The 908,666-nt window shown below is 41.1% G+C and overlaps 1 protein-coding gene and 1 long non-coding RNA gene across 2 annotated transcripts; both read right to left on the bottom strand.

Moving 5' to 3' along the window:
* Positions 1 to 89,182: 89,182 nt before the first annotated feature.
* negr1 (neuronal growth regulator 1) lies at positions 89,183 to 871,909 on the bottom strand. Its single transcript, XM_028812146.2, has 7 exons — positions 871,515 to 871,909; positions 448,706 to 448,944; positions 327,805 to 327,930; positions 292,101 to 292,232; positions 260,879 to 260,999; positions 196,551 to 196,702; positions 89,183 to 90,314 (listed from the first exon to the last, which is right to left on the bottom strand). Exons 1-7 carry the CDS (start codon positions 871,685 to 871,687, stop codon positions 90,211 to 90,213), a joined length of 1,047 nt encoding a protein of 348 aa, XP_028667979.1. The 5' UTR covers positions 871,688 to 871,909; the 3' UTR covers positions 89,183 to 90,210.
* On the bottom strand, positions 711,257 to 713,323 carry LOC127529363 (uncharacterized). Its single transcript, XR_007936029.1, has 2 exons — positions 713,255 to 713,323; positions 711,257 to 711,820 (listed from the first exon to the last, which is right to left on the bottom strand). It is a non-coding gene; the product is annotated as an uncharacterized LOC127529363 (long non-coding RNA).
* Positions 871,910 to 908,666: the final 36,757 nt, after the last annotated feature.

The raw sequence follows: 908,666 nt of genomic DNA on the forward strand, positions 1-908,666 counted from the left end.
CTAACTGAAATTAAGAGTGTCTGAAAGATGGCTTTTTAGTAAAGTCTTGTGTGCCAAAGCATAGCAAAATGGTTAATATCAGTCAGTTCTGCATGACAGCAGCAGCAAGGCCAAGCAGGTCAACTCAAACTTCCCTGTTATCCAGAAAGTTTAGTCTGCTATGGTGTGCAACAACTTTCACAATGTGATCGTGACTTGAGTGGACCAGTAAATTTACGCCTTTGTCACTTAACTGCTAATACTCGGCTGACAGCAGCATCAGCTAGACTCACTCATGCACATTCTGATGTTGTCACAGTGAAAGTCAGAGCTCCTCTGATCTTTCAAGTTGTGCACTTAGGACATGTTTTGACAGCCCACCAGGATGTGGTTAATCGCCTGCAGCTAATTTTATTGGATGCAGATTAAAGACCATCACTGAGGTTGCTACTGTATTAAAAAATAAAAAGGTGTCACTGAAACCCAACTGTTGTTGTTATATTATTTTCCCATAAAAATGTGGCAATACTTGAATAGGCTGCATGAACACATTTAGTTTGGCCAAGGTGACATATCCTGTCCAGAGTGGCCATTAACCTCCTACTCTTCATAGGCGTAATTATTATAGTTGTGTTATAAATTTGAGAGATCTTTTCAGAATAAATGAGGTGAACACAGCAACTGAAAGTGGACTCTCCTCTCTTCATTTTCTGGTCATCAAGACACATCAGGTGCTGTCTTCTTCGCAGTATACTTTCACGCAGCGAGAGTGCCAGTCTAGAAATGCCAATTACACTAACGTTCGTGTCTAGGATGTGGAATGACACCAAATTAATTATGCAGGATCTGGTCAGATACTAGTGATTTTGGATTGAAACCAAAACATCTACAGAAAACACTCACTGATAGGGGCTATCAATACAAATGTATTAAATCTATACTATTGAAAGGCAAAGCCCTCACTCACTCATCACTAATTCTCCAACTTCCCGTGTAGGTGGAAGGCTGAAATTTGGCAGGCTCATTCCTTACAGCTTACTTACAAAAGTTAGGCAGGTTTCATTTCAAAATTCAAAGCGTAACGGTCATAACTGGAACCTCTTTTTTGTCCATATACAGTAATGGACGACAGCTCGCTGGCTGTGGGAGGCGGGGTTGCGGTGGTTGCGTATCGTGTCATCACGCCTCCCACGTAATCACGTGAACTGACTGCGAAGAAGAAAGGACGGCCTTATATGGCATTCGTTTATAAAACAGCGGACAGGGTGTGTAAAGGCAGCTTCACAAAAAAACAGATCCTTAACAAGTTGTTATTGGTATATTTTCCCTCAGTTTAAAAAGGTTTTCTTTTCTTCTTAATAAAAATTTAAAAGCAGAACTTCGCCGCTGCAAAGCGCGCCTGACTTTATTGAAAAGAAACTAAACTTGCAGCGCCGCTGCTATTCAATGACACTTGCCTAACGTCTGACTTTATTGAAAAGAACTAAACTTGCAGAGCCGCTATTCAGTTACACTTGCCTTACACCTGATGAGCCAAGAATTAGGGCGAAACATGTGTCGCGTACTCTTTGCATTATTTGACAGTAAACTATTTTCAACCATTCTATGATCTGCTTCTCACAACTGAAGGCACCGTGGCTGATGTTAGCTGACTTGCTGGCCAACCATAAGCGTTACCTGGTAGGTAACCACCCATACAATCAGATTGTGATTCAGACTGCGAATGCCGTGAATGTAATTACCCCGATCTACATACTAGAGAAAACCTCAATGAAGAAGAAACAGTGTGTAAGCATACATATTAACACATATGCAATTAAACGTGTGCATTTACGGGGTGATTTCTCAGGCTTAAAAGCTCGCCTTTTATTAAAAAGGTAAGTGCAAACTGTTTTCATTCTGAAGGGCACAAACAACGTTGGATTTCAGCCGTTAAACGCGCAAAAATGTCGGTACACCAGATAAATAAGCGCAACATATTATCAGTTGTATGCTTACAATACATATAGAAATGTGTTAATCGTTAACTAATAGTATGGGATGGTGTTTTTCGACTCGCGCCTTGATTTAAACGATTCCATGTCTTGGTGGGTTTGCGTAGCTTATTGTCAATATCTTTACACCTCTTTTTAAGACTTATTGACTGAAACGGGCTTTCACAAAAAAACTTAGGGCTTTGCTACAGGATACACCCTCCACAAGTTAAGGAAGTAAAACTAAAGTTATATATTTCTGTTTTATTTAAACCTTTTAAGTTCGTATGCATAGCCCCATTTGGATGTTTTAGTTTTTTTTTTTTTTTCTTTCTTCAGTAATATTTAATCTCCTTAAAGAAAAACAACATATGCATTTTACTTTTTTTGTATCTCTTTAGTAATATTTTAGTGTAAAAGGATAACCAGTATTTAAACCTTTTATGTTACTTTATAAAGTTATTTTACACAATGTTGAAAAATTAATAAGAAAGCTACATATTTTGGCAGCTGCTGCTTTAATTTTCAATGAAATGAAAAAAGCTCTCCAAGAGAAAACCTCAATGAAGAAGAAACAGTTTGCATCTAAAAAGGAGAAACCCTCATTTATAAAGGTTTGCTGCAGATGACTTAACTGAAAAATAAATGAATAGTTCCTATGTGTATAATACATATTTATCTATTTGACTTGTGCCTTTATTCCAGCAACTTGCAACATCTGAGGTACAATTTGTTACATTACTTTTGTTTTTTGCAGCACAGGCAGGTGAAGTGACTTCCTCAGGGTCACACAGTGGTGTCAGTACCAGGATTTGAACTGACAAGCTCCGGGTTTGCTGAAATATTACTGAAGTAAGAAAAAAAATGAAAACGGGCAAATGGGGCTATGCATACAATGTCCATCCATCCATTATCCAACCCGCTATATCCTAAATACAGGAGCCAATCCCTGCCAACACAGGGCACAAGGCAGGAAACAAACCCCGGGCAAGGTGCCAGCCCACCGCAGGGCGCATACACCCACACACACCCACACACCAGGGACAATTTAGAATCGCCAATGCACCTAACCTGCATGTCTTTGGACTGTGGGAGGAAACTGGAGTACCCGGAGGAAACCCATACAGACACGGGGATAACATTCAAACTCCACGCAGGGAAGCGAATCCGGGTCTCCTAACTGGCACCTTTCACTGCGCCACCATACCGCTCGCATACAAACTTAAAAGGTTTAAATAAAACAGAAATATATACCTTTATTTTTACTTCCTTAACTTGTGGAGGGTGTATCCTGTAGCAAAAGCCCTAACTTTTTTCATGAAAGCCCCTTTCAGTCAATAAGCCTTAAAAACAGGTGTAAAGCTAAACTTGCAGCACCACTATTCAATTACACTTGCCTAACGCCTCTCCTAAGGGGAAATACTGTGGGATCTGGGCATCCGTCAAAGCACCAATCACAGGCCCGATTAGAAAGCGGGAAGCTGTGATTTGTCGTCTCCCTCCCATGTAACAATCACAGCCCGTGTTACAACGCACTATGTATGTATGCATATAAATATATATGTAGATATGAATATATATGTATATATATGTTTACATAACCTCTTTAACACACTACTGCTGCGAAGCGCGGGTATTTTGCTAGTCAGCTTATAAAAGAGACCTACATACACAAGTATTGCTTATTCTGGAAAGATCTGCTAAAATGGCCTTGAACACATTTCTTGGTACTCCTAGAAAAGGTCCTAAATAAGTGCATTTGAGTGATTTTTCACTGTTTTCTTGAATTTGTATCACATACGTCTTCAATCGTGCAATCATTCAGCTGATTTAAGTGGAGAAAGTCGTCACTCTGCCGTACGGTATCATCGTGTGTCCCACACTGAACATGACCAGAGAAAGCAAAGGAGAGAGTCACCTGAAGAGAAGAAAAGGAAAATTCTAGACAAGCATGTTAAAGGCAAAGGCTAGAAGACCAGCTTGATGTTCCTGTGACAAAAATTTCAAATGTTAAGAATAAGAAGTTTAAGGTCCATGAGACTGTAGCCAACCTCCCTGGACAAAACCACAAAAGGAAAATCAACTCCAGAAAGGGCAGAAGGATAGTAAGAATGGTAGACAAAAAGCCAAGGACAACTTCCAAAGAGATACAAGCTGAACTCCAAGGTCAGATACGTCGTTTTTGAGTGACAGTAGAAGACCCAGAAGGACTCCACATAAAAAAGCCAGACTGGAATTTCCTAGAATGCATATTGATGGGCCACAATGCTTCTGGGAGGATGTCCTCTGGACAGATGAGAGAGAAAACTGGAGCTTTTTGGCAAATCACATCAGCTCTGTGTCCACAGAGAAACAAATGAAGCTTTCAAAGAAAAGATCACCAGACCTGCTGTGAAACATGGAGGAGGCTCATGGATGTTTTGAGCTGCTTTGCTGTGTCTGGTACAAGGTGCCTTGAATCTGTGCAGGGATCAATGAAATCTTAACACATTCTAGAGTGAAACGTACTGCCCAGAGTCACAGTTGCAGGTCATGGACCCTCAAACAGGATTAGGAGCCAAAACACACAGAGAAAAGCACCCAAGAATGGCTAAGAACAAAACATTGGAATCTTCTGAAGTGGCCTTCTATGAGCCCTGATTTGAATCCTATTGAATGTCTATGGAAAGACCTGCAACATGCAGTCTGGAGAAGACCCCTTCAAACGTGATACAACTGGAGCAGTTTGCTCAGGCCAAGTGGGCCAAACGACCTGTGGATGGGTGCAGATGTCTCATGGGGAGCTTCAGGAATCACTTGTTGGCACTGATTACCTTTTAAGGTTGTGCAGCCAAATACTAGGTGAAGGGTCCCATCATTTTCGTCCATGCCATTGTCATTTGTGCTATTATTTGAAATTTTAGGCTGAATCAAAACTCTAAAGCAAAGGCTGATTTTTATTCAGTATTGAATAAAGAGTGATGGGTGCCAGTTAATTTTGTCAGAATCTAGTTATTTCGGAGACAGTTGTGGGTTCTTTTTTATTCATTGAGGGGTACCGTAAAAATTTGTCCATGTCTATTGAGACCGGTAGGTAGAGTTGCAGCACCCCAAACATAACCACAATTATGCAAGGCCCATATTCAAATGATTTATTATGCACAAATACCTCTCACAGGCTTCTCCAAAAGTTGCAGAAGCACATTTATGAAAACGTCTTCTCCCTTCTCTCTGTTTCTTCCCTCTCCTCCACTCCTCCTCCGTGAGCTTTGTCCTCTGCCACCCAACTGACTTTCTTTATCCAGGACCTGGGAGTACTGCCTTTGCCATGACACTGTCCCTTGGAAGCACGTCCAGGTTAGGCAGAAGTCCCATGAAGTAGGAACAGTGCTGTCCCATGGGACTACAGTTCCCAACATACCTTGTGAATATTCGTTGAGGTACCATAACCCAGGTACCTGCCATGTTGCATTTCTAGGGAGTACATAACCCCTGTCCTTCCATTGTACTTGCATCCCAGACAGTTAAGGGTCTTTCATCAAGTCCTGTTCCTGCCCATCTCCTGGTTGCAGTAAGGACCACCCATTCTCATTGGTGGACTAACCTCCCATCCAGTTAAGGAATCTTGAACTAGTCTGCCTGGGATGCCAGCCTATACCTGCCATCCATTACACTATATTAATGAATAGTATATTTTATATAACTGTGGTGGGCTCGTGCCCTGCCCAGGGTTTGTTTCCTGCCTTGCGCCCTGTGTTGGCTCGGATTGGCTCCAGCAGACTCCACGTGACCCTGTAGTTAGGATATAATGGGTTGGGTAATGGATGGATGGATGGATATTTTATATAATGTAGTGGTGAAGATTTTTCCCTTTGTTTATTATCTGTTTCTTATATATACACTGATTAATGACAATTAAATCAAACTGCTTTCATCAATAATGTTAACCTCAATCTACACAGACATAGGGAGAACCTGAATACTGTACACAGTTATTTGACTTGGAAGTGAACCTGAGTTCCCATAGCTGTATGGACATCACACCCTGAAAGGTGACAACAATGTGGAAGACAAATAACATGTGAGCCTTTATGATGAGCCCCAGAGAAGAAATGAAAGAAGATAAGGAATATATTGTTTCCTAGAAGGAAAATCATCATGTTCATTGATCATGCACTTTCTTCAGGGTAAGTTAGATGACAGAAGTTACAGTTCCATAACAGCAATGGATGTTTGTACAAAGAAGGAGGAAGAAAATAATAATAAAAAAAAAAAAAAGTGGAACAGGGTTTTAATTCCCACTGCTTCCGCTAAGAACGATCTTCCAGATATAGTTGTGGCATGGACAAAAGTTTGCATTGTGCATAATAACCACAACAACATTTATTTCTATAGCACATTTTCATACAAATGATGAAGCTCAAAGTGCTTTACAGGATGAAGAAAAGGAAAAAAGACAAAATAAATAAGAAATAAAATTAGGCAATACTAATTAAAATAGAATGAAAGTAAGGTCCGATGGCCAGGGAGGACAGAAAAAAAAAAAAAAAAACTCCAGACGAAACATCTGCAGGGGTTCCAAGGCCACGAGACCACCCAGCCCTCTCTAGGCATTCTACCTAACATAGATGACCTCAATCAGTCTTCGTGGTTTTCAGGCTTCACGTGGAAGAACTTGATGATGATGATGGTCATGTGGACTTCTGGCCTTTAATCCGTCAATGTAGTGAGGACGAAAAAGGCACACTGACAGCAGGCAGATAATATTTCTTTAGTTCTCTTTATTATTCATTCGGAGTCGCAGTAAGTAGAGATTCAAAGAGCATAACTTATTGCCGCAAAGCTCAGTTTGAACCCCGAATAAAAGTTAGGAGGGGTTTTTTATAATTCAGCATCTCGTGATTAATAAGACAGAAAAACATCCTTATCATCTAAGTAGAGTTAAACAATATGTCTGTTGAGCTAAGCATTATCTGTGTTCTCAAAGCTAAGCACAGGAGAGACGCCTTGCATAAACTACATGTACTTTCTGCAGCCTTGTGACCGTGTCCCTGAGACATTCACTCTGAGAAAGGAAAAAACAAGAAACAGCTTAGATTATGTTCATGTGGACACTATTTCTCCTGAACCCTGGAATAACATATTTTTGTTAGTTCATAAGCCAAGCGTCTCTCACTGGCAAGTTACAAAATAGTTGTTATAAAAATTCTAATTTACTAAACACACAAAATACATGGTGCTGAGGAGAACATTCTTCTTCTACAGTAGGAACTGCACAGTGCTTTGATCAGGTGGTCCACAGAAAACTGGAAAAAGAACAGCAGAGAACGTAGGGGTTAATACGGATTTCGGAGCCGCCATGAATGATAATGATAATTAAATGCAAATACCGAACATCAGGATTAAACTAAAATGAAGCTATGAGAAAGCCATGTAAAAGTAATGTGTTTTTAGCAGTTTTTCTAAAGTGCTGCACCGTATCAGCCTGGCGACTTTCTATCGGTCAGCTATTCCAGATTTTAGGTGCATAACAGCAGAAGGCCGCCTCACAAGTTCTTTTAAGTTTAATTCTTGGAATTCTAAGCAGACACTCATTTGAAGATCTAAGGTTATGATTTGGAGTGTAAGGTGAGAGACATTGTGAAATATAAGATGCAACAGATTATTGAAGGCTTTGTGAACCATAAGCAGTATTTTAAAGTCAATTCCTAAATGGGACAGATAACCAGTGTAGTGACTTCAAAACTGGAGAGATGTGCTCGGATTTTGTTTGGATTTTCGGATATATTGTACATATTGTATATGGCACCTGACCATTCTTTCACATTTAATTGGACTTTCACAATATGGCCTTTCATAAACATCTGAACTCACAACGCCCTTAACTTGCACAAATGACATTTGCACATAACATTGTTCTTCAGTTGTGGAAAATAACATTTTCAGGCGTAAATACCAAGAGACATACTTGCAGAAAACCCCCCATAAGCAGAATAATGCCAGTGAGGCCAAAGAATTCAAATGAAATGTTTTTATTGTAAGAAACACATTTAGGGAACAATAAAAAAAGAAGAAACAAAAGTAAAATGCAAGATTAGTAAAACAAGAATCCCCTGTAGTGCCCCTTAAAGGCCCATCCTTTCCTATTATTTTTTAAGTTAACTTGTCCACTTACCGGTTTCAAAGTTCTGCACTCCATCTTTTGATTTAGCTCTCTCTTCTCAGTTCCTGGTCCTTTCTTGCCTCCTCCAGATCAGTGCTCTGGAGTCACTTCTGGGATGAGGAGTCGGCTTCAGTGTAACCTGGCTAGAAGTTCTGTCTAGCAGCCCTTGGTGGGCTTTTACTGCTGAACCCTTAAAAACTTATGAACAACGTGGACCCCAAAGCAGCACTTTGGCTTCTTGTATTTTGTGAAGGACAGCAAGAGTTCCAATCCTTGCCAGCACACTAAATTTAAAAAATTTGGCCAAAAGGCTTCTGGTGTTGCCTAGAAACAATTTTGGCCGTGACCCAAGCTCGAGAAACAGGCTTCACAGCCATCACAAGTCAAAATAGATCAGACTGAAAAATAATACAACAGAAGGAGAGGGAAATGAAAGAAAAGCCGTGGCCCACACTATCAAAATAATAATTTTATATACAATATGTAAGCTGCTTCTTCTTCGTTTGGCTGCTCCCATTTAGGGGTTGCCACAGCGGATCATCCGTCTCCATCTATCCCTGTCTTTTACATCATTTTTTGATACACTGACTGCCTTCATGTCCTCCCTCACTGTATCCATAAACCTCCTCTTTAGCCTTCTTCTTTTCCTCTTGCCTGACAGTTCCATCTTCAAGATTCTTTTCTCGATGTACCCCTCATCTCTCCTCTAAAGGTGCCCACACCATCTCAATCCAGCCTGCCATACCCGTGTTGTCCCTCTAATATGAGGGTGTGAAAAGGCGCTTTAAAGGCACCCAACCTGGCACAAAGAGACAGGGAGGCATGTGTAAAAATAAAACAAAGATTTATTTTTCTTCACCTGTGGGGCCCGTCTTTACCGTGTCCCACAGGCACAGCACAGTCCCAAAAGCACCCCAAATATACCAAAATAAAGCACTACAGTAATCCCTCCTCCATCGCGGGGGTGCGTTCCAGAGCCACCCGCGAAATAAGAAAATCCGCGAAGTAGAAACCATATGTTTATATGGTTATTTTTATATTGTCATGCTTGGGTCACAGATTTGCGCAGAAACACAGGAGGTTGTAGAGAGACAGGAACGTTATTCAAACACTGCAAACAAACATCTGTCTCTTTTTCAAAAGTTTAAACTGTGCTCCATGACAAGACAGAGATGACAGTTCCGTCTCACAATTAAAAGAATGCAAACATATCTTCCTCTTCAAAGGAGTGCGTGTCAGGAGCACAGACTGTCAGAAAGTGAGAGAAAACCAAACAAATCAATAGGGCTGTTTGGCTTTTAAGTATGCGAAGCACCGCGGCACAAAGCTGTTGAAGGCGGCAGCACACACCCCCTCCGTCAGGAGCAGACAAAGAGGGAGAGAGAGAGAGACAGAGAAAAATAAACAAGCAAAAATCAATACGTGCCCTTCGTGCTTTTAAGTATGTGAAGCACTGTGCAGCATGTCGCTTCAGGAAGCAGCTGCACAGAAGGTAGCAACGTGAAGATAATCTTTCAGCATTTTTAGATGAGCGTCCGTATCGTCTAGGTGTGCGAACAGCCCCCCTGCTCACACCCCCTACGTCAGGATCAGAGAAAGTCAGCGCAAGAGAGAGAGAAAAGTAAGCCGGGTAGCTTCTCAGCCATCTGCCAATAGCGTCCCTTGTATGAAATCAACTGGGCAAACCAACTGAGGAAGCATGTACCAGAAATTAAAAGACCCATTGTCCGCAGAAATCCGCGAACCAGCAAAAAATCCGCGATATATATTTAAATATGCTTACATATAAAATCCGCGATGGAGTGAAGCCGCGAAAGGCGAAGCATGATATAGCGAGGGATTACTGTATACACTCTTCTTCTTCCTCCTCCCAGGCAACCTCGTCCTCCTCCTCCCGACTGTGGCCCTTGAGTGGTGGCTGCTGGCCCCTTTTATAGACCACCCGGAAGTGCTCCAGGTGGTTGACTGCCATGTTCCAGCTGCACTTCCGGGTGTGGCGAATACGCTGCCCATACGGGCTCAGGAGTCCCAGCTGCAGCACCCCCTGGCTGTGCCTGCAGGACCCAACAGGGCTGCACCCATCTCCAATTTCCATGGAGCCCTGTGGGAAACCGAGGCACCGCTCCAACCCAGGGGGTTGGCCATCTTCCGTCCAAGGGGAGGTATTGCACCCTCCAGGGCTGCTCCCCCTGAATATATAGTGATGGGGCATCCCGGCCAGGCATAAACCCCGACCATCCGCCACAGAGGGGCAGTCAATAAGGTCCCAGAATTGTGATATAGTGGGAGAGTATGGGATCAGATTACACACACAGTGTTGTGGAGGGGAGCACAACACGTCTATAGACCAGTTACAACAGGTCTGGCGTGCAGTAATTTTAATTACCGTTTGAGTTAGATGTGTGCATAGTCATTCGGTGCAGTGTTGCAGTTTGAACAACGTGCTAACTTCAAGTTCGTGTGCAAATTGGGGAAATCAGCTTCAGATACGCGAGCGGCACTGCAGCAAGTTCATGGTGCTGATGCACTAAAGAAAACCGCAGTTTACAAACTTTTCTGAAACAGATCTCCAGCAGCAAGCATGCGACATTCCATCTGATCTGTGATCAGCAGCCTCGGAACAAAGTTCACACGGACAACGTCTCATTTTCAAATCTTCAGTAAGAATCAGAGGAATTGATCCGTGGAAGATACCGAGTTCTTGTTCCAACTCTGTGATAGTTATTTTTGATCCGCTCGAACCATTCGTCACACTTTTTCAATCATTTCTTCATTTCTGGACGTTGAAGGCCTCCCGCTACACAGTTCATCCTCCAACATCTCTTGTCCATTCTTGAACTGGGAAAACCAGTCGTAAAGTGCGGTTTTCTTTAGTGGTTCAGCACCATAAGCTTGCTGCATTGCCGCTAGCGTATCTGAAGCTGATTTCCCCCAATTTGCACATGAACTTGATGTTAGCACGTTGTTCAAACTGCGACATTGCGCCAAATGACTATGCACACGTCTAACTCAAACGGTAATTAAAGCCATACTACATGACGAAACCAATCCAGACCTGTTGTAACTGGTCTACAGACGTGTTGCACTCCCCTCCACAACATTGTATGTGTAATCTGATCTCTCACTCTGCTGCTGTATCACAATTCTAGGAACGTTTTGACTGCACCCTCGTATACTCATTCCTAATCCTGTCTACCCTTTTTACTTCGATGGAAAAGCATAGCATCTTCAACTCAGCCACTTCCAGCTCTGCCTCCTGTCTTGTTGTCAGTGCCACCGTCTCCAAACCACAACGACACAGCTGGTCTCACTACCATTTTATAGACCTTCCCTTTCACTCTTGCAGATACTCTTCTATCACAGATCACTCCTGCCACTCAGTCCACCCTGCCTGCACTCTCTTCTTCATCTCTCCGCTGCACACTCCTTTGCTTTGGACCGTTGACCCCCAAGTATTTAAATTCATCTACCTTCACCACCTCTGCTCCTTGCAGTTGCACCCTTCTACCACCTTCCCCCTCATTCACACTCATGTTACTCCTACTGACTGTCATTCCACTTCTCTCCAGGTTCGCCTCAACCTGCTGTCTACTCTCACTCCAGATCACCATGTCATCTGAGAACATCACAGTCCATAGAGACTCATCTCATTTATTAAAAAAATAATCCAAAAGCAGGCATAGGTTTGATCATGTGATACGTTGTTTACCTTAAGTTTCCTGCTTTTAACAGTTTATAAGATATTCTGTATCCGCAGGTGTAATGTTCCTGAAAAATGTTGCTGATAGAAGAAAAAAACACATGTTGTATTGAGCTGTGCTGGTGTTATTACTTTGAAATTTCTCTGATGGTTTTCATCAAGCATTACTTCATAACCGACACTCTCCAGCTTCTCCCTTTGGTGCATTTATTACTAAACCTACGGGGTCTTTAATACTCTTTAATAGTCTTTGAAAAATCCCATTTCTTTACTAGAATGTGCAACTCAACCTTGTAACAGCCAAATGGTCTGCTAGGTCTCTGTACTTTACAGTCATTTGGGATTTGAATTTCCTGCATATCTGGCATAATACATTTTCATCAACCAAATGTACTTTTTTTTCCTCTTTTATCGAAAATGTGTAACAGTAATTTTTGGTCTCTCATTTTTGCATAAATTGACCAGAAAACATTACTTGTGCTAAGCCTTCTGGAAATTAATTGCCATTTCAGTTCATTTTCGGTCTGCTCACAGTGCCCCACCTTTCTGCATAGTTTTTTTTGCACATAATTCATTTTTTTTAAAATTGTTTTATCATAGCAAAGTTGTAACTCTAACCCAGCACTATGACACCGAGAGAGCCGAGATTCATAACCTCCTTAAATGTGGATGACGATGATTTAATTAATTGAAATATGAACTGGAAAGGCCAATGTCAAGTCCGTCATTCAAATATCCAAATTCTTACCCACCCTACAGAAAACACCCTTAGCTTTGTCAGTTCATATATAAATTAATAAGGTGGATTAAAGAAAGAGGAAGAAAAAAAAAAAGCATCTTACGTCTTTGTTTCTTTTGATGGTACGCTTGTCAAACCTGCTCCTGTTGTCAGAAACCTTGGTGTTTTGTTTAATTCGTCACTTAATTTTGAGCTACACATTAGGTCTCTGTCCAAAATTTCATTCTATCATCTCCGTAAAATTGGCTAGACTCTGTTCATTTCTGTCCTTTAATGATGCTCAAACTCTGGTTCATTGTTTCATAATATCTCATATTGACTACTGAGGAAGAAAGAAACATTAACTGTAATGATTATAAGTATTTAACTCACAAATACCAAGGACTGTATTTTGTATTAATGATGCTGCAGAGAGCTATATGATTTATTACTTCTATACAGTGCATCCGGAAAGTATTCACAGCGCATCACTTTTTCCACCTTTTGTTATGTTACAGCCTTATTCCAAAATGGATTAAATTCATTTTTTTCCTCAGAATTCTGCACACAACACCCCATAATGACAACATGAAAAAAGTTTACTTGAGGTTGTTGCAAATTTATTAAAAATAAAAAATCTGAGAAATCCCATGTCCATAAGTATTCACAACCTTTGCTCAATACTTTGTCGATGCACCTTTGGCAGCAATTACAGCCTCAAGTCTTGTTAAATATGATGCCACAAGCTTGGCACACCTATCCTTGGCCAGTTTCGCCCATTCCTCTTTGCAGCACCTCTCAAGCTCCATCAGGTTGGATGGGAAGCGCCTGTGCACAGCCATTTTAAGATCTCTCCAGAGATGTTCAATCGGATTTAAGTCTGGGCTCTGGCTGGGCCACTCAAGGACATTCACAGAGTTGTCCTGAAGCCACTCCTTTGATATCTTGGCTGTGTGCTTAGGGTCGTTGTCCTGCTGAAAGATGAACCGTCACCCCAGTCTGAGGTCAAGAGCGCTCTGGAGCAGGTTTTCATCCAGGATGTCTCTGTATGTCTCTGTACATTGCAGCAGTCATCTTTCCCTTTATCCTGACTAGTCTCCCAGTCCCTGCTGCTGAAAAACATCCCCACAGCATGATGCTGCCACCACCATGCTTCACTGTAGGGATGGTATTGGCCTGGTGATGAGCGGTGCCTGGTTTCCTCCAAATGTGACGCCTGGCATTCACACCAAAGAGTTCAATCTTTGTCTCATCAGACCAGAGAATTTTCTTTCTCATGGTCTGAGAGTCCTTCAGGTGCCTTTTGGCAAACTCCAGGTGGGCTGCCATGTGCCTTTTACTAAGGAGTGGCTTCCGTCTGGCAACCCTACCATACAGGCTTGATTGGTGTATTGCTGCAGAGATGGTTGTCCTTCTGGAAGGTTCTCCTCTCTCCACAGAGGACCTCTGGAGCTCTGACAGAGTGACCATCGGGTTCTTGGTCACCTCCCTGACTAAGGCCCTTCTCCCCTGATCGCTCAGTTTAGATGGCCGGCCAGCTCTAGGAAGAGTCCTGGTGGTTTTGAACTTCTTCCACTTACGGATTATGGAGGCCACTGTGCTCATTGGGACCTTCAAAGGAGCAGAAATTTTTCTGTAACCTTCCCCAGATTTGTGCCTCGAGACAATCCTGTCTCAGAGGTCTACAGACAATTCCTTTGACTTCATGCTTGGTTTGTGCTCTGACATGAACTGTCAAATGTGGGACCTTATATAGACAGGTGTGTGCCTTTCCAAATCATGTCCAGTCAACTGAATTTACCACAGGTGGACTTCAATGAAGCTGCAGAAACATCTCAAGGATGATCAGGGGAAACGGGATGGACCTGAGCTCAATTTCGAGCTTCACGGCAAAGGCTGTGAATACTTATGTACATGTGCTTTCTCAATTTTTTTATTTTTAATAAATTTGCAAAAATATCAAGTAAACTTTTTTCACGTTGTCATTATGGGGTGTTGTGTGTAGAATTCTGAGGGAAAAAAATGAATTTAATCCATTTTGGAATAAGGCTGTAACATAAGAAAATGTGGAAAAAGTGATGTGCTGTGAATACTTTCCGGATGCTCTGTATGAATTTGTTTTTCATATATGTAGAAATATATGTACATATATGTAGAAAAAGAATTAAGCTTGTGCACAGTTTAAGGGACTAACTTGCATTCTTTTATGAGAAAATGCTGACCTATTGATACTAACAGAACACCCTGTGATATTATAAATCAATGTGATAGTTTCTGAATCTTTGCTTAAAACTATAAGAAACATGTCCCTTATGGAATAATAAATAAGGATTTATTAATCTAACCAGACAAAATCTAATGAAAATATTAAAGCTATAAGAATGTAATTTCTTTTTAACTAATGTACTGAACTATAAGAAGCTGCTTTAAACTGGTCTTGTGTGTGAATACTGAGAAGGGCGTATTCCTTAGGAATGTGAGTGCCTGGTGGCTCTTTGTTTTGGTATACTCCTGCATGTAATAAATCAGGAAGTAATCGTAATTTATAGCAATCTATGTATGACCTCAAAATGAACTGTCATGTTTTTTCTCTTTGGCTAATGAATAAGCTAGGTAATATGGGGGGGCTGCTCCAGTTTCTTCGGAGGCATGGAGGGTGGCTGCAGTCTCTTTAACTCACCAAGAATAAATAAATTGCTTTTTATTTTAAATTGGTGTTTGTTTTCCCGTTGCTTTCGACTTCAGCGTCCACACTACTGTAATTCCGTCTTCATCGGCCTCCTTCCAAAATCTTTACAGAAACTACAGTGTGGACTCCGCAGCCGCACAAAGCGTTCTGCTCACATCTCTCCTGTTCTCTCTGAACTTCACTGGTTACCGGTTCCCTCAAGGATTAAATTCAAGATTCTGCTTCTCACCTTCAAAGCCCTACATAACCTCTGCCGCCCCCCGTCTACCTCACTGTGCTCCTAGCTCCGTACACTTGTCGCTGTCTCAGGCCCTTGAGCAGTAACCTCCTTACTGTCCCCCGCACCAGACTTTCCACCCTGGGAGGGCAGGTCCTTCATGTGTTATGGCCTCTCAACTCTGGAACTCTCTTCCTCAGTCTATCTGAGATTTCTCCTCTTTCTCCACTTTTAAGTCTCATCTCAGAATTTGTGAATTTCCCATTGGGATTAATAAAGTATCTATCTATCTATCTATCCTCTTCGACAAACTTTTGTCATCTGTTTGATCTTTTTTTTTCCCATCTATATGTAAAGCGAGTTTGGATTTGTGAAAGGCGCTCTATAAATGCAACTTATTATTATTTTCTTACTAGGGGTCTCTGCCCCCTGCTTGCTTTGTTCGCCAACCCCTGGGAGGGCACTAACACGCTCGCGTATGGGGAATCGGATGTACAATTACACAGATTATTTTCATGGGAATTGTTACATATGCATAATAGAACTAACTGTTTTACATTACAGCGATTAATTAACCATAATGAAAAAATAGTAAAACGTAATAAATTGAAAGTAAATTATGTTTCATGTTGCGTTGAGTTATTCGTTACGTAATACATTTTTGTTCTTTTTGGCTTCGAAATTAACATGCAAATACTTTTTAAACTTACACTTTTACTGTAAAACTTAAGTAAAAACAATTTTTTTGATTAACTTTTTGTCAATACAGTAATCCCTCGCTATATCGCGCTTCGCCTTTCGCGGCTTCACTCCATCGCGGATTTTATATGTAAGCATATTTAAATATATATCGCGGATTTTTCGCTGCTTCGCGGGTTTCTGCTAACAATGGGTCTTTTAATTTCTGGTACATGCTTCCTCAGTTGGTTTGCCCAGTTGATTTCATACAAGGGACGCTATTGGCAGATGGCTGAGACGCTACCCAGCTTACTTTTCTCTGTCTCTTGCGCTGACTTTCTCTGATCCTGACGTAGGGGGATTGAGCAGGGGGGCTGTTCGCACACCTAAACAATACGGACGCTCGTCTAAAAATGCTGAAAGATTATCTTCACGTTGCTATCTTTTGTGCAGCTGCTTCCTGAAACGACATGCTGAACGGTGCTTCGCATACTTAAAAGCACGAAGGGCACGTATTGATTTTTTTATCTGTCTCTCTCTCTCTCTCTCTCTCTGCTCCTGACGGAGGGGGTGTGAGCTGCCGCCTTCAACAGCTTTGTGCCGCGATGCTTCGCATACTTAAAAGCCAAACAGCCCTATTGATTTGTTTGCTCCTTTGAAGAGGAAGATATGTTTGCATTCTTTTAATTGTGAGACGGAACTGTCATCTCTGTCTTGTCATGGAGCACAGTTTAAACTTTTGAAAAAGAGACAAATGTTTGTTTGTAGTGTTTGAATAACGTTCCTGTCTCTCTACAACCTCCTGTGTTTCTGCGCAAATCTGTGACCCAAGCATGACAATATAAAAATAACCATATAAACATATGGTTTCTACTTCGCGGATTTTCTTATTTCGCGGGTGGCTCTGGAACGCAACCCCCGCGATGGAGGAGGGATTACTGTATCGCATTGAATTTTGATTTTGTGTTTGGACTTACATCGTGACAACACAACATATAATTGCCCGTGAGTGAATATCGTTTCTTTCTCTCTAATAAATAAACCGACTTTTTCGAATGTTTCTCCCTGTGATTTGTGAATTGTCATTGCAAAAGCTATTCTAACGGGAAACTGTAAACGTTTTAATACGAATGGTATATCAAGATCTCCTTTGGCGTCTAATGTTATCCGCGGAAGATGTACTACATTAGCTTTCTTGTCACCTGTTAAAATTTTACATGTCATTGCCGTGTAACTGATCATCAGTTTTCGCATAAAATCGTTTGACTTCATCGTTTCTCAGTGCTAGGATTGCCCGTGTACTCATTTCCTCTGTTGATAACACCTCGGGATGAAAGTCATCAATAAGATTTGGACATAAGTCTTCTCTTATTGGGAACTTAAAGTGAGGGAAATGTAAAAATTTATAAGAGCTGAGAGCACAGGAACTGTGTCTGACGAAAGCATTCACATGAATGAGAGATGAGTGGACCGTGGGTGTGGTTGTAAATGGTTGAGAGGAGAGCGGGACTTGACAAAATCTCTTGGCAAAAGTCTCGTCTCGCGGGACTTGAAAAAATCTCTTGGAAAAAGTCTTATCTCAAGATTTTCTTTTATAATAGAGAGATTATTAATATATCCTTATATTCACGTTTCCACAGAAAACAAATTTTTTCCTTTGCGATTACCTCACACCCCAATATATATTGTCACACATATGGGTCAAATGGTCACCACCTGGGTAATACCAACACAGGCCTAGAGGGGGAGCTGCTGTTAACTGTAACCTCTTTCTTTTGCCTCCAAAGTGCCGAGAAACTGCCCAGTGAGGGCCACTGACTCTGCCCCTTGCAGTCCCAGCTGCCCAGAAGGAGGCGTCACTCATTGAGCACAGGAAATGGAGCTCCTGCAGTCCCAGCAAAAGAACCTGAAAGACTCCTTGATAGGCAGTGTCTTTATTTGTTAGATTTTACATAATTGTTGTGAGCTGTTTCAGTCCAAACTGTGCTTTGGACATTTATATACGTCCGTTCTCACCATTTGATTGACTTAGTTTGTGTTTGAGCAACAAGGCACACATGCATGCTGAGCAGCCCACTCTGTGCAAGCAGTTCTGCACGTTCTGTCATTTGAAACCAATCCATAAACTTTAACAAAACTAAAAATGTTAAAATTCAAGAAATATGGTAAATGTTCAGAAATACAGAATCAAAAATATGCAAATGTTTCCTCAGAATTCTGAACTTAATGTCAAATTTACAACAGCTCATAATCTGCATGGCTAATTTCCAGCGTGTTTTTGCATATTTTGCGGAGCACTGGGAGTCCTTGTTAGTTATTTAATGTTTTACGCTTATGCAGCAAGTTAATGCTTAAAGGTTGGAAGTGCACTTTCAAATGCCCTGCAAGCGTTCTCCTGTTTGTTATTAGGATGTCACTCTTGCTCGCTCCTAAAGGACAGAAAACGCAAAGGGGATGACTTGTGACTTCTGTCATTCTCTGTTGGTTTTCAAGTCCTTTGGACTCATTTCAATTTGTTCAAAAGACTCTAAAGTAAAAAGGAATGGGGACTTAGAATAAACTTTATTAAACCAACTGAGTATACGAGCTTGTAGTTTGCATAGATGCGCGCTTATTTCCCATTAAAGTAATCACTAAGAAGTAAGTGACCTGTGTAAGAGAGGGCTACATGTACAAAGATTTATCACTCCATGACTAATCCACAGGGAGAAACAATGCACAGTCCCCAAATGTGCAATTTGCATATTTAATTTGGGAATGAAAACACCCATAAAAGCTAAATATGTACACAATGTCTTCTTCTTCCTCTTCTTTTGGCTGATCCAGTTATGGGTCACCACAGTGGATCATCTTTTTCCATATCTTCCTGTCTTTATCATCTTGCTGTCTCACACCCATCACCTGCATGTCCTCTCTCACCACATCCATAAACCTTCGCTTAGGCCTTCCTCTTCTCTTCTTGCCTGGCAGATCAATCTCTAACATCCTTCTCCCAATATACCCATCATCTCTCCTCTGTACAGGTCCAAACCAACGCAATCTCACCTTTTTGTCTCTCAACAATCCAACCTGAGCTGACCCTCTAATGTACTCATTTCTAATCCTGTCCATCCTCGTCACACCCAATGCAAATCTTACCATCTTTAACTCTACTTTAACTCCTACTTTCTGGTCAGTGCCACCATCTCCAACCCATATAATATAGCTGGTCTCACTACCGTCCTGTAGACCTTCCCTTTCACTCTTGCTGGTACCCTTCTATTACAAATCACTCCTGACACTCTTCTCCACCCATTCCACCCTGCCTGCACTCTCTTTTTCACCTCTCTTCCACAATCCCCATTACTTTGTACTGTTGATCCCAAGTATTTAAACTCATCCACCTTCACCAAGTCTACTCCCCGCATCCTCACCATTCCACTGACCTCCCTCTCATTTACACACATGTATTACACATTCCACATCCTGACACTCTTCTCCACCCAGCCTGCACTCTCTGTTACTCTGTTAAGCAATGTAACGGACACAATGTACTTTTCTTAAATCGCTACCCGAAATGCAACACTGATGCCTTTTTATTAAGTAAGAACAATGCAAAGTTTTTGAATGCAGTCAAGTTAAGTGTAGATTCACATTACTGTATAAAAGCAAATGCGAGAACTTAAAAAAACATAAAAAGCATACACAGGCTGACCGACACTCAGGGAAGCACAACACTGTCGCAGCTCATCTAGGAACAAAGAGAGGAGGAAAACCCATAAGGGGACAGTTTGGTTTTAGACGCAACATTTTACAAACATTTATTTTCAAAGGAATAAAAGAAAGATTAACATACTGCTCTCCATACTACCAATTGACCTGTACGCAGATAAAGCAGCCCGGCTGTAGGCCAAGCCGTCAGTGGTTATAATGGTTAAAGCAGCAGGAGCTCACTGACCTTGACAACTGCTATAGAAACGTAAGAATATGAGACATCTGGCAAACGTGAGGAGACCATTCAGTCCATCAAGCTCGCTTGTTTAGCTAATAGCTAAGCCGTCCCAATATTTCATCCTGATACTTCTTAAAGGTTGTCAAGGTTTCTGCATCTGCTACACATCTTGGTAGTTTGTTCCGGATTCTCACAAACTCTTTGTGTAAAGAAGTGCTTCCAGGCTTCCATCCTAAATGCACTGCCCCTTAATTCCCACCGGTGTCCTGGAGTATGTGATTTCACCATATATTTGGAAAAATTCTGCTGGATCTACTTGGAGAATTTTGAAGACCGGAATTAGGTCCTGTGCTTAAGGCTGAATACGTTTAATTCTCTTACTTATCTCCATAAGTCCTATGATGCACTTGGCTATTCTCGTCTGCATGGCTTCAAGTGCTGCTATGTCTTTCTTGTAGTGTGGTGACCACAGCTGCACTGCACTGCCAAGGTGTTTGCCTGCCAATAGAAAAGTCATCTCAGGTAAAGGAACACTGGATTCATGGGGTAGAACTATCACATATGAATATACACATTTGTTCAAATTTATCAAAAACCAATCAGAAACTAATTAACATAAATGAAAAACAACAATATGTGTCCATCAGTTCATTATAGACAGACTGTAGAAAAGGAGTCAGACAAGCCAGACACACTCAGAGTCCTGGAAATCTCGGCCAAATAGCCGCCACCTCCATTGGCCATTCTACAGCTGAGTCAGTGCCGGGCCGGCCAATCAGATGAAAGGACCGGCCCGGCACTGACTGGAGATTTCCAGTTAAAGCCCATTGACGGGATTCCTTGTGTGATTTTGGGCTATAAAAGAAATAAATTGTTGTTGCTTGGCATTGATTTAAACTCAAAATCTGTTCTCAGACATACCTGGCTTGCTGAAACAAGTGAGAATTTTACCTATTGAAATCTTAATTTGATATTTATTTGCTAGGTATTTGACTTAAACTTAGAGTCTTCATTAATCTGAATCTTTATCTTTTGGTTAATTTCTTTGGAATGTGAAAAACTAAATTTATTTATCAGCCCGACATAATTAACATCAGCATGGACAATCAGCCTGAGAAGGAAAAACACTCCTCGGTTATTCATGTAATCAGTGTTAGATGTAAGTGATGAGAGTCCTTTAAAGTGCTGTGATCATCTCTCTTAACAGCAGTCCCTTTGACACACCGTTTACACACCGTGCATCTTTTGAGGTTAATATTTTCTTAAATATAGCTGCCAGTTCTTTCAAGCTTACATCAACCTCTACACTATCATCATAAATGAACAGCAGAGAGCACACACAGCACCTGCGACAACATCTCGTTCATGTTTACCATTCGTCCATTGATGTCTTTGAACGCCAAACTATATTCTGATTTTACAGAAAGGTTTTCCCCTTGCGATAGTTTATGCTTATTTTAACACGTGCAATGTGCTCTGCACCAAGACAACACACATTTACATGTTTAATAGGGTCTTCTTAGGAGACTTTTTGGCTGTAGACAGTTCATTGCCAGTTCTGTTGAACCAGCTCAACAAGAGCACTTACTGCTCTTTAAATGCCACCTTCATGAGGCGTTAGATTGGTTTAGAAACGTAACACTCGGTGAGCCATCTGCTTTGAAGCAACATTCGCCTCATGGTGGCCTCCAGACATATTTATTACACATCTGACTCTGTGAGATAAACTTTAACCTGGACCATCAGCGGTTGCTTCGTTATTTGAAATACTTGACTTGATTCGGGTGTGCAAGTTTAATTTATAGCATCGAGATGCAATTTGACAGGGAAGCTATTTTGTAATTGTTTCTTCTGTGAAGCACATTGTCATGGAGGGAGTGTTAGAGACTGGGGTGTACAATGGTTTTCATTTTCAAATTGACAAACTGTTTCAACGGTTTTTATTCACATCCCTAACTAAAATACAACAAAGTTCTCACCTAATCAATACATAGCTTACAAAGTCTAAAAATATATTAGCTAGGAAAAGCTTTTGACCTAATTAAACATCTGGAGGACCTACTTAATATGAACTTATTGTCTGTAATCCTTTTAATATCTTAAAGCTCAAAAGAAACATAAAGCTAATAATGCTGCTGCAGGAATGAAACATACCCTGATAAACATGTTTGCTCACTCTGACACCCTGTGCTGTTTGCGCACTGAGCAAATATCAGGTACTGTATATAGACAGAGATAATGCAAATGTGAATTGTTAATATAATGAATTTAAAATTACCGATCTGCTACAAAATACACTATTTATTGAATATCCTTGATCGTATAACATACAGTAGAAAGATAGATAGATAGATAGATGTGAAAGGCACTATGTGATAGATAGATGTGAAAGGCACTATAGGATGGATAGATAGAAAGATAGATAGATAGATGTGAAAGGCACTATAGGATAGGTAAATAGATGTGAAAGGCACTGTAGGATAGATAGATAAATAGATGTGAAAGGCACTATAGGATAGATAGATAAATAGATGTGAAAGGCACTATAGGATGGATAGATGTGAAAGACACTATAAGATAGATAGATGTATGTGAATGGCACTATAGGATAGAAAGATAGATGTGAAAGGCACTATAGCCTTTCCCAAGGTTTCTTCCATTTTTCCCTACTAGGTTTTTTTTGGGAGTTTTTCCTTGTCTTCATAGAGAGTCAAGGCTGGGGGGCTGTCAAGAGGCAGGGCCTGTTAAAGCCCATTGCGGCACTTCCTGTGTGATTTTGGGCTATACAAAAATAAACTGTAAACTGTATAGGATAGATAGATGTGAAAGACACTATAGGATAGATAGATGTGAAAGGCACTATAGAATAGATAGGTAGATAGATAGATAGATAATGTGAAAGGCACTATAAGATAGATAGATAGATAATGTGAAAGGCACTATAAGATAGATAGATAGATGTGAAAGGCACTTGACAGTCACAGTCAAATTGAGTCATTATTCAGCTGTGCTGCTGTTGGTATAATGGAGCCCCCCACTCACGTTTCTTGACGCACTTCTGCTGAATAATTCTTTGGCTGAAAGTCCTTGGTGTTTGTGTGTCACAGAGACCATGTGCAGCATTGTTCTTAATGACACTCAGTTTTGCTTTAATTCTCTCCTCTTCTTCTACCTCCAGGAGGTCCAGAGTGTGTTCCATAACTGAACTGATGGTCTTGGGTTCTGATTGTAGGGTTCTTTCCATGTCAGGACTGGTCTTCATCTTTTCTTTTTTTCCTTGGGGGTTCCATTCCAAGGCATGGTGTGGAATGTTTGTCTGCTCCCTGCATTGTGTGGTCTCGATCCATTTCCATTTCCTTGTCTGGATGATATTGACATTGGGCTTCTGCAGGGTTCTCTGTCAGAACTCCTGGGTTCTGGTCACCGAATGCGCAGTATCTCTTGTAGGCAGTTGTTCATGAAGACTTGTAGCTTGTGGTCAAAGTGCTTGTTTGAATAATTTGTTGGTTAAAATCGTCAATGCTAGTGCGTTAGAGAGAGGGCCTGCAGGATTGCTTATAATGGCACTCAGTTTTGTCTTCATTCTCTCCTTTATTACTACCTTCAGTGGCTTGAGAGTGTGCCCCATAAGTGAGCCCACCACTTTATTTAGCTTGTTGATTTGGTGGGCCTCACTTGAAGTGATGTTACCAGCCCAGCACCCCACAGTGTTGAAAATTACACAGGCCATCACAGAGTTAGTATAGAACATGTAAAGGATGTCACTTCTTTCAGGGCTGATGTCGACTTTTGTCAAAAGAAGGGGTTGACGTTGGTAATCAACTGAAAACGTTACAGTTTAGTTGGACTCTCTTTGCTCAGAGGAAAGTTAGCTTCATTGGTTTGACCGAGATTCCTTGCACTTGCGTGAGTAGCAAGGAGGAAACAATGGCAAAAATGGCATTGATATCTGGCAAGAGATTGAAGCAAATGTGTAAACCAAATTTCCATGGACAACGTTTCACATATTATCGCTGAATTCGACGCTAACTTGTCAGACTCCAATTTTGATAAATAATCGAACATGAATATGATGTACCAGCATCAGCTGATCAGACCCCAGCTGATGGTGGTTCATGTAGTTGACATGCCTATGGCAACATTGGCATAGGAGGACCACCACTTGCAATGACAAGATGTGCAAACCAGATTGTGCTGCACTGCGACAAACTGGCGATCACAGCACACAGCAACAGGCATTTTATGTTGATTTCTGCTTTTCTTTGTCTGCTTTTCATAAAACTGTGTTTTTTGGAAAAAAAATATATTCAGCCCCCAAGGAGTTAAAGGAGCCTTAAAAACAAACAAATAAGAGTCCGCTCTGCCCTTTCTTCTATAGTTATTCTGTATTACTGGGCCAGTCCAGTGTGTCATTAATGTGGACCCCCCAAGCACTTTAAGCATTATACCGCCTTCAAATCTGCTCTATGCGTAGTGACCGACTGTAGGGGCTCGTTGGTTTTGCTGCCGTTGAGTTGCAGGTAATTCTCAAAGTTCTCCCCCTGACTCCCCTCCTCTGTCTTATCCCTCTTATCAACACACCCCGTACGTGCAGAGTCAGAATGTCCCCATTCTGGCCATTTTTAACATAAATAGAGCTAGACGCTGTTACGTTGTGGGTGGTAAGGCAGCCCGCTTTAGTGTCAAAGCTCTACGTTCACATCGCTGCCTTGTTCCCAGTGCTGTCAGAATAACTTTAGACAGACCCGTGTGATTTTAAAGTGGGCCAGATGGACGGATGGCTGGACAGATTTGTTCAGTTTCACAACCAAACACTTTTACTTATGCTACAGTCTGCCAGGAAAAGTTTTCATCTGTGAATTTCTACCAGTGCTGTTATATTTATAGTCTGAGGTGTACAGAATGAAGAGAAAAGGGGACAGAGGGCCGTTCCTCGTGGTGCTCCAGCGTTGCTCAAACTCTCTTCATAGCTTCATTCCGACGCAGCATAGCGGGTTGATAATCTCCTGGTCCATTAGTCCCCCTCCGTTCTTGTAGTCTGACATTTGCACATGAATAGTGTTCTTCAATCACATGCCACGATATTTGCATGTCAGATATCAGATTTGCATTTTGCAAATTGCAACGCTTTAAAAGAGGCAGCTTTTTGGGGTTGCTTGTTCAGGGGATGTGGGAAATTTTATATATTATGCGAAAAACAGATTATTTTTGATTACATGAATAGTGCTGGTGAAAAATAAATTCACCGTTATTGGAAAATGATAGAGCGAGTGTTGCATGGATCAAATCTGAAGCAGCATTAACCCCTTCAGTGCGTTTAACACCTCCTGACAAAGGAACAGATGGCAGCCTGGTATTGCTGTGTAGAAAACTGAAATTGTGGCTGATTACAGCTTTTCAGATTACTCCACCTACGTGCATATCAGACAGGCAGGCCTTCTTGCTTTGACTTATGATTAGCAGCACAGATGTTACATGTCATTGCCTACATGTAGACACTGAGGGATCCTTAAAGATGATATTTTTTCGTCATTTACAATAAATGTCATTGAAATAAATATGTGCTTTTTAGGATAATTAAGAATTTATTTTTCTGTCTTGAAAAAAAAAAAATGTCATTGTTTTCAATGAATGTTATGGTGTGTTTACCAGAAGCACCTGGCATGCTAGTATTTTACCCCTCCTGTCCCCATTCTGGCCATTTTTAACATAAATAGAGCTAGACGCTGTTACATTGTGGGTGGTAAGGCAGCCCGCTTTACAGTGTCAAAGCTCTACGTTCACATCGCTGCCTTGTTCCCAGTGCTGTCAGAATAACTTTAGACAGACCCGTGTGATTTTAAAGTGGGCCAGATGGACGGATGGCTGGACAGATTTGTTCAGTTTCACAACCAAACACTTTTACTTATGCTATAGTCTGCCAGGAAAAGTTTTCACTCCCTTGGACATTTTCACATTTTAATGTTAGAAAACATTGAATAACAGTGGATTTAAATTTGGCTTTTCTGATATTGATTAACTCTTTAATGTCAAAGCAATGGATCTCTGCAAAATCCTGCTCTAAATGTACACTCACCAGCCACTTTATTAGATACACCTTGTTAGTACCAGGTTTGACCCCCTTTTGCCTTCAGAACTGCCGTAATTCTTTGTGGCGTAGATTCAATAAGGTGCTGGAAACATTCTTCAGGGATTTTGGTCCATATTGACATGATAGCATCGTGCACTTGCTGCAGATTTGTTGGCTGCACATCCATGATGCAACTCTCCCGTTCCAGCACATCCCAAAGATGCTCTATTGGATTGAGATCTGGTGACAGTGTTCATGGTTACAACTCAGCAAAGAATTACCACAATTATGGAATCCAATCAGACCCAAGAAGAACAAATTCTCAACCCAGAAGTGCAGAGACATTGATAGACGGGCAGTGTGGATGATGGATGGGATAGCTAGCATTAACAACAGGGTTTCCAGTTAAAAAAAAAAACACAAAACTTTCCTTTCTTACTGTACCCTTTTCTAAAAATATACCAGGTACTTTAGCTAGCGTGGCAGACGTCCGGGGATGTTGCCCCACCGGGACGCCAGAAGAAGTAGAGGACCGGAAATGGGGCAGTACTTCCCCCAGAACGCAAGACGGCAGCCTCCCTGGACAGCATGGGGGTCACGGAGCTCGGAAGCTCAACCATGTGGGAGGACATGGCCACCGCCAGGGGGTGCCCAGACATTTATGGAACCCTGGATGGCCAGAAGAAATCCCAGGGGCACACCAGTCAGTGTCGTTGGACTGAACACCTGGAGCCCTTCCAGGTTATTATAAAAGGGGCCGCCTCCCTCCAGTAGACGAGCTGGAGTTGAGAGGAAGGAGACGGAGCTTGTGAGGAGTAGAGTAGAGTAGAGAGAGAGAAGAAAAAAAAGCGTGTGGAGTTTATACATTGTGTGAAGAGCAAGGAGAATAAACGTGTGTGTTTTGGACATTCTGGTGTCTGTCTGTCTGTGTCTGGGGCTGACATTCCACACTAGCTACAATATAAAATCTTAAATCAATGGATTGCATGTGTATTGGTTTGTCTTGGTAGAATATTATATTACTCTACTTTTCCCCATTTGTATTATTAATATGTAGCCTTTGTCAGAATGCCTCAAATCTCCCAGACTTACCACCGTTTATAAAGTACTGTACCATATAACTTCTCCCCACCTTCCCTTCTACATCAATAACCTCAGGCAATTAGGTGTAGTAGCAGACAAGCAGGTGTTAAGTTTCAATTTAATCAATGTATTATTGATAATATTCATAAACAATAACAATATGCAAAGTACATTTGAATATTGGCAACCATACAACCTGATTAAATGTTGATGTGTAGTTTCAGGCAGCACACAGACTTGTTAGTTACTTAAAATGTCTCTAGTTAAGGCATCATTGGTGGTCAGCTCTCTTCAGAACAGGCCGCATGCCTGTCTCAATATGGCTGCCGAGTTGTGCTCTTCATTGTGTTGTCCTTTCCAGTTCATGGTGTGTGATGGTCTTTCATCAGTTTGGTAAGAGAGAGAGGGAGGTAAAGCAAGCAAATTTATAGGTTTTCTGTCCAACCCCTACAGCCAATAGGGTGTTGTGGTACTTAAAAGCTTTTGATACAAGCCAGTTCCAAACAGCCATACTTCAGACCAATGGGGGGGACAGAATACCTTCACACCTGCCATCCAAACCAGGCGTTAAGGTAAAGCTTGGCAGTTAGGCAGCCTGACTTTCCTGTGGGGGTTGACTGAGAGACTTTAGCAGAGAAATATTGGCCAAACTTGTTTGAGGCACTTCCCCTAACCCTGTCGTAAAATTACAAAGAGACTCAGTCCTAAAAGGGGTTCATAAACCATCAAACCATTGCTGTTATTAACAATAATATAACACTAATATTACATTGCTTTGTCTAAGTAACAAATAAAGCCATACAAAATATTTATCAACGTTTATTCAAAATTTCACATCACAACATTATTTACCCCATTCAAGTGGAAACCACCATGAAAATTATCTGCGATTTTTGCCACAGTATGCCTTTTGTTGCTTTGTACTAGACAGGATAGCCACCTTTGACCTCTCGCTTAGGTGAGTCTTATTCACTAGAAGCGCCCCACAAGCCTTGCCATTTTGGAAATGCTCTGACCCAGTTGTCTGGTCCATGCAGACTCAAGGTTGTCATGGCTGCCAAAGGTGAACCCACAAAATGCTGGCCTCAATAGGGTGAATGTGAAGGGGGTGAATTATGGGCATAATGTGTCACGACACACAGTGCATTGAAAACCCTACTGCGTATGAGACTGTGTTTCCGCATTCTAATCCCTGTTCACCATCTAAAGTGCCTACAAGGTGCATGCAAACATCAGAACTGGTCAATGGAAGATGGCTGCCTGGTCTGAAGAATCCTATTTTATGTTGTATCATGTGGATAGCTGAGTATGTGTGCATTAATTATCTGAGGACAAGATGACACCAGGAAGCTCCGTGGAGGGAGTGTGATACATTGAGGAATGTTCTATTGGGAAACCCTAGGTGCACACGTTCATATGGACGTTAGTTTCATATGTACCTTCAACACATTACAATGCATTATCCTAATAAAAAACACAGCATCACACTTACTTTTAGTCAGTCAGCTAATTACCCGGACATTCATGTAGACATTAATTTGTACCACTCGCCCAAACATACCAGGTACATCCCACCTTGGTAATGGCATTACCTGAAGGTATAGGCCCTGACACACTGCACAAATTGTTCAGAACTGGTTTGAACAACATGGTATTTGCTCTCATTTTCAAATTCCATAGATGTCAATCCAATCAAGCATCTGCGGGATGTGTTGGAACAACCAGTGTGATCTGTGGTGACTCCATCTTGCAACTTATAGGGGTTAGAGGATCAGTGCTCATATCCTGATGCCAGATACCACAAGATACCTCCAGAGAGCTGTGACGGTCCGGGTTAGCTCCATTCTCCTGTTCGATAACCTACCCGAGGATGAGCCAGGTAAATGAGGACACACGCAGTCAGCAAGGGGGTGGTGAAAATGTGCAAAGTGCTCTTATTAAAACCAAACAGGAAAACAGTGTTCAAAAGGTGCAGTGCTTTAAGAAAGTACAGTCATCCAATTAATCAGCCCACTCACGTCTATCTCCGTAAGTTCTTTAGCGTCAAAAGGGAGACACTATACAACGGGGCCGTTCCTGCTCCTCTCTGCGTTTGCTCAGTTGGAGGGCCCCTTCGCCAGACCCACACTCAAGCACAGGCCTGATGCTCACTTCCTGGGGCATATTCTCAACCACCTGCCTCCTTTCCTTGTGACATGGGCTCCTCACCATCCTGCTTCATTCTCCTTCGTTGACCTCTCTCTTTTTTCTATCCTTTTCATTTTTGATTTGATCTGAAGTCTTCCTCTCTGCCATGCAGGGTCCTTGTATAGTCCTAATTGGGTGCAGGTGCTGTCCTCCATCTGTCTTTCTGAGGTGTGAGTGAAGCACTTGACTGACCCACTCGAATTCACGCATGAGTGCCCCATCAGACAAGCACCCCAATCAACCTCCGAGTATACCTGCTCGGAGTCTACACACTCCGGGACTTATACTGAATGCCACAAACCTCTCTCATAATAGAGTTCAGGGACAAGCAACAGCATATTAGGTGGATGGTCATGATGATGTCGCTCATTATACTGTATAATGTAGATAAACATTTTTTAGAACCACAAATTTTTAATTAAGTTCAGTGTTAAGCAGACATCCATCTTAACACTTCTACACTTATAGCTGACTGCAGATGTGCCTGCCACAAGGCAAAACATCATGTAAACTTGTAGCAAATCTTAAGTGTGTGCATCAGAGGCACTTAAGAGAATGAAATAAAAATGATTAGTGTGCAGTACATTGGCCTACCATGTTGTCCAACTAGCACACTTTGCTGCAGTCAATTTAAAGTCCCTGTGGTACATCATCAGCTTGGTAAAGTATATTCCTCGAAGAGCTCTCGGGTGACACATTACGATGCATTATCCTAATAAAAAACACAGCATCGCTCTTACTTTTTGTCAGTCAGTTAATTATCTATTACACTAATGCTGCACATTGGGTTGAAGGCAGAAACTGCAAATGGTTGATGTTAACGGCAACAGCAGGATTTAATAAAATTAATAAAGAGATATCCATGACATATTCATCATCTCATGCTATATTTGTAATGATCACATCAAAACGAGAAAGGTGAACACTTGGAGGAATTCTTTCTGGAGTTCTTTACCTGTCTTGCACTTGTCCTGTGTTTATGATTATGTTGCACCTCGGTCCTGGGGAACGTCATTTTCGTGCCTCTGTATGCTGCAATATGCTGTATGGATGGTATGACAATAAAGTCACTTGACTCAGTTTGACTTGGCACAAAGTTTAAAGGAAGTGGCAAAGTCATCAGAGAGCAGGTAGAGATTGTCAGATTGCCATCGGAGCTGGGGGGTCCTCTACAGCGCATCTTCAACCTGAGCCTGGAACAGGGGACAGTCCCGAGGCTTTGGAAAACATCTTGCATCACCCCAGTCCCAAAGGTATCACGTCCTAGTGAGCTAAATGACTTCCGGCCTGTTGCTCTGACATCACATGTGATGAAGACCATGGAGAGGCTGCTGCTTCACCACCTGAGGCCACAGGTTCAACATGCTCTCGACCCTCTGCAGTTTGCATATCAGGAGAAGGTGGGAGTGGAGGATGCCATCATCTATATGCTACACCGATCCCTCTCCCACTTGAACAGAGGGTGTGGTGCTGTAAGAATTATGTTTCTGGACTTCTCTAGCGCCTTCAACACCATCCAACCTCTGCTCCTTAGGGACAAGCTGACAGAGATGGGAGTAGATTCATACCTGGTGGCATGGATTGTGGACTATCTTACAGACAGACCTCAGTATGTGAGTCTCGGGAACTGCACATCTGACATTGTGGTCAGCAACACAGGAGCGCCGCAGGGGACTGTACTTTCTCCGGTCCTGTTCAGCCTATATTCATCAGACTTCCAATACAACTCGGAGTCCTGCCACATGCAAAAGTTTGCTGACGACACTGCTATCGTGGGCTGCATCAGGAGTGGGCAGGAGGAGGAGTATAGGAACTTAATCAAGGACTTTGTTAAATGGTGCAACTCAAACCATCTACACCTGAACACCAGCAAAACCAAGGAGCTGGTGGTGGATTTTAGGAGGCCCAGACCCCTCATGGACCCCGTGATCATCAAAGGTGACTGTGTGCAGATGGTGCAGACCTATAAATACCTGGAAGTGCAGCTGGGTGATAAATTAGACTGGACTGCCAATACTGATGCTCTGTGTAAGAAAGGACAGAGCCGGTTATACTTCCTTAGAAGGCTGGCGTCCTTCAACATCTGCAATAAGATGCTGCAGATGTTCTATCAGACGGTTGTGGCGAGCGCCCTCTTCTACATGGTGGTGTGCTGGGGAGGCAGCATTAAGAAGAAGGACACCTCACGCCTGGACAAACTGGTGAGGAAGGCAGGCTCTATTGTTGGCATGGAGCTGGACAGTTTGACATCTGTGGCAGAGCAACGGGCACTGAGCAGACTCCTGTCAATCATGGAGAATCCACTGCATCCACTAAACAGGATCATCTCCAGACAGAGGAGCAGCTTCAGCGACAGACTGCTGTCACCGTCCTGCTCCACTGACGGACTGAGGAGATCGTTCCTCCCCCACACAATGCGACTCTTCAGTTCCACTCGGGGGGTAAAGGTTAACATTATACAAAGTTATTGTCTGTTTTTACCTGCATTTTTATTACTCTTTAATTTAATATTGCTTTTTTGTATCAGTATGCTGCTGCTGGAGTATGTGAATTTCCCCTTGGGATTAATAAAGTATCTATCTATCTATCTATCTATCTATCTATCTATCTATCTATCTATCTATCTATCTATCTATCTATCTATCTATCTATCTATCTATCTACTATTGATTTCTGAAATACAAAAGCGTATTGCATTTTCATTTATGCCCATAGGTCGCGTGTCATAACTAAGAACAACACAAACATATTTGCATTCCACTTAGCAGCTACTCTCTCCAAGCGTATTACATTTCATTAAGTGTGCCAGAAGTGTAAAATATAATCAATGGACCAATTAGCATCAATAGATTTGGCAAGGGGTGTCAACGGTTGGGGTAAGATGAGTTCAATGTGTTCAACCAGCGCTAAAGAAGTCGAACGGGGAGTGGATAAGGCGTTTGATAAGGAGTGGATCTGCTTTCTCATTGCACGGGTGGAAGCTGTTGATGTAAATGAGAATTTCATTCCCTTTCACGACAAAACAAGGAAAAAAATATATATAATGTTATTTTCACAGAAAGTATGAAAAAAAAGCTACAAAGGAACCAAGCACAGCATTACCAACTATCCATCCATCTATTTTCCATCAATCCATCCATTTTCCAACCCGCTGAATCCGAACACAGGGTCACGGGGGTCTGCTGGAGCCAATCCCGGCCAACACAGGGCACAAGGCAGGAACCAATCCCGGGCAAGGTGCCAACCCACCGCAGGACACACACAAACACACCCACACACCAAGCACATACTAGGGACAATTTAGAATCGCCAATCCACCTAACCTGTATGTCTTTGGACTGTGAGAGGAAACCAGAGTACCTGGAGGAAACCCACGCAGACACGGGTAGAACATGCAAACTCCACACAGGGAAGACCCGGGAATCGAACCCAGGTCTCCTAACTGCGAGGCAGTAGCACTACCACTGCGCCACCGTGCCACCCATTGCCAACTAAAGCTTCACTATTTTCAGTATTCCATTAAAACTGCTAACAATACAGTGTTATTATAAATGCTAATAACATGATAGGGAGACCAGGTGTGTTGTATGGTTTGAAGAAAGACAGGAGGCAGAGCAGGAAGTGGCGGAGTTGAACTTGTTATGATTTTCGCTTATGATGTGTTATGATTTTCAGAGTAACGAGGTAGACAGGATTAGGAACGAGTGTATTGGTGGGACAACACAGGTACGACAGTTTGGAGGCTAAGTTGAGATGGTTTGAACACATACAGAGGATGAAATGAGGAGTACATCAGGAAAAGAATGTTGAGGATGGAACTGCCAGGCAAGTGAAAGAGAGGAGGTATATGGGTAAGGGAGGACGTGAAGGCCATCCACGTGGCAGAAAATTATGTAAAAGACAGGGATAGATGGAGACGGGTGATCCACTGTGGTGACTCCTAAATGGAAGCAGCCGAAAGAAGAAGTTAAAACTGCTGACAACTCACACCTCGAAAATGTAACGACACAGCTTATGTTAACAGGTATAAAAAGAAAACAACTTTAGACAACTAAACATAAGAGTAAACTTTATCCGCAAAATCTAAAACAAACTGTCACCGTTTCGGTTAATCATGCCACAGTCCACACTGACAAAATTTATGCCCACCACCAGAACACAGAAATGTTTACAAGTGGAACACCTCTTAGCCCAACTATTGACACCCCTTGCCACACCTTTTTAAAGCAGATTGGGCATCTGATTGCATTTAGTTTGGGCTCGATTACAGCGTGGTGTCGAATCGCAATGCAATACACTCGGAGCAGCCACCAAGTGAAATGCAATATGTTTGCAGCACTTTCAGTTATGACACATGATCTACGCACGTGAATGTAAATGTAATATGCTTTTGTATTGCGTTTTTAACTGACCTGACAATTGTGAGGCTTAGTGAAAAGCAATCGATCATTCGGTTGATATGTTTTTAATTATAACACAACTGACTTTGTAAGCCCGTTCTGTAAAAAGCCCAGGGTCCTAGACTTTTGAAGTCATCAGGAAAAAAAATTGAAATGTAGAAATGTCAGGCAATTGAAAGGACCTACTCTGGGCATCTCTCTCCTAGGAGGTTTCGTTTTGCAGACGTGCTTGCATCGCTTGTGTATTAGCAGCTAAGTGACTTTGTCTTTCTTCAGAGGTTTCGTTATATCGATGTGCTCGCCTCGCTTCTGTTTTAGCAGCTAAGTGAGTGACTCTTTCTTCGGAGGTTGCGTTTTACCGATGTGCTCGCCTCGTTTCTGTATTAGTGGCAAAGCGAGTGACTCTTTCTTCGGAGGTTTCTTTTTACTGATGTGCTCGGCTCACTTCTGTATTAGTGGCTAAGCGAGTGACTCTTTCTTCGGAGGTTTTGTTTTAACGATGTGCTCGCCTCACTTCTGTATTAGCGACTAAGCGAGTGACTCTTTCTTCAGAGGTTGCGTTTTATCGATGTGCTCGCCTCGCTTCTCTATTAGTGGCTAACCAAGTAACTCTTTCTTCGGAAGTTTTGTTTTAACGATGTGCTCGCCTCACTTCTGTATTAGCGACTAAGTGAGTGACTCTTTCTTCAGAGGTTGTGTTTTACCGATGTGCTCGCCTCGCTTCTCTATTAGCGGCTAAGCAAGTGACTCTTTCTTCAGAGGTTGTGTTTTACCGATGTGCTCGCCTCGCTTCTCTATTAGCGGCTAAGCAAGTGACTCTTTCTTTGGAGGTTGCGTTTTACCGATGTGCTCGCCTCGATTCTCTATTAGTGGCTAAGCGAGTGACTCTTTTTTCAGAGGTTGTGTTTTACCGATGTGCTCGCCTCGCTTCTCTATTAGCGGCTAAGCAAGTGACTCTTTCTTTGGAGGTTGCGTTTTACCGATGTGCTCGCCTCGATTCTCTATTAGCGGCTAAGCGAGTGACTCTTTCTTCGGAGGTTTTGTTTTACCGATGTGCTCGCCTCGCTTCTCTATTAGTGGTTAAGCGAGTGACTCTTTCTTCGGAGGTTGCGTTTTACCGATGTGCTCGCCTCGCTTCTGTATTAGTGGCTAAGCGAGTGACTCTTTCTTCGGAGGTTGCGTTTTACCGATGTGCTCGCCTCACTTCTGTATTAGCGACTAAGCGAGTGACTCTTTCTTCAGAGGTTGCGTTTTACCGATGTGCTCGCCTCGCTTCTGTATTAGTGGCTAACCGAGTGACTCTTTCTTCGGAGGTTGTGTTTTACTGATGTGCCTGCCTCGCTTCTGTATTAGCGGCTCAGCGAGTGACTCTTTCTTCGGAGGTTTCTTTTTACCGATGTTCTCGCCTCGCTTCTGTATTAGCGACAAAGCGAGTGACTCTTTCTTCGGAGGTTGTGTTTTACTGATGTGCCCGCCTCGCTTCTGTATTAGCGGCTCAGCGAGTGACTCTTTCTTCAGAGGTTTCTTTTTACCGATGTGCTTGCCTCGCTTCTGTATTAGTGGCAAAGCGAGTGACTCTTTCTTCGGAGGTTTTGTTTTACCGATGTGCTCGCCTCGCTTCTGTATTAGTGGCAAAGCGAGTGACTCTTTCTTCGGAGGTTTTGTTTTACCGATGTGCTCGCCTCGCTTCTGTATTAGCGGCCAAGTGAGTGATTCTTTCTTCGGAGGTTTTGTTTTACCGATGTGCTCGCCTCGCTTCTCTATTAGCGGCTAAGCGAGTGACTCTTTCTTCGGAGGTTGCATTTTACCGATGTGCTCGCCTCGTTTTCTCTATTAGCGGCTAAGCGAGTGACTCTTTCTTCGGAGGTTGCGTTTTACTGATGTCCCCGCCTCGCTTCTTTATTAGCGACTAAACGAGTGACTCTTTCTTCGGAGGTTGCGTTTTACCGATGTGCTCGCCTCGCTTCTGTATTAGCACATGCTGATACAGCACATTTCAGCACCCACCACATGACAAACCACCTCAGGATCCCAGATTAGGACCTGAGTGCAGCCATGCAACGGGTGACACCTCAGCACCACTCAAGTTCAGATGGAGTGGAACAGTGTGAGGTTTTTTATGGTGGCTGGAAGTGCCAATTCTGCCACCAACCCCCAGGTTTTCCCTGCAGGTTGGAGGGCCTACATACAGATTAACGTCATACCAAAGGACAAAGCAATTGCAGGTTAAGGGCCTTGATCAAGGGCCCAGCAAAGTAGAGTCACTTTTGGCGTTTATGGGATTCAAACTGGCAGGCATCAAAACAAATTGTATTTTATGGATTTGTTAATTTATTAAACCTGCTTCATGATCAGTGGGGGATTGGAGTGGTAGTGAAAGCCTCTAGTGGCAGCAGTGCACACAGGGGAAGATGTCAACCAATGCATGGAGTTCTGACTCACTTTAAAGAGTTTATTTTTCGGTCCCAATGCTTTGATTGGCACAGCAAACCCCATTAGCAACTCAAGCTTCATTTATGCTGCACAAAGCACAGCACTCTGGCCAAGTTTTAAGTCCAATGTCTTTACTTAGGCTTGCTTATGAAAGGTAAAAAACAATAATAAGGAACAGTAATTACTTCATTAGTTATATACTCAGAAACTCCACAGCTTCAAATTACAAATCACACAGTTCAGACAGACATCGTGATTAAAGTGCACATTGCAGACTTTCATTAAGGGGATTTGCAGACATTTTGGTCACACACCACTTTTTCTACATGGTCCCCCCATTTCAGGGCACCATAATATTTAGACAAATAGTATCACAGGTGTTTGTGATTCCTCAGGTGGGTTTCATGGCTTCGTAAGATACCTCAGCTTACTTCTACCCATTATTCAACATGAGGGTAAGAGTTGTGCCAATGAAAGTCAAAGAGGCTATTATGAGGCTGAAAGACCAGAATTAAACAATTGGAGACATCGAGAAAACCTTAGGATGACCAACATCAACTGTCTGGAATATCATGAAGAAGAAAGAACACACTGGTGGGCTCAGTAATCACAAAGGGAATGGTTGGCCAAGGAAGACCCCCACTGCTGAGAACAGAAGAATCCTCACTGTGGTAAAGACAAAGCCCCCAAATGCCTGTCTGACAGATCAGAGACAGTCTTCAGGGGGCCGATGTGTGTGTGTCAGAGACAACTATCAGCAGAAGACTTCATGAACAGAAATACAGAGGACACACTGCAAGATCCAAACCACAAAAACAGGATGGCCAGATTACAGTTTGTGAAAAAGGACCTTGAAGAGCCTGCAGAATTCTGGGAAAAGGTCTTGTGGACAAATGAAAGAAAGATGAACCTCATCAGTGTGGAGATGAAGTGTGGAGATAAAAAGGAACTGTCTGAGATCCAAAGCAGACCACCTCATCTGATAAACATGGTGGTGCTGGTGGTTTTATGGCTGCCACAAGACCTGGCACACTTCTCTTCATTGATGACGGAACTGCTGACGGCAGTGGCACAGCAGTGGCACAAAGTGTATAGAAACATCTGATCTGCTCAAGTTCCAGTAAAGTCCTCCAAACTCACTGGATGGCATTTCATCCTCCAACAAGATAATGAGCCAAACACACTGCTGAGGCAACACAGGAGTCTGTCAAAGCTAAAAAGTGGAAAATTCTTGAAGGGCCAAGCCAGTCACCCAATTTAAATTCATCTAATCAGGCCTTCCATATGCTGAAGAGAAAACTTAAGGGCACAAGCCCCTAAAACAAGCAGGAGCTGAAGATGACTGCATTAGAGCCTTCATCATCAGCACCTGCTGATGTCCTTGAATCACAGATTTCAAGCCGTCATTGCATGTGAGAGGTAAGCAAACAAGGTCCTAAATCTGACAACGGCTTTAATAGACCTGCCATTGCTGTGTGCCAAACATTTTAGTGCCCTGAAATTGGGGGCATGTATGAAAAGCATTGTCATTTCTCCATGGTATGACCAAAATATCTGCTAATCCCCTTAAAGGAAAGTCTGCAATGTGCACTTGTAATAAGTTTATATGATTAATATGTCACTGTGCTCTGTACAAAAAATATTTTATAAATCTGCATCTTCTCACATGTACAGCTAACACAAGGCCAGATTTAGTACAGAGGGGCTCATCATTTAGTACTGCTAGGCAAGCATTAGAAGACAAGAAAGGGACAACTACGAAAATGGGCATTGTACTATTTCTATGTGACAGAGTCAGCATGACATTGGATCTTCTCTTTGCCTTGTTTGGAATGGCATGATTTACCTAAGTGAGGGCCTGCACATGGAGGAAGAGTATAAAGCCTTGGAACATTGCCCGGCACACCTTTGAAGCCGACAGACAGATGGAAGATTACGTCATCCAATCCTGAAAATCGTTCCAGCGCAGCGACGAAAATGGTAGACTCTACACATGGGCTTGTCGAGGCTTCCTCGTCTATTATGCCGCGTAAACTGTCATTAAAGAAAGCTAAGTTATTTTCTCTTATGTGATTTCTTACTGCCATATCAATAAGGGAGGGATAGCGCCTCTTTATAATATATCTATTTAGGTTTTGCTTACTTAAGACACCGCAATTAAAAAAGAACTTATTCTAACCAGGGAGCTAGCGCCCCCTGCTGGATAGAGCACTTTAATCACGATGTCTGAATTGTGTGATTTGTAATTTTAAAATGTGACGCAGAGGGAGAAATCAAGAAAAGTGTGTCTTTGTCCCAAACATTATGGAGGACACTGTATACAGTATGTGTAATTTTACTTAGTAACTTACATCTTTTAATATAAATACTAATGTAGTTTTATGCGGGTGGCGCAGTGGTAGCGCTGCTGCCTCACAGTAAGGAGACCCGGGTTTGCTTCCTCCCTGCGTGGAGTTTGCATGTTCTCCCCGTTTCCTCCCACAGTCCAAAGACATGCAGGTTAGGGCGATTGGCGATTCTAAATTGGCCCTAGTGTGTGCTTGGTGTGTGTGTGTGTGTGTGTCCTGCGGTGGGTTGGCACCCTGCCCAGGGTTTGTTTCCTGCCTTGAGCCTTGTGTTGGCTGGGATTGGCTCCAGCAGACCCCCGCGACCCTGTGTTCGGATTCAGAGGGTTGGAAAATGGATGGATGGATGTAACTTTATGTAATGAAAACAAATGTAGTGAATTCAGGGAAAAAAATAAAAACGTTTTTCTCTTCATTAGATATTTGATACAAAGGTCAGCCCTTTCATCTTTGTAGAGGCAGACACTTTTTGAAGCACCGTTGAGCAGAAGCTCATTTACGGTTTAAACGTGTGCCATATTTACGTGTGGGGTGCAGAAGAGCTCAGTGGTGCATGCAATCAACAATGCCACTGATATTCAAAGCAAACCGGAATAAAAGAAGTCAATATTTGTCTTCTATATACTGTACATTTCCAACCAGTTTATAATCTGTAATTTGATCTGAGAACATGGAGAATGCAGAGGGGATCAGCGGGTTATTATCATCGGCAGCAGTACTGCTTGTCAAAGCGTGGTTGGCAAAATCCAATAAGAATGTAATCTAAACAAATGCGACTTTTTTGAAATACTTTTTTTTGTGTATTCACATGACACGTGATGCAAATTTTCTCTATAAAATGAAGGATTGCCTTAACAAAAGTTTTTGATTGATTAAGGTTTAAGGTTTTTATTTAGCGATTCATACACAAAAAAAAAAAAACATGGAAACTGTCTTCTCAGTCGCATCCAGGAACAGACAGAAATAAAATAAAACAGAGACGAGACGGATCAAAATGTACACAGAAATTCTAAAACCTTTCCATCATTTGAAAACAAGTTCTTTGCTAACCACTTCTAGCAGTCTAGTATATTTTTTTCCTGTAATGGTTACATGATACATGTGAAAAACTGCATTTTACAAACTTGATTATTTCCCATAATCCTTATTAAAAAGATGCATGGCACAGGGAAGAAAGCCAGTTCTGGAGCGATGCACGTGGGTTTTTAAAGCAACTATCCTCCCTGATTTACTAAAGTTAAGTTCTGCGTGGAACGGCTGTCAGTTGTGATGATCTCCACATTTTTTTCACCATTGCCTTCTGGCCCATCGAGGCAGAGACTCCACGAGACCTCTGAAGGTGCCCTGTGATATCTGGCGCCAAGACACTAGCAGCACATCCTTTCAGTCCTGTCAGTTGGGACCTCGTTGGATCAAACTTATTTTTCCCACACATCCTCCAAATGCTCGATCGGATTAAAATCTGGGGAATTTGGAGGCCAAGTCAATACCTTGAACCCTTGGTCCTAAACATTTTTTTTGCAGTGTGGGAGGGCACATTTGTCCTGCTGAAAGGGGCCATCGCCATCAGGGAATACCGTTGCCATGAAGGGGTGTATATGGTCTGCAAGAATCTTTAGATAGGTGGTAGGTGTCAAAGTAACATCAACATGAATGCCATGTTCCTTGCAGAACATTACCCAGAGCCTCACACTGCCTGCCTCTCATAGTGCATCCTGCTGCCGTCTCTTCCCCAGGTAAATGATGCATGTGCACCCAGGCATGCACATGATGTAAGAGAAAATGGGATTCCTCAGCCTAGGCCACCTTCTTCTATTGCTCCATGGTCCAGTTCTGACTCTCACATGACCATTATAGACACGTTGCTCTGCTCTACACTTGTAAAATTTCTTTTGCACTATTATACTTTATTGAGGATTACTTGTGTTCTGTTCTGCGTATTGTATTGTATTTACCCCCCCTTTTTTTTGACACCCACTGCAACCTACCTGGAAAGGGGTCTCTCTTTGAAGTGCCTTTCCCAAGGGTTCTTCCATTTTTTTCCCTACAAGCGTTTTTATTTTTGGGAGTTTTTCGGTGTCTTCTTAGAGTAAAGGCTTGGCGGCTGTCAAAAGGCAGGGCCTGTTAAAGCCTATAGCGGCACTTCTTGTGTGATTTTGGGCTATACAGAAATAAATTGTATTGTATTGAATTGTACTTTAGGCAGTTGACAAGGGACAGCATGGACACTTGGGCTAGTTTGCGGCTACGCAGCCCTATACACAGAAAGCTGAGATGCACTGTGTGTTCTGACAGTTTTCTCTCATGGCCAACATTACGTTTTTCAGCAATTTGTGCTACAGTAGCTCTTATGTGGGATCGGACCAGATAGGCTAGCCTTCGCTCCCCTTGTGTGCCCATGACCCTGCCTCTGGTTCACTGGTTGTCCTTTCTTGGAAAACTGAGGTCGGTACTAACCACTACATACTGCGAACACCCCACAACACCTGCCATTTTGGAGATGCTCTGACCCAGTCGTCTGGCCATCACAATGTGACCCTTGTCAAAAGTCACTCAGATCTTTACGCTTGTCCATTTTTTCTGCTTCCAACACATCACCTTCAAAAACTGACTGTTCACTTGCTGATTAATGTATCCCACCCTTTGACAGGTGCCACTGTAACAAGATAATCCATGTTGTTCACTTCACCTGTCAGTGGTAAGAATGTTTTAGCTGATCGATGTATATATTTTTTGGTAGTGTGTCCGATTTATTTATTTATTGTATGTTATTCATTCATTATTATTCTATTCTAAGTTTCATTTGTTTCACTTTGCTTGTAACTATTTCTTTGACATTTTGTAAAGCAATACAATACAATTTATTTTTGTATAGCCCAAAATCACACAAGAAGTGCCGCAATGGGCTTTATCAGGCCCTGCTTCTTGACAGCCCCCCCAGCCTTGACTCTCTAAGAGGACAAGTAAAAAACTCCCAATAAAATAAAACCCTTGTAGAGAAAAAAATGGAAGAAAGCTTGGGAAAGGCAGATCAAAGAGAGACCCCTTTCCAGCTAGGTTGGGCATACAGTGGGTGTCAATAAAACGGGGTAAATACAATACACAGGACAGAACACAAGTAAACCTCAATACAGTATAGCAGTGCAATAGAAGAGCAGAATTCAACAGTAGATGATATCACAGAATACGATTTGGATTTGTCCAGAGTCCTGGAGGCCTCGACCATCAAGCTGCCTCCCCCTATTGGCCATTCCACTGCTGAGTCAGTGCTGTGCCAGCCAATCCGATGAAAAGGACCCCTCTACCTGGTGATTCCTGCAATTCCCCATCACAGGATCTTTGCTAAAATACTTTGTTAAAGAAATAAAGGTTGTTATCTACTGAGTTGCTGGAACTTGCATCACAGTCTCCATTGAGACTACTAATTCTGTTGTTCTGTGGAGTGTGAGCGTAGCCTTTATTAACGCACAATTTTCTGTGGCTTCATTCCTCAAGCCGCATATATATCTGTCATGAGATACGTCCTCCATATTTGTGGGTCTTTTCAGCACAGCCATGTATTGACTGAGCCACCGACTCCCCTTCTTCCTGTTTCCTTCGGCTCTGCAACGATTATGGGGTTTTGGGGAAAGGTGATGTTGTAACACTCCTGTAATGTCGGAATAACTTCTTGCCCAGGTTCTCTCGCTTAGTTTGGTCATGGAGCCATCTGTGTGATGCTCCTATGAAAAGTATTTAACCCCCTTGGAGGTTTTCACATTTTCTTGTCTCTCTATTACTAGGGGGGCTCCGCCCCCTGCTCGCTTCGCTCGCCAACCCCTGGTGTTGGGTAACGCGAAATACATTGATGTATGTATGAGATATATTGGAGTGTAAAGGTGTAGATGACGAACAAAGGAAGTAAAGAACCCATAGCATGGCACATTAGAAAGATATATTGTAATATTTCTTTATACACAACATTTGTAGTAAAGATGGTGTGTTGTCCTTGAATGAGTTCTCCTTGGTATGGAGTATCTTTATCTAGGCGGGCTCGTTTTTGTATCTCCGTCAGTTGTGGTCTTTCGTTTTGAACCCGTGCCTGCTTTGCTTCTGCAGTTTCAGATGCGCGTTGTAGCCGTCCATGTTCATTGTATTTGTTCATGCTGGCTCGCTTTTGTAGCTCCGTTAGTCGAGCTGTTTGGTTTTGGAGCCGAGACAGTTTTGCTTCCGCATTTTCAGACGTGCGTTGTAGGCGCCTACATATCCATGCGGGCTCATTTTTGTAGCTCCGTCAGAGGATGTGGTTCAGGGTGCACTGTTCCAATCCGATGTAATATTTGTCCACATATGCGAAAGCAGTATGAGACATTGCCAGCTGGTGGCCAGATATTTACCCCGGTAGATGCAAAAGCAAATGAACTATTGTAGGATCTAATGCAGTCCATAATGCCTGCTTTGCAGACGCGCGTTGTAGGCGCCTGCATTCATTGATTTTACCTAGGCGGGCTCGTTTTTGTATCTCTGTCAGTTGTGGTGTTTCTTTTTGAACCCATGCCTGCTTTGCTTCCGCAGTTTCAGATGCGCGTTGTAGGCGTCTATGTTCATTGTATTTGTCCATGCAGGCTCGCTTTTGTAGCTCCGTTAGTCGAGCTGTTTGGTTTTGGAGCCGAGACAGTTTTGCTTCCGCAGTTTCAGACGTGCGTTTTAGGTGCCTACGTATCCATGCGTGCTCATTTTTGTAGCTCCGTTAGTTGAGCTGGATCGTTTTGGAGCCGTGACCGTGACTCCATTAGTTATCCGCTGTCTACCGTTAGTAATATGGATAATTGCACTTACTGTTAATACGGAGCGTTTTCTGTGGTTGTACTGTTAATAATGCATCACTGTAATGTGATCCACATATGCTATATGGTTTGGACGTGTGAAGATGCCGTACGTCTAATACGGAGAGTTCGTTTATTCGTATTACTCGGACCATGCTGTGTAGTGCGGACGTTTAGTTCAGAAGCGCGTTGTAGGCGCCTGCGCCTTTCGTACTTTCTCACGCCTTCCGTACTATCTTTGTGGACCTTTGCGGTCTCCGTAGTGTCTTCCGTTTGACTCTGGGGTGCAGTGCAGAATCCTCTTTTCTGTGTGGCTGTGTCGTTAGTCGTTAGCTATGGGCGCGTTGTTGCTTCATGTCTTATTTACGTTAGTTGAGCTCTTTCGTTTTTGAGCCGTGACTCCTTCATTTGCGGTGGATCAGACTTCGCTTGCGGTTTATGAGACGCACGCTGTAGGTGCCTGCGCACTATGTCTCCTGGTCCCATCGGCGTTAACCTGCGTCCGTGCCTTCCATTCTCGGTTAGTAATATGGATAATAAAGAAAATCTTGGGAGACAAGATTTTTTATCCTGTGGCGAGACGTGATCTTTTGAAGAGAGACACTTTCACGTCCCGTGAGACGAGACTTTGTGCCAAGAGATTTAACCATGCCCATGGCTGGAAATAAAAGACAAAGAGTAGATGACAAAGTAGAATGTCGTAAAGAATTCAAAAACGTTGGCGCGATGATGGAAGTACGAAAATTTGAAAGTCTCAAAAAAATTATAGTAAAGATCGCATTAGCACTAACAAACGGAAATTATTACTCGGTGAAATAACGGAACAGCAAAAATAGATCAAATATATTGTTTGGATTTAAAGTTTAAGTCGGAGATTTGTAGATCGTCTAATTCGTTTTGCCATCTGGGAAAAGTAGTGTTTCTTCCCAATGAAGAGGCGTATCTGCGAGAATTAAAAGATTGTCTGTTTGGTGAAAGTGAAATCCCGCTAGAGAAAATTTCAAGCTCCTCATGATAATAATTTATGCAAAGAGATATGGGAAAGTCCTGCCCACATCTAAAACATTTACAACCATGCACACAGTTCAATCATTTCTTAATTGTTTGAATGCTATTGTCAGACACAGTTCGTGTAGAGAGAAAGAAACGATATTCACTCATGGGCAGTTATATGTTGTGTTGTCACGATATAATTCCAAACACGGAATCAAAATTCAACGCGATATTGACGTAAAAGCAGAAAGAGATCGAATATACGGAAATAGATGATATGACAGAAACTTGTGAATATTGTTTGGCTTTAAACTTTAAGGCGGAGACTTGTAGATCGTCTAATTTGTGTTGCCATCAGGGAAAAGTAGTGTTTCTTCCCAATGAAGCGGCTTATTTGCAGAATTAAACGTTTTGCTGTTTACGAGTGGCAAATACGCGAAGTTGCTGGTACATAGCGTAGGCAGGGGGTTGGCGAGCGAAGCGAGCAGGGGGCAAAGCCCCCTAGTTATACAAAATTGAATCACAACGGGTTTAATTTGTCTGTCTTGACATTAATGAACAGAAAGCAACTGTTCAATGTCAAAGTGAAAAGAGATCTCTTCAAAGTGGCCAGAATTAATTCCATATAGAAAAAACAAAATAATTGAACTCATAAGTATTGACCCGATTGACCAAATTGACTTTAATGCAATAGACCTCAGCCGCCACTGGTGGAGCCAGTTGGTTTTAAAAGACCCAGAATTAGTTCAATGGAGTTCACTGGTCTGGGGTTTTCCATTGACTGCTGTATGAATTCAGCTGACTGTATCTGTGTAACAACTGGGATGGTGTCTAACGGTGTTTAACCCTGTAGCAGTGCTACAGTGGGAAGAACTTCAATTCCCAGCAGCCCAAGGGGGATTACCTGCATAGGATGACTGAAATGGAAGTAGGGGCTGCTGGGGACGAAAGAGGCCAGCGGGAAAGTTGAAAAGGGGCAACAGGAGATCGGTGTTTTTGGATATCCTGTCCAACGTGTTGTCTGAAAAATTAATTGTGCCCTGGATCGTTTCCTATTTGGATGAATGGACTGTCTCGTGTCTGCCTGCCTGTCGTGTGTACAGTGGTGGATTAACTGTCGTGCGTCTTCAAAAGGAGCACTCCTGGAAATCTCACCACTTGTTGCTCAGGACTACCGGTTAGGACTGTTTTGCTGATTTTCTACGGAAGCTGTTCTCGGGATTCTCATCTTCACACCATACCATTTCACCTGTTTTTGCTGTATTGGACTGTATAAGGACGTTGTCGTGAGTGTTTATTGTTGTGGTTCATTGTTATGTTTCAACTGTATCGCCGTAGGGGAAAGGGGAGGTTTGTCTGATTGCTGTTGTTGTGTATTGGCTTTTCATTTAATGTATTATTTATTAATTCATTGATTTTTGTGTCCCTGCTTGTGAGTGTGTGTGGGTCGGGTCAAGGCTGGGGGCATCCCTGGAATCTCCGCCAAAAAAAAAAACAAATCACCGTCTCTTCGACGGTGTGAATCTTTGTGGCACTGGACCACTACAACTCTGCGATGTCAGGTCATACTCATATCCTCGATTTTTTTTTTCCCTTTCTAAGGATATCATCCATATGATTTGAAGCCTAAAATGGATGAGTAATTCTCAGTCCTTCACTTTCCTTCCAAATATTGAATTAAACCAAGTTTTGCATGATAAGTCCACACAAGTGTAAAAAGGAAACACGTTACATGGAGAACTGCTGGTGTCTTTTCCAAGAATACAGCTGTTTAAGACTAAAATAAGCGATAAGGTTCCAAAGCTTAACAAGCGAGACCACTGCAATGAAGCAGAAAAGTGTCACTCGAGCTATAAGTGCTTCTTATTAAGCGATTGGGTTGGAACAAAAACATGCAGCTACTGCGGCCCTCCAGGACCGAGTCTTCCCACCTCTGACCTAGCATATGTTGGTATATGAGGTTTGATATATGTAGAGCAAAACATTAAGCATTTGAATTGTTTATGTTTGATATGCACTCCATTGGTACTTTATCTACTTCTATTTCGAGTCCACACTCATACGGCCATTTATCTATTAAGGGTTTCCTGCAGAGGGAGTTGAGATGGCTGTCTGGTGTGGCTGATTTACTTTCTAGCAGAAGAATTAGGCCAGCTGGTGAACAATCAGCCCAGTAATGTATGACTGTCCCTAACACAAATGTTAATCATTGTCTGAATTATCTGGGGTTGGGGGGGGTTTGCGGGCAGCTTCAGTTCACTCCCCTATTGCTATTTAACAAAAAAAAAAAATACAAAACATTTAAGGAGGAAAATGTGAAAATGTCATTGATTTCAACTGGTTGTTCACTTTGTGGTGGGAAAAACTAAAATTTTGCCCTCAAAGTAATAAAAGAAAACTAAACCATTGAATGAAGGCATGTTTCTGTATGCCTAACTATAAAAATATTTTAATTTTACTGGAGGAGAGGGCATTAAAAGACAAAGCATGAAAATGTCACAAAATTCACAAGTAGTGAAACATAAGGAATGAAACCAAGCAAATAAAACAAGCTGTAAAAGTGTAGATCTATGACCTATTGCTTCCTTTAGCACAGCACATAATATATCTAACATTTATGATCCCATTAGCTTTTGACTGAATTATAAAAGATTAATGAATGTAATAAAAAATGCAAAATGATGAGTTGCTTGGAAAGACACTCTTTTATACTACCAGCGGCTTTTGATGAATCGCGCTGATCCCAGCAGTTATGAAGCAGCAATGCAATGCTCTATCCTCCCTGTGTATCTTCCAGAATCAAAACACTTTTTTTTTAAATGCATCATAATCATCAATGTGATTTCATGAAAAGAGGAAAAGGATAAAAAGTTCTAATCTATAATCAATTAGTTTACTAACTTCCATAATGCAATTCAAGGTTAAGAAGTGTCTTATCTGACCGGCATCTCATCCTCAAGTAAAAACTCAAAAAAGACCTAAACAATTTGATCTTCTCCTTCTAATCTCATTAATTACATATATGTACTGTACTTGCAGTACTGGTTAAAGTTTGTGCCACATTTCTACCATATTTTATATATATATATATATAATCTGCGGTGGGTTGGCACCCTGCCCGGGATTGGTCCCTGCCTTGTGCCCTGTGTTGGCTGGGATTGGCTCCAGCAGACCCCCGTGACCCTGTGTTCGGATTCAGCGGGTTGGAAAATGGATGGATGGATATATATACAGTAATCTCTCCTCCATCGCGGGGTTTGCGTTCCAGAGCCACCCGCGAAATAAGAAAATCCACGAAGTAGAAACCATATGTTTATATGGTTATTTTTATATTGTCATGCTTGGGTCACAGATTTGCGCAGAAACACAGGAGGTTGTAGAGAGACAGGAACGTTATTCAAACACTGCAAACAAACATTTGTCTCTTTTTCAAAAGTTTAAACTGTGCTCCATGACAAGACAGAGATGACAGTTCAGTCTCACAATTAAAAGAATGCAAACATATCTTCCTCTTCAAAGGAGCAAACAAATCAATAGGACTGTTTGTCTTTTAAGTATGCGAAGCACCACGGCACAAAGCTGTTGAAGGCGGCAGCTCACACCCCCTCAGTCAGGAGCAGGGAGAGAGAGAGAGAGAGAGAGAGACAGATAAAAAAATCAATACGTGCCCTTCGTGCTTTTAAGTATGCGAAGCACCGTGCAGCATGTCGTTTCACGAAGCAGCTGCACAGAAGGTAGCCAACATGAAGATAATCTTTCAGTATTTTTAGACGAGCGTCCGTATCGTCTAGGTGTGCGAACAGCCCCCCCTGCTCAATCCCCCTACGTCAGGATCAGAAAAAGTCAGCGCAAGAGAGAGAGAGAAAAGTAAGTTGGGTAGCTTCTCAGCCATCTGCCAATAGCGTCCCTTGTATGAAATCAACTGGGCAAACCAACTGAGGAAGCATGTACCAGAAATTAAAAGACCCATTGTCCGCAGAAATCCGCGAACCAGCAAAAAATCCGCGATATATATTTAAATATGCTTACATATAAAATCCGCGATGGAGTGAAGCCGCGAAAGGCGAAGCGCGATATAGCGAGGGATCACTGGATATATATATATGCACGAGGGGTACCGAAAAATAACTGGAATCTGTACCTGGTGTATATTCTCGACTTAGTTGCGAATTTCGCCACTAGGTGTATCATACTTACAGAATTCTGTGGCTGTCTGCCACGTGGCATTGCTCTGTATTATTCGTATGCCATTCATTCCGTGTCAGTTTTTCTTGATGCTTATTAAACGTGTTCTGCGATTTTTGCGATGGGTGATCATAAAGAACAGCGAGTCTGTGTTAAATTTTGTTTTCTCTTAAGGAAAACAGCTACTGAAACTCTAGTGACGCTTGAAACTGCTTTTAAAGAGGAATCTTTAATTAAAACACAGGTCTACGAGTGGTTTTCACATTTCAAATGAGGGAAAATGTCACTTGAAGACCAAGCAAGATCTGGCCGACCTTCCACAATTAGGAATGATGAAAATCTTGAAAAAGTTCACAATGCAATTTATGGAGATCGTCGTCGGACTGTTGAAGAGATTTCTGAACTGGAGGTCTTGCCACCTTCCCTACTTGCCTGATCTTTGCTCTGTGTGACTTTTTCTTGTTCTCGCATATGAAAAAGTAACTAAAAGGAAAGCATTTTTGTACCGTGGAGGGAGTCAAAGAAAAATCGCAGCAGGCCTTGGACAATGCGTTTCTTCAGCGATTCCAAAAGTGTTTCAAGAAGAACATGTTCATAATAAATAAAATCTTTACAACCAATAACCCCCCCCCCCCCCTTTCACACTGACTAAGCCCCCCCCCCCCCCCACCTCCTCGCCGCCTCCCCCACACCTAATTTTTGCTATATATTGCCTTTGATTCTTTTAAGTCTAAGCATTATCCTCTGATGAAGGCCCCTGGTAGGGGCTGAAAGCTCAGGAATAAAAACTACTTTATGAAACGTGATTCATTTTCTCCCTTTGTGGATCTCCAGCTGCAAATATGCAAACCGTATCACAGACCTTCTCTTCCATATATACATATATATACAGGTTAAATTCCATTACAATGAACTGCCAGGGACCTAAAAAGTATTTTGTTGTAATGAAAATTTCATTGTAATTAGATTCTGTTTTTGTAGCTATAGTGCATTCTTTAACTTGCATCCAGGCGTTTGCAATCAACAGCTTCTTTTGCGTTAATTTTAATCTTCTCCTGTCTACAAGTTATGCTGATGAGAATTTTTCTCAGCATTTCCTTGAGATAATACACTTTCAGGTTGCGAATGATGCCCAAATCCAATGGTTGAAGCACTGTTGTGCAATTGGGTGGGAGGAATTCAATGTGAACATTATCTAAATGTGGAAGCATGTTGTGGGCAGCACAGTTATCAATCAGAAGCTGAATCATCCTTTTCTTCTTCATATTGTGAGGTTTATGAACTCTTTTGGGATTCCACCCTCCACCCAACAGGAACGGCACGCCGAAGTGTATCCCAAAGCGCAATTGTCGCGTCTGTGTATGATTGTTTGTCTGTTGCCGAGACAGGGCAACCGCAGGCTCAAAGCGGTGTAGTGAAGTGCTACAGAAGCAAATCCTAAAAGATTGGGGTTACATTATAAGTCCCTGTCTTGCACCCTAAAACACGAAGCTGAGTCTCAGTGCTTTAGCAAAACCAGCTTTATTCAGCTTGAAACAGGAACAGCATGGTGATTTAATTGTAGCAGGATCTGCCACTCTCCTATAAACAGACAGAGCAGTCAGGCAGAGTCGAGGCCAAGTAATCCTGTGCCGTGCATTTACAATGTTCCTTGCATCACCCATCGAGATCTTTTCTATTTGCTTCGGTGAAGAGCTGTGAGCCTGCTGTTGCCCCGACAACAGATAAACAGTCTTCCACAGACGCGGTGATTGCACTTCAGGACACTCTTCTGCATGTTGTCCAGTTGGAGGAAATCCCAAGAGAGTTTAGAAATCTCACATTTTCTTGAATGAGTGCCTTATTAATAGAAATGTTTCTTGAATGAGCATCACTGAACCACATAAAAATGGCTTTTTTGGCATCTTCAAATGCAGCAGTTCGCATATGTTTGCAATCCGAGATTTTTTTCTTTTTTTTGCTCTGTCTTTTCACTGTCGTTGACAGTGTCGAAGGCGAAATTCCAAATTCACTGGCAGCGTCTTTTTTTCTTTTTGCCTCAATCTAATTCCATTAGATGTTTTGCAAATGTTGATAAGCAATAAGCAAAAGGTAGAAGAAAGAAAAAAATTTTTTACAGTGTTTCTATTTGGGGATTATTGTACACAACTGAGCTGTGACCACGGAACTAACTGTTCTGTGGATGATTCATTCAGGCATTTCAAGGGCACTTTGTTGTAATGAAAGTATCTGCTGAATGTATTTCCCCTCGGTGTGAATTGAATTTTAATTCAATAAAAAATTAAGAATAATGTTAACTTATTATGTTTCTTAAAATGTAAACATTTTTTATAACTTATTCTAAGTAAAAAAAACTAATCTGTGAATTGAACACATTTAAGTTAAATGTAATAACACGGCACTTCCTCTCACATCGATTTTTTACTCTTTACAACAACACATTCAGCTGTAACGTTTATCCATAATAAGAGCTATTTTACTACGAATGTGTAAGTATAAAGCATATTAATTCCATAATGAATAACTAGTATTTCATTTCGTATAGTTACAGACGTAAGCATTTGTTGTTTTCACAAAACCTTTCCCTTCATGTTTAAAACATGGCGAGCAAGGTAGCGTCTTTCTAACAACCTGCCTCTTTGGCTTGCTTTAAAAAGCAAGCACATTTCTCAGATAGTTACGTATGTTGATTTTTTTTTTTTATCATTTAAAACTTTTATTTTACACAGAAAAAGAAAAAGACACTCTGAGATAAGTTTTAGAACACTATGGCATTTGTCCTAAACTACGACCTGTAAACAACATAAAAAGATGTTTGCCTAACCGTCACGCTATTATTTGACCACTTATTTAATTAGTGTTCTACATAGGTAATGTATTTTCTGGTTAATTTTTAACACTGTGATTTATTTAGCGATGTTTGATTTCCTGCGTCCTATTTTATTTCAGGATTTTCACTATTGCATACTGAAAAGTAGTGGAAAAGGCGGCCATTTATTTAAGCAGATATGTTGGCGTAAATGCAGGAAGTGTTTGAAGAGCGCCATCTGCCGCAGGATTTCACTCTTTCACTCTCTACGTTTCCTTCCCGTTTACCACTCGTTCCTGGGACATTATTTGATAGTGATATACTTTTTGTGTAAGTTTAAAAAAAGAAAAGAAAATTTGCATTGACATTTGAATGTCAGTAATTCAGTAAAAATTATCCTCAGACATTTGATTTCATTTTCCTTTGAAAATATAACTCTGCCTGCTGTGGGCTGGCCATCCTGCCCGGGGTTTGTTTCCTGCCTTGTGCCCTGTGTTGGCAGGGATTGGCTCCAGCAGACCCCCGTGACCCTGTGTTAGGATATAGCGAGTTGGATAATGAATGGATGGATGGATGGATGGAAATATAACTCCGTTGTTGTGACTGTGTATGTTCAAATAGATGTATGGAATTTTAGCATGTATTTGTTCGACAGTCATTACTGTCCAGTGTTGCATTATTACACATCTTTTTTGAGTACTGTAATTCAAATGAAAATCGGAGTAAAATAAAACCATTTTTGCCACTACTTATATTTAATCAAACTCATTTATTTTGGGTAAATTTGAGTAAATTAATAAATTAAATTTACTCAATAGTGCAGTATATTAAATCTACTCAAAAATGTTGCTTGTAATTTGTTGCCTTATTTTTTTAAGTACTTTTAACGCATTATTTTTTACAGTGTAGATCTATCTATCTATCTATCTATCTATCTATCTATCTATCTATCTATCTATCTATCTATCTATCTATCTATCTATCTATCTATCTATCTATCTATCTATCTATCTATCTATCTAGTTGTAATGAGATTTCTATAGACTCGTGTCATATGAGGAAACTGTCGGGACCATAAAAATACTTCATTGTAATGAAAATTTCGTTAAAGATAAAGATAGTTGTTGTAACAGAATTTTACCTATATATATATCCTTCCTCTTGTGTTAGGGTCAGCGCCGACCCGTTTTACTTTTTAAATGTATAAAACTACTACCTAATTTTGCTTATTGCATCAAGGCTTTTTGACTTTGTCAGGAATCTGTATTTAATTAAAATAAAACAAAAAAAACCAATTGTACTAAATTATAAAATGCTCTGGTGAAAATTATTACCTTTGTGTTGGTAGGGTCAGTTTTGACCCAGTTATAATTTAAGGTTATAAAACAATAGTTAGGGTCAAAATAATAATCATAAACACACTTTGAGGGGCTTCTCTCTTTGCCTGTGTGTCTCCTTACCTGAACAAACAAACCAAACAAACAAAGACAGACCTGTGCAGACATGGAAGGCTTGCATAAGACAAATTTAGTTTAGCGTTGGTGACTTGCAGAGTATACATCTCCTGTTTGCAGCAGTCAAAAATGAGAAGAAGATGTACAGTAAGCCAAGCTCTGGATCATATCTTTTCTGAAAATGAGGCAGAGGACACAGAACAGCATAGTGATACAGATGAGCAGGTTTCCGAGGAGGAAGACATTGTAGAGTATCTACCAGAAGGCACAGACACATCTGATGAGTCTGATTAGGAGGTCACTGATGCTGAAGCTGCACTCACTCCTGCTGAAACGTTCAAATCCAAAAGTGGTAACATCTATTGGAGCTCAGTACCTCCTGACTTACATGGCAGGGCAGCTGTTGCAAATGTCATCAAAATGACCCCTGGAATCACAAGGTTTGCTGTGACGAGAGTAAGTGACATCAAGACATGTTTTGATCTGTTTATGTCATTGTCACTAAAGAAAGTCATGATTGCTATGACAAACCTTGAAGGAAAAAAGGTTCATGGCGACATGTGGAATGACATTGATGAGGAATACCTGGATGCTTATATTGGTGTTCTTCTTCTTGCTGGTGTTTACAAATCCAGCAATGAGGCCACTGATAGTCTCTGGGATGCGTCGACAAGCAGAAATATTTCCGGACAACAATGTCACTTCAGTCATTTCGAATGATATCAAGAGTCCTTAGATTTGACAACAGAGAAACTAGAGAAAAATCTGACAAGCTTGCTCCCATCAGGGATGTCTGGGAAAGGTGGGTGCAGCTCCTTCCACTGATGTTCAACCCAGGGCCAGAGGTAACAGTAGATGAACATTTTGTCCCTTTCTGTGGAAAATGCCCTTTCCGGCAGTACAAGCCTGGTAAGCCAGGGAAATACGGCATAAAAATTTGGGCAGCCTGTGATGCAAAAACCAGCTATGCATGTAATCTGCAGATTTACACAGGCAAACATGCAAGTGGCATTCCTGAGAAAAATCAAGGAAAACGTGTAGTCCTCGATATAACTACTGGACTGCGGGGTCACAATATCACATGTGACAATTTCTTTACCAGCTATGACCTTGGACAAGAACTTCTCAGGTGGAAACTTACCATGGTGGCCACAGTAAAAAAAAATAAACCTGAGCTGCCTGCCGAAATTTTGCAGGTGAAGGACAGGGCTCCACTTTCTTCAAAATTTGCTTTTACAGACACCACCACAGTTGTTTCATATTGTCCAAAAAAACACCGGAGTGTGATACTTATGTCCAGTTTTCACAAAGACGCAGCTGTGTCATCAGCAAGTGACAAAAAGCCCATAATTATCTTGGACTATAATAAAAACAAAGGTGGAGTGGACAACCTGGACAAGCTGACTGCCACCTACACTTGCCAGAGAACGACCAGGAGATGGCCAGTGGTTGTGTTTTATAACATTCTAGATGTGTCTGCATACAATGCGTTTGTGCCATGGACCCACATTCACCTAGGGTGGAACTCAACCAGAAAAAACAAGCGGAGAATGTTTCTTGAGGAGTTAAGAAGTTCCCTTGTCAAGGCATACATTGAGCGAAGGGACCCAGCCGCTGCAGCCTTGGTCAGACAGCTGCAGAGCTCACGTAGCACTCCTTCCACACCATCAGCAACACAAAGAGCATCAGTGCCAGCATCCTCTTCGGCCAGCACTGCCTCAACATCAACCTACACGGCCACAGCCACAACCCCACTGAGGCCACCTGATTCTAAAAGAAAGAGGTGTCAGGTCTGCCCTAGCAATAAAGACAGAAAGACAAACGTACTCTGCTTCTACTGCAAACAATAGATTTGCAATGAACACACTAAAAGTGTCACTTTTTGCCACACATGCATCTAAATGCACATGCATGTTCTTGCACACAAAGACGTTTTTTTGGAACTAGTGCCTCATTTCTATTGGTTTGATTTGCTTGATTGTTCGTTGTTTGTTTGACCTTGCAAATCCACATTGTGAGATTTACTTGTTTAGCTTTCCATTTATATTAAAGTTATTTTTGAAAATACTTTTTTGCCTTTTTCTTTGAAATAAATATATATGGGTCAAATTTGACCCGTAACACCATAGATGTTACTATAGTAATTAATATTATAATAAAGAATATATATAACAAATTTATTTAAGAGATGTGTTCTAATACCCCTCAGTAATAGTCAGGTAACATAACAACCTTTTATTTATTTAAATAATTCTCTTGAGGTTCATTTAATCATTTTTTAAAATTGAAAACGAGAGGTATGCTGTTAAAGTAAAAGCTCATGAGGTCACAGCAAAAATATTAAAAACATTCTTTTAATGGACAAGGAAGCGTAACAAAGTAACCAAGAGGTAAGGAGAAAAATTGGATGATAAATAATTGTTTTGAGGGTAATATGGCTGATTAAAGACACGGGTCAAAACCGACCCGTTAACATAAGAGATAGTAACAGAAAGCTAACATAAGAGGAAGGATATATATATATATATATGTATATATATATATATATATATATATATATAATATAGACTCTACATATATAGTCACACACGTGCACTTGGGAGACAGTTTACAGGTTTGAATACTGATATGTTCCCACTGGACCAGGGAATGGTGCTGCCCTCTAATTCTTTCCCTGCAGACCAGCTGAAGAAACATCCTCCTAAAATCTCTTCCAGTTCTCAGAAGCCAACTTATATCACTTGCTCCTCCGGTTCTCAGGATTCCACCTCCACCTGATGTCATTTCCGGTTCCCAGAATTCCATCTTCCCATTACATCACTTCTGGTCTACCAGCTATATACAGTATATGTCAGCCATTTTTCATGCCGATCAGTTTTGTTTTGAGCTGAGGTCAGTAAAGATCCCCTACACATTCTGTACACTTTATTGTGTTGGTAGATTTAATTATTACATTACAATCTACATTCAATAACCCATAATGACAAACTGAGAACACATTTTCAGAAAGGTTAGCAAATTTATTAAAAATCAAAAACTTTCTCATTTATATAGGCTTTCACAACCTTAATTCAATATTTTCTTGAATCCCCTTGGGCACCAATTTTTGCTTTGTGTCTTGTCTTTTCTTTGCTAAGTCTCTCAAAGCTTTGCACACTTGGATTTTTGCAGTTTGTCCCAATCATCCCGGTAGATCCTCTCAAACTCCATTAGGCAGGATGGGTAGCATTTCCGAACCACAATCTTCAGGTCTCTCCGCGCGTGTTCTGTGAGGTTTATGTTTGGGTGCTGTCTGGACCACTTAAAGGCATACAAAGACATCCTGAAGTCACTTCAGCATTGTCTTGGCTCAATGCTTCTGGTAATTGTCAGGTTGAAAGGTGACTCTGAGGGCCTGAGGAAAAAGACTCTCTTGTCTGATCAGACACAAATGGAACTCTGTGGGTAGATCTCCAAACAGTACATCTGGGGAACAGCAACTGCCTGCTACCATCCCTACTTAAATCTGATAACACGCTTTTGAAATTTGATTTCAACCTCCTCAAACCTGATATCAAATTTTAGAAGCCTAATATAAAATTTCTTAAACGTAATATCAAAATGACAAAATGGGATGTGAGAGTTTTAAATGCATATATTTTACCATTTATGCTGTCATATTAAATTTCAAAAGCGTGATATCAAACTTTAAAATCTTGATATCAAATTTCAAAAGCGTAATATCAAGTTTCCAAAGCTCGATTTCAAATTTAAATGCCTGATATCAAACATTACAATATCGACATCCATTTTTTATCAAATTTCCAAAGCACGATATCAAATTCTAAAAGCGTGATTATCAAATTTTATAAGCCTGACATCAAATTTCTTAAACGTGATATCGAAATGACAAAATAGGATGTGAGACTTTAAAAATGCATGTATACTAGCGTTTAAGCTATCATATCACATTTTAAAAGTGCGATATCAAAATTTAAAAACTTGATATCAAATTTCAAAAGTGCAATATGAAATTTTAAAAACTTAATATCAAATCTCAAAAGCTCGATTTCAAATTTGTAAAGCTTGATATTAAATTGCATAGGCCCGATATCAAATTTCTAAGTGCAAATTTAAAACTCAATGATATCAACGTTTTGAAAGTTAAAGGAAATTAAATGTTAAAATGGCTTGCTATACTCCTCAGCTGAGACGATCACACTAAATTCACTTATTGAAACTTTGTTCATGACAATATGCAAAAAAGCATTTCTTAGGGCAGGATGGATTTAATTATAGTATTTTTTCATTATCATTATATTTACTTGAAGCGTCGCCTTACCAATTTGAGGAAAACATACCTTTAATTTGAGATTTAATTTGGTAACATAGTGCATTTCTAAGGGTGGGCCATCCTGCCCCAGGGCTCCCCCATTAACTTCTTAGCTCTTCATACCAAGTTAATTTTCATCTGTAGCACACTTTATAACAGAGCACTAAAAGCGAGTGATTACAGCACAAATCTGTTTTCTTTTTAAATCAAGTTTAATAATGTACAGTTACATATGCATACAATTATTTTCATTTTAGCTATTAAAAAAATACCACTCTACAAAAACACAACAAATACATTAAACTGTGATATATAAAAGTGTCCAAAGTATCTAAAGAACTACAACTCTCATACAGTGTTAAAAAAGCACTCACTGGAACTGTAAATAAACAATAATTTACATGAAAATGTCATTCAGGGTAAAAACAAAAAGAGAACCAATATAGTGATTAAAAAAACAAAACAAAACACTGAATCAGAATAATTCACGCAAATTTGAAAACAAACCAATCAAATGAACATGCAAAACACTTGTTTTTCATGGATATATTAAGGCAAAAACGTTTGTTTGCTCATACGGAATACTGCATTTCCATACATTAATGTCCCAGGTGTGAGTGTACACTTTCTCTGTGGTTACACAACATGTCGTGAAGATACAGTAGCACTACATGGCGGCTTCCCCGTTGCATTTCATCCTTTACTGCTTTGTAGTTTATATTGTGCCACACACACACACACACACACAGTCAGATGATGTCATTTACATGTATGCACCTAGATGCGTTCTTTGTCTGTCTGATATGACGCATTGTTTGTCCGTCTTATATGACGCGTTGTTTGTCCGTCTTAACACTTTGCCTTCTCTGGTACTAAATCAGACATTTCAAGTCAAAATAAATATGTAAGGGTAGCTTAGGTAAATCCATATGCAATGGGACTTTGATAAAACGCCGTTCTCGTAACAACACTGCAAACAAATGTACTGTAAAACAGGAGAAACACGTAGTCATTGGAACTGTTATTACAAAAAAAAAAAGATCTAACACATTATCATGGAAATACAATTACCAGCAAAATTAAATATTTGTCTTCTTCTAACTGCTGTATATCTACTGTAAATATATATATATATATATATAATAATATATATATAATATATATGCACTTGTAAGGTATGGTATGATCATGTTTCTTGTTTTTTTTTTAATGAAAGGCACTATATATTACGCAAACTTGACCAAATCAACTGTAGCAGTCAGGAAATTAAAGATTTTCCATTTTTGAATTCCATCCACGAATGAGCGATACAATAATGAAGAACCCTAATTAACAAGGAATTTTGTAACAGAAATATGTTACTCCATGGATTTAGGTAATGCATTGAAATCCAGTAAATCAGTGAAGCTTATTAAGACTGAATTGCTTGGAACAAAAATGCTTGATCATTGCACATCATTTAACACCCATCTATATGAAAGGAATTTGGTACCGACGAATATAATTATGTATGACGGAGAAGTAAGCGGTGCATGCCTCATTAGCTTCATAACTGTAATCTAATCAGGGGAATTCCTGGGACCAAATGGTTGGTATCTTGCAGAACTAGCTGAGGACAGCAAGCTGCTTTCTAATTTTAATACTGTCAAGAAGGACAAAGACAAAATGTAATCCTGCCCACCGGATGCTGTCCAAAGAAGTGAGCTGATCTTCACTCCGTTACGTTTGATTTAGGCTGCTGTACCATCGCGCACCTCCATAGCCCCCTCTATGTGCGCACGTCATACATACTCTAACAAATTATTGATTTACAAAGCACACATGCTTACTCTGGGTGGTGAATAATGAATTACGAGAATGACATAAAGCATAACTATATTTTAAATAGCAATGCAATAACTGTTATATTAGGTAGCATCAATGAACAGTTGTAGCAGATTATTGTCTGCTGCAAGTGGCGTTTCACTGGTGTAACTAATGGCGTTTCATTATTCTGAATGCAAACAAATTACACATGCCTCAGCCAACAGTCGTTTAAAGAAGTTAATCATCTCTGATATGTAATCATTTTTTAAAATTTGATATGCCTCTCCCTTTTGCTTACTATTATAACAGCAGGCTACTGAACCATAATAACCATAAATTCCTTCAGATATAAAAACCAGAACAGAGTTTTCTTTACGGAGTTTAAGGCATTACAAACCATTTCCTTGTCTATGGCACATCCAACATTTTGTAATTTGACACAAAGGGCCGTGGCCACCAGCCATTCATTTTAGCGCTGTGTCTGTTCTCTCACAATCAGAGAAACACAAAAGAGTGAGGGTCCAGCCATGGCATCTCACAAAGAAAGGGCCTCCGACATTTTATAGTTAACTAAGCGAGAAAGAGAGAGAAAAGGGAGCAGACCAAGAAGATAAGCCAAGGGACAAAATTGCGTAGCAGAGTCTCCATGGAAAGTTCAGGTTGCTCAGTAAAATGTCTTAATTAAGTGTACTCTTAATTTTTTCCCTGTTTTTCCAAACTCTTTGGTGATCTCCAAGTGTGTTTTTAATAATAATATTTATGTGCGTACATAGGTCCACTAGGAAGTGGAGAATGAATTCAATGGAATTGTCATAATTGTGAACTGGACTATAGATTAGCAACTTTTCTTAAAAATCAAATCCTTAAGTATGGTATCCCAACTGCATCATTGAATCAAAGGTAATGGCAATTAAATGATTGTGCTCTTGGCAAAAAACTTTTTGGGCTTTTTGTGAAGAACGAAGAATGTTAAACAAAACTGTTAACAGGTGCTTAGACAAAAAATCCATTTCTGTTTCAAAATTTAGGGAACTTTCTCCTAAGATCGAATTTTATTATTTAGATTACAGAATAGGGATAGCACTTTGTTTGCTTTTCAATTATTCTTGGTTAATTCCGCCCATGTTACGAGTGGCCCTTTCTAAACCTGTTGGGTCTCAATTTGACAAGATTTTTTAATTTATTCCGAGAACAGCAGATACAGTTTTTAGCAAAAGATCAGAATTGAACCTGAACTTTGTTATATGGATTGAATAAACTAAATCACTAACCAAAGTTGCAAGGGAACATTTTTTCCCTAATACATGAACTGTAGATTGCATGGGAGCTAGTCTCTCAGGGTTGTCAAGGACAAATTCAGACTTGACGTTCTGTTAATATTTATTCTTCCTTAGTGCTCCCTTTCTAAAGTCAAAAATCTCAAATAAGCTGCATAGCATTGCAGGGAAGAAGCAACGTGTACAGCAGGTGACACTTCATGACTAAATCGCTCCTTACTGGCAGGTGAAGAGAGACGTACAAGGAAGGGCGCAAAACCCCCCAAATTCAATCAATAGCAAGGGAGTAGGGAGTGGATTTGAATATTTCACTAGGTATCAGTTGCCTACAGTCTGGTTGATGCCTACAGAGTTGATCGAGTGTGTGTTTCTGCTGGTCATAGTTGAGTATAATGTATGAAGGACTGCTAAGCAGCAAATGCATTCTTTTAATTTACTACTAGAGGCAAAGCTCTCTTCGCTCGCCAACCCAACCCTCGGCTAGCGCTATGCGCCGTTGTGAAGAGGGGGGCTGAACACAACCCAAGGAGATGTGGTTGCTCCTCCGAAACCCCTCTTAAACATTGATACAATGGGAAACAAATAACAGTTGTTTTTTTTACCTCCTCTTTGCTCGATTAGCTGCCGGCTTGCTGCTGCTGCCATGCCATGTGATCTACATTTTGTGCGGCGCTTCAAACGTTTAAAAGCCTATACAGCACCTGTCCTTTTGCCTTGTTTCTCTTCTCCCCTAGACATCCTCATACACTATTTGATCTCTTTTCGCTGTTCCGTTATTTCACCAAGTAATATTTTCCGTTTGTTTGCGCTAATGCAATCTTTACTCTCATTTTTTTGAGATTTTCGAATTTTCCTACTTCCATTATCTCTAACCTGCTCTGCATGTGCATCACAGGACTTGCTTCCACAGGACTTGACCGTCTCGCGGGACGTGAAAGTGACTCTCTTCAGAAGATCACGTCTTGTCGCCAGAAAAAAGTCTTGTCTCGTCCCAAGATTTTTTATTTTTTATAATAGACCAGACAATCATTAAACAGAAAACTAAAGGGATGATGGAGTAAAGCCCTCTATTGATGGCAGTAGCTTTACACCAGGAGGTAAAGTGATTATTACAGGAGGACCTCTCTGTCCAAATCACTCATGTCAGTCAGTAACTTTTTATGAACTGTGGATTCACATCTCAGTCTACAAATCATTTTTGTTAAAGATGACCCCGGGTTAAACTGGTCCCATGTGAATCAACTTGTTAGTAAAATTCCATCATTTGAGCAATTCAGATGGGATTAAAGTAGCAGATGTACTCTGGTAATAATTACATATCCAATGCCTGATGTAGTTAAAAAAACTGCCGGTACTCTGTGTGCTTACTGAATAGATGGGGGATAGTCTACCCCCTCGAAGGTCCGAATGTGTACTGATATGCACAATTTATATTAAAATGTTCAGAAAAGGAAAGAAGGGCTGGGTTTTGGTTTTGTCCCTGAAGGTGCAAATAAACCTATTATTGTTATAAATAAGGGCTGCTAATGTGGTCCGAACTGACAGTGAGCACCACTACATATACATTAACTACCGGTACTCATAATGCACCAACGGGGAGCTGCCAGTAATAGAGTACTGGTGTGTACTGGCCTACTTGAACAACTGACTTTACTCACCTCCTACCATAAAACGAATCCTGTCGGAATAGGACTTAAGACATTGAAGGTTTCTGTGTTCAATTGGAGCAATGATTTGTGTGTAGCCAATGTAAATATGTAAAGCCACTATACATGTTTGAAGATAAGGCCGCAGTAAGCTAAACATCACAGTAGAGGGTTCAGAAAGTGAAACCGTTTTGTTACCAAGATTTTCTAATTGTATATAACAGAAGAGATCTAAAATGGTAAAAGGAAGAGGATCTAGAAAGGAAAAGGATACTTTCAGTAGAAAAGTTTCTAAATAAATGTAATCAGGGAACTCAAGAAGACCTTTAAGCAAGTAAGGTGGAACAAGGTTTTTGCATGGTTCCGAAAAGATGGAATGCATGGATACACAAAGAACGAAGAAGAAAGTTGATAGTGTGCACTCAATACACCACCAACTATGCAGAAGAAAGACAAAAATCTAGTTTACCCACTACTGTGAGTCTAAACCAGGAAACATGCCACTTGTATCACTTGTCATACATGTGTACCTGGACACCACCTTCCTAAATCTGGTGCGGTAAGCAGTTTCAACCCAGGACAAGAGAGGGTGTTGACGCCAATGTCATCTTCTTTTTCCCCCCTCTATGGTATCAAAAGGCCACCTAAGGAAGACTCCTAGTTCCGCCCACAAGGCTCAGAAGAGACTCCACCCCTTCTGGGAATAATGATATAGGAAGGCGCTGCCCAAGGAATGTGGTGACAGTCTTTGACCCACTTGTGAGGAGGACAGAGCTTCAACTCCATTGCCAGCATTAATTTAAAAGTAGTCATATTTACAGCACTTTCATTTTGCAGATACACAGCTATTTATTTTTTTTGCTATAATTAAATGGGTGTCCATACTTTTTGCCTGCCTACACTGGTCTGCTTTGCCAGCCAAGTTACACACCATATACAGTGGAACCTCAGTTCACAAACGTCTCGGTGCACGTACAGATCGGTTTACGACCAAAAAGTTCGCCAAACTTTTGCCTCGGTTCACGACCACACACTCGATATACGACCAAGCCAGTTTCCCTTTCGGTTTGTACATGTTCAGTCTCTTCCTGTGCATTTCTTGTGCAGCGAGCAAGAGAGAGAGAGAGAGAGAGAGCGCGCAACACACACATGAGAGAGAGACACACACACACAGGCACGAGAGAGAGAGAGAGACACACACACACACACACACACACAGGCAGTGTGAGAGAGAGAGAGACACACACAAACAGGCAGCGCGAGAGAGAGACAGACACACACACACAGCCAGCAAGAGAGAAAGAGAGAGAGACACACACACGAGAGAGAGACACACACACACAGGCAGCGCGAGAGAGAGAGACACACACACGAGAGAGAGACACACACACAGGCAGCGCGAGAGAGAGAGACACACACACAAACAGGCAGCACGAGAGAGACACACACACAGCCAGCGAGAGAGAGAGAGAGAGAGAGAGACACACACACACACACACACACAGGCACGTGAGAAAGAGAGACGCACACACACAGGCAGCGTGAGCCGCGCACACACACAGGCAGCGTGAGAGAGAGAGCTGGACTCATAAGGTAGAAAGGCAGTTAAAGAATGCGCTGGGCTTGATTTTGTTTTCACTTCTGTTTACAGTGATCGGTTCGTAGTGTGCATTGTTGCAATGTTACTTTTCTTGGTGGTTTATTAAATTACAGATTTTTTCAAATGTTCATTTTTTTCCCTGTGCTTAAAACTCATTTAAAAAAAAAAGTGTTTTTAGCCAGCGGTTGGTAGCGCTATAGCGCAAACTATTGCACTGTTAGTTTTCTCCGTTGTTCAAGGTTTTCTCAGTGTTATTCAATGTTTTTACATTTAGTTTACTATTACGCAGTGCATTCTATGGTATGATTAACTATATTTGGGCTTAAAAACTTAAAAAAATATATATATTTACATACAGTTTGTATGGTCTGGAACAGATTAATTGTATTTTCATACAATTCTATGGGGAAAATTGCTTCGGTTCACGACCAAATCGGTTCACGACCAGAGTTTTGGAACGAATTATGGTCGTGAACCGAGGTTCCACTGTAATCTGTATGCCATATGTCAGACACATGAACTTCCAGAACATTTTATGGGTTTGTGCTGGATAAATACAGGGAAATAGTTAAGTGTGATAGCACCTGTAACATTTGTTCCATCCGTTTCCTTAAATAGAGGGAGAGAAAAGACCTTATTTTACCACTGAGGTCACCAAAAAACAACCAGAAGTCAGAGTCCAGATTCAGATCATCTTTGGAGGAGACTGAAGCTCCGCACCTGTGAGGGGCTTCTACTTTAAAATGGCTACCATGAATTGTTTTGCTTTGGTATTATTGTGCCTCAACTTCGTCCTTTGTACAATTTGATTAAAAGGGTCATCCTACAGGACCCCAACCCTCATTTCTTTGGGCTCTATAGTTATTTACAGCGTGTATACAAACAGTGGTCTTTGGAGGTCTACAGTATCTCTGTTTTGGTGTGAGATTTTATGTCACAATTAAAACGATTCATTGGCTTTCAATATGCTTCAATTGCTTTTCTTTTCTCAACAGCACGGCAAAACTAAATGAAATCAAATGACCAATTAGCATCAAGAGGTGGGCCAAGGGGCATCAAGAGTAAGGGTAAGAGGCTTTTGAATCACAGCTGTCTATCCTCAATCGGCATCAAGAGACGGCTGATCTAAAATAGGTAACTATTATAACGAGTACTGAGACAGAAGAGACAAAAAGAAACCAAGCAAACTTTATACAAACTGATGTGTTTATTGTTTAACTCAAAAAACTCCCTCCATCTTCTTAAGGGACTCCACCTCAAGTATGCTTTCCATCTCACCTGTCGCTACTGGAAGCACCAGGCTACCTGGTCATCATGGCACTGCTGTTTAAACCACCTTCTGTTTCAGATGTCCAGCTCCAGGCTTGTTTTCCAGAAAGATGTGGAACATTAGGGATGCTTCTAAAGATTTTTCCATCATTAAGGTAATTGGTTCCACCCAGTCATTAAGAGCTACCAGCAGCTGGCCTCTGCACTACAATCTCGTACCCTGTACTGTTTTATTTACTAAAAGACAAGCTCTTGATATGATGAAATTACAGACTCAACTAGTAGACAGGCCAGTGGTGGAACTGCTGTTGGCTTCATTTATTGCTGGAGTTGCCGTCATCATCCCGCTGCTGCTTTGGAGTCTAAGTAAGTCAACAACGTAATTTATGGCCATTTCATTCTTTCAGCATTTACCGCACATCTTTTAAATATTTGGCAAAGTGCAGATGAAGAAGAAAAATACTACATAACTATACACTCACCAGCCACTTTATTAAGTACAACCGTTGACACAAATGCCTAATCAGCCAATCACATGGCAGCAACTCAATCCATTTAGCCATGTAGAAATTGTCAAGATGGCCTGCTGAAATTCAAGAATGGGGAAGAAAGGTTGTTTAAGTGAACTTGAACATGCCATGGTTGTTGGTGCCAGACGGGCTGGTCTGAGTATTTCAGAAACTGTTGATCTACTGGGATTTTCATAAATAATCATCTCTAGGGTTTACACAGAATAGTCAGAAAAAAGGAAAATATCCAGTGAGAGGCAGATCTCTGAGCGAAAATGCCTTGTTGATGCCAGAGGTCAGAGAATGGCCAGACTGGTTCAAGCTGATAGAAAGGCAACAAGAACTCAAATAATCACTTGTTACAACCGAGGTGTGCAGAAGAGCATCTTTGAGTGCACACAAGGTCAAACCTTGAAGCAGGTGATCTATAGCAGCAGGAGACCACACAGGGTACCACTCCTGTCAGCAAAGAACAGGCAACTGAGGCTACAATTCACACAGGCTCAACAAAATTGGACAATATAAGATTAGAAAGATGTTGCATTAATTTCTGCTGGGACTTTCGGATAGTAGGGTCAGAATTTGATGTCAAGAACATGAAGGCATGGATCCTTCCAACCTTGGTATAATGGCGTGGGGGATATTTTCTTGGCACACTTTGGGCGCGTTAGTACCAATTGACCTTCGTTTAAATGCCACAGCCTACCTGAGTATTGTTGCTGACCGTGTCCATTCCTTTTTGACCGCAGTTTACCCATCTTCTAATGGCTACTTCCAGCAGGATAATGCACCAGTTCACTTCAGACTGGTTTTTTGAACATGACAATGAGTTCTCAAATGGCTTCACAGTCACCAGATCTCAATCCAATACAGCACCTTTGGGATGGGCTGGAATGGAAGATTCGCATCATGGATGTGCAGCAAACAAATCTACAGCAACTGCCTGATGCTGACATGTCAATATGGAATAAAATCTTCAATGTTTCCAGAACCTTGTTGAAGAGTTATGGCAGTTCTGAAGGCAAAAGGGGGTCCAACACGGTACTAGCAAGGTGTACCTAATAAAGTGGCCGGTGAGCGTATAATATGTGGATATCAAAAGAAATCAAAAGGAAGAACCCAAGCTTGGTAATCACATTAACTCTGTTAAATGTTGGTCTACATTCAGTATTTAGATATTTAAAACATACAACGATGCACTACATGAAAAGTTAATTGCACTAATAGTAAACATTTTTGTTGACACGAAAATTACACCTCTGAGTGTTTTATTGACACACGACTTCTGTTGAAGATCACATTTGTAGCAGTGAGTGTACTAGAACAGAGTCCTGATTGATATACTTTTTTAGAAGACTGGCGTCCTTCAACATCTGCAATAAGATGCGCAGATGTTCTATCAGACAGTTGTGGCGAGCGCCCTCTTCTACGTGGTGGTGTGCTGGGGAGGCAGCATAAAGAAGAAGGACACCTCACGCCTGGACAAACTGGTGAGGAAGGCAGGCTCTATTGTAGGCACGGAGCTGGACAGTATGACATCCGTGGCAGAGTGACGGGCGCTGAGCAGACTCCTGTCAATCATGGAGAATCCACTGCATCCACTGAACAGGATCATCTCCAGACAGAGGAGCAGCTTCAGCGACAGACTGCTGTTACTGTCCTGCTCCACTTACAGACTGAGGAGATCGTTCCTCCCTCACACTATGCGACTGTTCAATTCCTCCTGGGGTGGTAAACGTTAACATTATACAAAGTTACTGTCTGTATACCTGCATTGCTATCACTCTTTAATTTAATATTGTTTTTTATCAATATGCTGCTGCTGGAGTATGTGAATTTCCCCTTAGGATTAATAAAGTATCTATCTATCTATCTATCTATCTATCTATCTATCTATCTATCTATCTATCTATCTATCTATCTATCTATCTATCTATCTATCTATCTATCTATCTATCTATCTATCTATCTATCTATCTATCTATCCGATTGGAATGCCTTTGCCTCTACTGTTCGCGCCCCTTGTCCCACTTCTTGATGCTGATTGGCCATTTCATTTCATTGAGTTTTCATGGCCATGGAAAGAAAAGCAATACCCTCCAACCAAAAACTGAGTGTAACGTAATGAGTTTGCTTTACTTGCTTTTGCATGTTGCAAAAAGAAGTCAAACATTTGTCAAACCAGGTAACATTTTTTTTTAATTTTCATTCAACTAGTTTTGATGATCATGTGCCCACTACAGCTTCTTTTTTGTGCTCTTAGGTGACTGGAGTGAAATCTGGCCTGCTGTAGGCCATCCAATTCAAAACCCAACACACTGTATATTCAAAGATTCCCTTCTGTATTCAACTGTTTGAAAGTATTTGAGCTGTTGAGGTTTGGAAATCTCCAGAGTGCAGCTTTTTCTGAGATGGTGGAACCAACATGGGTTTTACCAACAATCATTATCATATTTAAAATTTGGCTTAACAACAACTGAATTCCTTGACCATGCCTGTGCATGGTATATATTGAGTTGCACTCCATGATTGTCTCTATTTTTTTGTTAACAAGCAGAGAGGCGTATTCATCATCCTCATCATTCCCTTAACTGTTAGTCAGGATTTCCATAATGCTCCAGTGACTCATCCTCCACCATTCTTGCCTGTCCTGTGCTGCTCTCCGTAAGAAGCTGAGAGACAACCAAGTCTACTCTTAGATGTTGTCTTCCCACCTCTTTCTCTGTCTCTTTTTCTTCCTCGTGGCCCAGTGCTCTGTAAAATGGGTTTTGTGAGGCTGGATGATCTCGATTTGCCCACACCACCTGAGCTTTCTCTTCTTTACCACTGTCAGGCACTCATGGCCGAATGACTCCTTCTACACAGTTGGCGATATGGTTGTTGTAGGAGATGTGCAGGATCTTACAATAATATCTCATTTTAAAGGCCAAGATTCTTCTTCGGAGGTCTGAAAAGTCAGGGTCCATGTTTCACAAGCAAACCGAAAGATGGATATTTTATAAGTGATTGCAGAAGTTTCACTTTAGAAATGAGAGCTGATATTGTTGTCGTTCTTGAAATTTGCAGAAACTGCTATTGCTTGTGCAATTCTGGACAGAACTTCTACTTTGGAAGGAATTTATTAAATTGTTGTATATATATATATATATATATATATATATGCAGTTATATGAAAAAGTTTGGGAACCCCTCTCAGCCTGCATAATAATTGACTCTCCTTTCAACAAAAAAGATAACAGTGGTATGTCTTTCATTTCCTAGGAGTACTGCGGTGTTTTCCGAACAAAGATTTTTAGTGAAGCAGTATTTAGTTGTATGAAATTAAATCAAATGTGAAAAACTGGCTGTGCACAAATGTTGGTCCCCTTGTAATTTTGCTGATTTGAATGCCTGTCACTGCTCAATGCTGATTACTTGTAACACCAAATTGGTTGGATGAGCTCGTTAGGCCTTGAACTTCATAGACAGATGTGTCCGATCATGAGCTATAAAGGTATTTAAGGTGGTCAATTACAAGTTGTGTTTCCTTCCCTTTGACTCTCCTCTGAAGAGTGACAGACAGCATGGGATCCTCAAAGCAACTCTCAAAACATCTGAAAACAAAGATTGTTCAGTCTCATGGTTTAGGAGAAGGCTACAAAAAGCTCTCTCAGAGGTTTAAACTGTCAGTTTCAACTGTAAGGAATAGAATCAGGAAATGGAAGGCCACAGGCACAGTTGCTGTTAAACCCAGCAGGTCCGGCAGGCAAAGAAAAATACAGGAGCGGCATATGCGCAGGATTGTGAGAATGGTGACAGACAACCCACAGATCACCTCCAAAGACCTGCAAGAACATCTCGCTGCAGATGGTATATCTATACATCGTTCTACAATTCAACGCGATTTGCACAAAGAACATCTGTATGGCAGGGTGATGAGAAAGAAGCCCTTTCTGTACTCATGCCGCAAACAGAGTCGCTTGTTGTATGCCAATGCTCATTTAGACAAGCCAGATTCATTTTGGAACAAAGTGCTTTGGACTGATGAGACAAAAATTGAGTTATTTGGTCATAACAAAAAGCGCTTTGCATGGCAAAAGAAGAACACCACACTCCAAGAAAAACACCTGCTACCTACTGTCAAATTTGGTGGAGGTTCCATCATGCTGTGGGGCTTTGTGGCTAGTTCAGGGACTGGGGCCCTTGTTAAAGTCGAGGGTCGGATGAATTCAACCCAATATCAACAAATTCTTCAGGATAATGTTCAAGCATCAGTTACAAAGTTGAAATTACGCAGGGGTTGGATATTCCAACAAGACAATGACCCAAAACACAGTTCAAAATCTACAAAGGCATTCATGCAGAGGGAGAAGTACAATGTTCTGGAATGGCCGTCACAGTCCCCTGACCCTGATCTTATCTATGGGATGATATGAAGCAGGCTGTCCATGCTCAAATTTAACTGAACTGGATAGATTTTGTATGAAGAATGGTCAGAAATTCCTCCATCCAGAATCCAGACACTTATCAAAGGCTATAGGAGGACAGCGTCTAGAGGGTGTTATATTTGTAAAAGGAGGCTCAACTAAGTATAAATGTCATATCTCTGTTGAGGTGCCCACATTTATGCACCTGTCTAATTTTGTTATGATGCATTTTGCACATTTTCTTTTAATCCAATAAACTAAATGTCACTGCTGAAATACTTCTGTTTCCATAAGGCATGTCATATATTAAAAGGAAGTTGCTACTTTGAAAGCTCAGCCAATGAGAAACAAAAATCCAAAGAATTAAGAGGGGTTCCTAAACGTTTTCATATGACTGTAGTACCTCAAATAGTGATGAGTAATATGATTTCTGCAAAGTTAAATTTGCAGCAAAACTCATTGTTTCGCATCGTGCTAAAATGTACAAAAAAAAATGTGTTTCGCTTTTAGCAAAATCCGTACCATTCATACAAGAAGAAGTATTAATGAGGATTATGGGAGCAATATTGCTTGTTTCCCACCAAATAAAAAAACCCTTTACAGTCCCAATAAAATCTCCTTAGTGAGTTTTGCATTTCACAATCGAGAAATCAACTGCAAAACTGATTTCACCGTCAGTTGTGTGAAACTATTTTGAGAATTGAAATTTGTCAGTTTCGCTTATCGCAAATAACAAAGTATTTGCTGCCTTCCTGATATTGAAGATTTTTGACACTGAATGTTTTCTGGTCTTAATTCAAAATCTAATATTACGAGTAGATAAATGGCACCTGCGTGAATAAAAAATTTTTCCTTTGGCTTTTTTCATCTAACGAAGAAAGATCTCCAACATCTACTGGCATTGTGGGGAAAAAGTATTTGTCCCCTACTTAAATTGGCCTAATAAAAGAGACAATAATGACATCTGATGGAACACAGCTAGGCCTGATCATGGCAGCCTTATTCAACATGTTATTAGAATTTGAAGTGGACTTATTTTGACCCTTAACATCAGAGTCAAGGTTCAGCAAGGATATAATGCCATAATTGTAGGAAAATTACGAAGAGATCAGAAAATAGGTTATTGATATTGATCAGTCCAGAACGGGTTACATAGCCATTTCTAAGAGACTGGAACTCCACCCAGCAACACCGAGAGTTACAGTCAAAAAATGAAAAACACGCTGAGCAGTACTGAATCTTCCTAGAGGACTGCATCCACTCCTTTCATCCCGTCCTACTACAGTTATTTATGTAACATTCATTAATTAGACTCAAACTAGAAGCTAGACGTTCTTATTGTTTGGCTTTGCTATACAAATGAAGAATTTAAATGTTTTGAGGGAAACACTGGCAAAAGCAAATATTAGGGATCAGTTTGATTTATCTGCATTCTATTAATGTTGTCAACTTGGAAATCCAAATGCAAAAAAGCAACTAAGCAAAATTACTTGGAGACATAACATCATTTTGAAAGGCACCCTTTTGTGTTTGACAGCTAGAAGTAAGGTTGTACTGACTGCAGCAGAACATTTAGAAAGCCACCGCCAGTGCTAGTTCTTCTGGTCTACCACCACCAGAAAGTCGCATCTTTGGTAATGTGACACTTATTTGGTTTGCGCTGAGTGTAACTCACTGCCTACGACATCAGCGTTTGCTGCAAATAGCTGAAGGGTGATGAGATGATTCAACCAAACGCATACTCTGCAAGAAACACTGGAGTACCAGGTACATCCATTTTTAAAAACCCATTCCTAGAAAATATCAGTATCCCTTTAGGTTAAACTCTGTCTCATTGAAGATAGCAAATCCCAGAATTCCCAGCATTAATAAGGTGAATTATGGTGTGAAATAAGGTAGAAAATGATTACTATATGGATAAACATCAAGTGATAGGTTCAACGTCATAGAAGATTGTTCAAATGGAGAGTTGAAATAACATTGGCGCAGAGATGCAGCTAACTTAAGTAAAGCAAATTATAACGTTTAAATTAAGACACATCTATTATTTTAATAGTGGGGCAGAGTGGTGGCTCCGAGGCTAGGGATCTGCTCCAGTAATCAGAAGGTTGCCGGTTCAAATCCCATAAATGCCAGAAGTGACTCTACTCCATTAGGCCCTTGAGCAAGGCCCTTAGATTGCAATTGCTTCATCCAGAGTATGACGTTAATCTCCATCCAGCCCTGCAAGCATGTCCTCCAACTTCAGAGGATTGGTGGCAGAACTGGCACTCCAGCTTCTGTGAAAAAAACCTCACATTGTTCCAGTGTGGTGCTGAGGTGTCACCCACTGCACACTTGCGTCCCAATCCAGGTGGTTCATTGTGTGGTGGGTGTAGCAATGCGCTTCCAGCGCATGCCCCCAACCTCTGTTATTGTAATGCAGTTGTTCACTGATGTGTAGGGAGATCTCGGGAAGTAAAGGTAAGAGAGTTAAAGTCATAGGGCAACTCTAAGCGTTTATTCAAGTAGATGAATGTCTTCATGTCCCAGCTAGGGTTCCTCCCCTGGCTGGAGTTCAGACTCATGTTACATGTCACCTTTGTTCATTTTTGTTTGTTTCATTTTGTTTCTATATGTAAGCTGCCTGTGTTGTGTTCCATGTATTTTGTGGGTGGTTCCCCAAGAGGCGTGGCCACCTATCAGTCATTGCCATTAGCTTCCCTCTGACCTGTAAATCCAGAGGGCCTCCCATAGCTTCTGGCAGCTCATTATAAATGCGCTCTGGAGTTGGCGAATTCTTGTGTTTTTATAAATTCTTCTTGCCTCGTGATTTTTCTGAAATTTTCTGCTCTGTGTTTTGACCTTGCTATTGGAATTTGTGTTGGGATGTGTTTAACTTGGATTGCCTTCTTGCAGTGGCAGGCCCTGACCTTTTCTGCTGGCCTAAAAAAATATCTGAATCACAAACTGATGTTAATTATATTTTGTCCATGAATACTTATTAAATAATTCCAAATAGTCTGTCCGCTTCCTTTCATAGCTTTTCTGATGGTTGTGTTGCTTCCAGATATGTATTTTCGTATTAAAGCATTTAACCAATCACATTTCAGCCATCATTTGTTGCCAGGCAGGGTCAAAGTCAAAGAAGTCTGCCCGGAGGCCTTCACAATCTGTTCTGCAGGCCCTCTAACACAAAATAAATATCGATTAAACTGTTGCTTCAACCAATCAGACTTTGAGTTGGTGTCGCTAGGGCCCTCTAGCAGGCGTACGGCAACGTCACCGTATTCAGACCCGTTGATTGGATAGGATGGTGTAATAGAAAAATCTGAATGAGAGCATCATGGGGCAGCTGTACACATTGGTATGTTTGGCGGTGACCATTCCCGTGTCCACTGCTTCTGTCGAGCGGACATTTTCAGCCCTAAAGGAAATTAAAACTTATGCCAGAAATATGATAGGACAGGTTCAACTTTCAGCATTAGATTCGATGGTGATAGAAAGGGACTTTGTGATGGAACTGAAGTGCACGGATAATCTGTACGACAGAGTAATTGAACTGTTTTTGAGGAAATATAGGAGGATGGATTTTGAAAATGGATGGATGGATGGATTTTGTTTACAAATAATCCACATTTGTGGTGAGTAAAATGTTGCGATTTTCCTAAATAATATTGCAAGTTTATGAGTTATTATTGATGTTTTTTATGTGTGTTGCGGGCTGTGGCTGCAGTAGAAAGGAACTTGTTCACCCCTGGTTTGTCTATTCAATAAAGGCATTTATTGTGGCTACAGGAGTTATCTATCTGTGATGCAACGGCTCTTTATACTGTATTTCTGCATATTAAGATGGTTTGTATAACCATAAATTAGTTTTTGAGGGGTGGGTTGATTCAGACGGAGCACTACTGAAGGCCTAGGTGTGAAATGCACGGTCCACCACTGCCTTCTTGTTACAGGCAATTTCTTTTTGCCTCTGTGCTAAACTGAGGTTCATTGTGATCGGAATGCCTTTTTTGTGAAGAATAAATCTTTTATTTAATAATGATTCGGTGCTTGATGTTATTGCTGGCTGGAGTTTGACAGTGATATCCCCCTCTAGTGGTCATTATTGCAAGTGTTTGGGACAATGTGCTTTGGAACTCTTTGGTGCTTGGGACTCCTAGTCCACGGCAGATGCTTCCTTAACAAAAAGCAGCTTATATGCCCGAGAGTAATAAAAAAAATGACTGGGTGCTCGTTTGCAGTGAATGTTAATATGTGCCAGTTGTCACACACATGTGAACAGGAGGCGTTCTAAGGGCTTGATTGTAATTTCATTCCAAGCTGAGAGGGGGCACTGTTGTTCATATCTTCTACTCTTTCCTTCGCAGACCAGAAGCCCAGAAGGTTGATGATCATTTTCGTTACACTTGTCTCTTCAGGTATAAAAGCCATAAAACTCCAGACCTAACAACATGACTTCGGTCAGGACATGGACTCGCATCTAAGAAGACATTTCTACCATTTCACATATTGCGTAATTTTATTTTGTTGCCAACAATTTACAGGGATCACTGGCTGGTGTCCCAAACTTTCTTTCTTTTTTCCTACATTTATTTTATATAGTACTAGCTGTGTTACCTGTCAAAGACAGGTAAGAGAATACATTTAAGAATATCTGATATGTCTGCAATCAGGTCCACCGACTCACAGGGAAAACTTTGGGGAGTTTGCAGGACTGGCACTCCAGCCACAATAAAAAACCTCACACTGTTCCAGTGTGGTGCTGAGGTGTCACCTGTTGCACGGCTGCACTCGGGTCCCAATCCGGGCAACACACTGCAATCAGCGCATGCTCTCAACCTCTTCCTCCTTGCCCTATGGGTACCTTCAGGTCCTTCCCTTTCTCAGATTTTGTCATTTTCAAGGCGTCTGTCTGCTTTTATACCTCTCGTGTTTGAAGGCGACTCTCAGCGAGCCTCCTACGCCTTTACTCCTCTTTGTGTGTCTCACATTCACACGTTCCATTGTATTTACAAAAGCAAAACTGACCAATCAGATTGCTCTGAGTGTCTCATACACACCTTAGCGTTTTATTATACATTAAGTAAGCATTTATGGCACTGTGTGGGAATGGCATTTTGACACTGTGGATTTAAACATCTACTTTAAAAGCTACTTTATTTGCATTAAATGTGTTGACTGAGAACTTCTTTCTTCCATTCAGCAGTTCAGAGTGTTCTGCTACTAACAATACCGAGAGTGAATATGGCATGATAGATAGATAGATAGATAGATAGATAGATAGATAGATAGATAGATAGATAGATAGATAGATAGATAGATAGATAGATAGATAGATACTTTATTAATCCCTGCTTCAGGTTCAGACTGGACAGAAAACTTGACCAGTGCTTGAGGCTATTAGACCCACTATGTAATGTGAGGCTGCTCAAAATGTTAATGGCTGTGGCGAGGACTTTGTCCAATTTACATTGCTGAGACTTCCAGTGTAGCTAATTCATAGCCAGTGCCTTTGTTCTTATAAAGATCTCAGAAGGTGGATATTTGCATATATATTTTTTTTGCCTTTAAATATGCATGGCAATATATTCTGTTTGTGCTGGCCAAGTGTTCCCGGTAAGAGAACCCAATGAGCGGTAATAAATGTCAATTCCGACACTGTAGCTAAGATAAAAGCATGATGACTACTGAGAAGGTTCTGGAGGGCATTTATAGCGGACAGCTTTAAAGCTGACTGCATGAGGTGACCTTCCTCTCGAGCCGCTCTACTTTAATGAGCCAATTAATTGCTCTAATGTGCAGCATGTCACATTAAGTGGTTATGAAGCTATGGAATGTTCATCGTTATTCAGATGTTTCTTTTTTTTTGATTCGGATATCTCAACTTTAATCTCAATCAATACTATATAATCAAAGTTTATTTTAAAAGTTTTCTGATATTTTTAAATTATTTTTCAAACTTTTGAATAACTTTTTTAACAAAATAGATCAGTAGGAAAAAAAAATGCAAATAAGTGAATGGAACCTTGTGGTTAATAACTGCTAACTGAGCAATAAGTGGATAAATAAATTCAAAATAATTCACACTATAAGAGACTTTGAATCAATCAAATGAGTTCTTCCAAATCTGCCTTCAATATATATTTTTTTGACATGGTAATACACTGCCGAGTACACAGGGAATCATTTGGTAAAATGGTTAACCGAGTTCAAAGCAGCCAGCTTCAATCTGTAAATTGCTCACTGGGGTCTTCTCCACAACTGCGAGGATTTCCTCCTGACCTTAAAGACATGCATGCCAGCTTATGCCAGGTCTAATTTGGCCATCTGGGGACAGTGAGGTTTCTACTCATGACGTTTTGAGAATATATACTGTAGAATTCTGTCCGTGGCTGATTCCAGCTCATGTGATCTCAGTTTGCACTCCTGTAAAGGCCAAGTCACATTACGTAACATTTGCAGTAATTTTTAGTCGTAAATTTTATTTACAGAGAGTCAGAGTAAGTCGTTGGCACACTGCTGTCAAGCCGCTTGTGTAATGTGACGTGCCCAGCAATTCACCCCAACTAGTCCAGGACTCACCCCTGGAACAGACACAATTTTGTCTTTAGTCGTAGGGTGTTTGAGAGCTGACAGCCAATGAATGCTCGAGGAATAAGGAGTTTTGGAGCTCACAAACAGAGAAGAAGTTCATCTATCTGATGTCTTATGTACCACAGCAGAATGGAGAAAGGGCCACACTTCAGTTTAGGTGCTGCAAAAATGTATTTGTAACACATTTACACTTACTGTATGTGACAAGATCTTAACAAATGGTATTTTTTGTCTTAATTACAATTATAACACATCAGTAAAGTGGTTATTTATCTGTGCAATATGGCCTACTAAAACAGTCTGAAGTGGCCTAAATGAGACATATATCTCTTGGTATGGCATACTTTAATATAAGACTTGTAATTCCTTCATTTCCATAATTAATTTTACCAGCATATCAAATGCCACACTGAACAGCGAGGAATAACCAATTTATTGAAGCTTTATAACCATAATTTAGACTAAAAATAAGCCTTTGTTAAGGTCTTGTTACATAAGAGTGATTAATTTTTGCAGGACCTAAACTGAAGTGTTAACCAAAAAAGTAAATCGAGATGGCAGCAGAACTCATCGTACCTGTTAACCCTTCATACAGCACAGGCAGCACTTTATTAGCTCTCACATAAAGGAGTGGTTATGATTGAGCTTTAAGGTAGGCTCTCCGTCGCTAAATATGACATGGCACGTTGCTTAAAATAACACGGTCTGGTGACGAGATCAGCAACTGCAGTCGGCAGTTGGGCAAACGGAAGAAAGATGGTGTTATCTCTGACTCTCTGAATAAGTGATGGGTGGTACAAACGACAGTGCGAGTGAACACGCGTGCAGTGAGTGAGCCTGATGAGGGCATGTGGAGCCGCCTGGAAGGTGTGGTAATGTGCCTTACTGGCATTACCTAGAATTAAATAAAATTTGTTGAATGTTCTCTGCAGTGGAGAGGCATTTGTTTGTAATAAAGGAAACTTGCCTTATTCCTTTTTTATGCTATTGCAGATAGACATCTTCACAGACCTTATTAACGCCTTTTGGAGAGTGTTGCGGTAGGTCTCGGATAGACTGGAGAGACAGCCTTACCATTTACCGGCTGGGATGGCATTGTTGGTCCTCCACTACTGCGTGTGCCTCCCATGACCCCATAACTCTAAAGGAGTAAAAGTAAGTGTGAAGCGTCATAGTATTAGGTTACTGCTGTTTAGAAAAGGGATCCCATGTGTGTAGTTGTCTGGGCAGTAGCTCAAGGGAAGGGTGTGAAACTTTAAAAAGTGCTTACGGTAACTTAAGGCAGAAGCGCAGTTGCGTCTCAAATGGCGGCACAGCTATGCGCACAAGCGCCGGCTGCTTGAGTGATTATAGTATTTTTGCAGGGCAGGAGACGCCACATCTCACAGACGCGTTCTCGTCATCGCGTGATTGGAGAGAGATGACAGAGGACAGCCTAATTGGTCGGCACAAGGGCACCGAATATAAAAGGGACTCATGGCCCTTAGAGGTTGGTCCCTTTCTGATTAGATCTTCCTGGAGAAAGGTACTCGGTAGAGCAGTTTCGAATTTACCAAGCATTATGGCTTGTGCCTTGTTTTTGTAAATATTTGTTCGTGAAAATATCTCTGGAATACTTTTTGGTGGAGGTATTTAATTGGGTTATGGGTATAGGTGCACTGTTTATTTTTGTATATAGCCACTATTTTTGGACTTCATTTATTGAGTGTTTTTGTGGTATTGAACTGTGTTTTAATATATAAAATTCCGCAGGACATTATCTTTTGTTGAGTGCACCTGTAAATAAAACTTCACTTTATTTTTCAAAAACCCAACCCTTTTTGGTGTCCGTGTCTCCCTGTCTTGCACTATCATCCTGGTCACATTCGGTCCCACAAACTAGACACCTAGAGTGTAAGCTGGTGTTACTAATTCCCACTAAATGGGGTGTCACAGAAGGACCATGGAACATCGATGTAGGTTGAGGAATAATCCTAAGAGACCAATAACTCTTGCTTTCCACCCCAAACACCTCATTTTAGTGATATTTGCATTTTGCAATTGAAAAATTGACTGCAAAACAAATTTTTAATGGCAATTTTGTCAAATCGAATGAGAACAAATATACTTTTTCTCTTGTCAATCCTTGTACCCAATGATGCTGGGATAGAACCTGACATCCTGTGAACCATTGAAAAGCTTAGGGACTTCCAGAAATGTTCATGTTTTTGACAGAAATTGATACCTTTTATCATCAAGATACCATTAAACTGATTTATAAATATTGCCAAGGCATGATTAGTGTTGGTAATGGCTAATTATTACTTGAAATGACTGAACCCAGAGCTGAACTTTAGGAATGCCAGGACCTTGTAACCCAGGTGAGCAGAATATCAGGTTTCAGTGGTGCTAATGCAGTTACTAAGGTTTCTCTAATAACCAATTAACATGTAAATGGGACTAATTAAGGATAAACTAAGGGAGTTTACCATTAGGACACTGAAGGAACTGCTGCTGAAAATGGCAGCCCTATGTGAATAACCAATTAAAAATCAATTATTTCAAGCAGTAGTAGCCATTACAGCCATTGCCTGTACTTTGAAATCCTTTTAGATAGATAGATAGATAGTATCTATCTATCTATCTATCTATCTATCTATCTATCTATCTATCTATCTATCTATCTATCTATCTATCTATCTATCTATCTATCTATCTAAAAGGATTAATGGTATCTTGATAACAAAAAGTATCAATTTGTATCAAAAGCATGAAAATTGTGGGACCCCAAACTTTTAAACATTAGTGTATATTAAAATACACATGAAAATAATAACCCTATAAATCTATATAAGTGATTTGAGAATGTTAAACAATGATAAGAATACATGAAATTGCGAAATTCAAACCTTGAAATGTTGTTTTCAGTAAAATTAATGTAGATGGCATAACTAAAAGTAAAACCAGAAGAAATAGGAAATCAGTGGAGGGAATTCATAGTGGCTTGGGCTGTCTGCTTTTACACTTCTGACAATGTTTAGCAATGATTTCATTTAATAAAAAATCACAATGCATTGTAATGGGCAACAAGGGTTGGCTGGCATCTCAGCCAGGATATATGATCTCTTTCCTGGCTGGGAGGCCATTTTAATGGAAGGATGTGGGTGGACGGGAATCCCAAACGGGTTGGTTAGTTGTACCTTGCTTGCTTGGGAGGCCATTATAATGGATGGACAGGGAAAGATTGCTTCCCCAGTACACTGAGTGGTGACATCCCTCTGGCATGCATCCCGATTGGACACCCGCAGGGCTGCATGGGTGTTGTAGTTTGGGAGGGCAGCCTTGTTGGGGTTTTCGGGTGCCACTAGGGGGAGCTGCTGGAGGCAGACTATCTTTTCACAGAGGAGTACTCCAGGGTCTGGTATAAAATAAGCTGGGGGTCACTGTCGGAAGAGTAGTTGGACGAAGCTCACCTGGGAAGAGTTTTATTGCTACAACAGTGGGATACTTTAAGGTATTTGTGGCAATAAATCTTGTTATAGGAGTCTGAACCTGTGTCTGTGCAGGTTGTGTCTGGTTGTTCGGGATTCTGCAACGCCACCTAGTGGTTCACAGCATTGAAAGTCCAAGTGTAAACGATTAGTTACATTTTTCTTACACTGCCTAAGTTACTATTTGATTTACACTTTGAGTTTATTTATTCTGCTACTGTAGAAAACGATTTGATGGCACCCTCCCTGCTGCTTACACTCAAGCTGTGGCTTCTTTTTGTAGACACAGCGGAATTTGTCATCAAGCAGATATGGATAAAGAAGGGCAGACCTTAATAAAGCGATGACATTAAGCAACAAAGCAATTGATATTCTAAAGGTACAGGATTCCGGCATTAAGCAGACGGCCACATGTGAGATGCAGGAAGAGACGTTCCCTTTAACTGTCAATAGCAATGTGAAGTTGAGGCAGCAGCAGCAGCAAGATGCGTTGGCTGACAGCACCATGCAGCCCTAAAAATGGTTGATGCAGCTTTTTTTACACTTAGCTTCTAATATTGACCCTTACAGGCACGCAAAGTGATGCATCTGACATGTAGTCTCCTACGCAGCCCTGCTAACCACACACTAAACCATCCTTAATTACTGAGCATATCCATCAGAGGCCTTAGAAGAAGTTCATGAACGCAAGACGCCAGATGGCCAATGCATGGCTGGTTTTTAATGATGCCAGTTACATTTCTTTCTTAAATTAAAACAAAAATAAATAAATAATCTGTAATGCCTTCTAATTTTTTATTAATGCCTACAAACTGAAGTATGAGCCAGTGCAGAAAGAAAAAAAATAATTTGGTCTTTTTATATTTACTCTGTAATGCTGCACAGTCTCACATGCACAAGAAGCTTTTTATAATGATACAAATTAATGTGATAAAATGATACAGCATATGGAGGTATAATCGGACATGAAGAAAGAAAGTGCTCTGATTTATAATCTGCCGACAACTTTTAGTTTGCTATTTTTTTTTTAATCAGGCCCTAACTTCTATTATAATATTACAACCCAGCTCATACTTCCATTGGATAAGGTGGGTTTAACTCTTTGGAGAAAATTTAGGAAACCTCTTAGATAAAACACTACAAAAAAAAAGGAAAAAAAAAACATTTACAGATACTGTATATTAGACGCTCCCACCGAGTTTGACTTGTAAAATAACTGAGATTATTTTAAAGCCATTAGAATCTTCTTTATTGTTCATAATACAGTGAGTAATTTTCCAGGCAAAACTGATCCAAAGTTAAAATCTGTTAATTAGCTTTAATTCTGGAAACATGTCCAACAGATATGGCTTCAGCTTCAAATGAACAAGTTTTATATATCTTCAACGAGATACTCAGACTATACAAAATCGACTATTGTACAATACTCCGTACAGCCAGCACATATTCAACACTGTTTGTTTCGGACACATCTCCACTATAGTACAACTTAACAACATTAGCACATCTCTTTTACCATTTTCGATCAACTGTGTGCAACTATATTTTTATACTTTATATGTCTGAGGCTTGATCCGCTCTTCGAATTTGATCCTAGTGTAATATCATTTAGCTGTTGCGTTGAAGAACCTTGATACTCTGGCAAGACTGGATATACAGTGAACCCAAAGAACGTTCCTTTCTCCAGCTCTAAAGCATGTGTCAGAACGCATCAAAAACGGGATCATCTTCAATTCAATCCTCTTACTCAATACAATTACAAAAGCAGAGCAAAATACTAAAAATGTGCGTGTAAAAAGAGAATGAATGTCTTCCCATTCCCAGACGTACATCTTGACTGGTTGATGGTTTCTCAAATAAATAAATAAATAAATAAAGGTTGGCCAACAGGCTCCTGCAAACCCAGAAAGCGTGTTATCTCTGTGATCGGGATTTCTAAATTAAACCCTGGAAGACCACTTGGACTGCATTTTGGTTCCAACTAATTTATCTTTAATCAATTTCTTATTTTGGTTAAAAAGATGTCTTCTTTTTTTGGCCAACTGGCTCCTGCACCCCTGAAAGATTGCTCTGTCTCTGAGGCTGAGATTTCCATACTAAGCCCTGGAAGGCCACTGGGACAGCATTTTGGCTCTGACTAACTTATCTTTAGTTAATTTCACATTTAAATTGAAAAGGTGTCCTTTTTTTGCTTTGCACCTTTCCCTACCATAACCTTTTGTCTATGAAGGAGGAGCAAAAGCTTTAGATTCGTCAAAAATTTTGATCTCCGATTTTCTACGGAACATTTTAGGGTCTCCTGATACCGAAAAAATTGGTATCTTGATGATGGGTGTGTGTCTGTTTGTGCGTGTGTCTGTATCTGTGTCACCGTTTCTTGAGGACAGTCTAGAGCTAAAATGGCTGGAATGAAAAATACCAAACTCGAAATTTAAGTCTGTCATGAGATGATGATGTGCTGATTAGTTTTTGAGCCATATTGTGCAAGAGAATAATAATTCATTACATTTATATAGCGCTTTTCTCAGTAGAAAGAGGCACTTTAGATGAATCTTCAGAAATCGTAATTCTGCAATAAATTATTAATTCACCTTTTTTATGATCAGAAAGATCAGCATCAGAGCAGTGAATCATTACAGAAATATTATAGAGTAGTTCAGGTAACTTGGTTCCTAGGACACAAAACCTACTGACACGTCCAAATTTTTTGATTTCATCATAAGGTTATCATTGTAATTGATGCACCAGACACGGTATGAAGTGAAAGAAATTCCAAAAAATGGAAACTTTGTAAAGGAAAGAGAGAAAGAATTACTGTTGGACCAGCAGGGGTCGAAAAGCAGAAATGTCTAGGAAAGATTGCTAAAATCAATCAAAGCTCAAAGTCATAAATATTCAGTCAGTTGTCTAATGTCCTTTCTCTGACTCCCTGTGCAAAAAATATTTGAAAGAAGAAACAGTGAATGAATCTTTGATCCAGTACGCAGAAGCAATATATTGCCTTGCCGCCATCTTAAGTAGGGATAATGCAATGAAGTCAAACATCGCAACAACAATTGAACATATAGCTTGCAACTGACATCGTTGCTACAAATAACATGGTAGTGGCCAACCGCAAAACCTCATAAAGCGATGAGAACAATGGAAGATGATGCCATTCTAATGTTGCTGTAATAATTATACATTTTTTCAATAATTCCCCAGACTGAAATAGCTAACTTATTGGAGATATCAAAATATTAAACAAAAAGGAGCTAAAATAATTACTGCTATATAAATCAGTCATGGTGTGTGATCAATGTTTGTAAAAAAATTGGAAGAGTCATTATTTTACTTGGGTCGAGCTAATGTCTCACATTACAGTTCTACAAGTTCAGTCCCAATTTTTCAAGGTATACCAGTTTATAGTCATATCCCAGAAGTATGTATATCAAGGTAGCTGGCAACAATTAATTGTTCCATTATATATGAGTATGGGTGTTCTTGATTTAATGCGCTGATACATCTATTGTCACACCGCCATCTTAAGTAGGAGTAATATGATGAAGTCAAACATCGCAACAACAATCAAAAATAGGACTAACAACAGACGTTGTTGCTATAAACAAAATAGTCGTGGCCATTGTCACATGTGCGTGTTTTGGGGACAGCTGAAGGGTAATTCTCCTCTGGACCAGGGGTTAGCACTGTTGCTTAATGCTTTTTCTTCTCCTCTCTCTGCAGGACACTCGTACCACCTCTGATATCACTTCCATCAGACATCCTCCTGGACCCATCTCTTCCTGCCTGGATCCAGTATAACCATCTCTCACTCTATCTCACCTCAGTCTCATCTTGGATTCCAGTCTGAAAAGACCTAAACCTATCACTTGTTTGTTTTGTTTTATCATTCTACTATATATATATATATATATATATATATATATATATATATATGCTGCGGTGGGTTGGCACCCTGCCTGGGATTGGTTCCTGCCTTGTGCCCTGTGTTGGCTGGGATTGGCTCCAGCAGACCCCCGTGACTCTGTGTTCGGATTCAGCGGGTTGGAAAATGGATAGATGGTTCATGTCAGGTGTGTACATTAAGTTAGCTTGGATCAATAAATTCTTCTGTTGTGTGAGTATGGGTGTGTGTGCAGGTGTGAATTATGATGAACTAGTAGCCCACCTTGGACCAGGTACTGCCTTACACTCGATGCTGCCGAAAATCTACGACTCCTTAGAAAAGTGAATTCAGAAAATTACGGCATTGTTTTTGTGTTACACACTTTTTGTCTTTTCTTTAGGAGTTGGTGTTTTTTTTTTTTGTTAGTTAATGTTAAATAATTTTCTTTGAGAAGATATTAAATGATTATTTACCAGTGGAAAGAAATCACCTGTGTGCTTAACATCAAAATGTTGCTTTAAAAATATAACATTGATGGAAATCAGCCAGGAAATCTTGATAATATCATGAACAAAGTAAATGGGTTCTGTTGAATAAAAACCCACAAATTGGTTGGAACAAATGTTGGCAGTCGCAGTGTTACACCAGTGCTTAGTTTATTAATCCCGTTTGACCTAAATTTCCAATCCACTCCACCCAGGATGATGTTAATTGACAACATTAAGCTCCCTAAGATGGCCAAAGACTAGCTGGACAAATCTCCTAAACATGCCATTACCTTCAGCTAAAGACTTATTGCCGGTTAAGATGGAGGTATAGATGGATGTGGCCTTCAATTACCAATTCTGGAGCCTGCCAGCCAACATAACTGAGAAACAAATTTCCAAAACTCACATAGTACACCAAGTTAACAAAAAAAAAATCTTTTTTTGGAGTTGTTTTTCAGAATTCTTCTAAATTGTCATTATGGTGTTAACATGTAAGTATTGGGGCCTTTGGTCTTTTTTTTATATTGATTAATTATAAATGAATAACCAAGTATTATATCAAAAATGATCAAACCTTACTGAGTTGTGAAAGTTTGCGCTTCACTTAATAGCCACGATTCAATATTTTAAAAAGCTGAATTTGCTAGAAGTCTCTTTCAATAATATACATTACATGCTTTATTTTTATGCTGTTTTTAGATTTGCGCTAAATTTATGGCACATAAAAACCAACAGTTTAAGCCACTGTACATTGTAAACTTCCATTTTTTTTCTTATAAACCATTATATTAATATTTCTTTACCAAAATAAACAATAAAACAAGTTAAACTTCTAAATGGTCCGAGTTAATAGGACATGCTACATTACCACAGCTCACTTGTCCCCAAATAATGGGGCACAAAGATCCCAGCTTGGCTGAAAATATAGCAAACCACAATTCTATAGTAATCTTCCAGATTCCTTTTTAATAATTTCTATAACAATATTCCACCGATAAATACCTGATATGTAAATTGAAAATGCATCTAGAACAAGGACACCATCCCTACTGCTGCAAGAATAGTGAACACTGAATGTCATATACTGAGATAAGTGTGCTGGTTGTATTCTAGACTGCAAAGACCACACAAGCTGGAGCACAGAACTTGCAGAAGGTTTATACAGTGGAACCATTTGTCAATCAGCTTTAATAAATTTTAAAATATTAAACAAAAATAGATGTGCATACATATATGTAACAAACCCTGTCTTTATTTTGTAAGCATTCTCTGCAGTTTTTTTTTTTTTTTTTAGGAAGACAGAGCAGCAGGCTGAGCATTTTTGGTCGTTCGCAAAGCTGATTGAATTTTAGTGCACTTTTGAGATCAGACAGTGTCACGGATGGGAAATCGATGAGAGAGTTTTTCTTAAATAACCACGTTCTTGTGTTTGTTTTCCCCAGAATTACGTTGATGACTGTTGCCAACAGTTGAAAACCAGCACTAACTGACATTTTTGTAAGGTCTATACTATAAAATTAATAAGAAAGTAATAATATGTAGTAAGTAATAATGTATAACTCACTGACTACGTCTGTGTTTTAAATTTGAAGACATGAAAGGGTCTAACAAATTCATAAAGGTTTAAACATAGGGAAATGAGTGCATTTCTTTTACAGTTTTTAAAAGTATTTAATTTCATTAGAAGATGAGAGAAATAGCTAGAAACTAGCTTTGAAAAAAGTTTCTCTCTCATCAAGGAATTTTTTCAAAACATCGTATTGTAACCTAACATGAAAAACAAAACAATTCAAAAAGTAATCATTTTTGATTTCTTTATCTAGTTTGTTATGATCACAACTGTGCAGATTGGGTTCAGACACAGGAAGCTGAAGGTGATGGTGCGAGGAACTGTGTCAGAATTGGCTGGTGTTAACAGTGGTGTCCAGCAGGAGTCAGTGTCAAGGATGGTACTATTTTTTTTATAAATTTACTTATATGTTACGGCCAAAACCCCGAAATCAGCCAAAGCGGGAAGTGTCCGGCCAAATCGGGAAATGGCCAATGTCGCTGTAAATTGACCAGCCAATGTCCAATCTTTTCCTTGATTTCAGGATTTGGCCAGCCAGTTTGCGAAATAGCATGGGGCGATCGGTCAAAGTCGGAAGAAAAAAGGCATGAGCAGCGATTTGTTGCGCACTTAGTAGTGCAATTGCATCGAATGTAGCCTCGGTGGCTCTTGTTCAGAAAGCAGACGCCACTTGGTTGTTTCACAATAATTAAGGTTAGGTATCACATTTCTGTTATCAGTTTTAGCCCTAAAATAGTGACTTAACATCAGGGACCTATTTTATTGACATTAAGGTTAGTGTTTGGGCGAGGGGAAGGCCGTCTCAAGTGGCTTCCATTTCTGAACAAGACCCGCCTTGAGCAGTTTCTCGTGCGGAATAGAAAACTCACTTCTGAATCTGCATCTGAAATTTTTAAGTATTTTCGCTCCTTGAGCGGACAGTCTTACATCAGCATATCAAATTTTGGCCAGTGAGTTCTCGCCACTTCGCGAAATGGCTGGCCAAAGTAGCATATACACTGTTCATTTCTAGTAATTCAGACTTTGGCCACACCTCGCAGCCAAAATACGAAATTGCCGGCCAATTCGGGAACTGGCTGAACTTTGGTTTTGGCCGTAACATATTTATATAGTATATATATATCTAATCCCCATGAAATGTGTGTCCGGGCTTTAAATGGTACTGATGCTTGTTGGTTTTTGTATGTTGAACATGATGGTGACCAGGCTGAGACATTCCTGTAAATCATCTTGCACATATTAAGTATGTTTTGTGAATAAATTGTTTCCGCCATTCAAATGTTAACATAATTTTGACTCACCCTGTATATGTGTGTGTGATACGGTATCTGCCAAATAATACAAAGATCTGGCAGATACTGTATCACATATCTATGAGCTGCCTCTCGCTACTGAGTGGTTGTGGTGGATGTTTGCCAACTGGCTAACCAACGATAAGCATTACCTAAAAAATCAGACTGAGACTCAGAACTAAGAATATATATATAATATAAATTTAGATAGATAGATACATAGATAGATAGATAGATTTGTAAACAGAGAACCAAAAAGGGAGAAACTGAGTCACGTATCTTAACGTAGTTTTTATTCCAAAGCTTTCAAGAGCCTACCAGGTGTTATCATTAGAGGAAAATGATTAGACATACAGGAATCAAAGGCAATATAATAAGGTGTGGGTCATTAAGTCTTTTTTATTGTTTAGATGTTCTTCTTTTTAAGCCTGCATATGCTGAGTTCAAGTCCAAGTGTCTGTTAATGGCATTTTCATTAAAGAGCCACGATTCAGCCAGCTCTCTGGTACCCTTGGTACTGGCCCAGAATTTTAATTTCACAGTGTCCCAGTTAAACAAGTGTCCGGTGGAACTTGTATGTGTGTAAATCAGAGACCGTGGGTCTTTCCTTCTAACGGTCACAGAGACTTGACTGACAAAACTAAACAACGACCCCACCATAACGGCACGAACGAAGCTGACCACTAAGGACATAATGCATCTAATATCACGTTGCCAATAACCCCACTTCCATTTTAATGGAAAATGTATGAAAGAAGGCAAGCCAATGGGATCTCCGTTATCAGGACTCTTAGTTGAACTGGTTATGCAGCAATTTGAAAGTGTTCAGAAGCCATCTATTTCTTTTGTCCTTCCTATAGATTCTGTAACCAGCTATGGATAAGTTTATTTAACCTAAAATAAAACAAAAATTATTACACAAAGGGTAGTGAAAATCAGCAATGACAGTTTTCTATTCTGTGTATTTGCTAGATGAAAGCATTGGGTCACATAGCTACTGACAACTAAAAAACGCTACTGTAGGTTTAATGAAGTGGATTTATCACAGAAACTAGGATGTACCTCTTGAAGCAATCGCCATCATGTCCGTGAGCAAGGAAGACACCTTAAGATCTCCGGTAAAGGTAATGCCTTCCAAAACACGGGTTGGCACTGTGGTCTAATGCCTTCTCTCTTCCTCCTTTTACAGAACAGAAGACTGACAGCTACTCCACCACTGCCATCACTCCCTTTGTCTGGTCTCCTGGAGAGTGACTGTATAACTTGGGATTTGGCCATCTACTTCTCGGTTTCTGTTCTGAACTTGGGTCTGGAAAGATGTCTCTGCCAATTATTGAGTGCATTTTTGTGCATTCTTTTAAAGTATAGGGGGACACCAAGATGGAGCCCCAACTCACTATGATGTGCCTCTTTTTTTACAGTAGTAACAGAAGAACTTAGACCTAGTCCACACTACCGTGGAAAAATCTGAAACAAAATTTTTGACTACTGAGAAAGAATCCTACTAAAATGCCCTCCAAAGTGTGTATGTTTAAAAATGGCGTGTCTTGTCTCGTGTAAAAGGAAACGGAGAATTTCGAATCTGTGACATGGTACTGAATTGACTTTTGTCTCCTGTGATCCTGTCTTTACTCTTGGGATATTCCTTTCGTTTCCTCTCTTCCTTGCAACATCTGACCTATATGTTTTCTGAAGTTTTGGTAACATTTTACTCATTTGTTGTACTTCATTATCTGTCTTCAAAAAATGGTGATTAGTTTTTTCTTTTTTTAATCATTTTTTCTGCATTTCGATTTACTTTGTATTTGCTCTGTACTGAAACAGCAAGAGCCCAATAAGAAAGATTTATGAGTTTTTGATGTTTCAATATGGCTGGAAAAGGTTTAGAAAATATCTAAAAACCCTAGAGTGGATGGAAAAAAAAATTAAAATGAAAACACTGTGTTAGTGTGGAAAAAGCATCACTTAATAAGCCCGATGGACTGAATAGTCTCCTCGCTTTTGTAAAATGCGAGTTACTGTCTAATTTCTCATCTATCCCTGGGCTGCATAGAAAACGTGTAAATGAGTAACAGAAGTCATAGACATAGATATTTATTGACGACTAATGAAACGATTTTCATTCGTGACCATTTTAATGCCATCAGCACACAATAATGAGACGATTAAACACTTGGCTGTGTTTTTAACAACCACATAATAAGGTTGAAATTGTACAGAAGATCGATTCGCCTTATTAAGACAGGGTTAGGCGTTAGGTGTAGGGTTAGGGTTAAGTTAGGGGCAGCTTCAGCAACAGTCACCGACGCTACTGCCTGGGGGAAACAATGCAGAACGGTGGCGCTTGAGATTTTGCACGATGCAATACCTTTTCACGTTGATATAAATTTCAAAATGGGTGCCAAAGTTTCAAAACCTTTTAACTCATTAATTGAAGTTTGTAAAGCTAATTTACAACCACATGTAGAAATAACATTAACACCAGTCAAAATTATTAAATACCAATAACAAATAAAATATATTTTTCAATAATTTGAAACACAAAGTCCTCGATGAGTCTGAAAGGTCTTCTTTGAAGCAGAAATTGTGTTTTGATTCCATCCCTGCATCTTAAAATATTTTTCAAAAAGGAGAATTTAGAAGACAGTAGTAAACGTTTGTGGAAAAATAAAAATAAAATTCAGTTTTGTAAGTGATGCATTTCCAAGGATTCTGTTTCAAAAACACACACTCGTGCGTACACACCCTGTGTCCCATTCTTGCTACTACTTTATAATTTTCGTATACTTTTGGAGAAGCTTATAAAGAATACTTAAACACTTTAGAATACTTTATAGAATTTTCTGTAGGGTTATGTTAATAGACCTCTATGATTTTCTGAATGTGATACATTTTTTTATGCCAAATAGGAAAAAGAGCGGAATTCTGTTTTAAAAACTTCCAAATTTGAGACCTTGTAAAACCAGCAATTTTTCATTCATTGAAATTAACAAAACATAGTGCAACAAGTAATATCACCAAAAGAATTCCTATACTTTGGTGATCATATGCAACAATGAGAAATGATTCACAAGCTAATGTATGTAATAATAAAAAAACAAAACAAAAGAACAAACAAAAAACAAAATACTGAAATAAGGTATTTACATAATGGTCGATTCAAAAAGGAGTGAGCATCCCCATGTTAGTAATGCTGTTGATATCCCGCACTGTTTTTAACCAACTGTACCAGATTGGATCCTGTCAAGGTACGAGTTTGCAGTTCTTTTAGGGTTCTTTACATTCATTGTGAATGGACATCTTCAGCTAGTATAGGCTGATCAAGAAGAAGTAGACTGCAGACACCAGGTACAAGCAGGAAAAAAGAACTTCTCCACTTCCTCTGACTCCATACTGTGCAGTGCTTGGTGCTGGAATGATAAAACACAAAGGAACGTAGTTAATAAAAATACATTGCACTGAACATCTCATTTACATGAAACTGGTAAGTCATGGTGCTGGTACCGTCATGAAAATGAGCGCACGAAAAAATTGGTTGCTTGCATAAATAGACAGAACAATGATATTTATAATGTTAATTAGATTTTATAACATAACATTCTCAAACCAAATAAAGTATAAGAGGCAAGGCAGTCCATACCAGGGCAAACTCACGCAGACATTCAAACAGGGCCAAGAAAAACATGCAAACTCCACAAAACAGGCTGCTGGGCCCATAAGGTAGCAGTGCTAACCACTGTGTCACTGTTCTGTTCCTGTAATTAGATTAATACAATTATACACATTTAACCCTTTTGGCCCTGACATCCTATTACTACCGTCTTTCCCCGAAAATAAGCCCTAGCATGATTTTTCAGGATGCTCGTAATATAAGCCCTACTCCGAAAATAAGCCCTAGTTACGATCCCACACAGGCGACTTTGGATGAGCGATAAACACCTACTACTATTGTATGTACACAGATGAACAGGAAATAATACCGGTATTTTGACCCCCCGACAAGATGAGTGCAAAAAGAAAGAGCTATTCTGTCGAGTACAAGAAAGGAATTGTGGAGAAGTCCCAGGGCAAAAATCTTACTGCTTTCTGCAAAGAGAAGAAGTTGGATATCCGAATGCACTACAAGCAGGCTACATGAGCAAGAGGTGCTCATTTAATGAAAGCTCTATTGCTAGTCATGAGAGATTGGGGCCAATTGTTCTAAAGGAAATGGAGTTGCAAGAAATTCATGATGGAATTCGGGGTTATGGAGAGTTATGATGATGTTCCAGAAGATGATGACATGACTGTATTTGAAAAAAACTAGATTTTTGTTCTAGAATACTAGGGTGTCATGCCCCCAGCTCACTTCACTCGCCCACCCCCCGGGGCGCACTGCACACCAGCCACTTCGCGTCTCTGCCGCTCGCGTTGTGAAGGGGGGGCTGAACGCACGCTAAGGAGACGCGGTCGAATCAGCCGCTGTCTTACTGCTGTCGTGCTGCGTGTCGATCGTTTAAAAGCCTGTGCAGCAGCTGTCCTTTTGTCTCACTGCCTTGTTTTGCGGGTTGTTAAAGTGTCTCTGAGAAAATCACGTATCGTCTCCTTCTAAGCCTTCCAAGATTTTTTTTTACTAATAGAGAGAAATGTATATTTTTGTTCATGGAAAAACAAGACATCCCCTGAAAATAAGCCCTAGCGCGTCTTTTGGAGGAAAAATTAGATAGATAGATAGATAGATAGATACTTTATTAATCCCAAGGGGAAATTCACAAATTAATATAAGAACCTGTCTTATTTTCGGGGAAACACGGTAGTACATATATCTGCAGCCGTTTTTGTAAAGCACAGGTATGTTTGCTGCCATTGGAACCGGGTGTGCTAGTATTAGCTCAGACTGGAGAGACTGGCAAACAATCTGCAGAACACGGAAGTGAAACAAGTAGTATTGGCAGCTATTGTATAATAATAGTGATAATTTCTTTTTCTTTTCATTTTTGAGCTTCCTATACACCCCAGAGGTAGAATATCTCACAAAATAATGTTTCCCATAAAAACAGAAAATCCAGGGCCAAAAGGGTTAAAACAAATAAGGGTACATCAAGATTATGGAGTTTTCTGGCTGCTGTTGCTGCTGCATGGTGTCTGGTCTCTGTATTCACTGGCATTCCATGGAGTCCATTCAATGTGGTGGTTGGAATGAAGTGTCAGTGCCGGCTCATCTCTCGGTCATAACTTTCATCTGCTAACTATAAAGACTCAGCTGCAGCTTGTACGGCGTCCATTTTGCAGAATTAAACGTTTCATCTCTGTTACTTGTAAATGATGTTCTCCTTTTGGCCTCATCAATCTGATATTATTATTAACAGCAAGTTGAATTACAGGTCAGTGTAATGTGGTTTGGAATGAGAAAGAGCCAAACCTGAGTGCACGGTCCACTCTCAGAAATGATTGTAGGCGAATGCACTTTAAAGTGCTTAAAAGCACTATAGACGATATTTTATGACGTTAAACTGTATGTTAAATTTTTAGTTTCTTTTCTTCTTATTTGAACTTTTGACCTCTGTGACAGCAGCAAATTGAACCACAGGAAGAGGAAGTGTTAGTCGGGACAGAAGGCACTATCACAAAGGAACAGGTAGACACCTTTTACAGACAAGTAGGATTTAGGGAAAGGTCATATAGTAGCACATTTAGATTTAATTGTCACTTTCTGGACTTAAAGCTTTGGAACTCTTTGTGAACGTGTGCTGATATGATCTGCTGAAATGACATTAGACAGCTTGAAGATGAAGGAAGAACATGCTGTAGCCACCTAGAAGACCCATGATGTGAGACTCAGCAGTTTAACCTTAGGAGACTGAATGCCACAATGTCAGGACAGGTCATGAAATATCCAGGTTTTATTGGTGACCAGTAACAGCGCACTGCACAATCACATGCAGTGAACCCACTTGACTTGAGAATTCCTAGTTTTCATCCTCATTTTCTGTACGTTTATCATTCGTTTGCTCAGAGGTTGATGTGCTTGCTGCATTCTGAGCAGCTCTTCTTTTCTCCACCCTAGCGGCCCGCTTCTTCACTTCTTTTGTCTGCACCTTCTCGCGTTAAAACTGATTAAGTCAGTGTTTGTGTTGCAATTACTTAGTATGTTTTCTTTAATTTTTCACTTAAGCGAGCACTTAACTCTTCAATCTGCCTCAAGAATGATTTAAAATATGAAAGGGTAAGGGAAGTGACTGCGAATGTGGTAGGGAATGAGAATGGCGCCTGTACGCATGCGCCCTGCTGGCCGCTGCCAAGAGTTGATTCTACAATAAAATAAAATAAAAATTAAAAGAGGAATAATCTTGGAGGTCAATCATCACTGCACAAACAGATAGTAGACATCATGTAGTATATGTGTACCAAATTTCAGGTCAATAGTTCAAACGGTTTGTGAGCTACAGGTGATTTAAAATCCTGGAGAGACAAACGAACATCCAGGATAGCGTTTTATATATAAAGATTTGCCACATCCGTTTGCTTTTTCTTCCACTTTGTCATATTAAGAATGCTAAATCTGTAAAGAGTGAATGCAAGTTTTTTTTTTTTGCCTGCTCCCTTTGCTGGCATTTATTATTTGTTCTAAGATGTACTGTAAATTAATAAACAAAGACGTCCTGTATTAGAGAAGTGAAGCACAGCGCATCACTTTTTCCACCTTTTGTTATGTTACAGCCTTATTCCAAAATGGATTAAATTCATTTTTTTCCTCAGAATTCCACACACAACACCCCATAATGACAACGTGAAAAAAGTTTACTTGAGGTTTTTGCAAATTTATTAAAAATAAAAAAACTGAGAAATCCCATGTACATAAGTATTCACAGCCTTTGCTCAATACTTTGTCGATGCACCTTTGGCAGCAATTACAGCCTCAAGTCTTGTTGAATATGATGCCACAAGCTTGGCACACCTATCCTTGGCCAGTTTCGCCCATTCCTCTTTGCAGCACCTCTCAAGCTCCATCAGGTTGGATGGGAAGCGTCGGTGCACAGCCATTTTAAGATCTCTCCAGAGATGTTCAATCGGATTCAAGTCTGGGCTCTGGCTGGGCCACTCAAGGACATTCACAGAGTTGTCCTGAAGCCACTCCTTTGATATCTTGGCAGTGTGCTTAGGGTCGTTGTCCTGCTGAAAGATGAACCGTCGCCCCAGTCTGAGGTCAAGAGCGCTGTGGAGCAGGTTTTCATCCAGGATGTCTCTGTACATTGCTGCAGTCATCTTTCCCTTTATCCTGACTAGTCTCCCAGTTCCTGCCACTGAAAAACATCCCCACAACATGATGCTGCCACCACCATGCTTCACTGTAGGGATGCTGCCAGGTTTCCTCCAAACGTGACGCCTGGCATTCACACCAAAGAGTTCAATCTTTGTCTCATCAGACCAGAGAATTTTCTTTTTCATGGTCTGAGAGTCCTTCAGGTGCCTTTTGGCAAACTCCAGGCAGGCTGCCATGTGCCTTTTACTAAGGAGTGGCTTCCGTCTGGCCACTCTACAATACAGGCCTGATTGGTGGATTGCTGCAGAGATGGTTGTCCTTCTGGACGGTTCTCCTCTCTCCACAGAGGACCTCTGGAGCTCTGACAGAGTGACCATCGGGTTCTTGGTCACCTCCCTGACTAAGGCCCTTCTCCCCCGATCGCTCAGTTTAGATGGCCGGCCAGCTCTAGGAAGAGTCCTGGTGGTTTCGAACTTCTTCCACTTGATGATGGAGGCCACTGTGCTCATTGGGACCTTCAAAGCAGCAGACATTTTTCTGTAACCTTCCCCAGATTTGTGCCTCGAGACAATCCTGTCTCGGAGGTCTACAGACAATTCCTTTTGACTTCATGCTTGGTTTGTGCTCTGACATGAACTGTCAACTGTGGGACCTTATATAGACAGGTGTGTGCCTTTCCAAATCATGTCCAGTCAACTGAATTTACCACAGGTGGACTCCAATTAAGCTGCAGAAACATCTCAAGGATGATCAGGGGAAACAGGATGCACCTGAGCTCAAATTTGCAAAAACTTCAAGCAAACTTTTTTCACGTTGTCATTATGGGGTGTTGTGTGTGGAATTCTGAGGAAAAAAATGAATGTAATCCATTTTGGAATAAGGCTGTAACATAACAAAATGTGGAAAAAGTGCTGTGAATACTTTCCGGATGCACTGTAACACACAATCTGGTTGAGCAAATAAAAGAATCTGTTTTAGAACAGGGTCTCCCCAAAACCCTTCCATGACAAAATGCATAGAGGCATGAAGTGCCAAAAGTCACAAGGAGTAGCCATTCTGGGTTAAAAAGAAAGGTAAGAGTAGATGTGTTCAGTGGCATTTGGAGACTAACAAGAGAGCAGCCACCATGCCACCCCTGGTTTTGTTATTTTAATTCCACTTTTTTTCTGTTTTGTTTTCTCCCTTTGTCTAATCCTTGATTGAATACATTATCTTTGTTTTGTATATCCTTCTGCCTTCGTCTTTGGGTAGGAGGAGCACTACAAGAACAGGCTTTCTTGGCTACTACTGTATAAAGTCACATCATAGTATGAGTTAATAACCCATTGTTGCGTGCTCAGTCGAGGTATGTAATAACCTACAGAGACGAGAAGAGGTGCTGCCGCTAACGCTGTCCTCTCCTTCTTTCTTGAGAAGCTGCCCGGTGAAGGCATTTAACCCTGCCTCTTCCGGTTCAACCACCATAAAACCCTGGGCATCCCAGAAAGAGGCATCATTTTTGTTCAAAGCAACCCACAAGACAGAGCTCCACTAAGACAGACGAAAATTCATTCTACCTTTGTTCAATTTCCTGTTGTGGGGACGTACGCCAACAAGCATGGCCAGATTAACATGGGTGCTATTCATGCTGCAGCATTAGGCCCATTCCTAAAATAGGCCCAGATGAAAACAGACGAGAATTTTCCGCTGATACAGTTTGCTGCATTTATGCACACTTGGAACAAATCAGCAGAGCTTACCATGTACAGGCTTTTGTCATCGTTGAATCTTTCTCAGACATTTCCAAACGTCGAGATTGGGTTGCGCAGTTGGGTTTCTAGGCGCAGCCAAGGTGTTGAGGGGGTCCGGCTTGGTGGACTCAGGATTGGGTCACTGCTTTTTGCAGATGATGTTGTCCTGTTTGCTTCATCAGGCCGTGATCTTCAGCTCTTTCTGGATCGGTTCACAGCTGATTCGATCTGTCATGGTGAAAAAGGATCTGAGCCGAAAGGCAAAGCTCTCGATTTACCGGTCGATCTATGTTCCTACCCTCACCTATGGTCATGTGCTATGGGTACTGACCGAAAGAACGAGATCGCGAATACAAGCGGCTGAAATGAGTTTCCTCCGCAGGGTGTCTGGGCTTTCCCTTAAAGATAGGGTGAGAAGCTCAGTCATCCGGGAGGGGCTCAGAGTAGAGCCGCTGCTCCTCCGCATTGAAAGGAGTCAGATGAGGTGGCTCGGGCATCTGATCAGGATGCCTCCTGGACACCTCCCTGGTAAAGTGTTCTGGGCACGTCCAACCGGGAGGAGGCCCCGTGGAAGACCCAGGACATGCTGGAGGGACTATGTCTCCCAGCTGGCCTGGGAACGCCTCGGGATTCTCCCAGAAGAGCTAGAAGAAGTGGCCGGGGAGAGGGAAGTCTGGGCATCTCTGCTCAAGCTGCTGCCCCCGCGACCCAACCTCGGATAAGCGGAAGAGGATGGATGGATGGAGATTGGGTTGCGCATCTATCTGTGCATGATGGTGTCCAATGCCTCCGACAAGCGGAGCTTCTCAAAGTTGGGAATAGTCAAAGAAGAGCTGCGGTCCTCAATGGGGCAGGAAAGGCTAAGCATGCTGGCGCTTATGAGCATTGAGCGTGAACTGCTGCGCAGCCTTGACTACACTGACACGATCGAAGAATTTGTGCTTGCTAAGGCTTGAAAAACAGCAATATAAGTAAGCAGCACTAGTGCAGTAGTTAGGGTGACAATATGCCTAGGTTAAGTTGATCTGGTTTAGCCTTTTCTGCATTAAGTGCACTGTTAATGTTACATAGTTTGATGTTAATCTCAAGTTGTTAAGATACTACATCATTATCATTGTTCATGTTCAATTAAAGCTGGCAGGTTGCGTCACAAGCAATTAAGGCTCCTTGGTCGGTCTGAGTGCGCATGTACGGTGAGTGACGAATGCAATTGCACCAATGCTGAGAAAAAATAGGCCTTTTTTGTGCTGCAGCATCAGGCCCAATTTCGTCTTAATCCGGCCCTGCCAACAAGCGCTATTTCATTTCTTTTTTTTTTTGTTTTCTTGTCTTCGGATGAACAAAAGTGACAACCTAGTTGGAGCCCTAAAAGTTCTTGCCGCAGTCCTGAGCTGTCATTTCCACACCATTTTAAAAATAAAAAGTGGTGCGCAGGGTATTCAGAAACAGATATCCATGTATGAATAACACTTTGAAATGGCGTAAGCGAACTAGAAAATGAGGGTAAATGAACCCTCTCCCAGGTGACTTATGCTCAGATATTCTAAGACACATTTTTCATTTCTTGGGTATTTAGTTTCCAGCAATGGTTTACGCCAAGTTGTGTGTCCAAGTTGTACAAGAAGTCACACTCCTTCCCATTTCTCTTGCAAGTCATCTAAAGCAGTCAATCACTACGGCGGACAGTGCAGTTGGTCAGCAGTATTTCATCGTCAAATCACACTTTCACTTGATTCACTGAATCCAGGATAGAGTTACCCATCATACCACTTTCTACAAACCAAAAACCTCTCCCAATACATGGCAACTTGTTAAATGAAAAGTGTTGCTCCTTTGCCCTCATTACATATGGCACTGATTATTATCCAGCATTATCATCACATCTAATATAGTATGGGCACCATACTTAATGACTGTCATCGCCCCTTAAAGATGTTCCCACTAATAGTGTTTTTATTTGCTTTTATTTCTTTATGACATTTTTTTAAGTTCTCACCAGATGCAATGACAGAAAGTTTAAAACACGGAAAAATGGTAAATATATCACAATTATATACAGAAAAGTAGAATATATGTTTGTGTACTTTTACATTGTTGCTGCTTTGTATTTATTGTTAAGAATCGTTATAATGTGTTTAACATAAACATACTGTTCAGTTGTTTTTACGTCAGTGCAAACTTATGGCAGGTGTGAGATAAAAAACTCCAAAAAAATCTTTAGCAAGAGTTTGGGAATTGCCCCATATAATGTTGTTGTTCTTTTGTGGTCAACATGATAAATTCTTTTCAGACATTCAACAAACAGTATGGAAAATGGCAGGCGGAAATGAGTAAACGGAAGTGACGTCATCCTCTGGAGGTGGAAGTGACGTCATCAGAAAGGGACCGGAAGTGACGTCATTAGCTGGAGCCGGAAGTGACGTCATCGGGAGGGGACCAGAAGTGGCATCATTGGCTGGAGCCGGAAGTGACGTCATCGTGAAGGGGACTGGAAGTGACGTCATCGGGAGCGGACTGAAGGTGATGTCATCTCGAGGAGCCAGAAGTGTTTTTAGTGATGAGGAAGTGGATAGTGAATCGTCATCTGAATTATTGTCTGTGGATGTTGTTATTGATTCATTTGTCTTCTTTAGTTCTGAGGGGTCAGAAAGAGAGGCATTATTACCATATAACAATCTCTCGTCTATTACATTTTCGCTCACCTTCGGGCTTGTTGATTGTCTCCAAAGCGCACGCGTGTGTGACACAGGATATCCCATAATGTTAGGATTGTAAAGCAATTTTTGGCTTTACATGCTGTGCTAATCCTCCTGTAGCTCCCCGCCGGTGTATATTGATAACTCCAAATTGCTTCTGTGACAGTGAAAGTGTTTGCCTTTCCCTGGCTTGAAACTATTCTTCTGCATTGCCTGTTTTGTCTATTTAATGCATTGACTGCCACAGTCAAAACAGACAAATTCCGTAAGTTGCTGACATTCATATTCATTTGATAAACTAATTAATCGCATTTTGTTATGGAGCAAAAGTATTTTCTCTTAAAAAATCCATTTCAGTCACCTCATATTTGGCCCATACAACAGAAAATTCTTTGTGCTCTCCAGCCGTGTGATAACTTGGTTAGGTGTAAACTTCTTGAGCTTGCACAATTTGTTGCAGCAGTTTCCATTTGGACTTGATAATGATGAGATGCTAAACTCTGTCAGATATTCACATGATCGCGATTCTACATAAGTAAATTATTTTTGCGAAATATGCTTGTATTTGGTACACAGCCCCGTAGACAGTTTACAAGATAACTTATAGGTGGCATCTGTCAATAAATCGCCTACTACAGATTAACTCATATTTAGCAGTCACCGAGTTATTCAACTCTTGGTGAAATACTACTTCCATTGTGCTCATTACATTCTGTCAGACTCCATGGGATGCTCAACTAAGATACAATATGATAATTGCCTGGTAACAAAACAGTTTTACATGCAGTTTTTGAGAACACAGCCATAGCTTCTTTCAGGTATACAACACATCCCTTCAGTCCTAATCTGCTGCTATTGATACTCTTTATATATGTATAAAATCCACTGTCTGTATGTCTGTCCACTTTTCACGAGAACTACTTAATGAATTTAGATCGTTTTTTTTTTTCTATAATTTGCTTGAACATTCCGGTTGATTTTGCGACTTCTCTCATCGCACTAAGTATCATAGTTTTTTTGTGGCACTGAAAAATCTAAGAAACAGGATGTGGGCAGAGGGGTGAGGAAAGCGGGACCCCAGGAGTAGGGAGCCGGGTGGGGCCCTCCTCACTCACTCACTCACGCGCCAGCCTCCGTTTGAGTTGCTCTACCTCTCACCACGTGTTGTAGCGCACCTTGCCTCCATGTAGCTAGCGATACCTGTTTGTTCAACAGATATTATCATCTACTGATTATTAAAGAGTAACGTTTGATGTTTTTGAAAGAGAGATCAGAACTACATGTGTTTTAGAAGGTAGCTGCTGATTGGCAGAGATATCACGGCCATGTGTTTTTCTCCCCACACAGTGGACGCTCTCCTGTCAGAGCTGGACATGATCAGATACAGTGCCAACGTTTGACGTTGGAGCGTACCTACCTTCCGCTTGGCCAGAGATACCTTGCCAACTTTTTACAATTTTGGCAAAAAGATCATAGCTACATTCTCGCCCCTGATAGCAAAACCAAAAATATTGTATATCAAGAAGCCAGCGGACACAAAAGCTATCAATATACATTCATCTTAATGCAAATTATTACATTGTTTTTTAATATTTTTTTATTGATTTTTAAAGTTTGTCTTGTTTCATTACTACGCGGGTGGAGTCATGGGAGACAGCTGGTTGTCTTATAAATGCATCAATTTCCGACACTAATGCTGCCATCTGACGAATGTCAGGAGACAGAGTATTCAAGGTTTTTTGTTATTAGCACAAAATGTAATGAGCCGTTACTTTCAGATTAATTATATCATAAGGAAGTGACAGATAATTACATCATAACTTTGGACCTCTAGTTTGCTAAAACATCATGAGGGAGTTACTGCATATTTCTTATATTTTTATAGACTAGTCAGGGATACACCCAATCTAGCCACCAGGGGGAAAAACCAGCCCAAATTGGTACCAGTTCTAAGCCCAGACAAATAAGAGAGGGTTAGTGTCAGTTTCAGAAAATGACGTGATCAAAAGAGGAAGTTGTGAGACGCATGAAGAGGAGTAAAGGTGTAGGAAGCACAGCTTCACAGACGTGAAGTATTAAAGTGAACAGGAGGCAAGCAGGATACCTTGAAATGAGTGTCTGAGAAGCAGGATTTATGGCAACGTGAACGTGAAAGTGAGCACCGGTAAAGAGAGGCTCAAACACACGAAAATACAGAGGAAAGGCACTGAAGATACACGTAGGATAAGAGGTAACACAAGTTTTTAAATGTCTTATATAACATGGAGTGGCTCTATACTATACTATATACAAGGGCTGATTGAAAAGTAATGAGACTGTCCCTGTTTGTCTTTCATGGAGGTAGACCTGGGAATGCTGTGCAGGTGTTTGTGAACAGCATACATCGACATGTGTGAGCCTGCAATTGGACCACCGTATTCTTCAGTGTTCTGTTACAGCAAGTGGAAGCACCTCGTATGTGTCGGCATGGCGGATGAAGAAAACGTTCCTTTGAGAATATGGCAGAGGTGTGTGATTGGATATTGCATTAAGTTTGGGAAGAGCGGTAACAAAACAACAACTAAAAAAATAACTACACGGAAAGAAGTTCTCCTCAGATGATGAGGTGAAAAATGCTAAAAGTGATGTCACACACGGTATGATACTTGGCTTTGAATTTTTTTTTTTAACCTTTATACAAAATGTATTCAATGTGAAGAATACTACTTCAAAAATGAAAAAATTGTTCCAAGCCTGTGGAGTCATACTGAATAAATACTGAATAAATACGATCCTCTTTAATAAAACCTGTGTGCATCCAGGTGTCCGTGTGTGTGTGTGTGTGTGTCTTCTGGTGAAGTGCGCATGCGCGGGGCACGGTGCGATGCACGATATTACTGTCAGAGGAAATTAAAGGCATATTACCGACGCGCACGCCTGTATTGCCGCCAGAGAAAATTAAAGGTATATTACGGACGTACAAGCCAGCATACGTACAAGACAGTATTACTGTCACAGAAAATTAAAGACATACAATACACGGCAGCAGCCCACGAAGAACGGTCAGCACAGCAACTAAAAATCAACAAAAGAAAGGCTGAACGACAAAGAGAAATACGACCAACAAACAGAATGAGGTCAAAGTCCCTTGTCATTTAATATAGACTGTTCCTACTAATGTTTATGCACTACTGTTCTAGCGCCTGTTATTGTAACGGGCTAAATGACTAGTATTGAATAAAAATAAAATCAGTGTCATTACCTTTCAATCAGCCCTCATCTTCTTATATAATATGCTACCGTGGCTGTTCGTTTGTCTGTCCAGGATTTTAAATCACCTGTAGCTCACAAACCGTTTCACCTATTGACTTGAAATTTGGTACACATATACTACGTGACGTCTACTATCCGCGTTCGGGGTGATGATTTGTTTTACTCTTTTTATTTTTATTTTATTTTATTGTTGAATCAACTCTCGCCACCGCGCAGCAGGGCGGCGCATGCGTATGGGCGACGTTCTCATTCCCCACCACCTTCACTAATCATTCTTGAGGCAGATTGGCACTTAAGTGAAAAATTAAAGAAAACGTACTAAGTAATTGCAACACAAAAACTAACTTAATCAGTTTTAACGCGAAAAGATGTCAACGAAAGAAGAGAAGCAGCGGGCCGCTAGGGTGGAGAAAAGAAGAGCAAGTGCATCAACCTCTGCGCAAACGAATGCCAAACAGAGACGGAGAAAGAGGATGAAAACTAGGAATGCTCAAGTCAAGTGTATTCAATGCACGTTATCGTGCAGTACGCTGTTAATGGTATATTATACTAGTTGTAGACTACATATTATTTGCTTTGTAAGTCACCTTGAATGAAGGCATCTTCTAAATAATAACAGAGCAAACCTTTGCTTCATTAGAAAGTTGATGGCGGTGCCTGGACTCGTCAGATACTGCTGTACAGTTCCAAAAAGATTTGCCACATTGTGATGGCTTGTTCACTACTGTACAACATAAGGCACAAACTTGGTCTGCTTCTGCCACCTGAGATGGGCCATGAGTGCTTTGATGACCCAAACCCTATAAAGACGTTCTTAATATCACACAGTTCTTGTGGTACGTTGCAATTGCTTTCTCCACTTGGCTGCTTGCACTCGTTTGTTTAAAAGAATGTTTTTGCGATCCTCCACGTCACTTAGTAACACCTGAAGTTCACATTCACTTAAGTCTTGTAATTTCTGCCTTTTCTTCTCTCTGTTCTTCTGTGGCTTTTGTGAGGAGGCATCAGTCAGGATCATATGCAAATTTATATGGTGATTAGATCATGAATAATCGAAAAAGGTGTTTTTAAGCCATAAATGATTACTGGTGGGAGGTGACAGAGAATGGCAAAAAGTTCTTACACAAGTTTACGAGATGTGATCAAAAAATATGGTGAATGTTTAAATAATAAAAAAAACATGATTACAGTAAAAGACACAGTGCCATTAATCCCACCCCAAAATACTCCCCCTCGCTTTGAACACACTTATCCCATTGTTCTTGCCACTTTCTGAAGCAGTTCTAGATGTCCTCTTTTGTGAATGCACCAGAAGCAATTTTTGAAACGGAGCATTGTCACGATGGAGGATGAAACCATTTACCCCTTTCTCACATCATCTCTTAAACACTCTAATAAGCCTTTATAATATTTAGAATTCACCTTAGTGTTCCTGGGTACAAACTCGGCTTGCACAATTCCATCAAGATCAAAAAACACCATCACCATCACCTTGATGTTGGTTCTTGACTGACGTGCAGGACATCAAGCCAGCTATGTCAGAGGAACTCTCACGAAAGAGGACTTCTAGAACTGCTCCAGAAAGTGGCAAAACAATGGGATAAGCGTGTTCAAAGCGAGGGGGAGTATTTTGAGGAGGATTGATGGCAATGTGTCTTTTACTGTCATTTTTTTTTTTATTTAAACATTCACCATATTTTTTGATCACACCTCGTATGCTTTTAAGTTGATCTGAAATTTACAAAGTAACTTGGCATGTCACGTGGTGTACATAAGGTTTTATAAATCAGATTTATTTTCGCGCATAAGCCATTTTTGCCTTTTGAGCATGAGCAAAATTTCAGTATGGAATCTAAGCAAGGTTTTATATATGTGGCCCCAGTAGAGGAAACGTAAGCCAAGCAGAGAATCAAAACTAAAAATCAGGCCCAACTTTTGTGACCACCAATTAAAGAATCAAAGTAAGGAAATAGAATGCAATAATCAAAAATTGGGAAGTCTGAATAGCAACACTAATACACACACAAATATTGTTTTGTCTGAGAAAGACAAACTCGGCCTGCTGATGAGGTCAATCACATAACTTCCACAGCAACCACTTACATATCGTGACAAGGGTGACAGAAATTGCGCCTTCTCAAGAGAAACTAAATGCCGACAACAACTTCTAATAACTAAACACAATTTCCATTATGAAAATAAATACAAAATTCACATTCAGGACCTTAGAAAACACAACATGGGAATAAACCAGTAAGGAAAATGGCCTAACAAGTGAGTTAAAAAATTACCAACATACATAATCACGACAGTGGGACAAAAAATGTTGACACAATAAGAAAACAAAACAGCATTGTAAAATGTCTAAAATATTATGTTAAAATAAATCAAAAATGTATAAAATGAAAGTAACGATGACTTATCCAAATTTGTAAAATCCACATAAATAAATTAGCACAGAACAAATAAAAAAATTATCAAGCCCAAAATAAATTAAGGAAAAATAAGCTAACAAAACAGCAGCGATAATGAAATAGCAACCTGCCTAACTCTCGTCCATAATTGTGGTAGAAAAGCTGCAAAGTAAAAGTAGATAACCTGTTGCATGTTTAACAGGAAATGAGGAAAACACTTGAATTATCACCAAATCAGGTCTGAGAGAGCTGGTTTCTAACATGGAGAACATTCTTTGTTAGTTCTGGTGATTGTACTTCGGAGATCCGTGATATTGTATACGATGTATCACAAGGATCTCTTCTGGGCCCAATGCTTTATTCAATTTACAGTCTCCTATTAGGCCAGATTATCTCAAAATACAAAGTGAACTGCCACAGCCTTGCAGATGACACACAGATGTATTTATTTGTAGCGCCTGATGACCTTGATGATTCTGGTTCTCTGGTGCAGTGTCTGTCTTGCATTTCTGGATGGATGAGTAGTATCTTTCTCAAACTAAATACGGAAAAATCAAAAGAAATCTTAGTGGTTGGCAAAAAAAAGGAAAAAAAAAATGTGAGGGTATTTGAAATGAACTTGATCTATCCATCCATCCATTTTCCAACCCGCTTTATCCTAACTACAGGGTCATGGGGGTCTGCTGGAGCCAATCCCAGCCAACACAGAGCACAAGGCAGGAACCAATCCCGGGCAGGGTGCCAACCCACCGCAGTGAACTTGATCCCTTAACATTAAATGTTGTGGCACGCGGCTGGGGGTGGTACCCAGACCACGAGGGGGCAACCACCCTGGTTGCTTTGGGGACCACGGGTACAGAGCTATGAAGCTCAACCCTGTAGAGGCCCGTGGTCACCGTCAAGGGGCGTCCCAATGCCTTTGGAGCCCTGGAACCTCAGCACTTCCGCCACACCTGGAAGTGCTGGGGGGAAGAGAATCAAGGACACCCGGAGTACTTCCGTGTACGCAGCCGGCACTTCCGCCACACTGGCGAGTGCCGGTGAAAGATTGCCGGGAAGCACCTGGAGCACATCCGGGTGATTATAAAAGGGGCCGCCTCGCTTCATTCAAGGCTAGAATCGGGTGAGGAGAAGGACAAAGCTTGGTGGAGAGGAGTGGAGGCGGCCTGAAGTGTGAGGCCTGGACTTTGGGGAGTCTTGGGGATTGAGTGGCAGTTAAATTGTAAATAATAGCTGTAAATAAACGTGTGGTGGTGCTTAAACATGTCTACCTGTCTGTGTCCGGGACTCGTTCCACAATGTCAAGACAGAGTTAAAGAATCAAGGGGTAATCATGGACTCTGTCCTAAACTTTAAATCCCTCATTAACCAGCTTACTAGGACTTAAGGATCATAGACCTCTGTGAACATGGTAAAATGTTGAAAAATTAATTGACACTTTTATTTTTAGTCGACCAAATTACTGTAATGCTCCCCTAACAGGACTACCTAAGAAAGACATCAACTGGTTGTAATTAGTGCAGAATGCAGCAGCCAGAATCTTAACCAGAAAGAGAAACTCTGAGCACATCACACCAGTCTTAGCGTCATTACATTGGTTACCTGTGTCATTTAGAATTTACTTTGAAATACTACTAATGGTGTATAATGCTTTAAATAACATTGCCCCTTCTAATATGTTGGAGTACCTGTCCCCATACACTCCAAATCATAACCACAGATGTCCTGATTGTGGTCTGCTTATAATTCCAAGAGCCAAAATTTAAAGAACTGGTGAGGCAGCCTTTTGCTGTTATGTACCAAAAATCAGGAATTCAATACCAATAGAGATATGCCAGGCTAACACCGGGGAACGTTTAAGAAACAAAACTGCTAAAAAACACTTTTTTAATTTGGGTTTTTCGTAGCTACGTTTTTGTCGTAATTTTTAATAGACTATATAGGCACAGAACTGTCAGACTGTTCAGGGATTGTCATCTTTATTAATCTTTTGCAGTTCTTCTGAGGTGGCATTTTGCGCTACCACCACCTGGTCAAAGTCATGTGCAGCCACTTGTGATGCTGAAATGAAGGCAGGTACCCCTGTTGTCCAAGAGACCCACTGCCTTGAAGCCTCCGGGACCAGCCCTGGAAATAATGAGGGATGAGGTAAGCACATTAATGTTAGGTTTGATGCCCACCTCCATCTGAACTGAACGAAACTGACTCCCTCAATGTGTTTAAGAAGCAATTGAAGACCCGTCTGTTCTGTGAATATCAGAAAAGAGGAAAAAACACTTTGTGCTACAATACTTTATATTCTTGCTTAATTTGTTTACGTTTAATTGTTTTACTGATTGTAATCTATGATTGAGTTATTACATCTTTTCATTTCTGACAATCAAGTTACCTGTCCTATTACACCTGATGAACAAACAGGCCCTCGCCTAAAGTTACTCGATTGTTGACCTCTTTTGTAAGTCACTTTGGATAAAAGCATCTGCTAAGCAAATAAAAGTAAATCAATGCACATTGCGGGCTGGGTGGTCTTTTGGCCTTGAACCCCTGCAGATTTAGTTTTTTTCCAGCCTAACTGGAGTTATTTATTTATTAACCAGTAATGGCGCACTGCACGATAACGTGCAGTGAATACACTTGACTTATAGCTTTCATCCTCTTTCTCTGTACGTTTACCGTTCGTTTGCTCAGAGGTTGACGCGCTTGCTGCTTCCAGAGCTGCTCTTCTGTTCTCCACCCTTGCGGCCCGCTTCTTCTCTTCTTCCGTCGGCATCTTTTCGCGTTAAAATGTTAAAAGTCTGTGTTTGTGTTGCAATTACTTAGTACGTTTCCTTAATTTTTCACTTAAGCTGGCACTCAAGTCTTCAATCTGCCTCAGGAATGATTTAAGATATGAAGAGGAAGGGAAGTGAAGGCGAAGGTGGTAGGGATGCACCGCCCTGCTGACAGCTGCCGAGAGTTGATTCTACAATAAAATTAAATAAAAAGAGGAATAACCTTGGAGGTCAACCATCACCCCGAAAGCGGACACTAGGGGTCACATAGTATATGTGTACCAAATTTCAGGTCAATAGGTCAAACGACTTGCGAGCTACAGGTGGTGGCTCTGAGGCTATGGATCTGCACTGGCAATTGGAAGGTTGCCAGTTCGAATCCCGTAAATGCCAAAAAGGGACTCTGCTCTGTTGGGCCCATAAGCAAGGCTCTTAAACTGCAAGTGCTGAGCACTTTCAGTAGTGAGAAAGCGCTATATAAATGCAAAAAATTTTACAGGTGATTTAAAATCCTGGAAAGACAAACAGACAGCCACGGTAGCGTATTATATATAAAGGTAAATTTTTTCTGTCCTCCCAGCCATCTTACCTTATCACTGGACTCATCTTTAGATACTTACAGTATGATATTATGTATAAGGATGCTACTCTTCTAGTAATTATATATCTGTTTCATAAGATCATATGAATTTATTTATTTTTTCTATTCATGTAACGTTCTCTTTGACATCTTGTAAAGCACTTTGACCATTCACATCCTTCTTAAGAAAATGAGCTATCGAAATAAATGTTTTTGTCATTGTCCCATCTGAGTAGACATTATGAGTTTGTTGTGTAAATGGAAATTTATTTTACAGTCATGTAACATTACTGTATATAAAAATCAGGCTGCAGCACTATTATTATCTGTGGATTGAGTAAATTAAATAGCTTTTTTGTGTAGCTATGAATCCATTACATTTAATGCGCTCAACATTGTTTTTCTAGTTCCTAAGTTGAAAAGCTAGGGAAGCTGCTGGATTTATTCATCCATCCATCCATCCATTGTCTCCCACTTATCCGAGGTCGGGTCGCGGGGGCCGCAGCTTGAGCAGAGATGCCCAGACTTCCCTCTCCCCGGCCACTTCTTCTAGCTCTTCCAGGAGAATCCCAAGGCGTTCCCAGGCCAGTCGAGAGACATAGTCCCTCCAGCGTGTCCTGGGTCTTCCCCGGGGCCTCCTCCCGGTTAGACGTGCCCGGAACACCTCACCAGGGAGGCGTCCAGGAGGCATCCTGATCAGATGCCCGAGCCACCTCATCTGACTCCTCTCGATGCGGAGGAGCAGCGGCTCTACTCTGAGTCCCTCCCGGATGACTGAGCTTCTCACCCTATCTTTAAGGGAGAGCCCAGACACCCTGTGGAGGAAACTCATTTTAGTCGCTTGTATTTGCGATCTCGTTCTTTCGGTCACTACCCATAGCTCATGACCATAGGTGCGGGTAGGAACATAGATCGACTGGTAAATTGAGAGCTTTGCCTTGCGGCTCAGCTCCTTTTTCACCACGACAGACCGATGCAGCGCTCGCATTACTGCGGATGCCGCACCAATCCGCCTGTCGATCTCACGCTCCATTCTTCCCTCACTCGTGAACAAGACCCCGAGATACTTGAACTCCTCCACTTGGGGCAGGATCTCGCTACCAACCCTGAGAGGGCACTCCACCCTTTTCCGGCTGAGGACCATGGTCTCGGATTTGGAGGTGCTGATTCTCATCCCAGCCACTTCACACTCAGCTGCGAACCGATCCAGAGAGAGCTGAAGATCACGGCCTGATGAAGCAAACAGGACAACATCATCTGCAAAAAGCAGTGACCCAATCCTGAGCCCACCAAACGGACCCCCTCAACGCCCTGGCTGCGCCTAGAAATTCTGTCCATAAAAGTTATGAACAGAATCGGTGACAAAGGGCAGCCCTGGCGGAGTCCAACTCTCACTGGAAACGGGTTCGACTTACTGGATTTATTCTACCATTAAAAATAGGAAAATCCCAAGTTCAAATCCTCCACCCGTGTGTTGCCCATGCAGAAGTCTTTACCTTCTCCTTGCATCTTTGTAGGTTTTCCTCCTACATTCCCAGAGATGTGCCATGGACTGGCTGGCACCCTATCCAGTGCTGCCATGGCAGGTTCTACTCCCCAAGACCCTGACCGTCATTAAGCTGGTTTGAGAGTCTGCGTTTTTAATTTCTCACAAGAGAACTATATTTATGGGAAGCAGTATGAGTAAATCCAAACGACACTTGAATCTCTTGAAATGGATATCACTGATGTTCTGTATTTCACTGTACCTCTATATGTTAATTTGGCGTGCCTCTGGTGTTTACAATATGACAAATAATGAAACGTACAATTTGTGTCAGGTCAAAAGAAACTATCAAGTACAACCCTTCAGCCTCTCAATCAGTCTTTATGTTGCATCACACCAGTTTCAGTGCGTACCACTGAAGCCCAAAGTGCTACAGAAGCCAATCAACGGCATTGCAGGGTAAGGAGAAGCACTTCACACAGTAACTGAGAAATAAGTGGAGTAGTCAAGCAGTCAGGGCTAATGATAGCTATTGTCCTACATAGTAAGTACTGTCATAAGTTGCTGTTGAAAGCTTATGGGACAGGATATACTACAAAAAAAATAAAACCTCAGTTTAAGCAGTTGATGTCTATAGATGGAAACGCAAACCTCAGTAGCTGATGACCCAATACGTGTTTACCCTATACTAGCTGTCTCCTGCGGCTCCGCCCACGTAGTAGTGAAACAGGGCAAACTTTAAAAATTAATAAAAAAAAGTGTATTAATTTGTATAGAGAAGAATTTATATTGATAGGTTTTGTATCTGAGGGCCTCTTGATATACATTATTTTTAGTTTTGCCACCAGGGGCGAGAATGTAGCTGTGATCACTTTGCCAAAAAATTTAAAAAGTTGCCAAGGTATCTCTGGCTAAGCGGAAGGTAGGTATGCTCCGATGTCAAACGTTGCCATTGTATCTGATCGTGTTCAGGTCTCACGTGAGAGCAACACCCCGAATGGTGAGAACAGCACCTGGCGGTGATATATCTGCCAATCAGCAGGTACCCTCTAAAACACACATATCTGTGATCTCTCTCTCAAAAACGTCAAATGTTACTCTTTAACAACCTCTAGATTACCGTTTCTCAACCTTTAAGTATTTGCGACCCAAATTTTCATAACAGTTTTAATTGTGCCCCCCCTAACATTTTTTTGAAAGGATCCCACTAATACCAATTTGTTCTTTTTTAATTAATGATATATCATAGATGCATATTTTATTATACCTACTTAACTTTTATCGATATTTATCTAACTCTATAGATAGATAGATAGATAGATAGATACTTTATTAATCCCAAGGGGAAATTCACATACTCCAGCAGCAGCATACTGATACAAAAAAACAATATTAAATTAAAGAGTGATAACAATGCAGGTAAAAACAGACAATAACTTTGTATAATGTTAACGTTTACCCCCCCGGGTGGAAGTGAAGAGTCGCATAGTGTGGGGGAGGAACGATCTCCTCAGTCTGTCAGTGGAGCAGGAAAGTGACAGCAGTCTGTCGCTGAAGCTGCTCTTCTGTCTGGAGATGATCCTGTTCAGTGGATGCAGTGGATTCTCCATGATTGACAGGAGTCTGCTGAGCGCCCATCGCTCTGGCACAGATGTCAAACTGTCCAGCTCCGTGCCTACAATAGAGCCTGCCTTCCTCACCAGTTTGTCCAGGCGTGAGGCGTCCTTCTTCTTAATACTGCCTCCCCAGCACACCACTGCGTAGAAGAGGGCGCTTGCCACAACCGTCTGATAGAACATCTGCAGCCTCGTATTGCAGATGTTGAAGGACGCCAGCCTTCTAAGGAAGTATAGTCGGCTCTGTCACTCTCTTACACAGAGCATCAGTATTGGCAGTCCAGTCCAATATATCATCCAGCTGCACTCCCAGGTATTTATAGGTCTGCATCCTCTGTACACAGTCACCTCTGATGATCACAGGGTCCATGAGGGGTCTAGGCCTCCTAAAATCCACCACCAGCTCCTTGGTTTTGCTGGTGTTCAGGTGTAGGTGGTTTGAGTCACACCATTTAACAAAGTTCTTGATTAGGTTCCTATACTCCTCCTCCTGCCCACTCCTGATGCAGCCCACGATAGCAGTGTCGTCAGCGAACTTTTGTACGTGGCAGGACTCCGAATTGTATTGGAAGTCTGATGTATATAGGCTGAACAGGACCGGAGAAAGTACAGGTCTCTGCGGTGCTCCTGTGTTGCTGACCACAATGTCAGACCTGCAGTTCCCGAGACGCACATACTGAGGTCTGTCTTTAAGATAGTCCACGATCCATGCCACCAGGTATGAATCTACTCCCATCTCTGTCAGCTTGTCCCTAAGAAGCAGAGGTTGGATTGTGTTGACGGCGCTAGAGAAGTCCAGAAACATAATTCTTACAGCACCACTGCCTCTGTCCAAGTGGGAGAGGGATCGGTGTAGTATGTAGATGATGGCATCCTCCGCTCCCACCTTCTACTGGTATGCGAACTGCAGAGGGTCGAGGGCGGGCGTACCTGTGGCCTCAGGTGGTGAAGCAGCAGCCGCTCCATGGTCTTCATCACATGTGACGTCAGAGTGACAGACCGGAAGTCGTTCAGCTCACTAGGACGTGATACCTTTGGGACTGGGGTGATGCAAGATGTTTTCCAAAGCCTCGGGACTCTCCCCTGTTCCAGGCTCAGGTTGAAGATGTGCTGTAGAGGACTCCCCAGCTCCAACGCACAGGCCTTCAGCAGTTGTGGCGATAGTCCATCTGGACCCGCTGCTTTGCTGGCACCAAGTCTGCTCAGCTCTCTGCTCACCTGCGCTGCTGTAATTGTGGGTGGGGATGTCTCTCCTATGCTGGTATCAGCAGAAGCAAAGCAGCAAGAGTATGGCATGGAGCTGGACAGTTTAACATCTGTGGCAGAGCGAAGGGCGCTCAGCAGGCTCCTATCAATTATGGAGAATCCAGTGCATCCACTAAACAGTATCATCTCCAGACAGAAGAGCGGCTTCAGCGACAGACTGCTGTCACTGTCCTGCTCCACTGACAGATTGAGGAGATCGTTCCTCCCCCAAACTATGCGACTCTTCAATTCCACCCGGGGGGTTAAACGTTAACATTTAACATTATACAAGTTATTGTCTGTTTTTCACCTGCATTATTATCAATCTTTAATTTAATATTATTTATTGTATCAGTATGCTGCTGCTAGAGAATGTGAATTTCCCATTGGGATTAATAAAGTATCTATCTATCTATCTATCTAGAAGGATGGGTGGAGGGTGCAGTACTCCGAGGTGAGAGTGGGTTAGGGTGGTCAAACCTGTTAAAGAAGTTGTTCATTTGGTTTGCTCTCTTCACGTCTCTCTCGATGGTGGCACCCCGCTTCGAGCTGCAGCCAGTGATGATCTTCATCCCATATATTTATTTTTCTAGTATCAGAATGTAGTTTAAGTTAATTTGTTTTGGTTTCAATAGATGTATTTTTCATATTTTTGATTCTTGTTTTCTTTTTTTCACATCTTTGCGCCCCCCTTTTTGTTACTTCGTACCCCCCTAGGGGGGCTCGCCCCACAGATTGAGAACCACTGCTCTAGATGATAATGTCTGCTGAACAAACAGGCATCGCTAGCTAAGTGAAGACAAGGTACACTCAAACACGTGGCGAGAGGTAGAGCAACTCGAACAGAGGCTGGCATGGGAGTGAGGAGGGCTCTGCTTGGCTCCCTACCCCTGAGGTCCCACCTTCTCCAACCTTCTGCCTGCAGCTTTTCTCTTGGATTTGCACAAATAAATTGGTGCTGCAACCAAACTATAATACTTTGCGCGATGAGAGAAGTCGCAAAATCAACTGGAATGTTCAAGTAAATTATAGAAAAAAAACTGATCTAAATCTGTTAAGTTGTTTTCTTGTAAAAAGCAGACAGAAAGACGTTGGATTTTATGTATAGAGAGATAATGCAAAGCACAGTGAATTTCACAAATAACATTCATGTTTTTGACAACTGCAAAGGGATGGCAAAATTTCAAAAAGGACTTAACCGTGCAACATTGGTTACCAATCCATCTTCCAAACTGGTTTATCCCAGAGCTGGAGCCCATCAGGCATGAGGAAAGAACAACCGCTGGATAAGGAGGCTCCAGCAGCTATTTTATCAATTTTAGTAATCCATTTATTAGCTCTCATGGATAAAAACTTCCACAGTTTCTTTAATCTACTTTCTCTCTATATATAAAATCCTAAGCCTAAAAGTGCAACGATTTTAGGTGACTTTTTATGTGACATGTTTTGTCACACTTTAAATCTGGCTTATTTTAAAACCCACATACGGTATATATGTTTGGTATCATTCTTTTCAGAATTTATCAAACTTTAATGTGATGTTGTTAGATTTTCAGATTCTTATTCCATTTTTAAATTATAAAGTAAAAAATATCAAGAACTCACGTCCTGCAAGACGAGACTTTGTGCCAAAAGATTTAACCATAACCCGGGGCCGGAAATAAAAGACAAACAGTAGGACAGCTGCTGTACAGGCTTTTAAATGTTCAAAGCGCCGCGCGAGATGCAGATCACACGGAATGGCAGCAACAGCAGCAAGCCAGCAGCTGATCGAGCAAAGTGGAGGTAAAAAAAACTGTATTTGTTTGCCATTGTATCACCATTTAAGACGGGGTTTCGGAGGAGCGACCGCATCTCCACTTCACAACACTGGTGGCAGAGATGCAAAGTGGCTGGTGCATAGAGCAGGCAGGGGGTGTTAGCGAGCAGGGGGCAAACCCCCTAGTGGACTTTAATAACTTTTCTGCCGACACCATGTTACCCTCAAAGACAGCGTGTTGCTTTCCAAACAACAATCCCTGGGATTACTAAGGAGCTAAAGGGCCTCCTGAAAGTGAAAAAGAGAGCATTCAAATCTGGTGACAAATTTAGTAAATCTTCTTCCTTTCAGTCTCAAATGTAATTTTAGGGCTAAAAGTTCATTATAGGGATTGAGATCTGACAACTATTGGGAGCGCAAAGCAAAAGCCACATTGTTTTTTGGTCAAAAAATCTTTAACTGACAACATAGTGGGGTATAAAAGCCAGTTTGAGATTGCTCCACCTCTCCGGACATTTTTTCCTGATGCTTTCTCACAGACGGCTCAGCAATTTAATGTAAAGTTGCTGATTAACAGCCTGTTCATGGGGAACAAACTCTTTATGAACAAGTCCAACGATGTCTGTTCAATGGCTCCGGTTTTACATACCATAACACCTTGCGGAAAAAGAAATAAAGGGAAGATGGTTGCTGAATCCGCCGCAGCTGTTAGCACTTCAAGCTCCGTCAGAGAGCATGCTATTGGTTATCAGGAAAAGGGGCACAAATGACTGTGCCAGAAGATCAGCACTCAGTCAATACAACTGACATGGGCTGCGATTGCCAGTCGTGCAATTTAACAAAGTGTACCGATGAGATCAGCGACTGAGGTCGGAAAATCTGACCTACCCCAGGAGAAAAAGTCACGTATTGTAACTGTGGCTTTAGGAGATCAGCTTCACGAGAGCAGGCCGACGACTGCCTAAGGTTATGTAAATCAAGGCTGTGACAAAAAAGCTCTGGAAAAGTCGTCTAAATGTGACATGGGTTTTATGTGATTCTGCCATATCTGTTCTATCTTGGAACGCACGTTGCCGAGACGCAGTTTAAGGTTCTATTCAATAAGGGCGCGCACAAAAAGGCGAGCTTCAAAAGGGCGACCTCAATTGAGCGCAGCGAATAAAGGCAAACGCAACAAAATTATTACAGAAAATTTATTAGATAAAGGCAATGATTGAACGTATAAAAAGATGAAAGCAAGAGTATTAAAACATTCGCTCAATTGAGACCTTCGCAACAATTGAGGCCTTTATTCGCCGCGCCCAATTGAGGTTGCCCTTTTAAAGCTCGCCTTTTTGTGCGCGCCCTTATTGAAGGATACCCAGTTGAAGCCAAACGAAAGAATGCTCTGCAGAACAGATAAACATGTGGACAGTTTGACAGTTGTTTTTGCACAATTTACATAAGAAAATCGTCTTTTTCTTGAATTATGTGGCACTTTTACAGATTTCCATGTGTTTTGTACTGAGGAAAAACTATCCGGCCGCTCTACCATAAAGCCCAGATCAAGGGGGTGTTACAGTCACGGTGGTCATTATGGAAGATTCTCTCTTCACCACAAAAGTTCTTTGGAGCTCAGCCAGAGTGACCATCAGGTTCTCGATCTCCACTCTTCCTCCAGGATTGCACACAGCCGAGTCATGTTTGTTCCATACTTCATCCATTTAAAACTTGAGGTGGCCGCTGTACCCTTCCATGCTGCAGAAAGTGTTCTGTCGCCTTCCCCAGATCTGTGCCTCGTCACAATCCTGTCTCTAAGCTCTGCAGGCAATTCCTTCAACTGTGTGGCTTGGTTTGGCTCAGCTGTGAGACCTTCTACAGATGGGTGTGTGCCTTTCTTAATCATCCATCCATCCATCCATTTTCCAACCCGCTGAATCCGAACACAGGGTCACGGGGGTCTGCTGGAGCCAATCCCAGCCAACACAGGGCACAAGGCAGGAACCAATCCCGGGCAGGGCGCCAACCCACCACAGCTTTCTTAATCACGTCCAGTCAAATGAATTGGTCAAAGATGGACTTCAAACCAGGTGAAGAGCAATAGAATGGGTTGCACCTGAGCCACAATTCAAGCGTCATAGCAAAGGGTCTAAATACTTTCAGAATCCACTATATGTATAAATTTATAAAATTATTATATACATTTACCATAATATTATGAAAGAAGGTATCAGGAGTATCGTGTGATCAAAGAATTAAGGTGATGGTTAAAGGGCAGGTTTTTAAGACACCAGCTGAGACATGGGCATTGAAGGGAGCACAGCAGGAGAAGAAGTTGGATATGGCAGAAATGGGAATGTTGAGATGGATGTGTGGAGTTAATAAGAACTGAGACAATTAGAGATACAACAAAAGTGGAAGAGACATCTTTAAGAAAGTACTAGGGGGTTTCATCCCCTGTTCGCTTCGCTTGCCAATCCATGCAAGTGCTACGTGCTAGCCACTTTGCGTTGTAAACAGGGGAGCTGAACGCACCCCAAGGAGACACAGTCGCTCCTCCAAAACCCCCTCTTAAACGTTGATACAATGGGAAACAAATACAGTTTATTTTTCTTACCTCCTCTTTGCTCGATCAGCTGCTGCTGTGCCTTGTGATCTGCATCTCACGTGGCGCTTCAAACATTTAAAAGCCTGTACAGCAGCCTCACTGACTTGTCTCTCTTCTCCCCCAGACATCCTCTGCTCCTGTTGGGGGTCCCGCTCCCAAGGAGCGCCCCGATGAAGAGGAAGATTTTCTATTCTATTAATTGAGAGATGGAACTGTCCCCTCCGACTACACACGGAGCTCGATTCACTCCTGAAAGAGACTTATGTTGTTTGTTTGAAGTGTCTGAATAACGTTTCTGTCTCTAAAATCTCCTGTGTATCTGTGCAACTCTGTGACCCAAGTGTATGTGGATTGTGGGGAACAGCCCAGACACAGACAGGCAGACAAGATGTTATCACCCAACACACGTTTATTTACATTATTTACATCCATCGTAGTGCACAATACCCAGTGCCGCAGCACCAATCACCCCTTAAGTCCTGGCCACAACACAATGCCTTCTCCAAGTCTCTGGTCTGCCTCCACTCCTCTCCTCTGAGCTTCGTCCTCTTCCACCCAACTCTTGCCCCAGACTGGAGGGAGGCGGCCCCTTTTATCCACCCCGGATGGACTCCAGGTGCATCCTAAGGGCATCTGTAGCCACACCCCTGTGTGGCGGAAGCTCTGTCGGTGTATCCGGAAGTCCTCCGGGTGTCCCCAATACTCTTCCCCCCCAGCACTTCCGGGTGTGGCAGAAGTACTGAGGTCCAGGGCTCCCAAGGCATCGGGGCGCCCCCTGGCGGTGACCACGGGCCCCTACAGGGTTGAGCTTCCAAGCTCTGTACCCGTGGCCCCCACAGCAACCAGGGAGGACGCCCCCTCATGTTCTGGAGGAGGCACAAGCCCTCCTCCGGTCCTCCTGGGCATCCCAGCTGGGCATAAACCCCCACCGGTTACCACAGGATTAAATTCTCATGGATACGCCTCTTCATTGGGAAGAAGCATTACTTTTCCCTGATGGCAACACGAATTAGACGATCTACAAGTCTCCGACTTAAAGTTTAAATCTGAACAATATATTCGATCTCTTTTCGCTGTTCCATTATTTCACAGAGTAATAATTTCTATTGGGCGGCACGGTGGCGCAGTGGGTAGCGCTGCTGCCTCACAGTTGGGAGACCTGGGGACCCGGGTTCGCTTCCCGGGTCCTCCCTGCGTGGAGTTTGCATGTTCTCCCCATGTCCACGTGGGTTTCCTCCGGGCTCTCCGGTTTCCTCCCACAGTCCAAAGACATGCAGGTTAGGTGGATTGGCGATTCTAAATTGGCCCTAGTATGTGCTTGGTGTGTGTTTGTGTGTGTCCTGTGGTGGGTTGGCACCCTGCCCAGGATTGGTTCCCTGCCTTGTGCCCTGTGTTGGCTGGGATTGGCTCCAGCAGACCTCCGTGACCCTGTGTTCGGATTCAGCGGGTTGGAAAATGGATGGATGGATGGATAATTTCTATTTGTTTGCGATGTTTAATATAATTTTTTTGAAACTTTCGAATATTCGTTCTTCCATTATCTCTAACCTGCTCTGCATGTGTATCGCGCCAATGTTTTTGAATTCTTTACAACGTTCTACTTTGTCATCTACTCTTTGTCTTTTATTTCCGGCCCCGGGCGTGGTTAAATCTCTTGGCACAAAGTCTTGTCTCACAAGACGTGAAAGTGTCTCTCTGAGAAAGTCACGTCTCGTCTCTCTGAAAAGGTCTCGTCTCGTCCCAAGATTTTTTTTATATAATAGAGAGACAGGAATGTAGGCTGGGCATATGATGAGGAGAGACGATGAATATGTGGGGAAAAGAGTGATGGGAATGGAAGTCCAGGTAGAAGAGAAAGTGAGGGAGGCCAAAGCAGAGGTGGACAGATAAAGTAAAAGAATTTCTGAAGACGAAGGGCCTGACTGGAGAGGAGGTGCAGACCTAGCTACGTATACAGAGAAGTGGGAAAAGATGAAGAGGAAAGAGAAGACATTTACCAGAATATTATATATATTAAAAATGACAGAAATGCAGGCATCAAGTTAGAAATGCTAATTTTCCTTCACTCTTCTCTTTTGGGAAGCAGCTTAGAGAAGCTTAGAAGTGTTCCCAGATGGAGCACATGTTGAGGCTTCACTCAGCTTTCTGATGTATATTTCACACGCTCACTCTAACTAGCTGCCGTGCGCCATGACTAACATCGGGGTCCGTGCCCAGTGGCGGTCGGGTGAATTTTGCATGGGCTCCCTAGTGTCTCTGTGCATTGTGGTCCGGGTACATCCAAGAGATGAGCGCACGAGGTTAACAGTCAATTCTAAACCCCCCTTTCATGTGCGTGTGGAGGGGCTTTCAGATGGACAGGCTGTTCACTTCAGGCTCTCACATTTTGTTTTAGCTCTCCTTCTGATGTTAATTTCATACACTGTTATTTTTTTCAGTTAATTTCACACACTTAAGTCTGGATTGATTTATTGCACGTATGCTTCGTTTTTTGGGTTAAGTTAATATACGCAGGTTGGGTTAATTTAATGCACTTACTTTATTTTTAATGTCACACACTTTTTGATACTAATTTAATATATTCAGCCTTCATTTGTTAATTGTAGGCACTCACTTCATTGATTCATAGTACACTCTTCAATTTTTTTTTTAGGTTAATTTAATGCCCTTACTTTTTATCGAATAATTTCATGCACTCACTTTTGGATATAAATGTCCTGCTCTTACTTTTGTTTTAAATATCGTTCAATCATCCACCCTCTGAAACCACTTTTTCTGATAAAGGGCTGTGGGCGGCCATTGGTGCCGGCAATTGTGGTGCATTCTTTGATTCAGGCTTTCACATTTTGATAAATGTTATGAACTGCGGTTTTGTTGTTATAATTTTACCTTTGGCTAAAGTATATAAAACGCATGCATGTGCCTCTCCGTTCACATGGCTGACTGCATTTTTCTCAGGAAATAACACTCTTATATTTTAATTCAGAGAATCATTTTTTCCATAACGTTCAGCGTGTTTGAGGTAATAAGCTTAACCTTTCAAGGAAATGGATTGCACCCAACATAATAATTGGTACTTCTCAGTTTTACTCCGTAAGTCTCAAGATAAAAATAGCAGGTGTCTCGGAGAGACAAACTGTGGAAAAAAACAATTATTTCATTCCCTGTAGAAATTAAGTGATAAAAGTGAAGAACTCTTCAATACGACACTTAACGGTTTTCAGGTTTTTGAATTTGTATTTAACCAGTGTACATGTTCTGTTTAATTATATGTACTTATGATACTTCATTATGTTGAAAAATAAAGACACAGCTCTGTAATGTGAAAAAACATTGTCACTCCGTCATAGCATCTGTTTGATTCATTTGGAGACTCATCTAAGACGGTTTGACATCTAAGTAATCGACGTAGACCCAGTGTTAAGGTTTGCAGTACACCATCTGTTGGAATGTGTTTTGTAATGCCTGTAATAACATTATCATTTATCATGCCAATGGACGTAACATCACAAATGTTTGTGGCAATAAAATGCATTACTACAAATGTTTGTGATGCGCCATCTGTTGAAAGAACAGAGACACAGCAACCAGATAAACACAGATACACGAACGCTTATCCTTTTATTGCAGAACTAGCTGTGCTAACCAATCTAGCACAGGTTGAAATCGAAGTAATCAACGTAGTAGACCTTGGAGTTAATGTTTTCAGTCTGCCAGCTACAAAAATGTGTTTTGTAATACCTGTAGTAATAAAATGCTCTGCATTTTTCATTCCAACAGATGACACATCACAAATATTTGTAGCAATGCATTTTATTACAACAAATGTTTGTGATACGCCATCCACTGGAATGACTAATACTGGGTGGTGCAGGGAAAATTTTCAATTGACATTCAGTGTACGAATAAACACATTACAAAATACATTTAATGATGAAATCTATTGTACAGGGGATGCAATTAATGATGGTAATCAATATTCATCCAATATTCATTTTCTGTTTTGAAGAAAACATCATGAAGGTGCTGTCCATTTCTCCGTACACATTCTTGACAGCCTCTTGTGGAAATTCTGCATTCCCGACGTCACATATCAAGAAGAATGCCAGCGGTTTCCTCTTCAGTCCTCCTTTTTAGTTCAGCAGTGGTTGCAGGACGTGTGCGGTACATTGCCTTTTAAGATGTCCCCACAGAACGAAATCACAAACAGTGAGATCTGGGGATCTTGGAGGCCATGGAATGTCACCGTTACGTGAAAAGATGTGCTTTCCAAACAGTCGTTGACTAGCTGCCATCGATTGTTGGGCAGTATGCAAAATGGCTCCACCTGGGGACTTCATTTTTAAGGCTGAACCCATCCATCCATTTTCCAACCCGCTGAATCCGAACACTAGGTCACAGGAGTCTGCTGGAGCCAATCCCAGCCAACACAGGGCACAAGGCAGGAACCAATCCCGGGCAGGGTGCCAAACCACCACAGGACACACACAAACACACCAAGCACACACTTGGGACAATTTAGGATCACCAATCCGCCTAACCTGCATGTCTTTGGACTGTGGGAGGAAACCGGAGCGCCCGCAGGAAACCCACGCAGACACGGGGAGAACCCGGGAAGCGAACCCAGGTCTCCCAACTGCGAGGCAGCAGCGCTACCCACTGCACCACCGTGCCACCCAGGCTGAACCCTTTTCTTCAAAATTACGCACCCATGTTGTAATCGCATCCTGACATCCTAACTGGTAATGACGCCAAAATTCCCTTTGTGCAGCAGTCAAACTATCACCATTCTTATAAAAGGCTTTCACGTCGAACATTCATTGCGCACCACTCCACTGCTCCATTATAACTATTGGTAAGGGGTTCTAAACGAGGTCACATTGGTCCCAAACAACTCCTGATGCCCCAAGGTTGCCAACACCTAGTTCCACAAAATTTCCAGTTTCTGTGCACCACCCTGTACAATGCGTATGTCTCTGTCATATGCCATTTAGTATGGGATTCACTAAAAGCAGCGCTAATGTTTGTGATGTGCCATCTGTTGGAATGACAAACGCAATGCATATGTCCATGTTATGTGCATTTGTCATTCCAACAGTTGGTGCATTATAAACATTAGCACTGCTTTTACAAATCCCATACCAAATGGCATATAACAGGGGCATAGCAACTGGACAGATACACATACATACACACATTACAATATAACATTATAATAAAACATTACAGTATATAATAACAATGTCCTGTTATTAAGGTGGATTCTTGGAAATAATTTTCTTGATGTAAGAATACATTTCCTATTAATTTCTTTGCTCACGGAGTTATGACATCCCAAAAGCTCCCAGCACTAAGCTGTATTCTGCTTTTAATCTTACTTTTGTTTCTGCAATTCTGATTCCGCGGTGGTTATGTTCTGCCATGGCTTGTAACTACAGACAGATCTGTGCTCAAATCATATGATTATTTTTTTCCCTAAATGTCAACTTTTCGCCCATTACCTTCCATGTTTTTCTTTTACACAGCTTACTACAGAGTGAGATACATGCTAAGTGGCAGGGTCGTAGTGAACAGCACACATAAGAGTTTCTTTGTCCTTTTTACACATAACAATAAATCTGATTTGAACTGATTACACAGCATTGTGCTTTTAATAAAAGCCTTGGATTTTTGAATCCCATGCACGTCACAGTTTCCATTGTGTGTTGAGCGCATGCACAATACAAAAAATATCAGAAAATTGAAAAGGCGGAGAGTGCAATAGAGCAGATTAAAGCACCACAAACCAATTATCAACTTTTTTTTTGATGCACAATGAGTCACTCGTGCTGTCAATATTATTGCTATTATTAGTATTTACATTTATGTAGCACTTTTGCCCCAACTCAAAGTTCTTTACTTAGACTGAGGGGAAACCAGTACAACTACCATTAATGTGGAGCCCCACCTAGATAATGCAATGACAGCCATTATTGTGTCAGTACACTCATCAGACATTAGCTGTTAGATGATGAAGGGGTGAGACAGATAGTTAGCTGATTAGAGACAGGGAATAATTAGGGGCTCAAAATGACCAAGCTGTGGTGGGCAATTTAACCAGGACTTCGGGGCAACTCTATGATTTTGAAAGATGCCTGGGTTTCTTTTATGACCACAGAGAGTCAGGACCTCGGTTTTACATCTCATCTGAATGTCTGGCAGTGTTCCTGTTCTCATGATCAAACTAGGACACTGCCACACAGTCATCATTTAGTTACTTCTGAGAGACTCGAAATGCTCTTTGAATAAGTTTGGCTTTACCTTACAAATAAATGATTACCCATCATCTCATCTCATTTGATTTTCCACCACTTTCGCAGGAACAGCACTCTTAGCAGTGAGGCCCATACAACCCTTTTCCCATCCACACTTGCCAACTCATACTGCGGGTTTTGAGGTATAATCCTCCCAGTGAATCCTGTCTCTTCCCTGGGGTCTCCTCCCAGCTGGTCTTGACCGTAAAACCACTACTGAAAGGCATCCTGATCAGAAGGCCTGAACGACCTCAATCGGGTCCCCTCAATGCGGAGGATCAGAGGCTCTACTCTTAGCCTCTCTCCTGCATATCTGTGCTTCTCACCTTATGAGAAAGCTCATTTTGGCTGTTTGTTGCCCCTCTGTTATTACCCAAACCTCATACCCTAGATGAGGGTAGGGACGTAGATTGACTGATAAATCAAGAGCTTAACCTTCTGGCTTAGCTCCTTCATCACTGCTATGGATTGGTATAGCGACTGCATAACTGTGCTTGCCACAATGATCTCTATGTCGATCTCAACATCCCATTTCCCCTCACATATGAACAACTCCTCCAAAGGAGGCAGTAACTCACCTCCCATTCTGAGAGGATAGTCCACCTTTTTCCCACTGAGGACCATGGCCTCAGATTTGGAGGTGCTAATCCCCATCCTTACCACTTCACACTCATTTGCAAACTGCCCCAACACGTACTGGAGTTCACAGCCTATGAAGCCAATAGGACCGTGTCAGCATTGCAGTGATGCGATTCTGTTGCCACCGAACTGGACACCCTCCCCTTCCCAGCTGTGCCTTGATATCTAGTCCATGAAAATCACAAACAGGACAGGAGAGAAAGCACAGTTCTGGCAGAGACCCACACCCATTGAGAATGGTGCCGATGTTTTTCCGAATATGTGGACACAGCTCTCACTGTGATTATACAGGGACCGAATAGCTCACATTAAGGACCCTGGAACCCTGTACTCTCCCAGCACCCTCCACAGAATCCCTTGATGAACACGGTCATATGCCTTCTCTAAGTTTACAAAGCACAGGTAGACCAATTGTGCGGACTTCCATGCCACCTCCAAGATCCTCATGAGGGTAAACAGTCAGTCCATTGTTCAATGGCTTGCACGGAATCCACATTGTTTGTCCTGGATCTAAGGTTCCATGACTGGGTGGAGTCTCCTTCCCAGTACCCTGGCATATGCTTTTCCAGGGAGGCCGAGGAGTATAATCCCCCAATTGTTGTAGCATACCCTCTGGTGCCATTTTATAAAAGTAGGGACCACTACCCCAGTGTGCCATTCCAGGGGCACTAGTCCCTATGGCCATGTAACATTGAAAAGGCATGTCAGCCACACCAGCTCAACAATGTCCTGAGCCTTCAGTGTTTCTGGGTGGATCTCATCCATCCTGGGACTTTGCCACCACAGAGTTGCTTTCCATCCCTCGGGGAAATGGACATTGAACTCCCATCAGCTTCTGGCTCTGCTATGTGCACAAAGGGCAGGTCTGCAGGGTTCAGGCGCTCCTCAAAGTGAAGCTTCCACTTCCAGACTACATCCTCAATCCAGGTAAACATTTCTCCCATCTTGCTGGGAACAGCCTGGGTCACCTGATGGTTTACCAGAACCTCTTTGAGCCCAAACGGTAGTCGTTGTCCGTGGTCTCTCCAAACTCCTCCCACTCCTGGGTTTTTGCTTCCCTGACTGCCACAGTTTAGGATTACCCAGCATAAATTATTTAAAATACTAAATGCCTACATTGAGTAAGACTGTTGCTTTGCTGTTTTCCTTTATAGTTACTTGTCTCAATAAAAAATGTCACTTACTACCATCATGTAGTGCCGAGAGTCGATAAACCACCAGACAGAAGCTTACACCAAAAACATAAAGTAAACCGTATGACACAACAGTGCCACAGTCTTATGCTTAATATGAAAACTGTTGATCTTAACTATACAGGTAAGCAAAATCTACCCTATAAAACAGATTTCTATCTGCAAGTCTTCAAACAAATCTTTATGCTTGGGAAATGGATACAGCTCTGTCCAACAGAAATGTTACTTTGCCAGATATGCCATACAGCACTTCTTCCGCATAGCGAACACGGACTCCTCTTTGGCACAATGATCTGAGCAGTTCACCAACTTCATAAGTGATGTTCACAGAAAATATTCTGTATATCTGACAACACTCAAATCTCAACGAGGTTGTGTCCATGAACAGTCCTGTTGTCATAACGTTCTGCTTTTTAGAAGTGTCTAATGTTCTGCTAATGCTCACACAAATGAGCATTACTTAATTTTTAACTTCAATTTAATTATAGTGTTGGATAGACATGAGTACTTAGTTTTGGTTACAAGTGTGATAGATAGATAGATAGATAGATAGATAGATAGATAGATAGATAGATAGATAGATAGATAGATAGATAGATAGATAGATAGATAGATAGATAGATAGATAGATAGATAGATCTACACTGTAAAAAATAATCCGTTAAAAGTACTTAAAAAAATAAGGCAACAATTTACAAGCAATATTTTTGAGTAGATTTAATATACTGCACTATTGAGTAAACTTAATTTATTAATTTACTCAAATTTACCTAAAATAAATGAGTTTGATTAAATATAAGTAGTGGCAAAAATGGTTTTATTTTACTCCAATTTTCATTTGAATTACAGTGACTAATAATGCAACGCTGGACAGTAATGACTGTCTAACAAATACATGCTAAAATTCCATATATCTATTTGAACATACACAGTCACAACAATGGAGTTATATTTCCATCCATCCATCCATCCATTCATTATCCAACCCGCTATATCCTAACTACAGGGTCACGTGGGTCTGCTGGAGCCAATCCCAGCCAACACATGGCGCAAGGCAGGAAACAAACCCCGGGCAGGATGCCAGCCCACTAGTGATGGGAAGTTCGGATCATTTTACCGACTCGGACCTTTGAGTCTCGTTCAGCAAAATGAACGAATCTTTTTTCGAGTCATTTCGTTCATTTCGTTCATTTTAGCAAAATATAATTAAAATGTTACCTGTTACCTCCCTAACACATCTACTGCTTACACAAATGTTGATCACACTACAAACAAGACAAAACTATAATGCTATAAGAAACAGAAAATATTAATTCATTGTTTACCTGGGTCTTTAGTCTATGATTCGCTACTACTGAGCCGGTAAGTGGTCACGTGACAAAAGAACGAACGACTCGAAAGACTCGAGGAATGAACTAATCAATTCTCTTTCCGGCTCAGACTGCATAGGTTAAGCTTATGGGGCTGTCACGTGATGAACGAACGACTCAAACCCGAAGACTCGAGAGATGAACTAATCAATTCTCTTTCCGGCTCAGACTGAGTTGGTTAAGCTTATGGGGCTGTCACGTGATGAACGAACGACTCGAAAAACCCAAAGACTCGAAAAAACTATAGAAAGTTGCGCAAATGCGCATGTGTGACTGAACGAATCACTCCCACGAGACAACTCGTTCTTCCAGAGTCACATTAAAGATTCGTTCAAAATGAATGAATTGTTCAAGAACGACCCATCACTACAGCCCACCGCAGACGGAGTTATATTTTCAAAGAAAAATGAAATTAAATGTCTGAGGATAATTTTTACTGAATTACTGACATTCAAATGTCAATGCAAATTTTCTTTTCTTTTTTTAAACTTACACAAAAAGTATATCTAAATCAAATAATGTCCCAGGAACGAGTGGTAAACGGGAAGGAAACGTAGAGAGTGAAAGAGTGAAATCCTGCGGCAGATGGCGCTCTTCAAACACTTCCTGCATTTACGCCAACATATCTGCTTAAATAAATGGCCGCCTTTTCCACTACTTTTCAGTATGCGATAGTGAAAATCCTGAAATAAAATAGGATGCAGGAAATCAAACATCGCTAAATAAATCACAGTGTTAAAAATTAACCAGAAAACACATTACCTATGTAGAACACTAATTAAATAAGAGGTCAAATAATAGCGTGACGGTTAGGCAAACATCTTTTTATGTTGTTTACAAGTCGTAGTTTAGGACAAATGCCATAGCGTTCTAAAACTTATCTCAAAGTGTCTTTTTCTGTGTAAAATAAAAGTTTTAAATGATAAAAAAAAAACATATGTAACTATCTGAGAAATGTGCTTGCTTTTTAAAGCAAGCCAACGAGGCAGGTTGTTAGAAAGACGCTACCTTGCTCGCCATGTTTCTCACATGAAGGGAAAGGTTTCGTGAAAACAACAAATGTTTACATCCGTAACTATACGAAATGAAATACTAGTTATTCATTACGGAATTAATATGCTTTATACTTACACATTCGTAGTAAAATAGCTCTTATTATGGATAAACGTTACAGCTGAATGCGTTGTTGTAAAGACTAAGAAATCGATGTGAGAGGAAGTGCTATGTCATTAAATTTTACTTAACTTAAATGTGTTCAATTCACAGTAAAGTTTTTTTTTTTACTTAGAATAAGTTATAAAAAATGTTTACATTTTAAGAAACATAATAAGTTAATATTATTCTTAATTTTTTTATTGAATTAGAATTAAATAATTAATTAAAAGGGTAAAACCCATGTTTATTAATTAAAGTAATGATTAGTTTGCATATAGTTAGCTATTTTTGTTATTATTTTTCACACATGCAAGATTTATTTTTTACAGTGTACAGTATATACAAAGCACAAACCATGACATTTATGTTTTCTTTTCTAACATATCTGGACATACTCTATCAAAATTTCATCTTCATTTAAACAGTATGTATAGAGAAAGGTGATGTATATTGGTAAAAAATCAATGAAAATATGACTTTTCAATAATTTATTCAAACAAAATTAACAGATATGTCATTTCCATCTATGGAAAAAGTGAAGCCCTCCTTTGGCTCTAATAGCTGGTATTCCCTCCTCCTGTAACTGTCTAGCAGTCTCTGATACTGACTGGGAGAAAGTTCTTCCCACTCCTGCACACAGAACTCTTTCAGCTTTGCAATGTTTGAGGGGTGTCTTGTGTGCACAGCCCAATTCAGATCCCTCCACAGCAACTTCCAGTATTTGACTTGGCCATCCCAGAATCCTCAGTTTCTTTCTTCTCAGCCATGTCAGTATGTTTAGGGTTATCATTATGTTGCAAGGCCCCACTTTCTGACAGATGGTCTCACATTCTCATCAAGCACCCTCTGGTACATTGAAGGATTCATTGTGGATTCTATGAAGGTGAGCTGCCCAGGTTCTGTTGCAACAAAGAAGTCTCAGACTAGAACATTTCTGCCACTATGCTTTACAGTTAGTCTCAGGTTGTTCAGGTCAAATGCTGTTTTTGGTTTCTGCCAAGCATGTCTTCTGGTGCTTTGGCCTTCTTTGTCTAGATTGCATTATTCTAGAGGACCGGGCCTTTGCCTAGGTGTTCGTGGGAAAACTTTAGTCATGCCCCAATGTTCTTTCTGGATAGCAAATGTTTCCTCTTGACTCACCTCCCATTTAGATCTAATTTGTGCAGCCCCTTTTAAATGGTAGACTCAGGCACTTTCACATCAGCAGTGGCAAAGGGGACTTGTGGGTCATATGATGAAATTCTGGGGTATTTAGAGACTTATTTAAGCATCTTGTTCTCTTTTTGCAGACTGAACTTCCTGGGGCAAGTCGAGAGTTGTTTGAAATCTTCTCTGCTTCTAGATGATCTTCCAGTTGTTCAGAGATCTTTTTTTACATCCCAGAGCCGTAGGCATCCCTAAACCTTCTTTCTGAAGGCCTCAGAGAGTTCTTTTGATCTCAGTGTGATAATAAAACACACTTCAACAACAAAGAGTAAAGCTAACTCAAGGCCTGAGGTTTTAAAAAAGAGCTTCAGACAAGATCTACTCTAATGATTTTCTGATCATTTGCTCCTGATCTGGTACGTCCAGTTTGAGGTATTTGATGATAAATAGTAATAAATGTAGGGATGGACATTTTTTTTTCCATGTGCGAAATTTCCATTTGTGTTTATTTAAATTATACAATAGACTAGAAAATGTAAATGTGGCTTGGTGTTTACTATGTTATATCACCTTTATCTATTGATACTGTTAAAATGAAGATCACATCTTGATATGTCCATATGTGTTTCAAAAAGAAATATTTCATTGGGTGTACTTACATTTTCAAATTACTACAAGAACCAGAAATTATTAGGGTTATATTACAGTTTTTCTCAATTGGTTTGACACATTTCCAGAAATATTCTTAACATTCCCACTGCTGTGAGTGCATTTTAAACAGTTTAAACAATGCAGCCCACCACTATGCTTAAGCTGCAAAAGGCCATAACTCACCCAGAATCTTTAACTCATGTCTCAAAAGCAAATAATCCTGTCAATGAATAAGTCAGTGCCGCCAAAATGGAAATCATCGTTTAAGCCATGACAGTCAAAATGCTTAGACATGTTGTCAAAGTGTCACTGTGCACTGTAAGTACGCTCCTTATCTCCACAATCCCGAATTACAGGCTTTCCCTGCTTTCTTTCTGACACTGACTGATCATTTTACTTTAGCAAACTGAACGCTGTTCATGTCACAAACACCAGTTTCAGCACTTCAAGTACGCAAACATCACTGGTAGCTCAAAGCACTCATGTATACATTGTCAAATAGGACACAAACTATGATAAAGATTTGGGGCACCACCTTGGTGACCCCGTATAACTCAAAGGCTTAAAGCAAAGAAAACCACACAACAAGTGCAACAACATCTTTACAGACGCGAGTTCATAATAGAAGTGACTCAAGATGGCTGGTTTCTGGGTTTCTGAGTTCACAAGGCATGAAGGAGAGGGTCCAGGCATATGGACAACAGAGATGGAGTGGCTGTCAGTCTTCCATTTTGGAGAAGGAGGATAAAAGGCATTAGTATACAGCGCCAACCCCTGGTCTGGCGGGTAATTACCATCACCAAAGCCCTTAAGCTGTCTCCCATGACAATATGTTGCTTGTTCAGAAACAATTTTTTACGGAAATGGTCACTTTTATATGTAGATACATTACTGGGCAAAAGTTTAAGAACACCTCAGTTTTTCCTGTTTTTCTTGTTCAAACTTAATCAATTGAAATGCAATGAATGGTGTTAAGGTAAGCAGGAAACTGCCCAGAGGTTTAAATTTAAAGTTTAGGTTAGTAAAAACTAGAAAAAGAGGAAATATCAGAATATTACAATTGGGCCTTCTTCAAGGAGCAACTAAGAGGTTACAACCTACAGATGTTCTGCAGCAATTCAAGTACATTAAGCCTTACAATTGGAAGCAAACAATTTGCACAGGTGTCCCAACTTCTGTCGATTACTTCAAAACCTTCTGTCCGTCTTAAAGCAGAGTCGGAACAGACTGTGTTACTACACCCTACAGTGCATCCAGAAAGTATTCACAGCGCATCACTTTTTCCACATTTTGTTATGTTACAGCCTTATTCCAAAATGGATTAAATTCATTTTTTTCCTCAGAATTCTATACACAACGTCCCATAATGACAACGTGAAAAAAGTTTCAAAATTGAGCTCAGGTGCATCCTGTTTCCCCTGATCATCCTTGAGATGTTTCTTCAGCTTCATTGGAGTCCACCTGTGGTAAATTCAGTTGACTGGACATGATTTGGAAAGGCTCACACCTGTCTATATAAGGTCCCACAGTTGACAGTTCATGTCAGAGCACAAACCAAGCATGAAGTCAAAGGAATTGTCTGTAGACCTTTGAGACAGGATTGTCTCGAGGCACAAATCTGGGGAAGGTTACAGAAACATTTCTGCTGCTTTGAAGGTCCCAATGAGCACAGTGGCCTCCATCATCAGTAAGTGGAAGAAGTTCGAAACCACCAGGACTCTTCCTAGAGCTGGCCGGCCATCTAAACTGAGCGATCGGGGGAGAAGGGCCTTAGTCAGGGAGGTGACCAAGAACTCGATGGTCACTCTGTCAGAGCTCCAGAGGTCCTCTGTGGAGAGAGGAGAACCTTCCAGAAGGACAACCATCTCTGCAGCAATCCACCAATCAGGCCTGTATGGTAGAGTGGCCAGACGGAAGCCACTCCTTAGTAAATGGCACATGGCAGCCCGCCTGGAGTTTGCCGAAAGGCACCTGAAGGACTCTCAGACCATGAGAACGAAAATTCTCTGGTCTGATGAAACAAAGATTGAACTCTTTGGTGTGAATGCCAGGCGTCATGTTTGGAGGAAACCAGGCACCGCTCATCACCAGGCCAATACCATCCCTACAGTGAAGCATAGTGGTGGCAGCATCATGCTGTGGGGATGTTTTTCAGCGGCAGGGACTGGGAGACTAGTCAGGATAAAGGGAAAGATGACTGCAGCAATGTACAGAGACATCCTGGATGAAAACCTGCTCCAGAGCGCTCTTGACCTCAGACTGGGGTGACGGTTCATCTTTCAGTAGGACAACGACCCTAAGCACACAGCCAAGATATCAAAGGAGTGGCTTCAGGACAACTCTGTGAATGTCCTTGAGTAGCCCAGCCAGAGCCCAGACTTGAATCCGATTGAACATCTCTGGAGAGATCTTAAAATGGCTGTGCACCGACGCTTCCCATCCAACCTGATGGAGCTTGAGAGGTGCTGCAAAGAGGAATGGGCAAAACTGGCCAAGGATAGGTGTGCCAAGCTTGTGGCATCATATTGAACAAGACTTGAGGCTGTAATTGCTGCCAAAGGTGCATCAACAAAGTATTGAGCAAAGGCTGTGAATACTTATGTACATGGGATTTCTCAGTTTTGTTATTTTTAATAAATTTGCAAAAACCTCAAGTAAACTTTTTCACATTGTCATTATGGGGTGTTGTGTGTAGAATTCTGAGGAAAAAAATGAATTTAATCCATTTTGGAATAAGGCTGTAACATAACAAAATGTGGAAAAAGTGATGCGCTGTGAATACTTTCCGGATGCACTGTATGAAGTACTACTTGGATGATTTACACTGGCATAGAACAAACAATAGTAAATAACTTCAGGCCAATATTTATTTATCTTTGCTACGTCAGCCGTTATTCTCAAACGAGAACTTACGTCTGATGACTGCTCGCTAAAATGTTTGTAGTGAATGGCGACAAAATCCATCCACAGGGTCTCTTCCTAAAGTATTCACCAGCTTCAAGTCAGTAAATTACTAAGTAGTGCAGTAGGAAGTGGGACTTAGGCTTTCAAATCTCGACTCAATGTTGTTTTTGAGAACCAAGATGATAAGGCTGTGTTGGGCTGGCGCCCTGTGTTGGCTGGGATTGGCTCCAGCAGACCCCCGTGACCCTGTAGTTAGGATATAGTGGGTTGGATAATGGATGGATGGAAGATGATAAGGATTGGCAAGCTTTTTGGGCTGAATGGCTTGTTTTTATCAAAATTGTAATTTTCAAATTTAGAAATACATGAAAATACTGTGATGCCATATTTGATTTAGATGTTTGACTGCCTGTTTTTCTCAAAATTGTAATGTTCTACAGTTTGGGTTGACAAATAATTTTAAAACTTAGATGGGTAGATGTGAGTGGCACCATAAAATGTTAGATAGGTATTGTGGTAGGTAGAGTAGGTAGCACTTTGTTGTTCTCAGAGGGGAAAGTCCTTTTCCAAGACTCATTATATGTGGGACTTAAGTATAAGGAGATAGCGAAAGGTGAAGTACAGAACAATGTCTTGAAATGAGGAGTATTTTTGTGCAGCAGTAGGCCACCGACTGAAACGAGACGCGATGCAGTTGAGATGAGCACAAAAAGGAAAGAAACAAGCAAATCAAATGATTTATTAAAAAAAATTTTTGCATAAACTCTATCAATCGTCTACAGGAACAGTACAGCCTGTGACATCACTGAGTCAAAGGTCAGCATCATGCAATTCCTGGTTGTCCAAGTTTGTGGATATGTCCAAAAAACCTAGTGTTATATCGAAGTGTTTTTAATCTGTCTCTGCTTTCAACTTTATTTCTCTTCTTTGATTATGACTTTCATGCAATACTTCAGTTGTAATTACACGACTTACTTTAGTTATTGACTTCCTCCCAACATTCTCGAGCCATGAATTTGTTTCACATTCTGACCTTTGTTCATTATATCTTTATGCGGTATTGACTCTTGCGTGTTATACTAACCTCAATTGATCTCTTAATTCCTTTTCTAATCAAAAACCTGCTACCATCCTGCCCAGGCCGTACAGCTCTTATTGTCCTTCATTAAGCAACAGCAGCCTTTACCTTTTGAAATGCTGGCTGCTTTGGTGTGACTGAGCTTCACTACATCTGTAAGCTCCAGGACCTAGCTTCATTTTTTTCCTTTTCGCTTGTTTTTCTGCTCTCTTTGTGTTATGTATGTATGTATGAACTTATTTATTTAAGCTTATTAAAACAAAAGCTTAATGAGCCCTGACATCTAATTGATAAATGCCTTTCAGATGCAATCAATAATTATTCTGCAGTCACCTGAAGGTCTTCAACTAAATGAAAAGCTGAGCACCGTCTGTGGTCGAAGCTCTGGTTCTGAGTTTCTCTCTTACTGAGGAATCTGACATAAGGTGTGCACTCCGGACACAGCCATCAGGTTTAAAAGGAAAACTGGTGATGGGACTTAGCAAGCAACTTTGAGGCGTGAATAGTGTGGACAAGGTCCCACGTTAATTACCTTGCGGTTACTCTTGATCCTTCAATATGTGAGGAGTCTTTGCATTCACTGTGATTGATGATAGGACCAGGAGATAATAATGTCAACCAGATTCGTAGTCAGCTCCAGGCAAGGTCAAAACTGGAAGATCGATAATATGTCGAGCAACTGAAGGATTCAGGCAGAAAAAAAAATCAAGGTCAAAGGTAAACAGTAGCATTTGGCCGACTTAGAAATGAAACTAACTAACCCTAAAGATCGTTGATTATTTTTTATCCAACTGAAGAAAAATCTTGACTTGTGCCTGTATTTATACCGGAACTTCGAGTTACATCAAATGCACTACAATCAGTCACGTGACCCGTAATTTGTGTTGTGTAAATAAGAAATCAGGAAAATAAGAATAAATTCAAATTTTTCCCAAATAAGTTCCAAACAATAAGAACTTCAAAAAAACAATGTGTGTTATGACAATCTTGTTCATGATTACGTTATGGGCTTGTTGTTATTATTAAGAATTTTATCATAATTGTTAAAATTCCTCTGCTAGGAAAATAAGTTAAGAATTATCCATCCAACCAGCCATATTCTAACCACAGGGTCACGGGGGTCTGCTGAAGCCAATCCCAGCTAGCACAGGGTGCAAGGCAGGAAACAAACCCCAGGCAGGGCACCAGCCCACCGCAGGGCGCACACACTAGGGACAATTTAGAATCGCCAATCCACCTAACCTGCATGTCTTTGGACTGTGGGAGGAAACCCATGTAGACACGGGGAGAACATGCAAACTCCACGCAGGGAGGACCCGGGAAGTGAACCCAGGTCTCCTAACTGTGAGGCAGCAGCACTACCCACTGCGCCCCTGTGCCGCCCAAGTTAAGAATTAAACAATTGTTATTTTTTTTAATTGTTTCAGATATAAGGTTTATGATACTAGTTTGTTATTTAAATTTCTGGTGATGGATTTATATTAAGAAAAAGCTGTACTGCACATCTCAGACAGGCTGAAATCAAAGTACTTAATGTAGACCTCATAGTTAATCTAGTGGAATGTATATTTACAACAGCACTTAGACATGAGAGTCATCTCCTGTTAATTGAAAATTGAAAATTGATTTTATGAGTTTTGTGGTGTATTGCAGAAACAGCACTACTTAAATGGACTGTAAATCCCAGCATCCCTGGGCAAACTGAATAATTGGGCAACTTTAGCTGTTGCCGCAGAGGCAGCAGGATGAAAGATGAAGGAGCTAATTTTAAAAGAGAGCCATAAGAAGCTGGCAGGATCGTAATCAGTAGTGTCATTTTGTTTTAGTGCTTCACTGACAATTGGATTACACTTACACCAATTCGATTACAGTTTTCTCTGGATTTATATTCTTGGCCTGTGCCCATTTGCTTATGTTGGTAGCACTCTCCAGATGAAACCACTTCTACAGACCTTCACGTACATTGTTAATCACGGTAGGGTAAAACGTCACATAACTTTCACAAGGCTGCTTACAGAGGATTTAATTTCATGACTACACCACCATCATCTGCGAAGCTGGACTGTCGTGAGTGTTTATCGTTTTGTGCTTAGTGTTTTGTTGGATTTCTTTTGTGCCTGTAATATTAATCATTTTTTTCATTTACTACAATAAATATGGATGCAAATTTATTGCAATAAGTTAAATATTGTAAAAAGTTGCAGCTCAATAAAGAACTGCCGAGTTATGCGCTTTGTCTGGGGGTTGCCACGCATTTTTGTCTCACGTGATTTGCTTATGCAGTGATCATTCTATCTTGTGCTTCTCATAACATTTTACATCTTATTTAGTGCAATAAACTTAAAATATACAATGATCATGATCCTAATTACCTGCACCATTTGGCCTGCCCACTTTTATAACACAAGTACTCCAACCTCAAGAGTGAAATTTCGGCTCTCCTGCCAGAAAAGATGTGTTCCTACCGCTATCCCCACTAGGCATTCTTGGACCATTCCGTTTGGTCTTCCGTACACATAGTACAGTACTTCTACCCCTTGACCCTGTTTTTCTGTCATACTCCAGATCTCCCAAGTTGTAGTCCTCACACTCTCTAATTCACAGTTCTGACTTACTGTTTCTCCTTCATCTCCCTTCCCACAAAACCAACCTTCCTATTGTACGACAGGTTTAGAAACATCATAATTCGGGATTCCCCTGCCTGTGATTTGGTCAGGTCCTATACACTGCTGAAAAAATGAAATGATATTGTGGATGAAATAAACGAATAAGTAAAAGACATTCACATCAATAAGTGTGCTAGGAAAATGCCTTACAAAATGTATCATTTTTTAATCATATTGTGACATTTGGCTTTGCCACACAAAACACTTTTGTCACATAAGACACAATCTGCAAAGATGTGCAATCCTACTGTAAAGTGGAAAGAATGTGAAGCTGCCTTGCAAAAAAAAAATAATGAGGCCATTGTGGCAGGAAGAGTTTCTAATTAATTTGGTTCGTAAAGGTCAACCATATGAAAAATGTCATTTGCTACTTAGAGTATGTCAGATATTTTAGTGGCTCCTGTGACAAAAAAAGAGAAAAGAATATGTGAATCAAGAAGAGAAGATAAAAAAATACCAATGTAATCTTTTTATTTTATCATAAAGCAAACATATCTACTGTTCGTACATGTACTCAGAGGAGCATTTCACTTCTCTTTGCATCTTTCATTCTTACGGTTTTGTTTAGTATAATATTATGACAAAAAGAAATGAAAGATCAGACTAGTTATGATTTATATTATTGAAATGGATTTGCTGAATAAATTGTTGGCAGACACAATTCTTTCGGCATAGATCCAACAATTCAAATGTTCATTAAGATGTGCAATAGCATCAGGAACAGCCATGTGAAAAACTAAGTACATCTCCCGATAAAATGCCTATTTTTTTCTTTTAAACAGTATCGTATACAAGGGTAAATTTAAAGGGTAAAGGCAATCTGAAAATTACATGGTAACCGCAATGGATAGAAGCTGACACAATAGGCCACTTACGCAATGGCTTATGGGTAGTTCAAACACACACAGCACAGCGCTTGGCTGTTAATCTAGCTGAAGCCATAGACAAATGAACGTGGATGCTGTATCCTTCAGAGAGCGTTAGCTCCCTGGGAATGAGTTCTTTTCTAATTTGGGAATGTTATATAAACCAAATCTATATAGATATAATATAAAAAGGCGATACCCCTCCGTTAGTGATAAAGCGGTAAGACATCACAAAGGAGAAATAACTTAGCTTTGTTTAATGACGGCTTACAGTATGCTGCATAACAGACGAAGAAAGCCAATGACAAGAACCCAGTTCAGGACTGGGGGCTCGATGTGTAGAGTCTGCCATTTTCGCCACTGCATTGAAAGGATTTTCAGGATCAGATGATGTTATCTCTCATCTGTCCGTCGGCTTCAAAGGTGGGCCGGGCAATGTTCCAAGGCTTTATACTCTTTCTTCATGTGCAGGCCATTCCAAACAAGGCAAAAGAGGATACAGTTTCATGCTGACTTTGACATGCAAAAATAGTATATAATGGTCCTCAGTGTGACTCCCTATTTCCCTGTTGTCTCTAACACTCTTGTCTTATAATGCTTGCCTGGCAGGTCTTATATGGTGAACCCCCATGCTAAATATGGCTCTGTGTCAACTGTGCATGTGAGTAGAAAAAGACAGATTTATAAAATATATTTGCACAGAGCACAGTGACATATTAAACTTATACAATTATTACAGACGTTCCACTGCGGGATTGCACCATTGATGAATAATGCTCTGTCATGAGATTTCTATGGGCAGAGAGAGTGAAACCTCCTGAAATTCACTTATTTTTCCACAGTAAAAATGGCAGATCTGTTAATTTTCTGTTAAATAAATGATTTTAAATTCAAACCTTTTATTTATTTATTTTTATCATTTTCATCACCTTTATCTATAGATACTTGTTTAAATGCAGCTCAAATCCTGATATGTCCACATGTTTAAAAAGGGAAAAAACATTTCATGGGGTGTACTTATTTTATTCATTAATAAAAATATGTGCTATCTCTTGCCCTACATTTTCCCATAGTGCCTTTCCTGTGTATTTGCGTGTGTGATTGTCTCTTGACTGATGGTTCTCTTCTCGAAGGTGTACTTGTAAATCTTCCTTCTCAGACTCTGTCATTATTTTCAAGGTTCTTTTCTCGTCTCTTCTCCGCTTTTATACTTATCGTCTTTAAAGGCGACTCTCTCAGTGTGCCTCATGCGCTTTACTCCTCCTTGTGCATCTCACGCTCACACTTCCTCTTTCATCACGTCACTAAAGCCAAACTGTCCAATCACACCAAAACCAAAGTGACCAATCAGAATGATCAGAGGGGACTGGACACACACAGACGTTTTATTATATAAGTAAGAGTTTTACATATAAATTGTTTAAAGTGCAGTGCAGTCCCTGTTCAATTAAAAAAAATAATCCAATAAAAGCCAGTGTGTCACCATCAACTGCCAAACAGTGTTCAGAAGCCATTAAGGAGGATTGTTAAATAATATAGCGCCCTGATGTGTGGAGTACAAGTCCCAGGAGCTTCTGCTCAAGCTTTATAACACACTGGTGAGGTCTCAGCTGCAGTTTTGGTCTCCAGGCTACAAAAAGGACATAACAGCACGAGAAAATGTCCAGAGAAGAGCGACGAGGCTGATTCTGGGACAATGAGGTAAGATAAATGAGGAGAAATTGAAAAAGTGGAGTCTTTTCAGTTTAAACAAAAGGAGATTAAGAAGAGACATGACTAAAGTGTTTAAAATTATGAAGGGAATTAGTCCAGTGGATCAGGACTGTTACTTTAAAACGGTTTCATCAGGAACACGGGGACACAGTAGGAAACTTATTAAGGGTAAATTCCACTAAAACAGTAGGAAATTTTTTACACAGTAAACCAGGAATAAGTGACCAAGTAGTGTGGTAGACAGTAGGACTTAAGGGTCTTTCAAAACTAAACTTGATGTTATTTTTGAAGAATTAAGTGGATAGGACTGGCGAGCTTTGTTAGGCCGAATGGCCTGTTCTCATCTAGGTTGTTCTAATGTTCAATTCACTATAACAAATCAATAAATCCAATGGGTTAAACATCAAGGATAAAATGAAAACATTAAAACTGGGTTCCCCAAGCCTCGGTGACATTCTTTACCTTCAGTTTTTGCTCCTCTCACATTTCAGGTCTCGGCAGCACGGAGGAGACACTGGCAACCTTCAAATTGGCTTGCATCCCAGTTGCCTCAATTGTTACATCCAAACCTGGCTTCATCCTCCTACCACCATCTGTTGTTGTCCACAGCATGATCTCACAAAGCCCTGGGGTTGCTCTTGCTCCCTAATCACACAACAGGAGTGACCCGTCTCTGGGAGCCAATCCTTTCACTAATTGCGGGGCCACCTCCTAACCGCCAAGCCTCCCATCCTCTTCACCGCTTGCTCGCCCAAATTCTCCTGTTTAGCCAGCAAACTCTTTTGTGAATAGTCCCTATTATCACTCACAGACCATATTCATCACCAGTGTCCCAAACGAACCTCGGAGCCCTGATGAGGGACACCTGTGTTAAATGCTTTTGCGCACATTAAACGCGATTAGCCGATTCCCTGATCAAAAATCTCCCCGGCCACACAGGTTTTCTCTCCTCCACCTACACTCATGGGATCTGCGCTGCTTTTATGTTTTCACTTTAAGAACTTGTACCACCATGGGCCTGCGTCTCACTTCACCACACTTGATCATCATACTTTCAACTCGGTCATGTCACACATTACAGATTCCCAGATGACTTTACTAAGCAATGACATAACAACCATCAAAACACAACTATACGGAAAACAAACAAATGGTATCGCTAGAGAACATTATTTATTTTCAACATCAGGAAAAATGTATCACATTCAAAAACAAATGTGTCTACAAGACCTCTAAAACCCGTAAAATGAGGCCAAGAACAAATAATAAAAAAATCAAAAGCAAAAAAGTCTTGGTCATAATAATTTGAACCCGCAGAGTCGTGAAGTAGCAGTGATTTACCAAAACTTATGAATACACTCAAGCCGGAAAGTCAAGTAAGACTTACAGTGCATCCGGAAAGTATTCACAGCGCATCACTTTTTCCACATTTTGTTATGTTACAGCCTTATTCCAAAATGGATTAAATTCATTTTTTTCCTCAGAATTCTACACACAACATCCCATAATGACAACGTGAAAAAAGTTTACTTGAGGTTTCTGCAAATTTATTAAAAATAAAAAAACTGAGAAATCCCATGTACATAAGTATTCACAGCCTTTGCTCAATACTTTGTCGATGCACCTTTGGCAGCAATTACAGCATCAAGTCTTGTTGAATATGATGCCACAAGCTTGGCACACCTATCCTTGGCCAGTTTCACCCATTCCTCTTTGCAGCACCTCTCAAGCTCCATCAGGTTGGATGGGAAGCGTCGGTGCACAGCCATTTTAAGATCTCTCCAGAGATGTTCAAGTCTGGGCTCTGGCTGGGCCACTCAAGGACATTCACAGAGTTGTCCCGAAGCCACTCCTTTGATATCTTGGCTGTGTGCTTAGGGTCGTTGTCCTGCTGAAAGATGAACTGTCGCCCCAGTCTGAGGTCAAGAGCGCTCTGGAGCAGGTTTTCATCCAGGATGTCTCTGTACATTGCTGCAGTCATCTTTCCCTTTATCCTGACTAGTCTCCCAGTCCCTGACACTGAAAAACATCCCCACAGCATGATGCTGCCACCACCATGCTTCACTGTAGGGATGGTGCCAGGTTTCCCCCATATGTGACGCCTGGCATTCACACCAAAGAGTTCAATCTTTGTCTCATCATACCAGAGAATTTTGTTTCTCATGGTCTGAGAGTCCTTCAGGTGCCTTTTGGCAAACTCCAGGCGGGCTGCCATGTGCCTTTTACTAAGGAGTTGCTTCTGTCTGGCCACTCTACCATACAGGCCTGATTGGTGGATTGCTGCAGAGATGGTTGTCCTTCTGGAAGGTTCTCCTCTCTCCACAGAGGACCTCTGGAGCTCTGACAGAGCGACCTTCAGGTTCTTGGTCACCTCCCTGACTAAGACCCTTCTCCCCCGATCACACAGATTAGATGGCCGGCCAGCTCTAGGAAGAGTCCTGGTGGTTTCAAACTTCTTCCACTTATGGATGATGGAGGACACTGTGGTCATTGGGACCTTCAAAACAGCAGAAATTTTTCTGTAACCTTCCCCAGATTTGTGCCTCGAGACAATCCTGTCTCGGAGGTCTACAGACAATTCCTTTGACTTCATGCTTGGTTTGTGATCTGACATGAACAGTCAACTGTGGGACCTTATATAGACAGGTGTGTGCCTTTCCAAATCATGTCCAATCAACTGAATTTACCACAGGTGAACTCCAATGAAGCTGTAGAAACATCTCAAGGATGATCAGGGGAAACAGGATGCACCTGAGCTCAATTTTGAGCTTCATGGCAAAGGCTGTGAATACTTATGTACATGTGCTTTCTCAATTTTTTTATTTTTAATAAATTTGCAAAAACCTCAAGTAAACTTTATTCACGTTGTCATTATGGGGTGTTGTGTGTAGAATTCTGAGGAAAAAAATTAATTTAATCCATTTTAGAATAAGGCTGTAACATAACAAAATGTGGAAAAAGGGATGTGCTGTGAATACTTTCTGGATGCACTGTAAACTACAGTATCTGTGACAAATAATAATTTAGCAAATATGAAGATGTCATCAGTGTTAGGAGTAAGCGTTTCTTCTGTCACACAGCAGAGAGATCAGCAGCCCTGTTTTTGGAAGACAAACTGAATCAATATCTATAACAGAAAATTAAAAAAAAACACAAATAAATGCATTTAAATAAAAATAACAGACAGATTTTCTTCATGCAGAATGAAATAGCAAGAAAAAACAATACTACAGCATTGGTCTCAGAGCCACAAATGAGAGCTGCACGTGGCCGTAACTCCCCGTGTATGCTGAATGGACGTGTATATGGCATGAAATGACAACATTTGCTCTCACGTGTCAACACAGCAAGCTAGCTGCAAACGTGTTGTACTAACCAGCAGACATTTGAAGTAGCAGTCGAGATCAAGTCATGTTATTGAATTAGCGACAGATAGGCGCTGAGTACCCAAGTATACTGAATCAGTGCAGTATGTGGATACTGACCTGGGCTTGAGACAGGGCTAGTAGTAGGTTCAATTATTGCTATAGAAAAAAGGAGGAAAAAAAAAGGACATTCATGTATTAACAACAACATGGAGACAGAAAAGAAGAACAAGCATGCATAGACGAGACAGGCACCAAAACTACTGATTCACTGACAAAATATACATAATTAAAGCAAATCTTGACTTTCATAGCTATATATACATATTGACGTTTGTATATATAGTCACAGGACACCTGCTGATTCTCGCATGCACTTGGTGAAAGGCGATGTCTTTCCCTTTTGGCATATTTTAGCTCTGCTGTACAATGGGATTGTATTGGTAATGGGGATGGACAAACAGTATTCTGAAAATGGCCCACAAATGTCTCAAGAATATGCTATTGGATATTATTGGAAAGGTAGATGTAAATCAGAAGAGTCATCCATTTTTTAACCCATTAGTGAGACCAGCTATGTTATATGGGTTGGAGACGATGGCAATGACCAGAAAGTAGGAGACAGAGCTGGAGGTGGCAGAGTTAAAGATGCTAAGATTTGCACTGGGTGTGACGAGGATGGACAGGATTAGAAATGAGGACATTAGAGGGTCGGCTCAAGTTGAATGGTTGGGAGACAAAGTCAGAGAGGCGAGATTGCGTTGGTTTGGACATGTGCAGAGGAGAGATGCTGAGTATATTGGGAGAAGGATGCTAAAGATAGAGCTGCCAGGGAAGAAGAAAAGAGGAAGGTCTAAGAGAAGGTTTATGGATGTGGTGAGAGAGGACATGAAGGTGATGGGGGTGACAGAACAAGATGCAGAGGACAGAAAGATATGAAAGAAGATGATCCGCTGTGGGAAACTCTTAACGGGAGCAGCCGAAAGAAGAAGATGATTCAGTTTAGGGTCTCAACCTCATAATACACCCACCCAGTATGGGTCACCAGATCATTGCAGAACACAGTCAAGCAGGCCAATTTAGAGTCATCAGGTAGTCTAACAGACACAACTTTGGTATGTGTGGGGAAATACCAAGAAAAAACCAGTGTAGATCCAATGAGAATGGGCAATCTTCTCACACGGGCTTTGAACCCACCACTTTGTAGTTGTGAGGCAGTAACACTAATCATCCATCCATTAACAGTTTGGATAAATTTTGCTGGACTGTATTAGCCTTAAGGTTACTTTTTATATTATAGGAGTGAATGTGATACGTCACAGGTATAGAAGACATCCTGTAAGACAAGGACGTGATCAGCTCAGGAGATGAAATCACTCGTGGCTAATGGAGTTCTGGGGTGCATTTCCTGAAAACAACGAATCTTAGCAGTTAATGAGCAATTTCACGATGCACATACGTAGAGGATGAGCTACTCTTTCATGCGTTTCCCGAAACTCCCCTTAAAGGATAAGTTTGGTATTTTTCAAATGGAAGTTATTTCTTCACAAACATGCAATATATACATTTGCCATGCAAAATCGTGTTCTAAAGTTAATCGCTTTCTATAATTTAAAAAAAAAAAATCTTGTCTGCGCTGATGCTTTGCATCGAAGTCTATGTAGCATGGAGGAAAAGTTTAAAAACTTTCCAAATATGTCCATTCTTCAAGCCAAGAAATTGACATGTATTAATCTTGCAGTACCACACACATTGTAAAAAAGTTTATACATGTAATTTTTGAACAAAAAACACCAATATTATGAGATTCAGACATTTTAAAAGAAGACCATCCGTGTGATTGCTCAATACTTAGTTTTCCTACACAACACCCTTCTCACAGTAGATGTTTCATGCTTTTGTTTTGATTTATTTTTGTATTTAAGTGAGCACAACAACTAATTGTCCAAAGCTCCCTAAGTGAACCAACAGAAAATGGCACATCTCCATGCCTACAGAAAAGATGCAAAACATGTGCCCACATTTATGATACAGACCGTATAGTTATACCACACTGCCGACTTGAACATCACATAAAGGGATCATTTTCCTGCAGATCATCTAATGTAGTTTACCTAATTCTCTGCATGAAATGTCCTGACACTGCACTCTATGTGGGAGAAACTGGACAAACACTCCGCACATTAAACGTGGCAACACAGATGTCCCTGTAGCGGCCCACTTCAACAGCCATGGACACTGTGAGAGGGACTTTAAAGTCACAGTGCTTATGGGCAACTTCAAAACACAGCAAGAGAGAAAAGAATGGGAAGTTAAACTCATGCTAAAATTTAATACATTACAACATGGATTGAATAGAGACATGGGTCTTATGGCCAGATATGAGGATTGTTTACATCTCTCAGAATGACAGACAACCTGTCTACAGATCCACATTGTTTTGAAAAAACTCATTACAAACTTCAAAAGACTTTGTTGGACAGATATCTTATCCAGAGATCTTGAGCATACATTGTTCTTTTCTCTCTTGTTAAATTAACCCTAGCCTGAATGAATCTATTAATTTTTTACATTTAAAATTCCTCATTTAAAGATTTACCAATGTTGTTTCTTGTCCTGGTGTGTATATAAACACAGGGAACTCCAGTCTCTGTATTACATCTCGCCTGAAAAAGGAGCCTGAGTTGCCTCGAAAGCTTGCATATTGTAATCTTTTTAGTTAGCCAATAAAAGGTGTCATTTTGCTTGGCTTTTCTCTACATTCATAATGGCTAACACGGTACAACACCCTAGTACTGTATTTAAGTGAGAATTTGCACAAGAGAATAGAAAAAGTATCCTTACTATGAGAAAAAAGAGTACCAGGAATATGCGATAAAATGATTTATTTTCAGATCCCTTTTGTTGTCACAAAAATGCTGTAGAAACATGAAAGGCAACTCGACAACTGTCTTGGCTTAAAAAATAGACGTATTTGGTAAGTTTTGAAGTTTTTCCTGTGTGACCCATACCCTCAATTGTAAACCGCCATAATCAGCGAGATAATTTTTTTTAATTTACAGAAAGTGCTTAACTTTACAACACGATTTTGTGTGGCAAATGCATATACCTGTCAAATTCCATTAGAATGAATTGCTTGGGACTGAAAAAAGAGTTCATCATAGCAGGAATTTCTTTGTAATGCAATTTGCACGTAGTACGCCTTTTCAGCATGTACAGTTGATAAAGTTGACTGCAGAATGCAGATCTCAATGGCAACATCTTTTTTTCCAATTGCCAGCATCAATGGCAACAAGACATTCCAGCTTTTTCTGTAAACTACTGACATTAGTGCCGGTCAAAGCCCCTATGAAGCTTCTTGAGTTACCAAAATGCCGTCCCTCAGTGTCCATATTGCAGACAGACAGTGTTAGGTGTTCCCGAAGCGCACGCTGCTTGAGTTAAAAAAAAAATGGCGCCCCTTGGTGTCCATAGCACGCAGTCAATACTATTACTTTTTAGGTCCAGAGAGTGGTGTTGGCAGACCCCTTGGCTGTCCAGAACACGCGCCCCTTTTTTTACCATAAGGTGTCCCTCTGTGTCGATAAGGCAGACTTTCCAGAGCAAACATCACTTGAGCTACATAACTAGCGTCCCTCAGTATCTGGAGCACGAGCCCCCTAACTTTCATGAATGGTGCCAACATACAAAGATCATGTTTGATTAAATGAAGGTCACATTCGAAAATAAGAATTATTGGATGAATACATTTGTAATCACAAAATTCAAATGCCACAAATTTGTCTGGTGTGCAGGTATAAATCAAGTTGGAAACTGGTTGAGCAGCAAAAACATGGGCAATTTTGCCGAAAAATTAATCCTCAGTCTAGTCGAGATGCGGCAGACTTCCAAAGATTTGTAAGTAGAACTCAAGCTGAATTTGATTGATGGTTATCCTGTCCGTAGATACACCCGCAATGTCTCTGCTTTTCAGTAATCCTTCTCGAGCTTCGCTCCTCCACAACAGTGTAACAAATGTCGAGTAAACCAAGTGGCACAAACGTTAAATCCAACGCGCTCTTCAGCGGAACTCCTGATATCATGATTTTTGGGCCAAGGCCAGAAGAAATACACGTTTTGCTGCTTTTTACATGAAAAATTACATTGTTGGAACAAAGTTTGCAGTTAAAACAGACTTATAAGCAATGAGTTTTTTTTTTAAATTAGTTCTATAGGGAAATGGCCAGGACCAAAAAACTAAATTTGTTACAATACGTATTTTCTTAAAACGCAGTTCTTTCTAACAAAATTTGACTACCGTGATTGTGAAGAAATAACTTTGATATATAAATACACCAAACTTTAAGCGGGCAGTAAGTACTGCTTAGTTAATCCCACTGCTAAAGTCGCCAACAAAAAAGCATCTCAAGTCGACTGAATAAGAGTCGATGGGCAATACTTTCATTATAAGGTGGCACTTTAATTTGTGTGTTGTTATGAAACAAGTTGTAAACTGTTTGAGCAGCATAAACAAAAGCGAAGTTCAGTAGTTCACAATTTTGCCGAAGGGCGAGACAAAAATGAATCCTCAATCTAGTCGAGCTACGGCGGACCTCCAGAGGTCTGCAAGTAGAACTGAAGCCAAATTGATTAATAGTTATCCTGCCTTTAGATCTATCCTCATCATCTTTGGTCTGCAATAACCTTTCTTGAGTTTCGCTCCGCCACAAGGGTGAAACTAATGTTGAGTAAAACATGAGATGCAATTGGCTGTTCAGCAGAGCTCCTGAACCACGATTTTTGGGCCAAGGCCTGAAGAAATATATGTGTTTTACTGCATTTTTCATAAAAAATTACTTTGTTGGAGCAAATTTGGCAGACACACCAGACTTCTCTGCAATTAGGTGTTTTCAACATTAGTTCTGTAGGAAACTGGCCAGGATCAAAAAATTAAATTCGTTAAAATGCGTATTTTCTTAAAACGGAATTTGTTCTAACGGAATTTGACCTGTATATCCTGTTTGTGAAGAAATAACTTTGATATATAAACGCACTAAACTTTATGCAGGCAGTAAGTACTGCTTAGTTAAACCCCCACTGCTAAAGTTTCCAACTGAAAAGCATCACAAGTCAATTGAATAACAGTCATTTGGCAATACTTTCATTATAGGGTGGTGCTTTAGTCCTCCTGTGGAATGAAAAAAAGTAATATGAAGTAAACATAACATCATAATATAATAACATAATACGGCCAAGCATATAAATAAGCACAAAATCAAACACACATTGTTTCTGAAACAAATACAAATAAAAATGCTGAACACACACAATAAAAAAATCACACTTTTTCTAAAACTTAAAACAAAAAAATAAAAGACAAAGACATGCAGTAACTATGCCTACACCTTGTGTTCCACCACCCTGCGAGTTTACCAATGTGCTGGGTTGTCTTGTAACTAGCCACCCGACGTTTCATTACGAATGTCTACAGACAAACACAAAGGGGATACCCACAAACACCCAGTAGCCACACACCAACAAATTCTCAGCTCCTTATCCTTGCTCAGATGGAGTCATCATGGGTACTCCCACAATATGCATAAAAAGGCCTTAGTGACTGCAAAATCAATTGTACGTTCAATGCAGAGAACCTTTAAGGCAGATGTGACAAGTCTCCAAGATGATGGTTGTATGAATGGGTATCAACTCCAGACCACTGAATTTAATTTGAATTATGTGTAAGCTCTGGGTTTGTGAGGTGGTGGTCAAAGACACAAGCATAGGACTCAATGGATGTTAGTCTGGGTGGGATTTCTTTATTGTAGCCATACTCTCTCTCTATTCAAACAGCTCCTGTCCTTCCCTTTTCTATTTTTCCTCACTTCTCCACATACTCAATTGCAATGTTTCTATGAAAGTAAAGTGAGCTGCATCCTTAAGAGTAGTGATCCTTCAAAACTTTTAAAAGACATATAAATATCATCAGCTTATAAAGTTATGATTATTAGCAGTGTAATTTATGTAAATGAACTTAACACTTTATCGTTAAAATGTAACACAATAAATGCAGTAAAGACAATAAGTGGATGGGCTGGTATCCTAACTGTGGATTCCAATCCAACGTTACAGAAGGCCTGTATGCTCAAGTGAGGATCCCGGCTGGAATGACACCTGCTTCCTATCCCAGTTGGGGTGAGGCAACAATGGATGGATTTGGGAACATTATTGGTACACTGTATTAATCCCTGAGGAGAAATTGTCTTTTCGCATGACCCTTGGGGGTTAGAGCGGACATGACCTATAAAGAAGAGTCAGTCCCCCAGTACATTAGATGGAAATGCTCTCCTGGGCTGCCTTATTTCAAGAAGGCGTTGTGAGAAGTGTTGGGTTCTGCAGCCAGTTGAGATCATTTGTGTAATGCTCGAATTTAGAAGTATCTATAAAAAGTGTTCACCGTCTTGGAAGTTTCCACATTTTGTTGTTATACTACACTGAGTCATGGTGATTTAATTTGGATTTGATGACACCAATCAACAGAAAAAGAGACTCTTCAATGTCAAAGTGATTCAGTGTTGTATAGCATTCTACAGTAGGTGCGTGAATAATTTTTATAAGCTTTGTAGTTCTCAACTGTTGATACTGTTTAGTTTAACCTGCTTGTCTAGATAGATAGATAGATAGATAGATAGATAGATAGATAGATAGATAGATAGATAGATAGATAGATAGATAGATAGATAGATAGATAGATAGATAGATAGATACTTTATTAATCCCAAGGGAAAATTCACAAGACTGAAGACAACCACAGCGTTGTCATATCACAATGTGAGCATTGCCTCATTCTACTTTGACAAGGTCATCATATGGCATCATGCTGGTATACAGTAATCCCTCCTCCATCGCGGGGGTTGCGTTCCAGAGCCACCCGCGAAATAAGAAAATCCGCGAAGTAGAAACCATATGTTTATATGGTTATTTTTATATTGTCATGCTTGGGTCACAGATTTGCGCAGAAACACAGGAGGTTGTAGAGAGACAGGAATGTTATTCAAACACTGCAAACAAACATTTGTCTCTTTTTCAAAAGTTTAAACTGTGCTCCATCACAAGACAGAGATGACAATTCCGTCTCACAATTAAAAGAATGCAAACATATCTTCCTCTTCAAAGGAGTGCGCGTCAGGAGCACAGAATGTCAGAAACAGAGAGGAAAGCAAACAAATCAATAGGGCTGTTTGGCTTTTAAGTATGCGAAGCACCGCGGCACAAAGCTGTTGAAGGCGGCAGCTCACACCCCCTCCGTCAGGAGCAGAGAGAGAGACAGAGAAAAACAAACAATCAAAAATCAATACGTGCCCTTCGAGCTTTTAAGTATGCGAAGCACCTTGCAGCATGTCGCTTCACGAAGCAGCTGCACAGAAGGTAGCAACGTGAAGATAATCTTTCAGCATTTTTAGACTAGCGTCGGTATCGTCTAGGTGTGCGAACAGCCCCCCTGCTCAATCCCCCTACGTCAGGATCAGAGAAAGTCAGCGCAAGAGAGAGAGAGAGAAAAGTAAGTTGGGTAGCTTCTCAGCCATCTGCCAATAGCGTCCCTTGTATGAAATCAACTTGGCAAACCAACTGAGGAAGCATGTACTAGAAATTAAAAGACCCATTGTCCGCAGAAATCCGCGAACCAGCAAAAAATCTGCGATATATATTTAAATATGCTTACATATAAAATCCACGATAGAGTGAAGCCGCGAAAGGCGAAGCGCGATATAGCGAGGGATTACTGTATTCCCTTTCAAACAGAGCAGTAGACAGAGCTAATCCATCATCTTTTCTCGTATATTTGGAAAGTAGGACACCATCAGTTTTCTTGTAGTTTTTGTCATTTGTTGCATTGTGTTTTGACACATTTTAGATTTTGTTTTTCCCCTCTAGCACTGTGGTGGTATTGTGCTCATTAGTAGCTAATCTGTATAGGCAGGCACTCAGTCTAACCATGCAAGGGAAGCTGAATAAAGCAAACCTTTTCAGACTTAAACATCAGGGGTTTAGTAATATCTTTATAATTTCTGGCTAGTATTAGGCCTTGAAAGACATTTTTAGCACAAATGGTGTTTTCATTTTGTGTCTTCCAATCATTACCCTCCTTAGTGTTAGTCCCACACGTCACTTGGGCAACTGCATTGACTCGTCTCGTGTAAGCTTTAGACCCAAAGATTACTCGGGCTGTAAACTGAGTGTTACCCAGGCAACGGTGCAGACATGTCTTCTCATAGCCTCATAAGGGGGTCTCGTAAGAAACGTTTCTCAGCAGCCCTTGTGTTGCACACTTTTGACAGTGATACGAGCAGTGATGACGAAGTGAATCTGTCTTCAGGCAGTGCAATTGACACAGACGGTGAAATCAAAAGTGATTCAAATTAATCAAAAAGCAACGCTTGTGTCAATCGCACTTGTACAGTGTGCTGTTCAAAAGCTGATCAGTCTAGAAAGAAAATCTGTAAGGAATCACACTATTGTTGTCTCGCCTGTGAAATTGGATTGTGCATTTCACCGTGCTTCAAGATATACCACACAAAAAAACACATTTTAACAGTATATACAGTGTAGGCATTATTTCTATTAATATTATTATAATTATAACACCAGTAACGGTGCACTGAATGATAACGTACAGTGAATACACTTGACTTGAGCATTCCTGGTTTTCCTCCTCTTTCTCTGTACGTTTATCATTCGTTTGCTCAGAGGTTGATGCGCTTGCTGCTTCCTGAGCAGCTCTTCTTTTCTCCACCCTAGCGGCCTGCTTCTTCTCTTCTTTCACTGGCATCTTTTCACATTAAAACTGATTAAGTTAGTGTTTGTGTTGCAATTACTTAATATGTTTTCTATAATTTTTCACTTAAGTCTTCAATCTGCCTCAAGAATGGTTTAAGATATGAAGAGGTAGGGGAAGTGACGGCGAAGGCAGTAGGGATGAGAACGGCGTCCGTACGCATGTGCCCTGCTGGCTGCTGCCGAGAGGTGATTCTACAATAAAATAAAATAAAAGTTAAAAGAGGAATAACCTTTTAGGTCCATCATCACCCCGAAAGCGGATAGTAGACGTCACATAGTATATGTGTACCAAATTTCAGGTCAATAGGTCAAATGGTTTGCGAGCTACAGGTGATTTAAAATCCTGGACAGACAAACGGACAGCCACACTAGCGTATTATATAAGAAGATTTACACATCTGACTTTGTACTTTTAGTGTTTTGCATGTTTTACAGTAGAAAGAGGAGATTTAATAAATATTTCATTTTTCCAAGCCAAAACATGCAATGCGTTTTACAAGTTTCTTTGTGAAAAAATGTAATGCTTAGGAGGTTAAAGGATAAGGGAGTCTGTGAGCCATGGTTTATGCATACTGATTTTTTAATTATTATTTATGTTTTTTTTGTTCCTTGTGTTAGTCGCATTATTCAATAAAAACACCTTTTCATTTACTTATGCCTTCTTGACATTATTCTGGATTCTGGGGTTCTACAAGAGTGAAACCTGATGTTCATAATACAGATTAATACTTCATTCATTTGCCCTTTTCTGCTTATTCATGCGTAAGATTGTGGAATGCCAGTACCTTCTCTGTCAGCAACCCAGCACAAAGCAGGATGCAAGCCCTGGGTGGAATATTAATCTGTTGGCAGTAAACATTGAAAAAGGGTTTCTAATAAAGTTAATGCAACATAAGCAAATAAATCTTTGTATAAATAACAATTTTACAGTGACCCTGTAATTTTCTGACATTTAAAATAATCATATGTTAAAACTCCTCTTGCAGAATCGGGCATAAGGCAAGAATTAACTGTGAATGGGATGCCAATGGGATGCCACACCACTTGTGTTGCAAATAGAGTGGCAGGGAAGCAAGCCACTTTGTGTGCACTAGTGCTAGTAAGGAATAGAATGGCGTTATGTAAAATAAAAGGTTAAATTATACAATGAAATGAAAAGGAGACAACAGGCAGTGAACTCACCCCCATAACTCCATTAAGAGTTTCTGTCGTACACTGGCAGTTTCATCCGAGTGCGATATTGTCCTGTAATTTAAACGCTGTGTCGTTTTCAAAGGCAAGCACAGACAGATGAGATCCAAAGAAGTCAGGCACAGGGGGAGTTTGTTATTTTTGTGTTAATAATTTTGGCTTTCATTTTAATGTCTTTAGTTTGGTTTCCGATGTATATTTGATGATTAATTGTAGAGCCGTAAAAATCAGAATGAAACCTCTATTGGAGAAGTCTAGCCAAAACAAAAATTGATTAAATTGGGTTAGGGTAGATAAACTTTATTAGTGCCATGGGGAAATTCAAATGCATACAGGAAAAGAGACATAAAAAATAATAATAATAAGGGATACAGACTCACAAGACAGCCAATCAATCAATCGATAAGTAAATAATTAATTAAATAAAAATAAACTTTATGAGTATATCAGGTGAAAGCATTGAATTGCCTAATAGCAGTAGTCAGAAAACGGCGAGCCCATATACAAATGGGAATAGCTACAGAAAAATAAGAAGAACTGTTATTTTTTGCCAACCCAGGTTGTGTATTGTTTTGTTGAGCCAGTCCAATCACCCTGCATATAGGAAATCGAAGCTCCATATGTGAGGGTAGGATACGAGGGGAACAGAAGTCTTTTTATAAGGTTGTAAAAGTAGAGGGTTTGTCACAGATTGATTTGAAAGAACGTGAGTGAGAGGAAGGGACAGAGTGTGCAAAGGGCTGGGTGGCTTATCAATTGATGGGCATCATAGGAGTACATGGCTGCTCTTGTTAGCCAGTAAAGGTTTTTGAGTTCATACTGAGGAGGAGAATTACTGTTGTTGATTCTGGGTTGTTTCAGAGGCAGCTTTATTACCTGTGGACTTTGTTGATAGTAGGGTAAGAAGCTGTGACTTTTCATTTTGATTGATCTTTTTGATTTTTCTGATTTCACCAGAGGAATATATTTGTTTTTGTGTACTTTTTTCACCATAAAATCTTATTGCACCCTGAACTGTTGGTTCTTTTAAGTGACTGTGTGGAACAAAATCTTCTTTTTTATATACATCCACCTTCTGTATTGACTGTCAATGTTACCTTTGGTCCTAGTCATTGCCAAACTACTTGCAGGGCATCTGCTCCCACAGGTGGTCTGTGACAGACATTCTCACACACACAGGGCAAGTTTATGTTTCGCAGATTTATATGAAAACTTACAGCTTTGGGACATGGGAGAAATATGAAATGTCCTGAGTAAATCACCCTAGATGGGGAGACTGTGCAGACTCCAAGACTCTAGCCAAGCTGGAGACTACATGCAGATCTATGGATCTGTAAGGAAGCTGTGCTAATCGTTGTGTCATCTGAAGAAGAAAAATTAAACTTAGGGGTCACATAATCATTTAGGGGTAATATAGTTATCGCACATTAAGTGTTTTGGTATGCTTTCCATATTAAAAATCTAGCATATATCTTCGAAGTAGTATAAAGAGTTAATAAGTATAGTCTAAGCACATCAGGAAACCAGATAAGGGTCAAGTAAACAACAAAGAACAAGAAGGTCTTGGGTGATGGATCAAGAAATTGGCTGACTATCATGTACCCATCAAGACTTGACAGATGTCACATACACAAGAACTGAAGAAGTTTTCGAAAGTATTATAAGGACCAAGAATATAGTAACATTTAGACTTTTACTTTAAGGTATATAAGCTGGTTATGCACTCTGCTGGAAACATCCCATGTTTATTTGAGCCAATCAGAGTGGATGTATGCCAGTGACCCAATCAGAGTAAGCGTTAATTCAGCACTGTTATGCAAATTCAGTTATCTATAAGAATGACTCTCTGTCTCTGTTCTGTGACCATTTGCTGACAACCTCTGCCCAGGGGCCTCAAGCATAACCCCATGTGTAGAATTTACACTAAAACATGGCGTACGGACAAAAGTGGAAATGTGCATACGCATATAAAAATTCAGATGCACCTAACCATACGTAAGCCAACTTCCACACACTTCTGCTCCATATATCCTGGTCAGCGTGAAAAGTAATGCTCGTGCATGCGCCTGCCACCCCACCCCGACTCGCCCCATAATTTTGCATATTTTAATATGCAAGTCAATATAAATAGCCCTTTCCATTCAGTGTTCGGTTAAAAGGCAATGGAAAAAGCATGTGGAAAAAATAAGAATTTCAGCGAATACCAAGTGGGGGCTTAGAAAAACATACTGTTGGTTTATGCAATGGTATAAACAACAAAAGGAAGTTGATTGAGTGACACAGAGTGCGGAGAAACTCAAAAGTTCAAGATCAGAAAGTCGCACAGTGCCTGAAATAAAAAGAAGTGCTCAGATTTCAAAGTCGCCGTGAAAAGGCGAGTCGTAGCCCACCATCTGAGTGTCATATGGATATTACAGCTCTCTGAACAATTTAAATACTAAGATGTATACTTGATATCATTTTCATGATGATAGGAATTAAAGCATGTATTAAACATGGTAGCAACAAGTTAGAGCCCCGTCCAGAGATTGTTCCTGCCTCCCACAAGATGCTTGCTGTGCCGTGCATGACCCTCAATGAAATAATTTATTGCAGCAGTACTGTCTCTTTCAAACATACTAACCCCCAATTCCTGTCCTTCCATTTCTTTATCCAAGTAACCAATCGACACACAATCAGTTTTTGATATAACTGTCAAGCCATCTGTAAGCTTAGAACGCCAATTCTTCAAAACTTTTAAGGAAAATTGAAATATCTTTGTAGTACATATTTAATTATTCCATCCATCTATCCATCCAGGGTCCCAGCAAGCATACAGCGCGAGACAGGAACAATCCCTGAACGGGCCACCAGCTCCGTTCTAGGTTTTATATATTGCAGTGTGAGTGTGGAAATGGGCGTACGTAACATTTTTGTGTGTTTATACATGAGGCCCCAGATCACTGTCCCTTAGTAGAGTGCTGTAACAGGATGCTCCCTGTTTGACATTTGCTGAAGAGATAATGAAAGGCGTAATGGACAAGCTTCCTCCTGCCTGGTTCTTTGGGTTGATTATTAATAGATATATATTTAAGGTAACAATTTCTTCCACGCATGACATATCTAATATTACAGAATAATGTTTACTTAATTATTACAGAAGGAGGGCCAACCATGTGAATAACTCACACCTGTGAAACATTCAAGGAAACAAGCAGAGCAAGAAACTTGAAGCTTTCACTCGCAATGTTTTTGTCAAGTGACTACAACACATGGCACACTGGCAAGCAGCATCTCACTTTCATTTTACTTTTTACAGATGAGAAGCGAGATTCTTTATGAACACCATACACATGTGATGGCAAGCATCTGCTTTACATTCCAAAGTGAAACAAACTAACTGTGGTAACCTGAGCGAATCCGTTCATATCTTGCTTTTTATCTGAGATGTATGGCTATCACTGACAGGCCTGTGATATTTATGGTGTAGCTGTGTTTCTTTTTATTTAGCTGTGTAGCTGTGTTTCTTTTTATTTTAACGTATTTGTACTGTTGCTTAACTGTAATTGAATAGTTGATGTAAAACACGGAAAAAATCCAGAGAGACATGTAGGCAGCGGAATATGCATGCTTTTGTGAGATAAGTAATTTCCACATCTGACAACAAGGACAGTGTGCTGTATATTTCATCTGCTTTTTATCTCTGCCTGGCTAACTGCCAGTAAATCCGCTGGCTTTTTTTTTTCTTTTAGAACTTAGCAGCTTATGCTAGGGGCTGGGAGAAACAAAGCTGTATTAACCATTCTCTTCTTCTTTTTTTACTACATAGGAGTCAGAGTACAAGAAGCTGGATAACATCACTGCTAGAGAACACTCCAATCTGGCAGAAGGTGGGTGCCGCAGTATCACAGCTGAGAGGAGCATGTTCTCGTAAACCTGAAGTGTGTGTCATGCAGAGCTACTTGTCTGCATTTCATTATTTCAAACCTTGTAATTTGTACCTTCTGTTGCACATGTTCACACATTGCTTTACTCTGCTCAACACTGGTATTTTGCACAATTACATGCTCCCTTTTTAATTGCATTGCTTTTGTTTGTCTAAGGTATTACTACACTTTACTCCACCTTCTTGGAGCACAGGTGACCCACTTGGAAGGGATTTACCTCAGAGCTTGTTCTGCTTCCTTTGCAGGAAAAATGGAATAATTGTGTTGAACCTGACACACCCCTGAAGCTCAGCAGATGCCGGAAACACTCATGGAGGTCCAGAATCAAGTCAAGTGACGTGCCTTATCCAGTCATTTTACTCTCAGACTTACCACAAAATTCCCATAAAAATACCATAAATTAAAAGACCCAGTGTCCGCAGAAATCCGCGAACCAGCAAAAAATCCGTGATATATATTTATATGTGCTTACATTTAAAATCCGCGATGGAGTGAAGCCGCGAAAGTCGAAGCGCGATATAACGAGGGATCACTGTATGTGAATTTCCCCTTGGGATTAATAAAATATCTATCTATCTATCTATCTATCTATCTATCTATCTATCTATCTATCTATCTATCTATCTATCTATCTATCTATCTATCTATCTATCTATCTATCTATCTATCTATCTACTGGTTTGGGAGGCTTGGGTTACCACTGGAAGAGATGTTGGTTAGGCCTGAGTCTAATGCTGCAAAAACTGGAACTGTCCATCTGGTGACACATAAAACCGAGCACCAACCCGATGTCCTGCCTAAATTTCCCACCACAGCCCACAAACCACCCTCTGTCTCTGATTGGCTAACTCTCACCTTCACCTAGTCACCGCCTAATAGCTCATGTGTGTTGAGTGTACTGGCACAAGAATGACTGCCATCGAGTCATTCAGGCGGATGCTGCACATTGATGGTGGTTGAAATGGCCCCTCATTGTCTATATAAAGCACTTTGAGTAGCTAGAAGGACACTATATAAATGTAATTATTTTTAACTAGCTATGTAAGCCCATACTATAAAAAGTCATGCTGTAAAAAGCCCGGGGTCCAAGAAACTAGAAAAGAAATGGAAATTTAGAGATGTGAGGTAATTGAAAGGAGAGGCGTTTCTGTCTTAGGAGGATTCATTTTGCTGACATGCTTGCATCACTTGTGCATTAGCGCCAGGAGGAAAAGTAAAAGGGATACCGTTTTGCCGATGTTAGCGGCTAAGCGACTTTGCCTTTCTTCTGAGATTTCGTTTTGCCTCGCTTGTGTTATTAGCAGCTAAGCGAGTTTTCTGTTTCATCGGAGGTGGAACCCTTACCCCGTACTCCACCTCTCACTTCCGGGCCGGACAGACACACACACACTTCTACGCATAGACGTTTATATATAAGATTATTAGGTAGCTTTAGTTTATGTAATGCAAAAATGTATTTATTATTCATTTATTATTGTGTAACAAGGACTTAACAAAGACTTCTTTTCTTCTTCATAACACTTATATATAAAACATCAGTAGATTTGTTATAAATGATTGTGCAGTGCGGCATATTGACATGATGGTAATGACTTTGTTAATATAAAGGATTCACAGGTCTTATGCTAAATATGGAATATCAAGAGAAATGTATCTCAGTTAAGCTACCTCAGACCACTCCAAATTTACATTTTGTTAGTACGCCATTTCATTGCGTAAAGCATCAGTGCAAAGTGTTCATCTCTGCAATGTGACAAGGAATTCTGAGGTGTTCTATCTATCTATCTATCTATCTATCTATCTATCTATCTATCTATCTATCTATCTATCTATCTATCTATCTATCTGTCTGTCTGTCTGTCTGTCTGTCTGTCTGTCTGTCTGTCTGTCTGTCTGTCTGTCTGTCTGTCTGTCTATCTTTTATTCTCATCCATCAAAATTTCGTGTTTCCAAATTTTAAGTGAAACCAAACAGGAAAATTGAAATGTTTATAAATAGAAGTCTAATATTTTTTCAGTCTCTGGAATTATGTAGTTTCAAGCTACCCTTATGTTAAAGCAAATTTAAAATGATTGCAACTGGAAAAGAACATGTTTAACTCTAAAATTGCAATAATTATCAGAAACACACTACTCTAGTGACAGCATGTGAAGCCTCAGAATAGCCCTGTTCAGCATCTATGAAATTATGTCATCAAAGTGTGAGAGATCTTTATATTCACAAATGTGTTGGCAGCTGTTTTAAGTGTGTAATTCCCTCAACACACTTATTTTTCTACACACAAGTCAGGAACATTGTCATAAAAATCTGCCTAACTTCCTTTATTCTCCATCAATGACCAAGTACAAGTCTATTTTAGCTAGTAATGAGGTAGCATTTTTATGCGATGTTACTTATCAGTAGACGATTTTAGGCAGTGCTGAGAAAGAGACCTCTCTATTAACATTTCTGGCAAGGAGAGGAGTCTGATTATTTACAAAATGAATTCTTTATCAGTCATGCAGTACTTTCCTAAACTTGTCACACCTCTCCAGTTTTATATATAAATAAATTAGGGATTAGACTTTAATTTTTAATAATGTATGTAGCTTTGGCCTTGTTAGGTCATATATTTCGGGAATGTCCTAAATTCAAACCTCCTTTTTGATGAGAATATTTATTTATCATGGATTTACAATCACTCTAAATCCTCATGCAGCTATGTTTGGAGTAATACTCTTAATAGCTCTTAAAACAACGACATGCGACAAGCAGAACATGCAGCTAGCCAGTAGCAGCAAGCCAGCAGATGATCTGACCGCTACTCCTTAGCGTGCGTTAAACCTCCCCGCCCTCCCACTTCACAACACGAGCAGCAGATACGCAAATTGGCAAAAGGACAGCTGCTGTACAGGCTTTTAAATGATCGACGCACAGAGTGACAAGCAGAACATGCAGCTCGCCAGCAGCAGCAGCAACAAGCCAGCAGAGCTCCCTAGTTGTTCTAAAATAAGTCACCAACATTTCTGTTTAACTCCTGTTGTTGTAATTAATGTGACAAAGTAAGACAGGCTTTCCATTACTAGTCAGCTCTCTGCATTAGTAAGGGTTTTAATTGTAGTGTTGTTTATGATTAACATAACTCTTTTACCGAATCACTGGATTGACAGTGTTTTTGATCCGACCAATTTTTCTTCTTTTGTTTATAACTATGTATTTGACTGTTGTATTGCAACTCTTCTATTAAGGTGCATATAGCAAGAAATATAATTTATCCTTTAAACTTCCAAATACTTGGCGGGTTAATGCACCCCTGGACGCCAAATACTTTTTTGTTGCACTTTTTAAGGAAATGTTACAATTCACCAAGAAAAAGTGAAACTTTAATGGAACACATTTTTTTTTTCATGCAAAGAGCATCACAATTACTGCAACTCTGATCATTTTACACACTGCCAATGAACTGTAAAAAATATTAAAAAAAAACTACTGGAACAATCTATTATTATATGTACAAGGTGCAACTGATGCCATTGATGAAATTCAGTAAATCTCCGAGCCAACTGCGCTTGAACTGACTGCACGCAAGCACACAGAGGCCAACGCTGAAGCCTGCAGGCGAGTCCAGTGCAGCGGCTCAATCCCAGGAACAGTGATGCTGATTCGCTAGAGTGGTGCCAGTGGTTCTGAGCTGGCTGCTCAATGAATGTATGGCACAGACTGATCAGCTCCAGCATGCTGGCAAATTGCACCGACTATAGCCGGTGGCGGCGTTCAACGAATGTACGTCGCCAAATATACTCAGCTCTGGCGTGCTTGCAAATTGCATTGGAAACCAAATATAGCTGGTTACGGTGGTTTAAGGGTTAATTTTAAAAGGGTGTGAGAGTATTATAAAAATTTGTATAAACTGCAAAAATAAATTACCCAAAAATATTACAATTTTTTACAAGTTGAAGGTGTGAATCACGGCAAGGAGGCAGTCAAGAGCAGGGAAAAAGTAGGAGTCCCACCCTGGTAACCCTGTTGAATCAAAATAAACAATTGCAAAATAACGAAGATAAGGTTGAACTCAAAAGATGCTGAAAGCATGTCAGCCTGATGTGGATTCTGTAATTTTGCTTGCTTTATCGGAAGCCACCACCTATCTGGTTTGCTACTTTTTATGATGGAACAACTGGGAAGGGGGAGGACTTGTTAGTGACGTCACAGTTGGTTGTGCATCTTTTCTGGGCTGCGGAGAAAGAAGGGGATATCGCTAGTGATGGCAACCCCTTCTCCCCAGAGTGGTAGTGCTTATGTAGGTCATGCTTGTCAGGGGGCATCCAGGTGTGCATGTGTGACAAAGGAAACTACCACCGGGTGCCATCACCACTATCAGCAATGATCAGACATCATTTGTATAAGCTACTCAGGATGTTTTGCTAATAACTTTTTGGCTGGAATTTTCATTTTTCTTGCCTCCATTGTATGAGAACAGGTCATTCAGTCTAATTTGCTTACCTTGGTCTTATTGTTTATATATTCATATATTTTAGGATTTAATACTTTACTAATATTGTAATAAAGCTGTAAATAAGTCTAAGTGCCTATACTGTACAAGAATAAATTGAATCAAATTAGAATGTTTTTGATTTTCACTTCTTCTAATCTGCAAAGGTATTAGACGTCAATAAGAAAAATGATTACCATTACTCTTCCTAGAAATAAAACCCTTATGAAACAGAAATAGTCAGACAGTTACAATACACTTAGTGCATTCAAAGCTACAAGGCTACTGACGATCCCATTTGAGTCATTTAATACCTCAATACTCCATTTGTAGGAAGACATAAATGATTGCACTTTTGTCACTTAGAAGTCACATTGCGTAAAAGTGTTAGCTAAATACAGTATGCATCGTTAAGACCCTGCTAGTAATACCAGTCTTGTGTCTAAATTGTAAATATTTTGTAACAGGTAGGTCACTATTGATCTTGATAAAGGTGTGCTTCTCCTTGCTGATCAAACTATAAAAAATGAAATATGAATTATTCAGGTGACTTTAAATACTCAACCCCGTAAAAAGTGTATAATTTATCAAAGGATACACTTGCACCAAGTGTTTAAATTCAATATATTCTTTACTTGCAATTTTCAGAACTCAAATAATTTACATAATTTAAGCATTTGGTGAATTACAGATAGGGCTGAGTATGTGGCCTTGGGGGATGCTAAATCTCATACCCGCACTGTCACCTGTGGGGTCCTGCAAGGATCAGTCCTTGGGCCAACCGTCTTTAATATCTATATGCTACCCCTGGGTCACATCATCCACAAGCATGGAGTTTCATTCCATTGCTATGCCGATGATACGCAGCTCTATGTGAGACTGGATTCGACTTCTGTTACACCTCCATCAGCTCTTTCCTCTTGCTTGGATGAGATTGAGACCTGGATGTCCAAGAACTTCCTCAAACTGAACAGCACCAAAACTGAAGTTCTTTTAATTGGTACTGCCCATCAACTTCATTCCTCTGTAAATTGTATTTCCTTTTCTGACCGTACTATTGCCCTCTCGCCTTCTGTTACAAATCTGGGTGTCAAGTTAGACTCCCATCTATCATTTGATATACATGTCCATCACCTTTGTAAAACTGCATTCCTTCATCTCCAAAATATAGCCAAACTTCATCCCTACCACTCCCTCTGTGATGATGAAAAGCTGGTTCATGCTTTTGTCTCATCCAGACTGGACTATTGTAATGCACTCCTCATCGGGATACCCAACAAGAGCCTTCAAAGCTACAACAAATTCAAAATAGTGCTGCAAGAATCCTGATGAGGGTGCGGAAATATGAACACATTTCACCAATCCTTCGGTCACTTCATTGGCTCCCTATCCATCTCCGTATCAAATACCAACTCTGTTTGTTTACTCACCAGTGGATCCATGGAAATGCTCCACAATATCTTAAGGAACTCCTTATATTACAATCCACTACAAGAAACCTCCGTTTTACAAATACCTACCGCCTTTGCCCCCCGTGACCAAATTTCATATAATGGGTGACCGAGCTTTTGTAGTCGCTGCTCCACGGCTCTTGAATGCCCTACCAGAGAGCCTGAGAACACAGCAGATTGTGGGCTGTTTTAAAAAACAGCTAAAGACTTTTCTATTTAGGAATGCTTATTAACAAGAATGCTATAATTATTGTTGTTTTATCTCTGTTTTAATCTTGCTTTGCCTTTGTTTAAACTTTTTAAGTAGCACTTTGAGATTTACTGCTAATGTAAAGTGCCCTATAAATAAAGTGAATTATTATTATTATTATTGGGCGGCATGGTGGCGCAGTGGGTAGCGCTGCTGCCTCGCAGTTGGGAGACCTGGGGACCTGGGTTCGCTTCCCGGGTCCTCCCTGCGTGGAGTTTGCATGTTCTCCCCGTGTCTGCGTGGGTTTCCTCTGGGCGCTCCGGTTTCCTCCCTCAGTCCAAAGACATGCAGGTTAGGTGGATTGGCGTTTCTAAAATTGGCCCTAGTGTGTGCTTGGTGTGTGGGTGTGTTTGTGTATGTCCTGCCGTGGGTTGGCACCCTGCCCGGGATTGTTTCCTGCCTTGTGCCCTGTGTTGGCTGGGATTGGCTCCAGCGGACCCCCGTGACCCTGTGTTCGGATTCAGCGGGTTGGAAAATGGATGGATGGATGGATTATTATTATTAAAATTGAGATAAAAGTCTAGAGAAGTGTGAGTCATAGGATCATGTGGTAGCGTAGATGAGCGGCCCTGGGTTGATGATGAGAGAATCGATGAATCCCGTGTTTTGGACAGTTTCCTCATTAGCTCGCTGGGGTTCATAATTAAGGCACCTGCACCCACTGAAGTATACAAGTGGCCTGAGTAGGAAGACAGGGGAAGAGAATAAAAGAACAAGAGATCAGATGAGAACAAACACGAGAAAGATAGAGCCACTGGTTAAAATGAGAAGGAAGGAATTGAGGGAGGATTGTGGTAGCGCTGGTGTGGCAGTGCCGGAGGCAAGCGGTTGGGAAGTGGCCACGGGTGAAGGGAGCTGCTGAGCACCCAAGGAGCAGATGTGACTAACTGCTCTGAGCGACCACCACTGGATTTCAAGGGAGAAAGGAGCAGGTTTTGTAGTGTCCCGCACTTAATACCATGGCATGGTGGAAGGAGCACAATCCTAAATGAATGATGACTGTCGCCCTAGCTGAGAAGACATCAGTTTTAGAGGGTTGCTTCAAGGCTTGTGATGTTTTTTAATGGATAGATCCTAACTGTGGTTTTAAACTTTGTGTTTAACCTATTTATATTGATGACTAATTTTAACCTCCATCATCAATGCTGTTTTTATTATGAATTATTTATTGAAAGACCACTCTGCACTTTAATATTTCAACACAGTTTGTTAATAAAAGCATGGCACACTTTGCAGCTACCCTTGCTGTTTTATGTGTCCTCATTGCCAAGTCCATCCTTGGGTTTAATGTCTATTGATGTCCCTGGTTCGAGAGGAGTGTGCCAAGAGTGGGCAACCTGAATATTACAAAGCAGCGTTGGTTGCAGACACTGCTCTCGCCATTTTACCATTTTTCAGACTTCGTGAACTCCTGCCTGCAAACTTTGCGAGCTGTTGTTTCTTCTCACAATAATGTAGGTGTTCCAAAATAGAGATTTTACCTTTAGCCTTTATAATTAAAATCTTGTTTAATTTACCCCACCGTGACTCTTTAAAGTGTAACATAAAGAGATTATCTTTATAGGACGGTATTTTATATGACAGATTTTATTTCCCACGCACATTTTTTTAATTTGGTTAAGTCTGATTAGCTAAGCTTAATTTCTTTTCTTGTTACAGTATATGTTGATTACTATTACTGTCATTTTCTTTACATTTCTCTGCATTTTCATTACAGTGTGCATTCTTTATATCTTATTAGTTTTCTTGCCACTTCTTTAAAATATAATTTTCCCCCGTGACCCTGAATTGGATTAAGTGGGATTGTGAATATTATATTATCAGGCGATTTACGCTGTCACTGAAATATGCTTTTCAGAGTGGATTTGCTTTTTCTTCTCATGTTCCCATCCATAGCCCACCCTTAGAGTAATGGCCTTAAGGCAGAAACCAAAACTGAGGTGGGATGCCTTCCCATGCAGACATCCTTATTCAATGAAACTGTAATTGTAATATCCTGGCAGGACGGAGCCATTAATGCCGCCTGAGGCAAAATACAGTTTGCCATCCATAACAGTCCTCCAAACCCCATATATGCATAATAGGAATGAGATGAAACAATACACATTGCTATACATGCTGTGCGACAAGGCATACTCTAAACATAAGACAATAAATAAATAAATAAATAAATAAATAAATAATATATTATTTGAGGCAAAAATGTGAAACAATGAAAAAGATTAGTTTTAAAACAATAAAACACAAAATAGACATTACAAACATTACATATGTATAATGTTAAACTGATTGCGAAATGAACCTCGGTTGTGTTGCTCCACTCCACCTGCATTCTTTTCTAAACTCCTCTGCAGTTTCAAACCATCCTTCAAGTTAAAAGACACAGACTCTTATTAACTAAGTGCACGCAGCGCAAACTTAAGAGACATTTAACAGACATTGTGACTGAATCCTTAAAAAGATTGTAGAAATTAACAAAATTTTAGAAATCGGCATAATGTATACAGTAATCCCTCCTCCATCGCGGGGGTTGCGTTCCAGAGCCACCCGCGAAATAAGAAAATCCGTGAAGTAGAAACCATATGTTTATATGGTTATTTTTATATTGTCATGCTTGGGTCACAGATTTGCGCAGAAACACAGAGGGTTGTAGAAAGACAGGAACGTTATTCAAACACTGCCAACAAACATTTGTCTCTTTTTCAAAAGTTTAAACTGTGCTCCATGACAAGACAGAGATGACAGTTCTGTCTCACAATTAAAAGAATGCAAACATATCTTCCTCTTCAAAGGAGTGCGCGTCAGGAGCACAGAATGTCAGAAAGAGAGAGGAAAGCAAACAAATCAATAGGGCTGTTTGGCTTTTAAGTATGCGAAGCACCGCGGCACAAAGCTATTGAAGGCGGCAGCTCACACCCCCTCCGTCAGGAGCAGAGAGAGAGAGAGAGACAGAGAAAAACAAACAAGAAAAAATCAATACGTGCCCTTCGAGCTTTTAAGTATGCGAAGCACCGTGCAGCATGTCGCTTCACGAAGCAGCTGCACAGAAGGTAGCAACGTGAAGAGAATCTTTCAGCATTTTTAGACTAGCGTCGGTATCGTCTAGGTGTGCAAACAGCCCCCCTGCTCAATCCCCCTACGTCAGGATCAGAGAAAGTCAGCGCAAGAGAGAGAGAGAGAGAAAAGTAAGTTGGGTAGCTTCTCAGCCATCTGCCAATAGCGTCCCTTGTATGAAATCAACTTGGCAAACCAACTGAGGAAGCATGTACCAGAAATTAAAAGACCCATTGTCCGCAGAAATCCGCGAACCAGCAAAAAATCTGCGATATATATTTAAATATGTTTACATATAAAATCCACGATAGATAGCCTCGAAAGGAGAAGCGCGATATAGTGAGGGATTACTGTAGTGTATATACAATGCGATATGCATGGACGCCGACCTGTCACTGCTGGAGTGGTCAAATAATGATAGGCTTCAACCTAGATAATAAGATAGATAGACAGATAGATAGATAGATAGATAGATAGATAGATAGATAGATAGATAGATAGATAGATAGATAGATAGATAGATAGATAGATAGATAGATAGATAGATAGATAGATAGATAGATAGATAGATAGATAGATAGATAGATAGATAGATGATTCTTTATTGTGATTGTCACTTTTACAAAGGAACAACGAAATTGAAGGTGCAGTCGACTCACTATGAGGCATAAGAGTTAAAAAGACAAGAAGAGAGAAAATAATAACAAACCGAATAATAATAAAAGTACTTCACAAAATATACAAATTGCAGTTGTTGACTTAAGGTCTATATATTGCACATTGGGAGACTGGGAGAGTAATAATCCTCAAACTAGCATAATATAGTAGAAAAAGACCTGGCAAAATAAAATTAAACGATAAACGTGGTAACAGGACTGCACTGTAGACTGTATTGCTAAAGATGGATTTAATTCAAAGTACAGTCGACCCTTGATATATGACCGGCCTGACATGCGAACAACTTGATTTACGACCAAAATTTTTGTTTTGAATTACGACCAACATCTTGCGTTACGACCAGAATGTGGTTACGTGTATCCGCTTGCGCGATTGTAAACAAACAGCCGAGAATGTTTGTAAGCGTCAGTCGGAGCCCAGATACATGTGTTTGTGGACGTAATTTCGGTCAGTGCAGTGATTTATGTAATTTTTTTCGATAATTGCTAAGGAAGGAAGAGAAGGTAACGAAGGTAAAGAAAGCAATCACAATAGAAACGAAAAAGGAAATTGTGTGGAAATATGAGAGTGGTGTTCGTGTGACCGATCTCGCTAATATGTACAGCATGTCGAAATCCACCATCTCGACAATTTTACAAAGAAAAGATTTGTATAAGGAGGCTCCTTCCAAACAATAACCACCTTCCATTTCATTCTCCTCCTCCTCCCTTCCTGCAGCCCAAAGATGTCAAATTAAATGGTGAGTACAGTATGAAATTGTTGTTTCTGGTAGGCTAGGCACTTTTTATAACTTTTTGGTTAGTACATTAGAAAACTATTGGTGTTTTGGTAAATTATGCACATTATACAACCCTTTTTTATTATGAAAAGGTTAAGTAAGTGTTGCTGTGGGAGGTTCGGAACGCATTATGGGTATTTCCATTATTTCTTATGGGAAAAATAGTCTTGACTTACAACCAACTTGAGTTACAACCAGCCCTCGCGAACGAATCGAGTTCTTAAGTCAAGGGTCCACTGTATTAGTATCTCTCAAATGGGTTTACATTAAAACTTTACATTTAAACTCCACAAATCTCATCCTCTCTCGTTCACCAACGCCAATAACTTTCTGATTAAATTATTTTCACTTACATTGGGAACATGTATGCCATGCATTGAATGGATGATGATATTGCATTATTTGCATATATTAACGAGGAGGCAGTAAACAGGAATCCTAGGTAAATGTTTAAAGCTAATCATTACACATGCTAGTCAGTTTAATTCAGGGACTTAAATGCAATCTGTATGGCTATTGTTTTTTGGGCTGTATAATAGAAAATTATAATTATGCTGTCACCATCACTGTAAGCAACATGGTAGTCTGGCAGGTTAAATAGACAGCCATCCTGCATATAATGTTTTTTATACTGTTCTCCAAAAGTAATGTATTTTTTCACTCATGTGATATAATAAGAAGTTAAGCAAAATGACAGCTTTTATTGGCTAACTAGAAAGATTACAATATGCAAGCTTTCGAGGCAACTCAGGCCCATCTCACCTGAAGAAGGGGCCTGAGTTGCCTCGAAAGCTTGCATATTGTAATCTTTCTAGTTAGCCAATAAAAGCTGTCAATTTGCTAAAGTTCTTGCTGCATCCATAATGGCTAACACAGTACAACACCCTAGTACTGCTGTACTCATGTGACATAAATTGGATCTTTTTAAAGAAATCTAAAATTCAAATAAAAAAGAAAAAGTATGCCAGTACAGCCTAATTGCTGCATATTTTCTGCAGACAGTTTCAATAGTGACAATTCCTCCCAAAGTACCTCTGAGCAATGGCCATTGTCAGCTGACTGATTCACAGACATACTGTACTATAAAGAATTTGAAGCCAGCATCTAACTGGTGTTCATGTTAGTTTATTAGGTTGCATCTGTCTAATGAATTAATTTTGATTAATTTCACACATTCAGGAATGATATCGGTACACAGTCATATTAGATTTGAATCACTTGCAAAACTAATTTGAACAGTCAAAAAAATTGGATATGAGCCAAAAAATGGAACTGAGATACGTAATTGCAGTCTGAATGTAGTAGCTTCAGTAGGCTGTAGCAACATTTTGAGTAAAACACGAGTGGTATGGGCTTCTCAACTCATTTTTACCATTGCAGGTTCTCTCTAACATTACTCCCGGATTGCCTCAAAGGTGCTGCCTGGGGTGACATTTACAAAATACGAAAATAAACATCAATTCATATGGCTTCAAAATGCACATGGAACTGTTTGGATTCTTGGGCACTTGCTGTGTTGTTGAGGCATTGAGACCTTCATTATAGGAAATTTGAATCTTTAAAATGAAAATATTTCTCACAGTTTTTAAAAGGTGATATATAAAAAAGGCACTGTGTATGTAATAATTAGGGTTTACATTTAATTTTTTTTTGTCATTATTATTTAGTAATGTTAACTAATTTATATTTTGTCTGGGTAGCAAAACTATATGTGGTCAGAATGGTTACATTAACTATAACCTTGGGTCACAAAAGACCTTATTTTAAATAGGAGAAATCCCGTTAGCCGTTAGTGAGCGATACATTAAGGCACAGCAACAAAAGTTCTTGGGACAAAAAGAAGGTGACAAATGCACACGGCAAAAACAGCACGTAGAGATAAAAGCACACGGCTAAGTGGCTGCTCTTTATATCTTGGGCAGATGCAGGAATTTAATTTAGTGGACACTTACTTAAACAATGAATCCCTTGTACGATATGTGACAATACTCTAGCTGTGTTTGAAGAGCTTCCAAATACATTTAAATGTAAAGCATATTGTATTACAAAAGGAAATGGCAATTGTGGTTTTACAGCATGTATATGTAAATATATATATATATATATATATATATATATATATATATATATATAGTGAAGGACGGTCGGCAGGTCAACCCAGCCGATACACCCAGGCCACTCAATGGCACTGTCCCTGCAGTTTAGTGGTGCCTCAGATTCCCGCCAGGCACTATGGGAGATGGAATTCAGCTTCACAGCCCTGCTGGGTACCGTGGGTGCCGCCAGGTGTTGCTGCAGGGAAACACGGGGATTTCTGTTTCCCAAATAGCCCGGAAGTACTCCCAAGTCATGTGGACGGAAGGACAGAAGTACTTACGGGCTGAAGAAAAGTACAATTCTCCATCTGACCCGGAAATGCTGGCAAGTTACTTGGACAGAGGAACAGTAGCACTTTATAAAAAGGACTGGTGGAGACCCAACAAGAGAGCCGGAGTTGGGAGGGAGTGTAACAGAGCTGGCTGGAAGGAGAGGAAGAAATTTATTGTATTGATTTGTGGTGTGTTTGGTGGATGTGGTGCTTTGGAGGCACTATATTGAAAAAAAGATTAAAAATCTGCTTAGTGCTTTTAAACTTGTGTCTGGAGCATCTGTCTGTTGGGTTTCACTGTATATATATGTATATATATATATATATATATATATATATATATATATATATATATATATATATATATATATATATATATATACTAGCAAAATACCCGTGCTTCGCAGCGGAGAAGTAGTGTGTTAAAGAGGTTATGTAAACATATATTTACATATACATATATACATATATATATACATATCTACATATACACATATCTACATATACATATATATATACATATATACATATTCGGTGACTAAGTGCGTTGTAACACGGGCTGTGATTGTTACATGGGAGGGAGACGACAAATCACAGCTTCCCGCTTTCTAATCGGACCTGTGATTGGTGCTTTGACTGATGCCTAGATCCCAGAGTATCTCCCCTTAGGAGAGGCATTAGGCAAGTGTAATTGAAGAGCGGTGCTGCAAGTTTAGTTTCTTTTCAATAAAGTCAGGCGTTAGGCAAGTGTCATTGAATAGCGGCACTGCAAGTTTAGTTTCTTTTCAATAAAGTCAGGCGATAGGCAAGTGTCATTGAATAGCGGCGCGTCATTGAAGAGCGGTGCTGCAAGTTTAGTTTCTTTTCAATAAAGTCAGGCGTTAGGCAAGTGTCATTGAATAGCGGCGGCGCTGCAAGTTTAGTTTCTTTTCAATAAAGTCAGGCGCGCTTTGCAGCGGCGAAGTTCTGCTTTTAAATTTTTATTAAGAAGAAAAGAAAACCTTTTTAAACTGAGTGAAAACATACCAATAACAATTTGTTAAGGATCTGTTTTTTTGTGAAGCTGCCTTTACACAGCCTGTCCGCTGTTTTATAAACGAACGCCATATAAGGCCGTCCTTTCTCCTTCACAGTAAGTTCACGTGATTATGTGTGAGGCGTGATGACGCGATACGCAACCCCCGCCTCCCACGGCCAGCGAGCTGCCGTCCATTACTGTATATGGACAAAAAAGAGGTTCCAGTTATGACCGTTACGCTTTGAATTTTGAAATGAAACCTGCCTAACTTTTGTAAGTAAGCTGTAAGGAATGAGCCTGCCAAATTTCAGCCATCTACCTACACGGGAAGTTGGAGAATTAGTGATGAGTGAGTCAGTCAGTCAGTCAGTGAGTGAGTGAGTGAGTGAGGGAGTGAGGGCTTTGCCTTTTATTAGTATAGATATATATATATATATATATATATATATATATATATATATATATATATATATTTATATATATGTATATATATTTATATATATATATATAGTATATTTAAATGTTGGGTTAGAATTTACATTACTATGCCTTTTTATTTCTACACCATTGTTTTTTTTTTTTTTTTTAATATTTTTATTTTATTAATTTTCATTGTAATCATTCCATACAAACAGATCAATTTATAACCCAACAAATTTGAAAACAAATCAAACCCCACCCCTGAGAAGGAGAGCTTAGCTAAAGGAAAATTTCTTTAAGCTTTTTAATAAGGCAACATTAGACAAAAGAAGGGGAGAAGTAAATATCTATATAAATAAGAGATGGAGAAGGGAGTTAAATGCAATAATAGTTATTTCTCTTATTCTAAAATAATATTGATTAAATCCTGCCATGTTTTGAAAAAATTTTGTACAGATCCTCTAACTGAAAATTTGATTTTTTCCAATTTCAAATAATATAAAACATCGGTTTCCCACTGACTTATAAGAGGAGAATTAGGATTCTTCCAATTTAACAAAATAAGTCTGCGTGCCAAGAGTGTAGTGAATGCAATCACCGTTTGCTTGTCCTTCTCCAATTCCAGTCCATCTGGAAGGACACCAAACACAGCTGTTAGTGGGTTAGGAGGGATTGTGATACTAAGGCTGTCTGAGAGGCACTTAAAAATTTTTGTCCAAAATGATGTTAGTTTGGTGCAGGCCCAGAACATGTGACCCAGTGAGGCAGGAGCTTGGTTGCAGCGCTCGCAGGTTGGATCCTGGCCTGGAAACATTTTGGACAGTTTTAAGCGAGACAGATGAGCTCGATATATAATTTTTAGTTGAATAATTCTATGCTTTGCGCATATAGAACTCGAGTGAATTCTCTGCTTTGCTACCTTCCACTCCTTTTCTGATATATTGATTAAGAGATCTTCTTCCCAATGTCCTCTTGGGTCTTTGAAAGGTAGGGACTCTAATAAGATTTTATATATTGCGGAAATAGTGTTTGTTTCCTCGGAATTGAGCAGTATTTTTTCCAGCATTGTGGAGGGTGCAAGGTGGGGGAAATCGGGCAATTTCTGTTAAACAAAATTTCTAATTTGAAGATAGTAAAAGAAATGTGTAGCTGGGAGGTTAAATTTTGAACGTAATTGTTCAAAAGATGTAAATATGCTGTCTATATAAAGATCTCTGAGCATTTTAATCCCAAAACTTTTCCAGGTATTAAAAACTGGATATACTTGCGAAGGTTGAAAGAGGTGGTTCCCTTGCAGAGGTGCCACTGATAAAAGATTTTCCATCTTAAAATGCTTCCTAATTTGGTTCCATATTCTGAGTGAGTAAGGCACAATTGGGTTATTAGTATATTTGCGATAACTTTCATTTATTGGAGAGCAGAGCAGGGAATATAAAGAAGTACTACAGGATTTTACTTCTATTGCAGACCAAGCCTGGGTATGTGAATGTATTTGTGTCCAGGTTTTTATGGCTTGTATGTTTGCTGCCCAGTAATAAAACTGAAAATTAGGTAAAGCCATGCCACCTTCTGCCTGAGGTCTTTGTAGGGTCGCTCTTCGGATACGTGGGTGTTTTGAGTTCCAAATGAATGAGGTTATTATTGAATCTAACTGTTTAAAAAACGATTTATTGATATATATTGAAATGTTTTGAAATAAAAAGAGAAGTTTAGGAAGGATATTCATCTTAACAATGTTAATTCTTCCGGCTAGAGTGAGATGAAGGGTTGACCATCTATGCAAGTCTTGCTTAATTTTTTCCATACAGACGCCAAAATTTTGTTGATAAAGAGCTTTATGTTTACTTGTGATATTTACCCCTAGGTATTTAAACTGATCTGCTATGGTAAAAGGTAGGGTGTCTAATCTAATATTATATGCTTGTGAGTTCACTGGAAAGAGTATACTTTTATTCAGATTAATTCTAAGACCAGATATCTTTTGAAATTCTGTTAGTGCTGTTAAAACAGCAGGGACAGTGTTTTCTGGGTCCGATATATATAAGACCATATCATCTGCATATAGAGAAATTTTCTGTTCCAGTCCTTCTCTGACAATCCCCTTTATCTGATAAGAATTTCGGCAGTGAACCGCCAGTGGTTCAATAGCGATTGCAAACAACAGTGGCGACAAGGGACATCCTTGTCTGGTACCACGTTCTAGTTTAAAGTAGTCTGAGCAAATTTTATTAATACAAACTGAAGCTTCTGGACTGGTATACAGTAGTTTGATCCAAGCACAAATATTCGGGCCAAACCCAAATTTCTCCAGTGCAGTGAAAAGGTAATTCCATTCGATCATGTCAAATGCCTTTTCTGCGTCTAATGATAGTAATATCTCTGGGGTGTTTGATTTTGCTGGTGAATATATAACATTAAACAAGCGTCGGAGATTTGAAGATAGATGTCGGCCTTTAATAAATCCAGTTTGATCTTGTGATATTACTGAGGGCAGCACTTTCTCCATCCTTCTAGCTAGGATTTTTGAGAGTATCTTAACATCATTATTCAGGAGTGAAATTGGTCTATATGATGCACATTGTAACAAGTCCTTATTTTGTTTAGGAAAGACGGTGATTAATGCTTGTCGAAATGTTTGAGGTAGTATTTGGTGGTCTTTAGCTTCTGTAAATGTTACCAATAAGAGTGGAGCTAGCTGAGTGGAGAATTTCTTATAAAACTCTATGGGTTAACCATCAGGGCCTGATGATTTCCCGCTTTGTAGTGACTTTATAGCGTCTAGTAATTCTGTTAGCGTTAGAGGTTTATCCAGTTCCTCAGCACTTAAAGCATCTATTTGTGGTATTTGTAAATTATCCAGAAATGCATTAGATTGCGTGTTGTCTTCTTAGGGCTCAGTGGAATATAAAGACTTATAGTAATCTCTAAATGTGTGCATTATTTTATTATGGTCGATGATTTCTTCTCCATTCTTGTTGGTGATTACTGGTATTGCATTGTGAACTTCTTGTTTATGAATTTGTTGAGCTAAAAGCTTATTAGCTTTTTCTCCGTGTTCATAGTAATGCTGTCTAGACTTATAAATAAGTTGTTCAGTTTCTTTAGTTGTTAAGATGTTAAGTTCTGTATGCAGGGCCTGCCTTTTCCTGTGAAGAGCTTCACTTGGACGCCTGGCTTGTTCTTCATCTATTCTAGTAATTTCATTTCTTAGCTCTGACACTTTCTTGGTTTCTAATTTATTTCTATGGGAAAGATATGAAATAATCTGGCCTCTTAAGAAGGCCTTTAGAGTTTCCCAGAGTGTTCCTGCAGAAACCTCTGTGGACGTGTTTGTCTCTAGGAAGAAACTGATTTGTTTGGATATAAATTCTGTGCAGTTCTCGTCTGCCAATAAAAGAGGGTTAAGACGCCATCTGCGAGGTGAGTATGAGGGGCTTATTGATTTTAGCTCCAAGACTAGAGGGGCATGGTCAGAGATAACAATTGTGTCATATTTGCATGATTTAATTGTAGGCAGGAAATTATTATCTATAAAAAAATAATCAATTCTTGAGTAGCTATAATGCACTGGTGAGTAGAACGAATATGTTCTTGAGTTTGGGTTAAGAAACCTCCAGGGGTCTGAAAAGTTGTGATCATTTAAAAACTGTGTAATTATCTTTGCAGTATTAGATGTCGTCCCCCCTGTCACAGGAGTCCTATCTAAGAGTGGATTTAAAACACAATTAAAGTCCCCAGCCATTATAATTTTATGAGTGTTCACATTGGGAATGGATGCAAATAGATTTTGCATGAATTCCTTATCATCAACATTGGGTGCATAAACATTTATCAAAATCATTTTACTGTTATATAAGTTGCCCATGACCATCACATATCTCCCTTCCGGGTCCGACACTACCTCTGATGCTACAAATGGAACTGTTCTGTGTATGAGAATTCCCACCCCTCTAGTTTTCTTTATAAAGCTAGAATGGAACATTTGGCCAGTCCAGTCTTTTTGTAATCTGAACTGATCCTTGGTTAGTAAGTGGGTCTCCTGTAGAAATACTATTTTAGCGTTTAAGCCTGTTAGGTGAGAGCATACTTTCTTTCTCTTTAATTCGTGATTCAGGCCTTTAACATTCCAGCTCACAAAGTTAACTGTCCCATCATGGAGACATTGATTCTGAGTTTTTAATGTCATTTATAGTTTTAATTGGTAATATGGCAGTTTTAATCTTAGTTTCAAGATTCCCCATGAGTTGTTGCATTTTAGCCTGTTGTTGCATTGATATTTATAATTATAAGGATTACAAGAATAGATTAGATATAACCTGCTCTCCTTCTCTCCCCCCTTTATCCCCCCACCCCCCCATTTTGCCTCCCCACATGAGGCTAGATCCCACTTCGCGATGTTCCAGTCCTCTGACATACAAAGAGACAGAGCACGTCCAAAACAAAACAAACCCCACCCTGCAGCAGCGTTACAGAATTAAAACAGAGATATCTTTTACAGTTAAATCCTTAATACTATCTGCCGAAAATGTTCTCATTAACAATATTTAAGCTTGAAATAATCTTCAGCGCTTTTAAGTTAAGATATTAAGATTTAAAAAAAAAAACAAAAAAAAAACAATCCTGGGAATGATTGTAAAAACTAGTCCAGGATAAACCTGGTAATTCCTACTGTAATAGTATAATGGTAATTATATAAATAGTAGAACAAGCAATAAACCAAGGGTATGAAGTTAAACAGTCTACTTTAAGGTATAGTAAAAAAAAATAAAATAATAATAATAATAAAAAATAAATAAATAAATAATAATAAAAAAAATAAAATAATAATAAATAAAACGAATCCTACTTTAATCACTTCCACATTTTCACACTCACGTCTATAACTCTATAACTCTAATTAAAACATAAACATATAACATATAAAGTCCAGATAAAAAGAAAAAAAAAAAGAAAATAAGGGATGTATAATTATAATACCAGTCTCTTTAAACATGGATCCAGCGATCAGATCATAGGTCCTTCCCGTGCCTTGATAGAATACGGCTCTTTAATTTTAATTAACTTTCAAAAAAGTGTCGGAAACAGCTTCTTTAATTCTTTTTCAGCTTCTTCTTTGCTGAAGAAAATATAATGTCGATCTTGAACTTCCACTTTCAGTTTGGCAGGATACAAGAGGCTGTATTTGATATCGGCTTCCCGTAGAATCCTTTTAATGTCGATGTAGGATCTGCGTTTTGCAGCTGTTGATGGTGAGAAGTCGGGAAAAATACGAATAAGATTATTTTCGAATATAATCTCTTGCTTGTGTCTGAGAAGTGCCATCACATCAAGCTTACATCTTAGTCGCTCGAAGCGGACAATAAAAGACCTAGGTTTAAAGGCGCTTAGTATCTTTGTGCGATAAGCCGTGGCTATCTCATTGTCGAGTTTAAAGTCATCTCCAATTATTTTAGACAGTAATTCTACTGCAAATTTCACTGGGCTTGAGCTTTCTCGTTTCTCAGGTATACCCTCAATTCTTATATTATTTCTTCTGCACCCATCCTCCAGGGCTGCAAGTCTGTCTCCAAGTTTTTTGCATTCCGAGTTCGCAGCTGTGGCTTTTTCATCGGCGTTAGATGCCAGTTGGTCCGCTGTTTCCACTCGAGCCGTGAGTCCCTGCTTAACGTCTTCCAGCTGATCTGAAACGTCATTAATATGATCATCAAGCCTTTTCAGTTTGGAGTTAGTTTCTTCAATGTGTTCCACTAATTTCTCCAACATGCCTTTAAAGTTCACGTCGAAACGTTTAAATAGACGCGTTTCCTTATCTTTGTTATCCTTCTTGAGCTCAATGGCCATCTTCTTAAGATCATTTGTGTTATCTTTCTTAAGCTCATTCTTAAGCTCCTTCATGGCCGTAACCATGGCAGTTGACTGTGTAGCGATCATCTCTTTCTGTGTAGCAATCATCTCTTTCAGTTCGGACAGTTCGCTTCGGCTTTCGTGCTCCGCAAGTGAAAATGCAGCTCCTGTTACAGGCTCGCGATGAGTAGATGAGAGCACGTCCTGCAGAGCCCTTTCTAGTCTCGAATGATCCTCAGAAATCGGCAATCCCTCGCGACCTGTATCACTTGCGCCTTCGCTCCCATTTTCACTCTCGACTGGAGACGATACAATGGAGCGGGGTCCCAGGAATTCTGCGCACTCTTCTGCCTGTTCCAGGTCAGTCTCCGTGAGGCCATACCTTACACTTGCACTCAGGCCAGAAGTCTGTCCGGACTTTGATGCAGCTTTAAGTTTCTTTTCCGGTTCCTTCTGACTTTTCTTCTTGTTACTCATGCTTGTATATTGTAGTGGAAGTTCCTTGGTCGGGTTAAATACAGGATACCTCTAAATAATATGAAATACGTGGGAAAATAAAGCCGCTGCTAGCGGAGCTCTGCTTCAGACGTCCATCTCCTATAAACGGACGAAACCAACTCTCTACACCATTGTTTGTTCCTTTATATATAAGATCTAAACCTGGCCTGTCCAAAACCCCCATAACCCCCCCCCCCATTCCCGAGTTTAAACAACCCTCAACTAGACTACTTGTACACCTCCCCAATACATTGATGTCCCTTTGGTTCAGATGTAACCTGTCACGGTGGAACAGGTCCCATCTGTTCCAAAAGAAGTCCCAATGCCCTGTAAACCATATACCCTTCTATACTGCAAAAAGATTTGAGCCATGCGTTAAGCCTTCTAATCGCCTCAGTCTTAACTGGACTGGTGCGTGGCATAGGCAGATCTTCGGAGAAGACTAACTTGTCAGTTCTGCACCTCAGCCTGTCACCTAACTCTTTGAATTTGGATCGTGAAACTGACAGACTACTCTTATGCATGTCATTTGTTCCAACATGGACAATGAGAACTGGATCCACCCCTGCTCTGGCCAAGAGCCTATCCAACCTTCCAGGGAGGTCCCCCACCTGTGCAACCAGAAGGTAACACACCGTATGAGACTCTCTGTCTCCTGAGCACACCTGAACTTCAAACCCCCCTAATGATTGAGTCCCCAGCTATCACTACCTCACTCTTTCTGGGAACTGGTTTTGATTTGGCCCTTTGGGGCTCCTCCTCCCTGACTACCATCTCAGAATCATCAGAGACACCATCCACCAGGCCATAATAGCAGTTTGACACTTCTAATTCTGGGGTTGATGCCCCTGGACAGTGTTCACCCTTCACCTTACGCCTTGTGACCGTGACCCACCTATTTCCACATGTCAAATATATATATATATATATATATATATATATATAATATTTGCGTATTAATGTTTCAAAGTTCAAGTTCAACTTCAAAGTTTATTGTCATGTGCACAGTAAGGAAACACATTTCCCTGTACAATGAAATTCTTTCTTTGCTGTCCACACCAAATGACAAAACCAACGTATAAAGATAAACATAAATAATAAGTAGCAAATAGATAATAAGTAACAGAGGCAGCATAAAGTATAAGAACAGAATAGAAATATAAAGTGTAATGTGCAGATAGGTGTGTGATGGACAAGTCAAATACAGTTACAGTTGTGTGCGGTGTCCCTGCGGATCGAGGCAGTTCTCCTGCAGACTCTGCAGTTGTAGATGCTATGCAGAGAGGGCAGTGGGGTCCTGGTGATCTTCTCAGCAGTCTTTACCACTCTCTGCAGTCGTTTCCAGTCCATACCAGTACTGTTGCTGTACCACACGGTGATGCAGCTGGTCAAGATGCTCTCAACAATGCAGCTGTAAAAGTTGCCGAGGATCTAAGTTGACATACCAAAGTTCCTCAGCTTCCTCAGAAAGTACAGACACTGTTGGGCCCTCTTGACCAGCTGTGTGGTGTTAAGTGTGCACACTTACAGTATGTGAGCTGTGTGTAATAAATGAGACTACTCCTTTAAGGATATTGCCCAAAGTACCGTGCAATTTAAAGCAGGAAGACAGTTAGAAAAAATGCGTGCTATTGAATCCAGTTAAGTAACAGAGAGTTAACAAATGTTTCGATGGATATAAATCTGCACTTTTTTGCACAATTATTCATTAATACATGTTAAAAAAAAGAATATGATTCAGTTTGAAAAGTATATACAAATAGAGTACATTATTCCAGGACCTGCCAAAACTACCAACATTTTTAATTATAACCTGACATGAATTTCTGGCCATACTTCCCACTCAGACGGGGTACTCATTCGATATGATGATAATGTGTAATTATCTTTCACGGTAAGCGTTAGCATTTTTTTTTTTTTCTTTCTTGTGTTACTGCATCCTTTGATTTACTTTTAATCAGAATGACTTGATTTTTATGTTCTGTTCATAAGTTTTATTTTATCCTCCTAATGTGTTTTTTTAGTGAAAGTTGTGTTGGTAACCGATCCACTAATATTCTGACTTAAACCCCTCTCAGATCAGGCATAGCCAAAGACTATTGACTTAAAAGAAACGGTTTAGGAGTCTGATTGACTAACCTTAATCTTCCACGAAAATCGAGAAGGATGTTCCTTGTAGTGTTTCTGCTACCTGGTGCAGGCTTCCCGTCAGCTAGTCATGTCTGTGTAATATATATGATGAGAGAGAAATCTTCTTTGTTATACTTTAGCATCTTAGACTCTTACTCTCACAAGGTCTTTTAACTGTCTTAACCTCCATAGCGTTATGTTTACCCCCGGAAAAAAAGGTAAAAACGTTAATTTTATAAAACATGAAAAAATATTGCTATGTGTAAGAGAATCATCTAAATGCGAAAACGAACCAAAACCAAACCAAAATACCAACATAAATACAGTAGCAAAAGGTATGTTGACTGTCCACTGCTGCATTGATGCAGATTTAGTACACATTATTCTTGTGATATATTTTGAAACGGTAACCAACACACAGTCCGATGTAATTGCATGTTTATTTACACATATTTCCTATAATATTTTTTTGGTTGCTTGTACATGACAAGGTCAGTGCCTGTTCCGCACGATCAACACACCCATTGTGTTATTGCACGTTACCACAGTACAAGGTTTAGTGACTTCCACACTTCCGCTGACACGAATATAGACAGATGCGGCATTGTGAACGGTGCTTATGTTCCTAACATATTTCATGTTCTTCCACTTGAGAACAGTCATTTTGAATTTTTCGCCACACATCTACTTGTACTTTGGTGAATTTCCAGGCATATCAATGGTGATTTGGTCATACAGTGGTGTATTAGATAGATAGATAGATAGATAGATAGATAGATAGATAGATAGATAGATAGATAGATAGATAGATAGATAGATAGATAGATAGATAGATAGATAGATAGATAGATAGATAGATAGATAGATAGATAGATAGATACTTTATTAATCCCAATACAGTAATCCCTCGCTATATCGCGCTTCGACTTTCGTGGCTTCACTCCATCGCGGATTTTAAATGTAAGCATATTTAAATATATATCGCAGATTTTTTGCTGGTTCGCGGATTTCTGCGGACAGTGGGTCTTTTAATTTATGGTACATGCTTCCTCAGTTGGTTTGCCCAGTTGATTTCATACAAGGGACGCTATTGGCAGATGGCTGAGAAGCTACCCAACCAGAGCACATATTACGTATTAAATAAAACTCCTCAATGATATACGATATGCTTCCCACGCGGTGCTTCGCATACTTGAAAGCCCGAACAGCACATATTGATTTTTGATTGTTTGCTTTTCTCTGTCTCTCTCTCTCTGACATTCTCTGCTCCTGACAGAGGGGGTGTGAGAAGAGAGGCTGTTCGCACACTGGCCTACAGGATGCTGAAAAAAATGCTGAAAGACTACCTTCGCATTGCTCCCTTCCTTGCAGCTGCTTTGTCCGGCGGTGCTTCGCATACTTAAAAGCCCGAACAGCCCTATTGATTTTTGATTGTTTTCTTTTCTCTCTCTCTCTGACATTCTGTGCTCCTGACACTCCTTTGAAGAGGAAGATATGTTTGCATTCTTTTAATTGTGAGACGGAACTGTCATCTCTTTCTTGTCATGGAGCACAGTTTAAACTTTTGACTAAAGGGTGGTATTTCATGTCTATAGGGCTCTAATAATGTTAAAAAAAGTATTTATAAGGCCGTAAACCGGTTTTCTATGCTCTAACTGCGAAAATATTCGATTTATAAATAAAGAATCCTACTTCACGGAAACTCATTTATCGCGGTAGAGTCTGGAATGGATTAACCGTGATAAACAAGGGTTTAATGTACTCCAGCAGCAGCATTTATTTTATTTATTTATTTATTAGTTTCACTCTGTGTACCAATGTCTGATAAGCACTTCACAGTGACATCACTGTGGCTTTATTCAACTAATTAGTTGTTCAGTTTGTTCTAAAACTACCTTTACAGCATTCATTTACACACCGTTGTGTGTTTTGGTTGAAGGCTCCATGTGGCAGAACACTTTTCTTTTTGCAGCATGATGTTATTCAATCCACTAGATGGCAGCAGAGTACTGTCTCAAGTGTCATTCAGGATTAACCTGGTATATCAGATCATAACAGCTTAAACCAAGAAACACTTGGGGTTAACTGTTTTTACATTGACTTCTGAGCCTGAGAAAGGCTCTGGATTAATACCAAGAAGGTTAAGACAATGTATGTGGAATAAGACATTTATTTGTAAACGCCACTATCTAGATGACCCTGCACTCTGATCTCCAACGGTCAATCAAAAGAACAATTTTCCCTTGGAGATTAATAAAGTATATCAAATAAAAGAAAAAAAACTACATCTCAGCTTCATCAGCAGCAGTTCTCACTTCCGTAATATTAAATGTTTAACGTATCCATTGCTTGATGAAGAGGCCTTAGCTGCCTCAAAAGCTTGCATTTGTAATCTGTTTAGTTAGCCAATAAAAGGTGTCATTTCACCCTACTTTCTCAATCTATGGCTAACACGGTACAACACTCTATTGCTAAGGTATCCCTTGAAAAACAAGAAACGTAATCTTCATTGTTTCCACTGCCTGTCCCAAGGTTCCTATCATTTAGCCATGTCAATATATCATGTAAGAGCCAGTCTTAGAAAGTTAAAGCTTTGAGTTAGTGTTTGCTTAATTTGAATAGAATATACATTTCTTTCATAGTCCTAGACAATGGTATAGTCTTTTCCCCCTGTAAGTCGGTATCAGATAGAACTTTCTTTCTTGCTATCACTAAGATACAGTGTGATAATTAAGTCAGTTGTTGTTTAGAACAGGTCCCAGTTCACAGGGACATAACAGACCCATTTTCATGTTAGAAATGGGACAGGCATACAGTTTTCTAACCGTTTGGTTCGGAAACATTTAGAAGTGATTCGTAACAATTAGAAATGAAACAAGAATTTTAAAGTTTTAAACAGAACCTTTCTTTCTTTTGCTATATCAATTTTCCCTTTTTTGTGTGAACTGTTTTACTTTGAATTTTTACTAAAGCTTTTAAAAACGAAGATATTTTGTCAGTGTAATCATTTTGACGCGTCTGGCTTTTGCTGAATCCCATTTTGTATGTTAGAGCTGCTGAACTTTGGTGATTTTGGGAAAACGCAGCTACATAATGCATTGTAAGATGACGCTATATAGCGACCGACCTGACACAGATTGGACACAGGAGGCACGTGTAAAATAAATAAACTATTTATTTTCTTCCCCTGTGGGCACATGTCTTCCCTGTGTCCCACAGGCAATACACAGTCCCAGCACTCAACACACCAGTAAAGCAAAGCACTTTCTTCTCCTTGGCACCACCATTCCTCCCAAGCAACCTTGTCCTCCTCCACCTGACTCTGGGCGCTGAGTGGTGGTCGCTGGCTCCTTTTATAGTTCACCCGAAAGTGCTCCAGGTGCTCGATCACCGAGTTAAGGCTGCACTTCCGGGTGTGATGGATAGGCTGCCCACACGGGCTCAGGAGTCCCAAACACAGCACCCCCTGGTGGTGCCTGCAGGACCCAACAGGGCTGCACCCAACTCCAATTCCCATGGAGCCCTGTGGGAAACTGAGGCACTGCTCCAACCCAGGGGGGCAGCCATCTAGCATCCAGGGGGAGGTATTGCACTGTCCAGGGCTGCTCTCCCTTAATATAGTGTGCAGGGGCGTCCAGGCTGGGCATGGACCCCGGCCGCCTGCCACAGCATGATATAAGACAAATATTTTTTTCTATTACTTTAACATTTTGGGCTCACAAGGTCTTTTAACTAACGTAAATAAGCTATTCATGCTGCCCTTGTTTTTGAATAAGTGTCAAAAAGTTATGACATAACAAAGCTACAATTGACCATCTTAATATTTGCTGTGTTCTAATGCGGTATATGGCAAAGGTCTATGTGATTTCCATATGCTTAGCAGGTATGTGTTAATGAAGTAGTGTGTAATCATGTCAAATTATGAAAGGTTTGGTCAAACAAAGAAATTTTGGCAGAACAGTGTATTACAGCTAGAGAATAGTCACCTATCTCTGTGTCATGCTGTTAACATATCTTAGATAAATAAAACCTTTTATTTGTGCCTCATATTTTTTATATACACTGCCTGGCCAAAAAAAAGTCGCCACCAAAAAAAAAGGTCACACACTCTAATATTTCGTTGGACCGCCTTTAGCTTTGATTACGACACGCATTCGCTGCGGAATTGTTTCAATAAGCTTCTGCAATGTCACAAGATTTAGTTCCATCCAGTGTTGAATTAATTTTTCACCAAGATCTTGCATTGATGATGGTAGAGTCTGAACGCTGCGCAAAGCCTTCTCCAGCACATCCCAAAGATTCTCAACTCTGGAACAAGGTAAATCTGGACTCATCAGACCACATGACCTTCTTCCATTGCTCCAGAGGCCAGCTCCCTAGCAAATTGAAGCCTTTTTTCCCGGTTTGCCTCACTGATTTGTGGTTTTCTTACGGCTACACAGCTGTTCAGTCCCAATCCCTTGAGTTCCCTTCGCATTGTGCGTGTGGAAATGCTCTTACTTTCACTATTAAACATAGACCGGAGTTCTACTGTTGTTTTTCTTCGATTTGATTTCACCAAACGTTTAAGTGATCGCCGATCACGATCATTCAGGATTTTTTTCCGGCCACATTTCTTCCTCGAAGACGATGGGTCCCCACTATCCTTCCAGTTTTTAATAATGTGTTGGATAGTTCTTAACCCAATTTTAGTAGTTTCTGCAATCTCCTTAGATGTTTTCTCTGCTTGATGCATGCCAATGATTTGACCCTTCTCAAACAGACTAACATCTTTTCCACGACCACGAGATGTGTCTTTCGACATGGTTGTTTAAGAAATGAGAAGCAACTCATTGCACCAGTTGGGGTTAAATAACTTGTTGCCAGCTGAAAGATAATCGCCCATGCAGTAATTATCCAATAGGAGGCTCGTACCTATTTGCTTAGTTAAATCTAGGTGGCGACTTTTTTTTTTGGCCAGGCAGTGTATATATATATATATATATATATATATAGTACGTTTTAAAAAAACAGTCTTTCCAGTTTCTCTTCAAATTTAATCATTTCAAATTTAATGGATGAACTAAAGTGGTGAAAAGGTAAGCAATACACTACCAGATGTTTTAATTTAAAGTTTATGTTAGCAAAAACTGCAAAAAAGGAAATTTCACAGTATAACAAATGGGCCTTCTTCAGGGAACGACTAATAGGTTACAACGTACAGATGTTCTGCAGCAATTAAAGTAAATGAAGTCTTGCAATTGAAAGCAAACAATTTGCACAGGTGTCCCAACTTCTGTTGATTACCTAAAACCCCTCTCTTTGTTTTAAAGTAGAACAGACTATGTTACTGTGCGGTGGGTTGGCACCCTGCCCGGGATTGGTTCCCTGCCTTGTGCCCTGTGTTGGCTGGGATTGGCTCCAGCAGACCCCTGTGACCCTGTGTTCGGATTCAGCGGGTTGGACAATGGATGGATGGATGGACTATGTTACTGCACCCCGTGCAGATGATTAAATGGGGTAGGCCGGCTGGTACCCCAACTACTTTGCTGGCTCTTTCACAGTCTGTCCACCAGTCAATCCCGTTAGGGGCTGCCACAGTGAATCATCTTCTTCCATATCTTTCTGTCCTCTGCATCTTGTTCTGTTACACCCATCATCTGCATGTCCTCTCTCACCACATCCATAAACCTTCTCTTAGGCCTTCCTCTTTTCCTCTTCCCTGGCAGCTCTATCCTTAACATCCTTCTCCCAATATACTCAGCATCTCTCCTTTGCACATGTCCAAACCAACGCAATCTCGCCTCTCTGACTTTGTCTCCCAACCAGGCCCGGTCTTAGGTATTATGGGGCCCTAGGCGAAAGGGGGGTCCAGGGACCCCCTGAGGGGGGCGGAGCCCCCCTGGAAGCTCTGTCAAATGCGTGAAAATTAGACCAAGGAGTCGATCCGGGGCTCCCCGGACGCCAGGGCCCTAGGCGGTCGCCTACTTCGCCTATGCCTAAGGCCGGGCCTGATTGGGACAAATAATGCTGTAGTATATTTAAGTATATATGACAATTGCTCACTCTGACAATTTGTTTTGGGGGCCCCCAAGAAGGCGGGGGCCCTAAGCTATAGCTTGTGTAGCTTATACGTAATCCTGCACTGCTCCCAACCGTCCAACTTGAGCTGACCCTTTAATGTCCTCATTTCTAATCCTGTCCATCCTCGTCACACCCAATGCAAATCTTAGCATCTTTAACTCTGCCACCTCCAGCTCTGTCTCCTGCTTTCTGGTCAGTGCCACCGTCTCCAACCCATATAACATAGCTGGTCCACCAGTCACTATATTATATATAATTCTAACAAAAAGAAAACTTCAAATGAAACACTCATTCAATGATGACAGGCTATTTCCATTTAAGTTGATCTCCTTCCAGGAGTGTTTCCCGTTTATACCAGATGGACCAGAAGCGTTGGGGCTTCTTTAGCTCTGTTGTGGTTTCACAAGGGTGTGTGGGTAAAGAGTCTGAAGGGCCTTTGTGAATGAGAGAAGTGCTTAAGCAGCGATCAATGATTTTCCTGGCCAATGACATTATCATCTTTTTATTCTGTTTGTCATTAGCCTAGAAAATATTTAGGAGACATCAAGAGCTTATATACTTCCCCAGTGCACCCATGGAATAGGACTCACAATTTGTGCCTAAGATTGTGTTCGCCTCTGGTCAAAAAGAGCGACCCTCGCAGGGGTAAGTCTGCGTTTTTGTGACTATGAGAGCACTTTGAGTGAGGTGTCTTCCCTTAACCCTTCTCTCTTGACAGCCATTGGCTTCAGGGCAAATCCCGTCCATGCAGCTTTTATTCTATGGAAGTGACGTAGTGGAGGGACAGGGAACATAAGAAGGGGACACATAGATGTTAGTGTTGCTCAGACATCTTAACTCTTGACTAGGTCTTTATGCTGAGCTCCCTTTGATTTTGTGATTTCTTCGATTGTTTTTGCAGGTTTTACCCGTCCCGTTTCCCTACATTTTTTTTGTGTGTTTAAGTAGTGATCCTCTTTTGGATTGGATTCATATTTATGACCCTTTTGCCTCTGTAGTTTTTCTGGATTTGGTCCTTTTGGATTTGCTCATTGTGATCGTTTTTTTTTTTTTTAGGATCAGCCGTTTTTGGAACACAGACTTGTTTAAATAAACCTTCATTGTTATTGTCATCCTTATGTCTGTTTCTTTGGTGTCTCGCCCACATTTGCAATATATATTTGGTGCGCCAGGTCTCCTGTATTTTACAATGCAGTGCATTACCCAGCATTCCTCCAGCCCACTCCTATCTGCTGGCATCAGGGGACCACACTGCGTGCGTTGCCCACTCTGTCAGTGCAGCAAGCCTTTGCGAGTCTGACACACGAGCCAAAGCATCCTGTAGAGATGGATGTGAGGTTAATTGTGTGTGAGCAGGAGAACAAACAGCACCTTATGTTTGTAAGTCTCTTTTCTTTTTTTCAGCCTATTACTGCAAGTGCTGTCTGCACATAGAGATTTGTGCTGGTAGTCTGTTTTGTAATTATTTCACAATTATTCATGAATTTTGGCAAGAGGCAGATACTGAATCAAAGGTAATTACGCCAAACTTCCTGCTTGATTTGCCACTTTTGAAAATTTCAGAAAGTATTTAGACCCCAACACTTTCTGCACACTTTCTTGTGTCTAATTTGAAATAGATGCATTTGCCCTTTTTTCCCCATCAATCCCAGAATCAGAATATCTTTATTGTCATTGTAACAAATACAATGAAATTAGGTGCAGTGCCTGCGGTGTCAAAATATAAATAAATATAATTACAAAAGGATAGGAAAGAATAAGAAGAAATGAGGTAGAACACAAACATTCAACATAAGACCTTAATTGCACAAGATGTCATCTATTGCACTGCTGCATTGGAGGTGATGAGGTGGCATTCAGTGCCCTAATAACAGCAGGACAGAAACTGTCATTCAGTCTATTAGTCTTTGTTTTGATGCTTCTATATCTTCTGCCTGATGGCAACAGTTGGAACATGTCATGAGAGGGGTGTGAGGAGTCTTGTAAGATGTTTTCTGCTTTCCTGAGGCAGCGAGAGCTGGGCAGTTCATCCAGAGAGGGTAAAGAGCAGCCGATGATCTGCTGGGCAGTCTTTACGATCTGCTGTTGTGCAGTTGGAAAACCTCACGCAGAGGCAGTAGCACAGGATACTCTTGAAGGACACCAGCAGTTTTTAGGGGGTTATGTTTCCTGAGGACTCTCAGGAATGAGCCTTCTTCGCCAGCTCTGCTGTGTTCACACCCCAGGACAGGTCTTCCATGATGTGGACTCCCAGGAAGCAGACGTCTGACACCCTCTCCACACAGGCCCCTCTGATGTAGAATGATTTGATCTACACGCAATACAGTGCATCCAGAAAGTATTCACAGCACATCACATTTCCACCTTTCCTTATGTTACAGCCTTATTCCAAAATGGATTAAATTCATTTTTTTCCTCAGAATTCTACACACAACACCCCATAATGATAACGTGAAAAAAGTTTACTTGACATTTTTGCAAATTTATTAAAAATAAAAAACTGAGAAATCACATGTACATAAGTATTCACAGCCTTTGCTCAATACTTTGTTGATGCACCTTTGGCAGCAATTACAGCCTCAAGTCTTGTTGAATATGATGCCACAAGCTTGGCACACCTATCCTTGGCCAGTTTCTCCCATTCCTCTTTGCAGCACCTCTCAAGCTCCATCAGGTTGGATGGGAAGCGTCGGTGCACAGCCATTTTAAGATCTCTCCAGAGATGTTCAATCAGATTCAAGTCTGGGCTCTGGCTGGGCCACTCAAGGACATTCACAGAGTTGTCCTGAAGCCACTCCTTTGATATCTTGGCTGTGTGCTTAGGGTCGTTGTCCTGCTGAAAGATGAACCGTTGCCCCAGTCTGAGGTCAAGAGCACTCTGGAGCAGGTTTTCATCCAGGATGTCTCTGTACATTGCTGCAGTCATCTTTCCCTTTATCCTGGCTAGTCTCCCAGTTCCTGCCGCTGAAAAACATCCCCACAGCATGATGCTGCCACCACCATGCTTCACTGTAGGGATGGTATTGGCCTGGTGATGAGCGGTGCCAGGTTTCCTCCAAACGTGATGCCTGGCATTCACACCAAAGAGTTCAATCTTTGTCTCATCAGACCAGAGAATTTTCTTTCTCATGGTCTGAGAGTCCTTCAGGTGCCTTTTGGCAAACTCCAGGTGGGCTGCCATGTGCCTTTTACTAAGGAGTGGCTTCCGTCTGGCCACTCTACCATACAGGCCTGATTGGTGGATTGCTGCAGAGATGGTTGTCCTTCTGGAAGGTTCTCCTCTCTCCACATAGGACCTCTGGAGCTCTGACAGAGTGACCATCAGGTTCTTGGTCACCTCCCTGACTAAGGCCCTTCTCCCCCGATCGCTCAGTTTAGATGGCCGGCCAGCTCTAGGAAGAGTCCTGGTGGTTTCGAACTTCTTCCACTTACGGATGATGGAGGCCACTGTGCTCATTGGGACCTTCAAAACAGCAGAAATTTTTCTGTAACCTTCCCTAGATTTGTGCCTCAAGACAATCCTGTCTCGGAGGTCTACAGACAATTCCTTTGACTTCATGCTTGGTTTGTGCTCTGACATGAACTGTCAACTGTGGGACCTTATATAGACAGGTGTGTGCCTTTCCAAATCATGTCCAGACAACTGAATTTACCACAGGTGGACTCCAATCAAGCTGCAGAAACATCTCAAGGATGATCAGGGGAAACAGGATGCACCTGAGCTCAATTTCGAGCTTCATGGCAAAGGCTGTGAATACTTATGTACATGTGCTTTCTCAATTTTTTTATTTTTAATAAATTTGCAAAAATCTCAAGTAAACTTTTTTCACGTTGTCATTATGGGGTGTTGTGTGCAGAATTCTGAGGAAAAAAATGAATTTAATCCATTTTGGAATAAGGCTGTGACATAACAAAATGTGGAAACAGTGATGCAATATATTGCGTGCACTGTATCTCATAATGACAAAGGGAAAACATGTTTTCAAAAAGGTTTGTAAATTTATTAAAATTTTAAGACTGAAATCTCTCATTTTTATAAATCCATTTGCTGTGGCCTTCCACACTGTGGTCAGGTGCATCTTGCTTGCTTTAATTCTGCTTGAGATGTGTCTAGAACTTGGTTAGGGACCACCTGTGGCATTGGACATTGCTTAGAAAGGCACACGTGTAGCTGTGTATATTAAACTCCCACAATTCATACTGCATGTTAGAAAAAAAAAACAACAAGGAATTCTCTGTAGACCACCATGATCAAAGTGTGTGAAGCACAGATTAGGGCAAGGGGATAAAACTCTAAAATTCTAAAGCCTTGAATCATCCCAGGAGTATAATGACTAAGTAATTATGAAATGGAAGAAGCCTGGAACCAACAGGATTCTTTCTTGAGTTGGCCTTTCAGCCAAACTGTACAGTCGTGGCCAAGCGTTTTGAGAATGACACAAATATTAATATTCACAAAGTTTGCTGCCTCAATTATTATGACGACAATTTGCATCTACTCCAGAAGGTTAGGAAGAGCGATCAGAAGAACTACAATTAATTGCAAAGTCCCCCTTTACCACGAGAATGAACTTAATCCCAAAAAAAAACATTTCCACTGCATGTCAGCCCTGCCACAAAAGGACTTGCTGACATCACTTCAGTGATCCTCTCGTTCACATGGGTGAGAGTGTCGATGAGGACAAGGCTGGAGGTCACTCTGTCATGCTGATAGAGAGGTTCAGTTGTTGTGAAGATGGCTTCAGGGCGCCCAAATAAGTCCAAATAGGACCGTCTCCTAAAGTCGATTCATGGCTCGGGATATTGGGGGCACCACCAGTGCAGAGCTTGCTCAAGAATGGCATCAGGCAGGTGTGAGTGCATCTGCACGCACAATGAGGGAGGCGAAGATTTTTGGAGGATGGCCTGGTGGGTGTCAAGAAGGGCAGCAAAGAAGCTAAAAAAATCATCAGGAACAGACTGATTTTCTGCAAAAGATACAAAGATTGGACTTCTGGTGGGGGGAGTTGTTTTCTCTGATGAATCCCCTTTCTGATTGTTTGGAGAAGAAAAGGTGAGCAGTGCTGCCATCAGCCCTGTCACATGCCAACATTAAAGCATCCTGAGACCAATGTTCCCTCTAAGCTGAGCGCGTGAGCGATCGCTCACACGAATTCAGAGCGTCGCTCATACTTCCCGCACGATCGCTCACTCCGACGGCGTCGCTCGTACTTATCGCACGATCGCTCACTCCGACCGTCGGAGTTGGTGCTCATAAATTTTTGGTTTAAACAAAATGTCGCTCATAAACAATGTTTTTTGCTCGCTATATGCTACTCCTTAGAGGGAACATTGCCTGAGACCATTCATGTGTGGGGTTGCTTCTCCGCCAAGGGAGTGCAGGGCTCACTCACAATTTTGCCTAAGAACACAGCCATGAATAAAGAATGGAACCAAAACATCCTCTGAGAGCAGCTTCTCCCAACCATCCAAGAACAGTCTGGTGACCATCAATGCCTTTTCCAGTGTGATGGACACATGTCCACATGTGCTCAGTGAAAGATGTACAGCCAAGCCAAACAAAAAAAAAAAAAATCATAAAAGTGTGGATAATTATTGACTTAACAGAACAAGATGCAGAGAACAGAAAGATATGGAAGATGATGATCTGCTGTGTCAACCCCTAACGGGAGGAGCCGAAAGAACAAGAAGAAGAAGTGGATAATTATTGACTCACCACCATATATTGTGTATTATGCAGACAACACTCCCTTGACTTGTACTACGCACATCATGCAATGCGACATAAAATCTCCTGAGCCTCTTTAATCACTGATGTCCATTTTCTGGTTGTAGTGCAGATAATGATGAGTCCATTATGACTCTAAAAGAGATGATCTGATATGCTTACAGCCAATGATTTATTATCCAAGCAGCGAAAAACACAAGCTAAAGACATGGGAGATCAATAGAAATTTGTCAATGTACAATGCAACAAACACATACAAAATAAAAATAAACAAAAAATTTGACTAAAATAAAACAAATGAATCAAGCGAACAGCACACAAAAATGTTCCTGGTAATTACGAGATAACCTACATGCGCACAGTTGTCTCCATTGGAAAGACGGAGGGTGAGGTACCAGGGGTCGCAGTGGGTGTTTCTGTGCAATTAATACAAATTTCCTGGCCTATTTATAACAGAATCTCACAAATGGAAGAAAAGCTGCAACATCTGGTGTCTCAAAGTGCTACAAAGCGTAATCAAATCAATAAACATTCCTACTGTGCAGCCCTGTTAGTCTGCCTAGTGACTAATTTGTAGGGTATCAATCTGCTGTATATTGATGTTTTATTTTCGTCAAGTGGACACTATGTTCATTTTCTTCACAGATCCAATGTAGTTGTGGAGGAAATTGAGTACTGCATGAGTACTTTCATGAATAATTGCAAAAATGCAGTGATGGCCCCAAAGGTACGTTAGCCATTTTGAGATGATGTATCTGTATTGCTGCATCTGCAATGGAGAGATAAGGACTGACTTTGAGTAACTTATGTGAATGAAATGAAATTTTAATGGCAGATGACATGTACAGTTTTCGAGACAGGTCCACTAAAATCGCAAGAATGACTTCAGGACAGAAATAGAAGATATAAATATCTGGCAGCATTGACATTTCTGGAAAATATAATACAGTAGTTTATCCTGATGGAAGTAGGCAGCTTTGGAAAGTTTATTTTAAATTAAAAATCTTTCCATGTTTTTTCTTAACCTAAGGCAAGAATCCTCACCAACTCAGCTCTTTCTCAACCCTTTCAGGTTCAAAACGTTGTCAGACCGGGCTGTCCATGGTCACCTGTACTTTTTAATCTCTCACTTGAGCCCCTTGCTACATGTATTGTTCTTTGCAGTCTTGATTTGATCACCCCTATTGTAGCTCATGGCTCACACCATATACATTTCTTTATATACTAACAATATTTTGCTCTTTCCTGGTAATGTCCCTTCTGATCTCCCCTCAAATCCTTGTGTGTTTAGTTCATTTGAAATCCTTTCAGACTATAAAACTAATTGGGAAAGTCTGCTCTATTTTCATTCCCCATGCCGCCAGTCCTTTGGCTAACTCATTAAATTATTTGAGCAGCAACATTTCTCCTTTTTTGCAGGATAATACATTGTGTAATTATTGTATTTTTAAGAGTTTCAAGGAATCCCTTTTCTCATGGTCCCTTCTTCTTGTCTTCTCGTTCTGTTTTGACAGGTATCAAATGAACATTGTCCCACACAGGGCTGAGGAGTCAGAATTTAAGTTGAAGGTTTGGTGTACCAACTCCACAATTTCTTTTACCACAGACTCCATCTCTGACATCGACCCCTCAATTTCTGGTACCTCCGACTCCAACTATGGGTCAGAAGATAAGTCTGCCTTTCTAAGTAATATTAAGAGTCACCTTCCATTAAGCAATCCACTTTGACTCCTGATAAGTGTAAAAGGGACAGTATCTCCGCTAGACATAGAGTTATATCATTGGGCATTTACCCTTTGACCAATATATAACAGGTGAAATCCTCCTAGAAATCTACCATCCCAGTTCCCTATTGAATCCAGTATGGTGTCCTATAGAACCCTGTCTGCTCTTCCCTTTTCTGCCGTGAAATGAAAGTGTCATCCCCGTCTTTAAGCCCCTTAGTCATATATGCTTTCTAGATTTGTCTGAAATGAGATTCATCTTTGCCCAATTGCAGTTTGACACAGCTATAAACCCATCTTTCAGAATCCAATTTTGGTGGAAAGCCCATCACTTTTCAGCCATGGGCTGACCACTGCATCAAGGTGCTTAATGACATTTATGATGACTCTGGACTTGGAACATTCCAAATACTGAGGTCCAGGTTTTCTGTTCCTTCTTCTTCTTATTTCATATCTGGTCAGTCCCTAAGGCTAAAAAGGTTCTGATATCCACCGTTCTTATAGTTTTCTCCTGATTGTTTTCTCTAAACTTTAAGCCAGTGGCATCCCTACATGCAAGTCTGATTTAAAGTATCTGCTGGGTCCGGCCAGACTGCAGAGCATGCACTGGTACAGCATGTTGGCGCCCCCACCACATAATGAAACAGCTCAGGATCCTGGTTGGTAACCCCCAGGCAGACATGCGGTCCAGTCCCACCCTCCATAAATGACCCTCTATCTGATCCAGCGAGCCAGATCACCCTCGGGGAATCACACCACATGGCCATAGTGCCGTAACTGATGCTCCCTAATAATGTAGGTAATGTGCCTCATTCGGGACTCCATTAGCAACTGCTCATCCGAGACAAAGTCAAACCAGTGGTACCCAAGGATTCTCAGAAAAGACACAGTACCAATGGAGTCCAGTCTTCATCTCTGGTCACTGGATAGCATCCATGTCTCATAACCATAAAGTAAAACAGGAACAACCAGGATTCTAAAGACTTGGACCTTCGTCCTTTTGTATAGATATCAGGAGCACCACACACCCCTTTCCAGTGACCTCATGACACCCCCCATGCTCACCCAATCCGTCTACTGACTTCATAGGAAGAGTCACCAGAGACATGAATGCCGCTGCTGATGTAAGTAAACCTCTCGTCAAGGTAGACACTCTCTCTGCAGACAGACACACTGCTAATGGCTGTGCCGAAGAGGTCACTAAAGGCTTTTAATGATCTGCTGGACTTCTACCCTTATTTTCAATCAGGCTATGTGACTGTCTTCTTCTCCCCTCATCTCGTGGAAAACCAACTACTATATAATACAACACTAAGGTCTGTCTTCAGTCTTCCTGAGCAATCTGATTGGCCAGTTTGGCTTTGGTGATGTGACAAAAGAGGAAGTGCAATTGTGAGACTCATGTAGAGGAGTAAAGACATTTGAGCCACACTGAGAGAGCAGATGCCTTCAAAGATGGCAAGCATAAACGTGAGAGTCTGAAAAGAAGGCTTTATGGGAACACGCCAGTGAAGAGACATTCACCCATGCAAATACAGAGGAAAGATGCTGAAGGAACACATAGGGCAAGAGTATAGCAAATATTTTTTATTTCTTCTACTACCTGTCTTCAACAGGTGCTATGGCTAGTACTTAATAATATCTCTGCATCCTCTAAAAGCTTCAATTATCAGCACACTTACCTTAAATGCACATCTCCTGTACTTCACCCCTCATACACATTATGCCATGTATTTGGCAACTGATCCCATCTGTCACTTGTCCTTGGCACTTTTCTACATATGACTTGGGACTATCCTCTGGTCTCTTCTTTCTGGACTAACGGTCCTCTATGCTATCTGTTAATATTAGCCTCATATATTTCTTCTCCTAGATCTCTCTTTTCTGGTCCTAACTTCTGTCCAGCAGAGGCTGTTCTATCTGGTACCATCTTTGCAAAACTAACCAAATTCTCTCACTGGACTCTTTCTCTTTCTTCATTCTACTCTTATTTGAACACTTGATGGTTCAGCATTGTCTAATGTAGAGAAAAGGCAAACCTCTGTGCATTTGATTGGGAGCTGGCTGTGTTTAATTCTTACCTTTTCTGGTTCTTCTCTCTCCTCTTGGGCTATACAGCCATCAACAGCTTTCAGTCCTCTAGGGAACCGTTTAACAAGATGAATTCTGGAGGGTTTTGTGGGTAAGGGGGAGGAGGAGAAGGGTTTTGTTGGTTACCGTCACCACAATTTGTTTTTACTTTCTCGTATACAAAGTACAGTGGAACCTCAGTTTGCGAGCATAATTCGTTCCGGAAACGTGCTCGTAGTCCAAAGCACTCGTATATCAAAGTGAATTTCCCCATAAGAAATAATGGAAACTCAGATGATTTGTTCCACAACCCAAAACTATTCATATAAAAATGATTAATACAAAATATAAAGTAAAAATACATAAAACAAATTAACCTGCACTTTACCTTTGAAAAGAATCATGGCTGGTGTGAGTGAGTTTCTAAACTCTTGTGGGATTGCACCCAACGGGACGACACGCGGAAGAGCGTCCCAAAGCAATCGCAGGCTCTCAGCGCTGTAGCAGTTAACCGTAAAAGCGAATCTGAAAAGATCGTGAACATGCTATGAGTGCCTGCCGTCGATGGGTGATACAAGGAACAAGGAACATTATAAATGCGCAGGGCCCGGCCTGACTGCTGTGTCTGTGTATAGGAGAGCCGCAGATCCCGCTACAATAAATAACCGCGCTGTTGCTGTTTCAAGCTGAATAAAGCTGGTGTTGCTAAAGTACTGAGACTCAGCTTCGTGTTTTAGGGTGCAAGACGGGGACTCGTACGTCACAACACACACGTGTGCGCGAGCACACACACATACGTGCGTGCGCATGAGCACACACACATACACATGCGCGCACGAGCACACACACACATACACACACGAGCGCACGCATGCACACACACATACACACACACACGCGAGCGAACATACACAAACACATACACACACATGCGCGAGCGAATACACACACGCACGTGCGCATGCACACACAGTCACAATGCTAATGCTGCAGTAAACAGTATACACTCGTACGGATGTTGACTATATGAATGAGGCACGTCGACTCAGACAGAGAATAGGAGACGATTGCCCACAATCCCTCAACGAGAGAGAGAGAAGAACCATCAGCTCAGTTGTGATCACATAACGCTCAGCAGACAAAGCGTATACATACTACTCGTACTACAAGGCCTCGCTCGTTTATCAAGTTTAAGTTTATTAAAAATTTTTGCTCGTGTTTGCAAAACACTCGTAAACCAAGTTACTCGCAAACCGAGGTTCCACTGTATAGGGAAAATGTTGTAATCGTCCAAAAATTTGACCTTGAGATTTGGATGAATCTCGACGTTTTAGATCTTCCTGAGTCCGATTTACTTTCTCATAGGGAAAGTATTGTAATCGTCCAAAAAATTGCTTTCGAGAATTTAATGAATCTCGACATTTTAGACTTCCCTGAGTCCGAAAATACCATTTTTGGAATAATGTCTGTCTGTCTGTTTGTCTGTCTGTCTGTCTGTCTGTGTGTGTGTGTATGTAAACACAATAAGTTGAGTACACTTTCACTTAGGTCAACCAAATTTTGCATACAAGTATTAGGTACAAAACGTAGATTTTTATCAGCTTTTGAACTATTTCCGCTAACCAGAAGTGGTACTTTTTTATTCATGCAGCTGCAGAGTCCAGTTTATTCAACTTTACTTGTATAATAATTGTTCAATGTATTTTTAATTTGAATTGATTTGTTGTTGATGGTTCTTTAATGTACATAATATAAAATATAATCATAGTCTTGCGGTTTACTCCTCAAATATCCATCCCCATATCTGAGTATACAAGGAAGTCTAGGGCAGACCACTCCCGATTTTTTCTGTGATTATCGGTTGTTGTTTTTGTTTACTGAACTCAAATTAAAGATTTGATCACAAGAAAAAAGCAAAGGCAGGGACTAATCATGGATGGAATGACAGTCTACTGCAGAGCACTCATCCTCACACAAATTAACTGGACTCATTTCGTGTTTTTGGGATGTAAGAAGAAATAAGTACCCAGAACTATCTCAAAAAGCATAAGATGATCAGGCAAAATCCATACAGTAGTATTAATAATATTATTGGGTGTACAGTAGTTTCCTGGGCCAAGAATTGGCCCCAGGACCTTGGAGCTGTGAATCAGCAGTGTTAATTGCTACATCACCTTGTGCCCTGTTGGCAAAATGTGACCATGGAAATTCACAGTACTTCATAATCTGCAAATAAAGGTTTTATTATCAATGAAACATATTTGTTAATGTTATAAAAAAAGCCCTTAAACTGTAACTAAAACTTGTATAAAAATATGAATTCCATGTCACACAACTGGGTAGATCACCTGGTACAACTCACAAACAGACAACTTGATTGCTGTGGCTTTAACTCAAAATAATCCACACAACTGGAAACATTTATTACAGTCAAAGCACTTAACACAAAAATTCAACACAGACTTAGTGAAGCCAAAATATAGCGCCTCCAAAGACAGCTGTCTGCTGGGACAGACACAATGGAATTACTTTAGTTGTTACATGCAGAACACTGAGAAGATATCATCTGTAAGCAATCCCAATGATTAAGACATATAAACACAGTTAACAATACTGTTTATCATCAGAGATAATTCAAATTAATGGTAAGTATTGCTTGTCTTATGATGAGTAATCATTAGTTTACAGTTTAGCTGAACTAAACACACACAAGAATAATCAAAAGGAGATAGTTCAGGTAATGTTGACTTACAGATTAGAGGCACACTGGCATTGGCAGCTCCCAGCTTGTTGATTGCGACGCACGTGTAGTTTCCATAATGATCCTCTGTCATGTTGGACACGGTGAGAACAGATCTTGTGCTGTAGCTCTGAATGGTAATCCCTTGGCGTCCATTGAAAAGCCTGCAGAGTGACATCAGCAAGGTGAAAACTAGAGACACTCACATCAGATATACACTGGATTCAGACTTCTTCAGACCCCTTCACTTTTTTCACAGTTTATTACAGTGCAATCTTGTGCTATAATCATTTTAAGATCATTTTTTCCTAACATAAAGTAGTTGGATTATATCTCCCAGATGGCCTGGGAACACCTTGGGATCCCATAGTATGAGTTGGCAAGTGTGGGTGGAGAAAAGGACATATTGGTCTCACTGTTGTCCCCACAACCTGGTTTCGGATAAGTAGTGGAAAATGAATGAATGAATGAATTAGTTCTCAGTAACCCATGGTGGCAAAGTGAAAACAGGATTTCAGATAGATAGATAGATATTTTAGTATAGTAGGCAGGATAGATAGATAGATAGATAGATAGATAGATAGATAGATAGATAGATAGATAGATAGATAGATAGATAGATAGATAGATAGATAGATAGATAGATAGATAGATAGATAGATAGATAGATAGATAGATAGATAGATAGATTTTTATTGTCATTGTCACTTTTACAAAGGATATGTTCTGCAAAATTATGTAAAATAAAGGTACTTTATAAAAGTATGATTATGTTCGGGGAAGTATACCTGACAATACCTTACATTAAAATAGTACAGCAGGTTTCATGAAGAACGTTGTTGTATCAAGAATTCCCTTTAAAAACAGATGGATCTGATCCAGGGTGTGCTTATTTACTGTATTTGTTGCTGGAAAACATAGATAAGATTGGCAAGGAATCGTCAGATTTTGGTGCCAAGTGGTTTTGGGGCACCTAGGGTGCCTATAACAATCCTACACATAGTGCGACCACATGGCGCTTCTGAGAGTTTCATAATATGAAGTTGTCATTATTACTCCAAAAATCTGAAACGTCTGAGCCATTAAATGAACTAAAAGGAGACCTGTAAGAATTTTCAGGCTTCTGATGTGAATAATTAAAGTTAGCGCCTGCTGCTACATTCAAATTAGTTCTTCAAAAAAAGTACAGGGTCTCAACTGGAAAGCTTGTTAAGAGAAAATTTTACAAATCTCCTGGAAAAAAAAAAAAATTTCCCTTGAATCAAAGTGCTAATTCTTGGACCTAATTATCTAGTAACATGGTGTAAAGTGGTGAAATAGGGGGCTTTCAAACTTGCCAACAGATTTTGTCTTAGAATTGCAGGCAGAAGAGGAAAATCATAAGCAGGTGAATTCTAAGCACACTCCACTGTTTTTGATCATATTTATTTTTTTAGGACTTTGAATTCTTAGCCTTCATTCATATTTATATATATATATATATATCAAACAATAGCACTCATTCCTTCAAAAATAATTGTAGCATATGGGCTTTATCCTTACAACAAAAACAGAAGAGTACAATCAGGCCACACTCTATCTGAATAAATGAAAGAGTTGCTTTTTGTGGATAAATTTTGTTTAAAACAGCTGAACGTGTGTAATTTAATCCTCATATACCAGACGATGTGCACAACCACAGAGTACGTTTGTCCAAAACCTTTCACGCATGCAGGATATGCTAGAAATTTGCAAGTAAATGGCTGGCTTGAAGGTCAGAAGGTGAGTATCCTGGAAAACCCGACTTTTCGATGTTTCAGGATAAGACCCAGTATGATTCGTGGGAACTTACCACTTCTGCCCAGTCATGAATAAAAATGAAATATTGTATAATCACAATGGCCTCAATTAAAACATGTTGACATTGACGTGAGTGAACCAACCATAATAGACTCTGACATTTTGTCAGTGAGTACTAGCTCGACAAAAACGTGTTCACAGATGATAGTGGAAGCTTATTTATTTTGCAAAGAAGTATATTTTGCAGGAAAGTTTATTCGTTTTGCAATATGAATGCAAGGCTCGGGAAAAATGAGTTCTTATTGCTTATGGTACAGAAAAGGAAGCTGCTTCTGACAACTTTTGTAATGCAGACTTTGAGGGTTCGTAGATGACAACAGTACAAAATGTGAAACCTGGGATGGATTATGGTGCAGTTAAACACAAAAAAAACAAATTTAGCGTAGTCGGCAGGATATGCACAATGAATGGGTGGAGTGTGGAGATGGATGGCCTGTACAGTAAGGTGGCACTGACTGAGTGAGTGAGAGAGAGAGTTCAGTTGACGTCACTAGGAAGTGATCTGCTTGCAGAGTTTATAGGCTGTCCCTTCACGACTGAGGAAAAAGAGTTCTCTTTTTGTTAACGGTGCAGAAAAGGGAGCTGCTTCGGAGGGTTTTTGCAATCCAGACATTGTGGGTTCACAGATGATGACAAACAGTTCCCATGATTCATAATGTGTGACCTGAGATGGACGGTGGTGTGATTCCACGAGAAATGCTTGGTGTAGTCGGCAAGATTTGCACAGTGGATGGGTGGAGTGTAGTGGCATTGTTACACAGAAGGTGTGGGCTAAGGGAGACATCACCAGGAAGCGCTCTGCTTATGGTGCTTATCGGCAGTCTATGCAAACCCGAGCAAAAGAGTTCTCTTATTGTTCACATCATAGAAAAGAGAGCTGCTTCGGAGGGTTTTTGTAATCCTTTCCAGGGTCAGAATGATTCATCATTAAAGTGTTAGTAACTGACTGAATAATTTCTGTTTATGAACAATTAAACATTAACCAGGATGATGTCATTTATCTCCTTAGGCAGTAAAGTGGACAAATTCAGTCTGTATTTCAATGGTTTGATTACACATTTAGTACTACTTATAATGTGATTATTTTTTTTTATCATTGCTCATTCACATAGATGTTTAGTCTCCCTTCTGGTTTTCCACTCTATCAGATCATGTCAGATGAAGTCCATCCAACATTAAAATCCATCCATCCATCCATTTTCCAACCTGCTGAATCCGAACACAGGGTCACGGGGGTCTGCTGGAGCCAATCCCAGCCAACACAGGGCACAAGGCAGGAACCAATCCCGGGCAGGGTGCCAACCCACCGCAGTCCAACATTAAAATAGCATCTGAAATTAGAGATTTAAGCCAGTTTCTAAGCAGTACCCTAAATATCGCCGTGACTCGCTGTGAGATTTGACAGTTCATCCAACTTATAAAAGCAATCAAACATTCCTCATTATATGGAGAAAGGCCAGATCTACTGTACCCTCCATAATGTTTGGGACAAAGACACATTTTTCCTTGATTTACTCCTTTGCTACACAGTATAAATTTACAAATCAAATAATTCAGATATCTGCAGTGGGTTGGTGCCCTGCCTGGGGTTTGTTTCCTGCCTTGCGCCCTGTGTTGGCTGGGATTGGCTCCAGCAAACCCCCGTGACCCTGTAGTTAGGATATAGTGGGATGGATGGTGTGATAGATAGGGGGGCTCTCACTCCCTTGAACCCTCAGACACCACGTCAGACACCAGATAAAAGTCCAAAATGACTTTATTATTAATAATAAATGTGCACAAAGCACCCTCCACTCCACTATACTCCAATAAACAATACACAATAATCAATAATCCTCCACTCTCCCAGACACGTTGCTACCCTTCCACCCAGCTCAGCTCGTCTACTGGGATTTCCCACAGTCCTTTTATACTTCTTGACCCGGAAGTGTTTCTGTCCCTCAGTCCATGTGACTTTATAACACTCCCGGGTCATGTGAAAACTTCTTTTCTTCATCCCGGAAGCACGTCATTTCCTCTGTCCCTGTGACCAGGACGCACTTCCGGGTTATAGGGCAAATACAAGTCTCTGAGCCTCCCTGCAGCATCCCCTTGCGGCCCCCATGGTATCCAGCAGGGCTGTGAAGGAAAACTCCAATATCCATGATGCCCTGCTGGAATTTGGGGCACCTCCATGCTGTCGGAAGGGCTCCATCTAGCGGCGTGGGGGTATTGGCCTGGATAAACGGCCGGCCATAGTCCACAATGGATAATTCAGATATTGTGATTAAAGTGAAACATTGCACATTTTCATTTAAGGGGATTTGTATACATTTCACTCACAACATGTAGAAATGACAACACTTTTAGTACATGGTCCCCCAATTTTAGGGCACTGTATTAAAGCACGCAATGACAGCCTGAAGTCTGTGATTCATAAATGTCACCAGGTGCTGAGGGTCTTACTCTGCCAAGCCTCAAATGCAGCCATCTTCAGCTCCTATTTGTTTCAGAGGGGCTTGTCCCCTTAAGTTTTCTCTTCAGCATATGGAAGGCATGCTTAGTTGGATTTAAATCAGGTGACTGGCTTGGTCATTCAAGAATTTTCCATTTGTGTTGCCTCAGCGTTATGTCTGACTCATTATCAAGTCTCATCTCTCGGGACTTGAAAGTATCGCTCTGAAAAAGTCTTGTCTCGTCCCAGACTAAAAACTCTCGTCTCGTCCCAGTATTTTTTTTATTATAATAGAGAGATTATAGCAGTGGAACATTTTGAACCCTGCACTGTGGACACTAGTTTTGATTTTTGTTTGAGTTTTTTTTTTTTAATTAAAAGCACTGTTTGCACTTTGCACCTTCCCCTTGCTTCAAGTCAAGTCAAGAGTATTTATTGTCATTTCATCCATATACAGTAGTACAGCATACAGTGAAACAAAACAACGTTCCTCCAGGACCATGGTGCTACATAAAACACAGGACAACGAAGAATCCATGACACATAACATAAAGACACATAATATATAACAAGGTGCATGTGAGTCAAATGTGCAAACATGTGCAGCATTGCAGAACAGAACACATATATCAGATATCAGTCCAGTCCATGAGTTCTCAGGAGTCTGAATGCTTGGGGGAAGAAACTGTTACACATTCTGGAGGTGAGGGCCCGAATTCTTCGGTACCTTTTTCTCAATGGCAGGAATGTAAACAGTGAATGTTAGGGGTGTATTAGATCATTCAAAATGCTGGTGGCTTTGCGGATGCAGTGTGTGGTGTAAATGTCCATGACGGAGGGAAGAGAGACACTGATGATCTTCTCAGCTGTCTTCACTATCTGTTATAGGGCTTTGCGATCCCTGACCATGCAATTTCCAAACCAGACAGTGATGCAGTTGCTCAGGATGCTCTCTATGGTTCCTCTGTAGAATGTTGTTAGAGTAGCTGGTGGAAGATGGGCTTTCCTCAGCCTACGCTGGAAGTAGAGCCGCTGCTGGGCTTTCTCGGCTAAAGAGCTGGTGTTGTGGGACCAGGTGAGGTTCTCTGCCAGGTGGACACCCAGGAATTTGGTGCTATTGACGACCTTCACAGTTTGAGCCATCAATGTTCAGTGGCAGATGGTCGCTCTTAGTCTTCCTAAAGTCAACAATCATCTCCTTTGTTTTGTCTACATTCAGAGACAGGTTTTTGGCATTACACCAGTCTGTTAACCACTGCACCTCCTCTCTGTATGCTGACTCATTGTTGTTGCTGATGAGACCCACCACAGTCTTGTCACTGGCAAATTTTATGATGTGATTAGAGCTGTGCGTTGCTGCACAGTCATGAGTCAGTAGTGTGAACAGTAATAGATTGAGCACACAGCCTTGAGGTGTCATTTGGTGTCCTCATTGTCCAGCTCATCCGGTTACATTAGTCAAAGTCAAAGTGAACTTTATTGTCATCTCAACCATATACAAGTATACAGATAGACGAAATTGTGAAGCTCAGGGTCCACAGTGTAACAACATGACGTGCAAATAATAATTTAAAAATAGAATTAAAATTTAAATTAAAATTAAAACACAAACAAGACAAGACATTGTGCAAAGACAAGACAAAGAAGTAGCAGCAATATTGATGTGTAAGATATGTAATATAATAAGTAAATAATAAATAATAGATATAGATAATACAGAAATGATCAGTGTATGGTAATAGTTGTTTAAGACGTGTAAACAATGACAGGTCAGAATGTTTCACAGCAGAAGGATAACAAGAGTGTCAAAATCCTTAAAGGTCAGTAGGAGATTTTCAGTTCTTCTCCACATGCACACTCGTCTTTACAGGACAGTGGCTCACATGTATAAAAGTTCTGCTTTTCGAGGTGGTTGAGGCCGTGTGGAAGGTCCCAGGGGGCAGCCTGGTGTTAAGGAGTCTAACAGCTTGGGGGTAAAAACTCTCCTGCATCCTGGCAGATCTGGCTGTGATGCTGCAGTATCTTCTCTTGGATGGCAGAAGTGTGAAAAGTCCATGTGAGGGGTGTAAGGGGTCCTGCACAATGCTTGCGGACACTGCATTTGTAAAATATGTCCCGCAGTGAAGGGAGAGGCACCCCAATAATGTTCTCTGCTGTCTTCACTATCCTTTGCAGGCGCTTGCGGTCGGATATGTTGCAGTTGCCATACCAGACCGTGATGCAGCTGGTCAGAACACTCTCAATGGTGCCTCTGTAGAACATGGTGAGGATGGAAGGGGGAAGACATTACCAACAGTGTTTGGTTTGAGAGACTCCCTGAAGAGATAAGGGTTCATTGAGCCAGACCCCCAACAGTCACAGTGCCTCATCCCAAACCCAAAATCTCAACTTTCTCCCCTGGCATCACTACATTCACACACTACACACACTCCCTTCCAGTTTAGAAGCACCGGTTTGCATAACTTGTACTTGTTTAGGATGTTTGAGGAAAACTGCACTACCCTGAAGAAAGCCACGCAAACACAGGGGAAAGCACAAACCGTCCACACAGTCTGTGCACAGGTCATGATTTAAACCCAGTCTCCCGCTGCCAGCCTTTACGCAGTCTTTGTTAACTATCTTTTGTCGCAAGCAGAGGTGCAGTTGTTAATGGGGCTGCCTCCTAAACTCAAAGGACTTGGGGCTAGCAGGGTCAGCCTAAAGTAATGGGCTTATTTCTATTCAGTGCTGAATCGCTTCCATTTTTTTATTTTATTTTTTCGGTCTTTTTCTATCCCTTTGTGGTTGTTTTTGATAGACAAACAAAACCCCTTTGAAGGATCTGAGGTCATGACTTCCTATTGTGGTGTGCTCAGGCTTTGAAAAAGTGTTAAATACAGCTCTGGCTGACTTACTTCTGAGTGTTTTTTTATTAAAAATTCAAGGAAGAAATCAGTTTCCAGCAAATTGTCTTAACTGGAAGGGAGACTGTCCTGTGGAAATTACCGAAAAAAAACATGAAGGCGTGAAATGTAGAATCTGTCTACTGAAAAAGCCGCTTTCACCTAAATAAATACATAAATCACGGAAGCCGATTTTTGGCTTCTTTATATGAGAGGAAAGTCAGATAACTCTCATCATGTCGGAGTGTAGGCAGAGCTGGGTGAAGGAGACGGCTTCTTTAGATCGGGATGTCTGAAGACGTGATGTTAAATTAAGGGGCTTCTCACTTCCTCGTTAGCATAAGACAGATTGTTTTGGAAGATCACCCACATTGTTTTTCCTTGTCTTATTACTGTTTTAGTCTGCTTCTCTTTATCCTTTTATGGATTTCTGACTCCCACTCTCCCTTGGTGCCTGCTTGTGGTAGACAACAACCTCTTTTAATTTTACATCATATATAATAATTAGCATTTTGCTTAACTGGCTTAAGATAGCGTACAGTGTAAGCGGCTTGCAATGTCTAAAAGCTCACAGCAGGATTCTGCTATTTATGACAGACATAAGGTCATTATAATCTTATAATTAGTAACCCTACCATCAATGTATATTAATATGTTGCATAATTTACAACAAATCATTCCAAAATGTTAATTTTGAGCTTAAATTTAATATATGACTAAAATAAATATTTTTTAATGTGATATCAAAAAGCAAACATCATTAAAAGCAGCTTTAAGCAACATAAAGTCAAAGCAGCTATTCAGAGTCATGTCATGTCATCGTCTAACCCTAACCCTAATTTTTTTTGATATTTTTTTTGATAACCGGCCTAATCCAGACTTGGGGAGAGAGGGCTGGAGCCTATCCCAGCTAGAACAAACCCTGGAGAAGAGGGCCAGTCCATCTCAGGGTGCACACACACACACACGCACACACACATACACACGGGCCGATTTTAGTGACGTCAATTTATCTGAACTGCGGGAGGAAACTGGAGAAGTTGAAACACATGCAGGTTAGGTAGATTGGCATTACTAAAACTGGCCCATGTATGTGTGTGTGTGGGTGTGTTTGTGTTCGCATCCTGAGATGGACAGGCTAATATTAATTTCTTAGGTGTTTCTATTATTTTATCCACGTTTGTATGTTTCCTGACTGATCCATTAGCGCACTTAACTAAGTAGAGCAGGGTTTTCAAACTCCGGTCCTGGAGGGCCACAGTGGCTGCAGGTTTTCATTCTAACCCTTTTCTTAATTACACTGCACAACAGTTTTTACTTCTTGAACACTGTTGGGTATTTCTTATAGATTTTTGGTGCTGATCACGAATATCACATCAAAATTTACCCATCACGTACCGTTGTCATGATTTTTTCTTATATTTGTATCCAAACATTTTCGCTCCCGTAAGTGACTTATCAACAACGGTTTGTGCAGCCTGGGCATGTCCAGGCATGGAATCAGGCCAGGTTGGAAGCTGTTCTGTGGAAACTAACATCCTGGGCAGGTCTGAACGAGCTTAATACTGTCTCAGCATGTTATAAAGATGGCTTGCATACGCCGATCCTGCTCATTTGGTTAATATACAGTGCATCCAGAAAGTATTCACAGCGCATCACTTTTTTCACATTTTGTTATGTTACAGCCTTATTCCAAAATGGATTAAATTCATTTTTTTCCTCCGAATTCTGCACATAACACCCCATAATGACAATGTGAAAAAAGTTTACTTGAGGTTTTTGCAAATTTATTAAAAATAAAAAAACTGAGAAATCCCATGTACATAAGTATTCACAGCCTTTGCTCAATACTTTGTCGATGCACCTTTGGCAGCAATTACAGCCTCAAGTCTTTTTGAATATGATGCCACAAGCTTGGCACACCTATCCTTGGCCAGTTTCGCCCATTCCTCTTTGCAGCACCTCTCAAGATCCATCAGGTTGGATGGGAAGCGTCGGTGCACAGCCATTTTAAGATCTCTCCAGAGATGTTCAATCGGATTCAAGTCTGGGCTCTGGCTGGGCCACTCAAGGACATTCACAGAGTTGTCCTGAAGCCACTCCTTTGATATCTTGGCAGTGTGCTTAGGGTCGTTGTCCTGCTGAAAGATGAACCGTCGCCCCAGTCTGAGGTCAAGAGTGCTCTGGAGCAGGTTTTCATTCAGGATGTCTCGGTACATTGCTGCAGTCATCTTTCCCTTTATCCTGACTAGTCTCCCAGTCCCTGCCGCTGAAAAACATCCCCACAGCATGATGCTGCCACCACCATGCTTCACTGTAGGGATGGTATTGGCCTTGTGATACGCGATGCCTGGTTTCCTCCAAACGTGACACCTGGCATTCACACCAAAGAGTTCAATCTTTGTCTCATCAGACCAGAGAATTTTCTTTCTCATGGTCTGAGAGTTCTTCAGGTGCCTTTTGGCAAACTCTAGGTGGGCTGCCATGTGCCTTTTACTAAGGAGTGGCTTCCGTCTGGCCACTCTACCATACAGGCCTGATTGGTGGATTGCTGCAGAGATGGTTGTCCTTCTGGAAGGTTCTCCTCTCTCCACAGAGGACCTCTGGAGCTCTGACAGAGTGACCATCGGGTTCTTGGTCACCTCCCTGACTAAGGCCCTTCTCCCCTAATCGCTCAGTTTAGATGGCCGGCCAGCTCTAGGAAGAGTCCTGGTGGTTTTGAACTTCTTCCACTTACGGATAATGGAGGCCACTGTGCTCATTGGGACCTTCAAAACAGCAGAAATTTTTCTGTAACCTTCCCCAGATTTGTGCCTCGAGACAATCCTGTCTCGGAGGTCTACAAACAATTCCTTTGACTTCATGCTTGGTTTGTGCTCTGACATGAACTGTCAACTGTGGGACCTTTTATAGACAGGTGTGTGCCTTTCCAAATCATGTCCAGTCAACTGAATTTACCACAGGTGGACTCCAATTAAGCTGCAGAAACATCTCAAGGATGATCAGGGGAAACAGGATGCATCTGAGCTCAATTTTGAGCTTCATGGCAAAGGCTGTGAATACTTATGTACATGTGCTTTCTCAAATTTTTTATTTTTAATAAATTTGCAAAAACCTCAAGTAAACTTTTTTCACATTGTCATTATGGGGTGTTGTGTGTAGAATTCTGAGGAAAAAAATGAATTTAATCCATTTTGGAATAAAGCTGTAACATAACAAAATGTATAAAAAGTGATGCGCTGTGAATACTTTCCGGATGCACTGTAGATAGTCAGTGTGTATGTATAATATCAGTATAGTAAAGTATAGTATCTGTAGTAATATAACAGTAAGTAAGCTTGATGCTATAGATGTTTTGGTGTCGGGCGAGATGTCTCGTCAATTTCGTAACAGCCGCGATACATTCTGCTATATCTCTGGCGAATATACACTTGCACCTCAGAGACGTTAGATGACTGCTCTTGTGAAGAAAGCTTATCATTTGTATTTCCGCTGCAAAATTGGTGATCAAGACAAGGAATTGGCGCCTCACATTTGCTGTGCAACATGTGCTGTGAGTCTGAGAGCCTGGCTCAGAGGCACTCGAAAGACGATGTCGTTTGCTGTTCCGATGATATGGCGAGAACAGAAAGACCATGTGACAGACATTTACTTCTGTTTGACTAATGTGTCTGGTTTCTCTGCCAAAAACAAGAAGTCAATTGAATATCCTAATCTGCCTTCAGAAATGAGACCCGTGCCACATGACGACAGTATTCCAATTCCGAAACCACCAGAGGATTGGACCTTAGACGAACCAGATGAAGAAACTGCAATGCAGGGTACTGACAGTGACATTGATCCGGATTTCGAACCGTGCTCATCAGGCGATCCACATCTGATAACACAGTCCGAATTGAACGATTTGGTGAGAGATTTGGGTCTGTCAAAAGCAAAAGCCGAGCTGCTGGGTTTGAGACTGCAGGAATGGTGTTTGCTGTCACCAGGTACGAAAATTTCTGTGTTTCGAGGCCGACATCATGATATAACCAAGTTTTTTGCACAAGTCGACAGTCTCTGTTTCTGTTGTGACATCGAAGGATTGTTCTCGGCCTTGGGTTGTGATCACAACCCGGAAGAGTGGCGTCTTTTCATTGATTCGTCAATGTTAAGCCTGAACGCTGTTCTGCTACAAAATGGCAACATTTATCTTTCAGTACCTATTGGCTATGCAGCATACATGAAAGAAACATATGAGAATATGGAACTGTTGCTGAAGGACGTCCAGTATAGCAGGTACAACTGGAATATCTGTGGAGATCTTAATAGTCGTTGCTCTGTTACTAGGACTGCAGCTCGGCTATACAAAGTACTGTTGTTTCATCTGTGAATGGGACAGCCGTGCCAATACCAGGGCAACTGGAATCCGTCAATGCTTGCTGACTACTGATGGACACTGCAATGTGATGCACCAGACATCGAATACAAAACTCCTTATGAATTCATTTTAATTGACTTTCTCTTGAAGATTCAGACCCCTTAATTGTTTTTTTTTTATTAATTAGAAGCCAAACAATAATGAGATACAAGATGGGCCAAAACAGGACCAGCAAACTGTGTCCATCATACTAATCCAGGATGATAATGTCCCCATACACAGTGTTATTTCATGAGCGGTTTTGCAACAGAAGGACAAAGTCATCACCCTCCATGGCCTCCTCAATCATCAGATCTTAACATCATAGAATCTTTTTTGGGTCTCTCTGGAGCATGGAGTAGATTTCCATCTTTTTCATCCCTTAAAGTACTTTAAGTTTTTCTTCTTGAAAAATAGAGCCATTTCCCATTACGCACACTTCAGGACTCCTATGACAGCATTCCAAGAAAGACTGAAGCTTTTATCAAGGCAGTGTGTGCCTGTAGACCCTTTTAGGTCTTTGATATTAATTTTTTAGGTGTTTCTATTATTTTATCCACACTTTTATGTTTTCTGACTGATTCATTAGCGCACTTAACTAAGTAGAGCTGGGTTTTCAAACTCCAGTCCTGTAGGGCCGCAGTGGCTGCAGGTTTTCATTCTAACCCTTTTCTTAATTAGTGACCTGTTTTTACTGCTAATTAACTCCTTTTGCATTCGTTTTCATTTCACTTGCTCTTGAAGATTTCCTTAATTAGCAGCCAAACAATAATGAGATACAAAATGACCCAAACAAGGACCACCCAACTGTGTCGATCTTACAATATCTGAACATAAAAAAGATGAAGGTCTCAGGAATGCTGATCTGCTCAGGTCCACAAAACATTTTCTCAGTGCTGCTCTTAGTAAAGAGAAAATCAACAATTTCAGAAATGTCTGCTATTACACGATGAGAGCAGCAACAAGCCATGGGATTAAAGAAGGAGTTTAATTAACGACAAGACCCGACACCTAATTAAGCAACTGGTTGGAGTTTGAGGCCCTGACTTAGTTGATCTTCTGTTGGCTCACTCACTTCACGTTTCACTTCTGTTTGGGTACCATTTAAGAAAAGAAACGAAGCAATTCAGAGGAACGATGAAGTAATTCAGGGGAACAAATCTTAAAAAACAAGCCAATTAAAATGAAAGGAAAAAGAGTTAATTAACCACAAAAACTGGTCACTAATTAAGAAAAGGGTTAGCCACTGCAGCTCTTCTAGAGTTGGGGACCCCTGGGCTGGGGGATTGTTCTTGCCTTGTGCCCTGTGCTAAAATAAATGGCAATATTCATGTTGACTTTATTTGGGGTTGTTGGTTGCATAACCTTTGACTTGAACTTGTGTATGGATTATATAAAAACATAAGAAAGTTGACGAGAGGACACATCTCAGTATTTCTAATTTTTTACTGTAGCTTTTCGAGTCGAGATTTCACATGCCACAAGGTACATGCAGACCCCAGAGTTGGGTAAATCGCTATTTTATTCTGGTTCCATCATGCTTTGAATCTTTGTGTCCTCAGGGACCACTGGATGTTTTTTTTCCCATCTTTGATTGGACAAGATCCAGGTGATCCTGCGCACACTCGAGACTCCGTGCACCGCTTCCGAAAGTCACATTACAGCATCACCAGAGTCAATGCTGAATGTTTTGTGCTTTAATTATAACCACATGTGATGATAAGCCGAGTCGGTAGACAATTTAAATGTAGCATTTATTGTTGCTATTTATAGCTTATCACAAACAAATAAATGGCTCTAGTAGAGGAAAACGTTACTCGCTGTAGCACTCTAATGAGAGAGAACTTGGAGGCGAGGCAATGTCGGTGTCTTCTCGCAAGTCACTCCACTGATCTGGAGGCCTACAAGTCAGAAGGCTTCTGCGGGCTTCAACTGGCACTACACTTATAACAATAATAATAATAACACATTTTATTTATATAGCGCCTTTCCCATGCTTAGATTGAACTGTGTATATCTTTGCACAATATTACTGTAAATAGTTACTGGCATTAAACCAATCATCATTATCTCAGTTCTCCAATCTCTTGGTCGGTCGGCTATGGCACCAAGTGTGTGAATTTCCCCTTGGAATTAATAAAGTATCTATCTATCTATCTATCTATCTATCTATCTATCTATCTATCTATCTATCTATCTATCTATCTATCTATCTATCTATCTATCTCATTGCACAGGACACCACACATGTACAGTATGTGCTCATTTATGTTGTTTCATTGTCTGTTGTACAAATTATTATTTAATTAGTTACTTTACTGTTTTATGTCACAAAGGCAATGGAATACTATTTTCCCTTAGGAATGAAAAATCAAAAAAAGAAATCTCCTTAATATTTGTTTGGTTTCTCATCGACACCAATGAATGTAATGAGTAATGAAACACTTTATTATGATTACAAAGCTGTAGTCCTTGCTTCTGAGTAATACTATTAATTGTTCTAATTTATATTGCCGTGCTCCTGTTGGGTCAGACTTATTCTAGAATAATAATGACAATAATAATGCATTTTATTTATAGGGCACTTTACATTTGTAGTAATTCTCAAAGTGCTACATAAAAAGTTTAAACAAAGGCAAAGCACGATAAAAACAGAGATAAAACAACAATAATTAGTAGGATTCTTTTTAATAAGCTTTCCTAAATAGAAAAGTCTTTAGCGTTTATTAAAACAGCTCACAATGTTCTGTGTTCTCCGGCTATCAAGTAGGGCATTCAAGTGCCGTGGAGCAGCGGCCGCAAAGGCTCTGTCACCCATTGTATATATTGTATATTTGCAAAATGGAGGTTTCTTGTAGTGGATTGTAATCTAAGGAGTTCCTTAAGATATTGTGGAGCATTTCCATGGATATATTGGTGAGTGAACAAACAGAGTTTGTATTCGATACGGAGATGGATAGGGAGCCAATGAAGTGACCGAAGGATTGGGGAGATATGTTCATATTTCTGCACCCTCATCAGGATTCTTGCAGCACTCTTTTGAATTTGTTGTAGCTTTTGAAGGCTCTTCTTGGGTATCCTGATGAGGAGTGCATTACAATAGTCCAGTCTGGATGAGACAAAGGCATGAACCAGCTTTTCAGCGTCACAGAGGGAGAGGCAGGGACGGAGTCCGGCTATGTTTCGGAGATAAAGCAATGAAATTTTACAAAGGTGATGGACATGTATATCAAATGACAGATGGGAGTGTAACTTGACACCAAGATTTGTAACAGAAGGGGAGAGGGCAATGGTACGGTCAGAAAAGGAAATACAATTTACAGAGGAACGAAGTTGATTTTGGATACCAATTAAAAGAGCTTCAGTTTTGGTACTGTTCAGCTTGAGGAAGTTCTCAGACATCCAAGCCTCAATCTCAACCAAGCAAGAGGAAAACGTTAATGGAGATGTAAGGGAGGTTGAATCCAGTCTCACATAGAGCTGCGTATCATCGGCATAACAGTGGAATGAAATCCCATGCCTGCCGATGATGTGACCCAGGGGTAGCATATAGATGTTGAAAAGGGTCGGCCCAAGGACTGATCCTTGCGGGACCCCCCAGGTGACAGTGTGGGTACGAGATTTAGCGTCCCCCAGGGCCACATACTCAGCCCTATCTGTGAGACAGGACTCGAACCACTCCAGAGCAGTGTCAGAAAATCCAATTATATAGTGGAGACTGTAATGATAGTTGATTAGTAACGTCTATTAAGGAATACTTACAATATGATTAATAATGCCTATGGATGTGTGTGTGCATAAGCGGATGCATTATATACTGTATATTGGATGTGGACTAAAGAACCTGTAGTAAAAGTAATGCCTCTAAGTACTGTGTGATAAAGGAGCTATATAGTGCCCGACCCGGCACAGACTGACACAGAGGCACATGTAAAAAACACAAAGACTTTTATTTTTCTTCAGCTGGAGGGCACGTCTTCCCCGTGAAACCCCCAGTCACAACACTGTCCCAAAAACACTTAACTCCAAACACAAACACGCTTCCTCTGGCACCACCACTCCTCCCAGGCAACCTCATCCTCTTCCTCCTGATTCTAGCTCCTGAGTGGTGGATGCTGGCCCTTTTTATAGCCCACCCAGAAGAGCTCCAGGTGCTTGATCACCTGTTTCTAATTGCACTTCCGGGCGGAGCTGTATAGCTGTCTGGGCCGCCTCAGGGACCCATGATGCACCTCCTGGTGGCCACCCCAGATCCCAACAGGGCTGTGGAGAACTCCATCTCCCATGGAGCCCTGCGGGAAACTGAAGCACCAACGTCAACCAGGGAGGCTGCCACCAAGCATCCCTTGGGAGGTACTGAGACGCCCATGGTTGCTCCCCTGGAAAATATGTAGAAGGGGAATCCCGGCATGGGTTCATGTGACTGCAAGCCACAACTGTCTATTAAAAAGTTATCATCTCTTTCAATCCTGTGTAATTATTATACTACGAACCTAACAAGATCACCACATGGTGCCATAAGTGGTGGATTAGAAGAGGAATGTGAAGAAGAGATTCAGCTTTTGAACGAGTCTCGTGTCCGTGAGTAACCCGCAAACGTGTTCAGAAAACGCTGAGAAGTACCAGCTAAAATAGCACAGAGTACAAAAGTGGAAGGATTACAGCCCCCACTAAATTTCCAGCTAACGGGAAATGTAGCTGAAAATTGGAAAAGATTTAAACAGAGATTCGAATTGTATCTTGCTGCGATTGAAGCGGATAGGAAAAGTGATAAAATGAAAGCATCTATGCTTCTACATGTAATTGGCGAAGAGGCGCTAGAAGTGTATAACAATTTTCATTTTGAAGAAGATGGAAACAATATGAAATTGAACAAAATAATCCAAAAATTCGAAGCGTATTGCAATCCAAAGCGCAACGTGACGTTTGAGCGGCACAAGTTTTTTAACATGTTTCCAGAAAAGCGGCGAAACAATAGACCAGTATGTAACGGAATTGCACAACAGGATTCGCAGGGCTAACAGACTCACTGATAAAAGATCAGATTGTGTCTGGGATCCCAGATAATGCTCTCAGAGAGAGATTACTATGAGAGCAAGATCTTGACCTGGATAAAGCCATAGCGTTGTGTAGAGCGGCAGAGACGGTTAAGACACAAGCTAAAGAACTTGTTAGTGATGGTACCTGCTTCGTGGCTGCATTAAAAAAGTGAGACGCCACATGAATCAAAGAAAAAGAGCACACATGTGAAAAAAGACAAAGAGGCAATTAAAAATAACAATGAGTCAGAAAGTGCAGAGGCAATCATGCAGATGATGTGGTATGCAGCATCTGCCAAGAAAATGCCCAGCGTATGGAAAGACTTGCAACAAATTCAACAAAAACAGTCATTTTGTGCGGTGCTGTAAGAGTCAAAGCAATCCACACAGAAAAGTTGATACAGTCCAAGAAAACAAGGAGGCAGAATTTTATGTAGATGCACTATCAGGGAAATCAGAGCAGAAAAGTGAATGGACACACCCATCCGTAGGCATTACTGATCGTATTCCTTAATAGACATTACTAATCAACTATCATTACAGAGACGATGGACGAGAATATTATATGATCTACTGTGTCAAATGCAGCTGTGAGATCCAGAAAGATAAGGAGTGATGGAGAGCCCTGGTCAGCGGCCATCAGGAGGTCATTGGTGACTCTGACTAGGGCTGTCTCTGTACTGTGAGAAGATCAGAAACCAGATTGAAATTTTTCAAACAGATTGCAGGACTGCAGTAACTACAGGGGAATAAAATTGATGAGTCACAACATGAAGTTATGGGAAAGAGTAGTGGAAGCTCGGTTAAGAAGTGAGGTGATGATTAGTGAGCAGCAGTATGGTTTCATGCCAAGAAAGAGCACCACAGATGTGATATTTGCTCTGAGGATGTTGATGGAGATGTTTAGAGAAGGCCAGAAGGAGTTACATTGTGTCTTTGTGGACCTGGGGAAAGCATATGATAGGGTACCTTGAGAGGAGCTGTGGTATTGTATGAGAAAGTCGAGAATGGCAGAGAAGTACGTAAGAGTTGTACAGGATATGTACGAGGGAAGTGTGCGGGTGGTGAGGTCTGCGGTAGAAGTAACAGATGCATTCAAGGTGGAGGTGGGATTACATCAGGGATCGGCTCTGAGCCCTTTCTTATTTGCAATGGTGATAGACAGGTTGACAGACGAGATTAGACAGGAGTCTCTGTGGACTATGATGTTTGCTGATGACATTGTGATCTGTAGTGATAGTAGGGAGCAGTTTGAGGAGACCCTGGAGAGGTAGAGATATGCTCTAGAGAGGAGAGGAATGAAGGTCAGTAGGAACAAGACAGAATACGTGGGTGTATATGAGAGGGAGGACAGTGGAATGGTGAGGATGCAGGGAGTAGAGTTGGCGAAGGTGGATGAGTTTAAATACTTGGGATCAACAGTACAGAGTAATGGGGATTGTGGAAGAGAGGTGAAAAAGAGAGTGCAGGCAGGGTGGAATGGGTGTAGAAGAGTGTCAGGAGTGATTTGTGACAGACGAGTATCAGCAAGAGTGAAAGGGAAGGTCTACAGGATGGTAGTGAGACCAGCTACGTTATATGGGTTGGAGATGTTGGCACTGACCAGAAAGCAGGAGACAGAGCTGGAGGTGGCAGAGTTAAAGATGCTAAGATTTGCATTGAGTGTGACGAGGATGGATAGGATTAGAAATGAGGACATTAGAGGGTCAGCTCAAGTTGGATGGTTGGGAGACAAAGTCAGAGAGGCGAGATTGTGTTGGTTTGGACATGTGCAGAGGAGAGATGCTGGGTATATTGGGAGAAGGGTGCTAAGGATAGAGCTGCCAGGGAAGAGGAAAAGAGGAAGGCCTAAGAGAAGGTTTATGGATGTGGTGAGAGAGGACATGCTGGTGATGGGTGTGACAGAGCAAGATGCAGTGGACAGAAAGATATGGAAGAAGATGATCCATTGTGGCAACCCCTAACGGGAGCAGCCGAAAGAAGATGAAGAATTGAATAAAGCAGACAGTGCGGCATAGCAGTTGCGGCTTTGGAAATCAAATCCCGTAAAGAAGAGTAGAAAAAGATCTCACAAAACACGACTGGATTTTCAAACCAAATTCCCAATTCTGCCTCCTTTCACCTCAGTTGTATCTCGTATCTCCTTTGCGTCTCCTACGGAATTCAAGGAGAAACATCTGCGACAAAGTCGATTCTTAATTGAAACCTAAAAGAGAATCTCTGTGAGGTCTCATGAGCCATCAAAATCAACCTGTGAGTGGTCAAACTTTCCTAAGGGTTAGCGTTTGTCCCCCAATACTTATCTGTATACAGTGCTTTCAGTGAGTATTCAAGACCCCTTCGTTTTTGTTTTCACATTTTGTTACATTGCAGTCTTGTGCTAAAATCATTTCAATTAATTTTCACCTCATCAAGCAACACTTAATACCCCAGAACAAAAAAGCAAATGCAGGATTTTTGACATTTGTTTTGTCGGTTTTGTGAAATTGTATGCATAGCGTTTAATGAGCTCTTGGGCACAGACGTCAGCAGCGAGTGTGTCTGCGGAGAGAGTGTCGACCTCGTCGAGAGGTTTACTTACCTTGGCAGTTACATTCACATCTCTGATGACTCTTCCTATAAAGTCAGTAGACGGTTTGGGAGAGCATAGGGGGTCATGAGGTCACTGGAAAGGAGTGTGTGGCACTCCCAATATCTCTGCAAAAGGACGAAGGTCCAAATCTTTAGAGTCCTGGTGCTATCCAGTGACCTGAGACAAAGACCGGACTCCTTCGGTACTGCGTCTCTTCAGAGAGACCTTGGGTACCGCTGGTTTGACTTGGTGTCCAATGAGTGAATGAGTCACGTTACCTGCATTGTGAGGGCGTGTCAGTTACGCCACTACGGCCATGTGGTGCGATTCCCAGAGGGTGATCCGGCTCACAGGATCCTCATTGTTGAGTACCCAAGCGGCCGGACCAGGCCAAGGGGATGCCCATGTAACACCTTACTGTGGCAGATAGAAGGTCATTTCCGAAGGGTGGGATTGGACTGTGTGTCTGCCTGGGTGTGTTGCCAAACTGAGATCTTGAGCTGTTTTATCGTGTGGTGTGTGGTGGATGCGACAACACGCTGTACCAGTGCATGCTCCCCAACCTGACCTGTACTCAAATCGAAACTTGCCCTGTTTCACTCATCACCAGTCATGATCAGTATTCAAAATAATTCAACAGCAGAACTGAATGTGACCTGAAGTTTGGGTGATTCACATTAGAAGCAGATGTACGTTGGGAATCAATACAATTCATCTACCACTTGAGACCTTATCCTCCTTAGGCAACAACAACAAGAGTCGGGAGCGACTGATTAACTCAGACTGCGAACCAACAAATTAGCACTCTGCACCAGTTAACTTTAGACTTTATGTGTTACAAAAATTGCTTGATTATTTTATAGAGGGCAAGCACAAGTTAAGAATTCTGATGTGATTTAGGGCATAAAACGCTATAACATAAAAATGAGCAGCTTTATATGTTTTAGCAATATACAGTTAGGTCCATAAATATTTGGACAGAGAACACTTTTTTCTAATTTTTGTTCTGTACATTACCACAATGAATTTTAAATGAAACAACTCAGATGCAGTTGAAGTGCAGACTTTCAGCTTTAATTCAGTGGGGTGAGTAAAATGATTGCATAAAAATGTGAGGCAACTAAAGCATTTTTTGAACACAATCCCTTCATTTCAGGAGCTCAAAAGTAATTGGACAATTGACTCAAAGGCTATTTCATGGGCAGGTCTGGTCAAGTCCGTCGTTATGTCATTATCAATTAAGCAGATAAAAGGCCTGGAGTTGATTTGAGGTGTGGTGCTTGCATGTGGAAGATTTTGCTGTGAACAGACAACATGCGGTCAAAGGAGCTCTCCATGCAGGTGAAAGAAGCCATCCTTAAGCTGCGAAAACAGAAAAAAACCATCCGAGAAATTGCTACAATATTACGAAGTGGCAAAATCTACAGTTTGGTACATCCTGAGAAAGAAAGCAAACACTGGTGAACTCAGCAACACAAAAAGACCTGGATGTCCATGGAAGACAACAGTGGTGGATGATCGCAGAATCATTTCCATGGTGAAGAGAAACTCCTTCACAACAGCCAACCAAGTGAACAACACTCTCCAGGGGGTAGGCGTATCGATATCCAAGTCTACCATAAAGAGAAGACTGCATGAAAGTAAATACAGAGGGTGCACTGCAAGGTGCAAGCCACTCATAAGCCTCAAGAATAGAAAGGCTAGATTGGACTTTGCTAAAGAACATCTAAAAAAGCCAGCACAGTTCTGGAAAAACATTCTTTGGACAGATGAAACCAAGATCAACCTCTACCAGAATGATGGCAAGAAAAAAGTATGGATAAGGCGTGGAACAGCTCATTATCCAAAGCATAGCACATCATCTGTAAAACACGGTGGAGGCAGTGTGATGGCTTGGGCGTGCATGGCTGCCAGTGGCACTGGGACACGAGTGTTTATTGATGATGTGACACAGGACAGAAGCAGCCAAATGAATTCTGAGGTGTTCAGAGACATACTGTCTGCTCAAATCCAGCTAAATGCAGTCAAATCGATTGGGTGGCGTTTCATGATACAGATGGACAATGACCCAAAACATACAGCCAAAGCAACCCAGGAGTTTATTAAAGCAAAGAAGTGGAAAATTTTTGAATGGCCAAGTCAGTCACCTGATCTTAACCCAATTGAGCAGGCATTTCACTTGTTGAAGACTAAACTTCAGACAGAAAGGCCCACAAACAAACAGCAACTGAAAGCCGCTGCAGTAAAGTCCTGGCAGAGCATTAAAAAGGAGGAAACCCAACATCTGGTGATGTCCAGGAGTTCAAGACTTCAGGCTGTCATTGCCAGCAAAGGGGTTTCAACCAAGTATTAGAAATGAACATTTTATTTCCATCCATCCATCCATTTTCCAACCCGCCGAATCCGAACACAGGGTCACGGGGGTCTGCTGGAGCCAATCCCAGCCAACACAGGGCACAAGGCAGGAAACAATCCTGGGCAGGGTGCCAACCCACCGCAGGACACACACAAACACACCCACACACCAAGCACACACCAGGGCCAATTTAGAATCGCCAATCCACCTAACCTGCATGTCTTTGGACTGTGGGAGGAAACCGGAGCGCCCGGAGGAAACCCACACAGACACGGGGAGAACATGCAAACTCCACGCAGGGAGACATTTTATTTCCAGTTATTTAATTTGTCCAATTACTTTTGAGATCCTGAAATGAAGGGATTGTGTAAAAACAAATGCTTTAGTTGCCTCACATTTTTATGCAATCGTTTTGTTCACCCCACTGAATTAAAGCTGAAAGTCTGCACTTCAACTGCATCTGAGTTGTTTCATTTCAAATTCATTGTGGTAATGTACAGAACCAAAATTAGAAAAAAGTGGTCTCTGTCCAAACATTTATGGACCTAACTGTATTTTCCTCTTATACTCCACACACGAGTTTTCTCCTTGCAGTCTGGTCGTTCCTGACATCTCAGAGACAGGCCCTTAGTGTAGGCTGTGTAGGTGGCACGTCAGTAGAACTCTCTGCAGATTAAATTGTGGTGTGGCACAGATCGGGGCATTTCTAAAGCTATGAGTCTCCTTAGGAGCACACTGGCCTCAATAATTGTGAAATGGAAAAAGTTTCAAACCCCAGGTACTCTTCCTAGAGCTGGTTGTCCAGCCAAAATGAATAACTAGACAAGAAGGGCTATGGACAGGAAGGTGACCAAGAACTCAGTTTTCATTCTAACAGAGCTACAGATGTCCTCTGCTGAGATGGGAGAAATTGACAGAGGAACGAATAAGTCAGCAGCACTCCATCGATCGAGTGTTTCTTGATTTAAAGGCATTGGACAGGCTCATTGAAGATGGCCAAGCAGCATTTAAAACGTTTCTGGTCTGATAAGACAGGAATTAAGCACTTTTGTCAGAACCCTCAAAATGACTTCTGGTGAAGAGGTTTTCAAACTTTGGTGCAAAACTTATCCTTAGCAAGTTTCCAACTTTGTGTTATTATATTTAAATGTTTACCGATACTATCATATTATAGTCGTTTGCACTCTATCCTTATATTCACGTGGGAGCGCCGTAAAAGAATAGTTGAACTGAATGGAAATGAAATGGGAAATCAGCAAGGGGATACTTTCTCCTCGGTGAGAATAGTCCACCTCGAGCACATAACAAAGGGGGCTAGCAGAAGAAAACGTTCACAGTAATCTGTACATCAACAGACTGCTCTAGTCAGAGGAAGAAATAAGCAAGAAAAGAAACACTTCAGCTATTTATTTTTATTAAAGAAGCATGCTATTCTGTAAGTGACACTAGCTATTCTGAATCCGTTAAAGTGTAAACAAGTTTAGCTGTCAATTCTACGCTGTAACTGATGTGCTCAGTTAAAGTATGACACAGTGATCAATAAAACTAGTTCCTAAAATGAAGCACTTAAATCAGTCTGGCACCTGCAAATTCAACTGGGAATACACCACTGCTGGAACAACAATGGCCTTCTTTACAGTTTGTCTTTGGGTTGCAAATATTAAGAAACATATTAAGTCCTATTTCCTTACTCATGTACCTCTACGTTTAATTTATATGAAAACTGATCAAATATCTCAAACATAGGATCACTGCAGCAATATGATAGGCATCCACTACACTTGGACGAGTAGAACCATTTCAATGTATTAAATAAATAAGGGTGGTGTTTTTGTAATTAGATTTGGACAGTTCCTTAATTTGCTCTACAAATGTCAACAATTCCTTTACACCATTTTATTAAACACTAGCTGAAGTACCTGGAATTGCCCGGGTAACCACCTTAATAAAAGGACAAGTGTCTGTGTATCTGTGTGTCATTCCAACATTTGTAACAATAAAATGCATTGCCTTTGTCATTCCAACATATGGCGCATTGCAAGCATGAATATTGCTTTTATGAATCCCATACCAAATAGCCTATAACAGAGACATCTGCATTGCATTTGTCATTCCGACATATGGTGCATTACAAACATGAACACTGCTTTTATGAATCTCATACCAATTGGCCTATAACAGAGGCATATGCATTGCCTTTGATATTCCAACAGATGGTGCATTACAAACATGAACACTGCTTTTATGAATCTCATACCAAATGGCCTATAACAGAGACATATGTAGTGCATTTGTCATTCCAACAGATGGTGCATTACAAACATGAACACTGCTTTTATGAATCTAATACCAAATGGCCTATAACAGAGGCATATGCATTGCATTTGACTTTCCAACAGATGGTCCATTACAACATGAACACTGCTTTAATGAATTTCATACCAAATGGCCTATAACAGAGACATATGTAGTGCCTTTGACATTCCAACAGGTGGTGCATTACAAACATGAAGACTGCTTTTATAAATCTCATACCAAATGGCCTATAACAGAGACATATGCATTGCATTTGACTTTCCAACAGATGGTCCATTACAACATGAACACTGCTTTAATGAATCTCATACCAAATGGCCTATAACAGAGACCTATGCATTGCATTCGGTCATTCCACCAGATGTCTGTCGTGAATTAGGAGTTTGAAAGCATGAAGTTCCCAAAAGCTCCAGCAGCCCTACTTTGACCACTTTGGGGGCAAACCATCAAAATTCCTGGCTAGACACAAAAAAGCCCTCATAGAATCTTTATACAATAAAAGGTTTATTCTTCACAGAGTAGTATTCCAATTGCACAGAAGCTCCAATGAGCACAAAGGAGTTGCCACACAAGGCAATCCAAAAAAAAAAACTAAGCCCCAATATACAGTGATCCAGAAATAACGCAAACACAGAGCATGAAGGTCAAAATGCCAGTAATTCACAAAAGCACAAAAAGAGGCACAAGAACTCACCAAACTCCCAGAACACATTCAGAATGAACCACCAGCAACTATGGGAGACCCTCTGGATTTAAAAGATGCAGTACACAATGCAGATAAGAAACAAATGAAACATTAATATAAATGAATGATTCAAATAGTAACAAAAAAGGATATTAAACACAGATTTGAACCCCAACACAGGCTGAAATATAACAATGGCAAATCACAAAGATTTTATTACTACATGCATTACCAAATACTTTCCAATTGATGGTGCACTACAAGCATTAGCACGGGGGTCTGCGTTGATTACTTTGATTTCAACACGTCTTGGACTGGTAGCACAGTATTTGTACAATGGGTTAAGGTAAGAAAGCAAATATTTACTTGTTTTTTAAATGTCGGCCCTTTTATGATTGCTGGCTCTCCAATCTATAATCTATACTACCCCTCCATCAACGTCTCTGCTCTCTTCAGTCAAGAATTTCTTCTTTTTGTGTCTGCTTGGATTCCATAATTGCCATAACCGCTTGCTGGATTGGAACTATAAATGCTACCACTTTGTATTTCCACATTTACTGTTGATTTACAAATAGATGTGAAATCCCACATTAATAAAAAAATAAATAATTTTTAAATTTATACAGTGCTTCTCTCACTACCCAAAGCACTTTAGTGAGTGGGGAGCCACTTCAACCAGCACTAATGTGCAGCATCCAGCTGGATGATGTGACGGCAGCCATTTTTGCGCCAGTACGCTTACCACACCTTAGCTGTTAGGTGGTGAAGGGGTGAGAAAGATAGAGATAAATAGAGACAGGGGATGATTAGGGGGCCAGAATGACTAGGCCATGGTGGGCAATTTAGCAATTAGGATACACCCTACTCTTCATGAAGGAGGCCCAAGGATCTTTTAGGACCACAGAGAGTCAGAACTTCAGTAATGTCTCATCTGATGGATGGTGCCATTTTTACAGCACAGTGTCCCTGTCACTGCACTGGGGCATTGGAATCCACACACAAACCACAGGGTAAGCGTCCCCTGCTGACCTCACCAACACCACCACTTTGCTTATTATGACCCGATGGGTTGCCGCAGATTATAATCAACTAAATGCCAAGGTGCTCCTGAGGTACGGAGTTAGTCCAGAGCAGCAGGCAAGGGCTTGTCGGGAGTTAAAGTTCAGCACAGAGCGGCTGACCCACACCCAAATATTTGAACCCTAAGCCAAGTGGCAGTGGGCAACACTCACTTAGAGGAAAGAAGGAGGTAAGACATTGATTATTTATTGTATTTAAGATCAATATTTTCTCTGATAGTTATTGTAAATGTGTTGTTGGCAAATAAGATTCTTTATTTCATCCTGGAATTGTGTTGGATGATGCTGTGCTTGAGTTTGGGCTCTGTGGTGCCCCCTTGTGGTTACAATGGCTAAACACAGGCAACAATAAGACAAAATGACGTATTCTTTAACAAAAGCTGCAATCCAGTGAGTTGTTATACAAATTAATTGAGAACAAAATGGTAAACCTACAGTCTTTGATGAGATCCTGCTTTGGCCGGTAATACATTTTGTGCTCACTGATAAAGGTGTCCTCTCATCAGCCCCAGTACACTCCTGCTGCCTGATGGGATTTGTAGTCCCTGCATTGCAAATGCTTTTTGGGTTGATTTACAATTACAGTCTTTCTTGTTTTATAGGACCAATAGCAACACACATGCATAATTTTGAGAAAATCAGATTAGCCCATTTTTGTGTGATTGGTGAAGGGACAGACAGTCAAACAAAAAGCTTGTAATTTTATTTATATAGATTAAGATATTTCATGAAATAACATTCTTCATCAGTGGTATTATTCATGGGGCTCTTAAAATCACCGGCCATTTATGTCTGGATTGTTTGTTATGGACTGAGGCCCCCTCAAACTTTTTAATAAACTGAAAGACATCAGGATTAGATTTAATACATGTACTTGGAATAAATGACCATTGCACATCACACCATTTTCAAGCCTGCTTTACCCTGAGCAGGGTCATGGGTGGATTAGATCAGGCATGTCAAACACGCGGCCCCCGGGCCGCATGAAGCCCGCAACAGAAATCTATGCGGCCCGCATGACAGATCCTAGTTAGCACTGAACTTGTACAAAATGATTACTATCGTTTGTGATTGAATCATTCTGCATCTTTGGTGTTACTTATTGACTTTTCTTACTTCTGCCTTCTGACAAAAGCACGTTTTCCCATGGCATTACGGTACCGGAAACGTAATCTGCTAGTATAGCCACGAGCCTTGACCAAAGTTAATGAGCCGCAGCATCACAACTGAAGTGCTTGGCTACAGCAGCGGGCAGCAGGGGCAGCCTTAGGCATGTGCAAAAGCTGCACAGTGCTGCCAAATCCTAGGGGCCACCATGCCAATATATATTGAATATAAAACAAAGAGAAAATAACGACACAGCTGACGGCAATGTGGCCGAAAAACATTGTGTTTCTTGTTAATTAGTACGCTGTATTTACAAATGTCGCTAGAGTCGGAGCAGTAAGCTATATATGTAGTATTATAATGTTCTGCCGTAATGAGAATATCATGTGCCGCCACTTGGTTTTCAAGTTACGGACACGCGTATATAGAAGCGTGTCATGAGCACGAGGCGGCTATGCAGTGTCCGCAACAGATGTGGCCATCCGCCGTGCATAAGATACCGTATTGACATTGCCAGGCGAAGGGACCACCAATTCTTTCTCTGCCCAGGGCCGCCACGAGCCGCCCCTGCTAAGGCTACACAACTGTCTGGGCTGCTGAGACTGGCCACTGGGCAGAACTGACCATCACGAGTAGTAATAGCCCGCATATTTTCTCGTTTTTTTGCTCTAGTTTCATGTAATTTTGTGCTAGTATTGTAACGAACAGTTAGTGCAGACTACAGCTGAAGATCTGAAGTGGACGCGAGAAGTTGGCGAGTTGTTTATTAACATATTTTTGTGATTTTGAGTTTGTAAAATTATTGTAGGTCAGGTGGCTTTTTGCATATCGGCTTATGTTACGATATAAACTTTGAAGTAAACTTAGTAAAGTAAAATTTGATTTTTGAAGGATTTGTTTTCCAACTTGAATTACTGAGCATTTTCGTGATTTCAGTTCACACAAACAGGGCATTGCACTGTTCTCTTACAACGTTGAGAATGCGCCTGAGAATATCCAAATGGAATTGATTGAAGTGCAGTCAGATTCTATTCTGAAGGAAAAACACAACGAAGTTGGTGTGCCAAGCTATGTGCAGATCCGTAAGTTGGCATCGAGAGTACTGTCAATGTTCGGAAGCACTTACCTTTGTGAGCAATTATTTTCGTTAATGAAAGCTACCAAAACCCCACATCGCTCAAGACTTACCGTCGAGCACCTTTTCATCCCTCATAAAAGTTGCAGCTGCACAAGATTTCAAGCCTGATATTGACGAACTGGTTACTAACAAGAGATGCCAAGTGTCGGGACAAAAGAAATAAATCTCATACTGTAAGTCTCCTATAAAAGCAATGAATATAATATAATGAATATAATATAATAAGGACCTAGCTAAGAGGCTAAGACTCTAATTCTACACTGTTGTATGGAGACTGTATGGAAATCAATTGCTTTTCTTTAAACTTTTAAGTGTTACATTTTTTAAAGTTTTCAGTATTGGAAAGAAAGCTACAGTAACTTTGTATAATAGTATAATAGTATTTGTTACACTGCGGCCCGCTGATGCACATATGGCAGTCAAAGCGGCCCACCAATGGTAGTGAGTTTGACATGCCTGGATTAGATGATCAAATTCCATCCCAGAATCCTCAATTCTTCTTAATAAAATGAATTCTGATGATTTCATATCGGAACCCAAAACCAGGCCTTGCTTTACGCAATTCATTTTTGCACTTGGTGTAGAGTTCCCGGCTATCAGCCAAGGGATTATAAGGAAAGAAATTGAACAAAAAGTATCTGTGCTAATTTCACAGTGCTGTCACAGATCCAAACTCATCATTGCTAGTCGTGTTAAATCAATTGGAAGACTTTTATAGGATTTCTGGGATCAGAATTAACTTGAATAAGGGTGCACTTTTCAACTCTCTTGCGCACCATATTCAATTAGAACACTTTTCATTAATTATCTCGGAACAGTTCAGATATCATAAGAAAATCTTTTCAAATTCAATTTCTGCACTATGATGGCAAGCATCAAACAAGATGTTAATAAGTGGTCATCTCTTTAGCTCTGTTTAGCTAGGAGATTTAATATTGTCAAAATGAATAGCAGTCCAAAGCTCTTAGCACTCTTTCTTATAGAAAATGTACATTCAATCATAATTTAATTTATCTGGAATGGAAAAAGGCCACACATTTACATAATAATTCTACAAAGGTCTAAAGCCGGGGGTGACATGGCACTACTTAGCTTTCAGTTGTATTAAGAGACTATGGAATGATTCAGAAGAGAACAGACTACTTGGGGTCTACTTGGTCAGGTTTGGAAAGGACATCTCGATTTGCTTCATTTCTATTCCAATTATCAATTACTATTGTCATCTAGTTGGTCATCACTCACTTTAAATATGCAACCAATATATGGGTAGGAAAAGTTTTACGGCCGAGATTCTATTCCAGCTCCATGAAGATCATAGTATCAACTAACTTAACCTAAACATTTAAGTAATGGAAGTCATTTGGCATCCAGACCTCTGAGAGGTCTATACATTGATTTTGTATGGACATCCTTCGGTCGACTATCTGTGTTGTATTCACAGGACTGGTTAGAGTCTTACACCGACGGTGTTGCAATGGGATGAAATGTCACGTAGCTTCCAGTTGTCCTACTGTCACACACACGTGCGAGTAGGGGGACATTGTATGGACCAAGCAAAATTAATTCCACGCCAGGCCAGGAGGTGGCGGGGTGCACTAAACCTTCTTCTGTTATCTCTACAGACCTGATCTGATTCAGTGCTGATGATGCCGGTTCCAACACCCAGAAGAATGTCACTCCCGGTTCCGGCGCCCAGAAGAACGTCACTTCTGGAGCACAGGCTGACGTCACTTCCAGTTCCCCTACATCACTTCCGGTTTGATCCCTTAAAGCTGCCATCTTTTCCAACCCTCGTCAGTTCTGTTTTGGACTCAGTATAGTGAACAGCTATGTGCTATTGTAAAAACCATTTGCAGCCAGGAAAATTACACGGGTGGCTACCCCAAACCTTTTAACATGTGTCGGGTCTGTTCCTGTTTACACTACTTAGAATAGAGAAACTGTGGCAGGAAGATGCCTGACGTTACTTCCTCCCCATCTTTAACGCCATCTCTGTAATAATGCCACATTCGCATGCTTCTCGGATTACTCGGAGCTCCGAATTGTGACGTTCCACCTTCCCGCTTCAGTGGGTTTCTGGTTGGACTGTTCAGAAAAACACAAAGTCGCCATTGATTCGTTGCTTGCTCTTTGAGGAAAAAACAATATTGTTTTTATGGAAATAAAGAGCAAAATAAATATATTAAGTGTGTATTTTCTTTTGATACAAACGGCTGAGGTGAAAGGTAAACGTTACGTCACAGCTCAAGGAATTCGGGTAGCTTTGTTTCCCCCTAAATGTCCAACCTGTAAATCCATTTTCATTCAAGTGAAATTTCCAAGACTTGTTTTCACCGTCTGTCTGAGAGTACGTGAATGCAGCATAAAAGGGACTGAAGAGTATGAGCTGAACGGATGTTCCTGCAATTCTATACCCAGCACCATAAGAGGGCACCAAAATGCTATTTTTGTATGTTTTTCCATCTACAGTATTGCTTACGTAAAAATGTATCAAATAGGAATCTCCCTGTTGGAGCATCACGTTTTGTTTTCTTATTTACAATAAATTTCCAGGAACAAATTGCACATTTTGCCAAAAATAATTTGCCCAAGTTTGCTACCATCAATGTCTAAGCTTGAATTAGGGTGTCCCAAAATTCACGCAAGAAGTAATTTTGATAGAGAACACAGGTTTTTAATTAAAAATTGCAAATTGATTCATAAAGTATACAGTATAGGATTATGTATGGAACAGCATATCGGGTAAATGGCCTCCACGGCTTTGCTGGCACATACGCACTCTTTTGTCGAAAATTTTCCATGACCGTTTTGCATAAATATGGCTGAATTTCATTGATACAGCGCTCAATTTCCTCCTTCAAGGTGTGGGTGGTCGTGGGCTTGATGGCATAAACATTAGACTTCAAAAAACCCCAAAGAATAAAGTCCAACGGCGTTAAATCGCATGATCTGGGTGGCCAATTCCGATCACCAAAACGGGAAATTACACAACCAGGGAATGACTCATGCAGTAATTGAATTGTTTCTCGTGCTGTATGGCATGTGGCACCGTCTTGTTGAAACCACATGTCGTCCACATCCATATCTTGCAATTTAGGCACAAAAGGCTAGATTATCATGTCGCGATAGCGAGCACCATTAACTGTTATTGCCTAACCAGCCGCATTTTCGAAGAAGAATGGACCGATGATGCCTCCAGCCCAGAATCCGCACCAAACAGTGACACGTTGTGGATGCATTTGTTTCTCAACAACGCGTTGTTCTTTCGTGTAGCGCTCCATTTTTAATAACCCTGAACTGTGAGCTGTCACGCTGTCTTCTTTTTTCGTTGGCAACACTTTACCGCACAAATGGCGCCAAATTCAAATCTTGCGTGAATTTTGGGACACCCTAATGTTTCTCAACAAACTTCATGGAGTGCATCCATTGATTGTCTTAAGCAATGATTGAAAAAGGACCGTTCATTTAGCATCTGAGATCAGGCATGGAATTTGGTTATTCGTAACTATGCTCTCCTTCAGTTTCTGCAAGAACAGTGTTATTTCATTTTAAAATTGTACATCAAGTGCATATTACAAGATTAAAATTATGTACAAATTTATTATGGATAAAATTTTAACTGCACACCATGTAATCACGTACGGGTCTTGTTAGTTCCTCACATACGTATCAGAAAATATTCGCCCACATATCCGATAGTGCCGAAATTACAATTACTCCTAATCCCATAATGGTATTACTTGGAGTGATGGCACCTTCTTAGTTAGCCTTGAAAAGGAAATTTTGTTCTCCTCTGTGTTTGCAGTTATCAAAAACTATCGTCAATTTGCTAGCAGTCTTTAAGATTATAATATATTTTATATGTGTATTTGGTCCCTTTATGGGTTTTTAATATCAGAAATTATGTTTCTGAAATCTACTGTAATCTGAGTTTTGATTTGTTTTGATAAAGTTTTATTTTTATCCCATCTTATTTTGCATATTTACTAGTGGCTGCGTCATGTGATTGCGATCCTTTCAGTAATGACCTCAAGGAAGTGATGGTATAAGCATGGAGGCAGCTTCAATGTTTATCTTTCCACGGTGGACAAACAACATTTTTGAAATTTCTAGTACAGTAGTAGCTTTATATCTGTTTGGTGAGGATATACAAATATCTCACTTATGAATGACAGGCTTGACTGGAGGATCAACACAAAGGCCATCGGAATACAAGAAGAGTCAGAGTCGCCTCTATTGTGGAGGTTGAGGTCGTTTGGTGTATGCAGGCGCCTCTTATAAATTTTCTACCAGTCTGTAGCAGCCAGTGTATTTGACCATGTGGTAGTGTGTTGGAGAAACACCATTAGTGCAGGTGATGCCAACAGATGCAATGCTTGCTCTGAGGGTGTCGATGGAGAAGTATAGAGAAGGCCAGAAGGTAATTGCATTGTGTCTTTGTGGACCTGGAGAAAGCCTATGACAGGGTGCCTCGAGAGGAGCTGTGGTATTGTATGAGGAAGTACGTAAGAGTGATACAAGTTATGTATGAGGGAAGTGTGACAGTGGTGAGGTCTGCGGTAGGAGTGACAAATGCATTCAACATGGACGTGTGATTACATCAGGGATCGGCTCTGAGTCCTTTCTTATTTGCAATGGTGTTGGACAGGTTGACAGATGAGATTAGACACAAGTTCCCATGGACTATGATATTTGCTGATGACATTGTGATCTTTATAGCAAGAGTAGAGAGCAAGTTGAGGAGACCCTGGAGAGGTGGAGATATGCTTTAGAGAGGAGAGGAATGAAGGTCAGTAGGAACAAGACAGAATACATGTGTATGAATGAGAGGGAGGTCAGTGGAATGGTGAGGATACAGGGAGTAGAGCTGCCAATGGTGGATGAGTTTAAATACTTGGGATCAACAGTACAGAGTAATGGGGATTGTGGAAGAAAGAGAGGTGAAGAAGAGAGTGCAGGCAGGATGGAATGGGTGGAGAAGAGTGTCAGGATTAATTTGTGATAGACGGGTATCAGCAAGAGTGAAAGGGAAGATCTACGGGACGGTAGTGAGACCAGCTATGTTATATGGGTTGGAGACGGTGGCACTGACCAGAAAGCAGGAGACAGAGCTGGAGGTGGCAGAGTTAAAGATGCTAAGATTTGCATTGGGTGTGACGGGGATGGACAGGATTAGAAAAAGTACATTAGAGGGTCAGCTCAGGTGGGACATTTGGGAGACAAAATCAGAGAGGTGAGATTGTGTTGGTTTGGACATGTGCAGAGGAGAGATGCTTGATAAATTGGGAAAAGGATGCTAAGGATGGAGCTGCCAGGCAAGAGGAGAAGAAGAAGGTTTATGGATGTGGTGAGAGAAGACATGCAGGTGATGAGTGTAACAGAGTAAGATGGAGAAGACAGGAAGATTTGGAAGAAGATGATCTGCTGTGGCAACCCCTAACAGGAGCAGCCAGAAGAAGAAGAAGAAGAAGAAGCTAAGAAACTGCACAAACAGATTAAAGACCACAATCATAGGAGTCGTAATGGACTCAGTGGAATTACAGAACTGATGGTTGCTCAGGAAGCTACTTACTATCCTGAATAATGACTCATTGGGGTGTTTGGTGCTCCGTTATGCCAGGTGGCAGCATCACCTGCTGGGACGCCTGTGTGCACACCCAGAAGTCCCAGGCAAGGGAAGCCTGGGAGTTGAAGTCCCAAAGGGCAACCCTGCTACATTCCTTTTTGTGCCACCAAGGGGAACCACTCTCAGAGAACGTTTTCAATTTAAAGATTCTCCATTTGATGCAGATATTCTTCCTGGGTGCAATGTTGAAGACCCAGAAGTACTTTCAGATCTGGCATAAAAGAAGTCACTTGGTCTCACCCAAGGTAGTTGGGGATAGGAGAGGAGGAAGACAGTACCTGCCTGGGGAAGACTGGAAATGGAAAATAAGAACAACTCTGGTGTTGTTGGGTAAAACCTTGTTGTCAGAAGGTATCTTCTTACAATGAACCTGGGACTGGCACATATCTCTAGTTGTGTCTGGGGTTCTGAGACACTCCCTAGTGGCCACACAAGACATAATTTCAGACCCTGTTGATTCAGTTCAGGGTTGCAGAACCTTTCCTTGCAGGATCAGTTGAAACAAGCACGGATGGTGTGCCTGAAATGTGTTCTTCATAGCAATAATTACTTATATTATATAAAACGACCCAGAAGGTGATTTTATTTCAATCTTATGTATATTTTTTGTCACATGTCAGTGCGTGTTTTATATTTACCTACATTGATTAGTGTTGCTGCCCCACAGATCCAGCCTCCTGGGTTCACATCAGTCAATGTCCATGTGAAGTCTCTTCATGTCAACATGGGCGTCCCTTTTCTATCCCAAAGGCATTTGTGTGAAGTTGATTAGTGTAAGTGTGAATTTGCGTGTATGTGTGTACGTGGACCCTGTGTTGCACTGACACCCTGTTTGGGGCTGGTTCTGATGCCTTGACCCTAAAGTGGATTAAGAGAGTTTGAGAATGTCACGTTATGTAATTATTCTATAAGCCATATGCTGCATCAAGCTGGCATTGCTCTGCTTCTTTGACCTGACATAACAGACTTTCATTTCTGCCACAGGCCTGCAATGCAGAAAGCTTCATTTCACAGTGTGCAACAATCCGCCTTCCAGGCAGAATCCCATACTAAACTAAAAAGATGATTTTCTACATGGAGGAAAGGCAGCATGCAGACCAACATCTGCTCACCTCATCTGATAAGAGCACTCTTAATCACGATAAAGCCATATGCCGAGAGTGGTGATAAGAAAAAATAGTATAATGTACTGTAACATCACTCTTGGTCCTGCCAAACACTGACATCTTGCGATCACCAAATTGGTCAACAAGGCAAGTGGATAAAATTTGACCTTGGCAAGCGTGGATGGAGAAAGCTCATGCACTGATTAACATCCAGGCTCAGGAAACTAAACTTCATTCCAATAGAAACAGAGGCCAAAAACTTCCTTTAAAAATATTTTTAGAAATAATTATGCCATGTTTCAGCTTGAGTTTATTCCCTGGCTTTTGTGTATCTTCTGGCTTATTTTTTTGTTTTGTTTTATGTAATTTCTGTAATGTCTGTTCGTTATTTAGTATTTATGTATTGTGTATTACAGTATGTCTGCCTATGTTTCTTGTGTTCTGTCGGTGGAGCCCCCTAAGGGGGAGCTACTATGATATCACATCTGAGGAACCGCCTTTCACTTTTATTTTCTGGTGGATGAGGTAACAACTCTTGTCATTGAGGGTTGTTTGGAGTTTATCAAGGATTTGCTTTTAAAAACATAAGGAATTTGAAAAATAAGAGGAGACCACTCAATTCTTCAAGCTCATTTGTTTAGCTAATAGCTAAGCTGTCCTAAAATCTCATCCAGATACTTCTTAAAGGTTCTGAAGGTTTCAGCTTCAGCTCTATGGCTCAATAGTTTTCTCCAGATTCCCACAACTCTTTGTGTAAAGAAGTGCTACCCAGCTTATTTCCTAAATGCACTTTCCCTTAGTTTCCAATGGTGTCCTCGAGTATGTGATTCACTCTTTAGTTGATTCTATTGGATGTACGTAATCAGTGCTATTAATGAATTTGAAGATCTGGATTAGGTCTCCATGCAGTCTCCTTGGCTCAAGACTAAACAGGTTTAATTCTCTGAATCTATCACAGTAGGACATGTCCTTAAATCATGAGATGCACATGTCTGCTCTCCTCTACACAGCTTCAAATGCTGCTATGTCTTTCTTGTAGCATGAGGACCAGAACTGCAGACAATACCCCAGATGCGCTCTCACTAGTGCATTATATATTCCGAGCATAACAACTCTGGATTTATATTCAATAGTTTTTTCATTCTTCATTTGTAAAGATACAGTGCATCCAGAAAGTATTCACAGCTTTTTCCACTTTTTCCACATTTTGTTATGTTACAGCCTTATTCTAAAATGGACTAAATTCATTTTTTTCCTCAGAATTCTGCACACAACACCCCATAATGACAACGTGGAAAAAGTTTACTTGAGGTTTTTGCAAATTTATTAAACATAAAAAAATTGAGAAAGCACATGTACATAAGTATTCACAGCCTTTGTTATGAAGCTCAAAATTGAGCTCAGGTGCATCCTGTTTCCCCTGATCATCCTTGAGATGTTTCTGCAGCTTAATTGGAGTCCACCTGTGGTAAATTCAGTTGATTGAACATGATTTGGAAAGGCACACACCTGTCTATATAAGGTCCCACAGTTGTTAGTTCATGTCAGAGCACAAACCAAGCATGAAGTCAAAGGAATTGTCTGTAGACCTCCGAGACAGGATTGTCTCGAGGCACAAATCTGGGTAAGGTTACAGAAAAATTTCTGCTGCTTTGAAGGTCCCAATGAGCACAGTGGCCTCCATCATCCGTAAGTGGAAGAAGTTCGAAACCACCAGGACTCTTCTTAGAGCTGGCCAGCCATCTAAACTGAGCGATTGGGGGAGAAGGGCCTTAGTCAGGGAGGTGACAAAGAACCCAATGGTCACTCTGTCAGAGCTCCAGAGGTCCTTTGTGGAGAGAGGAGAACCTTCCAGAAGGACAACCATCTCTGAAGCAATCTACCAATCAGGCCTGTATGGTAGAGTGGCCAGACGGAAGCCACTCCTTAGTAAATGGCACATGGCAGCCCGCCTGGAGTTTGCCAAAAGGCACCTGAAGGACTCTCAGACCATGAGAAAGAAAATTCTCTGGTCTGATGAGACAAAGATTGAACACTTTGGTGTGAATGCCAGGCGTCACGTTTGGAGGAAATCTGGCACCGCTCATCACCAGGCCAATACCATCCCTACAATGAAGCATGGTGGATGTTTTTCAGGGGCAGGAACTGGGAGACTAGTCAGGATAAAGGGAAAGATGACTGCAGCAATGTACAGAGACATCCTGGATGAAAACCTGCTCCAGAGCGCTCTTGACCTCAGACTGGGGTGACGGTTCATCTTTCAGCAGGACAACGACCCTAAGCACACAGCCAAGATATCAAAGGAGCGGCTTCAGGATAACTCTGTGAATGTCCTTGAGTGGCCCAGCCAGAGCCCAGACTTGAATACGATTGAACATCTCTGGAGAGATCTTAAAATGGCTGTGCACCAACGCTTCCCATCCAACCTGATGGAGCTTGAGAGGTGCTGCAAAGAGGAATGGGCGAAACTGGCCAAGGATAGGTGTGCCAAGCTTGTGGCATCATATTCAAAAAGACTTGAGGCTGTAATTGCTGCCAAAGGTGCATCGACAAAGTATTGAGCAAAGGCTGTGAATACTTATGGACATGGGATTTCTCAGTTTTTTTATCTTTAATAAATTAGATAGATAGATACTTTATTAATCCCAACGGGAAATTCACATACTCCAGCAGCACCTTACTGATACAAAAAACAATATTAATAATGCAATTATTATATTATATTATTTCATTATATTATATTATTTTATTATTATATTATAATAAAAATTTGCAAAAACCTCAAGTAAACTTTTTTCATGTTGTCATTATGGGGTGTTGTGTGTAGAATTCTGAGGAATAAAATGAATGTAATCCATTTTGGAATAAGGCTGTAACATAACAAAAGGTGGAACAAGTGATGCGCTCTGAATACTTTCCGGATGCACTGCATTTTTGGGTTGTCTCAATAAGCCAGACTTTTATGGCTACCCTCTCTCTTTTAAGATATTTTTGACATACTTTTGATTATTTAAAGCCTTTTTCACCTTTTAAGGCCAACTTCCTCTTTTGGGCATAGGTAGGCCAAAGCCTGTGGGTAGTAGTTAGAGACTAGCAACTTGACTTAAGGCCATATCTGTGCAGATTTATAAAGTTCCTGGCCTGTTTTGGGGGACTTTTTGTAATGCCCAGTTGGCATGAGATTTCAGAGGGTGACAGGAAGAAAAGGATGTAGTCAAAAAACTGAAGCAAGGGTCAGAACCAGGAGAACAACTAAATTAAAGTCAAAAAATTCAAGGCAAAGTTGAAGTCAAGAAGGATTGCAGAGAGTTTAAAAACCAAAAGAAACAAAACAAAGAACTTTTCTTAAAAATGTTTAAAGGATTTTGGAATCCATGTAGTCAGTATACCCTATGATGACCTTTTTTGTGTCTTGATTGACAGTGCCACAACCTCTGAGGACACGCCCACTCCAGGACAGTAATAGTGCTGTAACACTAGTAGCAGTGCTAATCAAAATGTAGTACATCTCCCAACAGCTCTTGTGGTATAATGATATTGGACAGGTTCAGAAGGTACATGGGCTGCTAGGAAAGAAGATTGACCAACTGGCCCCTTTATAATGAACTTGAAAGATACCTTTGGAATTGCGATCATTCGTCTATTTGTTCATATGCCTGTCACGTTTAATTGGTTTATAGCTTGACCACCTTAGATTGCAGTTTCCATCTGGATGTACAAGTTGTCTTCTGCCTGCTTGTCTGTGTGAGTTCGTCTTGATTGGATAAGTCTTCATCTGGGGAGCACTCTCATTCACCTTACGCCGCATTAGGAACTGGTAGGACAAAACTTTACATTCCTTTTGGTGAGCTGTTCACAAGGTATTTCCTTCATTCACCCATCATCAACTGTTCCTGCTAAACTGGGCTGTTTTGGTAAATGTGGTTAGTGTTTATTGTTTGAGTTTATTGTTATAGTTGTAATTTATTATCACCGTTGGGGAGCTGGGAAGGGCCTTGTGTACGTGATTGGGTTATTTTGTGTGTTCATCTTTTTCTTCATTATTTTATTAATATATTTCGTCGTTACTTATTTATTCATTGTGCCACTAATAGTGTCTCTGTGTGTGAATGTTTGCATGCTGGGTCAAGCCTGGGTGTGTACCTGGGTCCCTACAAGTAATGTAAACAAATCAACATCTTTTGGGCGGTATGAATCTTAGCATCATAGCAACCGCTACAAACAGGTGACAAAAAATTGACCTAAATACAAAATCATAACCAGAAGCGTTATTCAAACATAATCTAAGCCTAATTAAAGAAAGTTTACACTGCTACCCCTAGTCAAGATGCAAGAAATGTTCAAAATAGGAGATCCTGACATTTTTCTGAGGCCATGTTTATATCATTCAGTACCAGCAAATTGAAACTCTTGCTTTGTCAAAGACGCAGCCTTAAACTAAATTGTTTTCTTACCCATTTACTAGGCATTTTAATGGTCGGACATAGAAATGGAAATAGCAAGTAACAGAGTTTGGTTCAGGGGCAGCATTTTCAAAATGAGCTCAGACTGGATGACTTCAGGGTGTTCCGGACAGATAAATTTATTTTAAGGATTACACTAGAATGTGAACATAAGAGCATAAGATGTTTGACAAAAAAGAGAAGACCATTCAGTCCACCAAACTTGAGTTAGTCAGGAACATGAAATAAATCAAGTTTTTAAGACAGTATGAAGCATCTTCCTGTAAGGCCTTCAAGGTTAAACAAAGAACTACAGCAGAATCCTGTAACTGAAACTAGGCATCTTTTCATTAATACTGCTGCTCTTCTCTAGATGGCAAAAATCACATGAACCTGCAGGTCATATTACTGTGATCAGAATGATCAATTTATCAGCCTCTGAAGTAATTCCCATCAATTCTGTGACATCTCCACCCTTTGAGATTTATTACTACTTGTATCCCTGAAGCCTACAAAAAAACTTGTAATCCTGGGCCACCTTAAATTCCTTTGCATCTCTCCATTAGTGTCTTTTGTTTTGCAAATATGTCGATCAACACAAGCAGCAAGCAGCCTGCTATTCTATCCCCCCACCGCTGCAACTCTAGTCCGACAAAAAAGTTCTTCCAGCTCAAGTCTGTTTATCTGGGTTTGAGGTGCCTGGAGTTATATTGGGTAAATAATATGTTGTTATTTGGAACACATGCATTTCACGAGTGATCTGTGTCTACAAAGATCTGGGTAAATGTAGGATGACAGGAAAAGTGAGGCAAGAAATATTGAACAAATACCTAAAAACATGTGTTAGTTATAGTACTAATGACAAAATTTTGACATAAAGTGTATAATGTGTGAAGACTGAAGTCCAAATATCAAATAAACACTTTCACAACAGGTACAAGTATAACTAGTGTTAAAGGTGACAGACAAAGCTCTCCACCTTCTCCGCTCCATTTCAACTTTTTTCTTCATCCTCTATCAGTTACAAGAAGTTCAACAAAGACCTACAGCAGAATCCACTAACTAGATTGCCACCCAGTGTATGGACTGCACAAGGTGGCAAAAGCTTTGAGATGATCGTTTCATTTTTTCAAGCAGGGTTAGCTGGAGGATTTATGTGTAATTCTGGTATGACATTCTTGTTGGCTGTGAGCCATGATTTTGTTTTGTCCCTTTAATTCCATCTTGCATGTCTCAATTTGTGGTCCCTGTTTGGTAGAATTAGGAATCAGGAGATGTCACTAAGTCATAATGTTTCAAGGCAAGTGTCAGAATCAAAGACATTAGTAGCTAAGCAAACTGTGCCCAATCTTAGTCAGGAAACGGTGTGGGAAAGTTTGGTAACCAAATAAATAAAAACAAGAGTCAAAACTGTAGATTGTAGCCAACCACCTGCTTCTCCGAATATGAGTGCCTGACAATTTTCTGGTGAGGCGTTTGAGATAAAGTGAGGGCTGCAGTTTGCCACTTTGAGGAAATTTCTGCAAATGTTTGGAGCCAATATATGATGATTATTTAAACCGACAATGTGCGCAGTGTGAGGGGCATCTGGGGCCCTTACTCCGCAGAAACGGCTCCACAATTGGAGGACTGGAAGAGAGAGTGCGCACAGGGCATTACCTTCCCCAATATCTCTAGATGGCAGCCCCCTATGTTGCAGTGGTGCCACAGGGCATCATGTAACTTGGAGTTTGGTGGCTCAAACCTGTGGGTTCCATGGGTGTTGCCAGGGGGGTGCGGCAGGGAATGGGGGGTCAAACTTCATGGGCTTCCGCCTTACTAGGAAGTGCTTTCGGACCCCGCTTACTGGAGACCACTCCTGGGCATTACCTAAACTAAGCTAGCTGCCTCAACTTCCGGAGCCAGAGTCGGGAGGAAGGAGGATGAAGCCTGCATGGAGGAATGGAGGAGGCAGTGACTGGGAGGCACAGAGAGCGAGAAACAGAAAAGGAAAGCATTGCTGTGTGCTGTTTATTTATGTGGTGGGAAACGCTTTCAAGGAAACTCTTTGTGCTTTTACACAAGCCTTTGTGTCAGGTGTTTGGAGAGCTGGAGCACCAATCAGCGATGAAAGATGTCATTGACCATTGGCTCAGCCCTAAATGGGGGTGGGCACCGCAGCAGACCCGGGACACACTGGAAGGATTATATCTTTCAGCTCGCCCAGGAATTCCCCAGGAAGAGTTGCAATTTTTCACACAGTGGACATCCTCGCAGCACCATTGAGGCAGGGGGGTCTCCTCATTAAACGTACACAAAGCCAGCCACAAAAAAAATATGTTGAATTTTTGAAAGCAATAAAAAATATCTGTGCACTTTTAGGTTAAACAGTACATGTGAGAAACTGCCAATAAGCAATAACGGGGTTGTCGGGTCTGCATTCCGCCAATGGGTGCTGTTATGTTTATTGGTGGCAAAAAGTAAAAAATGGCAAGATTTAATTACAAAGCTGATTACTTGACAACAAAAAAATATCAAAACAAAATCTCCAAACGGCGTTATGACTTGATTCATCTGAGCAAACCTGTGATAAGATGTGTAACAGTAAGTGAGAAAGAAGGTGCAGTTCAATTATTGGCTGGCGCTGCCAAGGTTCGGCTTCAGCGCACCACGGCACAGCAGAGGAGTTAGCAGAGAATTGCAATCGACAGTTTGAAATCATCCCAATGTTTGCAGAAAATGGAAAGCAATCTTTTTATATGCTAATTTGCATTTATTGTTTTATTCTAAAATTAAAAAATAGAGCTAATTAACTTTGAGTGAATAACATGCAAAACAGAGAACAACAAAGGTGAAAATCCCTCGTCATTTCTTCTCATCGCAAGCCGCTTAATCCCCCCCTTCACCCTTTCATACCCCATATCTGCAATTTTATATAAAGCATCAGAAAAATAATAATAATACAGCTAAAGTCTGCCAGAACTACTCTTCTTTTTTGTTTTTTTTCTGAGATACGACTGTTGCCACATAAGCGCATTGAGCGTCACTGAGGTAACAGACTGAATTATAATTTAAAATGAAGCAGCGGCTAAAACCTTTTACAGAAATTGTGACAGATATTAACAGCCTTTGTTCTTTATCAGTCAGAAGGACCCAACTACATTCGGCATCACAGAAAAAACAGTGCATCAAAAATTCATCGTATTTCATATTTTTAGGCAACTTTGTTCGCTTTGTAATGACACTTGCGGACCAGCCTTCCAATCAAAAGTGAAGCGAGTCTCCTTTAATCTGTGACAGCGAAGTTAAGTCTTTCTTAATCTGGGATGTTTCACTGTAAAGATTTTTTGTACCGTCCTTACCTACATGTGGCGTTGACAATTTTTACTCTGGGGTAATTTCACTGATTTCTGTCTGCTGCTGTCTATATTCTTTTTTATTTTCTTGCATACATTCTGCTGACATCTGGCACACTACACTGTAGTGGAGTTGTAAAAGGAGTGATATCTGGCTTATAAATTGAAAAACATTTTTCATGTCTTTATTTGTATGCTAGACAAAACCAATATAATATTAGGTAGAGTTTCAGGAGGCAGGTTTTACTGTATTGTGAAGAGCAGCGGTGCTTGGATTTTTACCTAACCAGACCCTCGAATGAGTGCATAGGACTGACAGAGGACGTGACGTTTATGGCAGGGAACAGTATCAGGTCGGTCTGGCAAGGGTATCCATGTTTGGACTTTCATGAGCCTATAAGACAAGGGTGAGCAACTCCGATCCTGGAGGGCCACAGTGGCTGCATGTTTTCATTCTAAGGGCCATGTTTATACCTCACGCTCAGATTGTGTACGCGCATGTATCATGGCTGCCACGCATTCCCAGCGTTCATTTGATGCATCCTCTGAGCAGGTCCTCAGAAATTAACGAGACGTGTGCACGAGTTGCAGTCCCAGCAAAAAGTCTGGGGGCGCAAGTGTGTTAAAAGTTAGAATGTGACGTCAGAGTCTCTGTTTACTCTCTACATGTGACAGAAAACTGCTTTGCAGAATGACGTGCGCCTGCTTCGATGTTTGATGAATGGTTCGATTTGGTGAAACAAAATACAAATGCATCCGTGGTGCTTTTATATACCGTCACATATTCCCCATCGTAATGACACAATACATTATAAAAGTATCTTATGCCATCTTCTGTGCCGTCTTTTTTTTTTTTTTTGCACCTTCACAATAGTAACAGAATGTATTTAAGTCACAGAGAATAAAAATTAAGGACACGGTGAAAAGGTGTATTTTGTTATTAAAGTGGACATTTCGGCTTTAATCTTAAACTTTCCACTTTAATCTCGTAGCTTATTTTATCATTAAAGTAGACCGTCTTAAACATCATCTTAAAACCAACCCAGTTATTAATCGCTACGTGCTTCTGGGGCTTCCTCATGAACTGACAGCAGCAGCAGGCAGCAATCGCCACACAGAACACATTAAATGTATTAGATTTATGCTTAATATCAGTTTCATGATGAAATGAATTAAAGTATGTATGTTACATTTTACAGATATTCCATTAATTTCGCTTAAATAATGAATACTGTTAATAATTACACACATGGGGGTGACACGGTGGCAGAGGGGTAGCGATGCTGTCTTGCAGGGAGTCACGTCAGTGGTGTTCCCTGCCTGGAGCTTGCATGTTTTTCTGCTGGGTTTCCACAGTGTGCTCCGGTTTCCTTCTAAAGATATACAGATTTACTGTAGTTGGTGACACTAAAATGACGCCAGTGTAAGTGAGTGCTTGTATTCATCTTGCGATGAGTTGATGCCCAGTCCAGGGATTGATGGATTTAATCATTAAACATCCTTTTCAGAGATATTGCAGCAAGGTGTCCCCAGAATTTAATGCATGTATCAGGTAATACACAACACAGCGAAGCCGAACGTTTTCTCACCATGATGATATCTCACACTGCGACCTGGTGGAATCTTCCAGATTTACGTAAAGTATGCGCACAAGTATAAACAGTAAAACGCTTGTGTAGCAGGAGCATAAACCCTTCACCTAATCAGTCACCTATACTCACTGCTAATAAAATTCTTTTCCCTTCATTGTAATAGCCCTGTATTTAAGGATTCAGATTCTTTTCTTCATTAAACTGAAACCAAACAGAAATGAGATGAGATGTGAGGCAGCAGATAACCAGCTAAATCGGGGCTTCAAACTCCAACCAATTACTTAATGAGTCTTGCTGCTAATTAAACCCATTCATTTATTCCATTGCTTGTTGCTGCTCTTATTCTGCCACAGCAGACATTTCCTAAGCTGTTGATTTTCTGTTTTTTTCTAAGAACAAAACCAAAATGTTTTGGTGACCTGTGCAGATCAACCTTACTGAGACTTTCACCTTTCTTTATTTTCTTATATTGTGTGATGGACGCAGGTTAGCTGGTCTTGTGTTGGCTCGTCTAGTGTCTTATTATTTGTTTGGCTGCTAATTAAGGTAAAAAGAAACAATTCAGGGGTCTGAGTCAAGTCTATTAAAATGAAGACAAAAGATGTTAATTAGCAGTAAAATCCGGTCACTAATTAAAAAATTGGTTAGAATGAAAATCTGTCACCACTGCAGCCCTCCAGGACCAGAGTTGGACACCCCTGCTATAAGCCATTCATCAGCAGGAAGGCCATAAACCAAATTGTTGGCAGGAAAAGATTACTATGGGATGAGCTGTACCTGAGAGCTTTCATTGGTAAATGGCCCAGGAAGCGACAGGTAGACAAATTCTACTGATCTGAAGTATGGTTGTTTATGAATGGTTTTGAATTGAAAGCCATTCTGTACCACAATGCACCATTCATTTCATGATTTGTGTCAAGAAAAGTATAACGTTAATCGTCCTGCCTGACTTTACCTCTCTCTCACTCTCACACCATCTGGCCATGAGGAGATGACCACCTCTCTCTCTTCTATCTTCTCCACTATAAAAACAACTCGGCAGCCATACTGAGACAGGCATGTGGCCTGCTTCTATACTCCATTCAAGGGTCAAGTGGTAGCGAAACCAAGTAAGACTGGAGAGAAGTTGAGAGCCGCTTATGGTCATAAGTTGTACTGATAGTTAGGTTATAAGGATATGGTTTTGCAACATGCACATTGTACTCGGCATCCTTATTATTTTTTATATTTATAATAATACATAATTAAATACGTCACTTAACTCATGGCTGCCTCTTCACTCTATTTGCTGGAGATCATAAATCTAGAAGGGGATGGGCGAGAAGTGCTGAACTGCTGTAACTGATAAAAAGTGGTAAGTATATGGGACTGAAGACATCTCTCTATTATAAAAAAAAATCTTGGAAGGAGACAAGACGCGATTATCTCAGAGACACTTTCACGTCCCGCAAGACGTCAGACACAGAGAGAAAGAAACGATATTCACTCACAGGCAGTTATACATTGTGTTGTCACGATATAATTCCAAACACGGAATCAAAATTTAATGCGATATTGATGAAAAGGTAAAAGCGAAAATAGATCGAATATATGGACCTAGGTGATATGACAGAAGTGCGCCGTGTGAAATGCTGATCACGTGGCACGGCAGCAGCAGCAATCCAGCAGCTGATTGAGCAAAGAGGAGGTAAAAAAAAAAAACTGTACTGTATGTGTTTCCCATTGTATCACCGTTTAAGAGGGGGTGTCAGAGGAGCGATCACATCTCCTTGGGGTGCGTTCAGCCTTCCTCTTCACAACGCAAGCGGCAGAGAAGCGAAGTGGTTGGCATAAAACGAGAAGGGGGCGAAGCCCCCTAGTTTTATTATAAAACATAAAGAGCATAAATGGGAAAATAATGTGAATTTCCCCTTGGGATTAATAAAGTATCTATCTATCTATCTATCTATCTATCTATCTATCTATCTATCTATCTATCTATCTATCTATCTATCTATCTATCTATCTATCTATCTATCTATCTATCTATCTATCTATCTATCTATCTAGGGTCATCACAGGACTCTACAAGACAACACATTACACTAACAGCTTATGTCTTGTCACACAAGTGTACTTGGGAAGCAGTCGATGAGCTCGACTAAGATTGTAGTAATGCCGGACCAGGGCTTGACAGGTTGTACTAATGCCTCTTGTCTTTCCCATGCAGATCCCCTGAAGCAAAACCCACCTAACAACACTTCTGTTCCCTGCACATAGTGCATAGTCCCACCTCCAGAGACATCCCATCCATTTCTAAGGCTCTCGTCATTTCCGTTTCCAGCCTCAGAGGCTCGCCTCTTCCTTCTAACCCACCATAAAGCCACCATATCCATATTACTAAACGAGAATGGTAAACCGGATATGGACGCAGGGACCTGCCTGTGGACGCAAAAGACATAGTGCACAAGTGCTACACAAAGCCCCCCCCCAGAGCAAAATGGGAGAGACTACGAACCGTCAGAGTAGGAAACAAAGTAAAACGTCATAAAAAGGTTAAAGAACAGGGACAAACACATGGAGAGCAGGTTACAGAACAAAGCCCCCCTCCCCAGAGTAAAACTAGAAAGACTACGAACCTTCTGACATGCCGCAAGTAGGATAAAGCGAGGTCAGAAATAAAACACAAAATAGGAAACAAAGTAAAACTTTATAAAGGGATTAAAGAACGGGGACGAACACATGGAGAGCGTGTTACATATGATGAAAACTGGAATGCAACAGCTTCAAAAAACCTAGGCACGAAACACATGCACACCGAGATACAGAATATAAAGGCAGAAACAACGACAGTTAAACGTCCACACCACACAGCGGAGGCGGACCCGGAAGGCGCGGTAAAGTACAAAAGGCAAAGGCGCCTACACAGCAAACCGACATAATACGGAAGGCGCAGGCGTCGCCGCCATATTGTGAGTGGCACTAATGCGTGGTGAAAGCGCAGGAGGAGACATAGTAAAACAAGAGCAGTCAACACCCCGCCCCAGAGTGAAACGGGACACACTACGGAGTCCACAAAGGTTCATACATCAAACCCAAGATGGTACGGACACGCGTCTGAAACCGCGGAAGCAAAACTGTCTCGGCTCCAAAACCAAACAGCTCAACAACTAACACAGCTTCGACACCGAGCCCGCGTGGACAGATCTAATGAACGTGGACGCCTACAACGCGCGTCTCAAACTGTGTAGGCAAAGCAGGCACGGATTCAACACGACACAGCTCGAGTGACCGAGATACAAACACGCGCCTGCCTGGATATAATTAATGAACGCAGGCGCCTACAACGTGCGTCTGAAATGCCGCAGACCAGGCAGGCACTGCTCCAAAAAGAAAGAGCTCGACTAAATGAGATACGAAGTGAAACGGGAAACACTACAGAGTCCGCAGTGCTCCACAATGCACCGCATAAGAGTTCGGAAAGAGCTTTGTAGTAACAGTGGGGAGACCCAGAGTGACACGGGCGAACGCTCCGTATTAAACAAATGTCATCCTCACACGTCCAAACTATACAGCATAGGTGAATCACATTACAGTGATGCATTATTAACAATACGATAAACATCACAGTATCGCAAACAAATGAAAATTAGTACTCGAAAAAGGGAAAATATATTCACCACGGACCAGGTGTCATTGAAACAAAAGCAGAATAAAGCGAGATCAGAAATGAAAGACAAAGTAGAAAGCAAAGTAAAACGTCATAAACAGGTTAAACGAGAGGGCCAAACACATGGACAGCAGGTTACAGATAATGAAGACCGGAATTCAAAAGCTTCAAAAAAGAAAGCTCGACTGACCGAGATACAAACTGAAACGGGAAACACTACGGGGTCCTCAGTAGTCCACAATGCACCGCATAATAGTACGGACGGAGCTCCGCATTAACAGTGGGGGGCCCCAGAGTGACATGGGCGAACGCTCCGTATTAAACGTGCGTCATCCTCACACGTGGCTGCCCAGCGGGCACGGGTTCAAAACGCCGGGGGTAGGCGAGCGAAGCGAGCAGGGGGCGGAGCCCCCTTATTCCTGTCACTAAGCAGCCAAACACTTGTTACACTCACTCCTAAAAGACTACTCTGTGGTATTGCGAGTGGATCCCCCTTTGGTTTGGACATCTGCAGAGAAGAGATGCTGGTTATATTGGGAAATTTCTCTATTTATTTCTCCCTCTTTTAACAGTAGCCGTCCCCAAATTTTTAAGCTTTGGATTAAATTTAAAATAAACAGAAATACAGCAATACAAGTAGAAATATTCACTTATTATTGGTCCCTACCTTTTATGAACTGGATGTTCGCAGCAGAGGAGGATTTTGCACAGTAAAATCTGTACTAACCCCTACTCTCTCTTCTGTTTCCTTTTCCGGTGTCCTTTTGGTGGTGGCTTGCGCCACCACCATCTACTCAAAGCACCGTGATGTTCCAACATTGATGGATTAAAAGCCAGAAGTCTGCATGACCATCATCATCAAGTCCTTCTGTGAGAACCCTAAACACAAAGAGGACTATTTCATTGATGTCAGGTAGAATGCCCAGAGGGGACTGTGCGGTCTCGTGGCCTGGAACCCCTGCAGATTTTATTTTTTTCTCCAGCCGTCTGGAGTTTTTTTTTGTTTTTTCTGTCCCCCCTGGCCATCGGACCTTACTCTTTTTCTATGTTAACTAATGTTGTTTTATTTTAATTTCTTATTTTGTCTTTTATTTTTCTTTTCTTCATTATGTAAAGCACTTTGAGCTACTTTTTTGTATGAAAATGTGCTATATCAATAAATGTTGTTGTTGCTGTTGCACGGCCATTGGATGTAGGGACGGCAGTGGCTCTTTGTTGAAGAGGTGCGCCTCAGAAGGTCATTCTTCTTCTGAACTCTGGTGACAGGACTGTCTTACATTATTCGAAGCAGTTCAGAACAGCAGATTATTCCTACAACATTTCTCTATTTTTTCTCCCTCTTTTAACAATAGCCATTCCCCAAATGTCTAAGCTTTGTATTAAATTTAAAATAAACAGAAATACAGCAGTACAAATAGAAATATTCACTTATGATTGGTCCCTGCCTTGTGCCTAATGCTGCTGGGATAGGCTCTGGCTCCCTGAAATCCTGATCAGTAATGTCGGGTTCAGAAAATGAATAAATGGATGGATGAATGGGTTCATAAAGAAAGTAGCTGTTGATTTGAACTAAGTCTTTCATCACTCATGAAGGTACTAGAAATCATTTTAATGATTTGTCTCTATAGAATTCTAAATACGTGTAACTTGGCAGTACAGTTGAAGGTAGCAGAACTTTTAAATCTAACTAGATATTTATTTGCAAAAGCTTATTGTAGTGAATAAGAACTGAAAAGCTATTTTGGGCAAAACTGCCAGCTTTCATCAAATCTTTTGATGTTCCTACACTCTTGGCAAACAGCAATAGGGTCACCAGAGCTGACAGTAAAAAATGAAGCTTCACTTCAATGGCTTTTTAAAAATCCAACAAAGGGTTAATTAACTTTCCAAAATGCATTTGCCTTCATGCAACGGAATAAAGGCAATGATTTCTTTTGAGTGGTTAAAATTCGATCCCGTTCTAGAGAAAGGAAATTTATCGGGCAATGGAGGAGGGCAAGTAGAATATAAAGATAGGTCAAAAACAATGTTACAGATAAAATCTGACTTAGAAACTTGGGTAGGCAAGGAGTGATGTCATGTATTTTAATGTGAGCTTCCTACACATCCCACAGAGGACATGTTTAATACTGCATTAGCAGTCGAAGTGAGAGGGACGAGGTCATTCACATTCCCGATGTTAACCTTACTGACATCAATGGTGAGAACCCAGGTATAATGAGAATGCTAGTGCATGACCGTTTCATTACAAGGTTAGAGTTCTCACAAGGGCAAGGTCTATCTGAATTGTATCGTCTTTTAGATCTGAGACATAGGAGTCATGGAAATCATTGACTGTGATTTCTATATAAACTATGATAAAATGAATAAGCTCTCCAAGGAGTCGCTCTACAATTTCAGAAAATTATAGAGAAGAAGGTGCAAATCAGCCTATAAAGCGAGACTATATGTAATGATATATTATGCAGCTGACAAAATGCTGGATAAGCCTTCAACCCTATTGTAAACACGGTTTTAAAATTACACTTACAGGTAGAATACAGATCTTGCAAAGAGAACTCGCATGAAAGAATTCTTTGCAAGTCACAATGCAAAAGGTTAATTGGGGAATTCAGGCAGGGATTCTGAACTTGGCCCTCATTGCTACATAGTGCGGCTAAACACAACAGTCTCAAGATCCTAATGTCATGTCAAGTCGACAAAAATACAAATAACTTAACGATATCAAGGGGTGGCCCAGTGCTGCCTCACACACACACAGTGTCCCGCTGTTAGGGTTACTGCAATGCTCTGTTTTCATGTTTTTGTTTTCCTAGATTCCTTACACTTTTTATTTTTGCTTTATTTTGTGTTTATAATTTTTCAGCGGTCCCTTATTCTTAATTGTCTTCTGTATTTGTAGACAGACCCTCATCTCTTTCTCCTTCTCTCTCTCTAAATATATATATCCATCCATCCATTATCCAACCCGCTATATCCTAACTACAGGGTCACGGGGGTCTGCTGGAGCCAATCCCAGCTAACACAGGGCACAAGGCAGGAAACAAACCCCGGGCAGGGCGCCAGCCCACCACAGGGCACGCACACACATACACACACCAAGCACACACTAGGGACAATTTAGAATTGCCAGTGCACCTAACCTACATGTCTTTGGATTGTGGGAGGAAACCGGAGTACCCAGAGGAAACCCACGCAGACACGGGGAGAACATGCAAACTCCACACAGGGAGGACCTGGGAAGCGAACTTGGGTCTCCTAACTGCGAGGCAGCAGTGCTAAATATAATATCATTTGCTTGTTCATTCCAGTTGATTTTGTAAGTTCTCTCATCGCGCTAAGTATCATAGTTCTCTTGCAGTACCAATTTATTTGCGCGAATCCGAGAGCAAGGCTGCGGGCCTGGGCCCTCCTCACTCTCACGCCAGCCTCCCTTCGAGTCGCTCTGCCTCTCGCCACAGCGTATCTTCTCTCTGCTTAGCTAGCGTTACCTGTTTGTTCATCAGACATTGTCATCTACAGATTGTTAAGGAGTAACGTTTGACATTCTTGAGAGAGAGATCAGAGCTACGTGTGTTTTAGAGGGTAGCTGATGATTGCCAGAGATATCAAGGCCACGTGCTCTCCCATCAGAGCTGAACACGATCAGATACGGTGCCAGCGTTTGACATTGGAGTGTACCCACTTTCCACTTGGCCAGAATTATATTTTTTTTTTTGTTGTTATTTATTTGTCCTGTCTCACTACTATGGGGGCGGAGCTGCAGAGGACAGCTTATACAGTATATAATTCACCAGTCTCCTCACTCACTCACTCACATTTGTCGAATGCGCAGTCACCTTCTGCTCAGCTGCCCGAAAAACCGTACGAGACCGACATCGCAGAAGGCGGCGGATTTACGGCCGCGAAAATTCAAAGAGAAAGGTGACTTCGATTAAAGCTCTAGAGGCCTGAAAGGCGATTTCGACTACAGCTCCAGGTCTAATTACGCATTCATTCAATACACCTATTTCAGGTTTGTGGTGCTTATACTTATTACTTACTATTCCACTCGTGCCCGTTTCATCTTACGTTGTCGAAACGGGCTCTTTGTCTAGTATATATATAAAATCCAATGTCTGTATGTCTGTCAACTTTTCATGAGAGAACTACTTAATGGATTTAGATCAGGTTTTTTTCCATAATTTGCTAGAACATTCTGGTTGATTTTGAAACTTATCTCAAAGCGCTAAGTATCATAGTTCACATGTGGTACTGATTTATTTGTGTGAATCTGATAGAGCGGCTGCCGGCCAAGGGGTGGGGGCCTCCTCATTCACACGCCAGCCTCAGTTGGAGTCGCTCTACCTATCACCATGTGCTGGAGCACACCTTGCCTCTGCTTAGTTAGCGTTACCAGTTTGTTCAGCAGACATTATCATCTACAGATTGTTATGGAGTAACATTTAACGTTTTTGAGAGAGAGATCAGAGCTACGTGTGTTTTAGAGGGTAGCTACTGATTGCCACAGATATCATGGCCACATGCTTTTCTCCCCAAGTGGGGGACATTCTTCCGTCAGATACAGTGCCGTCAGATACGTTTGACATTGGAGCGTACCTACTTTCCGCTTGGCCAGAATGACATTTTTCTTATTTTTTTATTGTTTGTCCTGTTTCAATACTACGTGGGCAGAGCCGCGGGAGACAGCTAGTTTAGAATAACGACTCTCAGCTCCTGTAGTCAAGAGGGGTGCAGTTAACTGAGAAGACTATTTAAGACTCTCACTGGCATTCATAAGGGTGCTGTGACAATAGTGTGTGTTTGCTGCTGTCCTCTTCAGCCACTCTTTGTGTTCTTTCTTTAAAAAAAACAAGCATTTTTGCTTAGTTTTAGTTCTTGTCTCTTAGTGTTGTATTTTGAAAGCACACAAATAATGAAAGGCCTTGAAAAAGTTGCATAAACCAGACAAGGGATTTCCCTTGCATGCCTAGAATAGACCCCTCACACCAGTGGATTGGACCTGCTGGCACTGTACTGGTCCGTAATGCTGACGCAGGAGCTAAGTCTAAAGGCAAAAAGCTTTGGTTTATTTGTTGATCTACATTCCTGCCCACACCTGTGGTCATGAGCTGTAGGAAGTCAGAAAAAGTAGCAGATCTCACGTACAAGCAGTAAAAATGGGGTTTCTTCACAGGGTGGCTGGGTTGATGCTCCATGACTGAACGAGAAGCTGTTTTTTGAGAGAGCCTCACAGTAGAGTCGCTGGTCCTCTGGCTTGAGAGGAGTAACTTGCAGTGGTATGGAGGTGTTGTAAGGTGCGGCTCCCTCTAGAGCCACTCAATGCATGTCCCATTGTAAATTTCCCCTTGGGATTAATAAAGTATCTATCTATCTATCTATCTATCTATCTATCTATCTATCTATCTATCTATCTATCTATCTATCTATCTATCTATCTATCTATCTATCTATCTATCTATCTATCTAGGGTCATCACAGGACTCTACAAGACAACACATTACACTAACAGCTTATGTCTTGTCACACATGTGCACTTGGGAAGCAGTTGATGAGCTCGACTAACAATGTAGTAATGCCGGACCAGGGCTTGACAGGTTGTACTAATCCCTCTTGTCTTTCCTCTGCAGATCCCCAGAAGCAAAACCCACCTAACGACACTTCCGGTCCCTGCACATAGTGCATAGTCCCACCTCCAGAGACCTCCCATCCATTTCTAAGACATTTCATTTCCGCTTCCAGCCTCAGAGGCTCGCCCCTTCCTTCTAACCCACCGTAAAGCTGCCATATTCCTATCACTAAGCAGCCAAACACTTGTTACACTCACTCCTAAAAGATTACTCTGTGGCATCTATCTATCTATCTATCTATCTATCTATCTATCTATCTATCTATCTATCTATCTATCTATCTATCTATCTATCTATCTATCTATCTATCATTGGGCGGTGACCCTTTCCAGACCCAGGACATGCTGGGAGGGATCATACCTCTGACTTTGGAACACCTGGGAATTTTTTAGAAAGTGCTGGAATTTCTAGCTAGGGACAAGGAAATCTGGACTGACCAGCTTGGTATGCTGCCATCATGACCTTCACCAGGAAAAGTGTTTTGAGAAGATTAAATAATTAGATAAAATGAGACTTTAATCTCACAAGATATCATAAATGCCCGTCATGGGAAAGGGAAAAAAAAAACATTAAAACCTATGTCTTGCAAATGGTAAGCTTTAAATAAAAAGTAGATATTTGTAAATGACAAAACAAAGGGAAAAGAAATAAGGCAACAGGATTTGCATAAATAGGTAATCCAGAACAAAGTCCTGAAATATAACCCAATAATCAAAACCAAGAAAAAAAGCAAATAAATCCAAAAATCAGAAGAAAGCAATGCTCAGTATGAACTCTATACTGTAAATGTCAATGCAGGACTGAAGGATCCGCTCCCAGCTTCAGAATATAAAGGCTGAGGGCGGTCCTTCACCTGTGACATCAGGGTGGCTCCACCCACAAAACACAAGGAATACCTTCAAAGACACAGAAGCAGACTTCTTACAAATTAAATAATTAGGGGAACACAATCAAAGAAAAACTGAATGTTACTTAAAGGAAAAACCAAATGCACAATTTCTAAAATATGGAAACGTAATAAGCAACAAAAATATTAAATATAAAAGAAAGAAATTTAAGCCAGGTGAATAACCATAGCTGAATATAACAATTGGAGACCCTTTTCAGTTTGCCTTTGTTATGGTATAGCCATAAATTTACTGAGTCTTTTTATTGTTATTTGAATATACATTTGCATGTTCTGTTATTAATTCTGTTTTTGTTTTTTCTGTGGTTTTTTATTGAATTAGTTATTCATTATTGTATTATGTTAACGTTGTATCTATTTAAGAAATAATGCAAAAGTTAGATCCCTACTGAAATGTCAGGACACTGAAAAAAATAATTCCTGCTTTTGTTTTTAGCCGGCTGGATTAATTAATTCATGTAGAGATTTTCTTGCTACTCAGAGCATTTTACATAGTGTGGGGAACAGCCCAGACACAGAGAGGTAGACATGTTTAAAGCACCACCACACATTTTATTTACAATTATATACAACTAATGAAGCACACAACCCAGTGCCATAGCACTAATCACCCTCAGTCCAGGCCCTCAACAATGCCTTCTTCACCGCCTCCACTCCTCTCCTCCGAGCTCCGTCCTCTTCCACCCGACTCCAGCCACTGAAAGGAGGGAGGCGGCCCCTTTTATACACACCTGGATGTGCTCCAGGTGCCTTCCGATTAGCTTCCGCCGGCACTCCCCAGTGTGGCGGAAGTACCGGCTGTGCACCCGGAAGTACTCCGGGTGTCCCTGGTCTTCTTCCCCTCATCACTTCTGGATGTGGCGGAAGTGCTGAGGACCAGGGCTCCATAGGCATTGGGGTGCCCCCTGGTTGGTGACCACGGGCCCCTATGGGGTTGAGCTTCTAAGCTCTGTTCCCGTGGTCCTCAAAGCCAGCAGGGCGGTCGCCCCCACGTGGTCCGGGGGAGGCATAAGCCCTCCTCTGGTCCTCCTGGGCATCCCGGCTGGGTACCACCCCCAGCCTCCTGTGACAATAGAGAGAGGGGAACCAATTCCAACACCACCAAGGTGTAGCACCCACCTGGATGAGGTGGCGTCAGTCATTATTGGCGCCAGTACACTCACCACACATTAGTTATTGGATGGTGAAGGAGTGAGAGAGAGATAGCCAATTAGAGACAGGGGATGATTAGGAGACCAGGATAGATGTGATCAAGATGGGCAACTTAGCCAGGACATCGGATACACCCTAAATTAGTGCAATGCACTTCCGTCAGGATTACCTAAGAAAACACATAAATCAGCTTCAGCTCATTCCAAACACAGCAGCAAGAATCTTAACTAATAAAAAAAATAGTTTCAGCAGTTTTAGCTTCAATACACTGACTGTCAATATCCATTAGGATCGATTTTAAAATACTGTTGATCATGTTAACAATCTCACTCCTGCCTACACTTTGCACCCATCTTTAGGGACTTAAAAATCATACTATATCTAAGGACTAATGCCCACCATAATGTAAAGGGTAAGTGTCTGTGTGTCTGTGTTTCTGTATGTCCATCCAGTTACTATGTCTTTGTCATTCTAACAGACAGCACATCGCAAACATCTGTAGTATTAAAATCCATAAGATTTGTTATTCCAACAGATGGCTCATCACAAACTTTAACACTGCTTTTACAAATTCTATACCAAATGGAATATAACAGAGGTACATACATTGCATTGTTCATTCCAACAGATGGTGCATTGCAACCGTTTACGGTAATGTTCATGCTGAGGTCTACCTTGATTACTTAGATTTCAACCCATCTTACATGTATAGCACAGCTAGTTTACAAAGATCCATATCGATTGGTTTTATGCTGTTTATTCATTAATATTATTAAATAATTTTAATAGTTTTCTTTTGTTGTTACTATTTCTTTGAAATTTTGTAAAGCACTTCGATCTACATCCTGTGTATGATAATCTGCTATAGAAATAAATGCTGTTGTTATTAGTTTATTTTGTTATTGTCAACTGCCCTGTCTCCAGTATGTAGAGCCCAAGGAGGCAGGACCACCTGGTTATGCAGCTGGGGACGGCCTCAGCAGTATTTACCATTTCTACTGTTCTCTCTGCAGCTTCAGCATTGTCAACTTTGACTCCTGATGTTTCATTTTGCTTTTCTTTTGATGTTCTGATTTGCTGTAAGGTACTGTTTCAGTTGATGTTTATTTGGAGCCAGTTGCTTTTAAGTTTTGCCTTTGGCAATAACTATTTTGCTTGTTTGTGTTACTGCCTTTTTTTACTTGTTCTATTGCTGAATTTGTTTGAATAAATCTTCAAATATATTTGTTTATTCTTGACCCAGAGTTTCATCAGCTTTCATTTTCTTCAGGTTTTGGGATAGTTTGAGGCTTTCTTATTCAGAGCCTTAGCCCCATTTTGGACCTGTGTGGGTCGGAAAACCTGCTTGTGGAATTTGGGGCTAGGCCGCCCTGTGGGGAGGCCTATCCAGTAGGCAGAGAGTAGAATTACGGGGAGGTCTGGCCTTTTGTTTGATCTATTTATTTATTTATTTTGTAAGTCTGCACCCTTTTTTTACTTTGATGAAGTGGATATCACAACAGCCTTTATGTCTCTTAAAGTGAAAATTTCCATTGTGTACTTCTAGTTTGGTATGTATGTTTCAAATTTAGATTAATTTTGCTTTTTAATTTGCTTTTTGATTTAAATTGAGGGTGGCATGGTGGCACAGTGGGTAGCGCTGCTGCCTCGCAGTTGGGAGATCTGGGGACCTGGGTTCACTCCTGGGTCCTCCCTGCGTGGTTTGCATGTTCTCCCCGTGGGTTTCCTCTGGGCGCTCCGGTTTCCTCCCACAGTCCAAAGACATACAGGTTAGGTGGATTGGCAATTCTAAATTAGCCCTAGTGTGGGTGTGTTTGTGTGTGTCCTGTGGTGGGTTGGCACCCAGCCCGGGATTGGTTCCTGCCTTGTGCCCTGTGTTGGCTGGGATTGGCTCAAGCAGACCCCCTGACCCTGTGTTCAGATTCAGCGGGTTGGAAAATGGATGGATGGATGGATTTAAATTGATTCTTCTCAATAATATGTATTAAATAATTATTCTTATTTTTAGTTAGGGATGGTGCATTTTTGGACCAGGGACACCAAATTCAGTTTTACACAAGATAGTTCCTGTGTGACATTGGTGAAGAGCATCTACACTCTTAAGATTAAAGTGGTCACAGTGATGCCATTGGGGAGCCATTTTTGGTTCCTAACAGATCCATTCCACTTGAAGGTTCCAGAAAGAACCTTTTATTTATTTAGATGCATAACAGGATCCCTACAGTAAATAAGCACAGATAGATGGTAACACATTTGTGTCTATGATTTTAAAAAGACTCTCACTGCATACAACAACACAGACTATGGTGTTCTAATTCTGTTCAGTGCCCTGCTGGGTGGTTTACCATACATTAAAGCTTTCAGTGTTTTTCTTCCACATATTAGGAAATCTTTAAAGAACAAAGAACCAACTTTACATGCGAAGAACCCTTCCCACAGTAACGTGGTGCTTTGCAAAGCAATAGTTCTACAAGGAATGACACAACCCAGTAGAGAAACATAACCTGCCATTAAAGAACCGTTATTTTCAAAATGCAGGAGCAACATTGCTGGGTTAGAGTCGGGTGGGTAAAGGGGGATGGATGTATCGTTACACACCTACCACAGACATACAGCAAGTATTCACAGCACATCACTTTTTCCACATTTTCTTATGTTACAGCCTTATTCCAAAATGGATTAAATTCATTTTTTTCCTCAGAATTCTGCACACAACACCCCATAATGACAACATGAAAAAAGTTTACTTGAGGTTTCTGCAAATTTATTAAAAATAAAAAAACTGAGAAATCCCATGTACCCAAGTATCCCAAGTATTCACAGCCTTTGCTCAATACTTTGTCGATGCACCTTTGGCAGCAATTACAGCCTCAAGTCTTGTTGAATATGATGCCACAAGCTTGGCACACCTATCCTTGGCCCATTCCTCTTTGCAGCACCATGTCAAGCTTCATCAGGTTGGATGGGAAGCGTCGGTGCACAGCCATTTTAAGATCTCTCCAGAGATGTTCAATCGGGTCTGGGCTCTGGCTGGGCCACTCAAGGACATTCACAGAGTTGTCCTGAAGCCACTCCTTTGATATCTTGGCTGTGTGCTTAGGGTCGTTGTCCTGCTGAAAGATGAACCGTCACCCCAGTCTGAGGTCAAGATGGTCAATCTTGAGGTCAAGATGTCTCTGTACATTGCTGCAGTCATCTTTCCCTTTATCCTGACTAGTCTCCCAGTTCCTGCTGCTGAAAAACATCCCCACAGCATGATGCTACCACCACCATGCTTCACTGTAGGGATGGTGCCAGGTTTCCTCCAAACGTGACGCCTGGCATTCACACCAAAGAGTTCAATCTTTGTCTCATCAGACCAGACAATTTTCTTTCTCATGGTCTGAGAGTCCTTCAGGTGCCTCTTGGCAAACTCCAGGTGTGCTGCCATGTGCCTTTTACTAAGGAGTGGTGTCCGTGTGGCCACTCTACCATACAGGCCTGATTGGTGGATTGCTGCAGAGATGGTTGTCCTTCTAGAAGGTTCTCCTCTCTCCACAGAGGACCTCTGGAGCTCTGACAGAGTGACCATCGGGTTCTTGGTCACCTCCCTGACTAAGGCCCTTCTCCCCTGATCGCTCAGTTTAGATGGCCGGCCGGCTCTGGGAAGAGTCCTGGTGGTTTCGAACGTCTTCCACTTACAGATGATGGAGGCCACTGTGCTCATTGGGACCTTCAAAGCAGCAGAAACCTGTAACCTTCCCCAGATATGTGTCTCAAGACAATCCTGCCTCCGAGGTCTACAGACAATTCCTTTGACTTCATGCTTGGTTTGTGCTCTGACATGAATTGTCAACTGTGGGACCTTATATAGACAGGTGTGTGCCTTTTCAAATCATGTCCAGTCAACTGAATTTACCACAGGTGGACTCCAATTAAGCTGCAGAAACATCTCAAGGATGATCAGGGGAAACAGGAGGCACCTTAGCTCAATTTTGAGCTTTATGGCAAAGGCTGTGAATACTTATGTACATGTGCTTTCTCAATTTTTTTATTTTTAATAAATTTGCAAAAAAACCTGTGAATACTTATGTACATGTGCTTTCTCAATTTTTTTATTTTTAATAAATTTGCAAAAACCTCAAGTAAACTTTACGTTGTCATTATGGGGTGTTGTGTGTAGAATTCTGAGGAAAATAATGAATTTTATCCATTTTGGAATAAGGCTGTGACATAACAAAATGTGGAAAAAGTGATGCGCTGTGAATACTTTCCGGATGCACTATATTTCTCTTTGGAGGAGTAACTACACTTTTACTGGGTGGATGTACTACAGGGCAGCATTGACCATTTTTATTGTCAGAATTTGTTAAGGGTGTTATGAGGGAATATACACAACCTGTCAGATTGTAAAGACTACACATGCACTTTCGCTTTGATCCAGGTAGTGTAAGCTGTCCCTGCCCAGACAGCAGACAATTCCGTGCCAAATCTGGTTGACTTTTGGCACTTAAAGGTTCAGTTATGGCCATTGCAAATATATTGTGGCCCAGAAGTGGTACAGATGTAACCAACCACAATTAGTGATGTCCACAGTAAAGAAATTCTAGTTTCATGTAAAGTGTGTCTGGCATTAGAGTTATGGACCTTATGGCCCAGCTGTTGCCAGCCACACGTAGGAGAGTTCATGTCATTTGTACACTGGGGAAAACATAGCCCATATGCCCTGAAGCAGATGTAATATATGTTTTGGAAAAGTATCCTAATTGTATTCAACCATATATAAGGCTTTAATGCCATTTAGATTTTGGACCATTAATTGCCCAAATGCAATTAACCACTGTCACACACGTGCGATTGGGACACAGCTTGAGGGCCTGAATAATAGTAGTACCACACCAGACCAGGGGGTGGTGAGCTGCACTAACTCTCTCTCCCAATCCTCTGCAGACCGTGCATGGGAAATCCCGCTAGGTTCTGGCTCCATTGATGACGTAAGTTCCGGCACCAGGGCGCCATTGATAACATCACTTCCAGTACCGGCGTCATTGAAGATGAAACTTCTGGTCCCGAAGATGTCATTTCAGGGTCTGGTGTTGTTGATGACATCACTTCCATTCCCAATGACATCACTTCCTGTACTGGCCTTTAAAGCTGCCATCTTTCCTCCACACCATCAGTTCTGTTCTGGACTCTAACCTGTGATCATATCTCAACAATTTATCCATTTTTCAGCCAAGGCATATTATACGGGTGGCTGCCCCAAACCTTTGTGATGTCTCTTGGCCATTTTTGTGACAGCGCACATCCAGTATGCCTGGCATTGCAGTTTTGGGCCAAATAAGGCCTAACAGTAACCAGAAGGGTTTTCATGGCATTTGTATTTTGGGCCTACTGTGGCCCATAAAGTAAAGTGTGTATATCATTTCCATTTTGGGTCAACAATAACCCAGCTGTAACTAGCCACACGTGTCCATGAAAGGCCTATTTGGAAGGGACACTTTACCTTTAATGTCCATGAACTGTGTAGAAGTGTTATGCACTTGAGATTAAATGCTGTTAAGGAAGGATGATCCCTAAAATAATGACACTAAGACTTTTTATTAATCTACTAGCAAAATACCCGCGCTTCGCAGCGGAGAAGTAGTGTGTTAAAGAGGTTATGAAAAAGAAAAGGAAACATTTTAAAAATAACGTAACATGATTGTCAATGTAATTGTGTTGTCATTGTTATGAGTGTTGCTGTCATATATATATATATATACACACAGACACACATAAACATATATAACATATATATATGTATATATGTTTATACATATTTATATACATATCTACATATACACATATCTACATATACACATATATATATATATATATATATATATATATATACATCAACATATATACATATATATATACACACATATCAACATATATATACACATACATATACACACATACATACACACACACATATACATATATACACACATACATACACACACATACATATATATATATATACACACACAACATACATACACATATATATATATATATATACACACACACAGACATATATATACATATATATATTTACATATCTACATATATATATAATATCTACATATATATACACATATATATATATATATACATATTTATATATATCCACATATATCTACATATTATATATATATATATATATATATATATATATATATTACGATTGTTATAGTTCTCTTTGTATACCACGTTGTCAGTTCAGCACTCCGGTTGTAATATGACCAAGCTGTGCAAGCACACTCTTGAGAATGCAACGTATAGTTGAAAAGCAGAAATCTTGCCTCAAATCAATGGCAACCTTTTGTAGGTCTGTGAACTTAATTTAAACTTTAGGTTTACACGGTGTTTTGTTTCCGACGTGCTGCTTTCAGTCAGTTCACGTGAGCCGCTCTCTTGTGTGATGTTGCGATGTCCACGGCTTTATTTAATGTTAGCTAAGACCCGACACTTCAAAGTTTCTCGCTACAGCAATTTTAACTCCGTTACAAAGTGATCCAAATCTCGTTTATACCTCGTGTCTTCTCATTAAACTTGTATCTCGCGAATATGGTATTGCAAACGGCAGCGGGAGCGTTTCTATAAACTTAATTTAAACTTATGGTTTACACCGTGCTTCGCTTCTTATTGTTTCGCTGCCTTCTCAATTGTGTAATGAATGTTTTCTTCAGCGCTCTTTGGGTACGTACTGCCTTCATAGTCAGTTCATGTGATTACGTGGGTGGCGTGATGACGCGATACGCATCTCCGCCTCCCACGGTCAGCGAGCTGCAGTCCATTACAGTATATGGACAAAAAAGAGGTTCCAGTTATGACCGTTACGCTTTGAATTTCGAAATGAAACCTGCCTAACTTTTGTAAGTAAGCTGTAAGGAATGAGCCTGCCAAATTTCAGCCTTCCACCTACACGGGAAGTTGGAGAATTAGTGATGAGTCAGTCAGTCAGTCAGTCAGTCAGTCAGTCAGTGAGTCAGTGAGGGCTTTGCCTTTTATTAGTATAGATAAACTTTTTATGGACAAAAAAAAATTAAAATACATTCATTCGATATTTGCTGTGACCACGCAGTCTCAGTTCTTTTGGGGTGTGCAGCTTTTGTGATGTGTTTGTGCTCAGGCCCACATCCTGCTTCAGATTTGGTCTTATTAAGGCTGAGCTGTAGTTGTGCTCTGGCCCAGTTGGGCTTCACATGTCATCTTCAGAAGGTTCAGTTGTGCCCCAGGTCTGGCCCAACGCATACCCAAGCCTTGGTTTAATAAAGGTTGATTTGAGGCTGTGTTCTTAATGTCAGATATGGATGAGTTGATCACCATCATTCCAGGGGTCAAATGAAGGTGGTAAGCATGGGTCAGCACTGGGCTATTACTCAATTGCTATTTGGGCGGTCAGTTAGTTAGTATTTTGTTTTTAACTAACAGAAGATAAACCCTTAGCAACGTGTGCAATGAATTGATTTTTAGTGGTAATGGACATTGCTTTCATTTGCTTTAAAGTGTTCTGCTCATTGATTTTCTTTCATCCGACCATGTTAGAGCGAGTACTGTAAGTCAGCTTAATGAGAAAGTACGACTAATTTTGTGTAACGGCAGCCTGCTCTCCATTTATCATGCGACTCCACTTTAGGGATTCCCAATATGCTGAGGTGAAGGCATTTGAGTAACGTGCCAACAGTTAAGATGGATGTGTCTACAGGCATTCATCTCAAATAACCCATTTGTAAAGTGGAGATTTACAAACATCAAAGAACATAAGAAACTTGACAAACGAGGGGAGATCCTCCAGTCCATCAAGCCCATTTGTTTAGATAACTGCTAAGCTGTTCCAGCATCTCATCTAGATCCTTCTTAAAGGTTATCAATGTTTCTGCTTCAACTCCATGTCTCAGTAGTCCTACAACTCTTTGTATTCAGAAATATTTCCCGGCTTCACTTTTAAATGCACTTCCCCTTAATTTCTGATATCCTCAAATACGAGATTCGCCCGTACGTTTAAAGAATGTTGCTGTATCTGCCTTCCATTGGTGTCAAATGTAGAAATACTACAATGTAGGATGATTTGGTAACACTGTAGTTAGATACTACAAAAACGCATCTATTACTATTAAATTAAGTAATTTCTGTAAATTTAATGTTTTATCTTGCCCAATCTAGACCCTTACAGTGAAAAGTATAGGGGAACAGAGGAAATGCTTAAGAACTTAACAAATATGTCCAATTTTCAAGCAAAGACAGCTGTTGAGTATTGATCCACACCTTCTGTGTTTTCGACACATGTTTGTGACAAGAAAAGAGATCTGTAAATAATTGTTTTATCGCATATTCCTAGTGCTATTTTTCTCATGGTAGGAATATGTTTTCTTTTTGCTTGTGTGAATGTTCACGTAAATTTCAATCAAAACCAAACCAACCATGTGACATGAAAAGTTTACTGTGATTTGGTCTGTCGCGAGTAAACCACATCCTGGGTGGGTGAAAAGTTGTTGCGCAAGGATACCAAGTACTGAGCTATCGCACACAGCTGGTCTTCTTTTAAAATGGCTGGAACTCATATTATTGGTGTTTATGTTGTTCAAAAATTACATGTAATAAAGTATTTTACAATGTGTGTGTTATCGCAACATGCAGATCGGTATTCGACAACTGTCTTGTCTTGAAAAATGGACGTATTTGGTTAAATTTTCAAGCTTCCCCTCCATGCCCCATAAACTGCAATGCAAAGTGCCAGTGTGGGTAAGATATAAAATATTTTACATTTATAAAAAATCAATTACATTTAGAACACCAGTTTGTGTGCCAATTGCATATACGGTATAGCATTTTTGTGAAGAAAAAAGTTTGACTTGAAAAATGCTGAACTTAATCCTTTAACGTTTAGAAATAACCTCCTGATCTGCTAGCAACTGAGGTGAAAGGAACGACATTTGATTAACAGTAACCTCCCCTTACAGTTCTCATTTGTTATTTCATAACTAGGTCACAAATACACCCGAGCGGTTTATGATGGCACAGTACTTACTTCTTCTCTCCTTTGTACCATTCAAAAAGCGGCGAGGGCACTGCAGCAGTCTCACATCGTATCAATCCAGGGCGGCCCAGGCCCATTCCGGTGAGCTTCATCTCCAGTATTGTCGGAGGATCTACGGAAAACATTAGACATCGGTGACATGTTCTTGTCTTTTAGCTCTGCACTAACTAAAGCATGCAGAAACAGTTTTATAAATGACTGTAGCTCCCGGGTGTCACACAGGGTCATCGTCGATGAGCTGTGACGAAGAGATGTGCCGTGCAGGAGCCAGGTGATTATCCTTGGGGAACATTTCTATTGGGTGTGATGTGAACTTTTGAAAGGTAAACTTAGCCTTGCAATTAGGAATTGTATCATGCTTATTTTTTCTCAAATTAAACAAAAAAAAATGCTTGCAAGGCTTAGCTAAAATACTGAGGATAGCAGCAGGGTTATTGTCGATACTTTTCGCTTTAAGCATACAGATGCATGCAGCTGCCTACAGCAGTAACCTCAAATCAACTATCTCCATATTAATTCACATATATTGCACTTAAGTAAACACTGGCAATCTGTTATCTTAATTACTGTTTCTTCCTTCAATACTCTTGTGCGCTATCCTTACCAAACAGTATATCGACTCATCCTAAAAATATTATAAAAGGTGCTGGATGTTGTTGTCGATCCCCTGACAATGACTAAGTGCCGTTTGTTATTAATTGCATGACATGCATGATACTATAACTAAACACATAGAACCATTGCTTTCCGTGGCCAGCCATCTCTGCAGTTTTGGGGGGCTTGGTAAATATGTATTATTTGCACCAGACATTTTCAACTGTGTGCTGTAATAGTGATGCAATATAAAATCAATGAAGAATTGCTCATGGGCCACTGTGACCCAGAGGTTAACCAGATGGACTATGCAGTAAATACACGACTTCCATTACTGGCTCATCACGTGACCAGTTCTCTAAACATACATTGGGCTTCCATTAAAACTGAGCTCTGTGCTGAGAGTACGCAAGATCCATATGTAATAAGACAAATCTCTACTCTGTATGCAGCATGCAGTTAGCAGGTACCAATTTAAGGCAGTTCATCACATCTGATAAGCAAAAAGTGGTTTTAGAGTTTAATGTCATCAAGCTTTTTTTTTTAAATGTTATTTCAAGAAAGTAACAGAGTGTACAATCCAGCAGATAAAATTGGCAGAGCTTATGTAATGACAAATAACTTCAAAGTCAATCTAGAAAAAAAAAAAACACCAGAGAATTTAAAGAGAAAACAAAAAAAAAATAATTAATGAAACAAGAATTCAAACTCAAATCGAGGCCATCAAGCATTTAGAAGATACCTTTGTTATGGATTGCTACCAAGAGGAAAAGGAAATAGTCTGGCCATAGAAAGAAATTCAATTAAGAACATAAGAAATTTGACAAACAAGAGGATATCATTCAAACCATCAAGCTTATTCCAAATCAAAAATGAAAGACATTTTGAAAATTACGTGGTAAACGTAACAGATAGAAGCTGACGCAATACAACATGTTTGTGATGGCTTATGGGTAGTACGAACATGGGTATCACAGTGCTCTAGACTAGTTGAAGCCAATGGCAAATGAAAATGGACCCTCTGCTGCAAGATTCCACTATTGTTGAATAATGCGCCATCGTGAGATTTCTTTGGACAGAGGGAGTGAAACCTGTTGAAAGTCACCCGAAGATGTTGGCTCAGTATGGAAGTGAAAACAGCCTGACTCAACGAAAAGTTTATGAATGGGTAGAAAGGATTAAAGTAGAAAGAGCAAGAGGAACCGACGGAGCTCAATCTGGTCGACAATCAACATTGCGCACACAAGCCCGCATCGACATGGTTTCATCAGAGAAGACCGATGGATTGCGTTGTCCACTGTTGCTAGGCATTTGGATATCAGCTATGGGGAAGTCGGCATGGCACTACACACTCACACGCCAGCCTCGGAGCGTATCTTACATCCACTTAGCTAGCGAACGAGAGAACTACCGTAGATACTCGCGTATTAGTCGATCTCGCAGATAAGTCGAGTGTATTTTTAAGCCGAAAATTACGAAATTTGTTATGACCCGCGTATAAGTCGAGGGTAAAACTTGACAGCTATCAGAGATAGGGGGCGACAATCAGCTGTTAATGGCGACAAAACTCACTGTCTCGTCACAGGCATTCCCTCTGTGCTTGGAGAAATGCTAGACTCGTTGACTCGGCAACTAATCCTTGCATGTGTGTGAGTTGCGAAATGTAAACAAGGCAAGATGGCATCGACATGTCACAAGGAGAACGACGCGAGTGCAGAAAAGGAAACACTCGGCAGACGATGTTTTGGACATTATCGCTGAGTCGGACACTGATTTTTCAGAATCGGATTTTATTGACAGTGATCAGGAATCGAGCAAGAGAGTGAGAAGCCAGCATCAGCTGATCGGACACCAGCAGATGCCGCGCCAGCTGATCAGCTGCCAGCTGAGTGCATTTGCGCAGCCGATGCACCTACGGCAAGGTTCGCGTGGGAGGAATACCCAGACATTGATCCGTGGGAGCCGAACTGGCTACTGGACTTCACAAGACAGCATGGCTTGCTGTAGGACACGACAGATCACCCGCTGCTGGACTACTTCAGGCTGCTGTCTCCTGATGCTGCTTTTCAGCTACTGTCAGACGAGACAAACAGGTAGGCAGAGAAATTTTTTGAATTGCGGGCTGCGCTTGCATTGCATTGATAGCGTGTGTTGCCTTGGTTCTTTTGATTCCAAATCTGGTTGCACGTGGCAGCTAATGGTATGTTTGTTATCCAAAACCTGCAAAAGCTTATGCTCAAATTCAAGTATTTCACAGTTTAAAGAATTATTTAATGAAATTAGAAAAAACTAGCTAATTAGCAATAGTATTGCTGGCTTATAATTATTTCAAAGACCATGGGAAACGGCAGATGGCCGGTGACTTAACACTGTGAAGCGTTGAGTGTACAATGCCATTACCCAAATTCTATAGACAATTGTGTTGCCCCGTGGATAAGTTGACCTTGTTTTTTTGAATGAATTTTAAAGAATACATTTTTCGACTTATACGCGAGTATAAACAGTACTTAACGGATTCAGATCAGTTTTTTTTTCTATAATTTGCTTCAACATTTCAGTTGATTTTGAGACCTGTCTCATCACGCTAACAATCATTGTTTGCTTCATTTATTTGTGCGAATCTGAGAGACATGCAGTGGGCAAGAGGAGGGGGGTGAGGCTCTACACACTCACACGCCAGCCTCGGGGCGTATCTTACATCCGCTTAGCTAGCAAACGAGAGAACTACTTAACGGATTCAGATCAGTTTTTTTTTCTATAATTTGCTTGAACATTCCGATTGATTTTGCGACATCTCTCATTGCGCAAAGGATCATAGTTCACTTGCAGGAGTGATATTTTCACGCTAATCCGAGACAGAGGCTGCAGGCCGAGGTGAGTGGGAATCGTGACATCAGGAGTGGGTAGCCGGTCTACCTCTATGTTTTGCCTTTTTGTTTATTGATTTTTAAAGTTTGTCTTGTTTCACTACTACCTGGGCGAAGCTGTGGGGCATGGTTGGTAACATATAAATGCATGTAGCATATGCGGAGAGCATATTGCATTGGTTCAAAATAAGCATAACCGATTGCAAGCAAAACCTTTCTGTAAAATCAAATTATGCTTTGGCATTCGACAGCATCAATGGACTTGTGGTGAAAGTGAACGATACGTTGTCATCAGGTGCTGTATGTGCTCTTGGTTTTTCACAATTATGATGATAGTGTAGGAATCGATATAAGGTTGAAAGAATTGGCAGCTATGGTTGTGAAAATATGAACTGCAAAATATGTATTTGAATTAAGCGATGAGTCATACTCCATCCAATGGACTGCAGTTAAGAAAGCAGATAACAAAGAGCCACAGGGGACGCAGTACTCAAAACACCCGAATCAACAAATCAGCTGAACAACACCAGTACAGGCACAGATGAGGTGGCACAACATCCGCCTTCTGACTGCACGTCTGAGAGAATAGCTAAAGAAATTTAACGTTACCGTCCAATTGGAAATTCAAACAAGCCATGACAAAATAGCCGCAGCATTTTAACACATGGTATATACACAAACCACGATGTTTCCTAAGCACGACTTGCTGTTGTTATGCCATATAATGACTGAGTGGTCAAAATGACAGAAAGATATCATAGCAGACAGAGACACTTCTCAAACACGTGGAGCCAAGTAACTGCTGCTGTCTACATGTTTGTGTATCTGTCTGTCTGTCTCCACTGTCACCGCTCTCATTACAACTTACAAATTAACTTACAACTAACTGCAATTTTGGCTTTCTATTTTTTCTCAGGTCTTTTGTTCAGTTTCTTTTGCTTTCTCCCTGAAACCCCCAGTGATTTAAAGTGCACAGACTGGAGGAGTGCCAGTGTTTTAGGAAGAAACCTTGTGGGCGAAGCCTTTCCAGTGTCAGATGTCACCACTATTCGCTACAAACTTTTTGAACGAGTTGTCCCCAAACACGTATTGAAACAAGTCTGCCTAAAATTGAGCCGGTTACCCAGAAACACAGTAAAAGCAGAACAAGGCCATATAGCTCAGAAGGAAGGGACATCAAGAGTAAGCATGGGGATGCCACAGGGTGGCAATGTCGCTTAACCAGAACATCAGCTACACCTGATCCCATATATGTACAGGGAGTTGGAAGTGGAAATTCTATGAAAAGCAAAAAGAAACGCAACTGCTACACCATCCATCAAGAAAAGTTATCTGCCAGAGGACATGTGATGAGTAGCGGGGAATCAGTTTGGCGTTCTCATATCATCAGTTGCTATGCATTTTTTAATTGCCACAGAGCGGGGCTGGTGGGCAGCAGAAGTGGGCTGAGGTATGCTATCAGGAAAGGGGAATCTTTTGTCACACACGTGCACTTGGGAGGCAGTCAAAGAGTTCAAATCGGAACATTGACACACAAGACTAGGGGTTTGCGCTGAGTATTGATGCCAGTTCTCTTCCTACAGAACTTCCGAGGAAAAGTTCACTTCCACCTGATCCTGACTTCACTTCTGCCTGATCCTGACATCACTACCAGAACCCATAGATGACCACACGCCACTTCCTTCCTGCAAACACGTCCTTCTTCTTTCTCTACTTTCTCTAGTTTTCCTTTTCAGTCAACCCAGGCTTTAAGAACTTAATACCAGTCTCAGCAGGCGGAGTGGTGGCTCTGAGGCTAGGTATCTGCACTGGCAATCTGAAGGTTGCTGGTTTGAATCCCGTAAATGCCAAAAGAGATTCTGCTCTGTTGGGCCCTTGAGCAAGGCCCTTAACCTGTAATTGCTGAGCGCTTTGAGTAGTGAGAAAAGTGCTATATAAATGCAAAGAATTATTATTAATAGATAACTCATCTTTGTGCATAATATACCGGGTGGATCCCCAACTCTTTTTGACTCGCCCTGTGCTTTATTACACTTTACAAGTAATACCGAAAATAGATAAGATATAGATTTTGGAAAGTAAAATGTCATTGGATCAAAACTGAGGTATATCATTTATTATAAAGTACAGTATATATGTGCAGGGTATATATAGAGAAAAGCCAAGCAAAATGACACCTTTTATTGGCTAACTAAAAAGATTACAATATGCAAGCTTTCGAGGCAACTCAGGCTCCTTCTTCAGGCAAGATGTAATTACATCTTAGTTAGCCAATAAAAGGTGTCATTTTGCTTGGCTTTTCTCTACATTCATAATGGCTAACACAGTACAACACCCTAGTACTACAGGGTATATATATTAAAAGAAGGAGCTTGTAAAAAATTAAAACTAAAAGTGTACTCAGAAAAATGAGTTCCACATTCGCCTCAAAATGGTTGGTAACACAATATCACACTTTCATGGATGAATGCAATCCTTAGCTCTGTGAGCATACTGCACCTTAAAATTGGGCAGGACGACGGCGAGGGTCTGTATTTCTCAGCCCGCTGAGTCATGCTTAAGATTCACCCAGCAGGAACTGTAATCAGTTGCAGAGAAGAGTATATTTGGGCTCATCACACTCAGCATGCAGCTGCCACAGCCTTCCCCTCGCTTGCTGTAAGCAGCATCTCAAAATGGACTGAAGGGTACAGAAGAGGAGCTTGTAAGGTAACACGGAGAGATGAATCTGGGGGGAATTTTAATCAATCACAGTCTACAAACAAACCCCAGTCACACTTTATTTTACACTCCTTTAATTCCTGTGTGCCTGCAGTGCAATTACCCTGAAACTACCATTGGAAAATCTGCAAGTCACCTGAATTACACAGGCATAAAACACAGTGCTACCGATAGGACCTTTCTATAATGCAGTGTTTCCCAACCTTTCCTCGGCACCGCACCCTTAGAAAATGTTTGATTTATGTTCATACACCCTACAAAAGTAATATCACAATTAAAGATGAAGAAGTATGATTTTTTAGATAGATAGATAGATAGATAGATAGATAGATAGATAGATAGATAGATAGATAGATAGATAGATAGATAGATAGATAGATAGATAGATAGATAGATAGATACTTTATTAATCCCAAGGGGAAATTCACAATACAGTACAGCGAGTGAACAAATTGAACTCAAAGAAATAAGCTTTTAACTCAGGTCAGGTGAGGTTGGGGAGCAATGCACTGGTACAGCACTTTGCCGCACCTACCACTCAATGAAACAGCTCAGGATCCTAGTTGGCAACCCCTCTAGACAGACACGCAGTCCAGTCCCACCCTGCGGAAATTACTATCCATCTGCCACAGCCAGGTGTTACATGGGCATCCCCTTGGCCTGGTCCAGTCGCTCGGCTCCTCAACAATAAGGATTGTGTGAGCGGGATCAGCCTCAGGGAATCATGTCACATGGCTGTAGTGACGTAACTGACACTCCCATACATTCGGAACTCCATGAGGAACCGCTCATTCAACACAAAGTGAAACCAGTGGTACCCAAGGATTCTCCGAAGAGACACAGTACCAAAGGAGTCCAGTCTTCATCTCAGGTCACTGGATTGCGTCCATGTCTTGCAACCAATTGGACCTTTACCCTTTTGCAGAGATATCGGGAGCGCCACACACCCCTTTCCAGTGACATGATGACCCCCCATGCTCTCCCAATCAGTCTACTTATTTCATAGGAAGAGTCAGCTTCATCAAATAAGTCAAACACTTTATGAAAACCAACAAAGGCTGTAAAGAAACTCTGCCGATATTCGCGTTTGCGCTCCATGAGAACCCTCAGTGCCAGGATGCGGTCGATAATAGACTTCTTAGGCATAAAACCAGACTGCTCCGGTTGTTGGTAGGTGAGCAAGTGATCATGGATCCTATTGAGGATGACCCTAGCAATCCAGGTGGTCACCCTTCCCTTTCCAGATAGGAATGACATGTTTTCCAGTCAGCTGGGATGACGCCCGTCCCAATCCGTCTACTGACTTCACAGGAAGTGTCACCAGGGATATGAATGTCACTGCCATTATGAAGGGGATGGGGGAAAGCCCTATCTGTAACACAGTCAAAACTGTCAGAGTGCCAATGGGGTCAGGCCTGTCAGGGATCAAAACTGGTTGTGTGTACGGCAGCACTTGTGTCCCAATTTGAGGCGGCCCATCCGGGTAGGCACGTGAAACATGTTATTATACCAAACTTTGTTAGTTTAAGGGAACAGTCTGATAATCGTAATGGAAAAATGCAAGTTACAAGTGCAGACTTATTGTCTATTTTGGAAAAACTTAGAAGAGTTCAAAACCAAGAAGAAACAATTGCAAAAATGTCTGCCAAGCGTTTGCTAAAATGACAGACCTCACTTGCGTGCAGTTATTCAACTCTTGATCTACTTTGTCCAGCGTGATGCTGATGTTCACAAAGTCAGCAACTATGGGGAGGCAACTTAGACTATATAAGGTTGTAGTAGTAGTAGTAGTAGTAGTAGCATTGGCATTGGAGATGCCCCCATAATCCCCCAAAGGTCTGGGGCTCCTCATCAGATCTACATAAAGACAGCCACAAAATTAACATATATTAATTTTTGACAACAGAAATTTGTGGAAAGCGGTCAGCTGACCTTACGCTGCTTTGCCGGCACGTGTAGGTGGTCTGATTGTCTCGTTATCAACTCGGGGAGGCAATCAGGTGGTCGCACCCGCAACTCTCCCCAGTGTATAAAAGGAGAGCGAGAAGACAGAGAGAGAGAGAGGAAGAAAAATAAGAAAAATGAAGGGATGGAGGTAAGCAAGCGAGGGAGCGAGCAAGTGAGAAAGACAGTGAGAGCCGGTGGGTGCTGAAAGGAAGCAGACGGACAGAGATGGAGCCCCAGAGAAGACCGAGTGTGGCCAGCTCTCAGGAGGTCACTGAGGGGTCTCTCCTGCTGATTGACCAGATAGCAAAAGCGATCATCACACTCAGGAGTGTGCTCTCACTGGGAGGTGTCATTGAGTTTGGCAGTGGTGAGAGGACAGTGCACTTTCACCGGGTGGAGCCATTTGGCAACGGTGGGTGTGGAGCAGATCAGAGCATGGCTCGACAGCTCCCCATGGAGCATCATGGGGCTGGTGGTGGTGACCCCATTCAGGACAAAAGGTTGTCTGCGCCTGCTGGTGGACTTGTCCTCAGACTGCAAGTTCCGAAAGGGCAAGTCAAGGAGATGTCAGTTATAAAGGAGCATCGGGGCTCTGACTTTTCAGGACGGTTTCTTGCCTGTGTTTTTAACTTCGTTTAAATGGATCTTCTATTTAATGGTTTTAACCTCCACTATGAACACTTCGATTTATTGGATTATTTATTAATTACGGATTTTGCACAGCACTTTGGACACTGTTTTGTAGGTTTATTTTGGTTTTGATGGCTTAAATAAAAGTACTAAGCCCCTTTGCACCAACCCCTTGCAATTTGTTGTGCGTGTGTGTCCTCATCTGCCTGGCTCATCCAGTTATGTTATGGATGTCGTCAGGTTCAAGTGGAGACGACCTACACCATCACAAGGCCTTGACACAATCCTCTCCCTAAGCCCTGCAGGCAGTTTCTTCAGACTCCGTGGGTGGGCTTGCTTTTTCTGATAAACATTGTCAAGATTGGGCCCTTCTATAGACTGAGGTGTGCCTTTCCTAATCATGTACAATCAATCAAACTGACCAAGGGTGGACTCCAGACAAGGCGAGCAATAGAATGGCATGCGCCTGAGTCGAACTGCAAAGGGTCTGAATACTTGAGTCGACTTGATATATCAGTGTTTTATTTTTAATAAATTTGCAACAATTTCGCTTTGTCATTCTGGGGTGTTGAGTGTTGCTTGATGTGGGAAAAATGAATTGAAATGATTTTAGCACAAGAAAACAAAGTGTAAAAAAAAAAAAAAGTGAAGGGGTCATAATACTTTATGAATCCACTGTATGTCTTTGGGGATATGGGATAGAAAAGCAAAATATCCATGCAGACATGGCAAGAACATATGAACTCTAAAGAAGAATAAAGAACAAACAGGCTTACACAAATGGAAATAGCAGGTAGGCCCGGAACTTGAAACTGCAGGCCAGTAGCTCCCACTGCTCCACCATGCTGCCCCCTCAGAGATACAATACGCTTCATTCACCCATTTTCCAAACTCACTTATTCCGATATAGGATTGCGAGAAGGTGGAGCTTATCCAAGCTGCATAGGGCATGGCCCTGCCTGCTAGAGATACAATAGCTTATTGTTACATTTTGCTGCAAACATGGCAGGTCACAATAGATTAGCATTGCTCTGCGGTAAAACAATGCATGCTTACAAGGTGTTTCATTTTTATCCCGATCGTTTAGTGAATATTTAAGAAAGTAGTTGAGATGAATACACTATGAGGACGTGTAAGCTGTATGCTGTTTCCGTAAATGGCTCGCTTTGCTCACCGTCAGTCAAAAAGGAAGGATTTTTTATCGGCAAGTGCTTAATACAGATCGGTGGGTTTTATTTGCAGAATATATTATAGCAATAAGCAGTATTAAGTTTCTTTAAAATCAATATTTGTCTTGTACATAATATGAAATATCCTTTTTCCCCCTCAAATAAACAAGTTTAATTAGAAGGGGCAGATGGAATGGGATTACACAAGCAGCGCTTAACCAGAGAAAGTTGTGCTGACCTGCCGCGGCTCACCTAATGGATGGTCTAATCACTCTCGGATTTTAAATGTACTTAATGCCAGATTCTTAAGGAGCAGGCAGCACTAAAAGCAGTTAAGTCAGCATGACTGGATGAGCTGTTCACTTGATTCCTGCAAGACTGTAATTATACTTGGAAATTATTTGACCTCGCTTTTATAATGACATAAATGCGGAAGGCCTGGAGACATGTAAAATAGTTTTAAATACCAAGAGGCTTTAATACCCTGAAATAAGTTAAGGAATTGTCATGTTGGTTTTCATTTTTCAGCCATCACCTAACAGTCATTTTGCATCTTTCAACACTGAAAGATGTATAAATCATTAAGTTTACGCTCGGTTGAAAGTTTATACTATTAGAATTTGTATAATGTGATGATAAAAGTTAATCTTAGCCCACTTTGTTATTCGTCATATTTTACTGTATCTTAAGTTGTGATGGCAGCTGAATGAAACTGGGAAAAACCAAAACCGGGTTCCCGTCGTGTGACGTCTGCACGCCCTCCCTCTGTACTCCATATTTCAATGACATAAACTGTAAGTTCTGTGAATGGGGCGAGTCTGTGCCCCCGTGATGACGGGTGCTTTTGGTTAAACCCTGGGCACCTTGTAGTTCATGACCGACTTAAAAGCTGTAGTGAGTGAGAGATGCAGACGAGAGGTGTCATGTCACATCATTTCATAACTTGCTTAACGCAGACCAGGGGCCTCATGTATAAACTGTGCATAAGCACAAAAATGTTGCATACTCCCGTTTTCACACTCAAATCACGATGTATAAAACCTAAACTTGGCGTAAAGCCACGCACATTTTCATGGTAGCTCAAACCCTGGCATACGCAAGTTCTCCACTTGGTTTTTGCAAACTGGTGGCACCCAGCGTCAAAGCAGTGTTTTTGTTCCAGTGTGGTTTCCCTTTCTTTTTTAGATCCACATCCCTGACGAGTCTTTATCATATACACTGAAATTAACCGCATATTATTTATTAGTTTAAGTTATCTGATTGTAATTAAGCTGTAACAATATAATGGTCCACGGAAAAGCCAAACTATTCCAAATAGCATAACTGCTTTAGCATTGTTACTCTCACTTCACCTTCTTCTTCTTCTTTCAGCTGCTCCTGTTAGGGGTTGCCACAGCGGATCATCTTTTTCCATATTACTAGTATTTATTTTAGTATTTATATCATTGTACCTGAGTGTGAATCACAGCTGTACAGCAGCTGATTGGAAAGAGAATTATCGGTATACAGAATCAAGCACACGCTGCCTCAGCCATGCTGTCTATTGAACTGCTCTCATATGACAAACACTTCAGAGCCTCTCCTGTACGGACCTCGCGGTTCACAAACAGTTTCATCCCAAGAACTCTAAACACACTCAATCAGTCCATCAAGTGCTACTTGTAGAAATGTTTGTACTTAAAAGTACAATTACCTCACTGTAAACTTGCGATACACTTATGTAATATTGCACAACCTGAGCCACTTTATAGAGCTCATATTTACATATGATGACGATATCATTTTTAAGATGAAATGCAGCAAAATATGTTTACTGTATTATACAGATAAAACTTTAACTTCATGTAAATAATCTATATTGTTAATAATTAAACATGTGAGGACACAGTGTTGCAGCGCTAGCAAGGAGCTGGCGCTCCGTTCACGGATTGTTCCTGCCTCGCACTGTATTCTTGCTGAGACACTGGAACGATAGATGGATAGAATAATTAAACATGTATTATGAAGATATTTCAATGTTCCTTAAAAGTTTTGAAGAATCGGCGTTCTCCACTTAGAGATGGCATAACGTATATTACAGAGCTGATTGTGTGGCGATTGGGTATTTGGAGAAAAAACAGTAAGGACAGGAATTGGGGGTTAGTACATTTGAAAGAGACAGTACTGCTACAATAAAATATTTCAGCGAAGGTCGTGCACAGCTCAGCAAGCATCTTGTGTGAGACAGGAACAATCTCTTGCCAGTTCGTCACTATCACTGTGCCACCGTGTTCCCATGTTTAATAACATGCTTTAGTTCCTATCATCATGAAAATGATATCAAGTATACATCTCAGTATTTTAATTATTCAGAGAGCTGTAATATCACGAATGTAATGGATTCTGTATCCAGTCGGAGGAAGAGAAAGCCCATTTAAGAAGCACATAGAGATTCACACACATAGAGCACATAGAAGAACACATACAAAACAAAGCATTTAACGTGCTACTTTAGTTACGATGGGATTTGAGAAACTAGTAAATTAAATGATTTTAAAGATGAATTTTATGATGTTCTACTTTAATGACAAAATAAACTACGTGATTAAAGTGGAAATTTCAAGATTAAAGCTGACATTTCAAGCTTTTTTCCCACTGTGTCCCTATTTTTTTGTTTCTCTCTTTACCCTAATAAGCTTTCATATGACACTCAGACATTGGGCTACAACTCGCCATTTCACGGTGACTTTTTTATTTTGGGCACTGTGCGACTTTGTGAACTTGAGCTTTCCAGTTTCTCTGACACGCTATGTCACTCGATCAACTTCCTTTTGTTGTTTATACCACTGTTTAAACCAACAAATAGTACATTTTTCTTTGCCTCCCTTAGTATTCACTGAAATTCTTCTATTTTCCGCTGTGCTTTTGCCATTGCCTTTTCGCAGAATGCTGAGCTTAAGGGCTATTTATATTGATTTGCATATTCAAAGAGGCGTAATTCTGGGAGGAGTTGGGGCGGGATAGCAGGCGCGTGCACATGCGTTACTTTTCATGCTGACCAGGATTTATGAAGTGGAAGAACGTGGAAGTTGGTGAATGCACAGATTTATGCATCTGGATTTTTTGTGCATACACACATTTCCGCTTTTGTCCATATGCCATGTTTTAGTGTGAATTCTATGCACAGCGTTATGCATGAGGCCCTAGGGGTGCAGCGGGGCTGGAGCCTAACCCAGCTAATATATGGAGCAAGGCAGGAACAAATCCTGGAGAGGGTGTCAGTCAATCGCAAGGCAAACACACACATATCAAACACACACTAGGGCCAATTTAGCGTCGCCAATTGGTCAGAGGGAGGAAAGCGAAGCAATCAAAGGAAACCCATGCAGACATGGGGAGAACATGATAATAAAAGCAGGGCCAGATTTTTCTATAGGCTAACTAGGCTTCAGCCTAGGGCCTCAAGATCAAGAGGGGCCTACATTCAAATTGTTAGCAAAATTAAAATTACACTAATAAGGAGAACTTCTACGCATATGACTAATAAACAAACATAAAAATGTATTGGTTAAGGTCAACGCGTATTACGTATTTTATTATCTCTCATGTAATTTACAAACTTAAAAATGGAAGGTGAATGGGCCTCATAAGTGGAATAGCCTAGGGCCTCTTTTCATATAAATCCGGCCCTGAATAAAAGTAATCTTTATATATATAACATCCAACGTGTGCCTGTCTGTCCGCTTTTCGCGAGAGAACTACTTAATGGATTTAGATCAGGTTTTTTTTCTAGAATTTGCTTGAACATTCTAGTTGATTTTGCAACTTCTCTCATTGAGCTCTGTATCATAGTTCACTTGTGGTATCAATTTATTTGCACAAATCTGAGAGAGAGTCTGCGGGCCAAGTGGATTGGGACCCTCCTTACTCAAGCGTCAGCCTCGGGTGTATCTTACCTCCACTTAGCTAGCAAATATGTATAATTTATGTGAACACTAGCAAAATACCCGCGCTTCGCAGCGGAGAAGAAGTGTGTTTAAAGAGGTTATGTAAACATATATATATATACATAAACATATATACATATATACATTTATATATACATATACACATCCACATATATAAACATATATCAACATATATATATACACATACATATACACACATACATACATACACACACACATATATATATATATATATACATATATATATATATATATATATATATATACATATATATAGACACATACAGACACATATATATACATATTTGTATATCTACATATATATACACATATATACATATATATACATATACATATTTGTATATCTACATATATATACACATATATACATATATATACATATACATATTTGTATATCTACATACATACACATATATCTATCTATCTATATTATATATATATATATATATATATATATATAGCTGATTACCCAGTGGATTCGCTCACTGAGTGCAAGAGAAAAACATAAAATGTATGTATAAAATAAGTTTAATTGCCAAATTTATTTTTCCACAAATAAAGAGCACTTACAATAACATAGAAATCAATATAAACAACATTAACATCATTATCATATGAGAATATAAAGTAATATAAAAGAAGCACATTGCATATAAATATAAATTATTAAACAGTAAAATGTTCTTCTATAATACGGTACCGTGGCTATTCGTTTGTCTGTCCAGGATTTTAAATCAGCTGTAGCTCGCAAACCGTTTCACCTATTGACTTGAAATTTGGTACACATATACTACGTCAAGTCTACTATTCGCTTTCCCACACATATAAACATACATATATATATATATATATATACACACATACACATATATACATATACACATATATACATATATATACATAGTGCGTTGCAACACGGGCTGCGATTGTTACATGGGAGGGAGAGGACAAATCACAGCTTCCCGCTTTGTAATCGGGCTTGTGATTGCTACTTTGACGGATGCCCAGATCCCACAGTATTTCCCCTTAGGAGAGGCGTTAGGCAAGTGTAATTGAATAGCGGTGCTGCAAGTTATTACTCTTTTTATCTTTATTTTATTTTATTGTAGAATCAACTCACAGCTGCGCGCACCAGTGCGTGCGTGGCGGATGCGTACGGCTGACGTTTTCATTGTCTACCACCTTCGCTAATCATTCTTGAGGCAGATTGAAGACTTAAGTGCCAGCTTAACTTAAAAATTAAAGAAAACATACTAAGTTTTAAAAAAAATCATTTTTAACGGGAAAAGATGCCGACGAAAGAAGAGAAGCAGCGGGACGCTAGGGTCAAGAGCTGCTCATTAAGCAGCAAGCGCATCAACCTCTGAGCAAACGAATGTTAAACGTACAGAGAAAGAGGATAAATACTATGAATGGTCATGTCAAGTGTATTCACTCCACGTTATCGTGCAGTGCGCTGTTACTGGTATTTTGATAAAAGAATCTGAATAACATATAAGAAGCGTATAAATTATTAAACAGTAAAACATTAACATTTAAGAAGTAAAGATACATTGAGTACTACTGTAGTGCTTTCGGGTATAGTACATTTTTTGTTTGCCCATTACATGCATAAATGTATACATTTTTTGGTGTACCTACCCAAGAACACGCGACATGACCCGGCAGTTAAAAATGTATCGCTCCAGCAATTTTAACTCTGTTACAAAGTCATCTAATATGGTATTGCAAACGGCAGCGGGAGCGTTTCTATAAACTCAATTTAAAGTTATTGTTTACACCGTGCTTTGAAGATGCATAGTATGCGACACGTGTTTCGCCATAATTGTGGGCTCATCAGGAGTACACAGTCACTGCACTCCCTTACGGGAATCGATCCTCGGACGTAGAGGCGAAGCCCCTAACGTTGTGCCACGGCGTGAGGTTCGTTCATTTGACAGCATGTAGATCGGGGTAATTACATTGCAGGCATTCGTAGTCTGATTCACAATCTGATTGTATGGGTGGTTACCTACCCGGTAACGCTTGTGGTTGGTGAGCAAGTCGGCTAACTTCTGCCACGGTGCCCTCTTTCAGTTGCGAGAAGCAGATCATACAATGGTTGAAATAGTTTAATATATATAGCAAAATCACCGCGCTTCGCAGGGGCGAATATGGTATTGCAAACGGCAGCGTTTCTATAAACTTAAAGTTACGGTTTATACCGTGCCTTGTTTCATATTCTTTTCCTACCTTATCAATTGTGTAATGTGTTTTTTGAACAGGTTTCATTCATGTAAGTGATCACTCCTGCTGCGTTCAGTCACTTCACGTGAGCCACTCTCTTGTGTGATGTTGCGATGTCCACGGGTTTATTTAATGTTAGCTAAGACCCGGCAGTTAAAAGTTTCTCGCTACAGCAATTTTAACTCTGTTACAAAGTAATGCAAACTCTCGTTTATACCTCGTGTCTTCTCATTAAACTTGTATCTCGCGAATATGGCATTGCAAACGGCAGCGGGAGCGTTTCTATAAAGTTAAGGTTACGGTTTACACCGTGCTTTTTTATACCTCGTGTCTTCTCATTAAACTTGTATCTCGCGAATATGGTATTGCAAACGGCAGCGGGAGCATTTCTATAAAGTTAATTTAGACTTACGGTTTACACCGTGCTTTTTTATACCTCGTGTCTTATGAAGATGCTTGTATGCGTCACTCACTCGCTTCTTATTGTTTCGCTGCCTTGTCAATTGTGTAATGAATGTTTTCTTCTGCGCTCTTTGGGGCTCCTCCTTCTTTTCTACGTACTGAGTTCACAGTCATTTCACGTGATTACGTGGGAGGCGTGATGACGCGACACGCAACTCCGTCTCCTACGGCCATCTTGCTGCCTACCATTACAGTATATGGACAAAAAAGAGGTTCCAGTTATGACCATTACACGTATAATTTTGAAATGAAAACTGCCTAACTTTTGTAAGTAAGCTGTAAGGAATGAGCCTGCCAAATTTCAGCCTTCCACCTACACGGGAAGTTGGAGAATTAGTGATGAGTGAGTCAGTCAGTCAGTGAGTGAGTGAGTGAGTCAGTCAGTGAGGGCTTTGCCTTTTATTATTATAGAATCCTGTTGGTTTTGTGACTTCTCTCATCTTGCTAAGAATCATAGTTCGCTTACAGGAGTGATATATTCGTGCTAATCCGAGACAGAGGCTGTGGGCCGAGGGGAGGGGGAAGAGTGACGCCAGGAGTGGGGAGTCAGTCTACCTCTGCGTTTTTGGAGTGTACCTTGCCTCCGCTTAGCTAGCGATATCTTTTTGTTAATTGATTTTTAAAATTTGTCCTGTTTTTACTACTATGCGGAGGGAGGTGCTGGGGACAGTTAGTAATAAATAATGATAAATTACATTTATATTAAACTTTTCTAACCTACTCAAAATGATGTTCATAGACAGCGGGGAACCACTTCAACCATCACCAATGTGTAGCATCCACCAGGATGATGCAATGTCAGCCATTTTTGCGTCAGTATGCTCACCACACATTAGCTGTTAGGTGGTGAAGGGGCAAGAGATAGCCAATGAGAGACAAGGGGTCAGAATGACTAGGTTGAGGTGAGCAATTTAGCCTGGGCATTAGGTTATACCCTACTCTTTATGAATGATACCCAGAGATCTTTTATGACCACAGAGAGTCAGGACCTCGGTTTTACACCTCATCTTAGGGATGGCACTCAGTGTCCCCGTCACTGCACTGGGGCATTGGGATCCACATTCAAACCCCAGGGTAAGCACCCCCTGGTGTCCTTACCAATACCTCTTCCAGCAGCAACCCAAGCTTTTTCCAGGATGGTCTCCCATCCAAGTACTGGCTGGGCCCAAGCATGCTTAGCTTCATGTGAATGATCCGTTCTGAAGTGGATGTGGTATGGCTGCTGGCTACATGAAGACTCCATGCAGGGAGGACCCAGGTAGCAAACCCTGGCCTCCTTGCTCCAAGATCTGCAGGAACACAAAGTCACTCCCCCAGGCAAGATAACAAATTCTGTTCTTCAAGCGACAATAAAACATTAATCAAAAATCAGTGTGATGCAATGATCAAACACATTGAAAAGTCAATGAGACACAAAAAAGGAATGTGACAAAATGAAAATGAAGGACTAGTTTCCATACTTGACTGCGCCTTCCAATAGTTATGCAGTGACAACAAAAAGAAGAGTTTTTTCTTCTTCAGAAACAATTGTCACACACGTGCACACTGGAGGCAGCTAAAAGGACCTAATGAAGGTAATTCCACGGCAGGCCCGCGGGTGGCGGGGTGTGCTAACTCTTTCTCTGTTATACCTGCAGACCAAACACGGGAAATTCTGCCTGATTCCAACCACGATGATTTCTGTTTTTTTCTGGCCACCATGACATCACTTCTAGTTCTGGCCACGATGATGTCACTTCCGGGTCTGGCTATGAAGACATCACTTCCGGTTCTGGTCACTCTGACATCACTTCCAGTTCCCTGCCTTTAAACCCACACCACTTCTTAAGTTTCCTCAGTTCTATGTTGGACTCAGTCCTGTACACATCTGTGCAACCTGTTTTGGCTTTTGCAGCCAGGGCTCAGGTATACAGGTGGCTGCCTCAAACCTTTTTTCTGTGTGTCAAGGCTATTTATTTCACACAATATATCAGAAAAGAACAAAAAATCAAATAAGAACACAGCTCACCATTGCTCCTCACAATGATCACCACCACTACTCCAAATAACTCGGAGGTTTAATGCGAAACACCTTACACTTCCGTCACTACTACCCTAATCATCAGCAAACCTGAATAGCCAAAAGATGACCCCTAATGTCAGCGTGAGTGATTTCAACAGCCTCGGTGTGTTCTTGTCCAATCCCCATCTTCCAATTATAATGCACCTTGCAATGCCAGCTATGCAGTGTCTCTTGTTCTGGTAGGAAATCACGAGGATCTGCTCTTCTTTCCATTGCTTCTAACGTCTGTCTCAGCTATACTTCCCACTTTCTCAACGTATGCTGGCAATCCATTCATGCTCCCTACTCTATAGTGACAGAATATCACCAGCTGAAACACTGACGGATTTTCAGATGAGTACAGACCATGAATGTGAGGACAAAGAATTTTTCTAACTTTTTGTGTTATATTATCAAGACATTGGAAAATCTACCACAGAGAGGGGATAAAAATGGATGAAGTCATGTGTGGCTTCTTGCAATTAATCAAGATGGAAAATTGCTTATTGTTCAACAAATTTTTCATGTATCAAAAAAAAAACCTGATTCCATAAATGATCAGACATCCCCAAATATCTTTTGGTAGACACGTGCACATGGAAGGCAGCTAAGGGGCTCAAAAGAGGGCAATTCCATGTCGGACCAGGGGGTGGCAGTGTGCACTAACCCTTTCTCTCTTTCTTCTGCAGACCAACTATAGGGAATTTCCTCTGGGCCTGGTGATGCCATTTCCGGGGAGTACGGGCCCGATGACATCACTTCCGGTTCTGGGGCCGATGATGTCACTTTTTGTTAAGGGGCTGATGATGTCACTTCAGGTCCTGGGCCTGATGACATCACTTCCTCTATCTGGCTTTAAAGGCCCTGTTTTGCTTGTGACAAGACAGTCCAATTGTGGACTCAGTTCTGTAAAGAGTAACAATTGTTGTTTTTTTCTTTTTTGGACCTAATCTTTAAGTATACAGGGTGGCTATCCCAAACTTTTTTTTGTGGTGTCCTTCGAATCATTTAGATAGATAGATAGATAGATAGATAGATAGATAGATAGATAGATAGATAGATAGATAGATAGATAGATAGATAGATAGATAGATAGATAGATAGATAGATACTTTATTAATCCCAAGGGGAAATTCACATACTCCACCAGCAGCATTCTGATAAAGAACAATATTAAATTAAAGAGTGATAACAATGCCGATAACAATGCAGGTATACAGACAGACAATAACTTTGTATAATTTTAACGTTTACCCCCCTGGGTGGAATTGAGAGTCTCATAGTGTGGGAGAGGAACGATCTCCTCAGTCTGTCAGTGGAGCAGGACGGTGACAGCAGTCTGTTGCTGAAGCTGCTCCTCTGTCTGGAGATGATACTGTTTACTGGATGCAGTGGATTCTCCATGATTGACAGGAGTCTGCTCAGCGCCCGTCACTCTGCCACGGATGTCAAACTGTCCAGCTCCATGCCTACAATAGAGCCTGCCTTCCTCACCAGTTTGTCCAGGCGTGAGGCGTCCCTCTTCTTTCTGCTGTTTCCCCAGCTCACCACTGCATATAAGAGGGCGCTCGCCACAACCGTCTGATAGAACATCTGCAGCATCTTATTGCAGGTGTTGAAGGACGCCAGCCTTCTAAGGAAGTATAGTCGGCTCTGTCCTTTCTTACACAGAGCATCGGTATTGGCAGTCCAGTCCAATTTATCATCCAGCTGCACTCCCAGGTATTTATAGGTTTGCACCATCTGCACAGTCACCTCTGATGATCACAGGGTCCATGAGGGGCCTGGTCCTCCTAAAATCCACCACCAGCTCCTTGGTTTTGCTGGTGTTCAGGTGTAGGTGGTTTGAGTCGCACCATTTAACAAAGTCCTTGATTAGGTTCCTATACTCCTCTTCCTGCCCACTCCTGATGCAGCCCACGATAGCAGTGTTGTTAGCTAACTTTTGCACATGGCAGGACTCCGAGTTGTATTGGAAGTCCGATGTATATAGGCTGAACAGGACCGGAGAAAGTACAGTCCCCTGCAGCGCTCCTGTGTTGCTGACCACAATGTCAGACCTACAGTTCCCGAGACGCACATACTGAGGTCTGTCTGTAAGATAGTCCACGATCCATGCCACCAGGTATGAATCTACTCTCATCTCTGTAAGCTTGTCCCTAGGGAGCATAGGTTGGATGGTGTTGAGGGCACTAGAGAAGTCTAGAAACGTAATTCTTACAGCACCACTGCCTCTGTCCAAGTGGGAGAGGGATCGGTGTAGCATATAGATGATGGCATCCTCTGCTCCCACCTTCTCCTGGTATGCGAACTGCAGAGGGTCGAGGGCATGGCTGATATTTCACATTTTATGTAGAAAAGATACCTTTGGTAGAGCTTGGTGCACCAGTGGCGTCAAATCCCAGTATGATCTTCCTCTCTGGAATCTACAAATTCTTGCCATGTTCATGTTTCCTCCTATCTCCCACCTACTTGTTTATCTCTAAAGTGCTTCGATGTGACGACTACACCTAAAGAGGAGCTGGAACCCTATCCAGGGGTCGTTTTTGACAGCATTGACTGTCTCCCCATGACTTAGTATTGGTCTACGTAGTTCAACAAGATAGATTGACCTTTGGAAAATATCGCACACTGTGCTATTCATGTGTCCACTCAGATTGCTCTACTTTTGGGATATGAGGAACTGGAGCATGTCTTGGCAACCCTCCCTGGGGCACCAGTCCTCTGCTGAGCAATTATCCACACTTAGACAATTTTAAGTCACCACTCAACCTAATCCACATCTAGGATTTGGAAGGAAGCTGAAGTATCTAGAGAAACATAACACATTCCACACTGAGAGTGTTCATACCAGCACTTGAAGCCAAGCTTTTGGAGGTCTGGCCACCGTGCTGTACTGATTTGTGACGTTTTCAAGATGTTCTTCTCTCATTGCTCTGATTGGTTTATTTCTCAATGGCCTTACCCTAGATTTACTTTCAACCTGAGTGCTCCTCTGTCTTCATTAGAATTGGTACCATTCCACCTCATGTGACATCACGTTCTGAGATCGGATGGATAATGTGATGCACAGGTGGACTAATAAGGTGACTCATTCCATCAAGTTAGAGTGTTTCTTAGATAAGTGGGAAAATACCACTACTGATTTTATTATTTTATATTTATAATTATTTTGGATGGATTCATAGAAATCTGTTTTCCTTTGGACATGTTATATATAGTTGTGGTGAGAAATGGTCAATATATTAAAGTATATTTTCAATACAATAAATGTAAAAAAAAATGCCATGTTCTGAATAATTTATAACAGAGCTCTATCATGTGTCCTCCGATTCAATTCCAGGCAACAACATCATCATTTTAATTGCTTCAACTATTTTGAAATTGAAGCGTAAGGTTATAAAAACCCTCAAGTTGGCTATTTTTCAGTTCAGGAACAGGATGTCTAGTTTCCCAAACTGCTGAATGAGAATATACTATATCAGGCATAATCAAAAGCTAAACGCCCTAGCAAACATGCACTCTGGAGAACAAGCAAAGCACTGAGAAATAAAGGGAAGCCATCCAAGCGAGAAACAGTCTACTGTCTGCTTATTTCAGACAGTGACAACACCTCCATCCAAATGACATTTTAGACATGCATCTCGACTCTGGGATGTCTATAATCACACAAGTCAATGTGCTTCCTGCTGTATTTAAACTAAATGCCGGCTATCAGACCATATCGGGACACTATCTCAATTTGGGACAGAAAATGGGCAAGGAGTACAAATGTATTCTGATAGGATTTAATAAGTTCTTACCAAGCTTATGGACAGATTTAATGATTGTCTCTGTATTACTGCAGATTCCTGGTGAATCAAATATTAAACTATTTGTACGATATTGGTGGAGGCAGTCAGACTGTAGATTCAGCTTTTGATGACCTTCTGTAACTTTCTCAACCAACTACAATATCCTGTCACCAATATATACAGTAAAGCTCTGCTTGGTCTTGTATCCTGTTTCTGTGATTTCATATTAGACTTTGCGTGCATATATATGTTTGTTTTTTGTTTGTAATTTATATATGTTTTCTAGTTAAGACAAGGGAGATTGGGGCCATTTCTGTTCTTTGTTACTATCACTGTTGTGACGGGTGGCCACGGCCATTACCCGATCAGGACGGATGGAACGACAAGGGATAGGGAGTACCCACAGGACACTACCTTCCCCGGGATGCTAGAGGGCAGCCCTCCTGGGTGGATGTGGCATCACGGACTCCCGCAGGGCATGCTGGGAGTTGGAGTCTGGTGCAGCCCTGTTGGGTTCCTTGGGGGCTGCCAGGGGGAGCTGCAGAGCCCTACAGTGGACTTCCACCCCACCTGGAAGTGATTCCAGGTAACGCCGATGAGCCACTCCAAGCATCTGAATAAAAGGAGCTGACTCACTCCATTCGGGAAGCCAGAGACGGGAGGATGAAAACGAAGCTTGCCAGAGAGGGAGTGGAGACAGAAGGACTAAGAGTGACCCAAGGAAGAAGGAAGGGACTGAGTCTTGGATATTTTTGTGCTTTGTGCACTGTGCTGTGGGAAGCTGAGGAAAAACTCTTCCCCACGTGAATAAACATGTGCTGTGTGGCAAACACGTGTCTCTGCCCGTCTGTGTCAGGTTAGGGCGGCTGTACCCGCCCCTGGGGTCTACACTGTATATATTTGCAATTGCATTGGTATCAGAGAATTCGGATAGATATATATCAGAATTATCTGAATAAATATTTGGACAGAGACAACTTTTTCCAAATTTTGGTTCTGTACATTACCACAATGAATTCTAAATGAAACAACTCAGACGCAGTTGAAGTGCAGACTTTCAGCTTTAATTCAGTGGGGTGAACAAAACGATTGCATAAAAATGTGAGGCAACTAAAGCATTTTTTGAACACAATCCCTTCATTTCAGGAGCTCAAAAATAATTGACAATTGACTCAAAGGCTATTTCATGGGCAGGTGTGGGCAAGTCCGTCGTTATGTCATTATCAATCAAGCAGATAAAAGGCCTGGAGTTGATTTGAGGTGTGGTGCTTGCATGTGGAAGATTTTGCTGTGAACAGACAACATGCAGTCAAAGGAGCTCTCCATGCTGGTGAAAGAAGCAATCCTTAAGCTGCGAAAACAGAAAACACTCATCTGAGAAATTGCTACAGTATTACGAGTGGCAAAATGTACAGTTTGGTACATCCTTAGAAGGAAAGCAAGCACTGGTGAACTCAGCAACGCAAAAAGACCTGGATGTCCATGGAAGACAACAGTGGTGGATGATCGCAGAATCATTTCCATGGTGCAGAGAAACCCCTTCACAACAGCCCACCAAGTGGTGAACAACACTCTCCAGGGGGTAAGTGTATCGATATCCAAGTCTACCATAAAGAGAAGACTGCATGAAAGTAAATACAGAGGGTGCACTGCAAGGTGCAAGCCACTCATAAGCCTCAAGAATAGAAAGGCTAGATTGGACTTTGCTAAAGAACATCTAAAAAAGCCAGCACAGTTCTGGAAAAACATTCTTTGGACAGATGAAACCAAGATCAACCTCTACCAGAATGATGGCAAGAAAAAAGTATGGAGAAGGCGTGGAACAGCTCATTATCCAAAGCATACGACATCATCTGTAAAACACGGTGGAGGCAGTGTGATGGCTTGGGCGTGCATGGCTGCCAGTGGCACTGGGACACTAGTGTTTATTGATGATGTGACACAGGACAGAAGCAGCCGAATGAATTCTGAGGTGTTCAGAGACATACTGTCTGCTCAAATCCAGCTAAATGCAGTCAAACTGATTGGGCGGCGTTTCATGATACAGATGGACAATAACCCAAAACATACAGCCAAAGCAACCCAGGAGTTTATTAAAGCAAAGAAGTGGAAAATTCTTGAATGTCCAAGTCAGTCACCTGATCTTAACCCAATTGAGCAGGCATTTCACTTGTTGAAGACTAAACTTCAGACAGAAAGGCCCACAAACAAACAGCAACTGAAAGCCGCTGCAGTAAAGGCCTGGCAGAGCATTAAAAAGGAGGAAACCCAGCATGTGGTGATGTCCAGGAGTTCAAGACTTCAGGCTGTCATTGCCAGCAAAGGGTTTTCAACCAAGTATTAGAAATAAACATTTGATTTCCAGTTATTTAATTTGTCCAATTACTTTTGAGCCCCTGAAATGAAGGGATTGTGTTCAAAAAATGCTTTAGTTGTCTCACATTTTTATGTAATCGTTTTGTTCTCCCCAGTGAATTAAATCTGAAAGTCTGCACTTCAACTGCATCTGAGTTGTTTCATTTAAAATTCATTGTGGTAATGTACAGAACCAAAATTAGAAAAATGTTGTCTCTGTCCAAATATTTATGGACCTAACTGTATATATATCTTATATATAAACGTCTACGTGTAAGTTTGTCTGTCTTTCCAGCACAGAAGTGTGAGGCTACAGTATGAAGCTAAAAGAAAGAGACTCTATCGTCAAAGTGAAACTGTCGAGAAAAGAGAAACAAAACCTCAGAGGAGAGAGAAACTCGCTTAGCCACTAATGCGCAACCAATGCGATTGATTGATTGAAGTGTCAGAATCCATGATTTGTAGGAGCCTGGGCTTTTTACAACACAGGTTTGCACAGCTAGTGTATATATTGTGGAGGATTGCCGGCTTCCCAGTCCAGCCCTCACCCCTAGGCCGCTAGGAAGAGCCCTCCGGACAGCATATTCGTGCCCCGAGTTCCAGCAGGGCCTCATGGACTTTGTAGTGTCGTTACACAGCCTTGCTGGATACCTTGGGGGCCGCCAGGAGTCGCTGTAGGGGGGCTAGTGGGCCCTTACGTGCCCTATAACCCGGGAGTGCGTCACAGTCACGTGACTGGAGGAAACGACGTGCTCCCGGGATGAAGAAGAGGACTGTTTGCCCTGACCCGGAAGGAAACGGACTTGTGGGTTGTGCCAGGAACCACTTCCGGGTCAGGGGATATAAAAGGACTATGGGAAGCCCAGTATAGTGAGCTGAGCTGGGAGGTAGGGTGGCAAAGTGTCTGGGCGAGGAGGATTGTGTTGATTTATAGAGAAGAGTTTATTGTATATGAGTGTGGAGTGGAGGGTGCTTTGTGCACTGTGTGACAACAAAATAAATAGTTGTTGTACTTTTACCTCGTGTTCAGAGTGGTACCTGAAGGTTCAAGAGGTGGCTCCATGCCTCAGCTGTTACAATATATATATATACTGTATGTATATATATATATATATATATATATATATATATATATATATATATATATATGTGTGTGTGTGTGTGTGTGTGTGTGTGTTATATTTCATCCTCTGCCAATATAATCATTTAACATACTGAACAATGTATTTGTTTTTTTTTCCATTGACTGGGGAACTTAAGTGGAGAGACGGTAAGGAACTAAAGGGTGAATGCAACTTTGCATAGCCAAGTCCAGACTTTGCTCCAGCTTAGTCAGAACAGGTAACAAGCTGCCATTGAGTGTGGTTGTTACATCATAGCAACCCAACAGACACACAGACACTTGTCATTTTATTAAGGTGGATAGTATGATCAATTCTTTAGAGACACTGTAAAGAGAAGGCTAGAATGTTCCTCTAGTATTTACACTATTGGTCCTGGGCAATTTGAAGCTTTTTTTAAACCCAATCAATTCTTTTAATCCACTTACTCTTAAAGAGTTATTTGAAAAGATGAGCTAAATGGGCTCACTAATACAGTTTAGCAAATGTTGCCACTGAACCACAAAGAGATTCTGAATCAAACAAATACGAGAATCTCCGAGTCAAGACAGTGTGAAATGAACAAGAGAATGACTGCCTGAAAAGCCCAATTGCTTTAAGAAAATGGATAATGCACATAGTGATCTCTGAAAAAAGAAGAAATGTGAGCACCGCTGGACAAAAATATCTTTGCGTAGACATGAAATATGTAATTTGTTAACATTTATTCCCATAAAATTAAATGTTAGCATTATTCTATTAAAAGTAGATTTGTATAGATATGAACTTATGTAATCTGTTACACATGCTTAGCCAAAGTCAATCACAATACAGTAACAGTAATAAATAGCAATCATTTTAAAACATGTGTTGAATAATAATAATAATACAAAATCTAATCTAATTCAGCGTTGGTGGAGGAGTCTGTTCCAGAAAAAAACTGGACATTTATGCCAGCACATTTTAGACGCTCTTATGCACACAACCCACACGGGACAGCTTAGAATGCCAACTGACCACACACGCACAACTTTGAGAGGTGGATGGAAGATCAGAGAACAATAAAAAACCCACACAGACCCGAGGGAAACCATAAACTCCTCACTTCATTGCCCAGGCCAGGAGTTTAACTTCAGGACAACAAATCTATGAGGCAGCAGCATTAAGTGCTCTGACACCATACTGAACCTAATAATACCAGCTGATTTGTATTATTTTACTAGCCCCATCACGAGAAGACAGCAAGTTATATTTCTGATTGGAATTTAACTTTTCTGTTAGATGGCCCAGCCACTGTGGGAGTTTGAAATTTAGGATTTGGCAATGTCCTAGTCTCGCTGAGCCACACATCTACAGTATATATGTATACAGTGGAAGATCAGCCCAACTACAGACAGACACTGGGACACACACAGAACTCCAAACACACTCTTTTATTTTCTTTCTTCAACACACAGTCCTTTGCACACACAGTGCACAACCCACCAACACTATTACTCGCAATCTTTTCTTCTCTTTTTCTTTCCTTCTTCTTCCCCTCATCTCCTCCAGCTCTGTCCTCTGCCTCCCAACTCTGGCTCCCCGAATGGAGTGAGGTGGCCCCTTTTATAATGCACTCAGGTGTGCTCCAGGTGCTCACTGATGACCTTCCTGCAGCACTTCCTGGTGTGGCGGAAGTGCTGCAGTCCAGGGCTTAGCCAATGTCCATGCGCCCCCTGGCAATGGTCATGGGCCTCCACAGTGTTGAGCTTCCAAGTTCTGCTCCCATGGACCCAACATCCACCAGGGCGTTTTTTTCCGGTCCTTCCATCCTACAGGTGTCCCAACTGGGCATGAGCCCCAGCCGTCCGGCACACACTATATATATATATATATATATATATATATATATATAAAATCTAATGTCTATCTCTCTGTATGTATGTCTGTCTGCTTTCAACAAGAGAAGTACTTAACAGATTTAGATCATTTTCTGTAATTTGCTTGATTTTGTTGATTTTGTGACTTCACACATCTTGTTAAGTATCACAGTTCACTTGTGGTACCGATTTATTTGTGTGAATCTGAGAGAGAGGCTGCAGGCCAAGGAGAAGGGGGCGGGGCCCTCCTCACTCACGCGCCAGCCTCCATTCGAGTCACTGTACCTCTTGCCACGTGTTAGAGTGTACCTTGCCTCTGCTTAGCTAGTGATTCCTGTTTGTTCAACAGACATTATCATCTAGAGATTGTTGAGGAGTAACGTTTGACGTTTTTGAGAGAGCGAGATCAGAACTATGTGTGTTTTAGAGCAGTGGTCCCCAACCTTTTTGACAGCAAGGACCACTTTATTAGATGCAAATTTTTCCACGGACCGGTTGGGGGGGGTTGGGGTGGGCAGTTTTATACACAATTTACATAACATTTCTATTATTAAAAAGCAGTTCGCATATGTTTGCAACCCGACATTTTTCTTCTTTTTTTGCATATAACAAAGACATATGCTTTGCATTTGCCATTCCTACAGATTGCACATCACAAACATTAACACTGTTATCATTTTTTTCGTGTCTGCCGTTTCTATAGGAGGGTGACAATGAGTTAAATTCCAATGGATGTTTTTCAGATGTTGACAAGCAATAAGCAAAAGGTATCACTGAAAACCACAGAAAACAAAAACAATGACAAAAAAAAAAATAACGAGGAAAGTTCGAAGAAAGAGATTTTTTTTACAATGTTTCTGTTTGGGGATCGTTGTGCAAACGTGCACATCTGAGCTGCGACCACAGATCTAACTGCTCTGTGGATGATTCATTCAAGCATTTCAAGGTCACCTCGTTGTGATGAAAGCATCTGCTGAATGTATTTCGTAGTAACGAGATTTCTATAGTCTCGTGTCATATGGGGAAACCGTCGGGACCGTAAAAATACTTTGTTGTAATACTCTCTCACCTCGGTCTCTCTCCTCTCTCTGGGCCGCTGCAAAGCCCCGCCCGCCAAGCATTCTGAAAAGTCTGAGTGAGTCCCCGTTGCCGGCAGTTCTCTCGCGGCCCGGCTGTCAGACGGCTGCGGCCTGGTAGTGGGTCGCAGACTGGTGGTTGGGGACCCCTGTTTTAGAGGGTAGCTGTTGATATCACGGCCACGTGCTTTTTCACTATATTGTCACGCTTTGTGCTTTTGGACAGGAAATTTTTAAATGAAGTAAATTATCAGCACATTTAATATATAATTTCATGTTATCACCCATGAGTGCCAGAGGGCCGCCTTCCATGCTCACCTAAGTGTGATACCACCCTGGAACAAGAAGGGGCGCTGTCGTTAACAGTCTTGTCTACTATTTCCCTCATAGCTCCCAGAAACCACCTCTTGACGGCAAACAAAGCCAAGGAATTCCCTCCCCTTCTGGACCATTCGGTATAAAAGAAAGACACAGCCTGAAGGTGGCATCTCATTTCGGACCTGACCACCATAGTGAATGCTACAAAAAGAGCGAGAGAGATAGAGCAAAAGAGAAAGTGCGGCACTAATCATAGTAATAATTGTCCCTAGCTAAGAGCACCTATGGATGTGTGCTTTTCGTTGCAGTTGGAATCAGATGTGGTTTTGCCCGGTTGGCACTCCAAGCTTTAAGCTTTTGCCTTGCCTCATCATTTGCCCCTGCTACAATATAAATAATGATGCATGCATTTTTTGATTATTCATTTGTGACTCATTGAAAGGATCCCCCCAAAATTTGTTTCAGTGCCTGCAACCCTGAATTCTATTGATGAACGACTTAGAACAGAAACAATTGAATCCGTAAACTGAATCTTAATGCCCGTTGCTATTCTCCCACCGTCAGAGTGACAGCCTCTAGTTAGGCTCTGACTTTTGCATGCCTCTTCCATCACGTGACTGAAGTCTAATTTATGTTGCATAGCAACTGACACTAACAGGAGGGGCTGGGCCAAACTGCAGGTAAAAGGAGGGGGAGTGGCAGTACGTCGGTCAGTAATCAGCAACACTACAAGCAATCAGTGCATTGAATTAAACGATTCATGCGTGTCAAAGGTGATGAAGACTCCTGGAATTGGTCTGAAAACTCATGACCTGCTTGTAAAATGTGGAACATTACAGCCAGGGAGATCCCCAAAATGATATCTTAGAGAGGTATGCTCGAAAAACAGGTGATGCAAAGCAATGATAAAATAATATTCCAAAAATTAACAAAAAGAAAATGTGTCTGTGTGAATTTCTCTCTTATCACACAATGTGCTCATAGAAGGCTGTCAATGCAGGCTGAAATTTGCTATTCCTCAGATAATTTTCAAACAATTTACCACTCACATGCAGGTTATTAATTTTCATTTTGGTTCACGCAGTTTATCAAATGGTGAGAAGTTTCAAAGGAAGTCAATAATATTTATGTTTACTTTTTATTAACGGTGATTTGGGCACATCAGAGATCTGAATGATGTATCCGTGCTGAGATATTAAAAAGGAGTCTAAAAAAAGTGACTCAACTCTCAGTGATTCACTTCTAGCACGCCAAAATGTTTAAAAAGCAATACTCACAGCCTAGCAACGTACAACCCCGAATAATTTTATAGCAATTGGAAGAAAATACATCTTACAGAAGGAAAAAAAAAAAAAATTGGCATAAATTATTTAAATAAAAATTTTCAGTTTTTATGAAGCCACCACATTTCATGCAGTGCAAGCAGGAGATGACAAGAGAAAAGCAAATCCCCTTCAGCCCATCCCTTAGGAAGCCGATGTGCTGTGGTGCAAGCGTCTGTTTTTACTCTTTCTCTCCCCCCCCCCCCCCAACACACACACTGCAGAAAATATACTAAATGAAAAGCAAAAGTGCTAAATTATTATGCTTAATTTTGAGTGAGGCTACAACAAATTACATTTGATAGATGCGATTTGTTCGTACAGCCAACATTCCTTACAGTAGTAATATGAAAGACTTTAATTTCACCATATTGCCTAGAGTATTCAGCAATGCATTTAATCATATTTTGAAGAGAAATTAACTTTGACTGCGCTATTTACAGTACAGTCTGACTGGTGTTTAAACATTTTTCAGCTTTAATTTACTGACAGGTATTCTTTAATAGTGTCACCGAAAGTATACAAGCACTTAAAAAAAAAAAAAGTTCTTTCTTGGTACCGGGCACTTGGAGAAAATAACTGTATAATTTTAAGACGATTTACAAAAGACGCTCTAAGAAATCATCTTCAGAATAATTCCAAAGGGATGTGTCAAGGAAAAAAAAAAAGCGATGCCTGTGGCAATTGAACATACTTGTCATGTGTCAATATTCATTTTCTAATAATGAAAAATAAAATGGAAGAGAATGTCTTAATATACTTACAGTTTACTGTGACTTTCACTTTCTTGATATCTCGGAATGACACTTCGTTTTCGGCATTGCATTCGTATTCTCCAGACTGGTCCCTTGTGATGCTTGTTATTACTAGATATTCCCCAGTTTCAGTTTTCTTGGCTAAATTGAAACATGAAACATAATTATAGTATGCGGTTTTGTTCAAATGTATTATTGAAAAACAATTAAAATGATACCAAACAAGGTGTGAGATGAATTTAATTCCAAATGCTTTGTATACGTGCACATTCATTAGATCACAAATGTTAACCACATAAAAAATACAAAACAAAAATGTATGTTGCTATATGTTGTGTGATGGTGGCACCGATCCAGCATCCTAGTTTCAAATCACAGGCCAAGTTGTTATCTATGTGGGGTTTGAATGTTTTTGTCACACCTGTGTAGATCTGGCATCCTGAATGGGGTCAAGGATAAGTTGCAACCTGGAACAGAAGGCACACAAGACTGACAGCCCTTCCACCGCTGGTGTCACTTCCAGTCTGGATCCTCAGGGAATGCAGGTTGGCCACCATGGTAGCTATTACTAAGGAAATGTCCTGATAGATCAGATCAGCAGTCCTGCCGACTACGCTACTGTAAGACAAGAAGCAGACTTGAAAAAGGTTTGGTGTGCATCTGTGGCCCTGGACAGTGTGAAAAAATTGAAATTGAAAAAGAAATTATTTTTTTCACTGCGGTGGGTTGGCACCCTGCCCGGGATTGGTTCCTGCCTTGTGCCCTGGGTTGGCTGGGATTGGCTCCAGCAGACCCCCGTGACCCTGTGTTCGGATTCAGCGGGTTGGAAAATGGATGGATGGATGGATGGATGGATGATTTTTTCACAAAGATAATAATAATAATTCATTACATTTATATAGCGCTTTTCTCAGTACTCAAAGCGCTAGCCACACAGGGACGAACCAGGAAGCAAACCCGGCATTAACGTCTTTTTAGGTCTAACTCAAACATGGCGGACCTTTCGGTCATATGAGATTCAGGCAGGAAAGAGCAAGTCCAGGAGGACGGACAATGGAAGTGATGTCAGCAGTGGAAGGACTGTCATTCTTCTGTTCTGCAGTGGGAGGAAGAGAGAAAGCATTAATACACTTCACCAAGATCTGGTTTGGCATGTAACTACCATCACCAGAATGCTTAAGATGCCTCCCAAGTGTATGCGCATGACAGTAGTATCAGTTTTGCATTCATGGGCGCTGACTTGTCATAAAATACTGAGGATGCTACAGCATACAACAACAGCAACAAAAATAAGGCCTAATAATTTAAAATAAAAAATCCATTTATTTAATTTCACTTTTTGCATCTACTTTTTTGTTCTGCTCTTAATGAACTAAATATGTACTGTATAATGTAAGAGCCAACCTTAGACAGTTAATGCTTTAAGTTAAACTCACGTTGGTGTTTGTTTAACTTGAATAGAATATAATTTTCTCTCATAGCTTATAGATTATGGCAGGAATGTTGAACTCCGGGCCTGGAGGGCCGCAGTGGCTGCAGGTTTTCATTGTAACTCTTTTCCTAATCAGCGAGCAGTTTTCACTGCTAATTAACTCCTTTTCCCTTCATTTTAATTTCCCTGTTTTTAAGGATTCAGTCCTCTGAATTGATTTGTTTCTTCATTAAATGGCAGCCAAATAGAAATGAGACGTGAAACGAGCCAACAGATGACCAGCTAAACTGGGATTTCCAACTCCAACCAATCTCTTAATGAGAAGCCGATTCTTGCTGTTAATTAAACCTGTTATTTAACTCCATGACTTGTTGCTGCTCTCGTTCTGCCACAGTAAACATTTCCAAAACTGCTGATTTTTCTGTTTTTTTTTTTCCAAGAACACCGTCAAAATATTTTGGTGACCTGAGAGATGAACCTTACTGAGACCATCAGATGTTGTGTGATGGGCACAGGTTAGCTGGTCTTGTGGTGACTAGTTTTGTGTCTTATTATTGTTTGGTTGCTAAATAACTTTATTACTACTACTGCAACACTACTACTACTACTACTATCAATAATAATAATAATAATAATCCTCAGATTAGCATAGCATAGAAGATACAGACAAAATAAAATGAAACAATTTAAATAGCCCAAAACGACCTATAAGGACAGCACCTTTTGAATGCATTGTTAAAGTGTGAATCCTAAACCAAATGTTTATTGAAGGCAGTCTCCTAGAATCTGAAGGCAGCTGCTCCACCATCATGTCCTTTGTTTACATTATGTTTAGATAAAATCAATCCATTTCCTGTCCTGTATATTCCTCCAAACCAGGGGTTGGCGCTGTGGCCTAATGCCGTTTCTTCTCCCCTCTCTGCGGAATGGAAGACTGGCACCCATTCCACCTGTGATGTCACTTCAATCATATGTCCTCCTGGACCCGCCTCTTCCTGTCTGGATCCTATTTAAGCACCTCCTACGAAACATCACTTCGGTCTGATCTTGCACTCCTGTCTGCAAAGACATATAGCTTGCTTATTGTCTTGTTTTTTTTTTTTTCTTCTCCTGAAAATATACGGGGATCACGTTCTAACTTATCCTTGTATTATTCTTACAAGGGTTGCCTATTATTATATTACTCGCTTCACTCGCCAACCCCCCTGGCCTGCGCTACGCACCAGCCACTTCGCGTCTCTGCTGCTCGTATTGTGAAGAGGGGGGCTGAACACACCCCAAGGAGACGCGGTTGCTCCTCAGAAACACCCTCTTAAATGGTGATACAATGGGAAACAAATATTTTTTTTTTTTACCTCCTCTTTGCTCGATCAACTGCTGGCTTGCTGCTGCTGCTGCCATGTCACGTGATCTGTATCTCGCACGGCGCTTCGAACATTTAAAAGCCTGTACAGCAGCTGTCTTTGTCATCTACTCTTTGTCTTTTAGTTCCGGCCCCAGGCGTGGTTAAATCTCTTGGCACAAAGTCTTGTCTCGCAGGACGTGAGTTCTTAATATTGTTTAGTTTATAATTTAAAAACAGAATAAGAATCTGAAAATCTAATACAGTAATCCCTCCTCCATCACAGGGGTTGCGTTCCAGAGCCACCCGCGAAATAAGAAAATCCGCGAAGTAGAAACCATATGTTTATATGGTTATTTTTATATTGTCATGCTTGGGTCACAGATTTGCGCAGAAACACAGGAGGTTGTAGAGAGACAGGAACGTTATTCAAACACTGCAAACAAACATTTGTCTCTTTTTCAAAAGTTTAAACTGTGCTCCATGACAAGACAGAGATGACAGTTCAGTCTCACAATTAAAAGAATGCAAACATATCTTCCTCTTCAAAGGAGTGCGCATCAGGAGCAGATGTCAGAGAGATAGAGAAGAGCAAACAAATCAATAGGGCTGTTTGGGCTTTTAAGTATGCGAAGCACCGCAGCACAAAGCTGTTGAAGGCGGCAGCTCACACCCCCTCCGTCAGGAGCAGACAAAGAGAGAGAGAGAGAGAGACAGAGTTTGTTTTTCAATCAAAAATCAATACGTGCCCTTCGAGCTTTTAAGTATGCAAAGCACCGTGCAGCATGTCGTTTCAGGAAGCAGCTGCACAAAAGATAGCAACGTGAAGATAATCTTTCAGCATTTTTAGACGAGCGTCCGTATCGTCTAGGTGTGCGAACAGCCCCCCTGCTCAATCCCCCTACGTCAGGATCAGAGAAAGTCAGCGCAAGAGAGAGAGAAAAGTACGTTGGGTAGCTTCTCAGCCATCAGCCAATAGCGTCCCTTGTATGAAATCAACTGGGCAAACCAACTGAGGAAGCATGTACCAGAAATTAAAAGACCCATTGTCCGCAGAAATCCGCGAACCAGCAAAAAATCCGCGATATATATTTAAATATGCTTACATATAAAATCCGCGATGGAGTGAAGCCGCGAAAGGCGAAGCGCGATATAGCGAGGGATCACTGTAACATCACATTAAAGTTCGATAAACTCTGAAAAGAATGATATCAAACATATATGTGTAGGTTTTAAAATAAGCCCGATTTAAAGCATGATATAAAAACGTTGCACTTTCAGGCTTGGGATTTTATACACTGTAAAGAGAGTAGATTATTGTAATATGCACATATTTTAGGTACTGAAAGAAAACTTGGAGGGCTGAAAGAAAGCCCAATGCAATGACTGGGCGACGGTGTAGAGTCCACTGAGACTGCAACCAGATCAAGATGCTAACCCAGCATCTGCAGGACAGCTGACCACTGAGTCAGCATGTCCCCCCTATACACACACATCCGCCCGCCCACAGACACACCCACACACACTCATACGGTGTTATGTACGTAATTCCACACATTTTACTCTTATTAAGACACCTGCAGAAATTTGACTTTAATAAGCTCATATGAGATATCTCATCAAAAAGGGCGTTCATTTAAAATGACAATTCAGAGAACAAAGAAGGAGAAATTAGATGAAAAGTTAAGTGGGTTTAATATGACATTAATTAAATAATCCATACGCAGCAGTGTAATTATACAATCAGACATATTTCTAGCAGAACGCTCCTGCTCCTGATTGAGTTGGCTCTGGCATCTGCCTGAGCTTCCTCTTGCAAAGAGCTGCCTTTAATGATAGCAATGAGGAGGAGCGATTAAGGTAAAGCCTATGGAAAGGAGAAATTGATTCGGAAGAAAAGAGATAAATTCAATTTTCTCAAGAGCTGTAAAATAAACAGGCCGTGCAAACCACTAAGGATTTGCTCTGATTCACTGGATAAAAGGCAATGTACACAATTATTTGCCGTGCTAAGCCATTGTAGACATTTGCATCATATCTGCAATCTCCTGCACTAGGGATTACTCACTCATGCTACATTATCAGACGTCCATTGCCTTGTACAGTAAAATCAAGCTAAAAGGAATCCATTTAAGGTATCAGTATACAAGGATGGAAGATACAGATGATGGAACTGATGGAACATACAAGAATGGAAGATTCAGGAGGTGTAAGCCTTCAATAATCTCGCTCCTTGCTCCTAACTCTAACCCTAACCTTTCATACATTATCCCCCTACATTTCAAGTCGTAACCTTAGATTTTTTATTAGCAGCCTGCTTATTATTCCAAGAGGCAAGCGAAAAAGGTGGTAAGGCAGCCTTTGCTCCTATGCTCCAAAAATCTTGAATTCTTTACCAACAGGGATACAGCAGGCTAACACTGTATATAATTAAAAAAAATAATAAATAAATAAAAATCCACTTATTTAATTTCACTTTTTTGCATCTACTTTTTTGTTCTGCTCTTAATAAACTAAATATGTACAGTATAATGTAAGAGCCAATCTTAGACCATTAATGCTTTAAGTTAAACTCACATTGGTGTTTGTTTAACTTGAATAGAATATAATTTTCTCTCATAGCTTATAGATTATGGCAGGAATGTTGAACTCCGGGCCTGGAGGGCCGCAGTTGCTGCAGGTTTTCATTGTAACCCTTTTCCTAATCAGTGAGCAGTTTTCACTGCTAATTAACTCCTTTTCCCTTCATTTTAATTTCCCTGTTTTTAAGGATTCAGTCCTCTGAATTGATTTGTTTCTTCATTAAATGGCAGCCAAACAGAAATGAAATGTGAAACAAGCCAACAGATGACCAGCTAAACTGGGATTTCCAACTCCAACCAATCTCTTCATGAGAAGCCGATTCTTGCTGTTAATTAAACCTGTTATTTAACTCCATGACTTGCTGCTGCTCTCGTTCTGCCACAGTAAACATTTCCAAAACTGCTGATTTTTCTGTTTTTTTCCAAGAACACCGTCAAAATATTTTGGTGACCTGAGAGATCAACCTTACTGAGACCATCACCTTTCTTTACTTTCAGATGTTGTGTGATGGGCACAGGTGAGCTGGTCCTGTGGTGACTTGTTTTGTGTCTTATTATTGTTTGGTTGTTAATTAAGGAAAAAGAGACCACTAAGGAGTGCAAGTCAAGTTAATTAAAACTGAGGCAAATGAAGTTAATTAGCAGCAAAAACTGGTCACTCATGAAGAAGATGGTTAGAATGAAAACCCGCAGCCACTGGCAGTGGCGAAGCTAGAGTTTGTGACGCTCGGGGTGGTGCTTCAATTTGCCGTCCTCCAACATATCCGAATATGTTAACCTCTTTAAATAGAAAATTAAAATGACGTATCGAGAAAAATTAAGATACATTTTGCACAGATTTAGTCATATATGCAAATAAAACAGCAATAATTTTTCACATATAATTATTTTCAACTAGACAAGAATATAGTAGAGAGGCACTGATAAGCCGTATTCTAATTATTAGTTTATTATAATCACGCTGCGAAAACCAGCACCAGTGTAGTGTCCAAGTGACAGGTGGGGATGTTTTATGTGCAGAGAAACATCTGATCTGCTCGAGTTCCAGTAAAGGCCTCCAATGGATGGCACTTCATCCTACAAGGAGATGACGATCGAAACAGACTGCTGTGGCAACACAGAAGTTTATCAAAGCTAAAAAATAGAAAATTCTTGAATGGCCAAGCCAGTGATTTGATTTAAATCCAACTGAGCAGGCCTTCCATACGCATAACACACATGAGTACCACACAAGAAAAGTCAACTACATTTAGCTATAAGTGTAATAGTTAGAGTTTATCAAAAATTGAGTTCTCTTTGAATACATTTTTAGCCTATTTTTTCTTTGAATTATTACCCTTTAGAACCCTGCCCTCCACAGCATTTTGGCACTACAGCACTTGCTCCCCCAGCAGTTTTCAACAATTCTGAAATCCAAACATTTTCATTTATAAGTAAAATTGTATTATATGATGATAAAATAACTATAAAGCCCAATGTTTTAAGAACAGATTGATACTATAGAACAAGTTCTATCACTTTCAGTCTCACAATTTACATAATTTTCTTCTTCTAAGGACCTAACACCAAACCTACCCTTTGAGTGACACGCTTCAAAACTGTTATTATTGACTGAAGCCAGGCACAAGAACACTTCACATAATCTTCATCAACTTTCTATCAATTGCCATGTGTCTCATCCTCACCACGGAATAATCACCAAATCATGTCCAGTCAACTGAATTTACCACAGGTGGACTCCAATTAAGCTGCAGAAACATCTCAAGGATGATCAGGGGAAACAGGATGTACCTGAGCTCAATTTCGAGCTTCACGGCAAAGGCTGTGAATACTTATGTACATGTGCTTTCTCAATTTTTTTATTTTTAATAAATTTACAAAAACCTCAAGTAAACTTCTTTCACGTTGTCATTATGGGGTGTTGTGTGTAGAATTCTGGGGAAAAAAATGAATTTAATCCATTTTGGAATAAGGCTGTAACATATAAAATGTGGAAAAACTGATGCGCTGTGAATACTTTCCAGATGCACTGTTTATATGCATCTTGCATATAAACGTCTACGCATGGAATTGTGTGTGTCTGTCTGGCCTGGAAGTGAGAGGTGGAGTTGGGGTGAGGGCTCCACCTCTGAGGATACACAAACAAGGCTAGCACATCGGTAAAACGAATTCTCTGAAGAAAGTCGCTCACTTAGCCGCTAATACAGAAGCCAGGTGAGCACATCGGTAAAACGAATCCTCCTAGGAGAGAGATGCCCGGAGTAGTTCCTTTCAATTACCTGACATCTCTACATTTCAATTTATTTTCTGACAATTTCCATAATTTCTAGGACCCCGGGCTTTTTACAGCATCGGCTAACACACCTAGTATGTATATATATAATTCACTAAGCCGCCGACAAGTAGCCACCCATGGAAAGCACGCAAGACAGCCACGCCCACCAACTCTAAGACCATTGGATATGACGACAACTCTCAGAGCCACGTCCACCAACTCGGACGAAGCAACTCACAACACCGGGCGTCATTGACGTTCATCTCTGCTAGACTCCACATGCACCTCTGAGCCACGTTGACTTTTCATTAGTCAACCTCAGTGGAACCTCGGTTCACACAGAGGCAGCGCGAGAGAGAGCCGCGCACACACACAGGCAGCGCGAGAGAGAGACAGACGCACACACACAGGCAGCGCCAGAGAGAGACAGAGGCACACAGGCAGCGCGAGAGAGAGCCGCGCACACACACAGGCAGCGCCAGAGAGAGACAGACGCACACACACAGGCAGCGCCAGAGAGAGACAGAGGCACACAGGCAGCGCGAGAGAGAGCCGTGCACACACACAGGCAGTGCCAGAGAGAGACAGACGCACACACACACACACACAGGCAGCCCGAGAGAGAGAGAGCCGCGCACACACACAGGCAGCGCTAGAGAGAGACAGACGCACACACACACACACAGGCAGCGCCAGATAGAGACAGAGGCACACACACACAGGCAGCGCCAGAGAGAGACAGACGCACACACACAGGCAGCGCCAGAAAGAGACAGAGGCACACAGGCAGCGCGAGAGAGAGCCGCGCACACACACAGGCAGTGCCAGAAAGAGACAGACGCACACACACACACACACAGGCAGCGTGAGAGAGAGAGCCGTGCACACACACAGGCAGCGCCAGAGAGAGAGCCACGCACACACAGAGGCAGCGCCAGAGAGAGAGCCACACACACACAGAGGCAGCCCGAGAGAGAGCCGCACACACACACAGGCAGCGCCAGAGAGAGACAAAGGCACACACACACACAGGCAACGCGAGAGAGAGAGGGGGCTGGACTCATAAGGTAGGAAGGCAGTTAAAGAATGCACTGGGCTTGATTTTGTTTTCACTTCTGTTTACAGCGATCGGTTCGTAGTGTGCATTGTTGCAATGTTACTTTTCTTGGTGGTTTATTAAATTACGGATTTTTTCAAATGTTCATTTTTTTCCCCTGTGCTTAAATCTCATTAAAAAAAAAAGTGTCTTTAGCCAGCGGTTGGTAGCGCTATAGCGCAAACTATTGCAGTGTTAGTTTTCTCTGTTGTTCAAGGTTTTCTCAGTGTTATTCAATGTTTTTACATTTAGTTTACTATTACGCTGTGCATTCTATGGTTTAATTAACTATATTTGTGCTTAAAAACTTAAAATATATATTTACATACAGTTCATACAGTCTGGAACTGATTAATTGTATTTACATACAATCCTATGGGAGAAATTGCTTCGGTTCACGACCAAATCGGTTTACGACCAGAGTTTTGGAACGAATTATGGTCGTGAAACAAGGTTCCACTGTATTCTTTTCGGTTATGACGCACGACCGCGTCCACCATCGCAAACTGTTTTACACGCCATGGTCTTAGAGTTGGTAGGCAGGTCTCCGTGAGTTTCTCTTGCGAGCGGGCACATGACCAGGTGGTGTGTATGCTTCGAGAACGAGGGTGGACGCGGCAGGACTATCTAAGAAGAGGCATGTTTGTCACGGATGTGAATCGCTGTATGCGGCGTGTAAAACAGTTTCCGAGGGGTATCCCATGGTCTTAGAGTTGGTGGGCGGGTGTCTGTCAGTTGCTCTTGCGACCGGGCACATGACCAGACAGTGTGCATGCTTTGAGTGCGAGGGTGGACGCGACAGCACCATCTAAGAAGAATCATATTTGTCACGGATGTGAATCGCTGTATGCAGCGTGTAAAACAATTTGTTTGTCGCGGATGTGAATCGCTGTATGCAGCGTGTAAAACAGTTTGCGAGGGGTATTCCATGGTCTTAGCAGTGTCTATACTTCGATGTGAATCGCTGTATGCAGTGTGTAACACGCTGCATTGTATGTTGCCCTCTCCAGAGTTACATCTTTTCATTCACCTACAGTCGCATCCTCAAAACTAACCCCATTTGGACAACTGTGTCTTTCAGGAAGTGTTCACCCATCAATACATAATTATGCGGCATATGCTACGCCGCGGGTTGGCTAGTATATATATATTGTGGTATACCAGGGGCGTACAGCTCCCCAAACCCCGACACAGACAGGCACAGAGACACAAGTGCAAAAACAACACGCAGTTTATTTCCTTGTGGGGCAGAACTATTTCCCGCTCCCCACTTCAGAACACAGTACACAGCTACCCACAGTAATACTTCTCAGTCCCTTCTCTCTCTTTCTGTACTTCTCCTTTCTTTCCCTCTTTTTTTCTGCCGCCTCCACTCCTCTTCCAGAAAGCTTCGTCTTCCACCTCCCGACTCTGGCTCCTCGAAAGGAGTGAGGCGGCCTCTTTTATACTGCACCCGGAAGTGCTCCATGTACTCTTAGATCCTCTTCCGGCAGCACTTTCGGGTGTGGCGGAAATGCTGTAGTTCAGGGCTCCGGAACTGTACAGGCACCCCCTGGCGGTGGCTACAGACCCCAGTAGGGTTGAGCTTCTAAGCTTGTAAGCCAGGGGATTTGCCCTCTCACATTCCGGGGCAGGTATTGCCCTGAATATGTCCTCTCCCCCGGTCCTTCCATCACAATATATATATGTGTTTGTGTGTGTATATACAGTATGTATATGTTCATCTTTAGCCACAAATGACTATGGTGAAATATTGTAAAGTGAAGGAAGAGCATACAAGTCTTCAAGCTGAAGCAGATATCATTACAAATATAAGAAAGACCTTTCAATTTCACTGTTAACATTGCATTCCCAAGTCCAGTTTATCCAGTTCACGGTCTGTCCCTTCAGCAAGGTGTCCATACGTCAGCCAGAAACACGTTCTCGTTGTACTAAAGTGCCCAGTGCCCCTGGGGTCAGCAACATCTGAGCAACAGGAAAAGGCAACACTTTCTGATGACTCCCTAGGGATCCAGTTTTCTTCTCATGACATCTCACACATACACCCACCCTCTTTCGCAAGAGCCAAGATTAACATTTGCAGTATAGTTTAAAAAATCAATTGCAATCTACAGAGTTAAACTAACCATGTTTTAGTTCAATTTATCATTATAAATCTTGAAATCCCTCATGATTACACTATATAGTCAGCTATGTTTATCAGACCCCTTAGAATACAGAAAGCATCTGAATATATACACAAGTCCTGGGTTCAAATAATAATTTTTTTTAGCAAACATTTTCACCAAAGACTTCTTTGTATAACTTAGAGAAAGCACCAAAACACAATTCTCTTCTCCCCCTCTCTTTCTTCCTTTCCCCCCACCAGTGACTTCCTGAGGTGAGGCATTGAACCCCCTTTATGCCAGACCCGGAAGTTACAATGCTGCACATCAAAAGCACTTTCAGGTCAGGTAGAAAATACGTAAAGTTGGGTACCTGTCCCTGCAGCTCCTCCTGATGGTACCCATGGAACCCAGCAGAGCCGTCTCTTGAGACTGCACTTCCCAGCTTACCCTGCGGATGTCCAGGCAGGCACCATAGCCCAGGGAGATTGCCACTCATTTCACTGGTGAACAGGCAGTCCATGTAGGTGATCTCGCCCTGTCTCTCTGTTATACTGGCATTTATGCTTGGTGTCCATGACAAAATATATATGTATATTGAAAAATCGGGTGGTATGCTCAGTTTGTAGAGTCAATTACATTACAGAGAAAACTCTGCAGGTAAAGGATCTGGGCTGGTAACTTGAAGGTCACCAGTACAAATCCCAGCAATGACAGAAGGAATGCTACTCCATTGGGCTCTTGAGCAAGGCCCTTAACCTCCAATTACTCAAGGGGCCCGGTACAAATAGCTGACCCTGCGCTCTGCCCCTAAAACTTTGAGGAACCTGAGGTATGCGAAAAATACATTCCCTATACAAGAAGTTGTAAGTGGAAAATAAAGTAAATTATAATTATAATGGCATTAATAAATGTTTAAGTCTCATATCTCATGGTATTAAAAACCTTTACAACTGATTAATTACCAATTCAAGCAGTTCTCTTTAATGGCTGGCTTTTCTGTTTTGCAGAGATTAGGGTCCCGCTTCCTTGAAGCTCAATAGCGCTAAAGAAGATGCCCTGGAATACTTTTATGTTCCTGGAACTCACAACGGGAGTTAAATGAGTGAAGTAGATTATCATGTTTACTGTGTGCCTTTAAAAGTCTCCAATATTCTTTTTTCACGTTCATAAAGGACTTTTCTGAGTCTTGTGCAACTCTGAATCTGAATTGCAACAATAAATACACTTTATGCATTATATGTATATATAAATACTGCGGTGGGCTGGCGCCCTGCCCGGGGTTTATTTCCTGCCTTGTGCCCTGTGTTGGCTGGGATTGGCTCCAGCGGACCCCCGTGACCCATGTGGTTAGGAAATAGCTGGTTGGATAATGGATATATATATATATATATATATATATATATATATATATATATATATATATATATATATATATATATATAAAATCCAACATCTGTCTATCTGTCTGTCTGTTTTTCACGAGAGAACTACTTAACGGATTTAGATCTGTTTTTTTCTATAATTTGCTTGAACATTCCGGTTGATTTAGCGACTTCTCTCATCGCACTAAGTATCATAGTTTGCTTGCGGCAACGATTAATTTGCACAAATCTGAGAGACACGCAGCAGGCCAAGGGTAGGGAGGCGGGGCCCTCCTCACTCACTCACGTGCCAGCCTTCGTTTGAGTCACTCTACCTCTCTCCATTTATAACAGCGTACCTTCCCTCTGCTTAGCTAGCGATACCTGTTTGTTCAACAGACATTGTCATCTAGAGATTGTTAAGGAGTAACGTTTTAACGTTTTTGAGAGAGAGATCACAGCTATGCGTGTTTTAGAGGGTGGCTGCTGATTGCCACAGATATCATGGCCATGTGCTGAACACGATCAGATACATTGCCGACATTTGATGTTGCAGCATACCTAACTTCCGCTTGGCCAGAATTACAGTTTTAAATTTTTTTTATTGATTTTTAAAGTTAGTCCTGTTTCATTATGTGGGCAGAACCACGGGGGACAGCTAGTATATGTATATATATATATATATATATATATATATATATATATATATATATATATATATATATATATATATTGTGAGACTTGCCCGGACACCACCAGTCGGAAACCACATCTTTATAATATTCACACGTTTATTATTCATAAATAAACCCAGGTTCACAGTCCCAAACACCACACAATGCACACAGCAATTAATCACCCCAAATAATCTGTTTCTCAGTCCAATCCTTGGCCACCTATCTCCTCCTGGGAGCTTTGTCCAACTCCCATTCCCGACTCTGGCTCCCCGATACCTGGAAGGCGGCGCCTTTTATCCCTGCCCGGATGTGCTCCGGGTGTCTAATGACGTCCATCTGGCAGCACTTCCTGGTGTGGTGGAAGTGCTGCCCTTTGCCCCGGAAGCACTCCGGGCATCCCTGGCAGGTTCCTCCACCATCTTGCCGAATGTGGTGGAAGTAACTATTTTCGAGTCCTACGAGACTTGAGGTGCCCCCTGGCGGTGTCCACAGGTCCCAACAGGCCAGAAGCTCTTTGTTCTTTCCCATGGTCCTCTCCTGCTCCAGGGCAGTTGCCCCCTCGTGGCCCAGAAGCTATTCCTGCCATCTTCCGGTTCTTTTAGGTATCCCGGCCAGGTAATGACCCTGACAATCTGCCACTATATATATATATATATATACAATATATATATATTGTAATAAAGGCGCTATATTGCACCCGACCCGACACAGATTGGACATGGGAGGCATGTATAAAAATAAAAAAAAAAAAATTTTTGTTCAGCTGGAGGGCACGTCTTCCCCTGTATAACTGCTCGTGAGTGAATATCGTTTCTTTCTCTCTAATAAATAAACCAACTTTTTCAAATGTTTGTCCCTGTGACTTGTTAATTGTCATAGCAAAAGCTATTCTAATGGGAAACTGTAAACATTTTAATACGAATACTGTGGAAGATGTACTAGATTACAATTTTGGTCGCCTGTTAAAATTGTACATGTCATTGCCGTGTAACCGATCGACAATTTTCGCATTAATTCGTTGGACTTCATCGTTCCTCGGTGCTAGGATTGCCCATGTACTCATTTCTTCTGTTGATAACCCTTCGTGATGAAATTCTTCAATAAGATTTGGACATAATAAGTCTTCTTTTATTGGGATCTTAAAGTGAGGAAAATGTAAAAATTTATAAGAGCTGAGAGCACAGGAACTGTGTCTGACAAAAGCATTCACACGAATGAGAGGTGAGAGGACCGCAGGCGTGGGCCATTAACATGAAATGGTTGAGAGGAGGGTGGGACTTAAAAAAAACCTCTTGGCAATAGTCTCATCTCAAGATTTTGTTTTATAATAGAGAGACATAGGTATACAGTATACATATACGTTTTTTAATAAATTTACAAATCTTTCTGAAAACATTGAGTATTGAATGAAGATTGAAGGTCAAAAATGACAAATTTATCCATTGAAAATGAAATCTGCAAAACAATAAAGTGGACAGAAAGTAAAGGGATTTGAATACTTTGTGAATCCACTGTATATCCCTGAAACTGCTTGTTTGCTTAAGAAATATCCCACTTCACCAAAGTAAGTAAAACCACAAGTCATTTCTTTTTCTGACAGTGAAAAAAATGTTTAAAAATGTAAAATGCTACAAGTCTTGTAGACTGCTGGATTTAATAATTGAAGATCAGGTTCAATAAATGCAGTTATTACCCACTATGACTGACTACTTCAAAAGTAAATGAACCTAATAAATCAAAAATGAATGGAGTTCATTTAAAATTGTTAAATAATATTTTAAAATACTATTCAGCTTCATTGACATGCTGCACATACCATGCTTACTAAGATGCCATCCCCTTATTGCTGTGCAGACACGGAGGAGTCTTACTTTATTTTACTTACTATATTATACTTTATTATACATACTTTATAAATTTTGTGAATTTCCCCTTGGGATTAATAAAGTATCTATCTATCTATCTATCTATCTATCTATCTATCTATCTATCTATCTATCTATCTATCTATCTATCTATCTATCTATCTATCTATCTATCTATCTATCTATCTATCTGATTTTGTATGGACACTGGAACTTGTGCTATGAAATATCTGGTAATGGGAAATCGGATACAGCAGATAAAGCTTAATGATTTACTTTACAGAAAAATACATTTATTAATAAAATGTCGGAATGAAGGAGTATTACTGAACTATACTGTATAAAAAAATATTAATAATTTAAAGTTTCAACCACCAATTGTAGTGAGAAGTCAAGCAAAATGACACCTTTTATTAGCTAACTAAAAAAGATTACAATATGCAAGCTTTCCGAGGCAACTCAGGCCCAGGCAACCACCTATTAGTATACTTAAACATCTTACAGCTTTTGATAATGATAAAGTACCAGATGGATTGGGAAAAAAAGCAAAATGATGGTACAAAAATCCACCACGAACTGGTGACTGTGAGACGTGCAGCTGAAATCTCTGCCTGGGACGCGTACGCAGGACGCTGGGAATTACAAGCAGCAGGTTCTCGTGCTCAGCTAAACAGCCAGCTGGTTGCCTCTAACTGAACTTATTTGCGCTGTTGTGCATGCCGCTGGTTACTTATGAAAGCATAAAATGATTGAAAATGGTGACAATGTACATCCTGTACTGTACTGTGCACCAGCTTTAGTGAAAGCCGTAAGGTATTCATTCAAGTCAGAATTAGTTTGCTTCATTTCTAAGTAAAACAACAGACATTTTTTGACGAAAATTAACTAATTCTTTTTTTCTTTATGGATTTTATGTGTTTGTTTGTGTCTGCAGAAATGCCATAAGTCAAGAATGCTGTGACCGAAAGATCTGGTCTCAGCTTTTAAATCCTGGCTGAAGACTACTTCAGTTTAGTATACCCTGACTAGAGCTGCTGATTAACTGTACAGACTGTATCTCTGTTGTCAGTCATTAGCACTAAAACATAAGTAACATGATAGTTGAATTGGATACTAACCCTCACCTATTCTGTGTCTCTTCTCGGTACTCAAATGTGGCACTTGGTGCTGCGGCCCACCTGTCAAGTTGTTTTGCCTGCCTAAGGTAAAGTCATCCCTGATGGAGGATTGCAGGAATCATGTGAAGGAGAGGTCCTTTCATTGGATTGGCTGGCCAAGTGCTGTTTCAGCCATGGAATGGCCAAATGATGGAGGCAGCTTGATGGATGAGATCTCCAGGACTCTAAACAAATCAAAATCTTATTATGGGATATCATTTACTGTTAAATTCTGCTCCATACTTCTAAAATTTTTATTTTTATACTGTATTGAGGATTTGTTCTGTTTTGTGTATTGTATTGTATGGTATTGACCTCCTTCTTTTTGATACCCATTGCTCGCCCAACCTACCTGGAAAGGGGTCTCTCTTTGAACTGCCTTTCCCAAGGTTTCTCCCATTTTTCCCTACAAGTTTTTTTTGGGAATTTTTCCCTGTTTTCTTAGAAAGTCAAGGCTGGGGGGCTGTCAAGAGGCAGGGCCTGTTAAAGCCCATTGCGGCACTTCTTGTGTGATTTTGGGCGATACAAAAATAAATTGTATTGTATTATATTGTATCTACCTGTATGTAAGCAGAAATCAATCTAAAAATACTGCACTGGATGGCGTGGTCTGGGCCAACATTCCTGGGATTTTGAGGTCATCCAGAACAGGCACAGGATTACACACAGCCCTGATACACCAGTTGTTGGCATTGACAACACACATCACCACACCCAAACAACTGTACATGACATCATGTATTAGGGGTGCCCTAGAATAGTTGTGGGCAGAGGCAGAATCACAGAAATAAAAGAAGCACCTCCTGGGTTGAAATAATCTGTGCTAAAACGTAGATATCCAATCCTAGCACACGACTGCCTGACCCTCTGCTACAGGAATTGTATGGGGGGCACGACAAGGGAGAACAGGTTTAGACAGGAACTGGGATTAGAGCCACAGCCGCAGGTGATGGTACTTTGAGCTTGGAGATGCAAAGAGAGTAGTGGTCAGAATCTCAGAATGGGGGCAATAAGACCAGCCAAAGATTTTGGAGAAAAGGGTACAGGGGTTTAGAGAAAGGATTGCTGGGTGGAGTACTATGTCAGGAAGTGGAGCAGCCCCTAATAACACACAGGTAGGCTCACATGCTGTTGTTATAGATAGATAGACAGACAGACAGACAGACAGACAGACAGACAGACAGACAGACAGACAGACAGACAGACAGACAGACAGATAGATAGATAGACAGACAGACAGACAGACAGACAGACAGACAGACAGACAGATAGATAGATAGATAGATAGATAGATAGATAGATAGATAGATAGATAGATAGATAGATAGATAGATAGATAGATAGATAGATACTTTTTTAATCCCAAGGGGAAATTCACAGTATTGATTATGACTATTGTTATTGTTCTGGGAGAGTCTTTGCCTTTGGGTTTTGCTTTCCTATTCTTTGGTATTTTGTTTCTTTTTTTCTGATTTGATACATTAGAGTTTTATATGTGCAGTTTTTTTTTTTTTTAATTATTAATGCTTTGTTAGTTTGTTGATCTACGGTGGGTTGGCACCCTGCCCAGGATTGGTTCCTGCCTTGCGCCCTGTGTTGGCTGGGATTGGCTCCAGCAGACCCCTGTGACCCTGTGTTCGGATTCAGTGGGTTGGAAAATGGATGGTTGGATGGATAGTTTGTTAATTCCTCTTTATGTTTAATCCTTTATGTTATTGTGTCAATGGTTAATGTGAAAGGCAAGACTAATAAGTAGGTAAAAGCCCCTTGTGACAGATAGGGGGCGCTATCGCTTCCCTGAACCCTCGGACACCATGTCAGACACCAGGTAAAAGTCCATATATACTTTTATTAGGACAATAATGTGCACAAAGCACCCTCCTCTCCACAATACTCATATAAATCAATAATCACTACAATAATCAATCCTCCACTCTCCCAGATGCGTTGCCACCCTTCCACCCAGCTCAGCTCAACTCTGGGATCTCCCACAGTCCTTTATATAGTCTATGACCCAGAGGTGTTTCCAATCCATCAGTCCACGTGACTTCCTATCACTTCTGGGTCAGATCAAAAGTCCTCTTCTTCATCCCGGAAGTACGTCATTCCCTCTGTCGCCGTGACTAAGACGTACTTCCAGGTTTTAGGTGAATCCAAAGTCTCTGGGCCTTCCTGCAGCGTCCCCTGGAGGCCCCCATGGTATCCAGCAGGGTTGTGATGAAAAACTCCACTGTCCATGATTCCTTGCTGGTATTCGGGGCACCTCCATGCTGCAGGGAGAGCTCCACCTGGCGGCCTGGGGGTATTGGCCGGGCTGACTGGCCGGCCATATTCCACACCCTCAAGTGCTACAATCCGTTATGACTTCAGTACTTGAGGGCTGGAAAAACTCTCCAGGCAGCCACTGTGGCATAAGCTCTTAGTTATGCTCTTCGGCCCCAAGTTTGTCCTCTTTTTAGGTTTAGCAGTCTCTTTGCTATTTTCATTTTAGATTTAGAGGTTCTTATATGTTTAGCTTTGTTTGCTTATACTAGGTTCTAGGATATGGGGTGTATGGCTTCATTATTATTGGATTGTTTTTGTAATTTGCATTAAGTTGTTTCCTTTGTTTTCTGAATTTCGATTTCTCTTGTTGAAATTATAGGTTGATAGGGTCATGATTTTCATGTCTATGGAGTCCAGTGAAATTCTTACTAGCGAATGCTAATCAACATGCAACATGTCTCCACGCTCCAGCACCAGGTCAGGTCAGGGTGGGCAGAATGCACTGGTAGAGCACTTTGCTGCACTCACCACACGACGAAACAGCTCGGAATTCTGGCTGGCAACGGTCCAGTCCAACCCTCTAGAACCCTCTATCTGCCTCAGGCAGATGTTACATGGGCTTCCCCTTGGCCTGGTCTGGCCACTTGGGTCCTCAATAATGAGGATATTGTGAGCCAGTTCAAACTCAGGGAGTTGCATCGCATGGCCATAGTGACGTAACTGACGCTCCATCACAATGCAGGTAATGTGACTCATTTGGGACTCCTGAGAAACAAAAGTCAAACCAGTGGTACCCAAGGATTCTTCAAGGAGAATTCCAATGGAATACAGTGTTCATCTCAGATCACTGGATAACATCCATGTCTCACAACCATACAACAAAACAGGAAGCACCAGGACTCTAAAGACTTGGACCTTCGTCCTTTAGTATAGATATTGGGAGCGCCACACACCCCTTTCCAGGAACCTCATGACCAGTCCATGCTCTCCCAATCCGTCTACTGACTTCATAGGAAGAGTCACTAGAGACATGAATGTCACTGCCGAGGTAAGTAAACCTTTCGATGAGGTTGACACTCTCTCCGCAGACAGACACACTGCTGAAAGTCGTGCCCAAGAGGACGTTAAAGGCCTGGCTCTTGGGTTTTATCCAGGACACTCGCAAGCCCAGACACTCAGACTCTTCGCTCAGTCTCTCGAGAGCTCCAGTCAGAGGATCCATTGTTACTCTTTGAGTCTCCAGCACCTTGATTATTAAATATAACCTTACCTCGAAACTTTCATTTTCCTTATTTAACACTATCGACCATCAGAAGACTGATTAATCTAGCATATTTTAGAACATTGTTTTAATATATTTTGTCTTATTGGAAGACAAAAAATGACATTCAAATGGAAATGAACAGGTTTTGTTTATCTTCGCAACTAATTTTTGCATCCTGTTACTCCAGACATGCTATGCCATATTGCGGTATTTTACAAATCTGTTTTTGCACCTCACTTTTTTTGCAGTCTATACGTAGCTTGTATCATCATTACTAAAATAGGAAAGCCTTCTTTGCTTGTAAATATTACCCTTCACAATGCATTTTGGGATTGATTTACTGATCTATCATTGTAATAATAATAGAGGTTTTAAATTTTCTGTTGATTCTGAAGCTTCAAGTTTTGTTTCTTTGAATTTTGATTTTCATTTATTTTGAATTTTACATTTAGATTTTGTGTTCTTATTTTCTTATCTACAAAAATCTAAGTTTTTTTTTGCTAATTTCTTCCCATTTATGGTAAAAATCAGAAGTATTTTAGGATACAACTTTTGTTCAGATTTTTGATGTTCTTATTTTTACAGTCGTGGTTGAATTTATACTTGTTTCAGAAGATTTTTGGAATCTTAGATTTAATGTCTGACATTTATTCTTGATTATCCAATTCTCTGGTGAGTGTATACTTTTTTTGTGCCATTTTGGTGGCCATTTCGACATGCCGAGTTTAAGGGTTGTCTGAATGTTCACTTCCTTGTCTGAACTGCAGATTCAACACCCTAAACAAACCTTTGCTCGTCCTTCCTTTGATTATCATTTTGAAAGAGATCTTTGCTTGTTTTTTGGACTATAAATTTGTCTCACGCTTTTGGCACTTTGCTCGGTAGTTTTGATCTCCCAGTTTTGAACCTTTTTAAGGCTTATGTGCATTTCCTGGGGCCTCATTTATACAACTTTAACTGAATCTGAGTGTGAAAATATGCACACACCCAAAAACATAAAAAATCAGATTTTTAAAACCTGGCGTATTGACATTTTTGCACCATTTACCATTTATAAATCACAATCACTTTTGTTTTGGCGTATGGGAATAGAAGTCGAACGTCACCCTGAAACATCCATGTATGTTGTCACACACAAGCGATTAGGGGGCAGCTAAAGGACCCGATGAGCTGCGCGAAACCACAAGACAGGGGATTAAGACAACGTGTTAGCACCACTCTCTTTATTGTAACAGTAAAGACAAAGAAAAAAAAAATTTAATTTGTGTCAAAAGCCTCATCCAGACATCTGAGCCACCTCCGTATTATTACTAATACCTCCTGATGACTTTACAGCTTACAGCTGACGTCACCACCGTCTCAAGATCCTCCAATGTCATACTCCCAGCATTCCTACTTCCGTCCTCCATCACATTAATTCTTCTGTGTTACTACCATTGTCTGTGAATTGTATATTACAAACCTGACCGTGATAACGAACTGTCAAGTTCTTACTGTCGTTTACAGTATACGGGGACGGAATCCCCAACCCTTAAACTGTGTATTTTGTGTTTTCTTCACAATAGAGCATGTTAATTAACCTCATACATATCCAATCAAGATGCCATAGAACTCAAATGGCTCCTGACGTATCGATACTCCGCCCCCATGTATTCAAGAGTATCAGGCTGTGCTCTAAAACTGAGAGCGAAAGATCATGTGTGGTATCATAGCACCACCCCTCTGCATTCTGGGGGGTCTAGGAAAGGCATAAGGTTTCATTGTCTTAGCACGTAGCCATTATCACTTGGCTCATATAAGGAAACGACTGCTGTTACAATGAAAAATACAGGCCATAAGAAACATTGAGAGTTCGGCCAGTTACAACAAGCCAGGCACCGTGTACAGCACCACCACATCTGCCAAAGCTACTTTGCCTCAAAATAAATCAATCACAGGCAGACCCAGGCCACCAAGGCACAATGTTTCTCAGGCATCTCATGGTATCACAGATGACTTGTGCATTAATGTAATGTCACTGATTATGATTAACAAACTCAGCTTCATTCTTGCTAGATGCCCTTATTACAATATGAGTTCAGTAAAGTTCTTCAATTTGATTAGGAGAACCGGATGCTGCCACAAATTGCCTTTTTATGTTGACAGAAACTCATTATGTCTTATGTATATGCACCCACAACATACGACAAGTGGACGCAGTGCCTCACCGGTCAGTTAATGGCTTCCAGCACAGCAGGCATGACGGAGTGAAGCTTGTCTGAGATGTTCCTAATGTTTCAGCCCATTCACTTAGGAGTGATATAAGGTAGCCGATATAAACAATAATGAACTCTTTGTTTCTGTGTGCTGTGGCCACCAGTTTGCAGTCTCCAGTGGCTCAAGCCACTCAAGGACGGCACGACAGCTGGCAAGAATACATGGCAGGATGGCTGCCAGTCTGTCTTCACAGGGTTGGGGTGGCAGTCGCACACACAGTGCACCACAATTTGGTTTGTATCTCTTGTCATTGTAAGTGGAGGTCTTCCCAGGCGAACATTGCCCTGTCAACTGCAGGACAGGATTCAACACCACGGTCAGCTGATGACCGATCAGCTGATGTGGTACCTCATGTTCATTTTCAATTATTTGCATAAAAATCAGAGTCCGACAAGACAGAGTTCAATTCAGTGATAATACGCAAAACGTTGTCAGTGGAGTATTTTGCTTTTTGCATTCGCTTCAGTCTCTCACCAGATGTCGATGCCATTTTTGCCATTGTCTGCCCTTCACTACTCATGCAAGTGCAGGATGACTCGGTCAAACCAATGACGCTAACATTCCTCCTAGCAAAGAGAGTCCAACTAAAACATAACAGCAGGTTTGATCACCGTTTACAGTTGAGTACAAGCGTCAACCCCTCCTTTTGACACAAATCGACATCTGCCCTGAAAGAGTTAAGCAAGAAAAAAGTTATTTAGTTCAAATAGGTATTTTTGTCCAAGTCTAAAAGGGAACTGAAATACAGTCTGTGTTTCATATTCATCGTTTTTGAGGTGTAATATGATTGTGATGTGAACACACATTATAATAACAGCTTGTTGATCTGATTTACTGTGCATGTGAATCGTCATCACAATCTGGCTGCTTTTCCCTACTTGATCAAGGGTGTCCCCATTTCCCACTTTCTCCAAAATGTTGCGTACGCATGGGTCAGAGTTGCCGTAAATACAGTATACGCACGTTTTCCTGTCAAGTCTCCTTTTATAAATCCTGACATTTGTGTGGGAAGTTGCATATGCACATTTCAAGCCAAATTTTTGTGCATACACAAGCTTTATAAATGAGGCCCCTGGTTATCAAATTTGACTTATTTTGTCAGGTCGTTGACCAAACACAGTTCAAGAATTCTCGGAGAGGCAGTGTGGTTTGTTTGCTTTGCATTTTTATTTCTCCTGCTCATGTTGTTTATAATGTAGGCACCCATGTAATGTCTTTGGCCTCTTGGCTCCATAGCACCCTCTACAGTCCACTACATGTGTGCTGACAAGTCTTTCTTAATAAATATTAACTGCTATCTCATGTGGGGCCACGTTAAACACATTGAGTTTCACTTTATATTTTAGAATTGTATTTCTTTGAAGAAATTAACATTTTATTTTATGATGACAGGAAAAATATTTTTTTTCCATAAAGACCTCTGTGAAGGTGCATGATGTAAAAATGTAATATAAAATAAAAATTGATTTATTTTAACTCTACGTATGTGAATGTGTCCACAAGCAAATAACTTGGCTTACATCCTACATGAGGAAGCTCAGATTGCTATTGTTTGCTCTTTCCTTGAAAGTGCAGAATTTTTACTAACTACAAATAAAGAATGCTACACTGTATGGCATTCATTGTATTTAACATTGTATGTTTCTAAATACCAATTTCAATGCTTTGGACACATTGGGGGTCTGTTTAAATACTAAACCTGGTCATTTGAGCTGCCAGCTTGAAAAGCTAGAAACTGCTATTCTTGTCTTGTTCATTTGTTACAATACAATGTGAGAAAGAAAAATGAATACGTAAGCTAAATGTCATCGAAGCAATGAAAAGGTGCTCTACTGTGCTGCGAAGAACATATAAAATAATACGTTTCAGTAAGTGGTATATTTGTTGAACTCACAGTTTTACTCACTAAGTATGAAGGAACCTTAGAGTGCATTTACTGTAATACCATGAAAGGAGCAGTAAAGACACGACTTGGCAATGCAAGTTTTATGAACTGACACTTAAAAATGTTACTGACGTGTAGATCATTGTGTGAACATATAGGCTGCCGTTACATTCCTTGCAATCAGGCTGTTTACATTTTGCAGATAATAGAAATACTGGATAATGCAGATTTTAACCTGCTGATCATAAAAATCACTTTTAAGTTTTCCTATCATGTACTGTTTTATTGTAATCAACTATTTTTGTGATTTCCTCTCCTATCATAAGTATACATATTGTAAGTGCCAAGCAGGATTATATGGCATCTCGGCTGGGATGAGTATGGGATCCTTACCCAGTCAGGAAGACAAGATAAGGAGCAGTGGGGAAAAGCTCCTAAATTTGTATATTTTCTTCCCCCATTCATTAGATGGCAGCATCCCAAGACCCTGGTAACCATGTGGAATTCAACGGTGTAAGATGGGAGTTGTAGTGCATGTTATTTAGTACCTGCCAAATAATTCAAAGGGTACACAACATGTGTTTCACCATCATTTGGGCTCATCAGGTGCATGTATCTCTGCTTCCTCTTGTGGGGATCACACCTTGGACATCAACTCCCTAGGCAAAGCCTCAGACGTTGTGCCATGGCGGCTGGTTCGTTTACTTGACAAGGTGGGGATCGGAGTATTGTATCCATAGGTCTGATCTCAATCTGATGATTTTGGTGGTTATCTACAAGGTAAGGCATGTGGTTGGTAACATCTACAGTTGCATGAAGCAGATCATTGACATTTTATATAATACCTTTATATATACTGTGTATATATATATATATAAATATAAATATAAATATATATATATATATATATATATATATATATATATATATATATATATATATATATATATAGTGTATATGGTCCAAGGGAATTGGCATGGATTGAACAGTACCTCCCCCGGGACGCTAGATGGCAGCTCCCCTGGGTGGCAGTGGTGCCTCAGATTCCCGCAGGGTTCCATGAAAGATTGAGTTCTCTACGACCATGTTGGGATCCGACAGTGCCACCAGGGAGAGATGCAGTGGTTCCTGAGCCCATATGGGTGGTTCTTCCACCACACCTGGAAGTGCAGCCGGAAATGGGTTGGCCATAAAAGGAGCCAGCATCCACCACTCAGGGAGCCAGAGTTGGGAGGAGGGACACAAAGCTTGCCGGATAATAGTTGAGGAGAAAGAATAAGTGCCCATGGAGAGGGGGAAGGCGTTGCCCACAGGCAAAAACAAAAGAAAAATTAAACATTTATTTGTTTTTATAAGTGTGCCTCCCGTCTTGGGTTGAGTGGCTGGCACGCTCCCTAGTGGTCTTGTTACAATATATCCATCCATCCATCCATTTTCCAACCCGCTGAATCCGAACACAGGGTCACAGGGGTCTGCTGGAGCCAATCCCAGCCAACACAGGGCACAAGGCAGGAACCAATCTTGGGCAGGGTGCCAACCCACCGCAGGACACACACAAACATACCCACACACCAAGCACACACTAGGGCCAATTTAGAATTGCCAATCCACCTAACCTGCATGTCTTTGGACTGTGGGAGGAAACCGGAGCGCCCGGAGGAAACCCACGCAGACACGGGGAGAACATGCAAACTCCACGCAGGGAGGACCCAGGAAGCAAACCCAGGTCCCCAGGTCTCCGAACTGCGAGGCAGCAGCGCTACCACTGCGCCACCGTGCCGCCTGTTACAATATATATATATAAAATAGGGGGCTTTGCCCACTGCTTGCTTCGCTCACCAACCCCTGTGCCTGCGCTACATGCTAGCCTCTTTGCAGTTCTGTCTCTCACATATGGGGATGCGGTTGTACAATTTAAATAGATTTTTATTTTCATGGGAATTGTTACATATGCATAATAGAACTATTTTACATTACAGTGAATAATAAACCATATTAAAAAAGAGTAAAATGTAATAATTTGCAAGTAAATTATGTTTCACGTTGTGTTAGGAGTTGTTCGTTGCGTAATATGATTTTGTTCTGTTTGAATTTGAAATTAACGCGCAAATACTTTTCAAACCTACACTTTTACTGTAAAACCTCAGACAAAAAGAATTTTTAATTAAATTTTCATCAATATTGCTTTTAATTTTGATTGTGTTTGGACTTTCATCGTGACAATGCAACGTATAACTGCCCGTGATTGAATTTCGTTTCATTCCCTCTATTAAATAACATGACTTCTGTCTAATGTTTGGCTCTGAGATTTGTTAATTGTCTTTGCAAAAGCTGTTCTAACGGGAAACCGTTAACGTTTTAATATGAATGGCATATGAAGATCTCCTTTGTTGTGCAATGTTATTGGCGGAAAATGTACTATATTACCTTTAATTTGTTATTGAATTTCATTTTTTATGTTGATAACCCTTAGTGATCAAATTCTTCAATAAGATTTGGAAATAATACGTCTTCCTTAATTGGGACCTTAAAGTGAGGAAAACGTTAAAATTTATAAGAGCTGAGAGAGCAGGGACTGTGTCTGTCAAAAGCATTCACACGAATGAGAGGTGAGAGTGCTGTGTGTGGTTGAAAATGGTTGAGAGGAGGGTGTGACTTGAAAAAATCTCATGGCCAAAGTTTATCTCGCAGGACTTGAAAAAATCTTCCAAAAAGTCTCGTTGCAGGATTTTTTTTATATAATAGAGATATCTACTCTCTATATATAAAATCCTACACTATCTCACAAAAGTGAGTACACCCCTCACATTTTTGTAAATATTTTATTATATCTTTTCATGGGACAACACTGACGATATGACACTTTGACACAATGTAAAGCAGTCAGTGTACAGCTTGTATCACAGTGTAAATTTGCTGTCCTCTCAAAATAACTCAACACACAGCCATTAATGTCTAAACCACTGGCAACAAAAGTGAGTACACCACTAAGTGAAAAATGTCCAAATTGTGCCCAAAGTGTCAATATTTTGTGTGGCTACCATTAACTCTCTTGGGCATGGAGTTCCCACGAGCTGGCCACTGGAATCCTCTTCCACTCCTCCGTGAAGACATCACGAAGCTGGTGGATGTGAGAGACCTTCCACCTTCCGTTTCAGGATGCCCCACAGATGCTCAATAGGGTTTAGGTCTAGAGACATGCTTGGCCAGTCCAGCACCTTTACCCTCAGTTTCTTTAGGAAGGCAGTGAAGGTGTGGAGGTGTGTTTGGGTGTCGTTATCATGTTGGAATACTGCCCTGCGGCCCAGTTTCCAAAGGGAGGGTATCATGCTCTGCTTCAGTATGTCACAGTACATGTTGGCATTCATGGTTCCCTCAATGAACTGTAGCTCCCCAGTGTCGGCAGCACTCATGCAGCCCCAAACCATTACACTCCCACCACCATGCTTGACTGTAGGTGAGACACACTTGTCTTTGTACTCCTCACCTGGCTGCCGCCACACACGCTTGATACCATCTGAACCAAATAAGTTTATCTTGGTCTCATCAGACTACAGGACATGGTTCCAGTAATCCATGTCCTTAGTCTGCTTGTCTTCAGCAAACTGTTTGCGGGCTTTCTTGTGTATCATCTTTATAAGAGGCTTCCTTCTGGGATGACAGCCATGCAGACCAATTTGATGCCGTGTGCAACAGGCGTATGGTCTGAGCACTGACAGGCTGACCTCTGCAGCAATGCTGGCAGCACTCATACATCTGTTTTCAAAAGACAACCTCTGGATATGATGCTGAGCACGTGCACTCAACTTCTTTGGTAGACCATGGCGAGGCCTGTTCTGAGTGGAACCTGTCCTGTTCAACTGCTGAATGGTCTTGGCCACCGTGCTGCAGCTCAGTTTCAGGGTGTTGGCAATCTTGTTATAGCCGAGGCCATCTTTATGTAGAGCAACAATTGTTTTTTTAGATCCTCAGAGAGTTCTTTGCCATGAGGTGCCATGTTGAACTTCCAGTGACCAGTATGAGAGAGTGTGAGAGCGATAACACCAAATTTAACACACCTGAGACCTTGTAACACTATGGAGTCACATGATACTGGGGAAGGAAAATGGCTAATTGGGCACAATTTGGACATTTTTCACTTAGGGGTGTACTCACTTTTGTTGCCAGCGGTTTAGACATTAATGGCTGTGTGTTGAGTTATTTTGAGGGATCAGCAAATTTACACTGTTATACAAGCTGTACACTGACTACTTTACATTGTATCAAAGTGTCATATCTTCAGTGTTGTCCCATGAAAAGATATAATAAAATATTTACAAAAATATGAGGGGTGTTCTCACTTTTGTGAGATACTGTACAGTAATCCCTCCTCCATCGCGGGGGTTGCGTTCCAGAGCCACCCGCGAAATAGGAAAATCCGCGAAGTAGAAACCATATGTTTATATGGTTATTTTTATATTGTCATGCTTGGGTCACAGATTTGCGCAGAAACACAGGAGGTTGTAGAGAGACAGGAACGTTATTCAAACACTGCAAACAAACATTTGTCTCTTTTTCAAAAGTTTAAACTGTGCTCCATGACAAGACAGAGATGACAGTTCTGTCTCACAATTAAAAGAATGCAAACATATCTTCCTTTTCAAAGGAGTGCAAAGCCAGCAGTCAAAAAAAAAATCAATAGGGCTTTTTGGCTTTTAAGTATGCGAGGTACCGCCGGTACAAAGCTGTTGAAGGCGGCAGCTCACACCCCCTCTGTCAGGAGCAGGAAGAGAGAGAGAGAGAGCCACAGAAAAACAAAGTCAAAAATCAATACGTGCCCTTTGAGCTTCTAAGTATGCGAAGCACCCGCAGCTGCACACAGCCCCCCTGCTCACACCCCCCTACGTCAGCGCAAGAGAGAGAGAGAGAGAAAGTAAGTTGGGTAGCTTCTCAGCCATCTGCCAATAGCGTCCCTTGTATGAAATCAACTGGGCAAACCAACTGAGGAAGCATGTACCAGAAATTAAAAGACCCATTGTCCGCAGAAACCCGTGAAGCAGCGAAAAATCCGCGATATATATTTAAATATGCTTACATATAAAATCCGCGATGGAGTGAAGCCGCGAAAGGCGAAGCGCGATATAGCGAGGGATCACTGTATATATATATATATATATATATATATCTTTGAGGGCTGAATATTTATTCTATGGTTTCACACATAAATCAATATAAAACATCTTTTGCTGCATGCCATGGCTGCTGTCGGCACACGTTTGGTGACTCTGGCAGCAACGGCTGCACAATGGCAGCTCAATGACCAGCAGGAATACGCGATGGGTTGGCTGTCTGGCTGTCTTCGCACAGCAGTAGCAGTCACAGTGTGATGCAATCTGGTTTGTACCTCTTGTCATCGTAAGAGGCAATCCTCCCATGTGAACATTGGCGTAGGTGCATTAGCTACACGGACATGTTCAGAATCACGATCAGCTGACGCTGGCCCCTCACTTTCATCTTCGATCTCCAGATCACTTACATCAAAGTCTGACAACTCAGAGTCAGACTCAGCGATATGATACACAAAACGTCATCCACGGAGTATTTTTTTTGCGCATTTGCTTTGGTCTTTTGTCAGATGTCGATGCCATTTGAGGGGTTGTTGTCTGCTATTCGCTACTCATGCACGTGCAGGAAATCTCAGTCAAATCAACGAAAATAATAAGAGTCGAACTAAAGCATAACAACGAGATTTGTCACAGTTTACAGCTGATTACCGTCCTCTACCCCTGAATTTCAACAAAAGTCGACATCTGCCCTGAAAGAGTTAAACCAATAACAAAAGACACATCCATTCTGTGGTTTTGCTTCAGATGCAGAACTGAGAGACCGCAATAGTTTGGAAGTTTAATAAATGCGGAGATAAACAGGCCTCCAAACTGGTTTGAGAGCAGGAACTAAGAGGTGTGTGTCATATATGCATCAGTACGCCGGTGAAACAGGGGGAGAGACTCCTGGAAAGTGGGTGGAGTCAAAAGAGATGCCGCCGACAGGGGTGTCGGCTTACAGCCCTCAGAATGTTTCAGGTCGCCGAATCTGCACGAGGCTTCAGGCTGTCTCTTCTGCAGCTGGACTCTGTTAATCTAAAGTAGTTGTATATTCCAGTCTATAGTGCATCCGGAAAGTATTCACAGTGCATCACTTTTTCCACATTTTGTTATGTCACAGCCTTATTCCAAAATGGATTAAATTAATTTTTTTCCTCAGAATTCTACACACAACGCCACATAATGACAACGTGAAAAAAGTTTACTTGAGATTTTTGCAAATTTATTAAAAATAAAAAAATTGAGAAAGCACATGTACATAAGTATTCACAGCCTTTGCCATGAAGCTCAAAATTGAGCTCAGCTGCATCCTGTTTCCCCTGATCATCCTTGAGATGTTTCTGCAGCTTCATTGGAGTCCACCTGTGGTAAATTCAGTTGACTGGACATGATTTGGAAAGGCACACACCTGTCTATATAAGGTCCCACAGTTGACAGTTCATGTCAGAGCACAAACCAAGCATGAAGTCAAAGGAATTGTCTGAAGATCTCCGAGACAAGATTGTCTCAAGGCACAAATCTGGGGAAGGTTACAGAAAAAGTTCTGCTGCTTTGAAGGTCCCAATGAGCACAGTGGCCTCCATCATCCGTAAGTGGAAGAAGTTCGAAACCACCAGGACTCTTCCTAGAGCTGGCCGGCCATCTAAACTGAGCGATCGGGGGAGAAGAGCCTTAGTCAGGGAGGTGACCAAGAACCTGATGGTCACTCTGTCAGAGCTCTAGAGGTCCCCTGTGGAGAGAGGAGAACATTCCAGAAGGACAACCATCTCTGCACCAATTAGGCCTGTATGGTACAGTGGCCATACAGAAGCCACTCCTTAGTAAAAGGCACATGGCAGCCCACCTGGAGTTTGCCAAAAGGCACCTGAAGGACTCTCAGACCATGAGAAAGAAAATTCTCTGGTCTGATGAGACAAAGATTGAACTCACGTTTAGAGGAAACCAGGCACTGCTCATCACCAGGCCAATACCATCCCTACAGTGAAGCATGGTGGTGGCAGCATCATGCTGTGGGGATGTTTTTCAGCGGCAGGAACTGGGAGACTAGTCAGGATAAAGGGAAAGATGACTGCAGCAATGTACAGAGACATCCTGGATGAAAACCTGCTCCAGAGCGCACTTGACCTCAGACTGGGACGACAGTTCATCTTTCAGCAGGACAACGACCCTAAGCACACAGCCAAGATATCAAAGGAGTGGCTTCAGGACAACTCTGTGAATGTCCTTGAGTGGCCCAGCCAGAGCCCAGACTTGAATCCGATTGAACATCTCTGGAGAGATCTTAAAATGGCTGTGCACCGACGCTTCCCATCCAACCTGATGGAGCTTGAGAGGTGCTGCAAAGAGGAATGGGCGAAACTGGCCAAGGATAGGTGTGCCAAGCTTGTGGCATCATATTCAACAAGTCTTGAGGCTGTAATTGCTGCCAAAGGTGCATCGACAAAGTATTGAGCAAAGGCTGTGAATACTTATGGACATGGGATTTCTCAGTTTTTTTATTTTTAATAAATTTACCAAAACCTCAATAAGCTTTTTTCACGTTGTCATTATGGGGTGTTGTGTGCAGAATTCTGAGGGAAAAAATGAATTTAATCCATTTTGGGATAAGGCTGTAACATAACAAAATGTGGAAAAAGTGATGCGCTGTGAATACTTTCCGGATGCACTGTATGACCCGTTCACCTTCTCTCTTGTATCTAAAGTCACCCACATCCACAGAAGAAGCCACTTTCAGCCTCTTAAAAAAATAAAAAAAACAAAAACTTCTCAGCATGTCGTGTGAAGTAAAGTGAAAGAAAACAACAACATGAAAACAAATCTTAGAAAGAAAACAAAGGTGACTATGTCATGCCCTGCCAAGTCAAGACTGATAAAAAATTTGAAATGATTAGGGGAAATGCTTCGAGATTAAATAATAACGAACTGTGCACAGCACTGTAACAGACAAAGCAAATTTAAAAACCAACCCGGGAGATCCCAACGGCGGTTCAACCTTGAGATAAATAGATATGTACAAAATGAAATACTGATAGCTTAACCATGGCCGACAGCTGGTCTTGGTAGTGTCAAGTCGATAATACAATATTGGGCTCACGACTCAAATGACTGTCTTCCAGAAACAATTCATTAGACACATCAAGAGACAACAGGAAACTTTGTGAGACTCTTATAAGCAGGTTTAACTCCATGCAGGCAACGGACAGATGAAAGCCAGGCAATTTGAATAAGAATACACTAATAAGAGAATTTATAAGCAACTTTTTATTTTTTAGAGTGAGACTTTGGCAAAAACTTCAAGGCCTGCTTTTGTTGTAACGGATTCCCTGGTGACCTGCTAAACAGACGGATCAAAAGCTTCCTGCTTTTTGAAATAATCCGGATCAGACATAAAGCAAAGATGCTAAGTATGCAACAACTGCATTTTTATAACACTTCACGTGTTTTGTTGCTGATCACCTTAACTTCCTTGACGTTAACCTTGGGCCTCCCTCAGGCTCGTTGTAAAAATGGTAAATCCTGAATGTCTCTCGGGATAAGTGTTGTTGCACCCAAACAAGATTTAGGACAGTATTCTGCTTCCACCTAGTAGATAAGAAAACATCATGCTGACAAAACAATCATGAATATTTGCATGTGTTTTGCCATTCTATGGTAACTCATCAATATTCATTAGTGGGGTGGAGCCTTCAACTAAAACACACAATGGTGTGTCAACAAAATACCATAAAGCCAGTATTAGAAGAAGGTGAAACTGAACCATTAGCTGAATCAAGTGACGGTGGTGGCAGTATGAATAGGTCATCTGACGCTGACATGGATGGCAAAACTGATGCGCACCACACTGTATGACCCAACCGCCATGATGTACCTGGTGAGTTCAGTCCTGAGAAGTTTAACCATGATGCAAGTAGGTGTGTGGCAAAACAGCAAAATGATTGCATTCAAAAGGAAGCAGAAGAAAGACATTAGCCTCCTAAGCACTCTTTCACAATGTGGCCACTGTCAATGTTCATGACGGGGGAAATTTGGAAGTCACTAAGCCTTGCATCGTGATGGTCTGCAATAACACAAAGCATCAGGCACTGCCATTCTACACTCTTATGCGCAAGCAGCAGAAAAAATATTATAAGAATAGTATGCAAAGAAACACGCTGCCACTGTCATGAGTACAATGCATGATGGTGACTGTTTCATGAAGGACACGTATTGAATCTTCATCAGTACAGCAGTGGACACTTGACGTACTTTTCCTACTGAATTTGTATTGATGTTTTGTTATTTACATGTTTCTGTTACAAATAATAATATTTTTTCTTACTGAAAACAAAATTAAATATATATTTTTGTTTCATTTTTCAGAGAGTAAACATAACCCTAAGGAGGCTAAAGCCATGTGGGATGTAAATCCTGCTGGAGTTCCAGATGTGCATGAAGCAGAACGTGTGAGGTGGAGTATGCCTTGCAGTACACACACGTGAATGCTCTGCACGTGCGCAACACAAATTGGGCAGGTAGCGCAGATCGGGTACTGGCATCCCCTTCTACAGCTCTACAGCTCTGTTATAACTACACTGGCCTTTCAAAGCATTATGGGGCACTGGCAAAAAAGAATCTTTGCCTTAGCCAGACGAAAAGGCAACTTCTTAGGAAACAATCTGGTGAACGTATTCAACTGCCAACCCACCAAAATAAAAATGTCGTCAAATTAAAACAATCATCGCTAGTAGTGAGAATTAGTGAAATTCAAAAATTACTAAATTCTCGAGGTCTGGACTCTCAGGTCCAATGTTAAGCTCATCGGAAGGATTACGACCGGATGGGCAGGTTCTAGGGTCCAGCAAGAGACACTCAAGCCCCTCGGTTACTTTTAAATTTGCAAGGATGTCGGATGGATGCGTCCTCAGCCTGCTCCTTCTAAATAAATTAGGACACAAACATCGGGTAAGGAAAGTGTGACTGTCCTGGGAATTATGGGACATCTGGTAATCCAAACCCCACAAGAGGCTTGTGCTCAAGCCAATTATAAGGCCTTGGAAAGAATAATTCTAGTTATGACTTCTAATTCTGGTTCATATTTTGATTAAAAGATAAAATGTTTTCTTGTAAAACTGAAATTTTGCTTATTCCTTTGTCTTAACAAACTCAATACAAGACCCTGTCCATCTTGGACATCCTTCTGTTTTTTACAGTCACCTTATTACTGTTTTGCCAATGATCACGCATTTTGATTTCCATCTGTTTGTCTAAATTTTCAACTATTACTTTGGACTTGTTTCGTATTGGTGGGCTGGTGACCGTTTTTCCATCGTGCCAGCGTTGTGTGAAGTGCTCAGCAGCCATACTTGGGTACAAGTACAGTAGAGATGCCTTACTGAAAAGTTACTCACGTAAAAGGAAAATTTGCCCATGTGAAGACTACTCAAGTAGAAGTATAAAAGTATCTGATATTAAGTATACTTAAGTACTGTGGTGGACAGCCGGCCAGGATGCCTCAGTAATGGAAGGACTTGGGAAGAGAGCTTATTTAGGACATTATCTCCCCCAGAATGCTAGAAGGCAGCCCCCCTGGCTTGCCACGGAGTCACAGGTTTGGAGCATGGAAGCTCAACTTTGCTGGGGCCCGCGGCCTCCATCAGGTGGTGCCTGGACATTTGAGTCCTGTTTGACAGCACTTTTGGGGGTGGCAGAAGAAACTCGTTGGACACCTGGAGTCCTTTAAAAGGAGCCAGCCGCCAATACTCATGAGTTGGTGGAGGTGGACGAAGTTTGCGAGAGAGAGAGAGATGAAGACAAAAGGGCCGTGTATTGTGCTGTTTGGTACTTTCTATTATGTTGTGCTTTGGGGGGCAAGGAAAGAGTGCTGCAAGTGTGCAAACAAAAGTGTGTTGTGTGCTGCACTTGTGTCTCCACCAGTCTGTGTTGGCAGGTGTGTCCCCAGGTATAACACAGTACAATTCAACGTACTGTAGGATCTCTCCATATTTTATATCCATCCATTTTCAAAACCTGCTGATCCAGATGGAGAAACTAGTGCCAGTCACCGCAAGCATGAGGGGCAAGGCAGGAACAAACCCTGGATGGGGCATCAGTCACACACACACACTCACACAGGTCAATGTAGCATCGCTAACTCACCTTTGGTCAGTGGGAGGAAACCCATGCAGACACATGGGGAACATGCAAACTCCACGCAGCATGTGAACCCTGGTCTCATTTCTGCAAGGCAGCAGTGCTACCCCGTGCCACGTTTAGTATATTATTACAGCAACAAACATGTCCGGCAAAGTAAAGTACAGCAGTGAAGTAAAAGTAGGCAGAAAATTGAATACTTGAGTAAAGTAGAAATACTCTCAAAACATACAGAAGTATAGCATTTCTGCTTTGTAACTATATAACATGGCATCCTAATTGTGAGGTGTCCTACTTTTAGCAGGAAAGCAGGTCTAAACTAACAGAGTTGGGCTTCAGCCACCTATCTCAAAGTTCCAATTCTTTTCAATTCTCTGCACAGCTCTGAGCAAACCAATTCAACTCCTTCTGTATTAATATGTATTATATATTGCATTCATTTAACTATATTTTTGAATAAAGGTCCAGTATAAAATATTGATTTATTAAGAATCAGCCCTGTATAACAACCATTAAAGATGCCTCACCAGAGGACCTAGCAACCCTTGGGAATCTCATGGCAGCAGCTATATTCTTTAATAATGGAAAAATAAATCTGGTTACCATTATTAAATACATAAATCAGATTAATTTATAGGTTATGGTAACCAGATAAGAATTTGTCAGTTAGTGTTAGTAGAAAACAATATTTTTACCATTTGCATTCTTAAACTGTCTCATGATCTAATGCCTGTCCTTCACTGCAACAGACAGCTGAACTCGAGGAATGTGACTTCTCTTTCTTGATTTTTGAGAAAACGTTTTCTTTCTTGTGGTATATCTGCACATCTAGACTGACATTGACTTTCAAAATACAATATAAAAGCAATTTAAAGAAGCAGCATGAATTATGGTGGGTTGTGGGTAAACGTTATTAGCATAGGATTCCTACTCACCTGATGGAGTTATATGTCTCCAAAAAATGGATGGCTCTGGTTTGCCTTTCGCCTGACAGAAGAGTGTCACGTTGCTGCCTTCGTTAACCACAACGTTGGGAGAGATTTCGCATATCTTTGGGGGAACTGTAAAGAAACAAACCAAAAAAAAAAAAGAATTGCTGTTATCTTAGATAAAGTGCTGCTGCTGCAGGATAAAAGTGCTTAAAACAGACAGCTTTGATTCGCTGCCACAACCATATCATAGCGAGACGTGTGTTCATTTTAAATCTCAAGCACAATCTGACAACAAAACAAACTCTAGAAATCCCCATCACTCCTTCCTGCAACTATAGACTTACTCTTAATTGGGGAAATTTAATGGGACAACAGAAATGGTGGGCATCTCAGAATGATAATGTTTACAGGGTTTGTCCTTTCTTCAGGTACCATAAGGTGCAACTCCCAGAAGTAGAACACCAGACACCAACCTACTTGTCCCAACAAAAAGGCCTCTTGAAGCATTAGGACATTGCGGTGAAGCACATTGGGGGTCCGTGGCAGTGTGTGTTTTAGTTTTCAGGCTTATGGGTATGGGGGCACTTCATGGGGTGTTCAATGGGATGGTGAGCTGATTGCCTGTTAAGTGCAGGAATAATCACTTCAGCTGTTCTCCACTGACATTCTCTAAGTTGTCAGGCGGAGCAGCTGTGCCCACAAGGTATAAAAGGAGCCTGGTAGAGAAGAGCGAGAATGAGAAAAGAGATTGGAGGAGAGGACAGAGGTGAATCAACTAGAAGACAATCATTGTATAAAGGGAGGAGGCATTGTAGTGGAAAGGAGACATGGAGGTCAGTAAGAAGCCCCGTGCAGAGCAGTAGTGCTCCAGTGGTAGCGTTCATAATAGAGTAGCAGGAGTAACAAAAATGAGGTCCCAGAGATAGCAATGAGACAAGAAATCAAGACATATGGGGTCCCCTCGGATGCTGAAGGATGGACAAGGGGACGCGTTCCAGTGATGATTGACCATGCTTTCCAGTGTGCGTCTCCTGCCATCTGAGCAGACCCTATGGGTGAGCAGAAGAGATGTGGATGTGGATGGATGCACTGGGGCTCAAGTTTTGTTTTAAACCTTAGCGTTAAACTATTTATTGGATTATTGATTTCTTGGGATTTTAACCTCCACAGAGATGCTCTTTTTATCATATTATTTATTTACTAGCATAGTGAAATGTCTATTTATTAAAAGGTACAATGGTAAGTCCGTCTGTTTCGACCTCATTGTCTACTGTTCACCAGATACACATTACATCCCTCTTTCTTTGGGCATCTTCTTGCCTTTGTTCATTGGACATTCTAGCTTTTACGTCTGTTTTTCTTTCTGAGTCTTATTGCCTTTGTTTATTGCACATTCCAGCCCTTTCATCCCTCTTTCTTTGTGCTTCTTGCCACCTTTTGTCAATGGACATTCCAGTGCTGTTTTGGACACCAGAGAATATGACGCCCAGGCATACAGAAATACGCGGCATGGTTAACTGTCTTACATTGGCCACTTGCCTTTGTTCATTGGCAGTTACCACCCTCTTGTAGGCACCAGATGACATTATGAATGAGAATGTACACCGGACAGATGGACATTTTATAGCTTTATATATGGAGAGATAAAAAAAGGAAGCACCACACTTTAATTTGTATGCTACTCCATGTATTGTTGGCAGCAACCTTTGCTTGTTACATATCCTCATTGCACTAGACCATCCTCGGTTCATGACTATTGAGGTCACAGGTTAAAGAGGAATATGCCAGTGATGAGCAACCTGGCATCGCAGACATTGTTTAGAAACCTGTTAGCATTTGGGATGTGAGAATTACATAGAGAGAGTATGTCGTGCTTTGTAGGAAGGCATGAAAGATTTTGTAAGGTAACCAGCAGAAAAGACGTGATCAAAGTACAAAAACGGGTCGAATATCAGGAGATCAGGAATACAGCAACCAACACCAAATAATAAGACAAGAATAAGAATACAGTGGAACCTCAGTTTACGAGTGTTTTGCAAGACGATCTAAAATTTTTAATAAATTTTGACTTGATAAACGAGCGAGGTCTTGCAATACGAGTAGTATGTATACGCTTTGTCTGCTGAGCGTCATGTGATCACAACTGAGCTGATGGTTCTTCTCTCTCTCTCTTCTCTGCGGGATTGTGGGCAATCGTTTCCTATTCTCCATCTGAGTTGGCGTGCCTCACTCATATAGTCAACATCAGTACGCGCGTATACTGTTTACTACAGCATCGTGTGTGTGTGTGTGTGTGTGTGTGTGTGTGTGTGTGCGCTGTGACGTGCGAGTCTCCATCTTGCACCCCAAAACACGAAGTTGAGTCTCAGTACTTTAGCAACACCAGCTTTATTCAGCTTGAAACAGCAACAGCGTGGTTATTTATTGTAGCGGGATCTGCCGCTCTCCTATACACAGACACAGCAGTCAGGCAGGGTTGTGGCCAAGTAGTACTGTGCCCTGCGCATTTATAATGTCCCTTGTTCCTTGTATCACCCAGCGATGGCGGGCGCTTATATCATGTCCGCAATCTTTTCAGATTCGCTTTTACGCCGAACTGCTACAGCGCTGGGAGACTGCGATTGCTTTGGGACACTCTTCCACGTGTCGTCCTGTTGGGTGGAATCCCACAAGAGTTTAGAAACTCACTCACAACCAGCCATGATTCTTTTTAAAGGTAAAGTGCAGGTTAATTTGTTTTATGTATTTTTACTTAATATTTTGTATTAATCATTTTTATATGAATAGTTTTGGGTTGTGGAATGAATCATCTGAGTTTCCATTATTTCTTATGGAGAAATTCACTTTGATATACGTGTGCTTTGGATTGCGAGCACGTTTCCGGAACGAATTATGCTCGCAAGCCGAGGTTCCACTGTAAATCAAAAATAAAAGGTATTTAGCCAGCAGGTTATTAAACAAAGGCAACAGCAAGGACTTGATCTTTATTGAATCCGAGAACTTGGACGAGAATACGACCACACAGTGGAACTTTGATTCCGTCGTGTTGCGAATGTATAGCTTACCATCTCAGAAGACATGGGAGCTCAAAAATGGCAGTGGACACATTCTAAAAATATTTCACAACAACAAAACTAAACTCTAAAGTGAAAAACTAATTTCATTGTCAAAATCCCAGGGGTAGAAAACTCTGAAATCAATTGCAAATTCACACAAAAAGGGCTACGTGTGAAAAATATAAACTAAAACAAAATGTCCTACAGAAATCTGTGAAATTAAATTTTTGGTTCTTTATATATTTAAAAGAAATGGGGTTATGCCAGGTTATTACCCCAACTATTTTAATTGTTCCCAGTTTAATTCACAGATTTATGCACATTTTTCTTAATATCACAAATGTGAAAACGTGAACAAAATATTAGTATATAATCATTAAGGTGTTTATTTTCCTTTTAAGTGGTGCTCAGTCATTCTCAAATTATTTACTCCAGGGGTCTTTAACTCTGGCGCGCTGTGGTGGCTTCAGGTTTTCATTTTAACCCTTTTCTTAATTAGTGACCAGTTTTTGCTGCTAATTAAGTCCTTTTCCCTTCATTTTATTTGTCATGTTTTTTAAGATTCAGTCCTCAGAATTGCTTCATTTGGCATCCAAACTGACATGTGAAGTGAGATAACAGATGGTCAGCTAAGTCGGGGCCTCAAACTCCAACCAGTTTCTTAATAAGAAGCCGATTCTTGCTGTTAATTAACTCTGTTATTTTATTCCACAGCTTGTTGGTACTCTCATTGTGCCACAGCAGACATTTTCAAAACAGTTCATTTTCATTTTTCTAAGAACAACGTTGAAATGTTTTGCGGACCTTAGCAGATCAACATCCCCGAGACCTTCACCTTGCTTTGTGTTCAGATATTGTATGATGGACACAGGTTAGCAGGTCACATGTTGGCTTGTTTGGTATCTCATTATCGTTTGGCTGCTAATTAAGGAAAAAAGAGACAATTAAGGGATATGAGTTTTAAATAGCAAGTCAATTGAAATTAAGACAAAAGAAGATAATTAGCATCAGAAAATGGTTACTAATTAAGAAAAAAGATAGAATGAAAACCTACAGAGACAGTTGCGCTGCAGGACTGGAGTTCAAGACCCCTAGCTTACTCCAAGGCAGTGTCGTGTGGGCCGGAATCTTTTATGGTAACGCTAAACACAAGGCAGCCATTGAGGTGCACTACCCTATCACGTACGGTATGAGTCAGGCAATAAATAAAATCTGAGGCATCAGGAACCTTAAATAACTTTGTGATATGTCAAGAGCTATCTAGTCAACAAGCTGCCACCTTCATAATGAAACCCTTTTGTTAAGTGTCATATAACACTACATGAAAAACTGAAGGAAAAAAAATAATGAAAAGTATAATGAATGGAGTTATTAACCCGATAGTAGGTGGAAGCCTATTTCCAGTAGCTTCAAATTTCCATCTCTTTGGAGCTTTCTTCATAGAGTGGATTTATAAAATATTTAGACTTCTTCGCCTTTTCACATTTTTTATGCTGCACCATTGTGCTAACACCGAAGAAACTAAACTAAAATATCCAATTGACACAAATACTCAGAGCCTTTAGTCAGAACTTAGCCCCTTTGGCCTGAGATTCCAGCCTGGAGTTTTCTTTGGTTTGAGGTAACAAACTTCACACCCCTGGATTTGAAGATTTTTCTGCCATTCCTCCCTGCAGATCCTCTCAAGTTCTGTCAGGATGGATGGAGACCGTCAGTGGACAGCTATTTTCAAATTTTTCTAGGCATATTCGATTTGGTTTAAGTCCGGGCATTGGCTGGGCAGCTTAAGGACATTTTTCAGAGTTGAACCTAAGCCATTCTTGTGCCATATTTACTTTGCGCGTAGGGTCACTGTCCTCTTGGAAAGTGAACCTTTTGCCCAGTCTAAGGTGTGCAACAACAAGATATCTCCGTACTTTGTTCTGTTCGGCTTTACCTTGTCATTAATATGTGTGGGTGTCACTGGCAGTTGGCACGTTACCCTAGACCTGTTAAGGACGGAATGGCTAAATGTGCAAGGCTGGCCAATGGCAAGGACAAACAAACTGTAAGGGGAGAAGTCACCCAAATATAAATCGGCAAAGTATGGGAAGAGAGCGCCAGAGCCAAAAGAGAAGCAGACGCCACCAAAACACAACAAGAAGGAAAGCTACTCAACTCTCTGGAAAAAATCAGGTGAATTTTACGGGATAATAACAATTCTTTAATAACTCAACTTTGCTTTTGCTGGTGTGCTTTTGTAATTGAGGTGGTCTAGTAGGAAAGTAGTGTTGGCTGCACACGCCCTGGATCATTTCTTTACTCTAGGACGGTAGCGCATGTTATAATCGTACCAGCTCAGGGAGCAGTACAACCTCAATCCTGTTTAGTCTTCCAGTCCGTGCAGCTGAATAAGAACCGCACAGCATGATGCTGCCACCACCATGCTTCACCTTTGGAATGGTATCATGCAGTGGGGCCTGCTTTCCTCCAGACATGACACTAATATTGGTTTCAATAGACCAGAGAATCTCATAATGCTTCTCACAATTTTAGAGTCCTTTCTGTGTCTTTTTGCAAACTCCAGGTGGACTCCCATGTGCCTTTTACTGAGGAGAGGATTCTGTCTGGTCACATTGTCATAAAGCCCAGAGAGAGTTGCAGAGATGGTTGTTTTCTAAAAGCTTTTCCCATCTCCAGACAGGTTCTGCCGAGCTCAGCCAGGGTAACCGTCGGGTTCCTTGTCACTTCTGTCACTATGGTCCTTGCCCCACGATTGCACAATTTTTCCAGGTGGCCATCTCCAAGTAGAGTTATGGTTGCTACCAAATTCTTCAATTTATGAACTAAGGAGGCCACTGTGCTCTTGGAAACCTTCAATGCAGCATGAATTTTTTTGGCGAGATCAGTGACCACAGGCTAAAAGACACAAACCTGTCTCTACAACAACAATTTATGTACTTCATTTCATAAAGGACGGAGCTCATAATGCTTTACAAGACGTCAAAGTAATAGTTAGAAGAAAATTAAAAACACATTAAAATTAGATAAGAATATTATTGAATAAATTCTACATGTAAAACAAATAATGTGAACACTTGTATAAGACAGATATACAATGAAGAGAAGTAGAGTTTGTAAATATAGTCTTGGTCTCTAAATGTGAATCTGAAGAAAAGGACAGGTGGTCAGGACAGTCCTGTTTCTGAGCTCCACACGCATTGAAAATCCTGTGAAAAATCTGTGAAAATCCGAGTAGATCACTCCAGTATTGATGTCACTACACTGGTTACCTGTGCCATTTAGAATTGACTTTGAAATACTGCTTATGGTTTACAAAGCCTTAAATAATCTGCTCCATCTTATATTTCGGAATGTCTGACACCTTACACTCCAAATCGTAACCTTACATCTTCAAATGAGTGTCTGCTTAGAATTCCAAGAGCTAAACTTAAAAGAAGTGGTGAGGCGGCCTTCTGCTGTTATGCACCTAAAATCTGCAATAGCTGACCGATAGAAATTCACCAGGCTAATATGGTGGAGCACTTTAAAAAACTGCTAACTATAGGTCAGTGGGCTTAACGTGTCTCACAGGTAAATTATTGGGAGCAATTATTAAAGAGAAGATCAAGCAACACATGGCAGACACAGGACTTTTAGGGAAAAGTCAGCATGGCTTCAGACGAGGGAGGTCGTGTTTTACTAATATGATGGAATTCTATGAGGAAGTAACAAAAGGATGCAATCAGTGTGGAGCAAAAGGTATAATTTATCTTGATTTTCAGAAAGCTTTTGATAAGGTGCCACATGAGAGGTTGGTCATCAAATTAAAAGAAGTGTTCAAGGTTTGGTGCATAGATGGGTGCAGGATTGGCTGAAACATTGGAATCAGAGGGTGATGGTGCGAGGAACCGAATCAGAATTGGACGATGTTAAGAGTGGTGTACCTCCGGGGTCAGTGTAGGGGCCACTGCTATTTTTAATATACATAAATCATTTGGATACAAATATAAATAACAGGCTGGTCATGTTTGCAGATGATACCAAGCTCGGTGGATTGGCAGATAATCTGAAACCTGATGAATCGTTACAGAGGGACTCGGACAGCGTACAAGCTTAGTTAGAGGAAATTTAATGTAAGTAAATGTAAGGTTACATATTGGAAATGAAAATGTTAGACTTGAATATGCAATGGGAGGTTTGGAACTTAAATGTACCCCTTTATGAGGACTTAGCTGTTGTAGTTGACTTACGTTGATGGATTGAAGGCCAGAGGTCCATATGACCATCATCATCTAATTCTTCCACGTGAAGCCTGAAAACCATGAGGACTGACTGAGATCTTTTAGATAGATAGATAGATAGATAGATAGATAGATAGATAGATAGATAGATAGATAGATAGATAGATAGATAGATAGATAGATAGATAGATAGATAGATAGATAGATAGATAGATAGATAGATAGATAGATAGATAGATAGATAGATAGATATCTATTCACAGCACATCACTTTTTCCACATTTTGTTATGTTACAGCCTTATTCCAAAATGGATTAAATTCATTTTTTTCCTCAGAATTCTACACACAACACACCATAATGACAACATGAAAAAAGTTTACTTGAGGTTTTTGCAAATTTATTAAAAATAATAAAACTGAGAAATCCCATGTCCATAAGTATTCACAGCCTTTGCTCAATACTTTGTCGATGCACCTTTGGCAGCAATTACAGGCTCAAGTCTTGTTGAATATGATGCCACAAGCTTGGCACACCTATCCTTGGCCAGTTTCGCCCATTCCTCTTTGCAGCACCTCTCAAGCTCCATCAGGTTGGATGGGAAGCGTCGATGCACAGCCATTTTAAGATCTCTCCAGAGATGTTCAATCAGATTCAAGTCTGGGCTCTGGCTGGGCCACTCAAGGACATTCACAGAGTTGTCCTGAAGCCACTCCTTTGATATCTTGGCTGTGTGCTTAGGGTCGTTACCCTGCTGAGAGATGAACCGTCGCCCCAGTCTGAGGTGAAGAGCGCTCTGGAGCAGGTTTTCATCCAGGATGTCTCTGTACATTGCTGCAGTCATCTTTCCCTTTATCCTGACTAGTCTCCCAGTTCCTGCCGCTGAAAACCATCCCCACAGCATGATGCTGCCACCACCATGCTTCACTGTATGGATGGTATTGTCCTGGTGATGAGCGGTGCCTGGTTTCCTCCAAACGTGACGCCTGGCATTCACACCAAAGAGTTCAATCTTTGTCTCATCAGACCAGAGAATTTTCTTTCTCATGGTCTGAGAGTCCTTCAGGTGCCTTTTGGCAAACTCCAGGTGGGCTGCCATGTGCCCTTTACTAAGGAGTGGCTTCCGTCTGGCCACTCTACCATACAGGCCTGATTGGTGGATTGCTACAGAGATGGTTGTCCTTCTGGAAGGTTCTCCTCTCTCCACAGAGGACCTCTGGAGCTCTGACAGAGTGATTTGCAAAAATCTCAAGTAAACTTTTTTCACGTTGTCATTATGGGGTGTTGTGTGTAGAATTCTGAAGAAAAAAATGAATTTAATTCATTTTGGAATAAGACTGTAACATAACAAAATGTGGAAAAAAGTGATGCACTGTGAATACTTTCCGGATGCACTGTAGATAGATAGATACTTTATTAATCCCAAGGGGAAATTCACATTTATGTTAAGCAGAATGCCTAGAGGGGGCTGGGTGGTCTCGTGGCCTCAGAACCCTTGCAGATTTCGTTTTTTACTCCAGCCTTCGGGGTTTTTTTTTTTTTGTTTTTTTCTGTCCTCGCTGGCCATCAAACCTTACATTATAATTAGTTAATTAGTATTGCCTAAATTTATTTTTATATTTTTTCTTATTTCTTTCTTCATCTTGTAATGCACTTAGAGCTACATCAAAGTATGAAAGCGTGTTAAGAAATAAATGTTGTTGTTTGTTTGACCTCATGGCTTGGCTTTTGCTTTGATCCACTGTGTCCACATGGGGGACTTGCTATAGGCAGGTGTGTGCCTCTCCTAATCATTTCCAGCCAGACCCACCAAAGGTGGACTTCAAACAATGATAAGCAATACAACGGGATGCGCCTGAGCTAAGATCTAAACACGTGTGTCAATCTGATATCTCACTTTTTCCATTTTTAACAAATTTGCCAAAAATTCTAACATCCTGTTTTCATATTGTCAGTCTGGGTTATTGAGTGTTACTTGATGAGGGGAAAAATTAATTTCAAACAATTTTGGCATAAGGCTGCAACATAACAAAATATGAACAAAGTGAAGGGGTCTGAAGACTTGATGAATCCTTCGAATGCTTGTCAGTGACACTGTGTTGTGTCTCAAGTGATGTTCACATTTTGTTTCTGACATTTTGCATGAGAACTTTATGGTAACATTCTCTGTGGCCCCCCCATATACTTTATGGTAACAGTCTCTGTGGCCCCCTATATACAGTACCAGGCACTAATGTGTTTTCTGTATTTAAATCATAATTGGATACCGCTTGACCAAATTAAGAAACCAGGTGTAGATACTGTGATGGCCAGCAGGCATGGGCCAGCGTCCCAGGTGGGATGTTGCATGATTCTTTACCTGGCCTTACTGAGTGGCCAAGAAGAAAGGCAGGCTGCTCCCTGCCTCTGTGAGGAGGTTGGCAACCTCAGAATCAATATGCTGGTGTCCTGACAGGGCTGGGCTGAAGACCCTTACCTTGCCTGAAAGTCACTGTAACAGAGAAACATGAGGAGGCCGCCAGTTTGGGCTATTTACTCCCCAAACCAAGAGCGCTGTTTGGGGGTGGCAAGTGGGGCACCTAAGGGGGCCCCGCTTTTGAGGTCCATGTGTCCCATTTGAGTGGATTTGTCAAGTTATATTCTCCAGTATATATATATTTGAGATGCTTCTAAGAGGAACCCTTTTAAAATCCCTCAAGTTCAAATTCCGTACATGTACATCTTTGAAAACATTCCATAGTCTGAATATTAATGCACAAAAACATGTATCGCTATTGATAACCGGCTGACATGACATTAACGTGAGTTATGACTATGACATCCTGCATATCGAGACTCAGAGTATCCTTGCAATTTAGATACTTTTCTAGAAGAGGCCCTGCTAATTTCCTCATGACACAGCTTCGCATTTCGCACTGTCGGGGTATTGTCATGAATTATGAAGTGCACTTTTTTAATAGATTATATCGTTATATTTTGATAAAGTCAGCGTGTTTTCCTGCAAAAATGTAGCTGAATACTGTAATGAGAAAATCCGGTGTATGTTAACATCCATCCATCTATCCATTCTCTAACCCGCTGAATCCGAACACAGGGTCACGGGGGTCTGCTGGAGCCAATCCCAGCCAACACAGGGCACAAGGCAGGAAACAATCCTGGGCAGGGTGCCAACCCACTGCAGGACACACACAAACACACCCACACACCAAGCACACACTAGGGCCAATTTGGAATCGCCAATCCACCTAACCTGCATGTCTTTGGACTGAGGGAGGAAACCGGAGCGCCCGGAGGAAACCCACGCAGACACGGGGAGAACAGTATGTTAACATTATTTTTATTAAATTCGCGCAAAAGTTTTTACAGTTCATACATACCGGTAAGAGCGTTTGACATAACCGGCCCCACGTGAGGTTGGTTAGCCCTAGGCCCCGCACACCCCTAAGGCCGCCTCTGCTACCACCCCCCATATTGCAGCAACCCTGGGATACAATACCCATACAGATACTTGCAGGGCTCCATGGGTGGTACCAAAGTGGTACTCTAGAGATCTGTGAGGAGCTTCTGCCTGACCTGGAAATGCTTCCTATGGGCAATGCCCTGGAAGTAGAAGTACTCATGGACCATAAAAGGAGGTGCTCTGCCTCAACCAGAAGAGTTGGAGTCGGGTGGAAGTGGCCAAAACTAGCCTGTGAGGAGTGGAGAAAGAGAAAAGAGAAGCAAGAGAAAGGAAGACTGAGAGAATTGTGATTCTGCAAACCGTGTTAAGAAACCTGTTTGGAGGTATTTCCGAAATAAATCATTTATTTGCACCCAGGACTTGAGTGTATAGAGTTGGGTCGGGGAGTTGGAGTGTTGCAACACCCCCTACAGGTCAAAATGCTCTTAAGACTGAATTGTGATTGGATGACTCAGACCACACTCGGGTGATCAGATGTGGGTAGTGACCACCTTTAAAACAAGATTTAAGAGCAAAGCTGGTCTGAATTGCACAGGGAAGACAACACTTAATCACAATTTGAACGCAAGGTGCACACCAGAGACATATTACAATGGCAGTTTTAAATGTAGCTCCTCAATCCGGTCACAATTCAAGTAAATAAATCACTCGTAAAATAAAAGGTGGGCGCTTTTTAAGATTTTAAGAAGTGTTTTTTGAATGTTGATTGATGAAAAGCACCCACGCTTTTATTTTATGAGTGATGTATGAGAGACTTATTTTTTACTTTTTAGTATGCTTTTGAACTTAATATAACCATGGTTTTTAAAAAGTATTTTTTTATATATATATTATTTTCAACGTTTTAGTCTTGAAAATTTTTCTCTAACCGATACTAACGCCATCTATTGGATAATATTTCTAGCCATTTCTAGCGCCATCTATTGGTGAAATCTTGAACTATTCTTCATATGAAAATGTAATTTCTTAATTAACATGGATTAATTGATCTATTAGTGAAACTGATTATTGATTCATGTATTGTCATTGGAAGTGAGCAAGTGTGCAAAATTTCAACTCATTTTGACAATAGGAAGTGGGTTTAATATCGATTACAAGATTTGTACCAGACAACAAAACAGGTGAAGTTAATATAAGCATGGTAATAATAATAATAATAATAATAATAATAATAATAATAATAATAATAATAATAATAAATATGCATTAATGCTAGGGGTAAGAATTGTCTATGGCATCTACCTTTACCGATACTGACTATACAGTAGTTCTCACTGACAGTCTGCTTCTAAGTGCGTTCAGTTTGCAGTTTAACCTTTGACGTTTATTTCCCTGTGATTTATCACTTATGAATTCTGGTGCTGCACTTCATCACCTTGTTGCTTTGAACTGCACTCCTGCCAGCTTTGTGAAGCACCTTATAATCGCTTTTTCTGTGGAAAAGGGAAGCTTTTAAAGCAGCGGCCATCCCTGAACAGGTCATCATTCAAGCACAACACACACACACAACCATTTAATGACAGTTCGGTATTTTTGCTTCTCAACCAGGGTGGCTCCTGCCTAGTGCTTGTTGGTGAACTAAATATTCTGGGGGATATCGCCTAACTGGCTCCGTTATACAGTACTGCTCTCCTGGACCCTTCCTCAGGCTCAGCTTCACATCTTGGCCATTTATTATAAGAGTTACTGGAGGATATCACCTAACTGACTCCCCACCCTGGTCGAGAAAAGAGGCTCCGTTATACGATATATGTTGTAAGAGACGGCCGGCAGCTCAATCTGGCCGGGATGTCCCCGAACTGGAAGAGTGGAGGAAGGCTGCCTTTCCAGGACACTGCCTCCCCCAGGACGCTAGGTGGCAGCTCCCCTGGACGGTAAATATACCCCGGATTACTGCAGGGAAGTACTTACAACCCGGAAGTAGTTCGGTGTCACGAGGATGGAAGCCCACAGTACTTCCGGGATGCTTGAGGAGGATGATGTGGTGTTTGACCCGGAAGAAGAGGAGAAACACTTCTGGGTCATGGAATATATAAAGGACTGTTGGAGACCCAGCAAGCTGAGCAGGAGTTGAAAGGTTGGGTGACGAAGCTGCTGGGAGTGGAGGATTGTTATTGGTTGAATTATTATTAATTATTGGTATTGGAGAATTGTGGCGAGTGTGGTGCTTTGAGTACTGTATTTAAGAAAAATAATTAAAAACTAGCCAAACCGCGCCGCATAATTATTTATTGATGTATGAAGACTTCCTGAAAGACACAGTTGTCCAAATGGGGTGGGTTTGAGCATACGACTGTGAGTGAATGTAAAGATGAAACTCTGGAGAGAGCAACATACAATTGTCTGTGACTGAAAACTGGCTCTATCTTGCGTCTTGCCTGCCATGGTCGGCCGCCTTAGTGAATTATATATATAGATAGAAGAGTATACCACAGAATGCACAGCGTAATAGTAAACTCAATGTAAAAACATTGAATAACACTGAGAAAACCTTGAACAACAGAGAAGACTTAACACTGCAAGCGCTATAGCGCTACGAACTGCTCGGTAAGAACACTTTTATTTTTAATGAGTTTTAAGCACAGGGAAAAAAATGAACATTTGAAAAATCCGTAATTTAATAAACAACCAAGAAAAGTAACATTACAACAATGCACGCTACGAACTGATCGCTGTAAACAGAAGTGAAAACAAAATCAAGCCCAGTGCATTCTTTAACTGCCTTCTCTACCTTAGGCGTCCAGCCCTCTCTCTCACACGCCGGTGTGTGTGTGTGTGTGTCTCTCTCTCACGCCTGTGTGTGTGTGTCTCTCTCTCTTGTGCCTGTGTGTGTGTGTCTCTCTCGCAAGCCTGTGTGTGTGTGTCTCTCTCTCTTTCTTACGCCTGTGTGTGTCTCTCTCTCACGTGCCAGTGTGTGTGCCTCTCTCTCGTCCCTGTGTGTGCGTGTCTCTCTTGCACGCCTGTGTGTGTGTCTCTCTCTTGCATGCCTGTGTGTGTGTATGCGTGTGTGTGTGTCTGTCTCTCGCACACCTGTGTGTGTGTGTGTCTCTCTCTCTCATGCCTGTGTGTGTGTGTGTCTCTCTCACGCGCCTGTGTGTGTGTGTGTCTCTCTCTGCCTGCCCATGGTCGGCTGCTTGGGCTGCCTTAGTGAATTATGGGCGTGGCTCTGTCTTGCGTCTTGCCTGCCATGGGTGTGGCTCTGTCATGCGTATCCCATGGTCGGCTGCTTAGTGAATTGTTGGTGGGCGTGGCTCTGTCTTGCGTCTTGCCTGCCATGGGCGTGGCTCTGTCATGCGTATCCCATGGTCAGCTGCTTAGTGAATTGTTGGTGGGCGGGGCTCTGTCTTGCATCTTGCCTGCCCATGGTCGGCTGCTTTAGTGAATTATATATATAGACGTCTGTCTGTGGGGAGTCACCGGGCAACAGTGACCCCTAGCGTCCACAATGTACAGATCTGTTCTCCTGTACCCCTCCTCAGCTTCAGCCTCACAGTTACTAACAGACTATTAAGTAACATTTCAAGTCAAATGCAAAAATGTTCTCAGTGTAACGCAGTAAAATAAAAAGGCCACACAATATCCTTTAAACATCGTCAATAACTTCTCCAATCTTCGTGCAATAATTTCTACAGAATGCCCCGCTGAGCTTTCACAGCTGTGTAGTTTGAAGTTCACAAAATTTACAGGCCGGTCAAGGACCACAAGACTGTTCAGTCTTTCTTAGTATCCTGTTGAGCGCAGGTCATTTTTAATCAGTATCAGTTTAATACAACAACTCCCTGCCCCGGCCACAATGTAATAGGCAAGAAATACACAGTGCAACCTGGGTACATTCTGTAAAGTTTAGTTCTGCACATGGCAGTGAGCAGTTTAAGAGGTGTTAGTTCATTAAAAAAATGGCACAGTACATCTTCTTGAAAGTAAATATGTTATGATTGAGCTCTTTTGTCATTTTTGTCTATAAATACATATTTTCCTCAATGTTATTCTGGGCAGTTTTCTGAATTATTGAATATGAGGATTCATAATATGTTTTTTTTTTCTTTTATGATTTACTGCTGTGTCATTAGCAACATTTTTTACATTTATTTTTGGCCCAGCTGTTGTTTTCTGTTCCTGTTGCTGCGGCCAGTGGTGTGTCCTTGAGAGACGCATCGGGTGGCATCATTAGTGCGGCAGCTTACAAAGCAGCAGCGGGATGCAATTATTCAAATATTGATCTTTACTAACCAATTTTCTGTTTTTGAAATAAAGCTACGATTTAAGCTGATGTCACATTAAGCAACTTCTAGTCATAGCGTAAGTCACGCTTGCCGACTGAGTTGTTGAACTTGTCACCGGATCACATCACTGTAAACGACTGAACATCGCTGGCCATGTCACGTTAAGTGATTGCATGCTCACCTGACAGCTCACCCCTTTTTTCTGGCCGCATTTTGGAAGAATTGTAACTAGAAAGAAAAAAATCTGAGCATATCTCCCCAGCGTTAGAATTGATTTTAAATCACTTTTATTTATATATATAAGGTGCTAAATAGCTAAGCACGTTCATATATTTTAGACTGCTTGTCCTCTTACAGGCTAGAACATTAGATGAGAACAGGCCATTCAGGCCAACAAACCTTGCCAGTCCTACCCGCTTAATTCTTCTAAAATAAGCATCAGATAGTTTTGAAAATCCCTAAAGTCCTACTGACTGCCACACTACTCGGTCACTTATTCTAAGTGTCTATCATTCTCTGTGTAACGAAAAACTTCCTAACGTTTTTGTGAAATTTACCCTTGACAAGTTTCCAACTGTGTTCTTCTGTTCTTGAAGAAATTATTTTAAAATAATAGTCTCGACCCACCGGAGAAATTCACGTCATCATTTTAAACACTTTAATCAGGTCAACTCTTCATCTCCTTTTGCTTAAACTGAAAAGGCTCAGCTCTTGTAATCTTTCCTCATAATTCATCCCTAGTAACCCTGAAATCAGCCTAGCCTGTCTTTTTTGTAGCGTGGAGACCAACACCACACACAGTACTCCAGATGAGGCATCATCAGTGGGTTATAAAGCTTGAGAAAAACCTCCTTGGACTTGTACTCCGCACTTCAGGGCGCTATATAACCTCACATTTAACTACTGTGATGGGCAGTGACGGCCATTACCCAGCCGAGAGCATCCACAGGACACTACCTTCTTCTGGATGCTAGAGGGCAGCCTTCCTGGGTGGCTGTGGCACCGCGGATTCCGGCAGTGCACGCTGGGAGTTTGAGTTTAGTACAGCCCTGTTGGGTTCCGTGAGGGTCGTGTCATAAACTTGACAAAGAGACACAAAATGGTTTGGAGCAGCCACCCATATATTGGTTTCCTGGCTGCAAAATTGGCTGAATAAATTTATTACAGATTAGAGTCCACAACAGGACTGATCTGAAATTGTCAAAATGGCAGTTTTGAAAGCAAGCAGAGGAAGTGATGTCATCAAAGGGGCCAGAACAGGAAGTGGCGTCATCATTGGGTCCTGAACTGGAAGTGATGTCGTCTGGGCGGGAAACCGGCAGTGATGTCATCATTGGGGACTGAACCAGAAGTGGCGTCATTAGGGCCAGAATTGGAAGTGACATCATCAGGGCCAGGCGGAATTTCCCGTAACTAGTCTACAGAGAAGTGAGATAAAGACTCAGTGCACTCCGCCACTCCCTGGTCTGGTGTGGAATTACTCTCATTTTGGTCCTTTAGCTCCCTCCCATGTGCACGAGAGTGACAGCTGCCAGGAGGAACTTCAGAGCTTTACCTTGAACTTTCATCACATCTGGGAGTGATTCCAGGTAACACTGATGAAGCACTTGGAGAGCTCCTAGGAGCTGAATAAAAGGAGCTGCCTCACTCCATTTGGGGAGCCAGAGTTGGGAGGAGGAAGAGAGGGAATGGAGGTGGAAGGACTGAAAGGTAGGTGAAGAGAAGAAAAGGACTGTGAGCAGTGTACTTTAGTGCTTGGTACTCTACTGTAACTTGGGGTGCAAGGAAAAGCGCCCCCCAACTCTGAATAGAAATGTGTTGTGTGCTGCACTTGTGTCTCTGCCTGTCTGTGTCAGGTTAGGTTAGGGGGGCTGTACGCACCTTGCTTTCCACACTACCCTTTTTTAATTAAGCTTTGTTTCAGATAGGTACATTACAGAATAAAATAAAGAATATGACAGCTTGTAATTATGAGAAGGATTTTATTTTCTTTTATTCCATATGTATTATGGATATATATTTTTATATATATTATTATTAGTTAAAGCATGTAGTTTAAGAAAATTTTATGTATTTTATATTTCTATGGTAACTGATGAATAAGCCTACAGAATTTAATTTTGTTAATAAAAAATGAACAGTTAACACCTGTGGTCTATAGTTTAATTATAAAAATACTCTTTAATATAAGACATAAGGCTTCTTTGCACCTGGTTATGCAATAATTTAGTTTAACAAGCTTTTAAAGGGATAAAGGGGGGAAAAATTTGGAATCAGTATCGGAATTGGCCGATCAAATAACATGAAATCGGTGAAACCCAAATACCACTGATTGACTCAACATGAAATCTCCCGAACCATAAAGACTTGGGACTTGAAATTTGGAATGTAAGTTACCGTTGGTCCATAGGTACAATACAATACAATACAGTTTATTTTTGTATAGCCAAAAATCACACAGGAAGTGCCGCAATGGGCTTTAACAGGCCCTGCCTCTTGACAGCCCCCCAGCCTTGACTCTCTAAGAAGACAAGGAAAAACTCCCAAAAAAAACCTAGTAGGGAAAAAATGGAAGAAACCTTGGGAAAGGCAGTTCAAAGAGAGACCCCTTTCCAGGTAGGTTGGGCGTGCAGTGGGTGTCAAAAGAAGGGGGTCAATACAATACAATACACAGAACAGAACAAATCCTCAATAAAAAATTAAAAAATTTTTTAGAAGTACGGAGCAGAATTTAACAGTAGATGATATCACATAATAAGATTTAGATGATTTTAGACTCCTGGAGACCTCATCCATCAAGCTGCCTCCCCCATTTGGCCATTCTACGGCTGAAACAGTGCTGGGCCAGCCAATCCGATGAAAGGACCCCTCTTTCCCACAATTCCTGTGATCCTCCATCAGGGATGACTTTACCTTAGGCAGGCAAAACAACTTGGCAGGTGGGCCGTGGCACCAAGTGCCACATTTGAGTACCGAGAAGAGAAACAGAATAGGTGAGGGTTAGTATCCGATTCTAACTGTCATGTTACTTATGTTTTAGTGCTAATGACTAACAACAGAGATGCAGTCTGTACAGTTAATCAGCAGCTCTAGTCAGGATATGCTAAACTGAAGTAGTGAGTCTTCAGCCAGGATTTAAAAGCTGAGACCGAAGGGGCGTCTCTTATAGTAGCAGGCAGACCACTCCACAGTTTAGGGGCCCTGTAACTAAAAGCTCAACCTCCCATTGTTATTTTATTAATCCTTGGAACCATAAGCACACCAGCATCTTGAGATCTTAATGTGCGCTCTGGTTTGTAAGTCATGATAAGTTCAGACAAGTAAGCCGGACCTCGGCCATTTAATGCTTTATATGTTAAAAGAAGGATTTTGAAATCTGCCCTAAACTTAACCGGGAGCCAGTGTAAGGATTTAAGAACTGGAGTTATGTGTTCGTATTTTCTTGTTCTTGTAATAATTTTTGCAGCCGCATTTTGTATTAACTGGAGGCTGTATAAAGAACAGTTTGAACATCCAGTGAACACTGCATTGCAGTAGTCAATCCTACTAAGTACTTGCTAAGAAACGGTTTTAAAAATTTCGTGGTCCAAGCGCGAAATTTCTTAAAGTTTTTTAGACCCATTTGTATGTCTGTCTGCTTTTCACGAGAGAACTACTTAACAGAGTTAGATCGTTTTTTTTTTCTATAATTTGCTTGAACATTCTGTTGATTCTGCGACTTTCTCATCGCGCTAAGTATGATAGTTCGCTTGCGGTACCGATTTATTAGCGTGAATCCAAAAGAGACTCATCGGGCTGCGGGGCCCTCCTCATTCACGTTTCTGCCTCGGGGCATAACCTTAACTCCGCTTAGTTAGCGAACGAGAGAACTACTTAACGGATTTAGATCTTTTTTTTTTTCTATAATTTGCTTGAACATTCCGGTTGATTTTGCAACTTCTCTCATCGCACTAAGAATTATAGGTCGTTTGCAGGAGCGATATATTCGCACTAATCCGAGACAGAGTCTGCAGGCCGAGGGGAGGGTGAAGAGTAACGTCAAGAGTAGAGAGCTGGGCCGGGCCCTCCTCACTATCCTGTTTCACTAATACGCGGGTGAAGCCGCGGGGGATGGCTAGTATATATACAGTATATATAATGTTATAAAACTCCAATTTACAATTTGAAAACAAGCTGTTTACTGGAATACTCCACTGTTATCCCTAGTCTGTGAGGAGGCTCCTATTTTGAGCATAATACACTTTATTTTATTTTTAATAATAATATGAACCCCTGTTCAATTCTTCTTTTAGGCTCCTTTTAAGCAGGCTTATGCATTCAATCAAGATTTGCATGTAAAAGTTCACATTTGCGTTTGACCAAAAATTATTCTACCTATAGTATGGCATACTGCTTCACTGCAGGAGTGCATTAAAGGGCAAAGCATGTGAGCACGGGCACTTTTCCAGTGTTACATCACTTTGTTTGAGCACGCTCAAGTGATTTAATCTCTCAGATGCCCCCTGGGAGGTTAGTGGTTGAAACACATTTCAGTTAAAAACAATGGCCCATGATAGCATGCCTAATAGCACTCGCCAAGTGCAAGAACTTGCTATGAATTTTCAAGTGCTGAGTACAGTATACTGTATAACACACAAGGACACTCTCATACCTGAAATTATCCTGAAGATTACAGATTGATGGCACTATTTTTTTTTCTTTTTTTAAGGAACAAAATCATCAGGGAGAATAAAAAGTAGAAAGAAAAAAACGTGAACAAAAACAAAACATGGCTGCTTTACTCTGCCTGGATATACAGGTTGGTGATGCCTTGATCACATAGCTTCCCCACCGTTTATCAGCAAAATCTTTTTATTCCTTACTGCCCAACTCTGTCTTTGACCACCTGGGTGTCACCAGTAGGAATTCACTTTGGTTGTGCCCCTCACGGTTGACAGTCCTTACTCTGAACTTGGGCCCCGGGGATTCATATAGCAGAGTACAGCCATCTTAGCCAGCTAAACTAAAGGAGAAGCACTCTCAACCCCCCAACTCTAGTGACTAGGGAAATGGTCATTTGTGTGAACGTCCCCTTAACACGTTTCCAACTGTGTCCCCTACCTCTTGTTGAATTAATTTTAACGTCACCGTCTCAATCCACTGAACTAATGCCCTTTAATTATTTTAAACACTTTGGTCATGTCTCCTCTTGATCTCCTTTTGGCTTAAACCAGGGGTGGGCAATGTTGATCCTGGAGGGCCGCAGTGGTTTCAGGTTTTCATTCCAACACAACTGCTTATATAGAAACCAATATTAGCCAATCTCAGACTTTATTTAATCTTATAGCTTGTTAATCTGCAACGTTAGGTTCTTACACCGTAGATTTTGTCCTTTCCAAGGATATCATCCGAACGATTTGAAGCCTAAAACGGGACATTTTTCAGTCTGTCACATTTTTCTCTTAAATGTTTAATCAAACCCAATAGTGCATGTTGAATCCACACAGGCGTAAATGGGAACAAGTTAGATGGAGAACTGCTGGCGCCTTTGTCCTTTGCATCTTATTGCTAATAAAGGAGCCATTAAAACAGTGAATGCAGTTGTTTTAGACTGAAATAAGCAATTAAAGGTGGTGAACCTTAACAAGCGAGACCACCAAAATGAAGCATCAAAATGTCACTTAAGCAGAAATAATTGACCTCTCATTAAGAGATTGGGCTGGGAACAAAAACCCTCCAGGACCAACATTGCCCACCCCTGGCATAAACTGTAAAGGCTCAGCTCTTGTAATGTTTTCTCATAACTCATCTTCTGTAGCCCTGAAATCAGCCTAGTCGCTCTTCTCTGGACTTTTTCTAGTGCTGCTATGTCCATTTTGTAGCCTTTTTGTAGCACACAATCCTCCAGGTAAGGTCTAACCAGTGCACTATAAAGCTTGAGCATAACCTCCTTGGACTTTTAATAATAAATAAATAAATAAATAAATAAATAATAATAATAACTATTTATATAGCATCTTATCATACATTTACATAAAACTCAAGGTGCTTACCACAGATTTATTGTCAAAAGCAAAGATATATCACATTTACTTGTATGAGGAAGTCAGGAGTGGCAGAGAAGTACGTAAGAGTTGTACAGGATATGTACGAGGGAAGTGTGACAGTGGTGAGGTCTGCGGTGGGAGTGACAGATGCATTCAAGGTGGAGGTGGGATTACATCAAGGATCGGCTCTGAGCCCTTTCTTATTTGCAATGGTGATGGACAGGTTGACAGAAGAGATTAGACAGGAGTCCCCGTGGACTATGATGTTTGCTGAGGACATTGTGATCTGCAGCAATAGTAGGGAGCAGGTTGAGGAGACCCTGGAGAGGTAGAGATATGCTCTAGAGAGGAGAGGAATGAAGGTCAGTAGGAACACCAAGACAGAATACATGTGTGTGAATGAGAGGGAGGTCAGTGGAATGGTGAGGATGCAGGGAGTAGAGTTGGTGAAGGTGGATGAGTTTAAATACTTGGGATCAACAGTACAAAGTAATGGGGATTGTGGAAGAGAGGTGAAGAAGAGAGTGCAGGCAGGGTGGAGTGGGTGGAGAAGAGTGTCAGGAGTGATTTGTGACAGACGGGTATCAGCAAGAGTGAAAGGGAAGGTCTACAAGATGGTAGTGAGGCCAGCTATGTTATATGGGCTGGAGACGGTGGCACTGACCAGAAAGCAGGAAACAGAGCTGGAGGTGGCAGAGTTAAAGATGCTAAGATTTGCACTGGGTGTGATGAGGATGGACAGGATTAGAAATGGGTACATTAGAGGGTCAGCTCAAGTTGGACGGTTTGGAGACAAAGTCAGAGAGGCAAGATTGCGTTGGTTTGGAAATGTGCAGAGGAGAGATGATGAGTATATTGGGAGAAGGATGCTAAGGATAGAGCTGCCAGGGAAGAGGAAAAGAGGAAGACCTAAGAGAAGGTTTATGAATGTTGTGAGAGAGGACATGCAGGTGATGGGTGTAACAGAACAAGATGAAAAGGACAGAAAGATATGGAAGAAGATGATCCGCTGTGGCAGCCCCTAACGGGAGCAGCCGAAAGAGGAAGAAGAAAATCTCTCTATTATAAAAACATCTTGGAAGGAGACGAGACGTGATTGTCTCAGAGACACTTTAATGTCCTGCGAGACAAGTGTTCGAGCCAAGTGATGTAACCACACACGGGGCCAGAAGACAAGACAAGCGCTTATGCAAAGAGATTTGGAAAAGTCCTGCGTGGTTATGTCAGACACATTTCTTGCAGAGAGAAAGAAACGATATTCACTCATGGACAGTTATACTTTGCATTGTCACGATGTAATTCCAAACACGGAATCAAAATTTAATGCAATATTGATGATAAGGTTAAAGTGATAAGTGATCGAATATATGGACATATGTGATATTACAGAAGTGCGCCGTGCGAGATTCAGACCATACGGCACTGCAGCAGCAGCAAGCCAGCAGCTGATCGAGCAAAGAGGATGTAAAAAACACCAGTGTGTGTTTCCCATTGTATCTCCATTTAAGAGGGGGTTTCAGAGGAGTGCGTTCAGCCCCCCTCTTCACAACGCAAGCGGCAGAGATGGTTGGATGGGGGGTGGGCGAAGCCCCCTAGTTATCATTAATTAATACTATGATAATTTCATACAGACTTGTACACTTTTGTTGTGTTTGTCTTTTTTGTTCAATAAATCCTTCTTTTTAAAGATGTCTTGTGGCCTTGCTCTGGTATCAGCTTTTAAATCCCAGCTGAAGACTCACTACTTCAGTTTAGTATACCCTGACTAGAGCTGCTGATTAACTGTACAGACTGCATCTCTGTTGTCAGTCATTAGCACTAAAACATAAGTAACATGACAGTTAGAATTGGATACTAAACCTCACCTATTCTGTTTCTCTTCTTGGTACTCAAATGTGGTACTTGGTGCCGCGGCCCACCTGCCAAGTTGTTTTGCCTGCCCAAGGTAAAGTCATCCCTGATAGAGGATCGCAGGAATCATGGGAAGGAGGGGTCCTTTCATCGGATTGGCTGGCCCAGCGCTGTTTCAGCCATGGAATGGCCAAATGGGGGAGGCAGCTTGATGGATGAGGTCTCCAGGACTCTAAATATATCCAAATCTTCTTATGTGATATCATTTACTGTTAAATTCTGCTCCGTACTTCAAAAATTTTTATTTTTATACTGTATTGAGGATTTGTTCTATTCTGTGTATTGTATTGTATTGACCCCCTTCTTTTTGACACCCACCGCACGCCCAACCTACCTGGAAAGGGGTCTCTCTTTTCGAACTGCCTTTCCCGAGGTTTCTCCCATTTTTCCCTACAAGGTTTCTTTTGGGAGTTTTTAGTTGTCTTCTTAGAGGGTCAAGGCTGGGGGGCTGTTAAAGCCCATTACGGCACTTCTTCTGTGATTTTGGGCTATACAAAAATAAATTGTATTGTATTGTATTGTACAAGCCAGAGACTGACAACTGAAATATTAAATCCCAACAGCCCTATTGTCCATATGGGACATGAAGCGTACCAGGGTCTTGTGGCCACTGCCTTCCAAAAATAAGATGCCATGTTGCTCTCTCCAGCTGTAATATCTCTTCTCCTTTCTTTTTGACTCTCTACTTCATGGAAACTGCATGTTTGCCTTTTCCTGCCCTCTGCCATCTTTGTTGTGTGTTTAGAAGGAGCAAGGAGAGACGGAATTCTCCGGCTGTCTCCAGTTTTTGGCACCTGTCTAACCTGTGCATAGTCTTCTGCTGGCTTTCTTGTCTGTCCTTTTGGCTCATCCTTTGAATAACCAAAAATTATTCTTAACAATTCATCACGCTTCTAATCATCTTGATCTGCATACACACACACACACACACACACACGCACACACACACATACACACACACATTGCAAACCAGGCAGGGTATACTTGGGTGGAAGAAAATCGTCCAAAAGAGACCAAAATCTATTTGTTTTCTGAAATCCCAAAATAAATGTTGTTGGGTAAACATAATCAACTGTAGTAGTAAAATGGAAGGCCTTAAAGGAATACGAATTTAAAAATAAAAGGAAAACCAGTGTAGAGATGGTAACATCATTAAAAATGAAACACCTAGGAGTCTTGTGAAAATAACAGAAACATCAGTGCTGCGGTATTACCCTCCATCGCGTAAATGCATTAACCCATTTGGGGTAGAGAAAGCAAACAGAAAAGCGCAATGCTAATGGGTATACATAATTTATGACATATAAAGTAGCATGTAGCAGAAACGAAGAAGTGCAGAAAATTACCAGATCAAAGACTTTAACCTAACATTGCGGAAACTGATGAAACATAGAAAACACTGAATTACATTACATTTTAGAACAAGCAAAGTGTTTATTGTTAAACCTTCAGTATAACATCTAGTCTTCCACTTTCTAAATCCATTGTCTTCTGATCGGGGTCACAAGGAGTGAAACCTCGCCTGAAGGAACAGAGGCAAGACAGTAAGCAAACTGCAGTTGAAAGCTTAAGTAACTTCAGGCATATCGTGGGATGTATAAGTAATTTATTCCTGATACACAAACTTAAAGCAAAGGCTGCTTCTTCCCAAAGCCTGTGAGCTACCATCATCTCCAAAGCAAATGTGAACTGCCAGCGCTGCACTGTAATTAAAGCACACTTTCTTTCAAACATTCTGCCACTGGTTTACAGCTTTTAATTTGGTACTGCTATATTTATGCAGAAAAGGTGACGGTGTAGTGGATTGTGCCTTAGTTAATCTGTGACATCACCACCAACCAACCCAAGATGCTTCCTTCCTGGAGCTCCCAAAATAAGACCAGCAATAGAGAGCATACTGTATGTCCCATACAACTTATGAGAAGGTTTAATGTCCCAGAAAGTGGACCCACGTGGTATTAATTGTTTATGAAACGTTGAATTTCTGTGAAGTTGTTCAGAAGTTTATTACTCATTCAGATTCGTAAGATACTTTTTCCTTTGGTTAGTTCACTTGAAATCTGCAAAGAAGGCAAACCTATGATATTATTTGCTAAAAAAATATTTTGCATTAATCTCTCTGGTACAAATTATATATTGTGGTGGGTGGCCAGCTAAATATTCCGGCCCTCACCCCCAGGCCGCCAGGTGGAGCTCTTCCAACAGCGTGGACGTTCCCCGAATTCCAGCAAGGCCTCATGGACTTTGTAGTTTATATGCACAGCCCTGCTGGATACCTTGGGGATACGCTGTGGGGAGGCTGCCGGACTCTTACTTGCCCTATAACCCGGAGGTGCGTCATGATCACATGACAAGAGGAAACGACGTGCTTCCGGGTTGAAGAAAGGAGCTTTTTATCCGACCCGGAAGTGTTCATGATCACACGGACAGAAGGGAGAAACACTTCCGGGTAATGGACTATATAAAGGACTCTGGGAAACCAGTACGCTGAGCTGAGCTGGGAGGAAGGGTGGCGAAGTGTCTGGGAGTGTGGAGGATTGATTATAGTATTGATTAGTGTGTTTATTGATTTATGAGTATTGTGGAGTGGAGGGTGCTTTGTGCAAATTATTGTCTAAATAAAAGTAATATTTGGACTTTTACCTGGTGTCTGGAGTCGAGTCAGAGGGTTCAAGAGGACGACAGCGACCTAAACCTGTCACAATATTTATACCTCACTTACTCACTTACCAGCATAGGAAAAACATCCCCACCCATAATAACAACAGCGCAAGTGAGCAGAGAGCTGAGGAGACTTCGTGCCAGCAAAGCAGTGGGTCCAGATGGAGTATCGCCACGACTGCTGAAGGTCTGTGCATCGGAGCTGGGGGGTCCTCTACAGCGCATCTTCAACCTGAGCCTGGAACAGGGGAGAGTCCCGAGGCTTTGGAAAACATCTTGTATCACCCCAGTCCCAAAGGTATCACGTCCTAGTGAGCTGAATGACTTTCGGCCTGTTGCTCTGACATCACATGTGATGAAGACCATGGAGAGGCTGCTGCTTCACCACCTTAGGCCACAGGTTCAACACGCCCTTGACCCTCTGCAGTTTGCATATCAGGAGAAGGTGGGAGCGGAAGATGCCATCATCTATATGCTACACCGATCCCTCTCTCACTTGGACAGAGGCAGTGGTGCTGTAAGAATTATGTTTCTAGACTTCTCTAGCGCCTTCAACACAATCCAACCTCTGCTCCTTAGGGACAAGCTGACAGAGATGGGATTAGATTCATACCTAGTGGCATGGATCGTGGACTATCTTAAAGACAGACCTCAGTATGTGCGTCTTGGGAACTGCACGTCTGACATTGTGGTCAGCAACACAGGACCGCCACAAGGGACTGTACTTTCTCCGGTCCTGTTCAGCCTATATACATCGGACTTCCAATACAACTCGGAGTCCTGCCATGTGCAAAAGTTCGCTGATGACACTGCTATCGTGGGCTGTATCAGGAGTGGGCTGGAGGAGGAGTATAGGGACCTAATCAATGACTTTGTTAAATGGTCTGACTCAAACCACCTACACCTGAACACCAGCAAAACCAAGGAGCTGGTGGTGGATTTTAGGAGGCCCAGACCCCTCATAGACCCAGTGATCATCAAAGGTGACTGTGTGCAGATGGTGCAGACCTATAAATATCTGGGAGTGCAGCTGGATGATAAATTAGACTGGACTGCCAATACTGATGCGCTGTGCAAGAAAGGACAAAGCCGGTTATACTTCCTTAGAAGGCTGGCTTCCTTCAACATCTGCAATAAGATGCTGCAGATGTTCTATCAAACAGTTGTGGCGAGCGCCCTCTTCTACACAGTGGTGTGCTGGGGAGGCAGCATTAAGAGGAAAGACGCCTCACGCCTGGACAAACTGGTGAGGAAGGCAGGCTCTATTGTTGGCATGGAGCTGGACAGTTTAACATCTGTGGCAGAGCGAAGGGCGCTCAGCAGGCTCCTATCAATTATGGAGAAGCCACTGCATCCACTAAATAATGTCATCTCCAGACAGAAGAGCAGCTTCAGTGACAGACTGCTGTCACTGTCCTGCTCCACAGACAGATTGAGGAGATCGTTCCTCCCCCAAACTATGCGACTCTTTAATTCCACCAGGGGGTGTAAACGTTAATATTTAACATTATACATAGTTATTGTCTGTTTTTTTCACCTGTATTATTATCATTCTTTAATTTAATATTATTTATTGTATCAGTATGCTGCTGCTGAAGAATGTGAATTTCCCATTGGGATTAATAAAGTATCTATCTATCTATCTATCTATCTATCTATCTATCTATCTATCTATCTATCTATCTATCTATCTATCTATCTATCTATCTATCTATCTATCTATCTATCTATCTATCTATCTATCTATCTATCTATCTATCTATCTATCTATCTAACATCCTCACTTTTCCTGGTGAGGGTCGTGAAGGTACCATGTAAGACTGGAGGTTCTGCTATTCTTGGCGACTCTTTCCAGGAAGGTCAGTTGTATTCCTCAAATAAATCTGAGGTTTGTTTTTGAATGGGCTACACTAGTTATTTAAGTTACATTAAATGTTTGCCTATGTATATAAATATATATACTGTATATATATATATTCATGACATTCGTGGTCTGAATCACAATCTGATTGTATGGGTGGTTACCTATCAGGTAATGCTTGTGGTTGGTCTGCAAGTCAGCAAACATCCGCCACAGTGCCCTCTTCAGTTGCGAGAAGCAGATCATGGAATGCTGCATAGTTTACTGTCAAATAATGATCGAACCTCGGACGTCAGTGGCGAAGCCTCTTTACGTTGCGCCACGGCGTATGGTTCGTTTATTTGCTGTGTCGCGCACCCATACAATCAGATTGTGATTCAGACTACGAATGTCATGAATGTAATTACCTCGATCAACATGCTGTCAAGTAAACGAACTACACGCCGTGGTGCAACGTAAAGAGGCTTTGTCTCTGACGCTGAGGTTCGATCCCCGAGAGGGGGTGCAGTGAGTGTGTACGCCTGATGAGCCCAGAATTAGGGCGAAACACGTGTTGCATACTCTTTGCATTATTTAACAGTAAACTATGCAGCATATATATATATATATATATATATATATATATATATATATATATATATATATATATATATATATATATATGTACAGTGCATCTGGAAAGTATTCACAGCACATCCCTTTTTCCACATTTTGTTAAGTTACAGCCTTATTCCAAAATGGATTAAATTCATTTTTTTCCTCAGAATTCTACACACAACACCCCATAATGACAACGTGAATAAAGTTTACTTGAGGTTTTTGCAAATTTATTAAAAATAAAAAAATTGAGAAAGCACATGTACATAAGCATTCACAGCCTTTGACATGAAGCTCAAAATTGAGCTCAGGTGCATCCTGTTTCCCCTGATCATCCTTGAGATGTTTCTGCAGCCTAATTGGAGTCCACCTGTGGTAAATTCAGTTGACTGGACGTGATTTGGAAAGGCACACACCTGTCTATATAAGGTCCCACAGTTGACAGTTCATGTCAGAGCACAAACCAAGCATGAAGTCAAAGGAATTGTCTGTAGACCTCCGAGACAGGATTGTCTCGAGGCACATATCTGGGGAAGGTTACAGAAAAATTTCTAATGCCCAATGAGCACAGTGGCCTCCATCATCCATAAGTGGAAGAAGTTCCAAACCACCAGGACTCTTCCTAGAGCTGTCCGGCCATCTAAACTGAGCGATCGGGGGAGAAGGGCCTTAGTCAGGGAGGTGACCAAGAACCCAATGGTCACTCTGTCAGAGCTCCAGAGGTCCTCTGTGGAGAGAGGAGAACCTTCCAGAAGGACAACCATCTTTGCAGCAATCCACCAATCAGGCCTGTATGGTAGAGTGGCCAGACGGAAGCCACTCCTTAGTAAAAGGCACATGGCAGCCCGCCTGGAGTTTGCCAAAAGGAACCTGAAGGACTCTCAAATCATGAGAAAGAAAATTCTCTGGTCTGATGAGACAAACATTGAACTCTTTGGTGTAAATGCCAGGCGTCACGTTTGGAAGAAACCTGGCACCATCCCTACAGTGAAGCATGGTGGTGGCAGCATCATGCTGTGGGGATGTTTTTCAGCGGCAGGAACTGGGAGACTAGTCAGGATAAAGGGAAAGATGACTGCAGCAATGTACAGAGACATCCTGAATAAAAACCTGCTCCAGAGCGCTCTTCACCTCAGACTGGGGCGACGGTTCATCTTTCAGCAGGACAACGACCCTAAGCACACAGCCAAGATATCAAAGGAGTGGCTTCAGGACAACTCTGTGAATGTTCTTGAGTGGCCCAGCCAGAGCCCAGACTTGAATCCGATTGAACATCTCTGGAGAGATCTTAAAATGGCTGTGCACCGACGCTTCCCATCCAACTTGATGGAGCTTGAGAGGTGCTGCAAAGAGGAATGGGCAAAACTGGCCAAGGATAGGTGTGCCAAGCTTGTGGCATCATATTCAAAAAGACTTGAGGCTGTAATTGCTGCCAAAGGGGCATCGACAAAGTATTGAGCAAAGGCTGTGAATACTTATGTACATGGGATTTCTCAGTTTTTTTATTTTTAATAAATGTGCAAAAACCTCAAGTAAACTTTTTTCACATTGTCATTATGGGGTGTTGTGTGCAGAATTCTGAGGAAAAAAATGAATTTAATCCTTTTTGGAATAAGGCTGTAACATAACAAAATGTGGAAAAAGTCATGCGCTGTGAATACTTTCAGGATGCATATATATATAAGTGCATAGTCTATGGAAGGTTCTTATAACCCCCACCAGCTAAATTGAATTGGTAAATTCTAACTATTTCTTGTCCCTCTGATCATAGATTATTCTCAGTTAGTGACCTGCCTTGACATAAGTAAGGTTTCAAACTGTGCCTTAATGTGCTCAGTTGTATGTGCAGAGCCGTACCTTTAGAACGTACTGAATGTGAAGTAAAGCACAGTGAAATAATTCATCCTTAGGTATAGAAACAGTCAGTCAGTCATTTACCAACCTACTATATCCCAACACAGGGTCAAAGGGGTCTGTTGGAGCCAATCCCAGCCAACACAGGGCACAAGGCAGGAACAAATCCCTGGGCAGGGTGCCAGCCCACCACAGGACACACACCCACTCACCAAGCGCACACAAGGGACAATCTAGAATCGCCAATGCATATCTTTGGACTGTGGGAGGAAACCGAAACACCCGGAGGAAACCCACGCAGACACGGGGAGAACATGCAAACATGCAGGGAGGACCCGGGAAGCAAAGCCAGGTCTCCTTACTGCGAGGCAGCAGCGCTATCACTGCGCCACCATGCCGCCCAGTATAGAAACAATTGAATTTTAATTAGAAGAAACATTTTTCCTTTTTTTTGCCTTTTATTCTACATGTTTAACAACTCTTCTCTATTGTTGTGTGGACTGCTTGCTTGAATTTTCACTAAACCTTTTAAAACTAAGCTTTTTGGACTGAAGGATTTCTTTTGGCACACGTCTGACCCATGCTTGATCCTGCCACCAACGTCTACACTGGGTATATCTCCCAGTAGACATCTTGGCTACATGCCCAAACCACTTCAACTGGCTACTCTCAATCCAAAGAAGCAGTGGTTCTGCTCCAACGTCCTTCTATATTCTTGAGCTTCACACCATATGGTGGAGAATGAGTCAAGCAACCCTTGGCAGGAATCTCATTTTTTAATAGATTGTCTGCACTTATGATCTCATTTGTTTGGATGCTAGCCACAGCCTTTTAACATAATTGAGGAGTAGGTGTAGGCAGAAAGGTTATGGTGAGTGGGAATGTGCGTTAGTTTAACTGTGACATTCCCACCAACCAACACACGCTCCTTCCTTCCTGGACCTACCAAAATAAAACCAGCATTAGACCAGGAGTGACCAATGGGATCACTTCTTCTTACGCACTGTATTACAAAAATGTCAACTCTCCGTTTTTCTCTTGCCTGGTGGGAACGCCTTCTTAATGGAAAGATTAGGGGAGACAGTATGCTTAGAGAATTATCTCCCCCCGAAATGCTAAATGTCAGCCCCCCTGGGTTGCAGCAGTGCCTTGGATTCCCACAGGGTACCATGGGACATGGAGTTCTGCAACTCAGCCCTGTTGGGCCATGTGGGTGCCACCAGGGAGTACCGTGGGGATTACGGAGCCCTACTTTTTCGGGCTTCCACACCCCCTGGAAATGCTTCTGGACCACACTAACGGGCCACCGGAAGTACTCCCAGGTGCAGGGTAAAAGAAGCCTTCTGCCTTCAGTCCAGGAGCCAGAGTTGTGAGGAAGAAGACAATGCTTGCTGGTGAAGGAGTGAAGGCAGAAGTAGAGAGAAGAGAAAAGCCTTAATTTCCCAAAACTAGAGCCAGTGTGGCATTGTATATGAAATGTTGAAAAATGTGCTTTTCTGTGAAAGCCTTTAGAAGTTTATTATCTCTTCACTCATTCAGATTCTTAAGATGTTTCACCTTGGTTAGTTTACTCAAGAACTGAAAGTAAGCAAACCTAAAAATAAACAGTTCCTTTACTTTCCATTGAAAATAATTATTCTCTTTGGAACAAATTATATATTTATACCTCACTTAGTCACTTTCTAACTTTTCCTGGTGAGGCCCGTGAAGATACCATCCATGACTGGAGAGACCAGGCTCCCCAATTCTTTGCAGCTGTTTTCAGCTTCATCTGAGTAACACACAGATGCTCAATAGGTCAACCATATCCCTCAAATATATTTGGGATCTTTTTTGAGTGGGCTATGCCAGATATACCTGTACCTTCCAGGGAGCATCCAGACTACACACCCAAACCACCTCAACTGACTACTCTCACTCCAAAGAAGCAGTGGTTCTGCTCCAAGGTCCTTCCATATTCTTGAGCTAAAGACCATATGATGGAAAATGAGCCAAGCAACCCTGGACAGGAATCTCATTTTTTATTGATTATCTGTACTTATGATCTTATTCTTTTGGACACTAGCCAGAGCCTGTGAACATAGTTGAGGAGTAGGTTTAGGCAGAAAAGGTTATGGTGAGGTGGAATGTGCCTTAGTTTAGCCGTGACTTCACCACCAACCAACCACTAACCTCCTCCTCCTGCACCTACCAAAATAAGACCAGCATTAGACCAGCAGTGGCAACAGTGATCATTTTGTATCAGCACTACTTAAAATGTCCTACATCTCCCAGCGGCCCGTTATGGTATAAAACTACTGGTCAGCTTTGGAGGGTGCTGGGTCTGCTGGGAAAAAGACTGAGTAGGCGGATTCTTTGAAAAGGAACCTAAAAGATGCCAGGATGATCGTCCTTTTCTGAATACGCCTCATACACACAATTGGATTACGACTTGACCACCTTGGATTACAGTTTCTGTCTGGATGTTATGTGTTACCCTGTGCCTGCCTGTCCGTGTGACTTCATACTGATTAGATACATCTTTGTGTGAGGGAGTGATCCCAATCACCTCAAAACCCACACCGCATCAGGAACCTGGTAGGACAAAACTTTACATTGCTTTCAGAAAGCTGTTCACAGGGTTTTTCATTCACACATCCATTATCAACTGCCCCTTCTATAATGGACTGTTTTGGATGTTGCTGTTAGTTGTTTGCTGTTAGTGTTGTAATTTGTTATCACCACTGGGGAGTTGAGGAGGGCCTTTGCGTATGTGGATGCTTTATACTCATAATCATCATTTGATTAATACATTTCATTGTTGTTTATATAATCTTTGTGCCACTAACAGTGTGAGTGTGAGTGTGTGCATGTTGGGTCAAGGCTGCGTATGTTCCTGGGGTCCACACAATTAAAATAAACAAATCAGCGTCTTCAAATGGTGTAAATCTTAGTGTCCCCATGACTATTATAATTTCTTCCTTCTTGCTGTATTGCAGAGATGTCATGTCTACATGCTTCACTTTAAGCACTTTGTTCAGCTTTGCAGATAGGACCTTGACTTTTTATGTGAGTGGCTGCTATCTTTTTACGGCCTCAGATTTGTTAGGATCTACTCTCATTTTCCATTCTTATCTCCAATTCCACGTGCCCCTTACAACTTACAGTATGAAAAGCCGTAATTTTCCAGGTATCCTTAATGAAGAGTTGTGACTCATCAAATTTTTTTTACTAAAGCAAATTTTTTTAATATCTTGAAATAACCTCATTATATTCTTGTTATCCCTTTTTTAAACCTAATACGAATTGTAAAGATTACATTTCTTTTTATTTTGGATAATTATATCTTTAATAGTAAGCTCCTTTGTCCAGATTTAGAATATATTTTCAGTTCACTGACTAGGTGTAAGAGTGAATATGGTACGATTCACTTTTACAACACGGCTAATGAAGGATATTTATTCTAAAAGAATGAAATTAAAAAGTGTGAATACAGATTTCAGACCTCGGCAAAGGCATTCATTTCTCCCAGGCCAGGTCATTAGCACAGCTCAGGGCCACCAGCACAAATCAGAAAGTCGAACGGAAGGATTAAATGTGTTATCTTGCCATTAATACATTTGAAATGAACAATGCAACTTGTGTTGTTAATGGAAAAACTAACTTAATTCACACGGTTCTTACACTGTCATGTGGGCACCGAATGATTCTTTGAAAAAAGTTGAAAGAGAAAGCAATGAAGTGAAAACATTTTGCCAGTTAATGAGGAAATTAAAAATAAAAGGACACAACAACAAAGCTAGTGACAATATCACAGTTTTGCTTTGCAATTAAAAATTGTAATATAACTCAATCATCTTGCAAGTGCTGCACACACACACACACACACACACACACACACACACACACACACACACACACACGCACACACACGCACATGCACGCATACACACATAATAAAGCATTGTTTCTTTAATAAGTAGTGAGGGATAAGGAGCATAAAAATGAATCGATAGGTTAATAATGGCATATGGAGAGAAACAAATGGGACATATTTACAGGACTGCATACGCAGTGTTCTAACCCAAAACAGTAGAGATCATACACCGCTCGAGCAGTGTGTCTTCAACCCGTGGGCCCATGGACACCCGATGGGCTGGCAGTTTATGTTAAAAAAATAAATAATGCTCTCATTTGTCAAATTTCTTATATTCTTATGTCTTTCATTCAGTATCTTTTGCTCTGTCCTTGATACCCGGTGGCGGTTTAAAAATGCACGGACTGGAGAAATTAGTGGTGGGTGTTTTAGAAAGAAGCCCTGTGGGTATAGCTTTTGCAGCACAAGATTTTGCCTCTCTTCGCTACACACTATTTAAATGGGTTGTCCCCAGACACGTATTCTCATTGGAGAATCATGTCTGGCCCTGCGAGACTACACGACAGCTAAGGCTGTGGCTGAAAAGCTGGATCCATCATTTGTGCTATATTCTTCTTTTTATCCTTTTTTACAAATAAGATATTAAGCAGGGCATCCCTTGGGACCCTATACCCTGTATAATCTGTAAATCAAATTTGAATCTATCTATCTATCTATCTATCTATCTATCTATCTATCTATCTATCTATCTATCTATCTATCTATCTATCTATCTATCTATCTATCTATCTATCTATCTATCTATCTATCTATCTGTCTGTCTGTCTGTCTGTCTGTCTGTCTGTCTGTCTGTCTGTCTGTCTGTCTGTCTATCTATCTATCTATCTATCTATCTATCTATCTATCTATCTATCTATCTATCGTTAAGGATGGCTGGCATCCGTACCCATTTGTCATGCCTTTAGGATGGAAGGACAGAGAGACAACTTGTACAAAGCTTTACCACCCAGGTTCAGATTCCCACGTGGGTGCTCACGAGGCATGTTGGGCATTGCAGTCCCAGGGAACAGCCTTTTTGGGTTCTGTGGGAGCCGCCAGGTGGACCTGCAAGTCTCAGAAGTCCCTACATCGTGGAATTTCTGCCTCACCCAGAAGTGCTTACAGACCACATGTGCAGAAGATCAGAAGCACTTCCAGGGCACCTTAAACAAAGAAGCTACCTGCCTTACATCAGACAGCCAGAGTCGAGAGGAAGTAGACAAAGCTTGTCAGGAGGCATGGAGGAGGCAGCAACTGAGGAAAGACAAAGAGAAGACAAAGTTTTGCCTAATTGTGCTATTAATTGTGCATGTGCATACTTGTGGCTGTGCCGGGAAACGATTTGGGGAAGAGTTTCCCACAATAAAGAGGCTTGGTTTTTACATTGTGCCTTGAGCCTATTTGTGTTGGGTGTTTGGAGAAAGGACACATCCCCTATTGTCTGCACTATCTAGCAACTATATGGTGTTTTTCACATCTATCTATCTATCTATCTATCTATCTATCTATCTATCTATCTATCTATCTATCTATCTATCTATCTATCTATCTATCTATCTATCTATCTATCTATCTATCTATCTATCTATCTATCTATCTATCTATCTATCTATCTATCTATCACAGTGTCTTTAATTAATATCAATCCGCTATATAACAACTATCTCCGCATACACATATTTAATATGTATTTTAAACTCATTGCTACCCTCATCCAAGAGACACAGAAGCAATCTGAAAGGCAAATAAGATGCTGGGTCACAAATTAAAGTGCCAAAAAATTCAAGTCTAATCATGGTCTGCACAGTAGTACACTCAGGGCCTTTAAATCCTGGCTTCACTGTGTCTTATAATCACCAGGAGAATAGGAAGCTGATGAGCTGCATTATGCTGAATGGACTGCTCCCATCTTTTCTCTTTTTTCTCCCTTTTTTTAACGTGTACAGTATTTTGCAATGCCTGCCTTGTTCCACACTAGCTCCAGTTATCATGTGAACACATGGCAGTATTCCTCTGCCATGCCAATTATTTCTGGTCATGAATTTTTATTTTTCTACTATATACTGTATGCAATTACAGCAATCGATCTGAGCTTAATGCATGTCTGTCACAGTGAACTGAGGATTATCCTCCAGGGGATATAAATGGAAATGTTTTAGTTTAACATTAAAGAATATACACAGTGCAGAAAACTCTGTGTATCTTTTACACTTCAGGTAAACACCTCATAAATGATCATACTGCCGACAGAGATGATAGCTGCGTCTTTTTGGATATCAAGTGAGAACACGGAGAGCGCAGTAAAGAAGAAAATAATGCAATTGACACTGGCTGCGACTCCGTTATATTCAGAATAGACATGATAGCTGAGGCAGAGCGAATGTAGCGAGAGACACCTACTGAGGGTCAGGTAACTTATAAAAGAAAGAAAAATCTGACTTGAAAATAGGCGGTAATTTGTATACATACACTAAGTATCCAAAAGCTTGTAGACACTTGACTGTTGTACCTATGCGGCCTATATGAACCAAACGCATTAATATGGATTTGCCTGCCCCTCTTTATGGCTATAACAACCTCCACCTTTCTGCAAAGTTGTTTCAGAAGATATCGGAGTGTGTCTATGGAAATTTGTGTCCATTCTGTCAAAGAGGAGTATTTGTAAGGTCGGGTACTGATGTTGGATGAGAAGATCTGGCTCACAATTGGATTTCCAGTTCATCCTAAAGGTGTTCAACAGCACTGAAGACAGGGATCTGTGAGGGCCACTTGAGTTCTTCAATGTCTTTATGGCCCTGGCTTTGTGCACAGGATGGCACAGTCATGCTGGAAAAGAAAAGGGCCTTCACCCAACTGTTGCCACAATGCTGGGAGAACTCAATTGCCTAAAATGTCTTTTGTGACCTGACTGGGGTGCTCCATACCCCCAAACACCACACAATCAAACAAGAGGACAAAAGTTCCAGCACAGCACACATTTTTTTCCTGGAGTAGTGACAGCTGGCTCCTTTTATAGAGCACCCGGAAGTGCTCCAGGTGTCCTGTGATCTTCTTCTGGCAGTTCTTCTGGGTGTGGCAGAAGTGCTGCAATAAAGGGCTCAGTCATTCCTGCAGCACCCCCTGGTGGTGCCCACGAAACCCAAATGGGGCTCCTCCAGATTCCAAACTGTGGGAGTCTGAGGCAACGCTGAAAACCCGGGGGGCTGCCATCTAGTGCTCTAGATGAGGTATTGCCCTGAATATGCTCTCTCCCCCGGTCCTTCCATAATCTTTGCATCCCAGCCAGGCAAGGCTCCTGGCCATCCGCGACACTTTGTATGTTGTAGTATTAACAGTGTTCTTCACTGGAACCAAGGGGTCTTGTCAAAACCCTGAAAAACAGCCCCAGATCATTAGCCCTCCTCCATAAAACTTTACAGTTGGCACTATGTAGTCTGGAAGTAGTTGTTATTCACCTGGCATTTGTCAAACCCAGATTTGTCCAGATAGCGAAGCACACTTCATCACTCCAGAGAACAGATTTCCAGCAATGAGGGTGTGCTTTACACCACTCAAGATGGCATTTGGCACCGTGCAGAGTAATCATAGGCTTGTGTGCAGCTGCTCAGCCATTGAAGCCCATATCATGACGCTTTTGACACACCGTTCTTATGCTGATGTTGCTTCTACTGGCACTTTGGAACTCTGAAGTGAGTGATGTCACAGACGGTTGGCGATATTTACATGTTGCACACTTCAGCACTCAGGGAGTTTGTGTGATCTACCACTTCGTGTCTGAGCTGTTGTTGCTTCCTTGACACTTCCACTTCACAGTAATAGCATTATCAGTTGACCAGGGCAGATCTAGCAGAGCAACAATTGACTTGTGGTAAAGGTGGCATCCTATGAGAGTACCACATTTGAAGTCTAAGTAGTTTGATTACTGCAATTACTGCCTGTTTTATTTATTCTTTTAGTAGCATTCAGTTAATTCAAAATGTCGCTGAAAGAATTATTACACCACAAACCAGAAAATACGAACACATAACTCCAGTTCTCATGTCCTTATATTGGCTCGCAGTTAAGCTTAGGGATGATTTCAAAATCCTCAATTTAACATATAAAGCCTTAAATGGTGAAGGCCCTGCTCAGTTATTTGAACTTATCATTACTTACAAACCAGAGTGCATATTAAGATCACATGATGCCGGCCTGCTTAAAATTCCAAGGATTAATAAAATAACAGTGGGAGGTCGAGCTTTTAGTTATAGGGCCCTGAAGCTGTGAAACAATCTCCCTATTTATATAAAAGATGCCCCTTTGGTCTCAGCTTTTAAATCCCAGCTGAAGACTCACAACTTTAGTCTGGCATACCCTGACTAGAGCTGCTGGTTAGCTATTCAGACTACATTTCTCTTTGTTAGTCATTTGTACAGAAATATAAGTAATACACTACTTTTAAATTGTAACTAACCCTCGTCTATTCTGTTTCTCTTTTCAGTGTCTGGCTGTGGCACTGCTCTAATTCCAGGCTGCTCTCCTGCATATGGAAAAGTCATCTCAGATAAAGGAGCATTGTGTTTTACACTAGAAAAAACACAATCCAATTTTAAATGAGACCCCAAAATTGGTACGTACAAGACCAAGAGAAGCCTATTGGATATAAATGCATGACATCTCTTTGAATGTTGCACGTAACAAGCAATTCACAAATGTGCAACAAGGAAAACAGACAGCAAGTCAATCGATTTATCCATTCTGAACCTCCAGCTCTGGGCTCCTATGACAAAGCCTGCTGGTAAGCTTTGGTACAAAACAAAACTCAAACATAATCAAGAACCCAGTCCAAATAAAGAAATGTGTTTGATTGACAATCTTTGCTGTGTAGTCATCGAGTGGGGAATGACACAGCCCAGACGTACAAAAAGTTAGCATGCCCGCCGAGTCGTCCTGTTTCATTCTACAAAAAATAAAAACAAAAAACAACATGTGAGACCTGGGTTCGCTTCCCTGGTCCTCCCTGTGTGGAGTTTGCATGTTCTCCCCGTGTCTGCGTGGGTTTCCTCCGTGCGCTCCGGTTTCCTCCCATGGTCCAAAAGATATGCAGGTTAGGTGGATTGGCGATTCTAAATTGGCCCTAGTTTGTGCTTGGTGTGTGGGTGTGTTTGTGTGTGTCCTGCGGTGGGTTGGCACCCTGCCCAGGATTGGTTTCCTGCCTTGTGCCCTGTGTTGGATGGGATTGGCTCCAGCAGACCCCCATGAACCTGTGTTCGGATTCAGCAGGTTGGAAAATGGATGGATGGATGAACAACACGTGATGGAGCATCTTATCAATAAGATTTATCTAAACGAAGATAGCCTCAGTAGGCAAAGGACAGCTGCTCTTGATTTTGTTTGTCGTGACCAAGAAGGGGCTCCATCCTGAGGTCAGCTCAGTCCTTTAGCAGACCCCCTCTTCTGGGGAAGCTTGGACTTTATAGCGCTCTGACTTGAAAGGATGTAGTCAGTTGCCCTCATGGGGCATCTTCTTGGAGCTGCGGGGGGAAAAGGAGATGATACAGTTTGCAACAGTGCCCCCTGTCTTCCTGGGGTGATATGACATAATGCTGATGAGGATAGAACGCGTACCTCCAACACATATGGGATGGATTGGCACCCTTTTGGGTGTCTAATTTCATTCATAACACAGTAATGGAATAAGAAGGTCCAGAAAATGAATTTATTAAAACAGGGTTCTTGAAAATTCCCCTCTGCACATTATGGAAGGATATAAAGTACAGGTTGGCAGGAAAAGCTTTAAAATTCATGGCTCACTTTTACTCACAGCATAAACAAATTGCCCTTGGAAAATTCGAACTTTAAATCACCATTTTGCAAGAAACTCAATGTATTGCTCCATTAGTTTACTATTGAATTCATGGGTTGCGCTGTGAAATAGCTTGCAAACCCACTCATAGCTTCCTGAAAATGGTTTGGCATCCATGAGTGTTGTGCACTACAGTATGTCGCCCTTTATTGCGCATTAGCGTCGACATTATTTCCTGAGTGGAAGGGGAAACAGATACATTGGCTTTTTCTGCAGTAACTGAATGGCAGAATTCATGTTCTCTTTTCACGCTTTGCATTTTGTCACAAGCTGAGACAGAAACACAGGTGGTGCCTTGAAATCACAGGTCTGACTTGTTCATTTTGATGAATGTAATGTATCTGTAAGGGCATCGTGCATTTGAGAAGATACCTTTTATGTCTTATCTCTCGTCTCAAACTGGTAAGGGTGGCAGCAGCAGCAGCACACCAACGGATCAGTCCACACATTATTATCCTAAGCTCTTTTTTGGGAAATTCCTCTAAGCAGATCTCAAGCCAGCTGAGAGATGTCTTTCCTCCAGTGTGTCCTGAATCTACAGCAGGGTCTCTGTCCGTTGTGAGCCGACCAGAGGACATCCTTCCAACATTCCTAAACCACCTCAACTGACTCCACTAACAGATTCTACTCTGAGGCTGTCCTGAATTGCTGAGTTTCTCACTCAATCATGGAGTGTCAGCCCAGCAGCCCTGAGAAGAAACCTAATATCTGCCACTTGCATTTGCAGTCTCATTATTTCAGGCATTGCCCACAGCTCATTAGGGGTGGAGTGGTGGCTCTCAGGCTAGGAATCTGTGCCGGCAATTTGAATATTGCCGGTTCAAATCCCATAAGTGCCAGAAGCAACTCTACCTCCTTGTGCCCTTGATCAAGGCTTTTAATCAGCAATTGTGTCATCCTGGGTATGACGTTAATCTGCATCCAGCATTGCAAGCGGGTCCTCCAACTTGGGGGTTGGTGGATGGGACAGGCACTCCAGCCACTGTAAAAAACCTCACCCTGTTCCAGTGTGGTGCTGAAGTGTCACCCACTGCACTCAGCTCCCAATTTAAGTGATTCATCACGTGATGGGTGCAGCAATGTGCTATCAGCGCATGCTCCCAACCTTCACCTGGAGAGAACAATCCACTCTTTTTCCAAGAGACAGAGAGAACCAAAACCTCAGACTTGTGCTGATCCTCATCCCTGCAACTTCACACTCAGGAGCGAATCACTCAAGTGGGTGCTGATGGTTACAGTCAGATTAGAAAAGGAGCACAGCATCAACTGCATAAAGCAATGATGCGACCCCTAGCCTCCCCAACTAGACACTCTCACATACCCAGATGCGCCTTGATATTCTGCCCATGTTGACCCCAAGCACAGTCTTGATGGAGTCCAACACCAACAGTGAATGAATTTGACTGAACAGCAAGTATTTGGTCACAGCATTCACTTTGTTCATATAAAGAACCAATAGCACACAAGAGTGGCGCTGTTACCCCACATTCCTGTGGCACCTCCCATAACACATGCCAAGGGTCACGATCATTCGTTATCATACTTCCACGTACCCAGTAGCAACTGCACCAGGGACAACCATTGGACCATGGATTGGGAAAAAAGTCATTATATGCGGCACTATAAAATTAGATTTTATAGCTTATTTGTGTCAGTAAATCAATAAATCTATATTTTAGATAGCACCTTTCAAGTGAGATGCTTTGCAAACCTATTAGCCCAATTTATGCACACAGTAATGGCATATTTATTTATAAAAACATCCAAACCTTCACATTTCCAACTAGGTTTGAATGCGGATCTGATCACCGTCTATGTAAAGTTAGCACATTTTCATTGTGTTCATCACAAACATCATGGGCTCACTGATAAGGCCATATTGGCTTGGTATGAAGGAGGCTGGCTGAATGTGATGGGCCATTCATGAAGGATTTGTTCTTTTTGAATCTTTTTAGTAAATCATAAGAATTGATTTTGTGAACATAAAGAAATCATTTCAGTGAAGTTCAATGTGAGTGCTAAACACTGAAGCATGTGTGTGTCTTGCATGATTGTGACAAAGGCACAGTGACCTAGAATTTTACACTTGGAAACGATTGGGTGTTACTGAATATCCAATTCCTTGCTAGGCTTTTTAAAATGCTACCTCCAAGACCTCCTCTCCTCAGGCTCACACTCTCACCTTAGTACCTCCTGATATGAGGAACAAGCCAAGCGGGCAGCAGCAATGACAGGAGGATGCTTCCTGGACTCAGTCACCCGCTGGAGTCTGGACTGCACCTGGGTAGGCCATCACTCACCCTGCAGAGCCGCACTTGAACAGAAAGAGGAGGAGGGGACTGGGACCCAGCTGTGTGTCCTTCTGGCAAGCTGTGCGTCACATAGGAAGTCCAGGGGGGTGAGTTCTGACAGCAGCCAACTGCCAAAGTTGAAACGGCTCTGCCTCACTGTCACAAGTGCGATGCACAGTTAGCAAGGAAGCCACATGTCACACGAGATGCCTGGCACGCTGCCTGCACTAGTGTATGAAACAGCACACAGACTGTACTGTACTGTGAAGACAGTGCAGGCACTGCTGAGGTGCACAACATAAACATTTCTTTGTGCTCCGGTTTGGTGCAGACAAATCTTTCTAAACAAACTAAAGATAGGAATTTCTACAGAGGGCTGCAGCAATGTGCCCTGACCACTAGAGGGCAACCAAGGCCCTTGTCTGGACAACCTATGCCCAGAAACAGCCCTACTTGAATTCATTTGATTCTCAAACGAATCACTTCATAACAATCAGTAAAAGGAATCTCGTCTGTTTGATTCACGAACGAATCACAAACTGAGAATCAGTCTGACGACTCTCATTCATTTGGTTTGCGAACAAATCACTACCTGAGAATCAGTCCAAAGATTCTTGTTCAACAATTTACATTCACTTGTGATACTACAATATAATGAAACATCTTATTTGATTTATGTCTCTTAAATGTGTTATTATGCTTTGTGTAACGGAAACTGACAATGGCATCATGTTAAATACAGAAATAATTTTACAAGTATAATTAATCGTATTGTGCTGGCCCCGATTTTTAAGAATAAGGAGGATGTGCAGGACTGTAGTAACTACCGGGGGATAAAATTGATGAGCTACATCATGAAGTTATGGGAATGAGTAGTGGAAGCTTGGTTAAGAAGTGAGGTGATGATTAGTGAGCAGCAGTATGGTTTCATGCCAGGAAAGAGCACCACAGATGCAATGTTCACTCTGAGAGTGTTGATAAAGAAGTATAGAGAAGGCCAGAAAGAGTTGCATTGTGTCTTTGTGGACCTGGAGAAAGCATATGACAGGGTGCCTCAAGAGGAGCTGTGGTATTGTATGAGGAAGTCGGGAGTGGCAGAGAAGTACGTAAGAGTTGTACAGGATATGTACGAGGGAAGTGTGACGTTGGTGAGGTCTGCGGTAGGAGTGACGGATGCATTCAAGGTGGATGTGGGATTACATCAGGGATCGGCTCTGAGCCCTTTCTTATTTGCAGTGGTGATGGACAGGTTGACAGAAGAGATTAGACAGGAGTTCCTGTGGACTATGATGTTTACTGATGACATTGTGATCTCTAGCGATAGTAGGGAGCAGGTTGAGGAGACCCTGGAGAGGTGGAGATATGCTCTAGAGAGGAGAGGAATGAAGGTCAGTAGGAACAAGACAGAATACATGTGTGTAAATGAGAGGGAGGTCAGTGGAATGTTGAGGATGCAGGGAGTAGAGTTGTCGAAGGTGGATGAGTTTAAATACTTGGGTTTCCTCAGTACAGAGTAGCAGGGATTATGGAAGAGAGGTGAAGAAGAGAGTGCAGGCAGGGTGGAATGGGTGACGAAGAGTGTCAGGAGTGATTTGTGACAGATGGGTATCAGCAAGAGTGAAAGGGAAGATCTACAGGACCAGAAAGCAGGAGACACAGCTGGAGGTGGCAGAGTTAAATATGCTAAGATTTGCATTGGGTGTGACGAGGATGGATAGGATTAGAAATGAGGACATTAGAGGGTCAGGTCAACTTGGACGGTTTGGTAACAAAGTCAGAGAGGCGAGATTGTGTTGGTGTTGACACGTGCAGGGGAGAGATGCTGAGTATATTGTGTAAAGGATGTTAAGGATAGAGCTGTCAGGGAAGAGGTAAAGAGGAAGGCCTAAGCGAAGGTTTATGAATGTAGTTGAGAGGACATGCAGGTGGTGGGTGTAACAGAACAAGATGGAGAGGACAGATGGAAGAGATGGAAAAAGATGATTCGCTGTGGCAACTCTTAACGGGAGCAGCTGAAAGAAGAGGAAGAAGAAGAAGAAGATAATCACTTGTATAAAAGTTAATTGATTTGAGGCATCACAATTAAATGAGGTAGCCCCAGCTATTCTCCAGGCTTCTTGCATTCTGTTCACAGAACTAATTATTAAATGATCTACTTGTGATGCAATCAAGGGGCTCCCTCAACCAAGACTTTCCACATATGCCAGGCTCTAAATAAAAGCAATGAATCAAACTAAGTGATTTATTTAAACAGGTAGTTTGAAAGAATCAAATCACTAAAGTGAAGTGAAAAGCCCATCATTACAATGAGTAGGAATGAGACTTTCCAGACACTCTGTAACACCATATTGTCCCGATTTTTGAGCCTTGGTGTGATAACATTGAAATCTTTTTAAAATATTTTGCATTAGATTTAAGCATTGAGATTTCTGCTATATATTGCAATGTATTTCTTCCTACCCTGGCAGTGCCCTTCCTTCTACACTTGCATGACAGTATGGTGGCTTTTCCTTACATTCTTATAGCCCTGTTGGGTGCTTTTCCTATCCAAGCCCAGAATTCTCCTCCTCACCATCACAGAAGTAAAAAGCAAACACATTTTAAAGTTTTAGTTAAAACTTCAGGTAAAACATGTCATAATGTTTTCATAAGTCTTCGTGTCCCACTTTCATGAAGCACATGGAGCTTAGCTGCATAAAATTTTGCATGCTTTATAGGCGAAGCTGCAGGGTGCCTTCCACTCTGGCATGTGTAAGTGAGCTGTTTGGCAAGATTGTACAGCATGGAGTGTGAAGAACATTAGGAAAAATCCTCTGAACTTGTCGAGGCAAAGCTGGAGGACCATTTCGGTGTCATAATAATTAATGGCAAGTCAAAGAATGACCAGGCAATTGGAAGCTTTCAATTCATTGGGACTCATTTGATGGTGGAGTTACGTCATCTGAGCAACTTGGCCAATCTGGAGTTTGTGAAGAGAACTGGAGCCCACGTTCTCCACTGACCACCAGCTCCAGAGCATAACCTCATTCAGGACTCCATCAGATTGAAATGAACTGAGGTCAACTTTACTACAGGCAAGAATTTGGCTTGGTGGTCCAGTTATACTAAAATGCCATTGAGACTAAAATATCGTTGGTAGTTCATGATGGTCTCATTCCTAGTTTTTTTTTTTTTATTTCTTTCTCCTTTTTCCTTAAATGCTTCCCTCAAGTTGCTTCTTTATTAATCGTTTTACTTTTGTTAGTTAATTCATATTAGTTCTTTCTAGTTTCGTTAATTCCCCTCTGGCTCTTGCTAATCATGTCATTATGGTTTTTGATAGTGAAGGGGCAAGACCCCTAATTAGGTAACAGCCCGTAGGTGCTGTAATTAGTGTGATGAATCCTTAACATGACACCTCAAAATGTTGTACGACTCATTTTGGGCAAACGACTGACCGTTTTTAACACAATGTCAAATTCTTATTTTTATGATCGTGATCTCGATGGCAAAAATGGTTAGGGGCAAAGAAAACAAATTAATGTTACGATACTGGTACTCAGATTTTGTTAAACCCTTTTTGCATTTTTTTAATGTTTTGTATGGTTTACAATTATTTAGAATTTAACCAGAATTTTGTTGGGTTTTTTTTTTTTTGCAGTTTGTGAGATTTTCATTTTCACTGACAAAATGGAGAAGAGGAGTGAACAGGCCCCTAAATAAAAGCAAACCTGACCAGGGCCCATATTTATCAAACATCTCAGAACTACTTCTAGGAATTGCCCTGAAAGTCATACTACTGTAGGATAAGAATTTATCCTCCTCAGAGTAGGACATAACAAGCATTTATGAAGCGTTCCAATCCCAATCCCAGTGTGGAGTAGGGGGCCGCATCTGAGAATGAATGACTTCTCACTATTTTAGGGCAGCCCTTGCTGCAAGTTAACATTTGTGATGACGTTTTGGAGTTTTCTGATACTAATGCTGATGCTTAACCACAAAGACAATGACAATCGTCATCATCATCATCAAAGTACAAAAAGAAGAAGGAAAACATAATAATAATGTAGGCTATTGCATTAAGATGTGTGTAAATGTCTCTTTGCAACAAACACCATGGTGGAAACACTGAATGAGAGTTAAGCCCGATAACAATCACCTTTGTTAAACAGTTGAACTTTCAGAAGAAGTCGTTTCCTGCTTTTATGGCACACGGGAAATGTATTTGAGATATCCTGAAATGCACAGGAAGTTATTTGAAGATATCTCAAAATATAATTAAGATATCTTGAAAAGCATTTAAGATATCTTGAAATTCACTGTTGTTTGAGATATCTAAAAGACATTTTTAGGTAGCTCAAACTCATTTCATGATATCTTAAAATAGGACTCTGCTCCACTTGAGATATCTTAGAATGTATTTCAAGATATCCATCCATCCATCCATTATCCAACCCCCTGAATCCGAACACAGGGTCACGGGGGTCTGCTGGAGTCAATCCCAGCCAACACAGGGCACAAGGCAGGAACCAATCCCGGGCAGGGTGCCAACCCACGGCAGATTTCAAGATATCACAAATTGCATTTCAAGATATCACAAATACATTTTGAGACATCTTTAAAAAGGCATGAAATTATTTCAAGATATCTCAATAGCATTTACAGTTCTCTACAATACAATTTAAAATATCGGAAATACATTTCCAGAGATCTCGAAACAGCTTCCTGTCCATTTTCAGATATCTCAAATACATTTCAAGATATCTTTTATTAAACTGGAAGTCCCTTTGAAATAATAAGCAATTGTATGGGAACGTAAGATATCTTAAAATGCATGCAAGGTCAATTTAAGATAGCTAAAAATACTGTAGCTGCGGGAGTGTAAGGCAGGATCAAGCATGGGTCAAACGCGTGCCGAAAGAAATCTCTCAGTCCAAAAGTTTGTTTTAAAAGATTTAGTGAAAATTCAAAGCAAATAGTCCACACAAGAATTAAGATTAAAGGTTGTCAGACACATAGAATAAAAGGCAAAAAAAAAATTAGAAAAAATGTATCTTCTCTAAACTTAACTTTTCTCGCTTTAAACGTACGTCGCTGCTCATTTCAATAGAGCACGTTGTCTTTCATGTTACTGGGCACATAAGGCACGGTTTAAAACCATGTGCCCTTCACGCCTTACACACGGCAAGGCAGGTCTATGGCAAGCCGAATTAACATTTCGAGATATCTCAATAATGAATTTCAAGAAATCTGGAAATGCATTTTAGATATCTCAAATTGAATTACAGCTATCTAAAAATGCATCTATTTTTAGATATCCAAAAAACATTTTATGATATCTCAAATAGATTTCAAGATATCTTGAAATGATATGCTGTACTTTTTGAGATATCTGAAATGCATTTTCGAGATATCTTAAAATAACTTCCTGCGCATTTCAAGATGTCTCAAATACATTTTAAGATATCTCAAAATCACTTCCTGTAAAATTTCAATGAGACTTCCTTTCTATTTTAAGATATCTTAAAATGTATTTGAGATATCTTGGAATGCGCAGAAAGTTATGTTGAGATATCTGAAAGTGTGTTTCAGATATCTTAAAATGAGTGGAAGTTATTTTAGGATATCTCGAAATATAATTAAGATATCTTAAAAAGCATTTAAGATAACTTCAAATTCACTGTTGTTTGAGATATCTAAAAGGCATTTTTAGATATGTGAAATTAATTTCTTGATATCTTAAAATGGGTCTCTACACCATTTCAGATATCTTACAATATATTTCTAGATATCTCAAGTTGTATTTCAAGATATCTAGAATATATTTTAAGATATCTTTAAAAAGCCACTTAAGTATTTCAGGATAGCTCAAAAGCATTTTCAGATATCTACAATACAATTTAAGATATCTGTAATACATATCTCAAAACAGCTTCCTGTCCATTTTCAGGTATCCCAAATACATTTTCAGATATCTCAAAATCACTTCCTGCTCATTTCAAGATATCTCAAATATATTTTAAGATACCTTATAATAAACAGGAAGTCCCATTGAAAGAATAGGCATTTTTACAGGAAATGATTTTGAGATATCTTGAAATGCATTTTAGATACCTTAAAATTCATGATAGGTCAATTTAAGATATCTGAAAATTCATTTGAAGATATCCTGAAGTGCAGGCACGGTTATTTTGAGATATCTGAAAATGTATTTGAGATGTCTTGAAATCCATTTGAGATATATCAAAATGTATTGCAGATATCTTAAAATGTAAAGGAAATTACTTTAAGATATCTCAAAGTGAGTTTCAGATATCTTAAAAAGTAAATTACATTTTAAGATATCTGAAATTCGTTTTGAGATATCTCTAAATGTTAATTCGGCTTGCCATACAGGTCACTAACTGAGTATAATGTATAGTCAGAGAGGCTAGAAATAGTTAGAATATAGCAATTCCCATAGGCTATGCACTAATAACTAGAAATTGCACAAGTAGATATTTTGAGATATCTGAAAATGTTTTTGAGATATCTTGAAATGCATTTCAAAATTAATTGCAGATATCTTAAAATGTAAAGGAAATTATTTTAAGATATCTCAAAATGCATTTCAGATATCTTAAAAAGTAAATTGCATTTTAAGGCTTGCCATAGGCACCTGGACTGTGGATGTTTTTGTACTACTCCTGGAATGCCTTCCTGGTGTCTGCATTTTGAACTACTTGGAAACCCTTAACAAATGTAGTTACATCGAGCAAGAAGGGCCTTTGTCAGGGAGGTGACCAAGAACCCAATGGCCACTGTAAAAGAGCTTCAGAAGTCCTCTGCTGTGTTACGAGAATCAGTCAGAAGGACGACCATCTCAGCAGCACTCCATCAATCAGGCAGAGTGGCAGTCAGAAGACACTGTTGAGTAAAAGGCATATGGCAGTTGAACGGACTCTGAGAGGATGAGGAAAAAGGAGACAAAAAATGGGATTTTTGGGTCATTCTCGAAGCACTATGTCAAGGCAGTGCTCACCACCTGCCTAACACCATTCCTTCAGTGAAGCTTGGACCTGGCAGTATTATGCAATGGAGGTGCTACTCAGGGGCAGGGAGAAGGAGACCAAGCAGAAGTGAGGGAAAGATGAATGTGGTCAAATACAGAGAGGTCCTTGCTCCAGAGTGCACACCACCTCAGACTGAAGTGGTGGTTCAACTTACAGCACCACAAAGACCCAAAGTGTATAAACAAGACGATGCTGGAGCAGCTTCAGGACAAGTCTGACTGCCCTTGAGTGGCTCAGTTGAAGAAACAGACTTAAACCCCAGAGAACATCTGTGAAGGAACCTGAAGATGGCCATTTACAGAAGCTTCCCATCCAGTCAAATGAAGAGATTGTGAATGGCGCTATATAGCACCCGACCCGGCACAGACTCAGACAGAGGCACGTACTTAAATAAAGCACACTTTTTTATTTCTCTTCAGCCATGGGGCACGCCTTCCTCGTGTCCCACAGGCCCAACACAGTCCCAAAACACTCACAAACCACAACACTCTTCTCTTCCTTTCTTTCTGTCTTTCTTTACCACCACTCCTCCTCAGGCTTAGTCCTCCTCCTCCTCCTCCTCCCAACTCTGGCTCTCTCGAGTGATGGTGGCTGGCCCTTTTTATATCCCACCCAGAAGCGTTCCAGGTGCTTGGCCACCTGGTCCTAATTGCCCTTCCGGGTGGGGCTGAAGATATGACCAGCCAGGCTGCTGACTCCATGCAGCTCCCCCTGGCGGCCATCTGAGCCCCCAACTAGGCTGTGGAGGACTCCATCTCCCATGGAGCCATGCGCTGGGTTGGGGAATCATTGGCTGCCAGGAAGGCTGCCACCAAGCGTCCCGGGGGAGGTATTGAGGTGACCATGGCTGCTCCCCCGGAACAGATGCAGCAGGGGTGTCCCTGCCGGGCATGGGACCCGGCTGTCCTTCACCAAATCCAGGTGTACCTAGTCTGTAGAAAATTACCCAAGGAGACACAAAGCAGGAACTGCTGACAGATGGGATTCTACCAAGTGCTGAATTTAGGTTCTATATAGTTAAATAAGAGGGCGGCACGGTGGTGCAGTGGGTAGCACTTCTGCCTCACAGTTAGGAGATCTGGGTTCACTTCCCGGGTCCTCCCTGCATGAAGTTTGCATGTTCTCCCCGTGTCTGCGTGGGTTTCCTCCCACAGTCCAAAGACATGCAGGTTAGGTGCATTGGTGATCCTAAATTGTCCCTAGTGTGTACTTGGTGTCTGGGTGTATGCCTTTAGGTGGGCTGGCGCCCTGCCCAGGGTTTGTTTCCTGCCTTGCACCCTGTGTTGGCTGGGATTGGCTCCAGCAGACCCCCATGAACCTGTAGTTAGGATATAGCAGGTTGGATAATGGATGGATTGTTAAATAAGTGACAGACTTCAATTTTTGATTTTTTAATAAATTTGCAAACCCTTCTGAAAATATTATTGGTTATTACTGGTTATTGAGTGTAGATTGTTGGGTAAAATGGCAAATTTCTCTATTTAAAATTAAATATATAACACATTAAAGTGTTCAGAAAGTAATGGTGTCTGAATACCACACTCTACACAGCCACACTCACTCACACTGAGCCAACTTAGGACACAACAAATTCAATTTACATTACCACACTGGTGTTCCACTCTCTGGATGGTACTGGCAGCTAGAAGCATTGTGCCAAGGGGCACTTGCACTTGCATGATTTGGAAGTTGTACCCGTCAGGAACTGGCATCGGAAATGAATTGGACTTAATGGCAATTTCAGGTACGCCATGGCTTTCAGCTTCTCTTTCCTGTGCTGGTGGGTAAAACAGGGACGCCTAAAAAGTGTGTCAGTGAAAAAAGGTGACAGTTTGGCATTTTCTGGTAACTTTCAAGACAAAAGGCACCACATCTCAAAGTGGACATGCTGACAAGGCTTAAACAGCACCGTAAATGTTGCTCAGATGTGAAAAGAATTTGTCTGTAATAACTAAAAACATGCTGTGAAGGTTATATTTGCAAAGTGTTAAAAATGTTTACTAATTACTTCTTTTTAATTTTTTTTTTCCTTGCACATTAAAACTCCTTCAAATGCACAAATCAATTAACTGTAAAATTGGTTTTAATAATTACTGATATGCAATTAAGCTTTCAGTTTTGACAAAATGCCACATGTGTAATTTTAGATAACTTATCAGACTTGGTGCAGTCTTACTATTTTTGTATACTTCATTCACTCAGCACATTAAATTCAGAAGGGTCTCTCTTGGAATTATAAACAGCAAAATTAAAGAATATCTAAAAGTAAGTTTGGAAAGTCTTGAAGTCTGTGCTGGTTCAAGTACAGTGGTGTGAAAAACTATTTGCCCCCTTCCTGATTTCTTATTCTTTTGCATGTTTGTCACACAAAATGTTTCTGATCATCAAACACATTTAACCATTAGTCAAACATAACACAAGTAAACACAAAATGCAGTTTTTAAATGATGGTTTTTATTATTTAGGGAGAAAAAAAATCCAAACCTACATGGCCCTGTGTGAAAAAGTAATTGCCCCCTTGTTAAAAAATAACCTAACTGTGGTGTATCACACCTGAGTTCAATTTCCGTAGCCACCCCTAGGCCTGATTACTGCCACACCTGTTTCAATCAAGAAATCACTTAAATAGGAGCTGCCTGACACAGAGAAGTAGACCAAAAGCACCTCAAAAGCTAGACATCATGCCAAGATCCAAAGAAATTCAGGAACAAATGAGAACAGAAGTAATTGAGATCTATCAGTCTGGTAAAGGTTATAAAGCCATTTCTAAAGCTTTGGGACTCCAGCGAACCACAGTGAGAGCCATTATCCACAAATGGCAAAAACATGAAACAGTGGTGAACCTTCCCAGGAGTGGCCGGCTGACCAAAATTACCCCAAGAGCGCAGAGACGACTCATCCGAGAGGTCACAAAAGACCCCAGGACAATGTCTAAAGAATTGCAGGCCTCACTTGCCTCAATTAAGGTCAGTGTTCACGACTCCACCATAAGAAAGAGACTGGGCAAAAACGGTCTGCATGGCAGATTTCCAAGACGCAAACCACTATTAAGCAAAAAGAACATTAGGGCTCGTCTCAATTTTGCTAAGAAACATCTCAATGATTGCCAAGACTTTTGGGAAAATACCTTGTGGACTGATGAGTCAAAAGTTGAACTTTTTGGAAGGCAAATGTCCCGTTACATCTGGCGTAAAAGGAACACAGCATTTCAGAAAAAGAACATCATACCAACAGTAAAATATGGTGGTGGTAGTGTGATGGTCTGGGGTTGTTTTGCTGCTTCAGGACCTGGAAGGCTTGCTGTGATAGATGGAACCATGAATTCTACTGTCTACCAAAAAATCCTGAAGGAGAATGTCCGGCCATCTGTTCGTCAACTCAAGCTGAAGCGATCTTGGGTGCTGCAACAGGACAATGACCCAAAACACACCAGCAAATCCACCTCTGAATGGCTGAAGAAAAACAAAATGAAGACTTTGGAGTGGCCTAGTCAAAGTCCTGACCTGAATCCAATTGAGATGCTATGGCATGACCTTAAAAAGGCGGTTCATGCTAGAAAACCCTCAAATAAAGCTGAATTACAACAATTTTGCAAAGATGAGTGGGCCAAAATTCCTCCAGAGCGCTGTAAAAGACTCATTGCAAGTTATCGCAAACGCTTGATTGCAGTTATTGCTGCTAAGGGTGGCCCAACCAGTTATTAGGTTCAGGGGGCAATTACTTTTTCACACAGGGCCATGTAGGTTTGGATTTTTTTTTCTCCCTAAATAATAAAAACCACCATTTACAAACTGCATTTTGTGTTTACTTGTGTTATATTTGACTAATGGTTAAATGTGTTTGATGATCAGAAACATTTTGTGTGACAAACATGCAAAAGAATAAGAAATCAGGAAGGGGGCAAATAGTTTTTCACACCACTGTATACACTGTAACAAGTATTTTATCGAAATGGCCAAAAGTATGTGGAGACCCCACGGAATGATTTAGTTCAGGGGTTTATTTGTTAACATATTCATCAAATCGGCACATAGCTATGCAATCTGTACCGACAAACAATAACGACAGAATGTCACATTCAAGAGCTCGGTGACTTTAAATCTGGCACTGTCACAGGGTGTCACCTTTTCCACAAGTCAGTATGTGAAAGTTTTGCTCTGATAGATTGTCACCGGTCAACTAAGCGTGAAGTGGAAACACTGAGAAGCAACAACGGCTCAACCATGAAGTGGCAGACCACCCAAACTCACAGAGCAGTGTGCTGAAGTGTGTAAAAATCATCTATCTTCTATTTTATTACTCAAAACAGATGTTGAAAACTGGCTCTGGAAGCAACATCAGCATGTCAACTGCGTGTCATGAACTTTATGAAATGATGCGTGCCTGAGACTCCATTATTTAATGTCACACACGTATGTCCGAAAAACACCTCAAGGACTCATCCCAGGTATGAAAATACCCCACACTGGCCGCTAACAGGCTTCCCTCTTTTTTCTTCCTCAGCTCAGAGAAGATGCCCCCTGAGGGTAATTGACCTGGGACCACCATAAAATTGCATCTTATTTGAACCTGAACCTTAGAGAAGATCGGTACTCTCCAAGCAAAGGAGACGACGATTAACTCGGCCATAGAGGTGATTTATGTTTATTTTAGTGCAATCAAGCGCCTGTTTACTTTGTTCACCCAGAGAATAAAGGAGGAAACCAGGTAGGCACCCCAAAACTTTGTACAAGCACCAAGTGTTCGTTTCACCCAATAAACACGTGCATAGCCGGTCATTTTGTACTGGCGATTCAAAGATACTAGACCTCTACAGCTTTGCTATTGGGATTGTCTGATTGACTTCCTACATATTTCTTTTTAATTTGCAATAGCCACATTTGTATTTATTTATTGTCATTGCTCTGTTTGGAAGTTTGTCTTGGTAATGTCTTGGTTGCTTCTTGTACTGCAGTGTCGCTGCATGGTTCAGCTTTGTCTTAAGTCATGGGGTGGTCTTCTGTGTGCGAGAACTGCTCATGGTGGATCAGTTAAGTTTAATCTAACACCATCGGTCTGAGGAAACCACGTCTGTGTTTATTTATCTGATCTGGTGACCCTTAAGCATTCAACTGAAAGTAAAATGCATACAATGTAGCCACAAAGACTGAGGAAAGCTTCAGTTTTAGGCTACATCCACAATACAACATTTTCATTTAAAAACAGCATTTTTAAATGAAAACAATCTCCGTTCACAGCATTTTCACATCATTTACAAAAGCATTTTCATTCATAATGAAATGGATGAAAACACATATGATGTAATTGCGTTCTACACTGGGCATGCACAATGCTTCTAAATTTCAATTTTTAAATTGAACGTGAAATAGCGTTTTTGTCTTTGAGTTAATGAGTCAGTGAGTCGGTCAACTTTGTGTTTTATATACAGTTTACAAAATATCTAACCATGAAGCTATGGGAAAAAGGGATGGATGCTTGGCTGAGAGCAGCAATATGGTTTCATACCAGGAAAGAGTACTACAGATGGGATGTTTGCTTTCAGAGTATTGATGGAGAAGTGCAGAGAAGGTCAGAAGGAATTGCATTGAATGTTTGTGGACTTGGAGAAACCATATGGAGAGCAATTATGGTATTGTATGAGGAAGTGGGGAGTAGAAGAAAAGTATGTGAGGGTGGTGCAAGATAAGTATGAGGACAGTATGACTGTGGTGAGGTGTGCGGTTGGTTCAAGGTGAGAGTGGGATTACATCAAGGATTGGCTCCGAGCCCTTTCCTGTTTGAAATGGTGATAGACAGGTTGAGAAATGAGGTCAGAAAAGAGTCTCGGCAGACTGTGATGTTCATACATGACATTGTGTTCCAGAGTGAGAGTAGACAGTAGGTCGAGTGTTCCCATGGTCAATGATATATATCAGCAAAGGGCTCAAAAGAAGGTAATTTCTGATCAGACCAGGGGGTGGCAGAGTGCATTGATCCTTTCTTTTTCTTCCCCACACACCAAAATGCGGGAAATTCTGCCTGGGCCCTATGACCTCATTTCCCCTTCCGACTTTTAAACCACCTTGTCTGTACCATAACCTCAGTTCTGTTTTGGATTGGACTCTTCTCTGTAAAGACCTTTCTCAAGAATTCCTCAAATTTTCATCCACTTTCCAATTATATGGGAGGCTGACAAAAAACTTTCTATGTTGCAAGGCTCAATTATTACCACTTTATATATGTATGTGTATATATGTATATGTATACAGTAATCCCTCCTCCATCGCGGGGGTTGCGTTCCAGACCCCCCCGCAAAAGGTGAAATTCCGCAAAGCAGAAACCATATGTTTATATGGTTATTTTTATATTGTCATGCTTGGGTCACAGATTTGCGCAGAAACACAGGAGGTTGTAGAGAGACAGGGACGTTATTCAAACACTGCAAACAAACATTTGTCTCTTTTTCAAAAGTTTAAACTGTGCTCCATGACAAGACAGAGATGACAGTTCCATCTCATAATTAAAAGAATGCAAACATATCTTCCTCTTCAAAGGAGTGCGCATCAGGAGCAGAGACTGTCAGAAAGAGAGAGGAAAGCAAACAAATCAATAGGGCTGTTTGGCTTTTAAGTATGCGAAGCACCGCGGCACAAAGCTGTTACAATGAAGGCAGCAGCTCACACCCCCTCCATCAGGAGCAGAGAGACAGAGAGAGAGAGAGAAAAACAAACAATCGAAAATCAATACGTGCCCTTCGTGCTTTTAAGTATGCGAAGCACCATGCAGCATGTCGCTTCAGGAAGCAGCTGCACAGAAGGTAGCAACGTGAAGATAATCTTTCAGCATTTTTAGACGAGCGTCCGTATCGTCTAGGTGTGCAAACAGCCCCCCTGCTCAATCCCCCTACGTCAGGATCAGAGAAAGTCAGCGCAAGAGAGAGAGAAAAGTAAGTTGGGTAGCTTCTCAGCCATCTGCCAATAGCGTCCCTTGTATGAAATCAACTGGGCAAACCAACTGAGGAAGCATGTACCAGAAATTAAAAGACCCATTGTCCGCAGAAATCCGTGAACCAGCAAAAAATCCGCGATATATATTTAAATATGCTTACATATAAAATCCGCGATTGAGTGAAGCCGCGAAAGGCGGACCCCCCGCGAAAGGTGAAAATCCACGAAGTAGAAACCATATGTTTATATGGTTCTTTTTATATATTTTAAGCCCTTATAAACTCTCCCACACTATTATAAACATTTCCCACACAATTAAACAGCATAAACCCTTTGTATTCTCTTAGATATTAGGTAAGATTCGTTGAAATTATGTATGTAAACACAGTTTATATACAGTAAAACCTAAATATTATTTTAAAGATATCGAGCGTCTCCGATATCACATGTTACAGCCATTACGACAGACAGGCCACCAGCAATAAATACATACAATGCAAGAAAAATTGTATACAGTAAAATGTGTGTACAGTGACACTAAACTATGTACATGTAATAAGTACTGTACGTAGATAATTAATTATGATTACTCACCAACAATGACACGACGACTTGTCCGATAACGATGAGTTTAATTTTACTGCGCAACAAAGGATAGCGTTACAGCTCTTCTAAAGGAGCCTCTTCAGGTGACTGTGTAGCACCGCAGTTGTTCTTCTTCCAGCAGTCTTCAATCCAAATCCCTAAAGCAGATTCCATCCAGACTACTGCCTTATCATGTCCACTTGCAACTCGTTTTGCGCCCTGGTTAAAGGACACTGAGGCCGTAGATCTTATATGCTTTTCCTCCTTTTTAAATAAAAAGAATCGTGGACTCATTGATGCCGTAATGGTGTCCTGCAGCGGTGTAGCTGTTCCCTTCCTTCAACATATCCAAAACTTTTACCTTTTCTGCAATCATTTGCATCTTCTGTTGGCGCTTGGATATGGCTCCTGAAGCAGTAAGCAGGAGCACGTTAATGCTGAATGAGTGAGATGAGACTTCCTGGTTAATGCACCACTCTGTCGCTGAGCCAATCAGCACACAGGAACTTAACTGTGTGCTCTGATTAGGTAGCTTCTCAGTCATCCGCCAATAGCGTCCCTTGTATGAAATCAACTGGGCAAACCAACTGAGGAAGCATGTACCAGAAGTAAAAAGACACATTGTCCGCAGAAACCCGCGAAGCAGCGAAAAATCCACGTTATATATTTAGATATGCTTACATATAAAATCCATGATAGAGTGAAGCCGCGAAAGTCGAAGCGCGATATAGCGAGGGATTACTGTATATATATATATATATACTGTATGTATATCTCTCTATTATATAAAAAAATTTTGGGACGAGACCTGCTCAGAGAGACGAGATGTGACTTTCTCAGAAAGACACTTTCACATCCCATGTGATGAGACTTTGTGCCAAGAGATATAACCACGCCCTGGCCAGAAACAGACAAAGAGTAGATGACAAAGTAGAACGTTGTAAAGAATTCAAAAACGTTGGTGCAATACACAGCCTGAGCATGTTAGAGATAATGGAAGTAGGAAAATTTGAAAGTCTCAAAAAATTATAATTAAAATTGCATTAGCGCAAACAAACCAAAATTATTCCTCGGTGAAATAACAGAACAGCAAAAAGAGATTGAATATATTGTTCAGATTTAAACTTTAAGTCGGAGACTTGTAGATGGTCTAATATGTGTTGCCAGGAGGGGACAGTTCCGTCTCTCAATTAAAAGAATAGAAAATCTTCCTCTTCTTAGGGGTGAGCCTCAGGAGCGGGACCCCCAACAGGAGCAGAGGATGTCTGGGGAAGAAGAGAGACAAGGCAGTGAAACAAAAGGACAGCTGCTGTACAGGATTTTAAATGTTCGAAGTGCCGCATGAGATGCAGATGACAAGGCACAGCAGCAGCAGCAAGTCAGTAGCTGATCGAGCAAAGAGGAGGTAAAAAAAAAAAAACTGTATTTGTTTCCCATCGTATCACAGTTTAAGAGGGGATTTCGGAGGAGTGACCGCATCTCCTTGGGGAGTCCCCCTATTCACAACGCGAGCGGCAGGGAGGCAAAGTGGCTGGCACGTAGCACTGGCCAGGGGTGGGGTGGGAGCCAGGGGGGTTAGGGTTGGTGAATGAAGCAAGCGGGGGGGGGTTAAGGGGGTTTTGGCAAGCAAAGCAAGCAGGGGGCAAAGCCCCCTAGTGTATATACTGTGTATATATATATATATATATATATATATATATATATATATATATATATATATATATATACATATATATATATATATATATATATATATATATATATATATATATATATATATATATTGTGGTACGCAGCTGGGGGTCAGACCCGGCCAGGACGCCTGGGAGGACTGGGTCGTGGCATATTTGTCCTCCGGGCCACAAGGGGGCAACTGCCCTGGAGTAGAAGAGGCTCACGGAAGGGGATCAGGGAGGCTCAAAACCACTGGGGCTTCTGGTCACCTCAAGGGGGCGCCCCGAGCCTCATGGAGCCCGGGACTTATTCACTTCCGCCACACCCATGGAGGACGATCCTTCCAGGGTCACCCGGAGTGCTTCCGGGTGCTCTCCTGATGCTTCCGCCACACCAGGACGTGACGTCAGGTAGAGCAGCTGGAGCTCATCCGGGTGAGGATAAAGGGGGCCGCCTCCCTCCTGTCAGTGAGCTGGAGTCGGGAGCAGGGGCAGGACGAAGCTCCTGGAGAGAGAGGACAGGTGGCCCAGGGACGAGGAGAGAGAAGGCCCAGGAGAAGGGTGACTGGGGCTAGAGGCACTGTGAGAGTGCGGGACTGAGTAGTGTGTTGTGTGGGAAGAAGAACATAAAGATGTCTTTTGATAAAGATGTGGTCTCAGTCTGGTGGTGTCTGGGCAAGTCTCACAATATATATATATATATATATATATATATATATATATATATATATATATATATATATATATATATATATATATATATATACAGTATGTATATATATATAAGTGTATATATGTATATATATCATAAAATATGCATAAAATCCTCATGCTGTCAATGTGAACTGTACATTACATGATGGTTTAAGACTGTCTGTCTGTCTGTCTGTCTGTCTGTTTTATTTTACTATTTAGGAGTAGCTCCGCATGGTGTTTTTGTAAGCAGTGGTTAATCGAGATGTGCACGGTTCCGGGAAAAGCTCAAGTGCCTTTGATTAAAACATGATTCTACACAGCTGTGGACCTTCCAGCTCCAATCCAGCATTTGGCTGAACTCGCCTGCAGCATAAAAACAATTTATTGCAATCACAAAGAAATGCTGGACTGTTGACCTCTATTTCATTTTGCATCTTAGGCAAACCTCATCCTGTTCAGCAGCTGCCACAATTCAGAGGTAATATCGCACATTAGCTGTAGATCATTCAAAAATCTCATGTAGGGTATAATTAGAGATTGTCATTCAGCCACTAATTCGATCTTCTGATCTGCTCTGAAGTCAGATGAGAGCCGGCATCTCGAAATTGATTAGCATCATCACAATAATGATATCCTACATGCATTAACTAATTCTTACATTATATTTATGGAAACCAAGCCGGCATGTGCTTGATATCCAACAATGGATATCTCAGATTGATTGTGGGATTTGCCAGACAAAATCAGAGGAGTGAAAGATGGCCTTTCATATCTGACAATGTCCAAATCACTTAAAAAAATGGCCTTCCTAGCACTTCATGTATTTTTGACAACATCTTAGTAGCTCCATGAATTCTATCGTATAAATGTGTGGGGGGCCCAGCGCAGCAGGTACATATCGACACACCCGTGTGGCAGCTTTTCATTTTTTTTACCAGCTCTCAACATACTAAGCAACTTCACAATGTGATGACTGCATCTTTACAGTATTTTAGAGAACTAACTGATATAATTCAATTAAACTTCACAAAATATTGATGAATAGAAAGGGGTGCCATTAGAAAAGGACGGGAACCAGGAAGGCCATAGGAAAAAAAAAGATGTACAATCTAAGAGGACTAGGGGGTAAGTGGACCAGCAAGTGTCAGAGATGTCTGATGTGTTGAAGGAGAAAGAGAGATTTTTGATGGGATAGTAAGAGGCTTGAAGCGTCTCCAGAATGACAGAGACAAGAGAAGTCCTAAAATTTCAGACTGACTTATAGTTCAGATCAGAAAGAAGTCTTGAGAAAAACAGAACAGTTTGCATATGGTGATTATTGTTTTGTAGAAGGCCTAGGATAGAGGACCGCATCAGGCGCTCTGGAGATGCATGAGAGAGAAAGGCGGAGGACCAGAGAAGTGTGAGAAGATTGTCCAGGATGTGAATGAGGGAGTGAGGACTTGGGTTAAGAGCAGTGCTGGGTTCGAGTCATGGAGTAAAAGATAAATTCCCCTGGCGCAGGCTTTTTGCTGATGATATTGTGTTGTGAAGCACCAGAATAGAGGAAGAGGAGAGGAACTTGGAAGAATGGAGAAGAGCTTTGTAAGATAGAGGACTGACTATAAATAGGAAGAAGACAGAATATCTGAGGTTTAATGATGATCAGGATTCAAATTAGCTATTGAAAATGTTGGATACATTTAAATATCTAGGATCAGTGATGGCCCAAGGTGGAAAATTTAGATGCAGAGATAAGTGCAGTGTGAATAGAACAATTGGAAGAAGGTATCAAGAGTAACGTGCGATCAGAGATTTAAGGTGAAGGTTAAAGGTGAGGTTTTTAAGACAGTGGTAAGACCAGCAATGATGTGTGGAGCTGAGACATGGGAAGTGAAAGGAGCACAGCAGGAGAAGAAGTTAGATGTGGCAGAAATGAGGATATTGAGATGGATGTATAGAGTTACAAAAAAAGGTCAGAATAAGAAATGAGACAATCAGAGGTGCAACAAAAGTGCTAAGAAAGTAGGTTGAGGTGATATGGACATGTGACAAGAAGTGACCATGAATATGAGGGGAAAAAGAGTGATGGGAATGGAAGTACAGAGGAAGAGAAAGTGAAGGAGGCCAAAGTGGAGGTGGTGGATAAAGTCCGAAAAAATATCTGAAGGAAAAGGGCTCAACTGAGGAAGAGGTGCAGGGCCAAGCTGTATAGAGAAGGCTGATCAAGCGCATCGATCCCACGTAGAAGTGGGAAAAGATGAAGAGGAAGAAGAAAAAGGGGAAAAAAAGAAGAATAGTCAGGTTCTTCCAGTCGTCCTACAGTTGAATAAGGAAGACCATATGGCCTATTTATGTAAGGCAGCACAGAAACTGCATACGACACCTGGCCTTGTAAACTGTGTGTACAGGTAAGACATCAAAGTCGGCTCAGGAAGAGTGGCAGACTGGAGGGGGGGATTAGGGAATCATAGGCCAGCTTTGGGCAGTCTTTACAGGCCTCCACTGAATAAAACGACAGGTGATTTGCAGTGGAGGATCTTGCATGGACTCGGGCGGCACGGTGGCGCAGTGGTAGCGCTGCTGCCTCGCAGTTGGGAGACCTGGGTTCGCTTCCCGGGTCCTCCCTGTGTGGAGTTTGCATGTTCTCCCTGTGTCTGCTTGGGTTTCCTCCGGGTGCTCCGGTTTCCTCCCACAGTCCAAAGACATGCAGGTTAGGTGGATTGGCGATTCTAAATTGGCCCTAGTGTGTGCTTGGTGTGTGGGTGTGTTTGTGTGTGTCCTGCGGTGGGTTGGCACCCTGCCCAGGATTGGTTCCTGCCTTGTGCCCTGTGTTGGCTGGGATTGGCTCCAGCAGACCCCCGTGACCCTGTGTTCGGATTCAGCGGGTTGGAAAATGGATGGATGGATGGATGGACACTTTTATCTATTTGTAATTCTATTTAAAATGGTTTGGATTTGTATTTTTAATAAGTCTGTTTTTATTTGTGGAGTTTCTGATTGAAAAGACAATACGAGTAACAACAGGACTGACAATTTTTTGACAAGGTCAGCAAGGGGTGCCTATCCTGTGGATTGAATGTGGATCCCAAACCCCAGTGTAGCGACAGGGACACTGTGCTGTAAATCTGGGTTGTCCTTCGGATGAGACGTAAAAACCGAGCTCCTGACTCTCTGTAGTCATTAAAGATCCCTGGGCATCTTTCAACAAGAGTATGGTTTATCCTGATGTCCGGGCTAAACTGCCTAGTCATTCTGGCCATCTAATCATCCCCTGTCTTTAATTGGCTATCTCTCCCACTGCATCACCACCTGAAAACTAATGTGTGGTGAGCATACTGGTGTAATAGTGGCTGCCATTGCATCATTCAGGTGGGTGCAACACATTGGTGGTTACCCATTGTTTATGTAATGCACTTTCAGTAGTGAGAAAAGCTCAACACATATGTAATTAATAAATACAGGGTGGGCCACGGAGAAGTAGCCCACCTCCGGCGATAGTATGACAAGATGAACGAGCAAGTGGATTGTTTTTATTCACTTACTCACAAGTTACAACAGATGCTGAAAGTGGTCCCTGTTCATGTCTATGCACCTTTGGGCACGTCGGAGCATGCTGGGTGATACTGCTTGCAGCTCTTCAACGGTGATGCTGCGGATAGTGTCTGTGATGTTTTCCTTGAGTTCATCCAGGCTATGTGGATTGTTGGCATACACTTTTAAATTTCCCCACAGATAAAAATCGAATGTGGACAAGTCTGGGGAACATGGTGGCCATAACCCCTTGCTCAAAGTTCTCTCCTCTGTAAACAGTTTGTGAACTTGTGCTAGTGAGTCGTGTGAGGTGTGGCATGTTGCCCCATCTTGTTGGAAAAAGCAGTACATTTATTTTCTGGTGTTAGTTGGTCGTAAAATCGTTCAAAGATGTCCAGTTAAACTGCAGTATACACAGCTGATTCAATGAAAATTGGGCCCATTATTCGTGTTCCTGACACCGCGCACCAAATGCCAATTTTCTTGTCGTGAAGTGGCTACGGCCTCCTCCAAAGAGCGTGGCACCGATATTGGAGGTGGGCTACTTTTCTATGGCCTACCCTGTATTAATTATCTATATATATAAAATCCCTATGTGCGTCCAGGTGTCCGTGTGTGGGTGTCTTTTGGTGAAGTGCGCATGCGCGGGGCACGGTGCGATGCGCGATATTAATGTGAGAGAAAGTTAGAGGCGTTTTACAAAAATACAACCCAGTATTACTGCGAGAGGAAATTAAAGGTACACAATACAGTGACGCATATTACAGCCACATACAAGCCAGTATTACTGTCAGACGAGATTAAAGGCATATTAACGACGCGCACGCCTGTATTACCGCCAGAGAAAATTAAAGGTATATTATGGATGTACAAGCCAGCGGACGTACAAGACGGTATCCTTCAATAAGGGCGCGCACAAAAAGGCGAGCCTCAAAAGGGCGACCTCAATTGGGCGCAGCGAATAAAGGCGCGCGTAAATAAAGATCTGCACCTTTGTTGCTCTTCACATATTCCAGAGCCATTTGAACTAAATTATCTACGAACGTCTTTATTTGCCGCGCTCAATTGAGGTCGCCCTTTTGAAACTCGCCTTTTTGTGCGCATCCTTATTGAATAGAGCCATAGAAGACAGTATTACTGTCACAGAAAATTAAAGACACACAATACACGGCGGCAGCCCACGAAGAACGGTCAGCTCAGCAAGTAAACATCAACAAAAGAAAGGCTGAAAGAAAGAAAAATACGACCCACAAAAAGAATGAGGTCAAAGTCCCTTGCCATTTAATATAGACTGTTCCTACTAATGTTTATGCACTGCTGTTCTAGCGCCCGTTATTGTAATGGGCTAAATGACTAGTTATATATATAATTATATATATTATATACAGGTGTCTTCCAGTATCTTCCCTGGCTCCGATGAAAAAAAAGGACAGGAAGGAACTGTCACAGAAGGATAGCTACACAACCCTCCATATTGGCGCCCTTTGGAGGACCAGCAGGGAATCTCAGGAGTTGTAGTCTGGCAGCACAGCCCTGCTGGGGTCTAGGGGTTCCACAAGGGGGCGCCACAGGGAGAGCTGTTCCCTGATATACTGGACTTCCATATAACCTGGTAGTACTTCCAATGGGCAGCAGCCCTGCCACCAGAAATACTTCCGGGTCCTCAATAAAAGGGGCTGCACTCCCTTATACAGGCAAGTCGGAGCTGGAAGGACATTAATCGAAATTGAAGAGCTCAGTTCCAAAATCAGCTAAGTACAAAAGATAAATTTTGGAGATAAACAGGAAAATCTGGGTCCGTAAGCAGATTTTGAAATTAAATCCCTAAAACTATAGCACTACACTGCTGCAATTAGCAGGTTTTGAAACTCAAACATATTTTCGGCGCCTGACCAACTGCATGAAAAATCACAATCACGTGTTCACTAAATTTTACCAAAAGGTGTAATTAGCAGATTTTGGAATTCACATCTTCAATTAATCGTTGCCGCAAGCGAACTATGATACTTAGCGAGATGAGAGAACTTGCAAAATCAACCAGTATGTTCAAGCAAATCCTAGAAATAAACCCGATCTAAATCCGTTAAGTAGTTCTCTCGTTTGCTAGCTAAGCAGATGTAAGATATGCCCCGAGGCTGGTGCGTGAGTGAGGATGGCCCCAAACCCCTTTCCCTTGGCCCGCTGTGTCTCTCTCGGATTTGCTCAAATAAATCAGTACCGCAGGCGAACTATGATACTTAGCGTGATGAGAGAGATCACAAAATCAACTGGAATGTTCAAGCAAATTCTAGAAAAAAAAAACAATCTAAATTCATTAAGTAGTTCTCTTGTTTGCTAGCTAAGCAGATGTAAGATACGCCCCGAGGCTGGTGCGTGAGTGAGGAAAGCCCCGCCCCCCTCCCCTTGGCCCGCTCCTTAATGTTACTTCTTAACAATCTGTAGATGATAATGTCTGTTTAATAAACAGGTATCGCTAGCTAGCGGAGGCAAGGTACGCTAGAGGCAAGAGGTACAGCAACTTACATAACGGAGGCTGGCGCATGAGTGAGGAGGCCCCCCGCCCGACTCCCTACTCCTGAGGTCCTGCTTCCCCCTCCCCTTAGCACACATCCTGTCTCTCGGATTCATGTGAATAAATCGGTGCCACAACCGAACTATAATACTTAACATGACGAGAGAAGTCCCAAAATCAACTGGAATGTTCAAGCAAATTATAGAAAAGAACCCGATCTAAATCCGTTAAGTAGCTCTTTTGTGAAAAGCGGACAAACATACAGGCAGACAGACAGACAGACATTTGATTTTATACTGTATATACAGTGCATCCGGAAAGTATTCACAGGGCATTACTTTTTCCACATTTTGTTATGTTACAGCCTAATCCCATCCATCCATCCATCCATTTTCCAACCCGCTGAATCCGAACACAGGGTCACGGGGGTCTGCTGGAGCCAATCCCAGCCAACACAGGGCACAAGGCAGGAACCAATCCCAGGCAGGGTGCCAACCCACCGCAGAGCCTAATCCCAACATTGATTAAATTCATTTTTTTCCTCAGAATTCTACACACAACTCCCCATAATGACAACATGAAAAAAGTTTACTTGAGGTTTTTGCAAATTTATTAAAAATAAAAAAACTGAGAAATCCCATGTCCATAAGTATTCACAGCCTTTGCTCAATACTTTGTCGATGCACCTTTGGCAGCAATTACAGCCTCAAGTCTTGTTGAATATGATGCCACAAGCTTGGCACACCTATCCTTGGCCAGTTCCGCCCATTCCTCTTTGCAGCACCTCTCAAGCTCCATCAGGTTGGATGGGAAGCGTTGGTGCACAGCCATTTTAAGATCTCTCCAGAGATGTTCAATCGGATTCAAGTCTGGGCTCTGGCTGGGCCACTCAAGGACATTCACAGAGTTGTCCTGAAGCCACTCCTTTGATATCTTGGCTGTGTGCTTAGGGTCGTTGTCCTGCTGAAAGATGAACCGTCGCCCCAGTCTGAGGTCAAGAGCGCTCTGGAGCAGGTTTTCATCCAGGATGTCTCTGTACATTGCTGCAGTCATCTTTCCCTTTATCCTGACTAGTCTCCCAGTTCCTGCCGCTGAAAAACATCCCCACAGCATGATGCTGCCACCACCATGCTTCACTGTAGGGATGGTGCCAGGTTTCCTCCAAACGTGACGCCTGGCATTCACACCAAAGAGTTCAATCTTTGTCTCATCAGACCAGAGAATTTTCTTTCTCGTGGTCTGAGAGTCCTTCAGGTGCCTTTTGGCAAACTCCAGGTGGGCTGCCATGTGCCTTTTACTAAGGAGTGGCTTCCGTCTGGCCACTTTACCATACAGGCCTGATTAGTGGATTGCTGCAGAGATGGTTGTCCTTCTGGAAGGTTCTCCTCTCTCCACAGAGGACCTCTGGAGCTCTGACAGAGTGACCATTGGGTTCTTGGTCACCTCCCTGACTAAGGCCCTTCTCCCCAGATCGCTCAGTTTAGATGGCCGGCCAGCTCTAGGAAGAGTCCTGGTGGTTTCGAACTTCTTCCACCTACGGATGATGGAGGCCACTGTGCTCATTGGGACCTTAAAAGCAGCAGAAATTTTTCCTGACCTTCCCCAGATTTGTGCCTCGAGACAATCCTGTCTCGGAGGTCTACATACAATTCCTTTGACTTCATGCTTGGTTTGTGCTCTGACATGAACTGTCAACTGTGGGACCTTATATAGACAGGTGTGTGCCTTTCCAAATCATGTCCAGTCAACTGAATTTACCACAGGTGGACTCCAATTAAGCTGCAGAAACATCTCAAGGATGATCAGGGGAAACAGGATGCACCTGAGCTCAATTTTGAGCTTCATGGCAAAGGCTGTGAATACTTATGTACATGTGCTTTCTCAATTTTTTTATTTTTAATAAATTTGCAAAACCCTCAAGTAAACTTTTTTCACATTGTCATTATGGGGTGTTGTGTGTAGAATTCTCAGGAAAAAAATGAATCCATTTTGGAATAAGGCTGTAACATAACAAAATGTGGAAAAAGTGATGTGCTGTGAATACTTTCCAGATGCACTGTATATATATAGATATATAATTTTTTTTTTCCAGTAAAATATAATCTGGAGGCATTTAATTGGGATTCAATATAGTATGCAAGTGCTTGACAGAACAAGATAGCACCATGTCAAAATATGCTCAGAAATGGCTCTTGTTCCATCATTCTTTATAACAATTCATGAGAGTAGACAAAAGCAGACAAATGAGAAATTAGTCTCAAAATGTAGAATCGTAAATAAATACGCCATCTGAGCATCTCATTCTCATTTTTCTAAATTTACCAAAAAGTGTTTTTCATTATTACCTCCAGAAATAATGATCCAATTTTAATCATTCTTTTTGCACTAGATATTAATAAAAGAAAAGATTAAGTTTTGATCTGCACATTTTTTAAAATAGATTTCTAAGGTTTTTCAGAAAATGTAAGCCAATGCAATGAGCTGAGAGTCTGTTTTCTTTTTGGTCCATTAGCCTGTCAATGAACATGTACACATGAAGGACCACCCTCCTCATATTGTCACCTAAGTGATTTGTAGGCCTGGGAGGTTTGCTGCAGTAGTGGGCTGGAAGTGTGGTGGCCTCAAAGGGTGAACTCTACCTCAACACTTTATGTACAGACAACCAAAAGATATCATGGACAAGGACTCAATTGGCTTCAGTCACAAAAAGTAGATACTAGAGAAGATGAAGAACACCATCGCTACAGCAGGCACCTTCAACACCATAGTTGTACCCACTCCAAAAAAAATGGAGTGCAATGCAGAAGCAGAATTTAAAGATCTTGCTCAGAGACCATTCCAAAAGTGTAAAAATAAGACATATCAGTAAAAACATACCCGCTCACTCTCAGAATTGCTCATCTCACATGTGAGGATACTTGATGGCTTTATCTCTAACATTGGTTGTGCTATATCTCAGCCAGGGTTCCTTCCCTGACTGGAGTTCAAGGTCTTATGTATTTTTTCCTCAATTTTCAGTCACAGAGGTATGTTAAGGTTATTCATGTCTTTTATCTGTTTTATTTTCTATGCCTGTGCTGTGTTCCTTGTATTTTGTGGGTGGTTCCCTCAAGAGGAACTACTGATCGCTGCCAGGAACTGCCCTCCACCCTGCAAATCTGGAGCATTTCCTGGCCTGAGGAAGTTGGGGAGTGTTGCTTATTTTATTGCTGTTTTACGCTATTTTGATTCATTGTATTTTTTTTTACCATTTTGTTCTGGTTTTTGATTTCAGCATTGGATTGTTTGCCTTGGATTGCCCTTGCTTTACCTTGTGTGCTCATGTACATACCGAGCGTTTTTGTGATGGTAAATCTTTTATTTAATAAAGATTCTACTTGGCCCTTTTTGTATCTAGCCAGGGTTTTGACAGGATTTCCCCCTCTATTGTTTTTTTTTTTTTGGAAGTGCTTTTGAAACTCTAGTGGTTTGGAACTCTCAGTTATAAAAGTTGACGTGTAAAGGTACAAATGAACACATGTCACAGCTTGTATATAGCTATCATTTTTGGCATAAAGTAATGGTAGATCAATTGGGCACTGCTGAGTTCTACAAGGAGCTTTTAAGAGTTAATCTGTTTAGTTAAATTAAAATTCACATTAAGCGGATGGCTGGGACCCTTGCCCGGCCAGGATGCTCCTATTTGGAGAGGACGTATTCGGGGCAACACGAGAGGGCAAATCCCCTGGATTGCATCAGGGCCACAGGCTTGGATCTTGGAAACTCAACCCTGCTGGGGCCCGTGGCTACCACCAGGGGGCACCTGGACAGTCCCGGAACCCTGGACTGCAGCATTTCCACCACACTCAGAAAGTGCTGCTGGAAAAGGATCAGAGTGTACCTGGAGCACTTCTGGATGCACTATAAAGGAGGCCGCCTCACTCCGTTCAATGAACCAGAGTCGGGAAGAGGAGGAGGACAAAGCTTGCGGAGAGAAGTGTAGGCGGAAGAAGAAGTGAGAGAAATACAGAAAGAGAGCGGAAAAGTAAGAGAAAGGAAGAAGGGACTGAGCAATATCGATTTGGTGATTTATGCATTGTGCTGAGGGTTGTGGAAAAGAAGAAAAATAAAGCGTGTGCTTTTGGACTTGTGTCACTGTGTCTGACTGTATCGAGGTTGACTTCCACACAATACAGGCCTATTCTAAATGAAACAGCAGATTTCAAAAATTTATTTCAAACAAACTGTATAAGACAGAAACACATTCTGCACATCACTGGATAGAGGAAAGTTCAAAGTTTAAAAGCCCACCTGCAAGTACCAGTGAATGCCACCGAGTGCTGACTTCATTTTCATTCAAGATGGTGCCCCCCCCCCCCCCCGCCCCCCCATTTCTACTTGGAGGTCCGGCGCTACCTGAACGGCACCATTCCAGGACAATGGATTAGAAGACGTGAACAACAAGGTCTTGCTCATTGTCTATTGCCCTTCCAGGTCTCCAGACCTTACCCCCTGTGATTTTTATCTATGGGGGTTGTGGAAATGGGTCCGGACACAGACAGGCAGACATCATTAGTTCACCCAACACACGTTTATTATACAATATTTACAAATAAAGTGCCACACACAACCCCAAAACTCCCCAAAAGTCCAGGCCTCACAATGCCTCTCTTTCTCTGGTCCGCCTCCACTCCTCTCCTCCCGAGCTCCGTCTTGCTTCTCCCGACTCGACCCATCGAATGGAGGGAGGTGGCCCCTTTTATACACAGGTGCTCCAGGTGCCTCCCGATTAGCTTCCGCCGCCACTCCCCAGTGTGGTGGAAGTACCGGCTGCGCACCCAGAAGCACTCCGGGTGTCCCTGGTCTTCTTCCCCCCCAGCACTTCCGGGTGTGGCAGAAGTGCTGAGGGCCAGGACTCCTCAGGCATTGGGGCGCCCCCCTGGCGGTGACCACGTGCCCCTATTGGGTTGAGCTTCTAAGCTCTGTTCCCATGGTCCCCAAAGCCACCAGGGCGGTCACCCCCTCATGGTCTGGAGGAGGCGTAAGCCCTCCTCCAGTCCTCCTGGGCATCCTGGCTGGGTACCACCCCCAGCCACTCGCCACAGGGTACATTAAAGTAAGAGTGTTTCTTCCACCTATGCCTGCTAATCTTGAAGATTTGTGACATCGAACTGAGAAAGCTGTGAATTCAGTAACTAGGGACCAGCTGACTCGTGTGTGGCAAGAAATGGTTTACCATTTTGACGTTTGTCACACTACACGTGATGCTCATGTTGAATGCAAGCAACCTCAAGGACCACAGGACCAAACTTTGAACTTTCCTCTGTCCAGTGATGTGCGAAATGTGTTACTGTCTTATACAGTTTGTTTGAAATAAATTTTTGAAATCTGCTCTTTCATTTTGGATAGCCCTGTATACAGTAGATATCACTGACATGTCAGTAAGGAATTTTCTAGTAAAGCTGTTCAACTTTGTTTAAAATCATATTTCTGTGATAATCAGTTGTCCAGGGCAGCTGCTTATTAAAATTGAAAAAGTTACGCTTTCCATGCATCATTTACCTTGGTCTATTGAACTTTTTTTTGTTACATATTATTTATTTATTTACTTTATGCTTCTGCTTTCTGCCGATTTAGCAGGGAGAGCTATATCTTTACTGACAGTCCTGATGCATCTTGTGTGCCTCATGATTTCATGTCTCCGTGGGCTCACAGACGATGTGAAACAGCAGCTGGGGCGCCTATCCAAAACAACTCAGTGATCCATGATTTGTAGAATGCTGTCTCTCGCCAATCAGGCCAGGGACTCGGGAGTCAATGTAAAAGCCCATCAATTCTGAAGTCCCTCACGGGAAGAACAACAGAGTAACTGTAGTGTGTCGATGTTCCTGCTAAAAGTGCTGTTGTGGAGCCAGGCCCATGGGCCTCCTTACAGCTGCTGCTATGAAAGGAATACCTTCTGACCTGTGTAAATTAGTTAACCTCTGAGAAACGTCTAATGTCTCTGTGGCATGGTGGGAAGGGGTTGGTGTGGGAGAAGGGAGGGTCTGGGGGAATCCCTTTTCAACAGAGGATGTTCCAAAAAATCTGGGAAGAAGGTGTGATTTTAGACAATAGCAGTGATAACTGATTGATGCATTTGTATGTGTGCTGCACTTACTCCAGTACAGGTTTTAATGAAAGTCTGTCTTAGTGGTCTCAGAAGCAACAAGGAAGTCAGTCCAAGATGAGACACCAGGACATTGTGGAAAACACTGACTTTCACACCTTTGCTCAAGTGCACACGGGTAAAGTCGGACTGGTGACACGATGTAGCCAGGGGACAAGTGGTGTTAGACGCAAGAGCTTTAATCACACATTTAGATGGGCAAGCCAGCTACCCCACCAGGTAGGAAATGAGGTAACATCTTGTTTTGTCTTGGTCGAGTAATATATATTGCTCTACTTTCCCCATTTGTATTATTAATATGTAGCCTTAGAATGCCTAATCTCACAGACTTACCACTGTTTATAAGGTATTGTAGTATATATTGTAACTTATTCCCACCTTCCCTTCTATATCTATAACCTCAGGCAATTAGATGTAGTAAAAAGACAAGCAGAAGTTAAGTTATACATAAAATAATGTATTACTGATAATATTCATAAATAATAACAAAATGCAAAGTACATTTGAATATTGGCAACCATACAACCTGATTAAATGGTGATATGTAGTCCAGGCGGCACACAGACTTGTAGTTACTTAAATGTCTCTAGTTAAGGCATCATCAGTGCTCAGCTTTCAGCCACATGTCTGTTCAAAATGGCTGCTGAGCTGTGCTCTTCATTGTGTTGTCTTCATCATCACAGGTTAGCAAGAGAGATGCTTCTTTCAGATGTTGGTTAATAAGAGAGAGATTGTGAGGTTAAACACATACATTTATAGATGTTCTGTCCAACCCCTAGAGCCAATAGGACATCATGGTACTTAAATTCCAAACAGCCATACCTCAGACCAATGGGGGAATAGAACATCTTAACACCTGCCCCCAAACCATATGTTAAAGTACACCTTAGCTTACTTGCGCATGGGTTTGGTAGAAATGACTTTAGCAAAGAAACACTCGGCAAACTGGTGAAAGACACATCCCCCAAATCCTGTCGTAAAATTCAAACAGACCCATTCCTAAGGGGGGGGATATGGGGGGGCGGTAAACACTAAATTACATTGCTTTACCTAAATTACAAATAAAGACATACAAAATATTCATCAAGTTATATGTAAAATCTCACATCACAACACAGCCCATCCATCCATCCATCCATCCATTTTCCAACCCGCTGAATCCGAACACAGGGTCACGGGGGTCTGCTGGAGCCAATCCCAGCCAACACAGGGCACGGAACCAATCCCGGGCAGGGTGCCAACCCACCGCAGGACACACACAAACACACCCACACACCAAGCACACACTAGGGCCAATTTACAATCACCAATCCACCTAACCTGCATGTCTTTGGACTGTGGGAGGAAACCGGAGCGCCCGGAGGAAACCCACGCAGACACGGGGAGAACATGCAAACTCCACGCAGGGAGGACGCGGGAAGCGAACCCGGATCTCCTAACTGCGAGGCAGCAGCGCTACCACTGCACCACCGTGACGCCCATCACAACACACCTCTAAAGTCAATCCCAGGGTGACAGCAGTTGTGTTTAACTGTAATTTGTTCTTTCTTCTTTCTTGTTGTATCCCCCCAAAAAAATTTGCGTTCTCCCAGTCTTTATGTTCTCTCTCAGTTTCCTTAGAACCATTTTGGGTTGGACGGCCAACATGGAGCCCACCTTCTATCAATACATGTACTTATTTGGCTGGTGCTTTTATCCAAAGTGACTTACAAAATTTATGATACAAGCGGTTACATTTGTTTTATTGGTTTTTCAATTGGAGCACAGGCAGGTCAAGTGACTTACTCCTGGTCATACAGTGTCAGTGGTGACTCTTCTCTTCTCTTCCTCCCTCTGCAAAGTGGATGATTGACAGCTTTAACACCTCTGACATCACTTCCAGTTTCCGTTCCACCTGGACCCACCTCTTCCTGCCAGGCCTGTATTTCACTGGAATTGTCGCCATCTTGAGAGGTCTATTCCCAGACTCGCATGTACAGAGGCATTTTATTACTGAGAAGCATTTATTATTTTTTTATTATAATATACAGGGTTGTGGTGTTGCCCCAAATCTTTGTCTTTGTATTCTTTTACAATACAGTCGAACCTCGGGTCGTGACCCGAAGCAATTTCCCCCCATAGGATTGTATGTAAATACAATTAATCCGTTCCGGACTGTACAAGCTGAATGTAAATATATATTTTTTAAAGATTTTTAAGCACAAAAATAGTTAATTATACCATAGAATGCACAGTGTAATAGTAAACTAAATGTAAAAAACATTGAATAACACTGAGAAAACCTTGAACAGAGAAAACTAACATTGTAAGAGTTCACGCTAATAGCCTTACGAACCGCTCGCTGTAAACACTTTTTTTTAATGAGTTTTAAGCACAGGGAAAAAAATGAACATTTGAAAAATCCTTAATTTATACAAAAACTAACCTTTGTGGGATATGGCCAGCTATTCATCCCGGTCAATACCCCCAGGCCGCCAGATGGAGCCCTCCCTGCAACGTGGAGGTGCCTCGAATTCCAGCAGGGCTTCATGGACATTGGAGTTTTAATGCACAGCCCTGCTGGATACCATGGGGGCCGCCAGGGGTCACTGCAGGGAGGCCCAGGGACTGCTATTTGCCCTATAACCCGAAAGTACGTCTTAGTCACAGCGACAGAAGAAATGACATACTTCCGGGATGAAGAAAAGGAGTTGACCCGGAAGTGTTAAGAATCACATGGATTGAGGGATCAGAAGCACTTCCGGGTCAAGGACTTTAAAAGGACAATGGGAAACCCCAGCAGAGAGCTGAAGTTGGGTGGGAGTGTGACAGAGCTGATGGGAGGTGTGGAGGAGTTATTGGTTATTTGATTGTGATTATTGATTTATTGGAGTATTGTGGAGTGGAGGTGCTTGGTGCACACTATTATTATAATAAATAATAATTATCTGGACTTTTACCTGGTGTCTGACGTGTCATCTAAGGGTTCAAGGGGACGAGAGCGCCCCTATATTTCACACCTTGCATGAGTCGAGTTCTGGCATGAAGGAAGTGAGGAGGAACTGGGTGGAGAGGAGGTTACAGTTTTGAGGTAGAGTCCCTCTGCGCAATGCATGTCTGACCGAGAACAATGTACTGTACAGAGAGAGACTGAACACATGCGTAAATCATCGGCGCGTACGAACTGGAAGGGAAACGAAATAGAGCACAAAGAGTTCCCAGCGAATGCACAGGGAGAGACTGAACACGTACAGAAATCATCGGCGTGTACGAACTGGAAGGGAAACAAAATAGAGCACACAGAGTTCCCAGCGAATGCACAGGGAGAGACTGAACACGTACAGAAATCATCGGCGTGTACGAACTGGAAGGGAAACAAAATAGAGCACAAAGAGTTCACAGCGAATGCACAGGGAGAGACTGAACACATGCGGAAATCATTGGCACGTACAAACCGGAAGGGAAACTAGCTTGTTCGTCACCTGATTGTGTGGTCGTGAACAGATGCAAAAGTTTGGCAAACTTTTTTGGTCGTAAACCGATTTGTACGTGTTCAGAGACGTTCGTGTCCCGAGGTTCCACTGTATATATTGCGAGACTCACAAGCCTTGGAAAGCGTACACAGTTGGTAACTAGAATGGAAGAAAAGAAGACCCCACAAACACATCTCTGATCGATTATTTGAACCCACCCCCTTTGGTCCATCTTTTATATAAGAACACAGATAACTGCATAACGTCATTCTGGAGCTTGCTTCTATTGAGACTTATTTGCAAAGGAGCTTGTTTGGCCAATTAGCCTTAAACATACAGTCATGATTTCTTTTTTTTCTGTTAATTTTGTCGCTTGTCCTATTAAATGGGTTCTACCAAGGGTGGCACCCCAACACTTTGACAGTGTTCTTGTCTTGTTTAAATACATATATGCACAACTGGTTTAAGAGCACCTCAGTTTTTCCAGTTTTTCTTCAATTTTAATCAGTTGCAATGCAATGAATGACCTGAAATGGTGGACAGTAAGCAGTAAACTGCCAGATATTTAAATTTAAAGTTTAAGTTAGCAAAACCTGAAAAAAGGAAATATCAGAATATTACAAATGGCCTTCTTCAGGGAACAACTAGTAGATTACAACCTACAGATGTTCTGCAGCAACTGCGGTAAATTAAGCCTTGCAAGTTGAAGCAGACAACTTCTGTTGATTATTTAAAACTCTGTCTGTCTTAAGGCTGAGTTGGAACAGGCTGTGTTAGTACACCCTCAGAAGTACTACTTAGACAATATTACACTCTATAATGGCAAGAAAATGGCAATTAACAAATGAAATGAGACAGAACATTATTACCCTTGGATGTGTAGGCCTTTCATTTAGAGAATTATAAAACGAATCAAAGTGTCAGTGAGTATGGTGGTGTCCTACACAATGCAAAGGCAATTGAAACTGTACGAAACTCTGATAGGGGGAGATCTGTCAGACCCAAAGTCACAAGCCAATCAGAAGACAAGTTTCTGAGGGCCACCAGCTGCGTGATCACAGGGGTTTCACGGCACAACACTCTCAGGCACAGCTTAACAGTTGAAAAAAGCAAGTCTCGGTTTTTACTGTGAAGAGGAACCTTTGTGCTGAAGGTTTAACAAGGCGAGTAGCAGTAAGAAAGCTGCTCGTTAAAGGACAAAATAGGACCATGAAATACCGGCAGTCGACTACCACAAACTAGAAGAAAGTCTAATGGACCGATGAGTCCAAATTTAAAATCTTCGGTTCATCGGGCAGGGTGTGTGTACACCATTGAGTTGGTGTAAGGATGGTTCCTCAGCGTGTGACACCAACTGTCAAACATGGAGGAGGAAGTGTGATGGTCTGGGGTTCTTTTGCTGAAGGCAGACTGGTGACTTAAACTGAGCGACTGGCATTGTGAATCAAAAGGGTTACCACAGCATTTTGTAGCACCATGCACTACCTACTGATCTGCGTGTTTGGTAGGTCAGGGGTTCATCCTGCAGTAATATCTCAAAACTAGACAATAAACTGCATACATTTCCATGAAAACTGAAAAAACTGAGGTATTCTAAAACTTTTGACTGGTAGAGTAGAACAATTTATAGTGGTAGTTGGAGGGAATGTTTCAGGTAGGAATGTGGGGGAAACTTAAAGTTGTGTGTGTGAGACAAAGTCTACAATTTCCTTTGCATCTTTGTCTATAGAATAGAGGAGAACATCCCCTGTCACCATTTCCATTCAACTCCTGGAAACTCTGCCCCTCCTGGTTGATCTGTTACATAAAGGCAACAGAAATTGCCGTTCACTTGCACATAATTAAATGAGGGTTCCAACATTGGTTTGGACATGTGCAGCAGAGAGATGCTGGGTATATTGGGAGAAGGATGTTAAAGATAGAGCTCCCATGCAAGAGGAAAAGAGGAAGGCCTAAGAGAAGGTTTATGGATGTGGTGAGAAAGGACATGCAGGTGATGGGTGTGTCGGAACAAGATGCAGAGGACAGAAAGATATGGAAAAAGATGATCCGCTGTGGCAACCCCTAACGGGAGCAGCCGAAAGAAGAAGAATGTCCACTGCATAGTCACAAGGCAGCCTTGGATGGGGTATTCAGGTGTGACGTGTTTAATTTTATCAAGTTACCAAAGCATGCTTAGAAAAAAAATATTATGTTCACCCACAGTAATAAACGATATTTTGATAGTAAAATATACCATCAAAGGTGATAATCATCCAATGTAAGTATTGAATGAATGGCTAATAATGTGATCATGACTGTAAATTGTAATTAGTAAGTCATTTGGAGTATTTTATATTCCTTCTGCTGACTTATCACACTATACATAACCTGTATGAACTGACAAATCATATTAAAGTTGGAGAGTTAATTGACTTTTCCTGACTGCAAACAGCAGGTATTATTAACAGCTCTTTATGTCCAACTACAGGGTCCCGCTATGGCGTGCTGTGTAAGCATGTTTGGCTAAATTGTTTAATCATTTATTTGATATGGTAAGCACCGAGACATTTTAGTGCAAGGTAAATCTAACAATGTCTTGATTTTTAGGGCATGTTTTAGGGGACCGTGCTCCATTCCACTGGTATTTTAAAACCTTGTTCTTGTGCCAAAAGTGTAATTAGTTGAAAGGGAATTTATTAAGCTTTATTTACTATTGCCATGCCTACGCATTAGAGGGTCACTTTTCTGGTTTGTCACCCTGGGACAGCAGGGGGTACACGATCGCTAACCACCTTGTCTTCTTTCACTGGACAGTGAGAGAAACCAACCACACCCCTTAGAAACCAAAAGCTGTAAAAAGAGGAAGGTGGTGGCTCATTGGGAAGACAACCCACCAATGGAAAGGAAGTCGTTTGACAATTCAATGAAACAAGATAGAGAATCACAGCAAAGACGCAAATGACACTCACCAACTCTCTAGTGCATTCAAATGAACCGCCAAGAATTGGGGAAGATGCTCCGGATTGAGAGTGGAGGGCAGTGATTTACTCGATTGAAATATTCCTTTCCTTTACCAACCACTGCATTTTCAACTCTAAATTTTCAACTATAAAGATACACAGTTTGTTTTATGATGAACTGTTCTTCCACTTCCGTTACTGTAGGGAAAACTGCCAAAATACATTCTCACTTTTGTATGGGGGTTTTGGACACCTGTTTAACTTATCCGATGTTCAGGTTTAAGCAGTTCTCACCAACAAACCTGACACACCTAACAACTCTTATTTCATTTGTGGTCATTATGCTTATACTGTATGTGGCTGCCTATGGGCTGGTGTGAATCTGTTACTTGTCCTATATGCTCCCTGATGGTATTTTTCATTCACATTCTATGCCACCTTCTTCTCGAGTTAGGCGTGCAGTCATTTCAGTTCTTCATGTGTCTCCTATTGCAGATGTCCTGCAATGTGGATCAGTCTTTTTACCCCATGTGGTTGGGTTTATGGCAAGAGGATGTATAAAATGAACTAGCTGATGCACTGCAACTTAGAGCGAATACAGTAGAACCTCTGGTCACGAGCGTTTCCGAACATGTACAAATCGGGTTTCGATCAAAAAGTTTGTAAAAATTTTGCATCTGTTCATGACCACACACTCTGGTGGCGAGCAAAAACACGTACCTACGCACGTTCATACGCGCCAATGATTTCTCATTTTGTTTGCATATACAGGGCCTAACAAAGCAGCTGATGTTGCAAAAGGAGTTATAATGTTAACCAAGCAGAGGCCCCAAGTGCTGGAAGAGATGGAAAAACTGTTGCTTGTGTGGTTGAACGAGTAGCAACTTGCAAGGGATAACGTAAGCGAGGCGATCATTTGTGAGAAAGCCAGGAAGATTCATGGCGACTTGCTGAAAAAAATCCTTCTTCGAATGGCGAAGGTGAGGAATTTAAAGCCAGTAGAAGATGGTTTGAAAAGTTTTGCAAGTGAAGTGGCATTTAATTTTTTCCCTGTGCTTAAAACTCATAGAAAAAGTGTTTACAGCGAAGGGTCTAGCGCAAACTCTTACAATGTTAGTTTTCTCTGTTGTTCAAGGTTTTCTCAGTGTTTTTCAGTTTTTACATTTAGTTTACTATTACACTGTACATTCTATGGTATAATTAGTTTTTTTGTGCTTAAAAAAATATATATTTACATACAGTTCGTACGGTCTGGAATGGATTAATTGTATTCACATACAATCTCATGGGGAAATTACGTTCGGTTCGCAACCAAATCGGCTCACGTCCAGAGTTTTGGAACGAATTATGGTCGTGACCAGAGGTACCACTGTATTGCCTTTGAGGCCCTCCAGGAACTCTTGACTGAAACTCTTGCTAACCAGATTGTAAGAACCTGGATGTGCTCTACTCAGCCCAGCGAGGCACTTGCAAGGTGATAGTACAAACATTTTACCCTTACCTTCTAGATCCTTCTCATAACATCTCTGACCTGACTTATAAAACCCCAAACTGGGTATCTGGACAAAATACAGATGGGTTTACTGCTGTCCTTTCTTTTAGTCCAGCATGGTTAAAAGGACTATTTTTTGTTCTAATAGTCATAGTCATTATTAACTTGCTGTGCTATTGTATTCTTAAATGTGCTATGCAAGCTTTATGCCTTCGGTCACTCATGTAATGGTGGCCACCTGATTTTGGTTACATTTCTCCATCACTAGAACTTCCTTATGCTAATGTAGACTTACTCAGATTTGTTGCTTGAGGTAATAACTGTTGTTGTTCTAGAGAACAAAAAGGGGGGAAACTGTAAACTTATAAGCTTTGATCTTTCACCTAGTTTTACCAAGCTCTCAGCTCAGCTAAGCATGTTGTAGGAATTGTAAAATGGGCATCCCTACGTGAGACGGTGAAATATACATTACCCCTCACGGGAGGCCAGAGCGACAACAAAAGTATATTAGCTGGCAGACTAGAGAAATAACTTTGTGTCCAGCTGGCAGGAAATACTGGATGGAATTGGGAGTTATTACATCCCCCATATGCTAGGTAGCAGTGGCCCTCATACGGGAGCCCAGCTGGAGACTCGCAGGGATGCTTGGGAATTGGAGTACAGAAGCGCAGTCCTGTCAGGGTCCCTATGTATCTGGGGGAGGACCTCCTGATTTTTCTTATGACCGGGAAGTGTTTACCAGAATATATGATGTCACATTGGCAACACCCCCGGGTGTGATATAAAAGGGAGCCCGTTGCCACACATGGTTGAGTCAGATTCTGGAGGCAGCAGGAAACACTCAACTGGAGGAGAGAAGGAGGAAGAATTGTACTTCATTATTCATTTATTGCATAATTGTAGTTGATTATTAGAGAGAGGGTTGGGAACAAGTGTCTTGTGTCACATATGTGTGATTAGAGGCAATTTATGGGCTCAAATAAGTGCATGTTCCCGCCGGACCAGGAGTTGGCACTGTCCTCTAACTCTTTCTCCTCTTTTCCTGCAGAACATCCAATGAACCGTTAACCTAACACCACTTACAATTCCCAGAAGACAACCTAACACTACCTCCTGTTCCAGTCCCAGGAACCCACCTAATCCTGATGTCATTCCTGCTATTATATCACTCCCTTTTTTCTGATTACAGATGACAGCCATTTTGTTTATTTCTTCAGTTCTGTTTTGGACTCCTGTCTGTAAAGACGTATTTTCATAACTTCATTCCAAGTATATGAGATGGATCCCCAACTCTTTCACGGTGTTTTGTGTATTGTCTTACACTGGAGAGAATAAAAAGCCTTTATTTGATCCTAATAACGTGTGGTGATTAACTGTGTCTGTGATTTGGGGCTCTCTGGCACCCCCTTGTGGTTGCAATGTCCAAGAATAACCTGATAAATTCTTGGTACAATAGGAAAAGAAATATTTTTGCTTCATGGTCTCATTTATCAGTAATCCATAAGGAATGGTGAAAATTAATCACATACATTTGCAATTAACTGTGTATTAATGAAGCAAAGTCAGTCATTGCTTCCTCTGCACTGGATGACTCCATGCATGAAATAATGGCTCTTTTTCCAATCTGAGAATGGCTTCTTGAATTTATCTTTGACACTTGCAAATCACAGGAGACTCATCGTGCACCCAGTCATACTGAGATGGGCTGTGGTTCCCAGTCAGGTTCAACAACAACAACAACATTTATTTCCATAGCATGTTTTCATACAAATGATATAGCTCAAAGTGCTTTACAAGATGAAGAAAGAAAAATAGAAAAATAAGATTAAGCAATACTAATTATCAAAGAGTAAAGTAAGGTCTGATGGCCAGGAGGACAGAAAAAAATCAAAATCTGTAGGGGTTCCAAAGCCATGAGACCACCCAGTCCCGACAGGAGTTTAGAAAACTGATAACTTGAGTATGGGAAAAGTGTTTATACCAGAGCAATATCTGTGAAAATCACACATTGGTTATGATGGTAACAGAGGCCATCAGTGGCTTATCCATTTGTAAAGCATTCTCTGCGGTGGGCTGGCGCCCTCCCTGGGGTTTGTTTCCTACCTTGTGCCCTGTGTTGGCTGGGATTGGCTCCAGCAGAACCCTGTGACCCCGTAGTTAGGATATAGTGGGATGGATAATGGATGGATTGGATGGACATTCTCATTAGTGAAAGTGAAGAGTGTGATGAACAGGTGGGGGCTCAAAATTCTTTTTCGTCTGTTATACCGTGATATCCTGAAGATGATCAAATGAAGTTAGGCAGAATGGAATATGGCAAGAAAAATTGTTTTTCGTGCTAATCTCAATAGTGAAATCCTTTGAGGTTTATAGATGCATATTACCTGACGATAGGAAAAATAAAGCATAAACGTGACTGCTCTCTTTTCCTTCTAATTCCAGTTAATTACCAGGTGACTGCTTAAAAAGATGGGACGGGCAAAGCCACTCCAGAATCCTGATTTTCTGAATGAGATGACGTGTTGTTGTAACATTCTGTCAAGACAAATCCCTTGATCCCTAGATGACAGTTGTATGAGTCTTCGGCTAGCAAGCAATATTGTATAACCCTCAAGCGATCTCATAGTACATTCTGAATCAAATACGATTACTTTCCTTTTAGCTATGAGAGCAACAAGAAACTGACATTTGCACATAAGACCTGTGATTCTTTTATGTAATAAGTAGTTTGGTTCTTCGGGGTCTAGAAACCATTAAGCGCTGCCACTCCCTGACCTGCTGAACAAAACAGTATGTGAATAATTTACAAGAACCTTGTACACAACTACAGGTGGGCTACAGTGGAGGCAGTTCCTAATCCTCACATCATTTACTCCTTTTTGCATTAAAAAGGACTCCTATTGAGCATTTTTGGCTGACGGGTATTATCCAAGTGTTCAGCATTAAAGTATGCAGTCTGATGTCGGCAATGCATAAAATTCAGCTGTCATTGCTGTGCTAATGCTACATATCAGATAGCCATTTGACAATGAACCTTTGTAGCATGGGACAAAAATATTCATTCAGTTAAGACTGCAAAAAGACCACATCAGCCAATAAATGTACTAGAATATGGCAACAGTATATGTTCTGAACTACAGATGTGGACAAATTTGTTGGTCCCATTACAGCCCATTGAAAAAGTGCTGTATGCCTCCCCAAAAGAGATGAAATGAAAAGCAATTTTTAAAATTAGCTGTTTCCTTGAATTTATATCACACAGGCCTCCAATCATGCAATCAGTCATTCAGCCGATTTAAATGGAGAAAAGTCATCACTCTGCTGTTTGGTGTCATCATGTGTCCCACACTGAACCTGGACCAGAGAAAGCAAAGGAGAGAGTCGTCTGAGGAGATCAGAAAGAAACCTCTAGACAAACATGCTAAAGGCAAAGGCTAGAAGACCATCATCTCCAAACAACTTGATGTTCCTGTGACAACAGTTGCAAATCTTATTATTGGACTGCAGCCAACCTCCTTGGATACAAGAGAAAAATCAACCCCAGAACAAATAGAAAGAGAGTGAGAATGTCAGACAAACTTCCAAATAGATACAAACTGAAGTCCAAAGTCAGGGTCCATCAGTGACAGATTGTACCATCCGTTGCTTTTTGAGTGATAGTAAACTCAATGGAAGAAAACCCAGGAGGACTCCACTGTTGAAAGAAAAACATACAAAATCCAGACTGGAATTTGCAAAAATGCATATTGACCACCCCCAATGTTTCTGGGAGAATGTCCTCTGGACAGATAAGACAAAACTGGAGCTTTTTGGCAAGTCACATCAGCTCTGTATCCACAGCTGAAAAAATGAAGCTTTCAACGAAAAGAACATCAAACCTACTGTGAAATATGGAGGAGACTTGCTTAGTTTTGGGGCTGCTTTGCATCTGGCACAGGGTGCCTTGAGTCTGTCTAGGAAATAATGAAATCAAGACCCTGTAGACATTTTGGAGTGTAACGTACTGCCCAGTGTGAGAAAGCTCTGTCTCAGTCGCAGGTCATGGACCCTCAAACAGGATAAGAAGCCAAAACACACAGCTAAAAGCACCCAAGAATGGCTAAGAACACAACATCGGACTAGTCTGAAGTGGCCTTCTAGGAGCCCTGATTTGAATCCTACAGATCATCTATGGTAAGAACAGAAACATGCAGTCTGGAGAAGGCCCTCTTCAGACCTGACACTGCTGTAACAGTTTGCAAGTGTTAGCTAGAAAGTAACATCAGAATTAGATTACTTGGATAAGAAAACTCCAGACTGTGAAAACCTGTCCTAAATTTTTCGTAATCATAACACTTTGATTTATGGTTATCACTTTGCATTGATGAAAAATAGGCTTGAATTCCAAATAATGAACTTGTCATGGTTTCAGTTTATATCTCCTGTCCTGGTCCTTTCTCTAAAATCCTTACTGTCTCTTTAAAGACCACATTAAAGACTGTGTAGTGATGTCCTCCCAACAGCGGTAGAAAACAGATGTTCTGTAGGCTGCAGTGAAGTTCAATCAGTATTCAATGTATTGGTGGGGTCTGTGTATTAAATAAGGTTTACACTAACATGTATAACCTAATTTAAAAGTATTATTCTTTCATGTAGAACATATTATTATTATTATTATTATTATTATTATTATTATTATTATTATTATTATTATTATTTTACATTAGATGACTTTCCTTTGAACTATACATTCCTGTGTTTTGCTTTTATTAGTCTTAGATGAATGTTTTTCATGTGATCTTCCAGAAGAAACACTGAGAATATTCTTTCCAAAGACTTCTTGGAAAAGGGGGTAAAGCTCCTAGTTATGCATTGATTATTCTGTTTCTTGAAACAGAAGACACAGATATTTGAAGAGATGTGAGTAGGTGAAGAATCTGCATGCAGGTAACCAATATTTAAGTCTGCCAGTCAGTCAGTCAGTCATTATCCAACCCGCTACATCCTAACACAGGGTCACAGGGTTCTGCTGGAGCCAATCCCAGCCAACACAGGGCGCAAGGCAGGAACAAACCCCAGGCAGGGTGCCAGCCCACCGCAGTATTTAAGTCTGTCAAACTCTTAAATCTAGGGTAAATCAAAAAGTAAAGGCAACCCTGTGTTCGGATTCAGCGGGTTGGAAAATGGATGGATGGATGGAATTTTTAAATTACTCTGAAACCATAAAGGATTGAAACTGTTGCAATACAACACGTTCTCAATGGCTTATGGGTAGTTTGAACATGCGCAATGCAGTCTAGATGAAGCCCAGGCTAAATGAACATTGGTGCTCTAAGGGCAGAGATTTCGATGGGCAGAGGGAGTGAAACCTGCTAAAATTCATTCACGTAAGGATGTTGGCTTGTGCTGATCAGTAAGATGTTTGGGTACCCATCTTGCAGAAACTTTACGTTAACCCCAAGTCGTCATGTATTATGGCACGTGCAGATCTGTAGCTGACATGCAAATGTGCAGAAACAGTGGACAATGTAGTCCATCGGTTTTCTCTAATGAAGGCATTCACCATGTTGATATGGGCTTGTGTGAGTGACAGCAGGGGCATGGGAATGTAGATTAATAAAATATAAATATAAGTGAAGCCCATTGGTCCATAATGCAATGGTGAAGCCTCATCTGGAAACCTGATGTGTGGAGTACAAGTTGAAGGAGGATCTGCTCAAGCTTTATAAGAAACTGGTGAGGCTTCATCTGGAGTACTGGGTGCAGTTTTGGTATACAAAAAGGACATAGCAACACTAGAAAAGGTCCAGAACAGAGCAACCAGGCTGATTCCTGGGATACAGGAGATGAATTATGAAGAAAGATTAAAAGATCTGAGCCCTTTCAGTTTAATCAAAACAAGATTAAGAGGAGACCTGATTGAAATGTTTAAAATTAGGAAGGGAATTAGTCCTGTGGACAAGACTGTTATTTTAAAATGAGTTTATTAAGAACACTGGAACACAGTGTTGTGCTAAATTTCGCACAAACATTAGTATGTTTTTCTTTACACATATATGGAATAAGTGACCAAGTAGTGTGGTCAACAGTAGAACTTTTGTGGACCTTCAAAACTCAACTTGATTTTATTTTGGTAGAATTAAGTGCATAGGATCTGAAGAGCTTTGTTAGGATGAATGGCTTGTTCTCATAAAGATTGTTCTAATATTCTAATTTTCTAAAGTATCAGTCAAATGCTTTCTCTTTGTTAGTACTGAAACATGGATATTAGGGAACAAAAGTGTACATGATGAATAACAAGTGAGTGGAGAAGAATGATGAATGAGTAGTTAATCATGACGCAACACTACTGAGTAGTGATGAGTGATGAGCTGCAAAGGAGTAGTGATATGGAGCAATACTAACGTTTGATGACTGGAGAAGTGAAAACTGACAATATCCTAAAATAGACAACAACGACCTTCATCACTACTTATTGATGTCACCCAGATTTTCTGAAATTCTGTGTTTTTAACGATGTTTTGAACTGGAGCAACCAGGGAGATGCCTTCCTTGCATTACCACTGGCAGGAAGACTTGGCCATTGTTAAGCGATAAACCTTTACATGCTGATAGACTGCTTGATCAAATTCCAACCTTCCACAAACCAGAACGGTGACAAAGGTTTATTAAGTGCGAACCAACTTCCTTGTCATTGCATTACCGGGATGGGAGATTCCGCTGAATAAATAAGCAGAGCAGGTGAATGCGTGATCAGGGACACCACGTCGGCCTGAAGAGTCTCAATATGGACGGGTCCTTTGTGATCACTTCCATCTGAATGCAGTGAAGATAAAAAGCACTGAACAACACACACATTTTCAATATAAGGAAAGATCAATAATACATGTTGGATGTGCTGGTGGTGGTAATAACATTTTACAGTGATACCAATAAGCCATTTAGATGTGTTGAAATAAAGTCATGGTTTTTCAGCTATACAGGGATTTAAAACTGAAGTTGTACGAATCCATAAACATTACGCTGAGTATCACCAAATGTGAAACTGAATGAAACAGCTTTTCAGCACATTAAATATACAGTAATTCCAGATGCAGCACTGTATATGCAGAATCAGACATTTAGATTTAGTTTAGATCAGCTGTTTTATTTTTCACATGTTGCAGACAGGGGAATTCTTATTCACAGCTGGTCAAACATATAATTTTAAAGTTTGCACAACATTGTTAGATACAATTTTTTACCTTCATTGCTGAAATAAACTTAAGCAAAACAAGAATAAGAAATAAAACATTACAACGGCAAAACAATACCAGCTCTGAACGGAAACAAGACTTGTCTTGCAGATAGATCTTCATTTTCTTGCATGGTGACCTCTTGTTGACCCAACTGTTTGACGTCTCTGGCACTCAGAGCCAAAGAATCACACTTGTGGAATGTCATCCCATCCCTGCAGAAGTGTGTAATGAATTTGCTGGCCATGGACAGACAGAGGCTTGCGTCTCCAGATGTGACCGAGAGCATCCTAAAGGCACTATATGGAGTTGGGCTGGGGGGAAGGAAAAGGCTAATGCAACCCCTGAACACCAGCATTCATCCATCAGGACAGTAGTGACAGCAGTAGCTGTTTGTTGCTTGGCTTTGTCCTTTTGTAGGGTCCAACATCTGATGTGGATTCAGAAAGTATTCAGACTCCATTCACTAGCTACACACTTTCTTGTATTGTAGATTTCATTTTTAATGGATAAATGTGACATTTTTGCCCATCACTCTCCACTCAGTGACCCATAATGACAAACTGGAAACGTGTTTTCATAAAGGTTTTCAAATTGATTAAAATCAAAAACTGAAATCTTTAATTTTGTTTATAAGTATTCAGAACCTTAATTCAGTACTTTGCCTCTGATGGTGTCACTTCCTACACTGGGCTTTTAATCAATATTACAGTTCGGTTTTGGACTCACTCGAGTGAACAACTCATAACCTTTAAAATACCTTTTTGCAGCCAAGGCACATTATACGGGTGGCTGCCCCAAACCCTTATGATGTCTAAGTGTCTGTATATACTGTATATATATATATATATATATATATATATATATATATATATATATATATATATATATATATATAGAGAGAGAGAGAGAGAGAGAGAGAGAGAGAGAGAGAGAGAGAGAGAGAGAGAGAGAGAGAGAGAGAGAGAGAGAGAGAGAGAGAAAAGCCAAGCAAAATGACACCTTTTATTGGATAACTAAAAAGATTACAATATGGAAGCTTTCGAGGCAACTCAGGCTCCTTCTTCAGGCAAGATGTAATACAGAAGAAGAAGAAAGGGCCTGAGTTGCCTCGAAAGCTTCCATATTGTAATCTTTTTTGTTAGCCAAAAAAAGGTGTCATTTTGCTTGGCTTTTCTCTACATTCAAAATGGCTAAGACAGTACAACACCCTAGTACTATATATATATATATATATATATATATATATATATATATATATATATATATATATATATATACAGTAATCCCTCTTCCATTGCGGGGGTTGCGTTCCAGAGCCACCCGCGAAATAAGAAAATCCGTAAAATAGAAACCATATGTTTATATGGTTATTTTTATATTGTCATGCTTGGGTCACAGATTTGCACAGAAACACAGGAGGTTGTAGAGAGACAGGAACGTTATTCAAACACTGCAAACAAACATTTGTCTCTTTTTCAAAAGTTTAAACTGTGCTCCATGACAAGACAGAGATGACAGTTCTGTCTCACAATTAAAAGAATGCAAACATATCTTCCTCTTCAAAGGAGTGCGCGTCAGGAGAGAGAGGAAAGCAAACAAGTCAATAGGGCTGTTTGGCTTTTAAGTATGCGAAGCACCGCGGCACAAAGCTGTTGAAGGCGGCAGCTCACACCCCTTCCGTCAAGAGCAGACAAAGAGAGAGAGAGAGAAAAACAAACAGTCAAAAATCAATACGTGCCCTTCGAGCTTTTAAGTATGCGAAGCACCGTGCAGTATGTCGCTTCACTAAGCAGCTGCACAGAAGGTAGCAACGTGAAGATAATCTTTCAGCATTTTTAGACGAGCGTCCGTATCGTCTAGGTGTGCGAACAGCCCCCCTGCTCACAATCCCTACGTCAGGATCAGAGAAAGTCAGCACAAGAGAGAGAGAGAGAAAAGTAAGTTGGGTAGCTTCTCAGCCATCTGCCAAAAGCGTCCCTTGTATGAAATCAACTGGGCAAACCAACTGAGGAAGCATGTACTAGAAATTAAAAGACCCATTGTCTTCAGAAATCCGCAAACCAGCAAAAAATCCGCGATATATATTTAAATATGCTTACATATAAAATCTGCAATAGAGTGAAGCCGCGAAAGGCGAAGCGCGATATAGCGAGGGATCACTGTATATATATATATATATATATATATATATATATATATATACAGTATATATACTAGCAAAATACCTGCGCTTCACAGAGGAGAAGTAGTGAGTTAAAGAAGTTATGAAAAAGAAAAGGAAACATCTTAAAAATAACATAACATGATTGTCAATGTAATTGTGGTAGGCTTATTTTAGTATTGAGAGTGAATTTGATGATTGTAAAGAGTTTATTTTATGATTGTACATGTTGTGTTTGAGAAATCTACATTTTTAGGCAGGGAGCCAACCATGTGGTATGTGCGCAGACAGCGGCCGTGTGGAAAAAGGAAGGGGGACCGGGGGCGGCCCTTGTGTGTCTCTGCCGTGAAATAAATTGTCTATTAACGGAAATAAGGAATGAAACCGCCAAAAGGAGAGGTCCGTTCCAAAAGTTCCTTACGGCATAATGGTGAGAACCTCCAAAAAGAAGACGTTATTTTCGAAAGTTTGTTACGGGGCATGGCGCGAAATGAAACATACTTAACCTTTGTAAGTAAAGGATGAGCATGGGAAATCTGGGCTTCCTACGTATATTGGTGGAGGGGTTTCCCCTATTTATATATACAGTTTAGGGGGTACACCCGTTTCCCCCCCTTGGGTGTAGCAACAGGACATGAAACATACCTAACGTTTGTAAGTACACTGCAAGGAATGAGCATGTGATATTTCAGCTTCCCACCTATATGGAAAGTGGGAGAATTAGTGATGAGTCAGTGAGGGCTTTCCTTTTATACAGTATATATATATATAATTTGAAGTGTTTAAAATTAAAATTATATAGGGAATTAGAACAGTGGATCGAGATGGTTACTTTAAAATGAGTTCAAGAACACAGGGACACAGTTGGAAACTTGTTAAGGGTAAATTTCTCCCAAACCTTACGGAATTTTTCCTCACACAGAGAACTACAGGTACATGGATAATAAATGACCAAGTAGTGTGTAGACAACAGGACTTTAGGGACCTTCAAAGTCATACTTGATGTTATTTTGGAAGAACTGCGTCAGACTTACAGTCATCCAAGTGCCTCTTACAGTAAGTAGTGTTAGGATGAGAGACAACTATCTGTGATTTCCTACTTTACATTGTTATTGTGTTGACTAGTTTTGCTCTATGGGAAGAATCCTAATGCACTCTCCCTAACTCAATGGGAAAAAATATATTATGGTACAAAACCTCTCAAAAAAAAAATTTTCGTTGTGCAGAACTATGCAGAGCTTCTTTAGAATCTAGAAATTACATTAATAATACTCTAAAATATGTCGGCTGGGCTCCTGCCAATGTTTCTGCTTAACTCCTCTGTTTTTTCAGTCAATATGATGAAGTATAACATAATGGGCTTTTCATTATTAATTAGCTCTCCACACTGGGTAAAGGTGGGCTTTTTAGTGTTTAATGTTTAAGATTAATAAATGTTAACCCTTTCTGTGGGTTAATTGCATTTTTGATTGGACTGATTTTTCATTTTTAGTTAAAGCAATGTGTGTTTGATTGCTAATTATAACTCCTCGACTGTAATACATATATCTAGAAATTAATAAAAAATCTACTTGGAGTTTTGACACCATTTTAACTCTATCAGCCCTCAGTTTATTGTACTTTTGTTTATAACGCCAAGCTGTCATCTAGTTTCAACTCTAAATAAGTACCATAATAACAAGCTGACCTAGAGGCTAGTTGCTTTTCAACTTTCCTTTGCTAAATTGCTCCTTTAATAACGTTGTCTGCCATATACAAATAAAAAATGTTATACTGTACAGCATTAGAACATCTAGACAAGAACACGCCATTCAACCCAACAAAGCTCACTAGTCCTATCTAAACATCAAGTCGATCTTTGAAGATCCTTAAAGTTGTAATTTTCTACCACAGTACTTGGGTCACTTATTCCATGTGTCTATGGTTCTGTGTGTGAAGAAAAACATTCTAACGTTTATGCAAAATTTACCCTTAATAAGTTTCCAACTATGTTCTTGTGTTCTTGTCGAACTAATCTTAAAGTAACAGTCAGTTCTGCTGAACTAATTACTTTCTTAATTTTAAAAACTTCAAACATGTCACCTCTTAATCTTCATTTGCTTAGGGGTTTGTTTGTGTCATGTACCAAATGCAAGGTTTGACTGCAATTTCCAAAAGAAGAATAAAATTTCATGAATGAAGAAGCAGCTCCTTGAGGGGAAAGCCAGCTACAGAGTGACAAAGTTGAGCACAAGTTACAACAATACAATATGAAGGAAGTGTGGAATGGGATGAAGACTATCACCGGCTACAAGCAGGCTGTAAAACATGTAGAGGATGGGAACTGAAGCAGCTCTTCAACAGGTTTGACTCATTTTTGGTGTTCCAGCTTTCCCCCAGCATGGCTAGCCCCTGTGTGTAAGCTGAGAAGGATCTGGAATCCCAACTGCCATCTGCACCCTGCACAACCTTCCCCTGCAGTAACAGTACATTACCAGCACTTGCTACCTACAAAAATCTTCAGAAGACTCCTCCATCATAGGCTGTTTAAATAATGGAGATGAGTCAGAAAGTTGTGGAGAACTTTGTCTTGTGGTACAGGGACAACAATCTGCAACTCAACATTAGCAAGATAAAAGAACTGGTGGTGGACATCTGGCATGCCAAGGAGTTTTTGAGAATAGTCAGCATCCAGGTGGAGGATGTGGAAGTGGTGCAGACATACAAGTACTTTGGGTTCACATTAACACTAAACTGGTAGTGGTCTGACAACACAGTGGCACTGAACAAGAAGAGTCAGAGCAGACCGGACTTGCTAAGGAGACTCAGGTCTTTTGATGTAGGCAGAAAGCTGCTGGAAATGTTCTACCAGTCCATAGTAGCCTGTGTGGAGTTCTACGCTGCAGTCTCCTGGGGAAGCAACTTCAGCTCAAACGGTGCACAATGCCTGAACAAACACATCAGGAAAGCCTGCTTCATCACAGAGCAAACCCTGGACACAGAGGAAGCTGTTGTGGAAGAGACAATGTTGGCAAAATTGGATGCCATCATGAAGAAATCTCTCCCCATCCAGTCCAGGAGGTGCTCTCTTGGAGCACTTTTAGCCACAGGCTCTTTACACCACAGTATGCTAAGCAGCACCTCTAAGGGGTCTTTTGTGCCCACTGCTATCAGGCAATTCAATGCTTCTTCCCGATTAGAACAATCTAGACGAGAGCAGGCTGTTCAGCCCATCAAAGCTTGCCAATCCTATTCACTTAATGTACTCGTAAAATATCTGCACAATATATATTAATTCATTTATTTATTGATTGATCGATGGATTGGCTGTATTATCTGTCCTGTTAGTCTGTATCCTTGTTTTTTTTTTTGTTTCTTCTACTGCTTGCATCTGAATTTATCATTGGGATTAATAAAGTTTGTCTAATATAATCTAATAAAGAGAGAGGAGGAGAAGTTGGAAGCATGCACACGACGAACCACCTGGATTGGGACCCGAGTGCAGTGGGTGACCCCTTAGCATCACGCTGGAGCAGTGTGAGATTTTTTTTTTTTTCGGTGGCTGGAGTGCCAATCCTGCCACCAACCCCCAAGTTTTCCCTGTAAATTGGAGGACCCACTTGCAGAGCTGGATTCAGTGGGTGACAAAAATAAACAGGTGGGTGGAAATTTGGGAAGACAGCCTCTAGTTTCTCTGTGCTTATCCAAAGGTCGGAAAATATGCAGTGTTTGTGAAATGGCAGGAAAGAAATGAGGAAAACTCAGAAACAATCTACCTCAAAAATGTCTATGAACAAAAAAAAAAATGAAATTGGGTTTGAAAGACAGGAAATATTAATGAATCAAGTTTCAAACGCCACTGAAGGTTGCTCAAAGCAAAGCTAGAAAAATGACAGCATCCAGCCTTTAATCATCTTTTCCTGTTTTCTGTTTCGCCCAATTATTTACCGTCCTCTCCCTTTTCAAAAATCTGTTGGGGGAAATGTGAAATTAGGTTTGAAAGAAAAATCTGTGCCTGCTGGGTAGAAGTCAGGCTTTATCTGAAATCAGACTTTGAATCCTCCAATGAAACTGTCAGCCTTTCATCATTCATACCGTACATTGTTTTTGTGTTCTAAATTTTTCCCAATAAGCTCTCAACCCTATGACCCTTAACAGAGGTGGATGCTTCTGTGGTGGGATCTGGTCCTTGCAACCCTGAAATGGATCGATAATAGATGGATGAATGCATTCCTTACTTGTACTGTATTATGATAGGTATTGTTAGAAAGGGAGTTTATTTTATACATTTTAGATGGATGATGACAAGATGATGTGGAGACAGTGAACCGGTCCAGTCCTGTTCAGCCTATATACATCGGACTTCCAATACAACTCGGACTCTTGCCACATGCAAAAGTTCGCTGACGACACTGCTATCGTGGGCTGCATCAGGAGTGGGCAGGAGGAGGAGTATAGGAACCTCATCAAGGTGCAACTCAAACCACCTCCAACTGAACTCCAGCAAAACCAAAGAGCTGGTGGTGGATTTTAGGAGGACCAGGCCCCTCATGGACCCCGTGATCATCAGAGGTGACTGTGTGCAGAGGGTGCAGACCTATAAATACCTGGGAGTGCAGCTGGATGATAAATTGGACTGGACTGCCAATACTGATGCTCTGTGCAAGAGAGGACGGAGCCGACTATACTTCCTTAGAAGGCTGGCATCCTTCAACGTCTGCAATAAGATGCTGCAGATGTTCTATCAGACGGTTGAGGCGAGCACCCCCTTCTACGTGGTGGTGTGTTGGGGAGGCAGCATGAAGAAGAGGGACACCTCACACCTGGACAAACTGGTGAGGAAGGCAGGCTCTATTGTAGGCACGGAGCTGGACAGTTTGACATCTGTGGCAGAGCGATGGGCGCTGAGCAGACTCCTGTCAATTATGGAGAATCCACTGCATGCACTGAACAGTATGATCTCCAGACAGAGGATCGGCTTCAGTGACAGACTGCTGTCACCGTCCTACTCCACTGACAGATTGAGGAGATCGTTCCTCCTCCTAGACTATGCGACTCTTCAGTTCCACCAGGCGGGGTAAATGTTAACATTATACAAAGTTACTGTCTGTTATACCTGTATTTTGATCACTCTTTAACTTAATATTGTTTTTTATCAATATGCTGCTGCTGGAGTATGTGAATTTCCCCTTGGGATTAATAAAGTATCTATCTATCTATCTGAACCAGGAAGCATAACAGATTATCCATCCATCCATCCATCCATCCATCCATCCATCCATCCATTTTCCAACCCGCTGAGTCCGAACACAGGGTCACAGAGTTTTGGTCTGCTGGAGCCAATCCCAGCCAACACAGGGCACAAGGCAGGAGCATAACAGATTAGCAAAATGAATTTAAGGACAGCTATGAAGTGGAAGGCTGTTGGCTCAAATGACATACCTGTCCTAAGCATGGAAGTGTTTAGGAGAGATGGCAGTGAAGTTTTTAACCAGATTCTTTAATGCAATCTTGGAAAGTGAAAGGATACCCGAGGAGTGGAGAAGAAGTGTACTAGCACCAATTTGTAAGAATAAGGGTGACATTCAGAACTGTAGTAACTACAGAGGAATAAAATTGAAGAGCCACAGCATGAAGTGAGTAGTGGAAACTGGGGTAAGAAGGGAGGTGATGATTAGTGAGCAGCAGTTTGGTTTCATGTTGGAAAAGAGCACTACAGTTGTGATGTTTGCTCTGAGGGTGATGATGGAGAAGTATAGAGAAGACCAGAAGGAGTTGCATTATGTCTTTGTGGACCTGGAGAAAGCTTATGACAGGGTGCCTCGAGAGGAGTTGTGGTATTGTATGAGGAAGTCAGGAGTGGCAAAGAAGTACGTAAGAGTGGTACAGGATATGTACGAGGGAAGTGGTAGGAGTGACGGATGCATTTAAGGTATTGGTGGGATTACATCAAGGATTGGCTCTGAGCCCTTTCTTATTTGCAATGTTGATTGACAGGATAACAGAGGAGATAAGGCAGGAGACCCCATGGACTATGTTGTTTGCAGATGACATTGTGATCTATAGCGAGAGTAGGGAGCAAGGTAAGAATTATGGAGGTCACTATGCTTTTGGAGATCCTTCAGTGCTGCATGAATTTCTTTGTAGCCTTTCCCAGATGTTTGACTTGCCTCAATCCTGTCTCTAAGCTTGGCAGGCAGTTCCTTTGACCTTTTGGGTTAGTTTTTGCTCTGATACACATTGTTTGTTGTGGGACCTTCTATAGGAAAGTGTGTGCCTTTTCAAATCAGTCCAATCAATTGAATTGACCACAGATGGACTCCAAACAAGGTGTAGAAACTCTCGACGATGATCAGTTGACCAGGATGCACCTGAGCTCGAATTTAAAGTAGCAAAGGGTCTGAATACCTTTGTCAATGTGATAGTTCAGTTTCTTATGTTTAAAAAATTCACAATAAAATGGTAAAATCCTATTTTCACTTTGTCATTCTAGGGTACTGAGTGTTGCTTGATGTGGGAAAAAATTTTAACAAATAATTTGAGCACAAGGCTGCATCATAACAAAATGTGAAAAACTGAAGGGGTCTGAATACTTTCTGAATAAGCTGTATAAAAGTTGGGCATATACTGTATCTCTGTAAGTAATGATGAATGTTTTATAAAAAGTCAGAATGTTATAAAAAGTTCTATCTGCTATGTTATAATTGGCCAGGTGACCATAGAACAAGTCAAGACCAGAGAATAGAGGAACTTGAAGTCTAGTCTTTCTGTTCTTTTCTTTCTCCGGTTTTCTGTGGTGGTGATCTGCGCTACCACCACCTAATCAAAGCACCATGATGTCCCTACATTGACGGATTAAAGGCCAGAAGTCCACATGACTGTCATCATCAAGTTCTTCCATGTGAACCCTAAATACAATGAGGACTGATTGTGAGGTCATATATGTGAGGTAGAATGCCTAGAGGGGGCTGGGTGGTCTCATGGCCTGGAACTCCTGCAGATTTTATTTTTTATCCAGCCGTCTAGAGTTTTTTTTTTTTGTTTTTTCGGTCTTCCCTGGCCATCGGACCTTACTTTTATTCTATGTTAATTAGTATTCCCTAATTTAATTATTTATTTTGTCTTTTTTCTCTTTCTTCATCATGTAATGCACTTCGAGCTACATTGTTTGTATGAAAATGTGCTATAGAAATACATGTTGTTGTTGTTGTAGTGTAGTCATCACTGACTGTAGAGTGGTTGCCAAAAGTTTTGAGAATGACACAAGTGTTGGTTTTCACAAAGTTTGCTGCTTCAGTGTTTTAGATCTTTTTGTCAGGTGTTTCTATGGTATACTGAAGTAGAATTACAAACATTTCATAAGTTTCAAAGGCTTTTATTGACAATTACATTAAGAGTCAATATTTACAGTGTTGGTCCTTCTTTTTCAAGACTTCCTGCAATTCACCCTGGCATGCAGTCAATCAACTTCTGGGCCAAATCCTGACTGATGGCAGCCCATTCTTGCATAATCAGTGCTTGGAGTTTGTCAGAATTTGTGGGTTTTTGTTTGTCCACTCATCTCTTCAGGATTGACCACACGCTCTCAAAGGGATTAAAGGTCTGGGGAGTTTCCTGGCCATGGATCCAAAATTGCAATGTTTTGCTCCCCGAGCCACTTAGTTATCACTTTTGCCTTATGGCCCAGTGCTCCATCATGCTGGAAAAGGCATTGTTGGTCACTAAACTGTTCTTGGATGGTTGGGAGAAGTTGTTCTCAGAGGATGTTTTGGTCCCATTCTTTATTCATGGCCGTGTTCTTAGGCAAAATTGTGAGTGAGCCCTGCACTTCTTTGGCTGAGAAGCAACCCCACACATGAATGGTCTCAGGATGCTTTACTGTTGGCCTGACACAGGACTGATGGTAGTGCCACTCACCTTTTCTTTTTTCCAGATGCTCCAAACAATTGGAAAGTGGACTCATCAGAGAAAATGACTTTACCCCAGCAGTCCTCAGCAGTCCAATCCCTGTACGTTTTGGAGAATATCAGTCTGTTTCTGATACTTTTCTTGGCTTCTTTGCTGCCCTTCTTGACACCCACCAGGCCATCCTCCAAAAGTCTTCACCTCCCTCACTGGAGACGCAGATGCACTCACACCTGCCTGCTGCCATTCCTAAGCAAGCTCTGCCCTGGTGGTGCCTGCAGCTGAATCAACTTTAGGAGATGGTCCTGGTGCTTGCTGGACTTTTTTGGGCACCCTGAAGCCTTCTTCTCAACAGCAGTGGAAATTTTTTTTTGGGATGAAGTTCATTTTCATGGCAAAGAGGGACTTTGCAGTTAATTGCAATTCATCTGATCTCTCTTCATAACATTCTGGAGTAGATGCAAATTGCCATCATAAAAACGGAGGCAGCAAACTTTGTGAAAATTAATATTTGTGTCATTCTCAAAACTTTTGGCCATGACTTATAGGTCTACAAACATGAAAGACATGTTTTGCACTAGCCCAGGACCACGAGTAAAACACTGATTTTTAGAAGGTTGGAGAGTATAGGTTGCCCCTTGCCAGGATTGGTTTAAAGGCACAAAGCATGCACATGGAAGGGGGGATGTCCCTTAAATTACAATATCCCATGTGTCCAAGGGGTTTACCCAGACCAGCAACTAAACTAGCAAGACTATTGCCTTGGCTAGCCTGAGGCTTATCAAGATAATAACAAGCCGTACTCCTTACTAATAGTCCTTGTTTCCCCCAAACGACGAAATAACAGGCACTGCAAGTCAGCAATGTAAAATCAAGTGCAGATATATTGACAGTGGATAAATATATACACACACAAGGACAGACAAATATTCAATACTATATATGTGCACACAATTCACACTAACCCAAAGACACCAGTGAATGATTATATATACATATATAAATTCTTTATATGAACACACAAATAAAAAATAATAATACAAAAACCCTCCCCTGCGGTGGGCTGGCGCCCTGACCGGGGTTTGTTTCCTGCCTTGCGCCCTGTGTTGGCTGGGATTGGCTCCAGCAGACCCACGTGACCCTGTAGTTAGGATATAGCTGGTTGGATAATGGATGGATGGATGGAAAACCCTCCTTTGCCCCTGTCGCAGGTGGCTGGGTGTGGCCTGCAATCAGCCACCTACTTAAGGAGCCGCCGCCCTGCAATCAAGGCTAGAGTCAGGTAGGAGGAGGACAAGGCTGGTGCAGAGGGGGCGAGGAGAGGCCCGAGTGTGTTGTGTGAAGAAGAGAGAGAAGGCTGAAGGAGCCAGGACTTTGGGAGACTGTGGGGTTTGTTGGTGTGGTGCACGTAAGGACTTGTATATAATAGTAGGGAATTGTAAATAAACGTGTGGTGATGGCTGTAAACATGTCTGCCTGTCTTTGTCCGGGAAGCACCCTTTCAGAGTGGCGTAGTTGGCAGGATGCTGCACCTGGGTCAAGGTGCGGACCTGCATATCTGAAAATGTTTGTGAAAGGCCCGGCACAGCAGGCAAGCTCACCCACGTGCCGCAGGGGCGGCGTGCACCCAACCCCGCAGGGAAACACGGTATCGCAGACCAGTGGAGGTCCGTGGTGGGACTTTGTGTTTCAGGGGCGGCTCACCGACATGGTGGCCAAGAAGGAGGCTGCCGAGAAGGAGAGGCTGCAGCTGGGGAAGCCGCAGCAGCAGCAGAGCTGCCCGGAGAATCGCTCTCCAGTGAGAGAGGGGAGCGAGATGGCCGACCAGAAGTCCCTCCTCCTAAAAGGCACGGGATTGGACAGCGTGTCCTGTTCTCTTGCCAGTGATTGGTCGGAGGCGAGAGCAGGGAATGTCCGTCCTGTGCTTCACAGAAACCCGAGTGGGCTGCAGGGAAGCGCCCATAGAGAGCAGTCGGTAAGTGGAACTACTGGCAAGGTAAGCCCACCGCCAGCTGCTTCTCTCTCCTTGGCAGCGGTTTTACAGGAGCTGCAAGAACAACTGTGCCTTGTGCTATCGCTGCCAGCCGAGCGATGTGCCCTCTGGGCGGAGACGCTGGAGTCAGGAGGGATGGCAGTGGCGTCGGATCGAGAGCCGCAGGCAAGAGAGGATCGGCGCGCTGCAGGAGCTCCTGGACGGAGAGGCACAGCGGGGAAGGTAAGGGAGACTGACCCCGTGAAACTCCGGACGCCAGCGGGGCTGGGTCTGCCCTCTTACAATAGGCAGATCCGAACCGTCGCGGAGTCCCAAAGTAAATGGAGGAAGCGGCTTGGGGAAGCCAGTTCCTCTGATAAGGGAGGACGTGCTGCTGAGTGCGCACGTACTTCAAAGGGCCATCCTCTGCGGAGGCAGAGAAAATACCCATTGGCTGAGAGGTGGAAACGGAGCGTGATCCCACTGGTGGTCCCGTGGCGGGGAGCACAGACTGCTCGGGTTGGGAGGCTGAAAAAGAGCGCATCGGGGTGCCGATCGGGGCCGAGAGCATTGGCCCAACTAAGGACGAACCGTGGGGCTGCGTCAGGGCAATGCCTCCGCCCTTGTTTTTCTGTTTTGTTTCTAGGATCGGGCCCTAGGTTACGGAAGTATTGGCTTGCCGCCGAGGGGTTCACGTCCTCGCGGAACAGTCCGCTGGTCCCTGGAGGTCTCAGCTAGCGGGGGAGTCATGTCGCAGGTGGCTGGGTGCGGCCTGCAATCAGCCACCTACTTAAGGAGCCGCCACCCTGCAATCAAGGCTGGAGTCGGGTAGGAGGAGGACAAGGCCGGTGCAGAGGGGGCAAGGAGAGGCCCGAGTGTGTTGTGTGAAGAAGAGAGAGAAGGCTGAAGGAGCCAGGACTTTGGGAGACTGTGGGGTTTGTTGGTGTGGTGCACGTAAGGACTTGTATATAATAGTAGGGAATTGTAAATAAACGTGTGGTGATGGCTGTAAACGTGTCTGCCTGTCTGTGTCCAGGAAACACCCTTTCACACCCCCTAAAAAATAAATGAATAAACATGGAACACAAACACAGATTAATGATAAATGGCAGTAGAAATGTATGTGGTAATTGAGTCCAAAGCTAATAATGTCCAGCGGTAACTGAATATTGGCTGAAGTGATATTTTGCTTCTTCCCGAAATACAAAACAACCTCACTGTGAAAGTCCTTGGCAATGACTGGTATGAATCCAAACCCCGGGGTTTCTCTGGACTGGTTGTCGTGATGATGATCCGGATACTGAAAAAACAAGAAGTGGAACTGTACAATGAACAGAAGTGATGAGTTGGAAAATGAATGCGTAAATTGGTTGCTTTCTTCTTTTGATCTCCTTTCTGTTTCCTCGCCTCTCTCTTCTTTTCCGCTCCTCTCATTTAAAACTGAATGTCCCGGATGTCAATAGATGATTAAACAGCAAATTTCCTTCTCAGGGTTGCAGTCTCCCTTCATCGTCCTTCCCCATTTTACTTACGGGGACAACATTTACATACACACACATCCATGATAGTAAACAGGACAACGAAAACAAAATGCAACTCATCACAGACATAAAAAAGTAATACCTATTATTATGTTGCCACGCTACAACTGGCATAAGTATGAGTGGCTTGCCAGAAGCTTGACGTCTCTCTTCTTCCTTTGATTTTCATCCAGAGACCACACCAAATCAAAGACCTACCAAAGACGGAAAGAGCCACCTGATATCGAGACCCATTGGGTGCCTAGACTTCTGGCAAGAACAGCTGCTATCCATCCAGGTTGTACTGTTAGGAGTTGGCACGCTCAGCTTTTGGTTTCCTTTGCTTCTGTGTTTGGCCCATTAGGAATCTTACTTTAGAAAAGGTTATTCTATATTGAGGGAATGAAAGTTTGAATTTTGAACCCCCAATTTTGTTTCGCGTTGAACTATTTCTAATGAACCACCTGGGGTCCAGTGATAAGTGAAGAAAGGAAAGATTCTAACGATAGGTTCAGTTAACTCTAGTTCACCCTAATGATAACCACAATTGCAGCTGAATCTCGGCAACAGCCTGGGGGTAAGTGTGACTTAAAAAAGTCGGAATTTCAGGGTCCTTAGGTGAAGATAGGGTCACCATTGGACCCTTCCATTACAAAACAGGCAGCTAAACCAGCATGGCATGATATGTATTCATGTAAGAAGTTTTTTTCCTTGCTTGCAAAGCAACAGAGTGAATAGTGAAATGGATGTGAGATTGTATGTGAGTGCGGATTTACACATGTAAAGGTGTGAGTGAGGGGTGTTAAAGGAATAAAGAATATTCTGGTAATTTGAAGACTTAAATCATCCTCGATTTTTAACAGTTAACATGCAGGCACTTGAAGTTAGTGTTAGGAAATCAAACCTTCCAGAAATGGGCTTTCAAGGTGCTTTGTGTTGGTGGATACAAAATTGTATTCAAAACTGAGAATAAAGGGTTATGGAGAGAGGATCCTTTCAGAATTATGTGATGTTAAAAGCGGTATTCCTCAGAGTCAATTCTGCTGTTCCCTCTATGTATAAAATCCAACGTCTGTCTGTCTGTATGTCTGTCCACTTTTCATGAGAGACCTACTTAACAGATTTAGATCGGGTGTTTTTCTATAATTTGCTCGAACATTCCAGTTGATTTTGTGACTTCTCTCATTGCACGTAGAATCATAGTTCACTTGCAGTACCGATTTATTTACACGAATCTGAGAGAGATGAAGCGGGCCAAGGGGAGAGGGACGAGGCCCTCCTCACTCACGTACCAGCCTTGGGGTGTAACCTTAACCCCGCTTAGCTAGCAAACGAGAGAACTACTTAATGGATTTAGATCGTTTTTTTTTTTCTATAATTTGCTTGAACATTCTGGTTGATTTTGCGACTCCTCTTATTGCACTTTGTGTCACAGTTCGCTTGTGGTACCGATTTATTTGCGTGAATCCAAGAGAGACGCAGCGGACTAAGGGGAGAGGGGTGGTGCCCTTCTCTCTCACGTTCAAGCCTCAGGGCGTACCTTACCTCCGCTTAGCTAGCGAACGAGAGAACTACTTGATGGATTTAAATCGGATTTTTTTCTATAATTTGCTTTAACATTCCAGTTGACTTTGCGACTTCTGTCATCGCGCTAAGAATCACAGTTCACTTGCAGGAGCGATATATTCATGCTACTCCAAGACAGAAGCTGTGGGCCAAGGTAAAGGGGGAAGCATGACATCAGGAGTAGGGAGCTGGGCCAGGCCATTCTCACTCATGCGCTAGCGTCTGTTCAAATCGGTCTACTTCTGACCACATTTTAGAGCGTACCTTGCCTCCGCTTAGCTAGCTATACCTGTTTGTTTATTGATTTTTAAAGTTTGTCTCTTTTCATTACTACGTGGACGGAGCTTTAATATATATAAATGATCTGGGCAAGGGTACAAATGGCAATCTGGTTACGTTTTCAGAAGATAGTAAACTTGGAGGAAAGACAGATAACGTAGGATCAGATTAATCATTTCAGAGGGATCAGGACAACACATCTTTACATGTTACATTTTATCTGAACAGCAGCTCTGACATGAACTCCAGCTTTGTGAACCTCACAGCCTACAGTTTTTTTGTTAAGACTGGCTCACAGAGATGCCCATTCAGTTCTGTGGCCATTTTTGAGGAAGTACTTTATATCATTTAGGAGCGACGCCATAAAGAAGCCATCTATCCACGTTGGTGAGTTGCGACTTGTAACCATTTCACTTTGCCGATGGAATTTGTCCATGTTTGGCATATGCTGTCATTATTTTTGAGACTGCTCATTTTCATGCATTACGTTATTTTGTTTTTATGATTAATTCAATTGCTATTTGGGCTCTGACTGTTTAGCCACTTTGGGACTCTCAGGTACCGCATACTGCTTTAAAAAGTCACACATCAGTGTGTTAATTGTCAAATCTCTTTACAGCTGACGCATACTGCTAATTGACCATCAAACTCATTTGACTCACCTTTGCAGCTGAATTTGTAATGGGGATTTATTTACATCAAAGTCATGTGGTGTTTCCATTATTTTGTCCGACCCCTGTATGCTTGTGAAAGATTTAGTACAAATAAGCAATAAAAACTTCTTGTCACGTAACAGGGCACTCAATATAACAGAGCCTCTTGAATCACAATTACTGAGACTACCAAGCAAAAGTTCACAGTATAATTTTATAGAAAAGAGATCTATCCAATCAAACACATTTTGGAAAAATTTAAATGATAATCTAAATTGTACTCTGACAGTTTCCATTATGAATGAAATATAAATGTGACAATCCGATGCATCATCATCCACTCATTTAACCAAACCTTGTTTTTGACCTGAGGAACCATTAGACTATTAACAGGATAAATGGAACAATATGATGTTTAAGCAAAAAGAAATAAATAAATGGCTATAATTTTGTTAAAAAGGCAATTTTAGGAAAAACTGATTTGAACAAATTTTAATATGACAATATTACTGACTACTGCTACTTTTTATAATGCTCCAGCTTTGAGAGAAAAAGAAAAAATTACAGTATACTGCTGTTGAAATATGGCATGTGTGCATATACAGTGGAACCTCGGTTCACGACCATAATTCGTTCCAAAACTTTGGTCGTAAACCGATTTGGTCGTGAACCGAAGCAATTTCCCCCATAGGATTATATGTAAATACAATTAATCCATTCCGAACTGTATGTAAATATATATATATTTTAGTTTTTGAGCACAAATATAGTTAATTATACCATAGAATGCACATCGTAATAGTAAACTAAATGTAAAAACATTGAATAATACTGAGAAAACCTTGAACAACAGAGAAAACTAACACTGCAATAGTTCGCGCTATAGTGCTAGGAACCATTCACTAAAAACACTTTTTTTTAATGAGTTTTAAGCACAGGGGAAAAATGAACATTTGAAAAATCTGTAATTTAATAACCCACCAAGAAAAGTAACATTGCAACAATGCAGGCTACGAACCGATCACTGTAAACAGAACTGAAAACAAAAACAAGCCTTCTCTACCTTATGCATCCCTCTCCCTCTCTCGCTCGCTCTCTCTCTCACATGCGCGCCTGTGTGTGTGTGCGTGTGTCTCTCTTTTGCGGAGCCTGGAGTGCCTGTGTGTGTGTGTCTCTCTAGCGCGCTCCTGTGTGTGTGCGCGCCTCTCTCTAGCGCGCTCCTGTGTGTATGCGCGGCTCTCTTGCTCTCTCTCGCTGCCTGTGTGTGTGTGTGTGTTGAGCTCTCTCGCTCTCTTGCTCGCTGCACAGGAAATGCACAGGGAGAGACTGAACACGTACAAACCGAAAGGGAACCTGGCTTGTTCGTATACCGAGTGTGTGGTCGTGAACCAAGGCAAAAGTTTGGATAACTTTTTGGTCGTAAACCGATTTGTACGTGTACCGAGACGTTCGTGAACCGAGGTTCCACTGTACTGTACATTACCAAAATAACATTACACTCACCGGCCATCTTCATCTGCTTCTTAATGCAAATATCTAATCAGCCAATCACATGGCAGCAACTCAATGCATTTTGGCCTGCAGACATTGTCAAGACAACCTACTGAAGTTTAACTCGAGCATAAGAAAGAGGATTTCAGTAACTCTGAACGTTGCATGGTTGTTGGTGCCAGACGGGCTGGTCTGAGTATTTCAAAAGCTTCTGCTCTACCAGGATTTGTATGCATAACTATCTCTAGGATTTACAGAGAATGGATCGCAAAAGGGAGAATACCCAGTGAGCGGCATTTCTCTGGGTGAAAATGCCAAAGGTCAGAGGAGAATGGCCAGACTGGTCTGAGCTGATAGAAAGGCAACAGTAACTCAAATAAGCACTCTTTACAACCGAGGTATGCAGAAGAGCATCTCTGAACACACAACACATCGAACTTTGAAGTAGATGGGCTACAGCAGCAGAAGACCACAGCGGGTGACACTACTGTCAGCTAAGAACAGGCAACTGAGGTGACAATACACATGGGCTCAACAAAACTGGATAATAGAAGATAGTCAATGTCAATTTATTTATATAGAACATTTAAAATAACATAGGAATGCTGTGGCCAAAGTGCTTTACAATAATAGAAGGAAAAAAAACATATAGTTAACATAAATAACATAAAAGAAATAAAATGAATGAACATAAATAAAATAAATAATAAATAGAAGTAATGTTACATAATCACAATGAGTAAACCATCAGTATTACTGAAGGTCACGGAAAGCAAGTGAATAGAAATGAGTCTTTAATCTTGTTTTGAACAGTTCAATTGTAGATGACTCCTTTACGTAATGAGATAACGAGTTCCACAGGCGAGGAGCAGCAGCTGCCAAAGCCCTGTCTGTCCCCCTTAGTTTTACACTTGGTACGAGGGACAACAAGAGACAACTGACCAGAAGATCTAAGCTCTCTAGATGACTGGTGTAAAGCACACAATTCAGATAAATAGACAGGAGCAAGCCCATGTAAAGATTTAAAAACTAGCAACAAGATTTTAAAATCAATTCGAAAACTGACAGGCAGCCCGTGTAAAGAAGCTAATATTGGAGAAACAGAATTAGACTTTCTTGCCCCAACCAGAAAGCGAGCGGCAGCATTCTGGACCAACTGTAACCCATGTATCAGGGATTTGCTAATCCCAGAATACAGCGAGTTGCAGTAATCAAGGCGAGAAAAGATAAAAGCATGAGTAGCTTTCTCAAGATCCCTAGAGGATAAAAAAGTCTTGATCTTACCTAAAAGACGAAGCTAGAAAAAGCAACTCTTGACTACAGAATTAATCTGTTTCTCAAAAGAGAGGTTACTGTCAACGATAACACCAAGATTGCGGACTTGAGGTTTGCAAAAGACAGAGAAAGAGCCGAGAAGTCCAAGACCAATTTGGGCTTTAGCTGATGGACCCACTATAAGCACCTCCATTTTATTTTGATTCTGATCAAGAAAATTATTAGAAATCCATGATCTTAGTTCAAAAAGACAGTTGTGCAGTTGATTCATTGCTGAGTTGCAGATGGGAATATAAACCGGTGTATCATCGGCATAGCAGTGAAAAGAATGTTAAATTTCCTAAAAATAGCTCCAATAGGGTGAAGGTAGATAGAGAATAAAGTAGGACCCAAAATGGATCTCTGAGGAACACCACATTTAAGAGGAGCAGTAGACGGAAAAGAGGAATTTAAAGTCACTGAAAAGTGTCTACCAATTAGATATGACCTGAACCAGTTAAGAGCAGCCCCTTTAAGCCCAACAAGATGTTCAAGCCGCAACAGCAACATCTCATGGTCAATAGTGTCAAAGGCAGCAGACAAGTCAAGGAGGACAAGGACTGCAGCTCCACCTGAGTCAGTAATAATAGAGATGTCATTGAATACTTTTAGGAGGGCCGTTTCAACACCATGATAAAAGCCTAAAGTAAGATTGGTAGATCTCAAATAAATTATTGGAGTTAAGGTGATCAACCAATTGATTATAAATAATTCTTTCTAATATTTTAGCCAGAAATGGCAATTGGGAAATCGGGCAAAAATTGGCTAAAACTCCAGGATCTAATTCTGCCTTTTTTAGACAGGGGCGCACCGCAGCATGTTTAAAAAATGAGGGCACAGCACCCTCACTAATAGAACCATTGATAATGGCTAGTAAAGATGGACCCAAAATGTCAAGGCTTCAACTAAGAGGCGTGGTGGTACAATATCAAGAGGACTGAGAGTAGCTTTAAGGGTGTCAATAGTACTTTTTAACTGTGAAAGTGAGACAAGATCAAAAGATTCCAAGACAATGCCATGATTAACAGTTGGAAGTTCATAGCCAGTTGGAACAATACCACAGCGGATTGTATCAATTTTACTGACAAAGAATGAAATAAACCGCTCTCATGAAAGAACAGTACTATTTAATCCCGTCATAGAATGAGGGTGAATGGCCGCATTAATTGAATTAAATAAGTCCCTAGCACTCTTGGAATGACGGGATACTAAATTAGTGAAGAAATCATGCTTAGCTTTCTTAACTGCATCCTGGAAGTTGAATAGAGAAGTCCTAAAAATCTGCTTAGAAACAATCAGTCCATCTTTTTTCCAACGCCATTCCACAGTTCGACAGGTGCGGCGCAGCGATCGCATAGTTTCATTTAGCCAGGGAGCAGGTCTTCCCTTATTATAGCGTATCTTGAGCAGAGCAATTGAGTCTAAAACCATTTTACAAGAAGAATTAAATTCTAAGACAGAATCATCGATACCATCATATTGGACATGTACATCAAGACTAGAGAATATGGTTTAGGTAGGAAAAACATTTCTTGGTCTGATGAGTCTCGATTTCTGCTGCAACATTTGGATGGAAAGGTCGGAATTTGGCGTCAACAACATAAAAATGTGGATCCATCCTGTCTTGTATTAACAGTTCATGCTGGTGGTGGTGGTTTAATGGTGTGGGAGATATTTTCTTGGCACACTTTGGGCCTCTTAGTACCAATTAGGCATTGTTTAAATGCCACAACCTACCTGAGTATTGTTGCTGACCATGTCTATCCCTTTATGACTACTGTGTACTCATCTTTTGATGGCTACTTCCAGCTGGATAACATTCACAAAGCTCAGATCATCTCAAACTGGTTTCCTGAACACAACAATGAGTCCACTGGACTCAAATGGCCTCCACAGTCACCAGATCTCAATCCAATAGAGCACCTTTGAGATTTGGTGGAACAAAATGGATGTGCAGCCATCAAATCTGCAGCAACTACATGAGGCTGTCATATCAATATTCCTGAGGAATGTTGAATTTAGGTTTGGGGTGCCAATTGAGCAACAAAAAGCTAATTTAATTCAAAGCAAAAGGAGACAACAGAATTAAGCACTTCACTGTGCAGATTCTTTAAATAGAGAGTTGTCTTCTTATCTTGACAATCAACAACAGGTTTGGCTAAGTCAACATGAAAGCCAGTTCCACATCAAAATGAGCCACCATCTTTTGTGGTGGCTCTGCTTTTATATGGTGCAGACAGGAAGGGATGTGGATTCTTTCTGTTCAGTGCCCTCAAGGGCAGTTTCTCCAGGGTGTGAGGGACAAAGGAGACAAGTCTGCTAGTGGCAGCATCCCCTCTCATCCCGGGGTGATACTATTTACTTTAGGTGACCCCAGAAGTTGTCCCTCTGGTACGCATGCATGACAATATATATTGTTAAACAAATGAGAATGGTATTGAGTATTTCGTAGGGTCTGCTGAGGATAAACAACTGGGAAGAATAGGGGTACGACACAGTTGCTAAACTCTTCTCCATTTCCATCAGTAGAATGGAGGAATTCTCCAGAAGATACCTGACATCATTGCTGCCCGACCATCACAAGCCTCCTCCAGTTCCTGCTATATACAGTATAAACAATCTGCCAACTGGATGCTGGCATTCGTTCTTTCTCCAGATACTAAGGAGTTTAGATCTTATAGCAGCACAACCTCAACCTCACTTATAATGAAACCTCTATTTTCATCTTGGACATTAAATTGGGCATCCCTTGGGAAGTATTGATCTTTTGATTATATGATGCATATAATATTTGTCCAAAAAGGCTAAAAAAAAATCCATGAAGAGACTGAGATAATGTTTGTCAGGGATGATATTTAAAATGTCCAGAAATTAATTAATGGACTAAATAAAGTGTTAACTCAAGTTTATGCTAAAGAAGAAATTAATGTAAGGCCCCAGGCTGAATTAAGAATAAGATCTGTATTAAAGGATTTTAAAACTCAAGTGTCAGATGTATTACACCATTTCCAAAGGTGCCTTAAAGACAAACAAAACCCTTGGGCCTGAAGGGATTTTACAAGTAGTTCAGAAGAAAATGATATCAAACTTGTTAATTAACAAAACTCTTCTGGTCCCTGAAGATGGCGGAGATACCTGCTAAGAGCAGAGCTCGGTATCTCTGTTCCAGAAAGAAGATTAAATGGATATGTTCAATTATTGACCAGTAAGCTTTTCCTCTGGCCTGTGCAAATTAATGAATTGTGTGCTCCGATGAAGCAAATAGGGAATAATTTGTATAAGTAAACTGTTTAAAGGAAGGCTTATATTGCTTTAGATAGTGCAAAGCCTGCCTATCAAAATACTAAGAACTAATTTATCGTTTCCATAGTAAAATAAACCCCAGAGGTTTATTCTGAAGTATGTTGTGTCTGTCACCGCTGCATTTCGTGAGCTTGCAGGTTAGTCATGATTTCTTAAAGGTTTACTAATCTTGCAGCTAAATGCCACATAAGAAACCAGACTATTCATAACATTTGAATGTTATAGCCAACATTTCTTTAACTATGGTGAGTTAAGGCTTCAGGGGTGGCACAGCACTTAGTTCTGCTCCCAAGTCTTGGGTTTGAAACCTTGGTTAGCTGCTGTCTGTGTGGAGTTTACACATTCTCTCTGTGTTTGCTTGGGCTTTCCTCCAGGTACTCATGAGGACAAGAGTGTTACTGTGTCTTTAAATGTGACTCCATTCCCAGTACTTTATGGGGCAGGGCCACCCTGATATCACTGCCTGATTTCTGCCACTATATTGAAGTCAGAGAGAAGGACCCAGCAGTGGATCATTGAGTTTGTGTAGAGGTTTTGTGAGTACAGTGGAACCTCGGTTTGTGAGTAACTTGGTTTACGAGTGAGAGCAAAAATTTTTGATAAATTTTGACTTGATAAACGAGCGAGGTCTTGCAGTACCAGTATGTATACGCTTTGTCTGCTGAGCGTCATGTGATCACAACTGAACTGATGGTTCTTTTCTCTCTCACTGTGGGATTGTGGGCAATCATCTCCTATTCTCTGTCTGAGTCGCGTGCCTCACTCATAGTAAACATCCATACCAGCGTATACTGTTTACTATAGCATTAGCATTGTGACTGTGTGTGCGCGCGTGCTTGTGTGTGTGTGTGTGTGTAATCGCGCGTGCGTGTGTGCTGTGACATGCGAGTCCCCGTCTTGCACACTAAAACACAAAGCTGAGTCTCACTACTTTAGCAACACCAGCTTTATTCAGCTTGAAACAGACACAGCAGTCAGGCCGGGCCCTGCGCATTTATAATGTCCCTTGTTCCTTGTATCACTCATCGATGGCAGGCGCTTATAGCATGTCCACGATGTTTTCGGATTCGCTTTTATGGCGAACTGCTACAGTGCTGGGAGACTGCAATTGCTTTGGGACGCTCTTCTGCATGTTGTCCAGTTGGGTGGATATCCACAAGAGTTTAGAAACTCACTCACACCAGCCATGATTCTTTTCAAAGGTAAAGTGCAGGTTAATTTGTTTTATGTATTTTTACTTTATATTTTGTATTAATCATTTTTATATGAATAGTTTTGGGTTGTGGAACAAATCATCTGAGTTTCCATTATTTCTTATGGGGAAATTCACTTTGATATAAGAGTGCTTTGGACTACGAGCACGTTTCCGGAACGAATTATGCTCGCAAACCGAAGTTCCACTGTATTACTGGTGTGGTCGAGCGTAGGAAGACAACAAAGGAATAGTTGCGATGCCAACCGGGTTGTCCCGTTTAATGTCTTTTCTTTTGTTTTTCTCTAACTCAAAGTCAATGCCTTCTGGTGGCTTCCCCAAGGGAAGAACAAGTAACAAAAATAAGAGGCTCTCTTCAGCCAAACTTAAACCAAGAATGGAGCTAATTAGGAGTGCTAGACTGGTCAGGTCTCAGTCTCAAAAGACTATTCGTTCACAGGCACTCAAGCTTTTTATCTCGTGAGGATCAGAAGGAGTGGAGCTAGAAGCCCTCATTGGGCAGTTTCTTGGAGCTGCAGGGAGAAAGGGAGAAGACACAATTAGCGACTGCACCCCCACTTGCTTTGACGGATTGTCACACATCTTGAGTGAGCCAGCGAGGAGATCCTTGGATACGCATGTGTGACAAAGGTTGTTGATTTATTTTCTGATTTCTGAATTGTTTTGTTCTGTTTATTGAACTACTGCCTTTGGATTGTGTATTGGAACGTGTTTACCTTGGATTGCCTTTTTAGGCACATTCTTGATGGCTTTATACTATTGTAATGTTTACTTTTCATTGTGTTCGCAGATTAAGGTTTCCATGTAGACTTGTCGCATCAAGCCAAAGGTTTTAACTGTTCCTCACTCTCACAACATACGTTTTGTGTATTTTAAACTTTTACAGCCAGCTCTCCATTTTTAGTCATGTGGAGGCTGCAGCCTGAGGGTAGCATTTGGGGTTTGTCTGCTTTGTGGCGAGCATTTTCTGGACAGGCTAGTGTAGTCCCAGGCTTGCTTTGTTAAGCTATTTTTGAAGGGTTCACACCCTTTTGCTGTGTTTGTGTTGCCGTATCACAACAGTAACATGTCACCATTCTCTGACACCATGATTAATGAGTATGACTACCTTACCTTGAAACTTCTGTCTTCTTTACATGGGAAAAGCCAGAAAATTAGCACTACTGTACAGAGAGTGAGAAGGAAAGTTAAGGCCTATCCTTGATCAGATTTTCACTTGCTTACGTTAATAATGGTTACATGTTCTCTACAGGTTCTCATCCATTTTATTGAGTGTCTCCAAAAGATGTATGTGTGTGTGTTTGATTAACATTCAACTTTAAATTTAGCTGCTATTTTGGTTGGGTTTTCAGAGTTCAAGCAGATAAGATGGCCTCATTAGTAAAGGCTTGGCCCAAGAGCCAATTCAGGCCTAAAACTGGCAGTTAATACTCAAGGCCCAACAGAATAAAGTATAGGAACTTTTTTTTAGAAATCAAGCAAGCTCTGCTGAGTCAGATCATTGATGAATTTCTGACAGCTGGCCTTAATGAAATTGTTAAAATCACAAGGATATCGGTTGTAAAAGTGTACATACGCTTACTGTCTACTTCAGATGTATAATGAGCCGCTGGCCTTCTCTGCTTCTCTGTTACGAAACAAATTGTTTAATTAATACATTTTAGTATAATACAGAAATACGCTTCTCAAAGCAATTAAACAGTAAGTGTGAGACATTTCACAAATTATAAACCAAAACTAAGATTAAAAACAAGAAACCAGAGTTGGGAGGAAAAAGAAAAAGAAAAGAAGGCAAAGTGCTGTGTGCTGCTTTATTTGTGCTTGGTGGGAAATGAAGAGGAAGCGTTTCCCACATTAAAATAAAGCCGTGAGTGTTGTTGGACTTGTGCCTAGTGTCTGCCTGTGTCCGGTTTGGTTAGGAACAGGACGGGGTACAGTACAACAGGAACTCTAGGTGTACAACAAATAACTCAGTCAGTCAGTCATTTTCCAACCCACTATACCCTAACACAGGGTCACGGGGATCTGCTGGAGCCAATCCCAGCCAGCACAGGGCGCAAGGCAGGAACAAACTCCGGGCAGGGTGCCAGCCCACCACAGACACCAGATAACTAAATCTGTTAAAGCTCCAGCAACTCTTCCATAAAGTTCCTAAGGTTGCCATTGCTTCACCTCTTGGGATTAATATCTATCTATCTATCTATCTATCTATCTTCTTCTTTCAGCTGCTCCCGTTAGGGGTTGCCACAGCGGATCATCTCCTTCCATATCTTTCTGTCCTCTGCATCTTGTTCTGTTACACCCATCACCTTTATGTCCTCTCTCACTACATCCATAAACCTTCTCTTAGGCCTTCCTCTTTTTCTCTTGCCTGGCAGCTCTATCCTTAATATGTCAACCTTCCTTCTCTAAATCATATCTGCTAACTCTCTCCCCTTACCAGTCATATACTAAATGGATAAGCTATGGAGGTCAGGTTGTAGAATGGTTGGTTTTAAAAATGGATGAATATATATTTTACTGGAAGTGCCTCAAGAATTACTGTATAGACAAATAAAAAAATCACCGTAAACATTTTGTTTTGTTCAAAGCTATGAATGCACACTTCATTCGCCCTTTATATCTGAAGATGATCAGAAATGGGGCAAGAATTACTCACCTTAACCCATGATATGTTCTCATGGAAAACGCCATTTTTATATTATGGTAGTTAAGCCAGATGTGGGTTTAACAGTTGTCACACACGAGCGCATGGGGAGCAGCTTAAGGACCCGACGCGCATCGCGACAAGTCGTGCCAGGGAACAAAGGCGGGGTACTAACCTCTCTCTTTTCATAGAAAGGACAAAGCGCCACCACCATAATCCATCCCGGACAAACAAAACACCATCACTTCCGGGTTCCTTTCTCTCATCGGGTCCCTCATTGATGACGTCCATTACCCATCCACCACTGCGCCTTCCCAGCATTCTATGTCCCTAATTTAAAATGTCCGTCCACCCATTCCTGGTTTTCTGATGTAAATTTTCTGTTTTGGAAATCCATTTGACCTTTTTTGTTACAGTATACAGTATACAGTATACCCAAAACCCCAAACCTTTATGCCGTGTGCTTGTTATTATTACACAGTATATGAGAATTTCCCAAGTTACGCTTACTAAAGCTTTGGTATATTAAAGGCAATACTTTATTTTAACTCTACTAATGTGAAAAACAATCCTCCAATGACAATGTGGACGGCAGTTATTCTAGCACTTGTTTTTCCCTTTTCGTTTGGTTTCATTGTAGTTAATAGAGACCTGGATAGACACTAATCCCATGAGTCCCTTTGTTAAACTTAAATCAGTTATTTTCATCATTACTGTGCAGCTGGAATCCCTTTGTTGAGCCCAGTGTTTCTTCAGCTACTGCTTTTGCTGAACTATTGTGAAAACACAGAGATTCTCCTGACATAAATAGGCTCTGGGGTATGAGGAGAATCGAAGAACTCCAGATTTCATTAAAAGCTTTAGGCTTTACTCAAAAAAGAAAGCAACGATACGGGTGTCTGTGACACTCCTGGAGCACCGCCATCTATAGCTCCTGATCGATGGAAAGCAGTCGCAACTTTGTTTTTTAGCAACCCACTTCCTGATTAGAGGACTCCTAACCTTCACACTCTTAGGCTCCCTCCAGTCATTTGTCCCATGTCCCGCTTCCCCCCAAAATGCCAGCAAATGTTGTGATTCTGGGATTTTAACAAGTGCAGAATTGTCTATTTTCATTCTATATACTTTATTTATAATACTTTGTTAGTGAACAGGTTGTTCTTTTCTTCTTCCCAAATATTATCTTCTTTATATATTTCAGATTGTAACATTTTGTGTAGGACAAGAAGGCACTTGGTTCATGTTCCAGGTCCTCCCCTGCATGTTCTCCGCTCTTAAAAATAAAGGTGCAAGGGTGGCAATGCCATAGGGGAACCATTTTTGGTTCCCAAAAAGACCCATCCATATAAACATTCCAGATCCGTTTATTTATTTGGATGTGTAACAGGCTCCCTACAGTAAATAACCACTGTCACACACGAGCGCATGGGGAGCAGCTTAAGGACCCGACGTGCACCGCGACAAGTCGCGCCAGGGGACAGCGGAGGGGTACTAACCTCTCTCTTTTTGTTTCCTCAGAAAGAACGAAGCACCGCCGCCATAATCTTGCCCGGACGACTAAAGAACCGCAGCACTTCCGGGTCCCTTTCTACCCTCTGGTCCCCATTTGATCACGTCAGTTACCGATCCATCACCACGATTTTCCCAGCATCCCACTGTTTTCATTTCCGGTCTGACCCTATAAGCTGTCCATCTGCCCACCCTCATGTGTCTGATGATTTTTGAGTTGAAAATTGCAGACCTTTTTTTTTTTTTACAGAATACAGGGCTAAAAACCCAAATTTTTATGCTTGTGTTTGTCTTTATTACGCCACAAATAGACGGCAAGAGATCTGTGCAATAGCAATGGCTCCTGATTTTAAAAGGACTTCTACGGCAGACAATAAAACAGGTTTTCTTAATCTGTTGGTGTCCTGTTAGGTAGCCTACCATACATATTTTCTACATATTGAAGAGTTTTCCAAAGCAGAAACAACCATCTTCACATGTAAAGAACTCTTCCGACAATAAAATGGTGCTTTGTCAACCAATAGTTCTACAAAAAAACAAACACACAACCCATTAAAGAACCAGTACTTTTAAAATGTTAAAAAGGTTGACTCCACTCTCATCCAAATTCCAAAACCACAGCAGAAAAGTAAGATTTCTTTTAATATTTACTGCGCCATTTTTTATTGAAAGTAGGACCATAAAATCTAAACTTCTCTGCATTCCATTTTTCATTGTGTCAAAAAAGTCATTTTACAGACTCGGGCAGGCAATGTTTTCTTTTGTTAAATAAAGACGGCTTTCATTTAACTTGTGAGAAAAACATCAGAAATCAGATTTTAACGCTTCGGTTGTTTTCTTAATAGCTGAACAGTGCAGACTAAATATGCATCTCTTTAAAGCACATGAAGGAATAACGGGAACTGGAAATTCAAGATATGGTGAATTCAAGAGCTGTTTTACTTTATCAGTAGGACTTGAGTAACTGCTGGCAGCAAACACAGCTCTGATGCGGGGCTGTCAGTTCTCTTTACCTTCCATTGACAGCTTGTGATCTGTTCATTTTAGCCATTATTGATCAACATCGTCAAACAAAGGAAAAATCGCTAGGCCCCACTTTAACCTCTTATGTGCTAGGGGGTTTTGGCATCGTTGCACCTAAATCATACTCCCAAAATAAACAGCTATTATTCTGTTTTATATTATACTAGTCATTTGGCCCGTTACAATAACGGGCGCTAGAACAGTAGTGCATAAACATTAGTAGGAACAGTCTATATTAAATGGCAAGGGACTTTGACCTCATTCTTTTTGTTGGTCGTATTTTTCTTTCTTTCAGCCTTTCTTTTTTTGATGTTTACTTGCTGAGCTGACCGTTCTTCGTGGGCTGCCGCCGTGTATTGTGTGTCTTTAATTTTCTGTGACAGTAATACTGTCTTGTACGGCTCTGTTCAATAAGGGCGTACACAAAAAGGCGAGTTTCAAAAGCGCGACCTCAGTTGAGCGCGGCGAATAAAGGCGTTCGTAGATAATTTAGTTCAAATGGCTCTGGAATATGTGAAGAGCAACAAAGGTGCAGATCTTTATTTACGTGCGCCTTTATTCGCTGCGCCCAATTGAGGTCGGCCTTTTAAGGCTCGCCTTTTTGTGCGCGCCCTTATTGAAGGATACCGTCTTGTACGTCCGCTGGCTTGTACGTCCGTAATACAGTATACCTTTAATTTTCTCTGGCGGTAATACAGGCGTGCGCATCGGTAATATGCCTTTAATCTCCTCTGACAGTAATACTGGCTTGTATGTGGCTGTAATATGCGTCACTGTATTGTGTACCTTTAATTTCCTCTCGCAGTAATACTTGTTTGTATTTCCGTAAAACACCTCTAACTTTCTCTGACAGTAATATCGCGCATCACACCGTGCCGCGCGCATGTGCACTTCACCAGAAGACACCTACACACGGACACCTGGACGCACATAGGGATTTTATATATATATAGATAATAAAGGAGCTGCAGACAGCTGAAGAGTAGTGAGTGTGACACTCCAAAGTTTTAACTCTTTCAGGGCTGAATATTTTTTCCACAAAAAAACGCAGTTTTCTGAAACACTCACAAAGCAAGGAAATCAGCCTAAAACGACTATCACTGCGTGCCGTGCCTGCCAGTTCACCAGGAACGCACAACAGGCTGGCTGCCAGGCTGTCTTCACATGACAGGGGCAGCAGCAGCGGTTGCGGTTGCAGTGTATTGAAATCTGGTTTATACCCCGTGTCCTTCTAAGTGGCTGTCCTCCCAGGTGAACATTTCCGTAGGCGCGTCACCTACACAAACCTGTTCAACACCACGATTAGCTGGTACCTCACATTCGTTTTGTATCAAAGTCCGGTATCCGTCAATAAGGGCGCGCACATAAAGGCGACCTTCAAAAGGGCGACCTCAATTGGGCGCGGCGAATAAAACCGCACATAAATAAAAGCGATCTTCAAAAGGGCGACCTCAATTGAGCGCCGAATAAAGGCGCGCGTAAATAAAGGCGAGCTTCAAAAGGATGACCTCAATTGAGCGCCAAATAACTGCGCGCATAAATAAAGGAGTGCTTCAAAAGGGTGACGTCAATTGGGAGCAGCGAATAAAGGCAAACGCAACAAAATTACAGAAAATTTATTAGATAAAGGCAATGATTGAACGTATAAAAAGGTGAAAGCAAGAATATTAAAACATCCAATTAATTAATGCATGAACTTCTAACGAACTACTTCTAACGAACTATTTCTAAAGCTCTCTATATTTCCTTGTTTTCAAAATTACAGAAAATTAGATTAAGGCAATGACTGAATGTATAAAAAGGTGAAAGCAAGTTACACTTGAAGCTGTAGATTATGTGCAATGCCACGTAGATATTCGAGATGCGGTCTATTAGCATAATCAAGGACAATTAATTTAATTCGCTCTGAAGGTCATCCTTTTGAAGCGCTCCTTTATTTGCGCCCGCATTTATTCGGCGCTCAATTGAGGTCATCCTTTTGAAGCTCGCCTTTATTTACGCGCGCCTTTATTCGGCGCTCAATTGAGGTCACCCCTTTGAAGATCGCTTTTATTTATGTGCGCTTTTATTCTCCGCGCCCAATTGAGGTCGCCCTTTTGAAGGTCGCCTTTTTGTGCGTGCCCTTATTGAATAGAACCGTGAACATTTCCGTAGGCGCGTCACCTACACAAACCTGTTCAACACCACGATTAGCTGGTACCTCACATTCGTTTTGTATCAAAGTCCATTTCAGCAACACTATACAAAATGTCACCTATAGAGTATTTTGCTTTACACATTCGCTTTGATCTCTCGCCAGATATCGATGACATTTTTGCCATTGTTTGCTCCTCGCTACTCACACGAATACAGGGAACCTCGTTCAAACCAATGAAGTTAACTTTCCTTCTAGCAAAGAGAGTCCAACTAAAACATAACGGAGGGTTTTTGTCACTGTTTACAGCTAATTACCATCATCAACCCCTCCTTTTGACAAAAGTCGACATCTGCCTGAAAGAGTTGCAGCAGTGCTAGTATTAGTTAGAACTGCATCTCCCAGCAGTCCCTGCAGGGGCTGTTAGGGTCAAAGGTGGTCAGAGGAGTTTAAAAGGAGGGCAGGTGGCCAAGGGAGAAAAAAACTGCTTTTTGTTGTTGTATTTTGTGTTTCATTTACCTGTCGGACTGCCTTCTGTTAATTAAGCCATATTTAGTCACTGTGCCCTGGATTGTATTCGTTGTTGGGGTCTGGATCGTCTGTCTACCTGTGTGCTGAAGACTGTTTGTGGATTCACAGCTTTCCCGCAAGTATAGGAGCGCTCCTGAACCATCCATCCGTCTTCACCCTTACAGTGTCTAGGACTGTTTTTTCATTCCCTTTCAACATACAGATCTCTGGACTTACTCTCATTATCTCTCATTACATCCGGTGTGATATTCCATGGACTTTGCTGTGTGGAGTTGTCTTTTTGTGTTTAATGTAATATTGCCATAGGGGTACAGCGGTGGTATTGTTTTCATTTATATTATTTAATTTCATTATATTCTTTAATTGTTGCTAGTTTCCAGTGTGCTTTATTTTGTCTCTGTTTGTGAGTGTGTGCAGGTGGGCCAAGACTGGGAGCATCCCTGGGATCCTCTAAAAAAAATAAATAAATCACCGTCATCTTGACGGTGTGAATCTTAGTGGCACCGGACTGCTACAGAGTTAAACAAAAGTATTTATTAGATTTGTCACGCCTATACATCGGAGGACTCCCTCATTAGTTCTATCCAGGTATGTAATAACCCACTAGGGAGAGAGGGGGCGCTGCCGCTAACGCTGTCTTCTCTCCAAGAAGCTGCCTGGTGAATACAATTAGCTCCGCCACTTCTGATCCAGCTGACATAAAATCCGGGCGTCCCGGAAGGGGACATCACTTTTGGCCCAAGCAAGCCACAGGATGGAGCTCCACTAAAGCCAAACCACTTCAAACGTATTTTGAATCCCTGCTGAAGAGACAAGCATCTCTGCGCACCATTTATGTTCTTTTCTTGCTTACTGTATTTTTTTCTCATCCTAAGACAAATAAAAGGGACGACCAATGGGTATCCCAAAATTTTTTGGCTGTTCAGACTGTCAATTTGGAACCCGGCCACAGATTTAAAACCATTACTAACTATGTAAAACAAAAAAAATTGTGCTTATGGGATTTCTATTCAAAAAGATGATTTTACAGTAAGGTGGTGCAGTGGTAGCGCTGATGCCTCGCAATTAGGAGATCCGGGTTCGTTTCCCGGGTCCTCCCTCTGTGGAGTTTGCATGTTCTATGTGGGGGTGCTCCGGTTTCCTCCCACGGTCCAAAGACATGCTGGTTAGGTGCATTGGCGATCCTAAATTGTCCCCAGTGTGTGTGTGTGTATATGCCCTGCAGTGGGCTGGCGCCCTGTGCTGGCTGGGACTGGCTCCAGCAGACGCCTGTGTTAGGATATAGAGGGTTGGAGAATGACTGATTTTACAGTACATAACCAAGACATTTTATGATGCACAACCCTTGAATCCTGTTTCTTTTGCACCCAAGTCTGTCAACTATTGTTGCACCAGGCTTAGCTGTCATATCCTATAGCTTCTCAAAGTTATACTGTTTGGCACTAGCAGATCCCCCTTTTGTCAACATTCATTCTCTTGCACTTAATCTCTCAAAAAAATATTGGAGTTGCAGTTATATTAAATAAAACACACACACACAATGTGGTCGTCCAAGGAAACGATGGGTCAAAAAATAAGATAAATGTTGGGGCTGCCAACCTGGCCGTCCCCATTTAAACAGTTTAACAAAACATAGTGTGCCAAGGCACAACAACAAACAGAATGAGTCGCCCTCTGGCGTTCTGTACAACAAACTAACTGCCTCTCAACGCTTTTCCTGTCACTTCAGTTGGGATTTGAAGGAGCTCCATCTCTTCAAGCTTCCAATCTATAAGTGACACCTCCTTCTGGGCGGTTGGATTGTTATGGTCCTGGGACCTGAAGGGGCGCAGTCAACCGCCTTCATTAGGCAGTTTCTCGCCACCGTGTAGGCAAAGGAAAACAACAAAGTTAGCAGCAGCACCCCCTCTCGCCCCATAGTGGAATTACATACCTTAGGAAGGAACCCGGAGGGCGACCCCCTGACGTATATGCGTGACAATGTATAGTTACTGTATGTTCTTATCGAAATCTTTACTGCCAGTCCATGATACCCTTTCTGTTTACCACTAGACACAGTGAAACGTTACATTTTATCCACTCAGTTGGGGTTCTTGTGCTGCAATTCTACACATCCTCTCCTGTCTTCTGTTGTAGTTCCCCCATTGACATTTAATGTCCCCAAGTGGATACCCTTTAAGTAAGAAATCTGACAGGAAGAAGCTTGTTCACTCTTCCCAAAGTGTTTTCCACTAGCAAAGCACAGTTCCAAGGCACAGTACAAAATGAACAGCCCACCGCAATGCCTTTCTCTTCTTTCCCTCTCTGTGCCTCTCAGTCTTTCCGCCTCCACTCTTCCTCTGGCAAGCATCATCCTCTCTCTCCCGACTCTGGTTCCCAGAATGAAGGCAGTGATCCCCAGAAGTATTTCCGATGTCCCAAAGGCTTGGCCTGGATAAGGCTGGAGCCGCACTAAGTAGGGTTCCCCAGTCATCACAGCACCCCCTGGCAGCATCCAACAGGGCTGTGTCACAGAACTCCATTTCCCATGAAGCACTGTGGGAAACCATGATGTTACCACAGCACTGGGGGACTGCCATCTAGTGGCCCAAAGGAGGTACTGTAATGTATAGATTCTCTCCTTCAGGTCCTTCCAGTTCACAGGTGTCCCAGCTGGGTAAGTGCCACAGCCGTCCGCCACAACTTGTAACAGATATCACCTCATTCATTCGGGATCGGGTAGACATTGTATAAAAATGTCAGCCTTTAAAAACTGAAATTTTTGTATCAGTATGCTGCTGCTGGAGTATGTGAATTTCCCCTTGGGATTAATAAAGTATCTATCTATCTATCTATCTATCTATCTATCTATCTATCTATCTATCTATCTATCTATCTATCTATCTACAGCCAAAGATGAATTTGACTGTAGACTTGATCTATCTATCTATCTATCTATCTATCTATCTATCTATCTATCTATCTATCTATCTATCTATCTACAGCCAAAGATGAATTTGACTGTAGACTTGATCTATCTATCTATCTATCTATCTATCTATCTATCTATCTATCTATCTATCTATCTACAGCCAAAGATGAATTTGACTGTAGACTTGATCTATCTATCTATCTATCTATCTATCTATCTATCTATCTATCTATCTATCTATCTATCTACAGCCAAATATGAATTTGACTGTAGACTTGATTGCATTTGATTGCATTTTGCATCAACAACTAATGACAATTACACCAGGGATGGCATTTTAAATCAGGTATCCAACACTAGAACTGAGCCATTAAATATTTGACAATCAAGCTTTTTGGTAAGAAATCCATTTTAAAAAATATCATTAAGGAAAAAAAAATACAAAAACGTACACAGAATTAACTCTAAATTAGTTAGACAGCACTGGTTAAGATCGTGTTTTTGTTTTTTGTTTGCTGTGTATTTTACCCTATGCTTTCCTCGTACTTCTAATTTTGCTCTAATACTTTTCCCCAGAATTTCTACGGCATTAACCACTTATCAGCTTTGATTTGTGTTTTTTTTTTTTTTTTTTGTTGTCTTTGCTTACATCATATTTGGATCCTCGTACAAGTGAAGAATGCATATATTGGAGGGTTACGTACCTTGCACTGTTAAGTAGATTTGCACAGTCCTCGGGTTGTGCTGAGTTTGGACAGAGCACGTGTACTGACCATCATCAGTGATGTCCACATTCTGTATTTGTAAGCTGTACTCCCGTTTACTTCCAATACTCGAAACAATTGACACACGAGGGTCCACTGACCACTTGTCCTCGCCGGCAAAAATGATACTGGATCTGTTCAGCCAGGCTCCTTTTGAAGTTACATCTGCAAGGTAGCATCTGAAAGTAGAAAGGGGGCGCTCATTAGAATTAAAGACATGCACCAGCTTTTGTAGAACAGTTTTTACATATGCTTTTCGATTGGCTCATTTACACTGGAAAAGTCTTTATTTAAAATAGCAAACATTTTGACTGACAAATTTATGAATATTTACCATTTTTTGTTTTCACACATAGTAAAATTGATAGGACTCAATGCCCACTTTGACAACTTTCCACCACAATGTGTATTACATCCATCTGTTTCCCAAATCTGCTTAATCTATCCGCGATCTGATAGCTTTGGATTTCTGTTGTTCTTGGAGCAACACTCAACGTTTTATTCCAGGATAGTCATCCACTTTCGACCAATCAGCTTCAAAGTTAGCCTCTGACATCATAAAGCAGGGGCTGTGTGCACAGGAATCCACATCCTTTAACAGCATCTTTTGAAAAATATCTCCGTACCTTACAGATTTACATGATCCATCCATCCATCTATCCATTTTCTAACCCGCTGAATCCGAACACAGGGTCACGGGGGTCTGCTGGAGCCAATCCCAGCCATGATGGCAAATATTTTTGATCCAATCTTGGAGAATTTTTTTATGCAGTTTTGAACAGGAAATTTTATTTTTGTGTTGTTTTTTTATCTTAAACCTGGAGATTATGCATGCCTTTCTGTGATGTTCTTGCTTTGTGGTGTCAGGGGCTGACTTTAAAACTGATCAGACCCATGTTGTTAATAAACAATAATATTTATCTTGCACACAAACTGATCAAAGTTTCTTCCATTAAGAACCAGAGTTCAAAGACCTGGTCTAATGCGCTATTTAATTCGACATTAACCCTAGCACATGTCTTTTGTCAGGCACGGGCATCCGAGGATCACCTTCCAGGCTCAGACAAGTTGCAATACCCTACCTGGGCATGAGGGGTCATCAATGCTAACATTGATGTCTCTTTTCTCCTCTGTAGCACTTAGAAGCCGACCAATGAGGGCACTTAACCCACATCTCCATTGAAATAAACCACGCCTCTTCAGTCAGTTCAACATAAAGATGGGGGTCTCAGTCTGAGGAATGCCATCTGACCCAAACCTGCTTGAGAGAGATGACAGTTTTGAGAAGGGCCTGGGGACACTGAGTAGACATGTGAGTCACCATGGGTTTGAAATATTCATGGTGTCACACACGTACGCATGGGAGGCTCGAATGAAAGGAATTCCACGCCAAGCCAGGGGGTGGTTGAGTGTGCTGATCCTTTCTCTCAGAGCAGTTATGGGAAATTCCACCTTGCCCCGATATCGTCACTTCTGGTCCTGGTCCTGATGATGTTACCACCTCAGCCTTCCTTTAGAACTGACATCTTTGCTTCAGCCAAATCAGTTCTGTTTTAGACTCCAATCTGTACACGATTGTGCAATCAATTTACCATTTTGCAGCCGGGTTCAAGTATATGGGAGACTGCCCCATACCTTTTTGTTGCTCTTTGTCTATTCTTTGACAATGGGGACCAAGGTACAGTTTATTAACATTTAGTGTATAGGTTATATCCAGAGGTGGTGAAGCTAGTAAGTCACCATGCAGAGTACTGACGAGTGATGGGATGTGTATGTGTTTCTGTGTCTGCGTGTGTCTGTTAAGCTTAGAGTGTGAGAGTTGACCAATACATAAAGAACTTGATGAGTTACACTCACTCCGTAATGATACAGTTACGATTTTCTAACATGTCCTAATGTTGTTCATGTTACCTACATTGTCATCTCTAAATTAGCCAGCATAAGTGAGTGTGGGTGAATCTGTGAGTGTACCCTTTGCTAAACAGTGTGGTATTGCGAGGTCCATGGCAATTGTATCATGTGTCACACACATGCGCATGGGAGGCAGCAAAAGGGCTTGAGTGACGGCAGTCTTGAGGTATGCCAGGATGTGGCAGAGTGCACTGACTCTTTTTCTCCCTTCCCTGTAGACCATTCACGGGAGATTCCACCTGGCTCTCTTGATGTCACTTCCGGGACCGAGCCAAGGGAAGGAGGCCTTGCCGGCTCCGGCCCCTGTGATGTCACGTCCGGGCTCGAACCAATGGCTGAAGAACATGAGCCCGATCCTTATGATCTCATTTCCTGTCTCCACCTTTAAAAGCCTGAACCTTTTCCCTTTTCCCTCAGTCTTGTTTTGGACTCGGTTGTATCCACATCACTGCTGTATATTTTGAAGAAAGCAACTTTGCAGCCAGGAAACCAAATTATACGGGTGGCTGCCCCAAACCTTTATATGACTCTGTCTTGAGTTTGTGACACATGTTAAATAAATAAATATGCGCTCAGACCTTTGCGGGGTGTAGGTGTGTGTGGTAGCAAGGCAGAGCGATTCTGAGCTGGGAATTAGGGTGTTCAGCTCAGTGTACCTCATCAGTGCTCCAGAAAGTGTAATCCGCGCCATCACACCCGTATCCCTTGAAAAGGGTAGAAAAAGAAACCTGAGTGGGAAACATGAAGGGATCAAGAAAAGAGACAGAGAAAGCCATCAGCATGAAAAGGCAACATCGGGGTTGTTTGAGTCAGTGTGATGGAAAGGAGGCAGAGCAGTTGGAAGCCCCATCAAAGGAACAAGAGATCAGCATTCTAGGAGTAGAAAGTAAAGTGGAGGAATGAGGTACGATCGAGGTGTTCGTCCCAGGGAACCCATAAAAGCTGTAGCAGTGGGCATGGTGGAAGACCCGAAGGATAGCCGTTTCAGAATGGTCCGGCAGACACCAAGGAAGGCAGCCAGGAACAGAATCCAGAAGTGGGAAACGCTGTTACTGGAGTTTCCGCTGGCTAAATCCTTCTCATAAGGTGGGCTTTTGAGTTTCAGATCTCCCATTGTGTACTCAAACCTAACATTTTACGTCCTAGATGTAATACTTTATATTTACTGACACTAAATTTCATCTGACACAAGCTTGTATGCTGTCCAAGTCCCACTCTAATGACTCAATGGATTCTAGATGATCAGCCAGTACCCTTAGTTTGGTAACATCTGCAAACTTAACCAGCTTGTTACTTCTATTCCTAACCTAATCTCTCTCTATATAAAATCCAACGTCTGTCTGTATGTCTGTTCACTTTTCACGCGAGAACTACTTAACCGATTTAGATTGGGTTTTTGTTTTATAATTTGCATGAACATTCTGGTTGATTTTACGACTTCTGTGATCGCATTTAGTATTATAGTTCATTTACAGGAGCGATTTATTCGCACTAATCCGAGACAGAGGGGAGTGTGAAGTCAGGAGTGGAGAGTCAGGCAGGGCCCTCATCAATCACTCGCCAGCCTCCGTTCGGATCTGTCTACCTTTGGCCACATTTTTGGACTGTTTCTTGCCTCTGCTTAGCTAGCGATACCTGTTTGTTTATTGATTTTTAAAGTTTGTCCTGTTTCACTAATAGGTGGGCAGAGTCATTTATATACTGTATATTAAAAATAGCAGCAGCCCCAGCAATGAACCCTGCTGGACGCCACTCTTAACATCGGCCAATTCTGATGAGGTTCATCACACCATCACCCCCTGCTTCCTGTGTCTGAGCCAATTCTGCACCCATCTACAAACATCACCCTGAACTTCCACTTCTTTTAGTTTGAGGCCCAACCTCTCATGTGGCACCTTATCAAGTGCTTTCTGAAAGTCAAGATAAATAATATCATAAGCTGAGATGGAGAGATGAAGTTAAGTAGAAGCACTGGGCTTGAGAGGGAGATAGAGAGAAACAACCCAATGACTGCAAGGTTTAATTCTGTTTTTGTATCAGTTGGATTACTTATCAATTGACTTTTTAACTCATGGAAAAGCTCCTGCTTTTATGAGTTTATTTATTTTTTTCACGGCACTGCATGATTTGCACTTTATTGAAAAATGTTACATTATGAAAGCACAAAGCACCACCTCTTGCTTACTGTGTCTGCCCTCATTTGCCCGACTCCGACTCTTCGGACATGTCGTCGATGATTTCAGGTTCAAATGCTGCCGTCACAGACCGGCATCCCATTCAGGTATGACTCTGTCTAACTGCAATTCAGAAATTGAATGGATGGATAGAAATTTTAATGGAAAATAATTTCTAATCTTATGTTCTAAGATACGACTGTCATCTGGCATTGCTTTGTATTTCATTATCAGGTATGTTTCAAGATGCGATGCTGCTGCACTGCGCATATGTCATGTGTCGCAGCCTTATGGATATTTCTTAAATGATCTCATTTGTGTAGCAACATTTTTGTGAAATGTAAAAGGAATAAGTCATGTACCGTGCCTGATCTCTGCGGGGTAAATTATAATATGGTTCTATTCATTGCTACTTACTTTGTTGCTTGGAATTTCTTTTGCCGCCACTATGGAAAAGCTGGCTTGCACATGAGTCATCGGTGTATCAGCCGCTAGGGAGGCAATTTACAGAACAAAGGAGCTTGATAAATGCTACAGTTTAGAGACTAAGGTTTCAGTAATCATATTTTTTTGTGTTTTGTAGAGCCATTGCAGTGATAAAAAAAGTGTGCATATTTATTATGAATTCAAAGTTTATTGATTTATTTGGATTATTAATTACAGATATACTTCATCCCTCAAGTGAAAACAAAAGTATTTGTATTCGCAGATCTTAAATTTCATAGCAGACTAATCGGGAGATCCTCTCTGAAGCCACCTAGTACACCGTCAAAGGGGACAGCGGTGCCAAAAGGGTCTCCCGCCTAGTTTCCCCATTGTTTCCTGTACCCTGAGACCACAATAAGGCTTTAAGTTTGTAAGTGAATAACGAAATGAAACGGCCATACGACAAGCTCAGAGATGAGCACAATGATGTTGTCTTTGAGTTTGTTCTGCTTGAATTTGAATATGAAAGGTACTATATAATAATGACTGCCTAATTAATAAAAGCTGGCTTAATTAAAATACTGATAGAGTATCACACAGACCCCATATGCCGTTGCTTAAGGGCCCCTCTGATACTCTCATCCGTTTTTTTAGCTCTGACATTTTACTTGAATATTTTCAGTGATTATGAGTAAGCCGTCATCATCCATTTCTACTGAAGAGCTCAAATGTAATTAATTAATGGCTCATTTGACCTACAATGACTGTAAGCATCCGGAACGGCCTTATTCCCAATGAGCTGTATAGGAATAAAATGGTCTTTAAAATATGAACAGTATATGCACTGTAGGTGGTAGAAGCGCTGAAGAAAAATCAAAATAACATAATTAAAATATTTCTGGAAGTTATTCTGGTTCTTTGCAATGCTTCTTCCACCTACATACAGAGCAAATATTTAAATAAGTAATTATATATCATATTGGTAATTAAATAATGTGAGAAATAATATCAAAATAAAGTATATGTACTTCCCAGCTCCGGAGACCAGGGTTCAACTCCCATCTGTTTCACTTTGCGTATAGAGTTTGCACATTCTTTAATGATGACATTTTTTTTTTTCCCCAAGTGTGTGTCTAAGTTAGTCGAGTAAAAGGGATCCACGGAAGGAACTTTAATCTCTGAGGTTCTTTTTATATTAATTACATTTAGCAAATTAGAACAATCTAGATGAGAACAAGCCCTTCAACCCAACAAAGCTTGCCAGTCCCATCCAATTAACGCTTCTAAAATAACATCAAGTCAAGTTTTGAAAGTTTTGACCACACTCCTTGGTCACTTATTCCATGTATCTTTGGTTTTCTGTGTAATGAAAAACTTCCTAATGTTTGTGTGAAATTAACCCTTAACAAGTTTCCAATGGTGTCCCCGTGTTCTTGATGAACTCATTTTAAAGTCACAGTCTCGATTCCCTGGACGAATTCCCTTCAAAATTTTAAACAAACACTTCAATCACGTCTCTTATTAATCTTCTTTTAAGATCTTCAGCTCTTTTAACCTTTCCTCATAATTCAACTCTCATAGTCTTGGAATCAGCCTGGTTGCTCTTCTATGGACTTTTCCCAGAGCTGCTATGTCTTTTTTGTAGCCTGGAGACCAAAACTGCACACAGAACTCCAGATGAGGCCTCACCGGTGCGTTTTAACGCTTGAGCAGAACCTCCTTGAACTTGTACTGCACACATCAGGGCGCTATATAACCTTACATTACTGTTAGCTTTTTTAATGGCTTCTAAACACTGTCTGGCAGTTGATACTGTCGAGTTCACTACGACTCCTAAATCCTTCTCATAAGGTGGGCTTTTGAGTTTCAGATCTCCCATTGTGTACTCAAACCTAACATTTTACATCCTACATGTAATACTTTACATTTACTGACACTAAATTTCATCTGACACAAGCCTGTATGCTGTCCAAGTCCCACTCTAATGACTCAATGGATTCTAGATGATCAGCCAGTACCCTTAGTTTGGTAACATCTGCAAACTTAACCAGCTTGTTACTTATATTCCTAACCTAATCTCTCTATATATAAAATCCAACGTCTGTCTGTATGTCTGTTCACTTTTCACGCGAGAACTACTTAACCCATTTAGATCGGGTTTTTGTTCTATAATTTGCATGAACATTCCGGTTGATTTTGCGATTTCTGTGATCACATTTAGTATCATAGTACATTTACAGGAGCGATTTATTCGCACTAATCCGAGACAGAGGGGAGTGTGACACCAGGAGTGGAGAGTCAGGCAGGGCCCTCATCAATCACTCGCCAGCCTCCGTTCGAATCTGTCTACCTTTGGCCACACTTTTGGACCGTTCCTTGCCTCTGCTTAGCTAGCGATACCTGTTTGTTTGTTGATTTTTAAAGTTTGTCCTGTTTCACTAATAGGCGGGCAGAGTCATTTATATATATTAAAAATAGCAGCAGCCCCAGCACTGAACCCTGCTGGACGCCACTCTTAACATCGGCCAATTCTGATGAGGTTCCTTGCACCTTCACCCTCTGCTTCCTGTGTCTGAGCCAATTCTGCACCCATCTACAAACATCACCCTGAACTTCCACTTCTTTTAGTTTGAGGCCCAACCTCTCATGTGGCACCTTATCAAGTGCTTTCTGAAAGTCAAGATAAATAATATCATACAGTAAGCTCCACTCTGATCGTATCCTATTGTTGCTTCCTCATAGAATTCCAGCATATTAGTAAAACATGTCGTCCCTCGTCTGAACCCATGCTGACTGTTCAGTAAAATTCCTGTTCTTGCCATGGGCTGCTCAGTTATTTCCTTAATAATTCCTTCCATTATTTTACCTGTGATGGATGTTAAGCTTGCTAGCCCATAGTTGTCTGAATCTGCCCAGTCTCTCTTTTTATATAACAGGATAATATTTGCCATTTTCCTGGTCTTTGGAATTTCCCCAGTGCCTTCTCCAGTGATGGACAAGTTAATACTGGATGTCCTTAAACTGTTATCCTTAATTTATACATACATCCTACTAAATGTTACCTATTCAACATTCACTCAGCACAAATAGGCTCAAATACAAAGCAAGATTATCTCAACACTGGCCGGGACTGACTACCTCGACTTTGATATCTTATAAGGGGCTGGAAGCCTGATCCGCTCACAAGACTTCTCTGCCAAGATTCGCGGATGTATCAATCCCATCTTCAGATTGCTTTCCTGAAAGGGCTACCCTTCAGAATACACTAGCAAAAGCCAGGAACCGTTACTCGTGTTTGATTTTTGTATTCTGATGGTCACCTTGGACGCCACTACACAATCAACAGAAGCCAAGGGCTAATCACTGCACATTACAGTATGTGACTTACATGGGCACAGTTTGTCAATCATCGGTCATTGCTAAATGTCAGTAAACAACAGGACAACTTCAGCAAAGCGGTACTCAAACTATTTCTATCATTACATATGTTTATTTGAAGAAAAAACCACCCCAGGTGTAAATTTTAAATTTGAAAACATACAACCTGAACGATTCCAATCAGGGTCACACAACAAGCTTCATATCAGGAGGATTTCCAGTCTTGGTTGTGATTCTTGGGAGTGGAGGGGTGGTCTATTGGTGGCACAGTTGTCTTCTTTTTCACAACAAAAAGTCTCTTTCTCTCGTAAGAGGAGAACGGGCATCCCAGCCAGATCAAAGAATATTACATTATGTGGAATGAGACGCCAATACAATAGCACAGGCAAATTGGCCAGTGGGGTGATTGTGCTTGGCTGGCATGACATAACGGATGGATTAGTGGAAGTCGAGAGTCAGGAGCTGTTCCATCCCCTATATGCCATGTAGCAGTAGTCCTCATGTGGCAATCCAGTCGGGACAACCGCAGGGGTGCTTGGGAGATGGAGTTGGGGTCCTTATGTGCCAAAAGAGGGTGCTGACGGGGGAAGAGCTCCCTAATTTCTTTATGGCTTCCCAGAAGACAACACATGGCACCTGAAGCATTCCCGGGTTTGACTAAAAAGGAGTCTACTGCCTCACTTTATTCAAGTCAGAGACGGGACACAGCGGGCAACACTCAGCGGAGAAAGAGGAAGAATTGTTTTGAATTAGTTGTTACTGTAGCTGATTATTGGAGAGAGGAATATTAAAAAGTGCTTATGGTGAATAAATATTCTTTATTTTATCACATCAATGAGTGCTATATTGCTGTGGGCTCTCTGGCACCTCCTTGTGGTCACACTCTCTTCTCCTAATGTTTCTTTTAAAATCCTTTGAATTTATAGTGCCATGCTGACTGCCTTATGCAAGATGCTGTATCAGTCCAAAAAACTGGAACAACTGATATGTTCCCATGATCTGGTTGAGTGTTAACAATGTTCATTTTAAGGTCCCAAAACTCCTTTTCAAATATTCTTGCAAGCATATACACACTGGTCATTTTATTTAAACATATTCTTTCTAATACACAATGCCACTCTTTAAACAATTTTATGTTTATCTTCCCAAAATTCCAGTCTATGTCTATTTCGCATACACCCCAAAATTTTATCTAGTCCAAAATTTGACACCCTTGGTAAAGTACCTCGTGAAAATTGATGAGGTCATTTGTGCCTGCCTGCTGTTTCAGTTGCAGAACATTTCCCACATAAGGTCTGAGACCGCAAGTTAAGAGTTATTATCTAAAAAATTCTAAAATGAAAACACACTGAAATGAAATATACAAATTAAGTACTACAAGTCGTTTTTACCATACTGTGAATGCACAGTTTTGTAACAGCATTACAGTGAGTCAATCACGGTGGGAGCTGGATTGACACTCTGCTTTGGGCCAATTTTGACAGAATACTGTAAGGCATCGCTCCCTTGGATCTCTAATGGACAGCGTAAGTTCAGAAAATGAACAAATGGATAGATGGGGATTCTTATTGTCCAACTATAGGGGCACTCAGATCAGCAGGTGAGTGTAGGCAGGACAATAATATGTCTAACAACCTCTTCTCTCTTATGATTATCTATATACTCTATCTAGAAGTGTTATTTCAATGGTGAATTTGCCCACTTAAAATCAATCAGAGTTCAATATACTATGTTCTTTGAAAACCTGAAATTGTGTAGAAAAGAATCTCATTTGAATTGCATTAATATTATTAAGCTAATTCATAACATGAAACAAAGCTGCAAACAGAATATTTGACATTTTGATATCAGCGCTTAATCTATCAGTGGCCGTGAAAATCACAATATGTCAATAAGTCGAGGATCTGTGCCAGGAAAGGTTTAGCACTGGGGGTTTAATTACAATACAAATGAAGCCCACTTTATTTTTTATACCTGAACCTCCTCCCCAGACTATCCCTTTTTTTCAGATCTTCTTTAACTTTATCCATCCACTTCCGCTTTGGCCTTCCTCACTTTCTCTTCCCCTGGACTTCCATTCCCATCACTCTTTTACCCATATTTTCATTGTCTCTCCTCATCATGTGTCTACCACTTCAGCCTTCTTTCCTGTATCTTTTTTAGCTATCTCTCCCACTTTTGTTGTACCTCTGATTGTCTCATTTCTTATTCTGTCCTTTTTGTAACTCCACACATCCATCTCTACATTCTCATTTCTGCCACATCTAATTTCTTCTCCTGCACTCCCTTCAATGCCCATGTCTCCATACATCATTGATGCTCCTACCACTTTCTTAAAAACCTTACCATTAACCTTTGTCTTAATTCTTCAGTTATTGATTACATATCCTTAATCGAAAGTTGAAAAGAAAGGCTTCTCACCAGAGACAGAGCTCCTTGGAAAGTGTTCAGCAGCTAAACAGATAGCAATCAAACTCTATTTTTAAATGTCTGTGGCTCCTCTCAAAGTGTTAGAAAGGTAGAAAATGAACCACTCTGTTCTTGCTACACAGCACCAACTAAACCAAACTAAACACTGAAATGAGTACAGGGGAAGACATTTAATATGTGGGCAAAAGAGGGAATGGTAGTACAGGGGAAGAGCTTGACTGGAGTGGAGGTGCAGGACCAAGTTATAGGGAGGAGGTTGACCAAGCACATTGAAACCACGCAGAAGTGGGAAAAGATGAGGAGGAAGAAGAAGACTCAATAACTAAGGAACTGCCATCTCGAAAAATGTCATCTGGGATAGAATGAAGAGTACACAAAGACTACATCTACTTACCCAGGTTGTATAATTTTTTGTATTGCTTATATTATTTGCTGCTGTTGGTTATTATGCAAATAATATCATTTTTAAGTAAAATCTTAAACTCAATGTCTCAGTCTGATTAAAGATTTTCAGTGTTGCAGAGAGCATGTAATTGTTTGTTCCTTGTCTAGCTGTAGTCCCTTAAGGGTACAAAGGGCAGTGATGTCCTCTATTGCTGTTAAACCGGGTCGAAGAAAAGAAGTGGAATTAAAAGACAATCCTAGGCTGTGAGCAGCCGGCCATTAGACGTCCCTAGGGTTGAATATGTGGGACATAAGACAGACAGTGACACAGGTAAGAGGTTACAGGTAACAGTTACAGATCTGGTTTTGACCTTTCTTCTTCTTCTTCTTCTTTCTGAAGCTATGAGGTTGTATCGGTATCTTTTGTGTTAGTTGCATGTCACAGGTAAACTAATAACAAGATAAAGCACCACACATGAATTAGCACTATGGTTGCCCACCTACATTTTCAATTTTTCAATGTTCTCAAACTGCTTTAAATTATTACATCATTTGCTTTGTTAAATGCTCAAACTGTGAAAGATGCTTGATCTAATATTATCTGAATTCATTGGAAACTCAGCAGGGCTGGACGCAACTTGTCTACACAGCACTACAAGTCCCCGACTGCCATTAAAGAGAAATTATGCATTAGCTCTGGCAATGTCTGTTTGGCCTTATTTGTATAAAAGTTGCTTCCTCCCGTGCCTCAGGGTGCTTTAGACATCCCAACAACATACAATAGCTGGTATTTCACTCTTTGCACCCTGAAGAGAAGTATTTCAAACTGTAGCTTTGGGAACCAACTAACTGAAGTGTCCAAGGATAGAAGGACAATTATTGTCGCTGAAAAATCTACGCCACGTCTAATAGCTGTACGGTACGGCAATTGAAAGCAGCTATCTCATTGCTACAACGAGCACAGGAGGCAATTACAAACCCCTCAAGGTACTATAAGTGCAAAGAAAATGACTGACAAGAAGTTCACATCACACTGCCCTGACAATGCAGAAAAAAATTACTCCTATTTCTGCAAAAGTATTGTCCCTTTTTGTGTTTTATACTGTAAAGTAATGTTCTCTGACTAATCACATGAGCCTGTGGGAGTGCTTAAATTTGGAACCTGCTAGAAACAGAAGCAGTTGTGTTTCTCCTGCAAAAACATCACACAGTTGTATTAATTCATGCTTTTTGTGATCAACATTGGCTATTAGCATTCAAAGCTGAATGGGCGTAATATAGAAACAATGAGTCATTAGCTGTAAAAAAAATACAGGAGTTATAAATATGAGATTAAAATGATCACGTCTTTAGGGGATGCTATGTGATTTGTTTCAAGGCACTGCAGTAGTTCTACTTTTTAGGGGCTGGGAACCACACTGCTACTGCTTGAACCTGGATCAATTCTTCACCATATTCCTATAGGTTTCCACCAGTGCTTCCCTACAATTACATCACACCTGTGGTCTCCAGCCCCCCTCCACTCCCTGGACTCTGTGTCTTTGCAGATCAGTTGCGGAGAGAGCTGAGAAAATTCTGCATAAACAAGGCTTCAGGGCTTTATATAATCAGCCCCAGGGTGCTGAAAACATGTGCCGACCAGCTTCAGCACCAGTTCTCCCTTTCCATGAATGTGCAGAAGGCTCCCCAGCTGTTTTTGTGGTCCCAGTGCCAAAGAAATGGCATTCTAGTGACCCCAAAGACTTCAGACCAGCAATCACACTATCTATTACATAGTGTCTTTTCTATCTATCTAGAAACAAGCTTGAGAACATCTGCACCCTGCACAACCTTCCCCTACAATTACATCACACCTGTGGTCTCCAGCTCCCATCCACTACCTGGACTGTGTGTCTCTACTGATCAAGTTAGGAGAGAGCTGGGAAAACTCTGAATAAACAAGACTTTAGAGCCGAATAGAATCAGCCCCAGGGTGCTGAAACATGTGCCAGCCAGCTCTGTGGGGTCCTTCAGCAACGGTTCTCCCTTTCCCTGAATCTGAAGAAGGTTCCCAAGCTGTGGAAAACATCCTGTGTGGTCCCATCACCAAAGAATGATATTCCAGTGATCCCAAGGACTTCAGACCAGTTGCTTTTACTTCATACATCATGAAGACCTTTGAGAGGTTGGTCCTTAAACAGCTATGACCTCTGGTCTCATAGGATCCTCTGCAGCTGGTCTATCAGGCACTTATAGGTATGTTGGATTCTCTCATCTAAGGATATTTTTTGACTTTTCCAGTGATTTTAACACCATTCTGCCTCATTGATGCTCCCACAGTCTCCTGGATCATGGACTACCTGACCAACAGACAGCAGTTTTTGAGGCAGAAGGGATATGTTGTCAGAAATGGTGGTGTGTGATACTGGAGCACCTCAGGGAATTGTCCAGTCTCACTTCCTGTTTACCCTTCACACAACAGACTTCCAGTGCAATACCAGCACTTGCCATCTACAGAAAGTTTCAGACAACTTGCCCATAATAGACTACATTAATAAGAAGATGAATCAAAGTACAGAAAAGACTTTGTCTTGTGGTGCAGAGAGAACCACCTGCAACTCAACATCAGCAAGACAAAAGAGCTGGTGATGGACTGACTTCCAGTGTGGCAAGAAGCCTCTGAGACAAGTCATCATTCAGGGGGAGGATGTGGAAGTGGTGCAGAGCCACAAGTACCTGGGGGTTCAAATTAACAAAAAAATGGACTGGTCTGACAACACAGTAGTGCTACACAAGAAGGGCCAGCGTGGACTGTACTTCATAAGGAGACTCGGGTCTTTTGACATGTGCAGCAAACTGCTGGAAATGTTCTACCAGTCCATAGTAGCCAGTGGTGTTCTATGCTGTGATCTTCTGTGGAAGCAACTTGAGGTCAAAAGAAGCAGAACACCTAAACAAACTTATCAGCAAAGCCTGCTCCAGCACCGTTTGAACCCTGACACACTGGAAGCTGTTGTGGAAAAGAGGACAGTGGCAAAATTCGATGCAAAACTGAAAAATCCCTTCCATCCCCTCTAGGAGGCGCTCTCTTGGAGAACTTTTAACTACTGGCTCATTCCACCACAGTGTGTTAAGAAGTGCCTCTGTGGAGCTTTTCTGCCCACTGCTCTCAGTTGGTCCTTAAACAGCTATGACCTCTGGTCTCATAACATATGGATCCTCTGCAGCTGGTCCATCAGCCACTTATAGGTGTGTTGGATTCTCTCATCTAAGGATATTTTTTGACTTTTCCAGTGATTTTAACACCATTCTGCCTCACTGATGCTTCCACAGTCTCCTGTATCATGGACTACCTGACCAACAGACAGCAGGCAGAAGGGATATGTTGTCAGAAATGGTGGTGTGTGATACTGGAGCACCTCAGGGAATTGTCCAGTCTCACTTCCTGTTTACCCTTCACACAACAGACTTCCAGTGCAATACCAGCACTTGCCATCTACAGAAACCTGGATCAGTTCTTGACCATGTTCTTATAGGTTTCCACCTGTGCTCCCCTTGTCCAAACACATGCTTTTAACAGTTTGTAGATCTAAAGTGTATGACCAGTAGGTGGCATCTCAGCACCCTAAAAACAACCACAAATACACGTGTCACAGGTTCAAAAAAATGTTTATATTAAGAAAATAAGTGTATCTTCACAGGTTCTCCACAAGCACAATTCTCTCTTCTCTCTCTTTCTCTCTTGTTCATTTCTCCACTTCTCCCAGGCCAGTGTGGACCAGCTCTTCTTCCAATTGTGAATCGCTTCTATGAGCTTGAGCCACTTATTTTATTTTACACCTATGAGTACTGCCAGTGCTGGGACATAGCCCATGGGAAGCAACTCATAGTCAAGCAGAAGTCCCGGAAAGCAGGGTTCACAAATCCCCACATCACCCTATGAGTGATGGGAATGGAAGGCTGACCCATGGGACTACATTTCCCAGCATACCTTATGGGTGTCCATAGTGGAAATGCCAGCCAAGGATGCTGCCACCTAATGTGTTGGGGGAGAATGTACCCCTGGCTAGTTGTCTTCCCCAGTCTTTCCTTCACACTGGCCTCCTGGATGGGTACTGCTCTTCAGTCCAACCCTTCCAGGATGCCAGCATACCCACTTTCGGACTGGTATCTTCAGCCAACTTCTTGGCTAAGACAGGGAACACTCTGCCTTTCTTCTTGTGCCTCCCATCCAGGTAAGGAATCTTGCCCAATCCCAGCAGGGATGTCCTTGAACTGAGTGTTCATGTGGTCATATTTTAAGCTTCTGAACTATCATTCTGTCATGGATGGATGTCCCTTGTCCAGTTCACCCTGAGTCTGACATAGAGAAAGTGAGCTGAGTTTAGATATGATATCATTGGTGTTTGGAGTAGACATACAAAACCTGTGCTTGAAATTATTTGGAAAGAAGAGCAAAAGATTAGGAGAAGACACAAAGCTTTAAAGTGCTTGGCAAATCTCGATGTTAGTAATGGATGGAGGTCAGGGACCACAAAAGGCTAATTAATCTAGCAAACCAACTTTTTTTCGAGTAAGAGACAATCATGTGAAAGAGAGCCAAGCAAAATTCAGCAAGCAAACAAACCAAAGATTGGTCCTTAACCAAAATAAACATGAGGCCATGCAGATACCATCCATCCATCCATCCATTTTCCAACCCGCTGAATCCGAACACAGGGTCACGGGGGTCTGCTGGAGCCAGTCGCAGCCAACACAGGGCACAAGGCAGGAAACAATCCCGGGCAGGGTGCCAACCCACCGCAGGACAAACACACCCACACACCAAGCACACACTAGGGCCAATTTAGAATCGCCAATCCACCTAACCTGCATGTCTTTGGACTGTGGGAGGAAACCGGAGCGCCCGGAGGAAACCCACGCAGACATGGGGAGAACATGCAAACTCCATGCAGGGAGGACCCGGGAATCGAACCCAGGTCCCCAGATCTCCCAACTGCGAGGCAGCAGCGCTACCCACTGCGCCACCGTGCCGCCCTGCAGATACCATCAAATTCAATAAATTGGGATATTAGCCCGTCAAAAATGTATATTTATGGTGTGTTTAAAAAGAATGTGACATGAGACTGTCATTACTATGTCCCAAACATTATGGTGCCCAGAAATGGGGGGACCGTGTAAAAATAGTGTCGTCATTTCTACACGGTGTGAACAAAATGAATGCAAATCCCCTTATGTGAAAGTCTGCAATGTGCACTTAAATCACATCTGAATTGTTTGATTTGCAATTTTAAACTGTGAAAAGAGGGGTCAATCAAGGAAAAAATGGGTCTTTGTTCCAAATATTATGGAGGGTGCCCCGTACCTACCTACCTATTTAAGCAAACACAACATTAAATGTATATAATTTTTATATGTATTATTTTTTATAGAAAGCATTGTGCCTTTATATTTTCTTTTGCTTTTGAATATTACATATTTCCCTACCTTTACATAATACAGTTTAAACATGTTCATTTGTGCTAATTAATGTTTTATTAAATAACATAATGTACTTTGCTGGCTGACACAGTGTACACCTTCGCAAAGTTCTCTGTATAAGCAGAAGATTAGAATTTCTACAATAAATATACAAGAAACGTTTTTCTCTGTGAACGCCATTGACAGTGTTTTATATGTATAGAACAGCACTCTTTTTCTTTCTCATTTTTCAAGTTTTAAGAGAAGATATTTTTTCTTTACTAATGGTGCACAGGCAGATTAAGCGAATTGCATTTTTAATATTAGTTGGCAGGCTGGTTCCATACAGTTGATAAATCGCACAGCCAACAATGAGGCATTTCATCTCCCTTTTCATGTACTCGACTATATCTAAAGGCACAGAAGACAACTGCCATCTAATTATGCTCAGCAGGTCTTCACTGTTGCTTCACATTTTTCCTGATTTGCTTTCAGTTTGCTTTCTTTCTAACATCACTTTTAGATAAGCTCACTTCTTTATTTACAAGTCAGGCAGTGTCTCAGAAAATGTCAAAACTATTACAGTGTTGTGGAGCACTAGAGTGTATCAAGTGCAGAACAGACACCAAGTCTAAAGGGGTTGCCAGTCCATCAGAGGGCATATCCTGGCACACACCCTCACTCACTCACTCACTCACTCACTCACTCACTCACTCACTCACTCACTCACTCACTCACTCACTCACTCACTCACTCACTCACTCACTCACTCACTCACTCACTCATTCGTATCTGGCTAAATTAAGAGTCACTGCATGGGCATTTTATTAGGATTTGAAGAAACAAAAATGACAGTACTGGACGCAAACAGTCACTAGCAATTCCCAGCTTATCCATATGAGTGTCCCACCAGTAGTAAAACATGACCCTGGGAAACAGAAACCTTCTGTCCTTCTAAGCAGACATCCCTTGTGAGAAAGGCACCCGCACCCATCCCAGATGGGATGCCCATTCATCTCTGTCCTTCCTTTGCGGCCTGAGTTCCTGGCAAAGAATCAGCTTTCATCCTGGTCGGGACAGCTGCCTCTCTAATACAAGCAATAACACTATCTATCTATTATATAGTGTCTTTTCTATCTATCTAGAAACAAGCTTGAGAACATCTGCACCCTGCACAACCTTCCCCTACAATTACATCAGCACCTGTGGTCTCCAGCTCCCATCCACTGCCTGGACTGTGTGTCTCTACTGAACAAGTTAGGAGAGAGCTGGAAAAACTCTGAATAAACAAGGCTTTAGAGCCAAATAGAATCAGCCCCAGGGTGCTGAAACATGTGCCAGCCAGCTCTGTGGGGTCCTTCAGCAACGGTTCTCCCTTTTCCTGAATCTGAAGAAGGTTCCCAAGCTGTGGAAAACATCCTTTGTGGTCCCATCACCAAAGAATGATATTCCAGTGATCCCAAGGACTTTAGACCAGTTGCTCTTATTTCATACATCATGAAGACCTTTGACCAGCTACAACCCCTGGTCTCAGAACATATGGACCTCTGCAACTGGCCTATCAGGTACATATAGGTGTGATGGATGCTCTCATCTGACTTTTCCAGTCCTTTTAACACCATTCTGCCTCATAAATGCTCCCACAATCTCCTTGAATATGGACTGCCTGACAGCAATTTGTGTGGTGAAGGGGATGTGTGTCAGAAATGCTGATGTGTAATACTGGAGCACCTCAGGGAACTGCCCTGTCTCCCTTCCTGTTCACCTTCTACACAACAGCCATCTACAGAAAATTTCAGACAACTTGCCCATAATAGACTACATTAATAAGAAGATGAATCAAAGTACAGAAAAGATTTTGTCTTGTGGTGCAGAGAGAACCACCAGCAACTCAACATCAGCAAGACAAAAGAGCTGGTGATGGACTGACTTCCAGTGTGGCAAGAAGCCTCTGAGACAAGTCATCATTCAGGGGGAGGATGTGGAAGTGGTGCAGAGCCACAAGTACCTGGGGGTTCAAATTAACAAAAAACTGGACTGGTCTGACAACACAGTAGTGCTACACAAGAAGGGCCAGTGTGGACTGTATTTCATAAGGAGACTCTGGTCTTTTGATGTGTGCAGCAAACTGCTGGAAATGTTCTACCAGTCCATAGTAGCCAGTGGTGTTCTATGCTGTGATCTTCTGCGGAAGCCACTTGAGGTCAAAAGAAGCAGAACACCTAAACAAACTTATCAGCAAAGCCTGCTCCAGCACTGGGTGAACCCTGACACACTGGAAGCTGTTGTGGAAAAGAGGACGGTGGCAAACTTTGATGCAAAACTGAAAAATCCCTTCCATCCCTTCCAGGAGAACTCTCCTTGGAGAACTTTTAACCACTGGCTCATTCCACCACAGTGTGTTAAGAAGTGCCTCTGTGGGGCTTTTCTGCCCATTGCTCTCAGACAATTCAGTGCTTCTACCTGTTGGACTTGTTAAGTTTATTGATTTATTCATTCACTATCAATTGATTAATTGATTGGATGTATTATCTATCCTGCGACTCTGTATTCTTCTTTCTGCTGCTGTGCGCATTTGAATTTCCCAATAGTATCTATCTATCTATCTATCTATCTATCTATCTATCTATCTATCTATCTATCTATCTATCTATCTATCTATCTATCTATCTATCTATCTATCTATCTATCTATCTATCTATCTATCTATCTATCTATCTATCTATCTATCTATCTATCATAGAGTGCCTTATATATTATATAGTGCCTTTCATATCTATCTATCTGTATATTGTGGGATATGGCTGGCCGTTCATCCCGGTCAATACCCCCAGGCCGCCAGGTGGAGCTCTTCTTGAAACATAGAGGTGCCCCGAGTTCGAGCAGGGCATCATGGACAGTGGAGTTTTACATCACAGCCCTGCTGGATACCATGGGGACCTCTAGGGGACACTGCAGGAAGGAGCAGGAACTTGTATTTTCCCACCTGACCCAGAAGTGCTGGATAATCACATGGACCGAGGGATCAGAAGCACTTCCGGGTCATGAACTATAAAGAGGACTGTGGGAGATCCCAGGGTGGAGCTGAGTCGGAAGGAAGGGTGGCAACGCGTCTGGGAGTGGAGGATTGTTTATTGATTATAGGATTGTATTGATTTATGAGTATTGTGGAGTGGAGGGTGCTTGGTGCACATTATTATTATAAAATAAAGCCATATTTGACTTTTATCTGGTGTCTGGCGTTTGATCCAAGGGTTCAAGGTAGCGATAGCACCCCCTATCTGCCACAATATCTATTTATATATCTATATTTGGACTCAGGAAACTCCCTATAGATTAACCTCGGCAAAATACAGAATTTGTTTCATGTTCTGTAATTGACATTCATTGTACAAAAAAATTAATTCTTATTTCTGGAAAGGGAGAATGTTAAATATAATTATACAGTAGGGTCTGGAGTTGAGAAATAATGTTTCTGAAAGTCCTAATGGAATCATCACTGCAAACAATTGACGCTAACAGAAGGTTGTGTTTTTAGAAGGCAGTGTGCTGCACTGGTCAGACAGGAAGGAGTCCTAGTGTTGTTAGTTTTGATCAAGCTGCTCTGACTATTTGGAAGTGATGATCTTGTCCAGTGGTTCTCTAATTCAGTCCTGGATGCCCTCCACTGCTGCAGGTTTTCATTCCAACCTACTTACTCCTTCTTTACATTGAACTCCCAAGTCAAACAAGCATTACGTTATATATAAATACGTTATGTCACACTTTGTGTATTTTTTTTTTTTGCTTCAGTTCAGAAATTACAAATTTGTCATTTCTTCTACTGAATGACTCAGGAATTTAGATACAAACAAATTGGTTTAGATTGTTAGTGTTTTGTTCATTTTACATTTCCTGGTTATTTATGACCATTATTTACTAATAAGCACAGAAATGGGTAACATTAAAATATCTTTCCTTTAGAAGGGAGTGTCACTTGTCCTGGTGGCTACTGTGCTTGTCATAAATTGTTAGTATTCAGATAGAATTAAATTACACAGTAATAGTTCATTGACTAATAACAAATGACACCAGTTGAGCTTGGTCATTCATTTTCCAACCCGCTACATCCTAATACAGGGTCACGAGGGTCTGCTGGAGCCAATCCCAGCCAGCACAGGGCAGGAACAAGCCCTAGGAAGGGCACACACCAAGCACACACTAGGGACAATTTAGGATTGCCAATGCACCTAACCTTCATGTCTTTGGACTATGGGAGGAAACTGGAGTACCCGGAGGAAACCCATGCAGGGAGGGCCCGGGAAGCAAACCCAGGTCTCCTTACTGCAAAGCAGCAGCACTACCACTGCGCCACCATGCCACCCCAAAAAAGAAGAATTTCTTAATTTTGTGTAAATGCAAATTTAACACTAATTTACTTCCTGAATGTAAAATAAGATACATATTAACTGTTTCAGGGCTGATGTCGACTTTTGTCAAAATTCAGGAGTAGAGGACGGTAATCACTTGTAAACTGCAACAAAACTCACCCTTACGTTTTAGTTTGACTCTTTGCTAGAATGAAAGTTACATAGGTTTGTTGATTTAACCTCGATTCCCTAAGCATGCATGAGTAGCGAAGAGCAAACAACCTCTAAAATGGTACTGACATCTGACGAGAGACCAAAGCGAATATGCAAAGCAAAATACTCCATGGACGTTTTACGTAATTTCGTTGAATAGGACTCTGCCTTGTTGGACTCTGATTATGATGCAAGTGATCTGGAGATGGATATCAAAAGCGAAAGTGAGGTACCAGCATCATCTGATCGGTCCTCAGCTGATTGTGGTGCTGAACACTTTTGTGTAGCTGATGCACCTGCAGAAGCGTTTGCCTGGTAGGACCACCACTTAATGATGTCAAGAGGTACAAACCAGATTGCGTCACACTGCGACTGCCACCACCACCCATCTGCTGTGTGAAGACAGCCAGGCAGCTGGCCCACCGTGCATTCCTGCTGACCATCAACATGCCCCCACGCAGCCACTGCCACCAGAGATGCCGAACATATGCCAACAGCAGCCACAGCACATAGCAACAGATGTTTTATGTTGACTTATGTGTGAAACCATTGCTATGTGTGCTTTTCAGAAAACTGAGTTTTTTGGAAAAAATATTCAGCCTTCAAAGAGTTAATTAATTGTTAATTAAACAATGAGATCAGTTAGAGGTAAGAATGACTTGATCATTGTAAAACTGGTTGGATGAAAAACCCACAGCCACAGGCAAAACTGAACTTGAGAACCACTGATAGTATGTGACATATTGCTGAAGATCAGCAAAGTAAACTACCATACCTATCTTTTTATAGTATTATTAATAAAGCTTTTTATGCATAGAACCTCAAAGCCTTACTTAGTAGAACCGGTGTGTATCCATAAACATTTCTCCCATGATCAGAAACTTCAGCTCATCCATGTCTCATTAACTGCAGTTGTAGTCATAAATCATTCCAGTTATTAGGCACCAAAAACTGAAGTGATTTATGGCCAAATATCAGGTGCCGGGCACTGCTCCATATCCTCTTCCCTGACCCCTTCAGAGCCACTGGCAATGCTGTACATCATTTGCTTTGACTGCATTGCTTTAATGACAACTTTTTATTTTTTTTTCCCAGAAGCACACAGTATAGCAGGGGTATCGGAGTCAATGACCCTTGAACGGGACCAGAGGTAGTCACCGATTACGGGCCAAATGAGGAAATTCACCTCAGACTTCTTGTTATGCTTCCTAAAGACACGTCTTTTTGAGTAGCTATTCACAGTATACACAGCCTTTTCAGTCTCGTGGAGCTAATTCCATGTTGTACATAACTTAGCTAGAAGACAAATTTGACATCCATGTCATAAACAATTTTCGTTCAAATTATCTTTCAGATTCTTGGCTGCACCCTTCTATTAAAATGTTAAACAGCTTTCAGTCTCAAGCTAAGGCTGTTAAAATCTCAACAGAAGCTTTCTATCTAAGGCCTGCGTAAAACGACCAGTTAGAAAACAGACCCTTCTCTTTCTTAGGGCACCACGGACCCTCAGTGATTTCTGCTGCTACCTTCCACCTCCAAATAAATGGACAGTATGCAGTAGATGCTGAGGTTTCATTTCCTCCCAGTGTCTGTGAAGATTGTCTTTGGTTACTTTAGTTTCTTGCCATATCCTAAAGATGCGTCTGCTCGGTTCAATAGCAATTTTATTTCGGCCCAGTTTTATTAAAGGTGTGCGTGTGCATTGCAATGTTCTGGGCCTCCTGCCTAGAGTGGGTCAACCTAAAACAACAGGCTCTGACTCAATGGCAACCAGTAACAGAAAGGAGCAGACTCGGAAAATGGATAGACAGACATCCTCAGTCTCCTACTCATAGCGGTCTTACTTTTTCTGTTTTAGATTAGAGATCACATACACAGCAACTGGAGAGAGAAATTCTTGTGCCACGGTTGCGTTGATGTAAAAATAAATACAGTTAATAAATAAGACTAGCAGAAGAGAAATACATAAATACAGTCAATAAGAATAAAAAGAAGAGCTTTTTTTCAATTATTCTTTTCATTTGCGGTGTGGTTTCAAAATGATTTGCCGGCAGCGTCGTGCTTCTTGGAGGAGAGGGGCAGTTTTTTTACACAGACACAACACTGCAATCATGACACTGATTAGAAGAAGAACATTTTGAGAGATTTTATACAATTTAAAGGAAAAATAACAAACACTACAGAAAAGTGGTTACCAGGAAACATCTATTTGTCAGTTAATGCTATTTATCATGTCATACTATGTTTAGAATAATCACAAAGCATGAATGACCACACATTAGAATAGTGCATTTATTAGTCAGCACTATGTACAGTAACAGCACTTTATTTGTGTCACATAGCAACACATGTCACACACTTTTGAACAACAGAAATATTTTGATGAGAATAAGCTATTCAGCCCAACAAAGCTCACCAACCCTACACATCTAAGTCATCCAAAACAACAACAACAACAACATTTATTTCTAGAGCACGTTTTCATACAAATGATGCAGCTCAAAGTGCTTTGCAAGATGAAGAAAGAAAAAAGATAAAATATAAAAATAAGATTAGGCAATACTAATTAATAAAGAATAAAGTAAGGTCTGATGGCCTGGAGGACAGAAAAAACAAAACAAAAAAAGTTCAGAGAGCTGGCGAAAAAAAAAAAAATCTGCAGGGGTTCCAAGGCCACGAGACCACCCAGCACCCACTGGGCATTCTACCGAACATCAATGATCTCAGTCAGTCCTCATGGTTTTCAGGCTTCAGAATTAGATGATGATGGTCATGTAGACCTCTGGCCTTCAATCTATCAACGTAAGTCCACTACGACAGTTAAGTCCTCATAAAGGAGTACATTTAAGTGCCAAACCTCCCATTGCGTATTCAAATCTAACATCCATCCATCCATTTTCCAACCTGCTGAATCCGAACACAGGGTCACAGGGGTCTGCTGGAGCCAATCCCAGCCAACACAGGGCACAAGGCAGGAACCAATCCTGGGCAGGGTGCCAACCCACCGCAGGACACACACAAACACACCCACACACTAGGGCCAGAATCGCCAATCCATCTAACCTGCATGTCTTTGGACTGTGGGAGGAAACTGGAGTGCCCGGAGGAAACCCACGCAGACACGGGGAGAACATGCAAACTCCACGCAGGGAGGACCTGGGAAGTGAACCCAGGTCCCCTGGTCTCCCAACTGCGAGGCAGCAGCGCTACCCACTGCTCAAATCTAACATTTTCATTTCCCATCAGTGGCGTAGCTAGTGTCGGGCGGTCTAAAAGGCTCAGTACAATTCGTGTGTAAGCAGCAGGGTTCAGAAAAATATCACTCATGAATGAAAAAAGTAAAATTCTCTGATTTTTACCCACAAATGCTTCCAAAATAGTTTTCAGACTGTCCTTCTTTGACGGCATTAGACACAGCAGTTGAAATTTATGAAGCAATAATAAAAATAAACATAAACATTACACCGATGATAACTTCTAGGAAGATAAACAACTAATTTACAATTTCGTTTCGTTATCAATCCGATTGTGTTCTTGCTCTGCACAGAAATCATCCCCACCTATCACTTGTACACTACACTGGTTCTGGTTTTCGCAGCGTAATTATATTAAACTAATAATAAGAACATGGCTTATCAGTGCGTCTATACGATATTCTTGTCTAGATGCTTATAAATAATTATATGTGAAAAATGATTGCTGTTTCTCTATATATGAATAAATCTATGCAAAATGTATCTTCATTTTTCTCTATACGTCATTTTAATTTTCTCTTTAAATAGGTTAACATATTCAGATATGTTGGAGGGCAGGAAATTGAAGCACCACCCCGCCCCGAGTGACGCGAACTCGAGCTACGCCACTGTTTCCAATATGTAACCTTACAATTACTTAGATTAAATTTTCTCTGTTTAAGCCTGTATGCTGTCCAGCGATTCATGTAACGATTCATCAGGTTTCAGATTATCTGCCAATCCCACCATTTTGACATAATCTGCAAACATGACCAACTTGTTATTTATGCTTCTATCCAAACAATTTATGTATATTAAAAATAGCAGTGGCCCCTGCACCGAACATGGAGGTGCACCACTCTTAACATCATCCAATTCTGATCCAGTTCCTCGCACCATCACCCTCTGATTCCTATGTTTCACCAAACCTGCACCCATCTATGCACCAAACCTTGAACACTTCTTTTAGTTTGATGCCCATCCTCTCATGTGGCACCTTATCAAAAGCTTTCTGAAATCAAGATAAATAATACCCTTTTGCTCCACACTGATTGCATCCTTTTGTTACTTCTTCATAGAATTCCAGCATATTAGTAAAACATGACGTCCCTCGTCTGAAGCCATGCTGACTTTTCCCTAAAAGTTCTGTTTTTGCCATGTGTTGTTCGATCTTCTCCTTAATGATTGCTTCCAATAATTTACCTGTGAGGCACACTAAGCCCGCTGACCTATAGTTACTTGGATCTGCTTACTCACCCTTTGTATACAATGGAGTCATATTTTTTATTTCCTAGTCCTTAGGAATTTTCCCAGTGTGCAGTGACTTTCAAAAAAATATGATTCAAGGGTTTATATTTGCACTCACTAACCTACTTAAGCACTTGATGATAAATGTTATCTCGTCCTGGTGATTTGTTTGATTTCAGCTTATTTAATCTAAGCAACACTTCTCCCTCTACAATTTCCAAAACCCTCGGTACCTCCTTAGTAGTCCCTGTTACTCCTGGGAGGTTATCCAATTTAGGGCAAAACATTCAGGGCATCTGCTATTTCATTGTCTATACATTTTAAATCACTTTTACTGTTCCCGAAGCACTTCACCACTGACTGTTCTTTTACTACTAAAATACTGAAAGGATCTCTTGGGACATCGTTCCCCTTTTCTGCACTGTTTCTCTCTAGATAGATAGATAGATAGATAGATAGATAGATAGATAGATAGATAGATAGATAGATAGATAGATAGATAGATAGATAGATAGATAGATAGATAGATAGATAGATAGATAGATAGATAGATAGATAGATAGATAGATAGATAGATAGATACTTTATTAATCCCAAGGGGAAATTCACTAACTCTAACAGCCTTTAAGCTTTCCTAATATCTTTTTTAACTGTTGTTCAATAGCATTGGAGTTATTACTCTTATACGGCTTATTCATCTGTTTTTTCTTTTAAAGCTTCTTTTTCGTCTCCTTCTTTACCCACTGTAGAGTTATTATCAAGTCCTTACTTTATCGATTTTGCTCAAAGAACATTTTGTTCCTTTCATTTTTCTGACATTTAGACACAACTTACATGTGCAGGCATTGTGTATGATATGGACGGCATGATGTTCGGGTCACATTGCGCATGTATAATTTGCTGAGCAAGCAGGTAGCATCACATCAAGCAGACACACAAAATGGTAGTTTCAGGACCTTTTTTGGGCATTTTGTTAACGGTCACATAATAATCCTGGTTTCCCATTAGTAGAGTATCGTTCATACCCAAGAAACACATGGTTTACTTCAAGCCCACCATCTTTCCATGCCTACTGTGCAAGGCATAGTTATTTAGGCATGACGATTGAAAGTTTATCAGTATGTTATGGTGGACTGATAAATAAGAGAGTATGATTTATTTGTTGTTTCAGCAGGTTAATCTGTTTAAATTTCATATATTCACATTTTTTGTATTTTTATGGCCTTTGATGATTGTCAAATGACCCCATCAAATAAAGTTTTGTAATTATGTAGGGAAACAAAAAATCACTGGTGAGTTGAAAAGCACCTTCAATGAGGTGAAGATGATTAAATGTTACTGTTAATTACAGTATGGCAATCATTAAGTAAAGCAGGCACTAATCCTTTTATCCAAACTCATTTAAGCACTTCATCTATAAGCCATAATTATATCAGGGGCATGGTTCTGACACATATTTATTATTTTTATTTCCTACAATAAAAGCTTTTCCTTTTCTGACCTTCCAGTCTGATGAATTATGGTGAAATCAAGATAAGACATGTGTATGTTTGCAAATATTCTTTGTGCAGCAAAAATGAATATTTTTAAAGAAAAGACAAAACTTGTCCTGGCCCCGTACATGATGTGTACACTCTAAGTGGTACAAATATCTATTGAATAATATATTAATTAGAAACAATAGTCAACATATTGTTTGTTTGTTTTTTTATAATTACTATTATTTTGTGTCATGAGTGACAAGAAATGCAAAGTTTTTTAGCAAAAAAAAATGACCCGAAGGTAATAACTTTAGCTATGTTTAAACTAGGATTTTTATATAGCCACAAGGGATGCACAAACCAGTGTGTTTCTTAGTGCCAGTCTCAAGCCTGGATAAATGGAGAGGGTTACATCAGGAAGAGCATCCGATGTAAAATTTTGCCAGGTCAATATGAGGAAAACAATACAGATTCCCATACAGGATTGGTTGAGGCCCGGGTTAACAACGGCCGCCACCAGTACTGTCAGCCAACAGGGTATTGCTGTAAATTGGGCTATTGTTGGCCAAAGAAGGAGATTTTTTTTTTAATGGGTTTAATGGGTTTAATGGGTTAGAGGCAGTGGCACTGACCAAAAAGCAGGAGACAGAGCTGGAGGTGGTAGAGTTAAAGATGCTAAGATTTGCACTGGGTGTGACGAGGATGGATAGGATCAGGTTGGATGGTTTGGAGACAAAATCAGCGAGGCGTAATTGCGTTGGTTTGGACATTATGCAGAGGAGAGATGATGGGTATATTGGGAAAAGGATGCTAAGGATAGATCTGAAAATAAAGATTAAGGCCTAAGAGAAGGTTGAGGGGTGTGGGGTCTACAGAAACAAAATTATGAACAGAATTGTAGTGTTACTTTAATTATAAATATGGTCTGGATTTGTTGTGTCTGCACTTCTTATTGTGCATAGTAAGACTCTTAATGGGGTCTCCCTCATAACGTCTCTAGTGTGCAACTCCACACATCCATCTCAACGTCTCATTCCTGCCACAAACATGCACAGGAAACAAAGAAGACATATTTTCCTAATTTTTGGCTGCTTGACCTTTAATCCCATCCTTTCCATAAGTTTGGAATCAGAGGTTCTGCTTTGGAGTAGTTAAAGTCTAACCTGTCTGACCGATCTCTGCATCTCCTGGCCTAACTTATTGTTTTCTCCACAGGTGTACCTCAAGAATGAGTGTTGGATCTACTTGTCTTTTATCGCTACATTCATTTCTTAAGCAATGTTATTTCTTCTCATGGATTCTCCTATCACCTCTCTTCCTCTCTTTACCTCTTAAAACCCACAATTTTCATCCCAGATCTCCAGCTTGTGTGTGTGTGTTGGATGGACTGGCACTCTGTCCAGGGTTTGTTCCTGCCTTGTGCCCCATGCCAGCTGGGATAAGCTCCAGCTCTCCTCCCACGACCCTTTCCTGGAAAATGACATGACATGTTATACTGTACATCTCTTTACCAGCTAGGACACTCATGCATTTGTCAGATTTTGTTTAACTTTGTGGGTATTTTCAATTTCTTCAACTTATGTCTTTATATACTGTTCAAGCAGGCTCTTTTTGATACAGGAACAACAATTGTGCTTTAAAGCACCATCATGTTTTAATAGTCAAATTTGTCCATTATGAAACTTCAAACTGAAAATCCGACATGGAGTCATGAGAGCTGAATTTTGTCTACTCGGAGCCACACTCACTAATGCAGGAGTCTTACAGAGTCACCACGTAACCTAATATGCACATTCATTACTTTCTTCCAAATTATTTTTATAGTGCTCTTTCAATACACATCTTTGAAATGTGTCAGGTAAATCAGAATACCTGGAGAGGTGTCCACACAGAAACCCATGCAGAACATGTACATTGTGTCTGAGATCGGACAGTGGAAATAAACTTGTCGATTGCTGAGCTTATCACAGGGCTGCATGAATTTAAACAACTGAAAATTGATTGAGGGTGCAAGATTTGAGAAGTGGGTTGACTGTTGTCATCCCGTTTTTCGTGAGAAATTGCCACACACTCAATGCTGTGTGGGTTAGAACATCGTCGTGATGCAGAAGCCGCAATTCGGGTTGTTTTCTCTGCACTGCATCACACAATTGCTTGAGCACTTTAGGATTAAAACCCTTGCCTGGCTCAAAGCTTCTTCTTTGAAAGCCTCTCGAAGCATTGTGGCAGCTTCTGTTGCTGTTTTGCCCAAAAGGAAACAGAACTTGATGCAAACACGTTATTCTTTAAAGTCTGCCATCACAAAATCGATGAAGATGGTAACAGAGGCTCAAGAAAAAAATTAACTGACCTTACAGACCTTTCCCCAAAGATGCCGCTTGGCCAAATGATGCAGAGGGCAGTCTAGTACACGCACTTAGCGGCAAACGTCAAAACTAACGACCCTTCAGCCTCCAAAAACAAATTCTCATTATTTTTGGGTCCCCCCTCGTAAATTTTAAATAGGCAGTGTCTGTGATGCCGGTGCTCTATGAAGGATTAACAGGTATGGCGAGTTCAGGTGCAATCTTTGACTTTTTTCCCTTTTTTTCATTCTGTCAAAGTACATAAAACATGAGACATCAGACAGACGAGCACCCATTCTAGTAATACAGACTACAGTATATGTTAGGAATAACGAGGGGAAACAACCATCAACACTACCTAGCAATCCAAATGGGCTTTGACTCGCACTGCATATTATGACACTCTGCATGAAAACATGACAATTAAAATTTTCTCACCCATCACAGTAAACTACAAAGGGTAACAGATATTTCAATACATATCGTTTTTGGGTAGAGTATTACTTTAATTTATGAACCCACTTATTTTATGATATGCGCGTGAGGTATCACATTTAAAGTGGGCACTAATCTTAGGTGGGGTGCCATCATAAAGCACGTTCATACACACAGTACACATGTATTAATTAATTTTAAAATTACTGCGGTGGGTTGGCACCCTGCCCAGGATTGGTTCCCTGCCTTGTGCCCTGTGTTGGCTGGGATTGGCTCCGGCAGACCCCCGCGACCCTGTGTTCAGATTCAGCGGGTTGGAAAATGGATGGATGGATGGATTTTAAAATTATCATAAAGACTCCTTTTCAAGATTGACTTTGAAAATGAAATGTGATGCATTGTTTTCTAGTGTATTAGAAAGTCTTCCAGGGTCTTATGAAAAATACACAATACACTAAATCTAATACACAGTGTAATACTAATTATTCTCACACTTTTATCAGCTATTGCAGGTCAGCAGTATTTTCTTAAGAACACATCTGTGGTTAACAGCTGTTGAATGTATCTGCTATGCCAATATACTCTCATTCCACCTGCCTGGAACAATTAATTACAATTTTAAAATCCTTCTCATACATTCTATTTTTCGTTAAATATTTGGCAAGCATAAAATATGGTTCAGTTTAATATTTGTAGACACTTTGCATTTTCCATCTTTTTTCTTCTTGACTTAAATTCTCTTTTTAACCTTTTGAATACTTATTTTTGCTCAGTTCATCCTTCCCTTTCTTCTGTATTTGTAAGTGATGACTTTGCTTTTCCCTTGGGTCCGATGGCCACCAAAATCTTTACATGGACAGCAATGAAATCTGGAAATTATTCTCAAAAGGTACACAGCAAGAGCAGAGGATTTGGGGGCTGTATTATGCCATTGTTTATTGTGGGTGCTGTCAATGTATGAGTCTGGTGCACCTCTTATGAGGACCATGGAACACCGATACAACACAATGAGATTAACACTGTATCATACAAATTTTCCTATTCCATCCTTGGTGAATAAAATGAAGACCCGTACAAAAAACTGTGCGTTTACATTTAAAGCTGCCCCCAGCTTAGTTTCTACGACCTGTCTGTCACACACGAGAGGTTGGGAGACAGTTTAAGGGTTTGAATAAGTGTATGTTCCCACTGGACCAGGGTTTGGCGCTGTCCTCTAACTCTTTCACCGCTCTTCTTCCAGACCAACAGATGAACCATCAACCTACCACCACTTCCAGTCCTCAGAAGACAAGCACCATCACTTCCTCTTCTGGTTATCAAGATCCCACCTCCTTCTGATGTCATTTCCAGTTCCCAGCATACCATTCCCCCAATTACATCATTTCCCATTTACCAACTATATATGGCAGCCATTTTCTGTTTCCTACAGTTGTTCTGTTTTGAACTTCTGTCTGTAAAGACCTGCCACTCATCATTTTTTTTTGACTAAATGGAGTGGATTCCCAAAACTTTGACTTTGTTTGGTTTATTCTTTTACAGACCCCTGAGCGGTTAAAGCCCAACACCTCATCCAAGATGGTGCCATTCAAAATAGAACCATAGCTGTGGCCCAACTTATATATTTTTCCAAACTGCATATTTCTTTTCACATTTGTGCCAATGGTAATTTAATGTACCATCACTTGTAGTTTATTACCATGTAAAATGTATTTGACATTGCATAAATGAGTTTGTTAACTCATCGATCTGCATTGATTATTACTTTAGGGCATTGTTCAAAGTCAATCTGAGTGTTGGACAACACTTAAATGAATTAGTGTTTAGTGTGTATATGAATGTGCCTTGTGTTGGAGGTTATTTTGTCCAAATGTAGGTTCTTTTTTGTGTACCATGCTGGCTAAATAGGTTCTGGGTTCTCCCAAATCTATAAAGAACATAATGGGTGTCACACATGTTCATCTAGGGATCTTCTTCCTGGCTTTGCTAAGGTAAATGACACCAATCCAGCATGAAAAGAGGTGCTGTCTCTAAGTTTCAAGAAGACGCTCATGGAAGATGCCTTGCCCCACCCACGGAACCAAGGAGCAGACTCTGCCAATCCTGTTCGGGACTCCATAAAATCGAGTGGTCCTAGGAAGGTGGTGGTTCATTTTCATCAATGGAATCCTTTTTCTAATAGAAATCCCAGCTAACCTTATTTTGTGTCCGTGTGTACTCTTTCTGTTATTTCTTTCTTCTTCCTGGCTTCTTGTGGTCTGTCCATTCAATCACACGGGTGATGGTGGATCGATTAACAGATTGTTGTGTGAATGAATGTTGCTGTCCTACCAAAGAAGTAATAGGGAAGTTTACTTACAACAATAGTTTTTCCAATAATTTCTTTTTTCGTAATAAAATGTGTTTTTTTACTAAAGTAAATGAACTGTTGAAAATCTGAAAACTTCCCTATCTCATCCATGTTTACCTCTACTCAATGTTTGGCCTTTTCAAAGTGTCTCGTAATTGCCAGAAAATTGCATCCTGAAATATTTGAAGAAGTCAATAATTGAAATTATTCATGATTTTTCATTGTAGCATTTGTGTGTGTTGAAATACATTCTACAGATGCACCGGGACGCATCTTCAGTGATGTATCCTGGGGTCATTGGGTGTTTCGAGTGTTGCAACATTGGACATCCACACCCAGGTGACCCAGCCAGGGATGATCAATCCCCGACTTGCATCCCAGTAGCTATAGTCCATAGATCGCTCCTTTTTTTTCCAGAGCCATCTTGAGGCTCTTTCTGCAGTTTCTATGATGGCTGTGATTGCTCTTCTTTTTTAACCCTTGTCATGCCTAGCAGAGTGAAGGTTCTCGACAGTAAACATCTTGTGTGTGTTTCAAACGACTTTGGACTATTTCATATATGCAGTATATATAAATCCATACACAGATGTAAGCTATAAACACATACACTTTTTACTCTTTATTTTTTTACCTTAAAATGTATGCCAGACATCTTATTTCAATTGAAGGTCAGGCTTGCATAAGTTAAGGAACGTTTACTTGTCTTATAAACAATGGTGAGGTGTGGGTGGTTAAAGTGAAGTAAATCTCAGTGAAGCCCTTTCTGCTTTACTTTTATCATCGTGTTACTACAAATCAATAACTGTTTTAAAATAAATGTTTAAAAAACAAAACCATATTTTTTAATGTGCTATATATTTTCTGAAAATTAGACTTCTGCTCCTAACTGGATATTCCTGGCAACTGTGTGAAGAGCAGACCTACCACCTTATATAAATTCAAGAAGCAATTAGCTTTAATGAAGATGCAGATGCAAAATAATAAAGAACTATTAGAGCTGACATCTTGTCGCTGGTTATGTTATTCCAGTGGTGCTCACCTAGAAGAACATAAGAAATGTTCTGACAGAAACATGCGTTTTAGTTGAAAACAGCTAGAATGACTAACAGTTCTGCATTTCCTGGGAGAATCCCCTGTATCAGCCTCAATACAGATGTCTGTCCTAGCCTAAACTGAAGACATACACAATCGTTGAGCAAATTGTTAGGAACACCTGTTCACCTGCTAATGCATGCAATTATCTAATCAGCCAATTATATGACAGGAGCATAATGCATCAAATCATGCAGATGCAGGTCAAGAGCTTCAGTGGATGTTCACATCAAATACCAGAATACGGAAAAATTGGATCTCAGTGGTTTCTACAGCAGCATGGTTGTTGGTGCCACAACAGTCTGTAGAGTTTATTCAGAATGTTGAGAAACGCAAAAAAGTGTGAAGGAGTTTAGCAAACAGAAATACTTTATTAATGAGAGAGGTCAGAGGAGAATGGCTAGTCTAGTTTCGAGCTGATAGAAAGGCTGCGGTAACTCAGATTCACACAACTGTACAACCGTGGTGAGCAGAAAAGTGTCTCAGAATGAATAACATGTCAAACACTGAAGTGGATGGGTTACAACAGCAGACGACTACATCAGGTTCCTCTCGCGTCAGCTTAAGAACAGAAATCGGAGGTTGCAGTGGGCACAGGCTCATCAAAACTGGACAGCTGAAGACTGGAAAGCAATGCCTGCTGGTGATGAATCTCATTTTCTGCTGAGGCATGCAGATGGTAGGGTCAGAATTTGGTACCAATAGCATGAATCCATGCACTCAATCTGTCTTGTGTCAACAGTCCAGACTGGTGGTGTTGGTGTAGTGGTGTGGGGAATGTTTTCTTGGCACACTTTTGGCTTGTTTATAGTACTAGGTTGTTGTACCATGTTAGCCATTATGAATGTAGTGAGAAGTCAAGCAAAATGACACCTTTTATTGGGTAACTAAAAAGATTACAACATGCAAGCTTTCTAGGCAACTTAGGCCCCTTCTTCAGGCAAGGTGTAAATAATACTAATCAGTCATTGCTTGAATGTCACGGCCTATTTGGGTGTTGTTGTTGACCATCTGCATCCCATCATGGCCACAATTAACCCATATTCTCATAGCTAATTCCACATGATAATGCACCATGTCACAAGGCAGAGGTCGTCTCGAACTAGTTTCATGAATGTGACAATGAATTCTCATTCTGAGTGTTCCTCAGGGGTCTTCCCAGTCACTGGATCTGAATTCATTGGACCACCTTTAGAATGTGGTAGAGTGGGAGATTCCCAGTATGAATCTGCAGCTAACAAATTTACAGAAATTGCATGATGCCATCATGACAACATGGACCAGAATCTCCCAAAAAAAAAATGGTCTCCAGCACCTGGCGGAGTCCATGCCATGTAGAACTGAGGCTGTTTTGACAGCAAAAGGAGGTCCTAACCAGTATCAGTATCATTCTCCAAAGAATCTGTTTAGCGAGTATTTATATTTGTTCAATAATTAGGGAATGTCTCACTGCAGTAACATCACATTTAATCACTTGCTCACTCAGTTCTGTTTGATGCTGGGAATATCATTTCAATAAGATGACCCGTGCCTGCAAACCTCATGTTTACTGTACATTAATATGCACGCTAGCTAGATGGCTTGCTTTAGCTGTGTACGCGTATTAGGAAAGATCACTTCAGGTGATAAAAAACAGTGCCAGACAATGTTCACACATTTCAGCACTCCCAGCTAAGACAAACAATGTAAATTCAGCTTTTATAATTAGTTGCTATAATTACCTTCTTGGAAATGTTCTCCAAATCTACAAACCCTACATTTCAAACATAAACAATCACCGCATTAAATCTGATCAAATACAAATTGACACTTAAGTGTTAATTAACCATGGAGAAAACCTTGACATTAATTACAACTGAAGATCTATTTATAAATCCATGAGAATTATGAGACAAGAAAGACGGAGATACCGTAGAGTTTTGTCACCATGGACAGGATATGTAGATGCGATGGAGGATCTGAGGGTGTCCAGTTGGGGATGTTAGGGGTACCATTATTACATTATGCAGATCACATTGTCCTGTTTGCCTCATCTGACTGTGATCTTTGGCAGTTGCCTTTGATTTGCTGCCAAATGTGAAGCAACTGGGGTGAATATGGGCACCAGTGAGGTCACAGTTCTCTCTCAGAAAGGAGCAGATTGCTCTTACCAGGTAGGGGTTGAGCTGACCTTAATGGTGGAGTTCATCTGTCTCAGGATCTTGATCAAGAGTGATGGAAGAAGACAATGTGAGATCAACAAGCTTAGATTGAATTGGCAACAGATGTTCTCTGGGTGATGTACTGGTCCTGGGGGGTGGGGGGGGGGGGGGCCTCTCAGTTTACTGGTCGATCCACATCCCCATCCTCACCTTTTATCATGAGCTGTGAGGAATGATAAAAGAATGAGATCCTAAGTTCAAGTGTTGGCAAGGCCAAAGGGGGCCCTTACCCTGTGGTCTGAATGTGTAAGCAGTTTTAGCAGTTAAGCATATACACATGTATTCTCTTAGTGGTAATACAGCACAAAATTCAAAACGTGTGAAAAAAAAATAATTATGCACTATAAGCCACCGAAATGCCCACAGCCCAGTGCTATCATCAGAAAAAACCTGGATGCCCTAACATGGTTCTAGTTCATCATCTCCTGTTTAGCTAAGGTTAGCAAAATCCATCAAGTGAAATTTTCCAAATCGAAACTGTGGACGAAGACTCAGACAAGACAGCAGGTATGGTTATATAGCAGCTTTATTTTTCAGCGTCACAGTGAGCAGAGTTTCAGAAAGCAGGCAATCAATATTACATGACAGCGTCAGGGCTCTTCTGAAACCCGTCTGTCGGGTGGGGCAAAGTTTTTATACCCCTAGAACGCGTGATTTAATATCATTATGAAATGCAACAGTCGACGCTTTTATCTTACACAATCCTTGAGCCAAGTATTATCTCAGACCCCAGAGTTCCTTCTTCTATCTTCACCACAAGTTTAACGCCCCTTGTGCGACGTGATTTCTTGGCCCTTTTGTTATGGCGTTCAGATGTAAATGAAGGAAAACGGGATAACGCACACTCATGTGTGGAATGCTTAGACCTTGAGTCCCTTGGACAAATATTTTTCTGTTTGCTCTTCAAAGCATGCTTTTACATAATGTATGGTTTCGTAAATCTTACTTCTGCTTAACTTGTCAGACATGGATTAGTACAAGGGAACGAAGAGAACATTCATCTTCCACATAACTTTAATCCTTGGTAACTTTTTCCAGATATTCATGATTTATTTTTTCAAGAAATACTTCCGAAACTGTGTGTGAAATTTACTCTCATTCCACTTTTAGCTCTGCCTTTGATAAAGAACTCAGTTTAAGGGCGTAGCTGGTCACGGCTCTATCCACTGATTCACGTGTACGTTTATCACAATGTCCGAATTGATGGATTTGTAATTTTAAACTGTGGAGTACAGGGATCAATCAAGGAGAGATGGGTCTTTGTCACAAACATCATGGAAGGTACGGCACTGTAATTGATGGCAGATCCACTCATTGATTCAGATGCATGATGTATGTTCAAAACATAAGTCAAATGAAGCTCATGAGGCAGCGTTGTACATACACAAAATATGAGAGAGAGAGAGAGAGAAGTTAGGAGCAGGCACTGATACAGCGCATTGCTGCACCCACCACATGACAAACCACCTCAGGATCCCAGATTAGTACCTCAGTGCAGCCAAACAATGGGTGACACCTCCGCACCACACTAGTTTGAATGGAGTGGAACAGTGTGAGTTTTTTTATGGTGGCTGGAGTGCCAATTCTGCCACCAACCCCCAGGTTTTTTCTTGCAGGTTGGAAGACCTACATGCAGGGCTGAATACAGATTAACGTCATACCCAGGACGGAGCAATTGCAGGTTAAGGGCCTTGCTCAAGGGCCCTATCGGAGTAGAGTCACTTTTGTCATTTACAGGATTCGAATGGCAATCAGTCTGTTTTCTGATATATGTTGTCATGCATGTGCACCAGGGGATGTCCTTGGTGACTCACTTGAGGTAGGTGGTAACCCATCGGGGCAAGAGGGGGCACTGTCGCTAACTGTGTCATCTCCTTTACTCCGCCCAGCTCCGAGAAGCCGCCCCAGTGAGGGAAATTAGCTCCGCCCCTTCTGGTCCTCCCATTATAAGAAGCCCGACTGCCTCCACTGAGCTGTCTTTTGTGACTGATACCTGACAGCTTCAGAGCTCCATTGGAGACCTGCTATTTGTTGAAGAGGCCAACCAGTGTCCTAATTTTCTTTTGTGTTTTGCCCTACGGGCTTATGCCATTTGTTGTTAGAAGACACTTGCTTAAGTTTAAAGAAGAGTCAAAAATTAAAAGGGACCATCTGGCTGGTGTCCTAACTATTCTTCACTTGTCATAGCTCTGCTTCTGCCCATGCTTGGCCATATCACAATGTATAATGTTACTAGTCAAAATTCTACCTGATGTTATTTGGACATTTGTGACTTGGTAACCGGAGAGTATCTTGTATGTACCATCAAAAGGTAGGCAGTTAATTTTCATCATTTATTAGTGCTTTTAAATAATTGTTAATAACGATGATTCAAACTAGACATGCAAAAAAAAAAAAAAGAGAGAAAATGTATGACCCCATTTTTGTTAATATGACTGGACTTTTATAATTAAACTAGTGTGGCAGGTGGCCGGGTGTGGTCCGTAGCCGCCTGCCTACAATCAAGGCTGGAGTCGGGTGAGGAGGTGGACAAGGTCAGAGGAGGCGGCAGGAGAGGCCCTGAGCATTGTGTTGGAAGAGAGAGAGACGGCTACTGAGAGGCCAGGACTTTGGGAGATGGTGGGGATTTGTTGGTGTGGTGCACTAGTGACTTTGTACATAGTATTATTGTGTAAATAAACGTGTGGTGATGGACTGGAACGTGTCTGCCTGTCTGTGTGCGGGATGCACCCTTTCACACTAGTCATTTAGCCCGTTACAATAACGGGCGCTAGAACAGCAGTGCATAAACATAAGTAGGAACAGTCTATATTAAATGGCAAGGGACTCTGGCCTCATTCTTTTTGTTGGTCGTATTTTTCTTTCTTTCAGCCTTTCTTTTGTTGATGTTTACTTGCTGAGCTGCCGCCGTGTATTGTGTGTCTTTAATTTTTTGTGACAGTAATACTGTCTTGTACGTCCGCTGGCTTGTACAGCCGTAATATACCTTTAATCTTCTCTGGCGATAATACAGGCGTGCACGTCGGTAATATGCCTTTAATTTCCTCTGACAGTAATACTGGCTTGTATGTGGCTGTAATATGAGTCACTGTATTGTGTACCTTTAATTTCCTCTCGCAGTAATACTGGTTTGTATTTCCGTAAAACGCCTCTAACTTTCTCTGACAGTAATATCACACATCGCACCGTGCCCCGCGCATGAGCACTTCACCAGAAGCTCCGCGCATGCGCACTTCACCAGAAGACACACACACACGGACACCTGGACGCACAAAGGGATTTTATTAAAGAGGATTATATTTAGAAAATAAAATTTAGGCCCACCTGTTTATAGAATCTGGCACCAGTACTGGTTTCAATTTTCTTAATTCTTGCAATCATTACACTTACAGTATGTAAAAGCCAATCTTAGAAAGTTAAAGCTTTGAGTTAAACCCTTATTAGTGTTTGCTTAATTTCAATAGAATATAAATTTCTTTCATAGTCATAGACAAGGGTATAGTCTTTTCCCCCTGTAAGTTACTATGAGATAGAACTTCTTGCTATAACTGAGATACAGTGTGATAACTGAGTCAGTTGTTGTTTAGAATAAGTCCCAGTACACAGGGTCTTAAAAGACCCATTTCCAACTTAGAAGTGGGACAGGCATACAGTTTTCTGACCGTTCTTAAATAGTTCAGAAACGTTTAGAAGTGATTTGTAACGATTAGAATGGTAATACGATTTATAAGCTTTGAAAAGAACTTCTCTTAAACAAGAACTTTTCTAATTTTTGCTATCTTCATTTTTTCTGAATTTTAACTAAAACGTTTAAAACAGAAGATATTTTGTCTGTGGAATCATTACGACATGTCAGGCTTTTGCTGAATCCCGTTTACAAGCTGGAGCTGTAGAATTTTGGTAATGTTTGGGTAAACGCAGCTACACAGTATGTCCTTTTTGTAATGTAGAGACAACGCCTGCTTGTAATATTTCAATTTCACAAGCACATGTATTTTTCTCTTTTTGTCGTTCTGGTTCTTTGCTTATCCCAGCATGGGAGTGCATGTGTGTGAGTGTGTCCCGTGATGGAGTGGTGTTCCTTGTAGGATTAGATGTGCCTCGTGACCCGTGCTGCTGGGATACGCTCCAGCTATCTGACATCCTGCAATGGAGTAGGTGGGTGCAGAAAAGTGGTAAACAGATGAACGTTACCATAGTGGGATTCTCGGCAACATTTCCACATTTTGTAGAGCCTCTTGTGATTTAGGATTGTCTGGCCAAGCAACACAAACCAGGGCTGGTTTTATACAGTGAGTCATCAGATTCTCTTTATGGTGGTTATATGCAATGGTGTCTCCTGTGTTTCTAGGCACTTTAGACAGATCTTTTTAACTAGTGTTCAATTTAGTCCTGTACAGTATATTCCTTTTAATTATCCTAAATATGCCTATTCTTTAAAGGATGTAATATACTGAGAGCACCACGGCAAACAGCTGGCAGTTTTTGTAATTCACACAATAATGTACTTGATATACAACCCTACAAGGCCAGCAGAAGTCTGCAGAATATTGCCATAACAACCGCTGGCCTCATCTAAGCCCGCATCAGGTCTGCAGAGGATCTGAGTAAATGTCACCAATATGAGTGGCCAATAAATGGATAATACTGTATCAAGTGCTGTATGTCATTATCTCAAAAACATGCTCTTTTCAAGTGGAGATAACACATAATTGTACACTGCCCGTATGTTTTCGATGGATGATATTTTAACAGAATCATAACGGCAGTAATTATTATAGCTGTGATTATGGTATATGTAGCATTTAAATTAATTTTTAATTACCGAGGCAAACTACGCTTGAACTTAAGCAGATACTGTTGTCAATCTTATGTCTACTAATATCTTATTTTAAACTACAGTACTTACAAAATTGCTGATTTCACAGGGAAGCATAAAAAAAAGTGCATTAAAATTATTTTGTTTAATTGGTGCATACTGGCTCTCTGTAACAGAATATTGGGCAAATTATAGGCAGTCGTGACTGCGTATTACATACAGTGGGTACGGAAAGTATTCAGACCCCCTTCAATTTTTCACTCTTTGTCATATTGCAGCCATTTGCTAAAATCATTTAAATTAATTTTTTCCCTCATTAATGTACACACAGCACCCCATATTGACAGACAAAAAAAATAATTTTTGAAATTGTTGCAGATTTATTAAAAAAGAAAAACTGAAATATCACACAGTCCTAAGTATTCAGACCCTTTGCTCAGTATTTAGTAGAAGCACCCTTTTGAGCTAATACAGCCATGAGTCTTCTTGGGAAAAATGCAACAAGTTTTTCACACCTGGATTTGGGGATCCTCTGCCATTCCTCCTTGCAGATCCTCTCCAGTTCTGTCAGGTTGGATGGTAAACGTTGGTGGACAGCCATGTTTAGGTCTCTCCAGAGATGCTCAATTGGGTTTAAGTCAGGGCTCTGGCTGGGCCATTCAAGAACAGTCACAGAGTTGTTGTGAAGCCACTCCTTCGTTATTTTAGCTGTGTGCTTAGGGTCATTGTCTTGTTGGAAGGTAAACCTTCGGCCCAGTCTGAGGTCCTTAGCACTCTGGAGAAGGTTTTTGTCCAGGATATCCCTGTACTTGGCCGCGTTCATCTTTCCCTCGATTGCAACCAGTCGTCCTGTCCCTGCAGCTGAAAAACACCCCCACAGCATCTTCTGAGTTAAGGACCTCAGACTGGGCCGAAGGTTTACCTTCCAACAAGACAATGACCCTAAGCACACAGCTAAAATAACGAAGGAGTGGCTTCACGACAACTCTGTAACTGTTCTTGAATGGCCCAGCCAGAGCCCTGACTTAAACCCAATTGAGCATCTCTGGAGAGACCTAAAAATGGCTCTCCACCAACGTTTACCATCCAACCTGACAGAACTGGAGAGGATCTGCAAGGAGGAATGGCAGAGGATCCCCAAATCCAGGTGTGAAAAACTTGTTGCATCTTTCCCAAGAAGACTCATGGCTGTATTAGCTCAAAAGGGTGCTTCTACTAAATACTGAGCAAAGGGTCTGAATACTTAGGACCATGTGATATTTCAGTTTATCTTTTTTAATAAATCTGCAACAATTTCAAAAATTCTTTTTTTTGTCTGTCAATATGGGGTGCTGTGTGTACATTAATGAGGGAAAAAATTAATTTAAATGATTTTAGTAAATGGCTGCAATATGACAAAGAGTGAAAAATTGAAGGGGGTCTGAATACTTTCCGTACCCACTGTACATCACGGCTGTCCGTTGATCTGACGATGATGCTGTTCATTCACTGCTGACACTCATGTCGGTAGACTGGTAAGAGAGCAGTCTAATTCCTGAAAAGCAGACTAAAAGTGCATAATAAAAAAGAAGGTAGATGGATGGATGGAGTTCTTAATATTGGTGGTAGTGAGGGTGCACTATCTGTAAACACTCCACCTAACTTCTTGTTGGGACTCCAATGTGGCAAGCCGTGTGCAGGACAACAATGGACAGCAGGAAGTTGCAACACTTTGGGTGGATCCCCTGGTGGGACTGGGTGGGTGGCTGAGTTAGCCTATTCAGGACTACACCTCTGACCTTGTCCCCACGGGTGGTCCTATCAGGAGTATAAGACAGCATCGCTCAGGGGATCATTGATCACGCAAACTACTCCGCCATGTTAAAGCACTGGCTCAGTGGAGGGCTACTGTATATACATGAGTATGTCTATGTGTGTGTGTGTGTGTGTGAGTGTGATGTTCCTTTTTGTAAGCCCCTTGTGGAACTTTCCCTTGTGCCAACTAGCCTTGCATCCCATTCTTATACATGATATATATGATCTTATATCACATATACAGTATATATATATATATATATATATATATATATATATATATATAGTGCATCCAGAAAGTATTCACAGCGCATCACTTTTTCCACCTTTTGTTATGTTACAGCCTTATTCCAAAATGGATTAAATTCTTTTTTTTTTTTCACAATTCTGCACACAACACCCCATAATGACAACGTGAAAAAAGTTTACTTGAGGTTTTTGCAAATTTATAAAAAATAAAAAACTGAGAAATCCCATGTACATAAGTATTCACAGCCTTTGCTCAATACTTTGTTGATGCACCTTTGGCAGCAATTACAGCCTCAAGTCTTGTTGAATACGATGCCACAAGCTTGGCACACCTATCCTTGGCCAGTTTCACCCATTCCTCTTTGCAGCACCTCCCAAGCTCCATCAGGTTGGATGGGAAGCGTCGGTGCACAGCCATTTTAAGATCTCTCCAGAGATGTTCAATCGGATTCAAGTCTGGGCTCTGGCTGGGCCACTCAAGGACATTCACAGAGTTGTCCTGAAGCCACTCCTTTGATATCTTGGCTGTGTGCTTAGGGTCGTTGTCCTGCTGAAACATGAAACGTCGCCCCAGTCTGAGGTCAAGAGCGCTCTGGAGCAGGTTTTCATCCAGGATGTCTCTGTACATTGCTGCAGTCATCTTTCCCTTTATCCTGACTAGTCTCCCAGTTCCTGCCGCTGAAAAACATCCCCACAGCATGATGCTGCCACCACCATGCTTCACTGTAGGGATGGTGCCAGGTTTCCTCCAAACGTGACGCCTGGCATTAACACCAAAGAGTTCAATCTTTGTCTCATCAGACCAGAGAATTTTCTTTCTCATGATCTGAGAGTCCTTCAGGTGCCTTTTGGCAAACTCCAGGCGGGCTGCCATGTGCCTTTTACTAAGGAGTGGCTTCTGTCTGGTCACTCTACCATACAGACCTGATTGGTGGATTGCTGCAGAGATGGTTGTCCTTCTGGAAGTTTCTCCTCTCACCACAGAGGACCTCTGGAGCTCTGACAGAGTGACCATAGTTCTTGGTCACCTCCCTGACTAAGGCCCTTCTCCCCTGATCGCTCAGTTTAGATGGCCGGCCAGCTCTAAGAAGAGTCCTGGTGGTTTCGAACTTCTTCCACTTATGGATGATGGAGGCCACTGTGCTCATTGGGACCTTCAAAGCAGCAGAAACCTGTAACCTTCCCCAGATATGTGTCTCAAGACAATCCTGTCTCGGAGGTCTACAGACAATTCCTTTGACTTCATGCTTGGTTTGTGCTCTGACATGAACTGTCAACTGTGGGACCTTATATAGACAGGTGTGTGCCTTTCCAAATCATGTCCAGTCAACTGAATTTACCACAGGTGGACTCCAATGAAGCTGCAGAAACATCTCAAGGATGATCAGGGGAAACTGGATGCACCTGAGCTCAATTTTGAGCTTCATGGCAAAGGCTGTGAATACTTATGTACATGTGCTTTCTCAATTTTTTTATTTTTAATAAATTTGCAAAAACCTCAAGTAAACTTTTTTTCACGTTGTCATTATGGGGTGTTGTGTGTAGAATTCTGAGGAAAAAAATTAATTTAATCCATTTTAGAATAAGGCTGTAACATAACAAAATGTGGAAAAAGTGATGCGCTGTGAATAATTTCCAGATGCACTTTCCAGATATATATACAGTACAGTGTCCTCCATAATGTCATAATGTTTGGGACAAAATATTCCTTGAATTATCCCCCTCTGCTCCACAATTTAAAGTCAAACAATTCAGACATTGTGATTAAACTGCACATTTCAGACTTTCACTTAAGGGGATTTGCAGACATTTTGGTCACATCATATAGAAATGACAACACTTCTAGATGTCATCTCATATTAGGACACCATAATGTTTGGCACACAGCAATGGCAGGTCTATTAAAGCCATTGTCATATTTAGCACTTTGTCACATATCCCTCACATGCAATGACTGCTTGAAGTCTGCAATTTATAGACATCACCAGGTGCTGAGGGTCTTCTCCGGTGATGCTCAACCAAGCCTCTAATGCAACCATTTTCAGCTCCTGCTTCTTTTGGGGGCTTGTCCCGTTAAGTTTCCTCTTTAGCACATGGAAGTCCTGATCAATTAGATTTAAATCAGGTGACTAGATTGGCCATTCAAGAACTTTCCATTTTTTAGCTTTGAAAAACTTCTTTGGTGTATTTGCAGTATGTTTGAGATCATTATTTCATTGTCAGATGAAACACCATCCAATGAGTTTGGAGGCATTTATAGGAACTTGAGCTGATCAGAAGTTTATATACACTTCAGAATTCATCAGCAGTTCCATCATCAATTCATCAATGAAGAGAAGTGTGCCAGGATCAATGGCAGCCATACCTGCCCGAGCCATAACACGCCTAGCACTATGTTTAACAGAGGTGGTCTGCTTTGGATCTTGAACAGTTCCTTTAGGTCTCCACACTTTGCTCTCGCCATCACTCTGATGAGGTTCATCGTTGTCTTATCTGTCCACAGAACCTTTTCCTAGAAATCTGCAGGCTTTTTGAGGTCCTTTTTCACGAACTGTAATCTGGCCATTCTGTTTGTGTGGCTAACTAGTGGTCTACATCTTGCAGTGTGGCCTCTGTATTTCTGTTCATGAAGTCTTCTGCTGATATTCGTCGCTTACATATCCACATCTGCCCCCTGAAGACTGTCTCTGATCTGTTGGACAGGCGTTTGGGGCTTTTTCTTTACCACAGTGAGGATTTGTAGACATCAGCAGTGGAGGTCTTCCTTGGCCTACCAGTTCCTTTTGTGATTCCTGAGCTCACCAGTATGTTCTTTTTTTCTTAATTATATTCCAGACAGCTGATTTAAGTTGTCCTAAGGTTTTACTGATGACTCTAATGATTTCATTGGTTTCATGGTTCTCAGCATCATAATGGTTTTGCTGATTTTCATCAGCACAGATCTTGTCCTCATGTTCAATAATGTCAATTGCAGACTCCAAAGAGTAGAAGATAGCCAAGGTATCTTATGAAGCAACAAAACTAACGTGAGGAATCACAAATATCTCTGACGCCAATTGTCCCAAACACTATGGTGCCCTGAAATGGAGGGAAGGTGCACAAAAGTGTTGTCATTTCAAACTGGTGTGAACAAAATGTATTACTTGACCAGACACATATTAACAGGGTCTATTTCATATTCTTGGGTTTATGTTTCATTGTAGAATATTGAAGTTGTTGTTCCAGGACTGTTCATTGACTTGTAGACATTCATCTTTAAAGTCATTCTCTGACATCATAAAGGAAGAAAACAATTTCATATTTAAACAAAAATTGAATTAAAAAGTAGATTCATTAGGAATTTGAATAATTAGAGAATCTGTTTGTTCAAGCTCAGAGGATTTTGCACGTTTTCATGAACAAAAAAGGAAAGATCCTTTTCTTCTACTTGGATGCACCTTCTGGTTTATGATGTCAGAAGTTGAGTTTAAAGCTGGTTGGCTGAAGGTGATTGATTTCCCCAGAGCAACAACTTCAATGCTGTTCCAGAAACAATGGAAACCTGACAATTTAGATTCTCCTGTTAACACAGACAGCGGCTTCTGGCAATGAGCCAGTTTTTTCTGTCTGTGCCAGTTGGATTTTTCTTTGTTTGACGATGAAATCAACACATCTTCTAGTCACACAGATAGACAGATATAATTCGATATGAAAGTATGCACCTCTTGGAAGTTTTTGAGTCAGTATGATGGGCTGACCTACACAATCAAGACAAAAGAATGTGTCAAGCAACTCCGTGACAAGGTGATTGAAAAAGACAAGTCAGGGGCTGGAGACAAGAAAATATCCAAGTTACTAAATATTCCTTATTTAGTAATATAAACAAATAAAATGATTGTGTCACAACTGTAAATCTGCCAAACACTGGGTGAAGAAGACGAGTGAAGGAGGCCACCAACAGACAACAAGCATTGGGCAGGAGCTTCACCAGTCAAAGCTAATTAGGAGAAAGACACAATGGAAAAAAACACACAGAAGGAGCAAACATGAAGAAAAATGGGAGATGAAATGTATATTAAACCTAATGCAGCAAAGCCTTATCTTCTTCTTCTTTCGGCTGCTCCCGTTAAGGGTTGCCACAGTGGATCATCTTTTTCCATCCCTTCCTGTCCTTTACATCTTGCTCTGTCACACCCATCACCTGCATGTCTCCTCTCACCACATCCATAAACCTCCTCTTAGGCCTTCCTCTTCTCCTCTTGCCTGGAGCTCTATCCTTAGCATCCTACTCCCAAAATATTCTGCATCACTCCTCTGCAAAAGTCCAAACCAACGCAATCTCGCATCTCTGACTTTGTCTCCAAGCTGTCCAACTTGAGCCAACCCTCTAATGTACTCATTTCTAATCCTGTTCATCCTCATCACACCTAGTGTGAATCTAAAAATCTTTAACTCTGCCACCTCCAGCTCTGTCTCCTGTTTTTTGGTCACTGCCACTGTCTCCAACCCATATAACAGAGCTGGTCTCATTATCGTCCTATAGACCTTTCCTTTCACTCTCGCTGATACCCGTCTGTCACAAATTACTCCTGTCACTCTTCTCCACCCATTCCACCCTGCCTGCACTCTCTTCTTCACCTTTTTTCCACAATCCCCATTACTCTGTACTGTTGATCCCACGTATTTAAACTCATCCATCTTCGCCAACTCTACTCCCTGCATCCTCACCTTTCCACTGACCTCCCTCTCATTTTCACACATGTATTCTGTTTTGTTCCTACTGACCTTCATTCCTCTCATCTCTAGAGCATATCTCAACCTCTCCAGGGTCTCCTCAATCTGCTCCCAACTCTTGTTACAGATCTCAATATCATCTGAAAACATCATAGTCCACGGGAACTCCTGTCTAATCTCATTTGTCAACCTGTCCATCACCATTGCAAATAAGAAACGGCTCAGAGTCGATCCCTGATGTAATCCCACCATCACGTTGAATGCATCCGTCACTCCTACCACAGTCCTCACCGATATCACACAAGATCAATATGCAGACAACAGCAAAGCCTTATCATAAACCAAAAATGAAGGCCAGAGAGAGAAACTATAGAATCAGAAAGTTGAGAAAGAATTGCGTTCACATATTAAGATTTTATTATTATCGAATCACAGGTACCAAAAGACTCTTTAAAGGGTCACGCTGATAATGCAAGGCTTAGAGTCACGCAGCCGAGAGCCACGTGCTGGTAACAGGAATCTTAACATGGCGGCGCTCAATTAAAAAACAAAATAATGTTGAGGGACTGTGAATAATTGATCACCACATTCAGGAAACGTATAACTACACAGAACAGTGCCAGAGAAAAAGGAGCTAAAATACCCACATATTGTTCTAACAATAAAATTCTCATAATACACAATTTATAACACAAGAGAGACTCTGAAGTCAGCTGTAAGAAGGTTCTATGGTCTGATGAGACCTACGTTTAGCTTTTTTGGCCATCAGACTAAATGCCATTCTTGTTGGGGAAACTGACAAGATCCCAGTTCGAGTAGGTCTGCACCAAGGACCTTCTTTAGGTCCATAACTTCTTTGATCTGACTCTGGACGTGTTGACCCATGCTTTCAAATGATGACATTGTGTTTTGTAGCACCAGAAAAGAGGAAGTGAAGAGAAGATTGGAAGGATGGAGAAGGGCTTTGGAAGATAGAGGATTGAAGATAAATAGGAAGAAGAATATCTGAGGTGTAATGACGATCACGATTGAAGTTAGCTATTGAAAAACATGGATACATTTTAATATCTAGGATCCGTGGAGTGCAGTGTGGAAGGAACAATTGGAAGAAGGTGTCAGGAGTGTTGTGTGATCAAAGAATTAAGGCAAAGGTTAAAGGTGAGGTTTTTAAGACACTGGTAAGACCAGCAATGATGGAGCTGAGACATGGGCAGTAAAGGGAGCACAAGAGACGTTAGATGTGGCAAAAATGAGAATGTTGAGATGAATGTGTGGAGTTACCAAAAGGACAGAATAAGAAATGAGAAAATCAGAGGCATAAGAAAAATGGGAGAAATATCTAAGAAAGTACAGGACAGTAGGATGGAGTGCTATGGAGATGTGATGAGGAGAAACAACGAAGATGTGGGCAAAAGAATGTGAATTTCCCATTGGGATTAATAAAGTATCTATCTATCTATCTATCTATCTATCTATCTATCTATCTATCTATCTATCTATCTATCTATCTATCTATCTATCTATCTATCTATCTATCTATCTATCTATCTATCTATCTATCTATCTATCTATCTATCTATCTATCTATCTATCTATCAAAAGAGTGATGGGATTGGAAGTCCAGGGGAAGAGAAATTGAGGGAGGCCAAAGTGGAGGTGGATGGATAAAGTAAAAGAGGATCTGAAGGAAAAGGAACTTGACTGGCGACGAGCTGCAGGACGGAGCTGTTTGGAGAAGGTTAATCAAGCACATTGACCACACACTGAAGTGGGAAAAAAATGAAGAGGAAGAAGAAGAAGACCAAATGCCATTTTTGAACACAGCACGTTATGAAAAGCGCACCATCTCCTCAGTGAAGCACAGTAGTGGCAGCACCATGCTGTGGTGATGCTTTTCTGCAGAAGGCTTGTTATATATTGCAGTGTCGAAATGTGGACAGCTGATAGAGGAAGATCTGAGCAGAAAAACTCAAGGCTGTCATGGCTGCCATCTACTTAACAACCCACTTAAAGGGGTGAATACATATACAATTGATTATTTTGTCTTTTATATTTGTCATTAATTTAGTCCAATTTAGAGAGATTTGTTTTTCCTTTTTTTTTGGTTGATCACTTTCAAAAAAGTCAAAGTAAATCCTCTGTGATTCAATGTTGAATAACAAGAAAATGCAAAAACTTCCAAGAGAGTGTGAATACTTTTTATAGATACTGAATAAAAAGGCAATAGATAGATCAATATAGAAGGCTCTATATCATAGGAAGTCACAGTGGTGCAGGAGAACCTATTTTGCATCTATTTAAACTTTGAATTACTTCCTTGGTTTATCCATTTTGAATTTTGATTTAAAATTTATTAAACTTTCATTTAGGACATTGCACCGGTCCTTTAGCTATTTCCTGCAGTTTATTGCATTAAATAAGAAGTGCCCTGTTTCAGTATACAATTGATATTTATGTTTGTTTGTGTACGTTGTCACACACGAAGCAGCTAAAAGGCCTGAAGGAGAATAATTCCATGCCAGACCAGGGGATGGCGGTGCACACTAACTCTATCTTTCACTTCTCTGCAGACCAGTTACGGGAAATCTCACCTGGCTACGATGACACCACTTCCGGTTCCGGGCCCACAGAAGATGTCACTTCCGGTCCCTGGGCTCAACGACCCCACTTCCAGTCCCGCCTCAGTATTCGACCCCCGCACCGCCCCCCCATAGACGACATCACTACCGGTCCATGGGCCCAACAACCCCACTTCCGGTTCCAGCCTCACTGATGATGTCACTTTTTCCGCTCTCCCTTAAAGCTGCCATCTTTGCGCAATTGAATCAGTTCTGTTGTGGACTCCAGTCTGTACACATCTGTACATTGTCGTACACGGCTGGGCGTCGGACCCGGCCGGGACACCTGGAAGAACTTGGTGCTGGCATATTTGTCCTCCAGGCCACGAGGGGGCAACCGCCCTGGAGTAGAACAGGCCCACGGAAGGGGAGCAGGGAGGCTCAAGACCGTTGGGGCCTCTGGTCACCTCCAGGGGGCACCCCGAGCCTCATGGAGCCCGGGACTTATTCACTTCCGCCACACCCATGGAGGACGATCCTTCCAAGGTCACCCGGAGTAATTCCGGGTGCTCTCCTGATGCTTCCACCACATCGGGATGTGACATCAGGTAGAGCACCTGGAGCTCATCCGGGTGAGGATAAAGGGGGCCGCCTCCCTCCTGTCAGGGAGCTGGAGTCGGGAGCAGGACGAAGCTCCTGGAGAGAGGAGACAGGTGGCCCAGGGACGAGGAGAGAGAAGGCCCAGGAGAAAGGTGACTGGGGCTGAAGACATTATTGTTGTGCGGGACTGAGTAGTGTGTTGTGGGAAGACAAAATAAAAAGTACATTTGATAAAGATGTGGTCTCCGACTGGTGGTGTCCGGGCAAATATCACAACATTATTAATATCCATTTTGCAGCCAGGAATAATAAACCTTTTTGTCGCTCTTTTGTTGTGTTTATGACAATGTCTATGTGCGCTTTGCAACATAAAGTCAATTTCAAGCAACAGCAATGATCCCATTTACAGGTATGCAAAGTATTACAAAATTTGATAACCCAACACAGATTGGATAATCGTGATTTTGGGATGTTCATGCTGTTGGTGCAGAACACCAAGAATGTATCATTATGACGTCTCTTTATTATCCACATTTATGTGTATTGCCAGGCCAGTGAATTGGACCAATCTGTGGATTCTTATATGTGGACTGATGAACTCATAATTTGATTTTTTAAAATAGTTATAAAATGCAGGTAGGCCTTCTATTGTTCAGCCTGATCTTTTTAAAATTACCATTAGATAACACAGCTCTATTAACCCATAACACATATGCATATAAATAGCAATATTTTAAACATGACAGGAGCTTACATCACTTTGTTAAAAACAGGACTGCTGGAGGACAGAAGTGGGCTGCCTGGCATGGCAGTGGGCTGCTTGGATCCTGTGAAAGTCGCTTGCTGCTCTGCCGGTGTGAAGTACCATGTGCATGCTGGCTGGAAGCAGGAGACCTTCTGTCTCATCTCATTCCCCTCTGTAATCTGTGGCGCCTCGCTTTCCGTCTTTTGGTTCATTAAAATAAACCTTTGCCGCGGAGCTGATTCCATAGCCTTCAGCAGCGTATGAATGTAATGTAAAAAACGCAAACAGAGATTTTGTCTTTATCGCGCAGATGGGGTCTGCTCTGCTTAACCTTTAGATATTCATGTGTGCTGTTCTAACCCATATGAGAAAAATGGTGCCAACGACGGTGTGAATGGTACTGTGGAGCAAACAGCTCCTCTTCGTCTGTAGTCACTGACACCTTTACGTATACGTGGCAAGTTAAAATGAGGAAAGAAGCTTTGCATTCTAATTTCTCAAGAGCCCTTGAAGAGATTTGAGACACTGCAAAGGAGATCTGGGCCAGGGACTGATAATATTCAGCATGCTTCCAATTTCAAACATTATTTTTTTTTTTTTAAATGAATAAACTGAAGCTTGGCTGAAAAGTGCACACAGTATAAATGATATTTCCTATCAGAAAATAAATGGACACCATTCAGCATGCAGGCTTCTTCACTTCACGTCTGCATAAAATTAACAGGAAAGGTGCTGATCTTTCCCTCTTTTCTCCAACACACACACACACAACTGCAGACCCCCAAGGGCCAAACCCAGGCTCAACCAAATCAGCCTCATCTCCTCAGCCAGCATGCGACAATCACTTTGCACTGCACTCCTCACTAGAGGCCTGGACAGGAGTCAGGGGAATATTGCAGTTTGCATCCCTGAGCTGTGCTGGATGACAGATGGTGATTAAGACTCAGCCATCATGATTTGCATCCTAGCACAGAGCACTGCTGCCTGCCAGCCCTTACATAAACGGTAGGCGCCCAAAATTCCATTATAACAGTCCACGTCATTCTGAAATTGTAAATAATATTCTGCAGAACGCTCAAGCTGTCTATTTGTTGCAGAGTAGAGCTTAATGAAGTGCATTTTTCTGTTATACACAGTACCTGCCCCATGAATTAATATTGAGGTCATACTTTAGTTTCTCTATCCATAATTACAGTGTACTTGCATAGTAATTAATCTGTGACAACCTGTGCATTACAATATAACTGTAGCAAATCCGTAACTGGAGCAGCCACATGGGTGAGGACACATTTGTCATCCTACCTCCGCATGTTGATTGAGTACTTAGCTGTATAGGCTTACCCTGAGTACACAAGCAAGAAGGAACAATCCACCCTCCAGTCATCCATCTGTCAATTTTTGAATCCACAGTGAGTGTGTTTATGTGCACACACAAAGCCGGGATTAGGTGGGCAACCTGGTCAAGGCAGAAACCTGCTTTCTTAAAAAACTTCACTTGCGTGTGCGAGTCCGCTAATGGAGTTCTCATAAACATGCACGAAAAAAGAGAGATTAAACATCGTCAACGGCAGCCGAGAATCGGTAAACGGTGGTTAATAAAAATGGAAATAGTCAGGGTTTTAGAAATAAACTTGATCCCTTTGCATTAAAAATCAAGGCGGAAGTAAACAATTTAGGCGTAATCTCGGACTGTAACCTAAACTTTAAATCGCATATTAACTAGATTACTAGGACTACATTTTTCCATTGAAGGAATATTTCAAAAGTTAGATGCGAGATGCTGAAAAATGTAAAATTGACACTTTGGGTTGTAGTCAGCTGGATTATTGTAAGGCACTCCCAAAAGGACTACCTAAGACAGACATCAATCAGTTGCAGTTAGTCCAGAATGCAGAAGAAGCAAGAATTGTAACCATAAAAAAGAAAATCTGAGCACATCATACCAGTCTTAGCGTCGTTGCATTGGTTACCCGTATCGTTTAGAATTAATGTTAAAATTCTACTAATGGTATGTGAAGCTTTTACTAACCTTGCTCCTTCCTCTCTCTTGGAGTGCATGTCCCCTACACTCCAAGTCATAACCTTAGATCTTCTAATAGTGGCCATTTGCTGTAACGGACCAAAAATCTGGAATACTTTACTAATTGAAATATGCCAGGTTAATACTGTGAAACATATTATAAAAGCTCCTAAAATCCATCCATCAATCCATCCATTTTCCAACCCACTGAATCCAAACACAGGGTGACGGGGGTCTGCTGGAGCCAATCCCAGCCAACACAAGGCACAAGGCAGGAACCAATCCCGGGCAGGGTGCCAACCCACCGCAGGACACACACACACCCACACACCAAGCACATACTAGAGCCAATTTAGAATCGCCAATCCACCTAACCTGCTTGTCTTTGGACTGTGGAAGGAAACCGGAGCGCCCAGAGGAAACCCACGCAGACACGGGGAGAACATGCAAACTCCACGCAGGGAGGACCCGGGAAGCGAAACACAGGTCTCCTAACTGTGAGGCAGCAGCACTACTCCTAAAATCCAACTTTTTAATTTTACTTTTTTGTAGCTTCAGTTTAGTTCTTCTCTTAATAACACAGATACGCATATAATTACAATTCTCTTCAGTGAAAATATAATCTTTGCTTTTCTCTGTTTCTTTATTTCAGGTTGGTGTTTTCCACCCCATGATCAAAGTCCTGTAATGTCTCAACAAAAGCAGATACTGCTATGTGACCCACTGCATTGAATCCTCTAAGACAAAGCCTGGAAAAATAACCAATAAAGAACTACTTAAGAACAATTGTGTTTGGTAGAATGTCCCCCGACTCTGACTCCCTCATGTGTGGCAGAAGGCTCCCTTTTATACCAGACCTGGGAATGCTTCTGATGCCATTCTGTCTCCACTAGGAAACAACTCAGGGCCATAGACAAAGGATGGTCCTCCCCCAACCGATCCAAAGGGGGGTGCACTTCCGGACTCCATCTCCCTAGCACCCCTGCAGGTTTCCTGAGTGGGTTCTACATATGAGGACCACTGCCACCTAGTGCATGGGGGATGCAGTCACTTCCAAGTTTTAGCTTCAGCTGCTCCATTCATTATTTTATACCAGCTGGGCACAAAGTTATCTTTTTGTCCAGCTGGCCAATCCCTCCGTTGTTCCCCTTGCACCTCCCATCCAGATAATAACCCATAGCATGTGACTACTTCTTTAACATCTTGTTATGCCCATTGAGCTCAATCCTTTGTATGAACATGTGCTACAGAATTCCGTGTTGTTGTTGTTAGTGCCAGTGTCTCTCGAGATTATACCGTTGAGCTCAGCACTGTATGTTCAGCTCATCAACATAAATTTAGTGATTTCTGAAATTGTCTGACAAATTCTTTCAGCCAGGAGAAGGAATAAGGTGATTGCTTGGCCATTTGCCAAAGGAAATTGGTCATTATGGAACATTTCCAGGTTTCTACTCATGGCTGTTGGACGGATAAGTGACAACAAAGACAGGAACAGACTACAAAATCCTTAAGTTTAACCCGGTTAAGGGGTTTACATGGCCACATAACTGAGATACCCACGGAGAAATCTAACTCAGTTTCGCTAATCGGAATAACGGCACAAATGACATTTTTAAAACCAGATGTCTATGAATAGCTAGGTTATTAAAGTGCATGCAAACATAATTAATATAGTTATGCAGATAATTACTAGGTGCTTACTATGTAAATACGCCATCATGTTTGCAGTAAAATATTACTACTACATGTATAAAGTTGTTACATAGTTACATAGTTTTTGCCACTTTGTTAAAGATGGAACACTAGAATGTGATTTATGTTTTTTGTCCTAATGATTCTGCAAATCTAATCGAATTTCCAAACTTCCACACAATTAAAATTTGGAAAACCTCCTGTCGTCTGACTATCTATATGTCATAATTTGACTCCTATTTTTATTTTTTCTCAATGTTTCTTTATACATTATTTTATTGGCATTTTGAGACCCCGGAATCCAATGAACCCGTTTACTTTTGTTTTTTTGTCAGTAATTTTTTTTTTTGTATTCTCCCATAGGACCAACTTGTATTGTTTTGTGAGCTTCGAAATGTTTATAATAATGTTGTTGATGTTTGCTGTGCTGTTGGCAGGTGAGGTCAACCAGAAGTGTGTGTCACATGATGTCATCCTGGTCAGCATTGAAAACTTCCTTTAAAAACTGCTTTCAGAGAAGGGTAAAGATATTTCTTATTTTAGAAGGATCAGAAAATTAAATGTGAGTCAGAACCTGAGCGAAGTTCAAAACCAAAAAGTCATATCTTATATCAAAGTCTCATACAGAAGCTAAAAATGGAAAAGCAAGAACTTGGAAACAAGATCAAAAGATCAAAAGCAAAGCTCAATGAAAAGTTTAGTTATCCAGATCTGGACGATCCAGGAACGTGTGCATAGACCTTTATATACAGTAGTTTCATCGATTATTGCAACTAGTGAAGAATGCAGCTGCTAGAATCTTAACTATCCATCCATCCATCCATTTTCCAACCCGCTGAATCCGAACATAGGGTCACGGGGGTCTGCTGGAGCCAATCCCAGGCAACACAGGGCACAAGGCAGGAACCAATCCTGGGCAGGGTGCCAACCCACCGCAGGACACACACACACTAGGGCCAATTTAGAATCGCCAATCCACCTAACCTGCATGTCTTTGGACTGTGGGAGGAAACCGGAGTGCCCGGAGGAAACCCACGCAACATGCAAACTCCACGCAGGGAGGACCCGGGAAGCGAACCCAGGTCCCCAGGTCTCCCAACTGTGAGGCAGCAGCACTACCCACTGCGCCACCGTGCCGCCCAGAATCTTAACCAATTAAGAAAATCCGAGCACATTTCTCCAGTTTTGATGTCACTACACTGGTTACCCGTGTCATTTAGAATTGACTTTAAAATACTGCTTATGGTCTACAGAGCCTTAAATAATCTCGGTTCATCGTATATATTGGAATGTCTGACACCTTACACTCCAAATCATAACCTTAGATCTTCAAATGAGTGTCTACTTAGAATTGCAAGAGCTAAACTTAAACGAAGTGGTGTTATGCACCTAAAATCTGGAATAGCTTGCCAATAGGAATTCACCAGGCTAATATGGTGGAGCACTTTAAAACACTGCTAAAAATACATCACTTTAACATGGCTTTCTCATAGCTTCATCTTAGTTTAATGCTGATGCTCTGTATATTCAATTAATTATCATTATTATTCATGGTGGCTCCAAAATTCGTACTAACCTCTACTTTCTCTTCTGCTCTTTTTCTGTGGTGATGATCTGCACCACCACCACCTGATCAAAGCACCGTGATGTCCTTACATTGACGGATTACACAGCCAGAAGTCCACATGACCGTCATCATCAAGTTCTTCCATGTGAACCCTGAATACAATGAGGACTGATTGAGGTCATTTATGTGAGGTAGAATGCCTAGAGGGCTGCTGGGTGGTCTCATTTTGTTTTTCCAGCCGTCTGGAATTTTTTGTTTTTTTCTGTCCTCCCTGGCCATCGGCCCTTACTTTAACTCTATGTTAATTAGTGTTCCCTTATTTTAATTCTTATTTAGTTTGTCTTTTTTCTCTTTCTTCATCATGTAAAGCACTTTGAGCAACGTTGTTTGTATGAAAATGTGCTATATATAGAAATAAATGTTGTTGTTGTCACACACCACGCATTCCTGATGACAAATCGGAAATATAAAGCCTGGCCAGACCTTTGGTTATGTTTAAGAGCCATGCTGTCACAACAGAATCCTGCAGCCCATCCATGGACTGTGGCATATGAAGTGGACTAGACGGAATCTCTGAAGACATGTTGTTCTCTAGCATTATAAATTACAGGATAACACATTATATGATTTACGGATTTTGACAACACTATAAATGCCAAATCTTACAAACTTTTACTTCATAAATTTTAATACACAGGAACTAATCTTTGGCTACTTAAAAAGTCAGCACCATTGAATGCCCTTTTCACACTCCGGCTTTTTTGATTATCGTTTGAATGAATACAAAATAAGAAGAAATCCCCCCCTAGGAATAATTAGTGCTCAAAAATGTTTCTTATTTTTGAAAAGCCTGTTGAGTTGTATTGTCTTTGTTTTTTTGTCGTCCAGTATCTTCTTATAAGACCCATATAACTATTTTTGTATGACAAAAGCTTAAAAGAGAATAACCACATTCAAAAAATGGCCGATGAACCAGCTGGCATGATCGATTCATTGGAGTCAAGGGAATAAAAGCTTAGCATTTTATGGCTGCATTTCCACATCTTTATTTTCCTCAAGTGTACAGTTAGGGTTTCCATAACAGTTTTAACTTTTTACAGGGAGGAGTTGTTAGCCGCTTACTCAACCATCTTGTTGGATATTAGATTTAGACTTGGATTTATACAAAAAATATTTAGTCACTGGTGCAACCTGTTACAATGTATGGGTCAGAAACCTGATCCAGAACAGTGCCAGACGAGATACCACCAGGGTATGTGAGAAAAGATTTGTGAAGGAAATGTACAGGACTGTGAGAGAAGGACAGAGCTGGAGAATTAGCCAGAATATGAAGTTGAATGAATTCACAGAGGGCTGTGACATTGTTAGAAGTCTTTGGTGGTTATGTCATGCTGAGGGGATGGAAATCCCTCGAATCCACAAAAAGATGCTAATATTTAGAGAACGGAGATTAAGAGAGGAACAGTATTTAAAATTATGAAAGGAATTAGTAGAGTAGATCCCAGTTATTACTTTTAAAATAAATTCTGCAACAAGAACACAAGGACACAGTTTGAAACTCGTTAAGGGCAGATTTCACACTAATGTGAAGATGATATTTCCGCAGGCGCGATGTTATTATATTAGGTGGAATGCCAAGTGGAGCCTATTAAGTATTACCCTCTAATAATCCAATACAGCTTTGAGGGGAGCTGGAAGTCATTCCACCGGCCTGTCGTGTGCGGAAGGCGAAATCCAACCCAACACGAGACCCTGGACCTTTTCAAAATTACAGAAAATTACAACCATTAATTGGTAAATTAGAGCACACAATGATATCCTAGCTTCGACCGAGGGAACACACACATCCACCACAGAAATGGGGCGCCAACCTTGTTGTCCCTTTTAATAACTAATAACTTTACAGGCGCTCGATGGCGCTATAACTGAGAGGGTAAGGTGATATCGCCTGGAAGGTGTTGCTTCAGCAACTCAAAGCTTACATCACACAGGTTAGGTTGGAGCTCCATCTGGTGGTCCGCCCACTGTGCTTGGAGCATCTCGGTTTCTTAGTCACTGGGCCAGAAGGGCAGGAATCAGTGGCCCTCACAGTGCAGTTTCTATGGGCTGTGGCTGGAAAAGCAGACAATACTGTCAGTTACAGCACCCCCCTGTGTCCCGGTGTTTAGACACTGGTGCAACCTGTTACAATGTATGGGTCAGAAACCTGATCCAGAACAGTGCCAGACGAGATACCATCAGGGAATGTGAGGAAAGATTTGTGAAGGAAATGTACAGGACTGTGACAGAAGGACAGAGCTGGAGAATTAGCCAGAATATGGAGTTGAATGAATTCACAGAGGGCTGTGACATTGTTTGGTGGTTATGTCATGCTGAGGGGATGAAAATCCCTCGAATCCACAAAAAAATGTTAATATTTAGAGAACGGAGATTAAGAGAGGAACAGTATTTAAAATTATGAAAGGAATTAGTAGAGTAGATCCCGGTTATTACTTTTAAAATAAATTCTTCCAACAAGAACACAAAGACACAGTTTGAAACTCCTTAAGGGCAGATTTCGCACTAATGCTGAAAAGTTTTTCCTTCACACAAAGAACCAAGAACCTAAATCATAAATTACCAAGTTGTGTGAGTGAGAGTAGGCTGTTAGGGTCCTTCAAATCTTGACTTGATGTAATTATGGGCAATATAAATTTATAGGATGGAAGAGCTTCTTGGGTTGAATGCAGTAACTTTTCAATATCTGGAGAAGGTGTGGATGTTCTTTAACTAGTAGGCTACATTGCATAAATACAATATTGCATTGCTTGGTTCTTCTTAGTTTCTGGTATTATAAAAAGCTGTGAAAAGAATTTATGTTTGAACGGGGGTGGGGTGGGGTGGGAGGGGGGTCGAAGGGTAGTTCTGCATGAGAGTGGCATGACACCTTTACAAAGAGGGAGAGAGAGCTTTTCAAAGTCAAAGTCAAGTCAAAGCGAACTTTATTGTCATCTCAGCCATATACAAGTATACAAATAGACGAAATTGTGAAGCTCAGGGTCCACAGTGTAACAACACGAAGTGCAAATAATAAATTAAAAATAGAATTAAAATTTAAATTTAAAAGGCGGCACAGTGGTGCAGTGATAGCGCTGCTGCTTTACAGTTAGGAGACCTGGGTTCGCTTCCTGGGTCCTCCCTGCATGGAGTTTGCATGTTCTCCCTATGTCTGTGTGGGTTTCCTCCCACAGTCCAAAAACATGCAGGTTAGGTGCATTGGCAATCCTAAATTGTCCCTAGTGTGTGTGCACCCTGCGGTAGGCTGGTGCCCTGCCCGGGGTTTGTTTCCTGCTTTGCGCCCTGTGTTGGCTGGGATTGGCTCCAGCAGACCCCCGTGACCCTGCAGATGGATGGATTTAAATTTAAAATGTAAAACACAAACAAGACAAGACATTGTGCAAAGACAAGACAAAAAAGTATTAGTCCAATGAAGTCTCTAACCTTAGAGACCGTACAAGAGGGGATGGATCCATGAATGAAATGATACATGTAGAATGCAGATGGGTGCAAAACAAAACCACCTGGTAGTGGAAGAAACCTTTACAAAACCAGCGGATACCCAAAATGTTAACTTCTAAGAGGAAGCTTGAGTTAATGTGCTCGTTAAGAAGAACTGGGGATTGAATTGGGGAACATCACTACGACCTAGAGACAAAACCACATTCATAACAATAGAAGTGCAGTGATTCCCCAGCACCAATAAAAAACAGTCACGCACAGTCTTAAAATACATATTCAGAAGCATACGGAATGAGGAGGAGGACGATACTTCTGGTAAGCAAGCGGCAGCAGAACAAAAGATTTAGTGATGTGGGTGGGAACGAGCAGGACTGAGGGATGGAGTCGGGAGAAGTGCTTGGAGAAAAATCTGCCAGGCACAGCCCTACCCCTACGAATTACTGGATTTGCCATTAATTGTAATTAAGATTGATTAGTGGAATCGCAATCCATGGCCCATGTTCTATTTTTTGACACTGATTGCATAGCTGTAACACTCAAAACTCAAGCTAAAATAATGTATACATAAATACTGAATTTCCAAAATATGGACATTTGTTGCAATGATAGTATTACAAATCTGATGGATATACCACTTATTTATTTATCTTTTTCCTTTTCCTGCATTTTTTCTCCCCCGGATAAATTAATTAACTTGCTTGTCACAGAAACAAATTGGCATGCCGCACAACTAAGAAGATACTTACTCTTTCAGAATAGCAGCAGCAGAATGACAAATTTGGAGTTCAGGGTGAAGCTAATCAAGTGATTACTGGATGAGTATAGCGGGCAGAGGCACAGCCACACAAATCTCAATGAGAAAGCAGTCAGCGTCAACTGACAAGTCAGTTATTTCTGCAGGCAACAACCCCCACATGGGCCTGCCACAAAACGGAAAAAAGAATGCTGGGCTCAAAAAATTACAAATGTGTATGTAAGCTGGGAAGAAAGCGAAGATGATATTTCTGCAGGCGTAATGTTATTATATTAGGTGGAATGCCAAGTGGAGCCTGTTAAGTATTACACTCTAATAATCCAATACAGCTTTGAGGGGAGCTGGAAGTCATTCCACCGACCTGTCGTGTGCGGAAGGTGCAATCCAACCCAACACGAGACCCTGGACCTTTTCAAAATTTACAGAAAATTACAACCATTAATTGGTAAATTAGAGCATGCAATGATATCCTAGCTTCGACCAAGAGAACACACACATCCACCATAGAAATGGGGTGCCAACCTAGTTGTCCCTTTTAATAACTAATAACTTTACAGGTGCTTGATGGCGCTACAACTGAAACGGCAAGGTGATATCGCCTGGAAGGTGCTGCTTCAGCAACTCAAACTTAGATAACACAGGTTAGGTCGGAGCTCCATCTGGTGCTTGGAGCATCTCGGTTTCTTAGTCACTGGGCCAGAAGGGGTGGAATCAGTTGCCCTCACAGGGCAGTTTCTATGGGCTGTGGCTGGAAAAGCAGACAATACTGTCAGTTACAGCACCCCCTTGTGTCCCGGGGTGGTAGTACTTACATCTAATATGTCCAGAAAGTGACCCTCTGACACACAACCCTTAAAACATAATATCTTTTGTTTTATTTTGAGCATTCACTATGAAGCGTAGAAAATAAAGTGAGCCAAGAAAGACATTTTGTGATAGGGAGATTATTTGTAACTAGGAAACATGCAGACGTCTGATTTTCTTTCTGCCATGTCACTGTTGATCACTTCACATTTCTATTACTAAGATGTTCATCACAACTGTTCTTTTAGCCATGTCACTTCATGTCACTATTTCAATCAGTTTCAGTCATTGCCTGTGCAATGTGCTTCACAGAGCTTTTTGTGGCCGTGCCACAGCACGTGTTTGAGTCTCTGCGTACCATGAGGAGGATGTGAAGCCAAATTCTGTGGCTATTGTGTTGATTAAGGTGATGTTACACATATCACATCATAAGTTCTCCATTGAGACAAAGATAAAGCTTTAAAGACCAGGGGTGCACAAGCTTTTTGCATGACATGCAGACAACAATTAGCATTTTATATAAACAGTGTGAAAGACAGAGGCACTGTCGACCCCTTAAACCCTCAGACCAGACGTCAGACACCAGATAAAAGTCAAATATGACTTTATTTTATAACAATTATGTGCACCAAGCACCCTCCACTCCACAATACTCATAAATCAATAATCAATAATCACAATTCTCCACTCCCAGACGCGTTGCCACCCAACGCTCTGGTGTTTCACTGTCCTTTTTATAGTCCTTGACTCGGAAGCGTTTCACCCTCTCTGTCCATGTGACCTGGAACACTTCCGGGTCAGATAACAATCCTTCTTTTCTTTACAAGGGAAGCACATCGTTCCCTTTGTCCACGTGACTCTGACGTACTTCCTGGGCGTAAGGCAAATAGTCTCTGTGCCTCCCTGCAGCGTCCTCAAGTGGGCCCCAAGGTATCCAACAGGGCTGAGAATAAAAACTACATTTCCTGCTGGCATTTGGGGCACCTCCATGCTGCAGGAAGGGCTCCACCTGGCGGCCTGGGGGTGTTGGACGGGATGACATACCGGCCATATCCCACAACAGATACACCTTTGTCACAGTCAGCACTATGCTGGGGGAACAGCCTTCTGAAGCATCCATCCATTTTCACAGACACTAATTTGTTGAATGGGGGAACAAGTCAGGAGCCCACTATGGATGGGTGCCAATACATTATCGAGTCTATCAGAACTGTGGAATGGTCTGCCTGCTACTATAAGAGATGCCCCTTCGGTCTCAGCTTTCAAATCCTGGCTGTAGACTCACTACTTCAGTTTAGCACACCCTGCCTAGAGCTGCTGATTAACTGTACAGACTGCATCTCAGTTGTTAGTCATTAGCACTAAAACATAAGTAACATGATAGTTAGAATTTGTTACTAACTCTCACCTATTCTGTTTCTCTTCTCGGTACTCAAATGTGGCACTTGGTGCCACGGCCCACCTGCCAAGTTGTTTTGCCTGCCTAAGGAGAAGTCATCCCTGATGGAGGATCGCAGGAATCGTTGGGTAGATGGTTCCTTTCATCAGATTGGCTGGCCCAGTGCTGACTCAGCTGTGGAATGGCCAATAGGGGATGGCAGCTTGATGGATGAGGTGTCCAGGACTCTGAACAAATCCAAATCGTATTAGGAGATATCATCTACTGTTAAATTCTGCTCTCTACTTGTAGGCAGGGCCTGTTAAAGTCCATTGCAGCACTTCTTGTGTGATTTTGGGCTATACAAAAATAAATTGTATTGTATTGTACTGTATTGTATTGTATCAGAAGCAATACTCCTAAAACATAAATGGTATGGGCACCTTCAAAAGAATTAATGTCCATAGAAATGGAGAAAATAGAGCAGGAGATGTAAACAGCTAATAGGAACATTCCAAACAACAGGCTTTGTCGGAAAGGAAGAAGAATACACAAAGAGACAGAGTCAAAGTCAGAAAATGGTCCTCACACTAACTTGTATTAATTGCCTCTAACTAACACTAATCATGACCATTTGTTTTACTGAAAATTCAGAAACCTAAATGTTAGAAGCTTTGCACTCCCTTCTTTAATAGATGCTACATCAGTCAGTCAGTCATTTTCCAACCCGCAATATCCTAACACAGGGTCAAGGGGGTCTGATGGAGCCAATCTCAGCCAGCACAGGGAGCAATGCAGGAACAAACCCTGGGCAGGGCGCCGGCCCACCATAGGGCACACACACACCAAGCATACACTAGGGACAATTTCGGATCGGCCAATGCACCTAACCTGCATGTCTTTGGACTGGGGGAGGAAACCGGAGCACCTGGAGGAAACCCATGCAGACATGGGGAGAACATGCAAACTCCAAGGAGGGAGGACCCGGGAAGTGAACCCAGGTCTCCTTACTGCGAGGCAGCAGCGCTACCACTGCACCAGGAGGGATATCTCCTTTTTAATATTGTATCTATATAGTTTTGGGTTACTTAAGACACCGCAATTGCAAAAGAACGTATTCCAACTAGGGAGCTAGCGCCACCTAGAGGACAGTATTGATCTCTGTAATGTGACCTACTAAGAAAACAACACTTTGGACTTCTGGTCTGAGGTTGCTTAGCGGAGACACATTTCTCTTCCATCCATCCATTATCCAACCTGCTATATCCTAACTACAGGGTCACAGGGGTCTGCTAGAGCCAATCCCAGCAAACACAGGAAACAAACCCTGGGCAGGGTGCCAGTCCACTGCAGGGCACACACACACACACACAGCACAATTTAGAATGCACCTAACCTGCATGTCTTTGGACTGTGGGAGGAAACCAGAGAACCCGGAGGAAACCCATACAGACACGGGGAGAACATGCAAACTCCACATAGGGAGGACCCAGGAAGTGAACTCAGGTCTCCTTACTGTGAGTTGGCAGCACTACCACTGCGCCACCGTGCTGCCCGATGCTACATCATGTGACTTCTAAATCATGTGACAGGCAACGGACACAGAAACTAAAAACAGTCATGTAAAGATTAGGCAGGAGATGACACTGTACAACTCATACTGCGATTCGTACTTCATGATACAATGTTCCCAAAGTATGAAATCTTCATTAATGATGCACATCTTGATTCATTTTACTGATTTACTTCTTTTCAACTACCTGTTTAAGTGAATCGATTATTTTGATTCATTTGATTTGTTTGATTAATTTACAGCCAGGCATATATGGAAAGCCTGGGGCTTGGTCATCTCTGATGGCATCATAAATATATAATTTCATAATTTGTACATTATTTTGATATACAGTATATGTTTGTGTGTATATAAATAATGCCATTGTTTATTAATTTACATATGATTGGTTGAATTTAATTAATTGTGTATCAATTTATAATTATTTATATACAACTAATTATATACTTACCATGATAATTCACATGCCATTGTCCTTTTTCCATAAACAAAGCATGATAACACATTTAGGATGCATAATTAAAGTCCTGAATTACAGCTGAATGAGAATTGTGTAACTTGTGACGATTTGTTTGTGAATCAAATGAACGAGAGTCATTAGCCAGGATCCCGGATAGTGACTCATTCGTGAAAGAAATGAGTGACAATTGTTAGACTGATTCTCAGGTACTGATTATTTGTTCACGAAAATTAATGCTGTCATAAACAAGACAAAAAGAGCCACAAAAAAGGTTTGGGGCAACCACCATATATTGTTCCTGGCTGCAAAATGGATATTAATAATGTAAAGATGTGTACAGACTGGAGTCCACAACAGAACTGACTCAATAGCACAAAGGTGGCGGCTTTAAAGGAGAACAGTGGAAGTGACGTCATCAGTGGGGCTGGAACCAGAAGTGGCGTCATTGAACCCGGAACCGGAAGTGACATCATCAGGGCCAGGCTGGATTTCCTGTAACTGGTCTGCAAGGAAGTGAGAGAAAGAGTTAGTGCCCTCCGCCACCCCCTGGTCTGGAGTGGAATTTCTCTCATTCAGGCCCTTTAGCTGCCACCCATGCGCACGTGTGTGACAATGCTAATCGCTAAAATGATTTTCAGGTAGTGACTCGTTAGTGAATGGAATGAGTCGAGACTCAAGAGTCATGCAGTTGTTGGGAATGCATGTTAAAAAATCTATCTCAGAAACAAAAGATACTGATGGCGACACACAGGAAGGACATGTATGTGCTTAAGCGCTCCTTTGAGCTCTACTGAATCAATTTGATTCTCTGAAAAGAGTCATTCAAAAAGACTTGGCTGACCAGTGAAGACTTCTGTATTTTGTATTGTGACAACATAACAAAGAGGAGCTCCCCAAGAGTGGCTCTGTAAGTCATCAAGCATATCCACCTTAATAAAACAGCATGTGTCTGTGTGTTTGTTCTGTTGCTATGTCCCTGTCATTCTAAAAGATGGAGCACCACAGACACTTTAAGTAATAAAAAGCATTGCATTTGTCATTCCAACAGATAGTACAACATAAACATTAACACTGCTTTTACAAATCCTGTACCATATAACAGGGACATATGGATTGCACGATGTAACACAGAAGTCTACATCGATTACTTAGATTTCAACTTTGTTTAGATGGGTAGCACTGCTGGTAAAAGGGTAATTGTCTGTGTGTCCTTAAGGCTGCTATGTCTCTGTCATTCCTAAAAATGGCGTACCACAAACATTTTTATAAAATGCATTGTGCTTTCTTATTCCAATATTGTTTAAAATATTTTAAAATTTAATATTGTTTTTTGTATCAGAAAGGTGCTGCTGGAGTATGTGAATTTCCCCTTGGGATTAATAAAGTATCTATCTATCTATCTATCTATCTATCTATCTATCTATCTATCTATCTATCTATCTATCTATCTATCTATCTATCTATCTATCTATCTATCTATCTATCTATCTATCTATCTATCTATCTATCTATAGATGGTTCCTCATAAAGATTAACACTTTTATGAATCTCACACCAAGTTGCATATAACAGAGACATGGACATAGTGCACTGTAAATGTTAATGCTGAGATCTACGTCAATTATTTAAATTCCAACCTGTCTTAGACGGGTAGCACAGCTAGTATTGAGTAAACTTGTACTCAGAATTTATGATACACCAATCACAACTACACAGCTGCATTACCTGCTCAATAAAATGAGTCATTGTTTCACTAATACTACAATTACCCGACAAAGTGCCACAATGCCCTGCTACTGTATCTGTGAATGTTAACACCATTCCAGCCAACAATATTAGATTGAGAATTCTAAATAAAAATATACATACAGTGGTGTGAAAAACTATTTGCCCCCTTCCTGATTTCTTATTCTTTTGCATGTTTGTCACACAAAATGTTTCTGATCATCAAACACATTTAACCATTAGTCAAATATAACACAAGTAAACACAAAATGCAGTTTGTAAATGGTGGTTTTTATTATTTAGGGAGAAAAAAAAATCCAAACCTACATGGCCCTGTGTGAAAAAGTAATTGCCCCCTGAACCTAATAACTGGTTGGGCCACCCTTAGCAGCAATAACTGCAATCAAGCGTTTGCGATAACTTGCAATGAGTCTTTTACAGCGCTCTGGAGGAATTTTGGCCCACTCATCTTTGCAAAATTGTTGTAATTCAGCTTTATTTGAGGGTTTTCTAGCATGAACCGCCTTTTTAAGGTCATGCCATAGCATCTCAATTGGATTCAGGTCAGGACTTTGACTAGGCCACTCCAAAGTCTTCATTTTGTTTTTCTTCAGCCATTCAGAGGTGGATTTGCTGGTGTGTTTTGGGTCATTGTCCTGCTGCAGCACCCAAGATCGCTTCAGCTTCAGTTGACGAACAGATGGCCAGACATTCTCCTTCAGGATTTTTTGGTAGACAGTAGAATTCATGGTTCCATCTATCACAGCAAGCCTTCCAGGTCCTGAAGCAGCAAAACAACCCCAGACCATCACACTACCACCACCATATTTTACTGTTGGTATGATGTTCTTTTTCTGAAATGCTGTGTTCCTTTTACGCCAGATGTAACGGGACATTTGCCTTCCAAAAAGTTGAACTTTTGACTCGTCAGTCCACAAGGTATTTTCCCAAAAGTCTTGGCAATCATTGAGATGTTTCTTAGCAAAATTGAGACGAGCCCTAATGTTCTTTTTGCTTAACAGTGGTTTGCGTCTTGGAAATCTTCCATGCAGGCCATTTTTGCCCAGTCTCTTTCTTATGGTGGAGTCGTGAACACTGACCTTAATTGAGGCAAGTGAGGCCTGCAGTTCTTTAGACGTTGTCCTGAGGTCTTTTGTGACCTCTCGGATGAGTCGTCTCTGCGCTCTTGGGGTAATTTTGGTCGGCCAGCCACTCCTGGGAAGGTTCACCACTGTTCCATGTTTTTGCCATTTGTGGATAATGGCTCTCACTGTGGTTCGCTGGAGTCCCAAAGCTTTAGAAATGGCTTTATAACCTTTACCAGACTGATAGATCTCAGTTACTTCTGTTCTCATTTGTTCCTGAATTTCTTTGGATCTTGGCATGATGTCTAGCTTTTGAGGTGCTTTTGGTCTACTTCTCTGTGTCAGGCAGCTCCTATTTAAGTGATTTCTTGATTGAAACAGGTGTGGCAGTAATCAGGCCTGGGGGGTGGCTACGGAAATTGAACTCAGGGTGTGATACACCACAGTTAGGTTATTTTTAACAAGGGGGCAATTACTTTTTCACACAGGGCCATGTAGGTTTGGATTTTTTTTCTCCCTAAATAATAAACACCATCATTTAAAAACTGCATTTAGTGTTTACTTGTGTTATATTTGACTAATGGTTAAATGTGTTTGATGATCAGAAACATTTTGTGTGACAAACATGCAAAAGAATAAGAAATCAGGAAGGGGGCAAATAGTTTTTCACACCACTGTATATACATTGTGGAGCTCGGCCCAGACACAGATAGGTGGACATGTTTAAGTCACCCAACACAGGTTTATTACATTCCTCCATATTTACAAGGTGCAACACACAACCCCCAAAGTCCCCAAAAGTGCAGGCCAACAACACAATGGCTCACTCTTCAGGCCGCCTCCTTGTCTCTCCACCAACACCTTGTCTTCTCGACCTCCCGACTCCAGCCCCCGAACAGAGGGAGGCAGCCCCTTTTATAATCACCCAGATGTGCTCTATTTGCCTCCTGACAATCTTCCGAGTTGCGGAAGTGCCATCTGCGCACCTAGAAGCACTCCGGGTGTCCCCGATCCTCTTCCCCCCAGTAACTCCGGGTGTGGCAGAAGTGCTGAGGTCCAGGGCTCCATAGGCATCAGGGCCCCCCTACAGGGTTGAGCTTCAAAGCTGTGTACCCGTGGTCACCATAGCCACCAGGGCTATGTGGTGTGGGGGAGGCGTAAACCCTCCGGGGTCCCCGGCCGGGTCGCCCCCCCAGCCACTTGTGACTATATACAGTATATATACAGTATATATTTATATACAGTATATATATATATATATATATATATATATATATATATATATATATATATATATATATATATATAAAAAATATAAAATATAAATTGCAATTCATTTATAGAGCCTGCAGAACCAACAACTAACAATAGTACAGTCAATTAAATTCTTACATTGCTTGAGTCAGGATTTGGTGTCTATGAACGCCATCACAAGCTCTTATACAGGCTCATAATTGTAAAATGCTATTAAATAGCATTTGTTTTATGTACTCTTATAATACATCTGATTATCACAGTTGAATATGACTCATTCATACAGAAATGTTTAATAGACATATAAATAAACAAAAAAGTAAAGTGTTCCAGCTTTTCAAAAGGGTAACTAAATGCCCAAGCGCACCAGAATGTTGCATGATGCATAGATCTTCTAACTCGTCTAACGTGAGAAGACAACGACTCTTTCTACAGTAGCTGTGGCTGGTTAACTGTATTTTAGTTGGAGGAGATGGAGGAGTGATGAGAAGGATTATTAGGATTTTCAGACTTCTTGTGGAGCTTCACCAATAGATAAAGGGAGAAGTTCAAAACAACATGATAAGCTGTGTGTAGATTATTACACTCATGAAGCATTAAACGTGTGCAGTTCCTTCATTTTGTCTTTGTTCACTTTATTTATTTTACTGTACTGTACTGAAAAATACCATCTTTCCTTTTTTACTTTCTTGTACACAAAGTATGGGGAAAGTATTGTAATCGTCCAAAGATTTGATGTTGAGATTTAGATGAATCTCGACATTTTAGACCTCCCTGACTTTTTCGTACACAAAGTGTAGGTTAAGTACTGTAATCATCCAAATATTCCATCTTGAGATTTTGATGAATCTCAATGTTTTAGACCTCCCTGAGTCTGAAAATACCATTTTTGGAATTATGACGGTGTATCTCTGTGTGTCTGTCAACCAAATTTTGCATGCAAGTATTAGGTACAAAACATAGATTTCTCTCAACTTTTGGACTCTTTCCTCTAACTGGAAGTGGTACTTTACCTTTTATTTATGATTTATTCAACTTTACTTTTATAATAATTGTTCAATATATTATTAATTTGATTTGATGTTGATGGTTCTTTAATGTCTGTGGTGGGCTGGCGCCCTGCCCGGGGTTTGTTTCCTGCCTTGCGCCCAGTGTTGGCTGGGATTGGCTCCAGCAGATCCCCGTGACCCTGTAGTTAGGATATAGCGGGTTGGATAATGGTTGGATGGATGGGTTCTTTAATATACATAATATAGAAATATAACCATTGTTTTGTAGTTTACTCCTCAAATGTCCATCCCCATATCTAAGTATACGAGAAAGTTGAGGGGAGACCACTCCCGATTTTTTAAATATTAACTCTTTGAGGGCTGAATATTTTTTCCAAAAAACAGTTTCTGAAAAGCAATGGCTTCACACAGAAATAAACACAAAACGTCTGTTGCTGCATGCTGTGGCAGCCAATTTAACAAGAATGTGCGACAGACTTGCTGCCAAGCTGTCTTCACGTGGCTGAGGCAGCACAGCAGCGATCACGGTTTCTACCTCTTATCATTGTTAAGTGGCACTCCTCCCTGGCGAACATTGCCATAGGCATATCAGCTACATGAACCCGTTCAGCACCATGGGGACCAGTCAACTGAAGCTGGAACCTCACATTCGTTTTCGATCACTTGTATCAAAATCATTGTCCGACAAGTCATAGTCCAGTTCAGAGATAATAGGCCAATCGTCGTCCACTCAGTAGTTTTGCTTTATGCATTCACTTTGATCTCTCGCTAGATGTCAATGCCATTTTTGCTGTTGTTTGCACCTTGCTACTCACACGAGCGCAGGAAACCTCGGTCAAACCAATGAAACTAACTTTCCTTCTAGAAATGAGAGTCCAACTAAAACATAACAGTTGGTTTTGTCACAGTTTACAGTCGATTACCATTGTCAACTCCTCCTTTTGACAAAAGTCGACATCAGCCCTGAAAGAGTTAAATTCTCTAATACAGGATATTTTTTAAATGTTATATTCACATCAAAAATATTTGTTTTCTAATGCAAGATGTTGTCTCAAATATTCTGCACCGTATATGTGATGCGCATACAGTGGGGTATCTTACAATGCAACGCTGAACTGCATGACGCTTCTATTTAATTTTTCATCCACACAGCAGCAAGTACAAACTGAAGACATTAATTCCTCCCAGGAAAAGTTGGCAGTGTGTGGAAGTGCATGCCCTACTGAGAAAACTGCAGAAACAAACATTTAGTGCTGAGTTTTACAAAAGGTTTTCTGGCCTCCATTGTAACAAGATTAGAAACTATAATCATAAGATGCATTTTCACCATGCATCTTCGTCCCTGGTGCAGCATTAAAGGAAATATGATTATAGTGTTTTAAAGGACATAAACTAATCTACCTGGAAATCAGCAAGGCTTCAGTTGAAAATATCGTCATGATTCATTACAACTAAACTTTATGTGTACATCCAACCATATTCCGAAACTTCTTTTTCCATTTCAGGCTCGTGTGGAGCCAAGGACTAAGTCTGCGGTATCAGTTATAACGGCGGTACAAGCCTTAGATGCCTTAGCCTTACTATAATACTTCACCCCATCCCGGACGATACTGCTATAAGACACCATGTTTTTGAAGATGTATTTGATTCGAATAGCAGGCCAACCCTAAAATGCCCTTGGACCCCTTCCTGTGATAACGACAGATTAAATAAGATGATTAAATTAAGGTAAAGAAAATGAGCCAGCTAAACAGAGAATAAATATGATAAATAAATTATAGGCAAATAACTAAAATAAATGGCAACAATTGGATCTGTAACCACACACAGCCGAAAACAACAAATACATTCCTGCCTTGGTAGCACTAGGGTGACTGAAGCAGCTCCCTTACCAGACACCCCAATACCATACAATCACCACCCTGGAACAATTTAGGAGGAATGTTCAGAAGGGATCTGTAAGTGTGACAAACCAGACATGTTAGATATCACAATGCCCGGTGTAGTACTCTGCGGGTGACCTGCTCTGGGTTAGACCTCACTATTTCTCTAATTCAACTGAAAGATATTCCTCAAAGCTTGCACCAAAATGGAAAGGACCTGCTTAAATTCTAAAGCGACTAGGACCAAACAACTACCACATACAAAAGGGTAGGGAACGAGATATTAAAATACAGTAGATACTGTAAATGTGGTCAACCTTAAGGTTGACATCGGACCAACTCTGACAGAGACGAGGAATTATGTAGCACTGCCACGTAATGAATTTTCTGCTTTGTTTTCTGTCTCTCTGCGTTGTCCGCAATGTAAACCCTGTCTCTCCCCTAAGCAGGAATAAGAAATAAAACAGACATGTTGAGCAGACGCCAATAGGGAGGACCTTTGTGAGGTATGGTCAGGTGCAATGATTTCTGGGAGGTTTCCATGGTAATGGATGCTAATCTACAGTTTGAAAGGAGTGCAAAAAGACAGGAAAAGTAGAACAATACAGAACACAAGTGTTACGGTGGAGGGCACAGGCGTGGCCTATCCAGGCACAGACAGGAGTTTGCTTCAGCCATTTTGAGTTTGGAGGTGGCTATCTCGAAAAGTTTCCTGGTACAGTTGTTCTTGAGTTGACGTACTAAAGAAAGAAATAGAGAGGACAGTTAAGGGATCGTGGTTGGGTGAGCTGTAAGTCATTTTTTGTTCTGGGATATCATGTGTGGAAACTGCAATTTCATTTAAGAAGAGACAAAACTGTGTGGACGTTGTGTGTTGTCAGTTGTCAAAGATTTTTTCCTTATGTCTTTGTTGTATTCTGTATGTGCTGGGGTAGTGGGGTGTGTGGTTATGGATTTGATTATTGCCATCTACTTTTTTGTGTGATTTGTAAAAAAAATTATTTATTACATTTGTTCTTTGTTTTTTTCTGTTTTGCTGGGTCCCTTTATATTAATTTAATCATCTCATTTAATTTTTCATTATCGCAGGAAGAGATCCAAGGGCGGTTTAGTTTTTTGAGTTCAATTTGTTCACCCGCCATACTGTAGGTGGTTCAATATGAGGTTCAAAAATGACAAATTTGACTTTTTCATCTTCAAATATGGTATAACGTTTGTAGGGGGTGCTAACACAAATCAAACATTTTCTAAGGGTGTGCAGCATAGAAATAGTTGGGAACGGCTGCTCTAGGAGTAAGTTGTGTTTTTCTGTCGTCTGCCTGTATCTTCCAGCACAGAATCTCATTAAACTCCATCTTTAATGTGGAAACAGGATGCTCTTTTTGTTTTCATGTAAGTCCTCCACTCCTCCCACCCCTCAATCCTGCCTACAACGGCACAGAAAATTAACTTACAGTGTGCTTTCACAAATTTCGAATCATTACTCCTATAACTACACTTTTCATCCCTTGCATTCTGTTTTTAATAGCATTGGTTGGAAAGGCAATTATGCCAAGACGATAGCTAATCAAACCATTTCAGTAAAGTGAGAAGATAAAGTGGAAATAAATGGGATTCATTTATAATGAATTAGGATTCAATAAAATAATGACAATGCTGTACCACCTACAAGAACAAGAAACATACAGCCAAGTGAAAGGAAAGGGCACCTGCCATGCTGCTTAAAGTACCTGTGTCTACAGCATACCCAGCATGAGGCAGAGCACAAAAGAAGAGTAGTAGCTGCATAATCACATGTACTTTTCTTGTTTCCTTTAAGGAAATCATTTTTAATTTATCTATGATAATTTATGTAGATTTTGTTACCGGCATTCATTGCTTCATTAACATCAGTTATAATCACACACAGTGAGGGAGGACTGCAGGACGTGGATTCATTATGATTTCAGGTTTGCTTCAGTTAGACTTCAAATTGTTCTACAACATTCATTTTTATACAGCGTTAATTCATTAATAATAATCAACGTGATTAAACAATGTCAAGAATGGTGATTTTTTTCTTTTTTAATAGTAAGCTTCCCGCAGTGACTGAAAAAAAAGTGAAGTTTTGAATGTTCTTTTCTAAAGTTAGTGAATTTCATAAAAAATAGGCAGCTACAAATTGTAGCCGGTCCGTTCTTGTTGCGTCGTACTGGCTGACGGACATTTCCTGCTTTTTATTGTTTTTCTCCCTCATTGTTTATTCACCTTCAGGGGTTTCTTTCCCTCTTTCTTCACTCAGGTTTATTGAAGCAGAATGGTACACTAACATGTTTGTCGGATACAGAAATGGCTGATACTGCTGAATGTTAGCTTGTACTCATGGGACGATTCTCACAGAATATTTATTATGAGTGACCATTTTGTAAAAATAATAATAATAATAATAATAATAATAATAATAATAAGTGCTCTATTCATAAGAACATAGGAAATTAAAAAAACAAAAGGAGACCATTGAGCCCATCAAGCTTGTTGTTTAGCTAATAGCTAAGCAGTCTCAATATCTCATCCAGGCGCTTTTATATCGGCTGTCAAGGTTTCTGCTTCAACTACTTGGCTTACTAGTTTGTTCCAGACTCCCACAACTGTTTGTGTAAAGAAGTGCTTCCTGGCTTCAGTCTTTAGATAGATAGATAGATAGATAGATAGATAGATAGATAGATAGATAGATAGATAGATAGATAGATAGATAGATAGATAGATAGATAGATAGATAGATAGATAGATAGATAGATAGATAGATAGATAGATAGATAGATAGATAGATAGATAGATACTTTATTAATCCCAATGGGAAATTCACATATTCCAGCAGCAGCATACTGATACAATAAATAATATTAAATTAAAGAATGATAATAATGCAGGTGAAAAAAAGACAATAACTTTGTATAATGTTAAATGTTAACGTTTACCCCCCCGGGTGGAACTGAAGAGTTGCATAGTTTGGGGGAGGAACGATCTCCTCAATCTGTCAGTGGAGCAGGGCAGTGACAGCAGTCTGTCGCTGAAGCTGCTCCTCTGTCTGGAGATGATCCTGTTTAGTGGATGCAGTGGATTCTCCATAATTGACAAGAGTCTGCTCAGCGCCCGTCGCTCTGCCACAGATGTTAAACTGTCCAGCTCCATGCCAACAATAGAGCCTGCCTTCCTCACCAGTTTGCCCAGGCGTGAGGCGTCTTTCCCCTTAATGCACTTCCCATTAATTTCCACTGATGTCCTTGAGTAGGGTGATTCACCAATAAGTTGAAAGAGATCTGATGGAGAGTTTTGAAGACCTGGATGAGGTCCCCATACAGTCTCCTCTTCTCAAGACAAAGCAGGTTTAAATCTCTGACTCTGTCACAATAGGATATGTCCTTAAGTCCCATGATGCACCTGGTTCCTCTCCTCCACACAACTTCAAGTGCTGCTATGTCTTTCTTGTACCGTGGTGACCAGAACTGCACACAGTACTCCAGATGTGGTCTCAATAGCATGTCATATAGCCTGAGCCTAACGTCCCTTGATTTATATTCAACACTTTTTTTTTACAATAATAGGGGGCTTCGCCCTCTGCTCGCTTCGCACGCCAACCCCCGTGTTTTGTTTTCCGGATACACACTTTTAAGATTTTTTTTCTTTGAATTGTTGCTATTTCATTAATTTCACTTTTATTTCAGAACTTCTGTAAAAACAGTATTTGTAATCTTGTAAGTCCCAATATGCTGAATCTTTTTAATGAGGTCAGGATAGGTTTCTCTGTTTGGAATTTCAGCACAGACAAAACGATCGACATCATCAGCGGTTAATAATTTTTTTTTACAAAGTAAAAAAGTAAGTAGAGTTCTGCATTGGACTCCTGTCTGTAAAGTCCTGCTATTTTCCTCTCACAGTTCCAAAAGTACATGGGGTTACCAAGTGATACCCCAGCTTTTGTCTAGGTTTTTGTACAAGGGCTAGACAGAACGTTTTTGACTCCTGGGGTAAATGTAGCTTTTTAAATAAGCAGACAGATAAATATATATATATATATATATATATATATATATATATATATATATATATATACATGAACAAAGTAACCAATAAATGCATGTGCGGTAAACTCTGTTTTTGAAATTCTCAAGATTCTTTATTTGTCACATGCATAGTTATAGAGGACAACACGCAGTGAAATGCAGCCTGATCTGCTTATCAAAAACTGTTAGAAGAATATCAGTTAGATTAACAAAAAGTCATAGATTGAAAGATAACAGTATAGTAGAACATAATAAATAAGTAAAATTATGTGAATAAAGTAGAATTAAGTGTTAAGGTGTAAGTGTAGTAATTATTGTGCAAAATCAAAGTCAGACTGGTGCATAGTTAAATGAGGCCTTTTGTTTGTTTGCACTACTGCGATCTTTACTTTCCTTTTTTATATTTTCTAATTTTCCTACTTTCATATCCTTTAACTTTCTCCACGTGTATAGCGCCAACTTTTTTTTTTTTTTTTTTTTTTTTGAGCCTTTCTAATTTCCCGGGTTTCATAATCTCTAACCTGCTCTGCATGTGTTTAGCGCCAACGTTTGTAAACGTCTTTATGAAGTTCTACTTTGTCTTTTACTCACTGTCATTTAATTCTGAGCCGGATTGGACCTGCTTTTTTTTTTTCAATTCCACTTGTTCCGGGCTGATAATTACTTTCCTTATTTTCTGAATTTGCACCTCGATTATTCTTTTTTGCTCTTTTTTCTGTCCAACGCATTTGAGTCTCTTTTCTCCGCGCTGCTTTCTTCTTCGCTTATATGTCGACATTTAATTTATAACGTACTGTCCTTATACGCTTTATATGCGCTGAGAGCCCTAAATCTGTGTGTGCTCAAATCCTTCACAAGACTGAATGTTTTGCTGCGTAATGATCTATTTGATAGACTAAGTAGGGCATGTCTTTGGTCTCGCGGGTCTTTAAAATGTCTTCCGAGAAGATCACTGTAACGGCCAAACCCTTACCCAGCTGGCAGCTACACCTCCAAGACCTGTGGCCTGGATAATTTACTGAGAATGAATCTAACTATCAAGCCATACCTCTAACAAAGTACACTTTTCCCCACAATCGACGGTGTAAATATAAACTCACCAAAGCAGGTATGTAAAATCAATCTGATTAAATGTATTAAACGAAACAACAAGACAAATGCAAAAATAGAAAAACATATAAATATCCCTCCACCACATCAACAACGAGACACCACCATATATAAATACAACAAAACCATCCCTTGCCCCTGTAACATATAACAAACAACACGAATAACAAAAAATGAATGATATACGGAATGATTGTGAACTTGAGTCCGGTTATAAAAACTGTCCTGAGTACAGATGACTGAACTAGAGAGAAATGTGTTGTTTGATTTTCCCGGAACTTGGAGCAACCTCACTGTGATTCCTCGGCATATGATGGATGACGAATCGACCCCGGGGTCTCAGCAGATGAAGGATGAAAGACAGTCCGGCAAAATAAAAAACAAACTGGTGCAAAGGCGCGATGTGGAAAAAACAGCAAGTAAGTTGATACGTGGTTGAAAACAAATAGTCTCCTTTCTCCTCTCCTCCCTCTTTCCTCCTGATGGCTTAAATAGTCCTGTGACGGCTGTAATTGATTAATTGTGAACAGGTGTTTTCCAGGTTAGAGGCTGTGGTCTTCTTCCATCATCCGTCCCCCTTTACGGGGATGGCATTTACTGATACACACACATAAACAGGAAACGAGACGCACTCAGTACTGACATTTTACAACACTAACTATGTAGCCCCGCTACATCACGTATCATAGACTTGCTTTTTGCTTTCCAGGACAGGATTTCTTTTTATAATAGATAGATAACTTTACATTTTATTTGGCTTTTCAATAGCTTCTGCGCATTGATTAGCTGACAGAAATGTGTTCACTAACTACTCATGAAATCAGTGTCATCAATAATAAATTAAAAAAAGTAATGGACCAAGGACAGCCCCAAGGGACCCCACTGAAGACCTCACTCCATGTGGAGTATTCTCGTCTTATCAATAATGTTTACTCAAATCCCTAATGCTGCCACCTTACAGATATATAACAATGATCTTTGCATCAAGAACATGTGTGAGCATGAAGGTGATTTTAAATATTTTGGTATTCTTTGTCAATATTATTGTTATAATCTTACTTTTGTATTTGTCATAAAAATATATATGACTAGGGGGCTTTGCCCCCTGCTCGCTTTGCTCGCCAGCTCCCCTGCCTGCACTACACGCCAGCAACTTCACGTCTCTGCCGCACGTGTATGTGGATTTCACTTTCACCAAACAACAAAAATTTTATTTCTTGTGAATACGCCTCTTCATTGGGAAGAAACACTACTTTTCCCTGATGGCAACACGAATTAGACGATCTACAAGACTCCGACTTAAAGTTTAAAGCCAAACAATATCTACATACTTTTGTCATATCACCTACTGTATGTCCATATATTTGATCTCTTTTCGCTTTTACCTTTTCGTCAACATATAACTGCCCGTTGAGTGAATATCGTTTCTTTCTCTCTACAAGAAATATGTCTGACACTAGCATTCACACACAATGAGAAATGATTGAACCGTGTGCGTGGTAATGTGGGCAGGACTTTTCCAAATCTCTTAGCATAAGCTCTTGTCTCGCAGGGCTTGAAATTTTTTCTTGCCGGGATTTCACTTTTACCAAACCACAAATCTTTTATTTCTCACGGGTACACCTCTTTCATTGGCAAGAAACACTACTTTCCCTGATGGCAACACGAATTAAACAATCTACAAGTCTCCGACTTAAAGTTTAAATTCGCACAATATAGTCAATCTCTTTTCGCTGTTCCATTATTTCACCGAGTAATAATTTCTGTTTGTTTGCACTAAAGCAATCTTTACTATCATTTTTTTTGAGACTTTTGAATTTTTGTACTTTCATTACCTCTAAACTGCTCTCCACGTGTACCGCACCAACGTTTTTGAATTCTTTATGACATTCTACTTTGTCATCTGCTCTTTGTCTTTTATTTCCAGCCCCGGGCGTGGTTAAATCTCTTGGCACAAAGTCTCATCTCACAGGACGTGAAAGTTTCTCTGTGAGAAAATCATGTCTCGTCTCCTTCAAAATGTTTTTTTGGATAGAGCGATTACATCTTGCTGCGGTGGGTTGGCACCCTGCCCAGGATTGTTTCCTGCCTTGTGCCCTGTGTTGGCTGGGATTGGCTCCAGCAGACCCCCGTGACCCTGTGTTCGGATTCAGCGGGTTAGAAAATGGATGGATGGATAGATTACATCTTGCCTGAAGAAGGGGCCTGAGTTGCCTCGAAAGCTTGCATATTGTAATCTTTTTAGTTATCTAATAAAAGGTGTTATTTTGCTTGATTTCTCACTAGTGTTGTAAATATACAAATTTAGGATTATATTTTAGCTATATTTGTTCTTTTCAGAATCTTCTTTAGATATTACTTATATTTGTTCATTTTTTTTTTTTATTTTCATAAATCATTATTTTCTTGTCTCAAGGTTAATGCCATTTTGTGTTATCTCTCCATGGGTAATGAGATGTTGTTTACTGTTACTATACATGATTGCCAGTCATGGGACTCGTTTCATGGGACCACTGAAGTTATGATGCTGTCACCATGAAAGATGTCTTTGTGTTAGTCGCAATGTCCAAGAACTCTGTAAATTATGTGGGGTTTTTAATTTCTCATATCCGTATATGCATGCTATTCTTTTACTGCTGCCAATATTGAAATTATGGAGTCCTCTTTGTCTACAATATAATTTTAAAGCCACAATTGTTATTAAGGAGTTAGTTATGAAAAATGATTTGTACGTTTCTTAGCATCTTCCTACAAGTTCTTGAATTTGACATTAGTGTTTTGATCAGAAGTGTTCTTGTGCTTTTGTTAGTTTATTTGGTCCATTTAGGCCACCATTTTGTTTACAGTAGAACCTCTGGTCACGAACGTTTCCGAACACATACAAATCGGGTTACGATCTTGATGCCAAAACTTTGCATCTGTTCATGACCACACGCTCTAGTGGCGAACAAAAACACTGGCAGCCAGTTACCCTACGCGTGTTCATATGTGCCAATGATTTTCCATTCTCCGTTTCCCATTTTCTTTTGTTTGCGTATACAGGGCCTACAAAGCAGCTGATGTTGCAAAATGAGTTATAATGTTAACCAAGCAGAGGCTTCAAGTGCTGGAAGAGGTGGTAAAACTGTTGCTAGTGTGGATGAACGTGAGAAGAAACTTGCGGGGGATAGCATAAGCAAGGCGATTATATGCGAGAAAGCCAGGAAGATTAATGGTGATTTGACAAAAAAAAAAATCCTTCTTCGAGTGGTGAAGGTGATGAATTTAAAGCCAGTAGAGGATGGTGTGAAAAGTTTCACAAGAGAAGTGGCATTTAATTTTTTTCCCCTGTGCTTAAAACTCATTTAAAAAAAGTGTTTACAGTGAGCGGTTCATAAGGGCTGCAGTGGGTTGGCACCCTGCCCAGGATTGGTTCCTGCCTTGTGCCCTGTGTTGGCTGGGATTGGCTCCAGCAGACCCTCGTGACCCTGTGTTCGGATTCAGCGGGTTGGAAAATGGATGGATGGATGGGTTGATAAGGGTCTAGCGGAAACTCTTACAATGTTAGTTTTCTCTGTTGTTCAAGGTTTTTTCAGTGCTATTCAATGTTTTTACATTTAGATTACTATTACACTGTGCATTCTATGGTATAATTAACTATTTTTGTGCTTAAAAAATCTATATTTACATACAGTTTGTACAGTCTGGAATGGATTAATTGTATTTACATACAATCTTATGGGGAAATTACGTTTTGTCGCGTCCAGAGTTTTGGAACGAATTACAGATGTGACCAGAGGTACCACTGTATATACAATTGCTGCCATTTGGGCTTCCTGCCATTAGGACAGCATCTTGAATTGTTAGGGGCAAATTCTGGGAGGCTATGACCTTTGACTAACAATGTAATGGGAGTAAAAGTTTTATGAAAAGAAACACATCCTGTCCTAGTTTGCGGATACATTTTGATAAATGTTCTTTTGCTTTTCAAACCACTTTTTCAAAAGTTTCTTCTAGTTTGGTTTTGTGCACAGATTTTAGATTGTGATTTTCGTATCTGGTAATGATGTAGTAGTATTCTAGGGTCTTGAGTCTTTTTTGACTACTTATCTCCAGATACCCGAGATACCTCAGCTTGCTTGCTTCTACCCTTTGGAGTCTGTAGTCGCCATTGTTCAACATGAGGACAAGAGCTGTACCAATGAAAGTTAAAGAAGCCATTATGAGGCTGAAACACAAGAATAAAACCATTAGAGGTATCAGTAAGATCTTAGTATGACCAAAATCAATTGTCTGGAATATCATGAAGAAGAAAGAACACACTGGTGGGGTCAGTAATCACGAAGAGACTGGTAGGCCGAGGAAGACCTCCACTGCTAAGAACAGAAGAATCCTCACTATGGTAAGACAAAGCCTCAAATGCCTGTCTGACAGACCAGAAACAGTCTTCAGGGGGCCGATGTGTGTGTGTGTCAGAGACGACTATCAGCACAAGACTTCATGAACAGAAATACAGAGGACACACTGCAGGATGCAGACCCCTAGTTAATCAACAAACAGGATGGTCAGACTACAGTTTATGAAAAAGGACTTCAGGGAGCCTGCAGAATACTGGAAAAAGGTCTTGTGGACAGACGAGACAAAGAAGAACCTCATCAGAGTGATGGCAAGAACAAAGTGTGGAGAAAAAAAGAAACTGACCAAAGCAGACCACCTCATCTGTTAAACACGGTGCTGAGGGTGTTATGGCTTAGGTATTTATGGCTGCCACAGGTCCTGGCACAATTCTCTTCTTTGATGGTGGAACTGCTGACGGCAGTAGTTCAATGAATTCTGAGGGTTAGAAAAACATCTCATCTGCTCAAATTATCGTAAAGGCCTCCAAACTCATTGGACGGTGCCTCATCCTACAACAAGACAATGAGCCAAACACACTGCTGAGGCAATCACAGGAGTTTTCCAAAGTTTAAAAATGGAAAATTCTAGAATGGCCAAGCCAGTCATCTGATTTCATTCTAATTGAGCAGGCCTTCCATATGCTGAAGAGAAAACTTAAGGGGACGAGCCCCTGAATCAAACAGGAGCTAAAGATGGCTGCATTAGAGGCTTGGCAGAGCATCACCAGAGAAGACCCTCAGCACCTGCTAATGTCTGTAAATCGCAAACTTCAAGCTCTCATTGCATACAAAGGATATACGACAAAGAACTAAATATGACAATGACTTTAATAGACTTGCGGTGGGCTGACTCCCACAGTCCAAAGACATGCAGGTTAGGTGCATTGACGAACCTAAATTGTCCTTAGTGTGTGCTTGGTGTGTGGGTGTGTGTGTGCCCTGCGGTGGGCTGGCACCCTGCCCTGGGATTTGTTCCTGCCTTGCGCCCTGTGCTGGCTGGGATTGGCTCTAGCAGACCCCCGTGACCCTGTGTTAGGATACGGCGGGTTGGAGAATGACTAACTGACTGACTGACTTTAATAGTCCTGCCATTGCTGTGTCCCAAACATTATGGTGCCCTAAAATGGGGGGGAACCTTTTAGAGAAAGTGTTACCATTTCTACATGGTGTGACCAAAATGTGTGCAAATTCCCTTAAGTGGAAGTCTGCCGTGTGCACTTTAATCACGATGTCTGAATTGTTTGATATGAAATTTTAAACTGTGGAGCAGGAGTGGAAATCAATGAAAAATGTGTCTTGGTCCTAAACATTATGGAGGGCGCTGTACCCATCTTTCCTGTTCTGCAAGACTGACTTTCCTTGAAGCCTATAAGCCGTCGTCTACCTCTCTCCCCGACTCAAAGTTTAATGAACTCTGTCTGTGGGTGGCCATTTATATTCCATTCCACAGGTTATTCTTGAAGCCGTTGTGACAAGAACAGTCATTAGGGTCATCTTTAAAAATGAGCAGACTACGATTCCCTCAAGCTGCTCCACTTCTATTACATTTCTTTCAAGGCCTTTGTAGACTTTCTTACAGTTGTCGCACACAAGGTTACACGATTTCCTTAGGGTAAGGGAAGGTGGGAATTGAACCGCCAACTTTTCGTTTTGATCCAGCAGGCAGTGTGTTGTTGTGGTTAAGACTCTAAAACACAAAGTCGCCACTTCATTTCCCACTTCCGCTTCACTGTAGGACCCTGAGCGAGTCACTTAACCTATCTGTGCTCCAACTGTCATAATAAAATACCTGTAATATACCCCCAATCTTGTAAGTTGCCTGGGACAAAGGTATCAGTCAAATTAGCCATAAAAGGGCAATTTTGAAGACACCACCATTAGATTGATGTCCTTATCAATTTTTTTCAGCGACAAACTTGAAAGTCTCTTGCTAGTGCTCCTTGCTGGGCTTCATTCCTTCAATACAATCAAAATACCATTTTTGTCTGGCCCTGGATGTGTCCGCAGATATAAACAATAGACAGAGAAATGGACTTCCAGTGACATTGTACATGATTTGAACGTATTTAAAAAAAAATAAAAAAATTGACCAATTCATGTGAACAAAGGCATACAGCTTTCATAGGCAGACTGTCACTTTTTGACAGAGCCTTGTAACAATGCCCAATGCACATCGATTTCCTGCTTCAATACCTCCAGGCTCTTTGTTTATCGTTGTAATAGCTTCATACATAATAATACAAAATAGCAGAAAAGCAATAATTCTTTTGATGATAGGCTTCAGAGCCCTGAAAATGGAACTATATCTTTTTTCTTGTTAGGGATCCCATTCATGCCATTTCATAAGCTCATCTTTTCCAGTAGCAAACAATTGAAAGGCAGAAACCCCAACCTAAAGGGGATGACGGTCCACCGTAAGGTGCACACAAATTGACACCTGGGCCACGTTATGGTTGCCAGTCCAACAAACGTGGGCAAGATCGATCACGCAAACTCGACATGGTAGGGAATCCAAGTTCGCCCGCGAGTGCAGCAAAGTCACAAAGCAAAGCACTGAAGCCATCTCTTTAATCTTCACGTGGAAGCAATTTGCTAAGAAATGAAATCTGACACAGTTCAGAGGTTGGGAAAGTTGTGAAGTCAAATAGTTTGAATGCAATATGACATAACACTTCATACTCAACTTTCTTGGGCGCAGATGCTTGCTGCTCCAATGTGACTGAGTTGTAAATTGCATTTCTGGGATTGAATTACCAAGAATGTTGTGTGCGTTCGCTTCTGTTAGGTCATTTCTTCTTATATTGTGTTATCTCACATTTAGAACATTGGTTATATTGTCCAAAAAAGTAAGTTTGTTAGTTCAATAAATATTTTATTTCAGAAAATGGTTTACCTAATGATCCATGATGACGCAGATGCTTTTATTCAAAACGACTTACAAAAGAGGTCGACATAATCTGTAATCTTCAGTCTGGGAGGGTCTGCTTGAGAACCATGTGACAAATCAATCACCACAAGTGCAGACCTCAGAACGAATGGCAAGAAAGTTACAGCTACACAGGAATTCACCGAGCAAGAGAGAGTCTTCAGTGGAGTCATCGTTCTACCAGCTAGGAGCTACACGTGAAAAGAGTCTGGATTGAAATTTGATGCCAAGTAGAGGTGGCATCATTAGACTCCATTCATTGACACACCAGTGCGGTTGAGAAGGAGCATACAACCTCATGAGTGTCTTCATATACACTATATTGCCAAAAGTATCGGGACACCCCTCCAAACCATTGAATTCAGGTGTTCCAATCACTTCCATGGCCACAGGTGTATAAACTCAAGCCCCTAGGCCTGCAGACGGCTTCTACAAACATTTGTGACAGAATGGGTCACTCTCAGGAGCTCAGTGAATGCAAGCGTGGTACCGTGATAGGATGCCACCTGTGCAATAAGTCCATTTGTGAAATGTCCTCGCTACTAAATATAATAATATAAGTGGTAGGCCACGTAAAGTCACAGAACGGGGACAGCGCATGCTGAGGTGTGCAGAAGTTGCCAAGTTTCTGCAGAGTCAATAGCTACAGACCTCCAAATGCTCAAGAACAGTGCAGTGCGGCGTAGAGAGCTTCATGGAATGGGTCTCCATGGCCGAGCAGCTGCATCCAAGCCTGACATCACCAAGTGCAATACAAAGTGTTGGATGCAGAGGTGTAAAGCCCACCACCACTGGACTGTAGAGCAGTGCAGACGTGTCTGGAGTGACGAATCACGCAATCCGATGGACAAGTCTGGGTTTGGTGGTACTCACCTGACTGCATTGTGCCAAGTGTAAAGTTTGGTGGAGTGGGGATTATGGTGTGAGGTTGGGCTTGGCTCCTTACTTCCAGTGAAAGGAACTCTTAATGCTTCAGCATACAAAGCCATTCTGGACAATTTCATGCTCCCAGCTTTGGGGATGTCCCCTTCCTGTTCCAACATGACTGTGCATGCACCAGTGCACAAAGCAAGGTCTAAAAAGAAATGGAGGAGCAAGTTTGGTGTGGAGGAACTTGACTGGCCTGCACAGAGCCCTGACCTCAACCCGACAGAACACCTTTCAGATGAATTCAAGCGAAGACTGTGAGAGAGCCAGGCCTTCTCGTCCAACATCAGTGCCTGGCCTCACAAATGCTCTCCTGGTCACACAGTTGAAGAGTTGAAGCTGTTAGAGCTGCAAAGGGTGGGCCAACTCCATATTAAAGCCTATGTATTAACAATGGGACGTCATTAGAGTTCATGTGTGTGTAAAGGCAGGCGTCCCAATACTTTTGGCAATAGAGTGTATATAAGTGCTGGCCCATTGGCTACTCGGCAGGCATGTGGTTAGTCTCTTCCTTCAAAACCACAGGGGTCTGGCTTCACATTCTGGAAGCCTTGCACCCGATGCTGCCCAGAAACTGTCCATCTGCAACAATCCCTTAATGGAAAGAAGATATTACATTCAAGTTTAAGAAAATACACCTACTTAGGTGTTGTTTGAGGGGAAAATGAAAAGTCGTGGATCAGTGAAGAAAAGATACAGTAGAACGAAATATGTTATTAAATTCTGAAAAGTGAAAGCCTGGAGCAGTCACTCTCTCAAACGTAGTAGTGACACGTACTGTACCTTATTATTTCATCTTGTTCTTTGTAAATTTGGAAAGGCCGGCCTTTCATCTGTCTGTAAGGTTTAAAAGGACTGGAAACAAAGTCATTAAAACATTACAAAAGAAAAAATAAAACATGAAGAATGGCCACTTTAATTACAGATAGATATGCTGTAAGTGACATTTTATGGGAGGCCTTCATATTAATGAATCATTTTGTACTTTTTTTGTCTGAGACAAGGTGAACTTCCGTTGCCTGCAAATTAAGAAAAGGTTGATCGGTAAAGCTAAAGATGGGAGTGTATGAGTTGAGGGGGTTTTAAACAGCATCAGAACTTACTGAAAACGAATGGCAATGACTTAAATGTTTAGCGTCTCTTATCGCAGAAAGAAAGAAGATTACAGCTGGTCCATTAAATCAGTCTTCATTTCAGAATCACAATGAAAATGTCCATTTAGAAATGAAGCCATGGCTTAGTCGAGTACAGAGGCTGGGAACTGGCAAAAATGTAAGCTCTATCTGATGTTACACTTGCTCTGTGTATCTTTGGGGTCTGGGCAATGACACACTGTGGACAATTCTGTGCTGTGCATTGTTTTGTGAATTTTGTGAATTTCCCCTTGGGATTAATAAAGTATCTATCTATCTATCTATCTATCTATCTATCTATCTATCATCTATCTATCTATCTATCTATCTATCTATCTATCTATCTATCTATCTATCTATCTATCTATCTATCTATCTATCTATCTATCTATCTATCTATCTATCTATCTATCTATCTATCTATCTATCTATCTATCTGTTTGGCTGACACCTTTATGCAAAGTGACTTACAACATGCTCCGGTTTCCTCCCACAATCCAAAGAAATGCAGGTTAGGTTTAGGTTTAGGTTTAGGTTTATTTGTCATATATAGGTTAACACAGGGTCAACATACAATGAAATGTGTATGACGAGGGCATTGACAAACCTGAATTGTCCTTATTGTGTGCTTGGTGTGTGGGGGTGTGTGTGCCCTGCGGTGGGCTGGCACCCTGCCCAGGGATTTATACCTGCCTTGCGCCCTGTGCTAGCTGGGATTGGCTCCAGCAGATATAGCACATATATATTATAACAAATAGAGGCACTGTCGACCCCTTGAACCCTCAGATCAGACACCAGATAAAAGTCCAATTATTATTTATTTTATAATAATAATGTGCACCAAGCACCCTCCACTCCACTATACTCAAACACTACAATAATACAATACAATCAATAATCAATACACAATCCTCCACTCCCAGACACTTAGCCACCCTTCCTCCTAGCTCAGCTCAACGCTCTGGTGTTTCCCTGAGTCTTTTATAGTCCTTGACCCAGAAGTGTTCCTAGTCACGTGGACAGAGAGGGTGAAACACTTCTGGGTCAGAAAAAAAATCCTTTTCTTCACCCCGGAAGCACGTCATTCCTCTTGTTCATGTGAATCTGACATACTTCTGGGGCGTAGGGAAAATAATTACTGCTCCTCTCTGCAGCGCCTTCTAGCGGCCCCCGTGGTATCCAGCAGGGTTGTAAAGAAAACTCCAATGTCCATAATTCCCCGCTGGCATTTGGGGTACCTCCATACTGCAAGGAGAGCACCACCTGGCGGCCTGGGGGTATTGGCCGGGATAAATGGTTGGCCACCTATCACAATATATATATATATATATATATATATATATATATATATATATATATATATATATATATATATATATATATATGGTTTGAAAATAGTTTACTGTCAAATAAATGCAAAGAGTACACGACACGTGTTTCGCCCTCATTCTGGGCTCATCAGGTGTACACACTCCACTGCACTCCCTCTCGGGAATCGAACCTCGGACGTCAGTGCCAGAGGCGATGCCCCTAACGTTGCGCCACGGCGTGTGGTTCGTTTATTTGACAGCATGTAGATCGGGGTAATTACATTCACGGCATTCGAAGTCTGTGTCACAATCTGATAGTGTGGGTGGTTACCTACCAGGTAACGCTTTGTGGTTGGCCAGCAATCTGCTATATATATATAAATATAGCAAGTTGGATAATGACTGACTTATAACATTCGAGATAGAATAGTTTACATCCATCCATCCATTTTCCAACCCGCTGAATCCGAACACAGGGTCACGGGGGTCTGCTGGAGCCAGTCCCAGCCAACACAGGGCACAAGGCAGGAAACAATCCCGGGCAGGGTGCCAACCCACCGCAGGACACACACAAACACACCCACACACCAAGCACACACTAGGGCCAATGTAGAATCGCCAATCCACCTAACCAGCATGTCTTTGGACTGTGGGAGGAAACCGGAGCGCCCGGAGGAAACCCACGCAGACACGGCGAGAACATTCAAACTCCACACAGGGAGGACCCGGGAAGCGAACCCAGGTCCCCAGGTCTCCCAACTACGAGGCAGCAGCGCTACCCACTGCGCCACCGTACCGCCCAATAGTTTACATTTCTTTTCATTTTCCAGTTGGAGCACAGGTGGGTGAAGTGACTTGCTCAGGGTCATGCAGTGGTGTCAGTGGCAGGATTTGAACCCACAACCTCAGGGTTTGAAGTCCAATGCCTTAACCACTGCTCCACACTGCCTGCCTTAGGCATATACAGTGGGTTGAAAAAGTATTCGACCCCCTCTGGAATGCCACCCTATTTCCATCTTACATCATTATAACCAGGGAGGCACAGTGGTGCAGTGGGTAGCGCTGCTACCTCACAGTTAGGAGACCTGGGTTCGCTTCCCGAGTCCACCCTGCATGGAGTTTGCATGTTCTCCCCCGTGTCTGCATGGGTTTCCTCCCACAGTCCAAAAACATGCAGGTTAGGTGCATTGGCAATCCTAAATTGTCCCTAGTGTGTGCCCTGTGGTGGGCTGTGCCCTGTCCAGAGTTTGTTTCCTGCCTCGTGCCCTGTGTTGGCTGGGATTGGCTCCAGCAGACCCCCGTAACCCTGTAGTTAGGATATAGCGGGTTGGATAATGGATGGATGGATGGATGGATAATGGATCATTACAACCTATAAAAATCACAAAGTATCAGAGTATCACAGTGAACTTTTATTTCTCTGTGTACATATTTTGAAACATTTGGAGCTTGGTGAACTAAATAAATGCAAATTGACAGTCATGTTGTGAAAAATGCTGTTGAAAAAGTAATGGTGCTCACATGACACCCAGTCAATAGTTGGTAGCAGCACCCTTTCTGGCAATAACTGCTTGCAATCGCTTTGGATAGCCATCGACAAGCTTAGCACATCTGGATGGAGGCCATTTTTCTCGTTCTTCCTTGCAGAACTGCTCCAACTGGGCAATGTTTGAAGGCTTTCATTTGTGATCTGCAATCTTGAGATCACGCCACAAATTTTCAATCGGATTTAGATTCGGACTCTGGCTAGGCCACTGCAAAACCTGGATCTTCTTTTTGTCAAACCCTGCTTTGGTTACTTTTTTTTTTACAGATAAGAGTAATCTTTGCAAGAATGTGCCCAACAAGTTGCCATTTCTGGCTCCACTATGCCCAACTTTACCACTCTAACAACCCTTTTAAAAATGGATGTGAAGGTCACTACACTTGCAAGCAAAATTTGAATGGAAATAGAAAAGAAACATACTGTATACGCAAATCTTTCCATAGAAGTGAGTCTGATCTGCTTTTTACTGTGTTGGGCAGGGATTTTATTGATGAAATAGAAGATGCACTTTAAGCTTCCATAATTGTAAATTGCTGGTCCTGCTACCTTGAAAATGCTTGCACTTAGCATGATGGATTTAAAAAAAAAAAAATCCCCCGAATGACGTATCAGAGAATTAAGCTCTGCTTTAACTGTGGAAATTTCAGCATTGAGAGATAAAGAATTAGTAGAGGGTTGTTGGCAAGTGTGTTTGAAGAGATTAAATTTAAGTTCTAATTTTAATTTGTGAAAAAAAAAAAATGGACGAGTGAGTTTTTCTTTTCTTTTTTTTTTCCTTACAAAAAGCATATGAATCATCAATCATATTTTCTGATTCAGGGAGAAAATTTTTATTTTATCCATTAAGGCTGTTGTACCCGATCAATCAGTTAAATGATCACATTTAATGTTATCCTGCAGTTGTAGCCCATTAGTTTTTAGAGCTTAAAAATCTGCATGTTACAGCAGTTAGGGGATAAAATGTTAATAATGTGAAGCATGGGAAAAATAAACAGTGCTCACTGGGGTAAAAAATATTAGTTTTTATAGGATGTTAATGTCACACACACATTGCTACCGTATGTCAACAAGACAAGAATTGCATGCCAATCTGATGAAGATTCAGAAGCTGAGGCTTCACTGGAAAACCTACAAGTGCGCTACGTGATGTATGACAGTGGTTAGAAACTTGTCATTAGCCTTTTGAAGAATAAATCCTCAAGAAAGAATAGAATGATTCATACTCTGTAGGCAGGAAGGCAATAAAAGTGGTCTTTCACACAGATTCCTACTTTTCAATAGAAGCGTTGGCCATATTTTGACATTGGAGGAGTGACTAAAGTTTATGAACGATTCGTTCCGTACAGGCTCATTGTAACCTTGACCAGGTTTAGTGTTAAAACTGAATCCACAAATTTAGGGAGCCAGAACCCATTACATCGATACCTCAAACTGTTTAAATACAGTATATGTATGTATAGTCACACATGGTCATCAGAGGGTCGCCTTCCAGGCTTACCTAAGGTTATGTAGGATCACCCTGGGATGACAGGATGTGCTGTCAGTAACTGTCTTGTTTACGTTTTCCTTCATAGCCTTGAAAAACTGCCAAGGAAGCCCCGCCCCTTCCTGTCTGCTTGGTATAAAAGGAAGATGCTCATCGCAAGGTGGCGTCTCATTTCAGGCCTGATCACAGTAGTGAACACTTAAGACAGACAGACAGACAGACAGACACACAGACAGACAGACAGACAGACAGACAGACAGACAGACAGACAGACAGACAGACAGAGTCCATCCCAGAAGGAGCACTGATTCAAGGGAATTGTCCCTACAAAAAGTGCCTATGAGAGCGTGATTCTGTTACAATTCTCTTTTTTTTTGTTGAAATTAAATGGAGTTTTACCTATTTAGTACCCCGAGCATTTGGCTTTTACCCTGGCTCATCATTAACCCTGCTATGCATCTCTCACTCTCTCTCTCTCCCTCCATATATATATATATATATATATATATATATATATATATATATATCCATCCATCCATCCATTTTCCAACCCGCTGAATCCGAACACAGGGTCACGGGGGTCTGCTGGAGCCAATCCCAGCCAACACAGGGCACAAGGCAGGGAACCAATCCTGGGCAGGGTGCCAACCCACCGCAGGACACACACAAACACACCCACACACCAAGCACACACTAGGGCCAATTTAGAATCGCCAATCCACCTAACCTGCATGTCTTTGGACTGTGGGAGGAAACCGAGCGCCCGGAGGAAACCCACGCAGACACGGGGAGAACATGCAAAGTCCACGCAGGGAGGACCCAGGAATCGAACCCAGGTCCCCAGGTGTCCCAACTGTGAGGCAGCAGTGCTACCCACTGCACCACCGTGCCGCCCATATATACAGTGGTGTGAAAAAACTATTTGCCCCCTTCCTGATTTCTTATTCTTTTGCATGTTTGTCACACAAAATGTTTCTGATCATCAAACACATTTAACCATTAGTCAAATATAACACAAGTAAACACAAAATGCAGTTTTTTAAATGATGGTGTTTATTATTTAGGGAGAAAAAAAAATCCAAACCTACATGGCCCTGTGTGAAAAAGTAATTGCCCCCTTGTTAAAAAATAACCTAACTGTGGTGTATCACACCTGAGTTCAATTTCCGTAGCCACCCCCAGGCCTGATTACTGCCACACCTGTTTCAATCAAGAAATCACTTAAATAGGAGCTGCCTGACACAGAGAAGTAGACCAAAAGCACCTCAAAAGCTAGACATCATGCCAAGATCCAAAGAAATTCAGGAACAAATGAGAACAGAAGTAATTGAGATCTATCAGTCTGGTAAAGGTTATAAAGCCATTTCTAAAGCTTTGGGACTCCAGCGAACCACAGTGAGAGCCATTATCCACAAATGGCAAAAACATGGAACAGTGGTGAACCTTCCCAGGAGTGGCCGGCCGACCAAAATTACCCCAAGAGCGCAGAGACGACTCATCCGAGAGGTCACAAAAGACCCCAGGACAACGTCTAAAGAGCTGCAGGCCTCACTTGCCTCAATTAAGGTCAGTGTTCACGACTCCACCATAAGAAAGAGACTGGGCAAAAACAGCCTGCATGGCAGATTTCCAAGACGCAAACCACTGTTAAGCAAAAAGAACATTAGGGGCTCGTCTCAATTTTGCTAAGAAACATCTCAATGATTGCCAAGACTTTTGGGAAAATACCTTGTGGACTGATGAGTCAAAAGTTGAACTTTTTGGAAGGCAAATGTCCCGTTACATCTGGCGTAAAAGGAACACAGCATTTCAGAAAAAGAACATCATACCAACAGTAAAATATGGTGGTGGTAGTGTGATGGTCTGGGGTTGTTTTTGCTGCTTCAGGACCTGGAAGGCTTGCTGTGATAGATGGAACCATGAATTCTACTGTCTACCAAAAAATCCTGAAGGAGAATGTCCGGCCATCTGTTCGTCAACTCAAGCTGAAGCGATCTTGGGTGCTGCAACAGGGACAATGACCCAAAACACACCAGCAAATCCACCTCTGAATGGCTGAAGAAAAACAAAATGAAGACTTTGGAGTGGCCTAGTCAAAGTCCTGACCTGAATCCAATTGAGATGCTATGGCATGACCTTAAAAAGGCGGTTCATGCTAGAAAACCCTCAAATAAAGCTGAATTACAACAATTTTGCAAAGATGAGTGGGCCAAAATTCCTCCAGAGCGCTGTAAAAGACTCATTGCAAGTTATCGCAAACGCTTGATTGCAGTTATTGCTGCTAAGAGTGGCCCAACCAGTTATTAGGTTCAGGGGGCAATTACTTTTTCACACAGGGCCATGTAGGTTTGGATTTTTTTCCCCCCTAAATAATAAAAACCACCATTTACAAACTGCATTTTGTGTTTACCTTGTGTTATATTTGACTAATGGTTAAATGTGTTTGATGATCAGAAACATTTTGTGTGACAAACATGCAAAAGAATAAGAAATCAGGAAGGGGGGAAATAGTTTTTCACACCACTGTATATATATATATATATATATATATATATATATATATTGTCACACATGTGCGCTTGGGAGGCAGCTAAAGGGCTTGAGTAAGGACAGTTCCGAGACATACCGGGATGTGGCAGAGTGCACTGCCTCTTTTTCTCCCTTGCCTGCAGACCATTCACGGGAGATCCCACCTGGTCCTCTTGACGTCACTTCCGGGACCGAGCCAATGGAAGGAGACCTTGCCGGCTCCGGCCCCTGTGATGTCATGTCTGGGCTCGCACCAATGACTGAAGACCCTTATGAGCCCGACCCCTTTGACTTCACTTCCTGTCTTCCCCTTTAAAAGCCTCCACCTTTTCCTTGTTCCCTCAGTTCTGTTTTGGACTCGGTTTTGTGCACATCAGTGCTGAATTCATTTTGTTCGACTTTGCAGCCAGGAAATTAATTAATGTCTGGTTTTTGTGACAATATATATGTATATCTACTCTCTCTCTCTCTCTCTCTCTCTCTCTCTCTCTCTCTCTCTCTATATATATATATATATATATATATATATATATATATATATATATATATATATATATATATATATACATAATCCTAAGCCTAAAAGTGCAACAGTGATGTTTTTAATATCATATTTTATCTCATGCTTTAAATCGGGCTTATTTTAAAACCTACATATATATATTTGGTATCATTCTTTTCAGAATTTTTCCACCTTTAATGTTGTTAGATTTTCAGATTCTTATTCCATTTTTAAATTATAAACTAAAAAAATATCAAGAAATCACATCTCTTGAGACGTGACTTTCTGCCAAAAGATTTAACCACACCCGGGGCTGGAAATTAAACACAAGCTGTAGGACATCTGCTGTACAGGCTTTTAAACATTCAAAGTGCAGATGCAGATCACACAGCACAGCAGCAGCAAGCCAGCAGCTGATCGAGCAAAGAGGAGGTAAAAAAAAAAAACTGTATTTGTTTCCCATTGTATCACCGTTTAAGAGGGGGCTTCGGAGAAGTGACCGTGTCTCCTTGGGGTGCGTTAAGCCCTCTTCTTCACAACGCAAGTGGCAGAGACATGAAGTGGCTGGCAAGCGAAGCGAGCAGGAGGGAACCCTCTAGTATATATATATTTATATATACAGTTTATATATATATATATATATATATATATATATATATATATATATATATATATATATATATATATACTGTGGCAAATGGCTGGGGGCAGTACCCAGCTGGGATGCCTGGAAGGACCAGGAGAGGGACTACGCCTCCTCCGGACCACTGGTTGGTATGGGGGCCATGGGAACGGAGAGCGTCCCCCGCATGGAGAGAAGAGCATGTGGTCGTGATAGCTCTGCCAGTGAGCAGGTAGCCTCCAAAACACACGTAGCTCTGATATCTCTCTCTCGAAAACGTCAAACATTACTCCTTAACAATCTCTAGATGATAATGTCTGCTAAACATCCAGTTATCACTAGCTAAGTGGAGGCAAGGTGCACTCAAACACGTGGTGAGAGGTAGAGCGACTCGAATGGAGGCTGGCACGTGAGTGAGGAGGGCCCCACTCAGCTCCCCACTCCTGAGGTCCCACCTCCCGCTTCCCTCGGCCCGCAGCCTCTCACGAATAAATCGGTGCCACAACTGAACTATAATACCTAGTGTAATGACAGAAGTCACAAAAACAACTGGAATGTTTAAGCAAACTATAGAAAAAAACCTGATCTAAATCCGTTAAGTAGCTCTTGCGTGAAAAGCAGCCAGACATACAGACAGACAGACATTGGATTTTACATACTGTATATAGAGCTATATCAACATCCATCCATCCATTATCCAACCCGCTATATCCTAACACAGGGTCACGGGGGTCTACTGGAGCCAATCCCAGCCAATACAGGGCACAAGGCAGGAAACAAACCCCGGGCAGGGCGCCAGCCCACCGCAGTATATCAACATATTGTATGAATTATTACATTATATATTTGTAATGCAATTCCCACTGGATTTTCCGTTTACAACAACCTCTAAATGAAACAAACAAGAAGAATCAAACAAATAAAACAGTCGGATCAGTAACGTGAATCGAAATGCCCATCGCTAGACCACCTCAAGCAGTCATCAAGTCACTGATTTCATAAGAAACTTTGCTTCACTGCAAGTGACAATGTGCATAAAGGATTCTACTTTCAAGCACATCAGTAACTGCTGTGTCTCATTCAAATTGTTCATTCTTTTTATTTTATTTTTTTGACAAAGAAAGAAAGAAAGAAAGAAAGAAAGAAAGAAAGAAAGAAAGAAAGAAATGTGAATATAAAACATAAAACATAGGTTGGGTCCTGCTTTGAATTTATCGTTCTTTCCTCGTCTTATATTTGCTTTTCACGTTGGCACCATTTCTTGAAAAGCTTCCTTTTTATTGTTTTTGTGATAAGGTGAACAGAACAAGATTTATCACTAACCTTTGTCCTCTGTGTCACTTCTGCTAGACTAATTCTTCTCTTTCATAAAATATGTATTTTTTGATTAAACCTTTTATTACAAGCCACTGTTTCTTGTCATCCTAGGTAAGTGTAAAAACTGCCTCCAAGCTACCAGAAGCTTTAAAAGGAAGCTGGATGGCACAGGATTGTTCATCTTTATCATTATAATTATTTTCTTGCAATTGCAGCTTTTCATTTCATATGATGCATAGCCTGCTGTACAGTTTACCTGGTCTGTAGCCAACTTATCAATGTGAAGAAGCCGGGGACTTTCAAAGCTAATGAAATGATTTATTTAGATTTATAACTTCTTTACTGGGTGTAGAAATGTGAAAAACTGCACTGTTGGAGGGGATAAAACTTTAAATGAGCGTACATTTGTAAGATGGAACTCCCAACACTAAACTTTTCTCTGCTGATTCTCTTTCTAACAATATGTAACTTTATATCCAACGCTGTTTCCATTTTTTTGACAATTTTCAAATCCTAAGTCGTCTTTAGCTGTATGTTTTATCTTTACTATTGAATACTGCATTAAAATATTATTTATTTGATAAGAGCTTGTGAAAATGCTTGCTGTCGATGCTACTGTGGAAGATAAGAAGTGCTGTAGCACAAGAGAAAATCAAAAAGGGAATCAGCATTGAAACAGATTTTGTTATCAGTAATTTTGAAGTCTGTTAGGGGGATATAATGGTTCATTTTTCTTTTTTTTTTTCTTTTTAAGAATTAACAGCCCGACAACATCTGGCCATCTGATTTAATTTGAATTGCAATGCTCTTGGGTGGCAAGTATTGAAATTCTGAATATTCAAAGGCCAAGACATTGCTCAAAAGAAAGTCAATTAATTTATATATTAAAAGACACCTCTTAGAAGTGTTGGCAGGGCTGGATTAATCGTTAAGCAAAATAAGCGTGTCCTTAGGGCATCAGGGGAAGGGGAGCAACCACAGACATTTTCCATTGCTGGATTTACTGTGGACAGTATGGTGCAAAGCTACAAATGGTGCAGCCGAACCACATTCCACAAAACAGGGCTGCCACATTAAATGAAAAAACATTACATACATAAATATCCTCTTTAATAAAATCCCTGTGTGCGTCCAGGTGTCCGTGTGTGTGTGTGTCTTCTGGTGAAGTGCGCATGCGCGGGGCACGGTGTGACGCGCGATATTACTGTCAGAGAAAATTACAGGCGTTTTTACGGAAATACAAACCAGTATTACTGCGAGAGGAAATTAAAGGTACACAATACAATGACGCATATTACAGTCACATACAAGCCAGTATTACTGTCAGAGAAAATTAAAGGCATATTACCGACGCGCACGCTGTATTACCGCCAGAGAAAATTAAAGGTATATTACGGACGTACAAGCCAGCAGACGTACAAGACAGTATTACTGTCACAGAAAATTAAAGACACACAATACATGGCAGCAGCCCACGAAGAACGGTCAGCTCAGCAAGTACAGTAATCCCTCACCTATCGCGGGGGGTTACGTTCCAAAGCCCCCAGCGATAGGCGAAAATCCGCGAAGTAGCGACCTATATTTATTTTATTATTTATACATATTTTAAGGCTTTATAAACCCTTCCCACACTCTTATAAACCTTTCTCACTCTCTTGTTAACCTTTCCCCACACTCTTATAAACACTTCCCATGCTCTTAAACACTTTCTACATTCTTAAATACCGCAGACCAACACTGCACACTGCATGCAGCGATCAGACGTCAATGTGTCTGCACTCGCTTTGTGAAGGGGGGCAGCTGAACTCACGCTGAGCAGAAATGGACTTTGTGCTGCTTCTGCCAAAATGCCTGCTTGTCGCTCTGCGCGTTCGGAAGGAGGAGGAGTGTGTGTGTGGGTATGTGAGGGCTGAACGCACGTTCGCTCAAACCCCACTCCCCGGAGGCGCAGTTCGCATTGTCAAGGGGGTGGGGAGCTGAATGAACGGCTAAGGAGAAGTGGACTTTGTGCTGTCTTTGTGCTGCTTGTCGCTCTGCCTGTCAATAATTTAAAAGCCTGTACATCACCAATTTTCCTGTCTCACTGTCTTGTCTTGCATGAAGTTAAAATGTTTTATAATAGTGAGATGTTACTCATATCCTTAGCCCGACATCCACATATCATATGTGTTAACAAAGTGTGTTTTATAAGTTTGCATGTGTTTAAAGCATGTGGGATGGGTATTTTAAGGCTTAAACTATAAAAATGTTTATTTATATGGTCTTTCTATATCGCGGATTTTCTCCTGTTGCTGATGGGTCTGGAACATAACTTCCGTGATAGGCGGGCAATCACTTGTATTTAAAAACCCGCGAACTCGTGAATCCGCGAAAAGTGAACCGCGAAGTAGCGAGGGATTACTGTAAACATCAACAAAAGAAAGGCTGAACGACAAAGAAAAATACGACCAACAAACAGAATGAGGTCAAAGTCGCTTGCCATTTAATATAGACTGTTCCTACTAATGTTTATGGACTACTGTTCTAGTGCACGTTATTGTAACGGGCTTAATGACTAGTACAATAATAAAATATTAATAACCAGTAATGGCGCACTGCACGATAACGTGCAGTGAATACACTTGACTTGAGCATTCATAGTATTCATCCTCTTTCTCTGTACGTTTTCCATTCATTTGCTCAGAGGTTGATGTGCTTGCTGCTTCCTGAGCAGCTCTTCTTTACTCCACCCTAGCAGTCCGCTGCTTCTCTTTCGTCGGCATCTTTTCGCATTAAAACTGATTAAGTTATTTTTTTTTGTTGCCATTACTTAGTACGTTTTCTTCAACCTTTCACTTAATCTGGCATTTAAGTCTTCAATCTGCCTCAAGAATGATTAGCGAAGGTGGTAGGGAATGAGAACGGCGCCTGTACGCATGCGCCGCATGGCCGCCCTGCTGCGCGCTGCTGAGAGTTGATTCTACAATAAAATAAAATAAAAATAAAAAGAGTAATAAAATCATCACCCCGAAAATGGATAGTAGACGTCACGTAGTATATGTGTACCAAATTTCAAGTCAATAGGTGAAACGGTTTTGCGAGCTACAGGTGATTTAAAATCCTGTACAGACAAACGAACAGCCATGGTAGCGTATTATAGAAGATGATAGAGGTTAATGATATATTTTAATCTTGTTAATACAACAAAATTCGAATCTGGTAAGTGGCGCACAATCCACCGAGGCTCACGCAATCGTTCTTGTCTTGGTCTTGATGGCTGCCCTGTTCATCCACTGACAGTGAGTGCAGCGCAGCATTGCTAGACATACAATAATACATAGCATAGCACTGTCTGAAACATTTTGTATGATAATTTGAAAAAAATTTAATTTTGAATGATAATTTTATGTGAAAACAAAATTAATATTTTTAACGCAATGTGTATTGAATTTACACACTTTACCATCTACTGAAATTGAAACATATTCTCAGGGTTGTCGAAAGCTGATTGACGCTCACCCAGAGAGCTTGAACATTAATTTAGTCAGCAGTTTATCGCCTATATGCCTCATAAGTTCCATGCAACAAAAAATGTAAAAACAAGATTCAGTCATGCTGAACTTTATAAAATGATTGCAGAAGACAATATTGAGTGTGCCTTTCCCTATGTAGACATTTGCTTATGTATACTTTCAACATTAATGGTCACAACTTGCTCAGCTGAGCGTTCGTTGTCTCACTTGATGTAGATTCAAAATCCCAACAGGACAACAATTCAGACAAGGCAGGCTGGATGTCTGATGTCAACTAAGTATTGAAGCAGGTGTGTTATGTAAGATTTGTTTTGAGGATCTAATCAAGCACTCTGCAGTTAGAAAATGTAAGAGAAAAAATTTCAAAAATACAAAAATATAGTGGAAGTATACAAAAATAAACATTATTTTTCTTATTACTGTAAGCTTTGTTTTATTTCAAAAAATAACATTTTATTTTAGGGTTTATTATCGTTTATATTTCGAATTAGGTATATATGAGGGCATCGAAATTTAGGGTCTTAGGGCCTCTAAAGATTTTAAGTGTTGGGATCAATAATATTTCTGTCCAGTAACTTAATATTATGATTTATGTCTTTTACTTATTTCTTCTTCTTAACCCAGCCAAAGGGATGCACAAACCAGTCTGTTTCTTCGTGCCAGTCCCAAGCCAGGATAAATGGGGAGGGTTACATCAGGAAGGACATCCGGTGTAAAATTTTGGCAAATCAATATGCGGACAACAATACAAATTTCCATACCGGATCGGTTGAGCCCCGTGTTAACAATGACTGTTAATCAACAGGGTGCTGGTGGAAATTGGGCTACTGTTGACTGAAGAAGAAGAAGAATAGGGGGGAGACGTGTCCGGAGGCAGGAGGAGAGGAGGAAAGTAAAGAGAGTGGAACTGAGGGTAGGAACTTTGAATGTTGGCAGTATGACTGTAAGGGGAGAGAGTTAGCAGATATAATGGAGAGAAGGAAGGCTGACATGTGCAAAGAAGAGATTCTGAGTATATTGGGAAAAGGATGTTAAGGATAGAGCTGCCAGGCAAGAGAAAAAGAAGAAGGCCTTAGAGAAGGTTTATGGATGTGGTGAGAGATGACATACAGGTGATGGGGTGTTAACGAACAAGATGCAGAGGACAGAAAAATATGGAAGAGGATGATCTGCTGTGGCAACCCCTAATGGGAGCAGCCAAAAGAAGAAGACTGATTTCTTCTTCTTAAATGTTACTACAAATATTACTAGTTATCACACATGAAAGCCACAGGAGTATCTTCTTGGCTTTGAGCAGGTAACACAGTTAGGGACGGAGGACGGGTGACACAGTCACTTTTATGTTTATTTCCCGTAGAGTGGTGGTAGACAAACAATGAGGTCACTTCTGCCTCTCAATGGAAGCTTCACCCCTTCTACCTCAGCCCAATATAAAACAAATTGCCACCAGAAGTCAGCATTCGTTTCAGACCCTAATCCCAGAGAGACAAGCCTACCTACAGACAACAGGAAACCAAGCTTATTAAAGGACTAGTGATCCCTCCACTAAATGGTGCTTCCACCTTCACACCAAAACAACCTAAAGCTCTCTCCATTCCATTATTACACACTTTTAATAATCCTCTTCAATAAAATCCCTGTGTGCGTCCATGTTGTCCGTGTGTGTGTGTCTTCTGGTGAAGTGCGCGATGCACGGCGGCGCGGTTGCGACTCTTCAAAGCAAGATGCTTCAAAGGCCCGCCTGACGCGTCACACAAGACAGAGAGGGCAGGACCTATAAAATATTGCGCGGCCGATCCATCAGATTTCGGTAAATGAGGTAACACCTACAACATAAGGCACGAAAAATCCAATCGGGTACTGAGACGCGGAGACCAGCTTCCCCAAAGAGGTGGGATTAGTGTTTGTTGTTGTGCAAGCGTTCACTCTGAGGAGGTCAGATTTGCGATTAAGAAGCTTGGCCCGGTAAAGTGTAAAGTGTCAGTCGTTGAAGGGGTTTTCCTAAATATACGAATTTTCATGATATTACAATAGGATGACTTTTAAAGTAGATTTATTTTCGCGCAACATAAAATCCGTTGCTGGGGAGACGCCACACATACAATAATCAGCTCCACGCCAGCACAGATTAAAATACTTGCTGGGGAACTGCACAGTACTTGCTGGAGAGACGCCACAGCAAGCTAAAATAAAGAGAGGCAGGATAAGAGATCTTCAAACAGACATAACACATCAATCAACAGCCACAGAGGAGAGGATAAATGTAATATTAATTATACTTACTGTATTGTCATATATGTTTCCTATTTTATTTTTTATTATTACTTTTACTTTTAGGCTTCTTGCAAAAATATTTTTGACAAAAAAAAAATTAAGACAAGAAACAGAATGAGGTCAAGGTCCCTTGCCATTTAATATAGACTGTTCCTACTAATGTTTATGCAACTACTGTTCTAGCGCCCATTATTGTAACGGGCCTTAATGTCTAGTAAAATAAATAATAATAATATTAACAAGAAGAAGAAAAGAAGAAAGGTATGCAAACATTCTGAGAGCAAGAAACTCTTTCAACAGTCACAATCATTTTGTTTCATTTTCAAACATGCATTTATGATTATTACAATAGCTTTATAACGCAAAAACTTTATTACCTGTAAAGAATGTCACAATAGCAGAGTGCACTTAGGTACAATCTCGTAAGTGCTCAAATTGCCAGCATTGCATACTCACAACTGTAAACCTACTTTTGGCCACCCCTGTATGTATATGTGTTTTTATACTGTATATACACCATGTAAGGGACGGCCGACAGTTTATTCCGGCCAGGGACGACCCAGTAATGGAAGGATGGGGGGAAGGCAGCTTATCAAGGACACTGCCTCCCCAAGACGATAGATGGCAGCGTCTCTGGACTGCAGCGGTGCCCCAGATGCCCGCAGGGCACTATGGGACTTGGAGTTTGGCAGCACAGCCCTACTGGGTACCGTGGGTGCCGCCAAGGGAAGTTGGTGGGAAAACAAATTCTCGCCTAACATGGAAGTACTAATGGACTATGACAACAGAAGCCACGGAGTACTTCCGGGCTGAAGAAAACAACCTGTACTTTATTAGACCTAGAAGTGGCAGCCAGTCATGTGGTCAGAAGGGACAGAAGCACTTCCGGGTCAAAAACTATTTAAAGGTCTGATGGGAACCCAGCAGGGAGCCTGAGTCGGAAGAAAGTGGACAACGCTTGCTGGGAGGTGTGGAGCAGAGAGAATATTGTGGTTATTGCTGAGTTGTGTGTTATTGTGGCCGTGGTGCTTTGGAGACACTGGAAAAGAAGAAATAATTAAAAGAAAACTTCTTGGTGCTTTTAACTTGTGTCCAGAGTGTCTGTCTGCTGGGTTTGAAAGAGGCAAGCAGCAACTCTAGTGTCCTTACAACCGAGTAGAGGGCAGCACTGAGCCCCAGTGACAAGACTGATCTCATCCAGACACAATTCCTGGTGTAAATACATCCATCCATCCATCCATTATCCAACCCGCTATATCCTAACTACAAGGTCATGGGGGTCTGCTGGAGCCAATCCCAGCCAACACAGGGCGCAAGGCAGGAAACAAACCCCGGGCAGGGAGCCAGCCCACCGCAGGGCACACACACACACACCAAGCACACACTAGGGACAATTTAGAATCGCCAATTGCAGCTAACCTGCATGTCTTTGGACTGTGGGAGGAAACTCACGCAGACACGGGGAGAACACACACACTCCACGCAGGGAGGACCCAAAGTATCCTAACTGCGAGGGAGCAGCGCTATCAATGCACCACCCGTGCCGCCCGGTGAAAATACAAAGGAATTTAATTTATAATAGTACCTTGACAGCATAAGTCAGTCCAACATAGTATATTCAAACAAATATTCTCCTTGCACCTCCTTCTAATCTAATTTAGTATCTAGTATGTAATGAGATGAAATTACAGATTTTTACTGTGAGACGAGAAACGTAGCAAAGTTAAATCCAAGATATTGACAAATATATATTGAGCAACCAAAGCACTGGGACAAACCATAACTCGGACGTCAAAGGCAAAGAAACGAATGAAACTGAAATGAACTTCTCTCTTGGTGTATTTAGAATCGAAAGTGGCTAGCACTACAGATTGCTGTTTGTGTTTGATCCAACCGAAGGATAATCTTGTCTTGTGCCGCAGCCGAGTTTACACTGGACCTTCCCGTTACATCACAAGAGAGACGATAGCTGTCACGCGAGTCGTAATTCGCATTGGGGAAAAATGGAAATAAACTCAAACTGTTCCAAAATGACTTACCAACAATAAAAAAAACACGAAAAATAATGTGCATTATAACACAATGTAGAAATTCGGCATTCTAGCTGTGGTGAAGATTGTACTGCTAGATTATCTGAAACACAACCAGGAGAAGAATCTTGCAATGTGATTTTTAGATAATAAATGGAAGTCACCTCTTGATAAAATACACTTCTTGTGTTTTTATATTTATTCTTTTTTTTTTTTGCTTTATATATACTTATTTTTTATATTTACTTGTATTTCGTTACGTGAAGCCTGGAAACCATGAGGACTGATTTAGATCATTTATGTTAGAATGGCCAGTGAGGGCTGGGTGGTCTTGTGGCCTTGGGACCCCTGCAGATTTTGTTTTTTTTTGTTTTTTCTGTCTTCCTGGCCATCAGACCTTACTTTATTCTTTGTTAATTAGTATTGCCTAATCTTATTTTGATATTTTTATTCATCTTATAAAGCCACTTTGAGCTACATCATTTGTTTGAAAACATGCTATAGAAATAAATGTGGTTGTTGTCAATTTGTGTAATAAAAGTGTTATCCAACTCAAAATTGGGGAGCAAATCAATCTGTGAGTGAGGTCATTGAGATCCTGCTTCATTGGGTCATATTTTGGTAAAGTTCTCTACTCACACCTTCTTTGGAATAAAAACACTTTTTCTTCTATTAAAATCTCATGGAAAGACCATAATTCCCAATCCTTTCATAGAACCATTTGGGGGTAACACCCTGTTGGGCAAATTGCGTAAAGAGCAATCTTTTGCCATGAGTTATACTACGCCATGAACACAATGTCTAAATGGAAGAATCCTACAATAACACAATGGAAAGTTCCCATTTTACTTAAAATTTGAAAAAGCAGTTACTTTTACAGGGAACAGTCCAACAATTTATGTACTTACGCAATCCTCAATTAACTGAGCATGCCGAAGCCTTGTTGACCCTTTGGACACTTCCATTTGTTTGAGTGATAACTTCAAATTAAGTCTTCTTGTTTCTTTCTGTTTCTGCTGTCTGGATAGTGGGAGGGTGGTATGTGATTAGTTTCGTATAAGATGTAGTATTGTAATTGACTCATTGTAATGTATTCTTTAAAATCAATAAAGTTCATTAGGACAAGAAACCCATTAAGCAAGGGGCCACACCCCATCCAAGACTTTAAAATGAGTGACTTTCTGTTTCAATGGCTGTCTTCTGATGTGCTAACACATATGCAGGTGCATAGTGTGAGATACGCCTGGACACCACCAGACTGAGACCACATCTTTATAAAAAGCACGCATTTTAGTAACACAATCCCGCACAGCATACAGTGCTCCCAGCACCATTCACCCCTAATACGGCCTTTCTCACACTGTCCGTGGGCCGCATTTTCCTCTCTCCACGGGAGCTTCGTCCTGCTCCAACTCCCGACTCTAGCTCAGAGACTGTAGGAAGGCGGCCCCTTTTTATGCTCACCCGGACGTGCTCCATGTGCACGATGATGTTCTTCTGGCAAACACTTCCTGGTGTGGCGGAAGTGCTGCTCTTGCACCCGGAAGAACTCCGGGCGTCCCTGTAAGAATCTTCGTCTATCTTCCATGAGGCTTGGGGCGCCCCCTAGTGGTGGCCACGGGCCACAATGGGCTTGAGCCTCCTTTCCCGTGGTCCTTTCCAGATTCAGATTGCCCCCTCGTGGCCCCGGACGACGTAATATGCCACCTCCCGGTCCTTCCAGGCGTCCGGCTGTGCCTGTCCCCCAGCATCCTGTGACAATAGGTAGCAATACATATAGTGCTATGTAGTATATTGTGGGGGTGGGCAAGGGCATGATGGGCCATCCAATGGGCATTGGACACAAAGCAGGAAACTGCCCTGGACTTTCTCGAGCCTATCACGTGTCCCACACACACACACACGCTCACACAGGAGAAGTTTAGAGTTTTGCACAATGAGCGCGAAAGGCAAATCATTACACATCGTTAGGACACGAAAAAGATGATGACATCTTCAGTGGAGGGAGACCTGGAGTGCTGTGTTTCATCAGAAGCACATTAAACTCTTTTCTTCATGAACTGGGAATCTGAGTGTTTACTACTTCTAATTAAAAAATGAATGGCACTTTCTAGTTGTTCAGTAGATTAACATTAACAATTCTGCGTCCTTTGAGATGCGGCAGTAACAAAAGTAAACACACAAATGAATTATGTCAGGTAAAGTGGAATTATTTTCAACCTCCTCGTTATTACAAAACTCTGCAGCAGCAGACACTTCTAAACTATAAAATCTGGCAGCCATTACAGGTAAGCAGTAGATTATGAGTAAAAAAACAAACAACATACCCAGGTCAGGCCCACGAGAATGGTTTCCCAATGTACTCACTCCGTGCATACTCTGATTGCAGTTATTTAGATCTGTGGCAGTGGTAAGGTAAGAGATGTAGTAAGTCTTCAATCTGCTTGTCCTCATCTGTGGTCTCATGTTGTGAGTAGTCACCAAAAGCCCCTCATGGACCCCGTAATCATCAGAGGTGACTGTGTGCAGAGGGTGCAGACCTATAAATACCTGGGAGTGCAGCTGGATGACAAATTGGACTGGACTGCCAATACTGATGCTCTGTGTAAAGAAAGGACAGAGCCGGCTATACTTCCTTAGAAGGCTGCGTCCTTCAACAACTGCAATAAGATGCTGCAGATGTTCTATCAGACGGTGTGTGGCGAGTGCCCTCTTCTACGTGGTGGTGTGCTCAGGATGCAGCATAAAGAAGATGGACACCTCACGCCTGGACCAAACTGGTAAGGAAGGCAGGCTCTATTGTAGGTACGAAGCTGGACAGTTTGACATCCGTGGCAGAGCGCCGGGCGCTGAGCAGGCTCCTGTCAATCATGGAGAATCCACTGCATCCACTAAACAGGATCATCTCCAGACAGAGGTTAAAGTTAAAGTGGGGAATATGGCTCCCAGGGGAAACTCCTGCCAAAGGGTACCACCCCAATCTAAAATATATGTGTGATGTCTTGGTGGCCGGTCAAGGTACCTGGCAATGCATATGAGGCGGAACAGGATGCCAACCAGGATCCCAAAGCTGTATCAGTGCATGCTCCCCAACCTGACCTGACCTGAACCTTATGTGTTTGAAGGGGTTTGTTATATTTCTTAAGCTAAATATCCCCTATGGACAATTCAAATTCTATCTATCTATCTATCTATCTATCTATCTATCTATCTATCTATCTATCTATCTATCTATCTATCTATCTATCTATCTATCTATCTATCTATCTATCTATCTATCTATCTATCTATCTATCTATCTATCTATCTATCTATCTATCTATCTATCTATCTATCAAAAGAATGAGATTGTGAGTACAGGGGTCAAAAAGAGGTTCCCATGCAAAGCTGGTAGGTTCACCTTCTGTGGGTAAAGTGGGAATACTGCACCACTGCTTCACAAACAGAGATGGATTTGGGAGTTGAGCTGGGACTCCATTTTGTACCATGCAGAGCCCATTGGTAGGAGTCCCAGAGTTAGGCTGATGAAAGGTGGGCCTGATATGTCCAGCCTAGCATGTTGCCACCATCATCAGAAAAACTGAAGAGAAAGTGAAGAATTTCTGTCTGAACTGTAGTTCCTTTCAATCAATCTATAACATAATAGACCACTTGTGATGCAATCTTTTAACTAGTTTGTGTATCAACATCGATGCTACAAAGACAATAGAGCGCACAAAATAGCCAAAATATCATAAAAGCAATAAAGATATTCTGTGTGTGAATATTGATGCAACTTTGACGTAAATAAAATTGCATTATCGATCAGAGAAATGAGGTAATTAAGGAAAGAAATGAGGGTTTCAATGGAATGTCGAAGGTGTCATTGTGAAATGAAATGTTTAGCGCGCACTGCTCACTCACAGCTAATAGCCTATCTACTCCAGATGACTTGAAATATTAATTTAAAAAGCAACGCAATTTATATCACGGTAATTAAAAGGTAAAAGAGCAAATGCAGGCAGCTCTGTCACAGCATATGCTAAGGAAAGAAACTGTAATATGGCCATAATGTGACAAACAAAAACAAAAGCCTGGTTCTTGGCAAGTTTACATCTAAGACTAAAATTTAGTTTAAATATTAAAAACAGTTGAAGTTCAAAAATAATAATCAGAACTTCCGCAGCTGACCAAATTTGGACCAAAGGGAATTAACTTGCGTGGGATTGCTTGTAACACGTTTCCTCACAGCTGCTGAGACGTGAGTTTGAATCTGGCCCAGTGGTTGTCTTTGTGGAGTTAGTGTGTTTTCCGAGTGTCTGTGGTTTTCATGGCTACTCCCAGAATACATCTCAACAAATGATACTGTATGTTAGATTGATCGGCAACTCCATAGTGACCCCATTTCAGTGAGACAGTGTGTGTGTGTGTGTGTTTGAGTGTACTTTGTGATGGAATGCTTGTAAGATAGACAACCCTCCCATTGACCCTGTTGTGGAATCAGTGGGTGAAGAAAATGAATGGATTGGTTGAACATTTATTTGTTTTATACTTTCATTTAGTTTTGGTTAACAAGATTACAATACAAATTTGACCATCATTTGTATGTACATAACAAAACATACCTCCATCATAAGGTTGTATAACATCATCAATTCTGATGACCTCAGTCAGGATCCAATCCTGGAGGAGAAGCCATTCCACTATAGTGGTCATTCACACTCATGCTCTCTCATAGTAAGCCAGTTTAGGGCTGGCAATTAATGTAAAGTAAGACCTGGAAACAACCTACTGTATTGTATCTGGGTGTGTGATTGTTGATACAGGCCTAATGGGAATAAGAAAAGGGAATCACAGAACAGGGTTGTGGGAGATGCCACGGAACTGGCACCATTCCCTCCATAACTCCAAAGTCCCCAGTTAACATCACCCACCTCTCCACCTTCTGTCATTTCCACTCTGCTTCTCTTTAAAAGGAACATGCTGTCCTCAAGAGGGGCATTGTTGTCATAACCACGAGGGCATCTCAAACTTGTCTTTATATACTGTACCTCTGGCAAAGCTGGCAGTATCTTAGTATGGCTATGCAGTTCATTCTCTATTAAATGGAAGTCACAAGAGAGGATGAGTCACAAAACTTACAGGGGTTGATATCAAGATGTTATGTCGTATTTGCAGATTACCTGTGACATGCACCTAACACAAACGGTTCCAACTAACCTCTTATTTCTTTTCTAATTGGGGCATAGGAAGAAATGCCCAAACCAGCTATGTATCTGCTACTTGTAACCTCTTAACTGTCTCACTGTCCTTATTGTGCCTCGCATATTCAACCCTAAGGACCTCTAATGGCAAAACTGCTTTCTGACTGGGGCTGTCCTTTAGTTTCACTCCTTTACTTCAACAACCAATAAAAGATTTTACAAAATGTTTCCTGTGCCCTAAAGGGACTCCAGTTAGACAAGGAATGAACAATCATAGCCCCCAGCAATGCAAGTAACCAATAACTGAGTTTCAGCTTTTACTTAAAAATGATATTTATTTGCATAATAACCAATAGCATCAAATATAAGAAGCACAAAGAGTTATACAACCTGGGTGGGTTCATGCAATTTCAGATGACAATTCCCAGATGATCCATTTGCTTAGTTACAGATTCTATATTCGTAAGCGAAAAATGAAAAGAAGGTTTTTTTGACTGGAGATGGAGCTCCTTAGATAGTATCCAGCTGCTAAGCAGATAGCAATCTCCATTTAAATGTTAAAGACTCCACTCAAAGTGGGAGAGAGGCAGCAAATGAACCAAACACTCTTGCAGCTAAGCACCAACTAAGCTAAATTAAAAACTGAAGTGAGACTGCTTCTGAAGAAAGTTCTAATAAAAGGCAGCCATTCTCTCCCACCTCCTTGTCTAAATTAAGTACACAGACCCGGCTTACTGTCAGCTATCAAAGAGGCTAACACTTTTACAGTTTTTCAAAAACACAGGAAAATTTATCACACAAGTTGAAGGTCAGTTCCCATGGGGAATCAAAGTTACACCAAGCTGCAAACAGACTGGCTGTATAAAATACTCCCAGGTCCTGAATTGCTTTTCAACGTTCCCAAAATACACTTCACTCCTCTCCAGCTTGACAAGTCTTTAAAGCTTAGGCCATTTGTTTGAAATCTGTAAGCTGAACAGGTTAAAGCATTCTGAAACACACAACGGAACACTGGGGAAATATGTTGGGGGTTACACCGCTGACTGACTGTTTGTACTCTTCTCCGAATTAACAGGATTTCAAAACAGATGATTATTGTGAGCCCACCTCACATGTGCCTGAATTTCCACCCCTTCTTGTCTCCAGGACTTACATCCTCATAGAAATAAAAAAAGATGCCATCTAGCAACTGATCAAGACATACTAGAGCATCTGAAGGCTTAGCTCATCTTATTTGTTTTTTTGTTGGATAGATAGATAGATAGATAGATAGATAGATAGATAGATAGATAGATAGATAGATAGATAGATAGATAGATAGATAGATAGATAGATAGATAGATAGATAGATAGATAGATAGATAGATAGATAGATAGATAGATAGAATTTGAATTGTCCATAGGGGATATTTAGCTTAAGAAATACAGTCGACCCTTGATATACGACAGGCCTGACATGCGAACAACTTGATTTACGACCAAAATTTTTGTTTTGATTTACGACCAACATCTTGCGTTACGACCTGAATGCGGTCATGTGTATCCACTTGTGCGATTGTAAACAAACAGCCAAGATTGTTCGTAAGCGTCAGTCGGAGCCCAGATACATGTGTTTGTGGACGTAATTTCGGTCAGTGCAGTGATTTATATAATTTTTTTCGATAATTGCTAAGGAAGGAAGAGAAGGTAATGAAGGTAAAGAAAGCGATCACAATCGAAACGAAGAAGGAAATTGTGTGGAAATATGAGAGTGGTGTTCGTGTGACCGATCTCGCTAATATGTACAGCATGTCGAAATCCATCATCTCGACAATTTTACAAAGAAAAGATTTGCATAAGGAGGCTCCTTCTAAACAATAACCACCTTCCATTTCATTCTCCTCCTCCTCCCTTCCTGCAGCCCAAAGATGTCAACTTAAATGGTGAGTACAGTATGAAATTGTTGTTTCTGGTAGGCTAGGCACTTTTTATAACATTTTAGTTAGTACATTAGAAAAATTATTGGTGTTTTGGTAAATTATGCACATTATACATCCTTTTTTATTATGAAAAGGTTAAGTAAGTGTTGCTGTGGGCGGTTTGGAACGCATTATGGGCGTTTCCATTATTTCTTATGGGAAAAATAGTCTTGACTTACAACCAACGTGAGTTACATCCAGCCCTCGCAAACGAATTGAGTTTGTAAGTCAAGGATCCACTGTATAATAAAACCCTTCAAACACACAAGGTTCAGGTCAGGTCAGGTTGGGGAGCATGCACTGATACAGCTTGGGATCTGGTTGGCATCCTGTTCCGCCTCATATGCATTGCCAGGTACCTTGACCGGCCACCAAGACATCACAGACATATTTTAGATTGGGGGTGGTACACTTTTGGCAGGAGTTCCCCTGGTGCCATATTCCCCACTTTAACATCTGGTGCTGAGGCCTGTGTGGTGCTGCTAAATGCATGCATCCAGGAGGGTCCTTTCATACATAGATCTAGCCATCATGGTGCAGGAAAAATTTCCGAAACAGGACTTGTCTGAAAACACAATGTGATGCCAGTCCTCTTGCCATTGAGAGAGTGCTTGACACCAGTGCAGTGACAGACGTCTCTGGTTGCAAGTCAAGGATATCTAAAGCAATAGGCATTGAGCGAGAAGGCCCTATTGGCGCATACAGCACTGAGGAGTACGTGTGAAAGACCTCAATTGTTGGTCTAAAGTTTATAATTTGGCTATTCAGTCCATTTTTATTCAGTCCATTAGTATTACGCTCACAAGATGTTTGTCCTCCTCATTCGTTTGTGTGTTGGGATGCTCCAGATCCTTCACTTTGGTGGGTTTAACCCTTCCTAACCCACTGCCCCCTTATTCTTGTCACTGTGGTGACATTCCATCCAACATGAGCACCAATGTCCTAGAAGGATAATCCACCATTCCCTTGATTCTCCCTCTCTCAAAGTCTGAGAGCTGGACGTATGGCTGTCACCCTCTTCAATGTGACATGTTTGGTCCCTATGGGTACACAAACTGCCAGAGGACAACCGATGAGGTTCCCTTTGCAGGGATATTTTATATCCATTGTCGGAAAATCCAGAAGACATAACTCACCATTTTCACACTCTACCATGACCTAATCATCCTGCAAGACCACTATGAAGCATTATGCCGGGTGTTGCAATTTTTGTGGCCAGTAGTGTACACTTTCTCTTTCATTTTCTTTTTATTTAATATGGCCAACATGATGGTAGAGAAATGAATGCTGTTGCCTCACAGCTTCACAGAATGTGGTCCGAAGTGCAGTCAGGTCATTGAATATGCAATCCAGAGTCCTGGATTAGAATAAAAATATTAAAAGAGAGGATGGCGATCAGATCCTACCCTGAGTTAGTTTCTGTTTTTGTTCCCAGTGCTGCAAGACAGACTTTTGCCTAACTTGAGAATGAACTGGGTGTAGACAATTCATAAATGGATGGAAGGTGTGCCTCACAGCCATAGATACATGAGGCTGAATAAATTGTAACGGGCTGCAGAATGTTTAAGAGTCATGTAGGATGTTGCTATAAAATAATTAATTTTGTACTAATAAATCTCATGGCAAAGGTGTGACAATTCATACATCTCAAAACAGAGGAACCCACAAGAGAAGCTTGTAGCAGATGGCAGGGAGCATCTACTTCCTCTATATCTCCAAGGTCGCCAACCATGAGGAAGATCCTTGACCCCCAACTAGCTCCTTCCTACCTCTCTGCCCTCTTCCAATGCCCCCTCCGCTGGGCTCCAGACACCCATCTGTTTGATGACCAACATGTAGAGTTGTACTCGTAATATACTGCAATGTTGTAGTCCACCTCAAATCAACAGTATTAAATGGAGTTTTCCACCTAGAATTTCGACCCTTTTTGAGCATTAATTGGGCCTCAGTTTACAACCCATAACTTATAAAAATTTTTGAAACGTGTTAATTACACACAGATCAATTGTGCTAAATCATTTGCCTAATTCGAACATTTGCTTGGTTTCTCAAACTGCTTTTTGGGTCGCAATTTTCACACACAACACCACCTTTCTGTGGATGTCTACACAGGGTGGTCTACTTGGCCCATTTCGATGACCTGATTTTTGTTTCTTCTTTTTCTGACTTAAAAAAACTTCAGTCACTTTTGCTGTAAATTAAGTGTGACACTTTTCAATTTCAAGAGTACATCTGAAACAAAAGATTGATTATGTTGAAATCTGTGTATGTTAGAAGGAGGCAAAACAATGCAGAATTGTCTCCGGGCCCGCAGTAACCCCTGACAGCTGAGTTTTTCTGATTGAATTACTATATGAATTATTAAGCAGAGCTTCAGAAGATTTCCATTGTCATATCTGGAGTGAATCCATTGTAATTCAATATCATATAGTGTAATGACATTAAAATGTGTTACTTAAAAACTATGCATTTAAAGCAAGCAATTAAGAGGCAGGGAAGTGGATTTAAACTAATTAATTCGGCAGACTGTACATTGATGATGTACAATGTCAAAACAGGCATGAACAAAACCAGTGTGATGAGGGGAAATTAAAGAAATGACTCTAAACGTCAGGCCATCTACCGTTGATGTCTTTGATCATTTCCGAGCGTCTTTTTGTCTGAAAGCCAGAAGTCCATTTTTCAGTCATCTCTTCTGTAAAAACAAACTTGAAACAAACCTGCAAAACCAGAAACACAGCAGGGATTCTGATACATAGCAAGTGACTCAAAACCAAAAGAGTGAGCGTGAGTTTAGCTGTCTGGTTAAGAAAAACAAAAAGAATCGAATGATAATCACAAGAATATAAGAAATTTGGCAAACGAGGGGATGCCATTTAGTCTATCAAGCTTGATCTTTAGCTAACAGTCCCTAGAAGATGTCCCACTATCTCATCCACACTCATCTCAAAGGTTGTTGAGGTGTCTTCTTCAACTGCATGACAAGTCCCATAACTTTTTATGTAAAGAAATACTTTCTGGGTTCCGTCCTAAGTGTACTTCTCCTTAATTTCCAATGGTCTTTATATAGTGATTCTCTAGCCGAAGGAATTAAAACTATCAGTGACATTTGAGAATTTTGAAGACCTCAATTAGGCCTCTTCTGTTCCAGACTAAATAGGTTTGCCTCCCCTGAGCCTGGGGCAGAGTGGTGGCTCTGTGGCTAGGGATCTGTGTTAGCACTTTGAAGGTTGCCAGTTCAAATCCCATAAACGGAAAAAGTGACTCTTCTCCGTTGGACCCTTGAGCAAGGCCCTTAGCCTGCAATTGCTTCGTTAACGTTAATCTGCATCCAGCCCTGTAAGGAGGTCCTCCAACTTACAGAGAAAACTTGGGGGTTGCTGGCAGGATTAGCACTCCAGCCACCATAAAAAAAAACAAAAAATACTGTGGTGCTGAGGTGTCACCCACTGCAGTCGGGTCCCAATCAAGGTGGTACGTCTTGTGGTGGGTGCGGCAACACACTAAGCGCGTGCTCCCAACCTCTCTCTTTCCCTGAGTCTTTAAGAGCAGGACATGTCCTTACGTCCTGGGGATGCACCTGGTTGCTCTTCAGTGCACAGTTATATCTTTTTTGTAGCAAGGTGATCATCCACTGAAGCTTGTCTCCTTCAGTTCATGTCAAACAGCATTGTATACACGGACAATATGCTCAATCGTGTGTTTGTGTGTGTGAGGAAAGTGAGAGAGAGACAATCAAGAGAGACCAGTCAAGAAGTCCCTTTAGTGGCATCACCATCATCACTGATCCTTCAGTTAGCCAATAGAGGCCTTCCCTTCTGTGGTAGCTCTATAGCAGGCTGGTCATACAGAATGACAGTATGGTCCCATCTTAGGGAACCGTGAATCCTCTAGTAGCAAAGAAATACTGCCACTTCTAACATTCTGCACAACCCACACATGGGCCCAGGTCTATTCAACCAAGACAATATGATAGCGTATATCTTACAACGTTGGCCTGGTTTTTTCTTTCTGTCATTCTGTTGGACCCTATCCCTACCCTGTACCACTTTTTATAACTACTTGATAAGTGGGACCCTTATCACAGAATAATTAAGCTAAAGTTAAAATAAACCCAAAACAATTTTCAAGCTTAGAATCAGTCTAGGGTGGCATGGTGGACGCAGTAGTAATGCTGCTGCCTTGCAGTAAGGCAGCGTTTCTCAACCTTTAAGTATTTGCGACCCGAGTTTTCATAACAGTTTTAATCGTGCCCTCCCCTAACGTTTTTTTGAAAGGAGCCCACTAATACGAATTTGTTCTTTTTTAATTAATGATATATCATAGATGCATATTTAATTATACCTACTTTACTTTTATCGACGTTTATCTAACTCTATATTTATTTTTCTAGTATCAGAATGTAGTTTTAAGTTAATTTGTTTTGGTTTCAATATACTGTATGTATTTTTCATATTTTCGATTCTTGTTTTCTTTTTTTCACATCTTCACGCCCCCCCTTTTTGTTACTTCGCGCCACCCTAGGGGGGCCCGCCCCACAGTTTGAGAACCACTGCAGTAAGGTGATCTGGGTTTGCTTCCCGGGTCCTCCCTGCGTGGAGTTTGCATGTTATCCCCGTGCCTGCGTGGGTTTCCTCCCACAGTCCAAAGACATGCAGGTTAGGTGCATTGGTGATCCTAAATTGTCCCTAGTGTGTGCTTGGTGTGTGGGTGTGTTTGTGTGCCCTGCGGTGGGCTGGCCCCGTATTAGCTGGGATTGGCTCCAGCTGACTCCCGTGACCCTGTGTTAGGATATAGTGGGTTGGACACTGACTGACTGACTGACTGACTGACTGACTGACTGAAAATCTATTTGTGAATCTGCTTTACTGAATACAAATAAGACAAAAATATACATATACATATATATTTATACAGTATATTGTGGAGACCCACCCCGGGCACAGACAGGCAGACACTGATGGTTCAAAACACCACACACGTTTATTATACATATTTGCCTATTTACAATGTCCCCGCACACAACCCAGTGCCCCTGAACCACACAACCTCAAGTCCAGGCCTCTCACAATGCCTCTCTTGCCTTCCTTCACCGCCTCCACTCCTCTCCTCCGAGCTCTGTCCTCTTCCAACCCAACTCCAGCTAACAAATGTAGGGAGGCGGCTCCTTTTCAGTCCACCCGGACGTGTCCCTCTTCCAGTCCTTCCAGGTGTCCCAGCTGGGTAGTGTCCCCAACCGCCCACCACAATATATATATATATATATATATATATATATATATATATATATATATATATATATATATATATATATATAGTACTGTGCAAAAGTTTTAGGCAGGTGTGAAAAAATGCTGTAAACAAAGAATGCTTTCAGAAGTATAAATAATGATTGTTTATTGTTATCAATTTACAAAATGCAAAGTGAGCGAACAAAAGAAAAATCAAATCAATATTTGGTGTTACTACCTTTTGCCTTCAATTCTTATAGGTCCACTTGCACAAAGTCAGGATTTTTGTAGGATTCTAGTCAGGTGTTTGATCAACCAATTCTACCAGACAGGTGCTAATGATCATCAATGTCACACGTAGGTTGAAACACAGTCATTAACTGAAACAGAAACAGCTGTGTAGGAGGCTTAAAACTGGGTGAGGAACAGCCAAACTCTGCTACCAAGGTGAGGTTGTGGAAGACAGTTTCATGTCATGGCAAGATTGAGCACAGCAACAAGACACAAGGTAGTTCTACTGCATCAGCAAGGTCTCTCCCAGATAAAGATTTCAAAGCAGACTGGGCTTTCAAGATGTGCTGTTCAAACTCTTTTGAAGAAGCACAAAGAAATGGGCAACGTTGAGGATCGTAGACGCAGTGCTCAGCCAAGGAAACTTAGTGCAGCAGATGAAAGACACATCAAGCTTATTACCCTTCGAAATCAGAAGATGTCCACCAGTGCCATCAGCTCAGAACTGGCAGAAACCAGTGGGACCCAGGTACACCCATCTACTGTCCGGAGAAGTCTGGCCAGAAGTGGTCTTCATGGAAGAGTTGCAGCCAAAAAGTCATACCTCCGACATGGAAACAAGGCCAAGCGACTCAAGTATGCACGAAAACATAGGAACTGGGGTGCAGAAAAATGGCAGCAGGTGTTCTGGACTGATGAGTCAAAATTTGAAATATTTGGCTGTAGCAGAAGGCAGTTTGTTCGTCGAAGGGCTGGAGAGCGGTACAATAATGAGTGTCTGCAGGCAACAGTGAAACATGGTGGAGATTCCTTGAACGTTTGGGGCTGCATTTCTGCAAATGGAGTTGGAGATTTGGTCAGGATTAATGGTGTTCTCAATGCTGAGAAATACAGGCAGATACTTATCCATCATGCAATACCATCAGGGAGGCGTATGATTGGCCCCAAATTTATTCTGCAGCAGGACAACGACCCCAAACACACAGCCAAAGTCATTAAGAACTATCTTCAGCGTAAAGAAGAACAAGAAGTCCTGGAAGTGATGGTATGGCCCCCACAGAGCCCTGATCTCAACATCATTGAGTGTGTCTGGGATTACACGAAGAGACAGAAGGATGTGAGGAAGCCTACATCTACAGAAGATCTGTGGTTAGTTCTCCAAGATGTTTGGAACAACCTACCAGCCGAGTTCCTTCAAAAACTGTGTGCGAGTGTACCTAGAAGAACTGATGCTGTTTTGAAGGCAAAGGGTGGTCACACCAAATATTGATTTGATTTAGATTTCTCTTTTGTTCATTCACTGCATTTTGTTGATTGATGAAAATAAATGATTAACACTTCCATTTATGAAAGCATTCTTTGTTTACAGCATGTTTTCACACCTGCCTAAAACTTGGTGCACAGTACTGTATATATATATATATATATATATATATATATATATATATATATATATATATATATATATATATATATATATATAAAAATCCATATTTGAAAGGGATAGAAACATTTAACAATTATCTAGAGCGAGGCATTTTGGTTTTGTTGAAGGCACAAGAAGATCACAATCAGAAGCACATTAATTAATATATTTTTAAAATGAGGCCAAGAAGAAAACAATTTAATAAGGAAATATATATATAATAAACGCTCCTCTGACTGCATTCATTATTCCCAATAACAAAAACCGACAGCTGCACACGCAGATTTCAAAGGAACGGAGCCCAGCAAATGAAGCATTAGACAAAAGCAGAATGACACACCTTTTGTTTTGTATCAAAGGTTTTACTGCAGTAATTTCTTTAATAGAAAGATTTTTTTTTGTTATTAAGTAGATAATATTTTTACGTTAAAGTACTTAAAACTGTTCTGTCATTTTTTTTGCTGTCATTTAAAAAGAATCTCACAGTCATCAGCAGTAACATATTTTAAATTAGTTAAAGACATGACACTTGTAATTAACGTGACTTCTTGGTGAACTGGTGAGTGTAAATTGGCCCTGTGTGTGTGAGAAAGATCTGCGATGGTCGGACAGATGATCCAGCGATGGTGCTTATCGTGTGTCTGTAGCTGATGTGACAGACTCTGGCCTCTTGTGACCCTGATTTGGATTAGGAGGATTTAAAAATATTATGTTATGTAATTATTAGTTATATTGTAGTAGCCCAGTGCTTAACACTTACATTTAAGTTCAGCTCGATAGCCAGCTCTACCTTTCTTTTAGACAAAAATATTTCTCCAATGGTAACCCAGCCTCCATTTTGAAGCCATTCCCAAGCCCAGATAAATGGAGATGTTCATAATAATAATAATAATAATAATAATAATAATAATAATACATTTTATTTAGATAGTGCCTTTCCCATGCTCATGGTGATTCATAGAGTCTCAGGAAGGACAGCAGGGTATACGAGGGGGACCCAAAAATCGTTTATTAAATCGTTTATTATTCAGAACATTTCCAAATTTAATCACCTTCAAAATTCTCTCCCTGAGACACAACACACTTGTCCCACCGCTTTTTCCATTGTTCAAAACTGTTCTGAAACTCTCGCAAAGTAATAACCTTCACTACCTCTGTTGTTTGCTTCTTGACCTCCGCTAGATCCTGAAAATGCTTTCCTTTAAGGTCCTTCTTCATTCTTGGAAATAATAAAAAATTGCAGGTTTGCAAGGTCCAGGGAGTGGGGGTTTCAGAGGGGACTATTGTCATTCCATTTTTCATGAGAAACTGCCACACACTCAATGCTGTGTGGGCAGGAGTGTCGTGATGCAGAAGCCACTCACCTGATTTCCGCAATCGTTTTCTCCACGCAGCATCACGCAGTCGCTTGAGCACTTTAATGTAAAAACCCTGGCCTGGCTCAAAGCTTCTTCTTTGAAAGCCCCTCGAAGCATTGTGACAGCTTCTGCTGCTGTTTTCCCCAAAAAGAAACAGAGCTTGATGCAAACACATTATTCTTTCAAGTCTGCCATCACAAAATCGACAAAGACGGTAACAGAGACTCAAGAAACAAATTACACTGTAGACCTTACAGACCTTTCCCCTAGGAGGCCGCTTGGCCAAACGATGCAGAGGGCAGTCTAGTACACGCACCTAGCCAGCAAACTTCGGAACTAACATCCCTCCAGCCTCCAAAAAAAGAACTCTTATTATTTGTGGGTCCCCACTCGTATGTAACATTGGATACAAATATGTTCTGCATAGAGCACTACAACAGATAAATAAAGGATATACCAAGCATTAAATAGAATTAAAGAAAATGAACCAGAGTAGGGCGGCACAGTGGCGCAGTGGGTAGCGCTGCTGCCTCGCAGTTGGGAGACCTGGGGACCTGGGTTCGCTTCCCGGGTCCTCCCTACATGGTGCATGTTCTCCCCGTGTCTGTGTGGGTTTCCTCCGGGCGCTCCGGTTTCCTCCCACAGTCCAAAGACATGCTTGTTAGGTGGATTGGCGATTCTAAATTGGCCCTAGTGTGTGCTTGGTGTGTGGGTGTGTTTGTGTGTGTCCTGCGGTGGGTTGGCACCCTGCCTGGGATTGGTTCCTGCCTTGTGCCCTGTGCTGGCTGGGATTGGCTCCAGCAGACCCCCCGTGACCCTGTGTTCGGATTCAGCGGGTTGGAAAATGGATGGAGGGATGGAACCACAATAAAATCATAAATACTAAAAGAAAAGTCTGAACAATTAACATATAAAAAATTGTGATGTAACACTCACACAAATTATCCTGAGCATCTGGACAGTGAGGTAAACTGAAAGAAGCTGCATAATGTCAGGTTAAGTTAAAAGCCTTCCTGAAGAGATGAGTCTTAAGTTGTTTTTTAAAAGAATGAATGAAGTCGGTTGATCTCATTAATTTCGGGAGGCCATTCCAAAGTCTGGGCGCTATACAGCCCTGTCACCCATAGAGTGCAGGTTAGTGTGGGGCACAGCGGCATTGCCAGAATCAGAGGACCTTAGTGTGCAAGCAGGAGTGTAGTTCACTGATGTAGTCCAGTGGAAGGCCATTTAAAGCTTTAAAGGTTATTAATAGAATTGTGTACCTGATCCTGTAAGACACAGGGAGCCAGTGAAGGTGAAGCAGGATGGGTGTGATGTGTTCACTGTTGCTGGTTCATGTATGGACTCTTGCAGCAGGAGTTTTCAATCAACTGGAGCTATGATGTAAAATTAGAAATGGCGCCTGTCAATAGCTAGTTACAGTAATTGATGTGGGATTTGATAAAAAGCATGGACAGGTTTCTTAGCATTAGTCAAGAACGGCATGCCGAAACCTTTGTTGGCGAAGTCTAGGTGAAAAGAATATAGTGACCTCATATAAAAATGGGAATGGCAAATGTTTTGTCTAATTATGTCTGTGTTATCATGTTATTAGACCGTCTATGACATGCGTCTAACATGAACGATACCAATATAACCTCTTAAATTCTTTTCTTAATGGGGGTGGCAGGAAGAAGCTTCAAAACCGCCTTTGTAACCGTTATCTGTAACCTCTTACATGTCTCACTGCTCTTATTGTACCTTGCATATTCAAACATAGCGGACTCTGATGGCAGGCTGCTCATTGATTGGGACTGATTTTTATTTTCACTCCTTAACTTCAACTCAACCTACCACCAATCAAGGATTTTACAAAATGTCTCTTGTGCCCAAAAGAGACTACAGCCAAGCAGGTAATGAACAGTTCAGCAACTGGCAATGCTTGTCATCAATAATTGGACAGAGACATTCAGTTTATGCTTTTACTTCAAAAATATGTATTTGCATAATAACCAATAGCAGCTAATATAAACATGCAAAGAATTATACAATCTGAGTGGGCTCACACAGTCATCATTCAATTCCAGATGGTCCATTTTCTTAGATTACAGATTATATATCTTGTCACACACATGCGAGTAGGAGGCAGCTAAAGGGCCTGAGTAATTGTAATAAAACATCCGACCAGGGGGTCGCGGAGTGCTCTGTCTTTCTCTGTTCCCTACAGACCTTTCCTGGGAAATCCTGCAAGGTTCCAGCACCTCAGAAGACATGATTTCCGGTGTTGGCACCTTTGCTGACGTCACTTCCGGACCAGAAGACATCACTTCCGGTGTCGGGCCCTTTGCTGACGTCACGTCCGGACCAGAAGACATCACTTCCGGTGTCAGCCCCTTTGCTGACGTCACTTCCGGACCAGAAGACATCACTTCCAGTGTCGGCCCCTTTGCTGACATCACTTCCGGACCAGAACACGTCACTTCCGGTGTCGGGCCCTTTGCTGACGTCACATCCAGTCCAGAAGACGTAACTTCCAATTCCGGCCCTTTTGATGATGTCACTTCCAGACCAGAAGACATCACTTCCGGTGTCGGCCCCTTTGCTGACGTCACTTCCGGACCAGAAAACATCACTTCTGGTGTCGGCCCAATTGCTGACATCACTTCATGACCAGAACACGTCACTTCCGGTGTCGGGCCCTTTGCTGACGTCACATCCAGTCCAGAAGACGTAACTTCCAATTCCGGCCCTTTTTGATGATGTCACTTCCTTTACGGGTCTTTAAGGCCTCCATCTTTGTCTGTAATAATCAGTTCTGTTTTGGACTCTGTTCTATGCACAACGTGCTTCAAAAACTTAACTTTTGCAGCCAGGAAAACAATAATCTTTATGATGTCTGTGTTGCTTTATTATCACAATCTTTAATTAAAAAGTGAAAAGAAATGCTTCATGCCAGGGACAGTGCCCCTTATAATGTGTCCAGAAGTTAAGTAGTCTCCATTTAAAAGTCTGTGGCTGCCCTCAGAGGGTCAGAAATGAAACACAGTACCAGCATAAATTCCAGTTAAAACCTGAACTCCAGTTGGAAAAAGATCTAATGCAAGTCAACCACTCTCACCCCACTTTCTCACCCAGATTAAGCACACACAGCAGGCATACCACCTGCTAGCACTTTTACAATTTCTTAAAACTCAGGAAAGTTATCACACAAGCTCAAGGTCAATTCCCATGCGTATCAAAAGCTGCTCTAAGCTACACATAGACTATCTATACAAAGTCCAACAGTGCCTTTCAGTTTTCCCAGAATACACTTCACTCCTTTTCAGTTTGACAAGTCATTCAGGCCTGGGCCTTTTATCTGAAATCTGACAGCTGTCAAAGGTTAAAGCAAAAAAATATGGTGCCGCTAATTAATTGGATCAGTGAGTTGAAGAGCTAAATGGATGAGAACTGCAGTTCTTGTCTCTGAATACAGAAAACATATTGGGGGGAATGATGTGGACTACAAACTTTTCAACTCAGCTGGACTAACAATTAGCCCTACTGAATAAGTACGACACTTTGACACTAATATGTCATTTGAAACACACATCACAAAACTATCCGAAACATGTCTCTAGGGGACTGTGACTGTGTCTGACTTTGCCTTTGACAATTCACAATGGACCCCTTCACCCCCCGGAAAGTTTATTTTCTCCAGGGATGCAGCCATCTGGAGTTTTTGTTTTCCTCACCTCTATTGTCTCTCCAGGCTTATCAAAAAATTGAAGCCACTCTGGATTACATTACCTCTTGAACTTGTAGAGGATTGATAGAGTTTAGAAGTGTTCACCTTTGACCCTAACAACCTTTTAAAAATCATCAGCTTTAAGTAGCAACAGAGGAAGAGAAAGAAATGAAGACCAGAAGACTGATGGCGTTGAGATATCTGAACTACAGCATTACACAGTAGATGCTTTGGTCAGTACTGTCTAGGACAGCTGCTAAACATCCAGGTTGTATGGTGTGATTGCTACAATTATTTGTTTTGCTTCTGCTTCAGGGCATATTAGGAATGTTAAATGTATCTCTCTATTATAATAAAAAAATCCTGGGACGAGATGAGACTTTTTAGCCTGGGATGAGACGTGACTTTTTAGCCTAGGACGAGACGAGACTTTCTAGCCTGGGATGAGATGACACTTTTTAGCCTGGGATGAGACGAGAGTTTCTAGCCTGGGACGAGACGTGACTTTTTAGCCTGAGAAGAGATGACACTTTTTAGCCTGGGATGAGACGAGACTTTTTAGCCTTGGATGAGACGAGACGTTTTAGCCTGAGAAGAGATGACACTTTTTCCCTGGGATGAGACGAGACTTTTTAGCCTGGGACAAGACGTAACTTTTTAGCCTGGGATGAGATGACACTTTTTAGCCTGGAATGAGACAAGACTTTTTAGCCTGGAACGAGACGTGACTTTTTAGCCTGGGATGAGATGACACTTTTTAGCCTGGGATGAGACAAGACTTTTTTAGCCTGGGATGAGATGACACTTTTTAGCCTGGAATGAGACAAGACTTTTTAGCCTGGAACGAGACGTGACTTTTTAGCCTGGGATGAGATGACACTTTTTAGCCTGGGATGAGACAAGACTTTTTAGACTGGGACGAGACGTGACGTTTTAGCCTGAGAAGAGATGACACTTTTTAGCCTGGGATGAGACGTGACTTTTTAGCCTGGGACGAGACGTGACTTTTTAGCCTGGAACGAGATGACACTTTTTAGCCTGGGATGAGACGTGACTTTTTAGCCTAGGATGAGTCGAGACTTTTTAGCCTTGGATGAGACGAGACGTTTTAGCCTGGGACGAGATTACACTTTTTACCCTGGGATGAGACAAGACTTTTTAGCCTGGGATGAGACGTGACTTTTTCAGAGAGATACTTTCATGTCCTGCGGGACAAGACTTTGTGCCAAGAGAAAGCAATTCATCCGTTTCACAAAGTTCGGAAGTGACACATTGATGGGTAAACCTACTTCCTGTTAGTGAGCCAACGATGGATCGCATTTATTTAATTTTTTCCCTTTCACTACTAAAAGTCCATTTTTGAGATTCAAAAAAAAGGATAGTTGAAAGCACCACATGCAAGAAAAAAATGGACAAAGGTCTTGAATTGACTTGTGATACCACTTAGGACTGATAACCCCTGTGCTAACAATTGACAGTCATCCACTTTCTAAGCTCACTTCTCATATGTCCTCTCAGTGATAAAAAAAGGTGCTACTGCATTATTACTACAGGATATGACCATAGATAACATCTCCAAAAACAGACCAGTTAATAAACTGTGTTGAAGTGTTATGTGTAGTACTGACTGTATGGTATGCGCAGTATTGATCACCACAGCCATTTTATGTTATTGAGGAAATTAGAATAACTAAAAAGAATAGCGAGAAGTTGAGTCTGTCAGTATGTAGTATGCCAGTACATCTCAGGAGACACAAACACTTCATTTAATTTTACAAATAAAGTTGATAGCATATCGGGCCTTGAAGAAAAGAAAATACCTAGAAGAACATGATATAGAAAATGTTAAAGGCAAATCTTAAAATGAACCAATCATACCCACATCAATCAAAATTTGCAAGGGACTGTATAATAATAACCAAGTATTTAATACAGCGCATATCTCGATTCTGTAATGTGTAACATAAATAAAGAGTTAGACAAAGACAAACGTTAGGCAGGTTTATGCTTTGAACTACGGCTTTCCTGATAATTGCTTATGTCAGTCATTGATGCATGTCGTTATGGACTTGTTTTTGCAAAACCTCTGGAAGACTGTCAGTTCAGCAGATGCATCAGGGTTCATTCAAAGTTGCTTTCTCATCATGTTATCTTTAATGTTTTTCATATTCCCCCTTAAGAGCACAAAGCCTAATTTGGACAGAGCAAAAAAAAAAATGGTTTGTATCACCAGAGTGTGCCATCAGCATTAGTTGGTTTTCAAATATTGTATCACAGAAATCTCATATTATTTAAAGTCAACCTTTATTAATCCATTCCTATACAGTATAAGCTTTCTGAGAACATATTGTTTAAATTTGGAATATATAAATGGATATTAAATCACACACACACATATATATATATATATATATATATATATATATATATATATATATGTATATATATATATATATATATATATATATATAAAATACACAGTATATATATATATACTGTGGTGGCAGACTAGGGGGACTGGGAGAGGGACTATGATAACCCCAGACCATGAAAGGGCAGCCGCTCTGGTTTGTATGGAAGCTCAAACCTGTAAGGGCCTGTGGACACCGCCAGGGGGCGCCCGGAGGATTGAGGAGCCCTGGATGTCAGCATTTCCTCCACACCCAGAAGTGCTGCCAAAAGGATTACCAGGGACACCCGGAGTGCTTCCGGGTGTTCATGTGGCACTTCTGCCACACCAGGAAGTGCTGCAGGAAGATTGTCAGAGGACACCTGGAGCACATCCGGGTCGGTACAAAAGAGGCCACCTTCCTCCAGTCATTAACCGGAGTCAGGAGGAAGAGGGCAAAACTCGGGAGAGAGGAGCAGAGGTAGTGAAAGAAAGGACTGTTGCGAGGCCTGGACTTAAAGGTGTTTGGTGCAGGGGCACTGTGTGCTGTGCGGGACTTTATTGGGACTGTACATAGTGTAATTAAATAAGTGTGTGTTTGAACAATTGATGTCTGCCTCTCTGTGTCCAGGCTGAACTACTACTACTGTGTATATATATATATATATATATATATATATATATATATATATATATATATATATATATATATATATATATATACATACACAGCATATTATCTTCTTCCAAATCTTTCTGTCCTCTGCATTTTGTTCTGTTACACCCATCACCTTCATGTCCTCTCTCACCACATCCATAAACCTCCTCTTAGACCTTCCTCTTTTCCTCTTCCCTGGCAGCTCTATTCTTAACATCCTTCTCCCAATATACCCAGCATCTCTCCTCTGCACAACGCAGTCTCACCTCTCTGACTTTGTCTTCCAACAGTCTCACCTGAGCTGACCCTTTAATGTCCTCATTTCTAATCCTGTCCATCCTCGTCACACCCAGTGCAAATCTTAGCATCTTTAACTCTGCCACCTCCAGCTCTGTCTCCTGCTTTCTGGTCAGTGCCACCGTCTCCAACCCATATCACATAGCTGGTCTCACTTCTGTCCTGTAGATCTTCCCTTTCACTCTTGCTGATACCCGTCTATCACAAATCACTCCTGACCCTCTTCTCCACCCATTCCACCCTGCCTGCACTCTCTTCTTCACCTCTCTTCCACAATCCTCATTACTCTGTACTGTTAATCCCAAGTATTTAAACTCAATTTATTATTATTCTTATTGTTATTCTTTTTAAGCCTGCATATTCTGGCTTCATCTCCAAGTGCCTGTTCTGCATGTGATTTAACCTCCTTGGTGTTGAACCCAAGATTCTCGGGCTTGAAATGTAATTTAAATAATTACATAATTAAATTAAATTAAAATTAAAATAAATTAATTTAAAATAATTTAAACCCTGATTGTTTCTTGGGATTTAGCTCTAAAGTCCAATTTAGAGCACTAAGTACAAAACACTCAGGGCAGTATTCAGCTGATATCTCATGGATAAAACAACATTATGCAGCAAAAAAATCATGAATCTTTCTGTGTGTTTTGCCACTCTAAAGTAACTCATCAGTATTCATGAGTGTGGTGGAGTCTTTAAAAAAAGCACAATGGCGTGTAAATCAGAAGCTGTAAAGCCAGTTTTAGAACAAACCGTCACTGAATCAACTGATCGTGATGACAATATGAATTGGTCATCTTACATTGACATGAATAGTGAAACTAATGCATACGGCACTGCACAACCAAACCTCTGTAATACGCCTGATGAATTCGGTTTTGTGAAAGTTCAGTGTGGTGAAAGTTGCTGTGTGGCAAAAAGGCAAAATGATTGTGATCAAGTAGAAGGAAAAGAAAGATGATGGCCCCTTAAGCACTTGTTCACAATGTGACAGAACCATCAGTGTTCCTGTCGGAGAAATGTGGAAGTCGCAAAGTCTTGCGCTGTGGTATTCTACAATAACACAACGGGCATGTCAATTGTGCAGGTCAGGCACTGACACTGTACCCTCTGTTGTGGCAGAAACAGAAAAAATATTATAAGAAAAGGGCACTATCTATCTATCTATCTATCTATCTATCTATCTATCTATCTATCTATCTATCTATCTATCTATCTATCTATCTATCTATCTATCTATCTATCTATCTATCTATCTATCTATCTATCTATCTATCTATCTATTATATGCATAAGTATAAAACAGAATGTGATGGAATATGCAGATCTGTGGAATATTACAGTTTGAGCAGGAGATACTGATAATGCAGATCCTATAAAACAATTACGTATTGGCAATTTCATCCTGTAACATATACAGTGCAAAATTCTACTGCCATGGAAAATGAGGACATTTTGCCAGCAATATTTATGCAAAGTTTTTAACCTGCTGGTAGGCTGACAAATTATAAAAAACAAAAGATCCTGTCGTGAATTACAGACATTTATTGGTGTTTTGCAGTACCTTTCTGACAGTGTTCAGAAGCCATTAAGAAGGCTAACAGTAATGTCAAGTTATGTAGTGCCTCAATGTGCAGAGTACAAGTCACAGGAGGTTCTGCTCAAGCTTTATAACACACTGGTGAGGCCTCATCTGGAGTCCTGTGTGCAATTTTGGTCTGCAGCGTTAGAAAAGGTCCAGAGAAGAGCGACTAGGCTGATTCCAGGGCTACAGGGGATGAGTTACGAGGAAACATTAAAAGAGCTGAGCCTTTACAGTTTAAGCAAAAGAAGATTAAGAGGTGACCTGATTGAAGTGTTGAAATTTATGAAGGGAATTAGTCCAGTGGATCGAGACTGTGACTTTAAAATGACTTCAACAAGAGCATGTGGACATAGTTGGAAACTTGTTAAGAGGAAATTTCACACAAATGTTAGGAAGTTTTTCTTTACACAGAGAACCACAGACATATGGAACATATAAGTGACCAAGTAGTGCGGTAGACAGTAAGACTTGGGGCTTTCAAAACTTGACTTGATGTTATTTTAGAAGAATCAAGTGGATAGGACTGGCGAGCTTTGTTGGGCTGAATGGCCTGTTCTAATGTTCTAATTTAATCTACTGGGCCTTCAAATCATGTTAGATTTTTTTTATTGAACCCATTTACTACCAATTCATTGCCAGTGCCATATGTAACACCACATTATGTAAAACAAAATAAAGCAACAAGTCTTTTACAATCCTGCAGAGTAACATTTTACAAACAGTGGATGAATAGCAAACTGACGAGAATGCCTGCACCTTTTCTGTTGTCTTTGTAATTCACTCTTACCTTGGGCCCCGCTTATGCACGCTTGGATGTCATCTGACTGTGTTTTCTTCCTCTCTATTTTTAGAAAATATAAATATTTCCACAGTCACTCTGAAAATGTATGTGTTGCTTAAATCTGTGCAGATGAACTATATTTAATTCTGATAGGGCTTTTGTACAGAGAGAACACGCAGAGAAATGCAGTCATTGTATGAAGGGAAATCTCTGAATAAAACTCTTTCATACAGAACACCATGAAAGCAAACAGTGAATAATATTATGAATCCTTCAAAAAAACTACCCTCTACAATATTAGAAAGCGTGGATTGTATGGCTGTTTAAAATGTGCATAACGTATGTGAGTCCTTGACAAACACCATTGCCCTGTGGGGATCGCTCATAATTAATAATTAAGGTAAAACAAGAGATTCTGTGTTACAGTTGGCAACATATCAGCTTAATACTCTATTAAAGTGCCATTTCTTTGCAAAATGATTACTTTTTAACAAAACTCGGAAATTACAAATTTGATAAATTTGACCCTTCTTACTTTTTTTTTTAAATCTAAAATGACTTTTTTTTATTTCTGCCTGTCTATTCATATTTGTTGGCATACAATGTGGCTATATTTCATATCTAGTTGTCAATGCTGACTTTATTTTTTCCCCATTTTTATATGAACAGAAACATCTGCAAACAATCTGCTTAGAATTTCTATCAAATAAGTGCCATCTGCTTAACACTTAGCTCGCTATTTTCTTTAAAAGTGTTATGGGAATACAAATGGAGCCATACCATCTGTGATAATGTAGATTATGATTCTTAAATAGAAGTTAAAATGTCTAACCTTATTTCTTTTGTTTTATCCTCCCACCAAAGGGAGGAATATTTGGAAAGTTGCAGCAGAACATAAAGTCACAGTGGCACTGAGTTACATCTAATTATTGTATTGTAATATTGTACTGTATTTCTATATTGTATTGTCTTATGTTAAATTGTACTGATCATTTAGTACAATGATGTATTTTTTATGCTTATAATTCCTACATGTGGTAAATATGTTCAAACAATCACAGCTCTGCTAAAGGCTTGCAGAAACACGTCAATCAATTTATTTTCTACAGACTTGTACAAATTTGTCGGTACCCTTCCACGAATAAAGAAGAACCTGTCAATTGCCTTTGAAATAACTTGAAACTGTCAAAAGTAATTGTCACCCATCATTGTTTGTAGCGTATTTAATAAAAATCAGACTTTGCTTTAGAGTTTTGATTCAACAGAATATTTCAAATAATAACACAAATGACAATGGCGCAGACAAAAATGATGGGACCCTTCATCAAATTTCTTCAGAGTTTGCAATCACTGCAAACAAGAAATTCCTGGAGCTCTCCATGAGATGTCTGCTCCTGTCCACAGGTAGTTTGTCCCTCTCGTCCTGAGCAGGCTGCTCCAGCTGGGTCAGGTTTGAAGGGGGTCTTTTGCAGACTCCAGTTCTTTCCATAGACGTTCAAATGGGTTCAGGTCAGGGCTCCTAGAAGGCCCACTTCAGAGTAGTCCAATGTTTTGTTCTTAGCCATTCTTGGGTGCTTTTAGCTTTGTGTTTTGGCTCATTATCCTGTTGGAGGGTCCATGACCTGCGACTTAGACCGAGTTTTCTGACACTGGGCAGGACATTTCAATCCAGAATGTCTTGAAAGACGTGCAATTTCATTGTTCCCTGCACAGACTCAAAGCACTCCTTGCCAGACGCAGCAAAGCAGCCCCAAAACATAAGCGAGTGAGCCCCCTCCATGTTTCACAGTAGGTATGGTGGTCTTTTCTTTGAAAGCTTAATTTTTTTTCTGTGAATAGAGAACTAATGTGACTTGTCAAACAGCTCCAGTTTTAAATTGGCTCAATGACCGATTGCATGATTGGAGACACATGTGATATGAATTCAAGGAAAGAGCAAGTTTGAAAAATCCCTTGAATCCAATTATTGATGATCTTTTCAGGCCATACCATCAAATGTGTCCAGGCCATTTTAGAATATCCATATTACTAACCGAGAATGCTAAACCGGATGATGGACGCAGGCACATCCGGCCATGGGCCGTAGCTGCAAAAAGACGTACTGCGCCGGCGCAACAAACAGTCCGCGAGAGTCGGCTGAGGACCCGAGAAAGGCGGACAAAAGAGGGCGAGAGAGGCGGATGAGGGGTCCGCGAGAGACGCAGGCGCAAAAAGAGTCCGACAAGAGCACAGAAAACAGGAGTGAGCACATACAGAAAGGAGTCACAAAAATGAGGCTCAACAAGCACCAAAATAAGGAAAAGGCACATAAAAGAGTACTCAAACGAGGGGAAAGCACGAAACACATTGCACACGAAACTAAACACACCAAAAAAAAAAGAACAGACGAGCGCCCAATAGCAAGGCACGACCATACCCCCGCCACCCTACAGGCACGGGACGGGACGGGACGGGACACACACCAAGAGGGGGATTCAAACAAGACACAGGAACACAAAAAGAAACAAAACGCTCGCGCAACAACGATCCCCCCCCACACATCCATAAGAAAAAATGTCTCGACTCCAAAAACGCAAAGCTCAACTAAAGCTTCTAACTAACGATGTACCTAAAAGTAAAAACTTTATGAACTGCATTAGATCCTACAATAGTTCATTTGCTTTTGCATATACCGGAGTAAATATCAGGCCACCAAAAGGCAATGGCCCATACTGCTTTCGCATATGTGCACAAATACTGCATCGCATTGGAACAGTGCACCCTGAAACAAATCAACAACGCAAATATGCACAAATCTACATCCTAGATCCACATTCCGCAATCTATCAATCAAAGTGTTGCATCGCAACAGGCACGGATTCAAAACGAAACACCTCCCGTCTCAGACATACGTTAATGGCAGCGAAGGCTACAACGGGCTTCTCACACAGCACAGGCAAATCGATTACAGCTCCAAAACAACACGTCCCAAATACTACACATGCAACAACGCGCCTCTCAAACGGCACAAGGAAAACATACACCAGGAAAATTCATTCGGATTAATGAATGTCATTTGCAATCATTGTCATTCAGTTCACTTCCCTGAAGAAACAACTGGCAATACAAGTTATACATTTACACGTTGTTGTCAAAAGGGTCAAATTAGACTGCCTTCTTTACATTCATATACTGAATATCTACAGAAGCTTATAACTGACGATGTACCTGAAAGTGAAATCTTTATCAACTACATTAGATCCTACAAATCGGTATCCACTATGAACATTAACGGTGGCACTGCACGTGACATCCGTCTTGAAAAAATGTTGTTTATTGATGAATGTTCAATGACATGAAGTCACTTACTCAACACCATTCATAAACTTCTACAAACGTTTATGAATAATAATATTAGATTTGGAGGAAAGGTACTTTTATGAGGAGGAGATTTTAGACAGTGATTAGCTATTCTTCCAGATGCCATGCACTCAGCTATTGTTCAGTGCACCTTAAAATACGCAGACAATTGGCATTACTTTCAAAAGATACAGTTAGTAAAAAAGATACGATGTCCAGAACCAGATCATAACAATTGCTTATTACAACTGAGAGATGGTACACTCACCAATACAGATGGACTTCAGCCACATATTATTACAATTCCTCAAGCCTTTATCTGCGACGACTTAGTTACAGAGACATTTGGAACAGCAATCTCATTAGACCAAATGCCCCTTTTAACACAACACACTATATTATGTCCAAAAAATATTAATGTGGAAAACATAAATACCCAAGTCATTCCATTACTTCCTGGAGAGACACAACTCTTTCTAAGCTCTGACAAACTTGACTCTGATCACAACAATAACCATCTTAAATGACCTTACAAGTTCTGAGCTGGAATTACCTTTTACACTTAAACGGCGTGTACAAAGAAATTTTCAAATAAACCTTTACACTGTGCCACACACTTTATTGTTTGATTTCTATTTGCATCATCTACACCGTCACACTATTCTATATCTCATTCATACATCACGCTCTTTGTCATTCCCAACACCAGGGGTTGGCGAGCGAAGCCCACCCCACAGACCCTACAAGCAACGGACGGGACACACACAAAGAGGGGGATTCAAACAAGACACAGGAACACAAAAAGAAAGAAGACGCTCGCGCAACAACAATCCTCACCCCCCCCCCCCCCCCCCACACACACACACACACATCCATAAGAAGTGACACCCAAAGCCACATATTCTAAAGTGAACGTCAACACCTTCACACTAGACAGCATAGGTGTCAGCATAGGTGGATCTCCTTACAATAAAGCACTATTAACCGTTCAACTGCAGAAAAGGAAACATATTAACAGTGACTGCGATCCTCCGGAGTGGCAGCAAATCTGTTAATAAATGGTCGTACATGTCACTCAATATTCAAAATACCGGTCCCAATCACAGAGACATCAGTATCCACTATGAACATTCACAGTAGCAATGCCCGAGACATCCGTCTTGCAAAACTGATAATTATTGATGAATGTACAATGGCATCCAGTCACTTACTCAACACCATTGATAAACTTCTACAAACGTTGATGAATAATAATATTCCCTTTGGAGGAAAAGTTCTTTTATTAGGAGGAGATTTTAGACAATGCTTAGCTATTGTTCCACATGCCATGCGCTCAGCTATTGTTCAGTCCACCTTAAAATACGCAGACAATTGGCATTGCTTTAAAACAATACAGTTGGTACAAAACATGCGATGTCCAGATCCAGAATATAACAGTTGGCTAATACAACTGGGAAATGGTACACTCACAAATACAGATGGACTTCACCCAGATATTATTTCCATTCCACAATCCTTTATCTCAGACGACTTAGTAAAAGAGAGATTTGGAACAGCAATCACATTAGACCAAATACCCCTGTTAACACAACGCACTATATTATGTCCAAAAAATATTAATGTTAATCACATTAATAACCAAGTCATTTCATTACTTCCTGGAGAGACACAGATCTTTCTAAGCTCAGACAAAGTTGACTCTGATGACGACAATGAACATATAAATTTCCCCTTAGAATATTTGAACACTATTAACCCTGCCGGATTACCACAACACGACCTTGCCCTTAAAAACGGAACAATAATCATGCTATTAAGAAACCTTAACACAAAACAGGGTTTATGCAATGGCACACGGTTAGTCATCAACACCATGACACGCAATGTTATTCAAGCGACAGTTCTTACAGAATCACATGCTAACAATACTGTTCTCATTCCTAGAATTGACCTTACAAGTTCTGAGCTAGAATTACCTTTTACATTGAAACGCCGACAGTTCCCCATTAAACCTGCATTTGCCATGACCATCAACAAATCACAAGGACAAACCATGGACAAGGTTGGCATCTACCTCTCTGAACCCGTTTTTGGACATGGACAACTTTATGTTGCCTTCTCACATGTTCGCCGTTCATCTGACGTTAAAGTTAAAATTATAAATAATCCATGCCAAGGAAGACTCATTCAAGGACAAGACACCATCTTTACTACTAATGTTGTATACAAAGAAATATTCCAATAAAACATTAATATATGACAAACACTCTATTTGTTATTTCTATGGGCATCATCCAAAGCTGCACACTATTCTATATCTAATTCATACATCTGACTCTTTCTCATGTCCCAACGCCAGGGGTTGGCGAGCAAAGCGAGCAGGGGGCGGAGCCCCCTAGTCTTTGTAGAATAAGCAGTCCTTGATCTCTTTTCACACTTGGCTTTGCTTTACTCGATGACAAATAGAACAATTTCTTTTCATTTCATCACTTTTCAGGAGGCTAACAGCAGTTTTTCAATGAGGTGTAAGAGGAGCAACACATTTGGAAGAAAGCACAGCATCATATGTGTTTATATATATACTATATATACACACACATATACTCTGTATAAAAAAGATTAGCAAAATCATGCAACATTTTCAATTAATGTTTTCATGCAATGCTCATTTTTCTTCCGATCTGTATATCATATAGTATATATTGTAAGCGATGAGAGGGCATGGTTAATTACACAGCCAGGAGACCCACGTAATTAAGGAATAGGGGGAGACATTGTATCAGGAGCTGTGACTTCACCAATATGGCTAGATGGTGGCACACCCAGACCAGGATTCCCACATGGATACCTACAAGGCATAATGGGAATTGTAGTCCCGCGGTGCAGCTATTTGGATTAGTAATCCCTACTCTGTAAAACTTCTGATTGACCAGGAGTACTTCCATCAGGCTACGTCCCATCACTGGAAGTACTCCTGGGTATAAGATAAAAGGAGCCGCGAATTGGAGCTGGGAGTGGAGATAGGCAACGCACACTTGGCAGGAAGGGAGGAGAAAGAAGAAAGGAAGAAGAGAAAGATAGTCATTTGGTGGTGCAATACTGTTAAAGAAGCCTTTTGTAAGGGATTTTTTAATCAAAAACCTTATGTTTTACTGAGGATGTGTGGTTGTGTTTGGGGTTTGGAGCTCCCTGGCGCTCCCTTGTGGTTCACAATATCTATGTTTAATTTTCTATGTCCTTATTAGGAGAATACAACGATGATACTCTCATATCATTACAACCAATTGAACACGCATATGTCAAACAAAATACCTTATATACATCTGTTTCACTAAGAACATGGAATGTTCCATGTCATGCCTATGTAATGGGACATGCTTACAAACATTAAATTTCTGGCAAAATCATGACTGGTGATCATGCAGGAGAAGTCATATTCCTTCTCCATATTAAGTTAGATACTGGAGATACTTCAACAAGTACATTACCAATCATCTTACATGGACAATTTGACAATCATGTTGGAATATACTGTATGCATGGACCAACAGTGAGCGAAGCAAGCCACTGACATGGTGCTGGGCCGCCACAGGGCCCAGTGGGGCACACCCCCTCCTAGTATATACGTGATACAGTATCTGAGAATACTGAACACGTGTTTCACCCTATTTGTGGCTTATCAGGTGTACACCATTTTGCTTCCCCTTGTGAAGATGAAACCTCAGGCGTCACCGCCTGAGACAAAGCTTCATATATTGCACCACGGCAGCTTTTTTGCTTACTTGACAGGGTGTAGATTGAAGGATTACATGCATAGGTCTGATCACAATCTGATATTTGGGTGGTTACCTACCAGGTAATGCTTTTGATTTGTTGGCCAGTTGGAAGACATCCGTCATGCCCTCTAAGTTGTGAGTAGCAGATTATAGACATAATATATAGTACCTGCCAAATAATACAATCTAACGATCTATGCCCTGTCAAAACGAAGACTAATATGTGTGTTTTTAAATGAAAATGTATTAGAGAGGACGGGCCTTTAGAGTTCATTACTCTTATCTGAATTCTTATAGGTGTATATATTGATTGTTATTGGTTGTCATATAATGGGTTATTTTCTTGTATCTGTTTAATAACACCCTATTAGCCTTCTGGGATAATTAAATTCTAGCTAATCTAACATACTTATTTTTGTAGGAAGAATATGTCAGTGAGACTTTGTTTCTCAGACATATGTTAAACTGCAAATTTGTCGCCTAAGTCATTCACATAAAATTCGCATAAATAAAATCTTAATTCATGAATTAGAAATATCACTCAGCTGGCACTTTGTAATTATCATGTAGCACTACATGCGCTATCAGACTTTTGTCAGTTTGACACTCCTTAAATGTATGCCATGCCACTTGATCTTAACCAATAAGCACAATTACTGTTTTGAAGATCAAGTTACACAGCTAGACTTTACTCCAACGGTATTGTTTCTGACATCAGAAGCTCTGACACGGTGAAGCCAGCCACCTGGCAAATAGGAAATTTACTTTTATGAGTCCTTGACTGAAAGGCTCATAGACAGGCAAGATTTATGAGGCCCTTGTGGAAAGGATCATATCATATTTGAAATTAGCTTTATCAGATCAGACAATGAGCTGATCAGAGTCTTCCACCACCATCATGACGTGCAGTGCAGAAGACCAGAGCCGCCAAGGAGACTGAACATCTAGCACTACCAGGTTGAATGGTGTGGATTGTCACATCTTAATTTGCTTTTACTTTGGCATTGAAGATTATATTAATAATTCATTTTCTGACCATTATAATATTAAACTAATTTAACTTTCTGCTTCTCTAGCTTGCAATTCCCTTTACCACCAGGGACCAAGTGCTTTAGTTAGGTCAGTGGGTATGGTGCATGTTCCGACAGAGTAGCATGATAGTGGAGTACAGTGCAGACCGCATAGAATTGATGCAGCAGCAAGATATAGAATAAAGTGTAGGCTGTATATCCCAAGTGCTATTAAAGGTCAGAGTAAAAGAGAATTAACATTATGCTGTAGGTCCATATTAAAAAGAATTTGCGCAAAAAAGAGAATGTGTGTGTTTTCAGGAGAGGTGTTCCTCAGAGCCTTTCCACAATAAAAGAATGTGGAATGTAGGACAGAACATGCTAGTGATTTTCACACCTTCATTGGATTTTATTAAAGTGAACCACCTTTTATCCTTTAATGCACCATTAGATTGTTACGACTGTAAACTTCCATGTAGGATATTTCTCGCTGTATCTGTGCCAATGTGAAGGTGGCAGAGGTGGAGATGGGTCGAGCGAATTGATTGAATAATAGTTTTCATTTCTTGGGTGCTGTTAAGTTAACAAATGTAATGAAGACAGGGGGTTGTACCACTGAATGCTTTTAGTATGGCGCTGTCTGTTTGAATATAAATAAAACCTTCAGTGCGGTTTTTTAACATTCAAGAAATATCCTTGCTAACCATTGTTATCTACCCATTTTATTCGTGAATTTGAGTCTTCCTTCTGACATATGCATGGAATCATCAAAAGCGCTTAGCATCAACTCCGGGTCTACCATATAGACAAACTAGGTGGTTGAATTAGGGGTGGAAAAGATTTTGGGGAGGGCGAATGCAGTTAACCACAATCAGTGGCAAATCTGCCATAAGGGCTGTGGAAAAATACAAAAGAGCTTGATCAATCTGGTGTACGTGACAAGGGCCATGCAAACTCTGTTTGCCCATGGCGTACGTGACAAAGTGTAGACCCTGCATGCAAAGTATGCGTGCTAAGTGCTACTTCTTGTTTTTATGGTTACTACACAAAAAACCACAAGGGTGGACTCATCAAAAACTAAGGAACCAACAAATGTACTCAACCCTTGGGTTTGGTAATGCTGATTCAGGCTAATATTTTGAAATACTTGTGTAACTAAAGTCATAAGACAAAAACCCTATAAAAATTTGGAACACCGATCCCTCAGGGCAGACGAAGGGCAGGTGTCCTAGCTACTGTGCTTCTCTGTCATTTAACCTTTGCCTGGTGTGTATCAATAAAAGATTTTTATTAACTTTAATTATATCTCTCTGTCTTCAGTCACAAGAAACGACACCATAGAAAAAGTGTCCACAGGGCATTCTGGTGGTACGCTCAGGACCCCATGATGGCAAGTGACCTTTTTGACCAATCACCCCCCTCCCAACGCCTCTTGATGAAACAGTCGAGTGTCCATGCACCGAAATCACCAAGGTGGACAAGCAGTCAATGAAATGATCAATTACCCACGCACTAAAATCACAAAGGTGGATATTGTGCTTAATGAAATGATCGAGTGCACCAAATTGACTAAGGGGTTTCCCCCCATTTCCCCATCCTGATCTTCTATATGATGTCTTCAAAGTAGATTACCACACCCCACCACACCGATATCTGCAATTTTGTGTACAGCAATCCTTCAGTGACCATCTTCAAAGTGAGATCATACAGACAAGCTGCAACCACCAACCAGCAGTTGAAGAAGCAATACAACTGAAAAGACTGAGATGACTCGGCCACGTCTGCTGAATGAACACCTGCCAGATACCATACGAGCTACTCTGGAGGAAACGCCATGAGGATTGGAAGGTTCAAAGAGTGGTGCCTAAAAAAGATGTGGTCCAAACAAATTGAGGAGGAGCTGAGACACCAGCGACTCAGCCTCAACGATGCCAAAGCCATAGCCATGGACCGAATAGCACGGGAAGGTGTTATACTCAACAAATAATCTGAAATCCAGCGGCACCTATAGTGGTGTATTGGCTCCGGATGAAACCCCGTCCTATTACCAGCTAGGGATCAGAGAGAGCAGGGGCGTCAAACTCCGGTCCTGGAGGGCCGCAATGGTTTCAGGTTTTCATTCTAACCACCTTCTTAATTAGTGACCTGTTTTGCTGCTAATTAACTTTTGCTTTAGTTTTAGTTAACTCGGCTCAGACCCTTTAGTCCTCTTCTTTTTCCTTAATCCATCCATCCATCCATCCATCCTCTTCCGCTTATCCGAAGTCGGGTAGCGGGGGCAGCAGCTTGAGCAAAGATACCCAGACTTCCCTCTCCCCGGCCACTTCTTCTAGCTCTTCCGGGAGAATCCCGAGGCATTCCCAGGCCAGCTGGGAGACATAGTCCTGGGTCTTCCCCGGGGCCTCACCAGGGAGGCGTCCAGGAGGCATCCTGATCAGATGCCCGAGCCACCTCATCTGACTCCTCTCGATGCGGAGGAGCAGCGGCTCTACTCTGAGCCCCTCCCGGATGACTGAGCTTCTCACCCTATCTTTAAGGGAAAGCCCAGACACCCTGCAGAGGAAACTCATTTCAGCCGCTTGTATTCGCGATCTCATTCTTTCGGTCACTACCCATAGCTCATGATCATAGGTGAGGGTAGGAACATAGATCAACTGGTAAATTGAGAGCTTTGCCTTACGGCTCAGCTCCTTTTTCACCATGACAGACAGGGGAATCCTGTGTCGGGTGCTCCAGGAGTATGGGGTACCGGACCCCCTGATAAGGGCTGTTCGGCCCCTGTACTACCGGTGTCAGAGCTTGGTCCGCATTGCCAGTAGTAAGTCGAACCCGTTTCCAGTGAGAGTTAGACTCAGCCAGGGCTGCCCTTTGTCACCGATTCTGTTCATAACTTTTATGGACAGAATTTCTAGGTGCAGCCAGGGTGTTGAGGGGGTTCAGTTTGGTGGACTCAGGATTGGAGTCACTGCTTTTTGCAGATGATGTTGTCCTGTTTGCTTCATCAGGCCGTGATCTTCAGCTCTCTCTGGATTGGTTCGCAGCTGAGTGTGAAGCGGCTGGGATGGGAATCAGCATCTCCAAATCCGAGACCATGGTCCTCAGCCGGAAAAAAGGTGGAGTGCCCTCTCAGGGTTGGGAGCGAGATCCTGCCTCAAGTGGAGGAGTTCAAGTATCTTTTTTCTTAATTAGCAGCCAAACAATAATTTGACACAAAATGAACAAACAGGTGACCAGCTAAGCACATTATCTGAACATAAAGAAAGGTGATGGTCTTGGTAAGTTTGATCTCTCAGGTCAGTAATCAGAAACAGAAAATCAACAGTTTGGGAAATGTCTGCTGTGGTAGAATGAGAGCAGCATCAAGTTATGGAATTAAACAACAAGTTTAATCAACAGCCAGAATTGGCTTCTCATTAAGGAACTGGTTGGAGTGAAATTGGTTGGAGTTTGAAGCCCTGATTTAGCTGCTCATTGTTTGTCTCGTTTCACGTCTCATTTCTGTTTGGCTGCCACTTAATGAAGAAAAGAATCAATTGAGAGGACTGAATCCTTAAAAAACAGGCCTAATAAAATGAAGGGAAAAGGAGATAATTAGCAGTGAAAACTGGTCAACTGTTAGAATGAAAACCTGCAGCCACTGCGGCCCTCCAGGCCTGGAGTTCGACACCCGTGGAGTACAGCAATTGCCTTCAAGACTCCACGCTTTTAGCGCAATATTTTCATTTCTGCCTAGAGCAGCAAAAAGGTTAGAGCCGGTGCTGCTTAGCATGGATACAATATGAAAAGACTGCTTAACACAATTATCATGTTGTCACTCACTTCAGAGGTCTGCTGGGAAAAACGAGAAGAAAAGGCAGTTTTAAAGGCATCTAATATTCTTTTTGCTTTGTGTAACTACATTTATGTTTTTTTTTTCTATGCCCACGTTTTCCTGGACAGACTTATGAATATATACTGCTTTATTTGATTTGCCGAATGCCCCATCTCCACGTGTGAAGAAGAACTTCCCGTACCTCTGTGGGAAATCTGCTTTAACATTTTTAAAGCGGTGTGGAGATATTCCTAGACTGTAAATGTAATAAGTGACTATCAGATGCTGCAGGAAGCACTCTTTTAACTTGATTGATGGGATGTGCTGTGTCTCTAGATGAACAGGATTCTGGGACTCCAGCATGTTCAGTGTCACAATAAATCAGCTTTGTAGCTCTGTGACGTACCTGATATCACTTTATACTGCGTACTGCAATAACATTTAATTTTTGCACCGTTCAAACTCATTTAACCCCTTTAAGGGAGTTCTTTTTTTTGTACATGTATTTTGCCACTAATTTCTGAATAATATGATGAATGATTCAGCATGGAGGTACAGACTGTTTCACACAGCTTTTCATAATTTACAACAAAAATTGATCCATCCTTAAGATTCAAACAGTGTCTTATGAGACACACTCAGAAAACCGCTTTTGCCTCCCGTCAGGTAGCCTGTCTGCTGATTTCACTATCTGCTCAGAGAGATCAGCGCCTTACTGCTCAGACCAAGCGACAGCAATTACACTGTTCTGCAATAAATGAAAATACAATGTCGGCTGTTCAAAACAGATGCATTTTAAGTAGAACAAAAGGAAAACATAAAACATATTTGCAATCTAGGTCACAGTAGGCAATAGCAGGGTTGGATACACAATCCCAGATTGCCATCTCTGTGCTCCCCTCATGTCACATTTCTTTTTGACTGTTTTGCACACCGAACACTACATAAAACTCTGAACTATAAACACTGAATAATGAAGCTTTCTTTTTTTGTAGGTGTCATCAAGCAAAATCCCTGATCTCATGCTAGACTAAATCTGTCCATTTCTACTTTAGAAGAATGCAAACATTCTGGCTAGGGTATTGCTCTAATAATTCACAGAGGCATTGAAAACAACATTTCTTTATATAGCACATTTTCAAGGCTCACAAGTAGTTAAAGAATTATTAAATTATAAAAATGTTAAGAACCCGGAGTTTGTATGTCTCTACTGGGTGAAATGGCAAAAGTCGTTGTCTGATTTTATAAGATGTTCTGGAGCCAGATGACCAAAGAGGAGAGGAAAACAAAAACTGCAACTCTAGCGGATACCATGAGTGAGAAGAATGGAGAATATGACTGAGAAATGCAATAATTACAAAATCAGAGTTAAGGAATGGGCAGGGATCAGGGCACAAATGTCAAAACCAGAAGTCAAAAGGTACAGTATATTGCCAAAAACTAATAACATTGGCATTTCTGAATTATCTCTAACTATTACTAGACAATGTCATGATTTTTAAGTAAATCCAAAGCTTGGATGTTTAGCTGTGGGCCGCCACCTTAAACAGGATGGACACGATGAAGTGAAAAACAAGTGAATTGCTATCAACAGCATAGACATGAAAATCAGCGTCAATACAATGGTGACTTGCCCTTCAACTCTTCACCGCGTCTTGCCTCTTTGGTTTTGGTTGCTCGGTTTCATTTTGCTTCTACAGTACCTTCCAATTTTTAGAAATTCTTGTCTCTCATGCCTTCTTCTGATGCTTTTGCTCATAATAATCCTTAAGATCTTACCTGTCATAACATAAGCTAATTGTCACTTTTCTGTTATTGCTTTTGTACTTAGATAAAAAACTGCCTGAATGTTTTAGTAATTACTTTAAATACAAAGTGTCAAGAGTATGTGGTGCTTTAAGTCCAGTTAGTATTTTTTAGGAATGCTGTGTAGAATGTTTCTTGATTACTGAGATCAGATAAGCACAATTACTGGTATGAGTGGGAAGTTAAACAACTACACTTTGCTGCAGCGGTACTGCTTTTGACATAAGAAGCTCTGAAAGGTGAAGCTGGACACTTTGGGAGACAGGAAATGTAGTTTTATGAGCCCTTGAATGAAAGGATCTATCTATCTATCTATCTATCTATCTATCTATCTATCTATCTATCTATCTATCTATCTATCTATCTATCTATCTATCTATCTATCTATCTATCTATCTATCTATCTATCTATCTATCTATCTATCTATCTATCTATCTATCTATCTATCTATCTATCTATTGCATAGAATGGCCTATTACACAGAGAACTATAGACACAATGAATAAACTGCCCAGCAGTGTGGTAGACAGTAAGATTTTAACAACCTTCAAAGCTAGACTTGGTCTTATTTTAGAAGAATTAAGTGGATCGGAGTTTTGTTGATCTGGGTTGCCTGTTTTCATCCAGATTGTTCTAAGGTTCTAATGTTTTTCTAATTGGGCTAAAAGAAAGCCTTTGTCCCAATGGCCAATTGGACTCCAATCTGCATGGGTAGCACACCTTTTCCTCAGTCTTGCTTCGCTTGCCCCTCTTGATATACTAACCCCTCTCGGAGCAAAGCCGTGTTATGGCACCATTTTATATGTCTCACTATGTCTGTGACAGCCAAGTAAGAACTTTTCTTTCTTTTTAATGTTCTTGCTTTTTAACCATTCTATTGTGTGCGTGTATATATTTATTTACTTATTTACCTACATATTTATATACTTATCTATTTAAAGAGCTTCCGTAAAAAGGCAAATTTCCCCCTGGGGACAAATAAAGTGCTATCTATCTATCTATCTATCTATCTATCTATCTATCTATCTATCTATCTATCTATCTATCTATCTATCTATCTATCTATCTATCTATCTATCTATCTATCTATCTATCTATCTATCTATCTATCTATCTATCTATCTATCTATCTATCTATCTATCTATCTATCTATCTATCTATCTATCTATCTATCTATCTATTGCATAGAATGGCCTATTACACAGAGAACTATAGACACAATGAATAAACTGCCCAGCAGTGTGGTAGACAGTAAGATTTTAACAACCTTCAAAGCTAGACTTGGTCTTATTTTAGAAGAATTAAGTGGATCGGAGTTTTGTTGATCTGGGTTGCCTGTTTTCATCCAGATTGTTCTAAGGTTCTAATGTTTTTCTAATTGGGCTAAAAGAAAGCCTTTGTCCCAATGGCCAATTGGACTCCAATCTGCATGGGTAGCACACCTTTTCCTCAGTCTTGCTTCGCTTGCCCCTCTTGTTATACTAACCCCTCTCGGAGCAAAGCCGTGTTATGGCACCATTTTATATGTCTCACTATGTCTGTGACAGCCAAGTAAGAACTTTTCTTTCTTTTTAATGTTCTTGCTTTTTAACCATTCTATTGTGTGCGTGTATATATTTATTTACTTATTTACCTACATATTTATATACTTATCTATTTAAAGAGCTTCCGTAAAAAGGCAAATTTCCCCCTGGGGACAAATAAAGTGCTATCTATCTATCTATCTATCTATCTATCTATCTATCTATCTATCTATCTATCTATCTATCTATCTATCTATCTATCTATCTATCTATCTATCTAGTAATTATAATGTGCATGTACATATATTTCATGTTTAATACATTTATGAATTCTTTTGAGGATATCGGTGTGATTTGTAGACACCAGGGGGTGTACAGCTCCCCATACCCTGGACACAACAGACACAGAGGCCAAGTTCAGCACACAAGACACATTTAATCATATGGGGAACACTTTTGTCTCGTCCCCCACAGTATGACAGTTCCCAAGCACAATGCAGCACCCTTTCTTTCCTTCCTTCCTTCTCTCTTCCTTGTTCCTCCTCCACTCCTTTCCCAGCAAGCTTCCTCCACTTCCTCCTGACTCTGGCTCCTTGAATGGAGTGAGGCGGCTCCTTTTATTCCTCTCCTGGGCATGCTCCAGGTGGCTCATCAGTGTTACCTTGAATCATCCCCAGGTGTGGTAGAAATCCAGTATAGGGTTCTGCAGCTCAACCTGGTGGCCCCCACAGAACCCATCAGGGCTGTACCAAACTCCAACTCCCTGCAGGAATCCATGGTGCCACAGCCGCCCAGGAGGCCTGCCCTCTAGCATCCCAAGGGAGGCACTGCCTCACCGATGCTCTCTCCCCCAGTTCTTCTATTCCATTGGCGTCCCGGCAAGGTAATGACTGTGGCCACCATCACAGTCTGCACTAGTATGCATTACAGTATGAAATGCGTTTTAATGGGTTAAAAATGTATGCTGGGAGCCTATTTCAGGTCTCCAAAATTGTCCAAAGCATCAATTAAGTTGATCTGGCAGAATCCTTGTCAATTAAATAGTGAATTATATACTCAAGGACAGCAATTAAAATTAAGGAGAACTGCATTTAAGAGTGAAACCAGAAAGCACTTCGTCATACAAAGAGCTGGGAGAATCTGAAAGAAACTACTGAGTCATGTAGTTAAAGAAGAAATCTTGCCAACTTTTACAAAAGGTATTTGGATGAGATATTGGAACAGCTTGGCTATTAGATGAGCCTGATGGACTGAACGAGTGTTCTCATTTGTCAAACTTATTTTCTTAAAATAGCTTTCATAACTTTATAAAAATACGACGAGATAATCTGATTAATTACTATATGCACAATACTGTTCAAAAATCTTGGGCCAACTAAGAAGATTATTTTCGAAGCGAGACATTTGCACAGAACCACATACTGTACATAAAACAAACCAAGTCATGCTTTGTATGAGGATATACTGTATGTTCATTACCTAAAGAATCTTTATATATAATTCGCTACCGTGGCTGTCCGTTTGTCTGTCCAGGATTTTGAATCACCTGCATCTCGCAAACCATTTGAATTATTGATCTGACATTTGGTAGGCCTACACATATACTACGCAACCTCTACTGTCCACTTTCGGGGTGATGATTGACCTCCAAGGTTATTTCTCATTTTATTTTTATTTTATTTTATTGTAGAATCAACTCTCGGCAGCGGCACATGCGTACGGGCGGCGTTCTCATCCCTACCACCTTCGCCGTCACTTCCCCTACCTCTTCATTTCTGAAATTATTCTTGAGGCAGATTGAAGACTCAAGTGCCAGCTTAAGTGAAAAATTAAGGAGAACGTAACAAGTAATTGCAAACACAAACACTGACTTAATCAGTTTTAACGCGTAAAGATGCCGACGAAAGAAGAGAAGAAGCGGGCCGCTAGGGTAGAGATAAGAAGAGCTGCTCAGGAAGCGGCAAGCGCATCAACCTCTGAGCAAACGAATGCTAAACGTACAGAGAAAGAGAATGAAGACTAGAAATGCTCAAGTCAAGTGTATTCACTGTACGTTATCATGCAGTGTGCTGTTACTGGTATTTTATATTTTAGAATATAACACATAAGCAATATACAGGCTTCAGTCAGGGGAGCACTGCCACCTCTGGTGCTGGGGGACAAATTGTACATCTATTACTTGATTATCCTGACCGAGGACCATCTTGGCGGGGTTGCACCTCTGTTCTTGTGCTCCGTCTATTATGGCATCCTAGCCAGCCGCAACCTGAGTCGAGATGCCACCCATCCAGTGCACCGTTAACAATACAGTATATATTGTTATCAGTCGAGGGAAGGACTACACTCAGGATTTGTTCTGTTCTGTGGATTGTATTGTATTGACCCCACTTCTTTTTGATACCCACTGCATGCCCAACCTACCTGGAAAGGGGTCTCTCTTTAAACTGACTTTCCCAAGGTTTCTTCCATTTTTTTTTTCCCTACAAGGGTTTTTTTGGGAGTTTTTCCTTGTCTTCTTAGAGAGTCAAAGCTGGGGGGCTGTCAAGAGGCAGGGCCTGTTAAAACCCATTGCGGCACTTCTTGTGTGATTTTGGGCTATACAAAAATAAACTGTATTGTATTGTATACACTCGAAAGAAATACTGGGGTGCCAGCACGGGGGGGTCACCCCATTTACTTGTGAACCAAAAACGAACCAAAAAAAAACAGGCGTGTAATAGTGAGAGGGATAACAAAACAGCGTCGCTCTAGAGAGTGGTGCAGCCACTGGGCCGGATCTCCATAATGGGGTTAACTCGTCTCCTACCAGTTAACCAACTAGAGGTTCAGTTTTTCTAGGTTACCTCTGATGCCTACAGCTCCTAATTTCAGAATTAATCTTTAGTGTGGGAATTTGTCACATACAACAGTCAAGTCAGAAGAAAATAGCAGACAGGTAAATCATGGTAGGCTGGCCAGACCAGACATCTGTGTAGATTTAAAAAGTGAATGAAGTGGCAACAGCGGCAGGTGTGGACCTGCACCTACTCATGAGGTGTCACGTCTTTGGCATCCTGCTAAAACACTACATTTCATGGCAGTGTCATGTGCCATCTTTATTTTTTTTTTTCCACTTGACTTGTTTGGTAATTGCAAACAGCCCATTCCCATTCTAACTACAGGTTAGTACTGCAGTGTGCTGTGCTGATTAACACGAGCGAACACTGGAGACGCGTTTTCATGGCAGGAGCTTATATAATATGGCTAAATGATACTCAGACACCATCTATATATGAAACAATCATTAAAGGGGGTCTTTGAGAAAACTGACGGTCATTGCGTGCCATATGTAACTCAGTAAATGGTTTGGAAAGAAGGCACAGCAGAACAAGGAAGTGGTTGCAATATTAAAAGGAACTGAACTGGGGTCTGCTCACACCTGCCTATAACCCCCCGTTACTGTTTTTGTAATGAGGGGTGCTCTAGTTACTAAACTACTGTACAGAACTTTCTCTCTGATTTGTAGCTCAATTCTCTACTTGTTTTCTTCTTCATGGAGTCCACGTCCAGGTCACACCACCACCATCCCTCCACTTTTAAACTGACCGCATCTTTTTATATTTTGTGGCGGACAGTCGGAGCTCTTGCCCAGCCAGACCAGGGGAGAGAGCATATTCAGGGCATTACCTCCCCTGGAACACTAGAGGGCAGCCTCCCTGGTCACAGGTTTGGTGCATGGAAGCTCAACCCTGGGTACACCTGAATGATTGCTGAGCCCTTTGGTGCAGCACTTCCACCACACACGGAAGTGCTGCCGGACGAAGGCACTTCCGGGTGCCTTATAAAAGGGGCAAGCCACCACTACTCTGGACCTACTAGTACCTACGCCACTACCCCTCATGGACCCCGTGATCATCAGAGGTGACTGTGTGCAGATGGTGCAGACCTATAAATACCTGGGAGTGCAGCTGGATGATAAATTGGACTGGACTGCCAATACTGATGCTCTGTGTAAGGAAGGACAGAGCCGGTTATACTTCCTTAGAAGGCTGGCGTCCTTCAACATCTGCAATAAGATGCTGCAGATGTTCTATCAGACGGTTGTGGCGAGCGCCCTCTTCTACGCGGTGGTGTGCTGGGGAGGCAGCATTAAGAAGAAAGACGCCTCACGCCTGGACAAACTGGTGAGGAAGGCAGGCTCTATTGGTGGCATGGAGCTGGACAGCTTGACATCTGTGGCAGAGTGACGGGCACTGAGCAGACTCCTGTCAATCATGGAGAATCCACTGCATCCACTAAACAGTGTTATCTCCAGACAAAAGAGCAGATTCAGCAACAGACTGCTGTCACCGTCCTGCTCCACTGACAGACTGAGGAGATCGTTCCTCCCCCAAACTATGCGACTCTTCAATTCCACCCGGGGGGGTAAACATTAACATTATACAAAGTTATTGTCTGTTTTTACCTGCATTATTATCAATCTTTAATGTAATATTGTTTTTTGTATCAGTATGGTGCTGCTGGAGTATGTGAATTTCCCCTTGGGATTATCTATCTATCTATCTATCTATCTATCTATCTATCTATCTATCTATCTATCTATCTATCTATCTATCTATCTATCTATCTATCTATCTATCTATCTATCTATCTATCTATCTATCTATCTATCTATCTATCTATCTACTCCGAGAGCCAGAGTCGGGAGCAGGAAGACGAAGCTTGTCAGAGAGGGAGTGGAGGCAGAAGGACTGAGAGACAGAGACAAAGAGAAGAAATGGACGGTGAATAGTGAACTTTGATGCTGTACTGTGCTGTGCTCTGAGGAGCAACGAAAAAATGTTTTCCCCAGCTCTGAATAAAAGGGTGTTGTGTGCCGCCCTTGTGTCTCTGCCCGTCTGTGTCAGGTTAGGGCGGCTGTACATGTCCTGGGCTATCACAATTTGTCATAGACAGCGGGTGGAACTGGCCTCCCGAGTTGGTGGGTTTTGTGTCCATGCCACAGTGCTCTAAAAATCTCCCTCTGTTAGGTCCATTAGTTTTTCCACACATACAGAGTTGAAAAGGCAATATAATATTTATGTGTTTTTTCCCTTTAATTAGTTGTTGTCCACCTTGAATTATTAGTTATTGTGATTGGCCTGTGGTGAGTTGGAACTTGGCCAATCACAGGGCTTCACTTTGAACATTATAGATTAGTTTGGTGGCATCTTAACAGTAGAGTAGGAGCTTCATTTGTTAAGTGTGAAAGTTTACATAATTATATATAAAGTAAGTGGAATTTAATTGTCCTTAAAGTATATTGTTTATGTGTTTAAGTTTGTAATTTGGATATATATAATGTTTTAGTACAGTTTGTAAAATATAAACATTTTGAGGAAGCTGAACAGACGCTATTTGCAGTTTCACACATATTGTTTGTTATAGAATTGCAGTATTACGGTTTCCTCATGTATAATATGTATATATGTTACGAATAATTTACTTATTTAAGTTGAGTAAATATGTTATGGTTTAACGTTCTAGCAATTTCCTGATATTGATGTTATCTCGAATGTAGTACGCCATCTAGAGGATAAATAAAGTACCCTGTTAATAACTAATGTTAACACTGACACATTTAAGAGTAAGAAAGTGTGATAGCTAAATTCATGTTTATTATTTTATTTAGATCATACCTTCACATTTGTATAACTTTGGAAGAAATTAATAAATAGAATTTGGACATCTTCATCCATCTCTGACCGGATGTGTGTGGTGGTTGTAATTTAATCCTGAACCAACTTAATTCTTTACTACATACAGTATAGGCCCAATCAGAGCAAAATGTCTCTTCTTTTCTGCTCTAATCAGAGTATTGAGTCAGTCGAATACCATCAGAGTAGATCATCCACATATCTCCTTTAAGTAAGTGATCACAATAATTTGATGTGGGCCCTGGGGAAAGAGACTCTTTTCTTACCGAACTGTGTTATGTGTTGAAGCTTTCCTTAAATTCCATTTCTGTAAATAAAGTGAATAAAGAAGGATTGTGAACTTGCAGTGGCGTTTAATTTGCTCATTCACTTTTGTCTAACTCGGTAATAAAATGTTCAGGAAAAGAACTGACTCAGAATGGAACTACACTTAACAATAAATTATATATTTTTAAGCGAGATCATGCTTTAAGAATACAAAAGCTATAATTTGTAAAATTTCTTTTTTATACTCTGGTTCCAAGAAAACACCTTTATCCGAGAACAATAATTTGTTGTAACAATATGTGGAAGAAAGATAGAATCTTGACTTGACAGACGGATTATTCAGGTTTTGCCCAGTGGATGAAATCCTGGCTCTAAATAAAGACTACAAAGCTACAGCATGCTGGCACGATAGGCTCTGTGGGTGATAGGGTGTCATCTGCTGACGGTAGCTCTGCTGATCTTCCACAGGCATGCAGGGAAGAAGATAATTGGAAGAAGTGATTGGCAGAAGTGGACTCCCTCCACTTTTTTTTCTGCTGGAGTGGCCCAATTTATTTGTCTCTCCGTATGACAAACCTCACGTCAGCCAAGAAGGTTCCTCATTAGAGTTCCTGGCACCGGAGCACCGTGGGCCAAATCTTGGTGATTAACTGCATATTCCTGGACACTGGGGTTATAATTCAGGCAGACCTGCCAATGAATCAGATGATGATGGACTAGCAATTGGTTTCCCGGGCTAATAATGAGCTAATATTGGAAACCTGCAACAAAACTGATTTTACAATCTTAATAGTTGTTAGACATTTGGAGTGGCGTGAGGGTGCAGACGTTAACACTGCTGCCTCACACACATGAGGCTGCGTTTAAATCCTGGACCCAGTCACTTCCCGTGTGGAGTTTGCATACTTTCTTGCGTTTGCATGGGTTTTACTTTGTTGAGGTACCCCCTAGATTTGCATTTTAATTTGATTTGCCTATTATGTGTGAGAGCGCTCCACAAAGACTGGTGATGAATCCATCCATCCATCCATTATCAAACCCGCTATATCCTAACACAGGGTCACGGGGGTCTGCTGGAGCCAATAATAATAATAATACATTTTATTTATATAGCGCCTTTCCCATGCTCAAGGCACTTGGCACAATGCTTAAGGCACAGGGTGCAAGGCAGGAACAAACCCCGGGAAGGGCACAAGCCCACTGCAGGGCATTGTGACCAATCACTTTGTCAAAATCCAGAGTTCCAGGTTAGATTTCAGCCTTGCTTTGGCTCCTTGCTGGATTAAGGAAGCTCAATAAATGGATGGTTGGATTAGTTGTTAGACATTTAGTCCAAGAGAATTCTGTATACTGTAACTGTTCTTTATATAGCCTCCAGTTAATCCAAAATGTGGCTGCAAGAATACAAGAACAAGAAAATACGAACACATAACTCCAGTTCTTAAATCCTTACACTGGCTCCCGGTTAAGTTTAGGGCAGATTTCAAAATCCTTCTTTTAACATATAAAGCATTAAATGGTCGAGGTCCGGCTTACTTGTCTGAACTTATCATGACTTACAAACCTGAGCGCACATTAAGATCTCAAGATGCCGGTCTGCTTATGATTCCAAGGATTAATAAAATAACAGTGGGAGGTCGAGCTTTTAGTTACAGGGCCCCTAAACTGTGGAATGGTCTGCCTGCTACTATAAGAGATGCCCCTTCGGTCTCAGCTTTTAAATCCCGGCTGAAAACTCACTACTTCAGTTTAGCATACCCTGACTAGAGCTGCTGACTAACTGTACAGACTGCATCTCTGTTGTTAGTCATTAGCACTTAAACATAAGTAATATGACAGTTATAATTGTATAATAACCCTCACTTATTCTGTTTTTCTTCTCGGTACTCAAATGTGGCACTTGGTGCCACGGCCCACCTGCCAAGTTGTTTTGCCTGCCTAAGGAAAAGTCATCCCAGATGGAGGATCGCAGGAATCGTGGGAAAGAGGGGTCCTTTCATCGGATTGGCTGGCCCAGCACTGTTTCAGCCGTGGAATGGCCAAATGGGGGAGGCAGCTTGAAGGATGTGGTCTCCAGGACTCTACACAAATCCAAATCTTATTATGGGATATATCATCTACTGTTAAATTCTACTCTGTACTTCTAAAATTTATATTTTTTATTTCTTACTATATTGAGAAATTGTTCTGTTCTGTGTACTGCATTGTATTGTATTGACCCCCTTCTTTTGACACCCACTGCACGCCCAACCTACCTGGAAAGGGGTCTCTCTCTGAACTGCCTTTCCCAAGGTTTCTTCCATTTTTTCCCTACAAGGTTTTTTTGGGAGTTTTTCCTCATCTTCTTAGAGAGTCAAGGCTGGGGGGCTGTCAAGATGCAGGGCCTGTTAAAGCCCATTGCGGCACTTCCTGTGTGATTTTGGGCTATACAAAAATAAACTGTATTGTATTGTATTGTATACGTGAAATAGCGGAGTTGCAGGTGCCTATGAAGATAACAACAATCTGAGCAACCAGTGGTGAAATCCAATGAATCCTGGTATCATACAAAGTAGAAAGAAACCTTAATCTCGAAGTAAGAGCTGGAATCACACGTTGAATTCTTGTGCTACTACTGACAATGCTCATGCAACTGTAAAACCTCTCAATTGTGTCAAATCAATCTGATCTGAAAAGAGCATTTCCTTTTTGATTTATTTTTATCATACAGAGTCACAGATGTGGCCCCAAACCTTTTTCTGTGTCTGCTTCTTGTTTTACAACATGAAGAAACTGTGTGGTGTGTAAAAGAAACCCGGACACAGACTGACACTGAGACAGCCAGATGTCCAAAAAAGCACACTCAATTTATTACTTTCTTCTGCACACACAGCACACAGTGCACCAACCCACAATAACTGCTCGGTCCTTTACTTTCCTCTTTCTCTCAAGTCTTTTGCCACCTCTACTCCTCTCCTCATAAGCTTCCACCCGAATGGAGTGAGGCGGCCCCTTTTATAATGCACCCGGATGTGCTCCATGTGCTTCCCGATTGACTTCCAGCAGCACTTCCGGGTGTGGTGGAAGTGCTGCATGTGAACCCAGCTCCTCTTCTGGTAGGACTTCCGAGTGTGGTGGAAATGCTGCAGACCTTGTTTCTGGAGCTGTCCAGGCACCCCTTGGCGGTGGCCACAGACCCCAACAGTTTTGAACTTCGAAGCCCCAAGCCTGTGGCCCCGATGCAACCCAGGGGGGCTTCCTTCTCATGTCCCAGGGTATAACTTGGCCTTCTCCAGGTCCCCTGCTCCTCCAGGTCTCCCGGTAGGGCACAATACCTTAGCCATCCATCACAGGTGTTTCTTTGTTTCACGCTTGTTTAATCAGCCAACAGCTAAGCTCTCCCAAGAGCTCATCCAGAAACTTTTTCAAAGTTGTCAACTTTTCTGCTTCAGCTACATGAATCGCAGATTCCTATACCTCTTTGTGTGAAGAAGAGCTTTCTAGCTTCAGCGCTAAATGCACTTTACCTTAATGTCTGCCAATGGCTTTGAATATGTGAGTCCCTGTCCTGTCTATTTGATTTACTGTTAGCTGCATTTGTTCAATTCCTATGTTTCTTTGATTTGTTAAACATTTTAATCACCAAAAGAGAAAAACAAGCTAAAGCTTTTTCTTGAAACAGTAAGCTGGTCTTACTCAGTTTTTAAAAATGTATCCCTCATACGGCCTGTGCAGTCTAAAGGCATGTCCTCAACAAATGAAACCATTTTATGCCATAATTTGGTCTTATATTCAGTAGGCTCATTTCAAAACTAGAATTTAAAAATTGATTTTCTCTCTTGTTTAAGTCTGAATTTACAAGCTTGTTCACGTCCTTTTGGTAAATGAGGCCCCATCTGTTTTCTCCCTTCTTAGTTAAAGTTAATGTAGATTATAATCGATCAATTCTATGAGAGCGCATCTTGTTACTGTCTCACATTAAGACTGTCCTTGGCAAAACATTTACTTCAGAGAATCTTGAAAGCTCTCCATTACACCGTTTACTTGTTGGCCATCCAACATGTAAACAGTCAACAGTATATTTTTATAAGCAGCTCGTCTTTTTTCGTAGGACTTCCCACACGTATTCAGCCTAATAATAGAATTCTATTTTGTACATTGTCACACACATGCACATTGGGGACAGTTTACAGCTTCAAATACTGATATTTATCAGCTAGACTGGGGATTTGTCGTTCCTCTGCTGTTCACCCAAAGACTCGGCCCCTTGATGATATCACTACCGATCCACCCACTGGTGATGTCACTTCCGGCCCACACTGATGACATCATTTCCCATACCCAGAATCTATCATATCATCACATCAGTTCCTGTTCCGGAACATCCTGACTCCACCTCTTCCTTTTGTCCACCATATTTAAGCTTAGTTATTAACCTGTTAGCCAGTTCCATTTTAAAGACGTGTTTTCTTTATTTTTGTAGTATATGGGGCGGCCATCCCCAAACCTTTCTCTGTCTGCTTTTTACTACATATGTATACAGATGTCTCCATTACAAATGTTTTTATCTGTTGAATGAATAACATCAGCCTTTTACGTATCACACTGACAGTGCAATGCTGCCCACGGCTAACAAGAACCTTCATTAAACAATCAGGTATTTTTACAAGGATTAGTGCTGCTGGCTCACAGCTATAATGCCCTGTGTAGTGCCGAGCCCACGGGTTCTTTTTATGTTCACATGAAAGATGTGCTGGAAAAGTGAATTGATGACCTTAAATTAGGCTGGTGTGTGATGTGTGAATGAGTGTACCTTGTAAATGGACTGCCATCCATCCAGTGTTGCCCCCCTGCCTTTTGCACAATGCTGCTGGGATGAGATTCGGGTGCTCTTAATATACAGTCATGTAAAAAGTGAGTTTAGAAAATGATATTATAACAAGCTGACTGACTTCATTGGAATAAAAATCAGAAATCACTAACTGCCTTGGTAAGAGATCTAAAACCTTTAAGATTTGCTAGGTCATTGTCATGAAGAATACATTACATCTCACAGTACGATGATAATAATCTGACTTGCTTCAGACTCTTTAAATAGCTGTCTGAGTTAATTAGGCATGTGAATCATGCAGATGTCAACCGGTTATGCCCACGATCAGTACACACGTGTCATGTCCTCTCCTTCATCACGCTTTACTGTAAACGCATCTCAGTGCTTTTCTCCAAATGGCTCTTCTATTTTAGAAAACACCAAAGTACACTTTCAAAATTCAATGCACTAAAACTCTTAGGGTTAGGTAAATAAAACATCTGGGTTTTCAAATAAGTGCACAAGGATCATCAAAGCAGTGGGGGCAAGTGAACTTTATGAACAATGTAACACTCACTTCATCAAATTCAGGGGAATGGATATGCAAAAAATATATCTGAAAAATAAGGAACATAAACACACAATGTTCAGCGTTGATAAGCAGACTGTATTTTGATCCCTGAATCATAATTTCAGACTTGGAACGGTAATTGGATTCTCCTGCAACAGGTACAGTATGTTTAGGGACTTGGATTTTCAGTTCAGTGAAATATAATATGTCAAAAGACTAACTACAGTTTTTCATATTTTTAAAATTTTTGCTATATTTCTGGTATCTGAATATATACTATCTTTCACTCGGTTTATGGTTGATAATACATACAACCACTTTACAGAATTAGAAAGATAATTAAATTATTATTTGAATATACTTCAAAAGGGTATTTAATTGACAGATAGCAGATACAACATTAATTGAGTTCATTTACCTTGTCTACATGTGGGACTACAACAATTAAACCTGGTTGTATGTGTAATTAATATCTATCTACTGTAGATATATATATATATATATACTGTATATACAGTAATCCCTCCTCCATCGCGGGGGTTGCGTTCCAGAGTCACCCGCGAAATAAGAAAATCCACGAAGTAGAAACCATATGTTTATATGGTTATTTTTATATTGTCATGCTTGGGTCACAGATTTGCGCAGAAACACAGGAGGTTGTAGAGAGACAGGAACGTTATTCAAACACTGCAGACAAACATTTGTCTCTTTTTCAAAAGTTTAAACTGTGCTCCATGACAAGACAGAGATGACAGTTCTGTCTCACAATTAAAAGAATGCAAACATATCTTCCTCTTCAACGGAGTGCGCGTCAGGAGCAGAGAATGTCACAGAGAGAGAGAGCGAGAGAAAAGCAAACAAATCAAATAGGGCTGTTTGTTTTTAAGTATGCGAAGCACCACCGGTACAAAGCTGTTGAAGGTGGCAGCTCACACCCCCTCCGTCAGGAGCAGAGAGAGAGAGAGAGAGAGACAGATAAAAAAAATCAATACGTGCCCTTCCAGCTTTTAAGTATGCGAAGCACTGTGCAGCATGTCCTTCAGGAAGCAGCTGCACACAGAAGGTAGCAAAGTCCCTATCGTCTAGGTGTGCGAACAGCCCCCCTGCTCACACCCCCCTACGTCAGCGCAAGAGAGAGAGAGAGAGAAAGTAAGTTGGGTAGCTTCTCAGCCATCTGCCAATAGCGTCCCTTGTATGAAATCAACTGGGCAAACCAACTGAGGAAACATGTACCAGAAATTAAAAGACCCATTGTCCGCAGAAATCCGCGAACCAGCAAAAAATCTGCGATATATATTTAAATATGCTTACATATAAAATCCGCGATGGAGTGAAGCCGCGAAAGGCGAAGCGCGATATAGCGAGGGATCACTGTATATATATATATATATATATATATAGTGGTATTGTGGTAAATTTATATTGTGATGGATTGCCGGTTTCCCATTCCGGCCCTCATCCCCAGGCCGCCAGGAGGAGCTCTCCCGACAGCATGATCGTGCCCCGAGTTCCAGCAGGGCCTCATGGACTATGTAGTGTTTATACACAGCCCTGCTGGATACCTTGGGGGCCACCGGGAGTCGCTGTAGGGGGGCTCGTGGGCTCTTATGTGCCCTATAACCCGGGAGTACGTCACGGTCACATGACAGGAAGGAACGACGTGCTCCCGGGGTGAAGAAAGAACTGTTTACCCTGACCCGGAAGGAATACGGACTTGTGGGTAATGGAACAGAGGCACCTCCGGGTCAGGGTGTATAAAGGACTCATGGGAAAGCCCAGACACGGAGCTAAGCTGGGAGGTAGGGTGGCAAGTGTCTGGGCGAGGAGGAGTGATTATTGAGTTGTTATTGCGATTTATATTTGAGTTGTGTGGTATGGAGAGTGCTTTGTGCACTGTTTAATAGTAAAATAAATAGTTATTATACTTTCACCTGGTGTTCAGAGTGGTACCTGAGGGTTCAAGAGGTGGACAAAGACATCTAATGCTACAATATATATATATATATATATATATATATATATATATATATATATATATATATATATATTGTGGTAAACCAGCCCTGGATACAGACAGACACGGAATGTTCCAAAACACACAAGTTTAATTGTTACAGTCCAGCACACACACAGTGCTCTTGCACCAAACACCTTTAGCGCAGTCCTTTTCTCTCTTCTCCGGAATTCTCCTTCCGCCTTTCCACCCCTCCTCCCGAGTGTTGTTTTCTTCCTCCTGACTCGACTCGCCTGTTTGAGGGAGGCGGCTTCTTTTATAATGACCCGGATGTTCTCCAGGTGCTCTGTGACAGCCTTCCAACGGCTCTTCCTGGTGTGGTGGAAGTGCCACATGAGCACCCAGAAGCACTCCTGGTATTCCCTGGTATTCCTTCCGACAGCACTTCTGGGTGTGGAGGAAGTGCTGACATCCAGGGCTCCTCAATCCTTCGGGCGCCCCCTTGTGGTAGCCACGGGCCCCAATAGGGTTGAGATTCCATGCTTGGTTCCTGTGCCCCCCATATAGACCAGGGTGGTGGTCCAGGGGAGGTGTAGTCCCTATCCTGGTTCTTCCAGGAATCCCAGCTGGGCACAACCCCTGGCCATTCGCCACAATATAAATATAGATTTTGCAATTTCTCTCATTGCACTAAGTATCATAGTTCACTTGCAGTACTGATTTATTCATGCAAATCTGAGAGAGAGGCTGTGGGCTGAGGGGAGGGGAGCGGGGCCATCCTCACTCACGTGCCAGCCTCTGTTTGAGTTGCTCTACCTCTCGTCACATGTTGGAGTGTATCTGGCCTTAGCTAATGATACCTGTTTGTGCAACAGACAATATCATCTACAAATTGTAGAGGAGTAATGTATGACGTTTTTGAGAGAGAGATCATAGCTACGTGTGTTTCAGAGTGTAGCTGCTGATTGCCAGAGATTTCACGGCCACATGCTTTTCTCCCCACGTCAGAGCAGAGCAGAACACAATCAGATACAGTGCCAATGTTTGATGTTGGATCATACGTACCTTCCACTTGGCCAGAATTACATTTTTTACTTTTCTTATTGATTTTTAAAGTTTGTCCAGTTTCACGTAGTTACTACGTGGAGGACTGCTAGTATATATATGTGTGGCAGATGAAATTTAATGTCAGTAAATGTCAAGTATTACACGTTGGAAACAAATATATTAGGTTTGAATGCACAATGGGAGGTCTGAAAATTGAAGGATTTAGGAGTCGCAGTGGACTTGATGCTATCAACTGCCAGACGGTGTTCAGAAGCCATTAAGAAGGCTATCAGAATGTCAGATTATATAGCGCCCTGATGTGTGGAGTACAAGTCACAGGAGGTTATGCTAAAGCTTTATAACACACTGGTTAAACCAGACCTGGAGCACTGTGTTCAGTTTAGGTCTCCTGACTACAAAAAGGACATAACAGCACTAGAAAGAGTCCAGAGAAGAGCAACTAGGCTGATTCCAGGACTACAGGAGATGAATTATAAGGAAAGGTTCAAAAAGCTGAGCCTTTTCAGTTTCAGAAATAGGAGATTTAGTGGAGACATGACTGAAGTGTTCAATATTATGAAGGGAATTAGTCCAGTCGATTGAGACTGTCACTTTTAAATGAGTTCATCAAGAATACGGGGACAGTTTTTAAGAATAAATTTCCACAGATATTAAGAACTTTATCTTCAGACAGAGAACCTTAAACTCATGGAATAAGTGACCAAATAGTGTGGTAAACAGTGGGGCTTTCAAAACTCGTTTGGAAAAATGGATAGCCCTGGCAAGCTTTGTTGGGCTGAATGGCCTGTTCTCTTCCAGACTGTTCTAATGTAGATTTGCTTTCCAATTCTAGTTTGTTGACAGACGACTGCCTAAATGACCTATAAAGACTGACCACAATGAAAGCTACTAAACACATTCATTACAGAACTCCTTTGTCACAAAAGTATGTAGGCAACAAGCCCCAATCCAAAGGGTGTTGTAGCACCACGATACATTTATACATTTTCTTAATCGACACACAGTTAAGAAGAGCTAAACCAAAAGTGTGTTCTTGCTCCACATTTCGCCTGAGAAGTCATTTTTAATAGTAAAACAGGAACACATCAGAATAAGATAAAGTATAAAGAAACAACGCATAGTAGCAGAGCAATCTAAAGATTTAGGAAATTTAGTCAATTTTGTGAACTTTTCATGCATGGTTTGATGTGCTAAGGTACACCAGTTTCCCTGACGACTTGTAAAATTTTTATATGTCACTGTTTGAACAACAGTGGATGCGGAAAAATTACAACTTTCATATCGTATAACTTGTAAATATTTCTATACGTCTTCTTAATTATTAGTAATTAGCTTTTTTCTGTAACCATTGTCAGTTACAGTAATTGTATATGACCGGTCCAGATGCATCTGTTCTGCATACATTCCCAGCTTAGCCAAAAACAAGCATCATTAGGTTTTTGACAGTGCGCATCTGTCACGCTTTTCAAAAGTAGCAAAATTAAGTTTTATATTTTAAATTAGAATGAAAATAATTAACTCAGATTCCTCAGGAAGCCTCTCAGGACTGCACAAGCACTGATATTACTAAAGTCGTTTCAAAATAAGAGCAACTGTGTGCCGATCATTTGAGTCCGTGTGTCCCAAGCTAGGTCATTGCATGCATAATTTTAATCCTGTTTAATAGGATGGTCTGAACGTAATAAATTATTCATAAATACTTGTTTTCATTGTAACCATTGCAAATACACAAGTTACTGCTATTCAGATTATTGTAGATAGCTTTGTTCTCTCCATTACCCTTGAAAGACAAGTAAACATTTTATTTGAGGGAATTTTCGTTTGCTCTTTCTTTGCAAAAGCAACGTCTTCATTTACCAAGGAGGGAAGGCGAGCTCAGCTGGGACAGTCGTCTTCTTCTTCTTCTTTTTCGATGGATGTTTTCTCATTAGTTAGCATGCATCCGTTCTCATCAAAGCAAATTTCAGAGAAGCAAGTTTTATAAATCCTATAGGAGAATGAGTGAAGCTGAGTATAATATACAATAATTTTTTTTTTTTTTTCATTTAGATCCACTCTTGATTTGAATAAATCGTTACATAGAATATGAATTATCATTATTTCAACTGGGAAAAAAGGAAATGCTACATCTGAATTGTATATTTGGTGATGAACTCTCAAAAAAAGATGCCTAACTCATAATAAACTAATAACAAGAAGAGCAGCCAGGAATAGATCAAAATGGTCAACAGCTGGTACATTATTCATATCAAATGTTTATGGAGGCCTTTTTCAATAATAATTAAATTTGTAAACAATATTCTAGAACAGGGGTGTCCAATTCCAGTCCTGGTGGGCCGCAGTGGCTGCAGGTTTTCATTCTAACCCTTTTCCTAATCAGTGTTCAGTTTTCACTGCTAATTAACTCCTTTTCCCTTCATTTGTTTTTAAGGATTCGGTCCTCTGAATTGATTTGTTTCTTCATTAAATGGCAGCCAAACAGAAATGGGATGTGAAACGAGCCAACAGATGACCAGCTAAATTGGAACGTCAAACTCCAGCCAATTTCATTCCAACCAGTTTCTTAATGAGTTGCTGTTAATTAAAGCCGTTATTGAACATCATGACGTGTTGCTGCTCTTATTCTGCCTCAACAGACGGTTGATTTTCTGTTTTTTTCTAAGACCACCGTCAAGAAGTTTTGGTGACCTGAGGAGACCCAACATGACTGAGACCTTCACCTTTCTTTATTTTCAGGTTAGCTGGTCGTGTGGCGGATTGTTTTGTCTCTCTTTATTGTTTGACTGCTCATTAACCCCTTCACCGCCCTCTGCCGGATATATCCGGCACCGTTGTTTTAATGCTAACGCCATACTGCCGGAATTATCCGGCACATTTGCCTGTGGTTATATGAATGCCTGGCAAGTAGTATAACTGACGGTTTGGCGTGGGTATTATTACTACGTTGTATTTCGACAAGTCTGTGGTTGTTTTGGCCGGTCATGTGACGTGATTCGCATGTAACAGCTGTGAATATGGCGAAACGTAAACTGACTTCAAGTGAGGCTTTGCAGGCGATTTTGGACAGTTCTGATCATGATTGTAGCAGTTCTGAAGAAGATTTTAGCGACAATGATGAGCAGCAACGTGCGCTGCATGATATTGTGAATGAAGACGCATCGGATGACGGCGCTGAGTGGGTGTATCCCCAGCATCTCAACTGGGCTGCTGCCCGTGGTGAACTACCTTTTCTGCATTCGTTTGAGGCAACGTGTGGCTTTATTGTTGATGTAAACAATTACACTGCTGAGCAGTTTATGAGCTGTTTGTGTCACCTGATTTGATTAGACATTTTGTTCATCAGACAAATCTGTATGCAGCACAGTTTATTGAGAAAAATCCCAATTTACCTCCACATTCCCGTGTTCGTGCTTGGTTTGACACTGATGAAAACGAAACGAAAAAATTCATTGGGATTTTGATGTTGATGGGAATAATCAGAAAACCAGATATTGAGATGTACTGGTCTACAGATCCTATGTATGCAACACCTATTTTTGCAGCTGTCATGACACGTAACCGATTCTCTTTGCTGCTGAAATTCTTTCATTTGAATGACAACAGAAACGAGCCAGATAAGAAAGATCCAAACCGCGACCACTTGTTCAAGCTACGTCCTTTGATTGATCATTTATTTGAAGCATTTCAGTTGCCCTACATGCCAGGACCGTCAGTTGCAGTTGATGAAAGTTTATTGTCGTGGAAGGGCCGCTTACAGTTTCGACAGTATCTACCATTGAAAAGGGCACGGTTTGGTATCAAGATGTTTTGCTTAGCTGAGAATTCAGGTTACATTTATAGATTTCGTGTATACACTGGCAACTTGCACAACATTTAGTGGTCAATACTGCTTGAATAAATGTAAAAAATGTAAAAAAAATGTAAAAAAGTAAAAAAACAAAAATTGTTCAGATTTCGCCTGGCTTGGGGAATATTTAGGGAGTTGGCGGTTAAAGGGTTAAGGACAAAGAAACAACTAAGGGGTCTGAGTCACGTCAATTAAAACGAAGGCAAAACAAATTAATCAGCAGCAAAGATGGCTCACTAATTAAGAAGATGGTTGGAATGAAAACCTGCGGCCCACCAGGACCGGAGTTGGACACCCCTGCTGTAGAAAGTAGCTACCAGTAGATTGTGCTTTGAAAATGTCACAGTATCAGAATGTGTCAAACACAGTGATGGTTGGGTTCATTAAAGTGGTTCACGATTGACGATGACATGAATTATGAAGACGCACATGCGAACTACACCCGGTCAGCTAGTGGTTAAACACAACTGTGTTACCGAAGGAGGCATTTCAGAATACACTGTTTGTTACAGCTTGTCATGTAGGGTTTATACACTGAGGCCAGAAAAAATACAACAAGCTTGGTGCAGTAGGCCAAAGATAACAGACACGGGAGGGTTAGAAGAATATCACCTAATTACACGAAAAACAGTTCTTGTTCATTTATGTTAGAATATTAGAACAGGCCATTCAGACCAACAAAGCTTGCCAGTCCTGTCAGCATGTTGATGGTGTGGACCACACCAAACCCTGACACAGACAGGCTGAGACACCAGATCAGTACAGCACACATTTTATTCAGGTGGGGAAACGTTTTTCTTTTGCTCCCTACCTCACAGCACGATACAAAAACACCAACTAACACAGCACTCAGTTCTTTTCTTCATCTATTTTTCTCTTCTTCTTCTGTCGCCTCCACTCCTCCTCACAAGCTTTGTCCTCCACTCTGGCCCGATTTGTTAGGCTGATCCCATTCTTTTATATTTTCCAATCCGGAAGTGCTTCTGCTCTTCTGCCCACGTGTTCTGCAAGCACTTCCGGGTCAGGCAGAAACATCACATCATACATCTCTTCCACAGCACTCCCCTGGCGGCACCTGGTACGGTACCCAACAGGGCTGAAATATCGAACTCCAAGTCCCATGGTGCCCTGTGGGAATCCGGGGCACTGCCGTAAAACCAAGGAGGCTGCCGTCTAGTGTTTTGGGGGAGGCAGCACCCCATCCTTAAATCTTTTGGGCATCCTGGCTGGATTGGGATGCCAGCCGTCTCTTACAATGGAAAGAAACAAATATGGAGAAAATCCATGACTCCATGGATCCATATAACTGACTGTCAACAATGCAGACTGGTGGGGATGTCCGAATGGTGGAATACTTTTGGTCTTTTAATAAATGTAGAGCTGTGTTTGAATTCTGCACAACATCTGAGTTTTGTCTCTGACCAGTGTCACGCACGCGTGCATAGGGAGCCGCAGAACGACCCGGGAAGCAGCACGAAGTCTACAGCCAGAAGGGAATGGCGGGCAACTAACCTCTCTCTCTCTCTTTTCCCAGAAAGAAGGAAACGACGACACCATGATTCTAAGGGCTTGCCACTTCCTCATTCTCCTACACCCTGATGACGTCAGGACTCCCAGCGTCCTTTACGATTCCCTACCCAGCTTTCCTCTGATTAATTCCGGTCCCTCACTATAAATCTTCCCCCCTTTCCACCATATGTCGTTCGGATGGTAAACTGTCAATGGTTGTCTGGACTGTAATTTTTGAATTTGTGCTAACTGTGCAGTATACAGGGCCGGAAACCCCAAACCTTTACGAGACTATTGTGTCTTTATTTTACACCAGGTTGCATCTCTTCATGGCAGCAGATTTTTGGCAGAATAATTCTCCATACCTCAAAGATGTGTAATTGTCTAGAAGCATGATTGTTAACTCCACTTAACGTAACAGCCTCAAAAGCCACCACATGTGTGCTTCATATATGGATATCAAATATATCTGACAATCTAATAAAGGTGGGATGTTCAAAACTGAACTAAATCTACCAAATATTTTTACTCAGATTCTACTTTACTCCAGAGGGTGTAGCACACTGTTGCAAGTTTTTTCAGTTGATCATCCAGCTTTTTTGACGCAACACTTCATGGATCATCCTTATGTTTTTGTTTTTTTCATTTTTATTGTCACCAAAGAAATATCAATGGAACTGACAGGATGCAATAAAGTGAGAAAAAACAGCCATCTCCTTGGACGTTATTGGCATAGAGCTATCAATACAAAGACAGACACCTAAAGCAGTGTTTCTCTGCCACTTCTGAGTTGCAGTTGGCATTCACTGGTTTGTGGACATATAAGAGTTGTTAACAGTAGCATTCAAAAGCAGTTCAGACATTTTTTGGAACAATTCAGATGACCAATTAAAATTTGAATGGGTTTATATCTCATTAAAAAGTGCTGTATGCCTCCTGAAAATGATCAAATGAAAGGCAATTGTTTCCTGTATCCAGACATGATTTTGATATGTTGTTGAGTAAAGCACAGCAAGTGTGAGAAGAGATCAAGTATTACTTAGTCTACAAAGATATTCTAAAATGGCCTAGACATATTTCTCAGAACCCCTAGAAAAGATCCTAAATATTTGGATTATATGGATTTCTCACTCTGCTGTTTAGTGTCATCGTGTGTCCCACACTGAACCTGGACCAGAGAAAGCAAAGGAGAGAGTTGTCTGAGGAGATCAGAAAGAAATTCTAGACCAAAATGTTAAAGGTAAAAGCTAGAAGGCCATCTATAAGGAGCTTGATGTTCTTGTGACAACAGTTCCAAATATTATGAAGAAGTTTAAAGTCCATGGGACTGCAGCCAACCTCCTTCGATGAATCAGCAAGAGGAAAATCAACCCCAGAAGAGGCAGAAGGATAGTGAAAATTTTAGATAAAAAGCCAAGGACAACTTCCAAAGAGATACAAGCTGAATTCCAAGATCAACGTCCATCAGGGTCCATACGTTGCTTTTTGAGTGACAGTGGGCTCAATGGAAGAAGACCCTGGAGGACTCCACTGTTGAAGGGAAAATATAAAAAAGACTGATATTTGCTAAAATGCATATTGACAAGCCACAATGCTTCTGGGAGAATGTCCTTTGGACAGATGAGACAAAACTGGAGCTTTTTGACATGTCACATCAGCTCTCTGTCCATAGATGAAAAAATGAAACTTTCAAAGAAAAGAACACCAGACCTGTTGTGAAACATGGAGGATGCTAACTTATGTTTTGAACTGCTTTGCTTCATCTGGTATGGGGTGCCTTGAGTCTGTGCAGGGAACAAATGAAGTCTCAAGACCATCAAATCATTCTGGAGTGAAATGTACTGCCCAGTGTCAGAAAGCTCCGTCTCAGTCTCAGGTCATGGGCCCTCCAATAGGATAAGGAGCCAAAACACACAGCTAAAAGCATCCACGAATGTCTAAAAACAAAACATCGGACTAGTCTGGAGTGGCCTTCTAGGAGCCCTGATTTGAATCCATTCTAGCATCTATGGAAAGACCTGAAACATGCAGTCTGGAGAAGACCCTCTTCAAACCTGAAACTACTGGAGCAGTTTGTTCAGGATGAGTGGGCCAAAGGACCTATGGACACACGCAGAGGTCTCTTGGAAAGCTCCAGGAATCACTTGTAGGCACTGATTGCCTGTAAAGGTTGTGCAACAACATATTGTGTTAAGTACAGAATAGGGGCCAATTACTTTTGTCAATTTCAAAAGATTTCAGAGACAATTTTGGGTTCTTCTTTTTTATCTACTAATGCAAATGGAATTCCTCTTGTGCAGCTCTTTCATTAAGAAGCTGTAGGTCACATGCATCAAAAATTTTAACATACTGTAGGTGTCACAAGTTTAATTGTAATGATTGTGGCTGCTTCACTCTCAGTTACCTAAGCTGGAGTTAAAGTGCTTTTTTGAAAGCTAACGAAAATGAAAAGTTAATTCAGAATAAAATTCAAAATACTTTTTAAGATAAGCACAAACTTCAGTATCATCCCAAAATAACACAAACCATTTCATAAAATAACACGCTTCTACATTATAGATTCAAAACTGCTGTAAAATGTAAATGGCAAACACTTGCGTGCAGATCAGGTAGTGACTGGGGCCAATCTTCCTGTTAATCTTGCATTTTCAGGTGACAAATATTGTAAAAAGAGAAGAGGAGGACTTATGGGGTTAGGGGGGTAATAGGGAAATTTTGATCATTATTGAGAAGTAAACTGTTTTAAGCACATTTTACATGTTAAACACCATTACCACAACTAGACAAATGCGTGGGACCAAAATAATGAACCCATCTCATTGTTGATCTCCTACTTGTTGTAATATAGCGTACTAACTACATTACCTGTTAAAGACTGTCACAGGAGGCTGGGGGACAGACCCAGCCGGGACACCTGGAAAGCCTGGGAGGTGGTTTATACATCCCCCGAGCCACAAGGGGGCAACTGCCCTGGATCGGGAGAGGACCACGGGAGAGGAGCAAGGAGGTTCAAGCCCATTGGAGCCTGTGGCCACCGCCAGGGGGCGCCCTGAGCCCCGGGAAACATGTACTTCTGCCACACCTGGGAAGGTGGAGGAAGATCCTTCCAGCGATGCTTCTGGGTGCAAGGGCAGCACTTCCGCCACACCAGGAAGTGCTGCCGGAAGAGTGTCATCAGGCACCTGGAGTGCATCCGGGTGGGAATAAAAGGGGCTGCCTCCCTACAATCAGGGAGCTAGAGTTGGGAGCGGGAGCAGGACGAAGCTCCCGGGAGGAGAGGAAAGGCGGCCCACGGACATTTGGAAGAGAGACCCGTGGAGAAGATGAGTGGTGCTGGGGGGCACTGTGTGCTGTGTGGGATGTTTGTATTCAATAAACGTGTGTTTTATGGAAAGTTCTGGTGTTAGCCTGATGGTGTTCGGACTCGCGCTCACAAGACAAATAATGGAATAAATTTAAAACTACTAGGGGGCTTTGGCCCCTGCTCGCTTCACTCACCAACCACAACCCTGATCGCTTGCCAACCGATATCTCTGCCATTCAGATTGTGAAGAGGGGGACTGAATGCACCCCAAAGAGACGCGGTCGCTCCTCCAAAACCCCCTCTTAAACGGTGATACACTGGGAAACAAATATATATATTTTTTTAACTCCTCTTTGCTCAATCAGCTGCTGGCTTGCTGCTGCTGCCGTGCTGTGTGATCTGCATCTTGCGCAGCACACTTTTGTCATATCAACTATGTCCATATATTTGATCTCTTTTCGATTTTTACTTTTCATCAGTATCACATTGAATTTTGATTCTGTGATTGGAATTACATTGTGCCAACGCAAAGTATAACTGCCCGTGAGTGAATATCGTTTCTTTCTCTCTACAAGAAATGTGTCTGGCATTAGCATTCACACAAATGCAGAAATGATTTCTCTCGCAGAATTTCACTTTCACCAAACAACAAATCTTTTAATTCTCACGGGTACGTCTCTTCACTGGGAAGAAACACTAATTTTTATTCCCTGATGGCAACACGAATTAGACAATCTAGAAGTCTCCGACTTAAAGTTTAAATCCGAACAATATATTCGATCTCTTTTCGTTGTTCCGTTATTTCACCGAGTAATAATTTCTGTTTGTTTGCGCTAATGCCATCTTTACTATCCTTTTTTGAGACTTTCGAATTTTAGTACTTCCATTATCTCTAACCTGCTTTGCATGTGTATTGTGCCAACGGTTTTGAATTCTTTACAACGTTCTACTTTGTCATCTACTCTTTGTCTTTTATTTCCGGCCCCGGGCCTGGTTAAATCTCTCGGCACAAAGACTCATCTTGCGGGACGTGAAAGTGTCACTGTGAGTAAATCACGTCTCGTCTCCTTCCAACCTTCCAAGATTTTTTTTAATAATAGAGAGATTTGATACCGCTTGCGCTGCGTGTACCTTCAGCATATCTCATGTGCCTTTCCTTGGTATTCCACTGTGTCAAAACCTCTCTTGGCCGGCTATTCCTCTCTTAAGAGTGTTCCTGTAAAGTCTGCTTCTCAGACCCTGTCATTTCGACAAGCCTTGCTTGCATCAAGTACATGCTTTGACTAACACCAATGGTGGAAGGGTCCTCAGTTCCCCCTGTGAAAAAATAATTTGTGTTCTTGAAAATAATTCCCATCTTTGAAGATGACTATCAGCAGGCCTCCTAAGCCTTTACTCATCCTCATGTGTCTCAACGTCTCTGGCTCTGCAATTCCTCTGTAAATCTTGTCACCGAAGCAAAAGTGACTAATCAAACTGACCAATCAGATTGCCTGGTGGGACCGGACACCCAGACCCACACATACACACACACATACACGCACACACACACACACACACACATACACAGTAGTTTTATTATATAGTAGATGTGCATTTTCATCCCATTTTTAAATATTTTTGAACAAATTCCTGTTTATAATTTTAAATATGTAAGTCTCAGTTTTTGGTTCAGATGACAGTCTTATCACGGTTGAGATGGAACACAATATTCTGAGTTGAGACCCACTGCTAGCTGAATTCTAAAAATAAAAGGACAAATGAAAGCTGACCTGAGCCAATTCCCTTGTATTTTATCGCACTGTCGATTCCTTGTTCAGTCAACGCCGTGGTGAATTCTGACTGTTCTAATGGGGTATGAGGGACCACCTCAGTATTCATGCCTAATAAAGCCTACTCTCAGTGAAGCAGTTTTACAAATCTTATAACTTGGAAATACGCTTAACTTGTCCTCATAATCATTAGAACTCACCTCTTTTGGTATTCCGATTGTCAGTTGTGATAATTGTATGTGCCAGGGCCAGGTGTATCTGCTCTGCAGAAATTCCCAGCCTCGCCAAAAACAAGCATCATTACGTTTCTGACAAGCCACACCTGTCATGCTTTTCAGAATTACTTACATTTACTTTTAAATTTTAAAACAGAATGAAAATAATTAATTCAGATGCTAAAGTAATGAAAACTCAGGCGGTTTAGGGGTACTGTAGGTGAAAGCTTATTAAGTCCAAACAGGGAAAATAAGCCTGTAGTCTGGGTCAGAGTTTTCCAGACTATCTTGTCCCTTGTAACTTTTACATTGTGAGTTTTCATTTTTGCTGAATGTAATGAATTATTATTAATGACAACCTTTGAGCTATAGCTATTTCTTTTATCATTAATGTTTCCAAATCTTCAGAATATTATTGTGAACAATAAAAATGAATACTTTCGGTCCCACTACCCTCCTTCTTCAGGAACACATGAACAGATATTCATAATATGATTTTCTTTAACCTACTTATCTCAATTCCAGTTTTACAGGGGGCAGAGAAAATCCTGGCAGCAGCAGACTGTAGCAGTTAAGGCTTTTGTCCACCTCTTGAACCCTCAGGTACCACTCCAAACACCAGGTAATAGTACAAGACTCTTTTATTGTACTACAGTACAGTGCACCAAGCACCCTCCACTCCACACTACTCATATAATAAACTAATCACAATACTACTCTCTCCTCCTTCTCCCAGACACTTCGCCACCCTACCTCCCAGCTCAGCTCAATGTCTGGGCTTTCCCAGAGTCCTTTTATACACCCTGACCCGGAGGTGTTCCTGCCCAACAGTCCACAGTTCCTTATTCCTTCTGGGTCAGGGTAAACAGTCCTTATCTTCAACCTGGAAGCATGTCATCTCTCCTGCTCACGTGACCAGGACGTACTTCCAGGTTATAGGGCACACATAAGTTCACGGGCTTCCCGACAGCGACTCCCAGTGGTCCCCAAGGTATCCAGCAGGGCTGTGTATACAAACTACATAGTCCATGAGGCCCTGCTGAAACTCGGGGCACGTCCATGGCTCCCCTTGGCGGCCTGGGGGTGAGGGCCAGAATAGGAAGCCAGCAATCCACCACAAGACACAAGGTAGGAAACAGTCCTGAGCAGGGTGGCACACCATAATATGGCCCACCCACAAATCAGTCAGCATAACCTACATAGGCCACCACCACCTGATCAAGGTACCAGGCCACCCCCTGCGTTTATGGATTGAATGGCGGGGGTCCCAGATGTCCACATGGCCATCATCATCAAATTCTTCCATGTGAAGCCTGAAAACCATAAGGATTGATTTAGATCATCTCTGTCTTTTGGTCTTGGAACCCCTGCAGATTTTGTTTTATTTCTTCAGCCTAAATGGAGTCTTGTTTGTTTTTTCTGTCCTCCTGGCCATCTAACCTTACATTTTTCTGTGTTACATACTGTATGATATAATTGCCTAATCTCATGTGTTTATGTATTATATATTAACTTCCTTTTTATTTCGTCTTGTAAAGCACTTTGGGCTACATTGGTGGTATGAAAATGCGATACATAAAGAAATGTTGTTGTTGTCATCTTTGGGAGGAAAGGCAACACAAACATGAGGTGTGGTTGTTCCAAACTTCTTGCATGTAAGAATAATGAAGGCCACTGTGCTCTTGGGCAGAACCAGGCCTAGAGGTACTTTCACCTGAGGCAGGAGGATAAATTTGCACCCCTATGTATTTAGTTGTTCTAATAAGTATTAAATAAAAATACTTACTAGGGCGATATCATATGAGGAAACAAGGGTATTGAGCGAGAGCGTCCAATGCAAATCGTCAGTTTGGTTAAGGTATTTGACGAACATTGCAATATGCATATTTTTATTTTGCAATTTATTAATTTTCATTTTTCATCAATTTAGTGCCCTTTCCTATTGTTCACCTGAGGCAAGTGCCTCGTTTGCCTCACCCTTGTCCCGGCCCTGCTCTTGGGAACCTTCAGTGCTGCAGGAATTTTTTGGTAGCCTTCCCCAGATCTGAGCCTTTATGCAACTTTGTCTCTAAGCTCTTCAGGCAATTCCTTCAACCTCAAGGTTTGCTTTGAGCTCAACTGTGGGACCTCCTATAGACAGACGTGTGCCGTTCCAAATCAGGCCCCATGAATTGAATTGACCACAGGTAGACTCCAAACAAGGTGTGATCAACAGAATGAGGTACACCTGCGCCAGACTTCAAGTGTCATGGCATAAGGATCTTTGTCAATGCGATATTTCCATTTTTTATTTTTGATAAGTCTGCAATTTTTTTTTTTTTAATTTCGGTTTTGCTTTGTCACTCTGGGATATTGAGTGCTTCTTCATTTTTCAGGAAGATTTTACAAGAATTTCGCAGCCGAGTGTGAAGCGGCTGGGATGAGAATCAGCACCTCCAAATCCGAGACCATGGTCCTCAGCCGGAAAAGGGTGGAGTGCCCTCTTAGGGTTGGTAGCGAGATCCTGCCCCAAGTGGAGGAGTTCAAGTATCTCGGGGTCTTGTTCACGAGTGAGGGAAGAATGGAGCGTGAGATCGACAGGCGGATCGGTGCGGCATCCGCAGTAATGCGGGTGCTGCATCGGTCTGTCGTGGTGAAAAAGGAGCTGAGCCGCAAGGCAAAGCTCTCAATTTACCAGTCGATCTATGTTCCTACCCTCACCTATGGTCATGAACTATGGGTAGTGACCGAAAGAATGAGATCGCGAATACAAGCGGCTGAAATGAGTTTCCTCCGCAGGGTGTCTGGGCTTTCCCTTAAAGATAGGGTGAGAAGCTCAGTCATCCGGGAGGGGCTCAGAGTAGAGCCGCTGCTCCTCCGCATCGAGAGGAGTCAGATGAGGTGGCTCGGGCATCTGATCAGGATGCCTCCTGGACGCCTCCCTGGTGAGGTGTTCTGGGCACGTCTAACCAGGAGGAGGCCCCGGGGAAGACCCAGGACACGCTGGAGGGACTATGTCTCTCGACTGGCCTGGGAACGCCTCGGGATTCTCCTGGAAGAGCTAGAAGAAGTGGCCGGGGAGAGGGAAGTCTGGGCATCTCTGCTCAAGCTGCTGCCCCCGCGACCCGACCTCGGATAAGCGGGAGACAATGGATGGATGGATTTTACAAGAAGGCTACAAAATATGAAAAAAACGAAGGGGTCTGAATACCTCCTGAATCCACTCCACATATAAATTATTATTGTTAGTTTACCCTGATAATTATAATGTTATGGTGTATAATTTTCTATTCATCTATTCTATATTATTTTTGATATTCATCCATTCTTGTGCTTCTATGGAAAGCATTTCTTGGGCTTCACCAGGAGAGAAGTCGAGAAGATTCCTCGTTTTCCCAAACGTTCCAGAAATGGGCTAGCTAAGTATCTAGTTTAGTATTTACTGGTTTATTATACTAGAGTAATATTACCCCAAAGTTACTAAAAGCTACCACACCCTAGCACAGCGGTTCTCAAACTGTGGGGCGCGCCCAAATGTTGAGATATGTGGCGTAATTTCACTATCCGTGTGTATCAGTAGCAAAAAATATAGGAATAAATTTTATTAGGGTTTCAAAAAAACATTAGGGGGGCGCGATTAAAACTGTTATGAAAACTCGGGTCGCAAATACTTAAAGGTTGAGAAATACTGCCCCAGCATTTTGAGAACCTCTCCACCACTGGACAAGCTGCAGCACCTGGACTTCTGCTCTCCAGACATTTCTGAATGCTCAAACCGCGTCCGAACAAAACAACAATTAAGAAAACATCCATTAACAGACTGTGGGAGAAAGAGAGTGAAAGCATTCTGACCACTACAAGGACATTAAACCTGTCGTTATTCAAACTGAGTTCTCCTGGCAAAGTCTGTATGTTGACAAAAAAATCCTTTAATGCGATACGAGATAAATATAAAAGAGTTTCTGAGGTTGTAACTGGTCCTTGTTGTTGTTGTGGTTTTGAGACAATGAGACAAACTTAATACGCTACTATTCCCGACATTGAACTACTGGTCACTCTGAGGAACTGGCATTCCCTTCAGGGCCTGAGGAAGTTTCAATAAGAACAGTCCATGGAGCGCTCCATATAGAGAAAGTCCAGGATGTGAAATATGGTGGCCCAGGACCCTCTAAATAACCAAAAGCCTCAAAGTGAAAATGTGGGGAAGGACTTCTCTGAATATAATTTTGAAAACATAGTATGGTGTTATAAATCACTCAGTACCCATTACTGCTCAAATATGTTACAGAAGGCGGCCACTCGTTGGGCAATTTCCTTTTATTTTTAGCTTGCTTTACTCACAAAATGCTGCACCATTGCTATCTGTGCCCTTAACTAACTGGATCAATGGCAGAGGTCTGTGGCCGGGGTGGAGGTTTCATTGTAACAAATCAGTTCATAGCACACAATTACCCTAATCTGCATGATGACACGGCCATTTGAGGTACAGAGGTTCTGTTTTGTTTAATCGGCTCTGAAACAAGAATAGAAAATAAACTAATCCATTAGCACATTTTGGATTTACTTTAAAAAAAAGAAAATCAAACAGACCACTGAAATAATGAAATGGAGATATTTCAATGGGCAGTTTTGCTGCTATTCAAGCCAACATCAGCACTGCTATGCTGATTGAGTTGGCAGCTTTGGCTCTAGTGCATGTAAGTGTGTGCGTGTGTCTCCGGAAATGTGGCAGTTCTGTGAGATGCTGGTCAGACATAAAAGGTGGCATGGCTTTTGGTTGCAGATCCATGTATGATTTGATTTGATACGTGTTATTAATTTGTCTTTTCGCACAGCCTTTGGAGGTCAGAGCACAGCCATTGTGCAGCACCCATGGAGTAAATTGTCAGGTTTAGGGCCCAACAGAGTAAGATCCATTTGAGCCAGCAACCTTCCAGATACCAACACAGATCCTTAGCCTTAGAGCCACCACTATACCACTGTATAATGCCATTACCCACTTAAAATATATATATCTAAACTGATACCATTCTACAAAGCTCATTTATTGAATATTCCATAGCACTAAAGTAAGATTTCAATGTTCAGCCAATACTGTATCACTAAGGGGACCTCCTTATTACCACAGGGTATCTTGCACACTGAGAAAGATCCCATAGTCAGAGCATGGCTCACAAGCCACTCATTAAACAGCTGGTAGCTCTTTAGTCATGGTGCTATCAAAGGGTTCTGGTGTGCTAATGGCGCATTTAGAACTTTCTAATCACTTGGAGCCTGCATGGAGTTTGAATGTTATCTCTGTATCTAAAATGGGTTTCCTCAGGTTTATTTTTTAAGTAGGCAATGGTGCATTCAATATATATGGTCTAATTCTAGCACACACTTTGAAGTAGCTGGAGCCTTAATACAAGTCTACGAAAAGGAAATATTGGTGCTATAGGCAAGGGGAAAGTGTTTGTATGTCCAGTACAGAGGGGTTAGAATGAATTCAGAAGGTGTTTTGTAGATATCTGCTGTGGCCACTAGAGGGTGTATCTGAGCCCCCACCTCAGACACAACTAAAAGCAGTGCAGTCCCAGGTTCAAATAAAGATATTTTATTTGCCTAAGTACTTAGATAGGCTTCTTTAAAACAGTCCAGCATAATACAATACAATACAGTAATCCCTCGCTATATCGCGCTTCGCCTTTCGCGGCTTCACTCCATCGCGGATTTTATATGTAAGCATATTTAAATATATATCGCGGATTTTTCGCTGCTTCGCGGGTTTCTGCGGATAATGGGTCTTTTAATTTCTGGTACATGCTTCCTCAGTTGGTTTGCCCAGTTGATTTCATACAAGGGACGCTATTGGCAGATGGCTGAGAAGCTACCCAACTTACTTTTCTTTCTCTCTCTCTTGCGCTGTCTATCTGTGATCCTGATGTAGGGGGTGTGAGCAGGGGGGCTGTTCGCACACCTAGACAATACGGACGCTTGTCTAAAAATGCTGAAAGATTATCTTCACGTTGCTACCTTCTGTGTGCAGCTTTTAACTATGCTGCACGGTGCTTCGCATACTTAAAAGCTCAAAGGGCACGTACTGATTTTTTTATCTGTCTCTCTCTCTATCACTCTCACTCTGCTCCTGACGGAGGGGGTGTGAGCTGCCGCCTTCAACAGCTTTGTGCCGCGGTGCTTCGCATACTTAAAAACAAACAGCCCTATTGATTTTTTTGCTCCTTTGAAGAGGAAGATATGTTTGCATTCTTTTAATTGTGAGACTGAACTATCATCTCTGTCTTGTCATTGAGCACAGTTTAAACTTTTGAAAAAGAGACAAATGTTTGTTTGCAGTGTTTGAATAACGTTCCTGTCTCTCTACAACCTCCTGTGTTTCTGCGCAAATCTGTGACCTAAGCATGACAATATAAAAATAACCAAATAAACATATGGTTTCTACTTCGCGGATTTTCTTATTTCGCGGGTGGCTCTGGAACGCAACCCCCGCGATGGAGGAGGGATTACTGTATATAATTCTCTCTATATCCTTAACAACTGGCTGCGGCAGAAAGATGGTCATTTCTGGGGGGTGGGACTGGACCATTTGTCTGCCTTGGGGGGTTCCCAACCAGGATCAGAAGCATGCTCTCCAACCTGACCTGACCTGACCGGACTATGTCCGTCTCTGATGTGGAAGAAAAATGAGACTTAGGGGTCACATAGTCATTTAGGGGTAATATAGTTGTTGCACATAAAGTGTTCTGGTATGCTTTCCACACTAAAATCTATCACAGAAGTAGCATAAAAGTAAACTTGTACAAGCATATCACAAACAGCAGACAAAGGTCCAGTAAACATTAACACTTTCAGGACTGATGTTGACTTTTGTCAAAAGGAGGAGTTGACGATGGTAATCAAGTGTAAACTGTGACAGAATAAGCCGTTATGTTTTAGATGGACTCTCGTTGCTAGAAGGAAAATTAGCTTCATTGGTTTGACCGAGATTTCCAGCACTTGTGTAAGTAGTAAGGCACAAACAAGAGCAAAAATGGCACTGACATCTGGCGAGAGATCAAAGCGAATGTGTAAAGCAAAATATCCCATGGACGAAGTTTTGCCTATTATCTCTGAACTGGACTATGACTTGTCGGACTCCGATTTTGATACAAGTGATCGAAAACGAATGTGAGGTTCCAGCTTCAGCTGACTGGTCCCCAGCTAATCGTGGTGCTGCACAGGTTCATGTAGCTGACACACCTACAGCAATGTTGGCCAGGAGGACTGCCACTTAACAATGGTAAGTGGTAGAAACCAGATGGCAATGCACTGAGACCATGACCACTGACGATGCTGCCCCAGCCACATGAAGACAGCCTGGCAGCAAGCCTGCCGCACATTCTTGGCAGTGGCAGCCGCAGCATGCAGCAACAGTCATTTCATATTGATTTCTGCTTTTCAGAAACTATGCTTTTTGGAATGAATATTCAACCCTCAATGAGTTAAAGAACTAGAAGGTTCTGGGTGATGGTTCAAGATGCTTGCTAACTATCATGTACCCAGTAAGACTTGACAGATGTCACGCATACAGGAACTCAAGAAGTATTGAAAAGTATTGTAAGGACCAAGAATATAGTGAAATGAGACTTATTTCGGGGTGTGTGGGCTGGTTGATGCTCCCTGCTAAAACACCTAGTGTCTTAATTAATCAGAGTAAATATTCAGATGGTGCAAGCCAACGAACCATCCATCCATCCATTTTCCAACCCGCTGAATCCGAACACAGGGTCACGGGGGTCTGCTGGAGCCAATCCCAGCCAACACAGGGCACAAGGCAGGAACCAATCCCGGGCAGGGTGCCAACTCACCGCAGGACACACACAAACACACCCACACACCAAGCACACACTAGGGCCAATTTAGAATCGCCAATCCACCTAACAAGCATGTCTTTGGACTGTGGGAGGAAACCGGAGCACCCAGAGGAAACCCACGCAGACACGGGGAGAACATGCACCATGTAGGGAGGACCCGGGAAGCGAACCCAGGTCCCCAGGTCTCCCAACTGCGAGGCAGCAGCGCTACCCACTGCGCCACCGTGCCGCCCTATGTAAATTCAGCTATCTATAAATACAGCTCTCTTTCTTTATGCAATAGACAAGCTTTCTCCTGCCTGGTTCTTTGGGTTGATTATTAACAGACGTACATTTAAGGTTATGATTTCTACCACACCAGCAAGCCTTGTTCACCTCCTCCTGACTCCAAATCCCTGAATGAAATGAGATGGCGGCATTTATTCAAGACCCAGGAACATTTCAAATGTCCAGACACTGCATGGAGGAAGCTCCCCCAGATCAGGCGGCAAGCCCCACAAAGTAAGGAAAGCCATTCTCTGCAGCTCCCCCTGGCAGCACCCACAGGACTACAGTTCCCAGCATGAACCTGTGGATGTGTGTATGGGTAGGGCAGTCCTGGAATGCTTCCACCTAGCATATCGGGGGCACATACACTCTTGGAAGGCTGTCCATCCATTATAATAGCCTCCCTGTCAGACAAGGATACAGGGTGTTCATCCCTGCCGTCCATCACACTGCATTGAGTCAAAGTCCATCTGTGCCAAAAGTGACTCTGAGAATGGCTAGAAAACAGAAGGGAAATAAATAATCAGCAAGATCTGAGGTTCTCTGGGAAAAGGAGTCAAGCATCTTGAATTATGCTAGTGAAGCCACCTTTATTCTAATGGGGTTATATAGCATGTGGAGCACAGCTGTGCTTATAGAAAAACGAGAACTGCAGCACTCTGCTCACGTGGCCTCCCATTTAATCTTTGTATTGTGTCAGAGTGCGCGGAGGATGAATTATGTGAGGGGCTTGGCCTCTTTCCTTATTATAATATAACTGATGAAGTTTCAATTTGCAAGAACACTAACTGGAATATTTTATTTCTTCTGTTAAAGTGTGATTTCTTATATTGTACTTCATAACCTTTTTGATGAAAGGTGCTTCACACCTATTGGAAACCTGTTATATACATTTATAGGGTTGCCAGACATCCCTTATATATGGGACATGTCCCGTATTTGATCATTTTGTCCCCTGTCCCATACTGACCTAACAGGAACACTCAAATGTCTTGTATTTAGTTCATTTTCAAATTTTGTAATAAAAATATATATTTTACTACCTTCTTACGGTGGGTGGCATGGTGGTGCTGCTGCCTCGCAGTAAGGAGACCTGAGGTTCGCTTCCCGGGTCCTCCCTGCGTGGAGTTTGCATGTTCTCCCCGTCTCTGCGTGAGTTTCCTCCCACAGTCCAAAGACATGCAGGTTAGGTAGGTGCATTGGCGATCCTAAATTGTCCCTAGTATGAGCTTGGTGTGTGCCCTGTGGTGAGCTGGCACCCTGCCCTGCCTTGTTCCTGGGATTGGCTCCAGCAGACCCCCATGACCCTGTGTTAGGATATAGCGGGTTGGAAAATGACTGACAGACTAACCTTCTTACGGTACTTTGTTGTAACTTTATAAGTAACTAGTCATTTAGCCCGTTACAATAACGGGCGCTAGAACAGTAGTGCATAAACATTAGTAGGAACAGTCTATATTAAATGGCAAGGGACTTTGACCTCATTCTGTTTGTTGGTCGTATTTTTCTTTGTCGTTCAGACTTCCTTTTGTTGATGTTTAGTTGCTGTGCTGACCGTTCTTCGTGGGCTGCTGCCGTGTATTGTGTGTCTTTAATTTTCTGTGACAGTAACACTGTCTTGTACGTCTGCTGGCTTGTACGTCCGTAATATACCGTAATACAGGCGTGCGCATTGGTAATATACCTTTAATCTCCTCTGACAGTAATACTGGCTTGTATGTGGCTGTAATATGCGTCACTGTATCATGTACCTTTAATTTCCTCTCGCAGTAATACTGGTTTGTATTTCCGTAAAACACCTGTAACTTTCTCTGACAGTAATATCACGTGTCGCACTGTGCCCCGCGCATGCGCACTTCACCAGAAGACACACACACACGGACACCTGGACGCACACAGGGATTTTATTAAAGAGGATTATACTTTCTTTTCTCAGATTCTCTTGATGAAAATAACCCAATTGTAACAAGGAAACTCGTGTTTGCTGCCTGTTTGCAGCTTGTCCAGTTGCTATGGTTGGCTGAGGACAGCGACACTCTTACCGTTTTGCTCTCCAGCCGCGCTGCTGTGCAGTTCTGGATCAGCATTGCAACATACAGCGTCAACAAAGTGGGTTCTTACTACTTGCCACGGCCCACTTTTTTTCTAACTTAAAAACTAATCCATCCCAAGATTCCAAAACGTAAGTGTAAATTTTGCGATTTTTTCGTGACATTTATCAAACAAGGCAGAAGCTGTTTTGAAGCAAACTGTGGTGTATGTAATTGCACTGTCAGTAAATAATTTTCAAATGATTTTACTCATAACCTCATAACCCGTTAAAATCCTTGCTTTATGTTTTTAACTTATGTCTCTACTTTTATATAATATATTGGTCTGGGTCTGTAGGGGGCATGTATAAATTTATATATATATATATATATAGTAATATCGAGAGAGATTTTAAGAGTGTCCTGTATTTCTAATTTTCTAATCTGGCAACCCTATATATACTCCCCTAAGACCACTGACCAGTGGTATAAAGCGGCTCACTCAATCCATAGAGTTTTATTTATTATTCAACTCGTCTTGCCCTGAGCTGATAGCTGTGATCAAATCCAAGCAATTTTTACACTTTGTGTGCATCTACTTATTTGTCTGTCACCTTTATCCAAGGCGACTTACAACATTTATGATATAATTGGTCCCATTTCTTTTGTTTTTCCAATTGGAGCACACTGCGGTGGGTTGGCACCCTGCCTGGAATTGGTTCCTGTCTTGTGCCCTGTGTTGGCTGGGATTGGCTCCAGCAGACCCCCGTGACCCTGTGTTCGGATTCAACAGGTTGGACAATGGAAGGATGAATTGGAGCACAGTCAGGTCAAGTGACTTGCTCAGGGTCATACAGTGTCAATGGCGGCATTTGATCCCAAAACCTTTAGGGTTTGAAGCCCAAAGCCTTAACCACTACGCCACTCTGCCTCAGTTATGATATTACAGTCAGCCATGCTACTGATCACATACTCAGGACTACATGAGCAGTTTACCTTCTCACACACATAAATTGATGAATGATTGTTCTGTTTCTTAATACTGTCTAATGATTGTGTTAATTATAATTATTTCTGTAGGAGGCTACCACTGCTGGATGGTACAATCCAAGTTTCTGGGTCAGTACTGTCATGTGTACAGAGTACAGTGAACATCTTATATGTACATTGCTACTCTCTGGTGTTATATTTCTGCCTGGGTTTCTCCCATGGTTGGGCTTCATGGTTGTGTTGATTATCTGTTTTGTTGTATTTATTTATATTAATTTTTTTTTATTATGTCAATGTCAATGTCAAATTTATTTATATAGCACATTTAAAACAACATAGGAATGCTGTGGCCAAAGTGCTTTACAATAATAGAATAAAAGAAAAACATACAATTAACATGAATAACATAAAACAGAAATAAAATAATGAACATAAATAAAATAAATAATAAATAGAAGTAATGTTACATAATCACAATGAGGAAACCATCAGTATTACTGAAGGTCATGGAAAGCAAGTGAATAGAAATCAGTCTTTAATCTTGTTTTGAACAGTTCAATTGTAGACGACTCCTTTATGTACGAGTTCCACAGGCGAGGAGCAGCAGCTGCCAAAGCCCTGTCTGTCCCTCTTAGTTTTACACTTGGTACGAGAGACAACAAGAAACAACTGACTATAAGCTGTTTTTGTTATGTTCATTGTGTTTTGTGGGTGGTCTCCCAAGAGGATACATCACCTGCCAGTCACAACCAGGACCTGCCTTCCGCCTTATAAATATGGTGTGTCTCCCACAGTTCCCAGCGGTTCATTTCGAATGTGCTAGGGAGCAGTGGCTTAGCTAGGGGTGGGTGGAGGGGGCGGTCCACCCCGGGCGGCACATCTTTTGGGGGCGGCATTATTGGCCAAAAGGCTCAGAACACTTCACGTGTAAGCAGCAGGGTTTGGAAAAATATCACTCATGAATGAAAAAAAGTCGGATTCTCTGATTTTCATCCACAAATGCTTCAAAAATCATTTTCAGACAGTCCTTCTGTGACGGCATCAGACACGGCAGTTGATATTTATGAGGCAATAACAAAAATAAACAGAAATATTACACCGATAATAATTTCTAGGAAGATAAACAACTAATTCACAATGTATAATTTTGTTTCGTTAACAATCCGAATGCGTTCTTGCTCATCCCCACCTATCGCTTGTATACCACACTGGTTCTGGTTTTCATAGCGTAATTATATTAAACTAATAATCAGAACACGGCTTATCAGTGCGTCTGTACTATATTCTTGTCTAGTTGATGCTTATAAATAATTATATGTGAAAAAAATATTGCTGTTTCTCTATCTTATATATAATTCGCCTGCCTCCTCACTCACTCACTCACTCACTCACTCACTCACTCACTCACTCACTCACTCACTCACTCACTCACTCACTCACTCACTCACTCACTCACTCACTCACTCACTCACTCACATCCGTCCGAAGCCGAATGCACAGTCGTCTTCTGCGCACTCACTGACGTCAGTCCGAAGCCGAATGCGCAGTCACCTTTTGCGCCGCTGCCCGAAAAACCTTACGAGACCGAAATCCAACCCCAATATCGCGGCAGGCGTGGATTTAGCCTACGCATTATACAACTGTCTTCAACAGGTACATTCATAACTTAAACATTTCAAAGTTCATCTCACTTCCAACTTATACAAATGCCTCCAAAGAGAAAATTTGCTTCATCTGACAAACGTCCGTCCGAAGCCAAATGCGCATCCAACCCCAACATCGCGGCAGGCGGTGGATTTAGCCTACGCATTATACAACTGTCTTCAACAGGTACATTAATGACTTAAACATTTCAAAGTTCGTCTCACTTCCAACTTATACAAATGCCTCTAAAGAGAAAATTTGCTTCATCGCGACTGGCGGCGGATTTAGCCTACGCATTTCGGGATTATTATTATGAAATCCCAAATCCTTCTGCCCAGGCGTAGGATATTAGCCCCGATCACAGCCAACTCTCACACTCAAAATAATACGTAAGAACATATTATTATTAAGTACTTTCAGTGGGCGAGTGATGTGAAGGTGCAAGTTAAAGATGGGCCACATCAAGGGAAATTACTACCAAACAGTGAGAGTGTCTTCACAAAAAATGTAGTCTACAGAGAGATTTTACAACTTTAGTTGCATACTGACAGTCCTCCAGTATACAAACAAAAAACGTTGTCATAGATAGCATGTCTTTTTTAAGTGTACAGTATTTTTTGCAGTGATAAAGTCATACATATCCCAAACCTCTTAGTTAATTATCATTACTTACATCACTTTCTTATTTATTTCTTACTTATCATTTGTTCTTCATACACTACTGACACAAACTCATGTCCGTTTCATCTTACGTTGTTGAAACGGGCTTTTTGTCTAGTATATAAATAAATCTATGCAAAATGTATCTTAATTTTTCTCAATACGTCATTTTAATTTTCTATTTAAATAAGTTAACATATTCAGATACGTTGGAGGGTGGTAAATTGAAGCCCCGCCCCGTCCAGAGTGGAGCGAACTCGAGCTACGCCACTGCTAGGCAGCGGAGTGTCTACTTCTGTTTCTGTTGTGCTTATTGTGATTTCCTGCATTTTTTAACCTTTGCTCTGTCTTTTGAACATTTTTTGATATTTGTTTTGGTACTGTGTTTGCCTGTTTGCCTTCAAACAGTTCCTTTTTGTGCTCCACAGAGCTTCTTGTGCTACAGAACATTTTTGATAAAAAAAACCTTTTATTTTATTAACATTCTTTGAGACCCAAATTGTTTCTAGTTGGAGCTTTGACAGTAATCCTCCCAGTTGATGCATTTAGCTTATGTGCTTTTGGGACTCCCAGTTCACAACATCTGGGACCATCATCAATGAGTAAAGGTGTAATGGTACAGAAAGGTTCGGTCCACACTACTGTTTGGATATTACGGTTTGATACAACGAGATTTTAGCAACAAAACATTCGACAGCATAAGTCGAAGCATAGGTTTCTTTTAATTTAAAAGTAAAATTTACCATCCACCATCCCAAGGTAGTCTAGTTGATAGCCTAAAGCAGGGGTCCTCAATCACAGTCCTGGAGGGCCACAGCGGCTGCAAGTTTTTGTTCTAATCCGGTTGCTTAATTAGAAAGCAATTCTTTCCAATAATTTATTTTTCATGGCTTGTTAGAGCTTTAACTCTGCTATGTCAGGCCATTCTCATATCCTAGATTTTCTTCTCTTTCTAAAGATATCATCCAAATGATTTGAAGGCTAAAATGGACGAGTAATTCTCAGTCCTTCACTTTTTTCTCTTCACTTTCCTTCCAAGTATTTAATTAAACCCAATAGTGCACGATAAATACACACAGAGGTGTAAACATTAACAAGCTAAATGGAGAAATACTGGTTTCTTTTGTCATTTGCATGTTATTGCTAATTAGGAGCAATTAAAAACCAAGAATACAGCTGTTTAAGACTGAAATAAGCAATAAGGGTTCACAATCTTAACAATCGAGATAACTAAAGTGAAGCACAAGTGTTACTTGAGCAATAAGGGCTTCTTATTAAGCAACTGGGATGGAGCAAAAACTTGAAGCCACTGTGGCCCTCCAGGACTGTGATTGAGGACCCCTGGCCTAGAGCCTATAATGCATTAAGCAGTAAATGCATAACATACACTCTTGCATGTATTTTTATATATGGCTGATAAAAAACAAAAGGCTAAAAGTTACAAATTGAAACATCTCTTGTGTTATTAACAGAAAACATCTTTACTAGGAGAGAGTGTATGAGATAGCAGGTATAGTCAGGCGTCTTTTTTGACAACTTTGGTTACTTCTTTATGAAAATAAGGAACTCAAACTGATAGGCTTATGTACACGCAGGGTGGAATGTTGTAAAGAGGCTCAAGCACTTTTAACAAATACTTGATGCCGGGGTCTTCTACCACTGCATATGCCCTCATAGCTGAGGAAATGTAAATACTAATTGCTTCTGTAATTTTTTTGGCTCCATCTGCCGTCGCATCTAGAAGCTGCTTAAAATCAGCGGGGATCAGAAGTTGGACTCCACGTTTTTTTTTTTGTTTAGCTCAGATGATTGGAACATCTGGGTGATGCTGTCGATTATGCATTAGCGTGTTTGATGTGTTTCAATACACATACCTACAACTGCCGAACATCACCAACACACCGTCCATGTCCGATCTACCACTCACTCTCTATTGCTATCGTAATTCACTGGGAACCCAACATGTTCCCACATAACTGATTTCAAAGAAGCAGGCGGATCTTCCAGCTAATCTGTGGTGTTTACCTCGCCATAGTGTGACTGACTTCGAGAGACACCAATCAGCTTGTAGCTAAACTTGCTCAAGGCTTACAGTTTAAGCTCGAGCTTGTAAATTTGATTCTGCATTACGTTAATCAATCTTCGCACATTCATTGTATATTCTCTGTATGACTGCATGTAACGAACTGTAATGCCTGTACAGTGATGGTTCAGTACAAATACACATACCGTTACAGCCCTATCAATGAGTATAACCACGTTAACTGAAAACTGCTGTATTCAAATGGAAAAAATGAAGAAATTTCATTGATTGTTTAAATAGTTTCTGCAAAAACATTTTCAACAATAAAAGCATTATGAACTCCACAGAACACGTCATCCTTAGATGATATACAGCCATTTTAAGATCTCTCCAGAGATGTTCAATCGGATTCAAGTCTGGGCTCTGGCTGGGCCACGCAAGGACATTCACAGAGTTGTCCTGAAGCCGCTCCTTTGATATCTTGGCTGTGTGCTTAGGGTCGTTGTCCTGCTGAAAGATGAACCGTCGCCCCAGTCGGAGGTCAAGTGCGCTCTGGAGCAGGTTTTCATCCAGGATGTCTCTGTACATTGCTGCAGTCATCTTTCCCTTTATCCTGACTAGTCTCCCAGTCCCTGCCGCTGAAAAACATCCCCACAGCATGATGCTGCCACCACCATGCTTTACTGTAGGGATGGTGCCAGGTTTCCTCCAAACGTGACGCCTGGCATTCACACCAAAGAGTTCAATCTTTGTCTCATCAGGCCAGAGAATTATCTTTCTCATGGTCTGAGAGTTCTTCAGGTGCGTTTTGGCAAACTCCAGGCGGGCTGCCATGTGCCTTTTACTAAGGAGTGGCCACTCTACCATACAGACCTGATTGGTGGATTACTGCAGAGATGGTTGTCCTTCTGAAAGGTTCTCCTCTCTCCACAGAGGACCTCTGGAGCTCTGACAGAGTGGCCATCGGGTTCATGGTCACCTCCCTGACTAAGGCCCTTCTCCCCCGATCACTCAGTTTAGATGGCCGGCCAGCTCTAGGAAGAGTCCTGGTGGTTTCGAACTTCTTCCACCTACGGATGATGGAGGCCACTGTGCTCATTGGGACCTTCAAAGCAGCAGAAATTTTTCTGTAACCTTCCCCAGATTTGTGCGTCGAGACAATCCTGTCTCAGAGGTCTACAGACAATTCCTTTGACTTCATGCTTGGTTTGTGCTCTGACATGAACTGTCAACTGTGGGACCTTATATAGACAGGTGTGTGCCTTTCCAAATCCTGTCCAATCAACTGAATTTACCACAGGTGGACTCCAATTAAGCTGCAGAAACATCTCAAGGATGATCAGGGGAAACAGGATGCACCTGAGCTCAATTTCGAGCTTCATGGCAAAGGCTGTTAATACTTATGTACATGTGCTTTCTCAGTTTTTTTATTTTTAATAAATTTGCAAAAATCTCAAGTAAACTTTTTTCACGTTGTCATTATGGGGTGTTGTGTGTAGAATTCTGAGGAAAAAAATGAATTTAATCCATTTTGGAATAAGGCTGTAACATAACAAAATGTGGAAAAAGTGATGCGCTGTGAATACTTTCCGGATGCACTGTAGATGGCTGTGCGGAGCAGTGGTTCTCAAGATGACAAGATGACAGTCATTGTATCTGACCAAAATGATATTTATATTGCTCAGATTTGTTAGCCTCATATGCAGAGTCGATTCAGGAAACACTCAGACCCCCTTGCTTTCTGACAATATATTGTGTTGAAGACTTCATTTTAATGGGATACATTTACCACTTGTGGCCATCAATCCACACTCAGTAGCCCACAATAGAAAAGTGAAAACATGTTTACAGAAAGACTTACAAATTTATTAAAAATAAAAAGTTGAAATCTCTCATTTCTATAAGAATTCAGACTCTTTGTTATGGCATTCCAGGTGCCTCCTGTTTGTTTAATTCTCCTAGAGAAGTGTCTAGAAGTTGATTGAAGTTCAACTGTGGCATATTGAATTGATTTGACATAATTTTTAAAGGCCCACACCTACAGTATGTAAATAAGATCCCAAAATTCATACTGCATGTCAGGACAAAAACCAAGCCATGGAGTCCAAGGAACTCTCTGTAGACCTTCATGGTTAAAGAAGCATAAATCAGGGAAAGGAAATAAATTCATTTCTAATGCTTTGTTCCCAGGAGCACCCTGACCTCAACAAATTGTCAAACAGAAGATGTTTGGAACCATTAGGACTCATCCTAGACTTGGCCATCTGGCCAAACTGTGTAAACGGGAAAGAAGGGTCTTGGTCAGGGAGATGACCAACAACTTTATGGTCACTCTAAAATAGCTCCTCTGCTGAGATGGGATAAACTGTCGGAAGGATGACCATCTTATTAGCACTCCATTAATCAGGTGCTTATGTTAGAGTGAGTAACTTCCACTTAGAGTTTGCCAGACTTTACTTATAGGACTCTGAGAGTATGAAGAAAAAGATTCTCTGGTCTGAAAAGACAAAAATTTGGGTAGAACTCCAAGCACTATGTCCGGCGAAGACAAGGCACAGCTCATCACTTGCCTAATACCATCCCCGCAGTGAAACATGTTGGCAGGAGCTTCATGTTATGGAGATGCTCTCAGCGGTAGGGACATGGAGACTTGTCAGAATTGAAGAAAGAATGAATGCAATCAAATACACAGAGGTCCTTGAAGAAAAGCTGCTCCTGAGTGCACACAACTTTTCAGCATGACAAAGAGCCGAAGAGTACAACCAAGATAACGATGAAGTGGCTTCAGGACAGTCCTCTGAGTGTTATTAAGTGCTCCAACCTAAGACTAGACGTAAACCCCATAGAACATCTGTGGAGAGATTTGAAGATGACAGTTTACAGACGCATCCTATCCAATATAATGGAGCTTCGGCCTTTAACCAAGGTTCAATCTACAAGACATGCATGAAGCCCATATTAAAAGGGCATTATATGTACAAATGATGATACTTCCTATTAAATGAGGTGTCTGTTTAACCACCTCCAACACATTATATCACATTCTCTCCCAAGCTTCAACATTTTCTTTCTACTGTCCATGGTCTTTTCTCTTCCTCCCAAAAGTTGAACCCTTCTCTGTCTCTCCTCCCAGCTCCAAGTTTAATGGGCCTTTGGCTTTTAAAATCTTTTAAGCCACAGTCCACGTCCAATTTTTGGCTCACATGTTTTTCACAAGGTCCAACTCCAGGTCAGGATCAGATAGTGAGAAGGTTTCAGTTATGTCTGGCTTGCCTCCTCTTTATTACACATCCTAAGGGAATCCCTGGCCTCTTTGTCTCAGACCATCACATGGAGAGGATGGCCATGAACTCAGGGACTGCAAATCCAAAAGCTTACCAAATTGAGCTAAAGGGAACTCCCACTGCTTAAATGAGGAAGTGAGCTTCTGGCCTCCAACTTCAACTTCGAGGAGGTCACATTACACTGAATGGTCTCCTCTGGTTTGTCAAATTTCTTATGTTCTTCAGTTCTATATAGTGGTAGGGTCCTCACTACAGTGTGTGTTGGAACAAAGTCCATCAAAATTAAAACTGTGCATGTGTGTCACCTGTGGTCGCCTGGCATTCTGTTCATTTTTGGTTTCCTGCTTGCTGCTGATGTTTATCAAGATAGGTTCCTGCGTCCTCCTAAACAGGATTAAGCAAATATAATAATAGATAGATGGGCAAAATTTCATTCCAGTTGGCACATATTTGGGTGAAGCTAACATTAGACTATCAAATTTAAAAATGTCAGAGGTCAGAGGTCGAATTTTCTACGTCCAGCATGAAAGACCAAACGTGAGTCTTGCTTTGAGTGTCCTAATAATATTCACACTATTTAAAAGTCAATTTAATCTTTTTCCTTAACATTTTGAACTTTATGGAAATGATGCTGCTTTCAGGACTGCAGTTTTCCTGCTTAGCATGTTATGTAAAATGTATTCCTCACATTATCGACTGACGTCTGTCGTTTATCTTCACAAATTGTCCAGTTGATGCTTAAGGAAAAAGAATTCTGCTTATTAAAAAATGTTAAACATTATAGTCTTCTTCAATCCATGTTAATACACTGAAAAAGAATAAGAAATTAAAAATGGATAGCACCCTCGGGGCTCATTCCTTTTTGTGACAAGCATTCCTGGCCCAGAATTAATGGAATGAAAATGTGCTTTTTTATTAGTGTATCAGTCAGTAAGTATGAGCTTATTCATTTTCTTTCTGATGATTAGCCCCTCTTACTCTTTATTTAAGAATTTATTTTTGCCTTTTTGATACAGGAATTTAAAAATCAGTCCTAAGAGGTGCGATGTTGGGACGCAACTATAAATCACGGGGCTTATATTTTACGATGGAGGCAGGCATCGTCAGTAAAATCAACAAGCTTTATTTTTTTTCCAGATCCAACACATTGGCTGACATTTTATAATCTCTTATCAAGTGGCACACTGAAACTGCAAAGCGCCTATAAATAAGCAAGCAAGCTGAACGGTCTGCTGTATATCAAAGAAATTAGAACACAAATCAGGCGATGTGATGCTGAGTCTGTATCATGGAAATCGGGAGTGCAGGGTGCATTTTTGATCAGTAGATAGTAAAATGTTGATAAGTATAAGCTATAAAAAAATTTTAAAAAAAAAACATAAATGAAGTGATTTAACTTAGCTGTTAATTAATTGCACTTCAAACTACAACGCTGCATGTTCAAAGACCAGCACTGGCGTGATACGCAGTCCTAAGTAAATCACTTAACCTGCATCACATTGTAAAACAGAATGCAGCCCTTTACATGCTCACGTCAAGAGCTTTGACAGTGTTTAAGACAAAGGCTACCACACAACAGAGGATCGGGTGGAAAAGGATTGCATTCCTATTTAGCCTACATTTTTATCTAAAGCACAAATGTGCAGTCATTATCATACCTTTGTTTCTTGGACTGGCAACAAAGCTATCCGTGTGAAATGTTATTTTGTGCATGGTATTGCGAGGGTTAAATATTTCAGCCCCTTCAGTTTCAACGCGATGACAGTCAGGAGCCGAGTCTTGACAATAATTCTTCAAAGCGTGTTTCCTTGGAGTGCTGGCAGTTGAAGTGACATGCTCAGGGGTGACACACTGAGTTGGAGGTGGGTATTAAACTGGTAACCTTTTCGGTTACAGTTCAGTTCCTTAGCCACTAAGCCACTCTGTCTGCATCGTGAAGAGCAGCTGATAAAACTGCAGTGTGCTGATGCCAAACTGGAAAGCAGGAAGCTAAAAATGCAAGGTGAGCAGCATGGCAGCACAATGGTTACAGCTGCTGCCTCACCATTCCAGAGATCACAAAAAAATGTATTATGCAATTTCATTGAAAGCTTATGGACAATTACATTTTTAAAATAACTTACAAGAATAACCTTTAAAAAGAAGATGATTGTTAGGCATACTGATGGTTTTCATCTGTATACACTTATCTAAGGTAAGCTTGAGTTTAACCTGAGGTTAATGTAAAGGAAATCATTTTTATGCATTTTCATATATATATATATATATATATATATATATATATATATATATATATATATATATATATATATATATATATATATATATATATATATATATATATATATATATACACTGTGGGATATGGCCGGCCGTTCATCCTGGCCAACACCCTCAGGCCGCCAGGTGGAGCCCTTCGTGCAACATAGAGGTGCCCCGAGTTCCAGAAGGGCATCATGGACAGTGGAGTTTTACATCACAGTCCTGCTGGATACCATGGGAGCCTCCAGGGGACGCTGCAGGAAGGAGCAGGGACTGTTATTTGCCCTATAACCCGGAAGTATGTCTTAGTCACAGCGACAGAGGAAATTACGTACTTCCGGGATAAATAAGAGGAGTTTTCACCTGACCCGGAAGTGCTAAGAAGTCACATGGACTGAGGGATCAGAAGCAGTTCCGGGTCAAGGACTATAAAGTACTCTGGGAAGGGTGGCAACACGTCTGGGAGTGGAGGATTGATTATTGATTAGTGCATTGTGTTTATTTATGAGTATTGTGGAGTGGAGGGTGCTTGGTGCACATTATTATTATAATAAAGTCAACTATTGGACTTTTATCTGGTGTCTGGCGTCTGATCTGAGGGTTCAAGGGAGCGAGAGCGCCCCCTATCTGTCACAACACATATAAAGTATCTCTCTCTCTCTTTCTCTCTCTCTCTCTCTCTCTCTCTCTATATATATATATATATATATACAGTATATATATACTGTATATATATATATATATATATATATATATATATATATATATATATATATATATATATATATATATATATATATATACAGTATATATATACTGTGTCCTGCGGTGGGTTGGCACCCTGCCCGGGATTGGTTCCCTGCCTTGTGCCCTGTGTTGGCTGGGATTGGCTCCAGCAGACCCCCGTGACCCTGTGTTCGGATTCAGCGGGTTGGAAAATGGATGGATGGATATATATACTGTACATACAATTGTTATATAGTACCTGCCAAATAATACAAAGAGTACACAACACGTATTTCACTCTATTTGGTACTTATCATGTGTACGCACTTTTGTTTCCCCTTGTGAGGATTGAACCTCAGATGTCAATGTATGAGGCGAAGCCTCTGATGTTGTGCCGTGGCAGCTGGTTTGCTTATTTAACAGCATGTACATTGGAGCATTACATGCATAGGTCTGATCACAATCTGAAATCTGGGTGGTTACCTACCAGATAATGCTTGTGGTTGGTCGGCCAGCCAGCAGACGTCTGCCACGTCCTTTCAGTTGTGAAAAGCAGATCATAGACATGTCATACACTATTGTGTACTCTTTGTATTCTTTAGCAGATAATATATAACATATCTATGAGCTGCTTCTCGCAACTGAGAGGACATGGCGGATGTTTGCCGACTGGCCAACCAATCACAAGTGCTACCTGGTAGGTAATCACCTAAATAGTCAGATTGTGATTCAGAACTAAGAATGTGTCTTCACTGTGTCAAATAAAAGAACCAGCTGCCATGGCACAATGTCAGAGGCTTCGCCTCAGGCACTGACATCCGAGGCGCTACCCCCGTAAGGGGATGCAAAGGTGCATCCACTAGATGAGCCCCAATAAGGGTCAAACACGTGTCGTGTACTCTTTGTATTATTTGGCAGATTTTGTATCACATGTCTATGAGCTGCTCCTCGCAACTGAGAGAACGTGGCAGACTGGCCAACCACCCACAAGCGTTACCTGGCAGGTAACAAACTAAATAATCAGATTGTGATTCAGAACTAATAATGTAATATAGATAGATAGATAGATAGATAGATAGATAGATAGATAGATAGATAGATAGATAGATAGATAGATAGATAGATAGAGTGTATCAGAGGGTCACTTTTCAGGCTTGTCAAAGGTAAGTACTACCACCACGGGACACCAGGGGGCGCATTCACTAACCACCTTGTCTCCTTTTCCATCCACAGCTGTGAGAAGACACCCAATGAGAACAACTGACCCCGCCCCTTCTGGTAAATAAGCTATAAAAATAGGGTGCTCCCGGATGAGACGAGCAACCAGCAAGACGAACCTCTAATTCTGATGCTTGACTGCATCTCGCTGCAACTTTGTCTGATCCAACAGCATATTATAACTTTTTTTTTTTTGCTAACCTCTGTTCCATCCAGTGTCTGTTATTGTTCTTTTCTGCCTTTACAAATAAACAGGTTTGGTATCCCAAAATTTTATTTGAGCTCCTGGGTTCTACAGATAGATGACAATGTGTATATTTATATCACAGTCTATAGGATGATAAAGTGTCTTCTACATTTATTCAAAGAAAATCGACCACAGTAGCCAAAAGTCAAAAATATTCATGATAAATATGTCACTGTCCTCTGTAGACCTGTAGACTTCTAACACATATATAGTGAGTTTGCACAGAGCACATATAAAAGTGCATTTTGACATCGTAACTAGTGATGAGCGAAATTGCTCAGTTTCATTTCCCATACAGTTTTGTAAAATTGCTCTTGAAAGTGGGTCCTCAGTCAATTTTGCAATCGAGAAACGTGAAACTTACTAAAATGAGTTTTTTTGGGGTGGAAAGCAATGATTATTTCTCACTAAGGGTTATTCTACTCCCAAAACTGAAGTCTCTCTCCTTCATCCTTTAACTTCACCTGAATGTTCCACACCTCCTTCATTGTGGCTCCACAAGCTCTCATCTCTTGGTTGCACCTCACATCTCTTATATGTGTCAGAGATAACACCATCTGTGCTCAATTTTACGCAACTCTGTAAGCCGATCCAACTTACTGGAGGCCACATAACCAGGCCATTGGATTTAAGCAGTGCAGAAGTGCTTGCAGGGAGATGGTGTCTAGTCATGCTAACCACTTTCAATGCTCCGCACCAGAAAAACTGTGTCACATTTGTGTGCATGGAAAATAAGGTTGCAGATTAGATGAAAATACATGAGGTATTGGTGTGAATTTCACTTGATGAGGCACGATTTGTTTTGAGAAGGAACTTGTAACTTTCATTGTGAATTAATTTTGTGAGAATTGTTTTTATTATCAAATTAAGATATGTTAATTGAACCAGAGAGGAGAAGGGCCTTTCTGTTTTAGGACATCCAAAATATAATTGCAGCCTAAGTGTTAACTGGACATATGGCAAATAATTAGGCTTAAGTTTAGTGGAGGCTAACAGAGGGTAGTCAGTGGAAAAGGTGTTTTCACTCCGCTAATTATTTTTGGAACAAAGGGACAGTTCAAGAGTATAAAAGACCTGACTTTGCTTTGTGGAACGTGATGATCATCTGTGGACAGTCTGAAGATATCCCAACGTTACAACAGTTCATTTTGGAGCAAATGAGATGAAGAGTCTGTTGCTCTGGTTATTTTGTATCTAACAATATACAGTGTTGTTGTTGTTGTGTTGGAGAAATGGCGTAGGATGCATGAGAGTTCAAAAAAAGTCATCTTTGAAGGAGCAGAGAAGGGTGCATAGGATCAATTGAACTCAGACACTAACCAAAAATCACAATCCATTGCCTGCACGGGGCGGCTACCTCAAACCTTTTAGTGGAATTTTTCTGTTTATTTGACACCATACAGACATGGCGAGAATGTGCAAAGAAAGTCTGCATAGACAATATCTAAGAGCAGGATTTGACCCCAGGACCCTGCATGTACTGTATCATTATGGATCTATCTACTAATTTATGCTCATCACATTTATATTATTCATTTTTTGCGATAGTTTACCGAATTCCTGCTTCTTGATTTGTATTTATGTGAGGTTTACCTTCCATTAGTGACATGTAGATATGTGTTCTGTACAGTGTATATACTGCTCATTCTCTTATTTATATGAAGTTATTAAAATATTCAGCAGCCATACTGCATGCACTTCAGAACAGGTCATCCACCTGACGCTAAGCATGTTCAGGGTCCAGCCACTACATGGATGGAGACCACCTAGGAAAAGCTTGGGTTGCAACTGGAAGAGGCTTTGGTGAGGCCAAAAGGGGGTGCTTACCCTGTGGGCTGAATGTGGGTCTCAATGCCCCAGTGCAGTGACGGGGACATTGTGCTGTAAAAATGGCACTGACCTTTGGATGAGATGTAAAACTGAGGTCCTGACTCTCTGTGGTCATAAAAGATCCCTGGGCATCCTTCATAAAGATTAGGGTGTATCCTGATGTCCAGGCTAAATTGCCCAGCACAGCCTAGTCATCCTGGCCCCCTAATCATCCCCTGTCTCTAATTAGCTATCTTTCTCACTACTTCACCACCTAACATCTAGTGTGTGGTGAGCATACTGGCGCTAAAATGGCTGCCGTCATATCATCTGGGTGGATGCTACACATTAGTGGTGGTTGATGTGGCTCCCCACTCACTATGTAAAATGCTTAGAGTAGTAAGTCATTTAGTTGGACTTATTTTTGGATTTGTGCTTATTTGATCTTGACTTGTGATCTCTGCAAGGAGGATTAGCTTTCATTAGGTCGACTATACTTTCACGAGTTCCAGAGGTCAATCACAAGCCAGGCTACTCTGAAAATGTACTCCTCATTTATTGCATATATTCTGTTGGGGTTTGTGCTGACACAACATTTTCATCGCCTAAGCCATTTGCAAAAGCAGCTGAAAAGGTAAGCAAACTGTTGACTATAAATCGAGCAACATTATACTTAGACTATATAATGCACTAGTGAGATCACATTTGGAGTACTGGGTGCAGTTCTGGTGATCACACTACAAGAAGGACATAGCAGCAGCTGAAGCTTTTCAGGAGAGAGCAACCAGACACACCCCAGGACTTAAAAACATGTCGTACTGTGACAGACTCAAAGAATTAAACCTGCTCAGTCTCGAGCAGAGGACACTGTGTGGGCACCTAATCCAGATCTTCAAAATCAGCAAAGGAATTGATAAAGTAGATCCAGCAACATTCTTTCAGCTGTGGAAGCCCGCTCCTGGCACAGACAGGCAGACACCGATGGTTCAAACACCAACATGCGTTTATTATTCATTTTAACACAAGTGCACACAACCCGGTGCCCCTGCACCACACACCCTCAAGTCTGGGCTTCTCTCAGATCCTCTCTTCACCGCCTCCACTCCTCTCCTCCGAGCTTCGTCCTCTTCCACCCGACTCCAGCTGACGAATGGAGGGAGGCGGCCCCTTTTAAGTCCACCTGGACGTGCTCCAGGTGCCTCCTAGATAGATAGATAGATAGATAGATAGATAGATAGATAGATAGATAGATAGATAGATAGATAGATAGATAGATAGATAGATAGATAGATAGATAGATAGATAGATAGATAGATAGATAGATAGATAGATAGATAGATACTTTATTAATCCCAAGGGGAAATTCACAGTCCTGATGAGCTTCCTGTGGCACTTCCTGGTGTGGCGGAAGTGCCATACGAGCACCTGGAAGCACTCCAGGTCTCCCTGGTTTTCTGATGTCCAGGGCTTCTCAGGTGTCTGGGTGACCCCTTGCAGTGAACACGGGCCCCGATAGGGTTGAGCTTCCATGTTCTGTTGCCGTGGCCACCATACAAACCAGGGCGGCTGCCCTCTCGTGGTCTGGAGGAGGCGTAGTCCCTCTCCCAATCCTTCCAGGCGTCCTGGCTGACTACTGCCCCCAGCCACCAGCCACACAGATTAAGGGCAATTCATGTAGTTGAAGGCAACAGTGGAAATTAAGGGGCAGTGCATTTCAGATTGATGCCAGGAAGCACTTCTTTACACAAAAAATCGTGGGAATCTGGAACCGTGACATGGAGACGAAGCAGAAACCTAATCGACCAATAAGAAAAAAACTGGATGACGTAATGGGACAGCTTAGCTATCAGATAAACAAACGAGCTTTATGGACTGAATGGTCTTCTGTCATTTATGACATTTCATATGTCCTTATATCTGTACTTTTCCCTATGTTCATGTCATTATTTTTCTCCAGGCACTTTATAACCCAAAAAAATATGTGTTAGGTAAACCTGGCATCTCTCAGTCTCTGGATATGCCCTGAGATACACTGGGTTGGCACCTGCTTTGAGTTAACGGCTGCTCCAGGATTCAAATTCAGTCCCCTGGAGGAATTAATTAAATTCAAAATGACACTCGAGCACAGAACAAACAAGCATGAATAAAAGAGTTTTTTTTTTAATACTACAACTACTTTTCCAATTATTTTTACTTTTTTGCTTCTTTTTAACTCACATTTTCATTGAAAAGAATAAATTGTTGGCACATGCTGTTCTTCAGGATGTACACAGCTTTGTGATTATTGCAGTCGCACGCTGAGAAACTTGCATGTGTGAAATACTTAATGGCCAAGCCATAACCAGTGATATATGGTTTGAAATATTTGTTTTGGGAGAGGAACAGAATTTATTTACATCAAGTCAAACACATCACACACTTGTCGTAAGCTCCTTGAATGATTTTTTATGTAAATGCTAATCTTTCTCATTTCTTAGTAATCTCCAAGGTATTTATGTTGTACCTATCAAATGAGAGGAAAAATCCTAAACACTGTTTAAAAACCACAGGATATGTTATAGATTAAAGAAAAATAAATTATGGACAAAAGCAATCTACTTTAAATAACACTATATTCAAAAATATTAAAAACTAACTTTAATGCCACCATTATCTATCTATCTAAATAACTATATATACATACTAGCCGTCCCCTGCAACTCTGCCCACGTAGTAGTGAAACAGGACAGTGAGGAGGGCCCTGCCTGGCTCCCCACTCCTGACGTCATGCTTCCCCTCGGCCCGCAGCCTGTGTCTCAGATTAGCGTGAATATATCGCTCCTGCAAATGAACTATGATTCTTAGCACAATGAGAGAAGTCGCAAAATCAACTGGAATGTTCAAGCAAATTATAGAAAAATACCTGATCTAAATCCGTTAATTAGTTATTTTGTTCGCCAGCTAAGCGGAGGTAAGGAACGCCCTGAGACTAGCGCATGAGTGAGGAGGGCCCCAACCCCCTCCCCTCAGCCCACTGTGTGACTCTCGGAGTCACGGAAATAAATCGTTACCACAAGCGAACTATGATACAGTGGTACCTCTGGTCACGACCGTAATTATTTCCAAAACTCTGGACGCGACCAGATTTGGTCGCGACTCGAACGTAATTTCCCCATAAGATTGTATGTAAATACAATTAATCCGTTCCAGACCATACGAACTGAATGTAAATATATATTTTTTAAGCACAAAAATAGTTAATTATACCATAGAATGCACAGTGTAATAGTAAACTAAATGTAAAAACATTGAATAACACTGAGAAAACCTTGAACAACAGAGAAAACTAACATTGTAAGAGTTCGCGCTAGACCCTTACGAACCATTCGCTGTAAACACTTTTTTATGAGTTTTAAGCACAGGGAAAAAAAATAAAATCCAACTTCTCTTGTGAAACTTTTCACACCATCCTGTACTGGCTTTAAGTTCCTCACCTTTGCCACTCGAAGAAGGATTTTTTTCAGCAAATCGCCTTGAATCTTCCTGGCTTTCTCGCATATGATTGCCTTGCTTACGCTATCCCCTGCAAGTTGCTTCTCGTTCAACTACACTAGCAACAGTTTTTCCACCTCTTCCAGCACTTGAGGCCTCTGCTTGGTTAACATTGTAACTCCTTTTGCAACATCAGCTGCTTTGTTAGGCCCTGTATACGCAAACAAAAGAAAATGGGAAACGGAGAATGGGAAATCATTGGCGCATACGAATGCACGTAGGGAAACTGGCCGCCAGTGTTTTTGTTCACCACCAGACCATGTGGTCGTGAACAGATGCAAAATTTTGGCAAAGTGTTTGATCGTGACCCGATTTGTACGTGTTCGGAAACGTTCATGACCAGAGGTTCTACTGTACTTAGTGTGATGAGAGAAGTCACAAAATCAACCAGAATGTTCAAGCAAATTATAGAAAAATCCCAATCTAAATCCTTTAAGTAGTTCTCTTGTGAAAAACGGACAGACATACAGACAGACAGAAAGACATTAGGTTTTATATAGAGAGATATCTATATATATATATAATTAATGATTAAACTGATTTCCAGGACTGACAACAGCAGGGACTAAAGGAGATTTAAACTCTTGGGCAGGAGAAGGCAGAGGAGGGACGGTCCACTGAGAACGCTGCCAAGACACTCGGAGAGAGCACAGGGGCTTGTAGGCAGATGAGGGTACCTGGCTGGCACGACGTGAGGCACAAGGACGGCAACACTTACTTCCAGGGAGGAAGAGACAGCTCCACAAGGAGACGCTGGTTGTGGGTCCAGCGAGAGAGGGAAGCCGCATGAAGGACCAAGCAAAGCTGGCAGACGAGGTCACAGCAACACAAGGAGCCCAGAGTGGAAAAAAAAGGAACGACGAAGAGACACTGACAGGGATTCAACGATTTGACACAACTTCTATTGGGAAACGAGTGTCCGGTGAACAGAGTGCATCCGTGGACAGTTGAACAATTAAGTGTTGGGGTAACACAGTGCGCAAGCTGGACTCTGCACTACTAGAGGTTGTATCCTCCAATTCTTGTTTTTAACGGACTTTTAGAGTGTGGACTGTGTGTTTTCCTTTTAAACAAAGGAAATTTGTTCCTGATATGTTTAGATTTTGTTATGTTTGTTTATCTTTTTAATGTACTTTATATTGTCTTGTGTAATAGAACTTATTGTTGTTTTTTTCTGAAATTACTGTTGTGTCTTTCATTGTGTGTTTACTCACCGCCCAATTTAAAGAAACCTGTGTGCTATTATCAGTAAATTTCAAGAGTTCCCAGTCTCTTAATAAAACTGGGTGGCGTAGTCAGATATTTTAATGGTGACTAAGTTAGATTACCTGTAAGTGTGACCAGACACCTGCTACATCTAGTTTAATGACAGACTCGCCTCTGTGAAGATGTTTCTCATGCTCCATGTTAAATTGTGTTTCTTGTTTTTGCTCCATAATGTGCAGGGTTTGCCTGAGGGTATCCCAATCCTTTATGTGTGTTCTCGTTTCCTTTTACTATGTGTCACACTCATCTATCTTTTTTCACTCAGTGAGACCATTTTTCAAGGCAGTGTATTTCAGTTAATTTTTCTTCTGGGAAGTTCAAGAAGAAGGAAACCCACAGTCAATCAATTAAGCAACTGCTTAAACTTGGCAAAATGCTCTCTACATCTGTTTGTGTGTTACAATTCTGTCACTTTGCTCGATTTACAGTACCAACTTGCTGGAAGTCTGGCAGCCTGCTCATTTCAAAACCTGTGACTTATACTAATAATTTAGTATATGGTGACGAAAGACAGAAGCCTGTGAATCAGGTCAAAGAATACAAACAAGCATAGTCAGAGAGACAGAGCAATAAAAAAGTCACATCCAAATTTTAGGAAAAGTTAAGAAATTACTCTCTTAAAATTTAAAGTGCCACAGTTGTTCTTCAGAGCAATGCCATAGGGGAACCATGTTTGGTTCCCAAAAGAACCATCCATGTGGAGGTTCCAGAAAGAACCTTTATTTATTAGGGGGGTAAAACTGGTTCCATAAATAACTATGGACAGATGATAACAGATTTGTGAAAGACCACTAGGCTCCTGATTTTAAACGGACCCTCGTTGACTACAATCACCCAGAATAAGTCTGGGTTTTCTTGATCTGTTAGTACCCTTCTAGGTAGCCGACTATACATTAAAGATTTCTACTTGTCCAGTATTATTAACATTTTCAAATCCCAAAGAACCAATTTCAAATGCAAAATACTCTTTTTCAAGTAAAGGTTCAAATGGGAACCACACCACTCAGCAAAGTGCCATTGTAGAACCATGATATCAAAGAGTATAGAATGGCAAATTCAAACTGGGCAACATCATCTAGGCCCTGTCCACAGAGACGTCTGAACTGAGCATTTTTCTGCCGTCTGTACCATCAAGTGAGCACGGATCGAACGCTAAGCATGTTTCTGCTCATTGCAACGAATCAGACCATTCAAATGGTCTTTCAACACTTGCATTTGATCGGACGTGCGTTTGGATGGCATCAAAAAAAAAAAAAGGTTGCACGCAGCTTTTCTGCCAAAATTCCAATGAGCGCGAAGAAAAGTCTTTATTGCGTTTACATGTTGCTCATTTAACATTCTGGTGGACCAGATATCTAGGGTTCCAAGACAATAGGAACTGGGATCTCTGACAGAATCCTTCAGACATGTCAGTCCATAGCTCTGCTTTTGGGCCTTCCATTGCAAGAAGCTGGAGACATTCCAGTAGAACACAACATTGTTTCATGCACAATTTTCTGAATGGTAGACTGGATACCAGAAATTTAAGGAAGAAAATCGGGACTGGTCTCACCTAGACGTTCTCGTATACGCAGATATGGGGATATTTGAGGAGTAAACCACAAAATAATGATTATTTTATATTAAGTACATTAAAGAACCATGAACAACAAATCAAATTAAATTAATAATAATAATATTGAACAATTATTATAAAAGTAAAGTTGAATAAATCGGACTCTGCAGTGTAAGAATAAAAGGTAAAGTACCACTTCTGGTTAGCCAGAAATAGCCCAAAAGTTGATAGAAATCTACGTTTTATTCCTAATACAGTGGAACCTCGGTTTGCGAGTAACTTGGTTTACGAGTGTTTTGCAAGACGAGCTAAAATTTTTAATAAATTTTGACTTGATAAACAAGCGACGTCTTGCAATACGAGTAGTATGTATACGCTTTGTCTGCTGAGCGTCATGTGATCACAACTGACCTGATGGTTCTTCTCTCTCTCTCTCGCTGTGGGTTTGTGGGTAATCGTCTCCTATTCTCCGTCTGAGTTGGCGTGCCTCACTCATATAGTCAACATTCGTACGAGTGTATACTGTTTACTACAGCATTGTGACTGTGTGTGTGTGTGTGTGTGTGTGCATGCACGTGTGTGCTGTGACGTGCGAGTCTCAGTACTTCGGCGACACCAGCTTTATTCAGCTTGAAACAGCAACAGCGCGGTTATTTATTGTAGCGGGATCTGCCGCTCTCCTATACACAGACACAGCAGTCAGGCAGGGTCGTGGCCAAGTAGTACTGTGCCCTGCGCATTTATAATGTTCCTTGTTTCTTGTATCACCCATTGACGGCAGGCGCTTATAGCATGTCCGCGATCTTTTTGGATTCGCTTTTATGGTGATCTGCTACAGCGCTGGTAGACTGCGATTGCTTTGGGACGCTCTTCCGCGTGTCGTCCCGTTGGGTGGAATGCCTTAACAGTTTAGAAACTCACTCACACCAGCCATGATTCTTTTTAAAGGTAAAATGCAGGTTAATTTGTTTTATGTATTTTTACTTTATATTTTGTATTAATCATTTTTATATGAATAGTTTTGGGTTGTGGAACGAATCATCTGAGTTTCCATTATTTCTTATGGGGAAATTCGCTTTGATACACGAGTGCTTTGGACTGCGAGCGCGTTTCCGGAACAAATTATGCTCGCAAACTGAGGTTCCACTGTACTTGTATGCATAATTTGGTTGACCTAAGAGAAAACCAACCGAAGTTATCGTGTTTACACAGAGACACGCAGACATAATTCCAAAAATGGTCCTTTCTGACTGAGGGAAGTCTAAAACGTCGAAATTCATCAAAATCTCAACATCAAATTTTTGGACAATTGCAATACTTTCCCTATATTTCATATACGAGAAAGTAAAGAGGATTACCCAGTTGCCAAAAACCTTAGGGAAAAAAAATAGAAATAGAAAATATTTATGTATGTATACACACACACCCACAAACGCACACACACATTTACACACATTATCAACAAAATAACAATGATAATAATGGAGTATTCGAAACAGTTTGTAGGTTTGAGCTAATGACGTAACTTTAGCTACTATGGATTATTAATACCGGTAGGTGACTGCATAAGCGAGTACTGTTTGTATATTGCTTACCTCGATGTGACATGCAGCCTCTCTTCAGGGCTAACACTGACTCGCACGTTGGTTGACCGGCGTGTAATAAGGTGCTGTACTAGTTGCAGTAGACAATCAAAACTTGAAACTGTCATTCGACAGTATTTGAAGAACTTACATGGAAATCGTCGCATCTCTTCGTAGATTACACAACAACTTTCTTTCCTCACATGCTGTGCAGTCAGAGGGTGAACCCAGTAGGGGCAGCAATGTTTTCTCTGCCTGCGTCACCATATCAGGAGGATTTTTAACACAAGGGGGTCAAGTTTCAGGTCTGGTAAAGCCAACTGATCCATATTTCGCAAATCCAATGAAGGATGACCCTCGGGTTAAAAACACTCTGGACTGCCTGATAACTGCCCCCCTCTGGTAAACACAGAAAACTACAATTGGGGCTGCAGGTTGGCATGTTACAGAGTCAAATGAACACAAATGTAACATCATATTGAAGCCAATTAAGTGTTATTACAAAATGCAACTTGAACGCCTGGGACATCATTCATTTGAACAAAATTTGAACGCCCGTGTGGACAGGACCAAACAAGAAGGAAAGGCAAGCTCAAGTGTAAGTGATTCCCTTCTCTTTGCACATTGCATATGACAAACTTACCACTGTCATTAGTGTGTTTGGAAATCTCATAATTCATTTTTTATATTTTTTTTTGTCATTTTTTTCATTGTATTTATGCCGTTATTTTCTTCATAATTTCTGAATGTCAGTGCATTACACTTTTGTGGCTTTATTTTTTTGGCAGGTGGTGCCATTTTCTACTTAAATTTTCATGGCCTTAACATATCATTAACAACCTCGACAGCTGTCATTCACATGGCAACCCAATATCATGCCATTGTGCCATTATTATAAAAGATGATCCATACTTTGGATTGTAATAATGAAAACAACAAATTTGGAGAAGTTTAGTTAGGAGAAAGGTTAACCAATTTTTTTGTATTTGTGCTTCTGTTTTAAACTTTGACAATCCAGTTCTTTGTGTTTGATTTTGGTTATCAAATCGGAGCCTGTTTGTGATAATCACTCCTCAGTTGCACTTACAGGAAAGCCTTCATTTCTTGGTGAATTTCGATAAAATCTGTTCTTGGACTCTTCTGTTTTCATGCTGGTCATATCAAGTCTATATAGGACACCCTCAATTTAAAGAATGGGAATGAGGGTGAAATGAATGCCACCGTATGGCATGTCCTTTAAAAATAAAAAGGTGGAGGGGCCTCTGTCAGACTGCATTCAACCAGCTAAACGTTTACACAAATCTTCTGCATTAGTCTTACCCTTCACTAACAGTACAGTCATGTGAAAAAGTTTGGGAACCCCTCTTAATTCTTTGGATTTTTGTTTATCATTGGCTGAGTTTTTAATATATGACATGCCTTATGGAAACAGTAGTATTTCAGCAGTGACATAAGTTTATTGGATTAACAGAAAATATGCAATATGCATCATAACAAAATTAGACAGGTGCATAAATGTGGGCACCCAACAGAGATATGACATCAATACTTAGTTGAGCCTCCTTTTGTAAATCTAACAGCCTCTAGACGCTGTCCTCCTATAGCCTTTGATGAGTGTCTGATTCTGGATGGAGGTATTTCTGTCCATTCTTCCATACAATATCTCTCCAGTTCAGTTCAATTTGATGGCTGCTGAGCATGGACAGCCTGCTTCAAATCATCCCATAGATTTTCGATGATATTCAAGTCAGTGGACTGTGACGGCCATTCCAGAACATTGTACTTCTCCCTCTGCATGAATGCCTTTGTAGATTTCGAACTGTGTTTTGGGTCATTGTCTTGTTGGAATATCCAACCCCTGTGTAACTTCAACTTTGTGACTGATGCTTGAACATTATCCTGAAGAATTTGTTGATATTGGGTTGAATTCATCTGACCCTCGACTTTAACAAGGGCCCCAGTCTCTGAACTAGCCACACAGCCCCACAGCATGATGAAACCTTCACCAAATTTGACAGAAGGTAGCAAGTGTTTTTCTTGGAATGCGGTGTTTTTCTTCCACCATGCAAAGCGCTTTTTGTTTTCACCAAATAACTCCATTTTTGTCTCATCAGTCCAAAGCACTTTGTTCCAAAATGAGTCTGGCTTGTCTAAATGAGCATTTGCATACAACAAGCAACTCTGTTTGTGGCGTGAGTGCAGAAAGGGCTTCTTTCTCATCACCCTGCCATACAGATGTTCTTTGTGCAAATTGCTTTGAATTGTAGAACAATGTACAGATACACCATCTGCAGCAAGATGTTCTTGCAGGTCTTTGGTTACAGACAACCCACAGATCACCTCCATTCTCACAATCCTGCGCATATGCCGCTCCTGTATTTTTCTTGGCCTGCCAGACCTGCTGGGTTTAACAGCAACTGTGCCTGTGGCCTTCCATTTCCTGATTCCATTCCTTACAGTTGAAACTGACAGTTTAATCCTCTGAGATAGCTTTGTGTAGTCTTCTCCTAAACCATGAGACTGAATAATCTTTGTTTTCAGATCTTTTAAGAGTTGCTTTGAGGATCCCATGCTGTCTGTCACTCTTCAGAGGAGAGTCAAAGGGAAGCACAACTTGTAATTGACCACCTTAAATACCTTTATATCTCATGATTGGACACACCTGTCTATGAAGTTCAAGGCTTACTGAGCTCATCCAACCAATTTGGTGTTACAAGTAATCAGCATTGAGCAGTGACAGGCATTCAAATCAGCACAATTACAAGGGGACCCACATTTGTGCACAGCCAGTTTTTCACATTTGATTTAATTTCATACAACTAAATACTGCTTCACTAAAAATCTTTGTTCGGAAAACACCACAGTACTCCTAGGAGATGAAAGACAGACCACTGTTATCTTTTTTGTTGAAAGGACAGTCAATTATTATGCAGGCTGAGAGGGGCTCCCAAACTTTTTCATATGACTGTAAGATTGTCTGAATTTTTTACTTCATATTACCTAAATGAAAAACAAACCCTACAAGATGTGAGTCCATCTTTCCATATTATAAAGGTGTATTTAAAATTTATTGATGACTGCTTTTTCTGAAGCTGAATTTGATGCAAGACGTTTTTTAAATAGCACTGGTTGCATCAATTATTCTGGTAAAAATGCTACCATTATGATGTTATCTGCCACAGATCTGTCCAAGTCCCTCTGTAAAGATTCATCACTTTCTGTACTCTCTGCCCTTCTTCGTACTTTAGTATCTACTATCTGCAATGCTGACCAACTTGGTGATTCTATTCTTATCTCTATTGTTTATGTGTATTAAAAAGAGCAGCTCAGATCCCTGAGAGAGACCATTTTTAACGTCACCTAATTCAGATAAGGTTCCTCTAACCATAACCTTTTGTTTTTGTGTTTAATCCAATTTTGTGCCGACCCACACACATTGCCCTGAACTCCCACCTCTTTCAGTTTGCTCACTAACCTTTCATATGGTACCATATCAAACCCCTTCTGAAAGTCCTTCTGAAATAAAGTTCTATTTCCTTGTTTTGGTTTTTATCTTGTTCTCTGTTGTTTTTGATGGTTTAACCTTCTAATCATTCTTGTATAAATTATAATTTAGATTAGATAAAGTTTATTAATCCTATGAGGAAATTCAGATGCATTCATTAGCAGAAACACAAAAAACAAAGACACCCAGGACAAATAATACGGCCAATCAATCAATCAGTTGGTAAATAAATAAATAAATAAATAAATAAATAAATATTGTACAGATATTTCAAAATAAACTGAAAGAGTATATTAAGATGAAGCATTCATAATAGCAGCGAGCAAAAAAAGACCCCCAGAAGCATTTCTTAGTATGCTGTGGTGGAAAGTACTCTAAGAGATCGTCTCCTGGAGGACATTTTTCATGATGGGATTCAATTTTCCTCCCATCCTCTTTTCTGCAACAGCTTCCAGTGTGTCCAAGGTTCACTTTGCAATGGAGCCAGATTTCCTGATAAGTTTGTTCAGGCATTATATAATAACTTGCTTTTAAAGGGCAGGCTCAGTTAAAGGATACACTCTGGAAACCCTGGAGTTCGTAGCGTGGGTTGGGATTAAAACAAAACTGAGTGCCATTATGAACAATGCTGCTCATCCGCTCTCTGACAAACAAACACAGAGAACTTTCAGTCAAGAAATTATTCAGCAGAAGAGTGTCAAGAAATGTGACATAAAAGAACAGCAACAGGCCTGTATAGTGTTTCACTGGGACTGGGACTGTCAAGTAAGAAGATTTTATCTATCTATCTATCTATCTATCTATCTATCTATCTATCTATCTATCTATCTATCTATCTATCTATCTATCTATCTATCTATCTATCTATCTATCTATCTATCTATCTATCTATCTATCTATCTATCACATTGGATAAATTCATTAATTAAAAATAACAATTTTACATGTATAGTACAGTGAAATTCTTACTTGCACAAGCTAAAGAAAATGCAACATGCCACCCATCTCCAGCTGCAAGATTTGTAAGTACAACCACATTACCTCAAAATGTTTCAGAACATCTGACCAGGATATCCATACAACAGTAATGTTTCTGATGATCACTAGAAGGTGTTACTGATCCTTTTCCATTTTGTTTTTCTTCCCAGTATTCTCAGCCCCTCTCAGTACAGCTGTTACTATGGTGATGCTGATATTCCTAGGCATGGCTTGTGAGGTAAGATGGATTGAGAAGGTTAGGTAGGCATCAAGAGTTACCAACCCAGTGTCTGAATAGACAGATCCCTAGATTTCACTGTACTTAATGGCCTTCAGCATGTCAACAGCCCTCTTTGCATGTTGTAAAACGTGTCTAAAGGAGATGGGACTCAAGAAGGACATCCGCCAATTAAAATTCATGCCCTGCTGATGGGGTAAATGGAATAGCCAGGAGAACCTTAAAAATGGCTGTTAAATCGGTTGAGGGAGAGATTATCATTTAAACGCTTTTATACAATGCAACAATTAAGTACATTTATTGTAATATACTATATTCACACATTCGGGTGATTGATTGTCTATAATAATTTAAATTATTCGCATAAATAATTGCCCCGTAATCCTGAACTGAAATAAGTAGTTACAAAAAATGGATGGGTGGCTGGATATTAATGGTTAATTTAATAGCTAAAATAATTTAATATGCTGTCAAATTATCAGTTTGTTGTCACTATTTCTATGCAGTCACATAACTTGGATGATTTATCATCTCTGTTTCAAAATACTAACGTGCACACGCCATACACTATCTTCGGTTGTTCAGCATGTTCACATAAGCTCAGGCGATTTATCATATGCTATTTCTCGCTTCATTTTCAACACACACGTACTCTACATACATGATTTAATGTCTGTAATAATTCAGTATACTTGGGAGATTTACTGTAGTCTCACAGATGCAAAACACTCACATATACCCTGGTGACTTTTGTAGCTATATTTCAATGTACTGACATGCACAGGCGATTTAGTGACTTTAAATAATTGAACAAACTCATATGGACTACGAGTTTCAATGTTCTCTTGTACACAATGAATCAACAGTCAGTTTATTCAAATGACAGCTCTGTTATACAACCAGTCCTACCGCCTTCCATTCTTTTTGGTATGTTTTGGTTGGGAGACTAAGGTCACTCTATTTTTACTTTAAGTTATGTTACAATTCATTTCTGTTATCTAATCAGGAATCCAAAATCAGTGCACTGATATTTCAGCTTATATATTCTACTTGATGGCAGTATGGCGGTGCTGCCTCACAGACCTTTCAGATCATGATCAGTTCCTATTTTGGTCTGTGTACAAACTTATACGAGGTGTGATCAAAAAATATGGTGAATGTTTTAAAAAAGAAACGTTTATCACAGTAAAAGATTTACAACTACTAGTCACCCTCAAAATACTCTCCTCCACTTCGAGTGCACTTATCCCAATGCTCCTACCTCTTTGCGAAGCAGTTCTGGAAGTTTTCTTTCGAGAGTGCCTTTAGTTGGGCTGTCGTGGCTGCCTGGATGTCTTCAATGGATTGAAATTGTTTGCCTTTCATGGTCATTTTCAATTTAGGGAACAGCCAGAAGCCACACGGTGTCAGATTTGGCAAATAAGGTGGATGCGGACACAGCATAATGTTTTTATTCGATAGAAATTGTTGTACTGGAAGGGATGTGTGACAAGGAGCGTTGTCATGATGAAGAATGAAACCATTCCTCGGTTATTGATGTTGAAGGATGTCCTGATCTTTTCTCATCTTCAACCGAGTCAGATCCATTACGAAATTGGTCAAATCGAGTGTGATCATAAACCGATTTTAACATCTGATGGGTTTCCTGAGCTTTTTGCAATTTGAAACAAAATTTCATGTTAATGTGTTGCTCGATATCCATTATTAACGACAAACTCAACAGTGGCTCACAAAACAACTGAGAGTATCAAACAAGATGAAACTAGTCACAAACTCAGCTCTAGGATGGACACATCAGAACCTGCATTGATTTGTTTGGCGTTGCTCTTGGATGGTGTTCTGCATCAACATTCACCGTACTTTTTGATTACACCTCGTATATTCTCTTCGTGTTTATGCAGATTTTCTCCAGGTATTTCACTTTTCCTCCACCATTTCACCGATGTATAAGTTAGGTCTTTCAGCAGCTTTGATGAGTGAAAATTTGCATGAGGGTGCCGTCGAATGGACTTGTACCTCCTTCAGGGATGGCTCCTACCCTTTCTCTAGCTAATTATGGGCCTAAAATTGGAATAAGTAGGTTCATAAAATTAATATCTGATCTGAAATTATAATGGAATACCATGTGCACAAATATATATTTAACATTTAATGATGTGGATGTTCTTGCTCTTCCTATCAATTCTTATACAACAGAGTATGCTCTGAATGTTCCAATCTCATTATAACTCTCATTATATAAGCTTTTGGATTTCTTATAATTCTGAGGAATAAATATAAAGCTTTTGAGCATTTATTTGGTATGATCCAACATGGACATTTTTTTGTGGGATATTATTAAAAAGCTCATTAGGGAACTGGGTAGCCAGCTGGCTTATATCTCTATGACATTTTATAGAAGAACTGTGGGTACACAAAAGTTTCATTCCCCTCAAGGATTTGCATCTTTCAGCATTGTTCTCAGCATCATTTTCTGCTGGGACCAAACCTTTGTATGCTCTGTGTATTTGTAACCTTTATGTGTGAACTATAAATTTGTTCTTTTTGTGTCTGTTCCACTGATCGTAATGAGTGATATTTTTGTGTTTCCAGTCTTTTCAACGCTGCAATGACATACAGTGTTATTTAAAAACAAATTCTGGCCCTATTTACTTTTCTTGGAAAATCTGTTTCAATGTGTTATGGTATTTTATTAAGAAAACAAAGATTTGTTTGAAAAATGGTTACCCAGTAAGGGAGTCCAATTGTAACCATGCTGAGGATGGGATTGCATTCATCACTAAGCAGGTTAAAAGGAAAACACATGTTCAAGTAGTGCTGTGAAGAAATAAATGAGCCTGTGCATCTTCATAGTAAGAACATGTGAAAAACAGAACATGTGACTCAAAGGGGTGGACTTATAGTTTGGCAAATTCCAATGAAAATGTAGATGCTGAAATGACTGAGTTATTACGTTTCTTAACGTTCTTGGAACTGAGTTCTGAAATTTAGAAATATTGTGAAATTAAGGCTGTCTCCTATAGGGCTGCATCTTGAAAAGCTTGTTTCAGGCAGACTTGACTAATGTAATGTATAATGGCCAGGCTGTTTGAACGATTTAATTTCACTTAATTCAAAACAAGGCAGCAACAATCACCGTGAGAGCTAAGAAGAATGACCATTTAACTTTAATCCTTAAATCACAACAATGGTTTCCAGTAAAGTTTAGAGAGCATTTCAAAATCCTCATTCTCACACGTGCATCTGGGTTTTGGGGTGCAGATACGTCCCCTATGGGCCACACTGTCTAAACTGAATTGAATTGACCGCTCTGTTGCTGGGAAAGACTTGAATATTTGTGACCCTGGATTGGATTAAGTGGTGTCACACACGCGCGCATGGGAGGCAGTTGATGGGCTTAACTGAATGTTGTATGTCGAGACAGGAGTGGATCGGGTGCACTAATGCTCTTTCTCCTTCCTCTACAGATCCCCAGAATGGAAACCGCTGTAACTCCTCCTCCAGTTCCTCTACAGACTTCACCTCTGGCCATAAACTCCACCCTCTTCTGACATCACTTCCAGCAGAAGACACACCTCTTCTTCCCTCCTACCTATAAATTCTGCCCGCTTCTTCCCCCTGACAGTCCCGTATTGGACACATCCTTGTTGGCTACTCGGTTTTGTTAAAAAGTTTACTTCTTTTCAGTTCTGTTTTCAAGTATTTGGGCCCAAACCTTCTCATGCCTCTCTTGTCCCTTTGTAACAGTGGGTTTTATATAATAAAAGTATATATTATATATGGTTGTATATTCAGTCAACCCTTGATATACGACCAGCCTGACAACTTGATTTACGACCAAAATTTTTATTTTGATTTACAACCAACATCTTGCGTTACGACCCAAATGCGGTCACGTGTATCCGCTTGTGCGATTGTAAACAAACAGCAAAGAGCATTCGTAAACCTCAGTTGGAGCCCAGATACATGTGTTTGTGGACGTAATTTCGGTCAGTGCAGTGATTTATATAATTTTTTTCGATAATTGCTAAAGAAGGAAGAGAAGGTAACGAAGGTAAATAAAGCAATCACAATCAAAATGAAGAAGGAAATTGTGCGGAAACAGGAGAGTGGTGTTCGTGTGACCGATCTCGCTAATATGCACAGCATGTCGAAATCCACCATCTCGACAATTTTACAAAGAAAAGATTTGTATAAGGAGGCTCCTTCCAAACAATAACCACCTTCCATTTCATTCTCCTCTTCCTCCCTTCCTGCAGCCCAAAGATGTCAAATTAAATGGTGAGTACAGTATGAAATTGTTGTTTCTGGTAGGCTAGGCACTTTTTATAACTTTTTAGTTAGTACATTAGAAAAATTATTGGTGTTTTGGTAAATTATGCCCATTATACAACCCTTTTTTATTATGAAAAGTTTAAGTAAGTGTTGCTGTGGGAGGTTCAGAACGCATTATGGGTATTTCCATTATTTCTTATGGGAAAAATAGTCTTGACTTACAACCAACTTGAGTTACAACCAGCGCTCGCAAACGAATTGAGTTTGTAAGTCAAGGGTCCACTGTATAGGCTGCAGTGCATGAATTTACCAGGAAATTAGCAACATTTAATCAAAAAGACAGAATTGTGACTACCATACTGCCACCCTCCCAAAATTGTTAATATGAGGCATTGTCACGGGTTTTGTCTCATTTTTAGCCAGAGTACCTAAAACTAATTGAAATGCTACCATCCCCAAACCTTAGGTTGGCAGAGACGACTCTTGAAAGGACCACATTAATACTTGTAAACTATCAAAGGTTATTTTTGTATAGTTAATCTTCTGCGGTTTTTCTTATCGACATACAATAAGCACTGCATCTCTGGGTTCTGTCACCGCTGCTCTCTCATGGCTGCTGCCAAACATTTCTGTTCTTCAAAAGAATAAAAAGAAACACAATAGCGTTCAGTGATCAGAAAGACTTCCTCGTAAATGACTGAATGCCAGTTTTCCTTAAGATCTTTGATTTTTCTTCCTTAGATACTGAAAATAAGACATTTGACACAAAAGATGAACCCTGCAATTGTAGTTTTTATGATAGTTGTTTTTGAGCTTTAATATATATAATATGACTACTCCATAGATATATCCATTTTATTTCTGGGCCAATAAAGCTGAAATGCGATTCTTTGTTATTTTAATGCAGAGCAGGTGGTCTGAATAAGTGTTATTTTTTCTTCTCTCTCCATCTGCTGCCACTTGCACACCATGCCAAGAGTTTGGTATGGAAAAATTACAAAATAAACAATGATAATGTATTCTTACTTAATCTACATTGTATGCTTGTTACCAGTGTTTTATTCGCTTTTAGTGCTTCTGAAATATTCTTATAAAATTATAATGAACCTGCTACATATTCTCCTAAATAACCAGTCACATGAAAACATCATTACAAAATAAAATTTTAAACGTGCTGCACTCAAACACTTAACATTCAAGTAAGTTTAAAGATCAGTATTAAACGGTGCAATATTCATACCTGTCCCTGATGATTTATTCATTAACTTTAAATGAAGTCATCCTAAAAGCAATACTAAAAAATGCAACTTCCAGCTTTAACTAATCATTTATTCATCCATTAACAAGAAACATTCACAAGTTCACCCATTCAGTCAGTCAGTCATCATCCAGCCCGCTATATCCTAACACAGGGTCACGGGGGTCCGCTGAAGCCAATCCCAGCCAGCACAGGGCACAAGGCAGGAACAAATCCCGGGCAGAGCGCCAGCCCACACACAGAGCACAATTTAGGATCACTAATCCACCTAACCTGCATGTCTTTGGACTGTGGGAGGACACCCACGCAGACACGGGGAGAACATGCAAACTCCGCGCAGGGAGGACCCGGGAAGCGAACCCAGGTCTCCTTACTGTGAGGCAGCAGGGTTAACACTGTGCCACCGTGCCACCCTTCACCCAGTCATTCCTTCCTTAATACAAAACTAAGTCTCGATCATACAGCCTATTTAACATTACAATAGTCATAACTTCAATTAATCATTTCTTAATATATTAAAATGAACTTGTCTTTTAAGATCAATAATAAAACACTGCAGCATTCATAATTTCACCTCATCATTCTTTATTTATTTTAATTAATTCATTTATTACCATGAAGCAAACTCTCTTAACAGCAACATTCAGTTTTCAATGTTCATTTATTCTTTAATCAATTCATGTAAAATGAAGCCCTTCTAATAGCAGTACACATTCACAATTTCACCTGATTATTCTTCAACATTGTCATTAATGCATTCATTAGCATGATTAAAACTGCAATATTCATAACGTCATCCTAGCATTTGTTCATTAATACACATTTAAGTCTTCCTAAGAACAAAACAAAAGTGCAACATTTGTAGCATCACCTGATCATTCATTCCGTGAGAAACGTGACACACGAGCGCTTGGGTAGCATCTAAATAGCCCAATTGAGGTAAGGACACCGACTGTAGGGTGGAAGTGAACGTTAACAGAACGGAGGACGCATCCCAGGGTGGGCCATAAAGTCACTTCCAGCATGCCTTCCACCCCTTTGCACCCTGGGAGCTAGTTAAATAACCGGAAGTGGACACCCACTTAGAAAGCAGAACTCTGCAATGGAGAAGCTTTTTTGACAAAGAGCCTATGAGGACCTCAGCTGTCCTGATTTTCTTGTTTTCTTCAATACTTCTTTCAGTTTCATTATTAAATGGGTAATCCATTATGGTATTTTTACAGAGTTACACATGAAACTAAGCCTTTCTCAGCGAAATTCTTTACATTCCAATATTCATATCTTCATTTGATCATTCATTACCTCATTTATACAATAATGAGAATGATATAAAACCGTGCAGCATTCATAACTATGTCAGTTCATTCATTTATTCTCATGCAATTATAACTTTCTTAGAAAAAATTTTTATAATAATAAATAATAATAATATATAAATAATAATAATAAATAATAATATATAATAGTAACTAGCAGAGCAAAAATGCCCATTTACTAAACGGGAACAATAGTACAGTGGTAAATCTGTCTGTTTTAATCATGTCGTGCATTAAGGAACCTCTACACTCCAGAAATGCTAATCCTTATGGTCTCCTTTCTTTGTGTTAATTTTGAGCATCGGCCATTCTAGTCCTTACATCCTTCTTTATTCGTGCTTCTTGTTGTCTTTGTTTATCAGACATTGCAGCCCTATTGTAGAAACATTACACCTGGGCATGGATGCCAGTCGCTGGGTGTTTTCTTAATTTTATTTATATAGATAATGATAAAAATGCATTTAATGAATAATAATAATAATTCTTTACATTTATATAGCGCTTTTCTCACTAATCAAAATATTAAGGAAACACCCCAATCAAAGGGTCTTTATGTTTAATCACCATTTAGGGAGTGGGTATGGAGGTGCTGATGCTGCACTGCTACAGCTATCTGGGGGTCCTCATCACTTACAAGCTGGGCTGGTCTTGTAATATAGAGGAACTACATAGGAAAAGGCAGAGCAGACTCGTGCTCTTTAATGTGGATAGTGACATCCTTTATATATTCCAGCAATCTGTGATGGCCAGTGCAATGTTTTGTGCTGGGCTGGTAACATAACATCAGGAGAGGCCCACCAAATCAACAAGCTGATGGAGAGGACAGGCTCAGTTATGGAACGCTCTTTGGACCTGCTGGAGGTAGTAGTGGAGGAGAGAATAAAGATGAAACTAATGGCCATGAACAATGCTGCACATCCTCTCTTTGACACACTAGAATTGAGGACTTTGAGCCAAGCAATTATTCATCAGAAGTGTGTGAAGAAATGTGACTGAGGCTCCTTCATACCTACAGCAATAATCCTTTATAATCCTTCACCGTGACTGCTCTCTTAGGATTATCCAGGTCAGACTGTTTACTTCTTTTTGCTTTGCACCCTCCCTCACCATAACTTATTGTCTATGGGGGAGGAGTGAAAGCTTCAGATTCATCAAAAATTTTGATCTCCAGTTTTCGGTGGATCTTGACGATTTAGGGTCCCCTGATACCGAAAACATTGATATCTTGATGATGGGTGTGTGTCAGCTGGTGTGTCACATTTTGTTGAGGACGGTCTATATATATATATATATATATATATATATATATATATATATATATATATATATATATATATATATATATCCATCCATCCATCCATTTTCCAGTGGAGTGCAGTAGACTGTGTACGCCTGATGAGCCCAGAATTAGGGCGAAACACGTGTTGCGTACTCTTTGCATTATTTGACAGTAAAACTATTTCAACCATATATATATATATATATATATATATATATATATATATATATATTGTGATGGACAGCCGGCAGCTCAACCCAGCCGGCACGTCCAAAGAATAGAAGAATGGGGGAAGGCAACTACTTTTGGACACTGCCTCCCCCAGGATGCTAGATGCCGATTTCCCTACAGCATAGTGGAGCCCCAGATTCCCACAGGGCACCATGGGATATGGAGTTCGGCTTCACAGCCCTGCTGGGTACCGTGAGTGCCACCAGGAGACGCTGCAGGGAGACAGGGGGATTTTTACTTCCCCTGTAGCCTGGAAGATACCCCCAAGTCATGGGGACGGATGCCCAGAAGTACTTCCAGGCTGAAGAAAACTCAAGCCCTCCATTTGACCCCACTTCTGGGTCAAGGACTATATAAAGGACTGTTGAGAACCCAGCAAGTGAGCCAGAGTTGGGAGGTAGTTGACAGAGCTTGCTGGGAGGTGTGGAGGAGAGAATTATTATTGTTAAGAATAATGATTGTATTTATTAAATATTACTTGCCTGTGTATGGTGGTTGGGGTGCTTAGATGCACGAAGGAAAGAATTTTACTTGGTGTCCTGGAAGTTTGCCTGTTGGGTTACAGGAGCGACAGCACCCTCTAGTGTCACAATATATATATATATATATATCCATCCATCCATTTTCCAACCCGCTGAATCCGAACACAGGGTCACGGGGGTCTGCTGGAGCCAATCCCAGCCAACACAGGGCACAAGGCAGGGAACCAATCCTGGGCAGGGTGCCAACCCACCGCAGGAATATATATATATATATATATATCTATACTAATAAAAGGCAAAGCCCTCACTCACTCGCACGTTTGCTCGCTCGCTCGCTCACTCACTCACTCACTCACTCACTCACTCACTCACTCACTCACTCACTCACTCACTCACTCACTCACTCACTCACTTATCACTAATTCTCCAACTTCCCGTGTAGGTGGAAGGCTGAAATTTGGCAGGCTCATTCCTTACAGCTTACTTACAAAAGTTAGGCAGGTTTCATTTCGAAATTCTACGCGTAATGGTCATAACTGGAACCTCTTTTTTGTCCATATACTGTAATGGAGGAGGCGGAGTCGCGTATCGCGTCATCACACCTCCTACGTAATCACGTGAAGTGAAAACAAGGAAGAGCCCCAAAGAGCGCTGAAGAAAACATTCTCCGTCAACCCCCACACTCCCCCCGCCTTTCCGCACATCACGCCATTTTCGTTAATGAAGTGACGTAATACTCCAGCTCCACCTTCTTCACAAGTTCATTCACCAAATTATTTGTCAATTATATTTCACAGTAAGAATTTACAGCACGACTCAAACGCGGGAACGAAGGTAAATGACGTTAATTGTTGAGTGTCTTTTAATACTGTGTAAGCATATATATTAACACATGTGCAATTAAACGTGTGCATTTACGGGGTGATTTCTCAGGCTTAAAAGCTCGCCTTTTATTAAAAAGGTAAATGCAAACTGTTTTCATTCTAAAGGGCACAAACCACATTGGATTTCAGCCGTTAAACACGCAAAAATGTCGGTACACCAGATAAATAAGCGCAACATATTATCAGTTGTATTGTATGCTTACAATATATATAGAAATGTGTTAATCGTTAACTAATAGTATGGGATGGTGTTTTTCGACTCAGCTACAGATGCCGATGGAGACCAGAACTGCTTTGGAAAAATATGAACGCCTTGGGGCCGATCTGGAAGAAGGTAGCGCAGCGCCTTGATTTAAACGATTCCATGTCTTGGTGGGTTTGCGTAGCTTATTGTCAATAACTTTACACCTGTTTTTAAGACTTATTGACTGAAACGGGCTTTCACGAAAAAAGTTAGGGCTTTGCTACAGGATGCACCCTCCACAAGTTAAGGAAGTAAAAATAAAGGTATATATTTCTGTTTTATTTAAACCTTTTAAGTTCGTATGCATAGCCCCATTTGGCTGTTTTAGTTTTTTTTTTTTTTTCTTTCTTCAGTAATATTTAATCTCCTTAAAGAAAAACAACATATGCATTTTACTTTTTTTGTATCTCTTTAGTAATATTTTAGTGTAAAAGGATAACCAGTATTTAAACCTTTTATGTTACTTTATACATTTATTTTACACAATGTTGAAAAATTAATAAGAAAGCTACATATTTTGGCAGCTGTTGCTTTAATTTTCAATGAAATGAAAAAAGCTCTCCAAGAGAAAACGTCAATGAAGAAGAAACAGTTTGCACTATCTAAAAATAAGAAACCCTCATTTATAAAGGTTTGCTGCAGATGACTTAACTGAAAATAAATGAATAGTTCCTATGTGTATAATACATATTTATCTATTTGACTTATGCCTTTATTCCAGCAACTTGCAACATCTGAGGTACAATTTGTTACATTACTTTTGTTTTTTGCAGCACAGGCAGGTGAAGTGACTTCCTCAGGGTCACACAGTGGTGTCAGTACCAGGATTTGAACTGACAAGCTCCGGGTTTGCTGAAATATTACTGAAGAAAAAAAACGAAAACGGGCAAATGGGGCTATGCATACAAATGTCCATCCATCCATTATCCAACCCACTATATCCTAAATACAGGAGCCAATCCCTGCCAACACAGGGCACAAGGCAGGAAACAAACCCCGGGCAAGGTGCCAGCCCACCGCAGGGCGCACACACCCACACACCAGGGACAATTTAGAATCGCCAATGCACCTAACCTGCATGTCTTTGGACTGTGGAAGGAAACCCAGACAGACACGGGGTGAACATTCAAACTCCACGCAGGGAAGCGAACCCGGGTCTCCTAACTGGCACCTTTCACTGTGCCACCTTTCCGCCCGCATACAAACTTAAAAGGTTTAAATAAAACAGAAATATATACCTTTATTTTTACTTCCTTAACTTGTGGAGGGTGTATCCTGTAGCAAAACCCTAACTTTTTTCATGAAAGCCCCTTTCAGTCAATAAGCCTTAAAAACAGGTGTAAAGCTAAACTTGCAGCACCGCTATTCAATTACACTTGCCTAACGCCTCTCCTAAGGGGACATACTGTGGGATCTGGGCATCCGTCAAAGCACCAATCACAGGCCCGATTAGAAAGTGGGAAGCTGTGATTTGTCGTCTCCCTCCCATGTAACAATCACAGCCTGTGTTACAACGCACTATGTATGTATGTATATATGTATATGTGTGTGTGTGTGTATGTATGTGTATATGTATATGTGTGTGTGTATGTGTGTATATGTATGTGTATATATATGTTGATATGTGTGTATATATATATATATATATATATATATATATATATATATATATATATATATATATATATATATATATATATGTGGATGTGTATATGTATATATATATATATATATATATATATGTATATATGTATGTATATATATATATATATATATATATGTATATGTAGATATGTGAATATGTAGATATGTATATATGTATATGTATGTTTACATAACCTCTATAACACACTACTTCTCCGCTGCGAAGCGCGGGTATTTTGCTAGTATATATATATATATATTCATGGCATTCATAGTCTGAATCACAATCTGATTGTATGGGTGGTTACCTACCAGGTAACGCTTGTGGTTGGTCAGCAAGTTGGCTAACATCTGCCACGGTGCCCTCTTTCAGTTGCGAGAAGCAGATCATAGAATGGTTGAAAACAGTTTACTGTCAAATAATGTAAAGAGTATGCAACACGTGTTTTGCCCTAATTCTGGGCTCATCAGGCGTACACACTCACTGCACCCCCCCTCTCGGGGAATCTAACCTCGGACGTCAGCGCTAGAGGCACATTGGACATCACCAATTTCAGATAAGGTTCTTCACACCACTGCCCTCTGCCTCCTGTGTTTTAGGCAGTTCTCCCCCCATCTACGCACTACACCCAGAAATCCCACTTCTTTTATTTTGGTACCCAATCTCATATGTGGTACTTTACCAAAAGCTTAGGCAGGAAAAGTGCCTGAGAGGTGAGTGGAATGAAGATTTATCGAAACGACTATATCAGAGATAAGGGTGACAGAGAAATGTAGAAGTTATTAATGAGAAAATCAAAAGAGTATTGAGAAGAGAAGGTAAAGGTCTTTTCACAAATTTAAAACTTAATTTTTTCCTAAATTGATGCCAAACGATATCCTAATAAATCTTTGCTTTTTCAGAGTGCTTTTGCACTGAACAATCACAAGTCTTTCACAAGCTGCCATTTGCAGCTGCACTTAAAATCACTGTCAGGGTTGACTGCTACTGTGGCTAAATGCTTTGCCCCTGCTTTTATATCTATGACCCCCTATGAAGACAAGATAAAACATCAAAACAAATATGAGAGAATGTTTACACTTTTATTCATGCATTAAAGATTTATATTCTCTAGCCTAAGGTATCTAATGTGCCTAAAGCAGAAGCAAAGCCAAACGTGTGTGACAAATTCAACCAATACAGCCCTGGATGGATAACAACCATTCTTGCTAAGAATCTAAGCACCAATGTGCCCAGATTGCCAGGTGGCTCTTTGTCTTGTGTTACATTATGAACTTTTAGGTCTCTGATTCAGTGTGGTCTCTGCTTGGAACTACAAGAGATAGATAGATAGATAGATAGATAGATAGATAGATAGATAGATAGATAGATAGATAGATAGATAGATAGATAGATAGATAGATAGATAGATAGATAGATAGATAGATAGATAGATAGATAGATAGATAGATAGATAGATAGATAGATAGATAGATAGATAGATTTGTGCAAATTTATTAAAAGTAAAAAAACCGAGGAAGCACATGGACATAAGTATTCACAGCCTTTGCTCAATACTTTGTCGATGCACCTTTGGCAGCAATTACAGCCTCAAGTCTTTTTGAATATGATGCCACAAACTTGGCACACCTATCCTTGGCCAGTTTTGCCCATTCCTCTTTGCAGCACCTCTCAAGCTCCATCAAGTTGGATGGGAAGCATCGGTGCACAGCCATTTTAAGATCTCTCCAGAGATGTTCAATCGGATTCAAGTCTGGGCTCTGGCTGGGCCACTCAAGGACATTCACAGAGTTGTCCTGAAGCCATTGTCCTGGTGAAAGATGAACCATCGCCCCAGTCTGAGGTCAAGAGCGCTCTGGAGCAGGTTTTCATCCAGGATGTCTCTGTACATTGCTGCAGTCATCTTTCCCTTTATCCTGACCAGTCTCCCAGTTCCTGCCGCTGAAAAACATCCCCACAGTATGATGCTGCCACCACCATGCTTCACTGTAGGGATGGTGCCAGGTTTCCTCCAAACGTGACGCCTGGCATTCACACCAAAGAGTTCAATCTTTGTCTCATCAGACCAGAGTATTTTCTTTCTCATGGTCTGAGAGTCCTTCAGGTGCCTTTTGACAAACTCCAGGCGGGCTGCCATGTGCCTTTTACTAAGGAGTGGCTTCCTTCTGGCCACTCTACCATACAGGCCTGATTGGTGGATTGCTGCAGAGATGGTTGTCCTTCTGGAAGGTTCTCCTCTCTCCACAGAAGACCTCTGGAGCTCTGACAAAGTGACCATTGGGTTTTTGGTCACCTCCCTGACTAAGGCCCTTCTCCCCTGATCGCTCAGTTTAGACGGCCGACCAGCTCTAGGAAGAGTCCTGGTGGTTTTGAACTTCTTCCACTTACGGATGATGGAGGCCACTGTGCTCATTGGGACCTTCAAAGCAGCAGAAATTTTTCTGTAACCTTCCCCAGATATGTGCCTCGAGACAATCCTGTCTCGGAGGTCTACAGACAATTCCTTTGACTTTATGCTTGGTTTGTGCTCTGACATGAACTGTCAACTGTGGGACCTTACATAGACAGGTGTGTGCCTTTCCAAATCATGTCCAGTCAACTGAATTTACCACAGGTGGACTCCAATTAAGCTGCAGAAACATCTCAAGGATGATCAGAGGAAACAGGATGCACCTGAGCTCAATTTTGAGCTTCATGGCAAAGGTTGTGAATACTTATGTACATGTGCTTTGTCAATTTTTTTATTTTTAATAAATTTGCAAAAATCTCAAGTAAACTTTTTTCACGTTGTCATTATGGGGTGTTGTGTGTAGAATTCTGAGGAAAAAGTGAATTGAATCCATTTTAGAATAAGGCTGTAACATAAGAAAATGTGGAAAAAGTGATGCGCTGTGAATACTTTCTGGATACACTGTAGATAGATAGATAGATAGATAGATAGATAGATAGATAGATAGATAGATAGATAGATAGATAGATAGATAGATAGATAGATAGATAGATAGATAGATAGATAGATAGATAGATAGATAGATAGATAGATCGATCGATCCTTGGCTTCTGTATTAACACTAAATTTATGTCAGTCTTGTGCTTCTGTGATGCATCTCTTGGACCATTGGGATGTTGTAGTGTAAAGGCCAACTTCCTCTACTGTTTAGGCCGCTTGACCAATCTTGGCTAGGCACAAACTTAACCCCTGAGACTTCTACCAACTTAGCAGTTCACTTGTAGCCCTGGACTTGGACAAACATGCTCTTTGTCTTTGCTGATTCACAGCCAGTGTTTAATATGCACTTAGCTCCATTGAGGTCTTAGTTTATACTGGTCCAGAGCTGGTATCCTCTGAGTAGAACAGCCATAGCAAGATCTTATTTATTCTCTGAGTAACTAGAACATTGCAAAAGAAGTTCTTTTTCTGACTAGTGATTTTTCTTTTTCTAAATACATGTTTTATGACTTCTGAAATAGTATAACACAGTAAATTATGAAAGCAAATCCCACCAAACAGTTGTCGTGTCAGAGGCCAAGATCTTGATAAAAAAAACTCTTCCAACAATTTAATGCAGTCGTGGAAAGGATTTCTAATTATTCAATGGGCCCCTTATTGCTTGTTTTTCTACTCTAATTTTTAAATTCCATTTTGGTTTTGGTGGTCACTTTTGCTGTTCTTCTCTTAGTTTCTGGACCCTGTTGATGTTGCATGTGTTTTCCCCTCAAAGATTATTTATTTCTTGCTTTTTTGACCGTCATTATTCAAGATCAAGTTCAAAGTTTTATTGTCATGTGCAATGTAAGGAAACATGTTTCCCTGTACAATGAAATTCTTTCTTTTCTGTCCACACCAAATGCCAATGGTTAACAAACCAACGTATAAAGATAAACATAAATAATAAGTAGCAAATAAATAATAAATAACAAAGGCAGTACTTAAAGTATAAAAAACAGAATAGAAGTATAAAGTGTAATGTGCAGGTAGGTGTGTGATGGACAAGTCAAATGCAGTTGTGTGAGGTAGATAGAATGAGGTGAATCATGGTTATAAGCTCCAGTCAGTTATTTAGGAGTCTAATGGCCTTGGGAAAGAAAGAGTTCTTTAGCCTGGAAGTCCGGCATTTCATACTGCTATACCTCCTGCCTGAGGGTAGAAGTGTGAACAGTTTGTGTTGGGGTGGATGGGGTCCCTGAGGATCTAGGCAGTTCTCCTGCGGACTCTGCAGTTGTAGATGCTCTGCAGAGTGGGCAGTAGAGTCCTGGTGATCTTCTCAGCAGTCTTTCCCATTCTCTACAGTCGTTTCCGGGCCATAGCAGTAGTGTTCCCGTACCACACGGTGATACAGCTGGTCAAGATGCTCTCAACAATGCAACTGCAGAAGTTGCCGAGGATCTTAGTCGACATACCAAATTTCCTCAGCCTCCACAGAAATTACAGCCGCTGTTGAGCCCTCTTGACCAGCTGTGTGGTGTTAAGTGTCCAAGTGAGGTCCTCACTGATATAGACTCCCAGCTATTTAATGCTGAACACCCTCTCCATTTCAAGCCCCCGGATGAACAGTGGCCGGTGAGGTCAACTGGGAGTAGCCACATGCCTATTCAGACAGAACAGTGCGTCACATGCCACATACAGTACCTATTGGACCAAAGCACAAAATGAAAAACCATAGAAAACGCCAAACAATCTACCGGTGCAGGTAATAATAATGATAAAACTAACCCACAGTGCTAAATACAGTAATAATTCAAAATCACTCAGACAATATTTAACCAGATCCTGACTGCTTTTTGTATGTGGACTGAAATGATCATAATGTCAAGGATCCTCTGACTCAAACAAAGAGAGTGAGAAGCAATACAATGCAGTAAACATAATGAGATACTAGAAGCTCAAACCACATCTACGCTCACTGGTGTGCTTTCAATAATAACTTAAAGTAAATCAAACGTCAGATTTCATTTTATGCAGAAAGCACTTCACAAACTATCTTTAAAAATCTAAAATGCAAATGTGTGCATGACAGAGTCACATCTGAGAAATCTAAATATGCTGCCTTTCAAACACAGCCTATGATGCTGTTCCCACTCCGTGTGGAGATTAGGAAAATTACGCAGCTCGGCTTCTCCTTTCACATGGATTTCAATGCCGTCTCATTAATAAACTCTGGTATTAACTTTTGATCTTCAGTGATTGTTGTGAATAGGAATGAAAGGAGCAGATACCAATGGATAGACGCCATGCCAAAGTGGATAGTGCAAAAAGCAATTATACAGCACTGAATGTGGGTTGAGTCAGAGGATGGAATTGTCGATTAAAGACGCCTGATTACAGATTCTTTGAAACCTCTTTTAAATTGTCTTTTTAAAGTTGATAACACTTTTCATAAGAAGCAGCCATTTTTCCAAGAAGCTGTTATTGGAAGGCAGAAAGAAAGAGTGGCATCATAAAGGAAATATGCTCAGAATAAGGGGCAAGAAGAGAGTCTGCTATTTCAGTTCTTGAGCTCTTTCTCAGTTTTATTGTGAAAAACATTTTTAACACGACTTTCTTTATTAAGGGAGTTGATTCCTATGCTTATTACTGTCAAACCAATTGAGGCTGATGCTGTAAGATCTGTGCTTCCCATGTATACTTGTTTTATTTATGCTGGGACGATTTTGGTAACGATAAAGAAATGCATCACTCACAGAGCTGTAATAACATCCATCAAAATAATATCAAGTTCTCTCGCAGTGCACAGTTTTGTGCCTGGGGCACTCAACAAATATCTTTGGATGATCTTCACATGGTAATATTTGCAATATGTGATGAGCAGAGGCCATCTGAACCACATAGTAGCATAAACAGAAAACTTAAATAAGACAATTGGATTGGGGGCAGCAGCATCTGGTAAATGGATAAGCATGGAAAATCTTACAAAGGGTAAAGGCAAATTCAGCAGTAGAAGAGATCAGAGAGGAACAACAAATACTACTTTCCTCAAAATACTACAGCAAAATTTAACGTACATAAGGTAAAACACTCTCAATCATTACACCTAAATAGGGACTGAGCATTGCATTTGACTATTTTGAACATTTATTTGCTGTTGAGTTTGAATTTCTGTTTTAATTTGGTAATATCAGTTGCTCGTTAGCAGCTAGTCAGTGTAGGCAGACTCTCTCTGCTAACATATGGCCAAGTGAAAAAAGCAAGTCCTTGCAGTCTCAAACCTTTAGGCTTTGGGTTTGAGGTATTTGTTATTAAGCCTGTTTTAGAACTTGTCAGTTTTAGCACCAGTCACAGTTTACCTTTTTATCTCTTTACCACTGTTCTGCCCCACATGCTGTTAGCTGTTACTGTTATTTGTCGAACTATGCTCCCCCTTTGTCTTGTCATTTATTAACACACCTGTCATTCATGTCCCACACTCACAGTGTGTGTTATAAATGTCTATGAAACTCACATAAAGCATGTAGGTCCCATAATGAACATTTAAAATACATTTAAATACAACACACCCCATGTGTTTCATGTAGGCACCCCTTTATCTCTTGTTTCGGTCTCGTCGTCTCTAAGGTATATATCCGACCGTGGAAATCACTCGCCTTGTAAGTGTCTTATTGTTTAATGTATACTGTCTGCTATGTATTGATTTGTAAATCATTATTTATTGTCTTTGGTTGTACACTTGTAAATTACCTGTATGTTTCTTCTGTATATATTTCAGTTTACAACGGGGTACGTCCAGTAAAAGCCTTCAAGAAAGCTCACCCTTGTCGTTTTTATGTGGATGTGCCGAGTTGTTTAAGCTCCCTGCTGCCGCGTTGCGCCGACAGCACATAGTGAGGCAGAAAAACTACTGTACATGGGTTGTGATATTGTTATGATATATACACTGCAAAATATGCAAAATCCAGACAAAAAAAATTAAATAGGAGTTGCTTCATTTGTATTTAGCAAAAAAAACATGCAAAAGGGGTAGGCAAAATTTACTTGACAAGATTTCTTAAAGTAAGCTAGATAATCACAAATACAAATGTGTTGGATAAGTCAATAATTCTTACAATATACAGAAAACTAGACTTGATGTCATGATTTAGATCCTTTTCACTTCCTGTATGCCTGATGTTGTTGTTCTGCTTCTTTCCAAATTTCTTCATTACATGAACAGTCTGTGCAACTCTTGAAACTAAGTGTTGCATGTGACTATTTTGAACATTTATTTATTGGTAGGTGTAGACAGATTCTCTCTACCAACATTTGGCCAAGTGAGAAAAGCAAGTCCTTGCAGTCTCAGACATTTAGGCTTTGGGTTTGAGCTTAATTGTTGCCAAGCTAGTTTAAGAACTTGTTAGAATTTTTAGCACCATTACCAGTTTGCCTTTTTTTATTTTTTTGTTTTTTTGGCACTGTGAATTGCAAATTGCATTTTTTGTGAGATATTGTTGTGATATTCCCCGATATTGTTGTTCTGTCACTTTCCAGATGTGGTCATTATGTGGACTGTCTGTATAACAATATTGTAGCGCTTTCCTCAAACTATTTATGGAAGGAAGCTGCAGCAAGACAAAAAACTCGTTGCAAGAAACGGTTTATTTCAAAGACTTCAAAATTAATGCAAAGTGACTACACGGGAAATTAAACAGGAACTATTTACAGCTAACTATAAACTCCCCATTGTTATGGTCACGAGAGAAACCCTAGATACTCAGTTTTTTATTTCGAACTTTCTGTCTGATGCCTGGCTTTCACTCCACTGTTACTTCTCTCCATTTTCCAATCCCTCTCATTGTCTTATCGAACCTTCCAGAAACTCCCACTCTTTATTGTCCCCGTTCAACATACCACCCCATACGGTGTTCTCAGCGTCGATCTTTACCCTTACATGCAGCCATCCATGCTGCTTTTCGTCAGACCTAAAAGTCTCTCAGTCACAAGGCCACATCCCGACTTCAAGAATATCACCACCATCTCAAGAAATTAAAAGGAATGCATTTTTATACTTTAGTAAGACAAATTGGCAGGATTCCTGGTTTACTCTTGGCCATTTATCACATTTGGAATTGCCAGCTTTGTGTTTTAGGATGCTTAATATTTTTACTATTAATGGTGAGGTCATCAAGTCACCGTTACGATACCATTGTTGTGCACATGTACTACTGTCTGATGTTAAGGTGCTATATAAAAACATAATGGTGCGCACGTTCAAGTGCCCTAGTTTTGACCCCCCCAAAAAATCTTTATTTTTGGACAGTGGGGACTAAAAAAATTCCAGTTTGGATTTTGACTTTTGCATTTTTTTGTGGCTGCAAATACTCTTTTGCATAACTGGTCTTTGCCCGGGGGAGCTGGGTGGTCTTGTGGCCTCAGAACCCCTGCAGATTTTGTTTTTTTTTTCTCCAGCCCCCGGCCATCAGACCTTACTTTATTCTGTGTTATTTAGTATTACCTAATTTTATTTTTATATTTTTTCTTTTTTCTTTCTTATCTTGTAAAGTACATCATTTGTATGAAAATGTGCTATATAAATAAATATTGTTGTTGACTATCATTTTTTTTTCACATATTCTGAACATCTTCCAGTTCCTCACTACGTCTTAGTATCTTTCAGAGCAAACTTTTCACCACTTGCTAGAATTTCTTACAGTTTGCAGGATCAAAGCAACAATATTCTTTGAACCATTTTAGTTTTCTCAGTGAGCCATGTAGTTTGGTTATTTCAATACAGATCTCACCTGATCTCTATTGCTGTACCTTAGCTCCAACGTGATGTCTCAGTTACTCAGGATCTCAAAATCTCTAGGGCTCTATAAAGATTTTGACTGTTTTTAAGTGATGTTTTGGTTTTACCCTTGAAAGGCAGGTCCTGCACATGTGTGCTTGAACTTCTGCAATCAAATTTTCTGTTCCTGTTATGACTCTATTGGCTTTTCACGTTTCACCACAGGTCCAAGTCCAAGTGAACATCAGTGCTGCAGGGACAGCCTCCACCCACTCACCCCATAAACCCATAAACAGGATGGAGTTTGTTAGGTCATGTTGGCTCAAGATAACAAGCTGTGTGAGTTTCTAGAATTCTTCTCTAAACTAACTTAACACTGCCTAATGAAATGTCTTGCACTGTGAAATTTAGCAAAGGTGTGAATTCTTTTCATTTATGATGTGTGCAGGAGCCCATTTACTTTCAATTCACTTTTTAATGGTTGGCTCTCATTATGTGCAGTTAACAACGAGCGGGCTCTGCTTGAATGTCAAATTACTCTACTTGGTTCTCTTCAAGATGCACTGTTCTTTGCACTTATGTTTCCTCAGCTGTATCCTCCACCTTCGCAAGGCCTGCTTTTAATGTTTAAATCAGGGAGACAGAATTTTAGAACATTAAATGTGTCATAATTTAATATTCATTGGGGGAATTCAAAATAAGAATAGCATACAGTATTATTGGCTCTCCTTTTTATTTTTATTTTGCATCTAGATTATGCAATAATTGTGGCAATTGCTTAGAAAATCATTCTCTCAGGGGCTGGCATTCTGGTTCTTTTAATGCTTCCAAGATATATAACATAGACAAGGAACATTATTCAGATAAAAATGACATTGTTTATAACAAACTAAACTGCCTTTGATTGGATTGGACTGTAAAACCCCTTACCAAAAATGTGTGCAATTCACCTTAATAAAAGAATATGTGTTTGTGTATCTGTTTGCAATGCATATGTCTGTGTTATATTACATTTGGTATTTGATTCATAAAAGCAGTGTTAATGTTTGTGATGCACCAGAGACATGTCATTCCAACATATGGTGCATTACAAACATTATCCCATACCAAATGCAATAAAACAAAAACATTTGCATTGCATTTTTTATTCCAACAGATGGCACATCACAAACATCTATAGTAAGCTGAGAAGACACCCAGTGATGGTAACTGGCCCCGCCGTCTCTGGAGTGACTCGTATAAAGCCTGGATGTTCCTGGAAGGAAGCGTCTCACTTGGTTTTAATTCATCTGGAAAACGGAGCTCCTTCAAAACCAAACTCAATCAAGCGTATCAGTTCCAGCCACAAAGGCTATAAGCTATAGTTATTTTATGTGTCCTGTGCCATTGTTTCATCTTTTTTTACATTTGAATTAACTGGGGTGACGTGACATTTCCACTATACATATTTAAAAGAAAACAGGTATTCAAATAAACAGACCATATGAGACAATAAGCAAGGCACAAAACAAACTGTATTCACCATCAAAACTACAACAACCTCACACAGACATATACAATGAATAAATCACAAAGACAGGGTCCACTGATGCAAGAGAAAGACGGTTCAGTTTTTAATCGATAAATTGAAGAAGCGGAGTTAATAACCTTGAAAAGTCAGCATTCACCTGTTCCAAGTGAACAACAAGGTTTTATTTATATGAAACCCTTACAAAGAAGCATTTCCCACACCACAACCGAAATTCTCCAACTAACGTCAAGTCAGGTCAGATTGGGGAGGATGCACTGGTACAGCACCTTACCGCACCCACCACACGACGGAACAGCTCGGGAACCTGGTTGGCAACCCCCCAGGCAGACACGCGGTCCCACACTCCGAAAACGACTCTCTATCTGCTGCAGCCAGGTGTTACCTGGGCATCCCCTTGGCCTGGTTCAGCCACTCTGGTCCTTAACAATGAGGATCCAACAAGCTTTGTCTTCCTCCTACTGACTCTTGGTCCTGTGTTGAGGTAGGGATCTTTTTTTAAGCAAGTCCTGGAATTACTTACGATGTCCTGAATCAGTGGCTCGGGAGCACTTCTGGGTGAGATTGAAACCCGACAAATTAGAGCTCACTAGTCCCTTCAGCGCCCCCTGGCAGCACCCAAAGAACTCAACAGGACTGAGCCAAAGAACTACAGTTCCCAATGTGCGCTGTGGGAATCTGTAGGCGTGACTGTAACCCAGGAGGGCTGCCATCTAGAATGTTGGGGAAGACAGTGCCCTGAACAAATTGTCTTCCCCCTATCCTCCCATGCCATGGGTGTCCTGGCCGAGTAAGGATTCCAGTATAAGCTCCAGCTGGGAAGTCAGTCCCTGCATGGTGACTGTCATAATGTCTACAGAGTCAACGAATAATTAATAACCAGGAGTTAAAAAGTTGTTGTGGGGAGCAAGCAGAAGAAGTGGTCAAAACATCAAGTCACAGTCAAAAACACTGTAACAGACAAAATAAAAAAAATCCAGTAGTAAAAATAACAGTATCCAAAAGGTCTTACTTAACCAAACAGATTTTGAAAAGAAACTCCGAGACTTTTCTTATTTGTCCCAAAACTACAATACCAGGAAATGTGTGCTGCTATCCTTTATAGGCACAAGCTAATGATATCGCAGGTTAAGTGAAATGTGGCTTGTCATGCAAGTTCACAAAATGAAAATACACAAACCAGAAAAGTCCAGACAATATGGTGACGAGTTGATGTTGCCGAAATGTTAAATATTAAAATAAATAAACCACAAAAAGAAAGTATGCCACACATGCAGAAACTGATATAATAGATTCCAATATGTAGCAGACTAAGTTTCAAGAACCTACAAGAACTTTGACAAACACGAGGAGACCATGTCGTCCATTAAGCCTGTTTGTTTAGTTAATAGCTAAGCTGTCCCAATGTGTCATCCAGATTCTTCTTAAAGGTTGTCACAGTTTCTGCTTCAATTCCATGTCTCAGTAGTTCCAGAGTCTTACAACTCTTTGCATAAAGAAGTGCTTCCTGGCTTCAGTTTTAAATGTGCTTCCCCTTTTGTGACATTCTGGTACTGTAAGGCCATCTGTAAATATCCACATTTAGTTAGCCCATCGCCTAATGGTAGCATCTCACTGCTAATGCAATACCGAGGAAGATTCTCCTCAAGCTTTTGCATCTATCTCCTGGCCATATTGTGTGCCACATCTAACTTTCTTGGCAAAATGGCATAAATTGATATCCGTAACTCAAAAGAAAACCTGTAACATTGAAAAAAAAAGCAAAAAAACACAGATATAAATATAAAACAGCACATTTTAAAAATAACATAATAAGAGCAACTTGGCAAGGTTATTTCTTCATAACGACAAATGCTTTGGCTGTGCTCATTCTTTTTGTCCCTGTTGGATGAGTTACAATTTTTTTCTTACCACTTCCGACTCATCTCCAGTAATTAGATTTCTGCCCAAGTTGCTTTTCAGCAAGTCCACGCTATTAACCACTTGACTTTCCATTTCGAAAAAGAACAGTTTCCATTCATTTTCTATTTTTTTTTTTTCTTTCTTAGCATTAGATTTCTTTCACAGACAAGCATATCGCTCAAGGTGGTTTCAGGTAAAGTTATTACCGTGATGAATCTGGATTTTAATCTCTTAAAAATGGAATTGTTATGTTTTTGGACTCCTTGAACTTGTCCCTAACTTTTTATTGTTATGATGCTGAATTCTTCTTGTAGTGGTTGTTTCCTTTGGACGCCGTTATTTCGGTCTTTGTTTTAAAGATCACAGCTATATTGTTGAATGGTAACCACTATGGAGGGATATTTGCAACAAAATTGCATCATGGGTTTGTGACGATGCGGGTTCTGCTCCATGCTCCCGTCTGCTGTTCGGGAGCCCTTGAACCCAACACCGTCAATTGTTATAACCAAGATGAGCTAGACAGTGAGGCAATCACAATGGAGCAAGGGGATAATGTATAAAAGTGCAAAGTGCTTTACTCAACAGACAACGAAAACAAAGTGCAACAGTGCAGTGTCTAAAGTTCAATAAATAATCCATTAAAAGACGATGAGGTTAAAAACCATAGAAAAACAATCCTTTAAAAATCGAGGTTAGAACAATGCTGGAAGCAGTCCTTTAAAATAATTAAAAGCCCGGTGCTTCTTTTACATTAGCGTCTCACCTGCTTCTCCCGTTTGGGCCCTGCAGCAGGCGAGACGCTCTCTCTGCAGCTGACCTTTCTCTCAATCACTCCGCTCTGGAGGCATCCCGATCCTAGTTTTGGTCTCGCTCTCATCACAGACCGGGACTTAGCTTCTCTACAACGGCCAGGACTCCCACGCTGGAGATTATAAACCTAAGTCTCCCGACTCCCACTGTCTTCCACGGTGAGTCACCTTCGTCGCTAGTCACTCCCGCTCTTCTCCAAATTCTCAGCGGGAGCGACTACAATCAACTGCCCTAGGTGTTAGCTACACACCTCGCTAGGGCCCACAGTCCGTCTGCACTCGAGCATGCTCTCGTCGTTCACCTTCGCGCTCTCTCTCTCACACACTGGCGTTCTCCTCCCTTCCTTCCAGCAACCTCTGTCTCTTTCTCTTACCGTTCATCTTCCTTTTTTCCTGCCTCCTAGCTGGCTCGCACTTCTATTTATGTCAAGAGGGCATAGAAGGTGCAGCACATTAGCATCCCCAGGAACAATCACGGATGTTAGCAGTCTCTCACCTGTGCACTTAGGTGAGAAACGCCCACACCGCAGATCGTCCTGAGACCCGCTTTAGCCACAACTACCATGCCCCCTCGCTAAACCGCAAGCGCGGTGATTATTTATTTAAAACTGTCTTTGCTAAGAGAGCTGTGGACCCACAACACCACAGGGTTACAGTTGACAGATTTCCTTGAATTCAAGTTCAGTCGTCTCTCTTTGTCACATGAACCTTTGTCAGTGTTGACTGTAACTTTGTAGGCAAAAGTTGTAACTCACTCAAGTGTGACAGCATAAGAGTTTAGGTGCTGAAGTTCCCTATTTCATGTAAGGCTTCTAATCAGTCGTCCAAGTTGGGCTCAATCACAGGCTCACATTTTAAGTTTAGAAGAGTTGATCTTCCAGTTAGTTCAGGGTGTTCAGGTCCAAAGCTCTGCGCATACTAGCTACCAGGCCCAATGAAAGTTTTTAAGACAGTAGGTCAATTTTCTGCTCCAAAGAGAGTGGCTGTCATCTTCTAACGTGATGCATGAACCTACTTTTGAAGAAAAGGGTGGCCTGTGGTGATTGGGTGAAGGTTCCTTCCTGTTATTGATCCACTACCTACTTTTATAGTAGTTCGAGATCAGCCACGTCACACCATATTTACTCTTCACTCCTTTATCTGCCCAATCACTTGAGCTCCCCAGTTGTCCATACAGTCAAATGAAATAGTCACTGATAAAAAGCGGGCCCGGCCTCCCTCATCTCAATCCTCAAACACATGTAAACTACGTACGGACAGACAAACATACATTTACACTTGGAGAAAAAAGTCCAAGGAAATCACGGAAGATGAAAAAATGGATGTTGACTGGCCAAGTCCCAATCCATTCAAATAGAAAAAAAGATACTAGAAAACCTGGCTTCAAACAGTGATATATCGAAGTATAGATCCTCAGCCTCACCAGTGTCTCCAGGTTTACAGTCCAGCAGCCGTGGAAAAGGGGATGAAAAGTCCTGATTCCTTACTACCGCGTGCACTCACATAAATGGTGCCGATCAGCAGATTGCCCTCCACGCAATAATAGCAGTGCTTGAGTGGATGAATGTTGGCTGTTTGATGATGAAGAAGAGGTCGTTTTTTTTTCTTTTTTCCACCACTTTTCCCTCTCCTTTTTAAAGTGTGTTATCCTATATAAGGAATGGCCAGTAGCCCAACCTGGCCAGGATGCCCAGAGAGTGGAAGGAGTGGGGAAGGCAGCTACTTTGGGACACTGGATGACAGCTTCCCTGCAGTGTAGCAGTGCCCCGGATTCCCATAGGGCACCATGGTCTCAATATCACAGCGCTGTTGGGTACCGCTAGGGGATGCTGTGGATGAACAATAGGAGATAAGTACTGGCAGGTCACGAGAATGGAAGCCCAGAAGTACTGATTAAAAATAAGTTTTCCGTCTGACCCGGAAGTGCTGGCAGGTCACGCGGACGGAAGAGCAGAAGCATTTCTGGGTTGGATACTATACAAGATGAGACACAAAAATAATCGGACTGGGCTTGGGGCTTTCCTGAAAAACCGTCTGAAGGTCGGCCGGACATCAATCATAGAACTATATGCCCTCCTACACACCCTCTCAAACCGCCAACCGGCTAGGCATATCCTGTGAATAGCCCAGTTAGTATTTCAAAGTCAAAGTGAACTTTATTGTCATCTCAACCATATACAAGTATACAGATAGATGAAATTGCGAAGCTCAGGGTCCACAGTGTAACAACATGATGTGCAAATAATAATTTAAAAACAGAGTTAAAATTAAATTAGTATTTGCACAACAATCGCTACACAAGCTGCCGCTAAAATGTTGGTTGAAAAAATCGAACAGCAAATCAACATCAAACTTCTCACGAAATTGAACAAATTGGCCACAGAAACTTATGATAAAAACTTGTGTACGGTGATATCAGTTTGTCTCGCACACAAGTTTTTCAGTGGCACAAATGCTTCAAGGAAGGGCAAGAAAATGTGGAAGACGTTCAACGTCCAGGTCGCCCACACTTGTCTCGGACGGATGAAAAACGCTGAATCAGATTGTTTGAAATGATTGTACTGCTCTTTCCATAAAGAGGTTTCTGACTGACAAAAACATTCCTGTCCTCGATCATCCTCCCTATTCGCCTGATTTAGCTCCCTGTGATTTTTACTTGTTCCCGAAAATCAAAAGTGACCTGAAGGGAACATATTTTTCTTCAATGGATGAAGCACAGACAGAAACGACAAGCCTGTTGAAGAGCCTCAAGCAAGAAGACTTCCAGCACTGTTTCAATCAATGGAAGATACGTATGGAGCGGAGTAGAGATCAGGAGGGGGAGTATATAGAAGGTGACAATGCTGTAGAATTCTGTAATTCATCCATAAATATATATTTGTTTACCAATCCGGTTATTTTTGTGTTTCACTTCGTATAAAGGACTGCCTCAAACCCTGGAGGTGTGGAGGAGAAAGAATTGTGTATTGTCCTTTATTTGCCTGTTAACCTGTGGCTGTGGTGCTAAGAGAGCACTGTAAGAAGAAACAAGAATTAAACACGTTCTTGGTGCTTTTACCCTGTGCTCTGCATGTCTGTCTGTCTGTTGGGTTTGAGGATCAACAGCGCCCTCTGGCGTCCACACCTAACAACCCGGAACCAACAGGAAGCCCCACCTGAGTGCGGTTGAGTGCGGTTGAGTGCAGTGCTTAGAGTCCTCCTTGTTGTCTTTGCAGCGAGGGGAGGAAACTCCTTTTTAGGCATTGTGGTACCCGGCGGGGGTTCATGCCTGGCCGGGATGCCCAGGAGGAGCGGAGGAGGGCTTGTACCTCCTCCAGGACACGAGGGGGCGTCCTCCCTGGTTGCTTTGGGGACCACGGGTACAGAGCTTGGAAGCTCAACCCTGTAGGGGCCCGTGGTCACCGCCAGGGGGTGCCCCGATGCCTTGGGAGCCCTGGACCTCAGTACTTCCGCCACACCCGGAAGTGCTAGGGGGAAGAGTATTGGGGACACCCGGAGGACTTCCGGATACGCCGACAGAGCTTCCGCCACACAGGGGTGTGGCTACAGAAGCCCTCAGGATGCACCTGGAGTCCTTCCGGAGTGAATAAAAGGGGCTGCCTCCCTCCAGTCAGGGGCAAGAGTCAGGAAGAAGAAGACGAAGCTTGGTGGAGAGGAGTGGAGGCGGACCAGAGACTAAGAAGGCATTGTGAGTGTGGCCAAGGACTTAAAGGGGTGTTTGGTGCTGAGGAACTGGGATTGTGCACTTGAACTGTAAATATTATGAATAATAAACGTGTGTGTGGTGAAACCAACATGTCTACCTGTCTGTGTCCGGGCTGTTCCCCACAGCATCTTTACAGTTTATACGCAAAAAAAAAAAGACAAAACACAGCACTCAGGAACATTTAACAAACGAAGTTGACATTCTATTTAGCACTTCTACAGTGTCATTTTGAGTCGATCGGCGTAAAATGGATGTCCTTTCATCTGAAGGAATCTCTGGAGCCATGCCAGTTCAACCTTCAATAACACCATTTTTATCAGATGAAGTACAGAAAGCAAGCTGACCAAAATGTAGTTTAGGCGTTCATTTTATTATTCACACTGAGTTGTGTCGTGCTACGTCTGTTCTCTTAACAGCGCAAAACTTGACACACAGTTTATCCTAACAAAGGCAAAAAGAATTGCAAAAGATTTTCTTTAGTATAATAGAATTTGTAAGGTGCTCCTAAGATCTTTCTTTTGCTTTGTTTTTTGTTTTGTGTTTTGAGATTTAGTTTCCGTTGAATGCTATCCCAGCATATCACACATCTGATAATTTGGACATAATACTTTTGCTGTTTAAGCTTGTATTTATTTTACAGACAAGAAAGGCATACATTTTGATACTATTTTGTAATTTGTTTTTTGATTTGTGACACGAAAATAGAACACTGAGAAATTCTTTCTTTCTTTTTTTTTCCATTGGCTTTAACTCTATCCTCTTTCACAAATGCAAGCTATCTTAGAACTTCATTGTTAAATTTCCAGGTTAAGGGCCCGGGTAAACTAAAGCCAGTATCGCAGGAAAAGTGACCTGTCAATTTTCAAAGTCAAGAACTAATAAGATTTCTGAGAGTATTTCATTTTATCTATCTGTCTGATGTGAAATCTCTTTCTTTCAATACAATAGTGGCGAGAGAAACCTTTGTGGCTTGTCTTTGGCTTTATTTAGGTTTAGCAGCACATTCTATATAATCCCCAAATGCTGATTAGTATGCTGAAGCAAGACCCCAATGATTACCTGGCCATGTGTATGTCGATGGTCAGTTTATTCAGCACCTGTGCAGAGCACCTAGTTGTTATTGTGTATTAAAATTAACAGATTTTTTTAAGTAAGCACAAACTTCATATGTTAGAAACTGGAATAAATAGCACCAGAGTATAATATTGCAAAGTTAGATTAGTCCAATAGAGACACATGAGTGTTAAAATTGACGGCTGTATTATTTCTGAAAATGTGACCATCCAAAATCTTTGATACTCGTCTCATTTTCCACTTTCAAATCAAAGCTATTACTAAGACAGCAGTTTTTTCATTTTAGTAATATTTCAAAAATCTGATCTCTTCTACCTTTGTGTGATGCTGAAACATTAATACACTCAATTGTTCTTCTACTCTTGATTATCGTAATGCCCTTCTCTCCAGTCTTTCTAGTTGTGCTGCTAGAAGTCTTCCGCTTATTCAGAACGCTGCAGCTAAAATCTTCACAAAAGCAAAAACATTTGACCATACAACACCTAGCCTAGCTTCACTTCACTGTGTGGTATAGCGGGTCCGCGGCTACAACAAAATAGAGTCAGGTTTTAAATCCATAAAGCTGTGTCACTCTCCGTGGGCGTGATTGCACGACTGTGGGGAGTTAATGAGGTAGTTGGGGCGAGTCGCACCTGCACGTGCGGGTGCGATCGTTCTCAATTGCTTCATTGGCTTCCTGTGGCGTGTGATTAAGGCGCTGCGCCCACAGTGACGGGGGCATATATACGGGCTGGCACAGAGGGGTAAAAAAAGGATGTAAAAGGGAGGAAAGAAAAGAAAAGAAAAGAAGGAAGTTAAAGGACGAAAAAGGCAGTCATGGGAGATGATCCTAACACTAGGAAGAAGAAGGTAGCACAAGCTAGGGCTCCGGAAGGGATCACAGGCTGAGGAGCTCTAGGCGCTGGTTACGTAAGTCCTCCCAGTGGATCTGAGGAGCGACTGTGTGAGCGCGAAGGAAGACGGGAGGTGTGCCGACTTCGGACGTGTGGCAGCAGCCAAGGCGGGGGTCGGCAGAAAGGAGTTCGTGCTGCAGAGGCCCCGCTGGCAACGCCTGTGATGGGTGAGCCGGGGAGAAAGAAGGTGGTGGGCTGCATTTTAACCTCTATTTTAACCTCCGAGGCTTTGGAAACATCTTGTATCACCCCAGTCCCAAAGGTATCATGTCCTAGTGAGCTGAATGACTTTCGGCCTGTTGCTCTGACATCACATGTGATGAAGACCATGGAGAGGCTGCTGCTTCACCACCTTAGGCCACAGGTTCAACACGCCCTTGACCCTCTGCAGTTTGCATATCAGGAGATGGTGGGAGCGGAGGATGCCATCATCTATATGCTACACCGATCCCTCTCTCACTTGGACAGAGGCAGTGGTGCTGTAAGAATTATGTTTCTAGACTTCTCTAGCGCCTTCAACACAATCCAACCTCTGCTCCTTAGGGACAAGCTGACAAAGATGGGATTAGATTCACACCTAGTGGCATGGATCGTGGACTTAAAGACAGACCTCAGTATGTGCGTCTTGGGAACTGCACATCTGACATTGTGGTCAGCAACACAGGAGCGCCACAGGGGACTGTACTTTCTCCGGTCCTGTTCAGCCTATATACATCGGACTTCCAATACAACTCAGAGTCCTGCTATGTGCAAAAGTTCGCTGATGACACTGCTATCGTGGGCTGCATCAGGAATGGGCTGGAGGAGGAATATAGGGACCTAATCAATGACTTTGTTAAATGGTGCGACTCAAACCACCTACAACTGAACACCAGCAAAACCAAGGAACTGGTGGTGGATTTTAGGAGGCCCAGACCCCTCATAGACCCCGTGATCATCAGAGGTGACTGTGTGCAGAGGGTGCAGACCTATAAATACCTGGGAGTGCAGCTGGATGATAAATTAGACTGGACTGCCAATACTGATGCGCTGTGCAAGAAAGGACAGAGCCAACTATACTTCCTTAGAAGGCTGGCGTCCTTCAACATCTGCAATAAGATGCTGCAGATGTTCTATCAGACAGTTGTGGCGAGCGCCCTCTTCTACGCGGTGGTGTGCTGGGGAGGCAGCATTAAGAGGAAAGACGCCTCACGCCTGGACAAACTGGTGAGGAAGGCAGGCTGTATTGTTGGCATGGAACTGGACAGTTTAACATCTGTGGCAGAGCGAAGGGCGCTCAGCAGGCTCCTATCAATTATGGAGAATCCACTGCATCCACTAAATAGTGTCATCTCCAGACAGAAGAGCAGCTTCAGCGACAGACTGCTGTCACTGTCCTGCTCCACTGACAGACTGAGGAGATCGTTCCTCCCCCAAACTATGTGACTCTTCAATTCCACCCGGGGGGGTAAACGTTAACATTTAACATTATACATAGTTATTGTCTGTTTTTCACCTGCATTATTATCAATCTTTAATTTAATATTATTTATTGTATCAGTATGCTGCTGCTGGAGAATGTGAATTTCCCATTGGGATTAATAAAGTATCTATCTATCTATCTATCTATCTATCTATCTATCTATCTATCTATCTATCTATCTATCTATCTATCTATCTATCTATCTATCTATCTATCTATCTATCTATCTATCTATCTATCTATCTATCTATCTATCTATTTTAACTGAATTTTTTATTATGGATTTTATCTCCACGTTTTATGGATTTCAGTTGTTTGAACGCTGCACAACGGACACTTTTGGTTTTACTTTGGTGTTGGATTGTTTGTTTTAATAAAAGCACCTGAGCATTTTATACCATCCCCTGGCGTCAATGAGATTTGTCCTCATTTGCCAGCTCATCTTGGTCATAACTATCGACAGTGTTGGTTTAGCAGACTCCCATGTGGGAAGAGGGAGTCTGTAGGGGACCAGCATTGTCACACACTGGTTACCGGTACCAGCTAGAGCTGATTTTAAAGTTCTTCTTTAAACGTATAGGGCCTTGTATGGACTTGCACCACCTAACTGAGCTGAGATAATTATGACTCCGGGATGTGCTCTTTGCTCTCTTAATGCTGGTCTTAATCCTCCAGTTAAGAAAAAAAATGAGTTGACCACAGAGCATTTGGCTACCATGCACCAAATCTTTGGAAATGGCCTTCCATTATGTGTTAAAGAAGGACACTCAGTTGATATTTTTAAATCAGGACTGAAAACCTTCCTTTACTGCCTTAGAATTCGGTCAGGTCTGTCAACTTGAAACATTCTTTTAAATTCTTCAGTTATTATTTTTATTATTTGCTGGCCTGCCCTAGCATGGCGGTTTTAATGTCAAATGTTATTATTTAATATTCAGCATTAATGTTATTTATTTTAATTTCTATTTTCTACTTGCCTATTGTACATTTTGTCCCATGTATTCTTCATATTGTGTACAGTGTATTGGGACCATGCTGCACGGTGATTTTGCACTTTAAATAAAGTTGATTGATTGAAGTATATTTTGTGTTTTCACTATTGGCTTCCGTGCCACCTTAAAATTAATTTTTACACAACATCAATTCACAGTGATATTCATATAAGTCTATTAGTTATAGAGAGCATCAGGGACAAGGCTAGAATTAATCCTGGGCTGGACAGTCCAGTTTGGCTCCATTTGTAATTACTAATTACTGTCTTTAAGAGGCAACAAGTCATACTCTGATGGCTGAATAGTTGCTCCTGGTGCCTTCTATAGTATACTGTATTGTCAAGCTTGGGTCGTGAAGTTGCACATGGGACAGGGTTTCCAAGGAACAGGCAGGAACAGACACAAGAGTTTATCTAACAGGAGTTTATCTACGCCGCACAAGCATTCAGGTAGCAACAAGCAAACATCAGGCTCTGGCTCCGGATCCACTCTTCAGCTTAAAAGAATACAAAGTCTTCTTCGTCGAGCAGGTTCAGTGGCTCGGAAGCAGTGGCTGGGGCAGACGTGGTCTTGGGGAGAGAGGACAGAAGAGTGAGCATTTGCACTGGTCTGGGCTCGGTCTTTTAAATGTTCTAAACAACATGCGAGAAGCATGTTACTCGGTAAGGGAGCAAAGCCACAGTTGATCGTGCACAAAGCCGATTGAGAGTTTAGGAGGGAGTTTTCGAAGGGCAGCTGTTTTTCTTTTCCTTTGGCTTACTGTTTAACAGAGAGTCAGCTCGCAGCTAAGGGAGTATCGGGGCACAGCAGCCAGTATTACATGGTAGAAATACAGAGCAGAGGATCCATCGTCTTTAACAATCAAGGACGGCGAATTGACCAGGATACCGGTCACAATAGTAGTTTCATATACAGGTCACTGCTAACATTCATAGCCTAGTTTTGTATGTAAGTCAGAAATTGTATTGGAAATGTTCAATAATGGAAATATCAACAGAAAGGCCTTTACAGAAAAATGTTTTGTACTTATTAATAAAATTTCAGTGAAGCAATATCACTGTACTTTAAATCATAAAACACAAATGACTGAATCTTAAATGAACCTTGGGCATGTACAGTGTGTTGACCTTTATGCTTGAATATTCTACAGATTTGTATGAAGATTCAGGCATGGGTAATGTGTTGTATGACCTTACAGCTCATTGAAAAAGTCCAAAAAAGTGATGAAATGAAAAACAATTGTCCCCTGTTTCCCTGCATGTCTTTGATTTGTCATCGAGTAAAGCAAAGCAAGTATGATAAGAGATCAAGTATTGCTTATTCAACAAAGGTATTCTCAAATGGCCTGGACACATTTCTTAGTATCCCTAGAAAAGATTGTAAATAATTGGATTTCAGGGATTTTTCAAACTAGCTGTTTTGTTGAATTCATATCACATGTCTTCAATTGTGCAATCAGTCATTCCACCTGTTTAAATGTAGAATAGTCGTCACTCTGCTGTTTGGTATCATTCCACACTGAACATGGACCAGTGAAAGTTAAGGAGAGAGTCGTCTGAGAAGATCAGAACGAAAACTCTAGACAAGCATGGTAAAGGCAAAGGATAGAAGACCATTTTCAAGCAGCTTGATGCTCCTGTGACAACAATAACAAATGTTATGAAGACATTTAAGGTCCATGGGACAATCGCCAAGGTCAAGGTCTATCAGAGTCTGATCAAAACATTTGTCACTTTCTGAGTAACTGTGGGCCAGACTGGATTTTGCTAAAATGAATATTGAGAGAATTTCCTTTGGACAAATGAGTCAGAACTGGAGCTTTTTTACAAGATGCATCAGCTCTGTGTCTACAGGCGAAATAATGAAGCTTTCAAAGAAAAGAGCACCAGACCTACTGTGAAACACGGAGAAGACTCAGTTATGTTTTGGGACTGCTTTGTTGCATCTGGTACAGGTGGTTTGAGTCTGTGCAGTGAACAATGAAGACTCAAGACATTCTGGAGCAAAACATACTGCCCAGTGTCAGAAAGATCTGTCTCAGTCACAGGTCATGGACCCTCCAACAGGATAAGGAGACAAAACAGGAATGGCAAAGAGCAAAACATTGGACTATTCTGAAGTGGCCTTCTGGGAGCGCTGATTTGAATGCATTTGTTGAACATCTATGGAAAGAACTGAAACATGCAGTCTGGAGAAGTCCCTTCAAACCTGACACAGCTGGAGAGTGGACCAGATTACCTGTGGACAAGTGCAGAAGTCTCACAGAGAGCTCCAGGAATTGCTTCTTTACAGTGGTTGCCTTCTGTGTGACAAAATATTAGGCGATAGGTCCTATCATTTTTGTCCATGCAATTTTCATTTGTGTTATTATTTTAATTATTCTGTTGAATCAAAACTTCACAGCAAAGTCTGATTTTTGTTAAATATGGAATAAACAATGATGAGTGCTAGTTTATTTTTCTTCTTTTTTTCCTGTAGATTAGGAAGTTAGGGAAGGTACAGTAATAGCATGAGAAAGATACCACAAAGTGATGATTGATCCCTCAGCAAAGATGTGCACACCCTACTGGTTACATTCAGTAACACATGAAAGCAGAAAATGACCGAAGTTGTGACAAAGTCCATAGTGTTCACGACTATTACTCACTACTAGCAGAGGCTGTAATGTATTCATCCACATCAAAACTAGCTCGCTACATTCATAAATAAAAAACAAGAAGGCCACTAGATGAAAATGAATTGAAATTCATCTGAAAAGAAAACTTTTTGTATTTTAGGTGCTTGTTTGTATCTATTGAATTGCTGTTACCCAGACCACCATAATCTGAGAGCTGCCTGTTTGGGTAAAAAACAAAAACAGTAGGAATAACACGGTTTATAGAACCAGTAATCCCTCTATAATAGTCTTCCTACTGTAAGAAGAAGTCAAGAAGTCGTGGAGGAGCATGAGAGAGATAGGAGGACCAGAGACGTGTGTAAGGATTATCCAGGAAATGTATGAGGAAGTGAGGACTCAGGTTAAAAATAGCATTGAGGTAACACATGAGATCTAGTTCAAGTTGGTCTATACCGGGAATCTTCTTTAAATTCTTACCTCTCTGATCTGGTTATGAATGTATTGACGCATGGGATAAAATTATATTTCCCATTGGTGCTGCTTTTGCTGATAACATTGTGTTGTGTAGCACCAGAAAAGAGGAAGTGGAGAGGAAGTTGGAAGAATGGAGGAGGGCTTTGAAGATAGAGGATTGAAGAGAAATAGGAAGAAGAAGACCGAATATCTGAGGTTTAATTATAATCAGAATTCAGAAGTTAGCCTTCAGAGAGAGCTTTTGAAAAGAGTGGATAAGTTTAAATATCTAGGATCAGTGGTAGGCTAAGATGGAACATGAGATGCAGAGATAACCCACAGAGTGCAGTGTGGATGGAACAATAGGAAGAAGGTATCAGGAGTATCGTGTGATTGAAGAATTAAGGTGAACGTTAAAAGTAAGGTTTAAAGATAGTGTTAAGACCATCAATGGTGTATGAAAGAGATACATGGGCAGTAAAAGGAGAAGATGTGGCAGAAAGGAGTATGTTGAGATGTATGTGTGGAGTTACATAAAAGGACAGAATATGAAATGATACAATCAGAGGTACAACAAAAGTGGGAGAGATATCTAATAAAGTACAAGAAAGGAGGTTTAAATTGCATGGATATGCGGTGAGGTGAGACAATGACTAGGTGGGCAAGAGTGATGGAAATGAAAGTATGAGGAAGAGAAAGTTAAAGTTGGATGGATAAAGTAAAAGAAGATCTGAACAAAATGGGTCTGACTGGGGAGGAGGTGCAGGACCGAGTTGTATGGAGAAGGTTGATCACATCAACCCCACATACAAGTGGAAAAAAATGAAGAGGAGGAGGAAAAAGAAGAAGTTGGTTTCTGTAATCAGACCTTACTCAGACGAAGTGGCCCTCTATTTACCCAGCAAATTCTACACTTCTAAGTTTGACCTTGTGAGGATCAATACCCTAAAGAGCAGGAATATTAGTTCAATGAAAAGTACAGAGAGAGTTCATCTATTTGAACAGAGACCCCACCACAAAAACAGAACGCCTAACATTAATTCACTCTACAATTTCTTTTGGTTTTCAGTGGACCATTCAAGCATTTCCAGATCCGCAGCTCAAGTTACCTTCAATACACTCAATGTTACGGATTTCATTTTGCAGATAATTTCCTTTTTGTTGGCTCGTGATAATCTCTAGGTACTAGTGTTTTTTAATGTTAACTGCCCAGGTTGCCTAGTATGTAGGATGCTCGTGGCTTATTCTCAAGATGCTGTCAAGATGACCTGTTCTTTAACTGGTGAAATGATTCAAGGGGAGGTTAATTTGATGACCTGCAGTTTGATTTATGCTGCATTGGCGCCGGGTTACAAAGAGAGTCTGGAAGAGAAATGTCAGCATTAATAATCTGGAGACTGTGTGGTCTTTTTATCTAGGATATATATATAGTAGACGTACAATAAATTAACTGTAACCTTTCAGATTTTTGACTTGTTCCCTGTCCGGGGTTAGAATTAAAGAAATTCACAAAGATACATTTTCTTTGAAAAAAGAAGTATCCGTAAACTTTCTGTAGGCTTTTTGGTAACACATATTAGGGGATGATTAATGGTTCTTTGTGTTTCATAGTCTGTGCATGAAATGGATAATATCAGAAGCAGCTGCTGTGATAAACATGTGAGAAAACATGTTTAGAGTTAAAAATGACTTAACAAAAAAATTGGTTGTACAGGTATAATGGTGTTTCCTGTAAAAAGAAGGTACGCTGGTTTGCTGATCACAGTTTTGCTTTCCACTCTCTAATTGAAGTCACCTCTAGTTAACAACAAAGAAAGTGAGCTTAATTAGATTAACCATTCCCCCATTTCTGATGATCATTACTTAAAAATGTTAGGCTTATCGACATAATTTTCCTTTTAGTTTGTAATTTTTCCACACTTCCTTACCTTCATCTTCTTTTTAAAAAATTTCCTCCTGATCCCTTACCCTTTGCATTCTACATATGCTAGGGCAGTGATCGCAATTAGATTATTGTCATCAGTTACTGTGCTCTTAAGACGCTACCGTTACCTGATGGCTACTTAAAGACACCCGTTGCCAGAGCCCTTTTGATGTGGCATTATTTCATTTTGAGCAACTGTGTTCTCTGGCATCCATCGTCTCTTTCCCTTTATAAGTCACTTGATCTTTTAATCAATTTGTGTTTTGGATTTTTGGTTTTAGTCTTTGCCGATTCATTTCTGCACAATTACAACCTGTTTTGTTAAATGTTTAGCGGTCATTGTTTATTTATGTAGAAACTCAATAAACAGACAAATCAAAAATCAGTAATTTTAATGACACCGTATTGGTATTTACGTTCAAATATTGATTGAATTCCATAGCGAAGTTGGCTTTCAAGTGGGCGCATGCTGCAGAAGAACATATTAACTTAAATTATTATCATACCCATATCCATAATGTTGCCTTTTAATTCTAATATGAGGGTCTGATACTGCAGATGTGTCCACCTTGTTACAGTAGAGAAGCGGTTGTCTAAACACACTGACCGTTAAATTTTCCTTCGTCAACGTTTTCCACATTATTGTGAGTCTGAACTTTACATTTACATTTTTTCCTGAATGGCACACATTTGTGGTCAATTCAGACAATATTCAGTCCATTGCAATTTCGTAGTTAATTTTGGTTTACCATGAGACTTCCATGATGGTTTGTCGCATCTCTAGGTTGACTAGAATGACAACTTGCTAGAGAAACTGTGCTTTCAAATGGCTTATTTAAGTTGACTAGAATAATTTCTTTAATTTTAATATTTCTAAAATTTAGACTCAGTTTTTTAATTTCCCAAAATGTGTTCTATTTCGTCTTTTGCAAATGGGAATATTCCCTGGCCACACTAAATCCAAAGTGAACTGGGCCTACAACAATGCTGACCAAGTGTAGCATTTACCCGATGTGAAGCAAATGTAAGGTAGCGAGGGTAAGAACAGTGAGCCATTAACACTGGCCAAATGCTAAACAATCTAAAATCTTAAACAGTTAGAGTAAGCGGCTTAAAACAAAAGCCTCGCAGATGTTAAACCCGCAGCACCTCCATGAAGTCAAGGAAGCTCCTCAGAATAACGCTTGGAGGCGCCAACTCTCGTGAGTTCAGATCACTTTAAGGACCACGTGATTAAGAGACTCAGAAGCCTGGAATTCTTGCCCTGCTGTTATCCGATAAATTAAACCTTGTCTTTTATGGTATACTGCAACTGAAAACTTCCAATTTAAATGTAGCACTTAGTGAATCAATAAACGCATCCTCACGAGCCAGGGAATGGAAAATCATTTAGACTTCATTTGGGTAGAAGGGTAAATCTGTCACACTAAATTTGTCTACTTATTCAAGCCGTCTTACATAAGCTGTGTTCGTATTTAGATGTTCCTAATGAGTCAATGTCTGCTTTCTAGTGGAATGAGCAGAACTCTACAAGGTGTTTTATACATTTAGAAAAGTCAAAATAAAGAATCTTTACCTCCTGAATAATTATGAGTGGTTAAGAACTGAACGATTCTTTTTCAGCATCTGACAGCTCACTCTTAACCTATAGGTTTGTATTAATTTTTGGTGTAATGCTTGCATTAGATTGTAGGCAAATGAAAAACTTGTATATAACATAATATACGGTAAAATTTTTAAAGTCTTAACCAAATTCATGGCCACTGGGGGCTGGTGCCAAATGTTATGAGGTACAAGGCACAGCACAGCCATGGACAAGACCCAAATACAACACCAGGCAGGCACATCCACGCACACAAGCACTTTGGCTGCAGCCTTACTGATGTTGTTTTAAATGTGCTCTATAAATAAATTGACATTGACATCCACATTTGGGCTCAGAAGTCCACCTGATGTCCACGTTTTTGGGAATGTTGGAGAAAACCCATACAGAAACACGGAGAATGTGCAAACTCCACATGTGTAATGACCAGGAATGGAATTCAAACCTAGGATGCTGCATTTAGGAGACATAGTCATGCTGTCCTTAAAATATTAAAAGAAACTTTATTTATTTTTTTAATTAACCAATTTATATGTGAATACAAAATAAAGAAGACTCAAGAATCCATTTAATACATTGAATGCACCTGTACCGTTCTCCTAATATAACTCTCCAAGCTACTCAGTTGTGCAGTTTTTCAAGTGATCTAGGCCATACTGCATGCACTTCCAAAATAATAAAATCATTATTAAATAAAAAAAAGTTCACCTTAATAAAAAGAAATGTGTCTGTGTGTCTGTCTGGTTGCTATTTCTCTGTCATTCCAAAAGATGGTGTATTATAAATATTTTTAGTAATAAAATGCATTGCCATTGTCTTTCTAACAGATGGTACATCACAAACAACACTCATTTTATAAATCCCATACCAATTTGCATTTAACGGAGACATTCACATTACATGGTGCACTGCTGAGGTCTATGTCTTAGATGGGAGGCTCAGACTTACATTTGTAAAATGTTGTCTTTTATACATTACATCGATTTATTTTTTTGTATATACTGAATACTGAATTTTCATATTTTGTTGATGTAAAGTCCAAAATCAGCATACATAATGAAAGATTTTAACTGACATTTAATAAGATGTTGTAGCCAATAATATTTAGGTGAACACAAATTGATCTTTTTTTATATAAAAATCATCTTGATGATGAATCAGCTTAGGTTTTAGATGGAATAAAAAAGCATTGTGTCATCTGATGAATCGTAGTTCCATATGATTTATGGAAATTCAAGGTCAAATAGATAGATCCACTAGATGAGCCCCAATAAGGGTCAAACACGTGTTGTGTACTCTTTGTATTATTTGGCAGATTTTGTATCACATGTCTATGAGCTGCTCCTCGCAACTGAGAGAACGTGGCAGACTGGCCAACCACCCACAAGCGTTACCTGGCAGGTAACAAACTAAATAATCAGATTGTGATTCAGAACTAATAATGTAAGATAGATAGATAGATAGATAGATAGATAGATAGATAGATAGATAGATAGATAGATAGATAGATAGATAGATAGATAGATAGATAGATAGATAGATAGATAGATAGATAGATAGATAGATAGATAGATAGATAGATAGATAGATAGATAGATAGATAGATAGATAGATAGATAGATAGATAGATAGATTTTCATTTGTACTCAGCTGCTGATGTTGCTCATTTCAGTGTCCAAAAACATTGATGCATTGATGGATTCCACTTGCCCTAATACCGCTTTTCCATCATTGCAATGTCCTAATCAAACCTCTCACTGTGTTCCACACTGACTGTCCCAAGATCAGCATGGGACAAATCCAAGTGTGAATAAAGAAAGTGAATCTTTAACGACACGTTGCACTTCATGCTGTTGTATCCCAGAAGAATGTCATCAACTAGCTGGACATACTGTAGTTTGGTATACTGAAGTTATCAAAACAATTCTCAACAACATTCTTGAATATCTTCCTTGCGATTTTCTCCAGCCTCTCTTTGAATTGTGTGTCATGGATGACGTTTCTAATTTGTGAACCAACGTAAATGCCTTCCTTTATGTTGGCATCAGATTTTTGTGGAAACATCTGTCTCATATGTTGCAATGCCTCACCTTACTTGTTCATTGTTTTCACAAAATGTTTCATCAGTTCAAGTTTTATGTGATGAGGAAGCAAAAATATCTTTGTTGAGGTGACATTTAGTTTAGGTGTCAACACTTTTCGGCCCTGGTACCAAACGCTTATGGAGCGGCCCGTTCTTTTTGATGTAATGAGATGTCCAATTTTCAGTACTGCATTCCTATTACCAGTGCCACTACTTTTAGACCACCTCAGATATCTCGGTTGTATTTGATGTACTATCCATGTATACTTTTAATAAGAGAAGAAATCATAAAAATAGACAATTACAACAAAAAGGTTTATGATCATAAAATCAAAAGGTGACTTTTATAATCAGCAGGCTAAACTCCATTAGAAGTGTTCAGGAAGCAAAACCATTGTTGTCCAGTGTAATTAATAGATAGATGGATGGATGTTAACAGTGATGGATGTTCTACAGTCCTCTCTATAAGCTTGAAGGGGTTAAGGTTTCTACAAAGTGTGCTGATAACAATGTTGTGCTTGTTCCAGATCCTAAAAGGCTCTTAAAAATATATATATTGTGCAAAATATAAAATATACATTTTTCAATAGTCAACAACAATGACACAGTATAATCTCATTAAATGTGCTTTGTGCAATTGTTCTAGTCACGCAGCAGCAGATTCATACGCACCACATACAGGCAAAATGGCAAATTCCCAAAACGCAGCTGAACCGAAGGATATTTTTCTTTTTGCCCTAAATAGCCTGCGTTCCTATATAATATCCTCAGGTACCTTTTGTTTAAAAGACTCTTAGACAATGGAAATAGATTATGCAGAATGAACAGCCAAGCGAATCCTCATTGCCTATGATTACTATTATAGCTGCATGATTGTGCTTTTAATTCTGCCTAATTTCCTTTAGATTACAACGAGTCTTGTTTTACATACACCAAAAAGCTTTTAATTTTTTTTTTTTACAACATAATCTAAAATGACACAGACATTTCATTCCCAGTGCGGTGGTCGTGAATCTGAATAGTGACCTTCTTGTCTGTGTACAGAACTATTAGCAGTTTTGACGCATTTATCTCCAAAAGTTCAGACTAAAAGTCATTATTAGTGACCAGCATGAGTGCTTCAAACTGACAGAAATTGAAATCATCAGAAGTGGTATTTTTGCAAAAGTGATACCTTTTATTTTTTAAAGATTGGTTTTGCTTCCATTTTGACATCTCAGTATAGCCCTTGGTTTTCAGTTTTACTTCACTTCACTTTGGCTCCATTTATCGTGGTGACGGTCAAGAGGACAGCATGAGAATGTGGACACAGAGGGTCACCCTATCTTAAGTAACATTTTTTTCAGCTCCTCTGGCAGAATTTTGATACACTTTTGGGCCTCTCGAGATTCATTCCTCTACAACGTCCTGAGTGTGCCCTGATTCTTCTCCTAACGCATCATGGCTGGTTCACCCATGTGGGAACCTTCCTAACTAGATGCCCAAAATACCTCAAATGACTTCTCTTGATCCAGAGAAGCAGAATTTCCACTCTGAGTTTCTCCTGTATTGCTGACCTCCTTAACATTTCATAGAAAGTGAGGCCATCATTGCAACTTCATTCTTGTAATCATAGGTGAGGATGGGGATCTATCCTGACCAGTACACCGAATGTCTTGCCCCCTTCCATCACCACAGTATAGTGCAGCATCTGAAGAGCTGCTGCTACTCCACAAATGTGCTGTCCATCTTATTGGCTCCTCTGTGCTATTGGGAGCAAAACCTAAGGTACTTGAACTTCTTCACTTGGTGAAGCTGCTCACTCCTTATTGTAGAAAAAAGGCCACTCTTCATCTATAAAGTCTTCATGACCTCAAGGTTAGAAAATGAAATATATACAGTAACAAGCACTAGCTGTGTGTAGTTCTCAGGACAAAAAACAACCCGAAGACCCCCTAGCAGTTTTATTATCTTGGTGAACTTGCAGAGTCATCAGCTAAGTGGGCCATGAGAAGTCGTATCTCACCCGAGACGGACGTGTAGTCGAGTGCAGCTGTGGCACAAACTGGAGCCTATCTCAGGCAAACGTATGGTAGCTCATTGTGTGAACATAGAACGTGAATGTACCACAAAGCTGAGTTTGTCTCCTTGGGTTGAATGAGAAGTGATGTGCATGCAAGCACTGGAAAAGTGCCTGCAGATGCCATCTCACTAAGTGCAAGTCACACTTGTGTACGCTTCTACATCTTCCGTAGAATTCACACCAACCGCTGTGGCTGTGCTTAAGCGTGAGCAGAGCGGACTGCTCCATACACACACACAAACATGCACACATCTTTCAAAGTGAGAACAGAGGTGCTTGCAAGTGCCAAAAAATGTAAAAGTGCATGCTTGTGCCATCTCACTAAGTGCAAGTCACACTTGTATAAGCTTCTACATCTTCCGTAGAGTTCACACCAGCTCCCGTGGCTGTGGTTGAGCGTGAGCAGAGTGGACACACATACATGCACCCACAAAATCACACACACATCTTTCAAAGTGAGAACTGAGATGCATGTAAACACCAAATGCGCCATCTAGTGGTTGTGGTTGAGCGTGAGCAGAGCAAACTGCTCCACACACTCACACACACATACACACACACACACACACACACACACACACACACAGAGGTCTTTCATTTATATATGTCTAATGTGAGTGTTTTGTGATAAGCTGTGTCACACATGTACACATGGAAGGCAGCTAAAGGGCTTGAATGAGGGCAATTCCGAATCAGACCGGGATGTGGCAGAGTGCACTGATTCTCTTTCTCGCTTTCCTGCAGACCATCAACGGGAGATTCCACCTGGCCCTGTTGACGTTACTTTTGGGTCCGAGCCTATGGAGGAAGACCTTGTCGGCTCCGGCCCCTTTGATGTCCGGTCTCGAACCTATGACTGAAGACCTTTATGAGCCCGACCCCTTTGACTTCACTTCCTGTCTTCTCCTTTGAAAGCCTCCACCATTTCCTTATTCCCTCAGTTCTGTTTTGGACTCGGTTTTGTGCACATCAGTGCTGTATAACATTTTGCGACTTTGCCGCCAGGATACCAAATATAGGGGTGGCTGCCCCAAACCTTGCTATGACTCTGTGTGACACTTCGTTTAAGGTTACTTCCTGCCTTATGCGTGACGTTGCAGGAATATGTTACTGCTCACTGGGACTGAATGCCACAACAAAGAGTAGATGAATGGATGGATGGAGATTTATTGCCAGATAATATGGCTTAGTGTAAGATCACAAAGCTAGAGCAAGAGTGTATGTCCTGGCTTAGTTCAATTGGTTTCACTTCCAGTTGCAGCAAAGAGGACAGGGACAAATCAATTTGGTAACTGAGGAAGCTCAGCGTCATCTCTTAACCTGCTCTGTACCAGGCCAGCAATGAAGCTTAGCGTAGTGTAGTGTAGTGGTTTGAGAGTTCATGAAATCCTCAATTGATGAGAATCTCAGAGCCTCAGAGAAAGGTTCAGAGGATTTTCTTTTTTAACATATCTTAATGTATGTTGCTGAGTTTTAGTTATTAGCTATTTACACTAATCTGATATGTTTATGACAATATTGTGTAGTAGTAGGGTGATGTACCTTGTTAGCCATTATGGGGTCAAAGAGAAGTAAAGCAAAATGACACCTTTAATTGGCTAACTGAACAGATTACAATATTCAGGCTTTCAAGGCAGCTCAGGCCCCTTGTTCTAGTAAATGTAGACTACAAGTTGCCTGAAGATTAGCCAATTAAAGGTGTCATTTTGCTTTACTTCTCATTACAACATGGTACAACATTAAAAACACTGAAAATGACTTTCAATTATTATTCTATTTGTCCTCACTGATCTTTTGTGTCAATGTGATGGAAAAGAAAAAATGGTTAGTAATTAAAAAAATAGGTAAATGAACTTAAAGTCCTTACTTATAGAAGTATCAGTTGTAAGTTAGTAAAGCTCTAACACAAAGTTGTGCAGGGATGTTCATATTAATGAAATATACAAGAGAAAGGGGGGCACTTCAAGACCTTTTAGGATCAGCCATATTGTGCCTCTTTCCTTGAAAATCTCCTTGAAGGGGGGAGCTCATGTACTGCGAAAGAGCTTTCAAAACACCAGCGACATTAATGGCTGGAAAGAAAGCCCATTGTCGTTTTTGATATGTCGGGACAGTGTTTGTATGTATATACCATCACTTATTTTGAATATATTCAGTTGCACACCTCCAAAATGAATTGCATTTATTATTATCATAATTAACTCTATCATTCAGTCTATTCAGTAGTGAGATATTAACAAAACATAATGTTTTATAATTGAGGATCTGTGGATAAAACAGAAACACTTACTGTATTGTATTATAAAATCTGGCAGTTATAGTCTGGTACTCGTATGATTCCGACACAGATATTTAGTGATCGATTCAATTCAAAAATAGACAGTTTGCTTTCAACACCCCAGTAGGGCCATCCATGGTGTGACCATTCCTTGAAATTCTGATGGATGAGAGAAATTGAATTGCTCATTAGGGTTTAAAAATGCCAGTAAAAAATATTATTGAAGGAGTGCACAGATACCTTGGCATTTCCTGGTGACCATAGATTTGCAAAAATCAATTTGATATGCAATTAGTTGAAGCCATACACTGAGAAGTCAATGTCTGGCTATTGCTCAAATGGTTTTCATCAGTTTGATTTTCTTTGCATCAGGCATCTTTCTATACTGTGTTGGCGATACAAAGAAGCTTTTTTTTTTTGCAAGTGAAACAATGTAAAATGTGTTTAATATCTAAAGTTTTATCAGTAATGTTAGATTATGACCTTTAAGCTTCCCAAACATCATACTAGGTGCGCTAGACTGCACTTATGTGTGACTAACGACACTGCCAGGCTCATCTGCGACTGACTATGTAAAATACAAGCCAGTCCATAGCATCGATAGGTAAATAGATAGAGAAAACTGTATTTTTTCCCAGGGGGAAATTTGAGATAGATAGATAGATAGATAGATAGATAGATAGATAGATAGATAGATAGATAGATAGATAGATAGATAGATAGATAGATAGATAGATAGATAGATAGATAGATAGATAGATAGATAGATAGATAGATAGATAGATAGTGTGGACAGTAGAGGGCGCAAGGGATCACCCAACCTGAGATATAACCTTACAGATTCAAGTCCCATTTAAATAAAACCATTTATTTACACAAATACCTTCCACAGTATTTTCAAAAGTACAATAAACACAAATCTTCCTCTTCTCCACCTCCCAGGTCAGCTTTGTCCACTTCCACCCAACTCTGACTCGCCTGGATGAGGTCGAGCAGCTTCTTTTATCCCAGTCTCGGGAGTACTGCTGGTGCTAGAGCATGGCCCAACAGAACCACTTCCAGGACAAATGGAAGACCCATAAAGCAAGGATAAGTAATCCCTATAGGACCCCCTGGTGGTCCCTACAGAACCCAACGAGGCTCTTCTAGGGAACCACAATATCCAAAGTGCCTTGTGGGTATCCATAGAGGTAACATTGCCCAAGGACACTGTATCTTATTGTCTGGGGAACCCATAGTCCTACTGGAAAGCCCTGACCTTCCATTATACTGTCCTCCTGGCTGGGTATTGTTCCTGGGTCCAACCCAGCCTGGATTGTCAGTGTACCCACTGTGGTATTGGCGTGTTCTATTTCTCTTCTGGGTGACATAGTATAATCTTTTCCCTGTTTCTTGTGGTAGCATAGGGCTGGCCGTTTGTCCAACACAATAGATAGATAGATAGATAGATAGATAGATAGATAGATAGATAGATAGATAGATAGATAGATAGATAGATAGATAGATAGATAGATAGATAGATAGATAGATAGATAGATAGATAGATAGATAGATAGATAGATAGATAGATAGATAGATAGATAGATAGATAGATTTACACACACACTGTGGTCTGCACACACACCAGAATGACTGAAAAGGTAGAAATTTAAAAAGAAAGAAGACTTCTGACTTGTCTGTCGCAGTCCCAGTGAGGCGCTATACAGGTGTATTGATGTTGGCATAAAGGACTCTCAGCCACATTTCTTGACACACGTGTGCTGAATAATTTATTGGATGAAATTTCTCAGTGATGGTGTGTCACAGAGGGGATGTGCAGCTTTGTTCATAATGACACTCAGTTTTGTTTTAATTATCTCTTCCTCTACAACCTTCAGGGGGTAAAAAAGTGTATCTCATAACAGAGCCTGTCCTTTTAATTAGCTTGTTGTTTTGGTGGGCCTCTCTTGAAGCTATGCTACCAGTCCAGCATAACAAAGCGTATAAAATCACACTGGCCATCACAGAGTTGTTGAAGATGTGATGGATGTCACATTCCACATAAAAGAAATGCAGTCTCCTTATATAGTTCCTCTGTGCTCCAAGACCAGTCCAAACTGTCATTAATTTGGACCCCCAAGTACTTGTAGGAGTGCACCATCTCTACATCCATTCCCTGAACAGTGACCGGACACAGAGGCTGTTTGGTGCAGCGGATGTCAATAAGCAGTTCCATGGTTTTGCTAATATTAAGCTGCTGGAAATTCTCCACTTGACTCCTATCCTCTGTCTCATCCCCCTTATTGATGCCCCCCATAAGTGCAGAATCCACTAAGAATGTCTACATGTGACATGATCTGGTGTTAGAGGTAAAGCATTTTAAATGATACTGACATGTATGGGTTGTTGTGTTGTGCAATCAGTCCTTCTGATCAGAGCAAACTCCTGAGCAAGAGTCGTATTTAAAGGTGGGCCCACCTAAGTTGTGGCAGAAACCGCTGCTTTCTTTTTGGTTACTAAAGGTACAGTATATATTTGCACATAATTGTACATTCTGCTAATTCTGAAATATATTCTTGTATGTGATGTTCTGATCAATCAGCTGTTGATCTAAATCAGATGATTTTCACTCCAAATGACTTGATCGGTGATCACTAAATTGGCTGCTCTTAAAAAACTATTTTTTATTATCTGATTTTCTAAGATTTATGGTAATTTAGTTGTAGTTCTCCTTTTTGCTATGTGTTATGGTAGCTGATGAAGTGTATGTGTTAGATTGCAGCCGGGAACTTTATGTAAACAGACAATAGCCAGGCAGACTTAAGGAAAGCCGAAAGATAAACTGAGGCAAAAAAGAAAAGAAATCTGAGGAGTCATCCTTTGAATGGAGAGCAATGGCAGACGTATATGTTGCCCACCTGGACTTCAAAGAGAGACACATCTTCGGCAAAACTTAAAACAGAAGCTGCGTTCAGAATTTTTCATTTTGTCCTTTGAATAAAATGGACACCCTTTGTCTGAGTGTGGACGGTGAGCACGCTTGTGTTTAGTACAGCAGCTGACAGTTTTAATCAGAAAAAGATGCAGATATAAAAGAATTTTCCCTTGCCGCTTAGTAAACAGACTTGCTGATTAAAACTCCAAATTTTTGTCTATTTTACATACAAAGTTGTTAAGCATTTTAAAAACTCCGAAGTGGTCTCCCCTAGAATTTTTTGTATTTTCAGATACATGGGGATGGGGATGGATATTTGAGGAGTAAACTGCAAGACAATGATTATATTTTTATATTATGTACATTAAAGAACCAACAACAAATCAAATCAAATTAATAATTTATTGAACAATTATTATAAAAGTAAAATTGAATAAACCGGATTCTGCTGCAGCATGAATAAAAGGTAAAATACCACTTCCAGTTAGCAGAAATAGCCAAAAAGTTGACATAAATCTACGTTTTGTACCCAATACTTGTATGCAAAATTTGGATGAGGTAAGTGAAAGCCTACTCAAGTTATTGTGTTTACATACATAGTATGTGAATTTCCCCTTCGGATTAATAAATTATCTATCTATCTATCTATCTATCTATCTATCTATCTATCTATCTATCTATCTATCTATCTATCTATCTATCTATCTATCTATCTATCTATCTATCTATCTATCTATCTATCTATCTATCTATCTACACACACAAACACAGACAGACATACTGCCATAATTCCAAAAAATGGTATTTTCAGACTCAGGGAGGTCTAAAACATCGAGATTCATTAAAATCTCGAAATGGAATTTTTGGAGGATTCCAATACTTTCCCTACACTTCGTATACGAGAAAGTCAGGGAGGTCTAAAACATCGAGATTCATCAAAATCTTGACATCAAATTTTTGAACGATTACAATACTTTCCCTAAACTTCGTATACGAGAGTCAGGGAGGTCTAAAACGTCGAGATTCATCAAAATCTTGACATTGAATTTTTGAACGATTACAATACTTTCCCTAAACTTCGTATATGAGAAAGTAAAAAAAAATCAGAGTGCTCTGGTCTCCCCCAACTGTCTAAAGACATGCAGGTCAGGTGAACTGGTGACGCTAAATTGCCCCTAGTGTGTGTGTTTGGTGTGTGGGTGTATATGTGTGTGTGGTCAACCTGCAATGGGCTGGCACCCTGACCAGGATGTGCTCATGCTTTGAGCACTATGCTTGCTGGGATGGGCTCCAGAAACCCTTGGTCTGGATTACACAGGTTAGAAAATGACATGACATGACGAATCAGAATGGGTATCAGAATTGGACAATCCTAGTATCGGAAATCGGTGATTGGTATCGGCCCTACAAACCTGATCAGACCACCACTAGTTCTTGTATATAATGTGTCATTTGCTGCCAAACACGTGTCACGCCACTCACATTGCTACTCAACACTTCATTGTTTCAAGTATGATGTTCATAAACTAGTACGTTTAACACCAAACTGGCCAATTCAAATAAACCTTTTTAACATCTGAATAATGCCATTAATTTCATTATGCAATGAGCAAAATCAGATCTGTAATTTACTTCGACTTTTTATATGGCCAGCATTAGATAGATAGATAGATAGATAGATAGATAGATAGATAGATAGATAGATAGATAGATAGATAGATAGATAGATAGATAGATAGATAGATAGATAGATAGATAGATAGATAGATAGATAGATAGATAGATACTTTATTAATCCCAATGGGAAATTCACAAGATAATCGGCTCTGTCCTTTCTTACACAGAGCATCAGTATTGGCAGTCCAGTCTAATTTATCATCCAAAATATAAGTATATATGGTAGCTCAAAGTGCTTTACAAGATGAAGGAAGAGAAAACATATATAAAAATATAAAATTAGTCAATACTAATTAACAAAGAATAAAGTAAGGTTCTTCATAGTGGCAGCATGTCCATTTTGTGTTGTTTTAGATGACACATTGCTGCTAAATAGACTGCCACTGTCTGTTATATGTTCTACAATTTCACAAAAATGAAATAAAACGCTACATTTTTCCAAGATGTCACATAATACATTATGCATCCCATCAGCTTCACACCTAAACTCACAGACATTCAATCTGTAGATGTTGCACACTTCCCTGTGCTTTCTGAGCCATGACAGATGTTCTCAATGATCGTTTCTCAGGGGTTGCTTAAATGTCACAGATGTGTACATAATTGTGGAATGCCTAAGCCCATCTTGAGTAAACGAGAACACTTTGCGTCTGTTTTACCATTTGACCCTCGATTGTAAGACGAGAAATATTCAAGTGAGACTTACTCAGCTAAGTGTCGACTTCATTAGCGTGTTTCGCAGAATAGCCACCAGTTTAGGTCAGAATGGTAAACACTTTGATAGAAACAGACGGTAGGGTGGATGAAAGTTTAATCCAAGTGGAAGAGATATAAGGTACTTGTATTTATAACATCTCTTGATGACACAGAACAATGGGTGTGGGTTGCAGCTACTATGAGCGAGTGAGTTAATGTGGAGCGTGAGGTTATTTGTTTTCACCACTAACTAATGGAGTGGGAGTTTTGAAGGAGGGGAAAATTTTATTTGTTGTGTCCAATGTCTACAAATATTTCACAAGTACTACACAGCGACTTTAAGACGTTGTGACAAATGCACTGACATTAAATTACTCATTTTGGAGGAGGATGATATTTTGAAGCTGATCGCACTGACTAACCTATGTAAGGACCTGTAGACTACGTTGCCAGGTTAGTCCCATAGCAAGTCACTGGAATTGCTATTGATTTAAAAGTTTCACTCTTTAGATGTCAATTTTGATGGAAATGTTAGCTTAGAGCTATTGTTCTCCTGCAATAAAGCTCAGCTGTCATGTAGTGTTTCTACAGTTTACTATCTCATAGCCATACAATAGTTCTAGTTGGGCCAAGAATAACGAAACAGTAAGACTTGTGTAAAGAACGATCTGAGATGCTACAAAGAAAGGCATCAAAAAATATCACCCTTTAGAAAACCTCTTATTTAATTCCCTCAACCACTTCTTTTAAGGCTATTACTTCCTAACTTATTTGAACTTGTTAATAATTCTGTGATATATATTAATGACAGAATTTATCACCTTATTTCCATAACCGTGCACAATACCTATTCTCATTCCTACGATTTAATATTTCATTTTTCTGCAACATATTTCCTTTATTTCCAACTGTTTGGTGACCGTAGTCTACTGGATTATGTCATTTCCGAGTGATTGATATTCCATCTTCCTGAATTCTTGTGTTGTACACAAAATATATTATCTCATAATCTTATCTAATTATTATCTTGCCAGTGACTAGTCCACACTTCATTATCTTGTGTGCATAACTTATTTCTGTAATAAGATGATTTAATGCCTTTTGTCCATGATCCATTACTTTTTCACACTATCTTTTACCTCATGACTTGTTTAATTAGTAGCGCGTACTGTTGGATCCTCATGACTTATTATAATGTACTTTTAATGTAATAACTCGTTCATGTTACTATACTTACTCTTTCATTTGCACTGCTCATTTCCTTATCACGGTGTCCTGAAGATATAACTAATGAATTAATTGCTGCAAGTTTCTTACTCCACTGAATTATTGTCTTATTTGCAGATGTGCATGAATTTCTAGGATGAGGAGCCATTTTGTATACGCTGTGTAGTATACTTACAACATTGCCATAGGATATTTACAGGTCTGCTGTGGATAGCAATGTGAGGTAGCATTACTTAATATACTTTTTAATTTACTGGGTTAATAATGATTTAGTATTGGGTAGTGACCGAAAGAGCAAGATTGCGGATACAAGCGGCCGAAATGAGTTTTCTCCGCAGGGTGGCTGGACTTTCCCTTAGAGATAGGGTGAGGAGTTCAGTTATGTGGGAGAGACTCAGAGTAGAGTCGCTGCTCCTCCACATTGAGAGGAGTCAGTTGAGGTGGTTCGGGCATCTGGTCAGGATGCACCCTAGATGCCTCCCTGGGGGGGTGTTCCAGGTCTGTCCCACTGGGAGAAGGCCAGACCCAGGACACTGCTGGAGGGATTATATCTCCCAGCTGGCCTGGGAACACCTCGGGGTCATCCCAGAGGAGCTGTAAGAGGTGGCCGGGGAGAGGGAGGTCTGAGCTTCCCTGCTTAGGCTGCTGCCCCCACGACCCAACCTCAGATGAGCGGTGGATAATTATTTAGTCCACAAAATTAATTTTATTATTATTCAAAATGTTTTTCATTTATATAATTCAGCATAGATAGTGATTCTGAATTCTCGGTGTTCCAAGCACTAAGGTGCAGGTTTTCACAGCTGGGGAGGCAGTATTAAGAAGAAAGACGCCTCACGCCTGGACAAACTGGTGAGGAAGGCAGGCTCTATTGTTGGCATGGAGCTAGACAGTTTGACATCTGTGGCAGAGTGACGGGCGCTCAGCAGGCTCCTATCAATTATGGAAATTCCACTGCATCCATTGAACAGGATCATCTCCAGACAGAAGAGCAGCTTCAGCCACAGACTGCTGTCACCGTCCTGCTCCACTGAAAGACTGAGGAGATCGTTCCTCCACCACACAATGCAACTCTTCAGTTCCACTCAGGGGGGGTAAACATTAACATTATACAAAGTTATTGTCTGTTTTACCTGTATTTTTATTACTCTTTAATTTAATGTTGTTTTTTATCAGTATGCTGCTGCTGGAGTATGTGAGTTTACCCTTGGGATTAATAAAGTATCTATCTATCTATCTATCTATCTATCTATCTATCTATCTATCTATCTATCTATCTATCTATCTATCTATCTATCTATCTATCTATCTATCTATCTATCTATCTATCTATCTATCTATCTATCTATCTATCTATCTATCTATCTATCTATCTATCTATCTATCACTTATTCTTCTTTTATCTCCAACAGAGATCAGTTCTTAGAACTTGTGGTGTGTTGCTCTCCTTTCTCCTTTCCCCCTTTCCCAGCATTTGCTTTTCATTTTTTCTTTTTCCCTCTCTCCATATAAAAATCCAGTTGCCTCTCTGTGTTCTGCATTGTGGAAATCAACCCACAAGCCCCTACTTTTGCACTTAATATTGCAGCATGGTCTCCTATCCGCCATCGTTTTTTCCTTTAATACCATTTTTAAAAATATCATTTTATTCCAGTAATCGTAATAATCAGCATACTCAGTTCAGTTTCATTAATCATTTATATCTTACTGGGCATGCTACCTGTTGAAGACATGTAACAGAATAATTTCAAAATATTTGCTATCTCTTACCCTACAGGTACCTTTTCTCTGTATTCGTGTGTGTCTGAATGTCTCTTCACTGTTTCGAGTGCGTTCCCATAAGCCTGCTTTTCAGACTCTAGAATTATTTTCGAGATGCCTTTCTCGCCTCCATTTTAGTTTTAAATTTCCCATCCTTGAAAGTGTCTCTCTCAGCGTGCCTCCTCTACCGTTACTGCTCCTCGTGTGTCTAACGTACATTCTTCCTCTTTCGATCGCATCACCAAAGTCAAACTAACCAATCACACCAACAGAGACCTTAGCATTTTATTGCATAGTAGATGACTTGTTAACATTTTGCAGCAAGTTTATCCACTGACCCTTTCTGTCAACACTGCTTTTTAAACATTCCTAGAACTTTCTGTCACGATTGTAATCTCTGCCTCATGACGAAATTCGTTTCTCATTCCGTATCATCCTTTTTCTGGGCCCTCTTGTGCTGTATCCCAGTACAATCCAGCAGAGGATATTCTTTCTGAGTACCATCTCTACCAAATTGGCATTCGCCTTTCATTGGAAAATTCCTAACTCTATTTCCGTTGACTCCTGAAAATCCATTCTCTATAATTTGTTTCCTCTTGTGGTTTTATGGGTCCTCTGGCCGCAACATTAAAAAGTGGTCCTCTGTTATCAAGTGTGTCTGTAGCTGGAAATCTGGTGGTCAGTGCTGTAGAGGCCTGAATCTCTTTACCTTCATTTAATGAAATTAGTTAACTAATTAATGTTTTATTTTTTCTTAGGTCCAGTTGTTAGCCTCTCATTTGAAAACTCCTAACTTTATTTCAGTTGATTCTTTAAAATGCTCTTTCTGTAATTTGTTTCTTCCTGAGCTCTTGGGACAGTGGATTAATTGGTCATCTGGCCCCAGCATCAAGAAATGGCCATTTATTACCAAGCATATCTGTAGCTTGATATCTGGTGGTTGGTAATTTATTTATTTAGGTCTAGTTTTTGTCCACTGCCCTCTCTGATAGACACTCTGACTCTCTATAGTCTGTCTACCTTCTTATATTTCATACTAGCTGTGCCACCTATGTAAGACAGGTTGATATCTAAATAATTAACATAGACATCAGTGTTAACATTTGTAGTGCAACATGCATTGCCTATGCCTCTATTATATGTCATCTGGTATGGGATTTGTAAAACAATGTTAATGTTTGTGATTCGTCGTCTGTTGGAATGACAAATTCAATCAACCGGACAAATTTATTAATTTCCAACTGCAAAGCCATAGAGCCATATGTTACTGCAGATTCTTAGTGGAAATAAGATTAGGGTAACTTAAGGGAAGGGGTTAGTGTTGTTAAGGTTAGGGGCTTGTGTTTCTAGTGTGTACAACAGACGTGGGGTAACGTCAGTTTCACGGTGAAACTGCTGTTCATTATATTCGGTGACGTCCGCCATAACACTGTGGTCAAAACCTGCAAACTGTGATGACATATGGCTCTGCGGCTCTGTGGTTGAATGCTCTTCGCACAGACAGACACACAGACACTTATCCTTTTATTAGAGTGGATTGTTCCTCACAGAACTGCGCTGGGCCTTGGTCAGGCTTGTTAATCGCTTATCAGTGTATTTCTGATAAACTTTTGGATTAATTTCATTCCATGTATTAATTTGATCACAAAATAATCTTAGTATGTTCGTTTCTGCATAATACTTACAACTTAATTTTCATTTCTCGACACCTGCAGGGTCATACGTACAGGCAAAATGTGCAAATTCATTATGACTTAGTGATACACATTCAATTAGCACTCCGAGTTTTGAGGGGAAAGTCCTAAAAAGGGACCATCACGTCTGCTACTGCTATTTCGAGATTTACGTATGTGATATGCTCATTTTTGACTCATTCTGTCTCTAACCAAGAAAAAAAGAAAAAAATTAAACACTCTAACCAGAATCATCTTCCAGCATCGCTGTTTACAACAGTGTGACCCTACTGCCCCCAATTACTACATGATACCGTAATTAAATCCAAAAGTCTTTTCACGAAAAATAAATAAATACCCATTTTTTCAATTACTGCACCAAATAAATTCAAACATCTAGATTATAATATATAAACATTCACAAAAATTATTTTAAAATAGGCAGCGCCGCTTCACTCAGGTAGCAGTGCGTAAACCCAATAAGCGTGCTAACTTTTTCATAAAAGATGGATCACTTTTTAAGTCTGGCAGATTGTCATGACAGATCCAGTTTCTAAAATATACTTGCCTAAGTTTAGTTAATCAAATTGTTATGTATTTTTATTTTAATCAGACTTACAAATAAATACTTTATTGAGTCTCCCATCTCTGTATTGCATCAGGGATAGCGTGATTTGAGCTCAGGGTGAGCCGATTCTCCAATTCAAATGTGTTGCTCTGATGCATTGAGCTTCTCATTGTGTGTGTCGTATTTTTTGGTTTCTATTCCATGGTTACTACTTTGGGACATGGGGTAAATTAGGTATAAAGTAGACATATTGAGGGTGACTCGTCAGCAGCAGGTTATGTGCTGCTTAATAACATATTATTGCATCATCATCATCATCATCATCATCATCGTCGTCGTCATTGGTAAAACATAATGAAACATCTGCTGCAAATATTCCTACAAAGTAAGACAGCAAAGCCACTTAGGCCATGGTGAGGAGCACCTGTTATCAGATTTACTGGAAGAGCAACATAATAAAATTATGGAAATGAATAACAATTTAGTCTCCAGTGTAATATATTTGGCAGGTTTGGCTGTAGGCTATAGCACAGGAACGCAGCTATTTTAAGATATTAAAACACTTCAAATGGCAATTGTCTCTATTTAATTTACCGGGTGTAAATCATAAAATAGTCTCACTCAGATGCACTTTGTGGTGAGGGCTTATTAATCTTTCTTTTGTTGGATGTAGTGAATTTCTTTTTTTTTTTTTTTCATTTTCCACCTACTGAACTGATACCAGACTAAAATCATTCAGTCACTGTCAGTTCTCATTAGCTGTGGCTATTGAAGAGTGCTGTGCTTGCTTGTGGGTGTGCTGTTGCGATAAGACCTGTTTTTTGAGGTTCTATAAATAAGGACAGGAGAATGGAAATGCAATTGGCCTCTGGAAAGTGAAATTTCCAAAAAAAAAAGGAGTCTGGGAATCAGACTGTGGGAGGAAGAATCTGCTGTAAGCACCGGGACATGTAGTGTGTCATCCATTCACAAGGTAATTATTACCTAAACAAACCGTTGGTAAATAAACCTTAAATTACATTTTTGGAAATGTGTTATGAATAATGTGATGAAATGCCACCCTGTCCAGGGCTACTTACTGCTTTGCACATACTGCTGCCATAACAGGCTCCGGCTATGGTTTGAGAATAATATTGTCATATAAGTAAGAATTATTTATGAATGCTTTGAAATCACTTCAGTGTTTTTTGTTTGGCGCCTCCTGACTCACCAGTATGTGGAAACCCCCAAAGATGATGAAGCTGCTGCTTCACCACCTGAGGCCACAGGTCCGCCACGTCCTCGACCTTCTGCAGTTTGCATACCAGGAGAAGGTGGGAGCAGAGGATGCCATCATCTATATGCTACACCGATCCCTCTCCCACTTGGACAGAGGCAGTGGTGCTGTAAGAATTATGTTTCTGGACTTCTCTAGCGCCTTCAGCACCATCCAACCTCTGTTCCTTAGGGACAAGCTGACAGAGATGGGAGTAGATTCATACCTGGCGGCATGGATCGTGGACTATCTTACAGACAGACCTCAGTATGTGCGTCTTGGGAACTGCAGGTCTGACATTGTGGTCAGCAACACAGGAGCGCCACAAGGGACTGTACTGTTCAGCCTATATACATCGGACTTCCAATACAACTCGGAATCCTGCCACATGCAAAAGTTCACTAACAACACTGCTATCGTGGGCTGCATCAGGAGTGGGCAGGAGGAGGAGTATAGGAACCTAATCAAGGACTTTGTTAAATGGTGCGACTCAAACCACCAACTGAACACAAGCAAAACCAAGGAGCTAGTGGTGGATTTTAGGAGGACCAGGCCCCTCATGGACCCCGTGATCATCAGAGGTGACTGTGTGCAGAGGGTGCAGACCTATAAATACCTGGGAGTGCAGCTGGGTGATAAACTGGACTGGACTGCCAATACTGATGCTCTGTGTAAGAGAGGACAGAGCCGACTATACTTCCTTAGAAGGCTGGCGTCCTTCAAGTTCAAGTTCAAGTTCAAGTAGTTCAAGTAGTTCAACATCTGCAATAAGATGCTGCAGATGTTCTATCAGACGGTTGTGGCGAGCGCCCTCTTCTATGCAGTGGTGTGCTGGGGAGGCAGCATAAAGAAGAGGGACGCCTCACGCCTGGACAAACTGGTGAGGAAGGCAGGCTCTATTGTAGGCATGGAGCTGGACAGTTTGACATCCATGGCAGAGCGACGGGCGCTGAGCAGGCTCCTGTCAATCATGGAGAATCCACTGCATCCACTGAACAGGATCATCTCCAGACAGAGGAGCAGCTTCAGCAACAGACTGCTGTCACTGTCCTGCTCCACTGACAGACTGAGAAGATCGTTCCTCCGCCACACTATGTGACTCTTCAGTTCCACTCTTGGGGGGGGGGTGAAATGTTAACATTATACAAAGATATTGTCTGTTTTTACCTGCATTGTTATCAATCTTTAATTTAATGTTGTTTTTTTATAAGTATGCTGCTGCTTGGGTATGTGAGTTGCCCCTTGGGATTAATAAAGTATCTATCTATCTATCTATCTATCTATCTATCTATCTATCTATCTATCTATCTATCTATCTATCTATCTATCTATCTATCTATCTATCTATCTATCTATCTATCTATCTATCTATCTATCTATCTATCTATCTATCTATCTATCTATCTATCTATCTATCTACTGTTTGACTTGTTTTAATGTCTAGTTATGTTCCCGCCCTTCCATTTATGGCCCTCTAGACCCCAAAAAACCATCATCTTTAGCTCATTATTGGGGCACATTTTGTTTGTTTGTTTCCTACCTTGAGCCCTGTGTTGGCTGGGATTGGCTCCAGCAGACCCCTGTGACCCTGTAGTTAGGATATAGCAGGTTGGATAATGGATGGATGGATTTTCATGCTATTTTGCAGATGCCAATGTTTCTTTGCAGGTGGCCTTGTTAACTGCTTAGTAAATTCACAATTTAAACAGAAAACGTGTGTTCTACGCAGTGTAAAGCTTCTAGGTCAATTCAATATTTAAACACAAAAAGTGTGTTTACAATGGCGTAAAGCTAAATATCATCAACAGCAAAGTGAAAGGAAGAAATGAAAGAGGTTCCATTGGATGAGAACTTGTGCTAAGTCTCGTTCTCCAGAATGCCGCAGCATATTTGCAAAACACTATTGATGTGTATTCTTCTAGATTGTAAATTAAAAGCATAAAAAAGCTATCAGAGTTTGGCCATCTGCTGTGGTTAACTTTAGACAGAGGTATTTTAGTCTCAAGGCAGCATGCATGGTCTTTAAATGTAAATACTTCCCAGAAGCACAGTTTAAAACTTCAGGGGTCGTGCTTTTATGTGATTCTTATCCAGGCTCAGTAATTTTATTATAAAAGCATTCTTGTGAAGCACATTTTTAAAGTTCATCAAATATGCATGCATTGCCTTTCTGATAAATGGCAGCATAGCTTGGGGAGATAATGATTCATTCAATTTTAAGAGAAAACACTGGCAGTCATCATCCTTCTTTTCTTCTCTGCATTCACAATACATAAATGGAAAACATTCAAACAGTCACTTTTTAACAGTTTTTGTTAGTTGCGCTTCTTTTGTTCCGCATTCTATAAAACGTGGCTGATCCTGTGCTGCTTTCTGTTTGGAAGAAATATTTGTATGGTTCTATATTTATGTACAATTAAGCCATAACTTCATTTAGCTGAGGAGCATGTTTTTTTGCCAAGGCTTTCTTTAGAGTTCTTGTGGTTTTCTCATAGGTGTGAAGGGAATAGAAAACCGTGAGAGTATCAAGGATACTAATTTGGACAGAAAAGACCCCATAACCACAATTACACCAAAGCAGTCTAAAAAACGGTTAGGAATGGCATTTTATTAATTAGTGCCAGAAAGCAAGGAGTGTTACGTAATACAAAAGAGTGAATAAAATAACAAGGCCTGAGCCCCCCATACTACCTGTACTCTGACTGAGTATATCACTAGTAGAGTGTTGTACCGTGTTAGCCATAGATTGATACAGGAGAAAGTAATAAATCTTAGATGAATTAACGGTTGTTTGCTGATGACATTGTGATCTTTAGAGATAATAGGGAGCAGGTTGAGGAGACCCTGGAGAGGTAGAGATATGCTCTAGAGAGGAGAGGAATGAAGGTCAGTAGGAACAAGACAGAATACATGTGTGTAAGTGAGAGGGAGGTCAATGGAATGGTGAGGATGCAAGGAGTAGAGTTGGCGAAGGTGGATGAGTTTAAATACTTGGGATCAACAGTACAGAGTAATGGGGATTGTGGAAGAAAGAGAGGTGAAAAAGAGAGTGCAGGCAGGGTGGAATGGGTGGAGAAGAGTGTTAGGAGTAATTTGTGACAGACGAGTATCAGCAAGAGTGAAAGGGAAGGTCTACAGGACAGTAGTGAGACCAGCTATGTTATATGGACTGGAGACGGTGGCACTGAGCAGAAAGCAGGAGACAGAGCTGGAGGTAGCAGAGTTAAAGATGTTAAGATTTGCATTGGGTGTGACGAGGATGGATAGAATTAGAAATGAGGACATTAGAAGGTCAGCTTAAGTTGGACGGTTGGGAGACAAAGTCAGAGAGGCGAGATTGTGTTGGTTTGGACATGTGCAGAGGAGGGATGCTGAGTATATTGGGAGAAGGATGTTAAGGATAGAGCTGCCAGGGAAGAGGAAAAGAGGAAGGCCTAAGAGAAGGTTTATGGATGTGGTGAGAGAAGACATGCAGGTGATGGGTGTAACAGAACAAGATGCAGTGGACAGAAAGATATGGACGAAGATGATCCGCTGTGGCATCCCCTAAAGGGAGCAGCCGAAAGAAGAAGAACCCTGAAAGAAGAGAACAATAAACTAATAAAATGTAGAGATAAGATAAGCATGGGCGGCACGGTGGCGCAGTGGTAGCGCTGCTGCCACGCAGTTAGGAGTCCCGGGTCCTCCCTGCATGGAGTTTGCATGTTCTTCCCATGTCTGCGTGGGTTTCCTCCGGGCGCTCCCGTTTCCTCCCACAGTCCAAAGACATGCAGGTTAGGTGGATTGGTGATTCTAAATTGTCTCTAGTGTGTGCTTGGTGTTTGTGTGTGTCCTGCGGTGGGTTGGCACCCTGCCTGGGATTGGTTCCTGCCCTGTGTTGGCTGGGATTGGCTCCAGCAGACCCCTGTGTTCGGATTCAGCGGGTTGAAAAGTGGATGGATGGATAAGATAACCATCACTAGAGAAAGTCCTGCAAGGTTTTTTTGAAGTACATTGTCTGTAAGATAGGCCTCTGAAGTAGTCAGCTGGTCAATCAGTCTGTTAGTCCACATATCCTCTTTAATAAAATCCCTGTGTGCGTCCATGTGTCCGTGTGTGTGTGTCTTCTGGTGAAGTGCGCATGCGCGGGGCACGGTGCGATGCTTCAAAGGCCGCCTGACACGTCACACAAGACAGAGAGGGTGGGACCTATAAAATATCGCGCGGCCGATCCAATTGGATTTCGGTAAATGAGGTAAGACCTAAAAAATAAGGCACGAAAAATCCAATCGGGCACTGAGACGCGGAGACCACGCTTCCCCAAAGAAAGGTCGCCATTTAATATTGACTGTTCCTACTAATGTTTATGCACTACTTTTCTAGCACCCGTTATTGTAGTCTGGCCATAAAACTCTTGTCTCTATTCAGACCATTTTTTAGAGTATTGAATTTAAGCATAAGTTTGTATTCCCATTCTCTCCACTCCTCTTGGGTCTTGAAATTACCCATAAGCACAGTGACCATCAGATCTTTTATGCTGTGGCTATTACTGTTAAAGTGTGCTGCCACCAGAAGATCAACACTGTTCTGATTAATATGAAATCTATGTGAGTTCATTCGCTGGCACAGTGTCTGACCAGTTTCCACTACATGTTGGGGCACCTTATGCACATGATTAGGTAGACCACATTAGCAGATTTGCATGTGAACGAACCCTTTATTTTATGCTCCTGCTGGCAATGTGGTATAACTACCTGATCTGTCGTGTAGATATGTGCACAGGTGCCACACCTGTTCTGTAGGCAGGGAGATGTGCCACTTGCTGCTGAGACACACATAGGGTTTCAGACAATCAGTTGTTTGAGGTTTGGTTGTTGTCTGTATGCAAGGAGGGGAGGTTCTGGGAATATATCCATCCATCCATCCACCCATTTTCCAACCCGCTGAATCCGAACACAGGGTCACGGGGGTCTGCTGGAGCCAATCCCAGCCAACACAGGGCACAAGGCAGGAACCAATCCCGGGCAGGGTGCCAACCCTTCAGTTTATTGTCTTTCTGTACCATGGGCTGAAGCTCTTTCATAATTTTGCGAAGTGTTTCCAGATGTGGAGTATATCACTGAAGAGCTCCTTCCTACTTGCCAGTCTTCGTTGTCTTAAATACACTGGCTGTTATGATTTTACTGTTCTTTGATGATGCAGTCTTTGCATTGAAACAGCTGATAGAAAAGCATCAAGAAAAACAGAACAGTCTGCATGTGGTGTTTATTGATATGGAGAAGGCTAATGGCAGAGTGCCACGTCAAGAGGTCTCTAGGTGCATGAGCAAGAAAGGAGGAGCAGAGAAGGATGTCAGGATTGTCCAGGATGAGTATGAGGAAGTGAGAACTAAAAGCCGTGCTGGGGTAACAGACAAGATCCCAATTCAAATAGGTCTGCACCTGAGATGATCTTGAAGTCCTTACCTCTTTGAGCTGCTTATGGATGTGTTGAGTCACGGGATAAAAGGCCAATCCCCCTGATGCTGCTTTTTGCTGGTGATCTTGTGTGTTGTGCGGCAGCAGAATAGGGGAAGTGGAGAAGAAGTTGGAAGAATGGAGAAGGTCTTTAGAAGATATAGCATTGACGATAAATGGGAAGAAATAGATGGAATATATGAGGTTTAATGATGATCAGGATTCCAAAGTTAGCCTGCAGGGAGAGCTACTGAAAAGAGTGGAAAACTTTCAATATCTGGGATTAGTGGTAGCCCATGATGGAAAATTAGATACAGAGGAAACCAGTGTGGAGAAAACAGTTGGAAGAAGGTATCAGAAATACTGTGTGATCAAAGAATTAAGGTGAAGATTAAAGGAAAAGCTTTTTAAGACAGTGGTAAGACCAGTAATGATGTATGGAGCGGCGACATGTGCTGTAAAGGGAGCACAGGAGACGTTAGATGTGGCAGAAATGAGAATGTTGAGATGGATGTGTGGAGTTACGAAAAAGGACAAAATGACAAATGAGACAATCAGAGGTACAACACAAGTGGAAGAGATATCTAAGAAATTACAGGAAAGTGGGTTGAAGTGGTATGGATATGTGATGAGGAGAGAGACAATGAATATGTGGGCAAAAGAGTGACGGGAATGGAAGTCCAGGGGAAGAGAAAACAGAGGAGAATAATTAAAGTAAAAGAAGATCTGAAGGAAAAGGGCCTGACTGGCAAGGAGGTGCAGGACTGGGCTGTTTGGAGAAGGTTGATCAAGAACATTGATCCCACACAGAATAGGGAAAAGAAGTAGAAGAAGAAGATGTTTATTTCTGAGCTCACATATTCCTTTCTATGGTTTTGAGTTACAGAGAATCCCCAGGCATCTTCGCTTTCTTACTGTAATTTTGTTTTAGAATTGTTAATTTTATTATTCATCATATTCTAATTTATAAAGCAATAGCATTTTGTCTTCTGTGGGCACTATCATATTGGTGCACAGTTGCCACGATGCAGTATCCTGTTGCTAAGAAGCATTTCTCAGAAATTATGTCACATGACGTCATCCACATAACCATATAAAACCCAGAGCCTGTAGTGACTCATTGTCCAGGTTTGTGAATACTCGCTGGAAATCTTGTACAAAGTATCATGTAGGTTTTCTGAAAAAGGAAGGAGCGATTGTGCTACTGACTATGAAGTTGGTTTATGCTATGATTTTGTAGGAGGATAGGACTGATTTGTTTGTTCTGACTTGACACGTTACTAACTTTACGTTTCATCTTCCGAACCCGTCCTGTGAAAGACAGCAGTCAGTTGCAGTTAGTTCAAAATATAGCATTAAGAATCATCCAGGAAAAGAGAATCTGAGCACATCTCACCACATGTCCTTTAGAACAGACTTTAAAATATTCTCAATCTACTATATAATAAAACATTAAACGTACTGTGTCGAGTCTCTCTGAGCAATCTGATTGGTCAGTTTGGTTTTGGTGAAATAGGAAGTGCGAGCCACACAAGGAGCGGAAATGGCATGGGAGGTATGTACAGTATAGTCACCTTGCAAGAGGGCAAGCATAAAGGCAGACAGGATGCGAGAAAGCCGCCTCGAAACTAACGACGGAGTCTGAGAAGCGGTCTTTAAGGAAACGCACTCGAAAGAGGACGTGCCAGTGAAAAAACGTTCACACACACAAATATTGAGGAAAGATGCGGAAAGTGCATGTAGGGTAAAACAAGGCGAATTATTCTATTACCGGTCATGGCTAGTGGTACATAAAGCTCTAAGAAATCTTGGTCCTTCCTATAGGTTTAGAGTGCATGTCCCCTTACATTCCAAGTTGTAACTTATATTTCATCCACGTTCCTCCCCTGGCTGGGGTTCAGATCCTTGTTTTATGGCTTTGTTGTTAATTTTTTGAATCATTTATTTATTTTAATGTTTCTGTTTTCTTGAAACCTTTTACATTGACATCTTGTAGACATTGTTGTTGTCATTCTTTGCCTTTCTGGCCTGCCATTTTTCCACCTCTTGGAAATATTTCAGACTCATCTTCCTCCTTGACAGGAGAGTTCTTATAAGGCTAGTTTTAGGAATATTTCAAGTTCCACTCCTACCTCTTTTTCGACACTCTACAAATATAATAATTCCCAAAAAGCTTCTGCAGGAATGGTTCAAATGAATACTTCTGCCCAATAGAGATAACAGTCATACAGAAAGCCAGTTGCACCGCTCCCCAGCCGAATTCCAGACAGAACTATCCCACAGGTTCCATATAGTCGACATTTGGTCAGCTTACTTTTTGAGTTGCATCTTGTAGCGGTCTGGAGCTGCTCAGATTCACACTGTCGTAGGGTAGGTGATATGTTTATTTGTTTGTTGTGGACCCCAGGAACACACTCAGCCTCGGCCCAACTCGCACCACAGAGACACGAAATAACAGTATATAAAAAGTGATACTGTATACTAAATGAAACAAAAATATAAGCAACAAATGGACAGATAACCCTCCCTTTCCCCCACGATGATATCAACTACCAACACAACAATAAACACTCGCAACAAACTCCTTAGCACAGTCCAAATGCAGCGTTAACAGATGAAATGGAATGGAGGAAGAAATGACAGTCCAGGGATTAGCTTTCTGAAAGTAATGTATCAAACAGTCCTACCGGTAGTCCTGATGCCGTGAGGGGTGATGAAATTTGGTAGTACCCCCTTCTGATGAAGCACGATGTACAAATCCAAATCAAACACAACTCACATGACACTCAGGCACGGAACAGTCCATACATCCATGCAGGTATGATGATCCAGGACAGAAACGATATCCAACAGTGGTATTGCAGACGAGACAGACGGGTGAACACCAACACAAAAAAACGGACTTCCTTTACTGCATAGCCGACTCCCTTTTAAGATCCCCTTGTGTTCTCCTCAGACGTCCAATCAGGGCAGTACCCTCGGGGGAGCTGGGAAATGGAGTCCTATAATTTGTAGCGCTGCTACATTCTGATAACGAGGTGTTAAACAAAGATGAACTGACATGTCTACAGAGACACCTTCATATAAAAAGGACAATTAGTTTTAAGCTTGTAACCACAAGTTGAACCCTTAGTAACACACAGTGGTGGGCAGTCAGGGCCTGCAAGGCCTTCTCTGCTGGCCTAAAAAAATATCTGAAACACAAACTGATGTTAATTATATTTTGTCCATGAATACTTATTAAATAATTCCAAATAGTCTGTCCGCTTCCTTTCATAGCTTTTCTGATGGTTGTGCTGCGCCTGCTTCCAGACATGTATTTTCATATTAAAGCATTTAACCAATCACATTTCCGCCATCATTTGTTGCCAGGCAGGGTCAAAGTCAAAGAAGTCTGCCAGGAAACCTTCACAATCCGTTCTGCAGGCCCTCTGACACAAAATAAATGTCGATTAAACTGTTGGTTCAACCAATCAGATTTTGAGTTGGTGTCGCTAGGGCCCTCTAGCAGGCGTACGGCAACGCCACTGTATTCAGACCCGTTGATTGGATAGGATGGTGTAAGAGAAAAATCTGAATGAGAGCATCATGGGGCAGCTGTACACATTGGTATGTTTGGCGGTGACCATTCCCGTGTCCACTGCTTCTGTCGAGCGGACATTTTCAGCCCTAAAGCAAATTAAAACTTATGTCAGAAATACGACAGGGCAGGTTTGACTTTCAGCATTAGCTTCGATGGCGATAGAAAGGGACTTCATGATGGAACTGAAGTGCATGGATAATCTGTACGACAGAGTAATTGAACTGTTTTTGAAGAAAGAGAGGAGGATGGATTTTGTTTACAAATAATCCGAATTTTTGGTGAGTAAAATGTTGCGATTTTCCTAAATAATATTGCAAGTTTATGAGTTATTATTGATGTTTTTTATGTGTGTCGTGGGCTGTAGCTGCAGTAGAAAGGAACTTGTTCACCCCTGGTTTGTCTATTCAATAAAGGCATTTATTGTGGCTATAGGAGTTATCTATCTGCCATGCAACGGCTCTTTATACTGTATTTTTGCATATTAAGATGGTTTTTATAACCATAAATTAGTTTTTGAGGGGTGGGTTGATTCAGACGGAGCACTACTGAAGGCCTAGGTGTGAAATGCACGGTCCGCCACTGGTAACACACATATAAACCAACACTGGGTGGCCTGGGATTCAATCACCAGAGGCTACACTGTCCTGTAAAACTAGGATCATACTTCTCTTGATTCTCTTTAGAGTAGGAAGCTGACCCGACTCGCTTAAAAACAAGGAAGCACTTCCTTTAAGTATGGGATTTACTCTCTGTAGAGACTTGGAGGTAGGCACCCTAAACTACTAGCTCTAAGACCCACTATAGTCGTGGCCAAAAGTTTTGAGAATGACACAAATGTTAATTTTCACAAAGTTTGCTGCCTCAGTTTTTATGACGGCAATTTGCGTCTACTCCAGAATGTTATGAAGAGCGATCAGAAGAACTGCAATAAATTGCAAAATACCTCTTTGCCTTGAAAATGAACTTAATCCCAAAAAACCCATTTCCACTGCTGTTGTGAAGAAGGCTTCAGGGCGCCCAAGAAAGTCCAGCAAGCACCAGGAGCACCTCCTAAAGTTGATTCATGGCTCGGGATATGGGGGGCTCAGGAATGGCAGCAGGCAGGTGTGAGTACATCTGCACGCACAGTGAGGGAGGTGAAGAGTTTTAGAGGATGGCCTGGTGGGTGTCAAGAAGGGCAGCAAAGAAGGCAAGAAAAACATCAGGGACAGACTGATATTCTGCAAAAGGTACAGGGGTTGGACAGCTGAGGACTGCTGGGGTAAAGTCATTTTCTCTGATGAATCCACTTTCTGATTGTTTGGGGCATCTGGAAAATATAAAAGGTGAGCGGTGCTACCATCATTCCTGTGTCAGGCCAACAGTAAAGCATCTTGAGACCATTCATGTGTGGGGTTGCTTCTCCACCAAGGGAGTGCAAGGTTCACTCACAATTTTGCCTAAGAACACAGCCATGAATAAAGAATGGGACCAAAACATCCTCTGAGAGCAACTGCTCCCAACCAACCAAGAACAGTTTGGTGACCCACAATGCCTTTTCCAGCATGATGGAGCACCGGGCCATAAGGGAAAAGTGAGAACTAAGTGGCTCGGGGAACAAAACATCAAAATTTGGTGTCAATGGCCAGGAAACTCCCCAGACCTTTAATCCCATTGACAACTTGCGGTCAATCCTCAAGAGGCGGATGGACAAACAAAAACCCACAAATTCTGACAAACTCCAAGCATTGATTAAGCAAGAATGTTCTGCCATCAGTCAGGATTTGGCTCAGGAGCTGATTGACAGCATGCCACGGTGAATTGCAGAGGTCTTGAATATGAAGGGCCAGCACTGCAAATATTGACTCTTAATGTAATTGTCAATAAAAGCCTTTGAAACTTGTAATTAATCTTCAGTATACCATAAAAACTTTGAAATGCTGACGACACTGCTATCGTGGGCTGCATCAGGAGTGGGCAGGAGGATGAGTATAGGGACCTAATCAAGGACTTTGTTAAATGGTGCGACTCAAACCACCTACACCTGAACACCAGCAAAACCAAGGAGCTGGTGGTGGATTTTAGGAGGCCCAGACCCCTCATGGACCCCGTGATCATCAGAGGTGACTGTGTGCAGAGGATGCAGACCTATAAATACCTGGGAGTGCAGCTGGATGATAAATTAGACTGGACTGCCAATACTGATGCTCTGTGTAAGAAAGGACAGAGCTGGTTATACTTCTTTAGAAGGCTGGCGTCCTTCAACATCTGCAATAAGATGCTGCAGATGTTCTATTAGACGGTTGTGGCGAGCTCCCTCTTCTATGCGGTGGTGTGCTGGGGAGGCAGCATTAAGAAGAAGGATGCCTCACGCCTGGACAAACTGGTGAGGAAGGCAGGCTCTATTGCTGGCATAGAGCTGGACAGTTTGACATCTGTGGCAGAGTGACGGGCGCTGAGCAGACTCCTGTCAATCATGGAGAATCCACTGCATCCACTAAACAGGATCATCTCCAGACAGAGGAGCAGCTTCAGCGACAGACTGCTGTCACTGTCCTGCTCCACTGACAGACTGAGAAGATCGTTCCTCCCCCAAACTATGCGACTCTTCAATTCCACCCATTTAAACGTTAACATTAGACAAAGTTATTGTCTGTTTTTACCTGCATTGTTATCACTCTTTAAATTAATATTATTTATTGTATCAGTATGCTGTTGCTGGAGAATGTGAATTTCCCCTTGGGATTAATAAAGTATCTATCTAACTATCTAGAAACATCTGACAAAAAGATATAAAAACACTGAAGCAGCAGACTTTGTGAAATCCAATACTTATGTCATTCTCAAAACTTTTGGCCACGGCTGTACTCCAAGTTATGCCAGTATACCAGTCATTGAGCCCAGTCTGGGAGAAGAAGCCATATGTCAAGTGCTAGAAAGTGTTACAACGTCATAGAGAAAAGTGTAACAGACACAGCCAAAGAGACTGGAAGTGAGCCGAGGTAGATGACACCACATCATGTACACAGACAAAGGAGCACTTGACAAAGCCTGAGAGTGCCCTCCAGAACAAGGCGAGTCACTCACTTCAACCTGTAAGCACATAAATGTCTGCAATGCACACAAACAAGGTGCCTTTTGTAATGAATAAACACCCAAGACTTTTCTTAGGATTTTGCTTTTGTCAGTTACAAAAAGTAGTCACACTGTTATTATAGAATTTGAAATGATCTGATTGGAAAAGGTTCATATTGAATTAAATGAATGAAAGGACATTAATACTCATTGGGTCTCTTTGCAGGTCTGTTAGATCATGAGCATTAAGAGCTTTAAGCATGGGAGAGCCACTTCATTATTATTTTCAGTATTATTACTATTATCTTAAAGAGTTAGAATGTAAGGTACAGTTAACATAATTGGACACATTTGAAAGGACATTTCTAAGAATGCTGTGGTGGGTTGGCACCCTGCCCGGGATTGGTTCCCTGCCTTGCGCCCTGTGTTGGCTGGGATTGGCTCCAGCAGACCCCCGTGACCCTGTGTTCGGATTCAGCGGGTTGGAAAATGGATGGATGGATTTCTAAGAATGTTATAAAAGACAAATAACAGTTTCTACGAACAAAGCACATGTGTTTGTGGGGTTTGTGGCATGTGCATTAGAAATGGATAATCAGCACGCTCGAGTTTTCAGGTGGGGTGAAGGTAGCATGGCAGAGACGGATGTAGAAAAAGGTGATCCCACTTTCGTGTGCACACATGCTGGATTCACCTGTTCCCTCTTGTTGCTGGAGTCATGACTGCCACACCTGCATCCCACAGTGGTTTAATAAGACGAAGGGAAGAACAAGAATGACAAGAGAGAGAAGGAGGATGAAAAGTTATAAAAGGAAACTAGAAGGAAGAAAGAGAAAGATCGCGGAAGAGATGGTGCTTCAGGAGTGAAGGCAGACAGTCGGGAGTGACCACAAGGGTTTGGTTTTGGCTGGCGCTTGAGGAGAAGAAGTCGGTCTGGTTGAGCACCTTTAGAAGAGCTGGAGCAACCATGTACTTCTGAAGGCTTCCGCGAACGTCGAGTGAGTGGTGGAGGGAATAGGAGCAGAGTTTGGCGTGGGGCCCAGCAGAACTCTGAAAGACTGGCGGTAGGGGAATTTAATGGTTGACCCTGCCTGTTGGGTAGACGTCTCCTCTGCTTAGCCCAGATGGGACCCTGCAGCATGTGGAGATGTCTTCATTTTTAGAGATGGAACACCGTGGCTCGGATTGTGTTTTAAAAGATATTTTCCTGCCCTTGATTTTTAACGTTGTTTTTAATGGAATGTTTACCTCCACACAACCGCTTTGATTTTATGGATTATTTATTTACTTTATGAAGAGACGCCACACTGAATGCAACCTCTTAGTTTTAGACAGCACTAAAAATTTTAGTTTCAGGCGAGTAACATTTCTTGGCATGGATGTGTTAACATAATGACGACCCCAGTGTTGTTGTGTAGAACCTTGTTTCTATGGCATACTCATAGGTCATTCTGCTAAAGCAGATGACCCAGAGAAAATGTGGAGATGTGGAAAAGGTGTGGGCCAAGCCTCGCTTGAGGGGGTATTGGAGAGAAGAGCAGTGGCAACTTTCATCTTCTAAGAGATGCTTCTACATGTGGCCACAGAAGTATTACATCAGCTCATCTAGAAGAATCAGGTTTCAGGCAGTCCAAAAATAATCAATTGAAGAGCCTCAGGTGGCTACTGAAGCAAACCGTGATGAAAGAAACAGCAAAGTTCAGGAGAGCAAGCACAAAGCGTGAACATTAGCATTCAGAGGACAACGTGAACACATAAAGGAAAAAGCAACAAGACTAAAGAAGGCCTTCTGAAGCCAATTTAAAAAGAAGTGAGATGTTGCTCCAGGATTGTGTTGGCTAATGTGTAGAATATTCACTTTCTCGTGTCGACATTCTCTTATCTTACTTGATGTCACCACATTACACAGCACTGTGTGGTGGAGTGGTACTCCTTTTTTTAGGGATTAAGCTGCCTAGATCGTCATGATCCTGAATGAGAAAGCCATTTTTGAAAATTATACAAAAAAGATTATCTTTTTAAGAAACCGGCCAGACAATAAGAAGCAAGAATCTAATCTGATTTATTTCTAGTTGTCTTTTACTGCTTTTTAAAAAATTGACAATAATACATTTTTCTGGCACAGGATCATAGGAAGTCGACGCTTAGTCTAGAAACGACTGGCAGTTCCAGACAATTTTGGGCTGCTGATGGATATGATGAAGCCAAATGTGCTCGGAGTCCAGGGACTGAGACTTTTAAGAGAGTACAATGCATCATTTTGTTTGTGCCATGGTAATAATAATTTCATAACTACAATAAATGTGAGTGTATATTGTTGGAAATCATCACTGGCCATTTTTACGTTGAATTTTCTTTTCACAACAATAACTTTTCCATTGCTATTATATATGAAAATTTACTAGAGAGGATAATAAAAATAAATGCTTAGCACAATTAGCAATATATAACTTGTTTAACAAATTGTCACAGACTCCACTATAGTTCAGTATTTGTTACGTCAAGGTCCTTTGCAATAACAAGAAGAAAGCATATTGTGCCTACGCATGATGTTACTGAAATAATACCATTGCTTGAATAATAGCACTTAATGATTCTTAGATCTAATTTAGAGATGAGAAATAAAGCTAAGAGCAAACCGTGCATTTGGTAAGGTTCAGCATGGCTGCTTCGCAACAAAATGATGAATCGACTGTAAATGTGTTGCACGTTTGAAGCAATTGAATAAGGATTTATTAACAAAACATGTCAAACAAATTTCCAAGCTTACTAATTCTGCTGTGTTTATGCTGACGTTTAAAAGAGGAGGAAAATAAAATTAATGAAATGTGATTTTGGCCAAGTAATGATGCTGAAAACAACCCAAGGGACGAGAGCAGACTGAAAAGCAAAGGAATAATAATAATAATTAATAAGTAGGATAATAACCTCCTTTTGTGACACTGCAAAGAGTCAAAAGTGAAGGAAGAGCAAATATCAAAGTCAGATCAAGTCAAGTTGGGGAGCATGCACTTGTACAACACATTACCGCACTCACCACATGACGAAACAGCTCGGGATCCCGGTTGGCAACCCCCCCAGGCAGACCACGTGGTCCAGTCCCACCCTCCCGAAATGACCTTCTATGTGTCACAGCCAGGTGTTACGTGGGCTACCCCTTGGCCTGGTCCAACCACTCGAGTCCCCAACAATGAGGATACTATGAGGTGGATCACCCTCGGGGAATCGTGGCACATGGCCGTAGTTCCGTAACTGACGCTCCCTCACAATGCAGGTAATGTGCCTCATTCGGGACTCCATGAGCAACACAAAGTCAAACCAGCGATACCTAAGGATTTACCGGAGAGACACAGTACCAAAGGAGTCCAGCTTTCATCTCAGGTCACTGGATAGCGTCCATGTCTCGCAACCATATAGCAAGACAGGAAGCACCAGACTTGAACCTTCGTCCTTTTCCATAGATATCGGGAATGCCACACACCCCTTTCTGGCTACCTCATGACCCTCCATGCTCTCCCAATCCATCTACTGACTTCATAGGAAGAGTCACCAGAGACATGAATGTCACTGCCAAGGTAAGTAAACCTCTCGATGAGGTCGACACTCTCTCTGTAGACACACAACACTGCTGATGGCCGTGTCTAAGAGGTCATTAAAGGCCTATGAAAAGTCTATATAAATATAAAAAAATGATCGATTGGGAATGAGAATCACCCAGTCACTTTTCCCAGACGTTCTGGTGAAGTACAATGGCTAGAGCCTAATTTAAGGGCCTCAAACTGAACTATTAAACTTTGGTGAAATCTTTACATGTGTGTTATCATGTTAAGCCAATGTCACGTTACTGTACATGACTTCTACTCATTGGATATGTCAGATTTGTCGACTGTAGTGGCTGATCTTGTCGCCAGACAATGTCAGTTTAGACAACTGAAAATCGCCGTCTGTGTCACATTTACCGACTGAGTGCCGACCTTCTAGGACAGTTGTGCTGTCCACTTATTTGGCAACCAGTAGCATGAGTATCATTTCTGTTTGTGAACTCTAAAACACCTGTGATTTTATTTGCCACTGCATTTTATGCATTGTACTTCCAGATCAACATTCATTGGTTAACAGGCCTCATGTACTGTACACAGAGCCCACCCCTATGACTAATGACAAAATCAAACCTGTTTGATTTTACTACAGCCAGTCATAGACTAGCTGGAGTGAGATGCTGGGCATGTCACATTACGTGACTGGCTTCGCAGGGGAGCACTGCTAACATCCATCCACCTGCTAAGAAAATCGCCATAAAGGTTGTGTAATGAAACATGACTTTCATCAGATCACCTGTTATATGCACCTAACACAAAAAGTACCAACTAACCTCTTAAGTTCTTTTCTTAATTGGGGACAGGGAGAAACGAGAAAGCCAGCTCTGCACCTGTTACCTGTAATCTCTAACCTGTCTCACTGTCTGTATTGTACTCCACATATTCAGATCTATTTACATCTAATGGCAGGGTGCTCACTGGCTGGGACTTTACTTCAACCCAGTTTACCACCAGTAGAGGACTTTACAAAGCATCCTTTTTTACCTTAGATGTCCCTAGGGTTAAATACACGAGGTACAATGTGGACCGCGAGACAGGTAAGTAATTACAAGTAACAGGTATGTAGCTGGTTTGTACCACAAAGACCACCACATCCAGGACCAGAGGAATATATGCAGGCTGCCAGAGGTCACATTTTGACCTACAATCTACCTACAACCTTTACAGAACATTGTCGCCACTTACTCTAGTTCAGGGTCGCATGGGACCAGAGACTATTCTGGTCTCATGCAGGAATAAGCCTTAAACAGGACTCCAGGCCACCACAGGGCCCACTCACATACACACACCTACCACGGACCAGTTTCGTATTGCCAGTCAACCTAACCTCCACCTGTTTAGGGGTACGAGAGGAAAATCTGGAGAGTCCAGATGAAAGAAATCATGAACACACAGAGAGAATATGCAAACATGAACAATGAGCAGGTGTGGGATTCCTAATCACTATGTCAACGAGCAACGCTATAAGAACAGGTGACACTTGCTTATTACAATTTGCAATTAATTGTTAAGTGTGTAAGATTTGTTTACGTTAGCTCAGTTCCATTACCTGTAAGATACAAATGATAATAATTAAAAAATCTACACTTCCTTGCATTAGTAATATGGCTTAGTCCAAAAGATTACATCCTGACAAGACCACAACCAGCTCTGGAGGGACATCAGTCTATCACAAGACATGCAATGCATTCACATTCATACATGGATGAATAAAATATCTATCTATCTATCTATCTATCTATCTATCTATCTATCTATCTATCTATCTATCTATCTATCTATCTATCTATCTATCTATCTATCTATCTATCTATTATATAGTGCCTTCCATATCTATCGATTTATGTATTATATAGTGCCTTTCATATCTATCTATCTATTTATCTATTATATAGTGCCTTCCATATCTATCTATCTATCTATCTATCTATCTATCTATCTATCTATCTATCTATCTATCTATCTATCTATCTATCTATCTATCTATCTATCTATCTATCTATCTATCTGTATCCTGGCCAATGAGCCAGAAACACAAACCTCTGGAAGGAAAGCTGGACTGTTGCTAAATCTTGCAGTGTATGTAACCATTGGCCTGCGCAGAGGAGGACTGTGGATTAGGAGACACAGCAAATCGTGACATTTTACTGCAGAGGTCTAAACTGCTTGTCTGTTCTTTCCCCAGGGTGGGTGATGATGAGACCTTTAAAAACCTGTAAGACTGAAACTTGCCTTGGTGCACCTGTCCTTCTTCATTAATAGTCTCACAATCTTCGAGATAGATAGGACAGTCTGCTTTCCTCAGGCAGAAGATACCAGACGACACGGGGGGGTTGGGGAATCAGCTCTGTGATTCAGCAATTAACAGCTTGTCAGCCGTGCAGTTTTTCTTCATTTCCTTGCTTATTGGCATATAATAGAAGGGGACCTGCCTGGCTCTCTAACCCCTGTTTGTTATTCCTCACATATTAGGTTTCCAATCTCTACTTCTATTTTACAAATACCACTAACCTTTAACATTAATCTCTTACCTTATTTGTTGTAAATAAAGTATCCAACAGCAGAGAGCATTGAAGTCAATATTTTCTTCGTACATTTCATGGGTGTTTACTCCTTTGAATGCTCATTGCCTTTTACAATTGGCTTCTCAAGATTGATTCTGGATATATTTCTTTTTCTAAATCCAGTTGACACATTAACTGTACATCTCTTTCTAAATGTGATATTGATACATAAAAGCGACAAACTGCTTGCACCATGATGCCTCCTTTCTTGAGTACTATTTAAACTGGCATGGCTATGGATTTATAATACATAATGAGTTCAACACTTAGAGCGCTCAAACAGCTCTTTGCAGAAACAGATCCAGGATGCCATTCAGGGTAAACAACATGAAATGTGAGGTTAAGTCAACTGTAATAAAATTAAATCCATCAAGTGTTGTATGTATTCTAAATGTCATGAAGTTGGTTATTAAACTCATTTAGGGATTGTCTGCAATGAGCAATTATTAGGGATGCATTCTTTACACGGTTGTGGCAAATGTAACATATCAGTACAGTGCCTACTATATAAACGTTTTCACATTTTATTGTTACACAATGTCACAGATGTGTGTAGGGAGACCACCCAGACGTTTGGCCGTTACCGCTCTGATGTAAGAGACTGGTGCAGTTGTTAACCGTATCTACTCTTTTCTTCAAAGCTACCGACCAAACCCTGGGAGTTGACACCAAGTCCTGTCCCTGCTTCATCTTCCAAACCCTGCCTACCATATGCTGCATTCAACTCAACTGACTCAGAAAACATAAAGAAAACGCGCCCTGAACTCACAAATTCAGGTCTGGTCCCTCAAGTCTGAGTTGTGACGATGCGGGTTCGTGCATGCTCCCATCTTCTGTACGGGAGCCCTTGAACCCGTCACCGTCAGTAATGCTACCGATGAGCTAGGCAGTGAGGCAACAACATAGCAAGGGAATGGTGTATAAAAGTGCCAAGTGCTTTTATTTAAAAACAACAATAAAACAATGTCCAAATAAATAAGTGCAGTGCTTATCAAAGTCTTCATTAAATAAATAATCCATAAAAACAAGAGGAAACGTGGAGGTTAAAAACAATAGAAAAAAAGTCTTCTTAAAAACAACGAGGTTAAAATAATGCAGAAAGCATTCTTTTTAAAAAAACAACAACAAGCCCGGAGCTTTTTTTTTACCTGGTGGCTCCCCTGCTTCCCCCGTCTAGGCTTCTCAACAGGGGTGGCGCCCTACTTGCAGCTGTCCTTCACTCTGCCTCACTGATCCCTGGCTCCGGTAGGCTCCTCCTGACAGCGACTTGAGATTCCCAAATGACCAGGGCTCCCACACTGGGGACACCACGTTCCAAGTCCCGATTCCCGCTGCCTTCCGCGGAGAGTCATCCGCCCTTTACCACTGGTCACTCCCATTCCATGATCACTCAGCGGGAGCGACCACTACTACTACTCCCCGGGCGTCGGCCCAACACCCAGGCTCACTGATTAGCTGCATGTGAGCCTGCACTCACTCGCTCGCTCTCCCATACCAGTATTCTCTCTCCCTCCACTACTTCCTGCTTTCTCCTGCAACCTCTGTTCGTTTCTCTCCTTTCTTTTCTCCCTCTAGCGCTTCTATTTTATCAAGAGGGCATGGCAGCTGTGGCAAATTAGCAGCCCCAGGAACAATCACGGATGCGGGCGGTCTCTCACCATTACACTTAGGTGAGAAAAGCCGACATCGCGAATCGCCCTGAGAACCGCTTCAGCCACACAACCACCACGCCCATTCACTAAGCCGCGAGCGCGGTCATTATTTATTTTAAAATGGGCTTTTGATGGGAGCTGTGGACCCGCTATACCACATGAGTTTGTCTGACTTTAGATTATGATGTCAAATCCACAAGGGCATCGTACATCTCGATAAGGAAGTACAGTAACACTTTATTTGTTTATTAGAAGAATTTACTTTAAATGAATCACCACAATCCATCACACTGAGTACCGAGAAGGTAAACATTAACATTACCTGAATGAACAGTGACAAACTACCATAGATACTCGCGTATAAGTCGACTATAAGTTGACTTATCCGTGGGGGAACACAATTGTCCATAGAATTTGGGTAATGACATTGTACACTCAACGCTTCACGGTGTTAAGTCACCGGTCATCTGCCGTTTCCCATGGTCTTTGAAATAATTATAAGTCAGCAATACTATTGCTAATTAGCTAACTTTTTTCTAATTTCATTAAATAATTCTTTAAACTGTGAAATACTTGAATTTGAGCATTAGCTTCTGCAGGTTTTGGATAGCAAACATACCATTAGCTGCCACGTGCAACCAGATTTGGAATCGAAAGAACCAAGGCAATGCATGCTATCAATGCGATGCAAGTGCAGCCCGCGATTCAAAAAATTTCTCTGCCTACCTGTTTGTCTCGTCTGACAGTAGCTGAAAAGCAGCATCAGGAGAGAGCAACCTGAAGTAGTCCAGCAATGGGTGATCTGTGGTGTCCAGCAGCAAGCCATGCTGTCTTGTGAAGTCCGTTAGCCAGTTCGGCTCCCACGGATCAATGTCTGGGTATTTATCCCACACGAACCTTGCCGTAGCTGCATCGGCTGAACGAATGCGTTCAGCTGGCAGCCGATCAGCTGGCGCGCCATCATTTGTGTCCGATCAGCTGATGCCGGCTTCTCACTCTCTTGCTCGATTCCTGATCACTGTCAATAAAATCCGATTCTGAAAAATTAGAGTCCGACTCAGCGATAATGTCCAAAACATTGTCTGCCGAGTGTTTTCTTTTCTGCACTCGCTTCGCTCCCTTGTCACATATCGACGCCATCTTGCCTTTGTTTACATTTCGCAACTAACGCACACGCAAGGATTAGTTGCTGAGTCAAAGAGCATTTCTCCAAGCACAGAGGGAATGCCTGTGACGTGACAGTGAGTTTTGTCACCATTAACAGCTGATTGTCGCCCTCTATCTCTGATAGCTGTCAAGTTTTACCCTCGACTTATACGCGGGTCATAACAAATTTCGTAATTTTCGGCTTAAACAATACACTCGACTTATCTACGAGATCGACTAATACCCGAGTATCTACGGTAAACGATGTTGGCTTGATACGTTCAATTGTTGCTTTGCACAGTTTTTTAAATTTCAAATTCCAAACAGAAATAGTACAATTTATCAAGGCCAAGAGCATAGAAATCTTTTTTTAGACATGATAACATACTTCCTGGCACCTTTCATGCTCATCGGTTTCTTCTAGACCACAGAACTAATCGTATGGGTTTGTTGCTGGAACACCAGTCAAACACCTGCTTTCAAGGAGGCATCCATATTGACTTTCCTAGTTGGGCAGCATGAACATGTGGAGAACACAAATGGAGTGATTGCAGCTTCTGCCTTCCCAGCTCGGCTGTATGACGAATGCAGTGTTATTTAACTAGACAGAGTACAGAGGGAGGTCATCACTTTCGGGCCCAATACCACTGGGGACGGAGCTCTCAATAATGTGTTTTGGTTCCAGTCAGTGCCTCAACACTGTTTGTCTTTGTTTATTATTACTGTTACTCAGCCAGGTAGGCTATTTCTGTCATTAATCAAAGCTATCTGCTCTGATACCCTACACTCTTAAAAATAAAGGTGCCAGAGTGGTTCTTCAGAGTAATGCCAAGGAGAACAATATTTGGTTCCCAAAAGACCCATCCAAATGAAGGATTCTTTATTTATTTAGATCCATAACAGGTCCATACCTCCAATAACCATCAACAGATGGTAACAGATCTGTTAAATAATTATGTGTTAAGATTTTAAAAGGACTCCTGCTACATACGAGGGGGGTACTCAAAAATAGCCCGTGTTGAATACGTACAAGTTGGTGCCCAAAAATACCCAGATTCAAAAAAAAAATTGTTTTAATAATTTTTACTTACTGAAACTTTAGTCTCCTTCGAAGTCCTCTCCATGTGAATGAATGCATTTGTCCCAACGGTTTTCCCATTGGTGGAAATATTTTTGGAATTGCTGAAGAGGAACGTTTGTCCCGTGCCTGCGACGAGTTTTCTTTGACTTCCTCCACGGTACAAAAACACTTTCCTTTGAGTTCTTTTTTCATATGTGGGAGCAAGATCAAGTGACATTTCCCCTCGTGTGAAACGCAGAAGCCACCCATCACAAAGAACAGCAAGTCTGCGTTAAATTTTGTTTTCTTTTAGGGAAAACAGCTGCTGAAACTGTAGTGATGCTTGAAACTGCTTTTAAAGAGGAAGCTTTAAGTAAAACACAGGTCTACGAGTGGTTTTTGTGTTTCAAACAAGGGAAAATATGACTTGATCTCATTCCGTGTGACTTTTTCTAGTTCCCGCATATGAAAAAAGAACTCAATGGAAAGCGTTTTTGTACCGTGGAGGAAGTCAAATAAAAATCGTTGCAGGCATTGGACAATGTTTCTCTTCAGTGATTCCAAAACCGTTTTCACCAGTGGGAAAACCGTTGGGAAAAGTGCATTCATTCATATGGAGAGTACTTTGAAGGAGACTAAAGTTTCTGTAAATAAAAATTATGAAAACAATTTTTTTTTTCGATTCTGGTTATCTTTGGGCACCCACTCGTACATATGCAACACGAGCTAAGTTTAGGTTTTCTTAATCTGTTAGTGTCCTGCTAGATAGCTTACTATACGTTAAAGACTTTAGGTTTCTTCTACAATTGGGAAGTTTTTCAATGCACAAAGAACCAACTTTATATGCAAAGAACCCTTCCCAGAATGCTGCTTTGTCGAACAATGATTCTAAAAGGAACTACACAACCCAATAAAGAACCATAAAATGCCATTAAAGAATCAATATTTTTAAGGGTGTAGACCTTTGCCCTCATGTCTCATGAATTCTTCACCACACACAGAATCACAGAAGGTTTCATCTGTCGTTTTTGACACTGAACAATTGAAAAAGACTCTTTAATGTCAAAGTGAAAATAGATCTCTGTAAAGTGGTCTAAATTACTCACAAATACAAAATAACCGATCACATAAGAATTTACCACCTTCAAATCAGCCATGACAGACTTGAGGCTGTGTGCACAGGTCTCTATCAATATGTTCCACCTAAACCAACACTGGTCCAGACAATTGGCTTTAGAAGAGACACAATTAGGGGTTTCAATTGACCATAGTATAAAATGCAGCAGCTTGTGGATGGTCCATAATTAGTACAGTACAGAAGACATTATGCACAATGAAGAAGAGTCCAAGCAACTCCATAAAATGGTGATTGAAAAGCACAAGTAGGGAGACAAAGACGAGGAAACATCTAAGTCAATGAATATCCGATTAAAGTGGCCGTTATGAAATGGAAAGATTATAGCAGGGCTGTAAATCTGCTAGAGGAGGCTGAAGAAGACTAGTGACAGAGGCCATTAAGAGATCTGCAGGAGTTACAAACCACGCTGGATGAAACTGGAGAGACAGTGCAGACATCAACTGCTGCCCAGGTGCTTCACCAGTTAAAGCTTTATGGGAGAATGGCAAAGATGTATGGTGGTATCCCAACTTTTTATCTGTATTTCTGGTAATGTTTTATGCCCACTTTTCTGAGATGTAGATGTTTATGAAGATTTTAATATTCCAGCTCATTACAACACTCTGTCTATCACAACAGTCCACTTATAAACAACTGTGCACCCCAATCAAAATACAGTAAGATGAAATTAATAGACTCAAAAGCCAATCATCAAATACCTCATGTTACAATGAAGGGAAAGAAAATATCATGAAACGCATCGCATGCCATTTATCTAAACAACCCATGGCCTGTTTCATGTTTTCAGCATTCAACAAAGAGTCATTCCTGTCATTAAAGATTCAAGAAATTTAATCAAACTTCTAAAACTTCACGATCTTCCTTTCAACATGTGCCAATTATTTCTGGTTCAGAATAATTCATGACTGCATGAAAATGCTGTTGCAAATGTGCAATTTCATTACCTGTTATAGCATCTGAAGCTTCAGAAATATTGCCATTGTTTTTCTCTTTGTGTTTTTTTCCCCCCACAATAGCTTTGTGTATCAGGAAACATTTGAAACAAGTCTTCACTGACATCAGAGTCAGTCACAAGCATGTTATGGACACCTTCTTGTAGAGTTTAATTCCTTTTGATCTTCACTTTCAAACCCATGCTTTAACTACTTCTAAATGTTAATAACATTTTGATAGACATCACAGGTCCTGAAATTATTGCAAAATATTCACTCATCATGTTTTTAATGCAGGTTTTACTTTGCATGCAACCCACTGTCACAATTTGTCTCTTGTTTTTAACTTTTCTAAATCGTTACTGGGTTTCTACAGATAATTTATACATCATCTTGGGGGATTTTGAGACCCAGGAATCCAATAGTTATATATTGTCACGCACACGCGATTAGGGAGCCGCGTAACGACTCAAAACGTGACATGAAACCGTATGTCAGAAGGGAATGGCGGGGTACTAACCTCTCTCTCTTTATCTCTGCAGAAAGAAGGATGCACCGCCGCCATGAATCCACCTTGAATACATGAATCCACAACAACACTTCCGCCTTCCCTCTGTCGCTCCTCGATGACATCAGCAATCCCAGAATCCATCATGGTCCCTTCCCAGCAGTCCATGCTCCTATTTCCGGTCCCCCCTGATAAATGTTCCCCTCTCCGCCATCATGGCGGCTGTTGTGTTATGAATGCCAAATCTGAAACTTTCTTTGTACAAATTAATCTTTTGTTACAGTATACAGGGCCGGAAACCCCAAACCTTTATGCTCTTGGAATCATTCTTTTGCAGTGGCGTAGTCGGCAGGATACAAAAGAGTCCGAAAAATGTCAGAAGGACAGGACCAGAATGAAGTTTTGACGGGGATGGCATCCCAGATTCAAAACCTACAAATAGCACATGCTGCGACGCAACAAGAGTTGGAGGAAACCAAGGCCAGACTAACCGCAACGGAATCGGTAAGACCGGAGCCCGCTCGACCACCGCCACCTCCAATTGTCCCGCTGTCAGACGCAGATGACATTGAGTCATACCTGGGCATATTTGAGATCAGTGGCCGCGGGCGGAATGGGCGCCTATTTTGGCTCCTTACTTGAAGGGCACCGTGCAGCGGGCCTATTACGACCTCCCCGAGGAGGAGGCAGCAAATTATGACCACCTAAAGCCGGAGATCCTTAGCCGCTACGGCATCACCACAGACCAGCAGGCGAGCGAGTGGTGAAAATGGCAATTTGACCCCGATCAACCTGCCCGAGCCCAGGCTTTTGACTTCTGGGGAAAGATGGGTCACTGGCTAAGGCCAGAAGGTCCCCAAGTGCGCCGAGTAGTGGAGCAGGTGGAGTGTGAGGGGTTAGTAAATGCCATGCCAGGATATATTGCCCAGCAGGTCCGCAGACATCCATATAAAGATATGAGAGAAGGGCAGTAAGAGAGTCAGGGAGGCCATGTACAGTATATGTGACGAGAGTCAGAGGTTGCAGCTGATGGCAGCCAGGAGGTGAGGATTGCCAGGGATGGAACGAAAGACTCAGGGGATTATGTGAATGAACAAACAAGTGTGAGGATAGATTGAATGTTGCGATGTAGTTGTTGCCTAGTTTTTGTTGCGGCATTTATGTGTAGGACACTTGAATTTGTGTGGCTCTGAAGGGAAGACTCAGAACTCTGGACACGTCCGGTTTTATTGGCTTGCTTTTAATTATTTAAGAATGACCTCACAACATCGATTTTGGTTTGTAATGAAAGCATTTAGTTAAGAAGAATTATTTAACTGCAATTTGCCACTTTGTGTTTAATTAATCATGCACTTTATCATGACACCCAGAAACTGCTCTTGGTCTTCTCACTTGCCACTGGCCCATCACGGTTATGAACTACTAGGGGGTCTCATGCACTTTACCATGACACCCAGAAACTGTCTTTGATCTCCTCATTTGCTGCTGGTCTATTTCAATGTGGTGGAGGAATTATTTTATATATAAGCTGATAAATATTTTGTACGTAAGCTTTATTTGTAAGCTAGATATACCAATTGTAATATTAGTGTTTCATTAGGTTTGTTGTATTTTCATGTCTAACTAACCAAGTCCTATATCTTTAGGGCGGACTCGGGATGAGAATTTTATTGCAGGTTTGGTGAGGGTGATTTAGCGTAGCACATTCTATGATCCAACACCCAAAGGAACGCCATAAAATTACCTACCTGGCAAGCTTCAGCTAAATAAATGGTACCCACTAGTTGAGGGCAGGTGTGAAAAGGAAGTGTGTGCACCCATTGATCTGAAGTAGGGATCTTAGGGATTAGTTTTGCACCAGAGGCCATTCTGTACTACAATGGTTTAAGGATCTGGACAGGAATGTATAAAGTTGGTCGCTTTACCCCTCCCTCTCTCTTTTTCTCTCACACCATAGCCATGAAGAGAACACAATGCGGAGCACAACTCAGCAGACATATTGAGACAGGCATGCAGCATGTCATGAAGAAAGCTGACTAGAAATGATTTGACTTCACCAGAGAGTAACTACAAGTCAGTGTACTGCCTGAAACTACACATCTAGCATTTATCGGGTTGCATGGATTTGCCAATATTCACACGTACTTTGCTTCATTTGTATTATTTTATAAATATTATCAATATTACATTATTAATATGTGTAAGATATCCCCTGCTTCTCCTTTTACTCTGTTTAATTGCCTGAGGTTAAAAATGTAGAAGAGAAGGGGGGGAGCAGGCATCTCAAGGCCTGAGCTACCACAGCTATGCTGATGACACACAACTGTATTTATCAATAGCACCTGATGACCCCGACTCTCTTGTCTCACTGACCCCCAGTGTCTTACTTGTGTTTCTGAGTGGATGAGTAGTCATTTTCTCAAACTAAATAAGGAGAAAGCAGAAATCTTAGTGATTGGCAAAAATAGATATAATGAGAAAATTAGAAATAAACTTGACCCATTAGGCTTAAAAGTCAAGACAGAGGTAAAGAATTTAGGAGTAATTATTAATAACAATAATAATAATAATAATTCATTACATTTATATAGCGCTTTTCTCAGTACTCAAAGCGCTATCCACACAGGGAGGAACTGGGAAGCGAACGCACAATCTTCCACAGTCTCCTTACTGCAAAGCAGTAGTGGCCTAAATTTTAAATCGCATATTAATCATATTACTAAGACAGCATTTTTTCACTTAAGAAATATAGCAAAAGTTAGACCCCTTATGAGAAAAAATTTAGTTAAAAAATGAAAAATTAGTTCACGTTTTTGTTTTTAGTTGACTAGATTACTGCAATGCACTCCTTTCAGGACCACCCAAAAAAGACATCAGTCGATTGCAACGAGTGCAGAATGGAGCAGCCAGAATCTTAACAAGGAAAAGAATATCCAAGCACATCTCTCCAGTTTTGATGTCACTACCCTGGTGATCTGTGTCATTTAGAATTGTCTTTAAAATACTGCTTATGGTTTACAAAGCCTTAAATAATCTGCTCCATCTTATATTTCAGAATGCCTGTCACTTTAAACTCCAAATCATAACCATAGATCTTCAAATGAATGTCGGCTTATAATTCCAAAAGCTAAACTTAAAAGAAGTGGTGAGGCGGCCTTCTGCTGTTATGCACCTAAAATCTGGAATAGCTGACCGATAGAAATTTGCCAGGCTAATACGGTGGAGCACTTTAAAAAACTGCTAAAAAAGCGTTATTTTAACATGGCTCTCTCATAGCTTCATATTAGTGTAACTCTGATATTCTGGACATACATTTAATTATCTTTTTTTTTCATGGCTCAGAAATCCGTACTAACTCCTATTTTCTCTGCTGTTCTTTTTCTGGTTTTCTGTGGTGCCGATCTGAGACACCACCAATTGATTAAAGCACCATGTGGTCCCTACATTGATGGATGGAAGGCCAGAGGTCCACATGACCATCATCCTCTAATTCTTCCACATGAAGCCTGAAAACCATGAGGACTGATTGAGATCATTTATGGTAGGTAGAATGTCTAGTGGAGGCTGGGTGGTCTCGTGGCCTCAGAATCCCTGCAGATTTTTTTTTTCTGTAGTCGTCTAGGAGTTTTTTTTGTTTGTTTTTTTCTGTCCTCCCGGCCATCGAACCTTACTTTATTCTTTGTTAATTAGTATTGACTAATTTTATATTTTTATATATGTTTTCTCTTCCTTCATCTTGTAAAGCACTTTGAGCTACCATATATACTTATATTTTGGATGATAAATTAGACTGGACTGCCAATACTGATGCTCTGTGTAAGAAAGGACAGAGCCGATTATCTTGTGAATTTCCCATTGGGATTAATAAAGTATCTATCTATCTATCTATCTATCTATCTATCTATCTATCTATCTATCTATCTATCTATCTATCTATCTATCTATCTATCTATCTATCTATCTATCTATCTATCTATCTATCTATCTATCTATCTATCTATCTACTCGCGGATAAGTTCTCTCGCGGAGATTTTAATGTATACTTTCTGGTATTTTATAATGTTGGTCATATAAGTGGAATGCGGAAAACTCACGCCATTGGTCCAAGAAATTACGATATGCTAACGCCCACCTGAGAGAGTAACCACGGAGCACACGGCCTTTTTTTTTGTATGTGGGTGTGGCAATGTGCTGTATCAGCGTGTACTCCTAACCTCTCTCTCTCTCTATTGTGCCTACGTGACCACACGGTAATACCCGAACTATTCCGAACTAGCGACGTTTGCACTGAACGAAGTTTTGAAGGGAATGGCATCCCAGATTTAAAACCTACAAATAGCACATGCCGCGACGCAACAAGAGTTGGAGGAAACCAAGGCCAGACTAACCGCAACGGAATCGGTAAGACTGGAGCCCGCTCGACCACCGCCTCCTCCAGTTGTTCCACTGTCGGACGCAGATGACATTGAGTCATACCTGGGCATATTTGAGAGGACAGCCTCTAGGAATCAGTGGCCGCGGGCGGAATGGGCGTCCATTTTGGCTCCTTACTTGAAGGGAGCCGTGCAGCGGGCCTATTACGACCTCCCCGAGGAGGAGGCAGCGAATTATGTTTGCACTGTTTTGTGTATTTTGTATCTCACACCCTCATACACCTTTATCGTAAGAGCATCCCTTGTCTACGATGGAGTGTTTGATCAGAAGAAAATATGAAGCTGGTTTTAAATTAAACATTGTTGAAGTAGCGAAAGAAATTGGTAACTGCGCTCCTGCAACAAAATTCGATGCATCTGAGAAACTGATGTGAGATTGGAGGAGGCAAGAAGATGTAAAAAAAAATGTAAGTGTCACATTTTTGAACAGGTGTATAAGTCAGGGTCTGATTTTATGATCGATTTTTCGGGATTCAAGACCTAACTTATACGTGAGTATATACGGTACGTCATTTGTATGAAAAGGTGCGATAGAAATAAATGCTGTTATTGAGAAGTGCTAAAGTACAATATCTTATATACAGTGGTAAGTTTATGGGATTTGAGACACCCTGTTAAAGTCTACACAATAAAAGTACAAAAGGGGAAAGTAGAGTCACATAGGACTCTACCAAGACAAAACACTTGGTTACGAGCTACTAGGGGGTCTAGTCCTCATCGGAGTGTCAGGTACAGTACATCCCAGCATGGTGACCCCTGATACACATTTCCTGCAGCCAAGATCACAAACCCATTTGCTTTCTGCTGGGAATGTGCGAATGCTTCCCGGGTCTGTATGGGTTTCCTACATTAATTCCAGTTCCTTCACATATCTGAAGGACACATTTGTTTTTTTTAGCAAGCTTCAGTTGAACTGTGTTGTGAATAACTGACAATGTTTTCTGTGAAGTTCTGGCATCCCATGCTGGGTTAGATTTGACCTTGCACATAGTGCTGCCAGAATAGTCTCCAGGCCTCTGTGAGTTAAGAAAGAAGACGAGTGGATATACAGCATAAATAAAACTCCTTGAAGCACATTATTCAGAAAGAAGCAAGTTACAACTTCAAGGGCAGAAAGCCCAGCAGAAGAGTTCTCTGCTCTTCCTCAGTGATAAACGGTCCACTGTTTTCCTTTCAGGCAGTGTTCGCATGATTCACATGGATGAGTTGCACACAATGCCAAACCTTCTGCAGGATTTTCTGAAAAGAATGGCTTTGTACCTGTTCACTGCTCTGCATATTCATCTGCAGAACCAAATGTGATTACATTCAAATTGGAAAAATTCAAAATGAGTACTTAATTCTACATATCCAGACAATGTGGCATATATTCATTAGAAAGGGATAAAGGGTATTTCACGTTATAAGGCTCAACTTCCGGATTTATGTTAGCTGAGGATTTTTCAAAGATTTTCAGGGTATATTTATTTTTCCTATTATACCACAGGATGTCTGCTAGAGCAGAGTTTTTGCAGCTTTTTCTGTTTCTGAAAAAGATTTAAAGGGAAAAAGTTTAAATAAGAACCTGCTACCCTAATTCAGGATGGCGATATTGAGAGCAATAGCATTCTGGGACAATTCACCTAATATGTATAACTTTGGGAAATGATAACCCACAGAATTCTAAGGAGGCCACAAACAGGAAACAGCACAGACCACTGCACCTCTCAGCTAACCACAAAAAAAAACAGCTTTACAAAATATTAGAAACCATTACCTTAGTGGTGCCTTATCGAGAATCTGTTCTTGTCTCATGTTCACTGATGCTGGGACCCTGAACTGGATAGGGAGGAACTGAAAACGGATGAGTGGATGGATTAACTTTGAGACTGCAATCGTGAAAAGAATTATTTCAGAGGTTTTCCTCTTAGTACACAATTGCAAATTCTTGAAACTTTGTTTCTCTTGTAAATGCTTTTGTGAAGTTCGCCGATCAGCACTGGTTAGATTTCACGATGTGTAGAATACAAGTCATTAGAGGTTATGCTTAAATTGTTTAACAAACTGGTGAAGCCTCACCTGATGTTATGGTCTCCCTATTACAAAAAAGACAAACTGTAGCACCACTAGAGAAAGTCCAGAGAAGAGCAACTAGGCTGATTCTGAGACTAAGAGGTGGGAGCTACAAGGGGATGAGCCATTTCAGTTTAAGCAAATGGCAATTAAGACTGGGACTTGATTGTAGTATTTAAAATTATGAAAGAGATTAATACAGTGGATTCCAGCTGTTCCAGGAGACAAGAACATGGGGACTCTGTTGGAAACTTGTTAAGAACAGATTTCACACAAATGTTAGAAAGTTTTCCATTTTTTCCAACCCGCTGAATCCGAACACAGGGTCACGGGGGTCTGCTGGAGCCAATCCCAGCCAACACAGGGCAGAAGGCAGGAACCAATCCCGGAAAGGGTGCCAACCCACCGCAGGACACACACAAACACACCCACTAGGGCCAATTTAGAATCGCCAATCCACCTAACCTGCATGTCTTTGGACTGTGGGAGGAAACCGGAGCGCCCGGAGGAAACCCATGCAGACACGGGGAGAACATGCAAACTCCACGCAGGGAGGACCCGGGAAGCGAACCCAGGTCCCCAGATATCCCAACTGCGAGGCAGCAGCGCTACCCACTGCGCCACCGTGCCGCCCTGTTAGAAAGTTTTTCTTCATGAAAATAACCACCGACAAATGGAAAAAAATTTCCAAGTACTGGGGTGGAGAGGAGGAGTTCCGGGACCTTCAAAACTCAACGTGATGTTATTTTGAACAATTCAGGTTAATCGAATGGGTTAGCTTGGAAGTATGAGTGACCTGTTCTCGTCAAATTATTCTAATGTTCTAAATAATGAGTGTGAGTGTGACTTCACATGGACTGAGGGCCCATCAAGGGTTGGATCCTGCTTTGGATAGGCTTTGGCCTCCCATGACCCTGAATAGGTGGATACAGAAAATGGATGGACTACTAACTTAATTCTCAGAGTGTTTCATTATTCTACTTGATGCTTTCACAATTTGCTACTAGTCAGAATCTTCATGTGTTTATTTGGATTTTATTTATTAATGATCAACATAAAAACCTTGAAAATGTCAAATGAAACCAAACAATCCCCAGATCTTTCAAAATGAATTATGAATGAAAATAAGACATGATGTATTCCATTAGTATTGATCCTCACTCTGCAGTGAGATGCCTAAGTAGGGCCTGCTGAAGATGTCTACTTTATCTTGGATGTTCCACAGTTAATTATTTACTTCAGCTAAAAGAAATGACATCATGAAGACACAGGAGCATTCAAATCAAACCTAGGATAACACTGTAGAATAGCAGCAATCATGGGAATAGAATAGGAAAACCTGAAAGGCACAGAAAATGATCAAATCCCAGTAATCCACTAGTTATCAAATCCACTACAGTGATATGTAGACAAAACGTTATAAACAGAATGTTCTGTAAAGTAGCATGTGAGCAAGAAGGTCTCTGCCCACCAAGAAGACAATAACAACTCTAAAGAATGACAGTCTTGTATGGCTGGGCTGGGATAAACTAGGCATGCAACAACATCTGGGCACAGGAGGAAAAATCTTGCCAGATGCATATCTGAAACTTATTTCTCTATCAATATGTCTAAAATCAATGCATTCATTTCACTATAAAAGAGGTTGTGATTCTATTTTATCCTCAGTTTCCCTCAAGCTCATCACTTTAGTTGGACCTTTTTGTAAATCATCCAAACCTTGGGCCATCACTGAAGGTCTTGCCAAATGTGCTACTGCCTCAAAGTCTTCACCATGCCATATTCTCATCAAAATTAGCAATAAGGTGTGCCTAACATTTCATATATTTAATTTTAAATAATATGGGATACCATTTCCTTAGTTACTATATCTCAATGACAATATTTGTGGAGAGGTATCTGCCTTCAGTAGAATTTCTCTCTCTCTCCTGTACCGTAATATCTCCCTAATTTTTTTGCCTTATTATCAACTTTTATTTGCTTAAACCCTTGTGACAAATCTAATTCTATTCATTGGAAACTTTACTTCTCCTTCATCAGGCATGTGCTTGTGTTCAAGGTGATCTAAATGGTTGTTTCTAAATTTAACAATGCAGCCGCGCTACTGAGTATGGACTTCAAATCCCAGCATCCCCGGAAGAGCTGTACTATTAGGCAGCATCGGTGTCACAGCTGGGGTTGCTGGAAGGAAGAAAGAAAGAGGAATACGATTTTTTGAAAAATGGGCTTTGAGTTGCCGAAAAAGTATTTTTGTAAAAGTATTCTTTCGTCTTTTTGCTTCACCACTTTCACCTAAGAAAATGGGTTACAAATACAGCCACCTGAGGATTAAAGCTTTCTGGATTTGTGTTTGTGTCCTGTGACTGATATCCGTGGGGTCTGGTCTTGGTTGCTAAATGTCTATGTCTGTGGGGCAGTCCCAGTACCTGCTGTTCTTCACGTACTCTACATCATAGTAGGACAAAACTTTACAATTGTTATCTGCATCTGAAACTGGTCCATGTTTTGTCATGTTTATCATTGATCTTTTTGTGCTCAGTGTTCTGTCAGGTTTTTGTTAGTTTCTGTATTAATTAAATTACTGCCATTGGGGTAATTCGGGTAGAATTTTACATGTATGTTGTTTGGTAATTGTTTTTTACCTTCGCAACTTATTCAGTGTATTTCTTATCATTTGAATTACCAGACTTCTGTTTTACATGTCTCAGTGTGTGAGCGTGCATGCCAAGGCAAGGCTAGGTGGGTTCTTGGTATCCCTAAATAAGATAAACAAATCACCGTTTGTCAGTGGTGTGAACCTGAGAATCCTGCAACTGCTACAATGTATTTCTGAAATTTCATTCATATTCGAGTCCCATCACTGTTTTGTGTCACATTGGTTAATAACAATGTTGTTCCATCACCTAGCTGCCATTGTTCATGAAACGTTTCCCCTTTGAACAACATCTTAGTTATGGATAAGGAGCAACCATCCATTCCCTGTTGTCTAAGTATGGCTTAAATAAAATAACTCTTTATTCTTTGACTAGGGAATTAAACAAAAGATTTTCAATTGGTTGTACTGAATACGTTAGATTATGAGAATGCAAGACGACTGCCTCACTAACTTGCTAAGATTACATAAAAGAACTCTGTGACTGAAAATCGATGGAAAAGTCATGTAATATGACATGGCCTTATGTTATGTGTATACCCTTTATGTTCAAAATTTAATCAATGCAGCACAGTACTGTTATAGGCGTAAAAGCATTGCCCTCAAGATGGTCACCTGTTTGTCTAACTGTGGCATTCTTCGAAAAAGCAAGTATGCGTGTCTTGAAATGTAACTCTTACATCGACTTTCATTAACAATCATAAGAATTATGTCAGGAGCAAAAGTAAAATAAGACACAAACATGTTCTCTGCCATGGCGAAATGTGACTCACAGGACACAGTTTCACAGCCTAAATGGAAGTGTTGCTGCACAGCTTACCCTAACTTGTCTGCCTAAAGACGTTGCGTTAACATAAAAGAAGCTGCCGAACAAAGTGTCTTGCTAACAACACGTTGTTTTGTCTGATGAAGTGGGAGATGTGTAAAACGGCTAAAGCTTTGTGTGGTGAAACCCATTTAAACAAAAAAAAAAATGGCTTTTTATTCAGAAAGATCTCAGTTCTTTTTCACATACTCCCAACTTTAGTTAAAAAATGCAACACGCAGCAGTATAAATCATCCTTTCTCCTTTCAGACTTTCTGTTGAGTGGCAAATCAAATGCAGTTCAGCATTTCATTCCCATTCTACACTAAAGGCATTATTTTAAAAAACTATAATAAATCAGAGAGTAATCATATGAATAAATCTTTAATTTTTGCATTTACCTGGAACTCGACCAAAAAAAATCAATACTTTTGGTGGCAGTGAATTGTTCAGGATTGAATGCATTGTTCATCAGCTACATTTTTCATCATCGCCTACACCTCCTTTTTTTAATGGAATCTCTTTGTATCTGTGAATGAACTCAGAGGGAACAAAAATCACTAAAGTAGCTTGTTTAAATCAATAACAGAACAAGCAGAGAAAGACCATTATCACACCATTGCACTCCTGCCTCAGCTATGCAAAGCATATTTAACTAAAAAATGGAACGCTAACACACAGGCAGAGCTATGCTAAAATGGACCCAATTCAGCATATTTATTTATTTATTCTTTACCATACATTAGATGATATACATTAACAATAGGGATTTGTTTTAAAATTAATACAAAGGCTGGCCAAGGATAACCTTCAGTGACTGAAGGTTTTTATAGCAACCAACGTCTTTAGTAGTGGGAAATTCCTTCTTTTAATTAAACTCTTTGATTAATTAGGTTTCTTTGAGCAAAGGATCCTGTTTATCCTTGATGAAATCCTGCAAAGAGGAGTACATCTCCTAGGACTTTCAAACAAATTCATTTTCTAAATTATTTATGCTATTATATTTCCCCATTAGATTATTACACATTACATGAAATAACATTTTCAGACACGTGAAATCTAATTCAGAGTTTTGGAGGGATGCATCAGGCACACGGAAGGAAATAACACCGGACAGAGAAAAAAATGTTAATGTCCAGTATAATAAATATTTTTGTAGTTTGTCGTTATTTGTAAAATTGTCTTCATTCTTTAATTTTATGTTTAAGGCTGTCCATTTGTCAGATAAATTATTAGTGGGAATTGACTGGCCAGCTAACCTGGGGGAATACAAGTAGTGAGGAGGTTAAAAGGCCAACAACTGGACTGGGGAAGGGCAAGTCTTTAAAAGCTTTGAATATCTGGAGTTGTGCGGTTTCTCTCATTCTTCTTGGCAAATCCTCTCAAGCAACTTTAGACTGGAATGGAAGTATCTGTGAACTGCCATCTCCAGGTCTCTTCACACACATGCTCTTTGGGGTTCAAGTATGGGCTTTGGCTGGGCCACTCAAGGACAGCCACACTAGCACTGTCTTGGCTGTATCCTTCTGGTTATTGTCATGCTGGAACGTGAACTGTTGCTCAAGTCTGAGTTAGCCTACACTCTGGAGCAAGGTTTTCTTCAAGGATCTCTCTGTATTTGGTTTCATTCATCTTTCCCTTCGGTTCTGACTAGAGTCCCTGTACCTTCTGTTGAGAAGCAGCCCCATAAAATAATGCTACCATTACCATGCTTCACCCTATAGATGTTATTAGACATGTGGTGAGCACTGCCAGGTCTTTGCCAGATATAGTATTTAGAGTTCTGCCCAAAGAGTTCAGATTTGACTCAACAGACCAGATATTTTTCCTCATACTGTCAGAGTCCAAGTGAGCTGTCATATGCCTTCTACTCAAGAGTGACGTTTGTCTAGCCACTCCACTATAAAAGCTAGATTGATGGAGTACTGCTGAGATGTTCATCCTTCCAAAAGGTTCTATTGTCTCAGCAAGGGACTTCTGAAGCTTTGTTTGAGTGACCATTATGCTTTGTACCTACCTGACAAGGCCCTTTTTGCTCAATTACTCACTTTGGCTGGATTGCCAACTCTAGACAGAGTCCTTTAGGTCCCAAAAGTCTTCCATTTCACATTGCTCCTGGGAATACTCAAAGCTTTCGAAATGGTTTTATGTACTTGCCCTGATCTGTGTCTCACCACTGTTTGATCACAGAGGTCTACAGCGAGCTCCTTGTACTCCAACATGCGGTGCAAAATGTGAAACCGTATATACATGGTTGTGCCTTTCTAAGCCGTCCAATCAATTCCATTTGCTACAGGTGGACTCCAGTCAAGTTCTAGACACGTCTGAAGGACAATTAAAGCAGACAGTATGCATCTGATCATAGTATAGAGTGCCACAGCACAGGGTTTCAATACTTATACAAACGAGAGATTTCTATTTTTGCTGTTTAATAACTTTGCAGACCTTTCTGAAAACTTATATTTAATTTGTTGTTATGGGTTATTGAGAGTAGACTGGTGGACACAGTTGGCAAAGTTTATATACGCTGTCAATCACATGAGACTTACAGGGACACCAGAGAAAAGAAAAGAGGAGAACAATTGCCTTTTTCCTCAACAGACAAGATGGCCACGACCAAAAAGACTTGCTGCCTTGGACCATCTGTGAACCAGTGATATTTCAGCTCTGATATTAATTGTAGTTTTAGTTTTTATTTTATTTTATAAAATTTATTTTAATTTCGTTCTAGTTTTCAGTGGAGTCAACAATTTTTATTTTTATTTAGTTCTGTGTTTAAAATTTTAGTTTTTATTTTATTTAGTTCTGGCCTTTTTACATAATATTAGTACAATTTTAGGTTTTTCTTTTCTGTCGCAAGACCACAAATGCTGGCCTACACATATTTCAATGCAAGTTATGTTTCAGTCAACAAAATACACTCACAGTTCATAATGCCGTTAAACACAACTTGACTATCAATGAGCAAACAGATGAAGCGGCCTAATGAGTATAGTCAGCAAGATCAAATATTTCAACCCAAGAAACCAGTCTGTGCAAGCACGTTGCTGTTAAGCTTTAAACAACCACACATTTTGAGAGATTTGTTCATGTTGCAATGATGTCCGTTGCACAGATAGCCACAAAGTGAAAATATTCGCTGGGATGCAGGTGCATAGACAAGGTTCTCAGCCACTGGCCCCAGAAGACTGTATGTTGCTTACTGTCTGTCTTTCTCTTCTCAGCTTTAGTCTTGCTTTTCTCATCTAATGTACTTCAAATCGTTGGATGATGTCTACCTAAATGAGCTCTCAGGTTCGTAATATTTTTCCCACTAACTAAAAACCGCATTCTTTTTCTTCTTCTCGCACGCTACATTTGCTTGTATTATCATCTGCGCTGTAATTAAAGCATTAGCACATGTTAGTTTCTTGCTTTCTACCCACAAACATCTGTGCAAAACTTGCCATCGTCAGCCACATGTGCTTACAGCTTCAACCTGACAAATCAAATGTGCTCAATAAAGTAGACCCAAGGTACAAGATCACCACATTGTGAACAGCGCAATGTAAATGAACGCTCAGGGCGACCTACAAACAACCCCTCTGCATGACTGAACCGGATTGAACGAAATTGCTATTGCTGTTGTTTTTGTTTTTTCTCAATTTTCGTTCTCGTTTTAGTTTGTTCGCATATCACTAATGTTCATTCACTATGTAACAAATTTTTATTTTTATTTTGTTCCTGGGTACAAAGTGTGTTTTCCTAACCCGTTATACCTAAAAAAAATAGAAAATAGCTGTTGTTCCACAAAAACTTTGCTTTTGTGATCAGGACAATGATATTTTGAAATTTGTCTGTTTGAGAAAATTCTCGATTCGCATTCAATACTGAGTAGTCTTCTAGAATATTCTTGAACTGTTAGAACTGTCCAGAGGTTTCTAGAATTTTCCAGAATTATCTAGAACTTTCAAGAAACTTTTAGAACTTTCTAGAACGTTCTCGGACTGTCCAATAGCAGTCATACAAGTATAGAATCACAGGTGACTCGAACCAACAATTCGGTTTGTTATTTTTTTGATTTGATTTAGATGGCATCAAGGGGTTGCTTGCACCCAGCAGATGCATTTTGCTACGTCTGTGGACAATTTATAAAGACAAGAGCGAGAAAGTATTCCGTGAAAGCATGTCGTAAGATGTGCGAGGCCTACAAGGCATACTTCGGCATACCTGTCGGGGATCAAGACAAGCCCTGGGCACTTCATTTCACATGCGAATATTGCAAGAAAACTCTTGAAGGTTGGTACAGGGGAGAAAAGAGAGCCATGAAGTTTGCTATCCCGCGAATTTGGCGGCAACCGACTGACCACTCAAGCAACTGCTACTTCTGCATGGTGGATCCTACCAAACGTTGCACTGGCAAGAATGCGCCTCAAATAGTTTATCCAGACATTCCTTCTTCCATTGCCCCAGTACCACACTGCCTCGAGCTGCCCATTCCCACTCCTCCAAAGAGGGATCAGCCATCTTCAGGAGACAGCAGCAAGTCAGACAGCGAGGAAGATATTGCAGATATCCTTGATGCTCATCTTGACAAATTCAAGGAGAACATGGGAGCTTACTCAGAGGAGCAAGGCGAGCGCTTTCATCAGGATATACTGGATTTTGAACATCGTTACCAAGGACAGTATAATGAAAACATAATGGGGGACTACATTTGGGGGCTTCTTCGAGAAAGCGATTTGTAGTACAGTCGCAAATCTAGAACACCTACTCATTTCTGAACCTTTTTGAGTGGTTTTGACTGTCTTTGTCTATTTACCATGCAAGTGTTGTTCTTTATCAGACCGCATGAACGAAAAGATAAAAATTCCCTTGTTTTGTCACTATAAATACAAAATTTTCTGGGCTGTGGTCATAAAATCAAAGTTTGTGCTGAATGTAGTCATTTTTCCATAGGCTTTAGACATAAGCAGTTGAAATATAACTCTTGGAAGCCAGGAACAAAAATTGTGTTACATAGTGTGTTTATTTTTATTTAGTTTTAGTTTCTCTGTTTGCCTTAATTTCAGTTCTCGTGCTTATAAAATGAAAAACAAAATTTTTAGTTCTAGTTCTCGTTTTCGTTATGAAAATATCAGTGCTGTGAACCCCACCCTTTGCCATCTCATTGGGCTTAATCCAAGGAATTGCTGTTTATGTGGACCTCTGAGTTGCAAAAGCACAACTTCATCCACTTTCCCTTCTTTTCCCCCATTTTTTACTTGCCAGATGACATTAAATAAAGTTCTCCATTTTGGAGCCCCCAACTGTGCAGTACTCACACCCTTTTAATTTGACAGCATGTAAACATAAAGCATTACATACTTTAAAAACTGCATAAAATGAAGGAGCAGACATGTTTTCAAAATGGAAACAGCAACTGGAACAGCAACAAAGCTGCAACTATTTTCCTGTTAAAGCTGATTGAGCAGTTATTATACCGTTGTGTCACACAGGTCTCCATGCTGGTTCGGTCCTCATCAATGGATTATGGAACTTCATTCACTTGACAAGATGAATGTCCATCTACTGTATTCAGATGAGCACACACCACAATCTCAATGTGTTTGTCAGGAGCCATTCCTAATTCGACCATTCAGCATTCTGCCTCTGCCTGGCTGCAAAACTTTTCCCCTTTGAAACATTCATTACACACTTAAAAGAAGGCCAATTTCACAAAAGAATCATCTGCACCCAGGTAATTAGAATTGCCACGGCGCCAAACAGGAGCTGAACCATGTAATCTATAAACCTTCACTGCACAAAACCATGAAATAATGCACTCATTTTGAAAACATGGCTCAGTATTAATGAAGCTACTTACGGCAAAAGCCAACACAATAAAAATTAAATAGCAATTTTTAATGAAAAATATATTATCTACGTCTGCTACCTAATGCATTAAGTACATAAATTAAGGGCACTAGCAAATAAATTACCACCACAAATCAGGGAAGCAGTAATCTTCCAGTACTATGACAGCTCTGTTACTGCTACAGACTCCCAGTGGACAAAACATGTCTGCTCGAAGATATTGATTCGCTCTGCTGCTTCTCTTCCACTTACTAATAATTACCAATGCGGTCCCGCCAATTACTCTGCTCAACTAAACATTAACAGCAGTCTACAATCTTCACATTCATTATGCAGATGACAGACAAATTTGAGACTTGCTCACACCAACTAATTAAAACTCCTTGGTCAAAAAAATACATGGTCATATACCTAATGACAAGGCTGCATGCATTATTCCAAATAAGGAATACAAGCTACTGTAAATGCAGAGCTTAGCCATCAAACTCTGACTACAGAATTGCTACTGCATATAAATATAGAGACAGACTTAAAATATTCCTACTAGCCCAACAAGTGAGTACGTAAATTTTTCCATCATCCAATGCCCTATATTAGATTCTTTACAGATGAAACCAGAGATCCCATACAAGTAACATAAAATAACAAGAAATGAGAACCCAAAATACTCTGAATGGACAGCGGACGGACAGTTAATAGGAAACTAACACCCAGAAAAGCTCAGTTTCCAACCAAAAATACAATTCTGTATTGTAGGCCGCAATGAGAGCTGCTACTCAAATCAATAGGGAGAACTAGTGGTTCATAAATTAGGTGTCGACAACCATACAGGAGGCAATTTCAAGTGGACATTGGGACGGATTCGGACGTAACTTATTGTTTCTCATCTACATCTATGGAAAGGGGGGACCTCGACTGGGAATTGACCATGAGACATTGCTCTTGCGGCGTGAACATCTTGTTGGGCTTAAAGGGGCTGCTCTTAACTGGTTCAGGTCATATCTAATTGGCAGACACTTTCAGTGACTTCAAATGTGGTGTTCCTCAGGGATCCATTTTGGGTCCTATTTTATTCACTCTATTGGAGCTATTTTTAGGAAATCTAACATTTCTTTTCACTGCTATGCTGATGATGCACAGGTTTATATTCCCGTCTGGAACTCTGCACAACTGTCTTTTTGAACTAAGATCCTGGTTGGCTAATAATTTTCTTGATCTGAATCAAAATAAAATGGAGGAGCTTATAGTGGGTCCATCAGCTAAAGCCCAAATTGGTCTTGGACTTCTCGGCTCTTTCTCTGTCTTTTGCAAACCTCAAGTCCGCAATCTTGGTGTTATCTTTGTTAATTTTCTTCAATTATTGTAAAGCACTTTGGCCACAGTGTACCTATGTTGTTTTAAATGTGCTATATAAATAAATTGACATTGGGAACCTGCCTCTGGCCTGCCAACTAGAGGACATGATGATCAGGTATACAGAACATGATTAACCTATCTGTCAGTATATTGTGCCGACTGAAGTTTCACCATACCTGCACCATTTCTTAGCACACTGGTGAACATTCTTTTAGTGAATCTTGATAGAAGACACCCCCCAATCTTCCCATTCTTTGATTGAATGTCACTGTTATGCCATAAAAAGAGTACCACTAGTAATTCGTTTCCACTTTGAGTATTCTTTCTAGTTAAGCAAGATAAGACAGCGTGCTTATAGTCTGGTATTGGATTTTACAATCGATTTCTCGCTATGCACTTTAATCTCATGCGGGAGTACGCTATATATCGCCATTAATGGATTAGGATTGACTATGACACCAAAGCTGTCTGAGAAGTATGTAAAGATTTTTGTCCAAAATGATGGTAATTTAGTGCATTCTCAAAACATATGGCGTAGTTATGCTACAGCTAGACGGCAATGCTCAGAAGTTAAATCTTGCCATGGGATAATTTTAAAAGATGTAGGTGTGATTTTAAATTGAATTATGGAATGTGGGGTTTTATACACTTTGTTGTTAACAAGTATGCTGTATGCAATAGTAAATAACATTTTCAAATTAATTGAAGGTATCACTTTCTGGAGTGACTTTCATTTAAAGAAAAAGAATGATCATTAAGATTAATGCAATTACATCTCACGGCACAGCATATCTCAATCTTATCATGTCATTATGTGTTCTGTTTTTATCTTACTTAACATTGGAATTACCTATAAAATACAAGCTGGCTTAATTAGAACTGCTTAATTTGTTTCTAATTACATCCCCCACTGGAAAACTCTGCAATGTCTTAATAAAAACAAAATTCCACAGAAACTCCTATATTTATTTTAAATGAAAACAGAAAATGACAAATTTTATAAGTGTTTGCCGGTTTGTTGTGACACACTAAATCAGTTTGGGTGCAGATTACAGTCTTTAGAAATCGCATCACTAATTGAACGGTGTCCACATGCGCGTCATTAAGCTCTGTCACATGAGTTAAGATTGTAATCGTCACATTCCGCGTCTCCCAGAATTTAAATACATAGCGTCTAATGAAATGTATATCATAAACATAGAGGGATATTTTAAGCAAATTTGGGATAGTGTTTATAACTAACTGTAAAAACTATTAACTAAAAAACTGTTGATTACGCACAACACAATATGTGCAATAAAATTGTCATAAAGAAAATTCACAAAAGTATTTCTACAAATCTCATCCAGCAGAGTGACAACCACATGATTTACGGAGTCATGCCTCAGCCAAGGTTCTTTCCCTGGCTCTAGTGTTCTTCCTCTTTATTGAACTTTTTTGTTGTTTTCCAATTATTGTTTGTTATTAATTCTGATTTTGCTTTTTTGTTCTTTCTGACTTTTATTTCTTTGATATTGCATTGTTTATTAATTATCATGTAATGCTTTATTATGTCCACATTATATACATATTAACTGGCTTTGTTATTGTTTTGTCTCCTGCATGTAGTGCCGAAGGAGGCGGGCCACCTAATTATGCAACTGGTGCACTGGCCACAGGGAGGCTGCAGTTCGTCGTTGTTGGTATGTGCTGCATGATCCTGAGGTCTTGGCTTTGACCCTTGTTTTCATTCTCAGGTACTGTTTATTGTTATTAGATTGGATGTTTTTGCCTTTTTTAATCAAAACTATACGTTCCATCCTACCTGTTTTTCTAATCCTTTTTTTATATTATTTTAATTAAATATTTAAATATAAGGTACAGTAATCCCTCACTTATCGCGGGAGATAGGTTGCAAGGCCGACCGCGATAACTGAATTTCCGCGAAGTAGGGACACTATATTTATTTAATTATTTAACGTGTATTTGGACGTTTTTAAACCCTCCCTGTATTGTTTACAACCCACCATTTACTCTATTAAAAACAGGGACAACTGCTAAGCAATATGAAATCGTTAGATAAGTTTACACTTACTGTATAGCGAAGTACACGTAGCAGCTTGTAGGCGGTCATGACGTCGTCGACCTTGTTGCAAAGATTCCTAAAGCAGATTCCATCCAGACTACTGCCTTATCACGTCCAACTCGTTTTGCACCCTGGTTAAAGGACACTGCGGCCGTAGATCTTATATGCTTTTCCTCCTTTTTAAATAAAAAGAATCGATGTCCTGCAGCGGTGCAGCTGTTCCCTTCCTTCAACATATCCAAAACTTTTACCTTTTCTGCAATCATTTGCATCTTCTGTTGGTGCTTGGACACGGCCCCTGAAGCATTAGCACGTTAATGATGAATGAGTGAGATGAGACTTCCTGGTTAATGCAACACTCCGTCGCTGAGCCAATCAGCAGCACACAGGAACTTAACTGCGTGCTCTGATTGGGTAGCTTCTCAGCCATCCGCCAATAGCATCTCTTGTATGAAATCAACTGGGCAAACCAACTGAGGAAGCAAGTAAAAAGACCCATTGTCTGCAGAAACCCGCGAAGCAGCGAAAAATCCGCGTTATGAATTTAGATATGCTTACATATAAAATCCGCGAAGTCGTGAATCCGCAAAAAGTGAACCGCGAAGTAGCGAGGGATTACTGTAGTTTGTTTTGCTTAATCTTGAATCAGAGGTTTCAGGTTTTTCCTATTCTTCAATATTTGGGACATTTTCGTGACTTGTGATTATTTTTGGGCCTGTAAAGGCAGGGTGCGGGGCTAGACTGCCTGAAGTGAGGTGTATTCAGTAGGCCCAGACTTGTAAGAGGACAGCACATGCCTTTTGCAGGGTTTTTTTTTTTTTGTGAGACTGCTTCCCTTTTTTGGGCTTATTGTGGCAGGAATCATAACATAGGTGCCTGCAAGTAAATGACAATCATTCATACCTGAGAAGGGATGATCTGTACATTTAAAACAATTGTCTTGGGGGTTGACAAAGCTGGACACAATTGGCAAAACTTAAAAAAAAAAAGTCTAACATGATACCTAAACTTTAGTTTGACAGAAAGGATTTGGGAGATCCCGGAAATTAGTTGTGTCTGATGAGGAATTGGTGGATATTGTTGTTCTAAGCAGCAAGTAGAGTCTTTGGTGCAAGTGTAACATGGCACTTTCTGAGAACAGTAAAATATGCTAGTGCCAACATCATGTAAAGCCGCTCTTTCTCTGTGTCAGGGTTTGAAAGATTTTTGGGTGACAAAAGGGAGAATATAAGCAGCAGACCACAGCTCTCCATTCAGTACAGTCGCACCATCAAAACTGACAGACAAGCACTTCACTCTTGGTCTGCCATCCACCATCTGTTATTGGGTTCTGGACTTTCTAGCAGGCAGATGTCAGGTAGTCCAAACAAGGAACTGCATTTCCAACATTCAGATTTTAAAACAGGGACCCCTCGGGGCTGTGTGCTAAGCCCTCTGATTTATGAATTGCCTCCCAAAATAACACCAGTATAATTAAATTTGCTGATGATTACCACAGGCATTAGCCTGATTACCAGGAGAGAAGAGAAAGCCTACATGAAGGAGGTGATAAATCTGGTAATGTGCTGCCAGGACAATAATCTGTCCTTAGATGTTAGCAAAGCAAAGGAGGTGAATGTGGACCCACGGAAAAGGAAAGGAGAAGCTCATATCACTGTACATCAGTGAGGCAGAAGTGGAGAGAGTGAAAGCCTTTAATTTACTCGCCATTTGTATTTCTGGGTATCTCACCTGCTCCGATAACACTATTCAGTTGATAATGAAGTCTCAACAGCATTTTGTACTTTCCAAGAAAACAAAAGAAATTGGGCATGCCAGCCAAAATCCTTGGTAGCTTTTTTAGGAGTAATATGGAGAGTATTTTCACCAATGCCGTCATAGTCAGGTTTTGTAACTACTCTACACAAGACCTAAGGTCCTAAGGTTTTACTGCTGCGTTGAATCTTTTTATTCAGCCTCAAAATGCTTTTTTGATTTTCATTGGCACAGCTCTTGTCCTCATGTTGAATAATGGAAATTACAGACCCCAAAGAGTAGAACCCGGCCGACGTATCTTATGAAGCAATGAAACCCACCCGAGGAACCACAAATTCCTGTGAAGCTAATTGTTCCAAACATTATGGTGCCCTGAAATGGGAGTTCTGTGCCTAAAAAGTATTGTCATTTCTGAAATGTATGCAAATCCCCTTAAATGAAAGTCTGCAGTATGCACTTTAATCTCTTCTGAATTGTTTGATTTGTAATTTTCAATTGTGGAGCAGAGGAGTAAATCCAAGAAAAAAAAAATGTGTTTTTGTCCCAAACATTATGGATGGTACTGCATATGCTTATGTTGCACTGCTGTGTTTACTGCGGAAATGTGTTTTTCTTATCTGTTATCTATTGACTATCAGCACTTTAATTATGTTGTCTCATGTTTAATTTGTATATACTGGTGGCTGGAAGAGCATGCCGAGTAAGATTTTCATTGTATAGTGTGACTGACTCTTTACTGTGCATATGACAATAAACTATCATCTCCCAGAACTCCAGCAGGTTAATCTGGTACAAACTGCAAGAGATTGGTGACTTTTAAGAAGATTGATTTTCTATCAAAGTCACTCTGAAAAGGCTTTCAAATGTTTTTAAACACTAAGTAGTAACTGATAGTGAGAAACAAAACAGCAGAGTTTTGTTTCACATGCAGTTTGGGGGTTCATCAGTGACTAAGAAAAATAAAGTTAGGAAAATAACCCAGCTGGGGTCTGCTGTCTGTGGACAGAAGCAATTAGGACTTCAAGAATTGTATAAGAAAAGAGCAAAAAGAAAAGTGGAACATGATTGTAAAAGACCAGACACACTGCTTGAATAGATGTTTCCAAATACGACTTTCTGGAAAAGTAAAATACTTGCTGCCAAAATTTGAAACAAACAGAATTAGAAATAGTGTTATACCGAACTTTTAAATAGGCCAAATTTAAAATTTGTGGATAAAAGTAACTATTATAGAATTATGTTCTTATATATATATATAACTACGTCTTTGCTTTTTTATGTATTTATGCCAGTGGTGTAGCTAGGGGCGGTCCACCCTGAGCGGCACATTTTTGGGGGCAGCATTATTGGCCAAAAGGCTCAGTACAATTCGTTTGTAAGCAGCAGGGTTTGGAAAAATATCACTCATGAATGAAAAAAGTAAAATTCTCAGATTTTTATCGACAAATGCTTCAAAAAATATTTTTCAGACTGTCCTTCTGTGATGGCATCAGAAACAGCAGTTGAAATGTATGAGGCAATAACAAAAATAAACCGATAATAATTTCTAGGAAGATAAACAAGTAATATACAATTTATAATTTTGTTTCGTTATCAATCCGATTGTGTTCTTGCTCTGCGCAGAAAACATCCCCACCTATCACTTGTACACCACACTGGTTCTGGTTTTCGCAGCGTAATTATATTAAACTAATAATTAGAACATGGCTTATCAGTGCATCTATACTATATTCTTATCTAGTTGATGTTTATAAATAATTATATGTAAAAAGTGATTGCTGTTTCTCTATATATGAATAAATCTATGCAAAATGTATCTTAATTTTTCTCTCTACCTCTACCTCTCTACCACATTTTAATTTTCTGATTAAATAGGTTAACATATTCAGATATGTTGGAGAGCAGCAAGTTGAAGCAATGCCTGCCCCAGAGCGTCACAAACTGACTCATGCCACTGATTTATGCATGTAGGAATGTTACTTTTTTATGTTGCTGACTGGATCAAAGTAAATTTCCACTTGTGGACAACAAAGGTAAACTAATTACCATGAATAGTCTTCTTCTTCTTCCACAGGGAATCATCCGTCTCCATCTATCCCTGTGTTTAACATAATTTTCTGCCACATCGTCTACCTTCATGTCCTCCTTCACCACATTCACGTCTGAGGTTGTTTCCTGCCTTGCTGTTGGGACACTGATGGGACTGTCCCAGCCCATCTCCAGACCAAAATGGACAAGCTGTAATATGAACAAGTGAATTTGAGAATGTATGTGTTGATGTGTGAGATTGAGAAAAAGGAGCAGTGCAGTGGTGACCAGGCTCAAATCTCAGTCCTTGTTTCTATGTGGTATGCATATGTCTGAGTGTTCCTCTCGCACTGGTATAGTGAGTGAGGATGTGTGGAAGAGTGGACTGACATCTTGTCCATGGTTAGCTCCTGCCTAGAACCTGATGCTACTGGGATTATGCCCACTTCAGTGTGAGTCTACAATTTAGATTAAGAAAGATCAATAAATGGAAAGTGGAATTTAGAAGAAGTAGAAATGTATAATGTAAATTCAAAAATATTCCAGCTGGGTCTTACAGAAGTGGAGTATCTTCTGAACAACACAAGGCACCTTAGCCCATAACCGAGCTACACACAATGGAGCTACAGCCCACTTCCAGTTTCTCACACAGGAAAGGTTCCCCCAACCACTTTTCATTTCCTTTCAAACACTCTCAGAGTTTCTTGTGTGGGACGTGACTGAGGCCCCAATGTGACATCAGGTTGACTTGTATTTCTATATCACGATATACTTGGGAGTCTCAGTCAAGTCAAATTTATTTACAGAGTGCATTTAAAACAACAGAAGTTGACCTAGGTGCTGTACAGTCTCCATAACATATACCAATATACAGTAAATAAATACACCAAAATATATAAATAAGTTAAAAAAAATTACACTCAAGCAAGTTTAAAAAGCTAAGGCAAAACAATGGGTTGTCAGAGTGACTTTAAAGTTGGTGCTGACCTAATATAAAATGGTAGACCATTCCAAAGCTTAGGGGCAGCTGCTGCAAAGGCACGGCCCCTTCTGAGCTTAAATCGAGACCTTGGCACGACCAGTAACTTCAGGTCAGAGGACAAAAAAGATTGCGTAGAGAGAGTTAGGATACTGTATAAGAGGTTAATAAAATAAAAGAGTGGTAAACCATTCAGAAACTTAAAAATTTTAAACTCAATCCTGAAGTGAACATGAAGCCAGTGAAAGAGAAGCTGGAATCCTGACAAGCCCAGAGGTGTGCGTCATCTATTGTTACGATAGCCTGCCATTCATTGCAACCCTGACTTGCATAATTAATGAATTAACTTATTATTTCTAAACATTAAAAAAATAATAAAGAAGAAAAGGATTTGCGGGAGAAGAGTCAATTGTTAACAGATATTTTGGTATTTTTTCTATGTTGGATTATCATTGTGTTATCTAAAGAGGCTTAAGAAATTAAACATTTTCAGTCAAATATTTTTCTCTGTACTAAGGTGAATGACGGCTGAACTAATAGAGAAGGCATGCCATTTATTGTCAGGGCAAAAAATAGACAGGACTGCTCAATTTTGAAAAATGCTACGACTTTTTCAAAGACAACACAAGGCGAAGCACATTTGCTTCTGTGCCCTTTCTTTCCAACCTTGAGACACTGACTGGCTGAACCGACTTTGTAAAGCTAAATAATAACTTTAATTGGATATACCGATTTGGAAAAGGAGTGGGTGGATATAATGGTTACCCTCCTTGGCAATTTTAAAATCTGCCCATACCTTTATTCTTTATTTTTTCTTGTATAGATAAGAGCATCTGGTGTTGCAAAAACACTAAATACCTGTTAAGAAAACTGAATACTACAGATTTTTCTTTTTTTGCCTGAGCCACAATCTGAAAAATGTGTTATTTTCAGCTAAAGCTGGGGTGTTTGCTGTCTCAGTATGTGCCGAGTAGCACTCTTACAACTTACAGTATGTGTATTTACAATATTCCATGTGTTAGATCAGAGAGGAGGCTTTGGCTAACCATGATAAAGAGAGAGATCTGCTTCGCTTCATCACTTCCACTGTTTACCATCACGCATATGTACTGTCACCATTTTATACTGTAAATGGGAAATAATAGAAATGTGTAGCTATCGCAAAATATATGTGTATATATATATATATGTAAATTTGAAACGTTGGGTTTGTGGATTATTTTTGTAAATGATTTTGTCTTTATATATAATACGCTACCATGGCTATCTGTTTGTCTGTCCAGGATTTTAAATCACCTGTAGCTTGCAAACCGTTTGACCTATTAAACTAAAATTTGGTACACATATAGTACGTGACGTCTACTGTCCACGTTCGGGGTTATGATTGACCTCCAAGGTTATTCTTCTTTTTATTTTTATTTTATTTCATTGTAGAATCAATTCTCAGCAGCGGGCAGCAGGGTGGCACATATGTACGGGTGCCGTTCTCATCCCTACCACTTTTGCCATCACTTCCCTTACCTCTTCGTATTCAGGAAGAAATATTTAGAATTAAGGTGCTTCAGTCTTTCCAAATAATAAAGTATGGTGCTAATAGAACTATAAGAAACATGTCACTTATGTATTAATAAATAAGGAGGTATTAAGCTAACTGAACAAATGTAATCTAATACAGACACTAAGCTATAAGAGTGTATTTATGTATGACAAATGTACTAAACTAACTTTTAAGGTAGCTTTTGATACTGTATAACCAATTATTATGTGTGATGATCATTATGTGCAAAATGTGAGCTATAATAAGATTCTCAAATTGTAACTGCCACATAGCCGTTGAAGTGTTGTAACCTTGATGGTGCAGAAGAATAGGGAAGTGAGCATTGTCTAAAAATGCTGAGTTTCATACACCCTATAACCGTTAGGGAAAATGTGCTGTAACTGGACTTATGTACGTGTAAGTTACCAGAAGTGTATTTCTTAAAATTGTGAAAATACTGACCACTTTTTATCTGTAAAAAGCACTGTGTGCCTCTACATGTTGCAATCCAGGGTGTAACCGCAAGCTATAACGATCTCTATGTGATCTCAAAATGAACTGCAGCGTGTTTTCTTTTTTTTTCTTGAGTATTAAAGGAAGTCTCGGCTTCCTACTAGCAGGTTAATGGTTTGTGGCACACTGGAACGTGACAGGGTCTGCAGGCTGCAGGCAGGCTGATGGTCTGTAGCCTCCTCTCACCAAGAATAAAGAAATTGATTTTTATTTTATATTGGTGTCCATTTTCTTGTCGTTCCCGACTTTCAGCATCCACAGTATCTTAAATCATTCTTGAGGCAGATTGAAGACTTAAGTGCCAGCTTAAGTGAAAAATGAAAGAAAACGTACCAAGTAATTGTAACACAAACATTGACTTAATCAGTTTTAACGTGAAAAGATGCCGACAGAAGAAGAGAAGAAGCAGTTCGCTAGGGTGGAGAAAAAAAGAGCTGCTCAGGAAGCAGCAAGCACATCAACCTCTGAGCAAACGAATGGAAAACGTACAGAGAAAGAGGATGAAGACTAGGAATGGACGAGTCAAGTGTATTCACTGGACGTTATCATGCAGTGTGCCATTACTGGCAGTATTATAGTAGTTGTGGTGCAATCTTATTATAGATAATATGTTCTTTTCAAGTGCAACTTTATTTTATTTAGTTTTGATTTCAATGTATTTGTGCATAAGTGTACAGAGTTGATCTGAACGGAAGGGTACTGTTGTCACGAGATCAGGTTCATCGGTGTGCATATTGAGACACTTAATGGACGCTAAGATGAAGAAAGGTGTTTTCTTTTAATAAGATGGACATGAGTGTGGTATCAGAGAGACAGTAATAAAGACTCCAGAATTTCTGGTCAGAAAGTGCACTTGGTATATTTTAATTTGATATTCCTACACCTGTGACACTCATTTATTGTTTAATTGACTAGCTTTATTTTATTTTAGATTTTCATGGTGTTTGAGAGCTGTATAAGAGAGAGAGAGAGCAAAGAAATACTCTTCAGACATACTGTAAGTCGGAGTGTGGTATCATCTATACCAGGGGAAAACTTTCAGGAGTAGCTACAAAATGGTTTACTGGTTTAAAGAATTAAAAGACAATGGTATGGTCAAAAAATATATGGAATCAGCAATTTTGCCTGTGATTTTGGGTTTGATGTCTTAGGATTATGAGATATGACTGTCCAGGTACATATTTATATTTAAAAGGCAATGTCACACTTTTTGACATATGGGTTCGTTATAACAGATACGAAGGTGTGTGTTGATAATTCAAACTGTTTTTATATTTGCTGCTTTCACTTCTAATAATCTGCATTCTTCACTAATTTTTCAAATCACTAAATGATTTAATAAGCTATTAACAGTGCATCAAATGTCAACATTACATTTCAGCTTTTTTATTTACAATCATTTATTTCAAATATTGATTTTAAAAATTCTCTACTCTTCAGTCTAATTAAGTGTAATGATCACTTTTTCCATCCCCTTACATACTCTTAGGAGTAACAATATTGCAATTCAGATGTAAACACATTTTTCCTGGCATTTCATTTGTTTTTAATATTTTGGAATGTTTTTGGTCATCAGGTGTTCTCCCTGTAGAATTAGTTTTATAAGATAATAACCATGATGCCTGCCGAAGACAGGTAATAGCTAATATTTTTAAATTATTCTATCTCTCGCCTTCTCATGTACTTTCTGCGCCTTTCCTTTAGAGTTGTGTTTGTCTGAACCCCTCCTGACGGCCTCCCTTTCTTGAGTGAGTTCCCATAATGCTCGCTCCTCAAATTCTGTCATTATTTTCGAGATGACTTTCTCACCTCCTGTCATGTTTTATAATTACCGTCTTTGATGGCGACTCTCTCATTGTGCGACTCTACTTCTGTTCATGCATCTCATAGCACTTTGTCTTTTGTCGCACCACTAAAACCAAATGCCAATCAAATGAAAGTCAAACTGGCCAATCAGATTGCTCTGAGGGACTGGACACACAGATCTTAATGTTTTATTGTATAGCACATAGATTGTCTCAGCATTTACAGTATGTTATTAATTTTTTTTCTTTACCACACTGCCATTTTGTTTATGCATAAGCACTGCCATTTTGTGATCAAATTGGCACGACACGATGCACAGTTATTGGGGACTTAGTTCTGAGTATTGCACCCTATGTTGTCACATCATAGTCTCTGCTGCCTACTTATTGTCATCCGTGATTGTGGATCAACTTTAAAGACTTCAAGTGTTATTTAGGTATGAATTAATATAAAAGAACGTTCACAATTCCTTTTGCTGTTCCTATGAGTTTTGGTTAGTTTTATTTTTCCTGCTATGAACATTAGCAATCTTCTGACATTATGATTCATATTTTGGTCTGTTCAATCTGTGTAGGTTGCTCAGTTACATTACTGGCAGTAGACAAAGAACCTTTCACTCTAGTAACTTTTGGATGACACAGCCATGCTGGGAGTCATACATTGCTGGGATTATGATTTATTGCTACATTCTAAATTTCATCATGCAAACATAATATGTGAATTAATTTGAGGGACAACATCACACAGACTTAAATCACATTAACTTGATGGTGATGGAGAAAACAAGCTTCCATAAGCTGTGACCTAACAGAGAGTCTCTATGGTTCATCCAGCGTGGTTTAAATGTTTTTAATAATGGACTCATCGTCAATATTGGAAAGGGAGAGAGAGAAACCATAATATATAACTGGTCAAGCATTTTTTAATTACCAGGCACTGTTGGAAGCAACTGCTGGGATCAAATAAGATTCATTCATAGCACTCAGTTGTTTCTGCTCTCTGTTGTTTTTGCCTGAGGAAGAGAGCTGACTCGATATATCGCAGTCACGCATGCTGATCTTCATATGAATTGCCTTTTATGCACTGCATGACTAGCTCTGACTGCCTCCATTGATCTTCTGGTCACAATAATTTGGCAACTAGTGCATGATTTCTTTCGTATTCTTGGAAATACTGTGGCGAACTCCACAGACAGAGACTACTTGCTGATTAGACAAATTCAAAGAATGGAGCCTGTTTTTCTAAAGTTTGACTGAAAGTAACAGACAAGCACTAGAGGGCTGATAAATTAAATATTTTTATTAATTCATGCAGTTATGTTTTACATGTTATTGTGAAACTAGTCATCCCCCACCGCTCCGCCTGTGTAGTAGTGAAACAGGACAGTGAGAAGGACACTGTCCGGCTTCCTGCTCCTGACATCACGCTTCCCTCTCCCCTCGGCCTGAAGCCCTTGTGTTGGATTAGCGAGAATATATCGCTTCTGCAAGAGAACTATGATTCTTAGCGCGATGAGATGTTTCGCAAAGTCAACCGGAATGTTCAAGCAAATTATAGAAATAAACCCAATCTAAATCCGTTATGTAGTTCTCTCGTTCGCTAGCTAATCGGAGGTAAGGAATGCCCCAAGGCTGGTGCGTAAGTGAGGAGGGCCCCATCTCCCTCCCCTCAGCCCGCTGCGTCTCTGTCAGGTTCGCACAAATAAATCGGTACCGTAAGTGAAGTATGATACATAGCATGATGAGAGCACGATCAACCAGGATGTTCAAGCAAATTATAGAAAAAAACATGATCTAAATCTAGTTCTCTCATGAAAAGCGGACAGACAGCCAGACAGACAGATGTTGGATTTTACATATATAGAGATGTATATCACAGGGACAATTATATATGCTATAACATCTTTATAAAGTATTCAAGAAATGAAAACTGTCGTCTAGCTTAAGCTTATTAATGTTGGTCTTGTATATGTGGCAGATATAAGGATTATTTGAGCTATTATATTAAGTCTTTATAAGAGTTATGATTACCCTATAAGTCAGAAAGTATAAACTACGCCTTTAACTGTAATAATACAGTAACTAAATAAACAGTAGGCTATATATTAGGTATACAGTACACAGCCTTCATTCATTTAACCATTTTCACAGTGAATGTGATATTTTCATGTGTGATTCTCTAGCCTTTCTACACTGATTTCAATGATTCGTGGTAGAGATCCTAATCAAAACATCGTTTTATGACATTTAGAAAACATTGTGTCAGTTTCAAAAAACTTTGGCTAGACTGCAGGAATTCTTCTCAACTGACTTGCATAAAGAATATTTAACGGGTTCTACCAAACCCCTGCTTGGATTCTGACTAGGCAATATACACAACGGACAATCAGTGATTACTGGATTTGAGAATGTGTATTAATCATCTTTTCTCTGCTACTAACTTAGAAAACTCTGAGCTCAAACTTCCCAGAATCCATTTCTTCACTCCTTACCCTGTATAAACTCAGGAGACTCCTGAAATCTACTGATGTCAGTCATCTTTTGGTCCCTAATCCATGTCATCGAAATATTGCCAATGTCAAATGACTTCTCTAGCGCCTTCAACACCATCCAACCTCTGCTCCTTAGGGACAAGCTGATAGAGATGGGAGTAGATTCATACCTGGTGGCTTGGATTGTGAACTTTCTTACAGACAGACCTCAGTATGTGTGTCTCGGGAACTGCAGGTCTGACATTGAGGTCAGCAGCACAGGAGCGCTGCAGGAGACTGTACTTTCTCTGGTCCTGTTCAGCCTATATACATTGGACTTCCAATACAACTCGGAGTCCTGCCACGTGCAAAAGTTTGCTGACGACACTGCTATCGTGGGCTGCATCAAGAGTGGGCAGGAGGAGGAGTATAGGAACCTAATCAAGGACTTTGTTAAATGCTGAACACCAGCAAAACCAAAGAGCTGGTGGTGGATTTTAGGAGGCCCAGACCCCTCATGGACCCCGTGATTATCAGCGGTGAGTGTGCAGAGGGTGCAGACCTATAAATACCTGGGAGTGCAGCTGGATGATAAATTGGACTGGACTGCCAATATTGATGCTCTGTGCAAGAGAGGACAAAGCCGACTATACTTCCTTAGAAGGCTGAAGTCTTTCAACATCTGCAATAAGATGCTGCAGATGTTCTATCAGACGGTTATGGCGAGCGCCTTCTTCTATGCGGTGATGTGCTGGGGAGGCAGCATAAAGAAGAGAGACACCTCACGCCTGGACAAACTGGTGAGGAAGGCAGGCTCTATTTTAGTCATGGAGCTGGACAGTTTGACATCCATGGCAGAGCGACGGGCGCTGAGCAGGCTCCTGTCAATCATGGACAATCCACTGCATCCACTGAACAAGATCATCTCCAGACAGAGGAGCAGCTTCAGCGACAGACTGCTGTCACCGTCCTGCTCCACTGACAGACTGAGGAGATCGTTCCTCCACCACACTATGTGACTCTTCAATTCCACCCGGGGGAGGTAAACGTTAACATTATACAAAGTTATTGTCTGTTATACTTGCCTTGCACTCTCCACCTTGCACTTTTTAACTTGTCTTTTTATCACTCTTTAATTAATATTGTTTTTATCAGTATGCTGCAGTTAGAGTATGTGAATTTCCCCTTGGGGAATAAAAAAGTATCTATCTATCTATCTATCTATCTATCTATCTATCTATCTATCTATCTATCTATCTATCTATCTATCTATCTATCTATCTATCTATCTATCTATCTATCTATCTATCTATCTATCTATTGTGGGGAACAGCCCGGACACAGACTGGTAGACATGTTGGTTTCACCACACACATGTTTATTATACATAATATTTACAGTTTAAGTGCACAAACCCAGTGCCGCAGCACCAATCACCCCTTGAGTCCTTGGCCACAACACAATGCCGTCTAGTCTCTGGACCACCTCCGCGCCTCTCCACCAAGCTTCGTCCTACTTCTCTCCCGACTCTTGCCCATGACTGGAGGGAGGCGGCCTCTCTTATACACCCCGGAAGGACTCCAGGTGCATCCTGAGGGCTTCTGTAGCCACACCCCTGTGTGGCGGATGCCCTAACGGTGTATCTGGAAGTCCTCCAGGTGTTCCCAATCCTCTTCCCCCCAGCACTTCCGGGTGTGGCGGAAGTCCAGGGCTCCCAAGGCATCGGGGTGCCCCCTGGCGGTGACCACGGGCCCCTACAGGGTTGAGCTTCCAAGCTCTGTACCCGTGGCCCCCAACGCAACCAGGGCGGGCGCCACCTTGTGTTCTGGAGGAGGCACAAGCCCTCCTCCGTTCCTCCTGGGCATCCCGGCCGGGCATGAACCCCCGCCGGGTACCACACTATCTATCTATCTATCTATCTATCTATCTATCTATCTATCTATCTATCTATCTATCTATCTATCTATCTATCTCTTCCAGATATATTTTAAGAAGTTATATTCACACATCTAACATAATGTGTATTATTTGTTCTAACTTTTCTGATGCCCAATACTGAAAGTTAACTACAGTGGGTAACACTTACTACCTCATGGCTCCAGCAGCCTGGGAGTTTATATGCTCTTCTTGTGTCTCCCACATCCCCAAAAGACAAGTAGCCTCTCTGACAGATCTAAACCCAGTGTGAGTGTGGATGCGAGACCCCAGCGATTGACAGGTGCCTTATTCATAGTTGATCCGTGCCTTGTACCTGATGTTGTGAGCATCGGCTCCACACTTTCTCTCCATGTCTCAATTCAATTAAGTGGACGTTGGCAATGTTAATTTCTGCTTGCTTGACTGAGAAATTTTCTACCTGTGTGTGAACACCCAGCTCCAATATGATTTGTGGCCTCTCTGCATTCAAGTGGGTGTTTGGCATTATGAAACCCTGCTTAGCTCCCGTGAAAATCCTATTTTCTGTAAAAAAAAAAAAAATATCAAATGATATAGATAGTCACTTGAAAGAACTCATCACATGCAAAATGTTAAACAATTGAAAATAATTTATGATGGTAATTGATCTGACCAACATAAAAACCTGAGAAAGAAAACTTCTAGTAGGAATATTATGCAAACGTAATATATAAAGAACATCCAAAGCAGTCCCAAATCCCAGATGATAAAAATCAGTGAGGTGAAACAAGTCAGACCGAGCAGAGAGATGAATGAAGAATGAGATGATCTTCACTTTTGCTCTGTGAAAGAAAAGCTGCAATTGTTTCCCTTTTATCTTATTATTTTCAGCATCTGCCTGGCTGTTAAAGTGTATTATTTCCTTGCTCTGTCTGGCTCTTAAATGCAAATTAGGGAGAGAAAGAAGGTGTCTGTGCTTTGTTGTGTCACAGCATAAGCAATAAAATGGGTCTTAAATACGTTTTTTTGTTTATGTACATTTATTTTTGACACTTCATTTGCTTATGTATAATGTTTTGAACCATTAATTAACCAATGCGTGTGATAAATATGCACTTGCATATACAGCACCGTTAGGTCTCATAATATTTGAATTTTATATTAAAAATTGCATAGGCTTTTGCAAATCAGACCACCGAAACCAGCCAGTTGTTGTGATTACACTCAAAGTGTTTATATTTCACACTGCTTCATACAATGTACACCTTGCCGTTAAACTATTTAGCCTCATAGTTTAATGGCAAATATGGCTACTGGCATTGATTTGCACTGAAGGAGAGCAGTGTGCAGTCATTTGGTAGTCAAGTCCCAGACATATACGGGTATAAATTCACCTGAACACTGTTATTTAATTTTGTCATTAGTGACTGCACTCCATAGCCACGTTAACGGATGTACTGACAACACGTGTTTTAGCAAATGCTACTCTGTCATTATCTCTACACAAGGCAGATAATCTTTGATGAATTTCTGTCAGAAAATGACAAACGACTGCTTTCATGTTGCTGTCTAATACAAGTCTAGGGTTGCTATGGATGAATTTGTAAATGTCACATTCGACTCCTGCAATGCTCATATTTAGGGTTGGCAGCATTACTGACTGTTCACAGGGTAGGAAACTGTAGTAATAAAGGGAAAAAACATTGCCGTCACAATTCCATGATGTTGTAGCTGCTTATGCACATCAGTTATATTGTAGGTTGATTCTTCCAATGATAAGAAAGTGAAACGGAAATATACAATACAATATAATACAATTTATTTTTGTATAGCACAAAATCAAACAAGGAGTGCCGCAATGGGCTTTAACAAGCCCTGCCTTTAAGAAGACTCTCCAAGAAGACACAGAAAAACTCCAAAAAAAACATTATAGGGAAGAAAATGGAAGAAACTTTGGGAAAGGCAATTCAAAGAGAGACCCCTTTCCAGATAGGTTGGGCGTGCAGTGGGTATCAGTGGGTGATTACAATACGATACACAGAACAGAACACAAGTAATCCTCAATACAATCTAATAGTGCAATAGAAATATTACAAGTACAGAGCAGATTTCAACAGTAGATGATATCAAGTAATATGATTTGGATTTGTTCAGAGTGTTGGGCGGCACAGTGGCGCAGTGGTAGCGCTGCTGCCTCGCAGTTAGGAGACCTGGGTTCGCTTCCCGGGTCCTCCCTGCGTGGAGTTTGCATGTTCTCCCCGTGTCTGCGTGGGTTTCCTCCGGGCGCTCCGGTTTCCTCCCACAGTCCAAAGACATGCAGGTTAGGTGGATTGGCGATTCTACATTGGCCCTAGTGTGTGCTTGGTGTGTGGGTGTGTTTGTGTGTGTCCTGCGGTGGGTTGGCACCCTGCCCGGGATTGGTTCCTGCCTTGTGCCCTGTGTTGGCTGGGATTGGCTCCAGCAGACCCCCATGACCCTGTGTTTGGATTCAGCGGGTTGGAAAATGGATGGATGGATGGAGACTTCAGCCATCAAGCTGCCTCCCCCTACTGGCCATTCCAAGCTGAGTCGGCGCTGGGCCAGCCAATCCGATGAAAGGACCCTTCTACCAGATGATTCCTGCAATCCTCCTCCTCAGAGCTGACTTTACCTTAGGCAGGCAAAACAACCTGGCAGTAGGGCAGTGGCACCAGGCATCTCATAGTAGACAAAAATTTACTTATCAGAAATTGAATAATCCTCATGGTGCCTGACTGTTGAGTATTTCAGGCAATGTTATGAATTTCTTGGCTTCTATTTGTTTACATTTTGTTTATTATTTGCCTTCATTTTTTTAATTGTAGGAATTTTTCTCTAGATGTTTTACCATTTTGCATGTAATTCCTGTTTAATGGGTGACACCATTTTGGTGTTTGTCAATGTCAGTAGCAAATAAACCCTGTTGTTCATATGCATCGACTACAAGTAGATGACATCAATGAGCCACTGCTGTTTAAGTTGGTGGCACGTATGTGTCCTTTTATTCAGGATTCTGGATAATAAGAATCTAAAAATCACAGGTTAGCTTAATTCTGACAATTTAGTGATTTGAATGTTCGCTTTTTTAACTACCATGTTTTTGGTTAGCATTTTGGGCTTTGGTACTTTGGTTATTTCATTTTCTTGGTTTAGATCTCTGCCCACTTAATGACTGTGTTTCTTAACTAAATAAGTTAAACTCTTTGTACTTGTTCCCTTTAGTGCAGAACACTCAGTTAACATGCTAGAGTATTAATGCCTCAGTGTATGCAGCTGGGGCGGCACGGTGGCACAGTGGGTAGCGCTGCTGCCTCGCAATTGGGAAATCTGGGGACCTGGGTTCGCTTCCCGGGTCCTCCCTGCGTGGAGTTTGCATGTTCTCCCCGTGTCTGCGTGGGTTTCCTCCGGGCGCTCCGGTTTCCTCCCACAGTCCAATGACATGCAGGTTAGGTGGATTGGTGATTCTAAATTAGCCCTAGTGTGTGCTTGGTGTGTGGGTGTGTTTGTGTGTGTCCTGCGGTGGGTTGGCACCCTGCCCGGGATTGGTTCCTGCCTTGTGCCCTGTGTTGGCTGGGATTGGCTCCAGCAGACCCCCGTGACCCTGTGTTTGGATTCAGCGGGTTGGAAAATGGATGGATGGATGGATGTATGCAGCTGAAGTGCATTCTCCTTGAGAACAGATTTGTTTAGAATTGCAGCCATACTCTTCATCTTCTTTCAGCTGCTCCCATTAGGCGTTGCCACAGTGGATCATCTTCTTCCATAACTTTTTGTCCTCTGCATCTTGTTCTGTTACGCCCATCATCTGCATGTCTTCTCTCACCACATTCATAAACCTCCTCTTAGGCCTTCCTCTTCCCTGGCAGCTCTATCCTTAGCACCCTTCTCCCAATATACCCAGCATCTCTCCTCTGCACATGTCCATACCAACGCAAATCTCACCTCTCTGACTTTGTCTCCCAACCATCCAACTTGAGCTGACCCTCAAATGTCCTTATTTATAATCCTATCCATCCTCGTCACACTCAGTGCAAATCTTAGCATCTTTAACTCTGCTACCTCCAGCTCTGTCTCCTGCTTTCTGGTCAGTGCCAACATCTCCAACCCATATAACATAGCTGGTCTCACTACCATCCTGTAGACCTTCCCTTTCACTCTTGCTGATACTCGTCTGTCACAAATTAATCCTGACACTCTTCTCCACCAATTCCACCCTGTCTGCACTCTCTTTTTCACCTCTCTTCCACAATCCCCATTACTCTGTACTGTTGATCCCACGTATTTAAACTCATCCACCTTCGCCAACTCTACTCCCTTCATCCTCACCATTCCACTGACCTCCCTCTCATTCACACACATGTATTCTGTCTTGTTCCTACTGACCTTCATTCCTCTCCTCTCTATAGCATATCTCCACCTCTCCAGGGTTTCCTCAACCTGCTCCCTACTATTGCTACACCTCACAATGTCATCAGCAAACATCATAGTCCACAGTGACGCCTGTCTAATCTCGTCTGTCAACCTGTCCATCACCATTGCAAATAAGAAAGGGCTGAGAGCTGATCCCTGATGTTATCCCACCTCCAACTTGAATGCATCTGTTACTTCTACTGCAGACCTCACCACGGTCACACTTCCCTCGTACATACCCTGTACAACTCTTACGTACTTCTCTGCCACTCCCGACTTCCTCATTTTCTCCACGCTGACACATCGAACACAACATATTCTATCTTTTACCCTCAGCGTTCTTAATGTTTAAATTCGTTGCATGTTATCATAGTGTTATAAAAATCACCCGTTTAATTTTACTTAATAAAGTGCCAAAGTACATGTGGTGACTCTGGCAACTCTTCAAAGCCTAAGAGAAGCCGTGAAGGGCTTCCCATCAGTGAAAACAATAAAGAATGGAAAAGCTGTTGAGTCCACACAACAGGCTAAGATATTTTTTTAAGAAATAAACATAAAAATGTAATGTTTAAAAAGTGTGTTTAAACTGTGTATGTGTAGAAGAATATTTTTCAATCCTAAATCATCCCTTGAGGATAAAGTTAAAACCTCAGAATTCTGTTCATTCAGAATGAACAAGTATAATAATTACAATGTATTTTATTAATATTTAATGTTGGTAATGTCTGTGTGTAATTTATCAATTAAACTTTATCATCAGTATGCCTGTATGTAAACAAACAACGAGTGATATATACGTAGGGTTCGCTGCTATCCACGGTAGGTCTTGGATGCAGTGGTCCTACTGTGTATACTTAACGTACTCTTAAATGCATCTTTCATTCTTATTTACAACTAAAGGAAGCGCAAAGGATGGCGCAATTTTCTTGTGATCTTTCTGTGGGTTCTTTGATGATTATATCAGGCATTTTCCTAAGCATGTCCAACAGGGGATGTCTTCAAACTGTCGGTGGTTAGGATTTCATTTCATCGTTTAAACACTTAGAGAAGTCTCTTTGTTTCAAAGTAACCAATCAGTGTGACCATTACTACACATTACATCATCTTCCACTAACTATCTCCTGACCATTTCTAGACATACATCCATTAGCTTTCATTAAGCACTTGCTAATCTTCACTGCACAATACATCCCTTGACCTCCATTGACCCGCTGACCGCCACTGCACCTATCAGTAAAACCTCTTAGTGGACCTTTTAATCCTCTTCATTTACATTGTCGTTGCATCTTCATTGCGTGTGGTCCCAATTAGCAAGTCTTTACTTATGTAATAAGCTATGCTATTTTACTAAAATATAATCATTTATGTAAAAACCAGGCTCACGGATCACAGCGATGGTATGATAACTAGTAATTTTTTTATATATCTGACCACTCCAGTCTATAGAAAAACGTGTGGTTGGGCAAGTTGTTTGTCAGTTAACGTTAATTTGCTGTTTCTTGAGCCTATTAATAATAACCGAATAAAAGGCAGGCAAAGAGGACAACGTTATTGCATAAACACTTCACTTAAGTAAGATCATTACATTTTCATGTCTAAATAGTGCATGAATTATGGCTCAAATACCAGGATATTTTTCCCCACTCTCACTTTTACTACATTATGGGTATAATTAAAAAATTTCTAGGCTGAATTAAAACCCTTGTTGCATGGAAACAGATCCATAAAACAATAACCTGAAAAATACCATTTAATTCCAGGTAAATGCTAATGCATTTGACTTGAAAATTGCACAGCCAATTCCCGAAGATTTTTTTTTTTAATGTGACTTGCAACTGCAGCTATGACAATGAAGAATATAAAGCAATATCCAAATAAAAAAATTACCATGTAATTCTAATCATACAGCTATTACTATATCAGTAGTTACCTGTTTTGATACTGCAAATATCACTTTATTAGTAACTTGATGTAAATCATGTGTTGATTGACTTAAATTAAAAAAACAAAGAAGCATGCAAGCAACAGCAATGCAAATAACCGTCTAATTATTAAAGGGCCCAGGAGGAGTCATATGAAGAAAAAAATGTTTCCCTTTCTCCTGACTTATTATCTGGTGGCCTCAAGATAATAAGGTGTAAGAATACAATAAGTCATGCACATAAGATAGCAAATTGTGGAAATTAACAGGGGATACATTATGAAGATCCCAGTGAATGGGGAAATCATAAATAATATACTGCACTGGATAATAATAAAGACTGATGCACAAAGGGGGATTTCTTTATAACACTTAAAAACACATAGTCAGTGCTTCTCGATAAAAAATGGATAATGTAATGAAAGATCTACTGTTTACATAATAAGGCAATAAACATGGCCAACTTGTAAGGGAAAAGCAAAAACAGTGAAGCGTTTTAGTTTGTCACATAATTAATGATGATGAGAGGTAAGGAAACAATTAAATTGACTGTCATGATGGAATTTAGCTTATCCAAGCAGTCTACAGGCACAAACTCAACTATAATACAAGGAAATGCTTTAATTTGTGATGTTTTGCAATTTAGCTTTAACCAAGACAACTGTAAAGTCTTAATCAGCAATTACTGTACGTGTTATTTGTGCACCACGGTTTCACTTTTTCACACATCTCCCATTGTTTGTTCCTCCATCCACACCTGACGAAGGCTGGTTTCCCCAAATTGTGTCAACCTTAAAAATATTTCCATATCTGACACCCAATATTACATGGTTTTTGTTGTTTCATTTTAAGACGTCTTGACTGAAGATGAACTTGTACACATGTGAAGATAATGATTATGTGTTTATCTATATTGTCACACATGTGTGCACTGGAGATGATTTATAGGCTCAAAGAGTGTCATTTCTCACCCGGACCAGGGGTTGGCCCTGTCATCTAATTCTCTCTCCTTTTGTTCTTCTGCAGACCTAGTGAAGACCGTACTTCCGAGCAGAACCACCTCTGATCCACCCACTCATGACGTCACCTCCAGCACCCTCTAATAGATAGATAGATACTTTATTAATCCCAAGGGGAAATTCACATACTCCAGCAGCAGCATACTAATAAAAAACAATATTAAAGAGTGATAACAATGCAGGTATACAGACAATAACTTTGTATAATGTTAACGTTTACCCCCCGAGTGGAACTGAAGAGTCGCATAGTGTGGTGGAGGAACGATCTCCTCAGTCTGTCAGTGGAGCAGGATGGTGACAGCAGTCTGTCGCTGAAGCTGCTCCTCTGTCTGGAGATGACACTGTTTAGTGGATGCAGTGGATTCTCCATGATTGACAGGAGTCTGCTCAGCGCCCATCGCTCTGCCACAGATGTCAAACTGTCCAGCTCCATGCCTACAATAGAGCCTGCCTTCCTCACCAGTTTGTCCAGGCGTGAGGCGTCCCTCTTCTTTATGCTGCCTCCCCAGCACACCACCACGTAGAAGAGGGCGCTCGCTACAACCGTCTGATAGAACATCTGCAGCATCTTTTTGCAGATGTTGAAGGACGCCAGCCTTCTAAGGAAGTGTAGTCGGCTCCGTCCTCTCTTGCACAGAGCATCAGTATTGACAGTCCAGTCCAATTTATCATCCAGCTGCACTCCCAGGTATTTATAGGTCTGTACCCTCTGCACAGTCACCTCTGATGATCACGGGGTCCATGAGGGGCCTGGGCCTCCTAAAATCCACCACCAGCTCCTTGGTTATGCTGGTGTTCAGTTGCAGGTGGTTTGAGTCGCACCATTTAACAAAGTCCTTGATTAGGTTCCTGTACTCCTCCTCCTGCCCACTCCTGATACAGCCCATGATAGTCTAATGATACAATAATGACGTCCTATCTGGTCTCCAGAGTCCACCTCCTACAGACATCACTTCCTTTTCCGGCCTCCAAGACGCCACATCTTCCTGCTTCCTCAATATATATATATATATATATATATATTGTCAGAATTTCATTGTTAGTCAGTTCCGTTTTTAACTCCGCATGTAAAGATGTGTTTTCTTTATTTAATGACCTTTTTCAGTATACGGGGTGGCCATCTTCATACATTTTTTGGCCTCTGATTTATTTCTTATTTTTATTCCTTATTACAGTTCCATCCCCTATACAGCAGGTGGCAGTGGTCCTCTTGTGGCAGCCCAGTGTGGACACTCACAGGGGTGCTTGGGAATTGGAGTCTGGAAATGCAACCCTGTCGAGGTCCCTGGATGCCAGTAAAGAGTGCTGTCAGGGGAATACCTCCCTGCTTTCCATGTGACCCTGAAATGCTTCCAAAAGGACACGTTGTGGCACCGGAAGCATTCTCAGGTCTGAGTCAGGAGGCAGCAGGCCACACTTTAGAAGGAAGGAACGAGGAATTGTGGCTGATATTTGCAAGGGTGATTGTTGGAGAGGTGCTTTGGTGTAATAAATATTTTTTATTTAAACCCAAAAGCATGTTGGGTATTACTGAAAAAAAAATGTGAATTTCCCCTTGGGATTAATAAAGTATCTATCTATCTATCTATCTATCTATCTATCTATCTATCTATCTATCTATCTATCTATCTATCTATCTATCTATCTATCTATCTATCTATCTATCTATCTATCTATCTATCTATCTATCTATCTATCTATCTATCTATCTATCTATCTATCTGTGTCTGAGGATTGGGGCTCAGTGGCATCCTTGGTGAGTACATACTTACAGTATTGTCATGTGCTTGTGCATGGGAGACAGTTTAAGGGGAGTTTTAGAGGTTGGCACTGTCTGATAACAGTCACAATTTTCCTCCTTCTGCACAAAAGAAGATTGACAGCTCTCCTCCTATGATGTCACTTCTGGGGTCCGCCAATCTAGACCTACGTCTTCCTGTAGAGGAACTGCCATCTTTGTGGGTCACGTAAGAGGACTCCGGTCTGAGAATGACTCACTCTTTGTTTTACACGTGTTTTTATTCATTTAATTAGAAAGTGTTTACCACAAGGTGCCCCAACACCTTGACTTTGTCTTGCCTTGTTCTTACAATATATACAGTATAAGAATTCTAGGGGCTGATCGACTATGAAATTAATGAAGCTTAAGCTTTAGGGCCCCTAATCCCATAGGAGCTACAGAAGCAACTTTAGTCCACATTGTTTAAAATATTTGATTGTCTGCTGTATAAGAATGGTTTTAAAAAATAATATTAATAATACAGTGTAGGGGCGGCACAATGGTGCAGTGGGTAGCGCTACTGCCTCGCAGTTAGCAGACAAGACACAAGGTAGTTCTACTGCATCAGCAAGGTCTCTCCCAGACAAAGATTTCAAAGCAGACTGGGGTTTCAAGATGTGCTGTTCAAGCTCTTTTGAAGAAGCACAAAGAAACGGGCAACGCTGAGGATCGTAGAAGATGTCCAGCAGTGCTATCAGCTCAGAACTGGCAGAAACCAGTGGGACCCAGGTACACCCATCTACTGTCCGGAGAAGTCTGGCCAGAAGTGGTCTTCATGGAAGAGTTGCAGCCAAAAAGCCATACCTCCGACGTGGAGACAAGGCCAAGCGACTCAAGTATGCACAAAAACATAGGAACTGGGGTGCAGAAAAATGGCAGCAGGTGCTCTGGACTGATGAGTCAAAATTTAAAATATTTGACTGTAGAGGAAGGCAATTTGTTCATCGAAGGGCTGGAGAGCGGTACAATAATGAGTGTCTGCAGGCAAAAGTGAAGCATGGTGGAGATTCCTTGAACATCTGGGGCTGCATTTCTGCAAATGGAGTTGGAGATTTGGTCAGGATTAATGGTGTTCTCAATGCTGAGAAATGCAGGCAGATACTTATCCATCATGCAATACCATCAGGGAGGCGTATGATTGGCCCCAAATTTATTCTGCAGCAGGACAACGACCCCAAACATACAGCCAAAGTCATTAAGAACTATCTTCAGAGTAAAGAAGAACAAGAAGTCCTGGAAGTGATGGTATGGCCCCCACAGAGCCCTGATCTCAACATCATCGAGTGTGTCTGGGATTACATGAAGAGACAGAAGGATGTGAGGAAGCCTACATCCACAGAAGATCTGGGGTTAGTTCTCCAAGATGTTTGGAACAACCTACCAGCCGAGTTCCTTCAAAAACTGTGTGCAAGTGTACCTAGAAGAATTGATGCTGTTTTGAAGGCAAAGGGTGGTCACACCAAATATTGATTTGATTTAGATTTCTCTTTTGTTCATTCACTGCATTTTGTTGATTGATGAAAATAAATGATTAACACTTCCATTTTTGAAAGCATTCTTTGCTTACAGCATTTTTTCACACCTGCCTAAAACTTTTGCACAGTAGTGTACATTCCAAATTTCAAGTCCCAAGTCCTCATGGTTCAGGAGATTTCGTCATTGATGATTGAGTCAATGGTATTTGGCTTTTATATATATATATAGATTACAAGTATTCTACGATAATATGAGTCCCCCAAAATATTATAAACACATATTTTGCTATCCCTGCTCTTTTGGTGCATTTTTCTTATTTTTTTTATTACCATGCATGAACCCTGTTTATAAAAATTCATGTTTGTATTGTCTTTTTGAGCCAGAGTCTTACAGTTTTCTCTCCCTTTTGATTTATTCTGTGACATTGATTGAATTTTGAGCTTTTAAATTTACTTTTCAATTTTGGGCCTGAGCAGACCTGAAGCCTGGGCACTAGCCTTCTAGGCATATGGCTGCATTGGGACAGGCCAGCGAAGGTCTAATAATAAAATAATAATAATTCTTTGCATTTATATAGCACTTTTCTCACTACTCAAAGTGCTCAGCAATTGCAGGTTAAGGGCCTTGCTCAAGGGCTCAACAGAGCAGAGTCCCTATTGGCATTTACGGGATTTGAACCGGCAACCTGCCAGTGCAGATCTTTAGTCTAGACCTCACGCCCCATTGCATGCCCTTTTATCATATCTGGAACTCATATTCATAATGGTTAGAGGTTTATTTTTAGTGTTGGAGTGTGATGAAATAACTAAAGCAAGTCCTTGTCATAACTTAGAAAAGGTGTCTTTTACCAAATATGTTCGAAAATAGCAGATTGCCAAAAAAAACAAAACAGAGTATGCTAATTCACTTTGTTTTCCAATCCCCAAAAGTAGATTTACCATTTCTTACATACAGTATTTCTCTTTCTCCAGAATTAGCAGAATTTTATCTTCACTAAGATAATTCAAATTTCAAAGAAGAAAAGCCTGAAGCAATCATGCTTATATAGAAAGTGCTTGTTGTGGAGTAACATACAGATACATGTGTGCACTTTTATAGCAATCCCCGAAGACACTATTAAACTGCAACGATCAGAATGTTCAATTTAAAAAAATACTGAACACAAATACAAATAATAATTTAAAATAAAAACTAACAGAGAAGTAAATGCAAAACTGTATGAAAATTGAACAAAAACCTGACACCTTGCCCTGTTAATCACGTGTCATTTTTTATGCATTTTATTTTTAAGCGTCCATAGCCTGTTGAAGCAAATAATTCACCTCTCTGTTACGATCATACAATGCCAAGCCTTTAGCTTGTGGCAGTTAATCTCTGCATACATCTAAGCTATCTCTCCCTGCAGTTTATCTAAAACTATTCATGTTATAGATGAAGAAGTACTTACTGTATTCAAATGTTGTGAGCACACAACTGGATGACTTGACATGTGGATTATACGACACAAGTAACTGTTGGTATTGTTTGCTGTTGTCCAGGGTTGGTCACTATAAGACCCCATTATATCAGAAATTCTCCATTCTGCATGATAACATGAGATTTAAATATTTTCTTGGCTATCAAATCAGGTAAAGTAAGTAGCATAAAAAATATCATTTTTGGGTGGAGTATTTCCTTAATGTGTCCGAGCACAAATCTCTGTAAGTGTTTCATCAGAATGGCAGAGAGTACCAATGGTTGGTAATCATGAAGGTACTGTACTATTATTTTTTTTGGTACTGGAATAATTGATTTTTCTAAGCAAGTAGGGTTCATAGCTCTTGTCAATGAGGTACTGAGGTCAATGAGAGAACTACAAACAAATGAAATAAGCTACCAAATAATGTGGTAGAGAGGAGGACTTTGGAGACTTTCAAAACTCAATGTTATTTTAGAAGAATTAAGTGGATAGGACTGTCGTGCTTTGTTGGGCCTGTTGTGGCCTGTTTTCGTCTTGATTGTTCTAATGTCCTAATGGTCCAATTAAAAATGTCAGTGCAAAATGAAAGATTTTGAAACACACCTTCATTTCGACTGGCTGTTTTACAGATCTTGATTCATTGTAAAAACCTCTGTTATGTCATATCTTACCAAAGCAAGAATAATTATAGTACACAAATGAATATATATATATATATATATAGTGCATCCAGAAAGTATTCACAGCGCATCACTTTTTCCACATTCCACAGAAATCCCATGTACATAAGTATTCACAGCCTTTGCTCAATACTTTGTCGATGCACCTTTGGCAGCAATTACAGCCTCAAGTCTTGTTGAATATGATGCCACAAGCTTGGCACACCTATCCTTGGCCAGTTTCGCCCATTCCTCTTTGCAGCACCTCTCAAGCTCCATCAGGTTGTATGAGAAGCGTCGGTGCACAGCCATTTTAAGATCTCTCCAGAGATGTTCAATCGGATTCAAGTCTGGGCTCTGGCTGGGCCACTCAAGGACATTCACAGAGTTGTCCTGAAGCCACTCCTTTGATATCTTGGCTGTGTGCTTAGGGTCGTTGTCCTGCTGAAAGATGAACTTTCTCCCCAGTCTGAGGTCAAGAGCACTCTGGAGCAGGTTTTCATCCAGGATGTCTCTGTACATTGCTGCAGTCATCTTTCCCTTTATCCTGACTAGTCTCCCAGTCCCTGCCGCTGAAAAACATCCCCAACAGCATGATGCTGCCACCACCATGCTTCACTGTAGGGATGGTATTGGCCTGGTGATGAGCGGTGCCTGGTTTCCTCCAAACATGACGCCTGGCATTCACACCAAAGACTTCAATCTTTTCTTTCTCATGGTCTGAGAGTCCTTCAGGTGCCTTTTGACAAACTCCAGGTGGGCTGCCATGTGCCTTTTACTAAGGAGTTGTTTCCGTCTGGCCACTCTACCATACAGGCCTGATTGGTGGATTGCTGCAGAGATGGTTGTCCTTCTGGATGGTTCTCGTCTCTCCACAGAGGACCTCTGGAGCTCTGACAGAGTGACCATCGGGTTCTTGGTCACCTCCCTGACTAAGGCCCTTCTCCACCGATCGCTCAGTTCAGATGGCTGGCCAGCTCTAGGAAGAGTCCTGGTGGTTTCGAACTTCTTCCACTTACAGATGATGGAGGCCACTGTGCTCATTGGGACCTTCAAAGCAGCAGAAATTTTTCTGCAACCTTACCCAGATTTGTGCCTCGAGACAATCCTGTCTCGGAGGTCTACAGACAATTCCTTTGACTTGATGCTTGGTTTGTGCTCTGACATGAACTGTCAACTGTGGGACCTTATATAGCAGGTGTGTGCCTTTCCAAATCATGTCCAGTCAACTGAATTTACCACAGGTGGACTCCAATTAAGCTGCAGAAACATCTCAAGGATGATCAGGGGAAACAGGATGGACCTGAGCTTAATTTTGAGCTTCATGGCAAAAGGCTGTGAATACTTCTGTACATGTGCTTTCTCAATTTTTTTACTTTTAATAAATTTGCAAAAATCTCAAGTAAACTTTTTTCACGTTGTCATTATGGGGTGTTGTGTGTAGAATTCTGAGGAAAAAAATGAATTTAATCCATTTTGGAATAAGGCTGTAACATAACAAAATGTGGAAAAAGTGATGCACTGTGAATACTTTCTGGATGCACTGTATATATATAGATATATATACTGAAGTTGAAGAGAAGTAGAGAGTGAAGGAAGGTTCTCTTTTAGTTTTTTAGGTGTAAATGACAAAATTTACATTTTCTTTTACTTTCCGTTTGGCAGAAAAGTAAGGCGCAAACTCTTTGTCATGTAAAATCACTGTTTTTTAAAAAGTAAAAGAATGTATCAGACACCTTCTTGACTGCATTGACAATTAAAATTGAATGCAAAATAAACATATAATCAGTCTAGACAAATCACTTTAAAAAGCTGCAAATAACCGCAGCACTGCATTTATATAAACAGCATAACTTTGGAAGTTCTGTTGCTCTGCAAATAACAGCTTTGTTGTAATCTATCAAGAATAATCTAAAATGTGTTTTTCTTACCCTACTGCAATGGTTTGTTTGACTTTAATTTTAATGGGTGCCTTACTTGGAAAAAGTAACTTTTGTGTCCGCTATATACTGACTGCACAAACCAACTTTTAACTTGATGAGTCAGCTGGCTGTTCTGCTGGAGAAGCAGAGAACTACGGACAGATCAGTTTTCAGCTTATTAGCCAGCTGGCAATCAATACCTGTTGTCGCAGTTCTTTCCACCATTGCGTAAGCTTCGCAACGGCAGCACAAAGGAAAATGCTCAGTTTACTGAGAAAGGACTCCGGCTTCCTCAAAGCGTGATCCACTTTCTTTTCAGGAGAGGGCTGGAAGTCTATCAATGCAAGGGAAAGAAACAAAACTTTGCCCCTGAAGGTCTCAAGAGGAGAGCATTCAGTAGAAGGATGAAATGGTGAAATGCTATTGCATTTAGAAGCCCAATTGGCTACTAGAGAAATGAGAAATCTCCTTGAACTAGAATGGACACTGAGCCCAGCAGCCCAAGTTTGCATCCAACAACTCCTTGTGTGGCTGAGAAAGGTACCCGCTACGACTATCAAGCGGCAAGGTGCAGGGAAAGAGATAAGGGTGACCAGGAAATGAAACGCTGAGAGTTCTAGCCAATAAAGTCATTCAAAGAGGGTCTGTCCAAACCTTCGTCAAATCAAAACTCTTTTGCTAGAAATGGATACTCTAAATGTAAAGCCTGATTGCTAATCATAACCACACTGAATAAACTTTGTTTACATCTGCAGACTCAGATGACAAGAATTGCACAGTGCTGACCATTAATTCTCTAAATATGCAAAAACTGGACAGAAAAAACTTTAAATGGGAGCTATTTTGCTTTTATTAAATGAATATCAAATTTTGATAAGTCAATAATTCTTACAATAAGGAAAACAAGATTTAATGTCATGACATGAGTAGTTTTCACTTGCTTAGATTTCATTTTTTGCAGTGTGCCTCTGTTTGACATCTCACGGCAAAAATGGTATTGATGAATATCTGGATTTTCTTGGAAAAGGACTGACTTTACATTGATGTTGAAGATCCTGATCTTAGTCAATATGGACTATGTTTGTAGACCCCCAGATGTGCTTTAGTTGCAGGTAGACTGCCCACTCTTTGCACATTCTGGCTCTAACATTGGCACCTGTGCCATCCTTCTGGTCTATGATGCTTCCAAGTCAGGGGAAGTTCTCCACCTATTTCTGGTGCTGATTAACGAGTTGACAGAATTAACCTTGAGGACTTTGTTGTACCCTCTGTGTATGTTGAGGTCCATACATGCTGAGTTTGATACGGCAGTGCTGGTCTTATCCTGTGTCTGCCTCTGGGTTTAGGAGAGAAAGGCTAAATCATCTGCAAAGTCAATGTCATCCAGTTGGAGTACCCAGAGAAAAGCTAGATGAAAATAAACAGAATGTGCTGACTCCATACACACAGTTACTGGGCAAGGATTCAACTTCAGTCTCCTGGAGCTGAGAGTAAGAAGAAGTAATATCTGATCTCCTTGGAGTCCAAGGAAGTGGTAAAACCTAAACTTGAGAAAACAAACATTGGTTTCAATACTAATTGAATAAGCAGAGAATCAACTTAAAGGGAAATTGAGCACTGATGAGGCTGGTGGAGGACATATTAGTTAGCATTAGTGGTGATAGCCATGACTACTGAAGCAAACCCTTGAAGGAACCAAACAGCATTAAGTTAATGTCTGATCCTGACAGTCAACCATGCTGTTCAGCTTCAGCAATGTCCTTAATATTACTAATGTGTTATTTAGATGGGACTAGGCACTTTTTTATAGGGCTGCTCACTATATTTTTTAGAGACATGTGCTTTATCTGGTACCGTCAGTTGATGAACAAGATAACAATCAAAAGAACGGGTGTGGTGAAACTGAAAAAATACCCCATCCTAAAATTATATTTTTTTGTATATTAATTACCTCATGTAGTTTCTAGTGATGGCCAAGAAAAAAATCTTAATCTCATGTTTTCAAAGTTTCTGATAGAACAGAAATGTATGGTGACTAATGTTGGAAAATAGCAAACAATATCAAAACATCCATGAAAGAAAAATATCTTACATTTTTCATGTAACGCAGTGGTTCTCAACCTGTGGGGTGGGCCCCCCTAGGGGGACGCTAAGTAACAAAAAGGGGGGCGCGAAGATGTGAAAAAAAGAAAACAAGAATCGATAATATGAAAAATACATCTATTGAAACCAAAACAAATTAACTTAAACTACATTCTGATACTAGAAAAATAAATACAGTGGAACCTCGGTTCACGACCGTAATACGTTCCAAAACTCTGGTCGTAACCCGATTTGGTCGTGAACCGAAGTAATTTCCCCCATAGGATTGTATGTAAATACAATTAATCCGTTCCAGACTGTATGAACTGTATGTACATATATATTTTTAAAGATTTTTAAGCACAAATATAGTTAATTACACCATAGAATGTACATCATAATAGTAAACTAAATGTAAAAACATTGAATAACACTGAGAAAACCTTGAACAACAGAGAAAACTAACACTGCATGAGTTCGCGCTATAGCGCTACGAATCACTCGCTAAAAACACTTTTTTTAATGAGTTTTAAGCACAGGGAAAAAAATTAACATTTGAAAAATCCGTAATTTAATAAACCACCAAGAAAAGTAACATTGCAACAATGCATACTACGAACCGATCGCTGTAAACAGAAGTGAAGTGGAGGTTAAAATCCAATAGAAAAAAGTCTTCATTAAATACAACGAGGTTAAAACAATGCTGGAATCAGTCTCTTTAAAAACAAGCCCTTATGCAGCCAGCCCTCTCTCTCGCTCGCTCTCTCTCTCTCGTAGGCATGTGTGTATGTCTTTCGCTCGCGCGTGTGTGTGTCTCTCTCTCTCGTGCACCTCTGTGTCTCTCTCTCGTATGCGAGCCTGTGTGTGTCTCTCTCTCTCTCTCTCTCTCGCGCGCGCGCGCCTCTGTGTCTCTCTCTCACGCGCACGCGTGCGCGAGCCTGTGTGTGTGTGTGTGTGTGTGTGTGTGTGTGTCTCTCTCTCTCTCTCTCTCTCTCTCTCTCTCTCTCTCTTGCTCGCTGCACAGGGAGAGACTGAACACGTGCGGAAATCATCGGCGCTCACAAATCAAAAGGGAAACTGGCTTGTTCGTATACTGTGTGTGTGGTCGTGAACAGATGCAAAAGTTTGGTGAACTTTTTGGTCGTAAACTGATTTGTATGTGTTCCGAGACGTTCGTGGACCGAGGTTCTACTGTATAGAGTTAGACAAATGTTGATAAAAGTCAAGTAGGTATAATAAAATATGCATCTATGATATATCATTAATTAAAAAAGAACAAATTGGTATTAATGGGCTCCTTTCAAAAAAATGTTAGGGGGGGGCGCGATTAAAACTGTTATGAAAACTGGGGTCGCAAATACTTAAAGGTTGCGAAACGCTGATGTAACGTCATGCACATGTCAGCTCATTAAGTCGTATGCTCACAATACACCAAACACGTGTACTTTTTTAAAATATTGTCAAGAAAACCACTTCCGGAAAAAGTTCTTGTAAATGAAAACAGAACATGTGCAGATGCGTCCAAGCTTTGGAACTGAAGACCCGCCTCCCCACCTCATTCATTGGTCAGGAGTCCTACCCAGTAACAATTCATTGGCTAATATTGTACTTTACTTGATATCAACAAGAAGCATGCACTGTGAGACATGTAACTAAAATGGAACGCATTCAGACCTGCCTGACTATTGAACTGAGGACCTGTCCCACTCTCCATTCCTTAATCACATGTCCAACCCAGTAAAGAGATTATTCTTTGGGTAACGTCGCGTTTCTAATGATATCGACAGTACAAAGTTTACTGAGGAACAAGTACAACCAAGATTAAAAGTTAAAGAAATGCGTGCGAAAGCATTACCAGGAAGAGAATCTGCATTGGATTTGCAGGTATCTAAGATGCAAGAACATCAAATCGCCCATGCAGTTTCACAGACTGTGGATATGAATATAAATGTAACAATGGTAGGTGGGTCTTCAATTAAAATGCTCATTTGCATTTGAGTGCTGTCTATTTCGGTTTAAGACAGCATTTTGCAGAGGTCATTATAATAACTAAAAAAGCCCGCGATTCTCGAAAGAATCGCAAATCCAAGAATGGCAATCACTTTCTGTTTGTAGAGTCATGACGTCTTTGCTTCTGGTGTGTCTGAAGCGCTTTATAGGAGCCTCCGTTTATTGTTTTTATCTATGCGGTCTCGTCTTTGTTGTTCTGTGGCTGTTTCGTTAGGTAGACGTCGTTTACTGGTAGGAATCATAATTGAACTTACTTTTAATACTGAATTACCGTCATGTGATCCAAATATGCCACACTGACTGCTGGCACAGTGGATTAGAGCAAATTTAGTTTACAGGTTGTGTTGTTTGGGCGCCACCTACTGACTCTGGGAAGCTGCTGGGTTTGACTCTGGGGCGCCAAGTTGCTGTGCGTATGCGCCTCGGTGCATCTGCCATGCATAAATTAAACTGTTGTTTAGTAATATAGATGTGTGCCTGTCCAGTTGCTATCCAACAGGTGGTGCATCACAAACATTAGCCCTGCTTTTACAACTCCTGTATGTCATAGAGACACAGCAACTGAAAGGACACGCTGCACTGTAAACATTAATGCTGGGGTCTATGTTGATTATTTAGATTTCGACACGTGTTAGCACAGCTGTTTTAGTGAAAACACATGTTTGGAATGCTGTCAGCAAACAACTGGATGACTTCACATGTGGATTATGTGAGTTTATTTTTTTTTCCCCCAGATGCTTTTAATATTGTTTGCTGTTATCCAGCTCTGGCCTCCATACTTCTATTCTGTCAGAAACTTTGCTTATCTTCATTGAACAGGAAAACATAAGATTCAATTTTTTTCAGCCATCCCTAAAAAATGCATGGGATAAGAAACTTATAAAAAGATATCATTTTTGGGTGGAGTATTCCTTTAAAATGAGCAGTTTCTCGGTCATGATCTTCTTGATCTTCTTTGGGAGACATTTCTGGAACCCAATGCACATGTTAACGTAGACTTGGTCGTCAAAACACTTAAAAAATTTTTAAATGCTTTTTTTAATAAAAAAATATCAATTAGAAATTCTCTTGTGTGTTACAGGCTAACAGCTTGACGATAGAGGGAAAGAAGCAGACGAGGTTTATAAGAAATGGCCAAATGTCAAAGATAGCAGGAGAAAAACTGTAAAGGTTAGCTGAACCTAATGGCTATTGATTGGAGTATTTATTACATTCTAGTAGTTGAATAAAAATCTTTAGATTTCATTTTTGCTCATGTTGTTTGTCTGAAGAGCCAGTGGCCATATATATTGACAAGGCTCCATAATATTTAACCTTACATATTTGTAATTACTGTTAGCAATCTGGACGCATGAGTGGAAGTGAAGATAATAAGAATAAATTGAATTGAATTGTATCATTAAGTATAGTGTGCAATAATGCCACAAGACAGTTCAACTTGTCCATGTAAATATTGGTGTTGAATTTCATTGTTTTCTGTTTTATTAAAACAGATTGTTTTCATCATGTATAACATTAACAAGACATTGATTACTTGAATATTTTAGATTTATGATATCAGTATATGTTAAATATAATAATATTTGGTTTATTTGGCTTGAGACACATAAATATAATCTGTTGTCACACACGAGCACATGGGGAACAGTTTAAGGACCTGACATGCACCGCGACAAGTCGTGCCAGGGGTCAACGGTGGCATACTAACCTCTCTCTTCTTATTTCCTCAGAAAGAACGAAGCACCGCCGCCATAATATCGCCCGGACGACTAAAAGAGCTGCAGCACTTCCGGGTCCCTTTCTTCCCTCTGGTCCCATTTGATGACCTCAGCCGCCCATCCATCACCACGGTTTTCCTAGCATCCCACTGTTTAATTTCCAGTCTGACCCTATAAGTTGTCTGTCTACCCATCCTTATGTGTCTGATGATTTTGTGAAAATGACTGACCTGTTTTTCATTACAGTATACGGGGCTAAAACCCCAAACCTTTATGAGTGTCATTGCTTTGTTACAGTGGCCAGAGTCAGGTGGAAGGAGGTCAAGGTGGCCTGGGAGGAGTGGTGGTGCCAGAGAAGAGTGTTTGTGCTTTTGTGTTACATTAGTGCTTGTATTTTGGGACTGTGTTGTGTCTGTCGGTACGAGGAAGGCGTAGCCCACAGATGAAGAAAATAAAAGTATTTGTTTTATTTTACACGTGCCTCCTGTGTTCAATCTGTGTCGGGTTGGGCGCTATACAGCATCCATTCTTACACTGTGTATGCTGAATTCTACATGGAAAAAATTTTTTTTATACACACTCAAGGAAAAGTTATAAGGAACAATGCTCAGAATGACAATTTTCTTTTCACTCTGTACACCTGCAACTATAAATATAAACACCAGGTCATATAAATTGCATAAATTCTCAGATGATTCTGCGCTTATGGGGTGTATCGACATTAGGGATGAGACAGAAGAGAGGAGTCAGGTGGAGAAGTTTGTTCCTTGGTGAAGAAAGAATTGTCTGCATCTTAACATCACCACACCAAAGAGTCTCAATGTCCGACAACTGTTCATGAAGTAGATGTGGTGGTGGTGCACAGATAGAAGGACTTAGGGGTCCATATCAGAAACAGGCTGGACTGTTCTCATCGCAACAAGAGCAATACATTTTTTTGTATAGCCCAAAATCGCACATGGAATGCCTCAATGGGCTTTAACACACCCTGTTTATTGACAGCCACCCAGCCTTGACTCCCTAAGAACACAAGAAAAAAATATCCAAAAATAAAATGTAATTGAGGGAATGGGAAAGGCAATTTAGAGAGAAAGAGCACCTTCTGGGTAGGTTGGGCATGCAATGGATGTCAAAAAATGAGGAATATAAAATACGCAAAACAGAACACAAGTAATCCTCGTCACAGAGCTAGACAGTCAATCTATCATGGCCACCTCATAAGTGCAATACAACAATATAAACTGCTTTGTGCTTACGTAGCGTGCATCACCAAGTGCAGGCACAGAGCACCACGACAATTCTCAAAGCAAAATGCAAAAAAATAGATTATAACACTCACTGAATACACAACTATCACATACGGCATGAGGAGCAGAGAGGAACAGTAGAGGAAATGGGAGAGCAGAAGACTGCGCTCCTTTAGGGCAGGTTCTGACATCTCTTACATCTTCTAGAACTCCAGTGGCCAGTGAAATTTTCTGCAGCTATGGTATGCACTTCAAGAGAGGCCCACCGAATTAACGACTTAATTAAAAGAGCAGGCTCAGTTATAGGATGCACTCTGGACCCCCTAGAGGCAGGAGAGGAGAGAATTAAAAGAAAACTGAATGCCATTATAAACAATGCTGCACATCCTCTCTGTGACACACTAACACTGATTGTTCAGCAGAAGTTTGTCAAGAAACACTACGCGGGCTCCTTTATACCAACAACAATACACCTGCAGAGCGCCTCACTGGGACCGGGACTGCCATACAGATGCTTTCTCTGTTTTTTAATTTTCTTCCTTTTTAGTCATTTTGGCATGTGTCTAGAGAATAGTATCTATCTATCTATCTATCTATCTATCTATCTATCTATCTATCTATCTATCTATCTATCTATCTATCTATCTATCTATCTATCTATCTATCTATCTATCTATCATATAGTGCCTTTCATGTAGATCTATCTATCTATCTATCTATCTATCTATCTATCTATCTATCTATCTATCTATCTATCTATCTATCTATCTATCTATCTATCTATCATATAGTGCCTTTCATGTAGATCTATCTATCTATCTATCTATCTATCTATCTATCTATCTATCTATCTATCTATCTATCTATCTATCATATAGTGCCTTTCATGTAGATCTATCTATCTATCTATCTATCTATCTATCTATCTATCTATCTATCTATCTATCTATCTATCTATCTATCTATCTATCTATCATATAGTGCTTTTCATGTAGATCTATCTATCTATCTATCTATCTATCTATCTATCTATCTATCGATTATATAGTGCCTTTCATATCTATCTATCTATCTATCTATCTATCTATCTATCTATCTATCTATCTATCTATCTATCTATCTGTCTATCTATCTATCTATCTATCTATTATATAGTGCCTTTCATGTCTATCTATCTGTCTATCTATCTATCTATCTATCATATAGTGCTTTTCATGTAGATCTATCTATCTATCTATCTATCTATCTATCTATCTATCTATCTATCTATCTATCGATTATATAGTGCCTTTCATGTCTATCTATCTATCTATCTATCTATCTATCTATCTATCTATCTATCTATCTATCTATCTATCATATAGTGCTTTTCATGTAGATCTATCTATCTATCTATCTATCTATCTATCTATCTATCTATCTATCTATCTATCTATCTATCTATCTATCGTTTATATAGTGCCTTTCATGTCTATCTATCTATCTATCTATCTATCTATCTATCTATCTATCTATCTATCTATCTATCTATTATATAGTGCCTTTCATGTCTATCTATCTATCTATCTATCTATCTATCTATCTATCGATTATATAGTGCCTTTCATGTCTATCTATCTATCTATCTATCTATCTATCTATCTATCTATCTATCTATCTATCTATCTATCTATCTATCTATTATATAGTGCCTTTCATGTCTATCTATCTATCTATCTATCTATCTATCTATCTATCTATCTATCTATCTATCTATTATATAGTGCCTTTCATGTCTATCTATCTATCTATCTATCTATCTATCTATCTATCTATCTATCTATCTATCTATCTATCTATCTATCTATCTATCTATCTATCAGCATCCCAGTACATAATAAAAGCAGCAATCACGGAATTTCGGGTAAAAACAGCATCAAAAACAGCATGCACCTCAAGGCAGCACACACAAACACAGCTGGTCGATTTAACATGGCTAGTCAGCCAAACACAATGGCTAGCATGTTACTTTAACACAATCATTAAAGTTATTGTGAGCAGCATGGAGTTGCAGGGTGCTGCTAAATCACAGCTCCAGATACTGGGTTCGAATGACCACTTGGTTATGGTATATTTAAGCTATTCAGGTTCCCCTTAAGTCTCCTCAGGGTTTTCTCCAGGTTCCCCCATCCCGAGGATATAGAGTAATGTTGATTAGCCTGGTACGAATGGGTGCAGATGTGTGCACACTGGGGTGGACTGGCATCACATCAAGGGCTGGTGGCTCCTCCAACCCTAATTGGATTGATAAATGCGCTCAGGAAATGGTTTGATTGTCTGAGCTTACTGTTTCAAGTCCTATATGATGAAACCTTTCAGTTTGGTAGCCGGCTGCTGGCTCCATCACTTACTAGGTGTCAGGTAAGGCCTCAGGGCTTTTTCAACAGTCTGTGTGTTCCTTTAAATTTTTATTAAGTTCAATATATCAAATTATACTTTTACAATCCTCCGCTTTGTTTTTGCTTGTCCTACTGTAGAATACATCACACAGAAATAACCAGAAGAGTTGTGTACAGACAGTTCTTTCAGGTCAAGGTCTACTTAAGCCAAATGTTTATGCTACACTGCAAATAAACAAAAAATAAATTATTGATTTGTCTAAAAAGCCGTAAATCATCTCAAAGTGTTTCCATTTATAATAGCACTTAAACACACAATGGGATTTTCACACAACATCAGTCCATCCACTTGATGTCTCCTGAGAAGGATGCCAGTCAATCACAAGGCCATTGTCACACATGGGAGGCAGCTAAAGGTCTCAAAAGAGGACAATTCTGTACCGGACTAGGGGGTGGCAGAGTGCTCTGAACCTTTCTCTCTTTCTTCTGCAGACCAACCAGGGGAAATTCTGCCTGGGGGCCGATGACACCATTTACAGTTCCGGGCCAGATGACGTCGCTTCCAGTTCTGATGACATCACTTTCAGTACTAGATATATAACTTCCGGTTTTGGACCTCATGACATCACTTCCGCCACCCGACTTTAAAAACTGTTTGTCACGCATCAGTTCTGTCCTGGACTCAACTTTGTAAAGCGATATTGTTGTCTTTTCCTTTGATTTTCAACCCAATCTTCAAGTATACGGGCTGGCTACCCCAAACCTTTTTGCAGTGTTTCTCGTTTTATTTGACACCATATTCACTTACACGTGGCCAGCCACTAATTTGCTAGTGTCACTAATTAGCCTTAGGTATGTCTTTGCAATGTGCTTAGAAAGAGCAATAATTGAGAAAGAAAAAAACACAACAAAATAAGGAGAACATGTGGACTCCATGAACATCATGCCGAGAAATGAACTCAGGTCCATGGAGCTGTTAGTCAGCAGCCTTAACTGTTGCACAACCATGAAACCTGGAAATACAATATTATTACAGTTCTGTAGTGGAATAGTGGATGTGTCATTTAAAGCTTTTCTAGCTTAGCCTGGTGACTCTACAATGGAGTAGTTTTATTGTTAAATTATTTTTATAAACCACACCTCTTGGTTTGGCTTCATGGCAGCAAGAAGCAAAATGTATATATAGACTGGCATGTTATTTCCATGTGTGTTCTTAATGTCCATTATATTTAACATAAAAATTATTGGATGGTTCACTTAATTTTGTTATAACTGTTTTCTCCTGCCTGCAATTTTTCCACATACATCTGTTTTAGAAAGACGTAAGCATTATATAGAGTGTTAAATCATTTTAATAGATAGGCCATTTCCAACAAGCTTCCAGTCTATAAATTATTTAATTTGGATTTACGACTTATGAACCTAGTTTTATTGTTGGTTGTTCTGGATATGATGTATACTATATTTGATCTAACTTTTATTGCAGTAATTTATCTTTGTCATAAATCATTTTGAGTGTAGGAAAAGTGCTGTAGAAATAAAGGCAGGTTTAATCACCTGTAAAATGGCGTCTTTTGTTGTTGAAGAGCCTTGTGCTGTCTGTACTGCTTCTCTTCTGGTCAGCTAACAGGAGATACTGACCATGAGGATGTGTTTGTGGATCTGTAATGTGCGGCCGTCTTTCATGGTCTAGACTCCCCTCTTATCTGTCAGTGCCTTTTATTGAAAATCAGCTTAAAGATGGAAAGGAGGATGTACAGACGTGGACAAATGTGTTGGTACCCCTTCATGATAAAAGAAGAACCCACAATGGTCTCTGAAATAACTTGAAATTGACAAAAGTAATGGCACCTGACATTGTTTATTTAACAAAAATCAGACTTTGGTTTAGAATTTTGATTCAACAGAACATTTCAAATAATAACACAAATGAAAATGGCATGGACAAAAATGATGGGACCCTTCACTTTATATTTACAGGCAATCACTGCAAATCAGCGATTCTTGGAGTTCTCCATGAGACTTCTACACCTGTGAACAAGTAGTTTGGCCCACTCTTCCTAAATAAACTGCTCCAGAGGTGTCAGGTTTACAGGAGGGCTTCAACGGACTGCTTGTTTCAGGTCTTTCCATAGATGTTTGAATGGATTCAAATCAGGGTTTCTAGATCAATGTTTCGTTCTTGTCAGTTCTTAGGTGCTATTAACTGTGTGTTTGACTCCTTATCCTGTTGGAGGATCCATGACATGCGACTGAGACAGAGCTTTCTGACACTGGGCAGTATTTTCACTCCAGAATGTCTTTGATTTTCTTGAGGTTTCATTTTTCCCTGCACAGACTCAAGGCACCCCATTGTCTGACACAGTAAAAAAAGTCCCAAAACATAACCGAGCCTCTTCAATGTTCCACTGTAGGGCTTTTGTGCTTTTCATTGAAATCTTCATTTTTTCCTTCTGTGGACATACAGTTGATGTGACTTGCCAAAAAGCTCCAGTTTTGTCTTATCTGTCCCTAGGACATTCTCCTAGAAGCTTATCAATACGCATTTTAGCAAATTCCAGGCCTTTTTGTTTGTTTTTTTAAAAGTGGGTCTTCATCTGTTGAGCCTATTGTCAAAAAGTGACAGATGGTGCAATCAGACCCTGATGGGCGCTGACCTTAGAGTTCAGCTTGTATCTCTTAGGAAGTTGTCCTGTGCTTTTGTCTAACTTTCTCACTATCCTTCTGTCCATTTTGGGATTGATTTTCCTCTTGCAGCCACATCCAGGGAGGTTGGCTACAGTCCCAGAGACCTTAAACTTTTTATTCTTAATATTTGCAACTGTTGTCACAGGAACATCAAGCTGCATGGAGATGGTCTCCTAGCCATTGCCTTTAACATGCTTGTCTATAATTTTCTTTCTCATCTCCTCAGACAACTCTCTCCTTTGCTTTTCTCTGGTCCATCTTCAGTGTGGGACACACAATGATACCAAACAGCAGAGTGAAGTCTTTTCTCCATTTAAATTGGCTGAAGGACCAATTGCAGAATTCAAGACATGAGTGATATGAATTCAAGAAAACAGCGTGTTTGAAATATCACTCAAATCCAATTATTTAGGATCTTTTCTAGAGGTACTAACAAATATGTCCAGGCCATGTTAGAATATCTTTGGAGAGTAAGCAACACTTGATCTCTTTTCACAGTGGCTTTGCTTTACTCGATGACATCTGAAAGGCCTACAGGTATCCCTGGGATGATTGCTTTTCATTTCATCACTTTTCAGGAGGCAAATGGCACTTTTTCAAAGAGCTGGATGGGGAATCAACAAATGTGTCCATGTCTGCACCTCTTTAATGAGAGATTCACTCAGGCCGCAAGAATCTTCTGTACAGGTCAGTAATCCTCAATTTTTACCAGCCTGTGCTAAACCTTGCATGAGTTGTACAGCACGCCAAAATAGTCCTCTGGTCAGAGACAATTGTTTATGGGCATTGATAAGTGTGATGGACTCTGTCATGCCCACACTAACAGTGGGTTATCAGTGTCTGGAAGGAGAACTGTGACACTGCAACACTTAGGCAAGCTATTGAGATCAGCAGTAGGTGGGCAAAGCACTGGCATTTCACATTTTCTGTCAGCTGTCTGGAAGATTGGGAGAGCAACCCATTTGAGATTCAGTGCAAGTTGATAATGTATTATTAATTACTAGAAGGGGTACTCAGTGCTGCCAGGGGTGGTGGCATCAGTAAAATTCTGAAGGTGAAGCATAGCCTATGATCTTCCCTGTATGAATGGGGAATCTGTGCAAATCTTTGTAGATTCAGCGGTGCGGATTTGCATAGCGGACAAATACTGAATGTCATGATCAGCCCTTTCTTTTACATTTTTCTCATTTCACCTTTGCCTAAAAAGGAGTTTTAGGGGTTTTAGGGGTTAAGGAAACCTGTGGTCATCCATCCATCCATCCATTTTCCAACCCGCTGAATCCGAACACAGGGTCACGGGGGTCCGCTGGAGCCAATCCCAGCCAACACAGGGCACAAGGCAGGGAACCAATCCTGGGCAGGGTGCCAACCCACCGCAGGACACACACAAACACACCCACACACCAAGCACACACTAGGGCCAATTTAAAATCGCCAATCCACCTAACCTGCATGTCTTTGGACTGTGGGAGGAAACCGGAGCGCCCGGAGGAAACCCACGCAGACACGGGGAGAACATGCAAACTCCACGCAGGGAGGACCCGGGAATCGAACCCAGGTCCCCAGATCTCTCAACTGCAAGGCAGCAGCGCTACCCACTGCGCCACCGTGCCGCCACCTGTGGTCATGTTTATTTTTAATGATGTCTAAAATAAATAATGATCTCCCGCAGCGCCAAGTGGTATCTCTTATGGATACCCCTATAAGTTGCTAGGGGCAGGTTGTTAGGTGAGGTCAGCCGGAAGGGCGCTGCACGTGACATCACCACGTCAAAGGTATAAACTTCAGCATCGTGCCCTTCCTGATTGAATAAATTTGAATTCATCCTAAATCTTAAAACATATTATTCTTTAGTTATTTTATGAAGTTCTGTTTAATGAATTATAGCTCCATTTCTTAATTAGAATTTAGAATTAACATTGTGGCTCAGGTATATGTGTGTTTATTTATTTATTTGTATTATTTTAAAATGAATTAAAATGTGTAATCCATGAACATTAGAGAGTTAAAAATGTATATTATTAAAAGTGTTTAAATAATAAAACATTTTTGATCCCGATTATTTTTATTATTATTATTATGTTTTGCTCAGTCAGGCACCTTACAAGGAAGGTTATATGGCAATTCTCGTCTTTGAGTCTCTTCATCCTGCAATGTTTTTTATTTTGTTGTGAAATTTGTAGAGAGCACATCGAAGAAGCCAGACCTCCACAATTAGCAGCGGCTTCTTTCGTTTCTGAAAATTGACTCACTTCTTCCCCCAGTTGGTCCCTTCACTGCTGATTTGCTGGTGATATGCACTTTGGTCCCAGTCAGATTCACTGCCAGCCTCGATGATGTTAATTTGTGGTTGTCTGCTAACTTACTATCACAACAGCAAGTGTTGATAAAACAGAACGGCTTCCCGTGGGATCTCCAGTTCATTTTGATTTTTTCTGACAAAACTTTAAATCCCGTCAACTTGTGTTTTCATCCACTGTGGGTAGCCTGGCCTTAGAGTGCTGACTCCCAATAAATTAAATTTGGAATCTCATAAAATATGACGGCTCAGCTGTTGTGTCAGTTTCCTGATATGAGCTTATAGGCATTGGTAGATTCCTCCACCGCAGTGGGCTGTTCTCATGCTTTAGGTTTATTTTCCTTTCATTTTAATGACTGTAATTTTACTTAGCATGGTGTATTATTGTGGTATTTCCCTCTACTTACTCTTTACCTAGGGGTAAGTGTACTCATCAGATTCGTTGCCGGGTTGGTCTACTGTTGCACCTTAAGAATAACACACGCATACATAGATATACACATACACACAGAAACTCAACAGTGCCCTTTGAATCACACACACACACAGCTGGTTAATCTCTAGCACTTTAAACCATACAAGTGCATTAAGAATAACACAACTTGTCACTCTCTTAGGACTTCAAGAGACTTACTTATTATCACCATGAATAACATACAATGTTTTAAAGATGTCTCAGACCTAAATATTACTTTTGGTCTCCAAGAATACATTTAAACATACAAAGGCTCAGCATCCTTGACTATAGGCCATTTATCAGCCAAGAATGCCTTACTTTATGTACTGTTCCCTACTTTTAGGTGGGGCTCTCACCCTCAGCCCTTAATAAACCTCGCTGCACCAGGTGCTCAAAGAAATCTACCTTATTATTTCGATCACTCTAAACATTAAGACAAAGCATTGAAAGTTAAAAGCAGCATGGTATTTATTACAGGAATAATAATACCAGTAGAACAAAGAACAATAGAAAATAGGACTGATAGTAATGTCTGGATATATATAGTCTTTAGAAAAAGCTTACGAAAAAAGTAAAGATGACAAGGATGATTGTCGCAATGGCTTGTGATCTAGCACTTGTAGTTGTTCATGAGATGCTTTTCTGATGATCAGATGGAAACGACAGCACGTTGCCGGCGCCCTTTTCTGACGTCGCTATGTTCCCTTCTCCTGACTTCTTCTTCCTCCCTCCTATGTCGCTCTTCAGACGATGCATATTTATTATAAAATTCTACCGGGGTTTCACAACACATGATTGTTGTATGCACCTGATTGGCTGGCTGTCAATATGATGGATGAATTCACTGTCCGTTTTCCCAAACAATAAAACTTTTTTAATGTTGCCTGAAGTATCGGCATGTCTTCCTTTCCCAGGCTGTAAAATAATTTAGCTACTTTTGTCCCAGATACCCAGGTTATAAACTAACCAATAGCCTTAGGCACCAGCATGTCTTCCTTTCTTTGTTGGAACAGCTGTTTTAAAAGTGAGGTACACCTAGGAAGAGGATATGTTTTGATTTGTCCTGTTGTTGTTTTGAGCAAAATATAACGAAAATACGGAACAAAATTTACAGATTTTGTACACCACAACACAAGGTTTTCATGTGCAAAGTATTAACATTTTCATAATGCTGCCGAACTCTAAATTTTGGCCAAATTCAACATCTGCGTCACCCATAAGCTGCCCTGACTACACAAGCTTACTTTTAAATATTGATTTATCCTTTAAAATAAACTACTAACCTGCATGAAAAGCCCTAAAAACCAAAAATGGCTGCTGATGCTGTTTATACACTATAAGCTACTGAGCTCTTCTGGCACCAGCCTTCATTGCCTTTCCATCAGTACAAAGCCTTCCATAAATGTTTGCCTGGCTTTATACTGTTGCCACTACTCCCTTGAACCCTGTCCTTAAGTGAGTCTGTTAGGATCAGTTAGTCATAACATTACAAATGGGTCTGGATGTGCATCTTTTCCATTTTTTCCTTTTCAAATTTCTATCTTGGCATTTCATTTTTTAAGCTGCCTCCATTGCACTTTCCCGTATTTGTGTGCACTTTGCCGTAATCGCTGTTATTTGTCACTGACCCTTGAGGACACGGCGAGTGTGGTATTGTATGCTAATAGGATGCCGAGACATTTATTTGCTGTTCTCACTCTATCGCCACATTTTCTTTTAATTTATCTTGTATTATAATTAGACTGTAGGCTTGCACTGTAACACTGCATTTATTTTATTTTTAATTTAACATTCACCACCTGTACAGTTATCTTGCAAGTATTACTGCATTGTAATCTTGTTTATGGCTTTGATTTCTGTAAAAGAGTCTATACTAAAATATTTATTTTGCTTTATTTTTACACCATGGATTTCTATTAACAAGCCCAGAGCTGTGCACATAAAGCTTACAAGAAAGTATAATTAAAATAAAGCATAAAATAACAAACAGCAGAGCACCAAATGATATGCAATACGTATATTGTAAAAAGCTGTGGTGGGCTGGCGCCCTGGCCAGGGTTTGTTTCCTGCCTTGTGCCCTGTGTTAGCTGGGATTGACTCCAGCAGACCCCCATGACCCTGTAGTCAGGATATAGCGGGTTGGATAATGGATGGATGGAAATTGTAAAAAGAAAAATGGAATATACTCATACATTTATTGTTATGCCTGCCATGGTAAGCAACAGAATATGCAAGGCCACACTACTATGTTTTCATTTAAAAATGCAGGCACACGGGTGGATCTACCATCAGGGAATTCTGGGTGCACGCCCAGGGCCCATAGCGGCACGGGGGGCTTTTCACCACTCACAATCATCCCTTTGTGCAGTGAAATGATGAAGGGTGACCCCACTCCCCAACTCGAACCGAAATCATCAAAGGAGAACCCCTCCCCACCGCGGCCCCTCTTCAACAATTGAGTCTCCACTTGAGCAGAATCCCAAGGTGTCCACCTGCAAGGTGTTGAAAGTATGATCAACTATCTGCTAAGGAGCTCTGTTCATTATGCCACTTAGGGGCCTGTGGGAAGGTCTTAATCCGGCCTTGTGCAGACAGATACCATCGCTTTTGCCTTTCATCCACACTACCACCCCCAGAGTTTTAAACTGAAGAAAGTGAATATTTCAGAGTTGACGATTTTTGAAAAAGATGGTGTGTGAATGTATGAAAACAAACATTTCATGGTTACTAAACCCTGACTCTTCATTAAAATATCTCATGCCCTGACTGGTCACCCTTCACAGAAGAAAAACACTCTCCGACATAGCGGGCAGTGAAGAGTTGCTTTCCATGGAGCTTGTTGTGCTGCTCATCTGTATGCATCTAAATTACGTTTTGTACATTTTGAATGTTGCATACATAAGCAAAAGGCAAATAATTAACCAGGTGATACAGTACTGTGATGAATCCCATTAAAATTCATTAAGGAGGGATGAAGGAGCTTTACAAAGTGGACAGGTGAGAATGCAACCCAACTCACAAGAATTCTGTGGTGAGCCACAAAAGCACAAAGCAGCAAAGCAAAGATACAGACAAACACATTTACAAACACAATAGGTACACATTTATTGATTTAACAGCCATGGTACCTACTGAAGACAGGTAACAGAACTCTTCTTCTTTGTTACGTGTTGCCATAGCAGATCATCTTCTTCCATATTTTTCTGTCCTCTGCATCTTGTTCTGTTACACCCATCACCTGCATGTCCTCTCTCACCACATCCATAAACCTTCCCTTAGGTCTTCCTCTTTTCCTCTTGCTTGGCAGCTCTATCCTTAGCATTCATTTTGCAATATACCCAGCATCTCTCCTCTGCACAAGTCCAAACCAACGCAATCTCACCTCTATGATTTTGTCTTCCAATCATCCAACTTGAGCTGACCCTCTAATGTCCTCATTTCTAATCCTGTCCATCCTCGTCACACCCAATGTAAATCTTAGCATCTTTAACTCTGCCACCTCCAGCTCTGTCTCCTGCTTTCTGGTCAGTGCCACCGTCTCCAACCCATATCACATAGCTGGTCTCACTACCGTCCTGTAGACCTTCCCTTTCACTCTTGCTGATACCCGTCTGTCACAAATTACTCTTAACACTCTTCTCTACCCACTCCACCCTGCCTGGACTCTCTTCCACACCTCACTTCCACAATCCTCATTAATTTGTACTTTTGATCCCAAGTATTTAAACTCATCCACCGTCGTCAACTCTACTCCCTGCATCCTCACCATTCTACTGACCTCCCTCTCATTTACACCCAAGTATCCTGTCTTTTTGTGTTTGTGCGTGTCAACGTCTCTTACCTGGTGCTCTCTCTCTCTCAAGCGCACTCCCGTAAAGCCTGCTTCTCATACTCTTTCATTCATTTTGAGGCACCTCATGTCCAGTTTTAAACTTGCCATCTTTGAAGGCGACGCTCTCATATGCTTTTACTCCTCACGTGTCTCAAGCTTGTACTTCCTTCTTGTCATGTCTTGTCATGTCAAAGCCAAACTGACCAATCAGATTGCTCAGAGGGAGAGAACACACAAACCTTAGTGTTTTATTATACAGTATAATAGATTTATTTTCTGACCAATCAGATTGCTCAGAGGGAGACAACACACAAACCTTAGTGTTTTATTATACAGTATAGTAGATTTGCTTTCTCCACTGAGTTAGCTTTACAAATGTTACTTGGTATAAGACAGCAGTTCTCAAACTGTGGGGTGCAAAGTAACAAAAAAAGGGGCACGAATGTTGCCATATGTGGCATAATTTCGCTATTCATAGGAAAATTTTAAACTGGTAGCGGTGTATCGGCAGCAAAAAATATAGGAATAAATTTTATTAGGGTTTCAAAAAAACGTTAGGGGGGGCGCAATTAAAACTGTTATGAAAACTCGGTCGCAAATACTTAAAGGTTGAGAAACGCTGGTATAAGATGTGCTCCGATCATTATGGACTCCTAACGTTCTAGCCTCTTGCAAATGAAAATAGAGCTGATACTTTTTTTAAGTGTTGCTTTAACATTTCCAATGTTTTTATTTAACAACATTTCTGTCACCAGTTCTGAAGACTGTTACTTTAAACTGTGATCGGCGCATTAACATGACATGGGGGCAAATCCCTGGGGCTCCTTAAAGAACTACTGTCTTTTTCAGTACTTTGAAAGAGCTATCAGAGTTCTGCACACACTGATACTTTTGAAGGCGCATTAAGCACAAGAGATCTGATTTGTATGAGGTTGTGAATATTTTACTACACATGCTTCCTTCAAGAAGTTTTTTCCTGAAGCATGCATGCCCAGTATAGGCGAAGGTCTACATCATATGTGTTTTCGGGTGTTTCAGTGTGGACGAAGATACATTTTTGTAAACAATGTAAAAATTTCAGTGTTGGCAGAGATTGTTTTTGTTTAAAAATGCTCGACCATTACAGACCAGGGTCTGTCAGGACAATTGAAAACATAGGTGTGCTGGAGACCTGGGAGGAATTTCTACCCAGGTGTCCCTGGAGTCAACAGGAGGCCATCCATAATCTCCAAGGGGGATCCTGGGCCTAGCAAGTGGAGACCCTATCTCCCTAGCCAGCATCTCAATGAAAGTGGAGTCGGGAGGTGAGCTGTGGGCAAGCAATCCTCCTTTATTAGGAAGTGAGAGGCCAGCAGAGTTAGAAGAAGCTAAAGAGTAGAAGAAAGAGAGTGCCACTTACAAGAGGTAAGTTTGAAATAACGTAACAGTGGTAAAAGGGTTGACACCTATTATGCAGGGACATAATTCCAACATATTAACACCAGAGAGGTTGCAGTTTGTGTGTTTTACAATTGTTCATTTTTTTACTCTTCTTTTTTCTTTGTTCATTCATCTCTTATAATGTATTTATTCATTTAAACAAAACCCCTTTTTATTGTGACTTCTAAGACCTCCACGAGTCCTGTCCCCTAATCAGACCTCCACAAAGCCAACCACAAAAATATACTCTTAATTTTTCAAAACAGAAATAAATATTTTGTGCATTAATAAACAGGTGTGTCACGTCTGCAAGTGATTCACAGAATGGGAGGGGCGAAATAAGCTCCTGGGAGCAGACTGGGCGGGGCTAAATGTTTGTCTGGCAGTAGTCTGCCAGCAACGACCGTGAGGGCATCCTTTGAGAAAATGTCTTGAGGAAGATGGCTACGACTTTCTTAGAAAATGAATACATTGGCTGGCAGAAGTGCTTGCCTATGTGAGATATTATGTCAGTGTAATGGCGATTGCTGATACCGTTCAGGTTGTGAAGAGTGTAGGCCTACTGTGTCTTGTTCCCAGTTTGTGTCACTTTTAGAGGCGTTCCTGGTCACCCGTAAAATTGGTGAAATCATTGGTGTCGTTAGGCTCTTAGAATGCAGTGTGGCTATATTATTTTTTTTCAATAAATAAACCCATTATTGGGATAATCCTCTGGCAGTGCTATCAAGAGAACTTCAATTCCCAGCTGTCAGCAGGAGTGTGCAGGGGCCAACGGGAGATCGGCACATGCTTTAATAGAAGCTGGCATTCAGACTTCAGCGGGAAATGAAATGATCAAAGCAAAGCTCCAGCAGTCTTTTGACAGAGCATATATGTCACAAAAAGTGGCTTGCTGGCATGTTTTTTTATTTGCAGACTGTGTGCTGGTATATAATGCAGTTTGCCCGATTGCCACGAGAAATTTCACGCACTGACCACGAGCGAATTAATAAAGATGTGCCAAGCATCCTACCAGCCCCAGAGCCCGGTAAAAATAACAACATGCAGTATCTGAACAAAAATAAGTCGATAAAAACACTGCAGTCTCAAAATGTTTTGTTATTATTTTATGCTAATGCAGCAGTTTCCAAAAAAAAAATGTTTATTTACATTGTTTCTGACTTCAGCAGAAAGCCAGGTGGATTTAAAACAATTGATTTTGTTTGTGGGGTTGGGGGGCCAATGAATTTTGCACTATGCCAGTGGATGCAAGGGCTGTGATTAAAAAATAAATAAAATAAAGCTGCTAAGGTCATATTTTCACTCAATTTAATTTTAAATTTATTTCATTAAGTAGGTGGCACGGTGGCGCAGTGGGTAGCGCTGCTGCCTCGCAGTTAGGAGACCTGGGTTCGCGTCCCGGTCCTCCCTGCGTGGAGTTTGCATGTTCTTCCCGTGTCTGAGTTTGTTTCCTCCGGGTACTTCGGTTTCCTCCCACAGTCCAAAGACATGCAGGTTAGGTGCATTGGTGATTCTAAATTGTCACTAGTGTGTGGGTGTGCCCTGCAGTAGGTTGGCGCCCTGCCTGGGATTTGTTTCCTGCCTTGCACCCTGTGTTGGCTGGGATTAGCTCCAGCAGACTCCCGTGTCCCTGTAGTTAGGATATAGCGGGTTGGATAATGGATGGATGGATTTCATTAAATATAAACAAAGGTACATGTTAAGCTAAGAGAAACTAATAATAATAATTAAATACATTTATATAGTGCATTTCTCGATACTCAATGGGCTTAAACAGATGGAAACCACATCAGCCATCACCAATGCATAGCATCCACCTGAATGATGCAATGGCAGCTATTATTGTGCCAGTATGCTCACCACACATTAGCTTTTAGGTGGTGAAGTGGTGAGTGAGATAGCCAGTTAGAGACAGGGCATGATTAGGGGGCCAGAATGACAAGGCTGTGGTGGGCAATTTAGCCTGGACATCGGGATAAACCCTACACTTTAAGAAGGAAGCTCAGCAATCTTTTATAACCACAGAGAGTCAGGACCTTGGTTTTACGTCTCCTCTAAAGGACAGTGCAATGGTTACAGAACAGTGTCCCTGTCACTGCATTGGGGCATTGGGATCCACATTCAGACCACAGGGTAAGCGCCCCCTGCTGTCCTCAACAACACCTCCTCCAGTAGCATCCCAAGCTTTTTCCTAGATGGTCAACCATCCAAGTACTGGCCGGGCCTGAACATGCATAGCTTCAGGTGGGCGACCTGTTCTGAAGTGCATGTGGTATGGCTGCTAGATGAAGAGTAGCTAATAGCGGAAAACAGAAAAACTCGATTCCAGCTTACAATTTTCCAGGTTCAGTCATTCTTTGTTAGGGTAAAACGTTTTTTATGAACGTATAAAATGCTTCTGACTGTGAGTGCCTGTACTAAGACACTCTGTACCATTTGTACCCAGCACATAACCAAAGGAACAATGAGATGATGATTAATATTTTAAATTTTGTACTGAATAACAGTTTATATATAAAAAGATTTTAGATATTGGTATGTCCCAAAAATGTTTAATCTGTTTAACTATTTTAGGTCTTGTAGATAAAATGAAGATAAAGGTGTTTTGAAAGATTATTCCTTGTATCTACGCTATATGCTGATTGGTGCAAACTAATGTGCTTCTCAAATCTGTTATGCTAATGAACTCAACTTACTTAAGACTATTGCTTTGTTAAATAATATATATCCAGTCCTGTCATGGTGAACTGACCAGTTCACATGGCAGGCTTCCTCAATCTTGTTATAATAAAGGACATCCATTTTTGAAGATATTTATCATGGAGATCTTGACTTTTGCTGGCATTAACCCCAAGTGTGACTATGGCTTGTAATTCTACGTAAATATGTTTACTCCCTACTCAGACTTGGGGTGACGTGCAATGATCCGTTTTAAGGTTTTAAACCCTGAATACAGTGCATCTGGAAAGTATTCACAGCGCATCACTTTTTCCACATTTTGTTATGTTACAGCCTTATTCCAAAATGGATTAAATTCATTTTTTCCCTGAGAATTCTACACACAACACCTCATAATGACAACGTGAAAAAAGTTTACTTGAGATTTTTGCAAATTTATTAAAAATAAAAAAAATTGAGAAAGCACATGTACATAAGTATTCACAGCCTTTGCCATGAAGCTCAAAATTGAGCTCAGGTGCATCCTGTTTCCCCTCATCATCCTTGAGATGTTTCTGCAGCTTAATTGGAGTCCACCTGTGGTAAATTCAGTTGACTGGACATGATTTGGAAAGGCACACACCTGTCTATATAAGGTCCCACAGTTGACAGTTCATGTCAGAGCACAAACGAAGCATGAAGTCAAAGGAATTGTCTGTAGACCTCAGAGACAGGATTGTCTCGAGGCACAAATCTGGGGAAGGTTACAAAAAAATTTCTGCTGCTTTGAAGGTACCAATGAGCACAGTGGCCTCCATCATCCGTAAGTTGAAGAAGTTTGAAACCACCAGGACTCTTCCTAGAGCTGGCCGGCCATCTAAACTGAGCGATCGGGGAGAAGGGCCTTAGTCAGGGAGGTGATCAAGAACACAATGATCACTCTGTCAGAGCTCAAGAGGTCCTCTGTGGAGAGAGGAGAACCTTCCAGAAGGACAACCATCTCTGCAGTAATCCACCAATCAGGCCTGTATGGTAGAGTGGCCAGACAGAAGCCACTCCTTAGTAAAAGGCACATGGCAGCCCGCCTGGAGTTTACCAAAAGGCACCTGAAGGACTCTCAGACCATGAGAAAGAAAATTCTCTGGTGTGATGAGACAAAGATTGAACTCTTTGGTGTGAATGCCAGGCGTCACGTTTGGAGGAAACCAGGCACCGCTCATCACCAGGCAAATACCATCCCTACAGTGAAGGTGGTGGCAGCATCATGCTGTGGGGATGTTTTTCAGCGGCAGGGACTGGGAGACTAGTCAGGATAAAGAGAAAGATGACTGCAGCAATGTACAGAGACATTCTGGATGAAAACCTGCTCCAGAGCGCTCTTGACCTCAGACTGGGGCGACGGTTCATCTTTCAGCAGGACAACGACCCTAAGCACACAGCCAAGATATCAAAGGAGTGGCTTCAGGACAACTCTGTGAATGTCCTCGAGTGGCCCAGCCAGAGCCCAGACTTGAATCCGATTGAACATCTCTGGAGAGATCTTAAAATGGCTGTGCACCGACGCTTCCCATCCAACCTGATGGAGCTTGAGAGGTGCTGCAAAGAGGAATGGGCGAAACTGGCCAAGGATAGGTGTGCCAAGCTTGTGGCATCATATTCAAAAAGACTTGAGGCTGGAATTGCTGCCAAAGGTGCATCGACAAAGTATTGAGCAAAGGCTGTGAATACTTATGTACATGGGATTTCTCAGTTTTTTTATTTTTAATAAATTTGCAAAAACCTCAAGTAAACTTTTATCACATTTTCATTATGGGGTGTTGTGTGCAGAAATGTGAGGAAAAAATGAATTTAATCCATTTTGGAATAAGGCTGTAACATAACATCCAGCCATCCATCCATTTTCCAACCCTCTGAATCCGAACACAGGGTCACGGGGGTCTGCTGGAGCCAATCCCAGCCAACACAGGGCACAAGGCAGGAACCAATCCCGGGCAGGGTGCCAACCCACCGCAGGACACACACAAACACACCCACACACCAGGGCCAATTTAGAATCACCAATCCACCTAACCTGCATGTCTTTGGACTGTGGGAGGAAACCGGAGTGCCCGGAGGAAACCCACGCAGACACGGGGAGAACATGCAAACTTCACGCAGGGAGGACCCGGGAAGTGAACCCAGGTCCCCAGGTCTCCCAACTGCGAGGCAGCATCGCTACCCACTGTGCCACCATGCCGCCCTGTAACATAACAAAATGTGGAAAAAGTGATGCGCTGTGAATACTTTCCGGATGCACTGTAACTCTTGGGATAGTATTCTTCTGCAATCTAGTGGATAAAATGGTAATATGCTGCAAAAATTCTTGAATATTTCTGTGCATTTTGCCAGTCAAAGGTAACTCATTGATATTCATTAGTGGGACCAAGCCTTCAATCAAAATATAATGGGTTTGTGAACAAGAAGCTGTAAAGCCAGTTTTAGAATAAACTGAAATTGAACCATTAGTTGAATTTAGTGATGGTGGTGACAATGAGAATTGGGCATCAGACGTCGACACGCATAGTGAAACTGATGCATACAGCACTGTTCATGTGCAATGGAAACACCTAGTAACTGCTATCTTTTTTTTTTTCAAAATTGAGTGGAGTCAACAGGAGTCCATCCATAATCTCCAAGGGGGTTCCTGGGCCTAGCAAGTGGAGACCCTATCTTCCTAGCCAGCACCTCAATGAAAGTGGAGTCGGGAGGTGAGCTGTGGGCAAGCAATCCTCCTTTATTAGGAAGTGAGAGGCTAGCAGAGTCAGAAGACGCTAAAGAGGAGGAGAAAGATAGTGTCACTTCCTGATATAAGGTAGTGGTGATGGCCAAATATGTTTTCATTCTGGTCATAGCAAGAAGGAAGAAGCGAGTATGTACACAGGATTTTACCTTATGCAAGACAAAAACCTAGCAACACCATTCACCAATGAGGAAAGACCACCTACCAATGAAAATATCACATTACGATCACGTGATTTAAATGCTGTGACTGCGTGATTTAAATAGCAGGAGTTGTTAATTCGTGAAAAAAAAAACAGCATTGTGAACGTCAAGCTCAGAAAACGATCTAGAGATCGTTAATTATAGGGGCAACATCATTTTCTCAATTTGCTGAAAACCTGAACATTTTCCATAGTTGATGAGACTGTATGACCGAACCGCTTTGAAATTCTCTGTAAACGTAGTCACCTGAAGGCTCACTGTCTGGGATCAAGTAGAAGGAAAAGAAAGACATTAACCACCTCAGCAACTGTTCACAATGTAGCAAGTGATGCTCATATAAGGGTATTTATTAAATGTGGAAGTCACTAAGCCTTGTGCTGTGGTAGCCTACAACAACACAAGGGGCGCATCGATCGTGCAGGTCAGGTGCTGACATTCTACCCTCTCCTGTGCAAATAACAGAAAAAATATAATAAGAAAAGTGTGTAAAGAAACACACGTCTACTGTTCTGATTTCAACATAAGCAAGAGTCTCAAAACATATCACTGCATCAGTACAACAGTGGACACTCAACAAACTTTTCCTACTGTATTTATATTTAACGTATTGGTATTTATATGTTTCTGCTACACATAACAAATGTTTTTATTGTAGAAAATAATTCAAGGTTTTTGACATGTTTTTCTATGGGTATACAAAATACTACAGGGGTTAAGAAATTACTGTAATTTCCCTAACGATGTAAAGGCCCATCTCTGGATCTTCTAACAAGACACAGACAAATGTAACTTTGGAGGACTATGTCAAGACCACCATTGCTGATGACACATCCAATCTAAATAAATAAAGGCTGGTGGACAGATCCATCTGTATGCCAACAAACATGTCTGATGGACTGAATGGCCTACCTTCATTTGTGAAGCTTCTCAGTTTCTAAATAATTTTGTAAAGTTACATATTATTTTTTCATTTTGATAGGAAATAAGTCTGAAATTGTTTACGTTTTTTTATCACATGAATACATTTTGTATAATCTGAGAAAGGTGGATAAAAAGTCACAGGTCAGGTCAGGTTGGGGAGCATGCACCGGTACAGCCCATTGCCGCACCCACCACACGACGAAACAGCTCGGGATCCTGGTTGGCAACCCCCTAGGCAGACATGCGGTCCAGTCCCACCCTTCAGAAATGACCATCTATCTGACACAGCCAGGTGTTACGTGTGCATCCCCTTGGCTTGGTCTAGCCACTCGGGTCCACAACAATGAGGATTCTGCAAGCCGGATCACCCTCGGGTAATCGCGCCACATGGCCATAGTGCCGTAACATCTATCTGCCACAGCCAGGTGTTATGTGTGCATCCCCTTGGCCTGGTCCAGCCACTTGGGTCCACAACAACAAGGATTCTGCAAGCTGGATCACCCTCGGGTAATCGCACCACATGGTCGTAGTGCCACAGCCAGGTGTTACATGTGCATCCCCTTGGCCTGGTCCAGCCACTCAGGTCCACAACAACAAGGATTCTGCAAGCCAGATCACCCTTGGGTAATCGTGCCACATGGCCATAGTGCCGTAACATCTATCTGCCACAGCCAGGTGTTACATGTGCATCCCCTTGGCCTGGTCCAGCCACTTGGGTCCACAACAACAAGGATTCTGCAAGCCGGATCACCCTCGGGTAATCACGCCACATGGCCGTAGTGCTGTAAGTGACACTCCCTCACAATGCAGGTAATGTGCCTCATTCAGGACTCCATGAGCAACGCAAAGTCAAACCAGTGGTACCCAAGGATTCTCTGAAAAGAGTCCATTCTCTATCTTGGGTCACTGGATAGCATCCATATCTTGCAACCATATGGCAAAAAAAAGTCACATTACATGAGAATACTAAACTGATTGTGGTTTGCTTCTCTTATTAGAAAATATAAGTGAAAATGCGAGTGAAAGACTTTGACAAATGTTGTAAATTAGGAGATAGGCGAAAATGTCAAAAGTAAATGATCATTCAGGATATACTTTTTAATTTTTTTTTTATATTTAGTCAGCATCTGTTGAAGTTTTGAAGAAGGCTACATGGAGCCTTTTGAGGTGTCTACCCCATTACACCTCACCTGTTTATCTTCAACTTAAGGTGATTTCTGGTGAGCATCCTTGAGATTTGGAAGCAGACAACGTCTGAAGCACGCCGAGTGGAGAATTATGGTTATATTTTATTCTGTCAAGGGATATGTTGTCTTTCAAAGGAAGGGCATAAATGTCAAAGCATATTGCATGGATAATGTACAAAAAGAAAGTTCTGCATTTTATATAAGGGTCAGGCTGCGGAACTGGTGACCTGGACCATGTGACAGCAGAGATAAGAGCGAACACATTACAGATAACACCGATTAAAACCTAAAAATCTATGCCATGCCTGTAAGAGGCAAATGCTTTTTACACAAGTCAAACCCTTAGACAAGAGATTTCAGAGATAACAAAGAGAAAAGGTTATCTTGACAAAGTGGCCTGCCACTTTGGAGAAATATGATCTGAGCTCTTCATTCTAGCATAAAAAGCAGTTAGAAATATTTTACAGCTCCTAATAACTAGCTTTAGAATTTTCGAGTATCTGAATTTGAAACGCTATAAAATGTTCTAGAAACTAAATTTTAAAAAGTACATTAATTAAATTAGAGCCTAGGTTCGGCGTACTTAAATTCTAAATGTTGAAATGTGTTTTAATAATTTCTGATTAATATACAGGTGCTGGTCATAAAATTAGAATATCATGACAAAGTTGATTTATTTCAGCAATTCCATTCAAAAAGTGAAACTTGTATATTAGATTCATTCATTACACACAGACTGATGTATTTCAAATGTTTATTTCTTTTAATGTTGATGATTATAACTGACAACTAATGAAAGTCCCAAATTCAGTATCTCAGAAAATTAAAATATTGTGAAAAGGTTCAATATTGAAGACACCTGGTGCCACACTCTAATCAGCTAATTAACTCAAAAGCCTTTAAATGGTCTCTCAGTCGAGTTCTGTAGGCTATACAATCATGGGGAAGACTGCTGACTTGACAGTTGTCCAAAAGACGACCATTGACACCTTGCACAAGGAGGACAAGACACAAAAGGTCATTGCTAAAGAGGCTGGCTGTTCACAGAGCTCTGTGTCCAAGCACATTAATAGAGAGGCGAAGGGAAGGACAAGATGTGGTAGAAAAAAGTGTACAAGCAATAGGGATAACCGCACCCTGGAGAGGATTGTGAAACAAAACCCATTCAAAAATGTGGGGGAGATTCACAAAGAGTGGACTGCAGCTGGAGTCAGTGCTTCAAGAACCACCACACACAGACGTATGCAAGACATGGGTTTCAGCAGTCGCATTCCTTGTGTCAAGCCACTCTTGAACAAGAGACAGCGTCAGAAGTGTTTCGCCTGCTGAGTGGTCCAAAGTTATGTTCTCTGATGAAAGTAAATTTTGCATTTCCTTTGGAAATCAAGGTCCCAGAGTCTGGAGGAAGAGAGGAGAGGCACAGAATCCACGTTGCGTGAGGTCCAGTGTAAACTCTCCACAGTCAGTGATGGTTTGGGGTGCCATGTCATCTGCTGGTGTTGGTTCATTGTGTTTTCTGATTTCCAAGGTCAACGCAGCCGTCTACCAGGAAGTTTTAGAGCACTTCATGCTTCCTGCTGCTGACGAACATTATGGAGATGCAGATTTCATTTTCCAACAAGACCTGGCACCTGCACACAGTGCCAAAGCTACCAGTACCTGGTTTAAGGACCATGGTATCCCTGTTCTTGATTGGCCCGAAAACTCGCCTGACCTTAACCCCATAGGAAATCTATGGGGTATTGTGAAGAGGAAGATGCAATACGCCAGACCCAACAATTCAGAAGAGCTGAAGGCCACTATCAGAGCAACATGGGCTCTCATAACACCTGAGCAGTGCCACAGAATGAGCGACTCCATGCCACGCCGCATTGCTGCAGTAATCCAGGCCAAAGGAGTCACAACTAAATATTGAGTGCTGTACATGCTCATACTTTTATATTCATACCTTTCAGTTGGCCAACATTTCTAAAAATCCTTTTTTTGCATTGGTCTTAATTGATATTCTAATTTTCCGAGATACTGAATTTGGGACTTTCATTAGTTGTCAGTTATAATCATCAACATTAAAACAAATAAACATTTGAAATACATCAGTCTGTGTGTAATGAATGAATCTAATATACAAGTTTCACTTTTTGAATGGAATTACTGAAATAAACCAACTTTGTCATGATATTCTAATTTTATGACCAGCACCTGTATTGTATGGATTATACAGTGTATTGCAGGTAGGTTTGCTTGACATTTTTTACGTCAGAAATTTACAGCAAATGGAATATTATAATTGTGTAATATTTTCATTTTGCCACTTGTATGTAGATTTTGCATAAATAATATAAAACATTTTGCACAGCTTTATAGTTGTAAATGAAATAGTACTGGCACAGGACAGCCTGATCCATAGACTCCATAGTCCACATTCAGATCCTGGCCCAGTCTCTCTGCCGAGTGTTTTCATTTTCTGTATCGACCCCAGCTTGTGCCTTTTGTACATTTACAACATGTGTGCTGTAATAAAGGATGTCTGCAGCCTCTGTGAATGCGTGTGTGTTGTGATGAGCTGGCGTCCCATCGAGGGCTGGCTTGTGTCTTGTAACCGTATAAGGAATAGCAGTAGGCCAAAAAATGGAAAGACAAACCAGGCTGGAAAATGAATGGATGGATACAAGATAAAACTGACGATTTCCAGAATTACTTTTAAACATTGCCATTGCATTTTAGTCATTTTGCTGTATGAATTTATGTAGACTGCTTTATCGCGTTATTAGATTACCTGTGACGTTGCTGTAGCGGGTGCCACATGTAATTTTTTTGTTAGTTTGCCTCTCCTTAAAGTATACCAGAAAAAACAGGTTGCTCTGGGTTTGCCCCATAATGGTGGTCTGCACCTTTAAGGAGGAGATACAGCGTGGATGGGACTGATTACCTGAAGGAGATTTAACCCGGAAAAGGAGGAGGAGAGTGAGGGATATCAGGCGTTGAAGTGAGCAGCTACAACGTGTTAGTATGGAAAGTCTGCAATGGGAGCCACGTGCTGGAATATCGGATTTTTGTCTTCAGGATGCAAAAGAGACGCATCTCAGAAGGTGAACATTTTTGTATCTATTCTGGACCAACCAATGTAGTGACCGGTAGGACAGAACGTTATCATTAATGGCATCAGTTAACTGTGTATTTGCTTTGTTCCCACCATATCATCTTCCCCTTACATCTGTAAGAACAGTAAAACCAGACTGTGGGATTTTGTATTTATAGAGGTTGCATCTCGCACCCTAATTTGCTAATTTATGCCTTTATGTTATGGATATATTTGTTGTTTGGGGAGGTTATATCAAAATGTTAGTTATGTTGTCTGAAAATATGTCAATATACTTTTTCATTTCCTTACTGTTTTTTATTGAGCGCTGGGCTGGTATTTGTGGTTAATGGGTTGAATAGGACAAGAGTGGGTTACGAAACCCCAAAAGTTTTCTGTTAAGATTTTTAAGTATTACTGATACCTGGTCATGTGGCTTAGTTAGTCTCCAGGGGTAGAGGTACAGTGCACCTAACACGAAAGTTATCAACTAAGCCCTTATGGGGTCTTTCCTTAATAGAAGAGAGGAAGAAGTGTCAGAACTAGCTATGTAGCTGTTACCTGTAACCTCTCACCTGTCTTACTGTCCTTACTGTACCCCGCATATTCCACACTATGTCCCCCTAATGACAGGCTGCTCACTTGACTTGAACTGTTTTTTATTTTCATTCCTTTACTTCAACCCACTTTACCACCAATAGAGGACTTCATAAAGCATCCTTTCACGTCCTTAAGTTAAACAAGGAACGAACAAACAGCACTTGGCGACGCTAGTAATCAATAATCGGACAGAGACACTGAGTTTTACTTAAAAATCATATTTATTTGCAAAATAATGAATAAGACCAAATATACAACCTGGGTGGGTTCTTGTTATCTTTATATAGTCTCATTTCCCCTATGGTCCAGTTATTTGGTTATAGATCCTTATCTTTAATCAAAAAATTAAAAGAAAGGCATACCTCCTTGGCAAGTACCCAGCAGCTAAGCAGATAATACGCTCAATTTAAATGTCTGAGGCTCCTATCAAAGTGTCAGAAAGGAAGCAAATGAACCAAACTCCTCCATTTTTGCAATAAAGCAACAACTGAACTCTTAAAGCACCAACCAGCTGAACTCTTTTTGGAAAAAGTTTTAATAAAAGGTATCCACTCCCATTCCCAACACACCCAAATCAAACACATACACACACACACACACACACACACACACACACACGCCTTACTGTCTGCTAGCAAAGCAGCTAACACTTTTACAGTTTCTCAAAACACAGGAAACTTATCATGCAAGCTCAAGGTCAATTCCCATGGGGATCAAAGACTGGCCCTACAAAACATTCAAAGGTCCTTGCTTTGCCTTTTGGTTTTCCCAGAATGCATTTTTTTTTCCCAGAATACATTTTTCCCAGAATACATTTCCATTCCTGTCCACCCTGACAATTCTTTCAGGCTTCGGCTGTTTCCTTGAAATCTGCCAGATGAAAAAATTAAAGCATCCCCCATCCAAGACTATCTGCATGAGTTTTGCAATTTTTTCACCAAAATCACCAAAGTACTATTCATAAATGTATTCACTCATTTTTCTAAATTCCTAACTAATTTATGGTTGTGATCGGTCAGAAGTAAGGATTTTATTGCTAGACACTGTGATGGACGACCGGCTACAGACTCCGGTTGCCACCCCCAGGCCGCCAGGAGGAGCCCTCCGGACAGCATGATCGTGCCCTGAGTTCCAGCAGGGCCTCATGGACTTTGTAGTTTATATACATAGCCCTGCTGGATACCTTGGCGACCACCGGGAGTCGCTGTAGGGGGGCAAGTGGGCTCGTATGTGCCCTATAACCCGGGAGTGCGTCATCATCACGTGACAGGAAGGAACGACGTGCTCCCGGGCTGAAGAAAGGACTGTTTACCCTGACCCGGAGGGAATAAGGACTTGTGGGTTTGGCGAGGAACCACTTCCGGGTCAGGGGATATAAAAGGACTGTGGGAAAGCCCAGACACTGAGCTGAGCTGGGAGGTAGGAGGGTGAAGTGTCTGGGCGAGGAGGATTGGTTATTTGTATTGAGAGAATTGTAGTATATGAGTAGTGTGGTGTGGAGAGTGCTTTGTGCACGTGACAACAAAATAAATAGTTGTTATACTTTTACCTGGTGTTTAGAGTGGTACCTGAGGGTTCAAGAGGTGGACAAAGTCTCGATCTGTTACAACACACACAAAAGCCTCAACCTGCTGGTCCCTGCCGCAGCTCCTAAAATGTGTGTGTGTGCGCACGCTTGTTGCATTGAGCAGGCTGCTGTTATAAGTTCACACATACATTATCATTTATCTGTTGTCAAGTGTCATTTCTGTGAAAGAACATCATGATCTTAAAAACTAATGGGAAGGCTAATTTTAAAAGCAAGCTTCTTAGGCAGCTTTGCTAGAACAAACCACAGAAAGACTTAAGAGTCTTAATATTGTTGCTGCATTATTTGTCAAAGTCAATGTATACGCTAAGACAATAGAAATAACAAACATGGGCTAAAAGCAGTTGTGAGCAAATATAAATATGGGCTTAAATAAAATATAAGTTAAGACTGCTGCATGGTTAGAAAAACAATTTTACCCTTAGCACTCATCCTTCAAGATTTTAACACCCCAGAGCTTCACCAACTCCAACATGGGAAACCTGACAGCTGTAACAATAGCTCCCCTTCACTGCTGCATTATAAAATTCTTAACTAAATTGGGTTAGTAAGTCCATAATGTGCCTAAATTATATTATTGTATTATTTTGCTTTATTAAATCGAGTGCTAGGCAGGTATAAACCCCAAATACGGTAAAAGCCCATCTCACGGCACTTTCTCATAAATTCCCACATTCATTCACACCAAGGTAATTAAACGTCAGTAATTTACATAATCTGCAGGCCCATGTATTAGGGATGTATATGAGAATTGGAGCACACAAATGGCCAGAATGAGGTCAGTAGGATGTGGAATACAGACTTAGAGGTAGTGGCGGCAGAGGAAGGCACATTAAATATTGTTATGTAACTTTGTCTGTTTCTTTGTCTTCTTGGCTTACTTTTCATATGTGTTTTGTAGTCTTGTATTATTATTTTTTTAAATTTTGTATTGTTTATTTACTATTTAGGTTCTATTTATTTTAAACAGTTCTCCGATATTCCTTGTAATTTGTGGGTGAAGCCCCAAGAGGCGGGGCCACCCTGATGTCGTCATCATCATCATCTTGTTATGCTTGATAACGTGGCAAAGCTGCCATAAAACCATGTGATCTGCTCCTTGAAAAGAAAAAAGAAACCCTGATGATTCAGCAAACAAGTGTAAAGTTTTACGCAAACAGTCCAGTCAAAGGGCAACAACACGAATGCCACTGTTGTTTGTTTCTGGGTTTTTGTCTGAGAGTTCGTAGCTGAAAGTGCCTTGGGTCCCTGGGGAAACCAGTACCTACGCTGAGTTGCCAGGCTGTTGGTATTCTTTCACAGTGTGGTTCCTGCTGAAGGAGCACTCTCAGCTTTAATATTCCGAAGTTAGGAGCAAATCCTTCAGTGGTTCATTAACGTTTGGAGCTTGCAGTTCTGGATTGTGAGTATTGATTTTCTGGATTCTGGATTTTTGCTTGTATTTGTGGCTTTTCATTATTGGATCTGGTCTTGGGATGTGTTTGTTGTGGATCACCTTTTTGGCTCATGCCTTTGTGCTACTTTTGTGTTCTTCCTTTTTTCAACATTTATAAGATACTAGCTGTGTAAGCCCGTGCTGTAAAAAGCCCGGAGTCCTAGAAACTATTGAAATTGTCAGAAAAAAAAAATCGAAATGTAGAGATGTCAGGTAATTGAAAGGAACTACTCTGGGCATCTCTCTCCTAGGAGGATTCGTTTTGCCGACGTGCTCGCATCGCTTGTGCATTAGAGGTGGGAGGAAAAGTAAAAGGGATGCCGTTTTGCCGATGTTTTGCCGTCTTTCTTCAGAGGTTTCATTTTGCTGACGTGCTGGCCTGTCTTATGTTATTAGCAGCTAAGCGAGTTTTCTGTTTCCTCAGAGGCGGAGCCCCTTACCTTGACTCCACTTCTGACTTCTGGGCCGGACATACACACACACTTCCACACATAAACGTTTATATTTCAGATGTTTGGACTTGTTTCTGAAACCAGAATTTTTCCCAGTTCTTCTCCCTTGTACAGTTTTTGAGTGTATTTTGTGGGACATTCAAATCTTCAACTTTTGAAGTCAAAACACCTTTTAGGCCCATGTAGGCTGAAGCCAACCAGTAGAGTTTGGTTCAGGATGACAAGTTGAGGTCTATTTCTAGGCAGGCTAGGGAAAGCTTTGTGTTTTAAATAGGATTGCTTTTTTGTTTGTCTTTTCTTGAGGTATAAAAATTACCTAGGTATTATTTCTGGAGTTTTTACACTCAGTGAATTCATTTCTGGATTGGAGCCTTCATTTAGACATTAACTTTAATTTAACATCTATTCAGACACCATTTTATTTTGATGATGTATGCCACCATTGTTTCACTTCCGTTGTCATGGTGCAGATCCATGACTAATAGGAGGGGTGGTCTCTAATGTAGATGAGGAGGTGGCACCCCAGGCAGCTCTTTTTTAGCAACGGCATCTTTTTAATAGACTTTAGTACTAGTCTTTTTAGACTTTTTTCATAATTTTATCTGATAGGGCTTTGGCAAGCTAATGTGTGTTATCTATGTCAAAATGATACCATTTTTAATGTTTAAAAACTGCTACAAATACATATGTTGCAAAGTTATATTTTACAAATGCCAATCTTGACTAGTTCGCTGAGTTACTCCGATCGAAGACTCCCTGTCTCGACTTATTCTAAACGAAAGAGATGAGCCCTTTAATCTCCGTATTAATATTTTATTATTCTCTCAATACCAAGATGAAGTGAACAAAAGAGAGTGGTGCTGCTAAAAAAAGAAAAAGGTGAGAGAAGAAGTATTAAAAAAGAATGAAGGGGCATTATGTAAATACCTCAATTGTATTTAATAATTCAAAATGTAGTTAAAACTTTTTGTCGTTTTAAGTTTTTGTTTGTTATGTATCATGTTTTATTTTGTAAGTGTGGCAAACTCAAAGACCACCCTGGGCGACAAAAACTCTAGCTACGCCACTGTCACTAGGATCACAACAACGGGGTATCAATCGATCAGTTAAAAGGTCATCTCGACAGCCATTTTGTATCTGAGATGCAACAAAAATTAGCAAGTTGCAATTCTTTTCAATTTTAATTACTGATTCTAGAGACAAATGCTGCTTTTTGACTTTGATTTTTGGTTTGTGCTTTTGGCTTTTGACGTCACTCTTGTTTTCTTTTCTGGTCTTGTCCTTTTCTTTGCCCTTTGACTCTATTCTTTCTCCAGTTCCTCACTTGTCTGTCTTTTTTGCAGTCTTTGTGCGACTTTTAGGATGCCTCCTACTGTTGTTTTTTGCTATTTTGTGTGCACCAATCTGATAATTACGAATAAGAAATAATCAAACATAAACTGAGTGTTGCTTCCTAGGCTAACCAACAATTGACAAAATGCAGGCTGTCAGACTCCTGAGTGCTGATCTTAAACTACGATAAGCGAGCCTTAGGTCAGTGGCTCATTTTGGTGTCTAGACAACACCAACTCAGATGATAGCTAAAATAAATCTAACTCACTCTTCTACAGTATTTCAAAAACTAAAGTACGGGTTCTGAATGGCATATTGTTATAAACTTAATTTTAGAGTAATAATATTTATTTCTAGTTAAAAACATGCATTATGGTTTTAAAAAGTATGCATTCAATGACAGATCAATATCACTTTGGAGACAACAAGCATACTTGTAAAAATGTAAAGCGTTTTAACAAGAATGGGCCATTGAGTTCAACTTAGCTCGCCAACTGCTATTTGCATAATGTTTCCAAAATTACATCGAAGTAGAATTTGAAACTCCCCAAGGTGCCACTTTCAACTTCACAACTTGGCAGCTTGTTCAATGTATCTCTTTCTTTTTTTTCTTTTCTTTTAGAAAGAAAACTTTGTAACATTTGTGCAATATATGTGCTCTTATGCAGCTGCCGCGTTCTTGCTGAGGAGCCGATTTTAATGTAACAGCTGGCACCCACCTTATTTAATTCACTTCTTAATTTTAAGCAATTCTCTCGTGTCTCTTCTTCACCATTTGCTTAAAGTAAAGAGATTCAACTCCGTCTGTATTTCCTTAGAATGAAAGCCCTATTTTGGCTGCAAAGGATGATAAAAAATTGATGCGGAATCCTGCTTACCAGACACATTATGAATGCCTCGCATTAAAAGGCGCTTGCCACAAGGTGCATTTGTGACGTGAAGAGGTCTGTGGATGTCTGGAAAGTGAAAATAACATCTGGCACATATTTTATTTTTGTCTGTATTTCGTGCTTGTGTTTCCTCTGAGTCATATTTATTGTCATCAAAGATAATTTATATTTTCAGCATTCATTTATTTTTTTTCAAAGCCCTTCAAAAACCAATTAACAATTTTGCGATGCAAGGACTCAACTGATGAATTAATAATAAAGCAAGTAATAGTTACAAGCTCTACAAAAAAGCCAAGAGATAAGCAAATGAAAAATGCAAGGACTGAAATTCTGTGGGTAAGGTAATTAGAATAAGAAAACGAAGAGTTACAAAATGGTATTTTTATTGGGAAAAATATACATCTGGGTGAAGGATATTCAGGATTTCCAGCAGACTGATTCCTCAGCTAGCGTTTTAGAATGTCTCGGTGTAACAGTAGTCGGTTACAAGACCTTAACAAACGCCTTCATTTATCCTATAAGCCACCATTGACACTTTCCCATTGGGGCTGCCAATGGTGCATTAGTCGCACATATTTTAAAACATTAGAAAATTGCGGTATTTTCATATTGCAAATGCAAATCAATTGCCGTGATGTATACATAAACGTCTCGCCTAACAATAAAGTTAACTGTGCTGTGCCAGAGGCTTCAGTAGCTTGGAGGTTAGCATTTTATCTTATATATAAACGTCTATGTGTGGAAGTATGTGAGTGTGTCTGTCAGGCCCGGAAGTGAGAGGTGGAGTCGGGTCCGCCTCCGAGGAAACAGAAAACTCGCTTAGCCGCTAATAACACAAGCGGGGCAAGCACATCAGCAAAACGAAACCTCAGAAGAAAGACAAAGTCGCTTAGCCGCTAACATCAGCAAAACGGCGCTAATACTCAAGCAAGGAGAACACGATGGCAAAACAAAACCTCCGAAGAAAGACAAAGTCGCTTAGCCGCTAACATCTGAAAAATGCCACTAATACTCAAGCAAGGAGAGCACGTTGGCAAAACGAAACTTCCGAAGAAAGACAAAGTCGCTTAGCCGCTAACATCAGCAAAACGGCGCTAATACTCAAGCAAGGAGAACACATTGGTAAAACGAAACCTCCGAAGAAAGACAAAGTTGTTTAGCTGCTAACATCAGCAAAACGACGCTAATACTCAAGCAAGGAGAACACGTTGGCAAAACAAAACCTCCGAAGAAAGACAAAGTCGCTTAGCCGCTAACATCTGAAAAACGGAGCTAATACTCAAGCAAGGAGAACACGATGGCAAAACGAAACCTTCGAAGAAAGACAAAGTCGCTTAGCCGCTAACATCAGCAAAACGGCGCTAATACTCAAGCAAGGAGAACACGTTGGTAAAACGAAACCTCCGAAGAAAGACAAAGTCTCTTAGCCACTAACATCAGCAAAACGGCGTTAATACACAAGCAAGTAGAGCATGCTGGCAAAACGAAACCTCCGAAGAAAGACAAAGTCGCTTAGCCGCTAACATCGACAAAACTTTTTGTTTTACTTTTCCTCCCACCACTAATGCACAAGCGATGCGAGCACATCAGCAAAACGAATCCTCCTAGGAGAGAGATGTCCAGAGTAGTTCCTTTCAATTACCTGACATCTCTACATTTCAGTCTGTTTTCTGATGATTTCAATAGTTTCTAGGACCCCGGGCTTTTTTACAGCATGGGCTTACACAACTAGTATTAAATAAAATGAAATTATGTAATGTATTTTAATACATTCTTTTTCATCATGGCGTAGGGGAGAGAAGGCATGTGGCATGTTCTCAAGTTTGTTAAATAGCAGGAGACAGAGTATAAGCAAGAGGAGAATGATCCAAATAGAATGAGGTAATGAGTGAAGCCCCCTGTGGGATCTGCTCTTGGGCTGTTACTTTTTAAGATTTATTTTAATGGCATGGATTCCAGTGTTGTCAGGCTCAGATTAAGACTGTTAGAGGCCCTGAGCATTTAAAAGATTTTGGTGCCTCCATATACTGTATATGAGCTGCACTCACTCTCAGTAGTTGACTGAATGGGACGGATGACATGGCCAAGATGAGATCGATCACAGCAGTCTTGGTGGACTGTGTGGCAGTTACCAGATTTGAATTTTGTTGTATTTCTAAGATTAATATGCATCATTAATCTCTATTATTATTTTAGCATTATTTTTATTATTGTACATCAATTCATTTCATGTAGGAGCCCTTTCTTGCGGAGTCTGGTTCATCTGCACCATTTACAGCTTTGCACCATACAGTCCATTGGTAAATCCAGCAATGGAAAATTTCTGTGGTGCCTTCCCTTGATGCCCTAAGCACGTGCTTATTTTGTGCGTGTTGTTAGTAATCTTCACAGATGATAATAACATCTGAAGAATAGAAGATACTGAGGAGGCATCAAAAACAATTCAGAAGGACTTAGACAACCTTCAGAACTGGGCAAACTCCTGGAAAATGCAGTTTAATGTTGAAAAGTGCAAGGTTGCTACACACGGACAAAAGGAATGTCAATTATAAATACAAGATGGGAGACACTACGCTACAGGAAGCAACTTCTGTAAAGGATTTAGGGGTTTGCGTTGACATATCATGCAAGCAATGTGCAGAAGCAATTAAAAAGGCAAATAACATGTTAGGTTATATCGTAAAAACTGTTGATAATAAATTGAGGAATGTCAGGCTTAGATGGTATAATGCACTAGTGGGACCACACACAACCTCCCCGCTGTAAGAGCCATTTGTTAGTTAGTAAGGTTATGTTAAATCAATAGACGTATTTTCTTAGTTATGTTAAAATGCTTGCTAATGTATTAATGCGTATTCTATGTGAGATTCTAATATAACTCCCAGAAGCTAAATTGAAACGGAATATTCTAATGACTTCTTGTCCCTCTGACTACAGATTAACACCAGTTTGTGATCTGCCTTGTAGTTGATTATGCAAGGAGGGCAAACAGTTTTCAAACCGTGTCCCGTAACGTATCATACTGACCGTATTGAATGTGCCGTACATACAGAACGTAACTGAATGTATTGAATAAAGCATATATAAGTTTGTTTTAGAGAAATAACACAACTTTTAAGCATAGAAAGTAATTGAAGTTTGACAACAAAAAGCTAAGTTTGTCGAAGAAACATTTCTTCTCCCCCTTTTTTATGACTTTTCTCCTGCTTGTGTAATAACTTTTTTTTACTCTATTTTTGTTTTCCTTTTTGTTACATATTTCATTCATGCTGGATCCTACCTTGCTAACTCAGTAGCAGCTCAATTTTGGGAACCTGAGAAAGGCGCGGCTACACCCTCTACTGGCCATTCCACAGTTGAGTCAGCACTGGGCCAGCCAGTCTGCTGAAAGGACCCTTCCACTCCATGATTCCAGTGCTCCTTTATCTGAGATTACATTATCATAGCCAGGCAAACAACTTGGTAGTAGAGCAGTGAAGTTCTGGTCATCACGCTACAAACAAGACATAACAGCACTTGAAGCCGTGCAGAGGAGAGCGACCAAGTACATCTCAGGACTTAAGGACGGGTCATACTGTGACAGACTCCAAGAGTTAAACCTGTTTAGCCTGACCTAATCCAGTCTTCAAAATCCTCCAAGGTATTGGTAAAGCAGAACCCGTCAGAGTTCTTTCAACTTAACACTGAATCATGCACTCGAGGACACTAGTGGAAATTAAGGGCAGTGCACTTAAGTGTGAAGTCAGGAAGCACTTCTTTCAGACAAAGAGTTTTGGGAATCTGGATCTACGGAGTCATGTACTTGAAGCAGAAACCTTGAGATCATTTAAGAAGAATCTGGATGAGATATTGGGAGAGCGTAGCTAAACAAACAAGCCTGATGGACTGAACGGTCTCCTCTCGTTTGTCAAATATCTTAGTCTCTTATGTTAATTGTACATGCAAGTATGGATTTTACTGAATTCAGTACATGTGACAATATCTTTCCTACTACTAGTTAACAAATAGCTTTGCTTGTGTTACAGGCCAAAATGTATGTCCTTAAAGCATAGTTCTAAATTGTTACCCATTTGACTTAATCAGCAGTGATCTGTTATGCTAATTTTTCCCAAAAGACTTAACAAAATTATTTTCCTTTCATTTGCCTTAAGCAAGGAACAGACCATTTGTATCTTGTAGCTGCCTGGAGACCAGACATTATTTGATCCATTTGTTACAATATTGACATTATGCAATATGTGAATTTCCCCTTGGGATTAATAAAGTATCTATCTATCTATCTATCTATCTATCTATCTATCTATCTATCTATCTATCTATCTATCTATCTATCTATCTATCTATGGAGATATGTGTGGAATGCCACTTATTGGAAGGCTGTGTCAGGGAGGCTTTCCGTCCCGTTTCTTTTAAATCCAAGCAACATTTGGAAGAAAGCAATGTGAGCTTTGTGATGCAAGTAGGAATTGCAAGCAGGTAAAAGAACCTAAATAGCTTACAAGGCTCAATGGACTGGAGTTGGAGGTGGTCTTAAAGAAAAAACGAAAATGTTAATTAAACTGCAGTATGCTGTTTGGACAGCATAAAGGATTGTATGCCTGAAACTGGACACTAATCAGCATCTACGGTCCTGTATCTTTACCTTGGGTCAGGAAGTGAGCAGTCAATACAATTTAAAGAGAACACTCGCCCAGGTAGCCATTCATTTTAATTGTTACTCTCATGCAAATATTGCAAATATTACTGTTCACTTAAGACAAGAAGTACTCAGCGTGTTATTAGCTTTGTTCTTTCTACAATCACTCTGGTCGATATTTGTATTCCCAGATTGGCAAAAACCTCCATTTGCTGTTTTTTATACCTGTCACACTGACAAAACACATACCCAGTAACTATAATGGTGGGCAACGAAGTTAAAGGTAATGCTGCTGCTTTGCAGTAAGAAGACAGTGGAAGATTGTGGGTTTGCTTCCCGGTTCCTCAATGTGTGGATAGCACTTTGAGTACTGAGAAAAGCACTATATAAATGTAATTATTATTATTATTATTAAAGTTAATAACACAACGATGGACAAATTGAAATGTTCTTTTCCTTTTTATCCTTTGTGTTGTATGCAGGGCCGGCTCTGTCATTTATGCGAAATGCAGCCACTGACTTGAAAACATTCTGACTTCATAAAACTGCCTGATTACTATTAATGATTATTCTGTTTAATGTTAAATGATGTTTGGTCTAAACTTCTGATGACCTACATGAGCCACCAGAACTAGGTGGTCTTCCTAATCCTGGGGTCAAAAACCATAGGCTACAACATAGATAATAAAATAATAATAATGACAATCCTCAGACTGGCACAGCAAAGGACAGACAGACATGGCAAAAATTAAACGATCAAAATGGCAACAGCTCTTGAATGAATTGCTAAAGACTGATTTAATTCAAGCTATAAGTATCTCCTAATTTTGGCTTACATTAAAATTTGCATTAAAGCATGGCAGACGTTGTTCTGCATTGTTCACCACCCTTCATGAAAAAGTCCTCCCTGGTCTGCCTGTCACTGGAAAAACTCTGAGGCTGTGTATTGATTGGATACTCATATTGCATTATTTGCATACATTAGTGAGAATGCATAAATAATAGTCAGTGGTAAATCTTTAGGGATAATCAGTATGCTTTAGTTTCATTAAATTTTACTGTTATATTAAGATTGTTAATTTATTTCAGCATTTTCAGTTTATGTAGCTATTTTAACAAAATTGTCACCATCGCCATAAGATTTCTGGTAGTCTGGTGGTTTAAATAGGGAGCTACAGAGGAGAAACAACTATAGTTTAAATAGGGTGTGACAAATGGCTGGCAACCTTGCACACCCGGGACACCTTCTTAATGGAAGGACTGGGGCAGAGAATATGCACAGGGCATTATCTCCCCCAGATCGCTTAGATTGCAGCCCCCCCTGAGTTGTGGCATCTCCATGGATTCCCACAGGGCATGCTGGGAGCGGGAGTTTGATAGTTCAGCCCTATTGGGTTCCATGGGTGCCACCAGGAAGTCCTGCAGGAGTTGCGGAGACCTACTTTGTCAGGCTTTCGCCTCACCCAGACGTGTCTCCGGACCATGCCAATGGGCCACCGGAAGTACTCCTGGATGCAGGATTAAAGAAGCCCGCTACCACTGCTCCAAAAGCCAGAGTTAGGAGGGAGAGGACGATACTTGCTGGGAGGAGAGGAGGCAGAAGGAGACAGAGAGAAAGAGAGAGAGAGAGAGTCAAGGATAGAAGAAGAAAACACAGTGCATTTGTTGTGTTATACTGTGCTTGGTGCTTTAATGTATTGTGCTGAGCAGGTGGGAAACTTTTCCCACAGAAAAATAAAGCCTGTGTTGTGCTTGTGAACTTGTGTATGTGTCTGTCTGTGTCGAGTGTTGGCAGTGCTGGCGGTAGGTTATTTTGCGTCTATAGGCCAAGTTTCGGTAGCTAACCTATGCAGCTGGGCTTCCCCCCATTTATGATTTTTGCCTTAGGCGAACACCTAATTCACCTTAATAGTAGCACTGGCCCTGGGTGTTAGGAGCTGAACACAGATGTGCTTTTCTTCCTAGAGAACCTTTAAATGCAAAATAAATAAATAAAACCTGCTAGTGTAGCTCAATTCCTACGCGTTTTATGAAATGACATATTTTTCTGAATGAACCTTGTAAACAAACATGGCTATAAAATAAATCAAAAATCCACCTCGGCATTCTAAAATTGAAAATTCACTGTTTTGTGCGCACTCCTCAGTCCTGTCTCCACTCATGTGTCTCTAGGTTTCTATGAGCAGGTCTGTGAGTGATCAAGGGTAGCAGGTCACCATTTACAGCTTCACCTAGGGCAGCACAAATACTAGAGCCAGCTCTGACTGTATGTTTGAAATTATGACTACATATGAAGTATCAACATATGAGGACAGAGTTGTCTTTTAATAACACAAGCCAATGATACAGTGCATCCGGAAAGTTTTCACAGCGCATCCCTTTTTCCACATTTTGTTATGTTACAGCCTTATTCCAAAATGGATTAAATTCATTTTTTTCCTCAGAATTCTACACACAACACCCCATAATGACAACGTGAAAAAAGTTTACTTGAGGTGTATGCAAATTTATTAAAAATAAAAAAATTGAGAAAGCACATGTACATAAGTATTCACAGCCTTTGCCGTGAAGCTCGAAATTGAGCTCAGGTGCATCCTGTTTCCCCTGATCATCCTTGAGATGTTTCTGCAGCTTAATTGGAGTCCACCTGTGGTAAATTCAGTTGACTGGACATGATTTGGAAAGGCACACACCTGTCTATATAAGGTCCCACAGTTGACAGTTCATGTCAGAGCACAAACCAAGCATGAAGTCAAAGGAATTGTCTGTAGACCTCCGAGACAGGATTGTCTCAAGGCACAAATCTGGGGAAGGTTACAGAAACATTTCTACAGCTTTGAAGGTCCCAATGAGCACAGTGGCCTCCATCATCCGTAAGTGGAAGAAGTTCGAAACCACCAGGACTCTTCCTAGAGCTGGCCGGCCATCTAAACTGAGCGATCGGGGGAGAAGGGCCTTAGTCAGGGAGGTGACCAAGAACCTGATGGTCACTCTGTCAGAGCTCCAGAAGTCCTCTGTGGAGAGAGGAGAACCTTCCAGAAGGACAACCATCCTGCAGCAATCCACCAATCAGGCCTGTATGGTAGAGTGGCCAGACGGAAGCCACTCCTTAGTAAAAGGCACATGGCAGCCCACCTGGAGTTTGCCAAAAGGCACCCTTTCTCATGGTCTGATGAGACAAAGATTGAACTCTTTGGTGTGAAGGCCAGGCGTCACATTTGGAAGAAACCTGGCACCATCCCTACAGTGAAGCATGGTGGTGGCAGCAACATACTATGGGGATGTTTTTCAGCGGCAGGAACTGGGAGACTAGTCAGGATAAAGGGAATGATGACTGCAGCAATGTACAGAGACATCCTGGATGAAAACCTGCTCCAGAGCACTCTTGACCTCAGACTGGGGTGACGGTTCATCTTTCAGCAGGACAACGACCCTAAGCACACAGCCAAGATATCAAAGGAGTGGCTTCAGGACAACTCTGTGAATGTCCCCGAGTGGCCCAGCCAGAGCCCAGACATGAATCCGATTGAACATCTCTGGAGAGATCTTAAAATGGCTGTGCACCGACGCTTCCCATCCAACCTGATGGAGCTTGAGAGGTGCTGCAAAGAGGAATGGGTGAAACTGGCCAAGGATAGGTGTGCCAAGCTTGTGGCATCATATTCAACAAGACTTGAGGCTGTAATTGCTGCCAAAGGTGCATCGACAAAGTATTGAGCAAAGGCTGTGAATACTTATGTACATGGGATTTCTCAGTTTTTTTATTTTTAATAAATTTGCAAAAACCTCAAGTAAACTTTTTTCACGTTGTCATTATGGGGTGTTGTGTGCAGAATTCTGAGGAAAAAAATGAATTTAATCCATTTTGGAATAAGACTGTAACATAACAAAATGTGGAAAAAGTGACGCGCTGTGAATACTTTCTGGATGCACTGTACCTTTGAAGATTATGTCTATTCACTTTCAGCATGTAGTTCATTTTTCCTGCAAATCTGATCCACATTACAGTTTGTCAGTCCTTCATAATAATATTGTAGGATTTTTTTTTTCACATCCTAAATGTAGGATAAAAGCAGTGTTAATGCTTGTGATACGCCATCTGTTGGAATGACAGAGGACTTCATAGCAACCGGGCTCAAGGTAGGGCGGCACGGTGGCGCAGTGAGTAGAACTGCTGCCTCGCAGTTAGGAGACCTGGGTTCGCTTCCTGGGTCCTCCGTGTGTGGAGTTTGCATGTTCTCCCCGTGTCTGTGTGGGTTTCCTCCCACAGTCCAAAGACATGCAGGTTAGGTGCATTGGTGATCCTAAATTGTCCTTAGTGTGTGCTGGGTGTGTGTGTGTGCCATGAGGTGGGCTGGCGCCCTGCCCGGGGTTTGCTACCTGCCTTGCGCTCTGTGTTGGCTGGGATTGGCTCCAGCAGACCCCCGTGACCCTGTAGTTAGGATATAACGGGTTGGATAATGGATGGATGAGACTCAAGGTTAGTGGCTAGTTTCTACAGAAACATCTGTGTTGTGTTGATAATTTTATGGCAACTTTTCAAGGATAACTGGAAAACAGCTGCATCTCATTAAACAGTACTCTGTTATTCAACAAATAAAACCCTTATGATTCTAAGAGTCAAAGATGCTAAAGGGTTATTAGAAAATTTTCTCCAACAAAGGCTGGCACACAGTTGATAATTTTGACATGCCCAGCGATTTTCAGTTGTGAAAAACTGACATAATCTGGCAACAAGACTAGCAACTCAATCTGGCAAGTCTGACATACCCAACGACTAGAAACTGCGTGATGTGACGTCGGCTTTAGTGACTTGCCGTCCCATCTGGAGCTGCCTGCCTCATACTTAATGCTCTCCACAATCATACCGTGCAAAAAATAGACTCAGGAAGTGAATGGATAAGTGATCTTGATAATTAGCTGGGTAAGGTTTAATATCAGCCAAATGTTAGAATATATGTTGTCACACACATGTGCAAGGGAGGCAGCTAAATGGACCAAACGAAGGTAATTCCACACCAATCCGGAGGGTGACGTGGTGCACTAAACCTTTCTCTTTTATCTCTGCAGGTCAGATATGGGAAATCCTGCCTGGTTCAGCCCCGATGACGTCACCTCAGATTCTGGGCCTCAATGACATCAGTTCAACCTGCCTCCCTTAAATACTTCCCTGTATCCTCAGTTCTGTTTTGGACTCAACTGTGTACACATCTATGCAGCTTGTTTGCCTTTTTGCAGCCAGGCTTGAAGTATACGGGTGGCTGCCCCAAACCTTTTCTTTGTGTGTCAAGGCTCTTCATTTTCACAATGTAAATGCTTAGGAACTGAAGACATACTATAACATTGTAGGTACTGCATAGGTGCCGGAACTTCAAATCCTAAACTGAATTAAATTTCTTTGAGTATATAATGTGCTGTATGTTATAAATAGAACAGCATAAGCCATGTTGGGGTAAATGGCTTGCTCTTTTGTAAACTTTTTGAAATGCCCTCAGTTATAATCCTCTTTAATAAAATCCCTGTGTGCATCCAGGTGTCCGTGTGTGTGTGTCTTCTGGTGCAGTGCGCATGCGCGGGGCACGGTGCGATGCGCGATATTAATGTCAGAGAAAGTTACTGGCGTTTTACGGAAGTACAAACCAGTATTACTGCGAGAGGAAATTAAAGGTACACAATACAGTGACGCATATTACAGCCACATACAAGCCAGTATTACTGTAAGAGAAAATTAAAGGCATATTACCGATGCGCACGCCTGTATTACCGCCAGAGAAAATTAAAGGTATATTACGGACGTACAAGCCAGCGGACGTACAAGACAGTATTACTGTCACAGAAAATTAAAGACCCACAATACACGGCGGCAGCCCACGAAGAACGGTCAGCTCAGCAAGTAAACATCAACAAAAGAAAGGCTGAAAGAAAGAAAAATACGACCAACAAAAAGAATGAGGTCAAAGTCCCTTGCCATTTAATATAGACTGTTCCTACTAATGTTTATGCACTACTGCTCTAGCACCCGTTATTGTAACGGGCTAAATGACTAGTCATGATATAATATAATCATGAGTTTCATCTCTGTGTTCCACTTACCCCACCAATTGTATTTTTTAGACTTGAGTACTCCAGTTTTTTTGCTATAGGTGAGCTTTCCTTTGTTTGTATGGAACTTTGATAACCTGATGCTCATTGCCTATTCCTTTTTTCTTATTATTAAAATATCTACAAGTCTCCAAAAACTGGAGATTCACATTATTGGGCAATGCATGTAACTACACCTCTTTTGAGTAACTCTTAATCACTGTCTCCTGCCTCATTAACATTAACATTGTTTTTCTCGTACTGTCCTCCACGTCCTGTAGAGAACTTCCTTAACATGCTGCTCCTCTCTGTTCCAGTTGATGGCCGTCCACTTCTAATCCTCGGAAACCTGAACATCCAACTGGACAGTCCTTCTTCTACAGACTTCCTTTCTCTTCTTTCCTCTTTCAACCTGCCACAGATCCACACTTCTCCCACACACAAAGCAGGCAAAGTTCTGGATCTCATTCTCTCATGGAACTGCACAGCCCACTAACTCAGCTGTCTCTCCACTACATATATCTGACCACTTTTTCGTTCAGTTCTCTCTGTTCCTTCCTCCCAAGGTGTCCTTCTGCCACCACCTTCGCTCCCTTTCTTCCCTAGGCTCCACTGCTCTCCCTCCTCCTGACCACTTCTCCTCTCTTGACACCAGTGCTGCCACTGACACCTTCTGCTCAACTCTGACTTCTTGCCTTGATACTGTCTGTCCTCTATCCACTAGGCCTGTATGTGAAAGACCCTCCAGCCCATGGCTTTCTGAAGCTCTATACAGTCTACCGACAGAGCTTAGGATGGCTGAAAAGAAATGGAGGAACTCACAGGCCCAGGCTGACCTGGATGCGTATCAATCTCTTCTAGTCTCCTTCTCTTCTGTTACTACCACTCCTAAGTTAAGCTTCTTTCAAAATAGGTTTCGCAAAACTTCTGATACTTTGGCTTGTTCTCTACTTTCACCTCCATCCTCAATTCTCCACCGCCTTCACCCTCAACTTCCTTGACTGTTGATGACTTGGCAACTTTTTTTTACAGGAAAAGGTGTCTGTCATCAATAGTCAATTCTCACCATCCTCTCCAGCCAGCCTGCTCCATCATGAGCTCCAGAAGCGGCCAATCATTAGGTGACATAAATGGCTGACTAGGCCGCCTACACCCAAGGGGTGCAGTTTCTGAAAGTTAAGGGACGCATTTTATGTAACTCAAGCAGCACGCAATCAAGACTTTTCTGTTATGTCCACACTATGGACAGCGAGGGGTGCTGTTTTGGTAAGTCAAGCATCATGCACTCTGGACCTTTCTGCCTCCTCATTCATCCACACTATGGACACCGAGGGGTGCACATCTCTGACAGCCTGCTGAACTCATCACAACATTCTCCTTTACCTCTCTTCTCTCCTCCACTGATGTTTCCAACCTTCTCTCTAGTTGCTGCTGGCTGGTGGAACGAACTGCCCACCTCCATCCAAACTACTGACTCACTCAGCGTGTTTAAGAAGAATCTTGTTTTGGTGAATTGATGTCTGGTTAGGTTTTGTAATCTAAGCTCACTTGTATTTTATCTGAACTCTTCTCTTGTGATGATCCATTTTGCACCCTTGTCCGGTAACACTTGTTTCCCAACCATTCTCCTAGACCGATGTTTGTTCGATTATGTTGACCTCTTTTGAAAGTCGCTTTGGATAAAAGCGTCTGGTAAGCAAATAAATGTAAATATAAAACAGATACTTTTGCCTAAAACCGCAATCATGCCCTTTGTCCCAATATTCAAACTGATATGCTTATTTTTCGGCTCACCAAATCGCCCGCATGCAGATTTTCAATCTTTTCCAAGTGTAAATTCATTGACAGCAAACTCATTTCTAGGATCACTGCTCATGAGTGAATGGGGTTGATTCAGTATTAGCAATGGCGGCGCCTTTAACCGCCGCCTTCACTTAGTCAACTCGAGCAGCTGCTGTGTCACTCGGTGTTTGTCTCTGAAACTCTGCCTGCTTCATATCTCCCAGCAATACCCCATTCTCGAAAACCTGACCGTCACTTTATGAGAGCTTATTGCCAACCATCAATCAGTTTTAATGAAGAATTACCCAATTAATGTCAATATGCCTCCGTCTTAATAGACACATGGATAGTCATGGAGCTAATGTGCCTCTAAGTTATTAATGAACACATTTTTGCTGATTCAGGCAGGATGCAGGCAGCACTAAAGAGACTTAACTAATCCGTTTTTTTGTTGATTTTAGTACGGGCAGGCCAAACAGACACTAAGGAGATGGAATGAAGAATCATGGCTCTTGGTTCAAAACCAGATCCACCTTGCTGAATGGATCATAAAAATATACTGTACATTCAAACATAAACAGAACATGTGCCCTCCATAATGTTTGGGACAAAGACTCGTTGTTCTTTGATTTACTGCTCTGCTCCACAGTTTAAAATTACAAATTAAACAATGCAGGGGGATTTGCGTATATTTCGGTTAGGCATGTACAGGTAAGCATGTACCAGACCACTCCTGTATGTCCTTTCATGGAGGTCTCCTGGGGAAGTCATCTCTGCTTTGTGCCGTCCTGGTGGTCTCTTTATCCCTGGCATTTGGTAGGCAATCACAGGGAGGAAGCCTTAGAAGCTTTATTCTATATTCTTCGGCTGATGCCTTTTCATTTAATATCTCCTCCACGTGGATGACACACAAGCAGGGAGATCAGGAATCCTTTGCTACTCAAGAAGTATCCCAGTGGATGCCGAAATAACAATAATCTGATGTAGCTTTCAAAGGAATGTGTACAGGAAAAGATTTCAATGATTGCACTTTATATTTTTAGCACGTTTAGCTACATTCATTAGGTTCTTCGTCATAAAGTCATAGGATATGCTCAGTATGGTAAATGGAGTATGGTATACTGGAAAGCAAAATGGAAGAAAGAAAAGAAGGCGATTCGTGACTGTTACACAGCCCTTGTGGTTACCTTTCCCAGCATGGACAAGCAACTCAAGATCTACTAGCAAGAAGGGAACATGAGAATTAAAGTTTTCTGTTGAACTCTGGGAAGTACGTGGTGGCTTATGGGCTCTTTGTCTTCCTAGATGGCCTCATTTTTTACCTAGTTGTTGTAGTATTAATTAAACATTCAGTTATTTTGCTGTAAATGGTGTAGAGGTGCTACTGGGGAATGAAACTTCAACTCCCAGCAATCCCCGCAGTTGTTCTGATTAGTTCTCTGATAAGGGTGCAGGGGCTGCTGGGGACAAGGAGGCGGCGTGAGATTTAAAAGGAGGCCAGTTCTACAGAGAAAAAAAAGTCTTTTGTGTTTCGTGTCTGGAGTCGCTTGTCTTGTTGCCTTCCCGTTTTGATACCTGTGGATTCTTGTTTGTCCTGGATCGTCTCCTGTTTCGGTGTATGGACTGTCTGGTGTCTTCCTGCCACAGGAGGACTGTATGAGGATTTGTTGTCATCCTGCGAAGATCCCGTCACACGTTATCATCTCATCAGGACATACTGGTAGGACTGACCATTACATTCACATACTGTACTGCGTGCTGATCTCTGGACTATCTGCCTCCATCATTTCATTTCATCAGTTGCCGTTTTCATGGACTTCATCGTGTGTGGTTTTTGTTAGTAATTTGTGGTTGCTTAATTTGTGTTTATTGTATAATCGCCGGAAGGGAACTGGGATGGAATCGTTGTAGTTTGCCTATATTTCATTTATTATTGTTTCTTTAATTCATGTTTTATTACTGGCTGCTTTTCTGTCTCTGTGAGGGAGTGTGTGTGAGTCTAGCCAAGGCTGGGTGTGTTCCTGGGATCCGCACCAAAAAAAACAAATAAATCATCGTCATATTGACTCTGTGAATCCTAGCTGGGTTTTTTAGTTTTTAACATTCTAAGTCTCTCTCTCTGTCTCTGTATGTCTCTCTATATTAAATTCATACACACTAATTAGTTTGTGGGTGACTTACTGATTATTCCTTGAGAGGACCATCCAGTTCTCAAAAGCTAAACAAGCACATATGGTGAGAGCCAGCCAGGATGTGGACTTAAACTCAGTGAGTAGATGGGAAGCCTGCCAATGGTAAGACAAAAAGGTCCAGAATGTGCACCTACAGTACACACATGACCAAGAGTAACTGTCTCTACTCGGTGATGCTGCCCTTCCTTACTGCCGTTCTACTTGAGATGACAGTGGCAGCAATCAAACTCAGGCTGCTGTGCATAACAGCCTTTTTCTGCCACTGAACTTAAGTTAAACTTTCACTCCAGACGCTGATCAGATTGCTAACTACTATGGTTATCACCCCTCCTATTATGAAATTTGTTGTGGAGTTGGACATGGTTATGTCAAGGGACCCAACTATGTACAGAATATATAAACAGCAAGTCGATAGTTAGTCAAACTGCTCAATAGTTAAATAAGCACATACCTGTATGATGAGAAGCATCCAGGAAATGGTGGTCCTACCCAATATTTAAGACAAACGTGTGTCAAGAGGAGACCAGTGCAAGAGGTGGATGGAAGATCTAAATTAATATATTTGTCAAAGAGGCAGATTTCTAAGCTGGGGTAGTTGAAAACAATATACAGTGTAATGGAGGAGTGACATCTGAAAAATGAGCTCATCAGAGTAATTTCTCATGTTACCTCCACAGCTTCAATGTTCTGTCAGCAAACTGGCATATCAACTTTGTGAGCAAAAACTTTTAATGCGTGTAAAAAACAAACAAAACAAAATGAAAGGAAACCGAAACCCAATACAAAAGACAGTAATCATGGTCAAGAGAACAAGAAGGTCAAAAACGAAAGTACACGTGAAAAACGAGCACAGTGATAAACTCTGAATACTTCAGAGATTTGGTATCCGCAGATCAGATAAGGTTTTGCACTCATAGCCGTCCTTTTATCCTGTCGCGTTGATTACGCATGGGTTCTGACCTCTGAGGCCACGCCCCTAGCAACACTGGAAGTGGACATAACGACAGAAATAAACACTGGCAGCATTTGAATACCCAAAATCTAATCAAATCATGATTTTGTTACTTTGTTAGCCTGGTAGGGAATAGATTGGTTCTATCCATTACACAGAAACAGAGAACCCGCAGAGGTTTGCTTTTCCAAAGATTTCATTATATTTGAATTTCTGATACCCTTTTTCTATTGACATTATGTTTTTGGCATTTACTGTATTGTATGTTTGAAATTTTGTGAGTGCTTTCATTTTCTAATGACCGATAATTGGGGGGTTTTGTTTAACCATGCAGGGGGCACAGTGATAGTGCTGCTGCATCACAGTAAGTAGATCACAGGTTCATGCCCTGGGTCCTCCCTGTGTGTAGAGTAATAGTGAGTAGTAGTGTGAAAAGTGCTATATAAAGAATTATTACTATTATTATGTACTAGCTGTCCCCCACAGCTCTGCCCGCATTTTTAACTTTAAAAATCAATAAACAAACAGGTATCGCTAGCTAAGCGGAGACAAGGAACATTCCAAAATGCAGAGGTTAGACACATGGAACATGAGTGAGGAGGGCCCAGGCCGGCTCCCCACTCCTGATGCCACGCTTCCCCCTCCCTGTGTCTTTTTCGGATTTGTGCAAATAAATAGGAACCGCAAGTGAACTATGATACATAGCGTGATGAGAGAAGTCGCAAAATCAATCGGAATGTTCAAGCAAATTATAGAACAAAACCCGTTCTAAATCCGTTATTTAGTTCTCTTGTGAAAAGCGAAGAGACAGACAGACAGACGCTAGACACTTTTATAAAGAGAGAGATTAAGTACCCTAAGCTATGTAGTAATGCGAAGAGTGCTCTGCTTTTGTTATTTTTTATTTGCTCATGAAAAGGATGGGAGAGCCACAATATGCAAGCTGAGGACTGGAGCCGAATCTCGTAAAATATGCTCAGTTTGGGTCATATAATTCACAATGGACTAACTGCACAGGATTTGGAGAGTGTAATAAATTTAACGTTTTTTAATAATTTTAGACTGTTTGTTTGATTTGTATAATTTTTGGATATTTTTTCTTACTGTATGTTAATGTTATTGTTATGTTAGCATTACAATTTTGTTTCTTGTTAGTTTCAATGCTGCCATTTTCTTAGTCTTATGTGCCCTTGATGTTTAAAGTTTCGACACCTTTTGCCAGTCACGTGGTGTCTTTTTCTCCCATGAAGTGCACAAATTCTGGCATCCAAGCATCAGATCCATTTCTTTACCAGACGACTAAAAGATTTGTTTTAGTTAGGAGCAAATAAAAACGAGCAAGTTTGAGGACTTTGCAACATTACTCTCGACTCTGACTACGGTTTTGTGTTTGACAGTTTCTTTTGGCTTACTGGCTCTTACTTGTACTTTGATTACATTTCTGTCTGAGCCTGTTCATTTCTTCTATGTCCTTGTCATTTTCTATCCCTTCAACATTCTTCTCAACTCTTACTTCTCAGCGGGTGATCATAACACAGAGCAGGAGACTTTCATTTCGCTCTCTGGATGGCAGCCAATCAGTGTTCCTGTCCATTTTACTACTGGTAAACCTGCCTTAGCCCCAATTAGATGTAACTGGTATACCCAGGTGAGAAGGGCTGGGATCTTGTTAACACAAGGGGGAAGATGGTGTGTAATTAGCTGTAAGCCCAGCTGCTTCTTGAGCTATAAAGCAATTCTCTCCGCTGTCCACTTAGCCCCACACAAGGCTGCTAGGTGTCTACCTGTTAGTTTGTATTGCTGTATCATATTGTACTCTTTTTTGGTAAAATAAATAGGCCTTTTGTATGGAAATCAACAGACTTTTATATATAGTGCGTAGTTCTGGGAAAAGGCAAGAGGCATCTGCTTTATATGCATTAGCACCTGTTGTCCCCAGCAACCAAGACATCTTACAAGTTTACAGAATAGCTAAAAAGAAAAGAATATAAAAGCAGGCAGGGTGATGGAAAAAGAGGGTTAATACAATCACAATTACCAAGAGCAATTACTAACAATTAGTAATGAATGAAATGGTGTGTGCGAAATTGAATTTGCAGTGAAACTCATTGTCTGTTATATTGGTGTTTCATGTTACATTTATTCTGCTCTGTTCATGCAGTTTTTTTTTCCTGGACTTTTCTCTATTTAAATGGATTTTTCAATTTGCAGATTCTATTTTATTACACTGGTCTTTGATTTTGACACCATTCCAAGATTTATGTATTCTTATTTTTACCACTTTGTTGCTCTTTTATTTCCTGGTACTCACGGCCATTTGTTTACTGGATTTCTTTGGTAATGACCTGGAGGCGAACGGCCCGTGACATCATAGAAGCGAAGAGACAAAAGGTCACATCTCTGTCCGAGATTGTGGATACCAGCCTCTGAATCTTGAGGTGAGTTTTGTGATAAATGTTCTTAGTATGTTGCTAACATAATTTTGGCTCTCTTTATGATTTACATTTTTAATCCTAATCTCACTGTTTTGGTGCTCGTAATTTTTGATCTACCAGTCATGATCTCTGCCTGTCTCCCGACTATGGCCCTTCAACGCATCCTTCTTCTTCTTCCCTATCAGCATTTCCACTTGCAAAAAAAAAAAAAATTATGACATTTTTCGTGTCATTTTGCAAAGTTCGTGTCATTTACAAAAAGTAGAAAGGTCGTTAGTTCCTATTTGGATTTGTTTTCATGCATTTATTCCGCGTGTAGCTGCCTGTCATTTAGTGTTTAAATAAAGATCTCTAGTGACAAAAAACATCACCGAAGTGTGCCTATCTTCAGCTAGGATATGGTAGTTACTTCAGGGGGTGGTGGTTGGCAGCGGTAATGTTTACAAGTGGCGAGATATTTTGTGGGGGGTCGGGGTCCTGGCGCCGTGCGTAGAACTCACACTATAACATGGCGTAAGCACAAAAGCGGAAATGTTCGTACGCACAAAAAAATCCAGATGCGTAAATCTGTACGAACGCCAACTTCCACGTTCTTCCACTCCATAAATCCCGGTCAGCATGAAAAGTAACGAACGTGCATGCGCCTGCTGTCCCGCCCCAACTCCTCCCAGAATTACACCTCTTTGAATATGCAGATCAATATAAATAGCCCTTAAGCTCAGCCTTCTGTGAAAAGACAATGGCAAAAGCACGAGGGAAAATAGAAGAATTTCAGCGAATACCAAGTTGAGGCAAAGAAAAACGTACTATTTGTTGGTTTAAACAGTGGTATAAACAACAAAAGGAAGTTGATCGAGTGACATAACGTGTCGGAGAAACTCAAAAGCTCAAGTTCACAAAGTCGCACAGTGCCCGAAATAAAAAAGAAGTTGTCAGATATCAAAGTCGCTGTGAAAAGGTGAGTCGTAGCCCACCGTCTGAGTGTCACATGAAAGCTTATTAGGGTACAGAAAAAAAAAAGGCACACAGTGGGGAAAAAAGCACAAAATGTCAACTTTAATCTCAAAATTTCCACTTTAATCACATAGTTTATATTGTCATTAAAGTTTAGGTTTTATACATTGTGATTTGAGCGTGGAAACGTTCATACGCAACATTTTTGTGGGTACGCACCATTTATACATGAGGCCCCTGGTCTCTCTGTTCTACTCTTGCCCTTTTTTTTACATGTTTCCCACAAGCAAATAAAACGAATATACCCCTATACCTTTATTTTATTTAATTGGATGATTTGATTTTCAGTGGGGTTTTAGAGCTCGTCATAGCACAGAAACTGCACTTTTAAAGGTTTATAATGATCTTCTTTTAAGAACTGTCTCTGGTGATTCTGTTGGATCTTACAGCAGCATTTGATACTGTGGACCACGCAATTCTCTTATCACGTTTTGAGGCAGCACGTGGGGGTTCAGGGTGCTGCCCATGAATGGTTTAAGTCCTATTTAACAAATCGTAGTTTTTCTGTATTCCGTATTCTTGGTCCTGTACTTTTTACTCTTTACATGCTGCTTTTAGGTTCCATTATTAGGAAATACGACTTTTCTTTTCATTTTTATGCTTTACTTGCTATTTAAAACATTAAAGGGTGGTTCAGCACAATGTATCAAAAACTGATCAGAGTGTTTAAATGAAATAAAAGCCTGGATGGCAATAAATTTTCTTCAGCTCAATGAAAGAAAAAACAGAAATATTGGTTTTTGGGAATGCTGAAATTTCAGCCTCTCTAAATAATACTCTTGGTTCTCTGGTATCATATGAGACGCCTCATACCAAGAACTTGGGGGTTATTTTTGAGAGAACATTTAAATTTGATAAACACAGATCAATGCTGTAATTAGATCCTGTTTCTATCAGTTGCGACTTTTATCAAAAAACGTTTATAGCCTCTAGTTTAGATTATTATATCAGTCTGTACCTTGTGGTTAATCAGGCATCCTTACATTGCCTACAGATGGTGCAGAATGCTGCGGCCCGTTTTTTAACTCGCACTCGCAAATGTGACCGTATTTCTCCAGTACTCGCCTCTCTTCACTGGCTTCCAGTTCGTTTTTGAATTGATTTTAAAATTTTGTTATTGGTCTTCAAATGCAGAAATGGACTGGCGCCTTCTTACCTCTCGGATCTTTTAAAAAATTACATCCCAAAGAGGGCACTTAGATCATGTAGCCGGTTGCTCCTAGTGGTCCCTAGATGAAGGTATAAATGGAGAGGTGACCGAGCTTTTTCAGTAGCTGCTCCCTCTCTGTGGAATAGTTTACCAGAGTTTATCTGAATGGCCTCTCTCTTTAGTCACATTTAAGTCATTACTGAAGACTTACTTCTTCACGCTGGCTTTTGAATCGATGGTCTAAGTGGGTCATTTTTTCTCTTATTGTTATTTTGCTGCTGCTATTTTAATTTATTCTGTTTTCCTTTATTTTCCTTTATTTTTACTTCTATGTGACTGATTTTTATGTGATTTATTTGATTTATTTTGTTTTTGATTATACAGCACTTTGGTCAGCATTGGCCGTTTTTTTAATGTGCTTTATAAATAAATTTTTGTTGTTGTTGTTTATTTTTAAGTAAAGCCAGAGGGGAGACTGCAGAAGTTGTTTGATCCTGGTGCTTCATCCGATAGTATGAATCACAAGTCAGTAGATAAAGACATCAGCAAATCTAATACAAGAGCATCCCTTAGGCATCACTCCATCCCAGCATGCATTCCAGGAACGAGGCCAAAATGTATCAAAAACTGATCAGTTTACTGAACCAAACATAGGAGGAGGGATGATTACAGGGAGTGCACAAAGTATCAAAGGCCAAAAAATTAAAGAGCAAGCAAACCTTATTGAGCCACTGAGTCTGACTTTTAAATTTGGAGAAACATCAGTGCAATAAAAGACATTGCTACAAATGTTTGTGATGTGCCATCTATTGGAATAACAAACACAATGCCTTTTATTACGCAAAATGTTGGTAATATGCCAACTTTTGGAATGACAGAGATCCAGCAATCAGACGGACACACAGACACTTATTCTCTTATTGTAGAACTTGTTGTGTTACCCGTCTAAGTCGGGTTGAAATCTGAATAACCATCGTAGACCTCAGCGTTAACATTTGCAGTGCAGCAAGCAAGGCCTAAGTCTCCATGATATGGCATTTGGTGTGGGATTTGTTAAAGCAGTGTTAATGTCTTTGATGCGCCATCTGTTGGAATGACAAATGTAATGCATTTTATTAATAAAAATGTTTGTGATGTGCCATCTTGTGGAAGGACAGAGACATACCAATGAGTCGGACACACGGACAGACACACAGACACTTATTCTCTTATTGTGGGACTAGCTGTGCTACCTGCCTAAGACGGGTTGAAATCTAAGCAATCAACACAGACTTCAACTTAACGTTTACAGTGCACCATGCAATGCATATGCCATTTGGTATGGGATTTGTAAAAGGAGTGTTAATGTTTGGGAAGCACCATTTGTTGGATTGACAGAGCACATAGCCACCAGTTTCAAACAGTCACACAGGCACTTTTCCTTTTATTATGGTCGATGAATGTGACTGCTATATAAGTGGTGCTATTCTGATTTCCAATATCCCACATTTAACACTTAAGAAATGATTATTATTAGTTGTCGTTGATTTTATCAATTTATTGTGTTCTATTTACCGTAATGGAGCTATCCTACTATTGAATGGTGGTATGTCCATAGTTTTACATTTCAAGTAAGTCATACCAACAGGTGTTAGTTTGATACAAAAAACATTTGATTGTCCAAGTCAGTAGCCATACCACATGCACTTCAGAAGAGGTCATCGACCTGAAGCTGCACATGTTTGGACCCTGCCAGTACTTGGATGGGAGACCATCTAGGAAAAGCTTGGTTTGCTGCTGGAAAAGGTGTTGGTGAGGCCAGCAGGGGGCGTTTAACCTGTGGTCTACGTGTGGATCCCAATGCAGTGATGGGGACACTGTGCTGCAAAAATGGCACCGTCCTTCAGATGAGATGTAATACTGAGGCCCTGACTCTCTGTGGTCACAAAAGATCCCTGGGCCTCCTTTGTAAAAAGGGGTGTCTCGATGTCCAGGCTAAATTGCCCACCACAGTCAAGTCATTCTGGCCCCCTAATCACCCCCTGTCCCTAACTGGCAATCTGTCTCACCACTTCACCACCTAACAGCTACTTAATAATAATAATAATAATAATAATAATAATAATTATTATTATTATTATTATTGTACTGTGGCAGGGGATGCCACTACATTTGCTATACTGGACATCTTTAATAATGCAACATCCTATAAAAAGAATAACAATTCAGCCTCATAAACAGTCATCCATCCATCCATCCATTTTCCAACCCGCTTAATCCGAACACAGGGTCACGGGGGTCTGCTGGAGCCAATCCCAGCCAACACAGGGCACAAGGCAGGAACCAATCCCGGGCAGGGTGCCAACCCACCACAGGACACACACAAACACACCCACACACCAAGCACACACTAGGGCCAATTAAGAATCGCCAATCCACCTAACCAGCATGTCTTTGGACTGTGGGAGGAAACCGGAGCGCCCGGAGAAAACCCACGCAGACACGGGGAGAACATGCAAACTCCACGCAGGGTGGACCCGGGAAACGAACCCAGGTCCCCAGGTCACCCAACTGCGAGGCAGCAGCGCTACCCACTGCACCACCGTGCCACCCTTGTATGAAAAACAAAATACAATTAAAAACTCAGAATGGAACTCTGGAATATGTTAAAACTAATGCTTTATTTTGACCTTAACTCACAAACACCTCTAAGCTGATTAAACTAAACTGCCAGGAAAATTACAAACTAGTTGAGAAACTAAAACTCTGTACCTTGCAGACCCCGCTGTGTGCCCCCCTTGGCCCCCTATGGACATTTTAACCCTTCTCTATTCCATCGCAACCTTTAATGCACCCAAAACATTTTCCATTGTTATACCGCAGAGCCCAAATACAAATCTTTTAGGCACTCCCAATCCCGTGCCAGATGGACAGGGGTCAAGACTATTCAATTATTCTTATTTTCATTCACCCACACCACACGTATGGCATGGCTGATGTGACTTGAATCCAACAAAACTTAATTTCCCATGTAAATCAATACTAGAAAGACAGAGTTATCAGTCAGCCAAATCATAACAGTTTTTTTCCGATTCTCTCTTGACTGCTTCCATTAGCAATGAACTCGCTAAAAGCTTGAAAACAATTTGTCCATTAAAATTCTTTGTTAAGCTGTCTTAATATTAACTCACCGCAGAATAACATGGCAACAATATTTGGATTCCATCCCCTGAATACGACAGTAGATCCATGCTTAAGCCCACCAGCAGCTTCTTTAATAAATTGTTAGCCACAGGTAAAGGTCAATGTATTCCAGGCTCACAGTTCCAAACAACAGCTGGTGTACACGATAAAAGTACCTGCAAAGCACATGTGGCTGGGTTTAAATTCTCAGCTGGCCATAAACTGCTGGATATTATTAGTTTCTGGGGCACTCGAAACAAACCACCCAGCCTTCATTATGTGGCTCGTTACTGGTCAAACTCTCTCTGGCTTAAAGGATAGGACTTCAAGAAGGCACAATTGTATTTCCTGTTGTTGTAGTAATCCTCTCCATTCAAAGGATAAGTTAATTATTGCCACTGGAACTACAAGATCAAAAGTCAAAACTGATTAAAACTATAACTGCTTCTGATGAAATTGAGGTCCATGGTCGGTAAATTGGTAGACTAAAAACAGAATGGCTTGGGCAGTGTGGGTGGGCGCTCGGCTGCAGTGGGGTGTTCAATGCGGAGGTGAGATGATGGCTTGATTAGGTCGGCTGTTCCACACTAACACTCTGTGGATTGTACTTAGTACACCGCAAACCACATTTGAGTATAACAGGAGCCAGGAAAGAGATCAAGGGTATGAGATCTAAATAAAGGCAAGAGAAGCAAACAAACAAACACCTCTGAAAGTTTGAAGAAGAAAAGACGAGAGAGAGAGAGCAGAATCGGTGGAGAGCCAGGGCAGAGGGAAGTGGAGAAGCGATCAGGAGAAACCCTGCAGGTGGCATTGCATGAGAGAACCTTCAAGGCTGGTCCAGATCGCTCTTGTAGGAGGTATCAGGGCTCTTAGGGATCCCACCAAAGCTGAGGCCCGAGAAAAGCTGGAACCAGACTCAGCACGTCCCAGTAGATTCAGAAGAATGGTGGCTGGGACGGGAGTCATAGGGATCTGGTAGATGCTAAGGCAGAGGGAAGATGGAGCTGGGCTCAGCACGTTCAGTTAAACACCGAGGGAGGATGGCCGTGATGGGAGTCAGGGAGAGGACCGCTTTTGTCAGGGTCTCGGCCCTGTTGAGTATACCTGTGATGGGCAAGCCAGAGTGAGAAAGAGAAGAGAGAGCGCTGGATAAGGATTTTAAAGGCGATTCTGGCCTCTGATTTTTATACTTGGCTTTAATGGCTTATTTATTGCTGATTTTAACTTCCTCACAAGACACTGTTTTTATCATGTATTTATTTATTCACTTTACTTTTAGTTGGAAACATATTTCTTTAAAATGAAAATGCTAAGCATGTTTGTACCATCCCTTTTTCCGTGTGTTGTGACTTCTGCTGCAGGGGGAACGTAGCCGCCTTTCAGAAACCCCCTCTTAAACAGCTTTTCAATGGGAAACAAACTCACTCTTACAGCTCCTCTTTGCGGGATCAGCTGCAAGCTTGTTGCATGACATGCTCCTCGCGCGGGTCTTCAAACATTTAAAAGACCGAGCCACAGCCATCCTGAGGTCTCACTCTCCTGTCTCTCTTCCCCCAGACTCCCTCTGCTCCGGCCGCTGCTACCGAGCCACTGTACCACCTCGATGAAGAAGACTTTGTGTTCTTTTGAGCAGGAGTCAGGGCCAATGCATCAAGTTTGACAGCTGTCCATTGTCAGGCTGGATCGCCTCTGAAAGAGACTTGAGTTTGCATCTGCCAGAACAGCAATAAAGTGTCTGCTCCATGGAAAACCTGCTGAACTCTCCTGTGCAACTCTGTGAGCCAAGCTTGACAGTGTGTCCTCATCGTGCAGTCCATCTTGGTTTCATGTCTATTGACGACGCACGTTCAAGGAGAGTATGCCAGCTGCGGAAAATGCAGGCGTCACACAACTTAGTCACGATATTGATGGAGGAGCCTTGATGGGTTAACTATAAGCTGATCCATTAAGAATGATGACTCTCCTCTTCTTCCTCAAACTTCTAACATTCTAATTAAAGCCATTCATTGATGTGCTGCATCACAGTATGCGACCACCCCAGTTTCACACCCAAGTGTAACCTATGCTAACTTTGTGTTGTACAGTACATCAACTTCTCACATTTGTCTTTGATTTTTTCCAAAAACTTCATTTTCTCCCATAAAGATGGTCCAACAAGCTGTTTGGGGTCTGAGAATTGAACCAGTGTGACTGCTTTTGTCAAGGTTTATTGTGGGTCTCATCTTTAGATTTTGTTTCTTACCCCTTTTGTATTGTGCGTTCTTCTGTTTAAGAACTATGTCTATAAACGGTTTTGTAATTACTAATTATTTTCTTTTAGTTCTTTTTGTTAGTCTATTTTCCTCTGGGTCATGCTAAAAGTTTTATTGCCTTTATTGGGGCAGGTGAGACCCTTTATTAGGAAACAGGCCTCAGATGCTTTAATGAGCCTTTCTTCCGCTCTCATCCACTCAGCCACTGCAACTTTGCATGGCATTAACAGTGTTCTCCTTCTGTCTTTTCGGCTGGTTATTTTGAATTTAATTTTTGTATAGTATTTCAAAATTTTCCCTTGTATTTTACGGTATTTTCAATGTTTTGACTTTTAAATTGTTTTCTTCTTTCTTTTAATATTTTCTTTAATAATTTAAAAATAAGAAGTTCTGTTTTGGCCGGGGTATTTGATGGTTTCCTTTCCCATTTTGGGTAATATTGATATCTGTAGCTTTATGTGCGTTTCAGTGAAATGCCATACCACCTCTTCAGAACAGGTAATCTGAATGAAGCTAAGCTTGTTTGAGCCTGGCCAGTACTTGGATGGAAGACCATCCACGAAAAGCATGAGTTGTTTCTACAAGAGTGATTGGTGAGGCCATCAGGGGGTGCGTAACCTGCAGCCAGTGTGTGGATCCCGATACTCCAGTGCAGTGATGGGGACACTGTGGTAAGACGTAAAACCAAATTCCAGACTCTCTATGGTCGTAAAATGTTCTTGGGCATCTTTTGAAAAGAGTAGGGTGTTTCCTGATGGCCGTGCCAGTACTTGAATGGGACACCATCTAGGAAAAGCTTGTGCTGTTGCTAGAAGAGGTGTTGGTGAGGCCACCAGGGGGTGCTTACCCTTTGGTCTGAAATGTAGATCCCAATGCCCAGTGCAGTGACAAGGACACTGTGCTGTAAAAATGGTGCCATTTCTTGGATGAGATGTAAAACCAAGGTCCTAACTCTCTGGTCATTCTTCGTAAAGAGTAGGGTGTATCCTGATGTCCAGACTAAATTGCCCACCATGGCCTAGTCATTCTGGCTCCCTAATCATCCTCGTCTCTAATTGGCTATCTCTCTCACCACTTCACCACCTAACAGCTAATGTGGGGTGAGCGTACTGGCACAAAAATGGCTGCCATTGCATCATCCAGGTGGATAATAAAAGTTATTGGTGGCCAAAGTGATCCCCACTCACTGAAGCTCTTTGAGTAGCAAGAAAAATGCTATATAAATGTAAAAATGTATTATGAATTATTATTATTATTGTTAAAGGAAAACTGAAAAAAGTTCCTTTCATCCTTCGTGTACGGTTAAGTGTGGGTTTGGGAATGAGTGTACCCTGCAATGGACTGGCATCCCATCCAGAGCTGGTTCCCATCAGGCACCAAATGGTTTCAACCCTGAATAGGATTAAGTGGATTAGAGAATGCGGTGTTACATATAAATGTTTAAGTGGGGTGGCATGATGGTTAGCACTGGTACCTCACTTCTCCAGAGTCCATGGGTCATTATGTGACTGGGCCTGCATGCGTTCTCTGTGTTTGCATGAGAAACACCACATCCTTTAGAAAGGTACATCAGAATGATTGGTGAACTAGAAATTGGCCCAGTATCTACATGAGTATTTTCCACCTTGAACATTGTGGTAATCAAATCCTGGTGGACATCTTTGTGAGCTTTCCACCTGTGCTTTTATTTTTATTTTTTAAGTTTTTTCTCCCAACGTCTCAAAGACCTGCTGGTGGGATTGACTGATGACTGAAAATTGTCCCACTGTATAAGTCTACCTTTGGATGAACTGGCATCCCTGCTGAGGTTGGTTCCAGGGTTGCACCTAATGATGTTGGAAGACTCAGGTTTGGACAAAGTGTGTTAGGAAAATGAATGAATGGATGAATATGAATGATTGACAGATGTATGAACTATATTTACGGGAAAGAAACAAAGTTATTCTGTGAAAGAAGTGGCGATTCAAGTTGATTTGCCACAGAAGTGACATTCTTCTCTTCTGACGCTCACCCAGAAGCTCTTCATTGACCCTCTGCTCTGTGAAACGTTTAAAATGTATTATTTTGTGTGAACATTCACAATAACTATTTTTTGGAAAAATTAATTAGTGCTGCTGTCCTACTGCCACAGAATCTTAGATTTGAATCCCAGCCATCATTTTCCCCATATCTGTGTGAGTCTTCTCCTCTTCCTATGGTTCCTTGCAGATTAGGTTAAATGGAGACTCTAAACTGGACCAGGTGAATAAGTGTGCCTTCCGATGAGCAGGCGCCTTGAGCTTTCCACCTTGAACCCGATGCTGCCAAAATAATTCCCTGCAACCCTAAAATGAAAATAGCAATGGTCATATTTTAATGTCACAGGAACAGGTTAACCAGGCAGTAGATGTAGGTGAATACTGATGTCTGCTGCGGTAGACTGACGCGATCCGCTGAGGGCAACGCCATGACCTGCGTTAAAGGAAGCAGGATAGTTAGCGCTGCTTTAATGCAAAAGCATGAACCTCTGCAGGCTACTTGGACTCCGAGAGAAGATAAGAAGTCAATGCTAGAAAGATGAGCTTTGAAATAAGCAGTAGCCTCACATTACAGAGTATTTTGTTTCACAGCTGCTAATCTGAATTTCATAGTAAATTATGCAGACTTCTGAGTTCCGTGGCATTTGGCGGCAGAACTGAAATGGAAGGTAGCAGAGAACAAGATCAGAGCAATGATAAGTAGCAGGTTTTTTTTCCTCACAATTTTTGAAAGTGTTGTGGGATTTATGAATAGACTCAAATGTCTGAACGTGCCTTTTCAATTACTGAATCTATACAGCAGGAACCATTTCGGGATGGGACACCTATATATCAGAGGGTACATAAAACCACACATTCGTACCAGACGAGGAGCCACAAATTCTTCTCAAACATTTAGGATTTGGGATTGAAGCTGAATGACCAGCATGGGGAGAACGTGTAAGCTCCTCACAGAATTTGATTTCAGTCTCCTGGGTCATGTTGACCTACACTGAACAATTCTTACTATATATATTTGTTAGCCCCATATTTAGTACAAAGTTTAAGAGTTTAGAAAGTTTACAGACAATTGAGTCCTTTACATTTTGGTGGAGTAACATAAACACTATCTTGAGGGCATTGGACGCTGCTCAGCCACTATTACTACAAGATAGCCAGAATACGGCCAGCCGTCAACTTATGACCTATGTGCTTTACAACAGTCCAACTTACAACTGCTACCGTGTCTTGTGTCTACAAGTGTGAGTGTTGCTAAGCTGGGCATATGACAGCTTTTGCCGTGCCAGCTCTGTTCCTCCTACTATCACTAGTCAGCATTGCCGTATGCCATGATTCATCTCAATCACAGTTTATTACCTGCAGCAGTTTCAACTACATTCAGCGGTTTCGACTACGTTCAATTTATTAGCAACAATGATAATAAATGATAACTCTAACAATCATCAATAAACAATAAACTCAAAAAACAAACACTAATACCAATTTTCAAAACAGTCCAGTTTAGCAGGAGCAGTTGATGATGAATGTGCAAATGAAAAACTCTCTGAACAGCTTTCTGAAAGCAATGTAAAGTTTTGTCCTACCAGGTTCCTGATATGGTGTGGGGTTTGAAGTGATTAGGAGCGCTCCCTTAGATAAAGACGTATCGAATCAGTTCAGACTCACACAGACAGACAGGCACAGGACAGCACATATATCCAGAATGAAACTGTAATCCAAGGTGGTCAAGTTGTAATCCAATTGTGGGTATGAGGCGTATTCACAAACAGACAGATAAATGCAATCCCCATGGCATCTTTAAGGTTCCTTTATAAAGGTCCTGCCTGTTCAATCTTCTTCCCAGTAGCCCCTGCACACTCCAAAGACATCCAATAGCATTATAATGCTGGGGTTGCTGGGAGCTGTAGGAATTTTAACTAGCGCTGCTACAACGTAAAAGAAATACCATACAGTACTATACATACAGTCATGTTGGAATCAAACACGTTGTAAGTTGACAACTGGCTGTAAAGGTACACATGGGATTTTAGAGGCCAGGTTTCTGTAAATAGCTTACAAAAACACATGTAAACACATTAAAACAAATTTCTGCACTACTTCTAAAGTTTAACAAGCCTCTCCTCCAAAGCATTCACGTTCCTTTTGTTCTTGTAGCTGCTCTTGTTCTTCATGTGTTGTGGGCATTATGCATGGCTGAGAGATGATTAGTTGTCAACTCTCAATGACACAAGAGCCCACTCCTACGACTGATGACAATCAATGATAAAAACAAAGCAGATTGACTTTGTCACAGCAAGTCACAGAGTGCTATGACCAAGTCACTGGGATTGCTATACTACTCAACTGAAGATCACAGGCCTGTGTAGCAAATGCCTACAGCTTTATATAACTTTCTTATAATCATGTACAGTAAATGAAGGCTACAGCTGAAAAATATTGAAAAAGTCACGTAGTGTGGCAGTTGTTAAATTTAATTTAAGGTTGTGGGGGACTCAACACAAGGCAGGAAATAACACTGGACTATCCCAGCCCACCGAAGGGTTCACACACTTATATATAGGCTCTGTTGTATTTTCCAAAAAAACCAATTTGGTGATATGGAAGAAGAAACTGCGCATAAACAGAGGGAACATGCAAACTTCACATTGACAATGACCAGGTGCAGATTCAAACATAGGATGTTGGATCTATACAGTAGCAGCGATTCAAGCCACTATACTACCATGCCAACCTTCAAAACAGGTAAGATTTCTAAATGATGAACAGCTTCAGTCAACGGCTCAAAAAGTCACCCCAGTTTGGAATTCAAACAAATCACAACAAGGTTGTACAAAGTGATTCCCATTCATGCCATGACATGGATTTGTCAGATCAACATTACTAGAAAGGCCCAACGGGGAACACTTCTACAGGTATAAATGAAGTGAACCGGTTGGAAGTGTGGCCACTAGGGGAAGTCGCAGACCAACAAACCTCAGACACAATTACCCAAACTACAGTCTCCGCTTAAAAACTAGCATTGTTTTGACGAAAATACCATGTGCAGGTTTCTTCCTTGACAACAAATCAAATAATGCAGTTCTTTTCTTGTCCTTTACTTTACAGTTCCCTCTTACTTCTGATTCCGACTCTGCACATGAGTTGAGGTGGCTCCTTTTATTCCGGACCCCCCAAAGTACTTCTAATGTCGGGGTTCTGCATGGAGGAAGCACTACCAGGTCTGGAGAAGGCCCCACAAAGTAGGGACAGCCAATCCCTGCAGCCACCCTTGGTGGTACCTACAGAACAGAACCCAGCAGGGTTGCCCCATGGGACTACACTTCCCAGCATGCCCGCTGGATGTGGATGTATAGGTACACTGAACCAGGTGTAGGACAAAGTGGGTATTGCTGATTCTTCTAGACATTAGTGGCCCATGAGACCTGTTAGCAGCAAATTTAGCAGACATCCAGCTGCATAAAAACCCAAGTTGCATTTCAAAATAAGTAGCTGAACTCCAGCGTGTACCAGGATCTGCCTAGACTTAATCTGATAACAAAGGTGTAAATCAGACTTGAACTGACTGGTGGACCTTCTTCTTCTGTCTTCTTGAGCCAGAACGATTGAAATGGACTCAAGCAAGAACAAAGACCTGCAAATGAAAGACAACTCTGATGGCCTGAAGAACTCTATGAGAAGAGACTGATTTTGTAACTGGTAGTGACTTTAATCCAAACAGGAGAAGTTATACATCCCTGCTGTGCCATCCTGGGGACATTCTCTGGACACTGAATTCTCTGGCGCACTCTATTGGGGCCCTCTGCCCCAGGAGAAAACTGTGCTCTCACGTTGCCAAATGACCTTCTGAGGTTTCTCTCTGAAACTTAAAGCTGATGAACCATTCAATGTTTTATTAATCTGACAAGTGGCAACCTTGTTAGAAATCATTTTGGAAACTCTTTGTGGAGCAGAAATGAATACTCTCTTTGCCAAGCCAAGCTGTAGACCAGTAGGCCATTTCTTCAAGAAGGGAAGTTCAGCAACTAAACACTTGGGCCAGAATGAGTAATGTTTTACCCTATGAAGTTGCAGATGAGCCAGTAAAAGGCTTAACAGCAAAAAGCAACATGAGAAAGCAGTACCACAGAACACCATAAATAAGGATCATGAGGCAAGAAGAATCGTCTACTTGAACCCGGAACAGCAACAAAGCAACAACTCCACACAACATTGGACATCATCTTTAAAGATTTGGCATGATAAGACTGTTTATCTATGCCAAGATAAATTAGAACTCTAAATTGCCAGTAAACATCCAGCCTCTTCCATGTTATACAGGGTGAGGCAGAAAGGACGGACGTCTTTGAAATGGCTAGGACTCACCACTAGGTGGAATGACAGATGTGCGGTAGGTGGCGTTAGGTTCGTGAAGTCTTAGCATTTTTTTTATTTTCTTTTTAGTTGAAGCCATGGAGCCATGGACGATAGAACACCGTGTTTTTGCGTACGACTGTTTTGTCAAGAACAACCAATCTATTACCGCAGTACAGCGTGAGTTTTGTTGCCATTTCAATATCCACAGAAATAAAGCTGTTCCCGCTCGTAACACTATCTTACGTTGGGTTAAAGCACTTCGTACACGAGGTACACTAATGAACAAAAGACCGCCGGGGGCCACACGACCGGCACGTACCCATGAAAATGTGGAAAGCGTATGACTAGCCCTGCTGCACAGTCCAAGTCGATCTGCTTGGAAGCATTCTTCTGAACTTGGCCTCAGTAATCGTTCGGAGCGCTATATCGAGATGATAAACAACTTCTTTTTACCTGAATTACGACGAAAACGTATTCCCATCCGGCGTGTGTGGTTTCAACAGGATGGGGAGACAGCCCACACAGCTAGAGCATCAATGGATGTTATTTGCCCTCTCTTCCCTGGTCACCTCATTTCCAGGTTTGGTGACATTCATTGGCCTCCTCGGTCCCCTGACTTATCCATGTGCGATTATTTCTTGTGGGGTCACCTCAAGGCACATGTATACAAGCATAGGTCCCGTACATTGGAGGAACTGAAGGAAGCCATTCGAGTGGAAGTCGCCCAAATCGACAGAGCGATGTTGAAAAGAGTGGAGGGCAACTTCCATGAACGCCTTCAGAAATGCATCAGTGATAACGGTCACCACATGGGAGATGTTGTTTTCCATACTTGATTTTGTCAAATGCTATTTCAATATGAACTCAAATCTTTCAATTAATTTTTTTTGTAAGAAAAAATTAACAATTTTGTGATTTTGTAAAAAAACGTCCGTCCTTTCTGCCTCACCCTGTATGTTATATGTCTGTCTAGTCTGCTGGCATCCTGTTTCATATGACAGCGTACATATGCAGTTATTGTAATTTTATAATCCTTGTGTTTAGCAGTAAATTGTATTATTCTGATTCTTAAAACGCGTGGGCTTCAGTCACCTTGATATAAGTCTAAGCTCTGGAGGCCCCCTAATACAACAGTGAAAGGCAAGGAAAATAAAGTAGGAGCCTTGCCAAATTATTTGATTAATTACCGGCATTGATGAAGGCAAAACTGATCATTAATTAACCAAATTAAAATTCATCTTTCCATTCCTACATTTATTGACAACCCTCTGGATGGGCATGATGAATCACTCTCTTTCCTACCCAGAGTACGAGGGAGAAGATACACTATTAGAAGGCTGACTCCCAATGTCCATCCACGACTCTGGCCTACTGTTCAGTCTTTGTCAAGGCCATTCCATCAATTTGTTCATCTACGTGGCTAAGAAAAGGGAATGCCTTGCCTCTTGACAACCCATTATTTTGGAACAGGGTCCATCCCAGCCGGGATGCCAGTCCAGCCTGGCCTGTCCCTCACACAAGTAAGCACTCACATCGGTGACATTTCATGTCCTAGTTATGAAATAAAAGCAAATCTCAGCCAGGGCACCAGCTGTATGAAATGATCCTTGTTGCACTGATGCCTTGAAGTGGATTTCGTTGGAGTGAGTGAGCACTTTGCTGAAGAGGACAAAGAGTACCAAAAGAGAGCGCAACAGATGGAATACGATGAGCAATTGCGGCCAAAAACCCAGTCATTTAAGTGAAACGAGTTCCCCTTTGGTTCAGCTGGCTGAGAATACCTTTTGCTGTTTTTTCAGGTATGAAATTCATGCTACCACTTTGGAATGGAAATGACCGGCTGCACAAAATGACTGGCATTATGCTATCGCCACAACTTACATTAGGTGTGATAAGAAAGCACCTACTTTCAGAGGCAAAGTTCTGCGAGACAAGTCTTAAATGATGTGGGCCACTAGTGAGTGCTAGTGAGTCCCAAACCCCTTTTAAGGATCTTTGAAACCTTCAGTCCCTTTTGAGGCCTGCTTCTTCTGAGGCAGGCTAGTTAGATAGATAGATAGATAGATAGATAGATAGATAGATAGATAGATAGATAGATAGATAGATAGATAGATAGATAGATAGATAGATAGATAGATAGATAGATAGATAGATAGATAGATAGATAGATAGATAGATAGATAGATACTATATTAATCCCAATGGGAAATTCACATTCTCCAGCAGCAGCATACTGATACAATAAATAATATTAAATTAAAGATTGATAATAATGCAGGTGAAAAACAGACAATAACTATGTATAATGTTAAATGTTAACGTTTACCCCCCCGGGTGGAATTGAAGAGTTGTATAGTTTGGGGGAGGAATGATCTCCTCAGTCTGTCAGTGGAGCAGGACGGTGACAGCAGTATGTCGCTGAAGCTGCTCCTCTGTCTGGAGATGATCCTGTTCAGTGGATGCAGTGGATTCTCCATAATTGATAGGAGCCTGCTGAGCGCCCGTCGCTCTGCCACAGATGTCAAACTGTCCAGCTCCATGCCGACAATAGAGCTTGCCTTCCTCACCAGTTTGTCCAGGCGTGAGGCATCTTTCCTCTTAATGCTGCCTCCCCAGCACAGCACCGCGTAGAAGAGGGTGCTCACCACAACCGTCTGATAGAACATCTGCAGCATCTTATTGCAGATGTTGAAGGACGCCAGCCTTCTAAGGAAGTATAGTCGGCTCTGTCCTGTCTTGCACAGCGCGTCAGTATTGAGTATATATATATATATAGTTGAAGTTTGAGTTAATTCTACAATTGCATCGCTTGTAACCTTGGCACGTTTGTGTTTCACAAGTGGGAAAGTAAACTTGGATGCTGCCGTGAAAGCGGATGTTTCAGCATGAAACTCTAATAGTTCTACAGTTGGGGTTAAAGAAGGAACAGCTGCAAAATGTATGTTGTAATGTCTAAAAAAGACATAAAGGCTCTTGGTAATGATAAACAGTACTATTTCTAATTGGAAGCTGCAATTAAAAAAACTACACTAAGCAACCATTGAGCACAATGTATGAACAGTTGCTCATACTAAGCTAATATCGGTTAGTCTGCATTGTTTACCTTCTCAATATTCAGTATAATGGATTGAGGTGATTCATTTCAAGCCAACTCTTCTAATAAACAAATTAAACCTATAAGTGTTATTGTACATCTTGATTGTGATGTATATAACCATTTTGGATTGATGTCAAAATCTTAGACTTGAGAGACCAGGCCCAAGTTCACGGGTAGAAATTCCGAGTTCAGCGCAGGTTTACTTCCCATTTTCAAAGTCAGAGATCAGAAAGGCAGAATTTGCCACATTGTGGTGAGGCCTTTCTAGACAGGCAGAAGATTCCTGGCCTGGTGAGTAAATATCCTTTTGGAGGCCCAATACCCCTGATTCATCATGTCGGTGTCTCTAGTTCCCAGCAGTGACAGGTCACAAGTTTGCTCTTTAGTGCTTGAATGAAACAGCATTGCATATCAAGCTAACATTGGTTAGTTTCTTACGGTTTGTTCTGGTAATGTAAACATTTACCTTCTCAATATTCAGTATTATGGATTGAGCTGATTCACTTCAGGTAAATTATTCTAGTTAACAAATGAAACCTTTTAAGTGTTACTATACTACCTGATCGCGGTGTACGTCGTCATTTTGGATTGACATCATATCTGAAAGTCAGACAAACTTGGACTTGAGAGACCAGGCCCAGGTTTGCAAGTAGGAATTCTGAATTCGGGGCTCATTTTTCTTTCTGGTCTTCCCAGTCAAAGATTGCAAATTACGACTTCTGAGTTTTAGTCAAATGCCCCACTGGGGTGAGGCCTTTCCAGGCAGGCAAATGAGGCTTGGCTTAGCCAGTAAAGCCTTTTAGTGAACTTTCGGAGGCCTACCACCCCTGATTTGCCATGTTGGTGTCTCCAGTTCCCAACAGTGGCTGGTCACAAGTTTACTCTTGTAGCAGTAGAGGCTTTTATCAACCTCTTTCACCCTCAGGTACCACGCCAAACCACCAGGTAAAAGTCCAAGACTTCTTTATTTTGAAATAATTACGTGCACACAGCACTCTCCACTCCACACTACTCATATAATCAATAAACCAATTACAAATACCAATCCTCCTCTCCCAGACACTTTGCCACCCTACCTCCCAGCTCAGTTCAATGTCTGGGCTTTCCCATGGTCCTTTATACCCCCTGACCCGGAGGTGTTCCTGTTCCATAATCCACACGTCCTTATTACTTCCGGGCCAGGGTTGAAAGTCCTTTTCTTCAACCTGGAAGTACGTCATTTCTCCTGTTCAAATGACCAGGACGTACTTCCAGGTTATAGGGCACATAAGAGTCCACGAGCCTCCCTACAGCGACTCCTGGTGGTCCCCAAGGTATCCAGCAGGGCTGTGTATAAAAACTACAAAGTCCATGAGGCCCTGCTGGATTTCGGGGCACGTCCATGCTGTCGGGAGAGCTCCCCCTGGTGGCCTGGGGGTGAGGGCCAGAAACTCTCGCCGGCCATCCATCACACTCTTTACTGCTAGAATGAAAGTAAGACACAGTAGCAGATGATCCCTGATGTGAAACGGACTTACTGACATGACAAAGCAACTCACCTTATTTGGAGAACACGTCTTAAGTGAAGTGAGCCTTTGCACTCAAAAACTCACTTGATCCAAAGGGCTGACCGAGACGACTGGTCTTTGCTTTTCTTTTTTCTTTACATGCAGTGTGATGGCCTCAAATTTGCACCCCTTGCTTCTGATTTCAGGGATGTGAAAGTGATTTTTTTATGCTAGGAGCAAACTGATTCCAGTGTGTCATTCAATTCATTCTTGAGGAAATCTGCTATCTTATTGAGAGCATTTTATTTAGCACCTATATTGGTATATAAAGCCTGAATAGGACACAGGATTCTTGACTTACTTGCCGCAGTATCGGTTTACGCAGCACTGTAGCTGTCACTCTGTGGGCCAAGTAAAGTGGAAGTGCATGAATGGCTTGGATCAATCAAATCCAGAATTTTCAGATAAGGTAGGTTTAGCAGACTTAAAATAAGTGGGTCTCTTGGGGTGATAACATCCTCTAAACTGAGGAAATCAGATATTTCCTACAAGAGGGGTTATTTATTTATTTATTTATTGAAGTACCTTGCTGACAGATTTATTCAAGAGGCACCAGTGGTTAGATCTTCCATCTAAAGAACCTACCTGGCATTTGCATGCTTTCCCCACGTTGGTGTAAGCTTTGGGTTTTCCAGTCTTCATCTCACACTTGTGAAGACCTACAGAATGCGTAAGGCTAACTGGAGATTCTGAAGTGACCCGTTATGGGTGTGCACGAGCGGGTCCTGTGAAGGATGTCCACGCTTGAATTCTGCCTTGCACCCAGTGTTGTGGCCCTCCTCCTACTACCCTGAATTGAATTAAAAAGATCTGAGAATGTTACATAAGACTACAGTATGTTATGTTATGCTCTGCAAGCAGACAGACTTAAAAATAACTCAGAATATATGCAATGCTTTTAGCTCTTTGACTTCAAGGCACAAGAATTATTTGTTAACTAGCTGTGCTATCCATCTAAGACAGGCTGAAATCTAAATAATCACCACAGACTTCATGCATCATGTAATGCATATGTCTCTGTTATATGCCATTTGGCGTGGGATTCATTAAAGTGGTGTTAATGATAGTAGTGTTGTGATGCGCCATCATAGACAAATGATGCAATTACCTGTGGGTCATGACCTTAGGAGACACGCCCCTTAGCGACAGGGAAAACTACCCAGGCAACAGGAACATAACTGCAGTGCTCCCAAACACACACAAGATGACTGCCATACTTGAATACAATTCAAAAAAACGAATTATTCTGATTATATTCTTGGTTTGGGCCTGTGTAGGCCGAAGCCTACTTAACATTGGGGAAAAGCCATTTTGAGCACTAGGCCCCAGTAAAGCCTGGGCCTAGATTTCCAATCATTTGTTGGTATTTTGGGACAGTGTTAGAAATGTTTTTTAAGAATGATTAAAGAATAGTCAGACACTGCAGAGTTCTTAACATCAAAACAGCCAATGATCGGCAATCAAAACAAAAGAGCAAATCCAACTCATAGTCATTAAAAAGGCAGCATGCACACTTTCTGGAAACAATGTAGCATCTTAGCAAAAGCTACTCGTTATGGTGAGGTTAGGGGCATGAGAAACGAGTGTAAACAATGCAAAAATAAATAAAAGGAAAACTGATTACAGATGGCATTAAAATCCTGACCTGATCAGGTATGGTACACCAGATGCCTTTGCTTGATGACCTGTTAGCTGAAGGTCCCCATTGTGTGTCCCTAGCGCATACTTCAGTCAGGGTCGTGACTTACCATTGTATTCAATAGGAAAGGGTTGCATACGGTTTGTGAAGCGCCTCGCTATGAGTTGCCACGGGCAGTTTAAACAATCGACGTTACTCTGCTATGATGTTCGGCGGTGATTCTCCAAGGAGGAACACCCTTCCCACCTGCTATGACTGTCACTGGCAATTCTTCAAGAGGAACCCCTTCTGCCAGGCATCATGGACTGGGACTTGAAGACAGTAAGAAGGGCAAGATTAACTCGTGAGAATAAGAAGTTTAGAGCATCTGGGACACTCTCTGTAAACAGATCGTGGTTCTCCAATTATCTCCTGTCACTGTTATATATTCAGATCTTATCAGGACCATGTAAGGCTCGTCCCCTGCTATGCAGAGTGCCTCATTGATTAATTTTTTGATCCCATAATACTCCCTCAAGCCAGCTTACATTTGGAGCTCACACATTTTTCAAAATGAACTAATAATTACTTAAACATAGTCTGACTGTAATGTCTTCCAGCTCTGAGGATCCATCAATGCATATGACATGATGGACTTGTGTCTCCTAACGACACTCCTGTATAGACCGTCTCCTCATTTTCTTTGTGTTCCCTTGCTTCCCCATTGTAACTAACTAACTGTCGAAGCATTCTCAGAGTTGCTTTTCAGTCCCCCATTCCTTGAATCTGAGGTCTCCAGATGGCCTCTCACCCTGTCAGTAACCCAACAAAGTGGGTCGCTGCCAAAAATAAACACAGGTGGATCTACAACTGCCATTTTCTTACTGTGCGTTTCCCATCTATTACGCTGAAAAGCTGAAGAATTCACGCAGCCACATGGCGTCTTCTGAAAGAAGTGGCAACATTTTAATTACCGTGAATCTGATAATTTATTAGGTGAGGAAAACAGAGCTCACTAAACCCCAGTGATGGAGTCATATTAAGTTGTATTATGTGAATGAATCAGAGTTTAAAGAAAAGCAATCTGACAAAAAATGACCTGAAAATGAGAAGAGAATGAGCAGGATGGCATTTCTGCAAAACAATTGTCAAAACAAGGTGGCTATAAAAGGTGTTGGTACTAAGCCTGTACAAATGACAGAGTGTACCTTGTCAAACACATGAGAGTCATGCAGATTTGAAGGGGAAAAGATCTGGGTGTGACAAAGATACTTCTCTTATTTTCCTTTTCTGCAGAGAACAGTCGAGCTGCAGGCCTGCTGAACAGCCGATTGGTTTGCATGTTTATGACAAATGATGCACAAGGCAGAAACTACTAAAAAAGGGTCCAGTTGTGGTCTGTCGTATCACACGACACACCTACTCGATTGTCGACCTTTCCAAATCTTAAGCATAGTGTAAGGATGTTTTATGAGGATGATGTATGAGGTACGGGCTTGCATAGCAAGACGCCAAGGACTGGGTGTGTCACGTAACATGGCTGACATGTGAAGCAAAGGCAGCTAAACGTTATCAGGTGTGTACAATTTGATTGGCATCGCAGGGGATAAGAGCTGTGGGGGTCTGCACCTGGACTCTATCACATCTGTTGCTACACCAGAAAGCTGTGATCCGAAAGAGAAAGTCCCACCTCTTCCAGCCTCCCAAAATATAACGATCATGAAAATAAGATGTTCTGGTCATGCTGAAGACTAACAGGGAATGGCGCTGGAGTCAGTTTTCTATACACTTTCTTCATTTGCCCTACCAAAGCCAATTAAACTATTAGTAATCTAGCACTTCTTGTCTTTTATACACTGATCCACCTCAACATTAAAACCAATTGCCTAATATTGTATAGGCCCCCGTCATGCTGCCAAATGACAACCAGTTAATGTATGGACTTCACAAGACCCTAGAAGATGTCCTGTGGTATCTGTGACCAGGTTTTAGCAGCAGATCCCTTAAGGCCTGTAAGTTGTGAGGTGGGGCTTCCATGCATTAGACTTGTTTTTCTGGCAAATCCCACAGATGGTCAATCGGATTGAGATCTGGGGGATTTGGAGACCAAGTCAACACCTTGAACTATTTGCCATGTTCCTCAAATCATTCCTGAACAATTTTTGCAGTGTGGCAGTGCACATTGTCCTGCTGAAAGAGGCCACCGCCATCAGGGAATTTTGTTGCCTTATAGAGGTGTACATGTGTCTGCAGCAATCTTTAAGTAGGCAATATGTATCAAAGTAAGATCAACATGAACCCACGGTTTCAATCCAGATTGTTACCCGGAGCATCACACTGCCTACACCTGCTTGCCTTCTTCTCGTAGTGTATCCTGCTGCCATCACTTCTGAAGGTGAAAGACACAACACAACACACCGTCCACATGATCCAAAAGAAAATGTGATTCATCAGACCAGACCACCTTCTTCCATTGCTCCATGGCTCAGTTCTGACTCTCACATGTTCATTGTAGGCACTTTCAGCAGTGGACAGGGGTCAGCATAGGCACTCTGACCAGTCAACTGCTACACAACCCTATAGGCAGCAAGCTGCAATGCACTGTGTTCTTTTCTCTCACGTCCAACATTAAGTTCTTCAGCAATTTGTGCTACAGTAGCTCTTATGTGGGATTGGACGAAATGGGCTAACCTCCCCACATGCGTCAATGAGCTTTGTGCACACATGATACCAATCATCCTTCCTTGGACCACTTTTGGTAGGTACTAACCATTGCAAACCAGGAACACTGCGCAAGACCTGCTGTTTTGGAGTTGCTTTGACCCAGTTGTCTAGCCATTACAATATGGGCCTTGTCAAGATCAATAACATCCTTACATTTTCCAGTTTTTACAGCTTCCAAAACATCACCTTCAAGACCTGACTGTTCACTTGCTAATTAACATATCCCACCTCTAGACAGGTACCACCGTAATGAGATAATCAATATGAGTCACTTCACCTGGCAGTGCTTTGAACGTTGTTATTACAATCTAAATACAGCATATCTGTGGATAGCCATCCTTATGTTAAGGAATTGCTGGGAGTACAGCAGCAGCCTGCAGCCATACCATCCACACTTTTGAACAGGACACCCACCTGAGGCTAAGCATGCTTGGGCCTGGCCTTACTTGGAAAAAGCTTGGGTTGCTGCTGGAGAGGTGTTGGTGAGGCCAGCAGGGGGCGCTTACACTGGGCTTTGTGTGTGGATCCCAATGTCCCAGAGCTGTGATGGGGACACTGTGTTGTAAAACTGGTGCTGCCCTTCAGCTGAGACATAAAACCAAGGTCCTGACTCCCTGTGGTCATAAAAGATTACTGGACATAATCTGCATAGAGTACAGTGTACCCTGATGTCCTGCCTAAATTGGCCACCATGACCTTGAGACCATCTAGGAAAAGCTTGGGTCGCTGCTAGAGGAGTCATTGGTGAGGCCAGCGGGGGGCACTTTCCCTGTGGTCTGTGTGTGGATCCTGATTCTCCAGTGCAGTGACTGGGACATTGGAAACCGACTCTCTGTGGCCATTGAAAGATCCCTGGGCATCGTTTGTACAGAGTAGGGTGTACCCCGATGTCCTGTCTAAACTGCCAACCATGACCTTGTCTGTTCTGTCCCCTAATCCTCCCTGGTCTCTTATTTTCTAATTATCTCTCTCAACCCTTCACCACCTAATAGCTAATATGTGGCGAGCATACTGGTATAAAAATGACTGCTATCACAACATCCAAGAGGATGCTACACATTGGTGGCTCCCCTACTGTATTTGTAAAGCCCTTTGTGTGTCCACAAAAAGTGTTCAATATAAATGGAACTGTCACTTTGTCACACAGCCAGCAAAGAGTGCCAGGTAGGAAGGGGCACCCTGAATTAGATGATAATCCAAAAATATCCACCAAACCACAGAAGAGATGCCAGTCAGTTGGATGCCCAGTATTCAGCTAGCTATCAAAATAATGGCACATAGGGCAGGAAAGACCTGCACAGTGTAATCACAAGGGGCCGCCACTGAGCCCCACACCTCAGACACAATATCACCCAACACCGAATTTTATAACACCAAGTATGCACCATCAACACCACAATTATAAAACAAGTGAATACTCTTTCTCTCCTTACGCTCCTCCTGTTGAGTGCTGCCCACTGCTTCCCGACTCTGACTTTCAAGTCAAGGCAGAGCGGCTCCTTTTATCTTTGACCCAGATGTATTTCTGGGGGGGCTAGGACATGATCCATTGGAAGCACTTACTGGTCAGACAGGAGTCCTACAACATAGGGACTATATCACTCTGCAGTGCCCTCCCTGGTGGTACACTGAGCCCAATAAGACTGTGCTCTGGGACTACAACTCCCATGATCCCCTGTGGATATCCAAAGAGGACCCAAATCCCAGGGACACTGCCCTCTAGTGAATCGAGGGATACAATACCCACATGCTGTTGTCCCCCACAGTCCCATCAATATACTTGCCTCTCAGCCAGGTAAGGATTTCTGTTCCCATCCAGTTCTTAAATATTCCTTTATAATGGCGTCCTGTCTGGGGAAGGAGTCACCTCGGGGGTGGCAGTCCATCCCCTGTGGCTTTCAGAACAGGCAGAGCAAGAAGACTCCACGACTCAACGACTGAGGTTGTAGATGAGCCAGCCTGTCCCTCTAGCTATCTTTATATACATACATATTAGGTGGAAAACTGTACAACTGTATCAGTTCTGGACTAATTATATCTCAAGTATTTTTCCTCTGATTTGAATAGCTAAAATGCAGAAAAAAAAAGATTTAACATAGCATATAATTTATTGGAATGTCTTTGTCATAGTACACCAATAAACATTAACAGAATGTTTTTCTTATTAGAGAACTGGTGCATGAGCGTACATTTCTGACAGGCCTCTAATGGCTCTCTTTATGAGCTTGCATTCTGTAAATGGTGTTGCTGTAATATGCGGATAGACGGCAAGGATCCCAAAGAGCAGACGATTGCCATACAGAGGGATGGCTGAACCTTCTTGACATGTTAGGATGTTGATTCAGTATCTGTGCTGTTAACCTCAGTTCTGTATTTCAGTGTAAACTCACAGAGAGCTGGCAGGACTAATCTACAAAAAAAGGGTCACTTGCCATGCTGCAGACATTAAAATGTGGATGTGTCGCCTGCTTCTGTATTTAAAAGCTTAAATAAAAAAATAAACCCATTGATTTCCTACTCTCTCTTTTTCCATTGTAGATCGCCCCTCAGCATTCAGTACAAGGCAAGAACTGGCCCCCGAAATGGGACGCAGGACACAGTAATATGATACCATCGATCTTCTGCACCCCTTTTTAAGGTTACGGAGGTCATGAGAAGCATTGGGCAGAATGAGAAACCAAGCCTGGCCTGGACACCAGTTCACCCCCGAAGCACACTCATCCACACTTCCACATTCACTCATATTGTGTCAATTTATACCCATCTCTCCCTTTCCTGTACACCTAATTTTATTATAAGTATACCACACAGGACGGAGTGCTGGCTCTGAGGCTAGGGATCTGCGTTAGAGTGATTCCACTCTGTTGGGCACTTGAGCAAGGCCCTTAACCTACAATTACTCCATCTTGGGTATGACGTTGATCTGCATGCAGCCCTGCAAGAAGGTTCTCCAAATCAAAGGGAAAACTTGGGGGTTGGTGGCAGGATTGGCACTCCAGCCACCGTAAAAAAACCTCCCACCATTCCAGTGTGGTGCTGAGGTGTCACCTGCTGCAGTTGGGTCCCAATCCAGGTGGTCCGTCGTTTGATGGGTGTAACAACGCGCTATCACCGCATGCTCCCAATCTCTCTCTCTCTCTCTACTCTATCACGACTGGAACCAAACCTGAATGAGTCAATTTTGACCTATCCATCCATTTCCTGTACCTCTTACTTTCCATTATAGGATCATAAGTTCTTATTCCAGAAGCACTGGGGGGGATTAGATGGGACAGCAACACAGCACCAAGCCAAATCCCATACACACCTATGCTCGCCCATACAATTTTAATCCATCTATCTATCTATCTATCTATCTATCTATCTATCTATCTATCTATCTATCTATCTATCTATCTATCTATCTATCTATCTATCTATCTATCTAACCTGGAATAATGTATTTCATTAATACATTATTAATAAAGTATCTATCTATCTATCTATCTATCTATCTATCTATCTATCTATCTATCTATCTATCTATCTATCTATCTATCTATCTATCTATACTCCTGATTCCAGTTTCAGAGTCATGAGAAGAAATGAACAGATGGAAGAACCAAGCCTAGATGAGACACCAGCTCAAATCAAGAACATTCACAACACCCTCACGCGATTTCCACCTATCCATTCCTCCATGTACCCATCTACCCACCAGTTTGATGTACCCTTCTTTTTCATTATGGGGTCACACAAACTTATCCCAGAAGCACTGGGGTAAAGTAGAACCCAAACTTGGATGGGACACCAGTCCAACACCAAGCCAATTCCGACACACACCTACTGTACACTTACCCATACAATTTCAACACATCTATCTATCTATCTGTCTGTCCACTTTCTGTACCCTTTTTTCCATTAAAGGGTCATGAGAAACATTGGGCAGAAGGAGAAACCAAGTCTGGCCTGGACACCAGTTCTTCTCCGAGTACACTCACCCACACTTTCACATTCGCTCATGTTGTGTCAATTTATACCAGTCTCTCCATTTCCTGCACCCCTTTCTTATTAAAAGCCAGTCGCAAGTCACGAACCAAGCCGGGATGAGACACCAGCTCAAACCAAGCACACTCACACACGCAGTCAATTTCCATCCATCCATCCATCCATCCATCCTTCCATTTTCTGTACTCCTTTTTCCATCATAAGATCTTATTCCAGAAGCACCGGGATGCTTAGATGAGACACTAGGACAGCACCAAGCCTGCTCCCATAAACGCCTACACTCACCCATACAATTTCAACCCATTCATGTATCCATCAATCTGTACTCCTCTTTCCATTTCAGAGTCACGAGAAGAATTGAACAGTTGGAAGAACCAAGCCTGGATGAGACACCAGCTCAAACCAATCACATTCGCACACACAGTTTCCACCTAACCATTCATCAATCCATCCATCTACTCACCCATTTCCTGTACCCCTTTAATTTATTACAGGGTCACAAAAAGCTCAACCTAAAAGCACTGGAGTAAAGTAGGACCCAAGCATGGATGGGACACAAATCCAACACCAAGCCAGATCCCACTCACACTTACACTAACCTGCACAATTTCAACACATCTCTCCACCTGTCTATCCATTTTCTATACCCCCTTTTCTGTTATGGGGTCATGAGAAGCATGGGGCAAAGGGAGAAACCAAGCCTGGCCTGGAAACCTTACCATCCCTGAGCACACTCATCCGCACTTCCATATTTGTTCATATTGTGCAAATGTATACCCATCTCTCCATTTCCTGCACCCCCTTTTTTATGATACATAATCACGTTGGATGCAAGACAGGAATCAAACCTGGATTATCACCAGCTCAAGCCAGGAACACTCACAGGCTCAGTCAGTTTCCATCTATCCATCCTTTCATCCATCTATCCATCCATTGCCAGTACTCCTTTTTTCCCATTATTTGGTCATAAGATCTTTTACCATATGGGACAGTAGCCCAACAGAAAGCCTGATCCCATACACATCTACACTCACTCATACAATTTTAACGCGTCTATCTGTACTCATGAGTCATGAGAAGAGCTGAGACAATCCTGGAATTAAACACAAGCTCAAACCAATCACCTTCACACACTTGCCCAGTTTCCACCTATCTATTCGTCATTCGATCCATGCCCCCATTTATTCACCCATTTCTGGTACCCTCATTATCCTTTACAGGGTCACAGCAGCTTATCCTAAAAGAATTGGGGTAAGATAGGATCCATGCTTTGGATGAGACGCAAGTCCAATACCAAGCCTTATCCCATACACGATTACACTCACTCATACAATTTTAACCCATCTATCTGTCCATCTCTCTGTATCCCCTTTTCCATTACAGAATGAGAAGAGTTGAACAGATGGAGGAACCAAGTCTAGATCAAACTTAGAACACTCACACACTCAGGATGTTTCTACTTGCCCATTTGACATACCCCTCTTTTCCATTATGGGGTCACAAGAGCTTATCGCATATGGGGTGAAGAAGAACCCCAGCTTAGATGGGACACCAGTCTAACACCAAGCCCAATCCCATATACACCAGCATGTCAATCTACCTGTCTATCCATTTCCATTACAGAGCCATGAGACGCATTGAGCAGAAGGAGGAACCAAGCCTGGCCTGAACACCAGTTCACCCCTGAGCACACTCACCCACACTTGCACACTCTCGCATATATGGCTGTTTTGCATACAGTATATTTCCACTACAAAATCACAAGTGCAGCAATGGATGTATGGCAAGAACTAATCCTGGAGGGGACACCAGTCCAACACAGAAGACACTCTCATTCCATTTTCTTTTTCTCACGCTATATAAACCCATCACAGTAGAACTTGGCCCAGAAACCAAGCCTGGATGTGGCATGAGTTCGTCACTGGGCACCTTCATCCACAGTTCTGTCCATGTATTGCTTTTCTAATAATTAATTATTAACCTACGCAAAGCACTTTACACAGACAGTGGAGAACCACCACCACCAATGTGTAGCATCCATCAGGATGATGTGACGGCAGCCATTTTTTCTTCCATTACACCACACATTAAGCTATTAGGTGGTGAAGGAGTGAGAGGGATAGTTAGCCAGTAAGGGACAGGGGATTATTAAGGGTCCAGAATGGATGAGGCCCTGGTGGGCAATTTAGCCAGGACATTGGGAATCACCCTGCTCTTTTCAAAAGGTACCCATGGATCTTTTAGGAGTGAGGACCTTGGCCTTACATCTTATCTGAAGGACAGCACGGTGTCGCCGTCACCGCACTGGGGCATTGGGTCCCACACTTCCCACAGGGTAAACAGCCCCTGCTGATCTCACCAACACCTCTTCCAGTAGCAACCTAAGTTGTTCCTAGATGGTCTTAAGGTCATGATAGGCAATTTAGACAGGGTTTTGTGGTACACCCTACTCTGTACAAATTATGCCCAGAGATCTTTTATGAGGGTGGCACAGTGGTAGCGCTGCTGCCTCGCAGTTAGGAGACCCAGGTTCGTTTCCCAGATCCTCCCTGCGTGGAGTTTGCATGTTCTTCCCGAGTCTGCGTGAGTTTCTTCCGGGCGCTCTGGTTTCCTCCCACAGTCCAAATACATGCAGGTTAGGTGGATTGGCGATTCTAAATTGTTCTTGGTGTGTGGGTGTGTTTGTGTGTGTCCTGCAGTGGGTTGGCACCCTGCCTGGGATTGGTTCCTGCCTTGTGCCCTGTGTTGGCTGGGATTGGCTCCAGCAGACCCCCGTGACCCTGTGTTCGGATTCAGCAGGTTGGAAAATGGATGGATCTTTTATGATCACAGAGAGTCAGGACCTCAGTATTATGTCTCATCCCAAAGACAGTGCCATTTTTTACAGTACAGTGTCCCTGTCACCATACTGGGACATTGGGACCCACACATAGACCACAGGGATAGCACCTCATCAACACCACATCCAGCAGCAACTCAAGCTTTTCCTAGATGGTATCAAGGTCAGGGTGGGCAATTGAAACAGGACATCTGGGTCCACCCTACTCTGTTCAAATTATTCCAATGTCTACAGAGATCGAGAACCCCAGTTTTACGTCCTATATAAAGGACAGCACAGTGTCCTTGTCACTACACTGGGGGCATTGGGACCCACACAAAGATCACAGGGTAAGCGCCCCCTGCTGGCCTTTCCAGAAGGAACCCAAGATTTCCTGACATGGCATCCCATCCGAGTTATTGCCCAGGCTCAAACATGCATTGTTTCCCATTACAAGGGTCTACCCAGCACTGAACATTACAGCAGGGACTGGCTCTGGGTGGGACATTAGTGCAACATCTAGCACACTCTCGCACAAAACTACACTCTTCAATTTCCATTTTCCTAACCCACTTACTGGATGATACAGGAGAGATGGCAAGAAGCCCCCTTGGTTGGGATGCCAGTGCAGTAAATGCACTTGCCCACACTCACTAACACCCAATTATTATGCTTTATTTTATGTAAAACAGAAATGGGACAGCTTAGCTATTAGCTAAACAAACAGGCTTGAAAGACTGAATGGCCTCCTCTCTTCCTATATATGCAGAAATGCAGCAATATGATCAGGAAAGAATCCAAGAACCTGAACTCACCGGACCGATCCAAGCTTAATAGGCACATACTGTACATTGGGAGGTGGTTAGAATTACCAGAACTCTTAAAAATGAAGGTGCCAGAGCAGTTTTTCAGAGCGATGCTATAGAGGAACCATTTTTGGTTCCAAAAAGACCCCTCCACATGAATGTTCTAGAAAGAACCTTTCTTTATTTACATCTATAACATGAATACATGATATGCTTTTAAAAAAAGGACTCTTGCTACATAAGACCGCACAGGTTGTCTTGATCTTCTTGTATGCTGCTCAGTAGCTTAACATTAAATGTTTCTGCTTTCTTCACAGATTAGGAGCCTTTATAAAACCCAAAGAACCAATTCTGCATGCAAAGAGCCCTCTCACAGAATGTAATAGTTCTTTGTCGGGCAATGGGACTAAACAACCCAGTAAAGTGCCATTACAGAACATGCGAACACAGGAACACAGGGAGAACGTGCGGAGGAAGCACAGGTGGTGACTGGCCAGGAATGGAGCTGTAGCTGCGTTTAATCACCAGTGAAATTAAAAGGCGCAGGCTAGAAAGACACCCCAGTTATACAGAATAACGAGGGTGTGTATGCAGTAATTATATAAAAAAAAAAATAATTTCATAATAAGATAAAAACATACCGTTAAAACTAGAACATACATTTTCAAGCAAACGCTATGTCTGCATGGCGCTGATTCTCAACATAGATCGAATCCGCTCACTGGATAAGAAGCGTCGCATTTAACATCCATCCTTTATCCAACCCGCTATATCCTAACTACAGGGTCACGGGGGTCTGCTGGAGACAATCCCAGCCAACACAGGGCGCAATGGCAGGAAACAAACCCCACAGGGCGCACACACACCAAGCACAATTTTGGATCGCCAATGCACCTAACCTGCATGTCTTTGGACTGGAGGAAACCGGAGCACCCGGAGAAAACCCACGCAGACACGGGGAGAACATACAAACTTAGCGAGCCCGGGTCTCCTAACTGCGAGGGGGCAGCGCTACCCACTGCGCCACCGTGCCGCCCGTATTTAACATCAGTATATATAAAATGAAGACGAAGTAGAAAACAAAGACTAAAAAAAATGACAACGAACCTTTAAAAAAAAATTTAATTAACAATATGTCGTCGGCTTTTGATGTGACTTAAAATAAAGAGGGGCTTCAAGTTTGCCTCTTCCTCGGTCCCGCCTCGGCGCCGCGATCGCTTGATCCTTCATTCCTTTGATTTCTGCTCATGAGATAATTGGGCATCGCGGTGTCCAGAGGAGATCCGCTTATCCCAGGGGCATTCAATTCACAAGTTCAAGCGTATAAGTGGTCTGCGCATAATTGACCTGGTTATATTCGGTAAGGTTAAAAGAGACAAATGAGGGATGTGTACACGGAGAAGCGATCGCACTAATGCGTTTGGCATTATTTCAAATCTAAATCGCGATGCGTATGGAACTGCGTGCATGTGTGTGTGTGCGTGTGTGTGAGAGAGAGTGTGTGTGTGTGCGCGCTAAGCACTTTCGGGGGGCACATCCCGCAGGTTTCGTGTTTGTCTTTGGCTGTTTACGTGTAGTTCTAGTATACTACTTTTATATAATGCGTTATTATGTATGCAAATGCAGCGCGTGTGTGCCTATGCAGTATCCGACATCCACACTTTCCGTTTTGGCACATTTTACTAAAACTGAAACACTTTGACTGAGTGCAGCCTGCCTTTCCAGATAATCCCGATTTCGCAATATTTACCAGAATCTAATAAGCTTAGTCCACATTATGCAATGCTAAGCTTTGCTTCATCCATATGCAAGGAAGAAAAAAAAAATCTAGGAATAATTCTGCAAGCGTGCGGAACAGCATCGTGAGTGAAGCTCTATTAATAACGATGCGTTTTTTTTTTTTTTTTTGATGTGTTCATTAAATGTGCATTAAAATCATCTTTCTAGAAACAGTGCCTCAAAGTGGTCTCCTGAGAGCCGTCCTCGGCATCATCTGAAGCAACATTTTTGTTCATTCCTGTTTATCTCTTCTTCTAAAATCTAGAGACCCCCCCGCCTAAAACAAAACAGACCCCAGTCCAAGCACTGCCCTGCAACCACCGTATGGCCAGCGAAAATGCCACCTCGCAAACTGCGCCCGCTCTGTAAACTTTCAGTGGATCCTCCACTGCGGCGGAGAGGTAAACTTTGAAATAAACAAAATCCCACGAGCCAGCAAGTTTACAAAATCGGAGAAAACTGCGGCACTCCGCCGAAGAAAGACCGAAAGGATGTAACCCACCTCAGAACTGCGGTGTCTCCTTGTCTTGCCACCGTGTTGTCCACTGCGAACCAGGGGTACTCCACACTTTGGGCAGCAGCCTGGCAGGAGGGCAGCAAGCAGCAGAGGCTGAGGACGACAGCAGTCAGCCACTGGCCGGAGCAACAAGCTTCCTGCACAATCATCATCATCATGTCCACCACCTCCGAGATGCAGCGGTAATTTCCACAAGCCCCCTTTTCTTTTTTTTTTTTTTTTTTACCCCCTTCCTTTTTTCACAGCGCTCTTATTTCAGATCTGCCCACCCTAAAAAAAGCTCGAGAAATGGCGTTCCACAGAGTTTTCCAGCTTTGTTTTGTCTAAGCAATACTGTAAGAAGAAGTCGATTCTCCAGTGGCTTGCACACCATCTAGTGAGGAAATGTGATGTAAAATGAGAGCAGCCTGAACAGCAGACAGCCCCCAGGCTCTGATCCTGTTGCCATGCGGCCGTTTCCCAGGCAACCTGTCCCAGTGACTTGTGATGGAGCGGTTAAAGCTGGTAGGTATTGATACAACAAAACAACATAAGAGCAATTAAAGGTATTGATTATGGAATGAAGCTAACCTTATGGCATGAACAAATGCAACATGGCTGTGCTTATAGGAAGCATTAACTGTCTAATTCCCAAAATTCCTCTTAGAATTAATGAACAAGGCAAACAGGGGGGGAAAAAAGGCACTTGCGCCAGTTTAATAGCACACGTCATGTGCATCTTATTGAAAGGAGGTAACAACAAATGTTCACAACTGATTGAAAGCAATTTTCTCCACAGTGTGCTGTCCATGATTGCAATTGCTTTACAAATTCAGCATGACTTACTGTCACATGATGCAGCTTCAGCGTAATCACCTATAATAACAATCTTGCTGTTTATACGTATATAAATAGAGATGTATACTTTCTTTGTATTTAATCTGATTAGAAATGTTTACCAGGCTACAAACTCTGTGGGACTTATTAGAAATCCAGCCCAACCCAATCCAGCATCTGTTTACTGGTCCATTGAAATGCCAGTTAAAGCATGCCTGGTTCGAGGAGAAAAAATAATAATAATAATAATAATTTAAGTAGTGTGCCTTAATCCTAAAGGAAAGTACTTGTGAAAATTATAGCTGCGTGTTTCTTAGGTCTTAAATTGGATTGTGTTTCTGGCCAGCTATTGGATCACAGGCTCTAAGGATATAACACGGCAGTCTGGATGATTAAGTGCACAACTTGACGGGAGTTTGATTGTCCCAATGAGAGATAATGCTTTCTTTTGTATATAATTACACATGAATGACCATAATCCAGAATGAATTGGGGTTAATGAATTGTCCAGTAGTCTGTATGAATGTCGATTACTCAATTATACAACCCAAATCAAGAATGTATTTGGTCCCTTAAAAAAAAAAAAAAAGGTAAGGTAAATAATGTGCATGCTGCCCAGTAGAGGGGGAAAAAGACTTGAGAAAATGACCTTCTATTTTTGTGTGGTGGCACGCTGGGCAGTGCCGCTGCCTCCTGGATTCAAGTCCCATATGGAGCCTTTGTGTTCTCTCAGGAACTGCATGGCTTTTCCTTCCACATCCCCAAAGATGTGCTGGTTATAGGCTTATTGGTGATTCCAGATTGGTCCCAGTGTGAGTCAGGGGGTGTACTGTATATACGATACTAGAAACTAGAAACCGCCGTTCGTTTTCTGACCAGCTTCCAAGGACCTTAACCCTGGCTAGCGAAATTGAATATTGGCTAGTTATATTGGGGGCACAGTGGTAGCGCTGCTACCTCGCAGTTAGGAGATCTGGGTTCGCTTCCCGGGTCCTCCCTGCGTGGAGTTTGCATGTTCTCCCCGTGTCTGCGTGACCTTCCTCCCACAGTCCACAGACATGCAGGTTAGGTCGATTGTCGATTCTAAATTGGCCCTAGTGTGTGCTTGGTGTGTGTGTGTGTGTCCTGTGGTGGGCTGGCACCCTGCCCGGGGTTTGTTCCTGCCTTGCGCCATGTGTTGGCTGGGATTGGCTCCAGCAGACCCTGTGTTCAGATTCAGCGGGTTGGAAAATGGATGGATGGATAGTTATATTGGCTAGTTAAATTGAATATTTAATTGCATGTTGTACTCAAGATTAACAGTGTATAAATTATAATCAAGAAGACAGACCATCCCCAGCTCATGTCCATAGGGCTCGTCCAGTGTGCCACAGAAATATTAGGTTGTCCCCGAGGCTGCAAACCCAGTCAAGTCAAAGTCCATAAAAGTAAATCCAAATCAACACAGTTCAAATCAATCGCATCCATGAACTATACATTGTGAGGGATGGCCAGCCGAATATTCCGGTCTACACCTCCAGGCCGCCAGATGGAGTCCTCCCAGCAGCATGGAAGGTCCCCAAATTCCAGCAGGGCATTATGGATGATGTAGTTTTTATAAACAACCCTGCTGGATACCATGGGGCCACCAGAAGCCGCTGTAGGGAGGCTTACAGAGTGTTACGTGCCCTATAACCCGGAAGTGCGTCATAATCACATGACCGGAAGGAACGACGTGCTTCCGGGTTGAAGAAAAGGACTTTTAATCTGACCCGGAAGTGATAAAGAATCATGGACTGTAGGATTGGAACCACTTCCGGGTCAGGGAATATAAATGGACTGTGGGAAAGCCCAGACGCTGAGCTGAGCTGGGTGGAAAGGTGGCAACGCATCTGGGAGAGGAGGATTAGTCTATTGATTATTGATTATTGTGTATTGCATGTGTAGTGTGGAGTGGAGGGTGCTTTGTGCAAATTATTATTACAAAATAAACAATAATTGTAATTTTACCCGGTGTTTGGAGTGGTACCTGAGGGGTCAAGGGAGCTCTTGCGCCCCCTACTGCTACAACATACAATAAAAAGAAAGTGAACAATTGGAAAAAGTTTAAGTGCAACGCAAATTTTAATGAAAAGCGTTGATAACAGGGAAGAGCAGCAGCAAAATGCATGCGCCAGTGTCCCCTCCACAGTTAAAAGTTAACTGATTAACTGTGGAGGAGACGCTGGCACATGCATGATGGTGCTGCTCTTCCCTGTTATCAACACTAAGTGCCATGAGCATGGGAATGGCACTATATAAATAAAATGTATTATTCTTATTAAGATAGTTCTGCTGACTGGTCCCAACTGTGACCCACCACATTGTGCAGTGCTGTTTTCTGTTTTATGCCCAGTACTGCTGCTGGGATAGTCTCCAGTCTCCCACCACCCCAAATTAAATTTTGGTCCCAGTGTACATTTCATGCATTTCTCACCCTGTACATATTATACCTAGATAAATAAATATAAATATTTTCACATATGTAAACCTGGGAGACGACTTCAGGGCTTGTGGACTTGCAATTTCACCCTGAGTTGAGGGTTGGCGCTTCCTCCTAACATCTGTCCTCTTCTTCCCTTTGCAGAACCGGAGAATCACAAACTGACAGCTCATGATCACTTCCTGATCCTGCCCCATCCACCTCATCAACCTCATAACCGGCACCATAACTATCTTTCCTTATTCTGGTCAGGGACTCCTATGAGTAAAGACATATTTTGTAAACCACTTTTTTATTTTCCTTTGTGCCCTCCGCCATCATAACCTATCCTCCATGGGGGAGAAGCGAAAGCTTTAGATTCGTCAAACATTTCAATCTCCAGTTTTCAGCGGATCTTGACGTTTTAGGGTCCACTGATCCCGAAAACATTGATATCTCGATGATGGCTGTGTGTCTCTGTCTATGTGTCACAGTTTCTTGAGGATGGTCTAGAGCTAAAACGGCTGGATGGAAAAATACCAAACTTGAAACTTAATCCTGTAATGAGATGACAATGTGCTGATTAATTTTTGAGCCAAATTGCACAAGAGAAAGAGGCACTCTAGAGGAACCCTCAAATACCACAATTCTGCAATTAATTATGAATTCTTCTTGTCAATTGCTATCGTAATGACCTATTTTATGATCAGAAAGGTCAGCATCAGAGTGGTAAATAATTACTGACATGTTATAGAATAGTTCGGGTAACTTGGTTCCAAGGGTACAAAGCCTACTGAAACTCACGTCCGATTTTTTATTTGATGCAGTAGTATACAGGGTTCATCATGCAGTACCCCAACCTGTTACATTAGTTTGTTGTTTCTATTACAGTGGCGTAGTTGGCAGTATAAGAATGTGGCACATTCGCTAAATTCTTTTCTGCTTCTGTTTCTGTTTCTGTTTCTGTTTCTGAGAAAAGAAGAGAAGAGAAGAGAAGAGAAGAGAAGAGAAGAGAAGAGAAGAGAAGAGAAGAGAAGAGAAGATGCCGGATGTCACTTCCACCCTTCAAGACCCACCTCTTCTGTTCCCAATAACACATAAACTGCCTGCTAAACTGTCATTTGTTTTCTGACCAGCTTCCAAGGACCTTAACCCTGGCTAGTAATGTCAGTTAAATTGAATATTTAATTGCATGTGGTACTCCAGATAGTTCTGCCGGCACTGATCAAACTGTGTGTTTCCTTTTTATCATATGTTATCTTATTTTCTTTTCTTACACCTACTATTTTAGATTTCATGAGTTCTGATTGTCAGACACTCATAAACACAGGACCGTGGCAAACTCACAAGCTATCAACTTCATATTTGTCAGAAAGCAGAAGAAGGGATTGAAGGACCACACGAATACCACCAGTAACCAATAGGGTGGATGGATAATTGAAAACGGGATGGTGTCCTGAACAGGAAAAAAGAGACACAATCACATTGTAAAATGGAAAGAGAGAGTTCAGTTAAGTTCAAAGAAGCAGAATGGTTAGAAAGTGCTATTGTTTCCTGTTGACTACTGGCACTCTTAGATGTGTATTGGCTCTCATCTTGTCTATTCATTCCACTCCATTGACCTCCAGCCCCCATTCACGACACTGCAAACCTCCCCAGCCCTCCTCTTCAATCGTGGTGCTACACTCTCCAAGGGAAAAAACATCAGCCTTGGATAGTGGCACTTGAGCTTTTAATGGGAAAACACTTTGCGATCCTTGCTCTTCATGTTAATACAGAAGTGTAACACATAGGGTACCAGCAATTCTGTATATCCACTTCAAGCACTGCTTTGCATGTTCATTCACATCTGCTAACTTAAAAGAGGAACATACAACTGATGAAAAATTTGAAAAGAAAATACTCTACTTGAGTGAATGGCATAAACCAATGATATTTGTAATCATCTAATAATTATAATAATATATACTTAAATTTCACATTACTCCTACTGATTACTCATTTCAATTAAAAAAATACACTTTCCTGTAAAATTGTGTTTTGCAATGATAATCAACAGAAACCAAGTCACAAGGAAAAGAACTGATCAACTGCAGGAATGTTTTACTCATGGCCAATTGTGTAGTGCGTGTTCAAGAGTAAGCAGCACCAGTGACCTAATATTAGTATTATTTCTTATTATTTGGCTGATGTCTTTATCTAAGGCAGCTTACAACATTTAAGATACAATTGGTTGCATTTCTTTTGTTTTTCCAATTAGGGCACAGGCAGGTGAAGTGACTTGCTTAAGGTCACACAGGTGTCAGTAACAGCATTTGAACCCACAACCTTAGGGTTTGAAGTCCAAAGGATTAACCGCTATGCCACACTGCCTGCCAATAATGTTAGCCCATGGTAAAATAAAAAAACTAAATAAAAAAACTAAAAAAAAAATACCTGCAAATATAATACATCAAAGCACTTAGTCAGTTACATAGTACTTCTGATTCACCCAATTATCCAATGGCAATATAACTGACAGCCATTGTCTTATGAAATTTTTGAGAGGAACCGAGTTACACAATTGGAGTTTCGCACACACACACACACACACACACTTATATATACATATATACACATACGAGGAGGGACCCAAAAATAACCGGAATTTTGTTGTTGTTAGGTTATGTATTTATTTCCGGTTATTTTTGGGTCCCCCCTCGTATATATATATATATATATATATATATATACACATACAGATGCTTCGCCTGAGGCACTGACGTCCAATGCTTGATCCCCGTAACGGGGATACAAAAGCACGTACACTTGACGAGCACCAATAAGGGTGAAACACATGTTGTGTACTCTTTGTATTATTTGGCAGATACTGTATCATTTCTATTATATATATATATATATATATATATATATATATAAATATATTTATATTGTGATGGATGACCGGCTAAATATTCCGGCCCACACCTCCAGGCCACCAGGTGGAGCCCTCCCAACAACATGGAGGTTCCCCGAATTCCAGCAGGGCCTTATGGACCTTGTAGTTTGTATACACAGCCCTGCTGGATACCTCGGGGACCACCGGGAGTCGCGGTAGGGAGGCTGTCAGACTCTTACGTGCCCTATAACCTGGAAGTGCGTCATGATCACATGACCAGAAGGAACGACATGCTTCCGGGTTGAAGAAAAGGACTTTTACTCTGACCTGGAAGTAATGAGGACTTGGGGATTGTTGGACAGGAATCACATCTGGGTCAGGGGGTATAAAAGGACTCTGGGAAAGCCCAGACGGTGAGTGGAGCTGGGAGGAAGGGTGGCGAAGTGTCTGGGAGAGGAGGAGTGATTATTGTGTTGGATTATTGATTATTGATTGTTGTATGTAGAGTGTGGAGTCGAGGGTGCTTAGTGCACATTATTATCATAAAAATAAAAAGTCTTGGACTTTAACCTGGTGTTTGGCGTGGTACCTGAGGGTTTGAGAGGTCGTTAACAACCTCAACTGTTACAATATATATATATATATATATATACTGTATATATATATATATATATATATACTGTATATATATATATATATATATATATACTGTATATATATATATATATATATATATATATATATATATATATATATATATGTACTGTATATATATATATATATATATATATATATATACTGTATATATATATATATATATATATACTGTATATATATATATATATATATATATACTGTATATATATATATATATATATATATATATATACTGTATATATATATATATATATATATATATATATACTGTATATATATATATATATATATATATATATATACTGTATATATATATATATATATATATATATATATATATATATATACTGTATATATAATATATATATATATATATATATAGTAATAAAAAAATATTGGGTCGAGACGTAATTTTCTCTGAGCCACTTATCATCCCGCGAGACAAGGAAGTGAGACAAAAGGACAGCTGCTGTACAGGCTTTTAAATGATGGACATGCAGCGCGACATGCAGATCACGCAGCGTGGTACAAGTAGCAGCAATAGCATCAGCAAGCCAGCTGATCGAGCAAAGAGGAGGTAAATAAAATTGTATTTGTTTCCCATTGTATCACTGTTTAAGATGGGGTTTTGGAGGAGCAGCCGTGTCTCCTTGGGGAGCGTTCAGCCCCCCTCTTCCACAACAGTGGAATAACTCATTCACTACAGCTTTATTACTAGCAAATATCAAGAAATAAAAAATGAATGAAATGAAAATAACAATCTCTTTAAATTGTACATCAGGTTAACCAAACTTGGGGGTGGGCGAGTGAAGTGAGCATGGGGCAGAGCTCCCTAGTGTATACTGTATATATATATATATATATATATATATATATTATATATATATTGTCACAAAGGCGCTATATTGCGCCTGACCCGGCACAGACTTGACACAGGAGGCACTATCAAATACAACTATTTTATTATTCTTCAGCTGGAGGGCACGTCTTCCCCGTAAACCCCCCAGCTACAACACAGCTCCAAGCACTGTTCACCACCAGTACAGCCCAAGCACAAAACCTTCTTCTCCTTGGCACCACCACTCCTCTCTAGCAACCTTGTCCTCCTCCACCCGACTCTGGCCCTTGAGTGGTGGTCGCTGGCTCCTTTTATAGGTCACCTGGAAGTGCTCCAGGTGCTTGATTACCGAGTTCCAGCGGCACTTCCAGGTGTGACGAATCTGTTGCCCATACGGGCTCAGGAGCCCCAAACACAGCACCCCCTGGTGGTACCTGCGGGACCCCACAGGGCTGCCCCCAACTCCAATTCCCAGGGAGCCCTGTGGGAAACCCAGGCACTATTCCAGCCCAGGGGGGAGGCCATCTAGCGTCCAGGGGAGGTATTGCACTTTCCAGGGCTGCTCCCCCCGAATATAGTGTGCAGGGGCGTCCCGGCTGGGCATGGATGCCAGCCGCCTGCCACAATATATATATCCATCCATCCATTATCCAACCCATTATATCCTAACTACAGGGTCACGGGGGTCTGCTGGAGCCAATCCCAGCCAGCACAGGGCGCAAGGCAGGAACCAATCCCGGGCAGGGCGCCAGCCCACCTCAGGGCACACGCACACACACCCAGCACACACTAAGGACAATTTAGAATCACCAATGCACCTAACCTGCACGTCTTTGGACTGTGGGAGGAAACTCACGCAGACACGGGGAGAACATGCAAACTCCACGCAGGGAGGACCCAGGAAGCGAACCCATGTCTCCTTACTGCGAGGCAGCAGCACCACCCACTGCGCCACCGTGCTGCCCCACAGAAAATAACATAATATGACATATTGTAACAATAAGGCAATGATATTGTTGAGGTGTTGGGGTGTTAAGGAGGCAACATTGTTTAATGAGAATAGTTTTCAAGGGAAAAAAAAGTTTTTTTTCAAACAAAATAAGGAGTTCTGTTAGTCCTGTGAGCAGCAGGTGTTAAAAGGGTGTTGTTCTGACCACAATGGGATCAGGGTCCAAAATGAACGCTGATGTCCAGTTAGAGCTGAGGATTGGGTTGATTCCTCACACTACTTGAGCTTCGAGTTTGGTTTTGAGCTTGGCACACAGAAATTTCAAATTCCTTTCATAGTCGAATGTCTATCACATATACTGTACAGTAGTTAAAATGGACTGACAGTCAGGGTACAGACTGATCACACTTTGCATCTCTTGTCACCAGGGCAGCCTCTAACACTGTGTCAGCTTTAATCAGGGTAAATGGCTCATGCTATGAATGTGTGGATGGATCAGGTATATATATACTGTATATATTGCCAAATAATAAAAGGTCGACAACACTGGAGAATGAGCTTCAAGAACCCAAGGTAGGATGATGACAAAAGTCAGTGAAAATTTGCATGGACATTTGGGTGTGGAATTCATTTAATGTCTTATCAAGGGAGTCCTTTTCTCAAGAACCAATAAAGATGATATGGGGCTAACATCACACCAAGGGAGTGCTAGTCCTGTTTATCGACAAGCCATTTGTGACAGCTGTTATGCTCTGTCAGACACCGTAATAGTTTGAGAAGTTCTCCTCCTGATGTGGTCTGAGCTTAACTTGCAATATCATACAAAGCAAAGCGATCTGGACTAAAATTAGGCTGGAAGAAAATCGGTTTCTGCCCATTCATCCATTTTCTGAGCCTACTTACTCTAAAAGAGGGTTATAAAGGGGTGTAGCACAGAACTCTGTGCCCCAAGTATAAGCGGTCTCGGTGGGCCTCTTCTTCTCGATCCATGTCTGTCACACATACTTTTCATTGAAGGCTTCGAGGGCCCACCCCACCCAGTGGGCCCTGGGTAATCTTTATCCATTTTTCCTCCAATACGGCGCCCATGCTTCAGGCTCTCCTGAATGGGACACCAGCACATCATAGGACACCGTGACTCACACTCTAATCTGATGCACATGTCTTTGAGATGCGAGGAGAAATTGAAATAGGAGAAGGAAGCTGGGGAAAATCGTCTGTTACAGTGTGAAAAAATCAGCTCCCATTAGCTTTCTGACAGTCTGTGCTACAGCAGATGTTTTAAAGTGGCTTCCTTGCTTTATAGAAAATATTGCTATAGTTGAGTGATAATGAATAATACATCCAGAATACTGTGCCAGGCCACACTTCCAACTTTTACGCAGAATGTTAACTCTTAAATTTACCATTTAACCTCCTGGTAGTCCTAAATTGTGCCTACACACTCCAAATCAAGACCCAAACACCTGTACGCTTCGCACCCCTGGACTGAGCAAATCATCAGTTGCAACGATATTCCCGTAAACTTTCACTGCCTAAGACAGGAGTTTTTAATATCAGCAGCCAAAATTATAACACGTAACACATGGGTGCAGCAGAGATTTCCGGAAGGTGGGAGTGGACTGCGTGTCTGTCTGGGGGGGTTGTCAACCAGGATTCAGGAGCTGTTTCATCATGTAGTGGGTGCAGCAACACGCTGTACCAGTGCATGTGCCCCAACCTTACCTGACAGTTCCGAATATATGAAATTCACAATCGTGATTTTGGAAGCTCCCTCCATCATCAGCCCCCACATCAACCCCTAGGTGGGGTTGACGAATGTCGTCTCTTGTTGTCCATAGCAGATAGTCAATATTATTAGACCTTTATCCCTGGTGTCCAAAGTGCACACCCCTCAATGGTACAAATGGTGCCCGTTTGTGCATACATCATGGAGAGCATGCCCCTTAGTGTACGGAACGTGCACACGTCTACTTTAATAAATGGACCCCACTTGTAGTTTTGATGATCCTCGGTGTCCACCTTCAGAAACACAACCAGCACCCCTTTGTGTACATACTGCCAACATTTTTATCTACTTCTATGACCCAGGGGAGCGTCCCCCTCAGCGTCCACAGCGCATGTCCCTTGCTGTATGTGGCGTGTACACTTTCATTGTCATAAATGGAACCCTGCAGGTAATGCCACCCACTCAATATCATCATAATTTGATGACTTTTTCCCCTTGGCATCCACCTTCAGGAACACAACTAGCACTCCTTTGGGTACTGTTGTGATGTGAGATTTTGCATATAACAGCGTTTCTCAACCTTTAAGTATTTGCGACCCGAGTTTTCCTAACAGTTTTAATTGCACCCCCCCCTAACGTTTTTTGAAACCCTAATAAAATTTATTCCTATATTTTTTGCTGCCGATACACCACTACAAGTTTAAAATTTCCCTACGAATAGCGAAATTACGCCACGTATGGCAACAGTCGCGCCCCCTTTTTTGTTACTTCCAGGGGGCGTGCCCCACAGTCTGAGAACCACTGGCAAAAATTATTTAACTTGACAAATATTTTGTATGTCTTTATTTGTAACATAGGCAAAGCAATGTAATATTAGGGTTACATTGTTGATAGTAACAGCAATGGTTTGATGGTTTAGAAACCCCTTTCCCTCCACCAGGACTGAGTCTCTTTGAATTTTACGACAGTATTTGGGGGATGTGCCTCAAACCAGTTTGGCAGGTGCTTCTCTGCTAGAGTCTCTCGGTCAACCCCCCACAGGAAAGCCAGGCTGCCTAACTGCCAAGCTTTACCTTAACAAATGGTTTTGGGGGCAAGTGTTAAGGTATTCTATTCCCCCATTGGTCTGAAGTATGGCTGTTTGGAACTGGCTTGTATCAGAAGCCTTTGAGTGCCATGACGTCCAATTGGCTGTAGGGGCTGGACAGAGAATCTACAAATTTGCTTGCTTACCTCACACTCTGTCTCTCTTACCAAATGATGAAGGAGCAGCTCAAACACACCATGAACTGAAAAAGACAACACAATGAACAGCACAGCTCGGCAGCCATATTGAGACAGGCATGCGGCCTGTTCTGAAGAAATCTGACCACCAATGATGTCTTAACTAGAGACATTGTTAAGTAACTAACAAGTCTGTGTGCTGCCTGAAACTACACATCACCATTTAATCAGGTTGTATGGTTGCCAATATTCAAATATACTTTGCATATTGTTATTATTTATGAATATTACCAATAATACATTGTTTAAATTGTAACCTAACTCCTGCTTGTCTTTTACTTCACCTAATTGCCTGAGGGTATAAATGTAGAAGGGAAGGTGGGGAGAAGTTATCTATATATATAATTCACTAAGTCCATGGCAAGCAAGACGCACGCAAGACCGAGCCCCACCCACCAACAATTCACTAAGCAGCCGACCATGGCACACGCACTACAGAGCCAACAATTCACGCGAGAGCGAAAGCATTTGCCAAGAATGTTTTCATTAATCAAGAACGAAAGTCGGAGGTTCGAAGAAGATCACTTACCATCGTAGTTCCGACCATAAACAATGCCGACTGGCGATCCAGAGGCGTTATTCCCATGACCCGCCAGGCAGCCATTACTCCCACTGGCATGCCTCCGCATAAAGTCAAACTTAAAATTGGTTCAGTCGTCATGCTTCTCAGAAACCTCATGCCAGCAAGAAGTCTCTGTAAAGGCACTAGACGGACTGTTCTTAACATTCACCGCAATGTACTGGAGTGTAAAACAATCGCAGCTCCTACCTCACAAACTGTCCATATTCCCCAGATTTCCCTGACCCCATCAGATTCAAATTTGCCTTTTACTTTTACATGCAGACAATTTCCTGTTAGATTGGCCTTTGCAATGACAATTAATAAGGCACAGGGCCAAACTTTCAAAAAGATATGCCTGTATCTGCCAAAACCAGTTTTCAGCCATGGACAATTGTATGTTGCTCTCTCCAGAGTTCCATCTTTTCATTCACTTACAGCACAAAGGCGCGCGCGCAAGAGACAGACACACACACACAGGCACGCCAGAGAGAGACACACACACACACAGGCGCGCGAGAGAGAGAGACACACACACACAGGCGCGCGAGAGAGAGACACACACACACACACACACACAGGCGCGCGCGCAAGAGAGAGACACACACACACAGGCGCGCGCGCGAGAGAGAAACACACACACACACAGGCATGAGAGAGAGAATTCCTGACCCCATCAGATTCAAATTTGCCTTTTACGTTTACACGCAGACAATATTCTGTTAGATTGGCCTTTGCAATGACAATTAATAAGGCGCAGGGACAAACTTTCAAAAAGATATGCCTGTATCTGCCAAAACCAGTGATCAGTCACGGACAATTGTATGTTGCTCTCTCCAGAGTACCATCTTTTCATTCACTTACAGCACAAAGGCGCGCACGCAAGAGACAGACACATACACACAGGCACGCGAGAGAGAGACACACACACACACACACACAAACACACACACTCACAGGCGCACGCGAGAAAGAGAGACACACACACACACACACACACACACACACACACACACACACACACACACACACACACACACACACAGGCTCGCGCGAGAGACACACAAACACACAGGCGTGCGCGTGAGAGAGAAACACACACAGGCACGCGAGAGAGAGACACACACGCAAACACGCACACAGGCGCGCGAGAGAGAATCCCTGACTCCATCAGATTCAAATTTGCCTTTTACGTTTACATGCAGACAATTTCCTGTTAGATTGGCCTTTGCTATGACAATTAATAAGGCGCAGGGACAAACTTTCAAAAAGATATGCCTGTATCTGCCAAAACCAGCGATCAGTCATGGACAATTGTATGTTGCTCTCTCCAGAGTTCCATCTTTTCATTCACTCACAGTCGTATCCTCAAACCCACCCCATTTGGACAACTGTGTCTTTCAGGAAGTGTTCACCCATCAATACATAATTATGCGGAGTATGCTACGCCACGGGTTGGCTAGTATACTATAATACCTTATAAACAGTGGTACAGTAAGTCTGTGAGATTAGGCATTCTGACAAAGGCTACATATTAATAATACAAAAGGGGAAAGTAGAGCAATATATTACTCTACCAAGACAAAACAGGTACATGCCAGCAACATTATTATCATACTTCTATAGCCCCGGGGGTGTCCAGAGTGTGTGCCCCTTCACTTTAGTGGCACCCCTCAGATGATGGATCGACCGGCTCTGGCCCCCCAATATCATGAATATCCCAATTTACGATGACCTGCATTTGAATGCTCCCCCCCACCTCACCCCCATGCAGTTCTTTGTGCGCAGCAAAAGCCAATTTGGAAAAAATCAAGCAGCAGACGTCTATAAAATTTGTTATTGTGTTGTAATGTGTAACTGGAGGTAAGGAGTAATTAGGTTATGATTTATATGTTTTTCTTTTTTTTTTTTTTGTCGAAAACAAGGAAAAGAAAACTCCAGGGTCTGGAAAACATGTCGGTATTCCAATTAACTAATTGCCTAGTTGATTAAAATAGTGCTACAAGGTAGGACTCGTTATTATGTTAAGATTCCGATTTTAAAATGTAAATCACAAGGTCTGAAGAATGACGGTGTTATCTGTGTGGCCCTCCTTTGTCACCTAAGCTGTGTAAATATGGCTCAGCGAAGCAGCTAATGAAGGAAAGTTAGCTGTAGGCTGTGGAGCAGCCTAGTCATGAAGAATTTAATTTTGGATAAAATGCTAATCATTTGGGACCAAATATGTTTTATTTATGGAATTGTCCATTAAAACAGCATGCATTTTGTGCTTTGGTATATTTTAACAAGGAAAGCGTTGATCATAGTTTGAAAGAAGTATGCTTTTGATGATTAATATTTTCAATAAACAAGGGTTTAATGGGTCAAGATGTTGAACTGGACTAAGAGGCTCCGTGAATGTTATGGGGTGAAAAAGATTTTGACTACGATTAGTAGAGCCAACATCGACATGTCAGCCTGGGAACGGGCCCGGCCAGTACTTGGACCTGCTTGGGTTGCTGCTGGAAGAAGTGTTGATGAGGCCAGCAGAGGGGGCTTTCCCTTTGGTCTGAATGTGGATCCCAATGTCCCAGTGAAATGACACTGTGCTGTAAAAATGGTGCCATCATTTCGATGAGACGTAAAACCGAGGTCTTGACTCTCTGTGGTCATAAAAGATCCCTGGGCATTCTTCGTAAAGAGTAGTCCGGGCTAAACTGCCCACCACGGCCTAGTCGTTCTGCCCCCCCTAATCATCCCCTGTCTCTAATTGTCTCTCTCTCTCACCCCTTCCCCACCTAAAAGCTCATGTGTGTTGAGTGTACTGCCGCAAAATGGCTGCCGTCGCATCATCCAGGTGGATGCCACACATTAGTGGTGGCTGAAGTGGCTCTCCGCTCACTAAAATGCTTTGAGCGGTGAGAGAAGTGCTATGTAAATGTAAAGAATTACTACTATCGATTATTAAAGTTGATTGTTGCCGCATGAATATTCAGACAATGCTATGAGAGATTCAGACTCAAAAAAGAAGCCATTTGGATGCTGCCCTCACTCACGAAGACAGTTCCCATGCTCGACCTCTACCTATTCCTTTTTGTTTAGGGTCTTTCTGTCTCTGAAGCAATCGACTTTTCTGTTAAATGTTTGTGGCTTGTTTTTCAGTTTTTACAAGCATGGGGAATGGAAAGTTCTGACATGCTGAGCCGGTGCTACCATTGAGGCGAATTAGGCATTCACCATAGGGTACAGATCATAAGAGGGCGAAAAACCCAGCCACATGGTTTACCATCACTTGTCGCACTAATAAGTTTGGCCAGGATGCAAAATAACTGACCACTGGCACTGCTGTCATGTGGTAACTCCGTTCACAGTTAAGGGGAGTACTCTCACGTGCAATGGAAAAACTGGAGTAACTGCCATTTTGGAATGGCATGATTTACCTAAGTGAGGGCCTGCACATGGAGAAAGAGTATAAAGCCTTGGAACATTGCCCGGCACACCTTTGAAGCTGACGGACGGATGGGAGATGCCGTCATCCGATCCGGAAAATCCTTCCAGTGCAGAGACAAAAATGGCTGACTCTACACAAGGCCTTGTCATGGCTTCCCGTCTGTTATGCTGCATAAATCATCATTAAAGAAAGCTAAGTTATATCTCCTATGTGATTTCATAGCGCCGTATCACTAAGGGAGAGGTGTCACCTTTTTATATTATATCTACTGTATATCGTTTCGGCAGTGGCGGACCGTCAGGGCCTGTAAGGCCTTCTCTGCTGGCCTAAAAAATATGTGAATCACAAACTGATGTTAATTATATTTGTCCATGAAAACTTATTAAATAATTCCAAATAGTCTGTCCGCTTCCTTTCATAGCTTTTCCGATGGCTGTGCTGCTTCCAGACATGTATTTTCGTATTAAAGCATTTAACCAATCACATTTCAGCCATCATTTGTTGCCAGGCAGGGTCAAACTCAAAGAAGTCTGCCCGGAGGCCTTCACAATCCGTTCTGCAGGCCCTCTAACACAAAATAAATGTTGATTAAACTGTTGCTTCAACCAATCAGATTTTGAGTTGGTTTCACTAGGGCCCTCTAGCAGGCGTATGGCAACGTCACCGTATTCAGACCTGTTGATTGGATAGGATGGTGTAATATAAAAATCTGAATGAGAGAATCATGGGGCAGCTGTACACATTGGTATGTTTGGCGGTGAGCATTCCCATGTCCACTGCTTCTGTCGAGCGGACATTTTCAGCCCTAAAGCGAATTAAAACTTATGCCAGAAATACGACATGGCAGGTTTGACTTTCAGCATTAGCTTCGATGGCGATAGAAAGCGACTTTGTGATGGAACTGAAGCGCACGGATTATCTGTACGACAGAGTAATTGAACTGTTTTTGAGGAAAGAGAGGAGGATGGATTTTGTTTACAAATAATCCGAATTTTTGGTGAGTAATATGTTGCGATTTTCCTAAATAATATTGCAAGTTTATGAGTTATTATTGATGTTTTTTATGTGTGTCGCGGGCTGTAGCTGCAGTAGAAAGGAACTTGTTCACCCCTGGTTTGTCTATTCAATAAAAGCATTTATTGTGGCTATAGGAGTTATCTATCTGCGATGCAACGGCTCTTTATACTGTATTTCTGCACATTAAGATGGTTTTTATAACCGTAAATTAGTTTTTGAGGGGCGGGTTGATTCAGACAGAGCACTACTGAAGGCCTAGGTGTGAAATGCACGTTCCGCCACTGCGTTTCAGGTTATGTAACATGCTGCAATCACAAAAGAACTTATAAGAGGGCGAAAAACCCAGCCGCATGGATTACCATCGCTTGTCGCACTAATAAGCTTGGCCAGGGTGCAAAATAACTGAGCACTGGCACTGCTGTCATGTGGTAACTCCGTTCACAGTTAAGGGGAGTACTCTCACGTGCAATGGAAAAACTGGAGAAACTGCCATTTTTTTTCAAAATTGAGTTTTTTAGGTTTTGGAGTTACTAGGTCTTTCCTGATGTTATAAGGTAGCGGTGCTGGCCAAATATGTCTTCATTTCGGTCATAGCACGATAGACGAAGCTAGTATGTACACAGGATTTTACATACTGCAAGACAAAAACCTAACAACTCCACTGACCAATGAAGAAAGACCGCCTACCAATGATACGTCGGATTACGATCATGTGATTTAAATGGCAGGTGTTGTTCATTAAAAAAAAACCAAACAGTATTGTGTACGTGAAGCTCAGGGAAATGAAATCTAGAGATCGTTAATTTTAGGGGTGACATCATTTTCTCAATTTGCCGAAAACTTGAAAGACATGACATATGAGGGTTTGCCATAGTTGTTGAGTACCATGGGTGTTGTAATTCTTGCTGATGGAATGCAATCAGAGACAGAGGAGTTGTGAGGAGCAATCAACAGGCTTTCAGTCCCCAAAACATTTTCCTGGAAAAATATGCCTTAAGCTTGGTTTGCTCTCATTTGCTCCTCGTTTTCTGCATAATGAAGTTGAAAGATGAAGGATGTAGAAGAAGAGAAACCTGCTGAAACTCTTTGAAGGAAGTTGGCGTGTGCAGATCAGTAAGCTGTTTAGACAAACTGTACGGTACCCCCAAGTCGTCATGCACTACAGCATGTGCTGATCCATAGCTGATAGCTAAACCTGCAGCAACGGCGGTCAATGTAATGCGTCAGTCTTCTCTGATGAAGGCATTCGCCAGGTCGATGTGGGCATGAGGGTCCACCAACTCGAGTTTCGTCAGTTACTGTTGTTCTTCCACCTTTAAAACCTTCTACCCATTCATAAACTTTTCATCGAGTCAGGCTGTTTTCACTTCCATACTGAGCCAATATCCTTTGGAGAATTTCAGCAAGTTTCACTCCCTTTGCCCAAATAACTCTTGATAAGTTGCGTTGTTCAACAACGGTGCAATCCCACAGTGCAGCATCCATGTTCATTTGACCATGGCTTCAACTAAACTAGCAGCAGAGTGCAGTGCCGTGCGTCTTTGAATGACCCATAAGACAACGCAAACATGTTGTATTACAGTACATCAGCTTGTATCAATTGCGGATACCGCGTAATATTCAAAATTGCCTTTGATTTTTTTTTTTATATAATACAGAGTGAGGAGACCTTAAGGAAATAACCCCAATTCAGAGAGCGCCACCCGTAGGAATGCACGTGTGGGCTGAGCACACGAGGACCTTTCCAAGACCCAACACAATGAGCAGCCTAATTGTTTTGCTTCTGAATGGATGGAGATGCCCCCTTTCTCAACTGCGTGCACCTCTACAAGAAATGGATGGGTTAACACGAGCTCCGGTCCACCTTACTATAATGTAATGTTGCAGTTTCAAGAGAAGCACGGCGCTCAGTATTCTTAGCCCACGGGAGGAAATTTAAGCCGCAATTCAATTTGAGTTTCAAACCAAACTAAAAGCAGCAGTTGCTTGCAGGGAAGTGAACTGATGGTAGAGGTGAGAGGAGGCAATGAAGGTGAAGGGTGGAGGTGTTTGGGGGCATGCAAGCGCCTCTGGGTGACTAATGAACGTTGAAACAGAGCAGGTACTTTTACACATATTCATATGCTTAAAAATTAAGTTAAAAAATGTTCTGAACTGCTGCTTAATTTTTTATGCTTCAGATGAGACTAGTGGGTGGCACATTGTTAACATTCTTAGAAAAACTCTTAAGAAAATGCTCGTGTTTGTACTGCAGTATGTAGAGAACTCGAGACTTTGATTTGCTGAAGATAAAAATGAAGGATTTGAAAAGCAAATTGTATGTCATTCGACAGAGCATTACGGCGGGGTGAGAGCTCAACCCACTGCACCTACGATCAGGCTGGATGTGACTCCTCTTGTTTTAATGTAAAATCATGTCAATTAATCAATAGGGTTTTATACCACAAAGCACTTTAAATATTTCAAGATATGAACTGCTACATATTTAATTTGTTGTCTGCTTGGAGATGATGACATATATTTCCAGGGTTAAACTGTTGCAAGAGCACATTTGGAGCTATCGCAAACAATCTCACATCGAGGATAATTAAGCTCTCTCACACTTGACCAGAGGCGCATGAGGAGTAGGAAGGCAAATATTAACTTTCGACTTCTTGCCATCCAATGTCAGCTTAAATTTTTATAATGTTGCAATAAAATATAATTGTGCTTTATTTGTGATTATGTACTTCTTCCATATTTTATATACAGTGAGAGTATTAGCTTTATGAAAAAAAATCAGCTGTGAGTTTTCATTGGGAAAATACACTCTGATATCCTGATACATGGTTAGTGTTTGCAGAAAAAGTTGGGTTGGGTTTTGGGCAAATCTGAGCTATTGAGCTTTGTGCTTTTAAAGTTCAAAGTTTTGGTAACACTTTAGTTTAAGAATTGTAAAAATGCACCTACTACTCATTTACTCTTCTGTACCTTAACAAGAGCTTCTTTTGGTCTTCATAACACTTACAACACATCAGTAGATCGGTTATTTATGTCTGTCAGTGTGGCATAATATATTGATACAATGGTATAATGACTTATTAAGATGAAGGATTCTTTCAGAAGCAATGTCTCTATGACCAAACAGTTAACTTTGTGAGCTGGAATGTTAAAGGTCTCAATCAGGAATTAAAAAGAAAGTATTTTCTCGCCTAACAGGTCTAAACACGAAAGTAATATTTTTACAGGAGACCCACTTATTATGCAAGGATAAGTTTCAGCTGCACAGAGACTGGACTAGCCAAATATTCCATTCCAGCTTTACAAAGAAAACTTGAGTTGTGGGAATTCTTATACTCAGAACAAGATGAAGGATTCACGGGTCTTATGCTAAATATGTCAAATCAAAAGAAATGTGTCTTAGTTAAGCCACCTCAGACCAACTCCAAAGTGACATTTTGCTATTAGGCCACAATGCAGAATAGATAGATAGATAGATAGATAGATAGATAGATAGATAGATAGATAGATAGATAGATAGATAGATAGATAGATAGATAGATAGATAGATAGATAGATAGATAGATAGATAGATAGCGTAGTTGGCAGGATTAGATAGATAGATAGATAGATAGATAGATAGATAGATAGCGTAGTTGGCAGGATTAGATATATAGATAGCGTAGTTGGCAGGATTAGATAGATAGATAGATAGATAGATAGATAGATAGATAGATAGATAGATAGATAGATAGATAGATAGATAGATAGATAGATAGATAGATAGATAGATAGCATAGTTGGCAGGATTAGATATATAGATAGATAGCGTAGTTGGCAGGATTAGATAGATAGATAGATAGATAGATAGATAGATAGATAGATAGATAGATAGATAGATAGATAGATAGATAGATAGATAGATAGATAGATAGATAGATAGATAGCATAGTTGGCAGGATTACATAGATAGATAGATAGATAGATAGATAGATAGATAGATAGATAGATAGATAGATAGATAGATAGATAGATAGATAGATAGATAGATAGATAGATAGATAGATAGATAGCATAGTTGGCAGGATTAGATATATAGATAGATAGCGTAGTTGGCAGGATTACATAGATAGATAGATAGATAGATAGATAGATAGATAGATAGATAGATAGATAGATAGATAGATAGATAGATAGATAGATAGATAGATAGATAGCGTAGTTGGCAGGATTACATAGATAGATAGATAGATAGATAGATAGATAGATAGATAGATAGATAGATAGATAGATAGATAGATAGATAGATAGATAGCACAGTTGGCAGGATTTCATAGTTAGATAGATAGATAGATAGATAGATAGATAGATAGATAGATAGATAGATAGATAGATAGATAGATAGATAGATAGATAGATAGATAGATAGATAGATAGATAGCGTAGTTGGCAGGATTTCATAGATAGATAGACAGACACCTCAGCAGGGTTTGAAGATTTTGGAGAGGTTGTGATGTTAGGGGGGTCAGGGGGGGTGCCCATTTGTGCATATACCACAGACTTTAAGGTGCATGCATCCCATGGAATATGGAACATTTGCACTTTTACTTTCATAAACGCCGCCTGCTCAGCATCATCAGAGTTCAGTGACTAGGAGGGCGAGGGTCCCTTCAGTGTCCAGAGCGCACACCTTCAGAAACACAAACAGGGCCCAATTGTATGGGAGCCCCTGTCATTTCTGGGGTGCTTGGCTCTTAAGTTTCTTAAATGGATCCCCTATGATGATGACTCCCTAGGTGGTCGCCTAAATTGCCTAATAAATTGGCCAGCTCTGGTGAAGAGGGAAATTATTCACAAGAAACTAAAATTGCAACGAAACTCATAAAACATTTTTGATCATGAAATATTTTGCAGCAGGGGTGGATGTGATGTGCAATGGAGGTTTGCTCAGACTGTCACACCGCTGTTCGTACAGGTGGCACATTCAGAGAGAAGCCGCGGGCACATGAACATGTACATGCAGCCGTTTCAATAGCTTGGACTGACTACGGAGGATTCATTTGCTGACAGGAAAGGCTATCTGGCATGTAAAAGAAGAAAATAACGAATAGAAAATGTACAAGTTAAAATTACCTACTGTATCTCAAGCTGAATATGAAACAGCAAACTAATTCATAACTGAAGTCATGCAGATTGTTTATCTGCTGGCTTGTTTTATAGATCTGTTTCCTTATAAAGAAACTTTGGAGGAAAAAAAGTACCTGTTATTGGAGAATTATTTTAGTAACACAGGGCATTCGTTGGGCACCGCCCTCCCCTTAAACTCCGCCCATGTAGTGTGCAACCAACCAATCATTTTGCTCACACCTGACTCCAAGCTTAAAGGCTGATTGGCTCTGTTTGTAGCTGCTTCCCCAGCTGGTACCTTTTATTAATTTTCTACACGTCTCCTGTCTGAGATAACATTCCATTCCTTTTGACATTTTATGGGGGCTTTCAGACACAATGAATCTGATCAGAGGCTTCTCTGAAATGTTTATACTTATTTCCTACCGTTTTCACCGCCATTTTGGAATAGTTGCATTGTCGTTGTGGTGGAGTGCACAACTGGTGATGTCATTGATTGGACTGTATAAAGATCACCGTGTACATTCTGGGAATATCTGAGACTGATTTAAAAAACGATTTTGCAATTCTTATTTTTGTGACTCCCAATGGAAACTAGCTCTTAACTTTGGAGCAGTATGGTTTTGTGGACTTTCTTTGCAACTTCTGCTTATAAATGTTTTTAACTGTCAATCTTTTCAGTCGGTAGGCCCTTAACCATTCTTGCAGTACTCCCTTTGGCAACCGTGGGTGTTCCCTACACTCCACCCTGAGCCCTCATAGGGATTAAAACAGCCAGGCGCCCACTTCTCTTATCTGGCCAATGCTTTATTAGTGAACACAAGAAGCCCCGTGTCACAATCGTAAGGTGTAGGGTAACACTTTCAGCTTTGTGCTGTTTTCCGACATCCTTCCTAATGTAGTGTTCCTATGATGGGCTGCTAAAAATGTTTGAAAGGCGTAGCGGATGCCAGTCCACATTGTATCTCGTTCTGAGTTGTGGGCTTCCTTCTGTCAGATGCTTAAATATGGCTTCTAGTTTTGGAAGTCGAGGGGGTGTCACTCTATGGATTCCCTTCTTTCCCTTTCCTTTCCACTTCTATATATACATGATAAAACCATGTAAAAAAAAAAAAAAAAAACAGCCATAACATTCTCAATAAAATATTAAGTTGGCCTTCCCAGCCACAAAAACAAAATAAATTAACAATTTAAATCCGCTGTTGCAGGGTTTTCTTTTCCTGGCAAAAATAAAAAAGCATAATTCTTTCAACTGGTTTAATAATTGGCACCGACATCGAGCCTGCAAAGATTCAGTTGCATTGATTGGCTGAACGCAGAAACGGAAAATGAGCTCTCACTTGTCCTGGTAATTCATAAATCCACTATCAGCAGTATTGTAAATCTGCCAATTAGTTCAAGTAAAAATGTAGAAGCGTGCAGATGACAGAACAAAAGGGTTGCAATCTAGCTGTGTGGATGCCTCTTTCGCGGTCTTATCCTGCTGTTTTAATTAGACTCCGGTGATATGTCATCTGCAGATGTTTTCTTTATTGGCTGCCTTGGCTGTACAAATGTTTAAGGAACAAAGAGGGTTTTCAAAGCTCTTTAAATTAGAGGAAGGAACCAGTCTGTCCATGCATGACACAGCTGTAATTACTCTGGATCGCTGTACTGTGCGGTGCAAGCGGCGCACAGGTCTGGAGAGCGCCAGTCGAGTTCAGAACGCTGCACGGTGCAGCTGCTGCGATTCAAACGAGAGACCTCTCAGCGCTGGTGTGCAGGCTTTTTTGACAGATGCTGTCAGGGAGGACTAAGGCACAAATGGGCTGAGTGAGCTTCAGTGATCTTTTTTTTTTTTTTTGACAATTCTGCTTGATAAAGAGTTACCAGCAGTGGATAAAGCCACCTTAAAATAGCTCGGCATTAACGCTTCCTTTTTTTTTTTTTTTGATCCAATTGAATAAAAAAAGGCAGAGGATATTGTGAAAGAAACGGAAAATCGGTGCACAGCACCTAAGCTCTCAAGGCGTAACATCTATTAGTTGCCAGCTGCTGATTTTGTTTTATATGATGTTATCATTTCACAAGACCTGAACTTCATTCTAGAGGGATGTACGTTCAAACATCACCATTAAGACTCGATGCCTTAGTTGTTTACAGGGCTGCTCTGGAAAAACTCTGGACACCTCTCCCTGAATTCACATTAGTATTTCTTATAACAGCTTTAATTTCAACAATATACACATCAATAAATAATACATCAACAAAGAAGCACACATCACAAACTAAACTATAATGTTACAATTTGTTTCCTTTATAATGGCCTAAATAATAATAATAATAATAATAATAATAATATGATGATACTTGATATAGCCAAGAGTATCACTTTAAACATGTGATTCAAAAACAACAATTTTAATACTACTACTACATACTGTTACTACTAATACTAATAATCAATACAACTACCACAACTACTACCATTAATAATAATAATATTCATAAACAATACAACAGCTACTACTAATAAACAATACTACTACCACTAATAATAATAATAAAAAAACAATACTACTACTACTACTACTACTAAAAACAATTCTATTACTACTACTACCACTACTACTAGTACTACTACTAATAATAATAAACAATACTACTGCAACTACTACCACTAATGCTACTACTATTACTAATAAAAACAATTCTATTACTATTACCACTACTACTACTAATAATAATAATAAACATTACTACTATTGTTACTACTACTGCTACCGCTACCACCACTACTAATAATAATAAACTATAATACTACAACTACTACTAATTACAGCAATAAATATAAACATTACTACCACCACTACTACTACCACCAGTAATAATAATAAACAATACTCCTACTACTACTACTACTACTACTACTAATAATAATAATAGACAACACCACTATTACAAATACTGCCATTACCACTAACAATAAACAATTCTTCATCTACTACTACTAAACAACAATACTACTACAACTACTACCACTACAAATAATAAAAAATAATTCTTCTACTACTACTGTTACTATTACTACTACTAATTATAATAGTAATACAAATAAACATTACTACCACCACTACTACTACTAAAAATAAACAATTCTTCTTTAACTACTACTACCACTACTACTACTAATAAAAATGAACAATACTACTACCACTAGTTTTAATCATAATAATAAACAATATTATTACTAATACTACTACTGCTACTACAGATAGTAATAAAAATGAACATTACTACCACTACTACTACTAACAAAAAACACTTCTTCTTCTTCTACTACCACTACAACTGCTATTACTACTACTAATAATAATACACAATACTACTACTACTAGTATTATTACTACTACTATTACTACTACTACTAATAATAATAATAATAAACACAGCTACCACTACTACAAGCCGTCTTTCTGCTTTTTAATGAAAATGATCACCACAGCTGACTGTCAATGGCATTAGCTTGACGATTTATGAAGCAGTAATAACACCATTAGGAGGCTCCTCTCTCTATTGGCCTTTCGATTGTCACAATAGACAGGTGAACCATGAAGGTCATGCATTCCATGATTTGTCGGCTAATTTTTTTTTTTTTTACATGTGACCACAAACATATATACTGTATAATATGACTTTTTTCACTTCTGTGTGCCTCTTCTGAATGCTTCAACTCTCATATTTATTTATTTCTGACCTAAGAGTGGGTTGGCAGGGAAGCTTCAGGGCTCAAAAATCAGATAGCAACACAGCCGGACATGTAAGTGGTGCTTCACAGCACAAGAGCGCTCCCTCAACTGAAATGCAGTCAGGTTATCATCTGAATCATTTTCAGGGCCCTCCAATGGCTTGGCCTCCCAGAAATCTTAAGGCCTGAGAGAAGGAAGCCTAAAATGACAAGTCCTTTTCTTATGCACAGCCAAAGGGGGCTATCTACATTATTATTATGTCATGAGTCTGGCTCAAGGTCCAGCAATTTCTCACACTCTTCATTTTTGTTTCTAATTATATCTTTTGACAGAATTTGAGCTTTTGTGGCGTTTGTCCTGCATGAAGAAGGGAACTGCTGGGCTAAGTCACCAGAAGCTTCTTTAGCCTAAATAAACTGCACTGGCTGATGTGCTGGGCCGCACTGCTCAACCTCTCTGGGTGGACTAGGTACGCAAAGTGATTTCCCTCTAATTAACTGCATATATTTCTTCTATTCATTGTCCAACGTACTTCATCCAGTTCATCCAGTTCAGGGCGAAGGGGTCGCCTGGTGTGTGTGTGTGTGTATTTATATACATATATATACAGTACATACATATAGTGGGAGATGGGCAGGGCATTATCTCCCCTATAATGTTAGAGGGCGGCACCCATGGCTTGCAGCGGTGCCATAGGTTCGGAGCATTGAAGCTCAACCCAGCTGGGTTCCGTAGCCACCACCAGGGGGCGCCTGGAGAATTGCCAAGTCCTTGCTTGAAGCACTGCCACCACACCCGAAGGAAGCCAACTGCCACTACTCAGTGAGTCGAGAGGTGGAGGATGAAGCTTGCCAGAAGGAGTGGAGGTGGACAGAAGATGAGAGAGAAAGAAAGAAAAGAAGAAGAGAAGTGTGCTATATGTACTGTATTTGTACTGGAAACTGTGCTGTGAAGGTGGGAAATGAGGGAAAGCGTTTCGGATGTGGAAAAATAAAAAGGTGTGTGCTGAGCTTGTGTCCACGTCTGTCTGTGCTGGGGGTTGGAAGGCAGGAGTGCCCTCTAATGGCCACAATATATATATATGCATGTATATATATATATGCATGTGTATATATATATATATATATATATATATATATATATATATATATATATATATACATGCATATATATATATATATATATATATATATATATATATATATATACACATGCATATATATATATATTGTGGCCATTAGAGGGCGTACTCTTTGCATTATTTGACAGTAAACTATTTCAACCATATATATATATATATATATATATATATATGTTTGAAATAGTTTACTGTCAAATAATGCAAAGAGTACGCGACACGTGTTTTGCCCTAATTCTGGGCTCATCAGGCGTACACACTCACTGCACCCCCTTACAGGAATCAAACCTCGGACGTCAGTGCTAGAGGCGAAGCCTCTAACGTTGCGCCACGCCGTGTGGTTCATTCATTTGACAGCATGTAGATCGGGGTAATTACATTCATTGCATTCGTAGTCTGTGTCATAATCTGATTGTATGGGTGGTTACCTACCAGGTAACGCTTGTGGTTGGTCAGCAAGTCAGCTAACATCCGCCACGGTGCCCTCATTTCAGTTTGTGACACAGACTACGAATGCAGTGAATATATATATATATATATATATATATACACACATACATACATATTGTGGCACCTGACTGGGTTTGTCGCCCGGCCGGGATGCCCAGGAGGAGCGGAGGAGGGCTTGTGCCTCCTCCTGGACACAAGGGGGCGTCATCCCTGGTTGCCTTGGGGACCACGGGTACAGAGCTTGGAAGCTCAACCCTGTAGGGGCCCGTGGTCACCGCCAGGGGGCGCCCCGATGCCTTGGGTGCCCTGGACCTCAGTACTTCCGCCACACCGGGAAGTGCTGGGGGGAAGAGTATTGGGGACACCCGGTGGACTTCCGGATACACCGACAGAGCTTCCGCCACACAGGGGTGTGGCTACAGAAGCCCTTAGGATGCACTTGGAGCCCATCTGGGGTGTATAAAAGGGGCCGCCTCCCTCCAGTCAGGGGCAAGAATCGGGTGGAAGAGGATGAAGCTTGGTGGAGAGGAGTGGAGGCGGACCCGAGACATTTAAGGCATTGTGTTGTGGCCAGGACTGAAAGGGGTGATTGGTGCTGAGGCACTGGGTATCGTGCACTTGACCATTGTAAATAATGTACAGTAAACTCATGTGTGGTGATAACGACATGTCTACCTGTCTGTGTCCGGGCTGTTCCCCACAATATATATAAAAATGATACAGTATCTGCCAAATAATACAAAGAGTACACAACACGTGTTTCGCCCTTACTGGGGCTCATCAGGTGTACGCACTTTTGCATCCCCTTAATGGGGATTGAGCCTTGGACGTCAGCACCTCAGGCGAAGCCTCTGTTGTTGCGCCATGTCATTGGTTCATTTACTTGACAGGGTGAAGCGAACTACAGTATTACATTCTTAGTTCTGAATGCCAATCTGATTATTTAGGCGGTTACCTACCAGGTAACGTTTGTGGTTGGACGGCGAGTGGTTCGATCTACGTAAGAGAATGCAAAAGTCAGTAAACCTGACGAGTTACCACAGTTTGGCTGTTATGTCATCAAAAAATGTAGGCTACTTTGAGGAATCAAAAATTTGAAGAAAATTAACACTTAATGATTCCTTCACTTTTTGTTATTTGTCATTGTTCCTTTGTTCTAAGCCATGATTTCGTGAAACATTAAGACATTAAACTGCATGCATTACCATAAAAACTGAAAAAACTGAGGTGTTCTAAAACTTTTGACCGGTAGTGGTATACTAACATAACATTTTCTAATGGTGCTTATTCCAATTCAAGGTCGCGGGTCACCAGAGCCTACCCTGGGAGTGCTAGACAGTGAACAGGCCATTGCAGGGCTCACTTACCAATTATACAAACCTTCACATCCCAGACAGGTAATCCCCCTCTTATATTTTGGAGAACAAGCAAACTCCACACAGACAATGACCAGGCGTGGGTTTAGAACCCCATATGTTAGATCAATGAGGCGAAAGAGCTCCCCATCCCATATTATAATGTGAGAAGATAAATAAACTTAAACCTGTAATGATGTGGACTGCTGGATAATATATACTGCAATATAAAATGTTTGACAATATAAATTAGATTTGTGGAAAGATTACACATTTAGAAGGGAGAAGAAAAGAGAATTATATACAGCATACAAGAAGTACGAAATAGAACACTGGAGGGGGAGAATCGCTGAGAAGCACTGAAGCAAATCTCCATCTGGCACAGCTAACCCAGTCGTGTTTCATTTGGCTGGCAGGGCCACTTGAGGCACTCGTGATTTGCTGGAATTTCTTCCATCAGAACAAATTATACATGATTCAACATACACAATAATTAAATGATCTGCATGTACGCACATCATTAATATTAGCATTTTCAAGGAAGAACATATTGATTGTAAAACAAAGCATCAATTTGCCTATAACTGTACAGAAAATGTAAGCTTTTCTCACCACAGGCATGCAAATGAATGGCTAAAGAGATGAGACTAAGATGGTGTAAGGAATTTAAGCATTTAATGAGATGTTTGAAAAACTCAGCGAATTGCACTACAGACACGTGCTCTTCCTCTCTGTTATATATAGGTGGTAGAGTCGCCTCACAGTACATTGCTGTCATCATGGGGACATTTTAGAAGCTGTCATCGCCCACATAGAGTTGTCAGGCATTTGAAACAGGTATGCGCTACAGACAGATTAACTATTACTTTACACACACACTTTCATTCCCGCTACAGTGGATTCGAGCAATGCTCCAGGCTGTTTCTGGATTATAAGAGTATCAGGTGAATTCACTTGAACATCTGTGAACACTTTGTAAATCATCCCCCAACTTTTTAATATGGCAATGTTACATTTACACTCCAGAGAATAATTGTTAAAAATAGTTTATATTGCAAAATCCCAACTCTGGCTTTAAATGAGTTGTTGTTTTGATGTATTTGCAGAGTGAACTGTATGACTCTTTTCATATGTTGAGCTCATTTTTTCTGATCGTGGTATAAGAATACAAACGGTTTAGAGTCTTAATAAGGAAAGCAGTAGAGGGTGAATTAACTCTAAATTACTAAATTGTTAGAGGAATAATGATTATTTACAGTGCATCCAGAAAGTATTCACAGCGCATCACTTTTTCCACATTTTCTTATGTTACAGCCTTATTCCAAAATGGATTAAATTCATTTTTTCCCTCAGAATTCTACACACAACACCCCATAATGACAACGTGAAAAAAGTTTATTTGAGGTTTTTGCAGATTTATTAAAAATAAAAAAATTGACAAAGCACATATACATAAGTATTCACAGCCTTTGCCGTGAAGCTCGAAATTGAGCTCAGGTGCATCCTGTTTCCCCTGATCATCCTTGAGATGTTTCTGCAGCTTAATTGGAGTCCACCTGTGGTAAATTCAGTTGACTGGACATGATTTGGAAAGGCACACACCTGTCTATATAAGGTCCCACAGTTGACAGTTCATGTCACAGCACAAACCAAGCATGAAGTCAAAGGAATTGTCTGTAGACCTCCGAGACAGGATTGTCTCGAGGCACAAATTTGGGGAAGGTTACAGAAAAAGTTCTGCTGCTTTGAAGGTCCCAATGAGCACAGTGGCCTCCATCATCCGCAAGTGGAGGAAGTTCGAAACCACCAAGACTCTTCCTAGAGCTGGCCAGCCATATAAACTGAGCGATCGGGGGAGAAGGGCTTTAGTCAGGGAGGTGACCAAGAACCAGATGGACACTCTGTCAGATCTCCAGGGTTCCTCTGTGGAGAGAGGAGAACCTTCCAGAATGACAACAATCTCTGCAGCAATCCACCAATCAGGCCTGTATAGTAGAGTGGCCAGACGGAAGCCACTCCTTAGTAAAAGGCACATGGCAGCCCACCTGGAGTTTGTCAAAAGGCACCTGAAGAACTCTCAGACCATGAGAAAGAGAATTCTCTGGTCTGATGAGACAAAGATTGAACTCTTTGGTGTGAATGCCAGGCGTCACGTTTGGAGGAAATCAGACACCGCTCATCACCAGGCCAATACCATCCCTACAGTGAAGCATGGTGGTGGCAGCATCATGCTGTGGGGATGGTTTTCAGTGGCAGGAACTGGTAGACTAGTCAGGATAAAGGGAAAGATGACTGCAGCAATGTACAGAGACATCCTGGATGAAAACCTGCTCCAGAGCGCTCTTGACCTCAGACTGGGGCGACGGTTCATCTTTCAGCAGGACAACGACCCTAAGCACACAGCCAAGATATCAAAGGAGTGGCTTCAGGACAACTCTGTGAATGTCCTTGAGTGGCCCAGCCAGAGCCCAGACTTGAATCCGATTGAACATCTCTGGAGAGATCTTAAAATGGCTGTGCACCGACGCTTCCCATCCAACCTGATGGATCTTGAGAGGTGCTGCAAAGAGGAATGGGCGAAACTGGCCAAGGATAGATGTGCCAAGCTTGTGGCATCATATTCAAAAAGACTTGAGGCTGTAATTGCTGCCAAAGGTGAATCAACAAAGTATTGAACAAAGGCTGTGAATACTTATGTACATGGGATTTCTCAGTTTTTTTATTTTTAATAAATTTGCAAAAACCTCAAGTAAACTTTTTTCACGTTGTCATTATGGGGTGTTGTGTGTAGAATTCTGAGGGAAAAAATGAATTTAATCCATTTTGGAATAAGGCTGTAACATAACAAAATGTGGAAAAAGTGATGCGCTGTGAATACTTTCCGGATGCACTGTATGTAAGGATTGGGGAAGTGAAAACTGCTTCCACTTTATATTATTATTAATATTGTTAATAGCAAACCTTGGACAATATGCAGTGGGCACCACTGCCTAAAACTGAATGTAGGAGGATGTAAGGGACAACATCACCATTGGATTAACATTTAATACTGAAGGCCGACACATTCAGTTACATCTGTTTTGCGTTTGAGTAATGAAGATAAAGTCAGTTATGGGAAAGACACAGAGACCATGGCAAGGATGGCAAGGTTTTGTTACATGAAGCCACAAAGTTCTTTCTACAAAATCCAAACCAAATTTTGAAGTTCACACTCTAACCAAGCTGATCCCTAACTACCTGTAAATCTTGTTTTCTTTACTTTTGCTTTTTCAATGCTCTAACTCTTGCAGTTGTTTTTGGGAAGTTCCAAAATTTGAATGTGGATTGATGTACGTCGCCATCTTTTATATAGAGGTGAAGTGGTGACGTCATGCACTGCGGCATTGCTGCCCTATGCAACTAACAATGAAAGTCTGACCAAAACATGGTTGGCAACATAGCGACATCAAATAACGATGCTAAAAATGATGACTTTTTAAAAATTGCAGTTTTCACAATTCATCAAAGTTCCTTTGAATGAACAATTCAGGTGTGCCATATGCTGTACATTTAATAGCCCAGAGTCACAGTGAAATCACACTGTAAATAAATGAATAATTGGACTGAAAGTGTGTGAACGCAAGTACACCTGGACAATTTCGCATTTCTTAGTAGCTAAATTTCCAGATGAACATTAATAAAACCATTATATAATTTGCACAGTGAACAGAATTTTTATTTAATGTGTGTCAGATGATTGAGTATAGTGTACCTCTAACCGGAATGGATTCAAGAGAAACACTGGGAATTCACCACCACTTACGCATTCTTGCTGTAGAGTCCAGTAGCAGACCTCTGCTTCCACTCCATTGACAAGCCAATCAATTTGCACACAACTGATCACATTGAGTGGCATTTGCATTACACGTCAGTCATGTTACGTGACATTCACACTCATTGGATCTTTCTCAACATGCCCATTTCAAGGCATACCTCGCGCAACATTCATCTAAACACATCCTTCTACTGTTTAGTTAGGGTTAAGGTTGTGGGAGGGTTATTGAGTAGACATGTTGTATAGTTGGCGTGTCGTGGAGTCCCGCTGGCTGCAGCTAGACCATCCTCAGAGTTTTCGCCGTGTAAATTATGTGACATAAATTTGCATCCTGATTGGTTTTTTCAGCAGAGCTCCTGAATCGCTGATCTCTAGAGATCTGCAGCTAGACCCTTCTGTTTTTCTATTCCACTCACAGTAAGCAAGACCAAAACCCCGATGTAGACAACTGATCCCGCCTGACACCTGCCCCATCTCGGTTAGTCTGCTTCGGGGAAACATGTTACCTTTTCAACTGACAGATTTTACTTAAACAGTCGGGACCTGGAAGACTTATCAAGCTAGTTAGGAGTGAAGTGTATTCTGGGAAAGCGGAAAGACAAAGCAGGACCTTAGACTGGCTATACAAAACATTCTAAGTGCAGCTTTTGATTCCTATAAGAATCATCATTTAGCTTGTTTGAAAACACCCTTGTGTTTTGAGAAACTGTAAATGTGTCAGCTGCTTTGCTAGCAGACAGCAAGCCAGGCGTGTGTAGTACTTATTTTGGATGAGAAGGAGAGATAGAAAGTGGCAAATTTTTCTCCCCAATAAGAGTTCAGTTCAGTTTCCAGTTCAGGTTTTAATTTAGTTTGGTTCAGTTGGTGCTTTGTTGCAAGAGTGGAGTGTTTGGTTTATTTCTGCCTAACACTTTGAGAGGAGCCTTGGACATTAAAATTAAGCTTGCTATCTGCTCACCTGTTTGACACTTTCCAAGGAGCTCTTTCACAAGCAAGAAATCTTTCTTTTTTCTTTTAGATTAAGGGGATATAATTTATAATTTAAGGAACTAGGCCATTTGGGGATAAGTAAAGACACTGCACGAGTCTACCCAGGTTGTATAATTCTTTGCATTACTAAAATTTCCTACTAATTGTTATTATGCAAATAAATACAAATTTATAAGTAAGGCAGAGTGATGGCTCTCGGGCTAAAGGATCTGGGCTGGTAACTGAAAGGTTGCTGGTTTGAATCCTGGAAGTGACAGAAGAAATGCTACTCCATTGGGCTCTTGACCAAGGCCCTTAATCTGCAATTGCTCCGGGGGTGTTGTACAAACAACTGGCACGGTGCTCTGAGCATGTTGGTGCATGCGAAAAATTATTTGCATATAAAAGAAATTCATCCATCCATCCATCCTCTTCCGCTTATCCGAGGTCGGGTCGCGGGGGCAGCAGCTTGAGCAGAGATGCCCAGACTTCCCACTCCCCGGCCACTTCTTCTAGCTCTTCCGGGAGAATCCCAAGGCGTTCCCAGGCCAGCCGAGAGACATAGTCCCTCCAACGTGTCCTGGGTCTTCCCCGGGGCCTCCTCCCGGTTAGATGTGCCCGGAACACCTCACCAGGGAGGCGTCCAGGAGCCACCTCATCTGACTCCTCTCGATGCGGAGGAGCAGCGGCTCTACTCTGAGCCCCTCCTGGATGACTGACCTTCTCACCCTATCTTTAAGGGAAAGCTCAGACACCCTGTGGAGGAAACTCATTTCAGCCGCTTGTATTCGCGATCTCGTTCTTTCGGTCACTACCCATAGCTCATGACCATAGGTGAGGGTAAAAGAAATTGTAAATGGCAAATAAAGTAAATTATTATTACAAACTCAAAGTCTTTGTCTGACTTTGCTGATTGATCATTCCATGTCTAGCTGCAGTCCCTTAAGAGCACAAAGGACATTTTGTTTAATCTTCAGTTGATGGTAAAATGGCTTGAAATAAAGGAATGAAAACAAGAGTCAGACCCTGCCAGTGAGACAGCCTGTCACTAGAGGTCACTATACACGGGGTACAAACAGGAAAGTGACACAGGTAAGAAGTTTCAGTACATAGCTGGTTTTCACATTTCTTCTATCCCCCCATTAAGAAAAGAAGCTAAGAAGTTGTATTGGTTCCTTTCATGTTAGGTGCAGGGTGGCACGGTGGCGCAGTGGGTAGCGCTTCTGCCTCGCAGTTAGGAGACCTGGGTTCGCTTCCTGGGTCCTCCCAGCATGGAGTTTGCATGTTCTCCCCGTGTCTGGGTGAGTTTCCTCCCACAGTCCAAAGACATGCAGGTTAGGTGCATTGGCGATTCTAAATGGTCCCTAATGTGTGCTTGGTGTGTGTGTGTGTGCGCCCTGCTGTGGGCTGGTGCCCTGCCTGGGGTTTGTTTCCTGCCTTGGTGCCCTGTGCTGGCCAGGATTGGCTCCAGCAGACCCCCGTGACCCTGTAGTTAGGATATAGCAGGTTGGATAATGGATGGATGTTAGGTGCACATCACAGGTGATCCAATAACAATAAAAAGATGAAGAAGACATATTAGTGCTGCAAAATCCATTTTTTTTTTCTATTTCCTTTTGCCAACTATAAATTAAACAGTTACATTTGAAGCCTGCCGGCATGATAGTGGGGTTGTAGTGCTGCTGCCTTGCAGTAAAGGAGACCAGGCTTCACATCTCAGGTCCTCCTTGTGTGGAGTCTGCATGTTCTCCCCTTCTCTGCATGGATTTCATTCCACAGTCCAAAGACATGCAGGTTAGGTGGACTAGGGATACTAAATTGTGCCTAGTGTGGTGTGTGATGTGTATGTGTGTGTATTCACCCTGTGATGGACTGCTGCCTTGCACCCTATGCTGGCTAGGATAGGCTCCACCACCGCTTGCTACCCTGTTAAGGACTGAGCAGGTTAGAAAATGGTTGACTGAGTTTTGGTGTCCCAACCCTTTAACGCTATTTTCTAGTTTTTTACATTTTTTATTTTTTAATATATTTGTAGATCCTATACCTCATATTGACCATGTTACATGTACTAAATAACACTTGTTAGCAGCCATGTTTCCAATGTACATCATTCTATTACTTCTGTAATGCTTTATTTCTTTTGTTTTCAATTTCTTCTTCCTCAACATTTTGCAGTAATTCCATCTAAGGGCCTTTTCAGCCATAATCTTAAAATGTATCTGATAATTCCACCAGGTATATACTATTAAAAGTTCAAAAAGAAAATTGGGCAGTGAAGCATTACGCTGGCTGTCAGTTGCCATTGCAGCCTATCGATATCCAACTGTCAGTATCTGCTGGCTTGATGACAGCTACTTTAAAATGTTCATCTTTACTGCTTTTATAGTGAGTGATCATAACATGAAAAATGCTTTCGAGAGTTTAGCAGTGCATACAGCTTTTATTGCATGCCCAGACCCCTCTGATATCCTAGGCTAGGATGTAGCTTATTTCTTTTTACCACTCGAATCCACAATCACTCTACTTAGTGCACTCTGTGCTCAACAATAAAGAGACAACAATCCAAAACGTTAGCCCTCCATCTGCCACCTTGATCCATCCACACAGAAGATCAGCATGGCATTGATGACTAATGATCATAATGTGAGAAATACTTGTAAGATTACAGGTTACAAACAAAAAGATGGGCTGGTTGCTTTGGAGTCCATTTTGAGCTAAAACAACACAAAGAGGTTGACTTCATCTATTTAACACTGACAGCGAGATGATAGACTCCGAAAATTTGCATTTCAGTATGGAAGGGACAAGGGTGTAAGGTACTGTTTTATAAATTACTATTTCTAGGAAGCTTATAGAGTAAGCATTTAACAGTTTGGTGTCGCAAGAATCAGAAAATCCTTTCTTCGAGCCTTCCTGCTGGTACCAAAAGCAAAAAAAATGAAAGTTTTTAGCTGCCAGCTTGTTTATCCACAGATACTGACTTTCATTTTATAAATTTCCATTATAAATTATTGAGTATTCATTCTCCTTGTACTATATGAATATTGGATCCCTCAATTACCTCCTGTGGTTCCTAATTGTCTTTTCAACCAATTTTTCTTTCCAATTACTGAAGATAATTGAACTTCTTGTTTAAGACGTGTAGCTGTAAGTCCAAAAAATAAAAATGAGTCAGAAGTCAACATCCAACTACAAGACTATATTTAAGAATATTTAAGGGGGGGGGGGTGCCTTGAGATATATAAATTCAAATGAACCACATCCTAAAGAGGGTCCCAAATAATTGAGTGGGGGTCTATGGGTTGGTTTTTCCCCCAGTTCTTCATTATGCTTTGATATGCTTCTGTCCATATGACTCTGAAGTCAATTGACTATATGAGATACAGTAATCCCTCCTGTATCGCGGGGGGGTCTGGAACGCAACCCCCGCGATACAGGAGGGATTACTGTATCTCATATAGTGAAAGGTGAAAATCCGTGAAGTAGAAACCATATGTTTATATGGTTATTTTTATATTGTCATGCTTGGGTCACAGATTTGCACAGAAACACAGGAGGTTGTAGAGAGACAGGAACGTTATTCAAACACTGCAAACAAACATTTGTCTCTTTTTCAAAAGTTTAAACTGTGCTCCATAACAAGACAGAGATGACAGTTCCGTCTCACAATTAAAAGAATGCAAACATATCTTCCTCTTCAAAGGAGTGCACGTCAGGAGGAGATAATGTCAGAGAGATAGAGAGAAAAAAGCAAACAATCAGAAATCAATAGGGCTGTTTGGCTTTTAAGTATGCGAAGCACCGCCGGACAACGCAGCTGCTAGGAAGGGAGCAATGTAAAGGTAGCCTTTCAGCATTTTTTTTAGAGGACCGTCCGTATTGTCTTAGTGGTGCGAACAGCCCCCCCAATGCTCACACGCCCTCCGGCAGGAGCACAGAATGTCAGAGAGAGAGAGAGAGAGAGACACGGAGAAAAACAA

The sequence above is a fragment of the Erpetoichthys calabaricus genome, chromosome 10 (assembly GCF_900747795.2).
Source record: "Erpetoichthys calabaricus chromosome 10, fErpCal1.3, whole genome shotgun sequence".
NCBI lineage: Eukaryota > Metazoa > Chordata > Cladistia > Polypteriformes > Polypteridae > Erpetoichthys > Erpetoichthys calabaricus.

Coding starts and splice junctions, on each gene's coding strand:
- negr1 (XM_028812146.2), bottom strand. CDS start 871,687: ATGATGATGATGATTGTGCAGGAAGCTTGTTGCTCCGGCCAGTGGCTG. Junction 292,233..327,804: donor GAGACATATAACTCCATCAG/GTGAGTAGGAAT, acceptor GTTTCAATTTAG/CCAAGAAAACTGAAACTGGG. Junction 261,000..292,100: donor AGTGAAAGTCACAGTAAACT/GTAAGTATATTA, acceptor TGTTTTCCGTAG/ATCCTCCGACAATACTGGAG.